Genomic DNA, 976,500 nt, shown 5'->3' with positions numbered 1-976,500 from the left:
TATTTCGATGCTCCCATATTTTAAGTTGCCAAGTAGATCTTTTCTTGTGAATTAAAATTTAAAGTACATCAGTGAACTCCGTTCTTCAAGACGAACATATACATGTAGATGTAAAAACTGTAAGTATCTGTTAAGTAATAATAAAATATAATATTCAAAGTTCGAAGTATACGTTGGTCAACTACGCAAGAAGAGAACAAAGGAAGACGCCATATTAGAAATTACAGCAAGATCGTCAAACATGAAATATGAAGTGCTACAAATGTCAAGAAGACCTAACGGGGGAAGAAAACCACATAACATGTAGGCAGTTCCTACACATAATATGTAGGAACTGCCAAAGAAACATGCATTTTCTATGTTCAGGATTGTCTGAGACTACTTGGCAGCGAAAATCAAACAAGAATCGTGACGAGTGGAAATGTCCCCATTGCAGAGACAACAAAGGAATGTCGCCTTCGACCGCAGGCGGAAAACAGCCAATGCAGAAAACAACCGCAGGCAGTAAACAACTATCAACAACAGAGGGAATTAAAAACAAAGAAAACAACAACGGAAACCCAGGTGAGCCAACTTTAAATGCATTACTTGAAAATAGATTACAAAACCTAAAAGACTGTTTAATCGATTTTGTTGGAGAACTATTTCAAAAACATACCGCACAAATTACAGAAAAATTCAACCAATATGAGGAATTTATTAAGTTTAATAATAACTCGGTAGAAGATATGTTACAGACCATTAGAGAAATTAATAACTGCGTCAAAGAGCTAACTGAAAGACAGCATAATTTAATTAAAGAGACAACGGTCCTACGGCAAGAACTAAACTCTTTAAAGCAATAGTACGAGCTCTCAAACCAACAGCAGCACAAAAATGACCTCCTCATATATGGTCTCCCAGAAATAGCTACGGAACATCAAAGAGACACTGTAATACAACTAAGCCAAAAAATCGGCTCCCAAATTGAATCAAGAGACATCCAGTCAGTGCATCGGTTACCACAAAAAAGGAAAAGAGAAAATAATACCCTTCCTTCTCCAGTCGTAGTGCGACTCACCAACAGTCTAACAAATACTACACTTGTAAAAGCTAGCAGGATTAAAAATCCAGTAGTAAAGGATCTGTAAGGAGACCACGACAATACCCCAATATACTTGTCCGAATACCTTACGCAATATTATCAGAAAATATTCTACCAAGCAAGGAAAGTAAAAACAGAAAACAATTACCAGTTTATATGGATAAGAGACAGCAAAATATTCCTTAGAAAGACACAAGACGCAAAACCAATTGAAATAAAATCCGTAGATGACCTTAACAGGCTGTCATATTGAAAGGAATATTGACAACTTGTAAAGAAGGAACAGCACACCAACCAACATGAATGCAGACCATCAAGCAGACGTAATCACCCCGGAACATGATAATTGCCACATTCTGAAATCAATAACAGAATGGAAACAACTGACAATCCCCAAAAATGGACTATCTATTTTCCACATCAACATCAGAAGCATTCAAAAATACTGGCTGACCCTGCAAGCTTATCTGAAGGAAGATATAGACGAAATAGACATTTTAATGCTGACTGAAGTATCTAAGACAAACGAAGAGGCATCCTCCTACCAAATGCCACACTTCCAACAACACAAACACTGCAGACAAACAAAACGAGGCGGTGGTATAATAATATTTACCAAACATAAACTAGAAGTAACAGAAATAAACCAATAAATTAGAATACGCAGAAAACATATACATCGAAATTAAAAACATCAAACAAGAAAACTCCCTGATATTAACGCAATATACAAACCACCCAACTTAAGCACCACAAAACTCCTAGAAGAACTAAACAGATGGCTTTCAGCCACGAAAGTAGGCACCTCAAAATACTTGATAATAATAGGAGACATTAATATAAACATTAGGAACATAAATAACAACACAGAACAATACCTAGACCTATTATCGGCATATAACATAACCCCATCCATACAGTCGTATACACGAGAAGAGATAGTCGGAAACACAACAACCTTAACCTGCATTTATCATATAAATATAAGGGCCCCTCCAAACAGCCACACAGCAGCCATCATAACATGCAAACTGGCAGACCATTATTTCACAGCATTGCAGTTACACACTGAACCAGAACCCATAAAAATCACTGAGACTACAAAACAGTATCAAAGCATTGTAAACGAAGCAATAGTGAACGATGAAATCAGAAAAACAAACTGGATGCAGATTGCATCTTTAGACTCTGCTGAAGCTGTATATACTAATCTTAAACTTGCATTTAACAAAATATATAACAAAGCATTAACAAAAATAAAAATACGCCCTCAAACGAAACAAAATCCACGAATAACAGACAACATACTAACAGACATGCAAAGAAAAGATGCCCTATGGAAACAACTTAAGAAGTCGCTGAACAATATCTCTTTAAAAGCTGAATACAAAAGAAAACGGAATCTCCTAACAACCCAGATTAGAAGGGCAAAAAGGAACTATTACAGCAACAAATTAACAACAGCTCAGAATGATATAAAGGAAACCTGGCACTTGACTAATGAAATGCTGGACAATATACACAGAACCACTGCCTCAGAAACAATAAAACACAACTTTGCCTGCGATCCCAAATCCCTCAAACAGTTGGCAAACAACTTTAATCAGCACTTCGTGAACTCTGTCCAAAAGCTACAAGAAACAACCTTTCCTCACACAAACGAACATTCTCCACTAGGTCCACGAGCAACCCAGTCGATGTGGTTCCCCACAGTAACAAAAGAAGAACTGTCACTGGCAATTCAACAAATTAATCCTACCAAAGGACCGGGGATAGACGGAATTAGACCAAAAGACATCAAGAAACACTCAACCGACCTACTTCCAGTTATACAAAAACTGATATATAAAATCTTCGAAGCGGGACACATACCTGAAACAGTGAAGACTGCATTAATCACGCCCATACACAAACAGGGAAAAAGAAACATAATAAGTAATTACAGACCTATCGCCACGCTGCCTGTAATCAACCAAATCATGGAGCGCATTGTACATCATAAACTCTCCACATACGTTGAAAAATTTCAAATCATACCCAAAACACAATATGGCTTTCAAAAAAATAAAGGAACAGCAACACTCCTGGAAGATTTCACAGATCCAATAAACGTTGCATTGGATAAAAACAGAATAACATTAGTGGTATTCATTGACCTAACAGAAGCATTTGACACACTAACACATAAAACCTTGTTAACGAAACTTACCCATATCGGAATTAGAGGTCGTCTACTCCAGTGGTTTAAAGCATACACGAAAAACAGAAAGCACATCACACGTATAGGATCAGCATACAGCAAAGAGGTACATGTAACCTGTGGAGTATCGCAAGGAGCTGTCCTGTCTCCCATACTATTTAACATATATACACACACGACATAAGCCAACTCCCCCTAAAAAGTAAAATCTTCCAGTATGCAGACGACACGGTCATATTATCCATTCACAACAATGCAAATATCGCTTACAAAAATATGCAACACGACATCAATCAAATCACTAACTGGATAACCGAAAACGGCATATATATAAACTCTTGAAAAACAAAGCTAATGATATTCAAAAACCCCCAAACCCTGCCCATAGAAATTAAATATCTCACTGTCAAACATTCATCCTCATATACACAAAGTGCAGAACCTAAAATCACAACCATCACACAGGTGAAAACAACACGCTATCTTGGACTTCACTTCGATGCTGATCAAAGTTGGAATAGCCATACAAACTACCTACATACCAAGCTTAGGATAATAGCAAGCAAACTATACAGATTAAAAGACATTGCCCCAACCCACATAAAAATACTAATCTATAAAGCATTATGTGAAAACATTTTAAGATATGCAATCACATCATACGCATTCTGTGCAGACTACAGACTTAACAGGCTACAATGGTTGCAAGATAAAATGATAAAACTGATATTCTGGGAACAACCCACTCTTACGCAGGAAGTACAGACAAAACACAAAATATTTAAGGTGAAACACTTATGCCACTACACAGTCATGTTAAAACATTACTACAGCCCAACATATAGAGTAACCAGAACAACATATCAAATAACAAGACCACAGTCAACAAACTACATAACATATGAGTACAACAATCACTCGGCAAAGCCACCCGAAACTTCTACGTATCTGACATAATAAACAAACTGCCGTTCGACAACAGTAACCTAGGAACATACAGAGAGCTGAAACAGGCACTATATAAATATTATAGCAAGAATGAAAATTAGAGCAATTCCTGTTTCTCTCTTCCCCACCACACATGCACACACACACAAACCTATGACAACCCCCCCCCCTCTCAAAAACTATCACTACAAGAACACAAAGAAACAAACACACCATGTCTAAATCCAACCCTATTTGCACAAAAAAAAAGGAAAAAAAAGAAAAAAAAGTTGAACTGTAATAGCAGTCGAAGCCTTTCAAGCACGTACCAACAAACAGTAAAATCAACACCTGGCTTGTGACCAGTATAGGAACACAACCATAAAACCACCACCCTCTGTCATCTATTATCTTCCTCAGATAAGCTCTGCTAAGCTTCGAGGAAGAAAATTACTAACTTGCAAGTATCTGTTATACACACTTGTAATGCGTTATTAATATTATATATATATATAATTACTACAGCAACTATGTATGCAATTCATCTGAGACATAAAAAAAAATAATAATAAATAAATAAATAAAATAAATAAATAATAATAATAATAATAATAATAATAATAATAATAATAATAATTATTATTATTATTATTATTATTATTATTATTATTATTATTATTATTATGTATATTCTAAATTCAAAAATTCTGTATAATCCTTATTGTAAATATTGTAAATATTATTATTGTATGTAATTTATACTGAGACATTATAAAATGTTTTTTTTTAAAAAAAAAAAAAAAATTATTATTATTATATTCAAGATAACTATTGTATATATATGTGCAAATATTTTAGCAGTGAACAAAAATATTATTTATTTAAAAAAAATTATCATTATTGAAAAATATTAATAACTCGCCTGTATTTGTTATTCACAATTGTAATGTATTATAAATATTATGCATATATATATATAAATATATATATATATATATATTATTATTATTCCATAGTGTTTCACTGCGTATTTTATCAAAAGATTTCGTGTAAAGTGTAATATAAATATAATCATAGCTTTTAATCAGTCTGTTGGAATCTCACATTTCCTCGAACAGTTATTTAAGAATTTTTTGAATCTGTGTTGTACATATTCTCCAGCATATTTCCAAAGCTCTGTATTTATGCTATCTAATTCGGTTGATTTTCAATTTTTTAATTGCTTTATTGCTTCCAGTAGTTTTTCCAATTTTATTGGTTCTTATCAGTGTTGACTTCATTATTATTTTCTGTTTTTAAATTTGGATCATACCATACATTCTTATAATATTCTATCGATTATTTCTCTTGCATTATGTTGATTTGTGCGTTGTTTAATTTCCTTAATATTTTGTAAGCTATGCCTTGACTTCAATGTATGTCTTCTATTTTATTAATAAATCTGTCCAAAGTGTCCGCATGAACTTCCTACACTATGGTTTAGCTTCTTTTTTTTATGTTTTGTTTTTGTATATTTCTTTCATTTCCTTTGTATGTTTTTGAAGGAGTGATATGTGTGCCATTTATTTTAATTCTATTGCATATTCTATATCTGTGTTCCAGATTTTTGATGTTTTTTTTTAAATATTTTATTTTTCTTTCCAAAGACTTCAGTAGTGCTTTATGGATTATCTTTTATTTTTATTGTTATTATTCGTGACATCTCCTAGGAGTCCGAAGACTCATCGCTAGAGGACACTACACCAATCAACTACATCAACACCACCTACTGGCTACCATCACCACAGCTAGTATTTTTTGTCTATAAATTGCATGTGTTTTAAACGATTTGTCTGTATTCGGGATGAAAAACCTGAGTTTCCGGGAGATAAAACTACCTCCGTATGAGATCGGCTAACTCATCTTCAATTGAAAAAGTCTATATAAAAATTCCTCCCGTCATGACGAGAATCGAACTTAGGCCTTTTCTAATCGAAGGGCGTAACGTACCGTCATTCTTCCAATTGCGCTACGGAGGTGCTTTATCAAGTTTTCCATTGTGCTTCTATATCACTATTGATTTTGCGTTTTCTTAGGTAATCTATTAATCCTGATTGATATAGCATTCTGATGTTTTTTTCTTCTTTGTACTTTGATTTACTTTGTACATTTGTTCTATTTCTTGTTTTTTCTTATTTACTTCCTTCCTCCATTTTGCTAGTATTTCTATTTTAGAGACTATTGAGTAAGTCAGAAAAAATTTTACTTCCTCTGTAAACATTTGCATCTCTCACATGTGGAGAATTTTTGATTAGTAATGATATAATCAATTATAGATCTTGTTCCTCTGCCATTCCAAGTATATTTATTTATGTTCTTTTTTTAAGAAAAAATATTAGAAAATTAGAAAATTAAAGTTATTGAAAGTACAGAAGTCTAATTATTCTTGTCCATGGTTATTCACTCGAATTCCCCATATTTTCTTAATTCATTTGGGATTGGATTATTTTCAACTCTGGTATTAAGATCTTTTGCTTATTATATGTTCTCATTTTTATTACATTTAACTGTTTTTGTAATTCTCACTAAATTGTTCACAATCCTCTTTCCTGTTCTTCAGGGACATACACTCCTATGATATTTAGATAATTTCTATTTGGTCTTAATTTTGCTGTCATAATTCGATCATTTACAAAATGATACTTTCATATTCTATTTTTCCATTTATTGTCAAATGAAATGGCACACCACTGAAAGGTGTGATTTCAGTGGTGTGGACATTTTGGTCCATTCCACTATACAGCATAGTAAAATCATTTGCATATTTTGTTCCTTCTGTTATTACTGCTATATTAACTATATTAATATTTTTAGATTTTAGTTTTTTTACTAATTCTAATTCCTTTGTTGTTATGCTTCGCACATTCCACTTGGCTACTTTTAAAATGTCAGAAATTCCATTGGTTACCTTTATCCTAACTTGGCCGTTTTCCATAGTTTACTTCCGATGAGGTTTTGCAGAAATTTTTTACTTGGTAAGGTAACCATCCTTATGGGAAACCCCCGAACTGACGGATCAGGGTATCTTTCCTATCTCGAGCTGTCCACCTTACGAGTAGTTTCGCTACCGCTGGAATTGATTTTGAGGTCATTGGTGAGCGCAAACCTCCCGACTGCGTGAAGGTGAAAATAACATTATTGCAGACCAACGTGCTAATGAAGGCAAAATCAGATTAAACAAGAATTTAGTCTAGCAAACGGAGATATTTTACAAAGATTACTATCAGCATGTGGCAATATAAATGACAATTGATTATGGGGAGATAACGTTGTGACAAAAGAGAATAAAATAGTATAGTTGGAGAGCGATCTTTTGTATTGTCCAAGTGAAGATATTGCTGCAAGAGAAAAAGGTGTGAAAATATAGACTGATGGTATGGCAGTACTTTGGATATACAAATATCAGATGGAATGCTTTCATTAGATCGGATAGGATGTGAGCCTCAGTTTTCTTTTCTTTTTTTTTTAATGTTTGGCCCATACACGAGAGGTTGCTGTCAACCTGTAGTATATTAGTAACGTGTATGGAAAACACATTGAGAAAGGGCGAAATTGTTCACGGTAGGTTTGAAGCACTATACATTGTGTAATTTTCTGATTTCATAGTAAATAATCAGTAGGAATGAAAGAAGAGGAAGGGAACCTGTTCTATGTGTAGGTTAGAGCACTATGAATGGGTAATCGGTGACAACTGTGATTTTTAATGGATTTCTTTACTATAAAGAGTAAGCGATTCGGCAGTTACTTTAAATACAGTATTTAATTTAATCTCAGCTCTAGATAATTTAAATGGGAGGAAAAGAAGATCCAGATAATTTTCCAGCATGAGGGAATATATCACTATCAAGTAGTCGTAAAAGAAACTCGAAAGATAAAATTCGAGTATGTTTGGATAAGAATATGATTTTTGTTTCGAGGTTGTATTGTTTTTTTTTAAGAGTTTTCAGCTGACTTCGATAACGATTATGGCTATACAGTAAACCCTCGATTTTACGGACCTCGATTTAACTGAAAAAGTTTCCAGTCCATATGTCACATGTGAAAATTAACACCCTGTTAATTTTAAAATACTTTTAACCAAGATTTGGTTATAATTAATTAACATGTTATTTTTCGTTATTAATTTCCTGTTTTTTTTTTAACAAAGTTTGGCAAATAACCCGTCGCATGTTGGAAAAAGACTGTAGTAATTTAGCCGCTTGGGGGAGACCAGACTCCTACCAGGCGCATCCCTTGGGGTGGCAGATGAGGGAACCCCAACGGGTTGCTCCGAATAAAGAGTAAGGAGTCTTGGACCAAAGGGTGTGGTAGAGGAATAGCAAGCCAGCCGCACTAAAATGCCAAAAAACGTCCATGGATTACACGATTACTGGGAATACGCGCCAACACTTGCCTCACATAGTGTTGGTGAGAAATCTTCTATGTGGTCAGCAAAATGTGATAAGTGTATAGCTACTGTACATATCAGATGGCTATGCAAAGCAGGAAAACTCCAAATTCTACAAGAGAATCTGAAAAGGGTAAAGTGGGATATCATAGGAATCTCAGAAACTCACTGGACAGGAGAAGGATGCTTAAACATACCAGAGGACAAATTATTCTATTCAGGAAGAAGAGACAGTGTACATAGAGTAGGAGATGCAATCCTAATAAAACAGAATCTTACTGCAAGTGTAACAGATATTAAGCCTATCTCATCCAGAATAATAGGAATTAGACTAAAAGCCAAAGAAAAAGGACTACACATAAAGGTTATCCATATTAACGCCCCGGATGCAAGTCACAATGAAGAAGACATCGAACTATTCTACAATGATCTCCAAAAAGAAATAGATAATACAAACTCCAGAGGCATCTTGCTCATAATCGCAGATTTCAACGCTAAGATCTGGAAAAATAATAAAATCTCTAAACCTCTAAAAATAAAATTATATAATGCAATTATAATACCCACTGTGCTATCAGTGGGTATTATACTGCTTCAGACACTTGGACACTTCTGAAGACAAAGATACGAAAACTGAAGACTTTCGAGATGAAATGTCTCAGAAAAATAAATAAAACAAAATGGAGAGAAAAGAAAACAAATGAAACTGTAAGACAAGACCTAAAACATTCAGACTCATTAATCGAAAAGATCAAAAGACAACTTCAGTGGTACGGACATGCCGAGAGAATGCGATCAAGAACTAAATGGATAACAACAATAAAGGTCAACTCTGGATTACAAACGTATAGACAGCTCACCAGCCACGCAAGAAACCGTGACTCCTGGAGGTTGTTTTGGAACAGTGGCGGCCGGCGAAAATTTTAAGTGGGGGCGCAGCATATACAAAATAAAAAAAATAATAAAAAATAAAAATTCTCTTTTTCCTAATCAGTAAACAATTTATTAATAAATAAATTTACATATTAAAATTTCTTTATTAAAAATATTTCGGTGCAGGACATAAGCATAGAGGAAGTGTACTGGCCACTGAGAAAAACGAACAATAGAAAGGATGAGGGGGCGGACCATATACCTGGAGAAGTGTGGAGAAGCTTAAGCAGCGAAGACATAAACATGTTATGGGATCTGATGAATAATAGCCCAACAAGAAAAGATTTCAGAGGAGTGGAGGAAAAGCATTCTCGTCCTAATCTACAAGGGGAAAGGAGATGTTCAAGATTGTGGCAATTATAGAGGTATCAAGCTGATGTCATACACGTTGAAGATATGGGAAATAGTAATTGAAGGAAGGATACGGCGGAAAACAAAAATTGGTGAGGAGCAGTTTGGTTTTATGCCAGGAAGAGGGACAACGGATGCAATATTTACGCTAAGGCGATTGATGGAGAAATATAGGGAGATGTAGGCAGAGCTACATATGGTGTTTATAGACCTGGAAAAGGCGTACGACAGAGTGGCCAGACAGGAGGTATGGAGGTGTATGAGGAAGAAGGGGGTGTCGGACAAGTACGTGATGTTGGTGAAAGAGATGTATGAGTGAGCGAAAACTCAGGTCAGGTCTAGTGTCGGCATGACAGAGGAGTTCCCCATTGTCGTAGGGCTCCATCAGGGATCAACTCTGAACCTTTATCTCTTTGATATGGTCATGGATGTACAAGTGGAGGAGGTCAAGAAGGAGGCTCCAGGGAGCATGATGTTTGCCGATGATATTGTTCTCTGCGAATTATCCAGAGAGAAGCTTGAAAAGACCCTGGAAGAGTGGAGAAAGGTATTGGAGGAGAGAGGCATGAAAATTAACCGGGTAAAGACCGAATATATGTCAACGGGGAGCGATGAGGATATGATCATACGACTCTAGGGGGAAAGTTTAACTTCAGCGAAGAAATTCATGTACCTTGGGTAGGTTGTCGAGAGTAATGGTGACCTGGATGATGAAATACAGCACCGAATAACATGCGGCTGGAGGAAGATGAGTGGGGTCCTGTGCGACAAGAGAGTGAGTTGTAAGATGAAAGGAAAGCTGTATAAGGTGGTGGTGAGCCGGTGATGCTCCATGGCGCGGAGATGTGGCCTATAATAAAGGCACAGGAGAGGAAGATGGAGGTGGCGGAGATGTGGATGTTGACATGGATGACAGTGTGACAAAGAAGGACAGGATAAGGAATGACTACATCAGAGGGACGATTAAGGCGGGACCGATCGGTAAGAAGGTACAAGAAAGCAGACTGAGGTGGTTTGGTCATGTGGAAAGAAGGAGTGAGGAGTATGTTGGTAAACGAATGGAGCACATGGAGGGAAGGAGGAAAAGAGGCAAGCCCAAACTCAGATGGAGGGATAAGTTGGCAGAGGTTCTTAGGGAGAAACGATGGAGTCGGGAAGATGCCCTGGACGGGAGAATCTGGTAGAAGAAGATTAAAGATGGGGACGCGGACCCCGTTTAACACGGGATAAGGCATAGTGAAAGAAGAATAAGAAGAAGAAGACAGCTCACCAGCCACCCAACAAAACGAGACTCCTGGAGGTTGTTTTGGAAAAGTGGCGGGCGGCGAAAATTTTAAGTGGGGGGGGTCTGCATTTATCTTTTTCTTAATCAGTAACCAATATATTAATAAATAAATTTACATATTAAAATTGCTATATTAAAAATATTTCATCTTTACCACGATCAAACACCAATAATAAAATTTCCTATCTCACAGAAATACACTGCCCAAATGAGCAGTGGCGGAATCACTGGTAACGTGCAATGAGAAGCGCAAACGAATATGTCCAGCTGTAATTGGCCTAACGTGATAATTCCGACACTGCGTTAGATCGCAGTGCAATCTAAAGCGTAAATCGAACAAATCCAATTATTAACTATTCAATCAATATCAAAACATAAGCTGTAACCTTTTACATGTTGTATTGCATTTATATAATGTTGTAAACATTGTTATTATTTATATACACAAATAAAATTCAATTTTTTCATTTTTTCCTTGGGTTGCTGCAGTGCTTATGTACGAGCCGCCACTATTATGGAAACATGGAAGACTCAACCTGTTCCTGACGGAAGAGGACAGTAAGTAAATGATAAGCGAATGATTAGGACGGATCACACCAATCGCACTATAATTGGTTCTTTTGTCGCGTGGCGTAACTTTCTGAGGCAGTTTTATAACACCCATTTTCGTAATTTTAGGGAGATAATTATAAAAAAACAGCAGAATTCAAAATTAAAAAAAAAAAAATTGAAAGTTTTTAAAGCAGGATTTCCTAAACCAAGTGCCTCAACATCGAACATTAACTTCACATTAACTTATCTAAAAGTGTGAAAATTGTGTGCAAAACAATTTTTTTTTTTGTTATTACCGTGCTAATATTGATAAAATTGCAGTATAATGTTACAGATATTTTTATTTTATAAAAATTCGCGATTTAACGGACACCCCTTAACCCCTATTAGTCTGTTAAAAAAGTTGATATTTGGTTGGTATGTTGATATTTCCAGTATTTGCAAATATTTGCATCGGTTTGTTTGAAAGTATATCAAGTGTAACTCTGTTATATGCACATTGGAACACACACACACACACACACACACACACACACACACACACACACACACACACACACACACACACACACACACACATTTATATATAATAGGGGGGATCACAATGAATTTTACTCCAGTCACATTACACATTATTTGTGTACAAATTAATCAGTTGTGGTCTTAGCCCAAACATTGTGGACAATCAATAATCACCTGCATTAGTCTATATACTGCTTTTGGTATGTACCTGCCATACTGGTATTCATTTTACTTGTTTCGTGTATATATATATATATATATATATATATATATATATATATATATGAACAGAGTTACGCGTGATATACTTTCAAACAGAATTCAAGTATTTGCAAATGCCGGATATATCAACATATAGGCCATTTTCTTTATCGAAGTCAGATGTAAACTCTTAAAAAAAAAAAAAAAAGCCTTGCATCCCTTGAAACAAATCTCTTATTCCTATCCAAACTTACACGAATTTTATCTTTCCAGTTTCTTTTTCAACCACTCGATACTGATATATTCTTTTATGCTGAAAACTTATCCGGATCTGCTTTTCCTCCCTTTTGAATTCCTCCTCTTTCATTTCTATTGATTTCTTTGGTACGGGTAAGCGGCTTTCTTCCCGTTTAAACTCGAATTGCCCTTCCCTTTAACTGAAGAAAATCGATCGTAAAACCAACACTATTTCAGTCATTTAAAATATAGTGTTAGGGATAGTAACGACGAGATGGTGACATGTGTTGAGCCGTCTATTCTTTGCTGGCCACTTATATTACTGATAGCCTTGGGCCAGCTATCTCTGATTGGCTACCAGAGATAGGGCTAAAACGGTCTCACCTAGTCTCTACAAGGGAATGATTTTTTTTTTTTCATTCTTGATAATAAATTGAAGAAGTAGTTATAAAAATACGAGTTAGTCTTACTTCTTATCTTCAAGGATTAGTCATTTATTCCAACATCATCTGTTCAAACTTCGCTGGTATTTCCATCCTGTAGATGGACTTTGGGGTACGGGATAATTTTCTTTACAGGGAATTATTCCAGGGTAAAGATATGCGCAATACATCTCTATTACAGAGACCTAGCCTCTTCTTTACCAAGACCGCACTGCGTAACGAAGAGTCACATCCTTCCAGAGATGCCCCCCGTTTTCACAGAACAGCGCGGATCTAGACTGGAAAGATGAAAAATATTCCAGAGAAAGGCAATGGCAAACCACCTCTGTACTTTGTCAAGAACATTCCATGAACATGCAAAAATGATAAAGTATGATATGGTGCTTGATGGGAAGATCCCCGGGCCTGAAGGCATCCAACATGCAACTGGGGGAGAACAGAGGGCTTCCACAAGGAGAACTAGTTTTTATGATGTGTTCAGGTCAAACCCAGATGGATGCTTTGTCACGGATATTGCTGGTTGGAAAAGAGAGGCTCCCCGTTTCAGAAAATACCACAAGATTGGAATGGAATGTTAGAAGTATGAACCAAGGTAAGCTGGAAGTAATAAAGATGGAAATGGAGCGCAAGAAGCTGGATATATTGAGAATAAGTGATCTCAGATGGACAGGAATTGGCCATTTTCAGTCAGGGAATTATATGGTGTATTACTCAGGACATGAGACAAGTCGAAAAAATGGAGTATCTTTCTTACTCAGGAAAAAGATAGCTAGGTATGTAATGAGTTATAATACAGTGAGTGACAGAATCATTACTCTCAGAGTGAGTGGGCATCAAATGAATATGACCATCATTCAGGTTTATGCACCAAATAGAGAGGCATCAGAAGTCATTGAAGAATTTTATGGCAAGTTACAAGAAGTGATAGATGCAGCACCAAAGCGAGATTTATAGCTACTTATTGGAGATTGAAATGCAAAAGTGGGATTGAGGAACAAGGAATAACAGGTCGTTTTGGTTTAGATATTTGTAACATTGCAGGGAAGAGACTAGTTGAGTTTTTTTGCAGAGAATTCTTTGTTTGTTGCTAACACCTGCTTTAAAAACACAAAAAAGATTGTACACATGGATATCACCTGATGGACAACACAGAAATCAAATTGACTATATACTTGGACAAAGAAGATGGTGAAGTGCAATTCAGTCTGACAAGTCTTTTCCAGATGCAGATTGTGGAACAGACCATCAGTTATTAGTGGCTACGATACATGTGAAACTATGGAAACTAAAAACAACACAAATGTCTATCATATATGATCATGGAAACATACCAGCTGAATACAATATTAGCATACAGAACAAATTCAACACATTCAATTTGTGTGAAAGAGAACCAGATGAAATATGGGAAGAAATTAAATATATAATTAAAACAGAAGCAAAGAAGAATATTCCAACAGTTTCTAAGAAGAAGTTCAAATGGCTGTCAGAAGATGCCATCAAAACTGCTTAGGAAAGGAGGATATGAAGGCCACAGGAAATTTGCCCAGTTAGAATGGACGGCATTTGAATGCAGAGTTTCAACGACAAGCCAGAAGAGACAAGGAAAAATACTTTAAGAAGGAATGCCAACAAATAGAAGACCAAAACAAGAAAGGAAAAACAAGAGATCTTTTCAAAAAGATCAGAGAACTAATAGGGAAGTCTAGTGACAATATTGAAAAGAAAACACAAAAGATATCTTACAGAAGCTGCAGACATCAAAGAAAGGTGGAAAGAGCATACAGAAGCTCTTTACAGAAAGGACTCCAAAATTACTGAGAAATTTGAAGAGCAGGATTATACACAGGAGCCAGTGCCACTAGGGAGTGAAGTGAGGTGAGCAGTGCAACAGCTCCCCAGTTAGAAAGCACCAGGAGGAGATGGAATACTCATTGAGCTGCTCACTCGGAGAAAAGGTAGTTAAAATTTTAACAGCACTATGTCAGCGAATTTGGATCACAACTACATGGCCTAGGGAACGGCAAAAATCAGTTTATATACCTTTATTGAAAAAAGGCGATGCAAGAGAGTGCGAAAATTAGAGAACTATAGCACTGATTTCTCATGCAAGTAAAGTTTTACTTAAGATCATTCAGAAAAGACTGGAACCATTCATGAAGAGAGAAATCCCAGATGAACAGGCAGGATTTCGAAAAGGCAGAGGAATAAGATCAAATCTCCAATGTGTGATGGATAATAGAAACAGCACAGGAATATCACAAGAATGTCTACCTTTGTTTCCTTGACTATAGCAAGACTTTTGACTCTGCAGATCATGTGAAACTGTGGAATTTGTTAAGAACAGATCTTGGAGAAACTGATTATTTTACAATAGGTAAAGGGGTGCGACAACGATGTATTTTATCTCTGTACCTGTTTAACTTCTACAGCGAACACATTTTAAGAATGGCAGGGCTGGAGTAGTCTCCAGTTGGAATTAAAATTGGTGGAAAAAATATTAATAATTTGAGGTATGCAGATAATACCACCTTGCTAGCAGAATGCTAAGAAGATTTGAAGGAACTTATTATGAAAGTTAAAGAAGAAAGCGCTAAATACGGTCTTAAACTAAACATCAAAAAAAAAAGTTATGGTAACATGTGAATTTAATGATTTTGAAGTAAATGGGGAGAGATAATGGAAGCAGTTAACAATTTTGTGTTCCTACGTTCAGAAATTGATAAGGATGGTTATTGTACCGAATAAGTTAGAAGCAGATTATTACTTGGAAAAAAAGCAATGACAAATTTAAGCAAGATCATTCAAGATAAAGATATTAGCCTCATAACAAAAACCAGAATCGTGAAAGCAATGGTATTCCCTGTGGTTCTGTATGGATGTAAATGTTGGACCCTGAGAAAGAGTGAAAGAAGGAAGATAGATGCATTTGAATTATGGGTTTCGAGACGCTTACTAAGAATATCATGGACTGCAAAACAAACCCATAACTCAGTGATTGACAGAATAATGCCAGATTGCTCCCTTGAAGCTGTAATCATCAAGCAAAAATTGTTATACTCCGGACATATTATGCGAGAAAATGACAGTCTGGAGAAGATGATGATGATTGCTAAAGTTGAATGGAAGCAGGAGAAGAGGAAGACCAAGAATTAGATGGGTGGATGGATTTAAAGAAGCAACTGGAGTGCACTTGGAGGTTCTGAAAGACATGGTCAAGAATAGATTGGAATGGAGATTGCATGTTCTTCGAGTCGCCGGGAGTCGGAAACGACTCTAAAACCTCTCTCTCTCTCTGCTTGGACTGTATTTATCCGCTGGAGATTCTATCGACAGTTAGACACAAATAAAATCGAAATATCTAATCAGTTATCTGAAAATGAAATGAAATTATGAAATCTATAAGGAAATGCTAAAATATGTGGGAATAAAATGACTGAAATATAAGAACTCTAATTAATTATCTTTAAGACATTTTCAGAATATGATATGACCTTCATACTCATTTACTCATTTACAATTTATTTATTCTTAAATAAATATACTTTCTTTTCTATACCGTATTCTTGCAAATGCCTTTTGAAAGTCCAGCAGAATCATTTGATACGGTTTCTTTTATCCAACTGAGCAGACACTTTATTACAAATAAGAATAGATTATTATTTTTTCTTTGACTTTTTTATATCTTAAAATGTTATGAATCGATCTTCTTTCCCCAGGAATGAAAAATGGATAGAATCAATAAGGTTAAGCATTTTTTTATTTGTCAGAGTTAATTTGATTCTCGAGGAAACTTTCACCATTTCATTCGATATAGTAAGAATCACGATTGTACATACCAGCCATCGAATTAGAAACTTTTATTTAATACAGTGTTCCCATTTATGCTCGAATTACATGAAACATACGGACAGGCATAAATTCCACATGGTGCTGGATTGTATCTATATCTACAACGTAACCTGCGTGCACCACATATTCCTTTAACAGACTCATATTTGTCTCAAGCGGACTTTACCTGCTGGACGGATCTGTTTTTCTATGATGTGCCATTCATAGTTAGCTAAGATATGTGTTGGGAACTTCTTCTTCTTCTTCTTCTCTCTTCTATCCTCTACGAGGATGATGATGAGGCCGAATGAACTCTTTCCACTTCTGTCTGTCCCTGGTGAGGCCAAACAATTATGTCCTGTTTTGCTGTCGCTAGTTGTGATTTGATTTTCAGGTCATCTTTTATTTTGTATATACATCTAATTGTGGGCCACCTTTTGATCTTTTACCTTCCCTCGTTGTATTCTGGGCTTTAGTTGGTAATCTTTGTTCCTATTCTGGTCACGTGACCAAACCATCGCATTCTTCTTCTTTTATGTGTTGGGAACTGCTTTCGTTAAATTCGCAATTGTTGCATACTATTTGTCCGCAAGCTTTCTCAGACTGCGGCGATCTCTTTCCTAACAGATTGTTCTAGGACTACAGTTACGGGTTTTGGACAAGCAATAAAGGTGATCTTTCCACGTATGAAACAACTGGAATATCCCGCTTTTTGAGGAACGAGTCAGATCTATTGTTTTTACATCAGTAGCTCGAGCCAGACAGGTCCACTCAATAATCCCTTTATTGTACTCTGAAAGATTATTTTTTTTTAACCATTGTGATCACCGCTATTTCCGATTACTGACAGTAGCATTCTAAAATTGTTATCCAGGTGTTGATACACTTGACCAAGTACGAGGGTGGACTGAACAGTTTCTCGGTTTCGACCATAGATGACAACACTATCGACACGTTTTTTTTTCCTCTAAGTTCGTACATCTGTCATAAGCATCCTTTTGACTTTGCAAAACATTCTATCCAGCAGTTTGTTTTTTACAGCTGTCTGAAGCAAAAGTGTCGTCGGTATTCCCTTGAAATTGATAAAACTGAGTATCATGTGGTTATAAAATTCTTTGTAAAAGAAGATTTAACACGAAACGAAATTCATTCGAAGTTCATTAAAGTTTATGGACATTCTTCTCCTTTGTTCTCGACAATTAAGAAATGGGCTGCCAATTTTAAACGTAGATATACCAGCCTTGAAGATGATCCACGTTATGGCCTCCAAAAAGTGTAACAACACCAGAATAATTGATCAAGTGCACGATATTGTATTACCCGCGAATCAAAGTGCGTGAATTTTCTGAGACCATAGGCTTTTCAAAAGAATGTGTAGAATATATTTTGCATAAAGAATTGCAAGTGAAAAGGCTTTTGTGCAAGATTGGTGGCGCGCTTCCTCACAGCAGATCAAAAGGGCACTGGCATGAAAATCTCTGAACAGTGTTTGGAGCGAGGCTTGGATTCACAAGCCAGCAGTCAAAACAGTTGACAGAAGCCGGTTACTCAGCGCCAAAGAAGACAAAGTAGGTTTCATCAGTAGGAAAGGTCATGGCATCGGTGTTTTCGGATCTTGAAAAGGTAAAAACAATATCCGGAGAGTATTATTGTGATCTTTTAACAAGACTAGACAAAAAAATTCCTAAGAAAAGATCCGGTTTGGGGAAGAATAAAAATCATGTTTCATGAGGACAATGCACCTGCCTACAAAGGTGTTTTGGCAATCGGATATTTAAGGGATCTGCACTACGAATTGTTGGATCATCCACTCCATTCCATAGATTTGGCTCCTTCTGACTTCTATCTCTTCCCCAAACTAAAACTCTTCCTCTCTGGTCAGCATTTACCTTCGAACGAAGAGGTGATTGCAGCTGTAGAGTGTATTTTGCAGATCTTACTGAGAACCACTACAGGGACAGGATAATGGTGCTGTAGCATTGCTGGAATAAATGTATTCGTCTTAAGGGAGATTATATTGAAAAATAAAAATAATTTCGAAATTTTAAATTCGCTTTTTCATTGTTAGGCCCTGAACTTTAGAGACCACCCTTGTATTTTGCATATTCCTTGCGATGTGATGTTTATGTATATCTCCATAATGGTTTCATTTTTTGTGGCCAGTACATATGCATCAGTTAACTATATTGTAGCTATGCTGTTTTGCTGCAATAGGAAACGTGTGTTCATATTTGTCTGTTAATGAGAAATGTTGAGTAATGAAATAAGAATAGCAAACTGATGGGCATGCCATTTCTACTGAGTCGCCGTGAACGCTAGAAAGAAATCCGCTATTGTCTTTTATTACCTTGTAAGGAGTCGCCGTGGCCATTTTACTCCTATTTAAAATTTTGGAGACTGATTGGGCAATTTAATCTCTGATTGAGCAGCCAATCAGCGGTAGCTCGCCTTAGGCAATCACTAATTTAATCCCACAGTGAAGAGTCGACTCAAGAAGCGCCGCCATCTCGTGGTCCCTGGCCCTTACACAATATTCTTAATGTCTAAAAAGTAATCTAGGTTCTATCGGTTGAAAACCAGTGTTTCTGAGAGAAAAACCCTGCTTGCCACTGCCAGAGATCGACTGGCTCGTAAGCCGTTATGAAAACCTTAAAAAAATTATTGCAGTCGGCGAATAGAATCGAACTGGCGACGCTCTTTTTTTAGCGCTACGAATTGTCAACACCACTACCGCTTCTATAGCTACACCGACTCTGATAATAATAATAATGAAAGGAAGAAAAAATCAGCTGACGCCTTTAATTTCTTTATAGAAAATAGGCTTGATGCTTTTACCCTCTCAGCTTTCTTTGGAGAGTGAGTGAGTGAGCAGTTCAATCTCTACATGTAGCCAATCAGAGATTGGCTGGCTCAGGAATATCTCTCATTATAATCGGGGGACCAATGAAGAGAGTGGCAAACAAGTTCTGCCATCAATTGTACATAACTCTAACAGGATAGGTGCTTGTCTTAAATTGTTCTGTTTCTGCTCTGGTCGATTTTCTTGATTATACGAGACGAAAAGCCACTAGACTTGAACGGAAGTCTATCTTCGGATGGTATAGCGCACGGAATGCAAGTGTCATTTCCATTGAACTACACAGGTTTATAATAATAATAAGAAGAAGGTCTGTGCAGCTCAGTGGAAGTGGCTCTTGCGTCCTTTGCGCTCAGTCGCTCTAAGTTAGACTTACGTAGTTTCAAGTCTAGTCGCCGACTGTAGGAACTGTTTCTAAGTCTATCTTTTACTGATTCCCGAGTTAGTCGATCTCTGGCAGTGGCAAGAGGGTTTTTCTCCTGGAAACTCCCTTAAATTCAAGAAAATTGACCATTGTACCCATATTATTTCAGACAGTAACATATCCTGTTAGAATTAGGTACCAAGAGATGGCAGCACTTGCTTGTCGGTCTCTTCATCGGCGGCTGCCTATGATTTGTGATAGACATTAATCAGCTATATCTGATTAGCTACCTGTGAAATTGATCTGTGAAAAGCTAGATAAGGTTTAAAGTCCTCGCCTACTCCCTATAAGGGAATTAAAAGCGTTAGCTAATAATAATAATAATAATAATAAAACTTAATACATTTATGAGAATTAAAATATTTAACTACATGGGCGAAAAGCATATTTGTAGCTTAGTGGAAGTGGTGTTTGTGCTCTTTGCTAGAACACTGGAAGAAAAAGCTTCGTTAGTTCGATTATAGTTGCTGAGTAGAATAAATTTTTATACGCCTTTTTTCGACCGGTTCCCGAGTTAGTTGTCTCTGGCATGTAAATTCAAGAAAACATACCGTAGAATCCACATTATTTTTCAGACATGAAAAATATTGTGTTAGGTTTAGGTACGAAGCGGAACTTGTCAGCTGTCTCTTCACTAGTGCCACTTAAATTAGTGGCAGCCTTTGGCTAGCTATGTGTGATTGGCCACTCGTAAAGATTGAACTGACCCCTTATTCTCCAAAAGTTAAATAGGGCTAAATCAGTTCGTGTACTACTACAAGGGAGTAATAATTGTTATCTGATTTATTTTTTTAGAACAATATGGGCCGTATGGTTCTTCAGTATATATTTTTTAATTCGGGAAGATATTTCCGAAAGTTTCTCAACTATTTTCTTCAACATAAAACAGTTCACAGCATTTCAAATCATTCAGAGAATGCAAACCCCCAAGAGCAAAAATAGAAGTTCCTTATACAATCACAATTTTATAATTAGAACAATTGAATCATTTTTTAATGTGTCTCCCACCAATGAAAGATTCTCAAGTACCGTGATCAGTTCGCGGGAACCCTACTGTAGACACTAAACATCAATTTTTTTCAAGCCACTTCTTTCCTCCAATAATTAGGTTGGTGATCTCCCGCCTGGTGATCCAGACCTCCATGCCAGTAACGCGATTCGAACCCGCGATTCATACCCGCTCTTTAACCAGCAGCCTGCTGGTTAAAGAGCGGGTATGCTGATCACTCGTCCAAGTAGACTACTCCGTAGCGGAATTGGATAAACGAAGGTACGCTGCGCCCTTCAATTGGAAAAGGTTTAAGTTCGTTTCTCGTCTTGACGAGCGAAATTTTTATATAGTTTTCTTTTCTATTGAAGGTGAGTTAGCCGATCTGATACGTAGGTTGCGTTGTTTTTCTCCCGGAAACAAACAGGCCTTGAGAACACACGCAATTTACTCACAAAAAATACTAGTGGTGAAGGTATTGGTGTATGTGATGATGGTAGTGGCGGTTTGCTGTAGTTGGTAGATTAAGTGGTGGAGACGTAGAGTGGCAGAGCAGGTAACCTCCTTGGATGAGTCTTTGGACTCCTTCGACTTGTCATAATAATAATAATAATAATAATAATAATAATAATAATAATTAACAATTACGCATCGGACAATTTGATAATAATCCCAGACATTAAATGATACCAAATTTTCTTGGTGTTGTGACTACAATGTAGTTGGAACAGCAACCTAAAAGCTCCGTATCTGAAACGATATATAATATGATATATATTGTGTATATATATGCGCACTTAATTTTTTGTAATATTTTAGCGATATTTTTGTAGTTTTGAGGGTTCTTTCATCGTTCATTTCGATTTGTTATTGGCAACAGGAACTGTGTTATATTTTTATACAAAACGTGGAGTGTTGACATTTCTTTGGCGCCAAGTTTAACTTAACGTTTTATTATACTGTACGTATTTATTACAATTACACACACTTCTATATTTTTATTATTTATTTATTTGAAAGAAAACATGGCTTGTTCTTTTTGTTATATATGTATAAAAGTTCATGCAATGCTTTAACGTAAATGATTTGTTTAGGTAGGTGTCTTCATATCAGGTACTATTTGTCAAAATGAAAATGTTTTATTTATAATTTTTGATAACTGAGACGAAATTGTGGAACATTTTTTTAAAATAAAATTATTGTTTTATGAACGTTAAAATAACAGTTGCACAATGAACGTAATATGCGTTCTTTGGTTGGAAAAGTTCTACTATATACCGTCCTATTATTAGAGCTGGGGAACCTATATTTCATTTATTTAATTTAAGGTGAGTTGGTAGTATTACGAACCCCCGTTTATATGGATTTCCCCATCTTTGATAAAACAAAACTAGCGTCATTTTTCCTAAATTCCGTTATGAGAAACGATTGAAGAGAATAGAATAATAATGTAATGGAATTGATGGATTGTGTATGGCATCCTCCGATCAGTTCCTGAACTGGTGCAGGTGCCTAGTGGTAATGGATTGCAACATGACAAGCTGGTATTTAAATTGGAACAGATGGTGATGGATGGGAGATTGGTTCTCAGAGTATCAATAGTGATATACAGTTATTTGCAGATGATGCAAAGATGGGGAAAGCCATGAGAAGTAGAGTGGATGTTGTTGCCTTGCAAGAGGTCTTGAATAGACTGGGTGAATGGGCAAGTGTGTGGAATGCTAGTTCAATGTAATAAAGTGTAACATTTGAAAATTGGAAAGAAAAATGGGATGCAGAGTATAAGTTTGGTAGGAGATATCTTAGAGGAAGTGGAGGAGATAAAATATTTGTGGATGATGGTAGATAGTGACATCAAATTTTCGGGGAATTTAGCAGATTATGGCAACAATGCAGGGAACACTTACGTGTAGAAGTAAGGATGTTAGATTCCAGTATACAAGGCTTTATTCAGACCACATGTGGATTAATGTGCTCAGATTTCTTCACCTGGTTTTCAAAAGAATAATGACTTCTTGGAGAGAGAGAGAGAGAGAGAGAGAGAGAGAGTTCAGATATGATTGACCGAGTTTAAGATCTCTGGGATGAGTATGATGACAGATTAGAGAATGCAAATTGCAGAATCTAGTGGGTAGGAGTGAGGGACATGATCAAGACATATAAGTTGGTAAGGAGTAATTACCAGATTAACGTGGATGAGATTTTTCATAGAATGGTAAGAGATGAGAGAACAAGAGACCATCCCTGGAGGCTGTATAATGGAGGTGTGTATAATGGGGGTTTTTAATGTAGTTTTTTGCATGGAGAGTGGTGGGTGATTGGAATGCATTGCCTGAAAGTATGATGAGTGCAGTGATAATAAATGCATTTAACTCAAGGTATCATGAGCTAATGAGTGTTTTGACTCCATGGAGAGATGATGATAATAATAAGTAACATTACAATTTAAACATTATGCCAAAATAACATTAATTTCGTTGGCTGTTACTCTACTGGCCTGACAGTTGGATGAGGGGAAAAAAAAAAAAAACCTACATCAAAACTACACTTCTGTTTTATATGGCCAGTGATCAAATTCTTGTTAACCTTTAATGAACACAGCATTAGTGGTGGTCTGTCATTCACTACTAACCAGAAGTATCTCATTAACCATTTCTTTCACAAACATATTTAGAGGATCAGATAAAGTGATGTTCATTGACTCAGAGAGTCGTTTTTAGCTTGAGTGGTATGCTTAACTTTGCAGATGATTCTAACTTAGATTTTTGGTCATTGAAAGTAACTAGTTAATTATCTTAATTTACTCAAAAAAAAAAAAAGGTTATCATTCAAGCATAAAGTGAAAAAATGTTGATATATCAACATAATGGGAAAGACCACTACTCAGACCGGTTTTTATTGAGGTTTCATCAGTGGGAGCCAGACCCGTGAGAGATACCTAGGTTGAAGTAATGCAGAAGTCATATATATCTCATATACAAGTAGACAAAAAAGGTGGTTGACCTTATTAATAAAAATCACTGGATGAGAGAAAGATGTTGAAAGTTTTTTACCTTGGGTGTATCAAGTATAAAATTTCTTGGTATTTTTAATGTATAATACACCTAAGGTAAAAAAACTTTCCATATCTTTCTCTCATCCAGAGATTTTTATTAATAAGGTCAAGCACCTTTTGTCTACTTGTATATGAGATATATATGACTTATGCATTACTTCAACATTGGTATCTCTCCTGCGTCTGGCTCCCACTGATGAAACCTCAATAAAGGTCGAAACCAGTCTGGGTAGTGGCCCTTCCCATTATGCTTTGCGTTACACATGCCCAAAAGGGGGTGTGCTTTGCATTATGGGATACATACTAAGGCAAGTGATATGAAGTCATTAGCCTCTACATACAAGTAGCTCAGATGTGCATATATTTCATGTGCAAAACTTTGTTTTGCTTACTTGGGAAAAGGATTACAACCAAGCATAAAATTTCTTGGTATAATATGCGTATAATAGCATATAATACACCTAAGGTAAAAACCTTTCTACATATATATATCAAAGAATAACATATTATAGTTTGATATATATATATATATATATATATATATACAGGGCCATATATAGATATGTATATTTAGAGCTTTCCTCGATGAATCTAAGGACTCCTTGGAGTTGCTCATAATAATAATAATATATACAGGGTGTTCGGGATAAATTTGACATATTTATAATTAATTATATTTTTCCGTAAGTTACATGTATTAACACACACTTCTCTTCATTTAAAAGTTTGGACCCTTCTTCATTCATATACAAGATGTCAGAAAGGATGGATAGCTGGAACCCACCTGAATCATGGAAGAGAATAACTTGTATCATGATGATTCGTGCCCGCCATCAAAATAAGGATATTACGACTGCTGCCCAATGCTCCCTGAATACAGTAAAAACAATCAGGCATGAACTAGAGACTTGCAATGGTGACTACGAGGATGTAGCAAGAAGAAAGATCCCTAGCAGACGATCTGATTGCGTTCGTACAGCAGAATTCCTCGCAAATCTGCAGGAACAGGTGTTGAAGAACCCTGGCATTGGAATTCGGGCTTTGTTCGTGGAGTTGCTAACTGTAGTCAAGCCCTGGATAACAAGGGTAGCCAATGGTAGGCCGTATGTATGGCAGCAGGATTCGGCCCCTTGCCACACCTCTGGGAAAAGTCAAAAATGGTTGTCTGAAAATTTCTACGACTTCACCAGTCCAAATGTTTGGCCTCCAAACTCCCCAGACCTTAACCCCATGGATTATTTTGTATGGGACGCAGTTGAAAAAGACACCAATCGCACTTCCAGTAATACAAAAGCCCAGTTAATGGATAAAATTAAAACAGTTTTTGCGGCCCTTCCCAGGGAGACTGTAGCATCAGCTTGTTCGAGGTTCCGAAGCAGAATTGAAGCTGTGATCGATGCTAATGGTGGTTATTTTGAGTAAATCTTGTTGATAGTATTGTAATTAACTCTGCCTGTAATGTTTTTTTGTCAATTCATTAAATTTAATAGATACAAAGAAGATTTTCTTTTTCCTTACGAAACTGTCAAATTTATCCCGAACACCCTGTATATATATATATATATATATATATATATATATATAAACAAATCAAAACAACAGTCCTTCAATTAATTGATCCTTGTGTTAATTACTTCTGGTAGACACCATGTTATTGTACTTCTATTATATAGCCCTTCGGTTATTAGCATTCAAAGTTCTGATAATTGAAGGGTCATATAAATAGTAGATTACTGTGTATCATATATCATAGTTTGACAACTGAAGTTTCCATAACACCTCTTTTAGAGCACCAGAAGTCACTTATTTCTTATTTGAGGGTGGATTGTTGTGCAGCTCTAAATATGACTTTTCAATGAATTTATTTATTTTTTTTTGTACATAACAGTAGTAGTATTCCATGTCTCCAAGAAGTCAAGACTTATTGCTGGAGATCTTGATCTCTTCAGACCACAGTACTCATTACACTTCATTTTGAAGACATTTAGTATTGGTGTATTTACTTTTGCTAATGTCCTCATAATGACTCACTCATGACTCTCCATGCAAATAATCTACTTATCATATTCAACATTCTGCATTCCCATAATAGTCTTACTCTGTTGTCTCTGGACTCCATTTCTGTAATACTTCCTAATTATTATTATTATTTTGTGTGACTCCAGGGAGTCCTTAGACTCATCGAGGGAGGCCCTAAACATCATGTCCTCACAACTATACGACATTCTCACAGTATCTATCATACCTTGCCTTGAACTCGCTCACCGTCATAGCACCCACAACAGACTCTGGCAGCTTATTCCACTCATTTACCACTCTAAAAGTAAAGAACCCTGCTAACACCCCTACTAACCACACTCTTGCCCAGCTTCCATAGGTGTCTCCCAGTTCTCCCACCACCAGGACTGGTGGTGGGAGAACTGGGGAACTCAAAAATATCCTCTGAATTAATCCTATAGAATCCCTTTAGCAATTGGAATGTCTCAATCATATCTCCCCTTTTCTGCCTATCAACTAGTTTCTGCAACCCACAAATCTTCAACCTGTTCTCATATGGTTCATTCCATAGACCTGCTATCATCTTAGTCACTCTCCCCTGGATCCTCTCCACCTCCTCCCCATCAAGAAGGAACTGAGGCGACCAAATCTGGGCACAGTAGTCGAGATGAGGTCTTATCAACGCTCAGTACAGAGGTACAATAACTTGCTTGTCTCTGCTCGTCAAGGTATTTTTCAACAACCAAGTGAGTTGATGAGCTGATTTAGCTACTTTTGCAATGTGTCCCCTAAACTTCATCTCCCTATCCACTAACATTCCCAAGTCCCTGGCCTCATGAATCTCTTGGAGTACAGTTCCACCAATGTGGTATACTGCTGCTAATCTTTTCACCCCAAAATGCATAACCTTACATTTTGTCACATTAAATTGACATCCATTCTCCTTAGCCCAGAACTCCAATCTATATAAGTCAACCTGCAAGACTTTGACATCTTCTACATTCACTATCGCCCTAGCCAACTTTGCATCATCAGCAAACAAATGAACTGTCCCACTTAGATCCTTCCCTATATTGTTAATGAACAAATTAAACAGCAGTGGTCCAAGAACAGAACACTGAGGCACACTACTAGTCACAGGCCGTCTTTTGGATTCTACTCCTTGATATCTCTCCATCAACCTATCCATCTCACCAACCCTATATCCATTCCCATATGTTGTAGTTTATGGATTAGAATTCCATGTGGTATCCTGTCAAACGCCTTTTCCAGGTCCAGCAGTATCACTGTTGGATTACCTGACATCCATCTGTAGCCTGATTAGTGCCTATCTAATACCACTCTTGCCTCCTTTTTTTGATTACTTTTTCAACTTTTGCAGTTGTAAAAGCAGTTGCACTCATGACACTCTATTTTGATAGGCAAGGGTGAGATGCAGAATATATCATGAATGAAGAAATTTGTATTTTTCCTTTGCCCCTTTTTTGGAACTTTTTTTTTTCCCTCCCCTTGAAACTTCTAACTTGAGTTGGGAAAGATAAGTTAATAGCAAAATTCGGAGAAGAAAACAACCCTTTCTTCAAAATAAGTTAAAATTAATAAGTTAATGCTATGAATCTGTTTTGAATAACCCTCTGAAAGTTTTGAATGTAACATGCATTCACACAGAAAAAAAAAGTACTGTTTTCTTTTATCCAAAAACAGAATGTGAACTAAATATCATCATAATCATCATCAAGCGTATCAAGGATTTAGGCCTAGCATGGCCTGTTCCGGCCTTAGAAGTCATCATTCAATTGGTTAATAAGAGGACATCCTAGTTTTCTTTTTCCTAATGGCTTGTACTTTAAGGCTTGTTTTGGTAATCTTTCTGTTTTCATTCTTTGAGCGTGTTCCATCCATTTATGTTTATATTTTTTAATTTTTTCTGTTACTGGTCTTGGTTTAATTTTTTTCATAATATCTTCGTTTCTTTTATGATTAAATAGGGTATACTTTGCAGTTTTTTTTCATAAACTTCATTTCTGCTGTTGTTAATCTTTGTTTGTCTTTTTGTTTTATTGTCCAGATTTCGCTTCCATACATTAAGACTGGTAAGGCTAATGTATTGTATACTTTTAGCCTGGTTTGTTTTTGAACTAGGTTTGGTTTAAATATAGAGTTAATTACAACTGTTATTTTTAAATATTTTGCAATTTTTATGTTTATATCTTTTTTCATTTTCATATGTGATCATACATCCTAGGTAGTTAAATGAATTCACCTGTTCTAAGATCTTATTATCTATTACTATTTTAGTTCTTGCTGCATCTTGTCCTTTAAAGGGCATAGTTTTTGATTTTTCCGTTGATATTATCACACCATAATCTTTGGATATCTCATTTAGATCAAAAATAGGGTTCTGTAAGTTATCTTCAGAATTTGTAATTATTATTTTTCGTCTGCTAAGAGGAGAGTGTTTAAGTTAACTGTAGGAGAAAGTTTAATTCCTTGATGTAAATTTTTATTCCATTTTGTTATTATTTCATTTAAGTAGATATTAAAAAGAGTTGCTGAGGATGGACATCCCTGTCAGACCCTTTGGTTTATCTCTCTTGTATATGATAGCTCGTGATTTAATCTTATTTGTATTTGATTATTTTCATATATACTTGTGATAGCTTTTAGGATATTATTTGGTATTTGTCTTTCTTTTAATATGTTAAATAATATGTTTCTTTTAACTTTGTCAAATGCTTTTTCAAAGTCAATAAATGCAACATGTGTTTCTAAATTATATTCTCTTCTTTTTTCTATTATTAATTTTAGATAAATTAATAATAGAGAAAATGAATTTTAGGCAAAAGGCTGGGTCTATACATGATCGTCCTTTTCTAAATCCATTCTGTACTTCCAGAATAAAGTTTTTGGAATGTTTTATTAGTTTGTTATTTAAGATTCTGCTATATATTTTGTAACAGGAATTTAGTATACTGATACCTCTATAGTTTTTAGGGTAATCTCTATTACTTTCTTAAAGATAGGAATCACAATTGCTTTTTTCCATTCTATTGGGGGGGGATACCAGTTGAGTAAATTTTATTTAGAAATAATAAGAATCTTTCTTTGAATCTTGTTCCTGCGTATTTATATAGTTCTGAACCTAGCTTATCTTCTCCAGGTGATTTTCCGTTTCTTGTTTCTTTCAGGCTGATTTCTTATTCTTTTTTAGTTATTTCCTTTTCATTTTTGTTAATTGTTTGCCAGTTTTCTTTTTAAAAATATTAGTCTGTCTACAATTTTGTACAGTAATTTAGAAATTCTTCTAATTTCAATTCGGTGTTTAATTTTATGTTTTCTTTGGTATCAGCATTTAAGTGTTTCAAAATCTTATACACATTCGGTCTTATTTTATGTAAATCATGTTCTAAATTAGAAAGAAATTTGTGCCATGATTCTCTGTCTTTTTCTGACTTCTCTTTTAGCTATTGCTCTTATTCTTTTATATTCTATTTCATCTTCTAATCTTTTACTGCTTAACCATTTGTGATAGGCCTCTTTTTTATTTTTGCGTATTTCTTTGATTGTATCATCCCAGATCTTCAGTTTTTTCCTTTTATTGAATTTTTTGGTCTTTCCTAAGCTTTCATTTGCTGCTACATTTAGTATAATTTTTATATTAAGCCATTCTGTTTCTGTTTCTTCATTTTGTTATTTTATCTAGATATTGGTTAATTCTTTGTTCATATAGCCATTGTACATTTGTCATTCAATAGTCTAGTTTCATAAACAAATGTTTGAATTTTCTTTCTCTTCTTGTTACTTGTAACCATTTAGGTGGTAACTTGATTTTATTTTAACAAGGAAGTGGTCACTGCTTATTTCATATCATCTGTGAACTCTAACATCTAGTGAAAATTTTGATGTCTTTTCATTGAATATGAAGTAATCTAATATTGATTTCCATCCTCTTGCTGCCCAAGTATATTTATGTATGTCTTTATGTTTTTAGAAGGAATTCATTATTTTTAGGTTATTATAAACTACAAAGTCAATCAATTTTTTACCATTTCTGTTCAGAGTGTGTTCTCCATGTATTCCTATATTATTATTAATTTTCGTGTTTCTAATTCTTGCATTTAAGTCTCCTGCCGAAATTATGCAATCATTTTTATTTATATTATTATATATGTTTTGTAGCTGATTATAAAAATCAATATTATCCTGTTCTCTTCCTTCTCCTGGGACATATAAACCAATTATTGTTAAATAGCCTCTATCTAATTTTATTCTAGCTTCTATTAATCTTTCATTCCATAATTTATAATGTTTTAACTGTGTTTTGAAAGGGAGTTATGAATCCAAATCATGACTCCTGCTTGTGCTCTTTGGTCTCTGTCGACTCCACTGTATATCACATTAAAATTTTTGGTTCTCATAGTTCCTTTTAATTTCTGATTACTGCTATTTTAAAATTTCTTTCATTTAATAGTTGGTCTAATTCAATTCTTTATATGCTATTCTTCTTACATTCTAGTTTGCTATGTATATTATATTTTGTCGTTTCCATTTTCGTTTTACCTTTTCCATTCCAGGGTTGTTTCCCATAGATTCAATCCAGTTATCTTTTTCTGTCAGCTTACAAGTGGGATTATGTTCTCCATGTCAGGGGACTAGCCTGAAGATGGAATAGTTCAATGGTACGGCTGCTACCTTAAGGCTTCTGAACTAGCCTTTTTCTGAATTTAAACCCATAGGAGGAATAGCATATAGAGGTATGAGGGGGAAAGAGTAGATTATAGAAGAATTATAGTAAGGTTTATAGAGAGGGCATAGTTGTAAGACCAGAAATGAAAAGGCCCCATGGCCCTTGAGTACTCTAATAGCATAGGGGGTCATAAAATAAGAAGAGTTGGCTGATAAGGCCTTATACAAAAGATTAAAGTAAGTGGACTTTCCTCAAAGTAGAAGAAGGAGAGGATAGATCCAGCTAGGGGTCCATGGGAGTGCCGCTTTCCTTACAATCAAGATGATTGCCCCTTATGGCTCTGTTGGTCCACGAGTCCTTATTCAGTATATTCGGACTACCCCACCATATATACACACACACACGCACGCACACACATGCACATACACAGATCGTGGGCTCCCCTATCCACCACCCAGGGAACGCGTTCTCTAGGGGTTACAGGGTTCCCCCGTGAGGAAATAAATATCAAAACACATTTGCAGAGTGCCCGAGTACCACAATTGGTATCAGTGACATCTCTTGGTTAGCCTTATAGCCCCTTAGTCGCTTTGGCTGTAATTCAGATGAAACCAAAACTGTTATAAGTAGTCACAGAAGATCCCTTTTTTTTAAAAAAGGGATCTTCTGTGACTTTTTTCTGTGATTTTTTTAAAACACATCCTTGATGTGATTTAAAAAAATCACATTAAGGATGTGATTTTTTTAAATTAAATTCTGCAATGAATGTTATTTTTGTTTTACAGATTTTTACAGTTTTACAGATATTTCCTCTATTTCAGTCAAATGGCTGAAAATACTACAATTTTGAATATTATTAGGCAGTGGAGTCCACAGCAGTATAAGGAGGATATGCATAATGTTTTACCTCAACTTATTGTATCCTTTCTTTATAATAATTAAAAAATTCAATAATTTCTAAATACTCTTTCTTCTTGTAGAAAGGCTTATATGCTGGTTAAACATGATAACTAATAATTAAGGAATTGACAGCATACACTAGAAATATAAATTAAATCAACTTTAATATATAATTTCCGATATTTCGACAATGTCACATTGCCATCTTCTTGGGAACTTAAAATAAAGACAGGTGCATGCAAGTACTACATAACAGTAAATGAGAAACGAAGCGAGGAAGCTACCTTTTTCCTAAAGTCCTGATGGTGCCCCCTAGCAGGCTATATTGGTAGTTCTTGGCCTTTGGGCTGAAGTTCTTCTGATAAATGTTTCCCAAACTTGGGGCAGTCTCATGCATCCAAATTTGTTGAGGTTTGGAATGTTCCTAAGGGCTGAGGCTGATTCCATGAATAGTCTTTCATATTTGAACTTGCTGCGGTGTAATACTGTGGCATTCTTCCACCTTATTCTGTGGCGAGTATCCAGAGCATGGTCTGCAAGCCCAGAGTGGCTGTACTGATGAAATTGGATGTAGTCCTTGTGTACTGAGATTCTGATATTTGCTGTCTTGCCTGTTTGGCCAAGTAGGACAATTTACAGCTGCAAGGGACCTGGTATACACCAGGTAGGTCTAGGGGAAGTGGTTGGTCTTTAGTGGAGTGGATAAGGGATGACAATTTTCTATATGGTCTGTAACACGTGGTGAAGTCATGTTTTTTTAGGATTTTGTTGATTTTTTCTGAGGTGCCTCGGATGTAGGGAATGGTGATAGATTTATTATTATTATTATTATTATTACAGGCAACTCCAAGGAGTCAACAGACTCATCAAGGGAGGTCCTAACATCATGTCAAGAACAACTATTCGACATTCACACAGTGTATCACACTTCACCTTGAACTCATTTACAGTCATGGCACCCACAAAAGACTCTGGCAGTTTATTCCACTCATTCACCACTCTCCAAGTAAAAAACCTATCCCTAACACCCTTGCTTAGCTTCCATGTATGATCCCTAGTCCTACCACCAGGCCTATTCTCAAAAATATCTTCTGAATTAATCTTATAGAAGCCCTTCAGTAATTTGAATGTCTCAATCATATCACCCCTTTTCTGCCTATCAACAAATTTCTGCAACTCACAAATCTTCAACCTGTTCTCATAAGGTCATTCGATAGACCTGCTATCATCTTGGTCACTGGTTTCTGGATCCTCTCCACCTCCTCCCCATCCAGAAGAAACCCTGGCACCCATATCTGGGCACAGTAGTCTAGATGGGGTCTTATCAAGGTTCAATACAGAGGAACAATAACCTGTTTGTCTCTGCTTGCTAAAGTATTTTTCAGCAACCATGCGATTTGATGAGCTGATTTAGCCACTTTTGCGATGTACCCCCTAAACTTCAACTCCCTTCCACCAACACTCCCAAATCCCTGGCCTCGTCAATCTCCTGGAGTACAGTTCCATCAATGTGATATACTGCTGCTAATCTTTTCACCCCAAAATGCATAACCTTATATTTTGCCACATTAAATTGACATCCATTCTCCTTAGCCCAGTCCTCCAAACTATCCAAATCATCCTGCAAAATTTTGACATCCTGTGCAATCACTATTGCTCTACCCTATTTAGAGTAATCTTTTTTGTGAAAAGGGGTGGATTGTGGATAACTGGTTTAAGTATTTTTTTTTTTTTTTGGGGGGGGGGGGTAGCCACTGGCTGAGAAAGTGTCAAGGATGTGATTTAGTTAAGTGATTAGGGCTTGATCATTTGAACAGATTAGTTTTGCCCTGTTGAATAGTGTCTTAATAGCTCCATATTGTTGTGGGAGTGGGGTGATGGAATTGTTGGTGAATGTATCTGCCTATATGGGTGGGTTTTCTATAAACTGAGAAAACCAAGGTTCCATCAGGTTGGCAGGTGACTAATGTGTCTAGGAAGGGGGAGGTATTGTTTTTCTCTTTTTCCAGGGTGAACTTGATTCTAGGATGTTGGTTGTTTAAGTGCATTAGGAAGGAGAGGAGTGAATCCGGGCCATGTGGCCAAATAGCGAACACAGCATCAACGTAGCGAAGCCATATGGTAGGCTTTTGTGGGGCTGAGTTTAAGGCTTTGTCTTCAGAAGTCTCCATAAAGAAGTTGGCCAAGGGTGGGAAAAGTGGTGAATCCATGTCTGACCCCTCTATCTGTTTGTAGAATTTATCCTGCCAAATAAAATAGCAGGAGTTCATTGTGAACTGAAATAGGGCTGCGATATCGGGAGGAAATTTAGCTTGGATTAGCTCTAAGTTTCTTTGAGGGGGACATTTGTGAATAAGGAGGAGACGTCAAAACTGACCATCATGTCATTATGTTGGAGCGTAAGGTTTTCTATACTGGCTTTGAAGTGGGCTGAGTGTTTTATGTGTGATGGTGTGTTGCCAGTATAGTGTGAGAGCACTTTGCAATGAGTTGTCCTGGTGTTGTACCACCTTAACCCAGTCCTGAAGATACTTTCAGGTGCAAACTTTGTTTGCTCACACTTGGATAAAGGATTAAACTAAATTTATTATAAAAACGAAATCTGAATGATTACACTGGCCAACAAAAAAAAATTTTTTTTTCTGCTGATTATGATCTTACACTTGTTTTTTACTAATTTGGGTGCGCTGATTTCAAATATCAAAACCATTTTTCTCTATCACGTCAGGTTTTTCCTCTATGGCATTTTCTTTTTGCTAATTTGTAAGTTTTTGATAGTTTTAAGGAGGCAGTACTATTTAGAGGATCAAAAAAAATCGATTTTTTAATATTATTTTCTAAAAGTATGTACTTTTAAAAATCTGTTCCTAACTTTTTATCAAGACATTCGAAAAATTCCCGAAGATATAGCATATTATTCAAAGCGGTGCGCAGATCAGAATCGGAGCGCTCACCGCTCTCGCTTGTTAGTAAACGAATAAATGCGTAAGAACCTGCAACGGCACACGTACTGGCACTTGGAATGCGAGAGAGGCCGATAACCGACCTAATACATTTAGGTGATGAAAAGTAGGCTATGACAACTGCCTAAAACAAATGAATGCTATATGTGTCATAGCGGACAAAGAACGATCGAAATCAGTCAATCGTTAATCGATCGTGAAAGTATGATGAGCGCTTATAAGGTTTCAATAAAGTCTCTGTTTTTTTTTGTCTTGTTAATTGCATGTTAGTCGGCAGTGAAGAAAATACATCATGTCTACTACTCGAAAATGTGTCAATAGTGTAGATTCCTTCTGCTACATTTGTGGCAGCTTTACTGTTCCCAGTCAAAGGACAAATATCACTGATTTCGTTAAGAAAGTGTACTTTGCATACTTTGACGTAAAACTTGCAGATCAGGACAATTCATGGGCTCCCAATAAAGTGTGTAAGTCGTGTAGAAAATTTACGACAGTGGAACAAGGGGAAAACGCCAAAAATTAGCTTTTGGCATTCCAATGATTTGGCGTGAACCGAAAAATCATGTAGATGATTGCTATTTTTGTTTAGTTCAGACTTCTGGTTATAATAAGAAGAATAAGAAAAAAATTGTACAATTTTTTTGTATGCCAGTATGTGCCATTGCAGGTTCTTACGCATTTATTCGTTTACTAACAAGCGAGAGCGGAGAGCGCTCCAATTCTGATCTGCTCACCGCTTTGAATAATAGGCTATATCTTCGGTAATTTTTCAAATTTCTTGATAAAAAGTTAGGAACAGATTTTTAAAAGTACATACTTTCAGAAAATAATATTAAAAAATCGATTTTTTTGATCCACTAAATAGTACTGCCTCCTTAAAACTATCAGAAACTTACAAATTAGCAAAAAGAAAATGCCATAGAGGAAAAACCTGACATGATAGAGAAAAATGGGTTTGATATTTGAAATCAGTGCACCCAAATTAGTAAAAAACAAGTCCCATATAAAAGTCAGCAAAAATTGTGTTGGACTGTGTTATCTGAAGCGAACAATGGAAAAGTTCTAATTGAGATAAGTAAAGAGGGTTTATTTAAACCCATGGAGACAAAATTGGAGTGCAAGACCAACCAACTAAAAGTGAGAGCTGAAAGTTGGAAAAATAAGGCATTGCATGGAAAATTCCTTCACAGCATAGAGGACAGTACTGACAGCAACTTGACCTGGCAATGGTTGAAAAATGGAGCACTAAAGAAAGAAACAGAATCGGTAATTTTTGCAGCACAAGAACAGGCCATTAAAACCAACATTATGAAGTCAAAAATACAAAAAATTCAAGAAGACAGTAAATGCGGATTGTGCAAAGAGAAGGAAGAAATGGTAGACCACATATAAGTGTGTGCAGCAAAATAGCACAAATTGAGTACCGTAAAAGGCATGATAATGTAGCCAAGATAATTCACTGCCATTTATGCAAAAAAGTACGGGTTTAAAGTATCTAAAGACTATTGGAAACATAAAGTAGACCAAATAGTGATTGAAAATGAAAAACCTAAAATACTCTGGGATTTCAAAATCCAAACTGACAAAAGCTTGGAATGTAATACACCAGATATAACAGTGATTGAAAAAAGTGAAAACAAGGATGTTTAGTTTATCGAAATATCAGTACCAGGAGATAGCCGAATTGATGAAAAAGAAACTGAAAAAATTACAAACTATCGTGAGTTGCAAGTTGAACAAATCGGGAAAAAGAAAACAGAAGTTGTTCTCATAATAATAGATGCTTTAGGCGCCATCCCCCAAACATTGAAAAAACATCTAGAAGCACTTGAGTTAGATGGATTAAAAACTGGGCAGTTGTAAAAGGCTGCTTTGTTTGGCACAGCATTCATATTCAGAAGGTATTTTTACAACTCATAGACCCTTGTATAGGGCTGAATTAGTGAAATATAACCAGCCTAAGGCTGGTTATATTCCTCAGCTTAAGGCTGAGGAAGCAAATCAAGCTTGGATGAATCTTCTTCTTCTTTTCAGCCATCTTCTGTCTGCTGCTGGATGAAGGCCTCCTCCAGTTCTTTCCACCTTTCTCTGTTCTTGACAATGGTTGACCAATTTTCCCCAACAAAATTTGACAATTCATCACTCCACCTTCTTTTAAGACGTCCTTGACCTCGTTTCTCTTCTTTTGGAATCCAGTTCACTAGTATGGTGGCTTATCGCACATCTTCTCTTCTGGATAGATGTTAGGCCCATTTCCAGTTTAGTTGCTTATGGTGAAGAATGATGTCACTGATATGTTGGTCGATTGTTAGTGCCTCTGTAGAAAAAAGTTAAGCAAGTTTGAGTGCAGTTAGTAGTCAGAAGGGATCCAAACGTTCGGTGCTATTGGCACACTCTTCCTCGATTAGTCTTGGATTCCCTGGAGGTGTCATAATAATAATAATATGAGTCTGGCTTCTTATCCAGGTGTTTCGCTTCTTATTTTTTAATGTGATGCCTAGCATCAACTTTTCCATTTTTCTTTGAGTTTTTGCTAGTTTATTTCCCAGTGCTTTTGTTAGAGACCAAGTTTCACAACCATATGTGATGCCTGGAATTATACACTGGTTAAATGTCTTCCTTTTTAAACAGAGTGGGGCATCATTGTTTTGAAAAATGCTTTTCGATTTTCTGAATGCACTCCAGGCAAGTTGAACTCTCCTATTTATTTCCTTTTTTGGAGTCCACAGTTTAGATTAGTGGTTCTTAACTGGTGTTCCCCGGAACACTGGTGTTCTGCGGAAGGTGAATAGGTATTCCAGAGAAGTTCTGGAATTTGTCATCATTAAATTAATTTGTTAGCATAAATTAATTTAATTATTTAATTGATGTTTAATTATTAATTAATAATTAATTGCCAATTATTGATTAATAATAAAAAATCAGCTAAATTACCAATTAATTATTGATTAATAATAAAAAATCAGCTAAATTACCAATTAATTATTAATTTATACTTTACAAAATAACCAAGGTGTTCCATGAAAATTTTGAAAAAAGTTTGAGAAACACTGGTTTAGATCAATGGGATGATCTAAGTATGTATATGAAGAGACTCTTTCCAAGAAATTGTTTTCTATTATTATGTTTTTTGGTGTTACAAAATGATTCAACATGATTTTAGTTTTTTCTCTGTTTATTTTTAGACTGACTTTTCTGCTTTCATGATATAGGTCTTCTATCATTATGTTAAAGTCTTCTGGAGTGTTTGCAAAAATTATGATATCATCTGCATATCTTAGGTGTGTTAACTTTCTGTTATTAATTTTTAAACCAAGGTCTGTCCAGTTTATATTATTAAATATTTCTTGAAGAACTGCTGTAAAGATTTTGGGTGATAGAGAGTCTCCTTGTCGGACACCTTTTTCAATTGATAGTTTATTGCTACTTGTTTGAAGTTGTATTATTGCTGTTGCAATGTGATATATTTCCTGGAGGAGGTCCATGTATTCTCCAGGAACTCCCTGATTCTGGAATGCTTTGATTATTGCATTAGTTTTGTTGGAAGTTTCTTAAACAGAAAGAAACTTCTGTTTCTTTAAGAAACAGAAGTTTCTTAAAAGCTTGGAGCCTTTTAAGAAAACTAGGTAGTGGCACCCTGATTGTTTGGGAACAATCAGCTATTTCTCCTAACTAATATGCATCACATTGTTGACACATCAAGATATACTGCCAAGAACAAACAAACAACACACTCTTCAAATAAAAAGAGAACTTACATATTAAAAATAACAGATCATCAGACCCTCTTCTATTCGTGACCTTTCACTCTTGAAGATATTAACACTGCTCTAATGGATATGAAACCAGGCAAGGCTTCATTGATTTCCCATTGAAGTCAGACCAAAAAACCTGACAGTGGTTCTTCTCTGACATCCTCCAGACTGGTAGACTTCTGAAAGAGTTTAAGAGGATAAAAATTATCCCTATCTTAAAACCAGGAAAAACCAACAACAAACCAGAAAATGACTGACAGTCTTCCTTTTATAAGCTCCCAGAAAGGCTTATCCTCAATAGAATTGCCCCTAAGATAATAGAACAAGTCCCAGTGGAACAGGCCAGATTCAGACATAAACGAAGCTGCTGGTTATGTCACTCACCACACAGAGGCAGGCTACCAACAATGCCTGAAAACAGCTGTAACTTTTGTAGACCTTACTGCAGCTTATGATACAGTCTGGAGACAAGGTGCAATCTGCAAGTTACTCCCTGCAGTCTCATGCAGAACAGTAGAAAAACTAATTGATATCATGCTAATCAACCGCCTGTTCCAAGTGTGTGTGTGTGTGGACGAGAACAAAAGTAAACAAAGATCACTGGATAATTGATTACCACAAGGGTCCGTTCTGGCTCCCCTCCTTTTTAACTTATATATCGCAGATTTGCCTAATACAGCCTCCAAGAAGTTTTGCTATGCTGATGACATTCCTCTAGCCACCAGACACACCAACTTTACTACAACAGAAGATATGCTAACAAATGACCTTGCAGTCCTAGATGAATACTTCTGCAAATGGAGATTATTCTCAAATTCTAGCAAAACAGAAGTTTCATGCTTCCACCTGAACAATAACCATGCTAACAAAAAACTGATGGTCTACTTCAACCACAAACTGCTATGCTACAACAGATTCCTGAAGATCAGTAGGTTGGGGTTGATTTCACAGTTCCAGAAATAAGACGCATAGTGGTGTTAAGCTGAGTATCAACCAAGTACACATGGGCGCTGTTCAGACATACGGCTGAGCAATATTCAGCTGCAGAGTAAATGAGACCAAGAGCAGTGAAACATTGTTGCTGAGGCACCCCAAGTTGTTCCGCATTGTTTATGCAGTATATTTTCATGTTTTTAGCTTGGATGCTGTGTTAATGAGATGTAGTTTAAAAGATAGAGTTCTATCCAAAGTAATGCCCAGATATTTCAGGAATCTGTTGTAGCATAGCAGTTTGAAGTAGACCATCAGTTCTTTGTTAGCATGGTTATTGTTCAGGTGGAAGCATGAAACTTCTGTTTTGCTAGGATTTGGGAATAATCTCCATTTGCAGAAGTATTCATCTAGTACTGCAAGGTCATTTGTTAGTATATCTTCTATTGTAGTAAAGTTGGTGTGTCTGGTGGCTAGAGCAATGTCATCAGCGTAGCAAAACTTCTTGGAGGCTGTATTAGGCAAATCTGCGATGTATAAGTTAAAAAGGAGAGGAGCCAGCTAGCGTAACAACCCCAACCCTTGCAGGTTGGGGTTGCTACAACAGATTAATGAAAAGATTCCTGGGCGTTACTTTGGATAGAACTCTATCTTTTAAACTACAACTCATTATCACAGCATCCAGGCTAAAAACACGAAAATATACAGTAATCCCTCGATTAGTGCTTCATTTTTTTCGATACCCAGATTCGATTAGTGCGCCTGTAAAATTTGATTAGTGTGCCCATATACATCTTAAATATAAATGTTACAGATTTTAAAAATTTTCCATCTATACATTTTTATGCCTAACTATTTTAAAAAATCACTCACCAGAATGAAATAAAATAATTTAGTTATTGATTTTAAACATTTTACAAAGTTATTTTTAATGGCATAACTACACTACTTCCATGTATACTATTTTCCAAATTTTTACTGCCAAATACAACTTCTCTCATACAACCTATGGACCAGGGGATTATCGCAACCTGTAAGGCATACTACCTGAGAAGAACATTTAAACAGGTAATAGAAGCAACATCTGGTGAGAATTATATGACATTAGTAGAATTCTGGAAGAAATTTAATGTTAAATTTGCTATTGAAAATATTCATCAACATTGGAATGAAATTACTACTAGCAATATGCGAGACATTTGGAAGCACATTCTTCCACATTGTACAAAAGATTTTGGAAGCTTTTCAAATGAAATGGATAATGTTGTTGAGGTAATTGCCAACATCGTGCATGAACTGGGTTTTGATGAGATTGACAATGATAACGTCCAAGAATTAATTAAATCTCAGTTGGAATCACTCAATGAAGAATTGAGCGATTCCGACCTGCTAAATTTAGATGCACAGTGGGAAGATCCTGAAGAATAAGAAGAAAATTTACCACTAATAGTCAGCTAAAAGAGATTTCACAAAAGAGACATCAGGGTCAGCCTTTAAGCAGCAATGCTTAGAGGCTGACCCTGATGAAGGGAGAAGCAGTAAAATTTGCAGAAGAGTAGAAGAGGCAATAGGGCAATGGTGTCGGTTGTATGAAAAAAAAAAGAAACAAAATGCCCGCCAAACTACATTAGCTCAATTCTTTGTTAAGAAGTAGAATAATAAAATTTATATTCTGAATATGTTTTATTGTCTTTCATCTTCATGGTTTTCCTTTAACTAGGCCCTGAGACATACTTTAATTCTTTTATAAAAAAAATTAAGGTTCTGAAAAGAAATTTGAGGAACGAATTATACTTTTTCCCATAAGTTCTTATATTCGATTAGTGTGTTTTTGATTAATGTGCCTGTTTTAAGGAATGCATTAGGTGCCCTAATCGAGGGATTGCTGTACTGCACTAAACTATGCGGAACAACTTGGGGTGCCTCAGCAACAGTGTTTCGCTGCACTGCTTTTGGTCTCATTTACTCTGCAGCTGAATATTGTTTATCCGTATGTCTGAACAGCACCCATGTGTACTTGGTTGATGCTCAGCTTAACACTACTATGCACCTTATTTCTGGAACTGTGAAATCAACTCCAACCTGCTGGTTCCCAGTGCTAAGCAACATCCCACCTCCACACATCTGCAGATCCAACTTTCTTCTACATGAATACAGCAAAATCGTGGAAATCCAAGATCCCCCAATTCCTCTAAGATATCCTGTTCTAGAAATAAATAGGCGAAGTCAAGGCACCCTCCAATCCTAACAGCGAAAAATCTTGCAGAGACAAGTTTTAACATGAAGTTGAAGTGGAAAGAGTCCTGGCATAGCACTTCAACAGGGGACGTCCGTGAATTAGTGGACACAACACAGATGCCTTCGGATTTTGACCTACCTCGGAAAATTTGGTCAGCCCTTAACAGAATCCACACCAATCATGACAGACGTACAGACCACCTTTACGTATCGGACATGAGTGCCTCACCCAGGTGCGACTGTGGATCACCCCCACCAGACAATTAATCACATTACAGTAGAATGTGCTCAACGTGCATACAGTGGAAACCTGTCGGACTTCATCCATGCTTCACCAAGTGCAGTTGACTGGATAATCAACATAGACATACAGTTGTAGTCTATCCTTGAGTGTCTCTTTTACGACTGAATTATAATGCAATAAAACTTTTCATGTGTGAGCCATGCACTAAATAAATAAATAAATACGGAATCCTGCTTGTTCTACTGGTTGATTTTAATCTAGAAGGATGGTTAACATGTTATTACTTTTGGGAGAATTTTGTACAGATTAGAGATTAGAGAGAGTACTAATTGGTCTATAGTTCTTTCCTTCTTCGTCCCCTTTTTTAAATAACAGTATCACAGTAGCATTTTTCCAGTTTTCTAGTATCTGGATGAATATTTTATATATATATATATATGTGTGTGTGTGTGTGTGTGATAATCGGTTTTACTCGGTTGTTGTGATACATTTTAAAAATATAGATTTAATGACTTCAAAAACCGAGATAACTTATAAAGATTTTATGAGAATAATACTACTAGTTTCTGCTTATAACAGCCTTCCTCAGGTATTCATAAAGTAAAAGAATAGTAATAAACATTGAAGTATCTAAACAAACTGGAAATTACAGGTAAAAATTGCTACACATAATTGATACATAAAAAATGTTGTATTTTTTCAAGTTGTTCTAACAGGCGTGCCATTGCTTATTGCAAGTGTGCGTGCAGGCTCACGTGAACGCCAATATTGAATAACTGCAGCATGGCTATCTGGGATGTTATAACTCAAATTGTTGTTTAAGTGGACAGGGTTCAGCAGGATTTCCCTTGATGCTACAATTTTTCTCTCAAGCTCATCATCACAACGAAAGATATTTTCTGATCTATCCCAGCAAATGGAGTGGCTTTGTTGATCATCATTAGAATTATTTGAAAAAAGAACATGACTGGATAACGTTTGAAAAAAGAACATGACTGGATAACGTTTGAAAAAAGAACATGACGGAATCAGTTGCATGAGATCTTTTGTAAGAGATGTCTCTCTTATGCTCTTCTATATGTTGTTCAATAGATTTGTTAGTTTGTCCAAAATAAGGGATATTGCAATCGCACCATAATTTATATACACCTGGATATTTTAGGTTGTGATGAGTAGTCTTTGGATGGCTGATTAGAGAACGGATTTTAGGAAGTGTGGTGAAGAACGTCATGATTTTGTATTTTTTAAGGACTTTAGCTAATTTTTTAGAGACTGTGCTAATGTATGGAATGGAGATGCTACCTTTAAAATTAATAGTTTCTGTTGTGCACTGCCAAGGAGGATCCAAAAGTAATTTCTTAATCGTTTTTTCAGAGTATCCGTTTTGTTTAAAGATAAGAGTGAGGTGATTTATTTCTTTTTGTAGTTCATCTGGTTCATTCAAGAGAGAGCGTGCTCTGTTTCCTAAGGTAGATATAGTTCAAAGTTTTTGTGGTGGAAAATGATGAGAAAGATTATACAGATATCTGTTGGTATGAGTAGGTTTTCTGTATATAGAGATTTTTAATCTTTCAGAGCATCGTGTAAGCATGACATCCAGGAAAGCTAAGGAGTTATTATTTTCTAGATTAGCAGTAAATTTTATATTAGGATGTTGGATGATGAAGAAAATCTGTGAGAGATGTGTGCCCGTGATTCCAAATAATTTATATATCATCACCATATCGTTTCCAAACTTTTGGTTTAAATGAGAAGGAAGATATGGCTTTTTTCAAAATCTTTAAGGAAGATGTTTGCTAGAACTGGGGACAAAGGATTGCCCATTGCCAGGCCTTTATATTAATATATATATATAAATATACTAGGGGGCTCCGCCTCCCTGGCACCTACGCCGCCCAACTCCCTGAGTTCCAGGCTGGTAAACCGGTAAGCTGGTAAGACAAAAAAACGTGACATAAAAGATGTTTCGAATTTTGGCTCATCTTTTTATATATAGAGAGTAGATATATATAGGTATAGGTAGGTAGCAAAGATTGCAAATATGAGGGAGGTCTGGAAAGTTCTGATAAACACCTGGAACAAAAATTATATTAAAGCAACTGATATAACCACAAGAAAGAACATATGAGAATATAAGAACATAAGTTACTTTCATAACTCTGCTATTAGTATGTTCTTTTTCTGTGGTTATATCAGTTTCTTCAATATCATTTTTGTTCTAGGTGTTTATCAGAACTTTCCAGATTCCCCCCCCCCCTTCATACAACGCTGAGGGTAATTGGAATGCTGAAACAAACCTTGACATATAAGGATAATGAAATCATTTTGCCGCTTTACTGTTATTATTACTATTACAAATGCTTTGATATAACTTCACATGGGCTATTGTGCACATGTCTGGTTTCCTGATTTCTGTGGTGATGATACAGTGGAGAGAGTGTTAGTAATGATATCGGAATTGTGGAATACAGATTATGAAAACATTGAGAATTTGTGTACTGTAAGCAATAGCAAACAGGAGAAAGTGGGATGATATGATTGCGACTTACAAACTTCTGAAAGGGTCATACAGCTTACTAATAGTTGGAATTTTTCATTTTATGGAGGATGGGGAGAGGACAAGAGGGCATCTATCTAAGTTGAGAATGAATGCAGCTAGTGCAGTGATGTGTGGCCTCTCTTAATGAGTCCCTAACCCTCTGCAGATCTCTCTTAATAATAATAGTCTTATAAATATTCATTGTTTGTCATCATCGTCTATACAATAGGTGAAAAGTTAGTGGGAGAAGGCATCTTTCTTTATTCTGAAGAGTTTAGAAGGATTAGGAGGAGCTCCACTGTTAAAAAATAACTATATTCTAGTGATTTTCTCATTGTAATATCATGTCAGCAACATTCCAAAAAAAAAAAAAAAAAAAGCAGCATGAATGCTCATAAAATGCTTAACTGTTTGATATCAGAATTGAATCCCCTTGATGTTTCATTTGAAGAGAGGAGAGAAGATATACGTTTATACCTTAAAGATCAAGGAGTGTGACTGATATGAGGTGCATTTGCATGCATAGGGATGGTCTCCTGGTTCTGATCAAGAACATCATCCTTATTTCTGACATATCCAAACCTACAACATTGGTCAAAGCAAGATATCTAAGTTGCCTGTTAAGCTCCTCTACAGCCCTAATAAATTAAGATGCTTTAAATGTCAGCAAATATTGACATGGTTAAATTGTCTATGCCCAATGTGGTAGTAAAGAGCATTTTAATAAATCTTGCTCTGCAATGAAACCGAAGTGTATTAACTTTTAGGGAGAACATCTAACCTACTCCCATACTCTTATATTGAGATGGTGACAGTTAAGAAATTATCAAACATGGCACAAAACATATATACCTATCCCACCATCCAATAACTTCAGTATGACTGACCATTAATTGCCTTACTCTATTATAATTTCACAATTCTCAAATGAGAAATTGTAATTTTGATGTTCAATTGTGTTGGATGCCCAGCCACATTGTAATCAAGGGAAATGAAACAGCAAGTGCATCTTCTAGGTCAGTGTGTAATTTGTCCCCCTTCTATTTGTCAGTTCCCTCTATAGATTACAGACAGTTAAAATATGAACAAAATTAATAGTCAGTGGCATTCATCATATCAGGAAGCGCTAAAGAAATTGCCTGAGATTAGGCCTGAAATAAAGCATTAACAGTCTAGTCTAGTATAATATTGAACAGAAGAGAGAGGATGTTACACTTGCTAGGCTCTACATAGGTCATAGTTATCATACACGTTCTTATCTACTAAAGGCTGATGACCCACTTACATGTGAACAGTGTTACACTCATCTTAACATATAGCATTTCACTCAAGAGAGTAATGTAGTTTTCACTAATCTGCTGAGCCATATGCACTCAGATCTTGTTGTGCGCAGAGAGAAATTAAATTTTTTTACCAGTAATTAATTTATACAAGCACATTTATTATAAATGTTATTTATGTGTAAATATGAAAGCTCAGTTTTTATTTATTTATTTATTTATTTTTGTATACATAACATGCTATTTACTAATTTAGACATTTATTTTTTATCACTTCTTGTACTGTCAACAGTACAAACCTGTGGACTGGCACAATACGACTTTGCTGTACTTGATCTTGTAAACCACAAACCAATCAACCTTTATTAAAGGCTCTGAACAACAGTGAATGTTTTTATAATGGGTCAGATGACATGCTTGACTATTGGATGTTATTGTTGTTTTAAGTTCTTGACTTTTCTCATACATTCTGTAGTGAAATAAACTAAACTTCTACATGCCACTGTCTACCGATGAAGCTCTTTTCACAGGCAGCAAAAGATGTAGAAGTTTCCTTTTTACTTTTATAATATATCTATGAGTAAATCCCATAGCTGTATTTTTTAATTTCACAGACCTGTCACCATCATCAGCCTCTGAAGCATCTCCCTTACTTTCTCATCCCCAGGAAGTTAAAGAGATAGTCTTAAAAAAGAAAAGTATATGCTTTGTTCTTGTTTTAGGATTATAATGCTCGTGTCTTCACACAGGAAACATAATAAGTCAATTTTTATTAAGTCTACTGAGATTCCTGTTGCATCAAACTAACATTATTAGGATACAATGAAATCAAATAATGTGTTCAAGTGTATATTATTATATAGTTTATTATATATTATATTGGTGATTATTATATAGAAATGCATTCTGCTAAAGATGGGCATCCCTTTATTGTATATGCTCTTGAATGTCTTTTAAGTTGAGAGTTGATTTTCATCATTCTTCTAAGGAGGCAGTCCCATACTTTCTCCCCTATCTTCTTCATAAACAAATGGTGAGAGACCACCATTTCTTTGAGCAGTAAAGTAGCATATACGCATTACTATGCTTCTCTCCCCCAAACAGTATTGATGTATATATACTTTCCTTTTTTTTTTTTTACTATAGAAAGCCACACATTTATGTTGGCTTTTGAATTTTGCAGGGAGGTGCTTCAGTCTTTAGCAACATTCCCAATTTTTTTCTTCATGTATTTATAATTCCATAGAAGATGAGATGTATTTTTAACCCACTGCTCAGAGAGTTAATAGTAGAAGTGGGAGCAATTCCCTTTGTCATAGAGACATACATACGAAGTATATCATAGAGAAAATTACCACAGGGGATCTGATACGGAGGTGGTTGGGTTTTCCTGTTCCCTCTCAGAAACTCAGGTTTTTCATAGTGCTAAATAGGCAAACCAGCTAAAATAATATATGAAATTTGCAGACTATACACTGGCCTTACAGCTTAAGCTGCTTTAGCCATAATTTCAAATAACCATAACTTTAGGAGATATGCAAAAATCCCTTAATCAGTATTACTGTACAACATGATATTCTTTTGACTAGAACAGTTATGTTTTCATTTCAAGTGTCTGATACATAAAGATTCCCTAATTTAGTACAAAAATCACTGTAATTAAATAAATAACATGTTACTATTGAATCACATTCTGTCAAGCAAACTGGCATATTTTAAGAAAATTTTAAAGGAAACTCAGTTGATGGCCTGTTATATTGTCTCTCTTTTGACTGTGTATATTTCAAGAAATTATGATTGCAGCTCATAGTATATATTTTATAATGATACTGTTTAAATCTTGAGTTTATTGGTATGTACTGTTGTATCAGTAATATTTAAAATGATTTCTCATATAGAACCTTAACTTTTTTTATTTATATTTGGAGTCAGAGACAACACTAGATTCTAAAATAGGTAAATAGAAAATTTTCATAGTACTTCCTTTTATTGCATATTTTATTAATGTTTTTCATTATTATATCTGAAAGATATAATAATGAAATTCATTTGATTATTATATCTTTTTTGATAATAGCATGGGCTACCAGCAGTTGTTTCAATATTTTAATATTTATAAATTCCATTTTTTTTAAAAATAACGTTCAAGTGTTTTTTTTTTTATTGTGGGCAGTGAATCCTACTCACAAAAGCTCAAAATGTTAATTTTGGGTAGATGGCTTTTTAATAAAACAGGAAGCACTATCGCATGATGAAGCATTAACCATAAGATTACTTAGTGATTCATTTTTATTAAAAAGTTGTCTACCCAAAAGTAACATTACATCATCAGAGAGGGATGTTTTACAAAGGTTGCTAACTTATTAGACATTGTTATTACTACAGAGAGGTTAAGGGTTAGATCTACTTCCCCTGCTCTAGTCCTACAACAAGCAGAATAATGGCTTCACACTGTTAGTGAAAGTGGTCTTCCGCTTAAAGACTTTCACAAATATCTAATTCAGTGATCAGCCTGTTGATTTCAGAGTAGAGATTCTTATTAACTCAGCCCATCAAGCCATCAGCAAAATAAATTATGAAAATAAGTGATTATAATTGGATTAAATACACATAATTTATTCTTTGAAGAAATAAAGTTGATGTTACATTAATGGTAATTTAAATGCATTACAGTAGCTCATACCATACAACTGATGGAGACTCCACTCTCAGCTTAAAGAAATTGCACTGTCGACCATGAAAATCAGCTGCCAAAAGGAAGTATTAAAAAAGATAATCTGAGTATACAACATGAGAACCTCAAGCATTTGCAGGCTGCCAAAAATATGTAAAACCATTATACTGCTCTAGTTAATAGTACACTGAAACAGCATGATATAACTAGCCAGTCATTTACAGAATTATTACACATTCACGTGATCAAGGATCTTTATTCCTTTCCAGTGTATGCAGAATTTCTTTCACCTTCATTTTTTCACCTCCACCTATCCGCTCTAGAGGGCAGATAGGTGGAGATTACATTATTATTATTATTATTGCATGGGTACCTCCACAGAGTCCTAAGACTCATTGTGAGAGACCCAAACTATGTGAACATTATTTATCGTACCTCCCCTGAATCCATTAACAGATAGAGCACTCACAGCTGACTTTGGCAACCCATTCTATTCATTCGCTACTGTCTTCAGGTGAAAAATCTAGAGGGCAGATAGGTGGAGATTACATTATTATTATTATTATTATTGCATGGGCACCTCCACAAAGTCCTAAGACTCATTGTGAGAGACACAAACTATGTGGACATTATTTATCGTACTTCCATATCGTACAGACAGAGCACTCACAGCTGATTTTGGCAACCCATTCTATTCATTCGCTACTGTCTTCAGGTGAAAAATCCACTCCTCACACTCTTGCTAATCACACTCTTGCCCAGCTTCCAGGGATAACTTCTTGTCGCTTATCCTTTCCATCCAACTGCTGAAATATTTCCTCTGTGTTAATCCTGTAAAATCCTTTTAGGAAATTAAACGTTTCTATCATATCCCTCTTTTTTTTGCTTATTAATCAACTTTTGTAACCAACAGACCATTAGTCTAACCTCACAGGGAGTATTCCATAGACCACTCATCAACTTGGTCACTTACCCCTGGATCCTCTACACCACTGCTGATTCCCAAGAAACCCAGGTGACTAGACCTGAGCACAGTAATCCAGATGTAGTTATATCAACACTTTAGATCATGTGAACTTAAGAAATAATTTGTTTCTTGTGTTAAATTCATAGTTATCTCCATAAATATAAAAAGCTTTTTTTTTTTAAGGAATCTTTATGAGACACTCTTGCTTCACCCTAAAGAATGATGGTCTGACATTTTCCTGAATGTGGAAGTGGTCATCATTGACATATGACTAAGGCTTAGTCCCTTTATCTGGTTTCTATATTTCATCCACTCTGTTGATTATTATTGAGATGATAAGTAAAATATTATCTTCTTAAAATAATATATTTTATCTCTCTTCCAGTACAACGAATCTGGGTTTTGACACAAATAAAACACACCTTTACAGACTCTTCCCAGCTGAGAAGACATCAAACCTTCAGGTGGCAAAGAATTATGTTAAGCTTTTTTTTTTTTTTTTTTAAACTGAATTGTCTCTCAGAACCAAACCAGCAGACTAGTTTCAAAAGGGGGGGGGGGGAGGCTCTAAGAAATGTTGACTGGAAAAATTTATCCAATCAACTGTCACACAATAGGTATAAAACACTCAGACAGATTTGAAATAATGTTTAAAGAAGTTAAGATACTACTAAGACAAATGAACACTTCTCTGACACTAGAAATAGCTCTGTTGTTGAAAGATTTTTCAGTTGGTTATACTATACATTAAAGATGATATTCTTGGTTTAATCCTTTATTCAAGTGTAAGCAAACAAAGTTTGCTTACACTTGAATAAAGTATGTGAAGTATCTTCATGACTAGGTTACATTGTGGCTCATGCATATAGAGGCTAATGATTTCACATCATTTATAATGCAAAGCACACCCCCCTTACAGAAGTATATAATACCATGCGTTATGGGAAGAGCCACTACCCAGACTAGTTTCAACCTTTATTGAGGTTTTATTAGTGGAAGCCAGACCTAGAAGAGATACCAAGATTGAAGTAATGCAGAAGTCACATCTTTCCCATATATAAGTAATGAAAAGGTTTATTATCTTATTATGAACAGTACAAGAGGTCATCCTTAGTAAAAATCATTAATTCAAAACTGATCTGGGTAGTGGTCCTTCCCATAATACATAGTGTTATACACTTCTGTAAGGGGGGGGTTTGTGCTTTGCATTATGGGATACTAAAGCAATTGATGTGAAATCATTAGCCTCTATAAGTATCCTAGTCATGAAGATTCTTCATGTGCAAATTTTATTTGCTTAAGCTTTGATAAAGGATTAAACCAAGAATATAATTTCTTGGCATCTTAATTTATAGCTCTTAAGTTTGAAGAGAAATAAACTTCAAATATGAAAGAGCTGCAAAATTTTAAGATTATTCTTTAAAAAATAAATGTATGAGTTCATTCTTTTCTGTTATTATTATTATGATACTTTAGAGAAATCTGATGCAGAGATTTCAGAATTTTCCAAATTACTAACTGAATTAAAATCATTTCAGATATAATACTTGTGTGGCCGATTTTGCCACAAGAAATGGCAGCATTCTAAATGATTTAAACTTCGTGCTGAATCACCACAACTGTTTTTTGGAATCACTAATTCAAGGTGATCGATTAAGCTAATATATCTTCTCATCTCCAGTTAACCAGGACTTCCATACATAGATTTGCATTTAATAAATAATCTTTAAGACCTGTAGTAAACTGTAAGAATTTGTATGAATTCTACAAATAGTATTTATTAAATTTTGGTATTTTTGTTAATCATTTATATGGCTAGCATATGTAGAAAAATATCAAATTTATTAAGAACACTAGTTTGTTACATCCAGTGTAATATGGGCATCATCTGGGAGAGAAGGTCATTTAACTACATTCAAAACAAGAATCACAAGGTATGAGTTATGTGGTATGTGCCTTAGTAGCTTGTATGTTAGTCACAGTTGAGATCAATGGAAAAAAGTTGGATAGTTTCTGATTTAACTTTTAATTCAAAACAAAAAAAAAAGTACCTGAACTAAACTACAACTCAGACTTGCACATTCATATCCCAGGATATCAGACATGTGACTTAACCTCTTAATCAACTCATAATAACTACACTGGTGTCCAAAAACCTAAGGTTGAACACTATTTCTGAAGATTATAACTGTAAATTCAGACAAATCAGCTTGTGGCACTTTGTATAACAGATGATTTTGAGTAGAAAATGGGTTCATTTTCAAATTCTTGAATTGCGCACAAAGGGATCATGTGGTAGGATGCAATAGGATAAAAGGCAACAGGCTGTGCTAAGCGAAGTTTGTTTGAAGGAAGCTCTTTTCATTAAGTAATAAAGTTGCAAACTTGGATGTATTGTAATGTCTCAAAGACATCATCTAGATGATTTCAAGTTGGGAAGAATTATTGGAAAGCTTGAAGAAGGCTGCAGAATTACTAATATTGCCAGAGAGCTTGGAATCTAACATATTATTGTATCCAGGCTCTTGAGAGCATTTCAAACCAATGGAATGTGTTCCAGATGAGCTGAGATCGCCCTTGCCCTACCACAGAGCATTAAGATAGATTTTTGGTTATAACAGCAAAGTGTAATCAACGCATCATGGCAGGTCAGCTTGCAAGTTGGCTTGATTCAAGCATAGGTATATGGATATCTCGACAAAGTATGGCAAGACATCTGCGACATGCAGACCTATACTCCTGAAGGCCTGTAGTCTGCATCCCTTTATCCACAGTCATTGTAGAGCATGTTTTCAGTGGTGTTGTATCCATAAAAATTGGATGACACCACTGTGCTAATGTACTCTTTACAGATGAGCGTAGTTTTAGTCTTTCCTCTGATTCTAGATGACATTTGATTTGGTGTGAAAGTGATGTTGCTTACCATTGCAAGAATGTCCTTGAAAGGGATAGATACAGCAGTGCTAGTTCATGGGGGAGGCATTATGCTTAATGGACACTCAGAGCTACAAGTGCTGGAAAAAGGGACTATGACTGGTGAATGATATTGCAATGAAGTTTTTCAGTGTCATGTTCGATTGTTCTGTGGTGCTGCAGGCAAAGAATTCATTTTTATGGATGACATTGCTACACCACACTTGCATTGAATGGATTTGGGATCATCTTGAGAAAGTATTGTTCAGTGAGAATTCAGAACTGCATAGTTGTTGAACCTAGAATTTTTAGGAGGGATGCAAATGTGTATAGAATCCAGGCAACCTGGAGGTTTAGGAAATGGGAGAGTGATCACATGATGCTTAATGTAACCCCCAGGTTCTTAACTTTAGTCAGCTATGCAACACAAGGTATATGGTAGGTTGTAAGATGAGGAGAGTATTAGAGTCGATGTATCCTAATGCCAGGACTATTCAGAGTAAGGACAAGGAGATTTTAGCATTGATTGGCTCAGTTGATTAGCTTTAGTTGGTTGACTGAGGATGATATAGTTACGGGGATAGAATGCCATACTCAATTTAGTGAGTACGGGCATGGCAAACCCGTGGTACCTGTTGTGGACCATGCTGTACTTCACGTAATATACATCTGTTATATTATCTGTAGACTGGTCGCTCCCTTTTTTCTTTTCTCTCTTTCTTTCTTTTCTTCTTGCTCCTTTCCCCAATGCTATTAGAGTATTCGAGGGCTAGAAGTGAATCTTTCCTATTTTGCTATTTCATTTCTTCTTATGTGGAACGGGCCTCTGCAACCCTACCACTTTCTTCTTGCAGTGACTTCATTTCAAACTGCTAATATGGTTGTGCCTTATAATGCATCTCATGCTGCATCGGTTGTCACGCAGAATAATCAGAGCTGCGTTCAGGGCTTAGGCAGAAGGTCCTGTTCGAAAAGTATATTACAGTCTCCATCAGAAATCAGTGATATTGTGAATGAGCAACACAGAAGGTATAAGATTAATCTTAGAAGGGAATTTTACATTGGCACATGGAATGTTCGGGGTCTACAGATGGCTACTCTTGAGATTGTCTATAAAGAGATGGATAGATATGAAATTGACATCCTGGGAATTACAGAGACCAGATGGAATGGAGAAGGTCACTTTAAAAGACAGGATGGTAAGCTAGTTATTTACTCAGGTGGTGACTCAAAACATCATGGGGTAGCTGGGATACTGAAGACAGCTCAGGCAAGAAGCCTTCTTGGTTATAACCCCATTAATGATAGGATACTTTCTATTAGACTTAAGGCTCAGCCTACCAATGTATCAATCGTGGTAGTTGATGCACCCCACACGAATAGGCCTGAAGAAGGGACCGAGGAATAATTCTATGAAAACTCACAAATTGTTTTGGACTGCCTACCAAGGAGAGACATACTTTACATCTTAGGGGACTTAAATGCAAAAGCAGGAAAGAGTATGAGAGTTAGGCTGGAGTGTGGCTGGCATGTTTGGTCTAGGTGAATGCAACACCTGTGGTGAAAGACTGTTGGAATTTGCCCATGCTAACAGATTAGTTATTACCAGTACCTGCTTCCAGAAACACCCACGATGGATCTATACTTGGATACCTAACATTGATGGGTCAAGGCACCAGATTGATTACATCCTGGCTTTCCAGTGGTGGAAAACAATCATCTCTGATGTGCACAACTTGTTCTGGAGAAGATTCATCGGCTAGTAAGAGCCAAAGTAAGACTAAGACTCCGAAAACTTCCAAGTCAGGCACATTCCACTAGATTAGATGTTAGAGTAATTCATAGTGGATTCACAGAAGAAATATCAACTCGGTTGGATGATTTTCTGGAGACCAATGAGGAGAACTCAACAGAAATGCTTTGGGAAGGAGTCAAGGTGATAATACAGACAGCCAAGAAGTATCTCGGCCCAATAAGAAGACCAAGAGACCCATGGATATCAGCTTCAACGTGGGAACTAATCAAAAGAAGGCAGCTGAAAAAACAAAGAGACACAGAAACTGAAGAATATGAGATTACATAGAGAAGTCAGAAGAGCCATCAAGCAGGACAAGGAAAAGTTCTATACTAATAAATGTGAAGAGATAGAGTTCCAGATGAGGAGGCTCAATTATAAAAGGATGTTTTATTTAGTTCGTGACTTAAAGCAAAAGTTGAAGCCCAAATTGAATGTCATCAAAGACAGGAATGGAGCAGTAGAGTGGATAAAGATAATGTGGAGGAGCCATCTCACCAGGAAAATTTTGATTTGGAACCTCCTCCACTTAGGCATGAAGTTGAAAGAGCAGTTAAGCAGCTTAACAGCAATAAGGCACGAGGTGCAGATGAAATTCCAGCAGAGTTAATTAAGGTCCCAGGGGATGGAGGTATAAGAGCATTTCATAGATTGATTACAAGGATATGGGAGACAGGATCATGGCCTAGAGACTGGAAAAGTCTGTTTCCATACCACTACATAAGAAAGGAGATATGAAAACATGCAAGAACTTTAGAACTATTAGTTTAATATTTCATGAAAGCAAAATTTTATTGAAGATCATGCTAAATAGGATTTAGGCCAAAGTTGAGGCAGAGATGCCCAAGGAACAAGCAGGTTTTAGGAAAGGTAAGGGCACCAGAGATCAGATTCTTTGTCTTAGACAGATCATAGAAAAATATAAAGAATTTAGTCTCCCTAAATTCTTTATATTGTAATGTGTTTCTTAGATTTAGTCTAATGTGTTTCTTAGACTACTCTAAAGCTTTTGACTGTGTTCAGCATGTGAAACTGTGGGAAGTAATGAAAAGAATGGGATTTTCCTCAACACACTATCAGGTTGATAGCCAACTTGTACAGGGAGCAAGATGCCACAGTAAGAACAGGTGTTGGATTGACTCATTAGCTTGAGGTCAGAAAAGGAGTTAGACAAAGATGTTTACTTTTGCTTCACTTGTTTAGCATATATACGGAGGACATGATGTGTGAAGCATTTGATAAGCTCAAGACAGGAATTAGGATAGGAGGTAGATTGATCAGTAATTTGAGGTATTCTGATGATGCGGTTCTCCTTTGTAATGACATGGAAGAACTAGGACAAATTCTTGACAAAGTTAACAAGATCAGTAATAACAGAGGACTTCAACTCAATCCTAGCAAGACGAAGATCATGGTTCTCAAAGGAAAAACAAACAGAGAAGCTCTTGAGAAACAAATGTATCTTAATGGAGAAAGAATTGAGGAAGGCAGCAAGTTTGAGTACCTGGGATCCATTATTAATGTGAAGAATTGCAGAATATGTCAGAAAAAGGTTAGCAATGGCTAAAACAACAGTCAGAGACCTGTCTAAAAGCTGGAAGGATGGATCTATCTCTATGGGAACAAAGTTGAGGATTTCAGATGCAGTTGTTTTTCCAACAAGCGACTTATGGATGCAAGACTCAGCCCTATTTCAGTTCACAATGAACTCAGGCTCTTTCGTTTGGCAGGGAAAATTCTACAAACAAATAGAGGGGACAGCCATGGGTTCTCCACTCTCCCCACCCTTGGCCAATTTCTTTATGGAGACCTTTGAAGCCTTAGCCTCTGCCCCACAAAAACCAACCATATGGCTTCGCTACGTTGATGATGTGTTTGCTATTTGGCCACATGGCTCTGAAACACTCCTCTCTTTCCTTACACATTTAAACAACCAACACTCCAGAATCAAGTTCACCCTGGAAAAAGAGGAAAACAACAGCCTCCCTTTCCTAGACACACTAGTCATCTGCCAGCCTGATGGAACCTTGGTTTTCTCAGTTTATAGAAAACCCACCCATACAGGCAGATACATTCACCAACAATCTCCCCCTCACAACAATATGGACACTATACAACAGGGCTAAATTAATCTATTCTAACGACATGGCTCTAAACACTGAATTAAATCACATCCTCAACACCCCCCCCCCCCCAAAAAAAATCGAAAAAATATTAAAACCTACAAACCACAGCCCCCCCCTCCACAACAAACATTACTCTAAATCCATCACCATTCCCTACATCCGAGGCACCTCGGAAAAAATTACCAAAATTTAAAAAAAACATGACCTCACCTCCTGTTACAGGCCTTACACAAAATTGGCATCCCTTATCCGCTCCACCAAAGACCAACCACTTCCCCTAGACCTACCTGGTGTATACCAGGTCCCTTTCAGTTGTAAACTGTCGTACTTTGGCCAAACAGGCAGGACAGTGAATATCAGAATCTCTGAACATAAGGACTACATCCGGTTTCACAAGTACAGCTATTCTGGTCTTGCAGACCATGCTCTGGATACACACCACAGAATACGGTGGAAGAAAGCTACAGTAATACACCATAGCAAATATAAATTCGGAAGACTATTTATGGAATCAGCCTCAGCCCTAAGAAACTCTCCTAACCTCAACAAATTTGGTTGTATGCGACTGCCCCAAATTTGGGAGGCATACATCAGCAGACCTCCAGCCCAACGGCCAAGAACACCTACTTAGCCCGCTAGAGGGCACCATCAGGACTTCTAGGAGAATGATAGCTTCATATATTCATTCTTAGTTACTGTGTTGTAGTGCCTGTGTGCACATACCTTTTTGTATGTTCCTTTTGAAAATGGCAATGCGACGTTGCCGAAATATCGGAAATATTTATTAAAGTTTAATTTAATTTATATTCTAATCTATGTTGTTCAATTCCCTAAGTGATTTAGAAATGCATAACCAACGTATAAGCCTGTCTACGAGAAGAAAACAAACATCTTTTAGCCATCTTTTATGTCTAAAAGATGGCAGCCATTTCTGCTATCTTTCATTCTCATGATCATTTAATGTTTTAAGAGTTATATGTGAATTAGCTATTAGTGGGTATAACTGCATCCAATTTTATAATTTTTTTTTTTTTTTTTTTTTTGTGGCTGCTTCTGGTAATTGATTAAAGCATAGGTAAAGCTGATGTCAATACTTTATCACACTTTTTGCGTGTATGAACAACATTAATGTTCCTTTAAAGTCACTTACCATTCAATTTAACAATGAGAAGAATTTTAAGTACAAATGTTAGAAGGAAACAGATTTTCTGTAAACAAATGAAGAAAATCATTTTTATGAAAGGATTTCAAGTCATTGTTCTTATAGTTGTTTATGTGTGTGTGTGTATATCACCTGTGGCATTACTTCAAGCATTTCATCATTGATCAATTGTTTTTCATGTGAGTGAGCATGAAAATTCAATTGTCACTTGTTATAGAGAAGTCCTCATTTTTCAAAGGAGAGACAGAGATTAGAGAAGGATAAAAAAAAAAGTTGGATAAGCCCTGCAGAAAATTTCTCTTTGTTGATATCAGTTCCATATTTTGAATTGAACTAGGAAATAAGTAATCTTTATGATATCAAATTTTTTTATTAAAATTTGATGTAATTTATATAAATTACATCAAATTTTAATAAGAAAATTTTAATATTTCAAAAATAATATATTTTCAAAAAAAAAAAAACATTTTATGATTTTGTTATTTAGATATTGTAAAATTTGATTGAGTTTTTTTACATTTACTTGTATGTGTTTTCTGTTTTTTTTAGAAAGCATACATCTGTTGTTATGCAATGCTTTGTCTTATTTACATGTGGAACAGACGGAGGAAACACTTTTTCAGAAAATAACTCCCCAGGTAATACAGTGCATTCATTCATATTTTTGGAGCAGTTTAGATTGTGGTAATCATTATCTGTGATCACTCATAATACAATTTAATGGAATAACAACAGCAATTAAACAGCGGGTTGAATAATTTCAATGTTTCACTTCTGTCATCGAGAAATCTTCAGGAATACAATGTTAAAATTGTAATAATGTGCACATGCGTGCGTGCTCACACACACACAAACACACACATAAAAATAACTTGAAGAAATGAAATTAGACTATATGAAGACTAGTTTAATTTAATTTCTTCTGCATATTATTTCTTCTCTGTGTGTTATTGCAATTATTATGTTATAATTTAAAATAAGCTGCCATTTGAGTAATGATAATTTATTTCAGACTCTTTCTCAGTTTTGCTACATGTTTACTGTAATGATTCAGATTTCTCACTTTAAATCTGATAAGGAGACTAACACTGTTTGAAATATGTTTATGATGCCTTTCATAAAGTGAGCTAACAACTTTTCTTAGCAGGCTAACAACCTTTGAGAGTGCGATTTCTCAGTAAAAAATAATAATAATAAATAAATTTTCAGCCTTTCTGATAATTCCCATTAATGATACTGGAGTTGATGTCCAGAGAGGCATCTTTAAATTTTCCATCAAACAAGAATCATTTAAAAGTTGTGTCTCCTTCCATAACATTGATTTGTGATTACATTCAGTGGGTTGGTCTGAGTTACCTGATTTACAATTAATGTGCATACACTACCTTACTGACAGTGAAAATAAAAAAAATAAACCTATCTCACTTAAATTAGAAAAATGGATGTGACCATATAATGTTCAGCTTCTTTTTGGTCTTCGCATCAATTTTCTGTTCACATTATTATTATTATTATAATTATCTCTGATATTATCATATATTTCTCACATCTCTCATATATTATCTCTCGAGCAAAACTATCAAATTGGGTTAATTCAGGAAGTAAAGGTGCGTGAGGGGCCTAAAGGGATGTATCAGAAGTATCAGGAACAAGAAGGGGGGGGGGTAGGTTTTGGCATTGGTTAGTGCAACCTTGCTAAGAATTATAGGCATTAGTGAGACTTGGCTGACAGCACATGATGTTGCAGGGATAGAATGTGAAGAGTTTAGTATTTTTAGGGAAGACAGAGAAGATAGGATGGGTGGAGGGGTACTACTGATAGCGGATACATCATCAATAGCAGTGCTGTAAAGAGGGTATGAAGCACCTGTGGCAAGTGTCTAACTTGCACCCCCCCAACCCAAAAATGACAAAAATTTAAATTAAAAGTACTCATTAAATTTTACTAAATGTAACATGTTAAATACTGGCTGTTAACCACATCAAAATGAGTTGCCTGTAAATCCAGTTATGTATTTGTATAAATAAATAATCTATTAAAAATAACAAATTTTTATTCATATTCAGTGACAAATGAAATATGACAAAAATTAAAATACACGACATAGGTATAATATAAAATAATATAATAAAAGCATAAATAAGTTCAGCATATTTTATAAAGAAATTTTTCTAGCTTTTTCATTTGCAAACACATCTATTATATCATCATAATTTCATGTTTTTGCAATATCTTTTTCAATTGATGTTATAGACATTGTTTGTCAATCGCTCTTGTCCAAGAGAAGAACAAAGGTACAATTTTACAATTTTCACTTTGTTAAACGAACGTTCGCAGGAAGCTGTTGTTACAGGCTTTGTTATGAAAATCCTTAATACTATCTAGATTTGGATACATGTTTTGTAATGAGAGTTTGTATTTTTTTTGCAAGATTTGAAAAGCATCCATATTGCCTAAATTTTCAAAAACTTCCGTGACTTGATATTTGAAACTCTCAATTTCACATACAAATTCTGGAGCATCTAAGTCGCAATTATATTTCAATGCCAGGTCAGCTTTGCATCGTTTGAATTCATCTAGCTTCATAATTTTTAAAGCGTGTTCATTTAAAAAACTGAAGTCGTTTGTGACCTCTTGTAAAGCAGTAAATCTATCATTGAGTTGTATGAGTATTAGATCTAAAACTTCACACATTTCTTTTTTTAGTAATGCAGTTTCATTCATGGCAAATGAATCATCAGTAGCTTTCTCACCAGGCATATTTTTTATTTTGTGGCGTCTCTTTTCTGGAATGTAAGTTTCAATATTTATTGTTTCAGCTTAACTTTTTACTGAATTGTGAAGCGAATCGAAAAAATCATTTCGGTACTGTTGAATTTTATTTTTTAGAGCTTTTATCATTTTCGCAGCATTTTCGACTGTGGTTTTTTTTTTCTTGTAAAAGTAAATTTACTTTATTTATCTTTCCTAATATTGTATCCAAAATATTAATAGTGCAACAAAATTAAATTTTGTTAATAATTTTTAGCAACATTCGAGCATTTGTTATAGAGTCTACTATAACTTGTCTTTGTCCATCACACATTTCATTAAAAAGTTGTATTATTAAAGGCATTTGATTTCGTAAGGCTTTTACAGCGTTAACTTTTGCAGACCAACTTGTGTCGCTTAAACCTTTAAGACGAACAGATTTTTCCTTTAAAAGATCCCATCTACTAGTAGAATTTACAAAAAAGTTAAAAAATTGTTGAATTGTTCCAAAACATGATTTCATTTGAACAGATGTTTGTGCAGCATGAACGCCTATTAAATTAAGGCTGTGAGCAGTGCATGGAACAAATCTTGCCATATTGTTTAAATGTAATATTCTGGCTTGTACCCCCTTGTATTTACCTTCCATATTTGCTCCATTATCATATGACTGTACTCTTATATTTCTAAGATTTAATTCGTCTGATATTAACTTTTTTTCGATGCCATTCGTAAGTGCTTCGCCAGTTTTTGCATGTATCACAATAAAATTTATGAAGGTTTTTTCAGTGCTACATTTATTCGTGTTAGGATCAGTGTTAACATAGTGCAAAATTTGGGTTATCTGTTCCTGGTGAGAAGTGTCAGGGATGCTGTCAAATAAAATAGAAAAATATTTTGCTTTTTGAATATTTGAAATAATATGCTGTCTAATTTTAGAAGCAACTATATTAATTATATCATTTTGTATTATAGGAGAGAAATAATTAACTTGATTTTTCTTATGACTTTCAATATGCTGCGCAGTAATAGATCGTAATGACTAATTAATTCTATCGTGTTCAAAAATTTTCCACATTCGGGATGACCAATTTTTTCACAAGTTCCTTTCAAAGTGTCATTATTTTTTACACAGTGCAGAATGGCATCCAAAATAACTTTTGAAATATGCCTCCACTTTTCTTTTTCTTTTAAAATTGCTTCTTGTAATTGATCATCTATAAAACCACCTTTCTTAATTTTTGATTCGAAAGTTTTCCATTCGACGTAATTTTTTTTTATGATATAATGAATTTTGATGACATGGTAACATAGGATTCAAATGCTTCCAGTTTCGAAATACTGAGTAGTAAATACATTCTGATTTTTTCCAAAAAGAATACATGGAAAACAGAACAGTGCATCTTTTCGCTTGCAATATATCAACCAATTTCTGAGTACTTGTTCTCCATTTGACATGGTTTTTACAAACCATTTTTTATCAAGATGCCGATTTTCTGTTTCAGGATAAACACTTATATTATCGCACAACTCGGGTCCATGTTGAACAAATATTTGTATGTTACTATTGGTTATATGCCATGTTGTGGAATCATTAAAATTTATTATTTTTGCATTATCAATATATTCTAATTTAACATCCACTATATAATTATCATTATTACATTGCTTCTCGATTTCCTGGTTTTGATGTTCAATTGTACTTTTCTCTTCTGTTTCAATTTCATATGAAACATAACTACTTGTAGAAGGCAGATTTAATACAGTTGTTAAGCTTGAATTGAACTAGAGGTGGATCATCTGCTCATAATTCCTGTTTGTTGCTATCATCATTTTTGTAATCACCACAAATGGTTGTTATGTCAGTATCAGTGACTGATGAGGGAATCGTTGGTATTGGTGAATGAGGATGTAGAAGCTCCTCTAAATGCTGGTGTTGAAATTTTTAGAACTTTTGGTACTGGTTCTGTTGAAAACTTCTTCTCTTTGGTGTCTTTCATTAAAATTCCAAATCTCCTTATATCGTTTGTTGTTTTCTTTACTTGCTCTTCCTTTTTTCTTTTCCTTTTGAGAAAAGCAGCTCCCGACTTTTTCTCTTTCAAATTACTGATCTAAATGACAATAAATTTCGTATTGATAAATTATTCTTTTTCAAGTAATTATTAAGTTTGAGTTTATTTATTTATTATTTTTAAGAGTTTTAAAACAATGAAATCTTATTTAAAAAAATCGATTTAAAACAGTTGCCTTCTATGGATTTTTACTATAAATAATTAATTTATACAATAATTTGAAAATTTGATAATTAAAGGTAAATATAATTATTGAGGGCAAGTATGCTTCCCAATGAGCGATTTTGGCATTTTAGCAAAATGCGCCTCTGATTAATATGTTTATTATTTATAAACTACTTGCCTTTAAAATTTTATTTGTCTATCAAAAATCCAAAAATAAGTACACAATTAAAATCAAAGTCAAAAATTGTCCAAAGTCACTTAAACACAGAATACACAACACACTCAATATGTTTCACATTCAAAATTGAAATGACGCTGAAAAAAAATGTAAGTGCATATCACGCTGTTTCGTCTATCCAAATTCGAAGCAGAATTTAAGAAAACGAACAGACGTAATATAACCTATGTTTCAGACTAAATATTTGGACAGTGTTTCTGAAACTTCAGATATTTGTGTACCTCTTCAATTTTCATTATTACCAAGTACCTTAACAAAATACACTTATCCAAATAATAATAATAATAAATAAATAGATAAATAAAAATATATTTCATTGTAAGTGTGTATTTTATTTGAATTTAGATGTATTTAAACAAAAAAATGATTTATTTTTAATAGAACAAAATTTATAAAGATACTATACATTTTTACTTAATATAAATAATTTATCATCAATGAGAGGAGTGAAATTGCTTATTTCTATATCTACTATATTGCTCTCTTTTGTGCATTTTATAAATCCAGTCTTTAACCAATGATCTATAAGAATTCGAAAGCTAAAAAAATTACCGTATTTACTCGAATATAATCTCACTTTTTTCCCAAAATTAAAGCTAAAAAATCGCGGTGCGAGATATATGCAGGGATTTTTGGAAACTAAAGTTTTCAGGAAAAAAAAAACTGAAAATGGGTATGACTTACCAAAAAGCTTCTATTCTCCAATCACTTCTTCTGTCCTTGAGAGCGGTTTCCTTGTGTGCAATCAAAGTTATCTACCCAAATAGAGTCATCTTCTTTCCCATTATATCAAGCAAAAATTAGCAGTAATTTAAGACTTGAGATACGTAATGAACAATCCTTGACAAATTACTAATGAGAAGTGAAAGATAGGCGCGATTGTAGGTCAGTAGAGAAAGAGCAACTATTAAAGAAGTGCATATGATTGGTGTGGTATTAACAAAAGATCGCGTGACTCAAACAAAACAAGCTAACAATTGAATTGAAATGAAATGCTAATTCTTTTAAACCAGTTTCCATAATATCTGAAATGCGTTCACTATATATTTCTTAGTTTTAACACGTTTATGATGGGGTAGTGGCAAGCAAAACCATATGTTACACCTGCAACATGTGGTTTGCTTGACAGTTTCTGTTTCTAATGTGATTCATTAGTTAGTGTTTATATTCCCAGTTGTTTGTAATTGCACTATTTGTTGAGAAATATATTACACAGTCAGCAAATGTCTGTGAACCCGTATTTCTGCACTGTAGTTGCTGTTGTTTACTGCAGGGAGCGAGTTATCGCTCCAATGTGAAAAGTCGGGGCGATAGTGACTCGCAATTTGAGTAAGAGAATTCATGCATAATATAATTCAATATGTATAGACTATGAAAGTTTATGAAATTCACATCGTGTGATACTTTATGGGTTGTTTCCTTAAGTATCTAATAAGTGGGTTCTAAAATCTTTAGTTTTAGTATGTATGACTATAATTTATTTATTAATAAAATAAAATAAGCACATATTTAACTGTCATGGGAAATGGCGCTTTTTTATTTGGTAAAATAAATGCTGCATTTTTGTAAAATTTTCTTGTTGCCATAATACTGCTGAACAAGCGCCCTTATTAAGCAGCGCCGTGAGGCAGGCTGTCTCTATGCTACAACTTGTCGACGGTACTGATTACGACACAGCAACAACAACACAACTGATCTTATGAATGACAAGAAGACTAATAATAATTACATGATTTTGGAAATTCTCTAATCTACAAAAAGTAGAGCAAATGGAAATATTGAGGGTGGGGAGATTGTGATTTTCATTGGATCCTGGGTTTGATGGGTGTAAATAAGGGCTGGCAAATAATTTTTGTGGGTGGGTCATGAAATGAGGGATTCAGGTAGATGGAATGATATCGAAGGAGGTCATAAAGGGATTAAAATTATAATATGGAAGGTAATAAATTTAGGATGGGAAGATAGACGCATTAGGAGGATAATGGAAGAATGTATTAGATTATCTATGCAAATATTTAGGATTAGACGGGAATTTGGAGATACAAAATTCTACAAAATGTGAAAATACATTTATTAATAGTTAATGGTGCGATGGAACAATTTACTTGAGACAAAAATGAGAACAATTGCAAAGAAATGTTATGTTCAAGTGGTTCGAGTCATGATATTAGGCGCTGTCATTGCCATCTAACTCGAGACGAATTGGAACTCACCGGTGTTATCAAATGTAGCGGAATTCTGCTGTGTTGCAGAATTTGTATGTCTAAAGTGGCGTATTGCCAAAATTTAAAAATACAATATAAAATAGCAGACTTTTATATCTATTTATTTATTTTTATTTTTTATGTTTTGTGCCCTCAAACCTAGTTGCGCCCGTGGTGGGTGCCTCTTTCGCTACGCCCTTGTTACTGCACTGGTCAGTAGTACTCCTTGTTGCAATATTCCAGGGAGTTCCACGGATGAATCTGAATGACATGCATCACCAAATTAGTACAATGAGTGCGGGTTGAGTGATTATTATTGGGGACTTCAACTATGGAGATATAGACTGGAAGGAAGAAAGATCACATGGCAGGAAGGAAATAGAATTTATGCACCTGCTAAGAGATAATTACTTATGGTAGCATGTGATGGAGGGGGGACTAGGGATGGGAGAGTATTGGACCTGATCATAGGATCAGAAGAGCTATCCATTACCAAGGTGACAACATTACCTCCAATTGGTGAAAATGACCATGCAGTCTTGACTTGGAAGATTGTAAAACATGAGGAATATTCTATCAAGAAGGCTTATTTTTGGAACTACAAGGCAGATGATTATGACAAGCTTAGGAAGAAGCTTAAATCTGCGCCATTGCATAAAACCTTGCAGGGTAAGGATGTTAATAGTGCATTGAATGTAGTAGTTAAGGATCATGTAGAGGAAGCAGTATTAAATTGTATATCAAAGGTAAGAAGGGTTAATCAGCCAGGAGTTAGATGTATGAGTAATATCAAGTAAATGAGTAATATTAAGCACGAGCTGCAGAAGAAGAAAATGCCATGAAGGGTATATAAAGAGAAAGGTGACCAGCAAATTCATGAACAGTATATGGCTCAGGCAAGAAAAGTGACCAACATGGCAAGGAAGGCAAAATCAAATTATGAGAAGAATCTAGCTGATTAGGCCAAAGGAAATCCCAAAGAGTTCTTTTGTGTGGCAAGTAAGAGAAAGAATGACTTTGGAAGATTAACCTTAATGAGTGATGATGGATATGATACAGAAGCCAATGAAATAGTTTAGTTACTGGGTGACCACTTGGCATGGGTATATTATCCTAGTGAGGTTACCGCTTTAACATGTGACAGACACTAACGTGGGAACAGAGGTGGATGAATTGGAGTTCTTAGGATATTGCAGAAACTCAATGTAATTACAGTGGTGAGATTAGATGGGATATCAGCTTGGGTTTTGTGAGAATGTGCAAGGGGACCAGCAATGCTTCTGACTAGGCTTTTTAAGTTTCCGCTCTGGTAGAGTTCCAAGGGAGTGGAAAAAGGACAAAATAATTCCTTTGCATAAGGGAGGTTCTGAGACTGCAGTAGCAAATTATAGACCAATCAGTATATCTGGTGTGGTGGTAAAAGTACTGGAAAAATTGGTCAAAAAGAGAATTCAAGAATGGATGGATAAAGATATGCTACTGTATGAGAGACAACATGGCTTTGGGAAGGATTGGTTATGCCTAAAGGAAATGGCTACACGATGATTCTGCTGGATTTTGCAAAGGCATTTGACAGAATACCACATGGAAATTTGTAACACAAATGGGGATGGATATGATACTGGTTAAGTGGATAAGAGGGTGCCTGCTGGACAGATATAAAAAAGTGGTATATGGATGGGCAAAATCAAGGTGAAAACAAGTCACCCTAGTGGTGTGCTGCAAGGTTCAGTGCCAGGACCATTGCTGTTTAATTTGAATATAAATGATATAGGAAATAACCTGAAATGAAATATTCAATTGTTTGCCGATGATGCAAAATTAGGTAGAGTGATAGTTAAACAAAGCAATGTGGAGAGCTTGCAAGACGATTTAAATAGGCTGGTAGTATGGGCAAAAGATAATGGGTGTAATGTGGAGAAATGTAAAGTTATGTATTTTGGGATAAACAGATTACAAGGTGTGTATCACATTGATGGTATTGCCCTCTAGGAAATAGATAAAGTTACAGATTTATGGGTGGTGCTGGTAGAAGATAGAGAGTGTTAGTTTAGAGGACATATTACCAATGTAGCCCATAAATGTCTTCTAACCTACTTGGCTATTGAAGAACACATTAACAAGTAGTGATAAGGAAGTTGTTATTCCTCTTTATAAGGCCTTGATATACCGACATCTGAACTACTGTGCTCAAGTCTGGTTCCCCGTATTTCTTGGGGATGAAGAAGTGGTGGAGAGGATTTAGACTCACCTCTAAATGGTGATGTCACCTAGAATGTTCCCTATCAGGATAGATTGAAGGTGTGTGGACTGCAGAAGTTGGTTGATAGGAGAAAACAAGAACACGAGGAATATGATAGAAACGTTTAAGTTGCTTAAAGAGTTTTATAGGATAGATGCAAGGGAAATGTTTCACCACTTGGCTAGAAGGAAAACAAGGGGTCATCCCTGGAAGTTGAGTAAAAGTGGGTTAGTAGGGGTTTGAGGACTAGATTTTTTGCTTTGAGAGTTGGGAATGAAATGGAACCAGTTGCCAGAGTCAGTTGTGAGTGCTTTGTCTGTTGATGGGTTCAAAGAGAAGTTTTATAGATCGTGTGGATAGTTTGCATCTCCTGCAATGTGTCTTCAGACTCCATGGAGGGCTCCTGTACAAGAAAGTAACAATATAAAGGCATTCATGTAGTCAGAAGACTCCTCGGGGGGATCCACGATACCTATCATACTTCTTGAATTCATTTACAGACAAAGACTTAGAACTACTTCTGAAACTTATTCTGCTCAGTCATCTTTCCAAGCCAAATAGGACTTGAAATTGTGTAGAATGTTAACCATACACCTACACAATTTCCAGGGATTATCCCTCATTCTCTCATCTCCTTTCTTGCAAAATTTCATCTGTTATTAAATTTCTGTAGCATCCACTCTATTAAACCCCTTAAGTAATTATATGTTTCTATCATATCCTTCCTGTTCTGCCTGTTAACTGAACTTTATAACCCATGAGCACTCAGTTCTGCCCTCATAGGGAGCATACAACAAACTAGTCATTGATTTTGGTCACTCGTCTCTGAATCCCTCTTCTTCATCCAAGTGACCAAATATGTACATTGTTATACAGGTGTGTGGTTGTAATCACAGTCTTATAGATTGGAATAATAACTTCCTTATCAGCCTTCAGAAACACACCTTAAATCTACTAGCCAGAAAAAAAAAAGTTTAACTCACCCAAGGTATTGGTCTATTTTATATAAATATTATCATAGATGATGTTAAAAACAATAACAAAAAAAGTAAATGTTATGCTGAAAAACAATACATTATTGAACTCATCACAGCTCAGTTTGTTTTCTTTTTTTTTTCTTTTGTTCATTGTTCATAATGAAGGATGAATTTGTATAAATTATCCGTGAACGATAATTTTTAACAGGAAAGACAAATAATAAAATTCACGAAAACAAGAAAGTAGGTAACAATCGATGTGTAGCCAGATTCACTTTCACAATGTGCTCAGTTACATGATCCAGTCTTTGCAAGATAATTTTATTTTTTTAAATGACAATATTAAAAAGAATCTGTGTTATGTAAAATTTTCATGCATTTAATTACACTAAGCTAATTCATGTTGTGAGCTGTGAAACTATTCTTAGGACCATACTATATTACAGTTGCATACTTAAGGGGTAAAGGTATTCAATGAATAAGATATATAGATATATGCAGTATTTAATTAGATTGTGCCAATTTTAATTTTTGTGTTTTATAGTTACTGGTTTATTTTGTGGATGAATTATATTGTGTGAAAAGTAATTCTTCTTATTATTTTGTCTATTACATATGTTGTTTATATGTATAAGTTTAATATTGAACTAAATGAATTCATTGATTTGTTTAATATTTATGGTAAATGATAACTGTAATTTAATTTAAATAGATTATGATTAGAAAAACTTACATATTTTCATGCACACTTTAACTGCGTGGGGAGATTGATTGTTTTCAAATAAAGCGGCATAACAGTAACACGTAATGGTGGCTCGTTTTTATTGCTTCATAACTGAAATGAAAACCATTTGTGTAATGGAGTGAAAAGAACCTAATATTTATTTATTTATTGGTGTGATAGAAATGAGGTTTTTGGAACTTGAAAATGGATATTTATGAATAAATGACAACAGAACAGCTGTTGAGGGCCAGGGGAGAGTAAATTATGGTAGGTTGAGTTTAATTACTATGAAAATATGAAGTCTTTAATTATAGAAAGAAAAATAAAGTTTTAACCTTAAAAGGAGAGAAGAAAGTACAGATGATTGGCTTACATTATGACTTTTAGAGATAATCTGCAACTAAAATTGCAATTTTAATTGCTGATTATCTTAGTTATTTTAGTTGCTGACTAACTCTCTGGAAATAAAACTTCTTGTTGGCGGCCACCACGATCAAATAGCTTGACAGTGAATGAGATGTTTAAAAACAAAAAAAAAGTAAATTATGTGAAAAAATGATATATACCGTATTTGCTGGTAAGATGCACCCCCTTTTTTTGTACACATTTTTTAGGAAAAAAACTTTATCACTGAATATTATAATGAATTTACAGTATTTCAAATATAAAGTAATAAGTAGGTCTACTTTCAACAAATACCTAATCTAACTAGGAAAGAGTACCCATCTTTTAATCTACTTCATCAAAACCCAGAATTCATCTCCAGAGCTAAATGAAGAGACACTTGAAACCGCTTGTGCCCTTGGAATCTACAATTTTGTTTGAGGGCACATCAAAAGTCAGAGGAACCTAGTCCATGTTTCCTATTTGTGCAAGTTCAAAATTTTCACGTTTCCTTGCTTTAATGACGAATCGATCAAATTCAATAATTTTTTCTTTGCTTTTTATTCACGTACTCAGTAATTCAAGTATTCAGTTCTGCATCAAGTTCTGGCCATTTTGCTGTTCCACTTCGTAGGTTATGTTTACTGTGAGTTGCTTTTTTTTAGATCCTCTTCCTGATTCCACGAAGATCTTATCAATCAGCCATAATTTGCCAAGAAATTTAGAGAAAATTTAACAGCAGAAATTTATTACCGTTCACAACAATCGCGATGACAATTGGAAAGTTTAAACGAACGGGAACACATCTATGATCGTCGAAGACAGTTTATGCGCATCTACTGAACTCTGCGTAACTGGAATGCTCTCACACACCGCAAGGAAGCAAGAAAGAAATTGCGTAACTCGGAACAGAGAAAATTTCCAGAAATGAAAGTAAAAAAAAACTGAGTATCGGCATATAAGACGCACCTGTTTTTCAAACCTATTTTCAAAGAAAAAAAGTGCGTCTTATACTCCAGAAAATACGGTAATTAATGCATTTAGAATGAGGCTGAAAATTCACTCCCCACTTGTCTCTGTTTACTTGTCTATGGCAAGTGGATTTCTGGAGTTCTGCTTATCAGTACTTGTTAGTACGTTCTTCAACATCTGAGCTATTTTGACTGCTTTTGCAGTATACTCTCTGCACTTCAACTCCTTTTCTTCTCCCCTATCCTCAAAAACTTTTAGCCTGTTGGACTAGCCTGTAGTTCAATTTTTCTGGTATATTATATACAGTTTGTAATCTTTTCATCACAAAGTGTTTAAGCTTGCTTGTCACATTAAAATTAAAACCCTTATTATTTGTTCACACTGTCTGTCTGTTTAAATCATATTGCAGAATATATATGGACTTCCTTTATTAACTATTGCCATATCTAGTTTTGTGTCATCATCAAACAACAGGATATTTCCCTTAAATCATTTCCCATATTATTAATACAACAGTTGAACAACAGTGCTTCAAGTTCGGTCTTGCAGCACTCCACTGATTACCTGCCTTATGGATTCTATTCTTCCATGCTCTCCTCTTTCATTTTTTTATGTTGGCCACCCTCCTTTCAATATCACCTACTTCATATTGATTCCTCATTGCTCTGTTTTATGTAATCAATTGTAATACATTCACACTGCACATTATACGTTGCATTGTTTCATTGGATTAAATTACGAGTACAGGTATCCCTCGATTAATGTGGTTAATTAATCCCTCAGTGTTACAGCGTATATTAAAATCGCGTTAATCAAATCTAATAATCAATGGTAAAAATTACAATTCGTCCATGATCGATTACTGTATTAATAATTCATTTTATATGATACTCTTTCAGGAAAGATAAAAAATGAATGCTAAGTAAATGTTTAATAAATACTTATACCTACATTATTTACTGCAATTTTTTTATCAAAAGAAGTTATCAAGAGTTGTTTGAACAGTTTTAGTTTTTTCTTATCGGCATAAATTCTACGATAACAAGCAAAATGACTCATCATACCTTGGCAAACAAGCAATAAAACATAAAAAAAAACGCACTGCAAATATAATACATGATGGTACAAATTAAGTGGATATTGAATCCAACATTATTTCATAGATGAATATAGAAACTACAAGAGTTTTGTGCCGAATATATAGAAACTAAAATTTTCGGTGGATGCAAGCATAAGCAACCTTATGGGCAACTTGTAGTAAAGGTGGAGTAAGCTCCAGATCACTTTCCTTAGTATTTTCCATAATGTAAAGCACATCTCCTAGAGGACATGTATGATATAAATAATCCTTTTTGGCTCTCTATTTCAATAATACATGATGGTTTATTTATTTTCAGTTACAATCTAGAAATTATTGAACAAAGAAGAAATAAAAAAAAAAACTAAACAATACTATACCGACATTGGAGGTCGCGGTATCTCTCAGATATAATTTACTGTCAAATATCACAAACCTTTACATAACGTGTTAAACCAAACTGACAACAAAAAACAGTGCGGAATATCACTCGTAACATATGAATGCACACTACTTATGACCTCCAAGCTATACACTGAATTGTGTAAGAATATGTATCTGTCAGATCAGCTGTGAGCTCCGCAGGGTTAAAGGCGCGTTAATCAAAACTCTTGCCGCATATATGAAGGGATTGCCGCAATTAATTTCGATGCGTTAATCAAATCCCGCGTTAAGCAAGGGATACCTGTATTTGTTTCTCAATGTTAAACATTGTGTAGCATTTGTAGTGACAATTTTGAAAATAAAAAAAATATATTTTAGAGAACATAAATTATACTATTATTTCAGTTTCCATATTGAGGTTTCTCAGAAGTATTACATAAAGGTGAATGAGAACCTAAGTGGATGCTACAGTTTATAAATACTAATGATACAAAAGTCATAGATGGCTTTCAAGAAAAACCACCAAAGAAGACAACAGCAATATTCTTGGATCTCACAGCTGCCTTCGATCACGTTTGGAGACAAAAACTAATAATAAGGGGGAACGCATTAATTTGGATTTCAGATTTCATGAAAGGAAGAAAAATGAAAGTAAAAGTTAATGGAATTTATTCCAACATGCATCGAACTTGGGCTGGAGTCCCACAAGGTTCTGTTTTAAGCCCACTCCTATTTCTCATCTTTATGAAGAATATCCATCCTCACATAACAAATGACACAAAAATAGCATGCTTTGCAGATGATATAGCAATCTGGCACACAAGCAGTAATCCTCAACAATCTGAAAAAGTCCTAAACAATTAATAAAAGGCTTAGAATGACGGACAAAGGAACCTAAATTGCAGATAAACCCAGAAAAAAAACAAAATCCAGCATCTTCTCCACTGATAGAAAAAGCAATTACAACACCCAAATCAAAATATATAATACCAAAATAGAATAAACAGTCTCCAAAATACTTAGGCCTAACCCTAGTTACTAAACTGAGATTTACTCATATTACAAATATATCTAATAATGCTCTTAAAAAGCTTAATGTCATCAAAAGGCTTTGTGGAACAAAGTGGGTGCAAAACCGAAGACACTCAAAACTACGTATACACTCATACGACCCACTATGGTATATGCCTAATCAATTTGGGCTCCAGCTTCTACTAGCTCAAAAGAAAAACTTGACAGAGTACAGTCAAGAGCAGCAAAAATTATTATAGGTACACTCTCATCCACGAATAATTTAAAAGCTTAACAAGAGTGTGGGCTTCACATACTAGAAGTGTGTGAAGTTTGCACCAGAAGTATTTTCAGGATAGGGCAACTAGTATACAGAGGCTAATGACATCGCATCACTTTCCTTAGTATCCCATAATGCAAAGCACATCGCCTTATGGACATTGTATAATGCTATGCATTATGGGAGGGGTAACTACCCAGACCAGTTTTGAACTTTATAGAGGTCTCATCAGTGGCAGTCAGACCTAGTGGTGATATGATACCAAGGTTGAAGTAATTCAGAAGTCATATTTCCATATACTAGTAGCCAAAAGGTGTCGCACCTTATTATTAAAATACTCTGGATTAGGGATAGTTGCTTGAAGTTTTTCCACTTGGTTATACTATAAATTAAAGATGCCAAGAACAACTGCTAATATTCTTCCCTCTTGTTTCCATTTGTATGTTGTTGTTGTTGTTGTTGTCGAGTCCATTGAAGAGCTTCTAGATATGACCGTGAATCTGTAGCACTGCTTTGGCAATCTGTTGAATTTTGATGGAGTGGAGCTTTTCTCTAGGGTTATTGTCAATTTTCTGTAGAACAGCAGCAACAACTGCTGGACAAAAATAGATATGGGTAGGTGTTAGTTCAACTCCTGGACAGTTCTTCCATGTTTCATAGCTCCTACTACCGTCTGGCTGTATTTTCATGCCTTTAAAATGTTCCGTTCTTAGTTTGGTAATGATTGTGGTTATCTCTCTATTTTAATTAATTTCATTCTTCTTGATAGCTTGTTTTACCAATCTTATTTTGGCAACAGAGTTAGTATCAGGATGTAATTTTTGAGATAAGTATCTTGCTTCTTTGGCAAGTCTGTCTGCTCTTTCATTGCCTTCAATATTTACATGGGCTGCCATTGCAGTGTACAGTTCTTATTTTTCAAAGTTTTATTTTTTAAAGTTGTCAGTAGTTCATGAATTTCCTGTGTGAGTTTTGTTTTTCCATTTTTTAATGCCTCTAGTACAGATTTTGAGTTGCTGTAGATGGTTATTCCTTCTATAATGTTTATTACTCAATTTGAGAGATAGAACTTGAGAACTATTTGTATGGCTGTTGATTCACAAGTGAAGTTTGCAGCTATTTTGACAGATGTGTTTTGATTTGCATTTCCTTGTCTCCAGGTAGAGTTAGGAAAACCCCTGAACCTTCTTGGTTGAGTGCTTTATCAGATGATCCATCAGTGTAGGCAATGACATGGTTTAGATTATTTAAGTGATGTATAGTGTCAAGTCTTTTTTTTTAATTTTCTTGCTGTGAATCCTTTTTTGAACAGGGCTTCTAGGAGATTTAAGTTTATGATTGTGTTTTTTGGTAGAATAGTAGAAAAGAATGGCTCTTTGCTTATTTAAATGGACAGATCCTCTAAGTCAATTTGTTTTCTAATTTCGTGATCATATTGTAAAGTAGATGATCTCTTTAGTCTAGATTTTCTTGTCCAGGCATCGAAAGTCCTGAATGAGATGTGATCCTGTTGTTGGCGCCTGATTCTGTTAGTGAATTTAACTATGAAGAATTTTCTTCTTGCAAATAGTTTAGGATTTGTAACACACAATTCTGTCTTCCAATTTTACAGTTTTATTTTGTTAGTTTCAAGTTTTTAATGCATTTTCCCACGACTAGATAGCAGACAACTGTTTACAGAAACTCTATAGTTTGATGGTTGTTTTTTGAAGTTTGTGCGTGTGTTAATGCTACACACTGTATGTAATAGGATCTAATAAAAATATTCATTCCATTTCCCATAGTTGTTACTGTGAAGAAAAAAACCTTCATAACTGAAAACTCCTCTTGTGAACAACATTTTGAAATTAAAATTTTTTTTCTTCTAAAAATGGTAATTTTTTCTACAAATTATTTTAGATTACAAACAAAACAGAAGACAAAGACAATGAAAATAGGCAGAAACACTGAAAACATCAACTGTATCCTGAATGGTGAACCTATATAACAAATAAAACATTTCAGCTACTTAGACACAATTTTTAGTGACGATGATGAATTCAATATGGAAATAGACAATAGAATTAGTAAAGTTGGTATGGTAGGAAGTCAGCTGAATAAATTTATATAGAACAAGAAAGAAATTAGTCAAAACATTAAATTAGCTGTATAACAAGATGGTATTCAAATCAATTTTAACTTATGGATCTGAGTGCTGGGTTAGAAATAAAACATTTAATCAAAGACCAGAGACCTCTGATATTAGAGTTCTGAGAAAGAATAGTGGAGTGAACAGATGGCATCAATGGTAGTATCACATTAAAAATGAGGATATTAGGAAACAACTTGCCATTGTTAGCATTCAAAAATGCTAACAATGGCATACCATCTGATATGGTCACTTAAAAAATGGGAGAAGAAAGATTAGTTAAAATATTCTTTACCAGGTTGGCAGAAAAAAGACCCAGAAGAAGACCAAGATGTAGATGGATTGATACAATAAAAAAACACTTTAAAGGACAGAAATATAAGATCTGATAATATTAGAATCTTGACAGATAACAGATTAATTTGGAGAAAAATTGTCGATCGGAAGTTAGTAATGGTGTAACTTTTTCATATAGTACTATCATAATTATCCTGTACACCCCCAGAGGGTACAAGAATCAGGAATTTGATGATGATCATGATGATAATGAGAAACAGAATTTTTTTTAAATACAGTAGAATCTCTCTTAACCAGCAACAATGGGACTTCGCTAATTCCAGATAATTGAATATATATTTCGAGAACTTACCTGTTCATGTTTTGTGATGCCATCTGTAGAAATTGCAGTATGCGAAGTTCGTTGGTTGTATTTTTCGATCTGCCTGTCATAATTAATAAATAACATCAAAAATCATGCAGATTTTTAAAAATTTAAAACACATACACATAATTTTATATTTCATAAAATCAAATTTAAACAGCATTTAAAAATTATAGTATGTATTACCTCATTAAAGTTGAGAATTTCTTAGTGTGACGACATAACATAACTTCGAACGTCTGCCTGCTTACAAGATTGTCACCGGAGCTTTAAAAATTCACTGTGTATACAATGAAGTTTCATAACATCATATGGTGACATATATGAACATTCATCTATCCTTTCGTTTAGTGTTGCACGGTGATCAGCATTCGTTTTAGACATTATGGACTTTACAACCGTGTTATAAATTGCTATTTTAATTTCCCGACGTTTCGACCTTCATATTAAGGTCATCATCTGGAATATATACAGATATACAAGGACAAGCCGAGTTACATTTCACACACTAAGCTAAAGAAACAATGATTTGAAAGTGGTTATCCTACTGGCATAACCTCTAGTGGAAAAAAAATGCAGATAAAATTAAAAATTAATTAAATATTTAGAAACTACATCAAAGCTAAATTCTGTTTAAGATAACATGGGAAAAACATTCTTTCATGTAGACAGTTTTCTTACAGTAACAATGATGTCCTATTTTTAACATGACAACTGTTATATTACATTTACAATTCTGGATTATCTACAGTCCTGTTTATAGTTAGCTCTTAGGGAGAAAGGTTTTCCGTGGGTAGAATATGTGCCTTCCCATATGCTTGGGATTTTTAGAACATCATTATTGTTCAGATTGGGGTGGTTGATAAGAATCTCACAGACTTCCTTAAATTTGCATTTATACAATGTCTTGCTGTGATGTAAACAACTGGTGCTTTTCCAGTCAATTCTGTGTAAAGTGTTCAGGGCATGATCAGAAAAGCCAGCTTCACCATAGTTATTATATTTTAATGTGTCGTTTATGTTCCTTTTGTCCGATAGGAATTGTGCATCCTGTTTCCCCCATATATGGTAGAATATACTTGCAATAAATACGGTATACTCCAGAGTGGGCCAGCAGAGAGAGAAAGAGAGAGGGGAGAGTGGGTCTTTGGATAAGTTGTGTAAGCTTTTTAATTTTGCAGGAGGTTTAAGGTGGCTTTGAGATTGTATTTTTGTAATATTCTGTTTATTTTATCTGATGTCCCTTTAATGTAAGGAATGGTTATAGTTTTATTGTAGTCTGGTTTATCTTTGTTTTTTGTTGAGGTCTTGTAGAGAATTTTGTGAATAGTGTTTTGGCTGGAACCATTTTTTAGAAAAGTATTGATGATAACTTTAAATTCATCTTTCAGCTCTTGTTCATTGGAGCAGATCTTCAAAGCCCTATTTTTCGAGTGTTAATGACAGCTAGTTTTTGTGTTTGGTGGTGGTAGGAGTTTATGTGTATATATTGGCCTGTATGTGTCATTTTCCAATAAACAGTGAAGGAAAGACTGCCAGGAGGAAGACGTGTGACAAGTGTATCTAGAAACAGAAGTGTGTTCTGTTTTTCAATCTCAGTTGTGAACTGTATGCCTTTGTGTTGTTTGTTTAGGTGGCTAAGTGTCTGTTGGCCATGGGGCCTGATCGCAAAAACATCATCAACATATCTAAGCCAGACCTTGGGTTTTATAGGAGAGGAATCGAGAGCATGTTGCTTGAAATGTTCCATATAAAAGTTAGCAATGAGGGGGGATAAAAGCGAGCCCATGGCTGTGCCTTCTTTTTGTAGGTAGAAAGCGTTTTGCCATACAAAATAACCAGAACGTAATAGATACTCCAGATATCACGGTGCGCAAAGAGCACTGTGATATCTGGAGGGAATTTGTTCTATAAAAGAAGGATTGTGTCACTGATTCGGACATTCATAAAGAGGGCAGAGATGTCAAAAACTAACTAATAAATCGTCTTTGATTACGTTTATGAAATGTTGTAGGAAGGGTAATGACCTACCAACTGCTTGAGTATTGCTGCTAATTTCTTGGCTAGGTGAAAATTCGGGCTGCATATACCTTTGACTATCAGCCGGAGTGGTGTGTTTTGTTTGTGTCTCTTTGGTAGACCATAAATTCTCGGGGAGTGAGTGTAGTATGGGAGTAATTTTTGGACTGTATATTCGGGCCATGTAGTAATTGAATTAAGTAGTTTCTCTGTTTTCTTTTTTATTCTATTGGTTGGGTCGTAGTTAACAAGTTGGTATGTACTATTGTCCGAGACTAGCAAATTAATTTTTTCCAAATATGTGGTTCGGTTTAGAATAATGGTGGCACTTCCTTTATCGGCTCAAGTTATTACGATGTTCGGATTTGATTTTAATAATTTCACCGCTGTTAATTCGTGTTTCGTGAAGTTCCTTGTTATTGTTTTCTTATAATTTATATTTAAAATGTTGGCGGTTTCTAAACGTATTTTATCTGCTATGGTATTTGGGATGAATCTTAAGTTTCTTTCAATATTACAAATAAAATCCAGTTTGTTCATCAACAAATTGGATTTTATGGAAAAGAAAACAGAGAAACTACTTAAATCAATTAATAAATGTCCTGAAGATACAGTCAAAAAATTACTTCCGCACTACACTTGCTCCCTGAGAAGTTACGGTCTAGTCTACGAAAGATACACAAACAAAACACACCACTCCGGCTGATAGTCGAAGGTATAGAAGAGCCCAAATTATTACCTAGCCAAGAAATTAGCGGCAACACTCAAGGAGTTGGTAGGTCATTCACCCCTCCTATATCAGAAACACGCAACACTTTATAAACATAATCAAAGACATTACATTAGAGAAAGATGATTTATTAGTCAGTTTTGACAGGGGCTGTTCGTACATAGGCACTGCGGAACTGCAGCACCCCCAGTTTTTCTCGATTTATAAATATTAATTAATATTTATTAATTTATAAATAAATTAATAAATATATAAATATATTTATATATTTATTTATTTTTGCTTCTAATATTTAATTTTATTATCAACAATCCTATACAATTCTCTTATTTTGTATAAAAAAATGATAAAAAACCATCTTGTAGCACTTAGGAGGGTGAAGGATGCTAGCGGCACTGTATTTACCACAAAGTCATATAGGTACATGTACAAGCATATGCACGTCATAGTGAGATGCGAGCTATTGGCGTAATGCGACACTGTCCATTGTGCAGTTCCACTGTTGTTTATATGCAGTTTGTGCCAGTAGTAGAGTGTTCTTAGTGCTTATCGTGTTTACTCTGTCTCTTTAAATATTTGGACGAAAAATTGTAAATCCATTCCTTAAATTATAATTAAAGGAATGGATTTTATTTTTAAGTAATTTTGATAATAAACAATATTTTTTCATGAAACAAAACAAGAATATATTTTATTTTTAAGTAATTTGAATTATACCAAACTATATAATTTTATCAATAATAAATAATATTTTTTCATCTTTAATTTTTTTTAAAATTTTTACCATAATTTTGATATTTTATCCAAACACGTATACACTGTACGTACAGTGTGTATGTATATTTTGAAAGTTGCAGTGCCCCCATGATTTCAAGCCACGAGCCACAACTGGTTTTGACGTCTCTGCCCTCTTTACGAATGTCCCAATCAATGACACAATACTTCTTTTACAGAACAAATTCCCTCCAGATATCATGGCACTCTTTGTGCATGTATTACATTCTGGTTATTTTGTATGGCAAAACGCTTTCTACCTACGAAAAGAAGGCATAGCCATGGGCTCGCCTTTATCACCCCCCCCCCATTGCTAACTTTTATATGGAACATTTCGAGCAACATGCTCTAGATTCCTCTGTTTTAAAACTCAAATCTGGCTTAGATACGTTGGCGATGTTTTCGCTATCTAGCCCCCATGGCCGCAGACAGTAGACACTTTCCTTAGCCATCTAAACAAACAACAAATGCATACAGTTCACAATTGAGATTGAAAAACAGAACACACTTCTGTTTCTAGATACACTTCACACTTCACATATCTTCCTTCTGGCTTCCTTCACTGTTTATCAGAAACCGACACATATGGGCGAATATATACACATAAACTCCTACCACTACCACCCAACCCAAAAACTAGGTGTCGTTAATCTGCTCCAATGAACAAGTACCGAAAGATGAAATTATAGTTATCAGCAATACTTTTCTAAAAAACGGTTACAGCCAAAACACTAATAACAAAATTCTCTACAAGACCTCAACAAAAAACAAACACAAACCTGACTGCAATAAAACTATAACCATTCCTTACATTAAAGGGACATCAGATAAAATTAACAAAATAAATACAAAGAAATACAACCTCAAAGCCACCTTTTAACCTCCTGCAAAATTAAAATACTTACTCAACTCATCCAAAAATCCATTCCCTCTACTGGCCCACCCTGGAGTGTTCTGTATTTATTGCACCTGTAATCTACCATGTAGGGGAAACAGGATGCACAATTGCTATCAGACAAAAGGAACATAACGACACATTAAATATAATAACTATGGTGAAGCTGGCCTTTCTGATCATGCCCTGAACACTTTACACAGAATTGACTAGAAAAGCACCAGTTGTTTACATCACAGCAAGACATTGTATAAATGCAAATTTAAGGAAGTCTGTGAGATTCTTATCAACCACCCCAATCTGAACAATAATGATGGTCTAAAAATCCCAAGCATATGGAAGGCACATATTCTACCCACGGAACGTTTCTCCCTAAGAACAAACTATAAACACAACTGTAGTTAATCCAGAATTGTAAATGTAATATAACAGTTGTCATGTTAAAAATAGGACAACATTGTTATTGTAAGAAAACTATCTATATGAAAGAATGGTTCTTCCATGTTATCTTAAATAGAATTTAGCTTTGATGTAGTTTCTAAATATTTAATAAATTTTTAATTTTATCTGTATTTTTTTCCCCCTTTCACTAGAGGTCATGCCAGTAGAATAACCCATGATTAAATCATTGTTTCTTTAGCTTAGTGTGTGAAATGTAACTCAGCTTGTCCTTGTATATCTGTATATACTCCAGATGAATTTAATATGAAGGTTGAAACATTGGGTAATTAAAATAGTTATAAAATAGTTATTTATAACACGGTTATCAAGTCCATAATTTCTAAAATGAACATTCATCTATGACTCGTCTTCATCATCATGCATGCCCATTGCATGTTTTTCTCATTTCATAGGCTTAAATTTTGGGTTTAAATTTAAACCTTTGAAAGTATCGTTGTTTTGGTATTGCCGGTTACGAGAGATTTTACTGTATCATATAATTTGGATATGTTGATCACATATGAAATATATAGGATGTGTGTATATAAAGAAATAAATAACTTGAACTTTTTTCGTTTTCTTTAGCTATGCAGTGTGTATGATGAAATTTTAGGCTGTCTTGCCTACAGAGACATTGATTCTTATCAGAAAGGTTCCCTCATTCAGGTAAATTACATTAATGTAGCTCATGTATTTGGCTTTTTTTTTTTTTTGTTACTATTCTTGTATATTCTCTTTAAATTTTTTTTTTTTGACTATGCTGCAGCTCGCCTTGCAACTCTTACAAGATGTGGTTGTTTGTCTTCAATTTTTGAGTTCAGAACCAGGACTTTTTCTTGAGTATATGTATAGTGTACCACCATGTGTGATTCATTTGTTGAATGGCTCTTACACACACTGTAAGGTAATATTCAATAACTTTTAAAATAATTTATTAAATTAAGTAAACTGAAATTTTTGTTGCAAAAGTTATATTATGTACATTATCTAATAATAATATTATTATTAGACATGAATAATAATAATAAATCCATTATTATTATTATTATACCTCAGAGTCCAAATATCGCCAAGAGAGACTATGCCCCCCCCCACCTATTGTACCTTCACCTAAACTCATTCACATCCAAAAACTCACTGTTCTTTGAGAGAAAATATCTCGCTCTTACACCTTTCTTAACCACACACAAACTTAACTTCCTTAGTTCCCTCCCCCTCTCCCCAACTTTCATATAATAAAAAATTTTATCAACCAATATCCTATAATGTCCTCTCAGAAGTTTATAGGACTCTTATCATATCACTCCTCTTTCTCTTGTCTACCAGTGTTTGCACTTCACATTCTCCCAATATCATCTTTATAACTCTTCTTTGCAGCTTTTTCACATATTCTTTATCCTTTTGGAACCCAAGAGACCAAATCTTTGCCCATTAGTCCAGGTGTGGTCATATCAGAGCCTTGATATCCTTGCAGAACATAACATAGTAGATTGGCAAGCTTCTTCCATGACTTATCATCAAATTCCTGACATGCACTCTCAAAGGGTGTTCAGGATATGATATTACTACATGAAAAATTTACGTCATTACTAACTCCCTATCTACAATTTTCCTCCAAATCAATCTATTACCTGTAAAGACTCCAACATTGTCAGATCTTATATTTCTATCCTCTAAGGCACTTTTTACCATATCAATACATCTATATCTTCGTCTTCCTCTTCGACTTTTTCCTGCCAACTTGGCAAAGAACACGTTTTGCTAATCTTTCCTCTCCCATTCTGTATAAGTGACCATACCACCTGAGATTAGCACTACTAACACATTCCTGATTACTAACAATGGTGAATTCATTCCTAATATCCTCATTTTTATTGTGATTCTGCTACAGATGCCATCTGTTCACTCCACTAATCTTTCTTAGAACTCTCATATCATAGATCTCTAGTCTTTGATCAAGTGTTTTATTTCTAACTCAACTCTCGAATACAGAAGTAAAAATTGATTTGAATGCTGTCTTCTATACAGTGTTGAAATCCAGATAATTTAGCTCTTCGAACACATTCCTGAATGCTAACGACGTTGAGTTCTTTTCTAATATCCTCATTTTTAATATGATATTGCTATTGATGCCATCTGTTCATGCCCATAATCTTTCTCAGGTCTCTCATATCTGCAGTCTCTAATCTTTGGTCAAGTGTTTTACTTCTGACCCAGCTCTCAGATCCATAAGTTAAAATTGGTTTGAACACTGTCTTGTATACAACTAATTTAGTGTTTTGACTAATGTCTTTCTTATTCCATATAAATAATTAGTGTCTCAGTGGAGCATTATATCATATTGGCACCTTTTCATATGCTTTCTTCAGATCTACAAAACTTAAGTACAGATTTTTGTTATATTCCCATGATTTTTCAACTATTTGTCGTAAAGTGAAAATCTGATCCTGACAGCCTATATTTGGCCTGATTCCAGCTTGTTCTTCACTAAACTTTTCTTCCACAATCCTTCTCAACTGTTTCTCAAGTATACTGGCATAAATCTTACCAGAAACGCTCAGTAGAGAAATACCTCTGTAATTCTTACATTCAGTTTTATTTCCCTTTTTATATATGGGTACTATGAGCTCTATTCTAATCATCTGGAATTCACCCCCTCTGATCAGGCCTTCTGAACTATGAAGTGCAGCCACTAAAGACTTTTATACTTGAGCATTTCTGGTCACATATCGATACTTGAAGCAGAAGAAAGCCACCAAAAGCCTGAAATGGGGAAAGGCAGCTGGAGTAACCGATTGCAAGCCTGGTCAGTGTTTTTTAGCACTGTGCTGTGACTTCTTGTTTCATTTAGCAATTTTTGGAAGTAATTACTCCATACTTCTAGGATATCTTTTTCTTCAGTTTCCATTACACCTTTATCATCTCTAATTCCTTTTACATCACTCTTTCTTCCATTTTTCAGCTTCTTCAACAACCTCAAAAATATCTTGCCACCTCATCATTATCATCATCATGCGTATCAAGGATTTAGGCCTAGCATGGCCTGTTCCTCCTTAGAAGTCATCGTTGAATTGTTTAAGAGGACGTCGTGGTTTTCTTTTTCCTAATGGCTTGTACTTTAAGGCTTGTTTTGGTAATCTTTCTGTTTTCATTCTTTGAACGTGTTCCATCCATTTATGTTTATATTTTTTTATTTTTTCTATTACTGGTTCTTGGTTTAATTCTTTCATAATATCTTCTTTTCTTTTGTGATCAAATAGGGTATACTTTGCATATGAGTTTTTCTCATAAACTTTATTTCTGCTGTTGTTAATCTTTGTTTGTCTTTTTGTTTTATTGTCCAGATTTCGCTTCCATACATTATGACCAGTAGGGCTAATGTATTGTATACTTTTAGCCTGGTTTGTTTTTAAACTAGGTTTGGTTTAAATATAGAGTTAATTACACCTGTCATTTTTAAATATTTTGCAATTTTTACGTTTATATCTTTTTCATTTTCATCTGTGATCATACATCCCAGGTAGTTAAATAAATTCACCTGTTCTAAGATCTTGTTATCTATTACTATTTTAGTTCTTGCTGCATCTTGTCCTTTAAAGGCCATAGTTTTTGATTTTTCCGTTGATATTATCATACCATAATCTTTGGATATCTCATTTAGATTTAAAATAGCTTTCTGTAAGTTATGTTATCTTCAGAATTTGTAATTATTATTTGGTCGTCGGCAAAGAGGAGAGTGTTTAAGTTAACGGTAGGAGAAAGTTTAATTCCTTGATGTAAATTTTTACTCCATTTTATTATTATTTCATTTAAGTAGATATTAAAAAGAGTTGCTGAGAGGGGACATCCCTGTTGGATCCCTTGGTTTATCTCTCTCGTATATGATAGCTCGTGATTTAATCTTATTTGTATTTGATTATTTTCATATATACTTGTGATAGCTTTTGGGATATTATTTGGTATTTGTCTTTCTTTTAATATGTTAAATAATATGTTTCTTTTAACTTTGTCAAATGCTTTTTCAAAGTCAATAAATGCAATATGTGTTTCTAAATTATATTCTCTTCTTTTCTCTATTATTAATTTTAGGCAAAAGTTTGGGTCTATACATGATTGTCCTTTTCTAAATCCATTCTGTACTTCTAAAATAAAGTTTTTGGAATATTTCATTAGTTTGTTATTTAAAATTCTGCTATATATTTTGTAACAGGAATTTAGTATATACCGATACCTCTGTAGTTTTTAGGGTCATCTCTATTACCTTTCTTAAAGATAGGAATCACATTTGCTTTTTTCCATTCTATTGGGGGGATACCAGTTGAGTAAATTTTATTTAAAAATAATAAGAGTCTTTCTTTGAATTTTGTTCCTGCGTATTTATATAGTTCTGAACCTAGCTTATCTTCTCCAGGTGATTTTCCATTTCTTGTTTCTTTCAGGCTGATTTCTAATTCTTCTTCAGTTATTTACTTTTCATTTTTGTTAATTGTTTGCCAGTTCTCTTTTTTAAAATATTTGTCTGTCCACAGTTCTGTGGTAATTTAGAAATTCTTCTAATTTCAATTCAGTGTTTAATTTTATGTTTTCTTTGGTATCTGCATTTAAGTGTTTCAAAATCTTATATACATTGGCTCTTATTTTATATAAATCATGTTCTAAATTAGAAACAAATTTATTCCATGATTCTCTATGTCTTTTTCTGACTTCTCTTTTAGCTATGGCTCTTATTCTTTTATATTCTCTTTCATCTTCTAATCTTTTACTGCTTAACCATTTATGATAGGCTTCTTTTTTCTTTTTGATTATTTCTTTGATTGTATCATCCCTGATCTTCAGTTTTTTTCTTTTATTGAATTTTTTGTTTTTTCCTAAGCTTTCATTTGCTGCTGCATTTAGTATCATTTTTATATTAAGCCATTCTATTTCTGTTTCTTCATTTTGTTTTATTTTATCTAGATATTGGTTAATTCTTTGTTCATATAGCCATTGTACATTTGTGTCATTCAGTAGTCTAGTTTTATAAACAAATGTTTAAATTTTTCTTTCTGTTCTTGTTACTTGTAGCCATTTAGCTGGTAATCTTAATTTTATTTTAACAAGGAAGTGGTCACTGCTTATTTCGTATCCTCTGTGAACTCTAACATCTAATGAAAATTTTGATGTTTTTTCATTTAATATGAAGTAATCTAATATTGATTTCCATCCTCTTGCTGCCCAAGTATATTTATGTATGTCTTTATGTTTATAGAAGGAATTCATTATTTTTAGGTTATTATAAACTACAAAGTCAATCAATTTTTTTACCATTTCTGTTTAGAGTGTGTTCTCCATGTATTCCTATATTATTATTAATTTTCGTGTTTCCAATTCTTGCATTTAAGTCTCCTGCTAAAATTATGTAATCATTTTTATTTCTTTTATTATATATGTTTTGTAACTGATTATAAAAATCAATATTATCCTGTTTCCTTCCTTCTTCTGGGGCATATAAACCAATTATTGTTAAATAGCCTCTATCTAATTTTATTCTAGCTTCTATTATTCTTTCATTCCATAATTTATAATGTTTTAACTGTTTTGAAAGGGAGTTATGAATCCAAATCATGACTCCTGCTTGTGCTCTTTGGTCTCTGTCGACTCCACTGTATAACACATTAAAGTTTTCAGTTCTCATAGTTCCTTTTAATTTCTTTTTTGTTTTAGTGATTACTGCTGTTTTAAAATTTCTTCCATTTAATAACTGGTCTAATTCTATTTCTTTATATGCTATTCCTCTTACATTCCGGTGTGCTATGTGTATTAAATTTTGTCGTTTCCATTTTCGTTTTACCTTTTCCATTCCAGGGTCTTTTCCCATAGATTCAATCCGATTATCTTTTTCTGTCTGCTTACAAGTAGGATTATGTTCTCCATGTCAGGGGACTAGCCTGACGATGGAATAGTTCAGTGGTAGGGCTGCTACCTTAAGGCTTCTGAACTAGCCTTCTTCCAAATTTAATCCCATAGGAGGAATAGGGTATATTGAAGGGGAAAGAGTAGCTTATAGAAGAATTATAGTAAGATTTATAGAGAGGGGCATAGTTGTAAGGCCAGAAATGAAAAGACCCCATGGCCCTCGAGTACTCTAATAGCATAAGGGTCATAAAATAAGAAGAGTTGGCTGATAAACCTTATAGGAAAGATTAAAGTAATTGGGTCTTCCTCAAAGTAGAAGAAGGAGAGGATAGATTCAGCTAGGGGTCCATTGGAGTGCCACTTCCCTTACAATCAAGATGATTGCCCCTTATGGCTCTGTTGGTCCATGAGTCCTCCTTATTCAGTATATTCGGACCACCCCACCATATATATACACGTATGCACGCGCATGTACACACACACACACACACACACACACACATGGTAGGCTCCCCCTATCTGCCACCCAGGGGATGCGATCTCTAGGGATTACAGGGTCCCCAGAGAGCATCTTGCCACCTTCTTGATATTTATATTCTATGTTCTTACCACAGTCTTTCCGTAACTTTTATTTAGCTAGTTTTACAATGTGTCTAGCTTTCTTGCATTTGTTCTTATATTCACTAAGAGCACAAGATGACTTATTTGCCACCAACTTTTGATATGCTTTCTTCTTTTCCTTCACTACCTCTTTAACTTTCTGTGTCCACCCTGGAGTTTTGATTTTTCTATCCTTGCAGACAACCTTGCCGTATTCCTCTGGCTGAATTAATAAATGTTTTCTTCAGGGTTTGCCACTGTAACTCCAAGGTTTGGTTCCTGTTCTCAAATTTGTTCATTTTTTCTTGAATAATGTTTGCGTATTTTAGTCTACATTTGACATCTGAGAGCTGCTGAACTTTTAATCACTTTAAAACTTCATTATACGAGAATGGTCTGAAAGGTTCTCGGCCTAACAAAGAAAAATCAAATTTATAATCAAAATTATTTTTATTTATCAACATAATCTGTCTTATGACTAATACATTGATTCCACCGATGCTCCAGTGCCATTATTCCATACCTGTAGTATTTCTCAGTAAGATCTGCAAAATATCCCTCCACAGCTGCAATCGCATCTTGATTTGAAGTGAAATGGTGACAATGAAGTCAGAGGAAGCGAAATCTCGGGAATAGGATGGATTTTCCAACAGTTCATAATGCAGATCCCTTAATTTTCCCATTGCCAAAACACCTTTGTGGGCAGGTGCATTGTTTTGATGAAAGATGAATTTTTTCTTCTGCAAACTGAATCTTTTCTAATGAATTTTTTCATTCTAGTTTGTTAAAAGATCAGAATAATATTCACCGGTTATTGTTTTACCATTTTCAAGATAATTAATAAACAAAATGGCCTTTAGCAGTCCAAAACATCGATTCCAAAACCTTTCCTGCTGAAGGAACCGACTTTGTCTTCTTTGGTATTGAACAACCAGTTCACTGTTTTGATTGTTGTGTGGATTCTCATGTGTAATATTGAATCCAAGTCTCATCCATAGTACTAAATCAACGAAGAAAATCAGTTTTATTCTTGTTAAAATGCTCCAAGCACTGTTTAGATATTTTATGTTAGTGCATTTTTGATCTGCTGTGAGCAAGTGCGGCACCCATCTTGCACAAAACGTTTTTCATTTGTAATTCTTTATGCAAAATATATCCTAAATGTTCTTTTGAAATGCCTATAGTCCTGGCAATTTCATGCACTTTGACTCGCTGGTCATCCAACACCATATCATGCACTTCATCAATGATTTCTGGTAGTGTTACACATTTTGGACGTTCTTCACGTGGATCATCTTCAAAGCTGGTACAGCCACTTTTAAACTCTGCAGCCCATTTCTTAATTGTCGAAAACAAAGGAGAAGAGGCCCATATACTCTTATGAACTTCGAATAAATTTCTTTTGGCATTAAACCTTCTTTTACAAAGAATTTTATAACTGCACGATATTCAGTTTTATCCATTTCAAAGGGATAGAGATAACACTTTTGCTTCAGACAGCATAAAAACAAAGACAGTATAAAACAAATTACTTCATAGAATGACTTGCAATTTCACATGGATGCTTATGACAGATGTACAAACTTGGAGAAAAAAAAATCGTGCTGATAGTGTTGCCGACTGCGGTTGAGGCTGAGAACTTTTCAGACCATCCATGTATGTTCTTCTTTTCAATATGAAATCCAGTTTAACCCTGCTCAAGACTAAATGGGGATCACTTCTAATTTCGAATCCTCTGTACACTCTAGTATTCGATATATCGATCTGGTATTTTTCCTCAGCTAGCTACATTTGTTTGCCATTCAGGTTTCTTGTATTGATAGTTCCAATCTTCAACTCTGGTGGTATTGAGTTGGGGTGTGTTTTTGCATTTGTTCCAGTAGCTGACTTTATGCTGTTCACCCTGGTTCCCTGGCAAAAACAACTGGGCCTTGTTTAACCGGGCGATGCCCCAGCTGCCATGAAATTTTGTGATGTTGTACCGTAATTTTATATTTTGGTTTAAGCCAATAAGAATACAATTTGGTCGGCTAAATCCCAAATTGCCAGGTCATCATCATTCGTTCAGTATTCAGGTAGATTCCTAACAGGGTGCACCACGAGAAGGTGAGGATTGGACATTAGGTAAGAAGCCCTGGTCGGTTTTCTGCATTCCTTAAAAGCTGTGTCAAGATCTCCTCCCAGTTATACAGCTTTGACCCTTAAGCACTCCTATGCCTTACTTAGAAGAGAATACTTTTGTCAGATGTTCAAGTAGTTTTCCAAGGTTATTTGTTCACATGGCACACTAAATAGAAACCAAGGAATTATATTTCATGACAACTGGAAGTCATTAATTTAGTGCACGTAATATTTCTGATCTCGTGTACCAGCAATCACATACAGAGTTTATATTGCATGAGTTTTTTTTTGCAGTTTATAGAAGTAATGGTTATTGGAAATGTTTGAGGTTTTTTTTTGTGTGTGTTAAATATCTTCCAATGCCGTCAGCAATAAATATAGCAAAACATATTGGTGCACATTCAGTTTTAATGAGTAAAAAGTGTGCCATTCAAACTTGGTTATTTATTCATGTACTGGTATATAAATCTCCACTTTATATGATGAACTTCCTTTATGAAATTAGAATAACCTCTAAACAGGAGATACTTTTTCCAGTCTCAGTGATTAACTGAAGATGATTGGAAATGGATCAAATAATAAGATCTTCCCTCCTGTTTTTGTATACATTGTCTCTTTGACAACATTATGATTGCCATTGTACATTTCAATATCAAGAATTCTTATTGAAATAGGACTCAGAAATCTCCTCAATGTTGATCTTAATTTTAATTAATAGTTTAAACCACTTGAGATTATTCTTTCAGCTTCTACAATTAATATGTAAGGATGGGAGTTATATATATTCATTCATTAATTCTTGGTCCATCACTCATACAAGTAATATCATAGTGTCCTATACACCTCTAAGGGTATATATGATAACTTGATGGTATTACATACAGTTTACATTATTACTAGTTCCCTGTAATAGTTTTCTTCCAGATGGATCCATTATTTCATGCATTTGTCTACAGGAATGCGAATTATATATTTATCATCAATTCCACCAGTAAGTATTATTATATATCCTATACACTCTTAAAGAATTTAATATGTATAGAATACTAGGCTAGCACCACTTAATTAAGTTTGCATTATCACTGGTTTCCTATTGGCAGTTTTCATTTCAAATTTATCTGTTATTTGTTTGGTTTACAATATTGTTAGATGTTAATTTTGTTATTCTAAGGCTTTCTTTCTTTTTTCTAATTGCTTCAATCTTCTTGACTCTTGTCTGTTGCTTTTTTCTTCCATTGTATTATAATGATGTAATCTTAGATTAGCTCTGCTCACATATTCTCAAATACTAACAATGTCAAGTTTTTTATATTCTGTTCTGAGGATCAGTAATATTATTTATATTATATTGGTTGTATATTCTTTATAGCATTAATGAAACAACTGGCTGTTTTATTTATTAGATTAATTTGCTATATTTATAATTAATTATTATTTTTAATTATAGGAAAGTGAGGATATTTATGGTGAGTTGTTTGAAGGATTAGCTGAACTTTTGGGTTCTCTTTTCAGACAAGCTCATATACTTCAAATGGTAACTATTGGAAGATTTTTTTTTCTTAAATTGTTTAATTTTGAATATTCTTATTGTGTTACTGTTTAAAAATGTATGTATTTTAATTTTGAGTAATAGGCTTATACCTTTATGAACTTTATAGCATTCATTTATCCAGTATACACATCTTTTTACTTAGATGTATGTTCCTTATATTTAAAAATAGAAAATGATAGTACTACGATTTTCTATGATTTTATTTGGCAGTTTTGAATTTTTAAAAGGCACTTGTGGCATGTAAACATATTCTCAAATTGTATGTAAAAAAACAATATATGAACACCTAGACACAAGAAAGTGTTGATAAGGTATATAACAAATTATATCAATCCGAAACTTAGAAATCATCTTCAGTATAATAGCTAACACAAGAAAGGTAGAGTAACAGCAGTAGATTTCATACAAGATTTGAGCTTCATTCTAGAATGATATAGTGGATCTAAGGTTGATACATATAAGATTTTGAAACACTTAAATACAGATACTAAAGAAAACATAAAATTAAACACTGAATTGAAATTAGAAGAATTCCAAAATTTCTAAACAGAATTGTGGACAGATAAATATTTTAAAAATGATAACTGGCAAACATTTAATGAAAATGAAAAGGAAATAACAAAAGAAGAATTAGAGATCAGCCTGAAAGAAACAGAAAATCACCTGGAGAAGATAAGCTAGGTTCAGAACTATATAAATATGCAGGAACAAGGTTCAAAAAAAGACTCCTGTTATTTTTAAATAAAATCTATTCAACTGGTAATCCCCTCCCCCAATAGAATGGAGAAAAGCAATTATGATTCCTATTTTTAAAAAAGGTAGTAGAGATGACCGTAAAAACTATAGAGGTATAAGTATACTAAATTCCTGTTACAAAATATATAGCAGAATTTTAAATAACAAACTAATAAAATATTCTTAGAACTTTACTTCAGAAGTACAGAATGGATTTAGAAAAGGACAATCATTTATAGACCCAACCTTTTGCTTAAAATTAATCATAGAGAAAAGAAGAGAAGTCATTAGAAACACATATTACATTTATTGACTTTGAAAAAGCATTTGACAAAGTTAAAAGAAACATTTTATTTTACATATTAAAAGAAAGAGAAATACCAAATAATATCCTAAAAGCTATCATAAGTATATATGAAAATAATCAGATACAAATAAGATTAAATCATGAGCTATCATATACGAGAGAGAGAGAGATAAGGATGTCCTCTCTCTTGTATATGATAAGAGTCCTACAGGATGTCCCCTCTCAGCAACTCTTTTTAATATTTAACTAAATGAAATAATAATAAAATGGAATAAAATTTTCCATCAAGGTATTAAACTTTTTCCTACTGTGAACTTAAAACTTTACTTTTTGCCGATGACCAAATAATAATTTCAAATTCTGAAGATAACTTACAGAAAGCTATTTTAAATCTAAAATGAGATGGCCAAAGATTATGGTATGACAATATCAACAGAAAAAAATCAAAAACTATGGCCTTGAAAGGACAAGATCCAGTAAGAACTAAAATAGTAACAGATAACAAGATTTTAGAACAGGTGAATTCATTTAACTACCTAGGATGTACGATCACATATGAAAAAGATATAAATGTAAAAATTGCAAAATGTTTAAAAATAACAGGTGTAATTAGCTCTGTATTTAAACCAAACCTAGTTCAAAAACAAACCAGGCTAAAAGTATACAATACATTAACCCTACCAGTCCTAATGTATGGAAGTGAAATCTGGACAATAAAACAAAAAGATTAATAACAGCTGAAATGAAGTTTATAAGAAAAACTGCAAAGTATACTCTATTTGATCAGAAAAGAAATGAAGAAATTATGAAAGAATTAAACCAGGAATCAGTAATAGAAAAATTAAAAAATATAAACATAAATGGATGGAATATGTTCAAAGAATGAAAACAGAAAGATTACCAAAACAAGCCCTAAGGACAAGCCTTCAAGTACAAGCCATTAGAGAAAAGAAACCAGGATGTCCTCTTAAAAGATTAAACGATGCCTTCTAAGACCGGAACAGGCCACTCTACGTCTAAATCTTTGATAGGCATGATGGTGGTGATGAAGGTTGATATATATATATATATATATATATATATATATATATATATATATATATATATATATATATATATACAGCTAATAAAGAGTTATAATTTACAATTAAAATCAGACTTTCCAAATTTTTGTAAGGAAATAGTACCCAACCAGTCCTTTTAGTTCTAGTTGGAGCAGTGTAGTAGCACTTTGCCATGAGGAGTTCTCTCTCCTCTTCCAGCGAATTTACTACCTTGAGCATCTAAAATTATTCATCTTTTCCTCTATTCTACCCCAATCTTCATTCTGGGTTTGTTATATAGATCATTATTTTGCTGCACTAGATGACTGCTATAGCAAATAGGCCCACAGTTTTGTTCAGTATAATGCAAGGTTCACTGCAGTGAATTCAGAGTAAAATACTAATCCTTCACACTCCATTCCCATGAAACAAAATAAATTGTGAGACACAGAATAAAGGAAATAATCTAAAATGAACAAAAGAAATTGCAAGAAGTAAAAGAAATTACAGGAAACAAAACAAAGGGAATTGCAGGAAGCAGAACAAAGGAAGTTAGAAATAGATAGAATAAAATAAATCACTGGAAAGAGAGCAAAAGAAATTGTATAAAACAAAACAAAAAAAAATCAAAAGAAATAGAAATAGAACAAAAGAAATCACGAGAAACAAAGGAAATTGTTTAAAATAAAAGCAAAGAAATTGCCAAAAACATAACATAGGAAATCATGGGAAAGCCAACAGCCTCTGTATACAAGCAGCCTAGTTGGAGGTACTTTGCATGCGAACTTTGTTTATTTACACTTTGGTAAAGGATATAAGAATATAATTGCCTACAAGTATAATTCACTTTGATTACCTTTGTTTTCACCTATTTCCATTGTTTCGTTACCTGTGATTGCTTTTGTTCTATTTCTCATATTTTTCTTATTTCCCTGCACTTTCCTTTGTTCTGTTTATGAATTCCTTTGTCTGTTTCCCATGAATTTTTAATTAATAATAATAAAAATCTTGGGAACAGAACAAAATTAATAATAATAAAAACCATGGGAAACAGAAAAAAGGAAATTGTAGGGAAATAACAAAATTAAATTAAATTAAATTACTAATTAACTAGATCCAGAAATAGAAATCTCTGGAGCAGAGATAGTTGTGGAAATTTTTTTCATACTGTTACGATTAATAAATTATTCTTGCAAGGAAATTATATTCTTGTTTAATCTTTCACCCAAGTGTCAGCAAAAGTTTACTAACCAAGTGAAAAGACTTTCTATAACTATCTCTAACCCATAATATTTTAATATGGTGATACACCTTTTTGCTACTTGTATATGGAAAATATATGGCTTCTGCATTAATTCAAGCTAGGTATCTTTTGAGTTTGGCTCCCGCTAATAAGATTTCAATAAAGGTTGAAATCAGTTTGGATAATGACCCTTTCCTTAATGCATAGCAATATACATAGCTGAAAGCAAAAGTGCTTCACATTATGGGGTACCAAGGCAGTTGATGTGGCTTCACAGAAAATTCTTTGCTGATAATTCATCACAGGAGAATTTTTTATTATTATTAATAGAGACCTCCAGGGAGACAGACTCATCTAGGGAGGCCACATACTACATGCACCAGCTATCATATTTATTCTTGAATTCATTCACACTGCTTGCATTCACAACATCCATTGGCAATCCATTCCAATCACGCACCAACCCCCTGATAGAAAAATCTAGCCCTCACACCCTTCTTGGCAGTCTTCATTCTCAGCTTCCAAGGATGCCCTCTTGTCCTTTCCCCACCCTCCATAAATTGAAATCCTGTATGACCCTTTCAGAAGTTTGTAAGTCTCAATCATATCACCCTTCTTTCTCCTGTTTGCTAGTAGACTGCCTACAGTCTACAAGCTTTCCCCACTTGTTCTTTCCCCACTCTCCATAAATTGAAAAATTTCATCAATTGAAATCTTGTATGATCCGATCCTTTCAGAAGTTTGTAAGTCTCAATCATATCACCCTTCTTTCTCCTGTTTGCTAGTGTCTGCAGTATACAAATTCTCAGTCTGTCTTCATAATCAGTATTCCACAATCCTGATATAATTTTTAACACTCTCCTTTGTACTCTCTCCAATATATCAGAATCACAGTGGAGACCAGACCTGCGCACAGTAGTCCAAGTGAGGTCTTATCAAGGCCTTGTAAATAGGCAAAATGACAACCTTATTTTTACATGTGAACGTTTGTTTCAGCATTGCAATTATATTTTGAGTTGTATTTGCAATCTCTGCCACATGACCCCTAAACTTCAACTTCCTGTCTATTAACATTCCAAGATTCCTAGCCTCACCAGTTTCTTCTAGCCTAATCCCATCAATATAATTCGACATTGGATATCTAATCATGCCGAAGTGAATGATTTTACATTTACTCACATTGAACTGACATCCATTTTTCCATGCCCACAATTCCAGCCTATTCAAATCATTCTGCCTGCAAGTACTGCATATCAGCAGCATTCCTGATTACCCTACCTATCTTTGCATCATTCAGCAAATAGCTGTATGTCACTTGTCAAATCCTTGCTAATATGATTAATGTACAGATTGAATAACAATGGACAAAGCACTGATCCTTGTGGTACACCACTTTTTACCTTAAACCTTGCACACTCAGATCCCCCTGTGTACCACTTTTTGATATCTGCCAGTTAGCCATCCTATTATCCATGCTAATATTGTATAGCCCAAACCCATTTTCTCCAATTTATGCAACAGTCTACCATGCTGTATTCTGTCAAAAGCCTTAGCAAAATCCAAAAGTATCATGGTGTATCCATTCCCCTTGTCTAGTTCAATGGTAACATTGTTATAGAATGTGAACCTTAGTTAACCCATGTTGTTCATTGCAAAGTAGAGATTCACTGTCAACCCATTTCTGAATGCGAGTCCTTATCGATTTTTCCAAAATCTTCACCACCACTCCTGAGATACTAATTGGTTGATAGTTGGATACATCGGTCTTTGCACCACCCTTGTGCAATGAAATTACCATACATTCCTTCCATTTCTGCAGAATCTTCCCTCTTCTGAGACTCATATTAAACAGCCTGGTCAAAGGAATGGCCAGTTCATTTGAACACTCTTTTAGAACACGTGCTGATATTCCATCAGTCCTTATTGCTGAATTCTTAATCAATTTATGTTACAGCTCTAAAACCTCAGCCTCACAACTGCATTTCTTCATCTAGTGAAGAGGTAACAGTGAGCTCAATGTTGCTTTCACCAGGTTGATAGCTTTTAACAAAACGGGCACTCATTAACTGAACAACCTCATCTGCAACCCATCACAGAAAATTCATTGCAGGAAAAATTTTTCGTTAGAAAATTTAAATAATATCGTAATGATATATATATATATATATAGGGTGTTCGGGATAAATTTGACAGTTTCGTAAGGAAAAAGAAAATCTTCTTTGTATCTATTAAATTTAATGAATTGACAAAAAAACATTACAGGCAGAGTTAATTACAATACTATCAACAAGATTTACTCAAAATAACCACAATTAGCATCGATCACAGCTTCAATTCTGCTTCGGAACCTCGAACAAGCTGATGCTACAGTCTCCCTGGGAAGGGCCGCAAAAACTGTTTTAATTTTATCCATTAACTGGGCTTTTGTATTACTGGAAGTGCGATTGGTGTCTTTTTCAACTGCGCCCCATACAAAATAATCCATGGGGTTAAGGTCTGGGGAGTTTGGAGGCCAAACATTTGGACTGGTGAAGTCGTAGAAATTTTCAGACAACCATTTTTGACTTTTCCCAGAGGTGTGGCAAGGGGCCGAATCCTGCTGCCATACATACGGCCTACCATTGGCTACCCTTGTTATCCAGGGCTTGACTACAGTTAGCAACTCCACGAACAAAGCCCGAATTCCAATGCCAGGGTTCTTCAACACCTGTTCCTGCAGATTTGCGAGGAATTCTGCTGTACGAACGCAATCAGATCGTCTGCTAGGGATCTTTCTTCTTGCTACATCCTCGTAGTCACCATTGCAAGTCTCTAGTTCATGCCTGATTGTTTTTACTGTATTCAGGGAGCATTGGGCAGCAGTCGTAATATCCTTATTTTGATGGCGGGCACGAATCATCATGATACAAGTTATTCTCTTCCATGATTCAGGTGGTTTCCAGCTATCCATCCTTTCTGACATCTTGTATATGAATGAAGAAGGGTCCAAACTTTTAAATGAAGAGAAGTGTGTGTTAATACATGTAACTTACGGAAAAATATAATTAATTATAAATATGTCAAATTTATCCCGAACACCCTGTATATATATATATATATATATATATATGAAAAACAAATGCCGAACAAAAAATATTTAAGAAAATATAGCTGTATTTTGGCATTATTTATTTCATTAGATGTTATCTTTTTTTTATATAATATTTTTCTTCTGCATAAAGTGAAATTAATATTTTGTATTTTACTGTTTATTTATCTAATCTATTTTCTATTTATTTATTATAATGTTAATGCTTTTTTTCCCCCTTACTTAAATACTATAGGCTCTGTAAATGGATATTAATTTTTTACAGAACTATGATAGGGAATAAAGGCACCAAATTTAAAAATGTTTATTTATTTTTGTAACCTTCCACTGTTTTTTAAGCATTTATGGAACTCGTTCATGTCTTTTTTTTTTTTAACTGAACTAATTTAGTAAGATGAGGTACCTTCAATTATGGGATATCCATGTATTTTGGAACTGACTTCACTTTTCCTATATAGTAAAGAGATTTTGAAGGCTAGGTTAAGGCTGTATGCCCCTCTGACTAATTATGTTAAAGAACATGATGGTAAAATTATATAAATCCTTTCATGATGTAAATCAGCTTAAGGCAAAATCCAATCTGTAACTGAAATATTAGTCTTCCTTATTTTCCAATACTAGTATTTTATGAAATGAAAAGATGTAAAATTGATATTTGTTAACATCGCCTTCTTGACTGAAAAATAAAGTATAGCTGCATTCTCCAAAAGTGAATTACATAGTTAATTAATTCTCTTCTATAATCGTATGTATTTGTGGAGCATTAATGGAAAGGAAATTGAACTTGAATTCTTCTTCTTTGAGTGCCATCTCCTATCAGAGGTCGGCGACCACCTTGGCAAATTTTGAGTGATTCTCAGCTACTTTGAGGACTCTCTCAGAGCAGAGTTCATGCCAGTCCACTGTCTGATGTCTGCCAGCCAAGATTTTATTTGTCTTCCTTGTCCTCTTCTTCCATTTATCTTCCCTTTTATAATCAATTGACATATCTTATATTTTTCATTACAAAGTAGGTGACCAAGATATGCAGTTTTCCTTCTTTTTATGGTATCTAAAAGTTCACGTGATTTCTCCATTTGTTCCAGTACTTCCTGATTGGATGTTTTTGCTGTCCATTGGATTTTTAACATACGTCTGTATAACTACATCTTGAAGCTTCAAGTCTTTTTATTGATGTTGTCTTTAAGGTCCAAGTTTCTGCACCATACAGCAGTACGTATGGTTAAATACATAGTATTAGAGTATGGATGGTTAAATACATAGCATTTAACCATGCATACTCTAAGCTGTAAGTTTAAACTGCAGTTACACAGTGTTGATTTCATCAAGAGAAAATTTTTTCTTGACATTTCAATTCTAACTTTTATTTTCATTTCTGGATTGCAATCTTCATTTAACCAGCATCTGAGATATTTAAACTTTGCCACTCTTTCTATTTGTTTCCCATTTAAAGAAAGTGCTGAATTAAGAATTGGTTTCTTACTTATGACCATGAATTTAGTTTTGGTGATGTTTATTTTTAATCCCATTTTTTTTTGCTTGAATAAGAATGGAAAAGTACCATGTGACATAATTGGTATTACTGAGACAAAGAAGAACAAAAACATGTAAGATCTTATTAAATAATGAATATAGGATTTTATATTCATGAAATAATGATTAAGGAAAGGAAAGAGTAGTGATAGCATTCAGCACTAAATACGAAGAGAAAATTCTTGATTGGAAGGCTATTTCGAGTAAAGTGATGTGGGCACATTTCAGAATGGGGAAATGGATTTGTAACATTTTATTAATTTATCTTTTTAATAATTTAAATAAAGATAAATACATTTATCTAATTTATCTTTTATCTTATTTTATTAATTAAACTTATTTGTGCCTATGGTCCCACAAAAGGTTCTTCTAAGGAAGAAGAGGAAGAAATTTTCAAGTCATTAGAACAGGCACTGACATAAAGGAAATGGTTTCCTTGTTACGTAACAAAAAAAACTCTTCACGATTTTCTTTTGTCTTCTGCTCAGCTAATTTCTTCTCATAATCTTATTTTGCCTTCCTTACCATTCAAGTTACCTTTCTTGCCTGGTCCTTGTACTGTTTTCACTTTTCTTGTCACTTTTCTCCTTATATAACCTCCATGACTTCTTTTTTTTTTTACCCCCCAACTCATGCTTAATGATACTGCTCATCTATGTAGCTCTTATCTGATTTACTCTCCTAACTCTGGGTATACAGTGTGATATTGCTTCTTGCACATATTTGCCTATCCCACATGCACTGTGAACATCCTTCCCTTATAGATCTTTATGTCATGGTACTGCTTCAAACTACCTCCTAAGTGCATCATAATCGCCTACCTTGTAGTTCCACATATACCCCTTCTTAATTGGAATTTCTCCATGTTTTGCTACCTCTCAAGTCAAGACACATGATTACTTTTCCCAATTGGAGGCAATATATCCATTTTAATTATGGACAGGTCTTCTGATCCCATAATGAGATCCAACACTTAAACCCTGATTCCCCTCTTCCTTCTCCTACATCACTTTATGTCATGTCTGATCATATTTTCAAGCACTATATTAAATAGTAGGCACATAAAGGCATCTCTTTGTTTGAGCACCATTTTTGATGTATCAGATATATGTCGACATGTCCTGAATTTTATTATTATGAAAATGCCCATGGAGTCAGAAGACCTATCATGGGATGTCCACACCATTCATTATTCACAGAATACCTATTTCACCTCTTCTTAAACACCACAGGCAACCAGCCTTGCAACTGATGAGTATGGAAAGAAGTAGGGAGTGGCCACCCCTTGAAGTTGTGTAAGAGTGTGGTTAATAAGAGTGTGAGGACTAGATAATTTACTTTGAAAGTGGTGAATGGATGAGTGGAATGAATTGCCACAGGTAGTTGTGAGAGCTCTAACTTGGAATCCATTGCATTCATTCACCACTTTCTAAGCAAAATATCTAGTCCTGACACTCTCATTAACCATACTCTTACACAACTTCCAGGGCGGCCCTCCCTAGTTCTTTCCATACTCATTATTAGCCAGCCTGGTTGGCTGAGTGGTTAGCATATGAGCTATTTCACCAACTGACTGTGGACTTTCTCTCATGTTCTCTCTTTTCCATCTGTCTACTTAACTTTGCAACTTACTCATGTTTAGTATATCATATACTGTGCATTCCACAGCCCTGTCACCTTCTTGATCATTCACCTCTGGATTTTCTCTGCTGTGGGCAGAGTTGAAGCTCAAAGAACATAATGCAAAAGTTGGCAGAACAACTCAAAGAATTATATGGATGGTGAACTCGTTGACAAGTAGAGATGGAGACGTTGTTATTATCCTTCATTATAAGACTATGGTATGGCTGCATCTTGACTGTGCACAGGTTTGTTCATGTGGACTTGATGATGATCAGGAGATAGCAGGACTCCCCTCAAATCCCTTGTCTAATTGATTTCTTGCAATCCCGTAACCATCAGTGTAATACACAGTATATCCCAGAGTGCAAATCTTAATCTGACAGTGAATGCTTCATAGTGGCTGTGGGTAGGACTAAGTTTTTGTGGGATCTGTAATTTCTCCACTATATGAATTTGATCTATCTGTAGTATCATATACTGCTCAGAAATCTATAAAGAAGTGATGTGTTTCATTTCCAGATTCACTGCATTTTTCAAGTATTTCATGTATATTGAAAATAAGGATATTATTATATCTTCCTTGATGGAAGATATAATATTATCCTTATTGATGGAATCCATGTTGATAGTTGCCAGTGGCATGTTCTATATGGCAGGTAAAATCTCTTCAATAAAATATCTCATCTTCTCATCTTCCTTATACCCTCTTTTACCTTGCGGTGTCGAGGGTCCATTGATCATTGGACCTCACTCCGTTTACAGGATAAGGTGGTCAGCCTTATGCCCTGGTGTATCCTATGGCCTGTAGTGTTGAGCTCTCAAGGCCAGTTTGCCTTCTTTGCAGGATGAAAAACCCCAGAATAAACTGGGGAAAAAACCCTGCTGTCCACGTCCAAGACTGGCTAACTTGGCTATGGCTGAGGAAGATCCTTCAGCTCCTCACGTCACCAACGGGAATCGAACCTAGGACACTCCTTCCCCAGGCATATGGTTGCGAAGCGCATAGCCACTAGGCTAATCGCGCGGACTGAATAAAATATTGGAAAACATTGGAAACATTTTATAGACAGTGCATAAAAAATTGATTCCTCAATAATTTGACGAAGTAATTATAGACCAGGTATTATGGATAGGCATACGATGCTCAGATTTCATTAGTCTGAGATTGTTTCCTTAATTCAGGTCTTGGAAGAAAGTTTGCTGAGATGTTTTGAAAGACTCTGCAGCACATTTTTTATTAGTTCTACTTGTATTAGATCCAGTGGTGAGCTATAAGGAGCTCGCAGGGGCTCGCACGAGTTCTTTGTTAAATTTTTCTGAAATATGCGAGCCCCCCCCCTTGTTCTTCTTGTTTACTTTTTTATTTTTTCAAAAAAAAAATGTTTTTTGAAACATATTAAGCAACAAACTCATACAGTAACCTAACAAAAATTAGTCTATTCGGCAGTATATAGATTATTTGGAATTATTGTTTCAACTCTTCTATGTAACGAATGTGCTCAAGTTTGAAAATAATATAATTTTAATATAATTTTCTCTCAAAATCTAATTTAGCCTTTATTACTATAGTAGTTACCCAAATTACTTGTGCTTTATACTGCTCATGAGCATGCAGATCACCTTGTTGTTTATATTCTTTATATTCCTATGTATGTCCATCAAATTCACCCCATACATCTATTAACTGCACACCATTCTTCCTTCACAATCATGACTCTTCTTCTCAATTCTGTCCTATCATACTGATGCAGCAGACTCACAAGCTTTACTTTCTTACTCTTTACTTTTGCGTCTTCTAAATTCTTTAATATCTTCTCTCATTGCATATTTCTCATCTTTCAAATAATTTCTGCCTGCCAAAAGAATTAATTCATTCCCTTCTTTCTTCTGCAAACTTAAAACTTCACTAACATCCTTTATTTTCACACCTGGAAAACATGCTTTTGTCACTTTCTCATTAAGTATACCTCTTTCATTCTATGTTCTTCTCTACCACACGCTAATCATTTCTCCAGTTGCTTGAGTTGCTACATTCTCCACAACACTTTGAAAATCCTTCCTTCTGTTCATATCTGTCACTTCATTCTAAGTTTTAAGTATACCTCTTTCATTCTATGTCCTTCTCTACTACATGCTATTCATTTTTCCAGTTGCTTGAGTTGCTACATTCTCCACAACACTTTGAAAATCCTGCCTTCTGTCCATATCCATCACTTCATTCTTTTGCTCCTGACATGACAAGCATTTCTTATACTCACGAAACATTTCTGACAAATATTTTCTCCATTCTCGCTCTCATACCACAAACCATTTGCTTTCAGCATTGAATACATAAAAACACAAACTACATTGCACTAAATCCTGCACATTAATATCAGTCAATATCAATGTCTTTGTTGCCATTTTTTATATATGCATTAGTGCCATAACGTTTCTGAAAGTATATTGCATAATAATAGTTGACTAAACAACACAGTCAAAAAAAAAAAAAATCACCAATTATATATAACAATATTGCTAATATCTACTAAAAATAATGACTTATCTATATTATACAGCAATACATGTATGGCAGTTGCTACTAAGGATAATGCTAATGCCCTCTCGTGTACATGCATTTCAACATCCCCTTGGGCCCATAGTTATCCTTACATGATATCATTACTTGTTGGAAGTTTTTTTTCCACTTGGTTGGACTATAATAAATTTAGTTAAATCCTTTATCCAAGTGTAAGCAAACAAAGTTTGCACTTGAATTATCTTCAGGACTGTGGCAACTTGTGGTAAAGGTGGACCATATTCTCATCACTCCTTGTTTTAGTATCTCCCATAATGCAAAGCACATTTCCTTGCAGACATGTATAATGCTATGCATTAAGGGAAGGGCCACTATCCAGACCGGTTCCGACCTTTATTGAGGTCTCGTCAGTGGGAGCCAGACCCAGAGATGGTGATACTAAGGCAGAAGCAATGGAGAAGACATATTTACCTATACAAGTTGCCAAAAGGTATCTCACCTTATTATTAAATTACTCTGAATTTAGAGAAAGACGTTGGAATTTTTTTCCCAATTGGTCAGACTATAATAAATTTAGTTTAATCCTTTCTCCAAGTGTAAGCAAACAAAGCTTGTGCCTATGAGGTAGGCGCAATCTTTGGCAAATAAGTCACCTTGTGCTCTTAGAGAATACAGAGACAAATGTAAGATAGCTAAACACTGTGTAAAATTAGCTAAACAAAAGTCATGGGAGGACTTTGGTAAGAATATAGAAAATAAATATCAAGAAGGTGGTAAGATATTCTGGAGGTTGTTGAAGAAGCTCAGAAATGGAGGTAAGAATACTGTAAAAGGAATTAGAGATGATAAAGGTGACATGAAAACTTTGAAAAAATTGCTAAATGAAACAAGCAGTGATGACAGCACAGTGGTACAAAACACTGACCAGGCATGCAGTCACGAATACATATCCATACATGAAGTAGAAAAAGCCATCAAAAGCCTGAAATGTGGAAAGGCAGCAGGAGTAGATGATATTCGACCAGAAATGCTCAAGTATGGAGGTATAAAAGTCTTACAGTGGCTGCACTGCATAGTTCAGAAGGCCTGGACAAACGGACGGATTTTAGATGATTGGAGTAGAGCTCTCATAGTACCCATATATAAAAAGGTAAATAAAACCGAATGTGAGAATTACAGAGGTATTTCTCTATGGAGTGTTCCTGGTAAGATTTATGCACTTTATGACAGATAGTTGAGAAATCATGGGAATATAACAAAGATCTGTATTTAAGTTTTGTAGATCTGGAAAAGGCATATGACAAAGTGCCAAGATAGAAGGTATTCAAAACGCTACGTTATATGGTTCAATGGAGCATTATATCAAGCAGTACTTAGTTTTTATTTGAGTTGTAAGTCAGCAGTTAGAATTGAAAGAAGTACAGGAAGGTAGAGCCTATGCAATAATAATAATCTATCTGACAGTAATTTATGTTAATCTTATTCCTTCCACATTGTTCTTAAGACTCCATGATGGAAGAAAAATTCTAGTTTCTAAGTCTATTTTCTTCACGTTCCAATTTTCAAATTATTTGAAGATTTGAAAAAAAACATTTTATTTTAATTTTTACAGGAAAAGAAATCCTGGGAAAGAGATGAACACAATAAAAACAACAATTAAATTGCAAGTGCATGAAAATCATCATCATCAAATTCCTGCCATGTACTCTAAAGGGGGTGTACAGGATATGATAGTACTACATGAAAAAAATTACATCATTACTAACTTCCTATCCACAATTTTCCTCCAAATAAGTCTGTTACTTGTCAAGACTCCAACATTATCAGATCTTATATTTCTATCGCCTAAGGCACTTTGTACCGTATCAATCCACCTATATCTTGGTCTTCCTCTGGGTCGTTTTGCTGCCAACCTGGCAGAGAACACTTGTTTTGCTCATCTTTCTTCGCCCATTCTGTTTAAGTGACCATACGACCTGAGATTAGCTCTGCTAACGCATTCTTGGATGCTTACAATATCAAGTTCTTTCCTAATATCCTCATTGATGCCATCTGTTCACGCCTCTATTCTTTCTCAGGACTCATATCTGCGGTCTCTAGTCTTTGGTCGAGTGTTTTACTTCTGACCCAGCTCTCAGATCCATAAGTTAAAACTGGTTTGAACACTGCCTTGTATACAGCTAGTTTAGTGTTCCAACTAATTTCTCTCTTATTCCATATGAATTTATTCAATTAACTTCCCACTATACCAGCTTTGCTGATTCTGTTGTCTATTTCTATATTTAATTTACCATCTTCACTAAAAATCGTTCCTAAGTAGCCGAAATCTTTTACTTGTTCCACAGGTTCTCCATTTACAACACAGTTGACATTTTCAATGATTCTGCCTATTTTCATTGCCTTTGTCTTTTTATTGCTGACCTTCATACCATATCTATTACAACAGTTATTCAATTTAGTCAGAGAATCTTGAAGACTTGTAGCAGATTTATTTAGACGTATAACATCATATGCATAAAGCAAAGAGCTGACATTAACATCTCCAATTTTGATATCATGTTTAATATCACTTTCCTTCATTATATGATCCATATAAATAATGAATAACAGAGGGGATAATGTACATCCTTGTCTCACTCCAGATTTAACATTAAACCATCTTCCTGTACTTCCTTCAATTCTAACTGCTGACTTGCAACTCATATAAAGACTAAGTATTGCTTGATATAATGCCCCATTGACAAACTATAACCGTAGCATATTGAATAGATTCTCTCTTGGCACCTCGTCATATGCCTTTTCCAAATCGACAAAACTTAAATACAGATCTTTGTTATATTCCCATGCTTTGTCGACTATTTGTCGTAAAGTTAAGATCTGATCCTGACAGCCTCTATTTGGCCTGAATCCAGCTTTTTCTTCACGAAGCTTTTCTTCCACAATTCTTCTCAACTGTTTCTCAAGTTTACTTGCATAAATCTTGCCAGGAACACCCAGTAGTGAAATACCTCTGTAATTCTCACATTCTGTTTTATTTCCCTTTTTATATATGGGTACTATGAGAGCTCTACTCCAATCATCGGAAATTCGTCCCTCTGTCCAGGCTTTCTGAACTATGCAGTGCAGCCACTGTAAGACTCTTATACCACCATACTTCAGCATTTCTGGTCGAATATCATCTACTCCTGCTGCCTTTCTACATTTCAAGCCTTTGATGGCTTTTTCTACTTCAAGTATAGATATGTATTCCTGACTGCATGCCTGGTCAGTGTTTTTTACCACTGGGCTATCACTGCTTGTTTCATTTAGCAATTTTTTGAAGTAATTACTCAGTACTTCAAGGATATCTTTTTCTCCTGTTTTCATGTCACCTTTATCATCTCTAACTCCTTTTACAGCACTCTTTCCTCCATTCCTCTTCTTCAACAACCTCCAGAATATTTTGCCACCTTCTTGATATTTATTTTCTATATTCTTGCCAAAGTCCACCCATGACTTTTGTTTAGCTAGTTTTACACAGTGTTTAGCATTCTTGCATTTGTCTCTGTATTCTCTAAGAGCACAAGCTGACTTATTTGACAGGAACTTTTGATATGCTTTCTTCTTTTCCTTCACTGCCTCTTTAACTTCCCTTGTCCACCAGGGAGTTCTGATTTTTTTATCCTTGCAGACAACCTCATCACATGCCTCTCTGGCAGAATCAATCAATGTTTTCTTCAGAGTTTGCCACTGAATCTCCAAGGTTTGATTCCTGTTCTCAAACTCTTTCATTTTTTCTTCAATAATCTTTGTGTATTTTCGTCTACAGTTCACATCTGAGATCTGCTCAACTTTTATTCGCTTTAAAACTTTCTTACATGTTATTCTTTTCAATATTGAATTCAGTTTTATCCTGCTCAAGACTAAATAGTGATCACTTCCAATTTCAAATCCTCTGTACACTCTGGTGTCCTGCACCAGGGAGAAAACATCACCATCAACAATAACATAGTCAATGAGACTTTTCTTATTCCTTGCCTCTTCTCTCTATGTGAATTTGTGCACATTTTTATGTTCGAACATGGTGTTAGTAATAACCAATCCATGTCCTGAGCAGAAATCCAACATATATTTGCCATTATTGCTCTTTTCTCCAAATTTTCCCAAAATATTTTTGTATGTCTCACAATCATTTCCTACTCTGCTATTGAGATTCCCAACAAGGACCAACTTTTCCTTTTTCATTGTGTCAGTTGCTTTTTCTAAAGCATCAAAAAATTCCTCCACTCAACCTTAGTAGAACCTTCTGTGGGACCATAGGCACAAATAAGTCTCCTTGTCCAGTTTCCCATTCTCATATTTGCCCACATTACTCTACTTGAGACTGACTGCCATTCAAGAAGATTAGCCTTGTATTTTGTGTTGAATACTATGGCTACTCCTTCTTTTCCTTGATTGTCATTGCCTGAATATAACATTTTGTATTTATTGCTCAGAAAGATCTCGCCAGTTTTTGTCTTTTTTGTTTCAGTTACCCCTGTTATGTCGAACTGGTACTTATCTAATTCCCCAGCTAGCTCTATTTCTTTGCCATTCAGGCTTCTTATGTTGATAGTACCGATCTTTAACTCTGGTGATGTTGAGTTGGGGTTTGTTTTCAGATTTGTTCCAGTAGCTGACTTTTCGCTGTTCCCCCTGGTTCCCTGGCGAAAACAACGGGGGGCCTTGTTTAACTGGGTGACGCCCCAGCCGGCATGAAATTTTGTCATGTTTTACCATCATTTTTTATTTTGGTTTAACCAATAAGAATACAATTTGGTATGCTAAATCCCAAATTGGCAGCCCATCCTCGTTCGTTCAGTATCCAAGTAGATACCCAACAGGGTGCACCACTAGAAGGTGAGAATTGGACATTAGGTCAGAAGCCCTGGTCGGTTCTCCACATTCCTTTAAAGGCTATGTGGAGGTCTGCTCTCAGTTATACAGCTTTGACCCTTGAGCACTATAAATTAAACATACCAAGAAATTATATACTTGGTTTAATCCTTTGTCCAAGTGTAAGCAAACAAAGTTTGCACCAGTGGTATTTTCAGGACATTGCAACTGGTATATTGAAGCTAATGACTTCACATCACTTGCCTTAGTATCCCATAATGCAAAGCACATCTCCTTACAGACATGTATAATGTTATGCATTATGGGAAGGGTAACTACTCAGACCAGTTTCAACCTTTATCGAGTTCTCATAAGTGGGAGCTAGACTCAGTGGTGATACCAAGGTTGAAGTAATGCAGAAGTCATATTTCCATATGCTAGCAGCCAAAAGGTGTCGCACCTTATTATTAAAATACTGTGAATTAGGGATAGTTGTTGGAAGTTTTTCCACTTGGTTATACTGTAAACTAAAGATGCCAAGAACAGCTATTGGTTATGGTATAACCAATACTATAAACAGTTGTTGTTGTTGGTCTTTGCACCACCCTTGTGCAATGGAATTACCATACAATCTTTCCATTCCTGCAGAATCTTCCCTGTTCTGAGACTCATATTTAAACAGCCTGATGAAAGGAATCTCCAGTTCAGCTGAAAAGAACTGAACACTCTTTTAGCACATGTACTGATATCTCATCAGTCCTTATTGCTGAATTCTTGTTCATTTTGTGCAACAGCTCTAATACCTCGTTCTCATACACCAGAATTTCCTCATCCAGTGAAGAGGTAGCAGTGAGCTCAATGTCGCATACACCAGATTGATAGCTTTTAACTAAGTGGGCACTCATTAGTCGAACAATCTCTTCTGCATCTATAACTCCTAATGCCATCTGCATTTAGAAGAGTTATTCTTTCATATTCATTCTTTCTTTTACTTGCAGCACATCAATAGAATTCTTGTGGGTTATGTTTAGCACATAGAGCCAGTGTTCATACCCAGACTTTGCTTTCTGTACAATTGTGACTATTTTAGCCTTCTGCTTATAATTTTCGTAATGCACATCATCCTTATTCACATGGTATTCCTTCCACGTCAATCTTTTCTTATGAATCTCTTGCTTAATAAGATTACGCATCCATTTGAATCCTACCCTATTTTTTCTTTCTCTCAGGACACATTCTGATATTGCATTATTTAAGTATTGTTTAAATGATTCCTATGCACTGTCAGTATTCTTCCCATCTATCAACCGATCCCATTCCACTGCACTCCGTATATTCCTCAGTTGGTCATAATTTTCTGCTTTGTAGTTCAGCATGTAACCTTTTCTGAACATTCATAAACTTCATCACTTCCCACTTTGAATAGTTAAAGAAGTAACTATTCAAATATATAGTTAAAGATGTAACTATATATTTGATTATAGTGCCAGGGGGCTTTTCAGTTAGAAACGCTCCTGCACTATAATCAAATCTAACACTCTTTGACCTCAAGTTCCTTCTGTCACATGCTGCTTGAGGAAGTTGCCCCACAAGCTCAATAAATGCATTTTCATTCTTCTCATGAGATTCTACTGCTACCCAATCAATATTTGAATAATTAGTCTCCCATTATAATTACTCTTTTTGCCCTCAACTTATCTATTTGGTGATACATTTCTTCATCACTAGCACAGATCCACCAGGTCTGTAACAACAACCCTCTATGTAATTGATCTTGTTGGATTCCACCTCACACCAGATGGCTTCCAACTCACTGTCACTTGAAATATTGTTAGTAGTACTACTACAATCATAGGTCTCAACTCTAACCGGATTCAAGTCATCTGATATTATTAGCAGCATGCCACCTCCTCTCCTATCCTCTCCATCCTTCTCAAAAATAGTGTACCCTTTACACTTGATCCACTTAGTATGCCTGATTCTGATAGCCAGGTGTCATATATATCATAGTCTGATTATATATCCTAGTCTGATTTATTTGAATGCTGAAAACTTAAGTTTTATCATAGTTAAGCACTGTATGCATAGGCATGGGGAAAGAACTTGTTTAATTAATTAAACAGGGCGAAAGGATATGTACACTAAAAATGGCATAGCCCACAACAGGAATAATATAAGATAAAATAATAATCAGAAATGCATACCAAAATCAATTGGAATAAAAAGAATTCATTTAAAATTGATTGCTCAGTTAAAATTTGACATTGCTGTTGCACTTCTACCAGGATTCTATAGGTACTTAGCATACTTAATTCTTCAAATTATTTCTAAGTCACAGTTTTGTTTTGATTTTTTAAAAAAAATGAATCTTCAATCGACTCTCTTCATTTAATAATAGAAGCAACAATATGTAAAATTAATTAGACCAAATCAGAGTAATGATTACATACATATGAACATTGCCACAGATTTCTCTCTAAAAAAAAAAAAAATCTTTCCATTCCATTATCACTACTAAACATTATCACTACTAAAACAGAAACATTCTGCCTTTCTTACAAATGGCATTGCAAGATACTTTAGCTCTCTTTCTCTCTCTTTTCCCCAGAGCAGCAAAGTCTTATGGCATAATCATCCTTGATACAAATAGTCTGTGAATAACAGCAATGGAAAGAACAGTGTGATACACAACTGAAATTCAGTCCATCTTGAAGTCTGTAAATAATAGGAGTGGAAAGAACAACATGACACACAGCTGAAATTCAGTCCATCTTGAAGGAGAATATTCTAGATTGTGCTGTTTTAAATATCATAGAATGCATTACCGAGATCCAGTTTTCCTGTCAGTAAGTGCTGAAGCCAGTGACATTATCCAAAAGCATTCCTCTCTGTTATTTTGAATGTGAGAGAGAGAGATGACCTACAGGATTTTTCTGCACACTTCATTCTTAAGATCATACACTGTTGTCCATTGGATGTAGCACTATTCCAACTGCTGTTAGGTTCACATATTAATTCCTGTGCTGAGCCTTTTGCATTTGAAATGTATAGGTTTTGTATAACCTCAGACAGTTACTTCAGATAAGCTCTGTATTTACTGGATATCCTTTGAAATAATTCTTCTGACATCATTTTATAGCATTGGTCATTGTTGACTTTTTTAAAAATTCATATGTTATATCAGTTTGCCATTATGTGAGCTGTAACATTCGGTAACACATTATCAATGTGGGATCAGACAATCAAACCTCTTGAAACTTCTTGATCTCTTTATTGTCTTACCACTTATTCACTTGTGGAAGAGTGTTGAAATAGTGCTTTTGAGCACTATTTCAACACTGTTGTGTCAAAGCGACTGCTATGTAAAGTTTACATATACTGTTGTACAACTTATTTTGTTATTGATTAAGTATGAAATTTTTAAAAAATTTCTGTGCTTGTAATTTTGAACAGAGCTTTCTCACTGTATTGGAAAAAACAAATATTCGAGTTGGAATAGAAAAGGATGTTGAAAGCTTAACTTCAATATGTGTTGGATTAAATAAGCTTTCACAAAAGGTTTATATTCTGGATATTAAATGTGCAGCAGCACTTTGGAAAACCTATATTAAGTGAGTAATAATGTTTTCTAAGAATTTTTTCTTTAAATTTTGAGACAATGAAGATATCAAAATATTTGTATAAACTGTATTTTTAGGTGTATTTTGTGAAAGCCCACTCAACATAACAGCTTGCAACAGCTGTAAATAAGAATTCAAGAAATCAAACTATGAAAAGGGCAAATGAAAAAAATTTTTCCTGCTCAAATTTCATGAGCTATTTGATCCCCCCCCCCCAAGCTATTGAACGTAACTTCTGACTCTCCAGGCAGTACCATTGTGATATCACTACTAAAGATAACCTAACATCCTGACATCATTCTTCTCCAACTCTTAAATTAAGATCTAAAGAACATCTACTCCCACAAACCAAGAATAGCCCACTACATTCCTCCTCTAGTCTTTCACCAATAGCATGAACAAACAAGTCTACTTGTCCTCATGGTATCTTCACCTCAAATTGTACTCTGAATTTGTGCTCTGGAAAACACCCGTTCTCTATTATCTTTACATCATACTCATGCCATCTGTTGTTGTCATGTGGGATTCCCCCAATTTTTCTCATCTGTCCCTTAGGACTGGTTGAGCCCTCCTAATGAGAGATTTTAAGTATGCATTTTTGACTGTAGATCCATGTGTGTGTGTGTTCATGGATCGGTTTGCCTGTTCTGAGGGACGAAAAACCCAAGTTTCTGGATGAAAAAACCCTCTACCTCCATATGAGACCGGCTAACTCACCTTTAGTTAAAAGAAACCAGATAAAGGTTCCTCATATTATGGAACAGGAATCGAACCTAGGTTTTTCCGGCCACAAGATTTTGTTTATACCGACTGAGCTACGGAGACTCTATCTAGCATCAGTTATATGCTGTATAACCGATGAAAGTAAGCCCTGTATTCAATCTCTCATGTGAGTTAAGACAAAATAAATTTTTTGAGTTTTCTCTTAAACTTCAGGAATGTTAAGCTAAGTGTGAAACTCAATTTCGCACTTGTTCTACACAACAACTCTCAACAGCTGTAAATAAACAGTCATCAAATCCAAACAAATTACACTTGCCAAGAAATCCATTACTCAAATGTAAGCAAAGTTTGCATTTGAAGTATCTTCACAACTAAGTTTCCTGTGTAGAAGCTGTTGTCTTCACATCAGTTGCTTTAGTATATCATAAATGCAAAGCATACTTCCTTACAGACATGCATATTCCTATGCATTATGGGAAGAGTCATTATCCATACCAATTTCAACCTTTATTGAGGACTCATCGGTGGGAGCCAGACCCAGAAGATATCAAAGTTGAATTAATGCAGAAGGGACTTGGTTACTTTGTAACAGCGAAAAAACGTTTTACAACTATCTCTGATCCAGAGTATTTTAATAATAAGATGATACACTTTTTTTTTGCTACTTGTATATGGAAAATTCTTAGTTCCTGCATTAATTCAACCCTGAGATCTTTCTGGCTTTTGCTCCCACTGATGAGACCTCAGTAAAGGAAACCTTCCCATAATTCATATGAATATACATCTCTGTAAAGAAGTGTGCTTTACATTATGAGATATTGAGGCAATTGATATGAAGTCTAGCTTCTGTATACAAGTAGCCTAGTTGTGAAGATACTTGGGCAAACTTTTTTTGCTTACACTTGGATAAAGAATTAAATAAGAATATAGTTTCTTGGCAAATATAATTTATTTTATAACCAAACGGGGGGAAAAAAAAAACTTACTACATTATCAATCCATATTTGACTATGAAAAAGCCAGATGTGAAAAACTTGCCTCAGCTGTGAAATCACAAACGTATTTATAATAGATGTAATGAACACAACTTTTGCAATTTCACGGCTGATGGAAGATCAGCCATGAAATTGCAAAATCTTATCAGTTAAAGATAAGATTGATCTTTCATTAGTCTTCTCCTCCAACTGTTGTATAAGATGATCATATCGAATCATCTCTCACTATACTGAGACTGTTGCATGCTTCCTGGTCTTTTGTGAGAATATCAGGTAAAATATTTGAAACTTGAATATGTCTTCAGGTCCTTGCTGTGGATACCCATGATCAGTGTGCTCAGAAATTGACATCCATTCGAAATTGATTCCTTGCTAGGCATGTTTGTCACACCATACTTCAGTAGGGAGCTGGTATCTCCTCCAACAATTCAGCATGCTAGTTTCTAGCCACTGCACAGAAATGAAATGGTATGTGTTAGGAGACTTTACCAGCTGATTAGTAATCCTACTGCAGCTGTTGCTTACTCTGTCAGTTCATGTCTGGAGGGAGTCTGATATGCAGTAAGCAATGTTGAGTTCATGCATGGGCTGGATTATTGACTCTTCACTATATGGACCTATGTCCATCATCTCTACTTGTTCAAAGTTTCCAGCATTACATCAGTTGAAGGTAACAGAAAATAAATAGTATTCATAATATTAAAATACAATAACAGTTGCAGAAAATGACAAAATTACAACTAAAAAAAAAGCCTAAAAAACAATTTATCCCCCACCCTCCCCAAATCCATATCCAGTTCACAAAAATTTGTGGCTTCACTCTAAACATTAATGAATACACCAGTGCTTACAGGCATCAAAACCTGATCTGTTATTCCTTATTGAACCTCAGGTGGCATCCTCTACAATAACATTTCACCTCTGTCCTAATCCTAACTACTTGCACGATACCTTTCATAACAGAAAGTCAGAATCTATGCATTTGTTAGGTTTTACATTGCATTCTACAGATAACAATACATTTATTTCCCTGTATATTATCTGCAAATGCCCAATCCTTGCCTTAGTTTGGTGCTCTGATTTGCCTTTTACCACTCTTATTCTAAATTCAGTTGACTGTATTGATCTCTTCCCTACTCTGTTCAGAATTCCTGCTCAGTATCCAAACCATGTTTTCTACCAAGTGCCAAGGATGGGGTATATATATATATGTGTGTGTGTGTGTGTGTGTGTGTGTGTGTGTGTGTGTGTGTTGGGGAGGGAACTAATTGTGAGTAGATCTAGAGGAAAAATTTCATCTAGCAGTTGTAAAATGTTCATTAACAAAGCTAATTCTGCAACTATCCTGAAAGAGCTAAATGTAGAAAACTCATCTCTTGCACAGATGGCATTCATGACTTGTACTCCTTTGCAAAGGCTGTTGAGCAGAAAACAACAAAATTATAACTTAAAGAAAAAAAATTCCACATCTGATTCCACAGCATCATTAACCTCAGTATAAATATCAGTTATGTGCACCACTGTTTACAGAGATCAAAATTTAATTTGTTATTCTGAAATTCACCTGGCATTCTGTACCACAACAATTCACCTCAACTATCCTAACTACTTTTTGCCTGTCTTTCATAAGAAGGGCAGAAGATATGCTTTTGTTAGGTGTAACATTCCATGGCAGAGATTATAAACCTCTGGAGTTCCTTTATATGATTTGTAGCAGCTCAGGATTTCCTTGCCTTTTGGTTGCTTTTATCACTCTTCTAATTACTTTGACCATGTTAATCTCTTATCATCACCTGATATGTACCCTCAGGGATGGGGATAAAGGATATTATGATAGTACTGCATCAGAAGATTGCATCATTACCTACTTCCTATTGACGATCTTCCTCCAAATTAATATGTTATCTTTCAGGACACTGGAGTCCTGAAAGATAACAGATTAATTTAGAGGAAGATTGTCAATAGGATGTAGGTAATGATACTGTCAGTTCTTATAGTTCACTCTTTTAAAACACTTTTTACTGTATCAATCCGCTTAGAGATAGGTCTTCCTCTGGATAGTTTTTCTGACATCCTGGAAAAAAATAAATTGTTTTGCTAACCTATCATCCTCTCTCATTCTATTTAGGTGAACATACATCCCCCCCCCTGAGTTTAGTGTTAATTGTTCCTGCTAGGAACAATTATTAAGGAAATTCCCCTGTTACATTGTTTTATTACCCTTTTATAGATAGATATTATGAGCCCTTAACTTCAATCATCTGGAATTTTCCCCATGACCAGGTCTTCTGAATTTTACAGTGGCTACACTGCATAATTTTGTGCATATTTGAGCATTTCTGTTATGTTAATGGGAATCTCTTCCCCACTCTATTAGTATTCCTGCTCACTATCCAGGCCATGATTTTCAGGGCAATCCATCTTTTATGTAGAACATAGTTTCTTAATATAACTCTTTAAGTGAACTGAATTTTTTTAAAACGGAGGATGAATTACCTGTGAGGTACTAGTGATTTAGCCAAGTGTTTAGCAGTTTCTTTGCAGGACTGTATATATCATCAGCAATTGGGTGTATCTTGCTTGTGATTTATTTTTGTTATTTCATATTTTTTGGTGGCTTTACATGAAAAGGCTTAAGTTTATTAACAGTTTCTTTGGGCCAAAAAGTGTTAGTAGATAAACAGATTTATCTTCTAACAAGTTGATAAATCAGTGATTTATAAACTTGTTAGTAGGATCACACTATGATTTTGTAAGTAGAATATTTTGTAGATGATAATGTATTTTGTTATCCTTCTGTTTGATTCATTACTATAGTAGTAATGAATTTAAGGCTGTGATTTATTTTAGTAGGATTGTTGTATTTGTTGCTTTTGAAAGGTTTTGATTTAGTTAGGATATTCAGTACATCCAAACAAATGCTATTAACTGTAACTGGAAGCAAATTGTATATTCCTCATGGACACCATTATTTCTACTTTTGGAACTTGCCTAGGTGTAATGGCAAAGTTATGACCATGACTTAATGCATTGTCAGCTTCTGCCATTGAGTTTACAATGATGCAATCATCTAAGCATGAATTTGAGGAGAAGAATGATGCCAGGTAGTCATTACTACTATAACATTTTTGTTATAGTAGTAATGACTACATGGAACTACTGTTCCAGGTAGTCATTACTACTATGTTATGAAACTACTACTATAACATTTTTGTTATGTTATAGTTCCATTAAGATACGAGAAGTGTAAACATGGATGAAGTTGCATTCAGTGGTCTTGACAAGAGATCAGAAGGCACATTTTTGTGCCTTCTGATCTCTGTATACTTTTCCTTTTGATTTTGATCTGTGTTAATTATCTTTTTCCAGCTGATGCATGTTGCATTATAGGCTGAGCATAAAACTGGAGTTTGGGTTTTGAGTCATCTGCAATGATTTTTATCTTGGATTGACTTGCACACGTGAAAATAAAGACTCGCATGGTCTTTTAGAAAGAGGAAAGTTTGTGGAATGGAGAATGCAGGCCTTCAGTTTTGGATTGGAGTAGGTGTTTGGATTACAAGGGATTCAAACATTAGTCATTCCAACAAAAGGAGGTATTAGAAATTGTGTAGGTCTTCCTATTTGGCACCATTGTAGTGGTAAAGGATATGAGACAAAGTGGCTAGGTGAAAGATTTATGCAGAAAAGGAAACTTGGATAAGGAATATAATCTGAATGACATCCACAGTATATTTCTAAGGAAAATGGATTAAGAAAATATTTAAAAGCATTGAGTGGTGGAGAGATTATCTATTCTGATAGGTAGATGGATATTTTGTGAAAGACCATTGCTAACACAAATACCTTTGCATCTGTTTCAATTTGATCACTGGAATTATGTATAAGGGTAGCAACTTCACTGTGTATTTGGATTGCATTTGGTACTGTTTTCTGAGGGAGATCTGCAGCATTATCATAATTATTGACGATTATTTGTATAGTTGAGTATTGGAAAAAGGTTAATTAAACAATGTGCATTATGTGGTGAAAGACTCGCAGTAATGCCTCTCACCTATTATCCAGTCTCTTATCCATTGCAATGGCTGAGGTGGTGCCAACTGTATACTCAGACCTTCCTGCAGATATCAGCTTGCTGAGTAAATTATAACTGATTATTTCTAGCTAGTTGGGTGGTTTTCTGATGCATTACTATATAGTTTGGTCATTTGTATTTCCTAGTAACTGCCATATAGAACTGCTTTATTGCTGTACTCTCAATCAAGTAAGATTTTTAGGACCCTGTAATGGTTGACATGTTCCTGTAGGTTTCGACAAGCACTGTATACATTGGGGGGGGGGATAAGAAGTGAAAATCCTGCTTTGGATACCAGACATCACTTCAGGCTCTAATAAGATGTTATTTACTGGGTACTGAGATTCATCTGCTACTTAGCAGTCTAGTTAGCATTTTGTCCATATACGGAAGGTATGTGTTTATGTCATACCATATATAGTCGTAGGAAACAGGCTATGATACAGGAAGGGATTAGTATGGTTGTGCAAGGCTGTATGTTGCTTAGGTCACTTACTCATAATAATGCTTCGTGTACAGACTTGCGTGAAGTATGGTTGAAAACTAGAATGTAATTTCTTCTTGAGTATGAATATGCTTTTTATCCCAACAAAGAAATTGCTAGGCTTACTAGTATATTTCCTCATATTGATATATGGTGGTTCAGCAGTTTTCAGCTTTGGATTCATGAGTTGGCTAGGTTGGTTGATGAGGATTTTTCTCTCTCTTTATGGTACTTTTTTTTAAATTAATTCATTTATTTTCTACATAATTCAGAAATCCCTGCTCTTAGAGAAAACATGGACTTTTTTTTCATTTCAGTTCTAGTCTCCATTTTAATAATAAAATTATGTGTATAGTGCATGTACTACTATAGCAGTTTGTTTTTTCCATTGATGACACATAGTAATTAATTTATTTATTTTAACTTTGGACAGACTAAATCATTCACTAGTTGTATCAATAATAATCTGAGGCACATTGTACCATTCAGGTACAGTGACCTATGGTATGCTTTATGTTAATGCATACTCATATTTTTATAAATATGCTTGGTGTCAAATTCGGTGTACTGCATCGCACCTCTGGATTTTTATTTAAAATTCTAGGAAAAGTTGATGAGATATATTAGATGCTATTTTTATTTCCAAAGCTGTTTGTATTGTGTTGTATTTCTAATATTCACAGCTATATATAATTTTTTGTGTTTTATATCTTTACATAATTCATTAAAATACTTGCAGATTAATTACACAGTATCAAGGAATCCTGTTAAACAGATTGGATGTTGCAGACACGATTAAATTTCTTTCATTGATGATAATAACTGATTTAAATCAGTTGACTCTTCACACTAACAAAGAGGTTAGTCATTCTTTATTAGTTAGCCATAAAAATAATAGTTACTTAAAGGAGTATCATGGGAATTTTCCCAGAATTTTGCTATCATTCTTGTATAAGATTCAAATAAGACAACTTAAAAAATGGTTACTGTTATAAGATTTTCCACTTTCCTTTGGGAAGCATCATATGATTATATGATGATTCCCACAAATCATCATATAATCATATGCACTGCCAAATTAGTACAATAAATAGAGGTTGAGTGATTATTATGGGAGACTTCAACTATGGGGATATAGACTGGAAGGAAGAAAGATCATATGGCAGGAAGGAAATAGAATTTATACATCTGTTAAGAGATAATTACTTAAGGTAGCATGTGATGGAGGGGGACTAGGGTGGGTGAGTATTGCACCTGATCATAGGACAGAAGAGCTATCGATAACCAAGGTGACATCACCTCCAATTGATGAAAGTGACCACACAGTCTTGACTTGGGAGATTGTAAAACATGAGGAGTATTCTATCAAGAAGGGGTATTTGTGGAACTACAAGGCAGATGATTATGACATGCTTAGGAAAAAGCTAAAATCTGTGCCATGACATAAAACACTGCAGGATAAGATGTTAGTAGTGCATGGCATATAGTTAAGGGTCATCTCGAAGAAGCAGTAGTAAATTGTATACCAAGGGCAAGAAAGGTTAGTCAGGTAGGAGTTAGATGGATGAGTAATATCATTAAGCATGATATTGAGTAATATCAAAGAGAAAGGTGACCAGCAAACTCATGAACAGTACAAGGCTCAGGCAAGAAAAGTGATACTGATATGGGAACAGAGGTGGATGAATTGGAAGTTCTTACGATATTGCAGAATCTCAATGTAATTAGAGTGGTGGGATTAGATGGGATATCAGCTTAGATTTTGTGAGAATGTGCAAGGGAACTGGCAATGCTTCTGACTAGGCTCTTCAAGTTTCCACTCTGGTAGAGTGGAATGGGTTGCTAGAGTAAGTTGTGAGTGCTTTATCTATTAATAAGTTCAAGGAGAGGGAAGATAAATTGTATACCAAGGGCAAGAAAGGTTAGTCAGGTAGGAGTTAGATGGATGAGTAATATCATTAAGCATGATATTGAGTAATATCAAAGAGAAAGGTGACCAGCAAACTCATGAACAGTACAAGGCTCAGGCAAGAAAAGTGATACTGATATGGGAACAGAGGTGGATGAATTGGAAGTTCTTACGATATTGCAGAATCTCAATGTAATTAGAGTGGTGGGATTAGATGGGATATCAGCTTAGATTTTGTGAGAATGTGCAAGGGAACTGGCAATGCTTCTGACTAGGCTCTTCAAGTTTCCACTCTGGTAGAGTGGAATGGGTTGCTAGAGTAAGTTGTGAGTGCTTTATCTATTAATAAGTTCAAGGAGAGGGAAGATAAATTGTGTGGATAGTTTGGGTCTCCTGCGATAAGGCTTTGAACTCCATCAAGGTGCCCGTATAATAATAATAAGAAGAATATATAATTTTCACCATCATGATTTCACCGCGATGAGTCAAAAAACTCATCGCGGGAGGCCCTAGGAAACACAAAGTCTATCAAGACTCCTCTCTGGAGGTCCCCTTCTAGGAAACACAGTCTATCATACCACTCCTTAAACTCATTGACCAATTCTCGCTCACACCACTCTGTCAGGCAATGAGTGGTGTCAACCATCCTCCATGCAAAGAAACCGCTCCTCACCCTCTTGCTCACAGCTTCTTTTTGGAACTTCCAGGGATGGCCTCTTGTCATCACTCCTTCCCGCTGTTCAGCCAAGCGAAAGAACTCCCCAGTGTCAAACCTGTAACCACCTCTCAATAGTTTAAAATTCTCAATCATATCACCTCTCCTTCTTTTATCCATCAAACTCTGCAGTCCACATTCCCTCAGCCAATCCTCATAACTAACATTGTACAATCCTGAAACCATCTTTGTTATCTGCCTCTGTACCCTTTCCACAGTTAATTTATCCCCTTCAAATCCTGGGGACCAAATCTGAGCATAATAGTCTAAGTGTGGTCTGATCAGAGTCTTATACAATGGAATGATAACTCTTTTATCTCTGCAGCTCAGCATCCTTCTCAGTATTGCATAAATCCTCTGGGTTACCTTCACCACCTTCTCAATATGCCCCCTGAATTTCAGGTTTCTGTCAATCATCAACCTCAGATCTCTTGTCTCCCCTACTTCCGTTAGTATAACTCCTCCCGTAGAGTATTCAGTGTCCCACTGATTTGTCCCAAACCTCAAGACTTTACATTTTGCTGCATTAAACTGAATGCCCATTAATTGCCCATCTGTCTAGCTTATTCAAACCCTATTGCAGGGCTACTACATCTACACCATTACTAATAACCCTTCCCAGCTTCACATCATCTGCAAACAACTGAATATTCCCCTGCAATCCACTGATAATGTCATTGATATTAAAGCTAAACAATACAGGTCCAAGTACTGAGCCCTGTTGAAACTGTCTGACCATACACAACTCTCTGATACCTATCAGACAGCCAATCCTGAATCCAGATGACCAACCTGACATCCAAACCCATGTGTTGCAACTTAAATATCAGCTTATTATGTGGCACCCTGTCAAATGTCTTCACTAAATCCAAGAAAATGGTAGTATATGCGTTTCCCTCATCTACCGCTCTTGTAACTTTATTATAAAAGGCTAGCACATTACTAAAACAAGAGCACCCTTTAACAAATCCATGTTGACTCTCACAGACAACATTACCCTCATCTGCCCAGTGCTGTATACAGTCCTTCACTAATTTCTCGAAGATCTTAATAACTACTGATGACACACAAACTGGCCTATAATTAGACGCTTCCAGTCTGCTACCACCCTTATGCAATGGCACTATCTTACCTTCCTTCCATTCCCTGGGCACCTTTCCTGCAGCCAGACTTTCATTGAAAAGCCAGGTCAAAGGCGCTGTCAGTTCTTTAGCACATTTTCTCTCAAAACACATGGTGAAATACCATCCAGTCCTACAGCTTTACTGAGTAATTTTTACAGAGTACTCAGTATTTGGAACATATTCTTCTCCTGCACCTCTAAAACCTTGAACCTGCTCTATCCCTCTAGTATTAAAATTTACTCCTCCAGGATGAAATATTCCAATAAAGTGTTCATTGAACAATTCCACTATGTCCTCTGCATCAGTCACTCTATACCCATTTCTATCCCACAATGTCATTCTTCCACAATCATTTCTCCTTCTACTGGTCACATAGCTAAAAAATTCCGTAGAATTTTCTTTGGATCTTTGGGCCAGTCTCTTTTCATATTTCAGTTTCGCCTTCCTTACCATTTTAGTCACTCTCCTGGCCTGTGTCTTATATTCTTCATGCATCTGCTTTTCACCCGTCTCCTTATATCTCTTCCATAACCTCTTTTTCACATGCATTTCCTGTTTAATATTGTTTGTCATCCACTTTACACGAAATTGTGTCCTCTTCTTCACTTGTGGAATACAACTTACTATTGGTACTAACAAATATTCCTTCACAGTTTCCCAAGCACTAATGATATCCCAGCCTTCCAATTCCTCCCTCCATGAAACTTCCCCAAGTTGATGTCTAAGACTATTATAATCACCTGCCTTATAATTCCACATGCATTCCCATCTCTTTGATACTCCTGCATGTCTATTCGTCTTCCAAGTCAAAACCACATGGCCACTCTCTCCAACTGGTGGGAGAGATGTCATCTCAGTTATTATGAACTCATCTGATGCTATGACCAATTCCACAACTCATGAACCTCTTGTTCCCTCTATTACATGTTGCCTAAGACATTTGTCCCTCAAGAATTCTAGAAATTCCATCCCCTTATTACTACATGCATTTTCCTCTTCCCAGCTTATAGTGCTGTAGTTAAAATCTCCCCTAATAATCATTCTTCTTGCACTTGCTAATCTCAACTACCTAAACATCTCCTGCTCCCCACCCTCTGTGCTCCCTGGTTTGTAGCAACACTGCACTAAATATCCTATCTTGGCCACTTCTACCAAACACCATATGCTTTCAAAGCCATTAGTGTCACTGACTTTCAAAGCCTCCACTCTTAGAGGACATAAGTCGTCACTTAGCATAAGTAGTGCTTTACCACCACGCTTTTCCTTCCTATTCTGCTGAAAAATGCTGTACCCTGCTACTTTTATTCCTGTTATTATATACTCTTCTGTCAACCACGTCTCGGTGATCCCAATAACCTTTGGCCAAGCTAATGCTATCAGCGCCACCAATTCTTCTCCTTTATTCCGGATACTCCTGGCATTAGTATAAAGCATAAAAATGCCATTGTTTCTATACCTAGTATTATCCCCCTCTAGATCCACTGGGCTCACGTTACCTGATGTCGTTCCTTTCAAGTACCCATTCCCACCAAGAGGCCACCCCTGCTACCATCCACCCTGGGTATTCTAGTTTCCCTGCATTGACACATCGACTTGTTCAGAACAGCAATCTCTCTCCAGATGCTTACATCCTTCCTCATTCACATGCAAGCGGTCTCTTGCATACAATTCCTTTCTGTCCTCAAATGCCCTCCAGGCATCCACATACTCCAAACCTTTCCTCTGAAACACTCTAGCTATTATGTTATTCAATATTACTGCTCTTCTGCTCAGCTCGTGACTCTCTTACCTAGGCAACATGCACACTATCTTTCCTCTCTGTGTTTTCTTTTGTACCACCTCAAGCAAGAATCTCATATCTCTCGTCTCCCAATTTACATTGCCTCTCAAGTCATTCGTTCCTATCATCACAATCATCTCATCCACCCTTTCACCCCTCTTAATTGCAATAGCCACACTTTCTATTTTTACTCCAGGCAAATACTCCTCACGCATCTTATCTTGTACACCATGGATCATTGAGTCCTCATACATTACACTTCTTACCGTCCTGTTCCTTGATTGCTCACCTGCATCCCTCACTCACTCTCTCTCTCTCTCTCCTCTAACACTTTCTCTCCGTGTTCCCCTACTTACCTGCATTCCTGACATCACTCTGGCCCTGGTTCCAGCACTCCCTCGCATTCTTCTAGTTTCCTCTCTCCTACTGTTTCCATTCTCTCCTCTTCTATCATTCCCATAACTCTCTCTCATTCCCTCTTTTCCACTGTTCCAATTATCTCTTCTTCTATCATTCACATCTCTCTCTCATTCCCTCTCCTCTATCATTCCCATAATTCTCTCTCTCTCATTCCCTCTCTCCTACTGTTCCTGTTCTCTCCTCTTCTATCATTCCCACAATTCTCTCTCACTCCTACTCTGATTTGCCTTGCATTTGTCCCTTCCATTTGCCTAATCTCATCTTCCACACTTCTCATCTCATTCCTTAGACATTCCACTTGCTCTTTCAGCTCATCTATCGCTCTCTCTGCAAGTCAGCCACTCTTTTGCCATTCATCCTCACAATTGAGACATCTCCAAAAACTTCACAAATCATTCAACCTTTCCACGTTCCCCACTATGATATTTTCATTCATATTTCTCTCGCTATTCTCATCCTCTATGTAAAGAATCTCCCGCCTCTGACTCAGCGATGTCCGTTATGGTCTCAACGAGGTCAGTTATAGTCATCTCTAACTCATCAAGTTCCTCCCATTGCCTGCATTTTACGCATATATGTTTTTCTCCTTCTCTCACCTGCCACATATACAACCGCCGGGATGCCTACATTCCACAAGTTCCGTATGCCACAAAATCCCTTATTATAACAATCAAAATGCAATCGTTAAATGGAGGAGGACTTGGCGATACGCCATTTGCTTTAGATGCCCCTGCTGCCATTATTCAAAATAGTGTCGAGGAACTATTATAACTAAACGCTAAATAAGTATAAGTGAGTATAACTATAGGTATAACTATATAAGCATAAGTTAACTATAAGTATAAAACATATTCAAGTATACTAAATATCTAAATAATGAAAACTTATGTTATATTCTCCTTCTCATCCACGGCTATGCATCCGATCCTGACCCTGTCTTCTCGGTAACCAAAAATACACGATATAGAGACAACAACTAACTCCAAAAACAACCACTGAAGAACACTTGTATTACAGAAAAACAACATAGCACAAATCTCGACAGAAGTCACACTATTCACCGATTAAAAAAGCACTTTTTCCAGCACAGTTCAAATCCCCTGCCATATTCTTCGGCGACTAGTGTCCCCCTCATATATATGTATGTATCATGCTGAGAACAATTACTGTAAGGCAGAAAGATCATGACATGGAATTTACTTTGATCCTTCTTCAAACAAGGAATTATGCAGATTTACATTCTCGATTTTTTTTTAAATATATTTTTATATTTATCCCACACCCAAAAGGTACAAGAACCTATAGCACATGATTGCTGTGTGTGAGGTGCAGATGATTGAGAAAGAAGTCTATTGACATTTTTCTGAAAGAGCTGCAAGCTGTGTGGAAACATGTTATGAGGGAGGTTGTTTCGGAGGATTGAATAAATAAGGAAGAAGAAAAGCAGGTTTGATGTGTTTGAAGTTGTACTGGGTGTTGGGCAGCTGCTGTTCTTGTTTTAACACACCTTTGCTGTTTTTGTTTAAACAGTAAGTGGAGGAATGATTTTTGCCATTTCACTGGAGTAGTGACCATGGAAGTCTGTAGAAGAGACAAAACTGAAACATTGCATCTGTGAAGAAAGGGTCATCTATGAGCTAAATTGTGCTCCTTTGGACAGCAGCAAGAAATTGTGTCAGGAGAGTCTAGAGGGACATGTCAGTTCAAGGAAAGAAATGTGATCCTATCTGGTAAAGCATGTATCACTGAGGATAAGGGAAGGTGAGCTGAGAACTCTTTTACAAGAGAAAAGGCAGGACTGTGTTTTGGTGGCATTGATGATGATAAAGTTATCCTTGCCTCACTAAAGAATGGTATGGAGATCAGTGTATGTGTAAGGCACTGGTTGCAAATCATCTTGATGCTTGGAACGTCTGAGAACTGCATGTTTATCAAAGCCGTAGGATGAATGGAGTGTACTATCATCAGAAAATCTGTGGGTATATTATTATTATTATTATTATTATTATTATTATTTTTGACACCTCCAGGGAGTCCAAAGACTCATCGAGGGAGAGTGTACCGACAGCATCGAACGATTGGCCCCCTTCCAACTACTAACCACGCTCAAACTTACTTAACTGAGCCATTAGTAGCAGAGGCTCTACCAATCGACCAACCTTTGCCGGTATTATTGATGAAGATTCAGAGTAGGTCACTTATGTATAAGAGAAAGAGGGTAAGTGATAGAATGTAGCCCTGAGGCACTTCTGCATTGGTGACAAAGCTCAAACAGAGGATACCATGTACTACAACATGCAGAGAATGACCAGAGAGAGAAAAAACTGGCTATCAGCTACAACATTTCAGTTCCAGTAACAAGATTACTTTATACAGGAAAAACTGTTTGTATTTTTATGGAAAGTCAAACATCAAACTTTTTTTATAAAAACTTAAAATGATTTTTTATGTTAAACTGAGTTCTGCAAAAATCACCTGCTTCTGTAGTGATGACATTCTGGACAGGGTACAGATATCTAGGAAGAAATACGTGTTAAATGACAATATAAAATAAAAAGAAAACCCCAGTGAGACAGGACTAGGAGAATGTGATTATTATATTAAATAAATTTCCCTGATTTATGAAGCTTCTACAAGATATTCTGTGTGCAGAATTCTTAATCTACATCTGACAAGAAAACAAAAGCATCTGAACTAAGGCAGAATGTAACAAGTACTAAATACTTCATAAAAAAATAAAAATAAAATAAATAAATAAAAAATAATAAAAACATTCTCAACACAGAATGAAGAAAGTAAATTAGTTATGTTTAATACCACAGATAACAAAAGTTTTGCAAGCATCAAAATCTTTATTTTGATCATTAACTTCTCCATGATCATTAACTTCCTCATTTGTACCTTTGAGTGTATATACATATCATTATAGTACTATGTAAAAGTTTGTCATTGTGAACCTCCTATTAGCAGTTTCCTTCAGTGTAATGTGTTATCTGTTAGGATTTCAGTATTCTCAGATCTTTATTTTTTCCTTCTAAGGCACTTCTTACTGTTTCAAAATCTATTTCAATCTTTATCTTCCTCAGGATCTTTTTGCTGCATTCTGGCAGAAAACCTCTCCCATTCTGTTTAGGTGAGCACACTACCTAAGATGAACTCTGCTCACATATTCCTGAATGTTAACAAGCAAGTGCTTTTTCTGATATCCTAATTTTTAATATGGTCCTGCTGGTGATGCCATCTGTTCACTCTTATAATTTTCTCAGAACTCTTATATCCCTGGTCTCTAGTCTTTTGTTTTATTTCTAACCCAGCTCTCATATTCATAAGTTAAAATCGGTTTAAATGCTGTCTTGTACACAACTAGTTTATTGGTTTGGCCAGTTTCTTTCTTATTCCATATAAATTTATTCACTTGACTTCTTATCATACTACCTTTGCTAACTCAATTTATTTCCATATTTAGTATGCCATCTTTACAAAAGCAGCTTTGCTAATTTTGTCAATTTCTATATTTAGTATGGATACTCACAAAAAATGTCTGAATTGTTGAAATATTTGACTTGTTCTATAGGTTCTCCATTCAGGAGATGTTTTCAGGGTACCTACCTATTTTCATAATTATGGTCTTTTTATTACTGATTTTCATACCAGATTTGTTACAGCAGTAATTCAATTTAGTTAAGGAATCCTGCAGAGTTGGGCTGGATTTATTTAATAGTATAACATCATCTGTGTACAGTAAAGAACTGAGTTTAGTATCTTCAAATTTGATGTCAAACTTAATTTCCTTTATAATGATCTGATAATGAATTAAGGGTAGAAATAATGTGCACCTCTGTCTTCTACTTCTGACTTACAATTCAGGTATAGGTTATGTATTTCTTGATATATTGTCCCATTTACACCATATAATTCTAGCATTTTGAGTAGCTTTTCCTTGGCACCATGTCATATACCTTTTCTAGATCCACAAAACTTAAATATAAAGATTTATTATATTCCCAAGATTTCTCAACTATTTGTCTTAAAGTGAAAATCTGATCCTCACAACCTCTATTTGCTCCAAATCCAGTTTGTTCTTCACAAGTTTCCCTTCCACAATTTTTCATAGCCATTTCTCAAGTATACTTGCATAAATCTTTCCAGGAACACTCAGGAGGGAAATACCTCTGTATTCTCACATTCAGTTTTATTTCCCTTTTTATATATGCGTACTATGAGAGCTCTACTCCAATCATCTTGAATTCAGTCATCTGTCCAGCCCTTCTGAATTATGCAGTATAATCACTGTAAAAATTTTATATCTGTGTATTTGAACATTCCTGGTCGACTCATCTCCTCCAGCTGTCTTTTCACATTTCATATTCCTTTCAAAGCCATTACTCCAAACATCTAGAATATCTTCAGTTTTCATGTTGAATTCCTTTTACAGTACTCTCTCCTCCACATTCGAGTTTTTCAGTATCCTTCAGACATTTTGCCACCTTCCTGATATTTTCCTTTTATATTGTTTTGTATATTTTCTTTCATACTGCTTTTTTTTCTGCACTCTTCTGTATATTCTCTCAGAGAAGACCTACTCATCAGTAAATTTTGATAAGCTTTCTTTTCTTCCTTAACTACCTACTTCTTTAACTTCCTGAGTCTATCATGGGCTTTGATTTTTCTTTTGTCACAAATAGCCTTTCAGCTTGTGTCTTCTAGCTGAATCATTCAATGATGAATCTCCAAGCTTTGGTTCTTGTTTTCGGTCTTTCATTTTTTTCTTGAATAATATGTATGTTCACCTTGAGCAGTTCACCTCAGAAAACTGCTCAATTTTGATTCTTTTTAAATCTTTCCTATACACATTTTTTAATATGATAGTCAGGTTTATCCTGCCCAAAACTCAATGGTGATTTTTTATTATTTCAGATCCTCTGTATACTCTCCTGTTCTGAACAAGCATAAAGACATTGTATCCACAATGACATAATCAATAAAACTCATCTTATTTTTTGCATCTTCTCTCCATCTGAATTAGTGCACCTATTTTGTTTTAACGTAGTATTAGTAACGACTAGTCCATGTCTGGAACAGAAATCCAGTAGATGCTTATTATTATTATTGTTCTTTTTCTTCAAATTTCTCCCCAAACATTTCTATATGCATGATGTTCATTTTCTGCTCTTCTATTTAGATCTCTAAGAAAAAAAAAGGCATTTCCTTTGTGTCAGCTGGCTTCTCTAATATCTCAAAAAATTCCTTTGCTGCATCCTTAATAGATCTGAATATAACTGAATTGCCAAAAAATAACATCTTGTATTTGATATTAACAAGATTCTTACTTCACGGAGTTTAGAAATTGGACAAAAAGAACATGTTGGTGATGTAAACCACAACAGAAGTATTTCTTCCGGCTTAGCACATCATTTCTGTACATCTAACCACACGATAGAGTGGCAAAACAGCTCCATGCCATATCTGGATGACGACTACAGACATCGTTTATTCAAGGAAGCCACAATAGTGTTAATAACCGGTGGAAACCTCAACAGAAATCAGGGTGCAATCCTAAACAGTTCGTGGAAAAACCTGATCCTCTCTCTAAATCAATCTGAACTACAGCTAGCCAGTAATCACATTACACGTTTACAACAAACACGCATGTGTGATAATGAATAAGAACAACAAGTTCTCTCTGTCACACGAACGTGTAACCTTAGCTACTAGTTGGTTTACAATGTTTCTTATGTTCCTTTCAATTTGCATTTACTAGTTTTTATGTCTCCGTAAATGCCTTGAAAAAGCCAGACAGTTTGCTGGCAAAACTGGTAGACTCTAATGTAGTTTGTTTTTTTGTAATGGTCAGTAATAAATAAGTTTGTATTTTAAGATTCTCACCTGTTTTTGTCTTTTTTTCAGTAATACCAATTTTGCATGCGAAGTTATTGATATAACTAGGTACTGGATGAAGGAATATGGGCTGACAATTTGGGTTTGACAGTTGTATTCTTATTAGCTTACACCAAAATACAAAACTATGATAGAAGGTTGTGAAGTTTGTTCCTGCTGCTGGAACTTCACAACCTCCAAGTGTAAGAAGCTTAAATGGAAAAGAAGTGGGACTGGAAGCACAAGAATTGGACAAGCATGGTGTTATAATGTGATATTAATTATGGAATAATAATACTTATGTAAGGATGGTATGGTCACTTAAATAGAATGGGAGAGGAAAGATTAGCAAAACAAGTGTTCTCTGCCAGGTTGGCAGGAAAACGACCCAGAGGAAGACCAAGATATAGGTGGATTGATACGGTACAAAGTGCCTTAGACGATAGAAATATAAGATCTGATAATGTTGGCGTCTTGACAAGTAACAGACTGATTTGGAGGAAAATTGTAGATAGGAAGTTAGTAATGATGTAATTTTTTCATGTAGTACTGTCATATCCTGTACACCCCTTGAGGGTACATGGCAGGAATTTGATGATGATGATGATGATGATGTAAGGAAGATATTTGTTTAATATATATTTTCAGCTGATTTTCGTGGTCATTGTCATTTCGTACACATGAAAAGATATAAACAAATGAGAATAATACCTGAAATCTAAGAGCATGGAAAATATATGATATTAACTGCAGAAGGATAACTTCATCTCGATGTTTAGGTAGAATGACATGTTAGTTAGAATGACAAAATTGGGAAAGTTTAAAGCAGTTGTTCTTGTTAAGGTTCAGACTGTGGATATGGGCTTCACGTGATTGCATGCTAATGCTCATTGCATTTGTTATAGGCACTTGATTTGGTTTGTCTGTATTTTTAGTTTTCATTATGCAGTCTGAAAATTTATTTATATTATGAAGTCTTAATATTTCTCTTAAAATACTGAAAATGAGTACAATTTTGGCGAATCATAATAATACATGCAATATTTGGAAATTTTATGATTCATAATTGAAGATTCAAAAGTGAGTAGTCAAAATTGCTAAGTGTAAAATTTGCAAAGAGGAAGCATAAAAAATTGTTAAATATCTATGCAGTCAATAAAAATACTCAAATTAACGGTCTTTAATTGAACTACTTCTAAATTCATTAGATCCTTTCAAGGAAATTTCCAAAAGCACAAGTTTAAATCTAGCTTTAATTTCAGAAATGCCCCAGACTATTAAGACTTGGAAATTGTATTTATATAAAGATGAAACTAACACTTTTTGTGGAGCATGGACATTGTAAAATTTTTACTTTAGATATTAATAGAACATTTGATACTTTATTTAAAAATAAGTACTATGTTATTTCTATAATATTAGATCCAAGATTTACTAGTATTTTTTTTGGCAGACAAAATTGTTTGCGCTAAACTTGTTCAAATTGTTCAAATGAGAAATCTGAATATCATCATTCATCAAATTCCTGACATGTACCCTCAACAGGTGTACAGGATATGACAATACTACATGAAAAACTTGCATCATTACTAACTTCCTATCTATAATTTTCCTTCAAATTGATCTGTTACCTGCCAATTATCAGATCTTATATATTTGTCTGCTAAGGCATTTTTTACTGTATCAGTCCACCTCTATATTGGTCTTTCTCTGAGTCTTTTTCCTGCCAACATGGAAGAGAAAACTTGCTTTGCTTCATTCCTCTCCCAAAGTGACCATACCACCTGAGATTAGCTCTGCTAACACATTCCTGGATGCTAACTGTGTCAAGTTCTTTCCTAATAGTCTCGTTTTTAATATGATATTGCCATCGATGTGATCTGTTCACTCCCCTAATCATTCACAGGACTGTCATATCTGTGGTCTTTGTTCTAGTGTTTTTTTCTAACCCAGCTCTCAGATCCATAAACCAGTATTAACTTATGAATTTGAACACTGTCTTGTATGCAACTGATTTAGTGTTTTGACTAATTTCTCTCTTATTCCATATAAATTTATTCAGTTGACTTATAACCATACTAGCTTTATTGATTCTGTTGTCTATTTCCACATTTAATTTACCATCTTCACTAAAAATTGTGCCTAAGTAGCTGAAATGTTTTACATGTTCTATAGGTTCTCCATTCATGATGCATTTGATATTTTCAATGTTTCTGCCTATTGTCTTTATCTTGCTATTGTAATAAATTCATACCAAATTTATTACAACAGTTATTCAATTTAATCAGGGAATCTTGCAGACTTGTACTAGATTTGTTTAAAACTATAACATTATCTGCATAAAGTAATGAGCTGAGATTAACATCCCCAATTTTGATATCAGGTTTAATACCGCTTTCCTTCATAAGGTGATCCATATACATAATGAATAACAGAGGGGGGGGTAATGTACATCCTTGTCTGACATCAGATTTAGCATTAAACCATCTTATAATTCCTTCAATTCTAACTGCTGACTTACACCTCATAAAGACTAAGTATTGCTAGTTAATGCCCCCATTGACACCATATAACTGTAGTATTTTGAATAGCTTTTCCTCTTGGCACCTTGTCATGAGTCGTTTGTAGGTCTGCAAAAGTTAAATACAGATCTTTGTTGTATTCCCACAATTTCTCAACTGTTTGTCATAAAGTGAAGATCTAATCCTAACAGCCTCCATTTAGCCTGAATTTAGCTTGTTCTTCACCAAACTTCCCTTCCAGAATCCTTCTCAACCGTTTCTCAAGGTATATATCTACCAGGAACACTCAGTAGGGAAATACCTCTGTAATTCTCACATCCAGTTTTATCCCCCTTTTTGTATATGGGTACTATGAGAGCTCTACTGCAGTCATCTGGAGTTTGTCTGCATAGTTTAGAAGTGCTGCTACAAAACTTTTATACCTCCATATTTGAGCATTTCTGATCGAATATCATCAACTCCAGCTGCCCTTCCACATTTCAGGTTTTTGATGGTTTTTTCTACTTCGACTATGGATATGTATTCTTAATTGCATGCCTATGGAGTGTTTTTTACCTATGTGCTGTCACTGCTTGTTTCATTTAGCAATTTTTCAAAGTAATTACTCCATACATCAAGGATATCTTTTTCACTAGTTTTCATGTCACTTTTATGATCTCTAATTCCTTTTACATCACTCTTTCTCCATTTCTGAGCTTTTTCAACAGCCTCTAGAATATTTTATCATCTTCCTGATATTTATTTTCTATCTTCTTGCCAAAGTCTTTCTGTGATTTTGTTTATCTAGTTTTACACAATGTTTAGCTTTCTTACATTTGTCTCTGTATTCTCTAAGAGCACAAGCTGACTTATTTGCCAGGAACTTTTGATATGCTTTCTTCTTTTTCTTTATTGTCTCTTTAACTTCCTGTGGCCACCATGGAGTTCTGATTTTTCTATCTTTGCAGACAACTTCACCCATGCCTCTCTGGCTGAATTAATCAGTGTTTTCTTCAGGGCTTGCCACTGAATCGCCAAGGTTTGTTCCTGTTCTCAAACTCATTCATTTTTTCTTGAATAATGTTTGTGTATTGTAGTCTACAGTTCACATCTGAAAGCTGCTCAACTTTTATTCATGTTAAAACTTTCTTACATGTTTTTCTTTTCAATATGAAATTCAATTTTATCCTGCTCAAGACTGAATGGTTTTCACTTCCAATTTCAAATCCTCTGTACACTCTAGTTTCTGCACCAGTGAGAAAACATCACTATCAACAATAACATAGTCAACAATAACATAAGACTTTTCTTATTCCTTGCCTCTCCTCTCCATATGAATTTATGAAATTTTTATGTTGTAACATTGTGTTAGTAATAATCAGTCCATGTCTTGAGCAGAAATCCAACAGGTATTTGCCATTATTATTAGCTTTAATCTTTTCTCCAAATTTTCCCAAAATATTTCTGTATGTCTGATAATCATTTCTTATTCTGCTATTTAGTTTCCCAACAAAGACCAACTTGTATTTTTTCATTGTGTCAGTTGCTTTCTATAAAGTCTCAAAAAATTCTTCCACTTCTACCTTAGTAGAACCTTTTGTGAATGAAATAAGTCTCATTGTCCATTTCTCCATTCTGATATTGCCCACATCACTCTACTTAATATTGCCTGCTATTCAAGAAGATTAACCTCATATTTAGTGTTGAATACTATAGTCCTTCTTTTCCCTGATTGTTATTGACGGCTGCTTGTCAAGGATATCTTTTTAAGCAATAAATACAAAATTCTATATTATAGAATTTTGTATTTATTGCTTAGAAAGATCTCACCAGCTTTTGTCTTTTTTGTTTCAGTCATTCCATGTTGATCTGGTACTTATCCATTTCTTCAGCCAGCTCCATTTCTTTGCCATTGAGTCTTCTTATGTTGAGAGTACCGATCTTGAACTCTGGTGATGTTGAGATGGAGTGTGTTTCAGAATTTGTTCCTGTAGTTGACTTTTTATTGTTTGCTCTGGTTCCCTGGCGAAAACAACTGGGCCTTTTTTAACCTGGCAACGCCTCAGCTGGCATGAAATTTTGTCATGTTGTACTATCATTTTATATTTTGGTTTAAGCCAATAATACAATTTGGTCGGCTAAATCCCAAATTGCCAGCCCATCTTCGTTCGTTCAGTATCCAGGTAGATACCTAACAGGGTGCACCACTAGAAGGTGAGGATTGGACATTAGGTTAGAAGCTCTTGTTGGTGCTCTGCATTCCTTTAAAAGGTTATGTGGAGGTCTCCTCTCAGTGTTTTCTCCTTTTCTAGAAGAAAACTCCATTAGTGTTCATAGACATGAGATTAGATATATAATTAATTAATTTAAAAATAATAAATAAATAATAAATAAATAAAAATATAAAATTATAAACAATTAACAACAATCACTTCCTCAAACTTAGAAATAGGCATACAGTCTGTTCAATTAAGATTAGGGCAGTGGCATAGGGTTTCACAATTCAAAAAATAGACAATGAAATTTGAACTTGCCATAGTGTAGCATCTTGGTGCAATTCAAGTGAACTCTGTGTTAGTGTCCATGGCATGAAATGCAAGGCCTGACCTTTCAGAATCGAAAAATCTTATGTAATATTGTTGTTCTTCCATTCTTATAGTACCAGAATGGTCTGTCCAAAGTAGCAAAGATGAGAAGAACATGGTATTTGATAAATACCAAATATAGGCAAGGATAAATTTTTTATTCCGAGTCGCTTCTATTAGAAGAATTACATGAAATAAAACATTCTATTACTTAGTGGATACAGCGAGACATCGATATAGAAAATATTCGATAATTATAACCTCTTCTAGATTGCAATCTGAAGTTAAAAGATTCATCATACTGTACCTTAAGGAACATCTGAACAAGTAGCAAGGACCTTTCTCAGATATAATGTGTACACGACCTCCAAACCAGCCAGGAAGTTGTCATCTTTCTTACCACCTATCAAAGATACATTATCGTCTTTACCCTTGCCTGGTGTTTATGGAATACCCTGTTCTTGTCAGTTTCTTTAGTTTTGTTTAGTATTTTGTGGTATTAAGGAACTTCTCATAATTAACATTGAAGAGTGTGTGAGCAGAGCTAATCTAAGGTAGTGTGGTCACTGAAATAAAATGGGAGAATTGGTGTTTGTTGACAGGATAAAGACATTGATGCAGTTAATATTGCATTAGAAGACTGAAATTCTGTCAAACTTGGTTATATCAAGCACCATGGGACAGAAAAATTTCCTCATTATGACCATTACTCACTATATCAGTGATGAGTTAAATCCACCTCCTTTTTTTTTTTTTTAAATTCTCAATAACTCGATAAAAAATAGATTCAAATAAACAAAAGAAGTATTAGAAAGAAAAAAAAAAATATAGCTACATATTATTTGTATAAATATCCTTGTATAAACTACAATACACTTAATATTAAACATAATGTATTTGTCCATAATTTAAAAACTTAATACTAAACACAGTTTATTTCTCTTGTTAATTGAAAATAGTAATAATTAATAATAAACACAATTTCAATTAGTCTTTTTTTAAAAAACAACAAAACTATGCTAGATCCAGCCATTCGTTGTTACATACAAAATCATTACACCCAAATTGTTTAGGAAATTTTCCACTTGAGCCTTCAAGACTGGAACGTCAATTGATATTACAGCACTTCTTTCTGTACCATTGAAGCAATGCGTCATCAATGTTTATAAGCTCACATTTTCCTAATTTTTTTTGTTTTGGTTATGTTGTTTTCCAGTGCCGATATGTAAACATTTTATTCTTCCACAATGATGATACTGTTGAAGAAGACAAAGAAAATTTTTACACATTTCAACATTTTTCACACCACTTCCTAACTTGCAAATAATTTAAACTTTTTCGCTGAGAGATGCTTTAGTAGGCATGTTTCTAACGGAATGGTTTGTTTTTAACTAATTTTACAATTGTAGCAAGGTTTAGGTAAAGTGAGGGTGGAGGGTTAGAATTCATGTGTAGAGGCTTAAGTACTGTGAGGACATCATGTTGGAGGCTTAATGGATTTTTTACAACACTCAAAAAGAATTAAAATAGAATTTAATACTTCCTATATTTCGTCCTAGTCACTAGGACATCTACTGGGATTACAAAAACACTTAATGTAACATGCATACACAAATCTTACAATACTAAGCCCAACCATGTGGGTGACATTAAAGTCCTATCTAGGTGGAGCGCCCTCTAAGGGTGGTAGTAGGTGGCCTGGAATGTGAGGTGGGACCTCTGGTGATGAGTGTTTCCAAAATCTTCGGAAGCTTAATGCAACCATATTTATTAAGATTTGGTTGGTTTCTGAGTGCTGCTGCTGCTTCTAAGAAAAGTCTCTCTCTCTTGAAAATTCTGTGGTGGAGCATGGTGGTTTCTTCCATGATACTCTGTGGGTGGTGTCCTAAACATGGTCAGCCAAGCCTGAATGGCCATAGTTGTGTTTATAGATGTAAGACTGTGTTCCTCCAGGCGGATGGATGCTGATCTGCCTGTCTGTCCAAAGTACGCCAGCTAACAGGAACAGGGTACTTTGTAAACTCCAGGCAGCGAGAGAGGAGGGAGCTGATCTTTCATAGAACAGATAAGGGTAGCAAGTTCTTAACTTGTATTTTTGTGGGGTCATGTTCTAGCGGGATGTAGGTAGTGCGATTGCGGAGGATAATGTTTATTTTACGATTATATTCACATCATGTGGCATTACCCTTATATGCTCTGGTGATGACGATACTTTTTTCTTTGCGTAGTTTCAAGAGAGCCATGCGTTGGGCATACGATAAGTTGCTTTTTGGAGGTGAAGAATGAGCGAGGATGTTGGCTACATCAAGTCTGATGTTGTTGGCTATCTCCGACGGTAAGCGACCGATCCCCCATTCGATGTTAACCGTTACATCGAGCACCGGCACTTCCTTTGGAGCGATGGCAAAATTACGGCCGAGGCAAAGGGCGCTGACGGTATTGTCGTTGAGCCTTTTGGAAGAGAGGTTTACTACTGTCTGGAGCTGTTGAATTTGTGGTTGTGGTTTGTCTTTAACCAGGTTGCTATATTTCTTGACGTGTTTATTTTTTATTTTTTGAAATTCTCTCTGTGCAGAAGTTTCCGAAATGCCAGAGAGAGAGAGAGAATCGACCAAATTTCAGGGTTAAGAATGGTGTAGAGCTCTGAATGTAAGGAGCCAATGGTGGCGTTCGTCACTGAGAGGGTGGCATGAGTAGAGGCGATTTGTTCGCGTAGTAATGCTAGGCTGGCACGGTTATATATACAGAGTGCTTTTTTGGAATGGAAATTGATCTTCATTTTTACGCAGTTCGGTATCACTCTTGTATCCCGACATCTTTTTAAAAAGGCCAGCCTATTTAGTTGCCTAGATAGTCCTTGAATAATGCAGACATATTGGTAAGCTTTGATATCTCCTCTTTATTTACCAATATTCCCTTAACTGACACCTTATCTCTCTTAGAAAATGTTTTTCCCACTGAGATCTTAGATCTCCTTTCCTTTGCCATTAACTCTGGATATTTCTCTTGGAAGAACAAAATCTACAAGCAGATAGAGGGAACCGCCATGGGTTCCCCCTCTCACCCCCCTCCTGCCAATTTCTATATGGAAGATTTCGAAAAACGAGCCATAGACTCAGCTCCACTCAAACCTTCTATCTGGCTAAGATATGTAGATGATGTGTTCTCTATTTAGCCTCATGGCCCAGACACGTTAGACTCCTTCCTCAGTCATCTCAATAGCCTACATCCAAGATTCCAGTTTACTATGGAAAAGGAAAAGAACAATTGTTTATCCTTCCTAGACACCTTAGTCACGCACCTGCCTAATGATACACTTGCCTTCACTGTATACAGAAAACCCCCACACACAGGCAGATACATTCACAACTGTCCGACCACCACGCCTCACAACAATATGGCATCATCAAAACTCTTACCAAGAGAGCCCACAATCTTTGTTCCAGTGGAACCGCCCTTACAACTGAGCTTAACCACATACACAACACTTTCCTCTCCAATGGCTACAATGAACACAGTATCAAAAAAAATAATCAGTTCCTCCCCCATTCCCCGTCCTTCTCGTCAACAAGATTTTAAAAATGTCATCACCATACCCTACATCTGTGGCACATCTGAAAAAATAGCCAAGATACTAAAAAAGTACAACATACACACAGCATATAAGCCCTACCGCAAACTTGCTACCCTTATCCGTTCTACGAAAGATCAGCTTCCTCCTCTCTCGCTGCCTGGAGTGTACAAAGTACCCTGTTCCTGTTAGCTGGCATACTTTGAACAGACAGGCAGATCAGCATCCATCTGCCTGGAGGAACACAAGTCTTACCTCTGTAAACACAACTATGGCTATTCAGGCTTGGCTGACCATGTTTTGGACACCACCCACAGAGTATCATAGAAGAAAACCACCACACTCCACCACAGCAAATTCAAGAAAGAGACTTTTCTTAGAAGCAGCAGCAGCAGCACTCGGAAACCAACCAAATCTTAATAAATATGGTTGCATTAAGCCTCCGAAGATTTGGGAAACACTCATCACCAGAGGTCCCACCTTACATTCCAGGCCATCTACTACCACCCTTAGAGGGCGCTCCACCTAGATAGGACTTGAGTGTCACCCACATGGTTGGGCTTAGTATTGTAAGATTTGTGTGTGCATGTTACATTAAGTGTTTTTGTAATCCCAGTAGATGTCCTAGTGACTAGGACGAAATATAGGAAGTATTAAATTCTATTTGAATTCTTTTTGAGTGTTGTAAAAAATCCATTAAGCCTCCAACATGAGGGTGGAGGAATGGATCCTGGACATTGTAAATGTAGGCATTGAGGAGGAGGAGGTGGTCATTAAGGGACCAGATTAGGTTATAAACTGGCCTGCAATCTGATGCAGGTGGGCTATAAAAGCTAATTCAATCCTTTCATTTTTATCTGTTCCAAGAATTGGGTATTTGAAGAACTGCATAGTTACCAAAAAATTTGTCCATTATATCCATGTAGATCACTTGTTATAAGAGTGAGCAGTTGTATGGGAATGTGCATAAATTAAATTCATCATGACTCATTGCTCATTACAGCCATGATCTTGCGATTTCCATGTTCCTTACAATCCAGTTTGACTGTATAAGGTTTGGCAGTACTGGAGTCCTGATAGATTAATTTTGCAGAAAATTGTTGTTAGGAAGCTTGTAATAATGCAAACTTAATTATCTGGTACTATCATCATAGTATCTTGTATCCCTTGGTGGTAAATATCAGAAAATTATGAAGTAGATAGGTGTAGTATATATAACGGTAGCATTGTGTTTATGCATTGCTATCATAACGAACTTCACATGTTGGTGTCCGTTGTTTTAACTTGAGGTACTTGTGCTTCTGTACACTTCTCCCACCTTCTTTTTACTATGACTAACAAATATTAAATGATTTTCTCATGAATAGTGAGACATGATGTGTTTTACATTTTAGTTATGTTCAGGTTCTTAGCAAATATGCTTGCCTACTCAATTATGGTGAATAGCTGCAAGCTGGACAAAATAAATATATTTATCTAACAAAAAGTAATGTTATAAACAAAATTTTTTAAATTAAAAATGCAATATCAGTAATCACTTTATGGAACTTATTCATTTTAGAAATTATGGACTTTACAACCACGTTATAAATAACTATTTTAATTCCCGACTTTTCGACCTTCATATTAAGGTCATCATCTGGAGCATACACAAATATACAAAGACAAGTTGAGTTACATTTCACACACTAAAGAGACAATGATTTGATCAACGGTTAATTAATTAATTAGAAACTACATCAAAGCTATATTCTGTTTAAGATAACATCAGAGAAACATTCTTTCATATAGATAGTTTTCTTACAGTAACAATGATGCCCTAATTTAACATGACAATTGTTATATTAGATTTAAGATTCTGGATTATCTTCAGACCTGTTTATAGTTAACCCTTAGGGAGAAAGGTTCTGTGGGTAGAATATGTGCCTTCCATATGCTTGGGATTTTTATACCATCATTATTGTTAAGATTAGGGTGGTTGATAAGAATCTCACAAGCTGCCTTGGAATTACGTTCGTACCGTGTTTTGGTGTGATGTAAACAACTGGTGCCTTTCCAGTCAATTCTATGTAAAGTGTTCAGGGCATGATCAGAAAGGCCAGATTTGGGAGCCAAATCTGGGGAATAAGGTGGATGTGCATTGTTCTGATGAAAGATAATTTTTTATTTTTCTGCAAACCGGATCTTTTCTCATGAATTTTTTTGTGTAGCCTGGTTAAAAGATTGGAATAATATTCTCTGGTTATTGTTTTACTCTTTTCAAGATAATTAATAAACAAAATGCCTTTATCATCTCAAAACACCGATGCCATGACCTTTCCTGCTGATGGAACTGACTTTGTCTTCTTTGGCACTGAACAACTGGCTTCTGTCCACTGTTTTGACTGCTGTTTGGATTCTGGTATGTAATGGTGAATCCAAGTCTCATCCATAGTAATAAATCAACGCACAAAATCAGTTTTATTCTTGTTAAAATGCTCCAAGCACTGTTCACAGATTTTCATGCGAGTGCGTTTTTGATCTGTTGTGAGCAAGCGGGGCACCGATCTTGCACAAAGCTTTTTCATTTGCAATTCTTCATGCAAAATATATCCAATACATTCTTTTGAAATGCCTGTAGTCTCAGCAATTTCACACACTTTGACACATCCAATACCATATCGTGCACCTGATCAATGATTTTTGGTGTTGTTACACTTTTTGGATGTGCTTCACGTGGATCATCTTCAAGGCTGGTACGGCCATGTTTAAACTCAGCAGCCTATTTCTTAATTGTCGAAAACGAAGGAGAAGAGTGCCTATAAAATTTTATGAACTTCGAATGAATTTCTTTGTAAAACCTTCTTTTACAAAGAATTTTATTACTGCACGATACTCAATTTTATCCATTTCAAGGGATACGGACAACACTTTTGCTTCAGACAGCTGTATAAAACAAACTACATGATAGAATGACTTGCAATTTCACAATAGATGCTTATGACAGATGTACCAACTTAGAAAAAAGAAATCTTGCCGATAATGTTGCCATCTATGGTCGAGACCGAGTACTTTTCAGACCACCCTCGTGTGGTTTTCCTAAGATCCACAAAAATGGTATTGCTTTAAGACCAGTCGTTCATAGCAGAAGTTTTCAAACTTTCTCAATTCACAGCGGCCTTAGTGTCTCAGTAATTTTTTCATGGTGTCCATAGGTGAAAAGAAATAGTTTCGTTTGTTAAGAACTTGTGTCCAAACTACTTATTTGTGTCCTTAAACCACTAGGAACCACTGGTTGATGGTATCAGCTCATTGACTTGTTATCTAAGCATCTTGTTGGACTATTACATATTACATTAGGAGCTCTGACTCATATTTTAAGAATTCTGCCCATTTTACTGAGAAACTGTCAACATTTTGCCATTGAAATCCTTGCTAGTGTGGATGTAGTTTTTACCAGCTTTTCCATTAATGAAGTGCCAGGATTAAAGAATTCTTCTCACTGGATATCACTAGCCATTTGACCTTGCTTTTGGTCTAACATTTTTCATTGGAACAATGGTTTTTATAGGCAACAGCTTGGATTAGCATTAGACAGGCCCCTCTCCCCCAACCTTTTCTAATCTCTTTATTGAAAACTTTTTAGCATGTTTTCTAGATCAGCACTACTCTAAAACCAATTACATGTGAAGGTATGTTGACGACATATTCAGAGCTTGGAAGCATGAATCTACTTTACAGCAGTTTGTTCATTCTATTAATTCATTCCATCTTAATATGCATTTCATGTTAGAGTTGAAGGATGAAGGCAGACTACCGTTTTTCTACATTCTTATCCATATGGGACACTGTCTTCATCCCTTCACCATTCTTCTCAAAAACTAGGCATAACTACACTTAAAAAAAAAGAAAAGTGGACATTCTCTATTTTAATAAAAAAACGAAGGCAGAATTTAAGGAAAAATCTCACTCTCCATCTTCCTATTCTTAATGGATTTTCTAAAATCACTCTCAAACAAATATTCTCGGATAATTGCTGGGCTGGTTGGCTGAGTGGTTAGCGTTTCCGCTCTTCAGCCACTAGGCTTGCGGTTTGAATCCTGCCGTGGGCATGGATGTTTGTGATTATCTGTGAAAATACTAGTGGTGGTGGGTGGTAGATGGTAATGGTATAGTTGTGGTTCATTGTAGGTAGTGGAGGCAGAGTTGTAGAGGAGGTACCCTCCCTCAATGAATCTTTGGACTCCCTGGAGGTGTCACGTAATAACAATAATAATGCTCCTTCCAAAATTATATCTGGTACATGGAATTCAATTTCCATCTCATATATTGTCAATCATTTCATCAAGGGTTGCTGCCCTACTCAAAGATAACATTCCAGTAGCATATAAGCTGACCTAAACAATATATAGCCTCTTCAGATCTCTGAAAGACAGTATTACCTTTTACAAGCATTCAGGGGTTTATAGGATTTCCATCTTCCTGTGGTCTATTGTACACAGGTCAGATAAGCATTTGTTTTGAATTAAGAAAAAAAAAAGAACATGCTGGTGTTGATCATGAAAGAGAAGGAAAGTCTGACCTGACTGATATATCAATGAAAAATCACACAGCTGATTCAGAAACCACCACATCCCTGTTAGAGAAAGACTTTTTCTTGTCAAATTAAGGAATATATTGGGTTAAATTTGAGATTTAGCTGACCAAATTGTATTCTTATTGGTTAAACCAAAATAAAAAATGATAGTATAACATGACAAAATTTCATGCCGGCTGGGGCATTGCCCGGTTAAACAAGGCCCCTGTTGTTTTCGCCAGAGAACCAGGGCGAACAGTGAAAAGTCAGCTACTGGAACAAATCTGAAAACAAACCCCAACTCAACATCACCAGAGTTAAAGATCGGTGCTATCAACATAAGAAGCCTGAATAGCAAAGAAATGGAGCTAGCTGAGGAATTAGATAAGTACCAGATCGACATAATAGGAGTGACTGAAACAAAAAAGACCAAACTGGTGAGATCTTTCTAAGCAATAAATGCAAAATGTTATATTCAGGCAATGACAATCAAAGAAAAGAAGGAGTAGCCATAGTATTCAACACGAAATACGAGGCTAATCTTGAATGGCAGTCAGTCTCAAGTAGAGTAATGTGGGCAAATATGAGAATGGGGAACTGGACAATGAGACTTATTTGTGCCTATGGTCCCACAGAAGGTTGTACTAAGGTAGAAGTGGAGGAATTTTTTGAGGCTTTAGAAAAAGCAATTGACACAATGAAAAAGGAAAAGTTGGTCCTTGTTGGGGATCTAAATAGCAGAGTAGGAAATGATTGTGAGACATACAAAAATATTTTGGGAAAATTTGGAGAAAAGAGCAATAATGGCAAATATATGTTGGATTTCTGCTCAGGACATGGATTGGTTATTACTAACACCATGTTCGAACATAAAAATGTGCACAAATTCACATAGAGAGAAGAGGCAAGGAATAAGAAAAGTCTCATTGACTATATTATTGTTGATGGTGATGTTTTCTCCCTGGTGCAGGACACCAGAGTGTACAGAGGATTTGAAATTGGAAGTGATCACTATTTAGTCTTGAGCAGGATAAAACTGAATTCAATATTGAAAAGAATAACATGTAAGAAAGTTTTAAAGCGAATAAAAGTTGAGCAGATCTCAGATGTGAACTGTAGACGAAAATACACAAAGATTATTGAAGAAAAAATGAAAGAGTTTGAGAACAGGAATCAAACCTTGGAGATTCAGTGGCAAACTCTGAAGAAAACATTGATTGATTCTGCCAGAGAGGCATGTGGTGAGGTTGTCTGCAAGGATAAAAAAACCAGAACTCCCTGGTGGACACAGGAAGTTAAAGAGGCAGTGAAGGAAAAGAAGAAAGCATATTAAAAGTTCCTGGCAAATAAGTCAGCTTGTGCTCTTAGAGAATACAGAGACAAATGTAAGAATGCTAAACACTGTGTAAAACTAGCTAAACAAAAGTCATGGGAGGACTTTGCAAGAATATGGAAAATAAATATCAAGAAGGTGGCAAAATATTCTGGAGGTTGTTGAAGAAGCTTAGGAATGGGGGAAAGAGTGCTGTAAAAGGAGTTAGAGATGATAAAGGTGACATGTAAACTGGAGAAAAAGATATCCTTGAAGTATGGAGTAATTACTTTGAAAAACTGCTAAATGAAACAAGCAGTGATGACAGCACAGTCATAAAAAACACTGATTAGGCATGCAGACAGGAATATATATCCATACTTGAAGTAGAAAAAGCCATCAAAGGCTTGAAATGTGGAAAGGCAGCAGGAGTAGATGATATTCGACCAGAAATGCTGAAATATGGTGGTATAAAAGCTTACAGTGGCTGCACTGCATAGTTCAGAAAGCCTGGATAGAGGGACGAATTCCCAATGATTGGAGTAGAGCTCTAATAGTACCCATATATAAAAAGGGAAATAAAACTGAATGTGAGAATTACAGAGGTATTTCACTACTGAGTGTTCCTGGCAAGATTTATGCAAGTATACTTGAGAAACGGTTGAGAAGAATTGTGGAAGAAAAGCTTGGTGAAGAACAAGCTGGATTCAGGCCAAACAGAGGCTGTCAGGATCAGATCTTCACTTTAGAACAAATAGTCGAGAAAGCATGGGAATATAACAAAGATCTGTATTTAAGCTTTGCCAATTTGGAAAAGGCATATGATAAGGTGCCAAGAAATAAGCTATTTAATACGCTGCAGTTATATGGTGTTGATTGGTCATTATATCAAGCAATACTTAGTCTTTATTTGAGTTGTAAGTCAGCAGTTAGAATTGAAGGAAGTACAGGAAGATGGTTTAATGTTAAATCTGGTGTGAGACAAGGATGTACATTATCCCCTCTGTTATTCATTATCTATATGGATCACATTATGAAGGAAAGTGGTATTAAACATGATATCAAAATTGGAGATGTTAATGATGTTATACTTCTAAATAAATCCGCTACAAGTCTGCTAGATTCTCTGACTAAATTGAATAGCTGTTGTAATAGATATGGTATGAAGGTTAGCAATAAAAAGACAAAGTCAATGAAAATAGGCAGAATCATTGAAAATGTCAACTGTGTTGTGAATGGAGAACCTGTGGAACAAGTAAAACATTTCAGCTACTTAGGCACGGTTTTTACTGAAGATGGTAAATTAAATATTGCAATAGACAACAGAATGAGCAAAGCTGTTATGGTGGGAAGTCAATTGAATAAATTCATATAGAATAAGAGAGAAATTAGTTGGATATGGATCTGAGAACTGGGTCAGAAGTAAAACACTTGACCAAAGACTAGAGACCGCAGATATGAGAGTCCTGAGAAAGATTAAAGGCAATATCGTATTAAAAACGAGGATATTAGGAAAGAACTTGACATTGTCAGCATCCAGGAATGCGTTAGCAGAGCTAATCTCAGGTGGTATGGTCACCTAAACAGAATGGGCGAGGAAAGATTATCAAAACAAGTGTTCTCTGCCAGGAAAATGACCCAGAGGAAGACCAAGATATAGGTGGATTGATATTGTACAAAGTGCCTTAGATGATAGAAATATAAGATCGGGTAATGTTAGAGTCTTGACAAGTAACAGACTGATTTGGAGGAAAATTGTAGATAGGAAGTTAGTAATGATATAATTTTTTCATGTAGTACTATCATATCCAGTACACCCCTTTTGGGTACATGGCAGGAATTTGATGATGATGATGATGTGTCATTTATATTCCTTTTGTCTGATAAGAATTGTGCATCCTGTTTCCTCTATATATGGTAGATTACAGGTGCAATAAATACATTGTGCTCCAGGGTGGGCCAGTGGAGGGAGTGGATCTTTGGATGAGTTGAGTAAGCTTTTTAATTTTGCAGGCAGTTTAAAGGTGACTTTAAGGTTGTATTTCTGTAGTCTGTTTATTTTATCTGATGTCCCTTTAATGTATGGAATGTTATAGTTTTATCTTTGTTTTTTGTTGAGGTCTTGTAGAGAATTTTGTTAATAGTGTTTGGCTGTAAACATTTTTGAGAATAGTATTGCTGAATACTTTAAATTTGTCTTTCAGCACTTGTTCATTGGAGCAGATCTTCAAAGCACTGTTTTTAGAGGATTAATGACACCTAGTTTTTGTGTTGGGTGGTGGTAGGAGTTTACGTGTATCTATTGGCCAGTGTGTGTTGGTTTCCAATAAACAGTGAAGGAAAGATTGCCAGGAGGAAGATGTGTGACAAGTGTATCTAGAAATGGAAGTGTGTTCTGCTTTTCAATTCTAGTTGTGAACTGTATGTGTTTGTGTTGTTTGTTTAGGTGGCTGAGGAAAGTGTCTAATGTCTGGTTTCCTAGATAGCGAATACATCGTCAACTTATCTTAGTTAGATTTTGGGTTTTAAAGAAGAGGAATCCAGAGCATGTTGCTCAAAATATTCCACATAAAAGTTAGCAGTGGAGGGGATGGGGGGGGGGATAATGGCGAGCCCATGGCTGTGCCTTCTTTTTGTAGGTAGAAAGTGTTTTGCTACACAAAATAACAGAATGTAATACATGCGCAAAGAGTGCTGTAATATCTGGAGGAAATTTGTCCTGTAAAAACAGGATTGTGTGTTTGATTGGGACATCCATAAAGAGTGCAGAGATGTCAAAACTGATTAATAAATCATCTTTTTCTAATGTAGTGTTTTTGTTTATGTTTATAAAGTGTTGTTTGTTTCAGATATAAGAGGGGGGGGGGTGAAATGACCTACCAACTCCTTGAGTGTCAACGTATTTATGTTGACAATGTTTATGCTATCTGGCCCCATGGCTGCCAGACATTAGACACTTTCCTCAGCCACCTAAACAAACAACACAAACACATACAGTTCACAATTGAGATTGAAAAGTAGAACACACTTCCGTTTCTAGATACACTTGTCACACGTCTTCCTTCTGGCAGTCTTTCTTTCTGGCAGTTATCATGCTAGAGAATCTTCTCTTCTCCAGCATGATAACCTCTTGGCCATTTATTGAATATTCAGGAAATGAAGGAAAGGCTTCTCTGAATATCCTTGATTCTTATGTCATTCATATTAACATAAAAAGCAAATCGGTAATAGGAAAAAATAACATGAATACATAAAGACACATTAAATATAATAACTAGGAGGGGTGATATGATTGAGACATTCAAATTACTGAAGGGTTTTTATAAGATTGATCCAGGAGATATTTTTGAAAATGTGACTGGTGGTGGGAGGACTCGGGGCCATGCATGGAAGCTCTGCAAGAGCGTGGTTGACAAGGGTGTTAGAGCTAGGTTTTTTACTTGGAGAGTGGTGAATGAGTGGAATAAGCTTCCAGAGTCTGTTGTGGGTGCTACGACCGTGAATGAGCTCAAGGCAAGGTATGATAGATGCTGTGTGAATGTTGAATAGTTGTTCTTGACATGATGTTAGGGCCTCCCTCGATGAGTCTGTCGACTCCTTGGAGTTTCCCGGAACAACAACAATAATAATAATAATAATAATAACTATGGTGAAGCTTGCCTTTCTGATCATTCCCTGAACACTTTATAAAATTGACTGGAAAGGCACCAGTTGTTTACATCACACCAAAATGTGGTATGAACATAAATTCAAGGAAGTGTGCAAGATTGTTATCAACCACCCTAATCTTAACAATAATGATGGTCTAAAAATCCTAAGCATATGGAAGGCATATATTCTGCCCATGGAACCTTTCTCTCTAAGGGTTAACTATAAACAGGATTGTAGATAATCCAGAATCTTAAATCTAATATAACAATTGTCATGTTAAATTAGGACATCATTGTTATACTGTAAGAAAACTATTTATATGAAAGAATGGTTCTCTGTTATCTTAAATAGAATATAGCTTTGATGTAGTTTCTAATTAATTACTTAATTAATTTTTATTTTATTTTATTTTTAGTTTATTTATTTATTTATTTTTATATATATTATATTTTCACTAGAGTTATTCCACTAGAGTTATTCAACTGGCCAGTAGAATAACCGTTGATCAAATCATTGTCTCTTAAGGATACTGTGTGAAATGTAACTGAGCTTGTCTTTGTATATTTGTGTATACTCCTGATGATGATCTTAATATGAAGGTTGAAACGTAAGGAAACTAAAATAGTTATTTATAACACAGTTGTAAAGTCCATAATTTCTAAAACAAATGCTGATCTCTGTGTAACACTAAAAGAAAGGATTATGGAACTTACAGGGTGTTCGGGATAAATTTGACAGTTTCGTAAGGAAAAAGAAAATCTTCTTTGTATCTATTAAATTTAATGAATTGACAAAAAAACATTACAGGCAGAGTTAATTACAATACTATCAACAAGATTTACTCAAAATAACCACCATTAGCATCGATCACAGCTTCAATTCTGCTTCGGAACCTCGAACAAGCTGATGCTACAGTCTCCCTGGGAAGGGCCGCAAAAACTGTTTTAATTTTATCCATTAACTGGGCTTTTGTATTACTGTAAGTGCGATTGGTGTCTTTTTCAACTGCGCCCCATACAAAATAATCCATGGGGTTAAGGTCTGGGGAGTTTGGAGGCCAAACATTTGGACTGGTGAAGTCGTAGAAATTTTCAGACAACCATTTTTGACTTTTCCCAGAGGTGTGTGTGGCAAGGGGCCGAATCCTGCTGCCATACATATGGCCTACCATTGGCTACCCTTGTTATCCAGGGCTTGACTACAGTTAGCAACTCCACGAACAAAGCCCGAATTCCAATGCCAGGGTTCTTCAACACCTGTTCCTGCAGATTTGCGAGGAATTCTGCTGTACGAACGCAATCAGATCGTCTGCTAGAGATCTTTCTTCTTGCTACATCCTCGTAGTCACCATTGCAAGTCTCTAGTTCATGCCTGGTTGTTTTTACTGTATTCAGGGAGCATTGGGCAGCAGTCGTAATATCCTTATTTTGATGGCGGGCACGAATCATCATGATACAAGTTATTCTCTTCCATGATTCAGGTGGGTTCCAGCTATCCATCCTTTCTGACATCTTGTATATGAATGAAGAAGGGTCCAAACTTTTAAATGAAGAGAAGTGTGTGTTAATACATGTAACTTACGGAAAAATATAATTAATTATAAATATGTCAAATTTATCCCGAACACCCTGTATATTGACTTACTGGGACATTAAAAAAAATGAAAGGGGAGTCTTGTACAAGTAAATTTTTTTGTGTCGAGTAGGATTTTGCATAATTTGTCAAGGCCTGGTTATGTTTATACTTCTGTCAATACAGATGTAAAAAACAAAGATTAAAAATGCTAGACATAAACTAATAGTTTAAATCAAAGTTTGTTTGCTCTGTTTTTATTTATAATATTTATCATTTTTATTGAATATTAAATGTGAAATGAAGAAACAAGAAGACAGGATTTCATTTTAGTCATTAGATGTTTAAAGTTTATACGTACATGTACCAGTTTCTGTAGTCATGTATGCTATGACAGGTAATTATAAGTTAAGTCCAATTAACATTATAATTGAGTATGGGTGGAGAAAGCAGTCATGTTCAAAAGAGATCAGATCCACTGAAAGCTGGTTGCAGAGTGAGAGCCATAAATTTAGTACACTGAATATAGACACAGATGAGGGAATAATTTTGAAGAATAATTGTGAAATTTGCATTGATATACTCTTTGTTTTATACCATGTAACGAGTATCTTCTCTAGCATGATAACCTCTTGGCCATTTATTGAATCGTCTCTGAATATTCATGAAATGAAGGAAAGGATTCTCTGAATATCCTTGATTCTTATGTCATTCATAATAACATAAAAAGCAAATCGGTTATACGAAAAAATTACATGAATACTTCAGATACAAATGTAATGGCACACGAAACTTTGTAGATTACTTACAATGAACATTGTAAGTAAAATTCAAAGTGCCATACCTATTCTCATGTGTAAATGCTATTTGATTTATTTTCCCATAGTTAGCAGTTCATGTATAGCCTAAAGTGAGTTTTCAAGAAGACTATGTAGTCCTCAAGATAAAATACTTTGTATTTCACATCACTGGTTTAAACAGTATTATTTGATAGTCTCCTTGTTTTACATGAGTACCACTCACTGTTTGCAATACTTATTATCTTGTAGGTATTGTCAGTTAAATATTAATTCCTTAATAATGTTCAGTGATATCATTAATAAAAGTAACATTTTATTCCTTATCAGATATGTTGTAAATTTCCAGAATTATTCATTATGCAAGGTAATTAACGTAACCTTTCTTTTAGGCTTGCACGGTGATCCGAATGCATTTTTGGAAATTATGGAGACAACTACCGTGTTTGAATAAAAACTTTAGTTTAATATTACTAAAATTTTACAATTCAACGTTTAGACCTTTATGTCAAGGTCATCTTCTGGAGCGTACAAATATACACAAGAAACAAGCTATACTACAATCATACTGGTTCGTTAAAGACACTGACTAACCTCTGGTGAAAAAAAAAAAAAAAAAATTATACATCAATGCTAGAGTCCTATTATTTGTGTTGTCTACTATATACATATATTAACATCATTCCAGCCAGTTGGAGTGGAATGGTTTCTAATACTAGCGGATTGGCTAGAGTCCTGACTTATGTTGAATCTTTCATATTAGGTTGGCTGAATGTGTGCCATCCAGATCCTTGGAATTTTCATACCATCTTTATTGTTGATATTTGGGTGGTTTATCAGGATTTCGCAGGATTCTTTAAATTTTCTTTCGTACCATGTTTTTGTGCGGTGTAAGGAGCAGGTGCTTTTCCAGTTGATTTGGTGTAAGGTGTTAAGTGCATGGTCTGAGAGGCCTGCTTCACCATAATGGTTATATTTAATGTGTCTAATGTGTTCTTTCTTGTGTATAGGGATGGTCCGTCCTGTTTCACCAATGTATGGTAAGTTACAGGTGCAGCGGATGCAATAGACTCCTGGATGTGCTAATGGGAGGAGAGGATCCTCAGAGGAGCTGAATATGGTTTTAAGTTTAGTGGGTGGTTTAAAGGTGGCATTGAGGTTATAATGTAGGATTCTGTTGATTTTTTCTGATAACCCTTTAATGTATGGGATGGCTATGGTTTTACTGTAATCTAGATTCGTTTTTGTTGTGGTTTGTTTATAGAGTATTTTATTGACAGTATTTTTGTTATAGCCATTGTTTATGAATGTGTCACTAATGATTTCTAGTTCTTGTTTCAGGGCTTGCTGGTTAGAGCAAATAGTTGTGGCTCTGTTTTTAAGGGTGTTTATGACTCCATATTTTTGTGCTGGGTGGTGGTATGAATTCGCATGTATGTATTGGCCCGTGTGTGTCGGTTTTCGGTAGACCGTGAAGGATAGACTGCCTGAAGGAAGACGTGTAACTAGTGTGTCTAGAAACGGGAGCGAATTTTGGTTTTCGATTTCGATGGTAAATTGTATGCGTTCGTGTTGTTTGTTTAGGTGGCTGAGGAATGTGTTTAGCGTTTGTCGCCCGTGCGGCCAGATCGCGAACACGTCGTCAACGTATCTGAGCCAGATTGTCGGTCGGAGCGTGGCGGAATCAAGAGCCCTTTGCTCAGAGGTTTCCATGTAGAAGTTCACGATTGGGGGGGATAATGGTGAGCCCATGGCTGTAACTTCCTTTTGTAGGTAGAATTTGTTTTGCCACACAAAGTAACCGGACTTTAGTACGTGGGCAAAGAGGGCCGTAATGTCGGGCGGAAATTTGTTATGTAGTAGGAGAATTGTGTCATTGATGGGGACATTAGTGAAAAGGGCAGAAACGTCAAAACTGACTAATACTCGACAAAGACGACTTATTAGTCAGTTTTGACGTTTCTACCCTTTTCACTAATGTCCCCATCAATGACACAATTCTCCTGCTACAGAACAAATTTCCGCCCGACATTACGGCCCTCTTTGCCCACATACTAAAGTCCGGTTACTTCGTGTGGCAAAACAAATTCTACCTACAAAAGGAAGGTACAGCCATGGACTCACCATTATCCCACCCCCAATCGCGAACTTCTACATGGAAACCTTTGAGCAAAGGGCTCTTGATTCTGCCACGCTCCGACCGACAATCTGGCTCAGATACGTTGACGACGTGTTCGCGATCTGGCCGCACGGGCGACAAACGCTAAACACATTCCTCAGCCACCTAAACAAACAACACAAACGCATACAATTTACCATCGAAATCGAAAACCAAAATTCACTCCCGTTCCTAGACACACTAGTTACACGTCTTCCTTCAGGCAGTCTATCCTTCACGGTCTACCGAAAACCGACACACACGGGCCAATACATACATGCGAATTCATACCACCACCCAGCACAAAAATATGGAGTCATAAACACCCTTAAAAACAGAGCCACAACTATTTGCTCTAACCAGCAAGCCCTGAAACAAGAACTAGAAATCATTAGTGACACATTCATGAACAATGGCTATAACAAAAATACTGTCAATAAAATACTCTATAAACAAACCACAACAAAAACGAATCTAGATTACAGTAAAACCATAGCCATCCCATACATTAAAGGGTTATCAGAAAAAATCAACAGAATCCTACAACATTATAACCTCAATGCCACCTTTAAACCACCCACTAAACTTAAAACCATATTCAGCTCCTCTGAGGATCCTCTCCTCCCATTAGCACATCCTGGAGTCTATTGCATCCGCTGCACCTGTAACTTACCATACATTGGTGAAACAGGACGGACCATCCCTATACACAAGAAAGAACACATTAGACACATTAAATATAACCATTATGGTGAAGCAGGCCTCTCAGACCATGCACTTTTAACACCTTACACCAAATCAACTGGAAAAGCACCTGCTCCTTACACCGCACAAAAACATGGTACGAAAGAAAATTTAAAGAATCCTGCGAAATCCTGATAAACCACCCAAATATCAACAATAAAGATGGTATGAAAATTCCAAGGATCTGGATGGCACACATTTAGCCAACCTAATATGAAAGATTCAACATAAGTCAGGACTCTAGCCAATCCGCTAGTATTAGAAACCATTCCACTCCAACTGGCTGGAATGATGTTAATATATGTATATAGTAGACAACACAAATAATAGGACTCTAGCGTTGATGTATAATTTTTTTTTCTTTTTTTTTTTCACCAGAGGTTAGTCAGTGTCTGTCTTTAACGAACCAGTATGATTGTAGCTTGTTTCTTGTGTATATTTGTATGCTCCAGAAGATGAAGATGACCTTGACATAAAGGTCGAAACGTCGAATTGTAAAATTTTAGTAATATTAAACTAAAGTTTTTATTCAAACACTGTAGTTGTCTCCATAATTTTCAAAAATGTAATTAACGTAAAGCTGAAATCAGCTTAAATTTGCAGACTTAGTCATGCAAGTAGAAGCAATAGTTGCATTTCTGAATTTCTGCTGAAGTTAGTATGTGTGGTCAGAATGTGGTCAGAATTGACTAAATAATGGTACATTTCTATCATCCACCTAAATCACTTCCATTTTCTACAGCTTTAGGCATTTCATAGAATTAGTTAACAAATTCTCAAATTGTCCATAATTTTTTTTTTCCTGTGAGCATGATTAACTGTTCCTGGATAATTGCAGATGTTTATTTCTCCATAATATTTGTTTCGTAAAGTTTTATTTTAGTAATATAATTTCTTATAGGTGGGAATAAGTGCACTGACAAGATGCATCCATATTGATAGTTCAGGTTTTTTGACAAAATTTCAATTAGCACTGAAAGAGAAATGCAGATAGATAACAGATTAATGGATTTAAAGTCCACGTGGTTCGATTCCCGTTGAAGATGTGAGGAATTTGAGGATCTTCCTCAGCCATAGCCAAGTTAGCTGGTCTTGGGCGTGGGCAGTAGGGTTTTTCTGCCAGTATCTGGCATTTTTTTCATACTGGCCCTGTGAACATACATGGATCTACAGCCATAAATACTTAACCCCCCCCATGAGGGGGCTCAACTCGCCCCAATAGGGATGGGGAAGAAAAAGGGAGGAAACTCCATACGAATAAATAAATGGATTTAAAAGAGCAGCTTTCTAATAGCTTATAGTGGGAATGCATACAGATTGTAGCTTGCATATAGATGATATTGTTAAAGTTAGGGAAAAAAAAGTATTCAGTGTGATGGTGCAGGGTTGGGTAAAGTGATTGACTGTAGAACAAATGTGGGAGTAGTATAGTGTGAGATAACACTTGAGATAGAAGAGACTCAAGGTTGTATTGGGATTCATTGCTGTAGCTGCAAAATCAATGCTGTCAAGGAAAATGTATTTTGGTCTCCCCCCCCCCCTTTTTTTTTTTTTTTTTTTTTTTTTTAATTTCAGAATTTGCAATGAATTTAGGTGGGGAAAGGAGTCAGCAAACTGAAAGAAAGGTGGAAATTAAGTTATACTTAACAAGAAATTATATTCTTGTTTTTATCCTTTCCTCATGAATGAGAAACTAAAGTTTATGTGGGAAATATCTATTAAATAGGCTGTTAACTTCATATCAAGTTGCCTGAGTAATAAAAGACAGAAGGAAAGGGGAGGAAAAATGCTGGCTAATATAGTTAAATATTTAGTATTTGTTCAACATATAAATATTCATAAATTTTCTTGCATTTCCTGAGGCAAGCAACTGAATTCCTGTACCCATCTAAATCACTTTCATTCTCTACAGCTTTAGACATTTCATAGAATTAGCTAACAAATTCTCAAATTGTCCCTAATTTTTTTTTTTTTTTCATGTGAGCATGATTAACTACTCCTGGATAATTGCACATGTTTATTTATACATGATATTGTAAATTCTAAGATATGCTTGTTATAATTCGATTTGTTTTAAAACTTGAAATTGCATTTATGAAAAATTAACCTGTCATTCACGAAAATGGTATTATTTTTATTTCTTATCATTTCATTAGAACCATTAAATTATCTAGAGTATTTGTGTTATGTTTAAAGATACTTTTTTTGTGCATTAAATAATCAGGTGTCTGAAGAAGAAAAATTATTTAGCAGAACTATTAAAATATGCAGTTTTAACTTGAAAGTAATTATCATCATATGTGAGAAGTTTAAAGGCTATTTGGGCGAATGCATTAATGATGTTATTCATCTTATTTTGACACTATACAGGTAATTGTTTTTGTAATTTTAGCATCTTTTGAGTTATCCTAGTTATAGAAAAATAGAAAGATTTAAAATTTAGTTTGTATTATTTATTTATTTAATTTATTTATTTTTTAAATTTTTGACAGTATTGTTCTCTCATGAACTGTAATGTTGCTTAAATGTGCCTTACAAGACTTTTCACTGGTCAAAAGTGCTATTTCTCTCCACTCCTGATTTAAAACATTAGTAAATATTACTAACGAAGATACCTATCTAAATCATGCCCGAATTCCGCATTCCTAGACAGAATTAGGGTTGATAGTCAGTCCAGAAGATCTAACCCATTGTTTATTTGTTGCAAAGAATATAATTTGCCTCAAATATCATGAACCTCAGCCATATAGACTAATAGAAAGTGTAGTTTCATCTTTTAATTACTTTTATAAAATATCACACTTATTGGGCATTAGCACTATATGTCTTTAACATTAACATAAAAAGATAATGAACCATATGAAAGGCATTTGATAGTGTTGTACCTAGGAAGAGCAGACAGTTATTTGATTCTATTTCCATTGAGAAGTAAATTTTAGGATGTTGACTATTTACATGCATTTAAAATATATCTAATATGTCTGGACTACATAGCAAACACATCATTTGCACAATGCAACCAAATCACTAGTTTGGGGATATCTGTGTTGAGTGGTTGGTTCTCTAAGTGTTCTATGTAGCAAATTATTATTATTATTTCATAACACCTCCAGGAAGTCCAAAGACTCATTGAGGGAGGGCACTTACTCTACAACTCTCCATCTCCACCAATTCCACCAACTGCAACTCTCTTCATCATCTACACCAACACCATCTACTGCCGACCACCACTTTAGTACACTCGGGTCTCTTTTTATGTGGATTTGAAGTTATGTGGTATAGTATGCCCACAGATAGGAGACCTTTCGACACTTCTGCGCATATCAACAGAAGGATAATCCATTCCGATAATCGGGTAATCCAGCATTTCCCAAACTTTTCCTACGACGGAACACTTTACAAATCCTGAAATTTTCATGGAACACCTTGGTTATTTTGTAATATTTAATTAATAATTAATTGTTAATTTAGCTGATATATTATTAATAATTGATCATTACTTATTAATTAATAATTAATTAAACAAAAATTAAACATAAACATCATTAAATTAATTTGTGCTGATTTCCATTGATATATCCCATCTGATCACCAAAAATTTATAATATTATTATATGTACTTATGAGTGAATGCAGACTTTTTCTCCTGTGTGCTGATAGTTTTCCCCTCCCTTTGTACATCCTGGAGATTGCTTTGTAGGCTGGAGGTGGATGAATCACTATCTGTTGCATCGCAAACACCTTCAATAAGAGATTTCTTAACACCAAAATTAAACAAAGTCCCTTGTCTCTAATTCAGTCCCTTGTCTCTAATATGTAGGCCTATTACTTTTAAAAAATCATGGCACTACGGTTTCGAAACAAGCACTTTCACCCTACAATACGAACTTGTGAAGAAAGTATTCAGTATTACTAGATCTGAGAACCGGATATAGACTACCTTCATCTTCAATTTCAGTGGAAAAATTTTCTCTATACTTCCTTGCTGATTGGTCACTGACATTTGCAACACAGATGTTATTTGTTTGAGTGTTGAGAACAGAGGATACGCCGCCCATTGTTGTAATCGGCTTGCAGGCAATTTTTATGACCGGTCATAAACAGTGGTATTCCCTTTCCCGAATGTTGAAAGGTTTCATTGTGTGAAAATTAACAATAATTCATGAATTATTGTTAATATACACATTAATATACATGTTTAAAAATACATGGCTTGGTCACTAATATTTGCTACACAGATGTTATTTAGACGTCCTGGGTCTGAGCTTTTCGAAATATTCATGAATGTTATTCTCCTCAGAATATTTCCACTATAACATATTTATTCATGAAAATTGATTTCTCAGACCACTTGTTCTAAAAGGCAAAGATCTAAAACAGCTGCCAGTACACTGGATGGCTAGTATAAAGGCCTGGGTAACAACTGCTGTATTTACTGAATGGTTCAATAATTGCTTTGTACCAGAAGTGGAAACATATATGAAACAAAAATCTCTCGATTTTAAAATTTTATTAATTGTTGACAATGCACCAAGTCATCTGCATTTAGAACATCCAAATGTGCAGGTAGTGTTTTTTCCACCCAATACAACAAGCATTATTCAGCCATTAGATCAAGGCATAATTGCTACTTTTAAAAAATATTACGTTAAGCACACTTTTCAATTTATATTGGATAAACTAGAAAATGAATCATTAACAGCAACTGACGTTTGGAAAAAATTTTCTATTTTGCACTGCTTAAATCATGTTGCATCTGCTATTGCTGATAGAAGACCACAAACTTTAAATGCCTGCTGGTAAGCAGCTTGGCCTGGATGTGTTGCAAACAGTGCAACCATGCAAACATCTACATTATCAGCTGAAATCATGATTTTGGCACATGAAATTGGTGGGGAAGGTTTTGATACTAGCCAGAATGATGTAGACGAATTTCTTGTGGATAATGCCTTAAGTGACGGTAATGTTATTGGATATCGATTAACTTTAGATATCATCGAAGATCCAGAAAACAATAATGATGCGGAAGAAAAACATGTTCCCCTCACTTCAAATATAATTTGAGAAGGTCTTGAACTGTGCAATAAATTGGAAAACCATTTTCTTGTTAATGACACAAATTCTGAACGACCCTTTAAATTCCAAAGTTAGCTGAAGAACTGTATATCTGGATATCGCGAGCTGTATAAAAAATTAGTGAAATCATCATCGCAAAGTTTAATCACTGATTACATTGTCAGAAGAAAAAAATCAACACAAAACGAGGGAGAAGCTAATTGTCTTTACCATACAGATCTGATGCACTATCTCTTCTGGTGATGAAAGTGATTTTGCGCCAGTTCGCAAATGTTGCCGAATAATATCTAATAGTGATGGTAATTCTGATGACAAAATGTAAAAAAAAAAAATTGTTACTTTTCAATAAAATTAAATGACTAAAGCTTTAAAACAAACTTCATCATCATCAAATTCCTGCCATGTACCCTCAAGGGGTGTACAGGATATGATAGTACTACATGAAAAAAATTACATCATTACTAACTTCCTATCTACAATTTTCCTCCAAATCAGTCTGTTACTTGTCAAGACTCCAACATTATCAGATCGTATATTTCTATCGTCTAAGGCACATTGTACCATATCAATCCACCTATATCTTGGTCTTCCTCTGGGTCATTTTCGTGCCAACCTGGCAGAGAACACTTGTTTTGCTAATCTTTCTTCGCCCATTCTGTTTAAGTGACCATACCACCTGAGATTAGCTCTGCTAACGCATTCCTGGATGCTGACAATGTCAAGTTCTTTCCTAATATCCTCGTTTTTAATATGATATTGCCATTGATGCCATCTGTTCACGCCTCTAATCTTTCTTAGGACTCTCATATCTGCGGTCTCTAGTCTTTGGTCAAGTGTTTTACTTCTGACCCAGCTCTCAGATCCATAAGTTAAAACTGGTTTGAACACTGTCTTGTATACAGCTAATTTAGTGTTCCGACTAATTTCTCTCTTATTCCAAATGAATTTATTCAATTGACTTCCTACCATACCAGCTTTGCTGATTCTGTTGTCTATTTCTATATTTAATTTACCATCTTCAGTAAAAATCGTGCCTAAGTAGCTGAAATGTTTCACTTGTTCCACAGGTTCTCCATTCACAACACAGTTGACATTTTCAGTGATTCTGCCTATTTTTATTGTCTTTGTCTTTTTATTGCTGACCTTCATACCATAACTATTACAACAGTTATTCAATTAGAATTTAGTCAGAGAATCTTGCAGACTTGTAGCGGATTTATTTAGAAGTATAACATCATCCGCATAAAGCAAAGAGCATTAACATCTCCAATTTTGATATCGTGTTTAATACCACTTCATAATGTGATCCATATAGATAATGAATAACAGAGGGGATAATTGCTTGATATAATCCCCCATTGACACCATATAACTGTAGCATATTGAATAGCTTCTCTCTTGGCACCTTGTCATATGCCTTTTCTAAATCGACAAAACTTAAATACAGATCTCTGTTATATTCCCATGTTTTCTCGACTATTTGTCGTAAAGTGATGATCTGATCCTGACAACCTCTATTTGGCCTGAATCCAGCTTGTTCTTCACCAAGCTTTTCTTCCAAGTTTCTTCTCAACCGTTTCTTAATTATGCTTACATAGATCTTACTAGGAACACTCAGTAGGGAAATACCTCTGTAATTCTCACATTTAGTTTTATTTCCCTTTTTATATATGGGTACTATGAGAGCTCTACTCCAATCATCAGGAATTCGTCCCTCTGTCCAGGCTTTCTGAACTATGCAGTGCAGCCACTATAAGACTCTTATACCACTATACTTCAGCATTTCTGGTCGAATATCATCTACTCCTGCCTTTCCACATTTCAAGCCTTTGATGGCTTTTTCTACTTCAAGTATGGATATGTATTCCTGACTGCATGCCAGGTCAGTGTTTTTTACCACTGTGCTGTCATCACTGCTTGTTTCATTTAGCAGTTTTTCAAAGTAATTACTCCATACTTCAAGGATATCTTTTTCTCCCGTTTTCATGTCACCTTCATCATCTCTAACTCCTTTTACAGCACTCTTTCTTCCATTCATAAACTTTTTTTATGTGATTTTAGGTTTACTTCAATTCATTGCTTCGGTTTTATGTGGTTTTAAAAAATTATGGAACGTATCCCTAATTTTTCAATGTAAGTTAGGCCTTTTTTGTGCAATTTTTTATATGCGGTTTTATGTGGAACGTATCTATCGCATTAAAAAAGACCCGACTGTATTTTCACACACAATCACAAGCGTCCATGCCCACAGTGGGATTCGAACTTGGAGCATTTTTTTTTTAACTGGAGAGCAGATATGCTAACCACTTTGCCAATCAGGCCGGCATTGCCAAAGGGAGTGAATCTATGGTTGTCTCATCTAATCATTTGTATAATTATCCTTTTCAGATTATACATATTTGGTCATAAAATACTTAAAAATGAGACTTTTTGTGGTTATGAGACTATCGGTACTTTATTAATATAATGCTGCCTACTAGTTTCGCTAGCAACTGTCTAGCTTTGTTAAGGCTGAACGGTACACACAAAAAAAATATGAGAGAATACAGAAACATTGCTAACTGTTAGGTATGGCACCCGATTTCTGTTGAGGTTGTTACTGGTTCTTAATACACTACCACTTCCTTGAAAATTCTGTAACTGTAATAATCATCCAAATACGGCATAGAGCTATTTTCCCAGTCAATTGCATGGTTGGAAGTTGCAAAGTGATGGGCTAAGCCTGAGGAGACTGTCCTGTTGTGATTGTCATCCCCAACATGCTCCTTCTGTCTGATTTCCAGGCTTTTTGAAGCTTGCCCAATATATGAAAGGCTGCACGTACATGGAATTCTATAAACACCCGGATATTTGAAAAATGGTACAGTCTTTAAGAGATCTTAATACTTGTCTGATGGTAGTGGTAGGCTTAAATACCACTCTGATGTTATGAGATTTTAACATTCTCGCTAATCTTGAAGAGACTGGATCTACATAAGGGATGACTACTGTTGAAGCATACTGGGTGTCTGTTCCTTGTTGTTGGAGGTTGTCTTTATACAGGAACTTGTTGATGATGTTTGTAGGAAAACCATTCTGTGATAGTGTTATAGCAATTTGAGAAAGTTCTGTCTGTATCTCTTCTTCGTCTGAAATAAACTTTTTGGCTCTGTTCCATAATAACATGTGAATGATGCTATGTTTTTGTGATCTTTGATGGTTGGAAGAATAATGTAAATAACGTCCAGTATCTGTAGGTTTTCTGTATATAGAAAGTTTAAAATTATTCTCCTGCCTTTTCACCAGTATGTCTATGAATGGGAGCTGTCTGTTTTTTTCAAGTTCTAGTGTAAATATAATCTTGTTGTGAAGAGAGTTTATTCTCTTTAAAATGAAATGAATCTACAAATTACTGAGAGGTCTTAATAAGAGTTTATTAAGAACTCTCAGCAATTTGTAGAGAAACTGAAGTACATCAAGACATCACAAATGGGCATAATGGCCAGCCTGGATATAGTATGTTTATTTACGAATATTCCAGTGGAGGAGGTTATTAACATTATTAAAGATCTCTTTCCTACAGACATTACACAGTTGTTCATTCACTGCCTGAAATGAAATTTCTTCAAAGTAAACAACACAGTTTACCAACAATTGGAAGGGCTAGCAGTGGGTAGCCCACTGTCACCACCTTGTGCAGACCTATTCATGGAAAAGTTGGAAAATGATAATTTGGTAAAAATTAGGTGTAATTTTGGTAAAAATTACACCTAAACCATCGATATGGTGGAGAAGTGTTGATGATATTTTCATCGTTTGGAATGAAAACATGGAAACCTACAGGTTTTCCATGTTTTCTAGAGAGAACAAACTCTCTTCACAACAAGATTAAATTTACTCTAGAAGTTGAAAAAAACAGATAACCCCCCTTCCTAGACATACTGGTGAAAAGTCAGGAGAATAATTTTAAACTTTCTATATACAGAGAACTTACAGATACTGGACGTTATTTACATTATTCTTCCAATCATCATAGATCACAAAAACATAGCATCATTCACATGTTACAGAACAGAGCCAAAACGTTTATTTCAGACAAAGAAGAGGTACAGCCAGAACTTTCTCAAATTGCTATAACACTATTACAGAATGGTTTCCCTACAAACATCATCTACAAGTTCCTGTATAAAGACAACCTCCAACAACAAGGAACAGTCACCCAGTATTTTTTTGTGTGTACCGTTCAGCCTTGACAAAGCTAGACAGTCGCTAGCGAAACTAGTAGGCAGGATTATATTAATAAAGTACCGATGGTCTCATAACCACAGAAAGTCTCATTTTTAATTATCCTTTTCATTGAAATAACCACCATGCACTTTAAATTTTAATAATTCACATTTACAAACTTTGCACTCACAAAACTTAGCAAAGTTTATCTTTAAGTTTTGAAATTAATATTCATGCATATAACTTATAACCAGTATTTAGGAGACTTATTATTTTGTAGTTTTGCACAGTGGCACTTATCCCTTCTTTATATATTGGAATGATATTGTCTTATTCCAATTTTCTGGATTTTTCCTTGCTGTCAGATATATTGTTAAATAATTTTAATAGTTGTTTTATGAATAGGATAGGATGATAATATGATGCAATGATGATGATGATTTGTATTTGCTGTGGTGGAATAGAGTGGTGGCATTTTTCCAGCATATCCAAAGCATAGTGAGCAGGTCCAGAATGGCTATAACGGTGGAACCAGATGTAGTCTCTGTGTTCAGAAATTCTGATATTGGCTGTCATACATGTTTAGCCATAGTGGGATAGCTTGGAACTGCAAATAACCTGATAAACACTTGGTAGATGTAGATATATGTGGCAGGTCTTTGGTAGAGTAGAAAAGGGATGCTAATTTTTTTATGTGGTCAGTAAGTGATTGTAAGGTAGTGCTTCTTTAAGATTTTTGTTAATTTTAATTTTTATAAATAAATTAATTAACATGATAATTTCTAATTTTTATTAATTTTACTGAAAACCTACACATACTGGTAGATGCATTCGCCAACAGTTACATCCCTCCATCCCCAGTTCAGGCTTATAAAAACCTGTATAGTTAGAACAGAGCAGAATTAATCAGATCTGATAACAGTGCTCTAACTACTGAACTTGACCACGTTCTCAAAATTTTCTTAACCAATGGCTACAATCCCTGCTAAATCCAAAAAATAATAAAACCGAATAATTGCAACTACCTTTCCTCCTAGAACAGAGACCACACAAAATATATCACCGTTTCATGCATATCTAAGGCACATTAATAAAAAATTAAGAAAAATCCTAAACAAATATAACATTAGAACCACATACAGACCACATAAAAAATTGGCATCCCTTATCTGCTCCACCAAAGACTACTCATATTTTCTAGATCTTCCGAGTGTTGTTTACCAGGTTCCTTGCAGTTCCAAGCCATCCTACTATGGGTAGACAGGCAGGACAGCCAATATTAGAATTTTTGAACACATGGACTATATCCAGTTTTACTGCATTATTTACAGCATTACAGCCATTCTGAACTTGCTGTGATCATGTTTTGGATACACTGGAAGGCCACTCTAACTCCACCACAGCAAATGCAAATATGGAGGCTATTCCAGGAATCTGCAATTAGTTGTTGATTGATTCTCATCTAAATATAAAGAAATTTGTATTATACTGTGCCACCCTATATTCAGAATAGTCTAATTAATATAGAGGAATCGATCATCAACTATACTTACAATATCACATTATCTTCAGGCCGAGGTTATTACTCGTATTTAAGGCTTCTGCAAAGGTCTGATTAATTTTATGAGCAGTGCAATGAAAGAAAATCAGGCAAACACCAAGTTTAATCTCAACAAAAGAAAACATTTAATGTGGAAAAGTACAATATATACATTTTAGTATAACTATCTGCAAAAAGGTTATCCAATTAAAATATTATAAGAATTCACATTGAAACATTAATAACTTCTCAATTAGGTTTGAGGATCATGACTAATGCTAACAATTGTTAATTCATAAAGCATTAGTATTTCTTTGACATAGTTCTCTTTATCCAATTGGATGAATCATACCATAAATATATTAGCTCAGTTTAAAGTGTTCAGAATAATTACAATCCATAAATTATCGAACATTCATTTTTCAGTTCTTTATGTTCAGTCAATCAAGTTGAAAATAGTTCTTAAAGGTTTAACCTTCCAAATGTTACAATAATTAATCTTATGACAGGCTACACTGTAATCTTTCTCAGTCATCTAACACTCAATAGAACAACATGAGACTTATTATTTCGAGGGGAAAGTACTTTAGTACATCTAACATTCGACCATTAATCGACATAACACCACAGCTAAAGGTCAAAATATATCTGACGGAGTTAACTGCTATAGCTTCACAGGTTAGAGAAAGGACAACTCTTACCAGGTTACTGCTTCTACACATCGAATTCGCATAGGCACATTTGTAATTCTTGTTATGGCAACGCAATTCTAAAGAAATCTTCCACTATAATAACTGAATTATAGACACAGAAATACACAAGTCTCGATGCTTGGTTTTAGTTATCTACTAATTCCTTATTTTCTTCTATGTATTAACTTCGGTTCTGCACTATTCTTTCACTAACCATTTGGAATTTTATCATGGTATCAGAACTCCCATAGAAGTAATTTAAGATGCCTGTTAATTCCTTATCCTTTCCTAGTCGATTTACTGCATATATCAACTCCCCTTCTGTCACACACTACCTCTCTCTATGCTGTCTCTAAGGCTTCTCCCCTCTTTCGTTTTCGAATCAACTACATTCTCCCTTTCCCACCAAAATCCGGTTTTAACCAGTTCAGCTTATATCAATTGGTTTCTCTCCTTACACACAGTAGCTCACGTTCTCAACACGAACTAACTAAAATAAACTCCGTTTCTCCGTCAGCAGCCAATCAAATCCAATCAGTAGAATTACATAAAATCACTTTTACTTACAGAAATTAAAAAAGATATATCACAATTCATATAATAATTTTTACAGAACAAACTAAATAAAATGAATGACATTTTTATATGGAGTCTTTTCATTACTATTACATATTCTAAGATTACATAATTAAATTAATAACAAACAAAACTGAAAGCATTTATATGAATAATATATTATGAGCAAAAGACTAACAACAAATAATATTTACAAGTTTTACTTATAACATGGTAGATTATGTTAAATATGAATGAAGTATTATAATACATAAAATATCTTCATTCACAATTTAACAATAGGTCAAGTTCAGCACTTTGACAAATTAGTTCTCCTTAACCGGCCTCCATTCATATAAACTTCAATTTTTACCTCCAAACTTTGGATTATTATCAATAGAGCAACACAAACTTCAGATTGAAATAATTCTAAATACCTTCAGCAACCATAAAATTTTGTGACTTAACACTTATCCAGTTAAATTACAGAATGGCAGATACTTTTAAAAAGGAAGTGAGCTATTATGAATTTTTTAGGATTAGATGGGAATTTTACTTCACTATAGTTTTATTGTTAAGTGTAACTTAACTGGAATTCACTGGAATTTCACCACTACTGCCATTTTATATACATACAGTCGAACTTTGTTGTAACAAGCATGAAAACAGCAAGATCATGGCTGTATTGATCAGAAAATCATTATGACTTTAATTTAGCGTAATCCATACGATTTCTCACTTTTAAAATGAGTGTACTACATAGATATACTGTACACATTTTGGTAACTATGCAAACATTATTAATTGCTCGGGAGTATAGGCCAGTTTATAATCTAATCTTGTCTTTGAGAACAATCCCTACTCTACCTACTTCTACAGTGTATAGTCTCCAGTGCTCCTCCCTCACTATTCTCAAATATTACCACGACTGTAAAATCAGTTAGAAAGAAAACCTGCCATTGGAAACATCATCATCATCAAATTCCTGACATGTACCCTCAAGGGGTGTACAGGATATGATGGTACTACATAAAAAATTTACATCATTATTAACTTCCTATCTGCAATTTTCCTCCAAATCAGTCTGTTACTTGTCAAGCTCCAACATTATCAGATCTTATATTTCTATCGTCTAAGGCACTTTGTACCATATCAATCTACCTATATCTTGGTCTTCCTCTAGGTTGTTTTCCTGCCAGCCTAGCAGAGAACACTCGTTTTGCTAATCTTTCCTCTCCCATTCTGTTTAAGTGACCATACCACCTGAGATTAGCTCTGCTAACGCATTCCTGGATGTTTGACAATGTCAATTTCTTTCCTAATATCCTCATTTTTAATATGATATTGCCATTGATGCCATCTGTTCATGCCTCTAATCTTTCTCAGAACTCTCATATCTGCGGTCTCTAGTCTTTGGTCAGGTGTTTTACTTCTGACCCAGCTCTACATCCATAAGTTAAAACTGGTTTGAACACTGTCTTGTATACAGCTAATTTAGTGTTCCGACTAATTTTTCTCTTATTCCATATGAATTTATTCAGTTGATTGCCTACCATACCAGCTTTGTTGATTCTGTTGTCTATTTGCATATTGATTTACCATCTTCAGTAAAAACCGTGCCTTAATAGCTGAAATGTTTTACTTGTTCCACAGGTTCCCCATTCAAAACACAGTTGACATTTTCAACGATTCTACCTATTTTCATTTTCTTTGTCTTTTTATTGCTGACCTTCATACCATATCTATTACAACAGTTATTCAATTTAGTCAGGGAATCTTGCAAACTTATAGCAGATTTATTTAGAAGTATAACATCGTCCGCATAAAGCAAAGAGCTGACATTAACATCTCCAATTCTGATATCATGTTTAATACCACTTTCCCTCATAATGTTATCCATATAGATAATGAATGATAGAGGGGATAATGTACATCCTTGTCTCACACCAGATTTAACATTAAACCATCTTCCTGTACTTCCTTCAATTCTAACTGCTGACTTGCAACTCAAATAAAGACTAAGTATTGCTTGATATAATGCCCCATTGACAAACTATAACCGTAGCATATTGAATAGCTTCTCTCTTGGCACCTTGTCATATGCCTTTTCCAAATCGACAAAACTTAAATACAGATCTTTGTTATATTCCCATGCTTTCTCGACTATTTGTCGTAAAGTTAAGATCTAATCCTGACAGCCTCTATTTGGCCTGAATCCAGCTTGTTCTTCACCAAGCTTTTCTTCCTCAAACCGTTTCTCAAGTATACTTGCATAGATCTTGCCAGGAACACTCAGTAGGAAAATACCTCTGTAATTCTCACATTCAGTTTTATTTCCTTTTTTATATATGGGTACTATTAGAGCTCTACTCCAATCATCGGGAATTCGTCCCTCTGTCCAGGCTTTCTGAACTATGCAGTGCAGCTACTGTAAGAATTTCATACCACCATACTTTTGTATTTTTGTCGAATATCATCTACTCCTGCTGCCTTTCCACATTTCAAGATTTTGATGGCTTTTTCTACTTCATGTATAGATGTGTATTCCTGACTGCATGCCTGGTCAGTGTTTTGTACCACTTTGCTATCACTACTTGTTTTGTATAGCAATTTTTTGAAGTAATTACTCCATACTTCACGGATATCTTTTTCTCCTGTTTTCATGTCACCTTTATCATCTCTTACTCCTTTTACAGCTCTTTCCTCCATTCCTAATCTTCTTCAACAACTTCCAGAATATCTTACCACCTTCTTGATATTTATTTTCTATGTTCTTGCCAAAGTCCTCCCATGACTTTTGTTTAGCTAGTTTTACACAGTGTTTCGCTTTCTTACATTTGTCTCTGTATTCTCTAAGAGCAAAAGCTGACTTATTTGCCAGGAACATTTGATATGCTTTCTTCTTTTCCTTCACTGCCTCTTTAACTTCCTTTGTCCACCATGGAGTTCTAATTTTTCTATCCTTCCAGACAACCTCACCACATGCCTCTCTGGCTGAATCTATCAGGGTTTTCTTCAGAGCTTGCCACTGAATCTCCAAGGTTTGATTCCTGTTCTCAAACTCTTTCATTTTTTCTTCAATAATCTTTGTGTATTTTAGTCTACAGTTCACATCTGAGAGCTGCTCAACTTTTATTTGCTTTAAAACTTTCTTACATGTTATTCTTTTCAATATGAAATTCAATTTTATCCTGCTCAAGACTAAATAGTGATTGCTTCCCATTTCAAATCCTCTGCACACTCTGGTGTCCTGCACCAGGGAGAAAACATCACCATCAACAATAACATAGTCAATGATACTTTTCTTATTCCTTGCCTCTTCTTTCCATGTGAATTTGTGTACATTTTTATGTTGGAATTGTTAGTAATAACCAGTCCATGTCCTGAGCAGAAATCCAACGGGTATTTGCCGTTATTATTAGTTTTGCTCTTTTCTCCAAATTTTCCCAAAATATTTTTGTTATGTTTGACAATCATTTCCTACTCTGCTATTTAGATCCCCAACAAGGACCAATTTTTCATTGTGTCAGTTGCTTTTTCTAAAGTATCAAAAAATTCCTCCACTTCTACCTTAGTAGAATCTTCTGTGGGACCATAGGCACAAATAAGTCTCATTGTCCAATTCCCCATTCTGATATTTGCCCACAGCACTCTACTTGAGACCGCTTGCCATTCAAGAAGAGTAGCCTCATATTTTGTGTTGAATAATATGGCTACTCCTTCTTTTCCTTGATTGTCATTGCCTGAATATAACATTTTGTATTTATTGCTCAGAAAGATCTCACTAGTTTTGGTCTTTTTTGTTTCAGTCACCCCTGTTATGTCGATCTGGTACTTATCTAATTCCTCAGCTAGCTCCATTTCTTTGCCATTCAGGCTTCTTACGTTGATAGTACCGATCTTTAATTCTGGTGATGTTGAGTTGGGGTGTGCTTTCAGATTTGTTCCAGTAGCTGACGTTTCGCTGTTCTGGTGAAAACAACGGGGGCCTTGTTTAACAGGGCGATGCCCCAGCCAGCATGAACTTTTGTCATGTTGTACATGACAAAATTTAATGTACAACATGTCTTGGTTTAAGCCAATAGAATAAAATTTTGTCAGCTAAATCCCAAATTGCCAGCCCATTCTCGTTCGTTCAGTATTCAGGTAGATACCCAACAGGGTGCACCACGATAAGGTGAGGATTTGCCATTAGGTCAGAAGCCCTGGTCGGTTCCCCGCATTCCTTTTTATGTGGGGGTCTCCTCTCAGTTATACAGCTTATGACCCTTAAGCACTTCGTAATGCCATTGGAAACATGTCTACTAAAAAGCATCTCTTGGTTCACAAAAAAAATGAAAATTATTCATAAATTAAAGATGCCAAGAAATTATATTCTTGGTTTAATCCTTTATCCAAGAATTAAGGAAACAAAGTATGCATGTGAAGTAACTTCGTAATGCCTATTTCTTGGCATCTTTAATTTATAGTTTAACCAAGGGAAAAACTTGGTCAACGTCTATCTCTAATCCAGAGTTGGAATTTTTTTCCCACTTGGTTAGACTATAATAAATTTAGTTTAATCCTTAATTGAAGTGTAAGCAAACAAAGTTTGCACCTGAAGTATCTTCAGGACTGAGGCAATTCGTGGTAAAGGTGGACCAAACTCTCATCACTACTTGTCTTAGTATCTCCCATAGTGCAAAGCACATTTCCTTACAGACATGTATAATGCTATGCATTTAGGGAAGGGCCACAACCCAGACCGGTTTCGACCTTTTTTGAAGTCTCGTCAGTGGGAGCCAGATCCAGAGGTGGTGATACTGAGGTGGAAGGCAATGGAGAAGTCACATTTACCTATACAAGTTGCCAAAATGTGTCTCACCTTATTAAATTACTCTGGATTCAGAAAAAGATGTCGGAAGTTTTTTTTTTCCACTTGATTAAGTTATAATAAATTTAGTTTAATCTTATTCAAGTGTAAGCAAACAAAGTTTGCACCTGAAGTATCTTCAGGAGATGTGCTTTGCATTATGGGAGATACTAAGACAAGTAGTGATGAGAGCTTGGTCCACCTTTACGATGAGTTGCCTCAGTCCTGAAGATACTTCAGGCACAAAATTTGTTTGCTTACACTTGGATAAAGGATTAATCTAAATTTATTATAGTCTAACCAAGTGGGAAAAATTTTCCAACATCTTTCTCTAAATCCAGAGTAATTTAATAAGGTGAGACACCTTTTGGCAATTTGTATAGGTAAATATGACTTCTCCATTGTCTTCGACCTTGGTATCACCACCTCTGGGTCTGGCTCCCACTGACGAGACCTCAATAAAGGTCAAAACTGGTCTGGGTAGTGGCCCTTCCCTTAATGCATAGCATTATACATGTCCGCAAGGAGATGTGCTTTTCATTATGGAAGATACTAAGGCAAGTAGTGATGAGATCTTTGTCCACCTTTACCATGAGTTGCCTCGGTCCTGAAGATACTTCAGGTGCAAACTTTGTTTGCTTACACTTGGATAAAGGATTAAACTAAATTTATTCTAATCCAGAGTGTTTTAGTAATAAGGTTTGATACCTTTTGATTACTTGTATATGGAAATATGATTTCTGCATTACCTCACATAACCCTTGGTATCACTTCTGAGTCTGGCTTTCACTGATGAGACCTCATTAAAGGTTGAAACTGGTCTGGGTAATGATCCTTCCCATTATGCTTTGCATTATACATGCCCGAAAGTGGCTGTGCCTTGCATTATGGGATACATACTAAGGCAAGTGATATAAAGTCATTAGCCTCTATATACAAGTAATCCAGTTGTGCAAACTTTGTTTGCTTAAAACAAGGATATAAATTCTTGGCATCTTTAATTTATAGTATAAGTGAAAAATCTTGCAATACATATTTTATTAGTTCACATAAAAGGAAAAATATTATTATTTCTTATGAAAAAACAGCGTTGCAGGGAGCTGCTGCTGCTTTCTTTTTTGCTTCATTTTGTTGTACAGCTCAAATGCCTGTTTCAATTAAAGATGCCCAAGAAATTATATATACTCGAGCAATTTTTGTACTCCTTTCCATTGAACAATCTAATTCACCGATTTTATGCTTTAAATTTTTGAAGTCTTTAAATAGATCTGCAAAAGACTAGTATCTATTCACATTTGTCACTGTTATATTGATTATAACTTTATTAATCATTCATTGTTACATATCTGTCCTCTATATGCGTTTCATATTCTTTAACTATATTACCTTTATATCTTTATCTAATCTTGTTAGTTATGTATAACCTACTCATTCATACAAATTTTCCCTTTCTTGAAGCTGGACTCAGGCAAATGCTATTCAACACTTTGCAGTATTGAATTCACTCCCTCTCCAGTTTTACATCCTCTGCATATTTATTAAATCAATATATATTGATTTAATATATATTGAATAATTGAATGATAACACTCATGCAATCTATTCAAGTCCTCCTGTAAGGCCACAACATCTTGATTCCTCATCACTCCCTCTCCAGTTTTACATCCTCTGCAAACAGTCATATATCATCAGTTAAACCCATTCCAATATCATTAATATACAAATTAAGTAACAATGGTTCCACAACAGACCTCTGTGGTACATCACTAGTGATGTCCTTTTTCAAGATAGGGCATATATATATATATATATATATATAATTCTCCCCCCCCATACACAACTTGCTGATACCTATCTGATTGCAGTAACCTATCCAACGTGCTAGTTTATCATCCAATTAGCCATCTTATCATCCATCAAATTCATTTTTTTGTATAATTATTAAATAGCACTTTATGCATCAGTTAATTCACTCATAATGCGAGTAAAAATCAGAATTCTAACACTGTACTCAGTTACACTTATTTGCAATGTTGTTAAACAATGCAGCAAAATTCTTCATTTGGGCAAATTTTCCATTTCTATTTATTTATTATTATTACATAAATAAATAGAAATGGAATATAAATAGAAATTAATATAATAATAAGTAATAAGGTAACGTAGGGTGACCTACTAAAATTCAACACTACATGATCCATCATCTAAACTATGATGATCCATCACTTATGCTGCATAATCCACCATATGAACTACACCATCTACCATCTGCTACAATGGATTTTTGTCTCTTTGGGGAAAAAAAAATCTTTATTTTATAAAATCTTTATTATTATTTAAGTTAATAAGAAAATAAAGAATAAAAAGTATTAATTAATATAATAATAAATGTAATAAATAATAAAAATAATAATTAATATTAAATAAAAATAATTAAATATTATTATTATTAAAAACAACACGTAAGTCCACAGTAATAACTTTAATTAATAAATAAGGTAGATATTTCGTACTAAAAATAATAGTACATCTTCAGTGTTACAAACAGATAGGAATAGAATACAAGTAACGAATATTCAGTGGATCACCTATTAAAATACAATGTTGTCGCTTGTGTGTGGTCTTTCTTTAAAGAACTTTAAAGTGGATCTTTCTTTAAAGAGGCGTTCATATTTGAATGCCTCTTTAAAGAAAGTTGTGAAAGTTTTTTACACTGACCGAATTTAAATCGAAATGATTGCCTCTCTCTCTCTCGAAGATCTGGGGGACTTTTATTTTATGTAATCATTTAAAAACTAATTATCTTAAATATTAATTATTTATTAATTTCTTTCATTTCCAAGCTCGCGACAACATTGTATTTTAATAAGTGATCCACTGAATATTCGTTACTTGTATTCTATTCCTATCTGTTTGTAACACTGAAGATGTACTATTATTTTTAGTACGAAATATCTACCTTATTTATTAATTAAAGTTATTACTGTGGACTTACATGTTGTTTTTAATAATTATACTATGCCACAAGTCCCTCTAAAAATAAAAATATTATTATTGTTATTATCATTATTTTTTTTTTGAAAAGGCAAGCCTTATTAACTCAAGGAGCTATACAATCTCATCCGAAGCAGACTTTTACAAACACTCATGTTTGTGGCAGGACTCTAACCCATGAAAATAAATACATAAATAAAACTAAAACACACACACACACTAAGGGGCTATGCCCCCCTAGTTCCGGACTGGTTGGCCGGTTCTCCTTGAATTCTGATGACTCGAATTTTGAAGACTCGACACTCAGGGTAGCCCCTGAGTTTCAAAAAACATGACATAAAAAGGCTTAGCAGAATACCAGATTATTGAAACTTGGAAGGGTTTTTATATTTTAATTCATAAATAATTTCATGTTATGAAAAGTTTTGTCATCATGTTATAATAATATTGTAATTGAAAATGAATTTGAAGTCTGCTAATATCACACCAAAAATGAATGGAATTGCTAGGATCATCTGAAGGCAAAGAAATGAATCTGTTTAATGAGGTAAGTTTGTTTCAAGTAAATAAAAACATTCTACCACTACCTATGAGGTACATAAGCAGCTGTTTTCAAATGGCCATTATTTATTTTATTTTTCATTACGACAGTTTATATTTACTTAAGGTTATATAAAGGCCACAGCATTTTCAGTAAATAGTTGATGGCTTTCTGCCATACCAGGTCATTTCATTTAAAAAAAAAAAAAAGCACAACAAAAGATTAGAGAGGTTATTAATCATAATAGTTTAGCTGTATAATATATTAGCTGGCCTGGTTGACCGAGTGGATAGCTTATCTGCTCTCCAGCCATAAGGCTGCCGGTTCGAATCCCGCCGTAGGCATGGATGTTTGTGATTGTCTATGAAAATAATAGTGGTGGTGGTTGGTGGTTAGAGGGTCTTGGTGTATTTGTGGTTCTTGTAGGTGATGAACGGAGTGGTTGACACAGAGTTTGCCCTCCCTCGATGAGTCTTTGGACTCCCTGGAGGTGTCCAAAATAATAATAATTATAATACATTTAGGTAGAAGGTGTTGAAAGACTGAAACAGTTAATTACACTCTATTTAACTTTAACCATTTGTATCTGCATAAGTGTATGAGTGTAACTGATAAAGTCTGACTTTTAGGATCTTAGAAAATTTGTCATACATAATTTAAGAAACATTTAAGATAAGGAACATATTTTGTGATTTTATGAATTGCATTTATAAAATGTAATTAACGTGGATATCTAATTTTATTTTTTCATTTGAAAAGACAACAGTAATTAACATTAATTAAATTAAGGGATATTAGATCCCACATTGTTTTAAAACCGATTAAGAAACTCAAAGATTGGATTCAGAGAGTTTCATGCCGAATATAGTATAAAAAACTATAAAAGTATTGGCGAATACCTACGTGAGCTAAATGCAGGTAGTCCTAGAATGTGGTACAAACATGGGCAATTCGTTGCAAAGCTGGGGAAAGTTCTGATCGCTATTCTTGGTATTTTCCATAATATTTCCTAGGAAATGTATGCTGTTTTTACATTATGGTGGGAGGTCACTACCCAGACCGGTCTCAGCCTTTATTGAGGCTTCATCAGTGAGTAGCTAGACCAAATTAATACCAAAGGGTATAGCGAAAAGAACTTATATACTCTGCTATACGAGTTGTCCAAAAGGTGCACCTATTAAGTTACTTAAATATAAAGAGCCAACAGGCTTCATTTCGGCGATATAAACATTAATAATTAAGGGGATATGAGATCCCACATGTTGGCTCTTTATATTTAACTAACTTAATGGGTGCACCTTTTGGACAACTCGTGTAGCAGAGTATATAAGTTCTTTTCGCTATACCCTTTGGTATTAATTTGGTCTAGCTACTCACTGATGAAGCCTCAATAAAGGCTGAAACCAGTCTGGGTACTGACCTCCCACCATAATGTAAAAACAGCATACATTTCCTAGGAAATGTGTTTTGACATTATATAAAATACCAAGAATAGCGATCAAAACTTTCCCCACCTTTGCAATGAGTTGCCCGTGTTTGTACTACGTTCTAGGACTACTTGCATTTAGCTCACACTAGTATTCGCCGATACTTTTATAGTTTTTTATACTATATTTGGCATGAAACTCTCTGATTCCAATCTTTGAGTTTCTTATTTGGTTTTAAAACAATGTGGGATCTAATATCCCCTTAATTTAATTAACAGTAATTCAAATAATTCCGTATAGTCTTCCTTCCCTTTCAAACTTATTTAAATATTTTAAAATTTAATTTGTTACATAGCTATACTTTACTGCTGCTTGATGATTAAATAAAAAAAAAAAATCTAATTTCTAAAGGTTTTTCATCCCTTGCCTACTTCCATCTCACATGGAACAGCAAAATATAAGTGAAATCAACCAAAGTCTTGTTATTGGAATAGAACCTCTTACTACTTATTTATTGGCTGAGAGGCAGTTCTGTAATACTCTCCTGACGTGCCAGGGTAAGGATCTCTGCATATCTGTTTTTCTTTTAAAATATTTTGACTGTTAATTACTGTTATCCTAAGATAATGTAAACATGTAAAATAAATATAAATAATCTAAAAATATTTTATGCTACGAATTTTTTTTTTTTTTTTAAATCTGCATTAAGAAACAATAAGCTGAATAGCTTGTTTCATGTATACACGAATTCTTAAAGTTGATATTTCATTGAACCATCCAGTGAAATCGCTTCTTGCAATTGATAATGCATCAAGTCTCATTTGTAGTGGATTCAAAATACTGTATTCCTCCTTTTTTCTCCATTGCATTCTATAATTCTATAGTTGTATTAGAAAATGAAAGAAAAAAAAATGCCCATTTAAATTTTCTTTATCATTATCTGGTCTATTTCTTTTGAGGAATATACCAGGGAGTATGATAGTGTAGAACATTGTCATTACCAAACTTACTAGTTTCCTATTAACAATTTTCTTCAAAAGGGACTTATTATTTCATGTCTTTCATTTCATCAGCATTTTGATTTCTATCCTTGGAACTCCTAACTGCATCAAATCCATTTATTTTGGTCTTTCTCTAGATCTTTTTAGACACTTCACTTTTGCTAATGATCCATGCTATTTAAGTGATCATACTAACTCATATTAGCTCTGCTTACACATTCTGGATATTAATAATATCGAGTTCTTTGTAATATTGTAATGTATATATGGTTTTACTATTGTAATAATCTGTTCTTATTGCTTGTTTCCTTCAAACTGTCATGTGGCCTTCTTTAATAAACTGCTCTCTAACCCAGTTCTTAAATTTATATGATAAAACTGGTTCAACTGTTTTGATATTTTCACTTATTTAACATATTCCATATATTTTTAGTCAACTTATTCTATTTGTTTACTTATTCTATTTACCTTTTCATTGTGCATGATGATTTTATTTTTTGTGTGTTTTTAAAATACCAAAATGCTAACCAGGTTTATCCTTAGAAAATACTATTACTTTTCTTAGATTCAAGTGTTCAACTCAATTATCCTAGATGAAGTCAGAAATTACTCCATGTGTATCCAAAAAACTAATGCAATTACTTAGATATTATATACAGTAATTATATACGATATCATTAGTAAATATATTTACATAAGTCATTCTAAATGAATACCAATTTTTACTCTCATACTCTTTCATTCAAATTAAACTGTGTAATAAACAAAGATGGCTATGCATTGAGCTCCAATAAATTAATGAGAAAACATAGGCCAAGAATAGCATCATGCTGTTTTATCACAAAACTGCATTTCAGGAAAAATTCATTCAACAGCACTTTTGCTCTCAGTGGATAGATAGAGATTAATAATAATGTAAACTTAATCATGTAGTGCTGTCATAGTAACCTGAACATCTCTTGGGGGTACACATCAGGAAATTGATGATCATGATGATGATGAGGATAGATTAAACCGAGCAGATAAGTTATTATTTCATTCCATTTACAGAATTATCAATTTAAAGCTTTTTTCGAAGGAGAGAAAAATTCAACTAAAGAAGCAGTATTCATCGACAGAAAACTTCTAAGTTTACAACTCTTTGAATTTTAGCTTGCAAAACAATTTTTAGCCATTCTTTTCTATGCAATATTCTTCCAATTCTTAACTTTTAAAGTTGTAAGATCTTTTTTGTACACTATCAATCCATCTTTTTCTTGGTCTACCTTTCTTCCTTTGTCCTATTGGTTTCCATTCAAATTTTTTTTTAACTCCTCTATTTTTTTCCATTCTTTCTATATGCCTCATTAATGCTATTCTTTGTGTCTTTATATATCTTACTATATCTTCACCATTAATTAGTTGTTCAAGTTCATTATTTGTTCTGATTCTCCATATTCCATTTTCTTCTTTTATTGGTCCATATATTTTTTTTAATACTTTCCTTTCAATGATTCTCAGTCTGTCTATATCTTTTTGTGTAATGGCCATGTTTCACATTCATATATTGTTACAGGTCTTATAATTGTTTTATAAAGTTTTAACTTAGAATTATGATTAAGAATCTTACTCATTAACTTTTTATAAATATAACAGCACTTATTTCCGGCCATGACTCCACTATTAATTTCTTCGGATATATTATTGTATGTTGTTATTATCATCATCATCATCATCATCAAATTCCTGCCATGTACCCTCAAGGGGTGTACAGGATATGATAGTACTACATGAAAAAAAATTACATCATTATTAATTTCCTATCTACAATTTTCCTCCAAATCAGTCTCTTACTTGTCAACACTCCAATATTATCAGATCTTATATTTCTATCGTCTAAAGCACTTTGTACCGTATCAATCCACCTATATCTAGGTCTTCCTCTCGGTCGTTTTCCTGCCAACCTGGCAGAGAACACTTGTTTTGCTAATCTTTCCTCGCTCATTCTGTTTAAGTGACCATACCACCTGATATTAGCTCTGCTAACGCATTCCTGGATGCTGACAATGTCAAGTTCTTTCCTAATATCCTCGTTTTTAATATGATACTGCCACTGATGCCATCTGTTTACGCCTCTAATCTTTCTCAGGACTCTCATATCTGCGGTCTCTAGTCTTTGGTCAAGTGTTTTACTTCTGACCCAGCTCTCAGATCCATAAGTTAAAACTGGTTTGAACACTGTCTTGTATACAGATAATTTAGTGTTCCGACTAATTTCTCTCTTATTCCATATGAATTTATTCAATTGACTTCCCACCATACCAGCTTTGCTGATTCTGTTGTCCATTTCTATATTTAATTTACCATCTTCAGTAAAAATCGTGCCTAAATAGCTGAAATGTTTTACTTGTTCCACAGGTTCTCCATTCACAACACAGTTGACATTTTCAACGATTCTGCCTATTTTCATTGTCTTTGTCTTTTTATTGCTGACCTTCATACCATATCTATTACAGGAGCTATTCAATTTAGTCAGAGAATCTTGCAGACTTGTAGCGGATTTATTTAGAAGTATAACATCATCTGCATAAAGCAAAGAGCTGACATTAACATCTCCAATTTTGATATCATGTTTAATACCACTTTCCTTCATAATGTGATCCATATAGATAATGAATAACAGAGGGGATAATGTACATCCTTGTCTCACACCAGATTTAACATTAAACCATCTTCCTGTACTTCCTTGAATTCTAACTGCTGACTTACAACTCAAATAAAGACTAAGTATTGCTTGATATAATGTCCCATTGACACCATATAACTGCAGCATATTGAATAGCTTCTCTCTTGGCACCTTGTCATATGCCTTTTCCAGATCGACAAAACTTAAATACAGATCTTTGTTATATTCCCGTGCTTTCTCGACTATTTTTCGTAAAGTGAAGATCTGATCCTGACAGCCTCTATTTGGCCTGAATCCAGCTTGTTCTTCACCAAGCTTTTCTTCCTCAAACCGTTTCTCAAGTATACTTGCATAGATCTTGCCAGGAACACTCAGTAGGGAAATACCTCTGTAATTCTCACATTCAGTTTTATTTCCCTTTTTATATATGGGTACTATGAGAGCTCTACTCCAATCATCGGGAATTCGTCCCTCTGTCCAGGCTTTCTGAACTATGCAGTGCAGCCACTGTAAGACTCTTATACCACCATACTTCAGCATTTCTGGTCAAATATCATCTACTCCTGCTGCCTTTCCACATTTCAAGCCTTTGATGGCTTTTTCTACTTCAAGTATGGATATGTATTCCTGACTGCATGCCTGGTCAGTGTTTTTTACCACTGTGCTGTCATCACTGCTTGTTTCATTTAGCAGTTTTTCAAAGTAATTACTCCATACTTCAAGGATATCTTTTTCTCCCGTTTTCATGTCACCTTTATCATCTCTAATTCCTTTTATAGCACTCTTTCCTCCATTCTTAAGCTTCTTCAACAACCTCCAGAATATTTTGCCACCTTCTTGATATTTATTTTCTATATTCTTGCCAAAGTCCTCCCATGACTTTTGTTTAGCTAGTTTTACACAGTGTTTAGCATTTTTGCATTTGTCTCTATATTCTCTAAGAGCACAAGCTGACTTATTTGACAGGAACTTTTGGTATGCTTTCTTCTTTTCCTTCACTGCCTCTTTAACCTCCGGTGTCCACCAGGGAGTTCTGATTTTTTTATCCTTACAAACAACCTCACCACATGCCACTCTGGCAGAATCAATCAATGTTTTCTTCAGAGTTTGCCACTGAATCTCCAAGGTTTGATTCCTGTTCTCAAACTCTTTCATTTTTCCTTCAATAATCTTTTTGTATTTTAGCCTACAGCTCACATCTGAGAGCTGCTCAACTTTTATTCGCTTTAAAACTTTCTTACATGTTATTCTTTTCAATATGAAATTCAATTTTATCCTGCTCAAGACTAAATAGTGATCACTTCCAATTTCAAATCCTCTGTACACTCTGGTGTCCTGCACCAGGGAGAAAACGTCGCTATCAACAATAACATAGTCAATGAGACTTTTCTTATTCCTAGCCTCTTCTCTCCATGTGAATTTGTGCACATTTTTATGTTGGAATTGTTAGTAATAACCAGTCCATGTCCTGAGCAGAAATCCAACGGGTATTTGCAGTTATTATTAGTTTTGCTCTTTTCTCCAAATTTTCCCAAAATATTTTTGTATGTTTGACAATCATTTCCTACTCTGCTATTTAGATCCCCAACAAGGACCAACTTTTCATTTTTCATTGTGTCAGTTGCTTTTTCTAAAGCCTCAAAAAATTCCTCCATTTCTACCTTAGTAGAACCTTCTGTGGGACCATAGGCACAAATAAGTCTCATTGTCCAGTTCCCCATTCTTATATTTGCGCACATTACTCTACTTGAGACTGACTGCCATTCAAGAAGATTAGCCTCGTATTTTGTGTTGAATACTATGGCTACTCCTTCTTTTCCTTGATTGTCATTGCCTGAATATAACATTTTGTATTTATTGTTCAGTAAGATCTCACCAGTTTTGGTCTTTTTTGTTTCAGTCACCCCTATTATGTCGATCTGGTACTTATCTAATTGCTCAGCTAGCTCCATTTCTTTGCCATTCAGGCTTCTTACGTTGATAGTACCGATCTTTAACTCTGGTGATGTTGAGTTGGGGTTTATTTTCAGATTTGTTCCAGTAGCTGACTTTTCGCTGTGTTCGCCCTGGTTCCCTGGCGAAAATAACGGGGGCCTTGTTTAACCGGGCGACGCCCCAGCCGGCATGAAATTTTGTCATGTTGTACCATCATTCTACATTTTGGTTTAACCAATTAGAATACAATTTGGTCAGCTAAATCCCAAATTGCCAGCCCATCCTCGTCCATTCAGTATCCAAGTAGATACCCAACAGGGTGCACCACGAGAAGGTGAGGATTGGACATTAGGTCAGAAGCCCTGGTCGGTTCTCCGCATTCCTTTAAAGGCTATGTGGAGGTCTCCTCTCAGTTATACAGCTTTGACCCTTAAGCACCCCTACAACTTCAAAACTGTCTTCACCTATGTTATATCTTGTAATATTTTTATTTACTGGCCTTCCGCATTGCATATATTTAGTCTTCTGTTCATTAATTTGTAATCCAACTTCTATAGCGTTTCTATTAAGTTCTTCAAATTTCTCTTCTAAATCATCTCTTATGACTTATTATTGCTATATTGTTTGCATATACACATATTTGTATTAATTTATTATTAATAAATCCTCTCATATTTAACTTTCTTATTATTGCCTCAAGTACCAAATTAAAGAAACTTGCTGAAAGTACATCTCCTTGTCTTACTCCACAATTTATTTCAAAGGGTTCTGTTTATTCACCTTGTATTATAACTACTACTTTGGATCTTTCTAATGTAATTTTAATTAATCTAATTAATTTTCCAGGTATTCCCAGTGTTTTCAAGCTATGTATCATTTCTTGTCTATTTAATTTATCAAATGCTTGTTGGAAATCAATATATATATAAATTATGAAGTTTTATATCATATTCTAAACATTTTTCATATATATTTCATAACATAAATATGTTATCAATTGTGGATCTTTTGTTTCTGAAACCACACTGGTACTATTCTATTATTGATTCTATATATGGTTCTAACCTTTTATATATCATACTTAATGAAATTTTGTATATCACATTCAATAATGTAATTCCTCTATAGTTCTGACAATTCATCTTATCTCCTTTTTTATATTGATGGGATTATTCCAATTTTCCAATTATTTGGCATTTTTTCTTCTTTCCGTATATCTGATATCAAATAATAAATTTCTTTACATAAGATTTCACCTGCATTCTTTATAAGTTCTCCTGTTATCCCATCTACTCCTGATGCTTTAAAACTTTTAATTTGTTTTATTATTTCCATATTTCTTTATAAGTTGGTTCTTGAATTCTTTCTTGTATATTTCTATAATTATTTTGATCTTCATATTCCTTATTTTTTTCTGCTGTCATCATAAATAATTCCTTAAAATATTCCTTCCATCCTTCTTTAACTAATTCTTTCTCAGTTAATACTTTTTCTTCTTTATCCTTACATCCTATCATTTGTGTATCACAATTATGAATTAACTGTTTTAATTCTTTATAAAATTTTCTAGTTTCTCTTTTCTCATTGTACTGCACTAATTGTTCCACTTTCTTCTCCATCATTTCTTTCTTTTTACAAATTTTATTTGCCTGCTTTCTTTTCTCTTCATATTCTTCTCTATTATTTTTTGTGTTTTCCTTTGTAAATACTTTTTCCTTGCTTTGTTTTTCAATTCAATTATTTCTTTACATTCTTCATTAGACCATTCATTTCTATTTTTTCTCTACCATCCTATTTCTTCTTCAGCTGCATTTATGATTGTTTGTTGGATTAAATCCCATTTTTCTTCTATATTCTTTTCTTTTTTTGTTATTTTAATATTATCTTTTATTTTCTTTTGATATTTATCAATTATTTCAATAGTTTGGAATGCTTCAGTGTTCCATTTCTTTTCAGTTTTCTTTTGGCCTACATTTGGTATTCTGTATATAAATTTAATTTTAAGTAACATATGATCAGAGTCACAATTTGCTCCTCTCTATGCTCATACATCATTAACTGAACTTTCCCATCTTTTTGAATTCAGGACATGATCTATTTAATTACATTCTTTGATTGCTGGAATAATCTAGGTCCCCAAATGTTGAAAACATGTATTTATTATTCCAAGTTTATTTGATATTGCTAATTGTATAAGTCTATTTCCATATTCACTGGTTACTTCATGTAAACTCTACTTTCCAATTACTTCAAGAAATATATCTTCTTTCTCCCATTTTTGCATTAAAATTCCCTAATATTATCATGGCATCATTTTTATTTATTTTTTCACGTTTCAGCCAATTGTTTAGCTTTCTTAACGAGACTTTTTTTTACAGGAATGGGTTTTTAGCCCATTGCCAAACCCCCAACCTGGAGGATCAGTCCCAAATTTATGTCCCCTGGAGGCAGGTGACCCAGTTTCCTCAAGCACTGGGTACCCACTTTAGTAGTTGCCTCTTACAACATGCAGGCTACATTGGGACTATTCTTTAACCCCGGTCACCACATGAGCGCATCAACAGAAATGCTTTTCTGTCGATGCCCTTATTTTAACCCTTCTTATTCTATTCTATATATATATCTATGTAATATGAAGAATGATAGCTTTTACATAACAGGATAGAGGCACATATACTAAAAATTAGTTTCTTCTCATTTCATTCAGGCAAGATAGAAAATACCAACAGTTACTTTGCTTTCATAAATTAACAAAATCTTTTAAGAAGTACCTTAAAAGTAGCAGAATAGAATAGATAAAAGACAGTTACCTTTAACTGTCTATATGTCCATGCAGTTCTTAATAAAACTTCTTTTTTATATCTCAGTTACTCTTATTGGAAAGTCTGGATCTGTATGAGTCCATAATATTTGGATTTTTCACCCTTCTCATTTTTATATTCTATATTCTTATTTCTATATTCAGCTATGAAATAATGTTGGATTCAATATTCACTTAATTTGTACCATCATATATTATATTTGCAGTGTTTTCTTGCATTTTAGCACATACTAGTAATGAATGTATCTGTGATCTATGCTGCAAAATTACTGCTGTGAGCTCCAAAGCAGTTTACAATAATTTCTCTGAGGGTGCACTAAAAATTCACTGCGGGCACCATGGTGCTGTTGGAACGTCCTCCTTGTCTATATGGTTCACCATCTTATTGTAATGTTGTTCTTAAAAATATCAATTAATTGCTGGTTGATTACTAATCAAAATGTAGGGAAATTTATATTTATACTGCGCCACCCTATATTTAGATTAGTCTATGTAAAGTAGTAGAATCAATCTTCCATTAACTTAGCAGTCTCCTTATTCATACAGGCTGAATTTAATATTTTTCACTTAGGGCTCCCGCAAGGTTCGAACTTTTTATGAATGGTGCAATGAAAAAGAATCAGGCACACACAGTATTGAAATCAATAAAACAAAACATTTAATACAAGGTTATATGAGAAATACATAAATTTGACTCCAAAAATAAGATAATACAATTAACTTAGTTCTTCAGGTCAAAACATTCATATTAAATTAGTCTTCAAATCTTCAGATACAAAATTCACAGTTCTCTCAATAACAAAGATTGTTCACGCTGATCAATACTACAGAATTTCTTGCTAAATAAATTTGGTGGTATCATTCAGTTACACTCTATATTTAACACTTAGCAAGCACTTATAACATTATTAATTACGGCAGTTATTGCTTCAAGGGGAATTACCTTCAACTTCTAACTTCGGCTAAATTCAGTAAAACACCACAGTAAATGTTAGGATATTTGAGATGGAACTATCACTTAAACCTTCACACTGAAATAAAATAAAATAGGACTGTTCTTACTGGGATTAATCCTTAGCACATCAGATTCAATGTGAGCACATTTCAAACTTATATTCACTTATTACTCTGATGGAACACTATTCAAAAGAATTCTTCAAGGAGATAACTGAATTATTATTTATCGTGCTACACAATTCTTGTGTAGCATGATAAATAATATACAAATCTATACTATAAATATTATACTACACAAATCTATAGGGCAGAATAATTATTCCATGTTTACTACTGTATAACAAGTTGAGCTTTGTACAATCCTTGTTTAAAGTGATATAGGAATATGTAGTAATTCTGAAACTTAGTGGATTTATTCTGAATCTTCTATTAATCTTCTGGTCTTTTAGTTATCCTATTACGGCACTAAATTCCTATTACTGCCACCGCTGACTTTACTCTCAGCTATCTATATGTTTTCTCCTCGTCTCCGTACACTTCTGAATGCTACTCCCTTGAATTCCCTGCCCATCAGTCTCCTTGTTTAATTTTACCTCTTTCTTATATGCCTTCCTTCTTCCCGCTTAAAACTTGTTCACTCCGTCCAAGTCATTAATTTCTCTTCTCCCAATTATCGAAGCTCACGCCCTAGGTCAAGCGTTCTATTTTATTTCTATCTCCATGGCAACGATCAAAACAGAACGTAAACATAAGCATTAGCGTTACATAAGGTTATACCTTTACACTGAGTAATGAAAAAAAATAATAAAAATATTATAGTTACTTAATTTCTCTCTGATTTTCATTTACACATAATAATAATAATAAAATATATGTTACAGTTTATATAAGGCACATAAAAGTTACATACATAGAGTTCCTCATAATATTATTGAAGGAATAAAGTAATAAGATAAATGTTATTTACTACAGAGTCCTTTCAATAGTACAATATACATTAAAATTATATAATTAAATAATAGCTAATAAAATTCAAGGATAATACATGAATAATAAATCTTAAACAAGGGACTAACAAATAATATTTAAACAAGTCTTGCTTAGTATATGGTAGATTATGTTAAATGTGAATGAAGAATAAAAACATACAAAACAATTTCATTCACAGTTTAACAGTGCCCACGGGTACTGCGTTGCTGACCTCTGCATTAGCATATTCTCATCACTAGTCAGCATATACACTGCTTGATTATACAAATTGCATCAGTCATATATATACAGGTGCTTCATTGCAATCACCATATGCCTTTTTTGTATAATATAATACAATAATATAATAATTTTTTAAAACTTCACAAAAGCCTTGTAATTTTAAGCTTTTCGTGTGGACAGACTTATGTGTTCGTCGAACATGTTGTTTATTATTTTAACGGTATAATAGAACACAGAAACTAAGTAAATAATTAATTTATTAACTTGATGCTGATATTTCGCTGGTATTATAACCAGCATCTTCAGAGCACAAAAACACTGTTTGTCACAATACGCGAGACTAAAACAACATGGTGTACTTAAACAAAATTGTAGCAGCAACACAAAGACTAGAGTCCTGATTTTGGCACCCTCTATCTGAAAAAAAAAAAAATAGATATCATATATTACTAGAGTCCTAGAAAAGTGCTAGTTTTTTCTTAATATGACTGTCTCCCAGATCTTTGGCAAGTTAATACATCCATATTTGTTGAGATTTGTTGAAAAAAAAAAAAAAAAAAAATCATATATTACTAGAGTCCTAGAAAAGTGCTAGTTTTTTCTTAATATGACTGTCTCCCAGATCTTCGGCAAGTTAATACAACCATATTTGTTGAGATTTGGAGTGTGTTTTAGGGCTTCTGTCGCCTCTAAGAACAATCTCTCTGATTTATACGGGTTTCTGTGTAGTACTTTTGTGTTTTTCCAGTTGATCCTGTGTGCAGGGGTATCCAGAGCATGGTCTGCTAGGCCCGACTTCCCATAATGATAATTCTGGACGTATCGTTTATGTTCGCTGATGCGGATATTCACAGTTCTTCGTGTTTGACCGTAGTAGGCTTGATTGCATGAGCAGGGTACTTGGTAGACTCCTGGATGTGATAAAGGAGGAATGCTGTCCTTGGGTGAGCGGATGAGGGTGGCTAATTTGCTACATGGTCTGAATGTAGTGCGTAGTTTATGTTTATTGAGAATTCTTGAGATCTTTTCGGATGTGCCTTTAATGTAAGGGATGGTGACTGTTTTGTTCTAGTTCTCTGTGGTGGATGGTGGGAGTGGTTTCTTAGGAGTGTTTAGTATTTTGTTTATTTTATGTGGATTGTAGCCGTTGGCCAAGAAGGTGTGGCGTAAGTGAGTCAGTTCAGCAGTAAGAGCCTTGTCATTGGAACAGATTGCTCTCGCTCAATGGGTTAGCGTTTTTAATATGCCATATTGTTGAGAAGGATGATGGTGTGATTGTTTGTGTAAGTATCTGCCTGTATGTGTGGGTTTTCTAAAAACTGAAAATGATAAGGAACCATCTGGGAGACGTGTGATGAGTGTATCCAGGAAGGGCAGACAGTTGTTGGCTTCTAGTTCCATAGTAAAGTGGATTTTTGGATGTTGGCTATTTAAATGTGCTAAGAATGTTTTCAATGTCTCAGGGCCATGTGGCCAAATAGCAAGCACATCATCAACATAGCGTAGCCAAGGTGTTGGTTTGAGAGTGGCTGTATTGATTGCTTGTTTTTCCAGGTGTTCTATGTAAAAGTTGGCTAGGGGAGGGAAAGGGGGGAGCCCATGGCTGTCCCATCAATTTGTTTGTATATTTTCCCTTTCCATGTGAAATATCCTGCATGTATTGTGAATTTGAATAGTTCAAATATATCAGGGGGGAAGTGTGACTTCAGTAGATTGAGGGTTTCTATTAGTGGTACATTTGTGAATAGTGAAGTGATGTCAAAGCTTACTATTAAGTCTGAGCTTTTTAGGGTAAGGTGTTGTAAGATGCTTTTTAGGTGTGCTGAATTTTTGACAAAGGAGGGAGAATTGTTAGTGAGAGTGGCTAGTAGCTTCGCTAAATGTCTAGCCAGTTTGTATGTGGGACTATTTATACTGTTCACAATTGGGCGTAGGGGTGTGCCTTGTTTGTGAATTTTTGGTGATCCATAGATCCTCGGTGTTTTAACATGGAAGGGTTTGAGTTTGTTAACTGTGTCTTTGGGCCAGGAAGTGACTTTTTTTAATAATTTTCGTGCCTTATTCTTTTGTGTGTTGGTGGGATTGCGACCTATAATTTTGTATGTTGACTGATCTTGTAATGGTGTGTGCATTTTGTTTTCATATTCAGTTGTGTCCATCACCACGGTTGCATTTCCTTTGTCTGCTTTTGTTATGGTAATCTGGCTGTTGTTGTGTAGCTCTTTTATAGCAATGAATTCCTTATGTGGGATATTATTTTTGGGAGGCTTGGACTTGATTACGATGTTGGCCACATCTAAACGTATGTTGTTAGCTATTGTTGGAGGCAGGTCGTATATTCCTCGTTCGATGGACGCCATTATTTCGGCTTTTGGAACTTGCTTGGGAGTTATGGCAAAGTTGTGCCCTCGACTTAAAGCAGTCGTGGCTTCTTTGCTTAAGGTGAGTGACGATAGATTCACGACGACGAGGTCTTGTTGTAATTGCGGTCGTTGTATGGTGTTCCGTTGTTGTAGATTTTCGAACTTATTTTGGTGCCGGTTTTTGACTCTGTCGAATTCTTTTTTTGCCGTTGCGTCGGTGATGTTCTCTAAGATCTGCCAAAGTTCCGTATTTAGAATATTATGCAGTGATTCTCGTAATGCGCTGATGGTTGTATTTGCTTGTGCTAATTCTCGACGAGTGGTGTTGAACTTTCTCAAGATTATATTAAATTCTTAATTTTCTCATTTGTTGAGCAGTTGTTCCTCATTGTTCAAAAAAAGTTCTTCCACGTTAATCCTTTAACAACTCCTTACCATCTTAAATGTCTCAATAACATCCCATCTCCTCTTATTCACATGGTTTTTCAAATTGCATTCCCTCAATCTGTCTTCATATCCCACATTCCAAAGACCAGTTACCACCTTAGTCAATATTTTCTGGATGCCTTCTAATATATTCTTTACATCATGAAAACCAGATAACCAAACTGTGCACCATAATCCACGTGAGGTCTGATCAAGATCCTATCAATGTAACATAAGTTTTTTATTTTGCATGTTAAGATCCTCCACATCACTGCCATAATTTGATGTAATAGACTTCTAAACTTGTGCAGTGTGACCCTTGAATTTCAGGTTCTTGTGTGTCACCACTCCCAGATCTTATCTCCTCAACCTCTTTCATAATTTCCCCACGAAGTGTTTACAATATTGTTGCCTACCAAATTTCAGAACCTTATACTTTGCAACATTGAACTCATAGTGTTCTGCTCACTTGTCCACTTCTGTAGTCTATTTCTGCTGTAACACAACATCTTCTTGATTCTTCATCGTTCTCTTCCAGTTTTATATCATTTGCAAACAGGTTGTACATCTCAGTTAAACCTGCCTACATTTCATATTAAATATATTTAATATACAAGTTAAACAATAGTGGTCCCAAAACAGATGCCTGCAGTACCACTAGTAACGTTCCTCTTTGGGATAATACTGCATTCTCATGCACAACTTGCTGATACCTGACATATAGTCACATATCCAGCTCACCAATCTAGCATCAAATCCTATCTGTTCAAATTCAGTTTAACTTGTTGTGCGGCGACTAAACTTGTTGTGTGGCCATACAACAAGTTTATGGCCTTCTTCCAGATTTCATGCTTAATTCCTTCATTCATTTTGACACCTACTTTATTCAGCCTTTGTGACCATCACTCACACACACTGATGCTGTTAAATAGTTCTTGGTCAGTGCCCAAGCAGCACTGATCTTCTTCCTAATTAATTCTTCATTCCTTGCTATTGCTTAAGCCGTCTCATAAACTTTTCATAATCACCAGCTTTGTAGTTCCACTTATATCCTTTCCTCACAGAAGTCTTCATATGGTTAGTCACAATTCTAGTGGATCACTCTCACCAACTAGAGAGGGAAGTGCAAAATCACCCTCACAATCACATCCTCTGGTGAAATGATCAGGTCTAAAACTCTCAATTCTAGTGCTTTACATGCTAAGAGAGTTGCCTCTCAAAAACTCAAGAAATTTAGTTTCCTTATTCCCAAATGTTACCTCTCTTTATTCTAGTCTTTACTGCTATAATTAAAATCATTCATAATAATCAGCATTTCCTTGTTCACTAACTGAAGTTTCTTATACATTTCTTCATTACCATTGTAGACATTTCCTGTACTATAGTAACATTCAACTAAATATCTCTTCCTGTCAACCTCCACCTCACACTGCACTGCCTCAAAACCATTGCAGCTATTTTTCTCTTGCATCTTTACTTTATGTTGACATAACTCACCTACTATCATCAACAGCACTCCCCATCCCTTGTCCTTCCCTGTGAAAAACATTTCTATTTCCCTCAGGATATCGTCCTCATCCAACCTTATTTTTTTATTCCGACAATTTTTTGATGAATAAACTCAGTCTGGGATGCAATTTCATCTTCCTCTTTTCTGATGTTCCTGGCATTTATAAATAAGCATGGTTCACTTTTTAGGTCTATAACCAGTCCTCCCCATGATACCCATTGGTTGTAATTTCCCCACCCCTGTCCATGCTTTTAATTGCCTTTATTTTCACTTACCCCCATATATACATTCCAGGCCATCCAATTCCTATGCTGGTTATCTACATTAACACATTCACTGCTAGTTATACTCTCCTTATGCCATGTTTCCATCACACTGACTACTCCCATTTTTTCTGTCCTCCTTGCATTCCTCTTCTCTCACAGTACTACTATATGTAATATTATATTTAATATATAGATTATATATTATTGTATATATTATAGTATACAATATACAGCAGTATTGTATATATTAATAATATATACAATATTACTATATCCATTAATTAACAAATGGAAATAGTAGTAGAAATAGTGGTACTGTAGTAGTCTTCCATTCCATTCCATTTGCCGGCCTGGTTGGCCGAGTGGTTAGCATATCTACTCTCCAGCCAGAAGGCTGCAGGTTCGAATCCCACCGTGGGCATGGATGTTTGTCATTGTCTGTAAAATACTAGTGGTGGTGGTCGGTGGTAGATAACATTGATGATGAACGTAGTTGAGTGGTGGAGACTGAGAGTTGTGGAGTAGGTACCCTCCCTCGATGAGTCCTTGGACTCCCTGGAGGTGCTGTGTAATAATAATAATAATTTCCTCTGATCACTTCCCTTTTTTTTTTAAATGTTGTGTCCACCAATGAAAAGTTATTTGTAAACATATAGTACATTTTTTTACTGTGGATGGGCTAAGGATTTTTTTTTCTATTTTTATCAATTTTATATAATCATTTGTATTTTTAATTATTTTTTATATAGTCCTGAAACCCTGTTCTACAGATCAAACATGGAGCTTTCTCAGGCCACTTAAAGCCTCTAAGTGAGCTGATGACCTCACACTGTGCATTGAAATTCATCTTCCAACTAAAGACAATCACAAACATCCATGCCCACAGCAGGATTCAAACCTGCAGCCTGTTGATTGGAGAGCAGATACACTAATTACTTTGCCAACCAAGCTGGCTTGCATTGCTTATTGTACTTCCTATTAACAACATTGTGTTCGGTTGAGTCACAATGCAGTCTGTCACTTTTCTACAGATCCATTGTTCTCCCAAATACATGCCCTACATCTAGAAACTGTACCTGTTTTTTCCTCACACAGCTCTGCCAGCTTACCATTCATAATTCTCACTCTCTGTCTCAACTTGTCATTGTCATATCTTGGCAACACACTAATAACATTTCCGACCACACTGTTATTTTTTACTCTCCTCAATAAGCTCCTGATATCCATTGTTAGATTTTCTTTATATCCATTCATATGAGGGTAGTCTGGAAAGTTCTCATAAACACCTAGAACAAAAATGATATTAAGGCAACTGATATAACCACAAGAAAGAACATACAAAGATATAAGAACATAAGTTACCTCCATAACTCTGCTACTAGTATTTTCTTTCTTGTGGTTATATCAGTTTCTTTAATATCATTTTTGTTCTAGTTGTTTATCAAAACTTTCCAGACGCCTCGATATCATTTGTTCCCACAATCATTCTATTCTTTTTTCGCACTCTTACATTGCTTTCTGTCTAATGTCACTGTTCATATTCATTTCATTTCTTATTCTGAACAACTTGTTCTTCAAATCTTGCATTCTGGCAATTGAATTCCTTGTTACTCTTGCAGTATTATTCTCTCTTGTTCTGTTATTCCTTTCTTTCACTTCCTGACTCTCTCTTGCTTCCATTTCCTCCTTCCTACTTTCTTTCACTTCTTTTGTTTCCTCATTCATTCATTCATTTGCATGTCCCTACTTTCGTGCCATTATTCCTAGTCTTTTACACTCACATTTAGCTTTCATTTCATCAGTCTGTTTTGCATTCACTAATAACTTGTAGTTCTCAACAAACACATCCTTGATATTTTTCAAAACATACATGCCAGAATGTGAGTGAAAATAGTGGCTTGATAGGGAATTGCGATGTTGTACAAGATGGCAATGAGAGCGGTGATCAAAGAGAGAGTGAAAGCAACTATACAGAGAGAGAGAGAGAATGGTTTAAATGATGAAAAACATGAGGAATTATTTATAGGGAGTGAGATCGCTAGGTTGCATGCACGCAGTGATACACAGTGTGCAGCGGCAGTTGGAGCACCTGCAAAACTCTTTCCAGAGTGCCTCGGCTAACGGAAATAAACAAGTGTTTGAAAGGAAAAATAAGCGTAATAGTGGAAGAGTTTCTGAAATGAAGGAAAAAGTGTTGGATGGTGACTCGTTATTAAGAGGAGAGATAGATGGGAGTTTAACTCAATCGTACTTACCGGGTGCGAAATTTAAAGATGTAAGTGAGAATATTAGAGTGCAAAAACAGAGGGTGAAAGAATTGATAGTTGTGGCAGGTACGAATGAATTGAAAGGAGATAAATTTTTTATGAGAGAGGACCTGAAAGTATTGTTAAAGGTAGCGAAAGAAAAGAGTGACAGAGTTAGGATGGTGAGTCTGTTGCTGCGGTACGACAGAGAGGAGTTTAGAAGGAGGGCCATAATTGCAAATGACTTTATGTGCAGGTTAAGCAGACGGTGTGGTGTGGAATTCATGGACTTGTGGAATGAGTTTGATGAGCAAAAGGATTTATACAAGATGGACGGCCTGCATTTGAATGGATTTGGTGTGCGGAAACTGGAAAAAGTGTTGCTGAATGAAGTGAAAATGGATGTGCAGAACCAAGGAAACTAGAACTACCAAGGAGGGGGGGGGGAGTGGATATGCAGACATCAGTGAGACAGTTGAGTGTAAGAATTTATATAATGTACCCGAGCCAGTACTAAGGACAAGAAATCTGAATGGGATAGTTAGAATAATGCATCAAGATAGGGGTGGGACAAAGGGACTTCTGCATTTCATGTATACTAATGCCAGGAGTATTAGGAACAAGAAGGAAGAATTTTTGGCCTTGATTGGCTCTTCCTGGGCACAGGCTATTGGCATTAATGAAACATGGCTGACTGAAGATGATATAGTTAGTGGGATACAATGTGTAGGTTATAGTGTGTTTAGGAGGGACAGAGAGAATAAAATGGGGAGAGGAGTGTTATTGATGATAGCTGATGAACTGCAGCCAAGGAGAATAGAAGTTGAACTGCAGGATAGTGAAATGAGCACATTTGAGTCTATTTGGTGTGAGATTGAGACTAGCAGAACAAAATATACAGTTGGGTGCTGCTATAGACCAGGTGATGGATTAGATGGTGGAGATAGTATGCATAAGCAAATAGAAGCAATGAGTGGAAGGAGGGTAATTATTATGGGAGATTTCAACTATGGTAACATTGATTGGAAGAAGGAGAGGACACATGTGAGGAAGGAACTGGATTTTATTCAATTATTAAGGAATAACTATCTGAGACAGCATGTAATTGAAAATACTAGGGGTTTGAGAGTGCTTGACCTGGTAATAGCATCTGAGAATTTGACTGTAATGAATATGACCATGTTGCCACCTATTGGTGAGCGTGATCATAAGGTCTTGACCTGGGAGGTGGCTAAAGGTGTGGAATTTTCGATTAAGATGGGGTATATGTAGAATTACCATGCTGGCAAGTATGACAAGCTTAGGGGATTGCTTGGTTCAGTGCCGTGGCATGTAAAACTGCAAGGGCTGGATGTCGATAGAGCATGGGTCAAGGAGCATTTACAGGAGGTTATGGCTGATTGTATACCTAGGGTCCGATTGGTAAAATAAATAGGGGTTAAATGGATGAATAACACCATTAAGCTTGAGCTGCAAAAAAAGAAACAACTGTGGAGAGAATTTAAAGAGAAAGGTGACCTGCAGGCACATGAACAGTATAAAGCATTGGCCAGAAGGGTATCGCGTGTGGTAAAAAAAAGCAAAAGCAGATTATGAAAGGAAACTAGCTATGCAAGCTAAAGAGAATCCCAAACAGTTCTTTCAATATGCTGCAAGCAAAAAAAAAATGCACACGGCAGAATCATTTTAAAGAATGATAATGGTAAGGAGGTCACTGAATCAGTTGATATAGTGGAATTTCTGAGAGAGCACTTTGCAAGAGTATGTCATCCAGGTGATGACATTGAAAAAATGAAGGAACCATTAGTTTATATGGGAATTGTGATAAATGAAGTGGAAGTGAATAGTCTATTACAGAACCTTAATGTGAATACATCTGTGGGACTGGATGGTATACCGGCACGGGTCTTACGTGAAGTGGCTAAAGAATTATCAATGCCGTTGACCATGTTGTTTAATCTGAGTCTCAGGTCTGGTTTAGTCCCGAAGGTGTGGAAAGAGGGGAAAATAGTTCCACTGCATAAAGGAGGATCCAAGCCTACTGTTGCAAATTACTGACTGATCAGCATATCAGGAGTCATTGTCAAGGTCTTGGAGAAAGTAGTCAAGGGAAAAATACAGGAATGGATTGATGAAAATGGGATACTGTACGGGGGACAGCATGGTTTTGTGAAGGGTAGATCATGCCTCAGTAACTTGCTCAAGTTTTATAACACAGTGACGGCTGAACTGGATAAGGGTAATGGGTTTATAGTGATACTGCTGGACCTGGCTAAGGCATTTGACAGGATACCACATGGAATTCTAATCTGTAAACTACAACATATGGGAATGGATATAGGGTTGGTGAGATGGATAGGTGGGTGGTTGATGGAGAGATATCAGAGAGTAGTTTATTCAGGAGTAGAGTTCAAAAGAAGGCCTGTGACTAGTGGTGTGCCGCAGGGTTCTGTTCTTGGACCACTGCTGTTTAATTTGTTAATTAATGATATAGGGAAGGATCTAAGAGGAACAATTCATTTGTTTGCTGATGATGCAAAGTTGGGTAGGGCAATAGTGAATGCAGAAGATGTCAGAATCTTGCAGGATGACTTAGATAGATTGGAGTTCTGGGCTAAAGAGAATGGATGTCAATTTAATGTGACAAAATGTAAGATTATGCATTTTGGGGTCAAAGGATTAGCAGCAGTATAACACATTGGTGGAACTGTACTCCAGGAGATTGATGAGGCCAGGGACTTGGGAGTGTTGGTGGATAGGGAGATGAAGTTGGGGGGCACATTGCAAACGTGGCTAAATCAGCTCATCAACTCACTTGGTTGTTGAAAAATACTTTGATGAGCAGAGACAAGCAAGTTATTGTACCTCTGTACTGAGCCTTGATAAGACCTCATCACGACTACTGTGCCCAGATTTGGTCACCTAGGTTTCTTCTTGATGGGGAGGAGGTGGAGAGGATCCAGAGACGAGTGACCAAGATGATAGCAGGTCTATGGAATGAACCTTATGAGAAGAGGTTAAAGATTTGTGGGTTGCAGAAATTAGTTGATAGGCAGAAAAGGGGAAATATGATTGAGACATTCAAATTGCTAAAGGGTTTCTATAGGATTAATTCAGAGGATATTTTTGAGATCAGGACTGATGGTGGGAGAACCTATGGAAGCTAGGCAAGAGTGTGGTTTGCAAGGGTGTTAGAGCTGGGTTCTTTACTTTTAGAGTGGTAAATGAGTGGAATTAGCTGCCAGAGTCTGTTGTGGGTGCTATGACAGTGAGTGAATTCAAGGCAAGGTATGATAGATACTGTGAGAATGTCGTATAGTTGTATGGACATGATGTTTAGGGCCTCCCTCGATGAGTCTAAGGACTCCCTGGAGTCGCCCGTAATAATAATAAATACATGTTGCACTCACAACATCTAACCATTCTGGAAAAATCCACATCGTTAATTACATTTGATCTTCATGCTGCATGACATGCAGATCTTGTTTGTACCAATTTCTTTTTGTTCAAGACAAGCTTTAAAATTCAGTAAAAAATATGACCAGCAAACCCACAAAGTCCCGTAATCATTACTTTACACTAAGCTATCAAAAGTAAACATGGTTCTACTTAAATGCAGTCAGTATCTAATTACTACACAAAATAGCAAATATCTTTTTCAGAGCTGTTTACCAAAGGCTTGGTCTGTTGTGGTCCTCTAGTGGAAATATTCATATAGTAACCTTTAATACCTGCAAGCCATTTTATGTTAGAACTATTGTTTATTTTATTTATGTTGTTTATATGATTATTTGATGTTAATCTTCCACTCATCCAGGTTGAAATTCTCTTACTTTTGCATACGCCTAATGGTGGAACTAATGTAGAGATATGAAGTAAATGCATTAGGAGGAATTATATTTTTTTTAATGGATAAACTTTTAATATTAAGATTTGCCGACATAATATTTGCAAAGCTTAGTGTAGCTGCCAGACATTAAAAATGTCTGGCAGCTACACTAAGCTGCCAGACATTTTTGTTGCCCAAAGGGAGTAGGCAGAATTCTTTTAGTCCCAACTTTTCAGGAATATGTTGGCATCCTGTCTCCACCTTTAGTCATCATTGCTGAATTCAGGCTGTCAGTGATTTGCATGACTGCAGAAAGTATGGCAGACAAGCTCTACCATCTTGTGAACCTAAATCCTAACACTTTCATTGTTGTGTGATAAAATCGTGGTGTTCTATGACCAATTTTTTTGTGTTGCTTCATTAAAAATCCAAGTTTCCAGGAAGGGAGGGGGAACAACCTACATACTTAACCAAAAAAATCACCTTATTGAGGAATCACTCCTAATTCAAGTTCATCTAATTGGTGACTGAAATTAAACATATAATGGTCCTTCTTCTTTGGCCTAGCATTAGAACAAGCAGTCTTTCCATAAGGCTACACAGGCCTTATTTGCAAAAATTAGCAAGACAACCATTTCTTCCTATTTGTTTTATATGTAGGTATATAATTGAAAGATAGTCTTTCAGTGTCAAAGTTTAAGCATTGCATAAGAGAGAGCTAGAGAGCCTTGACCAGAGAGCTAATATTATATCAGAAGAGACATAATTTGCTAGAAACCAACTCTTTATATCATGTTAGTCAGCAATTTGGAGATTATTTATGAAAAAACTGTCGTTTCATGTTATTTGTTGAATATATATATAAGGTATAGTGGTTGAACAAGCTTGTCAGGTCTTGGAACATTGCTAAAACAATGTTCCAATATGTATTGTTAGATCTATTGTCAAATTTTGTATGAAATATTTTGTATATGAAAAAGCCTCACTTATGGAAGGAATATAAATTTTTTGGAGGTAGGAATTATTAGTCCTAGTTATTAATTGTGTGAAAGTTGGTATCTTGACTGAGGTGGTTATTTCTTCTTTGACTACCTTAAAGGAGAAGAACAAATCTCCATTTGGAACATCAGTCATAAAGACAGTGATGTTATTGCATAGACGGGATATTAAAATTGTAATGTCCTTAATGCAAGGAAATATATGTTACTACTACTTTCTTTTAAGGTTACACAGTGATCAGCATTCATATTTATATATTTAGGGACACAAAACACACATGTTGAAATGATTATTTTACTTATTATTAATAAAATAACACTCGAGTTTTCGACCCCCTGTATTGAGGTCATCATCAGAAAGATACACGTGTATAAAAACAAACCAAGCTACATGTTCTTGCATTCTATAAAGATAAATTTAATTTACGCTGTTAATTGATCCTTTTCTTAGCCTGACCTCTAGTGATAAAAATAAATAAATAAAATAAATAAATAAATAAAAAATATATAAATAAAAAAGTAAAAAAAAATAATAAAAATAATAAAATAAAATAAGAATAAAAAATTAATAAATAAAATAAATAAAAAATTACAATAAACTCTGCTAAAGTCCTCCTATTCTAAGATTCTTCTGGATTTGTACAGTTCAGATTGTTATAATACGATTTTCTTCTGGACTTGTACAGTTCAAGTTGCTATTGAATGTTAAAAACAACAACAAAAAAAAAAAACCACTTCAAGTCTGTGGAGGATCTTGTGAATAAAGAACTATTCACATGATCCTCCACAGAGATACCACTAAAAACTAAAAATATTTCAAGAATGCTATTGCCATACTTTATGTTAGAGGCATTACAAAAATTAGACAGAACACTACACAAATAGAACATCAAAACCATCTTTAAACCCCCGACAAAATTAGACACTTACTCAGTTCTTTCAAATATCCTCTTCCACACCTAGCCCACCCAGGAGTTTACAAAATACAATGCACATGTAACATACCATACATAGGGGAAACAGGGCGAACCATCCCAATTAGGAAGGATGAACACAAACGATACATTAAATACCTCCATTTTGGAAAAACCGGCCTTTCTGACCACGCACTCCAAACATACCACAGAATTGATTGGAAAGGTACCAAGTCCCTACACCACACCAAAACCTGGTTCGAGAGGAAATTTAAGAAAGCATGTGAAATACTCAAACATAATCCAATTCTGAACAAAAATGATGGTCTAACCATTCCAAGATTGTGGAGGACCCATTCACAACCTTTATAGCAACCAGAACAAGCCAAAGAAAAATTGCAATACAAGAAGACTTGGTGAAGTGTTTTTTTTTTTTTAACATTCAATAGTAACTTGAACTGTACAATGCCAGAAGAAAATCATAGTATAACAATCTGAACTGTACAAATCCAGAAGAATCTTAGTACAGGAGGACTTTAGCAGAGTTTATTATAGTTTTTTATTTTTATTTTTTATCACTAGAGGTCAGGCTAAGAAAAAGATCAATTAACAGCATAGATTTAATTTAACTTTATAGAGTGCAATAGCATGTAGCTTGGTTTCCTATACACATGTATCTTTCTGATGATTACCCGAATACAGGGGTCGAAACGTCAAGTGTTATTTTATTAATAATAAGTAAAATAATCATTTCAACATGTGTATGTTGTGTCCCTAAATTCATAAATATGAATATGTTACTACTAGGCTGTTAATGTACATTTGTAAATAACTAATGTATTCTTCTTGATTCAAACAGAGTCAATACACTAATTATTTTATCCTAGTAAAGTTTATGCATTTCCTAAACTAGATATAAACCTGATGATGATTTTTGGAAAAAAAAAATGTCTCTTTTGTGTTATATTATATTGAAAAGTTATAAAGACATAATAAAAGATCAGAGAACATATTTCTGGTGCAGTTTACAATTCACATTGGCACAGTCATTGATTGGATATACCTGATAAATGTATATTGGTGCATTCATTGACTAGACTGCATTAGAATTTCACAGCGGGCCAGTCAACAGTGTTTCTGTGACATTTTGATGAAATTTTAAAGATTTGGCAGTTTTCATATATAACTTGTTAATTTCTAAATACTCATTTAACTAAAAACTTGACCATCATATCAAGATTTCCTGTGACAGTGTGTGTCAGAGCATGAGGAACTTCAATTGTGAGAGAACATCTGGGGATTGGCTGTCTAATTATAATACATAACAAGATGATAACAAGATAATGAGTTTAAGATCCATTTTGATAGGTATGTTTCTTGTTAAGCGAAACCTGTCAAAATTAGTTCCTTGACTTAATGGAGTCAAGGAACTTGCTTGCACATGTCTCATTTAACAAGTTAAGTGAAGTGAAGTAAACTTCACTGGACTTGAATGCTCCATAGATTGAATGCAGGACTTGAATGCTCCATAGATTTTCAAATTTTACACTTCAAATTTGGACTTGAAAGGTTTCATAATTCTCTGCTATTGAACTTATATTTAGCAATTGCACTGTTATTTTTGCAGTTTACAAATATTTTATTATCTGCAATAGATCTATCTTCTGAATATGGTGTGCCACTTTGTCTTTTGAGGCTGGCTGTTATAGAAAATCTGCTTCATGCTAATGGTGAGTTGTCGTACATTCCATCTAAGAATTATTATTTACTGTTTTCAGATATACTTATATTGCCTAACTTTTCATATTAACCCTTTGGCATATAAATTATTTTTAAAGTTGGAACAGATAAAACTACTATTTATTTAATTCATGTGATTTATTTCATTAATTGTTACCTTATTATAAAGAATATTAATAATTTTGCAAGGTATGATACTTTTCGAAGCACTTAGTTAAATGTAATAGTATCAAACATTTTTTACATTGCCATGTAGTCTCACTTCTTACATTGTGCTTGGCACATACATGGCATATCTTTGCTGGATGTTGCTTTTTATCAGTAGGGGGTATATGTTCAGGGAAATATGCCCAATTTTTTGCCTGCAGTCTAATTGGGCAGTCCTTTTGCGATGGACGTCCACGGGTACTATAATTAGGTAAAGATATATTTGACAACATATCTTCTGCTACGTTTAAACGGAAATTGACTATTGTTAGTTTTGATGTATTGGGTAGTTTGGAATATAAAACATAAGCATTGTAAATAGCGATATCCATCAAATAGAAAAATATTTTCTTGTCACCTTTGATGCATTTTCGAAAATCGGAAAACAAGCAAGTAGTTGGTCTTGCCTATCGATACCAGCCATTCTGCAATTGTATTCAAGAACACATTTAGGTTTTATTACTTTTTCTTCATCGCCCCTCTTACTTCTCCTTACTTTTCCTGTATCTACCATTTCTTCTTTTGAACTTTGTGCTTATCATGTAAACATCCTTATTGCGGCAACGTAATGACAAAATTCCTCGACAAGATAAAGTTTTTGATTCGCCTTTTTTTATTTTATGTCGTCAATTTCTTAGGCATATTCTTGCGCTTTTTTCTCACTGTCCCGACAACATTTGTATTATTTTTTCTCAAGAAATAAAATAATTCTGGTGACGAATATCAATTATCTAAGAGTAACATATATCCTTTTCCTAATAGGTTTGGCTAACTCCATGACGACATTTTGAGATGCAGGTGTATCGCTTCCTGAAATTTTATCCTTTCCTGTATAAATTTTGAACTTTGAACAATATCCAGAGTCTGATTCACATAGCTTGTAAAATTTTATCCCAGATCATGGTCATTTGCTAGCAATGAACTGTACATAATTTAGTCGACGTCTATATTTCATAAGGGATTCATCAATTACTACATTTTTATCTGGTGTATATAATTGCTGAAACTTATTATTCAGGTAGTCGACTATATTTCGCACTTTAAATATTTTGTCATCTTTCTTTATTGTTCATTATCCACGAAATGGAGAAAATGAGATATAGCCAAGAAGCATTTACGAGTCATAATTTTTGAATATATGGGTGTCTTGACCACAGCCCTCTTTGACCAATACGTGTCGATATTAGATTTTTTTACCTCTGACATAATTATACATAATGCAAAATATGCCTGCAGTTCGTCACTTGTTATTGGATACCATTATGCTTCAATCTTTTTAGTAATTTCCTCGTTTATTGCTTGAGCTGCATATCTATTAGTTTCTGTAACTATCATGTCAAAGAAATCACCACAAAGTATTTGTTTCAAAACAGAAAGAGGTGTTGGATTCGCACCAAATCTTAGCAAAGCAATTGCATTGATGCCTGGAATTTCCGTAAATGGTTTTATAATAGGAACATTTTCCTTTTCTTGCCAATTCCATTCATTTTCTGTTACATCGGAATCATCGCTACTAGACGATGTCGGTCTCAAATGTTTATGAACATTGCCTCGAACCGAACTTCCACTGCTACTGTCGCTATTGTCACTTGATAAGTCAAAAATGCCAACACTTTGATGATATAAATTTGTCTCGCTGTTTTTATCCAAACTGTCCTCTCCGCTTTCAATATCACTTTTGGCTAACATATTATAAATATTTGCAGACATATTAGGGACAATAATAAATTGCAACACAAACTAACTAGTGAATAGAGTTTATATGTATATATATTCACTGCTTAACACTCCAGATTCGTTTGAATTGACGCAAGCTTCGTAATGTCTGTGATATGTCAAAATCATTTTTGGTGCAATAAACAAAATATGTGTCACAGATGTCTTTGTATGTTAACGGGTTAAGATATGCATTATATATTTTAATCTTATTTCTAAAGTGAAAAATTGGAAAATATATGGATTCCAACCTCTTTCCCACTTCCTCAAACTTTGTTTTTTTTTGTAACAAGTTTCATTAGCAGATAGAAGTTATATTAATTGTAGCCTTACAGTATTAGTTTATGTTGAACATCTGATACTTAAATATCCCATTGCATTATATAGCTGATGTATTGTAACTATAAAGTTTTTCTTTTCTTCATCTCATGTAAGATTAGAGAGAACTTGTTATTTGTTACTGAATATATTTCACCAAAATAAGACATTTTCCATATCTGTTATTTTAGTACATTAATTCTTTCATTTTAAATGCTTTTGAAACTGATGACAACTCAAAAGGAGACCTTTTACAAGTTGTCATCAAGAGGTCATCAAATCATTCTTCGTTTAATCTGTACACTGGTGGTATTACAAGGTATACACATACATTGCAAACCAAATAAAATGTGCTGCAATATACACTAAAGCATTACATGATGCTTGTATTAGCCAGAGGTCATCAAATCATTCTTCATTTAATCTGTACACTGGTGGTATTAACAAGGTATACACATACATTGCAAACCAAATAAAATGTGCTGCAATATACACTAAAGCATTACATGATGCTTGTATTAGCCATAGCTTACCTACCATGTACAAGCATGGTAGGTAAGCTATAGTTCAAACAAAATTTTGTCATCAACTCTTTATTGAATCAGTATCAAATAATTTAAATAGGAAATGCGCATCATTCATCATGGTTTTTGATATTTCTTATACAGTATTTTATGCTTATTAAAAGAATCTTTATCAAAATCTGATTTTGCTAAAGATTCTTTTACGTCTTTAGAAAGTTAAAAGGATAAACTAACATTTGAAGGAGGACAATATAGTAATACCATAATTTAAAATAATACATTGCAGCTGTTATTTTTACTATTGTGCTTTTAGGAAGCAGTGTTAGAGACAGGGAAGACGGAGAAAGCAATGATCCCAAGAGGTCCACTTGAAAGATTGATATGGGATAAGTCACAAATTCATAGTTATTTCACTGAATGTCAATGACTTTGTCAGTATTTATTCCTGAGAATTAATCTAGGGATTGGGGAATGCTTTTTTTTTTCCCCTCTAAATTCACTGTAATGAACTATTGTTCTGGTGCCTACAAATTCACTGTACTTGAGAGGTTGCTCTGTTACTAAGCATTCATCTAATGATGTAACTCTTATTTGTTCTTTAGAGAATTCTTCTAAGAGGCTTTGTTTAAGCCTTAGCATCTGTAATCACACTGTCTTAAAAGTTCTGTATTTAAAGAACATATAAAAAACTGAAGCATATTTGAGTATTTGATATTTGAGTTTTGGTGCCTACAAATTCACTGTACTTGAGAGGTTGCTCTGTTACTAAGCATTCATCTAATGATGTAACTCTTATTTGTTCTTTAGAGAATTCTTTTAAGAGGCTTTGTTTAAGCCTTAGCATCTGTAATCACACTGTCTTAAAAGTTCTGTATTTAAAGAACATATAAAAAACTGAAGCATATTTGAGTAAATATTACTTCATAAATTATATAAGTAAAGTGGATATTAGATCCAGCATTATTTTAGAGCTGAATGTAGAAATGATGAAAGTTTCATAAAAATAAGTTGACCAGTGAGCTTAAGGGATTACACTATCCGGCATTCACGAGTTGCCTTAGCATGGACTACTTTGAAAACATAAACGCTGCCCAAGCATCTATAACTTTAAAAAACAAAAGTTGCCCAAGCAACTTTACTTATATAATTTTGCATCACTGAACTGAAGCCTTTTGACTCTTTAATTTAGTAAATTATTTCATAAATATTTTTATGCTTTGTTAATGATCTGTTTTCTTATCCTGGTTTTGCTATATTGCTAGATAGATACAGCATCCTTATTTTGGACAGATTGGGAGACATGTAGGCATCAGACTCCAAGAACACAATCTAATTATCAGATTTTGATAAGGATTCTTTGAATAAGCATAAATAAGAAATTAAAAAAATCATGAGTGACGATGTAAGCATTTCCACTTTAAATTATTGTATAGTGAATTAGTACAAAGCTTTTAACAAAATTATCATCATGATAATTAACAGTATAAAAGTAAACTAGAAAAACATGAGGAAACTAGAATATTATTAAATTTTGTAATGAATTAAAAAATAAATTGCAAAATGACTAAAACGAAAGCCCTTTCTGCAGAGGATTTCTCAGTTTCTTTTATAATTAGCCATTCTAAAAATAAATCAGTTGTCAAATGATGTGATACTTGAATACATGTGACTTGGAAGAGAACATTCATTCCTTAAAAGTGACCTTTAAAACTTAAGTTTGATGGATTATTTAAATTCCTACTGGCTTAGTGGGAAAGCTGAGAATCAGTTTATGTTCAGTACTAGCTGTTTGACTCTCAGGCTGAAATTAATGAAGAAAGTCATACCTCTTCTCGTGAACTTAACTAAAGAAAATAACAGGTCTCTTAATAAAGAAAATATTATTTGTTGAAAATACATTTTCTTCGCAGTTCTGGTTATCAGGCATAAACCAGGAGTGGCCTTGTAGAGACAAGTTCCAGTTGTTTACAAAAGGAGGAAGAAGGAATTCAAGTGATGCTTGTTATGAGGGTTCGAGAAGTCATGTCCTCGCTTTCAACAAAATCACCATCTAAGGTTGGTCAGTGACTTCATTTTCAAAATTTACATCTGGAGAATTTTTGCTGCCAAAAAAGTATCAGTCAAATCTTTTAATACTATATGCTTAGTATTATTTCAGTGCTTAAACAAATAATATTGCACATTTTGGGACTTCGTGTCTACAAATTGCTTTTAAAGCATATTTAATTTCTACATATTTTATATACATATTAATATTTTTAAAACTTCAGAACCAAACTTATTCATAACCACAAAGACAGTACAGATTGAAATTATGATAGAAAGAGAAATGACACTCATTCAAATTATCATTATTAATGACAAAGAACATGAACAGTATATTAGTAAGGAAGGAATGTATGATAGTTCCATTGCACAAGGGTGGTGCAAAAACTGATGTGTCTAACTACTGATCTATTAGTATCTGGTGTGGTAGTGATGATTTTAGAGAAGTTGGTAAGAACTTGCATACAGAAATGGGTAGATAAGCATTCTATACTCTGCAGGGAACAGCATGGGTTTACTAAAGGAAGAACAGGTCATGTTTTAGCAATTTGCTCATATTTTATAACAATGTTATGGCTGAGTTGGATAAAGGGAATGGATACACTATGATAATGTTGGATTTTTCTAAGGCATTTGATAGGATTCCACTCGATAGGTTGTTGTGTAAACTGGAGAATATGGGATTGGAACATAATCTATTGTCTTGGATCAGGGGATGGCTGACAGACATATCAAAAAGTGGTATACAGTGGATGTGAATCTGCCAGATCTAAGGTAACCAGTGGTGTACCTCAGGGTCCTTGGGTCATTATTGTTCAATCTATACATTAATGACATCAATCAAGGTCTATCATCAGATTTGCAATTGTTTGCTGATGAAGCAAAGATAGGCATGGCCATCAGGGATGCTACTGATATTCAGTAATTACAAAATGATTTGAATAGACTGGATATCTGGGTGAACGAAAATGGCTGTCAGTTTAATTTTAGTAAGTGTAAAGTTATGCACTTTGGCGTGATTAGATTCCAGCGGCATATTATATTAGCGGAGTTATGCTACAAGAAACTGAAGAGGCCTTTAAATTCTTCTCCACCAATACACCAAGATCCCTTGGTGTATTGGTGGAGAAGAATTTAAAGGTCAAAGGTCACATAGCAAAAGTTGCAAATACAACTCAGAGGATAATTGCTATGTTGAAGCGAATCTTGACATGAGGATAAGGAAGTAATTTTGCCTCTTTATAAGGCTTTGATAAGACCACACTTGGATTACTGTGCACAGTTTTGGTCTCCCGAGTTCCAAGGGGATAAAGAGGCTGTGGAAAGGGTGCAAAGAAGAGTTAAAAGAATATATCCTGATCATGGGATTTAGATTATGAGGACAGATTGCGAGCATGTGGATTACAGACTCTCGTTAACAGGAAAAAGAGGGGTGATATGATAGAGGTCTATAAACTTTTGAATGGGTGTTATAGCATTTCAAATGATGAAATTTTTCATTATATGGAAGGCGGGGGGAGAGAGAACATGGGGGGCATCCATGGAAGTTAAGGTTGTTCTCAGTCAAGAAAGGGTTAAGAGCTAGGTTTTTCTCCCCAGAGAGCAGTGAGTGAGTGGAATAATTTGCACTTACGTGTAGTGAGTGCGTCTAGTGTAAATGAATTTAAGGGAAGGTATGATAGCTGGGTTGGGTAATTTACAACCTCCCTCGATGAGTCCTTGACTCCCTGGAGGTCTCAGATAATAATAATAAAAAAAAAAATACATGTCAACATAAAAAAATGGTTATACTACTAAATTGCCTTTATTTAATTACACAAATATTAACATTCACTCATTCTGCCATTATGGTAAAAAGATTGCAGGTTTATCCCAATTATCTATTTTCTTAAAAAACTAGACTTTTCGTGGTATGAGACCATAGGTTCTTTAATTAATACATATATTAGTATAATCCCGCCTACTAGTTTCGCTAGCAACTTTCTAGCTTTGTCAAGGCTCGAACGGTATATACCAAAAAATATGAGAGAATACAGAACCATTGCTAACTGTTAGGCAGTAAAGTTTGAACATATGCGTGTCAATGCATGCATGTGTTGAGAAGCTTCAGTCAGTATCATGGATACGTGTTGTATGCACACGCGTAACATGATTTTTCGCATATTGTAGTTCCGTTAAACTGAGTGAGTTGATTAAGTTTTTCCATATATCTTTCAGTATTGCACCCTGATTTCTGTTGAGTTTGTTACACGTTCTTAATACCACTGCTGCTGCCATGAAAATTCTGTAACTGTAATCATCATCTAAATATGGCATAGAGCTATTTTCCTAGTCAATTGCATGGTTGGAAGTAGAAAAGTGATGTGCTAAGCCTGAGGAGACTGTCCTGTTTGTGATTGATATCCCCAACATGCTCCTTCTGTCTGATTTCCAGGCTTCTTGAAGTTTGCCCAATATATGAAAGACTGCACGTACATGGAATTCTATAAACACCTGGATATTTGAAAAATGGTACTCTGGCTTTAGGAGATCTTAATACTTGTCTGATGGTAGTAGTTGGCTTAAATACCAGTCTTGATGTTGTGAGATTTTAACATTCTCGCTAATCTTGAAGAGACTGAATCAACATAAGGGATGACTATTGTTGAAGCGTATTGGGCGACTGTTCCTTGTTGTTGGAGGTTGTCTTTATAAAGGTATTTGTTGATGATGTTTGTAGGAAAACCATTCTGTGATAGTGTTATAGCAATTTGAGAAAGTTCTGTCTGTAGCTCTTCTTCGTCTGAAATAAACCTTTTGGCTCTGTTCTGTAACGTGCGAATGATGCTATGTTTTTGTGATCTATGATGGTTAGAAGAATAATGTAAATAACATCCAGTATCTGTAATTTTTCTGTATATTTAGAGTTTATAATTATTTTCCTGCCTTTTCATCAGTATGTCTAGGAAGGGGAGTTGTCTGTTTTTTTCCACTTCCAGGGTGAATTTAATTTTGTTGTGCAGTGAGTTTATTCTCTCTAAAAAACACCTGTAGATTTTCCATGTTTTCATTCCAAACGATGAAAATATCATCAACGTATCTCCACCATATCGATGGTTTAGGTGTAATTTTGGTAAAAATTTCATTTTCCAACTTTTCCGTGAATAGGTCTGCACAAGGTGGTGACAGTGGGCTACCCATTGCTAGGCCTTCCAATTGTTGGTAAACCATGTTGTTTACTTTGAAGAAATTTGATTTCAGGCAGTGATTGAACAACTGTGTAATGTCTGTAGGGAAGAGATCTTTAATAATGTTAATGACCTCCTCCACTGGAAAATTTGTTAATAAGAAAACTACATCCAGGCTGGCCATTATGTCCATTTGTAATGTCTTAACATACTTCAGTTTCTCTACAAACTGTTAAAAGTTCTTAATATAGGACTCTGTTTGTCTAATTTTTCCTTTTAGTAAGTTTGCAAGGTGTTTAGTCAATAGGTATGTAGGGAAGGATCTGCCATCCGCAATCGGACACAGTGGAACACCCTCCTTATTCACTTTGGGTGCACCATAAAGGCGAGGAGTTATGGGATGTGCGGATTTGAGTTTTCTTTTTAATTCCTCAGGCCAACCAGTTATATTTCTGATCAGCAGGTTTGTTTCGTGGTGATTTGTCATGATAGGATTTTTCTTTAGTATTTTATACGTGGAGCTGTCCAACAGGAGATTGTTTATCTCAGTGAAATAGTCTTTTGAGTTAACAATGACTGTGGAGTTCCTCTTGTCAGCTTTAGTAATGATTATCTCTTTGTTGTTTCGTAAGTTATGAATGGCCTTCCTATCATATGGAGTGGTGTTCTGTTTGGGTTGTTTTGCTGTTGCAAGGATAATTGTGGTCTGGAATCTAATATCATTAGCTGTAGCCTCTGGGAGAGGACAGAGGCCCTTTTCAATTCCACAAATGAAGTCCATTTTTGGAATGAAATTAGGAGTGATGGAGAAGTTGAAACCTTTCTTTAGGATGTCGGATTCTTGTTTGGTAAGGCCGTGAAATTCTGTAACCAGAATTTTTACGGAAGCGGCAGTGATATTAAGAACGGGTAACAGCCTCAACAGAAATCAGGGTGTCATACTGAAAGATATATGGAAAAACTTAATCAACTCACTCAGTTTAACAGAACTACAATACGCGAAAAATCATGTTACATGTGTGCATACAACACGTATCCATGATACTGACTGAAGCTTCTCAGCACATGCACGCATTGTCACGCATATGTTCAAACTTTACTGCCTAACAGTTAGCAACATTTCTGTATTCTCTCATATTTTTTTGTATGTACCGTACGAGCCTTGACAAAGCTAGACAGTCGCTAGCGAAACTAGTAGGCGGGATTATACTAATATATGTATTAATTAAAGAACCTATGGTTTCATAACCATAAAAAGTCTCGATTTTTTAAGTATTTTACCACCAAATATGTATAATTTAAATAGACAGATGAAACACAAAGTACGGTGCCTCGAAAAAGAGAAATGCAGGAAGGCTAAGTTATTGAACCACATTACATTTGTTAAGAGATGCAGAGATTTTTCAATCATCCTGAACTTCTTAATAATTAAAGGATATATTCAATCTAAACGAGCCAAAAGTATCTACAACAAAGCTTCTTTGGCGCTAATTCGAGAAAGGATACAACACATCAGGTATGAACTGAACATTATTGACCTTAATTGCCGGAACCATTTTGACGATATGTCAAACAGTTTAGACTACAAAACCTGGAACAGTATAGACCACATGTTACAATTTAGGTATGAGAAAACTTTCCAGTTAAGCAAGGTGAACCAAATTAAAAAATTTGAAGAACCATATTATCAGACACTAATAGGAAATGAGTTTAGAAAATTTTCCTATGACAATATAGAAAATACATGGAATCAAGGTAAAAAAATTGTTACAAGTACTGCAAGAAACATACTTGGTACAACATCATTACCAAATCATGAATGGATAACCCCTGAAATTCTAAATACTTTAAAAGAGAAAAGAACAGCAAAGCATATATTAAATATAAAAAATACAGAAGAAAATAAACAACATTATAAGAATCTTAAAAACAAAATTGATAAAATGTGCACATCTGCCAAAAATAACTGGTTGGAGAAAAAAGCAAAACTGTGGAAGAAGCTAATAAAAGAAATGTTAAAACGGTATACAAAATTATCAAAGAATTAACTAAGATCTATAAAGATAAACCATTAACAATGAAAGATAAAAACAATCTAGAAACTGGGTCAATACAAAATATTAAAATAATTTGGAAGGACCACTATCAAACATTATTTCAAAAAGAACAGGAGGAGGAAAGTATAACAGAAAAGATGATGTATGAAAAGGCACCACCCATTACTCCAGCAGAAATTATAAATGCAATAAATCAAATGAAACTTTCAAAAGCTACAGGTAAAGATGAAATATCTATGGAAATATGGTGACAAGGAAGTTATTAATTTCTTAATGAATTTATTTAATCAAATTCTTTATACTGGAATAATCCCAACTGACTGGAAAACAGGAATTATTATACCAATTCACAAAAAAGGAGACAAAAGAATATGTGAAAATTATAGATCCATAACACTCTTAAGTCATAGTTATAAACTATTCATTCGAATTATACAAAAGAGAACACAGGTGCTTACAGAAAAAAAATCATAGAGGAAAACCAAGCAGGATTCAGGCCACATAGATCCACCATAGACCATATCTTCATCATTAATAATATAGCAGAAGAATTATTAGATATATGAAGAGCCAAAGGCTTCAATATCACTTAACTTAAACTAGCAGAGAAATATTGGGAATACAACCTGCCCATATACTGTTGTGTTATAGATTTTAGCAAGCCTTTGATTCAGTTAATAGAAACAAATTGATCACTATCTTAAAAAAACATAAAAATGGATTCTGATATTTTAACATTTATTATAAAATATTCTCTCATATTTTTTTGTGTGTACCGTTCAGCCTTGACAAAGCTAGACAGTTGCTAGCAAAACTAGTTGGCAGGATTATATGAATAAAGTACCGATGGTCTCATTATCACAAAAAGTTTATTTTTTTAAGTATTTTATGACCAAATATGCATAATTTAAATATCTATTTTCTTTTTCAGGGAAGGGCAATATTTTCTGTCAAATTCCTTGGATATTTTCCTGCTAGTGCTGATAAGGTTACAAACAAATAGAATAATTATTCAAACTTAGATAAACATGAAATTGTTTACATGATTTAGAATGGTGTCAAGTTTTTCTTTTTTTGTTTCTGAAACACTTTAAATTATTACAGTTATCAAATCTTAGCCATCAGCTGTTTTTTTAAAGCATGAATACTACCCATGAAAGGTTGTAAACGTTTCGTACATTAAGTATAATAGATGGGCTAAGGTTAAATAATTTGACTCTTTCACTGCTACAGATACTTGACAAGCTTTTCACTTCTCTTTCTTAAAATTTTCACTGCTCTTTCTTAATGAGCAGTGAAAATTTTTACTGCCTGAAGACATATAGCTTCAGTGGGCTTTGAAACCAAAGTCTGTTGGAAATTTGTTGGATGCTAGGTTTCTTCTTTTTCTGCTGGTTTTATGCCACTTCCTTCACATACAAGGCATATGCTTGTGTAGTTTGGTGTGCCATTGGGGTGTGATTAGCATTTTGCTTTAGGTGCCCATATAGTTGTTGGTGCATCTCTTTTAGTTTTCTTTTGGTGTTTGGGTGGCCAAGTATTGCTTGTACCCTCAGTAATTGGCAGGATGTAATCCTCTGCAGTTGGCACATTTATCTGACTATGTTTTTAATTTTTTGCAGGAATCCATTATGGTTTTTTTTTCTACATATAATATAGTGGAAATTGGTCTTACAACAGCATTGCAAGTGGGCTGAATTTTTGACAGTGGTTCTAGTGCAAACATCAAAAAAGTTGACCAGAGAGGTTACGGGAAAACACTTGCTGACATTTTCGAGTTGCCCTAGTGTGGACCATATAGAAGACATGATCGCTTGCCCAAGCATCCATATATGTGCCTTTTATTGGTCCATTTTGATAATGCTTCACTTGCCTGACAGCTGTTTCGAACTGCTTGGTTCTCCTCAGAGACTAGGCAGAAACCTTAAGAGACAAAAACCCATAATTCCTGTAAGCTCTCTTGTCAACTTTTTTACATGAAACTTTAATAGTTTCTACATTCGGCTTTGGAATAATGCTAGATTTAATATCCACTTGATTTATATAATTTTACATCACTGAAATGAAGCCTTTCGGCTCTTTATTTCCAAGAGTTCACTTACGATAAATATACCTCTTCGACACTTTGAATTCCTTAGTACTGAACGACAGTTTTTGCTCTCTTAAGGTTTCTCTTAAGGTTTGTTCTGTTAAATCTTGAATAAAAGGGATTTTAGTAATATACCTTTTATTCAGATTTTACTAGCATACTAAATTTTGCTAAAATACTTGTATATCAATGAATAAATTTGGTGTAATTGTAATAGAAATAATGTTTTTTTTTAATTATAAAGAATGTATTATCAATAGTTTTGTGTAAGAACAAAGGAGATTGTATTGTCTCTAAGTATGCCATAGTGAACAAAAAAATTCCAGACAGGATTAAGAAGATTAAGTCATGACTTGAGGCTACTGTACACGTGCAGCGCGATATTACATGGGGTCTTCCATCTAATTGCACCGATAGATGTGGGTGTCTGGTGCAGAAAATTGCGGTACCCAGGGGACGATGACATAAACAAAAAGGAAGGTCATTGGGACCGTATAAATAGCAGTTCACTAGGTCAAAAAGGGGTCTTGTCTTGCCTTTTTCTTGGAGTATGAGTTCGAGTGATTCGGTCTCGGGTCAGGAAGAAGTTTCGAGGTCATGTGGCGTTCTGACTTGAAGTTACGATGTACGCTATGGCAGCGGAGTTTTGCTAACATCGTCGGAGATAATTTGTAATCGCCATCGGAGACCTGTGTTCCAGATAGAAAATTGCAGAGGGACCGATGTGACTAAGATAAGCTGTAAGAAATTAGATGCTGAGTTTCCATACCGCCAAGTTCCTGATGTCCGCTGATGGTAAAAAAAGGACCTCACAAGCCCCAGAAAAAGATACCCCAGTTCAATGCTAAAGTCAAATGGGAACAGAAGGAGTGATTTCAAGGATCATTCAGAGAAGTATAGAACTGTTCAAGTAAGATCTTTTCATAGTTTAGCTATAGAAAATGTGATGGTGATTTAATTAAGGGACTTGTTTTATAGTGATATTTGAGGACTTTAGGCTTTATCCTGATAGTTGAGATATTTTGTTATATGTGAGAGAAGGTCTGGTTAAAAATTTAAAGTGAAACATCGTGTATTTTATGTTATAGCTATTGCCTAAGCCTGCAGAATGTTATGTAAGATTAATCTGAGTATAACCAAGTTTAATGAGAGAAAATTATACACACCCGTGGTCTTACTAGAATTGAATATGATGAGGAACTAAATTGTAAACGTTGTCATTAGTTGTGATTTGAAGCATAGATGCTAATTTATTTAGTACTTAAAATTGACCCATTGTACATTTCATTGATGTTAAATAAATTGTTTTCTTGTTTAAATAACTTGCCTGATTTCTATTCAATGCACTACTCATTAATTCGAATCTGTGTGAGCCTTAAAAATAGATATTGTCACGACTGCATAACAGGAAATTTAAGTTGATAGATTTACTTAGAATTAAGAGAAAAGTTCTGTGTGGTTTACTGTGTGTTATTCTTTGGAGGGAGATTCACCTCCCACCCATAAATTTGGTGGCACAGCTAGAAACTAAATAAATTTTCCAAATTCAGTTGAGAATAAACACCAGTAGGTCAGACAAAGAGATTGGCTCCAGCTAGAGATGATTTCTTTGTTCTGTAAGTTTTGCACACGTGAGCTTTATTATTTGCGGCCATAAGTCAGATATATAATAAAGGTTAAGAAGAAAGGTTTAAACGAGATAACTAAAGGCTCAGAAGACAAGATATAAATGAAGGACTTGATAACATATTTTAATGAGATAATAATAAAAAGAACGACATTTTAACAATGGCGCAGCTGACAGGATTTCATCCACACAATCAATCGGTCAAATTTGTGAATTAAAGTGAGTTAGTTTTGGTTTAGAATCAGGCAGTTAACAAAAAAAAAAATATTTATTTTTGTGAAAGGTTAAGATTTTTTGGATTAATTCACAAGTATGAGTCTAACCACTAGTACAGGCATGGATGACATTGAGTTCTTTAGAACCATTAATCTCCAACAAATATTTCCACAGTTTTCTGTAAGGAAACTGATGACATCTTAGCTTTTCTCAGCTTCGTCAAGGAATTGAGAAAAGTTGGCAGATGGACAGACTTCCAACTTTTTGTCTTACTATGGAGCAAGCTGGTTGGAAAGACCAAAAGCTTCTTGTATTCATCCCCAATCTTGAATGATACCTTGGAATACATGAAGTTTAAAGAGACCTTAATTTCCCAGTTCTCCAGGGTTAGAAGTTTAGGTCCTAATATATGGAAATTGCAGAGATGTGCTCAAAAAGATAAGGAGAATGTGACTGAGTACTACAATAGGTGACTGACAATTGCCAACAGTCTGTGCATCTCTAATGAGGATAAACCTTACCTCGACTGGGCAGTGTTTCATCAATTTAGGCTAGGGGTAAAACAAGATTTGAAGGAGACTGCTATAAGAAAAAAATCACGAATCTTGAGGAATGTTTCCTTGTCGTAAAAGAGAAGGAACAGATTTTTGGAGACATTTGTCCCGCATCTAATGCCAGCTATATTAACGTGATTAAAGAGGCAAATAATTCTGCTAACGAGAATAAAACTGAGAAGGAATTTAGCACATGCAAGGGAAAGTCTAAAGATCAAAAAGATAGTGAAGGAGAAAGAGAAATGTTAGCCAACGTTAATCAAGTGACTGACAATGGAGCTGACATCACAAAAAAAGTGGGGCTAACTAACTCAGAGGAAATAGGTTCTATAGTTAAACAAGAAGTTGAACGGCTACAACAGCCCTTAATAGACCATCTTGATGCTGCACTGCAGCTGGTGGTAGTAATGGAAAGGACCTCGATATCAGATATATCTCAGACAGAGAGGACTAATGAGAAGATAAGACAAGAGGTCGAACAATTACAATAGCCGATGATGAACCATCTTGATACTGTACTGATACTGATGCTGTACTAAGGTTTCGGCCGCTAGAGGGATTCATAGTCGTATGTGTGTGTGTGTTAAAAGCTCCTGATAAGATAAGTGTTATTTTAAGTTATCGTTGATAAAATTACTTGAATATTACGTGGTTTTGTTTGCTTTGTGTATCTTAGTGCGTCTGTTTGTGTGTTTTTGGTGTTTCATTTTATAATTTGATAAAATACGTTAGAAGTAAGTATGGCTCCCGTACAAAGGAAAACGGTGGCCAGTAATGACGGTTCGCCATCTTTATTCAAGAACGGTAATATAAAGGAGATGATTCGGTGTACTATCTGCAAGATGTACGCTTTGCAGAGTGCGGTCGGAGTGTGGTTAGATGATAATAAAGGAGTGAATGTGTGTAGAAAATGTAGGGAGAATGAGGACCTTACCCCAGTCCTGAAGATACTTTCAGGCACAAACTTTGTTTGCTCACACTTGGATAAAGGATTAAACTAAATTTATTATAGGAATTAAAGTGTATTTCGGGTCATGAGTGTGATATTTTTGTCAAACTTCAGAATGAAGAAAATAGTGATATGACAAGAAATGGCAAGGTTGTACCAGAGAACTGTGAGGGTGTGAATGATAGTATTAATTTAGAGCATATTAATGGTTTTACAGATAATAAAAAAGATGAGATAGATGCAATGAGTGAGATCGCGTTGTTGAGTGGTGCGATACAAAGGGCAAAACAGCAGCTAGAGCGTATGAGCAAAACTCGACTGAATGAACCAGCCAATAATAAAAAGTATGATAGGAAAAATAAGCCTATGAGTGTGAACATGAACAAAATGAAGGATAGAGTGCTGTATGGAGACTTGTTAGTACGAGGTGTATTGGTAGAGGATTTGACAAAATCGTACCAACCTGGTGCGACCATAAAGGATGTAACTGAGTCTATTAGAGAGCAAAAGGAAAGGATGAAAGAAATGATTGTTGTGGTAGGTATGAATGATTTGAAAGGAGATAAAATGGAAATGATAGAGGACCTGAATGAATTGTTTGAGGTAGCAAAAGAAAAGAGTGAGAGAGTTAGAATGATTAGTCTTTTGCCACTGTATGACAGTGAAATGTTTAAAAGGAGGGCCATAATTGCAAATGACTTTATGTGTGGGTTATGTATGACGAGTGGTGTGGAATTTGTGGACGTGTGGAGTGAGTTCGATGGGCAAAAGGATCTATGTAAGATGGATGGCTTGCATTTGAATGGATACGGTGTAAAGAGACTTGAAAAAGTGTTGCTGAATGTAGTGGTGTTGTGTTGCTTTCTTGCATTTACAACTATTTTCAACCATTGTGCTATATCTCTGTAATACACTCTATCGGGTAACATGTGGTACCTCTGAGGGACAATGGAATTTCCTCGAGATCGAGGCAGTATCAGAGCGTCCGAGATTTACCCCTTGTAAAATGCCAAGAAATTTATTTGTTTTGCTGCGCCACTTAGCGCTATTAGATTATTAATATTAACAACCAAGAAGTAATCTTAGGACAGGACAGTACTTAATGATATCTATCAACTCTGCAGACGTGGCCAAAATATACCCTTTTCTAATATCCCGCATAGGCTCGCAATTATAATTTATAAGTGGTGCATCGGATTCCAGAAATCACAGTAAGTCTCTTTGTTAGAATCAAAAGCAAGGTTTATTAATTCTCAAAAGTAGATACACTTAATAACATTAATACAAATCCAATCTTAAGAGAGATCCATACAAAGCATAAAACATTCGAACACTACTCTTATACTTATAACATATTATGTAGCAGCTATCTAAAGTAAGAACTATATTAACACTCTCTCTAATGCATTATTTATGTATTATTATCACAGTTATTCCAAAACTCCGTAGCTCTGTTAGACTACTCAAGATAACATTCATATCTTTCACAATCTCTTTATAATTTGTCTATTCTTCACTCTAAACATATCCTTAATTTCATTCAATATAAAAGCAAACTTAAACACATCAACAGATAGTAAGATTAAATTCAATATCCCTCTAAAGTGATAGCAATACAATCTTATCCTATATCATTGATGTTCCTTTTCCATACATATTAACGTGGCACAAATCTTTCATTCATATTCTGTGAAACACAAACAAAGTTTACTTATCTTCCCTTTTTGGTTCTTTAGTGCTTCATAGGTTCACAGGAAACTGGCCTTCTGTGGACAGCCGGACTTGCTTCTTTTTGCGGAGAATACGGCCGCCGAGACCCGTAGCTGCCTATCGGGATTCTTCCGGCATGGGGCACTGGCACCCTTTGCCACCATGAGAGAGGAACACACAGGAGATCCAGGAACAAAAAAAGCCTTGTTACAGGATCGCATGACCCTTATATTTCCCTCTTTCCTTCTCGGCGATTCTCGCCCTTTTCGATGTCCAGCCAACTCACACGTGCTACTAAGTTACGGTCGAAAAAATTTGTTGAAACATTTTTTTTTTGAAAGAGGAAACCTTGGTTAAATCTTGAATAAAAGGGATTTTAGTAATATAATACCTTTTATTCAGATTTTACAAGTATACTAAATCCTGCTAAAATGCTTGTATATCAATGAATAAACTTGGTGTAATTGTAATAGAAATAATGTTTTTTTTTTGAATTATGAATAATGTATTATCAATAGTTTTGTGTAAGAACAAAGGAGATTGTATTGTGTCTAAGTATGCCATAGTGAACAAAAAAATTCCAGACAATCTTTGTTCTGTAAGTTTTGCACACGTGAGCTTCATTATTTGCGGCCATAAGTCAGATGTATAATAATACCATATTCAGTCCTGAAGATATTTTCAGGTGCAAACTTTGTTTGCTCTCAATTGGATAAAGGATTAAACCAAATTTATTATAGATGTATAATAAAGGTTAAGAAGAAAGGTTTAAACAAGATAAATAAAGGCGCAGAAGACAAGATTTAATTGAAGATTTGATAACATTTAAAATAAACACACCTTTAACAGTTCAAACAGTGGATCTCTTTAAACACCAGCACCTTTTCCAAATTTGAAGATTTTTTTTGAACAAAAATTACTAGCGACTCAACCCTTGGAGATATAAGTTTATTGATGTTTTTTTATTTGAAGAGCTGTAAGTTGTTGTTGTTTAGGAATACTTAATGAGGATGGCTGTTCCAGATAACAGAGGTGGATGGAATAAAAGAGAATGAATAGAAGCATTTTCGATGTGTTGCACAGCACAGTAAAGGGGTACTGGACAGCTGCTGCTCTTATATTAACAGGTGCAACAGAAAGTTGAGGAATGATGGCTGCCTTTTCACTGGAGCAGTGAAATACCTGTGGAACAGACACAGTGATAAAACATTGTGCCTCTGAGATAGTGGTTGAAGTGAGTAAGAGAGGGGGAGGGGTCACTTATGAGCTTAATTGCTCACCTCTGGATTGCATCAAGGATTTTAAGGGAAGTTTTAGATGCATCATCCCAAACATGTGAGCAGTATTCTAAACATGGACTGATTTGGGATCTGTGTATGGTGAAGAGCTGGTTGGGTGTAGAATAGGCTCTTGAACAAAAGAGGGTGCCAAGTTTCTTGGATACCGAAGAGGCTATCGATGTGATGTGTTTTTGCTAGGAAAGACTGGAGGTAAACGTTAATCCAAGCAAAGAGATCTGATCTTGTCTGGTGATCTGTGTATTACTTGAAGGAAAGGGGTAGGTGATCTGGGATCTCTGGTGCAAAAAAAGGCAAGACTGGGTTTTGGTGGCATTGAACATAACAAGGTTGTCCTCATCCCATTGGAGGATAGTATGTAGATCAATGTTTAACTCACTAATTGTAGATGATCTTGTAGCCTGGGATGTCAGAGTACTGCAAGGTTTGTCAAATGAGTAGAATAAGTGGAGAGGACTATTGTCTGCGAAGCTATGGATGGGATTACTAATTATTGTGAGTAAGTCATTTATGTACAGGAGGAAGAGAGTAGATGATAGGACAGAGCCTTGAGGTAATCCAGCATTGGTGGTCAAGCTCAAATAGGAGCATCTATCATGTTTCTCTGTACCTTTCCATGGTACGTGTCCAGTGGTAGGTGATGTAAGCTACAAAGTCAGCTGTGGATCTTGAGTGGCAGAATCTGTTCTGGTGGTCACTGATCTGATGGTCACGGGCCTCTAAGCAGTGGAGGAGTTGGCTATTGCTGACTTTCTCCATTATTTTGGAGAGTACAGAGTTGATGGCAACTGGTCGGTAGTTTTATATCAGACTTCTATCAATTTTTTATTTTATTTTTTTGGAATAGAATGGATGAGATTGCTTCCATACATTGGGATAAGTACCAGATATGTATAATAAATTATAGAGATGATGCAAGATGTCTGCCAGAGCACAGTTTAAGATCAGTTGGAAAGATTTCATCAGGACAAGAAGACTTTTTAGTATTCAAGTTATTTAGTAGTTTTCTGATGACTTTTTGTTTAAAACCATGGAAACATATGGTGCTTGGATTTGGAGATGATTTCCTTGGTCTTCTATGCAGGAGTTTGAGGAAAAGAAGAATACCAGAAGGTCAGCTTTATCTTTGAGTGAAGCAACAGTGGTGCCATCAGGATGAGAAAGGAAATGGAAGTGCAGGAGAGCAGAAGTCGCATCCAGTGGCCTTAGCAAGTGACCAGAAGGCGCTGCTTCCATTTGGACAGGAGACAAGTTTGCTGATTGCGTCTTTATGAAATCAGATTTGGATCTACTGATGACTGATTTGCATATGTTGTGTTCTTTAGTATAGGTAGAGTATGAAGTTAATGCACAGCTTGTGTGGTAAGCTGAATTTTTTTTCTTTGATTGCTGTAACACATTTTTGTTTGAACAAGTGCTTGGAGAGTGGATTGTGGGTTGAATGGGAGATGAAGGCCTTCATACCACTGAGAATAATTTCTGTGACTTGTTTGCAGCAGTTGTTAGGGTCAGATGAGTGGAAGCAATAGTCAGACCAAGAGGAAAGAATATAGCAGGAATGTGCAGTGAGAGAAGATAGATTCTTGGACATGGCATTCGTACAGAGAGAAACTAGTCTCCCTGCTATGACATGGCCTCAACAGTGAACCCCCCCCCCCCCCAACATACCACTACTCATACTTCCTCTCCAGGCTGACCTGGAAGAGTATGTGGCAGCGGGATTATGCACTAGTTGATTGAGAAAGAAGTCTCCTGACATTACCAACAGGTTCAGGCTCATGCACTAACTGGTGGCCAGCCTGTAGAATCGCCATTTTAACTTATGTACTACCCTTGAAATGGCAGAATTTATGGGTCTCTAAATATTTTTGTAATGGTCTTGAAAAGTATAACTCACACTGCATGAAGAATAGAGGGGAGGAGGGGGGAAACAGAAACCGGAATCCTTACTCTGGAGACCACACATGGCATTTGCCACTTCAGACCTTCAATAAGCTGGGTAATGGTATTTTGCCAGGCGATGGAGAACACTTGTTACCTAATATCTAGTTGGCATTTCCTCCATCTAGGAAGATATTCTCTTTGTAGCAGGAATACTTGCTGGTTTTGTCAGAGCCTCTTTTGTGGAAGCAGGCTACACCACAGAAAGGCAGAATTGATGATGGGTTGAGGCTGTATATTTCTCATCTCTGCCCATTTACTGACCTTTATTTAACATTACTATGCCCATCTTCTGTTAAGAATGTAAGCCTTGTTTTTAACATTACATTTATGGAAAATAAATTACCCCTTTACGAGACCTCACATTACAAGTGCATTATTGGAACAAATTGATTCATAAAGTCAGGAACCACCTGTAATCAATTCAGTAAATTATTTATTTGTATTCTAGCCTCATTGTTATGAATGGATGAGAAGAAATTGTTGAGACCATGGATTTATGGGAAAATAGTGGATGAAAAGTTGAAGGTAAGAAGACATATCACAAAAAAGGGATCAGAATAATTCAAAGGGCTACTTAGTTATTAAGAAATATACTCCTTAGCAGGAATAAGGAAGTTATTAACTCTCCAGATATGACTCAACTGGACGTCGTGTTCAGATTTAACCACCTGATTCTTGGTGATTTGGAAGTGGTGGAAAGAAATCAGTGCCAACTGACTAAACTGGTGGTTGGTTTGTGTAGTGCTCCCACAAGGATGTGGTGAAGCTATGCCGATTACAAAGTTGAACTAATCGATGGGAAAAAGAGGATATGATAAAAACATACACATTACTAAAGGGATTTTTTAGAGTAGATGTCACAGAAATCTTTCTGCTTATAGCATGGAGGAAAGGATCACCCATGGAAGTTGTGTAGAAGTGTGGTTAGCAGTGTTCTAAAGATGACCTTTTTTTTTTGCTTGGAGAGCGATATAAATGGGTAGCGTGTGGCAGTTGTGTGTACTTTGTCAGTGAGTGAGTTTAAGGAGAGTTATGGTAGACATCATGCCAATAATGTTTATCATGGTCTCCCTGCAACGGACCTTCAGACTATTGTGTTACCTGTATAATAATAATAGTAATAGCAGTAATAATAAACTATAAACACTCAACTTGTATATTACCTGATGCTTCTCAAATAATAAATGATTGCCAGTATGGATTCTTACATTGTCATCCACCTTTGGATAAATGTCATAGAAAAATAGAAATCTTCTGACTTCTTGACTTCTGCAAGTGGGTTGTGAAATCTGTGTCTGAATACACATGGTGTGTGATGATGAATAGATCTTTATTCTCAAACTTTGTAATTAAACCTAGTGTTTTCCAATGATCTGTTCTTTTATCTTCTCTAGTTGACTGCAATTTCCATATACAGTTCTGCTGATGACAGTGCATCACACTCATCTTTCTGATTTGACATCCTTTCCCTACATAAATTACCAAAACTTCTAGAAATTCAACTTCTTCAATTCTAAATTCTTATCTCCAAATCATTCTTCAGTGGTGTTCTTATAATCTTGTTAATTTCAGTGTTATTGAAGTTCACTCCTGTTTTATTAATTACAAAAACAAACCACTTTTCTTACTGTCTTGTTAATTTCAGTGTTATTGAAGTTTACTCCTGTTTTATTAATTACAAAAACAAACCACTTTTCTTACTGTCTTACTTTTGTCTCACTTTAGCTTTCTCTTCTTGGAATTACCCCAACCTCCAATCTCTATTGGCACCAACATATTACAAATATTGTCTCCTCAGCATCTAAATTTTTTTTTTTTTTTTTTTTTAATCCAATAAAACACATGCAGCAGATATTCAAATATCCTTCACAGTCCAAATTCACAGAATAAATTTTCTTCTACTGGTTTCTTTTGGAACAGTGTTCCCTATATGTATGTATTTCCTGAAGAGTAAACTACATGTCTCCAGATCCAATGTTCATAAGTTTCTTCTTTTTCTTCACCTTTCTACCCATCCATCGTGCTAATGTACTATAGGTTGAATCAACTGTTGTAAATAGGATTACCACTAAAAAATGTAAAAAAAAAAAAAAAAAAAATAGAAAACCAGGACATTAGAAAAAGATGCTTCAGTTTTAAATGATTGTAGAATGGAGAATAGTTTCTCAATAGAAAGCATGCTTACAATGCAAACCAATAGCATCCAAGACCATTTGTAGTTAATTGATGACACTGGCTACTGCTTTGCCTACAGTACCTGAAGGGATTTTCATCATGATAACTGATGTAGTTTTTTCTTTCAGTTAATCAGCTGTGTGAGGTTGTTTTGCTTCAGAATGTCACTGTAGAAAATAATTGCAGAAAATGAATTTTGGCAAATATGGTGACCATATTTGTCTGAAGACATTGAACAGAAGAATACTAAAATGAATTATTTGTTAAAATATTATGTAGATAAAAATATACATTCCACAGTTTGTTGAACTATATTGTTATTATTTAGGATTATTTGGTGATTTCTGTGAAGTCCAAAAACAGTGTGAGAGGCCCTCACTAATCATTATTCACATGCCGCCCATTACATCCTTATGGAGGTGGCAGGGTTTTTCATCCTGTAAAACAGGCAAATCTGCCATAAGAACACATTCAATTTAAAGACATAATACGCTAACCTCATAGTCTTAGTTGCTTTGACCATAAATCCTAAACAACGAACTTATCATCTCTCTCTCTCTCTCTCTCTCCCCTTAAACTCATTTACTGAAAAAACCCTTACAACTACTTCCAGAAATTCATTCACCACTCTCCAAGCAAAAAATATAGATTTCATCTCCATCTAACCCTATTCTTACACAATCTTCAGGAGTGATCTCTTGTTCTCTCTCACTCCCCATGTCATGTAATGAATATTTCTTCTGTACCTATGTTATAAAATCCTTTTAGTAAATTATATGTTTCTATCCTATCTCATGTTTTCATTCTATAACTAAGTTTTGTAACCTACATACCTTTGATCTCTGGATCCTTACTGCCACTTTCTTCATCCCCAATACAAATAGAGATGACTTTCTTATCTGTACATGTCAATGTATTCTTGACCATTCAAGGGAGCCTTTGTGCACATTTGCAAATGTGTTTTCTGAAATTCATTTCTCTGTCCACCGGCTACAGATATGATTTTGAGAAATATATTATATTTTATTTGTTTATGATTATTTTTTTATTTTTAGATGAAGTAAAAGATATGTGGAGTGGAAATATTCAGCATTCTCTCTTAGTAGCTATTTTTCATTCAGTCGAAAGCTGTAAGTTTTTCTTTTAGATACTAATCATGTGTTAATCATGCTTTATATTAAACTAGTAGATACATCTGGTATTACTTAAAATTTTTAAATATTTCGGTATATTTAAAATTTAAATAAATTTTAATTTTTAAATAATTTAAATTATTAAAATTTTATCAAATTATTAATTTGATAAATTTGAAAATTATTAAAAATAATTTTAATAAATAAATTAAATCCTAAAGCTAAGGACAAACTACATTTTTGCCTCTATATGAAAAAATTTTATGACTAGAGCAAAATGTGGACATAAATTTATTTCCAGCATACTAATAAAATTATATCACGGAAACAACTTATCAATTTTGTACAAATTAAATTGCAATATATTTTTGGCAAAAGTTACTGATTTCCTAAGAATTTAGTTAAGGAATTAATGTACAATGCTTAAAGGAACTATGCGGAGAGACATTTCATTATGGAATAGGTCCACCCTGAATTGTGATAAAACTCTCACAATGTCATGCCATGTTTAGCACCAAGTGATTCAGGTTCTTGAGGCAACTGGTCCACTCTTCCTTCAGAGCAAGGATAAGTCCTTGTTTGTTTTCTGGAGAGGAATTTCTAGCAACAATGTGTCTTCCTATAATGTTCCAAATGTGTTCTATGAGGTTGAGATCTGGAAAGCATGCTGGCCACTCATTTCAATTAATATCCTTGGTCTCCAGAAGCATCTCCACTGCTCGTGCGATGTAATGTGGCATTGTCATCCATAAAAATTAATTATTAGCCTACAGCACCAGGGACCAGTTGAACATGACATTGAAGAACTTTGTTGCAGTATCATTCACTAGTCAAAAAATTCACCTTTTTTTCAGCATGTGTAGTTCAGTGCATCCATTAAGCATAATGCGTCCCCACACCATAACCCCCAGCACCGCTGTGTCTATCCCTTTCAAGAACATTTTCGTGATGGTAAGCAGTATCACTTTCATGCCAGATCAAGCATTGTCTAGAATCAGAGGAAACACTAAAATGACTCTCATCTGTAAAGAGTACATTAACCAATTAGTGTTTTGTCCAATTTTATGGATCCAGTACCACTGAAAACATGCTCTGTGATGAGTTGCGGATAAAGGGACACAGGTCTTTGGGAGTATCGCAGATGCCTTGCCACAGTTTGTCAAGATATCCGCATAACTGTGCTTGAATGGAGCCAACTGTCTAGCTGACCTGCTGAGGTGTGCCATAGTGCACTCTGTCTTCATGTTCCATGCTAGAGCTAGAGCACCTCTTGACAAACATCTGGAACACATTCCATTGGTTTGACACGCTGCCCAAAGCCTGGATACAATGCTGTGCGAGATTCCAGACTCTCTGGTAATATCAGTAATTCTGCAGCCTTCAAGCTTTTCATTAATTCTTCCTTGCATGAAAACATCTATATGATGTCTTTGAGACATTACAACTTTATTCTTTCACTTCAAATACAATTTGCTTAGCACAGCCTTTTGCCTTTTATCCTGTTGAGTGCTACTACATGACCCTTTTGTGCGCAATTTGAATGTGTACCCACTTGCTACTCAAAATCGTTAGTTATACAAATGCCACAAGCTGATTCGTCTGAATTTGCAGTTGTAATCTCCTTAGGTTTTGGGCACCAGTGTATTTTGTGAATGATGAATTATAGAATTGTAGTTATGTGGTTTCTTTTGATTTCTTCTCTTGAATGTGGCGAACACCTGGAGAGGAAATATATAAATGATGAAGGTATATAAATATATATACATATAACTGATGATTATATACATAAGGAGAGGGTGACAAAATTGTGTTTCCCTGGAGCCAAGAATTAGGATGTTAATGATGTAAGGTCGGAGGCAGTAAGAGTGAAGGAGATGTTTATTTTGACTAGTAAGAATGATCTAGTAGGTGACAAGTGTGGTATGTGAGAAGATGTAAAAAGGTTGTTAGTACAAGTGAAAAAGAAGACAAAGAAAGTAAAATTTGTGAGTTTGTTGCCACAGTATGATAGAGGGCAGCTGAGGCAGAGAACAATGATTGCAAATGAGTTGGTGCACAGATTGTTCAGGAGGAATGGTGGGAAGTTTGCAGATGTGTGGATGGAAGGAACAATTTACATGAAGTGGATGGCTTGTATTTGAATGGATTTGGGGTCAGGTGTCTTGAAAAAGTATTGTTCAGTGAGAGCTTGGAAGTGTAGAGTCAGGAAAACTGGAATGTTTAGGGAAGATACAGGTGAGCAGGTAGAGGCAACTTTGAGGTTTTAGTACCGGGAGTGTGATCACATGAGGCTGAATGTAGTTCCCCAGGTGGGCTAAGAAAAACAAGGTGTAAGTGAAGTTGTGGGATAAAGGAGGTAATGCAGTTTATATACTAATGGCAGAAGTCTTTGAAATAAGGATGAGGAATTTTTGGCATTGGTTAGCTCAACTTGGTCAAAAGTTATATGCATTAGTAAGACATAGCTGACTGAGGATGTCATAGGATAGAATGCAAAGGATATATCTTCAGAGAGGACAGATGGAACAGAAGGGGGAAAGTGGAGAAGGGATTTTGCTAATGATAGCAGAAGAATTGAAGCAAAAAAAGAGTGGAAGACAGGATTCAGAGAACAGTTCCTTGGATGCCATCTGTTGAGGCCAAAAGGATGAATTATATGATTGGTTGCCGCTATAATCCAGGGGATATAAGGGAGAATGTAGATAGCATTCTTTAACAAATTGCACTATGAACTAAGGTTGAATAATCATTGTGGGGGATTTCGACTATGGAGATGTAGATTGGGAAGAGGAATGGTCACAGGGAGGGAAAGAAATTGAATTTATACAACTGCTAGGATATAGTTACCTGAGATAGCATGTAATGGAGGCAACAAGAGGTTCAAGAGTGCTGGGTCTGGACCTAGCATTAGAGAACATAACAGTAGCTAATCTACTGTCTCCACTTGGGGAAAGCGATCATATCACCTTGACCTGAGAATTGCCAGGCATGCAGAATTTTCTATTAAGAAGGAATACATGCAGCGATTCGTGTGTATTTTATACACTTCTTTGTATGCACTTTTTTTATAATTTTTTTATTTAATTTTATTATTATTATTTTTTTTACTTTTATTTTCTTGAAAATTCAAACCTTTTGACAAAATCAGATAAGATTGTTTAGGGCTGCCGAATATAGCCTTATTTATGAAATGCTGAAGAATAAGGTACTTCAGAAAATGAATCAGCACTTGATTGATTTTTTGACAGTGATCAAGAATGTGATGAAGCTCTCATGACCACAAATTTCATCATATTTTGCATCACCTTGACTCTTTATCATCTACAGTACATCATTTCTAGCAGCTTGTTATAAGCATATCTTTTTTCTCTAAAACAGGCTGTTTGGCTGATGATAAATTTGAGTATTCTACTTTATATTTAGACTTCATGTTAATGCTTAATATATTTGTTAAGCAGAAAAACAGTCTATTATGTGGTTTTTTAGCTCTGTCCTTACATTAATAAGAATTGCATTTCACAAGACCTAATTAACCAGCATCACAGTAGTCTTAAATATCATGATCATCATCACTTTCCTAATATGTATCCTCAACAAATGTTCAGGCTACAATGGCAGCACTACTTGATTAACTTTACATTATTATTAGTCTCCTATTAACAATTTTCCTCCAAGTTAGTCTTACTTGTGAGCACTCTAATGTTGTCATATCTAACATTTCATGCTTCTGAATCATTCCACCTAGACCTTAGTTTTCTTCTGGGTCACTTTCCTGCCATATTGGCATCAAACATGTGTTTTGTTATTATTATTATTATTATTATTACATGACACCTCCAGGGAGTCCAAAGACTCATCGAGGGAGGGACCTACTCTACAACTCTGTCTTCACCACGCAACCCACCAACTACAATGAACTGAAACTACACCAGTTGGCATCTGCCACTCAGCACCACCGCTATTATTTTAACAGATGATTACAAACACCCATGTCCACAGCAGGATTTGAACCCACAGCCTTTTGACTGGAGAGCGGATACGCCAACCACTCGGCCAACCAGGCTAGCTAGCCTTTCATTACCCATTCTATTTAAATGGCCATACCACCTTAGATTAGCTCTGCTCACATATTCTTGAAAGATAACAATGTCAACTTCCTTTCTAATATCTTCATTTTTAATGTGATTTTACCATTGATGCCATATTTTCACTCTCATAATCTTTCCCAGAACTCTTATATACGTGGCCTAGCTGATCAAGTGCTTTCTTTCTAACCTAGTTTGATTCATAACTTAAATCTGGTTTAAACACCATCGTGTATTCTGGTAACTTGGTGTTTTGATGAATTTCTTTCTTATTCCATATAAATTTCTTCAACTGGCTCCTCACAATCCCAGCTATGCTTATTTGCTTTGTCTATTTCCAATTTTAATTTGTCCTCTACACTAAAAACTGTGCCTAAATAGCCTAAATATTTTACTTGTTCTACAGGTTTTCCATTGAGAATGCAGCTGAACCTTTCTATATTCCTGCATATTTTCATAATTTTCATATTTTTTGTTGGTGATTTTCATGTCAGATTTGTTACAGCTGTTATGCAATTTAGTTAGAGAACCCTGCAGATTTGCACTTGGATGTGTTTAGGAGTACAACATCATCTGCATAAAACAAACAGCTAAGTTTGATATCTCTGATTTTAATATCAGGTTTAATGCCCTTTCATAATGAGATCAAGTTGAGTGGAGATAATGTTCATCTTGTCTTAATCCTAATTTTACATAGAGGAAGATGGTCTACAAACCATTTTCCTGTATTTCCTTCAATTCCAACTGCTGCAAATTAAATATAGACTGTATCGCTCTCTATAATGTTCCATTTACCCCATATAATTGTGTTTTGAAAAGCTTTTCTGTGGCACCTTGTTCTGTGCCCTTTCAGATCTAGAAAACTTAAGTACAGATCCTTGTCATACTTCCATAATTTCTCTACTGTTTGTTGTAAAGTGTAAATCTGATCTTGAAACATGTATTTGGCCTAAACCCAACTTGCTCTCCCAAGAACAAGTTGGGTTCAGTAATTTCCATAATTTTTCTCAACCACTTTTCAAGTATGCTTGCATAAATCTAACCTGGAACACTTAGTAGAGAAATTCCTCAGTAATTCTCAATTTAGCTTTGCTCCCTTTTTTTTTATAGATTGGAACTATGAGAGCTCTACTGCAATCATCTCGAACAATTTAACCTTCTGACTAAGCCAAGTAATTACTCCAGACATCTGGGATATCCTTATCTACAGTTTTCATGTCGCATTCATCATCTTTGATTCCTTTTATAGTAGTCTTTCCTCTATTTCTAAGCTTTTTGAATAGCTTACACAACATTTTGCCACCTTCCTGATATGAAATTTATTTTCTATATTCCTACTTATGTCTTCCCATGACTTGTTCAGCTACTTTATGCATAGCTTAACTCTCGTATATTTTTCTCTGTATTATTTTAGGGCATCTGCTGACTTCTTTGCTAGGAACTTTTGATATGCTTTCTTCTTTTCCAGGACTGTTTCTTTGACATCTTGCATCCAGCATGGTGTTCTTATTTATCTGTCTTTGCAGACAACTTTGCCACATTGGTCAGTGTCTTCTTCAGAGGTCACCACTGAGACTCCAAGGCTTGGTTCTTGTTTTTTACCTTTTACCTTTTTTAATTCAATAATCTTAGCTGAGTGCACAGTTTATTGCAAAAGATGCTCAATTTGAATTCTTTTTAAAATTTGCTTCATACTTTTCTTTTCAATGTGATATCAATTTTTATTCAAGGTTTGGTTCTTGTTTTCCAGCTATATAATTTTTTTCTTCAATAATGTTTGTATAGTTGAGTCTATAGTTTACTTGTAAAAGCTGCTCAGTTTAATTCGTTTTAAAACTTTTGTTTTTTTTTTCAATGTAATATTCATTTTTATCCTACTTAACAAACACTAAGTAATAAGTAATAGTTCCTTCCAATTTGAAATCCTCTCTACACTCTTGTGTCCTGAACCAGCATGAAGATATCACTATCAACAGTGATATAGTCAATGAGGCATTTCTTATTTTTTGCATCTTCTCTCTATGTGAAGTTGTGCATGTCTTTATGTTGGAACATGGTTAGTAATGAATAATTTGTATCCTGAGCAGAAATCCAATAACGGTAAGTATCTTTTTTTTCCAAATTTTCTCAAGATGTTTCTGTATGCCTGGTGGAATTCATTATAATCTTAAATATGCAAATATATTTATATATAAATATAATATATATTAATATATAAATACACTGCTTGGAAAGAAGCCCCCCCCCCCCCAACATGGGCGAGGTTCATCGTGCCATGTAATGAGTTGTGTCTGTAGCCGGTATAAATTGGAAGAATATGATGCCCCCAAAAGTCAGTGCAACTATGTCCAAGTGAAATACCCGCAAGAAAGGAACTGATGGAGTTTGAAAGAGGCATTGTGATATGATGCCATGTTTCAGGCCTATCTGCTCAGCAAATTGTTGAAAAATTGGGCCATTCCAAGTCAACAATCAGTTATACCATACTGAGATGGAAGCACAGGATGTCAAGTGTTATTTGCAGTGATAAAAGATAATATGTAAAATCTGCCATTTGTCAGCTGACATGTTGAATGCGGAGTTCAAGGCATCGACTGGAGCACAAATCTCCACAAGAACATTAAGAACTGAGACTCATAACATGGGTGTCCATGGTAGGACTGTAATATGCAAGTCCCATATTACCCAAACTAAATGCAGCATCATCTTCAGGGATGCAAAGAGCATGTAAAGTAGGACATGTAAACATCAAAAGCTGTGTTATGGAGCGACAAATTACAAATTTTTTATTTTTTAGTTCTTCTTCATCGGACAATACTGAGCATGCACAGTGAGCCAGTGTGGAAGAACAACGTGGAAGCCAATGAAGAACTAAAAAATGAACTAAAATATCTAGAAAGAACTTTCTCTAATAATGGATACTCTTCCAAAAACATCAAGAGGCAACTATACCAGTGCCCTCGAAACAACACAAAGATTCCTAACAACCCCAAGGGTTATATTTCTTTACCTTACATCAGCTCGCTCTCCCCAAACTAGGAAGAATTTTGAAAAAATTTAATATTAAAACGTTTTCCAACTCTTCCAAAACTATGGCCATTTCTAAGCCACCCAAAACAAGCTCATAACCACCTTCAGTTCCCTGGTGTATATAAAATAATATGTGATTGTGGGAGGCCATACTATGGCCAGACTGAGAAGTCAATCGTCCTACGGCTAGAGGAGCATCAGAGAGACATTTCATACAATAGAATCAGAGCAATCGTGCTTTCAAGTCACGTCTTATTCTCAGTGAACACATATGATGAAGGCTGCCAACAAGAAATAGATTAGAATGCTTTTATATTTGTCACAATGAAGTGGAACGTCGCATAGCTGAATCCAAAGAAATTATCTTAGACTCTTCTCACATCAACAGCAACCTCAGTTATAGTCTACCTGACTCACATAGTTCTACCATTAGATACTGGTGTACGCGTGAGCTCGCACATGAAGAACAATAGAACTATGGCACGCACTATAACGACAGTTCAAATTTAACTTCAGTTTACAAGTCTGTTATTATAATGGTACAGTGTTTTTATGTTTTTTTTCATTTGCTTTAAGTGTTTCCACACCTGAAGAAGTCATTTTTGACGAAACATGTTGTGCCTCATTAAATTAACTTGCTTGTTTTCTCGGTTTCAGTCAGTAAAAAAAAAAAAAAAAAAACATGTAAATATCTACTCACCGAATAAATATAACTGATGATCACACGCAAATAAAATAAAGTTAGGAAGATTAGCTGATTTAAAAAGTACTCTCTCCCACAAAGGGGATAGATGTAGACCATCAAATCTGTTTAAGTTAGGAGAGTGAAGTAAAGTTTCACATGTTTCATTATAAAGCCGTTCTATGAGGAACAGCCAACTTTTGTGAAGAACTCTTGTCTTGTTTCAGTGAACTCTATGTGTAGTGTTGATTGCATTCTCTGCAAATCCATACTGTTCAGGCTCAAGGTATTGAATATAAGACCCTTTGTTCTTCTAGCCGAATAAAAGCAGATCTTCCTGTTTGTCTGAAATAAGATAACCCACAAGAGCAAGGAATCTAGTAGACACCTGGATAATTGAGATGTGGAAGCTTGTCCTTTGAAGAAGTGAGAAAGGTGGAGATTTTTCTGATGGAGTGAAAGGCAACAAAAATATTGATGGTTTTAAAACTTGCACTATGCATTCACTAATGCCTTGCACATGAGGGATAGGAATACAAGTTATTTCTTCTGTATTTGAAGAGGCAGAGATTGCAAGACTTTTCAAAGTTTTTTTGATGAAAGAATTCTTATAACCATTAGATAAAAAAGTGGAAATAATATGTTGCAATTTTTGAAGAACATAAAGAGTGGGTGTGATGAATCAGTGTTTTAGTAGTTCCATCCAAGGATCCAATTCACCCTAGAAGAAGCAGTAAATAAGCAGTTAGTTTTTTTAGATCTTTTAGTTCTTTGCCAACCAGATGGTAATAACCTACATTTCTCAGTTTTTTTCAGAAGAAAACTCATGCGGGCCATTATATCCATGCTAAATCTCATTGCCATCCCAGTCAAAAGACTGGAACTATTAAAACAATGGTTCATCTGTCCCCTTTGTAGGAGATAGTACTTTTCAAATCAGCTAATCTTTCCTAATTTTATTCTATTTAATTTATTTGTGTGTGACTCGGTTGAAATACATATTGTAAAAATAGAGTTGAATGACTTAAACTGAGAGTTAAATAAAAAAGGTTTAATAGTAAAACACGACTAGTTTCGGCTTATAACAGCCTTCATCAGGTGACATTATAAAAGAAAAGAAAAAACCCTAAACACCGAAGCTTAAAGAAACTATGCACAACATATAGAGTCTCTATACATAATTAGGATGAAAACATTGTAGTTGTATTTAAAGCTGTTCTTTCGTTTGTTGCATTGTTGGGAGAGTGCATGCTTACAGCATCACGTGAATGACTATCTGGGAGGTTATAGTTCAAGTTATTATTTAGATGTTCAGGGTTGAGGATGATTTCCCTAGATTCTATGATTTTTCTCTCCATTTCATCATGGCATCGAAAAATGTTGGTAGATTTTTAGAACCCAACAGACTATATGACTTGAGTTTTCATCATTAGGATCAGCTGAGAAAAGGATATGGCTTGATAAGGCACTGGCTTGTTGTCTCTTGTAAGCAATGTCCCTGATGTGTTCCTCCATACGCAATTCAATAGATTTGTCCGTCTGGTCAAAATAAGGAATATCACAATCACACCATATTTTGTACACACCAGGATATTTAAGATGATGATGACAAGGCTTTGGGTGGCTTATTATGGAGCAGGAAGTGGAGTGAACAAAGTTCTGATCTTGTATTTTCTTAGAACCTTGGCTAATTTTTGTGAAACTGAACTTATGTAGGAATGGATATATTGCCTTTAAATGTATTTATTTCTTCTGTGTGATGACTAGGAGGATTAAGAAGGAATTTTTCAATAATTCTTTTAGAATGTTCATTAAGTAAGAAAGTAGTTTTGAGATAGTTGATTTCTTTATGAAGTTCATCTGGGTCATCAAGAAGAAAGCGAGCTCTATGTCTAATATATATATATATATATATATATATTATTTTATTTATTTTTTAAAAAAGTTAGGAAATTTAATGACCATTTTTAATTATCTTACATTAGCTACTTAGGTGGTGCCTTTTGGAAATGTCAGGGAATTATTGTTTGATTAGCTTTTTGCATGATGTACTGAAGATGCCTTTGATACTTAGGCACAAATTATACTAATAAAATAATATTTTGAGTGAGTTTATTATTAGTAGTAATGGTAGTATTAGTAGTAATAGTAATAATAGTAGTATTATCAGTATTAATATTAGTATAATTACATGCTTACAGGAAGAATGATCCAAAATTCCAATCAGTTGCTATCATACACTTATGGAAAAGTATGCTCCATAGGACTGCTGTAGTCATCACAGTGAAAGATCCTACATCTTTATTAAGATAGGCACCATGGCTCTTAGTTCTTAGACTATATATATATATATATATATATATATATATAGTCTTAAATATATAATGAATTTTATATGGCAGAGTGTTGCTACAGATCTGGCAGTTCATTTGCAGGAGACTAAGAAATGCATCTCCAATTTAGCCTTATGGGTACTAATTGAATGATCATTATGCGTGACTTAAATTATCCAAATATATTATGTAGAAGAGAAATGTCATTGTAAGAATGAAAAGGAATTTTTTGAATTCCTTTTCATATGTCAAGCAGCATATGAAAGAAGGAACTCGAGGTCAAAAGTGGTAAATTTGTTCATAGCATCAGAAGGAGTCTCTAAAGAATATGACTATTATACCATTAGTGCTCACACCATGCTTTCTTGGGAGGTATCTAATTATATCGATGTTCCCATTAGAACAGGTTAAATGCTGAAGTTACGAGCTGGAAATTATGATCAGCTTAGGAGAATGCAATCTTTGGTCCCATGGTATCAGTTACTGAACGAGAAAAATGTCACAATGCATGGGCATCTTTGAAAAAGTGTATAAATGAGGTGGTATCTGAATGTGTGTCCCTAGTGTTTGAACAGTAAATAGGTTGGGAATGAAATGGATGTGCAACCTTATTAAGCATGAGATTCAGAAGAAGAAGATGATGATCTGGAAAGAATATCATTAGAATAAGACTAAGAGGAATTATGAAATATAAAAAGCTCAGGCCAGAAAAGTAATGAGTATTAAAATGATTCGTAATAATCATAATATATTGTAATAAAATTATTACATACAGTGGATAATAAATTTAGTTTAATCCTTTATCCAAGTGTGTACAAACAAAGTTTGCGCCTGAAAGTATCTTCAGGACTGGAGTAAAGTGGTACAACACCGGGCGACTCCTTGCAAAGGTGGAGCAAGATACCAACACTCCTATCTCAGTATCTCCCATAATGCAAAACACTCTTGCAGATATGTATAATGTTATGCATTAAGGGAAGGGCCACTACCCAGACTAGTTTCGACCTTTATTGAGGTCTCTTCAGTGGGAGCCAGGCCCAAGTGGAGATACCAAGGCAGAAGCATTAGCAAGGTCGTTGTACCACTTTACCCCAGTCCTGAAGATACTTTCAGTCGCAAACTTTGTTTGTACACACTTGGATAAAGGATTAAACTAAATTTATTATAGTCTGAAAAAGTGAAAAATTAACTTTCAACATCTTTCTCTAAATCCAGAGTAATTTAATACAAAGGTGGCACACTGTTTGGTAGCTCCTATAGGAGGAGATGACCTTGCTAATGCTTCTGCCTTGGTATCTCCACTTCGGCCTGGCCCCCACTGAAGAGACCTGTCTGGTCGAAACTAGTCTGGGTAGTGGCCCTTCCCTTAATGCATAACATTATACATATCTGCAAGGAGATGTGTTTTGCATTATGGGAGATACTGAGATAGGAGTGTTGGTAGCTTGCTCCACCTTTGCAAGGAGTTGCCCGGTGTTGTACCACCCCAGTCCTGAAGATACTTTCAGCGCAAACTTTGTTTGTACACACTTGGATAAAGGATTAAACTAAATTTATGATAGTCTGACCAAGTGAAAAATAAACTTTCTACATACAGTGGAATTTTAATAATTTTACAAATGATGGCAATTCTTTATATATACATATATCTATATATTTATATATATACAGTGCATTTTTTCTGGAAAAAAAGGTGCAGGTACTCACCAACAAGATATTATTACAGCAACTTCCACACTTTTAACATATCCTCCGATACCTTCGTCATCTCTAGATCTCTTCTTGCTTTTGGTATCAACTGCAGAATGACGACCTCGGAGCAGCCATGAATCCACATATTTGCTAGGGTTCAACTGAATTTTTTGAATTTTTCTTCAAAATTTTGAAAGGAGGTCCTACTATCCTGATGAACATCAGTGCAGAAGTTGTCTGTACAAGCAGAAATGACCTAGATGAAGTTACTACAAGGTTCATCTGAGAAAAACTCCTTTCACATTCACTGGAAGATATTGCCATTGTGCCCGAAGTGTGCTTTACAGGAAGTAGTATGTCCAGGACTTTATTTTCTTGAAGATATTCATGGAAACCATGAACTGCTTCACTTCCATTTAAGCGAAATTTGCATGCTAACTTTTTAATTTTGGCTTCACCAAATGTCAGATGCTTCCCAGGATTTTTTGGCCAATACTTGGAATCTGAAATCTTAGCACATTCAGGCAAATCAGCAACATCTCCTTCAAGCAGGTGCTTTCTAAAAGCTTCTTTCAGACTTTTATAGAAAGCAAACGAACTTATTGCCGGACTGTGTCTTTCATTTTTCTGGAGCTCAATCCCTTTGAACTTCATGTTCTTCTGACTTTGAAAAAAATACCATAGTATGGACCAGGATTTTCAATTCTTTCTTCAAAAATTTGAACTGTATTCTTTATCTTCCTGTCTGCTTTGTACAAGTCAGTATTTTTCTCTTGTAAATATAGACTTAGTGAATTAAGTTCTTGGAGAGCATCACACATAAGGCTCAAATCGAGAACAAATTTGCATGATGATATTTTTCTTAAAAGGCCTTCATAAAGAGAGCATTCTGTTTTGCTTCTTCTTCTGTCTTCTTTTGCCTCCAGAAAGTGGTGGACGAGGGCTTGAAAGTCTTGCCACACTGCAGAAACAGTGAAAGCTAGATGCAACCCAGTGAGTGCTTAAAATTCTGCCAATTTTAAGAAGTTGAATCCTCATATTTGTAAATTTAGGGACACAAAAACACACGTGCTGAACAGATTATTTTATTAATTACTAATGAAATAAAACTTGACGTTTCGACCCCTGTATCAAGGTCATCATTCGGAAGAATACAAGTAAGGAACCAAGCTACATGCTCATGCCCTGTATACCGGTAAACTAAATCTAAGTAGTTAATTAATCCTTTTCCCTAGCCTGACCTCTAATGATTAAAAAATAATAATAATAAAAATAAAAATAAAATAAAATAAATAAATAAATACAACTACAATAAACTGCTAAAGTCCTCATGTATTAATATTCTTCTGGATAGTTCTGATGGTTATAATATGATTTCTTTCAATTGCTGTTGAATGTTACAAACACTTCACCAGGTTGTCTTCTTGTAGTGGGATTTTTCTATGGCTAGTTTAGGTTGTTATACAGGTTGTAGATGGGTCCTCCACATTCTTGAAATGGTTAGGCCATCATTTTTGTTGAGATTTGGGTTGTGTTTGAGCATTTCACATGACTCCTTAAATTTTCTCTCAAACCAGGTTTTGGTGCAGTGAAGGGACTTATTATTTTTCCAATCAATTGTATTTGTGTGGTCAGAAAGGCCGGTTTTTCCAAAATGGAGGTATTTAATGTGTCCTTTGTGTCTTGTCTGATTGGGATAGTTTGCCCTGTTTCCCCTATGTATGGTATATTACATGTGCATTGTATTTTGTATACCCCTGGGTGGACTGGGGGTGGAAGAGGATCTTTAGAAGAACTGAGTAGGTGTCGTAACTTATTTGGGGATTTAAAGGTGGTTTTAATGTTGTATTTGCATAGTGTTCTGTCTATTTTTTCAGAAATGCCTCTAACATAAGGAATGGCAATAGCATTCCTGAAATCTTTTTTGTTCTTACTGGTATCTTTATGGAGGATCTTGTGAATAGTTTTTTTACTGTATCCATTTTTTATAAATGTTTGGTTGATGATCTTGTATTCTTGGTTTAGAGCCTGTTCATTAGAACAAATAGTTAGAGCTCTGTGTTTAAGGGTGCTTATGACAACTAGTTTTTGTGTATGTATTGGGCTGTGTGTGTGTGTGTAGGTTTGCAGTAAACTGAGAGGGAGAGACATCCTGAAGGAAGACGTGTGACAAGTGTCTCTAGGAACGGAAGAGAGTGTTTTTTTTTTTTTTTCCCATTTCAATGGTGAATTGGATACGTTTGTGTTGTTTGTTTAGGTGGCTAAGGAATGTATTTAGAGCTTCGTGGCCGTGCAGCGAAATGGCAAAAATATCGTCAACGTATCTGAGCCAAATTTTGGGCTTTAGACATGCTGTCTGTAGAGACTGTTGCTCAAAGTCTTCCATATAAAAGTTAATTATTGGCAGGGAAAGTGGTGAGCCCATGGCTGTACCTTCTTTTTGAAGATAAAAATTGTTTTACCACACGAAATGTCTGGAGCGGAGTACGTGGGCAAAGAGGGCCGTGATGTCGTGTGGAAATAGGTTCTGTAGGAGCAAGATAGTGTCATTGATTGGGACATTGGTGAAAAGGGAAGTTATGTCAAAGTTGACTAATAAATCTTGGTCGTTGAGTGTAGTGTGGCCGCTAATTTTTTGGCTAAGTGATAATTTGGGCTGTAAATTCCTTCAACAATCGAATGTAGCGGTGTGCCTGGTTTGTGTATTTTTAGCAGGCCATAAATTCTGGGCGCATGGGAATAATGAGGTATTAATTTTTTTGTTGTTTCTTCAGGCCATGTGTGTGGACGGATTTGATTAATTCATTTGTTTTCTTTTTGTTACGTTTTGTGGGATTGTAGTTTGCCATTTGGTAGGTGTGGTCTGATATTAAATGGTTCATTTTTTCAATGTATGTTGTACGGTCTAAAAGGACAGTGGCATTGCCTTTATCTGCTTTCGTGATTATAATGTCTGGGTTAATTTTTAAGGATTTAAGGGCTAGATTTTCGGTTTTGTTTAAGTTGGTGCTTAGTTTTTTGTTTGAATTTAGTATACATGATGTTTCCATTCGTATTTTATCAGCCAAAATGGTGGGGAGGAATCTTAAACCTCTCTCAATATGATACATGATATCAAGTTTGTTCACTGACTTTGGAGCAATTGCGGAGTTCACAAATAATTCATTAGAACTATTTGTTTTAATGAACAGGCTCTAAAACAGGAATACAAGATCATCAACCAAACATTTATAAAAAATGGATACAGTAAAAAAACTATTCACAAGATCCTCCATAAAGATATTAGTAAGAATAAAAAAGAGGGAATGCTATTGCCATTCCTTATGTTAGAGGCATTTTGAAAAGATAGACAGAACACTATGCAAATACAACATTAAAACCACCTTTAAACCCCCAAATAAGTTAAGACACCTACTCAGTTCTTCTAAAGATCCTCTTCCACACCTAGCCCACCCAGGGGTATACAAAATACAATGCACATGTAACATACATACATAGGGAAAACAGGACGAACTATCCCAATCAGACAAGACGAACACAAAGGACACATTAAATACCTCCATTTTGGAAAACCGGCCTTTCTGACCACGCACTCCAAACATACTACAGAACTGATTTGAAAAATACCAAGTCCCTACGCTGCACCAAAACCTGGTTTGAGAGAAAATTTAAGGAGTCATGTGAAATGCTCAAACACAACCCAAATCTCAACAAAAATGATGGCCTAACCATTTCAAGAATGTGGTGGACCCATCTACAACCTGTATAACAACCTAAACTAGCCATAGAAAAATCCCACTACAAGAAGACAACCTGGTGAAGTGTTTGTAACATTCAACAGCAATTGAAAGAAATCATATTATAACAATCAGAACTATCCAGAAGAATATTAATACATGAGGACTTTAGCAGTTTATTGTAGTTGTATTTATTTATTTATTTTATTTTATTTTTATTTTTATTATTATTATTTTTTAATCATTAGAGGTCAGGTTAGGGAAAAGGATTAATTAACTACGTAGATTTAGTTTACCGGTATAGGCATGAGCATGTAGCTTGGTTCTTTATACACTTGTATTCTTCTGATGATGACCTCGATACAGGGGTCGAAACGTCAAGTTTTATTTTATTAGTAAATATGAGTGCTTTATTAGTGAATAGTAAATATAACCTTAAAAGAAAGAATTAAGAAGTTGAAGTTCTAGAGTTGCTGTACATTCCTGTAGTTCCCTAGCATTGTTAGGTGAAGCATAATAAGTCACATAAAGTTTATCTATGAAACTCTTAAAGTGATTCACTCCTGTCACATTGTGCACTGTGTCACTAACAGACAATTCAAATCGATGACTAGCACAGTGCCAGAAAATAACACTAGGAAACTTCTCTTGCATTAGTCTCCTTACACCATTACACACATCAAACAACACGTCTGCACCATCACAAGTTACAGACAATAAATACTTCTTTAAATAATCTTCAGATAATCCTAAACACTCAAGATGACTAATTAAAGAGTTTAGAATTCCTCTAGCAGTTACATCTGATAATTTGATCAAATCTAGGAAAAGACTTACAGGATCCAAAATCAGGAAGAACTGCATGAACAATAACAATCAATGTTGTTGTGTTACTCACAGTTGTCGATTCATCAACAAGTAACGATATTTTGTTCTTGGAGTTCACTATCTTGGAGTTCACTATATTGTCTATTAATGTTTTTCTCATTTCATTTGCAATATGGCTCATAATGTTAATGGAAGCATTTTCAGAATGATGAATATATCTCATGTCTAGGCCATTAAGTTCCTGTAAATTTATTTAGTCTTCAAAGTTGTTAAATGATTGATTTCTCCTCGCAACTTTGTAAGCAGTTTGAAACACTTTTCCTGTTACGTCTTTATTATGAGACAAAGTATTTAGGAAACCTTTCTCTAATGTTTCATTTTTTGCTTCAGATTTTATTTTTTGGCACACTTTGTGCACTGCAACTCTCCTTATGATCGTAAATGTTTTTTCATAATGACATTAACTGTTGTTTTCGAGATTCGCCAAAAGGACTGATTTTACCATTTGTCCACTCCCCTGAAATTTTCGTTCCCATGTGTTTATCGACGGCAAGACTTCTGACATCATGACACACTTTACAGCCCAATAGTTTATTCTTGACATACCGCCACTCCCTTTTCTCTCGCAGAAGTCATTTTTCTGCAAAAGTGTCCAACATTCGGGCCAATCAGTATTAGAATCTGCTTCCTTTTGATCATGTGGATCTTTGGTCTTGGTTTCGTGATCCTCTTTGTCAAGTGTATTTTCTGTGCTAGTTTTCTATTTTACAGGATTACAAGTAGTCAAAAATTTCTGCTTCTACAGCCTTCCTTTTTTTACTCATTGGCATAAAGTAACTATTATTGTACTAATTTTGAACAATGATTGCACTGATTTAACTTAGATTAATTCAAAACTCATGTGAATACCTGCCTGTTGCAGAGTGAATATAGAACTGATAAACTGATATTGGAAGCAATCTGAAGTGAACACAACTTCCTGTTTCTGATTGTGTACCAACCTATGAAACAGAAAAAGCAGGGTACCAACTTATGAGTAATCAAAAGTGAAAATTCAATTCGTGAACACAGTACCATCTACCGGAATATTTATAATGCATTATGCTGTCAAAAAATCGCAAATTTTTAAAAACTTAGGAAAAAAGGTGCCGGTACTGCATACTGTTGTATACCACCAGGAAAAAATCAGTCTATATATATATATATATATATATATATACAGTCATACCCTGGCTTACGCTATCCCGACTTATGTGAATCTAGATTTACACAGTTTCTTATATGTGTACGTATTCCCATCCCGCTTCATGCCTCACCACGAGTCGTATCTTTCTGGCACTGGCCGCATTCGCTAGTGTTGCACATGCTGTGAACAAGCACTGACGTGTTTCGTGCGGTCTCCATTCATACACGATTTTTATAGTCTACAAACCTTGCAATTGTTTAATGTTATGTTCTTGATAAAAATTTTATCACATAAAAAATAATAATGTTGTCCAAAAGAAGCAAGTCCGATTCTTCTACAGCTTGCAAGAAAAGAAAAACATTGACTTTGGGAACAAAACTCAACATCATTAAGGATTTTGAAGACGGAATGAAAATTTGTGAGCTAGCACAGACGTTCGATCTACAGGAATCAACAGTAAGAACAATCATAAAAAAAAGGTTTACAGATTTCGGAGGACGTAGATTCTAACGAGGAACAAATTGTAGCCACAAGGCAAGGAATAAAAAAATCATTAGCTCGCTATGAAGAAATTTTGCATGACAAGAAAAAGGCATTATGCCGTCAGACAAATCTATTAGATTTTATGAAACCATCGACATTGAAATAACTTTCTTTTTTTTTTTTTATGTACGAAAAACGACAATTATGATTATATTTCTTAAAAAATATAGGTGTTTTTGTAAACCTTTGGTCCCAGTTGTATGTTTGTACATATAAATTACATGCAAAATTATACCCTGAGTTATGTGAATTCGACTTACGTGCTTCTTGTTGGTCCCACCTACTGCGTAACTTTGGGGTATGACCGTATATATATATATATATATTTAGACCAGACTTGTAAAACAAGTGTGATACAATGTTAATCATGCGAGATTTTACAATAGCTTAATTTTCAACCCTTTTTTTAGATTTTTAGACCATCAATATTATTAAGATTAGGGTTGTTGATAAGAATTTCATAATTCTCCTTACTACCTCACTATTCAGACCAGTTTAGTGACCCTTCCGATAATGCATAGTGTTATATATGTCCGTAAGGATATATGCTTTGCATGGGCTACTAAAGCAAGTGATGTGAAGTCATTAGCCTCTATATACGAGTTGCCCAGTTTTGAAAGTTCAGGCACAAACTTTGTTTGCTTACACTTGGATAAAGGATTAAACCAAGAATATAATTTTTTGGCATCTTTATCTGTAGTATTCTGTATTCATGGTTACAGTTTTATTGTAATCCAGTTTATATTTGTTTTTAAGTATGGTCTTGTGAAGAATTTTGTTGATGGTATTTTAACTGTAGCAATTTTTCAGGAAGGTATTACTAATAACTTTTAATTCATCTTTAAGTGTGTATTCATTGGAGGAAATCTTCAAAGCCCTGTTTTTTAGTGTGTTAATGACACCTAGTTTTTGTGTTGGGTGGTGGTGGTAAGAGTTTATATGTATATATTAGCCAGTATGTGTAAGCTTCCTGTAAACTGTGAAGAAAAGACTGCCATAAGAAAAAGACCTGACAAGTATATCTGGAAAAAGAAGTGCATTCTGACTTTCAATATCAATTGTGAATTATGTGTGTTTGTGGCATTTGTTTAGGTGGCTGAGGAAAGTGTCTAATGTCAGCTAATTTTGCTGCTGAATTGCTAAAGGAACTATGTAATTTAGTTATAATCTTGAAAATTTGCAGCAGATTTATTTAAAAGTATATCATCTCTGTAAAATAAAGAGGTAGCAGATTATTTTTATTTGCCCTGTGTGAAGTCACCATCACACTGTTTATTGGAGGCTTGGAGTGGCTGGAAGAAGTACTGTGTATGGTTTCTAGTGCAGAGAAACTGGATTTCCTAACATTAACCTCCTCATAATATTAAATTGTACAGTAGGTTTACAAAATTAAAAAAAAAAAAAAAACCTCATATCAAATTTTTATCTTACCATTATATCACTTTTTTCTTTATAATGTGCCTCATAATGGATCATGTGATTGAATTTTAATTCTGATCCTTACTTTGAATTTTTATAATGAAAAGTGTTAATAATGCATTATTAACTGCATTTCCTTTTTTTTAGAAGTATCATCCTTATATATACATATATATATATATAATAAACCCAGAAGTCAGTGGCTGTGACTGGTTATTGTATTAACTAATCCGTAAGAAAGCTGTCATTTGTTATGAGTTGCGGTTTTTATTTTCCTGAGTTTTATCTGTTTTGCATGTGTGAAGTGAATTGATGTGTTTATGACACTGATATATAGATATGTTTTTAATATATATTTATCATTTTCTATAAATAATTTATAACTTTTTTTGCCTATATTTGCAATGGGAAACAGTATTGACGATGTACTGAATGTCCCATTTACTGCCAGAAATTTCGCAGATTGTGTGATTATAGTGGAAGGAGGATGGAACTTGTGTATGAATAAGTAAAACGAGTTATTGCAGCCTTTCTTTCGTTAAATACGGAAAAATTATAATTTCCCAAGTGATTACTTTTCCGATATCCGATATAGAAAATGTATTTAAAAATCGTAGCAAAATTCAAATTATCCATGTCTCACTTTAGTATTTGCCAAATAATCTAATCTCACCACAAAGAGAAAAACCTTTGAGTGTCTCACATAAGCAGTGCACTTGAAGCATAGCTATTGTTCATTTGATCTTTATGCTTTCCATATTTAAAATTATATTAATTGATAAATTAATATAATTTTAAATTATATTAATTTATATATATATATATATATATATATATATATATATATAGCAGCCAAATTCAAATTATGGGCATGTTTCTCTTTAATTTTGCTGCTAATCGATTGTATTTTCCCCAGCACGTTACGTGCTACTTGTGTTCCAATGCCTTTTAAACAGTTTCCAGTCTTCTGACAAGAAAGTTTGTTCATCTTACTCTCTAATCTATCAGATCTCTAATCTGATAGATTAGAGAGTAAGATATTGGAGAGGAATTAAACAAATATCTTGTCTGATTTTTATCTATGCATTTCATATAATTTATAAGTTTTTCCTTATTTGAAATATCAGTAGAATTATATAGAAGACTCACTACTGGAGTTTAATTTCCTCAACTATTATATATAAAATATCAGCAATAGCTGACACAAATTCTTTATATTTCATGTTGTTTGCTACTGTTCTACTACTGGGCCTATGAAGTTTTGAAATTAAATGATTTATTAAATTTAGCATTATAATAGGCTATATTAAAAACTTCAGGTGTTTAACTATTTTAGAATCCACCTTTCTTCCCACGTAGCTAGTGTGTTATTTCTGGTAAAGTCTGTGTCACAACAATTTTTGTGAAAATTGAACATCTCATGAAGCCTAATTGTCGCCACTTTAAAAAGGGCGTTGAAAATCTTGTAGTAATATAGAGTTTCTGTCAACAGGTCTTAGGATATTTTTTTAGAATGTAAGTTTGCCTTTGTAGCATACCACCTTAATTCCTTGAGCTTGCTTGTTATGAAAAGCATGTATTGTTTTTAGTTGTTGACCCAACAGAACTATTTTCTCTAGTGTTTTTAATACTTTCTGTATCATTTCACAGAACTAAAAAGTGCAATTTGCATTTCCTTTCAGTTGTCTAAATTATCATCTAAATTATCCATAAAAATAATTTGATAAGAAAGACAAATAATGAGGTTTATAAAAATAGCCAAAAATGGTCGACACTGGCAATGTAGAACCAGACTAACTTTTCATGACCTTGTGTCCATAATGTGATCCATAGTCTGATGCTGAGATGAATGTGTTAGCTAAAGACCATGATTTTGCTGTTGTACTTATATCCATATATTGATTTTTATATAATATCGAATATTTATATCGAATGCAGTCTCTTGGGACTTTCAAGCAAAGATGCTAATAAACTGTGTTTTGAAATAGCTGCTTTGAAAGCAGTGCACTCAATTCTGCTACTGAATTCTGTGCACTGCTTTCACTAAAACTAAAGAACCATATATCTATTTTGAAAGCAGATAAAGCAAAAGGCATAGTGGATAAGGCTCCCCACCCATATGAGAGGAAGATAGTCTGCCTTTTACAGGATACCTCACCTATCAAGAAATTAGTTAGAACAATACATAAACACAGATTAAACAATTAAATAAGCTTCTTGATAAAGATGTTAGCAGGGATAAAAATACTTTGTGTAAGTTATGCACCCATTTTGGAAGAACTTCTTGTGTATGTGGTCTACCAAAAATTCATAAAGAAGGTTGTCCAGTAAGGCCCATTATGAATTGTATTGACTTTTCTGCATTAGAATGGCTAAATTTCTTTCACATTTGTTAACTGCTCATAATTGGACAATCCAGATCATTTATCAAGAATTCCACATATTTTCTTCAAAAAAAAAAAAAATAGATTCAGATACAAGAGTCAGATATGTTAGTCAGCTTTTACATGGTTTTGCTGTTTACCAACATTCTGTTATCTAACACTATTAGTTTACTATATGTCAAACAATTCGATGCATAGGCTGTGTAGAAGGAATAGATGTGAGTTTTTGGATGTGTGGAGTGAGTTTGAGGGAAGATTGGATTTGTATAAGAGGGATGGCCTACACTTGAATGCATTTAGTGTCAGGAATCTTGAAAAACGAATAACTGCTTTGAGACACAGAAAGTCAGGGGAGACTAAATTATAATGGGAGGAATGGCAACGATATATATTGTCAAGAGCGACAATGTTTTAATGACAGGAATGGGCATTATCATGGAAATAATGAGGAGAGAATGATACTGACTTTGTGTTTGTCTGGTACGAAAACATCAAATATGCGCAAAGATGTCTGCATGTGTAAGGTACTAGAGAAGAACAGAGATTTGCAATTTGTCCAATTGTGTCACATAGACTACATACAAGAGTATACAAAAGAACATGCATCTAGGTTATGTCTGTGCACAAATGCTTGGAGTATCAGAAACGAAGGCTTAGAGTTTGTTGCCTTGTTAAATATGTTGGGACCTCAGGTTGTAGGCATTAGTGAGACTTGGCTATACGAATCAGACATACTAACTGGTATCAAATGTAAAGGGTACAGTATTTTTAGGAGGGATAGACAGGATAGGAGAGGAGGGGCGAGCTGCTAATGATATCGGATGACTTGAAACCAGTTAGTGTTGAGACCTATGATTGTAATACTGCTTTTCATGTGGCAGTAAGTTTGAAGCCATCTGGTGTGAGGTGGAATCTAACAAGATCAAATACATGGTGGAGTGTTGTTACAGACTTGGTGGATCAGTGTTGCTAGTGATGAAGAATGCATCACTCCATAAAGATGAGCAAAACGCTCATCTTTATGGAGTGATGCAAAACTGCTACCCAAATCACTGTTTGGATAATTAAACAGTGATTTGGGTAGCAGTAAAATCTCATGAGAAGAATAAAACTGAATTTATTGAGCTGTTCAAGACGGCTTTCTCAAGCAGCATATGACAGAATGAACTTGAGATCAAAGACTGTTAAATTTGATTGTAGTGTCAGAGGGTGTTTCAATTTAAGATGTAACTATTCTACCTCTGGTTAGTGTCAGTGATCATGCAGTACTCACTTGAGAAGTGGCTAAGTTTATGAATGTTCCATTCAGAAAAGGTTACATGCTGAACTCCAAAGCAGGAAATTATGACCAAATTATGAGAAGTATACTGAATTCAGTGCAAGTGGTATCAGTTGCTGGATGGGAAGAATACTGGTAGTGTATGGAAAGCATTTAAAAAACATTTAATTGATGCAATTGATGCAATAACAGAATATGTCCCAAGAGTTCAAAGTATAAATAGGGTAGGAGTCAAATGGATGTGTAATCTTAACAAGCAAGAGATTTGTAAGAAAAGGATGATGTGGAAGGAATACTGTGTGCATAAGGATGAGGTCTGTTATGAAAATTATAAGCACAGAAAGCTAACTATACAGAAAACTAAGTCTGAGTAGTTGTACAGCTGTTGCACCAACTGAATAAGAATTCAGCAATAGGGACTGATTAGATATCATCATGGATGCTAAAAGAGTGTTCAGATGAACTGGCTATTCCTTTAACCTTCCAAACGGCTAGGACGTCTATAGACGTCCAACTAAATCTGGATATGTTTCAGCCCACCTGTTTAAATAACCTGGATAAGAAGTGCAATTTGACCCTCATGTCCATTAGAAAGTGTGATAAACCCTCACGCTGAAGAGAACGGTTAATCGGATTATCTCACATTCGTAGCTGCCTCTCAGTTGCCTATAACAAGAAACGCACTTCCTTGTTCCATGCTGGTCAACTGGATTTTAGTTATATAGGATAGACTAAAAATAGAGAAATAATTTATATTTTTGTTTTCTCTTTTTATTGTACAATACAATTTTAATGTCTGGACAAAATAAAGATCTTGTATAGTTTGTTCACTTAAAAATATTTAAGTGAGCAAAGCCTTACCTTGGAGAGCCAATTTAATTTTTTATTTTTTTTCGCTGATTTTTTTCTAATAGCTTACTAGACAAAAGATTTTACTTTGTTCTCGAAGAAATTAATTCACGATAATTATTTGAAATATTCTTTGAAAAAAAGAAAAGAAAACTGGCTGCCGACGTTCCAGTTTATATTATTTTTATTTTTGTACAAAACTTTCGAAATCGAATAATACTTAACAGATTTCCTTTAGGACACGCTTGAGCAACTTTGCTTTATAGAGAATAACATGAAATTCTTTAATCATATTACTAAATTTTTTCTTCATGTTGTATAGTAATTTACTCTTCTTTGTACTTTCCCTTTCTTGGTTTCCTTGTGTAATTGGTCATTACAAAATGAAATTAACAGTTATGATTTAAATTTATATTTTTTGCATAATTCAGATATTTTATTCTCCAATTTTTAAAGTAAGCGATAGATTTGCTTATTTTTATCATTCAAAATATGTATATCAAAATTTCATTTCCTTTCACAATAGAATTGAACTTTATTTTGCCTCTGATAGTTTAACCCCCCCCCCCCTCCCTCCCGTGGCATTACTATCACACACCCAAAAACTGTTATGAAACATAGGTACAGTTTTTATTTAATTCGTTATTTTTCTCTAGTGATTGTTCCACATAACTTTAATTTTTCGATACTGAAACTATCTGGTGATTATTATAAATTAACAAATTATAAATCAGACAATATACATATTATTTATGTATATTGTCTGAATATTGTCTGATATTGAGAGACCCTTTACTGGGGAAAGGTTACTGCATTACAATGGATAATTACTATATGTGTCCTCAACTCGCTTATTTGCTTTTACAGCATTGTACAGATAGTTATGGTACTGTAAATGCAAAAAGGCGAGATATGCCTCCAGATCTGACTTCAGGAAAGCTATCGAAGGGGGAAATCTGAGCTTATCAGCGAGGGAAAGTCTTTGCACTACGTTGGAATGACAAAAAAGATGTTTTTCTGCTGTCTTCCCTGCACAATCCATCAACAGAATCCGTGGAGAAGCATGGTTTGAAGAAAGAAAAACCCGTTGCTGTGTGTGCATACAACGACACTATGGGTGGAGTCGACAGGTGCGATCAGCAGCTATCATTCTACTCTGTAATGAGGAAACAGCATAAAAAATATTACAAAAAAGTGTTTGGACATGTATTAGATTTTGTTATTTGGAACAGTTTCCTCCTGCACAAGAAAAAATGTTTGTCTACCATAACATATCTAGAATACAGAATAGAAATTGCGAAAGCATTGCTGCATGCACATGCACCTTCTTCAGCAAGCAGAAAAACAGGAAATCCTGCCAGACATCTGAGGTTGAACGCTGCTAACTCCAACCATTTTCCTGAAAATCTACCACCAACGGCTAATAAAAAAATAACCTGCACGCAAATGTTATGTATGTAATAAAAAAAAATATCAGAAAGGAAACAAAAATCTGGTACCCTGAGTGTAGAACTGCTTTGTGTGTTTACCCTTGCTTCAAGGTGTTCCACACTGTTCAAGAATTTTAAATTCTGAACAGTATGAAATAAAAAGTGTTTGTTTTCAAGGCCATCAAAACAGTTCTTTTCAGGACTACAAATATTGATAGAGGGATACCTGAATGAACTGTTTCCTTTTCATCTTGAAGGCGAATTTTTAAGTTCTTTTTATGACACAGAATGCTATTTTCGAAGGAATAAAATATAAGAGGAACCGGAAAGAGTATTCCAGGTAAAGTATTTCACCAAAACAATAAAAAATAATGAAATAAAATCTACCCTATATATATATAAAATGATAAGCCTTTTTATGTCATGTTTTTCAAAACGTTTTGAAACTCAGGGGCTACCCTGAGTGTCGAGTTTTCAAAATTCGAGTCATCAGAATTCAGGTTCGGAACCCTCTTTCGAGTTATCACAATTGAAGGAGAACTGGCCTGCCAGACCGGAACACGAGGGGGCATAGTCCCCCCCAGTTAATAAATGAAATATATAAATAATAACGGGAACATTTTCACCTTGCCAACACTCAACATTGATGTGATATGGGTTCCAAATTTCTTGTTTCGGAGATATATATTACAAAATTTTGTAATAAAAATTTCTGCTACAATGAAGTTTGACATAATCAACAATATTATTACTACCTTATTTCTGTTTCTCGTATGGGAGAAAAATGATAAAATGTCACTCTTATAATTATATGAGATGTTATAATGGCAAAAATAGTAAGAAAAAAGTCATTTGCACTTTCTCTTCAAAACACAAAGAAAACACAAAACAAAATACTACATATTTTTCTTCTGTTATCTGATTTTTTTTTCTTGTAGTATAAAGAAGAAATCACTGCATATAACATGGAGTCTGCATGAGGGAAAAAATCTGGAAATTGGTTACATTATAACGAATAGAGAAATCATGTCAGAAAAATTATTCACTTAAGATTCTAATATCAGCAGACAACATTTTCTTCTAGATTACCTATCTATTGCTACTATTTTACACTAAAATGAATGGGCATGATCCCCAAGTGATTTACGTTTGTAACAGCTGTCTTGCGAACAATTTATGAAATAAATTATCTGAAATATCCGCAGATTGATTAGGTCTATACCCCCCCCCCAAAAAAAAAGAAGATTATGAAACGCATATGCACCTTTTCTTTGAAAATAATTCAAATCCTCTTTTTCAAGATAATTGTATGATTTAATTTCTAATTTTTGATAATAAAAGTGAAACTGATCATTATAAATTAAGCAATTATTTTGGCATAAATAATGTATAAGCATGTAAACGAAATGTCAGTATTTCTGTTAGGATATAGGTAATCAACAATCGAAAAGGAAACAAGACATTCTTGACATATTCTGCACTACAGCCTGAGGCACTTTAGTGCGACTTTAGTGTTCTCCCCTTTCTTCTCAATAGCACTGAGTAAGCCTTCAACTTTTCCTCCAGCTAAGAAGATATTACCAAGTATTTATAGGACGTAGATTATTTCAGAAATAGCTTCCAGCAGCAGAAGTAATATTTAGATTTTTTTAAAGAAAAACAAACAAAAATAATACTACTGAACTTTCTTTTGTGTGGCATGCATATAAACAATTTTGCATGGTGAAAATATAGCATATTATTTCTAAAATTTCACATAATTTCAGTGGACAGCCGAACAGCTGATTTTAGATTGCAAATAAATAGAACAGAATTAGAAGTTTCACGGTACAATCTGATTGCCGTATATCTTTTGTCAAAATGGTACAATGAAGTAATTGATTTTGAATGATGTCTAGAAAAGCTTTCAAGCCTGTATAGAAATTTAGAGTAGTTATGCAATTCAGTTCCAGGAGAGAATAAGATGGTGGGGGGGGGGGGGGGGGAGCATTAGAAAATCTTCAAAATGAGCAAAAATTTTGAATCATTCCGTATATGATATTTTTTCACACATTTTCAACATATCTACGAGGATATGCATTAGATATTATCGTAATATGCATAATACAAATAAATAAATAAATAAATAAAAGGCGAAGGCAAAGAATCACTGCTTAAATATCATTGGATATAAATTTTTGATACCAAAAAGACACAATCAGAAACTGAGTAATGCAATTTAGCATTTTAAACCTTTTTTTTTTTTTGTCTTTATGAATAACAAAAAATCGTTTCTAAAACTGAAATGTGATGATTCATATAATGCTATTTGGCTAGAAACAAGCAAAAGTACATATTTATTTCAATAAATATTATTTAAAAATATTAATATTTGACATAATATTTTCAAAGCAAACATTTAAAAATTCTGAAATTCGAAAAAAAAGTATTCAATTATTATACGTAAAGTGAAAGAACAATCAGTGCAACTCTTCCAGTGCACTGATTTGTAGAATAAAATACACCAAATTTACTATCACTAAATAGATTTATTGCAAAAGCTGATCAGTGGTCATTTCAGGATTGATTTCTTTTGCATATGTGAAATTCGTTTCAATTTTTGAGGAGAGACAATAAATCATTTTAGAGGCAAGAAAGGATAAATAACTTAGGACAGTAAATGAAATTCTAAGCAACACAATAGACGTAAAGACAGGGGGACACAAAGGTCACTCAGCAGCAGTTAATCCACTAATGGCTATAGAATAGCCGTAACAAGATTAACGGCAGAGGAAGGTAATGGCATGATAAAAGGTAGAATGCCGACGAAATTTTGATCCATGAAAAAAGCTAGGGAGAGCTGACTATATCATCCACCCCAGCCGGTTGGGAGGTTAACCAGACTTATGTAATTTGAGTCTCAGAACAGGTATGTTTCTGCAGGAGTGGAAAGAATGTATTGTAATCCCATTGTACAAAAGCAGTACAAAGACCAACTTATTCAGCTATTGATCAACTAGTATCTCAGGAGTGGTGGTGAAGATTTGGGAAAAGTTCATTAGGGCTCGCATTCAGAAATGGATTGACAGAGAATCTCTACTTTGCAATGAACAGCAAGGGTTTACTAAGGGAAGGTCATGTTTTAGCAACTTGTTCACATTCTATAATAATGTAACCACTGAGTTAGACAAGGGGAATGGATACACCACCGTAATATTTTTGGATTTTGCTAAGGCTTTCTTTTGACAGAGTATAGCATGGAAAACTATTGTGCAAATTGGAGAATATGGGATTGGATTATGAGCTATTGACATGGATAAGAGGATGGCTGACTGAAAAAAGTGTTATACAGGAGATGTGAATCTGCAAGATTTAAGGTAACCAGTGGTTTAAAAATACAAGGATTAGAGCTTGGTCCACTGTTATTCAATCTGTACATTGATGACATTGGGAAGGATTTGACAGGAGACATACAGCTGTTTGCTGATGCTGCAAAGATAGGTCTGGTAATCAGGAATGTAGCTGATATGCAGTACTGCAGAATGAATCGAGTAGCAAAGATTCATGTAGCAAAGATTGCAAATGCAACTCAAAAGTTAATTGCAATGCTGAAACGAACTTTCACATGTAAAGATAAGGATGTTATTTTGTGTTTACAAGGCCTTGATAAGACCTCACCTGGACTGTTGTATGCAGGCCTGGTCTCTTGGTTTCTGTTGTGATTCTGATTCAGTGGAGAGAGTGAGAAAGGAGAGTGTTAAAAATGATATCAGGATTACAGAATGCTGATTATGAAGACAGATTGAGAATTTTTAGACTGCAGACACTAGCAAACAGGAGAAAGGGGACTGATATGATTGAGATTTACAAACTTCTAAAAGGGTCATACAGGATTTCAGTTTGTATTTTTTTATTTTATCAAGGGTGAGGAAAGGACAAGAGAAGATGTTGTGGGTACAAGCAGTGTGAATGAATTCCAGAACAAGTATGATCACTGGTGTGTGTGTGGTATGTAGCCTTCCTCAGTGAGTCCCTGACTTCCTGGCAGTCTCTCTTAATAATAATAATCAGGATATTTCAGCTTGAAAAACAATATCTACAAACAGATTATACTGCCATGAGTAACCCTGTCTCCACCTTTGGCAATCTATTTTTTGAACCTATGGAAGATACCCTGTTCTCATCCATTCATCCCAACCCTCTCTTTGGTTTCATTATGTCAATGACATTTTTGCTGTTTGGCCTCATTCTGAAAATGAAGTTACCACTTTTCTATATCTAATTCCTAAAGCCTTCACCTGTGCATTCAGTTCACAATGAAAAAAGAAATTATTGGTAGTTTTCCATTCTTGGACATCCTTACTTGCACAGCCTCTGGTACTTTGTCAACCAGTAAGCAGATACTTTCATCAAAAAGTCTGCTCAGCACACCTTTCAAAAAATTGGTGTATCAAGTTATTAATTAATGGAGTACATAATGTGTTCTCCTCTCCCTCAAGCTAATAAGAGTTTCTCACTGTGAAAACTGTAATGGAATTAAATGGTTACCATCCTCATCAAATCCAACAGATAATTTACTCTTATGTTCCAACATCTGATGATTCTATAACAGACCACAGGGTTCCAATCTCTTATATTTTTGGCATCTCTTATCATTTTGGTGGAATTTTGAAGAAGTATTATTTTTTCCTATTAACAAAATTTCTCATCTGTTACCATCTATAAAAGACGAACTGTTGCCTCTATCTTTAGCTGGGATTTACCAAATCCCTTGTGAATGTAATTTGGCTGGGCAGAGCCATTCTGTGGAAAAAATCATCTGTTACCATCTATAAAAGACAAACTGTTGCCTCTATCTTTAGCTGGTATTTACCAAATCCCTCGTGAATGTAATTTGGCTGGGCAGACAGGTCATTCTGTGGAAAAAATTTAACATGGATAATACACTGAATGTGTAAAACTTCAAAGGTCTGATCTGGCACAGCATAACATTGGCAACTGATGAGGCCAGGGACTTGGGGGGGTGATTGTGGACAAGAGTTGAAGTTTAGAGGGTATATTGCGAAGGCAGCTAAAACAGTACATCAGATTATGGGTTGTTGAAGAACATACTAGCAAACATGAATGAGGAGGTGATTATTCCCCTACATAATTCTTTAATAAGGCTGCATCTAGACTACTGCTGCATGCAGATCTGGATACTTGGATTCTGTGGGGATAACGAAGCATTGGAGAGGATCCATGGATAAGTGATAAAGATTGTGGCAGGTCTGTGGAATGCTCCTATGAGAATAGACTGACAGTCTGTGGGCTTCCAAAAACTAGCTCCTAGACAAAAAAGAGGAGACATAATAGGCAGCATATGAATTATTAAAGGAATGAGACTGAAGACTTCTTTTACTACATGGCAGGAAGGGAGAGAAAGGGATCACCCATGGAAATTGTGTAGGAATGTGTTTTAGCAAGGAGGTTAGGACTAAATATTTCTCTTCGAGAGTGGTGAATGGGTGGAATGGTTGCAAGAAGTGACTGTGGGTGCATCATCATCAGTGAATGGCTTTAAGGAGAGGTATGATAGGTATTGTGGGAATAATGGATCTTCCATGATGAGTTTTTTGACTCCATAGAGATACCCGTATAATATTAATGATATATTTCTATATAATTTTCGCTCTGCTGTTTCGATCTACATCAGCCATTGACCTTTTTTATTTTATGTCAGCCACCTGTAATGACAAAAAATTCCTCCATTTGTTCCTTAGTAGAAATTTCTGTAGGATCACAGGGAAAAGTAAATCTCATTCTCCAGGTTCCCATTTTGATGTTTGCCTACTCTACTTGAAACTGCCTGCCATTCTCATGTCTGTTGTCTATAGTCTTTCATAAACATTTTATTTCAATCCTAGTTTTCAGATCTATATATAAAAACTGGGAATCATTTAGAAATCTTTCAAATTACTTTGAAGAACTGCTAAATGAAAGTGGTAAAAAGTGGTATAAAATATTCAAGAGGAATATAGTCAGGAGTACATTTAAACACTTGAGGTAAAAAAAAAGCCAACAAAAACCTGAAATGTGGAAAGGCAGCTGGAGCTGATGACATTTGACTAGAAATTTTCAGATATGGATGTGTGAAAGTTTTGTTTTTTTGATTGGAGTAGAACTCTCATAGTATCCATCCATTAAAAAAAAAACAATAACTGAATATGAGAATTACAGTATCCATATGAATTACGGTATCCTTATGAATTACACAGAATACTCTGTGTAATTAACAAGGCCTAGTCATAAGATTAAACTCCACATGATTGAATCAGATAGTATTGATTTATAAAAAATGAAATAAAACTGAATATAGGAGTTTCCCTAATGATTTCAGATAAGATTTAGGCTAGTGAAGAGACTGATATCAGGATATATGCATGTTAATGTTTATTCCCTATTCCATATTATGAGTATCCACATTCAGCTCTTTCAATAGCAGATTCTCCCCCATCCCATCACCTTGTTCACTTTGGGAAAAACATTTCACATATTCAGAATTATGAGGGATGTGGACATTTTTATTTTCATGAACATTGTTGAGCATTTCAATAATTTCGAACCTTTTTTTTTTATAATTTTTTTCCTTTAGGGAAAAAAAAGGAAAGTTTTTTTTAATGCAACTTATATGTCCAGAACACTTATACTGTTGATATAAAGACCTAGGATGCAATTAATCTTTTAAAAACATTACTTGTTAGTTATCATGAAAACTGAACTACTAATATCTTGTTGCATTATTATCCTTTGTTATACCTAACTAAGGATAAAACATAAACCATTACAGTCTTAAAGATGATATTCCGGAGTTTGATATAAGTCTCAAATAACTAATCTAATTTTTGCAGTAAAAAAGCTGAAGTTCTGTTGCAAGTGTTGGCACATCTGTGTCATAGTTATTATAACAAAGGTGCTTAAGTTTGTAGAAGCATTATTATTATGTATATTTTGTGGTTCATACTCATGTCTACAACAAATCAAATGTATCAACCACTAGCAAAAAAAAAAATATTTAACAAATGTAAGCTATACCAGTTAAAATTCACTACAGATTAATACCTATGTAGTATTTTTTATTAAACACAGAATGGTTGCCCTAGTGTCAAGGGTATCTTCAGTATGACTTGCAAATTAAACAAGTAGAAGAGAAACCCAAGAAGATTCATCAATGAAACCCATGATCTACGTGTACATGATATATTAGAGTGAAACAGTCTGAAATACAGTCTGAAAAAAAATCATTATCTGAAATACAAATGTCTTAACTTTACAAATGAAATACATTTGTAAAGTTAAGACATTTGTAAAGTCTTAACTTTACAAATTTAAATAAAATGCAAGTATTAATTAAAAAAGTATTAATAAAAAAAAAAAAAAAACTGTTCCTCACAGAATGGGTAAGTGCTATTTCAATAAAAATAGCTTTAAATATCGCTATCATCCCGAAGTTCTTAGTAGTAAAAGGGCATATCCAATCTACAGCAGCAAAAAGAATATATCACAAGACTTCGTTAGCACTATTAAGAGAAAGGATACAACATACCAGGTATGAGCTTAACATTATTGACGCGAAGTGTAGAGATCAATTTGATGGCATATCGAACAGTTTAGACTACACGACGTGGAATGATATAGACCAAGTATTACATCGGAGCTACGAAAAAACTTTCACAACGAGTAAAATTAGACAAATTAAAAAATTCGAATTTCTATATAAGAAAAAATTCCAGTCGCATCAAAGTCTGCCTAACAACAAAGTGATTTTTAACTTTTCAGATCACAAGCTTTCTAATCACGAATCAGAAATCCTAAAAAAGGGTTTCGACTTTGCCATCTCCCCTAATTTTATCCCTAAAATAGATTTCATATGTGGGATAGAAAAAAGTCTTTTTCCTCTTCCGGAGGCTACAGCAAATGCGATCAGGTTCAAGAGTACGATTATTCTTGCTTCAGCAAAACCACCAATACCTAATATCACTCCTTATGATAAGAAAGCTCTCTGCAACTTACGTAACAACAAAGACATTATAATAACAAAAGCCAATAAAGGAAATTCAACGGTCATTCTCAACTCGAAAGATTACTTCGACAAGATTAATTTGTTACTAGCAGACATTTCCACTTACCAAGTCTTAGATAAAAACCCCATCATGAGTAATCATCTGGAGACTAACTCTCTTATCCGCAATATGACCAGCTGGTCGGATGAACTTAAAAAACAACTTAAATCATTACATCCTATAACTCCACGCCTTTATGGAGCTCCCAAGATTCATAAAGAAAACGTTCCTCTTCGTCCAATAGTTGATGGAAGATCATCACCTACATACCTACTAGCAAAGCATCTGGCAAAATTAATGAAAGGAACAATTAGACACACAGAGACCTACATTAAAAACTCTCAACATTTTGTAGAAAAAATCAAGAGTATGAAAATATCAGAAACGGACATTGTGGCTAATCTGGATGTAGTGTCCTTATTCACTAATGTACCGATCGTAGAGGTAGTTAACATTCTGCAAGATCTTTTCCCTCAAGACATCACACAACTGTTTCATCATTGCCTGAATTCAAATTTCTTCAAATTCAACAACACTGTATTAAAACAATTGGAAGGACTAGCCATGGGTAGCCCTCTGTCACCACCATGCGCAGACCTTTTTATGGAAAAACTTGAAAAGGATATTCTTTCCACCATTGTACCAAAACCATCAATTTGGTGGAGATATGTCGATGACGTGTTCATCATCTGGAAAGACACCATGGAAAACTTTCTCGTATTTCTGAACAAAATCAACTCACTACACAATAAGATCAAATTCACTATAGAACTAGAGAAAAACAAAGAACTTCCTTTTCTTGACATCCTAGTGAAGAAAGAAGATAACAATTTCCAACTGTCCATTTACAGGAAACCCACAGATACTGGTAGATATCTACATTATTCGTCCAACCATCATAGATCACAAAAACACAGCATCATTCACATGCTCCGTAATAGAGCCTTAAGGTCGATTTCAAAAGAAACAGAGGTACGGAGAGAACTGTCACTAATATCTAACACTCTATTGCTTAATGGATACCCTTCTAACATTTTAAACAAATTGCTTTTTAAAGACAACCCCCAACAATGTGGAATGGAGTCCCAATGTGTGTCCACAGCTGTCATTCCATATATTAATTCAGTTTCCACAAAATTGGCAAGAATGTTAAAAGCTCATAACATCAGAGTGGTTTTTAAACCAACTACCATGATCAGACAAATCTTAGGATCACCTAAAGATGAGGTACTTTTCTTCAAATGTCCTGGAGTATATGAAATTCCATGCATGTGTGGCCTTTCTTACATTGGTCAGACTTCGAGAAGTTTTGAAATAAGACAAAAGGAACATGTGGGGGATGTCAATCATAATAGAATCATCACATCTGGTTTAGCACATCATTTCTCAACATCAAATCACGTTATAGATTGGAAAAACAGTTCTAGGCCTTACATCAAGAATGACTACAGATACAGAACTTTAAAAGAAGCAGCTGTGGTATTACGCACAGGCAATAATTTAAATAGAAATCAGGGCATTGTTTTTAAAGACATATGGAAAAATCTCATCTCTCTCAGTTCAACAGAATTACAATATGCAAACAACTACAAAACACGTGGTCATGTACCGGTATCTGACTGAAGCTTTCGAACACATGCACGCCTTCAAACAGAATGATCAAATGTAACGGCCTAACAGTTACTAAAGTGTATGTTTTTTGAAATGTAACTCAATGCATTTGTTTTCACACCAGTTCATCCTTGAAAATGCTAGACAGTGGCTTGTGAAACTTGTTGGCTCTTTGTATATATATATTTTATCATTTATCTTCTGGTCTTTTAATAATAAAAGTTATTTATTGTAATACATCAGACCAAATATGTACAAGTTAAGTTAAAAAAATAGCTTTAGTTTATCATTTCTGTTTAGATTCAGACAATGAAGCAAGATTTCACAACTTCTTTTGAATAAGTCATAACACAATTACTTTTTTGAAGGATCTTAATCTTCTTCCAAAGGATTCAATGTTTGGTAGAGATGGTGTATTCTGAAAGTTCTGACTGTTCTAGCTCATGGAATTTAATGTAATTGAGGTTCATCACAATGAATAGCTGCTGATTTACCAATCTGGACAACATATAACTCACGCTGGTGTGAAAATTTGATAAACTCCAGGACAGACTAAAGGTGGAAATATATCTATCTAGCTATCATTTTCTTTTTTCTTTTTTTTTTTTTTTTAGAGCCTAAAAGAAAAAAAACAAACAGAAATCTTATTAATAGGACAAAAGGACACCTGTAGGGTAATTGATTAAAGCAGTTTATGAAGAACCCATAGAAGAAGAAGAAGAGAAATAGTTCAGCTATTTTGGCATTTTAACATATAAGGAATGGAAACATGATAAACCATATCTTGGAGCCAGATGACAAGGAAACCCTGTAGTTATTTATGGATTTATTGACATAAGGACAGTTAAATCCATTAACAAGTCTTCTGGTTTTTTCTTCTAGTTGTTTAATTTGAAAGTCATACCCAAGATACCCTTGACTCTAGGGTGAAAAGTCTGTGTTTACTAAAAATATTACATAAGTATTAATCCATAGTGAGTTTTATTTAGCTGCAAAAGATTATTGCTATTCAACATTACTGCTGAAGAGAATTCTAGAAAGCCATAATTCAGAATAAGTTACTTCATTAGTGTTGATTTGGTGTTACTACACATTTTCTCTTATTAGATCAGTCTTGTTATCAAATAGAACTTCTTAATAATTCATATTCTTTTTTATAATCAGTGTGTTTTGTAAGATTGATGGAGGTTATTAAGGTTCTTGGTTAGCATAATGAACATGAAACCTAAATGCTTTGAATGCATTTTGGTTTAATGTTCATTAGTATAACCTAGTATAGTTCATTTTTTTCTGGTTAATATTTTTTATAGTATGTGTATTCGAGAACTTTTTCTGTTTCATAATTTTATAACATTATGGGTAGCGGTTAGTGATAAATCATTTTATGAATTATAAAAGATGAAAAAAAAAAAAAGATTTAACTCTGTTGTAGGTGCTATGAAATGCTATGATCTAATGGCACAATAAGTTAATTATTCATTTTTATGAATTGTGAAAAAAACTAAAAAAAAATTAACTGTGTTGTTATAGGTTATACAGAAATATTCCTTCCATTATATTTACCTGGTAGAATGTGCAATGGAAAACCACAGAGGTAATTCATTCTTAGAAAATGTAAGATTGATTGTGAATGCTAATGATGAAATATATCAAAGAGTAGTATATACTTTTTATTTTAAGTAATATTTTTTTCTGTTTTCCTTTCCCCCTATTGTAATGAAGTCTTATCACTGTCACTGGTAGTTTCCACTAAAATAGTATCAGTAGTTACTAAAATAGTTCCACTAAAATAGTATCAATAGTTACTAAAATAGTATCAATAGTTACTAAAATAGTTCCACTAAAATAGTTCAACTACCATTTTTTAAAGTGAATATCTTTTTAATTGAATATGAGTCCATCATTTTGTTTTGGTGTTAGCCAATAACAGTACAATCTGGTTGACAAAATTCCAAATTGCCAGCCCATTCTCATTCATTCAGCAAATGCCTATTAAGAGGGTGCACCATGAGAAGGTGAGGATTGGAAATTAGGTCAGAAAGAAGGCTCTGTGAAGTGTGAAGGTTCTTTAAGACCCCCCCAAAGTTTTGAGCAGGATAAAATTGAATATTTACCAGCCTGGTTGGCCGAGTGGTTAGCGTATTCACTCTCAAGACAAAGGCTGTGGGTTTGAATCCCACCGTGGGCATGGATGTTTGTGATTGTCTGCGAAAATACTAGTGGTGATGATGGGCAGTAGATGCCGTTGGTGTAGATGATGATGGTAGTTGCAGTTCGTTGTAGTTGGTGGTTTGAGTGGTGGAGACAGAGTTGTAGAGTATGTGCCCTCCCTTGATGAGTCTTTGGACTCCCTGGAGGTGTTACATAATAATAATTATTATTTTTTTTTTTATTGATTTCTGAAATATTTACACAATTATGATAATCATCTTTAGTGACATTCCAACTTGTCATTTTTACAAAATTCAGCACTGAGTGCTGCATATGTGATTCATTTTCTACATTGCATTTCAATTAAAATTTTGATTATACTTTTTTTTGCATCTATATTTACAACACTTGTTCTTCTAATATTAACAATGAAGATTACACGAAAGTTTTGAATAATGGATGATAATAATAATAATATAATAATGTCTCAGATGAATTACATACATATGATTATTACAGACATTTTTTGCATGTTTACACATTATGTATAAAATAACAATTTTTCTATATTCATCGTACAGAGTATTTACATATTTACAATTAATGCATATTACACTTCATGCTCGGTCATTATACATAATAATAATAATAATATATATAAAAACACGGTACATAATAATAATAATAATATATAAAAATACTGTACATAATAATAATAATAATATCAGATTTAAAAAGAAAGGTGTGTGTGTAAGAGAGTGTAAAAGGAATCAATTTGAGTTCAGAGATGAACTCAAATATTGTTCTAGAAAAATATGAAAGAACATGAAACTGAAAATAAAGATATTTTAGATGTCTGGAGTAATTACTCTAAAACCAGTCAGCAATAACTAGCTGCCCTCTTTCAGCTGTAAACGGATCAAGCAAGTTATGAGGTGAAGACATTTGCAGTCACAAAGGATTTCACACATATTGTTTACACACCCACCAGAATATGACAGCCTCAATCACGCCTCAGACACTTTGTATCTTTTCCTCACTAGTCACCCATCTAAGTATGCTTTGAACGTTATCTCTCCTGTAGGTAGCTCAGACCACAATCTAGTGCAGCTGTGGAGCAACACAACATACACAACCACTCACATCCATACATTGTATGGCATCACAAGAATGTCAGGTGAGATGATCTGTAAAACTTATATGCCTCATTTCCTTTTTCAGATTACTATTTCCGACTATTTGAGTCAAAACTGTGTGCGGAATGAATCACCAAAATAATTCTTATCGGCATGGAAACATTTATTCTCCTACACCGTAAATTCCTATCCTCAATTTAAGTCATCGTTCTCCCACAAGTGTGCCAGGGCTATACAAGAAAAGAGTCAAGCATTCTGTGATTGGCTTGCATCCCAAACTCCATCTTCCTCTGTCGCATCTACTAAAGCCTGGAATAGCTGCAAGAATATTATCACCACATTGAAAGCTGACGTTGAGAAAGCTAAAAGCAGGAAACTTGCATCCTGTTCAAACGGCAGTCATGCTCTCTGGGCTCTGGCCAAAGCTGTTGGCTGTAACTTCTGCCAATAATACTCCCACCACTATTACACCCAGATGGTACAATTATATCCTCACCTACAGAAAAAATGCTAGAAAAAGCTGACCTCCTGGCTTTCTACACTGCCCAAAACAGTTAGGGGATATTTTAGTTTCTGTCGGATAATTATAAATTTCTACAAATAATTATAACTATGGATACTTCATACACGAATAAATATTTCTTACTTATGGATAGGGTATAATTGAGATATTTTTTCAATAATCGATATTTATTACAAATTTAACAAATTATACATTTTAACGTGAAATAATTTTAAAAATAATAATAACAAGAATAGCCAAAAACACTTTTCTCAATTTTTAATAAAATTAAAAATTAAAAATTTTTAATATTTAATATTTAATATTTAAAATTAGCTAAACAAAAGTCATGGGAGGACTTTGGCAAGAACATAGAAAATAAATATCAAGGTGGTGGTAAGATAAACCGGAGGTTGTTGAAGAAGCTTAGAAATGGATGAAAGAGTGCTGTAAAAGGAGTTAGAGATGATAAAGGTGGCATGAAAACAGGAGAAAAATATATCCTTGAGTATGGAGTAATTACTTCAAAAAATTGCTAAATGAAACAAGCAGTGATGACAGCACAGTGATAAAAAAACACTGACCAGGCATGCAGTCAGGAATACATATTCATACTTGAAGTAGAAAAAGCCATCAAAGGCTTGAAATGTGGAAAGACAGCAGGAGTAGATGATATTCGACCAGAAATGCTGAAGTGGTATAAAAGTCTTACAGTGGCTGCACTCATAGTTCAGATGGCCTGGACAGAGGGACGAATTCCTGATGATTGGAGTAGAGCTCTAATAGTACCCATATATAGAAAGGGAAATAAAACTGAATGTGAGAATTACAGAGGTATTTCCCTACTGAGTGTTCCTGGCAAGATCTATGCAAGCATACTTGAGAAACGTTGAGAAGAATTGTGGAAGAAAAGCTTGGTGAAGAACAAGGCTGTCAGGATCAGATCTTCACTTTATGACAAATAGTTGAGAAAGCATGGGAATATAACAAAGATCTGTATTTAAGTTTTGTCGATCTGGAAAAGGCATACAACAAGATGCCAAGAGAGAAGCTATTCAATACACTACAGTTATATGGTGTCAATGGGGCATTATATCAAGCAATACTTAGTCTTTATTTGAGTTGTAAGTCAGCAGTTAGAATTCAAGGAAGTACAGGAAGATTTTTTAATGTTAAATCTGGTGTGAGACAAGGATGTACATTATCCCCTCTGTTATTCATTATCTATATGGATCACATTATGAAGGAAAGTGGTATTAAACATGAAATTGTTTTGGAGATGTTAACGTCAGCTCTTTGCTTTATGCGGATGATGTTATACTTCTAAATAAATCCGCTACAAGTCTGCAAGATTCTCTCACTAAATTGAATAACTGTTGTAATAGATATCGTTTGAAGGTCAGCAATAAAAAGACAATGAAAATAGGTAGAATCATTGAAAATGTCACCTGTGTTCTGAACTGAGAACTTGTGGAACAAGTTAAAGATTTCAGCTACTTAGGCACGATTTTTAGTGAAGATGGTAAACTAAATATGGAAATAGACAACAGAATCAACAAAGCTGGTATGGTAGGAATTCAATTGAATAAATTCATATGTTATAAGAGAGAAATTAGTCAGATCACTAAATTAGCTGTATACAAGACAGTGTTCAAACCAGTTTTAACTTATGGATCTGAGAACTGATTCAGAAGTAAAACACTTGACCAAAGACTAGAGACAGCAGATATGAAAGTTCTGAGAAAGATTGGAGGCATGAACAGGTGGAATCGATGGCAATATCATATTAAAAACAAGGATATTAGGAAAGAACTTGACATTGTCAGCATCCAGGAATGCGTTAGCAAAGCTAATCTCAGGTGGTATGGTCGAGGAAAGATTAACAAAACGTGTTCTCTGCCAGGTTGGTAGGTAAACGACCCAGAGGAAGACCAAGATATAGGGGGATTGATATGGTACAAATTGCCTTAGACGATAGAAATGTAAGATCTGATAATGATAATGTTGGAGTCTTGACAAGTAACCGTGTGATTTGGAGGAAAATTGTAAATAGGAAGTTAGTAATGATATAAATTTTTCATGTAGTACTATCATATCCTGTACATCCCCTTGAGGGTACATGGCAGGAATTTGATGATAATAAAATTTTTAATATGGTCTCCATTAACAGCCAAAATAGCGGGACATCTTGATTGCATCGACCAGATAAGATGATCAAACAGTTCTTGTGGGATATTTCTCCACACTTCTGTGAGAGCAATTTTGAGCTCTTGATTTTGAGCAATCGTGGTGGTACCAATCGATCAGAAACGCATTTACCTAAAGCATCACAGGCAAGTTCGATTATATTACAATCCAGTGAATAGGCAGGCCAGTCCATTCGTTCAATTCCTTCTTCCTCAAAGCACTCTTGTACCAATTTGCATGGTGTGGATGAGCACTGTCATCCATAAAAACGAATTCTTGGCCAATTGCAGCAGCATAAGGACGAATTATAGGTTCCAAAATCTCATCGTGATACCTTTGGGCTGATAAGGAACTTTTTCTGATAAAATAACGATCATTATGGCCACCTATACTTATTCTAGCCCATACATCAAACTTCTACATTAATGTTGGGGTCTATCACAAACAAACTCATTTAACTCATCTACTATTTATTCATCTACTATTTAACTCCTTTCCACTCGAGGGTGGTGTCTGTGCATATCTGTGACATACCCTGCCAGAGAGCACCTAACCTAGAATCACCCAATTTCGATCTTCTTTGGGTAAAGCTATCCCCTCCCCCACTCAGTCAAATTCATCTGCTGTCTCTATCACTCTCCTAATACCACCAATTATTCTGAGCTCTTTCCTTTCCTCTCCCTAAAAGTTGATTTTCTCCAGTCCCACTCTCCTAACAGTGAAATCATCCTCCTCGGAGATTTTAATGTCCACAACACCAACTGGCTTTCCTCTTCCAGTTGTACAGATCCTGCAGGCAGAGATGCTGAAACATTAGCCATCACTAATGACCTTACACAAATTGTTCAAAAGCCGACCAGAATACCAGATAACCCGAACCTCTCCCCAAATATCTTAGATCTCTTCCTTTCTTCCTCCAAATATGTAGTGAATGTAGTGAGCCTCTGGGTAATGCTGACCACAACCTAGTGCTCATCTCCTCCCCCATGCAACAATGCTTACACAGTCACTCCCACACAAGAGTAGTTTGGCATTATAACAGTGCCAAATGGGACAGTCTCCGAGATTATTATGCTACATTCCCATGGTTGGGTTATTGTTTCCGGTCTTCCAGTCCAAACACATGCACCGAATATATCACCAAAGTAATCTTCACTGGCATGAAAACATACATTTCCCACACTATGAACTGCTCCCCCCCCCCCCCCCCCCCCAACTAAACCCTGGTTCTCCAAAAGATGTGCCAAGGTGGTACAAATGAAAAATTAGGCATACTATAACTGGCTCAAATAAAGAACCCCATCCTCCTTCACTGCCTATACTGAAGCCCGAAACAGATGCAAGAAAATTATCAATGCTTCTAAAACAGAATTTGAATGGGCAGAAAGCAGGAAGCTTGCAGCCTGTCCAAATGGCAGCCATGCCTTTTGGTCTCTTGCCAAGGCAATAGGTTGAAATTTTTGCCCTACATTTCTCCCACCCATACATTTCTCCCACCCATACATTGCCCTACATTTCTCATACCCAGATGGCAACATCACCCACAGAAAAAGCTAACCTTCTGGTTTCACACTTTGCCTCCAATGCACACATAACTGACAATGGCAGATGCCCTCCAGTCATTCCAACTGCCCAATATGTAATGCCACCTGTATCCTTTTGCCAAAAAGATGTCATAAACCTGTTGTCTAAATTTGACACAAAACCCCATCATCCTTCAATGCCTATACTCAAGCCCAAAACAGATGCAAGAAAATTTTCAATGCTTCTAAAACAGAATTTGAATGGGCAGGAAGCTTGCAGCCTGACCAAATGGCAGCCATGCCTTTTGGTCTCTTGCCGAGGCAATTGGTCGAAATTTTTGCCCTACAGTTCTCGCACCTCTATCGTACCCAGATGGCAACATCATCCACAGAAAAAGCTAACCTCCTGGTTTCACACTTTGCCTCCAATGCACACATAACTGACAATGGCAAATGCCCTCCAGTCATTCCAACTGCCCAACACGCAATGCCACCTGTATCCTTTTGCCAAAAAGATATCATAAACCTGTTGTCTAAATTTGACACAAAAAAGTCTCCTGGCCCTGATGGCATTCCTCCAATTGTCCTGAAAGTCTGCACAACAGAACTGACTCCTATCCTATGTCATCTGTATACACTCTCTTACACCACTGGTATATATAACCCAAAGCCTGGAAACTGGCCCACATTCAACCCATTCCTAAAAAGGGTGACGAATCACTGCCATCTAACTACCGCTCTCTCTCACTCACTTCAGTCCTATCTAAAGTGATGGAGAAAACCATCAACTCTCGACTCCTACTCTACCTTGAAGGTGTCCAGTTAATAAGCGACCACCATTATGTATTCTGTCGAAGCTGATTAACAGGAGATCTACTCTTGTACATCACCCATCGCTGGACAAATGCCATGGAGAAATTCGGCAAATTCCAAGTAGTTGCATTTGATATCTCTAAAGCCATTGACCAGGTCTGGCACAAAGGCTTACTAAGCAAATTCCCATCATTTGGACTGTCTCAGGACTTCTGCAGATGGATTGCCAGCTTCCTGTCTAAACACAGAGCTCAAACAATTTGTTCAATTGAACAAGCTCTTAACCATGAATATGAGACCATCAAACATACCTTTATAAAAAATGGATACAGTATAAAAACATTCACAAGATCCTCCACAAAGATACCACTAATAACAAAAAAGATTTCAAGAATGCTATTGCTATACCATATGTTAGAGGCATTTCAGAAAAAATAGAATACTACACAAATACAACATCAAAACCACCTTTAAATCCCCGAGGGGGTTTAAAGGTGGTTTTGATGTTGATCCAGTTCTTCCAAGGATCCCCTGCCACACCTAGCCCACCCAGGGGTTTACAAAATAGATTGCACATGTAACATACCATACATAGGAGAAACAGGGCGAACCATCCCAATCAGAAAGGATGAACACAAACGACACATAAAATACTTCCATTATGGAAAAACCGGCCTTTCTGACCACGCACTCCAAACATACCACAGAATTGATTGGAAAGGTACCAAGTCCCACTGCACCAAAACCTGGTTCGAGCAGATATTCAAGGAAGCATGTGAAATGCTCAAACATGATCTGAATCTGAATAAAAATGATGGTCTAACCATTCCAAGAATGTGGAGGACCCATCTGCAACCTTCATAGCAACCACGAAGAAAAATCTCAATACAAAAGAAGACTTGGTGAAGTGGTTTTTTTTTTTTTTTTTTTTTTTTTCCCCTGAACATTCAATAGCAACCTGTACTGTACAAATCCAGAAGATAATCGTAATATAACAATATAAACTGTATAATTCCAGAAGAATCCTAGTACGTGAGGACTTGAGCAGAGTTTATTGTAGTTTTTATTGGTAATTTTTTTTTTTTTTTGTAATCACTAGAGGGCAGGCTAAAAAAAAAGATTAGTTAACAATGTAGATGTAATTTACCTTTTATTATTAATCAGTAAAATAATCTTTTCAACATGTGTGTTTTGTGTCCCTAAATTTATAAATATGAATTAGTATCAAAAAGTTTGCAGTGAGAACAAGGGTATTATAAATGTTTTGTATGGGATTCTCCCCCCCCCATCCCTTAGGATGGGTTGAGCCCTCCTAATGAGGGATTAAGTATGTGTTTTATGACTGTAGATCATTGTTTGTTCATTGGGCCAGTTTACTTGTTCTGAGAGATGAAAAACCTGAGTTTCCTTGTGAAAAAAACTCCTACCTCTGTATGAGATTGGCTAATCTCACCTTTAGTCAAAAGATACCAGATAAAGGTTCCTCCTGTCTTGGACAGGAATCGAACCAAGGTTTTTCCAATCAAAGGGCTTCATCTATACTGACTGCGGGGGCTCTATTTCATATATCAAACATTAAATGATGGATTTTTTGAGGATGGTTTGTTGTCAGGAGTGGTTTTTGTGTCAAGGGATGTACATGGAGAGGACGAATAACAGAAATGGAAAATTGTGAGTATCCAGGGAGTGCAATATCCTAATGGATTGAGATGTTTTTTTATCAATGGAAGACAAGTGAATAAGTGAATGTCAGCTGATAGAATATGAAAGCAAGTGAAGAATAAGAGTTTCGAGTGGTAGCAGACAGAAGGGTTAGTATGAAAGTATGCAAGGGAATGCATTCACTGGATGCAAGCCTTAATAGCAAAGTTTATGAAGTTGAAAAATGAGGTGCTTTTTATTGGAACTGTATAAAGAGAAATGAAATGAACCATATGTGGTATGAAATTGGATGTTTGGTAGAAAAGAATCAAATGAAATATAGCAGGAAAAAGAAATAACAAATAGTTCAAGATTGGCATTGTGTGAAAATTCTGTTTTTAGAGATAAGTTGAACAACAGGGTATAGAAGGTTTGTTTTTCAGGAGAAAGAATGAGCCTGGTGTTTGAAGAATTGGATATGAAAGATTGAATGAATATGTGAGTTATTTACTTGTGACTATAGCAACAAATGGTTTGGTTGGACAGAAAGAAAAAAAAAATTAACATGAATATTCAGAAGTTTATCAAGGAGAGAGCAACAGTAAAAAGAAAACTGTGATCAGTGTGATATTGTATGAAATGACGATTTGTGATTGGCAACAGATGTTAATTTATATATGGGGCAGAGGTGAGAAGAAAGAGGTATATTATGTGAATTTATAAGATAAATTTTGACAAACTATATGAGTTAAAGCATGCATATGAATGGATTTGGTGTCATCTGGAGAAGAGGCTGTTGCACAGGGGATTGGGGTAGAGTTCAAGGTGAACAGGAGATCTGAGGAAGGAAGGAAGAAGAGTTGCATGTGTAAAAGAATAAGATAAGTGTGATTGAAAGGGTGGTTCTCAATGGATTGACTAAACTAGGGGTGTTGTGGTATTTGCCCTTGCCAGAGATGTGACAATCCATTTGTCCACCAGAAATACGAAATAATCTTTACTATCCTCTCAAGACCTTTGACTTTTTCTTGACCAGTGCTTCTGTGTATACTGTAGATAGAGTTTCCCAAACTGTGAGGTGTACCTCCCCTGGCGAGGTACAGACAGAGTCCAGGGCCAGTGTGAAGAACCTTTCAGTCATACACTGTTACAATAAGTCCACCTTTCTCAACATACTAGTTTCAAGTGAGTCAGATGATAGTGGAGGGGGCACAAACATTGCTTTTGCTTATGGCCAGATTGTCAAAGTCATACACGTACAAATCAATCAGTTTGGATTTTAATGTATGATGCTGATAAGAAGAAGAATGATCTCATCGAACTACAGAGCAAATCTTTGCTGAGGCAATATTTCATGAATCAAAATTTTAATGAATTCTGGTGTTTCCAAATAGTTGCATACCCAGCTTTGGCAACTAATGCTCTTTTAGCCTTAATCCCATTTGCTACAACCAATCTATGCAGATCTGGATTTTCAACATTAGTTAGTGTGAAGATTGGATGCCAGACATGATATTTGGCTAGCACTGTCAAAGACTGTTCCTAATTGGTCAAAAGCAGCAACATCCATCTCATTAAAGCGGTTATGAAGAATTATATAATTATTTTATAATTGTTTAGGATAAATAATTAATTTAATTTCATTTGAACATTTTTATTTTTTATATCTTTATTAAAAGTAAAGTTCATTGTATTGCTTTCATTGTAGATTTGTGTTCATTTTAGTGCTTGGATTTTTAGGAGAGGTATGTACATTAAGATTACACAAAAGGGAGGTGTGATGGCAAAAAGTTTTTAGAACACCTGCTGTACATGTTACATGTTGGTCCTTTTTTGATATCTCAGACTGTAACTTCATCCAAGTTTCCTTTGGTGTGTCACATATTCAGTCAGCTGGTTTGCTTTGTATCTGTTGACATTGCAGTGGTGCAAAATGGGATATATCATCTCTTCTCCTTTTTATTGTCTGATTACTTTTTCTATTCTCCTGACCAAATGCTTATACAGACAATAGTAGAAATATTTTTAACAGGGGTGCACCTTCATTCCCTAAATCATCAACTACTATCCATGCTCGTGACATAGATACTATCTGAGCATAACAAATTACATCCCACAATACCAAGAACAGTTCACTTCATGCCTCTCTATTTTCACCAGAAAATAAAAATCAGAATTAGCTTGAACACAACTAAATGAATATCTTGAACACAGAGCAAGGCCTTCTCCTGATGGAACCCTTCCAGTTGTGCTAAAATCTTGTTTCAGAATTACTACCCATCCAATATTGTATATTCAGATGCTACTGGTTGTCGGGCAGCTATAGCCTGGAAACTAGCTGATATTCAGCAGTATGAGGTGAATCCATGTTGCTAATTTCTAGTTACTGTTCTTTTGTTCTTTGGCTATAGCCAATCTCTTAGCCATTGAGTTGTTCTAGGACATTTATTGGTCTGATACAGAAGCCTGCTCACCAAACTACTTGTTTCATAGTGTGCCTTCTGTCCTTTCCAGTTGGATTGCCAGCATCTTTTCTAGTTATTCACTGCATAGCATTGTACATGTCACAGTACATTACTGCACTTCTCAGATTTTCCCATCAGTGATGGAGTATCCCAGCTCTGTACATAAATGACCTTCCCACAGTGATTTTAAATTCTCTCCATTGTTTTGCTGATGGCAGACCACTGTACCCCTCTTCTTCATTTGACAAACCTTATAATGTGCAATCATTTGAAGATTCAAGATCTCCTTAACTAATGCCTCAAACTCTGATCTTACTATTTTTTCAGTTATTCTTCACAAGAATAACTTGTGAACTTCACCACTACTAAAACAAAACACAGTTCTGTTTTATTTTCTGCAGAAAATATCACTCACTTTACTTGCCCTTCCTTTTGATAATACATCTCCAAACACACTCATGCATCTCAGTCATAGCTTGTTTTATTAAAAAAAAAAACAAAAAAAAAAAAACTGCAACTAGATGTTATTTTACTCTCATGACAGTATATTTCACCTCTGTTAACCATTAGTCACTAGACTACCAGATGGGTCTTTTTCTTTTTCTTATCAATGGAAAACATGCAGTATAGGCCATACAGGATGGCAATGTGAGTTAATGTTCTGATATCTGAACATTAACTCACCGCACCATCATGCACAAATATATGGCATGATAAAAACGTAGCACACAGAACTAGAAACATTTCATCAAAAGACATCATACTACAAAAAAAAAAAAAAAAAAATGCAATAAATCTTCACTAGTTTCACCAATAATGAAAACAGTCCATCAAAATTATTATAAAAAGAAAAAGCTAAGCTGTTATGTTATGGAGCACCCTAGATGAAAAACATGTCCTTTGACTGTAATTGTATTTTTTAATTAACAATAAAATAAAAATTTAATGAAGTAATCATATATATATATTGCCTACCTTTGTTGTGCTTTTGGCAATAATGATCAAAGATCTTTGAAATATGGAGTGGAAAATTGTAGATGGTGATTAATGGGTATGATATTAGTGATAGGTAAAATAGTAAAATGGAACTCCATTCAGTTGTAAAATTTAAAACAGATATGAATAACAGAGTTAAAAGCATAAAAGTAATAGAATACTAATAAAAGATGAGAATAAATCCAGAATAAATCCAGAATTTTTTCAGAAGAAAAAACAAACCAACCAAACTTGAAAAGCCCCAACTACAGAAATAGCAGCACATGCATTAGAATACACCCACATTCCACAAATAGACAAAGTGACCATTCTTAACTTCCAAAAAAAAAATGAAACAATGTTAAGAGTATTAGAAGCCGTTGAAATAAAAACACACTGCAATACTGTCAATGTCTATCACACCTACATTATATCTGAGGTTTGGCAGATCCCCAGCAACAAAAAAACTTTCAATCAATTGAAATACCTTAACTGCATTGACACAAAGTATGTAATGTACACTCTTCTTCTTCTTCTGCAGCTTCTCCCACTTAAGTGGGGTCACTGTTTTTAATGAGTCTCCTCCACACCTTCCTGTCTTGGGCTGTCACCACATCCAAGTTCTTCATCTTCAAGTCCTCTTCTAGCAGCTCCCTCCATCTCTTCTTTGGCTGCCCATGCTTCTGCCTTCTTTGCCCTCCCCCACACACAAAGGGATTAGGGGAACTCCATATGAATAAATAAATATGGAAAGGAATCGTTTTTCCCTCCTTCCTCTCCCTTAAGACTTTGCCAGAGCTGAGACTTAAATTAAAGAGCATAGCCAAAGGCTGTTTAAGTCAAAGAAAGAGCTAGGACAAATTTTTGACAAAGTTAATGAAATAGGTAAGAACAGATGACTTGATCTCAATCTTAGCAAGCCAAAGATTATGGTTCTCAAAGGAAATGTAGACAGGGAAGCTCCTGAGAAACAAGTGTATCTTAATGGCAAAAGAATTGAGGAAGTCAGCAAGTTTGAGTACCTGGGATCTATTATTAATGTGAAGTATTGCTGTTCAGAAGACGGTTAGGAATGGCTAAAACAACAGTCAGAGACTTGTCTAAAATCTTGAAGGATGGATCTATCTCCATGGGGACAAAGTTGAGAATTTTGGATGCAGTATTTTTCCAATAGCGTCTTGTGGATGTGGGACATGGAACCTAAAGAAGTTTGATAGGAAAAGGATAGCTGCTTTTGAGATGTGATGTTACAGAACACTGTTGAGGATATCATATACTGAAAGGCATACAAATGAATGGGTGTTAGAAAAGATCAGTAGAACTTTAAGGCTCCTTAAGGATATTGACAAAAGAAAGATAAAATATTTTGGATACATTGAGAGGATGGAAGGAGGACTTCTCAGAAAAGTAATAGAAGGTAAAGTTCTTGTAAAAAGAGGAAGGGGTAGACCATCAATGAGATGGATGGATCTTCAGACACATCGCCATGTACCTGAGTAACCACACGGCATCTGTTGATGTCCAATGAACGGATGGCATCAAATGCATTGCCATTTGCCAGTATTTTTTACTTTCAGTTTTGTAATCTTTTGTGTATGTTGTTTATAGAGATATATTCATCCGACACAATTGGCAAGCAAAAGAAAATTAGCATGCTACGTAGCACAGGACACACTGAGTGTGGAATACCAAAATTTTTTTTTTTTCTGGGAGCTTGCTTTTTGAAGAAAACAATAGAGCATGCATGCTGTCCCATTAAATTGCTTCAGAGGTAGGCTGTTACAAAAAAGTGGTGACTTCCTGTTGAACATTATTACTGGTAATGAAAGCTGTTGAGCCTCTGTAGCCTAGTCAGTATAGACGGAGCCATATGGTTGGAAATACCTGGGTTTGATTCCTGTCAGTGACTTGAGGAACCTTTCAGGTCTCTTTTCACTAAAGGTAAGTTAGCCAGTCTCATATCGAAGTAAGGGATTTTTCACATGGAAACTCTGGTTTTTCGTCCCCCAGAACAGGCAAACCAGCCCGTGAACATACACATCTTCAGACATAGGGCTAACCATCTTATTCTTGTGGTACGGTTGCAGTTAAATGAATAGAAAATCCTCGACACCGCAAGGTACAAGAGGAGGAAAGGAAGAAAAAACAAGAAGACGAATGAAAGATTGTTCTTTTACTTTGTTTCAGAAATGAAGCAACAGAACAAGGAATGATATTACATGCCATCTCTGAAAAATAAATAGCTCATACAGTACTCTCAGGCAGCAGAGTTACAGGAGATGTACATTGATTCCTTTTTTTTTTTTTTTTTTTTTTTTTTTTTTTTCCCACAGAATGAGACACTATCAACATAAGTTGCTTCATAGAGATGCTTGAAAACCTTGAAACAGATGTTTCTTGTTTCACACACATTGTAGCTACTTATAATGGGCAATTGGAAGTATATCTTGACTTTGGCAGACTGCCACTTGTTTTTTCTAGAGGTGACTAGGTAGGTTCAAACTTCACTGAATAAAAGCAGTGTGTGGAAATACAGAATACTATGATTAATTAACAAAACAGATTGGTGAACTGTCATGACTTAATCAGTTGAAGGGGAAGAGAAATCATCAGTGCCTAGGCCATGGTTTGAAATCAGATGTCTATCCAGTGTCAGATTGTATTCCTAAGGTTAGGAGGATAAATAAACTAGATGGAAAATGAAGGACTATGAAAATATGCCCTAGCTCAGGGGTGGCCAACCTATGGCGCATGCGTCAAAAATGGCGCATTGCATGATTAGAGGTGGTGCACTGAACCCCAGAGAAAAATTTTTAAAAATGTTGTATACGATTTTTATATATATATATAAACACACAATTAACCTACCACTGAATTCTAGAGTGCACACTTATTATACTTGTTTGATCTTGAAGCAACAGGCACCGGCAAATGCTGAAATGCGTCACCAGTTACTCAATCAGTTTACAGCTGACTCTCATCATAATGTTCCATGAACTTCTGATTCGATGTGAGTGAACAATTCTGTGTTTTCGAACTTATATGTTTTTATTAGCTGTTCTTTCAGTTTAAGATAAGATTTCTGTTTTCACGAAGGCTTAATGTAGTTGTGTAAATTTAAAAATAATTTTTTTCATTTTGAACGCGTATGTCAAGTTCTTGCCCGCTCCCCTAATTAGCTGATTACTGAAACCTGCAATTATATGGTGTGTTTGTATGTGTGTGTTTTTTTATGCTTTTTTTTTTTATACAATATCGTTCCTTTTTATTTACGTATAGTAGGTTTATTCCTAAAATTTAACTGATCATCAGCAAAGCTTTTGTAATGAGGATTTTTGGGTTGTGTGTGATTCCCAGCTGATCGACTGTTTTATGGCAGGATGCGATCTCGTATTTCATTGAACATAATATATTACAAGAGAGAGAGATGAAAACACTCTATGAAAAAATATATATATAATATTTTTAAAGTTACAGAACTGCATTAGGCCTTCATGAAAACAGGAATCTTATCTTAAACTTGTAGAACTGTTTTTGAATGTTCATAATGTTTAAAACCATAAAATAATTTAAATAAATTATTTAATAATAAACTTTACTTTTTGAAATAATTTTTTTTTTACGGTCAGTTACCCATTACTTTGCAAAAGAAAATGAGCAGAAGGTGATAGCAAGAGCCAGTTTAATGAACCGTGGGAAAATTAGTTCTTATTTATTACGGGTCCTTCAGGAAAACCATTGTACATTGTTTGTGAAAGCACTCTCTCAGATAATAGAAGACATGATAAATTTGAAGCATGTTATGATACTAGTTGTAAAGTGTGTGAATAAAATTAGAGCAAGAGGGTTAAACAGAAGAGAATTCAGAGAATATTGTGAACTGCTAGATATGGAATATGGTGATCTCATCCTTCATTGTGAGGTGCTCTGACTTTCTAAAGGACAAGCTCTCAGTAGATTTTGGAAGCTGAAAGAAAGTGTTTGTAATTTTCTGGAAGAGAAGGATGAGCTGCATAAGGAAAAAGCCCTGTTGTGTGATGAGAAATAGCTATTTGATTTAGCATTTTTAGTTGATGTTATCAGCCACCTCAATGATCTAAATTTGAAGCTGCAGGGCAAGAACAAATTGTTTCCTAGCTTAGTAAATGACATCAATGCATTCAAAATGAAATTAAAACTGTTCATCTCCCAGTTAGAAAATGGGGATTTAAGTCAATTTCCATATTTAAAAGAACATGGTGAATCTGTTGAAGATAATGGCAACTTTACAGAATATACTGAGAAACTCAGATTATTGCAGGAGTCCTTTAACATTCGTTTTAATGACTTTGCCGAAGAAGAAGACTGCATACTTGCATTTATAAATCCCTTTTCACTTACTGAACAAAAAATTTGATGATGCTTAGTAACATACAAATGGAACTTATTGATCTCAGAACCAATTCTTTATTGAAAATGAAATTTAATGAACTTCCATCACTCCCAGATGCTTCTGATATAATTAATTTCTGGTGATCATTGCCCTGTGAACATTTTCCAGAACTGCGAAAATTGACTCAGAGTTATATCTGTCATTTTGAAACTACATACAAATGCGAACAAGCATTTTCATAAATGAAAATGATTAAGAACAAACTACGGTCGCGACTGACTGATTCAAATTTGAAAAACTGTTTGATGCTTTCTGTAACTGATTTAACTCCAAACATTACAAGCTTAGCAAAAGCAAAGCAATTTCAAAAGTCAATAAAATAATTAATGTTTATCTTGTCTTTATATGAAATTCTTTTGTTTAAAACTGCTAAAAGTGTCTATATTACCATATATATAATAAATAATTTTATGTATAACTGTTAAATATATCCATATTACCATATTTTTAAAGGGCTGAAAAGTGGTATAAGTTCGTATGGTGCATCATAACTAAAAAATGAAAAAAAATTGATCCATGAACTATAAAAGGTTGGCCATCCCTACCCTAGCTGCTAAGCAAGAGATTGTTATAGGGTAGGGTGTGTAGGCTGGGAAGGCACCAAGTGCAGTTTGGAAGGGCAAATTGGCATATGAAAAGTGATCAGCACAGGCAAAAAAGCAGACTCCTAGATAATTCTGTAATGATGTGGCTAGTAGAATAAAGGAAGAATATGAAAGACTGGTTTTAATTTCTGAAGATGGAACACAGGTCACATCCATGGAAGATGCAGTTAAACTGTTCAATGAGTATTTTGCTATTGTATTTCATGTTAGGGAAGTTGGCAGTAGTGTTGAATAAGAGGAATTGAAGACTGACATGACAATGTAGGAATGTTAAATGTTTGGAAATTTTAATGTTTGATGTTAATGAAGCTGTTGGACTTGTTGGACATGTTTACTGAGAGCATCTGCAAGAGGACTGGCAGTTCCATTGATTAGGTGTTTCAATAAGAGTTGACAACAGGAACAGTCCAGAAAGGTGGAAATAGGGAAAAAATAGTATTGCTGCACAAAGTGGTAAACCACTCTGTATCAGGTGTAGTGGTGAGGTTGTTAGAGAAACCAGTTGGAGATAGAGTAAGATAGAATACAAACCTGGATTGATGAGATTGGAAATTTTGTGAGTGATCAAGATCTTCCCTTAACTTCAAACTTTTAAGTAGCTTATAATTTTGTGAAAGGTAATGATAAATAACTTGAAAAAAAAACAACAATTAAATCATTTTATGATTTTTAATGTACTTTTTTTCTATTTCAATGATCATTTAAATTTTAAAAAAAAATTTAATTTTGATTTTTTCCCTCCCTTCTTCTAGGTTGATTAGCCTATATGAGCATATTTGTATTTATTTATCAGTTCATCTTGCTAATTTTCTATCTGCTGATTTCTTTCAGTTGGTAAGTAATTCTGAATTAAAATATATTTTTTGATTGATTTGAGTGCCTCCGCTGAACTGTTTTGTCTTATTTCACTAAAAGCAAAGAATACATACTGTTTTCTGTTTAAAAGAAATGATAATAAATACTGTTGTTTTATAGCCAAACAGTAAACTATTTGCCTTTTAAATTTAGTTTTGGAAGTGACCAAGAGCTTTCAGAACATAACCTTTGTGCTACTTAAATAATGACAAACCCTGTTCAAGGGGCCACTATATGTACTTTTTATTAGTTCTTTCACTGACCTGACGTGTCAAACATGTAGAAAGGCTTATGTGTTCGTCATTCATGTTGTTTAATTTTGACGGTATATATATCAGAACACAGAATCATAAGTAAATAATTATTTATTGACTTATTGCTGATATTTTGCTGGTGTTATAACCAGACTTCAACAACATTATGTAACAAAGGGACTAGTTTAAAATTGTAGCAACAACACAAAGACTGAAGTCCTTGTGTTGTTGCTTCAACACAAGGACAAACGAGAGAAAGCAGATACTAGTTATGTCTTAAGATAACTGTCTCCCAAATCTTAGGCAAATTTATATAGCCATATTTGTTGAGATTTGGAGTTCAGGGCTTCTGTTGCTTCTAGGAACAATCTCTCTCTGACTCGTAAAAGCTTCTGTGCAGTACTTTTGTTTTCTTCCAGTTGATCCTGTGTGCAGGGACATCCAAAAAAACATGGTCTGCTAGGCCTGACTTGCCATAGTGATAATGCCAGGTGTATCTTTTATGTTCACTGATGTGGATGTCCACAGTTCTTCCTGTTTGACTGTAGTAGGCTTGATCACACGAGCAGGACACTTCATAGACTCTTGGATGTGATAAAGGAGGGATGCCGTCCTTGGGTAAATGGATGAGAGTTGGTAATTTGACACACGGTCTGAATACAGTGCGTAGTTGATGTTTATTGAGAATTCTAGATATATTTCCCGATGTGCCTTTAACGTATTGGATGATGACTGTTTTGTTGTAGTTCTCCATAGTGGGAGGGGTTTCTTAGGAGCATTTAGTATTTTGTTTATCTTATGGGGATTATAGGCATTTGCCAAGAAGGCGTGGCATAAGTGAGCCAGTTCAGCAGCAATAGCATTGTCATTGGAACAGATTGCTCTCGCTCTGTGGGTTAGCGTTTTTAAGATATCATACTGTTGAGAAGAGTGATGGTTTGATTGTTTGTGTAAATATCTCCCTGTATGTGTGGATTTTCTAAAAACTGAGAATGATAAGGAACCATCTGGAAGACATGTGATTAGTGTATCCAGGAAGGGCAGACGGTTATGAGCTTACAGTTCCATTATAAAGTGGATTTTTAGATGTTGGCTATTTAAATGCGCTAAGAACGTATCTAATGTGCCTGGGCCATGTGGCAAAATCGTAAGCACATCGTTTACATAGCGTAGCCAAAGTGTTGGTTTGAGAGTGGCTGTATTGATTGCTAGTATTTCCAGGTGTTCTATGTAGAAGTTGGCTAAGGGGAGAAAGGGGGGGAGCCCATAGCTGTCCCATCTAATTGTTTGTATATTTTCCCTTTCCATGGGAAATGTCCTGCATGTATTGTGAATTTAAATAGTTCAAATGTTTTAAAGTTTGAATTTAAATAGTTCAAATAGTTCAAGTTGGTGGATTCGAGGCTATCTCGTGAAATAACGTGTTGCTAGAAAGCTCCTAAAAGATTGATTTTTGTTGATTGTTTTCTTTGATTTGATGGTGTATTATTGTGGTTTTTGGTGTGATTGTTGTACTACAGAGTTTTATAGCATAATTACAGAAATAATTACGAATTCGTTATCATTAGACCTTAGAGCAGTACCGGCAGAAAACGTGGCGGTGGCTTTGTTATTCCATGATTTTAATTTAGCCTTCATTCGTTTCATTAAATGTGAGGTGTGCTATTGTTGAGTTGTCCTATCTTGCTGACTGATCCATTTATATAGGTTAGTTGAACTTATCCTTATTTCTTTAAATTTCGTTTTTATTTGTCAGATGTTGATTGATACTGATCCGAATATAAAGAAATTTATATTATCCTGCGCCACCTTATATTCAGATTAGTAGAGTAATCAATCATCATCTAACGTTTGCAATCTCACTTTTTTTACAGGCCGAGGTTAATATTATCTTTTAAGGTTTCCGCAAGGTCCGATAAATTTTTGTGACCGGTGCAATGAAAGAAAATCAGACAAACTTCAAATTGAATTTAATAAAACAAAACATTTAATACAGGGTTATATAACATGTACATCTAAGTATAACTTTCTAAACAAGATAATGCTATTGAACAAATCCAAAATATCTCTGAGATACAGGTAGCTATTCAGTTAGGTTTTAAGATTAAAGTCAAAAGTCTTAGATCTTATTATTCAAGCGATAAGTATTTCTATCACAACTTGTCTCTATTCCATGAGACAATTCATATCATCTATACATCGATTTAGTTCTAGTGCTCAGAGTAGATATAATGCACTGGGTATCAAACATTCAACTCTCAGTTCTCTATATTCTGTCGATTTATAAAAAAATAGATCTCACTGTTCAAAGTTCCAGAATTTACAATAAATATTCTTATAGTTGGCTTTTCTAATTCACTTATAGTCTATAAACACTTAATTGAATTACAAGGCAGTTATCTTTAAAATTCCTGTTAACTAATTACCGTGAGGAAACACAATTCAAAGAAATCTTTACTATGTTAACTGAAATATTAAACACAGAGCTTCACAAGTCTTGACACATTAGATTTACATCATCTACTAATTCCTTATTTTCCACTATGTATTGACTTCAGCTCTGCAGTATTCTTCCTCTAATCATTAGGAATCTATCGTAATATCAGAATTCCATAGAGGTAATTTTTAATGCCTTTTTATTCCCGGTCCTTTCCATGTTGATTTTTCCGCATATCTCTGCTCGCCGTTCCTTACACACCTCCGGTCTCTTCATTCTTCCCAAGCTTTCTCCCCTTACTTTTGTTCTCCAATTAACTGCGTTTATTCTTCCACCAAAATCCCGTTCTAGCCAGTTCAGCATACATCTACAGGTTTCTCTCCATATCATAGCCGTTCACATTCTAAGCACGTGCTAACTAAAAACAACTCTGTTTCTCCTTTACTAGCCAATTAAATTCATTCAGAAGAGTTACATATAATCATATCAGCAGAATTCCACTTATATACATTTTCTTTCAGAAATAACAAATAAGGTAATAATCTGTAGTTCACATAAAATACATTTAAATATGATAAATACAAATTCTTATAATACATATGCACAGCTTCTTATAATATCTATACAGGAACAAATAAAATAAATTGAATGACACTTTAATACTGAGTCTTTTCAGTACTAATATAAATCCCAAAATTATATAATTAATAAATTTAAATTAAACAATTATAAACAAACTCAAAGTAACTATATGAATAATAATTTATAAGCAAGAGATCAACATCAAATAATATTTACAAATGTTGTTTAAGTTATGGCAAATTATGTTAAATGTGAATGAAGTATTATAATTCTCAAATATCTTCATTCCCAATTTAACACTATATGTATTCTTTCGATTACATAAATGATTTGTGGATGTTTAGGGCAGATTAAAGGAGGGTGTACGAAGTGCGCCCTGAATGAAGATTTGATGAATGCAAATATGAAATTAATGACAGAAAGTGTTAGTAGTGAGAATGTCGCAGGGAAAATGAATGCACATTTGAAAGAGAAGGATGGTGTGAAAGAGAGGCGAAAGAATGTTAAAAAAATCAGTAAAAAAAAGAAAACGAATAATATAAAATCCATAATGGATGTTAAAAAGGACGAAAGTGAGGTGAGAGTGGCGGAAGGAAATGAAATTGAGAGAACGAATGAAACTGGGAACAGCATGATGAAGGAATCGAAAGTAGAAAAAGTCGAAAGAATGTATGATAGCGAAATTGGATGCATGTTGGACCGAAAGTACGGAAGCACAGAAGGATGAATGAGAATGAAAGTGAGAAGAGAGGTTCGAGAGTTAGAAAATTAGGAAGATTGAATGATAGAGAGAATGTGACGCGAGATTCGGAAGTTGAATTGGATTGGATGAGGAAAGAGATGAAATGGATGTGGAATTAAGAAAATTCGGGTAAAAAATATTAAAACAAATCATGATGGCAAGAAAGAGTTAACGAAAGATGAGCGAGTGGCGTTGTATGGCGACTCCATTATTAAAGGTGTGCTGGATGATAAGATGCATAAGGTATGTTTTCCAGGTGGTAAAATGAGTAGAGTGATTGAGGCATTGGATATGAGGAGGGAACAAGCAAAGGAGTTAATGGTTTTAATCGGTACGAATGATTTGACAGAGGACAAAGAGAGAGCATCAGAATGGATATCAGAAGGCTGCTTAGAAGGATAAAAGAGAATAGTGTGACAGGAAGGGTGGTCAGTGTGTTACCTAGGTATAACTGTGGTGAGATGAGGCGGAGAGCAAGGATTATGAATGATATGCTGGCTGAAATGTGTGAGGAGATGGGAGTGTAGTTTGTTAATGTGTGCAATGAGTTTAAGAGATAAAGTGAACTGTATGGGAGCGATGGGCTGCATTTGAGTGGTTATGGTGTGAGTCGCTTGGAGAGACTGCTGCTGGAAGATAGAAAAGTGAGTAGAGTGAGAGAGAATAAATCAAATCAAGCTGGATGTGGAAGAGCAGGAGAGTAAGTTAGGAGAAATTAAAGAGGTGGTTATGAATGAGGAAGTGAGTGGTATGAGTATAGAAAATGTGAGAATGGGTGTGCAAGATGACAGGAAAACGGGGAGGCTCAGGGTGGACAGGAGTACACAGCATGAGAAAGGTGGATGCTCCGAGAAGAGGTGAGAGCATGTGTAGAGAGGAATGGGATGATCTGGGATCAAGAGGAAACAGTTGGAATTGAAAAGGGTTTTAAAATGAATAAGCAGAAAGGGAAATGGCCCCAGTCGAGCAATGAGAGATCACATCAAGTGGGTGGTATCAGTGGAATTATCTATAGATCCAGAAATGAGCTGTTGTGTTTGTATACAAATGCTAGAAGTATAAGAAACAAGGTAGATGAAATGGTTGCATTAATTACATCTGTTCACCCAAAGATTGTCGGAATAAGTGAGACATGGTTGGAAGAGGACGATATCCTGACAGGAATAGAGATGGAAGGGTATGATGTGTTTCGTGAGGATAGAAAGGGTAAAAAGGGAGGGGGAGAGTGCTATTGATGATAGAGAAAAAGTTATGTCCATACAAAGTAGAGATGCAAGAGGGGAAATAGTGTCAGTGGTTTGAGGCAGTATGGTGTGAGATAGAGGTGAATGGAATCAAATACTTGGTTGGATGTTGTTATAGACAGGAAATGTGGGTGGTGGTGATAATGAAATGTATAATCAAATTAGCCAAGCAAATAAGAAAAGAGTGATCATTATGAGTGATTTTAATTATGGCAATATAGACTGGAATGATGAGATAGCAACTGGAAGTAAAGAAAATGAGTTTCTTGAGTTTTTGAGGGATAACTACCTCAGACAGTATGTAACAGAAGGCACGCGAGGATTGAGGGTCTTGGATTTGGTCATCTCATCAGAGGATGTAATTATAAATGAGGTGTCAGATCATCCACCATTTGGTGAGAGTGACCATGAGGTGATTACCTGGGTGGTTGCCAGCAGTGTGAGGATCTCTGTGAGAAAAGGGTATATGTGGAACTACAAGGGGGGGTGATTATGAAGAGCTGAGGAGACAGCTTGTGGGTGTAACATGGAATGAGGAGTTAGATGGAAAAGAGATGAGTGCAGCTTGAGGGATTTTCAAAAACTATCTAGTAGATGCAATGTCTAAATGTATTCCAAGGGTGAGAAGGTTAAGTAAAGTAGGTGTGAGATGGATGAATAAAAAAAGATTAGGCATGCGATACAGAGAAAGAGGGCATTGTGGAGGCATCATAAATGAAGTGGAAATAATCAATTCCATGAGGTCTACAAAGACCAGGCAAGGAGGGTGATTTGGTTGGTGAGGGTAGCTAAAGAGAGGTATGAACAGCAGTTAGCTAATGAAGCCAAAAAGAATCCTAAGGAGTTCTTTCGATATGTAGCCAGCAAAAGAAAGAATGATTATGGAAGGATGACATTGATTGGAGAAAATGTAATAAAGACAGCTGTTGTGGAATGTGTGGTGGAGATACTTAATGAGCAGTTCATACAGGTCTTTCAATCTTGTGAATGTGACTTCATGGAGAGATTGAGAGTAGTAGATGATGGGGAGGAGAGACTGACTGTAAGTGAGCAAGAGGTGTATGGGGAGTTGAGTAAACTAGATGTTAATAAGGCTGTGGGACTTGATAATATATCACCACGTATTCTGAAGGAATATGCCAGGGAGGTGACACCTGTCTTGACATGTTTTTTTAATACGAGTGCACTCGGTCAAGTCCCTAATCGATCACATCCCTAATCGAACTCGATCACCTCCTTTAGGTAATCGAGTTCGATCACCTAAAGGAGGTGATCGAACTCGAGCATTAAACTGTAGGCCTATCTGTGTGTCAGGTGTTGTGGTTAAGTTGTTGGAGAAGTTTGTGAGAACTAGGATCCAGAATTGGGTTGACAACAATGGTATCATCTTTGATGGACAGCATAGATTTGCTAAAGGGAAGTCATGTTTTAGTAATCTACTTACTTATTACAAAACATGACTGCTTCCTTGGACAGAGGAGAAGGATACACAGTGATATACTTGGATTTTGCAAAGGCTTTTGATAAAGTACTTATGATAAATTGATAGTCAAACTGGAGCGGACGGGGTTGGATATTAGATTGGTGCATTGGATTGGAGATTGGCTATCTTATAAGTATCTACAAGTTGTGTATGGGGGAGCGACGTCAAGGAAAAGGAAAGTCACTAGCGGAGTGCCTCAGGGATCTGTTTTAGGGCCATTACTGTTTAACTTGTATGTTAATGATATAGGTGAAGATTTGGATGGAGATATTCAGTTGTTTGCAGATGATGCAAAGTTGGGACGAACCATGAAGAGTAGTGAGGATGTTGTGACCTTGCAGGAAGACTTGAATAAATTGAGTGATTGGGGCACGGAAATGGGGATGTGAGTTCAATGTTGCAAAATGTAAGGTTTTAAAATTTGGAAAACAAAGATGGGATGTAGAATTTATGCTTGTTGAGAATACATTGTTGGAGGTGGAAGAAATAAGAGATCTAGGGGTGATAATGGATAAGGATCTGAAATTTAGGGGACACATAGCCAAAATTGTGAAGACAACACAAAGGCTTCTGGGAATGATGCAGAGGACACTGATGTGTAGAAGTAGTGAGATTCTTGTTCCGTTGTATAAGGCTTTGATTAGGCCACACATGGACTATTGTGCCCAGATTTGGTCACCTGGTTCTCAGAAGGAAGAGGGGGAGGTATGATAGAGACCTAAGGGGTTGTTATAGGATCATTGCTGGAGAAGTTCTACTGAAAATAGCGGGAGATCGGGGGAGAATTAGAGGTCATCCCTGGAAATTGTATAAAGAAGGTGTAAGTAGGGGAGTGAGAGGTAGGTTTTTTCATGCAGAGTTGTAAATGATTGGAATGCCTTGCCTGAGAGTGTGGTGTCTGCAGGGAGTCTGAATGGGTTCAAAGCATGGTATGATGAGTTGTGTGTGTGATAAAAGGACCTCTCAGATGAGTCTTTGACTCCATGAGGTCTTGGGTAATAATAATAATAATAAATATATCAGGGGGAAAGTGTGACTAGCAGATTAAAGGTTTCAATTAGTGGTACATTTGCGAATAGTGAGGTGATATCAAAGCTCACCATTAATTCTCAGCTTTTTAAGGTATGGTGTTCTAAAATACTTTTTAGGTTAGCAGAATTTTTGAGAAAAGGAGGGAGCATTGTTTGTGAGAGTGGCTAGTAGCTTGGCTAAATGTCTGGCCAGTTTGTATGTGGGACTATTTATACTATCTACCATAGGGCGTAAGGGTTTACCTTGTGAATTTTTGGTGCTCCATATATCCTGGGTGTTTTAACATGGAAGGGCTTGAGTTTGTTTACTGTTTCTTTGGGCCAGGAAGTGACTTTTTTTCAGTCATTTACTCACCTTATTCTTTTGTGTGTTGGTGGGATTGCGATCTATAATTTTGTATGTTGACTGATCTTATAAAAGTGTGTGCATTTTGTTTTCATATTCTGTTGTGTCCATCACCATGGTTGCTTTCCCTTTGTCTGCTTTTGTTATGATAATCTGGTTATTATTATGTTACTCTTTTAGAGCAATGATTTCCTTATGAGGGATATTATTTCTGGGAGGCTTAGACTTAATTAGGATGTTGGCCACAACTAATCGTATGTTATTGGCTATTGCTGGAGGCAGGTCGTATATTCTCCGTTCGACAGACGCCATTATTTCGGCTTTTGGAACTTGTTTGGGTGATAACGGCAAAATTATGCACCTGACTTAAAGCACTAATGGCTTCTTTGGTTAAGGTGAGCGATGATAAATTCACAATGACACGATCTTGTTGTAACTGCAGTCGTTGTGTAGCACTGCGTTGTTAGAGATTTTCAAACTTTTTCTGGTGCCGGTTTTTGACTATGATGAATTCTTTTCTAGCCATTGCGTTGGTGATGTTGTCTAGGATCTCTCATAGTTCTGTGTTCACGTAGCACGTTGATGGTTGAATTTAATTTTGATAACTCAAGGTGAGGGCATTAATCTATTCTCGTAATAGCTACACTCGCTCATTTATAAATACATTGGGCTTTGGCCCATTGGAACTTGTTTTTAATTTTCACACAGTTAGGTATTAAATTGGTGTCTTGGTACCTCTTTAAGAAGGCTAACCTGTTCAGTTGCCATGCCAATTTTAACTTCCACTTACTGTATTGTCGTGTCTTGTGTACGATATCGCCTCCGTGAAGAATTCTCAAATATGTAGAAAGGCTTATGTGTTTGCTGTTCATGTTTAATTTTGACGGTTTATATCAGAACACAGAATTATAAGTAAATAATTATTTATTGACTTATTTCTGATATTTCGCTGTTTTTTTTTTTTTTTTAGATAGAGGTCGCCTAATCAGGTCTTCAGTCTGTTGTTGCTACAATTTTGTTAAACTAGTCCCTTCTTTGTTACACCATGTTGTTGTAGTCTTACGTACTATGACAAACTGTGTTTTTGTGTGCTCTGAAGTTGCTGGTTATAACACCAGCGAAATATCAGCAATAAGTCAATAAATAATTATTTACTTATAATTCTTTGTTCTGATATATACCATCAAAATTAAACAACATGACGTGTGTTTCAGTTTGCTGATTCTTGTCAGAAACAGAAACTTTGTGAGAACACAAATCCTCTTACAGTACCATGGTGTTCCATATCTGAAAGTTGTATTTTCCATAGTGAACTCAACTGAAACCAAGAGATCACCAACTAACTAACTAAAGATACATATATGAGCATTACTATTGGGACTTTCTCTTTTTATTTATTCTAACATGAGAGTCTTCTAACATGAGAGGAACAGGAAATTGATACTATGTGTAGCCATGAAATTCATGTTATTTTTTAAAGAGCTAATGATTATATTTTGGGAAATATTTCATGGATGTCAGAGAACGGAGGTAAATGGAATGAAAGATGATTTGGAATAGCAGATTTGGTCGGTTACCAGTTACGCTATCAATAATGGATGTTGAAGAACTGAGATAATATAGATAAGAAAATAAATTATGACTTTTTTTTTTTAAATAAAAAAGTGTTTTGGTAGCATTTAAAGTAATTAGTTTCATCACTAGAAGGATGGCATTCTTTTTATATTTTTTATTGTGTTTATGTAGTTCCCATCCACTAAAGGTTATTAGTAAACCTATAGTAACCTATGGTATGGATGGAGATAAATGTTTTGGATGTTGAATATAGAAAACCTTGAAGTTTATAATGTTTGAGCACCATAAGAAGCTACTCATGTAAGTAGGAGCAATGGAATATGCTATTATTAGCACAACTATGGATGATATTTAAGATGAATGAGAGAAGGCTATTTATGTATATGAAGAAGGATAGGTAATAACAGAGTCCTGAGAAACACCTTCATTGGAAGAGAAATTTGAAGAGAGAACTCTGTCCACCATTATGGAAGTAAATGATCAGAGAGAATACTGGCTATCATTTACAAAGGAATTACATACAGTTAGCTGGCAATTTACTGATTCCCCTATGCCAGACCCTATCAAATGACTTTTCACATGTGACGTCTGTAGATGCTGTATGGTCACTGCTGTACCTCACATGGTTTTGGCAATGATGTCTTCTGCTAGAATAAGTGGTAGGGTCGCAGATTCCCTTTCCACACAGTTTGTAGGATAATCACAAACATCCATGCCCACGGTGGCATTCGAACCCACAGTCTCTTGGCCGGAGAGCGGACACGGTAACCACTCAGCCAAACAGGCCGGAATCAAATGACTTGAGTGCAGATTTCTTTAAACCTTTCTGTTGTAAGGTAATAAGGTGACCTCTGTGAATCTATATAATGGAATCCATTCTAATTGTCACTGATTAGCTGGTTGCTCTCTGGGGTGATGAAGTTGACTCTATGACCTTCTCAATTACTTGAGAGAGCACTGAAGTGAGAGTAATAGGTCAGTTGTTTATGCAGGTGCCAGTTGAGTATAGTAGCATGTAGAGGTGATAAAGTACAGATTTACTTATGAAGCACATATCTCAATTTCATTTAGAAGAGGGCAGGAGATATGATCAGGACCAGATGTCTTTTTTGTCATCCTGGTTGTTGAAAATTCTTGTGAAATCTTTTCATGACATGCCACAAAAGCTATTCACTGCATTGTTACTAGATTTTACAGAAAGGTCATTTCTGTAGGAATTGGAATAGAAGAATGATGTCAGGTTTATATTTAGATGATGTTGCAGTAGTGCTACCTGGATGAGAGATGGGAAAAAACCATTGGACAAAATATCTGTCCCATTTATCTCTATAATGGACCAGAAGGCATGGCTAAAATTTGTGTATGAGTCAAGTTTTTTTTTTTATTATTTTTTTTTTTTAGAGTCAGCTTTACTATTGAGTCTTGCACTTGTTATGTGCTTCAGTATATATAGGCTATGAATGAAGCTACAGATTTTTTGTCAAGCCATTTATGATACGCTGTTGTTTTTCTCTTGGATAGGCTTGCCACTGTTCTGGAGGTTTGTATATTGGGTAGGAATTTTGAACATAATGGGGAGAATATAGGCATTTTCCACCATGGATAATTTCTGTAATCATCATGATGGTTTTCAAGGTAATTTTAGAGGACGTCCTGTTTTCTTTTTCCTAACGATTTGTTATTTAAGACTTGTTTTGGTAATCTTTCTGTTTTCATTCTTTCAAGGTGTTCTATCCATTTATGTATATATTTTACTTTTTTCTGTTACTGATCCCTGGTTTAATTCTTTCATAATTCCTTCATTTTATTTGTAATTGAATAGAGTATATTTTGTTTTTTCTCATAAACTTCATTTCAGCTGTTATTAATCTTCATTTGTCTTTTTGTTTTATTGTCCAGATTTCACTTCCATATAGTAGAACTGGTAGGGCTAATGTATTGTATACTTTTAGTCTGGTTTGTTTTTGAAGTAGGTTAGGTTTAAATATAGAGTTAATTACACCTGTTATTTTTAAATATTTTTACAATTTTTAGGTATATATCTTTTTCATATGTAATCATACAACCTAGGTAGTTAAATGAATTCACCTGTTCGGAAACCTGTTATCTATTACTATTTTAGTTCTTATTGGATCTTGTCCTTTAAAGGCCATTGTTTTTGATTTTTCTGTTGTAATTATCATTCCATAATCTTTGGCTATTTCATTTAAATATAAAATATCTTTCTGTAAGTTATCTTCAGAATTTGTAATTATTATTTGTTCTACAGCAAAAAGGAGAATGTTTAAGTTCACAGCAGGAAAAAGTTTAATACGTTGATGGAAATTTTTATTCCATTTTATTATTATTTTATTTAGATAAATGTTAAAAGCTGTTAATTGCTGTAAGGGATATGATAGTTCATAATTTAATCTTATTTGTATTTGATTATATTCATATATACTTATGATAGATTTTAAAATGTAAATATTTTAATATGTAAATAATATGTAATTTTAATTTTTATAATTACATATTATTTACATATTACTTTCTTTTAATATGTAAATAAAGTGCTTCTTTTAACTTTATCAAATGCTTTTACAAAGTCAATAAACTTTATATGTGTTTCTAAATTGTATTATTTTCTTTGAACCTTATTCCTGCATATTTATATAATTCTGAACCTAACTTTTCTTCTCCAGGTGATTTTCCATTTCTTGTTTCTTTCAGGCTGATTTCTAATTCTTTAATTATTTCCTTTTCATTTTCATTAAATGTTTGCCAGTTATCTTTTTTAAAATATTTATATGTCCCTAATTCTGTATAGAAATATCGAAATTCTTCTTGTTTCAATTTGGTGTTTAATTTACGCTTTCTTTAGTATCTGTACTTAAATGTTTCAAAATCTTTATATGCATTTGGTCTTATTTTATATAAATCATGTTAAAAATTAGAAACAAATTTGTTCCATGATTCTCTGTCTTTTTCTAACATCTCTTTTAGCTATGGCTCTTACTCTTTTATATTCTATTTCATCTGCTAATCTTTTACTGCTTAACCATTTATGATGTTTTTTTTCCTTTTCATTTTGATTATTTCTTTGATTGCATCATCCCATATCTTCAGTTTTTTCTTTTTTTTTTTTTTGAATTTATTGGTCTTTCCTAAGCTTTCATTTGCTGCTGTATTTAGTATTGCTTTTATATTAAGCCATTCTATTTCTATTACGTTTTATTTTATTTAAATATTGGTTAATTCTTTGTTCATATGGCCATTGTATATTTTTGTCATTTAATAATCTATTTTTTTTTTTTTTTTTAAATTTTGGTTTAAGCCAATAAGAATACAATTTGGTCGACTAAATCCCAAATTGCCAGTCCATCCTCGTTCGTTCAGTATCCAGGTAGATACCTAACTAGCTGCATCACGAGAAGGTGAGGATTAGACATTAGGTCAGAAGCCCTGATCGGTTCTCCGCATTCCTTTAGTGAAGTGGATCTTAACCTTTTTTTAGTGATCGGCACCCCCTTGAATCTAAAAATAAGTTTTTGCACCCCCTTGAAAAATGTGTTTCTATTTCTTTATTTAGGAAATTACATCTATTGCAAGATAATTTATTTATTGAAAAATAAATACATACATTTACATATACATACAAAACAATATCTCAATTTTTAATGGCTATGTTGTTGTTGTTTATTCATAATCATCACGTTTAAGTGATTTCTGGCTTTTGTTTTTATGTGCAAAAGTGATGAAAATCCCATTTCACACAGGTAGGTGGTGGCAAATGGTAAAAGTGTCTGCAATGCTGCTTTTGCCAGCTGTGGATAAGGTTCTAACTGTGTACACCAGAATTGTTCCAAGTCCAGTTTTTCAAATTCCATTTGAATACGTGCATTAGCTCGTATTTCAATAAGATCGTCTTTTATTAAATAGCCGTCGTACATCGAATCTGGGTCAAAATTTAGAAACTTCTCTTGCACCACTGGAAATGCTTTCTCTCACCCCCAGGGGGTGCACACACCCCAGATTAAGAACCACTGCTTTAGAGGTTAAGAACCACTGCTATGTGGAGGTCTCCTTTCAATTATATAGCTTTGACCTTTAAGCACCCTTATAATCTAGTTTTATAAACAAATCTTTTAAATTTTCTTTCTGTTCTTGTTATCTGTAGCCATTTAGGTGGTAATCTTAATTTCATTTTAATGAGGACGTGGTCAATACTTATTTCATATCCTCTGTGAACTCTAACATCTAAAGAGAACTTTGATGTCTTTTCATTTTTAAGATAAAGTAATCTAATATTGATTTCCATCCTCTCGCTGCCCAAGGAAGAATTCATTATTTTAAGGTTATTATAAAACTACAAAGTCGATAAATTTTTTACCATTCCTGTTTAGAGTATGTTCTCCATGTATTACTATATTATTAATTTTCGTGTTTCCATTTCTTTCATTTAAGTCTCCTGCTAATATTACATAATCATTTTTGTTTATTTTATTATATATATTTTGTAATTGATCATAAAATTCAATATTATCACCTTTTCTTCCTTCTTTTCAGGCATATAAACCAATTATTGTTAAATAACTGATTTATATTGCCGGCCTGGTTGGCCGAGCGGTTAGCGTATCCGTTCTCTTGTCAGAAGGCTGTGGGTTCAAATTCTGCATGAGCATGGATGTTTGTGATTGTCTGTGGAAATACCAGTGGTGGTGGTGGCAGGTGTTAGATGGCATTGATGTAGTTGGTGGATTGAGTGGTGGAGACAGAGAGATGTAGAGTAGGTGTCCTCCCTCAATGAGTCTTCGGACTCCCTCGAAGTGTCACGTAATAATAATAACCTCTATATATCTATATCCTGCGATGAGGCTTTTGACTAAGGAGGCCTGAATAATAATATTTTTATTATTTGTTCTATTATTTGTTCATTCCATAATTTATAATATTTTAACTGTTTTGAAAGGGAATTATGAATCCAAATCATAACACCTGCTTGTGCTCTTTGGTCTCTGTCAACTCCACTGTATATTACATTAAAATTTTCAGTTCTCATGATTCCTTTTAATTTCTTTTTTGTTTCGGTGATTACTGCTATTTGAAAATTTTTTCATTTAATATTTGGTCTAATTCTATTTCTTTATATGCTATTCCTCTTACGTTCCAGTTTGCTGTATGTGTTATATTTTGTTTTACCTTTTCCATTCCAGGGTCATGTTCTATAGATTCATTTTGATTAGTTTTCTCTGTTGGCTTAGAAGTAGATTAATGTTCTTCATGTCAGGTGACTAGCCTGGCGATGGATAGTCGAGTGGAGGGCTGCTACTTTAAGGCTTCTGAATTAGCCTTCTTCCAAATTTAAACCCATAGGAGGAATAGGGTATACTGAAGGAGAAAGAGCAGATTTTAGAGGGGGGGGGGACATAGATATAGGCCAGAAATTGAAAGACCCCATAACCTTATGGCATTTCCTGATAAGGCCTTATAGGAAAGATTAAGTGAGTAGATCTTTCTCAAAGTAGAGGAAGAAGAGGATAGATCCAGCTAGGAGACCATGGGAGTGGGAGACAGTTTCCTTACAATCAAGGTGATTGCCCCTTATCCACACTCAGTATATTCAGACCACTCCACAATATCTGGTGGGAACTCTCTAGAGGTTACAGGGTCCCCCTGAAAGAATTTCTGTATTACTGTCACAAATAGCTGGATATGGAGAATCAAAACCATAATCTGACTATGGAAAGAGACTAGCGGTCCAGCAGAGCTTGACATTTGGCATTATGATATTGAGAATGACTGAGGAAAGGGCATTATCCACTAAAGGTAAGACTTGTACATGATTGTGGTCTGACTTACTGAGAGGAATAGGGACCTCAACAGTGTACCTTGATAGAACTAGTTAAGAAAGATTTAGAGCATTGAGTCAATGATGAGGAACTGTCTAGTATTCTGGTTAGTTGATGAACTGTTTGCTTTAGTCATTACTTAGAGCACATATTTTGACTTTTCTTCAGCTTGGTAATTAAAATTGGGGATAAAAAAATGATCCTTTGGAATCGGAACATTCAAGTCACCAAGCAAGATGATTGCTTTATTTTTGGGGTAATTGTTCCTAAGGGAACTGAATTTCATAAATAAGAAATGAAAGAACTCAGAGTGATTTTCCAAATTATGGGGAAGTAGAGACAGCAGATGAATCATTCTCAATAGGGCAAGGACATATTATGTCAGTGAATGCAAAAAAAAAAAAAAAAAGGCAATTGAAGGTTTGCATCCACTGGTAAGAAGCTGATAGCACCAAACTAATAGCTGATGGCTTGTATGTGTATGCTGTTATGGCAACTGAAGTTTTGATCTTTAGCTATTCATGGTATATATATATATATATATATATATATTTTTTTTTTTTTTTCCCTTTTACTATGCTGCCACATTTTTATGAGAACTAAGGCTTGGATGATCACTGTGAATTTGGAATGGAATAAGGGATGAAGGCCTTCATTTCTGTGAGGATGATTTCTGTTATGGTCTAAGCAGGTGTTTGGATCAGAAGTACTGAAGTATTATTCGGACTATGGGAAGGAATGGGAAGGAGGAATAGATGTCACAGAGGTCATCCCATTTGGCACCCTTGTATTGCCAAAGAACACGAGACTGAGAACTAGTGGATGAAAGTTGTTCTGTGACAAAAGAGACTTGTATGAGTTTGGGATCTGAGAAAAGAACATGCATCCTTCCTTCCAAGTATAAGGTGGATGCGTGTTCTTTTCTCAGATCCCAAACGCATTTTAAAGTTCAAAAGAAGGATAACCTCACTATAAGAATATTTCAACTGTAGAAAATTGAGCTCTAGAGCGAGATAGTTGAAGAGGGCAGAGTTTGAAGACCATTAGAGAGAGCATATGAAAAGGACAGGTTGGTTTGGTAAGGGGAATTTTGAGCCAAAGCTGATCATATGGGGAGGTTCGAGGTTTTACAATCTCTAGCATGGTATGTCAGTTCTGATGAATGCACAGTTACTGCTCTTGTAGTTTGGACTATTGAGGTTGCCATTTGTTCTGGTTTAGATGAGTGCAGGTGGGGGGGGGGTTGCTTAAGGGTCAAAGCTGTATAACTGAGAGGAGACCTCAACATAGCCTTTAAAGGAATGCAGAGAAGAACCGACCAGGGCTTCTGATCTAATGTCCAATCTTCACCTTCTTATGGTACACCCTGTTGGGTATCTACCTGGATACTGAACGAATGAGGATGGGCTGGCAATTTGGGATTTAGACAACCACATTGTATTCCTACTGGCCTAAACCAATATACAAATGTAGCAGAGTAGGAAGTGATTGTCAGACATACAAAAATGTTTTGGTAAAATTTGGAGAAAAGTGCAACGCTAATAATAATGGCAAATACCTGTTGGATTTCTGCTTAGGATGTGGATTGGTTATTACTAACACCATGTTCCAACATTAAAATTGATTAATTCAATCAACACTGATTGATTCAGTCAGAGAGGCATGTGGTGAGATTGTCTTGCAAGGATAGAAAAATCAGAACTCCATGGTGGACACAGGAAGTTAAAGAGGCAGTGAAGGAAAAGAAGAAAGCATATCAAAAGTTCCTGACAAATAAGTCAGCTTGTGCTCTTGGAGAATACAGAGACAAACGTAAGAAATCTAAACACTGTGTAAAACTAGCTAAACAGAAGTCATGGGAGGACTTGGGCAAGAACATAGAAAATAAATATCAAGAAGGTGGTAAGATATTCTGGAGGTTGTTGAAGAAGCTTAGAAATGGAGGAAAGAGTGCTGTAAAAGGAGTTAGAGATGATAAAGGTGATATGAAAATGGGAGAAAAAGATTTTCTTGAAGTATGGAGTAATTTGAAAAATTGCTAAATGAAACAAGCAGTAATAGCACAGTGGTAAAAAACACTCAACAGGTATACAGTCAGTTATACATATCCATACTTGAAGTAGAAAAAGCCATCAAAGGCTTGAAATGTGGAAAGGCAGCAGGAGGAGATGATATTCAACCAGAAATGCTGAAATATGGTGGTATAAAAGCTTACAGTGGCTGCACTGCATAGTTCAGAAAGCCTGGATAGAGGGACGAATTCCCGATGATTGGAGTAGAGCTCTAATAGTACCTGTATATAAAAAGGGAAATAAAACTGAATGTGAGAATTACAGAGGTATTTCCCTACTGAGTGTTCCTGGTAAGGTTTATGCAAGTATACTTGAGAGAATGGTTGAGAAGAATTGTGGAAGAAAAGCTTTGTGAAGAACAAGCTGGATTCAGGCCAAATGGAGGCTGTCAGGATTAGATCTCTACTTTACGACAGATAGTTGAAAAATCATGGGAATATAACAAAGATCTGTATTTAAGTTTTGTCAATCTGGAAAAGGCATATGACAAGGTGCCAAGAGAGAAGCTATTCAATACGCTACAGTTATATGGTGTCAGTGGGGCATTGTATCAAGCAATACTTAGTCTTTATTTGAGTTGTAAGTCAGCAGTTAGAATTCAAGGAAGTACAGGAAGATTTTTTAATGTTAAATCTGGTGTGAGACAAGGATGTACATTATCCCCTCTGTTATTCATTATCTATATGGATCACATTATGAAGGAAAGTGGTATTAAACATGAAATTGTTTTGGAGATGTTAACGTCAGCTCTTTGCTTTATGCGGATGATGTTATACTTCTAAATAAATCCGCTACAAGTCTGCAAGATTCTCTCACTAAATTGAATAACTGTTGTAATAGATATCGTTTGAAGGTCAGCAAGAAAAAGACAAAGACAATGAAAATAGGTAGAATCATTGAAAATGTCAACTGTGTTGTGCACAGAGAACCTGTGGAACAAGTTAAAGATTTCAGCTACTTAGGCACGATTTTTAGTAAAGATGATAAATTAAATATGGAAATAGACAACAGAATCAACAAAGCTGGTATGGTAGGAATTCAATTGAATAAATTCATATGGAATAAGAGAGAAATTAGTCAGAACACTAAATTAGCTGTATACAAGACAGTATTCAAACCAGTTTTAACTTATGGATCTGAGAGCTGGGTAAGAAGTAAAACACTTGACCAGAGACTAGTGACTGCAGATATGAGAGTCCTGAGAAAGATTAGAGGCGTGAACAGATATCATCAATGGCAATACCATATTAAAAAGAGGATATTAGGAAAGAACTTGACATTGTCAGCATCCAGGAATGCATTAGCAGAGCTAATCTCAGGTGGTATGGTCACTTAAACATAATGGACGAGGAAAGATTAGCAAAACAAGTGTTCTCTGCCAGGTTGGCAGCAAAATGACCCAGAGGAAGACCAAGATATAGGTGGATTGATACGGTACAAAGTGCCTTAGACGATAGAAATATAAGATCTGAGAATGTTGGAGTCTTGACAAGTAACAGACTGATTTGGAGGAAAATTGTAGATAGGAAGTTAGTAATGATGTAAAGTTTTCATGTAGTACTATCATATCTCCTGTACACCCATTGAGGGTACATGGCAGGAATTTGATGATGATGACACCAGCATATAGTTCCATGACTTGTCATAGGAAGGCATGCTACGTTATACCACCTAATGTCAACAGTACTTAATCACCATCTGCCCTACAGTACATTGTCCACCACAACTCATGTGGTATCCCACCTATCACCTACTAATAATATTTTTGTCTGTTAAATTTCTGTTTTCTCTCATCTGTTTGCCTGTATGCAGGTGGAAAAACTTATTTTTCTGGGAATTAAAAACCCTACTATCTCCAACACTAACCGACCTTCATTTGAAGGCTATTAGAGGGAAAAAAACTGTATAACATCCATTTGAAACCAGCTAACTCACCTTCATTTGAAGTTTCCTTTCATCTTGAAAAGAATCAAACATAAGTCCTTTCCATTTGTATAGCCCATGTTCCATCATTGTTCTAGCTGTGCAACATAGGCCAATTATGGAATACAGGAATACCTTGCATAGCATGGTTTGAACAGCACGTTTTCACTATATCACGATTTCTAATTTTTGACAATTAAAAAAAAATAATAACGGTACTGCATTACTGACATTCTGACTACTAAAACATCACTAGTGATTTTGCATACTGCAGTAATAGCTGTATCAATGCGTGCATACTTTAGTATTATTTTAGCTTTGGTGCAGAAAAGTTGTCATTCTAGTTTTTTTTATATATATATATTTTTTTAAATTTTTATTAGAGGTGAATTTTCTTTTATATGCAGTTATAAGTGAGAAAAGGAAATGGAACAAAGCTTATGAACTTAACAAACTTAAATAGTTAATACTAGAACAAAATCGTGAAATTATAGAGTCATGAGGAAGGAGTATCATATGCTAAAATAACATGCGACCAAGGAATGAACTAGTCATTGCTACGATGCTAATTAAGAAGAAAGATGAAATCCAAACACATGAGCACTGCAATCAGAAAATGTTCTAGTAAGTCAGATAATTCTAGTTAAAGCAGTAAATCTCTTCATCATCTTCTTCTTTTCAGCCATTTTCTGTCCACTGCTGGATGAAGGTCTCCTCCAATTCCTTCCACATTTCTCTATTCCTGGCAATGGTTGACTAATTTTTCCCAACAAAATTTTACAATTCATCACTCCACCTTCTTTTAAGCCGTCCTTGGCCTCGTTTCCTGGATGAGAAGCCATACTCGTATCACTGACATCATTTTCACCACAAGCAAGATGTATATTCTTCCTTGAAGAGTCCTTGACTCCCTGGAGTTATAAAAAAATAATAATAGTGAATTTTCTTTAAATTAACATAATTACTTTGGTGAATTTTTACCATTTTAATGCAGTTCTGTCTTTTCTGTGTGCAGTTTTGTGTTTGTAACAGAAACAAAATAAAGTAATTAAGATGATATGAACCATTAACATTAGTTTTTGATTAGTGTTTTTTCTAATTACATTTTAATTACATCTGTGTTTATTAGATTCTCTTTGTTAAATTTGAATGATGAAATATTTTTAATATTCTATCATTCAATTCACTTAAACTGCAACTGAGGTTCAGTAAAGATAATTGTCTCTAATATTATTTTTAAGGAAACATTTTTATTGAAGAATTTATTATCAAGTACCTGGATTACTTCCTGTCTTACCATTGATATATGGTGTTTTCTCGCAAGGTATGTGTGGAGTGTATGTTATTAAATTATGAGAATATAATTGCTTTTTTCCAGTGTATTTTCAGAGTACTTAGAAAAATTATTAAAATGCAATAGGATAATATACAGTAAGGTGAATTAAGCTTTTGTGCTGAATTAATTCACACAAATCACAGTAATAGATATAAATTCATTTTCATCTATTATTCCATAACAGTCCTATATCTATATATATGTATATATAGGACTGACATGAAATCTTTATATATATATATACTAGGGGGCTCTGCCTACGGTGCCCAATCCCCCCATGTTCCGGACTGGTAGGCCGGTTTTCCTTGAATTCCGATGACTCGAATCTTGAAGACTCGAATCTCAGGGTGGCTCTCGAGTTTCAAAACATTTCAAATAACTTGACAAAAACGTACACAAAAATGTTACATGAAAACGACAAAAAAAGTTACAAAAACCGTTAACCATTACACACAAAAAAACGTTACAGCCTGCATCTGTTTCAAGCCGACGTCACATCCATTTCCAATTTCAGCTTATCATTTTATAGTATAGAGTAGATTATGTTAAAGATATCAAGCTATTATATATATATAAACTTGGTTTTAATCCTATTTCCCAAGTAAGCAAACAGACAAGTAAGTCAAGTTTGCGCCTGCACGTAGTGCAAGTCTGGGTGACATAAGTCGCCCAGACTTGCATATATGTATATATAAAGAATTGAATGAGAACAATAGGTTTTGGTTTCATATTGTGAACAGTTGAATTTTATATGTTTTGTTATGATTTTTCATCGGAAAATTGCAGTAATATAGCGTATTAGTAAATGTTCGTGTTTTTAGGGTATTAGCATATTTATAACATTTTTATTGTGATATAGATATATATTACAATATATATACAAAATATACAAGTCCACAAAACATGTCTACACATGTTTTGTGGACTTGGAGAAGGCATATGACTCCAGTATAAAACTCTGGTATAAGCTTTGGCAAGTAGTACAGGAGTATGGAGTAGATGGCCAACTATTAGCCGCCATCAAGAGTCCCTGTATGAATGCCCGGAGTTTTGTGTCAGGGTAAACAGCACAGAGCCTGAACCTTTCACACTCTCTATTGGTCTCTGCCAAGGGTGTGTTCTGTCATCCCTCCTTTCCATAATTTTTATGGACTGGATTGATAGGCACAGACGAGGCAGTGAGTGTGTCAGAATTGGAAGATGTAGCATTGGACGACTACTTTTTGCAGATGACCTAGCTTTGCTTAGCTCTTCCACAGATGACCTCCAACAGACCCTGGATAGGTTTGTAGCTGTTTGTGCAGAAGCCGGGATGAAGATCAGTGTGGCCAAAACAGAAACATTTGTGGTCTCAAGACAACCATCCCAGTGCACTCTACATGTGAGTGGAGTTCCACTGAGGCAGGTGGAGAAGTTTAAATACCTTGGGTCCATATTCATGAGTGATGGAAAGTGGGATGTAGAGCTAGATACTCGAATTGGCTCAGCAAGCACAATATTGCGGGAACTTGGCAATTTGGGTATTGAAGCGAGAGTTAAGCCAGAACGCAAAGCTGGCTGTCTTCAATACAGTCTATGTCCCCATCCTCACCTATGGCCATGAGAGCTGGGTAATGATTGAAAGAATGCGGACATGAATTCAAGCAGCTGAAATGAGGTTCCTGCGAGGGGTTGCTGGGCTGACAAGACTCAACAGAGTCAGAAGCTCAGCAATTCAGGAAACCCTCAGTATTCAGCCGCTGGTTCTCTGTGTTGAGAGATCACAGTTATGATGGTATGGGCACCTGGTCAGAATGCCACAAGAGAGGCTCCCCCAGCAGGGCCTCTTTGCCAAGCCAGAGGTTGGGAGGCCAAGGACTTGCTGGATAGATAATATTCAGAACCTTGGGCGGACATGTCTGGGAGTCCCACCAGAACACCTGAGCTTGGTGGTGGAGGATCGTGACCATTGGAAGTTCCTCTTGCAGCTGCTGCCCCCACAACCCAATTAGGAAAGATGGGCCTCGAAGATGGTTGGATGGATGGATTATTGTGATATTTATTGTGATATTGTCGGCTCAACGAACAGTGATGACAGAGACCATGTTGTCTGGCAATTTGAATTTGTATTATTCAGTGCAGTGTATGCGAAATGTATGCTTTGAGAAAATTAAAGAATATGTGGAAGGAAATCGAAACTGGAGAGAGTATGTATTAAGTGTTTTGAAAGTCAGTGTCTGTTAAGTGATGAGAATGCAACAAATACTGACGATAAGATGGAAAATGATAATAATGTCAAATGTGCAGCTGTAGAAATAAAGGAGAATGGAATGGATATTCCATTCTCCTTATTAAATGTTATCCTTCATAGGATGAAGCATGAAATTGAAAACTGTAGAAGGGTCACTATCCAGACCAGTTTCGACCTTTATTGAGGTCTCTTCAATGGGAGAGCCAGACCCAGAGGTGATACCAAGGTTGAAGCAATTTTTTTCACTTGGTTAGACTATAAATTATATATTTAGTTTAATCCTTTATCCAAGTGTAAGCAAACAAAGTTTGCCTGAGGTATCTTCAGGACTGGAGCAACTCGTGGCAAAGGTAGACAAACTTCACATCACTTGCCTTAGTGTTCCATAATGCAAAGAACATCTCCTTGCAGACATGTATAATGCTCTGCATTATACATGTCTAAGGGTCACTACCATGACCGGTAGGAAGGGTCACTACCATGACCGGTAGTACCTCAGCAAAGGTAGGTGATTGTAAGTCTCCTACCTTTATTGAGGTCTGCTCTGGGTCTGGCTCCCACTGAAGAGACCTCAATAAAGGTAAAACTAGTCTGGGTAGTGGCTCTTCCTATAATGCATAGCATTATACATGTCTGCAAGGAGATGTGTTTTGCATTATGGGATACTAAGGCAAGTGATATGAAGTTTGTCCACCTTTGCCATGAGTTGCCCCAGTCCTGAAGATACTTCAGGTGCAAATTTTGTTTGCTTACACTTGTATAAAGGATTAAATTAAAGATATAATTTATGTAAAGGAGTTGTTATAAGAGGCCAAACTGAAGAGCGGGAAGGTGAAGATTGTAAGTCTTCTACTATGCTATAATAGAGGCGAACTGAGGAGGAGAGCATTGATAGGCAATGAGTCTGTACATAGATTGTGCAAAAGGAATGATGTAGAATTTGTGGATAATAAAATTAGTTTAATCCTTTATCCAAGTGTGAGCAAACAAAGTTTGCGCCTGAAAGTATCTTCAGGACTGGGGTAAGGTGGTACAACACTAGGGCAACTCATTGCAAAGGTGGAGCAAGATACCAACACTTCTATCTCAGTATCTCCTATAATGCAAAACACATCTCCTTGCGGATATGTCTAATGTTATGCATTAAGGGAAGGGCCACTACCCAGACTAGTTTCAACCTTTATTGAGGTCTCTTCAGTGGGAGCCAGGCAGAAGCATTAGCAGGTCATCTCTACCTATAGGAGTTGCCAAATGGTTACCATTTGGCAACAATTTGTGGATCTGTGGTGTCTGTTTGATGGAAAGAAGGATTTGTACAATGGAGATGGACTCCATCTGAATGGTTTTGGTGTTAGGTGCCTGGAGAGAGCTTTGTTCACCGAGCATGCTCACGTACAAATTCAGGGAAACTTAAGTAATTAGGGTAGAAGAATGTGAGTTTGTGTGAAGGCACTCATGAAGTGAATGAGTATGAGAATGACCAAGTGAGGAATCTAGTCTAGTCTCTTAAGCAAAAATACTGAATAGGTTAGTCAATTCAGAAAGTAAAGGTGGGTGGGGGAATAAAGGTATGTTGCCATTTTTATTTACTAATTCCAGAAGTATCAGGAACAAGAGGGAGGAATTTTTGGCATTGGTTAGTGCAACCTCGTCAAAAGTTATAGGCATTGGTGAAACTTGGCTAACAGCAGATGATGTAGTTACAGGGATTGAATGTGAAATGTTTGGTATTTTCAGGGAAATATTTACAAGGCAGGATGGAGGAGTACTGCTGATGATAGCAGATGAATTACAGCCAAAAAGAATAGGAGACAGGTGGGAGGTGGCTGTTCATTTGAAGCAATCTGGTGTGAGATTAAGACCAATAAGACAAAATATACAGTTGGTTGTTGCTATAGGCCAGGGATTTCCACAGATGATGCCGGGGGAAGGGAAGGGTGGAGTAGGAGTGATTTTATATGTGCTAGGAATCACTAGAAATGCTAAAAATCATTCCTACTCCACCCTTCCCTTCCCCCCTGCATCACCTTTTATGGCAGATACGTGGACGATATTCTGTGCATTGGTAATCCCACACACACATCACCACCTTAAAAACATCCCTAAATGGTTACAGCAACAGACTAAAATTCACCACAGAAACCGAACCGAACAAATCCATCAATTTCTTAAACTTGACATTAACCAGAACACACAACAAAATAGCCACGAAAATATACCACAAACCCTCGCACATCGGAAACTACCTCCATTTTCACTCATACCATTCATATTCTGTTAAAAAATCTGTCATCTTATCACAATTCATAAATGCTTACAAATTTTCAACCAATCAGAATAGTCTAAATGCAGAAATAAAAAAACTAACACAGATCTTCATAAATCGCAACTATCCTACACAAATGATTAACTACGCAAACAGGATGGCAAAAAACCACCAAAACAACCCAAGTACCAAAACAAACTTCCCTACACAAAAAATTATCAAACTACCATACACCCAAAACACATACAAAGCCTATAAATACATCTTCAAACATACTGACTACAAACTGATATTCGCCACAAACCAAAAACTGGCAAATCTCCTAAAACCCACCAAACCTCACACACAGAAAGAAATATTTGAACATCACAATGTAGTCTATAAATTTCCCTGCCAAAAAGACTGTGATATCACCTACACAGGTTCCACCATCAGGTCTTTATGGACAAGACTACAAGAAAACTTCCGTGATTGTAACATCCCTATTCCTGAACATTTAAACACTAAAAAACATAACATCAAAAAGAAAAATCAAATACAAAGCACAGGAAAAACAGAAATAGCTGTTCACTCCCTTGAACAAAAACATGCCCCGCAGATCGACAAGGCCATCATAGTAGACAGACAAGAGACAGTGAAACAATGCTTAGAATATCGGAAACAATAGCCATAAAATGTGATGCGAACTCTATCAACGTACATAGGCCCTTACATAATCTCCGAGGTTTGGAAGCTTCACAACATAAAATTGAGGTCACAATACCGACCAATAGGTGATAACACAAACACTTCAAAAACAGAAGCACCTACCCGACCTGACATAGCATCCACTTTCCCAATGTGTTTCAGATGACGACCAAAAATAGTTGAAACGGACTGCACCCCATCAACCCCCTTTTCCCCTTCCCCCTCCCTATATAAAAAATCAACCCTTTCACCTTTTCCCCACCCTATATAACATAATAATATAATATATATGTTTATATATATATTACTGGGAAAAAACCCAGGTTTTGCTAATTTAATTCTCCCAAATTGCCTCCCCCCCCCCCCACACACTCAATAGTTTTCGGACATCGCAGAAAGAAGAAAAGCCGCAACACCCAGGAAAAGGTATGTGTAAATTTCTCTTCCTTATGCTACATATACTTTTTTGGTAAATTTACATCTACAATGCCCTAATAATCCATGAGTAAATAGCCAATGACATTTAAACAGGGGCACTCCTAAACTGAAGCAGGGAAAATAGCCGTAATTATAATAGTTTATTAAGAGGAGTAACATGGGAGTTTTCCCAGAAATAATATACACTATGAGTACAGATCGAGTGATTATTGTTGGGGGGGGGGGGGGATCTTCAACTATGGAGATATAGACTGGAAGGAAGAAAGATCACATGGCAGGAAGGAAACAGAATTTATTCACCTGCTGAGGGATAATTACTTAATGCAGCATGCGATGGAGGGGACTAGGGATGGGAGAATATTGGAACTGGTTATAGTATCAGAAGAGCTATCCATAACCAAGGTGACAACATTGCCTCCAATTGATGAAAGTGACCATGCGATTTGACTTGGAAGATTGTAAAACATGAGGAATATTCTGTCAACAAGGGGTATTTGTGGAACTACAAGGCAGGTGATTATGAAATGCTTAGGAAAAAGCTTAAATCTGTACCATGGCATAAAACACTGCAGGGTAAGGATGTTAGTAATGCATGGGATATAGTTAAGAGTCATCTAGAGGATGCAGTATTAAATTGTATACCTCGGGTAAGGAGGGTTAAACGAGTAGGAGTTAGATGGATGAATAATATCATTAAGCACGAGCTGCAGAAGAAGAAGAAAATGCTGTTGAGGGTATATAATGGGAAAGTGACCAGCAAACTCATGAACAGTGCAAGGCTCAGGCAAGAAAGGTGATCAGCATGGCAAGGAATGCAAAATCAGATTATGAGAAGAATTTAGCCGAGCAAGCCAATGGAAATCCCAAAGAGTTCTTTCGTTATGTGGCAAAGAGGAAGAATAACTATGGAAGATTAACCTTAATGAGTGATGGTCATGAGGAGAAAGAAGCAGATAAAATATTTGAATTTCCTGAGTGACCACTTTGCAAGCATATATCTTCCTAGTGAGGTTACTGCTTTAACCTATGTGACAGACACTAATATGGGAACAGAGGTGGATGAATTGGAGGTTCTTTGTTTATTACAGAATATCAGTGTAAATATAGCTGTGGGATTAGATGGGATATCAGCTTGGGTTTTGCGAGAACGGTATCAGCTTGGGTTTTGCCAGTTCCCTTGCAAAACCCAAGGTTTTGCAAGGGAACTGGCAATACTTTTGACTAAGTTGTTTAATTTAAGTCTTAGCTCTGGTAAAGTTCCAAGGGAGTGGAAAAAGGGCAAAATTATTCTTTTGCATAAGGGAGGCTCTTAGACTACAGTAGCAAATTATAGACCAATCAGTATCTCAGGTGTAGTGATAAAAGTACTAAAAAAATTGGTAAAAAAGAGAATTCAAGAATGGGTAGATAAAAATATGATACTGTATGAGGATCAACATGGCTTTGTGAAGGGTCGGTCATGCCTTAGTAATTTACTAACTTTCTGTAATAGAGTAACAGCCGAGTTGGATAAAGGAAATGGTTATATGATTCCACTGAATCGATAGATACCACATAGAACTTTTTTTATGCAAATTAGAACAAATGGGGATGGATATGACACTGCTTATGTGGATAAGAGGGTGGCTGCTTGACAGATATCAAAAAGTGAGATATGAAGGAGCAGAATCCAGGTGAAAGCAGGTGATTAGTAGTGAGCTGGAAGATTCAGTGCCAGGACAATTGCTGTTTAATTTGTACATAAACGATATAGGAAATAACTTGAAAGGAAATATTCAGTTGTTTGCTGATGATGCAAAATTAGGTAGAGTAATAGTTAACAAAGCGATGTGGAGTGCTTGCAGGATGATTTAAATAGGCTGTCAGTATGGGCAAAAGTTAATGGGTGTCAGTTTAATGTCGAGAAATGTAAAGATATGCATTTTGGGATAAATAGATTACAAGATGTGTATTACATTGATGGCATTGTATTCCAGGAAATAGATGAAGCTAGAAATTTAGGGGTGGTAATGGTAGACAGAGAGTTAAAGTTTAGAGGATATATTGCTAAGTTTGCTAAATTAGCCCATAAGATTACTTGGCTGTGAATAACACTTTCTTTCACTACGTGTTATTCCCGCTTCCTATGCAGGATCTGCATGTTACTTAGATGCGACTTCTTGTTAGTATCACTCCCAACCGACCTGTCGCCTAGTCTGCCACTGGGGGGATATATTTTTGACTGTAGCAGCGTATGTTCACGGGGCCGGTTTGCCTGCTTGCGGGATGAAAAACGCCAGATAAACTGGCAGAAAAAACCCTACTGCCCGTGCCCAAGACCGGCTAACTTGGCTATGCTGAGGAAGATCCTCAAGTTCCTCACATCTTTGACAGGAATCGAACCTGGGACACTCCTTCCCCAGGCATATGGTTGCGAAGCGCAAAGCCTCTAGACTAACCGCACGGACCTAGTGAATAACCCATTAATAAGTAGAAATAAGCGCCTTCGTAGCACAATTGGAAGAACGACAGTATGCTGCTCCCTTCAATTGGAAAAGGCCTAAGTTCGAGTCTTGTCATGATGGGAGGAATCTTTATATGGACTTTTTCAATCGAAGGTGAGTTAGCCGATCTCATACGGAGGTAGCAGGGTTTTCCCCTCCCGGAAACTTGGGTTTTACATCCCGCATACAGACAAATCGACATTTCAGAACACACGCATTTTACAGACAAAAAATACTAGCTGTAGTGGTGGTGAAGGGCAGTAGATGGTTCTGATGTAGATGATTGGTAGTAGAGGTTCGGTGGAGACGGCGAGTTGTACAATAGGTGTCGTCCTGCGATGAGTCTTCAGCCTCCTTGGAGGTGTCACGAAAATAATAATAAGGAAATTGTCATTCCTCTTTATAAGGCCTTAATATGCCCACATGTGGATTACTGTGCTCAGAGGAAGCGGTGGAAAGTGGCCTGCTGAATGTTCCCTATGAGGAATAGATTGAAGGTGTGTGGATTGCAGAAGTTGGTTGATAGGAGAAAAAGAGGGGATATGATGGAAACATTTAAGTTGTTTAAAGGGTTTTATAGGATAGATGCCAGGGAAATGTTTCAGCACTTGACTAGAGGAACCAGAACAAGGGATCATTTCTGGAAGGTGTGGTCAGTAGGGTTGTGAGGACTAGATTTTTTGCTTGGAGAGTGGTGAATGAGTGGAATGGGTTGCCACAGTCAATTGTGAGTGCTTTGTCTGCTAATGGGTTCAAGGAGAATTATGATAGATTGCATTTCTCATGATGAGTCTTCGGACTCCATGCAGGTGCCCTTATAATAATAATATATAAAAGTGCCTCTGTAGCTCAGAGACAAAGCCTTTTGGTCAATTTGCCATATCTCCAAGATATGGCAAATTGACCCCATGAACACACTTATACAAATCTCGCACTGTCCAGCCTGAGATGTGAATCATGCTTTGTCCACGCTGTATCCACACTGTACTGTATATGCTACCCACCCATTTGTCACTTAGTAGCCATCTCAGTTATTAGATTGACTGTTGTGATGTCTCAACAGTCAATTAAAGTAACCCTTATTTTACTTAATAATGGCCCCAAAGTGCAAGAGTAGTGATGCTGGCAATTTGGATATGCCAAAGAGAAGCTATCTGTAAAGTGCTTCCTTTAAGTGAAAAGGTGAAAGTTCTCAACTTCATAAGGAAAGAGAAATAATTGTATGCTGTGGTCTTCAAGGCTGGTCGTACCAGCCTTGAAGATGATCCATGTGTGAAGGACGTGCAAGAAATGTAACAACACCAGAAATCATTGATCAATTCACATAACATTCACATAACTTTTATTACAGTATATTTTTATAATTGTTCTATTTTATTATTAGTTATTGTTGTAATCCCTTACTGTGCCTAATTTATAAATGAAACTTTATCATAGATGTATGAGGGTGGTCTGAAAGGTTCTGGGCCTCGACTATGAATGGCAACACTATCAGCACAACTTTTTTTTTTCTAAGTTGGTACATCTGTCATAAGCATCCATGTGAAATTGCAAGCATTCTATCAATGCATAAAACAAGATCAGATAAAAGTTCCTCACGTCTTGAAATGCATAAAATTGAGCATCGTGTGGTTATAAAAATCTTTGTAAAAGAAGGTTTAACTCCAAAAGAAATTCATTTGAAGTTCATAAAAGTTTATGGGCACTCTTCTTCTTCGTTTTCGACAATTAAGAAATGGGCTGATGAGTTTAAATGTGGTCGTACCAGCCTTGAAGATGATCCATGTGTGAAGGACGTGCAAAAAGTGTAACAACACCAGAAATCATTGATCAAGTTCACGATAAAAGTGCAAGTCAAAGTACGTGAAATTGCTGAGGCTATAGGCATTTCAAAAGAATGTGTAGGATATATTTTGCACGAAGAATTGCAGATGAAAAAGCTTTGTGCAAGATGGATGCCTCACTTGCTCACAGCAGATTAAAAACGCACTTCCATGAAATATCTGAACAGTGCTTGGAACATTTTAACAAGAATAAAACTGATTTTGTGCATCGATTTATTACTATGGATGAGATTTGGATTACACACCAGAATCCAAACAGCAGTCAAAACAGTACAGAGGCCTGTTCAGCACCAAAGAAGACAAAGTCGGTTGCATCAGCAGGAAAGGTCATGGCATCAATGTTTTGGGATGCTAAAGGCATTTTTTTTATTAATTATCTTGAAAAGGGTAAAACAATAACCAGGGAATGTTATTTTGATCTTTTATCCAGACCAGACAAAAAAAACAAATTCGTAAGAATAGACCCGGTTTTCAGAAGAAAAAAATCATCTTTCATCAGGACAATGCACCTGCCCACAAAAGTGTTTTGACATTGGGAAAATTAAGGTTACTGCACTATGAATTGTTAGAACATTCAGCCAATTCCCCCAGATTTGACTCCCTCTGACTTCTATCTCTTCCCAAAACCAAAACTCTTTTTTCGCTGGTCAGCGTTTTTCTTCAAATCAAGAGGTGATTGCAGTTGTAGAGGAGGGTATTTTGCAGATCTTACTGAGAACCACTATAGGGATGGGATAATAGCACTGGAGCATTGCTAGAATAGATGTATTAGTCTTAAGGGAGATTATTGAAAAATAAAAATAATTTTGAAATTATAAATTCGTTTTTTTTTTATTGTTAATCTGAGAACTTTTCAGACCACCCTTGTATGTGTGTGTGTGTGTATATATATATATATATATATATATAGAATTTGGTACTATCCCCGGTTTCAGGTATCCACTGAGGGTCTTGGAACATATCCCTTGCGGATAAGGGGGGAACCACTGTACATTCTTTCATGGCAAATTTTCTAAAATGTTCTTGTAATTGCGTTAACTCAAGATCTAGTGCTATGAAATCCACACAATTGAAATAAAATTCATGTATGATCTTATATTACATTACTCTACAGGTGATTTATGTCTTCTTTTCACTGTTGTTGAAATACTTATATCTTGACAATTTTTTCAGCTGTTCGAAAATGTTCTTTAATGTATTTCTCAGTGTTATTGATCTTTGAATCTAAATCCAAGTGTCAATGCCTGATGAAAATTACATTTTTTGTACAGCACATTGATTGTTGTCTTTCTGATTTTTGTTACAACATTAGTCTGAGATTAAAAAATGAATTCAAGATCAATGATAGTGATGCCTGTTGCAGTGGCATCAGTTTCACTGAGTTCATTCAAGGCCTTAACCCGGTGTTATTAAGGTGGGGGTGTCACAGACCCCAAAGATTTTAAATTGACTCTCTTTAACAACTTGTGGCAGTGAGTCATGCCTAAGTATAGCTTCCCCCTCCGTAACCAACTACTCGACGACAGGCTGTTGTGTGCAAGCAAGTTTTGTGTACAGAGGTGTAAAGTGTGCTGGGGTCCACTAGACCCCACCTTACCAAAAGTATGACTATATTTACTTCAGAAATGTAAGTTGTTTTCATGTATATTCTACTAAAATATTATCATTACTGCTGTGTCTTCTATATTTTTACATACCAACTATAAGCAAATATGTTTTTGTAAATATTTAGAGGATAGTTTGAGAATAATATTTTTTTTTTACCAGATAAGTTATGAGCAGGAAACTCAGAGGTTACGTCAATTTATAGATGGCGCTTTGATAGACGAGGAGCCATTTAGCGGATGATGATAGTGAAATTGATTTAGAATTAGTCAGTAACCATGAGTCTGATACAGAACAAAACTGTGAGGAAGAATCTTCAGAGGAAGAATCCACAGAGAATCCACTAATATTGATTAAAAAGATATGGATTTCTGTAATACACTACATTTTTTGGATGAGCCTGTGAGACTCTTTCTTACCACTTTTGTTACACTTTGCCACCTCACCAGCAGCGGGTTAAATTTCTTTGAGTTGGGGGCTAATAGTCACCACAGCATTATCTTTAGAAATCCATTTTATTGAGCAGTGCTTAATTGAAAAATTTTTTGGTCATTTCATCCCACCTAGATGATGATCCTGACCTTTTACTGCTCTTTTCAAAAGCATTAATACTTGAATTTAAGTAGCATTCAAAACTTAGTATATATTTGAGTGAATATTTAGACGCTAAATATTCTTGAATGCATCTTCCTTGTTGTATCTGTTCATATTTTGACCATTTTCATATTGTATTAATAATACCAATTTAAAAGTATTATTCTTTTTACAATTATTTCTCTTCGTAGGTTAGTATATTATTAATTTTGGTTTTGTAACATGTATGTGTAACATGTATACACTTGCAATGTGCCTGTTATTGATTATTTGTAAAAATGAAATTTAAAGCATTTTGAAATTGATGTACTTTCTAGATTTTGATAGTTGGCAATAATTTCAATCTTCCTTTTTGGAATTCAAAATTGTTGAGATATTTTTATTCTTTGTGAAAACATACCCTTTATGCTAATGAAGACGTGGCAGTCTTTACACGTAACTTCTCACTGGCCATTTACATGGAGTGCATATGCTCACTGAGGAGGTTTATGTGTGATTGAGAGCTGACAGAGAGAATGTTTGGTATCCCAATAACAAGGAAAACAAGTAGAGAAAGAGAAAATGAAATTTAAGAATGGCAACCAGAGAATTTTGTTCTCAGGAAGTTTTTTATGCGAATACATTTGAATTTTATGCAAATACATTTGAAGGATTTGAAAGAGGAGAGGAACTGGAAGTGATTACAGAAAAAATAGTTAAACTTACAAAAATTCTTAAATTATAATGTGAAATAGAAGACATAGAGGAGTTGCTAGATTGTGAAATAAAAGAACTTTCAGTTGAAAAGTTGATTGAATTGGAAGCACAGAGAGTGTCAGAAGAAAAAGTGAGAGAGGAAGAAGAGAAAGAAGAAGAGGAGCCAGAAAAGAAATTCACTGCAAAGAGTTTATCAGATTCTTTTTTGCAACTGAATAAAGCTCTTGCCAGTTTCGAAACAGTGCACCCTAATGTCGAACGATTCACAAAGGTTGAACGTATCATTCAAGATGCTGAGCATTGTTATCGTGAGATATATGAAGAAGAAAAGAAACAAACTGTTCAAGCAAAGCTCAGCATGTTCCTCATCAAGAGAGCATCTCCTACCTCAGCCCAAGAACATGACCCTGATGATCCACAACCCAGCACAAGCAAAAATTAAAAATTGATTTTGTAAATTTCATTTGTATTAATTTTTACATTAATTTTAGATTGTATTTTTGTGTTTACAGTACAGTATGTACAGTATTATTTTTCACATTATGTACAATATACATAATTATAAATTTAAAAGATTATAAAAATAAATAAATTATAAAGATGATAAAAAGATTAGAAAGGTTAAAGAATACTGTTAATAAATATATGGCCGACATACAACCAGATCGACTTATGACCTGTCAGCCAGAATGGAAGTCAGTCATAAGTCGACGACCATGTGTGTGTGTGTATATATTTTCAAAATTCATTTTTACTCGGTTGGAATATTATAAAAAAGGTTTAATGACTATTACCAAGAGAAAAGATGACAAGATATATTTAAAAAAGATACTACTAGTTTACTAGTTTCGTTACATGAACATCCTCAGGTATCACATTCAAAGAAGTATATAAAAAATTACAGAGACTTAAAATTGTACTAACAGAACAAGTATAAAAAACAGTAGCGTGTTTGAAAAAAATGCAAGTATGAGTTCCAAACAAACGAATACTACGCGCTGTCGCGAGTGCGCCAGTACTGAATAGAAGCAACGTGTGCGTCAGAGAGATTGTAACTCAGGCTGTTGTTGATATGAGAGGAATCTAGAGAAATTTCCCTAGATTCAACAATCTTTCTTTCGAGTTCATCGTAGCACACATGGATGTTAGCAGTTTGAGACCAGTTTACAATGTGCTGGCGGCCTTCGTCTGAGTTAGCTGAAAAGAGAACGTGGCTAGAGAGAGCGCTAGCTCTAGTCCTGCTATAGGAGATATCTCTACGGTGTTCATCCAAACGTAGAAGGATGGATTTAGCAGTCTGTCCATAGTATGGCTTTCCGCAATCACATAAAATCTTGTATACTCCTGGAAACTGAGTAGGAAGATGTTTCTGTTTATGTTTGCTAAGTAATGAACGTGCTTCACTACGCTTCCAAAACTTCGTTCATTACTTAGCAAACATAAACAGAAACAGCTCAGGACAGACAGGAAGAAATGTGGACATCCGCCTCAGTGAACACAAAAAATATATCCGACACTTTCGCTATGGTAAGTCGAGTCTGGCAGACCATGCTCTGGATACCCCTGCACACAGGATCAATTGGAAAGAAACAAAAGTAATGCACAGAAGCTTCTACAAGTCAGAGAGGTTGTTCCTGGAATCAACAGAAGCCTTGAAACATACCCCAAACCTTAACAAGTATGGCTGTATAAATCTACCCAAGATTTGGGACACAGTCATCCTAAGACCAAATTAATATTTATTACTTTTATATCATTTGGACTACTATTTCAAAATTTGAATTTTTTTTTTTTTTTTTTTTTTTTTTAACCTAGATGGCGCCATATTAGGACTTTAGTCTTGTGTTGCACGCGGCAATCACTTATACTGTCCCCACTGTTACACCGGATTGTGGTTGTCTTGCCTTTGTAACAAACTTTGTGTTGTGTGCTCTGAAGATGCTGGATATAAGACCAGCGAAATATTAGCTTTTAAGTTAATAAATAGTTATTTGCTTAACCATCTGTGTTCTTTTATACCGTGAAACCTATCATAACATGTCTGACGAACACATAAGCCTATCCACGTGAATACATTTAGTAGTTCAGTTAAAAACTATAGGGAGAGGCTAATGCACTGAACTAATAATGTTGATCAGGTGATTCATTTAGGCATGGCAGGAATACATGTGGTTTGGTGGAGCAGCAGGTCATCTTGTAAAATTTGTTATGCATGTTATGTGTATTTCTCTGGTTTATGTATGTTTCTCTCTGTCTTCTAAGAATTTTCTTTTGTTTACTGGGATTCAGTATATGTTTTTTGCAATAATAGGATGATATATATAATGTCCAATCATTATCAGAATTTTTCACACTTTCGAGAATCCTACATTCATTATTTTTTTTTACTTTTATTTATTAATTATTTTTTAATGTCATCTGCTCTTCTGTCTTAATCTCACATATGCTGGTATTTTGTTGTGGATCAACAACATCTTATAATACACAGAAGTATTCATTTTTATTCAGGAATAGATAAATTTTTTCTGTTGTTTCCGAATACTAGAATTAAAATATTCCTATGCCATTAAAAATTTTCCAACCCCAACAGATGCTATACTTCACAAGCAAAAAAAACAATGCTTTGTTTATCACTAAATACAGTAAACAGATATTTAACATCTATGTACTATATTTAGGAACAATTAGTGTAAGACAACTTGAACGACACACTTAATGGAAAAACACTCTGCTCTCACATGTTATGCTGCATGCATGTGAACAGAACAGATTTTTTGTAGCACTGAACATAACACCTAATTAAATACATTTGTCCTAACATCCACTTTCAAATTTATAGTTCCAGAATATATGTGTAACAGCTGTTTGTAATACAGCCACTGGATACAGAGTGTGCTCAATTTATGAAAAGCAAAATGAATAAATATGTAACTTGAAATCAGTTTGAATTGCATTTGAGATATTCAACATCATCCAGACACTTACAAATGTTAATTTTAGAAATAAAATTCTACCACGGAAGTTGAACTAACATGCCATATAAGCTTTGTGAAAATGCAACTGCTCGACACGGAAGTAGCATACGTACGTTAAAAGCTAATATCTTCCAGGGAAGAAAGTAATGGCAGACACCTAGGTACGAACTTGACAATTTGTTAATATAATTTTAAATATGGAAAGCATAAAGGTCAAATGAACAGTAGTTATGCTTCAAGCGTGCCATTTTTTTTTTTAAGAAACAAAGGGTTTATGCTTCTTGGTGATGATAGGATTATCATTTAGATTATCATTGGCAAATACTAGAGTAAGACACGGATAATTTGAATTTTGATACGATTTTTCAATACAGCCATATATAATTTACATAGAAATTGTAAAAGTAATCACTTGGGAAATTATTTTTCCAGACTGAATCAAAGAAAGGCTGAAATAACCAATTTTACTTACTTTATTTATACACAAGTTGCAATCTTCTGTTTTTCTTTAGGAACTGTGTTAGCATATCATCATAAAATGAAGGTCTTTCCTTCAGTTCCATCATCAATGTCTTTTCAATAGCGATTAAGTTTAGGCCTTTCCTGTGTTTGTGTTCCTCTATGAACGCGTATGTATAGGAATCCCTCGGTTTACGACGGTTCAATTTACGCCGATTCACAATAATGCTGGATGCCTGCATGTGCTTTCTTATTGTAGTGTGGTCTGACTGAGAAATGATGATAGCAGGCACTCTAGTGTTTGAGTGTTTACCAAGCTACTACGACATATATGTATCAAACCTAGTTTTACTGTTGAATCTACCTAATTGTTCTATTTAAATTTTTTTTACGTACATACATATTTAAATTGATAAAGTACGTAATTACATACGATGTCTGATAAAAGAAGTGCAGAAAAGTTAGTAGAACTGCATGTTAAGAAGGAGCGGAAATCAATCACACTTGAAAAGAAGATGCAGGTGATTCGAAAAATGGAAGATAGGCAGACACGTGCTAATTTCTGTAGAAGTATGAACATACTTCTACAGTATTATTGTTATTATTGTGTAATTTATACAATTTATACAATTTATATACAATTTATACAATTCTGAAAAATCAGATAGAATAAAAAAATCTACCCAACAACCTACGGCAGCATTAAATGCAAAACATGTAAGTTATAGCATGGGTAAATTTCATGAAAAAATGGAAAAATTATTATCATTATGGGTGGATGACTTGAATCAGAAAAACATTCTTCTGACACAGGCTGTTATAACTGAGAAAGCAAACACAGTTTTTGAGGATCTTAAAAAGACAGAGGCGAAGAAACATTTTTAGGAAGCAAAGGTTGATTGATGAGATTTAAGTCTCGAAGTGAGTGCCATAGTATCAAATTATGCGGTGAGGCGCAAGTACAGATGTTGCGGCAGCGGCTTCTTTTCCTAAAGAATTTCTAGACTGTGTAGAACAAGGAAGTTATCTTCCTGATCTCATTTTTTATGTTGATGAGACTGGACTCTACTGGAAAAAATTGCTATCACGCACCTTCGTTTCCTGTGAAGAATGTTCCACTCCAGGTTTAAAAGCTGCAAAAGATAGACTTATGCTTTTGTTGGGTGCAAATGTCTCCGGAACTTTGAAGCTTAAATCAATGTTGGTATACGATTCAGAGACACCATGTGCATTCAAGGGTCTAAAAGCCATGCTGGCAGTCTATTGGAAATGGAACAAGAAAGCTTGGGTTACACAAGACTTTTTACAGATTAGTACACAAATTATTTTTGTCCTACCGTGCTTCGCTTCCATAAAGAAAATAATTTGCCAGCCAAGGTTGGTTGGCAAATTATTGGAACAAATCTGAAAACAAACCCCAACTCAACATCACCAGAGTTAAAGATCGGTACTATCAACGTAAGAAGCCTGAATGGCAAAGAAATGGAGCTAGCTGAGAAATTAGATAAGTACCAGATCGACATAATAGGGGTGACTGAAACAAAAAAGACCAAAACTGGTGAGATCTTTCTGAGCAATAAATACAAAATGTTATATTCAGGCAATAACAATCAAGGAAAAGAAGGAGTAGCCATAGTATTCAACACAAAATACGAGGCTAATCTTCTTGAATGGCAGTCAGTCTCAAGTAGAGTAATGTGGGCAAATATGAGAATGGGGAACTGGACAATGAGACTTATTTGTGCCTATGGTCCCACAGAAGGTTCTACTAAGGTAGAAGTGGGAGAATTTTTTGAGGCTTTAGAAAAAGCAACTGACACAATGAAAAAGGAAAAGTTGGTCCTTGTTGGGGATCTAAATAGTAGAGTAGGAAATGATTGTGAGACATACACAAATATTTTGGGAAAATTTGGAGAAAAGAGCAAAGCTAATAATAATGGCAAATATCTGTTGGATTTCTGCTCAGGACATGGACTGGTTATTACTAACACCATGTTCCAACATAAAAATGTGCACAAATTCACATGGAGAGAAGAGGCTAGGAATAAGAAAAGTCTCATTGACTATGTTATTGTTGATAGTGATGTTTTCTCCCTGGTGCAGGACACCAGAGTGTACAGAGGATTTGAAATTGGAAGTGATCATTATTTAGTCTTGAGCAGGATAAAATTGAATTTCATATTGAAAAGAATAACATGTAAGAAAGTTTTAAAGCGAATAAAAGTTGAGCAGCTCTCAGATTTAAACTGTAGACTAAAATACAGAAATATTATTGAAAAGAAAATGAAAGAGTTTGAGAACAGGAATCAAACCTTGGAGATTCAGTGGCAAACTCTGAAGGAAACATTGATTGATTCTGCCAGAGAGGCATGTGGTGAGGTTGTGTGCAAAGATAAAAAAATCAGAACTCCCTGGTGGACACAGGAAGTTAAAGAGGCAGTGAAGGAAAAGAAGAAAGCATATCAAAAGTTCCTGTCAAATAAGTCAGCTTTTACTCTTACAGAATACAGAGACAAATGTAAGAAAGCTAAACAGTGTGTAAAACTAGCTAAACAAAAGTCATGGGAGGACTTTGGCAAGAATATAGAAAATAAATATCAAGAAGGTGGCAAAATATTCTGGAGGTTGTTGAAGAAGCTTAGGAATGGAGGAAAGAGTGCTGTAAAAGGAATTAGAGATGATAAAGGTGAAATGAAAACAGGAGAAAAAGATATCCTTGAAGTATGGAGTAATTACTTTGAAAAACTGCTAAATGAAACAAGCAGTGATGACAGCACAGTGATAAAAAACACTGACCAGGCATGCAGTCAGGAATACATATCTTTACTTGAAGTAGAAAAAGCCATCAAAGGCTTGAAATGTGGAAAGGCAGCAGGAGTAGATGATATTCGACCAGAAATGCTGAAGTATGGTGGTATAAGAGTCTTACAGTGGCTGCACTGCATAGTTCAGAAAGCCTGGACAGAGGGACGAATTCCCGATGATTGGAGTAGAGCTCTCATAGTACCCATATATAAAAAGGGAAATAAAACTGAATGTGAGAATTACAGAGGTATTTCCCTACTGAGTGTTCCTGGCAAGATCTATGCAAGTATACTTGAGAAACGGTTGAGAAGAATTGTGGAAGAAAAGCTTGGTGAAGAACAAGCTGGATTCAGGCCAAATAGAGGCTGTCAGGATCAGATCTTCACTTTACGACAAATAGTCGAGAAAGCATGGGAATATAACAAAGATCTGTATTTAAGTTTTGTCGATTTGGAAAAGGCATATGACAAGGTGCCAAGAGAGAAGCTATTCAATACGCTGCAGTTATATGGTGTCAATGGGGCATTATATCAAGCAATACTTAGTCTTTATTTGAGTTGTGAGTCAGCAGTTAGAATTGAAGGAAGTACAGGAAGATGGTTTAATGTTAAATCTGGTGTGAGACAAGGATGTACATTATCCCCTCTGTTATTCATTATCTATATGGATCACATTATGAAGGAATGTGGTATTAAACCTGATATCAAAATTGGAGATGTTAATGTCAGCTCTTTGCTTTATGCGGATGATGTTATACTTTTAAATAAATCCGCTACAAGTCTGCAAGATTCTCTGACTAAATTGAATAGCTGTTGTAATAGATATGGTATGAAAGTCAGCAATAAAAAGACAAAGACAATGAAAATAGGCAGAATCATTGAAAATGTCAACTGTGTTGTGAATGGAGAACCTGTGGAACAAGTAAAACATTTCAGCTACTTAGGCACAATTTTTACTGAAGATGGTAAACTAAATATAGAAATAGACAACAGAATCAGCAAAGCTAGTATCGTGGGAAGTCAATTGAATAAATTCATATGGAATAAGAAAGAAATTAGTCGGAACACTAAATTAGCTGTATACAAGACTGTGTTCAAACCAATTTTAACTTATGGATCTGAGAGCTGGGTCAGAAGTAAAACACTTGACCAAAGACTAGAAACCGCAGATATGAGAGTCCTGAGAAAGATTAGAGGCGTGAACAGATGGCATCAATGGCAATATCATATTAAAAATGAGGATATTAGGAAAGAACTTGACATTGTCAGCATCCAGGAATGCGTTAACAGAGCTAATCTCAGATGGTATGGTCACTTAAATAGAATGGGAGAGGAAAGATTAGCAAAACAAGTGTTCTCTGCCAGGTTGGCAGGAAAACGACCCAGAGGAAGACCAAGATATAGGTGGATTGATACGGTACAAAGTGCCTTAGACGATAGAAATATAAGATCTGATAATGTTGGAGTCTTGACAAGTAACAGACTGATTTGGAGGAAAATTGTAGATAGGAAATTAGTAATGATGTAATTTTTTCATGTAGTACTGTCATATCCTGTACACCCCTTGAGGGTACATGGCAGGAATTTGATGATGATGATGATGATGAGGTTGGTTGGCTTATAGTTTATTTGGCACAAAAACTACAAGGGTCATACTGTGCCATACTAAAGGTTACAACATTAGCATTTACAGAAAATTGTAAACAATATGTCTGTACAAGAATCTAGTTACAGAAAGCAGCATCTATGGATAAACAGAACTGCTGCAGAGGGCACAGCAACACACAAGGTCAGAGACTATTACAGTAATGTAAAAAGAGTTAACAATATATGTTAATACACAAAATATGAAACACCAAGCCAAGGAATGCAGTATCTACATATATGTAAAATTATAATAGATGCTTTTATAGCAGTACAAAAATAGGCAAAAAGGGATTATTATATCATATGCATGGATGAAAATGAAATTTAGCAATGTAGCATAAATTGAATTTAGCAATACATATAAACAGAATTACTAGAAGGTACACAAATAGACAAGATGTCCTACAGCACTACACGATTATTCAAAAAATAAAGTAGTAAATAAGATGCATACACAAAATTTATGATAAGCAATGCAGTGTCTACATATAAACAAAATTATTGCAGAGGTTTCAACAGTACATGAATAGATAACAGTACAGGTTAACATATGTATATACAAAACAAGTCAAGGAAAGCAGTATCTACATATAGTAAGATTATAACAAACATCATCATCTTCAAATTCCTGCCATGTACCCTCAACGGGTGTACAGGTATGATAGTACTACATGAAAATTTACATCATTACTAACTTCCTATCTACAATTTTCCTCCAAATCAGTCTGTTACTTGTCAAGACTCCAACATTCTCAGATCTTATATTTCTATCGTCTAAGGCACTTTGTACCGTATCAATCCACCTATATCTTGGTCTTCCTCTGGGTCATTTTGCTGCCAACCTGGCAGAGAACACTTGTTTTGCTAATCTTTCTCCACCCATTCTATTTACGTGACCATACCACCTGAGATTAGCTCTGCTAACGCATTCCTGGATGCTGACAATGTCAAATTCTTTCCTAATATCCTCGTTTTTAATATGATATTGCCATTGATGCCATCTGTTCACGCCTCTAATCTTTCTCAGGACTCTCATATCTGCAGTCTCTAGTCTTTGGTCAAGTGTTTTACTTCTGACCCAGCTCTCAGATCCATAAGATAAAACTGGTTTGAACACTGTCTTGTATACAGCTAACTTAGTATTCCGACTAATTTCTCTCTTATTCCATATGAATTTATTCAATTGAAATCCTACCATACCAGCTTTGTTGATTCTGTTGTCTATTTCCATATTTAATTTACCATCTTCACTAAAAATCGTGCCTAAGTAGCTGAAATGTTTTACTTGTTCCACAGATTCTCCATTCACAACACAGTTGACATTTTCAATGATTCTGCCTATTTTCATTGTCTTTGTCTTTTTATTGCTGACCTTCATACCATATCTATCACAACAGTTATTCAATTTAGTCAGAGAATCTTGCAAACTTGTAGCAGATATATTTAGAAGTATAACATCATCAGCATAGAGCAAAGAGCTGACATTAACATCTCCACTTTTGATATCATGTTTAATACCACTTTCCTTCATAATGTGATCCATATAGATAATGAATAACAGAGGGAATAATGTACATCCTTGTCTCACACCAGATTTAACATTAAACCATCTTCCTGTACTTCCTTCAATTCTAACTGCTGATTTCAAATCAAATAAAGACTAAGTATTGCTTGATATAATGCCCCATTGACACCATATAACTGTAGCGTATTGAATAGCTTCACTCTTGGCACCTTGTCGTATGCCTTTTCCAAATCGACAAAACTTAAATATAGATCTTTGTCATATTCCCATGCTTTCTCGACTATTTGTCGTAAAGTGAAAATCTGATCCTGACACCCTCTATTTGGCCTGAATCCAGCTTCTTCTTCTTCAAGCTTTTTTTCCATAATTCTTCTCAACCGTTTCTCAAGTATACTTGCATAGATCTTGCCAGGAACACTCAGTAGGGAAATACCTCTGTAATTCTCACATTCAGTTTTATTTCCCTTTTTATATATAGGTACTATTAGAGCTCTACTCCAATCATCGGGAATTCGTCTCTCTGTCCAGGCTTTCTGAACTATGCAGTGCAGCCACTGTAAGACTCTTATACCACCATACTTCAGCATTTCTGGTCGAATATCATCTACTCCTGCAGCCTTTCCACATTTCAAGCCTTTGATGGCTTTTTCTACTTCAAGTATGAATATGTATTCCTGACTGCATGCCTGGTCAGTGTTTTTTTATCACTGTGCTGTCATCACTGCTTGTTTCATTTAGCAATTTTTTGAAGTAATTACTCCATACTCAAGGATATATTTTTCTCCTGTTTTCATGCCACCTTTATCATCTCTAACTCCTTTTACAGCACTCTTTTCTCCAGTTCTAAGCTTCTTCAACAACCTCCAGAATATTTTGCCACCTTGATATTTATTTTCTATATTCTTGCCAAAGTCCTCACATGACTTTTTTAGCTAGTTTTACACAGTGTTTAGCATTCTTGCATTTGTCTCTGTATTCTCTAAGAGCACAAGCTGACTTATTTGCCAGGAACTTTTGATATGCTTTCTTCTTTTCCTTCACTGCCTCTTTAACTTCCTGTGTCCACCAGGGAGTTCTGATTTTTTTATCCTTGCACACAACCTCACCACATGCCTCTCTGGCAGAATCAATCAATGTTTTCTTCAGAGTTTGGCACTGAATCTCCAAGGTTTGATTCCTGTTCTCAAACTCTTTCATTTTTTCTTCAATCATGTTTGTGTATTTTAATCTACAGTTCACATCTGAGAGCTGCTCAACTTTTATTCGCTTTAAAACTTTCTTACATGTTATTCTTTTCAATATGAAATTCAATTTTATCCTGCTCAAGACTAAATAGTAATCGCTTCGAATTTCAAATCCTCTGTATACTCTGGTGTCCTTCACCAGGGAGAAAACATCTCTATCAACAATAACATTGTCAATGAGACTTTTCTTATTCCTTGCCTCTTCTCTCCATGTGAATTTGTGCACATTTTTATGTTGGAAAATGGTGTTAGTAATAACCAGTCCATGTCCTGAGCAGAAATCCAACAGATATTTGCCATTATTATTAGCTTTGCTCTTTTCTCCAAATTTTCCCAAAATATTTTTGTATGTCTCACAATCATATCCTACTCTACTATTTAGATCCCCAACAAGGACCAACTTTTCCTTTTTCATTGTGTCAGTTGCTTTTTCTAAAGCATCAAAAAATTCCTCCTTTTCTACCTTAGTAGAATCTTCTGTGGGACCATAGGCACAAATAAGTCTTATTGTCCAATTTCCCATTCTGATATTTGCCCACATTACTCTACATGAGACTGACTGCCATTGAAGAAGATTAGCCTCATATTTTGTGTTGAATACTATGGCTACTCCTTCTTTTCCTTGATTGTCATTGCCTGAATATAACATTTTGTATTTATTGCTCAGAAAGATCTCACCAGTTTTTGTCTTTTTTTGTTTTAGTTACTCCTATTATGTTGATCTGGTATTTATCTAATTCCTCAGCTAGCTCCATTTCTTTGCCATTCAGGCTTCTTATGTAGATAGCACCAATCTTTAACTCTGGTGATGTTGAGTTGGGGGTTTGTTTTCAGATTTGTTCCAGTTGCTGACTTTTCGCTGTTCACCCTGGTTCCCCTGACGAAAACAACAGGGGCCTTGTTTATCCAGGCGACGTCCCAGCCGGCATGAAATTTTGTCATGTTGTACCATCATTTTTTATTTTGGTTTAACCAATAAGAATACAATTTGGTCGACTAAATCCCAAATTGCCAGTCCATCCTTGTTTGTTCAGTATGCAAGTAGATACCCAACAGGGTGCACCACGAGAAGGTGAGGATTGGACATTAGGTCAGAAGCCCTGGTTAGTTCTCTGCATTTCTTTAAAGGCTGCATGGAGGTTTCCTCTCAGTTATACAGCTTCGACCCTTAAGCATCCCTTATTAATACTTATAAGTCAGAAAGGAATTATTATACAGCATATATGCATAAAATTTAAGTTTAGCATCATGGTATTTACATAGTAACAAAATCACAGCAGAGTGATACAAGTATTCAAGATCTTGTATGTATAAAAGGTAAGTTAAGCAAAACAGTATTTACATATAAACAGATTTATAGTCAAATGTGTTTGTACAAATTAATTCTTTCTAAAAAATTAAAAACATCATGCAATTTGCCTGAGTCTGCTAGCATTTCCCTGAGTGTATATGGCTTGATTAGATAGGTGAAAATTTCATTCCTCTTTCGTGTACATTTTTGACAATCTACCAGAATATGATGAATAGTGAGATGTGTGTTGCATTTTTCACATATAGGAGGGTCATCAGTTCTCAGTAAATGAGAATGTGTAAGGTGACTGTGACCTATGCGGAGCCTAGCAAGAACAACATCCTCCCTTCTCTTTGTACGTTTACTAGAATGCCAGTATTTAATTTCAGGTTTAATGTTATATAGTTTGTTTGTTAATGCTTCTTGCCATGTTGACTTCCACTGAGCAATTGATCTTATTAGCTGTCTGTAGTCTATATATGGAACTGTCAAACAGTATGTGGAGATGGTATGAGCTGATTTAGCAGCTGCATCTGCAGCCTCATTTCCTTTAATTCTGATGTGGCTGGGAATCCAGCAGAACTGAACATCAAAATTAAGGATTTTCATTTTGTGAAACAGGTGTAGCATCTCATAAAGTACTGGATGTGGATTATACATAGGAGAGGTGATAGCCTGTAAACAGTTCAATGAGTCTGTATAAATTATACACTTTTGGTACCAGTTTTCTTTTATAAACACAAGGGCAAGCTGAATGGCATGTAACTCTGCTGTATAATTACTGCAGTCTGGTGGGATTTGATTTGAGATAATAATGTCAGGAAACACCACAGTACAGCCAACAGAGGTATTAGTTCTTGAACCATCAGTATAGATGGGTAAGAAATCAGCATATGCTGCTTTGTGTGCATTAAACAATTGCAGGTAAATGGATGATGAGGTATAAGATTTCTGTAGCCGACAAAGTGAGAGGTTGCAGGATGGTGTGCAAACCTGCCATGGAGGAATACTGTTATGTTTAGTGTAGCTAATGTTGTCAACATTTATACTAACAGCTTGCATGGTTTCTTTAACACGCACACCAAAAGGATGTATAGCAGTTTGACGTGTGTGATATTGAGTTTCCCAATGCAGAGAGAAGATACTATTCTATGTAGGGTGATCTGGGAGAGATTTTATTTTTAGGGCGTAATTAAGGGATAACTGTTTCCATCGAAGTGATAGAGCCAGTTCATTTGCTTCAACATAGAGACTTTGAGTGGGTGATGTGCTAAAGGCACCAGTAGCTATCCGTATACCCTGATGATGAATGGAATCCAACCATCGTAGGTTACTCTGTCTTGCAGAACCATAGACTTGGGACCCATAATTCAGCTTTGAACGTATAAGTGTATGATAAAGATGGATCAACGAAGCCCGATCAGCACCCCTCTCAGTAGAGGATAGAGTGCGAAGGATATTCAAAGTTCTTTTGCACTTTTCTCTTAGTTGACGAATGTGTGCTAGAAATGTAAGTTTTCTGTCGAAGATGAGTCCCAAGAACTTGGTTTCTGTAGCTACTGGAATAACAGTATGTCCCATTCTTAGTTCAGGATCTGGGTGATGAGTGCATTTTCGACAGAAGTGTACACAGACAATTTTTTTCTGTTAAAAACCTAAATCCGTTATTAAGAGCCCGCAGAGAGACATGATCAATTGCTTGCTGAAGTTGTCTTTCAGTTACCCTCATGTTACGTGAGTGACAGTAAATTGTGAAGTCATCAACATATAGAGCATTGTTTACAGTGGGAGGAAGCTGTTCAATGATTGAGTTGGTTTTAATAGAAAAAGGTTCACGCTTAAGACAGCCTTGGGGAACACCCTGTTCTTGATAATATGATTGAGATAGCGTATTTCCCACTCTGACTTGGAAAGTTTGCCTGGACAGAAAGTTTTTAATAAATATAGGGAGGTGTCCTTTGAGATCTAGGTTATAGAGGTCTTTTAATATGTCATATCCCCAGGCTGTGTCATAAGCTTTTTCCATGTCAAAAAATAACTGAGACAAGATGTTCCTGCTTCAGAAATGCATCTCTTATACAAGTTTCTAAACGAATCAAATGGTCTAAAGTTGATCGATGTCTTTGGAAACCACATTGTGTACTGGAGAGAAGATTGTTGCTTTCTAAATACCAGAGAAGTCTGGCATTAACCATTTTCTTTAGTATCTTACAAAAGACAGCTGGTCAGAGCAATGGGTCGATAATTATTTGCTAGTGTTGGATCTTTTCCTTGTTTTGGGATAGCAATGACAATTGACTTATGCCAAGAATTTGGAAACTCTTCCTCTGCAAGTATTCTATTGTATAATAAGAGAAGAACATCCATAGAGGATAATGGTAGGTGTTATGGATGTGTCCGTGTATAGAAGCTTAAGTGCTGTGAGGACATCATGTTGTGATGATGTCCAACATGACATAATGGATTTCATCAGGCCCTCTTACACTAGGGTGAGATTGTAGGAGAGCTCTTTTTAGTTCTTCCTTAACAAATGACTGATTATATGGCTGAAGAATGTTGGTAGAAAAATTAAGCCTTTGTTTCTCTTGCTGCTCTTTCAGTATTGAAAATTCAGGAGAAAATGAAGTTGTTGCTGAGATTATAGCAAAAGTTTCTCCCAAAGTACCTGCAATAGCTTTGGGATCAGCAATAACACTTCCATTATGGTCTAAGGTAGACAAACAATGTGTTCTATATCTGCTTTTCATTTTCCTGATTTTATCCCATACAATTTTTGGACTGGTAATTTGATTAACTGATGTAGTAAATTGAATTCATGATTGTTTTTTTTGACTCTGGCGTCTTATATAACGTACTTTGGCTCGAGCACGCTTAAAAGCTATTAAGTTTGATGTGGTGGGGTATCTACGAAATATGCCCCAAGCTCTGTGTTGATCTTTTTTGGCTGTCTGACATTCTGTGTTCCCCCAAGGCTTTGGATAGATTGGAAACCGAGATGATGTTTTTGGGATGGAGGCCGTTGCTGCCTGGACAATGCATTCCGTTATATATTTTACCACTTCATTGATAGGTGATTGAATGATGGCATCAGCATTAAATTTTGCAAGTTGAGCGAAAGTGTTCCAGTCAGCCTGGTTAATTTTCCATATAGGTATCCGTGTGGGTGAACATAGTTCCTGTGAAGACATTGTGCAGAGAACAGGAAAGTGATCACTTCCATATATGTTCTCTTCAACGTCCCGCGCGAGTAGTGGAAGAATGGAAGTGGAGCAGATTGTAAGGTCAATTGCAGAATATGAACGGGTTGGCATATGGAAGAAAGTATTGAGTTTATTATTTAAAAGGGAGAGGTTATTATTATCAAGAATTCTTTCGATGATTCGACCTCGTCTATTAGTGTTGGCACTATGGGTTCAGGCAGTTGCGAGATAAGGTTATCAAGATCAATTTCATTTAACTCGGCATTAGGTGGTAAATAAATTGAACATACTGTAATAAGAAATCCCACAGAGAAGCGAATCGCTATTGCTTCCAGAGAAGTATTAAGTATTAAGTTGGACCTGATGGAAAGGAATATGACTGCCCACTAGGATAGCTACTCCTCCATGAGCAGGACCACCACTAGTTCTTTCCTTACATACAACAGTGAAATTCCTAAACGTGCAGTCCTCATTTAGTCTTAAGTATGTTTCCTGTAGACAGAAACAGAAAGGTTTGTGTTTCTGGAACAACATCTTGATATCATCAATTTTCTGGCGAATCCCACGACAGTTCCATTGTAAAAATTTTCCTATTGTCTTGATTTTATTGATTTCTATTGTCTGGTTTTCCTATTCCAGACAAGTTTTCAGGAGGTTGAGGGCTTACCTTTGTCAGATTTATATTTATCCACTGTTTTAGGGAAGTATGGATGGCTAGTGTCCATCTCCTCCTCTGGTAGAGTGTTCAAAACATCAAATGTGTTAGGATCAGTTGGTATGTTTAGTTTGTTTTCAGTGGGTACTGAGGTATCCATTTTTTCTGTGCAAGTATCATCGAATGGGACCATTTTTGAAGTTGTCTCTGGAGTAAGGCCATAGGTCTTGTGATTAATGTGCTCAACAAAGAAGCACTTGCGATCATTAAGTTCAGGTATGGTGGAATAGACATACATGTTTGAGTTGCTGTTGGCATTTTTTTAATTGTTACTTTTTCAGCATAAGAGGATCGTAGAACAGGTGTAATGGCGGCCAACTTTCTTTTTGCATCCCGATATATTATGTTTTGTTCTGTTTTAATTTTTTGTATCTCTTTTTCATCTTTCCATTTCTGACATGCACAAGAGTAAGCAGGATGATCTCCCCGCCAGTTAACACATTTAGCTTTTCTTTCACAGCAAGATTTATTATCATGTTCTTCAATATCACATCGGGCACAGGTAGTAGAACCACGACAGGCAGTTTGAGCATGTCCATATCTTTGACATTTAAAGCATCTCAGTGGGTTAGGGATGTACATTCTAACAGGTAAGCTGAGATATCCTGCCTTTACAGATGTCATAGGCCTAGGTGTATCAAAAGTAAGGATGATGTTCTTGGTTGAGACCAGGCAACCATCCCTACGTATCAGGATGCTTCTCACACCCGTCACTCCTTGATCTTTAAGCTCCGAACATATCTCCTCATCAGGAACATCAAGGAGATCCCATTCTGATATCGCTCCTCTACTGGAATTGAGTGTTCTGTGGGGTGTTACCATAATTTGTATTTCACCCATTGTTGTTGCACTCAATAGTTTCTCGGAATGTTGTTTACACGTTGTTTTCACGAGGATATCACCAGGACGCAATTTCTTGACAGTTTTGGGAGGTCCTGCCAGTCCTTCTAAACCTTTTTGGATAAAGAAGGGTGACATTTTCCCAATTGGTTTTTCACCTGTTGCATGAATGATTACAAAGGTTGGCACATTTATGTTCGTATCCGATATCTTTTGTTTCTTGCTTCTGTTTCCATATGCTGTATCTATAGTATCAATACCTGGTTGGAACTTTGTTAGGGTCCCTGAAACATTTGAGGATGAAGGATTCATATTTAAGGAGTTTTTAGTTTGGCGGCAGAGCTCCCCACCCACCATGGAGCCACACATGGATGCCCACTACCTGCAAGCAAAGACTGTGCTCAGGAGTGGAATGCCAGGGCTACCCTGGACGCTATATCGGCACTGCAGCAAGTCTAGGATCCCGACCCCGGACCATGGGGTGAGAGACTTACTGCAATACCATTGACCCTTGCAGGCAAGCCAACTAGCCGATTGATCCTGGCTGGGCCACCCAGGACCACCCGTCTTGCCGAAGCAGGGGCCAAAGTAGTGCAAGACTACCAGGATCCCCCCCTTTCCGGATGTCCATCGCACCGCGTGGCAAACACAGCAGAAGGATGTTAGATCCCAGTGATGGTGGTCTGGAAAAAGGATAGTGAAAAAGACTAAGAAGTAATGCAAAGAATACAGGAAGAAAAGCAAAGAAAAGAGGAAGAATGAAAAGGGCCATTACCATCACTGGGAGGTCCCCTCCACCACGAACAGGTGCCCCACATGGAGGGGCCAGCCAAGGCATTGCTTCTCTTGAATAATGCCCCTGGGCATCCTCAAAACCTTGCTGAAGTAAGAACACCATTGAATGTCGAGGTTGTTTACATGCCTCCCCAAATACAATGTTGCTTTTGCAACAGATGGATCAGGGGATTATATCAATCTTCAAAATCTATTACCTTCGTATAACATACAATGGTAAGAGTCTTGGACACCTCAGGAAAAACTATTAAAGTCTGTTGGCGGTTATTTGATATTTTGAAGGTCATTGACAACATGAAGGCAGCTTGGAACGAAGTGTCAGCAAAGTGTTTAAAAGGAGCATGGCAAAAATGTCTTACAGCATTTATGCACGACTTCGAGGAATTAGAGCAAGAGGAGAATGTTATTGAAGACGTTACCAAACTTGCGTGAGAGGTGGGATTGGATGATATTACAGCTGAATATGTGACAGAAGTCTTAGAGAGCCATGATAAATCGCTTTCCAATGAAGACTTAATGAATTAGCCGAACAATCAAGTCAACATCCAAAGGAGGAGAAAGAAAACGAAGGTCCTCTGAAAGATATAAAAACAGCTGATTTACAGTGTATCCTTGCAAGCACAGAGACATTGACTGATGAACTCTGCAAAATGGACTACGATTGGGAATGGAGTGTGAACATAAAAAAAGGAGTGTAATCGCATCTATTCGACCTTACACTGAACTCCTTAAAGAAAGAAAAAGAAACTCTAGGCAGTTAACACTGGATACTTTTTTCAAAAAAAATGCAGGTGATTCGAAATTAGGAACTTTAACATAGAAATATGTAATATCTTTTCGAAGTTTCATATGTTTTGCATATAATTTTATTTTGTTTTCGTTATTAATAATTTTATTTTAACAAATATATATGTATGTATTATAAAAGCTTTAATATATAATGTTACACATACTTCATGAGTATATTTTTTGACTGCGTGGAACATAACTTTGTACCTCCCATTAAAATTTGGTTCGTTTTATGCTGATTCGGTTTATGCCTGTTTTTTCAGGAACGGAAGTAGGCATAAACCGAGGGCTGCCTGTATTCTCTTCATAGCCAAAAAAGAAAATGCTCGACTGTAGCAGTAGAGCTCGGAATCGACATAACAAGTTCTGCTGACTTATAAATTTCTTTGAATGCAACCTGAAGTCAATTTTTTTGAATGAATATTAACAGGTGATGCACCAATTTCCTGGCAAATTCTTCAGAATAAAATAGCACTTCATTTCATTTTTCAAGTGAATGTAGTCAAAAACTGGGCCATAGAAATCCTTTAAGTTTTCTAAAATACCATCAGAAAACGTTTATGCATGCTGATGATATCTTTCACTACAAAGGAGCTGAAAAAATTCAGGTTTCGAAAGTGAAGAGTGAAGAGTATCATTCTTCCATCTCCTGGCACATGCTTTTCTCCATCTCTTACGTTACTTTTTGTCTCTTAGGTCTTGACTCATCAACTGTATGCTTCTCCTTTGATACAGTAACCCAAATATCATTAAATCCATGTTCTCTGTCATTCCTAAGCTGCGTCATAGTATCATGCACTTTTTTGCAACAATACAATACAGTTAATTCTCTTTTTATATGGCTTTTTTTGTAGAGGCGAATTCGAAATAACACTGGTTAGAAAGCAAAAACAATTCTATTTTTACACTGTATATTTTCATTTAACATGGTTCAAATGGTGTTTATTTTTAAAATTTCTGTTTGAATTTATTTCTGTTAAAAAGTGTATTTCCATTATAATTATTATTTCGTAGTACAGTACATATATACTTAAACTTGAATTTTGGGGAACTGCCTCGATGTTATAACTCCATGCTACAGAATTTTAGGAGATGGTCTCAGTTGGGAGGATGAATGGCAAATAAGAGTGGCTGACTTGCAGAAAGAGATAGATGAGCTGAAAGAGCAGGTGGAATATCTAGGGAATGAGATGAGAAGTGTGAAAGATGAGGTGAATGGAAGAGATGAATGCAAGGCGAATCAGAGTAGGTGTGAGAGAGAGTTATGGGAATGGTAGAAGAGGAGAGAATAGGATAAGTGAAGAGTGGAAATGAGAGAGAGAGAGAGAGAGAGAGAGAGAGAGAGAGAGAGATGGGAATGATAGAAGAGGAGAGAATAGGATAAATGGAAGAGAGGGAATGAGACAGAGTTATGGGAATGATAAAAGAGGAGAGAATAGGATAAGTGGAAGAGATGGAATGAGAGAGAGAGATTTGGGAATGATAGAAGAGGAGAGAATAGGATAAATGGAAGAGCGGAAATGAGAGAGAGAGAGAGAGAGAGAGAGAGAGAGAGAGATGGGAATGATAGAAGAGGAGAGAATAGGATAAATGGAAGAGAGGGAATGAGACAGAGTTATGGGAATGATAAAAGAGGAGAGAATTGGAACAGTGGAAGAAAGGGATTGAGAGAGAGTTACGGGAATGATAGAAGAGGAGCGAATGGAAACAGTAGGAGAGAGGGAATGAGAGAGAGCACTGGAACCATGGACAGAGTGATGTCAGGAATGCAGGTAAGTAGAGGAACAAAAAGAGAAAGTGTTAGAAGAGAGAGAGAGAGAGAGAGTGAGGGATGCAGGTGAGCAATCGAGGAACAGGGTGGTAAAAAGTGTAATGTATGGGGACTCAATGATCCATGATATACAAGATAGGATGCGTGAGGAGTGTTTGCCTGGAGGAAAAATAGAAAGTGTGGCTATTGCAATTAAGAGGGATGAAAGGGTGGATGATTGTGATGATAGGAACAAATGACTTGAGTGGTAATGTAAATTGGGTAGCGAGAGATATGAGATTCTTGCTTGAGGTTGTATGAAAGAAGACAGAGAGAGGAAAGATAGTGTGCGTGTTGCCTAGGTATGTGATGAGCTGAGCAGAAGAGCAGTAATGTTGAATAACATAATAGCTAGAATGTGTCAGAAGAGAGGATTGGATATGAATGAGGAAGGACGAAGGCATCTGGAGAGATTGCTGTTCTGAACGAGTCGGGTGGATGGTTGCAGGGGTCGCCTCTTGTGGGAATGGGTACATGGGAGAAGGGGAGTGACATCAGGTAATGCTGAGCCCAGTGGAGTCTAGAGGGGATAATGCTGGGTATAGAAACAATGGCATTTTTATTCTTTATACTAATTTTATGCTTTATACGAATACAGGAGTATTCGGAATAAAGGAGAGGAATTGGTGGTGCTCATAGCATCAGCCTGGCCAAAGATTATCGGGATCACTGAGACGTGGTTGACAGAAGAGGATATAATAACAGGAATAGAAGTAGCAGGGTATAGCATTTTTCAGCAGAATAGGAAGGGAAAGTGTGGTGGTAGAGCACTACTTATGCTAATTGACGACTTATGTCCTCTAAGCATGGAGGCTTTGGAAGTCAGTGACACTAATGGTTTTGAAAGCATATGGTGTTTGGTAGAAGTGTCCAAGATAGGATATTTAGTGGAGTGTTGCTACAAACTAAGGGGCACAGAGGGTGAGGACCAGGAGATGTTTAGACAGTTGAGCTTGGCAAGTGCAAGAAGAATGATTGTTATGGGAGATTTTAACTATAGCAGTATAAACTGGGAAGAGGAATATGCATGTAGTAATAAGGGAATGGAATTTCTAGAATTCTTGAGGGATAAATGTCTTAGGCAACATGTAATAGAGGGAACAAGAGTTTCAAGAGTTTTGGATTTGGTCATAGCATCAGAAGAGTTGATAATAACTGAGATGACATCTCTCCCATCAGTTGGGGAGAGTGACCATATGGTTTTGACTTGGAAGATGAATAGATATGCAGGAGTATCAAAGAGATGGGAATGCATGTGGAATTATAAGGCAGGTGATTATAATAGTCTTAGACATCAACTTGGGGAAGTTTCATGGAGGGAGGAATTGGAAGGCTGGGATATCATTAGTGCTTGGGAAATTGTGAAGGAATATTTGTTAGCACCAATAGTAAGTTGTATTCCACAAGTGAAGAAGAGGACACAATTTCATGTAAAGTGGATGACAAGCAATATTAAACAGGAACTGCATGTGAAAAAGAGGTTATGGAAGAAATATAAGGAGACGGGTGAAAAGCAGATGCATGAAGAATATAAGACACAGGCCAGGAGAGTGACTAGAATGGTAAGGAAGGCGAAACTGGAATATGAGAAGAGATTGGCCCTAAGATTCAAAGAAAATCCTAGGGAATTTTTTAGCTATGTGGCCAGTAGGAGGAGAAATGACTGTGGAAGAATGACATTGTGGGATAAAAATGGAAATAGAGTGACTGATGCAGAGGACATAGTGGAATTGTTCAATGAACACTTTATTGGAGTATTTCATCCTGGAGGAGTAAATTTTAATACTAGAGGGATAGGGCAGGTTTGAGGTTTAGAGGTGCAGGAGGAAAGTGTGTTCCAAATACTGAGTACCCTGGATGTCAGTAAAGCAGTGAGACTGGATGGTATTTCACCAGGAATTTTGAGAGAATGTGCTATAGAACTGACAGCACCTTTGACCTGGCTTTTCAATGAAAGTCTGGCTACAGGAAAGGTGCCCAGGGAATGGAAGGAAGGTAAGATAGTGCCGTTAAGGCAGTAGCAGACTGGAAGTTTCTAATTATAGGCCAGTTTGTGTGTAATCAGTAGTTGTTAAGATCTTGGAGAAATTAGTTAGGGACCATATACAGCATTGGGCAGATGAGGGTAATGTTATCTGTGAGAGTCAACATGGATTTGTGAAGGGGTGCTCTTGTTTTAGCAATATGCTAGCCTTTTATAATAAAGTTACAAGAGCAGTAAATGAGGGGAAAGCATATACTGCCATTTTTTTGGACTTAGCGAAGGCATTTGAGAGGATGCCACGTGATAAGCCGATATTTAAGTTGCAGCACATGGGTCTGGATGTCAGATTGGTCAACTGGATTCAGGATTGGCTGTCTGATAGGTATCAGAGAGTTGTGTATGGTGGGCAGTTTCAAGGAGGCAGAGGGTTACAAGTGTGGTCCTACAGGGTTCAGTACTGGGACGTATATTGTTTAACCGTTATATCAATGATATTGTCAGTGGATTGCAGGGGGATATTCAGTTGTTTGCGGATGATGCAAAGCTAGGAAGGGCTATTAGTAATAGTGCTGATGTGGTAGCCTTGCAAGAGGATTTGAATAAGCCAGACAGATGAACAAATGAATGGGGGTGTCGGTTTAATGCAGCAAAATGTAAGGTCTTGAGGTTTGGGATACATCGATGGGATGCCGCATACTCTGTGGGAGGAGCTATACTGGAGGAAGTAGAGGAGACAAGAGATCTGGGATTGATGATTGATAGAAACCTTGAAATTTTGGGGACATATTGCAAAGGTGGTGAAGGTATTGCAGTAATCCTCAATAACAATGAGGATTACTGTAATAATGAGAAGGACACTGACCTGCAGAGATAAAAGAGTTATCATTTCGTTATATAAGACCCTGATCAGACCACACTTAGACTATTGTTCTCATATTTGGTCCCCAGGATTTGAAGGAGATAAGTTAACACTGGAAAGGGTACAAAGGCGGATAACAAAGATGGTTTCAGGACTGTACAATGTTAGTTATGAGGATCGGCTGAGGGAATGTGGACTGCAGAGTTTGGTGGATAGAAGAAATTCTCAATCACATCACCTCTGTGATGTGATTGAGAATTTTAAACTGTTGAGAGGTGGTTACAGGTTTGACACTGGGGAGTTCTTTTGCTTGGCTGAACAGCAGGAAGGAGTGATGACAATGAGCTATCCCTGGAAGTTACGAAAGGAAACTGTGAGCAAGAGGATGGTTTCTTTGCATGGTGGGTGGTTGAACCATGTGTTGCATTGCAGTTGCACCACTCTATCAGGCAAATGAGTGGTGAATCAAATGCGATGAGTCTTTTGATTCCATGGCAGCTTGAATAATAATAATAATAATAGAATGTTGACAAATGCCAAGTTGAACTTATATAGCGAAATCACAAAAAAGTGTTGGTAGCTTTAAAGCAGCTGAGGATCGTGTTACTCTATTATTTTGAGTAAAAAACATTGATGTTTTGATGGTTTCATGAATGTTTTGTTTCAGAAGTTAAACACTATTTGATGGAGAAAAAAAATTATGTCTTTAAAAATTTTATTGGTTATAAAAGTGACAGTGCCCCTGGCCATCCTGTTTTAAAACACCCAAATGTGGAATTTTGTTTTCTGCCACCTAATACAGCATCCTTAATACAACCACTAGACCAGGTTGTGATCGCTACCTTCAAAACTTACTGCACAAGAAGAACATTCCAATACATTTTGGATAAACTAGATAAGGATAATTTACTGACAGTTATTGATCTGAGAAAGAAATTTTCTATTTTGAATTGCACTCAAACACTTGCTAAGTTGGCGTTATCAGAAATCAAACATGAACTTTAAATGCATGCTAGAAAGCTACTTGGCCAGAATGTGTGAAAAAAGAACAACCCTGTTCCTTTACATACAACTGAATATCAAAATATCATCAGATTAACACATGCAGTTGGCAGAGGAGGAGGATTTGATGATTTTTCTTCTGCAGATATTGAAGAATTGATGGTTGACAAGGCTGTTAGTGGTGATGAAATAATACAATCAGTCCTTGAGAAACTCAATGAAAAAAGTGATGGTGATGATGAAAAATTTCATTCAATGCAGGATTAATTAAAGAAGGGCTTCAAATGGCTAGTGAAATTGCAAAGTCTCATTTTCTTACACATGAACTAAATACTGAATGAGCTGGACAGTTTAAACATGAATGGAAATCATATATGGTGCGATATGAAGAATTATACAAAGATCTAGTCAAAACAGTATTTCAATGATTAATTACAGAGTTTGTGGTAAAAAAAAAAAATCAAACTTCAGAATTATTGGAAATTAGTGCTAATTTAGTTCCTTTCACTGAAGAAAACATTTTGCCATTGCAGTATGAACAATATGGCCAAAGTGTTTCAAGAGATGGAAGCGATTTAATTCCAGTCTCACACAAAAGAATGTGGCTACTGTCAGAAAGTGATTGCGAATAAAATTTAACTAATAACCATATGTGCAGGTGTATTTGGACTTTTCGAATTTCTGTTTTGTTAGTGGCATGCTATTTTCTTTAAGGGATGCATTGTTCCTATCGGGTTTTCATAACTGGAACCATTATTCTGTTTTTTTCATATGCACTGTATTCTTTTTACATGGTTTTCATTTACATGATTTTTTTGGAACCAATCTACCGTGTAAATTGAGAATTGGGTGTATATGATAGGATGAAGTTTGCAGTATATTATTCAAGACATCGGTATAACCAATAAAACAGAAAAAATTTATAGCAACAGAAATGTTTGAAAATCTTGCAAGAAATGCAAAAAAACACCACAAGCTTTGATTACATCATCCACATCCCATTCCCCAGAATTCTACACTATGTGTTCAAAAAATTCAGTGAGTTGATTTCTATGACATTTTACTGTACTTGTTAAACTGGAAGTAAAAGTTACATCTTGTTGGTGCGACAAAGGGTAATTTTTTAGCAACATAGTCTTGCAAAGCATTTATTCTTTTCGATGATTTAGAAAAATGTGCCTCCAATGCACTGATAGTTTGGTAAAACCAATCTACATTCCTTGATATAATTGAGAGGCTTTGCTTCAGAACTAAATTCAAAACATGGGTATAGCAATGTGTAAATATTTCTAAAGGATATTTTATATGCCTTGATAACTTTCCTCTGTAAGCTATTAATATGGCCAGTCATCAATTAATCTTTTTAAAATGTCTCTATTTTTATTTACCTATTTGTTATGACCAGTAACTTCAATTTTTTTTTGTTTTCCAAACATGATATTTAAAAATGATTGAACGTGTGATTGGAAGCACTCATGTTTTTGCACTGCTGCTATTAAATGGTTAAGGTCAGAATATCGATGCTTATTCCAAAACATTTCTCTCGCGAGAATAATAAACAAAAAAGTCTTGACCACACTTCACATCCAATTAACCATTCTTCTGTACTGTATTGTGAAATAGAGAAGTGTCTCATATACTCAGTTTTTGCATGCTCTGTAAATTTGGAAGAGAAGGATGAGGCTTACCTCCTTCGAGTACAGTGATGTGATCCATGAAAGTTCTGCAGAAAACAGGACATTCACTGAATCGTTTACACTGTTTCCCATTGTAAATATAGACAAAAAAAGTTATAAATTCATGGAAAATTATATATTAAAAATTTGTTTATATTATATAAAAAAACTTGCTTACCACATCAATTCACACTTCCTGCATGCAAAACAGATGAAACTCAGAAAACAAAAACAGTAACTCATGATAACATTCACTTGGATTGGTTGACACAATAACCAATCACAGCCTCTAGGTGTTATTGACTCAGAGCTCACCCACCCTTACCTTCTCAGTGGTTTAAAACTACTAGAATGCTAAGAATTTGACCTCTTTACATGTTTTCAAAGGGCTCAAAGGTGTAAGTATTTTGAAAGCCACCTGGGCTATTGACGCGAATGTGATGCAGTGTTTACACATCAAAAAGTGTCCTCTTCATGAAGCATTAGGATATTGTGTTTAATTTTAGGAATCATGCAAAGCCAGGAAACAATTAGAGAAGTCTTTAATGGGAATAAATGCAAAAATTATATACACACACACACATACATACATATACAAGGGGGGGGGGGGTGAAATAACAGAGCCACAAGGAACACTTACAGGGAAATCTGAAGAGGGAGGCATTCCACTATTACATTAATGAGCAGCCTAAGAGAAAACTAGGAATCCAATTACAAGGGAAGGAAGCCACCATAAGATGGCATTTAATTTAACCATAAGAATTGTGGACAAGTTTTCACGAAAAATTAGGGAATTTGGATTGTGGGAAATCAAGAAGTCTGATAAAAGTTAGAGGTTGGATTAATTTTCATAATTGGGGAAATGGTAGAGACAGCAGACAAATAAGACATAATCTGGCAAGGAAAATTTAAGCCACAGAAAGTCAAGAATTAGAGATTCAAGAATAGGCATCATGTGGTAAGGAATGTTGCTGTGGAAGGAATCATATGGTTTGTAGTTGTGACAGTTAATATGAGCTGTGGTTGGTGTGCCTAGATTTTGGATTAATTCAAAAGCAGGACATCAGGAGTTTGGATGTCTGCAGGTGATTATGATTTGTTATTCATATCATTTAGGTTGGTGTTTATACTATGAATGTTGATCAACTAAATGTAGAAGTTGAAAGTTTTTTCACTTGGTTATACTATAAATTAAAGATGCCCAGAAATTATATTCTTGGTTTCATCCTTTATTCAAGTGTAAACAAACAGTTTGCACGTGAAGTAACTTCATGTGCAAATTTTGTTTGCTTACACTTGGGTAAAGGATGAAACCAATCATATAATTTCTTGGCATCTTTAATTTAAATGTAGAGGATTTGAAGATTTTTTGAGTTTTTAAAATTTTTGGTGAGGGAATTATTTGAGAGAGAGATATTTTATTTAATTTAACTGCAGTAACACTATTTAGGTTTGCTCTTATGCTGATATTACAAAGATGAAGAGAAAAAGAGCAAGAGAACATATAGTGAGAGGATAAACTCTTAAATGCTGCCCATACAGAGAACATTCAGTCTCCATGCCATAGTGTTGCCTTGACAGTGCCGTCTCACATACCATTACACAGCATCTATCCAAGCATAATCTGGCAGCAAGATTACGCGCCATCTAATCAGGAATCCTCCTAAATGCATTACTGTTTGGTGAAGAATTTATCGAAACACAACACATGTTAAATTAATTACTTTACTTAACATTAGGAAAGTAACATTCGATGTTTCGACCTCTGTATTGAGGGCATCATTAGGAAAAATACATATATATAAGATACAAGCTGCATGACACTGCACTATACAAAAGTAAGATGAATCTAAATGCTTTTTAATCATTTAACCTAGTCTGACCTCTTGTAGAAAACATAAATAAATAAAATTAAATAAAAGTTTTTTTTTAAATAAAATATAAATGGAACTACATTAAACATTTCTAATGTCCTCTCTTAGAAACTTTTAACTGTTAATTGTTAAACATTTTGCAAGTCATTCAGTCACTTTTAGCATTTTCTTATATAAAAAAATTGAATAATAGAAACAGATTATTTTATGAAATTTGTTTTCAGATTTGGGAGTGCTGACCTCTGCTTTTCTCATTGTTGCTTCTTGGCAAAACTGATTAATCTTCGTTATGTCACATCTGCTTCCTCATTCTCTTCATTAAAGGCTCTATTGATGAGGCTGGTAAAATTCTTAGCACCTAAGCATAAGGTAAGTTTTTGTGAGTACTATGTAAACATGCAAATGATCTATTCATAAGTTGTGAATTTAATATATAATAGAGACAATATAATAGAAGGTGATCTTATTATATTAGTGGAGAGAATGAGATGTATTTAGTGAAGTAGAGTGCCCTCCCACAATGAGTCCTTGGACTTCTTGGAGGTGTCACATAATAATAATTATAATATGATCTTATTTTCTTTGTAAATGACCATATCTGTTTCAGCAAAAATCAGTTATAATAAGATGTTATAATTAGAAATGTGTTAGAAGTTGTGCTGTTGATTTAATCGTTTGCATAGTGAAACAGTTGTAAGGAAATCTTAACTCATTTCCTGGTTATTTCTCAAAAACATATGGGTACAAAAAATTAGAATAGCTCAAGACAAAACAGTCATAAATAATTATAGATATGACATAAAAAGTCTACAGAGCACTGAAACATTTCAACCACAGTGAGCAAACATGGAATGTAAGAATTTTCTATGCAACCTTTTCTATACATTAAACCAGGGCTGTCCAACCTTTGGTAATCCGAGGGCCGCATTAAAAAAAAAAATATTTACCTGAGGGCCGCATCATAATGCATATCTAGTAATTTGGTGAGCAGCAGTGACACAACCTCGATAACTGAACAAATGAACAACAGTAATTGTGCACTCACGTTCCCCGTGAACGGCCAGAGCATGCGCATTGGAATAAAACAGTATAAGAATGCTTTTATGACACATCTAATATTTGGAAAAACACATGGGTACATAGTGATGTAAATACACCATATAAAATGAACAACATCACAATTATCGATTAGTGATAGAAATAAAATATCTAGTACATATTCGATTCAAATTGTTGTTATATTTTTTTGTGAAAATCAAAATCCACAGGCAGGCCGCACAAAATCGCACTGCAGGTTCGCATGTGGCCTGTGGGCAGTGCTTTGGACAGCCCTGCATTAAACATTATTCCTAATCATCTTCAGATGAAGGTGCATGCACACGCACTCTGCAAATATGAAACATATTTGATATATACCGGGGTGGTCTGAAAAGTTCTTGGCCTAACAATGAAAATACGAATTTATAATTTCAAAATTATTTTTATTTTCTCCCTTAAGACTAATACATTATTCCAGTGATGCTCCAGCACCATTATCCCATTCCTGTAGTGGTTCTCAGTAAGATCTGCAAAATACCCCTCTACAGCTGCAATCACCTCTTGATTCGAAGAAAAACACTGAACAGCGAGGAAGAGTTTTAGTTTTTGGGAAGAGATAGAAGTCAGAGGGAGCCAAATCTGGGGAATAATGTGGATAGTCCAACAATTCATACTGCAGATCCCTTATTTTTCCCATTGCCAAAACACCTTTGTGGGCAGGTGCATTTGAAATATGATTTTTTTCTTCTGCAAACCAGGTCTTTTCTTATGAATTTATTCTCTAGTCTGGTTAAAAGATTGGAATAATATTCCTCAGTTATTGTTTTACCCTTTTCAAGGTAATTAATAAACAAAATGCTTTTAGAATCCCCCAATTCCATGACCTTTCCTGCTGATGGAACAGACTTTTGTCTTCTTCTTTGGTGCTGAACAGTCGGCTTCTGTCTACTGTTTTGACTGCTGTTTGGATTCTGGTGTGTAATGGTGAATCCAAGTCTCATCCATAGTAATAAATCGTTGCACAAAATCAGTTTTATTCTGTTAAAATACTCCAAGCACTGTTCAGATTTTCATACTAGTGCATTTTTGATCTGCTGTGAGCAAGCGTGGCACCCATCTTGCGCATATCTTTTTCATTTGCAATTCTTCATGCAAAATATATCCAACACGTTCTTTTGAAATGCCTATAGTCAGTAATTTCATGCACTTTGACTCGCCTTTCATCCAATACCATATCATGCACTTGATCAATGATTTCTGATGTTGTTACACTTTTTGGAATGTCCTTCATGTCCTTCGACATATCATTAAGGCTGGTACGGCCATGTTTAAACTCGGCAGAACATTTTTTAATTGTCAAAAACGAAGGAGTAGAGTGCCCATAAATTTTCATGAACTTCGAATGAATTTCTTTTGGCGTTAAACCTTCTTTTACAGGGAATTTTATAACTGCATGATACTCAATTTTATCAATTTCAAGGGATACAGACAACACTTTTGCTTCAGACAACTGTATAAAACAGACTACTTGATAGAATGACTTGCTGTTTCGCATGGATGCTTTTGACAGATGTACCAACTTAGAAAAAAAAAAATCATGCCAATAGTGTTGCCATCTATGGTCGAGAACTTTTCAGACCACCCTCATAATTGAAAATCATGCTTCAATCAAATTTCGAATATGTGTTATCAAGGAATTGTACAATTTGTCTGTTATTTCTATGCACTCCAGAATTGTTAGATCTATCTTCTTCTCAAGGACCTTTGACTGCATTGATCCACCTATATCATTGTTTTCTTCTTCTTCTTCTTTTTTTTTTTTTTTTTTAATTAACGCCTGTTTTGCTCACCTTTCTTCCACTGGTTACCTTACATTAGCTCTGCTCCTATTTATAAATTCTAACAGGATCAGGCTCCTTCCTGATATCTTCATTTTTAATATGATACTTGCCATTTATTCAAACTCCTCTAATATTTCTAACTCTTATAACTGTGGTCACTCATCTTTGATTACCTGTTTTATTTTTTATCCCAACTCTCACATCTGTAAGTTAAAAGTAGTTCGAACATTTTCTTTCATACTGCTAGTGTATTGTTTTGATTAATTTCATTCTTATAAAATGGTCTATTTCTATATTTAATTTTCCATCTTGAATAAAAATTGTCCCTGAATGTTTTAATATTTTATTAATTACATATATTTAACATATTCATTGAGAATGAAGTTGATATTTTCCATGTTTCATAAATTTGTCTTTTTATTGCTGATTTTCATGCTCAGTTTGTTAGTGTTTAATTTAATTAGCATGTTCATGCCAAGCAGTGTCTGCACATAAGTAAACCACTGGCAGGAACTAGCTTTAGCATATGTATGCCACTTCTCTGTCAATCACCTGCATTTTCACAAAGCTTATATGCCATGTATAAGCTTTGTGAATTTAGTAGCAACTTTTTTTGGTAGAATTTTATTTGTAAAATTAGCATTTGGGAAGTGTTGGATGATATCAAATATCTCAAATGTAATTCAAACTGATTTCAAGTTATATATATATATATATATATATATATATATACAGTAAAACCTCATTTTACAAACTTAATTTGTTCCAGAAGGCTGTTCATATAATGAAAAATTCGTAATTTGAAACTATTTTTACCATAGTAATTAATCTAAAATAAATTAATCCATTCCACATGAAAAATTTTCATGTATTATCATAATTAAAATAAAAATAAGAATATACCATGAATTCTTATTCATGGTATATTCTTTACTGAATATACTGAAGATATATGGAGAGGAGGAAGGAAATTATTGTTTTGAAGGTGAGTCACCCTCCATAAAAACGTCGGATAACTGCCTCTTAGGTGTCACTGCTCTTTTCTGTCTTTTTGTGGGTGGACTAGATGGTGATTCTTTAGCTTTGATTACAAACTTGTCTGGGTTTCTCTTGTTCTTAAAATGTACAATGATAATATCATTGTACATTTTTCTAAAATGTATAATGAATTATCATTAAACATGTTAACATTGTTAATAACCATAGATACATCAGGGTGCCACTTTTCTACAGTAGTGGTTTGGATTTTTTACCAATGGAAGCACAGGTCTTTAATTTCAGCAGTGGAAATGGTTCCCTTACTGGGTGCCGCCTCCTCTTCTGAAAAGTCTGTTACCCAAGACTTAAAATTTTCCTTAACAACTGCCCAGACACACAATTTCATCAACCACAGATTCTGCTGTCTCTGCAGGAAAAACTTTCAAAATCTGTGCCTGTCATACACTCAGACCACAATAATTTTTTTCCAGGCTGAGTTCATAGTTTTCAAAGAAACTTTCCTCAAAAAATGCAAGATGTTAAAGTGCTTTATCCAAAAGTCCCCGAGGGTCAGTTGTCTGTCAGATGTCACTTCAAAGCACCTTTGAAACAAAGCCTTTGTATAAAGTTTTTTGAAATTGGAAATGACCTGCTGATCCATGCGTTGGATAGGAGGAGTGGTATTAGGAGGTAGAAATTTAACTTTTTTGACTTTAAATGCATCCACAAAGTTGTGCTCACCCAAATCATCCTCTAAGCTTGGGGGTTTGAGCAGGAGCATTATGCAGAACACGAAGTGCTTTCAAAGGTAGATTCTTTTCAAGGTAGTTTTTTACACTGGGGGGGGGGGGGGAAACACTTCATGGATCCACTCTATAAAAAACTTCCTTCTTACCCAAGACTTACTGTTAGATCTCTGCATTACATCTAGTTTATTTTTTATTACATTGTTTGATTTAAACACTCTGGGATTTTCTGAGTGAAACACCAACAAAGGTTTAATTTTATAGTCACCTCTGGCATTACCACACAACAAAAGAGTTAACCGTTTCTTCATTGGTTTGTATCCTGGCAGTGCCTTTCTCTTCTTCTGTGATATAAGTTTGCTTAGGCATCTTTTTCTGGAAAAGTCCTGTCTCATCACAATTAAACACTTGCTGAGGAATAATTCCCTCTGTCCCTACATAAGTTTTAAATTTATCCACAAATTCATTAGAAACCTCTCCATTTCTTACTACACTATGGATCCCAGTTCTCATTTTACAATGCTTAAACCATCCCCTATTAGCTTTAAAATCGTCACGGTCGGCACTAGATCCCAGGTTGAATGCTTAAGGTTACTATGTAGTTGCTTAGCTTTTTTGCAGATTATTGCCACTGAAATACTGTCATCTGCCATTTGTTTATTATTAATCCACACTAACAAAAGTTTCTCCTCAACAGCCTGAGATTGTTTAGGATACCAAGTTTTCACTCCCTTTGCCACATCAGCCTTTATAATCACATCTCTATTTTTAATAATAGTACAGATTGTTGATTTTGCCATGTTATAATCTTTAGAAAGTTCAGAAATACGAGTTTCATTTTGCCATTTAGCTGTAAGTTCTTTCTTGAGTTCAATACTTGGTCTGGGTGCTCTTTTTTCTCTCTGTTTATTTTCATCACTGCACTTTTTGGAGCCATATTAACTAATTATTAAATAAACACCACAGCACAACTGAAAAATAAACACTTCGAATTAGAGAGTAAATTTATCAAAATTACGAATACACACTAAAGAGTGGATTCACAGCACTTGAATAGAACCGAACGCACTGATGTAAACCGATCAACAACTGTGGAGATAACGCTGGTTCATGTGAGCTTCGTTGCATTCATAAAACAAACAATGTTTACCAATCAGTACAATTATTTTTCAATGGAAAGGTTTGTAAAACGATTTGTTCGTAATTTGAGGTGTTCATGTAAGGTGGTTTTACTGTATATTTTCATTGATCTTTTCACTTTAAATAATTGTTTGCTGTCTGTATCCAATGACTGTATTATAAACAGCTGTTATATGTATTTTCTGGAACTGAAAATTTGAAAGAGGATGTATGGACAAATGTGTTTAGCTAGCTGCTATGTTTAATGCTACAATAAATCTGTTTTGCTTGCATGCATGCAGAATAGTTTGTGTGAGGGGAGTGTTTTCTATTATGAGTTTTCTCTTATTCCACTAATTGTTGCTAAACATAGTACATAGGCCGTAAATGTCTCTGTACTGCATTTAACGATAAACAAAGCTACATTGTTTTCTTGCTTCTGTAGTATAGAAATCCTTTCTATACTGCAGATCAAAATATTTTTATTTCATTCTTCAGAAACAACAGATAGTAAAAATGTATCTATTCCGAATAAAAATGAATACTTTTGTGTATTGTAAGAAGGGGTTGATCTGCAACAAAATAATGGAATATGTAATATCTATTATTAATAAAACAGAAGAGCCATAGACCAAAAAAAAAAAAAAAAGTAATGAATGTAGGATTTAATATTCAGATATTCTGTATCCCATTAATGTGTAAAATGTATACTGATCATCAGTAAAGTAAATAAAATTATTAGAAAGCGACATGAAATATACTTAAAACAGATAAATAAATACATATAACAAACACAGCCAATTTTACAAGATGGTTTTCTGCTCCATCAACCCACATGTGTTTCTGCCACACCTAAATGAATCACCTGATCAACATTATAGTTTCTTATGAAACTATAATGTCAAGACTCCAACATTATCAGATCTTATATTTCTATCGTCTAAGGCACTTTATACCGTATCAATCCACCTATATTTTGGTCTTCCTCTGGGTCATTTTCCTGCCAACCTGGCAGATAATTCTTGTTTTGTTATTATTATTATTATTGTTGTTCCGGGCAACTCCAAGGAGTCGACAGACTCATCGAGGGAGGTGCTAACATCATGTCGAGAACAACTATTCGACATTCACACAGTATCTATCACATCTTGCCTTGAACTCATTCACGGTCGTAGCACCCACAACAGACTCTGGAAGCTTATTCCACTCATTCACTACTCTCCAAGTAAAAAACCTAGCTCTAACACCCTTGTCAACCACGCTCTTGCCCAGCTTCCATGTATGGCCACTAGTCCTCCCACCACCAGTCCTATTCTCAAAAATATGTTATGAATTAATCTTATAGAAACCCTTCAGTAATTTGAATGTCTCAATCATATCACCCCTTTTCTGCTAATCTTTCCTCGCCCATTCTGTTTAAGTGACCACACCACCTGAGATTAGAATAAATTTAATTTAATCCTTTATCCAAGTGTGAGCAAACAAAGTTTGCACCTGAAAGTATCTTCAGGACTAGGGTACGGTGGTACAACACTGGGCAACTCGTTGCAAAGGTGGAGCAAGCTAACATCACTCCTATCTCAGTATCTCCCATAATGCAAAACACATCTCCTTGCGGATATGTATAATGTTATGCATTAAGGGAAGGGCCACTGTCGTTCTGCCTGGTATCTCCACTTGGGCCTGGCTCCCACTGAAGAGACCTCAATAAAGGTCGAAACTAGTGTGGGTGGTGGCCCTTCCTTTAATGCATAACATTATACATATCTGCAAGGAGATATGTTTGCATTATGGTAGATACTGAGATAGGAGTGATGTTAACTTGCTCCACCTTTGTAACGAGTTGTCCGGTGTTGTACCACCTTACCCCAGTCCTGAAGATACTTTCAGGCGCAAATTTTGTTTGCTCACACTTGGACAAAGGATTAAACTAAATTTATTATAGTCTGACCAAGAGAAAAATAAACTTTCAACATCTTTCTCTAAATCCAGAGTAATTTAATAAAAAGGTTGGGCACCGTTTGGCATCTCCTATAGGTAGAGATGATCTTGCTAATGCTTCTGCCAAGTATCTCCACTTGGGCCGGGCTCCCACTGAAGAGACCTCAATAAAGGTCGAAACTAATCTGGGTAGTGGCCCTTCCTTTAATGCATAACATTATACATATCCGCAAGGAGATATGTTTTGCATTATGGGAGATACTGAGATAGGAGTGATGTTAGCTTGCTCCACCTTTGCAACGAGTTGCCTGGTATTGTACCACCTTAATCCAGTTCTGAAGATACTTTCAGGTGCAAACTTCGTTTGCTCACACTTGGATAAAGGATTGAATTAAATTTCTTATAGTCTAACCAAGTGAAAAATAAACTTTCAACACCTGAGATTAGCTCTGCTAACGCATTCCTGGATGCTGACAATGTCAAGTTTTTTCCTAATATCCTCATTTTTAATATGATATTGCCATTGATGCCATCAGTTCATGCCACTAATCTTTGGTCAAGTGTTTTACTTCTGACTCAGCTCTCAGATCCATAAGTTAAAACTGGTTTGAACGCTGGCTTGTATATAGCTAATTTAGTGTTCCGACTAATTTCTCTTTTATTCCATATGAATTTATTCAGTTGACTGCCTACCATACCAGCTTTGTTGATTCTGTTGTCTATTTCCATATTTAATTTACCATCTTCACTAAAAATCGTGCCTAAGTAGCTGAAATGTTTTACTTGTCCCACAGATTCTCCATTCATAAAGATCGAAATTGTTGAAAATGTCAACTGTGTTGACATTTTCAACAATTCTACCTATTTTCATTGACTTTGTCTTTTTAATGCTGACCTTCATACCATATCTATTACAACAGTTATTCAATTTAGTCAGGGAGTCTTGTAAAACTTGTAGCAGATTTATTTAGAAGTATAATATCGTTTGCATAAAGCAAAGAGCTGACATTAACATCTCCCATTCTGATATCATGTTTAATACCACTTTCCTTCATAATGTGATCCATATAGATAATGAATAACAGAGGGGATAATGTACATCCTTGTCTCACACCAGATTTAACATTAAAAAATCTTCCTGTACTCCTTGAATTCTAACTGCTGACTTACAACTCAAATAAAGACTAAGTATTGCTTGATATAATGCCCCATTGACACCATATAACTGTAGCGTATTGAATAGCTTCAATCTTGGCACCTTGTCATATGCCTTTTCCTGATCGACGAAACTTAAATACAGATCTTTGTTATATTCCCATGCTTTCTCAACTATTTGTCGTAAAGTGAAGATCTGATCCTGACAGACGCTATTTGGCCTGAATCCAGCTTGTTCTTCACCAAGCTTTTCTTCTACAATTCTTCTCAACCGTTTCTCAAGTATACTTGCATGGATCTTACCAGGAATACTCAGTAGAGAAATACCTCTGTAATTCTTACATTTTGTTTTATTTCCCCTTTTATATATGGGTACTATGAGAGCTCTACTCCAATCATCTGGAATTCATCCCTTTGTCTAGGCCTTCTGAACTGTGCAGTACAGCCACTGTAAGACTTTTATACCACCATACTTGAGCATTTCTGGTCGAATATCATCTACTCGTGCTACCTTTCCACATTTTAGGCTTTTGATAGCTTTTTCTACTTCAATAAGTATGGATATGTATTCCTGACTGCATGCCTGTTGAGTGTTTTTTACCACTGTACTATCATTGCTTGTTTCATTTAACAATTTTTCGAAGTAATTACTCTGTACTTCAAGGATATCTTTTTTCCAGTTTTCATCTCACCTTTATCATCTCTAACTCCTCTTACAGCACTCTTTCCTCCATTTCTAAGCTTCTTCAACAACCTTCAGAATATTTTGCCACCTCCTTGATATTTATTTTCTATGTTCTTACCAAAGTCCTTCCATGACTTTTGTTTAGCTAGTTTTGCACAGTTTTTAGGTTTCTTACATATGTCTCTGTATTCTCCAAAAGCACAAGCTGACTTATTTGCCAGGAACTTTTGATATGCTTTCTTCTTTTCCTTCACTGCCTCTTTAACTTCCTGTGTCCACCAGGGAGTTCTGATTTTTTTATCTTTGCAGACAACCTCACCACATGCCTCTCTGGCAGAATCAATCAATGTTTTCTTCAGAGTTTGCCACTGAATCTCCAAGGTTTGATTCCTGTTCTCAAACTCTTTCATTTTTTCTTCAATCATGTTTGTGTATTTTAGTCTACAGTTCACATCTGAGAGCTGCTCAACTTTTATTCGCTTTAAAACTTTCTTACATGTTATTCTTTTCGATATGAAATTCAATTTTATCCTGCTCAAGACTAAACAGCGATCGCTTCCAATTTCAAATCCTCTGTACACTGTGGTGTCCATCACCAGGGAGAAAACATCACTATCAACAATAATATTGTCAATGAGACTTTTCTTATTCCTTGCCTCTTCTCTCCATGTGAATTTGTGCACATTTTTATGTTGGAAAATGGTGTTAGTAATAACCAGTCCATGTCCTGAGCAGAAATCCAACAGGTATTGGCCATTACTGTTAGCTTTGCTCTTTTCTCCAAATTTTCCCAAAATATATTTGTGTTACATATGTCTTACATATGTCTCTGTATTCTCCAAAACCACAAGCTGACTTATTTGCCAGGAACTTTTGATATGCTTTCTTCTTTTCCTTCACTGCCTCTTTAACTTCCTGTGTCCACCATGGAGTTCTGATTTTTCTATCCTTGCAAGACAAGCTCACCACATGCCTCTCTGACTGAATCAATCAGTGTTTTCTTCAGGATTTGCCTCTGAATCTCTAATGTTTCGTTCCTGTTCTCAAACTCTTTAATTTTTTTCTTGAATAATCTTTGTGTATTTTAGTCTACAGTTCACATTTGAGAGCTGCTCGACTTTTATATGCTTTAAAACTTTCTTATATGTCATTCAACTTCTTTTCTATATGAAATTCAATTTTATCCTGCTCAAGACTAAATAGTGATCACTTTCAAGTTCAAATCCTCTGTACACTCTGGTGTCCTGTACCAGGCAGAAAATATCACTATCAACAATAACACAGTCGACTTTTCTTATTCCTTGTCTCTTCTCTCCATGTGAATTTGTGCACATTTTTATGTTGGAACATGGTGTTAGTAATACCCAGTCCAAGACCTGAGCAGAAATCCAACAGATATTTGCCATTATTATTAGCTTTGCTCTTTTCTCCAAATTTTCCCAAAATATTTTTGTATGTCTGACAATCATTTCCTACTCTGCTATTTAGATCCCCAACAAGGACCAACTTTTCCTTTTTCATTGTGTCAGTTGCTTGCTTTCTCTAACGACTCAAAAAATTCCTCCACTTCTACCTTAGTAGAACCTTCTGTGGGACAATAGGCACAAATAAGTCTCATTGTCCAGTTCGCCATTCTCATATTTGCCCACATCACTCTACTTGAGACCCCCAGCCATTCAAGATTAGTTTCATATTTAATGTTGAATACTATGGCTACTCCTTGTTTTTCTTGATTGTCATTGTCTGAATATAGCATTTTGTATTTATTGCTCAGAAAGATCTCACCAGTTTTTGTCTTTTTTGTGTGAGTCATCCCTATTATGTCGATCTGGTACTTATCCAATTCCTCAGCTAGCTCCATTTCTTTGCCATTCAGGCTTCTTATGTTGATAGTACCGATCTTGAACTCAGGTGATGTTGAGTTGGGGTGTGTTTTAGGATTTGTTCCAGTATCTGACCTTTCGCTGTTTGCCCTGGTTCCCTCCCAAAAACAATAGGGGCCTTGTTTAACTGGGCGATGCCCCAGCCGGCATGAAATTCTCTCATGTTTTACCATAATTTTTTAATTTTGGTTTAAGCCAGTAAGAATACAATTTGTTTGGCTAAATCCTAAATTGCGAGCTCATCCTCAATCATTCAATATCCAGGTAGATACCTAACAGGGTGCACGATGAGAAGGTGAGGATTGGACATTAGGTCAGAAGCCCTAATCATTTCTCTGCATTCCTTTAAAGGCTATGTGGAGATCAACAGGAATTAAATGATTAAGAACTTTATACCTGTGGTGTTATATTCAGAAATACAAACCTTTATTACAAGATATTATAAAGATATGAACCAGGAATCTTCTCTTAAGGCTTGTAACTTGGAATGTAAGAACCTTATATGAAGCTGGGAAGTTAGATAACCTTATACAAGAACTTGAAGCAATGAAAATTGGCATTGCTGGCATCAGTGAAGTCAAATAGACTAATAGTGGAAAAATAAACAGAAAGCGCCTTTCAATTATATTCTCATGTGGAGACAGTCATAGGAATGGAGTAGCATTTGTGCTAAAAAATAAGATTGCACAATCCTTACTTGGATTTTGGCCCATAAGTGACAGGATAATTGTGTTAAAAATTGCAGCTCAACCTTTTAATATTTTATTGTCCAAATATATGCACCTACTTTTGATTACCCCAATGAAGATGGAGAATGTTTCTATGAAGGCATTAAAAATGCACTGAACAACACTAAGTCAGATGACATAACTATCGTTATGGGAGATCTAAATACTAGTAGGCTCAGAAAAGATCTCTTCCTGCATGGGAAACCAGGGCCTGGGACATAGAAATCCAAGAGAAGAAATATTAATACAATTTTGTGAAGAAAACAATCTGGTAATAGCAAATACTTTATTTAGCCACCCTCCTTGAAGACTTTACACATGGAAAAGTCCCAGAGACAGCTGTAGAAACCAGATTGATAAATAATGATTAAAAAAAGATTCCAGACTGACATCTTACAAGCCAAAACATACCCAGGTGCTGATATTGGATTAGACCACAACCCTGTGGTCATTAAAGCAGCAATAAAATTAAAGAAAACAATGAAACCTATAAACATAGAAAAATATGATCTTGGCTCCCTTAAAAATCAAGAAATACAATATAAATTTTTAAAGGAGCTTGCACAATCCACTGCTGTTAATGTTCCTGATTCCACTAAATATCCTTATCATAAAGATGAGGTTGAGGATAGATGGCTGAAATTTAAAGAGGGCATAAAAAAGCAGTAAAACAAACAATTCCCAAATTTGAGAAGAAGATGAGTAAACCCTGAATGAATGAAAAGATACTGAAAATGATGGACGAAAGAAAGAAACACAAAAATCGTTCTGAATATAAGAACTTAAACAAGGAGATCAGGAAAGAATGTAGGATTGCAAAAGAACTATGGCTCAACAACAAATGCAAGGAAATTGAACTTCTGGACAAAAAGCACAAAACCAGAGAACTTCATGAAAAAGTTAGTGAGCTAACTAGCAAATCTTGCAAAAGGGTAGGCTCTCATTGCATTGAAGATACCAGTGGAAACATCTTATTGGAGAAAGACAAAATAAGGGATAGATGGGTAGAGTATTCAAAGGAACTCTACAATCATGATAGAATAGATAAGCCAGTGCAAGAAGATTTGGAGGGGCATACTATTCTTACCTGGGAAGTAACAAATGCCATTAGGAGACTGAGACCAGGTGAAGCTTCAGGAATGGATGGAATTATGGCAGAATATCTAGAGGCTTTAGATGATGAGGATATACGATCATTGACTTACATATGTAACAAAATATATGAAATTGGACACCTGCCAAAAGATTTTAAGCACTCAACATTCCTACCAATACCTAAAACATCGAAAACAATCAAATGTGAAGAGTAAAGAACAATCAGTCTGATCAGTCAGATAGCAAAAGTTATGTTATATATCATCCTAGAAAGAAATAAACATAAAATCAAAATGGAAATTAATGAAACACAATCTGGTTTTCAGGAAAATAAAGGAACTAGAGAAGGGCTCTTCAACATTGGAACTATTATAGAGACATATCTGGAGAAGCAAAAATAAGTCTACTTAGGTTTTATTGACTACACAAAGGCCTTTGACAGTATACAAATGCATCAGAAATTTAGGAGTAGATGGTAAAGATACCAGATTACTGATAAATCTATATTGGGAGCAAACTGCCTCAATAAAAATAGGAGAAATCTCAGGAATTCCCACTAAAGAAGGGTGTCAGACAAGGCTGTGTTCTTTCTCCTATATTGTTTAACCTCTATACTGAAAATATCTTTCTCAGGGGGACTCACATTGGTGAGTATAGGCATGACAAACCCGAGATACCCAAGCTAGATCTGATCTTACTTCGTACAATATACACTTGGTATATCATATCGGGAGACTGGTCTTCTACTCTTCTCCTCTACTGTCTCTTACTTCTTACTCCCCCCACCCCCCTAGTGCTATTAGAGCAATTCGAGGGCAAGGGGGGGTGACTCTTTCCTCTCAAACTGTAGTTTCCACAATCTACTAAAAAAAGGCAAGCCTAGTTGTCTTAAGGTGGCAGCCTCCACCACTAGGATACCTATTGTCATGCTAGTCACTTGACATAGGGAAACACATATTACTTTTCAAGTCTCAACGAAATCCAAACCGGACAGAAAACATGGGAAACGACTGCAAACTGGAAAAGGTTAAGAAACTTTGGAAAAAGAAAAACATGCTGAAATATGCTACATGGAACATTACAAGCATAGCACATAAAGAAGAAGAAATATATAAAATTTTAAATGATGAAAATATATAAGGGTCAAAGCTGTATAACTGAGAGGAGACCTCCACATAGCCTTTAAAGGAATGCGGAGAACCGACCAGGGCTTCTGACCTAATGTCCAATCCTCACCTTCTCGTGGTGCACCCTGTTGGGTATCTACTTGGATACTGAATGAACGAGGATGGGCTGGCAATTTGGGATTTAGCCGACCAAATTGTATTCTTATTGGTTAAACCAAAATAAAAAATGATGGTACAACATGACAAAATTTCATGCCGGCAGGGGCGTCGCCCGGTTAAACAAGGCCCTCGTTGTTTTCGCCAGGGAACCAGGGCGAACAGCAAAAAGTCAGCTACTGGAACAAATCTGAAAACAAACCCCAACTCAACATCACCAGAGTTAAAGATCGGTACTATCAATGTAAGAAGCCTGAATGGCAAAGAAATGGAGCTAGCTGAGGAATTAGATAAGTACCAGATCGACATAATAGGGGTGACAAACAAAAAAGACCAAAACTGGTGAGATCTTTTTGAGCAATAAATACAAAATGTTATATTCAGGCAATGACAATCAAGGAAAAGAAGGAGTAGCCATAGTATTCAACACAAAATACGAGGCTAATCTTCTTGAATGGCAGTCAGTCTCAAGTAGAGTAATGTGGGCAAATATGAGAATGGGGAACTGGACAATGAGACTTATTTGTGCCTATTGGTCCCACAGAAGGTTCTACTAAGGTAGAAGTGGAGGAATTTTTTGAGGCTTTAGAAAAAGCAACTGACACAATGAAAAAGGAAAAGTTGGTCCTTGTTGAGGATCTAAATAGCAGAGTAGGAAATGATTGTGAGACATACAAAAATATTTTGGGAAAATTTGGAGAAAAGAGCAAAGCTAATAATAATGGCAAATATCTGTTGGATTTCTGCTCAGGACACGGACTGGTTATTACTAACACCATGTTCCAACATAAAAATGTGCACAAATTCACATGGAGAGAAGAGGCTAGGAATAAGAAAAGTCTCATTGACTATGTTATTGTTGATAGTGATGTTTTCCCCCTGGTGCAGGACACCAGAGTGTACAGAGGATTTGAAATTGGAAGTGATCACTATTTAGTCTTGAGCAGGATAAAATTGAATTTCATATTGAAAAGAATAACATGTAAGAAAGTTTTAAAGTGAATAAAAGTTGAGCAGCTCTCAGATGTGAACTGTAGACTAAAATACACAAAAATTATTGAAGAAAAAATGAGAGAGTTTGAGAACAGGAATCAAACCTTGGAGATTCAGTGGCAAACTCTGAAGAAAACATTGATTCTGCCAGAGAGGCATGTGGTGAGGTTGTGTGCAAGGATAAAAAAATCAGAACTCCCTGGTGGACACAGGAAGTTAAAGAGGCAGTGAAGGAAAAGAAGAAAGCATATCAAAAGTTCCTGTCAAATAAGTCACTGGATTGATACGGTACAAAGTGCCTTAGACGATAGAAATATAAGATCTGATAATGTTGGAGTCTTGACAAGTAACAGACTGATTTGGAGGAAAATTGTAGATAGGAAGTTAGTAATGATGTAATTTTTTGCATGTAGTACTATCATATCCTGTACACCCCTTGTGGGTACATGGCAGGAATTTGATGATGTTGATGATGAAAATATAGAAGTTGCAGTTCTTATAGAAACAAAAAAGAAACTTAAAGGAACAAAAGAAACAGCTTACTACAATATCATATATAGTGGAGTGGACAAACAAATACATGCAAAAACTGGTGTAATGACTTGGATCCATAAATCAATTAAAGCAAAAATAACTCATTATACATACTGGAATTAAAAAATATTAGAGGTGCAATTAAATAAAGTAAATAACAGTTGTTGGAGTATACACTGAAGAAGGAAAAGAAGAAGAAAATGATTACTTTTACAAAGAGTTACAAGGAATATATGAAAAATTAAATAAACCAGACCATATAATTATAGCCGGAGATCTTAATCCCACAATAAGAATGAAAAAAATTAACAATAATAAAATTTGGAGAACCAACAGTAAACAAAAATGGAAAGCAACTCATTGATTATACAATATATAATAATTTAAAAATAATGAATACATTTTACAAACATAAAAATATACATAAATATACGTGGTGTGCAAGAGGACAAAAATCAATAATAGACTACTTTATAGCTAATGAAAAAGCAGCAAACCTCTTCCTAGACGTTAAAGTTAGAAGAGGGCTAGAAATCGACACAGATCCCTATTTAATACAGGCAAAACTAAGATTTCCACCAAACTGGGTACAAAAAATACAAAAAAATAAACAAACTAGAGAAACAAAATCTATTTACAAAGTAAGATTACTAAATGATTCAAGTATAAGAAATTTATACAAACAGAGGATTAATAACTACTTAGAAAAAATACAAGAAAATGAAGACATTGAGAAAGAATGGAATAATATAAAAGAAATTATTGCATCGCAGCATATGAAAGTCTAGGAACTCTCAAAAAACATCATAAAAATAAAAAATGACATATATGGGACAATGAAATAAAAACAATAATTGAAAATAAAAAGCTGTCTTTTGAAAGATGGTTAAGTAGCAAAAAACAACGAGCAATAGCCAAAAGAGAAACCAGAAAGAGACACAGAGAAAGCTGGAAAAATTTGTATCATATCTAGAAAATGACATATACAAAATAAGACTCAGTGCATACAAAATACTAAAACACATGAACAGATATAAAAGAAACTGCAAATATAAATTGTGAAATAGTTGAAAAAGTCTTGGATTACTTTACAGATCTTTGGATGGATAATACTGGCAACAAAAATAATTACACCAGAAACTTACAAAATACCTTAAATTATATGATAACAATGAAAGAATTAAAGTACAACCTAAATAAAATAAAAAATGGCAAATCAGTAGGAGAAGATTGGATAAACTCTGAATAAATATATAAATTTGCTGGAAAAAAATTTCATCAAAGATTACTAAAATTTTTAAACAAAATATATGCAAATGGACAAATACCAATAGAATGGAATACAAGTATAGTAATACCTATATTTAAAAAAAAGGGATAAAACAAATCCTGCTAACTACAGAGATATTAGTTTATTGAATACATGCTACAAAATATATAGCAGAATACTTAATGAAAAACCTAAAAATATACAGTGAAAAAATATTATTAGAATGTCAAAATGGATTTAGAAAAGGATAGTCTACAATGGATGCAGCTTTCTGTTTAAAACTACTTATAGAAAAAAGAAGAGAATTTAATTTGGAAACTCATCTTTTGTTTATAGATTATGAAAAAGCATTTGACAAAGTAAAAAGATATATACTGTTTGATATATTATGAAGAATAAATATACCTAATATTTTACTACATGCAATATTGAATATATATGAAGATAATGCAATAAAAATAAATGAAAAGTTGTCTGAAAAACAATCTATAACCCAAGGAGTAAGACAGGGATGCCTCCAACACTTTTCAATATTTACATTAATGAAATATTAATACAGTGGAACACCTTAAACAATCAAGGTATAGAAATTTCCTGAAATAACAAAATAAATACGCTATTATTTGCAGATGATCAGGTAATAATATTAGATAAGGATGACAACTTACAAAGAGCGATATATAATTTAAACATTATAGTAGAACAGTTTGGAATGAAAATTTCCATAGATAAAACTAAAACAATGGCATTTTGTGGACAAACTTCAGTTAGAAGCAAAATAGTTATTAATAATAAAATAATAGAACAGATAAATACTTTCTTGGATGTGAAATATCATATGAAGGAGAAAAAGACAAAATTAAAAACTTCAAAATTTTTATAGATTATAAGCCTGATAAATAGAACACTCAACCCAAATTTAGTACAAAGATAAACACGCTTGAAAATATACAATACTTTACCAGTGCAAACATTATTATATGGCAGTGAAATTTGTGCAATAAACAAACAAGATGAACAAAAAATAAAAACAAGTGAAATGAGATTTATGAGAAGAACTGCAAAATATACATTATTAGATCAAAAAAGGAATGAAGACATTTTAAAAGAACTAAAAACAAAATCAATAGAAGAAAAACTAAACAGTTATAAGCGAAAATGGATTGAATATGTAAATCGAATGGCCAACATCTGACATCATAAACAAATACTAAAATATAAGCCAATTGGAAAGAGAAGGCATGGTAGACCTCAAAAAAGGATATTGGATGGATAATGAGACCGAAACAGACCAATATGGTCTATACCCGTAATTAGTGTTATGATGATGATGACTGAAAATATCTTCCAGCAATCAGAAGAATTTAAAGGAGTCAGCATAGGAGGCAGGAATATAACTTAAGATATGCGGATGATACAGTACTGCTAGCTGAAAATAAAAAAAAAAGATCTTCAAAACCTACTAGAAGAGATGCTGAAGCTAAGTGAAAAATATGGACTTAATTTCAACTTCAAAAAAAACTAAAACCATGTTGGTAACAAGAGAAAAAGAGAAAATACCCGATATAAATATTATAGATCAAAGGAAATACTTTAGATCAAGTAGAGAGATATATTTGGGTCAAATAATTATAGAGAATGAAAGGAAATATTAAGAAGAATAGAAATTGCTAGATCGACCTTCACTAGCACGAAAAACATTCCGAGCTCAAGGGAAATTCACATAAAAACAAGAATTAGGCTGTCCAAATGCCACGTATGGTCAACACTGCTATATGGAGCAGAGACCTGGACATTATCAAAATATTCCGAAAATAAACTAAAAGCCTTTGAGATGTGGATCCTTAGAAGAGTTCTTAGAGTTCCATGGACTGCCAAAAAAACTAATTTAGAAATATTAGAAATGATTGGAGAAGATAGAAATCTGTTGAAAACCATTAAGAAAAGGAAAACCACCTACCTCGGTCACAGGCATGAATCCCTACAAAAAACACTTCTACAAGGAAAAAGAAGAAGAGGAAGACAAAGAACAGATTGAATGAGGAATATTAAGGACTGGACCTTTTTGTCCTATGAAGAATGCAAAAGAGAAGCACAAAACCATACATGGTTGAAGCTCATGGTAGTCAACCTCCTGGAAGGAGATTCCAAACCAACTGTCAAATTTAATAAAATAAAAACAGACAAATTCAAAGTAGAAAAAGGAATCATTCAGGGTGCCTGCTTTCATCAGATTTATTTTATCTATCTAGAAGAAATATGCTAACCCATAGCCAAAGAATCGGGTCTACAAATAAACAGCACAAATATCAACCACATTAAATATGCAGATGATATTATTATTCTTACAGAATCTAGAGCATAATTGGAAAAGATAAAAATTTTAAATATAAATTGCAAAACTTTTGGAATGAAAATCAATCTAAGCAAAACAAAAACAATGAAAATAGGAAGAGATGAGGAAAAAATTTCAGTAAACTTAGAGAATTATACATTGGAACAGGTTAAGCAATTTTACATACCTTGGCAGTCTCATTACAGAAAATCAGAGCATTTGAAACAAAATACTTAAGAAAAGTAACTCTTAAAAGTAGCATTTGAAATAAAATACTTAAGAAAAGTAACAAAACACACACAAGTTAAAGAAAGTCAAACACGAATTAAACCATAAAGAAGATATCACATCTGATTCTTAAACAAGGATTACGATGGTTTGGATACCCCCAGATTATACTCCAGACAAAAAGAACACTTGGTTACACCTTTGAAGGAAAGGTCACAATTATTGAACTTCAGAGAGATGAAAGAAATGGCCAGATGTCAGATCCTTGCCATCTGGTTTCAATTTGCGATTCAAGCACAACATCTAACTCTGGTGATATAATTTTTTGGCTACGAGTGCCTCCTGATGGATCATACAGTGAGTAAAAGTGATATGAACTTCTGCACACCTCCACACTGCCCACAGAATTGTGTGAACCCTGTTCTGTTAGTCTCTCTGTGCACAGTCCACATTTGTGTGTGTGTCAGTAGAGAGAGTTGTCTGGCTGTATGAATTAACATGCAGTGGTTAGATCAGTGGTTCTCAAACTTTTTGAAGTCGGGCGCATTTAAAATCCTACAAATAATTGTAGGTGCATTATATACAAATTGCTGAGAAATATGTTATAATAATTAAGTCAAATATTACAGAAAAAAAAATAATATGAAATATTATAAAAAATATAACGATAAAAAAAAAATAAAATGAAACATACCTTAAGTTTATTCATTCTTGTTTTTATGAGAAACATGAGCCTGATGTGTCCTAGCGATTGCTTCAATGTTTGGCGATATATTTGAAAGGCAAACTCTCATTTCCTCGTCAATACATTGAAGAGTTCCTCTCTTTTTACACTTAATTGTGGTGAGGGTAGAAAATCCTAATTCACATAAATATGATGTTGAAAATTGTAGTAAAATGTTCAAAGCTTTTTTAGATATTGACACATATTCTTCTTTTATAGAAATCCAAAAGGTTTCAAGAGACAATTCCTTATGTTTAATCATCAATCCACGATCAGTGGATATAGCTTCTTCTTCTGTTAATGTTAAACCAAAATCACTTGAAGTTTCCATAAACGGGTTTTTAATCCAGTCGTATTGTTCAGAGTTAAGTGATGGAAAATAAGAACTCAATTTTTCTTCTAAACTTGTTAAATGTTCAACTATTATTGGAAGTGTTTCATTTATGCAAGCATTACTTACCAATGGAAACATTTCCAAATCATCTTCAACAGCTTTTCTTTTCCAAATCTGTAGTTTTCTCTGAAATGCTTTCATTTTGTCAGTGGATGTGAGAATATTTTCTTCTTTCCCTTGCATGCTAGTATTCAAAATATTGAGCTGCTGAAATATATCGGCCAAATACTGTAACCTGGCAATCCAAAATTCGCACCGAAGGAGGTTACAAAAATGTAATTGTTTCATCTCTTCAAAAAACACAAGAAGTTCTTGTCGTAGCTCGTGTACATGGGTAAGTACTTTCCCCCTTGACAGCCACCTCACCTCAGTGTGTAAAAGCAGCCATCTGTGTTGTGAATCCATATCGATACAAAGCTTTTCGATTAAACGCGATTTGACAGGTCTTGTTTTAATAAAGTTTACCATCTGAACAACTTGATCTAAAACTTCTCTTAATTTTTCTCCCAATGTTTTTGCCATCAATTCCTCCCTATGAAGAAAGCAGTGAGTTACGATAACATTCTCATTTTGTTTTTTTACAAAAGATGTAAGGCCCTTAACACAGCCTACCAGTGATGGAAGGGGCTCCATCTGTACAAATGCCTACACACGACTTCCATGTTAACTGCCATTTATCAAGATAGCTATTCAAAATGTTAAAAATGTCCTCACCTTTTATAGACACACTTAATTCTTTGCAGAAAAGAAACTGATTTACTATTTGATCTTCATTAATAAAATGGACGAATGCTAAGAGTTGCGCCTTGTTGGTAATGTCTGTTGACTCATCAACTTGCAATGCAAAATTTGAATACTGAAGTTTATTACTGCATACATTTTTCTCAATATCAGAAGACATTTCTATAATACGCCTGTGAATTGTATCGTTGGACAGAGGAATCTTGCTTATTTTCATTGCTGCTTCATTTCCTAGCATTGTCATGACCATTTTTTTCATGCAGGCAAAACACGTGACTCACCTAAAGTATGGTCTTTCATATTTTTTGCTATCAGTTCTGAGACTTGATAAGAAGCGATTTGAGCTTTATCAGAAACAGTCATTATACTTTTAAAAGAATTTGCCACTTTTGTTTGCTGTTCAGACAATCTCTTGAAAAAACTTATAGATTTATCTTGTAAATTAGAGTGTATAGTTTTAAAATGTTTACTCAATTTACTAGGAAGCAATGATTCATTTTACATCCACATACTAAACATAGCGTCAAAGGATCATCTTCACTTCCGGTCCAAGTGAAACCAAAGCTTAAATAACTTTCATTATATTTGCGAGTAGGCTGCGATTTTGCTTTCTTACTTGTACTTAACTTTTGCTCACTTCCAGAATCTGATTCTTCTTTTTGAGAAATCTATCCATTTTATTTGGGTGTATTTATCTGAAAATAAGTAATATGCACCTAACATCCACTTCCAACACTTTTAAAATGAGTAATATACACAACAAGAATAAACCATATTCTTGTTCTCTTTGCAAGAAAAACCGCTGCTAATTAACATAATAATGATGTGTTGACAAAAAGAGTGGTATATCCGTAATGAAAAGGTATAATAGAGTAACTATATTTATTTTTATATCTGGACACATATTTCTCTGGAATACCACAGGCCATACCCGGAATTCTTCTAGGGCGCACCCTTTGAGAACCACTGGGTTAGATTATGAGAACTGTGTAGCTGTAAGAACACTTCACAAGGTTGGTATGCAGCCACCTGTTATTTTTAACATGCTGAAACACTTGGGATCAATAAGAGTTTGTGTATTGGACTATTAACTGTTATAACAATACAGAAAATGTATCTAGCTACCAAAAAATAGGTCAACCATGCTATGTTAGAACACAACAGCTTGTGAGAGCTGTGAAGGCATTCCTCTACCATACATGTGAGAACTTAAAAGTGATTTTTGTGAGAGATGAACATTTTGCAGGAACAATGTCACATGTACTAACTGATGACCTGGAGTGAGAGCTTATTGTTGCCCTACTAGACACTTCCTAACAACACAACTTATGCAGAAAAAAGTGATAAAATCAGGCACTTCTCTGGCAGTATGTGAACAACAGACACTCAGATAATCTTTTTACAGTTGAGAAGATTTTCATTGAAGAGTCATTTAACCACCAAAACAATCAGGTGTGTACCCCAGATTGTTGTGCAGCATCTGCCATAGCACCCTGGATTCAGGGAGCTCATCACCCTGTGTCAGTGATGGTTTTGTGGGGTGACATATTGAGGGGGGAGGGTATCCAAGTTGTATTTCTGTGAGAATGAGGTCAAAACCTTTGCCAAAGTATATCAGATACTGTGCTGGAACCTGTGGTACAGTCCCTGAACAACACTTTGTTTCATGGTAAGCAGTGGAACTTCCAACAGAACTCAGTCCCTGCACACACAGTGAGGACCACACAGTGGTCCTCACTGTGTGTGTCACATTTGCCTCCAACCACACAGTGGTTGGAGGCAAATTGCCTGACCACATATCACCATCTTATTGGCCATCTGGAAGTCCCAACCTGAATCCATTGGACTTCAAATTGGTCGAAGCTTAAAAGAGTATTACTTAAATTAAGGGGATATTAAATCCCACATAGTTTTAAAACCGAATAAGAAACTCAAAGATTGGAATCAGAGATTTTTTGCGGAATATAGTAAACTATAAAGTATCGGCGAACACTAGCGTTAGCCAATGCAAGTGATCGTAGTACAATACTGGGCAGCTCGTTGCAAAGTTGGAGGAAGAAGTTCAAATCGCTATTCTTAGGTATTTTCCATAATGTAAAAACACATTACCTAGGAAATGTATGCTGTTATTACATTATGGAGGGAGGTCACTACCCAGACCGGTTTCAGCCTTTTTTGAGGCTTCATCAGTGAGTAGCATTTTTGAGGCTTCATCAGTGAGTAGCATTTTTGAGGCTTCATCAGTGAGTAGCATTTTTGAGGCTTCATCAGTGCTACTCACTGATGAAGCCTCAAAAAAGGCTGAAACCGGTCTGGGTAGTGACCTCCCTCCATAATGTAATAACAGCATACATTTCCTAGGTAATGTGTTTTTACATTATGGAAAATACCTAAGAATAGCGATCTGAACTTCTTCCTCCACCTTTGCAACGAGCTGCCCAGTATTGTACTACGTACTAGGATCACTTGCATTAGCTAACGCTAGTGTTCGCCGATACTTTATAGTTTACTATATTCGGCAAGAAACTCTCTGATTCCAATCTTTGAGTTTCTTATTCGGTTTTAAAACTATGTGGGATTTAATATCCCCTTAATTTAAGTAATGTTTTCATTGCCGAAATGAAGCTTATTAGCTCTTTATACTTAAGTAGCTTAAAAGAGTAGTCTGCAAGAAATAACACCCCCAGCAACACCAGCCTGAAGATGTATTTAGAGTTAATCCTAAGTTGATTTTACTATACCTAATCTAGATATAAATATTGTTACAACTTGAACAGCACATAAACCTTTCATCTATCAGTAAATCATTTAGAGCTTTCAGCATATATAAACTACATGTATAGCATGCATATAGCAGCACCCAATGTATGAAAGTCCCCCTTATGTCTTTGCACACATACACGCCTGGAGTCTGTGAGGCCATCAATATGTGGCCTCACAGACACATCAAACAGAAACACTGCAACTGTACTGGTGTATAAAGTAACATAAATTTGAAAGAAATGGAGCTAGCATTACATATATTAGACATACTTAAGAAAGCAAGTAGCCATCACACCAAACAATAACCACACACAAAATGTATTATTCTAACAGAAAACACAGGAGAGGGGAAGAGATGGGTACAGCCCATCATTAATTACCCACTAGATAGATATGAAGGATACTTTACAGAATGTTATGTCATCTTGGTCATTGCCCAGACAAACAAGGGCCATGTGATCTCTTGAAGACACCAGGAGAGATGATGAAAAATATAATGCTGATGACATTGATTTCTCAAGAATATAAAGATAATTTAAACATAAATTTTGGCTGAGAAATAGATTAATGAATTAATCACGAAATCAATAACTTGATCTATGAAACACCCAAGAAGCACTTTCTAATAGTACTAGAGTATTTGCTGGAATGCAAAAATCAGAATAGATATAGGAAGGAAGGAATTTTCTCCCCTTTTTGGCTAAGTTAGATTAGGAGAAACAAATAATAGGCACATGAAATTGATAGAATTTGCTTTACAGAATAATCTCTCCATAACCACCACACCTTTCCCATATAAAAGGTCATGAAAATGGACTTGGATCTCCCCAGATGAAAGAAACTAGAACTTGATTGATTATACTTATAAAAACTAAATATAAAACTTGTATAAATCTTACAAGAAATCGATCTTTCCCATGTGCTGACATTAGAAGTGACCATTATTTAGTCATAGCAACATTTAGGTTGAAATTTGATCAACTCAGATCACACACCACTGAAGAACCATTTAGAACAAATGTTGATTTTCTTCCTCTCAAAATTCCTGCTAACTCCCTTGATCCTGATGCAACTTACCAACAGTTTTCACAGTCATTGAAGTAGCTGAAAATATCCTAGGAAGAGAATGCTGTATCAATAAACTTTGGATTACCCCAAAAAATACCAGGCAAGGAATCAGTTCTTTTGGCATTCCAAGAGATAATGCCATAACAAAGATTTGATTCAAACAACTCAGCTGGATTGGACATATAAGTAGATGTCACAGCCTCCCAATGCAAGTCCTTGAAGGACTTATTCCAGGAATTCAATAAAGAGGAAGACCTAGAATAAATGGAATAGACAATATAAAAAATTGGACAAGTGCTTCATTTACAGAGCTGAAAGCGAAGTGCTGATGATGGACTGACTGGAAAATATTTGTGAGGAATATTTCCTGATATCAGCTCAATGTTCCTATTTTGGACTCTGGAAAGAAGAAACAAAAATCCCACAAAAAGAAACATACAAAAAAAAAATATTTATATTTTAAGTTTTAATTTAATTTAATTTTTTTACAATTGGATATGGTTATGCATACTACATATCCCTACAAGAAAAACAAGTATATAGCATGAATTAGCTTCATTTTTCATTGAAGCAATGAAATCCATATCCTCAATACAGATAGGCCCTTAGATAGATATTTTCTATGTTATGTTTTAATGAAAGAAATAGAGAATAACACGCTACTGGTATTATTATTATACTGCATCTCCATGGAGTCTGTAGACTCGACGTGAGAAATCCATACTATACATTACTCACATAATACCTGTTGTACTTTTCCTATCAGTGAATGAATTCAAATTCATTTCGTTGAAGCCCTCTTGACTTCCCCTGGCAACCCATTTCACTTATTCATTACTTACCACACAGTTAAACAGCTTCCGAATATGATGATCCTTTCTCTCATGTCTGCTCTTTTTATTTCTTTCAACTAAACTTTGTAACCCATCTCATCAGGAGAATCCAACTGGCCTGCACCATCTTTGTGACTTGCCACTAGATCCTGTCTGCCACCTCTTTATCAAGAGATCCAATCAACCAAATCTGTGTATAGTCAAGATGTAGCTATATCAAAGCCTTGAAGGGGGATAATAATCACCCTATCTCTACTTGTCAGCCTATTCTTGAACATCCAAGTGTTCCTTTAAGCTATCTTATGCACTTTTGCAGTCCTTTGAACTTTAGTTACCTGTCTAACATCACCTGCTTAATCCATAACCTCATCAATTTTCTGTAGCCCATTTTTATCAGTGTAATACACATCTTGTAATCTTTTCTTTACAAGGTATATAACCTTACTCTTTGCCACTTTAAATGGACAGCTTAATGGTCCTTTGCCCAGACAACAGTCTATTTAAGTTACCTGCAGTCTCTCTCTCTATGTCATTTTTATTAATTGCTGTCCTTTCCAGTTTGGCATTATCAGCAAACATCTAGTTATTCATCACCATTTCAAAAAAAAAAAAAAAAAAAAAAAAAATCATTCCCAGTATCATGAATGTACAGTAGCAGCAGTGGTCCAAGTAGAGGGCCCTATGCTACAGGACTTTGTATTTGGAAGCATATTATATTCCTACTTATTCTATTGAAGTCTGCTTTTTTCTAATAACTTAACCACCACCACTCCTAACTAAATTGGTTTATAATTTGTTACCTCTGTCTTAGAATATCATTTTTTAATGAAGAGCTATCTTGCCCTATTTTCATTGCCACAGGACCTTGCCAGAGCTGACTTTTAAAAAGCTTGGTCAAAGACATTCACTTCTCTTGCTCATTCTCATATGCACCAATATTCTCATGCATTCCCATGAATTTGTTTACATTGATATTTTGAAATATCCTAAACACCTCCAGTTCATCTGTTTCTATCATATTGGTTAAAGATATTTCTCCAGCTGGATGATACACCATTGTACAGTGATCACCGAGTAACTCAACTATTTCTTCTGCTTCTGTCATCTTTTTTGCCATCAGAATTCATTAATCATTTTTTCTTTTGCTCACCATATAGTGAAAGAACTCTTTTGGCAGGTCCTTTGGCTTGCTCAGCTAATTTTTTATTTCACCTTCCTTACCATATTAGTCACTCTTCATGCCTGTGCTTTGTACTTCTCATGTGCCTGCTAGTCACCTTCCCTTTATGTGTTCTCTGCACAACATTTTTTGCAGCTTCTGCTTAATGAAGATTCCACATAATTTAACTTCCTGGGTCTGGATATTCATTCTAACATTACTTCCTTCAGGTTTCCTCTCCTTGACCATTTCTCATGTGTTACTAATATTTGTCTTCAGTTATGCAGTTTAAACCATAGACACAGTAAAGTGGTTCCACATACTGGCCAACAGACGTGTTTGGCAGCTTCCTGATTAGCTAGTATATACTCTTGCTATCATCTGTACTGGTACATCGTGGTTGAAGGTAAGCTGAGTAGTATAGTATCCAGGATTGCTCTCAATGCTACATCATGACATGAAGACGGGTCTAAAATCTATTCTCCTCTCATTGCCTGTCCCCTCCTCTCTAAATTTACCCTAAACAACGCTACAGTGATAATAATTCAAATATAATGTGCCACTGCATTAAAAAAAAAAACTCCCTAAAATATCCTCCCCAAATTTTAGCCAACTCAAAAAAACCTAATCCCCCAAAATTTCCTCCTACATTCATTTCACTAGCATTCATACCATAAATAACTGAAATGATATGTTTATCACCACTCCAACAGTTATCACAACCTGACCTTTTTATTTTATAAAACCCCAGATTGCACTTCTCACCACTCTACTGCACAAATTGCACAGGTTACGCTTTGGGCAATTCTTTCTACCCCAAGGATGGCATATGTAATTTTATCCAGTCAGACATATCTTGTCAGAGCACGAAAAAATCTTGAATCTCCTCTTTTAAATCTTCTCCAACTCAGGGTGGCCTGGCCCCATTATCTATACTTGCTGGTTTCCATAAATTAAGGAACAAAGAGAAAAATTGCCATAACTTGTGGGGGGGGGGGTACATTAGGCAAAAACTGACACTGAGTCTGGTTATCGTATATGAGTGGTGCTGTTCAGGGGTATGTGAAAATGAACCACTGCATAAAAGCAGGCATTTTGGAGTAGTATTCAATTTTATGCCTGAAGTGGAAACAAGGCATTTCATGATAGCAGAATTCTTGAATATGGCTGCAAGATATCATTTAACCAATGTATTCAGAATTCAGATGTGTGAGCCATCATGCAGCTAGAGCCTGGCACAAGTCAGGCAGAGGTATCCAGATGGTTGCTTGTAAGCCATTCCCTGGTTCACAGACTGGAACTAATTCCATCAGGCACAAGCATTATCCTGGAGATGCAGTGAAGAAAGGCCATGGGCTGTAACTGCAGTGGGTGATCGATATCTCTGATTATCTGCTTGCTGAAACAGAAGTGCTATTCCAGATCAGCTACAATCTGACCTCACATCAGCTACAGGATATATTGGTATCTGCTTTCACTATATACAGATGGCTTCATGAAAGTGGTCCAGGCAGCCAATGGTTTGCATTACCTTACCTCCATATCAACTGGACCCAAGACCAGTGTGGGTTAGTATTGTTTACAAATACTAATGTGCTCCACAAAGTGAATCAGGTATGCTCTGCAATCGAAAACCACATGAATATGTGCTAATTTAATTAAATTCTATTCAGCCAAACCGACTTTTGTTTCTGTGCATTGTTCTATTGGAAAAAAAAAAGTTTGCCAGATGTTAATAAAAATTCAGCCAACCACAAGATCTTGGAAGGTCTTGCACAAGAACGAAATGAATCTTAACATTTCACGAAAATTGTCTAAAAAGACAACTCAGCACTCTCCACAAGACAACCTTCTCACTTCGGTATGAAGACTTTCCTAACCAGATACCTAGGATACTTAAGGTGAAAGTAGTGTGATGGTTTGGTGAAGCATCTTATCGGGTGGATGTGCCAACTTGTATGTACTTCCTAATGGAACATAAATGCTGTAATTTATAGAGATAAGGACCTGTACCTCTAGGTTTATTCGTATGTGGGTGCAATAGGGGTGACATTTATTCTACAAGATGATGGTGTTCATCCTCATTGAGTGATGCTCATGGAGCATTATCTTCAAGAAGAGGCTGTTGTATATATGGACTGCTCAGGCAGGTCTCTTCAATCTGACCTTAATCCTACTGTGCATATCTGGATACACTAGGTAGATGTGTTGCTGCTCTCACCCTTCCTCGAGGGAACTAGGAGGAGACCACATTCCTTATTGTGGTACTTTGATAATCTCATTTTAACCTTTTGTTTTTGATTATTATCTTCATGTACTTATTTGTTACTGAATCAAGCAATTTATGGGTGTTTTTTTTCATATCGTACATCATACTACTTTTCACTGAATTCCATAAAAATTCATCATACAGTTTTAAGATGGTGATTTTTCTCTTTCTTTCTTTCCCTTTATGGAAACCAGTGTATTATTTATCATTCTAATGTTCCCCTAATTTTCAACATCATTCACATGTTCAGAATAAAGGATATAGTAGACACCTAGTTTGGAAGTTTATTTTCCACTTTATAAGGACTATAATAAATTTAGTTTAATCCTTTATCCAAGTGTGAGCAAACAAAGTTTGCACCTGAAGTATCTTCAGGATTAATGCAACTCGTAGTAAAGGTGGACCAAGCTCTCATCACTTCTTGTCTCAGTGTCTCCCATAATGCAAAACACATCTCCTTGTGGACATGTATAATGCTACGCATTAAGGGAAGGGCTACTATCCAGACCGGTTTCGACCTTTATTGAGGTCTCGTCAGTGGGAGCCAGACCCAGAAGTGTTGATATTAAGGCAGAAGCAATGGAGAGGTCATATTTGCCTATACAAGTTGCCAAAATGTGTACCTTTTGGCACCAATGCATAGTATTATACATGCCCGCAAGGAGATGTGCTTTGCATTATAGGAAATACTGAGACAAGGAGTGATGAGTGCTTGGTCCACCTTTACTACGAGTTGCTTCAGTCCTGAAGATACTAAAGGCACAAACTTTGTTTGCTGACACTTGGATAAAGGGTTAAACTAAATTTATTATAGTCTAACCAAGTGGAAAATAAACTTCCAACATCTTTCTCTAAATCCAGAGTAATTTAATAATTAGATGGTACACCTTTTGGCAACTCATATATAGGTAAATATGACCTCTCCATTGCTTCTTCCTTAGTATCACCACTTCTGGGTCTGGCTTCCACTGATGAGACCTATATAAAGGTCGAAATCAGTCTGGGTAGCAGCCCTTCTCTTAATGCATAGCATTATACATATCCGCAAGGAGATGTGCTTTGCATTATGGGAGATACTGAGATAAGGAGTGATGAGAGCTTGGTCCACCTTTACTACGAGTTGCCTCAGTCCTGAAGATACTTCAGGCGCAAACTTTATTTGTTCACACTTGGATAAAGGATTAAACTAAATTTATTATTCATCTGGTTTGGTTTTTCATTTCTACTGTGTAAGCCAGACCAGGAGTTTTGATAGTTACCATAAGTAATGGCCTAAAACAAACAATTCATCTTCCAACCAGAATTGCCAGCAATCCTCTCCACTCGTTTAATCTTAGTTTAATCAGGTACAAAGTTGAGGTTGCCTCTTTCTAGTTCCTCAGACCACAGTCAGTCTTGTACAAGGTTCATTTCTTTAAGATGTATGTGGTAGACAGCATTTATAGTGAAGAATTGATGGAGACACAAGCACGCGTGTTGGCATAATTACTTTACTTATAATTAAGAAAATAACTCTCGATGTTGACCTCTATTAAGGTCATCATCAGGAAAACATACATATGTATACAATACGTTACATTACACTACACAAAAGGAAGATAGATAAATCTAAATTCTTTGTTAATCATTTACACTAGCCTGACCTCTGTTGGGGAAAAATTATACTTTAAAAATAATAATAATAGATAAAATACGTGGGCTGTTCAATAAGTAATAAGACTAATTTTGCTGTGGCGAAACCACTCATCACAATATTAATTTCTGTGGAATAAAGAAATGTTGCTTATGTATTAACAAAAGAGGTTGATAGATGGCATATACGAGCTGATGTGCCAGAGTGTTACGTGACTAAATGCAAGTGCTCATTGGCGCGTCTACAAGGTGCGACCAGTCTTCGAAATGGACGCATCCTTGGAACAGCGTTATGCGATTAAATTTTGTGTGCGTTTGCAAAAATCAGCATCGGACACTTTTAACATGATATGTGAAGCTTTCCACGATGAAGCAATGTGGAGGGCAAGTGTTTTTCGCTGGCATAAAACTTTTAAGGAAGGAAGGCAAAATGTGGAAGATCTTGAACGTGAGGGAAGACCTTCAATGTCCATCACAGAGACAATGATCAACACAGCAGCGATTATCATCAAGCACGTCAAAAGGAAGCGTCCATTGCTGAACAATGGCTTCTTATTGCATCAAGATAATGTAAGGCCACATATTGCTGGTTGTGTAGTGGACGTTTTGCAGAAGAACAACACAGATATCCTGCCACACCCTCCATACAGTCCTGATCTCGCACCGTGCGCTTTCTGGCTGTTTCCTCAGCTCAAGAAACCACTAAGAGGCAGCCATTTCGAAAGCAACAAAGCATGTGTAAAAGCTGCGGAGGCTGTTTTGAAAGAACTCTCAAAAAATGGACTCTCACATGTGTTTAAGAAGCGGACACAATGTTGGACAAATGCATCGCATCTCACAGTAGTTACTTCAAAAAAGACCATGTAAATGATGACGATTAAAGGCAATCTGTTTTCTGTATAAATATAGTCTTATTACTTATTGAACAGCCTACGTATTGCAGGAATGAATTTGTAAATATACAAATTCCTGCAATGTACCTGACGGGATGTACACGATATGATAGTACTACATGAAAAATTTACATCATTACTAATTTCCTATCTACAATTTTCCTCCAAATCAGTCTGCTACTTGTCAAGACTCCAACATTATCAGATCTTATATTTCTTTCATCTAAGGCACATTGTACCGTATCAATCCACTTATATCTTGGTCTTCCTCTGGGTATTTTTCCTGCCAACCTGGCAGAGAACACATGTTTTGCTAATCTTTCCGTGCCCATTATGTTTAAGTGACCGTACCACCTGAGATTAGTTCTGCTAACACATTCCTCGATGCTGACAATGTTAAGTTCTTTCCTAGTATCTTCATTTTTAATATGATATTGCCATTGATGATATTTGTTCACACCTCTAATCTTTCTCAGGACTCTCATATCTGCAGTCTCTAGTCTCTGGTCAAGTGTTTTACTTCTTACCCAGCTCTCAGATCCATAAGTTAAAACTGATTTCAACACTGTTTTGTATACAGCTAATTTAGTGTTCTGACCATACCAGCTTTGTTGATTCTGTTGTCTATTTCCATATTTAATTTACCATCTTCAGTACAAATCGTGCCTAAGTAGCTGAAATGTTTTACTTGTTCCACAGGTTCCCCATTCACAACACAGTTGACATTTTCAACAAAAAAAAATAAAATAAAATAAAAAATAAATCACCTAACGCCTTTTTATTCCCGTATATGGGAGTAGGCGAGGCCATTTAGCCCTATCTAACTTTTGGAGACTGAGTGGGCAGTTCAATCTCCACTGGTACCAATCAGAGACAGATGGCCCAAGGCTATCACTAATTAAGCGGTACACAGTGAAGAGAGAGACGGCTCAAATGTGCCGCCATCTCGTGGTCCCTATCCCTAACACAATATATTTAATGTCTGAAATAATGTGGGTTCGACGGTCGATTTACTTGAGTTTACGGGACGAAAAACCTGAGTTTCCGGGAGGAAAAACCCGCTTGCCCGTGCCAGAGATCGACTAACTCGGGAACCGGTTGAAAAAAGGCTTAGAAAAATTTCCTCTAGTCGCCGACTAGACTCGAAACCAAGTCTTCCCTCGTGCGGCCAAGTGCCGTGGTGTGCAACCGCCACATCCACTGAGCTACACAGGCTCCATTTTAAACAATTCTACCTATTTTCATTGTCTTTGTCTTTTTAATGATGACCTTCATACCATATCTATTACAATAGTTATTCAATTTAGTCAGGGAATCTTGCAAACTTGTAGCAGATTTATTTAGAAGTATAACATCATCAGCATAGAGCAAAGAGCTGACATTAACATCTCCAATTTTGATATCAGGTTTAATACCACTTTCCTTCATAATGTGATTTAGATAGATAATGAATAACAGTGGAGATAATGTACATCCTTGTCTGACAGCAGATTTAACATTAAACCATCTTCCTGTACTTCCTTCAAATCTAACTGATAACTTACAACTCAAATAAAGACTAAGTATTGCTTGATATAATGCCCCATTGACACCATATAACTGTAGCATTTTGAATAGCTTCTCTCTTGGCACCTTGTCATATGCCTTTTCCAGATCTACAAATCTTAAATATGGAGCTTTGTTATATTCCCACGATTTCTCAACTATTTCTCATAAAGTGAAGATCTGATTCTGACAACCTCAATTCGGTTTGTATCCAGATTGTTCTTCAACAAGCTTTCTTCTAAAATCCTTCTCAACTGTTTCTCTAGTATACTTGCATAAATCTTACTAGGAACACTCAGTAGAGAAATATTTCTGTACTGAGTTCAGTTTTATTTCCCTTTATATATATCTGCTCCAATCATCGGGAATTTGCACCTCTGTTCAGGCTTTCTGAACTATGCAGTGCAGACACTGTAAGACTTTTATACCACCATACTTCGGCATTTTTGGTTGAATATCATCTACTCCTGCTGCCTTTCCACATTTCAAGCCTTTGATGGCTTTTTTTCCTTCAAGTGTGGATTTGTATTCCTCACTATATGCCTGTTGAGTGTTTTTTTACCACTGTACTATCACTGCTTGTTTCATTTAACAATTTTTCGAAGTAATTACTCCATACTTAAAGGATATCTTTTTCTCCCATTTTCATGTCACCTTTATCATCTCTAACACCTCTTAACTCTTTCCTCCATTTCTAAGCTTCTTCAACAACCTCAAAAATATTTTGCCACCTCCTTGATGTTTATTTTCTATCTTCTTGCCAAAGTCCTCCCATGACTTTTGTTTAGCTAGTTTTACAAAGTGCTTAGCTTTCTTACATTTGTCTCTGTATTCTCTAAGAGCACAAGCTGATTTATTTTCCAGGAACTTTTGATATTCTTTCTTCTTTTCCTTCACTGCCTCTTTAAGTTCCTGTGTCCACATAGAGTTCTGATTTTTTATCCTTGCAGACAACCTCACCACATGGCTCTCTGGCTGAATCAATCAGAATTTTCTTCAAGGTTTGCCTCTGAATCTCTAATGTTTCGTTCCTGTTCTCAAACTCTTTCATTTTTTTCTTGAATAATCTTTGTGTATTTTAGTCTACAGTTCACATTTGAGAGCTGCTCGACTTTTATATGCTTTAAAACTTTCTTATATATCATTCAACTTCTTTTCTATATGAAATTCAATTTTATCCTGCTCAAGACTAAATAGTGATCACTTTCAAGTTCATATCCTCTGTACACTCTGATGTCCTGCAACAGGCAGAAAACAGCACTATCAACAATAACACAGTCAATAAGACTTTTCTTATTCCTTGTCTCTTCTCTCCATGTGAATTTGTGCACATTTTTATGTTGGAACATGGTGTTAGTAATACCCAGTCCAAGACCTGAGCACAAATCCAACAGATATTTGCCATTATTATTAGCTTTGCTCTTTTCTCCAAATTTTCCCAAAATATTTTTGTATGTCTGACAATCGTTTCCTACTCTGCTGTTTAGATCCCCAACAAGGACCAACTTTTCATTTTTCATTGTGTCAGTTGCTTGCTTTCTCTAACGACTCAAAAAATTCCTCCACTTCTACCTTAGTAGAACCTTCTGTGGGACAATAGGCACAAATAAGTCTCATTGTCCAGTTACCCATTCTGATATTTGCCCACATCACTGTACTTGAGACTGCCAGCCATTCAAGAAGATTAGCCTCATATTTAGTGTTGAATACTATGGCTACTCCTTCTTTTCCTTGATTGTTATTGCCTGAATATAACATTTTGTATTTATTGTTCAAAAAGATCTCACTAGTTTTTGTCTTTTTTTTGTTTCAGTCACCCCTATTATGTCGATCTGGTACATATCAGTATACTAATATATAGATAATTACAAAAAAAAAAACTACCGTAAATTATTGCGTATAATTCGAAAAATTTATGATAAAAAATACTAGTTAAAGTTAGGGGTTTGCATTATATGCAGATCCTAAAAAATCTAACGTCTTATTAGACTTGCACACACAATATATACTATCTAATGCCTATGCAACCAAATCTACTTCACCCACTTGCATTTGGCGACCTAGCACGCATTGTATCTGCGCATAAATGTGCGCTCCGTCGCCGAATGATAGAGCACAGTGAGGTATATCGGTTTAATCAGAGTTCATTTTAAATATTATTCATTAAACAAACCTAGCCTGAAAATGAGCCAACAGAAACGTAAACGTTCATCTTTTGAAGCAGGATTTAAATTGCGTGTTTGCAGAAGAACATAATAACAGTGTTGCTATGAGAGAATTTGGTGTAGCAGAGAGTAATAGAGACTAATAAGCAGAGACTTTGGCGTAAGCAAAAAGACTGTCTTGAAAAAATCCCCAAAACGAAACGTGCCTGTTGTGGAGATGTAGCATCCTTTCCGGAACTCGAAGAACTAAATGAATGGATTTTGACGCAGCGACAAGATGGCATTATAGTAACAAGAAATACAATTCGTTTTTGAGCGCTATTAAATAATTTTATTTAATAATGAAAATGTGGTACAGTTACAAAATAAATTACCAAGTATGAAGTAAGGCCTAAAGTTTCACTCACCACAATAATAAATGCTCGATGTGCCCTCCACCTGCTGCACAGACATCAAATTTTTAAAATCGGGATATTCTTTTTGAAACACCCTGTATATTCCTGACTGCTTGTCTGGTAAGTGTTTTTTTTACCACTGTGCTGTCATCACTGTTTGTTTCATTTAGCAATTTTTTGAAGTAATTACTCCATACCTCAAGGATATCTTTTTCTCCAGTTTTCATATCACCTTTATCATCTCTAATTCCTTTTACAGCACTCTTTACTTCATTTCTGAGATTCTTCAACAACCTCCAGAATATCCTGCCACCTTCTTGATATTTATTTTCTCTGTTCTTACCAAAGTTCTCCCATGACGTTTGTTTAGCTAGTTTTACACAATGCTTAGCTTTCTTACATTTGTCTCTCTAATCTCTAAGAGACCAAATGACTTATTTGTCAGGAACTTTTGATATACTTTCTTCTTTTGTTTCACTGCCTCTTTAACTTACTGTGTCCACCATGGAGTTCTGATTTTTCTATCCTTGCAGACAACCTCACCACATGCCTCTCTGGCTGAATCAGATAGTATTTTCTTCAGGGCTTGTCACAGACTCTCCAAGGTTTGGTTCCTGTTTTCAAACTCTTTAATTTTTTCTTGAATGATGCTTGTACATTTTAATCTGTAGTTCATATGAGAGCTGCTCAACTTTTATTTGCTTTAAAATTTTCTTAAATATTCTTCTTTATTTTGTTAATTTATATTTTTGTATATAAGCCTGAGTAGCTCAGTCGGTATTGAAGAAGCGCTTTGGTTTTAAAGACCTGGGTTCGAATTTTGTCCATGACATGAGTAACCTTTGTTTGGTCTCTTTTGACTAAAGATGAGTTAGCCGATCTCATACAGAGGTAGAGGGTTTTTTCTCCTGGAAACTTGGGTTTTTTTGTCCCTCAGAGCAGGCAAAACAAACCGACCAGTAGAACACATGCAATTTACAGACAAGAATTAGGCATATGGGTAACTGCCTAATCCTACGGTTAGGAAATCCAAGGATACTTGGGATGCCTGTTAGAGCCATTGATGGAATGGAAATATTTTTGTATGTATTTTATCTATTATTATATTTTTTTAAAGTATAATTTTTTTCCCTCTAAAGGTCAGGTTAGAGTACACGATCAATAAAGCATTTAGATTTATTCTACTTTTGTGTAGTGTAATGTAGCTTGTGTTCTGTTCACATATATGTTTTCCTGACACTCTGGGACTTTTACTCCTCCTTTCATTGTCTGTCTACTGTTTCCTCTCTCCAGAGATTAGACATCAAGTACTGAATTTCATAGAACTGTGGTGAAATATTCCAAGAAAAAAAGAAAAGAAAAAAATCTCAAGTGGCTTGTGATTTTCTGAACATCTCTTAGATACTTGAAAGTCTTGTCCTGATTCTATATCTTCAGTTATATTTAAGGGATGTATTCCTGATCTAACATCTGTCCTTTGTTATTTCTACATCCCTGTTATACTCATCTGGTATCTATCCATTGTACAGCACTTCAGCCTATTCAAAAAAAAAAAGAGGAAATAAATATTTGCTATCAACCTATTATTCTCAGCTTGGTGCTTTATAAAGCTATTAAAAAGGTAATTATCAGTTAATTTCTTTTTCACTCAGAGAAAGGCAATATTAATCAATGACTACTAGCATGGATTTTACCATTCAAGATTTATGGTAGATCTTCTCAGGTCATTCATTACAAGTAATGGTGGTGAATCGTGTTCTCTCTCTCTCTCTCTCTCTTTCCAGATTCTTCTAATAAAGCACATGTTCCTCACAGCTCTGTGATATCACTCACCATCTTTCTCATATCTTCTTCTTGAGTATTCTGCAATTGAGCAGGTTCTTCTTTTAGGAGCAAAAACTTTTCTTCCACTCTTTCTTAAGTTCCGAGCCTTTTCTTTCAAGGTTGTGTACCTGTCTCCGTTCAGCATGTCATCTCTAACATTTTTTTTTTGTTTTCCTTACTCTTCCTGGGTCTTTTTCCATCTATTTTTCCTTCAATGGCATTCTCTGATGACTCCATTCCCTCTCAGAATATGTCCAGTTTCACTTGATTCTTTTTATCCTCCTTAACAGACTTCTTTTTTTTTTCTTCTACTCTTTTTAAGACCTCTTCATTAGTTACTTTATCTGTCCATTTGATTTTTTCCATCCTTCTCCAAATCCACATCTCAAAGCTTTCCAAAATCTTAATTTCTTCTTTCTTCAGATTCCAAGTTTCAGCTACATAGAGGGCAACACTCCACACATAACATTTTATTAGTCTTTTCTTTAGGTTTCTATCCATTTTACTTCTGAATAAATTCCTGGTGTACAATATATGTCTCTCACCATGGCACTTTGTCCCATATATAGTGAAATAATTAGCCTTCTGTCTTTCCAATCTATACCAATCTTTTCCATTACTTCCATCATCTTATCCCATTTTATGAAGTCAAAAGCTTTTTCAAAATCTATATAACAGATATTAACTTCTTTATTCACTTCCAGACTTCTTTCACTTATTATTCTTAAGTCCAATTGCATCTATTGTTCCCCTACCCTTCCTGAAACCAAACTGATCTTCTGTAAGAAATTCTTCTACTTTAGATGCAATTCTTTGTGTTAAGATTCTCATAAGTATTTTTGATGTATGGGAAATGAGGCTTATTGTTCTAAAATCCTTTCAGTTCACTGCATTACTTTTCTTTGGTATAGGTATAAATATTAAGGTCATAAAATCTTTCGTTAGTTCTCCTTTGTTATAAATTAAATTTATTAGTTTGGTTATTTCTTCAGTTCCTTTCTTCTGAAGTTGTTTCAGGAATTCTGCAGGTATTTCATCTATTCCTTCTGCCTTTCCACATTTTAGTTCTTTAAGGCCATTTCTACTTCTGTCTTCAAAATCTCTGGGCCCAGATCATCTTCATTTACCTTCTTTATATCTTCTAATGACAACTCATTTGGTCTGATTTCCTTGTCATATAGATCTTCAATATATTCCTTCCATCTTATTAGGATTTTATCTTCTTCAGTTATGAATTCTCCATTCTTATTTTCTGTGCCTCTAGCTCGAATTCCGTTTCTCTTGTGATTCATGCTTCTTGCTTTTTCATATAAAAGATCATACCTTCCTGCTCTCTCATAATTTTCCATTTCTTCACATTGTTTTTTAAGCCAATCTTCTCTACTTCTTTCTGCTTACCTTCTCAATTTGTCATTCAGGGTTCTATATTGTATTTTCCCTTCTGGGGTGTCTTTATTTTTCCATTTTCTTCTTTCTTCCATTAGAGAAATCATCTCATTAGTTATCCAAGTTTTTTTTTTGTATTCTTTGAGCTCTTAGATATCCAATTTCTTCTTCTGCAATCTTCTTTATTTTCTCTTTAACTTGTTCCCATTTCTTTTCTGGATCTTTAGTTTTGACAAAACTTGTTTCCTCTAATTCTTTCTCCAATCTGTTTCCAAATTCCTTGGTATTTTTTAATTTCTCTAAGTTCCATTTTTTCCTTTTCATAGCTTCTTTTATTTTCTTTAGTTCACATTTATTTCTATGAATAGTAGGTTGTAGTTAGAGTAAATATCAGTGGTTAGAGTTTTTTTACACTATTTTTTTGTGTACACTATTCTTGTATCTTTGCTTTACTATAACATAATCAATTTGATACCTTTCCATATCTCCTGGTTTTTTCCATGTGTATAGTCTTCTCTTAGATTTTTTAAATCATTTTAAATCATATATATAAATGATTTTTCTCTCACTGACCTCAAACCCTATCTATATATTTTTGCTGATGATAACACTCTCCATTCCTTTCCTGCTCATATCCTTATCAAACATTACAGTACTCAAGTGCCTAGTGTTCTAAACACTGATTTCTACATGATTCTTCAGTAGGATGTCGACAACCCAACCTGTCTCTCTTTCTGGGTCAGCCATAAGGCTGATCCAAAGAAAAGAGTATTGTAGCCTGTAGCTCCCCTGGGGTGTCACATCAGTGGATTCATCTATTGTAACCTCTACCCACACATCACCATTTTGTTGTGAAGTCTGCAACCTCTTGTGTGCATAAGTTTGTGTGTGTGTGGGGGGGTATTTATTTATTTATTTTTTCCTCAAAGATGTGAGACCTCTTTCTCTTTCATGCCTGGCAGAATCCCTAATAACTGATCCAACCTTTCACTTAAAAAAAAAAGAAAAGCTTCTTCCTCCCTTACCTAAAGCTGCTACATGATGTTTTTCATAGTGTTATGTATTCAACAATTTCACAGTGTTATGTATTTATTATTATTATTGAAAGTTTATTTTTCACTTGGTTAGAGTATAATAAAATTAGTTTAATCCTTTATCCAGGTGTGAGCAAACAAAGTTTGCACCTGAAAGTATCTTCAGGACTGGGGTAAGGTGGTACAACACCAGGCAACTCGTTGCAAAGGTGGAGCAAGCTACCAACACTCCCATCGGATGGGAGTGTTGGTAGCTTGCAGGACTGGGGTAAGGTATTGTACCACCTTACCCCAGTCCTGAAGATACTTTCAGGTGCAAACTTTGTTTGCTCACACTTGGATAAAGGATTAAACTAATTTTATTATATTATTATTATTGTTTTTTTAGGAAGAATTCTTGCATGGGTATCCACCTCTCATTAATTTATTCTTATGGAGCAGTCTGCCTCTTTCGTCTTTTTTTTATGAAGAAGACAAAATAAAAAATATTTTATGTGATATTACTCAGGATTTATCGCAAGCTCTGACAAGTGAAATCACTTTACCAAGTTTTCAGAAAACAGTAAGTGATATTTTACTCTTTAACTTCAAAATTACCCATTGCTGTGACATTACTTTTAGGTATTTATTAAAGTTATTAATGTTGAAGTTAAAAAAATGATAATTTTAAAAAATTAAAATTATAATTTTAATTTTTTTAAATTTTTCTTTACTTCATGTAACTGGAGATTTGAAGCACTAGTCCTCCTGTTAGTTTTATGCGCCAGCCATTCAATAGTTCAGTAACAATCTACTCTTAGAAGAACAAAATGGTTTCAGACATCGAAGATCATGCATAGACAATATTTATATGATAAAACAAATTATTGAAAATAGAAGAGAATTTACTTTAGAGACTCATATGGCCTTTATATATTAAGAGAAAGCTTTGATAAAATACCCAGAGAAAAACTATGGAATATAATGAAAAAGCAAGGATATTCATTACGTTTGGTACAAGCTATACAAAATTTATATAAAGATACATAAAAACAGTTACAGTTTGGTAATAAATTAACAGAAGAGATTGAAATAAATCAGGGTGTCAGACAGGAATGTAGCTTATCTCCAACTCTATTCAATATATATATTGATCAGATTATTAAAAAATGGAAAACAACAATAAAACAAAGTATCCAGTTAACCAGAAGAACTCTTATTAATACAATGCTGCATGCAGATGATCAGATTATATTACAATGAAGATGACCTTCAAAATCAGTTTATGAATTAAGCAAAATAAGCCAACGATGCAATTTTAAAGTTTTCACAAAAGAAAACAAAATGGCATTTAAAGATCAGGATCATGTTAGCTCATATTAGATCATGATCAGAATCTTCTATTAATATTCTCCCAGCTGTCACGTTTTCTTAAAAACTTCCTAAAAATAAAATTCTCTGGTTGCATTTCTCAAATTTCCATTCTCTCTCTCTCTCCTTGTTTTCTCATTACCCAGGGTGGCAAACACTCTCTCTCTGTCAGCTGTCAATCACCCATCAATCTCCTCAGTGAGCATGCTCACTTCATGTAAATTGCAGGCAAGAAGTTAGGTAGTGATGGCTGACACTGTCTTCATTAGCATTAAGAGAATATCTTCACAAAAGATATCTCATCACTTAATAATTGTGAATCGCAATGAAGAAAATTGAAATCAAAAATTGAAATTACGACTATCAAAATTTAGTAAGTACATCAATTTCAAATGCTTAAGTCTTTTGACTCTATGGAGGTTTTATAATAATAATAATAATAACAACAACAACAGACACATCACAAGTACCACACATATATTATGAAAGCAAAACTAATAATATAGAGAAACAATTGTAAAAGTATTCATAATTTTAAATTATGAGTATTTTTACAGTTGCATTGAAAGAGAGGTTCCAATGGAACAAAGATTGTGGGCTCTATTGGTTAGTTTTAATAATGCCATATTGTTGGCATTATTAAGTTTGTGAATGTTTCTGCCTGTGTGAGTGAGTTTCCTGTATGCAGTGATGGAAAGGTTACCATTCAGTATATGCAACTAAGGTGTCTAATTACTCCTTAGAATCAAGTGACTGAGATGAAATATTGCAAGAATTAAAATAGTTTTAAATAAATTATAAATAAATAAATAGTTTTAATTGAATTAGTTTTTTAATTCTTTCCCAGTGCTATACATATTCTGTTTAATCTCCATTAAACAGAATATGCATTAAGCCATTAAGACATAAGCCTTAACACACTTTATGGTGCAGTCTGTCTGTCTGTAGACAGCTTATTCAAATGTCATTAAAGGTTCAGTCCAGTTATTCTCTTAATGTTTACTGTAGTTTTCCCTTCTTAGTTATCCCAGAGGTATCTTTCCATCTATTCTTACATTTTTGAGAATAAAGTTTACTATTGTTGGTTTCCTTTTCCATCATGAACTTAATTCTTGGATGTAGACTATCGAGGTATGAGAGGAATCTGTCTTATCCATGAGGCCAAGACATTGTCCACATATCTTAGCCAAATAGGTTTGAGGTAGGGGCTGAGTCTGTGGCTCATGTTTCAAAATTTTCCATGTAAAAATTGGCAAATGGGAGTGGGGAGAATCCATATCAGTTCCATCTATTTATTTGTTAAATTTTGTTATTCCAAGAAAAATATTCAGAATCGATGATAAAGAAAAGAGATCTACAATATCAGAAGGAAAAACGTTTTTTAAGAGTGTTAAGGTGTCATTCAAGAGAATCTTGGGAAGGAGATTGAGTGAGGTGATATCAAAGCTAATCAATATATCTGCATTATTTAAAGTTAGATTTTCAATAGAAGTTTATAGTGCTATATAAGGCCACTGACCTGGATGGCTGAGTGAATAGCATCTCTGCTCTTCAACCAATAGGCCATGGGTTTAAATATCAGAATGGACATGAACATTTATAAATGTCTTTAGGTGGGAGATGAATTTCACTGCCCAGTGTGGGACCATCACCTTGCTTGCTAAGTTAGCCAACATTTTGCTCTCCACAGCAGGGTTTTGGGATTATGTAAAAAATAAATTAAAAAAAAAAAATAATTAACACATCCAAGGTACTAATGTATTAAAAGTTTACGACCTTCCATGGGTGGAAGTCACATTATGAAAAATAACCTTCTTCAAGGATTAAGCATTTGCCTGTTGTGGTTTCAATGGTCTTTCCATCTTGTCGTTAGTCTTCCTCTCTCTCTCTCTTTTCCTGTGGTCTATACCTATCCACTTCTTTTGGTAGCTGATATCTTTCCATCCTAGATAGATGTTCTTTCCATTTCTCTTTATATTCTTTGATTTTTTTCATTCATGTTAGAAATATCTAGTTCTTTTCTGATGTCTTCATTTCTTATATAGTCCAATTTTGTACATCCTTTAATTGTTCTTAAAAATCTCATCTCTGCAGCTTGTATTTTATTTTCTCCTTTCTTTTTAACCATCTATGTTTCTGAACCATATAACAGAGTGGGAGGGGCCATTATTTTATAAAATTGTAGTTGAATTTCTCGTTTTTTTTTTTTTTTTTTAATTCAGTGTCCTGTTAATTGTTCCACAGATTTTCTGAAATTTCCTTATTTTTTCATCTATATTTTTTTCTTTTAGATATGTTATTATGCAGTCTAAATAATTAAACTGTGTCATCTGTTCTATTATTTTATTTTCTATAACTGTTTTTGATCTAACATATTTGATCTCTATGGGCCTGATAACCATAAAGTTAATTAGGAGACATTGGATTATCTAGTCTCTGAATAACTGTCTCCCAGATCTTTGACATTATCATCATCATAATGCTAAATACAGAAATAGAACTTCTGATCTGTTCCAGTTCTGATTTGATCCTCTTTTGAGGTCTACCCAGCCTTTCTTCCCAGTTGGTTTATATTTTATTAATTGTTTAGAATATTCAGTGCTGGCCATTCAGTTTACATGTTCTATCCAATTTTCTTTATATTTGTTTAGATTTTCTTTTTAGATTTCATTTTTAGTTTAAAATATCTCTGTTTCTTTTTTTTTGGATAATAATGTGTATTTGGCAGTTCCTCTCATGAATCTCATTTCTTGTTTTTATTCTTTGTTTATTTATTGCCCAAATTTCTCTGTGATAGAATAATGGCAGTGAAATTTGGATATTTCTAAAGTATTTCGACCTTTGACACCTTTTGGCTACTTGTGTATGGAAATATGACTTTAATGAAAGTACAGATATTTCATACTGAAAATTACAGTACATCATCAGTGTGTAGGAAGAAGCAAATCAAAGAACAGGAATACAAGTTACATACAACTTTCAAGCATGTCTCTTTTTGTACAATATTCATATTGAGTGTTTTATTTATTAGGCCTATAATCTTTAAAAATTGTGAAGTTTTTAACTGTATATCCTTTTCTTCTTCATATGATATTTCACATCCAAAATAATTAAAAGTATTTATCTGTTCTATTATTTTGAGTTATTATTAATAACTGTTTTACTTTTAACTGGAGTTTGTCCACAAAATTGCCATTGTTTTCGTTTTATGTATGGATATTTTCCTTGCAGACTTTTCTACTGAAATGTTTAAATTATATATTGCTCTTTGTGAACTGTCTTCCTTATCAGATATTATTACCTGATCATCCACAAATGGAACACGTTAAATAACCGATGTATAGACATGGGTTATTTAAAGTGTTCCACTGTATAGTTATTTCATTAATATAAATATTAAAAGTGTTGGAGACAGAGGACATCCCTGTTTCAGACATTTTTTATTTTTCTTTAGTCTTTGTATATATTCAATATTGCTGTAGTAAACTATTAGGTATGCTTATTCTTTGTAATAAAGCAAACAGTGTTTGTCGTTTTTCTTTATCAAATGCTTTTTCATAATCTATAAATAAGAGGTGAGTTTCTAAATTAAATTTTCTTCTTTTCACTATAAGTAGTTTTATACAAAAAACTGCATCAGTTGTAGTGTCCTTTTCTAAATCCATTTTGACACATTCTAATAATATTTTTTCTATATATTTTCAATTTTTTGTTAAATATTCTACTATATATTTTGTAGCATGTATTCAGTAAACCAGTACTTCTATAATTGGTAAGGTTTCTTTTATCCCCTTCTTTAAGTATGTGTATTACTTTATCCTTTCTTCTTCTTCTGCTGATTTAGATATCTCCCCCAAACTATCACACTACCTTCATTTTTGAAATTATCGATTCTACAACCATGTTAAAATAGATTTAATTTATGATTACACAAATAAACATTCTTGCTTACAGATGGTTTTTCCTTCCAGTAACAGTGATGTCCTATTTCTATTATTACAATTCCTGACGTTCGATCTTCATATCAAGATCATCATCTGGAGCATACATAAATATACAAGACAAGCTGCAACATAAATATACAAGACAAGTTGCATTATATTTCAAACCATAAGCTAGAGAAACAATGATTTGATCACATGCTACTCACTGGCATGACCTCTAGTGGGGAAAAAAAAAAAAAAAAAAAAAAAAAAAAAAAAAATACATTAAGCTAGATTTAATTTATGATTACACGAATAAACATTCTTGCTTACAGATGGTTTTCCTTCCAATAACAGTGATGTCCTATTTCTGTTATTACAATTATTATTTTTGATTTAAAAAAAAAAAAAATAAATTACAACATGAATAAACATTCTTTCTTATAGATTTTTTCTTTAACAGTGATGTCCTATTTTTTAGTATTAAAGTTGTTATTTTAGATTTAGGATCCTGGATTTTCTACAGTCCTGTTTATAATTGTTCTTAGAGAGGAAGGGTTCGTGGGACAAATATATGCCTTCCATATGTATGAGATTTTTAGACCATCATTATTGTTTAGATTGGGGTGGTGGATAATATCTCACAAGCTTCCTTAAATTTGCGTTCATACCATGTTTTGTGTGATGTAGACAACTAGTGCTTTTCCACTCATTTCTATGTAAGGTGTTCAGGGCATTGATCAGAAAGGCCAGCTTCACCATAATTATTATAGTTCATGTGTTGTTTATTTTCTTTTTGTCTGATCGGAATTGTGTGTCCTGTTTCTCCTATGTACGGTATGTTGCAGGTGCAGTAAATACGGTATACTTCAGGGTGGGCCAGCGGAGGGAGTGGGTCTTTGGATCAGTTGAGTAAGCTTTTTAATTTTGCAGGAGGTTTAAAGGTGGCTTTGAGGATGTATTTTTTGTAGTACTCTGTTTATTTTATCTGATGTTCCTTTAATGTAGGGAATGGTCATAGTTTTATTGTAGTCTGGTTTGTCTTTGTTTTTTATTGTGGTTTTGTAGAGAATTTTGTTCATAGTGTTTTGGCTGTATCCGTTTTTTTGTCAAGTATTAATGATAATTTTAAATTCGTCTTTCAGTGCCTGTTCGTTGAAACAGATCGTCTCAGCCCTGTTTTTTAGCGTGTTGATGACACCAAGTTTTTGTGTTGGGTAGTGGTAGGAGTTTATGTGTATATATTGTTCCTTTTGTATCGGTTTCCAGTAAACAGTGAAGGAAAGATTGCCCGAGGGAAGACATGTGCCAAGTGTATCTAGAAACGGCAGTGTGGTATGTTTTTCAATCTCAATTGTGAACTGTATACGTTTGTGTTGTTTGTTTAGGTGGCTAAGGAATATTTTCCTATATGTGTTACCAAAAGGTGTGACACCTTATTATTAAAATTCTCTGGATTAGAGATTACTAAGGCAAGTGATGAGAAGTTATGCCACGTGTTGCCGTCTTGAAAGATACTTTAGGTGCAAACTTTGTTTGCTTACACTTGGATAATGGGTTAAACCAAATATATATAATTTCTTGGTATCTTTAATTTATAATATAATGAAGTGAAAAACTTTCAACAACTATCTATCTTTAATCCAGAGTATTTTAATAATAAGGTGTGACATCTTTTGGCAACTCATATAGGAAAATATGACTTCTCCATTACTTCCACCTTAGTATCAACACCTCTGGGTCTGGCTCTCACTGACGAGACCTCAATGCATAGCATTATACATATCCGCAAGGAGATGTGCTTTGTATTATGGGATACTAAGGCAAGTGATGAGAATTTATACTACCTTTGGCACGAGTTGCCCAGTCCTGAAAGATACTTCAGGTGCAAACTTTGTTTGCTTACACTTGGATAATGGATTAAATTAACTATATAGAATTTCTTGGTATCTTTAATTTTTAATAGTATATTCTCTATATCTCTATATATAGAAATAAAGAAAGAAGGAAAATGAGTTTTTTAAAAGTTGATAATGATTAGCTAAACTAAGAGTTTTATAATCACCTACTTTAGCTATTTAATTTTAGCATGCTGTAACTAATTTTCCTGACTTTATGGTTTAGTGTGGTCAGTTAGAAATGGTAAAGAACTTACTGAGATCTACATATTGTCCTTCGTCAGATATAACTAATAGCTTGGTGGTAATTATTCAGTGCTGGTGTTGCTACTTCCATCTAGATATTCTTCCAACTTGTAATGCCAAACAGCAGTTCATAAGTCAGGTACTTTCTGTTATTACAGAATTAGTCCCATTTCTGTTTGGACATCAGCTACTTCAGGTATTTTTAATTCTGATTATCTCTTTTATCTGCTTACATTATTTTTAATGATGATGAAGAATTATGGAAACTTATCATTAACTTTTTTTATTGTTATTGTATAGTGATCTCTCAGTTATCTTTGCGAAATAGAATTGCAAATGGTTAACTATTCATATATGGTTTTACAAAATGCTGTTATTCAGAACTTAGTTGATATGCAAATTCATTCAAGGATCAATAAACTGAAGTTCTGGTTATTTGAGGGCTGGATAAATGGCAGATCACTGTATTATAAGTATGAATTTTAAGAAGAATCATATCATAGTAAAATCATGTTTTTATATATATATATATATTCTGGCCTGATTGGCCATCTGGTTATCCTATCCTATCTCCAACCAACAGGCTGCAGTTTCGCATCCCACCTTGTGTGCGGATGTTTGTGATCATCTTTAGGTGGGAGATGAATTTTATTAAAGCAAGGTGGTGGTCTCACCTGGTGTGAGACCACCACCTTGCTTTTTTTGGTGACCCAAACCGGCTTGAAAAAGTTGCATGTTTGGCCTCAAAACAGGGTTATCGGACTAAATAAGAATAAAATAAAAAATACAAAAAATTATAAAAATTAATAAAAAAAAATAGAATAAAAAAATCCTTAACCCACTCAAGGTACTAATATGCCATGAATGGACTAAGGCTTACAATCTTTCTCAAGTGGGAACCCCCCCCCCCCCACGACACACAGGGTTTATTATGTCAAACCCCCACCCAAACATACACACACAGACAGACACAAGAGGTCAAAAAGTCTATAACAAAAGAGCACCATGTGGACAGATGTATGTATTATATATTACAAATACACAATGCTTACCTATAAACAAAAATTACATAAATAAATAAAACTTAAAAAAAAAAAAACAATATAAAAGTTTTTAAATGTTTCTTGAAAATAACTTGCCAGAAAGTTTAAAAGCGTATTTCCTTCAATGTCAGCATCCAGGAATGCGTTAGCAGAGCTAATCTCAGGTGGTATGGTTACTTAAATAGAATGGGAGAGGAAAGATTAGCAAAACAAGTGTTCTCTGCCAGGTTGGCAGGAAAACGACCCAGAGGAAGACCAAGATATAGGTGGATTGATATGGTACAAAGGGCCTTAGACGATAGAAATATAAGATCTGATAATGTTGGAGTCTTGACAAGTAACAGACTGATTTGGAGGAAAATTGTAGATAGGAAGTTAGTAATGATGTAATTTTTTCATGTAGTACTGTCATATCCTGTACACCCCCTTGAGGGTACATGGCAGGAATTTGATGATGATGATTTCCTTCAGTGATGATGTATCGTTTAAAACAAAAGTTTTAAACGATCCTTCCATCCAGAGAAATACTAGAAATGAAAATATATAACATAAATATCCAAAAATGGCCCTGGAGTTCAAATGAGATAATTTTTCAAGATACAGGCTTTTAATGAGCAATATCATTGTTCTCATACCAAATAACGAAAAGCATCTACCACGACAATTGTATCTTTTGAATATAAATGCATGTTAGACGTTAAAACAATTTTTTTTTTTTAATTCTTTCCGATATTTTATTGATCGTTAGAAAATTGTATATGGAAGATTTCTTTGAACTTTTGATTGCATTTTAAGATAATAGCTAGAACATCTCATTAGAGTTGACTGGTAGTCTCAGTATAACTAGATTCCATTTCTTTTTAGCTTAAGTTTTCCAGTGGTATGTTTTAATGGAATCTTCTCTTTGCCCATCACTGGTAACATCACCTAGGTTTATGAAAAAGAAATATGAATGATAGTGCAAAAAAATAAATAAATAATCTGTTTTCAAGAGATATATCTCATTGCCTTGGTAAGTTTTGAAAAAATTTTAGATCAGTTTGTTGTTGTTGTTCTTAATTTCTTAAGAGATTCTCACAGGACAGCTTTATAAGTTTTCCATCCTCTTTTCTTTTTGTGTTCTTTCAAAATCATTATTTCAAAATCTTTAAAGGTTAAAGCTGGACAATTGGGAGGAGACCTTCATGTAACCTTTTAAGGAATGCCGAGAACTGACTGGGGCTTCTGACCTAATGTTAATCCTCACCCAGACTAAAGAGAATGGGCTGGCAATTTTAGATTTAGTCAACCAAATTGTATTCTTATTGGCTTAAACCACAATGTAAATTGATGGTACAACATGACAGAATTTCATGCCAGCTGCGGTGTTGACATGTTAAACAGGGCTCCATTGTTTTTGTCAGGGAACCAGGACAAACAGTGAAAAGTCAGCTACTGGAACAAACCCAAACCACAACTCAACATCATCAAAGTTCAAGATTGGTACCACCAATATAAGAAGCATCCATGGAAAAGAAATGGAACTAGCAGAAGAACTGGATAAGTACCAGATCAGCATAATATTCATGACTGAAACGAAGAAGTCAAAAATAGGTGAGTCTTTCTAAGTGATAAATACAAAATGTTATATTCAGTTATTGACAATCAGGGAAAAGAGGAAGTATCTATAGTATTCAATACTAAATCTGAGGATAATATTCTTGAATGGCAAGCAGGCAGGCAATATCCAATAGAGTGATGTTGGCAAATATCAGAATGGGGAACTGGACAGCGAGACTGATTTATGCTTATGGTCCCACAGGAGGTTCTACGAAGGAAGAAATGGAGGAAGTTTTTCAGGCATTGGAGAGAGCAGCTAGCTCAGGGAAAAGGAAAAGTTGGTCTTTGTTGTAGATCTAAACAGCAGAGAAGGAAATGATTACCAGACATATAGAAATGTTTTGGGAAAATTTGGAAAAAAATAGTAGAGCTAATAGTAATGGTAAATGCCTTCTGGATTTCTGTTCAGGACATGGATTAGTAATTACTAACATAATGTTCCAGCATAAAATTGTACACAAATTCATATGGAGAGAAGATGCAAGAAATCGAAGTCTCATTGACTATGTTAAAGTTTATAGCGATGTTTTCCCACTGGTTCAGGATGCAAGAGTATACAGAGGATTTGAAATAGGAAGTGATTACTATTTAGTTTTGATCAGGATAAAATTGAATTTCATATTGAAAAGAAGAGTGTGTAAGAAGTTTTTAAATGAATCACGGCTGAGCAGCTTTCAGAGGTGAACTGTAGACTCAAATATACAAACATCATTGAAGAAAAAATAAAAGAATTTGAAAACAAGGAGCAAACCTTGGCGATTCATTGGCAAATCCTGGAGAGAGAGCGAGAGAGAAAAAAAAAAACATTGATTCAGGCAGAGTGGCATGTGGTGAGGTTGTTCGTAAGGATAAAAAAAATCAAAACTCCATGATGGACTCAGGAAGTTATAGAGAATGTGAAGAAAAAGAAGAAAGCATGTCAAAAGTTCCTGGCAAGTAAGTCAGCTTGTGCTCTTAGAGAATACAGAGAAAAATCTAAGAAAGCAAAGCACTGTGTAAAACTAGCTAAATAAAAGTCATGCAAAGACTTTGATAAGAATATAGAAAATAAATATCAGGAAGATGGCAAAATATTCTGGAGGCTATTGAAAAAGTTTAGAAATTGAAGAAAGAGTACTAAAGGAATCGGAGATGATAAAGGTGGCATGAAAACTGAAGACAAAGATATTCTAGATGTCTGGAATAATTACTTTGAAAGACTGATAAATGAAACAACTTGTGTCAGGATAATGGTAGAACACTCCCAACAGGAATACATATCCATACTTGAAGTAGAAAAAGTAATCAGAAACCTGAAATGTGGAAAGGCAGTAGTAGATGAAATGTAGCCAGAATTGCTCATTTATGGAGGTATAAAAGTTTCATCGTGGCTGCATTGCATGATTCAGAGGGTCGAATTCTAGGTGATTGGAGCAGAGCTCTCATACCCATCTTTAAAAAGGGAAATAAAACTGATTGGCAGGAAAAAGACCTGGAAGAAGACTAAGATGTAGATGGAATAATACAGTTAAATATATCTTAAAAGACAGAAATATAAGATCTGATAATATTGGAGGCTTAACAATAACAGATTAATTTGGAGCAAAATTATTGACCAGAAGTAAGTTAGTAATGGTGTGACTTTTTCATGTAGTACTATTGTAATTAAGCTGTTACACCCCATTTGATGATGAACTTGTTTTTGAGATAAACTCTTAACCTGCCTCACAATTTTATTTTTATTTTTATTTAAAATAATTTTTTTTGTTTAATGTTGTTCCCACCCACAAAAGGTTATATTCAAAGCTCCTATAATATGTTTTGTACCATGGGTTGGCTAAGGATTTTTTTTCTGTTTTTATCAATGTTATGTTATATTATATTTATATATATATATATTTTTTTTTTTATATATTTTTTTTTATATTTTTATTTATTTATTAATTTTTTTACATAGTCTGAAAGCCCTACTATGGAGACCAAAACTTGAACTTTTTCATGCCTTCAATAAGCAGGGCAATTAAGTTCATTTTCCAATTAAAGACAATCACAAACATCCATGCCCATGGTAGGATTTAAATCCACAGCCACCTGTTGGTAGGAGAGTGTGTGATTTTCCAAGATACAGAAATATTTAATTTTCTTAAGAGTATTCTAGAAATTTTAGAATGTTCAGTTTTTCATAACAGAATCTACATATTGTTTATACTATGCTTTCATGTACATGGAAGAGCCAAAGAATATAGAAGAATTTAGCATGCCTTACGGTATCTCCCCATGACTATCCTTCTTTTAATGTCATCTTCATGTTTACCATTATTTTTGATTCTGGACCCCAGTAAATCATAATTTCAATGATTTCAGTTTTATCTCTCTCTCTATTATAAATTCATTTAAATTGCCAGAAGCCATCACTTTTGTTTTACTGATGTTTAAATTAAGCCAGACTTTGTTATTTTCTCTCTTAACCAATAGAATCAACCACTCTAGATCTTCCTTAATATCTTAAATTATTTTAAGATATGCACATGATTAAGACTGGTGGCAGACTGGTCTGCCACCAGTCTTAATTCTGGCTGGGTCTTTGTCTATATTAGCCATTCTCATATTATATTCACTATAAATATTAAAAAAAGATAGGGCGAAGTATACAACCTCTTGAACACTGTTTCTCCAAAGACTGTTTTTACTGAAGCTTCTTGGTTGTCTTGTAGCTCTCTTAATCAAGAGAATTAGATGCTCAGGTATTCCCATTGATCACATTACAATCCACAATCTGTTGTGATCTACCCAATCAAAAGGTTTCTTATAATCAATAAATCACATGAATACTTTGTTGGAAGTTTTTCCACTTGGTTTAATCCTTTATCCAAGTGTAAGCAAAGAAGTTTGTGCCTGAACTATTTTCAGGACTGGGGCAACTCTTATAAAGAAGCTAATGACTTGACGTCATTTGCCTTACTATCCCATAATGCAAAGCACATCTCCTTTTGTACATGTATAATGCTATGCATTATGGGAAGATCACTACCCAGACCAGTTTCGACCTTTATTGAGATCTCATCAGTCATCTTTTTTCAAGTGGAAAAACTTCCAACAACTCTCTAATCCAGAATATTTTAATAATAAATTGTGACACATTTTGACTAATCATATATGAAAATATGGCTTCTGCATTATTTCAACCTTAGTATCACCTCTGGGTCTGGGCTCCCACTGATGAGACCTCAATAAAGTCTATGTCAGTGTATTTTCTTCCAAACTTGTTGAAAAATTTCAGTCAGTATATTCACTACTTCATCCCCACTTGCTCTCAAGAATTCCACTGACACTCCATCAGCTCCAGCAGGAGTTTTTCTTTTTGGCAGCTGTTCCATTGCTGATATCACTTTATTTTTCATCATCATGGGTTTCTCAACAAATTCTCTCCTTTCATATTCTCCTTCACTATTATTATCTTTCTTGCACAAATCCTCTACATACTCTTTCCATCTTTTTTTCACTACTTCTTTTTCTCTAGATCTATAGATCTAAGTATCTTAAATACAGATACTTGTTATGTTTCCAGGATTTCTCAACTATTTGTCTTAAGAAAATTTATGCTGACAATCTCTGTTTGGTTTGAACCCAGCATGTTCTTCTATATGTTTTCCTTTCACAATTTTTCTTAATCTTTTTTCAAGTATACTTGGCATAAATTTTACCAGGAACATCAACGGGAAATTCCTTTGTAATTATCACATTCACTTTTATTTTCCTTCTTCTATATGGGTACTCCAATCATCTAGAATTCAGCTAATAGCCAGTCCTTCTGAATTATGCAGTTTAGCCACCTGGAAAACTTTTATTTTTCTGTATTTATTTGAGCATTTCTGGTTGAATATCATCTGCTTCAGCTCCTTTCCACGTTTCAGTTTATAATGTTTTTTATTTCTACCTAAGGTATTGATTATATACATACATATAAAGCAAAGTCGGTTTTTGATCTTTGCTTATAACTCGAGAACCAATTGACCAATTTGATGATTTCTTCACCAGTAGATAGAGGATATTCCAATGATGGTATATGTGCATTTTCATCGATGTAGACCTCCAGATTATGGAGCACTGATTATTTTTTTTTTACCTCCTTCAACAATATATGGCCACTATTTTATGGCCATTTTTTAGATATTGTTAAATTCTGTTGTTAGATATTGTGATATTAGCTGTGACCAGATATTGTTAAATTTTTTAGAATTTAACAATTAGACTCTTGATTTGGAAATGATGTCAGAGTTGAGAAATGAACAAATCATTCCACCCATTATAAGAAATATTAATATCATCCAATGTAATTTAAATGGTATCGTTACCATTTAAATTACATTGTTATATCGTTACCCCAGCAAGTAAAGAAAAACTAAATGAACTATTACTACTAGCTGACAAACATGATGCTGATATTATCTGCATCCAGGAAACCAAACTTCGCCAAACCAACAGACTAAACATTAAAAAGTATGAAATCATAAGAGAAGATAGGCCTATGGACCAAAATGGAGGAGGGCTTCTGACACTAATCCGAAACTTGTCATATAAAGTTGTTGAGTTAGACATAGTATCAGAAGGAACTGAAATACAAGGAATCCAAATACTGGAACCAAGTAAAAAGCCATTAAACATATTCGATTGTTATCATCATCCTGACAAACCTAGACCAAATCTTTCCAACCTATCCCATCTCATTGAAGAAAACTCCATTATCTTAGGAGACATGAATAGCAAACACATGTTATGGGGTTCTGAGGAAATAAACCCAAGAGGAGAAAACCTGAGTAATTTCTTAGATGAAACAGGACTAATAACTCTCAACAGTGGAGAACCTACTTATCTGTCTCATTCTTATGGTACAAAAGATGCCCTAGACAACACTACGGTGTCTCCTGATCTTCACAACAAAGCTATTTGGTCTGTTTTGGAACCAGTATAAAGCGACCATACTCCAATATTAATCAATCTGAACCCAAAAATGACTAGATCCACCCAAGAAAGAAAATATCATTGGAACTTCCAGAAGGCAAATTGGGAGAAATACAAGGATGAAGTAAGTAAAATGCTGAAAGATCACACATACCATGATGACTTAGACAAAGACTATATAACTTGGAAGAATACTATCCAAAATGCAGCAAAGAAAAGTATCCCAAAGGGCTACAGGAGAAAAGTTATTTCAAACTACACAAAGGTTCACCAGGAACTTGCCAGTAAAATAACTAAATGAAATGAATTATTTAATATCTTAAAAATTGAAAGCTCTCCAGAAACCAGGATGGAGTACAACAAGATAAATGCTGAAATTAAACAAAAATATAACATATTACAAAGAACTAGGTGGCAAGAATTTTGCCACAACTTAAATCCAAACACTCCAGATACCAAACTTGGGAAACTGACTGCTAATTTACAAAGAGACCTACCAAAGTCAAGCGAGACTAACACGCTAAAAGATCCAGATGGAAATATCAAAATTGGAGATAGGAGATCTCGAATACATTGGCCCTTCATTTTCAAAATATAAGCAAACTAAAGATGAATACTAGGAAAGACCATCAAATAGCAAAACAGGTTTGACAGCAGAAAAATGCTGCAAACTCCCCCAAAATATCAAAACAAACTATTCTTGGATCCATTTACAATCTCTGAATTGGGATATGCCTTGGAGAGACTAGATATAAATAAATCATGTGGACCAGATAATATACAAGGAATTATGATCAAACATCTTCCTTCCCTAGCCCTAGATTGGCTACTTCACCTATACAACAATAGTCTAAAACAAGGAAAAGTTCCAAAAGACTGGAAGACAGCCACAATCATACCAATCTTAAAGCCTAACAAACCGCAAGACCAATCAGGAAGTTATAGACCAATTTCACTGACTTCAATTCCAGGCAGATTAATGGAAAAAATGATTCTTCAACATTTAAATTACTATCTAAACAAAAATAGTATACTACCACATTTTCATGCTGCCTTTAGAAAAAATCACTCAACAACTGATCAAATTTTCTACTTAATCCAGACAATTCAAGATAACTTCCAGACCAAACCTACCAAATCCACCATTGCAGCTTTTATAGATTTTAGCAATGCCTTTGACAAAGTGTGGAGGCAGAAACTTTTCCAAGCTTTATGATATTGGAATAGAAGGGAAAGTTCATAACTGGATCTATGACTTTCTAAGAAATAGAACAATTGGAGTTAGAATAAATAATATCTTATTTTCACTTTTCCAAGAAAGTGAAAATAACACAGGGACTCCCTCAAGGTAGCATTTTGAGCCCACTCCTTTTTTCCATCTAGTTAAATGACTTAGATAAAAATATAAATAAAGAAACAAAGATAGCTATGTTTGCTGATGATTTGGTCCTATTCTCAGCTCACAACAACCTAGAAACAGCAGAAGGTCACTTAAACAAAGCCATTGAAAGTTTAGCTACATACTTGAAAACCAAAAAAATCAAAATTAACCCTACTAAATCAGAAATCTGTGTTTTTACTATTAATAACCATCTCAGAAAGTGGAGACCAAAGATTAAGCTAAACAGTCAACTAATTACATTTAATGAAAATCCCAAATACCTTGGAGTTACTCTGGATCCATTGCTAAGCTTCAATAAACCTATCAACAATGTTGCAGTCAGTGCAAAAAGAAGACTAAATATCATGAAAAGTATCTCAGGTAAAGAGTGGGGAGCCAATGCTAAAACCTTAAAAGTCACATATACCTCTATTATCTCTCCCATAATGGAATATGCTTCGCCAATCTGGATGCAAACATCACAAACCAGTTTAGACAAGCTTATAAAAATTCAGAAAAATGCAGCAAAAATCATATGTGGACTAAGGAACAACTATTGGAAAAATAGCAGAATTCAAATCCAACCTTGTTCCTTTAAAAATTAGGTGGCAAGAAAATCTTACCAACCTTGCACATCATAGAACAAGTGAACTTTTTAAAAACTGGAAACCAACAAACAGAATAAAGAAAAAATCAACAATGCATGAAATCATAGAAAATAAAATTCCCTTGGATTGTACAAATAAAATAGCCGACTACACAGCATTTCCTCCAAATCAAGACAGGAAAAATATACTTATCAACTCTGAAATAGGGATGAGAAAAAAAGCCTAGAAAACCCTGAAATCTTGAGATCATTAGCCCTTTCAAAAATAATGGAATATGGACCTGACTCAGTAAAGATCTACACAGATGGCTCCAAAAATCCAAATGGCAATTCTGGGAGTGGCGTAATCTATGGCTCTCATAATATAGAACTAAAAACAGCTAACAGTATTGGATGCAACTCATACCATCCAGAATTAATAGCTATTAACACAGCACTGCAATATTTGGACAAACAAAACCTGAAGGAGTTTATATTTTTCACAGATTCCTTAGCAGCCCTTCAAGCTATTAAGAACTGCTATACTAGCCATCAAGAAATACTTAGAGACATAGCAAAAAAACATAAACAAACTACATAAGGATTCCGAAATAATCTTCCAATGATTTCCATCCCATGTGGAATTAAAGGGAAACGAAACTGCAGATGAAGTAGCAAAAATGGCTGCAACATCAAGTGATACCACAGATTTCGATCTCTTTAAAACCACCCAAAAAGAAAACATAAAAAGAACAATTCTTCAGGTCATGACTCACTACTGGTACTCAGCAGAAAATCCAGGAGCTACCATCAACTCCAAGTTTAATCGTGTGCCACTACCATGATCTCTCACCTCAAGACCAGTCAAGTTTAGCAATGGCATAAAAGTCTTCCCCACCTGCAAAATCTGTAACATCGAGGAAGCATCACCAATGCATTTGCTAAACGGTATGAATATCTCCAAATGTGAACTCTGTAACAACCTAGAAAAGGTGCTGTATAAATTACATGAACTTGACCTCTATGATCTGGTGTAATAATACCATGGGATAATAATAAAAACAAACAAAAAAAAACAAAAAAACATTTATCTTCATTTTTCATGTCACCATTGTTCATCTCTGTTTTCTTTTACAGTACTCTTTCCTCTGTTTTTATACTTTTTCACTGGCCTCCAGAATATTTTGCTGCCACCTTCCTAATGTTTATTTTCTATGTCCTTACTAAAGCTTCCCATGATTTTTGTTTAGATACTTTTGCATGCTGTGTTACTTTCTGACATTTTTGCCTGTGTTCTCTTAAAGTACATGCAGACTTACTTGTCAGGAGCATTCAGTATGCTTTTTTTTTAATATTTTTGACTGCATCTTTAACTTCTTGAATCCTGATTTTGCTGTCATTGCAGCTATGTAGAAGGTATTTTACCTTGGGTATAATAAATGTTAAAAATACCAAGCAATTTTAAACCTAGTTTTACTCCATTTCCCAAGTAAGCAAACAGACAAATAAGTCAAGTTTGCGCCTGCAAGTGATGCAAGTCTACAGGTAGTGCAAGACCAAGGCAACTCGTGGTAAAGGTGGCATAAGCTCTGATCACTAATCTTAATATTTACCCTTAATGCCAAAACACATCTCCAAGAAGGGGATGCATGATGTTTTGTATTAAAGGCAAGGGGCCACTACCCAGATCGGTTTCGACCTTTATTGGGGTCTCATCAGTGGGAGCTAGGCTAGAAATACCAAGATTTAGTAATACAGAGCTTATAAGTATGTTACCAGAACAAGTTGCCATAAGGTGTTTTAAACCTTATTAAATAAAAATCTCTGGAGGAGATATAAATGTAGAAGGTATTTTACCTTGGGTATAATAAATGTTAAAAATACCAAGCAATTTTCTAGCTTAGCTCCCACTGATGAGACATCAATAAAGGTCGAAACCGGTCTGGGTAGTGGCCCCTTGCATTTAATACAAAACATCATGCATCCCCTTCTTGGAGATGTGTTTTGGCATTAAGGGTAAATATTAAGATTAGTGATCAGAGCTTATGCCACCTTTACCACGAGTTGCCTTGGTCTTGCACTACCTGTAGGATCAGCTAGACTTGCATCACTTGCAGGCACAAACTTGACTTATTTGTCTGTTTGCTTACTTGGGAAATGGAGTAAAACCAGGTTTAAAATTGCTTGGTATTTTTAACATTGCAGCTATGTGTTTTGAGGATTTATTGAGTTATGCCAGCAGTGTAATGTATTCTACCAGCAGGACTTCCCAAGCTAGACAGATCAATACTGAGGAACCAGACTAAGGGTTTCCAACTGGGCATGATAGTACTCTAGAGGAGCAGCTTCCTAACAGTTTATACAAAAAAAAAAAAAAAAAAAAAAACGAAAGAAAGAAAAATTTATATACTGGAATTATCATGGATTCTGTTGAAACTTCAGTAGTATCAAGGCCATTTCATAATGACAGTGACACTGGCATTATGAAATGTAATTCTCATTCATAAGGACAGGTCAGAGGATTGACCTGCCCATGGAGAAGTCAACATCCTTGTAGGCAACCATAACCCCTTTCACCAAGTCCTAATATTCACTGCCATCAAGTTAAACTGTCTGCTCATCCTACCGCCTTCCCACTCTTTTAGTGGGGAACTGATGGCAACTTATTTGGGAGTGATCATTTTCCCATGATATCCTCTTTTTTTGCATGGGCAACAATGTAGTATATTGCAGATATCATGATGAAAAATTGGGCAGTTTGATGGCTCCTCTTCTCTTCCTTAGCATTCATTTCTGCATTGGTTAATGATGCAGTGAATCATGTGACTGAGTGTATTACACAAGCTGCCCCACCAGCAATTCCTAAAAGATCCTGACAGGTTTAACTTTCCCTCACCTGTGGTGGAATGTCCAAGCAAGACACATATGTTGTCATACCTGAAAGGAATCCTGGATCCAACAGCAAAGAAGTTAGGAATAAAATCTGGAAAATGAAGGGCACATGCCATCCACCCATTTTTCATTTTTGAACATATGGCTGTGCAATTGCTAGTGCACTCTGAGAGATTTTTGCCAAAATATTAGCTACATCATCTTATCCAACAGCCCACAAGTTTAAAGAAGAAAAACAAATTCTGTTCTTTTTGATTGGCATGGATGGATGACTACAACGTAACATAATAATCAGCTTTTGCAAATATCCAGAAATACATTCTCACAGAGATTCTACTGAGCAGGTACAGGAGTTCCATAACATAGCTCATAACACAGTTTTCCAAGCTTCTGAGTCCCACTATGCACGTGCTTTGGGCCACTGAAAACTGTGCTGCACATTAGTTTTGGTAATGAGGGCTTGCATATTGTGGTCCTACTGTGGAAACCTATGTTGTGAGCTCTCTGCATTCAATGTGTTGGTTGAATGGTAGCACTTGACTCCCTGTGCTTTAATCTCAGTAAGGTATCACTGATTGTTGACCTGGGGCTGCCCAATTTTTCAGCAATATGCTGAACAGATAGGCCTGGAACATGGCTTCCCATCACAACATCTCTATCAAATTCCATCAGTTCTTTTCTCGCAGCCATTTCACCTGGACATAGTTGCACTGACTTGGGAGCATCATATTCCTCCAATTTATACTGGCTACAAACATGTGACTTTACTTGACATGATTAAACTTGACTACGTGATGTCCATTGACTTCTTTCCAAGCAGTGTATATCACCATGCAGCTTTCCAAACATTCCATCTCTCCTAGCAGCAGCTCTTTCAAGTACATTGAATGGAATGCTCTGAATTTGTGCATATCTACATGGATGATTCAAAATCAGAAGCTCCACTGGGGGGGGGGGGGTCTTAATGATGTCTTCCTAGACAGAATAGTATTTGCTCAGATCCCACTAGAATGTAATACCTTCATTGTTGAGCAGTATGCTATAGATCTTAACCTACATAAGATTGCACTGCTACCAAAGATGCATTATATATACAGATCATCACTTCTTTGATGTAGCCTAACAATGAGTTCTGTGAAGGAAGTACGGGCACCATCATTGCTCAGAGATTGACATATAGGCAACTGACTGGAGAACTGCTGGGCATATGCTGAATGAAGCCTTTGATCTCACATCAACCTGAAAACTATACACTGGGAGACACATCATTATTCCTGATCTGTCTTACAGAGTAAAAGGTTCTAATCTTCCATGATGTCTATGGTCTACACTTTATCTAGTTAAGACAGGACTTGGGAAATGCAAACAGATGCTCCACAAATGGAAATGGACTGACTCTCCATACTCTGATTGTGGAAGTGTAGCCCAGACCATTAACCATATTATTAGTAACTGCCCTGTGTTCTCATATCCTGGAACTTATATGGACTTTTTTGATGTTAAATCGAAAATTGATTGCACAGCCAGAATCTGTCAAACTATAATGCTTTTTTCTGTTTTATGTAATAGATTCACTTTCTATATGTACTTCATTTACTAAATAAATATACAGATTCATGAAGCTCCGTAGACAATAATAAGTATAGAGCTGCGGAAACATCCAGGCTCTCTCATATCCAACGTCTTCTCTCAGTAGAAGCTATATTTGTATGTCCAATTCTGTTGGATCCAAAGCCATGTCGTGATCAAGGGAAGTCATGCTGCAGGTACTGTTGCAGTTCATTTCTGAAGTTTTCACCATTTATCTGTCTTTTACACTAATTACAGGTAGGTTATAAGGCAAAAATTTTTATCAGAGTGGCAGTCAACATGAAATAGGTCAACCAACAAATTTAATCCCTTGCAATGCATTGTGATGTCCACAGCATGCACAGACACTTGACATACACTTGTAGGGCTACTTGTATGAGTATATGGGAAATATATGACTTCTAATCTTGGTATCTCTTCTGGGTCTTACTCCACTGATGAGATCTCAATAAATGTTGAAACCATCTGGGTTATGACCCTTCCTATAATGCATAGCATTACATATCCAAAAAAGTGTGTGTATTTTGCATTATGGGATGCTAAAGCAATTAATGTGAAGTCATTATCTACTTTATACAAGTAGCCTAGTCATAAAGACTTCACATGAAAACTATGTTTGCTTACACTTAGATTTATCTAAGTTTATATTCTATATCAGGGCAATTGGCGGCCCACATCTGGTCCAAACATTCATTTTTGGCAGCCCATAAAGGTTGACCATACTTACATTGCATGTGGCCCGCATGTTGAATTATTTAAATAATACATTTTATAATATGAATAATAAATTTAAAATAATTTTATACTTTTACTTCATGATATTTCCATGCAACTTGGCACAAGTCAACCTTGTGAGTCATCATGAATGGAGATAGCAAAGGCGACTTCATCCGATGACAACCAAGATTTTGGCTTGGCACACATTAAAGAATGCATTTTCGTTAGAAAACATCCAAAATTTTTATTGATGCTTACCAAAAAAGCAGCGAGACACATATTGTATGCATAAACTATGTTACTTTGTTTTTACATGATAATAATTTTTCATTGAGTTTCATTTTCATGCTTGTTTCATATCTTGTACTTTAAATATTTCTATGTTTTTTAAGATTGATATAATAAAAATTGATAATTTAAGTTTTTTTTTCACTTACTAGATTTGCTTAATTAAAAGTTTGTGGCCTGATTATAAAAAATAAAAGTCGAATGTGGCCCACAAGTTTGAATAGGTTGCCGACTGCTGTTCTATATTATAGTCTATATTCCTGGTTAATTAACAAGAATATAATTTCTTCGCAAGTCTGTTTTAATATGTTGAAGAAAGAGAAATACTTATTTGATTCTTTTTCTGTTGCAAAGTGTGTTTTGGATATTGGCTATATGCTTAACAATGAGTCCACAGTGGTTATGCATGGATTGAAATAGCAAACATATCATCCACATAGCACAGTGAAAATAATGCTTTGTGGCTTGTATAGGAATTGATTGAAGGGAGGATGTATTCTGACCCCATCTAGTTATCTATATATCTTTCTTTTCATCTAAAATAACTCACCTGTGCAATGAATTTGAATAATTCCAATATGTCATTAGGGAAGTGTCTTAACAAAAGGATAGGACAGTATATCCTTTTTTCCATTACAGTTTTTAATGCTTACACAGCTAGTGCCTTGTGATTGTAACAAGTTTTTTTTTGTGCTCTCATGATGCTAATTTGAAATCCAACAAAACACCAGTTTATTTATTTATATTGTTAAACATTATCATGAGTAACTGACATTTAAGCCTTTTTTTACATATTTGTGCTGAGGGTTATTTAGACATGTATATATTAGATATATATTCATTTAGCTATATACCAACTACATATATATTGATTTTTTTTTTGTTTGGACAATTTTAATGTTAATTAAACATGACTTCACAAGCAAAAAGTGTATTTTCATCTCAGTATTACCCATCTACTTTGAGTTTCATAAAATTTACTGCATTTTGAGGATTGTAAGAGTCCTTCCACGCTGTAATAGAGGAGAACTCAGTTGGAGGATGTTAGTAACAAATGAATCAATAAGTAGGTTGTACAGAAGGAATGATTGTAGGATTTGTGGTATGGTTTGTGTTTGACAGAAAGAAGGATTTGTATAATGCTGATGGACTAATCTAAATGGCTTTGGTTTTAGGTGTCTAGAGAGAGAGAGAGAGCTTTGTTCATCAAGCATGTTGAAGTCGAAATTCAGGAAAACTTAAGCAGTTAGGGTGGAAGCAGGTGAGTTTGTGTGAAGGTATCTATGAAGTGAGTGAGTGGGAGAATGACCAAGTGCCGAATCTAGTCTCTCAAGCAAAAATATTGACTAGTGTAGTTCAATTCGGGAAGTAAGGGTGTTTGGGGTCCTAAAAGAATGCTTCAGTTTCTATATACTAATGCCAGAGATATCAGATACAAGAAGGAGGAGGAAATTGCTTAGTGCAACTTTGCCAAAAATTATAAGAAATAATGAGACTTGGCTAACAGCAGATATAGTTGCAAGGATAGAATGTCAAGGGCAGCATGGCTTTGTGAAGGGTAGGTCATTCCTTAGTAATTTACTAACTTTTATAATCGAGTAACATCTGAGTTGGATAAAGGAAATGGCTACATGATGATTTTGCTGGATTTCACATAGGCATTTAGTATTTTCAGTGATGATAGACAAGATAGTGTGTGTGTGTGTGTGTGTGTGTGTGTGTGTGTGGCGGGGGGAGACTGCTGAATGACAGCAGATGAATTGCAGCCAAAAAGAATAGGAGATAGGTGGAAGGTGGCTGTTCATTTGAATGTGCAAGGGAACAGTCTGGTATGGGATCAAGGCCAGTAAGACAAAATATACGATTCCCCCCCCCCCTCTGAAGAATCTTTAGACCAAGAATTAGAAGTAATCAAAAATACAGCCATCCTAAATGGATATAATCCTAAAACAACTCAAAAAATAATCAGTCACTTTTCCACACATCAAACCAGACAGGAAGAAGTCCATAGGATTCCCATACCTTACGTCAAAGTCATCTCCGAACGTCTTTCTAAAATTATGAAGAAATACAATTTTGCCACTACTTACAAACCTATCAACCAAATTTACAACTTGTTACCTTCTCCTAAGGACAAACTCTCACCTTTGATGTTGCCTGGCGTTTATGATATTCTGTGCTCATGTAAATTGTCTTACTTTGGACAGACAGGTAGGTCTGTTCAGAAACGTATCTCGGAACATCAAGATAACATTCATCTTTTTAAACCGCAGAAATCTGGCCTCTATGAACACATAATTGAAATCCAAGCCATAGGATCCATTGGGAAAAGTCTAAACTTTTACATAGATCTTTATATATAATAAACATGAACGTTTATACAAAGAAAGTTCTGAAGCCCTACTACACAGACCAAATTTAAACCGCAACGATGTTCTTACTATTCCTGAAGTATGGGAAATTGTCATACAAAATTGTGTTAAATAATTATTATTAGTTTTTTATATTTTTTTTTACTTCTGTAACACGTTACGCACGTTTAATGAGATTCTATTGTAATCATGCACCTTAACTGTATGTTATTCCTATTATTGTTTAAACTACTGTACTGATAATGTCCTAAGATACTTAGGATGAAATATTTACAATTAAATAATTTTCACTGTGGTTAATACGTGTGTTTCTTTTAATTAAAAATATATGGTTGGTTATTGGTATTGGCCAAGGAGTTTCACGGATGATCTGGAAGACATGCATTGACAAACTAGAACAATGAATGCAGGTCAAGTGATTATTATGGGGAGACTTCAACTATGGAGATATAGACTGGAAGGAAGAAAAAGCACATGGCAGGAAGGAAACAGAATTTATACACCTGCTAAGAGATAAATACTTAAGGCAGCATATAAGCATTTATCTTATAGGATTAGAAGATTTATCCATAACCAACCTGGCCACATTGCTTCTGGTTGATGAAAATGACCATGCAGTCTTGACTTGGGAGATTGTAAAACAGGTTCCACATATACCTCCTTCTTTCTCAAGAAGGAGGTATATGTGGAACTACAAGTGATTAGGACAAACTTAAGAGGAAGCATGAATCAGTGCCATGGCATAAAACACTTCAAGAGAAGGATGTTAGTAGGGCATGGGAGATAATTAAAGAGCATCTAGAGGAAGCAATATAAATTATATACCTAAAGGTAAGAAGGGTTAATCAGGTAGGAGTTAGATGGATGAGTAATATCATTAAACATGAGCTGCAGAAGAAGAAAATGCTGTGGAAAGTATATAAGGAGAACAGTGACCAGCAAATTCATGAACAATAAAAGGCTCAGGTAAGAAAGGTGACCAACATGGTTAGGAAAACAAAATCAGATTATGCGGAGAAATTAGCCAGCCAGGTTAAAGGAAATCCCAAAGAGTTTTTTCATTATGTGGTAAGTAAGAGGAAGAATGGCTATGGAAGATTAACCTTAATGAGCGCTGATGGTGATGATGTGACAGAAGCAGATGAAATAGTTGAGTTACTGAGTGGCCACTTTGCAAGGGCATATCATCCAAGTGAGGTTTCTGCTGTAACATATGTAACAGACATTAATGTGGGAACAGAGATGGATAAATTGGAAGTTCTTAGGATATTGCAGAATCTCAATTTAAATACAGCTGTGACAGACATTGATGTGGGAACAGAGATGGATAAATTGGAAATTCTTATGATATTGCAGAATCTCAATGTAAATACAGCTGTGGGATTTCAGCTTGGGTTTTGTGAGAATGTGCAAGGGAACTGGCCTCTTTAATTTAAGTTTCAGCTCTGGTAGTGTTCCAAGAGTGAAAAGAGGACAAAATGATCTCCTTACATAAGGGAGGCTGTAAGACTGCAGTAGCTAATTATAAACCAATCAGTATCTCAGGCAAGGTGGTAAAAGTACTAGAAAAATTGGTAAATAAGATAATTTAAGAATGGGTGGATAAAAGATATGATTCTGTATGAGGAGCAGCATGGTTTTGTGAAAGATAGGTTATGCCTTAGTAATTTACTAACTTTTTATAATAGAGTAAAGCTGAGTTGGATGAAGGAAATGGCTACATGATGATTTTGCTGGATTTTATATAAGTATTTGACGGAATATCACATGGAACTCTGTTATGCAAATTAGAACAAATGAGGATGGATATGACAGTGGTTATGTGGATAAGAGGACAGCTGATAGACAGATATCAAAAAGTAGTATATGGAGGGGCAGAATCACAGCGAAAACAGGTGAATAGTGGTGTGCTGCAAGGTTCAGTGCTGGGACCGCTACTGTTTAATTTGTACGTAAGTGTTATAGAAAATAACCTGAAAGGAAATGTTCAGTTGTTTGCTGATGATGCAAAATTAGATAGAGTAAGAGTTAATCGTGGTGATGTGGAGAGCTTGCAGGATGATTTAAATAGGCTGTCAGTATGGGCAAAAGATTATGGGTATCAGTTTAATGTGGAGAAATCTAAAGTTATGCATTTTAGGATAAACAGATTACAAGCTTCACGCCACATTGATGGAACTATTTCAGGAAATAGATGAAGCTAGAGATTTATGGATGGTGATACACAGAGAGTTAAAGTTTAGAAGACATATTGCTAAGGTTGCTAAACTTGGCTTGGCTATTGAAGAAGAGATAAAAGTTATTATTCCTCTTTATAAGGCATTGATATGTCCACATCTGGATTACTGTGGTTTCCTGGGTTTCTTGGGGAATGAGGAAGTGGTGCAGAAGATTCAGAGGCAAGTGACCAAGATGTGAGTGGTCTGTTTAAAGTTCTCTGTGAAGACAGATTAAGGATGTGTGGATTGCAGAATTTGGTTGATAGGTGAAAAAAGAGGGGATATGGTAAAAACATTTAAGTTACTTAAAGGGTTTTATAGGATTGATGCACTGAAAATGTTTCAGCTATCAGGAGCCTAGAAGTTAAATAAAGGTGTGATTAGTAGGAGTGTGAGGACTAAATTTTTTGCATGCCAAGTTGTGAATGAGTGGAATGGGTTCCCAGGGTCAGTTGTGAGTGCTTTCTTAATGAATTCAAGGAAAGGTGTGATAGATTGTGTGGATAGTTTGGATCTCCCTCGATGAGTCTTTGGACTCCGTACATGTGTCTGTACAGTAATAATAATGGTCTACTATACTCATTGCTGGCCTGGTTGACTGAGTGATTAATGTATCCACTCTCTTGCCAACAGGCTCGAATACCGTCAGAGGCATGGAGTTTGTGATTATTCTATTAAATGTTTACCATATGTACTGCTGTAATCTGTGTCCTGGTGCAGTATGATCTTTGATGTCTTTGTATCATAAAAATCAAAAATAACAAACTAACTATACTGATCTACAACACTTTTTCTCCTTCTTTCTCATCTGTCAGAAGATGAGTTGAGTCTCCTATGAACAAGTCTTTTCCATGTGGATCTAACTCTCGCCATATCTTTCATCTCTGAAACTCAACAATTGTCACCTTTCCTTCAGAATTGAAGGGAAAGATGAGCTCTTTTTGATCTAATATGAACAAATGAACCAAATATGGAAAAATAACAGCATTTCAAAGAGTCTCAAACTAAAACTCTATAAAACCATTATTATACCTACGACAATGTATTGAGCCAGGACATGAAGACTCAATCAGAAAGAAATACAGACAATCAGAGCATTCCAAATGAAATGCTTAAGAAAAATAAACAAGACTAACTGGTCAGAACACAAAACAAATAAGCAAGTCAAACATGAATTAAATTATAGAGAAGATATCATAGCTATAATTCTTAAATAGCAATTAAGGTGGTTTGGAGACCTCTAGAGAATGTTGTTGTAGAGATTATTAAATATAGTCTTGAATGAAATGTCCAACTGCTTGGTTAATATATTTACTAAAACAGTGGGGGAGTTTAGTTTTAACTAATGAATTAAAAATAAACATTAAACATGGTGTGCATGATTTTGTACATTATTGAGATTTTGGAGGTTGTGTCTGCAGATCTAGGGTGGGTGGTGGTGTGGTGTGGTGTGTGCGGGGGGGGGACATCTATCCACAGAACTTCTGGATGTACTGGTTTTGCTTTACATGATGGAAAGAGCTTTTTTTCTTTATTTTCATCTGTTTTTAATTTTAAAATAATGGAATCACATCATATATCTGATTTGATTTAAATAAGCATATAAGAATTGTGTATTTGTTTTATTTTATAGGTTTGTGCCTTAAATTTACAGATGTGGAAAAATTCAAAAGGTTTTATTCATATTACCATTCTAGATTTTTTGCAAAAGTGGGTGCTGAAGCAGGTTTCAACATGCCCAGAGGTAAAACTCTTATTATAGAGTTCTTTTAGTTTAATTATCCAAACAGTATATGCCACTAACAGTACAATAATAATATCAAATAACCTCCAGCTATTTAACACCATAGAGGAACATCATTCAAGTTACTTTGCTTCTCTTGACCCCAGCTTGCACATTGCATTTATTTGCTAAAGGCATCTCATGTGTCAGAATGATATGTACCTATGTATGCATAAAAAGTGTGATCTGCATAAGTATTGTCATCTTTTTGTTTTGAAAATTGTTATCAGAAAATTTGTTTGGTTTAAGCCTGTAACACAACCTGCTCAGAATTACTTTTGTAACCATCATTTTAGAACAAGGTAGTTATATGCCCTTCTGGCATGCTTGATTATTATGTGAAAACTGAGTTCCAGGAGGCAGACACCTTTATGAGACCATCCACCTCACCTTCCTTTGTAATCACTAATAAAGGTTCTTCATGTCCTAGATGGGATTTGAACCTAGTTTTTTTTCAATATAATAATACTATAATAATAATATAGTGGTAAATAATTATATTTAGAAAAATTAACCATGATATTATTATGTGGGCATCTTCACAGAGTCCCATGGCTCTCAGTAAAATCAGTAACTTGCACAGTGCCTATCATTATACCACTTTATGATTTGCTACTTTCTAAGCACAAAACCTAATCCTCATATCCTTTAACCATAGAGTCTTATTTACTTTCCAGGCATGACCTCCCCTATTCTCTCCTCATGTACAGAAAAATTTCTTTTACATCTGTTCTATGAGGATCATTTCAAAAGTTCTTCATGCTGTGCATGCACTGCTTGTGAGATGATGTAACTTTTTCTGCCTTCACAGCTGTTAAAAGCCAGGTACTAAGTAAAGACCTATCATGCAATAACCAGCATTCATACATCAGTATCAAAACCTTGGGTTCGGGCAAATGAGATTCATGCTACTTTATGTGAAATTGGAGCAAAGGATCATAGTTGGACAAGCATTAAAAACAATCCGAAAAATGATAGGTCATGGACAGCTATCGATGACACACAGGTGGTTATTGCTAACAGCCTGCCAGAAGACAATCAGTACAAAATGTGATGAAGTCACATATGAAGAAAATGCCTCAACTATAATTTTCAAAATTCTTATGGTGCAACATATCAATTTATTGTGAAGCTTTCTGGAAGAAGATTAGTGCAAAATGCAAATGAAGAAACATCTGGAGGCAGATCAGTTTTATGAAATCTGATTAAAAGTTTGTAGAAGTGGCTAGAAAGAGTTGTCCCATACCAGCTGAGAGAACAACAAGCAAGTTGCAAGATTGTAGAAGAAAATGGCTGATTTAGTATGTGACTGAACGTAAACTGTATATCTTGAAAAGAATCATTGCCATAGGCAAAACATGAATACAAGGTTTTGATCCAAACTGCAATGTTCTGGTTCAAACCTCTCAACATCCAAAAAAAATATTGACGTCAACAATTAAATTAATGATAATAATGGCTTATAACAATGAAACGAATGAGAGATTGTCTGCAGTGTGCCAGCAGCATATTATGGGAAGTTTCCGGATGATATTTTATGGCTGAAAATTTGTAGCAAAAGACTATCATACTTGCAGCACCCTTGTTCTGTATGACAAAGTGAGGCCATATTTCACATGAGGTACCTCGTCTTATGGAAAAGTAGGGATGGCAAGTGCATCCTCAACCCCCATCTTTTGGCACAAGAGACATCCAAACTTTGATTTTTTCCATAAGTTAAAAAAAAATAACTCCAGAGAAATGTTTCGTCACCACTGAAAAGGTTTCTGTTGATGTACATGACTTATCAAACACATAAGCAAAATACATTTGCTGACATATGTTCGAAATAAAGATGTTCTGTGTCTGGAGCAGTTACTTTGAAAGATTGCTAAATGATATAAGTACTGAGAGCATAGTGGTAGAAGACAATCAAGGGGAATGCAATCAGCAATACATATGTTTTCTACTTCGTTACATGAAGTAGAAAAAGCCATCCAAAGTCTGAAATGTGAAAAGGTAGATGGAGTAGATAATATTAGTCTGAGGGTCAAATACTATATATGATTCAGAGCTTTCATAGTACCCATCTATAAAAAAAAAGAAATAAATAAAAAATAAAAAGAAATAAAATGTGAAAATTACAGAAGAATTTCCCTACCGAGCCTGGTAAGATTTATGTAAGTATACTTTAGAATTTAGAAAAGGCTAAAAAAATTGTGGAAGGGAAGCTTTGAGAAGAACTAGCTGGATTCAGACAAAATAAAAATTGCCAGAATCAGATTTTAATTTTAAGACAAATAAAAATTGAGAAATTATCAGAATATAACAAGAATCTGTATTTAAGTGAAAACCTGTTGACTTATATGGTTTAAACAGGATATTATAATGAGCAGTACATGGGCCATAGTTTAGTTGTAAGTCAACACTTAGAATTGAGGAAGGTAATGGAAGATGGTTTGATATTAAATTTGGTGTGTAACAAGAATTCACATTAACTCCGCTGTTATAAATCATCTATATGGATTACATTATGAAGAAAAGTGGTATTAAATTAGTTATCAAAATTGGAGATATTAATCTCATCTGGTTACTTTATGCAGATGATGTTATACATTAAAATAAATTCGGTACAGGATTATGTAGTGAGTTGATTTTATTAAGAAACACGAAGGTTTTCCATGGAACTGGAAAAGAACAAAGAACTACCCTTTCTTGACATACTAGTGAGAAGAGAAGATAACAATGTCCAACTGTCCATTTACAAATAATGTAGATATCTGCATTATTTGTCTAACCATCATAGGTCACAAAAACACAGCATCATTCATATGTTTCGTAATAGAGCCTTAAGGTCTATTTCGAAAGAAGTAGATGTACAGAGAGAACTGTCACAAATAGCTAACACTCTATCTCTGAATGGATACCCTTCTAACATTTTAAACAAATTGCTTTTTAAAGACAACCCCCAACAATGTGGAATGGAGTCCCAATGTGTGTCCACAGCTGTCATTCCATATATTAATTCAGTTTCCACAAAATTGATGAGAATGTTAAAAGCTCATAACATCAGAGTAGTTTTTAAACCAACTATCACGATCAGACAAGTCTTAAGATCTCCCAAAGATGAGGTACTTTTCTTCAAATATCCTGGAGTATATGAAATTCCATGCACATGCGGCCTTTCTTTTGGACACACTTCTAGAAGTTTTGAAATAAGACAGAAGGAACATGTGGGGGATGTCAATCACAATAGAATCATCACATCTGGTTTAGCTCATCATTTCTCAACATCAAATCATGTTATAGATTGGAAAAAACAGTTCTATGCCTTACATCGAGAATGTCTACAGACACAGAACTTTCAAAGAAGCAGCAGTGGTGCTACGCTCAGGCAATAATTTAAATAGAAATCAAGGTGCTATTCTTAAAGACATATGGAAATATCTTATCAATTCTCTCAGCTCAACAGAACTACAATATGCAAAAAAAACCACACAACACGTGGTCATATACCGGATTCTGACCGAAGCATTCGAACGTATGCCTGCCATCAAACACGAATTATCAAATGTAATGGCCTAAGTTACTAAAGTGTATGTTTTCATGTAACTTGATGCATTTGTTTTCATACCAGTACAGCCTTGAAAATACTAGACAGTGGCTAGTGAAACTTGTTGGCTCTTTGTAATCATTAAATCTTATGGTCTTTTAACAATAAAAGTTCTGTTTTAACAGCTTAGACCAAAAATGAACAGTTTAATACTGTATTGTGGAAATTTTATTGTTCAGTCAGGCGATTTTTGTAATTAGAAAGAAGCATTCTGGGAGATATTGAATATTTGGTCAGATGGTGTACACCACCCACATTATGCAGTAATATCCAGCGGGAGATAAAATTCTGTCTATTTTTGCTGCAAGAGGTTTTTTAAATGGTTCTATCCTCATAATTAAATGTAGTCTTATGGTCAGTTGCAGGGAATGCTGGAGAGCAATCCAGGCAGAGAAAGTAAAATCAAAGCAGTTAACTGAGATAAAGCTAATCATCTGGGTATCAGTCATATTGTGCTTTAGTTTCAGTTGGTCTTTTGGTTGTTCATCTATCTGAGATTGGCAAAAAGGAAAACTGATAGCCTTTGGCTATATGATGATATAAAAGAGCTTATCTCTCATACTATCTGTCTTTTCTTTCTCCTAATAATATCAGGCTGTCTTGCACCCCCTATACTAACTACTCTAAGCCTCTGATGAGTACCCCTTTACTTTTCTGCCCCAATAAAGGTCAAAACTGGTCTGGGTAGTAGCCCTTTTCATAATGTATAGCATTATACATATCTGTAAGGATATGTGCATTGCATTATGGAATACTAAGGCAATTGATGTGAAGTTATTAGCCTCTATATACAAGTTGCCCTGTCATGAAGTTACTTCTGCGCAAATTGGATAAAGGATGAAACCAAGAATATAATTTCTTGGCATCTTGAATTTATAATATAACCAATTGGAAAATCTTTCAACAAGAACTTTTCTTATATTGCCATGACTGTTTTCTTGGTGTTTCTCTTCCTCTTTGTCCATTAATTGGTCTGCAAAGAGGAAAGGCACTGAACATAAGTGAAGAAGATGTCTAAAGTGTCCCAACCACCTCAGCTGATACATAAGAAATTAGCTATCTGGTACATTTCTCTGGTTTTATGGGAATTTTGATATACAGTAATGCCTCAATTAATGCTCAGGACGTGTACCTGGAAGACAAAGCACTGAACAAAACAGCATTAAACGGGGTCATTTTATAACACATAGGTGTTAATGGTAAATAGCAATAGGGGAATGCTTGACCAAGAATAAACAAGTTTTACTTTAATTTTAAGTTTTTTTATATTAACTTTCCTTTCATGGTCTCTTGGTGTTTTGGAATGATACACAAGTTTTGATTTGAAATCACCATTGGCATTACTGCCCAGAAGAAGGGTTAAATGGTCTTTTGCAGCTTTGAATTCTGGTGCTCACTCAATATAAATGTGTGCTTTGACATTCTCTTCCAGAAAAGTCCCATTTCATCAACATTAAAAACTAGATTGGGAGGATAATTTCCTCTTTCAAATATTTCTCTTAAAGTTGATGGAAAGGCTAAAGCAGCTTCAGTGTCTGCATTCGCCGCTTCTTCGGTGATTCGAATGTTCTAAAGGTTGCTTCTTTTTTTAAATCTATCGAACCAACCTCTGCTAGCTGCAAAGTTTTCGCTTGTATCCTCTCTTTGTTTTTGAATATGATTAAAAATACTTCTGGCCTTTTCCATGATTATTGCCTGACTTAATGGCATGTTGCGTTCGGTTTCATCATCAATCAGAATGGAAAGATGCTTCTCTATTTCTTCTAAAACATTGCTTCTGTATCAGGTTACCTTTATTGCAAAAGACATTGTGGTTGCTGAACACTTAATTTGTCCTTGTTTTTTAAAATCGTTTGTATTGTAGAAGTAGACAAATTTAAAGTGGCTCCAATGTAAACTTGATGTTCACCTTTTCCTAATTGCTTCAGCACCTGCATTTTAATGTCGAGCAAAATGCTTTTTCATATCAGTTTTGTTTTGTTTTAACCTTTCACTGATTGGTTCAGATTCAGGAATATTCATATTATATACGAATCAAGGGAAATACAGCGATAAATTGAATCAGCATAAATTTAGCACTTTTTTAGGCTTTGAGTTAGAATCATATTATCTCGAATCATGGAATATTTAGCGTTTTTTTTAGGGTTCAGAAAAAAAATACGTTATAGAGAATCAGCATTAATTGGGGTAGCATTAAACAGGAGTCTTACTGTAGTTCTAATTTCTGCAGCTTGGATATCCTTGTTTTTTTGAAAGCCCATATACACTTCTTTCATAGATACCATCTATACAAAGGAAAATAAACCTGAATTTGAAAATTATAGAGGAATTTCTCTACTAAGTGTTCCAGATAATATTTATGCAAGCATATTTAAGAAGACACTAAGGAAAATTATGGAAAATAAACAACTACTTTCAGGGCAGAGGTTATCAATATCAGATTTTTCACTTTATAACAAATATATGAGAAATTGCAGTAATATAACAAGGATCTTGCATACTGCTTTAACTAGTTTGAGCTTTTATTTATCTTTAAAAACACCTCAGATTATTTAGAAATATCATTATTATTATTTTTGATTATATAATTATATAATCACTGACAGATTCTATTGTTCCTCCTTATTCTTCTTGACGTATGAGTAAGTGCTGATACATGTTTATTAATTCAAAGAAAACCCAAGTAACAATTTAATTACTTTACTTCCCAAAGAAGTATTTCTACAATGCAAGTTATATATTTAAAAATAGTAGGTATGTGCCTCCTTAAATGGTTGGATCTGCTGCTTGTTTTTACAATTTTCTTACATTTGTGTGTATCATTATTAACGTACTGTGGATAACAAGTTTATAACATTAATTACTGAATATTCTCAATAATTAATCCAGTAAGTATAAGGTTTTTTCAAGTTTTCAAAAATCCTTATTCTTGGTATAATAACTGCAATAGAAGACAATAATTAAATCAGTTGTCAGCATTTAATTTTTTTTTTTTTCCCTTCCCAGCAAGTGGAGATTCTCACCAAAGTTGCAGATTTATTGTCCTGTGCGATGTCTGCCAGTGATTTTCTGCTATGTCACCATGCTTTAGAAATATTTACAAAAATTGCGCAGTTTACTCCTCATGAAGAATTAATTTCGGAATGTTGCAGACAAGTTCCTCATTTAAAAGCCAGTATCAAGTGCTTTTTGAATAAGGTATGGAAACTTAAATGCCTAAGTAAGGAAACTGATTGATAATTAAAGTATTGTGGCTGTTTCTGTTCTGAGGTTTAGTGGCCACCTTTACTTTGCAAATATTTATTATTATTATTATTTTTGTAGCTATATTCTCTCAGTAATACCATTCTCAGGAGTTATATAATATAGAGCACTGATGGGACTGCACATTATATTCAAAAACAATCTGATATATTAATCTGGTACTATTTACAAATCTAGTTGGTCGAGTGAATGGATAGCAGCTCAGCTCTCTGGCCATCAGCCTGAGAAAAGTCAAATACCACTGTAACAGAGATATTTGTGGAGTCTTAAGGTTATAGAATTATTTACATGTAACACAAGGTAAAGGTAATAATTTGTTATAAAACCATATATTTCAGTCAGAAAATTACAGACCATCTGCACTGGCATAAAACAGTTGATACAAGGTAGAATGCAAACAATGGATTTATTGGAAATACAGTCAGCTGCATGATGTTATATTTCCAGTTACATTATGTTCTAACTGAGGATACGGTTACTCATAACAATATTAAAATATATATATATACAGTGGTACCTTGTATTGCGAGTAACTTGGTCTGTGAGTGTTTCACAATTCAAGCAAAATTTTAATAAATTTTAACTTGATAAACGAGCAATATCTTGCAATACGAGTACTATATTACCTATACGCTTTGTCTGCCGAGCGTCACGTGATCACAAGCCGCTTGGGATTGTGGGTAATCGACTCGCATGCACGGTCTCGGTCGGCGTATCTCATTCATATAGTCAATATTCGTGCTAGCGTTGTGACTGTGTGTGTGTGTGTGTGTGTGTGTAAAGCATTTTTTTATTTTGTATCCAAATGTAGTGACTGTTCTTTACTAACTGTACTACAACAACGGCCTCGATGAAGAAAAGGTTTGAAAAGGAAGGAGGTAAGAAGAAGGAGATGATTACGGTGGAAGTTAAGAAGGAAATCATCGGGAAGCATGAACAAGGTATGCAAGTGGCCGCCATCGCAAGATTTTATAAGAAGTCTAGGGAGGTGTATAAAATGTGGGAAACAGTGCAAAATTTTGTAGAAAAGCACCACCCGAGTAAGCCTGTGGCGGTGCGAGCGATGAATCTGTTTAACGACAATGCAATGTCATTTAAATATAAAGAGCTAATAAGCTTCATTTCGGCAACAAAAACATTATTTAAATTAAGGGGATATTAAATCCCACATTGTTTTAAAACCGAATAAGAAACTCAAAGATTGGAATCAGAGAGTTTCTTGCCGAATATAGTATAGTAAACTATAAAGTATCAGCGACCACTAAGCGTCCGCTAAATGCAAGTGACCCTAGCACGTAGTGCAATACCGGAAATCTCGCAGCAAAGTCGGTAAAGTTCTGATCACTATTCTTAGGTATTTTCCATAATGTAAAAACACATTTCCTAGGAAATGTATGCTGTCATTACATTATGGGGGGAAGGTCACTACCCAGACCGGTTTCAGCCTTTTTTGAGGCTTCATCAGTGAGTAGCTAGACCAAGTTAATGCCAAAGTGTATAGCGAAAAGAACTTATACTCTGCTATACGAGTTTCCAAAGAGGTGCAACCATTAAGTTACTTAAATATAAAGAGCTAATAAGCTTCATTTCGGCAACAAAAACATTATTTAAATTAAGGGGATATTAAATATATCCAGAGTCTGGTGTTTAGGAGGGACAGAGAGAATAAAATGGGGGGAGGGGTATTATTGATGATAGCTGATAAACTGCAGCCAAGGAGAATTGAAGTTGTATCGCAGGATAGTGAAAGGAGCTCATTTGAGACTATTTGGTGTGAGATTGAGACTGGCAGAATAAAATATACAGTTGGGTGCTGCTATAGACCAGGTGATGGAATAGATGGTGGAGATAGTATGCATAGGGAAATTGATGAAATGATGGAAGGAGGGTAATTATTATGGGGGATTTCAACTATGGTAACATTGATTGGAAGGAGGAGAGGACACATGTGAGGAAGGAAAAGGATTTTATTCAATTATTAAGGGATAACTATCTGAGACAGCATGTAATTGAAAATACTAGGGGTGTGAGAGTGCTTGACCTGGTAATAGCATCTGAGAATTTGACTGTAATGAATATGACCATGTTGCCACCTATTGGTGAGAGTGATCATAAGGTCTTGACCTGGGAGGTGGCTAAAGGTGTGGAATTTTCGATTAAGACAGGGTATATGTGGAATTACCGTGCTGGCAAGTATGACAAGCTTAGGAGATTGCTTGGATCAGTGCCATGGCATGTGCAACTGCAAGGGCTGGACGTAGATAGAGCATGGGAAGTGGTCAAGGAGCATTTACAGGAGGTAATGGCTGATTGTATACCTAGGGTCCGAATAGTAAAACAAGTAGGGGTTAAATGGATGAATAACACCATTAAGCTTGAGCTGCAAAAAAAGAAACAACTGTGGAGGGAATTTAAAGAAAGGGGTGACCTGCAGGCACACGAACAGTATAAAGTGCAGGCCAGAAAGGTAACGAGTGTGGTAAAAAAAGCAAAAGCGGATTATGAAAGGAAACTAGCTTTGCAAGCAAAAGAGAATCTAAAACAGTTCTTTCAATATGCTGCAAGCAAGAAAAAAACTGTACACGGTAAAATGATTTTAAGGAATGACGATGGTAATGAGGTCACTGAATCAGTCGATATAGTGGAGTTACCGAGCGTGCACTTTGCAAAAGCATATCATCCAGGTGGTGACATTGAAAAAATGAAGGAACCATTAGTTTATACGGGAATAGTGATGAATGAAGTGGAGGTGACTAGTCTATTACAGAACCTTAATGTGAATACATCTGTGGGATTGGATGGTATACCGGCACGGGTCTTGCGTGAAGCGGCTAAAGAATTATCAGTGCCCTTGACCATGTTGTTTAATCTGAGTCTCAGGTCTGGCTTAGTCCCGAAGGTGTTGAAAGAGGGGAAAATAGTTTCAAATAATAATAATAATAATAATAAATCCCACATTGTTTTAAAACCGAATAAGAAACTCAAAGATTGGAATCAGAGAGTTTCTTGCCGAATATAGTACAGTAAACTATAAAGTATCGGCGACCACTAAGCATCTGCTAAATGCAAGTGACCCTAGCACGTAGTGCAATACTGTAAATCTCGCAGCAAAGTCGGTAAAGTTCTGATCACTATTCTTAGGTATTTTGCTGCGAGATTTCCGGTATTGCACTACGTGCTAGGGTCACTTGCATTTAGCGGACGCTTAGTGGTCGCCGATACTTTATAGTTTATTATACTATATTCGGCAAGATTGGAATCAGAGAGTTTCTTGCCGAATATAGTATAATAAACTATAAAGTATCGGCGACCACTAAGCGTCCGCTAAATGCAAGTGACCCTAGCACGTAGTGCAATACCGGAAATCTCGCAGCAAAATACCTAAGAATAGTGATCAGAACTTTACCGACTTTGCTGCGAGATTTACGGTATTGCACTACGTGCTAGGGTCACTTGCATTTAGCAGATGCTTAGTGGTCGCCGATACTTTATAGTTTACTGTACTATATTCGGCAAGAAACTCTCTGATTCCAATCTTTGAGTTTCTTATTCGGTTTTAAAACAATGTGGGATTTATTATTATTATTATTATTATTTGAAACTATTTTCAGTTTTAAAACAATGTGGGATTTAATATCCCCTTAATTTAAATAATGCAATGTCATATTTCCGTGAAATCCTCAAAAGGAGGGGCAAAAGCAAGTGTCATTGGATAGATTCCTTGTTAAAGTCGCACAAAAAGAAAAAGAGTCAACAGATAGCAGTGATTCCGTTAGTGACAATGAAAGTCATCCTATCCAATACAATTACTGTAATAGTAATTGTAATGTAATTAATAAATTCGATTACTTTATGTATTTTGTATTAATCATTTTTATATAAATATTTTTGAGTTTTGGAACAAATCATCTGAGTTCCTATATTTCTTATGGGGAAATTCGCTTTGATATACGAGTGCTTTGGATTATGAGCACGTTTCCAGAACGAATTATGCTTGCAAACCTTGCAAAATATATATATATACTATACAGTAGTATATATATATATGTATATGAATATGAATATATATATATATATATATATATATATATTCATTGCCTTGTGTGAGACAAGCCAGTAAATCCTACACACTTACATATTTATTAATAGTCTCTGTTATTGAGTAGGGTTTATTTAATCTCTCATCATATCCACGTTAGTAGTGTATTTATAGGTTTATAACCTTTTGTGAGTGAAATTTATATTCATTAAAAATACATTCTAGTATTTGGCTTCTTCTTCTTTCTAGTGTTATGTCCCGCTTTGTGCAGAATCTGCTGACATTACAGTATAATGTGTAATGCAAAAAAATGCATGCAAAATTTTATTTTCCATGCACTTTTGCAAGCAATCCCATCTGCTGCACTACAATAAATTTGTTTTGACTTATGGCCAGGAACTATATTTAAGTTTTTGTAGATCTGGAAAAGGCACACAACAAGGTGTCAAGACAAAAGCTATCCAAAGCACTACAGTTATGTCATGTAAATGGGACATTGTTTCAAGCAATACATAATCTATCTGATTTGCAAATCAGCAATTGGAATTGAAGGAGGTAAAGACGTTTGTAGAATAGAAATATAGTTTTTATGAGAAACTTTTGTAAGATGTTAAGTGGTTTGAAAGCAGTTCTGATTTGATGTAAAATCAAGTGTGAGACAAGGATGCATATCATCTCTACTGATATTCATCATATATATGCATCTCATTATGATGGAAAGTGGCATTAGACCTAATATATTTTTTGGAGTTATTCATCTCAGCTCTACTTATAAAAAAATTCAGTACAAGTTTGCAGGATTTCTTATTGAAATAGAATAATTGCTGTAACAAATTTGATAAAAAGCAATAAGTCTGAATTGTTGATTATTATCCTGATTATCCTGAATGGAAAACCTATACAACAAGAAATGGTGAACTATTTAGGCATAATTTTTAGTGAAAATGGCAAATTAAATAGATAACAGAATTAGCATTGCTGGTATAGCAGGGACTCAACTGAATAAATTTATACAGAATAAGAAAGAAATTAGCCAAAACACTACATTAGCTGTATAAGGCAGCGTTCAAACGAGTTTTAATTTGTAGATTGAGAGCTTGGTTAGAAAGGAAACTTTTATTTTTAAGTAATTCAACTATGAGTAGTTTATATAAACATTTGAATGATTAATTAGGTTAGACTTTGTAGACTTTTTATTAATTAAAACAATGTCTTGCTATCTGTATGGTATACAGCATCTATAGGATGCTGTTACTCATATAGACAGGGAGATATTTAACACAAACAAAAAACAACAAAGGGGTGCTTAAGGGTCAAAGCTGTATAACTGAGAGCAGACCTCCACATAGCCTTTAAAGGAATGCGGAGAACCGACCAGGGCTTCTGACCTAATGTCCAATCCTCACCTTCTCGTGGTGCACCCTGTTGGGTATCTACTTGGATACTGAACGAATGAGGATGGGCTGGCAATTTGGGATTTAGCCGAACAAATTGTATTCTTATTGGTTAAACCAAAATAAAAAATGATGGTACAACATGACAAAATTTCATGCCGGCTGGGACGTCGCCCGGTTAAACAAGGCCCCCATTGTTTTCGCCAGGGAACCAGGGCGAACAGCAAAAAGTCAGCTACTGGAATAAATCTGAAAACAAACCCCAACTCAACATCATCAGAGTTAAAGATCGGTACTATCAACGTAAGAAGCCTGAATGGCAAAGAAATGGAGCTAGCTGAGGAATTAGATAAGTACCAGATCGACATAATAGTGGTGACTGAAAAAACAAAAAAGACCAAAACTGGTGAGATCTTTCTGAGCAATAAATACAAAATGTTATATTCAGGCAATGACAATCAAAGAAAAGAAGGAGTAGCCATAGTATTCAACACTAAATATGAGGCTAATCTTCTTGAATGGCAGTCAGTCTCAAGTAGAGTAATGTGGGCAAATATGAGAATGGAGAACTGGACAATGAGACTTATTTGTGCCTATGGTCCCACAGAAGGTTCTACTAAGGTAGAAGTGGAGGAATCTTTTGAGGCTTTAGAAAAAGCAACTGACACAATGAAAAAGGAAAAGTTGGTCCTTGTTGGGGATCTGAATAGCAGCAGAGTAGGAAATGATTGTGAGACATACAAAAATATTTTGGGAAAATTTGGAGAAAAGAGCAAAGCTAATAATAATGGCAAATATCTGTTGGATTTCTGCTCAGGACATGGACTGGTTATTACTAACACCATGTTCCAACATAAAAATGTGCACAAATTCACATGGAGAGAAGAGGCTAGGAATAAGAAAAGTCTCATTGACTATGTTATTGTTGATAGTGATGTTTTCTCCCTGGTGCAAGACACCAGAGTGTACAAGGGATTTGAAATTGGAAGTGATCACTATTTAGTCTTGAGCAGGATAAAATTGAATTTCATATTGAAAAGAATAATATGTAAGAAAGTTTTAAAGCGAATAAAAGTTGAGCAGCTCTCAGATGTGAACTGTAGACTAAAATACAGAAAGATTATTGAAAAGAAAATGAAAGAGTTTGAGAACAGGAATCAAACCTTGGAGATTCAGTGGCAAACTCTGAAGAAAACATTGATTGATTCTGCCAGAGAGGCATGTGGTGAGGTTGTGTGCAAGGATAAAAAAATCAGAACTCCCTGGTAGGCAGTGAAGGAAAAGAAGAAAGCATATCAAAAGTTCCTGGCAAATAAGTCAGCTTTTACTCTTACAGAATACAGAGACAAATGTAAGAAAGCTAAACAGTGTGTAAAACTAGCTAAAAAAAGTCATGGGAGGACTTTGGCAAGAATATAGAAAATAAATATCAAGAAGGTGGCAAAATATTCTAGAGGTGTTGAAGAAGCTTAGGAATGGAGGAAAGAGTGCTGTAAAAGGAATTAGAGATGATAAAGGTGACATGTAAACGGGAGAAAAAGATATCCTTGAAGTATGGAGTAATTACTTTGAAAAACTGCTAAATGAAACAAGCAGTGATGACAGCATAGTGATAAAAGACACTGACCAGGCATGCAGTCAGGAATACATATCCATACTTGAAGTAGAAAAAACCATCAAAGGCTTGAAATGTGGAAAGGCATCAAGAGTAGATGATATTCGACCAGAAATGCTGAAGTATGGCGGTATAAAAGTCTTACAGTGGCTGCACTGCATAGTTCAGAAAGCCTGGACAGAGGGACGAATTCCCGATGATTGGAGTAGAGCTCTCATAGTACCCATATATAAAAAGGGAAATAAAACTGAATGTGAGAATTACAGAGGTATTTCCCTACTGAGTGTTACTGGCAAGATCTATGCAAGTATACTTGAGAAACAGTTGAGAAGAATTGTGGAAGAAAAGCTTGCTGAATAACAAGCTGGATTTAGGCCAAATAGAGGCTGTCAGGATCAGATCTTCACTTTTTACGACAAATAGTCGAGAAAGCATGGGAATATAACAAAGATCTGTATTTAAGTTTTGTCGATTTGGAAAAGGCATATGACAAGGTGCCAAGAGAGAAGCTATTCAATACGCTGCAGTTATATGGTGTCAATGGGACATTATATCAAGCGATACTTAGTCTTTATTTGAGTTGTAAGTCAGCAGTTAGAATTGAAGGAAGTACAGGAAGATGGTTTAATGTTAAATCTGGTGTGAGACAAGGATGTACATTATCCCCTCTGTTATTCATTATCTATATGGATCACATTATGAAGGAAAGTGGTATTAAACCTGATATCAAAATTGGAAATGTTAATGTCAGCTCTTTGCTTTATGCGGATGATGTTATACTTCTAAATAAATCCGCTACAAGTCTGCAAGATTCTCTGACTAAATTGAATAGCTGTTGTAATAGATATGGTATGAAGGTCAGCAATAAAAAGACAAAGACAATGAAAATAGGCAGAATCATTGAAAATGTCAACTGTGTTGTGAATGGAGAACCTGTGGAACAAGTAAAACATTTCAGCTACTTAGGGACGCTTTTTACTGAAGATGGTAAATTAAATATAGAAATAGACAACAGAATCAGCAAAGTTGGTATGGTGGGAAGTCATTTGAATAAATTCATATGGAATAAAAGAGAAATTAGTCGGAACACTAAATTAGCTGTATACAACACAGGTGTTCAAACCAGTTTTAACTTATGGATCTGAGAGCTGGGTTAGAAGTAAAACACTTGACCAAAGACTAGAGGCCGCAGATATGAGAGTCCTGAGAAAGATTAGTGGCATGAATAGATGACATCAATGGCAATATCATATTAAAAATGAGGATATTAGGAAAAAACTTGACATTGTCAGCATGCAGGAATGCGTTAGCAGAGCTAATCTCAGGTGGTATGGTCACTTAAATAGAATGGGAGAGGAAAGATTAGCAAAACAAGTGTTCTCTGCCAGGTTGGCAGGAAAACGACCCAGAGGAAGACCAAGATATAGGTGGATTGATACGGTACAAAGTGCCTTAGACGATAGAAATATAAGATCTGATAATGTTGGAGTCTTGACAAGTAACAGACTGATTTGGAGGAAAATTGTAGATAGGAAGTTAGTAATGATGTAATTTTTTCATGTAGTACTGTCATATCCTGTACACCCCTTGAGGATACATGGCAGGAACTTGATGATGATGATGAAAAACAACAAATTGAAATGTTTTCAACAGCCATTATTTCTATGAATCGAAAAGCACTGGATTGATAGTTTAATTATGGGTATGATTAGGCACGTCACGTACATTCTATACATTGTAGTGTAAACTTTGCATGTGATTGCTGGCATAAGAGAGTTTGTGAATATTACATAAGTTCAAGGCCATGGTTTCTATTTAATGTACTATATGAGCAAATGATTCAGAAGACAACTTGAACAATCTGAGAAAATTATCCTCTTCTAACTAAGTCATGGACGAAAATTGCCAACATATCGCATGATATTCTGTGGTGATGTGTGCTGATAGTCTGCTTTTTTCCCCTTCTCTCTTGTTTTCAACATCGCCTACATGTTTGTTTGTTTTTTATGGATTTTTAAACTTCTTCAAGTTTGACTTATGTATACCTTTCTGCAAGAACAAAGAGGCTTGTTCTTGCAGGATTTTTTCAGAATGTTTGTAGAATAGAAACATCGTTTTCAGAAGAAACTTTTGTAAGATGTTAAGTGGTTTGAAAGCGGTTCTGATGACTGATTTTAATAACTGGGCTATTTTTCTTGATATGTTGTCAACGTATGGTATGGAAACCATGCCTTTGTAATTAATTTCTTGGTTTACACAGGACAGTCAATTAGGAAATAAAAGCTTCTTTAGTAACATTTTTGAGTCACAACATGTGCATTCTACTTTTGGACAGAACTTGCCAAATAAGATGCACAAGCTGTTCATTGGATTACTGACAAAGTGATCATGAAAGAGCTTGAAGAACAATGTGTGTGTGTGTGAAATTTCGCTACAAACTTGGTAAAAATTTTACAGAGACATTTCAATTGCTTAACCAAGCATACAGGGAGGACTGTACGAGCTAAATACAGTGCTATGAGTGTTTTAAAAAGGACAGAACATTGGTTGGTGAAGATCCTAGGCCTGGATGACCTTCCACATCAACAGACAACGACTATGTTGAGAGAGTTCGTGGAATTCGTCATTTAACTGTCCAAGAAGTTGCTATCGAAGTGGGCATCAGCATAGGATCAGTGCAAAATTCATGGCACATTTGTTGACTGATGATTAGAAAGAGAACCGTGTTGAAATCAGTCCATCCATCCTATTCGCTGGACTTAGCCCCATCAAACCTTTTCATGTTTCCCAAACTTAAAACCACTTTGAAAGGACGTAGTTTCCAAACCATAAAGGAGATTCAGGAAAATACGATAAGAGAACTGCATGCAATCACAGAAAGTGCATATGTTGTATGATTTGCAACTTATAGGAATTATGTAGTAAACTTGCTTTCACCATTGAAAAGGAAAATAATCACTGCCTGCCCTTCCTTGACATTCTAGTTAGCTGCCTTCCCAATGAATCCTTATCCTTTTCTGCCTACAAGAAGACCTACCCTCACTGGATGGTACATCCATCACCTTTCACACCACCACCAGCACTCCCAGAAGAATGATGTTAATAAAACCTTAGCCAGTAGAGCAAGAACCATCTGTATGGATCACACTAGCTTCTCCACCAAATTCACTGACATTTGTGACACAGTTTTAGCCAATGGATTCTGCCTCTCGCAAAATTAAGAGGCCCCCCACCCCAAAAAAAAACATAGTCATTCTCTGCATCTGGGTCACCTCAGAAAAATTCAATGCATTTTAAAAAGATATAACCATACATACCTCTTTCAGGCCATACCAAAAATTAGTTTTACCCTTACCTGCTCACTTCACCATCTTGATCATTCTGGTGCCTACAGTATCCATTGTTCCTGCAAGTTTAATTAAATACTTCAGACAAACCAGAAGAACAGCTAATACCTGCATAGAACAACATATATCCATCATCTGCACTACAGCCATTCCCGGATGGTAGACCATGCCATTGATACAGATCCTATGGAAAAAATGCATAAACTTATGCATAAACAGATACAAATTAGAGAGACTGTTCTTGAAATCCGCCTGCATATCAGTGCCAAAAATTTGGGAGACCATCCCTGCAAGAGCTTCAGCAAGATTCCACCACTGCACCCATAAAGAGTATCAGTCAAGGCTGTAGGAGCCAGCCTTTTAAAATCAGCCTGTGTTTGCCATCCTGCTGGTGTGTGTGTGTGTGTGTGCGTGCGTGCGTGCATGCACTCACACCTGCTTAATTATTTTTTGCTTTGTGCCTATGAAGATGCCTTGGTGACCAAGGTGAAATTCTGGCTTATAATCTAATATTACTTGTGTGTTTTCTCTATTAAATATCAGCAGGAGTTTTAAAATGACATTTAGTTGGGATTGATAATTTGCTGTTATTTTAGGGGGTTTGCTATAATTATATAGTCAGAGCCAACTCGATTTTAAAATCTTAGCATCAATTTTTTAAGCTAAAGCTAAACTTCAAGTATTATTCTTATTGTTATTTATTCATTTATTTTTTTTCTTAACTTTTAGATTCCACCTGCACCTGGAATTTTGGAATATGATGAGATTTTCACTCTCCTGAAAGTACAACAGCACCACTTATCCTTAAGGTTTAGTAATATCACTGATGATCATGCAACAGATGAGACAGTGTCATTATCAAAGAACTGTAGCACCACACTTCAGGAAAACATACTTCATGAGGTATTTTACATGAAGTTTTGATAATTTTTTGCAATCAATTCATCGTCTTTAGTAAAGCTTCATTTTATTTATGTAATATATTACTAAATCACTTAAGGAATTGACAACGTACATAAGAATATAAATTAAATTACACTTTAATAAATATTTCCATTATTTTGGCAACATCACATTGCCATCTTCAAAAGGAACTTACAAAAAAGGCATGTGCACGTAGGCACTACAACACAGTACCTGAGAATGAAGTGATGAAGCTATTGTTCTCCTAAAAGTTCTGATGGTGCCTCCCCTAGCGGGCTATGTAGGTGTTCTTGGCCGTTGGGCTGAAGGTCTGCTGATGTTAGTCTCCCAAATTTGGGGCAGTCTCATGCAACCAAATTTGTTGATGTTTGGAGAGTTTCTTAGGGCTGAGGCTGATTCTATGAATAGTCTTTCGAATTTGAACTTGCTACGTTGTATTATTGTAGCTTTCTTCCACCGTTTTCTGTGGCGTGTATCCAGAGCATGGTCTGCAAGACCAGAGTGGCTATATTTGTGAAACCGGATGTAGTCCTTGTGTTCCAAAATTCTGATATTCGCTGTCCTGCCTGTTTGACCAAAGTAAGACAGTTTACAGCTGCAAGGGACCTGGTATACACCAGGTAGGTCTAGGGGAAGTGGTTGGTCTTTAGTGGAGCAAATAAGGGATTCCAATTTTCTATATGGTCTATAAAAGCTGGTTAAGTCATGTTTTTTTTTAGGATTTTGTTGATTTTTTCTGAGGTGCCTTGGATGTAGGGGATGGTGATGGATTTAGAGTAATCTTTTTTGTGAAGGGGGGGAGGTGGGTTGTGGATAACTGGTTTAAGTATTTTTTGGATTTTTTTGGGAGTTAGCCATTAGCCGGTAGGGTAGCCATACTGACATAATGGTCAGCTTTGATGTCTTCTCCTTATCCACAAATGTCCCACTCAAGGAAACTTTAGAGCTAATCCAAGCTAAATTTCAGCCCTATTTCAGTTCACAATGAACTCAGGCTATTTCGTTGGCAGGGAAAATTCTACAAACAAATAGAGGGGACAGCCATGGGTTCACCTGAGATAATGGTACCAATTCCTTGAAGGAATTGGAACCATTATCTCAGGTGAGGAAAAGACTATAACCTCTGTATTTGATTATAAGAGAAAAAAAACCTTTCATTCATAAGACTGAGAATTAAATAATCCCATGATACAGAAATAATTTTACACCACCAGCAAATGCTTTATTTGAGCTACTATAAAATGGCAGTCATAATACTACCAAAAGTAATCCTGTAATGCAGATATTAATTGCATTACCAGAAATCTTAATATTTACTTAAAAAAAAAAAAAAAAAACAGTGCTAGCAAAACCCATTTTTTGAATTTCTGGAAAGCCATATAATTGTGGGCTCAAAGGATGAACTGAACGAAGACACAATCATAAATTTCTTGAAAGTTCTCAGAAGGTTCTTGGTACAGATATGAAGTTCACAGGTTGGATCTCTGTCAAGAATAGAATAAGTATCTGTTTGTAATAATTGCCACATTTTATTATATTCCTTGGTATCCAGAATGACACGACTTATCTTTATCTATAAGAATTATTTTTCTGTTACTTTTTTTTTACTGCTTGACATTCTATGAGAGAGAGAGAGAGAGACATATTATCTGTAGGAGGTTTATCATCAAATTCCTGACATCTACCCTCAAGGGGTGAACAGGATATGATAGTACTAAATGAAAAATTTACATCATTACTAACTTCCTATCTACAATTTTCCTCTGAATCAGTCTGTTACCTATCAAGACTCCAACATTGTCAGATCTTATGTTTCTATCTTCAGAGAACACCTGTTTTACTAATCCTTCCTGTCCCATTCTGTTTAAGGGAGCACCTGAGATTAGCTCTGCTAACAAATTTCTGGATGCTAACCATATCAAGTTCTTTCCTAATATCCTCGTTTTTATTATGATGTTGCCATAGATGCCATTTGTTCATGCCCCTAATCTTTCTCAGGACTCTGATATCTGGATTCTAACCCTCAGATCCATAATTTTAACTTATGGATCTCTCAGATCGTTAAGTTAAAATTGGTTTGAACAGTGTCTTGTATACAGCTAATTTAGTGTTTTCACTCATTTCTCTCTTATTCCATGTAAATTTCTTCAGTTGACTTCCTACTTATCAGCTTTGTTGATTATGTTATCTATTTCCATATTTAATTTTCCATCTTCACTAAAAATAGTGTCTAAGTAGCTGAAATGTTTTACTTGTACTATAGGTTCTGCATTCACAATATAGTTGACATTTTCACTGCCTCTTCCTGTTATTGCTAACTTTCATACCATATCCATTACAACAGTTATTCAATTTAGTCAGGGAATCTTGCAGACTTATAGCAGATTTAATTAGAAGAATAACATCATCCTCATAAAGCTGACATTAACATCTCCAATTTTGATATCGGGTTTAATACCACTTTCCTTCATAAAATGATCCTTGTCTGACATCAGATTTAACATGAAACCATCTTCCTGTTCTTCCTTCAATTCTAACTGCTGACTTACAACTCAAATAAAGACTAAGCATTGTTTGATACAATGCCCCATTGACACCATATAACTGTGGCATTTTGAATAGCTTCTCTTGGCACCTTTTCATATGCATTTTCCAAATTTACAAAATATTCCCATGATTGCTCAACTATTTGTCGTCAAGTGAAAATCTGATCCTGACAGCCTCTATTTGGCCTGAATCCAGCTTGTTCTTCACCAAGCTTCTTTTCCACAATCCTTCTCAACCATTTCTCAAGTATACTGGCATAAATCTTACCTGGAACACTCAGTAGAGAAATATCGCTGTAATTCTCCCATTCAGTTTTATTTCTCTTTTTATATGTGTATTATTTCTGGGACTCCCATGTTATATATTTATACTATGAGAGCTCTACTCCAATCATCTGGAATTTGTCCCTCTGTCCAGGCCTTCTGAATTATGCAGTGCAGCCACTGTAAAACTTTTTAACCTCCATACTTGAGCATTTCTGGTTGAAAATCATCTACTCCAGCTGCCTTTCCATATTTCAGGCTTTTGATGGCTTTTTCTATTTCAAGTATGGATATGTAATCCTGATTGCATGCCTGGTCAGTGTTTTTTTACCCCTGTGCTGTCATTTTGAATGATTGTTTCATTTAGCAATTTTTCAAAGTAATACTCCATACATCAAAGATATCTTTTTCTCCAGTTTTCATGTTACCTTTATCATCTCTAATTCCTTTTACAGCACTCTTTCCTCCATTTCTGAGCTTCTTCAACAAAATATCTTCCAGATTATCTTTCCACCTTCTTGATATTTATTTTCTATGTTCTTACCAAAGTCCTCCCATGACTTTTGTTTAACTAGTTTTACACATTTAGCTTTCTTACATTTGTCTTTGTATTCTCTAAGAGACAAGCTGACTTATTTGCCAGAACTTCTGATATGCTTTCTTCTTTTCTTTCACTGCCTCTTTAACCTTCCTTGTCCACTACGGAGTTCTGATTTTTCTATCCTTGCAGACAACCTCACCACATTCCTCTCTGGCTGAATCTCCATTGATTCTAAGAAAAATTCTGATTAGCGAGGAAGAGTTTTAGTTTTGGAAAATTCAGTCAGAGGAAGCCAAATCTGGGGAATAGGATGGGTATTCCAACAATTCATAGTGCAGATCTCTTCATTTTCCCATTGCCAAAACACCTTTGTGGGCAGGTGCATTGTCCTTATGAAAGATGATTTTTTCCCCTGCAAACTGGGCTTTTTCTCACATTTTTTTTGTCTAGTCTGGTTAAAAGATCAGAATAATATTCCCCAGTTATTGTTTTACCCCAGGTTAATTAATGAACAAAATGCCTTTAGCATCCCAAAACACCGATGCCATGACTTTTCCTGCTGATGGAACCGATCGGCTTCTGTCCACTGTTTGGATTCTGGTGTGTAATGGTGAATCCAGATCTCACCCATAGTAATAAATTGATGCACACAATCAGTTTTATTCTTGTTAAAACGCTTAAAAGCACTGTTCAGAGATTTTCATGCAAGTGCATTTTTGATCTGCTGTCAGATCAAAAAGCCATGCACCAATCTTGCGCAAAGCTTTTTCATTTGTAATTCTTCATGGAAAATATATCTTACATGTTCTTTTGAAATGCCTATAGGCTCAGCAATTTCACGCACCTTGATTCACCAGTCATCCAATACCTGGCACCCATCTTGTGCAAAGCTTTTTCACTTGTAATTCTTCATGCTCTTTTGAAATGCCTATAGTCTCAGCAATTTAATGCACTTTGACTCACCAGTCATCCAATACCATATTGTACACTTGATCAATGATTTCTGGTTTTGTTACACTTTTTGGATTCCTTCACGTGCATCATCTTGAAGGCTGGTACTACCACGTTTAAACTAGGCAGCCGATCTCTTAATTGTTGAAAATGAAGGAAGAGTGCCCATAAGGTTTTATGAACTTCGAATGAATTTCTTTTGGCTTAACACCAAAAGAACATTCTTTTACAAAGAATTTTATAACTGCATGATTTTCAATGGATAGAATGACATGCAATTTCACATGGCTGCTTATGACAGATGTACCAACTTAGAAAAAAAATCGTGCTGATAGTGTTGCCATCTACGGTCGAGGCCAAGAACTTTTCGGACCACCCTCGTAAAAGAGAGAAGTGTTTTTTAGCCATTAATCCATGTGTGTGTGTATATGTATGTTAAAGATACCAAGCAATTTTATAAACTTGGTTTTAATCCTATTTCCTAAGTAAGCAAACAGACAGGTAAATCAAGTTTGCGCCTGAAGTAGTTTCAGGTCTGAGGCAACTCGTAAAGGTGGAGTAAGTTCTGATCACTATCCTTAGTATCTCCCCTAATGCAAAGCACATCTCCTTGTGGACATGTATGATGCTTTCATTAAGGGAAGGGCCACTACCCAGACTGGTTTCGACCTTGGCATCTCAGGGAGCAAGATCTTGAGATGCCAAGGTTGAAGTAATGCAGAACTTATAAATTTTACCTATACAAGTTATCACAAGGTGCTTTGACCTTATTGAATAAAAATCTCAGGATGAGAGAAAGATGTAGAAAGTTTTTTATCTTGGGTATAATATACGTTAAAGATACCAAGCAATTTTATAAACTTGGTTTTAATCATATTTCCCAACTTCAGGCACAAACTTGACTTACTTGTCTGTTTGCTTAGGATTTCTGTCTTTTTGTATAGGATTAAAACCAAGTTTATAATATTGTTTGGTATCTTTAATGTACAGTATACCCAAGGTAAAAAAACTCTCTCTCTCTCTCTCTCTACATATATATATATTATATAGAATTGTCATTGCTTGTAAGCCCACCAAAAATCCTTTGTATGCAATAATTTGTTACTAAACTATGTTTAATTAAATGTATGATGTTAGCACATTTCCATATATATGGTACAGTGGTGCTTTGCAATTCAACAGTTGAATTTCGCAGGCTCGTGCATGGAATTGTGCGATGTGATTTTTTGTTGGGCTGCATTGGTGTTTACTCATGTTGTTTGTGCTAATTTTCTATTCTGCATTTTTCAGAAAGTAAAAATTTTGTGCAGCCACAGTTATTATTTTTGAGTGAAATTTAAGAATTGGTCCAAAGAGAAGTGAACAGAGGAATAATTCAGGAAAGAAGTACACTTGGTTGAGCATAGAGAAGAAGAAAGAAATTGTAGATGAATTGCAGAAAGGTAGAACAATTACAGATGTAGCTCAAGAGTATGGCATTCCTAGGTCAACTTTTTGGCATCAGAGAGAGAGAAGATTATGGGTGCTAGGGTGTCTGCTGGTGCAATGAAGATTTCTGACAATAGATCTGCAATCAATGAAGGGATGGAAAAGCTGCTTATCACCTGGATTAGAGACAGATAGATGAAGGGAGATCCAGTAACTCAGGCAATGATCTGTGAGAAGGCTAGGTGAATTTTTGAAGAATTGCAGAAGAAAACTCCAGGATGTACCTCAGATCAAACTGAGGAATTCAAAGCAAGTCGAGGCTGGTTTCACAGATTCCAAGGTAGAACAGGCATCCATAGTGTTCTTAGACAGGGGAAAGCTGATAGTGCAGATAAAGAGGCTGCAGAAAATTTTGTGAAAAAATTTGAAGATTTAATCAGGAAGGAAGGCTACCTGCTACAGCAAATTTTTAATGGGGATGAAACTGGGTTATTTTGGAAGCGCTCCAAATTGAACTTACATCACACAAGAAGAAGTGAAGCTCCCACGACATAGCAAGGTAAGCCTATGAAAGATAGGCTTACTTTGTTATTGACAGCAAATGCAAGCGGAGACTTTAAACTAAAGCCACTTTTGATCTATCACTCAGAAAATCCTCGTTGCTTTGAGAAGAAAATCATTAAGTCCAGACTGCCAGTGATGTGGAAATCCAATGCAAAAACCTGGGTAGACCAGCAAGTTTTCAAAGATTGGATTTTTGAGGTGCTTGCCCCGAGCATGAAGAATTTCCTCACTGACAACAATTTGCCTTTGAAAGCACTGCTGATCCTTGACAATGCTAGTGCTCAGCTTTAAAACTTAGGACATTCTTGAAATTGACTTCGTCAAAGTCCATTTCTTGCCTCCAAACACGACGTCACTGATCCAACCCATGGATCAAGAAGTGATTGCGTGCTTTAAAAAACTTTACATCGCGGCTTTTCGACGTGACTCACTCTTCTGACAAAACACTGGAGGACTTCTGGAAGACTGAGTTCAACATTCTCCACACCATTTTCTTTATTGGAGTGACATGGAGAAACCTTCGTGCACCGTGGAAGAAACTCGTTCTTGATTTTTCTTAGGATGACAACAGTGCAGACCAAGCAGCTGCAGCCATGCGAGAGATCATTTCGATGGCGGAGGATCACGATGATGAACTGATCATGGAAGAACTCAAAGGAGAGAGAGAAAGAGGAATTTCAGATTCCTCTTTCACTTCCCCCCATCAGGCATCTTAGTGTTTTCATAGTCTCTTTACTGGGTCCACCGCCAGTCATTGGAAAGAGAGATGTCCTAGAGTCTTCAGCCAGAGACTGCACCTTCTACCATTGGTAGAAGGTGCAGTCTGTTTGTTTGGCACCCCAGCACTACTGATATGAGTAGAATGACAGACATGTTCAACAATATCATCATGAAAAAGAGGGAGAGACAGTCCACCCTTGATCAGTTCCTCATCCCTGTTCAAGCAAAGAGGAGATGAGAAGAGGTAGAACAGGATAAAGACGACTCCCTTCCAACATCTAAGGCTCAACAGATTGTACATATTGTGTATACAATAGTGTATTTTGTAATTTAGTGTGTTATACCATAGTAAAATATAAATTAAAGTAAATAATATGGTGTATTTCTCTCCCACTCCCCCATTAGGGGAAGTGGGATAGGGGTCCGACAATGAATTAATCTATTTTTCGTAGACTTGTATGGGAAATATTGTCCTGCAATTTGAAATTAGTTCGATGATGGATTAGTATCGAATTGCGAGGCACCATTGTATTATCATGTACCATGTATGCATACTATGCAGAGTCCTGGATGTATATAAGCTCTCGAAGAAGGGCATCTTAGCGTTTTCATGGTCTCTTTACTGGGTCCACTGGCAGTCATCGGAAAGAGGGTATGAAGAATTCCATCGGAGATAGCACTCGTCAAACAGCTGATGCCACCACACTGCTGGTTAAGAGACTACGGAGGAAAAAGGATATTGATGACAGAAGACAAAGAGCGTGCAATCTGAAGAAAGAAAGATTGTAATGACTATATGATATGTAATTCATTGTAAGTACTTCCAGATAAATCGCACTCTTTGCATTGGTCCACAGTCAATTGTATTAGCTTAAATATTATTGATGTAAATAAATAAGTACCTATTCTAAGAGTAAGCTTAATTTTGTATGTAGAAAACGTAAGTTATTGTACATCAAACTTACACTTGACAAGTTCATTGTTTAATGAGTAAGAATACCAGAAGTTATGCTTAGATTATAAGATAGAATTACTTGAAATTGAGCAGTGTATATAGATTTCAATGTTTAAATAAATTGATTTGTGAACCATACACTGAGACTGGTCTGTCAATCCTATTTGAATAAAAAATAAAAACCTGCACATATCTGACTAATAGGGGGAAAAGTATTTATGATATTCTAATTGATAAGTTTAAGCCACGACTGAGATAAAGTATAGGTAAGATTTAGCAGGGAATAATATTTGCTTTATCTATGTTATATTTCTTACAAACTCACACTCAATAAGTAGTTTAACTGGTGCTGTAAAGCAAATAAATTCATTAAACTACAGAGTTTTTTTATTTAGTGAAAGCTGAAGGAAACTTTGTTATCCAGTAAAGTTTGCTTTACTTAGTATGTGAAAAGTGATTTGAAACTGTTGATTTTTAGTTAAAGTACATTTGTTCTGGAGTGTTAAAACTTTTGATATGGTTTTAGTAGTTTATTCAGTGGAGTTTGTTCTGACTTTCATATAGAAAGTGAACAAGTTGAAGTATTTTGGATGAAGACATGATATGTTTTCTTCAGTGTTCTATGATTTAATATGAAAGAAGAATGATCTTTAAAGGTATCTGTAGCATAACTATAAACAACAAATTACACAATAACCACAGTAATTAACTTTACAGCTATTTCGTACTGAAAATAACAGTACCTCATCAGTGTGTAGAAATAAGCAAATCAAAGAACAGGAATACAAGGTACATGCAACAATCAATTTACCAATTAAAATGGTTGCTGCGAACTAGAAATTTAATATTAATAGATAATATCCAAACATAGTTTTATGATTTCATAAAATGAGAATCTCCCAAACTTTGGGGAAGAGAGATAACCGTTCCAATTCAGGTTAGGCTGATGTAAAAGGGCTTCACAACTTTTATGTTGGCCTAACCTGAATCGGAAAGATTCATTCTCTCTCTTTCCGGCTCCTAAAAGTTTGCGAGATTCTCATTTTATGTAAACATCAAAAATAATTAAATATTAAATTTCTAGTTTGCAGCAGTCGTTTTTAATTGGTAAACCGATTGCTGCATATACCTTGTATTCTTGTTCTTTGATTTGCTTGTTTCTACACACTAATGATGTACTGTTATTTTCACTATGAAATATCTGCATATCATTAAAGTTACTGTGGTTATCGAGTAATTTGTCATTTAATTTATGATTATGATTTATGACTGATTTATGCCATTTCTAGAAGCAGGAGCAATTTACGTATTAACTTTCTTTCTGTATGAATCCAAAGGAATAAAATTTCAGGTTTGTTTACATCGGATGATGATTGTTGGTTTATGCAATTGATATTTTTTATGGGGATTCCCCTTTCCTCCCCTAATGAGGGATTAAGTATATTTTATGAGTGTAGATCTGTGTGTGCATGGTCATAAGGTCGGTTTGCTTTACCGAGTGACAAAAAACCCGAGTTTCAGGGTGAAAAAACCCTCTACCTCGATATGAGACTGGCTAACTTACCTTTAGTCGAAAGAGACCAGATAAAGCTTCCTCACTTTAGAGATGGGAATCAAACCCAGGTCTTTCCAACTAAAGGACTTCTTCTATACCGATTGACTTGTGGAGGTTCTTATGCAAAAAGAGTGATGGCAATTTTATGTTTATTGTAAATGAAAGATTTTCTTTTTGGTTATAAAAACATTTGAAGAATCAAATTTCTTAATGCTTTAATTTAGAAGATAAGCTGTGGATCTGGAGGTTATCTTATTCTTTTGAAGTTCAGAGTTAACCACTTAGAATGGAGAGAGCAAGTCACAGGAATGCATGCACATTGCTTAGCAAGAAAGTAAAAAAAAAAAAAAAAACTCCTTCCCTTATTAAAATTCAGATATCTATTCTTATTCAGATTACTGAATAAGAATAGATAGCATTAAAGTTAATAGCTGTTCTAGTCAATTGTGACAAATAAGTTAAGAATGTAATCAGGATGTTTATGCTACCCTGTTTACAGTTTTAGCAAACAAGCCACTACTTGGACTGGTAAAGTCCAAATATTATCCATCAGGAATGGATATTGGTAGTACTTAACTACACTAATACAAAATATTCTCCATTTGTTATCGGTGATTTCTGATGTTCACATCAAAAATAGTTGCGTATACAGTGAACTCAGAAGAATAATTGCTGTACTCAAATTTCCTTTAGCTATAATGTAATCTAACAAAAGTAAGAATTCTGTTTCAGCTTTAGTATAGTTCTCTGATAGCAGCAACCATTGAAGATGCATTTCAGCCATCTGAATTTTCTTTATTTTATATTTATTTGAAAAGAATTTTTTCCCTTTATGTTCTAGGGTTTTAAAAAATAAGACATGCTAGTTTTACTGCTTTTACGAGTAAGGACTCATACTCTGGAACCAGTAGCTGAGCAGATAGCATATCACTCTCCAAGCAGAAGGTCATTAACTTCCTGCTCTGAAATGGCTTTTTGAAAAACCTTCAGGATCAGTGTGGTTTGAGTAATTTAAACCCTATAATAAATTTAATTTAATCCTTTACCCAAGTGTAGGCAAACAATGGTTGCTACACTTGGGTAACTACACTAATACAAAATATTCTCCATTTGTTATCGGTGATTTCTGATGTTCACATCAAAAATAGTTGCGTATACAGTGAACTCAGAAGAATAATTGCTGTACTCAAATTTCCTTTAGCTATAATGTAATCTAACAAAAGTAAGAATTCTGTTTCAGCTTTAGTATAGTTCTCTGATAGCAGCAACCATTGAAGATGCATTTCAGCCATCTGAATTTTCTTTATTTTATATTTATTTGAAAAGAATTTTTTCCCTTTATGTTTTAGGGTTTTAAAAAATAAGACATGCTAGTTTTACTGCTTTTACGAGTAAGGACTCATACTCTGGAACCAGTAGCTGAGCAGATAGCATATCACTCTCCAAGCAGAAGGTCATTAACTTCCTGCTCTGAAATGGCTTTTTGAAAAACCTTCAGGATCAGTGTGGTTTGAGTAATTTAAACCCTATAATAAATTTAATTTAATCCTTTACCCAAGTGTAGGCAAACAAAGTTTGCACCTGAAGTAGTTCAGGCTACACTTGGATAAAGGATTAAACTAAATTTATTATAGTCTAACCAAGTGGAAAATAAACTTCCAACATCTAAATCCAGAGTAAATTAATAATAGGATGATACACCTTCTGGCAACTCATATAAGTAAATATGACCTCTCCATTGCTTCTGCCTCAGTATCACTACTTCTGGGTCTGCCTCCCACTGACGAGACCTCAATAAACGGTCGAAACCAGTATGGGTAGTGGCTCTTCCCTTAATGTATAGCATTATACATGTCTGCAAGGAGATGTGCTTTACATTATGGGAGATACTGAGACAAGGAGTGATGAGAGCTTGGTCCATCTTTGCTACGAGTTGCCTCAGTCCTGAAATACTTCAGGCGCAAACTTTGTTTGCCTACACTTGGGTAAAGGATTATAGTCTAACCAAGTGGAAAATAAACTTCCAACATAATTTATCCCATGCCAGTAATACATGATAAGTCTGTATAATCTGCTGTAGGTGGTATTAACAAAAAATCCTTTCATGTTAATTTTTCAATTAAAATCTTTATTCTGAATTACTGTTTATTTAATACATATCTTTCAGATTCAAAATGCAATTCTTCAGATTGCTACAAGTGTGCAGCAGTTAGAAAATATTGAACAGATCAAAAATTATCCTGCAGTAGTTCTTCAACTGAAGTCTCTATCCTCAAGATTAGCAGAACTAGGAAAATCATCTTTGTCCTGATCGAAAGATAGGTCTCAATCGTCTTCCTTTCTCAAGCAACCAAAAACCTCTGTGGGTACTAGCCTCTGCTCCAAATGCACCTCTATTAGTGACATAGGAAAATTAGCATCCATTTCAAAAAATCAGAAAAATACATTTCCATAGGAAAGGGACTAAATATCTTACCTTCTATTTTTTCATTGTCATCAGAGTCATAGTCATCATCAATGTTGATTTCTTCCGGATTGGATGCCTTGGTCAATTCAGCAAGTTGATCTTCACTCTGTGTTGTGCTACCTCTATTTTAATTTTGAAAAGAAACAAAATAAAATGTTTTATAATTGCAGAAATGCAATTTTCTTGCTGTAGTTTAAATGCAGTTATAAACCAGCTGTGAGACACCTTGTGCTTATCCCATCACTGTAGGGATCAGTATTGTAAATGAGTTAATAACACATTCAACTTCCTAAGCTTTTTGATTTAAAAAAAAAAAGAGAGAGCTGGTGTGTTGGGTGAGCACAGGTGCTTTAATTTATAAATTATATAAGTAATAACAATGTATGTATATAAATAGCCATATTTCTAGAATCACTACAAAAGGATGGAAATAAATTTATTCCAATTTTTCATTTTAACTATTTTCACTGGATTTTGCACATATACATACCTGCAAAAGATGTTTAAATCTTGTCAATATCAAATGAACTTGTAAAAGTAGTATGGATAATAATACTTCAGTTAATACCTGTTTAAGCCAGTACTCTCAAAACCTTCGCTTAGATCGGCTGCTTAAGAATAAGTCATTCAAACTGTACACTATGTTGAAATATTAGGCCAGCAATATATGTTAGAAGAGGGGAAAAAAAAAATCCTAAATCACTTTCTGATCTTTGATTCTGCTCTTTCTTCATAGCTTTTTTCTATAGTCTTCAGAACATTTTGCCACTGGTATTCATCTTTTGTATCCTTATTAAAGTCTTCCCATGATTACACATGCTTGCCTTTCTCACGTTTTTCTCTGTATTCTCAGCAATATTTTTTCTTCTTTTTCATAAGTTTCTCTGTAGCTAAATCAATGTTTTTTTCAATTCATGCCAGTGAGACTCAAGTTTAATTCTCATTTTTTCCAACTGGAAATCTGCTCATCTGTCATTATTTTTAAACTTAATGTTTAGCTTTCTTCCAATTGTCTCTGTATTCTCTAAGAGCACAAGCTGACTTATTTGCTAGGAACTTTTGATATACTTTCTTCTTATCCTTCACTGCCTCTAACTTCCTTGTGTCCACCATGCAGTTCTGATTTTTCTATCCTTGCAGACCCACCACATGCCTCTCTGGCTGAATTAATCAATGTTTTCTTCAGGGCTTTCCATTGAATCTCAAAAGATTGGTTTCTGTTCTCAAACTATTTTTTTTTTTTTTTTTTTACTTTTTAATACAATAGCTGGTTTTGGAAGTGATCATTTCTATATCAGATGCCCAGTATATTCTTGTATAATAATGAAGTCAATAAGATTTTTCTTATTTTTTGTGTATTCTCTCTGCACCTAAAACATTTCTATGTCTTGTATTTATTTTCTGCTCCAATAAATGACAACTTTTTCTTTGTCAACAGCCTTCTCCAATGACTCATAAAATTCCTCCACTGAACTTTCTGTCAGAACCGCAGCAGAGATAAGTCTCATTGTCCATTGCCTTCTTTGTTTCAGTAACACATAACGTCAGTTATATTCTGAAAGCTGACTTTTCATCTGTATGCCAGCTTGGTTTCACGAACAGGAGTTTTGTTTAAATGGGTGATGCTGAAGTTGGTAGGTCATTTCATCTTGTTGTACCATCGTTTTCTTTAGGTTTGAAGCCAATATATAATACAATTTGGTTGGCTAATCTAACCTAATTGTATGAACTAGCAAATTGCCAGTTCATCCTAATTCGTTCCCCTGAAAATGTACTCTGATATTCAAAACATTTCTCAACTAACTAGCATGAGGTGACCCCCCCCCCTCCACCTCCTGTTATGTCTTGCATTAATATATTGCGCTGTCACTCTTTAACTTGAGGAAAAGTACTCACCCAAGAGATAGGTTCTTTACAACTTCTGATTCTAAAAAATACATCGATTCCACCATTATATGAATTCCTGTTTCTTTCTAGCCTGTTTCATTAATTAAAATCTGCCATATTGCTTAATCACTTTATATGTTTGTTTTTCTGTGCACCTTAAGGTCATCATCATACACAAATTAAATATATGTTATATGATCAAAAATATCTGGATGCCTGCTCATCCAAACTTTCATTCTAATATGAAAGGTATTAATATAGATTTCGGCTATAGTAGTCTTTAATCTTTTTCAGTAGTTGTTATTGCAGTCTTCAATCTTTTTCTATTACATTTTGGTATATTACTGCAGTAATTCTCTTCCATTTATCCATAAAAGCATTAATGAGGTTGGTCAGTGAGGCTTTCATTGCACTCGACATTCCAATTCACCCCAGTCAGTTCAGTGGGGTTGAGATTAGGGCTCTCTGCAGGGTGCTCATGTTTTCCAACACTCATCTCATCAAACAGCCATTCATGTGGATGGGACATTGTCATGTTGATAATACAAGAAACAGTCTTCACCAAACTCTTGCCATAAAGAAGCAGAGAATTGTCTCGAATGTTATTATAGGATGCAGTGTTAAGATTCCTCATCACTGGGACTAGAAGGACCCAGCCTATGATTGCCTTCTCCATCAAACTTCACAGTTGGCACAACACATTTGGGTGGGTAGTGTTCTGGATTCTACCAAACCTCTTCCATCAGCTGCCAGATGGTGAAACATGATTCATGTCTCCAGAGAATGCATTACTCCAGCCAGAGTCCAATAGCAGCAAGCTTTATACTACCTGATGCCTGGCATCAAACTTGCAGATGTTGGATTTGTGGGAGAGAACATAGCCAAGAAAATCCATATTCTTAAGTTCCCAACATTTCGGAACTAATTAGCAAGTATTTCAACTGAAGATAGATGATTTTTTCATGCTATGTGATTCAGTGACCTATCAAATCATGATTGCGCCGTTATTGCTCCTAGGTATTTCCACTTCACAATAGCATCACTTACAGTTGATCAAGGAAGCTGCAGCAGGGCAGAAATCTCTCAAACTGAGTTACTGCAAAGGTGGCATTGCATCAGTGTAATGTTACAGGTTGCTGCGTTCTTCAGTAGAGCCCGCTGTACTGTTAATATTTTTCTATGACAGTTACAAGACCATGTGAGCCATGGATGTGATATGTGTATGTAGCCATATCCATTACTATGAAGAGATGCCTAGATATTGTATTAACGAATATTGTTATATTTACTTCTAATTCACAAGCAACAGATCCAGACAAAAATCTAAACTTCAGCATCAAAGGTTACGCAGTTCATAGGAAAGATAGAGAGGAAAGAGCAGGTTTTCTATTCTTTTGAAGACCCCGAAATCAAATTCAAAATCAATATTTAAATAATAATAGTTCGACGGAAGCTCAAGCTGTTGAAATACACCTACCAAACCATTCTATTTCAGTCACAAATGTCTACCACCCTGATAATACAAATATTGATACAGACATCAGTGAAAAGCTAAACGAAGCTCCAACTGATACAACCATCATACTTGGTGACCTAAATGCAAAAGGCCCATTATGTAATCGTTTTGCATTAATGTTTCTCTTGCAATAAAAACAAAATAGCAATTGTAGATTTTCTTATATTTGTCAATCGTGAAAGAATTCGTTCAAAATTGTGGCAGACAAAAGAACCATCTTATTAATGTGTTTTCTATGGCTGGATTTAAAGTTGTTTACATCTGTTGAGCTGAAGGTAGTAAGGAGTGGAGAACATTACCATTGTGAGTTCCAACAAATGGCATCTTTGGAAATATCTGTAGAAAGTAAACTGTAAAAAACAAAAAAGACAACTGCCATATTTCTTGATATGACTGCTGCTTTCGATCGTGTTTGGATCCAAAAATTAATATAAACAGTACATGATATTGGAATTAGAGGAAACGCTTTAATCTGGATTGCTGATTTCATTAGAGGAAGAAAGATCAAGGTTAGAATCAATGCAGCAATATCAAGAGAGCAGAGAACCTGGCCTGGTGTTACCCAGGGCTCAGTACTCAGTCCGTTATTATTCGTTTTATATGTCAATAACATTCATCCCTACCTTACAGAAGACACAAAAGTAGCTTGCTATGTAGATGATATAGCCATCTGGCACACTAGTGCTAAAATCAAAGAATCAGAGGAAATTGTAAACAAATCCATGAGAGGATTAGAAAAATGATCAGATGAACTTAAACTGAAAAATCAACCTAGACAAAACAAAACTAAGCACCTTTAGTACAGACAGGAAAAGTAGACATTCCTACAATCCCAACGTCATGATCAACAACAAACTAATGGAAAAAGTTGCAAATCCAAAATACCTTGGTATGACGCTTGATCAGGAATTTGCAGAACACATCTCTAGCACTTCCAACAAAGCTCTAAAAAAACTAAATATACTGAAAAGGCTTTGTGGAACAAACTGGGGCCAAAGCCAAAAATCCTCAAAACTACTTACACTACACTAATAAGGCCAATAACGGAATATGCAGCACCTATCTGGTCACCTTTGGCCTCATCAGTAAAGGAAAAATTAGACAAAATACAAGCAAAAGCATCCAAGATTATCATTGGTGCAGTCTCATCCACTAAACATCAGAGCCCAACAGGAATGTGGGCTTGACCTGCTGGAGGACAGACAAAAATTTGCCACCATGAAATTCATAAATAATATCAGAAGCTACCAAAGCGATCATATCTCCCTAAAAACCTATGAACATTGGAATCAAAAATGCAGACTTCACAGATCATCAACTTTACAATATGATGACACTATCAGGAAGGAAATAGCTCTTGATCAGCTAAATGCCCACACAAACAAAGAACCTCTATTTTCCATTCGTTTACCTCCATAAATCTAAACCTTACCAAACTCTGTACAAAAAAAAAGAATCAAAATAAATGTTCCAAGAAAAAGGCATAAATACTATCAACCTTCTTTCATCCTCCAAACATGTTATTTGTTATACCGATGGATCGTCAGACACCAATATAATTAATGGAGGTGCTGGTGTTCTCCTTCTACTCCCGAAAGGTGAAAAACTTTCAATAAAAGGTGGATCTGGGAGAATTGTTTCCAATTTTACCAGCGAACTTTACGCAATAAATAAAGCACTTGAAGCCTACTTAAAATTACCATCTCAACAATCTGAGGGAATTATAATTTACAGTGACTCAAGATCAGTTATTGAGGCAATACCAAGCTCGCACAAGTCATACATAAACTCTTAAATCAACTAAAGTGTTTAGGAAAAAGTTGCATTTTATGATGGATTCCTGCTCATGTAGGCACTGATTACAACGAAGCAGCTGATAAATTAGTAAAAGAGGCCAGAGAACTCAACCAAGAAACTCACATGATAACTCTTGCTGATGATGCTAATGCACTAGCAAAAGCTAATCTAATTCCACTGAAATCAGTGATACAACATCAAATTCCCGAAATCAATGCTGACAGAAAGACCTCCACAATGATAGCAAGACTACAAACAGGACATTATAGAGGAATGAAGATCAATACAGATGATATGAGAACATATAGAAACTGCAACAACTGCACCAATACTGAACTGACACCCACTCACATCTTTACCTGTCCAGCAATTACAGCAGCCTTGCAAGAAATAGATCCTAATCCTGAACAACAGCTCTATGCAAACAAAATCATCGACATAGCCAAAGAAGTTCAAGGAGCACATTAGAAACATCTAAGACTCTTCAAAGGACAAGACAACAACATGAGATCCAGACAGATGTTCTCTGAAATTCCTTCCACCACTCGGAATAGATACTCAATTCTCCTGTGAATGAGACAACTCCAACAACAACTGATAGCTAAAATTCTTGTACAAATCACAGCAGTTGACATCCATGTCCTGTTCTACAGACATCTGCATTATTACACTTTTCTCCAGTAATCTATGATGCAATGTTCATTATCTTTCCCTTCACTAGATATTGCTACTACCTTCTGAGGGCTTCACACATTTGATTCGAAGAGATTCTACACTTTATTCGTATTAAACAATCACCACAAGTTGGCCACCTAAAATTTTTTATGTTACATATCTAAGTTATATAGGATGTCAAATGACTCTGCATTCCAGTTAGATGGATGATACAATATTTATTTTTGGAACTAGGAAGAATGGTTATAAGGGCTTTTCAACTGAAGGTGAGTTAGTTGATTTAATACACTAGTGATGGGTTTTTTCATACCAACACACTGGCTGAAGAATACATACAAATGCACTTAAAATGACTTTATATACAATGGCATCACAGGCTTAGTTGCTTTGGCCCTAATTCCAACTAAGCCAAATCAAATTATGTTCTACTTTCCAGAAATCCCATTGAACATCAATAAGTATCATTCCATGGATTATACTTGTCGTCGTCTGGTAGCATCCTCTAGCAAGAGGGTTGCAGCAGGTGAGCAGCTCTTCTCCATTTCTCTCTGTCTGTCGCTTCCATCATTCTTAAACCAGTCCATTCCACGATGTCATTATGACTGACATGCAATCTGGTCCATATCCATACGGGAACAAGTGACCTCCATGGTAGCCACTTGCGCAGTTCCGGACCCAGGGGAACCATTGCTGTGCATTGCTCGTCATTTGATCTTTACTGCTCATCCAAACTAGAGAAAAAGTAGAAGCATAGTGGTTTCCCATTGCCTTCTATGCATGAAGAGATGAAAAAAGTAGAAACATTGAAAGAAATCACCCCTAGCCCTCGATTACTCTAATAGCATTGGGGGAAGGAACAAGAAAGAAGAAAAGGATAGAAAGAAATAAGAGTAGGGACCATCCTATAGATAATATAACAGATGTATATTACATGAAATAAGGTATGGTCCAGCATCAGGTACCTCGGGTTCGCCACTCCCGTACTCACTAAAGTGAGCCCTTGACGGAATTATACTTATAAACTAGCTAAATAAGCAAGATGTGGTATTCAGTTTGAAGTACTGTCCCGTTTTATATATCTGCCTGTTCAGACACACACACACATGCAAATATATGAGTAGTACTATCTCAAATCTAATAGTCTTATCTTAATATCTTATCTAAGTATACAGGTTATGTCTCTGCCATTTGTTTCAAAGCTCAGGCTCTATGAGATTGTATCTTTCCTCCTTAATATACATATACACCCTAGAATTAGTTGCTTTACCTTTGAAATAGCCATTGAGCAACAGAGGACTTAAGCCTTTCCAGATACTCTCAGTAAAAAAAAGGCAATCAGAAGGCAACCCCATATATCTGATATATTCTAACCACACACTAGTTAGCAGATAGCTGTATGCTACTTCATATCATCACTCTGCCTCAAATTCAGGTATTTTCATACTTTAGCCTTAAGGAAAGAGTAAATTTCATCATCATGACCAGCATTTGTGCCTAAAACAAATGGGTTCTCTTAAAATCTTTCCAATAAAACAGTTTTATAATAAATATACTTGCCAAAATCTCTGAATAAACCAAAAAAAAAAAAAAAAAAAGATTCTTAAACCAGATTACATGCACACCACTGATGATAAATTAAACTAGCTTTCATAAAATGCCATTATAAAGTTAGAACAGTTTAAAAGTCACTGGGTACAGTTTCTTCCCACTACATATTAAACACAGACATCTTTGTTGTTCGGAGTTCACAGCACTGACTGTCAACTTGAAACCCAGTAATATGGACAGACATGATTGGATTACTATGCTTAGAAGCAACAAACATATATGCTATGTACTACATGATAGCTTAGTATTGTCTGGAAAATTACCACTTCAACAGGCAAAGGCAAACGGAGGGGGAGTTGTTGCATAAGTTTTAAATTACAAGACTTGCTCTCCTCGCAAAAGCTGAATTCCTACAAAATCCTTTTAAAACACTGCAATAAAACTGATGATTTAATTTAAAATAAATTTTGGAATACTGCTTTAAATTCCCTTCAGCCCAAAGATGCTAACTAATGAACAAAAAATGACAAGCCGTCACTCTAGCTGCATATTTTGTGTTAGTATGCGACTTTCTAGTTGATGTTGCTTCACTGTATCACGATGCTGAGTGTGTGTGCATGCACACGCCTGGTGGATAGCAATAGCTTGCCTAACAAAATGTAGCCTTATAAATATTCTTCTCTTCTTCTGCTCATGGCCGGATGAGTTCTTCAAAGACGAATTTTTGGCATTTCTTTCTGTCTGCTGTCTTTTTATGAAGTTCTATTATGGAGTTTAAATGGGTGCTTTTTGTAATGTTGCTAATCCATTTCTTTCTTGGTCTTCCTCTGCTTGGCTGTCTTTCAATTCTACCATTTAGTAGTATGTTTGATAGTCTTTCTAGGTTCATTTTAGAAAGATGTCCAAACCCACTTAGTTGGCTCTTTTTTAGTGCTGTAATTATTGTTTTTCTTTTTGTCCAGTTTGTTCTATTGATTTCAAAAGCATTGAGTTTATCATTTCTTTTTTTCTTAAGATCCAGTATTCTGAGCCATAGTGCTGTAAGAATTATCATTGTTTTATATATCTTTAATTTGAGTTTTTTGCTTAGTCTTTTATTGTTCCCTATTTTTTGTAGTCTGCGTATTGTTATCCATCCATTATTGATTCTATGTTTGATAGTTTCGAAATAGTTAGATCTTCAATGATCACTGATCCTAGGTGATTGAACTGATTTATTTGTTCTATATTATTTTCCTATTTTCATTTGGATTGCTTCCCTTTTTCTTCCTATTACCATTAGTTTTACTAAAATTAATTTTCATATTATATTTGTTACTTGTTTGATGCAGCTTGATCAGGATATTTTCTAATATTTCTTGGCTGTCTGTAGTGATAACTATGTCGTCGGCATACTTTAAATGCATTATATTTCTTCCATTTACAGTTATACCTTCACATGTCTGTAGTCCTTTGTCTAATACTTCTTTTAGGTACAGGTTGAATAAATATGGTGACAATGGACAGCCTTGCATAACTCCTTTTTGAATTACTATTTGATTTGTTTGTATGTTTTTGTAATTCACTATTGCTTGTGTTTCTGAATAGTAATTCTTGATACAATTTACTAAGTATTTGTCGATCCCTCTGTTTTCTACAATTTTAAGAATTTTAAATTATAAATATTAACATTTGTTAATTAATTTAAGAATTAGTCTTTTCCTGTATATATATATACAAGGGCTGAGCTGAAAAGTTCTGAAAAACACCTAGAACATGGTTCTACCTCAATACCTTCATGGTGATTATCAAAACTTTTCAGCACACACCCTCGTATATATATGTATACAGGAAAAAGTACTATACTTAAATACAGCCACACACAAGAAATCTCAAGATCACCATCAAATTCTTGACATGTACCCTCATGTACAGGATATAACAGTACTACTTGAAAAACTTACATCATTACTAACTTCCTCCCCACAATTTTCCTCCAAATCAATCTGTTACCTGTCAAGCCTCCAACATTATCAGATCTTATACATTTCTATCTTCTAAGGCTCTGTATCAGTCCACCTTTATCTTGGTCTAAATCTTCCTATGAGTCTTTTTTCTGGCAGAAAACACTTGCTTTGCTAATCTTTCCTCTCCCATTCTGTTTGACTAATACCACCTGACATTAGCTCTGCTAACACATTTCTGGATGCTAACAATGTCAAGTTCTTTCCTAATATCCTCATTTTTAATATGACATTGTCACTGATGCCATCTGTTCATGCCTCTAATCTTTCTCAGGAATCTCATATCTTTGGTCAAGTGTTTTATTTCTAACCCAGCTTCTCAGATCCATAAGTTAAAATTGGTTTAAATACAGTTAATTTAGTGTTTTGACTATTTCTTTCTTATTCCATATATTTTTATTCAGTTGACTTAATCCCATATCAGCTTTGTTGATTCTGTTTGTCTATTTCCATATTTAATTTACCATCTTCACTAAAAATTGTGCCTAGGTAGCTGAAATATTTTACTTGTTCTATAGGTTCTCCATTCACAATGCAGTTAATATTCTCAATACTTCTGCCTATTTTCATTGTCTTTGTCTTGTTATTGATGACCTTCATACCATATCTATTACAACAGTTATTCAATTTAGTCAGAGAATCTTGCAAACTTGTAGCAGATTTATTTAGAAGTATAACATCATCAGCATAGAGCAAAGAGCTGACATTAACATCTCCAATTTTGATATCATGTTTAATACCACTTTCCTTCATAATATGATCCATATAGATAATGAATAACAGAGGGGGGACATATCCTTGTCTGACACCAGATTTAACATTAAACCATCTTCCTGTACTTCCTTCAATTCTAACTGCTGATTTACAACTCAAATAAAGACTAAGTATTGCTTGATATAATGCCCCATGACACCATACAACTGTAGCATTTTGAATAGCTTCTCTCTCTCTTGGCACCTTGTCATATGCTTTTTTCCAGATCTACAAAACTTAAATACAGATCTTTGTTATATTCCCATGATTTCTCAACTATCTGTCATAAAGCGAAAATCTGATTCGGACATCCACTATTTGGCCTGTATCCAGCTTGTTCTTCACCAAGCTTCTCTTCTACAATCCTTCACAACCATTTCTCAAGTATACTGGCATAAATCTTACCAGGAACACTCAGTAGAGAAATACATCTGTAATTCTCAAATTCAGTTTTATTTCCCTTTTTATGTAGTGGAACTATGAGAGCTCTACTCCAATCATCTGGATTCTTCCCTATGTCCAGGCTTTCTGAACTATGCAATGCAGCCACTATAAGACTTTTATACTTCTATATTTGAGTATTTATGGTTGAATATTATCTACTCCAGCATCTTTCCACATTTTGGATTTTGATGGCTTTTTTTTTTTTAAAGTATGGATAAGCCCTGATCACATGCTTGTTTCATTTAGCAGTTTTTTCGAAGTATTACTCCATACATCAAGGATATCTTTTTTACCTTTATCATCTCTAATTCCTTTTACAGCATTCTTTCCTCCATTTCTACGCATTTTCAATAGCCTCCAGAATATCTAGCTATCTTCCTGATATTTATTTTCAATGTTCTTATCAAAATCTTCCTATAATTTTTGTTTAGATACTTTTGCACAGTGTTTATCTTTCTTACATTTGTCTCTGTATTCTCTAAGAGCACAACTTATTTACCAACAACTTTTGATATGCTTTCTTCTTTTCCTTCACTGCCTCTTTAACTTCCTGTGCCCACTATGAAGTTCTGATATTTTTCTATCCTTGCAGGTAAATTTAATTTTATCCTGCTCAGGACAACATGGTGATCACTTCCAATTTCAAATCCTCTGTACATTCTAGTGTCCTGCACCAGGGAGTAAACATCACTATCAACAATAACATAGTCACTGAGACTTTTCTTATTCCTTGCCTTTTCTCTCCATGTGAATTTGTGTGCATTTTTATGTTAGAACATTGTGTTAGTAAAAACCAGTCCACGTCCTGAGCAGAAATCCAACAGGTATTTTGCTATTGTTATTAACAAATAAACTCTGCTATTTAGATTCCCAACAAGGACCAAGTTTAGTGCCATGTGTCTTGTGACTAGACAGAAGAGAAGAATTTTTTGGTGTGTTTTTTTGAAAAACAGAAGTGTTGTGGTCAGTGGGGAAGACTTTTCCAGAGAGCAGAAGTGTAGGAAATGAAGATGGAGTATAAGAAGGCTGGTTTGATGAGTCTGCAGTTGAACTGGATATGGGTTTTGACTTGAAGCTACTCATGTTCATATATGAGTTCAGGAAAGCAAAGAGATGGTATCAATCATTCAGAGTAGCAGTGCCCATGGTAATAGCTACTGCAGGGAGTCAGTGAGGGAGGAATGATCAACTAAACAAACAAAGCACTTCTGTATATAATTAAATATTGTATGGGTGAGTGGATTTGAGCTTTATAGTGTCAGGAGTTGAGCAGGAGAGAGAGAGAAGTACTTTTTAGATCAGAAAAGAATACCAATTATAGGCCTGATGTGTTTATATCAGGATAGATTAGATGTGAGAATTAATCTAAGGGGAGAAAACTGGTCCTGGTTGTGAAAAGGAATATTGCCAAAAGTAATGGAGAGAGTGGCATGGTCTTTCTTCCTAGAAATGAGACAGAACTGTCCTTTGGTAGCATAAAAATTCACCAGATCACTCATATCACTTGAGAATAGAAAGGAGATCTATGTTTAAAACATTGGGTTACCTGAGCACTACAAGGTTTTGGAAATGCAAAAGAAGAATGAAGAGCACTACGATCAGCAAAGTTATGAATAGAATTGGATGTCAGGAAGAGAGAGAAGAACATTAATATACAGGAGGAAAAGTGCAGGTGACAGCATCGAACACTAGAATACACCAGCATTGACTGAAAAATTTGATTAAAGGAAATCATCCACCATAACCAGTAGTGAACAGGCAGTGAGAAAGCTAGAAATCCATTCTCCAAATGGAAGGAGCACCACCACTGGATGGCAGCTTTTTGAGTACAGGTATCCCTTGTTTAACGCTGATTTGATTATCGGGGTGAAATTAATTGTGGCAATCCCTTGATATATGCGGCTTAAAATTTACCACGCAAAATCATGCTCACGTCACGAGGCTGCTAGCCTCATGGTCGTCCAAATTCTCTTAATGATCTATGTGAGAATGTAAAAGTTTTATTTTTCCCACCAAATACAACATCATTGTGGTATTTGGTGGGAAACATGGGAGTCATTGCAACTTTCAAAGCCTATTTTCTTAAAAAGACATTCTCAAAGGCAGTAGAAACAACAACGGGAGAAAATGGATTACGCTCCACGAATTTTGGAAAAAATTTAACATTAAACACACAATTGAGAACATTCGTGATTCGTGGGAGCAAGAGTCTTCTAGTTGCATTGCCAGAATGCGCTAACGACTTAGGTTGTTTTCAAAATCCTGTGAACAACGTGGTCAAAGAAATCGTTGTAATTGGTGAAGACCTCGGTTTTGATGGTGTTGATGCAGAAGATGTTAAAGAATTATTGGATTCAAATTCAAAAGATTTCAGTGACAACGATCTTCTTGAAATTGAACAACGCACATATGAAGACAACGAACAAATGGAATGTGAAGATGAGGTTCCAAAGGAAATAACAGTCAAAGAACTGGGTGGAATATTTCACAGTTTAGAATCGCCTAAGCAGCAAGTAATGGATATGGATCCAGATGTTTATCGAAGAATGCTTGTTTGCTGAGGCCTGGAGAGTCATTTTGCTTGTTATCGTAGAATTTATGCCAATGAGAAAAAAAACTAAAGCTGTTCAAATGACTCTTTATAACTTCTTTTGATTAAAAAAAATTGCAGTAACTAATGTAGGTACAAGTATTTATTAAACATTTACTTTGCATTCATTTTTTATCTTTCCTAAAAGAGTACCATATAAAATGAACTATTAATACAGTAATCGATCAAGGACGAATCGTACTTTATACCATTGATTATTAGATTTGATTAAGCGATTTTGATATACGCAGTAACATCGAGGGATTAATTAAATGCGTTAATCAAGGGATACCTGTACTGAGGTCAGGACAATAGGACAAAAGCTTAAGAAAAATTGACATAAACTGGGTTTTATATTGGCCGAAGAATTTTAATTGATACTAAGTAAGAAATACTGACACGTTTTGCCAACTTAGCTGTTTGGCTTCTTCATGGTGAATAAAAGAGTTAAACTGTTCATGAAAGAATGAACCGAATACAATTCTATTTGGTTCCGGTAAATGTGTTTAAGTTGTTTTGTATCTCTTTATTCACCCTAAAGAAACCAAACAGCTAAGTTGGCGAAACGTGTCGGTATTTCTTACTTAGTATCAATTAAAATCCTTCGGTCAATATAAAACCCAGTTTACGTCAATTTTTCTTACATTCATATGGGCGAAAATAACATAAAATCATTAAGGACAAAAGCTTGATGGTTGACTATATCCTTTTCTGGGAATACCCAGACTAAAGTTTGCTTCTAGGCTGGACTAGATGTCCGATGAGTAACAGCTTGAATTTTGAAAATGCAGGACATGTATGAGTTCTAGAGTACAAGCTTTTAGTGCAACAGGAGGAATATCATCAGGGCCAGGAATCTTCTCTGCCTTATCTTCAGATGTTAACATTGTACGATTAGGATGTGAGAGCAGTGTAAATGTGGAAGAACAGTAGTTGCATCCCAAAGCCTACCAGAAGGCATGACTGCCATTAAGACAGGGGAGATAAGCTTAGTAAATGTGTATGCTCTGAATATACTTATTACAAGCTGTAATCTAAGCTGAGTGAGAGGCTGGAATTTTGAGTAGACTGCATTAGCACAGTTGTTGGAGAACCGGGGTTCGGATAAAGAGGATTTTGAATGGACTAGGGAATAAAAGCACTCATCCCAGTGAGAATAATTCTGTTATTAAATCAGAGCATATACAAAGATCAGAAGATTAGAAGCAATAATCAGACCATGGAAAATGAAGCATAAAAGTTCCAAAGGTCATCTCCAACTGGCACTACCATAGAATACAAGGCCATGGATGACTGGAAGAAAGCCTGTTATGCCATGAGGAATTAACAACTATAGTATGTTTCGGAGGGGGAGATGGTTAATAAAATGTCCTAATTGTTGAAAGAATCAAGATAATATTGAATACTGGTTGGGTGGTCAATTTGTGTTAAATCTGTGCTGATAGCAAACAATTCAGCTTCTTTACCAGCTTGGTCTGTGAAGTTGGAGAGGAGAAGTCAGTCAGAATCGCCAAGGAAGATTATCTCATTGTTGGGGTAGTTAAATTTTATGTGATTGACTTTCAGAAATAGGTAGTCAAAGAGGTCTTCCAAGCTGTCAGAAGGGAAAATGCAACAAATGAAGGCAATCCTGAGCAAGACCAGATCATATAAAATGAATTCCTGTCCTGATAACCTTTGCCATGGAATGTCAGACATGATAAAAGTCCTGTGTTCCTCCCATACAAAAGGCATTATAGAAGATGTAATGATGACTGCTGAGGCGAGATGATGTAGTACCAGTTGAGGTTAAGTGATAAATAGTATATTGGTTTGGATGATTGTAGGTGGTGGTGACATCACTGATATTGGAATTAAGATCTCTAATTGAAATCAATTTTGAATTTTTTTTATTGCAAAGATTTTTTTTTTTTTTTGTGGGACATTTATTTTAATCTCAGTGGCTCTGGAATTATTTGTATTGTTGATCATGGTTGTGACCTAATGGGAGATCTAAAGAGTATATGAGAATAAAGTGTGTGCGCATGGGAAAGGGGGAGGAACTCAGGGGTCGTTACTCCCTCACAGGGAATAACCAGACTTCAGTCAAAGCATGGGCTCGGCAATTGGCCTCCTGCAATCTGCTTACCTGGACTCTCTCCAAGTACAATCTCACAAAGCAAACAGCAGCAGCAGGATTATTTGCCAGGTTGATTGGAAATCCTCCTACAACAGCCAGCTTGAGTAAACTACTTTATAGCTGCACCTTTACCCACACTGCATAAAGGAAGAAAAAGAGGGGGGGGGGTATAAACTCTACTCTAAAGATGGAAAAGGCCACTTCACACTTTAAAAAAGTGGGGCAGTGGTATTTCACTAGGCAATGAGAGACATCTAATCTAGAGATCTAATTGGCATTTCCTTCAATTAGGACAGTTATGTGTTTAAAGCAGCAGTACTCACCTCACCAGAGCCCCCATTTTTCTGGAAACAGGCCACATCACGGAAGATGGCTTGCAATAAATCCTTGCCAATCCATATACTGGTAATCAAGATGAAATGATAACAAACTTTATAGCTCATTGCACAGACATGGCAATCTATTTTCCTCTCGACATTCTCTCATATTTTTATTGATTGCTTTCTAACATATGAATATTCCAAGTAGCCAACATACCTTTGTACTCAATATTACTAAATATTATTATTATATGAGACCTCCAGGGAGTCAAGGACTCATCGAGGGAGGCTATACATTACCTAAACCAGCTGTCATACCTTCCCTTAAACTCAATCACACTAAATGCACCACCTGTAAAGGCAAACTATTCCACTCACTCTTTGCTCTGAGAGAAAAACCTAGCTCTTATCATTTCTTGACAGCAAACAAACTTAACTTCCATGATGTCAAGTGTTCACTCCCCACTTTCCTTATAACGAAAAATTTCATCAGATGACATCATACAACACACATTCAGAAGTTTATAGACCTTTATCATATCATCACTCTTTCTTTACAAAAATGAAGTGGATATTAAATCCAGCATTATTTCATAGCCGAATACAGAAACTATAAAATTTTCATGTGGAATTTGACCAGAGAACTTACAAGAATACACTTGCCAGCATTTACAAGTTGCCCTAGCCTGGCCTAATAGGGAGCACGACCACTAGCATCCATATATTTGCCTCGTACTGATCCATTTTGATAGGGTTTCACTGTCCTGACAGCTGTTTTGAACTTATTGGTTCATCCTCAGAGATCAGGCAGAAACCTTAAGAGAGCAAAAACTCTCTTGTAATACTAAGGAACTTGAAATGTTGGAGAAGCATATTTTTCGTAAGCAAACTCTCGGTTGGAACAAAGTATTTACTAAAATAAAGAGCCAAAAGGCTTCAGTTAAGTGGATATGAAATAATGCTGGATTTAATATCCACTTAATTTTTGCATTGCCGAACTGAAGCCTTGTAGGCTTCAGTTCGGCGATTACATTACAGTCTGTAATCCATATAATCAACCAGGAGGTAACTTGTTAATGTCTATACACAAATACCAGGAACAAAAATAGTTGAATTTGTTGCTTTAGCGAACATATTGTAGCCTAAGACTGTTGGCATTACAGAAATTTGGTTATCAGAGTCAGATGTAAATGGGATGAGTCTACAGGCTACAGTACTTTTAGGGAGAACAGAACAGAGAGGAGGGAAGGGGGAATTACTAATGATATGTGATGATTTGAGCCCCGTTAGAGTAAAAATGCATCACAGCAATAATAATTTTATAATGTGATCCATATAGATAATGAATTAGAGTGGAAATAATGTGAATCCTTGACTTACCCTTGATTTTATACCAAATTCCAGTATTTCCTTCAATTCCAATGGCTGATTTACAACTTAAACATAGACTATATGTGTTCTGTATAGTGTTCCATTTACTCCATATAACAGTACTGTTTTGAAAAGCTCTTGCCAGCATGGTTAGTGTATCTGCTCTCTAGCCAAGAGGTTGTGGGTTTAAATTCCGCCAAGGGCATGAATGTTTGTGATTGTCTTTCACCTTCATACATTCATTTATACAACTATATAAACATTCTCCTAAGATGGAGTGAATCACCATGGTAGAAGTAGACCCAACTCTCCTGCAATAGGAGAGGCCTTTACCCAGTAGTGGGAAAGATATATAATCTGGAAGAAAGAAGATCACCTCCCAGATCTGAAAAGTATGACTTTTCAGATCTGGAAGTTGACCCATGATTTGTCAACTATTTATCATAAAGTGAAAAGGATTCTGACAATCTGTATTTGACCCAAATCTAACTTGTTCTTCTAGTTATTTCTTTTAAACAAATTTTCTCCTCTTTTCAAATATTTGCATAAATCTTACCTGGAGCACTTAGTAGAGAAATAATTCTCACATTCAGTTTTTATCCCCTTTTTTATCAACGGGAACTATGACAGCTGTACTCCAATCACTTGGAATTCAACTTCTAACTAGGTCCTCTGAATTATGCAAACATAGCCACTGCAAAACTCTTATACTCCCATATATGAACATTTCTGGTCAAATATCATCTATTGAAGCTGCCTTTCCACATTTCAAGTTTTGATGGCTTTTTCTACTACTGTTTAGTCACTGCTTGTTTCAGTTAACATTTTTCGAAGTAATTACTCCAGACATCTAGCATATTCTTCCATCTCTGAATTCTTTAAATAGCCTCCAGATCATTTTCCTGATATTTATCCTCTATATTCTTACCATGACTTGAATAGCTTCTTTTACACATTCTCCAGATTTCTTTCTTTACTTTTAGATTTTTCTCTGTATTCTTTTATGGCATCTGCCAAATAAGTTGGCAGATGTCCTAAATCTTTGGTATGCTTTTTTCTTTTCCAAGACGACTGCTTTAACTTCTTGTCTTTACCATGGCATTCTTATTTGTCTTTCCTTGCAGACGACTTCACCACATGCCTCCCTAGAAGAATCAATGAATGTTTTTTTTCAGAGTGTGTGACTGAGACTGTTCCTAATCTTACTTGCCACACAGTGAAAAATGTTACATGGTAAATCATTGCTCGGTAAGTTCAGTGAATTGAGTCTGAAGTTTGGATCAAGGTGATTATATTCTCTGTATTATACTGTTGGATGCTATTTTTTAGTTCTTGTTCAGATCTTTCTTCAATAATGTTTGTATAGTTCAATCTTCAAAAGAACATACTGTTCTTTTCAATGCGATATTCATTTTTATCCTACTGAAAACTAAGGGATGGTCACTTCTAATCTCAAATCCCCTGTATACTGATCTCCTGAACCAGCATGGAGATATCACTATCAACAATAATATAGCGAATGAGGTTTTCTTGTTTCTTCTCTCCATGTGAACTGATGCACGTTTTTATGTTGGAACATGGTGTAAGTAATGACTAGTCTATATCCCAAGGAGAAATCCAGCAGATACTTATTATTATTAGCCTTGTATTTTTCTCCAAATTTTCTCAGAACATTTCTGAATGCCTGGTGAAATTCATTTCCTACTCTCCTGTTTAAATTTTCAATTATTACTTTTACCATTTTATTTATGTCAGCTGCCTGCTCTTATAATTTGAAATATTCCTCCACTGCTTCCTTAGGAGAATCTTAGGAACCACAGGCACAAATAAGTTTCATTGTCCATTTCCTCGTTTTGAAGGTTTGACCACATCTCTCTCTCTCTCTGAAACTGCCTTCCAATGAAAAGATTTATCACCACATTTGGTTTTGAATTCTACTGCTATTCTTTCCTTTTCTTGGTCATTATTGTCAAAATATATCATTCTATATTTATTATTTAGAGAGATTTCAGTGATGACAATTATGTCCACCTGGTATTTTTCCAGTTCTTCTGCAAGTTCAATTGAATTCTATTGCTATTCTTTCTTGTCTTGGTCACAATTGTCCGAATATATATCATCCCATACTTATTATTTAGTAAGATCTCACCTATTTTTCTCTTCTTTGTTTCAGTGAAGCCAATTATGTCCTCCTGGTGCTTTTCCAGTTCTTCTGCAAGTTCAATTTCCTTTCCATTAATACTCCTTATATTGAACATAGTTCAGAAGACCCGAACTATCTTCAGTTCTGATTTTGGGTTTGTTTTTATTCCTTTAGATGTTTAACTTGAGTATGCTCTGCTAGCTGACTTTTCACTGCTTGTCCTAGTTTCCTGACAAAAACAGCAGGGCCCTTGTTTAACCTGGCGTCCCAGCCAATATGAAATCTCATCATGTTGTACCATCATATGTATTTTTGATTTAAGCCAACAGTGAGTAGTTTGGTTGACTTAGTCCCAATTTGCCAGCCTATCCTCGTTTATTCAGTATCCAGTGCTTATCTACTAATGGGGGCAGACTGAAAGTGAAGATTGAACAATGTCACAACCCGTTATCTGCATTCCTTAAAGGCAATGTGGAGTTGTCCCCCCCCACCCACCCCCCACCAAAGTAATCTGGCTTTAACCCTTAAGCGATACCCATCCAAGAAGAACTCATATGCAGAAATGGGTGGTAGACAGATAATCTATACATTCCAAGAAAGACCAACATGGATTTACTAAAAGTAGGTCAAGTTTAGCAATTTTCTCAAATTTTATAATAATGTTATGACTGAGTTATGTAAAGGGAATGAATACACAATTACTATTGGACTTTGCTAAGGCATTTACAGAATACCACATGAAATATGGTATTCTGTAAATGCCTTAGCAAAGTCCTGTAAAAATACTTACTTAATTTTAATTATTTAGATTAAGGGGATGTTAAATCCCACATTGTTTTAAAGCCGAATAAGAAACTCAGAGATCGGAATCAAAGCGTTTCATGCCGAATACAGTGACTATAAAAGTATCGGCGACTACTGGCATAAGCCAAAGCACATAGTCCAAGTACGTAGTACAAACTAGGGCAACTCGTAGCAAAGGTGGGGAAAGTTCTGATCGCTATTCTTAGTATTTCCCATAATGTAAAAACCCATCTCCTAGGAGATGTTTGATGTTATACATTATGGTGGGAGGTCACTACCCAGACCAGTTTGGATCTTTATTGAGATCTCATCAGTGAGTAGCTAGACCAAAGTAATACTAAGGGTATAGCGAAAAAGAACTTATATACTCTGCTATATGAGTTGTGAAAAAGGTACACATAAATTATTTATAATAAAGAGCCAATAGGCTTCATTTTGGCAATGTAAACATTATTTAGATTAAGGGGATATTAAATTCTGTACTTGTCTAAGCACGTAGTACTTGGACTATGTGCCTTAGCTTATGCCAGTAGTCGCCAAAACTATACCAAAGTAATACTAAGGGTATAGCAAAAAAGAACTTATTGCTATACGAGTTGTCAAAAAGTTGCACCCATAAATTATTTAAAATAAAGAGCCAATAGGCTTCATTTTGGCGATGTAAATATTATTTAGATTAAGGGGATATTAAATCCCACATTGTTTTAAAGCCGAATAAGAAACTCAGAGATCGGAATCAAAGCGTTTCATAGTCACTATGTTCGGCATGAAACGCTTTGATTCCGATCTCTGAGTTTCTTATTCGGCTTTAAAACAATGTGGGATTTAATATCCCCTTAATCTAAATAATATTTACATCGCCAAAATGAAGCCTATTGGCTCTTTATTTTAAATAATTTATGGGTGCAACTTTTTGACAACTCGTATAGCAATAAGTTCTTTTTTGCTATACCCTTAGTATTACTTTGGTATAGTTTGACAACTTGTATAGCAGATGAGATCTGCTATACGAGTTTTCTTGAGATCTCAATAAAGATCGAAACTGGTGCCACCATAGTCACTATATTCAGCATGAAATGCTTTGATTCCGATCTCTGAGTTTCTTATTTGGCTTTAAAACAATGTGAGATTTAATATCTCCTTAATCTAAATAATGTTTACATTGCCAAAACGAAGCCTACTGGCTCTTTATTTTAAATAAAATACTTAATTTTTTTTTTTTTTACTAGGTCAAGAAATGCTGCTCTAGAGAACAAACATGGTACTTTTTTTTAAGGCCTCTGTTAAGCTGGATGGTCTGATACTGGACAATGAAATTCATCTCCCAACCCTGGTATAGAGATCAAACATAATGCCGTCTAAAGCCACTTCATCCCTCCAATAAGTGCAAGTAGACCGTCTCACACTATGCGATGAAATTCATCTCCCACCTAGGTACAATCACAAAAATCCATGCCCATTAATGGTTTGCACTATTTATCCATGCTACTTTAACTGTTGTATGCTTCACATCCATATTTTGTTGAATGTAAAATCACGTGCCTTGCAGGGAGATTAACTGCAATTTGCTGTATTTAAATAAGGGAAGGAGAGAATTAAGTTTATGAATTACTTCACTGTAAATATTACAGTTGACACTTATTATATTATAACAAACTGCTGAAAAGTTCCAATGAAACAAACCACAGGTACAGTTCTATGCTAAAAGAAATTCACTATAGCAAACTATTCCATAATAAACTGTTCCTGTGGTCCTACAAGACATGACTATTACAGAAGAATATAGATCCACTGGCTCATCAAGGAGATTTATTCTGATCATTATTTGAAACAATGCTTATCATCTCTCTCCTTAAACTCATATACTGACATAGTACTCCCAACAGCTTCTGGAAGCCTATTCTCTTCTGTCATGTATTGGAAAATGTCTTATGCATTATTCTACTCCCCTTGTTTCTGGTTATCAACTAAACTTTCTCCAAGACACTCAGGCAGCTAAATATAGTCACATCAAAGCATTACATGAAGAAATACCAACTTCCTTTCTTGAATGTATTCCTCAACACTCAAGTGATCCTTTTAACCATTTTGCCCAATTTTGCAATATGTTCTCTGAACTTCAATTCTTTGTCCATCATCACCACTCCTAGATCTTAGGCTTAAAATCTCACTTGACAAAATGTTGATTTAGCCAACTGTTTATTCCATCCATCAGCTAATTGGACATCAGATACTATATTGTGACTCCTTTCTTGGTAATGTTCCACACCAGACCTTGTCAGGTGGTCCTGTCATATGCCTTTCTGGAGACGTCAACTCGTATGATCTTCATAGAGTTGACGTCTCCAGAAGATCATAAAGTTGATGTCTGTCAACTCTGTAATCACTCTGAACACACCATCCATCCATCTCACTGAAGTTCTACCCCCTTCCTGTTTTTCCAAGAACTTTACCTTCTATTACTGTTTTGAGAAGTCCTCCTTCCATCCCTTCAATGTGTTTGAAGTATTTCAGCTTTATTCTGTCAATATCTTTAAGGAGTATTAAAGTTCTGCCAATCTTTTCTAGCACCCATCCATTTGACTGCCTTTCAGCATAAGATATCCTCAGCAGCCTTCTGTAACCATATCTCAAAAGCAACTATCCTTTTCTTATCAGACTTCTTTAGTTTCCAGGTCTCACATCCATAAGTTGCTGTTTGAAAAATAGCTGTATCCAGAATCCTTCCAGATTTTAGCCATTCCTAATCTTCTTCTGATGTTTTCTGAACAGCAATTCTTGATATTAATAATGGAAATCTTGAAATTACAAGATTTTCAGTCATTTCAGATTACTGAAAACCTGCCACCTATCCTAATTCCCGTGTTAAAGCCCATCCAACACTTCACGCACGATGTCCTCGGCATAGATACTAAACAAATGAGGAGAAACCCTTGCTGACCTGAAGCCAATCCATGCCTGTCTTCCTGCTCACTATACAAGTTAGCTATCAACCTTATAAGGTGTTGAGGAAACCCACAATTTCATACGATGAAGGCAGCCAAAAACTTTGGAATACTCTATGAAACACATTATTGTAGGAAGTCTAAATTCTTTATACTTTTCAATGATCTGTCTAATGTAAAAAATCTGATCTGTGAAAATAATAATAATAAAGAAATTTCTAGCTAATTTATTACCCTTCTGCTAAACTAGGAGGCTGGAGAATGTTACTCATATTAGTAATGGAATTTCATTAAATATAATTATCAATGACTTTTGGTTTTGGAGTGCATTTGCTTGATATCCTTAAATTGATGATAAAGATACTTTTCATTAGAAATGATAGCCTGCAATCCTATTTTTATTTTGGAATCTTGTATCTACCATATGGGTTTGAGAACTACTTCTTATCCATAGTTTCTCTTAAATGGATTGAGAACTTTAGCAGCTTAGTGTTCTTTGCCGCCTCTTAATCTCTTTGAACTGTCTTTTGTTAAGATATTTTATTACTTAGAATCAGGGATCAAAACGGGATGCCTAGTTGGGAACTATAGGAGTCAACAAGATCTGTAAACCATCATCTTTGTTGAAATTGGGTTAGTTTTTTATGTTACGCCCATACACAAGAAGTTGGTTATCAACCTATAGTACATTAGTACTACCATGTATGGGTAGTTGGTTGGGAAAGGAGGAACTTGTTTACATTTGATTTAAATAACTGTAAATTGTATTCCTTGGCAAACCCAGCAGAGGGGAGGAGACTTCCACAGTCCAGCAGATGCAGGGATGAAGGAGGAGGAAAGTAACTTGTTCTGTTTGTTTCTAGGTGTACTGTGAAGGGATGTTGAGCAGCAGATGCACATGTTCCAAGCTTAGTATTGAGTGGAGGAATTATTGATGTTATTTCAGATGAGCATTTCCCATGGAAATATTTGTAGAATATACATATTGCAGAAACAAAATGTCTTTGCAAAAGTGGGGGGGGGGGGGGGTTGGTAAGAGATGGATCATTAATAAGTCTAAATACTCTCCTATGTATTCAGTCAAGCATTTTGAGGGAGCTTTTAGGGGTCCCCATCCCATATGTCGGAGCAGTATTCAATAGCTGGGTGGATTTGTGATTTGTATAGTGTTAATAGCTATTCAGGGGAGAAGCAACGTCTTGAGTGAAAGAAAAATTCTAGTTTTTTTGAAGCTTAGGATGCAATGGTTGTGATGTGTTTATGCCAGGAGAGGTTTGATCTGAATTCCAATAAAGGAATCTCAAACTGTCTGGAAATTTGGGTATCATCAAAAAGAATAATGAGAAAAAAAATGTTATTTTTTTATGGAAAAGAGGACAGAACTGGATTTTATTAGCATTGAAATTGATGAGGTTATCCGAATCCCATTGGAGGATGGCTTGGAGATTGGAACTGAGGGTGGTGGTTGATGCTCTGTAGGCTGAGGTGAGTTGTGTACAGTAGGGTTTATCAAATGAAAGTGAGGAATGTAATGTGCTGTCGTCTACAAAACTGTGTATTGGGTTGGAAGTCAACTGAAGTAGCCCATTGATTTATGGGAAGAGGTTTGGTGAGAGGACAGAACCTAGTGGAACCCCAGCATTAGTTGAATGGTGAGAGGACAGGGAACCATCCACCATCACACTCAGTGTACGTCCAGGCGGAAAGCTGGCAATCCAACTACAGAAGTCCTAGGACAGACCAAATGATGGTAGTTTGCTTAGTAAGCCTTTGTGCTAGACCTAGTCAAAGGCTTTGGAGAAATTAAGTGCAACCTCTTGAGATTTTCCAACCTTCTCCGTGGCGTTTGTCCAGAGATGGTTGACATATGTGAGCAGATCTCCTGTTGATTAGCAGTGACAGAATCCATACTGGCGATCGTTTATTAGATGGGTGTCTTCAAGGTAGTGTAGACGATGGTAATTGATGATTTTTTTCCATTACTTTAGATAGGACTGAGGTAAGCGAGATAGGGCAGTAGTTGGACGGCAGTGACTTGTCACCCTTCTTGGGAATGGAATATATGCCAATTTCCAGTTTGTGGGATAGATTCCAATGGAGTAAGAGAGTATATATAGGTGACATAGGATAGGAGTCAGTTCTGGTGCACACCCTTTCAGGACAATTGGGGGAATGCCATCAGGGCCAGGAAATTTTTTTGTGTCCAATTTGGACAGTATTTTTCTGATCTCATCCTGGCAAAAGGATATAGGGGCAGTGTATGTTAGGTGTCTGGAATGGTTGGGGGACATTTACCATCATCAGTTATGCATGCATTGGAAGCAAAGTGTGAAGTCAGAAGATTGGCTATTTCTGTGGGTGATGATGCAATAGAGTTAATATGATAAGGGTGGGAATAGTGTTAGGCAGAGGTTACAGCCAGTTGCTTGGCTGCCATTTGGATAGGCTGCTAGTTTCCTGCTTTTTGCTCTTTTGAACTCTGTTTTGGAAGCAAAGTTGATTAAGACTGAAGAGGATTCTTTAAATTTGCCCTCATACCTATCTTGAAAATGCCTGTTTAATTAATTCTGTGGAGGGGTGGGGGAGAAAAATATCAACATACCAGATAAATGTAATGTGTTGTTTGTACTTCTCTTAACAGAACAGTATTCCACAGGCAAGTTACAGGTCTACCTTGATTTGAGTACACACTGGAGTGGAGAAGCTGAATAAACTTATTTAGTTTATTAACATTTCTGCAGAAAAGTCTGATAGTCCTAACTTTTATATGAAACGTTCTTATGGAAACTGAAAACAGCATTACATTATTAACTTAACAGATTACTAATGTACTTGAGTATCTCAATAAAATATTCTTCTTTTTAAAATTTTTAGATGTCTGCATTACATATTAACCTTGAAACAGTCATGGCAAGTTAAAATAATGTTTGTTAAAAAATGTGACCAGTTTATAACATTCTCTCACTAACATACTTTTAAAAGGACTCTGTAACTATGTCCAAGTGGTTAAAAACATATAAACTCTATAGGTAAAAAGGATCATCCTAGTAAAGGCAATTTACTTCTTTAATTTTTTATGTTTTATGATGGTTTAATGTTAAATGGTGTGAGACAAGGATGTACATTATCCCCTCTGTTATTCATTATCTATATGGATCACATTATGAAGGAAAGTGGTATTAAACATGATATCAAAATTGGAGATGTTAATGTCAGCTCTTTGCTTTATGCAGATGATGTTATACTTCTAAATAAATCTGCTACAAGTCTGCAAGATTCTCTGACTAAATTGAATAGCTGTTGTAATAGATATGGTATGAAGGTCAGCAATAAAAAGACAAAGACAATGAAAATAGGCAGAATCATTGAAAATGTCAACTGTGTTGTGAATGGAGAACCTATGGAACAAGTAAAACATTTCAGCTATTTAGGCACGATTTTTACTGAAGATGGTAAATTAAATATAGAAATAGACAACAGAATCAGCAAAGCTGGTATGGTGGGAAGTCAATTGAATAAATTCATATGGAATAAGAGAGAAATTAGTCGGAACACTAAATTAGCTGTATACAAGACAGTGTTCAAACCAGTTTTAACTTATGGATCTGAGAGCTGGGTAAAAAGTAAAACACTTGGCCAAAGACTAGAGCCCGCAGATATGAGAGTCCTGAGAAAGATTAGAGACGTGAACAGATGGCAATATCATATTAAAAACGAGGATATTACGAAAGAACTTGACATTGTCAGCATCCAGGAATGCGTTAGCAGAGCTAATCTCAGGTGGTATGGTCACTTAAATAGAATGGGAGAGAAAAGATTAGCAAAACAAGTGTTCTCTGCCAGGTTGGCAGGAAAACGACCCAGGGGAAGAAGACCAAGATATAGGTGGACTGATATGGTACAAAGTGCCTTAGACGATAGAAATATAAGATCTAATAATATTGGAGTCTTGACAAGTAATAGACTGATTTGGAGGAAAATTGTAGATAGGAAGTTAGTAATGATGTAATTTTTTCATGTAGTACTATCATATCTCCTGTACACCCCTTGAGGGTACATGGCAGGAATTTGATGATGATGAATTTTTTATGTTGCCACTGTTCTAACACATGGCATTTGATTATATCTGCTAACCAAATGTTCTGACTTGTTTAAGTATTTGATGTTGTACAATTATTTTCAATTATTATCTGTTCCTTACTTTCAATAAATTGTTTTATATTTATGTGTTCTTCACTCTATTCTTTTTCTTCTTATATTAATTATTATTTATTTTTCTTACCTTACAAACAGAATGTCTTTTCTTCCTTGAATTTTCAGTTGCTCCTTTTGGTGTTCTAAAGCAAGTGCTTTGGCTCTGGCTTCTAAAAGTTGCATGTTATCTTGCACCGGTGCTGTTTCTGGAAAAGCTTTAATATGGCAATATTATTTTAATCAGAATTCTCATTCCTTTCAACTATATCAGGCCACATATAAGCTAAAGCAATTAAAAAAAAATGAAACAAATGATATATGTATAGCATTTTAGCCAATAAAATGTAGTGTACTGTTCAAAACAGTACACTACATTTTGTAAAAAATGTAGTGTACTTGTGCATCATGCACAAGTTTTATGTATATATCATATTATTAATCAAATGTAATTTCTTTGACATATGACTGTTTCAAAAACAGAATATGTTGCCCCAGCAGTATAGCAATATGGCTAAGTACACATTACGATTGTTTGCATATAAATGTTATAAAACATTATAGCTTATACAACCTATCGGTGATGTATGTACTCTGGACATAATCTTGATTTTCAGTTTTGGCACAAACAATAGTCAAGGTGAAACCAAAATTAAAACGATTTGTCAAACTTTTAGTAGAGTTACAAAACTCTAATTCAGCCAGTGCAGAATATTAATATAAAATGAGTTCAAATCGCTTTGTTTTGTCAAAATTATTATGACTGAAATCAAAACTGAATCACATTTGTGTGTGCTTCCTAAATCCAAAATTTTTTTAAATTTTGCCAGCCAGAGCAGAATTATTGCAATATATAATTTCAACACATTTTGCTTCTTGGTGTCCCTGCAAAAACGACCCAGCTGAATACAAAAATTAGGATAGTATGTGGCAAATTTTAAAGTGATATATAATTATATATCAAATTTAAATAAAATTTTTCTGATAAGAGCCTTAGTATAACATATGTATGGATTGGGGGGGGGGGGGGGGGAGTGCTGCTTCACCTTATAAGTTTTCCTCTAAATTAATAAATTAATCTCTTATTATCAGGTCATATATTTTTTTTTCTATGATATCACTAACTGCATTAATCCACCCAGACTTAGTCTTGCTCTGGATCTTTTTCCTTCTTTCAAACAATGTTAACTGTTTTGTTAACATTTTCTCCCATTCTCTAAAATGAATATAAAGTTGAATTCGCTCTGCTCACATTCCTGAATGCTAACAATGCCAAGTTCCTTTTGATGTCTTCATTTTTAATGATTTTGCCACTGATGCCAATTGATCATTCCCCTAATTTTTCTCAGAATTTTCATATATGTTGGTCTTATCAACTTTATTTTTAACCCGGTTCTCAGATTTCCAAGTTAAAATCACTGCATGCTGTCTCGAACATTACTAGTTTAGTGTTGTTGCTAATCCCTCTCTTATTCTATTTCAACTTTGCTGACAACCATACCAACTTTGCTTATTCTTTATCTCTTTTCTTATTTAAATTACCATCATTTGCAATCATCATTACAAACTGTGCCTAAATAGCTGAGATGTTTAACTTTTGATGCAGCTTATGTTTTCAATGTATCAGCCTATTTTCCATACCACATTAGTTACAGTAGTATTCAGTTTAGTCTATAGTGAATACTTGTACTGACTTCATTTAGGAGTATATCATAATCTGCATAAAGATCAGAGGAGGCACAGTTCCTGGAATAGTGGGAGGAGATTTGCCTTGGTTGTCTGTATAAGAGCTGGAGGGAAAAAACTGATGACAACAGATCTGCCATATCCATATCTGTAGGAGATCTTACAATTGTACCATCAGGAGGCGAGAGAGAGAGAGAGAGGTGGAAAAGTGGAGGAGCAGAATTTGCGTCTCACAGCTTTGGAAGGGACAAGAAGGCTCATGACGTGCCATTTGAGCAGGAGACAAACCTAAACAAACTAGTATATTTGGTTCTTAAAGAAAGTAAAACAGTTGCTTGATAGGAAAGTATACTTAATAGGAAAATAAAACAAAGAAAAACATAAAAAGAAAGTATGGGTTTCTCAAAAAGATTTTACACTAGAGATAATATAGCAAGTCCTGGCTGACCACATTTATGACAGCACAACACATTAAACTGGATCATATAAAATACTTTGTTAAAGCAATGGGGAAAAAAATAGACCTAGATTCCAATACCTAATTGTAAGATTTACAAAAATTCAGAAACCAAAATTAAGAAATAAATATTTAACATACATCAAATTAGGAAATTATTAACAAGTGAAACATTCAAGAAGTTGCACTAAACTAGAAGTCTGAAATTTATTCAGAAATCTTCATAAGATTTCTGAACAATTTCCAAATACTGTTGGGGTGGGGGGAATCATCTTGTGAGGAAGACTTTTTTTTTTTTTTTTTTTTTGTCTACAGTCAGTTATAAAGAACTACATGATCAACTTATAAAAAAATACTATAAGCCAGATATCCCTGAATATTCGCTCATCTAGACATCCTTCCCCAAAATTAAGATGGTGCAAGCAGTGTGCAGAGTGAACAGTTCCACCAGCAGATCATATGGATGGGTTTTTTCGAAGAGGGATAGAGAGAAATGCAAAGGTGCTTTCAAGAGGAAAAAAATACATTTACATATGTTTTTAATATTTTTCCCCTTCCTTAACTATTGTGAATATAATACAAGTTCTTGAATATTGACTGTTCAAGTTAATTTTTAAAAAATACAGAACGCTTTTCTTTTTGACACACAAAAAAGGGTATGCAGAAAGCTGACTGTCCAATCATAACATTAATGAAATTTATATGAAACTAGTAGCTGGAATTAATATCCTGAGAGCTCAATTCTAGCCATTCTTTTTGTTATGTGTGTCTTACTAATTTGATCTATTTATATAATCTGTGGAGATAATTTTCTTTTGATACCTTCTGCCATTTTCCATTTTTCTTCTAACCAGTTATTTTTGTCTCTTTTAACTAGTTATCTAATTCCTCTGGCTAATTATATTAATTTCTGTTATAGTTCTGTTTTAATTTCATTCTTTTAAACCTTTTTACTTCATTCGAGATACAATCTTTCTTACTTTTCTGTGTAACCTATTGTATTTTCTGCCAATTTTAATATTATTTCCTTTAATACGCACCAATGTTCTTCAATGTTTATATTTTCTTTTAGTAGTTTTTTCAGGTTTTTTAGTTCTAATTAACATTGTCTTAGAATATTATTGTCTTGTAGTTTATTTATATTTAATCTTCTTTTGACTCTAAAGGTGCTTTCAGATTTTAACTTTATTCTTAAGTTTGCTAATACTAGCTTATGGTCTGATCCGTAAGGTAGCTATTTAGTATAATTGATTTCCATCTTTGGTTTACAATAATATAGTAAATCATATTCTTGGTTTGTCTATCTGGTGATAGACATGTCCATTTTCTTTGGGGTTTTGATCATTTAAAGAGAGTTTTGGTTATTGCTAGTCTATTATTTGGCCAGGTATTTTGCATTTAAGTCCCATTAAAATTAGGTCTTGACTTGATGTCTACTGTACTGCTTTTTTCATATATGTATAGAACTCTTCAATGTCTTCTTCTGATGATGTTGAAGTTGGTGAGTATACTTGAATAATAGTCAGTGATTCAACTGATGGTTTAAATCTTGCTTTAGTTATCCTAGGTGAGAAAAGATAGTAAGACAGTAGAGTTTTGAGCCTTTGGTTTTAATATAAGTGCTACTCCCTCTTGGTGTTTGTTGTCCTCCCAGCCTGAAATTAAAATTTTGTACTGTCCATGGTGGAATGAATTCTGGAAAAACATAACAGTGGGACTGCCCACTGTTATGTTTTTCCTTGTTTGACCAGGCAACAGTCAAGCTGGCATGCATCTTTGGTTGGTTTGAGTTCATTCACTTTCAGTGGTAATTTTTGTCAGTCAACCACCACTCCTAATATGGAGTACAGACACTGTTTGCAACCAATTTACTGAATACAGTCGCTGCTTGAGATCACCATATCTGGCTACCCTCACTTAGTTTAGCCTGTGGTTTGACAAAGTTTACAGGGGTGTTGCCGTTACCAGTTTACAGTAGCTTCTTGGTGGAAGTACCTTAAGTGAGAGTTTGGTGTCCAGTGAGAACCAATCCATCTGAATCACAATTATGTGTGACCATCCAAGTGGAGAGGTACTATCGCTCCTCAACACCCCCCATACCCTCTGAAATCTAAATATATGACAAAAATATAACAAATTTAAAATTTGTACATTGCATTACTTGCAAGCATGGAAGAAGATCTACAATGAATTTCTGATAAAATAAAGGAAGAATGTCTAAAATTTGGATTAAACCTAAATATAGACAAAACAAAAATTATGCAAATAGGAAAAAGAAACACCCATCTGAAAACAGAAATTGATAGTAAGAATCTAGAACAGGTAGAAAACTTCACCTATCTCGGAGGAGTAATTGAGTAAAATGGTGAAATTACAAAAGATATAAATGGACAAATCAGTCAAGTGTCCCAAACTTTTGGACAATTAAATAAAATATGGAAATCAAGCGACATCAATCAAGTAACAAAAGTAAGAATCTATGAGACAATGGTCCTCCCAATACTTTTCTATGGAAGTGAATGCTGGAATCTCAAAAAAGCTGAAGAGAAAGAAATATTAATTACCAAAATGGGTTGGCTAAGAAGATTACTTGGAGTATCTCTGCAGGATAGACCAAGACACAAAGACATAACGAAATGACTAAAACAAGAAATAACAATAATTGACAAAATCCAAGAAAGAAGACTGCGATGGTTTGGCCATGTAACCAGAAAGGTTATTGAGTACATTATGAAATGATGTATTTGGTATGAAATGTAAATTTCATACCAAAATGAGAGGTAAAAGATGAAATCTTTTACAATGATGAAAGGTAAAAGATCCAAAGGGCAGACCAGAATTAGATGGACAGACAAAATAAAAGAGGGCCTGAAAACCAAATCACAACAAATGACACCTAACTGGACAAAATTGTTTGGACTCTCTAGGGACAGACAAAAGTGGAAAGAGTTCATTCGGCCTCATCATCCACAGAGATGATGGAAGAGAGAGAAAGAACAAAGATATGAAACCAAGTTACTTGGCCAGTGAATCACATTAAGGTGAAAAAAGATGATTTTATTATATTTTTTTTTAATCACTGAATAATACAATGGAACTCATTTAATTTTTAACATCAATGATTTAATAATGTATACCTAAAATACACAAAATCAACCTGTTTGGATAATTACAAAACTGTTATTGATCAGCACACTTAATGCATACCTCAGTTAAATATGTTACTGGTAGACATTCAAAAATCCAGCCATCGATAATCCGGTTCCTTCAGATCTCTGGCATGGATTTCGGACTGCGCATTTTCAAATTTACTGCGTCACTGTTTTCTGTTTATGTTTTGATGGCGCTGTAGTCGATAAGCATTGTGATAACCTGCTTATTCCTTCTCATTTTATCATTTATTTGCTGCTGCTGCTGTTGTATAGCCCCATTATGGATTCAGCAAAGAAAAGAGGTGGCGTAAAACGTAAACATCATGTGTTGTCAATCGCAGAAAGAGTGGAAGTGCTAAAAAAACTTGATAGCGGCGTGTCTGTGCGAACCGTTTGTGAAACATACAACATTTGCCCTTCAACAGTGTATGAGATTAAAAAACAGAAAAAAAAAAAACTGTAAAAGTTCTTTTCTGAGAGTGTATCAAAAAAGCATATGTTTGTAAGGAAGTTATTGACGGGGGGAAAAAGTTCGGAACTGGACCAAGTTCTCATAACCTGGTTTAATTTTTGTGTAAGTGAAGGTGTGGAAATTTCTGGCGATTTATTAAAGGAACAAGCCGAAATGTTTCATGAAGAGTTGGGATTGCAACACAAGTGTGAATATTCAGAAGGTTGGCTGCATCGTTTCAAGTCGCGACATGGCTTACAATTTCGTGTGGTGTGTGGGGAAAAGCGTTAAGCAGACAAAGATGCAGCTAGTGCATATGCGGATGAATTTGCAAAGTTAGTTAGTGATGAACATTTAAGTCCTGAACAAGTGTACAATGCTGATGAGACTGCCTTGTTTTGGAGATGTATGCCAAAAAGAACTCTAACAACTGAGGATGCAGAATCGCCATCGGAGTTTAAAGCTTCGAAGGATCGCGTCACGGTAATGTGCTGCTTTAATGCTGCGGGTACCCACAGATGTAAGTTGCTCGTTATCAGAAAAAGTTTACATCCGAGGGCCTTGAAGAGTATGACACAGTTTCCTGTCCATTACCGTGCCAACAAGAAGGGGTGGGTTACCACTGATATTACATTGGATTGGTTACAAAACTGTTTTATTCCTGAGGCTAGGGCTCACTGTAACTCAGTTGGATTAGACCCTTGCAAGATACTTCTTATTTTCGACGATTGTTCGGCACATCCAAAAGCCGATATTCTAGTGAAAGATAATGTTTTTGTTGTCTACCTCCCACCCAACTGTACATCACTAACTCAACCACAGGACAATGGTATTATACGTTCTATGAAGTGTAAGTATCGATCCTTGTTAATGAGGCGCCTAGTGAGTTCAGTTAATTCGGGCACCCCAGTACAGAAGTTCATAAAAGAATTCAACATTAAGGATGCAGTGTACTGTGTTGCCAATGCGTGGAAGTCTGTGAAAACATCAACACTGAAAAATGGATGGCATAAATTGTGGGCAAGTTTAATGTTTACCTCTCATTCTAATAAGAACCCTAAACCCTGCAAATAATATTGCAGGGTTTAGGGTTCCCAAAGAAAAGCAGCTTATACAGGAACTTCTTGCTTATGTTAAAGATGTAACTAATCCTGATGCCAAGGAGCTTTCATCAAGGATAATGTGCCTACAGTTCATCATTAAACTGATTCTGAAATTGTAGATATGGTTAAAAGTCTGGAGAGAAATGCCTCTACAGGTAGTTATTAAGATGAAAGCAATGACAAAAATGAGGAAGATGTGAGAGAAAGAATCTCCATTGGCAGGTTAATTATGTTGACAACTGAACTGCTGGCTGGACTAGAGCAACAAAGTTGTAAGTGAACAAGAAATCATGAGTGTTTACTTGCTCCAAGATAAACTTATTAGAGAAAGACCCAAATATATGATGCAGCAGACGCTGCATGATATATTCAAGAAAATAGCTAGGAAGCAAGAAGCAGCAGCAGTGGTGTCCACACTTGATAATCCACTGCCATTAACTTCAAGTCAACCAGATGTGCTGTCACCACCATCAACATTTTATTAATTAAAATTCTGTAGAACCGTTATATTTAGTTGGTGAACATTAAAATTTCATAAGCTTTTCATTTAGTGTTTAATTTTCTTTCTTTAAAGGACTGTACAGGTAGTCATTTTCTGTTCATTCAAATCACCGTTTCAAAACAGAAAGGAACGCACACAACGAGGGATTTCACTAATGAAATAGTGACCAAAACATTATGCTAAAAGGAAATAATTATTACTATAATGTAGTAACAATACATTATTTGTAACAAAAACACACATGCAGTATTACCTGGCATTCCTCCTGCAGCAGCCACTGCTGCACTTAACATTTGTGCTGACATGAAATTAACCTGTGTATTGTATGTTGCTTGCACACTTCGTCTAATGCGCAACATTTCTCGTACTGTATCCTCATTTCCATGTTTGACCTCAAACTCTTTCCATGTCTGCCAGAATTCTGAGGTAGTCTGGAAAAACAGATGAGAAGTAACCAGCAAAATTTAAATTTTACCCTGTAAAAATATTGCAAAACAAACTATTCATTAAATTTAATTTTCAAAGCTGTTAACATTTTCTCAAAGTTAAAGCTAATTTCTCAAAATTAACATATATATAACAGGGTGGTTCCATGAGTTTCTGGCCTGACTAACTTTTACAAGTGATGAAAAAAAAAATAAATAAATAAATAAATAAAAAATTGTGTCACTTTTCAACATAATCTCTCTTTACTTCAACACACTTTTCATATCTTTGAATTAACATTTCTTGTTATTTCAAAAAATGGTATATGCACTTGAAAAAATAGTCTGTAATTTTGTCTGCAAAATGGCCTAAAACTGCATCTTTCACCTCATTGTCATCTGCAAATTTTCTTCTTCGAAGCAGTTTCAAGAAGCGGTAGTAGTTGGTGCTAGATCTGGGCTGTAGGGTGGATGTTCAAACTCCCGGAAGTCACGGTCCTTCACTGCAGCTTTTGCAACAATAGCCTATGGACTGGAGCACTGTCATGAAGCAGGCAAATACCATGACTCAGCATTCCTTGCTTCTTCTCGTTTATGGTGTTGCGCAATTTGTGCAGGAGTGAAGCATAATATTCTGCATTCATAGTGATATTCCTTTCTTTGAAATCATCAAGAGAATGCCCCAGTAATCTCAAAAGACTGTTGCCATGATCTTCTTGATGGACTGAGTGACCTTGGCTTTTCTCGGCAGTGCTTTGCCTGGTTTGCACCACTCCATGGATTCCCTTTTGGAAAAAGGATCATAATAAAGGACCATGGTGAAAATGAATTCCAGCACTTCTCTCTGATTCCCTTGTCAAAGCTCTAAAAACTTGTGGGAATAGATCACTCGATGCTCCTTCTTGCACTGTCCTTCGTCATGTGAAGCTTCTCGTGGATGATGCGAATGACCTTGCTGAGGTTTCTTTGAGCTTCAGCCATCTGTCATTGAGCAGTTCCTCCTCAACAAGAGAGATGTTTTCCTTATTCATCACTTCCACAGGCCATCACAAGAATCATCTGCGATGCTTTCTTTTCCTAGGCAAAACTGTTTAGCCCATTCCTTCACAGTGGAATATGAAAAAGCTTATCCATAAACACCATCTAATCACTGTTTGATAGAACTTGGAGAAAGCCCTTCTTTAGTGTAAAACTTTATCACAGTGCAGCATTCAATTTTTAACATTACAGCCACTTAGCGTCTATGTGTTAGTCAAACGAGTGCCTCCAACTGAATGATGTAGGTAGAGAGTTGAAACTGGTACACTAACCTACCCATACATGGTGCTATCTGTCATGCACAGCTGGTTTAAATTTGGTGCGAATTTTGTATGTCAGGCCAGAAACGTTAGGAACCTACCTCATACATATAAGAATTTCTGATATAAAACAATCAATTTCAATATTTTAAATAGAGCAACACATATTCTTCATATGGGAAACACATTGGTCTCCCTACAGCCATACCATCAGTCGCGATGACAATTATGTACAAAATTTATATAAATAAACATAATATAAATCACCTTGTCATTCATTATACAAATAACTCATTATTTGGTTCATTATTACCATTTTCTTGGTTAGGTAAAAACATTTAAAACAGTGAAAATTCAAGGAAATTCATGGACATAGCATGTGCTTAATTAAATATATCGCAAGCTTTGGATTCCAGAAACATTTAAGTAAAGAAATCCATTGCTACAAATAGCAGAATAGTCTTTGCTTAAAATTACCAACAACTAATGTTTAGAGTTGAATTAAATCTTAGAATACCGAAAGAGGAGGAAAAAAGATCAGAAACCAAATATCAAACTAAATAACCATATATTTTTGATTTGTCCGTGAAGCAGACTGCAATCCTCAAAAATCGTGATTATATTAATCTATTATATTATTATATAAGAAATTTCAAGGCACAAGGAACTAGTTCTTGAACATCTAAGCTACAGATGTGGGTTCACATGATCAAAATCTCTAAATAATATCTATTTACTCACCACAGATAATATTCATATCAAATCTGGATACCAAATGTTAAACACTACCTGGAAGATAAAAGTATCATACACTAAGATCTTGCCAACATGCTTCTCTGGTGTGTAATATACCACCCCATTAAAGGTCATGGGATTTCCTTTCGAATGTAGAAAATGCAACTGACTACACAACATACAAATCTGGTATGTCTACAAAGAGGGCTAGCAGTTCAATAAGCAGTGATTTCAGTCTCATATGCCAAATGAGAAATACACTATTAACCTTGCTTCGGAAGGAAATGGTAGCCATATAGATAACCATGTATATGATTGCATTGTATCGCTTAAGCACTTTAAATTTTCCACAGTTGGTAATATGCTGAAGAAATTGTACTTTCCAAGAGACACTGAGGCTAAGATACAACTGGATGGACCTAAAATACTGACTTACAGGAGTTAATTCACCTTGACAATGCTATATGTATTTCCACAAATCCATTAATGGTGTGAGTCACGTAATTACCCAAAGGTAGCAAAAATTCTTTCAATACCTCCCCCCCCTACTTTTTTTATGTTCAATGCACACATTCTATGACTTTGTTTGTATGTATGTATGTGGTTGTTCAGAAATATGGCCAAAGAAACTAAGGCTGTGAAGCCAGTATATTAAGTCTGTTAATTGTATGTGTTCTTCTGAATCAAATGTTTCGCAAGATGAAAAACATCAGTTTAAAAAAGAGAAAATCCTACTGCCTCCATATAAGACTGACTAAATCATCTTCAGTTGAAAAGTCTTTACAGAGATTTATTGTGTCTTAAATGGGATTTTAAACTCAAGTCTTTCCAAACAAAAAGAGTTTTGCTTATACACACTAAACTACAGAAGTTCTATGATTTGGGATAGGATAGTGTACACCTCTGAATCAAAAAATTAGAATAATCAAAGAAACTGAATCGAATGATATGCCATTTTAATTTATTCCACAGAAAATAAATATTACCTAATATGAATTAGCATCATCAAAATCTACATACTTTGTAGATTATATAACCATGTAAACACATAAAAATGTAATATAAATTATAAGAAAACTGTTATTTGAAAACATTCACAAAATTAAAATAATTTGAAAATAAATGTGCAAAAATTATAAAGGGGATAAGTACTTTGATTAGTACCCTGTTTCTAGTCTGCAGGCTAGAAACAAGTTCATTTTTTCTCTCTTGGAGCAACTTCTTGAAGCCGTTTCTTCATAATTCCCCAGAAATTCTCAATGATATTTAAATCTGATGAGTTTGCCAGCCAAGGAATTGCATTAATTTGCCTTCTTTGAGCCATCTAGTAGCAGTATTGGAAGGTGACAAGAAGCTGAATCTTGCTAAAAAAAAAAGAAATCATCATCACAAAAATCTGCTCAAGATTTTTGTGGTTTTGATTTCTTGGTGTGCAGTCTTGGAAGTTGACAAGCTGAATCTTGCTAAAAAAAGAAATCATCATCACAAAACTCTGCTCAAGTATTTTGTGGTGTTGATTTGCTTTTTCCAGAGTTCAAAGTGTGCTCAAGAATTTCTTGGTACACTTTAGAATTGACTCTTTCGTACACAATACATAGCCTACATGGACCCCCTGCAGTCATACAAGCCCATTACCATGACAGTGGTTGTAAATTTCACCGAATGTTCCATGCTTCTTGCTCAAGACACCAAACACATATCCCTTGATGACCATTGAACATGCAAAACATACTTTAATCATTAAAAAGTACATTTTTTCCAGTTCTCTTGACTCCCACAACAGTCTTTGCTTACACCATCGCACTCTAGCTGCTTTTGCTTAGAAGTCATAAGCAGCTTAGTCTTAGGCACACGTGATTCAAAACCAGATTTGTGAGGTCATCTCAACATCGTAGATATGGACACATTCATACCTAGTTCTTTCCATCTTCTGTGAAAATACCTTACACCTCGGAAGTGGTTTTTTTTTCACTATATTCTTCAATCTCTTCTCTCTCTCTTGATGTAGTTATTACCTTTTGACTACTATTGCAGCAATTATTTTGAACACTCTGGTTATTAGAATACTGTCTCAATACTCTACTCATGCTTGCTTGAGAACGTTTCAATTCCTTAGCAATAAACTGTTGAGTTTGGTCTTCTTTGGGTAGAGACGCCATACCAGTGGTGGCCCGTACATAAGTACTGTGACACTGCAGCACTGCCATGGAAAAAATGAAAAAATTAAATTTTGTTTCTGTTTATAAATAGTAACAATGCTTACGACATTATATAAATGCAGTACAACATGTTAAAGGTTACAGCTTATGTTCTGACAATGATTGAATAGTTAGTAATTGGAATTGTTCGATTAACGCTTTAGATTACGAAACAAATGACTGCGATCTAATGCCGATATTCGTTTGTCCTTGTAATTGCACGTTATGTCATTCCCAACTGTAACTGATCAAATGGCGGTGTATTTTTAGTATGCTTACGCACCTTATTTCTATGAGATATGAAACGTTTATTATTGGTGCATGTGCGTGGTGAACTATTTTTTTTAATCTTATTTTATTTTGTTAAAATAACATATAATTATTTATTTATTGAAGATACAAGGCTGAATTATGATGAGTATCACTGTTGAAAATATGAAAAAAATAATATTTTTTCAATTATCGTTACACGAAACAAATGCACTGCGATCTAACGCCGATATTCGTTTGCTGTCATTGCACGTTATGTCATTAGATATTGCTGCTTGGGCAGTGTATCTTATGTCTGTGCTCGTTATTTCTGTGAGATATGAAATGTTTATTATTGACACATGTTCGTGGTGAATTATTTTTTTGTAAATCTTATTTTATTTTGTTAAAATAACATAATTATTTATTTATTATAGATACAAGGCTGAATTATGATGAGTGTCACTGTTTAAAATATGAAAAGAATTATATTTTTTCAATTATCGTTACACAAAATAAATGCACTGCGATCTAACGCTGATATTTGTTTGCACTTGTCATTGCTATTGATATGAAACTTTTATTATTAGTGTTTGATTGTGGTGAGGATGAAATATTTTAATAAAGCAATTTTTAATATGCAAATTTATTTATTAATAAATTAGTTACTGATTAGGAAAAAAAGTTTTTTTTTTGTATATGCAGCACCCCCACTTAAAATTTCCACTGGCCGCCACATACGAAACTTATTAGCTTCTGATATATCATTTGTTCGACCAATGTTTAGCAAATGATTAATTGAAATCCACGCACAAATGATTCCTCACACACAAGAGAGTCCCATAGCTACATGACATGTATGCTATTTCTATGCTCTCCTCAAAACCAATCAGAAAAATTTGGAATATTCTAACCACGTTAAACATTATTCTAATTTTGTAAATGTTTTCAAATAACAGTTATGCAAATTCCTAATTATTACCCTATTATATATTTTTTTTAAATATTTTATTATATTATTATTATTTTATTATATCTTTTTAAAAAGTGCCAATGATGCTGTAGTGGTGTTTTATAAAAGTTTTTCGTTTATTGTAGATTATTTTATGTTCCATTGTTGTTATAATTTTGAAGATGATTTGATATTTAGCCGAAAATTTTACCCCTAATAAATGTGTTTCATTTAAGTTCCCTGTAAAGCACTACTGCAAAATCTTGTATAGGATTTTTGCATAAATAATCCTTATATGCCGATTTTACTGGAAAACGAAAATCCATACAAAGTACTTGTGATTAATTAGCAAAATTTGTTATGTTTAGTAATATGGAAATAAATTAAAGTGAATTGTTTAATAATGTAACTGCCAAATTAATGTAAGGAACAAAGAAAGTTAAGTGTAAATAAAATTGTAACCAAAGAAAGTTCCAGACAGATTGACTTATGACCTAAGGCAATTACTATCACGAAGGTCAAGTGTGTATGGGGTTTTCCCGCCTCAATGCAACGAAGAAAAAGGTGGCGGGTGCAGACCTGGGAAATACCCAAGGGAATAGAAACATGGCAGAACTCAAGGTCGAAGGAAGAGAATAAAAAGGGGACAGATCTAGAGTTCAGGGTTCCTTTTCCTGCAGGTAGTAAAAAGGCTCTTTCTCGTTGGTGAGTGACACTTAGGCACGTACTTTTTGGTTTTGTCATCGCCTTTACCCAGACGTTATGGCTCTCGATTCCAGCCCTAGATGCAAGGAATTCCAGTGTGTCTTGCAGACTCAAGGTCACAGATCCATGTCCTACCAACAGATGTCAGGAAGTAATAATGACATATAATTTGCCTGATTCCTGCATACCAATGCACTGCTCATAAAAATCGAACCTATATGATCTAAGGGGATAGTTTGCCACGACTATAGAATAGTTTTATGTTGCTTGATAGAGTGTTGAAAGTTAAAAGTATTTCCATGCTAAGCAAAGTATTTTTTCTTTAGGAAGGATATTAAAATCTTACCTGAGACTCCTGATGGTGCCGTCGAAATAAAAATATAAATTTTCAGGAGTTAATATTGAAGAAATATGCTTGCTGTTATAACGAAGGAATTTAGCTCTAACCGAGGCAAGTTCCCAAGTTATAAAATTATGAACACGTGAATAGTATAGATGATACAACCTTGAGAAAAGGGGAGGGTCAAAAGGTTACGAGTAAGAATTAAGAATAAGTATCTAGATTAAGCAACGGATTAAGAGCTCGGAGTTATGACTGTTAAGGTTAAAGTAAAGTTAAATTCAAGTTAAGTTTTGAAAAAAAGAATAAACTAACAAATATTTTACAAAGGCACAGCAGACAAAGTTATAATATAAGATTTAATATAAACATTAAAATTTACACTACACCTCCTGCAGTAACCGGAATATTGAATTGCAATATCCCTTTTAAATAAAAAGATATAAAATATACAAAGATCATGAAATAAAAATAACAATAAATGAAAAAAAATGTCTGAAAAGCAATCAATAAACCAAGGAGTAAGACTGAGATGTCCTCTGTCTCCAACACTTAATTAATATTTATATTAATGAAATATCAATACAGTGGAACACCTTGAATAATGCAGGTATAAAATTTTTTGGAATAACAAAATAAATATGCTATTATTTGCAGATGATCAGATAATAATATCAGGTAAGGAAAACAAATTTACAAAGAACAATATATAATTACAGACAAAAACAATACAAGAAAAAATAATACAGATAAATCGGCCCTTCAGAATAGGGCCGATTTTTGTCTGTATATTGCAGATATACAGACAATAAATACTAGCGGTGACGGTTGTGGACAGTAGATGGCATTGATGTAGATGATTGGTAGCATACGTTCTGTGTAGTAGTGGAGACGGAGAGGTGTACAGTAGGTGTCCTCCCGCGATGAGTCTTCAGACTCCTTGAAGGTGTCACGAATAATAATAATAATTTAAACATTACAATAGAACAGTATGGAATGAAAATATCCTAGATAAAAACTAAAACAATGGCATTTCATAGACAAACTCCAGCTTGAAGTAAAATAGTTACTAATAATAAAATAATAGAACAGATAAATACTTTCAGTTATCTTGGATGTGAAATATCATATGAAGGAGAAAAAGATATAAAATTAAAAACTTCAATTTTTACAGATTATGGGCCTGATAAACAGAACACTGTATAAGAGGAAACATACTTGAAAATGTACAATACTTTAGTAGTGCCTATATTATTATATGGCAGCAAAACTTGGACAATAAACAAACAAGATAAAGAATAAAAACAAGTGAAATGAGATTCATGAGCAGAACTGCAAAATACATTATTACATATATATTACATAGCTGGCCTGGTTGGCCAAGTGGTTAGCATATCTGCTCTCCAGCCAAAAGGCTATGGGTTCGAATCCTGCCATGGGCATGGATGATTGTGATTGTCTTTGGAAATGCTAGTGGTGGGTGGTAGATGGTATTGGTGTAGTTCGTGGAGACAGAGTTGTAGAGTAGGTGCCCTCCCTCGATGAATCTTTGGACTCCCTGGAGGTGTCACGTAATAATAAAGATAAGAAATAAAAAATAAAGGAACAGAGATATTTGAAAAGACCTAAAAATAAAATCAATAGAAGAAACACAAAACATTACAAATGTAAACTAATGGCCAACACCCTGATATCCTAAATAATTAATAAAATATAAACCAATTGGAAAGAGAAGGCCAGGTGGACTTCAAAACAAGATATTATTTGGATAATGAGACTGGAACAGACCAATATGGTCTATATCCTTAATTATCATTATGACAATGATGGTATTTTGCTTCATTCTTTTAATGATAAGCAAGGTGAAAACTTAATTCTAAGCTAGAAAGTTGGAAACTTAACTGAATAATTTCAGCAGTATATTAATAATGCTAAAGTCATCAAGTATTGAAATATTTCAGCTGTGTATAGCTGAATCTCATTCAAAATAAGTGTGTAAAGTTGAAAGGCACGTTTTTTTTTTTTTTTTTAGCAAATTTTCTTTGCATGACAATGATGCTATGGCCCTTTGACTGGAACTTTTCTGTTTGTAGTGAATTCACTATAGCGATCAATATGACATTACATCGTATAACTTACTGCTCGTTACTCTATATATAAAAGGCAATCAGATTACTAAAAGAAGAGCAACTTTAATTAATTCATGCTAGCATGCATGAATGATATTGCCTCTCTTTATCTATCCAATTCTGCGTATGGGTTCTCAATAATGTTTCTAAAGTCTTAACAACCACAAAAGAAACACAACATGTCCTATAGGTTGATACCTCCATTCTACCACTAATCTCCTTCCATTATCTGGAAACGTGTCCCATTGTAAAACTTTCATTAAACAGCCCAATTAAATGGTATGGTCAGTTTCCTTAGCACATTCCCTTAAAATTTGTGGTGAAATTCTATCTTGTTCCTTGATTTACTGACTTCTATAGTATTCAGAATACATCCTCTTTATTCACCTCTCCTCTTTTATGAGTAAAGCCTGCATTACAAGAATGGAAAAGAATAATAAATAATCTGAATACCTCAGCTATGTAATCTGCCTTGGTCCTTCAAATACCATCCACAATCATTTTCCCTATTGGTTACACAGTGATAAAACTCCTTGGGATTTTCCTTGGATTGCAGAGCTGGTTCCCTCTCATATTCTAATTTTTTCTACTTATTCATCTTCCTATCTTGAGGTTTATATTACTAATGCAACTGTTCTCCACCTCTTTCTTTATATGCCTGCTGTAACCATTTTTGTTATTTGCAGTGATGGAAGATGTAAAAGTAACATAAAAGCAAGAATAGTGATGGGAAGAGATACCTTTAACAGAAAATGGAATTTATTCAGAAGTAAAATGGATAGAAACCTAAAGAAAAGACTAATAAAATGTTATGTGTGGAGTGTTGCCCCTCTATGTAGCTGAAACTTGGACATTGAAGAAAGAAGAAATTAAGATTTTGGAAAGCCTTGAGATGTGGATTTGGAGAAGGATGGAAAAAATCAAATGGAGAGATAAAATAACTAATGAAGAGGTCTTAAAAAGAGTAGAAGAAGAAGAAAGAAGTCTGTTAAGGAGGATAAAAAGAAGAAAGGGAAACTGAATCGAACATATTCTGAGAGGGAATGGAATCATCAGAGATGCCATCGAAGGAAAATTAGATGGAAAAAGACCCAGAGGAAGAGTAAGGAAAACAATGCTAGATGACATGCTGAATGGAGACAGGTACACAACCTTGAAAGAGAAGGCTCGGAACTTTAGAGAGAATGGAAGAAAAGTTTTTGCTCCTAAAAGAAGAACCTGCTCAATTGCAGAATACTCAAGAACTATTTTTTCATCTACAATTCCTGTGTGCCTTCTCTAGTTATCCATTTAAGTCTAAATTGTATTATCTTCTTTGCTCAAATTATAAAATCTGTGATTACTGTCAATAATTTCTTTATTTGTCAGTGGTGTACCAGTGTGGTTTATTAACTTTTTATTTTCAGTTAATGACACAGATTTGAATCAAAAAGTTATAAGTTAACTTAATAAACGAGACTAAGTGAGAGAAAAGGAAATTGAAAATTAATACCTTTATTTACAAAAAAATAATATTAGTGTAACTTTTTGTATTGCATGGATACAGCAGTGTGTATGTGTCAAATGTTTATATTTCACAAGTGCAATATACAAATCTGCATTATAACTGAAACTTATATTCAAAAGAGAAAAGGGTCCACAAACTTTATCACAGAAATCTTGTGATGTTTATGTTCATTATCACAGAAACTGTGATAATGATTGTCAACATCACACAAGATTTTTTTTTCTTCAAGATCACAGGATTTGAGCCAAACAAAAGTAGTTAACTGCAAACTTATCCCAGTTTCTTCTCTCAACAGTAGCTGTTGAAATGCAAGGTGTGTTCAAAAAGAAGAAAAAAGACTAAACTTTTGCTATAAAGATTTTATTGCTCATTTTACAACATTTTAAGCACTGTCCCCTCTACTGGCAATAACACTTTTTATGAATGTTAGTCAAGTGAGTTTTAATTTATCATCCTACTAGTTTCACCGATTTTTGCTATTGGCATCTTCAGGGATACAATTGGTAAACGATATGAAGGTAACAGACTAGGTTTTAACTGACAGTTGTAATTCATACAAAATTAGTATTGTGCGAGACAATGCGCGTGTCTCGGGAACATGATTTATTTGTTACGAGACATAATGTAATTGGCGTGAAAGTTCATTTCTTTGATGTTTAGTGATCTAATTAAAGTTTTCCAAATTTCCAGTAGGATTAGACCTTGATTCTTATTTAGGTTTCCTGTTAAACGGGCGACCATAGCAGCCTCCTTGCAGGTTCTGGAATGGTAGTTCTCTTCTATATAGGGCATATGACTCTTATCCCACTCAATAAGATTGGTAGAGGCAAAGTGGGAAGAAAGGCCTGAAATATCTTGTCTGTTGTTTCTAACATAGCATATGTGCTCCTTCTGTCTGATTTTGAAGCTTCTAGAAATTTGGAAAACTTTAATTTGATCACTAAATTAGATCAAAGAAATGAACTTTCACGGCAATTACATTATGTCTCGTAACAAATAAATCATGTTCCCGAGACACGCGCATTGTCTCGCACAATACTAATTTTGTTTGAATTAAAAATGTCAGTTAAAACCTAGTCTGTTACCTTCATATCGCTTACCAATTGTATCCCTAAAGATGCCGATAGCAAAAATCGGTGAAACTAGTAGGATGATAAATTAAAACTCACTTGACTAACATTCATAAAAAGTGTTATAGTTTATCACCATTCCCAATGTTTCAACCAACATAACCTTGATCTTTGATTGACTTACCTGTGCTTTTCTTTTTGGTCGAGGAGACCCTTTCCCCACCCACTGCGATGATCTTGGTTTCAGCATCATAGCCATGTCTCCATTTTTACCAAGTTTACAGCAAAATTTCGCGCACACACACAAACAGATACGTTGTTCTTCAAGCTGTTTCATTGTCACTTTGTCACTAATCCGACAAACAGCTTATGCACATGCTCAGTTCAGCAGATGTAACTCGATGAATAATGCTTATACCAGAATGGTGCAAATGGCAGTTTGTTGTCAAAACCTGTCACTAGGTGCACTCAGTAACTGCAGTATGCTCTGTGCTGGTTGGCACACTTTTTAAAAAGTTCGGTCTTTTTTTGAACACACCTGATACATTTTTTTTTTTTTTTTTCTGGAAACAAAAAAAAAAAAATTTCGCATGCACTTTTTTTAAGTAAAATAAATATCTCCTTTCACAGTTCCCTTTTTCTATTTCTTTGGAACACAAAGATCATTTTAAAGTACTTTTTTCTTCTTTTCTTTCCTTTAGCACAAAAAAGATTTTTGTCTCTTTCATGTTCAAAACATTTAACTAGAACAAGTTTTACTGCATAATGTATCAAACGGAACTGTTCATTATTTCAAGAGAAACTACATAATTCTTCTATAACTTTCATCTACACTCCAGCTTAGCTTCCTTCGCAGGTCATCTGTTAATTTTGAGGTGCTCCTAAACAATGTTTAGGACTACCCTTAAATTCTGAACATCAGTAGTAATATTTCATCCACTATAGAGATTTCTGCAGTAGTGATTAAAGAATACCAAGAACGAGATAATGCTAAGGCATATCAGGCATTACATAACTGGACTAAAATATTATCAGTGCATAACGTGTTTAGCTCTATAAATGAGTTATGAAGTGAAAACATAAGCTAGGTGTAATGCCATATATGCTACCTAGGATCATGTATCCATTTGAAATTAATTGTCTCTCATTATTAGTCTTGACATTAAACTGAAAATTTAGATAATACACCAAAATACTTGCAATAATAAAAGCTTAAATCAAGCATGTTTTCTGATTTTTTTTTTGCCTAGAGCCAAGATATGTTTACTAAATAAGATGAATCGCATATTAAAAAAATAGAATTATACTTAGAAAATGCGAAAGCCCAGAAAGATTAATCTAAAAAGTTCTTACCCTAGGATCACACATCTGAGTACAATGGGCATAGATAGCTCTGGCTCTATCTATCTCTCCAAGTTTACATTCCAAATCAGCAAATCTAAGACACATTTCTCTGGCTTTATCATCAGGTAGCAGTTCGATGGCTTTTTCATATATTTCTCGTGTATAAGTGACACCATAAATTTCTGCAGCTTTTTTAATATAAATGTTAAACATCTGAAAATGATAAAATGTGTACTATAATATATAATAAATCATCTTAAGAAGAAAAAATATGAGGAAAAAACAACATCAACAACATAGAAAAATAAATTACGGGCTTTATTTTTCTAAGTCCTCCACCCATCATCACTTCTTGGCAATTTCCCTCAATCGGGTGTATAGAATACTATAATAGTATCCTGCATAATTAAGTTTGCATTATTACTAGACTCCTATCGACAGTGTAAACTTAATTCTTATTATTATAATTAACGGCTATTTTAGCCTGTTTTTGTTTAGGAGTGTTCCTTATATTTAATACATTGGCTAACATAACTCAAAAAGGGGTCTATTATATATTTTAGGGCATTATGGGTGAGTATAGAAGGCAATTATGGCAGAATAGAAAATGTGGAAAAATTTTGTACATACCTTGTTTTTGGCTTAAAGATGCCTTCTAAATCCATGCTCTTGCTGAAAGGTTGTATGTAAACGGGGGGGGGGGGAGAAGAACATGGGGACGTGCTTGAGACACGGGAAATAAGTTTGGAAACCCGGGTTACTATTAATAATATATATATATATTATTTTGTTGTGGGGAGAGGGGGGGAACGAAGGGGAAGGGTATCCTTATGTGGAAACTGGGGCAAGGGTTTACGGGGTGTAGACCATTTCAGTCATTGTCTAACCATCGTCGGAACTTTGTGGGAATGACTGTAGGGCTATGTCAAGGCTGCAAGTTGCATCTGCCAAATTCGGGCATTTGTTGTCGCTAAATGGCCTGAGGCGTGGCTTAATTTGTAAGTTTTGGAACGTCCAACATTCGGAAATTAGGTAGGGGCGGTGGACGTTGATAGAATTTCCATCACATTTTATGGCAATAGTTTCAGATATTCTAAGCATTGTTTCGTTTTCTTGTTTGTCAATGATTATGGCTTTGTCAATTTGGCAAATGCCCAAATTTGGCAGATGCAACTTGCAGCCTTGACATAGCCCTACAGTCATTACCACAAAGTTCCAACGATGACCGAAACGGTCCACACCCTGTACACCCTTGCCCCAGTTTCCACATAAGGATACCCTTCCCCTTCGTTTTCTCCCCTCTCCCTCCCTCTCCCCACAAGAAAATTATATATATATATATTTATATATATATTATTAATAATAACCCGGGTTTCCAAACTTATTTCCCGTGTCTCAAGCACATCCCCATGTTCTTTCCCTCTTCCCTCCCCCCACCGTTTACATACAACATTTCAGCAAGAGCGTGGATTTAGAAGGCATCTTTAAACCAAAAACAAGGTATGTACAAAATTTTTCCACATTTTCTATTCTGCCATAATTGTCTTCTATACTAGCCCATAATGCCCTAAAATATATATATATACCCCTTTTTGAGTTATGTTAGCCAATGTATTAAATATAAGGGACACTCCTAAACATAAACAGGCTAAAATAGCCGTTAATTATATTAATAGTGTTTAAGAGGAGTAGCATGGGAATTTCCCAGAAACTATACTTAATTCTTATTATTAACTTTTTATTTTTTTTTTTTTGCCATCTCTCTTATTCTATTGAAGTAATCATAATCATACCTTCTTAGATTGGCTCTGATCACCCATTCCTGAATACTAATGATAATAAGTTCCTTTCTAATATTTTCACTTTTAATGGAATTTATCATTCAGATGCCATCTATTCATTTGCCTTAATTTTCCTAAGAATTCTCATATCATGGTCTCTAGCCAATTTTTGGGAATCTGTAGGTTGGGTTACGTTTTTAAGTTCACCAATGAAAATCCTCCTAAATAAAATGAACATTTATGAGAATAATTATTCGAATATTATAATCTCTAAATTCAGGACCTCTTGATTTTGATACCAGGTTTAATGCTGGATTTGATTCCCACCAGAGCAAACTTCCAGCATATGAATCTGCACATGTTACAATGGATAGCTTGCTAGAGTAAATTTCCTAAAGCACGGCATTTTGCTGGGGGAGGGGGGAGGTTTGTTATTACAGTGAATGAATATGCTATAACCCTGTGTGTTATACTGAGAGTCGACTACACTTTCTTCCATAATGTGATCTACAGAAATAATTGCAACGAAAGCATATACCATTATCATAGATACCTGATTTTTCATAAAACCAGTTTCCTCTATAAAAAGCCTAGACCATGAATAACACTTTCTTCACAATTCTTAACCTCTTCAAGTATGCTTACACAAATTTTTTCTAGAAAACTCAGAAGGTAAATTCTTCTATGGTTTTGTGCATTCTGTTTTATTTATTTATTTTTTATAGACATATTATAAGCCTGTATACCAATCACTAAGACTAAGATAAGACTAAAATCCTTGTTACAGGCAAAACCCCTATCAATATAGAGAATACAGTCAATGAGAAACAAATAAAACAAGTAAAAAGCTTTAAATACTTAGGAAACCTAATGACAGAAGATGGCAGAACAAGAGAGGACATAAGATCAAGAATAAACAACACAAAAGCCCAATTCTCTAAGATGAAAATATGGGGCATCACACTGTATGGATGTGAAACCTGGATTCTAGGCAGAGAAGACATAAGAAGATTGAAGGCTTTTGAAATATGATACTGGTGTTGCATGAACAGAATAAAATGGGCAGGGAAAAAAATCAATTGAACAAGTCCTGAGAGAGAGAAGTGAAACAAGAAGTCTAATCAGATCAATCAAAATTAGAAGGGATGTGGTATGGACATATACTTCGGCATGATGGACTTGTGAAAAGAATAACTGAAGGCAAAATGGTGGGGAAAAGAAGAAGAGGCACACCAAGGAAAAGCTTTGTTGACCAAGTCAAAGAAAGCATGGGCCTGAGGCTTCCAAGAGATTAAGAAGAAAGGCAATGACAAAATGGAATGAAGGAAATTGCTGCTAAGCGACTGGTCCCAAGACTGATGCAACTGATGATGATGATACCAATCATTGGTAAATGTGAAGATGAAATGAAAAGGATAGTCATGGGGAAAAAACCGTGTTAAACCTGACAAAAATTACGATATTTCCAGTAGTGATGAATGGATATGAAATCTGATTTATTAAGAAGAAAGCAAGCAAGGTATTTAATGGGTGTGGAGGAGACAATTAAGAATCCCATGGACTGCAAGAATGACCAATAAGAAGATTTTATAGAGTATAAAGACAGAATGCTCCTTGGAGGCAATGATCACTAAAGAGAAATTGGTGTATTTTGGACATATTGTGTGAGCTGATAAATCACTGGAAAAGGCAGTTATGTTGGGAGAGAATGAGAAGAAGAGGAAGACCACAAAAGAGTTGGATGGACAACATAAAAGAACTTACCAACTTGAACTTACAATTGCTGAAAGAAAGGACAAGAGGCTGAGTGGGATGGAGAGCCTTTGCACACAGAATCACCAAGAGTTGAAAACAACTGGATGGCACATGACAACAATACCAATCACTGAGAATCAGAATAACTGGCATTGCCAATGAATTATGCAGGTCAGCAGATGTAAAATTTTTATAATGGCATATTAAATCATTTCTAGTCATATATAATTCTGGTCATTTATGGTTCACAAAGGAAATATAGAGGAATGCTCCTGAGAAATGTATACGTCAATGCTGACTTCCTCAATTCTTGAGGAAGTCAGCACTGAAGTGTACAAATCAGCATTTGAACAGCAAGGTTCAAATATCCACGATCCATTATGAATGTAAAAAATTGTTATTCAAAGACATCAGAAGAAGACTATGAATGGCTAAAACAACATTCAGAGACTTGTCTAAAATCTGATCGATCTGAGGATTCTGGATGCAGCTGTTTTTTTAAGCAGCAACTTTTGGATATGATACTTGGAACCTAAAGAAGTCTGATAAGAAAAGAATAGTTGGCATTTGAGATGTGGTGTTAGAGAAGGCCACTGAGGATATCATATACTGAAAGGCATGGGTGCTAGAAAAGATTAAGGAGCCTTGAAAGGATAGAATGAGGACTTCTCAAACCAGTAAAACAGTTCCTGGAAAAAGAGGAAGGGGTAGACTTTCAACGAGATGAATGGTGTGTCTGGAGTGGCTGAACTTCAGAGTTGATGTCACCAGAACGGCATAAGAGAGGACCACCTTGTGAGGACTGGTGTGGAACATTACCGGGCAACCATTTGATGATGTCTAATGAGCTGATGAATGGATAGTCTTACATAATATAATGCAAGCTGCCTTTCACATTTCAAATTACTAATAACTTTTTCTACCTCAATATTGAAATTCACTTATGTTTGCATTCCTCTTGGATATTGTCTACCAATGTTCCGTTGTTGCTTGTTTAACTGAACAATTTTCAAAGCAACGACACAAGATTTCAGGAAAATCCTTATCTTCGGTTTTCTACATCACCTTTTCTAATGTTTATTCCTCAATTTCTAAGCTTTTTCAGTAGCCTCCAGAACATTTTGCCATAATGATATTTATCTTCTATTAACTTTCCATGATTGTGTTGGACTATCTTTACACTCAGTTTTCTTATATTTTTGATTGTATTCTCTCAGGACACATGCTGACTTCCAAGCTAAGAACTTTTAATATTATTTTGTTTTGTTTTTTTCAAATAAGCATCTCTTTAAATTCTTCACTCTGCCATGAACTTCAATTTCTACCTCTGCACACAACCATACTACATGCTTCCCTGTAAATATTATCACTGGATCTCTAAGATTTGATTATCGTTTTCCAACTTGTTAACTTTTCTCCAATAATATAATAATATTATTGGAGATAATTACAATAAATATTACAATAATATATATTGCAATATTAATAATATTAATATTGTAATATATTACAATATACTCTTAGCCTTTAATTTTTAGTAAAATGTTCCTATTTTCCTATTTAAAATGCTGATCTCTTCCTAGTTTGAATCCTATGCACTCTTGTAAGCCAAACTAGTCTGAAACTATTACTATCAACAGTAAGAAAATCAACAAAGATTTTCTTAAAATTCAAGATGGCAAGAAATTATATTCTTGGTTTAATCTTTTCCAAGTGTAAACAAACAAAGTTTTGAAAAGCAACTTCACAACTGGGCTACTTGTATAAAAAGGCTAATGATTTCATATCAATTGTCCTTAGTATCCTATAATGCAAAGCACACATCTTTTGGGGCATTTATAATGCTATGCATTATGGAAAGGGGCACTATCCTCAACTGGTTTTGAGCATTATTGAAGTGAATAAAGTAAAGGAGTGTTTGTTCATCAAAGGCCTAAAGTAGTTGGTGTTCAACCTTTTTTATTACGCGAGCTACTTTTCTATAAAAAGTTATTCGGCGATCTACTCTCTTATATAGATCACATTCCCCCAACCAGATATCTGATTACACACAAATAAATAAACAACTAAAAACTTTATTTATGTATTTAAAACTTTATTTATCACTTTTAATTATTTTAATACAACTTTTAGTACTGTCATATCCTGTACACCCCGTGAGGGTATATGTCAGGAATTTGATGATGATGATAATACAACAAATATTTTAATACAACAACAACACAAAAAAAAAAAAAAAAAAAATTGGAATAAAATATTTATTTCTCTATTTTGGAAAACCAAAGTTAGTTAATCAATCTGTTGTTTGAAAAAACAACACATTGATTAAACTACAAGTTACAGGAAATGCTGGTTGATTAAAAAAAAAAAAGTTAATGTGAAATTTGGCATTGTTTGAACCTTGCAATATTTTCATAGTCAAGTTGACTATGAAGAGTGGCCAATCGCAGACAATCATCCAAATGATAATTTGTAATTTGGTTTCTTAATTGATTTTTTATGACGGTCATATTTGAAAAAGTGGATTCTGACAAGTATGTTGATCCGAAACACGACAGAATTTTTCGCACAATATTAGTTAATATTGGGAATTTTTCACGTGCATTCTTTCAAATGACTTCATTGTTTATTGATTTTAAATGTAAACTATTCTGAATGTTTATTATCTGAAGTTCTACTTAAGCTTGGTTTATATCAAACAGCCCACTAATTTTATTTGAAATTACTGTGATGTTCAAGTTTTCTTGAAACGGATTATTGATAAAAGATAAATCATTTCAGTTTTATTAAAATCTTTAAATCTTGAATTTATTTCTTCCTCGACTAATTCTATTTCACGAATAAATTCTTTTAAATCATAGCGAAGCATTTCTTGATTTTGTTCATAAAATTTAATAAATATGGGAGATATCTAAATTCACGGTCATTTATATTTTTCTTTAATAAAAGTAAGTATTGTTGGAAAGTTTTTATTGAACTTAACATGCCAATTAAATTTTTATCTCTACCTTATAATTCTAAATTTAAATTGCTTAATTTTGTACAGAAATCTGCTAAAAATGATAAGTGTAACAACCATCTTTTATCACTCAATTGTGGATAAATATCTTCTTTTTCATCAAGAAAATTTCTTATATCGTTAATAAATACAAGAAATCTTTCTAAAAATTGACTTCTGCTGAGCCAGCGAACATTATTGTACAACAGAAGTTCCCTATCATCATCTGCCTGTAATTTAAATAACCACCATTGCAGGGCTTTTCCTCGAACAGAATTTAAAATTTTAAATGTAATATCCAAAACATCTTTTGTGTTTAATCTTTTACTACACAGTACTGGTTGGTGAATAATACAGTGGTACGTTAAAAAATCTGGATATTTGTTTTTACATAATGAAATGAAGCCTGATTTATTACCTATCATTGCAGGAGCACCATCAGTAGTAATAGACACAAGCTTAAAAAGCAGAAGTTTGTGTTGTTTCACAAATTCATCAAATGCTGAAAAAATGTCTTCGCCCCTATTCCTTCTCAATAATGGTATAATTTTCAAAAGTTCTTCTTTACTAATCTTGAAATATCATGTGAATAAATACCATTAACTGAGCAATATCAGTGAAGTCATTTGATTCATCAAACTGTAATGAAAACGCAACACACTGGTGAATGTCTGACATTAACCTGGCCTGGAAACTTTTCTCTGACAATTGGAACTTTTCCTTTTGGCAATTTGAAACCTTGTCTGCTGCCTAGAAGTAGTCTCTCTCTAGTAATGTCTCGAACTCAGACGCTCCTTTCTGGAAGCGGCTAAATCCTCTCTCAAGCAATGTGGATCTGGGCAGTCTCTCTGACGGCGACTCTGGACTCGGCAGCCTCCTCTCTAACAACAATTCTGGAACCGGGACCCCTTCTGCTTCTTTCAGTCCCTTTTTATTAGGCCTCCTCTGAGACCTCGCATGAAGTTTGGCAATTCCCAAAGAATTGGTATGAGTCTTTCATCTTAAGTTTCAAGTTCAGCACACCTTTGTTCTCCTCCACTTTCTTTTGATTGTAAGTTGCCGGCCATCGGAAAGTTGTTTGAACTCTTTCTGACTGACTTTGGAGATGTTTACAGTTAGAGCCTGCAAGCCTTTCTCATACATACAAGTTTCAATAACAATCTTTCTAATGCCACCATGTACAGCTTTGGCGACAAAAACATTGCCTTTGTTTTTAACACTAACATATTCTTATTAAAACAGTATATACAGTTAGCTTCAAAAGAGTTATTTACAAAAACATTTAATACAAACTATACTGAGACGAACAAAGTTTATTTTTTTACAATATTCACATGGGACTTAACCTAAGTAAAAAATCTATGTAATGTGCTTTGGAATATTTAATACTTAAGCTACAATCGAGTTTTTACACTTTGCTTATAATCGTATTCACTCGGCTCGCTGTTTGACTTCCACTGATCCAAATTAATTAATTTACCTGGACTTATAAGAAAATTACAGATTTGACAATTTTAACGAAAAATAAATAAACAATAGCAATACACTTAAAGCGAATTAAAAATAATACAAAATGATGATAAATAAAATATTATGTTTTCAGTTTTAATTAAATTTGTAAGCAAGGAGGTCGACACAAGAGATCGACCAAAAATTGCTCCACGATCGATGGGTTGGACACCACTGGTATAGGGGATTCAAGAGAGCCTGATAGTATAAGCAGAAACAAGACATAGAAGGAGAGAGAGAGAGAGAAAGGCCTCCGCTCTTTTATATCATCATATAGCCAAAGGTTATTTATTTTTCTTTTTCACCAGTCTCATACAGCTGCACAACCAAAAAATAAATTGAAACTAAAGCACAAAGATGACTGATACTCAGGAGGTTAGCCTTATTTGAGTTAACCACCTTGAGTTGGCCTTTTTTGCCTGGGATTGCTCTCCAGTAATCCCTGTAATTGACCATAAGACCACATTGAATTAAGAGGATGGAACCATTTAAAAAACCTTTCATAGCAACAACAGACAGAATTTTATCTTCCACAGGTGAATATTATTACATAATGTGGGTAGTCTACACCACCTAGACAAAAAATTTAGTATCTCCTATAATCCTTCTTTCTAAATACAAAAATTGTCTGACTGAATAATGAAATTTCCACAATACAATACAATATCGTCAAATATTTGTATGCCATATTGCTGGGTTTCAAATCCATGTTTCTTCCTAACTTTCCACAGATAGCGTTTTAACTCATTAATTATAAAAATCAAAATTCTCTTCCCACTGCTGGCAGGTAGGGATTACTGAAAAAAAAAACTGTTCTGCTGTAAATAATGAAATGCCCAACCACTACATACTCTGTTCAAATAAGCAGGGCAAGAAAGCATGATCTACTGTTTCCATCAGTATCAGAAGTCACAGATGAGATCTCCAAATGTATCTCCATTTAATGGAATTTACTGGAAGGCAACCATATGCAATTTTCAAAGCAAGATGCCTCCTGTTAGAGTATCCTTGGAACTTCAAAAAGTTATGAAACAAAGTCTATTGTCATAACCCAACTGTGGAAGTGTGTGATGAAAGAGGTTAAAGATTTCTTTATACCAAATTTTACTTTTATTAATGGAAAAAATGTTGTAGTATTAAGGAACAATTTCAGCTTTTGGATCTTTATAATCATTCACTCCAAATAGGGAAAGATGAAAACCCAGGTAATACAGGAGATGGTCTGCACATGTGTGATATGTCCAACATTTTATGGATATTTGAAGCTGTATTGCTTAAATAACAGAATTTTAAAACTGGAAGCCCAAATGCTTCTTTGATAGTTGAAGAAATTGCTTTCTAAGTTCCTGGTATCAGCTGGACCAAAAAAACTGCAAAGATTTTTACTATATAACTGCTTTTCTTCAGTTTTCTGTAATGTCTGTAATATTTATTATGTACAACTGAGCAGGGAAAATTATGGTTTTAAGTACCATGGCTTTCAAAGAAAAGGAAAGTGGCCATATTTTCCAGACATGCGAGGTTTCAATGTTTTTGTATGTCAGTTTATGAACTGTTAATATTAGGTAAATGGAGTAGGAAATTCCAAGTATAGTGAAGGGGTTCTCTCATAAGGATTAGTCCAAAATGAATGCCTCTATTCATAACTTTCGTGGACAAAATATCTCAAGTCCTGATTTGGCGTTCCCTAATGTTGAAGAAATTTCTTTTTAACTTCTTGGTATCCTACATAACTTACAGCTATGTAAGAGACTGACTCCTACATAGCCGTAATTTTTTTTTTTACACCATTAAAGGGCACTAAATCAGGACTTGAGATTTTTTGCCATTACAATTTGAATTGTTTCACTTATTCATTGTCACGTATACATGCTGCTTTGTGCTCTGATGATGCTGATTTGAAATTCAGTGATATAGAAGCCAATTAATAATCATCTTTTTTTTTATTTGTATGAAATGGTTCGCCTGGTATTGTTAATACCGTTAAAATAAGTTATGAATAACATTCAACACCTAAGCTTGTCTGTTAGATGGAATGCATCTAAGATCCTGATTTCTAAAAACTTTTAATTTTGTTTTGTTAGCATTAGTAGTTATTCCACTGAATTTGCTTAATTTTTTCAAAATATGAAAAAAGATGAATATGGAATCATATCTTTAATTTATAACATAACCATGTGAAAAAACTTTCAAAACTTTTCTCATTTGTCATATATTAATATCGATGTAAGATTATGTGCATTTTTATATTACAAAATGGCATTAGTAATAATGACTAGCCCACAACCTGAACAGAAATCTAGCTAGTAAAGTACACCCACAGATTTGAGACCCTTCGACACTTCTGCGCATGTCACAAAAAGGAGAATCCATTCCGATAGTAGAGTAATCAATCCATCTTCTGGGATGAGTTGTTTATTATTACACGTCAGAAAATTAACTTCTCTTTTATAATGATTCTAGTTTTTAAAGTGCTAACTATTTTGCTTATAGAACAGTTGGAAAATTTTATCTATAAAGCACGTAATTTCGCGTGTTGGCGACCAATCTTTACTTCCTTCATTTCTTTCTCCCCTTCAGCATGAATCGGCTATTCTTAGCACCAAGCCAAGCGAAGCTCTACAAAGTGTGTGTGTGTGCGTACTATACTTACCACTGTTAATAGCTACATCTTCCCTGCAATTTTCCCAAAGCATTTCTATATGTTGGGAAGTAGGGATTCATTTTCTACTCTGCCATTTAATTTTTCCACCATGATTTCCTTTGTGTCAACTTCCTATCTAATAATAATAACTTGAAAAATTCCTATATTTCTTTACCACTAGTACCTTCCCCACACTAAACAAAAAACTTAGATTTTTGTTTAGTGTGGAATACTACAGCTGCTGCTTCTCCCTGATTATTATTGTATGAATATACTATGTTATGGTTACTGCATAGAAGTACCTTACATAATTTAGTCTTCTTCATCTTGATAATACCAGTTATGTCAGCATGCTGCTTCTTTAATTTCTCTGCTATATCCTACTCTTTTCCCATTAATGATTCTCATTGTTGATGATATCTATGTTGAATTTTGTAAAGTTGCAGACTGTTCCAATAACCTCCTTTTTATTGCTCTTCCTGGTTCTGATGAAAATGGCAAGGGCCTAATAGAACTGGATGATTCTCCAGCCGGCATGATATTTGATTATGTTGTGTCATCATAGCAAGAGTGTGCAACTTAAGCAATACTGCAAACAGTCTGGTCAGCTAGTATGAATTGACAGCTCATGTAGCTTTTATCCCATAAGTTTCATCTTTACTTGAAATATTTTAATGAACAAATGCCATTCCTAGTCACTCAGGTACAGAGAATACTATATACTTGCATCCCTAATTGCTATGGACAAATTGGCAGATCTATGGCTATTAGATGAAGTGAGCACAATAAATTTTAATAGGTTGCTCATGTCTGGGCATCAGGATGATCAACTTACTGCAGGGGGGGGGGTACATTGTATCATATTTTGCTACTATAGTAGCAGAACATGATTAAGTTTACATTATTATTAATCTTCAATCAACAATTTTCCTCCAAATTAGTCAATTACTTATCATCATTCCAATATTGTCATATATCTAAATTTTGTTCTTCTAAGGCACTTCTGACTGAATCAATCCACCTAGACCTTGATCTTTCTCTGGGTCTCTTTCCTGCCATCTAGGAAGCAAGCAAGCAAGCACCTGTTTTGTTAACCTTTCCTTTCGCATTCTGTTTAAGTGACCACACCACCTAAGATTAGCTCTGCTAATGCATTCTTGCATGCTAACAATGACACTATGATCCTTAGCCAAGCCATAAGTAATCTGGCATTTCTCAATGGCTGTTACTAAATAATTAAGAATATCTTTAAAACCAAGAGTTAGGAATTATAATTTGAACTTCACTTGGAAATATTGAATCAACACCTAATAAAGCAAAAATAGATTTCTCCTTTCTGGCTGTGTGGAAAGCAGTTACAAGTAATCATTCAATTTTGCATTAACTATCTTGACTAACAACTAATCTTGATTGACACTAACAGAATTCATAGACATGCTTAAATGACTACACACAAATTATGTAAGAAAAATAAAGAATTTAGTATAAACCATTAAAATTTCATGGAACTGCTACGTGAAGCCAGAAAAAAATGAACACAGGTTACAGAGTAATTATGCTCTCTGGCTAGTCATGTTACTATTGGGATTCCGTGATAACTATGAACATAATAGTTAACAAACATAGCCAAAAGAGCACAAATCTTGTTACAAGATGAAAAAGTGTGCAGTACACAGCAGGTTTAACAAGAACTATTAACTTAGAATCTCTACCTCAAACATCTGAGTTTATTCATCCAGAGTAGATAGAGGTAGTACTGAGCTGTATTTGCATACAGCAGGTATAGCCCTTCTATAAAGAAGGGATATACATTTATGTGGAACTACAAGACTGGTGATTATGAAAGCTTAGAAGATAGCTGGGAACTATATCATGGAAAGAGGAGTTGAGTGGGAAGGAGACAGATGCTACATGGGCATTGATAAGTTATTAAACAGCAGTAAAGTCTGAGTGTATTCCAAAGATGAAAGGCTAAACAAGGTAGGAGCAAAATGAATGAGTGAAGAGATTAAGTGTGAAATCTGGAAGAAGGCACTGTGGAGGAGGTTGGTAATGCTCAGTTGCATGAAGCACACAAAGAGCAGGCCAGGAAGGTAGTTGGTAAAGGCAGCAAAAGTGCAGTATGAGAAGAAATTACCAATCAAGTTAAGAAAAATCCTAGTAATTCTTTCAATATGTGGCAAGTAGAAGGAAAAATGATTATGGAAGGATGATGCTAGTTGATGACCCTGGCAGATTGGTAACCAATGAGGAGGATATAGTTGAATTATTCAATGATCGGTTTATCAGTATATTCATTCACGCAAAGACAGAAGATGTAGTGTAGAGGGTATTGGAGGATGAGGAGGGACTGATAATGATGAATGAGCAGGAAGTATATAAGGAATCGAGTAAACTTGATGTTAACAAGGCAATAGGATTTGATAGCATATCGCATCCTAGTAATTCCATAGAGCATTTCACAGGGAATGCCCTATGGAATTAATGGCACCATTCACTATTAAACAAGTCTTGTAACAGGATGAGTCTCCCAAAGGAATGGAAGGTGGGATAAAATTGTTCCACTTAAAAAAAAAAAAAAAAGTTGGCGAGGACTAGGATTCAGAACTAGGTTGTTAATAGCAGTAGCAGTGTTCGTCCACATGGGTTTGTTAAGGGGAGAGGGGTCATATTTCAGCAATCTGCTTATGTAAGGTGACAAAATTCACTTGATAAAGGAGATGCATATGTAGTGGTGTACTTGGATTTTTCAAAAGCCTTTGCTAGACTGTCATATGACAAGCAAGTAGCTAAATGGAAACAGATGAGATTAGATAAAGTGACTGGTAAGTTGGATAGCTGATTAGTGTCGAACAGGTATCAGTAGGTTGTATATAAAGGAGTGGTATCACAAAAAGAAAGGTCACTAGTGGAGTGCTACAGGGATCTCTTGGGACCATTATTATTTAACTTGTACATTAATGTCACTGGGACTGACTTTGAAATTTGGTAGGTAAGGTTGGGGTGTAGAGTATACAATTAATGGAGAAATTTTGAAGGGGAAAGAGATAAAGATCTGGGAGTGATGATGGACAGAGACTGTCCATCATCACTTCAAGTTTAGGGATTACATTGATGAAATTATAAGAACATCTCATAGAAGATGTTGACATTCAGAAACTAAGAGATTATGGTACCCTATAAGATTTTGATCATGTTACATATGGACTAGTATGCACAGATTTGGTCACCTGCTTTCCAAGGGGGGGGGGGTGAGGATGAATTGAAAAAGGTCCAGAGAAGGTTTACTAAATTAGTGTCAGGTCTATGGAATGTCAGATATGATGAGAAATTGAGAGAATGCAACTTACAGAGCCTTGTGAATAGAAGACTGAACAGGATTGAGGCATAAGCTGGTGAGGGTTAATTATCAGCTAAATGTGGAGAAGATATTTCATAAAGTAGAGGGAGGCAGGAGTAAAACTACAAGCCATCCATTGAAACCATATAAGGAGGGTGTGAGGAAAGGAGTGAGAAGCAGGTTCTTTGCATAGAGACTGATTGGAGAGTGTGGAAACTGTGAACAGGTTTATGATTGGCATGATACCTCCTACAATGAGTCCTTTGACTCCATGGAGGTCAGATATTAATAATAATAATGTGCTCTTCAACTATTTCTTGCAGTTCTGTTGTTAATACATGATTTCTGGACATGTTATTTGCAATTTATGATTTGTATGCATTCTATCATCAATGTGTGATTTTTCATAATTTTCCTTTGTTTAGTTTTTTACAATTTCTTTTGTTTACTGACCTTGGTTACAGATTTCTCTTTTATTTGCAAGTTTTAATAGAAATGCAAATTTTATGCAGTACATCAACATCAATAAATTCCTGAAATGAGCCCCTTTTTTTTTGGGGGGGGGTATACAAGATATTATGACATTACTATATGAAAAACTGTGTATTAAGTGCTGTGAAGAATTCATGTTGGAGGTTTAATGGAATATTATCAGAAAGGATTAAAACTAATTTTAATGCTTCCAATATTTCATCTCAGTCACAGAGACGCTTCAGGGATTACAAATAACTTTTTATAACAACACACACAAATACAATACAATGATAAGTAAAACAAGTGAGTGAAACTAAAGTCCTATCTAGGTGGTGCACCTCTATGGGCATTTGCAGGTGGCCTAGGATGTAAAGAGGGATCTCTGATAATTAATGTTTCCCAAATTTTGGGAAGTTTTATGTAACTGTATTTGTTTAAATTAGGTTGATTCCTAAGTGCAGATGCAGATTCAAAAAACAGTCTTTCTTTTTTGAATTTACTATGGTGGAGCATGGTAGCTTTTTTCCAGGAGATCCTGTGGGTTGTATCCAAAACATGGTCTGCAAGGCCAGATTGACCAAAATCATGATTGCAGATGTATGACTTGTGTTCTTCTAACCAGATGGTTGCTGATGTTGGATTCTGAATATATAGAGATTGGAGTAATTAATATTTGCTTCAGAATCCAACATGATCTTCCATCACATAAGCTAAACTTGTAATTATTTAATGTAAATAACTTGATTGTAAATTAATATTCATATAACTACCTTTAAGTTTATTTATTTATTTAATCAAGGAGATGTATTAATAGTGAAAAGACTCTGTATTAAAATATTATTAAGTTTATTTTATTAATTGCTATGTTAATATTATAAGAGTTTGTATTCAATATTTTAACTGCATATTAATTGAAGTGTAAATATTCTTTATTTTTTTTCTGTATGTAGAGGTATAACATTATGCAATGCCTCAATTTTATTACATTTTGTTTTGTTGTCATGGAAATGTATGTTAAATAGCTTGCACGAGTTTGGAACAGAGCATGGGGAAAAATGTTGAAAGTTTACTGAAAAGGATTTTAGTTAAAGAGAGCACGAGAACAATTTAGGTGGGAAGAAGGGATATATAAGCTAGGAACGCTGAAAAAAGAGAAGATATTCTAATTCGGCATTCGGAGGAAGGAAAGAAAATAAGAGATTGATTCGGGGAATCAGAGTGCGATATTAGCGAGTCACTCAAGTAGCTAATTAAAGTCTGTTAGTCGTGGAGCTGGTTAGCTAGTGAGTTGCAGAATAACAAATAAAGCAACGGAAGATAGCTAAGTGACTACTGAATGACTAGATGTACTTTAGTTGAGATTTAATTTCAGGGCCAACTTTTCAAGGACACACGGAAACTTGAAGCATAGCACGGAATAACTAGAGAATAATAAGAGGCATCAAGGTTGAGTTTAACGATAGCTGTGTTTAGAATAATAGTGCCTAAAAGATTAATTGAATGACGGAGGAATAGGCAACTGTGCATGAAAACTTCAAGTTAAGGAATTACAGTGTGTTACCTTAGTTCAAGAATTATTAGTAGAATACTGAATTGGTCAAGTGATGTCAAATGTAGTACAAGCGTGTTGATCTGAGCAAAAATGTTTAACTATGTGAATTGCGACCGTTAATTTATTCAGTTATTACTAAGAAGATTTGTTTTAATGAGTGCTGTTAATTGTTTTTGTGTGTATACCGTTATAAGAGATGTTTGTATATAAGTAGATGAACAAGGAAGATTACCGATAAGAATTATCCAACTATTGATATTCCTATGCAGAGATATGCGTGTGTTTCTTCCTAGAATATTCCTATATTAACAGTAACTATTGCGGAGATTAGCTGTAGTGTGGAATTAAGAGTGAAGAAGTGTTACTGCATTTTTATTTTATTTGAAACTTTAGTAACTAAGAGATATTAGTGTAATTGATCACTAAGGAACTTTATTAAATGGTTAAATAAACCTTGTGAAGACTGTATTTCAGACAGCAGATTAACCATTGCCTTAATTTGTATGACTGTATTACCAGATGAGCTCAAATGTTTATAATACCTTATTCAGTGATTTAAATTAATGCGTATAAATTGTAAGCCTAAATTAAATGTTTGTTTGTTGATTTAAAGTTGTATTTTGCCTGAATCTCTTTTACTGCACCATTCATAAAATATTCGAACCAAAGCGGGTGAATTAAATAAGTTAAATATACTTGGCCAGTATATATAATAATAACACATAAAAGAGAAATAGTTGAGAGTTGGTTTTACCTTAATTCTTGGACTAATTTAGATATAGAGTGGTGCAGTCAATAAATATAAATTTTCTCTATATTTGGATTAGAAATCAACTAGCAACTTATTTTTTGTTTAAGAGCATCGTAATGACAAACATGTCGGATCCAAAGTATAGATTAAGAGGAAGTAGGATCCAACACTGATCTGCCTGTCTGTCTGAAGTAAGGCCAGCTTACAGGAACAAGGTACTCTATATATTTCAGGCACTGAGAGAGGAGGGAGCTGATCTTTGGTGGAACAGATAAGGATATAAGTTTATGGTGGGGCTTAAACGCTGTATGGAGGTTGTACTTTTTTAACAACCTGGCTATTTTTTTCTGATATTCCATGGATGTAAGGTATGGTGATAGCATTTCTGAAGAGATGGTTGGGGAATGAGGATGGAATTGATTATTTTTTTTTTAATTCTGTAATCACTGTAGCTATTGGAAAGGAAGGTGTTCTGTATGTGTTTGAGTTTGGTTGAAAGGACGGTTTCACTGGAAAAAAGATTGTGGGCTCTATTGGTTAAAATTTTAATAATGCCACACTGTTGAGAGGGGTGATAGTGGAAGAGTTTGTGAATGTATCTGCCTGTATGAGTAGGTTTTCTATATACAGAGAAAGAAAGGTTACCGTGGAAGGCGTGTTACTAACGTGTCCAGGAAGGGCAAACTCTTGTTATTTTCCTTTTCATTGTAAACTGGATTCTTGGATGTAGGCTACTGAGGTCATTGAGGAAGGAGTCTAATGTGTCTGGGCCATTAGACCAAATAGAGAACACATCATCTACATATCTTAGCCAGATAGAAAGTTTTAGAGGGGAAGAGTCTATGGCTCGTTTTCCAAAATTTTCCATAAAAATTGGCAAGAGGGATGAGAAGGGGGAACCCATGGCAGTTCCTTCTATGTGTTTGTAGATTTCGTTCTTGCAAGAAAAATAACCAGAATTGATGGCAAAGGAAAAGAGCTCTAAGATATCAGAAGGAAAAACATTTTTTAAGAGTGTTAAGGTGTCATTTAGGGGAATATTGGTAAACAATGAGATGATGTCAAAAGCTGACCAATATGTCTGCATTATTTAAAGTAAGATTTTGCTTAACATCATCTGCATAAATTAAAGAGTTAAGATTGACAATTCTGATATCAGATTTAATACCACTTTTCTTCAATAATGTGATCCATGTAGACAATGAATAATATTGGAGATAACATGCACCAACCTTGTCACATATCTGATTGAACATTAATACTGTATTAGTGTTTAAACTAATTTCTTTCTTATTCCATACAAATTTATTCATTAACACAAACTATTTGGATTACAAGACCATAGGTTTTAATACACATATATACAAAATCGTCTACTAGTTTTGCTAGCTGTAACTGACTAGCTTTGTCAAGACGAGAAGGTAAAAAACTACTAGTAAATGCAAAAAAAAACAAAGGAATGCAGTAACGGTTAACAACAGTTAGACAAAATTGGAAGGCTCACGTGACATGATACGCACAAAGCATGAAGAGCCAGTCATTGTTACAAAGTTGCATTACATAATTTTTGGCGTAATGTTTCTCTGCTAAACTTAATGAGTTAATCAGATTTTTCCACATATCCTTTAATATAACACCTTGATGAATTAAACTTAAATACCAATCTTTGTTATATTCCCAAGATGTCTCATCTATTTGTCTTACAGTGAAAATCTGATCCCTTTGGCCATCTCTATTTAGCCTAAATCCAGCTTGTTCTTCACCAAATTTCCTTTCCAGAATCTTCCTCACCCATTTCTGAAGTATATGTGCATAAATCTTACAGGAACACTCAGTAGAGAAATACCTCTGTAATTTTCACATTCAGTTTTATATCCCTTTTTATAGATGGTTATCATGAGAGCAGTACTCCAATCATCTGGAATTCAACACTCTGCCCAGGCCTTCTGAATTATGCACTGCAGCAACTGTAAATCTTTTATACCTCCATACTTGAGCATTTTTTGTAAAATTTCATCTACTTCAAGTATGGATACATATTTCTGACTGCATTCCTGCCAGATTTCTACCATCTTGCAAATACTGCTTGTTTCATTTAGCAATCTTTCAAAGTAATTTCTCCAGACATCTAGAATATCTTTACAAAATAATGGCACCGTTATTCACCACAAAAACTATTTTTAAAATAAACAGGCCCAAGCTATTTGCTCCAATCAAATCTCTAAATGAGTTTATAAAAACTCAGTTACCTAAGTAACAATTTTTTTAATCACAAAAATTAAATTTTATGCCTCTCCTTCATAAAACCAAAAATCACAGTAAGTTTATTCCCATCTCTTATATCTATGAAAATTCAAAAAAGATAGTTAAGAGGTATTATATAAATATGACCTTCATAACACCTTTAAGCCACACAAAATAGCAACTCTCATCCCACCTGAGGATAACTTGCATCTTTGGCAACAGCCTGCAGTGTATATAACATACTGTCATATGCTTGCAAGTCAATCTAGAGCAAACACAAGAAGGGAAAAACAGCAAGTTTAGAATAAACAGACTGTTCTTTGGATGTACTTCTGACAAACATTAAATGATGCATTTAATCATTCACCCACAATCCTACATGGAGGCTAACTTTAATTTTAATTAAATCTCTGAATCTTGATACAAATGGCAGAAATACGATTCTGTAGTTCTTAAAATTACAATTAAGAATTCAATGTCAATGTTGCTTAAGGGTCAAAGCTGTATAACTGAGAGGAGACCTCCACATAGCCTTTAAAGGAATGCAGAGAACCGACCAGGGCTTCTGATCAAAAGTCCAATCCTCACCTTCTCATGGTGCACCCTGTTGGGTATCTACCTGGATACTGAACGAAAAAGGATGCGCTGGCAATTTGGGATTTAGCCGACCAAATTGTATTCTTATTGGTTAAACCAAAATACAAAACGATGGTACAACATGACAAAATTTCATGCTGGCTGGGACATCGCCTGGTTAAACAAGTCCCCCGTTATTTTCGCCAGGGAACCAGGGCGAACAGCGAAAAGTCAGCTACTGGAACAAACCCTAAAACACACCCCAACTCAGTATCAACAGAGTTTAAGATCGGTACTATCAACATAAGAAGCCTGAATGGCAAAGAAATAGAGCTAGCTGAGGAATTAGATAAGTACCAGATCGACATAATAGGGGTGACTGAAACAAAAAAAGACAAAAACTGGTGAGATCTTTCTGAGCAATAAATACAAAATGTTATACTCAGGCAATGACAATCAAGGAAAAGAAGGAGTATTCAACACAAAATACGAGGCTAATCTTCTTGAATGGCAGACAGTCTCAAGTAGAGTAATGTGGGCAAATATGAGATTGAGGAACTGAAAATGAGACTTGTTTGTGCCTATGGCCCCACAGAAGGTTCTACTAAGGTAGAAGTGGAGGAGTTTTTTGATGCTTTAGAAAAAGCAACTGACACAATGAAAAAGGAAAAGTTGGTCCTTGTTGGGGATCTAAATAGTAGAGTAGGAAATGATTGTCAGACATACAAAAATATTTTGGGAAAATTTGGAGAAAAGAGCAAAGCTCATAATAATGGCAATATCTGTTGGATTTCTGCTCAGGACATGGATTGGTTATTACTAATACTGTTCCAACATAAAAATGTGCACAAATTCACATGGAGAGAAGAGGCAAGGAATAAGAAAAGTTTCATTGACTCTGTTATTGTTGATAGTGAGTTTTCTCCCTGGTGCAGGACACAAGAATGTACAGAGGATTTGAAATTGGAAGTGATCACTATTTAGTCTTGAGCAGGATAAAACTGAATTTCATAATGAAAAGAATAACATGTAAGAAAGTTTTAAAGCGAATAAAAGTTGAGCAGCTCTCAGATGTGAACTGTAGACTAAAATACACAAAGATTATTGAAGAAAAAATGAAAGAGTTTGAGAACAGGAACCAAACCTTGGAGATTCAGTGGCAAGCCTTGAAGAAAACCCTGATTGATTCAGCCAGAGAGGCATGTGGTGAAATTGTCTGCAAGGATGGAAAAATCAGAACTCCATGGTGGACACAGGAATTTAAAGAGTCAGTGAAGGAAAAGAAGAAAGCATATCAAAAGTTCCTGGCAAATAAGTCAGTTTGTGCTCTTAGAGAATACAGAGACAAATGTAACACTAAGATAAACAAAAGTCATCGGAGGACTTTGGAACAAAGAACAGAAAATAAATATCAAGAAGGTGGCAAGATATTCTGGAGGTTGTTGAAGCTTCGGAATGGGGGAAGAGTGCTGTAAAAGGAGTTAGAGATGATAAAGGTGACATGAAAACGGGAGAAAAAGATATCCTTGAAGTATGGAGTAATTATTTTGAAAAACTGCTAAATGAAACAAGCAGTCATGACAGCACAGTGATTAAAAACACTGACCACGCACGCAGTCAGGAATACATATCCATACTTGAAGTAGAAAAAGCCATCAAAGGCTTGAAATGTGGAAAGACACCAGGAGTAGATGATATTTGATCAGAAATGCTGAAGTATGGTGGTATAAAAGTCTTACAGTGGCTGCACTGCATAGTTCAGAATGCCTGGACAGAGGTACAAATTCCCGATGATTGGAGTAGAGCTGTCATAGTACCCATATATAAAAGGGAAATAAAATTGAATGTGAGAATTAAAGAGGTATTTCCCTACTAAGTGTTCCTGGCAAGATCTATGCAAGTATACTTGAGAAATGGTTGAGAAGAATTGTGGAAGAAAAGCTTGGTGAAGAACAAGCTGGATTCAGGCCAAATAGAGGCTGTTAGGATCAGAACTTAACTTTATGACAAATAGTCGAGAAAGCATGGGAATATAAGAAAGGTCTGTATTTAAGTTTTGTCGATTTGGAAAAGGCATATGACAAGGTGCCAAGAGAGAAGCTATTCAATACGCTACAGGGTTATGGTGTCATTATGGCATTATATCAAGCAATACTTAGTCTTTATTTGAGTTGTAAGTCAGCAGTTAGAATGAAGGAAGTACAGGAAGATGGTTTAATGTTAAATCTGGTGTGAGACAAGGATGTACATTATCCCCTCTGTTATTCATTATCTATATGTATCACATTATGAAGGAAAGTGGTATTAAACATGATATCAAAATTGGAGATGTTAATGTCAGCTCTTTGATTTATGCAGACGATGTTATACTTCTAAATAAATCCTGGTACAAGTCTGCAAGATTCTCTGACTAAATTGAATAACTGTTGTAATAGATATGGTATGAAGGTCAGCAATAAAAAGACAAAGACAATGAAAATAGGCAGAATCATTGAAAATGTCAACTGTGTTGTCAATGGAGAACCTGTGGAACAAGTAAAACATTTCAGCTACTTAAGCACAATTTTTAGTGAAGATGGTAAATTAAATATAGAAATAGACAACAGAATCAACAAAGCTGGTATGGTAGGAAGTGAATTGAATAAATTCATATGGAATAAGAGAGAAATTAGTTGGAACACTACATTAGCTGTATACAACACAGTGTTCAAACCAGTTTTAACTTATGGATCTGAGAGCTGGGTCAGAAGTAAAACACTTGACCAAAGACTAGAGACCGCAGATATGAGAGTCCTGAGAAAGATCATAGGCATGAACAGATGGCATAAATGGCAATATCATATTAAAAACGAGGATATTAAGATAGAACTTGACATTGTTAGCATCCAGAAATGTGTTAGAAGAGCTAATCTCAGGTGGTATGGTCACTTAAACAGAATGGGCGAGGAAAGATTAGCAAAACAAGCATTCTCTGCCAGGTTGGCAGGAAATCGACCCAGAAGAAGACCAAGATATAGATAGATTGATACGGTACAAAGTGCCTTAGAAGATAGAAATATAAGATCTGATAATGTTGGAGTCTTGACAAGTAACAGACTGATTTAGAGGAAAATTGTAGATAGGAAGTTAGTAATGATGTAAATATTTCATGTAGTACTATCATATCCTGTACACCCCTTGAGGGTACATGGCAGGAATTTGATGATGATGTCAATGTTTAATGGCCTCAGCTATGCTTATGAAAACACTTACTTACTAGGCCTTCAGTTCTTCCTAATTTCATGAATGAATGACTGCTTTTTCCAATACTAAACACATTTGTTACAGCACTATGGGTCAATGCATTTATTTACAGTTTATTACTTGAATTTATTTACAGCAATATGGGTCAATGAGTTTAAGGAGTGGTATGATAGACTTTGTGTTTCTTTGGAAGGATCTCCCACGATGAGTCTTTTGACTCCATGGAGGACTGAATAATAATAATAACTTACAACCTTCTAACAAGCAATTTGAATCAGAATATCATTAACCGACTTAATAATGTCCTCAATCTTATTTTGCTATTATGGTGTTTAAGTAATTTAACAAAAAGATGACATACATCTTCAATACAAGACGGGGAAATAAAACAAAAAAGTGATATTCTAAAATTAGACCACTTACTTCAAATTGTTCTTCTTGTGGTACTGCTAAAGTTGCTCTATCATATATAGACATTGCATGCCTAGTTAAGCCATGATCCTCTTCTAGTTTTGCATACAGCAAATAGATTGCTAAAAATATTTTTCAAAACCCTTAAATCTGCACATTTTTATCTCTCAACAACTATTTATACTATATATATAGTTATATGGTTAAATGCTGTATAGAAATATTCATAATGTTAAAATATTTAAAATTTTCTCTAGTTAGTTAAAAATAGCTCCAATGTATATTTCAAAAAAAATTACAAAGATTCCTACTGACTATTAGTTGAGATATAGTATATATTGTTATTATAAAAATCAAGTGGATATTAGATCAGCATTATTTCAAAGCAGAATGTAGAAACTACGAAAGTTTCATAAAAATAAGTTGACCAGAGAGCTTACAGGAGTATATCCGCAGTCATTTACGAGTTGCCCTAGTGCAGACTACTTTAGAAAACATTAATGTTGCCCAGGCATCCATATATTTACTTTCTAATTAGTACATTTTTGATAAGGTTTCACTGGCCTGACAGCTGTTTCGAACTGTTGTTTCTCTTCAGAGACCAGGCAGAAACCTGAAGAGAGCAAAAAAAAAAAAAAAAAAACCACCTCTCTTAAGGTCTCTTCAGGATCTCCAAACATTCGCATTATTCATCGTGGAGACCCTTGTTAGGCAACACAAAAAATTCTACCATACAATTCTTTCAAGTTGTTCATCATTTGCACTCAACACCCTATGAGGCAATGCACTTCACAGTCCAACCACCTCCTATACAAAAACGTCACTCATTCTCTTCACTCATCACTTCCTTTGCGATGTCTCTTTTTCATGCTCCTTCACAGTGTTAATCCTGTAAATGCCTTTGATCACTTTAAATCTCTCCATCATATCAACCCTTCATATTGTATTTTATTTATAACAGCTGACACTTGTATAGAGAATCTGAATGTATTAAACTCAAGTATATTGCATCCTATGTTACAAGAACACCCACCAGGGAAAGAAGAGAAGATCAGTTAACAACATTCATAATGTGAATCATAAGACATGAATCACGTAGCATGTGTGTGTACTTGCTTGTGTCTCAATCACAGTGCAACTCGGATACGACTGAGATACAAGCAAATAAACATTCTTGTGATTCGTGATTTGAATGTTGTTAAATGATCTTGTCTCCTGATGATGTCCTTGTAACATTATTATTATTATCGCACGGGTACCTCCAAGGAGTCCTAAGACTATCATGGGAGGTGCAAGCTATCAACACAACATCTGTTATACCTCTCCTTGAAAAACCAATGCACTCAAACTGACTCAGGCAACAGATTCCATTCATAAACACCTCTCCACGCAACAGCAACAACAACAACAACAACAACAAAAAAAATTAGTCTTGCTAACCACACTCTTATCCAACAACGTCCAGTGATGACTCCTTGTTCTGCTCCCTCTAGCCAAGTGCTGAAACATTTCCCTGCATCAATTGTATAAAATCCTTTAAGTAACTTAAATGTTTCTATCATATCCCTCCTTTTTTGCCTATCAATCAATTTTTGTAATCGGAAAACCCTCATAAGGAGCAATTCCACAGACTTCTCACCATCTTAGTTGCCCCTAGATCCTCCCCACCACCTCCTCATCCTCAAGAAACCCAGGTGACTAGACCAGAGCAAAGTAATCCAGTTGTGGTTGTATCAAGGCTTTATAAAAAGGTATGATAACTCCCTTATGTATGCTTGTTAGTGTGTTCCTGTGGCTATTTTAGCAAGAAGAACTGTTGCTAAAATTCAAATTCAACCAAACTCAGCTGTTAATTTATTACTACTACCCCCAAATCCTTGATTTCATCAATTTCCTGGAGTATAGTTCCCTCAATGTGATATGCAGCTTGTAATCTTTAAATCTCAAAATGTATAAATTTACATTTTTCCACATTAAATTGACATCCATTATGTTTTTACCATACTGTCAGCCTATTTAAATAATCCTGCAAACTCTCTACATCACCTTAATCAACTATTACTCTACCCAACATCAGCAAACAACTGAATATCTCCCTTCAGATTATTTCCTATAACATTCATGTACAAATTGAACAGCAGTGGTTCAAGCACAGAACCTGCTGCACACCACTAGTCATGTACCTTCTCCTGGAATCTGCTCCTGTATACACTATTTTTGGGTATCTGTCCATAAGCCACCCTTTTATCCATATCACCAGTTTCCTATCCATTTCCATTTGTTGCAGTTTGCATAAGAGAGGTCCGTATGGTATCCTGTCATATCTTCTGCAAATCCAGCATTATCATCATGCAGTAATTCCCTTTATCCAACTCAGTTGTCACTATATTATAAAAAGTTAGTAGATAGATTACTAAGGCATGACCAACCCTTCACAAAGCCATGCTACCCCTCATAGATTATCACATTCTTATTTCCTGAATTCTCTTTTTGACCAACTTTTCAGTACTTTTACTACCACTCTTGAGATACTAATTGTTCTATAATTTACTACCACAGACTTTGATCCTCCTTTATGCAAAGGAATTATTTTGCTCTTCTTCCACACTCTTTGGACTTTCCAGAGCTGACATTTAAATTAAACACCCAAGTCACAGACATCACCAGTTCCCCTGTACATGCTTGTAAAACAAACATGAGCCGATATCCCATCCAATCCCATGGTTACATTCAGAACCTATAATATATTAAGCACTTTCAATTCTCTGTTCTCACATCAGTCCCTGTCACCTCTGTCATAAAAGCATCTGTAGCTCAGTCAGTATAGATGAAAACCTCTGATCAGAAAGATCTGGGTTCAATCCATGACATGAGGAACCTTTTATCTCATCTCACTTGACTAAGAGATGAGATAAAAACCCTCTACTTCCGTATGAGTTAGCTGGTCTCATACGGAAGTAGAGGGTTTTTTCACTTGGAAACTTGAGTTTTTCATCCCACAGAACAGGCAAATCGACCTGTGAACACACACACAGTCATAAAATACATACTTAATCACTCATTAGGAGGGCTTAACCAGTCCTAAGTGACAGCTGTGGAATGGGGAGAACCCCATACAAATAAATAATTCACTTTGTTGATATATCCTTTCAAAATGATCACTCAGTAGCTCAATATTTCATCTGCCTCCATTACCTCTCTACCATCTGCATTCATTAAAGTTATCCTTTCATAGTCATTCTTACTCTTACTTGCCACAATGAAAAAATTCTTTGGGATTTCCTTCTGCCTGTTTGGCTAATTTCTTCTCATAATCTGATTTTGCCTTCCATATCGTGCTGGTCACTTTTCTTGCCTGATCCCTATGTTGTTCCTGATTTTGCTGGTCAACTTTCTCCTTATTTACCCTCCACAACATTTTCTTTGTTTGCAGATCCTGCTTAATGATATTAGTCATCCATCTAACTCTACCTGATTTACTCTCCTGACTTTGGGTATAAAAGTGTGATATTGCTTCCTCCAGATACCCCTCGACTATCTCCCATGTACTGTGAATAAAATTCTTTCCTTGCAGATCTTTATGCCATGGTACTGCTTCAAGCTCCCCTCCTAAGTGTGTCATAATCACCTGCCTTTTAGTTCCACATATACCCCTTCTTAACTGGTATTCCCACATTTTGCTAACCAATTGGAGGCAATGTAGCCTCCTTATTGACGGACAGGTCTTCTGATCCTATAACAAGATTCAACACTTGTACCCCAAATCCCCTCCATCATATTCTGCTTCAAATGATTATCTCTCAGGAAGTGTATAAATTCCATTTCCTTCCTGCCATGTGATCTTTCCTCCTCCTAATCTGTCTCTGAAGTTGAAGTTCCCATAATAATTACTTCACTTGCACTCATTATACAAATCTGTTAATGCATGTCTTCACATCTTCCCTGATACCACTATGGCCTATATCATCAACCAATTTTATATTTTGTCCTATTGGCCTCAATCTCACACCAGATTGACTCAAAAGAACTACCATCTGCATGGACTCCCACTCCTGTTGGCTCCAATTCACCTGTTATCATCAGCAGGACATCCCACCCCTGTCCGGTCTAATCTATCCTCCATGAAAATACATCTGCTCTTATCCAAGTCATTTCAGGGAGTAAAGGTGGCTGAAGCCTAGAGGGATGCTGCAGTTTCTATATACTAATGCCATAAGAATCAGGAACAAGAGGGAGCAGTTGTTTGGCATTGGCTAATGCAAGCTTGTCCAATTTTATATAGAAACTGCAGCATCCCTCTAGGCTCGAGCCACCTTTACTTCCTGAAATGACTACTCTATTCAATATTTTAGCTTGAAAGACTAGACTCTTCTTGTTCATTCTCACATTCATTTGCTTCATGGGTGCATTCACACACACTTGTCTGCATCGACCCTAATTTCTTTAGTTTTCCTTATTTTGCACTTCCACATTCTCAGTGAACAGAGTTCTCTCTCTCTGGCTCCATTTAAGTGCAGTCCATCAGCATTGTACAAATCGTTACGTTTATGGTGCCATAGGCCCATAAACTCTACATCATTCCTTCTGCATAGCCTGTGTATTGATTCATTAATTATTATCACCCGCCTTCTCAGTTCACCTCTATCATAGTGTGACAACACTCACAAATTTCATCCTCTTGCTCATCTTTTTTGATTCTTCCAATAACTCTTTCCAAGAGATGAAATATATGGAAGTTAAATGATTTCTAATTTTTTATATGTGAGTCAGCAATTATCATTATAAAAATATATGTCCTCAATTTTTCGGGGGGACCCTGTAACCCTAGAGAGCGCATCCCCTGGGTGGCGGATAGGGGAGCCCACAATGCCTGTGTATGTATATACATCTATGTGTGTGTGTATATATGTATATATGGTAGGGTGGTCCGAATATACTGAATAAGGACTCGTGGACCAACAGGGCCATAAGGGGCAATCATCTTTATTGTAAGGGAAGTGGCACTCCCATGGACTCCCTAGCTTCTATTTTGAGGAAGATTCACTCACTTTAATCTTTTCAATAAAGCCTATTCAGCCAACTCTGCTAATTTTATGATATTAGAGTACTCGAGGGCCATGGGGGTCTTTCCATTTCTGGCCATACAACTATGTCCCCTCTATAAACCTTTACAATAATTCTACTCTATTCTCCTATAATCTACTCTTTCCCCTTCAATATACCATATTCCTCCTATGGGTTTAAATTTGGAAGAAGGCTAGTTCAGAAGCCTTAAGGTAGCAGCCCTACCACTGAACTATTCCATCGTCAGGCTAGTCACTTGACATGGAGAATATAATTCTACTTTTAAGCTGACAGAAAAAGGTAATCAGAAAGAATCTATGGAAAATGACCCTGGAATGGAAAAGGTTAAACGAAAATGGAAACGACAAAATATAATACATATAGCAAACTGGAATGTAAGAGGAATAGCATATAAAGAAATAGAATTAGACCAAATATTAAATGAAAGAAATTTTAAAATAGCAGTAATCACTGAAACAAAAAAGAAATTAAAAGGAACCATGAGAACCGAAAATTTTAATGTGATATAAGTGGAGTTGACGGAGACCAAAGAGCACAAGCAAGAGTCATGATTTGGATTCATAACTCCCTTTCAAAACAGTTAAAACATTATAAATTATGGAATGAAAGAATAAGAGAAGCTAGAATAAAAATAGATAGAGGTTATTTAACAATAATTAGTTTATATGCCCCAGAAGGAGAAAGAGAAAAGCATAATATTGAATTTTATAATCAGCTACAAAATATATATAATAAAATAAATAAAAATGATTACGTAATTTTAGCAGGAGACTTAAATGCAAGAATTGGAAGCACAAAAATTAATAATAATATAGGAATACATGGAGAACATACTCTAAACAGGAATGGTAAAAAATTGATTGACTTTGTAGTTTATAATAATCTAAAAATAATGAATTCTTTCTATAAACACATAAAGACATACATAAATATACTTGGGCAGCAAGAGGATGGAAATCAATATTAGATTATTTTATCTTAAATGAAAAGACATCAAAGTTTTCATTAGATGTTAGAGTTCACAGAGGATATGAAATAAGCAGTGACCACTTCCTCGTTAAAATAAAATTAAGATTACCACCTATATGGCTACAAGTTACAAGAACAAAAAGAAAATTTAAAACATTTGTTTATAAAACAAATGTTTTATTTATAGACTATTAAATGATAGTCTATAAAAATTTATAGACTATTAAATGACAGAAATATACAATGGCTATATGAACAAAGAAATAACCAATATTTCGATAAAATAACACAATATGAGGAAATAGAAATAGAATGGCTTATTATAAAAATGATACTAAATACAGCAGCAAATGAAGGCTTAGGAAAGACCTAAAAATTCAATAAAAGGAAAAAACTGAAGATCTGGGATGATACAATCAAAGAAATAATCAAAAAGAAGCCTATCACAAATGATTAAGCAGTAAAAGATTAGAAGATGAAATAGAATATAAAAGAATAAGAGCCATAGCTAAAAGAGAAGTCAGAAAAAGACAGAGAATCATGGAATAAATTTGTTTCTAATTTAGAACATGATTTATATAAAATAAGACCGAATGTATATAAGATTTTGAAACACTTAAATGCAGATACCAAAGAAAACATAAAATTAAACAACAAATTGAAATTAGAAGAATTTTTACACAGAATTGTGGACAGATAAATATTTTAAAAAAGCAACTGGCAAACACTTAATGAAAAGGAAATAACTGAAGAATTAGAAATCAGCCTGAAAGAAACAAGAAACGGAAAATCACCTGGAGAAGATAAGCTAGATTCAGAACTGTATAAATATGCAGGAACAAGGTTCAAAGAAAGACTCCTATTATTTTTAAATGAAATTTATACAACTGGTAACCCCCCCCCCCTTGCAACAGAATGGAAAAAAGTAATTGTGATTCCTATTTTCAAAAAACGTAATAGAGATGACCCTAAAAATTATAGAGGTATAAGCACACTAAATTCCTATTACAAAATATATAGCAGAATTTTAAATGGCAAACTAATGAAATATTCCTCGCCATTGATGCCATCTGTTCAAGCCTCTAATCTTTCTCATGACTCGCATATCTGGGGTCAAGTCTTTGGTCAAGTGTTTTACTTCTGACCAAGCTCTCAGATGCATAAGTTAAAATTGGTTTGAACACTGTCTTTATATAGCTAATTTAGTGTTCGACTAATATCGCTCTTATTCCATAGGAATTTATTCAATTGACTTCCTACCATACCAGCTTTGTTGATTCTGTTGTCTATTTCCATATTTAATTTACCATCTTCACTAAAAATCGTGCCTAAGTAGCTGAAATGTTTTACTTGTTCCACAGGTTCTCTGTTCACAATGCAGTTGCATTTTCAACGATACTGCCTATTTTCATTGTCTCCATCTTTTTATTACAGACATTCATACCATATCTATCACAACAGTTATTCAATTTAGTTAGGGAATCTTGCAGACTTGTAGCAGATTTATTTAGAACTATAACATCTTCAGCATAAAGCAAACAACTGACATTAACATCTCCAAATCTGATTTCATGTTTAATACCACTTTATTTTAGAAAACTTTATTTTAGAAGTACAGAATGGGTTTAGAAAAGGACGATCATGTATAGATCCAGCATTTTGCCTAAAATTAATAGAGAAAAGAAGAGAATACAATTTAGAAACATATATTGCATTTATTGACTTTGAAAAAGCATTTAAAGTTAAAAGAAGCATTTTATTACCTTAGTATCTCCCAACCTTGGTATCACCCTTGATTCTATCTCCTATTGAAGAGACATCAATAAAGGTTGAAACCGGTCTGGGTAGTGGCCCTTCCCTTAATGCATAGCATTATACATGTCTGCAAGGAGATATGCTTTGCATTATGGGATATACTAAGGGACGTGATGAGAATTTGGTCCACTTTTGCCACGAGTTGTCCCAGTCCTGAAGATACTTCAGGCCCAAACATTGTTTGCTTAAACTTGGATAAAGGATTAAACTAAATATATAATTTATAGTCTAACCAAGTGGGAAAAAACTTCCAGTATCTAGACTATCTCAGCCTCCAACCCTCTATTTCATCATTTAGTAGTGAGAATCTATACATTTAATTATACTTCTTGATTATGTCTTCATCACCACTCGCCTGTTTACTCTTATAGGTATAACAACATATCTAAGGATTTTTATTTTTGAAGATCTGTGAAGTATTTTCATCTTGGTCTGTTATATTCTAAGTTCTGCTCCATATAGAACAATTGGCTGATTTGTATATTTCTATTTTACATTAGTTTGAAAAAATCTTATAAGATAAGCGATGAGTCTTCGGACTCCTTGGAGGTGTCAGGAATAATAATAATAAATGATATAGTGAATTATTGATGAGGTCTTTCTGATGCATATATTCTGGCCTATATTTCTGTACCAATTTTATTATTTTTTCTAAGTACATAGTACTTAGAAAAAATTTATGTGAAATAATAAATTTTTGAAACAAAAAATATTTATGTGAAAGAAATAGCATTTTTAAATTTCTGGTAATTTTTCCCCTGGTTGCAGTTTCTGCCTGGCTGATTTGTATTGTTCATTTCTGAGTTTTCCAAATGTTATTCTAATGTGATTAGCATTTTCTCCAAGCATCTTCCTTCACCAATGGTGTCTCCACCTTGATGTGGTGTGAGATTGAATCGTCATCCGACAAGCTATACTAGAAGTAGAATTGCTACCAGCAGTCCCTACCAAACTGGACAGGTCAAATGGATAGAATCAGATAAAGAGAATCACTCGGAACTCTAACTTCTTGCTACTGAAACAGGGAGATGCCCTTTCATTCATCCCATTTAACTTAGCATAAGAAAATTTACTAAAAAAATTGTAACAGAGGAGTAATGTTAAGACAGAAATAAATAATAAAATTAATTTAATCATACAGTACTATCACAGTATCCAATAACCCCCCTTTAGGGTATAATAAATTTAGTTTAATCCTTTACCCAAGTGTAGGCAAACAAAGTTTGCACCTGAAGTAGTTCAGGACTGAGGCAACTCGTAGAAAAGGTGGACCAAGATCTCATCAATCCTTGTCTCGGTATCTCCCATAATGCAAAGCACATCTCCTTGAGGACATGTATAATGCTATGCATTAAGGGAAAGGCCACTACCCAGACCGGTTTCGACCTTTATTGAGGTCTCATTGGTGGGAGGCAGACCCAGAAGTGGTGACACTAAAGCAGAAGCAATGGAGTGGTCATATTTACTTATACAAGTTGCCAAAACATGAACCACCTTATTATTAATTTACTCTGGATTTAGAGAAAGATGTTGCAAGTTATTTTCAACTTGGTTGGTATATAACAAATTTAGTTTAATCTTTTACCCAAGTGTAGGCAAACAAAGTTTGTGCCTGAAGTAGTTCAGGACTGAGGCAACTTGTAGCACGGGTGGACCAAGCTTCTCAAAAAAAAAACCTTTTCACGGTATATATGCAGAATTTAACTATGATGCTCTTAATATTAAATTTCATTTTACTGGTGCATTTTAAAAGTTCAGTTGAAAACCTCTGATTTGTTAACTTTAAGAGTACAAATTAAAAATGCAAGAGGCTGACAATGATTTTCTTTAAAAATGCAACATATGTACTAGGTTCAAACAATAACACTACTGGGAATTTTTTTTTTTTTTTTTTTTTTTTTTTTTTTTACACAGAAATTTTAATCATAAATTGAAAATTACATTTTCATACACTGCACCTAGAAATCAAAATTTACGAATTTAGGGACATAAAACACATACTGAAATCATTATTTTACTTATTATTAATAAAATAACAATTGACGTTTCAACCCCTGTGTTTAAGTCATTAACAGTACTTGTTGTCATATACACATGTATATGACAACAAGTACATGCTCTTGCACTATTACAAAGGTAAATTGAATCTATGCTGTTAATTGATCTTTTATTTTCCCTGACCTCTAGTGGTAAAAAAAAAAAACTACAATAAACTCTTCCTCCCATATTAAGATTTTTTTCTGGACTTGTACAGTTCAGGTTGCAATTGAATGATCATAATCATCATCAAATTCCTGCCATGTACCTTCAAGAGGTGAACAGGATATAAAAGTACTACATGAAAAAATTTACATCATTACTACCCACATATCTACAATTTTCCTCCAAATCAGTCTGTTACTTGAAGACTCCAACATTATCAGATCTTATATTTCTATCGTCTAAGGCACTTTGTACCGTATCAATCCACCTATATCTTGGTCTTCCTCTGGGTTGTTTTCCTGCAGACCTGGCAGAGAACACTTGTTGTGCTAATAGTTCCTCGCCCATTCTGCTTAAGTGACCATACCACCTGAGATTAGCTCTGCTAACACATTCCTGGATGCTAACAATGTCAAGTTCTTTCCTAATATCCTCGTTTTTAATATGATATTGCCATTGATGCCATCTGTTCAAGCCTCTAATCTTTCTCATGACTCGCATATCCGGGGTCTCTAGTCTTTGGTCAAGTGTTTTACTTCTGACCAAGCTCTCAGATGCATAAGTTAAAATTGGTTTGAACACTGTCTTTATATAGCTAATTTAGTGTTCCTCTAATTTAGTGTTCGACTACTATCACTCTTATTCCATAGGAATTTATTCAATTGACTTCCTACCATACCAGCTTTATTGATTCTGTTGTCTATTTCCATATTTAATTTACCATCTTCACTAAAAATCGTGCCTAAGTAGCTGAAATGTTTTACTTGTTCCACAGGTTTTCTGTTCACAATGCAGTTGCATTTTCAACGATACTGCCTATTTTCATTGTCTCCATCTTTTTATTGCAGACATTCATACCATATCTATCACAACAGTTATTCAATTTAGTTAGGGAATCTTGCAGACTTGTAGCGGATTTATTTAGAACTATAACATCTTCAGCATAAAGCAAACAACTGACATTAATATCTCCAAATCTGATTTCATGTTTAATACCACTTTCCTTCATAATGTGATCCACATAGATAATGAATAACACAGGGAATAATGTACATCCTTGTCTCACACCAGATTTAACGTTAAACCATCTTCCTGTACTTTCTTCATTTCTAACTGCTGACATACAACTCAAAGAGAGACTACGTATTGCTTGATATAATGCCCCACTGACACCATATAACTGCAGTGTGTTGAATAGCTTCTCTCTTGGCACGTTTACATATGCCTTTTCCAGATCGACAAAACTTAAATAGAGATCTCTGTTATATTCTCATGCTTTCTCAACTATTTGTCGCAAAGTGAAGATCTCATCCTGACAGTCTCTATTTGACCTGAATTCAGCTCGTTCTTCACAAAGCTTTTCTTTTACAATTCTTCTCAACCGTTTCTCAAGTATACTAGCATAAATCTTACCAGAAACACTCAGTAAAGAATTACCTCTGTAATTCTCAAATTCAGTTTTATTTCCCTTTTTATATATGGGCACTATGAGAGCTCTACTCCAATCATCTGGAATTCGTTCCTCTAACAAGGCCTTCTGAACTATGCAGTGCAGTGCAGCCACTGTAAGACTTTTATACCACCATACTTCAGCATTTCTGGCCGAATATCATCTACTCTTGCTGCCTTTCCACATTTTAAGCCTTTGATGGCTTTTTCTACTTCAAGTATGGGTATGTATTCCTGACTATATGCCTGTTGAGTGTTTTTTACGACTGCAATCAGTGCTTGTTTCGTTTAGCAATTTTTCAAAGTAATGACTCCATACTTCAAGGATATCTTTTTCTCCTGTTTTCATGTCACCTTTATCATCTCTAACTCCTTTTACAGCACTGATTCCTCCATTTCTAAGCTTCTTCAACAACCTCCAGAATATTTTTCCACCTTCTTGATATTTATTTTCTATGTTCTTGCCAAAGTCCTCCCATTACTTTTGTTTAGCCTTCTTACATTTGGTCTCTGAATTCTCTAAGAGCATAAGCAGACTTATTTGCCAGGAACTTTTGATATACTTTCTTCTTTTCCTTCACTGCCTCTTTAACTTCCTATGTCCACCATGGAGTACTGATTTTTCTATCCTTGCAGACAACCTGACCACATACCTCTCTGGCTGAATCAATCAGGGTTTTCTTCAAGGCTTGACACTGAATCTCCAAGGTTTGGTTCTTATTCTCAAACTCTTTCATTTTTTCTTCAATCATCTCTGTGTGTTTTAGTCTACATTTCATATCTGAGAACTGCTCAACTTTTATTCGCTTCAAAACTTTCTTACATATTATTCTTTTCAATATGAAATTCAATTTTATCCTGCTCAAGACTAAATAGTGATCACTTTCAATTTCAAATCCTCTGTACACTCTCGTGCTCTGCACAAGGGAGAAAACATCGCTATCAACAATAACATAATCAATGAGACTTTTCTTATTCTTTGCCTCTTCTTGCCATGTGAATTTGTGCACATTTTTATGTTGGAACATGGCGTTAGTAATAACCAGTCCATGTCCTGAGCAGGAATCCAACAGGTATTTGCCATTATTATTAGCTTTGCTCTTTTCTCCAAATTTTCCCACAATAATTTTGTATGTCTGACAATCATTTCTTACTCTGCTATTTAGATCCCCAACAAGGACCAACTTTTCCTTTTTTATTGTGTCAGTTGTTTTCTGTAAGGCCTCAAAAATTCCTCCACTTATACCTTAGTTGAACCTTCTCTGGGACCAAAAGCCAAATAAGTCTCATTGTCAAGTTTCCCATTCTCATATTTGCCCACATCACTCTACTTGAAATTGCCTGCCATTCAAGAAGATTAGCCTCAAATTTAGTGTCGAATACCATGGATACTCCTTTTTTTTCCTTGAGTGTCATCGCCCGAATATAACATTTTGTATTTATTGCTCAGAAAGATCTCACCAATTTTTTTCATTTTTGTTTCTGTCACCCCTATTATGCTGATTTGGTACTTATCTAATTTCTCAGCTAGCTCCATTTCTTTATCATTCCGCCTTCTTATGTTGGTAGTAATGATCTTTAACTCTGGCGATGTTGAATTGGGGTGTGATTTCAGATTTGTTCTTACCACTTAGCCAAAAAATTAGTGGCTACACTCAAGGAATTGATAGGTCATTCCCCTTCCTACATAAAAAATATACATTTCAAAAAAAAATTAAAACCATTACACTCATCAATTAAGATTTATTAGTCAGCTTTGACATAACTGCCCTTTTAACCAATGTCCCATCAATGATACTATTATGCTCCTACAGAACATATTTCCACACGACATCCTGGCCTTCTCTGCCCGTTACTCCGCTCTGTTATTTCGTGTGGCAAAACAATTTTTACCTTCAAAAAGAAGGTACAGCCATGGGCTCACCACTTTCCACCCAATAGCTAACTTTTATATGAAGACTGATCAATGAGCTCTAGAGTCAGCCCAAAATTTGGCTCAGATACGTTGATGATATTTTTGCCGTTTTTCACCATGGCCGCAAAGCACTACATACATTCCTTAGCCACCTGAACAAACAACACAAATGTATACAATTCACCATTGAAATAGAAAAAAACAACTCTCTTTCTTTCCTAGACACACACAACATAATTCGTCCTTCAGGCTGTCTCTTCTTCTCAGTCTACTGCACATGTATACATGTGCGGTAGACTGAGATAGTAGTACATACACCAAAATTCTTACCACCACCCAACACAAATACTAGGTGTCATAAGCACCCTTAAACACAAATGAATATCCTCCCATCAAACCTTAGGCCATATTATCAAGGTCACTGGTGTATTGTTTGTTTCGTATATGTGATTATGATGAATTAAAATTTCCATGTATTCTATCTATTTTAATTGCTGAAATGCAAACCAGGTTTGTCTCCTATGAAAATGCTATTAATGATTTCAGACTCAAAACCACTTCCCATTAATGAGAGTGCACAAGGTAGGGAAAGTAGATGCTCACAGTGAGTGAAAAGCACATTACCTTTTATAGGCTAACCACAAGGCAGGTAATATTTCTATAGGACACAGTGTGCAGAAAGAATAATTCACATTATAATGTGCTACGATCTTGCATACATGTAGGTGTGGAAGTACAGCAAACAACCATATGACATCCTCTCCTCAGTAAATTTAAGTGATGCATCTTAAGAGATTTAAAAGCTATACTGGCAATCTTATGCCCTCTAAACTTCAACTCTTTACCTGCCACCCACCCCTAAATCCCTAGCTTCATCAATTTCCTGGAGTATGGTTCCATCTAAGTGAGAAAATCAAAGAATGTGCTAAAGGTCTTCTGCGTGAGGCAGAGAGGAGAGGAAGGAAGCCCCCAATTACTGAGGAGATGATAGAAAAAATGGACGAAAGATAATAGAAGAATAAGAACAACGATGAAGTCCAAGTCAGGTATAAAGAGATCAATAAACAAGTAAAAATTCTGGCTAAAAAGGCAAAGGAAGACTGGCTCGATCAGGTCTGCAAGGAAATAGAGGAAAATGATACAGCAAAGGATATGAGAAAAGTCTATGAAGGCTTGAACTTGATTTTAGGGAAGAAGAGAAGAATAAAAAGCAGTGCTTTGAAGGATGAAAGAGGAAAGATTTTGTTGGAAAAAAATGATAAGATGGAAGAAGTATGTTACAGAACTTTATGGAGATGAAGATAATCTGGAATGTGATCCGATAGAAAATGACGATGCCCCAGAAATTAAGGAATGGGAAACCGAAGCAGCCATTAAAAGAATAAAGGATAGGAAAATTCCAGGAGTGGATGATATTCAAGGAGAGTTACTATATGCATTGGGAAAGAAGGAATAAAACTTCTATCCATCATCTTTAATATAAGTCTGCAGGAGGACAGAATACCTAAAGACTTTGTAAGATCTATTTTTATTCCTATTCCCAAGACTACAGGAACGATGGATTGCAGCAAGCACAGAAATAAATCAGCTTGGTTAGCCACGTTGCAAAAGTCTTAATCAACATAATATATAGAAGAATGGAGCAGATGATAGAGAGGGAATTAAATGAAGCACAGTTTGATTTCAGAAGAAACAGGGAAGCTATCATAACACTGGGGATATTGGGGCAAAGAATGATCGAGTGCAATAAAGATTTATATCTATGCTTTGTGGACAATGAAAAAGCTTTCGATAACATTAATCACTCTGTTTTATTTGATATTTTGCATAAAATAGGAATATATAAAAATATTATGAGAATGTTGTTCAGAATATACAAAACTCAAGAAGCCAGGGTCAGATTTGAAGAAGAGGATACTGAATGGATCCCCATAAGAAAGAGTGTGGGATGTCCCCACTCCTTTTTAATGTCTATAGTAAATGGATGATAAAGAGAGGCCTTAGAAGATCTGAAGGATGGAATAAAGATAAATGGACATCTGATAAATAATATAAGATATGCAGATGACATTGTACTTATGAGCAAAACAGAGGAAGGCTTGCAAAGAATTTTGAACAGACTGAACAGGGTTGGAAATGAGATATATAAATGAAAATAAACATTCAGAAGACAAAAGTGTGATTTCAAGGAAAGAAAATGATGGGATGGAAATCACTTTGAATGGACAAAGAATAGAAAATGTAAAAAGTTTTCAATACTTTGGGAGTTGGATAACAGAAGACAATAGATCTAATTATGAAATTAAGAACAGAATTAAAAAAGCAAAAGCAGCACTTTTCCAAATATACCACATATTAGGAAACAGAAATCTGAACAAACAGTTAAAAGTAAGAATCCTCATGACAATGATCTAAAATGTGGGGATGTATGGATGTGAGTCCTGGATGATCAATAAGGAGATGAGTGACTGATTGAATGCATTTGAAATGTGGTGCTTGAGAAAAATGGATCGTATCAGCTGGACTGAAAGAGTCAGCAACAAAGAGGTTCTTAAAAGATTCAAAACGAAAAGCGATTATATTGCTAATATCCAAAGAAGAAAAATAGCGTTTACAGGACACTTGATGAGGGGTTCTTCTGGAGAGCTTCCCAGAATAGTATTGCAGGGGATGCTGGACTGAAAGAGTTAGCAACAAAGAGGTTCTTAAAAGATTCAAAATGAAAAGCGATTTCCCTTCAAATTATTTCTATATCATTTACATACAAATTAAACAGGAGTTGTTCAAGTTCATAACCTCCTAGCACACTGCTAGTCACCTGCTGTCTTCCCTGATTCTGCTCCTCCACATACTAATTTTTGGTATCTGTCCATCAGCTTTCCTCATATTCATATTACCAGTTTCATATCTATACTAATGAAATATTCCAGAAAAGAAGAGAATAGAATTTAGAAACAGATATTGCATTTATTGACTTTGAAAAAGCATTTGCAAAGTTAAAAGAAGCATTTTATTTAACATATTAAATGAAAGACAAATACCAAATAATATCCTAAAAGCTATCATAAGTATATATGAAAATAATCAAATACAAATAAGATTAAATTGTGAGCTATCATATGCGAGAGAGATAAACCAAGAGTCCGACAGGGATATCCCCTCTCAGCAAATCCGTTTAATATTTACCTAAATGAAGTAATAATAAAATGGAATAAAAATTTCCATCAAGGTATTAAACTTTCTCCTACGGTGAACTTAAACACACTCCTTTTTGCTGACGACCAAATAATAATTACAAATTCTGAAGATAACTTATAGAAAGCTATTTTAGATCTAAATGAGATAGCTCAAGATTATGGTATGGTAATAACAACAGAAAAATAAAAAAACTATGGCCTTTAAAGAACACGATCCAGCAAGAACTAAGACAGTAATAGATAACAAGAACTTAGAACAGGTGAATTCATTTAACTACCTAGGATGTATGATCACATATGAAAATGATCAAGCCCTACCAGTCTTATTGTATGGAAGTGAATTCTGGACAATAAAACAAAAAGACAAATGAAGATTAATAACAGCAGAAATGAAGTTTATGAGAAAAACTGCAAAGTATACTCTATTTGATCGCAAAAGAAATTAAGAAATTATGAAAGAATTAAACCAAGAATCAGTAATAGAAAAAATTAAAAAATATAAACATAAATGGATGGAATACGTTCAAAGAATGAAAATAGAAAGATTACCAAAACAAGCCATTATGAAAAAGAAAACCAGGACGTCCTCTTAAAAGATTCAACGATGACTTCTAAGGCCGAAGTCATCGTTGAATACGCTTGATGATGATATCTATACCCATTTCTTCTATGTCACATAACAGAGTTCCATGTGATACTCTGACAAATGCCTTCACCAAATCCAGTGGTATCATTGTGTAGCCACTTCCTTTATCCAACTCAGCTGTTGTTCTATCATAAAAACTTAGTCAATTATTCAAGTATAAACAATCCTTCACAAAACCTTGCTGCCCACCGCAGAGTATCATATTCTTATCCACTCATTACTGAGTTCTCTCTCTCTTTGACCAACTTTTACCATCAACCAAAGATAAATGATTGGTATATAATTTGCTACTGCAGTCTTAGAACCTCCTTTTTATGCAAAGGAAGTATTTTGCCCTCCTTCCACTTCCTCGGGACTTTTCCCAGATCTGAGACTTAAATTAAACAGTAGAAAAATTGCTTGTTCCCTTGGGCATTCTCATAAAAAGTGAGCTGATATTTCATCCAATCCCACAGCCATATATGCAGTGAAATTCTACAATATCCTAAGCACCTCCAATTCATCAACCTCTGATCTTACATCAGTCCCTGTCATATCTGTCATAGCAATATCCTCACTTGGATGACATACTCTTGCAAACTGATCTCTCAGTAACTCAACTATTTTGTCTACTTCTGTAGTCTCACTACCATCAGCACTGATTAAAGTTACCCATCCACAGTCAGTCATTTCTCCTCTTGCTTTTCACAAAATGAAAAAACTGTGGGATTTCCTTCAGCCTACTTGGCTAATTTTTTTCTCATAATTTGATTTTGCTTCAGTTACCATGCTGATCACCTTACTTGACTGACCTTGTACTGTTCATTAGCTTGCTTGTGGTCATCTTTCTTCCTATATACCCTCCATAACGTTTTATTGTTTTCAGTTCCTGCTAATGATACTACTCACCCATCTAACTCCTACCTGATTTATCCTCCTGGTATATAGTCAGATACTGCTTCCTACAGAATCTCCTTGACTATCCCCATGCTCTGCCAATATTGCAGAATTTTCCAGATTTGTATGGAATGGTACTACCTCAAGTTGCTTTCCAAGCTTGTCACCCACTCTGTAGTTCCACATATACTTCTTAACTGAAAATTCAATATTTCACAACCTCCAAGTCAAGACTGCATAATTACTCTCCCCAATCTGACCACTTTGGTAATAGTCAAATTTGATCCTATGACCAGTTCCAATCCTTTCACATATTCTGCTTCAAATAAACTATCACTCACGAGGTGTATAAACTCCAATTCCTTCCCACTATGTGATGTTTCCTCCTCCCAATCTATGTTTCATAATAGGAGTCCTCCATAATAATTAGTTGACCTGCATTCATTACACTAATTTGCGATGCATGTTTTCCATGTCATCCCCTCCCTGTAGCATAAGTTTGAGGCCATTTTGTTAAACTGGCCTCAAACTTATGCTACAGAAGAACTGCCATCTGCCCACCTGTCTCCTACTCTTGTTGGGTGAAATTCACCTACTACCATCAGCAAATATTATCCCATCTATTCTACTCTATTCCCCCTGAAAATACTAAACCCATTACATTTTATCCCTATAACTATGTCATTTGCTGTTAGCCAAGTTTCACTAATACCTGGGTCTTCAGGAGAGGCTAACTAACCAATGCCAAAATCTCTTCCCTCTTATTCCTGATACTTCTAGCATTAGTATACAGAAACTAATATCCCCTTAGGCCCAACCACCTTTACATACTGAATTTACTACATCATTTGATATTGTTGCTCGAGAGATTAGATTAACGTTTTGGTCATTCTTGCACTCATTTGCACCATGGTTGCCTGCACACATGCATACACTCGATTGTTTTCATTTTGCTGATTATGCACTTCCACTCTCTCTCTCTCTCTCTCTCTCTCCAGACACTTAATGCCAAAACCATTTAAGTGCAGCCCATCAACATTATGCAAATCTTTCTGCCCATTCAACTGAGACCATAGTTCCACTAACTCTATATTATTTCTTCTGCATATATTTTCACCTGCATGTTGCTTTATTTGCTATCAATGTCCAACTACTCAGCTTACTCCATCATAGCTTCACAGCAACACACAATGTTCACCCTCTTGCTCATGTTTTTCTGTTCTTTCAATAACTCCGTCATATTATTTTTCATACAATATTTCCACCTCTCAGATCATTAGTACCAGCCAAAACGATCAATACTCACACCTTAGCTTACTGTATTCTGATAACATGACTGATATTATTAATTTTCACCCCAGGGGAAACCAGATTTCATCATACCTTCATTAAGTACTCCTCTTATCATAGAATTACCATAATTTTCTCCTTAACCTCTTTCTGTTTAAAAAAGGGGTGCTTAAGGGTCAAAGCCATATAACTGAAAGGAGACCTCCACATAGCCTTTAAAGGAATGTGGAGAATCTATCAGGGCTTCTGACCTAAAGTCCAATCCTCACCTTCTAGTGGTGCACCCTGTTAGGTATCTACCTTGATACCGAACGAACGAACGAGGAAGGGCTGGCAATTTGGGATTTAGTCAACTAAATTGTATTCTTATTGGCTTAAACCAAAATTTGAAATTATGGTAGAACATCACAGAATTTCATGCCGGCTGGGGAGTCGCCCTGTCAAACAAGGCCCCCGTTGTTTTCGTCAGGGAACCAGGGCAACCAGCGAAAAGTCAACTACTAGAACAAACCCTAAAACCCACCCCAAATCAACTTCACCAGAGTTCAAGATCGTTACTATCAACAAAAGAAGCCTGAATGCAAAGAAATGGAGCTAGCTGAGGAGTTGGATAAGTATCAGATCGATATAATAGGGGTGAATGAAACAAAAAAAAGGCAAAAACTGGCGAGATCTTTCTGAGCAATAAATACAAAATGTTATATTCAGGCAAAGACAATCAAGGAAAAGAAGGAATAGGCATAGTATTCAAAACTAAATACGAGGCTAATCTTCTTGAATGGCAGGCAGCCTCAACTGGAGTGATGTGGGCAAATATTTATTTATGCTTATGGCTACATGAAACTGGTAAGTGAAAAGTACAATCACAATTTCCAGCAAGAAATGATGAAAATCTTAACATATAAAAGTTCATTACATAAAAGACACAACCAGCTTTCTAAGTCTTTGCTTTTTTTTTTTTTTTTTTTTTAAATAAAGCAAAAGTAACTTGTCATAATCAAGCCAGGGACAATTATCTTCCTATTATAACAAGTATGACAAGGCTGCATGTTCTCACAACACCTCACAACAGAAATGTAGCTGTATCATAGGTTTAATTAGAGAGCAGCTGTGTCTTGTGTGAGAAAACTTGATCCATTAGAGGGGGCCCATTTCACATTACATCATCATCTAACATGAGGAGTTCTGTTGATACCATGACGAGGACTATAAGAGTAACTATAGTGTCTTCGTGGTGAGACGGGGGACCGTAATCTTCTGTTTCTTCCATAACCACCGCCACACCAACTACAGGTCAAGGTCCAGGCTGGAAAGCCAATTCAAGACCTCATCCGTCAGTGTGTGGATGTCCTGTAGGCCATCACCATGAAATTACCGCCTTGGGGAGTCGTACACAATATGAGTAATCGTCTGAGCCACAAGAGAACAATCACAATAAATGTGATCTGACAGCCTCCATTTGTAGAAAAAGGTAGCCACATCTGCCCTGACTAGTTCTGATCCTGTTTATTGACGACCAAATCTTCCTAGGAAGATCAAAACCAGGCTGTGGAGCACAGGGATCTTCTACCAGGAAGCCGTTTGTTGGTAGATTGTTGGACCAGTGTTCTCTCTCCATATGTCAGATACTGATGGCAGCGCAGCTGAAGAAAGTTCGTAAATGGACTAGAAGCTTTCTAGATTTGAGGCATAGACTAGGTGGGTTTATGAGAGTCTGATGTAGGGCCAGGAGTGGGTTGCTCACTGCTTTATTAAATTCCTTAATCGAGGCTTGTCTTCTCCGCATGTGTGGTGGAGCAATGTTAGATAGAACAGGCAGCCAGGAGAGAGGGGTGCTTCTCACTGTCCCACTAATTGTGCACATGATAGAGTTTAGCGAGGTGTCTATAATGTTAGTGTGTGTATACTTCTTTCCCAGACAGGGGCACAATATTCTGCTGCAGAGAATGCGAGGGCTAATGCAGACGACCTTAGGACTTCTGCACCACAACCCACCCCAGGTTGTTCCAGCAAGCCTTGAAATGATATTATTTCTGGTCTTAATTTTATTGGAGAGGTTGATGATGTGCCTTTTATAGGTTAAGCTTCTGTCCAGGCTCACTCCAAGGTATTTTGGGTGAGGCTCGTGTTCTACCATTTTTTAACAGAAGGAAAGGTTGATTTGCCTCTGCATTTTACAGGTGGAATACTGAGGACACTGTTTTCGTTGGATTTGGCTCCAAGTACCACTGCTTAAAGTACTCTTCCAGGGTGTTCAGGCCTGTATTCAAGGTTGGCAAAGGAGGTGGATTGATGTAAGATCGCAAGGTCATCGGCATACATATACTTGGCTTGATCTGGTATGAGGTAAATCATACACGTAGATGTTAGAAAGTATAGGGGATAACACAGAGCCCTGAGGAAGACCGTTGTGAAGGAATCTGTGCCTACTCTCTTTTTTCTGCCAATATGGACCCGGATCTTTCTGCTGGAGAGAAAAGAATCAAAAAGTCGGAAAGTTTTTTTACACTTTATAATATTTCCTAGTTTTAGGAGGCGGCCCCTGATCCAGACAGTGTCATAAGCAGATGTTAGGTCAATGAAATTGGCTCCAGATAGAAGTTTCTTCTGGAAGCCTGTTTCAATTTGAGTTGTCAGGGCCAGGACCTGGTCAGAGCAACTTCTTCCTGGCCTGAAGCCAACTTGTTCAGTCGGGAGTACTCTTTCGATGAGTGGTGAAATTCTTTTAAGGAGAATTCTTTCAAAGAGCTTAAAGGTGGTGCAAAGCAAGGAGATAGGTGACAGGTTTTTCACATCATTTGGATCTTTTGGATCTTTCCCTGGTTTGGGAATGGCAAATATTTTGGCTTCCCGCCACAGCTTTGGTAATTTACCAGTCATGATGATTTCTGAGAAAAAGGGCAGCCAGCCATGTTTGGTTATGTTGACCAAGATGTTTTAGGAACTCAGGGAGTATACCATCCACTCCTGCAGCTTTGCCATTCTTGGTAAGTTTTAAGGCTATTTGTACCTCTTCCTGAGATACTGGCTGTACGAGTTCAGGAAGCTCGGGTTCCATCTTCAGGATTTGTCTGGTGGAAGCCTGTACAGCAATCTTCCGGTAGAGCTGGGATGAATCTTGGAGGTTTTCAATAAATGGTTAGCCATTTGATCAAGAGTCATCTCTGTTGTTTTGATTGTTGTTGGCTCTGCTCCACCTAATTTTCTCAGAAGTGACCAGCTTCTCCGATTAGATGTGATGAAATTGAGTTCATTGATGGTTGAGATCCATCGTTCCTTTCTGTTTTTATCCAGGGTTGATATGAGCACCTTAGCAATAGTTGGATCTTCAGTTTACTCATATCTGGCTAGGAGTTCCTCACTTTCTCTACTCCAACATGGGATATATTATTTTCTGCTGCCTCTAGGGATAGAGGCTTTTGCTGCAGATTTGAGTAGTTTAAAAAATCTAGGATAGCAATTAGGAGTGGTTGGAATTGCTCTAATGGTTTGCTCGATTTGTTTCTGAAATGCAGTCCAGTTGGATCTGCAGATATTCCATCTAACGATTGGTGTTCAGCTGATGACTGGGATTGATGTTCCTATCTCTATTAATGTAGGATGATGTTGACTATTAGGGAATCTGTTAAGGATGGTTCTGGTTGTTGGTAGAGGATGATCTTCAGAGTCTTTAGTGACTATGCACAGATATGGGGTGTAGGTTCTGTTCCATCTGGCTTAGTAAAGAGTGCCATCCTGCTTGGCATCATAATTCAAATACAAGTTATACAGGGTGTCCCAAAATTCATGCAAGATTTAAATTTAGAGCCATTTGTGCGGTAAAGTGTTGCCAATGAGAAAAAAAGACAGCGTGACAGTTGACAGTTCAGGGTTATTAAAAATGGAGCGCTACACGAAAGAAACGCATTTTCATTGTTGAGCAATATTTTAAAAATAATGAAGGTTTGGCAGCTACAGTTTGCAATTTTTGTACAAAATATGGTCGGAATAGTGATTTAACTTCAACTGTGAAAAGATTAATTTAAAAATTCAAGGAAACTGGATCAATTAGTGATCTTATACACTCTGGCCGTCCTTCAACAAGTCGTTCAACAGAAAACATCGAAGCAGTTTGTGAGAGTGTTGCTGAGAGTCCAGGAACATCAATTCGGCACCGTGGTCTTGAAGTAGGCATTTCAAGAAGTTCTCTACAGCGTATTCTCACGAAAGATTTCCATCTTTATGCTTATAAAGTTAAATTGACTCAAGAACTGAAGCCTACTGACCACACACAGTGAAGAGAGTTCGTTGAATGGATTATAGGACAACAACAAGTGGATGCTTATTTTTCGAAGAAAATCAACTTCAGCGATGAGGCTCATTTTCATCTTGATGGCTTTGTTAATCAACAAAATTGTCATATTTGGGGTTCAGAAAATCCACGAGTGATTGTTGAGAAACAAATGCATCCACAACGTGTCACTGTTTGGTGTGGATTTTGGGCTGGAGGCATCATCGGGTCATTCTTCTTCGAAAATGCGGCTGGTAAGGCAATAACAGTTAATGGTGCTTGCTATCGCGACATGATAATCCAGTTTTTTGTGCCTAAATTGCAAGATATGGATGTGGATGACATGTGGTTTCACAAAGACGGTGCCACATGCCATACAGCCCGAGAAACAATTCAATTACTGCATGAGTCATTTTCTGGTCGTGTAATTTCCCGTTTTGGTAATCAGAATTGGCCGCCCAAATCATCTGACTTAACGCAGTTGGACTTTTTTCTTTGGGGTTTTTTGAAGTCTAAGGTTTATGCCAACAAGCCCACGACCACCCACGCCTTGAAGGAGGAAATTGAGCGCTGTATCAACGAAATTCAGCCACATTTATGCAAAACAGTCATGGAAAATTGTGACAAAAGAGTGCACATGTGCCAGCAAAGCCGTGGAGGCCATTTACCCGATATGCTATTCCATGCATAACCCTATATTGTATACTTTATGAATCAATAAGAAATTACAATTTTTAATTAAAAACCTATGTTTTCTATCAAAATTACTTCTTGAGTGAATTTTGGGACACCCTATATGTATCCATCCAGTTAAACAGATTATTACCATCCTGGTTGTTAGAGGAACAGCCCCGCATGGTGTGATGGGAATTGAAGTCACCAACATAGATAGCAGGGTGAGGAGGAGGTCGGTCCATTTGATCAGGCCAGGATTGCGATGGAGGTTTTTAGACATTGTATATGGTGATATTTTGAATTTTAATACCTATGGAGTATTCTGTATCAGGAACGCTTTGGGTTATATCCTTGAGACCAGGCCAGATATAGGTTGCTAGGCCATGCTTGAGGTGGCAGTTATAAGACAAGAGAATGAGTTCTGGGATCTTTAGTCTATTGAGGGCTGTGTCAGGCACATGGGATTCCTGGAGAGCCAAGATGTCAATTGCTTTATCTTTGGCTATTTTGCCAATGACTTCGGCTTTAGATAGCCCTTCTATATTTAGGGAACATATCTTGAGGTAGTGTTGATTAGGGGACTGTAACATATTTTTCGAAGCTTGCCCCCAACCTAAACAAACGATCTTTGTTATTCCAGGCAATGATCGAGCTGGCATGAAACTTTTTATGTTTTGTATTCATCATAATTGTGAGTAGTCCAGGAGGTTTAAGTGGGAAAATATAACAATGGGGAACTGGACATTGAGACTTATTTGTGCCTATGGTCCCACAGAAGGTTCTACTAAGGTAGAAGTGGAGGAATTTTTTGAAGTTTTTAGAGAAAGCTACTGACACAATGAAAAAGGAAAAGTTGGTCCTTGTTGGGGATCTAAATTAGCAAAGTAGGAAATGATTGTCAAACATACAAAAATATTTTGGGAAAATTGGGTGAAAAGAGCAAAGCTAATAATGGCAAATACCCGTTGGATTTCTGCCCAGGACATGAACTGGTTATTACTATCACAATGTTCCAACATTAAAATGTGCACAAATTCATATGGAGAGAAGAGGCAAGGAATAAGAAAAGTCTTTTTGACTATGTTATTGACCAGACTGTATAGAAGATTTGAAACTGGAAGTGATCACCATTAAGTATTGAGCAGGATAAAACTGAATTTCATATTGAAAAGAATAACATGTAAGAAAGTTTTAAAGCTAATAAAAGTTGAGCAGCTCTCAGATGTGAACTGCAGACTAAAATACACAAATATTATTCAAGAAAAAATGAAAGAGTTAGAGAACAGGAATCACACCTTGGAGAGTCAGTAGCAAACCCTGAAGAAAACACTGATTGATTCAGCCAGAGAGACATGTGGTATCTACCTGGGGACTGTCTGCAAGGATAGAAAAATCAGAACTCCATAGTGGACACATGAAGTTAAAGAGGCAGTGAAGGAAAAGAAGAAATCATATCAGAAGTTCCTGGCAAATAAGTCTGCTTGTGCTCTTAGAGAATACAGAGACAAATGTAAGAAAGCTAAAGACTGTGTAAAACTAGCTAACAAAGGTCATTGGAGGACTTTGATAAGAACATAGAAAATAAACATCAAGAAGGTAGCAAGATATTCTGGAAGATATTTTGTTGAAGAAGCTCAGAAATGGAGGAATGAGTGCTGTAAAAGGAAATAGAGATGATAAAAGTGATATGAAAACTGGAGGAAAAAGATATCCTTGAGGTATGGAGTGATTACTTTGAAAAATTGTTAAATGAAACTAGCAGTGATGACAGCAGAGTGATAAAAAAACAGTGACCAGGCATGCAATCAAGAATACATATCCCTACTTGAAGTAGAAAAAGCCACCAAAAGCCTGAAATGGGGAAAGGTAGCAGGAATAGATGATATTTGACTAGAAATGCTCATGTATGAAGTCTTACAGTGGTTCCACTGCCTAGTTCAGAAGTAGAGTGGAGTAGAGCTCTGATAGTACCCGTATATAAAAAGGGAAATAAAACTGAATGTGAGAATTACAGAGGTATTTCATTACTGAGTGTTCCTGGTAAGATATATGCAAGTATACTTGGGAAATGGTTGAGAAGGATTGTGGAAGAGAAGTTTGGTAAAGAACATGATAGATTCAGGACAAAGGGAGACTGTCAGGGTCAGATCTTCACTTTACAACAAATAGTTAAGAAATCATGGGAATATAACAAAGATCCGTATTTAAGTTTTATAGATCTGGAAACGGCATATGACAAGGTGCCAAGAGAGAAGCTATTCAATATGCTACAATTATATGATGTCAATGGGGTATTATATCAAGCAATACTTAGTCTTTATTTGAGTTGTAAGTCAAAAGTTACAATTGAAGGAAGTACAGGAAGATGGTTTAATGTTAAATCTGGTGTCAGACAAAGATGTACATTATCCCCTCTGTTATTCATTATCTATATGGATCACATTATGAAGGAAAGTGGAATTAAATCTGATAACAAAATTGGATATGTTAATGTCAGCTCTTTGCTTTATTGAGAAATGACGCATTAAAAAGGAGAACTTAATCAACCGTTTGATATTTTTAATCTGTTGCAGAGACAATGAAATTGTTCCCAAGTTCATAAAAATCAAACGGGCATTCAAATCCAATAAAGCCCACAGAACATACAAAAGGACGGAATTAGGTATATTCAGAAAGAATTGCAGCTACTAGAACAGAATTGTCCAAGATTAACCAGGATACATGTAATATACATAACAAACTGGCCACATCACTGCTGTCTGAACTATGGAATAACATAGACACTATCACGTACAATAAAGCTAGAATGGTGTCTGAAAAGAAAAAATGCAGCCTAATTAAAAAATTCAATTCCCTTCCAAAAGAAAAAGAAAAGCAAAGGAAACATCTAGATCACTCCAAAGTAGTAATTAACCTCTCCTCAAGTGTTCTAAAGAGAGATGAAACAAATCTTCTCACGAAAGGCTTTAATTTCGCTGTAACGCCACGACAAGTTCCGAAAATTGATATCATAGCCCAAACTGAAAAAGGAATAATGTACCAGGAGATATAACAGATCTGATCCACATTCAAAGCACAGTATTACTATTAAATTGCAAATTACCACCAAAAAACAGAATTCGCAGCCCTTAATAAACTCAAATCAGACAAAAACAGACAAAAGGAAATGGTACAGTGATTTTAAACTCAGAAGATTATAACGAAAAAAATGAAAAGCCTTCTTGAAGATTCCAACACCTACACAGCATTAAACAGAGACCCCAATTGGTGAACTCACAACAAAACCAATGAACTTATCAAGAATATACCAAACTGGTCTGAGGAACTAAAAAGAAATTTACAATCAAAACACCCACTAGTTCCTAGAATATATGGAGTTCCCAAAATTCATAAACGAGATATACCACTAAGACTGATAGTAGATGGAAGGGACTATCCTACCTCAAATCTGGCAAAGCACCTTACAAACTTGATTTTAACACATATAGGAAAAACACCATCGTTCATTAGGAACAGCACAGACTTCATAGAGAAAGTAAACGATATACACATTGATCTTTCAGACATATTAGTGAGTTTAGATGTGGTCAGCCTTTTCACAAAGATTTCAAGAAATGAAACAGTAAACATCCTAGAAAATTTCTTCCCACCAGACATTATACAGCTCTATGAACATTACATAAAAAATGTGTTTTTCCTTTACCAAGACAAACTCTGGGAACAAAAAGGACTAGCAATGGGTTCAACTCTCTCAACAGCTCAATCTCTATATGGAAAATTCTGAAAATAATGCTCTACAAAACTGGCCCATCAAACCAAAAATTTGGCTCTGCTATGTGAACAATATCTTCATCATTTGCCAGGAACAGCATTAGAAATGACTGCATTTAAAGATTATCTTAATAACTTACATCCTAACATAAAATTTACTCTGGAACTATAAGAAAATAAAAAACTTCCTTTCCTAGATATCCATAGAAATGAATGAAAGAAAACACAGATTATCGTTCTCCATTTATAGAAAGCTAACAAACACAGGAAGATTCCTTCATGCTACCTCACACCACCACCCCAAGCAAAAAATAGGCCTCATAAAAACCTTAAGGGATAAAGCATACAGCATCCCCAGTACAGAAGAAAAGCGGAAAGAAGAAATACAATATTTAACACAGATTCTACCACTGAATGGTTTCAAAACTAAGACAATTAAGAAAATTCTCAATGCAGCACCTACAAGAAACTTAAATAAACAAGACTTCAAGAACGTAGTGACCCTTCCTTATATCAAAAATGTAACAGATAAATTAGCAAAACTTCTCTGCAAGTACAACATAAAAGTGACTTTCCTGCCACTTGAAAAAATATCAAAATCTCTTCATCCTCCACATCACCCAATGAAAAAACCAGGAGTTTATAATATTCACTGTTCCTGTGACATCTGCTACGTAGGCAGACGGAGAGATTGGGAAAAATCCGCATGAGCGAACATCAAAAGGACGTACAAAAAAAGAGAGAAAATATGTCTGGCTTTGGCATTTCACACAGCTTCTACTGGTCATGATGTACTCTGGGACAGAACAAACATGTCCTACGTTGATAAAAACTGTTTCACAAGAAAATTCAAAGAGGCAGTAGATATGATTAAAATTCCTACACAATGCAACAAAAATCAAGGCTTAATTTTAAATCAAGTTTGGTTATTAAAATTTTACCCAGTTCAAACCTCGGACAGAGTGAAAGTGAACCACAGAACCCGACATCAAATAACATTGTTTCCAGCTAACATGTATTAACGGTTGTATAGATTTGTTATTCGGTTTTTTAACTAACTTTTTGATGTTCATAATACCAATAAATGAACTTTTTTTTTTGTAATTTCTCATAGTTTGTGCTTTAAACTGTTAGTTATCTTTACCCCTGAAGATGTTAGTCTGACAACTAACGAAACCTGTCAGGTTTGTTTTTTAGTACTTGTTTAGTTTTAAAAAACAGTCACTTTACCCCTGAAGATGTTAGTCTGACAACTAACGAAACCTGTCAGGTTTGTTTTTTAGTACTTGTTTAGTTTTAAAAAACAGTCATTTTTAATAAAAATGTGGTCACAAAAACGAAATGATTCGATTGAAATTGAATAACTGTTGTAATAAATATGGTATGAAGGTAATAAGACAAAAATAAGTCAAGACAAAGACAATGAAAATAGACAAAAGCATTGAAAATATGAAGATGGTAAATTAAATATGGAAATAGACAACAGAATCAACAAAGCTGGTATGGTAGGTAGCCAACTGAATAAATTTATATGGAATAAGAGAGAAATTAGCCCAAAATGCTAAATTAGCTGTATAGAAGACAGTGTTCAAACCAATTTTAACTTATGGATCAGAGATCTGGGTCAAAAGTAAAACACTTGACCAAAGAATAGACTACAGATATGACAGTCCTGAGAAAGATTAGGAGCATAAACAGATGGCATCAATGGCAATATCATATTAAAAATGAGGATATTAGGAAAGAACTTGACATTGTCAGCATCCAGAAATGCGTTAGAAGAGCTAATCTCAGGTGGTACAGTCACTTAAACAGAATGGGCGAGGAAAGATTAGCAAAATTAGCATTCTCTGCCACGTTGGCAGGAAATCAACCCAGAGGAAGACCAAGATATAGGTGGATTGATACAGTAAAAAGTGCCTTAGAAGACAGAAATATAAGATCTGATAATGTTGGAGTAACAGACTGATTTGTAGGAAAATTGCAGATAGGAAGGCAGTAATGATGCAAATTTTTCATGTAGTACTATCATATCCTGTACACCCCTTGAGGGCATATACCAAGAATTTGATAATGATGACCTCTTTCTGTTGTTTATTCATATGATCCTGTTTTTCCTTAACTTGAACCTTTTGCTTATTTTCTCTTATCAGCTCTACTAATCTTTTGATATTCCTGCATTCTTTCAATTTCACACTTTGTTCTGTGAAGGACTGCAATATCTACCACAACTGCGCTATCAACATTATCTCCAATATTAGCATTTTCTGGTCTACTGTCAATTCTGTCAACTTTACTATCATCATGATCTTTGTTCTTTCCATCCACCTGGCACTCTCAAAATGCTTTGTGTTTACCACATTTGCTCTCCTGACACACAAAAAAAAAAAATCTTATCCTTTCAGCAGTATATTATTATGACAGGCAAGCTAGTAGAAAGCAATCAGATTACTTTAAAACAGTAGCAATTGTTTACCATCGTATTCAACTGCAACACAAATTTTTTTTTCACTTGGTTACAAAGTAAATCATAGGAGCCAGCCCAAGAAAGATACTAAGGTTCAAATTAATGCTTTGGAGGTTTCCCTTTATCACATATTTCTTATATTTTTCAATGTTTGATTTTTCATGATCGCTGTGGAAGTTGAACTGAATTTGCTAGTTCTTTACTAAGCCAAACACAAGGAGAATATTTCCTCATAACCTCAACAACCTCCATATCACTAATCCACAACGTCCGTACTACATACCGCTAATTAGAATCTCTCCAGGCACACCTGACCAAACAACAGAAGCATAATTATTCATTAACTGAATAATTTTGCTCCCAAAATATTACCATTATGTTCCAACATAATATGTAGTGCAAAATAACTTTTCAGGTGTACTCTCAAAAATCAGCATGAGTCTCTCTGACTTTCAATGAACTCGACATTGTGGTGGCCAGAACATCAGTTTCATCAGTGCTTTAGGTTTCTGATGTTCAGCTCTATGTACTGCAACTACATCTTGGAAAAGATAGCGCCATCAAGGAGAATGTCTTCAGTCCCTTGCAGATGCTAACAACATTAGACAATAGATTCTCATTAACATGTCTCACAGTCCATAAAGTATATTTTAACTATAGATATTTGTAAGAAAGATGGACAGGAAAAAAGAAAAGGAGCATTCTAAAATGTTTGGGAAGTTAGATAAGCTAATGTCAAGAAAGACCAATGCATTGGATAAAACCTGTAACTGTTGTGTTAATTAATTCCAATGAATGTGCAGGTGTAGCTGTTTAGCTATAATGTTAATGGGAACCATCAATCCTTGAGTGCAAGACGGTCTTCCAGCATGTTTCAGAACACCCTCCAGATGTTTGATTCAGTTAAGATTTAGTGCATTTGATGACAATGCAAATCATATTCTCTATCTACTACCTTACAGCATGGACCCAATAGTTATTGCTTCCAGAAGAAAAACACCTGGGAACAGCTGAGCATGGCAGAGTTCATCTGGTCTGCTGTGCTCTTCTAGTCACACAGTTCTTAGCGTACAACATAGATACTAATTTTGACCAACAAAATATACTTTATTATATAGTGAAACCTGTGGAGTATCCATAACTATAGAATAACATGCATGCCCACAGTAAATAACATTTTTATTTTGTAAATATTTTGTACCATCAGTACAACTAATGAACAACAATAGGAATTGAATTAAATAAAGCAGTAATGTGTACGTTTAAATTGGTATTCCTCTATGTCAGTGCTTCCCAAACTTATGGATGTAAAGTCCCCTTGGAAAAATTAAAATATTTCACGGCCCCCATCAAAAAAAAAATCGTAACACAGACATATATTATTATAATATTTATTGTATTTATATTCAATAAAACACACAGTGAATATCGTAAAAATCAAATGCAAATATTACATTTTTAGCATCTTACACACATATTTGACATGGCACACACTTAGTCTTGAAACATTTTAAATTTGTTTTCATTATTTCATGGCCCCCTCAACAAAACTAACAGCCCACAGTTTGGGAGGCACTGCTCTATGTATACAATTGTGTATTCATGGATTAAACCTAATGGGCTGAAATTAAAACTAATTAAATTAAAATATAACAAATAAATTTAATACAATTCAGGATAACAATTTTCCAAACTTTTGGAATAGTGAGACAGTCATTCTGATTAAGATTAGATCTTATGAAGTAAGGCGGCTTCAGCACTTTCTTTATATAAATGTTCATGTTTATATATGGATCTATGGTAACTTGGCATTTTGCCACTGGATCCTGTGGTTAGCATTTTTGATTCTATGTTGTGCAAGGCCAGATTTGTGAGGTTTGATAAGACAGATGCGGTCTTGATGTTCTGAGATAAGTTTATATATAGATCTTCCTGTTTGTCAATAATAAGACAAGTTACACGAAAATGGTACTTACACAATGCCAGATAGCATCATTGGTGAGAGTTTGTCTTTCGGAGAAGGTAGCAAGTTGTGAATTTGGTTGATGGATTTATAGGTAGCAACAAGTTGATATTTTTTTCATAATTTTTGCCAAATGGTCAGAGATGCCTTTAATATATGATATATAGGAGTCCAGTGGGCTTCTACTTGTCTAGGTTGATTTGTAGGAGAGCAGTTAATTATTTTTTGGATTTTATTGGATTATATCCATTTAGCAAGGCTTTTTCTTTGATAACTTCCAGTTCTTCCAAATCTATCCTCCTTTTCTATAGCAATATTCAGCAGTATTCACCCTTAAAATTTGTTTTACCTATCTCCAGAATAGAATCATGCATACTATTTCATATATATATATATATATATATATAGCAAGACATACAAAAAAAAAAAACTAAACGGAATAAACCACAGGTACAAGTTAATGCTGCCTTTAAACTCCTCTGTAAAATTATTAAACAACTTATTCAACTCCTCCAAGGACACTTTTCTCCTCTCAGCCCCAGTCCTGGTGTATATTAAATTCACTGCCCCTGCAACTTGCCTTATATGTGTGTATATACATATGCTGACTGTACTGAAGATAGTACTGATGTAAAAGGCTTTATATCTCTACTGTATATATATATATATCAGCTCTGTTTCACCAAGGTTAGCTAAAATTCTTAAGAAATTTAAAATCCACACTTTTTTAACTCCCATATCCAAACTCTATTGCTTACTTGGTACACCTAAACCAAAACATGACAGCCAAAATTGTCCCAGAGTTTACCATCTTTGGTATAACTGCGATGTGCAATATTTTGGTCAGACACAGAAATCCACTGAGTTGTGTATGGAAGAACATGTGAGAGACATAACCTATGGCAGAACTAGAGCCAGCACACTATCTAATCATGTTCTTATTTCTGCTTACCCTAACAATGAAGATTCTATCACTCATCCAGTGATCTAAACCAAATCAAAAAACATTTTTTGCTGTTATGATGAGCTGGAGAGAAGAATTATGGGATCAACACATATTGTCTTCAAACTAGTCCATCTTAATACTAAACTTAACTGATTGTCGCTCTTCTGCTATTCAACTTTGGCATACATGAGATCATGCCGACATGAACATATCCAGTAGTACTATAGCATCCCAAATGTCACCGGACCGGACCGGACCAGACCAGACCAGAACCAGACCAGACAGAGCTTCAGAAATCCATTTGTCCTCTCACCACAGCTGAGTTATCAAAGGCAAAGTGAATTTTCAGCTTCATTCTAAGTGCATTCAAAATGTATTATTTTCAACATTTCAACTGCATGTACTGAATGTAATATACATTCAATAATGTATATTATTGATCAGCTGCCAAAAAATTTCTGAAAGTTTTATTTCCAGAGAGTTGGAAATAAAACTTTTGGTTCTAAAATAATTTATTATAACATTACAGCATTCCCATTTAAAGAATCACAAATGACACTTGCAATTTTGGTTGCTGATTTTCTCTAAAATTCACAATGTAAACAAATAATCTTCACTTTCTTTATCCTTTTATCTCCTTAAAGATTCAAAAAACTTTATTTTTATTTCTATATAAAAGACTATGAAAAAAAAACTAACAATCATCAAAATGCCAACTTGTCATATTAATTTCCTCCAACAGTTGTTCAATCACCATTGTAATATAATAATTAATACATTTTTGGAAATTATGGAGGCAACTACCGTGTTTGAATAAAAACTTTAGTTTACTATTACTAAAATTTTACAATTCGACGTTTCGACCTTTATGTCAAGGTCATCTTCTGGAGCGTACAAATATACACAGGAAACAAGCTATACTACAATCATACTGGTTCGTTAAAGACACTGACTAACCGCTACCACAATTGTTGGCTTGACCTCTGGTGAAAAAAAAAAAAAAAAAAAAATTATACATCAACGCTAAAGTCCTATTATTTGTGTTGTCTACTATATACATATATTAACATTATATTAACATCATTCCAGCCAGTTGGAGTGAAATGGTTTCTAATAATAGCAGATTGGCTAGAGTCCTGACTTGTGTTGAATCTTTCAAATTAGGTTGGCTGAATGTGTGCCATCCAGAGGATAAAGGACAAAACAGAAAAACTATTAAAGTCCGTCACTTCTTGGCCACCAGACACAGTTAAAAAACTCAAACCCCACTACGCCCCCCCCTCCAGAATATATGGGGTTCCGAAAATACACAAACAAAATGTGCCCCTTCGACCAATAGTGGAAGGAATAGACAGTCCCAATTACCAGCTAGCCAAGAAATTAGCGGCAACACTCAAGGACTTGGTAGGTCATTCCCCCTCCTATGTAAAAAACACACAACACTTTATAAACATAATCAAAAACATAACACTCGACAAAGACGACTTATTAGTCAGTTTTGACGTTTCTGCCCTTTTCACTAATGTCCCCATCAATGACACAATTCTCCTACTACAGAACAAATTTCCGCCCGACATTACGGCCCTCTTTGCCCACGTACTAAAGTCCGGTTACTTCGTGTGGCAAAACAAATTCTACCTACAAAAGGAAGGTACGGCCATGGGCTCACCATTATCCCCCCCAATCGCGAACTTCTACATGGAAACCTTTGAGCAAAGGGCTCTTGATTCTGCCACGCTTCGACCGACAATCTGGCTCAGATACGTTGACGACGTGTTCGCGATCTGGCCGCACGGTCGACAAACGCTAAACACATTCCTCAGCCACCTAAACAAACAACACGAACGCATACAATTTACCATCGAAATCGAAAACCAAAATTCGCTCCCGTTCCTAGACACACTAGTTACACGTCTTCCTTCAGGCAATCTATCCTTCACGGTCTACCGAAAACCGACACACACAGGCCAATACATACATGCGAATTCATATCACCACCCAGCACAAAAATATGGAGTCATAAACACCCTTAAAAACAGAGCCACAACTATTTGCTCTAACCAGCAGGCCCTGAAACAAGAACTAAAAATCATTAGTGACACATTCATAAACAATGGCTATAACAAAAATACTGTCAATAAAATACTCTATAAAACCACAACAAAAACGAATCTAGACTACAGTAAAACCATAGCCATCCCATACATTAAAGGGTTATCAGAAAAAATCAACAGAATCCTACAACACTATAACCTTAATGCCACCTTTAAACCACCCACTAAACTTAAAACCATATTCAGCTCCTCTAAGGACCCTCTCCTCCCATTAGCACATCCTGGAGTCTATTGCATCCGCTGCACCTGTAACTTACCGTACATTGGTGAAACAGGACGGACAATCCCTATACGCAAAAAAGAACACATTAGACACATTAAATATAACCATTATGGTGAAGCAGGCCTCTCAGACCACGCACTCAACACCTTACACCAAATCAACTGGAAAAGCACCTGCTCCTTACACCGCACAAAAACATGGTACGAAAGAAAATTTAAAGAATCCTGCGAAATCCTGATAAACCACCCAAATATCAACAATAAAGATGGTATGAAAATTCCAAGGATCTGGATGGCACACATTCAGCCAACCTAATTTGAAAGATTCAACACAAGTCAGGACTCTAGCCAATCTGCTATTATTAGAAACCATTCCACTCCAACTGGCTGGAATGATGTTAATATAATGTTAATATATGTATATAGTAGACAACACAAATAATAGGACTTTAGCGTTGATGTATAATTTTTTTTTTTTTTTTTTTTTTTTCACCAGAGGTCAGGCCAACAATTGTGGTAGCAGTTAGTCAGTGTCTTTAACGAACCAGTATGATTGTAGTATAGCTTGTTTCCTGTGTATATTTGTACGCTCCAGAAGATGACCTTGACATAAAGGTCGAAACGTCGAATTGTAAAATTTTAGTAATAGTAAACTAAAGTTTTTATTCAAACACGGTAGTTGCCTCCATAATTTCCAAAAATGCATTCGGATCACCGTGCAAGCCTAAAAGAAAAAATAATTAATACCTTTTCAGCATAACCCATGATTTATGTGGACACATTTAATTATTATTATTATCATGCTACATCTTCAAGGAGTACAAAGCCTCATCGATTCCACCACTCAAATCCACCAAACCAACTACTATCATCATCTACACCACTGCCATTTACTGTCCACCACCACTAGTATAATCACAGATAATCACAAACATACATCCATGTCCAGATTTGAACTTGCAGCCTTTTGGCTGGAGAGTGGATATGCAAATCACTCGGCCACCCCGTTTTTTTTTTTTTTTCTTTCTTTTTTTGACAGTGCATATAAGTTATTATAACAGAAATTAGAAATAGAACAGAAAATGGGAACGGAATAAGATCATAAGAAAAAAGTTCAATAATAAAAGCTGTTATAGAGAATCACACAAAAACGAACTAAGAAAGTTAAACACAGCTACTACCATCGATGATGCTAATGAAATCTTAACAAAATCTCTTTTCAATTGTGCACTAGAAATAGCAGGTGTAAAAAGGCCCCAAAGAGAGGAAAAACTAAGACAGGAAACCTTAGAGCTGATGAAGAAAAGAAGCAAAAGGGATGAAAAATGAAATTAGATCATATTATATACAGAAAATTAAAGAAACAATAGAAAACAATGTAATATGAAAGTCTTAAGACGAACATTATCAGTTGGAACAATGAAATAGCTGCTGTAAGAGAAAAAAATGGTGAACTTATAAGAAACAGAGATGCAATAATTAGAAGAATTCAGGAATTTTATACTGAACTCTACGAAGACAAGGACCGAGACATCCAAGAATCAATGAATAACTTGACTGACAAAGAATATGATACCCCTGAGACCTTATAAGGTGAAGTGGAAATGGCACTGTGAGAAATGAAGAATGAAAAGGCCCCCAGAAGAAGACAGAATTATGATAGACTTCTTAAAATGGGGAGGAAGCAATGATATCAAACAGCTGACTAAACTCTTTCATAAATGCCTAAAATGAAGAAAAATTCCAAAAAATCTGAACAATTCACTTCTAATAATAGGCTTGCTTAAGGGTCAAAGCTGTATAACTGAGATGAGACCTCCACATAACCTTTAAAGGAATGTGGAGAACCGACCAGAGCTTCTGACCTAATGTCCAATCCTCAACTTCTTGTGGTGCACCCTGTTGGGTATCTACCTGGATATTGAACAAACAAGGATGGGCTGGAAATTTGGGATTTAGCCGACCAAATTGTATTCCTATTGGCTTAAACCAATATAGAAAATGATGGTACAACATGAAAAAATTTCATGCTGCCTGGGGTGTTGCCCGGTTAACAAGGCCTCCATTGTTTTTGCCAGGGAACCAGGGCGAACAGCAAAAAGTCAGCTACTGGAACAAATCTGAAAACACACCCAACTCAACATCACCAGTGTTAAAGATCGGTAATATCAACGTAAGATGCTTGAATGGCAAAGAAATGGGGATAGCTGAAGAATTAGAAAATTACCAGATCAACTTAATAGGGGTGACTGAAACAAAAAAGACAAAAACTGGTGAGACCTTTCTGAGCAACAAATACAAAATGTTATATTCAGGCAATGACAATCAAGGAAAAGAAGGAGTAGCCATAGTATTCAACACAAAATACAAGGCTAATCTTCTTGAATGGCAGGCAGTCTCAAGTAGAGTGATGTGGGCAAATATCAGAATGAGGAATTGGACAATGAGACTTATTTGTGCCAATGGTCCCACAGAAGGTTCTACTAAGGTAGAAGTGGAGGAATTTTTTGAGGATTTAGAGAAAAGCAACTGACACAATTAAAAAGGAAAATTTGGTCCTTATTGGGGATCTAAATAGCAGAGTAGCAAATGATTGTCAGACATACAAAAATGTTTTGTGAAAATTTGGAGAAAAGAGCAAAGCTAATAATAAGGCAAATACCTGTTCGATTTCTGCTCAGGACATGGACTGGGTATTACTAATACCATGTTCCAACATAAAAATGTGCACAAATTCACATGGAGAGAAGAGGCAAGGAATAAGAAAAGTCTCATTAGCTATGTTATTGTTGAGAGTGATGTTTTCTCCCTGGTGCAGGACACCAGAGTGTACAGAGGATTTGAAATTGGAAGCGATCACTATTTAGTCTTGAACAGGATAAAATTGAATTTCATATTGAAAGAATAACATGTAAGAAAGTTTTAAAGCAAATAAAAGTTGAGCAGCTCACAGATGTGAACTGTAGATTAAAACATACAAAGATTATTGAATTAAAAATGAACGAGTTTGAGAACAGGAACCAAACCCTTGGAGATTGAGTGGCAAGCTTTGAAGAAAACCCTGATTGATTCAGCCAGAGAGGCATGTGGTGAGGTTGTCTGCAAGGATAGAAAAATCAGAACTCCATGGTGGACACAGAAAGTTAAAGAGGCAGTGAAGGAAAAGAAGAAGGCATGTCAAAAGTTCCTGGCAAATAAGTCAGCTTTTGCTCTTAGAGATTACAGAGACAAATGTAAGAAAGCAAAACACTGTGTAAAACTAACTAAACAAAACTCATGAGAGGACTTTGGCAAAAAAATAAATATGGAAAATATCATTTACTACTGCTGCCTTTCCACACGGAATGATGAAAGGCAGCAGGAGTAGATGATATTCGACCAGAAATGCTGAAGTATGGTGGTATAAAAGTCTTACAGTGGCTGCACTGCATAGTTCAGAAAGCCTACACAGAGGGATGAATTCCCGATGATTGGAGTAGAGCGCTAATAGTACCCATATATAAAAATGGAAATAAAACTGAATGTGAGAATTACAAGGTATCTCCCTACTGAGTGTTCCTGGATCTTGCATAGATCCTTGCAAGATCTATGCAAGTATACTTGAGAAACGGTCAAGAAGAATTGTGGAAGGAAAGCTTGGTAAAGAACAAGCTAGATTCAGACCAAATAGGCTGTCAGAATGAGGTCTTCACTTTGCGACAAATAGTTGAGAAAGCATGGGAATATAACAAAGATCTGTATTTAAGTTTTGTCGATCTGGAAAAGGCATATGACAAAGTGGCAAGAGAGAAGCTATTCAATACACTACAGTTATATGGTGTCAATGGGGCATTATATCAAGCAATACTTAGTCTTTATTTGAGTTGTAAGTCAGCAGTTAGAATTGAAGTACAGGAAGATGGTTTAATGTTAAAACTGGTGTGAGACAAGGATGTACATTATCCCCTTTGTTATTCATTATCTATATGGATCACATTATGAAGGAAAGTGGTATTAAACATGATATCAGAATTGGAGATGTTAATGTCATCTCTTTGCTTTCTGCGGACTATGTTATACTTCTAAATAAATCCACTATAAGTTTGCAAGATTCACTGACTAGAATAACTGTTGTAATAGACATGGTATGAAGGTCAGCATTAAAAAGAGAAAGACAATGAAAATAGGTAGAATTTTGGAAAATTGATGAAAAACATTTCAGCTACTTAGGCACGATTTTTATTGAAGAAGGTAAATTAAATATGGAAATAGACAACAGAATCAACAAAGCTGGTATGGTATGCAGTCAATTGAATAAATTCATATGGAATAAGAGAGAAATTAGTCGGGACACTAAATTAACTGTATACAAGACAGTGTTCAAACCAGTTTTAACTTATGGATCTGAGAGCTGGGTCAGAAGTAAAACACTTGACCAAAGACTAGAGACTGCAGATATGAGAGTCCTGAGAAAAATTAGAAGTGTGAACAGATGGCATCAATGACAATATCATATTAAAAACGAGGATATTAGGAAAGAACTTGATATTGTCAGCATCCAGGAATGTGTTAGCAGAGCTAATCTCAGGTGGTATGGTCACTTAAACAGAATGGGCGAGGAAAGATTAGTAAAACAAGTGTTCTCTGCCAGGCTGGCAGGAAAACGACCCAGAGGAAGAAGACCAAGATATATGTGGATTGATACGGTACAAAGTGCCTTAGACGATAGAAATATAAGATCTGATAATGTTGGAGTCTTGACAAGTAACAGACTGATTTGGAAGAAAATTGTAGATAGGAAGTTAGTAATGATGTAAATTTTTCATGTAGTACTATCATATCCTGTACACCCCCTTCAGGGTACAGGATATGATAGACGTCATCATAATCATCAAGAATTTGATGATTATGATGACGTCTAATAATATTATTATTATTATGTCACACCTCCAGGGAGTCGAAAGATTTATTGAGAAAGAGTGTGCTAACAGCAACAAACGACTGAACCCCTTCCAACTACTAACAACTACTAACTCAAACTTGCTTAATTTTTTGTGAGTCATTAGTAGCAGAGGCACTATCAATCGACCAACCTTTGTGGCAAATTAATATAAAACAGCTCATTGAAAAATCAATTGAATACAATAAACCCTCATGTCTGGCCTATATAGACTATGAAAAAGCATTTGATTCAGTTAAAACATCTGCATAACTAAAAGCTGTCGAAACCCAGGGAACTGAGAAACCATATATTGAAACAGATTTACAATAATGCAACTTCTGTAATTAAATTATATAAAAACAATGAAAAGTTTCCAGTACAAAAATGGCATCTGACAAGGAGATACTATATCTCTAAAAACTATTTAAACCAAATTGGTAGAGTAATTTGAATTTGCAGATGATTTGTCCTAATAGCAGATAATCTTTAAGATCTGGAAGAAAGGCTAAATGAAGACTTCAGAGTAATCAGTTGATGGAAGTTTTTCTCACTTGGCTATGCTACCAATAATATATTTGGTTTAATACTTTATTCAAGTGTAAGCAAACAAAGTTTGCGCCTGAAGCATTTTCAGGACTGGGGAAACTCATGGTAAAGGTGGAGTGAGTTCTTATCACTTGACTTAGTATTTCTCATAATATGACTTCTGCATTACTTCTACCTTAGCATCACCACCTCTGGGTCTTTCTCCCACTGATGAAACCTCAATGAAGGTCGAAACCGGATCAAGGATTAAACCAAATACAGTCATACCCCGAAGCTACACGGTAGGTGGGACCAACAAAAAGCGTATAAGTCGAATTCGTGTAACTCAGGGTATAATTTTGCATGAATTTATATATACAAACATATAATTGGGACCAAAGGTTTACAAAAACAGCAATATTTTTTAAGAAATATAATCATAATTGTAGTTTTTCGTACATAAAAAAAAGAAAGTTATTTCAATGTCGATGGTTTCATAACATCTAATAGATTCGTCTGATGGCATAATGCGTTATTCTTGTCACACAAAATTTCTTCATAGCAAGCTAATGATTTTTTTTTATTCCCTGCCTTGTGGCTACAATTCATTCCTCGTTAGAATCCATGTCCTCCAAAATCTGTAAACCTTTCTTTTATGATTGTTCTTACTGTGGATTCGTGTAGACTGAACTTCTTTGCTAGCTCATAAATTTTCATTCCGCCTTCAAAATCTTTAATAATGTTGAGTTTTGTTTCCAAAGTCAATGTTTTTCTTTCTTGCTAGCTGTAGAAGAATCGGATTTCATTCTTTTGGACGACATTATTATTTTTTATGTGATAAAACTTTTATCAAGAACATAACATTAAACAATCACAAGGTTTGTAAGACTATAAAAGTTGTGCATGAATGGAGACTGCACGAAACACACCAGTGTTTGTTCACAGCATGTGCGACACTGCCGAATGCGGCCAGCGGCAGAAAGATACGACTAGTGGTGAGGCGTGAAGTGGGATTGGAATACGTACATATAAGAAACCGCGTAACTCCGGATTCGCGTAAGTCGGGGTATGACTGTATATAATTGGTAATTAGATTAAGAATAAATAGAGAAAAAACAAATGATGAATAAATACATAAACCAAAGAATTGTCCAAGTTGAAAACTATGAAACAGAACAAATTACCTCATATGTATATTGGGCCAACTGTTATCCTTTGAGGATTGCCAAAGAAAGGGGATTGAATGAAGAATTCAACTTGGATGGATGGCTTATGGGAAAATGAGAGACATATTCAGAAGCGACATCTCTATGAGTCTAAAAAGAGAAGCTTTTGACCAGTGCATACTTCCTGTCCTAACATGGGGGGTAACACGGACTTTAACAGAAGCCCTAAACAAAAAGCTGAGAACAACACAACATGGCATGGAAAGAAGTATGCTAAAAATAACATCAAGAGATAGGAAGACAAATACTTTGATAAGATCTGAATAAGATAACAGATATTGTAAAATACATTAAACTAAGTGGAGATGGGCTGGCCATATTGCCAGATACAATGATGGAGGATAGACTAGAAAAACAACAGAGTGGAGACCAATGGATGGAACAAGACAAAGAGGAAGACTGAGAAGAAGGTGGAGCAGTGAACTGGAACAAGTTGCAGGAATGAGATGGATGGGAGAGGCAGAAAACCAAGGGAGAGACCTTCGTCCAGCAGTGGACATAAGAATTGCCAAGAATTCAAGTAGGGTATGTAAGTTCTGTTCGCTACAACTTGGTATTATCTAGGTCTACCTACTCACTGATGAGATCTCAATAAGGTTGAAACCATTTGGGTAGTGACCTTCTCTCATAATGTAGAACAGTAATACAGCTCCTAGGAGCTGGGTTTCACATTATGAGTAAATACCAAGAACAGTGATCGGAGCTTGCTCTACCCTTGCTATAAGTTGCTTTCTCTGTTCCCACGCCTGAAGAAGTCGGACAATCCGATGCAATATGTTGCGTTTTGAATAAATTTAATTGTTATTTCTAGTTCTTGGATCTAAGTTGCTTCACATGCAAACCTTTGTTTGCTAACATTTGGATAAAGGATGAAACCAAGAATATAATCTTTTGGCATCTTTAATTTATAAAATTAAACATACCAAATGTTATGAAATTCATGGCAATGATAGATCAATATGGAAGAAAATGATTAAATGTTGAAAGATTTTCCACTCTGTTATATTATAAATTAAAGATGCCAGGAATATAATTTCTTGGCATTTTTAATTTTTAAAATGATTAAAATAAAACTAATAAGAAATAGTAATTTGTGTTCAACTATCAAGCATCTGCTAAATCTCTTGAATATAAACCACAAAATGATCACAGATCATAAAATAATATATCTACTCTATATACAGGGTGTTCGGGATAAATTTGACATATTTATAATTAATTATATTTTTCCGTAAGTTACATGTATTAACACACACTTCTCTTCATTTAAAAGTTTGGACCCTTCTTCATTCATATACAAGATGTCAGAAAGGATGGATAGCTGGAACCCACCTGAATCATGGAAGAGAATAACTTGTATCATGATGATTCGTGCCCGCCATCAAAATAAGGATATTACGACTGCTGCCCAATGCTCCCTGAATACAGTAAAAACAATCAGGCATGAACTAGAGACTTGCAATGGTGACTACGAGGATGTAGCAAGAAGAAAGATCCCTAGCAGACGATCTGATTGCGTTCGTACAGCAGAATTCCTCGCAAATCTGCAGGAACAGGTGTTGAAGAACCCTGGCATTGGAATTCGGGCTTTGTTCGTGGAGTTGCTAACTGTAGTCAAGCCCTGGTAGCCAATGGTAGGCCGTATGTATGGCAGCAGGATTCGGCCCCTTGCCACACCTCTGGGAAAAGTCAAAAATGGTTGTCTGAAAATTTCTACGACTTCACCAGTCCAAATGTTTGGCCTCCCAACTCCCCAGACCTTAACCCCATGGATTATTTTGTATGGGGCGCAGTTGAAAAAGACACCAATCGCACTTCCAGTAATACAAAAGCCCAGTTAATGGATAAAATTAAAACAGTTTTTGCGGCCCTTCCCAGGGAGACTGTAGCATCAGCTTGTTCGAGGTTCCGAAGCAGAATTGAAGCTGTGATCGATGCTAATGGTGGTTATTTTGAGTAAATCTTGTTGATAGTATTGTAATTAACTCTGCCTGTAATGTTTTTTTGTCAATTCATTAAATTTAATAGATACAAAGAAGATTTTCTTTTTCCTTACGAAACTGTCAAATTTATCCCGAACACCCTGTATATAAAAAAGATAAGCTGAAATTTGAAACATGTTTATGTCACGTTTTTTGACTTACCAGCTTACAGGCACTTACCGGCTTACCAGCGCGGAACTCAATGGGGGTTGGGCACCGAAGGTGCCGGAGCCACCCTAGTATATATATATACACACACACACACACACACACACAAGGGTGATCTGAAAAGTTCTTGGCCTCGATCATCGATCACTATTGACACGATTTTTTTTTTCTAAGTTGGTACATCTGTCATAAGCATCCATGTGAAATGGCAAGTTATTCTATCAAATAATATGTTTTATACAGCTGTCTGAAGCAAAAGCATTGTCTGTATTCCTTGAAATGGATAAAATCGTGCAGTTATAAAATTCTTTGTAAAAGAAGGTTTATAACCAAGTCAAAAGAAATTTATTTCAGCCTCGAAGATCATCCACATGAGGAATGTCCAAAAAGCGTAACAACACCAGAAATCATTGATCAAGTGCACTATATGGTATTGGATGACCAAGTCAAAGTGTTTGAAATTGCTGAGACTATAGGCATTTCAAAAGAATGTGTAGGATATATTTTGCATGAAGAAATGCAAACGAAAAAGAAAAAGCTCTGCACAACATGGGTACCGCGTTTGCTCACAGCAGATCAAAAATGCACTTACATGAAAATCTCTGAACAGTGCTTGGAACGTTTTAACAAGAATAAAACTGATTTTGTGTATCAATTTATTACTATGGATGAGACAGCAGTCAAAACAAGAACAGAAGCCAGCTGTTCAGCACCAAAGAAGACAAAGTAGTCAGTTCCATCAGCAGGAAAGGTCATGACATAGGTGTTATGGGATGCTAAAGGCATTTTGTTTATTAATTATCTTAATAAACAAATTTAAGGGCAAAACAATAACTGGAACGATTTTTTTTCTTCTACAAACCAGACTAGATGAAAAAATTCATGAGAAAAGATCTGGTTTGTAGAAGAAAAAAAATCATCCTTCATCAAGACAATTCACCTGCCCAAAGGTTTTTGGCAATGGGAAAATTAAGGGATCTGCACTACGAATTATTGGAACACACACCCTATTCCCCAGATTTGGCTCCCTCTGACTTCTATCTCTTCCCAAAACTAAAACTCTTCCTTGCAGGTCAGCATTTTTCTTCGAATTAAGATTGCAGCTGTAGAGGGTATAATGGCGTTGGAGCATCGCTGGAATAAATGTATTAGTCTTAACGGAGATTATGTTAAAAAATAAAAATAATTTTAAAATTATAAATCATTTTTTTTTCATTGTTAGGCCGAGAACTTTTCAGACTACCCATGTATATATAGATAGATAGATATGATTTCTCTCACTTTTGTTTTTTTGTTAGTTTATATAATTTATTTCATGTTTTGCTGATTTATATTTCAGCAGATTTAGCAGATGCTTAATAGTTGAACACAAATTTCTATTTTCTTAATAGTTTTATTTTAATCATTTATCCAAGTGTAATAAGCAAATGAAGTTTGCACACTGTTTTCAAACTTCAGAAATTTCCAAAGATCATGTTTTTCAAACTTCTGAAGTTTGAAGCACAGGATCTTTGGAAATTCGACCTGGAAGAGGACAAGAAACCAGTGCCACCATGGGTAATTGAAGAAGTTGCCACTGCAACTGTCAAAAGATCTCATGAAAATGTTGCTGGTAATAGCTGCACCCATGGAGTAGCACAACTAGATATGACTTATTCCATGGTGTGAAAAGTCTTGCAAGATCAGCAGTGTACAGCAGCTGCAACCCAACAATTATGATAAGTGACTGACATTTGCTGTGATGTTTCTTGTCAGATTGGAAGTCAACAATCCTAACACAAAAATGTAATTGCAATGCTGAAACAAACTTTGACATGTAGAGATAAGAATGTCATCTTGCCTCTTTACAAGGCCTTGATAAGAACTCATTTGGACTATTGTGCACAGGTCTGGTCTTAAGGTTTCCATTGTGATTCTGATACAGTGCAGAGAGTGCAAAACAAGACTGTTAAGAATTATATCAGGATTGTGGAAGACTGATTATGAAGACAGATTGAGAATTTGTAGACTGCAGACACTAGCAAACAGGAGAAAAAAGGGGGTGATATGATTGAGACTTGCCAACTTCTGAAAAGGTCATACAGGATATCAGTTGATGGAATTCTTCATTTTATGAAGGGTGAGGAAAGGATGCGAGGGCATCCATGGAAGTTGAGAATAAATACTATCAAGGAGGGAATGGTTAGGGCTAGCTTTTTCTCTCACAGAGTAGTGAGTGATTGGAATGGATTGCCATTGGACGTTGTGTATGCAAACAGTGTGAATGAATTCAAGAACAAGTATGATAGTTGGTGCATGTAATATGTGGCCTCCATTGATGAGTCCATGATTCCCTCCAGGTCTCTCTTAATAATATTGTTGAATACAAACACAATTTTACATCGAAAATATGAAAAGCCAACAACTCTGCCTTACTGGTTCATGCAGATGATCATATACAAGATACTATTAAGTGATTATCATACAAATTAACACACGTATAAGTAAAAACTTGAAATTGGTTTCATTTACAATTCATTATAAGCATCTCACTCCAAACTTCATATACAGTATGCTGAATTACCTTAAGGTCATGGATATCCATAGCTTTTAACTTTCAAAAACAACTTTTCTGCAAACTGCTTTTACTCCTAGTATAACATTGATAATAACAATGGTCAATTGGAGTACAGATGGCTTCCACATAAAACTGTCTCTCAGCAACAGTTAAATGGATTCTTGTAACCAAAAAACAGAGCTTAATTTCTACTTCTGTTAGTAGAAACAGCAATTAAGAAATTCCGTTTGTTACCAATAACATGATTAAAATGTTTATATGGTTCCCGCCCAAGTTATCAGTAATCCTCCATTCTTAGCCCACTTAGGGTGGGCTAAGAATTTATTTTTTTTTTTTTTCATTTTTATCAATTTTATTGATTTTTGTAATTTTTTATTTAGTTTTACATAGTCTGGAAATCCTGCACTATAGACCAAACATAATACCTCTTCAACCAGTTCTGGGTTCCATTAAGCAGAGTGATGGTGGTATCACATTGGGTGATGAAATTCATCTCCCACCTAAAGACAATCACAAACATTCATGCCCACAGAATTCGAACCTGCGACCTCTTGGTTGGAGAGTGGGTATGTTAACCACTCGGCTAACCAGGCTGGCATGTTTACAGAGTAACTCTGTTTAGTTCATAATAACTTATCTGGAAGAGTCAAAAACTTTGTAAGTTACTCTTCTAAACTGTTAGGAGTGTTACTTTTTTTTTTCTTTGCAATAAACTTCTTGACAGTCCTTTTCATTGAAGTTTTTAAATTCATGAAATAATTCAAATCACTCTAGTAATATGAAACTTTGAGATTTCAAATCTTTAGATTTAATATATAAATATTAATAATAATAGTTAATATAAATATTCAAACAATAGGCAGTCCCCAACTTATATAAGAGTTATGATTTGCAAACTTCATCTCATCTTTCTTCTCTCTCTTTTACTTTGCGGTGTCAAGGGTTTATTAATCATCGGACCTCAAACAGTTCACAGGATAAGGTGGTCAGCCCTATGCCCCAGTGTATCCTATGTCCATAGTGTTAAGTTCTCAAGGCCAGTTTGTCTGCTTTGTGGGATGAAAAACCCCATGATAAACTGGAGGAAAAACCCTATTGTCCACGCTCAAGACCAGCTAACTTGGCTATGACTGACGAAGATCCTTCAGCTCCTCATTTCACCAACGGGAATCGAACCTAGGACACTCCTTCCCAAGGCATATGGTTGCGAAGTGCACAGTCACTAGGCTAACATGCAAGTCAGATTTAATCTCCCTTCACCTATTAACCAGACTCAATTGCTTACATGGTAAACAATAGGGTCTGGTTGCGGTAGTGCATTAATTAATGTTTTGAAGGTTATTTCTTAGCTTAAATCACACCAAAATTGTATTTCAAAATGAAATTATTAATGCAAAGTAATATAACACAGTATAAATAGTATAAGAAAATAGAAAAATTTTAAAAAATGCTTAATTTGGCTGTTCAACTTTTCTTATGAAATTATCAAGAAATGACAGAACATGGCTGGTTGCTTCTCTTCATATATCTCTCCATAACAGGCTAAGGCATCATCTATTTCTTTTGAACTTTAAGGACTGTGAGGTACATTAGGATCCACACAAAATATAAATATTAAAAACATGTGGCACTAAAACACAAAACATCTAACACATATATGTTGAAAATGAGATAGAAGAAAGTGGATGCATGAATGAGTACATGCACTGTCTTACAGAAGACTGCCATTAGATAGCATGAGAATAACGTAGGCAGGTTAATTGCAATTCTTATAATTCGCCACTTTATAGCCCTCTCATGATAATTTTTATAAGTCTGAATTTATATAGGTCAGGGATTGCCTGTATAAACATACCATAAACACACAAACAACAAAAAATAATAATAATAAATAAATAAACATACATTTAGCATATTTTGGGGGACATCGATCTAAGCACTGCTCAAATAAATCTCTTGCTCTTTCCAATTTTGAGCCTCCCTAACAGACAACAGAAATATATTTAGCTATTGAATATTAGTAAATCATTTAATTACTGAAGTTGCATTGTTAAATTTAAATACTGAAATGTCAATATTCAGTTTAATTACTGAATACTGAAATACTAAATTAAAATTTAGCACACATAAAAAAAATCAAAATCATTTAAATAATCATAAGAATGACATGGTTAGATGAAAATGGGAGTAGAGTGACTGGTGAAGAAGATGGTAGTGGAGATGAGATGAGTGGAGATTATCTCTTTATTGGGGTATTTCATCCTAGAAAAGAAGGTTTTAGTGTTAGAGGGACGGGAAGGTTTTTGGGTTTGGAAGTACAAAAGAAAATGTTACAAACACAAATTACTCTGGATGACAATAAAGCAATGGAGCTGGATGAGATTTTGCCATGTGTTTTAAAAGAATGTGCTAAGGAACTGACATTTTTGCTAACTTAGTTTTTCAATGAGATCTGACTATGGGAAATGTGCTCAAGGAGTGGAAGGAAGATAAGATAGTGAAATTGAATAAGGGTGGTGGTAGAATGGAAGGTTCAAACTAAAGATCAGTTTGTTTTTCTTCTGCAGATGTTAAGATTTTAGAGAAATTAGTATGAGGATATATATCATTGGGTAGATGAGGGTAATATTATCTGTGAGGGTTAGCATGATTTGTTAAGGGATGCTTTTGTTTTAGTAATCTAACTGCCTTTTTATAATAAAGAAAAAACAGCGCATGATGAAAGAAAGGCTGTCATTTTTTTGTAATTTACAAAGGTACATGACAGGGTGCCACATGATAAGCTGATATTTAAGTTACAGCATATGGATTTCCATATGCTGTAACTTAGAAATCCATATTTAGATATCAGGAAGTTGTGTATGAGGGAACAGTATCAAAGAAGCAGATTATAAGATGGGGCCCCTCAGGACTCAGCATTGGGATTTGTATTATTTAACTTTTATATCAATGATATTGTTTATGGATTGAAGGTTCTCTCTCTCTCTCTCTCTCTCTAAGTTTGCATGATTCCCTGACTAAACTGAATAACTGTTGTAATAGATATGATATAAAGGTGAGCATTAAAAAGACAAAGACAATGAAAATAGGTAGAATTGTGGAAAATGTCAACTGCGTTGTGAATGGGGAACCTGTGGAACAAGTAAAACATTTCAGCTACTTAGGCATGATTTTTAGTGACGATGGTAAATTAAATATGGAAATAGACAACAGAATCAACAAAGCTGGTATGGTAGGAAGTCAACTGAATAAATTCATATGGAATAAGAGAGAAATTAGTCGGAACGTTAAATTAGCTGTATACAAGACAGTGTTCAAACCAATTTTAACTTATGGATCTGAGAGCTGGGTCAGAAGTAAAACACTTGAACAAAGACTAGAGATCGCATATATGAGAGTCCTGAGAAAGATTAGAGGCGTGAACAGATGGCATCAATGGCAATATCATATTAAAAATGAGGATATTAGGAAAGAACTTGATATTGTCAGCATCCAAGAATGCGTTGGCAGAGCTAATCTCAGGTGGTATGGCCACTTAAACAGAATGGGCGAGGAAAGATTAGCAAAACAAGTGTTCTCTGCCAGGTTGGCAGGAAAACGACCCAGAGGAAGACCAAGATATAGGTGGATTGATACGGTACAAAGTGCCTTAGATGATAGAAATATAAGATCTGATAATGTTGGAGTCTTGACAAGTAACAGACTGATTTGGAGGAAAGTTGTAGATAGGAAGTTAGTAATGAATTTTTCATGTTGTACTATCATATCCTGTACACCCCTTGAGGGTACATGTCAGGAATTTGATGATGATCTCTCTCTCTCTCTCTCTCTCTCTCTCTCTCTCAGGTTCTATCATTCATATGGCACCATTGCTGCATAACCAACACATTTAATTTAACTTATAATAATTAATTTAATTATTATAAGTTATTAGTGACATTAATTGATGGATTAATTAATCGCATCAAGCAAAGTTTTCCTGTATTGCATAAAATTTTTCCTCTTGGTTAGAAATTACAGTTTTCAAGAAATTATATTCTTGTTTAATCCTTTATCCAAGTGTATAATTTCTTGACAAGTTTAAGTGGATAAAATATATATTTATTTTTTTTTCCCCCGTACTGCAGAAAAGATTGGATTCTGAGCACCTGTAACAGGATAGTAAATGAGAATATGCATATCACTGTGAAACACTGGAAGACATTTGGGGACTTCTGATAGAATATAACAAATATTTAGCAAATACCATTACAAATCAGTATTTAAACTATCCTCCTTCATCCACTTTCATAAATATGAATTCAATTCTGATCAATACCAGTTGAAATCTGTTGATTTCAACTGGAAATCAACAGATTTCCAGTTGAAAGAAGAAAAAGTACCAAAACTACAAAATTATGAATAATTATAGATAAAGAGAGTTAGCACATCTCATTCTCAAACAGTTATTATACAGTAAGATGGAGGAAAACTATAAAAAAACTTCTTTTGTAAAAAGAAGCATCCTCAATAGTGAAAATATATAGGAATCAGTATATACTTTACAGATTACTCCTAATATAAATAAATTTGGCTGTAATGAATTGTAAAAGATATGGGAAGTGATTCACCATTACAAAAGCAACAGTAAAACCATCATCATCAATTTCCTGATAAAACCCTAAAGGGGGTGTTCAGGCTACTATGGTAACACTATGCGATTAAGTTTACATTATTATTAATCTCTTAATCAACAATTTTCCTCCAAATTAGTCCATTACCTGTCAGCACTCCAATGCTGTCATATCTAACATTTTGTTCTTCTAAGACACTTCTGACTGAATCAATCCACATAGACTTTGCTCTTCCTATGAGTCTTCTTCCTGCCATTTTGGCAGCAAGCACCTGTTTTGTTAATTTTTCCTCTCCCATTCTGTTTAAATGATCATACCATCACAGACTGATCCTGCTCACAAATTCTTGAACGTAAATAATGTCACGTTCCTTCCTACTATCTTCATTTATAATATGATTCTGCCACTGATGGGATCTATTCACTCCTCTAATCTTTCTCAGAACTCTCATATCTGTGGTCTGTCTTTGATCAAGTTTCTAACACATCTCTCAGATCAATAACTTAAAATTGGTTTGAATTTGAACACCAACTTGTATACTGCTAGTTTAGTTTTGATTAATTTCTCTCTTATTCCATATAAATTTATTCAACTGGCCCCCAGCCATACCAGCTTTGCTTATTCTGCTGTCTATTTCCAAATTTAATTTGCCATCCTCACTAAATAATGAGCGTGAAGTTCTATAGGATCTCCTTTCAGAATGCAGCTCAAGTATTCTATTCTCCTGTATATTTTCATAGTTTTTATTGCTGATTTTCATGCCAAATTTGTTACAGCTGTTATTCATTTTAGTTAGAGAATCCTGGAGATGTGCACTAGATGTGTTTAGGAGTACAACATCATCTGCATAAAGCAAAGAGCTAAGTTTGACATCTCCAATTATGATATCAGGCCTAATGCCACTTTCTTTCATAATGTGATCCATATAGATGATAAATAAGAGTGGAGATAATGTGCATCTTTGTCTTATCTTGGATTTTATATCGAATCATCTTCCGGTATTTCCTTCAGTTCTAACTGCTGACTTACAACTTAAATATACACCATGTATTGCTCTGTACAATGTTCCATTTACCCCATATAATTGTAGAGTTTTTAAAAGCTTTTCTCTGGGTACCTTGTCATATGCCATGTCCAGATCTACAACACTTAAGTACAAATCCTGGTCATATTCCTAAGATATCTCAACTATTTGTTTTTAAGTGAAAATATGATCTTAACCTCTATTTGGACTGAATTCAACTGATTCTCCAAGTTTCTCTTCCACAATTATCAACCTCTTTTCAAGTACGCTTGCATAAATCTTATCTAGGATACAAAGTAGAGAAATTCCTAATGTCATTTCCACATTCAGCTTTATTTCTTTTCTTATGGATGAGAACTATGAGAAAGAGCTCTACTCTAATCATCTGGAATTTGATATTCTTGGGGGGAGACCACACTCCTACCAGGCGTGTCCCCCAGGTGGCAGATGAGAGAAACCCAAATGGGTTGCTCTGAATAAAGAATAAAGAGCCGTGGACCAAAGGATGTAGCAGAGGCATGGAAAGCTGGCTACATTATTATGCCAGTAACTTTCATGAGCAGGAGAAAGTCTACAAACCGAGATAGTGCTACTGCGTACGGGACAACCGACGCGCCTACTCAAAGACCACATAGAGTAGGTGAGAAAACAGCAATGTGGTCGGCCAAGGATGTGAAACATGTAGCCACCCTCAACATAAGATCACTATACCGACCTGGAAAATTACAATTAGTCCAGGAAAATTTAAAAAGACTGAAATGGAGTATTTTAGGTTTATCAGAGACACATTGGTGCAGAGATGGATTCATGGATTTACCAGAAGGAAGACTGTACTTCTCAGGAAGAAAAGATAACATACACAGAGAAGGAGTTGCATTACTAATTGAAAAGAAACTTACACACTCAGTAATTGAAATAAACCCATTGTCTCCTAGAATAATAACAGCCAAACTTCAAGCAAAAGAAAAAGATCAAACAATTAAAATAATCCAAATATATGCACCAGACAGTAACCATTCAGAGGAAGAAATAGAAAATTTCTATGAAGAACTACAACAGGAAATAGATAATCCCAAAAATAGAGAACTCATGATAGTGATGGAAGATTTTAATGCTAAAATAGGACAGTTCACAGCAGACAAAAAAGATGTGATGGGGAAATTTGGATACGGAGAGCTTAATGACAGAGGAGAACAATTACTCCACTTCTGTAAAGCAAACGATCTAATGATTACAAACACATTGTTTTATCAACGCCCTAATAATAAATATACATGGACATCCCCAGATGGTAATATAAAAAACTGCATAGGCTATATCATCATAAACAAACAATGGAAAAGATCAGTAAATAATGTATGAACATTAAGAAGTTTTGATTTTGACACTGACCACGAAATATTAAGTGCCAAAGTGAAGATAAAATTCAACAGGAAAAATAATATCCGAATAGAAGAAAACATCAACCTATCAAAACTAAATGATAGCTCAAGCAGAAGTCGATTTTTAGAACAGATGTGCTTGAAATTAAAACCCTCCACCTTACAGAACAGCAGAAAATTCTGGGAAGAAGGAAAAGAAACAGTGTTATCAATTGCAAAAGACACTCTAGGTTCCAAACCCAAAATAAACAAACAGTGGATAACCCAAGAACTCATAGCTACCATAGAAGAGAAAAGAGAAGCCAAGATACTTGTAAACCAACAAAACAATGAAGAGCATAGAGAAAAATACAGAGCACTAAAAAATAAAGTTGATAACCTATGCAAAAAAGCCAAAGAAAAATGGTTAGAAGAAAAAGCTAAGAAATGCCAAGAAGCATACCAACAAAACAACCTAAAAGTCTTCCGTGATACTGTAAGAGAAATTACAAAGGAATTCTCAGCAAAAGCAGTAACAATGATGAACAACAAGATGACTGAAACTGGGAATATTGAATATATAAGAAAAATATGGTCAAACCATTTTAAGACTATCTTCCACCAAGGAAACAAAACTACAATGCCAACAATAGAAGAAAATAATGATCACCCAAAAATTTTACAAGAAGAAGTTAGATACGCAATAAAACAGATGAAAAACAATAAAGCACCAGGCATTGATACTATCCCTACTGAACTGTGGTCATATGGAGGCAGCATATCAATGGAATATTTAACAAACCTATTCAATAAAATACTACAAACAGGAGAGATCCCAGATGACTGGAGAACTGGAAAGATCATCCCAATATACAAAAGAGACTGCAGAAATTACAGACCAATCAATTTACTCCCTCATACCTATAAAATATTCATGAGAATTATACAAAATAGATTAAAAAACACCTACGAAGAAATGATAGGCATAGAACAAGCTGGTTTCCGAGGAAACTATTCAATTGCACCAACATTGCAACAAACATTGCACCAACTAGCAGAACTCAGCTGGGAAGACCATAAAGAACTATATTGTTGTTTTGTGGACTTTAAACAAGCTTTCGATAACATCAACAGAGAAATCCTTCTCAAAATTCTACTAGAAAAAGCAATAGACAAATATATAATACAGTTTCTGATAAAATATTACTCTAAGACAAATGCAATAATTAAAAAGGACACACTCACAACAGAACCCATAGAGATCCAAAAAGGAGTAATGCAAGGATGCCCATTATCCCCATGCCTATTCAACATATATCTAGAAGAAGTTGTAAAGAAAGCAATAGACAATGAGCCTGGAATCAATGTCAACGGTTCAAACATAAATAATATCAAATATGCAGATGATCTCATCCTTCTTGCAAGAACCCCAAATGAACTACAAAAGTTGATCAACAAGCTAAATGAAACCTGTAAAACATATGACATGACAATAAATATACAAAAGACAAAAGTGATGAAAATAGGGAGGAACAGAACTACCATCTCAGCCACCCTAAACGGAGAACAATTAGAACAAGTAGAAAACTTCATATACCTTGGATCAAAACTATGTTTTGATCAAAACTGTGTTTGATTGTTTTGAGATGAACTCAAAACAATCAAACACAGAATAGCGATAGGATGGACCACCATGGGAAAATTACAGAAAATCTGGAAAACAAACAAGATATCTAAACAAGCCAAAATCAAACTCTATGAAGCAATAATTATACCAAGTCATCTATGGAGCAGAAGCGTGGACAGTTAAAAAAAGAGAGGAGAAAAAACTGCTGGCATTTGAAATGAAATGCTTAAGAAAAATAAATAGAACAAGTTGGATAGAAAAGAAAACAAACATCACAGTCAGACAAGAACTATTGTATAAAAAGACAATAATATAAAAAATTAGAAAACAACAACTGAGATGGTGTGGACACACTGTACGCATGGATGCAGACAGACTTCCTAACGTCCTAATCAATACTTTTCCAACTGAAAAAAGAAGACCTGGAAGACCACGAATTACCTGGCTGAAATTAATAAAGAACATCTCGGGATGCAGAACATATAAGGAACTTTTTCGAACAGCAAGGAATAGAGAAGACTGGAAGATCCTGCTCAAGAGAAGACTCAACCCGTCTTAGACGGAAGAGAAGAAGAAGAAGAAGACAAGACCCTCTGAATTATGTAGAGCAACCACTGCAAAACTCATATACCTCTGCATTTAAGCATTCCTAATCGAATTTCATCTGTGAATGATCTGTTTTTTCATACTTTCAGATTTTGATGGCTTTTCTACTTCAAATATTTATATGTAACTCTATTTGCATCCCTCTTGAAAATTTTTTACTACTGTTCTGTCAATGCTTGTTTCATTTAAGAGTCAAAGTGATTATTCCAGATATCTAGGATATCTTATCTTCAGTTTTCATCTTATCTTCAGTTTTCATATTACCTTTATCATCTTTGATTCCTTTTACAGTACTCTTTCCTCCATTTCTAAGTTTTTTTCAAGAATATAAAAGATAAATACCACTCTCTTGGTATTTATCTTTTATATTCTTCCCAAACTCTTTTCGTGACTTTTATTTAGCCAGTCTTACCCACAGCTTAGATCTCTTACATTTTTCTATTTATTCTTCTAGGGCATCTGATGACTTATTTGCTAGGAACTTTTGGTATGCTTCTTTAACTTCTTGTGTCCATTATGATTCTTATTTTTTTATCCTTGTAGACAAGGACAGAAATCTTCTCTACATGTCTCTCTAACTGAAAAATTAGGATGGGCTGGCAATTTGGAACTCAGCTGACCAAATAGTACGCTCTATTGGCTTAAACCACAAATATGATGGTACAATGAAACCAGCTACCTTAAATGTTTCAAGAGAAAAGTGAGGTCACTAGAAAACTAGCTTGAATATTCAAGTACTCTTACTTTTTTTTTTACTTTTTGTCTCTGTGATCACACTGTGACAGCTCTAACTTTTAAATTGGCTCAGTAACTTGAGACAAAATGCTGATAATAAAGATCTTACTTTCCTTACTTGGTTACACTATACTATTAAATCAAAGCGATAAATGATTAAACTAGCAAAAATAAAATAAAAAAAATCTCTAATTCCAAACACAGAACAAATATAATTATTGAGTTTGATATACAATAAAAAAATGAAAGAACAATATCAAGGCAAATCCTGAAATCTTCTATGTCCCACACAATGACTGTCATGCATCAAACATATAAACAGATTAAAATTACTTACTTCTTTAGAAGTCTAGTCTGCAAAAAACACTTACAATGAATTGTGAATACTAGCTAACAATAAAACAATTATACCTAGCTTTCCTGAAGGATATCACTTATATTATTACATAAAATTTGGCCAAATATTTATTAATGATCAATTATATTAATTTTGATCAATCAAAAATATTATTTTTAATTGATCAAAATGAACCATATAAACTAAGTTTTCCAAATTACACTATATTATAAAATAACTTGGATCCTTCTTACAATATTTTTCTCAAAATAAATTACTGGATGAAAAAAATTTAAAACACTGAATTAAAGAAAATAAAACATACATATCTTTTAAGGAATTTTGTTAAGTAAGTATTCCAGATGTCAAATACATTAGGCCATTTAAAGAGTGCTATTCCTTTTTCATAAGCCTAAAATAAATAAATAAAGTTACATCTAAGATTATAACAATTAATATAATTGTTATTTTTTTAAAAATAAAGTTTTTTTTAAAAATAAAAATAAAAAAGTTTTTTTTTTAAACAGTTTTGAAAGCAATTTGGAAGTATACTGGAACACAAACATATTACTATTTCCTTTTCATTGTACATATTTTGTTAGCAGTACTAAGAACCGAGCTTTTAGTCATCAAACTGAAACTTTAAGGCACCAAGAAATAATTGACATAAATGGATATAATATCTCTAATAACTCAAAGGATTACTATTTGTAAGTCACTGCATTTAATTTTTGATATAAAAAGTTAATGCTGAAAGAATCAAGGAAAAGAATAAGCAAACAAAGATTAATATAACATAAAATCCAAAAGATTAATACTAGTTACTTATTTTTGATCAACTCCATTTCAAGTGGCTTGGTGGATAACAGTTCTATTTTCCAATCACATGCTATACTGATATGCAACCAATAGGTTTAAGATCAATTATGACATGGGATTTTCATCTGAAGCTGTTTGAAATAGTAAAAATGCTATGGCTTTACAGTCTTGTTTTGTGTGGGATTGATGTAAACAAACAAACAAACAAACAACATCAACAACAAAAAATCCATACAATGATACCAAAAAAACAGCAAACTTGCATTTACTGTTTTGGCACTACATATATATTACAGTACCAAATGGGATGACCCTGTGATTTAATTTCCTTCTTTCCTGTGTTGATTACTGTTTCTGCTCTTATGATCCAAATACTTGCTTCTGGAATGAAGACCTACATCCCTCATTTCACTCAAAACTGCAGACTGTTCTCTAAACAACCAAGATTTATAATAAATGTGCAAAAGAAGTCCAAGAAAAATATTCAGCATACCATAGATGGTTCAAAACTAAAATTCCATTATCACATTGAGATATAACAGCAGCTGAAAAACTCAGCAAACCCACTCGGAATGAACCAAGTGAAAAAAACTTAACTCCTGCTCCTAACAAAAAAAAACTCCTGGTTAGGGCTGTCAATGTGCAATATATAGCCTCTCACAGTCAAGTCATCCTCCAGCTTCCTGTAGTACAGCCTGTTTTTCCACAAACAGGGTTCTGGCAAACCTTGCTTATTAGAGGCCTGAAGTGGCTGCAGCCATGTTTGGTCACTAGAGCAAGGGTTCCGGTTCTAGTAACTTGAACTCTCTCTCCCCCAATTTTCCACATGCTGTGTGACTGATATCCTTAATGTACTGTAGGATGTCCAGACCCTCCCAGATTCGAGGGTACAGCACTAAAATGATTCACCACATATAATGGATCACAATCCAAAGAAATATGATTTTACAGTAGATCATAAACATTCTTCCACAAAAATAGTTTAAAAAAATCATAAAAAACAACAAAAATGAAACACCCCCCCCCTCCCAGAAAAAAAATCCACACATTAATTCTTACCAAAAAAAAAAAAAAAAGTTTCCACATCAACTTCGCCAACATCTGTGGCCTAAACAGCAATACAAATGATGTGTACCACCACCTACAGTGGTCATAAAAACCAGATTTACTATTCTTATCAGGACCCCAACTGGCAATCTCAACAACTACTGTCCACTTCAACTGCCCAAACTACACATTGAATAGTTCTTTCTGCCGCAAAGGCAGCACTTGTGCATTCATCAAAACTCACACACCATGCTAGAGACTGCAAAAATTCAAACCTCCCCTGCCCGATCAGCTTTGGATCAAAATTTCTCTACTAAACCAACTTATCCTTTTCATATGCTGTTGCTATTGCTCTCCATACTCCATTAACCACCCTGACCACTTTATCTCTCTCTCTCTAAAGCTCAACTTTCTATAGTTGAAATATCTTAATGAGGACTTGGGGACTTCAACATTCAACTCCAATCGGCTTCCCTGCTTCAGTTTCACTGATCAATCAGGCAGATATCCTGAGGCTTTTGCCATAAGCCAAGCCCTAATACAGATTATCAATCTCCCTAGCAGGATACCTGACAATTCCCTCCAATTTGTCAACATACTTGATCTCTTGCTAACAAGCTCCTCTTCCAAGTAAACTGTGGATGTCAGTTATATTTGGTAACTCAGATGATAACCTATTACAAAAGATGTCAGAAGAGATGATTGCCATCTGTTTTTGGCAATCTCTTTTGCCAAAATCGCTTTGCCACTAAACATCACAGAACAACCCTCACCCATCAGTTCTTAGTCTTGCATCCTTTGGCACTACAAGGATGCCAAATGGGACAACGTCCATGACCTCTATTACTCCTTTCCATGGTCCAAATACTGCTTCAGTATTTCTGATCCAAATACCTGTTCAGCCCAAATAACAGAAATCATCCTCACAAGAATGAAGCTCTTATTCCACCCTAAATTAACAGCCACCATCCAGGCCTTGGTTCTAAAAAAAAACTGTGCCAATGCTGTAAAAGAAAAATCCTCTGAAGACCAAGACTACAGCTGCTTATTCTGCAGATGACTTTGAAAGGACCAAATGCTGCAAATTCACCTCTTGTCTAAATGGCACTTGCTCTTTCTGGTCCCATGACAAAGCCATTTTGTGCAATTTTTGTCCACCCAGCTAACCACCACTCTCACATCTGAATGGCACTGTACTCACCTCATCTAAAGATAGGGCTGACTTATCGGCATAACTCTTGTCTTCCAATTCCTATATCGATGACCTGAACAAAGTTCCCTCCAGTCCACCAAGAACTGCTCTCTCCATGTCACCCATAGACTTCTGTCAGAAAGAAATCTGAAGAATCCTTAACAATCTGAACACAAACAAGGCATCTGGTTCTAATGGTATCCCACCTACTGTGTTAAAAAATTGTGCCCAGAACTAACATCTATCCGATATTGCCTCTTCAATCTATCCTATTCACATGGCATCTATCCTACAGAATGGAAACAGGCCCACATCCAGCCCATTCCAAAGAAAGGTGATAATGCCAATCAATTACTCTCACTTCTGTTCTCTCTAAAATTATGGATAAGGTCATCAACATCCATGGTCTTCTGGTTGCCGCATCTCCTGGTATTTTGTTAGAAAAACACAAATTTTGTGAACTCCGGATCCAGAAGGTATCACAACATATGCTCAAGAATTAACATCTATTCTATGTCATCTTTATAATCTTTCATACTCATTCAGCATCTATCCTGCGGCATGAAAACAAACCTGTCTATATTCAATCTAATCAAAATAGATAAAAGCCAGGCAGTAAGCTATCAGTTCACCAGAGTTGCCTCAACCTCTCAAAAATAATGGAGAAAATCATTGATTGTCAACTTCTCTGTCAACTGGAACTCCAGTTAATCAGTAACCACCAACACAGACTCCAATACCCTTGATCCACAATGGATCTTCTTGTGAACATTATCCTTCTGAGAATTAAGGTATGGAAAGGTTCAGAGAAACTTTTGTGGTCATTCTAGACATTTCCAGGGCATTTCATTAGGTTGACTACAAGGGCCTTGTTATCAAATTCCCATCTTATTGTCTACCATCTACCCTTGCACAACTTGGATTGGATATCCTCTCTGGCTGTTTATTGTCATGATGGATGGCCACCTTTTTCATATTTCCCTACCAATGACATCCCTTTTTCATATTTCCCTACCTTCTGTTCGGGTGTATGCTTTTTATAAATGACCTTCCCTCACTAATAATCAATCACATCCACAATTTTCCCAAAGACAGTACATTCCATTCCTCATTTTCATTTGATAAAACATACAGTGCTCAAATATCTCAAACGATGTATCAATTCCTTAAACTGATCTCCTAGCTACATGTGAGGTGGAGTAAGTCTGGACACCTTATCAACTTCAATGCTTCCAAAACACAATCCTATCTTATTTATACAAAAAACACTTCGTTATCACTCATCTTTGATAATACCAAGATCGTCATGCAAGATCAGCTCTCTTCCCCTCATCATTCTGTCCTCTTGGACTTAACCTCTAACCACTTGTAGCATAAGTACAATGCATCAACAGCATCCACTGCCTCCAAAAAAGTAAGTAACCTTTGTAACTCCAGACATTGTTTCTCAAGTTTACAACTTCTAGTACTGCATAAAATCCCTAATTTGCCCTACCAGAAAATACTGCTCTCACAACAGGATGATCCAATTAACTGATGATCAGACTGCTCCAGTCACTTTCTCAAACACTCTATACTTCATCATATGGCTCTCCTGTAGGTATTTAATGGGTGTTGCTCTGCTGAATTAACTGTCACAGTTTTCCACATTCACATAAACTTCGAAAGATATAAGTAATTACTGATCAATAGCTGTTCCCTATCCAGTTTTAAACATATCAAACCTGGTTCTCATCCTCCTTTTTCATTCTGTCTGCCTCTATGCTTTGTAGACATCTTCTCCATTCCATTTTTCTTTAAGGATTACAATATCCAATTACTCAAAAAGCATATCAATGGGTTCCTTCTTTTTTTTCTTAAGTAAATGTCCACCCACTCACACGGACATCACTGTTGTGCTATAGATTTTACAGTGCTTTGTGTGGGAATGATGTAAAAAGATGGGACTTCAATCTATCTTTTCACCCAAAGGATATCATTACAACTGAGTATGGATACTTAGTGCTGACTATCATTCATGTGTTTATGCTAGAAAGAAACAAACATCTACAGATAATTAAATAACTTTTTGTTATATTATTATCAAATATTTTGCCTTAGTCACCAGAGATTTTCTAAGGCAAAGGATATGGTACACATGTGCATACAGGCAGAAATGGAGGAAGACAAACCCAGACCAGATTCAAAATGGAATAATTTAAATATATTTCTAAAACAACAAACACTTAAGTAAGTTTTGGTAGAGCAAGGTAACAAAATTTGTTTAGGTTAATGTTGTACAAGATGTAGCAGTTTCCAAAAACAGTTTTTCATATTTATATTTACATCTATATACTAAGATTTTTTCCACAGAATCCATGATCTTTGTCAATGGCAGCTGGTCTGCAATTCCAGAGTAATATTCCACATCTACAGTACAGTATTGGCTGTTCTTCCAGGGTGATGAAAATATACCAGCTTGCAGCAGGAATGGATACTGTAGAGGGTGATGTAGGCAATGAAGCAGATCTTTTGGGAGATGAATAAGGATAGCTAATTTATGACAAGGCTTGAAGATAGTTTGAATATTCTATTTTTTAAAGAATATATGAGATTGTTTATGATGTGCTCCAAATATAAGGGATGATGATGGATTTTTTTTTGGTGATGGTTTAATTTGGAAGAAGAAGAATGTTGAGTTTTGTTGATTTTTTTTTGGAGTGAAAGCCACTGGCTGAAAGAGTGTCACAGATGTGATTCATTTCTGTAGAAAAGCTGATGTAATTTTGAACAGATGTTTTTAGCTTGATTAACTCAAGTTTTAACACCACAATACTGTTAGATGGGGTAAAAATCCAGTGGGAATAGATTTTATGCAGGCCAAAAGAATGAGGAATTGGACAGTTAGATAACTAGAGTGTCAAGAAACATTCTTAGCCTTAATAGAACCATGTGCACTACCACTCAGTTATCAAAAGTTGGTTTCTGATCTCTAATGGAACCTCAAAACCACCATTCACCTGAATTTCCAAATTATACTATAAATTCCTTCCATCACATGGACACGTATTATTTGTCAGATCTGACATCCTATATCAAAGAATGCCCTTTGTTTAACCTTATCAGATTCAAAATTTCCTAGCCACATTTTTTTTGAATTTATTTGCTGTTTTAATCATTCTCAAATCTGATAACCAATCTGTTTGATTATTTATATCTAAAGTTGATTTTGTGCAGTCCAAATATCCAATTAGTGAGATCATTTTCCTTAGGAAATTCAAGTTCCCAACTTACACTACCTTCTCTTTTTTTCCAACACTCTATAATACCAGATAACTGTTACCATCCTGTCAATGCCCTTAACTATTTATTAACCAGTCTCTTTCCAAATATATTTTAAATGTTATTTCTAATTTTGCAGACTCATACCATGACCCCATCTATGTCTCCTTTACTAAGGAACATCCTCCACTCAGCTATTATGTCTTGTATCCTGTAGTATTATAATGGTGCAAAATGGGATTATCACCTCTATAACTTCTACTTCTCCTCCCATGATCCAGAAAGAAAATAGCAATCAGACATTAAAATTTTCTGTTCTTCTGACCCAGTCATTTACTCCAAAAAAATCACAAAAATAATTTTAATGAAATGAAAGCTCTGCTCATCTTTGTCCCAATTTTACCCCAAATCCCTGCCTGCTATGATTCCCTAACAGGTGTGGCAGTTCACAATGAGTGAAAATAATAATAATAATAATAATCATATTTAGATAGCCAAGTCCAGAAAACTTTCCTCCTGTTCAAATAGCAAGTGAACCTTCTGGTTCCCTTACTACAGCCCAGGTAGTAAGGGAACCTTGATGGCACAACCTTGATTGTGCCATCAAGGTTTATGTAAATTTTTTTATTCTTTATAAACATGAGAAATTTTCTGCTAAGCACATATAACAACCCTTTGTTCATTAATCTCAAGCAACTCTGAATTTTACAGTCGTCGCAGTTACTTTACCTTGGTCAGTCCAATCAGTTTTTGTGAGACATTGTGAGACAGTGAGTTGGTTAACAGAGATCAGACAAGCTATCAACAAAACAAAACATCTCCTATGCTCCCATATGTAGCTCATCCCATTGGAACTCATGAGATATTATTTACTTCATATTAAATTTTTGTCAAAATATCAAGGACAAAAACAGTATAAATTTATAAGTGAAATTAAGGCATAAGCAAACATAACTGAAGATTCAACAATGCAAATGTGAGAGGAAAGTGTGAATAATGTGTAGAGCAGTCTACTCTATGCTAAAGTTCTAATGAAGGTTAAAAGATTAACTAGGGCAAGTCATGTTAAGGAGAACAACTTCCCATAAAGAGACTTTAGCCCCATCAGATTTATTTAAATTAGGTTTCAAAACTCTTTGTGTAAACATTCAATAAGAAAATGGCTTTTATGTAGGATTTTAGTCTTCTTCCAAAGACTCCCATGTTTGGAGGGGATGACATGTTCTGTAAGTCCAGAATGCTCTAACTTATGCAATTTAAAACAGTTCTGATGTTCCTCACAATAGATAGGTGCAGATTTACTGCTTGGCTGAATTAGGATAAATGACAGGTGCAGGGAATTTTCGTAAACAGTAGAGCAGGCAAAACTGGAAAGTCATTTCTTAGCAGAGCTTAAAAAAAGGAACTAATTTTGTTGACAGGTAGAAAGCCACTCAAATGCTAACAGACCTAATATTTTAGAGATGTATTTGGATATGGGTTTAATATATGGCTGGAGATATGGCTGACATCATCCTGAGAGACTGGAGACAGAAACTCTATAACTGTTACTGGCTTTGCTGATGAATGACTTGTTGAAATGGACAATGAGGGCAATGGAATTGATATGCTGTATATTATAGATATTTATTAATTATTTAATTTGTAATGTTGACTTGTGCCATTTGTAATTGTCTTTGTTTTCTAGTTACTCTATCTTTGAATCCCCCCCCCTTTACATTGATATCTGTGTCTGCTTGAGCGTATGTTCAATTCCTTCGGAGACAGTAACCTCTATCTTTGCCAAAAATGTTCTAATCTTAAAACTCACATGTTATGCTATAATTTGACCTTAGTCCCTTGTAATCTGCTTAACTTACCCCCCCCCACAACATCGTAAGGTATACCCTTATACATGCTAGTGTCGTAAAATAAGGAAAAAAACCCTTAGTTAAGGGAAAATCCTCAATTTAGATTGCTAATGCTCACGTTTAATAGTTCTTGAAAAATTTATATTAGTTAACGATAGTGCCATCAAGGTCCATGTAAATTTTATTATTCTTTATAAACATGAGAAATTTTCCGCTAAGCACATATAATAACCCTTTGTTCATTAATCTCAAGCAACTCTGAATTTTACAGTTGTCGCAATTACTTTACCTTGGTCACACAGGTCCAATCAGTTTTTGTGAGACAGTGACTTGGTTAACAAAGATCAGACAAGCTATCTACAAAACAAAAAATGTTTATTTTAACTAAGACAAATATTTTACAAACAGTAATGGGCATATCACGTTCTTGAATCACAATTTATTAAGTAAAGCTAATCACTTGAGACATTGTTATTATTATTTTTTTATTATTATTATTACATAACATCTCCAGGAGTCCAAAGACTTGTCGAGGGAGGGTACCCATTCCACAACTCTCCGTCTCCACCACTCCACCAACTACATTCATCATCTATACCATCTGCCACCACCACTAGTATTTTCACAGACAATCGCAAACATTCATGCCCACGGTGGGATTCGATCCCGCAGCCTTTCTGGCTAGAGAGCAGATATGCTAACCACTCAGCCAACCAGGCCGGCAAACATTAAACAAAGAAATCTCACACTCAACTTATTTATCACGTGAAAGGTCCTGAGCCCGTAAAGGCTTGCATTCAATTTTATAAAATTTAATTTAATTTTTATTATATGTAATTATATGTAATACTTTCCATGTGTTAGTTAACAACAGAAAGGAAAAAGGTTTTCGTTAAGGCTAACACTCGGCTTTCTAACTTCTTTGATACGTACTACAATTGATTAAACAGGACTGGCATCGATTATCTACACAAACAATCTTGGACAGTAACATAGAGCAAACTACTTACTAGCTCTCGATATCTTTAAAGTCCTAGGGTTTTTGAGGGGTATGAGTGAGTTCTGCTGGTTCCTTTCTCATTCTTGCAAAATGGCTGCGATTGGGTACTATTTGACGGTTGTCATCTTGCAAGTTCTCTCCCTTGGAAAAGTAATATAGTTCTTCACCGATGTTAGGAACTGCTCCGGTTTCAGCATATGAGCATACACGTGGGTCAGTATCTTCATTGAAGAACATCTCAGAAAGTTCTTTTGAATTACTCTCCTGACTCTCCCCTTGCACTGGGGTTACCTACCAGCGGACTTCCCAAGATCTCCCAGACGACTCCTCAAGGGACTCCCCACCCTTCTCCTTCCAAGACTCCAAAAAAAGTCCCCCCCTTTGCCCGACAATCATGGCATTTTATATCATTTGACGTTCCTTGTCTTACCATCCTCCAAACTTCCTGGATTTTCCGGAAGCACCTTGATGTCACCTCTGCTTACTTACCCCCCACAACAATGTAAGGTATACCCTTATACATGCTAGGTCTTGGCGGCAAAACTCCTATATTTCAGTGACCTTAGAGATTATTATTCACCTCCAGCTCACTAATATAATCCTGTCTAATCCTTTTAGTTACATATACTTGTAATTCTACATTCAGTTATTTTCACAATATAATACAAAGTTGAATACATTAAAGCAGGTTATATACACATCTAATTTTATATATTTTATGACTTATGCAAAATCAATATAGGTGAAAAAAATTTTCTTTATTTCACCATAAGAGATTTTACAATATCTTGCATTAAGAATACCTTAGTAGAGTAAAGGTGAGCTTGTTCAATGGATAGAAGTTTTGTGATGCAGGATTTCTGAGAAGGATTGCAAACAGATAGATCATGAATTCATTATCCAGTGTATGTTTTTTTCTAAAAAAACAGAAAACTAAAAACTCCAATCTGACTAATGAAGAAGGAAGATCTAGAAAAGAAATACTATAGTTGTTTTCAATTTCTAAGTAAATGGTATCCAAGGATGAACAATAATGATTTTAGTAAGAAAGTCATGAAGGTTGGATACTGAATCTGCTAAAGTAAAAAGATATAACTACATATCCACTATCTGAGATGTATCTGAAAATGAAAGAGAAGGATAAACTGGAGAGACTATTGCAACAAGATCAACCAATGCAGATGACAACAGGTTATGAATTTTAGCAAGACAGTATAATTAAGAGCTCATGCTGAACAATATATTCATGCTAAGTTTTATCATCATCATTTTTAAAAATCCAACACTAAGATTTTGACCCCTTTCTCGCCGAAATGAAACTTGGATATCCCCTGATACATCGTCCCCTACCAAACTACCACTGATGTGGGATGATAACCTCTCTGAATTCTGGGTGCTATGCAACATCTGAGGAATATACCCAATCGTTTTGGCAATTAAACAGTTATTCAATGGATGAAAAACTACTCGATAAAAATCTTCTAATCTGAAAATATTTTTATCGAGAGAAGCCATTAATTTTATCACCCTCTGCCCCATAAGGTGTGGGACAGACAATGATACTAACTGATGACTATCATGACTGGCTCTCACCCCCAGGTTATCAGTTAGTACACACGACATTGTTCTCTGTGAATGTTCATCTCTCGTGACATTACTTTTTTGCATTCTCACAGGATTACAGAGCCCTTACAAGCTCTGTAATCCTGTGAGAATGCAAAAAAGTAATGTCACGAGAGATGAACATTCACAGAGAACTGGTTAAAATGCAGCATGATCACCCTGTTCTTTGGCACTCAGATACATCTGTATCATTATAATGATTAATAGTCCAATACACAAACATCCTACTGATCCCAAGTATTTTTAGCATGTTGAAAATAACAGGTAGCTGCACTGCAACCTTGTGAATTGCTATTACAGTTACACAGTTCTCATAATCTCCCCACTACATGTTAACCCTTAGTTAGCTAGACAACAATCTCTCTCTCTCTCTCTCTCTCTCTCTCTATTGATGAACATGTAAGGGTTGATTGCACAACAGCACCACTAACAAAACCAGGCTCATGTAATTCTATGGGCAGCACTGGGGTATGCAGAAATTGTAACAGTACTGACTGTTACAACTTGGCAAGACTGTGTAGGATGGATGTTAATTCTAGAACACAAGTTTTTAGAATAATCTAGGGGTGGGGGGCACCATCTGGACCAGGAGACTTTCTAATATCTATGTTATTAAGGATTTGTCTAATATATTTGGAAGCTAAGACTATGGTATGGTCAGGATGTCAGAGAGGGGGAAGCAATGGAAGGGTAGGAGTGCTTAGTAGCCTTAAGGGGAACCAGTACTCTAAACTGCCATTTTAGGAAGACATACATTTTTTTTGGATCTTTCAAAGTTTGATTTAGATTTGGTGATGTTTTTAAGATGTTATGGGCCATAGGCAAGCAGACTGCAAAGCTAAGTTTCCTGACTTGAGCCATTTGGTGAATTTTTATCTTGGGCTGCTTTGGCACATCTGATGGAGAACCGTGGTTTGGATAGTTCTCTTATCAAGTGAGTTAGTGCAGAGTGGGAAATGAAGGTGTTTATTCCATAAAGGATTATTTCAGTTATTTAGCTGAAATAAGTTTTTGAATGGAAAGAGCTGAAAGTCACCTGACCATTAAAAAAAAGGACATTTCCTTTTGGTCGTTCCAACTGACATGGTTGTTGTTGTAGTGCTTAAGAACACAATACTGAGATCGTATGGGTGAAAGTCAGGTTGGAATTGCTAACAGGTACAGGTAACACTACTTTATATTTGCAGACAGTTAGTTAAGAGAAGGACCACAGTGTAAGGGGAATGATGAGGATTATCTAGTATTATGGCTGGTGGGTGAGCTGTGTTGATCATTAGTAAAGTAAATAATTCAACTTCCCTTCCAGTTGGATCTGTGAGATTAGAGAAAGAAAGCGAGTTTGAATTATGAATGTTGAAGTCCGCAAAGAAAATGATTTCACTCTTTGGATGATTAATTCTCTAACCATTCCTGCTGCTTCCTAAGCACTTTTCCAGTGTCCAACATCCATTTGGTGAAATACTAGTCAGGAAGTCATGGCGGTTCTAGTTTTGTGCCAAAGTTTTTTTTTTTTTTTTCCCTATTATTTTCACCAGTCTCTTTCACACAAACACATTCTTTCAAATGATATAACTATCAGCCACTCAAACACATCCATTCAATACCACAAATTCCTTTACTTATTTAATTAGCCTACATTTCTGATATGCTGACACAGTCTCCACAAACCACTTGTATTTGCCAGAAATGAATTTCGCACTCATTAAATCATATTTAACTGATTCACTGTCAAAATATAAATATGATTAACTGCCACCACTGTAATATGCACTGACGAAATTTATCGATAATTAGAAATATATTTATATAAGATTAAATATTGCTAAATTGACTTATCTCCTTAGAAAAAATTCCAATACACATCCTACTCCTCAGTTTGTATTTTGACAAGCATGAAAATTGAAACAGATGCTGGTTACAAACACAGGAATATAAAACAAATATAAAAGAGAAAGTGATTGCCATTTAGTTTTCAGCAGGATAAAGATAAATATCATAGTGAAAAGAAACATATATACAAAAGTTTTTAAAATAATACTTCACGTGAAACAGAGAAATGAAATGAAGACTCATATATACAGATATTATTATTCAAGAGCAAATGAAAAAGGTTTGCAAACAAGAATTAAACCTTTGAGATTCACTGGAAAAATCTGAAGAAAGCATTAACTCATTCAGCCAGCTAGGCTTCTGATGAAGTTTTATACAAAGTTAAAAAATTTACAATTGCATGATGGACTCAAGAAATGAAGAGTCAGTTAAGAAGTAGAAGAAACAATTTCAAAAGTTTTGAGGAAGGAAGTTAGCAAGTTTCTTGAGAAAGAATATGGAGAAAACATGCATGTCAAAAAGTTATATTTTGTAAAAGTAGCTAACAAAAGTCATGGGAAAATTCTGGAAGAATCCATCCATCTATCTGTTCATTGGACATCAACAGATGTCGTATGGTCACTCAGATGCTCAGTGATTGCCACACCAGTCCTCACCATGTGGTCCTCTTGTATGCTTTTCTGGAGACTTCAACTCTGAAGATCAGTCACTCCAGACACACCATCCATTCATCTCACTGATGGTCTACCCCATCCTCTTTTTCAGGAACTTTACCTTCTATTTCTGTTCTGAGAAGTCCACCTTTCATCCTTTCAATGTGTCCAAAGTTTCAACTTTCTTCTGTTAATATCTTTAAGGAGCCTTAAAGTTCTATTGATCCTTTCTACCACCCATCCATTTGTCTGCCCTTCAGTATATGATATCCTCAACAGCCTTCTGTAACACCATACCTCAAAAGCAACTATCCTTTTCCTAACAGACTTCTTTAGGTTCCAAGTCTCACATCCGTAAGTTGCTGTTGAAAAACAGCTGCATCCAATATACTTAACTTTGTTCCCATGGAGAAAGATCCATCCTTCCAGATTTTAGACAAGTCTCTGACTGTTCTTTTAGCCATTCTGAATCTTCTTCTGACATCTTCTGAACAGCAATTCTTCACATTAATAATAGATCCCAGGTACTCGAACTTGCTGAGTTCCTCAATTCTTTCTCCATTAAGTTACACTTATTTCTCAGGAGCTTCCTCCTTTGAAAATCATAATCTTTTTCTTGCTAGGATGAGCTCCTCTGTTCTTACTGACTCTAGAAGAATACAGAAGATAAATATAATGAAGGTGGCAAAATGTTCTGAAAGCTATTTAACAAACAAAAAAAAAAAAAAAAAAACCTTAGAAATCAAGGAAGAGTACTTAACAGGAATCATAGGTGAACAGTGACATACAGACTTAAGATAGCCTGGTTTTCTGGAGTAATTATTTTGAAAGACTATAAAATGAAACAAGCACTAACAGAACACTGGTAGAAAATATATTAAAAAATGTCAATACCTGAGGCAGAAAAGAAGTCTGAAATATGGAAAGCCATCTACTGTGGATGACATTTGACTAGAAATCCATAAATAAAGAGGTCTAAAAGTTTTACACTGCCTATATTGGATAATCCAGAAGATCAAATGATGGTTAAATTCCAGATGACTGATGTAGAGCTCTTAGATTAATAATAATCCACAGGTCCTTAATTCTTATGACCTATCCAGATTTGCTTTTGTAACCATAATTTTAGGATAAAGTCTTATGCCTAAATATATATTCCTCTATGTAACAAAACATATATAACATAATATATATATAATTTGTTCTCCTGGCCAGTTTGCCTGGTTGCAATATAAAACACTACCAGATGCTAAACTCTACTACCTCTATTAAACCAGCTAACTGAACAAAATTCCAAGCAAGGCGTTTCCAACCAAAAAGTTTTATTAGAAGACTGACTGATCCAAAGAGTTCTAAAATGTGAGAATTACAGAGGAATTTCGTTACTGAGAGTTGTACCTATGATTTTTGTTTGGTCTCTAGAGAAGGGTTTCCAAACTATGTAAAAAAAAATAAATAAACAATACAATATATATATATATATATATATAAATAAAGATAAGCTGAAATTTGAAACATTTTTATGTCACTTTTTTTGTCTTACCAGCTTAACAACCTGGAAATCAGGGGGGACAGAGCCCTCTAGTGTGTGTATGTGTGTGTGTGTGTGCGTGCGTGTGTGTGTGTGTGTGTGTGTATATATATATATATATATATATATATATATATATATATATGAGAAATTAAATATGAGAATGATTATTTGAGAAAAAGACTATGCATAAATTCATATAATTTGAATAAATTCAATTATCATTAGCTAATCATTTTTGGTCCTTTGGGCATTAATTTAATCTGGATCAATTGAGAGAGAGAATGTGAGGGTAACAGACATCTCAAACATGTAGCAGACTATAATGCAATTTTATGATTACTTCACACATAATATATACATTCAGCACATTTCATATGCTATCCATTTCTTATAATGCAATTTACTTAAAACATTCGCTGATGATATTACTCAAATGATGGCAAAAAATAAGAAACTAGCTCAGAATATTATGTTTGGAATTATGGGTAGCAAAGATAAGGTCATGTAAATCAAATTTCCATGTTTGTTGATTAGTATGAGAGTCAGTGGAGTAAGTGAGTGTGCAATTGCATATTGAATGCCATACACACTGAGAACTGATATTTCACTAATGTGCAATATCATTCAGCAATTTGCTTGTGAATTGTTCTAAAAATCAAAACATAAGATGAAGAATTCATCATAACATATTAACAAAGAAATCACTTACATTAATTTAAATGTCTTTATTTGTAAAATGTTTAGCTTTTCGGTAGAAGAGTTATGAAGAGTTTCATAACTTGTCAATACAATTATAGGAAAACGTACACAAAAAAGAGAACAATTCAAAACTGAAAGAATGTGATATTATGTGCACTATCGGCTACAGGAGAATAGCTCCTGTAGCCAATAGTGCTACAGGAGCTATTCTCATCAACAATAATAAATATACAACATAAATTAAAATAAAATAATTTAGTTAATAAATTATTTTTAAATATTAACAAATTAATTACAAATTAAGGAACACATGAATGGTGAGTATTAGACAGTATAACTTCCCAAAATTGAGAAAGTTCTTAGACAATCATTTTTGTTCAGGTTTGTGAATGTGTGCTTTGCATAGTCTTTCTAGAAGAAAACAACTCTTGTACAACAATTTGCTTTTGTTTCACTGAATTGTGGCTTGCTAAACCAGATTTGTTGGGCACTTTAAGTGAAATGTATATCTGCTGTTCTTCAAAAAGACTCAACCATCAGACATAACATGCATCCAGTAAAGGCTGGCAATCCAGTTGCAGAAGTAATAAACCAAATAAGTACAGTTCCTTTATTATGTAAAAAATAACTAAATACAAACAAATCCTTTATTCACCAGCAGAAGGTTTGCAACTATTTGTGGGTGACAGTTGTGCATGCATGCACGCACACACACACACACACTTGTTTTATATAGCAGTAGAGATCATGTATAACCAAAGGAATGCAAGAAAAGTCTGAAAAGTTCTCAGCCTAGTAATGAAAAAACGAATTTATAATTTCAAAATTATTTTTATTTATCAACATAATCTCCATAATCTCCCTTAAGACTAATTTATTCCAGCGATGCTCCAGCGCCATTATCTCATCCTTGTAGTGGTTCTCAGTAAGAGATGCAAAATACCCCTCTACAGCTGCAATCACCCCTTGATTTGAAGCAAAATGCTGACCAGCAAGAAAGATTTTTAGTTTTGGGAAGAGATAGAAGTCAGAGGGATCCAAATCTGGGGAATAGGGTGGATGTTCCAACAATTCATAGTGCAGATCCCTTAATTTTCCCATTGCCAAAATACCTTTGTGGGCAGATGTATTGTTCTGATAAAAGATGATTTTTTTTCTTCTGCAAACCAGGTCTTTTCTCATGAATTTTTTCATCTAGTCTAGTTAAAAGATTAGAATAACTTCCCACAGTTATTGTTTTACCCTTTCCAAGATAATTAATAAATAAAATGCCTTTAGCATCCCAAAACACCAATGCCATGACCTTTCCTGCTGATGGAACTGACTTTGTCTTCTTTGGCGCTGAACAACCAGCTTTTGTCCTTGTTTTGACTGCTGTTTGGATTCTGGTGTGTAATGGTGAATCCAAGTCTCATCCATAGTAATAAATCGATGCACAAAATCAGTTTTATTCTTGTTAAAATGCTCCATGCACTGTTCAGAGATTTTCATGTGAGTGTGTTTTTGATCTGCTGTGAGCAAGCGCAGCACCCATGTACTGCGGAGCTTTTTCATTTGCAATTCTTCATGCAAAATATATCCTACACGTTCTTTTGAAATGCCTATAGTCTCAACAATTTCATGCACTTTGACTTGGTCATCCAATACCATATTGTGCACTTGATCAATGATTTCTGGTGTTGTTACACTTTTTGGATGTCCTTCACGTGGATCACCTTCAAGGCTGGTACGGCCATGTTTACCTTTGGCAGCCCACGAAAATGAAGTAGAAGAGTGCCCATAAACTTTTATGAACTTTGAATAAAATTCTTTTGCTGTTAAATCTTCTTTTAGAAAGAATTTTATAACCACACAATACTCAAATTTTATCCATTTCAAGGGATACAGACAACACTTTTGCTTCAGATAGCTGTATAAAACAAACTACTTGATAGAATGACTTGCAATTTCACATGGATGCTTATGACAGATGTACCAACTTAGAAAAAAAAATCTTGCCAATAGTGTTGCCATCTCTGGTTGAGGTCAAGAACTTTTCAGACCACCCTAGTATGTATATTTATAAGTTCATTCTAAAATGTAAAAGGTTCAAATACATATTTTCACACAGTATACCTCATCAAAGTCAAGCATAATCAAAAATGTATATTACCTTGAAAGCTTCCTCAAAGTAATTATTCTCTTCAAGGAAAAGACCATAATTGATTATGATCTGTGGTGTTGCAATTTTCAAATCTATAATATGATCATAAACAGCTTTGGTGGACTAAAAATATTTAAGGAAATGAAAAATTATGGAATGTTTGTTTTTAATTAAGCAATACTAAACATAAAAGTAACATAAAAGTTTAAATTAAGTATCATTAAAATATACGTGTATAATGCAAAGAAACAATGAGATCATTTATTATTCATGAAGTATTAAAAATAAATAAATAAAAAATGTAGTAACAGGTCTCTCTTATATTAGTATAACCTGGGAATATATAACACAAAACAAACAATTTAACTATCATATAAAAAAAAAAAGTTAATCCCCCTCACATGTTAAACAAAAGAATATAAAGATAATAAAAATTTTCAGTAGTCATCACAGTGAAAATATCAAAATGAATTGTTTGAGTATGAGACACAACTATTCCAAACTGCCATCCAAAGCAGCAAAATGTTTTATGTCATTCTGTTCTACATACAGTATCTAGTGACATTATGTCAGTACAACAATATCTTATTCTGAATTCTAATTATAAATCAGATTTGTGATGTCAATATGAGTCACAGTATGTGCGTTTGAAACACTGGCTGATTTGAACAAGCAATTATTTATTGGAGGAAAAAGGGGGGAGGGATTTACACACAGTTCAGATTCAGGTTAGCTTGGAGCACATCCTGAATCATTTAACTATGGGAACTGTAATTTTACAAATAACTATGGTATCATTAATGAATCATACAGCTTTGAAAATGTACCAAAGTGTGGTTTATCCTGAATCCAGCTTGAAACTGTATGTATGTTTGTTTTTCAATAACCTCAAAAACTGAAACTTGTGAATTTAGAAAACAGGCCACAATGGTAGCAAATTCAGTTACTACCAGAATTTGATGCCAGTGATCTGATTAACAACCTGCATGATAGCGAACTGCCAAATTCTGTCAGAGATTACTTATTTAAATGCTGCATTATGTTTCTGAATGGAATGTGGCTGTGCTCTATCATGTTGGTTACAGTTAAAATGAAAATAGTACATCTATAATTAGATTATAGATTCCACAAGAAAACCAGAGGTTATTATGCAGAAATGACCTGCTGGGCCTCTTGTGGAATTTTCCTCTGCAAATCTGATTCAAAATTTGCTACTAGCACGATTAAGTCACATAAACATCACCAATCAGACATAGTTGGAAGATATATGGTCCAATCAGCAGGTCACCGATGTTATCACACTACATATTTGCATGAGAACAATGCCGGGAGATACTTTATACTGCCTTATGTGAACCATAAGTCATAAACCATAAAAAATGGAGATGGCAGAAACTCTCATAAATGAGAGTTTCTGCCATCTCCATTTTGAATAAACTATAGCTCAGAGTGCACAAAAACTTGAAGCAATGCAAAACAGGGATTGTTCAAGATGATAAATTCAGTGAAAAGAACATAGCAACAATTAGCGCAGTTCTGTATTTAAAAATAAAAGTGCATATACTTATCTTCATCACACACCCTCCTATCATTGTTATTTCTAGAGCATGTGCAATACACAGAACATCAGGCTTAAGTCAATGTCACTAGAGGGGAAAAAAAAAAAAAAGCTAATATGATGAGCTAGTGCATACTGTCACAAAAAACATTGGTTACAATCCATCAGTCTGCGATGTTTGGAAAAAACTAAATGAAATGTGGAAGTGAGCAGAAATTGTTTTTAATAGAAATAGATGGGGCATTGCCATTTGAAGACTGCTATCCTTCTCATTCACATTCTGATGTAACAGATATTGCCACAATATTAAAGGTGAGCCGAGACAGAATTGTGATTGCAAATGAAACAGTGTACAGATTGTGCAGGAGGAAGGGAGTGGAGTTTATGGATTTGTGCAGTGAGTTTGATGGAAGAAAGGATTTATATAAGGTGGATGGCTTGTAATCAAATGGTATTTGGGTCAGGAATGTTGAATAAGAAAGTTAGGTAAGTTGGTTGGTTTATGGACACAAAGACAGCAAAGGTTACAGCAGTACAAAAGGTATTAATAAATAGTCAGAAAGAGATAAATTAGCAAATAATATGTATGTACAAAAATTAAGTTAAGCAATGCAGTATTTACATATAAATAAATTTTATAAGCAAATGTGATTGTATAAATGAATATTCTTTGTAAAAAGTTAAAAACTCATGCAATTAGCCTGAGTCTCATAACATCTATCTGAGTGGATACGGTTTGGCTAACAGGTAAAAATTTCATTGCTCTCTTGCGCACTGCAACTCCACCGAATATGACAAATGGTAAGATGTATGTTGCATTTTTCACACATAGATGGGTCATCAGCCCTCAGTAAATAAGAATGTATAAGATTACTGCGACCTATCAGAGCCTAGCAAGAATAATTTCCTCTCTTCTCTTTCCATGTTGATTAGACTGCCAATGCTTAATTTCAGGCTTAATATCATGCAATCTGTTTGTCATTCTTATAAACTGTCTGTAGTCTGTATACAGTACTGTCAAATGGTACGTCAAAAAATATGAGATGATCTAACAGCTGCAGTTTCATTTCCCTTAATTTCAAAGTTAATATCTGGGTACAGCTAGTAATTCAGCACAACCAAACATCAAAATTAAGGGTCTTCATTTTGTACAACAGATGTAACGCTCACACAGCACTGAACGTGGATTATACACAAGAGAAGAGATGGCCTGTAAAGAACTCAAAAGAGTCTGTATAAATTACAGACTCTTTAGTAATGGTTTTCTTTCATATGCACAAGTGCATGACATGCAACTCTGCTGTATAATTACTGCAATCAGGTGGGAGCTGATTGGAGATAGTAATGCCAGGAAACACTGCACAGGCAGCAGCAACAGCACAGCTAACACAGGTGTCAGTTCTTGGACCATCATAGAAATCAAAGTGGGCTGCTATGTGTGCATTAAACAATTGCAGGTAGACAGATGATGGAGTAAGAGACTTCTGTAGTTGAAAGAAAGAGGTTGCAAGATGCAGTGCAAATCAGCCATGGAGGGATGCTGTTATGTTTGGTGCAGCCAATGGTGTCAACATTCATGCCATAGCTTGCATAATATCTTTAACACACCTACCAAAAGGCCCTGGAAGTTTGATGTGCGATACTGAGCTTCCCAACATGTAGGATGCTCTGGAAGAGACTATTTTTACCGCACAATTAAGAGACAACTCTTTTGAGTGGGAAATGTGTGAAAGGCACCAGTAGCTGTCCAAATACCCAGATGATGGATGAGATACAACCATCGCAAGTTATCTGCCTTGCACACCCATAGACTTGAGACCCATAATCCAGCTTTGAATATATAAGCAAATGATAAAGATGAATGAAGATTGATCTACACCACATTCAGAAGAGGCTAGAGTGCAGAAGTGATTCAATGCTCTCTTGCACTTCTCTCTTAGTTGATGAATGTGAACAAGGAATGTTGAAAGTTTTTTCACTTGGCTACACCATAAATTAAAGATTCCAAGAAATTATATACTTGGTTTCATCTTTTATCCAAGTGTAAGCAAACAAAGTTTGCACGTAACTTCACGAATGAGATACTTGTATATAGAGGCTAATGACTTCACATCAATTGCCTTAGCATCCCATAATGCAAAGCACATATCCTTAGGGACATGCATAATGCGATGCATTATGGGAAGGGCAACTAGCCAAACCAATTTCGACATTTATTGAAGTGTCATTAGTTGAAGCCAGACCCAGAAGTGATACCAAGGTTGAAGTAATGCAGAAGTCATATTTCCATATATAAAGAGCCAAAAGGTGATATACCTAAAAAACTTGTTGAAAAAACTTCCAACATTCTCTAATCCAGGGTATTTTAATAATAAAGTGTGATACCTTTTGGCTACTTGTATATGAAAATACGAGTTCTGCATTACTTCAGCCTTGGTATCACTTCCGGGTCTGGTTCCCACTGATGAGACCTCAAAAAAAGTCAAAACCAGTCTGGGTAGTAGCCCTTCCCATAATGCTTTGCCTGAAGTAGGACTGAGCTGTTCAGTGATTGAGTTAACTTTGATAGCAAAAAGTGTCACATTTAAGACAGAGCCTTGGAGAACACCATGTTCTTGATGATATGGCCAAGACAGTTTACTTCCCACTCTGACTTAGAAAGCTTGTAGACCTATTCATCTATTCACAGGATATCATCAGATACTGTATAGTCACTTTGTTGCTTGGTGATGTGCCAAACCAGTCTTTGCCAGGTGGTCCTGTTGTATGCTTGGTGGACAGAAAGTTTTTAAAAATTACCAGAAGGTGTATTCTGAGACCTGGATTATAGAGATCTTTTAATATGCCATATCTCCAGGCTGTGTCATAAACTTTTTCCATGTCAAAGAACACTGAAACCAATTGTTCTTACTTCAGGAATGTGTCTCTTATACAAGTTTCTAAACAGACTAAATGGTCCAAAGTTGAACGATGACTACAAAAGCTACATTGTGTATTGGAGAAAAGATCTTTCTTTCTAAATATGAGAAGTCTGGCATTAACCATTTACTTTAATAACTTACAAAGGCAATAGGTCAACTTACTAAGGTCAGAGCAATAGGTCAATAATTATTTGCTTCTGTTGGATCCTTTACTGGTTTTGGGATAGCAATGACAACTGACCAAGGGTCTGGAAACTCTTTCTTTGCAAGTATTCTGTCTAATATTAAGAGAAGGAGATCCACAAAGATGATGGAAGATGTTTTATTATTTCATAATGGGTGTCAGCACTAGAGTGAGACAGTAAAAGATCTCTTTTAGTTCCTCCTTAACAAATGGCTGATTGTATGGTTCAAGCCATTAGTAGAAACCTTTAGCCATTATTTATCTTGTTCTTCTTTCAATATTAAAAATTCAGCAGGATATGGAACTGTTGCTGAGATTCTGGCAAAATTTTCTCTCAAAGCATCTGCAATTGCTTTGGGATTAGCAACAACACTTCCATTATAGTGCAAAGACAAACAGTGTATTCTCTATCTACCTTTCATTTTCTAGATTTTATCCCACACGATTTTTGCACTGGTTGTTTGTTTAATCAATAAGGTAAATTGGATAGAAGATCGTTTTTGATTCTGATGGCTCACATAACGTGCTTTGGCCTGAGCATGTTTTTAAAACTATTAAGTTTGATGTAGTGGGGTATCTATGAAATATACTCCATGGTCTATGTTGATCTTTTTTAGCTGCATAGCAGTCTGGGTTCCACCAAAGCTTTGGATAGAGTGGATATCCAGATGATGTTTTTTGGAATTGAAGCTGTTGCTGACTGGAGCTTCACTGATAGGTGTCTGACTAGCTGCATCAGCATTAAATTTTGCAAGATAAGGGAAAAAATGTATTTTAGTCACTCTTGTCCATTTTTCATATGGGCATCCATGTATGACAACATGGTTCATATGAAGACATTATGTAAATAATGAGAAAATTATCACTACTGCAAATGTTCTCTTCTACAATTTGCTCCCTCCTTGCCATTTTTCTACTGCTCATGTGGGATGTCGAAGAGAACATTTGCAGTAGTGATAATTTTCTCTAAATTGTGAATTCCTGATTATATGCCTGGTCAGTGTTTTTTTTTTTTTTTTTTTTTTTTTTTAATCACTGTGCTGTCATCACTGCTAGTTTCATTTAACAATTTTTCAAAGTAATTACTGAATAACTCAAGGATATCTCTTTCTCCAGTTTCATATCACTTTTATCATCTCTAATTATTTTTACATCACTCGATTGTAGAATATGAGTGAGTAGACATGTCTGAGAAAGTGTTGAGTCTATTGTTCAAAAGGGAGAAGTCATTATTAATCAAGGATTCATTCAATGATATGACTTTATCCATTTGTGTTGGCACTACCCTGCAGAGAGTTGTGTCCATTAGTAAGCCTCAACTCATGCAGTTGCAAAATAAAATTATCAATATGAATTTCATTTAATAACTCAGCACTCACTACTAAATAAATTTACCAATAAAGTAATTAAATCCCATGGATAGTTGATTTGCTACTACTTCCAGAGCAGTATTAAGCTGGACATGATGGAAAAGAGTATGAGTGCTCACTAGGATAACTACTCTATTACGGGCAGGGTCACCTTTAGTTCTATCCTGATGTAGACTAGTGAAATTACTTAAGGTAAGGTCCTTGGGTTTTAAATATGTTTCTAGCAGACAGAAACAGAAAGGCTTGTTCTTCTGCAGCAAAATCTTAATATGCTGGCCAGGTTGGTTGAGTGGTTGGTGTATCTACTCTCCAGCCAAAAGGCTGCAAGTCGTGGGCATGGATGTTTGTGATTGTCTTTGAAAATACTAGTGGTGGTGGATGGCGCTGGTGTAGTTGCGGTTCATTGTAGTTGGCAGATTCAGTGGTGGAGAGAGAGAATGCTGTAGAATAGGAGCAATCCCTCGACAAACCTTTGGACTCCCTAGAGGTGTCACATAATCATAATCATCATCAAATTCCTGACATTTACCCTCAAGGGGTGAACAGGATATGATAGCACTACTTGAAAAATTTACATCATTAGTAACTTCCTATCTACAATTTTCCTCCAAATCAATCTATTACCTGTCAGGGCATTTGTCACATCTTATATTTCTATCTTCTAAGGAACTTTTTACCGTATCAACCCACCTATATCTTGGTCTTCCTCTGGGACTTTTTCCTGCCAACCAAGCAGAGAACACATGTCCTGATAATCTTTCCTCACCCATTCTGTTTAAGTGACCATACTACCTGAGATTAGCTCTTAACACATCCCTGGATGCTAACAATGTCAAGTTCTTTCCTAATATCCTCATTTTTAATATGATATTTCCATATTAAAAATGACCACCTCTAATCTTTCTCAGGACGCTCTCATATCTGTAGTTTCTAGTCTTTGGTCAAACACTTTTTATGATAATCTTTCCTCACCATTCTGTTTAAGTGACCATACTACCTGAGATTAGCTCTGCTAACACATTCCTGGATGCTAACAATGTCAAATTCTTTCCTAAAATCGTCATTTTTAATATGATATTGCCATTGATGCCATCTGTTCACGCCTCTAATCTTTCTCAGGACTCTCATATCTGCAGTCTCTAGTCTATGGTCAAGTGTTTTATTTCTAACCCAACTCTCAGATCCATAAGTTATTTAAAATGGTTTGAACACTGTCTTGTATACAGCTAATTTCTCTCATAATCTACATAAATTTATTCAGTTGACTTCCTACATACCAGCTTTGTTGATCCTGTTGTCTATTTTCATATTTAATTTACCATCTTCACAAAAATCGAGCCCATGTAGCTGAAATGCTTTACTTGTTCTATTAGTTCTACATTCACAATGTAGTAGATATTTTCAATGCTTCTTTCTATTTTCATTATCTTTCTCTTGTTATTGCCTTCATACCATATTTATTACAACAGCTATTCAATTTAGATAGGGAATCTTGCAGACTTGTGGTGGATTTATTTAGAAGTGTAACATCATTCTCAAAGCAAAGAGGTGACATTAACATCTCCAATTTTGATATCAGATTTAATATCACTTTCCTTCATAATGTGATCCCTATAGATAATGAATAACAGAGGAGATAATGTACATCCTTGGGTACTATAATGGTTACACCAGATTTAACATTAAACCATCTTCCTACTTTCTCCAATTCTAATTGCTGACTTCCAAGTCAAATAAAGACTAAGTATTGCTTGATATAATGTCCATTTGACACCATATAACTGTAGCATTTTGAATAGCTTCTCTCTTGGCATCTTGTCATATGCCTTTTCCACATCTACAAAATTTAAATATACATCTTTGTTATGTTCCCATGATTTCTCAACTATCTGTCGTAAAGTGAAAATCTGATCCTGACAACCTCTATTTGGCCTGAATCCAGCTCGTTCTTCACCAAGCTTCTCTTCCACAATCCTTTTCAACCGTTTCTCAAGTATACTTGCATATATCTTACCAGGAACACTCAGTAGAGAAATACCTCTGTAATTCTCACATTCAGTTTTATATATGGGTACTATGAGAGCTCTACTACAATCATCTGGAATTCATCTCTCTGTCCAGGCCTTCTGAAGTATGCAGTGCAGCCACTGTAAGACTTTTATACCTCCATACTTGAGCATTTGTAGTTGAATATCATCTACTCCAGCTGCCTTTCCACATTTCAGACTTTTGATGGCTTTTTCTACTTCAAGTATTCATGCAATCAGGAATGTGTGTTCCTGATTACATGCCTGGTCAGTGTTTTTTTTTTATCACTGTGCTGTCATCACTGCTAGTTTCATTTAACAATTTTTCAAAGTAATTACTGCATAACTCAAGGATATCTCTTTCTCCAGTTTCATATCACCTTTATCATCTCTAATTATTTTTACATCAGTCTTTTCTCCATTTATGAGCTTCTTCAACCTCCAGAATATCTCCACCTTCTTGATATTTATTTTCTATGTTCTTACCAAAGTCCTCCCTTTTTTTTTTTTTAGCTTTCTTACATTTGTCTCTCTATTCTCTAAGAGCACAAGCTGACTTATTTGCCAGGAATTTTTGATATGCTTTCTTCTTTTCCTTCACTGCCTCTATAACTTCCTGTGTCCACCATGGAGTTCCTATTTTTCTATCCTTGCAGACAACCTCATCACATGCCTCTCTGGCTGAATCAATGAATGTTTTCTTCAGAGCTTGCCACTGAATCTCCACAATTTAATTCCTGTTCTCAAACTCTTTCATTTTTTCTTGAATAATGTTTGTATATTTTAGTCTACAGTTCATATCTGAGAGCTTCACAACTTTTATTCGCTTTAAAACTTTCTTACATGTTATTCTTTTCAATATGAAATTCAATTTTATCCTGCTCAAGACTAAATGGTGATCACTTCCAATTTCAAATCCTCTGTACACTCTGGTGTCCTGCACCAGAGAAAACATCATTATCAACAATAACATAATCAATGAGACTTTTCTTATTCCTTGCCTCTTCTCTCCATGTGAATTTGTGCACATTTTTATGTTGGAACATGGTGTAAGTAATAACCAGTCCATGTCCTGAGCAGGAATCCAACAAGTATTTTCCATTATTATTAGCTTTGCTCTTTTCTCCAAATTTTCCCATAATATTTTTGCATGTCTGATAATCATTTCCTGCTCTGCTATTTAGATCCCCAACAAGGACTAACTTTTCCTTTTATGTTGTGTCAGTTGCTTTTCTCTAAATCCTCAAAAAATTCCTCCACTTCTATCTTAGCAGAACCTTCTGTGGGACGAGAGGCACAAATAAGTCTCATTGTCCAGTTCCCCATTCTGATATTTGCCCCCATCACTCTACTTGAAATTGCCTGCCATTCAAAATTAGCCTCGTATTTAGGTTGAATACTATGGCTACTCCTTCTTTTCCTTGTTTGTCATTGCCTGAATATAACATTTTGTATTTATTGCTCAGAAAGATCTCACCAGTTTTTGCCTTTTTTGTTTCATTCACCCCTATTATATCGATCTGGTACTTACCCAATTCCTTAGGTAGCTCTATTTCTTTGCCATTCAGGTTTCTTATGTTGATAGTACCGATCTTAAACTCTGTTGATACTGAGTTGGGGTGTGTTTTAGGGTTTGTTCCAGTAAGCTGACTTTCGCTGTTTGCCTTGGTTCCCTGGCAAAAACAACGGGGTCCTTTTTTAACCAGGCAATGCCCCAGCCGGCATGAAGTTCTGTCATGTTGTACCATCATTTAATATTGTGGTTTAAGCCAATAAGAATACAATTTGGTCAGCTAACTCCTAAATTGCCAGCCCATCCTCATTTATTCAGTATCCGGGTAGATATCTAACAGGGTGCACCACGAGAAGGTGAGGATTGGACATTAGGTCACATTATTATCATAATAATAATAATAATAATCAATATTCCGGTGAAATCTACAACAGTTCCACTGTATACTCATTTCCCTATTGTTTGGGCTTTGTAGGCTTGTCCGTTTTCAGGAGGTTGAGGGATTTAGTTTTGTCAGGTTTATATTTATCAACTTACTTTGGAAAGTATGGATGACCAGTGTCCATCTCTTCCTCTGGTAAAATATTCAATACATCTGATGTGTCAGTGCCAGTTGGCAAGTTTAATTTACTTTTGGTGGATACTGAAGTATCAATTTTTTCTGTGAGGGGTGTTTTGAGGTTTATCTTTAAGTGATATCTTTGCAATAATTTTTTTTTGACAAGTGGGTTTCATCAATTGGAATCATTTTTTGGGTTGTTTTTGGAGAGGCCACACATTGAGTGATTGATGAACTCAACAGAGAAGCAGTCATGATCATAAAGTTCTGGTATGGTAAAATTATCAGATGGTGGAATAGATGAGATGCTGTTGACATTTTCTTAACTACTGCTTTATCAGCATAAGAGGATCCCAGAACAGATGTGGTGGTAGCTAACTTTCTTTTTGCATCCTGATATATTTTGTTCTGTTTTATTTTTTTTATTTTGTTCATTTTGTTTTTATCTTTTGTATTTCGTTTTCATTTTTCCAGTTGACAGTTTACACATTCTGCTTTCTTTGCAGAGCAGGATATCATGCTCTTTATTATCGCATTAGGCATAGGTAGCAGAGCCACAACAGGCAGTTTGGACATGTCCATATTTTAGGCATTTGAACCATCTTAGTGGATTAGGGATATACAGTCTAACAGGATAATTGAGATACTCTGCTTTTACAAATGTTGGAGACTTAGGAGTATCAAAAGTAAGGATGATGGCGACAAGTATGTGCCTCATACTTGTCACCCACTGATCTTTCACCATCAGGAACATCAAGGAGATCCCACTCTGAGATCACTCTTCTGAGTGGAATGCCAGGGCTACACTGGAAGCTGTAACAGTACCACAGCAAACCTTGGGTCCTCACACTGGACCATAGGGTGAGAGACATGTTGCCCACTCACAAGGATGGACCATCCAGGACCAGTGCAGTATCCAGGTGTCCACCTGTTGCACCACACAGCAAATATGATGGCAGGGTATTGGATCTCGGTGATGGTGGTCTGGATGAAAGGATAGTAAAAATGACTCAAGAGAAGCAGAGTGAAGACGAGCAAAAAAAAAGGAATGGAACCAAAAAGAGTAGAACCACATCTGGAAAACAGAGATGCAGAAGACTTCTGTGAGATAGAGACCAATAAGATGAAATGAATAATCTGCTGCTATAATCCATAGGATATAAGGGAGAATGTTGATAACATGCATTGACAAATCAGCATAATGACTGCAGGTCAAAAAATTATTATGGGAGATTTCAACTATGGAAAAATAGACTGGAAGGAGGAATGATATAGAATTTATACAGCTTTCGAGAGATAATTACCTGAAGCAGCATGTAAGGTAGGGACTACAAGATTTGCTTGCTGGATCTGATCATAGCCCAGCTAAACTGCCTCAGCTTGGGGTAAAGTGATCATGTAATCTTGACCTGAGAGATTGCTAGATGTGCAGAATTTTCTATTAAAAAAGGATACATGTTGAATTACAAAGCAGGTGATTATGACAATCTGAGGAGTCAGCTTTCAGCAGTGTCATGGCATAAGAATTTGAAGTAGACAGATGGTGGTGGTGCATGGGAGATGGTCAAGGATGTTTCAAGAAAGCTGTATCAGAATATATACTGAAAGTCAGAAGGATAAATAAGGTAGGAGTTCGATGAGTGAATAGCTTCATTAAGCAGGAGTTGCAGACAAAGAAAAAGTTGTGGAGGGAATATAAAGAAAAAGGTGATCAGCATGTCCATGAGGAGTGCAAGACAGTCAAAAAAGGGTAACCTGTATGGTAAGGAAAGCTAAAGCTAATTACGAGAGTAAGCTAGCTGACAAGGTCAGAATAAATCCAAAAGAGTTTCTGCTATGTGGCAAGTGAAGGGATGAATGACTATGAAAGGATGACTTTAAAAAGTGCTGATGGTGAAGAGATAACATAAGCAAACCAAATAGTGAATTATACTATCTACTTGATGTTGCAATGCCAGATGTGACATTCACTGACAGGAGAATAAAGTTTGAAAAAATTGAGGTGTTTAAAATATTGCATAACCTCAATGCAAAAATGGTCATTGGATTAGATGGCATATCAGTCTGTGTACTATGAGAATATGCAAGAGAATTATCATCTCCTCTGACCAAGCTGTTTAATTTAAACCTTAGTACTTGGAAGGTACCAACAAAATTGAAAGAGGACAAAACAATCCCACTGCATGAAGAAGGTTCCAAGATAGAAGAAGCAAATTATAGGCCAATCAGCATATCAAGAGTGGTGCTAAGGTATTGGAGAAATTAATGAAAGAATTCAGGACTAGGTTGATAGGAATATGATACTCTATAAGGGACAGCATGATTTTGTGAAGGATGGATCTGGCATTAGTTTATATGCTTACTTTTTAAAATAAAGTGGAAATAGAATTAAACAGTGGAAATGGTTATTCAGTTACATTGCTGGACTTGGAAAAGGCATTTCACATGATTCTACATAGAACCCATTTGTATAAATTGGAGCAAATGGAGATGAATGTGAATCTAGTGATTTGGATTAGAGGTTGGCTAAGGGACAGATATCAAAGAGTGGTTTATGGAGAAGTTATATCCAAGAGAAGGCAGGCAACCAGTGGTGTACTACAGAGCTCAGTGCTTGTTCTCTGTTGTTCAATTTGTACATCCATGATGTAGGAAATGATTTGTCATTGATAATATTCAGTTGTTTGCAAATGATGCAAAACTGGAAGAACCATAGTAAATGAAAGGTGATGTTGAGATCCTTTAAAATGGTTTAAACAGGCTAGCAGTACGGACTGCTAAATGGCTGCCAGTTTAATGTGGCTAAGTGTAAGGTGATGAACTCTGGGAAGATGAGATCACAAGCTGTGTACTGTATTGATGTAATTGAACTACAGGAGACTGATGAGGGCAGGGACTTGGGAGTGATTATGGACAAAGACTTGAAGTTTACAGGGCAAATTGCAAACATAGCCAAAACAGCACATTAAACTACATTGTTGAAGAGCACATTAACAAGCAGAGCTAGAGAAGTTATTATTCCCCTTTATAAGGCTTTAATAATACCACATCTGAACTGCTGCGCACAGGTCTGGACAGGATTCTTTGGGGATGACGAAGTGGTAGAGAGGATCCACAAATGAGTGAGAAAAATTGTGGCTGGCCTATGGCATGCTCCCTATGAGAATAGAATGAAGGGAGAAAACAAGGAATCACCCATAGAAATTTTGTATGAGTGTCATTAGTAAGGGTGTTAGGACTAGATTTTTTAGTTGGAGGGTAGTGAAATGGGTTACCAGAAGTGGTTACGAGTGTTTTGTCATTAAATGAGTTTAAGGAGCGGTATGATAAGTATGAATAATGTAGTGTGTGAGTAATGGATCCCATGGAGTGAGTCTCCTGACTCCATGGAAATACATATAATAATAATAATAATGATCATCAATCAAAGTCAGGATATTTGGAAATAAGTCACATCCACAAAGCAGTTAGTGAACATTAACTGTGCATTCTCCCCCCCCCACCTCTACAATAGGAGAATGGCAGCAGTAGCAAAACATATGCTTAGTATACTTATATACCAGTTGGAGTGCCAGTAAAAATATACATCTTATATTTCTTACCCTGGAATATGTAAACAGCACGTTCATAGTTACTTTCGATAAGGATGCAAACAATCTGATAGGACTTCATAGTTACTTTCGATAAGGATGCAAACAATCTGATGGCTTTGATAGGGAATCTTCATTGTAACAGACATCAGTGATGTCTGTTACAATGACAGTCACCTATAATAATTTGTTATAATGAAAGAGTGTTATAATGAAATATAATCAAATAATGTTTGCTGGTGAAAGAGAGAATTACTGGTCTAATTAGTAAATTAAACAGCTTTTAGTGTTAGTGATTGTTTTGAATTGTGGTAAAGCTCTAAAGGCAATGAGAGCATATTAATGCCATAAATTTTTGTGTACAGTTTATAGGAAGAAAATCCCCTACCATCTCCACATGAGACCTGATAACCCATCTTCATATATAACGGTAACTCACCTTTGACAAAATACTAGAAAAACCACTGGAAGATCATATTAACCCTTTAACTGCTGATTTTATATTCTACTGACATTGTCCCATGTGCTGAATTAATTTTTCAAAAAATTTATAAATAAAATCAATTAAAATTCTTACAAGTAAGAAGTCTGGACAGCATCATACATTCTTGTCACCTGTTCACTCACAAAAATGGCAATAATAGTGTTTTATAAAATTTGCATAATCTTCAAGGGGTGTACACTTGAGGGTGCCATTTTTTTCCATGCTTGAGTTAATTCGACCGTAGCAGTTAAAGGGTTAAGCATGGCCAATTCTGAACCATCTGCACTTTATATTCACCTTGAGATAAGTGAAAAATCCCCAATGTAAGAAAGAGGAGCAACTGCGAATTTGTAATGGAGCTGGAAACTTAAAGACAAAATACTTAACACCAATATGATACTGCTGCTTGTCAAGGCCTATTTGCAATGTATGTTTAAGACATTTGCATCCTGCTCAAAAAATAATGAATGATGACAGTAAATTTGACTTTCATTATGCTAATGAACAACACTGATTTAAGCCAAAAGCAAATATGAAATAACCAAAACCTGAAACTAAAGATAGGTTATTTCAAAGTAACCACCAAGTCTTCATACCATAGTTCCCTCTAAATATACTTCAGTAGTATTACATTATCAAGAATTAAGTGTGCCTTAACAGCAATGTACTTTAACCACCCTAACTGGCCATTATGGATAAAATATGCATCCTCATACACTTATATGAAATATATCCATCATATATTTCAATGTAATATCAATGTTATTGCAAGTTTAATATGCACTTCACATCCATGATAACCTTGATATCTATAAATGTCTTGGCCGGTAGCGTGGTTAAAACCCAAAGGTTCCACAAAAAATTTCAGGGAATTCTGCAATGCATACAGACGTTTGTAACGTGTATTAAACATAGTTTCTGAAAAAATTCTCCAGCAAATAAGGAAAATAAAATCCAGCAAACCAGTGTGCAAGACTATTGTTGCTAAAGGCATGACTTGCCAGTTATTAAAACTCAGTGAATGTGTTAATCTTACTGCAATTATTATTAAATACATTTGCAAAGTGTATCCACTCTCCAATCAACTAGTTGCAGGTTCAAATCATGCTGCTGTTTGGCATGGATGTTTCTGAATGTGTTTAAGTGGGAGAGAAATTTCATCACCTGGTTAGAGACCACAAATCAGCTTATTCAAGCCTGATGTGGCTTGAAAAGGTTCCATGTTTGGTTTCTAGAACAGGGGTTCCAAATCATGTAGCAAATACAAAAAATATATAAAATTAATAATAAAAACAGAAAAGAGTCCTTAATACACTCATTATATTAATGTACGATGGGTACTATCTGATGTTTAATGAATACAACAAAACTACCATTCAAACTGATAATTACCATCTAACATCATCTATCAATATGAAAAGAATTTCAATACCCTACCTAAAAAAATCTCTGAACAAAAATATGGATTCTTGCAAACTCAATCTATATAATTCCTTCAAAACAACCTCTTCTGCTGTTGTAATAAATTTAACGGTATTATATGAACACAAATGGATAAGAAAATAACTATTTATTATTAGATATATGAAGAGCCCAAGGCTTCAATCGCAAGAACACTTCATAGACTCCTGTATGCGATAAAGGAGTGCATTTGTCCTTAGGTGAACGGATGAGAGTTGCTAATTTTACATAAGGTTTAAATACTGTGCGCAGTTGGTGTTTGTTAAGCACCCTAGATATCTTTTCAGATGTGCCTTTAATGTATGGGATGGTGATAGTTTTGTTGTAGTCTTATGTGGTAGATAGAGGGGATTTCTGGGTAGCATTTAGTATATCTATCTTATGGGGATTATAACCACTGGTTAAGAAGGTGTGACGTAGGTGAGAAAGTTAAGCAGTAAGAACAATGTCATTGGAACAGACTGCTCTAGCTCTACCCAGAAATCGCCTCTATCTACCACAGAAGACTACAACAAACTATCACCATCCCATACATTAAAGGCACATCTGAAAAGATATCTAGGGTGCTTAACAAACACCAACTGTGCACAGTATTTAAACCTTATGTAAAATTAGCAACTCTCATCCGTTCACCTAAGGACAAATGCACTCCTGTCTGTCTGTAGTTGCCATCAAGCCTACTACAGACAGACAGAAAGAACTGTGGACATCTGCCTCAGTGAACACAAAAAATATATCCGACACTTTCGCTATGGCAAGTCGGGTTTGGCAGACCATGGAATCATGAACAACCTCTCTGACTTATTCCAAACCTTAACAAGTATGGCTGTATAAATCTACCAAAGATTTGGGAGACAGTCATCCTAAGACCAAATTAATATTTATTACTTTTATGTTATTTTATTTTTTTTTCAAACTTTCTAAGTCTATTATTTGGACTACTATTTCAAAACTTTAAACTTTTTTTTTTTTTTTTTTACCTAGATTTTGTGTTGCATGCTGCAATTACTTATACTAGCCCCACTGTTACACTGGATTGTGGTTGTCTTGCATTTGTAACAAACTTTGTGTTTTGTGCTCTGAAGATGCTGGATATAATACCAACGAAATATTAGCTTTTAAGTTAATAAATAGTTATTTTCTTATCCATCTGTGTTCATATCAATACCGTTAAATCTATTACATGTTTGACGAACACATAAGCCTATCCATGTGTATAAATATTCTTCACGGAGATAACAGCTCTTCTGCTATTTACTATTTTGGACAGACTGGCCATTCTGCTTTCATCAGAATCCAAGAATATCAAGACTCTATTGCATTTTTGGAATGTGACATGTCTGGCCTTCCTTCTCGTGCTATGGACACTGGGCACATAATTCTTTGGAACCACACAAAGATTTTTCATTCCAGCAGGTTCAAATTTGATAGTCTTTTCCTTGAAACATGTGAAATGCTACAAAATCATCTGAACCATAACCACTCTGTCTCTACGTTTTGGGAATTGATTAAAATTATATAATTATAATTTTAATTTATTTTTATCTATGCAACTTTTACAATTATTCCTTTGAACTCTAATAGTGCAATTCCTATGATCTCAGCTGTGACCAATACACAAGCTAGTAGTCACATGCCTCAGGACTCCTTCTTATGATTCATATTTTGAACATAGTTACCAGTCTCTCTGATGATATCCATAATTACATTGGACAAAATATATCAGATTTATTGAATAAAATTCTATTTTTTTTAAATATAGGTAAGCTATGAAAGTTTATGAATTAGGTAATGCTAATTCTGTTTCATGTTTGATGCTGCAAAATGTTTTATGTACGTTTTGCAGCATCATATATTTTATATGATATACACTTTACTTATTTGGAAAATACCAGTAATTAGAAATGGCTGTTTTGTTCATTATCACTGATTTTATCATGATGTTGAGGTAACCAATTAATCATGATACTTACCTAAAATGAATGTGGAGTAGCTGATTTTTTATCCTGTGATGGAATATGCAAAACCTAAACCATTAATAGTGAATATTAAAACTTGGAGAATTGAGAAAAGAACTAGTACAGAATTTTTTTTCCCCTTGTAATTGATTCTAACCTATATATGTTTTGACTGTTTTCTGAGTTGCCACCACATCATATTACTTCAATGGCCCTGTCCAACCCATGAAGTTTTGGAGCCGATCAAAATTCAGAAACATATTAATGTAGTTAATATATATTTAGACCTAAGGGTTTTATTTTATGGAGAGTTTTTAAGAGACTGGATTTTTTTTTCTTTCATTGTTCGATTATAATGACAGAGAAGAAATTGTTTGTTTTTATTTTCCATAAAACTAATTCAAGACATATGTCAGAAAATAAATGTCAGAAGTGAAAACGTGTGAAAATGATCATGTACCATTAATAAAAAATAATTAAATAATTGGTATTATATCATGATTTTTTTTTTCACAGTCTGATAAATATACAAATATAAAAGTTGTTAACATATTTACTTTATGATTGGTATAAATTAAAGATGTCAAGAAATCATATTCTTGGTTTCATTCTTTATCCAAGCATAAGCAAACAAAGTTTTTGCATGAAGTAACTTCACAACTGGGCTACTTGTATACACAGGCTAATAACTTCACAGCAATGCCTTATTATCCCATAATGCTCGCCACATATCCTTATGGACAAGTGTAATGCTATGCATTATGGGTAAGCTTATGGGTTTTAAACAGACTTTTTTTTTTCAGTGTTTGGTTATAGTGGCAGAGAAGAAATTGTTTGTACTGAGTAGAGCCACTGCTGAGTTTCCTGTCCTGGAGTGATTCAGGAGAGGAATAAGGAGTTCAGTAGTGATCCTTTAGGATCACTCAGTGAGATGTAGAGTAATCTTGTAGATTACTCAGAGTTTTTGCAGAGGTATCCCTACACTTTAACATACCTCAATAAAAGTTGAAACCAGTCTGGGTAGTGACTCTTCCCAAAATGCATAGCATTATCGAGTACCAAGGCAATTGATGTGAAGTCTTTAGCCTCTATATACAAGTAACCCAGGCATAAAGATACTTCATGCACAAATACTGTTTGCTTACACTTGGATAAGGATGGAGATTATTAGATAAAGGATCGAGACCAAGAAATTATACCAAGAGTATAATTTCTTGGCATCTTTAATTTATAGTACAACCAAGTGAAAAAATTTTTAACATTTATGACTGGTAGTTATACATGGAAAATTAGCCATAGCATTAAAAAAAAAAAAAAAAAAAAGCATATAAATTGATTTCTCTGACTGGTGAGCCAAACACAAAATTTTTGAAACCCTGAAAATATAGCTATCTACTTTTATTTATTTATTTTTTTTCTCCAAGTGAATCACCACCTTAAATAATGAATTTTCTCACTATAAGAATAAACATTGGTCATTGGAGAATATTTTATTAAGCTAGGCTAAGAAATTTCTTAGTAAAGTTTATTGTAACCTGAATCAAATGCAACAAAAATTCTTACTTTAAAAGTGCCAAAACTTTCTTCCAAATCTGCATACATTGACCACACTTTAAGCGATTTATATACTCTTAATTGCACAGGCTCTGTCTGAATAAATAATTATAAGAATAAAATGCCTTCAAAAGTATAGTAAATAAAAAAATATAAAAAATCTACAAACAACATAACCCTATATGATAAATGTATGATATTTTGCTGCAATATAATGCCAACTATAATCAATTTATGCAAATGAAGCAATAAATTCACACAATCTGGGAGTATGCAGATATGTTTCTTTTAAAAAAAAGGACTGAAAAATGAATGACATTACATCATATTAGTCTGATTCTTTCTCAGATAATGCTGTCATAAAATAGTCATTCAAAATTTGCCCAGGAATTGAATTGAAAAATAATGTGGTATTACAGGACTGCTAGATGCCAAATACTTTCAATAAACAAAACTAAATAGTCGGGATAGCAAAGATGGCGAATTATAATAGGATTAATCATATTCAAACAAATTTGGCTGTATGAAACTGTCTCAAATCTGGGGGCATTCATCCTTAGGAAATCATCCCAAGAATACTCATCCCAGTCCATTAAGTGTACTATTTACGGCTTTAGACTTGCATTTGTTGCTCTCCTTCAGTCATACTTACCTTATGTAGTGCCTGCACACACATACATATTAATATGTTTGTTGTTTGGCAAATTGGACTGATAAAATACTAAGCAGTAACTCAATATATAGTGCACACTGTAGTTTCCTTAAGCAATATCATAATATCATCATAACACTAATTATGTTCTTGTAATATTTCTCTAATTCCTCTGCTAACTCCACAAATTTTTTGCTGGTACTTTATAATGGTACACATTTTAAACTCTGTTCATGCTGCTCCACTAAAATATTCCGCTGTTCAGCTCTGTGATGGAAAAAAAGGGTCTTATAATAATCAAGAACAGTCCCAGATAGCTTGATACCATCATTATATACATAGTTTTAGCCATGTTGAATACATTTTAATGGCCAAGACCGAAACTGTCAGCCCATCCTTATTTTTTCAACATCAAAATGGATATCTGGCATAAATTAAAGATGCCAAGAAATCAGATTCTTGATTTAATCCTTTATCCAAGCGTAAACAAACAAAGTTTGTGCCTGAAATATTTTCAGGACTGGGCAACACATATATAGAGGCTAGAGACTTCACATCACTTGCCTTAGTATCCATAATGTGACCCTTCCATAATGCATAGCATTATGGAAGTGTCACTACCCAGACTGGTTTTGACTTTTTTTGAGGTCTCATCAGTGGGAGCCAGACCGAGAGGTGATACGATTGAAGTAATGCATAAGTCATATTTTCATATATGAGTAGCCAAAAGGTGTCACATCTTATTATTAAATTACTCTGGATTAGAGATAGTTGCTGGAGGTGTTTCCACTTCATTATACTATAAATTAAAGATCCCAAGATAAATTCAAGATGTCAATAGCCTCTATATAAGAGTTGCATGCTCCTGAAAATACTTCAGGTGCAAACTTTGTTTGCTTACACTTGGATAAAGGACTTCACCAAGAATATAATTTCGTGGTATCTATAATTTATAGTGTAACCAAGTGGAAAAACTTCCAACAACTATTTATAATCTAGTGTATTTTAAGAATAAGGTGTGACACCTTTTGGCTACTAGTATATGAAAATATGATTTCTGCATTACTTCAACCTTATTATACTATAGGTTACTACATGCAGGTCCAAAAACTATCTATAATACAGTGTATTTTAATAATAAGGTGTGACACCTTTTGGCTACTAGTATATGAAAATATGATTTCTGCATTACATCAACCTTATTATACTATAGGTTACTATATGCAGGTTACTATACATATATATATATATATACTACAGGTTAATACTAAGTCTACCTACTCACTGACGAAACCCCAATGAGGGTGGAAACCGGTGCGTGGCAGATCTGGCTTTGAGCGGCTCCACTTGGAGGTAGGATTTTTGCCTGTCTCTGAGTGGGGCCACCACTGAGATTATGGCTCTGCTTGGTGGTGGGGTGGGCCTGCCACTGGGTAGAGCCAATGCTGAGAAGTTCTTCTCAGTAATAGGGTGAGTCTGTCACTGAGTGGAACAACACTGAGTTGGGCGATCTTTCGGAATCGTCTTATTTTTAGAGCCCGCTTCACCTATACATAAGGTTAATATATGAAGGTTACTTATGCAGGATACTATTTGAAGTAACATGCATTACTTCAGCCACTGATGAGATCTCAATAAAGCTAAAACCAGTCTGAGCAGTGACCCTTCCTATAATGCACAGCATTATACATGTCTGTAAGGATGTGTTTTGCATTATGGATACTAAGATAAGTGATTCTCGTGGAAAGGCTTACACGTTGGTTATACATGCCTACTAAATAGCTTAAGGAAACTGCAACGTACAATAGAATATACATTAAAATAAATTTTAATACACTTCCAATATTTCGGCAAGGTCACATTGCCATTTTCACAGGAACTTAGAAACAAGACATGTGCATGCAAGCATAATACACAGTAAATGAGGACGAAGCAGGAAGCAATTCTTTTTCCTAAAAGTCCTGATGGTGCCCCCTAGCAGGCGATGTAGGTATTCTTGGCCATTTGGACTGAAGGTCTTCTGATTTAAGTTTCCCAAATTTGGGACAGTGTCATGCATCAAATTTGTTGAGGTTTGGATTGTTTCTTAGAGCTGAGGCTGATTCCATGAATAGTCTTTCATATTTGAATTTACTACGGTACATTATCGAGACTTTCTTCCACCGTATTCTATGGTGGGTATTCAGAGCATGGTCTGCAAGACCAGAGCGGCTCTATTGGTGAAACCAGATGTAGTCCTTGTGTTCTGAAATTCTGATATTAGCTGTCCTGCCTGTTTGACAAAAGTAGGACAGCTTACAGCTGCAAGGGACCTGGTATACACCAGGTAAGTCTAGGGGAGGACGTTGCTCTTTAGTAGGTGGATAAGGGATGCCAATTTTCTATATGGTCTGTAACAAAAAAAGTCAAGTCATGTTTTTTAGGATTTTTGTAATTTTTTCCGAGGTGCCTCGGATATAGGGAATGGGAATGGATTTAGAGTAATTCTTGTTGTGAAGGGGGGTTGTGGTTTATTGGTTTCAATATTTTTTGGATTTTTTTGGGGGGTAGCCACTGGCTGAGAAAGTGTTGAGAATGTGGTTTAGTTCTGTGGTTAGGGCATTGTCATTTGAACAGATAAGTTTAGCCATGTTGTGTAGTGTCTTAATCACCGATTAAAGACCAATTCATCACTACTCACTGTTCGCTGAATGACGCTAACTTAGCTATCCAGCACCTTAAACCACGAGAGTTGGTCCATTTTATACGACATCTCGTGCACCGCTGCGGATAAAGAATTTAAAAAAGTACGCGAACGACACATCAAGAAATTTAAGAATTTAAAAAAGAACTCTACCTCCAAACCACAACTTCCTTACTGACATGGTAATCAACCTTTTGTCAATTAGTTTTAAACCTGAAGCACTTGACGCTCTATCATGTGGCCACAACTTCGCCATTGTGCCCAGAAGAATACCTGCTGAAGACATTATGATACAAATTGAATGGGGGATATGACACCTTCCAAACCATCTGCCAACGATATCAGACTGGATGTGGCTTGTGTTCTGACCAAAGCAAAACCACCAAAAACAAACATGCCCAATAAGGAATTCAAAGCTCTGCAAGAATTAAAGAAAAACAAGGAAATAATAATCACCAAAGTGGATAAAGGGAACACCACAGTATTGCTTAACCAAACGGATTACACAGGTAAGCTTAATGCTCTATTGTTAGATCGGGTTACTTACCTCCCTATCGAGTACAATCCCACAAACTCACAAATTAGAAAAATCTACAGGCTCCTTAAGAAGGTCACCTCTTGGCCTGTAGAAGTCACTAACAAATTAAAACCGTTTAACTCCATATCCCCCCCCCCCCCCGTATATATATGGTGTTAAAATGTCGTTGTATTGTTGTATCCTTGTTAAATCGATGTTACTCAATACGTTGTTTTATTTTTTTTCTATCCTTTCTTACCTAAACCTTCTAATATCAAAATCCTACCCTCTGTCTGTGAGCCATTGTTACATCTGCTGCCACATGGTGTGTGGCTCACTGGCATTGTTATGTATCACCGTGAGCGCCATTTTAAATATCACTGCTCTTCCATTATTTTACTTAACTCATTCTTTTAACCTCCCTACTTTAACTACAAGACTTACAAAATTTTCTTGGCTATATCTGTATCACTTCTTACATGTTCATTCTATAAGGAAAGCAAATTCTATATCTCTGGCCGATTCCTAAATTTACTCACGTGCATACACTGACTGTTAAAGGTTATTTCTTGCTATAAGAAACGAATCCTCTCATTTCTGCCTAGGGCCGTCTCCTCTTAAGATATTGACAAATTTCTTTGTTTATGCTGCGCCAGCCAATATCTTAGAATAGAGGGGACTCTTATTCAGGGAGACTTTTCCAGACCTTTGGTGTACATAGGAGAATAAATTTAGTGCTTGTACTCATAAATCAAATGTTCTACTATGGCTAAGTAAATTCAGGTTTGCAGTCATAGCCTCTATAACAACATGTTATACCTTTCTTTCAATTCCTCCCCCTCCCGTTATGGTTTGAATTAATGAGTGGTAGTTTTGGTTCATATCACAGGCGAAACTCAGGTATAAAAGAAAAAATATTTATTGGAATCTAAAGACATAATATACACTTTCAATTAGTTCAATGACATGCTAAATCAAACTTATTAATACTCTAACGTATGAACAATAAATCGTTCTCTTGAGTTAGGTATTTAACACACTAATATACACATTATACTCTTCTAATCAATATTCTACTTACTGTGTTAATCTTGCATATTAAACTAGTCACAATCATCTATAATCATGCCTAACAATTTGTCTTATGGACATTAACGCTGCTAAATAATCACTTAAAGTCCTTAAGTACTGCCCACACTCGATTAATACACTGCAATAATTCTTCCCTTTTACCAAATGACCAAATGGGTAATTATACAACAGAATCTGTACTTTACCATTTCTTGGGGCAGGGTCTCCAGGTCCGTCTGAACTGTCCTTCTTTGTTGGAATTCTCTTTCGATACCTCCATAAGCCTACGTCCACGTGATGGGTCACTATGGTCGTCAGATTAAGCTATGCTCTGCACCTGGCGTTTTCCCTCGTCTATTCTCGATCTGTTCTGGACCATCGTCATTTCTACTGCCGGTTCTGGTATACGTTCGCGATATTATTCCGTCGAAACTTTCAGTGAAGACAACGTAAGCTGACATCTCACGCTTTAGTACCGACAGAAGTTCAGCCATCGAAGGGAAGGGCGCACCCTCCGATCTCGAACTATCGACACGAAGCACCATCAGGAACCACCGGTCCACGAGAGAAGTCAAATCATCATCCAGGAAAGCAGCGAAAAAAGCCCCAAGAAAGGGGTGCAAACTCTTTTTATTCTCCATTCGCTTCCCCCCTTTTTGTACCCTGTTCCTTACCACGATAGCACCCTCTTACTTTTTTTCTGCGATCTTTTCCCGCCCGCTACTTTCATGGCCCACAGCAACTTCGGCACATCGCGAGATCATAGCAGTGTCTTCCGGGAACCGAATGTGCGTAACTTTCCTAGATTGCCAATGCCTCAGGCCTACCCATGACTTTTGGACTATTGTTTACATCTGATTTACCCATTCATTGTATACATGATGCATTTCATATAATACTAATTTATACACGAAGTTCTTTACATGGCATTACAATTCTACTAAAAGGAGGTAACTCTATTTCCATTTACAGTTAGTACTTTAGTTCTTCTGCTCAAGTAAAAGTTTTTTTCTCTCAGCAAAATTTTCTGAGTTGTTAAATCCTGAATGAATTATTTCTTTAATAAAGTTCTTCATCCAGGATGTAACAATGGACTCCCAAAATGCATAAAGAAAATGTGCCATTACGTCCCATAGTGGATGGCATTGATTTCCCCACATACAAACTAGCTAAACATTTGGCCAAAGCGCTCACACATTATACTCACACATAAAAAAATTCAGCTTACGTCAGAGCCAGCATGGAAAACCTTACACTCCAACACACTGACTTAATGGTCAGTTTTGATGTCCTCCATATTCACAAATGTCCCACTCAAAGAATCCTTAGTGCTAATCCAAGCTAAATTTCCTCCCGATATCACAGCCCTATTTCAGTTCACAATGAACTCAGTCTATTTTGTTTGGCAAGGAAAATTCTACAAACAAATAGAGGGGACAGCCATGGGTTCACCACTCTCCCCACCCTTGGCCAACTTTTTTATGGAGACTTTTGAAGAGAAAGCCTTAAACTCTCCCTCACACAAACCACATCAACATAGTGAAGCCACCATATGGCTTCGCTATGTTGATGATGTGTAAGCTATTTGGCCACATGCCGCTGATGCACTCCTCTCCTTCCTAACACACTTAAACAACCAACATCCCAGAATCAAGTTCACCCTGAAAGAAGAAATTCCATCATGATGGAACCTTTGTTTTCTCAGTTTATAGAAAACCCACCCACACAGGCAGATACATCCACCAACAATGCACCCCCCCCCACCATCACAACAGGGCTAAACTTATCTGTTCAAACGACAATGCCCTAACCACAGAAAACCACATTCTCAACACTTTATCAGCCAATGGCTAACCCCAAAAAAAATATTGAAACCAATAAACCACAACCCCCCTTCACAACAAGGATTACTTTAAATCCATCACCATTCCCTATATCCGAGGCACCTCAGAAAAAATTACAAAAATCCTAAAAAAACATGACTTGACTTCTTGTTACAGACCATGGCTAACCCCCCCCCCCAAAAAAAAAATATTGAAACCAATAAACCACAACCCCCCTTCACAACAAGGATTACTTTAAATCCATCACCATTCCCTATATCCGAGGCACCTCAGAAAAAATTACAAAAATCCTGAAAAAACATGACTTGACTTCTTGTTATAGACCATACAGAATATTGGCATCCCTTATCCACCTAATAAAGACCAACCTCCTCCCCTAGACCTACCTGGTGTATACCAGGTCCCTTGAAGCTGTAAGCTGTCCTACTTTGGTCAAACAGGCAGGACAGCTAATATCAGAATTTCAGAACACAAGGACTACATCCAGTTTCACCAATATAGCCGCTCTGGTCTTACAGACCATGCTCTGAATATCCACCATAGAATACAGTGGAAGAAAGCCTCGATAATACACCGTGGTAAATTCAAATACGAAAGGCTATTCATGGAATCAGCCTCAGCCCTAAGAAATAATCCAAATCTCAAAAAATTTGGTTGCATGAGACTGCCCCAAATTTGGGAAACCTACATCAGAAGATTTTCAGCCCAAATAGCCAAGAATACCTACATTGCCTGCTAGGGGTCACCATCAGGACTTTTAGGAGAAAGAATAGCTTCCTGCTTCATCCTCATTTACTGTATATTGTGCTTGCGTGCACATGTCTTGTTTCTAAGTTCCTGTGAAAATGGCAACATGACATTGCCGAAATATTGGAAGTGTATTAAAATTTATTTTAATGTATATTCTATTGTATGCTGTAATTTCCTCAAGCTATTTAGTAAGGTAAGTGATGTGAAGTCATCAGCTTCTATATATGAGTTGCCTGCTCCTAAAAATACTTCAGGTGCAAACTGTGTTTGCTTACACTTGGATAAAAGATTAATCTAAGAATACAATTTCTTGGCATCTTTAATTTATAGTATACTATAAATTAAAGATGCCAAGTAAAGTCATGGAAAAATAGAATAATAATAGTAAAATAACGTAAACTATCTCTGATCCAGAGTAATTTAGCCTCTCTACCAGCTGTGGTGGATGAGCTAGCGAGATCAAATTGCACTTCTTATGCATGTTATTCAATAGGTGTTACAGAATCCAGATTTTGCTGGATGTCTATTGACGTCATGGCCGGTTGAGGTGCTAATAATAAGGTGTGACAACTTTTAGCTACTTGTATATGAAATATGACTTCTGCATTACTTCAACCTTGGTATTACATCTCGGTCTGGCACCTCCCAATGAGATCTCAGTTTTCAGCAAGATACGTACTTTGGTTTTCTTTCATTTGTTTTTCACTTTGATTTTATTTTACTGGTGTTAATTATGGTCCCCACTAGCACTGTTTTTTTTTTTTTTTTAAATAATTATTAAGATTGCTGGTAGTGCAGTTAATATCAGAACTATGGGATTACTTTTGGCAGTATCACAACTGCCATTTATGTATCATGGGATTATTTAATTATCAGTCTTATGACTGAGAGGTTTTTTTTCTCTTACAATCAAATGTAGAGGTTATAGTCTTTTCCACACCTGAGATAATGGTACCAATTCCTCCAAGGGCATGAACTCTAGGGACTGAAATTCCTGGATGTGAAGAAGCGAGACCTGTAACTAAGGTTTTAAAAGAGAAAGTCAATGCAAATAACATTTATTGTTTCACCCCTTACTGCAGAGGGAAATATTTAATTGTAGTTAAAGATGTGGAAACAAGTGACAAATTATTTTGCTTTATTTTTCTTTTGAAGGCAGCATAGTTATTCATATAATGGTCGAAAGCCAAGTAAAAATAGAAAAATTTCCAATGAAATATATAGAGAACATAAATGAAATTCTTATACAGACATTTTCGAAATGGGATAAGATTAGTAATATATGAAAAGGTTTATCAGGTGAAGATACAAATTGGTTTTCTGGTGATGTCACCTTCACAATGGATATGGAGAAGCCCGTACCAAATTTTGTCAACATCAGTACAACCAGAGTTATGGTAAACTATCCCAGAGTACAACAACAATGCCTGTGTTATAGTTCATACGATCACTTGGATGGTAACTGCACCAAATATAAATGTTACAACTGCATAGAGATTGGACGTATCACTAATCAGCACCTCAAATCCTGCCAGAAATGTGAAAGATCTGAACCTATTAGAACTTTCGAGTGAAAATATGGGAGCAATAGTAGAGCAAATTAGAACACTGCATATATATCATTAAGACATAATGAAGAATTCCCGGATCTTCCAATTCAGTCTAGTAAAGACACGACAAAACAAACTACACTTGATAAAATCACAAAAAGTGTGCAACCAAATCAGCTAGAAATTAGCCCCAAAATTCCAGATCTACATGAGCCACTTTCCCATTCAAATATAGACAAAACAACATCAGTTGAAATTACCAATTATGAACCTAGTATAACAACTGAACAGGTACAAAATGAAATGCAAAAACATGAAACTGGAGAAGAAACAGAAAAGCAAGTAAGACAGCTGAAAGAACTTAATATGCAGACTAAATCATCAAACAAGAAAGATGAATTAATGAAAAAAATTGAGGATAAACAAAAAAAAAAAAAAAAAATTAAAAAATGAACTTCATCTAAAAGAAAAAGTAGTAATAAAAAATGTAAAGAAGAAGGAAATCTATGGATCATCAAATGAAAACTCTTCAGGATCAGAAGAGTTCATGAATTACACAGAACCAAACTCATGCTAATAAAGAGAAAGCAAGAGATACAATTAAAGAAAATATAATAAAGTTTACTAACTCAAAGTTTTCTCAGTACAATTATCATCTACATGAAAAGAAAATAACTAGCTTCCAAATCAAGAATGATAGGTATGAAATTAAAATAATCAAAAGTAACCATAAAAAAAACTGGAAAACAGCTTACAAAAAGCAGGCTATACAATTGCTCCTTCACAGATAGAAGACCTCATTAGGTTCATCCAAAATTTAGAAGTTAAACATTTACCAGTGACACTTCATTAATCACAGCATCTCCTTTCTGCTTTGTCTCATTACATGTACGAGGATTCCACAGGAAAATTAAACAAGAAACTACAATCCCTCGATTAGTGCACTCTTTAAATCAGGCGCATTAATCGAAAATGCACTAATCGAATATAATAACCTATGGGAAAAAGCATAATTTGTACCTCAAATTTCTTTTTTGGCCCTTAATTTTTTTTTTTTATAAAAGAATTAGCATATATCTCAGGGCATACTTAAAGTAAAACCATGAAGCTGAAAGACAATAAAACATATTCATAATATAAATTTATTATTCTACTTCTTAACAAAGAATTGAGCTAACGTAGTTAGGAGGGAATTGTGTTTCTTACGTTAACGTGGTGCAAACCGACCAGTTCACACCCCGTTAATGTTCTCCCCTGCCCCAGTTTTCCCATAAATAAACCCCCCTCCCAAAAAAAGCACCCTCAAACACAATAATATATATATATATATATATATATTATTAAAATAAATCCAGGTTTCCAATTTATTCTTCCTACGTCAAAACACACACACCCCATGCTCCCTTCCCCCTTGTTATAAACAAACTTCAGCAGGAACATGGGATTTGAAGACATCCTAGTATCAAAATAAGGTGTGTACAAAATTTTTGCTCCTCCTTTATCCTGCTATAATTGCCTTCAATACTCAACCATAATGCACTAAAATATATATATATATAAATTTTTTGAGTAAAAATAGCCAATGTATTTAAAATAAGGGACACTCCTAAAGAAAAACAGGCTATAACAGCCGTAATAATAATAAATTATTTCATTCTGGTGGGTGTCGACCTGGTGAGTGATTTTTTTAAAAGTATTTAGCCAAAAATGTACAGACAGAAAATTTCTGAAATTTGTAACATTTATTTTGAAGATGTATATAGGTGCACTAATCGAATTTGGGTATAGAAAAAAAAAATGACTCACTAATCAAAAATACACTAATCGGAGGTGCATTAATCGAGGAATTGCTTTATATGGAAACTTATGCTACACCATAATATCAGGTTTTGTTTTTCTAAGAAACATACTTCTACAGATATAAAAAGTTTTTTATATTTTTATATCTTTATTAATGGAGCTTTGAAAGATTTAACAGGGCTGGAGTAAGAGTTCTTATTTTTGTCACCCTCCTTGGGTCATTCTGTAATATCCAAAGGGATGCAGAAGGAAGAATTTTGATAGTGAAATACTGTGGACATGTAATAAGGTTTATAAATGTTTATGCTACATCCAATGGAACACTAGATGAAAATTTGAGGCATATTTATATGGTACCCACTACATCATAGCAGCTGGAGACTGGAATTGTACTGAAAACCAACATTAGACAAAATAAGAGGTCACCCCAGGAGTGGAAAGTGGGATATGCACGGTTAAAAACATATCTCGACAATGTAGCAGACAGTATGGAGGATCTGCAATCCTAATCTCCAGGCATGGCATACACATATATGAATCAAGGTACTGGTACTCGTATTGATCAAATTTATATCTCTTCTTCCCTTATAAATAGGATAATTCAGGTAAAACAACTTGACATCAACATGTTCGGATTATAATCCAGTTCTACTTAAGATGCATGGAAAAAAGTAGAGATCTGTTCTGGATAATGGAGACTTTCACCAAATTTTTCAACCAAATTCCACACTGTCTGTTCAAATTGGAATAATATTACCTGGAATTGAGATATGTGGTTAAAATTCAAACAAGCAGTAAAGCAGAATGGAAAAAGGAACAGGCGTTCCTCAAAAGGGTAAAGTTGAAAGACATGTATAAAGAAAGACGCTGGTTCGTAACAAACCAACATAATAGTATAGAATATATCAAAAGGAAAAAGTTGAAAGACATGTATAAAGAAAGAAGCTGGTTCATAACAAACCAACGTAATGGTATAGAATGTATCAACATTATTAGAAACATTAACATAGAGATAGAGGTTGAAAGGCAGAAACAAGTAGAAAAAAGAAATTTTAAGATAAGAATACAGCAGCACTTAGCAGATAGCGCTTCAGCTGCATTCTTCAATAGACAAATCACTAAATTTCGCAAAGAAAGGACCATCTGTATTGATGGAGAAGACGTCCACCACTCAGAACATCCTTGACTCCTTTCAAAAACACTACAAAAATCTGAAGACAATAGTACTGTTCGAAATTATAACTCTTGGAACATTAATGGCTTTCCTGTTCATATCCGAGATGGGCTTGACAGACCTATTACAGCATCTGAAGTTACCACAGCCTATAAAAAATGCCAGGCAAGAAAATCTGCAATACCTGATGGTCTAGGGATAAAATTTTATTGTGAGGCGTTGGATTTTATTCTTCCCATTCCAGTTACAGTATTTAATTCCTTTTTCTCATCAGGACACATACCAAGTGACCTTAATCAGCAGGTGGAGACCTATTTCTCCATCTAATACTGACTACAAGATATTTTTCCACATTATCAATAACAGGCTCAAAGTGGGAATGAGATATATAATTAAAAGCACAGAGGTATATGACCAGGTTGAGCAGTAGAATTTAATATATTTCTGCTATGTGATCTAATCTGCTTACTTAATAGGAAAAAGCAGTCAATGGAAATGCTATCAGTAGACCTTACTCAAGCATTTCATAATGTCTGACATCCCTTTCTGTTCCACATCCTCCAGTAAACTGATGTAGGTAAAAATTCAGCAATCCACTTCCTAGTTAATGGGTTCCTGTCAGACCCAGTAAAAATTCGAAAAGGAGTCAAGCAAGGTTTGCCATCTTAGTCCACTGCTCTTTGCATTGAACCTTTACAGGACGTTGACAATACACATGCTGTGTGAGGAATGTTTTCATCTTCTCCTATAAAGGAAAATAAGGTGTTAGCATATGTTGATGATGTAGTGGGAACTTTGAAGGATAATAATTCCATATATATATGTGTATATACTCTATACTATAAAATGATAAGCTGAAATTGGAAATGGATGTAGGCTGTAACGTTTTTGTGTAACGTTTTGAAACTCAGGGGCTACCCTGAGTGTCGAGTCTTCAAAATTCGAGTCATCAGAATTCAAGAAGAACCAGCCTACCAGTCCGGAACATGGGGATTGGGCACCGTAGGCGTCAGAGCACCCTAGTATATATATATTTTGATATTTTGGAAAAATTTAGCAAGATCACTGGATTAACTATTAATACAAACAAGACAAAATTAAGTTTTTGGGAGGTGGGATCTTGGAGGCATTCCTTTTGGACTAACCCCTAAGAAAGAACCCCTCGTCATACTTGGAATTCTCTTCTCCACTTACCCCAATATTACCAGCCCAAGAACTTATACACAAGAACTTGAAAATGTTAGAAGACTGGAAAATAGGGCCACTCTCCTTTTTCTTCTAAAGCCATAGTACTCAAAACCATAATCTTTCCTGCTCATTTGTACATAATAAATATTACAGACATCACAGAAGCTGAAGAAAATAAATTATATAGTAAACGTGTGCAATTATTTTGATCCAGCCGATACCAAGTTAAAAAGGAATTTCTTCAACTATCAAAGACGCATGGAGAATTTGGACTTCCAGTCTTAAAATTCTGCTATTTGGGCAATACAGCTTCAAAAATCCATAAAATATTGTAGACTAATCACACATGTCCAAACCTTCTTCTGTACTACTTGGGTTTTCATCTTCTCTTGTTTTGAGCTAATGATTATAAAGGTCCAAAAGCTGAGATTATTCCTGAATACTACAACACTCTTTGTTTAATTCTCTAAGACTGCTTAAACACTCCATTACAAAAAAGGAAAATTTGATATAAAGAAATCTTTAATCTCTTTCGCTGCGAAGTTGGGTACTGAAAACAATACTTTGTTTATAACTTGTTGAAGTTTCAAGAATACCCTAACAGGAGGGACCTTGATTGATGAATTACATATGGCCACCTTCCAGTCAATGCCATCAAATGGAGGTACTTTAACATCGGAGATCCAATCAGTGACATGCGTTACCAATTGGAAACAGTAGAACATGCATTGTACAGCTGCCCTCTTGCCCTGCATATTTGGAACAGATTATGTAATGTGTTGGGCATTCCACTGCATACAACAGAACAGGTTATATTTTTGCAATACCCACAACCCGTCAGCAATGGGAAGAGAATTTTGATTTTTATAATTAATGAATTAAAATACCATTTATGGAAGGTTAGAAAGAAACATGGATTTGAAAACCAGCAATATGACATCCAAATGCTTTTTAATATTGTTGGAAGTTTTTCCACTTGGTTATGCTATAAATTAAAGATACCAAGAAATTATATACTTGGTTTAATCCTTTTTATCCAAGTGTAAGCAAACAAAGTTTGCGCCTGAAATATAATCAGGACAGGGCAACTCGTATATAGAAGCTAATGACTTCACATCACTTGCCTTAGTATCCCATAATGCAAAGCACATATTCTTATGGGTAAGTAAAATGCTATGCATTATGCGAGGGGTCATTACCCAGATCAGTTTCGACCATTATTGAGGGGGGGGAGAGCCAGATCTAGGGGTGATGCTAATGTTGAAGTAATGTGAAGTCATATTTTCATATACGAGTTGTCAAAAGGTGTCATACCTTATTAGAGGGGATAGTGACCTCTCTCATAATGCATAGCATCATACTGTAAAATCTCGTGATGAAAAATAGAAATATTTTTTGCCTATATCGATTTTACATAGGCAAATTAAAATACATACAATTAGAAATGCATGTAACCTGTTTAATGTATTAAATTTTGTAATATAATGTTAGAATAACTAAATGTAGAACCACAAGCAATTGTAACTAAAAAGCTCAGACAGGATTAGGCTAGTAAACTGAAGGTTGACAACAGTCTCAAAGGTCACCGGATTATGAGTTTTGCTGCCAAAACCTAACATAAAAATGGGTGATAAGGGCGCTTCCAGTAAATCCGAGAATTTTTTTGGATATGATATAAAAGGCAGAGTTTGAGGCTCGAAAGCTCTCTCTTATTTTTTGGTTCCTGTGGCAAGATTTTCGAGGAAGGGAAGAGTCGTGGTCCCATGAGCAGTAGTTCTAGAGATCATAGGGAGTTCGCTGGCAGTATTACAAGATATTATTCAGTGAAGTTCTTCGACGAATGTACCGATCCATGTGTGTGTGCTGATTTGTAGCAGCCGACAAAGTTCCTAACATTGATGAAGTTAGCATTAAAGTTATCATCATCATAACACTAATTACAGGTATAGACCATATAAGTCTGTTCTGGTCTCATTATCCATCCAATATCCTTTTTTGAGGTCTACTCTGCCTTCTCTTTCCAATTGCTTATATTTTAGTATTTGTTTAGGATGTCGGGTATTGGCCATTTGATTTACATGTTCAATCCATTTTTGTTTATAATTGTTTAGTTATTCTTCTATTCATTTTGTTTTTAGTTCTTTTAAAATGTCTTCGTTACTTTTTTGATCTAATAATGTGTATTTTGCAGTTCTTCTCATAAATCTCATTTCACTTGTTTTTACTCTTTGTTTATCTTGTTTGTTTATTGCCCAAATTTCACTGCCATATAATGTGGGCACCGCCAAAGTATTGTATTTTCAAGCGTGTTTCTTTTTTGTACTATATTTGGGTTGAGTGTTCTATTTATCAGGCCTATAATCTGTAAAAATTTTGAAGTTTTTAATTTTATGTCTTTTTCTCCTTCATATGATATTTCACATCCAAGATAACTGAAAGTATTTATCTGTTCTGTTGTTTTATTAATAATAACTATTTTACTTGTAACCAGAGTTTGTCCACAAAATGCCATTGTTTTAGTTTTATCTATGGAAAATTTCATTCCGAACTGTTCTACTATAAACTGTTCTACTTTAAATTATATATTGCTCTTCGTAATTTGTCTTCCTTATCTGATATTATTACCCGATCATCTGCAAATAATAGTGTATTTATTTTGTTATTCCGGGAAATTTCTATACCTTGATTGTTTAAGGTGTTCCACTGTATTAATATTTCATTAATATAAATATTGAAAAGTGTTGGAGACAGAGGTCATCCTGTCTTACTCCTTGGTATATAGATTGTTTTTCAGAGACAACTTTTCATTTATTTTTATTCACTATCTTTGTGTACATTCAATATTGCATGTAGTAAAATATTAGGTATATTTATTCTTTGTAATATATCAAACGGTATATATCTTTTTACTTTGTCAAATGCTTTTTTGTAATCTATAAACAAAAGATGGGTTACCAAATTATTTTTGAAGTATTTTATTTTTTAAGTTAAAAGGAAGGAATTTGCAAGACGGCAACCGTCGAATAGTGTCTGATCACAGCCATTGTGCAAGATTAAGAAAGGAATGAGCAGAATTCAGCCTTAACCTTTTTTGGATTTAGGACTGTACATGATATAGTGAGCTTGTAAGTAGATTGCTTTATGTTAATATTGTGTGTACAGACGATAGATGTTGATTCTGTTCAACTAATGGCATGATGTGTTGAAGAGGTCAGAAAGCGTAACGTGAGTTTGAACGTGCTTAAAAGAATTTTGTAAAAAAAAAAAATTTTTTTTTTTTTTTTTTTTTTTTTTTTTTTTTTTTTTTTTTTTTTTTTTACAAAATAAACACATTTAATAAAACTAAAACAGTATATATACACTTCAAACAATTATTACACAACTAACTACAAATTAATTGGATCCAAGTCCTTTTTAAATAAACTTACACTTAAGACTAAACACTTTGTTTTCAAAATGCAAAATGTTCATAGCCAGTTTCTCTCTCTCTATCAAGGCCCTTTTCAGAAGATATATGACTCTATTCTTCATTTTTACAGGATCCTTTCTCATCACTTATGTAACACACATTAATTCTTCCTGACTTAATTCTGTGTCTTTTCTTCAGTAGAAATAATAGTCAGATCTGGCGTCCTTAATACAGATGAAACTTCCTAATCAGAGTTTTCTCGAAAATTCCTTTAGAACGTAAATAGCAAATTCTTCTTTTATTCACTATAATTAATGACAGTCTTACTCTTCCAATTAAAAAAACTTACAGTTCTACAATTCCCTTTTCGGAATCTATTATTAATCTTTCAATTAGTGTTTCCTCCATTTATTCCATTTAAAACGCATATAGCAATATTTTCCTTTTATTCATCCACATACTTATTCCACATTAAAACTTAATAATTCCACGATTCCTTTTTCGGAATCTACTATTAATTTTCTTCCGACTGTCATATAAAAAACTCAAGCTCCTCCGAACCTAAATATCTGCCAGCCTGTGTTCTAAACTCCTTCCGAACGCTCTCTTGTTTACAGCCATTACTCAGATACCGGACGCTTTCTTGTCAGCTGTCAATCACTCATCAAACTTCTCCGCGAGCATGCGCACTCCTTGGCAAGCGAGAAACTAAGTACTGTATAATGGCTGACACGTTGTCTCCATTAGCGACAAGAGAATGTCCTCATAAAACACAAAACTTAATATTTCAAACCATAATAAATTTGTTTAAAGTAATACAACTAATCAAATCCAGTAAGTACATTAAATTTTTAACTGTTTTACATATCACTTTGGACAAAACAATTCCATAACGGGCACATCGTAAGTGCCGACAATGCGTGTTATGAAAACAAAACTAATAAACATACTAACAAACAATACGTAAAAATATTCAGAATTTTAATTATGATTATTTTTACACTATTATTTCTTTGGTCAAGATATTTGTTTCCTCTTCCATTTCAGTGGCTGGAATAGTAATATCCTGGGAGATGTTTTTATTATATAAGTCTCTAAAGTATTCTTCCCATCTGGCCAGTCTTTTTGTTTTACTTTCAGTTAGTTGTCCCTCTTTGTTTTTTTATCATTATCATTTTTGTTGTCCGTGTCTTAGTAATTTGATCTATTTGTTTATACAATCCATGGAGATTATTTTCTTTTGATAGCTTCGCTGTCAATTTGCATTTTTCTTCTAACCAGTTATTCTTGTCTCTTTTTAACTAGTTTTCTAATTTCTCTGGTTAATCTACAGAATTCATTTCTGTTATAGTTCTGTTTTAGTTTCATAGTTTTCCTTTGATCGCTTAACCTTTTTACTTCATTTGAGATCCAATCCTTTTACTTTCTCTTTCTGTGTAACCTAATGTATTTTCTGCCAATTTTAATATTATTTTCTTTAATTTGCACAAATGTTCTTCAATGTTTATATTCTGTTTTGGTAGTTCCTTCAGGTTTTTATCTAGTTTTAGTTGATATTTTCTTAGAATATTGTAGTCTTATTTTTTTTTACATTCAGTCTCCTTTTGACTCTAAAAGGAGACTGCATTCAGATTTTAACTTTATTCTTAGGTTTGCTAATACTAGCTTATGGTCTGATCCAAAATCTGCAGAAAATGATCTGCAATTTAGGATACTTGATTTCTATCTTTGGTTTACAATAATATAGTCTATCATATTCTTGGTTTGTCTGCCTGGTGATGTCCATGTCCATTTTCTTTGGAGTTTTGTTGTTTAAAGAGAGTGTTGGTTACTGTTAGTCTATTATTTGAGCAGAAGTTCAGCAGTCTTTCGCCACATTCATTGCTTTCTCCATACCCAAACTTTCCGATTACTCTTGGCCAGGTATTCCAGTCTTTGCCTACTTTTGCATTTAAGTCTCTCATTACAATTGTACTGCTTTTTTTTGCAAATCTATATAGAACTCTTCAATGTCTTCTTCTAATGATGTTGAAGTTGGTGAGTGTACTTGAGTGAGTATACTTAAGTTGGTGAGTATACTTAACTCTACTATTACAGTTTTAATAATGCTTTCATTAAAGACATAGCATGTACAGAATATGAATAACAGTGAACATACAGTCAACTCTCATGACAAACACTATTATAACAAATAATGAAAAGTTTTGATCACAGTTCCGTTTGAAAAATGTTATTGTTAAGATTATGCACTGCAGCAAACATTCACTATAATAACCTATTTTTGTCCATACAAGTTCTCTATAGTGATAATCAATTCTAGCAATAACTCTGATTGCATCAATATTTAGTGTACACACTGCAATTTTTAATAATTTCCTTCACCAAATACTTTGTAAAAAATTGACAAATGAAGTTATTTTGAATATAAAAAGATAAAAAAAATTTCAAGAAAGCCTAAAATAATGCAAACAATTGATACCAAAAAAAAAAAAAATTATACTTTGCAAATATTTTTGCCAAGTATACTATTTCTAATAGAACATCAAGTAGTAGCCGCAATGACTGTACTCTTTAACTATCCGAACTACATACTGCTTGATTCCTTTAATCACAAGAATAAGACTTGCATATATGTCATATCTTGCATCACTCTTTTTAATCTCTTATGTGTTTCAAAGAGCATCTGTAGCGCAGTTTGTATAGACGAAGCCCTTCTGTCAGAAAGACCTGGATTCGATTCCTGTCCATGACATGAGAAACCTTTATCTGATAGCTTTTAACAAAAGATGAGTTAGCTGGTCCCATACTGAGGTCGAGGGTTTTCTTCACCCGGAAACTAGAGTTTTTTGTTCCTCATAATAGACAAACTGGTCCTGTGAACACACATCTACAGACATAAGACACTCCTGGAATAAGGAGTAACCAAGCTTTTAATGTAGGATTTCGGTTTCAAATGCCTACATAGTGAAATGTGGGTCTATGCACAAGCACAAATCAGATCATGTGTTTAAAAATTTTTCTGTTTACTTCTGTTCCATTCATTGCTCTCATTCTGGAAATCTGATACCTTAAATGAAGACTGATTTTCTGTATTCCAAATACCCAAAATCCATTGGGTATCTTCAGATACCCAGGGATTTTGGGTATTTCAATCACTGATCAAATTGAAAGAAACATAGGATATTAGCCATTTGTAATAAACTAACACAAAAATCCAACAATCCCAATAATTTTCTGCAATACTAATAACTGACATCATTCTCCTAATACCCTTAACTTTATCTATCCAGAAATCTGATTCAAGAATTATGCTATTCAAAACAGAGCAATTAATTAACAGATAACTCCTCTCTCGAAGAATCACTCCAGTCACTAGTATGATATATGTATTAAAATTCAGAATCCCCACAAGTTTAAAATATATTATGTGAATTAAAGTTAAAAGTTAATAATGCAGTACTATTTTGTTGTTAGTTACACACTGCTTTCTGTATCTCATGCACAAGACGTTTCGAGATGCCATTTTTTTATCTTTGGCTAGCTACTGGTCTTGCTTAGGTGTGAAATAAATTTATTCAAATTAGTTATTAGAGCTTAATTATAGTTTTGTATCAGCTGTCAAAGGATTTGTGCTGTTTACATGTAAAAATAACATTGTTGATGCTTACATACAAATGTAAACATAAAAAAATATATGTATGTTATCAATAGATAGTGAAGCAAAGATCACTGCTATATTATCAGAAGTGATTAAATAAGCTTACCTGAGTGTGAAAAGATTGTGAAATGACAAACTGTTATAATTTCTAGCTTTGTCATTATTAAATAAACTTTTCTACGTTGTGAAGAAAGAACTTCATTGTTTCAAGTCCAATGTTGGAAAGCAGTAATGGTGGCACAATGGTGGAATTGAGAGGATATCTTCATAAACAAAGATAAGTGTGAAGTTTTTAGAAATCATTAATCCATATAGGATTTATTTCAGTTAAGGCTGAAAAGAAACTTTATCGCTTGCCAGTTCAATGGGGCCTAGTAAAGTTTGTGTTTTTAGGATTCTCAGTCTGATAGGTGATTTCTGTTTATTTCTTCAGATGCTTTCATACAAAAGGTAAGGTTATTCTGAAGTGTTGATAAGGTTTTAAGGAGAATGTTAAGACTTTCATATAAAAAGTTAAAGTAATGATATAGTTATAGTAGTTTATTCAGTGAAGTTTGCTATTACTTTCATATAGAAAGTGAAATTATAGAAGGATGAACCCAAGATATGTTTTCTTTGGTTGTCTGTGATTTTAAGGTGCAAGAAGAATTTGACTGTTGTGTTGCTGTGTTAGTCTTTCTCCTATGTTAACTCAAGAAAGAATAAATGTTCTGTAGAGGAAAGAGACTAAGATTATAGGAGTTATGTCTATATAGGTCAATATCTGTTGGTTTATGTGACTGAAAGGAAACTGTGCACATTTAATTGTTTTTCTTGGTGTGAATTGAAGAATACACTGGTGCTTGTGTAGCTAAGTAGCTGATTTAATGATGTATAGATATGTGCTTTTTTTTTTTTTTTTGTAAATTAAAGATTTGCATTGTGGTTAAAAAGAGTGTGAAGACTCAATCACTTAATGGGTTAAGTTAATTTATGAGGTTAGGTTACATATGAGATAGACTGGAATACAAACCTGTGTGCAAAATTAAGTGCATCGAACTGCAAGTGAGGAAAGTAAACACACACACAGGGCTGTGCTTATACTTTTCCCGAGGTGGCAGGACCCAAGGTGCTACAGTCTCCTCTCTCATGTTCAGTGCCCTTAAATTGGCCATAATTTTTTAGAGCCCCTAGCTTCATGCACCTGTGCATAAGTACATCCCTGCACACAACTGTTTGATAGATGCCTTTTTGATTAATGCTTTTATAGAGGTATTGACTTTCGTCGTTCCACTACCTTCCTCTATGCCTATAAAAACATAAGCAACTTCTAGTCAATGCACATTTAAAATCTAGCTTCACAGCTACCAAACTAAATTTCTCATCATTCTCTTTCATTTCATGTATCTCATTCTTTAAGGAGTACAATATTCTTTCTTCTTTAGAGCATATCTGAAATTACATGAGATTTTTTTTTTATTAAATTTTTTTTATTTTAGAAAAATGCTGTTTGGAAGATAATGACAAATGTGTAAATTAACGATGCCAAGAAATTATATTCTTGGTTTCATTCTTTATCCAAGTGTAAGAAAACTTGGTTTGCTTACACTTGGATAAAGATAACATCAATGGGAGCCAGAACCAGAAGAGACCTCAATAAAGGTTGAAACTGGTCTGGGTAGTGGCCCATTCCACAATGCATAGCATTATACATGTCTGTAAGAATATGTGCCTTGCATTATGGGATACTAAAGCAATTGATGTGAAGTCATTAGCCTCTATATACAAGTAGCCCAGTTGTGAAGTTACTTCACGTGCAAACTTTGTATCCTTACACTTGGATAAAGGATGAAACGAAGAATATAATTTCTTGGCATCTTTAATTTATAGTATAACCAAGTGAAAAAAATGTTCAACAAAAATGACAAACCTGATCGTGATAGGCTACTTTTCTAGAGGGTGCTGCTGTAGCCTTCTGCATAAGTTTTAAAGCGCCTTCATAATTTCTGAAAATAAAACAAACAAATAAATGAAACTCAGAGTAGATTATGATAAAGTGTGGAGGAGTAAATTTACTTCAAATATCAAGAGAGAAAACAGTTATTTGCTTTTTCATTATTTATCTATTTTATTATTATTACTACTAACAACAGACCTCAATGGAGTCTAAATACTCATTGCACAAGGCAAACACTGTTGAACACATAAAACCCATATAAAACCATGCTTTAAACTCATTCAATGTATCTGCATTCACAACTAGGTAAAGCAAAGTATTCCAATTACCAACCACTCTCCATGCAAAGGACCTACTCCTTATGCCACTGCTCACACCCTCCTTATATAACTTCCAAGTATCCCATGTTTTACCTTATTCTCCCATTTTATGAAAAATGTCTTCCATATTAATCTAGTAACAACCATTTACCAACTTAATTGCCTCCATCATCTCCACCTCCTTCCTATTTACAAGATTTTACAAACTGCATTCACTCAATCTATCCTCATATCCTGCATTCCAAAGACCAGTTATGACCTTAGTCAGTCTTCTCTGTATGCTTTCCAACATGTCCTCAACACCATGAAAACAGAGAGCAAATCTATGCACAATAATCAATAGAGGACCTGATTAAGTCCTTATACAATAGAACCAGAACTGTTTTATTTATATGAGCTAAAGTCCTCTGTGACCTCTGAACTTCAGATCCTTGTCCACCACTACTTCCAGGTCTCTTATTTCCTCAATTTCCCCACCAAGTGAATACTTTGCATCCCATTGTTGTCTACCAAATTTCAGAATCTTACACTTTGCACAACTGAATTGACAGTTCTATACTATGTTGTTCACTCACACAATCTATTCAAGGCCACATCTGCTTGATTCCTCATCACTCTCCCCAGTTTTGCATCATCTGCAAATTACCAGTTAAACCTATCCCAATATCATTAATATACAAATTAAGTAACAATGGTCCCAAAACTGACCCTTGCAGCAGAGTACAATTAGTGACTTTCTTCTTTTGAGTTAATGCTTCCCTTCATACACAACTTGCTGATGCCTATCCGATAGCCATTCACATAATTCACTTATTGACATCTAGCTTTATTTAACTTCTCATATACCTCTTGCTTGCTCTCCATTCGGTCTTCTCTCATTTCATTCTCTACACTTGAGCTTCTGATTTCACACTGAGGATGAAAACACGCTGATGAAATGCTCAGTGAACACTTCAACTATGTACTTTGCAGCAGTCATCGCACTCCCACTTTCATCTATTAACAGCATCTTACCATGATCATTCTTCGTTCTGCTTGCTACATATTTAAAAAATTCCCAGGGGTTTTACTTGACATGATTTGCTAATTTCTGCTCATACTGCACTTTTGTTGTCCTTAGCAATTGAGTCACTCTCCTGGCCTGCTCTTTATACTCTTCGTGAAACCGATTATTACCATTATTCATCTTGTGCTGCCTCCAAAGTGCCTTCTTCCAGATTGCATGCTTAATCTCCTCATTCATCCATTTTACACCTACCTTATTCAACCTTTTGACCTTCGGAATACATTCACACATTGATGCTGTTATGTATTTCTTTGTCAGTTCCCAAGCAGCATTTATTTCCTTACTGCTCAACTCCTCAATTCACTATAGCTCCAAGCTGTCTCTTAAGCTTGTCGTAATCGCCAGTCTTGCACTTCCATATATCCTTTCCTCACAGAAGTCTTAATGTGGCTAGCCATCACAAATGTGATCACTCTCACCAACTGGAGAGAAATGCAAAACTCCACTCACAATCACATTCTCTGAAAAAATGATCAAACCCAAAACTCTCAATCCTTGCATGCCCTCCTTTATATGCTGCCTGAGATAGTTGTATCTCAGGCCAGTCTATACCGCCATAATTAAAATTACCCTTTCCTTGTTCACAAACCAAAACTGCTTATACATTTCTTCATCACCACCCTCTAAATTCCATGGCCTATAGCAACATCCAACTAAATATTTCTTCCTGTCAATCTCCATCTCACAACACACTGTCTCAAAACTACTGCTACTATTTTCCTCTTTCATATCTATTTTATGTGGACATAATTTCCATGCTATCAACATCACTCCCCCCCCCTCCCTTCTAGCCTCATGAAAAACACGACCCTTCCATTTCTATTTTTATTAGGATATTATCTTCATTCAACTATGTTTCACTTATTCCAACAATTTTGGGGTGAATAACTTCAATCAGTGAAACCATTTCATCTCCTTTATTTCTCTATTACTCCTGGCATTGGTAAACAAACATAGCAATTTCCCTTTAGGTCTATAACAAGTCCGAACTAAGCGATTTGTTCACTGTGATTTTCCCATCCACCTGCCGAATCACCTTTGTTACCACTTACCACAAATATCTACTCAGTCTCAACTACCCCACTTGCATCCCAATCTATTCTGTTTCTATGCTGATCATCCCCCCATACAAACATACATTCAATACTACTCCCAACATCCACGCTCTCTCTCTCTCTCTCTCTCTATGCCCTTAGATAACCAAATGCATAGCATCTCTTCTCTCAAATCAACAAGCAGTAGGTTCAAATCCCAATATAGCATCAGTATGAAAGACTGGTAAAGTCTTAATGTGGTAAAAAATTTAATTACTACATATGAAACTACCACCCCACTTACTGGATATCTGAAGTGGCTTTCTGGATTACTTAACTCTTAACTTGTATTTACCAAATGACACCATCTTTAATGGGCAGATATGATTGGAAAAAGAAACAACTCTCATAATGTGTGGCTTCAGTGTAACTCACCAATTTTGGAAATGAAAACTACATGCTATAGTATCTTCGAAAATGTTCTTTTCACCTTTTGTAAGAAATGCTATAATAAGCAATTAAAATCAGTTTTTATTCTTTTGGATACTTTACTAATCAAATACATTTCATACTTAAGTTTTTCTTTCATGAAAAACCTCCTATTTCATAGAGAAAAGTTTTAATGGCTCAACTTTTCAAATAAATAACAATGCTGAAATGCATAGCTGCATAAAAAAAACATTTATTTTTTCTTGTAGAAGCATATCAACCAGCAGAGTAAAATAAAAAATCATGAACACATAAAATTAAAAATGAAATCAAGATCACTGCCTAAAGAAATATAAGACTGGATATATATTTTTTTCTATTGTCATTTTTTAAAATTACACTGATTATGTCTGCAAACATGATGCAACAATATCCAAATTAAGGGGATATTAAATCCCACATTGTTTTAAAACCGAATAAGAAACTCAAAGATTGGAATCAGAGAGTTTCATGCCGAATATAGTAAACTATTAAAGTATTGGTGGCCACTAGCGTGAGCTAATGAAAGTAGTCCTAGTACGTAGTACAATCTCAGGCAACTCGTTGCAAAGGTGGGGAAAGTTCTGATCGCTAATCTTGGTATTTTTCATAATGTAAAAGCACATTTCCTAGGAAACGTATGCTGTTATTACATTATGGTGGGAGATCACTACCCAGACCGGTTTCAGCCTTTTTTGAGACTTCATCAGTGAGTAGCTAGACCAAGATTAGCGATCAGAACTTTCCCCCACCTTTGCAATGAGTTGCCTGAGATTGTACTACGACTACTTGCATTAGCTCACGCTAGTGGCTGCCGATACTTTTAGAGTTTACTATATTCTGCATGAAACTCTCTGATTCCAATCTTTAAGTTTCTTATTCGGTTTTAAAACAATGTGGGATTAAATATCCCCTTAATTTGAATAATGTTTATATTGCCAAAATGAAGCCTATTGGCTCTTTATATTTAAATGATGCAACAAATTAAATTAGCAATTTCCTAGTGAATATTTTTGTATGCTATACTTTGCTAAGAAATATCAGTTTTTCTTATTCCTTTCTAAACTATTTGGTTAACTAGGTATAATTTAAGAACAAATGAAAGAAAATTAATTTCAAGGACCATCCATTATTTTAAGGACCTTTTCCAATGGAAACAATAGCTGGAATTAGTACTTCTCAATCACAGATTTTTTTTTTTTTTTAGAAAAAAATACCTTACACAGATAAGTGATTTTATATTACTATTATTATTATTATTAAATCTCCATGGAGTCAAAAGACTCATCGTGGGTGATCCCACTGTTAAACTCACTGTTTATCATACCACACCTTAAAAATATGTTCACTGTCTCCATACTCACCACACTCGAGGACAATTCATGCTAATCACTCACCTGTTCCTCACTCCCTTGGTCACACTCTCCTTATACAGCTTCCAGGGATGACCTCTTGTTCTCTTTCTATCTTCATCAACTCTATAGAAAACCTCATCTACAATAATCTGGTAATTATAGCTTATATGTCTCGATCATATCACCGCTCCTCCTATCCACCAATTTCTGCAAATTGCATTTTGTTAACCTGTCTTCATACTCAACATTCTGAAGACCGTCATCTCTGGACCTTTTCCAATACATCTTCATCTTTTTGAAAACCAGGTGACCAAATATGTGCACAGTAATCCATATGTGGCCTGATCAAAGCCTTATACAAGGGAACCATAACATCCTTATTTTGGCAAGTCAGTGCCCTCTGCATCATTCCCATTATCCAGCTGTGCTGTCCTGACAATTTTAGCAATATGACCCCAATCACTCCCAGATTTCTCATCTCCTCTACCTCTTTCCAAGATATTTCCACCAATTGTGTACTCAACATCTTCATACCCAACATTTTTATTTGCTTCCGAAATTTCAAAACCTTACTTTGCAACACTAAATGACAACCCCACTGATTTATCCATTCAACCAGTGTATTCAAGTCCTCTTGCAAAGCAACGGTATCCACTCTACTCCCGATAGCCCTCCCCAGTGTCAAATCTCGTATAGAAAGAATTTTGTACAAAATTCTTATATACTGATTTTACTTAAGAAAGAAAGTCAATACAAAATACTTGTAGTTTAATTAACAATTTTTCATAAGTCTTTCATGTAATCTGGTAAAATATTAGAATGAAGTGCTAAATTATTTGACTATCAATATTGTACAAATAAAGAGATACCCCAGACAGGATTAGAAATGTGGACCTGACGCTATCCCCAGGCGAGAAGTTCAGCAAGTTATGGGGTTTTCCCGCCATGAATCAGCAATTTCGTAGGGGGAGAAGGAACCCCTGGTAGAATGTCCGAGGAACTTGATCTGAAGAAGTCCCAAGGTCGTGAAGGTAGAATAAAAAGGAGACATGCTCTCTCTCTCTCTGTGGCTGACTTCTTCTGGTGTTGCCTTGAAGAGGTTCCTAGTTCCAGCCATTCCAAGGATGGGGGAAGGATATCCTGCTAGCAGCATTTCGACGATGACAGGAGTTTTTTGTAGGCCTGTTCCGGAATCCCATCGCGAAGTTCCTTAAGCGAGCTCTGAGAATGCTGTGTCGTCGTTGCCGTGGAGTAGTGTCCGTTGCAGTTCTAATGGGAAAGCAGATTTTATTCATGATCTCTAGGATCTTGAATGCTGAACTGGCTGGGACAAGTTTCAAGTAACATTAACGTAGAACTGTTATGGATTGTGACCCTTAGAGCAAGGATTGTTGATTATATAGTTGCTAGCATTTTGTAAAATTGTGAAGTTGGAAAACCGCACTTCTAAATTAGTGTGTAATAGTTATATACAGAGTTCTGAGCATTTGTTAATGTTAAAAGGTTATTGTTAAGAGTTAATGCTTGAAGGAGAGATTGAATGTGAAGCTTAAGCATAATTCTGTTAATGATCTGAGTTGAGTTGAAGCATGTGTGAAACTAACCACATGTCTGACGTATATGTAAACATAATTATTTATCAGTCGTAGAAAAGCTGTTTTAATTAATTTAAGAACCAGACACGTGCGTTGCATTGTCATTTAGCAGAATTGATAAGAACCAGATAAATTTCATATGTGTGAAATCTTTTTCCTCTTAATTTGTAAACAGTATCTTAGTATGAATAAATTATTTTGTTTGTTAATAACTTGCCTGATTTTGACTTACCAATGCACTTCTCATAAAAATATAGAACCTGTGTGTCCTTAAAGTTAACCACGACTGACTAATAGTAACTTTCAAACATTGCTTGATTTAGAACTAAGTTTTAGAGATAATTCTGTGTTCCATTGAGCATTTCTCTTACATGTATACGAAAAACAAATAATTCCTTTGTGTAATCTTTAATAGCACAGTCGTTATACAAATAAATTTTTAAGGATCAGTGTAAGAGAAAGTCAGCTAGATAGACAAAGGAATTGGTTCCAGCTAGAGGCAATTCCTGAAATCTATCTCCACACACGTGAAAGTAGCATAGTTATGACCTTGAGAGGGAAGGAATGAAATCTATCTCCACACAGGTGAAAGTAGCATAGTTATGACCTTGAGAGGGAAGGAATGAAATTGTAGACTAAAGGATTAAAGGTGATAAGACTAGCTCAAGCAACAATTACAACTATGAGTAAGACTGATAATAAGAGAAATGTAAAAAATAATATTGAGATATAATAATTCTCATAGACAAGTTTATACATTGGTTATGCATTACTAAATCACTTAAGGAATTGAAAACGTACATAAGAATGTAAATTAAATTACACTTTAATAAATATTTCCGATATTTCAGCAACGTCACGTTGCATCTTCAAAAGGAACTTACAAAAAAGGGACGTGCACGTAGGCACTACAACACAGTAACTGAGAATGAAGTGATAAAGCTATTGTTCTACTAAAACTCCTGATGGTGCCCCCTACTGGGCTATGTAGGTGTTCTTGGCCGTTGGACTGAAGGTCTGCTGATGTAAGCCTCCCAAATTTGGGACAGTCTCATGCAACCAAATTTGTTGATATTTGGAGAGTTTCTTAGGGCTGAGGCTGATTCCATGAATAGTCTTTCGAATTTGAACTTGCTATGGATATTATTATTATAGCTTTCTTTCACCGTTTTCTGTGGCATGTATCCAGAGCATGGTCTGCAAGACCAGAGTTGCAATATTTGTGAAACTGGATGTAGTCCTTGTGTTCTGTAATTCTGATATTCGCTGTCCTGCCTGTTTGGCCAAAGTAAGGCAGTTTACAGCTGCAAAGGACCTGGTATACACCAGGTAGGTCTAGGGGAAGTGGTTGGCCTTTAGTAGAGCAGATAAGGGATGCCAATTTTCAGTATGGTCTGTAACAGGAGGTGATGTTTTTTTTAGATTTTGGTAATTTTTTTCCGAGGTGCCTCGGATGTAGGGAATGGTGATGGATTTAGAGTAATCCTTGTAGTGACTGGGGGGGGGGGGGTTGTGGTTTGTTGGTTTCAATATTTTTTGGATTTTATGGGGGAGGGGGGGGGGCATTGGCTGAGAAGGTGTAGAGGATGTGATTTAGATCAGTGTTTAAGGACTTGTCGTTAGAACAGATTAGTTTAGCCCTGTTGTATAGTGTTTTCACCACTCCATATTGTTGTGAAGGGTGGTGGTGGTGGTGGTGGGATTGTTGGTGAATGTATCTGCCTGTATGGGTGGGTTTTCTATAAACTGAGAAAACCAAGGTTCCATGAGGCTGGTGGGTGACTTGTGTGTCTAGGAAAGGGAGGCTGTGGTCTCTAGTCTTTGGTCAAGTGTTTTACTTCTGACCCAGCTCTCAGATCCATAAGGTAAAACTGATTTGAACAAACACTGTCTTGTATACAGCTAATTTAGTGTTGCGACTAATTTCTCTCTTATTCCATATCAATTTATTCAATTGACTTCCCACCATACCAGCTTTGCTGATTCTGTTGTCTATTTCTATACTGAATTTACCATCTTCACTAAAAATCGTGCCTAAGTAGCTGAAATGTTTTACTTGTTCCACAGATTCTCCATTCACAGCACAGTTGACATTTTCAACAATTCTACCTATTTTCATTGTCTTTTTAATGCTGACCTTCATACCATATCTATTACAACAGTTATACAATTTAGTCAGTGAATCTTGCAAACTTGTAGCGGATTTATTCAGAAGTATAACATAGTCCGCATAAAGCAAAGAGATGACATTAGCAGCTACAATTCTGATATCATGTTTAATACCACTTTCCTTTATAATGCGATCCATATAGATAATGAATAACAGAGGGGTTAATGTATATCCTTGTCTCACACCAGATTTAACATTAAACCATCTTCCTGTACTTCTTTCAATTCTAACTGCCGACTTACAACTCAAATACAGACTCAGTATTGCTTGATATAATGCCCCATTGACACCATATAACTGTAGCATATTGAATAGCTTCTCTCTTGGCACCTTGTCGTATGCCTTTTCCAGATCGACAAAACTTAAATACAGATCTCTGTTATATTCCCCTGCTTTCTCGACTATTTGTCATAAAGTGAAGATCTGATCCTGACAGCCTATATTTGGCCTGAATCCAGCTTGTTCTTCACCAAGCTTTTCTTCCAAAATTCTTCTCAACCGTTTCTCAAGTATACTTGCATAGATCTTGCCAGGAACACTCAGTAGCGAAATACCTCTGTAATTCTCACATTCAGTTTTATTTCCCTTTTTATATATGGGCACTGTTAGAGCTCTACTCCAATGATCGGGAATTCATCCCTCTGTCCAGGCTTTCTGAACTATGCAGTGCAGCCAGTGTAAGACTTTTATACCACCGTACTTCAGCATTTCTGGTCGAATATCATCAACTCCTGCTGCCTTTCCACATTTCAAGCCTTTGATGGCTTTTTTTACTTCAAGTATGGATATGTATTCCTGACCGTATGCCTGTGGAGTGTTTTTTACCACTGTGCTATCACTGCTTGTTTCCTTTAGCAATTTTTCAAAGTAATTACTCCATACTTCAAGGATATCTTTTTCTCCTGTTTTCTTGTCACCTTTATCATCTCTAACTTCTTTTACAGCACTCTTTCCTCCATTTTTAAGCTTCTTCAACAACCTTTTTTATTTATTTTTGTATGTCTGACAATCATTTCCTACTCTGCTATTTAGATCCCCAACAAGGACCAACTTTTCCTTTTTCATTGTGTCAGTTGCTTTTTCTAAAGCCTCAAAAAATTCCTCCACTTCTACCTTAGTAGAACCTTCTGTGGGACCATAGCAACACAAATAAGTCTCATTGTCCAGTTCCCCATTCTCATATTTGCCCACATTACTCTACTTGAGACTGCCTGCTATTCAAGAAGATTAGCCTCGTATTTTGTGTTTAATACTGTGGCTACTCCTTCTTTTCCTTGATTGTCATTGCCTAAATATAACATTTTGTATTTGTTGCTCAGAAACATCTCACCAGTTTTTGTCTTTTTTGTTTCAGTCACTCCTATTATGTTGATCTGGTACTTATCTAATTCCTCAGATAGCTCCATTTCTTTGCCATTCAGGCTTCTTATGTTGATAGTACCGATCTTTAACTCTGGTGATGCTGAGTTGGGTTTTGTTTTCGGATTTGTTCCAATAGCTGACTTTTCGCTGTTTGCCCTGCTTCCCTGGCAAAAACAACGGGGGACTTGTTTAACTGGGTGACGCTCCAGCCAGCATGAAATTTTGTCATGTTGTACCATCATTTTTTATTTTGGTTTAACCAATAAGAATACAATTTGGTCTTCTAAATCCCAAATTGCCAGCCCATTTTCGTTCATTCATTATCCAAGTAGATACCCAACAGTATGCACCACGAGAAGGTGAGAACCGGACATTAGGTCAGAAGCCCTGGTCTGTTCTCTGCATTCCTTTAAAGGCTATGTGGAGGTCTCCTCTCAGTTATACAGCTTTGACCCTTAAGCAACATTGACATTGAATTCTTAAATGTAATTTTAAGAACTACAGAATCGTATTTCTGCCATTCGTATCAAGATTCAGAGATTTAATTAAAATTAAAGTTAGCCTCCATGTAGGATTGTGGGTGAATGATTAAATGCATCATGTAATGTTTGTCAGAAGTTGCATCCAACAATAACATAGTCAATGAGACTTTTCTTATTCTTTGCCTCTTCTCTCCATGTGAATTTGTGCACATTTTTATGTTGGAAATTGGTGTTAGTAATAACCAGTCCATGTCCTGAGCAGAAATCCAATAGATATTTGCAATTATTATTAGCTTTGCTCTTTTCACCAAATTTTCCCAAAATATTTTTGTATGTCTCACAATCATTTCCTACTCTGCTATTTAGATCCCCAACAAGGACCAACTTTTCCTTTTTCATTGTGTCAGTTGCTTTTTCTAAAGCGTCAAAAAATTCCTCCACTTCCACCTTAGTAGACCCTTTTGTGGGACCATGGGCACAAATAAGTCTCATTGTCCAGTTCCTCATTCTGATATTTGCCCACATCACTCTACTTGAGACTGCCTGCCATTCAAGAAGATCAGCCTCGTATTTAGTGTTGAATACTATGGCTATTCCTTCTTTTCCTTGATTGTCATTGCCTGAATATAACGTTTTGAATTTATTGCTCAGAAGATCTCACCAGTTTTTGTCTTTCTTTTGTTTTAGTCACCCGTATTATGTCAATCTGGTACTTATCTAATTCCTCACCTATTTCCATTTCTTTGCCATTCAGGCCTCTTACGTTGATAGTACTGATCTTTAACTCTGGTGATGTTGGGTTGTGTTTTCAGATTTGTGCCAACAGCTAACTTTTCGCTATTCGCCCTGGTTCACTGGCGAAAACAACGGGAGCCTTGTTTAACCGGACAATGCCCCAGCCAGCGTGAAATTCTTTCCTGTTGTACCATCATTTTTTATTTGGGTTTAAGCCAATAAAGAATGTAATTTGGTCGGCTAAATCCCAAACTGCCAGCCCATCCTCACTTGTTCAGTATCCAGGCAAATACCTAACAGGGTGCACCAAAGGAAGGTGGGGATTGGACATTGGGTCAGAAGCCCTGATTGGTTCTCCGCATTCCTTTTAAGGTTATGTGGAGGTATCCTCTCAGTTATATAACTTTGACCCTTAAGCCCCCGTTGTTGGTTCTGTCCAACCTAATTTTCTCAGAAGATTTTGGCTAGATGTGGTGAAATAGAGTTCATGGATGGTTGAGATTCATCTTTCCTTTCTGTTTTTATTCAGTGTTGCTATGAGCTCCTTAGCAACAGTTGGGTCTTTAGTCTCTTCATATTTGGGTAAAAGTTTCTCAGTTTCTCTACTCCAGCACAGGATGTATTGTTTTCTGTAGCCTCTAGGAATAGAGGCTTTGGCTGCATTTTTGATTAGTTTAACAAATCTTGGATAGCAATTAGGGGTAGATGGAATTGCTCGATTTGTTTTCTCAGATGCATTCCGGTTGGACCTGCAAAGTTTCCATCTTGTGATTGGTGCCTATCTCTATTAGTGTAGGACAATGCTGACTGTTAGGAAATGTGTTGAGGATGGTTCTGGCTGTTGGCAGAGGATGGTCATCAGTCTTTAGAGAATATGCACAGATCTAGGGTGCAGGTTCTGTTCCATCTGGCTGAGTGGAGAGTGCCTTCCTGCTTGGTATCGTAAATCAAATACGGGTTATATGTATCCATCCAGTTAACTAGATTATTACCATCCCCGGTTGCTAGAGGAATAGCCTCACATGGCATGATGAGAGTTGAAATCACCAATATAGATAGCATGGTGAGGCGGTGGCTGGTCCATTTGATCAGGCCAGGACTGCAATAATCAGACCATGAAAACGAGGCATAAAAATCGTGAAGATCATCCCAATTGGGATGATCTTCACGATTGATACAAGGTTGAGCTTCACGATTGATCTTCACGGATGATACAAGGCTGAGATTAGCTAGAAGGATGATATGTAGAAAAGGGAAACATGGACAAGGCTATGGTCAGAGATGGTGATCAAGAGAAGTGCCTATTTCAACAGTGTATTTTGGAGGGGGAGCTGGTTAAGAAAATATCCTGTGTGTAAAAAATAAAAATTTGTATCTTCAGATATTACAGCATTAATCTTCAGGTATTACATCATTACTGATGTAATACAAATTTTTACATTTACATAAGTTATACAAAAGTTTTAAGTAAACAATTCAGCTTCTCTTCCAGCTTGATCTGTGAACAGAAGAGAAGTCAGTCATAACTATGAATGTTGAAATTCGCAAGGAAGATTATCTTAGTTTGGATGTATATACCGTATGTGATCAACTTTCAGAAATAGATCATGAAAAAGGTAAAAATAATAATCAAAATTAGGAGACCAGTACAGCTGCAAATGAAGGTAAGAAAATCAGGCAAGGAAATCTTGAGCCAAAGCAGATCACATAAGGGAAGCTCTAACGTGGGATATCAAACCTAACAAAAGTATGTTCCACTCATCTAACAGAAAGCATCATGCACTATAGAATGTTTAAGTGAGCTGCAGCCACGGAGAAGGCCAGTTGAGGCTCAGTGATGAATACAATTGGATTTAGATATCTGTAAGAGGTGTTGCACATCATTAATGTTCTTAAAGTCTATGTCGAAAGGTGTTTTTTTTAACACAAGTGTTGTTGTTATTTTGTTGGATTTTTTAAAAGTATATTTTTTTTATTCATTTTTGTTGTTTTAGTTTTGATATATTTTTTGAAATTTTATAATTATTATTTGCATAAGAGTCCACTCTCATGTAAAATGAGCATTGAACTGCCAGTTGGCCAGTTCACCCACTCACTGTTTTTGCTCACACCCTGCTTATAGCTTCCAGGGATGACTGCTTATTCCATCCTTGTCGCCTTCTACTCTATAAAAAATTTCCTCCACATTAATCTGGCATGAACTCCTCACTAATGTATATATCTCATCCCTCAACCTGTCCTCATATCTCTCATTTAAAAAACCTGAAATTGACCAAACCTTCTCTGGACCCCTCTAATATATCCTTGTCCCCTTGAAAACCAGGCAACCAAATTTGCACACAGTAGTCCATATCCAGCCTCATAAAAGCCTTGGTGGGAGATATTTTAAGTGCCAATTTTTTAACATTCAATTTTTTTATGCTGTCTTTCACATTAGAATATTGGGGTGTGCAATAGGAGAGAAGAACTTACAGACATAATTCCCACACAGGCAGTGGTCAGACTCTAATACATGTACTCAGCTGGTATTAAATTCACCAAGTCCTGATATACGGGGTGATGCTAAAAAAATAAAACTGATTGCAGAATATGAAAGTGTAACTCAAAAAGTTTTATCACCTATAGAATTAATATTGCAAAATGCTAAACAACTTCAACATGAGCAGTGGTACATAAGATGTCCAAGCGATAATCACTTTTCCTCCAAGTGTTCTCCATCATTTGTAGTGTAACTGCATCGTAGCAACAATTCTTTTCTTCAGTTTATTGAATGAGGTCACATGGGGCTGGTAAACAATGTCCTTCATGATGTATTACCATAAGAAGAAATCAAGGGACTTAATATCAGGTGAGCATGCAGGCCACAGAATCGATCACATAAGGGAGATTTCAGGTGCGATGAGATCTACCATGGGATATCAGACCTAACAAAAGAATGTTCCACTCATCTAACAGAAAGCATTATGCACTATAGAATGTTTAGGTGAGTTGTAACCAGAGAGATGGAAAGTTGAGGTCCAACCCAGCATCCAGGAAAATGCATGTCAAGAAATTCTTGGACAATGTGGCAGTGCTTCATCTTCCTGGAACAGAACATCTGGGTGATGATCTTCCAACTGGGGTAACAGTTGGAAGATCAACAGCTGTAACATGTCCAGATAGTTCACCACCATCACTATTTTTTCCACAAAGAAAAAAAGGGCACCCAAAACTTCCAAACAAGAAAAACAACACCAGACATTCAGCTTTGGACTATCTCTTTTGAATACTCGAATGCAATGAGAGTTTTCTGATCCTCCTATTCCACAGTTATGATGATTTACCCTGATATGCAAACCATTGCTTCATCACCAAATATCCATCTCCAAAGGCAATTTTCATCAGCTTCCACTTTTGATAAACTGTCTTGCGCAAATTGGAAACTGTGGGGTTAATCATCCAGCTGTAAAGCCTGCCATAATCTGCAATTTGTAGATACAAAGTTGAAGGTAGTTATGAACAACCTTCCAAACAGTTATTTGTGATATATCTAACTGCAAAAAAGCTTGTCTAATTGATTTTTGTGGGCTTCGATAAAATGCTTCCTAGATTTGATCATCGTCTTTCGAAGTGCCCAGTCCTCCCACTCCTTTTTGGTGTTAAACACTACCAGTCTCTTCAAATTGCTTTCACCAATATCGGATACCATTATCAGAAGGTGGATGTTTTCCATACTGAGTACTGTAACAACACTGTATTATGATAACAGACTTGTTTCAAAAAACCAAAGCACACATTACTTTCTCTTGAACAGTCACCATTTGGAAGTAAGATGTCATATTATCTCCCAGACATCAATGCAGCAAGTACAGTGTTGCCAAATAAAACTTTTTGAGTTACACTTTCATATTCTATAAGCAGTTTTATTTTGTTCTTTTCAGTTTGAAAATTACAGACCACGGAAATCCTGACAATAATTTAGAATTACACTGTACTTTGCATAAGCTCAGCAAATAAACAATTTTTTGATCTGGACACACCTGTTCAGCTACAGCTAATCAATATTACAGCTAATCAATAAAGGGCTTTCCTGTTTTTGCAATTATTTCTGCTGATACATAACTAATGAGATCCCTAATTAATAATGTTTCTTAAACATGTTTTGTTGAGCAATCAAAGAGCATTCAAACTGTTTTACTTTTCCTAAATTCACTTAGCCAAAGAATCAAATTATCCTTTATGATCAATCACTGTAATGATGCCTCAATATTACATTTCTTTCATAACGAACATCTTTGACAGATAAGACACTCCATCTTACTTTCCACTTAAGAAATCTAAGTATTTATTAGAACAGTCATTTTAAAAAATGTGCAATCAGTGCCACTTTAGATTTTTAGGTGGCATGATTCTAGAATAATGCACTACAATTTACGGATGACAGCAAATCATCTATTCTGTGTGTCACCATGTTTATAGATTTGCTTATTTTTCCAAAAGAAATTCAATCTACTGACCTCCAAAAGTCTTTTGACTCCATACAGGTCTGTTATAATAAAAATAAATTGGCCAATTTTACAGTAGATCAAATGTGCCAATCATTTTGGTTTACTTTCAACGACTCATATTACTAAATACTTTTTATTCAACTCAAAATTCAATCAACCAGTGAATGTTTCTGAATTGTATTGCATTTTTTTATCTTCAACATTTTATGCCACAGTGAGGTCCTTTTATATTTTAAGTATTATAAGTAAAAAAAAAAAAAATAAATAATAATAAAAGTTTAATACCGACATCTGATACAAATAATTTTTCAATCTATTCACATCATCAAAAATCTATTTAAAAAATCAATAAACTAATGTAGAGGTTGTAATGAAACTGTGTTTGGTTAGAGAGAATGATTCATGTGCCTACATGAATCATTCTCTCTCTCTCTCCCCCTCCCTCTATATATATATATTCACTAAGCATAAAAACCATCATAAAAAGGATACTAAAAAGATATTTTGGAAGTAGAGGTTTGGAAATTTACTAAGAAAGACTTCTGACTAATGAATCCATTTCTCTGTCTTCCTGTATTGCATTCTTCCAAACCACAATGCCCAAAAACTAAATGCAGAACTCAGTATTAAAAAAACACAATCATCAAGAACAGTAATCCTTCCTAAGCAATGAACTGTAAGCATTTCTACTTTTGAGAGCTAGCATGCCCACCAAAATATTGCTACTTGGAACACATGACTTTGCTAGCAGAGATACATTGGTGTATCTCTGCTACATAATGGTAAATTAAGTCTGGGTGCATACTTGTTTTGCTGTCCTTAAACTTCACATTTTATCATTTTAATTCATTTATAGCACATTATTTTATAGGTAGAAGATTAACACAATTCAGAGTTAAGCAGAAATTAAAAAAAAAAAAAAAAAAAAAGACAGCAAAAAACTACAACTATATTCTAACAATTACACATTATAGCTTTCATACAAAAAAAGCATGAAATAAAATTCACTTTTCTTGCTTTACTTATATCAAATGTTTAAATAATTAGACATCTGTGTGCACTTGAGTGATTGAGAGTATACACACACGTGAGAATTACAAACTCATCTACTATATCAAGAGGATTTGTAACATTGGCGAACACAGGTAGTTTTTAATCATTTTTTAATGCAGAAAAAAACATTATCCAGGTGCTAAGTGACAATATCATCAATATAAGGGAAATAGTGTTCAGGTAGATATTTGTTAATTTATTTTCCATTATATACCATATGATATCAATATTATCAATGCTTAGCAATTAGTCATAGATAATATTTAATGTTTAGTATTTCAACATTCCAGATTAGTTTTACTCTCTCATTTTTTCCAGAATGTAACATAAGTGATTTTTTTGAGTTAACATATCATGCAGAAACTAAACATTTCTACTTTTCAAGAATAAAGTTTTCAAACAATCTTTCTTTTAAGAATAAAGTTTTAAAACAAACAATTTTTTGCAAACTGTGGTACAAAACTACAACTTTATTATAGATAATATATTTGTAATTTTGTGCCACAAATATACTGAACCAAACATGAATGCCATTATGTTGATGTCATCTTGATGCCAATATTTTATCAGGTGCACTTGGAGATGTACTTCAAGAGACTGATTTTCATATGAATTTTCTTAAATGACTACTAAAGAGATCAGATTTCAAGTTGTGGAACACCCTCCCTACAGCCTAAACTTGGCCCCGACAAACTTTTGGCTATTTCCTAAATTGAAGACTCATCTCAATGGCATTAATTTAAAAATGATGGATAGATCAAAAAAGAAGTAAGAAACTATCCTGAAAACAAGCTGTAAAGATTGGCTACAATGGGTATAAGTAAATTTATTATGCAGTGAAAGAAACATATTGAAAGGGACGGAGAGTATGTTACAAAGAATTGTCTATGAAAATAAAGTAAGAACTTCAATTTTATATTTTCTTTTTATTTCATTGATATATTTCTTTTGGGTGGAGAATATCACATTGGAGGCATTAGTTCAAAACATCTCTCATAATTATTCATCAGTCATAATTATTTAACAGATAAGCCACATTCGAAATTTATATTTAGTGATCTGAAATTTTCAGAATACCCCTGGCTGATCTGATTTTAAAAAAATATGTTTTTTGGTGATAATTTGTTCTGCTGTTCCCCACTGCGCAGGTTTACAAACACCACAGATTGGGAATCAGTGCTTTTAAGTCCTTAAAAACAGAAATCCTACAATGGATAAAAAATTAGACTAAAGTTATTACAATTTGTTAAATATGACTATAAAAATATTATGTTACTTACTCATGCCTTAACTCCATTTCTGCATATTCACACCAAACTGCAGCAAGGTCATCAACTTTGATATAAGGAACTTGAGTCGCCTTCTCAAGTATAATTCTAGCCTAGAAAGAAATTTAATATTTTCTCAAATGATAATGTGCAAAAAAAAAAAAAAAAAAAAACCCTAACAATACACATCACAACAGTCAATTGTAACTTTTTATTTAAAGACCTATTCTAACTTTTATAATTTATAATATATGAGAAAAGAAATTAACAAATGACACACAGAATGCAAGGATAGCAACATTTAAAAATGCAACAGAAGACAGCCATAAATAGAATGGTCATAAATGTATTAAAATTAATTTTTAATAAGGTACAAAAAATAAAAGTGAGCAATTAAGGATATATAGTTGAGGTTTAATAATTAAAAGTGTACGTATATATATATATATATATATATATATAGAAAGTTTTTTACCTTGGGTATAATAAATGTTAAAAATACCAAGCAATTTTAAACCTGGTTTTACTCCATTTCCCAAGTAAGCAAACAGACAAACAAGTCAAGTTTGCGCCTGCAAGTGATGCAAGTCTAGCTGATCCTACAGGTAGCGCAAGACCAGGTTTAAAATTGCTTGGTATTTTTAACATTTAATATACCCAAGGTAAAATACTTTCTACATTTATATCTCCTCCAGAGATTTTTATTTAATAAGGTTAAAACACCTTATGGCAACTTGTTCTGGTAAAATACTTATAAGCTCTGTATTACTAAATCTTGGTATTCCTAGCCTAGCTCCCACTGATGAGACCTCAAAAAAGGTCGAAACCGGTCTGGGTAGTGGCCTCTTGCCTTTAATACAAAACATCATGCATCCCCTTCTTGGAGATGTGTTTTGGCATTAAGGGTAAATATTAAGATTAGTGATCGGAGCTTATGCCACCTTTACCATGAGTTGCCTTGGTCTTGCACAACCTGTAGGATCAGCTAGACTTGCATCACTTGCAGGCGCAAACTCGACTTGTTTGTCTGTTTGCTTACTTGGGAAATGGAGTAAAACCAAGTTTAAAATTGCTTGGTATTTTAACACACACACACACACACACACATATATATATATATATATATATATATATATATATATAAAACTTTAAAGGCAGAAAATACATTTAATACTCTATGGAATCAAGGGCACATCAAGGAAATCCATACCTCACCTACACAGTCATACCTTCTCTTAAATGCATTCACACTAGATGTGCTCAGCTTCAACAGTCAAACTTCCACTCCTTTATGATTATGCAAAAGAAAAATCTAGTTCTCTTCCCTCCCTTAATTGCACACAAATGTAAATTCCACAGTTATCCCCATGTCCTCTCTCCATCTTCCATATAATGAAAAATTTTATCAATTGATATCCTGTAATGCCCTTTCAAAAGTTTATATGCAGCCATCATATAACCCCTTTTTCTCCTATCTACCTGGGTCTGCAGTCAACACACTCTTAATCTATCCTCATAATCTATATTCCCTAATCCTGCTATCACCTTTGAAACTCTTCTTTATTCCTTTAGAACTCAGGAGACTAAATCTGTGTGCAGTAATCCAGATGCGGCTTGTACCAAGACCTTATAAAGAGGCTAAATTACTTCCGTATCCTTATATATCAATCTTCATTTCAACATTGCAATTATCCTCTGCACTGTATTTGCAATTTTTAATATATGATCCTTGAACTTCAACCTTTCTGGTTGAAGTTCAAGGACACTAATGTTTATATTCAGTTTACCTTATCTAACTTACAAAATAAAACAATACAGGTTAAACTATCCTTTCGCTATGCCCAAACATACTTTTGACCTTTAAGACACTCTCATATGAAATACCATGCGCATACATAAATCTCTAACACATGAATGCTTATCAAATAATAAAAACTAGTTTACTCTTATTCTATTCTGATATGTACTAAAGTCCTAGTATACCTTCAACTGTCCAGTAATTAACAATGATCGCAATTATATGCGATTTCAATTGATACAAGATCTTACAGTACCTTTCTAGGATGAACCCTGGTTTTCACGATATATACCTTTTGTGCTTGAATAAAGGACATACACAGGATCTTCTATTCTATCACTATGGAACTCATCACGTGGGCACGGACTTCTGTATGGATTTCCCCTTCCCTCGATACGAGTACTGGATGACGAGATACATAGACAATTCCTTCCTTCTTGTAACTATACGGTGTTCCTCGTCTCGTGCAATAGGAATACAGGAGCGAATTCCTGCACACTTTGTTTCCTTGTTGTGTTGGACGGAGATAACTCCTACGGCGTCACTCAGGAAAACTTGTGTTACCTATATGAAAATTTTGTGAAGAAACTCTGAGGAAAAAAAAAAAAGCCTTGTGTGTGTGTGGGGGGGGGGGGGGTTTCCTAACCCTTTTATCTGCATGGCTCCTATTGGCACCTTCTTCAATTTTTTTTCTTCCCCCTACTGGAGTCGATCTCACTCACAAATTAAAGTCGTGTTTTTCTGCCCAAAACATACTACGGTTCCTTGCACGCGACTCTCACGTGATGACATCTCACTTCGGGAATTAACCTTGAGCGATTGTCATTTGTTTTAAGCTAGCCTCTTTACTAAATTAATCCCCTTTTTAGAATTTACTTGAATATTTCAATCTCCTTTTTTGCAAGTGTTAAACTAGCCTCTCACATACAAATTCTTATCTCTAATCTTCTTTGTTTTACTTAACCTATCTTTTTCATATCGTTTTTTTTTGTAATAAGATTCCCTTTTTTATTATTTAGTTAAACAATTTCTGCTAATTTATTTTACTTGGATGCAAGCATATTATCTGTCTAAATATTTTGTATTAGCTACTTACATAGGATTTTATATTTTTATTTTCTTGTTACACCATGATAACTGAAATTATTACATTCTTGGTTATCAGGGTGTAACACTTCATTGTTTATTGATTTTAAATGTAAACTATTCTGAATGTTTATTATCTGAAGTTCTACTTCAGCTTGGTTTATATCAAACAGCCCACTAATTTTATTTGAAATTACTGTGATGTTCAAGTTTTCTTGAAACGGATTATTGATAAAAGATAAATCATTTCAGTTTTATTAAAATCTTTAAATCTTGAATTTATTTCTTCCTCGACTAATTCTATTTCACGAATAAATTCTTTTAAATCATAGCGAAGCATTTCTTGATTTTGTTCATAAAATTTAATAAATATGGGAGATGTCTAAATTCACGGTCATTTATATTTTTCTTTAATAAAACTAAGTGTTATTGGAAAGTTTTTATTGAACTTAACATGCCAATTAAATTTTTATCTCTACCTTATAATTCTAAATTTAAATTGCTTAATTTTGTACAGAAATCTGCTAAAAATGATAAGTGTAACAACCATCTTTTATCACTCAATTGTGGATAAATATCTCCTTTTTCATCAAGAAAATTTCTTATATCGTTAATAAATACAAGAAATCTTTCTAAAAATTGACTTCTGCTGAGCCAGTGAACATTATTGTACAACAGAAGTTCCCTATCATCTACCTGTAATTTAAATAACCGCCGTAGCAGGGCTTTTACTCGAACAGAATTTACAATTTTAAATGTAATATCAAAACATCTTTTGTGTTTAATCTTTTACTACAGTACTTGTTGGTGAATAATACAGTGGTACGTTAAAAAATCTGGATATTTGTCATCGTTTTTACATAATGAAATGAAGCCTGATTTATTACCTATCATTGCAGGAGCCATCATTAGTAATAGACACAAGTTTAAAAAGAGGAAGTTTGTGTTGTGTCACAAATTCATCAAATGCCAAAAAAAATGTCTTCTCCCCTAGTCCTTCCCAATAATGGTATAATTTTGAAAAGTTCTTCTTTACTTGAATAATCTTGAAATACCATGCGAATAAATACCATTAACTGAGCAATATCAGTGAAGTCGTTTGATTCATCAAATTGTAATGAAAACACAACACACTTGTGACACTAACTGAGTATTCAGATTGGCACTTAAAATTTCAACTCTTCTCATAACCGTTGTTCTGGAAAGTTGTAAATCTTCAATATTCGAAATGATTTCATTTTTATTTTTAAAATCAGAAAATAAAGATTCTGCTGCTGCAAGAAATGATTCTTTTATTAATTTTTTTGCTTTTGCTTTTTTTTTTTTGCTTTTGCTAATAAATGACACACTTTCAAAGATGCAATAGTGACTGATATTGGTTTATTTATTTCTTTCAAAATCATATTTTGTTGGTTGTCCAGAAAGTCCTGCCTTTAAAATTTATAATTTTTGATTTACGTATTTCGGAATTTTTGGGAAAATCTTCATCATGTTTTGCATGTAGCGATCGAAAATGTCTCTCAATATTACCTTGTTTTGGAATTGCTACAGATGAATTACAAATCAAACAACAACACTTTCCATTTACCATTGCAAAGAAAAAATCCGTTTCCCATGCCTTGTGAAAATGATACATCTTTGATTTCTTTGATATACTCATGATTATGCTCAAATTAAATGAAACGCATACGATGTGCTTTTGTTATATGTCTACTTTTGCTATCCAGTCGTTACTGTGACATTGTAAACTTTTATTATTATTTAACTTTGTATACTTGTAATTTCTATTAATTACTTGATGTCTTTTACTCTATACTTTATTCTCCATTATTCTAATTTGCTGTGTGCACTTTTTCTCTCTCTCTCAGAATCTCTCTTGTGTATCTTATTACATGCTATGTTTATCTACCTTTTTCCTAAGATATTAGAAAATTTATTTAAAATGAGACTGCGCCATTAATATCTTTGATTAACAAAAAGAACTCAAATATACGGCTGGTAGCTTTCTCTCTCTCTTTCTCTAACACAAATTCCTACATTAAAACTTTCACAAACAGTTGTAGTCTATTCCTTTTCTTAATTTCACACTTTGGCCAACTCACTTAGATTCCCGCTCAACAAGTCCGATTTATTTTAGAAACAGTGCAGTTGTAAATAAACAAATAGGCAGCACTCTTTTAACAAGAAAGTCAAATGACTATTACTTAAATTAAGGGGATATTAAATCCCGCATTGTTTTAAAAATGAATAAGAAACTCAAAGATCAGAATCAGAGAGTTTCTTGCCGAATATAGTAAACTATAAAGTATCGGCGACACTAGCGTTAGCCAATGCAAGTGATCCTAGTACGTAGTACCATACCGGGCAGCTTGTTGCAAAGGTGGTAAAGTTCTGATCGCTATTCTTAGGTATTTTCCATAATGTAAAAACACATTTCCTAGGAAATGTATGCTGTTATTACATTATGGAGGGAGGTCACTACCCAGACCGGTTTCAGCCTTTTTTGAGGCTTCATCAGTGAGTAGCTAGACCTAATACCGAAGTGTATAGCGAAAAGAACTTATGTACTCTGCGAACGAGTTTCCCAAACAGGTAGCATTAGCCAATGCAAGGAGGATCACTTGCATTGGCTAACGCTAGTGTCGCCGATACTTTATAGTTTACTATATTCGGCAAGAAACTCTCTGATTCTGATCTTTGAGTTTCTTATTTGGTTTTAAAACTATGCGGGATTTAATATCCCCTTAATTTAAGTAATGTTTTCATTGCCGAAATGAAGCTTATTAGCTCTTTATTCTTAAGTAACTTAATGGTTGCCTGTTTGGGAAACTCGTTCGCAGAGTACATAAGTTCTTTTAGCTATACACTTCGGTATTAGGTCTAGCTACTCACTGATGAAGCCTCAAAAAAGGCTGAAACCGGTCTGGGTAGTGACCTCCCTCCATAATGTAATAACAGCATACATTTCCTAGGAAATGTGTTTTTACATTATGGAAAATACCTAAGAATAGCGATCAGAACTTTACCACCTTTGCAACGAGCTGCCCGGTATTGTACTATGTACTAGGATCACTTGCATTGGCTAACGCTAGTGTCGCCGATACTTTATAGTTTACTATATTCGGCAAGAAACTCTCTGATTCTGATCTTTTGAGTTTCTTATTCGGTTTTAAAACTATGCGGGATTTAATATCCCCTTAATTTAAGTAATGTTTTCATTGCCGAAATGAAGCTTATTAGCTCTTTATTCTTAAGTCAAATGACAATTATTTACATTTCTATGAAATATACATAATTTTAACGTTAGGGAGATTGCTTTCTCTATCCATCTATAAACACTCTTTAGAAAAAATTAGAACCTTCTTTCTTCAACATTAAATACTTTCTTTAAAACATAAGGTTACCTACTCTGTTTACAAATTTTTACTTATTAATCTCTAAGCTTACTCATAAAGAGGTTACCTAAATCAGTGTTAAGTTATCTTTACACATTTGATATCAACCTCTAATATGGCAGTTGATTCTCTTATGGACATTTCTTAACACTATTAAACATATATCTTAAAAGTCTTTACTGAATCAACTATAACAGGAATTATATAAAAGTTTTGAACTTACAAAGGCTCTGTATCTCACATTCAGTCAAAAGTCTTTCACTAAAAGTTCTATGGCAATTCTTTAGTCTCAGATCTTCTTCAGGAAATTTTGGATCGGCTGCATCTCATTGGGAACGTAGCAGGCTGTGGGCTCATTCAGCTCTGGCAAAAGGTTACTCTCCCTCAGTGAAAAGAAAAACTTAGGAGCGAAGGTGGTTTGGAAAATTTGCCTTGCCTTTTCTCCTCTGCTTGGGCTCGCCAAAAATGCCTGGACGACTGCCTTCTTTTTCTGCCGTTACAACAGCTAGAACTGCTGCCAACTGTTAACCTGATCACTCTCTAGCTTGGAAACTTTTCTCTGGCAATTGGAACTCTCCCTTTTGGCAATTTGAAACCTTCTCTGCGGCCTAGAAGTGATCTCTCTCTAGCGACGTCTCGAACCAAGAAGCTCTTTTCTGAAAGCAGGAAACTCCTCTCTCGAGCAACGTAATAAACAAAGGATCCGGGCAGCCTCTCTATCTCTCTGATGGCGACGCTGGACTCGGTGGCCTCCTCTCTGACAGCAATTCTGGAACCGAGACCCCTTGTGCTCGCTTCAGTCCATTTTTATTAGGCCTCCTCTGAGACCTCGCATTAAGTTTGGCAACCCCCAAAGAATCAGTATGAGTCTTTCATCTTAAGTTTCAAGTTCAGCAGGCCTTTGGTTCTCCTCCGCTTTCTTTTGATTGTAAGTTGCCATCCATCGGAAAGTTGGTTGAACTCTTTCTGACTTACTTCAGAGATGTTTACACTTAGAGCCTACAAGCCTTTCTCATACATACAAGTTTCAATAACAATCTTTCTAATGCCGCCATGTACAGCTTCATCGACAAAAATATTGCCTTTGTTTTTAACACTAACATATTCTTATTAAAATAGTATATACAGTTAGCTTCAAAAGAGTTATTTACAAAAACATCCAACACAAACTATACCGAGACAAACAAAGTTTTTACAATATTCACATTTTTACAACATTGACTTCCACTGATCCAAATTAATTCATTTACCTGGACTTATAAGAAAATTACTGATTTGACAATTTTAACGAAAAATAAATAAACAATAGCAATACTTAAAGCGAATTAAAAATAATATACAAAATAATGATAAATAAAATATTGTGTTTTCAATTTTAATTAAATTTGTAAGTAAGGAGGAATACACAAGGGATCGACCAAAAATCGCTCCACGATCTACTGGTTGATCGTGATCGATGGGTTGAATACCCCTCTTCTATGTTATTCATTATCTATATGGATCATATTATGAAGTGGTATTAAACCTAATATCAAAATTAGGATGCTAATCTCAGCTCTTTGCTTTATGCAGTTGATGTTATACTTCTAAATAAATCTACTACAAGTCTGTAAGATTCCTTGACTAAATTGAATAACTGTTGTAATAGATATAGTACGAAGGAATGCAATAATAAGACAAAAGACAATGAAAACAGGCAGAAGCAATGAAAATATCAACTGCATTGTGAATGGAGAACATATAGAACAAGGAAAACATTTCAGCTACTTAGGCAGGATTTTTAGTGAAGATGGTAAATTAAATATGGAAATAGACAACAGAATCAACAAAGCTGGTATAGTAAGAAGTCAACTGAATAAATTTATATGGATTAAGAGAAAAATTAGTCAAAACACTAAATTAGCTGTATACAAGACAGTGTTCAAACCAATTTTAACTTATGGATCTGAGAGCTCGTTAGAAGTAAACACTTGACCAAAGACTAGCAACAGCAGATATGAGAGTCCTGAGAAAAACTAGTGGTGTGAACAGATGGCATCAGTGGCAATATCATATTAAAAACAAGCCTATTAGGAAAGAACTTGACTTAACATGATTAGCATCCAAGAATTTGTTCGCAGAGCTAATTTCAGGTGGTATGGTCACTTAAACATAATGGGAGAGGAAAGATTAGCAAAACAAGCAAAATTGGTCTTCCTCTGGGTCTTTTTCCTGCCAACCTGGCAGGAAAATGACCCAGAGGAAGACCAAGATATAGGTGGATTGACACAGTAAAAGTGCCTTAAAAGATAGAAATATAAGATCTGATAATGGAGTCTTGACAGGTAACAGACTGATTTGGATGAAAATTGTAGATAGGAAGTTAGTAATGATGTAAATTTCTCATGTAATACTATCATATCCTGTACACCTTGAGGGTACATGTCAGGAATTTGATGATGATGATGATATTTCAGAACCTTACACATACTAGAAGCTGAGAGATGAAGGAGCTGGTTCTTAGGGAAATAGATAAGGACAGCCAGTTTCAAGTGGGACATGAAGGCAATGCGAAGACTATTTTTTTTTTTTTTCAAAATTTGTTCTGGTATACTCCAGACAGAGCAAATAGTGATCACATTACTAAGATTCATATGTAGAGAAGGACAAGAACTGGAAGAAGGGTTAAGCATTTTATTAATCCTGCTGGAATTGTAGTCATCAGATAAGAAGGTGTAGCATATAAGGTTAAGTCCAGTAGTGCCATGCCTCAACAGTGCCATTTTTTTTTTAACTAGTCATCAATTTCTGTTCCACTGAGACATATCTCACAAATGAACTGAACCCCATATGCCATGTCTTCTTATCTAATTACAGTTTCAACAGAATTAATAAAATGCTTAAGCCTCCTCCTCCAACATTCTTCATCCTTCTCTATATAATATAAAAATTATAGTAATATAATCACTATTCCTAGATCCAGGGTATATCAGAAAAAAAAGAAAAAAAAAAGCCAGAATTTTGAAAGAATAAAATCTTCAAAGTCCAAATAAAAACTTCCAAGTCCTACATGAAAAAACTAACTGCCTTTAACCTGCTATGGAGAAAATTGGAAGATCAGTCAACATCTACTTAGAAGAAAATAAATAAAAAATATCTACAATCATGACTATGGATACTCAGGTTTAGTCATGCTTTGGATGTCAATATATGTGGCATAAATGATGTCACATAAATGGGGAAAAAACTACTGCTTTGTTGCAGAAAGTTCAAATGTTTTTTTTTTGTTGTTGTTGTTATTTTTAATTATAATCTGCAAAGACTGTTAAAAACCAACCTAATTTAAATAAGTACTGATGTGGTGAACTTCCTAAACTATAGGAAACAGTAATTCTTAGGCATCCCGAGTAACAACTTAGGCTTCATACAAGCACTCACAGAAGATACCCTTCCTATCTAGGACTCTGTCTACTAAGTTTCACTTGAGTTTGTGTAGCATACATGTGAGTGTTACAATGTATATTGTATCCCCCTGAAGATGCCTCTATGACAAAGACAAAATGCTCGAAGCATTCAACTAGTTGTTAATGCATCTCTTGTGCTGTTTTCATTCAGTTAAACACTGATAAGTAGTCATGGAATAGTGGTTGGGAGAAAAAAAAATGCTAATGCCTTTTTATTCCCGTATAGGGAGTAGGCGAGGCCATTTAGCCCTATCTAACTTTTGGAGACTGAGTGGACAGGTCAATCTCCACTGGCAGCCAATCAGAGATAGCTGGCCCAAGGCTATCACTAATTAAGCAGAACATAGTGAAGAGAGATGGCTCAACAAGTGCCGCCATTTCGTGGTCCCTAACTCTAACACAATATATTTAATGTCTGAAATAATGTGGGTTCTACAGTCGATTTTCTTGAGTTTACAGGACAAAAAACCCGAATTTCTGGAAGAAAAAACCCGTTTGCCCGTGCCAGAGAGATCGACTAACTCAGGAACTGGTCGAAAAACAGCTTAGAAAAATTTCCTCTCGTCGATGACTAGATTCGAAACAAACTCTTCCTTCGTGCATTCAAGTGCCACATCCACTGAGCTACACAGGCTCCTGAAAAAAAAAAAAAAAAAAAAAAAAAAAATATATATATATATATATACACAAAAGTAACATATTTGTATAATGTGGAAAGTCAGCTGGAGTAGATGATATCTGACCAAAAAATGCTCAAATGAGTATATATATATATAATATTGAGGTTAGATGAGTAAACAGAGCAGGAAAGAAATGGACATAGAATGAAATCAGGCAAGCATTTTGTTATGGAGGAGATATAAGACAGTTATCTTATGATAGTGATCAGATACTCAAACATAAACTGCAGAATAGAAAATCACAAGCTTAGGAGAGGGGGAGGGGATATGCAATAAGAAATTGAGAAAATCCTTCCATTTTGTTGCAAGCAAGCAAGCAAAAGAATACTCACAGAAGGATACTTTTGTTTCTTATAATGATGATGTCAATACACTCATTTAACTGGAAATTTCTCTCACCAGAAATGGTTGTATCATTGAATGAAAAACTCAAGTTTCAGCAAAGAAAAACTGTCACCTTTGGATACTATATACCAAATACCGTCTTTTTCTGTGTATAAGACGAACCCTACTTTTTCGAACCCAAAATTAAAAAATCAATATTTTAAACATCTCCACTGTCTAATCATACACTTTGTGGGAGGAGGTCCAAACTGTCTCTCTGAAGCTTTATTTCCATGTTCTTTTGTGTAATTGATGACTTTTAACTTGAATTTTAAAGAATATGACAATCGTTTTTTTATTTTCAGACATTTTTATGGTCTAGTGCTCAAAATATTGTTAATGCATTAACTTACCCCACCAACGAGTTGCAGATGTATGAATGCTTTTAGAGTTCTGATTGGTTTATCAGAATCAGCCCTTAATGATGTCAATCAACAGAGTTAAAAAGGCTAGTGATTGGTGGAAGCCTGTTCGCAGAGACAAGGTACTGGCAGTTTCGCTATGGCAACAGCAGTATCTCAACTGGTTACCCCCCCCCATGTGTAAGACAACTCCCAATTTTTGGTCTCGAAATTTTAGAAAAAAGTATCGTCTTATAGACAGAAAAATACGGTAACTCCTTCAGTTGAAAAATACTTATAATGGTTCATTATATCAGAAAAATAAAAAGTAGAAAATAAGGAAATAAAGTGGACCTACATCAGGAGAAAATGTACTGAACTTTACATTCCCGTACTATCATCGACAGAGTATACTAACAGTAATGAATAATCAGTCCTTTCCCCATAAGAGTTGCATGACATCTAATCCTCCCACCTCAGATCAAGAAGGGAGGGGCGATAGTCAGTGTTCAAATAATTTGTTAAAATTGCAAATAACAAACATTCGGAATCCATGATTTTCAATTTTCCAATGATTCAAAAGTTCAAACAATACTATCTACTTGTTAACTAATTTTTATCCATCTCATTAAATACCATTCGCTATCCATTTGCCTTTTTTTTTTTTAAAACAAATTCACATGTGGAATACCATTAAATGTCTTGCTAAAATCTAAATAAAATGAATAGTGATTTATTTAGATTTTTGCAAGACATTTAATCTTGATAATCTTAATATTTATTAGTCTCTCTCCCTCAAAATACTTGAAGTAGAAAGGGATATCAAAAACTTGAAATGTTGAAGATGCAACTAGAGTAGATAATATTCAACCGGGAATGCTCAAATATGGAGATATAAAAGTTTTGCAGTGGCTACACTGCATAATTCAGAGGACCTGGTTAGAAGGTCAAATTCAAGATCATTAGAGTAGAGCCCATATAATTCCAATCTATAAAAAGGGAAATAAAACTGAACGTAAAAATTACAGCAGGATTTCTCTACACTCTAATTTATGCATGCATATGTAAAAAGAGGCTAAGAAAAACTTTGAAAGTTTTTAAGGCACTACACTGCAAAAGTGGGAGAGCATGCTAGAATCAGAACCAATGCTTGACTCAATACAGAGGAGAGCAATCAGACTTATTAAAGACGCTGCACTATGTGTATTCTACAAATATTTCCATGGAAAATATTCATCTGAAATAGCACCAATAATTCCTCCACTTAGTACTATGCTCATTGGAATACATGTAGCTGCTGCTCAACATTCCTTCACAATGCACCTTGAAACTCACAGAACAAGTTTCTCCTCCTTCTCCTTCATCCCTGCAACTGCTGTGTAACTGTCTTCCCCTTGTTGTGTTCCCCAGGGAATATGATACACAGTCATTCAAATCAAATGTGAATAAGTATCTTCTTCCCGACCCACCACCCATACACGGTACTAATGTACTATAGGTTGATCAACCAACCTGTCGTGCATGGGCTCAACATTAAAAAAGAAAAAAAAAAAAATAGATGGTGTCAACATCAGATTTGAGATAAATAGATAAATCAGATAAATAGTTGAGAAATTGGAGGAATAACAAGAATATGTACTTAAGCTTTTATTTCTGGAAAATGCATATGGCAAGGTGACAAGAAAAATGTTTTTCAAAATGTTACAGCTATGGGTTAAATGTAACATTATCAACAATAATATATAGTCTATGTTTTAAGATTTAAATCTGCAATTAGAACTGAAGGAGGATGGTTTAATGGAAAATCAGATCCAAAACAAGATTACACACTATCTCCACTCTTATTCATCATCTATACAGATCTCATTATGAAAGAAAAAAACGACATTGAACCTAGATCAGAACTGGGGGGGGGGGGGATCAAACTCAGCTCTGCTTTATGCAGATGATATTGTACTTTTAAACAAATCCAATACTAATGTGAATAAAAGCTGAAACAAATTTGGTATGAAATTCAGCAATAAGAAGACCAAAACTATAAAAATAGGCAGGAACACAGAAATTTCAACTGCATTCTCGATGGACAGCCTATAAAACAATAAAAATTTGTCAGCTATTTTAGCACAATTTTTAGTAAAGATGGAAATTAAATACAGATATAGTTGAGAAAATTAGATACAATTTGATACAAAAGAGAGCTAGAATGAACAAATTTATGTGGAATAAGTAAGAAATTATCCAAAATACCAAACTAGCAATATAGAAAGCAGTGTTCAAACCAATTTTAACTTATGAATCTGAGAACTGGGCTAGAAATAAAGCAGCTGATCAAAGCCTAAAGATCAGTTACGAGAGTGCTGAGAAAAATTATTAGGGAACAAATGGCTTCAATTGCATAATCAGAGCTGGCCTGGTTGGCTGAGTGGATAGCACACCCACTCTCCAAAAAACAGGTCATGGATTCAAATCCCACCATGAGCATGGATGTTTGTAAAGGCCTGCTCTGGTTAAGCTTGTAAGAGAAACCTGATATTGTTAGCATTCAGAAATGTGTTTTTCTGAATTTCACATTTCTGAATGCTAACAATAATAATTTCATGTGGTATGGTCTTAAATATGAGAGGAAGGATTAGAAAAATAAGTGTTTGATGCCAAGATGGCAGGAAAAAGATCCAGAAGAGCTAGGATGATTGATTCAATCAGAAGTGCCCTAGAAGACAGAAAGAAATACAAGACATGACAATATTGTAGTGCTGACCAGCGACAGACTAATTTGGAGAAAAATTGTTGACTGGAAATTAGTAATAATGTAAACTTAATCGTGTACTGCACACTTCTTGAGATTATACAAATTAATTCATTTGCTGGCTGGTTAGCCAAGTGGTTAGTGTACCTATTCTCCAACCAATAGGCACTATGGGTTCAAATCTCACCATTGGCAGGGAAATTGTGATTGTCTTTTGATGGGAGATGAATTTCAATGCCTAATGTGAGACCAATGTGCTGCTTATTAGAGTCTTGAAGTGGCTTGAAAAAGTTCCATGTTTGGTCTCTTGAGAAGACTTCCAGACAGTGCAGACAATAGAAAAAATAAATAAATTCTATTTTATCTCATCTTCATTTTTCCCTCTTTTACCATGCGGTATCAAGGATTTATTAATCATTGGACCTCAAACCATTCACAGGATAAGGTGGTCAAGCCATACTACCGCCAAACTGCTAAATCCATCCTTCTACGTTTGGAAGAACACCGTAGAGATATTTCCTACAACAGCATTAGAGCTAGCGCTCTCTCTAGCCACGTACTTTTTTCCGTTAACTCAGATGAAGGCCGCCAACACATTGTGGACTGGACACAAACTTCTAATATCCATGTGTGCTATGATGAACTTGAAAGAAAGACTGTTGAATCTAGAGGCCTTAGATTCTTCCCATATAAATAACTCCCTAAGTTTCAATCATTCTGATGCACACATTGCCTCTGTTCAATACTGGCGCACTTGTGATAGCACACAGTCAACTTTTATTTGGAACTCAAGCTCGCATTACTGTTTTCAAAATGTACTACTGTTTTTTTGGACTAGTACTGTTAATGCAATTTTTAAGTCCCTGTTATTTTTTTGTATATTTCTTTGATTGCGATACCTGAAGAAGTTGATCCATTCAACAAAACTAGTAAAATCTTTTTAAATAAACCATGTCATCTCTTTATCTCTCAGTATCAGTCATTTAAAATAATTTTTTATAATATATATATATATATATATATATATATATATATATATAATTCATAAAAATAGAAAAACGAAATCCTTAGCCTACACACAGTATAAAATGTACTATGGGTTTGTAAATAATCTTTTGTGGGTGGGAGCAAAATAAAAAAATAATAAAATAAAATAAAAAAATTAGATGGCACTTATAATTGATAACAGTATTTTTAGCTAAATTTCTTGATAATCCTCAGTACTAGAAAAGGTTAAATAACAGTAAAATATAACATATATAAAAACAAATATTACAGTGATGAGGTGATAGTCACAAAATAGGAAGATTGGTGGTAAGACTTATATTATTGCAATTTCCCTTTAAAAGTTATTCATAACTTTTAAAGGGAAATTGCAATGGAGACTAATATTGCCAACAATAAATTTAATTAATATTTTCAATATTTCAACAGTCAAATTGCCATTATCACGGAACATGGTACAATATGATATGTACACGCAGGCACTAAATAGACTGAGTAGTGAGGATGCCAACCATGAGTGAGCCTAAAGTCTAAACAATACCCCTAAATCTAAAATGTACTGAATTTTTTAAAAGGGGCATAACTCACTATGTTGGCCATTTTTATTTTTCCCCATTTCATAACTAACTAGACAGGTCTATTGATTGATTTTAAAAGGGGATTTGTCATGCCTCTGGTTCAGCAAGTAATGCAAATTAAACACCGATTTGTTTTGAACAGATGTAACTCAATGACCTACGTCTATTTTAAATAAAAATAAAAATCAGGTGAACAGCTGTTGCGTTCGTCATGCTATTATTTCTATGTTCATTTTTAGGCTGATATAGTCGGTGATTTGTTTATTTTTGCTTACAGTAAAGAGATAAATTTTCATTACAAGTGATGCTGACAGTGCTTGCAGTGATAATTATTAGGACAACACATGCAAGAGAAAGCAACGGGGGAAATCATTCTTCCTACAAAGTAAACATATAAGCTGCCAAGATGAGAGGTGAAGCGTATGTTAATCATAAAGGCAACAATGTTGAGGCAAAACAACCAGAATTCTCTTGCAGGTAAGCTTCTTTTTATGACCTAACCCAGAAATAGCTTGTACATATACCAGCCACTGAATTAGAAACTTTTATTTAATACTCTATTGGACATCCTTTTGCCTGAATTACAACACATATGCAGTTTGGGATATATTCCACAAGGTGTATTATGTAGATGTAGCTGTAGTACACAGATGCATCTACAACATGCCAGCATTCACTAGACAGTCCTTTAGCTCAGATTTGTTCCCGGATCTGTTTTTCTACCATACATTCTCAATGGGGTTCATATCCAGAACTTTGTGGTGGTCAAGGAAGATGGCAGAAGTCACAGTCATGCTCACTGAACTACTGCTGATCAACTCTTACATGATGGACAGTGGCATTGTCATACACCACCTGCTGGATAAAAAAGTCAACATTGCAGGATGGACTTGATTGGCAATAATGTTCAGATATTCCTTGGAGGACACCAGACCTTCCAGCAATATCAGGGGACCTGTTTTGTACTAACAGAACATGCCCCACACCATGACACCACCTCCAGAATCTTGAGTTGTGTTTACAAGGCAAGCTGGGCTCATTGCTTGATGGGGTTTCCACCAAATCTCTGCTTACCATCGATACAAAACATGTCATCTCATGACTTGTTGGACCACAGGACTTTTTCCAGTCTTCTGGTGTCCAATCACAGTGTTCCAGACACCATTGTAGACGAACTTTCTGGTTCTTCGCAGAAATCAGTGGTTTCAATATAGGCATGCAACTGCCAATATCAATCTTCAATTCCCTGCACATAGTTCAGTGAGATATCGGTTGGGAAAAGTCTTCATCAAATGCTTCAGTCAACTGCTGCACAGTTCTGTTTGGGCATGCAAACCTTCTAAGATGATGGTGATCTCATTCCCAACAGACTGTCTTAGGGTTATTTTTCCACTGATTAAACACCTGAGATATCTCACCTTTTGAGAAACCAATCAGCTCTGCTTTTAAAATTGTGGCATCAGCCACGTGAGTACTCACAATAAGCCCTCTATTGAAGTCCAAAAGATCGTTTGTTTTTCCCACTGTGACAATTGGTAACACTGACAATTACTGACCAGTAGCATTCTTAAACAGCTGCCTAGAACATGTGGTGATGCACGTAACCAAGTATTTTGCATATACACTGAATAAGGAATGTTGTATATATATATCTGCATAAAGATTTCTAATTCAGTGGCCAGTATGTACATGCCTATCAAAACTGTTGTAAAATTGTTTGGATTATGGGTGAGAATGAGTGCGTATGCATGTGCATGTTTATTTGTAATATTAAAAAAAAAAGTCTAATCATTCTGATCTCCCCCCAGATATCACAGAAAATATTTAGAGAATTTGGGAGAAGACTGTTTGGATGTGTTTTCAAAATTCTATAACATACCTAGGAAAATTGAGCAAGATTTCTTTCCATAAGATTTGATCGATGTTGGAGAAGTTAAATAGAGGCAGCCAAACAATTAGAATAGCCCAAAATTAGTGAAAAATGTCAGTTTTTCTTATCACATCATCTTTATGCATGAAAGGCTTTCTCTAAGCTTTCAATATAAGTAAAAAAATGAGTGAGGAGAATAAGAAAGTTGAAAACAGCTGGAAAGACACTTGAAGATAAAAGAGGTATCAACAATGCTCTTTCATCCGATTAACATGATGCTATTTGAGATCATATTTGGGTCTTTCCTCTACACAAATCTCATTATTCAGGAAAAAAAAAAAAAAGATGTACTATCCGAGCCATTATCTATCTATCTGGCACAAACTGTACTGCAAAAAAGGTGCTGACATCGGCACTATCACCTTGAAGCAGCCTCAATAAGCACTGGCCCTGACAAAAGCAACAGTATCAAATGTTCCACCTGAAATTCCTCATCAACTCATCAGATCCATGTTATCAAGATATGAATCTGTCACAGGAAAAATACACACATTGTCAGCAGCCACAAAAAAGCTTGAATTCACCCATGTCCAAATTCTAAGACAAGGCACTAATGCATCTTCCAAACAATGGCACACTACACAATCTGCCAAAGTTAATCAACACAGCCCTAAATGGAATCACCTACACTTTCTACTTATCTGTCTTATCATAGTGCTTCTTCTGTCATGAGGAAGGTCACATTAGGAAACATTGTCCCTATATTTCCAATGATTCATCCAAATATATCCTAGCCCAAAATAACAAACCAGTGAAACAGAACAACATCATATATAAAAAAAAATCAAAGCATATCAAAGAATAAACAGAAATTCTCTTCCAATCAAGAATTTCAGAGCCAAGAAAATCTCAAGCTGCACAAGACAAGGTTCACGTTGCTCTTGAATGCCTGCCAAGCAATGAGATCCAAAGCTCTGATAATGAAGTTTCATAGCACGCAACACTAACGAACAGCATGCAAACAGTGACCCTCCAAATAGAGATGACCAGGATGAACAAATTATAAGCAATCCCTGGACATGACAACCAGATTAATCAACCCAAGCCTTCCACTAATTCAGAACCCGATTCAATAGAAGGAACTACTGAGAATGGTCTTTCATCACCTGCATACAGCCATGGAGGAACAGAGTTCCCAGAAAGAAAGGTAAACATAATGTGATTGAGTTTTTTTTGTTTCTCTCAATGCAAGAGAGAGATGCCTCTGTCTTACACAACAGAATAGTCCTTGACCAGGTACAGATATATCATATAGATCTAATACTTCTGCAAGAAACAAATATGAATTCCTCATCCAATTTATCTAGAAAATGGGTGGAGTGGCCTTATGGCCTATATCACTCTGCAACCAAACAAAATCATGGAGCAGGGGTTAGCTCCATGGTCAATCTCCCTACAAATGGAAAGTGATTGCAAACATACCAGGATATGCCTTGTATACATAAAAGCACCCAACCATAATATCTTGCATCTGTTCAATATCTATATATCACAGCAGGATATACTGCCATCACAAATCTTGGACTTCATTCAAAACCATCTTTTTCAGTATTGACCAAGAAAAAGCCCTTTGATGTACTGAATGTCACAGCTCATTAATAAACAAACTTCAAACATTGGTAAATGATAATAAACTCACTGATTTCCAAACATATTGCTACTCTATTAGAATCATCTCACACATTCCTTCCTACATGTCTGTGTAGTGTAATTATGGAATTCTGCATTGAAACTATTTCTGAACTCTATCACTGAACTCTATTTTGAATATTTTTTCCCCTGATTTTTAAAGACACACATCTATTTTTTAAAGGGTGTATGTTGTCAAATTTTAAAATTCGTTAAAAATTAGATATGCACTTCAGCTTGGCAATTTTTTGGCATAATATATCAGTTTAGCTCAACAATCATTCAAAACAACTAAAAATATAATGACGTTCTTCCAAAATACAATATACTCATCAGCATTTGCAGATGCATAAGCATTTTCTATGGCTTGCGGGGGGGGGGGATCCAGGCACTCACTGCCCAGAATAGAACACTTCTGCTGAGTCATAAATCTTAACTGATGAATGATAACAACAGCAGTATATTTTCTCAACAAAACTGCATATGTTAACAATTGGTCTAATATACTTTCTGAGGCTGCATTTTTAAAAATGCAGTCTTAAAAGTCAACTGAATTATATTAGGGCATACTGAAATCTAAAATAATATATATATATACACACACAAACACTTACATCACTTATTTGTCCATTTTCTTCATAGAATTTGGCAAATTCCACCCATAAAGTGTGTAATTTTCCAGTAGCCAATTTTGGATCTACAGTTTGTACAGCTTCTGTGTATGTATTAATTATCTAAAGGATAAATTTCATAGTTTTTAAATTAAAAACACTAAATTAAAAATATGTGCATAAATAGTGTTAAAATTTTTTTATATACACATTTTAATAACTATTAAGATAGATGTTAGTACAAAAAGACATTTGTAAATAAAATCATTGTTTATACTGAATATTTTGCTCTCATTGCAATGTGTATGTGTGTGTCAGAGAGAGAGAGAATGTGTGATCAAATAATCTCTTGCAGAATTTCTCTGTGTATACATATATAATCACCATCATCATTCACTAAGTCCTTTATTTGATCTATTATTCAAACTACAAAACTAAAATTTTCACCCATAATTTATAGACGTCTTCAGTATAAAAATGGAACTGAATGACATATATAACAGAATGAAATTCAACAATGCAATAGAAATGCTTAAGTAATGTGACAGTCAATTATTCCAAAATCAAAATTTAAAAATTAGAAAAGATAAGCAGAGTAAGGGAATACTTTTCCCATAATCAGATAAGCATAACCTATCAGATCCGTTCTGTTCTGTTTACGATGATTTCATTATGCTTCACATCTTTTTTATATATACACATATATATAAAGCCATTACAAAAGAAATCTGCTCTTGTATAAAACAGTTTTCTTCCAAAGGACCCTGTGTTTAGAGGAGAAAAACCTTTGCAAGGCAAGACTGCTTATGTTCAAACTAAATGTACTTCTTACATACTTATGTATTTCATAAATCATGATGAAGACAAGTGGTTTCTGAAATGATCAAAATATGACAATCACAATAGTAAGGAATCAGATACACACCTGTAAAATCTAATGAAGAATTTTATCACATTAAGTCAAAATTCTTAGCTAATTCCAATTAGTCTATCTGATACAGGACTCCTTTTTCAGCTCAAGAAGAAATCAATTGCATTTCAAACCTAAACATAAAGGAACATATGAACGCACCTCTAAAATTCCCAAGTTACTTAATATCAAAAGTAGTGTTGCATCTTGCCTGCAAAATTTTCTCTTCATTCCCTCCTTCTTGCGAATGCCAAGTGACTATCAGAAATTTTATCAAAGCTGTAATCCCAAGCTGAGAAATTTCATAATGTACATAGCAAATTTCTTCCAATTTTTCCTCAGCAGGAATTTATTCAAAACAACTAAAAAGTGATGACATCATTATAGCTGGGGAAGAGATGTAAGAACCCAATAAATTCCCATCATTCCCCTAAGCACATAATCAGAGATTTCCTTTGTATATCTCTCTCTCTACCAATGGTGGACTAATTAGACTGTGCTGGCAGATTTGACTGGATGATGGACCATTTAAACGTTACTAATAATATGTTGCAAACAGATCTCCAAGTAAGAATAGAATGGGGATATAGCACATGGTCTGTAAGGTAGAATAAACTGGATTAAGATGAGATCACAAATCATGTGCTTGCCAAACAATTATCAGATAGGTGCAATGGTTGACTGGCCAAATCCACAGCAGCAATGACTCGGCATTGGTGAGTGCAAAGCAGTTTGCATATACTGAACATCTCTAGGTTTAAGCATAACCTGCATTGTAGACTGAATGCCTTTAGGTCCTCAATGTGCAGTGATTATTATTATTATTATTATTATAATTATTCAGGAGTCAAAAGACTCATCGTGGGAGGTCCTTCCTAAGAAACACAAAGTCTATTAAGACTCATCGAGGGAAGGTCCCCCCTGAGAAATACAAAGTCTATCATACCACTCCTTAAACTCATTGACCAATTCTCGCTCACACCACTATCAGGCAATGCATTCCATGGTTCAACCACCCTCCATGCAAAGAAACCACTCCTCACCCTCTTGCAAACAGTTTCCTTTCGTAACTTCCAGGAATGGCCTCTTATCATCACTCCTTCCCGCTGTTCAACCAAGAGAAAGAACTCCCCAGTGTCAACCCTGTAACCACCTCTCAACAGTTTAAAAGTCTCAATCATATCACCTCTCCTTCTTCTATCCACCAAACTCTGAAGTTCACATTCCCTCAGCCGATCCTCATAACTAACATGGTGCAGTCCTGAAACCATCTTTGTTATCTGCCTTTGTAACCTTTCCACAGTTAATTTATCCCCATCAAATCCTGGGGACCAAATCTGAGAACAATAGTCTAAGTGTGATCTGATCAGAGATTTGTACAACGGAATGATAACCCTTTTATCTCTGCAGGTCAGTGTCCTTCTCATTATTGCAGCAATCCTCTGTTACCTTCACCACCTTTACAATATGTCCCCTAAATTTCAGGTTTCTATCAGTCATAAACCCCAGATCTCTGGTCTCCCCTACTTCGTCCAGTATAACTCCTCCCATAGAGTATGCAGCATCCCATTGATGTTTCCCAAACCTCAAGCCCTTACATTTTGCTGCATTAAACTGATATCCCCATTCATTTGCCCATCTATCTAGCTTATTCAAATCCCCTTGCAGGGCTACCACATCTACACTATTACTAATAATCCTTCCCAGCTTCACATCATGATGACCGAATAAATCAGAATACTGTCTAACTACTGCAACAATACCATTCTTGCCTTGCATGCTAAAAGGCAGTGCTTGCCAAAGTTGATTTCATACTGTTATTGTTCATCTGCTCTGGCAATGAGGCCACAAGATTATTAAAGCACATATTAAGGCAGCTATTGAAACCATGCAGATAACAAATGATCGATAGATGACCTAAATACTGGTCTGAGTGTTGGACTTAGAAGAAGAGCCACCATACTATGATCTACTGAGACTCATCCTCTCACTTAATACCTTCCTAGGAAGCAGCCAATATATGAAGTGCATCCAGAAAGTAAGGTCTATTCAGAATTTACAGCCAATAAGATATGGCTGACATGGTAGCATAGAGTAACTCATTAGCAAGCTGTTAACCATTTTACTTTCATTCTGTTATCATTTGTTTTCGTCTACGAATAATTTATTATTACTATTAGTAGACACCTCCAGGGAGTCCAAAGACTCCTAGAGGGAGAACATCTGCTCTACAACTCTGCGTCCACCACTCAATCCAACTAAATCGGACCGTAACTACACCAATGCCATCTACTGCTGACCACCACAAATAGCATTTACACAGACAATCACAAACATCCATGCCCACAGCAGGATTCGAACCTGCAGCCTTTTGGCTGGAGAGCAGATACGCTAACCACTCGGCAATCCAGTTCTGTGATAAAATAATCCTGCCAGTTGCGAGGTTCGTGGTGTGATACGGTTTTTGTTGGCAGAAAACAACAGTGCTGCAGAAATTCACCAGTGAATGTGTAAGGTTTATGGACCTAACATAATGAGTGATAGCAAGGTCAGGCAATGATGTGTTTGTTTAAAGCAGAGGGAAACAATGTTCACAATGAAGAGTGCAGTGGCAGGATAAATGTGGTGACAGACGATTTGGTAGAAACCACGAAATCATTTGCTGCCTTCTATTATTCATTCTATTATTTCTCCATAAGTGGATTTAAACTGTTCTTCAAAATAGAAGTACATATTTTGTATGTTGTATATAACAGAAAAATACTTCTGTAATTTCCACACACTGTTTTGTCAAATTTTGCCAAATAGTAAATGCCAACAGAATGGAGAAAGACTCTTTCTCCATGCTTTTGGCATTTGCTTTTTGTTCAATATGGTTAAAATAAATAAAAGTGACAAGTCTCCATTTTTTTCAAACCTATTTGAAATTGTAGATATTATACTAGCAAGCACTTCATCGTGTGAATGAGGTTTTAGTCAAAAATGTATGTAATAAAAGAGAAATTGAGGTCATCAATGAATTCCTTCACTCAGAATAATTTCCTAATGATACATAAGAATAACCCTTCTCTGTAGGACTTTATTCCAGCTAAATCAGTGGATAAGTAGTATTTTGCAACCAAGAAGAGATGCAGTGGAGAAGTCATTATTGTCAATGAACTGTAAAATTAGTGGCATACATTTTAAATCCATGTAAAGGAATAGATATTTCTGCATAATTATGTGCAAGGTGTAGCAAGAATTAAAAAATATATTACTTTTGTTTTGTCATCGTATAACATTGAGTCTCCATAGCTCAGTCGGTATAGACAAAGCCCTTTGGTCAGAAAGACCTGGGTTTGATTCCTGTCGAAGACGTGAGGAACCTTCATCTCCTCTCTTTTCAATAAAGGTGAGTTAGCCGGTCTCATACGGAGGTAGAGGGTTTTTTTTGAAGAGTGCAGTGGTGATATAAGTATAGTGACAGACGATTTGGTAGAAACCACAAATCAGTTGTTTTCTATTATTCATTCTATTATTTCTCTGTAAGTGGATTTAAAGTGTTCTTCAAAATAGAAGTACAAATCAAATTTTGTATGTTGTATACACAAATTATGTACAATATATTTTGTAATGGCAAGTTTTTCGTCCCAGAGAACAGGCAAACTGGCCCTGTGAACACACACGGATCTATAGTCATAAAATACATACTTAATCCCTCATTAGGAGGGCTCAAGCCATCCAAGAAATGCAACTTACTGGTGAGTTGTATTATATAAGAAATACAACTTACGTCCCAGAGAACAGTAAGTTGTATTTCTGGAACCCTGGTTGCACCTATAGATACAAAAAATAACTGACCAAAAAAAAAAAGTTTTGGCCATCATTAAATAAATCTTGACTTAAGCAAAATAAAAAAAAGCAAATTTGGATATTTTGAATACACTATTTTTATAATAAAATGAAGTATGCTCAGGAGCACATTTCTGATTCCTTAACTCAGGTGATAAATTCACATCCATGCTAATAGCCTTTCCAATTACATTGTAAATAGCATGTCTCTTGGTGTACTATTTACTTTTGGGAAGAAGAATCAATTCTGAAAACTGACATCTGCACCACTTGAAATCTGGCAACTAATTAGCAACTGTTAGTATAAAATGTCACAGACATTCAACAGGAGAGCTTGCTTATTCTAAGTGACAGTAGCTACAAATGGAAGCTGTTCTGCATTTAGATTTATATATTAAGTAAATCTCACATTATGGCTTATTGGACACAAGGAATGAACTAAACAAAGGTTTAATGATTCAATTATTTAATGTGTCACAGAAATGTCATCAAGGATACAATATAAGAACTGTAACATGCATGCATAAAAAAATCATACAAAGAACATGTGCAATGGAATGAAAGCCTTAAGTCTTAAGAAGGTTACCCTCTGTGGGTGCTTGTAGACAGACTTTGCTGTCGGATGGGACATGTGGGTTTGTATTTGTATTTATCCCAGTGAAGAATAAGTTTTCTTCTTTGATTCTGTGCAGGGTATTCAATGCTTTGGACACACTTAACATTACACAAGGATATAATCAAACTTTACAGTTTATCCATAATACAACAAGATGCAAAAACAAGGAATCTTGTATATCCTGGAATTGAGAGGAGAGGAAACTGTCTTTAGGAGAACAGATAAGAGTCGTAAAGTTTCATATTGAGTTTTGAAACAGGACAGAGATTGCATTCAAAATTTAAATTCTGAGCTTTTTTACTGCATTGGTGTAATTTGTATGTTGAAAACAACTGTGAAAAGGAGGAAGGAACAAGTTTTTTTGTTTTTTTTTCATTGTAGCCATCAGATAAGAAGATGGAATGAATAAATTTAAGTTTAGCTGAGAGGTAAGTCTGGTTGAAAAGGAAGCTGATGACTGTTTACAAAAGTTTTTATAATACCATACTGTTGGGATGGTGGAAACATTCACAAACGTATCTTCTTGTATGGGATAGGTTTTCTCTAAACTGAAAAAGGAAGTGTACTGTTGTGAAGATGTATGATTAAGGCATCCAGAAAAGATAATTATATTTTCTTCATTTATAGTGAGGTGGATGCTGGATGCTGAGGAATGTATTTGAGCCATGTGAACACATCATCAGTGTATCTTAGCCATACAGAAGGTTTAAGAATCTGTATCATGGTCATGTTTTTCAAATGTTCCATATAAAACTTTAACTAGGGAATGAGAGAAGAGAGGAAACCACCCTCCTACCTCTATCTTATTCACTGTTATGATGGACAAAATACTAGAATAAGTAAAAATTCATTGTACTGTCTTCATACCACTAAACCATAATTCGTAATTCCACTATACGGACATGTATACAGTAATGTAGCTAAAGGTCTATCAACTAACAATAGCAGCATTTCATTATGTAGAAATTATAAAAGTCATTAAGATGAAAATTCAGATCAATCAACAAACCTGATCATTGAGAATATCATAATAAACATAAAAGTAACTGAATATTACTTTCCACAGCATCATGTTTTTCATTTGGTTTTAATTGACTTACAGCTGACACAACTAAGGTTGTGATGACAGTATGTGTCTTAATTGTGTGTGATCTTCTAGTCAGTCTGTTTTGCAGGATGATAACTTGCATCATGAGAAGCTGTTTCTGATCACATATATAAATTGAGAGTGTTGATGATGCCATTGCGGGTGAACTGAGCTTTATTACTGAATAAGATATATCAATGCAATAGAGGATGCACTGAGCCAATTACAAAATTTCAGTTATGTTGTGAAAGCACGGGATGAAAAACAAGCAATACACACAGTGTGTTCAGGTCTCATATTGCAAAACTTTGTGTTTGCTATCATCTCACTAATATCACCTTCTAACAACTATTGGAGTAATAGAGATCAGAAGCATTACATGATAATAAGGTAATAAGTAATTCCAATGTCATGTAAAATTTCCTAACAAGACTTACTTTGGAAGTGAATAAACCTCATTAGATTCCTTAAAAAGAAGTCATAAAATTATTAAGATATTCAAAAGCATTTGCAAGAGTTTTTTTTTCTTCTCTCTCCAGATTTATAATGTAAATTTCTCTAAGAAGAATCATTAAAATATTAAGGAATTTAATTTTGTAATAATATGTCAGAGTTTATTGGGGAAAGTTGGTCAATGATTGCCAAGAACAGAGAAAGGTGAAAAGAACTGGAGGAAGCCTTCATCCAGCAGTGGACAGAAAATACTGAAAAGAAGAAGAACAATATGTAGTTGCATATAAGTGTATCTAAGTGAATGTTTAAACATGAGAAATTAGTGACAAAGAGGCGTAATCATATTATGAAAAATAACGAAGCCATAAAATTTTTACAGATATTCTGTCATTAAGTTATTTTATTTGCTTACAATTAAGAACAACGACATCACTGTGAAATAAGGTAAAACAACAATGTAGAAAAGAGGGAGAAACTAGAGAGGGATGCCTGATGTAAAACAAATGAACTCTTGAAGTAAGATTTCATTAAGAAATTTACTTGTGCTGTATTTGTTAGAATTAAGAAAATACTTTCTTTCTTAAATATTCAAATCAACAGGTATTTATTAACAGTACACGAAAATAATGAAATTTTGCCACTTGCAGATAACAGCATTACAGAATCTTTCTTCTACTTAAGGAATCTATGACAAATGTGTGATTCTAATGAACTGTAATGGGTGTCTACAGGAAAAAGATTTGTCTTCATTCAATTATCATTTAGAATTTATTCAGAATATAATGTGATGATTTTGAGATATTCTGATTTTTGTTGTGAAGATGAAACAAACTCTCCCTCATACACATTTCTTAGTAAATTTTATAAGGATAGGAGGAGGAAGATTAGTCAATAGAACATTATATTGCTTCTAAACTTCTGGATATGTTTCGAAGTATTTTTCCTTGAAGTTATCTATTTTAATATATTTTAAACTATTTAAAATAGTTTTGTTAGGATACAAGGGAAAGTATCAATTGGACAGAACATTATATTGCATTTTCATAGACATCTGTCTTTAGAAGACATTTCATATGATTCTTGGAATTTATTTAAGGCTAAATTTAAGAATAGATTATTCCTTGAGAAGATTTTACCAGTGTTATACTTAAGCATATATTTATGATTAGGCAAATGAATTCAAGATTAAAAGAGTCACGACATGAATATATTATACTACTCTCTCATATAACACTACTCTCCCTAATGCAAAGAAGAATAGTATTATATGTGACTAATGTTTATCTAACATATATGTCTGACTATAGGAGTACAGATTCTTTTATCAAAAATTTTGACAAAAATAAAGGTTTTATGTTTGCTTTAACGATGTCAAGGAGAGTTATCTAAAGATATTTGAGGAAGTGTAATATGATTGTTATATATGTTGCTAGTATGTTAATTTCTGAGTTGAATTTGAAGCCACATCTTGGATATACAATAATTTAAGGCGAGAAGAAGTGAGTGAGTGAATGAGTTTGCAAAGAAAGTTTTAAATCAGTAATTTGTTTATGATTTATTTATGCATAAATAATTCACGTTTTTCTAAAAAAGTGTCTGGAGTTCATAAACAGATTTGTTGATACTTTCTAACCAAAATTGTGTTTGTGTGTTATAAAATATGTTAGATTGTATACAATGGCAAAACTGTTACAAGTTTTAGAATGGCACAGCTAGATGACAGACAATAAGATATATATAAAAATCACAGGCAATGGTATCTTACAATAAGGTACAGTCAACAAAATCTTTTACAAAGAATCAAGAAATTTTATTCCAAATAGACTGAGCAGTTGTATTCCTGTCCATAGAGTAATTTGCTGATGACAACAAAACTATGGATCGAATATGAAACAAATAGGAGAAGGTAATTTATGTACAGGAGATAGACAGCAGACAACAGAACAAATTCTGGGGGCAGAGTGATGCAAGTATCTGAAGACAACAATCCATCCACTATGAAACGCAGCGAATAATCAGAGAGAGAGAGAGAGAGAGAACTGGATATACATGAGGATGGAAGTTCAGAGACCATAGATAGAAATTTGTTGAGTAGTATGCCTCTGTGCAGCAAAAATCTAATCAAATGCTAAGGATGTTTTATGAGCAATAGCACAAATTTCCTTAAGTCTGTCCATGGTATGTATCTAAGATGTACATATATGGACTAGAGGATCTACTGTGGAAAATGAATACCAATATCGCCAAATGGTGGTGGTGGTGGTAAGAAGCTTACTGCTTAGAATCAACAGATGTGAAGACGTTGGAATAATGGCACTTTTTTTTTGGGGGGGGGGGGTTTACTTCAATGAAGCAGGATAGATGCCAGCTGAGTAAAAAGAGATGACATTCGACAAATGCTAATTCTGAAACAGAGCTTTTAGGTATAACTGGAGGAGATGTAGGAAACTATCAGGCTGACAAGATATGATATCTGGTATAGATACTTAGACATTGATGATCACTCATCTACAGATAATAACTACTAATAAAATGTATTTAGTTAATAAATTATTACACCAACAGTTTGCCTAAGTCACCTAGGCATCTTCATGGGTACAACCACTGCACATGTGCATGCAGGCACATACTTGGTGTCGGTGCCTCCCACATTAAAAATTCTGTGCACTTCAAATCTTGCTTGTTAGATGTGATCCCCAAAACTACTGGCATTGTGGTAATTTTGACATAGTATCCTTTTTTCACTAATGTACTCCTAAAAGAAACTTCAGAACTCCTTTAGCTGCTTTTTTTTCCTTGACATACAGCCTTATTCAGTTTCACAATGAGACTTGGCTATTTTACTTGGAAAGAAAAAACCTACTGGCAGAATGAGGGCATACTCCCCCACCCCACCCCGCTACTGCTCACCATTCTTTTCATGGAATATTTTGAGAACATGGCCCTAAACTCTGCCTCTCTCAAATCCATAATACGGCTATGCTACAAGGACAAGATGTTCTCCATTTCATCCCATGGCAGGGATATGTTGGAAATGTTTTTATCACACCTCAATAGCCAGAGGATCTATATCACCACTGGAAAGAGAAACAATAACTGTCTGCCTTTCCTTGACACACTTGTCATCCAAATGCTTAACAACACCTTATTCTTCTCTATCTATAGGAAACCTACCCCCACTAGACTGTACATTACATCATCTTTCACATTACCACAATTCTCAATAATATGGTGTTATTAATTAGCTAACTGTGCTAGAACTATTTGCTCTGTCCACTGTAGTCTCTCTCCTGAAATCAATCATATCTGAGATAATTTTTTAGCCAAAGGCTTTCCCCTTTTCTCCTTCAAAAAAATATGCTTTAGTGCAGGCTGAGAACAAAGTTGGGTTTTGTATCAAGCCACCTGTGAAATAACTAATTTTTTTTTTTCTTGCAGTGAACTGCATTGCTCATGGCTTGGTTAATGAGAAGGAATTCTGAATGGAGTGGGGAATGAAGGCCTTCATTCCAGCAGGAAGCATATTCTGGAGCACGATCAGGCCAGGTGTATGGATTGGGAGAAAAATGAAAACAGAGTCTGCAATGAAAGGAAAAGTGGTAGATATGAGGACTGTCCTGCTTGGTGATGTTGAAATGCCAATGAACAGGCTGACAGTGGCTGATGGAATTGCATTCTATAGGGGAGAAAACTTGCTCAAAGTTATGTCTGAATTACTGAAAGGATTATTAACTTCCATGTTATATGTGGGAGGAGAAGCTGTTAAGAAAAGATTGAGAGTGTTGGAGAGAGGATTATCTGGTATTCTGGCTCGCAATGTGCATTAGATTATTACTTATAGCAATTATTGAAGCCAACTGGAGTTGTGGACATTCAATTCATTCAGGAATAAAATGCATAAAGACAACCAATTGAGCATTTACAGATGAAACAAAAAATGTATGCCACAGAAAAAAAAAAAAAAAGATCAGATGTTAATCCACTTTGCATTTTAAGCAGTGCAAACTACATTATATGATTTCTTCTGTTGCATGGATGGCACAGAATATCACAGAAGAGCATAAGTGTCACTCTGAGAGTGACAATGCTCTTCTGTGAACTTCAGATACAGTGGTTACTGTATCTGAAGTTCAGTCAAATAAAAGGTCTAGTATGGCTGTATGGTGAAGTACTTCAAGTTATGTGTGTGGTATTTCAAATAAAGTGACTTTTTGAATAATACAAATTTTCATCATCATCATCAAATTCCTGCCATGTACCCTCAAGGGGTATATAGGATATGATAGTACTACATGAAAAATTTACATCATTACTAACTTCCTATCTACAATTTTCCACCAAATCAGTCAGTTTTTAAATGCCATGACTCCAATATTATCAGGTCTTATATTTCTGTCTTCTAAGACATTTTTAATGTATCAATCCACCTATATCTTGGTCTTCCTCTGGGTCTTTTTCTTGCCAACCTAGCAGAGAACACTTGTTTTGCTAATCTTTCCTCTCCTATTCTGCTTAAGTGACCATACCACCTGAGATCAGCTCTGCTAATGCATTCCTGGATGCTGACAATATCAATTCTTTCCTAATATCCTCGTTTTTAATATGATATTGCCATTGATGCCATTTGTTCATGCCTCTAATCTTTCTCACGACTCTCATATCTGCGGTCTCTAGTCTTTGGTCAAGTGTTTTACTTCTGACCCAGCTCTCAGATCCATAAGTTAAAACTGGTTTGAATACTGTCTTGTATACAGCTAATTTAGTGTTCCGACTAATTTCTCTCTCTCTCTTATTCCATATGAATTTACTCAATTGACTTCCTACCATACCAGCTTTATTGATTCTGTTGTTTATTTCCATATTTAATTTACCATCTTCACTAAAAATCCTGCCCAAGTAGCTGAAATGTTTTACTTGTTCCACAGGTTCTCCGTTCACAACGCAGTTGACATTTTCAATGATTCCGCCTATTTTCATTGTCTTTTTATTGCTGACCTTCATAACATATCTATTACAACAGTTATTCAATTCAGTCAGGGAATCTTGCAGACTTGTAGTGGATTTATTTAGAAGTATAACATTGTCCGCATAAAGCAAAGAGCTTACACTTACATCTCCAATTTTGATCATGTTTAATACCACTTTCCTTCGTAATGTGATCCATATAGATAATGAATAACAGAGGGGATAATGTACATTAATACAAATTTTTGAGATATCAAATAAAGTAATTTTTTGACTTTTAAGTAAAAGACTCTTCCTCCCATCTTATTCTACATGCTATTTTGTGCCTCTAATAAGCAATATGGCAGTGTTTTCATCAAGTAATAAAGATCATCTTCCACACATAGCAGGTCTAGGTGACACTTAGAGAAGGCAAGAAGATTAATGTTAAAAATATAAGTTCAAAGCTACATTCATGTGGAGTTATTAATCTCCCAAGGAAGCAAAACAATGTATTGGGGTAAAGTAGCATTTGTTACTGTCAAAATTTCATAAAAATTAAAATTGTTTAAATTTTTCCTCAAAAACATGTTACTGTTTCATGCAAATAGATTTATAAATGCTAACAGGTGCTAGTTGCCTACAAAAGAACCTAAACATATCAATCCAGCAGACCTGTCAGACATTTGTTGATTCTCCTGCTATCATCACATATAATGTAATTATTTTGCAGGATTCTATGTTTTTAAAGGATATTTTTACAATGGACACTGATAATTAACATATTGGTGAATCAATGTGAGAATTTTGCTTAACTGTCACTTGCTTCCTTACTTCTATAAATTTTGGTTAAGAATTCTTCAACCATATGGTAGAAATTTCATAACTTTTGGTATACAGAACAGGTAGACTTTACTTCAAATATCGATCACAACACTGGCAGATAACTCAGATTTGATGCTTCTCACTTTAAGCCCAACATAAAGCAAGACTAAGTACATAGGATGATTTCAGGTAAGCAGTAAATATAAGTTATTCACCACAGCACTGTGGCGTATATTTTGATTGTAGCCATTCTTTAGGAATACTTCCCTTTTGTTGCTGTCCCTGGACATTGTGCATGCTCTGTCCTTGAGTGTTTTAATGAAACCTCACTTCTGGGTTGGATGATGTTGTGAAGTAGCATGTAAATCTTCCAATGTAGATGTTTTTTTTTTTTTTTTTTGCATGCTGCTAAGGATAGTCTGCTCTGATCAATAACTGAGACAAGAACATGTAGAAGTAGAGTTGTCCTCTTTTTTTTTTTCAACTTCCACACTGAATCAAATTTTGTGATTTAAGCTGTTTAGGATCACAGTAAGGCTATAAAGAGTTTCTTCAGAACCCAGCCATATAAGGAAGGCATCGTCACAACATTCAGTGACATACAAAAAAAAAGGGAACAGAAGGATTTACCTCAGGGAAGTGATCCTAAAAATACTACAATCCTAAAACCATCAACAATATTTTACAAATCCCATTACATATTTTGAACATGAAGATTACAAAGGTGCAATTTCTTTATCTTGCATAAAAAACATTACAAATATAATAATATAGCTGAAGTGCACAAACAGTACAATTAAAATCACCTTTGCACCAATAACAAAAAGTCTCCATGATGCTGAAGCCACTTATTTATTTATTCATATGGAGTTTCCCCCTGTCCCTATTGGGGCAAGTTGAGTCCTCTCCTGGGGGGGGTTAAGTATTTATGGCTGTAGATCCGTGTGTTCACGGAGCTGGTTTGCCTGTTGCAGGAAGGATGAAAAACCCCAGATAAACTGGGGGAAACCTTGCTGTCCATGCCCAAGACTGGCTAACTTGGCTATGGCTGAAGAAGATCCTTAAGCTCCTCACGTCGGCAATGAGAATCGAACCCAGGAATTCCTTCCCCAGGCATATGGTTGCGAAGCACATAACCACTAGGCTAACCATGCGGACACTGAAGCCACTTAAGTTGTTTAAGTGGCTGAAGAAGCCACTTAAACAACTTCAGTCACCATTTGACAGATCAAGAGTACACAAAATTTTCTGTACACACAGCATACACAGCATCTGCTTTGCCAGATCAGCAAGATTAACATGAAAAAGCATATTAAAGAAACAGAAAAATGGCAGCTACATAAATCCAGCCTAGCATTTCATACCATCAATAAAAAAACATCAGGTATTTGGGAAACTCACAAGAATACCATATACTGAACAACTACTCAACAACATTTACATGCGTAGTTGTTGAGCTCAACAACTACACATGTAAATTCAAAGAAGACACTAAAATATCATGTTGTCCAAAGTAACAAAACCCAAGGTTTTATTTTAAATCAATTTTGATCGGTATACATTAAAGACCTAAAAAGCTGTGAACTAGGCTATGACAGCTCAATGCAACAATAAGCTACTTGTTTGATGTCTCAATACAATATTCACTTTCAACTTTAAGAATATTCTATGTGTGGCAGTTTTTATTTTAGAAATTAGCATGTTAATATAAGTTTTTTTTTCAAATTTATAATTTAATCCTGATGATGAATCCTGAAATCTGATGAACCACACAGTGTAGGAAACTGGTTGATTAAACAAGTTTTTTCTCTGTCTTATTTTTTACTTCTTAATATCATTTATTTTTTCTTTCTGGACTTTTTTTTTTTTTTTAAATTTCCCTTGAATGGTATCCATAAGATTCTCATACTGGAGTAGTAAAAGTGCCTTTCATCCATCAGGCAGTATACCACAGCAGTACAACTTTTACTCCAACCCTGGAGTAAAAGTTGTATGAGGGAAAAACTTCATGTCTGTTTTATCCATGGAAAAAACTTCATGTCCGCTATAGCTGTGAATTTGTGTTAGCAAGATGAAGTAAGATGAGTTAGTTGAGTTCATATGGAGGTGGGATTTCCATCCAAAGAGATCCAACTCTACTACAAATGTGCTTTCTTTTTTGGAGATATCAAGTGTGATTATTTCTACTATATAATTCATATTTAAAATATATACTAGAAATTTAATATTTCTAGTATATACCGTATTTTTTGATAGATAATGTGCACTTAATGTATAACGTGCCCCCCCCCCAACATTTTCATTACTCCTTTTGATGTATAGATAACGTGCATGCACCAACTAGCAGTAGAGTTAGGAAGTACAGACAGAGGACAAAGGAATTCTTTAAAAGCACGTGTGTTGCTAGTAGAAGCGGTCGATTATTCTGTACATCCTATTTTAAAATATTTCATAAAGTAAATCATTATTTGTTTATGTTTTGTTATTAGATCTGAATTACCCATGGAAAACAGAAATGCTTCTCGGAGAAAATCCTACACAGCACAGTTCAAGCGTGAAGTGGTAGAAGTAGAAAAGGAAAAGGGGAATCGTGAAGCTGGTAGATTGTTCAGTGTTGGAGAAAGTAGTGTTTGTGAATGGCGAAAGGCTGAAGAGTTCCTGAAATCCTTACATATGAGGAAACGTGCTATGAGGTTTAGAAGGTGCTTGTGGCCAACCATAGGAAAAAAAAAAACTGTTTGATTGGGTTGTTAGTGAAAGAGCTAAAGGTATGAGAATATCTACTGTCTGTGTGTTGCAGGAATCAAAAAGAATTGCGTAAAACGATAATATAAAGGATTTCAATGCCCACCCATCTTGTGTTTTGGGATTTATGAAGAGAAACAATTTAAGCGTGCACTCCTCCACTAGTGTTGGACAAAATTTGCAATGCGACTGGGAAGCAAAAGCAGCTAAATTTCGTTTGTTTCTGAGAGAAAACTTGTGTGGGGCTGATGCTTGTCACTTTGGGAATATGGATGAGGTTCCTATAAGTTTTGACATGCCTAGTTCTAGGACTGTGAATCTGAAGGGAGCAAAAGAGGTTTCAGTTGCTACAAGAGAGCACGAAATGTCTAACTTTACTGTGGTTCTCTGCATAACTGCAGATAGTTCCAAACTGCCACCGATGGTGATTTTCAAAAGAAAGACTGTTCCAAAAGGTTGTGATTTCAAAGATATTATTGTTACTGCTAATGATAAAGGTTGGATAAATCCCGAGGTTAGAAATTGTGGTTGGAGAATGTGTGGCGAAAGAGAAAAATGGCATTTTTCAACCCAAAATCTTTGTTAGTGTTGGATTCGTGTAGGGCACACATGACAGCAGAAGTTAAAACAATTAAGTAAGTATTCCAAATTGGCAGTCATTCCAGGTGGTTTAACAAAAAAACTCCAACCTCTTGATCTTGCAGTAAATAAACCATTCAAAGACAATTTGCGGGCTAAGTAGAAGACTGGATAATGAATGGCATCCATGAATATAACAAAACAGGGCAGATGAAAAGAACGTCATATAAAGATATAGGTATGTGAATGGTAGAAAGTTGAGCTGCTGTAAGTGAAAACTGTGTTAGAAATGGTTTCATTAAAGCACAAGGGAAGGCAGTGGTGTCCAGTAACAATGATTATGAAGCTGAAGAAATACCAAACGAAATTTTTACGCAACTGATTCTTTCAATATTGAGTCTGATGAAGAATTTTTGGATTTGAATAGTGTAATGTTTAATAAATATTAAGTAATACTTCTATCTTAGTTTTGTTATTACATTTGATTTACCTGTCATATCTTTCAAATGTATACCTTGCATGTTCATTTTTAACAAATTTAGACTTTTTTGTATAGATAACGTGTGCATTATCTATTGAAAAATACGGCATTTCTTATTTAAAAATTTATACTACAAATTACTGAATAAATATATATAAATATCCATTATGATACAGATAAAAGCTAAACAAAATCCAATGAAAAACTACATCACTTACTTCTTGAGGCTTTCCTTCAAATAATTTTACACGTTTATGCCATTCATGTACATTGTGAGGATTCTGTCTCAACAAGACACTTGAAAAACAAAGCACATAATAATATTCACTGTTTCTTTAAAAAAATATTTAACATAGAGCAAGTAAAACATTTAAGTTTTTTTAATTTCATTAAAAAAAGAGCAAAAGAGTAATTGAAATATTTTAATAACATTTTCTTCCTAAAAATATTTCATGAAATGGTTTGGGCTTCCTTCAACTGACCTATACAAATTGGTTAGTTAAGCCCATCCTCATTCGTTGATGCCTAGTAACAAGGATTGACATATAGAAGTCCAGCAGATTCTTAATATTTGTTACAACATTTATTATTATTACATGACACCTCCGGGGAGTTCAAAGAGTCATCGAGGGAGGGCATTTACTCTACAACTGTCTGTCTTCATCACTCATTCCACCAACTACAACTAACTGCAACTACACCAAACCAAACCATCTACTACCACTACTATGTCCACAGACAATCGCAAACAGCCATTCCCACAGCAGGATTCGAACCAGCAGCCTTTTGGCTGGAGAGTAGATACACTAACCATTCAGACTAGACCAGCAAATGTGGAGTTATCTAGCTCTGACTCTTAAGCTGGTCTTTGATTACATGTAATTTATATCACATTTAATTTATAATATAGTTTTAGTTCAATGTGCAGTTTTCATTTGAGATTCATGTGTATATAAAAATAAAACTTAAAATATAAGCTTTATTTTTAAATACTATTATAGTGCAACTAATGGTGCCAGGGCATTAGAGGGCAACTGCAGCTATAATATCAGTGTTCAGGAAACTTATTATGAGAGACCATGAGGATGAATTTGCTATTGAAAGTGATATCAGAATGATAAGTCAAAATGGAGAGAAAAATTCTAGTGCTGTAACGTGCTACAAAAGTGAGCATCCAAGGTGTTCATGTCAATATTAGAGTAGTGAATGTTTGTGAAAAAACACATGGCAATGTGAGCATTGTATAGAATGAAGTGAGACAATCTCAAGCTTTCATAGTGAGACAATTAAAGATGTTAGTAATGATGATGACAGAATAGGAACAGGTAAAGTAACAAAGCTAAAACATGAAAAGTAAGGTATGCAAAAAATAATGTGAAAGAGTTACTAGAGAAGCAACAAAAACGAGTAAGAGGGAATAAAGGCTGGAAGTCGATTCCTAAATTACAATCAGTATGAACTGAGAAGATTAGAAAAAATTGCCAGTGAATCCATGTATATGTTATGCAGGTGGAATAGTGTGCAGTTAATTTATATTTGAGTGAATATGATGGAAGAAAAGACTGTATATGGCTGATGGACTGCATCAGAATACACGTAGAATAGAATGACTGTAGAAAATTTTGTTCAATGAGTGTATGAAAGTGCAAAATCACAGAAACAGACTATTAGGATGGGGAGAGGATGCAAGCGGTCATTTGCATAGGAACCCACGTTTGAGGGAGTGTGAGAACTCACTAAAACATGCAAAGGTACCTCTATGAATACAGGAAATACTGTAATGCATGTATGCTAATACCTGAAGCATCAGAAACAATGGTGATATAACTGTGACATTGGTTAGATTGACTTGGCTAAAAATTATATGCATTTGTAGTAAGATTTGGCTGACACAAGAAAATACTTGTTACATGGAATGAAAATAGAGCAAGCAGAAAAGAAGAAGAGTATTGCTAATGAATGCAGAATCTCCAGGGCACAGAAGTCACACTGTTGTAAACACACAACACTAAATTAGACTGTTGCAGGTAACCAAATCTGAGCACAATAGTCCATATACATGGTCTGATTAATGCCTTATATAGAGGCATCAACCTCCTTGCTCCTATATGTCAATGCACTCTTTATCATAGCAGCTATACGATGTACAGTCTTTGCATCATGTGCGATGTGCTCTCAAAACTTCAGTCCACCATCACTCCAAGATCCCGAATACATAAGAGAATATATATTTTTTTGTATGCATTGTTTTACTTTACCTAAATAGTGTGTTTTCTGTGCCAAACGACTGCATTATAAACAGTTGTTATATTTTCTGGAAATGAAAATTTGAAAGAGGATGTTAAGAAAGAGTGTTTTTCATAATGAAAAACACTCTTTTCAGTTGTTTCTAATCCATATAACAATAATTGCTGCCAAATAGAGTACCATAGACTGTAAAATGTCTCTATACTATATTTAGTTATACAATAAAACTACTTGTTTTTCTTGCTTCTAGAATATAACATCTGTTGAGGTTGGAATGTTTTTCACAGGATAGGAATATTTTTATTCCAGTCTTTGTAAACAACAGATAAAGTAAAAATTTATTTACTCTTAAATAAAAATGAATGTGTTATAAAAAAGTGGTTCACCCACCAATCCTATACTCAGCATCCCATCTTTGCTTCCCAAATTTTAAAATCTTACACTTTGCTACATTAAATTTTCATCCCCCCCCCACACACACACATTCAGACAGTTTATTTAGGTCCTCTTGCAAAGCTACAACAACATCTGCTCTACTCTCATATTTCTCCCCTAACTTTGCATCATCTGCAAAACGATTGTATATCACCATTTAAGCCCTTTTCAATGTCATCATCATCATCATCATCAAATTCCTGCCATGTACCCTCAAGGGGTGTACAGGATATGACAGTACTACATGAAAAAATTACATCATTACTAACTTCCTATCTACAATTTTCCTCCAAATCAGTCTGTTACTTGTCAAGACTCCAACATTATCAGATCTTATATTTCTATCGTCTAAGGCACTTTGTACCATATCAATCCACCTATATCTTGGTCTTCCTCTGGGTCGTTTTCCTGCCAACCTGGCAGAGAACACTTGTTTTGCTAATCTTTCCTCTCCCATTCTATTTAAGTGACCATACCATCTGAGATTAGCTCTGCTAACGCATTCCTGGATGCTGACAATGTCAAGTTCTTTCCTAATATCCTCATTTTTAATATGATATTGCCATTGATGCCATCTGTTCACGCCTCTAATCTTTCTCAGGACTCTCATATCTGCGGTCTCTAGTCTTTGGTCAAGTGTTTTACTTCTGACCCAGCTCTCAGATCCATAAGTTAAAATTGGTTTGAACACAGTCTTGTATACAGCTAATTTAGTGTTCCGACTAATTTCTTTCTTATTCCATATGAATTTATTCAATTGACTTCCCACGATACCAGCTTTGCTGATTCTGTTGTCTATTTCTATATTTAGTTTACCATCTTCAGTAAAAATTGTGCCTAAGTAGCTGAAATGTTTTACTTGTTCCACAGGTTCTCCATTCACAACACAGTTGACATTTTCAATGATTCTGCCTATTTTCATTGTCTTTGTCTTTTTATTGCTGACCTTCATACCATATCTATTACAACAGCTATTCAATTTAGTCAGAGAATCTTGCAGACTTGTAGCGGATTTATTTAGAAGTATAACATCATCCGCATAAAGCAAAGAGCTGACATTAACATCTGCAATTTTGATATCAGGTTTAATACCACATTCCTTCATAATGTGATCCATATAGATAATGAATAACAGAGGGGATAATGTACATCCTTGTCTCACACCAGATTTAACATTAAACCATCTTCCTGTACTTCCTTCAATTCTAACTGCTGACTCACAACTCAAATAAAGACTAAGTATTGCTTGATATAATGCCCCATTGACACCATATAACTGCAGCGTATTGAATAGCTTCTCTCTTGGCACCTTGTCATATGCCTTTTCCAAATCGACAAAACTTAAATACAGATCTTTGTTATATTCCCATGCTTTCTCGACTATTTGTCGTAAAGTGAAGATCTGATCCTGACAGCCTCTATTTGGCCTGAATCCAGCTTGTTCTTCGCCAAGCTTTTCTTCCACAATTCTTCTCAACCGTTTCTCAAGTATACTTGCATAGATCTTGCCAGGAACACTCAGTAGGGAAATACCTCTGTAATTCTCACATTCAGTTTTATTTCCCTTTTTATATATGGGTACTATGAGAGCTCTACTCCAATCATCGGGAATTCGTCCCTCTGTCCAGGCTTTCTGAACTATGCAGTGCAGCCACTGTAAGACTCTTATACCACCATACTTCAGCATTTCTGGTCAAATATCATCTACTCCTGCTGCCTTTCCACATTTCAAGCCTTTGATGGCTTTTTCTACTTCAAGTATGGATATGTATTCCTGACTGCATGCCTGGTCAGTATTTTTTATCACTGTGCTGTCATCACAGCTTGTTTCATTTAGCAGTTTTTCAAAGTAATTACTCCATACTTCAAGGATATCTTTTTCTCCTGTTTTCATTTCACCTTTATCATCTCTAATTCCTTTTACAGCACTCTTTCCTCCATTCCTAAGCTTCTTCAACAACCTCCAGAATATTTTGCCATCTTCTTGATATTTATTTTCTATATTCTTGCCAAAGTCCTCCCATGACTTTTGTTTAGCTAGTTTTACACACTGTTTAGCTTTCTTACATTTGTCTCTGTATTCTGTAAGAGTAAAAGCTGACTTATTTGCCAGGAACTTTTGATATGCTTTCTTCTTTTCCTTCACTGCCTCTTTAACTTCCTGTGTCCACCAGGGAGTTCTGATTTTTTTATCTTTGCACACAACCTCACCACATGCCTCTCTGGCAGAATCAATCAATGTTTCCTTCAGAGTTTGCCACTGAATCTCCAAGGTTTGATTCCTGTTCTCAAACTCTTTCATTTTCTTTTCAATAATATTTCTGTATTTTAGTCTACAGTTTACATCTGAGAGCTGCTCAACTTTTATTCGCTTTAAAACTTTCTTACATGTTATTCTTTTCAATATGAAATTCAATTTTATCCTGCTCAAGACTAAATAGTGATCACTTCCAATTTCAAATCCTCTGTACACTCTGGTGTCCTGCACCAGGGAGAAAACATCACTATCAACAATAACATAGTCAATGAGACTTTTCTTATTCCTAGCCTCTTCTCTCCATGTGAATTTGTGCACATTTTTATGTTGGAACATGGTGTTAGTAATAACCAGTCCATGTCCTGAGCAGAAATCCAACAGATATTTGCCATTATTATTAGCTTTGCTCTTTTCTCCAAATTTTCCCAAAATATTTTTGTATGTCTCACAATCATTTCCTACTCTACTATTTAGATCCCCAACAAGGACCAACTTTTCCTTTTTCATTGTGTCAGTTGCTTTTTCTAAAGCCTCAAAAAATTCCTCCACTTCTACCTTAGTAGAACCTTCTGTGGGACCATAGGCACAAATAAGTCTCATTGTCCAGTTCCCCATTCTCATATTTGCCCACATTACTCTACTTGAGACTGACTGCCATTCAAGAAGATTAGCCTCGTATTTTGTGTTGAATACTATGGCTACTCCTTCTTTTCCTTGATTGTTATTGCCTGAATATAACATTTTGTATTTATTGCTCAGAAAGATCTCACCAGTTTTGGTCTTTTTTGTTTCAGTCACCCCTATTATGTCGATCTGGTACTTATCTAATTCCTCAGCTAGCTCCATTTCTTTGCCATTCAGGCTTATTACGTTGATAGTACCGATCTTTAACTCTGGTGATGTTGAGTTGGGGTTTGTTTTCAGATTTGTTCCAGTAGCTGACTTTTCGCTGTTCGCCCTGGTTCCCTGGCGAAAACAACGGGGGCCTTGTTTAACCGGGCGACGCCCCAGCCGGCATGAAATTTTGTCATGTTGTACCATCATTTTTTATTTTGGTTTAACCAATAAGAATACAATTTGGTCGGCTAAATCCCAAATTGCCAGCCCATCCTCGTTCGTTCAGTATCAAAGTAGATACCCAACAGGGTGCACCACGAGAAGGTGAGGATTGGACATTAGGTCAGAAGCCCTGGTCGGTTCTCCGCATTCCTTTAAAGGCTATGTGGAGGGCTCCTCTCAGTTATACAGCTTTGACCCTTAAGCACCCCTTCAATGTCATTTACATAAAAATTAAACAACAATGTACCCAAAACACACCCCTGGAGCATGCAACTAATGACTTTCCTTTTCTGGGATATCACTCCCCCATACACAACCTATTTATACCTATCAGGCAATCAATCTCCAATCCAACGCACTAATCTAGTATCCAACCCCATTTGTTCCAATTTAATTACTAGTTTGTCATGTAGTGCTATTGAAAGCCTTTGCAAAATCTAAATATACTACTGTATATGCATCCCCCTATGCTCAATGTATTTGTCACCTTGTCATAATAAGTAAGCAGATTACTAAAACACAATCTCTTTGGTAAACCCATGCTGTCCATTAAAGAGAATTCTACTGCTATCTACCCAGTTCTGAATTGTCCTCACTAGCTTCTCCAACACCTTGACCACAACTCCAAACAAGCAGATCAGCCTACAATTTGAAGTCTTAGTCTTATCACCTCTTTTATGAAGAGGAAAAAACATTTTCGCCATCTTTCCATTCCTTTTGGACCTAAGTGAATCTAAGATTCATGTTGAAAATGTACATTAAAAGCGTTGTTTACTCCCTGGAACATTTCCTAAACACATATGGTGATATACCGTCGTATCCCATGACCTTCCTGACATCAAGTTTACTCAATTTCTCATATACCTCCTGCTCACTCACCATCATTGGTTCCTGCCCCATTCCCACTGCTCTCAAATTCTGCATTAAGTTACAATCGCAAGATGGGTTGCTTTAATGAACTACTCATTAAACAACTGTACTGTATCCTCCTTAGTGTTTATTATTCTCTCATTATCACTGACTAACATCATCATCCTATAACCATTCTTCCTTCCACTGGCCACATATCAAAAAAACTCCATAGGCTTTCTTTTAGTGTCATTTGCTAATAGCTACTAATACTGCACTTTGGCTACCCTTACCAAGTGAGTCACTTTCCTTGCTTGCTTTTTGTATTCTTCATGTAAACTGATTATCTCCACTTATCTTGCTGCATCCACAATACCATTTTCTTTCAGTTTGCATGCTTCATCTATTCAGTCATCCATTTTACGCCTACCTTATTTAATCTCTTGACCTTTGGAATACAGTCATTGCTTCTGCCAGATACTTCCTGAGTAGAAACCAAGCAGCAATGATTTCCTTCCCATCCAATTTCTCATTCCATGATATTGCTACAAGCTGCCTTCTGAGTTTGTCACAGTTCCATATATAATCCTTTTCCCACAAAAGTCATGATATGGCCAGCCACTTTCCAAGTGATCACTTCATGGTCGCTTTCACCAACTGAAGAAAGATGTCATTTCATTTACAACAATATCTTCTGATGAGATAATCAAATCCAAGATACATGGCCTCGTAGTTATGTATTGTTTAAGATAATTGTCCCTTAAAAACTCAAGAAATTCATTCTCTTTGGTTTCTTATATTTCTTCATTACAGACTATATTATCATAATTGAAATCACCCATAATGATCACCATTTTCTTATTAGCCAGACCAATTTGCATAAACATTTGGCAGTATTTTGAAGGTTGAAGATAGTTTGATCTCCACTGGCAGTCAATCAGAGATAGGTTGTCCATGACTATCACTAATTATAGGGGGGGGGGGGGGGATTGAGACAGCCTTCCCGTGTGTCTGGTAAATTACCAAAGCTGTGGCGGGAAGCAAAATAATTGCCATGCCCAAACCAGGAAAAGATCCAAATGAAGTGAAAAACTTACGACCTATCTCCTTGCTTTGCACGCCCTTTAAGCTCTTTGAAAGAATTCTCCTTAAAAGAATTTCACCACTCATCGAAAGAGTACTCCCGACTGAACAAATTGGCTTCAGGCCAGGAAGCAGTTGCTGTGACCAGGTCCTGGCCCTGACAACTCAAATTGAAGCAGGCTTCCAGAAGAAACTTCAATCTGGAGCCACTTTCATTGACCTAACATCTGCTTATGACACTGTCTGGATCAGGGGCCTCCTCCTAAAACTAGGAAATATTATAAAGTGTAAAAAAACTCTACAACTTTTTGAATCTATTCTCTCCAACAGAAAGATCCAGGTTCATATTGGTGAAAAAAAGAGCAGGCCCAGATTCCTTCACAACGATCTCCCTCGGGGCTCTGTGTTATCCCCTTTACTTTTTAACATCTATGCGTATGACTTACCACATACCAGCTCAAGCAAGTATATGTACGCTGATGACCTATAGATACTACATCAATCCACCTCCTTTACCAACCTAGAATCAACCTTGAATATAGACCTGAACACTCTGGAAGAGTACTTTAAGCAGTGGTACTTGAAGCCAAACCCAACGAAATCAGTGCCCTCAGTATTTCACCTGTACAATGCAGAGGCGAATCGACAACTCAACCTTTCCTTCTGTGGAAAAATGATAGAACATGAGCCTTAGCCAAAATACCTTGGAGTGAGCCTGGACAGAAGCCCAACTTATATTAGGCATATCATCAACCTCTTCAATAAAATTAAAACCAGAAATAACATAATTTCAAGGCTTGCTAGAACAACCTGAGGTGGGTTGTGGTGCAGAAGTCCTAAGGTCATCTGTACTAGCCCTCACATTCTCTGCAGCAGAATATTGTGCCCCTGTCTGGGAAAGAAGTACACACACTAACATTATAGACACCCAGCTAACCTCTACCATGCGCACAATTAGTGGGACAGTGAGAAGCACCCCTCTCTCCTGGCTGCCTGTTCTATCCAACATTGCTCCACCACACATACGGAGAAGACAAGCCCCGATTAAGGAATTTAATAAAGCAATGAGCAACCCACTCCTACCCCTACACCAGACTCTCATAAACCCACCTAGTCTTCGCCTCAAATCTAGAAAGCCTCTCTGGTGCATGGACAAACTCTCTTCAGATGCGCTGCCATCAATAACTGACATATGGAGAGAATACTGGTCCAACAATCTCCCAACAAACGGTTTCCTGGTAGAAGATCCCTGTGCTCCGCAGCCTGGTTTTGATCTTCCTAGGAAGATTTGGTTATCCATAAACAGGATCAGAACTAGTCAGGGCAGATATGGCTATCTTCTACATAAATGGGGACTGTCAGATCACCCTTATTGTGATTGTTCCCCTGTGGCTCAGACTATTACTCATATTGTGTACAACTGCCGAAGGTGCCAATTTCACGGTGGTGGTCTACAAGACATCCACAAGGTGACGGATGAGAGTAGTATCAGTAGAAGACTTTATTCTTGTAGTTACTCTCATAGTCCTTGTCATAGTATCAGTAGAGCTCCTCCTCATGTTAGAAGATGATGATACAGTATGAAATGGGCCTCCTCTAATGGATCAAGTTTTCTCACACAAGACACAACTGCTCTCTACTTAAACCTCAGATACAGCTACTTTTATGTTGTGAAGTGTTGTGAAGACATGCAGCCTTGTCATACTTGGTGCAGCAGGACGATAATTGTCCCTGGCTTAATTATGACAAGTTACTTTTGCTTTATATTTTTTAGAAAGCAGGTTGTGCCTTTTATGTAATGAACTTTTATATGTTAAGATTTTCATCATTTGTTTCTGAAAATTGAGTAAGTGAAAATTGTAATTTTCACTTACTTATTGAAAACTGGTAAGTGAAAATTGTAATTTTCACTGCTCATAAATAACTGCTCACAAATGGGGTAAATATTGAAAAATAAAGCTTATCTTTTAGCTGGGACTATAACCATAACTTTTAATTAACAATACTGAGAGTAACCTTCAATTTTACTAAATATCTAAAAACTATCTCTAATACAAATTAGAAGTCATATCACAATTTACAATACAAAAAGTTTTTTTTTAGAGTACTCTTAATAGCAGCCTCCTTTATACGAGTATATCACCACCTCAGCCAAAAACCTTTTTTTTTAATTATTATTATTTTCCTATGTTTCAAATTAAATCCAGTCTTCATTCTTCAGGAAGGAATATCAGACCATTTTCCTCAGGAAGAAATACTAAACCACTTCCTTCAAGCAGAAATATAAAAAATTGAAAGATCTTAATTAAATATGCATTATTTAAGTGAAGGTAAAAAGCAAGTCCTATTGAAGTACTATGATGAGAAACCATACTATTTTTTTTCCCTTTAAACAAACAGAATCAGGGTAGATTAATAAGTGTTATTAAAGCACCCCTGGAAACATGCACATTTTCTTTTGCAGAAATAAGGCATTACTGCCAAATTTGAAAGGATAATTCTGTTTAGCCTTTCCTACAATATGCAACGTGCCTTTTCTTCCTCACAGCAAAAGCCATCCTGTCAGATCAGACCAAAATAAATGATTCTCAAATTTTAAACTGAAGTCAACCTGAGTCTTTTCAAAAAGCCTTTGGTTACTGATTAAGCTATGGAGAAAACACTCAATGACTGGTAATCTGAAATATATCACCATTAGTTATTATTAAAGCAAACTCAAAAGCAATAGCTTGGTTTTAATAGAAAGTTTGCTATATATAATGAAATTCCTTAAAACAGCATTAGTACCATGGGGTTTTAGATGGGAATTTACAGTAGTTTATTACAACAAGTCATCAATTTAACTGCCACAGTGACTGCATATAAAATGTTTTTCTGATCCTCAGAAATTATAATGCAAGTTAAGCAGATACAGTGTTGTATTGTTGATTTACTGATTGAGTTATTTATTTGCTCCAGAGCCACCCAGTTTGGCAGAGGGTCTAAGAAAATATTCCAAAAACATTTGTTATTGTCCAATTCATAAAATAATTCATCAAAATGTCTACAAAATTATAGATATAAACACTGAAAATAGTAAACAGAGCATAGCTCAAGATACAGGCACATAATGCATTTAGCAGCAAGGCTAAATTTCTTGTTATTAGCAGCAACTCTGTCAAGTAGTGACAGTTGCAGTTAGTAAGGTCTTGTGACATTAACAACATTCTCTGCAATACCCTAAACAGGTACTGAGTAATCTTTAATCTCCACCACAGCAGTATTCTACCTCATTCAAGTCTGTTAGTCAAATGACTAAATTAAATAATTTTGAAGTAATGGTCTAGGCAGACTAACCCATCATCTCTTAATGACAGATGCCACTAATCAAATTTCATGGAGATCAGTTAAAGATAATGTACCACATGTTAATTATAAACTCCCTCAAACTGAACAGAACAATAAATGCCAGCAAAATCTTTCAGCTGTAAACATATGATCAACAAATAAACAAAATTGAATTCGAAGTTCAGTTAGAAGCACTGCACATTTTTTTTTGCAGAACACAAAATATAATTTTTATATTTTATAAATAACTTCTATAAACATAATAGAATAACAAACTAATAAAAATTCAATTATAAAATCTATAAATATAATTTTGGGGATTTAAGAATGATTAGTGATAAGACGTGTATTTGTTGTTATCAATATTGAGGTGTGTTAGTAGAGGATTTGACAAAATCGTACCAACCTGGTGCGACCATAAAGGACGTAACTGAGTCTATTAGAGAGCAAAAGGAAAGGGTGAAAGAAATGATTGTTGTGGCAGGTACAAATGATTTGAAAGGAGATAAAATGGAAATGATAGAAGACCTGAATGAATTGTTTGAGGTAGCAAAAGAAAAGAGTGAGAGAGTTAGAATGATTAGTCTTTTGCCACGGTATGACAGTGAAATGTTTAAAAGGAGGGCCATAATTGCGAATGACTTTATGTGTGGGTTATGTATGACGAGTGGTGTGGAATTTGTGGATGTGTGGAGTGAGTTTGATGGGTGAAAGGATCTATATAAGATGGATGGCTTGCATTTGAATGGTTACGGTGTAAGAAAACTTGAGAAAGTGTTGCTGAATGTAGTGAATGTGCAAATTCAGGGAAACTAGACTTGTTAAGGGGGGGGGGGGGGAGTAGATATACAGTCCTTATGGAAGCAGTCGAATGTAAGAATGAATATAATATGCCAGAGCAAATAAGGACAACAAATCTGAGTGGGATAGTTAATATAAGGCATCAAGGTAGGGTTGGGGCTAATGGGGGTCTTAAATTCATGTACACTAATACTAGGAGTATTAGGAACAAGAAGGAAGAGTTTTTGGCCATGGTTGGCACTTCCAGACCACAGGTTATAGGTATTAGTGAAACATGGCTGACTGTAGATGATATAGCTAGTGGGATTGAATGTGATGGGTATAGTGTGTTCAGGAATGACAGGGAGAATAAAATGGGGGGTGGGGGAGGAGTATTGTTGATGATAGCTGATGAGCTCCAGCCAAGGAGAATAGAAGTTGAATTGCAGGATAGAGAAAAGAGCACATTTGAGGCCATTTGGTGTGAGATTGTGGCTAGCAGAACTAAATATACAATTGGGTGCTGCTATAGACCAGGTGATGGAAAAGATGGTGGTGACAGTATGCACAAGCAAATAGAAGAAATGGGTGGAAGGAGGGTGATTATTATGGGAGATTTCAACTATGGTCGCATTGATTGGAGTGAGGAGAGGACACACGGAAGGAAGGAACTGGATTTTATGCGGTTATTAAGGGATAACTATCTGCGACAGCATGTAATGGAAAATACTAGGGTCAGAGAGTGCTTGACCTAGTAATTACATCTGAGGATTTGGCTGTAACAAATATGACCACATTGCCACCAATCGGTGAGAGTGATCATAGGGTCTTGACTTGGGAGGTGGCTAAAGGTGTAGAATTTTCAATTAAGACAGGGTACATGTGGAATTATCGGGCTGGAAAGTATGACAAGCTTAGGAATTTGATTGGTTCAGTGCCATGGCATGTATAACTGCAAGGACTAGAAGTTGATAGTGCATGGGAGGTAGTTAAGAAGTGCTTGCATGAAGCAATGGCTGACTGTATACCTAGAGTCTGAATAATAAATCAAGTAGGGGTTAAATGGATGAATAACACCATTAAGCTTGAGTTGCAAAAAAAGAAACAACTATGGAGGGAATTTAAGGAGAAGGGTGACCGGCAGGCACATGAACGGTCTAAAGCGCAGGCCAGAAGGGTGACGAGTGTGGTAAGAAAAGCAAAAAAGGATTACGAAAGAACATTTGCCATGCAGGCTAAAGAGAATCCTAAACAGTTTTTTAGATATGTAGCAAGTAAAAGGAAAAATGTACATGGCAGATTGATTTTAAAGAATGCCGATGGTAGGGAGATAACTGAATCATTTGAGATAGTTGAGTTACTGAGTGAGCACTTTGCAAGAGTATATCATCCAGGTGGTGACATTGCAGAAACGAATAAACCAGTAGATTATACGGGAATTGTGGTTAATGAAGTGGAGGTGAGTAGTCTGTTGCATAACCTCAATGTCAATACATCTGTGGGATTGGATGGTATACCAGCTCGTGTTGTACGAGAAGCAGCTAAAGAGTTGTCAGTACCCTTGACCATTTTGTTTAATTTGAGTCTCGGGTCTGGGTTAGTCCCGAGCGGGTGGAAAGAGGGGAAAATAGTTCCACTGCATAAAGGTGGTTCCAAGACTGCTGTTGTAAATTACCGACCGATTAGCATATCAGGAATTATTGTCAAGGTCTTAGAAAAGAATACAGGATTGGATAGATGAAAATGGGATATTGTATGGGGGACAACATGGTTTTGTGAAGGGTAGATCATGCCTCAGTAACTTGCTCACGTTTTATAACACAGTGACGGCTGAACTGGATAGGGGTAATGGGTTTACAGTGATACTACTGGACCTTGCCAAGGCCTTTGATAGGATACCACATGGAACCCTAATCAGTAAACTGGAGCAGATGGGTATAGATATAGGGTTGGTGAGATGGATAGGAGGGTGGTTGAAGGAGAGATATCAAAGAGTGGTTTATTCAGGAGTGGAGTCTAAAAGACGTCTTGTGACTAGTGGAGTGCCACAGGGCTCTGTTCTTGGACCACTGCTTTTCAATTTGTTCATCAATGATATTGGAAAGGATCTGAGAGGAAGTGTTCACTTGTTTGCTGATGATGCAAAGTTGGGTAGAGCAATTGTGAGTGCACAGGATGTCAAAATTTTACAGGATGATTTGGATAGTTTGGAGGACTGGGCTAGGAAAAATGGATGTCAATTTAATGTGGCAAAGTGTAAGGTTATGCACTTTGGGGTGAAAAGAATAGCAGCAGTATATCGCATTGGTGAAACCTTACTCCAGGAGATTGATGAGGCCAGGGATTTGGGAGTGTTGGTGGATAGGGAGTTGAAGTTTAGGGGGCACATTGCAAAAGTAACTAAAACAGCTCACCAAATCACTTGGCTTCTGAAAAATACTTTAACATGCAGAGACGAACAAGTTGTTGTTCCTCTGTATCGAGCCTTGATAAGACCCCATCTGGACTTCTGTGCCCAGTTACGGGCACCAGGGTTTCTTCGTCATGGGGAGGAAGTGGAGAGGGTCCAGAGACGAGTGACCAAGATGATAGCTGGTCTGTGGAATGAACCTTATGAGAATATGTTGAAGATTTGTGGGTTGCAGAAATTGGACGATAGGCGAAGGAGGGGTGATATGATTGAGACATTCAAATTACTGAAGGGTTTTTATAAGATTGATCCAGAAGATATTTTTGAAAATATGACTGGTGGTGGGAGGACTAGGGGCCATGCATGGAAGCTGGGCAAGAGCGTGGTTGACAAGGGTGTTAGAGCTAGGTTCTTTACTTGGAGAGTGGTAAATGAGTGGAATAAGCTTCCAGAGTCTGTTGTGGATGCTACGACTGTGAATGAGTTCAAGGCAAGGTATGATAGATACTGTGTGAATGTTGAATAGTTGTTCTTGACATGATGTTAGGGCCTCCCTCGATGAGTCTGTCGACTCCTTGGAGTTTCCCGGAACAATAATAATAATAATAATATCAACTCTGAGTTTTAATTAAATGCAAGCACAGCTAATGCGCGTGTGTACACACACACACACATATATATTATATTATATTGTAGAATTAGTTAATGTGAATGCTAACATACAATGGAGGTAACTAGCAATTAGTTTAACTTCAATATGAGAAGTTATGTGTGATGAGGACTGCATGTAAGATGTATTCATCAAATGCGATGAATACATCTTACACGGGATGTTTGTGCTTATGACAGGCAGGTGATTTAGCCAAGAAAGAATATATCTATGAATGGAAATGGTTTATAGGAGGAAGGAGGGGAATTTGAATTTTGAGGTATGCATATTGTGAATGTGAAGTTTTAAATGCAAGCAAGATCTCTAAAAAGGGATCAAATGAGCAGCTTGGCTAAATCACCTACCTGTCACAAGCACAAACATGGATGTTTGTGCTTGTGACAGGCAGGTGATTTAGCCAAGAAAGAATGTATCTATGAATGGAAATGGTAAGAAGTAAGAGAGACAGAGAGAGCAAGATATATGTAATATGGAAACAGCAGAGCAGAAGAAACAATACAAGAGTGCAGTACAATGACAAAAAAAACCTCCCAGTTATAATGAATACTTCATAATATTGCCAGCCTGGTTGGCCGAGTGGTTAGCATATCTGCTCTCCAGTCAAAAGGCTGTGGGCTCGAATCCCACCATGGGCATGGATGTTTGTGCTTGTCTGTGAAAATACTAGTGGCGGTGGTTGGCAGTAGATGATGAAAAGTAGTAGTTAGCGGATTGAGTGGTGGAGAGTTGTAGAGTAGGTGCCCTCCTTCCATGAGTCTTTGGACTCCCTGGAGGCGTAATTTAATAATAATAATAATATAAAAGAGAAACTGAAGAGACTGGCAAACTGCTTAGTTATCAGGAAAGTTAAGAAAAGTGAAGAAATGAGGGGAAAATAATGGTGAGAAAGAACAGAAAATGGTGAGAAAGAACAGAAAATGGTGAAAACAGATATAAATGATATATTGTGATTCTATGATTAGGGGTTTAACTAAACAAGCAAATGACAAAGTGTACTTTTCAGAAGCAAAGATTCATGAATCAAGTTTAATTACATGATTATTAGTATAGTGGCTAGTTATTATACATGTTCAATACACCAGAAGCATCAAGAAAGCCATAGATTTTTGGTATATTGGTATGCATATTTTTTAGTATTGGTATGGAATTAGTGAGACCTGACTAAGAGAAGGGGATAGAATGTGATGAGTACTAGCTATTCAGGAAGGACAAGAAGAATAAAAGATGAGAGAGTATGGCTAATGACTGCAGAAGGCTTTACTCCAACCAGAGTAGATATTTCAAATGGTGATGGTATTGGTAAAAGTAGTAGTTTGAGTAATAGTGTCAATGGGTTTGAAACCTGTTTGGTGTGAGGTAGAAGCAGAGAGAGGTTAATAGAACAAAATACATAGCTGGATGCTGCCACAAGCCAGCCTCTTTTAAGCAAGACTGAACTGCACACAGAATAGCAATCCTCAGGGAAACAAGTGGAAGTGTCATTATGGATGATTTCAACAATGGAGATATAGAATAGGAGATATATATATATATATATATATGTTAAAGATATCAAGCTATTTTAAACCTGGTTTTACTCCATTTCCCAAGTAAGCAAACAGACAAATACGTCAAGTTTGCACCTGCATGTAATGCAAGTCTAGCTGACCCTGCAGGTAGTGCAAGACCAAGATAACTCATGGTAAAAGTAGAATAAGCTCTGATCACTAATCTTAATATTTACCCATAATGCAAAGCACATCTCCTGGAGGAGATGTATGATGCTTTGTATTAAAGGCAATGGGCCACTACCCAGACCGGTTTCGACCTTTATTGAGGTCTCATCAGTGGGAGCCAGGCTAGAAATATGAAGATTTTAGTAATACAGAGCTTATAAGTATTTTACCAGAACAATTTATTTTTATTTATTATACATAACATTTATTAAACCCAAGGTAAAATACTTTCTATATATATATATATATATATATATATAGAGAGAGAGAGAGAGAGAGAGAGAGAGAGAGCAGAAAACATGCAAACTAAAGTAGAGGGAATTCATAGAGCTCTTGAGAATGACTAAAATCAGCAAAAACAGACAAGGGATCAAATGCTTTAGCAGTAGCTGAAGTGCGAAGCAATCAGTTTAGTAAGGTACATATCCAAGGCAGCCATTAATTATCTGGATGCTAAGGATAAAAAGGTAGAAGTGAGTGAGTTGGAAGTATTAAAGCTACTGCAAGAACTTGATTGAAAGACAGCAATGGAATGGACAGGGAACGGATGTGATATCAACAATGGTGTTGATATCACATCCGATGACATTGAAGAAACATGCAAGAGAATAGGAAATGTCACTAACTTTATTGTTCAACTCATTAGGAAATATGCATGTGTTGTATACAACATATGCATATTTCACATGTTATTAAATATTTTACACATTATTAGATCAAAAAAGGAATGAAGATATTTTAAAAGAACTAAAAATAAAATCAATAGAAGAAAAACTAAACAATTATAAACAAAAATGGATTGAACATGTAAACCGAATGGCCAACACCCAATATTCCTAAACAAATACTAAAATATAAGCCAACTGGAAAGAGAAGGCAGGGTAGACCTCAAAAAAGGATATTGGATGGATAATGAGACCAGAACAGGCTTATATGGCCTATACCCATAATTAGTGTTATGATGATGATATGCATATTTCCTAATGAGTGAAGGAACCAAGATATTTCCATTATATAAGGATGCGATATCAACAATGGTGTGGAAGGAACATGCAAGAGAACTGGAAATGTCACTAACTTTATTGTTCAACTCATTAGGAAATATGCATGCATTGTACAACATATGCAAGTTTCCTAATGAGTGAAGGAAACCAAGATATTTTCATTATATAAGAATGTGATATCAACAACGGTGTGGAAAGAACATGCAAGAGAACTGGAAATGTCACTAATGTTATTGTTCAACTATTGTTCAAGCCATGCCATCCTGTATAATCCTTTATACAGGATGGCATGGCTTTGTTAAGAAGAATAGGCCTTGCTTTAGCAATTTGCTAAGACTATACTTGTGTGATTGCAAAGCAGGATAAGGGAATGGATATACTACAATACTTTTGGATTTTGCATACCAGAAGTTGTTATACAAACTCAAAGTAATGAGTATGCAAAATAGGCTTGTGACATAGCTAGGAGAGTGGCTAACTGATAGATATCAGAGTTATGTATAGCACCACCAAGTCCAAGAGGACAGTGACCAGTGAAGTACAATAGGGTTCTGTATTTGAATTATTGTTGTTTGAATTGTCTATTAATGACCCTGGGTTTGGTCAGGATAGTAATATACATTAACTCTCTGATTATGCAAAATTAAGAACAGTGATAAGGGATATTTTTAGTACATAATTTTTGCAAGCAAATGATGATATCAGTTCAATGTTTTAGCACAAGGTTATGCATTTTTAACTGAGGACACACACACACTGCAGGCAGATTTAATAGTAATTTGCTTTCAGTGGTTAATGAAACTGGAAACCCTGTGTTTGCAGACAGTGTTAAAGTTCAGGGAATCAAACAGCCAAAGTGGTTAAGTCATCATATCGAATAACTGCAACACTGAAGATAACACTAACTTGTAGAAATTGGGAAGTTCTATCTTCCCCTATACAAGGCTTTGATAACAATGCATTGATTACAATGCTCTGATATATAGTTTCCTGGTTCTTCTCATGGCATGTCAAGTGCGTGTGTGTTGTCCACTTCACTACTAGTGGATGTTGCAAGTGCACCTTCAATGAATGTTTTTAAAGAAAAATAATATAAAAAAATAAAAAATATATAATACATCTTTAGACACTACATGACTTGGAAGAAGCCCTCCTTCCCTCTCTCTCTCTCTCAGCAAGTTCTTTAACTCTTGAAGGAAATTGCATAATAATAATATTTAAAAAAAGTCAAAATGGAAATTTTTCTTTAATTGAAATAATTTAAAGAAAATTACCTATTAAGTAGCAGTGGTCGACGGTCCATAAGATATTCAAACCTAGAAAGATGCAACTCCAAATCAAGATCATCTACAGAAAAAATTAAAAATAAATAAATAAAAATGATTCACTGTATATTTCATTTTGTTAGACAAAAAAACTAACGTAGAAAAAAAATTAGTGATAGGAAACCAGCTATGAAATATTAACAGTATGTGACTCATGTATATTACATAACATAATATCATATATACTCCTGAGAGAACGAACTGCAAAATGATATTAAATTAAATCAAGATTTAAATACAAAACAGTGAAAAACCTTTATAATACACAGTAGTCAATAATTCTGCATAAATTTACAGAATGTTAGTTCCAATTTAATTTTGTAGTAGAAGTGGAAAAAGAATTTAAGGTATGCAACAATTCACATTTCATTTCTACTCTGAAATTAAAGGCCATATGTCTATCCTTTCCTTCCATATGTCTATTTTTAGGGTAACCATTTTAACTCCTTAAACAAAAAGTACACACCCACCCACCCACCCAGTATATAATTAACCACCTTACCGGCCATTATGGATCAAATACTCAAATACGCATCCTCATATGCTTCGTATCCATCATATATTTCAATGTAATACCAATGGTATTACAATTTTAATATGCACTTCGCATCCATGATAACCTTGACGTCTATAGACGTCTTGGCCAGTAGCATGTGTCAAGACTGTGTCAAGTCTTGTCACAGTTAAAGTCTGTGTCAAGATCCAACATATGCACAAAAAACTATGGAAAATAAAATTCAAATTAAAGAGATGTCATAAATTTAAAAAACAGTCATGAGATAAAACCAGGAAATTCATATCAATATTCTATATATATATATATATTGTGAAATGAGTTGAATGGGAGTTTAATAGTAAAACACAACTAGTTGCAGCTTATAACAGCCTTCATCAGGTGACATTATAAAAGAAAAAACACTAAACACTGAAGGTTAAAAAAACTATGAACAACATAGAGTCTCTATACATAATTAGTATGAAAACGTTGTAGTTGTATTTAAAGCTGTTCTTTCGTTTGTTGCATTGTTAGGAGAGTGCATGCTTGCAGCATCACGTGAACGCCAGTACATGATTACAGCTGAATGACTATCTGGGAGGTTGTAGCTCAAATTATTATTCAGATGTTCAGGGTTGAGGATGATTTCCCTAGATTCTATGATTTTTCTCTCCAATTCATCATGGCAATGAAATCCCAGACAGATCTACTATGTTAGTAGATCTGTCCCAGCAGACTGTATGACTTGGGGTTTCATCATTAGGATTAGCCAAGAAAAAGATATGGCTTGATAAGGAACTGGCTCGTTGTCTCTTGTAAGCAATGTCCCTCATGTGTTCCTCCATTCATAATTCAATAGATTGTCTGTCTGGCCAAAATAAGGAATATCACAATCACACCAAATTTTGTACACACACACACACACAGACACACACATATATATATATATATATATATATATTTGCAGAGGAGTTAACTACTTTTAGTTTTCTTTCTTCTTTTTAAAAATACAATACAAGATTTCAAACATTTCAATATTTCAAGAATATCCATTTTATGCTTAGCTGATCTGCTTTATATATATGGAAATTGTCATCAACATCATCATCATCTTCCATTTGTACATTAGGCACACAGACACACACCAAACTAATCTAACTTCATAAAAAAAACTTTTTCTAATGGAGGATGGTTATGCCTATTCATTATATGCTGTGCTGTTTGTCAACTGCATGTGATAACAGATTAGTCTGCCTGTATGAGAAGTGAAAAACTAGATTTCAGGGAGGAAATCCTGCCTCTTCCAGATTTACAGAAATGTCTTAGGGAAATTCTGAAGAAACAGGAGAAGGGATAACAACAACAGTACAAGCATCTACCATATTTCTGCTTAGATCATATGCATGTCTCATTACTAGCTCTGTTCCAATAATAAAATGTGCATAAATTCACATTGAGAAATCACAGACATTTTTAAGTTTCTTGTTATATTCCTCAGCCATATATTTCATCTAATGAACAAGATGTTCAAAGATAACTCTGTTCCTGACAGTTCAGACTCTGGTACCTGATACTGATAGTCAAAAGATTGATAAGGCAGGCCTTTATTTAGGTTTACTGTTCCTCTATCAGATTATGAATTTGCCACCTTAAGTTGTTCCTCATCTCAAGCTTTTCCTTCACATGATTTGGTAAAATTGAAATAAAATATAATCAAATAGAAATCAAATAGTTAAATAGAATCAGTCATCTCAAAATTGAAAAAATATGAAATCAGCTGGAATTGATAGAAATCATAATGAAATACGAAAATATGAAGATAACGAAATTACCAAAACACGAGAAATTTAATTAAACATACCTGTAAGAAAGACAGTTTCCCACTGAATGGAGAACGAACATTACAGTAGCAACATTACAAAAGGGAAGCAGCGTTTTTTTTTTTTTTGTTTTGTTTTGTTTTCTGGTGGGGGGGGGGAGAGTATACAATGGCATGTTGTACTGACACCTTTATTAACAGTGACATACGGATATGGCATCGCTGTAATTTTTATATTTTCCTGTTAGAAATGAATGAGTACCAGCACCTATTGTTTAACAACAAAAAAAAAAAAAGTGCTGAAGGGAACAATATCTGAACCTAAAAACCATTAAGAAATAATTCATAATATTCATAATAATTCATAAAGAAAAATAATTAATTTTTCATAATTTTCATAAATTTATATTCAAAGTGAAACACCAAAACAAAAACATTTGTTTCTGTTTTGGTGTTTCACTGAATATAAACTATTATCTGATTTTATTATTATTCGAATTCCATCATGGGCATGGATGTTTGTGATTGTCTGCAAAAGTGGTGGTGGTGGACAGTAGATGGTGTTGGTGTAGTTGCAATTCGTTGTAGTTGGCAGATTGAGTGATGGAAACAGAGTTGTAGAGTAGGTGTCCTCCCTCGATGAGTCTTTGGGACTAACTGGAGGTATAATAATAATAAAAATTTTAAATAAGGATGCTTTTGCATCCAGTGAAAAGAAGACATGAACATTTGTTACATTACATACTACGATCAAAATTATTAAATTTAGTGATGCTGGTGTATCAAACACTGAGATAAGCCACAGCCTAAACTTATATTGCACTACTATTGTTACAATTTTTAAAACAAAAATAAAGTTGTTAGTGAACGAAAAGCACTACACTAGTTTCAATCTACATTATTACTTGTAATGATGTAGATTGAAGACCAAAACTGGCTGGTATGTTCAACTCAACCATTCATTCAGAATATATTTCATTTGCGAAAATTATTCTAAATTTTTTGTTTGCATATCTCTGACATATATGAATGTTTTATTTAACTCATTTATGTACAACTACGGACTATTTAAAAGCATTATTAAATCATTACATGAATATACAAGTGGGGGGGGGGGAGACAGTGATTAGCTATGCAATATACAACAGTGGTCTGGAACCTAACATGTCACATGACTGAGGTATACCCGAAACAGAAAAAGCAACTGAAATAAACCAATATTCATGCATGTCATTAACTTAGAGAAAGTTTTACAGAATTGGATTACAGGATGCCCTGAAAGTACTAGAATCAAAAAATATACCAATGCAAGTTATTAAAACAATCAAAGATATTACACATTCAGTTTTTGGGTACAATAAAATATATCAACACAAAGAAAGGAATCAGATAAGATGATTCTTTCAGTCTATGTAAAAAAAAAAAAAAAAAAAGGTAATTGCAAAAGAACCAATAAAATGTGAATTAGAGCTAAATGGAAAAATACCTGAACAAGTAATGAAATTTAAATACTTAGGAAGAAATGTGAAAAAAAAAAAAAATAGAATAAAGTCAGAAAAAAGAAACTGCAAGAATATGTAAATCAGTACTCTGACCAATACTAACTTATGCATGTGAAATAAGAATAGAAACATCAAAAAACAACGTGTGAAATGAAAATGTTAATAAAAATAGCTAACAAAATAAATTTTAATAAAGTAAAAAGATTTATGAAGAATGTCAGTTACAATCTATGAACCAATATGTACAAAAAAAGAGAAGATCAGAATGGAATAAACATAGTAATAGAACAGACTCAAAATGAATAGTGAAACTAGCAAGAGAGTAGGAAACAACAACAAAAAAAAAAGACTAGTTGGTATGTAACAAAAATGATTGATGAAGAGCCTACACCGAAGTATCATAGATGCAACATGCTGAAGCTTAATGCAAGAAGAAGAAGAAAGCAGAAAGCATAAACATAATATACAGGTAGATTAACATTTTTCCATATGCAATTAATGAACTGCTTTTTAATTTGTTGCATTTCACTACATTTTTGGATTCCATGGTGAAAAAATCACACACGTTAAAGGCCATCTCAACACTGTCACTGCCATCTCCAACATGATCAGCAATTAAAGCATAACTCAGATAAAGATTTCTGATAGATTTTTGTAAAAAATATTTATAAAGTTCTTTGCTGAAAATTGCTTTTGTCAAAAATCTATAAACATTAAAATTGCTATAAACTGTTGTGAAAAGCAATCTTTGGAAATGCAACCTACTGAAATTAAGAAAGGAATGAAAGGTACAGAACAATGTAGACTTAATTGCCTTCACCAAACACGCTGGTGTGGTATTAATATGCTGCTATATAAGTCACTGCATTCCACCCCCTTTAATAACAGCATGTTATGAAATAATTACTGCATTAGCTAACACAGTTACTGTATCAGGAATCAAGAATGCCAGAGATTTAAATTAACTTCTAGGTACATAGATGAATACATAGAATACACACATAACAGATGAATGGGCATGTTTTCTATAAAGAACTCAAAGCAAAAAAATATATATAAAACAGACTAATAATCAAATAATAGACATCAAAACTTGAATATAAGACATAAAAAACGATAAGTGTTCATGCATGTAGTTTTAACCCCCACCTCCTCCTCCTCCTCCTCTCTCTCTTTCTCATGCCCACACCCACACAACAAATGTAAGCCTAAACAGCAGCAGTGACGAAATTTTTATTTGTACTGCTTATTTCAGGATAAGCAATATAAACAGCTGGAGAAAAAAAATACAAACTGCATTTCCAGTTTTAAACTTGCACGTAAGTGTAAAGAATTACCACCTACTAGAGGCATTGCTCTCATGACAGATTAACCCCATATTAGACTTATTTTTAGAAGTGTACCCACAATCTGTTAGAGGACCAACAGTTTGCTAAAATTGATTTTCCTCAGAGGTGCCTTAGACTTGCAAACAGGATAAAAGCACACAGAATGCAGTTATAAAATATACAGAAAATTTGTTTATCGCACATGCAAGAATACGACCTTTTTATATTAGCACTTTGCTCTAGAATGATATTTCATCATATAATACAAAAACACAAAACATCTAGTTTAGTTTCCAAAGAAACCGGGCATAGAAATTCAATTAGCATCTTTGAAACTCAGAAATATCCACAATAAAAGTAAGGCAACAGTAGAATTCAGCAAACAAAACTGTCAATTATCTTGAAAATGAATTTGCATACAGGTTTAGAGTCAAGGGGTGCTTAAGGGTCAAAGTTGTATAACTCAGAGGAGACCTCCACATAGCCTTTAAAGGAATGTGGAGAACCGACCAGGGCTTCTGACCTAATGTCCAATCCTCACCTTCTCGTGGTGCACCCTGTTGGGTATCTACTTTGATACTGAACGAACGAGGATGGGCTGGCAATTTGGGATTTAGCCGACAAAATTGTATTCTTATTGGTTAAACCAAAATAAAAAATGATGGTACAACATGACAAAATTTCATGACGGCTGGGGCGTCGCCCGGTTAAACAAGGCCCCCGTTGCTTTCGCCAGGGAACCAGGGTGAACAGCAAAAAGTCAGCTACTGGAACAAATCTGAAAACAAACCCCAACTCAACATCACCGGAGTTAAAGATCGGTACTATCAACGTAAGAAGCCTGAATGGCAAAGAAATGGAGCTAGCTGAGGAATTAGATAAGTACCAGATCGACATAATAGGGGTGACTGAAACAAAAAAGACCAAAACTGGTGAGATCTTTCTGAGCAATAAATACAAAATGTTATATTCAGGCAATGACAATCAAGGAAAAGAAGGAGTAGCCATAGTATTCAACAGTAAATACGAGGCTAATCTTCTTGAATGGCAGTCAGTCTCAAGTAGAGTAATGTGGGCAAATATGAGAATGGGGAACTGGACAATGAGACTTATTTGTGCCTATGGTCCCACAGAAGGTTCTACTAAGGTAGTAAGTGGAGGAATTTTTTGACGCCTTAGAAAAAAAGGGAAAAGTTGGTCCTTGTTGGGGATCTAAATAGCAGAGTAGGAAATGATTGTGAGACATACAAAAATATTTTGGGAAAATTTGGTGAAAAGAGCAAAGCTAATAATAATGGCAAATATCTATTGGATTTCTGCTCAGGACATGGACTGGTTATTACTAACACCATGTTCCAACATAAAAATGTGCACAAATTCACATGGAGAGAAGAGGCTAGGAATAAGAAAAGTCTCATTGACTATGTTATTGTTGATAGTGATGTTTTCTCCCTGGTGCAGGGCACCAGAGTGTACAGAGGATTTGAAATTGGAAGTGATCACTATTTAGTCTTGAGCAGGATAAAATTGAATTTCATATTGAAAAGAATAACATGTAAGAAAGTTTTAAAGCGAATAAAACTTGAGCAGCTCACAGATGTGAACTGTAGACTAAAATACAGAAAGATTATTAAAAAGAAAATGAAAGAGTTTGAGAACAGGAATCAAGCCTTGGAGATTCAGTGGCAAACTCTGAAGAAAACATTGATTGATTCTGCCAGAGAGGCATGTGGTGAGGTTGTGTGCAAGGATAAAAAAATCAGAACTCCCAGGTGGATACAGGAAGTTAGAGGCAGTGAAGGAAAAGAAGAAAGCATATCAAAAGTTCCTGGCAAATAAGTCAGCTTTTACTCTTAAGAATACAGAGACAAATGTAAGAAAGCTAAACAGTGTGTAAAACTAGCTAAACAAAAGTCATGGGAGGATTTTGGCAAGAATATAGAAAATAAATATCAAGAAGGTGGCAAAATATTCTGGAGGTTGTTGAAGAAGCTTAGGAATGGAGGAAAGAGTGCTGTAAAAGGAGTTAGAGATGATAAAGGTGACATGAAAACAGGAGAAAAAGATATCCTTGAAGTATGGAGTAATTACTTTGGAAAAACTGCTAAATGAAACAAGTAGTGATGACAGCACAGTGATAAAAAACACTGACCAGGCATGCAGTCAGGAATACATATCCATACTTGAAGTAGAAAAAGCCATCAAAGGCTTGAAATGTGGAAAGGCAGCAGGAGTAGATGATATTTGACCAGAAATGCTGAAGTATGGTGGTATAAAAGTCTTACAGTGGCTGCACTGCATAGTTCAGAAAGCCTGGACAGAGGGACGAATTCCCAATGATTGGAGTAGGGCTCTCATAATACCCATATATAAAAAGGGAAATAAAACTGAATGTGAGAATTATAGAGGTATTTCCCTACTGAGTGTTCCTGGCAAGATCTATGCAAGTTTATACTTGAGAAACGATTGAGAAGAATTGTGGAAGAAAAGCTTGGTGAAGAACAAGCTGGATTCAGGCCAAATATAGGCTATCAGGATCAGATCTTCACTTTACGATAAATAGTCGAGAAAGCCGGGGAATATAACAAAGATCTGTATTTAAGTTTTGTCGATTTGGAAAAGGCATATGACAAGGTGCCAAGAGAGAAGCTATTCAATACGCTGTAGTTATATGGTGTCAATGGGGCATTATATCAAGCAATACTTAGTCTTTATTTGAGTTGTAAGTCAGCAGTTAGAAATGAAGGAAGTACAGGAAGATGGTTTAATGTTAAATCTGGTGTGAGACAAGGATGTACATTATCCCCTCTGTTATTCATTATCTATATGGATCACATTATGAAGGAAAGTGGTATTAAACATGATATCAAAATTGGAGATGTTAATGTCAGCTCTTTGCTTTATGTTATACGTCTAAATAAATCCGCTACAAGTCTGCAAGATTCTCTGACTAAATTGAATAGCTGTTGTAATAGATATGGTATGAAGGTCAGCAATAAAAAGACAATGAAAATAGGCAGAATCATTGAAAATGTCAACTGTGTTGTGAATGGAGAACCTGTGGAACAAGTAAAACATTTCAGCTACTTAGGCACGATTTTTACTGAAGATGGTAAATTAAATATAGAAATAGACAACAGAATCAGCAAAGCTGGTATGGTGGGAAGTCAATTGAATAAATTCATATGGAATAAGAGAGAAATTATTTGGAACACTAAATTAACTGTATACAACACAGTGTTCAAACCAGTTTTAACTTATGGATCTGAGAGCTGGGTCAGAGGTAAAACACTTGACCAAAGACTAGAGACCGCAGATATGAGACCATAGCACCTGAGATATGCTAATCTCAGGTGGTATGGTCATTTAAATAGAATGGGAGAGGAAAGATTAGCAAAACAAGTGTTCTCTGCCAGGTTGGCAGGAAAGCGACCCAGAGGAAGACCAAGATATAGGTGGATTGATACGGTACAAAGTTCCTTAGACGATAGAAATATAAGATCTGATAATGTTGTAGTCTTGACAAGTAACAGACTGATTTGGAGGAAAATTGTAGATAGGAAGTTAGTAATGATGTAATTTTTTCATGTAGTACTGTCATATCCTGTACATCCCTTGAGGGTACATGGCAGGAATTTGATGATGATGTTTAGAGACAATAAATTTACTCTGAAATGATGAATTATAAAAGCCAAATCACAAATCTGAAGCCCATTAACTGTCAATTTAATGGGCTTCTGATCATAACCCATACTATCTATCAGTATACAGATGTTTGATAGATGTAAAATATCCCTCCTTTACATGTTGCTTGAAACAAGTCCACTAGATACAGTCAGCTTAAATGCAGCTATTTCTAAGAGCTTTACTGTACGCTTTTACTGCTATTTAACAATTTCTTTATATGAGGTATGGCTATTAAATAATGAGACAAGGCGTGCTGTGAATCGTGTACTCGTAGCAGTGGAATGTGCTTGTGCCATGAATGATCTTGAAGGTTCTAAAAGCAGTTGAGATAAGCACTGTTCACTGTTGCTTGTAGTTAGTCTGTAGGCAGTTATAAAAGAAACAAGCATGAAGTCGCTTTGCCTGAATAATGTCTAACGTTAAACTCTAGCAGCGCATTAATCCAAATTCCTTGTAAAATTGAAGAAATCGCCAACCGAGTGTTTGAAACTGTTGCAGGAGGTGTACGGTGATAATGTAATGTCACATGTGCGAATGTTTGAATGACAAACGCTTTGCTGTAGGTCGAGAAAACGTTGAACAAGATAAACGACCAGGTCTCTGTCACAGCAGGAAACGAAAAAAACGTGAAAATTAATGAAATTTTCCACAACGATTGCCAATTAAGGATTCAGATGATAGCAGACATGGTGCACATTGATAAGGAGACTGCACGATAAATTTTGCATGAGCAATCGAACATGAACAAAATCTGCAGCAAAATGGTTCCCAAAAACTTGTGTCAGGAACAGAAAGATGTCCGGAAACAAATTTGCACCAACATCATGGAACGGCTGACATCGGAGCAGGACTTGCAGAAGATCATCGCATGTGATGAGACATGGATTTTCTAGTATGATCCAGAAACAAAGAGACAATCGATGCACACTGGAAAACTCTCACATCACCGAGAATGAAAAATGCAAGAATGAGCAAGTCAAAACTGATGGCAATGCTGATCATTTTTTTTTTTTTTTTTATATCAATGGCGTGATAATGGTTGAATGGGTACCAGAGAGTCAGAAAGTTAATTAACCAACATTATTACCTTGAGGTTCTGGCCAAGATGAGAGAATGAGCGAGGAAGAAGAGACCCGATCTGCGGAAGAAAATTGCTTGGATTCTCCATCAGGACAATGCTCCAACCCACAGCGCACTGTCTGTAAAGCAGTATCTGGCTGATAAGAAGATCCCAGTGTTGGACCATCCACCTCCTTACTCGCTGGACTTAGCTCCGTGCGACTTTTACCTTTTTCCAAAGTTGAAATCCACATTGTAGGGCACCCATTTTCAATCAGTGGATGAGGTAAAGGAGAAAACAGCAGCACTACTGAAGCAGATAACACCTGGTGACTTACAGCACTACTTCCAAAAATTGAAAATTCGTATGCAACAGTGTATAGATAGAGGAGGAGGGGAGTATATTGAAGGGGATAACAATTAAGTTGTACAATTATAATAATAAACTACATTTTTGCAACCACTCTTGTTATTTAATAGCCACACCTCGTAAGTATGTAATTCACATTAAACAATAGAAACTCCTAGCATTTTCTATCTTGCATCAGTTTCTCTAGAAACTGCATTTCATTGATAAAACAGAATATCACAAAGTTGCTTCAGCTGTAATTTTCCTTGAAAACTGAAATTTAGACTAAGCAAGCACACAATAAATGCTAGAAGCACATTGGAAATCAAAATAATTTATTTTCTGTAGTCAGCATTATTTTCAGAAGTATTATTTAAATCTGAGTTTACAATAGCTAAGCTACAATAAACATACACTATAATGAACACCACTATAATGAAGTAATGTGCTCTAATTAAATAAGAAAAAGTCCTGGCCTACATTCTGCAGAATGCTAGTTGAAGCTCTCTATTACAAACAGTGAAAGCTAATAACATTCACTACAATGATCTGAATTTCCTAGCAAATAATATCACAATCAAAAGAAAATGGCAGAATAATTATACACTGAAGACAGAACACAAAGGATTTGCAGAAAATTTACATAAAGAACACAAAATGAAAATGTGTGAAAAAGTACACATGAAAATAATAATAGGATATGCATCAAGAAAGGATTAGGTGTCATTCATTATTCATAATAATGTTCAACAGTATAAACTACACCAAGAGAAAAAATATATTTATAAGAATACTAATATTTCACTAGTTTTCTACTCAGCATCATCAGAACACAATGTTAACTGTAACAGGCACATAGCACTAAGTAATTGTGGCAGCAATTTAAATTTCAGCCATCCCCTCACCCCACCCTGACATAACAATATTCAGAATCGCCAATTTGCACGTCATTTCCTATGGAGAAAAAGATATACAAACAGCTAGATGGGACTGCTACAGGTTCCCCTCTTCCTAATAGACTTCTATATGGAGCATTTTGATAACTAAGCTCTCAATAGAGCCATGCTTAAACCAACAGTTTGGCTGTCCTATATTGATGATGTGTTTGCTTCTGGCCTCATGGTCCAGACACATTAGATACTTTTTGTGCATCTTAACAATCAACTTCCTAAAATAAACTTCACTACAGAAAAAGAAAATAACAATAGATTTCCCTTTTTAGCCACACTAGTGAGAACTTCCTAATTGCTCATTATCCTTCTCTGTCTTTCCAATGACAACAGTGCACATAAAATAGATGCAATATTGCACGTACCTCCCATCCCTCTTACACTTAACACACAGGATCACAGCAAAATCATTGCCATCCCATATGTTAAAGGTACATCAGAAAAAATAGCCAAAGTTCTCTACAAATATTATCTCCATATTACTTTCAAGCCTTGCATTCAACTAACTACTGTCATACATTCTCCTAAAGACAGACTACATCGATTTAACATCCTGAAGTGTATAAAGTTTCTTGTGCTTACAATTTGGCCTACTTTGGACAGATAGGTACATCTGTAAACATCTACCTTGAAAAACAAAAAATATTACATCTGAGATTACCTGAATGGCAAGTTAGGATTGGCCGGCCATGCTCTAGATCAGGGTTTCTCAAACTGTGTTCTGCAGAAGGTGAATAGGTGTTCCGAGAGAAGTTCTGGAATTTGTTATTTTAGTTATCTAAGCATTTTTCATGAATAAATATTTTATAGTAGAAATATTCTGAGCAGAATAATATTTGAGAATATGTCGAAAAACTCAGACCAATAACACCTAATAACATCTGTGAATCATTAATTTTCACACATCAAAACCTTTCAACATTTGGGAAAGGGAATACTGCTGTTTATGATGGGTCATAAAAATTGCTTGCAAGCAGATTATAACAATGGATGGCATATCCTCTTTTCTTAAAACTGAAGGAAATGACATCTATGTAGCAAATGTCTGTGACCAAGTGGCATATTTTTAAACATGGAAATATTCATGAATTATCGTTAATTTTCACACATCGAAATGTTTCAACAATCGAGAAAGAGAATACTGCCGTTTATTACCGATCATAAAAATTGCCTGCCAGCTGATTACAACAATGGGTGGCGTGTTCTCAAAACTGAACGAAATAACATCTGTGTTGCAAATGTCAATGACCAATCAGCAAGGAAGTATAAAGAAAAATTTTCCACTGAAATTGAAGATCAAGGTAGTCTGTATCTGGTTCTCAAATCTAGTAATACTGAATACTTTCTTCACAAGTTCGTATTGTAGAGTGAAAGTTTCAAAACCGTAATGCCGTGATTTTTTTAAAAGTAACAGGCCTGTAGATTTAAATTTTAATATGAATAAGAGGCAAGGGACTTGTTTAATTTTGGTATTAAGAAATCACTTATTAAAGGTGTTTATGATGCAATGGATAGTGAGTCATCCACCACCAACCTACAAAGCGATCTCCAGGATGTACAAAAGGAGGGGGAAAACTACCAGCACACAGGAGAAAAAGTCTGCATTCACTCGTAAGTACTTATAATAATATTATAAATTTTTGATCAGAATAGGATATGTCAATGAAAACCAGCACAAATTAATTTAATGATGGTTTAATTGATGTCTAATTAATAAATAATTAATTATCAATTATTAATTAATAATAAAAAATCAGCTAAATTACTAATTATTAATTAATACATTACAAAATAACCAAGGTGTTCCATAAAAATTTCAGGATTTGTGAAGTGTTCCGTTGTAGAAAAAGTTTGAGAAACCCTGCTCTAAATACTCCTTCACATCAGATGAGAAGAAAAAAATTATATATTACATAGAAGTTATAGGTCTGAGAGACTATTCTTAGAATCACCATTAGCTATGAAACACTCACCCAACCTCAACAAGTATGGTTGCATTAATTTACCAAAGTCTGGGAGACTGTTATGTTAAGACCTAATAGCCGGACTTCTCTAAATTAACTTTATAGTTAGCAGACCCATAGAGGGCATCACTTAAGGACAATAAATGTCAGGCAATTTAAATTGCTGTCAAAATTGTTTAGTTTAGTGCTATGTACCTGTTAAAGAAATCTAATATTTTTAGCATTACAATAAATATATTTTTTCCTCTTGGTGTTCTTTATACTATTAAGCATTATTAGGAATTACAGGAATTACTAGAAGAACATGAAATTATTAAAATCTAGAATTAACATTCAAATTTCAAAAGATTACATATTTAGCTTAAATTAATGTCATTATCTGAAATGTGCAGACTGTAAAAATTTATGTTTTTACAATTAAAATAAAAAATTTAGGTCACAAGCCCTAAGTCAGAATTTTAAAATTATTTTCTATATAGAAAAGTATTTCTCAAGTATTAGAATCTTCAAATTCCAGCACAACCAGTGGCCTGAACTCTAATCTCCAAGCAAAATCCCAGTGGGATGAAGACAACCTTGTAGACTGTCATCACCAAACTCAGTCCTGTCTGATCTGATCTCTCACAAGAAAGAGCACACATCCCTCCTCCTTGCCTTCAATAATACTGAGATATCCAAACATGATCAGATTTCCCTTCTTGAACTGATTTTCCTGGCACAAACACATTTCAACTATAGCATCTGAAACCAAAAACCTTCGTATACTTTTTTCTTTTTTTTTTTTGCAAAAGACACTACTTCACACCTTCAGAGTGTGAAGTAGTGTCTTTTGCAAAAAAAAAACCTATAACTTTACTTACTCTATACAAACCCAAGTCTGCCCAACCATGGAATATTGCTCTCTTATTTGGGATAGTGCACCAAAATCCTCTATAAGATTGCTCAATTCTATCCAGAAGATGGCAATCTGGCTAATTAATGATCCCTCTGTCACATATTTACTTCAATCCCCCCCCCCTCTCTCTCTCACTCACAGACGTTCAGTTTCTGCCTTGCCTCATCTACAGATACTTTCATAGAGAGTGCTCTGCTGAACTATCATTCTATCACACTATCATTCCTCCACTTTCATTTAAAATCATTAGAACAAGAGCCACTGCTAACCAACAGCCTTTCACAGTCCATCTTGAAACTCACCAAACCAACTTCACTGCCTCCTCTTTCATTCTCTATTTCTGTTCTTTGGAACAGTCTCCCCCACTCTACTTTCCCCAAAGAATACAACCGCAGCTGTTCAAAACAAAATGTGAACAGATTCCTCCTTTCTTCTTTCCTCTTACCCACACATGACACTAATGTGCTACAGGTCTTGTGGTCTTCCATATGTGGATTAGAAATTAAAAAAACTGTTACCCAAACAAATTTCATAACTTTTACTTAAACTTGAAATTTAAGAAATACTGCATATTGTGCAATATTTCTTTACAATTCTAAGAGAAGAGTATCAATTTATATCCATTATACATCACTGAGTCTTGGTCCAATAAGGAAGCTAATATTCACACCATCTGTGTATCACTTTTCTCTCCAATCTCACCGATTACTGCTAGCCAATTCAGGATGAGTGATGTTCATCACTTCTGTTTCCTTCCACCTTTGTAACTGGAGGTGACCAAATTGACTGATTACTGAAGTTTTCAGAATTTTTTTTTTTTTAATGTCACAAACTGCACATATTTTGTTCATTTACTTTTTCATGTTGTCATTTCACATACTTTACGTATGGTTCCCCAATCTTGTGTTCAACTGACAATGTGTGTACAATTTCCAACCATTTCCTTTGTTTTGTTTCCTGTGATTTCTTTTGTTCTACTTTTCACAATTTTTTTTTCATTTCCCATGATTTCCTTTGTTCTGTTTTTGTGACTTCTTTAGTTCTATTTCTGTGACTTCCTTATGTTTCCTGCAATTTCTTCTGTCAATTTTTTGGCAAGTTATTTTACGTTATCTGTGGTGATTCTTTTATTTTTCACAATTTCTTTTTTTTAATTTCTGGTGATTGCCTTTGTTATGTTTCTTGCAATTTCTTTTCTTAAGTTTTTTCATAATTTCTCTTGTGTTATTTCCAATGATTTATTTTATTTCTTGTGATTTTTGTTCTATTCCTGAAATTTTCCTTTGTTCCATTTCCTGCAGTTTGTTTCATGGAAATGAAGTGAAGGGATTAGTGCATCTATCCTAAATTCACTATAGCAAACTATGTCTCTAGTCCCTAGTGGGTTCACTGTAGCAATCGTTTTAACATACGTAAAAAATTTCAGAAATATGCTGTATGTAAGTCATGACAGTTAATCTAGAATTATATATGATAGTGTGAGGTTAATATAAACTGCTGTTCTTAACAAATAAAATGTTTGTCTTAAAGGGCTGAAGGAGGGGGTTCTTTAAATGACTGCAAAACTACGACCATCAAAAGCAATTCAGCAGAAGGGCAGAATTGATATTGGAAGCCAACCTGAAACTTCATGTTAGAGAAAAGCCAACAGGCAAAATACATAGCTGGTTACTGTTCCATATCTCCTTTTTGCTTCCCTGACCAAAGGAAAGGAGATATTGATGACAAAAATTACCAGATTAGCCCAATAAGCAAAACTGCATTTTTTAAGGAAACTACAACATAGACTAACTAAAATAAATTTAATTAATACTTCCAATATTTCAGCAAAGTCAAATTGCCATCATCAGAGAACAAAATATAATAAGATACATTCACACAGGCACTACACTAAGTAATGAAGCATGTCAAGTGAGAGTGGGCCTAAAGTCCTAAATAGTGCCCCTAGTAGGCTAAACTGGGTATCCTAAGCTGTTAGGTTGAAGTACAGAGGATAAGAACTTCCCAAATTTGGAATAGTTTCATGCAACCAAAGGTTAGGATAGTTTCTTAAGGCAGAAGCAGATTCAAAGAAAAGTCTTTTGTATTTATATTTGCTGCGATGGAGTAAAGTGGCTTTCTTCCAGTAATATTCTATGGCAGGTGTCCAAAGCATGGTCAGCAAGTCTGGAGTGGCTATAGCGATGAAAACAGATATAGTGCTCATGTTCAGCAATTCTGATGTTGGCTGTCATGCCTGTCTGGTCATAGAAGAATAGTTTACAACTACAAGGGAGTTGATAAACACCTGGCAGGTTCTGGAGACTGCAGCTGGTCTCTTTGGTGGAATTGATAAGGGATGCAAATTATTTATATGATCTGTAAATGGTTGAAAGGTTGCATTTTTTTAAATATATATAATAAGATACAAGCATGTATCTTATTATATTTTGTTCCCTGATGAATTTGACTTTGCCAAAATACTGGAAATATTGATTAAATTTATTTTAGTTAATATTAGTCTACTTTGTAATTTCCTTAAAAAATACATTTATGAATAGCCAAAGTATAATCCTTATCACCAGACTAACTTAATGAGCACAAGACATGTAATCATTACAAAGGACTTCAACTACGGGCAGATAGATTGCAAAAGAAAAGACCCAGGAGGGAAAGGCATGGATTTTATGCAACTACTCAGAGATAATTATCTGAAACAGCAGTGACTAAAGTACCTGAGGTTTAATAATCCTGCATCTGGTAAAAGCATCAGAGAATTGTCCAGAACTAAGGTAATCACTTTGTCTCTGACTGAGGAGAAAGGTCCTGCTGTCTTGACACAGGCGCTAAGTATGTGGAATTTTCAATTAAGGAGGGTATATGGGGAACCAAAAAAAAAGCTGATGATATGAAAAACTTGGGAGTAAGCTTGGAGCCCTGCCATGACTTAAGAAATTGCAAGGGGAGGATGCTAATAATTCAAGGGAAATGGTCAAAGGATATACAAGGAAAGCAGCATCAAATTGCATAACTAGAGATAGAAGGTTAAATCAGGTAGAAGTTAAAGGGATGGGTATCACCAAGGAAGAGCTGCAAAAGAAGAAAATGTTACAGAGATTATATAAAGAAAAATGTGATCAGCAGACTATGAACAGTACAAAGCACAGGCAAGAGGGAGACTAGCATGATGTGGAAGGCATAATCTGAATATGAGAGTAAAGTAATCCAGCAAGCCAAAGAAAATCTCAAAATTCTTTTACTATGCAGTGAGCAAAAGGAAGAATGACTTCCTTTTGAGAAGGATAATTTTACTGAACACTGATAATAACAAGGTAATAGAGGCAGAAGAAATAGCTGAGCTGGGTGATAATTTTTCAAATGTGTATCATTCAGATAAGTACAATTCACTGAACAATGTGATAGAATAGAGGTAGATAAAACCCAAGTGTTTAGAATATTAAAAAAATCTCAATTTGAATACAGACATAGGAGGTAAACGAAATATCAGAAAAGTGTAAGAGAAATAGCAGTGTCCCAAACCATACTGTTTAAGTAGTGGTAGAGTGTCAAGGGAGTTGAAAGAGGGCAAAATAGTTCCATTACACAAAGGGAGCTCTAAGGCTGAGGTATAAGCCAAAAAAGAAAAAAAAATGCTTATTTTGCATTTCCCTTAGCCTATGTGAAGATTCTATATTTCATAACTTTAATTATTAAATGAATTCATGAAGAAATATAAGTTTATTATGAATTATTTATGCCCTAAAGAAAGTGCATATTAGTTATTTTCCAAGTAACGTAAAACATATCTAATAGTATTACAAAACTTTTCTACTATAATGTTAAAGATATTACTCAGCGATATCAATTTAAAATTAACATCTCTGAATTTTTAAGTATATATTCTTCTTCTTCTCTATCTAATTTCTTAACAATATACCTTCTTCAGTAGGTCCTGCAGATGAAGCATCATTCATTTTGGCACTAATTAATCCTTCTTGAAATTGAGCATATGCATCAAAAACCTAAAAGATATTTAGAGATGTAAAGCTTTTATCTGCCTTGAAGTCTGCAATTTTTCTGATGCAAACGAATTTATTTTATAAATTTACAATAAATTTAATCATTGACAAGTCAGTAATTGAAGAACTGAAAGTCTTGTGGTCATGCCTATTATTTATCAGCACTGTGAAAGGTGCTGCTATTTTGGTTAAAAGAAAGAGTGCTGCTATTTTCTTGTTCTAATTATTTAATAAATTATGAAATAATAAATAAATAAATAAATACACTAATCTCAATGTTAACAGTTTCCCCTTTATTATCATTAAAGAGGAAACATTTGTCACTTCAATTTCACAAAAAAACCTGATGATTTACTACTTCCCAAACACAATGGACATTATGTTTGGAGAATTCTACAGAATCAAATCCAAAGTTTTCACCTATGCTGTTCCACATATGTTCCTAATAAGGAACATATGTCAAACAGTAAGGTAGGTGACTATAATAAGCTGAAAAAGCAACTTGAGACAATGCCTTGGCATGGTGGAGGAATCAAAAGTGCATTAGTCAGAGAATTAGTCAGAGAGCCTCAAAGAAGCTTTATCTGAATGCATCTCCAGAGTTAGGAAAATTAATTGCATAAGAGTTGAATAGATGGGTGAATAGTGGTGATTGTTGAACTGATGGATGAACAACAGTTAAAAGCAAGAGCTGCATAAAGATCAGATATTGTGACAAGAGTGATGATGAGACTGGAGTGCTAATAAAGAGCAGACTAAGAGAGTAAAAAAAATCAAAGTTCTTTCACACACAATCACCTCTAAGCTAAAACTCCATAATCACTCTCATCAATTAAAGGTATAATGGGCAACCATTTGGCAGCATCACATTAAAAATGAGGATATAAGAAGGGAACTTGTTACTAATTTTCAAAAGTTGAAGTTGGAAAAAACTTAACTTGAAAGATTTATGAAATACATAAACAATACTATTTCATTTTAAATAAGTTCCAACTCTGGGAAAAATTATTACAGGATAATATTTAATAAAAAAAAAACTTAAATTTGAAAAATCTCTCCATCCAAATAAAACTTACTGTAATTTTTACATTTAAGAAATAGACAAAATCAGATATTAACAAGAATTACATTATTTACAATATTAATAAGATTTACAAAACATATACTTGCACTTATTCAATCTCTAAGTGTCAAAGCCAGATAACTGAAGGAAACCTACACACTTTGTAAGGAATGTGAGAACCAAAAGGACTTGTGGTCCAATATCCAATCCTTACCATCTCATAGCAAGCCCTGATTGAACAAACAAGGATGGGACAGGACTCAGCCAAATAATTAGTATACTACTATGGGTTGGCAAATATAACATGTAAAAAAAAATATAAACAATAAAAAATCACTCTCAAACTAAAGACATGGTTAGTGGATCTGTGCACTCACTGCTACTGAAAACTTTTTTTTTTTATGGAAATTAGCACAAAGCTTTGCCTTACTACAACGACGCTCCCTGTACTATGCTGCTATGGAGATGTTCATTACTTTGGAAACACTGACGTGACATATCAGTTACACTTTAAGTACATTTAAGCAGCTCAAACCCTAGAATAAAATTTATGGCAAAAACTGAAAATGATAAATTTAGTTTAATCCTTTATCCAAGTGTAAGCAAACAAGGTTTGCGCCTGAAAATATTTTCAGGACTGAAGTAAGGTTGTACAACTATTGTAACACCTTACCTCAGTCCTGAAGATATTTTCAGGTGCAACCCTTGTTTGGTTATGTTTGGATAAAGGATTAAACTAAATTTATTATAGTCTAACCAAGTGCAAAATAAACTTCCGAAAATAACTGATGGTTAATGTTTTAGATCGTTTAGTTTCCAACTCCCAGACAGCTCTCACTCTTATAGAGAACTCACACATACTAACAGATATCTAAAAAATATTAATTCACACCACCATCCTGCATAAATGTATGATATATAAAAATACTGACACACAAAGCTTGAGCCATCTGTTACAAAAATAAAGATTATTAACCTCCCCACCTAATAACAGACTGACTAACAAGGAACAATTAGATCACTCCTAAACAGTGGAATTTCTTATTCCTTTCATTAGCAGAATGAAAGAATTTTAAAAAGTTCATAACATACTGATCAAAAACTACTTAGAAACTAATATTTAAATCAACTTCCCTTATCTATTATCTGCAACGACAGATCTGCAGCTAAATAAGGAGGACATCAAAATTATATAATCATAAATTGATATAGAAAAACTGTACCACCAGACCATGAGTTCAATGCCCTTCATGCAACAGCTTGGGGAACCATTACTCTGAAAAGACTATAAAAGGTGATTTTGACTGTTATAGAATATTTTTAATTTAAATAAATTCAGCTGTAAACTACCAAAGATTTGAGTTTGGCATCCTCCACCTAAACCTTTCTTTTAATGTTACACAGTGATCAGAATTCATTTTGGCATTGACACTTTGACCTTCATATTCAAGTCATCATCTGGAGTGTGTGTGTGTGTGTGTGTGTGTGTGTGTGCACATGCACATACAAACAAGTTATCATAGATTAACCTTCATATTAAAGGTCATCATCTGGGGAGTGTGTGTGTGTGTGTATGTACATGTTACACACTCACATAAATAAACAAGTTATCTTATATTACAATTTAAATAGCATAAGTATTGCTAATTTGGTTAACTGTTATTCAAATGGTCTAATATCTCTGGTGAAAAAACATACAAAAGCTACAGTCCTGTTTTACATAGCCAGAGATCAAATTCTTAATAACCTTTAATGATACAGCATTAGTAGTAGCCTAATCAGCATTTAAAATAAGAACTGGGGTTTGTTATTAACAAATTATGATTAATAATTAAGGTCCTGGTACTACATTACTAATTTATTTATTTATTTATTTATTTATTTATTCTTATGACAAAAGGAATACAGAACAACTACAGATCAATGTCCGGGGTCTGGAAAGCCAATCCAATGCCTCATCCGTCACCTTGTGGATGTCCTGTAGGCCGGCGCTTCCCAAACTGTGGGCCGTGGCTCCCTTGGGGGCCATAGGTTTTGTTAAGGGGGGCCGTGAAATAATGAAAACAAATTTAAAATCATTTAAAATTAAGTAGATTTTTTTTTTATCTTAAAAGAAACGTATTTAATTTTTATTATTTCTTTTTTGTTATTTTTTATATTTTAATGGGAAAAAATCACACATTGGTTCACAAATTTTGCTTCTTGCGTATTTCGGCACGTAATGAATCTTAGTAATTATATGCTTATTCATATGAGCTTCATTTCAAAGCAGAAATCTAAGAATTGCAGTTTCAAATATTTCCCCTGATATTGACTTTTTGTGTAGCAGTTTTGAAACACATATCACATTAAATTGTTATTAAACTTCTTTTTATGTTTTTAATTCTTTCTTTATTACTAATCATTTTACATTTCATGTGTTTGTACTGCAATGTACAATAACAATCTATCTATCTATATAAAAATATAAGATAATGTGTCATGTCAAATGTGTATGTAAGATGTTAAAAATGTAATATTTGCATTTCTTTTTGCAATATTCGCTGCGTATGTTTTGTATTGAATATAAATACAATAAATATTATAATAATATATGTCTATATTATGATTTTTTTTGAGAGGGGGAGCGTGAAATATTTTAATTTTTCCAAAGGGGCCCTGACATCCAGGAGTTTGGGAAGCACTGCTGTAGGCCACCCCCCCCCTGGAATTGGCACCTTGGGCAGTAGTTAACAATATGAGTAATCGTCTGAGCCACCGGAGAATAATCACAATAAGGGTGATCTAACAGCCCCATTTATGGTAGGTAGCCACATCTGCCCTGGTTAGTTCTGATCCTGTTGATTGATAACCAAATCGTCCTAGGAAGAGCAAAACCAGGCTGCAGAGCACAGGGATCTTCAACCAGGAAGCCATTTGTTGGGAGATTGTTGGACCAGAATTCTCTCCACATGTCAGGTGTTGATGGCAGGGCAACTAAAGAGAGTTCGTCCATGGACCAGAAAGGCTTTCTAGATTTTAGGCTATGACTAGGTGGATTTATGAGATTCTGGTGCAGGGGCAAGAGTGGGTTGCTCATTGCTTAATTAAATTCTTTAATTGAGGCTTGTCTTCTCTGTATGTTTGGTGGAGCAATGTTAGATAGGACAGGCAGCTACGAGAGAGGGGTGCTTCTCACTGTCCCACTAACTGTACGCATGGTAGAGTTTAGCTGGGTGTCTATAACGATGGTGTGTGCACTTCTTTCCCAGACAGGGGCACAATATTCTGCTGCAGAGAATGTGAGAGCTAGTGCAGACGATCTTAGGACTTTTGCATCACAAACCCGTGGTTGTTCCAGCAAGCCCTGAAATGATATTGTTTCTCGTTTTAATTTTGATGGACAGGTTGGTGATGTGCCTTTTATAGGTTATGCTTCTGTCCAGGCTCACTCCAAGGTATTTCGGGTGAGGCTCGTGTTCTACCATTTTTCCACAGAAAGAAAGGTTGAGGTGTCGATTTGCCTCTGCACTGTTCAGGTGAAATACTGTGGACACAGTTTTTGTTGGATTTGGCTTCAAGTACCAGTGCTTGAAGTACTCCTCCAGGATGTTCAGGTCTGTGTTCAAGGTATGGCAAAGGAGGTAGATTGATGTAGGATTGATAGGTCATCAGCGTACATATACTTGAGCTGGTATGTGGTAAGTCATACACATAGATGTTAAAAAGTAAATGGGATAACACAGAGCCCTGAGGGAGATCGTTGTGAAGGAATCTGGGCCTGCTCTTTTTCCACCAATATGAACCCAGATCTTTCTGTTGGAGAGAATGGATTCAAAAAGCTGGAAAATTTTTTTGCACCTTATAATATTTCCTAGCTTTAGGAGGAGGCCCCTGATCCAGACTGTGTCATAAACTGATGTTAGGTCAATGAAAGTGGATCCAGATTTAAGTTTCTTCTGGAAGCCAAGCCTGCTTCATTCTGTGTTGTCAGGGCAAGGACCTAGTCACAGCAAATTCTTCCTGGCCTGAAGCCAGATTGTTCAATCGGGAATGCTCTTTTGATGAGTGGTGAAATTCTTTTATGGAGAATTCTTTCAAAGAGCTTAAAGGTTGAGCAAAGCAAGGAGAGAGGTTGTAGATTTTTCACATCATTTGGATCTTTCCCTGGTGTGGGCACGGCAATTATTCTGGCTTCCTGCCACAGATTTGGTAGTTTACCAGTCATAATTTCTGAGAAAAGGGTGGCCAGCCATGTTTGGATTTGTTGACTGAGATGTTTTAGAAACTCGGGGGGGGGGGGGGTACCATCCACTCCTGCAGCCTTACCATTCTTGGTGAGTTTTAAGGCTACCTGTACCTCTTCCCCAAGATACTGGGTGTACAAGTTCAGGAAGCTCGGGTCCCATCTTCAGTATTTATCTGATAGAAGATTGCACAGTAATTTTCCTGAATAGAGCTGGGATATAGATCTTGGAAGTTTTCAATAAATGATTAGCCATTTGAATCAGGATATGTAGAGGTTATATGTAAAAGTTACAAGTGCATTGAATACAGCACACTCCATAATGGACTAGGGAAGAAAGAGAATCCTCAGAGGAGATGAATAGGGTCTTTAATTTTGAGCAGGTTTAAATTTAAAATGTACAATACAATATCTTAAAATCTTTTCATATATTTGGCTGTCTACTGAATTAAATCTGGCTTAACTTTCTATACTGCAACATAAACACAGAGTAGAATTAGAAGATTCAAACACTTGAAAACTTCATAAGTCAGTATACTAGTGAAGAAAGTAAAAAATTTATCGCACCTATATAACCATGTTAAGTCTAACAATATAAAATTAAAATATACTTATTAGTGCTTAAGGGTCAAAGTTGTATAACCGAGAGAAGACCTCCACATAGCCGTTAAAGGAATGTGGAGAACCAACCAGGGTTTCTGACCCAATGTCCAATCCTCACCTTCTCGTGGTGCACCATGTCAGGTATCTACCTGGATACTGAACGAACGAGGATGGGCGAGCAATTTGGGATTTAGTCGACCAAATTGTATTCTTATTGGCCTAAACCAAAATACAAAATGATGGTACAACATGACAAAATTACATCCCGGCTGGGGGCATCGCCCAGTTACACAAGGCCCCCGTTGTTTTCGCCAGGGAACCAGGACGAACAGCGAAAAGTCAGCTACTGGAACAAATCTGAAAACACATCCCAACTCAACATCACCAGAGTTAAAGATCGGTACTATCAACATAAGAAGCCTGAATGGCAAAGAAATGGAGCTAGCTGAGGAATTAGATAACTACCAGATCGAACTAAAATTATCTATACTAATCCTACAACTTTAATCTAATTTCTAAATGGAAATTCTATGGCCTACAACTAAAACAAGTGAATAAAATAACATTTTTGGAAATTATGGAGACAACTACCGTGTTTGAATAAAAACTTTAGTTTACTATTACTAAAATTTTACAATTCGACGTTTCGACCTTTATGTCAAGGTCATCTTCTGGAGCGTACAAATATACACAAGAAACAAGCTATACTACAATCATACTGGTTTGTTAACGACACTGACTAACCGCTACCACAATTGTTGGCCTGACCTCTGGTGGGAAAAAAAAAAAAAAAAAAAAAAAAAAAAAAATTATACATCAACGCTAGAGTCCTATTATTTGTGTTGTCTACTATATACATATATTAACATCATTCCAGCCAGTTGGAGTGGAATGGTTTCAAATACTAGCGGATTGGCTAGAGTCCTGACTTATGTTGAATCTTTCGTATATTTGTATACGCTCCAGAAGATGACCTTGACATAAAGGTCGAAACGTCGAATTGTAAAATTTTAGTAATAGTAAACTAAAGTTTTTATTCAAACACGGTAGTTGTCTCCATAATTTCCAAAAATGCATTCGGATCACCATGCAAGCCTAAAAGAAAAGAAATGAATAAATATAACTTTTTCATGTTAAGAAAAAGTAACCTTTCTACAGTAACCTTTCTCAGTCTAATTTACAAATGTGAATTCTGCAGCTCCAGATAGGAATTGCTGTATCCAGCTTTGCCTATATGTAGAAGTTTCAAGTGCATTGAATACAGCACACTCCATAATGGACTAGGGAAGAAAGAAAATCCTCAGAGGAGATGAACAGGGTCTTTAATTTTGCAGGAGGTTTAAATTTAAAATTAAAATATTATATTTAAAATGTACAATACAATATCTTAAAATTTTTCATATGTTTGGCTGTCTACTGAAATCAGATTTGGAATCAGCATGACCAAAGAGAGCAAATCAAACCTCTGGCTTTTGATGCCTGGTTAAATGCCGCCATTAGTGAATAAAATGGACTGATAGAATAATACAACATGTGACAATCACTGAGCTTCATATCAGTAGATGCAAATGTTTACTCTTTGTTAGGTACATAGTTACTAAGTTTTGCACTGCACTGAGCATTCAAAGGCGACCTTCAAATGCTCAGAGATATTCTACTGGTGTCTGAATGGCAACTTTTTTTTTTTTTTTTAATAAACAGCTGCTGTAAGCTTCATTTCTTTAGCTATTTCATTTCCTTTAGTGGCCATGCAATGGCTTTCTTGGATGCAATATATGCACAAAAAACAGAATTTTGGAATCAGCATGAAAAATCCTTGCAAACCATGTCATTTACCACTTGGACAAAAAAAAAAAAAAAAAAAAAAAAAAAAAAAAAAACTCTCTCTCTCTCTGGGCAGCATGATCTGGAAGAATGACATGAAAAAAATATTACATCAGGTTGATGATGAATATTCACTACCATTCAAGTAACTCTGTCCTTTGCATGAAATAAGAATTTACATATATGAAAAACATTATATGTGTAAGTATAAAAGATGATATCAGGTTTCATGAAAGCCTTAAAGCACATTAACAGATAGAATGAATAAGTTAAGTGAACACACAGTTACAAATGAGATCTGAAAATCAGTTTCGCAAAAGTCGACTAAATGGGTGTGCGGTTTGATGTACCACCGCAGATTATAATTTGCCGCTTAACGTGTAGTGTTTATTAGTTCATTGACAGCTTTGTTAATAAATAAGAAACAGGAACAAATGTAAATGTTTTAAATTCGCATAATTATTTTATTATTATTTTTTTTTTTGCGGGCGGCGCTATATAACATGAAATGCAGCGAAATTTTTCGGTCTTTTTTTTATTTTTTTAAATTTTATTTAATAATAATTGCAGTGCTGCTGCAGAATAGTCGCAGATTTTGTTGAATTGGCTGTTTTAGGTAACGAAGAATGTTATAGCAAACGGATAGGATTGGAAGCAAGGATGAGTAAGTATATCATTCACAACTAGAAAACAGTGGATCATCAAACTATGAGAGAATGGATCACTTTGATTACCAGAATCCACTTTTCTAAAACAGCCCATTGGAGACGGGCAATTCTTGTACACTAATCCAGAGCTATTAATAAATAAATGCTCACCTGACTAAAATCCCTGACAGTAAGAACTGTCTGAATAGCTTCTTCATAAATATCACGGGCCTAAAAAAACATTCAAATACAATAATTATTTAGGAGACTGTGTAGTTATCTATGATACATAAGCATTTTTGACAACCTCAAGCTTGTGTTATATAACAATAATTATATGCATAATAAAAATAATAATACAATAACTATCAGAGAAAGTGCAAATTCACAAACACTACAAAAATATGAAAAACTGTAAATAACAAATGCTTCATATCTTTTCATAAATGCAGTGCAATGAACAAATTACAGAGGTATTCAACGTATTATTGTATCCTGCCATGGGCATGGATGTTTGTGATTGTCTGTGAAAGTACTGGTGGTGGTGGCGAGTAGATGGCGTTGGTGTAGTTGGTCGATTGAGTGGTGGAGACAGAGAGTTATACAGTAGGTGCCCTTCCTCAATGAGTCATCTTTGTACTCCCTGGAGGTTCATGTAATAATAATAATAATTATCATTATTATGGAACAATTTAGTATAGCATTTCGTATTCGACTGCATCACTGCATGTAATTATGCAGTGATGCAGTCCTGCAGATTATTATCATCATCATCATCAAATTCCTGCCATGTACCCTCAAGGGGTGTACAGGATATGACAGTACTACATGAAAAAATTACATCATTACTAACTTCCTATCTACAATTTTCCTCCAAATCAGTCTGTTACTTGTCAAGACTCCAACATTATCAGATCTTATATTTCTATCGTCTAAGGCACTTTGTACCGTATCAATCCACCTATATCTTGGTCTTCCTCTGGGTCGTTTTCCTGCCAACCTGGCAGAGAACACTTGTTTTGCTAACCTTTCCTCTCCCATTCTATTTAAGTGACCATACCATCTGAGATTAGCTCTGCTAACGCATTCCTGGATGCTGACAATGTCAAGTTCTTTCCTAATATCCTCATTTTTAATATGATATTGCCATTGATGCCATCTGTTCACGCCTCTAATCTTTCTCAGGACTCTCATATCTGCGGTCTCTAGTCTTTGGTCAAGTGTTTTACTTCTGACCCAGCTCTCAGATCCATAAGTTAAAATTGGTTTGAACACAGTCTTGTATACAGCTAATTTAGTGTTCCGACTAATTTCTTTCTTATTCCATATGAATTTATTCAATTGACTTCCCACCATACCAGCTTTGCTGATTCTGTTGTCTATTTCTATATTTAGTTTACCATCTTCAGTAAAAATCGTGCCTAAGTAGCTGAAATGTTTTACTTGTTCCACAGGTTCTCCATTCACAACACAGTTGACATTTTCAATGATTCTGCCTATTTTCATTGTCTTTTTATTGCTGACCTTCATACCATATCTATTACAACAGCTATTCAATTTAGTCAGAGAATCTTGCAGACTTGTAGCGGATTTATTTAGAAGTATAACATCATCCGCATAAAGCAAAGAGCTGACATTAACATCTCCAAATTTGATATCAGGTTTAATACCACATTCCTTCATAATGTGATCCATATAGATAATGAATAACAGAGGGGATAATGTACATCCTTGTCTCACACCAGATTTAACATTAAACCATCTTCCTGTACTTCCTTCAATTCTAACTGCTGACTCACAACTCAAATAAAGACTAAGTATTGCTTGATATAATGCCCCATTGACACCATATAACTGCAGCGTATTGAATAGCTTCTCTCTTGGCACCTTGTCATATGCCTTTTCCAAATCGACAAAACTTAAATACAGATCTTTGTTATATTCCCATGCTTTCTCGACTATTTGTCGTAAAGTGAAGATCTGATCCTGACAGCCTCTATTTGGCCTGAATCCAGCTTGTTCTTCACCAAGCTTTTCTTCCACAATTCTTCTCAACCATTTCTCAAGTATACTTGCATAGATCTTGCCAGGAACACTTAGTAGGGAAATACCTCTGTAATTCTCACATTCAGTTTTATTTCCCTGCTTATATATGGGTACTATGAGAGCTCTACTCCAATCATCGGGAATTCGTCCCTCTGTCCAGGCTTTCTGAACTATGCAGTGCAGCCACTGTAAGACTCTTATACCACCATACTTCAGCATTTCTGGTCGAATATCATCTACTCCTGCTGCCTTTCCACATTTCAAGCCTTTGATGGCTTTTTCTACTTCAAGTATGGATATGTATTCCTGACTGCATGCCTGGTCAGTGTTTTTTATCACTGTGCTGTCATCACTGCTTGTTTCATTTAGCAGTTTTTCAAAGTAATTACTCCATACTTCAAGGATATCTTTTTCTCCTGTTTTCATTTCACCTTTATCATCTCTAATTCCTTTTACAGCACTCTTTCTTCCATTCCTAAGCTTCTTCAACAACCTCCAGAATATTTTGCCACCTTCTTGATATTTATTTTCTATATTCTTGCCAAAGTCCTCCCATGACTTTTGTTTAGCTAGTTTTACACACTGTTTAGCTTTCTTACATTTGTCTCTGTATTCTGTAAGAGTAAAAGCAGACTTATTTGCCAGGAACTTTTGATATGCTTTCTTCTTTTCCTTCACTGCCTCTTTAACTTGCTGTGTCCACCAGGGAGTTCTGATTTTTTTTATCCTTACAGATAACCTCACCACATGCCTCTCTGGCAGAATCAATCAATGTTTCCTTCAGAGTTTGCCACTGAATCTCCAAGGTTTGATTCCTGTTCTCAAACTCTTTCATTTTCTTTTCAATAATATTTCTGTATTTTAGTCTACAGTTTACATCTGAGAGCTGCTCAACTTTTATTCGCTTTAAAACTTTCTTACATGTTATTCTTTTCAATATGAAATTCAATTTTATCCTGCTCAAGACTAAATAGTGATCACTTCCAATTTCAAATCCTCTGTACACTCTGGTGTCCTGCACCAGGGAGAAAACATCACTATCAACAATAACATAGTCAATGAGACTTTTCTTATTCCTAGCCTCTTCTCTCCATGTGAATTTGTGCACATTTTTATGTTGGAACATGGTGTTAGTAATAACCAGTCCATGTCCTGAGCAGAAATCCAACAGATATTTGCCATTATTATTAGCTTTGCTCTTTTCTCCAAATTTTCCCAAAATATTTTTGTATGTCTCACAATCATTTCCTACTCTACTATTTAGATCCCCAACAAGGACTAACTTTTCCTTTTTCATTGTGTCAGTTGCTTTTTCTAAAGCCTCAAAAAATTCCTCCACTTCTACCTTAGTAGAACCTTCTGTGGGACCATAAACACAAATAAGTCTCATTGTCCAGTTTTCCATTCTCATATTTGCCCACATTACTCTACTTGAGACTGACTGCCATTCAAGAAGATTAGCCTCGTATTTTGTGTTGAATACTATGGCTACTCCTTCTTTTCCTTGATTGTTATTGCCTGAATATAACATTTTGTATTTATTGCTCAGAAAGATCTCACCAGTTTTGGTCTTTTTTGTTTCAGTCACCCCTATTATGTCGATCTGGTACTTATCTAATTCCTCAGCTAGCTCCATTTCTTTGCCATTCAGGCTTCTTACGTTGATAGTACCGATCTTTAACTCTGGTGATGTTGAGTTGGGGTTTGCAGATTCTGCAGATTATACTTTAGTAAACAAATGCCAGAAGTATACCCTGTTTTATTTTAGATCACCTCTAAGGTAATAAAAAGAAAAATCTAAGCATTTAAATATCTGAACTTTGTTTACCATGTAGGGGTTCTGTAGCTCAGATGACATTGATAATGCTCTTTGGGAGGGAAGACCTGTGTTCAAATCCCATCTAGGGGACAAAGAACATTTATAATGATTTTTCTATTTAAAGTGAGTTAGCCAGTCTCACAGAGGTGGCAGGGTTATCTTTACCCTGGAAATTAAGGTTCCCCTACCCCCACCACCACCATTTCCACAAAGCAAGCTATGCAGACACAGTTAATCAGGTTATGATACCAAGTTATGTGCTCAGGAAGGTCTTTCAAAGAGAAAAGGCGTATACAGTAGTATTGATGATATTAGTAAAACTGAGTCTTGATCTTAATCTTAGCCTTAGAAGTGTAGCCTTTACTTCATACCTATATCTTACAATCAACACTCACACATTTTGTGACCAGCAAAGTGTTTATCAAACTTCTTGCCATGTATCAAATACATCAAGTTTACCTTATTTTACCATGGATATCAGTAATTACCTGCAACATACAACTGCCCTAAAAATGATTTTAAATCCCATCAAAACAATATTCACCAGTTCAACAGTTCCCATCCTTTTAACTTGTGATTCTCTTTCTGAATAGTCTGAAATAGTCCTAAATTTTCAAGTACAACATTTTTATAAGTGATACTTCCTAATATGAAATTAAGTACCATATGTATTAATGGTCGTGGAGAATAAAAAAAAAAATTACTATGGAAAATATATTTATTTAACATGAAAAACTAGTTATAAGCAATACATGTACTAAATTCATTAAAGATAATATTAATATATATATATAAATTATAAATCAAATATGATACTGAGTTTTTGTTTAGCCAAACAAACTAGCAAATATGTGGTTCAACAGAAAAAGAGACACCCTCAAATCAGGTTCTGTATTAAGTTTGTTTTAGTATTTTGATTTCAACGAAGTAAGAAAAGAAGAAGCCATAGTATTCAATACTAAATATGAGGAAAATACTGAATTGCAGGCAATATCAAATAGAGCAATGTGAACAAATATCAGAATGGTGGAACTAGACAGTGAGACTTATTTGTGCCTATGGTGCAGCAGAGGAATTTTTTGAGGCACTAGAGAAGAAAGCTGACACAATGAAAAAGTTGGTCCTTGTTGGAGATCTAAACAGCAGAGTAGGAAATGATTACTAGACATAGAGAAATGTGTTGGGAAAATTTGAAGAAAACAGAAAAGCTAATAATAATGATTAGTGCATGGATTAGTTATTAATAACACCATGTTCCAACATAACACTACACAAATTCACATGAAGAGATGATGCAAGAAATAAAAAAAAGTCTATGACCATGTTATTGTCCATTGGCTCAGGAAACAAGAGAGTACACAGAGAATTTTGAAATTGGCAGTAACCACCATTCAGCATAAAAGCAGGGTTTCATATTGAAAAGAAGAACGTGTAAGAAGTTTTAAAATGAATCATAGTTTTCAGAGGTGAACCATAGACTCAAATACATGAACATTATTCAAGAAAAAATGAGTCTGAAAATATGAACTACACCTTAAGAGATACAGTGGCAAACCAGAAGAAAACAGTGACTGATTCAGGAAGGGAGGAATATGGTGAGATTGTCTACAAGAATAGAAAAATCAGACCTCCATGGCAGACTCATTAAAGAAACAGTCAAGGAAGCATACTGAAAGTTCCTGGCAAGTGCATCATATCTTGAGCACTTAAGAAAATACACAGAAAATGTAAGAAAGTAAAGCACTGTGTAAAACTAGCTAAACAAAAGTCATGAGAGGACTTTAGCAAAGAGCAAGAACATGGAAAATAAATATAGGAAGGTAGCAAAATATTCTGGAGGCTATTGAAAAGCTTAGAAATCAAGAAAACAATACTATAAAGAGAATCAGAAATGATCAAGGTGACATGAAAACTGAAAATAACAATATTCTAGATGCATGAAGTAATTACTTTTGAAAGATTGCTAACATATATTTGAATTGCAAGTCAGCAGTTAGAACTGAAGGAAGTACAGGAAGATGATTTAATGTTAAATAAGGTGTGAGATAATGGTGCATATTATCTCCAACGTTATTCATCATCTATACCAGGGCTGTCCAACCTTAGGTAATCCGATGGCCACATTAAAAAAAGATTTATCCAAAGGCCGCATCCAATGAGTATCTAGTAATTTAGTGAGCAGTAGCGTCACAAACTCAACAGCTGAACAAACGAACAACACTAATTGCACACTAATCGTGCATTCATGTTCCCCATGAGCACCCGGAGCATGCGCATTAAAACAAAACAGTGTAAGAACACTGTTTGTTTGACACATCTAATATTTGAAAATCACATGGGTATATAGTGATGCAAAAACATCAAAATCAGTGCACTTTCATACCACAGGGGGGCAGCACAAAATCGTACTGAGCGCCGCATGCGGCCTGCAGTCCGTGTTTTGGACAGCCCTGATCTATACGGATCATATTATGAAGGAAGTGGTATTAAACCTGATAGCAAAATTGGAAACACTAAACTCGGCTCTTTACTTTATGCAGATGATGTTATATTCATGAATGTAACATGAATGTAATTACATTCCATGAATATATATATATATTCATGGAATGACCTGAAAAGGAAGATTGTTGTTATCTACTTTACAGAATCCCTTGTTCTTATGACTAATGTTATTATAGACAGACTAGTCATTCTGCACAAATCTGTCTTAAAGAACATCAAGAATATATTTCACTTAAGGAGCACAATAAATCCAACAAGGTGTTGTTTTAGCAAGCCACACTTTGTCTATAAAATGCAGAATCAGTGGAACAATATCAAAATTCTACTTATTTTCTTCTGGAAAGACGGCAGAAAGAAAAAGCTGTGAAGCACACAGTCATAATCCCAACCTTAACAAAAACGAATAACTTAAACTTTCTCAATTTTGGGAAGTTATCCTAACTAATACTTATTCATGTGTTTCATAAATTTCAATTAATTAGTTATTTAATTTTAAAAATATTTTATTAATATTAATTATTAATATAATATTATATTAATTTTTAATATACTAAAATATTAAAATAATTTCTATTTTAATTTATTTAGTGATATCTGCTAATACAGATGGAGTTATTCTCCTGCAGTCGATAGCGCATTTAACATTATACATTTTCAATTTAATTGTTGTTCTATCTTTTTTTGTAGTTATCTTCCTATAATGTATTGAAAATGGCTATGAAACAAGGCCAAAAATTCTACAAATAAACAATTTTATGTAAGTAACTTCCATCATTAATCGGTACTGTAATACTTAACAAGTAATGATTGTAACACAGTGGTAGCCAAGAAAGCTTTTTTATTTTAATACTGATCTTACGCGCATGAAAGAGAATGATGAGAAGTTGATTAATAAGACTACACTGAAAGAATATTGACTCCACTTTCTTCTAAACATGTAAAAACACAAGCAACTGCTTGCATTTTTTATTGAAGCAACGCTCATGAAAATTTCTAGAGAAAAGCCATAATACAGAAACAGCAACCATGACAGTAAGATACCATTTATCTTACACATTGAGAAGGCAATTTGCCATTCTGATAATCGAAGGGTTGAAAATTGAACTATAATTCCATGCTGCTGTACCAGAAGTCAGTTCACATGCAAGGGTAGCATGAAGCCTTCAATGGGAGGGTTTGGTGCACTGCTGTAAATATAAGAAGAGTATTCTAAAGTTAGGTGGTATAAGACAGCCTTATTAAACTTCAGATATGCCACAATATTAAAAATAAAAATGTAAACTGAATTCAATGTTATGCATTTTATTATAACATGATATTATTTTATAGTTGTTATTTAAATGTATGTTTCTTTCTGTTATGTCAAAAGCAAGACATTTTAGGATTTTTCCCCTTATGAAGTTTTACCTAGATATACAAGAAATGTATTTAAATTAGAAATTAGCACTCAATTAGATTTGTATGAGCTGTAAATTTTTGAAATGTTCATCAACATAAAGATTATTTAAAAAATTCATTAATGTTGTCAAATGTCTGTCATTACATCATCTTATGGGAATAATTAAGTTAACTTATCTCAGTGCACAAACCTTATGAAATAAAGAAACATGATTCTACTTGTTTCATGATAAAATTTTTAATGAATACCTTTCCTTGCACCATGAAAGGCCACTTATTGCCATTTCAAGCAAAGAACTATAACCAGTAATGGTGGTGCACAACAATAGTGGACTGAAGTTGAAGTTGTTCTTTCTAAGCATGCACAGAAGTGAATATAATGCTAATGGGACATATTATCAGCTGTTAAAGAAATTTCTGTTATCAAGCTAACTTCTGCTCTCAACAACTATAACAAAATTATTTTAAGAAATTACAGCCACATACAAACCTATTAACCAAATCAACCTACTTTTGCCTTCTCCTAAAGATAAAATTCCTCTTTTATTTCTATCTGGTATCTATTAAATTCCATGTAACTGCGACTTATCTTATTCTGGATATACAGGCCATTTAGTTTAAAAACATATTTCTAAACATCGATCTTATATCCAACAGAATAACATGGAAACAATAACAACACTAGCCATGAGATCCTCTAGAATAATGTAAAATTGCTACATAGAAGCATCTACAATTTTGAATATCTTTTGAAAAGAAAATGCTGAAGAAGTTCCTCTCTATCATCCCAAGAAAAAGCCTCAGTAGAGACGAAGACCTCTGGTCAGAGAGGGCTTCGTCTCTGGGAATCAAACCTAGAGACCTGGGTTCGATTCCCATCTATGACACAAAGAACCTTTGTCTGGCTTCTTTCGAGTTTTTTCACCCAGAAACTCGAGTTTTTCATTCCTCAGAACAGGGAGACTGGCCTCATGAACACACATGGATTTACAGTCATAAAATATATACACCTAATCTCTTATTTAGGAGGGCTCAACCTGCTTCTCCCCAAAAGGGGCAGGGGAGATAAGGGGACCCATACAAATAAATATATAATCCTAAGCATAACCTCAATAATAAAATATTCAAGCCCAAAATTTGGGAAATTGTTATCGGCAGCAGTACTTTTTTCTTCTCAGGATCCTAATAGTGCACAGATGGCGTGCCAGAGGTGGCATGTCCGAGAATTTGGCTGGCATGTCAACAATTTACAGATGACATCCTCTTATATGCTTATAAATTATTCAACCATTTTTTTTTTAATTGTTACAATATGCACAAGTTAAATTTTGTTTTACACGAGAGAGCAGCTATGAAGACGTGCATATGGTTGGTGCAGTATTAAGAAAAGATCGCACGACCCAAAGACAACCGACAATTGTTGAGTTGAAATGCTAATTCTCTTCAACCGAATTCCATAACATCTGAAACTGTCATAACAAAATTCACTATATATTTCTTAGTTTTAACACGTTCATGACGGGGTGTCGGTTATCATTCTGATGGAACTTCGCAATACCGGCAGGCTCAACTCACAGAAAGTTTCAACCCTTGGTTGAATTTTATTGCCGCTTGTTTGTGCTTGAGCTGGCAGGGGAACTCACACATGCATTACATGGCATGTTTCAATTCGTGGTATGATTTTATTTAAGTTAGCCTTTGTGATCTGTAATAATGACATCGAGAATTTCAAATGCAATAAAAACAAACACTTATTTCATGTAAATGAAAAATTGGACAATAGTTTTTAGTTAGATACTATGTTTCTTGTGCACCAAATGGTTTTGTTTGAATCTATACAGCATAGTATTTGTGAGAGGGGACATGTGATTCATTAGTTAGCGCTGTTTTTATTCCAGTTTCTCTAATCGTACTATTTGTTGAGAAATTTTACTGTCTCATACCATGCAACAGATCCTAATGACATGCATTATGAGATGATGAAACATCTTTCATCATCTTTCATTATGGATCTCCTTCATTTTTATACAACATAATTTTTATAGAGGAAGAGTTTCAAGATTCTTGGCATAAGTCATTTGCGACGTTGTCATTGGTAGATTGGACGACGACGTTCAATCTAAGTGTCAGCTCTGGCAGGGTTTCAAGGGAGTGGAAAGAGGGTAAGAGGGTATTGGAAAAATTGATGAAAAATTGGTGAAATCAGTGGGTGAATAGGGATGCGATATTCTATAGTGGTCAACATGGCTTTGTAAAGAGTAGGTCCTGTTTTAGTAAGTTATTCACACTTTATAATAAATTGACAGTAGAATTGGATAAAGGTAATGGCTACACCCAAAGAAATAATGGAAAAATTCAATGAAGTGGATATTATTACTGAAATAAAGGTGAGAAGACTGAGATGGCTAGGACATGTTCAGCGAATGGGGGATGATAGAACCGTAAAAAAGGTCTTCGTGTCTGGACCAGGTGGATCTAGGCCCAGAGGACGACCAAAAAGGAGATGGCTTGATGATGTGGAGGATGATTTAAAGAAAATGAGAGTAAAGAACTGGAGGAGCAAGGCACAGAATCGTGAAGAATGGAAGGCTATCCTGAGACAGGCCCAGGTCCTAAATGGACTGTAATGCCAAGGAGTAGTAGTAATAGCTACACCATGATACTGCTTGACTTTGCCAAGGCATTTGACAGAATACCACATGAAAAACTATTACAAAAACTGGATCAAATGGGAATGGATATGAGGCTATTAGCATGGATGGGAGGGGTATTGACGGACAGACACCAGAGGATAGTATATGGTGGGGGTGGAATCTAGGAGAATGATGGTGGCTAGTGGAGTACCTCATGGTTCGGTACTTTGGCCACTACTGTTTAATTTGTACATCAATGACATAAGGAAAGATTTGAGAGGGGATATTCAGTTATTTGCTAATGCAAAACTTGGGAGAGCAATAGTTGATAAAGGTGATGTAGGTATCCTGAAGGATGATTTAAATAACTTGGCATTGTGGGCAAAGGATAATGATTGTGAATTTAATGTTGCAGAATGTAAGGTTATGCACTTTGGATTGAAAAGGTTGCATATGGTGTATCATGTTGATGGTACTGGATTGCAGGAAAAAGAGTTGAAGTTCAGAGGAAATATTACATAAATTCATAAAATGGCTCAAAGGATTACTTTGATGTTGATTTATTTATTTAGTTAGCATATGGCTCACACATGAAAAGTTACATTACATTAATCCTTAATATATATGGACATAGTAATAGACATATGTACAATAAGAAGACATAATACAGTCATAAAAGAGATACTCAGGAATCAAGAATAGGCTACAACTGAATGTCTAGGTTGATTATCTAGTCAACTGTACTCGGTGTAGCATGGATGAAGTCTGACAGGTTTCCAGTGTATGCACGTAGGACACATTCTGCTATAATATGATTAATTGTCTGGCAGGATGATCCACAGTTGCATCTGGGTGAGGCAATCATGCCTCATTTGTAAAGGTGGTCGCACATCTGCCATAGTTGGTGCGGATTCGGTTAAGGGCAGACCAAGTTTTCCGAGGTAGGTCAAAACCTGAAGGTATCTGTGTTGGGTCCACTAATTCATGGAAGATCCCTGTCCAAGTGTTACACCAGGAGTCTTTCCACTTCTCCTTCATGTTGAAGCTTGTCTCTGTAAGATTTTTACTATTAAGATTGGAGGGTGCCTTGACTTTAGCCTGTTTATTTCTAGGGATGGGATGTCTTCATGGATTGGAAGATTTTGGATTTCCATGATTTTGCTGTATTCATGTAGAAGAAAGTTGGATCTGCTCATGTGTGGAGGTGGGATGTTGCTTAGCACCGGGAGCCAGAAGGTTGGGGTTGATTTTACAGTTCCAGAAATAAGGCGCATAGTGGTGTTAAGCTGGCATCAACCAAATACACATGGGTGCTGTTCAGCCATATACGGGTGAGCAGTATTCAGCTGTAGAGTAAACGAGGCCAAGAGCAGTGCAGCGAAGCGTTGTTGCTGAGGCACCCCAAGTTGTTCCACATAGTTTTTGCAGTATATTGTTTCTTGTTTTTAGCTTGGATGCTGTGTTAATGAGATGTGGTTTAAAAGATAGTGTTCTATCTAAAGTGATGCCAAGATATTTCGGGAATCTGTTGTAGTGTAGCAGTTTGTGGTTGAAGTAGACCATGAGTTCTTTGTTAGCCTGGTAATTGTTCAGGTGGAAGCATGAAACTTGTGTTTGATGTTGAAAAACACGTTAACAAGTAAAGATAAGGAAGTTATTATCCCTCTTTATAAGGCTACTATGATTTGGCCCCATCTTGATTACTGTGCATAGATTTGGTCACCTGGGTTTCTTGGGGACCAGGAGGTGGTCAAAAGGATTCAGAGACAAGTGACCAAGATGGTGACAGGTCTGTGGAATACTCCTTATGAGGGAAAAGAAGGTTTGAGGGAAAAGAGGAGGCATGATAAAAATTTTGAAGATGTTAAAGGCATTTTATAAAATTGATAAAAGTAAAATTTTTTAATATATGACACATAATCAGAGAACTAGGGGCCATCTGTGGAAGATGTGTAAGAGCGTGTAGTGGGGAGTGTATGAAAAGCGGTGTATGAGTGGAATGGATTGCCAAAATTGGTTGCAAGTTCCCTGATGGTGAATGGATTCAAGGAGAGGTATGATAATAATAATAATATATTACACAGCCTGCAAAAGCTTCTGTACCTTACTCAGGAATACAATAAAAGTACTTGTTTTTCATGCATCTGCAGTATAATGGCTGTTGGGGAGGACGTGTTGTTAACAGTGGGGAGCGAGTTACTATCACCTCGACGTGAACATGTTCAAACATTTTTTGTGTGCGAGGTATATGCAAAACGTTTTAATGTCTTTTTTCGTAAAGTAAAATCAGGGGTGTGAGTTATACGTGAGGACAAGTTATATTCGAGTAAATATGGTAAGCGTTTCGCCAACAAGTTGACATCCTTCTGCTGCTTCCCCTGCTCAGCTGACTTCTATGGTGAGTTACAATGCATAAATATTTTTCTCACTACCGTTTTTTTTTTCTAAACCAACATCATTAAAATCAATTTTTAATAATATAATAATCAATTTTACACTGATTAATATTATAAATAAAATAATATATTATTTATAAAATTATAAATACTTTTTTATAAAATTATAAAAAAATATTTATAAAATATTATATGTGTGTGTGTGTGTGTGTGTGTGTGTGTGTGTGTGTGTGTGTGTGTGTGTGTGTGTGTGTGTGTGTGTGTGTGTGTGTGTGTGAAGATTGATTTACTCAGTTGTACATTTTTATAAAAAGATTGAATGACTAGAACCGAGAGAAATGAAAACAAAGTTTATTAGTATGACACAACTAGTTTCAGCTTGTTACTGGTTATTTCTTCTTTTTTAATGTGCACCTGACGAAGGCTGATACAAGCTGAAACTAGTTGTGTCGTACTAAAAAACTTTGTTTTCATTTCTCTCGGTTCTAGTCATTCAATCTTTATATATATATATATATTATAAATAAAGTTACATTAATTTTCTATTAATTTTCCTGTATTAAAACTGCCTGGCACATCAGCAACTCGAATGGTAAATTTATGGCACACGCACATAAAAAGGTTCACCACCACTATAATAGTGCAAAAGTTCACAGACTGGCACCCTTGTGAAAGTACATGAGAAGAGAAACCATTGTACTGGAATTTTCCATGGTTTTATTCTTCTACACTGAGAATGGTGTGTAATACACTAACTGGAATACAGTAATACCCTGAATTATGACATTTGACTATGATGATCCACTCATACACCCTTTTCAGTTATGATCAATGCCTATTTATATGATGCTGCATTTCATATAAAGGTTTTTAGCTATGTTCTCTGTGTTCTGGTGTTTAACTGTAAATTATAAACTGCTCATTTTATTTTATTGTTGTTAATAATGGAAGATAAAATTTAAATTAAGGATGCTGTTGCTTCTAATGAAAAGAAGACATGTAAAACCAATTATATTACATACTAAGATTACAATGATTACATTTAGTGACAACTGTGTATCAAACACTGAGAGGGGTCACAGGCTAAACTTACCTTGTACTACTGCTCTGCTGTTACAGATGTTAAAAACAAAGGATGTTCTTACTGAAGTGAAAAGTGGTGTACTAGATAACAACACTACAGTTACCATAAATGTGACAATCTTACTGCCAAAATGGAAAGCCTTTTCATGATGTAGAGCAAGGGTAGGCAAACTTTTGAGACGGAAGAGCCAAACCTGTCCCTCACAACAATTTAAAAATTATTCGAGAGCCATAAGTATATTTTTACAAATAAGGAAAATTTAAAGTGATATTACAGTAATATCAATACAAGTTATAATATTAATTATATCGTTATTAAATGAAGAAAAAATCACACAAAAAATTGCTCCATTGGTTTTAATCAGCTTGCATTTCCTTAGAAATGCTTCTGTATGTCTGGTTTGTAACTAGTCATTTGTAATTTAAGGCACGATTCCAAGTTGAAATCAGTAATTTGGCTCCTCAATTTACATTTAATGAAATTCATGTTAGAAAACGATTGCTAACATAAATATGTAGACCCGAAGATACCGAGAACACCAAATGCAATTTTTTTTCAACTCATGATATAAATCCAGAAGACTATTCCAAATATTGAAAATCATTAGAGTCTGGCATCTGTAGTTCTTTTATAGCAGTCTGCTTGCACTGTGGAATCAGACTGATTTTTATTTTTCCAGTTCTGCTATTTCAGTACCAAGAAGTACAAATTTGGAGCTCCATAAGTCTTTGCTTGTCAAGTCTGGCAATTGTATTTCAAAATTAGCCATGTCAATATCAAACGGAGAAAATTTTAATTCCTTCACATTGGCATTAAGAGGATTTGTAATAAAAGTTAGAGTCGCTTTATTATTTCTTAATTCCTGAAACCTTTGAAGAAAAGATTCTCTCATGTTTAAAACTGCTGTCTTGAAATAATCTTTGTTAATGAGGGCATTGTTTTCTCAGCAATGTTGAAACAAGTTTGGGAAATGAACTAAAGTTACCCTCTCTAAATCTTCAGCGAACAGAATCAATTTCTTTTCAAACAAAATAACTTCCTTTAGCATTGAAAATGCAGTATTTCCCTTGCCTTGTAATTTACGAATGAGCTGATTCAGTTGTGATGTAACGTCCACCATAAAGTACAATTTTTGCAACCAATGATCTTCTGTTAATTCTGGATATTGAACATCCTTGTTGTCGAGGAATAGTTTGATTTCATTTACGCAAGATGCAAAACGCTTTAACATGTCGCCTCTGGAAAGCCATCGAACTCTGTTGTACTGGAGAAGATTTGAATACTCACTCTCCATTTCACTTAGTAACTCTTTGAATTGTCAATGGTTAAGTCCCCTTGCTATAATGGTGTTGGTAATCTTAATTACGAATTCCATAATAATACCAATTTCTTATGTAAATGCTTGTGCACAAAGTGCTTCCTGGTGGAGTATACAATGGAAAGTAATCACTTCATGATTAATTTTTCCTTTTAAAATTGAAACAAAACCCTTTTTCGCTCCCGTCATACTTTTTGCACCATCAGTTGCAATTGGCACAATTTTATTGAGTGGGATATGATTTTTTCCAAGCATTCAAGGATGGCATTTGCTATGTCCTCTCAACATGTTTGGCCCTTAAGTGGCAATAATCCCAGAAGTTCTTCTCTCAGACCCTCAGATGATACATACCGCACAAAAAGGGAAACTTGGGCTGTGTCCTTGATGTTGCAAGACTCATCTCCTGCAACTGATAAACCTGAAGCTAATTTAACATCTTCAACTTGTTGCCTGGTGACATTTGAGAACATTATAACTGTCCTATCTGCTACTGTTTTGGCAGTATGTTTTTAATTTTATTTAAAATCTCTGCTTTGTTTTTGAAATCCCAAAAAAGTTCTTCAGATGCATTAACAAAACAACATTTTATGTATTCACTATCTGTGAATGGTTTCCCTCTGTTAGCGATCTCCTGACTTACTATGAAACGTGCAATATTAACATCATTGGCAGACTCTCTCCAATAATTAAATGCAGAACTTGATTTTTCAACATTTTTCTGATGTTCTTAAAATGCTCTCTTTCTCGTGTCACCGACAGGATATTTTCTGGCAAATGTGGCACGTTTTGTCGTGAAGTGTCTCTCCAAATTTGACTTTTTGTTATGCGCCTGTTTTTCTTGGCAAATAAGACTGGCAAATAGGTTGGAAGGCCATCTGAGATCAAGATAAACACGTCCATTTAGTTTTAAAGTCACGATGCTCATCTGCTGTTTTTTTCTTCGTAGCCATGTTGAAAAGCACCCTAAACAATATACTTTATTTAACACGTTATATAAATACATTATACAAAAAGAAAATAAAAAGAACTAAGTGATTATTTAAAATAATAAATGACAATAATTCGAAAATATAATAAAAATAAATCTCACGTGCCGGTAAATCGCGACCATCAATGTATCTAAATATAATAAAACCAATATTATGTGTGTATATATATATATATATATATATATATATATATATATAATGCCTTTATAATATTGTTGTAATATTGCCTTTATAATAATAATAATTGCCAGATTGCTTTTATCACCTTAATGCAGTTTCTGGATGCACCTAGCCAAAAGAAAATACTAAGCTGCAGAAACAGCAAAGCGACACGGACTCCACTTTCACATTTCACCATTTCCAACGTTGACTTGCCCAGTAGAGGGTGCCCGTGCGCTCAGTTATTAGTCACTTTGTTGCTCTGCAAATTACCTCAGATGTCGAGGCATCCTAAAACCTAATCCTAATTACTCACTTTGTTTGGCTGCCCTGCCTACCATGTGCTCAACCATCCCCTCCACTCCCTTTGTATACTCCCTCCAGTTCGCTTTTCCCTCCCTGACATTGTGCATCTTAGTGCCACGAAGTTTTGCGAGACCTATAAAACAAATGAAATCGCCATTATGTGAATAAAATCCTTTAAAAATTTTATAAATGAAACTATGATAATTTTATTTTAATTTTCAATTTTACTTCAGAGCCACATGTACGTACCCAAAGAGCTGCATGTGGCTCGCGAGCCGCAGTTTGCCGACCCCTGATGTAGAGTGATGAACAACTGGTTGCCATGTTCCCTTAAGTCAAGCTATTCAGAAAAACTCTTTCATTTGCAAAAATTATTCTAAATCCTGTATCTGTAATTTGACAGAGTATTTTAGTAAAATATACTTTTTTCTGCGGTTAAGTAGTTATTTTTCTCTTTTAGGGTAGTCATGCATTACAAAAAAAAAAAAAAAAAAATCAATCCTCAGAATATAAATAATCAAAGAACAGTTATTTAAATTAGGAAAAGAGTACAATGTAAACCAGTTTCTCCTTTCCCAACCCATTACCCATACACCATATGGGTAATGCACTACAGATTGATTAACCAACCTCTTGTGTATGGGCTCAAAAAAAGATGGTGTTCACTGACTAGTGAAACACCACAATTGCCACCGCTGCCAGTTTGATTATTGAAAGCTTAAGATAGACTCTTCAGAACAAGGCCATCCACCTTGACATGCAGTATGGGTGCAATCCTTTGATAACATACAAATACACAACAGGGACCCAAACCTAAAACAGAGTTTTAAATTTAAAATGGTTTATAGCTAACTGCTAAACAGTACATGACCAAACTTGGTGAGAGTAATCAATCAGAAGGCTGCATGACCAGCTAGTGAATAATCCTGATGACACAGATTATGCATGGAGGGAGTTTCAATATGGGGGAAAGTATACAGAGATAAACTGTCAAGAATACATGTGGATGTGAGACTTGGTTCTTCTTTTATCAACAGCATGTTTCTGCATCATTCGCCTCACAATTGGGCCCTGCTCTTCATTTAAATCTCTTCCACCAAGAAAGAAAGACAACATAATCAAACAGATTCATTATGGATCACATAAAATTTCCACACAAAAAAAAAAAGCATAAAAAAGGGGAAAAAAAAAAAAAAAAAAAAAAAATATATATATATATAGGGTGCTTAAGGGTCAAAGCTGTATAACTGAGAGGAGACCTCCACATAGCCTTTAAAGGAATGTGGAGAACCGACCAGGGCTTCTGACCTAATGTCCAATCCTCACCTTCTCGTGGTGCACCCTGTTGGGTATCTACTTGGATACTGAACGGACGAGGATGGGCTGGCAATTTGGGATTTAGCCGACCAAATTGTATTCTTATTGGTTAAACCAAAATATAGAATGATGGTACAACATGACAAAATTTCATGCCGGCTGGGGCGTTGCCCGGTTAAACAAGGCCCCCGTTGTTTTCGCCGGGGATCCAGGGCGAACAGCGAAAAGTCAGCTACTGGAACAAATCTGAAAATAAACCCCAACTCAACATCACCAGAGTTAAAGATCGGTACTATCAATGTAAGAAGCCTGAATGGCAAAGAAATGGAGCTAGCTGAGGAATTAGATAAGTACCAGATCGACATAATAGGGGTGACTGAAACAAAAAAGACCAAAACTGGTGAGATCTTTCTGAGCAATAAATACAAAATGTTATATTCAGGCAATGACAATCAAGGAAAAGAAGGAGTAGCCATAGTATTCAACACAAAATACGAGGCTAATCTTCTTGAATGGCAGTCAGTCTCAAGTAGAGTAATGTGGGCAAATATGAGAATGGGGAACTGGACAATGAGACTTATTTGTGCCTATGGTCCCACAGAAGGTTCTACTAAGGTAGAAGTGGAAGAATTTTTTGAAGCTTTAGAAAAAGCAACTGACACAATGAAAAATGAAAAGTTGGTCCTTGTTGGGGATTTAAATAGCAGAGTAGGAAATGATTGTGAGACATACAAAAATATTTTGGGAAAATTTGGAGAAACGAGCAAAGCAATAATAATGGCAAATATCTGTTCGATTTCTGCTCAGGACATGGACTGATTATTACTAACACCATGTTCCAACATAAAAATGTGCACAAATTCACATGGAGAGAAGAGGCTAGGAATAAGAAAAGTCTCATTGACTATGTTATTGTTGATAGTGATGTTTTCTCCCTGGTGCAGGCCACCAGAGTGTACAGAGGATTTGAAATTGGAAGTGATCACTATTTAGTCTTGAGCAGGATAAAATTGAATTTCATATTGAAAAGAATAACATGTAAGAAAGTTTTAAAGTGAATAAAAGTTGAGCGACTCTCAGATGTGAGCTGTAGGCTAAAATACACAAAGATTATTGAAGAAAAAATGAAAGAGTTTGAGAACAGGAATCAAACCTTGGAGATTCAGTGGCAAACTCTGAAGAAAACATTGATTGATTCTGCCAGAGAGGCATGTGGTGAGGTTATCTGTAAGGATAAAAAAAATCAGAACTCCCTGGTGGACACAGCAAGTTAAAGAGGCAGTGAAGGGAAAGAAGAAAGCATATCAAAAGTTCCTGTCAAATAAGTCAGCTTGTGCTCTTAGAGAATATAGAGACAAATGCAAGAATGCTAAACACTGTGTAAAACTAGCTAAACAAAAGTCATGGGAGGACTTTGGCAAGAATATAGAAAATAAATATCAAGAAGGTGGCAAAATATTCTGGAGGTTGTTGAAGAAGCTTAAGAATGGAGGAAAGCGTGCTGTAAAAGGAATTAGAGATGATAAAGGTGACATGAAAACGGAAGAAAAAGATATCCTTGAAGTATGGAGTAATTACTTTGAAAAACTGCTAAATGACACAAGCAAAGATGACAGCACAGTGGTAAAAAACACTGACCAGGCATGTAGTCAGAAATACATATCCATACTAGAAGTAGAAAAAGCCATCAAAGGCTTGAAATGTGGAAAGGCAGCAGGAGTAGATGATATTCGACCAGAAATGCTGAAGTATGGTGGTGTAAGAGTCTTACAGTGGCTACACTGCATAGTTCAGAAAGCCTGGACAGAGGGACAAATTCCCGATGACTGGAGTAGAGCTCTCATAGTTCCCATATATAAAAAGGGAAATAAAACTGCATGTGAGAATTACAGAGGTATTTCCCTACTGAGTGTTCCTGGCAAGATCTATGCAAGTATACTTGAAAAACGGTTGAGAAGAATTGTGGAAGAAAAGCTTGGTGAAGAACAAGCTGGATTCAGGCCAAATAGAGGCTGTCAGGATCAGATCTTCACTTTACGACAAATAGTCGAGAAAGCATGGGAACATAACAAAGATCTGTATTTAAGTTTTGTCGATTTTTAAAAGGCATATGACAAGGTGCCAAGAGAGAAGCTATTCAATATGCTGCAGTCATATGGTGTCAATGGGGCATTATATCAAGCAATACGTAGTCTTTATTTGAGTTGTAAGTCAGCAGTTAGAATTGAAGGAAGTACAGGAAGATGGTTTAATGTTAAATCTGGTGTGAGACAAGGATGTACATTATCCCCTCTGTTATTCATTATCTATATGGATCACATTATGAAGGAAAGTGGTATTAAACATGATATCAAAATTGGGGATGTTAATGTCAGCTCTTTGCTTTATGCAGATGATGTTATACTTCTAAATAAATCTGCTACAAGTCTGCAAGATTCTCTGACTAAATTGAATAGCTGTTGTAATAGATATGGTATGAAGGTCAGCAATAAGAAGACAAAGACAATGAAAATAGGCAGAATCATTGAAAATGTCAACTGTGTTGTGAATGGAGAACCTGTGGAACAAGTAAAACATTTCAGCTATTTAGGCACGATTTTTACTGAAGATGGTAAATTAAATATAGAAATAGACAACAGAATAAGCAAAGCTGGTATGGTGGGAAGTCAATTGAATAAATTCATATGGAATAAGAGAGAAATTAGTCGGAACACTAAATTAGCTGTGTACAAGACAGTGTTCAAACCAGTTTTAACTTATGGATCTGAGAGCTGGGTCAGAAGTAAAACACTTGACCAAAGACTAGAGACCACAGATATGAGAGTCCTGAGAAAGATTATAGGCATGAACAGATAGCATCAATGGCAATATCATATTAAAAACGAGGATATTAGGAAAGAACTTGACATTGTCAGCATCCAGCAATGTGTTAGCAGAGCTAATCTCAGGTGGTATGGTCACTTAAACAGAATGGGCGAGGAAAGATTAGCAAAACAAGTGTTCTCTGCCAGGTTGGCAGCAAAATGACCTAGAGGAAGACCAAGATATAGGTGGATTGATACTGTACAAAGTGCTTTAGACGATAGAAATATAAGATCTGATAATTTTGGAGTCTTGACAAGTAACAGACTGATTTGGAGGAAAATTGTAGTTAGGAAATTAATAATGATATAATTTTCTCATGTAGTACTATCATATCCTGTACACCCTTTGAGGGTACATGGCAGGAATTTGATGATGATGATATATATATATATATATATATATATATATATATATCACAAAAAAAAAAAAAACACTGAAGGGCAAAAAATATCCATTTCAGTTCCTTCCTCACATGACTTTTGCAGAGTTTTCAGAGATGACCTCTTGTTCTTGCATCTGCCATTATCCTATGCAATAATTCCCCTGTATATATTTGATTGGCTCCTCTCACCAACTTATACATCTCAATCACATCATCCCTCCTATCTGTAGAGCTCTCAAGACCAAATTCCCTCAATTTGTCCTGATACTCAATATTCTGGGATCCTGAGACAGTTATTTTTTTCTCCACTCATCCTCTCTGTCTCCTGGCCTACACCTTATGCTACTCATGCTGCTGAAGGGTACTGTGTTCTTCATTCCTCCATAATGCCCTCTTTCTCAGAAGCTCAAGCTTCATAATTTCACGATTCATCCATTTTACTCCTACTTTCTTTATCCTCCAAAACTTAGGAATACAATCTGACACTGTCATAAATTCACATTTACTTCACACGTTCATGGTTTTAATAGTAATATACATGATATACACCAACACTTGCTATCATTCAAACCAAACCTGTTATTCCTAATGGAACCTCAAATGTTGACCAACAACCAAACTACACCTTACACAATTCCTTCCATCGCAAGGGTAACATATGTGTATTCGTTAGATCGGACTTGCATGTCAAAGAATACCAAACCTAAAATCACCCTTGTTTCATTTGCTCTATCTCAGAATTTTCTAACATACTCTACCACATTCAAATTTAAGGTCTATATCACTCTCCAAATTCTGATATCTGCTCTGACCTCTTTGTTTATCTAAAGCTTATTTATATGTAAAGCCACTGCTGCTTTTTTCTGAAGGAGCAGTGGCTTTTATCAGTCAATTTTTCAGATCATGGCTATATCTTGAAAACTCACTGTCACTTCTAGACCTTTATTTCTTAGTAAACTGTCAAATTTTGGACTCAAGAATGCTTCATTACTATAGAAAAATATGTGCAGACACTTTTTTTATATACCAATTGGTTGAAACAAAGCTGAAATGATGCAAGAAAAATTTCTGTTCTCATTTAAGACAGTCAACAAAATTTGTTTGCCTAGTTGTTTCCATTTTCCTGCAATTAAATGGCTGTCCTGTGACTTTTTGGTTCGACAAGTAGGAAATGCTGAAATTCCCTGTCAACAAGTCAAGAAATATGCTGAAGCATATTTCAAAAGATGTCTGTTACTAATGAAATCCTAAATGACCAGGTGTCCTCAATTCATTTTTTTTTCTGAAAAAAAAAAAAAATGAAATTAAAACATTCTCTTCTAAACTTTTTTTCCAGGATTAACATTGACCATGTCATGCAACATGATGTCTATTTGTGAAAATGGATTGATAATGTTCTTACTCAAGCAATGAAAAAAAAAAAAAAAAAACTATAAAATTCAAAAATTATTTCTTAACTATATCATGACAATTCTACTGATGTCAACAATCAAAGAATATGGACAACTGAAATAAAAATCTGAGAATTTACTTTGAAGAATTTACCAACATCAAGCAAACTACAACTGTTGAAAACCTGAAAAAGGCAGATTTATCAAACTGCCATGCATCTGCAATAAACTTTCTTTAAAGAAAGATTGGACAATGTTAGATTGGAAAAATGGTGCATTCAAGAGAAATTCACATGTAAGAACATAAAATTAAAGAAGCTAATCTGGAAAAGACATATAAGGTGACAATAGAAAAGCTGTTCAAAATGCTATAGTTATATGGTTTAAATGGAACATTATATCAAGCAATACTTAATCTACATTTGAGTTGTAAGTCAGCAGTCAGAAGTGAAGTATGTACATGAAGATGGTTTAATATTAACCACCTTACCGGCCATTATGGATCAAATACGCATCCTCGAAAGCTTCGTACCCATCATATATTTCAATGTAATATCAATGGTATTACAATTTTAATATGCACTTCACATCCATGGCAACTTGGACATATATACGTCCTGGACAGTAGCATGGTTAAATCAGTGTGAGACAAGGGTGCACATTATCTCCACTGTTATCATCTATATGGATCTAGTACGAAGAATTATGCAGGATTCTCTGACTAAACTGAACTGTTGTAATAAATTTGATATGAAAATCAGCAATAAAAAGGACAATGAAAATAGGCAGAAGCATTGGAAACATCAACTGTATCCTGAACCTACAGAACAAATAACCATTTCAGCACAATTTTTGATGCAGATGGCAAATTAAACATGGAAATAGGCAGCATGATTAATAAAGCTAGTATAGCAGAAAGTCAACTGAATAAATGCATATGGAATAAGAGAGATATTAGTCAAAACACTAAACTAGCTGTATACAAGACAGTGTTCAAACCGCTTTTAACTCATGGATCTGAGAGCTGGGTTATAAATAAAACATTCAAACACTTGATCAAAGACTGAAGATCACAAATATGAGGGTTCTGAGAGATTCGAGGAGTAAGCAAATGGCATCAATGGCAGAATCATATTAGAAATGTGGGTATTAAAAAAGAACTTGTCATTATTAACATTCAGGAATATGTTCGCAGAGCTAATCATTTAAAGAGAATGAGAGAGGAAAGGTGAGCAAAACAAGTGAAAACGTTTACTGATAGAGTTAAAAGTGCCTTAGAAGAGAGAAATATAAGATCTGATAAAATTGGAGTCTTGACAGATAACAGATTAATTTGGAGGAAAATTGTCAATAAGAAGTGAGTAATGAAGCTGTACACCACCTGAAGGTATATCGCAGTAATTTGATGAAGGTTATCGCACAAGCAAAAACATTGGCCTTATTCTAAACCAACTGTGGTGGGCCTACTCAAAAGCCTTAAAATTCACAAACCTAGTTTATTATAGACAGGGCAAAGATCAACAATGAAACACATGTGACAACTTAATGTGAAAATACACTATCAATTTAACAATAATTTCATTAACATCAGTTTATATATTAAAACTCATTCCACTACTGTATGTTTTCAAACTGAGAAATTACTTTATTCTTGATGAAGTATACCATACTTCATAAGAATGTTAGTTGAATGAATAAATAATTTTTACTTTCATAGTTATATCATAGTTCCTCTGACTATCACCTTTTAGAAAGGGCAAATTAGCTATTCCATTGAGAAGAGGATTAATGAACAGCTAAACTACATCCATTATGACAAATCGCACATGGTTCGATTTGATTTCAGCATGGATGCTTATTCAAGGGTATGAAAACAATTACATCTCCCTAATTTGAACTGGAATGGACTAAAGTATGGAAATATATAGCACTTACCTGAACAGTTAGCCAACTATTACACAGTCTTACCCTGTTTTCAACTAGCTTGAATTCACTGATGACAGATGAGGTATTCTTTCCAAAAGGTTTGATGTGCACACAAACAATATATATTAACTACATTTAAGTGTTTCTATACTATGTCTCACTTACAGCTTTCCTTAAAACTTTATTCCTAATTTAAAACAGAGCCAGTACAAACAAATTAACAGAAGTTGGTCAATCCAGTTAAGCCATTAAGTTAAAATTAACAGATCAATTTGACATACAACCTGTCGCATGCCATGTTTCCAACGTGATATGACATGCAACAGGATATATGGTACCATACATAGTTTTTTGTAAGTTAAAGATTAACGAAGTATTGATGATAAATTAAAGATACCAAGAAATTATATACAGAAGAAGAGGCAAGGAATAAGAAACGTCTCATTGACTATGTTATTGTTGATAGTGATGTTTTCTCCCTGGTGCAGGACACCAGAGTGTACAGAGGATTTGAAATTGGAAGTGATCACTATTTAGTCTTGAGCAGGATAAAATTGAATTTCATATTGAAAAGAATAACATGTAAGAAAGTTTTAAAGCAAATAAAAGTTGAACAGCTCTCAGATGTGAACAGTAGACTAAAATACACAAACATGATTGAAGAAAAAATGAAAGAGTTTGAGAACAGGAATCAGACCTTGGAGATTCAGTGCAAGCCTTGAAGAAAGCCCTGATTGACTCAGCTAGAGAGGCATGTGGTGAAGTTGTCTGCAAGGATAGAAAAATTAGAACTCCATGGTGGACACAGGAAGTTAAAGAGGCAGTGAAGGAAAAGAAGAAAGCAAATCAAAAGTTCCTGGCAAATAAGTCAGCTTGTGCTCTTAGCGAATACAGAGACAAATGCAAGAATGCTAAATACTGTGTAAAACTAGCTAAACAAAAGTCATGGGAGGACTTTGGAAAGAATATAGAAAATAAATATCAAGAAGGTGGCAAAATATTCTGGAGGTTGTTGAAGAAGTTTAGGAATGGAGGAAAGAGTGCTGTAAAAGGAGTTAGAGATGATAATGGTGACATGAAAACGGAAAAAAAGGATATCCTTGAAGTATGGAGTAATTACTTTAAAAAACTGCTAAATGAAAGAAGCAGTGATGACAGCACAGTGGTAAAAAACACTGAACAGACATGCAGTCAGGAATACATATCCATACTTAAGTAGAAAAAGCCATCAAAGGCTTAAAATGTGGAAAGGCAGCAGGAGTGGATGATATTCTACCAGAAATGTTGAAGTATGGTGGTATAAAAGTCTTACAGTGGCTGCACTGCATAGTTCAGAAAGCCTGGACAGAGGGACGAATTCCCGATGATTGGAGTAGAGCTCTCATAGTACCCATATATAAAAAGGGAAACAAAACTGAATGTGAGAATTACAGAAGTATTTCCCTACTAAGTGTTCCTGGCAAGATCTATGCAAGTATACTTGAGAAACGATTGAGAAGAATTATGGAAGAAAAGCTTGGTGATGAACAAGTTGGATTCAGGCCAAATAGAGGTTGTCAGGATCAGATCTTCACTTTACGACAAACAGTCGAGAAAGCATGGGAATATAACAAAGATCTGTATTTAAGTTTCGTCGATTTGGAAAAGGCATATGACAAGGTGCCAAGAGAGAAGCTATTCAGTACGCTAAAGTTATATGGTGTCAATGGGCCATTATATCAAGCAATACTTAGTCTTTATTTGAGTTGTAAGTCAGCAGTTAGAATTGAAGGAAGTACAGGAAGATGGTTTAATGTTAAATCTGGTGTCAGACAAGGATGTGCATTATCCCCTCTGTTATTCATTATCTATATGGATCACATTATGAAGGAAAGTGGTATTAAACATGATATCAAAATTGGAGATGTTAATGTCAGCTCTATGTTTTATGTGGATGATGTTATACTTCTAAATAAATCTGCTACAAGTCTGCAAGATTCTCTGACTAAATTGAATAACTGTTGTAATAGATATGGTATGAAGGTCAGCAATAAAAAGACAAAGACAATGAAAATAGGTAGAATCATTGAAAATGTCAACTGTGTTGTGAATGGAGAACCTGTGGAACAAGTAAAACATTTCAGCTACTTAGGCATGATTTTTAGTGAAGATGGTAAATTGAATATAGAAATAGACAACAGAATCAACAAAGCTGGTATGGTGGGAAGTCAACTGAATAAATTCATATGGAATAATAGAGAAATTAGTCGGAACACTAAATTAGCTGTATACAAGACAGTGTTCAAACCAGTTTTAACTTATGGATCTGAGAGCTGGGTCAGAAATAAAACACTTGACCAAAGACTAGAGACCACAGATATGAGAGTCCTGAGAAAGATTAGAGGCGTGAACAGATGGCATCAATGGCAATATCATATTAAAAACGAGGATATTAGGAAAGAACTTGACATTGTTAGCATCCAGGAATGCATTAGCAGAGCGAATCTCAGGTGGTATGGTCACTTAAATAGAATGGGAGAGAAAAGATTAGCAAAACAAGTGTTCTCTGCCAGGTTGGCAGGAAAACGACCCAGAGGAAGATCAAGATATAGGTGGATTGATACGGTACAAAGTGCCTTAGACGACAGAAATATAAGATCTGATAATGTTGGAGTCTTGACAAGTAACAGACTGATTTGGAGGAAATTTGTAGATAGGAAGTTAGTAATAATGTAATTGTTTCATGTAGTACTATCATATCCTGTACACCTCTTGAGGGTACATGGCAGGAAATTGATGATGATGAGAAATTATATATTTGGTTTAATTCTTTATCCAAGTGTAAGCAAACAAGTCTGCACCTGAACTATTTTCAGGACTGGGGCAACTAGTATAAAGAAGCTATTGACTTCACATCACTTGCCTTAATATCCCATAATGCAAAGCCCACATCTCCTTGTAGACAGTATAATGCTATGCATTATGGGAAGGATCACTACCCAGACCGGTTTTGACCTTTATTGAGGTCTCATCGGTGAGAGCCAGACCCAGAGGTGATACTAAGGTTGAAATAATGCAGAAGTTGTATTTTCATATACGAGTAGCCAAAAGGCGTCACACCTTATTATTAAAATACTCTGGATTAGTTAAAGTTGTTGGAAGTTTTTCCACTTGGTATCGATGAAACCATTCACTTTGATAAATATAATTCATTAACTCTTCACATCTGTTTGAATAAAAATAGCACTCTTTCAATGTGTCACTGAATTATCATTCACTGCTGAGTTAAATTCAAATTAAATTTTATTTAAATTAAAATAATAAATGCTAAAACTTACTCTTTCAAACAGTCCACTCCGAATATAGTAATCTGCAAGCGAATTCCATAACTGTCCCAACTGATCCGTGTATCGTCTTAGGCCACCTCGAATAATTGCATCGACCTTCAGGGAATGAATTTTATCTGGGTTTTTTGATATAAGATCACACAATTCATTCCACAGCTGCAAAATAATAGTGACATAAAAAAAAAATCTGTGTGCATGATTCATACTAAATATTATTAACAATGTTTTTCTTTTTTAATGTGACTCTCACCCATAAAAGGTTGAAAACCTATAATGAATTAGCACTGCTAGCAGGCTAACAGATAATCCAGAAGTTTGGCTCTAGAGATCAAATAACTCAGAATAATCATTCCCAGAACATACACATGATTGCATATATATCATACTAATTGAGGTCAATTAACTGTCATATCTAGAGGGTTTTTTTTTATGTGAATACCACACACACACACAAAGGCTACAAATAGCCCATTATAAATATTATGGCTGGGATAATATTTAGATAAAATATAAACACTGGTCCATGAAATCAAACATGGAACTTTTCAAGTTGATTCAGGGCTCTAACAAGCAGGGTTGTGGTCTCACAGTGGACAATAAAATTAATCTATTACCTAAAATCATTAATGCATATCCATGCATGCAGATGTGGAATCTGAACATACAGCTGCTAGTGGTGATTGGGTATGCTATCCACTCAGACAATCATGCAACCAAATGGGAACAGATCTACACGTCACCAATAAGGAATATCAAGAACTAACCAGGAGTTCTGATGCAATGTTCCATCCTCATCCAGTGGAATATTCTGTTAGTTGTTATGAACTTAGGCTTGCCAAGCAAATAATATTTAGTACTGACTCAACTCCTACATATGCATGCATACAAAATGATGATTACATCAAATGTCATACCAAAAGTTGGGACATTGCCTAGTTAAATATAACGTATCAGATCAGTGTTTCCCCAGGAGAACTAGAATAACCAGGGAAAAGTCACTATCATCAGTTAATTAGTAATCAACATATATATATATATATATATATGTTGATTACTAATTAACTAATTAATTATTTTGAAAAAAAAAATATATATATATATATATATATATATATATATATATATATATAAGTAAACACACATACATACAGTCTCACTTCAAACATTTCCTGGAACAGTTCTTATAAAGAAAGAGGTCATGGAAATTGTGGAGAAACTTGTGAGGTCACTCTTGACATTACATTTAATTGGCTCTGGTATAGAGGCTGACTTAGCATGCTACTATCTGATCTGTCCCCAGGCCTTTGCAACAAAGCTGAGATTTCATCTATTCCTATTTCCCCATCAAAACTGAAGTATTGCAAGGGCTCTATTTTCCAGATACTATTCCTCCTATACCTGAAAGACCTTTTATCTCTCTCTCTCTCTCTCTCTCTCTCTCTCTCTCTCACACACACACACACACACAAAACTAACCTGCAATTCTCTTCAGTTTTGCCAATGACAGTACGCTCCATTCCAGTTCAGTTAACAAATCCTATAGTGCTTCTCACCTTAAAGATCTTTCATAACTAATGTATTAAACACTGATATCCTTGATATATTCCAATGGAATGCACTAATGTACTTCAATACAGCCAAAACACAGTCCTGATCTCATAATCAATTCTGATAACATGCACTTCTCCAGTTATAATCAGATTTCTCTGAGGTTAACTTAAATTATAGCCTTTCCTAGCACATCATATCCACAGACCACTCAGCATCAAAAAAACTTGGTGCCCCTTTCCACTCAAGACATCACCAATACAACCTAATATTTTATAATATTGTTAATTTATAATTTTATAAGCTGATGATAAGTAAACACTTAATATTATAAAATATTAGGTGCTGATGTTTATTTGAAGCCTCTCATTCTTTCTCTCTCATACGTGTTTTATATCTACCATATGCCTTTTCAATAGATATTCTTATGGACACTGTTTAACCAAACCGATCATGCACAATCCTTATACGAAGGCGGCGCTAAGAGGCAGTAAATCATAAACCAATAATTATCACACGAGTGGTTATTAAGTATATGAATAGTTAGTTGAATGCAAAATTCAGGAATGGGTAGATAGGAATTTAATACCCCATGTAAACTCAATTTCTACTATACAGTGAGAGCTAGGTTGGATAACGGAAATGGTTACATCATGTTACTACTAGACTCTTCAAAGGCATTTGATAGGATACTACACGAAATCTTATTAAGTTGAAGCAAATGGAAACAGACATAATGCTGGTGGTACGTACAATAGAGCAGCTGACAGAAAGTAGTTGATGAAATTCCATCAAATTAAAGTCACATGATCAATTTGTACATTAATAACAATGAGAATGGCTTTGAAATATCCAGCTACTTCCCAATGAATGCTAGCCTAAGGAGGGAGTTGATCACAATGATGTAATAGTCCTGTAAGGAGATTTAAATACTGACAGTGTGAGCAAAGGATAACACTTGCCAGTTAATGTGGCAAAGTGTAAGGTTATACAATCTGGTCTGAAGTGAATGTATGATATGTATTATACTGCTGAGACCGAACTATAGGAAACTGATGAGGCCAAGGCATGGAGTGATAGCAGACAGGAAACTGAAGTTTAGAAGATATACTGCAAAAGTACAAAATAGCACAAAGAATCATTGAGACATTAAGAAACACACTGATAATTAAGAATAAAAAGATTATTATCCCTCTATATAAGGTTTTGATGTGATTACATCTGGATATTGTGCATAGACTTCTAGGTGGTCTAGGTTTCTTAGGAGACCTGGAGGTGGTGGAAAGGATTCAAAGGAAAATGACAACTAAAATGGTGATGTTTGTAGGTTGTTCCCTATGAGGAGTAACTGTCAGTTACAAAATTTAGTTCATAGGCAGAAAAGAGGGATATGATATAATGAACCATCAATAAATCCACTCCTCTCCCAAAAATACCTTTATTCACTAAAATAGTAATTGCATTCATCAATCAATGATTACAACCTCCACATATTATAAAAAAGAACATCAATGTTTCTTCTCTCTCAACCACATGTAGCATCAATGTGATATAGGTTCTGCCTCTAATACTGATAATAAAGACTATCCCTTGAAAGTTGGTAATCAAGTTTTGGAAGTGATTAGCCTATAGAGACAATCAAGAATATTTTATTCTTGAGTAAAATGTTTGTATTCTGGCTAACATCAATGCTGATCAGATTTGGTCCCTTGAAGTGGCTTTAAATACTAATAAAATCCTCAAGTTAGAAGTAAAAATTACAAGACATGATTGTTTTTTTGTGTCATCTAAAGAGAGAATATAATTAAAGTATGTTATTTGTATCTTCCATTAGGAATGTTTCTGTTTTGAAAAATAAAAATTAAATATACAATAATATGAAGGTTTTTAAAATGAATGTTATTTACCTGATGTTTTGATTTGCCTTCTTTAGAAACAAAATCATCTTTATTTACAATATCTGCTAATTTCACGGCAGCTTCATCCAGCCTGCCAACAGATTTCAGATATTCTATGTATTCTTCTGTGTTTTCAGGATTCAGCTAAATTCAGGAAAGATTTGGTTATGTACAAGTAAGAAAATATAAACATTTTTCATATTAAAAAAAAAAAAATCTACAGAAATTTAAATTTTACTTCATATATACATCATCGTCAATTTCCTGATATGTGCCCTCAAGGGGTGTACAATACCGACCACTAAATTAGAAACTTTTATTTAATACTATGTTGGACCTCCTTTAGCCTGAATAGTTAACATATCAACTAGAAAATCCTTTAACTGGCTCTCAGATTTGACAGAAGCGAACTTTGTTAACAATTCTTATGCGATGGAAAGTAGCATTGTCATCCATGAAACAAACGTTAGCTGCTGGATAAAAAGTCAACACTGCAGAATGGACTTGATTGGCAAACAATGTTCGCATATTCCTTGGAGGACACTTGACTTTCCAGCCTGTTGAGTAGTGTTTACAAGGAAAGCTGGGTTCATTACTTGATGGGGTTCCCACCAAACTCTCTGCCTACCATTGGTACAGAACAAGGAGTACTGTAACTCAGCAAACCAGGAATTTTTTCAGTCTTCCAGTGTCCAGTCATGGTGTTTCTGACACCACTGTACACGAACTTTCCGGTTCTTCACAGAAATTAGTAGTTTCTGTATAAGCATGCAACTGAGATCTGACAATCTATTATCTGAAATCTAGGAAAGCAAATCTATTTTGAATACTAAATTTTACACAAATGTTAATGTAGTACCTTTAAGTTTTCATCAAAGAAATGACTGGGAAGACCACAGTTTGAAATTTGGGATATTAATTCCATAAAGACTGCTCAACAGTAAGATCCATTTTGAGGACCTATATGTATAATGATTCCTCCTTTAATGCCTTCTAGCATAACTGGAAAGGCTTTGGGGTATCTAGTTAACATATTAACTACTGGAAAAATATATTTACTTCCTCTTTCTGATTCAAGCAAAAGGTCCTAATATAACACCTGAAATATGCTAAAAAGACCTGACAGACATGTGCATTGTTTGCATAGGATCGTTTCCTTGAAAAAGATTTCTCAGCTGACAAGAATGACAACACTGAACAAATTGTTTGACATCAATGACCCCTAGCCAAAAATACCTGATGGTGGGTCTAAATTGTACTTGGGCGTGGATGTTTGTTAGAGCCTGCTCTAGATGAATATGATAGCTCTTTTCTAGAGTTTATATAGCTTGTCTTGTTGAAAGTATTTCAATTGGTTATACTATAAATTAAAGATGACAATAAATTATATTCTTGGTTAAATCCTTTTATCCAAGTGTAAGCAAACAATGCTTGTGCATGAAGTATCTTCACAGCTGTTGGAAGTTTATTTTTCTGCACTTGGTTAGACTATATTAAATTTAGTTTAATCCTTTATCCAAGTGTAAGAAAACAAAGTTTGCACCTGAAAATATCTTCAGGACTGAGGTAAGGTGGTACATTCCTTGGCAACTCGCAGCAAAGGTGGACTAAGCTCTCATCACTCCTTGTCTCATATCTCCCATAATGCAAAGCACATCTCCTTGCGAACATGCATAATGCTATGCATTAAGGGAAAGGCCACTACCCAGACCGGTTCGACCTTTATTGACGTCTCGTCAGTGGGAGCCAGATCCAGAAGTGGTGATACTAAGGCAGAAGCAATGGAGAGGTCATATTTACTTATACGAGTTGCCAAAAGGTATACCACCTTATTATTAAATTACTCTGGATTTAGAGAAAAACGTTGGAAGTTTATTTTCCACCTGGTTAGACTATAATAAATTTAGTTTAATCCGTTTCCTTTATCCAAGTGTAAGCAAACAAAGTTTGCGCCTGAAGTATCTTCAGGACTGAGGCAACTCGTAGTAAAGGTGGACCAAGCTCTCATAAACTTCCAACATCTTTCTCTAAATCCAGAGTAATTTAATAATACAGTGGTACACCTTTTGGGAACTCGTATAAGTAAATATGACCTCTCCATTGATTCTGCCTTAGTATCACCACTTCTGGGTCTGGCTCCCACTGACGAGACCTTAATAAAGGTTAAAACTAGTTGGAAGCTTGGGTGAGAACCGGTTGGCTCTACACCGTGGCAGAGCCAACCGGTTCTCAGAGTTCTTCTCAGTGGCAGGGTGAGCCTGTTATTGAGGAGAACAACTCTTAGTTTCTTCATTTTTGATCCTGTAGGTTGCTCATTATTTCACGAGTTTTTGGAGAGGTTACCCTGCATTTAAACAGGGAAGCCGGTCTGGATAGTGACCAAGGTCACTATCCAGACCGGCTTGATGATGAGAGCTTGGTCCACCTTTACTACGAGTTGCCTCAGTCCTGAAGATACTTCAGGCGCAAACTTTGTTTGCTCGCACTTGGATAAAGGATTAAACTAAATTTATTATATCTTCACAGCTGGGCTACTTGTACATAAAGACTAATAACCACATCAATTGCATTATCCCATAATTTGGCTATTCTGTTGTTTACATTCATATTGAATTCACATCATCATTAAAATTGTGCCTAAACAGAAATTTTTAACTTATATAGGGTCTCAAACTCCAGTTGGTTTCGATGAGCCCTCCAGCTGGAAAGACCTAGATCTGAATCCTGTGTATGACTTGAGGAACCTTTACAGGCGTTTTCAATCAAACGTTAGGAATCCATTAAGGAATAAAACAAGAATTTATAACCAAGTGAAAGAACTTTCAATAACAATGTAACTTGATTTTATAATAATAATTTAATCATCTTTTGTTTATTGATCTGCCCACAGAATGCTTAATCAGTCATCAAATTAGTCTTCTCTCTCTCACACACACACAGATTCCAATAGGAAATCTTTCACTAAATTTGTATCCATCTCTCACACACACACGCACGCACACAGATTATAATATCACTCCATTTTCATTTCCTTATGCAATAATTATTATAATTTCATTACTTTTTCTTGCAATGATATGTATAAGCAGTATTTCTAGGATTTTATTATTATTATTATAGTTATATGTGAACTTCCAAGTAATCCAAGGATTCACTGTGAGAAGCCCACTCTGCTCACTCTGGTTAGAACTCACCTGAAATTCATTCACAGACAATGCGCTGGAACCTCCACCAGCAATCTATTAATTGCATACACAAAGATAAAATTCTAGCTCTCGAATCTACTCATCCTCAACTTTTAGGGATGACTGGATGACTCCTTGTTCTTTCTTCTCTTACCAGATAAGCAAAAATTTCACAACTCCCATCCCATAAAATCCATTTACCAGTTTGTATATCTGTATCATCTGCTCCTACCTATGATGTTCAGCACTCAACATTCCCTTATTTTCAATATTCCATTGTAGATATCTTTGTTACTTGCTCCTATGTCCCTCATCCTCTCAGGACCCTTAAGACCAGACATAAATACTGTAATTCATAACATCTGTAAGTCACATGACCTCCTTATTCTTACACTCCAATGTTTTATTATCAGCACTTTTGCAATGTGGTCTTTGGGATGATACAATTGTATTACTATTACATGATTATAACTTCTATTACAATTCCCTATATGCATCACTATACAAAGAGTCCTAGCCAAAGTTTCTTGGTGAAATATCAGAACTATGTGGCATACTTTCAAAATTATTTCAACAACAACAAAAAAATCCCTTTCATTATTTCATTATCATTATCAATGATGCCCACAGCAGCTTACTTTAATCCTCTTGCTATAATCCTATAACAACAGCTCCTTAATCACTCTACCTAATTTTAGAATATCTAAACCAGCGATTCTCAACCTTTTCTTCGTCACGGTACACTTTTAATAATTTTAAAATTTGGCGGCACACTAACAATAAGATAAATTTAAAAGAATTTTACTTGGTTAATTAATTCATGTACCTATAATATATTTTGTAAAAATAGCATACAATAATAATTTGCAATAAAATATAAAATGAAATTACATTACAAAGTAAACAAAATGTTTATTTAATGATAAATTACATTTAACGCAAAATTTGAGCATGTTTTTTTTTGATAACTTCATTTATATTTGGGCGTATAAATGATAATGCTACTCTCATTTTGTGATCCAGATTTAAAAGTCTGGATCTTTTTTTCGTTTTTATATCGGTCAAAGCCGAAAATCCGAATTCGCACAAATAAGATATGGAAAATTGTAATAACACACTTAAAGTTTGTGATATTGTTGAATAATCATATCTAAGATTAATCCAGAATGAATCAACTGATTCTTCTGAATGTTTTGAAATTAAATCTCGGTTATTACACACAGAAATCAGTTCTTCTTCTTTCAAAGTTAGTTAATACACCGATGTGTCGTTTATCACAAATGGATTCCGAATCCAATCAAATTTTTTTATTTCTAAATTTGGAAAGTAATGAACAATTTTTTGCTCTGGTATTGTCAAATGATCAATAACTATTTTATGAATTATTTTATAACAATCTTTTGGAACTGACTCAAACTTTTCTAAACTACCTTCTTGTGCTTTATTCTTCCATAAAGTAATTTTTTTTTGAAATCCCAACAATTTATCGGTTGAGTTTAAAATATTTTCTTTTGGTCCTTGCAAACTCTTATTTATGTTATTAAAAATAACAAAAATATCAGATGAGTAAGCCAGCTTAGCACACCATATTTTGTCATCCAACAAACCAACAAAATCATTATCTTGTTCAAAAAATATCTTTATCTCGTTTTTTAATTCAAGCACGCGAGACAAAACTTTCCCTCTGGATAACCACCTGACTTCCGTGTGTAGTAACAATGATTCGTATTTAGACTCCATAGCCTGGCATAATTGACTAAACAGGCGACTTTTTAATGGTCTTGATTTTATATAATTAATCATTTTAACACATTGTTCCAGCACTACTTTCAATTCTGATGGTAATTGTTTTGTAATGAGTGTTTCCCGATGCAAAAAACAATATATATGTAACTAATATATCTGCATTATGTTCTCTTACATGTGCTACAAATCCTTTTATAGATCCTGTCATAACCAGAGCACCATCTGTACAAATGCCAATGCACAAATTCCACGAAATTTTAATTTCTTGTAAATAAGAATTAATTTCATTGAAAATATGTTTTCCTGTTGTGAAATCAGATAATTCACGACAACATAAAAACTGATTAATTATATCATTTTCGTGAATGAATCGAACAAATGCAATTAAGTGTGCTTTTCCCGTAATATCAGTGGTTTCGTCAATTTGTAAAGCAAAATTTGAATTTGCAAGAGTTTTAGCAGTATTTTCTTCAATATTTCAGGACAAGTCTATAATTCTGCGATGAATTGTGTCATTTGAAAGTGGTATTTTACAAACATCAATTTCTGCTGATTCACCAACATAAAAACTTATGTTGGTGAATCAGCAGATCATTCTTTTTACAGTTTTACGACAAGCAGGTAATATAATTTCTTCAGCCAAATTATGAGATTTTAATTTGAAAGCAATTAATTCAGCCACTTCATAAGAAGCTGTCTGAGCTTTTTCAGACACACTAATTTGCTTTTTAAAAATCTTTAATTGTTTGGATCTTGCGGATAATGAATTTTGAAAGTAGGCTTTGTCTTTTGATGCTAGCGAAGGATGATTAGTGAGCAGGTGATGTTGGAGCTTGCTCGGAACCATAGCACTGTTTGATAATTTACAACCGCATACCACACACTCAGGAACAGTTTTATCATTTTCCACTGTAGATGTAAATCCAAATTTTAAGAAGTCATCATTATACTTACGATGAACATTACTTTTTTTGGCAGAGGAAACATCTTTATTTGTACTGGGCTTGTTAGCATGATCGCTAGCATCATCATCATTATCGTCGTTAAGCTTTCTTTTTTTTTATCCATTTATCCATTTTAGGGGGTTCATTGAAAATAAAAATAATTTTCTCAAAAAATTATTAAAAACGACATTGTATATTGCCTTTGAATCCGTTTTAATTAAGTTTGACTACACAATATTGTGGTATTGCATGTTACAAAAATGAATTTATAAGTTGTAACTAACTATATGCACACATCAAGTAGGTGACTAGTAGACTAAACTAATATGTAGCTTTGTTAGCCAGTAGCCAGAACTATAATAGCCATGCGCATTGGTTTCAGCCAGTCCCCGCTAGGAAGGTAGAACTGATTGAACCACTTGTCTGACGCCGCTTATGTATGTGTATTCGCAGTGGTGGCACACTTAAAAAATCTCGTGGCACACCAAAATGCCGTGGCACAGTGGTTGAGAATCACTGATCTAAACAAATGGATATTTCCCTTTGAGTTATTCCCACTATTATTAATAAACTAAATGACTAGTCATGGTCCCACAAAAGTACCTTGGTCATTCTCTCTCTCTCTGACTCTGTCCCTCCATACACTACATTCTAGTATATGTTGACAAGTCACTTTATCCATGCTACTAGTTTATTTTCTTTCTAACACACTCAGCAACAAGTACTCAGCCATGGAGAGATTAATAGGATTCCTGAATTCAGGAATAATATGCCCACCATTCCTGAATTTGGGAATCTTATCAACTTTCCCATGACTTTAATTACCACCTAGAGACAACTGGCTGTATCTGTTTTGGCACTACTGTTGTGCAAATGGACAATTTTACCTTCTTTGCACTCTTAAATTTAGGATTCCTCTCACCTGTGCTTACAGAACATGACAGAAGTCAGAAAAGCAGCCACTTATTAGTTCAACTTCTTCATCTACAGCTAATATCATACTAACACTCCATTAAGGAAGGTTATTTTTCACACAATTATTCTTTCTTTCACTTGCTGTAATAACAGAACTCTCTAGGATTTCCTTTAGTTTACTCATCTAATTGATTCTCATCCTCCAATTTTGCTTTTCTTACTACGCATCTCATTCTTGTGACTTATGCATGCAACTCTCATCTCTCTTCTTTCAAAAGTACCTTCATAGTTTTCTTTTAGTGGAGACTATTTATCTATTTAACATCTATCCTATTTATTTGCTTCTAACTTTGGAAATGTAGTCAGATCTACTTCCAAACATTCTTTCAATATTTTCCAGGCACTACAGGTTTCTTTCCTTTGAAATATCTGGCATTAAGGCATCAAATATAAGCTCTATCTATATTTGTCATAATTCTCTGTCCTATAATTCAATACACATCCCCCCACTTCTTACTGATACTAAACTCTCCCTATACCAAATTCCTAGTCATCATCCCTAGTCATTTCGTTTCATATGATCCTGTAATTAGCACAGACAAATTGCAAATGTCTGCAGGCAAAACTTTTCTGGTTGTAAGAGGTTGATATGCTTTCTTATCCCACTGTTTCAAGAAATATGCTGCACTATCTAAATGTGCTGGTGGATGAGTTGCTAGAAGAAGTGTATTGCATCCATGGTCCTTACTACACAGTGTTAGCTGTATATTGGAAACAGTAAATCGGAACAACGTTCACCATAATCATGTGCGTGTTAAGGAGAAATTATCCCAATCAGTTACTCACATGCAAGCAATGGAAATAAAATAAAATAACAAAAATCAAGTAAAAACTGACTGCGTATAATTCCACCTTATCATGCACATCATTAGACTGATTATGATTATTAAACAGCAAATTGGAACAATGTTCACCATAATCATGTGCATGCTGAAGAGAAATTATCCCAATCAGTTATTACGTGTAAGCAATGGAAATACAATAAAATAACAACAAAAATCAAGTAAAAACTGATTGGCATATTCCTCCTTAACATGCCCATGATCACTGTTCACCATTAAAAATCTGAGAGCAGATATGCAGTTAGCATATCAGCTCTCCAGCCAAGAGGATGCGGGTTCGAATCCTGTCAGGTGCATGGATGTAGGTGATTGTCCTAATAGCCAATTACCATATGTACTGCTGTAACCTATGTCCTGGCACAGTATGACCTTTGCTGTCTTTGCACCATAAAAATCAAAAATAACTAACCATTAAATAAAAAATAAAATAAAAAAATGAAATTAATGATCAAAATTTATCTTATACCTTAAGATATCTCCTGTAAACTCGCACTGCTGTCTCAGGAATGTTACACTTACACACAAATTGCAAGTATAATGGCCATATTCTATGATGTTGAGTAATAGGAAGAGCTCTAAGAGCACGATCAAATACTCTTCGCGTCCGGGTTGCACACCGTTGATCCATTAAAAATTGGCAATAATCTAACCATATACGTGGCATCTGCAATAAAATAAGTGGTTTACATTTATTCTGAGAATTCTCTTTACAATGCATCTTCATTTAAGTTACCAACATACAAACAGATTTTTTTTTTAATTAAAAAAAAAAAAACCAGCTAACACCTTTTTATTCCCGTATACGGGAGTAGGCGAGGCCATTTAGCCCTATCTAACTTTTGGAGACTAAGTGGGCAGTTCAATCTCCACTGGTACCCAATCAGAGACAGATGGCCCAAGGCTATCACTAATTAAGCGGCACGCAGTGAAGAGAGACGGCTCAAATGTGCCGCCATCTCGTGGTCCCTAACCCTAACACAATATATTTAATGTCTGAAATAATGTGGGTTCTATGGTCGATTTTCTTGAGTTTACAGGACGAAAAACCCGAGTTTCCGGGAGGAAAAACCTGCTTGCCCGTGCCAAAGATCAACTAACTCGGGAACCGGTAGAAAAAAGGCTTAGAAAAATTTCTTCTAGTCGCCGACTAGACTCGAAACCAAGTCTTCCTTCGTGCGGCCAAGCACGATGGCGTGCAAACGCCACATCCACTGAGCTACACAGGCTACACATTTAAATTAAATGTCTATTTAAAATTATTTCTCTTATTAGGGTTTATATTTAGAGGAAAAACAATCTTCAATTAATAATACTTTTACTGAAATAAAGAGCCAAAAGTCTTCACTTAGGCAATGCACAATTATACAAATTAAGTGGATATTGAATCCAACATTATTTCAAAGCTGAATATATAGAAACTACAAAAGTATCGGCAGATCAAAGCTTAAGCAACCTTTCAGGAGGACAGGAGCAACTCGTGGTAAAGGTGGAGTAAGTTTTGATCACTTTCCTTAGTATTTTCCCTAATGCAAAGCACATCTCCTTGTGGACATGTATGATTATGGGAAGGGTGTCACTACCCAGACTGGTTTCAACCTTTTGTTGAGGTCTCGTCAGTGGGAGGCAGACCCAGATGTAAAATACTCAGCATAGCATCACTGGCCAGAAGGTGAAGCAAGATGCTTTTTTATTCCCCGCTGTCTGATAGAGGTGAAATGAAGAGGAAATATTTATGAGCTATAAGCTCACCCTGGGGGGGGGGGCATGGAGATTACTCAGCATTGCTTGTATTTAGGATGGCTTTTGGCCTCTTGTGTTTGAAGAGGTCTGTTTCATTATAGCTTGCAGCATGTTTCACTAGTTCATTGGAGTTTATTAGATTCCAGTATTACCCCAAGATATTTTGTTTCTGTTTGCCAGGGAATTTTGGTGTTGAACAGGTAAAGGTCCTTGGGAGATGCCAATCTTCTAGTGAAAAGCATCGCAATACTTTTTTGGGGATTCACTTGTAATCTCCATTTGGAGAACCATTGTTCTAGTTTTAGTAATTTTCTTGCAGATTTTTGGTGATGAGATGTGGCTGTAGAGATCTGGCCAGTACTGATGTCATCTGCATAGCCGGCTAAGATGGATGACATACGGTTGTGTGGGATGTCTGCCATATATATCGAGAATAAGATTGGTGCCAGTAGGGACAGCTGGGAAACTCCGGCTGAGATCCATCACCGGGTTGAAACTGTTCCATTTATTTTGACTTGTGTCTGTCCTGGAGGTATGATTTAATTAGATGAATCATTCCTGTTGGTATGCTGGCTGAGATGAGTTTATGTAGTAATCCAAAGTGCCATATCTTATCAAAAGCTTTTGCTATGTCGAGGAAGACCGCTCCAGTGTGTTGATGCCAATTGCAGCAGTGGTGATGTACTCAATTAGTCTATGAATTTGTTGAGTAGCACTGCAATGTTGTCAAAAGCCAAACTGTTCCTTTGGAAGGATATTTAACTCGTTTATTGAGGCTTGGAGTTTGGAGAGAATGATTTTTTTGTCAATTTTGCCTAAGTCAGGCAGATGGGTCAATAGCTTTCAGGCAGGTGTGGATCTTTACCTGGTTTATGCACTGAGACCACATCTGCGACTTTCCAACAGGAGGGGAAATGGTTGAGTCTGAGCATGGTATTAATTATTGTGGTGAGATGTACAACTGCTCTTCAGGGAAGCAGTTTAATAATTATATTCATAATGCCATCAGGACCAGGGGCTTTTTTATTCTTTAGCATCTTTATGACTTTGTAGATTTCTGCTGGTGAGGGAGTTGCAGGTTTGTTAGTGCAGGTATCGGGGAGTTTCAGTACATATCTGACGTGGCGGTGGATTCTGTAGACATGATTGATGTCCAAGTTCTCATCTCAGGCCTAGGTCTGAGTTGAGTGCAGGAAGAGATCTGTTTTTGTTTCTGAGGATTCTTAATATCTTCCAGATGGTGTGTTCACCGGGTGATATAGAGGCTAGTTTGGTTTCCCATGTTTTGTTTCTGTGGGCTTAAGTATTTTGACTCTAACTTCATTGTTTAGCTTGTTGAGGATCTTTTTGTCTTGAGGTGCATGGGTGTTATGGTACCTTTTCCTTGCTTTGTTTTTGTCCCTAATTAAATTCATGATGTCTTCAGGTAGTTGATTAGGCTTAGAGGTGGTTGTAGTACAGGCAACAGCCTTTAAGGCTGTGTTAATTTGCTGGGTCAGACTTTTGAATGCATTTTCAATTTCTTTTTGGAGCTGATGTGAGGAACAGGTCTAGTGTGTTCCAATAGTACTTTTTATAGTTTTTTCCATGAGATGAAAGAATGGGGAGGGGACAGTTGTTCTTGCTTTCCCAGCTGGAGCAGGATTGGGTTGTGATCAGATGTCACCTCGTTTAAGGAGTCTAGGCTATACTGCAGGATAGCTATGTCAAATATGTCAGCTGTGCAGTACATACTGTGATGTGTTGGTTTGGTGGGGCCTGCGACCACTGCGTAGTTTGAACTGGAATAGCTGAAGAAGATGTGGCCATTTCTATTAGTGGTTTTACTGTTCCATGCAGGGTGTTTTGAATTTAGGTCACCGGCAATGATGACTTGCTCTTTATTGCCCAGGACGGCATCCAGATCTGAATGTAGCAGGTTCTTTGATGGTCGGTTGTAGGCTGCATAAAGTTTTAGTTTCCCAGCTGAGGTTGTGGGTACTTCTATTCCTGTGAGCTCTAGATTTCTGGTTTAGGGGTTGGTTATAGAGTGGTGATTGATGTAGTTTTTTATGAAAATGGCAGTGCCACCGCCTCTGTAGTTTAGTCTGTCGTTTCTGTGGAGGTGGTATCCTCTAAGTTTGGGGTTGTCTGCTGGTCTCAAGTGAGATTCATTTATGAGGATGATATCTGGGTTGTATCTCACTGTTATTCTTGTAGATAGACTTATACATTGGTGATACATAACTGTTAATTTTAAGGAAAGACAACGTATACTATTATATTAATTAAATAACTAATTAATACTTCCTATTTTTCAGTATTGTTACATTACCATCTTCAGGGAACATAAAATTTAATGAAATATGCATGCAGGCACATTTCATTAATCCAAAAATCCATAAACAGAATGTGCCATTACGTCCCATTGTGGAAGGCATCGATTCCCCCACATACAAATTAACCAAACATTTAGCCAACGTGCTCACACAATATACTGGCAACACACCTTCACACATAAAAAATTCAGCCCACTTTAAAGCCAATATAGAAAACCTCTCACTCCAATACACTGACATAGTGAGCAGTTTTGATGTCTCCTCCTTATTCACCAATGTCCCACTCAAAGATACTTTGGACCTCATCCAAGGCAAATTTCCTCCCGATATCTCAGACCTATTTCAGTTCACCATGAACTCAGGCCATTTCATTTGGCAAGGAAAATTCTATAAACAAATAGAGGGAACAGCCACTGGCTCTCCTCTGGCCAACTTCTTTATGAAGACCTTTGAAGAAAAAACCTTAAACTCTGCCCCACTTAAACCTATTGTTTGGCTGCGCTATGTAGATGATGTGTTCGCTATTTGGCCGCATGACCTAGACACACTCCAAAACTTCCTATCAAACTTAAACAATCAACACCCCCAGGATCCAGTTTACCTTAGAAAAAGAAAACAATAACAATCTCCCTTTCCTAGTTACTCTGATTACATGCCAGCCTGATGGATCCTTGGCTATCTCAGTTTACAGAAAACCTACACATACAGGTAAATACATTCACCAGCAATCACACCACCCCCACTCCCAACAACATTGGATTATAAAAACCCTATATAACAGGGCAAAATTAATCAGTTCAAATAACAATGCCCTTACTACTGAACTTAATCATATTCTTAACACTTTTGTAGCCAATGGACACAACCCCCATAAAAACCAAAATATTAAAACCAGTTAACCTTAATCCCCCCCCCCCGCTCCTTTAGAGTAGTCCCTCCACAACAGGGACTACTCTAAATCTATCACTATTCCTTATATTCGGGGTACTTCTAAGTTAAAAAAATCCTAAAAAAATATCACTTGACAACTTGTTACAAACCACATAAAAAATTGGCATCTCTTATCCGCTCTCCCAAGGACCAGCCACTTCCTCTAGACCTACCTGGATTTTACCAGGTCCCTTGTAGTTACCTGTCTAAAATCTGGAAGGATGGATCTATCTCCATGGGAGCAAAGTTGAGGATTTTGGATGCAGTTGTTTTTCCAACAGCAACTTATGGATGCAAGACTTGGAACCTAAAGAAGTCAGATAAGAAATGGATATCTGCTTTTGAGATGTGGTGTTAAAGAAGGCTGTTGAGGATATCATACACTAAAGGCATACAAATGATTGGGTGTTAGAAAAGATTAGTAGAACTTTAAGGCTCCTTAAGGATATTGACAGAAGAAAGTTAAGATATTTTGGACACGTAGAAAGGATGGAAGGAGGACTTCTCAGAACAGTAATAGAAGGTAAAGTTCCTGGAAAAAGAGGCAGGGGTAGACCATCAATGAGATGGATGGATGGCGTGTGTGGAGTGACTGATCTTCAGAGAGTTGAGGCTGCCAGAAGGGCAAACAACAGGACTACATGGCGAGGCCTAGTGTGGAACATCATCGAGCATTGGAGTGACCATACGGCATCTGTAGATGCCCAGTGAACACAGACAGACTTGTAGTTGCAAACTGTCTTACTACAACCAAACAGGCAGGACAGCTAATATCAGGATATCTGAACATAAGGATTATATCCGTTTCCAGCATTATAGCCACTCAGGACTTGCTAACCATGCTTTGGACGCCCGCCATAAAATACGTTGGAAGAAAGCCACCTTACTACACTGCAGCAAGTTTAAATATGAGAGATTATTCTTAGAATCAGCCTCAGCTTTAAGAAACTCCCCAAACCTCAATAAATTTGGATACATGAGACTGCCCCAAATATGGGAGGCATGCATTCTTAGAACATCAGCCCAACAGTCAAGATTAATACCCAATTTGGCCCACTAGGTGGCTCCCTTTAGGACTCTAGGACTGACTTCAGTTGTTGTCTTCAGCCATATTTGTTCAGTGTTAGTGCCTGCGTGCACATTTCATTAATTTTTATGTTCCCTGAAGATGGTAATGTAACATTACCGAAATATAGGAAGTATTAATTAAAGTTATTTAATTAATATAACAGCACATGTTGTCTTTCCTTAAAATTAACACTTATGTATCTCACTGTGAATTCCTGAGGTTCCAGAACATTGTTTTTAAGGCCATTTGCATTCTACACGATGATCTGTAGAGAATCTGGGGTGATTTTGTTTCTATGCATTTATGAGGATGGATTGCATTTCCTTGTAGAAATCTTTTTCTAGAGTTCGACGAAGGGTTAGATCTGCTAAAGTTCTACAGCATATTTGCGAGTGAGAGAGGTTGTAATGATGGCTGCTAGATTTGGGTTGTACTGTTCATGTATGGCCTTTGTTGATGGACTACGTCTGCGTATCTTTGTCTGCCTTTTGGAGCTTCAGGTTGCGACAGTTTGTCCTCGGTCGTATTCTGTCGACCTCTGGGGATTGAGGAGCTGGAGCTACTCCTACTGGTTTCTGTAGACTAGTAGAGGAGGCAGATCATCTGTTTTTTTGGGTGTTGTATACATCCTTTGTAGTTTGCTGGGTGAGAGCCACTGCAGTTTGCACATTTAGCCGGGGTGGAGTTTGACTTGGTGCAGGTGATTGTGGGGTGGCTCAAACCACATTTTAAGCAATTATATTCTGCTTTACACAACCTCTGGGCATGATCAAACGTTTGGCACCTGTGGCACAGTCCTGATGAGGCCCTTTTTCTTAGGGTTCTGGGCTAATTTTTAGTCCACAAATCGATGTTAGGTTGTAGATGTTTTTGTATGCATGGTGGATCACTACTAAGATGAGTGGCATTGGACTTATTTTTTGTTCTGGTCATTCTGCTGACCTTGATAGGTGGTAGGTCTTGATAGTGGAGATCAGTGGCAATATCTTCTCTATGTATGTCCTCAGATACTCCACAGAGAACCACCTTCAGGCTCTTCTCTGAGTCGAAGGTGTGGTATTGTACACCTTTGATGTCTAGCTCCTTCATGAGTCTTCAGTAGTCCAATAGAGTAGTAGATGGATTTTGATGCCATCGTCTAAATTCTTAGCTGTTGTGTAAGCTATCTGCAAGCTAGCCATGGTGGCCCTTATTGCCGTCCACCTGCTCTTTTATCTTAGGATAATTTGGGGCACTTTCTCTTTAGTGGAGGCAGGGAAGTCAGAGTTGTGTCCGTCTTCGTCCATGCCTTCATCCTTGGGTATGATGTATTTTGTCTAATGCAAAGCACATCTCCTTGTGAAGATGTATGATGCTGTGCATTATGGGAAGGGGGGTTACTATCCTGACTGGTTTCGACCTTTGTTGGTCGAAACCTTTCAGGAAAGAATGGTTTCGACCATTCTTTCCTGAAAGGTTGCTTACGCTTGGATCCGCCGATACTTTTATAGTTTCTATATTAGGCACAAAACTCTTGTAGTTTCTATATATTCGGCTTTGAAATAAAGTTGGATTCAATATCCACTTGTATAATAATACTTTAACTTAGTAATTGTTAAGTACTTAACAACCTGTAATCATTATCATCATTAAATTACTCATATACAGGGTGTTCGGGATAAATTTGACAGTTTCGTAAGGAAAAAGAAAATCTTCTTTGTATCTATTAAATTTAATGAATTGACAAAAAAACATTACAGGCAGAGTTAATTACAATACTATCAACAAGATTTACTCAAAATAACCACCATTAGCATCGATCACAGCTTCAATTCTGCTTCGGAACCTCGAACAAGCTGATGCTACAGTCTCCCTGGGAAGGGCCGCAAAAACTGTTTTAATTTTATCCATTAACTGGGCTTTTGTATTACTGGAAGTGCGATTGGTGTCTTTTTCAACTGCGCCCCATACAAAATAATCCATGGGGTTAAGGTCTGGGGAGTTTGGAGGCCAAACATTTGGACTGGTGAAGTCGTAGAAATTTTCAGACAACCATTTTTGACTTTTCCCAGAGGTGTGGCAAGGGGCCGAATCCTGCTACCATACATACAGCCTACCATTGGCTACCCTTTTTATCCAGGGCTTGACTACAGTTAGCAACTCCACGAACAAAGCCCGAATTCCAATGCCAGGGTTCTTCAACACCTGTTCCTGCAGATTTGCGAGGAATTCTGCTGTACGAACGCAATCAGATCGTCTGCTAGGGATCTTTCTTCTTGCTACATCCTCGTAGTCACCATTGCAAGTCTCTAGTTCATGCCTGATTGTTTTTACTGTATTCAGGGAGCATTGGGCAGCAGTCGTAATATCCTTATTTTGATGGCGGGCACGAATCATCATGATACAAGTTATTCTCTTCCATGATTCAGGTGGGTTCCAGCTATCCATCCTTTCTGACATCTTGTATATGAATGAAGAAGGGTCCAAACTTTTAAATGAAGAGAAGTGTGTGTTAATACATGTAACTTACGGAAAAATATAATTAATTATAAATATGTCAAATTTATCCCGAACACCCTGTATATACTCTCAAGGGGTGTACAGGATATGATAGTACTACATGAAAAATTACATCATTACCAACCTCCTATCTACAATTTCCCTCCAAATCAGTCTAACTTATCAAGACTCCAACATTATCAGATCTGATATTTCTATCTTCTAAGAGACACTTTTTACTGTATCAATCCACCTATATCTTGGTTTTCCTCTGAGTCATTTTCCTACCAACCTGGCAGAGAACACTTGTTTTGCCAATCTTTCTTCTTCCATTCTGTTTAAATGACCATACCACCTGAGATTAGCTCCACTAAAGCATTCCTGGATGCTGCCAATGTCAAATTCTTTCCTAATATCCTCATTTTTAATAACATATTACCACTGATGTCATCTGTTCACCCCTAATCTTTCTCAGGACTCTCATATCTGCGGTCTCTAGTCTTTGGTGTTTTATTTTTCTGACCCAGATCTCAGATCCATAAGTTAAAATTGGTTTAAACATTGTCTTGTATATAGCTAATTTAGTGTTTTGGCTAATTTCTCTCTTATTCCATATAAATTTATTCAGTTGACTTCCTACCACTCCAGCTTTGTTGATTCTGTTGTCTATTTCCATATTTAATTTTACCATCTTCACTAAAAATCGTGCCAAAGTATCTGAAATGTTTGACTTGTTCTATAGGTTCTCCATTCATAATGCAGTTGATATTTTCAATCTTTCTGCCTATTTTCACTGTCTTTGTCATGTGGCCACACCTTATCTATTACAACAGTTATTCGATTTAGTCAGGGAATCTTGCAGACTTGTAGCAGATTTATTTAGAAGTATAACATCATCTGCATAAAGCAAATAGCTAACATTAACATTTCCAATTTTGATATCTGGTTTAATACCACTTTTCTTCGTAATGTAATCCATATAGATAATGAATAGCAGAGGGAATAACGTACATCCTTGTCTCACACCAGATTTAACATTAAACCAACTGCCTGTACTTCCTTCAACTCTAACTGATATTTTACAACTCAAATACAGACTAAGTATTGCTTGATACAATGCCCTATTGACACCATATAACTGTAGCATATTGAATAGTTTCTCTCTTGGAACCTTGTCATATGCCTTTTCCAGATCTACAAAACTTAAATAGAGATCTTTGTTATATTCCCATGATTTTTCAACTATCTGTCGTAAAGTGAAAATCTGATTCTGACAGCCTCTGTTTGGCCTGAATCAGTTGTCTTCAGTTCTCTTCCACAATCCTTCTCAACCATTTCTCAAGTATACTTGCATATATCTTACCAGGAACACTCAGTAATGAAATGCCTCTGTAATTCTCACATTCAGTTTTATTTTCCTTTTTATATATGGGTACTATGAGAGCTCTACTCCAATCATCTAAAATTCGTCCGTCTGTCCAGGCGTTCTGAACTATGCAGTGCAGCCAGTGAACAACTTTTATACCTCCATACTTGAGCATTTCTGGTCGAATATCATCTACTCCTGCTGCCTTTCCACATTTCAGGCTTTTGATGGCTTTTACTACTTCAAGTATGGATATGTATTCCTGACTACATGCGTGGTCAGTATTTTTTACCACTGTGCTGTCATCACTGCTTGTTCCATTTAGCAATTTTTTGAAGTAATTATACAATATTTCAAGATATCTTTTTCTCCTGTTTTCTTGTCACCTTTATCATCTCCGATTCCTCATACAGCACTCTTTCCTCCATTTCTAAGCTACATCAATAACCTCCAGAATATCTTGCCACCTTCTTGATATTTATTTTCTGTTCTTACCAAAGTCCTCCCATGACTTTTGTTTAGCTAGTTTTACACAGTGTTTAGCTGTCTTACATTTGTCTCTGTATTCTCTAAGAGCACAAGCTGACTTATTTGCTTTTGATATGCTTTCTTCTTTTCCTTCACTGCCTGTTTAGCTTCCTGTATCCACCATGGAGTTCTGATTTTTCTATCCTTACAGACAACCTCACCACATGCCTCTCTGGCTGAATCAATCAATGTTTTATTCAGGGCTTGCCACTGAATCTCCAAGGTTTGGTTCCTGTTCTCGAACTCTTTCATTTTTTCTTCAATAATCTTTGTGTATTTTAGTCTACAGTTCACATCTGAGAGCTGCTCGACTTTTATTCACTTTAAAACTTTCTTACATGTTCTTCTTTTCAATATGAAATTCAATTTAATCCTTCTCAAGACTAAATGATGATCACTTCCAATTTCAAATCCTCTGTATACTCTGGTGTCCTTCACCAAGGAGAAAATATTACTATCAGCAATAACATAGTCAATGAGACTTTTCTTATTCCTTGCCTCTTCTCTCCGTGTGAATTTGTGTGTGTGTTTTTATGTTGGAACGTTGTGTTAGTAATAACCAGTCCATGTTCTGAGCAGTATTTCTCCAGTATAAATCCAACAGATATTTGCCATTATTATTAACTTTGCACTTTTCTCAAAATTTTTCGAATATATTTTTGTATACCTGACAATCATTTCCTACTCTGCTATTCATATTCCCAACAATGACCAACTTTTCCTTTTTCATTGTGTCTTCATTTCATTTACTCTTTTTTCTAGATTATAGCTCTCACACAGGGCAGAGCATATCTGGCATAACTTTAGCAATGACAGCAGTAATTCTGGAACATAGCTCATCCAAATGAGCTGGTAATGGTGGTACAAACACCTGATCTTTCACAAAGCCCCACAAGAAAAAATCTAACAGTGTAAGGTCGGGGGAGCGCGGTGGCCATGCTACAGGCATCCCTCTACTACATGATCGCCATATAAGACAAGGTCTAAATTTTAGCCTATTTTTTAGGTTTTAAGCTTATGTCAGTTGTATACGATGATCCCCCAATTTCTTCTTTCTTGTATTAATGCAACGTTAGGTATTGTTGTTATATCCGTTATATTTTTATATCTATGCATATCTATTATTTTGCATAGCATAGATTTAGTAGTTATGCGAATTATCCTAATTAAAAGTGATTAGCCCCAATTTTAATTCATTATTAATTTAGCATTTTTTTTTTTTAATTTTAGGATTATTAAAATTGTTATCATTTAAAATCATGGAACCAGCAACAAAACAAAGAAAGTATGAAGCTCAATGTAAAATAAGGGTAAATTGAAATGGCAAAGCAAACTAATAACTGTGCTGCTGCAAGGAAGGTTGACATAACCGAGAAGTGGTAAGAGAATGGAGGAAGAAAGAAAATATTTTAAAAACACTGCCAAAGAAAAAATGTGCGATGAGAACAGGGATCACTGGATGGTTGCAACTGGAAAATCAGATGCAGAATGGGTATTCGAACAAAGGCAGAATGGTTATCTTGTTACTAGAAATATGATTAGAGCATATGCACTAAATGGTCAAGATTGAATCTGGATGAGTGTATAGAATTTCAAGCTACTTTAGGATGGTATAATTGTTTTATAAACAGGCAAAATCTGGTAATATGACAAAAAAAACACGAAAATTTCTCAAAAACTACCAGCAGATCTTGACCACAGATTTACCAATTTCCATAAATTTATTATTCAGTTGAAACAAGAACATAATTTCTCGAAAAAATAACACAAAAATTGCTGTTATACCAGGTGGTTTAAGTTCTATATTGCAACCACTAGATGTCTGCTTGAACAAACCATTTAAAGATCACATGCGAGAAGAGTGGAATAATTGGATGTTGACTGGTGAAAAATCATTTGCAAACGGTTTTAAAAGAGGTATACCGTGAGTAGACATATTGATACAAAATTAATAACGGAAAAAACTCATGTACAAAGATTATTTAATAGTATAATTTTCGCCTGTGTGTCACAGGCATCTTCAGTACATTAAGCTCAAATTAACCAATAAGTGACAATTCCAAAAAAGCGCCACCTAAGTAGCTGGTGTAAGATAACTGAAACGATCAATAACTTCCTTAAAAATAAAAAATAAATTAATTAATTAAAAAAATTAAAAAAAAAAAATCAAGACAATAAAAAGTTAGGAAAGATTTGCTGATTTGTAAAGTACTATCTCCCATAAAGGGGATAGACGTAAGCTGTCGGATCTGTTTAAGTTTGGAAAATGATGTAGAGTTTCACATGTTTCTTTATAAAGGCGTTCCATGAGAAACTGACTTTTGTGAAGAACTATTGTCTTTCTCCAATGAACTCTGTGTCTGGTGAGGATGGTATGTTCTGCAAGTCCAGACTTTTCAGGTTTAAAGTATTCAATATAAGATTGGTGTTCTTCTAGCTGAATAGAGGCAGATCTTCCCATTTTTCCGAAATAAGATAATCCACAAGAGCACGGAATCTGGTAGACACCTGGATGATTAAGATGTGGAAGCTTGTCCTTAGGAGAAGTGAGAAAGGGGAAGATTTTTCTAAACGATCGAAAGGCAACAAAAATATTCAGTGGTTTTAAAACTTTTGCTATACGTTCACTGATGTCTTGTACATAAGGGATAGTAATGCACGTTGTTTCTTCTGTGTTTGAAGAGGAAGACATATTAAAACTACTCAAAGTTCTTTTAATGAAGCAATTCTTATAACCATTAGATAGAAAGGAAGAAGTTGTATATTGTAGTTCTTTCTGTAAAAGATCGTCTGAAGAACAAAAGGAGTGGGCCCGATGAACCAGTGTTTTAATAGTTCCTGCGTTTTGACTGGGATGGTGATGAGATTCCGCATGGATATAATGGCCTGTATGAGTCTGCTTTCTATAAACTGAGAAATGTAGGTTACCATCTGGTTGGCGAAGAATTAGAAGATCTAAAAAGGCTAACTGCTTATTTGATTCTACTTCTAGAGTAAACTTGATCCTAGGATGAAATGCGTTTAACTTAGTGAGAAATTGTTGAAGTTCATCCCAAGAGCCATTCCATACAGCAAAAATGTCATCGACATATCTGAACCAATGAGTAGGTCTGGGAGAAATGTTGTCAAAGATACGTTGTTCAAAATGTTCCATAAAGAAATTGGAGATAGCAGGAGAAAGAGGATTACCCATTGCTGTTCCTTCAATTTGTTGATACAACTTATTTTTAAAGGAAAAATAACCAGAATTTATTACAAAATCAAATACGTTTACAATGTCTGAAGGAAATTCCTGTTGTAGTAATTCAATGCTTTCCGAAAGGGGCACATTTGTAAATAAAGAAACAACATCTAAACTGATCATGATATCAGAAACGTCCAAATGAAGATCTGAAATTTTATTTTTGAAATCCAAAGTATTTTTTACATAAGTATCAGTTCTTCTAGTTGAAGAGGAGAGTAAATTTGATAAAAATTTTGAGATTTTGTAAGTGTTTAAAGCATTGAAATCACTGAAGAATAACAATAATTTAATTATTACGAAAGCTGATAAGGGGAAGGCTGTAGTGATTCAAGATAGGAAGGAATATGAGAGAAATATGTCTCTTTTACTTTGCGACTATTCAACTTATAGGCCTCTTACATCGGATCCTACCAGGAGTCAATTGAAGAGACTTAATTCTCTTATAGATAATGTATCTACATGGAATGAAGATCAAAAGAAAAAACTTAAAACCTTCTTTGGTCGTCCACCTAGATTGTATGGTCTTCCAAAAGTTCATAAACCAGGCATTCCGTTAAGACCAGTCGTAGATTGTATAGGTTGCCCCACTTACAAAATCTCAAAATTTTTATCAAATTTACCTGATTCGAACTGGGATCCATATGACGATCATTTAAACAACGAACCTCAAGAACTACTTTCAACAGATGAAGAAAATTAACATGAAAATTGAGGTTAATAATTATTATTTAAGCCTTACATCTATTGTAATATTTTAAATAAATTTATGTAAACAAAAAAATTAATCAGATTTGTTTATAAACACTGCCTATTTTCTTATATAACGATGTATTGTAACTACCTAAATGTTCATCCAAGAAATTAAGCTTCCCTTTTTATACTCGCTGTATAAGACCCATGATTTTGAGGGGTTTTCTGTAGTATTTGAGAGTCGTCTTATACACAAACATATACAGTAGTTATTATCAGAGACAATGTTATAGTGAACTGACCACCACTCTGCTTTTTTACAAGAGTGTAAAAACACAAACATATGCTGGTCAATATTTCTTTACTTTAAGCTTCAAACACCTATTGAACCAGTTGCTCTTCCTTATCTTTCATTACATCTACCTCTGTTCTATGGAAAAAAGTCTCCCTCACTGTGTCTTCCTCAAAAACTACTACTTCAGCTATCCAAGAAACACATCGACATATGTCTTCTTTCTCCTTACATTTTTGGCCACACACACACACACACACAAAACAGCACTAATGTGCTATAAGTGTTTCACTTTTTCATATGTAGGGTTGATATTAAAAAAGTTTTGAAGATGTAGAAAAAGGCATATGATTAGCGAATCAAACTGCAAATTATATGTAGAAACACTACACAGAGTATGTATATAGCCTATGTCAGCAGTCGGAACTGAAGGAGGTAAAGGAAGATGGTTTGATGTAAAATTAGATGTAAGAAAGGACATATATTCTTCGTATACACTTTCATCTGCACGAATCACATTATGAAGGAAAGTGGGTAAATCCGATATCAAAATCTGAAATACTGAACTTAGCTGTTTACATGATGCAGAAGATGTTTTATGCTTCTAAATAAATTCACAATTAAACTGAATGACTTCTGTTAATTTGGTATAAAAATAAGCAATAAAAAGACCAAAACTATAAAAACAAGCATGAACATGAAAAACATTAAGCACATTCTCAGTGAGGATCCTACAAAACAAGTAAAACATTTCAACTATATAGACACAATAAAGATAGTAAATTAAATAATGGGAACAGAACAGAATAAGTAAACTGATATGATGAGGAGTTGAATACATACAGAATAAAAAAGAAATTAGCCAAACACTACATCAGTAGCAGTATATAAGAGTGTTCTTAACATGAATCTCGGAGTTAAGAGTTTAGAAATAAAATAATAGTTGATCAAGAATACAGATGTAGACTACAGATGAAAAATTTTTGAGAAAAATTAAATTGAACAGATGGCATCAGTGACAGAATCATGTTAAAAACAAAAGATATTAGAAAGAACTTAACATATTAGTATTCATGAATGTGTGTGGTACAGTCACTTAACCAGAATGGCAGAGAAAAGTGCTATAATAAGAAGGAAAGGACCCAGAGGATAACCAAGATCTAAGTGAATTGATGACCTTAGCAGTGTTTTAGAGAGTGAAACATAAATTAACACTATTTGGAAGCTTGACAAATAGATTAATTTAGAAGAACTGATAAGAAGCCTAGTAATAATGCAAACTTAGTAATCTTACAGCATTCTGTACACCCCTTGATGATACAAAAGTTTGATAATGAATATTAATTACATTCAGCAATAATCTGATATCCAGATAATTTGTCTTTTGCTTATAACAGTGTCAATATAGTTGTTTGGCTGTTGCACAGTTACTCTTTTTTGCCTCTGATCCAGTTTTTTTTTCTCTCTCTCTCTCACACACACAGAGAGAATATTTTCTGTCATTTAGGGATTTTTCCCCCCTTTCAAATCTGATGCTTGATTTTGTTTTCAACTAGTTGCAATTCATTTAATTTTAATTATACAAATTACTGTATCATCAGAAAAAAAAACTGTATTGCATATATGTATTGTCTGATGGATTGTAGATAAAAAGAAAGGTTTTTATTTTCTTCAATGCCTATCAGGTAGTATCAGGTAGTAACCATGCAAATGTAGTGTAACACTTCAACACAGACAGATCAAGTTCGATATGACTGCCTCCAGTAATGCTGCAGATGTCCCATCTATAATCAATTTCCTGCCACACACGGCAGAGCATATCTGGCATAACTTCAGCAATGACAGCAGTAATTCTGGAACATAGCTCATCCAAAGGGACTGGTGGTACAAACACCCAATCTTTCACAAAGCCCCCACAAGAAAAAAATCTAATGGTGCAAGGTCGGAGGAACACGGTGGCCATGCTACAGGCATCCCTCTACCAATCCATCTGCCTGGAAAATCAGTGTCGAGGTACGACCTTATGTCTATCAGATAATGAGGAGGTGCTCTATCTTGCTGGAAATGTAAACATCCATTGTAGTCATTGTCATCTAATTGTTGTATTAGGTACCATTGCAGCATGTCCAGACACACACCACCAATAACAGTAGGCTCAAAAAAATGTCCATACACTTTCTTCTTGCTTATGGTGCAAAAAACGTTGGCCTTTGGACTAACATTTTTTTGCACCATCCACAAGTTTTACAATGGTGTGTGGATTTTTGTTTCTCCAAATTAATTCTGCAGTTGTGTTTACTTGCCCATTTACGTGAAAAATGCACTCATCATGCAAAATGATCATGTCCAAAATGTTCTCGTTTTGTTCTATCCTACTGATCATTTCCATACAGAAATTCTGGCATATCTTCTTATCGTCTTTTTTTCAAATGTTGTACGAGGATAAATTTGTAGGTCCTTAAATGTAAACACTGTCATAAAACATACTACACAGTCACATGTAGAATTCCAATTTGGCAAGATGCTCATCTGGTTGACTTTCCAGGGCTTCTCTGGAAACTTTCCCGAACTTCTTCCACAACAGCATTGGCAGCACACGGCCTTCTTGTTGACCTTGGATGATACACAGAATAGCCTGTTTCCACAAGATTCTTGTGCCATGTGTAGACTGTGCACCTACTAGGAGGTTCTTTGCCGTATTGCATGAGGAAATTTCTCTGAACTTGAGTTGCAGACTTCATTTTCTCAAACCAAAACACACAATATGCTCGCTCTACACCATCGAAAGTCGCCATTTTCAAATGGTGTGATGTATCATGCCATCTAATGTTGTCATTTGGTAATAAAGTTACAGGACCAAAAATTGATGTGTTGCACTATATTATGACACTGATCTTTTGTATGTCTTCTAAGTTATTCTTTGTTCTCCTGCAAAGTTGTATACACCTTTTGAAACACACTGTATAATCCAGTAATCATCATCATCACTACCAACATCTAGTCACTCAAAAACAAATATGGCTGTCTTCAAAAATTAATCTACTACTGTGTCCAGAGGTATGATCTGCATAATCTTTCAGCTGATATGTTTCCTGCATGCAGGTCAAAAGCATATCTCTATGCAATCTGACACTCTTTCTTCCTTCTCTTTTCTCAGTCTGAGATCTTTGAGATCCTGTAGTGTCTATAGCAGCTCAAAATCGTGATATCCTGATCCTGCCTTTCTCCATTTCAAATGATCTAGAACCAAACCTTCACAGTTGTTTATGTTTCTTCATATTTACCTTGAAGTTATTCTGAAAGCACTTTTTTGCTTCCTGCCCCTCTCCTCAATCTTGTTCTCTGACTCCTTCAGTTCCGAGATCACTTTTGGGAGGCAGGTATCTGACTTATGAATAACATTACCAATCTAGCAAAGTTTATGGATTACCATTCCCTCAATCAAATTCTAATGTCAGTGTGTGTGTCTTTCTAGTAAATCTTAAAGATTCTGCAAAGGTAATGGCAGGAGTATAAATCCAGGTTTCTGGGTATGTGTTATGTGGCTTGCATTTTGCAAAATACAACAACAAAGATGCAGTGTAGATGAAAAACCTTATAAACTAAGAATGTAGTATATACAATATATACACAAAAACACAAGGTAAAAGTATTATTTATTAAATATAGTAGCATATATTTCAGTCTGAAATTAACAGACCATTGTCAGTGGGTTAAAAAACAGTTATTACAAGATAGAATGCAAACGATTTATTTATTTGCAATAGAATGAGCCGAATAATGTTAAATCACCAATAGCACTATGCTTTAACTGAAGAAAAGGTTAATCATAACAATGTAAAAATAAATTGCATATATAATATAACTTACATCATACTCAACAGACCATCAAATAGATGTTACTACATCTAGATGGTTTCTTTCTATCTCTATAAAATACCAGTCTTGGTTTAAGAATGTGGTTGTATCAGGGATATCCCAGTCATCAAATACTCATTTTCTCAAGCTTTTAAAAAGATGCACAACAGCTTCAATGCTTAATTTCCTCATTGATGTCAGCACTTGTTGAAAGTTAGCTACCAAACAGGAAGAAATTGTTGCATTTTTCAGGTTACTACTGACACACGAATGACAGGTACTTGCACCAAATCAGCTGGTACGAGTATCTTGCATCATTATGAGAATTCCATTAATGAACGTTTTGGACCTGAATACAAAGTTGCAGAGTGTAACATTTAAAATTTGGAAAGAATGGAATGCCACATATTCAGGTGTGGTTATGTAGCTAGAAAGTGAAGAAGATAAGGGACCTGATATGACAGAAGACAATGACCTAAAGTTAGCATTAGTGGACTAGCAGGTAATTAATCAGGAAACCCATATCCAGAGACCAAAAATGGAACTTAAGCCACTTCAGGTATCCAATAAACAGGGTGGTGGTCTCACTCTGGGCAACAAAATTCATCCCACACCTAGAGACAGTCACACCACAGCTATGACTATAGTAAGATGAATTCAAAATACGTTGGTTAAGAGCAGATACACACTCACTAGTCAGCCAATTCTTTCACAGGCTTCATTGAAATAACAATGATGTGAAATTCAGTTGCTTGCATAATGAGAAAAAATGCCACTGAAGTTCTGCAAGTCCTGTTTCAGACTGGAGTCTATAAGATTAAAATATCTGGGAGAATTATGAGAAACAAATCTAATGTAGCTCTCCAGGATTTGATTAGACTGTATACATGCAGATGAGTGAGGAACAATACATTGTTGCAGAGCGTAAAATTTAAAATTTGGAAAGAATGAAATGCCACGTATTCAGGTGTGGTTATGTAGTTAGAAAGTGAAGAAGATAAGGGACCTGATATGACAGTAGACAATGACCTAAAGTTAAGGCTACAATGTCAGCTATAAAGATAACAAATTGTGACAATGATAATGATGAAGATACTGACATTTGGAAATGAGGCAAAGATTGCTTATATCACCTATAACAAGCCTAAGAAGTCTAGTTTAGCACAGCATAGAATTGACAATGACCACAGAATCTTCTGGTTTAAAACTTATCTATTTTACCACTAATGTTCAAATTTCAGTGTTTGTTCAAAGAGAGTGCTGGAGAGCTACTACTTCACCCAAATTTGAACTGTAATGAATGTTCCATCATCATCATCAATTTCCTGATATGTACCCGCAAGAGGTGTTCAAGTTACTATGACAGCACTACATGATTGAGTTTAGATTATTAATCTTCTAATCACAATTTTCCTCCAAATTAGTCTATTACTTGTAAGCACTCGAATAGTGTTATATCTAACATTTCGTTCTTCTAAAGCAGTTCTCACTGAATCAATCCGCCTACACCTAGGTCTTCCTCTGGGTCTCTTTCCTCCCATATTGGCATCAAACACCTGTTTTGCTAACCTTTCCTTACCCATTCTATGTAATTGGTCATACCACCTTCAATTAGCTCTGCTTACACATTTTTGTAATAGATTTCATGGTTTGACATGAACACAGATGATTAAGAAAATAAATATTTATTAACTTAAAAGCTAATATTTCGCTGATATTATATCCAGCATCTTCAGAGCACACAACACAAAGTTTGTTACAAATGCAAAACAACCACATCCGGTGTAACAGTGGGACTAGTAAAAGTAATTGCAGCATGCAACACAAGACTAAAGTCCTAATATGGCGCCATCTAGGTTTTAAAAAAAAAAAAAATCAAAGTTTTGAAGTAGTAGTCCAAATGATAGTCTTAGAAAGTTTGAAAAAATGAAATAAAATAAAAGTAATAAATGTTAATTTGGTCTTAAGATGACTGTCTCCCAAATCTTTGGTATATATTATACAGCCACACTTGTTAAGGTTTGGAGTATGTTTTAAGGCTTCTGTTGATTCCACGAACAACCTCTCTGAATTGTAGAAGCTTCTGTGCATTATTTTTGTTTCTTTCCAATTGATCCTGTGTGCAGGGGTATCCAAAGCATGGTCTGCCAAACCCAACTTGCCATAGCGAAAGTGTCAGATATATTTTTTGTGTTCACTGAGGCAGATGTCCACAGTTCTTCCTGTCTGTCCGTAGTAGGCTTGATGGCAAGAGCAAGGTACTTCATATACTCCTGGATGTGATATAGGAGTGCATTTGTCCTAGGTGAACGGATGAGAGTTGCTAATTTTATATAAGGTTTAAATACTGTGCATAGTTGGTGTTTGTTAAGCACCCTAGATATCTTTTCAGATGTGCCTTTAATGTATGGGATGTGATAGTTTTGTTGTAGTCTTCTACAACAAAACTACCCATTTTTTTTTTTTTTTTTTGTAGCCAACAAAAAAAAAAAAAAAGGGTAGCATTTAGTATGTTATCTATTTTATGAGGATTATAACCGTTGGTTAAGAAGGTGTGTCGTAGGTGAGAAAGTTCAGCAGTGAGAGCAATGTGATTGGAACAGATTGCTCTAGCTCTATGGGTTAGTGTTTTTAAGATACCATATTGTTGAGAAGGGTGATGGTGTGATTGTTTGTGTAAGTATCTCCCTGTATGTGTGGGTTTTCTATAAACCGAAAATGATAAGGAACCTTCTGGAAGACGTGTGATCAGTGTGTCCAGGAAGGGTAGGCAGTCATTGACTTCTAGTTCCATTGTAAAGTGGATTTTAGGGTGCTGGCTATTTAGATGCACTAAAAATGTATTCAATGCGTCTGGGCCATGTGGCCAAATAGCAAACACATCATCAACATAGCGTAGCCAGAGACTAGGTTTGAGAGTGGCTGTGTTGACAGCTAATTTTTCCAGATGTTCTATGTAGAAATTGGCTAAGGGGGGAGAAAGGGGTGCGAGATATAAGTGAGGATGAGTTATATTCAAGTAAATATGGTATATGCCTGGTGAGATTCATTTCCTACTCTGCTGTTCGTTCAGGTCTCCAACAAGGACCACTTTTTCCATTTTCTTTCTCAGCTGCTGTTCTAATGATAAAAAATTCCTCCATTTCTTCTTCCTTAGAAGAATCTTTTGTGGGGCCATAAGCACAAATAAGTTTATTGTCCATTTCCCTATTTTCAAGTTTGCCCACATAACTCTACTTGAAACGCCTTCCAATCAAGAGGTTTATCTTCATGTTCGGTGTTTGAATACTATTGCTACTCCTTCCATTCCTTGATCATTATTGCCTGAAAATAGCATCCTATACTTATTATTTACTAATATTTCATCTGTTTTTGTCTTCTTTGTCTCAGTAATGCCGATTATGTCCATGTGGTACTTTTCCAATTCTTCTGCAAGTTCAATTTCCTATTCATTAATATTCCTTATATTGATGCTGCCTCTCTTCAGTTTTTCTGATGTTAAGTTTATTCTTCTTCTATGTGATGAGTTAGAGCTTGTTCTAGTAGCTGACTTTCACTGTTCACCCTGGTTCCCAGACGAAAACAATGGGGACCTTGTTAACCAGGCAATGGCCCCAGCCAACATGAAATTTCCTCATGTTGTGCCATCATATGCATTTGTGGTTTAAGCCAATAAAAAATACAACTTGGGCAGCTAAGGCCCAAATTGCCAGCCCATCCTTGTTCAGTATCTAGCAGATACCTATTAATGGGGCACACGACATGAGGGTTAGGATCAGACATTAGGTCAGAAGCCCCAGTTGGTTCTCTGCATTTCTGAAAGGCGATGTGGAGGTCTCCTGCCAGTTACTGAGTTTTTCTTTACCCAAAGTTTTGGAAAGCCTTATTCTTATTAGTTATGAGATGTGTTTTTTTTTTTTTTTTTAATCACATTTCACTATCTACTATACTGTAAGGAGGCCTGTGAAATGCTCATCAACCAACCAAATCTCACCAGGAATGATAGCCTGAAAGTAGCAAGGATTTGGGTGGCTCATCTACAATCCACATAGAAAAAGAAGAATCAGAAAAAAAGAAATTTAACTGGATAACAACACAGTAACTTGCAGATCTCTGTTCTTCTCTAGTGCTTTATACATGTAGACATCTTTGAACACGTTTGATGGATCCGAACTGGACAAACACAAAGTGGAAATCATCCTCTCCTTGTTATCATTTCCATGATAATGCCCATTCCAGTTATTAACACAGTTATATAACATTGTCACTCTTATATTCTCACCATTCCTCCCCTTATAAATTAGCTTCCTTGACTCTCTCTCTCCGTGTTAGGTCTCATGGGCTTACTGGACCATACCTTACTTCATGTAATATACATCTGTTATATTATCTATAGACTGGTCCCTCCCCTTCTTTCTTCTCTTCTTGCTTCTTACCCCCAATGCTATTAGAGTATTCGAGGACTGGGGGTGAATCTTTCCTATCTTGCTATTGTCATTTCGCCTTATGCAGCCACCGAAGGGGATAAGCTAGCCCCTTGGGTGCCAGTCCCAAGACCGGATAAATAGCAAGGGTTGACATCAGCAAGGGCATCCGGTCATAAAACTTCACTGCCAGCTCTAGCTATGATCAAATGAGTCGAAAAGAAAGTGATACAAGGGCTAGGGCGCATCCCTTAAGCGACGCATAGCCACATCGCCTTACAGCTGCAAGAAGGTGGAGGACTACCACATCAAGGGCGGGTGTGGTTAAAGAAGCGAGCCCAGCAAGTGGAGAGAAAATATTGCGAGTGGGAACATTAAATGTTGGAAGCATGACTGGAAGGGAAAGAGAGGTGGCAGACATGATGAGGAAGTTGGACATTTTATGCATGCAGGAGACAAGGTGAAAGGGGGAAAAGGCAAAGGAACTAGGAGACAGGTATAAATTGTTCTACTCTGGAGTGAATAAAGAGGGAAGAAATGGAATCGAAATTGTGGCATGTGGCAGAATGAAGAGCGAAGTACTGGAAGTGGGTAGGAGGAATGACAGGTTCATGCGAATGAAACTGGGTCTTGGAAAAGAGCAACTGGTCATCTTATGGGTATACGCCCCACAGGTTGGCTGTACTGTACAGCAGAAGAGAAAGATGAATTCTGGAACATGCTAGATGAAGAAATGAGGGAACTTGAAGAAAAAGATGGTGATTGTCAGAGGAGACTTAAACGGACACATAGGGAGACAGAATAGGGACTGTGAAAGGGTTCATGGGAAGGATGAACCAGGAAGGAGAGAGGATTTTTGGACTTCACAGTAGCATTTGATCTGGCAATTGTGAACACCTTTTTCTGTAAGAGGGAAGAGCATTTGATAACATTTAGAAGTGGCAACAACAGTTCACAGATTGACTACATTTTGACTAGAAGAAAACATCTTAAGGCAGTAACAAATTGTAAGGTAATCCCAACAAATCAAGTGGCACAGCAACACTAGCTGCTGTGCGCAGACTTTAAAATAAGGTCGAAGATAAGAACCTTTGGAAGCCATGGGAGGAAGACAATTACCTAGTTTCACTTAAAAGAAGAGAATGTGAGGAACCATTTTTGGGAGAAGGTATTAGAGAGGATTTCGGATGGACTAGAAAATGTACAAGATTGGTGGAGACATAATTCAAATGCAATTCTAAGCTGTGCAATTGAGGTGCTTGGTGAAACATCTGGAAAGATTAGAGAGCAGAAGGAGGGATGGTGGTGGAATAATAATGTACAAGAAGCAGTGACGACTAAGAGGAAGGCAAAGCAAAAGTGGGACGAGTCAAGAGTGGAAGAGGACAGAGAGAAAAAGCGAGAAGCCAAGAGAGTTGTTGCACAGGCGAAGGCCATGGCATATCAAGACCTTTATGATTAATTAGAAACAAAGGAAGGACAGAGAAAGAGTTATCGATTGACAAAATGTAGAAATAAGGTATCAAAGGACATCGTACACGTGAGGCAGATCAAAGAAAGGAAGGGTATTAAGCAGGGATGTGGATATAAGAAACAGGTGGAGAATACACTTTCAAGGACTTTTGAATGAAGAAAATGCAAGGACTCGCAGAGAAGATGGTGAGCCTAATGAGGCAATAGTGCAGAACATTAGTAGAGTGGAAGTGAAGGAAGCTATAAAGAGGATGAAGAATGGAAAATCGGTGGGCCCTAACAGAATCCCAGCGGATGCATGGAAGGCATTGGGGGAAGAGGGAATTGACCTGCTGTGGGACTTGTTAATAAAAGTTTGTCAACAGGAAAATATACCTGAGGAATAGAGGGAAAGTACTCTTGTCCCCATCTACAAAAGTAAAGGGGATGCACAAGAGAATTACAGAGGAATAAAGTTGATGTCCCACACAATGAAAATCCTAGAGAGGGTTCTTGACGGAAGACTGAGGAAGGAGGTGGAGATTGCAAAGGAGCAATTTGGCATCATGCCTGGTCAATCGACGACAGATGCTATGTTTAGGTTACTGCAGATAATGAAAAAGTTTCGAGAGAAGCAACGGGAGCTACATCTGGTATTTATTGATCTAAAAAAAGCGCATGATAGAGTGGCAAGGCAAGAAGTCTGGAAGTATCTGAGGGAGAAGAAGGTACCAGCGAAATATGTCAGGCTGGTGCAGGAGATGCACTTCTCACTTCAAAGAAATGTGAAGACAAGAGTTTGGACCTGTCTGGGAGAGACAGAAAGTTTTCCAGTGACAGTTGGCTTGCATCAAGGGTCAGCATTAAGTCCGTTCCTGTTTAATATTGTGATGGAGGTGGTGACGGAGGAGATGAGAGAAGATGTGCCTTGGACTATGTTGTATGCTGATGACATCGTGCTGTGTGCAGAATCAAGAGAAGAAGTGGCAGCTAAACTGGAAAGTTGGAGGAAAGTACTGGAAGAGCGAGAGGTATGAGACTGAGCAGAAGTAAGACAGAGTATGTGTGTTGCAAAGTGGATGGCAGTCAGGAGACAGATCTGGAGCTGGAAGGAAATGTCATCAGGAAGGTCAGTGACTTTAGATATTTAGGTTCAACAATGAAAGAGGATGGCGAGGCTGAGAGGGAAGTGGGATGCAGGATACAAGCAGGTTGGAGGAACTGGAGAGAGATGGATGGAGTGCTATGATGGGTGGCTGAGAAGGAAGTGGGGGTACAGGATACAAGCAGGATGGAGGAACTGGAGAGAGATGGCTGGAGTGCTATGCGAAAAGAGGGTGCCGATCAATCTAAAAGGCAAAATCTACAGGATAGTAGTGAGACCAGCTATGACGTATGCTATGGAAACTGTGGCCCTGAGGAAAAATAACATCAGCAGGATGGAGGTAGCAGAAATGAGAATGCTTAGGTGGATGTGCGGTGTGACCAGAAAGGATCGTCTGAGAAATGACTATGTAAGGGGAACTTAAGAGCAAAAATACAGGAGACAAGGTTGAGATGGTTTGGTCATGTGATGAGGAGGGAGGAAGAGTATGTGGGAAGAAAGGTCATGCAGATGGATGTGCAGGAGAGGAGGAAGCATGGGCGGCCAAAGAAGAGATGGAAGGAGATGGTGGAGGAAGACTTGAGGATGAAGAACTTGGATGTGGCTACAGCCCAAGACAGAAGGTTGTGGAGGAGACTCACTACAAACAGTGACCCTACTTAAGTGGGAAAAGCTGCAGAAGAAAAAGATATATACAATTAAAAAAGTTAGGAAAGATTAGCTGATTTAAAAAGTACTACCTCCCACAAAGGGGATAGACATAGACTATCAGATCTGTTTAAGTTAGGAGAGTGAAATAAACTTTCATATGTTTCTTTATAAAGCTGTTACAATGAAAAATGTTACAATGAAATTAATTTAGCAATTCATTTCATTGTAATTATCACATTACATCACTTGACATTTCATTGTGAGATGTAAAATTTTAAATAAAGATATGAAAAGAATTATAATGCAATTGATACCCTCCCCCAATTGTACATGTTTTAGTATGATTTTTTTTCTTTTTGCTTACCCACATCTCTTTAAAAAAATTAATTAAAAATTAATTATTACTCTTTCCCACACCTTTCTTAGTCATATTTTTATCTTTCTTGCTGGGTTCATGGTTTGTCTCACAAAACAGGGAGGAAACCATCCTAGAGAAGATTTTCAGTTAAAACTTTATCGGCTCATGCTTCTTTATGATGAAAGGTGTATATGACAGATACTCTTTTGTTTCTCAAATTAGCAGCTGAATAAAATCATATTTTAAAAATGATATTCTTATTTTAATCAAAAAGTGCTTTAACCTCTTGGATTAACCCAAGAGTTTAATTTTAATCTTGCTTTAACACAAAAATGAGCAAACAACAGTATGTGTGCAAAGTGTCTTCAGTATCTTTGTGACTAGGTTATTTATAAATGGAGCCATATGACTTCACATCAAATTGCTCTAGTATTCCATAATGCACAGCACATTTCCTTGTTAGTTTATTTTAATTGTATTGATTATAGTGCAGAATGATAAAAAAAATAGTTAATATTTATTCACTTATTAGCTGATATTTTGCTGGTATTATATCGAGCATCTTCAGAGCACAAAAACAGTTTGTCACAGTACAAGAAACAACGGCAATTTGGCATAACAGTGAAACTAGTTTTAAAAAAAATTGTAACACAAGGAACTAAAGTCCTAATTGCCACAATCTATTATTGCAAAAAAGAGAGAAAACAAGTATTAATTAGATTTCAAAATGACTGTCTCCCAGATTTTTGGTAAATTTATACAGTCATACTTGCTGAGTATGTTTTAAAGCTGCTGTTGATTCCAAAAACAATCTTTCTGACTTATAATTTGCCGGACTGGTTGGCCGAGTGGTTAGCGTATCTGCTCTCCAGCCAAAAGGCTGCGGGTTCGAATCCCGCTATGGGCATGGATGTTTGCGATTGTCTGTAAAAATACTAGTGGTGGCGATGGGTGGTAGATGGCATTGGTGTAGATGATGATGGTAGTTGCAGCTCGTAGTAGTTGGCGGATTGAATGGTGGACAGAGAGTTGTAGAGTAGGTGCCCTCCCTCGAGTCTTTGGACTCCCTGGAGGTGTCATGTAATAAATAATAATAATAACTTCTGTGCAGCACTTTTTTGTTTTCTTCCATTTGATCCTGTGTGAAGGGATATCCAACACATGATCTGCTAGACCAGACTTGCTATAATGATAGTGCCAAATGTACTTTTTATGTTCACCAAGGCAGATGTCAACAGTTGTTCTTGCCTATCCATAGTAAGTCAGGTCAAAAGTTTTTCAGGGCACTTCGTAAACTCATGGATGTGATAAAGAAGAGTGTTTGTCCTTATGTGAACAGAGAAGAGGTCTCAATTTGGCATATGGTTTAAATATGGTGCATAGCTGATAATTATCAAGCATTTTAGATATCTTTTCAGATGTGCCTTGAAAGTCTTTGTGTAAAAATAGAAGGCATTCATGTGATGTGGTTTTTCATAACTAATAAAAAAAAATCTCCAGGTTATGTATTTTATTATAACAGAAAAAGAATAAAAATAATTAATAAATAAAAGTTATTAAATGTTTAAATCCCCTTTATGACTTACTCTGTATAGATTTCTGGCAGAAAATTTTATGCAAACAAGACCTATATGAATTTTTCAAAATCTCAGGAATCATTGGATGGAAATTCTTCATGGAGAACAAGAAACTGACATTAACAGGAAATTATCGAATGAAAGTGACACCTGAGTGGCCGCTTTCATAGCACTTTTATCATATCTAGTTTTTGTTCTAATGTTATGGACTTTAGACATGTCTTTCTATAGTACTATTATTATTATTAATAAAACATACAAATTTATTGTTTAAATACTGACCATATTGTAATGCATAGAAACATCTTACATTCTTTGCCTACCAGTTTCGCTAGCAATACCTTTTTCAAGGCGTTGACGGAAAAGCATAAAAAACTAGTAAATGCAAATTGAAAGGAATAAAAATATTGTGAACAATCTAGTAGCTAAGGCACGTTCACGTGACAGAGACTGAAAGGACTTATTGCTGTTATTCATTATCACGCATGCGTGTTTTTTGTAAATGCGTAATGTGATTACTGGCTAGCTGTAGTTCAGATGGATTTAGAGAGAGGATCAGGTTTTTCCAGGAACTGTTCAGAATAGTACCCTGATTTCTGTTGAGGTTTCCACCGGTTATTAACACTATTGTGGCTTCCTTGAATAAACGATGTCTGTAGTCGTCATCCAAATATGGCATGGAGCTGTTTTGCCACCCTGTCGTGTGGTTAGACGTACAGAAATGATGTGCAAAGCCGGAAGAAATACTTCTGTTGTGGTTTACATCACCAACATGTTCTTTTTGTCTGATCTCTAAACTCCGTGAAGTTTGTCCGATGTAGGCAAGAGCACAGGAGCAAGGAATGTAATATACTCCTGGATATTTGTAGAATGGCACCTTATCTTTTGGGGATCCTAAAACCTGTCTGATGCTGGTGGTTGGTTTGAAGACCACTCTGATGTTGTAGGCTCTTAGTATTCTGGCTATTTGATAAGAAATTGACCTGATGAAAGGGATCACTACAATAGAAATGTGCTAGGAGCTTGATTCTTCTTGTCTGGGATTGTCACCGTATAGATATTTTTTGATGATGTTTGGAGGATATCCATTTTGTGATAATGTGTTGGCTATTAGTGAGAGTTCAGTCTGTGTATCCTCCTCTTCTGATATAAACTTTCAGGCTCTATTTTTCAGCATGTGGATAATGCTCAGTTTGTGTGTCCTGTGATGGTTTGAAGTGTAATGAAAATATTTACAGAAAGCCTACAGACACTGGAAGATATCTACAAAAACATGTATAAAATTCCATAACATATCTATTTCTTTGATTTTTTTTTTTTTTAATTTAAAATATCTTCTTAGTACAACTTTTGCTGTTGAACTTCTTGGGATAGTTTCTCAATATTATTATTATTATTCAAGCCTCCATGGAGTCAAAAGACTCATCGTGGGAGGTCCTTCCTAAGAACATAAAGTCTGTCAAGACTCATCGAGTGGACGTCTCCACTAAGAAACACAAAGTCTATCATACCACAGTTTAAACTCATTGACCATTCTCGCTCCCACCACTCCATCAGGCAATGCATTCCACGGTTCAACCACCCTCCATGCAAAGAAACCACTCCTTACCCTCTTGCTCACAGTTTCCTTTCGTAACTTCCAGGGATGGCCTCTTGTCATCACTCCTTCCTGCTGTTCAACCAAGCGAAAGAACTCCCCAGTGTCAACCCTGTAACCACCTCTCAACAGTTTAAAAGTCTCAATCATATCACCTCTCCTTCTTCTATCCACCAAACTCTGCAGTCCACATTCTCTCAGCCGATCCTCATAGCTATCATTCTACAGTCCTGAAACCATCTTTTATCCACCTTTGTACCCTTTCCACAGTTAACTTATTCCCTTCAAATCCTGAGGACCAAATCTGAATACGCCATAATTTTCATTTACAAACATGACGAAAGACTCATGTTGTTTAAGTAGGTTTCTCAACTTACTTTTAATAAAATTAATATTAGAAAATATTTGCTCACAGAAATATGTCGATCCGAAAATCGATAGAAGTCCAAATGCATATGTTTGAAATCACCAAATATAAGTGTCCAGTAAACAATTCCACGTGTCAAATACAATCTAATCTTGCTTATTAAGATCTTCTATTTCAGACCAATTTTTTGTATTGCAAGGGTAGATTTTTGTCTTTCCAACTCCTCCAGGTCAGCTTTAAGATTTCTAAATTTTGAATTCCACAAATCCTGGGTTTTCAGGTCTTCTAACTGAAGTTGAAATGCAGCCTCATCAATTCCAGCAAAAGGTGAAAAATTTAATTCGGCAGGATTAATTTCAAGCGGTCGCAATAAAAATGACATAGTTGCCTTGTTCTTTCTAAATTCCTCAAATCTCCTATTAAATGCAGATCGCATATTTACCACAATTACTTTGAAAAAGGTTAAATTTATGGAATTATTATTAGCTGGTTATTGTTGATATTTCTTCAACATAGGAAAATGTAATAATGTGTCTTTCTCTAAGTCAGTCACAAACAAACATAATTTTTGTTCAAAATAAATCACTTCTTCTAAAAGCAAAAAGCTGTATTTCCCTTTCCCTGTAGTTTCTTATTTAGTGCTTTTAAATGGGAAGTCATATCCACCATAAAGTAGAATTTTTTCATTCTATTTACATTTGTAAAATGTAAATAGAATGTAAAGAAGGATTATCGCGTATGATTTCAAACAGTTCAAACATGAAAGTATTAAATTTCAGCATCACATGTACTATTTTCAATTGTATAATATCCTTGACTTAATGTAAAATGTCCTTGATTAAATGTAAAATGTCCTTAATTTATTGCAAATGCTAAATTTAGTGTTTTCAGTTTCTAATTTAATAAATAATTATTCATTTTGCATTATTCAAAAATATTGTTTAATAACGAAAAGAGCCGCAATTATTCATTCAAAGAGCTGCAGGTTGCTGACCTCTGGTGTAATCTTAGCTACTAGATTGTTCACAACGTATTTATGTTCCTTTCAATTTGCATTTACTAGTTTTTTTTTTTTGCTTTTCCGTCAATGCCTTGAAAAAGCTAGGCAGTTTGCTAGTGAAACTGGTAGGCAAAGAATGTAAGAGATGTTTGTACGCATTACAATATTGTCAGTATTTAAACAATAAATTTGTATGTTTAATTATCAAATGACCAAATATGTTTAATTTAAACAGATTAATATTAATAATTCATTTTCACTTTATATTAATAAAAATTTATTAAGTATTATATAATTAAGCAGCAGGCACAAAAAATCTTATAAACAACATTACAATTAGCATAATTAATTTATACTGATAATTATTAAATTCAATAGCAATAATTCATATAAACACAATTATAGGCTTCTATTAATAAAATTCATACGAAACTGTAATAACAAACAAATTATGGTGAAAACATATGGGCACTAAGTCAGTTCAGCACAAAAAGACTAACAACAAACAGGATGAAGATTGGGCAGATCACACAGACAATGAATCATCACTTAGACCAGTTTTTGCACCAAGTTTTTTACCCAATTTTTCTTCAATGTTTCTATACACATAACTATGAACTTGCTGCACACACAAATAAAAAGAAAATGTCTAGATATTGAATATGGCAAGTGTGAATCTGTAAACAGAAGACTCACTGTAAATGAAAAATTTAATAAAATTCTAATAAAATATATTCTTTACCTTATGCATAAAAACAAGTGATCTTTCAAACACATTGTTTACATCATCGTATTCAGGATCAGTAATAAAATGACCTCTCACTTGTTTCCTTCTTAACTTCAAATAGTTGTACCATAATTTGTAACTAGAAAATTAAAGCAAAGATGAAAAGAAGCAGAACATTTTTTTCTGAAATGTAGGAACATGTATTTCACCATGTTTACAGAAAAGTATTATTCATTATCAGATAACTATATAATCACATAAAATAATGACATACTTAGTTTTTCAAAAAGTGCTCAACAACTTTCAGTGGATTTCTGCAGTTATATGGTTCTCATCGTAACATATGAAAACAAATGTATTAAAAGATAAACATAAAATTTTCCTTCATTCATTTGTTAGTCCATAATGTCAATATCTGGATGGCACTCATGCAATAAACAAAAATGCCATTGGTTGTATAGAAAGAACAGTTTATAATCTGACTTTCAGAAATTCAGGTAATTCAGCAAAAGCTGCATTTCGTTTTTGCTAACTTACCTTATTATATCCACAACCTGATAAGTAATTATTTGGGAAACATAATATATATATATATACAGGGTGTTCGGGATAAATTTGACATATTTATAATTAATTATATTTTTCCGTAAGTTACATGTATTAACACACACTTCTCTTCATTTAAAAGTTTGGACCCTTCTTCATTCACATACAAGATGTCAGAAAGGATGGATAGCTGGAACCCACCTGAATCATGGAAGAGAATAACTTGTATCATGATGATTCGTGCCCGCCATCAAAATAAGGATATTACGACTGCTGCCCAATGCTCCCTGAATACAGTAAAAACAATCAGGCATGAACTAGAGACTTGCAATGGTGACTACGAGGATGTAGCAAGAAGAAAGATCCCTAGCAGACGATCTGATTGCGTTCGTACAGCAGAATTCCTCGCAAATCTGCAGGAACAGGTGTTGAAGAACCCTGGCATTGGAATTCGGGCTTTGTTCGTGGAGTTGCTAACTGTAGTCAAGCCCTGGATAACAAGGGTAGCCAATGGTAGGCCGTATGTATGGCAGCAGGATTCGGCCCCTTGCCACACCTCTGGGAAAAGTCAAAAATGGTTGTCTGAAAATTTCTACGACTTCACCAGTCCAAATGTTTGGCCTCCAAACTCCCCAGACATTAACCCCATGGATTATTTTGTATGGGGCGCAGTTGAAAAAGACACCAATCGCACTTCCAGTAATACAAAAGCCCAGTTAATGGATAAAATTAAAACAGTTTTTGCGGCCCTTCCCAGGGAGACTGTAGCATCAGCTTGTTCGAGGTTCCGAAGCAGAATTGAAGCTGTGATCGATGCTAATGGTGGTTATTTTGAGTAAATCTTGTTGATAGTATTGTAATTAACTCTGCCTGTAATGTTTTTTTGTCAATTCATTAAATTTAATAGATACAAAGAAGATTTTCTTTTTCCTTACGAAACTGTCAAATTTATCCCGAACACCCTGTATATATATATATGAAAACTTGATTCAAGCAGGGTGTTGTTTAAATCATACCTATGAAGAGTATAAGAAAATGTTATAAATGACCAAACTGTGACAACCATCACAAAAGTTAAGGAAATTGCCTCTCTGAAACATGCACAAAAAAAAAAAAAAAAAAAAAAAAAAAATCAAAATCATGCTAGTTATACATATACAAATTTATAAATGACAACATCACAGATGATACAGCAAAAATAATTACTTCCTACATTTTACTGTAGTCAAATTGGCATCATCAAAGAATTGTACATAAGTAAAGATAACTGCACATGGGCACTATACATAATACTTAAGAGAAGAAACAAAGAAAGTTTTCTTTTTTAACCAAATGATGAACCAAGAAATGTACCATACAGGCTTGATTGGACTCTTAAGGATGAGCATTTCCCAGTCATTTGATGCATCTAAATTTACTGAGACACTCATGTTGTTTAGGGGAGGAAACACACATCCAGGTATAATACCTGGAATTATATGTTTTGAAGTACAAAAAAAGGGAAACTAGAAATATTAGAGGGATACAAGTGTCTGACCACGTCTGGGACAAATGAGTGAGAGTCCAAGAATGAATGTTTGGAAATAGCCACTCCAAGATAAATGGATGGATGCAAGTGCAGAAATGACCGTGAATAGCTGAGTGCAGTTCTCTAGGCTTCAAATCTGAATTGGCTGATATTATGTAAGGTTAACTGTGAGCCAAAGAGAATATTGAAATACATGCATATGAATGCCAGAAGTATCAGAAATAAAAAAAGTTTTTGGCATTGGTCCACTCAACTTGGCCAAAATGATTGGCATCAGTGAGACCTGGCTGAGAGATATATAATCCACAGAGAATTATGTAGCAACATGGATAGAATGTAAGGGATATTGTATTTTCAGAGAAAATAGAGGGAATAGGGCAGGAAAAGGGATATTATTAATAGCTGAAGTACTTCAACCAACACAAATATAAGTTAAGAAAGACTGTAGGTAGATGGCTCATTTGACCTGTATGTTGTAAGATCAGTCAATAGGACAAAACACACTGGCTGCTGCTATACATCAGGAGGGGGATGCCATGCATTGGCATATTAGCATAACAACCACAGGCTGAACAATTATCATGGGAAACTTCAATGGGATAGAGTTTGGAAGGAGGAAAGGGCACATAAAAAGATGGAAATGGAATTTATGCAGTTACTAAAGGATAATATAAATAAAGAACAGGCAAAAGGAAAATTAGCTAAGGGCCAAAATACATCCAAAAGAATTTTTAGCAAGTAAGAGAAAGAATAAAATGATTATGGATGGATAACCTTACTCAGTGCTGATGGTAGGAACTGCCAGAAACAGAAGAAATAGCTGAGTTGCTACTTTGCAAGGGTGTGTCATCCAGGTAGAGACTTTGCAGTTACAGATATAAAAATCAATGTAGATGAACTGGAGGTACTCAATATATTAAAAAATATCAATGACACCAGACAGTATTTCAGTTCATGTGCTATGATGAGAAGGTGCAAGAGAACTGGCAGTGCCTCTGACAAAGTTGTTTAATCTAAGTCTCAGTTCTGACAAGGTTCCAAGGGAGTAGAAAGAGAGTAAGATAGTTAAATTAAATAAAGCCGGCTCCAATACAAAAGTAACAAATTACAGACCAATTAGTATCTCTGGAATGGTGGTTAAAGATAAAAATTTAGGACCGGATGGATGGGAATAACATATTTTATAAGGGACAGCATGGTTTTGTAAAAGGTAGGTCCTGCCTCAGTAATTTATTCACATTTTGTAATAAAGTAAAAGTGGAATTGAATTAAGGAAAATGGCTACACTGCTGGACCTTTCAAAAGGCATCTTACATACTGCATGGAAAACTGTTATAAAGCGTGTCCCAAAATTCACGCAAGATTTAAATTTAGTGCCATTTGTGCGGTAAAGTGTTGCCAACGAGAAAAAAAAGACAGCGTGACAGCTGACAGTTCTGGGTTATTAAAAATGGAGCGCTACACGAAAGAACAATGCATTTTCATTGTTGAGCAATATTTTAAAAATAATGAAGGTTTGGCAGCTATAGTTCGCAATTTTCGTACAAAATATGGTCGGAATAGTGATTTAACTTCAAATGTGAAAAGATAAATTAAAAAATTCAAGGAAACTGGATCAATTAGTGATCTTATACACTCTGGCCGTCCTTCAACAAGTCATTCAACAGAAAACATCGAAGCAGTTCATGAGAGTGTTGATGAGAGTCCGGGAACATCAATTCGGCACCGTGGTCTTGAATTGGGCATTTCGAGAAGCTCTCTACAGCGTATTCTCACGAAAGATTTGCATCTTTATGCTTATAAAGTTCAATTGACTCAAGAACTGAAGCCTACTGACCACACACATACAGCGAAGAGAGTTCGTTGAATGGATAATGGAACAACAACAAGTGGATGCTTATTTTTCGAACAAAATCATCTTCAGCGATGAGGCTCATTTTCATCTTGATGGCTTCGTTAATCGACAAAATTGTCGCATTTGGGGTTCAGAAAATCCACAAGTGATTGTTGAGAAACAAATGCATCCACAACGTGCCACTGTTTGGTGCAGATTTTGGGCTGGAGGCATCATCGGTCCATTCTTCTTCGAAAATGCGGCTGGTAAAGCAATAACAGTTAATGGTGCTCACTAACGCGACATGATAATCCAGTTTTTTGTGCCTAAATTGCAAGATGTGGAAGTGGACGACACGCGGTTTCAACAAGACGGTGCCACATGCCATACAGCCAGAGAAACAATTCAATTACTGCATGAGTCATTTCCTGGTCGTGTAATTTCCTGTTTCGGTGATCAGAATTGGCCGCCCAGATCATGTGACTTAACACCGTTGGACTTTTTTCTTTGGGATTTTTTGAAGTCTAAGGTTTATGCCAACAAGCCCACGACCACCCACGCCTTGAAGGAGGAAATTGAGCACTGTATCAACGAAATTCAGCCACATTTATGCAAAACGGTCATGGAAAATTTCGACAAAAGAGTGCATATGTGCCAGCAAAGCCGTGGAGGCCACTTACCCGATATGCTATTTCATGCATAATAACCCAATACTGTATACTCTATGAATCAATAAGAAATTACAATTTTTAATTAAAAACCTGTGTTTTCTATCAAAATTACTTCTTGCGTGAATTTTGGGACACCCTGTATAAGCTGGAGTCAATGGGAATGGAGTGGAATCAAGGCAAATGAGGGTGACTAGTGGAATGCTCCAAGGCTCTGTACTAGGACCATATACTCTTTAATTTGTACATTAATGACATAGCAGAAGATATGAAGGGGGAAACATTCAGTTATTTGCCGATGATGCAAAACTAGGGAGGGCAATAGTTGATAACAATGATGTAGATCTCATACAGGATGATTTAAATAAATTGGCAGCATGGGCAAAGGGCAATAGTTGTCAATTCAATGTTGTAAAATGTAAGGTAAATGCATTTCAGGATGAAAAGATTACACACTTCGTATCGTATATATGGTACTAGTTTACAGGAAATTGATGAGGCTAGGGATCTGAAAGTGATGGTGGATAGAGATTTGAAATTCAGACATATTGCAAGAGTTGGCAAAATAGTTCAGAGGATTATGTGGATGCTGAAGAACATATTGACAAGTAAAAATAGGGAGGTTATCTCTTTTTATAAGGCTAAGATTTGGACACATGTTGATTACTGTGCACATATTTGGTTGCATAGGTTTCTTGGAGATCAGGTGGTGGTTTTCCCTTCAGTACCTCCTTCAGAGCTGTTGAATAAACTGTTGCTGTAACGGTTTCAACTTTTTTTTTTTTTTTTTTTTAAGGATTACCATTCATATCCCAAAAGACAATGGCAAGAACCTTTCCTGCTGAATTTTGAATTTGTAACTTCGGCCATGGAGAACATTTTTATTTCTCTATGTCATTAACATTTTTTGGTCTCTGGGTCATAGTGATGAAGCCATGTTTCATCATCAGTCACAATACAAGCCAAAAAATTTGAACCTGATTTCTCAAAATGACCCACAATCTCGTGAGATGACAGCACACATTATCTCTTGGTAGGCATTCAAAAACGGGGACCCACTTCGCTGAGAGCTTCTGCATGTCCAAATTTTGGTTTATAATGACCCTAACTCATTTCCTGGATATCCCAAGAGTCTCTGCAATGTTTATGGCTGGTATTCATCTATCATCAATGATCATGGCATGCACTGCATCAGCGTTTTCAGGTGTGATCTCTCTGGAAGGGGTTCCTGAACTGTGGGCATCTATTGTCTCAAAATGCCCAGTTTTAAACTTAGCCACTCCTACTAACTGCTGGATATGCTGGGGCACAGCCCCTGAAGTCTCACACAAAGCTGGTGAATCTCAGTTGTGTACTTTTCTTGCATCTTACAAAACTCGATGACAGCCTGCACCTCCGTCTTTGAATTTCTTCAAAACCTCTGACATGTCTTCTTACATATCTTCTTATAAGAAAAAGAACAAATTATTACAATTTGATGAAACATGGGGGGGGAGGTTAAAGGGTTTTAAGATATGTTCTTTCTTGTGGTTAGATAAGTTGCTTTAATATCATTTTTGTTCTAGGTGTTTATCAGAACTTTTCAGCTCCTTCCCTCGTAATCCTTTGCGAGGTTCTCACAATTTTAACAATGTGGCCCCTGAACTTCAAGTCTCTATCTACCACTACTGCCAAATCTCTTATCTCTTCCACTTCCTTCAAAATTATTATTACATGACACCTCCAGGGAGTCAAATACTCATCGAGGGAGGGTACCTATTCTACAGCTCTGTCTCCACCACTCAGTTCACCAACTACACCAATGCCATCTACCACCCACCACCACCAATAGTATTTCCACAGACAATAACAAACAACCATGCCACGGTTGGATTCAAACCCACAGCCTTCTGGTTGAAGAGTGGATATGCTAACCACTCAGCCAACCAGGCCAGCATAATGTCCCCATTAACTGTATATTGTGCATCCCATCCTTACCTACTAAATTTCAAGATCATACCATACACTCTGCAACATTAAAATGAGAAAGTGTTAAGGATGTGATTTAGTTCAGTGGTTAGGGCTTGATCATTTGAACAGATAAGTCTTACCCTGTTGAATAATGTCTTAATAACTCCATATTGTTGTGAGGGGGAGGATTGTTGGTGAATGTATCTGCCTGTATGGGTGGGTTTTCTATAAACTGAGAAAACCAAGGTTCCACCAGGTTGGCAGGTCACTTGTGTGTCTAGGAAGGAGAGTCTACTGTTTTTCTCTTTTTCTAGGGTAAACTTGATTCTAGGGTGTTGGTTGTTTATGTGTGTTAAGGAGAGGAGTGTATCCAGGCCATGTGGCCAAATAGCAAACACATCATCAACGTAGCGAAGCCATACGGTAGGTTTTTGTGGGGCTGAGTTTAAGGCTTTCTCTTCAAAAGTCTCCATAAAGAAGTTGGCTAAGGGTGGGGAAAGTGGTGAACCCATGACTGTCCCCTCTATCTGTTTGTAGAATTTTTCCTGCCAAACGAAATAGCCTGAGTTCATTGTGAACTGAAATAGGGCTGAGATATCAGGAGGAAATTTAGCTTGGATTAGCTCTAAGGTTTCTTTGAGAGGGACATTTGTGAATAAGGAGGAGATGTCAAAACTGACCATTATGTCATTATGTTGGAGTGAAAGGAGAATGGAAGAGATAAATGCAAGGCGAATCAGAGTAGGGGAGAGAGAGAATTCTGGGAGTGTTATAAGAAGAGAGAAAGGAAACAGTAGAAGAGAGAGAATGAGTGAGCGGTATTGGGGTGCTAGAAGAGGAGAGAATGGAAACAGTAGAAGAGAGGGAATGAGAGAGAGGTATGGGAATGCTAGCAGACGAGAGGATGGAAACAGTAGGAGAGACGGAATGAGAGAGAGAGATATGGACGTGCTAGAAGTGGAGAAAATGGAAACAGTAGGAGAGAGGGAATGAGAGAGATGTATGGGAGTGCTAGAAGAGGAGAGAATGGAAACAGTAGTAGGAGAGAGAGAGAGAGGTATGGGAATGCAAGAAGAGAGAATGGCAGTAGAGGAGAGGGAATGAGAGAGACCTATGGGAATAAAAGAAGATTAGAGAATGGAAACAATAGGAGAGAGGGAATGGTAAGAGGTATAATGTATGGTGACTCAATGATCCATGGTGTCCAAGATACGATGCGTGAGGAGTGTTTGCCAGGAGGAACAATAGAAAGGGTGGCTATGGCAATTAAGAGAGGTGAAAGGGTGGATGAGATGATTGTGATGGTAGGAACAAATGACTTGAGTGGTAATATAAGTCGGGCAGCAAGAGATATGAGATTTTTGCTCGAGGCTGTACGGAAGAAGACAGAGAGAGGAAAAATAGTGTGCGTGTTGCCTAGGTATGATAATGACGAGCTGAGCAGAAGAGCAGTAATATTGAATGACATAATAGCTAGAATGCGTGACAAGAGAGGAATGGTATATGTGGATGCTTGGAGTGCGTTTGAAGAAAGAGAGGAATTGTATACGAGAGACCACTTACATTTGAATGAGGAAGGACGTAGACATCTGGAAAGATTGCTGTTCTGAATGAGTCAGTGTGTCCCAGGGAGGATGATAGCAGTGATGGCCTCTTGTGGGAATGGATACTTGGGAGAAGACATCAGGTAACACTGAGCCCAGTGGAGTTTAGAGGGGATAATGCTGAGTATAGAAACAATGGCATTTATATGCTTTATGCTAATGCCAGGAGTATCCAGAATAAGGGAGAGGAATTGGTGATGCAGATAGCATCAGCCTGGCCAAAAATTATTGGGATCACTGAGACGTGGTTGACAGAAGGGGATATAATAACAGGAATAGAAGTCGCTGGTTATAGCATTTTTCGTCAGGATAGGAGGGGAAAGCGTTGCGGTGGGGTACTGCTTATGATAAGTGACGACCTATGTCCTCTAAGAGTGGAGGCTTTGGAAGGCAGTGAGACAAATGATTTTGAGAGCATATGGTGTGAGGCAGAGGTGGGCAAGACTGGATATTTAGTGAGGTGTTGCTACAGACCCAGGAGCATAGAGGATGGGGACCAGGAGATGTTTAGACAGTTAAGTTTGGCAAGTGCAAGAAGAAGAAGAATGATTGTTATGGGAGATTTTAACTATAGTAGTATAAATTGGGGAGAGGAAGATGCATGTAGCAATAGGGGAATGGAATTTCTAGAATTCTTGAGAGACAAATGTCTTAGGCAACATGTAACAGAGGGAACAAGAGGTTCAAGAGTTTTGGATTTGGTTATAGCATCAGAAGAGTTGATAATAACTGAGATGACATATCTCCCAACAGTTGGAGAGAGTGACCATATGGTTTTGACTTGGAAAATGAATAGACATGCAGGAGTATCAAAGAGATGGGAACATATGTGGAATTATAAAGCAGGTGATTATAATAGTCTTAGAAGTCAACTTCGGGAAGTTTCATGAAGGGAGGAATTGGAAGGCCGGGATATCATTAGTGCGTGGGAAATTGTGAAAGAATATTTGTTAGCAGCAATGGTAAGTTGTATACCACGAGTGAAGAAGAGGACACAATTTGGAGCAAAGTGGATGACAAACAATATTAAACAGGAATTGCATCCGAAAAAGAAGCTATGGAAGAGATATAAGGAGACAGGTGAAGAGATGCATGAGAAATATAGGACACAGGCGAGAAGAGTGACTAGTGTGGTAAGGAAAGCGAAACTGGAATATTGGAGGAGATTCGCCCCAAGATCCAAAGAAAATCCTAAGGAATTTTTTAGCTATGTGGCCAGTAAGAGGAGAAATGACTGTTGCAGAATAATACTGTGGGATAAAAATGGGAATAGAGTGACTGATGCAGAGGACATAGTGGAATTGTTCAATGAACACTTTATTGGAGTATTTCATCCTAGAGGAATCAGTTTTAATACTAGAGGGATAGGGCAGGTTCGAGGTTTAGAGGTACAGGAGGAGAGTGTGTTTTAGATACCGAGTACTCTGGATGTCAGTAAAGGTTTGGGACTGGATGGTATTTCACCACGAGTTTTGAGAGAATGTGCTAGGGAACCGACAGTGCCTTTAACCTGGCTTTTCAATGAAAGTCTGGCTGCAGGAAAGGTGCCCAGGGAATGGAAGGAAGGTAAGATAGTGCCATTGCATAAGGGTGGAAACAGACTGGAAGTGTCTAATTATAGGCCAGTAGTTAAGATCTTGGAGAAAGTAGTGAGAGACCATATACAGAATTGGGCAGATGAGGGTAATGTTATCTGTGAGAGTCAACATGGATTTGTGAAAGGGCGCTCTTGTTTAAGCAATATGCTAGCCTTTTATAATAAAGTTACAAGAACATTAGATGAGGGAAAGGCATATACTGCAATTTTCTTAGACTTAGCGAAGGCATTTGACAGGGTGCCACATGATAAGCTGATATTTAAGTTGCAGCACATGGGTCTGGATGTCAGATTGGTCAACTGGATTCAGGATTGGGGCTGTCTGATAGGTATCAGAGAGTTGTGTATGGTGGAGCAGTTTCAAGGAGACAGAGGGTTACAAGTGGGGTCCCACAGGGCTCAGTACTAGGACCTATATTGTTTAACCTTTATATCAATGACATTGCCAGTGGGTTGCAAGGGGATATTCAGTTGTTTGCAGATGATGCGAAGCTGGGAAGGATTATTAGTAATAGTGCAGATGTGGTACCCCTGCAAGAGGATTTGAATAAGCTGGATAGATGGGCAAATGAATGGGGGGTGTCAGTTTAATTAATGCAGCAAAATGTAAGGTCTTGAGGTTTGGGAAACATCGATGGGATGCTGCATACTCTATGGGAGGAGTTATACTGGAGGAAGTAGGGGAGACAAAAAATCTGGGCTTGATGATTGATAAAAACCTGAAATTTAGGGGACATATTGCAAAGGTGGTGAAGGTAACACAGAGGATTGCTGCAATTATGAAAAGGACACTGACCTGCAGAGATAAGAGGGTTATCATTCCGTTGTATAAGTCTGATCAGACCACACTTGGACTTTTGTTCTCAGATTTGGTCCCCAGGATTTGAAGGGAATAAATTAACTGTGGAAAGGATACAAAGACGGATGACAAAGATGGTTTCAGGACTGCACAAGAATAGTTATGAGGATCGGCTGAGGGAATGTGGACTGCAGAGTTTGGTGGATGAAGAAGGAGAGGTGATATGATTGAGACCTTTAAACTGCTGAGAGGTGGTTACAGGGTTGACACTGGGGAGTTCTTTCGCTTGGTTGAACAGCGGGAAGGAGCGATGACAAGAGGCCATCCCTGGAAGTTACGAAAGGAAACTGTGAGGAGTGGTTTCTTTGCGTGGAGGGTGGTTGAGCTGTGGAATGCATTGCCTGATGGAGTGGTGAGAGCGAGAACGGTCAATGAGTTTAAGGAGTGGTATGATAGACTTTGTGTTTCTTAGAGGGGGGGGGACCTCCCCTCGATGAGTCGACAAATATATGTTCTTAGGAAGGACCTCCTACGATCAGTCTTTTGACTCCATGGAGGCCTGAATAATAATAATAATAATAGCAGAAGAACTTCAGCCCAAAGGCACAATTACCAATATAGCCTGCCAAAGGGCACCATCAGGACTTTAGGAAAACGGTAGCTTCATCGCTTCGTTTCTCATTTGCTGTTATGTAGCACTTGCATGCACCTGTTCTTTATTTTAAGTTCCCAAGAAGAGGGCAACGTGACATTGCCAAAATATCGGAAAGTATTTATTAAAGTTGTTTTTAATTTATATTTCTAGTGTACGCTGTCAATTCCTTAATTATTAGTTATCATTATTATTTTAATAATAATTGTAAATGCACAAAGGAGGTCCAAAGGCTTATTGAGGGAGGGGTCCATTTAGCCACTCATACTTAAATACTTATATCATTCCTTGAACACACCATGAGAAGAACCTGGATGTCACATTCTTCCTAAGAACACTTGACCAGCTTCCAAGGTTCACCCTGAGTTCTACCTCCACATCCATAAACTGCGAAATTTCACTTGTGTCCATTATACTGTAAGATCCCATTAGTAAATTGTATGCATCTGTCATATCTTCTCTTATGTTCTATCTATTCTTTTAAAGACCCTATTCCCCCACCCAATCTTTCTTCATAAGCACAAATCCATAGGACAGCTAGCATTTTGGTTGCTCAGTACCATATCTTTTCAAGTCTATATGGTACCATATCTCAGTACCATATCTTTTCCTCATCTCCTTGGAACCAAAACCTTGTGAACTTTGATGCTAGTGAAAGCTATTTCTTACAAAAAAGAATGCTTTTTCCCCAAACTTTCTTTTGATACTCAACAGACAAGATGAGATTTCTCATATCTGTGTACAGTAATCCAGATCTTACAAATGCCTTGTATAAAGAGGGAAAAGAACTTCCTTACTTCTGTAAGGAAGTGTTCTCTTTAGCAGTGCTGTTATATAATGCAATTAACCAATCTGTTCAAATCAGCCTGCTGGGATTCTGCATCAGCTACATTCCTAATCATTATCCCTAACTTAGTATCATCAGCAGCAATAAATGGAAAAAGACACTTAAGACCCTCCTTAATGTCAATATATATGTTCACCAACAATGAACCAAGTACAGAACATTGTGATACTCTGCTGGTAAACCTCCTCCTTATATTCAGCACCATAAAACTTCAGTCAGCCACTCCCAATATATGTCGCAAGTTTTCATATTTCAAAGTCATCCTTCTGTACAATAACCTCTAATGTGGAATACTATTAAATGCCTTGGTAAAATATATTGAAGTATTGTGATATATCATCCCTTATCCAACTGCTGTCACTCCATTGTAGAATATGAATAGACTACTCAAGTAACACCTATCTTTAACAAATCCATGCTATCCTCCATAGAGGATCCCACTGTTTTCTATCCACCTTTGGATGTACTTCCTGACCAACTTTTTAAATATCCTGATGACCACACCTGAGATTCTAACTTGTCTATAATTCACTACTTTGGTCTTAGTTTCACTATTGTATAACAGAATTATCTTGCTGTGTTGATACTCAAGTTGATTGACAAGGTGGACATTGCTGTTTTGTACATTCTTTCACCACCAGTGATGATATCCCATCCAGTTGAACTGCTGTATTTAAGTCAAGTTCTTGTAACAACTATAATACTTCTAATTCATCTATCTATTCTTTTATCCATTTCTTTCCTAGCATCCAGAGAGCTAATTGGTCTCTACCTGAAATACATATCTAATTTAAGTTATTACTTAACAGCTTGAATTTGTGTATATGACATTTTTTCTACCATCCTCGTTCACTAAGGTTACTCTTTGTATGGTCATTATTTCTTCTACTTGCTATATAGTTATAAAATTCTTTTGGATTTCTTTTGTCCTGTTCAGCTAACTTCTTTTCTTAATCTGATTTTGCCTTTGTCACTACGGCTATCACTCTCGTATCCTTTATGCACTCCAGCATCTCATCATCACTCTTCTCACAAGACCAAATCCATAATATCTTATCTTTTTTGATGCTCTTGCATTAACGTGTAATTCCTTTCATTGATCTAATGATGCCAACACTTATGCAATTAATTCTCCTAACTGTGTGGATGTAGTCAGATAATAGATTCCTTCAGGCACCCTTTGACTAATTCCTATATAATGGTAATTCCATTATCATGCAGTTTCTTGTGTCAAGGCACTGAAAACCAAGCTGTTGTCTTAGTTTATTATAATCATCTGACTAAGAAAAGGCATATGTGGAACTATAAGCTGCATGCATTGCCACCTCCCAGGTCAAGACTGTATGACCACTCTCACTAAATGGAAGTATAATGGTCAACTAACTTATAGATAGATTCTCAGATGCTGTTAAAGAAGTTACTCCTAAGTAATTCTATAAATTCATTTCCCACATCTTGCTTCCTTTTTCCCACAACATATTCCCACGATTAAAATCTCCCATAATGATAGTCATCCTTGTGTCCATAAAATTTATCTATGTAGTTAACAATCCTCTTCAGATGATCCTGATCTGTAGCTGCACCCAAATATGCATTTTGCCCTATTAACCTCTATCTCACAGCAAACATTCTTGAACCCATTTCTGCATTATTCATACTACTATTATCACTGCTACTCTGGTTGGATATAATTCTCTGCAATCATCATTAGTAATACTCCACTGCCTTTCTTATCTCATCTTGTCTATCCTCCTTGAATAAACTAAATCCATCACACTATTCCTGTTACAATATCTTCATCTGTAAGCTAGGTCTCATTATTGCTTATATTTTTTGATTTTATTACATTCATCAATGCTAAAAGCTCCTTACCTTTATTCCTGATGCATTAGTGTATCAAGGCCAGCAAAGGCTGGTCGATTGGTAGAGCTGCTACTAATGGCTCATGCAAAAAAGTTAAGCAAGTTTGTAGTGTTGTGTGGTTAGTAGTTGGAAGGGGATCAATCATTCTATGCTGTTGGTACACTCTTCCTCAATGAGTCTTTGGACTCCCTGAAGATGTCACATAATAATAATAATAAAGATAACTGACTACCTGAGTAACAAGTTGAATCTTGAACCAAATCTCTCTCACTATTTCCACTTTTTTTTGACAAAACTAGTCCTGCATTTCCTAGATCACCCCTAACAAACTATCATTTTTGCTCTCTTTCTCTCTCTGTCTCGATCTCTCTACATTTGTCATTACACTCACAATTTCTACCATAACTTAATGCCTACATCCATACTTTCATGTACCACCCATCTAGTTTCCCTGACAATTCCCATTCGCTCTTTTACTGAACAACAATCGATTTCTCTAAGTGTCTGATGCTAAAATCATGTAGGTGCAGTTTATCTTTTATATAAAAATAAGTGCCTTCATAGTACAAATGGAAGAACAATGGGACATTGCACCCTTTGATTGGAAAAGAACTAAATTCAGTTCTCATTGTGATCAGAGAATCTTTATATGGGCTTTTCAATTGAAAGTGACTTAGCCAATATCCTATGAAGGTGGAAGGGTTTTCTCTCAGAAACTCTGGTTTTTCATCTTACATACATGCAAAAAGCCACAAAAGCACACACAATTTTCAAACAAAAAATACTACTTGCGGTGGTGATGGAGGGCAGTAAATGCCAATGTGTGTGCTAATAGTAGGGATGTCGTTGTGTGTTGTAGTTGAAAAATTAAGTATGGGAGACACTGAGTTGAGTATAGCAAAGTAGTGTGCCCTCCTACTATGACTTCTGGGAGGTGTCACATGATAATAATAATAGTAATAAATCCTTTTAACTATCCCAGTCAATCCATATATAATTAAATACTGCAAAACACTTCTCCTACACTGTGTGCTTACTGATTCATTTGCAAATGCAGCTCTCCTCCTTAGCTCATCCCGTCATACTGTGCAATACTCGCATCCTTTATGCTTCTGCTCTTCTTTTTCTGCTCAATCAACAATTCTTTCATATCTTCTCTCATACTGTTCTTTTCTCCCTTCAAACCATTCATTCACACTAGCACATGTCAAATTAATGTATCCAATCTGATTTTCAGGAAAAATGGTAAATACTATTTTAGTTTTATATCATGTTTCATCTCCTTCCTAAAATTACCAATATGAGTTAATGATCAACATATAGGCTTGAAAAGCAGACTTACTTTAAAACTTGAAGTACTATATAAATTAAACTTGCCAAGAAATTATATTCTTGTTAATCCTTTATCCAAATATAAGCAAACAAAGTTTGAGCATGAAGTATCTTCACGACTAGGCTACTTGTACACAGAGCTAAGGACTTCATAATTACCTTAATATCCCATTCATTTTTTAAAAATTACGGAAACAACTACCATGTTACAGTAAAACTTCAGTTTAATATAAACCAAAATAATCACAAAACATTTTGACTTTCATATCAAGATCGTTATCTGAAGACCAAAACATCGAGTGATTATATGCAGTGTCACCACCTGGATCCAGGTGGTGACATTGCAGGAATGAATGAACCAATAGATTATACAGGAATTGTGGTGAATGAAGTGGAGGTGAATAGTCTATTACAAAACCTCAATGTCAATACGTCTGTGGGATTGGATGGTATACCAGCTCGTGTCATACGTGAAGCGGCTAAAGAATTGTCAGTGCCCTTGACCATTTTGTTTAATTTGATTCTCAGGTCTGGGTTAGTCCCGAGGGGGGGGGGAGAGGGGAAAATAGTTCCACTGCATAAAGAATGTTCCAAGACTGCTGTTGTAAATTACCGACCGATTAGCATATCAGGAATCGTTATCAAGGTCTTGGAGAAATTAGTCAAGAGAAAAATACAGGATTGGATAGATGAAAATGGGATACTGCATGGGGGACAACATGGTTTTATGAAGGGTAGATCATGCCTCAGTAACTTGCTCAGGTTTCATAACACAGTGATGGCTGAACTGAATAAGGGTAATCGGTTTACAGTGATTCTACTGGACCTTGCTAAGGCCTTTGATCGGATACCACATGGAATTCTAATCAGTAAACTGCAACTTATAGGAATGGATAAAGGGTTGGTGAGATGGATGGGTGGATGGTTGATGGAAAGATATCAGAGAGTGGATTATTCAGGAGTAGAGTCCAAAAGACGGCCTATGACAAGTGGTATATTGCAGGGTTCTGTTCTTGGACCACTACTTTTCAATTTGTTCATTAACGATATAGGAAAGGATCTGAGAGGAAGTGTTCACTTGTTTGCTGATGATGCAAAGTTGGGTAGAGCAATAGTGAGTGCACAGGATGTCAAAGTTTTGCAAGATAATTTGGATAGTTTGGAGGACTGGGCTAAGGAAAATGGATGTCAAATTAATGTGGCAAAGTGTAAGGTTATACATTTTGGGGTGAAAAGATTAGCAGCAGTATATCACATTAGTGGAACCATACTCCAGGAGATTGATGAGGTCAGGGATTTGGGAGTGTTGGTGGATAGGGAGTTGAAGTTTAGGGGGCACATTGCAAAAGTAGCTAAATCAGCACCATCAAATCACTTGGTTGCTGAAAAATACTTTAACAAGCAGAGACAAACAAGTTATTCTTCCTCTGTATAGAGCCTTGATAAGACCCGCATCTAGACTACTGTGACCAGATATGGGCACCCGGGTTTCTTCTTAATGGGGAGGAGGTGGAGAGGATCCAGAGATGAGTGACCAAGAAGATAGCAGATCTGTGGAATGAACCTTATGAGAACAGGTTGAAGATTTGTGGGTTGCAGAAATTGGTTGATAGGCGGAAAAGGGGTGATATGATTGAGCCATTCAAATTACTGAAGGGGTTTCTATAAGATTAATTCAGAAGATATTTTTGAGAATAGGACTGCTGATAGGAGGACTAGAGGCCATACATGGAAGCTGGGCAAGAATGTGGTTAACAAGGGTGTTAGAGCTAGGTTACTTGGAGAGTGGCGAATGAGTGGAATAAGCTGCCAGAGTCTGTAGTGGGTGCCATAACTGTGAGTGAGTTCAAGGCGAGGTATGATAGATACTGTGTGAATGTCGAAGAGTTGTTTTTGACATGATGTTAGGACCTCCCTCGATGAGCCTGTTGACTCCCTGGAGTTGCCCGTAGTAATAATAATAATAATTATTATTATTTTGGTTTATATTAAACTGATGTTTTACTATAACATTGTAGTTGTTTCCATAATTTTTTAAAAATGAATGCTGATCACCATGTAACTATGACAGAAAGGATTCTTAATATCATATAATGTAAAATACACTCCCTTTTGTATGTTTTAAGGCCATTCATTATGGGAAGGGCAACTACCCAGAAGAAATACCAAGTTACCATTGTTGGCAACTTTCACTAGCCAAAAGATGACATTTTTCAGAATGTCTATGGATGGTTGTGATCCATGCACTGGTGGTTTCAATTTAGCTGGTGTTGGGTAGACAAGTCTCTCTCTTAGAAGGGTAGCCACTTTTTTGGTGTAATTTTAGTGTTTTAAAATTACAGTTGCATAATGGAAATAATAATTATCTGCTTTCAAGATTTTTTTTGTTGTTATTTTTGAGATTTAGTAAAGCTTTAACAAAAAAATAATAATAAAAATCCTGAAACCAGATTAAGGGCAAACGTAACTATAATTCTCAACTCACATTACAAAAAAAAAAAACTTCTAAAAAACTAGTCCCTCTACCACCAGCTAAACTATGCCCTCCAACACACAGATCAAAACCTTCTATTGATTTCTGAAAAATGTCACTACCTGGCTGGCTTTTGGAGGTTGCCAGCACATTAAAACCCTACAATTCCAGATAATCCCCCCCCCCAGATATATGGGCTTTCTCAAATGCATAAAGAAATTGCATCACCACAACCAACTCTAGATGGCACAAACCTGACTACTAATAAGCTAACGTGCCATCTCATATTACTGCCAACACCTCTTCACATAAAACAAATTGCATCCACTTTAAGTCCAGTATATAATACCTCAACATCTTCAGCACTGAAATAATGGTTAGTGCTGAGGACTCCTCATTCACAAATGTCCTGCTTAAAGACAACATGGATCTAATGCAAATAGAATTTCCTCCCAATATATCAACACCAAGCATGCAAGGGAAAATGGAAATAATGGTTCACTTTACAAAAATTTTACATAACAACCAACTTAATTGAATCTACTGTATCTCATATTCTTGCAGGTAAGTGCTAAACAGTATATAGAAAATGCTGAAGGACTGTTGTAAGTCCTTCTGAACATTCGGTAACGTGAGCATTCTCCCTTGAAAAAAAGCGTCAGAAAAGAATAATACTCAAAATTCTGCATTTAAAAATCTGGAGTGCTTTTATTGCAGAAAGTATGAAATTTCAGTTTAGACCAAAAATGAGAACCAGTATATTTTCTCTAAGTATTCAATAGTTGTTTAATTCCTTAGAGAGATCAAAGTCTTCATAGCCATTAACTTCATTTCCTGAATGTACCAAATAAATTCAAGTAACATTTATTTAAAATTTTCAGCATCTGTTTTTAGTTTTCTATGCAGGTATGTGATTAAGCAATATAATCAACCATGCTTCCAAAAGAAAGTGACTACATATGACTAAATACAGAATGAAGCATTTGATTACCTTTGCAGCAATGTACCCTTTTTCTTTGTCAGTGCCAATCTAGTTGATGAGTGAAAAGCATACATGTTCTCAAACCATCAGGCTGCAGATTTGAATCTGGCCTTGAGAATGGATGTTTGTGAATGAATTTGGGTAGGAAATGAATTCCATCCTCCTGTGAGAGATCACCGTCCCACTCTAGAAGCTTGACATGGCTTGAAAACGTTCTGTTTAGCCTCTAGATCAGTTTCCAGATTAAAAATATTTTTTCAAAAAATTCATCATCATCAAATTCCTGATATATATACCCTCAAAAGAGTGTACAGGATATGATAGTAGTAAATGAAAAATTTACATCATTACTAACTTTCTATCTACAATTTTCTACCAAATCAGTCTGTTTTTAAATGTCAAGACTCCAATATTATCAGGTCTTATATTTCTGTCTTCTAAGGCATTTTTACTGTATCAATCCACCTCTACCTTGGTCTTCCTCTGGGTCTTTTTCCTGCCAACCTGGCAGAGAACACTTGTTTTGCTAATCTTTCCTCTCCCATTCTGCTTAAGTGACCATACCACCTGAGATCAGCTCTGCTAATGCATTCCTGGATGCTGACAATATCAAGTTCTTTCTTAATATCCTTGTTTTTACTATGATATTGCCATTGATGCCATCTGATCATGCCCCTAATCTTTCTCAGGACTCTCATATATGCAGTCTCTAGTCTTTGGTCAAGTGTTTTACTTGACCAAAACACTGACCCAGCTCTCAGATCCATAAGTTAAAACTGGTTTAAACATTGTCTTGTATACAGCTAATTTAGTGTTCCGACTAATTTCTCTTTTATTCCATATAAATTTATTTAGTTGACTTCCTACCATAGCTTTGTTAATTATGTTTTCTATTTCCATATTAAACTTACCATATTCACCAAAAATCGTGCTGAAATGTTTTACTTGTGCTATAAGTTCTCCATTCGCAATGCAGTTGACATTTTTAATGTTTCTGCCTATTTTCATTGTTTTTGTCTTTTTAATGCTGACCTTCATACCATATCTATTATAACAGTTATTCAATTTAGCGAGGGAATCTTGCAGACTTGTAGCGGATTTATTTAGAAGTATTACATCATCCGCATAAAGCAAAGAGCTGACATTAACATCTCCAATTTTGATATCATGTTTAATACCACTTTCCTTCATAATGATCCATATATATATAACGAATAAGAGAGGCGATAATGTACATCCTTGTCTGATACCAGATTTAACATTGAACCACCTTCCTGTACTTCCTTCAATTCTAACTGCTGACATACAACTCAAATAAAGACTAAGTATTTCTTGATATAATGCCTCATTAACACCATATAACTGTAGCATATTGAATTCTCTCTTGGCACCATGTCATATACCTTTTCCAGATCGACAAAACTTAAATAAAGATCTTTTTTATATTCCATGATTTCTCAACTATCTGTCATAAAGTGAAAATCTGATCTCGCATCCTCTATTTGGCCTGAATCCAGCTTGTTCTTCAACAAGCTTCTCTTCCATAATCCTTCTCAACTGTTTCTCAAGTATACTTGCATATATCTTACCAGGAATACTCAGTAATGAAATGCCTCTGTAATTCTCACATCCAGTTTTATTTTTTTTTTTATATATGGGTACTTTGAGAGTTCCACTCCAATTATCTGGAATTTGTCCCTTTGTACAGGCCTTCTGAACTATGCAGTACAGCCACTGTACGACTTTTATACCTCCATACTTGAGCATTTCTGGTCGAAAATCATCTACTCCTGCTGCCTTTCCACATTTCAGGCTTTTGATGGCTTTTTCTACTTCAAGCATGGATATGTATTCCTGACTGCATGCCTGGAATGTTTTTTTTTTATTTTTTATTTTTTTTTTTTTTTTATCTCTGTGCTGTCATCACTGTTTGTTTCATTTAACAATTTTTCAAAGTAATTACTCCATACTTCAAAGATATCTTTTTCTCCTGTTTTCATGTCACCTTTACCATCATCAAATTCCTGTCATGTACCCTCAAGGGGTGTACAACATATGATAGTACTACATGAAAAATTTACATCATTACTAACTTCCTATCTACAATTTTCCACCAAATCAGTCAGTTTTTAAATGTCAAAACTCCAATATTATCAGGTAATATTTATATTTCTGTCTTCTAAGGCAATTTGTACTGCATCAATCCATTTACATCTTAGTCTTCTTCTGGGTCGTTTTCCTGCCAACCTGGCAGAGAACACTTGTTTTGCTAATCTTACCTTGCCCATTCTATTTAAGTGACCATACCACCTGACATTAGCTCTGCTAACACATTCCTGGATGCTGACAATGTCAAGTTCTTTCCTGATATCCTCGTTTTTTAATGCCATCTGTTCACGCCTCTAATCTTTCTCAGGACTCTCATATCTGTGGTCTCCAGTCTTTGGTCAAGTGTTTTATTTCTGATCCAGCTCTCAGATCCATAAGTTAAGACTGGTTTAAATGCTGTCTTGTATACAAGTAATTTAGTGTTCCAACTAATTTCTCTCTTATTCCATATGAATTTATTCAATTGACTTCCTACCATACCAGCTTTGTTGATTCTGTTGTCTATTTCCATATTTAATTAACCATCTTCAATAAAAATCGTGCCTAAGTAGCTGAAATGTTTTACTTATTCTCCAGGTTCTCCGTTCACAACACAGTTGACATTTTCAAAGATTCTGCCTATTTTCATTGTCTTTGTCTTTTAATTGCTGACCTTCATACCATATCTATTACAACAGTTATTCAATTTAGTCAGGGAATTTTGCAGACTTGTAGTAGATTTATTTAGAAGTATAACATTGTCTGCATAAAGCAAAGAGCTAACATTAGCATCTCCAATTTTGAAATCATGTTTAATACCACTTTCCTTCATAATGTGATCCATATAGATAATGAATAACAGAGGTAATAATATACATCCTTGTCTCACACCAGTTTTAACATTAAACCATCTTCCTGTACTTCCTTCAATTCTAACTGCTGACTTACAACTCAAATAAAGCTCAAGTACTGCTTGATATAATGTCCCATTAACACCATATAACTGTAGCATATTGAATAGCTTCTCTCTTGGCACCTTGTCATATGACTTTTCCGATTCGATAAAAATTATATACAGATCTCTGTTACATTCCAATGATTTCTCAACTATTTGTTGTAAAGTGAAGATCTGATCCTGACAGCCTTTATTTGGCCTGAATCCAGCTTGCTCTTCACCAAGCTTTTCTTACACAATTCTTCTCAACCGTTTCTCAAGTATACTTGTATAAATCTTACCAGGTACACTCAGTACATTTATCATCTCTAATTCCTTTTACAGACTCTTTCCTCCATTTCAGAGCTTCTCCAACAACCTCCAGATTATCTTGCCACCTTCTTGATATTTATTTTCTATGTTCTTGCCAAAGTCTTCCCATGACTTTTGTTTAGCCAGTTTTAGACAGTGTTTAGTTTTTCTTACATTTGTCTCTGTATTCTCTAATAGCACAAGCTGACTTATTTGCCGGGAACTTTTGATATGCTTTCTTCTTTTCTTTCACTGCCTCTTTAACTTACTGTGTCCACCATGGAGTTCTGATTTTTCTATCCTTGCAAGACAAGTTCACCACATGCCTTTCTGGCTGAATCAATCAGTGTTTTCTTCTGGATTTGCCACTGAATCTCCAAGGTATTGTTCCTGCTCTCAAACTCTTTCATTTTTTCTTGAATAATATTTGAGTATTTTAGTCTACAGTTCACATCTGAGAGCTGCTCGACTTTTATTCTCTTTAAAACTTTCTTGCTTTTCTTTTCAATATGAAATTCAATTTTATTCTGCTCAAGACTAAATGGTGATCACTTCCAATTTTAAATCCAATGTGCACTCTGGTGTCCTGCACCAGTCAGAAAACATCACTGTCAACAATAATATAATCAATGAGACTTTTCTTATTCCTTACCTCTTCTCTCCAAGCTTTTCTTACACAATTCTTCTCAACCGTTTCTCAAGTATACTTGTATAAATCTTACCAGGTACACTCAGTACATTTATCATCTTTAATTCCTTTTACAGACTCTTTCCTGTCTGTAAAAGGAATTTTACAGACAGGAAAATCTGTAATTTTCCTGTCTGTAAAACAGACAGGAAAATTGTCTGTTTTCCTGTCTGTGAAGACAGGAAATGTGAAGTTGTACACATTTTTATGTTGGAACATTGTGTTAGTAATAACCAGTCCATGTCCTGAGCAGAAATCCAACAGGTATTTGCCATTATTATTAGCTTTGCTCTTTTCTCCAAATTTTCCCAAAATATTTTTGTATGTCTGGCACAACAAGCACAAACTTTTCCTTTTTCATTGTGTCAGATGCTTTTTCTAAAGCCTCAAAAAATTCCTCCACTTCTACCTTAGTAGACCCTTCTGTGGGACCATAGGCACAAATAAGTCTGATTGTCCAGTTTCCCATTCTCATATTTGGTCATATCACTCTACTTGAGACCGCCTGCCATTCAAGAAGAATAACCTCATATTTAGTGTTGGATACTATGGCTACTCCTTCTTTTCCTTGATTGTCATTGCCTGAATAAAACATTTTGTATTTATTGCTCAGAAAGATCTCACCAGTTTTGTCTTTTTTGTTTTCATCACCCCTATTATGTCAATCTGGTACTTATCCAATTCCTCAGCTAGCTCCATTTCTTTTTCATTCAGGCTTCTTATGTTGATAGCACTGATCTTTAACTTTGGTAATGTTGAGTTGGGGTAAGTTTTAGGATTTGTTCCAGTAGCTGACTTTTCGCTGTTTGCCATGGTTCCCTGGTAAAAACAATGGGGACCTTGTTTAACCAGGTGAAGCCCCAGCCGGCATGAAATTCTGTCATGTTGTACCATCATTTCAAATTTTGGTTTAAGCCAATAAGAATACTATTTGGTCGGCTAAATCTCAAATTGCCAGCCCATCATTGTCCGTTCAGTATCCAGGTAGATACCTAACAGGGTGCACCATGAGAAGGTGAGGAATGGACATTAGGTCAGAAACCCTGGTCAGTTCTCTGCATTCCTTTGAAGGCTACTATGTATAGGTCTCCTCTCAGTTATATAGCTTGGGTCAAAGCTATATAACTGAGAGGAGACCTCCAGTTATATAGCCTGGAAGTCTGATAGGTGACAGAAATTATTATTATTACATAACACCTCCAGGGAGTCCAAAGACTCATCGAGGGAGGGCACCTACTCTACAACTCTAGGTCTCCACCATCTGCAACTACTTTCCTCAACACTAATGCCATCTACTGCTGACCATCACCACTTACGCACCCCCAATATTTAATTGTTTTAAAAATTAAATATTATTAACATTTGACCTCCATGGAGTCGAAGACTCATCGTGGGTGGTACACACAATGCTTATCCAACTGTGCTTTAAACTGATTCAATGTGTCTACACCCACAACACACTCAGGCAATGCATTCCACTCACCAACAAATTATAAAGAAAAAAAAAAATTAGCTTGCCTATGGTACTAATAAACTAATAAACAAAGATATCAGTAAGTCACTGTTGAGCTTCATCCCTTACTCAGATAGGATGATGTTATTAAAACTGAAAGGACAACCACTAGATGTTAATCTTATACAAGTCTATGCCCCTACTGCTGACGAGTGATACCGAGATTGAAGAATTTTATGATCAATTAAAAGAACTAATGAAAAACACAAAAAAGCATGATATTAACATAGTCGTGGGTGATTTCAATGCTAAAGTTGGGAAAGGTAGAAGTGGAGATGTAGTTGGTGAACATGGACTGGGCACAAGAAATGAGAGAGGTAACAGTCTTTTTCAATTCTGCCAGGAAGAGGAGCTAATAATCACAAACACATGGTTTAAGCTACCACCTCGAAGATTGTATACTTGGCGATCACCACAGGATAATAATGGGAATATAGTCAGAAACCAAATTGATTACTTACTAATTAATCAATGATTTCGAAGTTCTATAAAGAGTACAAAAACCTATCCTAGTGCAGATATTGCTTCTGATCATAACCTACTGGTGGCAGAGTTACAACTTAGACTGAAAGCTATGCTTAAGAAACATCAACAAAAAAGGTTTGATTTGGGAAAATTAAAAAACACAGAGATAAGAAGCAAATTAAGTCAAGATCTGTACAACCACCATGCTTCTGGTGTTATATGATTGTAACACCATTGATATGCTCACGCTTCTGACCTGAAGATACTCAAATGTTCAGGAGTTATTCTTAAATAATGCCACATTATTAGGATGGGTAGGATTTTGTAAGAGCATGATGCTTGAATAGAGATGCTTAGAATGATATTAAACTACTAAATCAAAGCATTTTCTCAGAACATTTTGTGTTTTTCAGAATCTGAAATTAACTTCAATAATTATAACTAGTGAAGTAGCAAAAAACAGATACTGGAACTAAACTAAGAGGAAAATGAGATATTAGGTGAGCCTCTGATCCCTCTCTCTCTCTCATTACTGAGGAAGGCCTCTCTCCCCCTTCCTAGTGGAAGAAGGTTGGGTCTACTTCTCCAATGGTGACCCAGTCCATCTTGGGGGAGTGTATATCTGCATATATGAATGTGTACAAATGAAATTCAACCCACTCATCCAGCCAGGCAAAAAGACAATAAGGAACAAAACTACAATAAAGGGATCTCAGATTTATTATAGAAATAATAAAATAAAGATCTACACGTTTTACAGTCTACAAACAAACAACTGCTATTCATCAGAAGATAAACATGCTGGAATATACCAAAAAAAAACTTGCATACCTCAAACAGCAATTATTTTGAAATATATAATGTTAACACGCTTGCTGCCAACTACTCATAGTTCGTATATGAGCTTCACAAGACAACTACGAGTATACTCATATGTTGATTTACCAACCTCCTATGCCAAACACGAGTTAACACTTAGTATAATTACCTTAATTTGGGCCCTTGGATTCTGCATAAAGTGGAGAGCACATCTGGGGGCTTGATAGAAGGGAAATAATTCCAACTAAAATATAGTATATTATGTATGTGCCTCAGAAGCCAACTACGAATATACTCGTATGTCGATTACCAACCTCCTATGCCAAGTGCGAGCTAATCTGTAGTATAACACGTAATTTATAAATCAACTTAAAACTGACAAAAATCAATAAAATAAAAACAAATTTATTCAAATTACGAATGATACACTTTAAAACAATTTTCCACACACAATGGTGGTTTTTCCTGGCAAACAGGACAATAATAACAAGTTTCGCATCTTTGTTTGTTTCGTGTACATACTTGGCATGGCTTGTCGGCGAATATTTTTTTCTGTAGGTGGTAAAATTTCCAAACGATGAAGATTCCGAATCCTGCTGATAATCTGTGATGCTGTAAGCTTATCCATTCCAACAAAAACTGAGATAAATTGATCTCTAAATTTTAACACAGTCATTGTGTTTCCAGTAATTATATTATAAAATTTATGCGCATTTTGAATGTATATATCAAGAATGCATATTGCAAATTTCTTTGGCCATCTAATTGTCTTTCGTAAGGGGGGAAATAGTAAAAAAGCATTTGATCAATACCTGACATACCCAAATTATAGTCCCTAATGATATTTGGTTTTAATTGTAAAACATGTTTGAAATGGAAAGAACTTCCCTCTTATCCTTCCATTTGCGATGATGAATTCATTAAATTCATCATTGCTCATATTAGCGTAAACTTCTAATTCTTTATCAGTAAGTTTTCTTTTACTGGTCATGGCGAAACTCAAGGTTTTTAGAGACTAGACACAATAAACACATTCGTCAGTGCATGTACTATATGGGTGGGGGTGATAGGAGATTACTCGTAGTTGAGGTATGAAACAAAATTCTGTCTGATAAGCCGGCTATGAGATTACTCGTAGTGACCTTGAAGATGTGCAGGAACAAACTACGCCCAAGGAGCATGGCAGTGAACGTGTTAATAACAGTGTGTAGATCAGTAATGTGCATTGTTTGCCATGTCAAGCATCCATTACTGTGCAAAAACTTCAGATGATTATCGGCATACTGGAAGTGTGATAGGTTACAGAAATTATTATTATTATTACGTAACACCTCCAGGGATTCCAAAGACTCATCGAGGGAGGGCACCTACTCTACAACTCTCCATCTCCACCAACTGCAACTACCTTCCTCATTTACACCAATGCCATCTACCGCTGACCATCACCACTAGTATTTTCACAGACAATCACAAACATCCATGTCCACGGTGGGATTTGAACCTGCAGTCTTTGGCTGGAGAGCGGATATGCTAACCACTCGGCCAATCAGGCCAGTAAAATGCATAAAAAACTTTCAAATTTCATGAAGTATGAGGCCCAGGTTCTTGTTTAAGTTACTATATAGTCATATCAGTTCCAAAGACTCTTTAAATGTTCTTTAAAAGAAACTCTTCCAGGTAAGGAAGCGGCAATGCATTTCATGATGCTCTAAAAAAATTTGCATACCCCTGAAAATTTTACAAAAGGACAACTGTCACCCTCAGATTAAGTTTACTTTGGAAATTGAAAAGAATAACAAACTTCCATTTTCAGATGTTCTAATAAAGAAATAAATAAAAACTATAGAAATATCATAAGAAGTCTGTAGAAAGCTAATGCATATGGGAAGTTATCTCCATGGCAGCCCCGCTCATCTGTCATCCTTAACAAAAGTTGAGACTTAAAGAATGATGTTACAAGAATAATAAAAAAGGATGAAACAAAAAAAAGAAAAAAGAAAGATGAACTTAATCTTCTCTTTCACCAATTTCTCCAAAGTGGCTACTCAAAATACGTTATTATTATTATTATTATTATTACGGGTATCTCCATGGAGTCAGTAGACTCATCGCGGGAGACCCAAGCTAGCAAAACAATATCTGTCATATCTCTTCTTGAATTCATTTACAGATGAAGAGCTCACAACAAAGTCAGGCAATGAATTCCACTCATTCACCACCCTCCAGGCAAAAAACCTTGTTCTGACACCTTTGTTAACCACACTCTTCTTTAATTTCCAGAGATGACCTCTTGTTCTTCCATCACTATCACAAAACTTACTAAATCAATTTCTCTCCTCTGAGAAACCAATTTGTTATGACTGCAAAAAAGATTAGAAATGTACCATTTCCTTACCCTACACTGACAGAGCTTAAAGATTAATTAGTTATAGTACAATTTCTATAACAAATTAATATCAGAACTGTTTTTTGACCTATTCACTCCCACAGAATTTTGTTCATTCACCAAAGTATTGTTCATCACATCAAACAAATTCCTGAGTACCACCATCAAAAGGTATACAGGATACTATGAGAAGAGTTTACATTATATTGTCAACTTCCTCACAGAAATTTTCTTCCAAATTAATCTGTTATTAAAATATTGTCAGACCTTATATTTTGGTCTTCTGAGGCACTTATAACTGCATCAATCCACCTAGATGATGGTTTTCCTCTAGATCTCTTTCCTGTCATGAAAGATCTGTTTACTATCTTTCTTCTATTCTTTCCTGAAGTGTTACTCAGGAATGTGTGAACAGAGTTAATTTCAGTACACAACCTGAGATCAGCTCTGCTTACACATTCCTAAATGCTAACAATGTCAAATTCTTCTATTATCTTCATTTTTAATCTGATTCTGACATCCATTCACTCCCAAATTTTTTCTCATAATTTTTGTTTCTGCGATCTCCAGTATTTGATACATTGTTTCATTTCTAACCTATCTCTCAGATTCCTAAGTTAAAAACTGGCTTAAATAATGTTCTTGTATACAGTTAGTTTAGTGTTTGACAAATTTTTCTCATATTCCATACAAAACTTATTTAGTTGAGTACCCACAATACTAGCTTTGCATATTCTGTAATTATCTTTAATAAAAACTGTGAATAAACAGCTAAAATGATTGATTTGTTTAACAGATAGATTTAGGTGTTGACAGTTATTCATGACTTATTTTTAATGGTATTAACAACAAACACCAAACGAACTGTTTCTCAGATTTAAAGAAAAGTTAAATTCAGCAAAGATGCATCATATTTACTGATGAGCAAGTTTAGTGCTTCTCTGAGAACAAATTACCGCTAGTTGCATAAAGCTTTTAGTAAGTGAAACAGCTCGATCACTGCTCTACATGAAGAACTAATTAATGTTTTAAATCCTGAAATGTGAACCTACATCCCATCTCCAAAGTGGCAACAAAAAAAAAAAAAAAAAAAGAATTCCTACAACACCAACATACTATGTTTGACGAGACCGCATGTTCGGAAATTTATCATCGCAAGTGCTCACTGAAAAAGCCAAGAAAGCTCTAAGTCTGGGACATTACTTTGCTATTACACCCAAACAAATTCCAAAATTAGAAATCATGATGAAGGTAGAACAAGGCATCTACAATCTTCCACCTACGATGGCTAATAATGTGCGTTTAGATACACCAAGCATCCTAAACAAGGCTAAACCACCAAAAAGTAATATTGTTATTACAAATAAGGGAAATACAACAGTTATCATGGATCCTGAGGATTACAAAAAAAAAAAAAAAAAAAAAAAAAAATGCAAGATCTCATATGTGACAGCTCTATGTACCAAATTATAAACTGAGACCTTACTATTTCTCAAAGGAAAAAAGTCCACAAATTATTGATAAAAGTGACTTCCTGATCAAAAGAAATCATCAAAAAAATAAAATCGGTTCAAACCACCCTGCATTTATGGATTACCAAAAAATCCACAAATCTAATACTCCTATATTGATAGATCCACTTATAATCTTGCCCAATGGTTAGCCAAGTCTCTTGTCCCCTCTCCCATTACTGGCAACCCCTCTACTTTTGGAAAAAAAATTCATTCCGTTTCAAATCACTAGAAAAAAATTAAAAATCATATCCTTAAAAACTCTTTATTTACCAATGCACCACTAATAGACACTCTTGATTTGATCAAGTCTAAATTTCCCCATGATATCTTTGAATTATTCAAATTTTCTATGTATGTAGGTTATTTTACATGGGAGAAAAAATCTACAAACAGATTAATACTGCTATGGGCTCCCCCTTTAACAAACTTTTACATGAAACACTTTGAAAACAAAATACTTATCACAGCTACATATAAGTCCCTAGTGTGGTTATTTTCCATTTGGCCCCATTGACAACACATTTTGGATGTGTCTGTCACCTACCTAAACAGCCAACACCCCAAAATTCACTTCGCAGTAGAAAAAGAATATAACAACTGTTTATCTTTTCTTGAAATCCACCTTTCAGATGGATCACTATCTTTTTCCATTTACAGAAAGTCAACACCCATAGGAAGATATCTACAAAAACAATCTCATCATCCAGTCCACCAGTATGGCATTTTAAAAACATACAGAGCCAGCCTGTATGTTTTTAAAATTTAAGCTGTATCATTAGAACAAATGTCCAGAGCAGCCATTTGTTCTAATGATACAGCTCTGTCCACCAAACTCAAATATCCATGCCATACTTTCTTGGCCAACAGCTACAATTCCTACGAAATAGATAAAATGCTACATAGCCACATTTCTCCCTCCTCTAACACACACTGCATTTTATCATTTCTATTCCCTATGTCAGAGGGGCATCAGAAAAGATAGACAAATACTAATGAAACATGGCCTTTGCACTACATTCAAATCCCATGTTAAATTAGCAACTCTGATCTGGTCACCTAAGGATAAACTTCACCCTCCAGCACACCCTGAAGTGTATGAAGTTCCTTGTGACTTGGTTTACTATGGGCAGACAGGAAGATCTATTAACATTCACCTGTAAGAAAATAAAAAAATATATATTCGCTACTACTTATTATTGCAAGTCAGGACTGGCAGACCCTTTGGACAACCCTTCACACAGGATTACATGGAAGAAAACTAATGTGTTATTCAGAAGTCATTACAGATCTGAAAGATTATTTTTTGTCAGCCATGACTATGAAGAATTCTCCTAACCTGAACAAATATGGTTGCATTAATTTGACAAAAATTTGGGAGATTGTTATCTCAAGAGAAACTCCCACATAGCTGTATTTTTTTTTTTTTTTTTACAACATTAGAGGGAGCCAAAATAGGACTTCAGATCTTTTGTCCGTTACACTTGTATTGTCTCACTTACTCACTGTTGAGTATACATGCTGCTTTGTGCTCTGATGATGCTGATTTGAAATTCAGCAAAATATACTCAATTAATAAAACATCTCTTCATAAAATAGTGCGGTTGGTGTTGTTAATACCATTAAAAATAAGTCATGGATGTTTCACTTGTTCTATAGGATTCCATTCAGGCTGATGCCTATTTTCATAGTTTGTCTTTTTAGTCATGATTTTTATATCAAATGTGTTACAGAAGTTATTCAATTTGGTTAAGGAATCCTGAAGAATTGTGTGGATTTAATTAGGAGTATGGCATTATCTGCCTAAACAGCTGAGCTTAATTTTCATGAGGCCTAATGTCACCTTCATCCATGTAGATCATGGGGATTCTAACTAGTGGTTTGTGAACTTCCAGAGTGTTCACAAAGGTATTCCAGAGGATTCAAACTAAGAATTCTGTAATGGCACTACTTAGATTTACAATGGTATATTTTTGTAAACTATGAAAGAATTTAATATTAATTTATGTAGTTTCATTAAAATTCATATTTGGTTATAGTTCAAGTCAGATACCTACAGTGAGCATATGAAATGAAAATTTAGTGAGGGGAGGGGAGAGAATGAGTGCCAATGTATCAATGTATATCATGCCATTTGGACAACTTCCAGTCATGATTCACACAAACGCCAGCAAATGTTGCTAGTAGCAAATGAAAATAGGAAACAATAATATAGAACAAGTAAAGCAATTCAATTACCTAGGATCAAAGTTCACTGAAGGTCTAGACTATTTCGAAACCATAAAACAGAATCAATAATGGATGGATAACAATGGGCAGACTACAAAAAATATGGAACAATAAAAGATTAAGCAAAGAACACACATTAAAGATATATAAAACAATGATAATTCCCCTGGTACTCTATAGCTCGGAATGCTGGATCTTAAGGGAAAAAAAGAAATAGATAAACTCAATGCTTTTAAAATGAAATGCCTAAGAAAAATCAATAGAACAAACTGGACAGAAAGAAAAACAAATGAAAAAAATCAGAGAAGAACTTAACTTTAAAGAAACAATAATTACAGCACTAAAAAAGCGCCAACTAAGCTAGTTTGGACATGTTTCAAGAAAAAACCCAGAAAGACTACCAAACATATTATTAAATGGTAAAATTGAAGAATAGCAAGGCAGAGGAAGACCAAGAAAAAAATGGATTGACAACATTAAAAAAAGTACCTACTTAAACTCCATAATAGAACTTAATAAAAAGACAGCAGATAAAAATAAATGGCAAAAATTTGTCTTTGATGAACTCAACCCACCATGAGTTTCCAGATGAGAAGAAGAAGAAACTCCACTTATGAATGCTTTGAAGATCAGAATCTAAAAGGTAGTAGAGGTTAGATTTCTGGAAGTTGTGGTGATTTGTGCTATGCAAGGTCTGCCAAATGAAAAGGAGGGTAATATGCTGTCATTTTCATGGACTGACAATCAGCTGGAGCAGATTGTTCATGTATAGAAAGAAAAGAGCAGGCAAGAGAACAGAACCTTGAAGGACCCAGCATTAGTTATAGACAGAAGATAAACAGCAATCCACCATCACTTGAAGTGAATGTGTAGCCTTGGAGATATCAAGAGCAACCACTTGAGATTTGCCAAACCTTTCCAAGGTGTTTGTCCAGAGATGGGTGACATAGGTTAATAGATCCCTTGTTGATCAACAGTGATGGAATCCATACTGCCGATCATTTATTAGATGAGAATCTTCAAGGTAGTGTAGGATGAGATGGGACTGAGATGAGAGGATAAAGATTTGTCCCCTTTTTAGGAAGGGGTTGTATATAGACTAGTTTCCAGAGTAAAGGATAGATACCAATGGAATAAGAAAGTGTAAATAGGCAACATGTGTAACAGTAATGTTACACCCAGATGGTGCTGGATGTAACTGTAGCAGGGGGTAGTGTTTGGCAGAAGTTACAGCCGATAGCTTTGGCTAGAGCCCAGAAGGCATGGATGCAGTGGGCAGGATGCAAGTGTTCTGCTTTTAGCTTTCTCTCAAAATCAGTTTTTGATGTGGCGATAATTTTCTTGCAGCTATTCTGGGCTTTGGTGTAGGCTATATAGGAAGATGGACTTTTGGATGTAAGCCAGTTGTGGTATGCCTGATTCTTCTTCTGTACAGCCTTGGCAAACCTTTGGGAGAACCAAGGCTTAGAAAGGGAACGAGAATTTAGAGCAGAGCAGGGAATAAATGTTTTCATGCTGATGAGTATTAATTTGGCAATTCCTTCTGCACATAAATTTGGTTCGGTGAGTGGAAACAGTAATTTAACCAAGGAAATGAGTAAAAGTTGCAAAGATCATCCCACTTGGCTTTCTGGTAATGCTATACAAAATGAGAATGCAAGTGTTTGTGTAGCTCCACGGGGGAAGAGTTCTGCACTCAGTGGCGAGCTATAAGGGGCTCGCCAAGCCCTTTGTTAAATTTTTCTCAAATTTGAGAGCCCCTTGTTCTTCTTGTTTTCTTTTTTATTTTTTCAAAAAAAAAAAAAAAAAAAAAGCAGAAGAAGAAAAAAACAATTTTTTGAAATATATTAAGTGAAAAACTCATATGGTAACCTAACAAAGCAATTTTATTAAATAAAATATTATAGTTACTGTTACTACTATTTTACAAATAAGAATTCACTTTTGGTAATCGCATATAAATAAATCTACTCTATAATATAAAATGATAAGCATTTTTTGTCAAGTTATTTGAAACGTTTTGAAACTCAGGGGTTAGCCTGAGTGTCGAGTCTTCAAAATTCGAGTCATCAGAATTCAAGGAGAACCAGCCTACCAGTGCGGAACTCGGGGGTGGGGGGGGACACTTTCAAGTCTTGAAATTTAAGTCATCAGAATTCAAGAACTGGCCTACCAGTCCGGAACTAAGTGGGGGTTGGGCACTGCAGGCGCCAGGGGGGAAGAAACACTTTCGAGTTTTCAAAATTAGAGTCATCAGAATTCAAGGAAAACTGGCCTACCAGTCCGGAACTCAGGGAGTTGGGCACCGTAGGTGCCAGGAGGACAGAACACCCTTTCGAGTTTTCAAAATTCGAGTCATCAGAATTCAAGGAGAACTGGCCTACCAGTGCGGAACTCCCTGTCGAGTCTTGAAATTCAAGTCATCAAAATTCAAGGAGAACTGGCCTACCAGTCCATAACTAAGGGGGGGGGGGGGTTGTGTGTTACAGGCTTCAGTACCACCTTTTGAGTTTTCAAAATTCGAGTCATCAGAATTCAAGGAGAACAAGCCTAACAGTCCGGAACTCGGGGGGATGGGTGCCGGGGAGGCAGAACCCCCTTTCGAGTTTTCAAAATTCAAGTCATCAGAATTCAAGGAGAACCGGCCTACCAGTCCGGAACTTGGGAGGGGGAGTGCCATAAGTGTCAGGGGGTGGAGCCCCCCCCCCTAGTAAGACTATAAAATAATGTCCCTTTATTGGTACCATTGATTATCACTTGAAGAATAAAAACAAAAGAGAAATATAATGTACTTGAATATTATTGTGTTTAGATAATATTTATTTATTATTTATAGATTGTTTGTCATAAAAACTTCTATCGCAAACAAAAGAAATTTATTTTGTTTATACAAGATTATAAACGATTTTATTATTATATTTTGATAGTTAAAAAATGTTTTTCTTATGTAAGATCTTATGTAACACAGATGATTGTGTGCAAATATTTCATGTTTAGATCATGAAAAATTTGTTTAAAAATTATAGCCATTACAAGTTGATTGTCCCATCATACTTTTTGATTGGCATTTGTACACAAGCTGTATTAATAAATGTTTTTGTGTGAAATACAGCTTTTTTTTTGCACGACGATGCGAGCCCTTTGTTAAAATTTCCATAGCTCACCACTGTCTGCACTACATTGTGGTCTGAGCTTCCTAGAGGAGAGACAACATTCACAACATACTTAAAGAGGTCACTGGTGAAGAAGAGGTCCAAAATATTTGGGGAGTGGTTGGGATTGTCTGGTATTCTGGTAGACATGTGGACAATTTGTGTGAGATAATTTGTGATTGTAAAAGTCTTGATCTGTGCAGTTGGAGCTGGCTGCCAGTTAGTGTTGTGGACATTGAAGTCCCTGAGGACAACGACTTTAATGCTTGGAGAGTTGGACTGGAGAAAATGAACATTTAAGGAAAAGTGATTAAAGAGGTCAGGGTGGCTGTTGGCATTAGGAGAGCAGAAGAGACAGTGTATGAAGTTCGTAGAACAGGGCAGTGTGATATTTAGTCAAAATTGGGAGATTCCAGAATTGATACTCTCTAACATGGTTTATTGATGAAAATGTATACACATACCCCCACCTCTGAGGTGAAAGAGGTTACAGAGTGTGTAGCTGGGAAAGCAGAGATGGACAGTGTTTGAGGTGGTGGAGATTTGGGTTTCTGTTAGGAAGAGTAGGTGAGGTTTCGGAAACTGAAAATGGAAGCGAATATCATTAAGGTTAGAATTGAAGCTGCATACATTTGTGAAATGGATCTGGAAGGTTCTATTACCCCGTGGGTCCCTCGTGTTTCCTATGCAGTGTTTGTGATCAGGTTTTCATACTGGTTGTTTATAGAGTTTGATTTTCTCATTAGTATCCCTTCTTTGTAATTGATTATCCATGTTTCTTCTCCATTTTGGTGTTTCTCTTCCAGTTCTTTTCTTAATTGCTGTGCATAGGTTGGATCTGGCCAGGCATGTACACATGATGCAGGGCTGATGCCTTCTGAAATGCTGTTCACAGCTGATACCCTAATTAGTTTGCTGGTGTAGCAGAGGTCACTTTTATTATGTGCAGGAAGTTCGTTCCATCTTTCCATGTGATCATGGAAACGGTGCTAGCACCTAATGATTTTCATGGGGTTAAAATTGCACTGTTCAGCGAGCCTGCAAATATCATCATTTAGCATTGCATTGATTTCCGAATGGAAGTTTAAGATGATAGCATTGTGCTTTGTTAGTCCTGAATAAGAAAATATTGAGAAGAAATTATTCATTAAGGATTTAACATGCAAAAAACTAACAACTAAAGGAGATACCTGCACTTCAGCAGAAAATAGAGAAAACTTGTTTACTGTACATGAATGTATTCCTTTATATGTAAATTACTAAGATCTTATTGTTATTTAACCAGAGATCAAGTGAGAATTCGTATCAGAACATAGTATTTGTGTAAGGAAAATATTTAGCTCATTAAGATATCCAGTGTATTGTAAGTCTCCAGACAATTTTAAGTAACAGTCCAAAGGTCGCGTGCTAGCCACCCAGATCAGCATAATGCCAGGGACAATAACATATGTGGAAGGTGATGCAGGCATGCTTTCCAAGAACAGCACCCTAACAGCAAAGGATCAACTTGGGGGCATAAAATAAATAGTGTCTTGCAGAAAAGATATGGAGAATATAAAGGGGATGCGCACCATATCTCGCTCTCTTGTTCCTGATTCCTGCTTGGTGATTTTGACTGGTGGCTTGTGAGAGACGTGCATAGGTGTTGCAATGTAGAACACCGTGGGCTTTTCCTGAAGATGCCTAAGAAATTCCACGCGGAGCCGTTCGTGAATTGTGCCAATCGCTGGATGTCCCATCGGAAAGAGTAGCAGAAAGTCCCCTAAGACGCGCCAACAAATACTTTCGTATCCAGTAGCAGAATTCAAGGACAGTGTGAGCTCATTGCCTGATGCAGACAGAATAAGCAGAAATCTTTATCCTGCTCAAGACTAGATAGTGATCACTTCCAATTTCAAATCCTCTGTACACTCTGGTGTCCTGCACCAGGGAGAAAACATCACTATCAACAATAACATAATCAATGAGACTTTTTCTTATTCCTTGCGTCTTCTCTCCGTGTGAATTTGTGCACATTTTTATGTTGGAACATGGTGTTAGTAATAATTAGTCCATGTCCTGAGCAGAAATCCAACAGGTATTTGCCATTATTATTAGCTTTGCTCTTTTCTCCAAATTTTCACAAAACATTTTTGTATGTCTCACAATCATTTCCTACTCTGCTATTTAGATCCCCAACAAGGACCAACTTTTCCTTTTTCATTGCATCAATTGCTTTCTCTACAGCATCAAAAAATTCCTCCACTTCTACCTTAGTAGAACCTTCTGTGGGACCATAGTCACAAATAAGTTTCATTGTCCAATTCCCCATTCTGATATTTGCCCACATCACTCTACTTGAGACTGCCTGCCATTCGAGAAGATTCGCCTCGTATTTTGTGTTGAATACTATGGCTACTCCTTCTTTTACTTGATTGTCATTGCCTGAATATAACATTTTGTATTAATTGCTCAGAAAGATCTCACCAGTTTTTGTCTTTTTTGTTTCAGTCACCCCTATTATGCCGATCTGGTACTTATCTAATTCCTCAGCTAGCTCCATTTCTTTGCCATTCAGGATTCTTATGTTCATAGTACTGATCTTTAACTCTGGTGATATTGAGTTGGGGTGTGCTTTCAGATTTGTTCCAGTAGCTGACTTTTCGTTGTTTGCCGTGGTTCCCTGGCGAAAACAACGGGGGCCTTGTTTAACCAGGCAAAGCCCCAACCGGCATGAAATTTTGTCATGTTGTACCATCATTTTGTATATTGGATTAAGCCAATAAAAATACAATTTGGTCGGCTAAATCCCAAATTGCCAGCCCATCCTCGTTTGTTCAGTATCCAGGTAGATACCCAACAGGGTGCACCATGAGAAGGTGAGGATTGGACATTAGGTCAGAAGCCCTGGTTGGTTCTCCACATTCCTTTACATGGTATGTGGAGGTCTCCTCTCAGTTATACAGCTTTGACCCCCTTAAGCACCCCAAATGTGTATATGTGTAACTTAAGAATAACTCGAGGAAAGAGATACAGGTTATGCAATGTGATATAGCATTTTGAACTAACTTAGCATGAACTGATTTTATTTAGCATGTAACTGATTTCTTTAGCATTGAACATATGTTTCCTTTTAAACTGTAAAATATTTGATTTCCCAATAAACATGTTTTATTACATATGCCTGAGTTATGCCTGATTGTAATGACAAATTACCACTTATAAAAATAGAACCTTAGCAGGAAGGATTTAGAAGTTATATAACGATAGATTACAGGTCACGACTGCATAGTACCAGAAATCTATATAATCGTAACGAAGAATAAAATAATGTGTGTATGCCTTAAGATCTAGGATTATTTCCCTGAGCAAGAATCTTTTCTGTTATAGGATACTGGTTGGCTCAGCATAATACAAATTGTGCCAGTATCTGAAGAGGAAATAATCATAGATAGAAATAAGATAGGCTAGACAATAGAATAGATAATAATGGATATTGAGATAACAAAAATAGAAAGAAATAGTAACAGCTTCTTATTTTCTGCCTCGATCGTGTCTTGAACTGATGAAGCAATGAGGTCATTAAGTTTGCTGGCATTATCTGGAATAAGCATGTTAGCTTCGAGAAGCTGATCATGGATTGTTTGAGCTTTTTTTTTTTTTTTTTTTTTTTTTTAATTGTGTCAATTTTTCCGGAGAAGGTCCTGTCAAGCACAATAAGGCAATGTTCCAGGCTATCCATACACTTGCCAAGATTTAGGAGTTGTTTAATGGTGGAGATGCAGAGGAGACAAAAAAAATGTCAGGGTGAGGGTGCTTACGAGTTTGAGCACCAGTTTATCAATTTTGGAAAACTGGCAGTTGTGCCAAAATTGATGTTGAGTTCACCAGCAACAAAAATCACAAATTTTTGTCATTTTAAAGCTTCAAGGGTCTATCTGCGACAGCAAGACTCATAGCACTTTGTCATAAATGCTTAGAGTACCTTAATATTGGTCGTAGCAAGAGTTAGCAGCAAACATGTAGTCAAAAGATGGTAGCAACAACAGAGTGCTATGAGTCTTATTACCGCAGATAGAATTCTTCAAGCTTTAAAATGACAAAGCTATAAACTAGACATTACAGAAAATAAAAAGAGTTTACTTTGTGATTTTGGTTTAGCAACCTTCAGTCCCACAATAACTATTACTACACTTTCTTTTGGGGGTAGAAATAAAGTGAATTATCTTTGAATATACGATTTGAATGTTATATAGTATTAAATTGTTTTCAATGTCAATTCATAGTGTTTTTAAACTTTAAAAACTATTACGGATCATTAGTTGGAAGCTGGAAGCATTAAAAGACAATGTTGAAATAAAAGTCAATGAGAAGCAGGAAAATGAAAATCATCACACAAATTTGTCCCAAGATAACTTAAAAAAAAACTTGTTATGTTCATAGTCAACCATGAATCATATCATGGTAGCCAACCTCGTGGATAGGAGAATACTTCATTTAATTCTAACTGCTAACTTACAACTTAAATATAGACTAGGTACCATAGATGCTATCTGAAAATTTTTCATGTTGCTCCTCTAAAATGCAAATCAATACAATATAGCAAATTTGCCTATATTCTTAAGGGGCACTCTTGGTGTGGAAACACTGGTTATTCCTGTGATTAAATATTAAAATGTGAATGATATATATATTCAGCCCTATATTAAAAATGTGATAACATTTTTATATTATATGATATGATAACATGAAAGATGTTATTAGACATGCCTCAGGTCTAATAACATAGACCTGAGGCATGTCTATGTTATTAGACCTAAAGCATTAAAAATACAGCTCAAATTTAAGATCAACATAAATTTGTTGATTTTAAAATTTTTAGATATAAATTCATCACTCAAGCTCTAAAAAGAATAATAAATTCATCACTCAAACTCTTAAAAGGATAATAAATTCAAGAGGAAATGAATTCACACAAATAATAACTTACAAGAGGAATTTAAAAGCTGAAGTAGATTAAAAAAGTATGAACCATTTTACCAGAAGGGAATAAAATAAAGATACAAATATATGAAAAAAAAAAAAAAAGAGGAGTACAGTGTGACATAATGAACGAACAAAAAATAAAAAAATTACAGTGTATGGGTTGTTTTAACAAGAAATCTTCTTCAGAGGTGTGAGGGAAAATAATGAAAGGTGACGTGTGTGCTAAGTTGACTTTTATGGTTGAATCGAATTTTTCAGTGGTCACTCATTGGCGTAAATTTCGAATTAGCTTTTCAATTCCTCTTGTAAATTATTATTTGTATGAATTCATTTCCTCTTGTAATTTATTATCCTTTTAATAGTTTGGGTTATAAGTTTATATCTACCAATGTTATTCTGCCAAAATTATGTCCCAAAATTTTAAAATCAATAAATTAAGACCACAAAGATCTTCTCTAAAGTAAGTCTAAAAACATCATTCATGCTATCATGTTTTTAACGTAAGGCTGAATATATATCATTCACATTTTAATATTAAATCACAGGAATAACGAGTGTTTCCACACCCATGGTGCCACTAAAGAATATATTATCCTTTTAATAGTTTGGGTTATAAGTTTATATCTACCAATGTTATTCTGCCAAAATTATGTCCCAAAATTTTAAAATCAATAAATTAAGACCACAAAGATCTTCTCTAAAGTAAGTCTAAAAACATCATTCATGCTATCATGTTTTTAACGTAAGGCTGAATATATATCATTCACATTTTAATATTAAATCACAGGAATAACGAGTGTTTCCACACCCATGGTGCCACTAAAGAATATAGCAAATTTACTATATTGTGTTGATAGACTATGCACTGTTTGATATAGAGTCCCATTAACACCATATAATTTGTGGAATTTTGAACAGCTCTTCTCTTGACATGTCAGATCTACAAAGCATAAATAGATCCTAACACTCCTATGATTTTTTAATTATTTTGTCTTAAAGTGAAAATCTGATCCTGACAATGATTTGGCCTAAATCCAGCTTGCTGATCTCCAAGTTTAGCATCCACAATTTTTCTGAACTTCAGCATATTTTCCATATGCAACTAGCAAAAAGGTATAACATCTTATTTAAAATACTTTGAATCAGAGATAGCTGTTGATAGTTTTTTTACTTGTTTATAGAGTAAATTATAGTTCATAAGTAATTATATTCTTTATCCTTTATAGTCCTGTATCCAAGTGTAAGCAAAGTTTGCAGATGGAGTATCTTCACAACGAGATTGTTTGTATATAGACTTTGCCTTCATCAATTGTCTAATTGCATAATGCAAAATCATTACAGGAAGAGCCAAGAAAATACCAAGGCTGAATTAATACATAAGTCATATTTTCCATAAAATGAGGATACTGGGATACTGAGGCAACTAATGTGTCAAAAGTCAAAAGCCTCTATATACAAGTAGCCTAGTCGTGAAAATAATTCATGTGCAAACTTGGCTTGCTTACACTTTAATAAAGCATAAAACAAGATATATCTTGTCAAATATAATTTAATATGTAATAATAATTATTATTATTATTATTACAGGAATCTGCATGGAATGCAGACTCCATGACTCATTAAACTCAGTCGGTGTCAGGGCACTCACAATCATTTCTGGCAATCCATTCCACCCATTCACTACTCTTCACACAAAAAATCTAATCTACACACCATTAATAACAACATTCTTACACAACTTCCACGGATGCTCTGTAGATCTCTTTCTATTTGTCATATATTTAAAAATTTTCTTTCTGCCAATCTTACAAAATCCCTTTAATGTCTTATAAGTTTCTATCATGTCCTCTCTTTTCCATCTATCAACTAAACTTGGAAACCCACACACACTTTCAATCTATCCTCATAAAGAGCATTCCACATATCTGTCACTAGCTTGGTCACTCATCTCTGCTCTATACCACCTCCTGATCCCCAAGAAAACCAGGTGAATAAATCTGTGCGCAGCAGTCAAAATGCAGCTGAATCACCACCTTATAAAGAGAGAGAATAACTTTTACTTGTCAGCATGTTTTTCAACAACCATGTAATCCTTGGAGCTATTTTATCCACTTTTGCAATATGCCCTCTAAACGTCAACTGTGTCCAATATTATTCCCAAGTCCTTAGCCTTATCAATTTCCTTCAATCCAATACCATCAATGTGATACATGGTGCATAATCTTTTTCAACCAAAAGTACATAACCTTACATATTGCAACAATAAACTGACAATCATTATACTTCATTATAAATGTATTTTAATCCTTTATCCAAGTGTAAGCAAACAAAGTTTGCACCTGAAGTATCTTCAGGACTGAGGCAACTTGTGGTAAAGGTGGACTAAGCTCTCATCACTTGTCTTAGTATTTCCCATAATGCAAAGCACATCTCCTTGCAGACATGTATAATGTTATGCATTAAGGGAAGGGCCACTACCCAGACCGGTTTCACCCTTTATTGAGGTGCTATTTAAGTAAAGACCTCTCTAAAAATTAGACAACCCCCCCCCCCAGACATTTGGATAAAGGATTAAGCTAAATTTATTATAGTCTAACCAAGTGGGGAAAAACTTCCAACATCTTTCTCTAATCCAGAGTAATTTAATAATAAGGTGAGACACCTTTTGGCAACTCGTATAGGTAAATATACAAGTATCACCACCTCAGGGTCTGGCTCCTATTGATGTGCTTTTGTGCAGAAGTGGTCCATTTCCTTGAGGTATGAGAGACTGTTTGGGGTTGGTTTTTGCCTGTCTCTGAGTGGGGCAACTCCCTACGAGTGACCAGAGGGTCGTTCAACACAGCACTGTTCCACTCAGTGACAGGTTCACCCCATCAATAAGAACTTCTCAGCATTGGCTCTGCCCAGTAGCAGGCTCACCCCACCACCACATAGAGCCATAATCTCAGGGGTTGCACCACTCAGAGACAGGCAAAAACCTACCCCAAAAAGTCTCACATACCTCAAGGAAAGGGACCACTTCTGCACAAAAGCACATCAGTGGGAACCAGACCCTGAGGTGGTGATACTCGTATATTTACCTATATGAGTTGCCAAAAGGTGTCTCACCTTATTATTAAATTACTCTGGATTAGAGAAAGATGTTGGAAGTTTTTTCCCACTTGGTTAGACTATAATAAATTTAGCTTAATCCTTTATCCAAATGTAAGCAAACAAAGTTTGCTTACATTTAGATAACGTTGCCTCAATCCTGAAGATACTTCAGGACTGAGGCAACTCGTGGTAAAGGCAGACCAAGCTCTCATCACTTGTCTTAGTATTTCCCATAATGCAAAGCACATCTCCTTGCAGTCATGTATAATGCTATGCATTAAGGGAAGGTCAATAAAGGTCGAAACCAGTCTGGGTAGCGGCCCTTCTCTTAATGCATAGCATTATACATGTCTGCAAGCAGATGTGCTTTGCATTATGGGAGATACTAAGACAAGTGATGATAGCTTAGTGCACCTTTACCATGAGTTACCTCAGTCCTGAAGATACTTCAGGTGCAAACTTTGTTTGTTTACACTTGAATAAAGGATTAAAAACTAAATTGAACCAAGTGGGAAAAAACTTCCAATCATTATACTTCACCCGCAATGCCAATTTACTTAAATCATCCTGCAGAATATGTACATCACCTTTATGAATTATTGTTCTTCCCAGTTTTGCATAATCAGCACAGGTTGAACTGAATATCCTTCCTACTTAAATCTTTCCCCATATCAATAAGACACAAATTAAGTACAGAAACCTGAGGTATTCCACTAGTCACCCTCATTCTCCTAGATTCCACTCTACCATATACTAAGCTCAGGTGTCTGTCTGTCAGCAACCCCTTCCCTATGAGCTTCATATCCATTCCCATTTGCTTCAACTTTTTAATAGTTTTCCACGTGCTATCTGTCAAATGCCTTTGCAAAGTCCAGCAGTATCATGGTGTAGCCATTTAACTTTTCTAATTCTGCTCATTCTAATAAAGTAAAAAACCTTTTTATTTCTTGTATATAAAAAAATATTTATGGAAAATACGAGGGTAGTCTGACAAGTCCTCGGCTTCGACCACAGACGGCAAGATTTTTTCTTTCAAAGTTATTACATCTGTCATAAGCATTCATATAAAATTGCAAGTCATTGTCCGAGCGGTTAGTCTAGTGGCTTTGCGCTTCGCAACCACATGCCTGGGGAAGGAGTGTCCTAGGTTTGATTCTCATCAACGACGTGAGGAGCTTAAGGATCTTCCTCAGCCATAGCCAAGTTAGCCGGTCTTGAGTGTGGACAGCAGGGTTTTTTTCTGCCAGTTTATCTGGGGTTTTTCATCCCACAAGTAGGCAAACCAGCTCCACGACACACACGGATTAATCAGGAATACTGATTCAGCCATAAGCCAGAATCGTCAGCTATGCTAGTTCTGAGCCCTGATAAAATTTGGGGGGGGGCTAAACTGGTGCAATACCTCCTGTAAAAGGGACTCATGGCTGCTGTATCATCATATAAAAATTATAATTATTATTGCAATTCATTCTATCAACTTTTATGCAGCTGTCTGAAGCAAAAGTGCTGTTTATAATGGATAAAATTGAGTATTGTGCGGTTATAAAATTCTTTGTAAAAGAAGGTTTAATGCCAAAAGAAATTCATTCAAAGTTCATAAAAGTTTATGGGCACACTTCTCCTTCGTTTTTGAACAATTAAGAAATGGGCTGCCGAGTTTAAACTTGGCCATCCCAGCCTTGAAGATGATCCATGTGAAGGATGTCCAAAAAGTGTAACGCCAGAAATCATTGATCAAGTGCACAATATAGTATTGGTTGACCGGCAAGTCAAAGTGCATAGAATTTCTGACACTATATGCATTTCAAAAGAACGTATAGGATATATTTTGTATGAAGAATTGCAAATGAAAGAGCTTTGTGCAAGATGGGTGCCGCACTTGCTCACAGCAGATGAAAAGCACACTCACATGAAAATCTATGAACAGTGCTTGGAGCGTTTTAACAAGAATAAAACTGATTTTGTGCATCAATTTATTACTATGGATGAGACTTGCATTCACCATTACATACCAGAATCCAAACAGCAGTCAAAACAGTGGACAAAAGTCAGTTGTTCAGGGCCAAAGAAGACAAAGTTGGTTCCATCAGCACAAAAGATCGTGGCATCAGTGTTTTGTGATGCTCAAGGTATTTTGTTTATTAATTATCTTGAAAAGGGTAAAACAATAACTGGGGAATATTATTCCGATCTTTTAACCAGACTAGACGAAAAAATTTGTGAGAAAAGACCCGGTTTGCAGAAGAAAAAAAAAATCATCTTACATCAGGACAATGCACCTGCCCACAAAGGTATTTTGGCAATGAGAAAATTAAGGGATCTGCACTATGAATTGTTGGCATATCCACCCTAATCCCCACATTTAGCTTCCTGTGACATCTCTCTCTCCCAAAACTAAAACTCTTCTTCACTGGCCAACGTTTTTCTTTGATCAAGAGATGATTGCAACTGTAGAGGGGTATTTTGCAGATCTTATTGAGAACCACTACAGGGATGGGATAATGGCGTTAGAGCATCACTGGAATAAATGTATTAGTCTTAAGGTAGATTATGTTGAAAAATAAAAATAAGTTTGAAATTATAAATTCTTTTTTTCATTGTTAGGCCGAGAACTTTTCAGACCACCCTCGTATATGACTTCTGCATTAATTCAACCTTGGTATCTTCCTTGGTCTGGCTTTCACTAATAAGACTTCAATAAAGGTTAATCAGTCTTGATAATGGCCTTCCCATAACATTTTGGCATTATGGGATACTGAAGCAATCAATGCAAAGTCAAAAGCATTTATATACATGCAGTTGTCAAAATACTTCACATGTAAATTTTGCTTATGCTTGAATAAAGGATTAAACAAGAATATATATATTTCTTCGTCAATTATAATTATTTCATATTATGATGTTTGTCCATATTACTCTACTTGATATTGCCTACTATTCAAGAAAATTATTTTTATGATCGGTGTTGAATACTCTAGCTACTCCTTCCTTTCCCTATTTATTAATTATGGATACAAAATAAATAACGGAAAAAACTCACGTAGAAAGATTATTTAATAGTATAATTTTAAATTAAAATTTTAAATTATAAATTATAATTTTAAAACTTATTGATTATTGTTTGAACATAACATCTTGTAACAGTTATTTAAAGGAACCATACCTGTTTTCATCCTGTTTCAGTAATGCCAATTATGTTTAGGTGGTATTTCTCTAATACTTCTACTGATTCCATTCCTTTTTCATTGACACTTTTTACATTAATGATACCTATCTTGAATTCTGGTAATGCTGAGTTGGAATTTGTTCCAATAGCTGATCAATGTTTGCCTTGCTTCCCTAACAAAAACAAGAGGGTTGGTGCATTAGTTACCTCGGTGATGTCCCAGGTAGCATGGAATTTCACCACATTCTGTTGTTCTGTTTAAGCCAATACAGAATTTGGTAAGTTAAATCCTAACTGATAAACCCATGCCTGTTCATTCGATATCCAGGTAGATACCTACTAGTTAGACACATTACTAGAAAGTGAGGACTGGATTAGGTAAGAAATTCCAGTTGGTTCTCTGCATTTCACTAGACTAAGTCGAGAGGTTCCTCCTGTTATCTAGCTTTGACCACAGAATAAAACATTTCTTTTTGGGGGAAAAAAAAAAAAAAAAAAAACTATGGGATGTACAAGATTCCAGTTACACGCAGCAAAGTTTTATATGAGGTGTGGCTATTAAATAACGAGACTGGTTTCAAAAATGTGGTTTATTATTACAATTGTACAACTTAATTGTTATCCCCTTCAACACACTCCCCTCCTCTATCTATACAATGTTGCATACGAATTTTCCATCGTTGGAGGCAGTGATGCAAGTCATCAGGTGTTATTTGCTTCAGTAGCGCTGCCATTTTCTCCTTTACCTCATCCACTGACTGAAAATGGGCGCCTTGCAGGAGATCATCATCACATGTAATGAGACTTAGATTTTCCAATACAATTCAGAAACAAAGAGACAATTGATGCACTGGAAAACTCCTAAATCATCGAAAATGAAAAAAGCAAGAATGAGTAAGTCAAAATTGAAGACAATGCTGATCGTTTATATATATATATATATATATATATATATATATATATATCAATGGGTACCAGACGGTCAGACAGTTAACCCCCCAACTGGCCACGATGTCTATAGACGTCCAGCTAAATCTGGATATGAAGCTCTAAAACCCATTGAATAACATGGATAAGAAGTGCAATTTGGTGTCACTATTTCATCCACATTGGCCCGTAGGGAGGTTAACTAACATTATTACCTTGAGCTTCTGGACAAGCCAAGAGGACAAGTGAGGAAGAAGAGATCCGATCTGTGGAAGAACAATGCTTGGATTCTCCATCAGGACAAAGCTCCAACCCACAGTGCATTGTCTGTAAAGCAGTATCTGGCCGATAAGAAGATCCTAGTGTTGGACCATTCACCTTACTCGCTGGACTTAGCTTTGTGCAACTTTTACCTTTTCAATCCACATTGAAGGGCACCCATTTTCAGTTAAGTGGATGAGGTAAAGGAGAAAACGACAGCTCTACTGAAGCAGATAATGTCTGATAACTTTCGGCACTGCTTCCAACAATGGAAAACTCGTATACAATGGTGCAAATAAAGGAGAGGAGTATGTTGAAGGGGGATAACAATTAAGTTGTACAATTGTAATAATAAACAATTATTTTGCAATCAGTCTCATTATTTAATAGCCACACCTCGTACATGAACCGGAAGAATTTTTGAAATTTGTGAAAAAAAAAATAATAAAAAGAATGCCAGCGTGATACAGATAAAAGTGGCCTCACCAAATATGTTATCTCGAAACATCATGAAATGGATTATTCTTCTGCCTCAATGCTTCACCTGTTACATTCATTTTTTTAGATCATTAAGGGAATCCTTAGAAGAGATACAATCACGAGGCATAAACAGGTGGGCCTCATACTTCATAATATTTGGAAGCCTCATATGTATGTAACCTATCAGATCTCCATTATGTCAATAATCATCTAAAGAGCTTGCACAACAATGAACATTACATGCTTGATATGCAAATGATGAACATGACTAATCTATGTTATTAATGCTATGTTCAAAAACAACTACTCTTAGAAGTGCTTAAATTTTTTTCCTATGTTCTATGGTATATTTATGTTTCTGATGACACTGTTAGTTGTGAGTGAAACATGTAGAAGTTTATAAATTAAAGATACCAAAAAATTATATACTTGCTTTAATCCTTTATCCAAGTGTAAGCAAACTAGTTTGCACTTGAAGTATTTTCAGGACTGGGGCAATTCGTATATGACTCCACATCACTTGCCTTAGTATCCTATAATGCAAAGCACATATCCTTAAAGACATGTATAATGCCATGCATCACCTCTTGGTCTGGCTCCCACTGATGAGACCTCAATGAAGGTCAAAACCAGTCTGGGTAGTGACTTTTCCTATAATGCATGGCATTATAGATGTCCATAAGGATATGTGCCTTACATCATCATCATCATCATCATCAAATTCCTGCCATGTACCCTCAAGGGGTGTACAGGATATGACAGTACTACATGAAAAAATTACATCATTACTAACTTCCTATCTACAATTTTCCTCCAAATCAGTCTGCTACTTGTCAAGACTCCAACATTGTCAGATCTTATATTTCTATCGTCTAAGGCACTTTGTACCGTATCAATCCACCTATATCTTGGTCTTCCTCTGGGTCGTTTTCCTGCCAACCTGGCAGAGAACACTTGTTTTGCTAATCTTTCCTCTCCCATTCTATTTAAGTGACCATACCATCTGAGATTAGCTCTGCTAACGCATTCCTGCATGCTGACAATGTCAAGTTCTTTCCTAATATCCTCATTTTTAATATGATATTGCCATTGATGCCATCTGTTCACGCCTTTAATCTTTCTCAGGACTCTCATATCTGCGGTCTCTAGTCTTTGGTCAAGTGTTTTACTTCTGACCCAGCTCTCAGATCCATAAGTTAAAATTGGTTTGAACACAGTCTTGTATACAGCTAATTTAGTGTTCCGACTAATTTCTTTCTTATTCCATATGAATTTATTCAATTGACTTCCCACGATACCAGCTTTGCTGATTCTGTTGTCTATTTCTATATTTAGTTTACCATCTTCAGTAAAAATTGTGCCTAAGTAGCTGAAATGTTTTACTTGTTCCACAGGTTCTCCATTCACAACACAGTTGACATTTTCAAAGATTCTGCCTATTTTCATTGTCTTTGTCTTTTTATTGCTGATCTTAATACCATATCCATTACAAAAGCTATTCAATTTAGTCAGAGAATCTTGCAGATGTGTAGCGGATTTATTTAGAAGTATAACATCATCCGCATAAAGCAAAGAGCTGACATTAACATCTCCAATTTTGATATCAGGTTTAATACCACATTCCTTCATAATGTGATCCATATAGATAATGAATAACAGAGGGGATAATGTACATCCTTGTCTCACACCAGATTTAACATTAAACCATCTTTCTGTACTTCCTTCAATTCTAACTGCTTCCTTCCTTCAATTCTGCTAACTTCCTTCAATTCTAACTCAATTCTAATGTGCCTTACATTATTATTATTATTATTATTATTATTCAGGCCTACATGGAGTCAAAAGACTCATCGTGGGAGGTCCTTCCTAACAACATAAAGTTTGTCACGACTCATCGAGGGGAGGTCCCCTCCCCCTAAGAAACACAAAGTCTATCATACCACTCCTTAAATTCATTGACCGTTCTAGCCCTCACCACTCCATCAGGCAATGCATTCCACAGCTCAACCACCCTCTACGCAAAGAAACCACTCCTCACCCTCTTGCTCACAGTTTCCTTTCGTAACTTCCAGGGACGGCCTCTTGTCATCGCTCCTTCCCGCTGTTCAACCAAGTGAAAGAACTCCCCTTTGTCAACCCTGTAACCACCTCTCAGCAGTTTAAAGGCCTCAATCATATCACCTCTCCTTCTTCATCCACCAAACTCTGCAGTCCACATTCCCTCAGCCGATCCTCATAACTATCCTTGTACAGTCCTGAAACCATCTTTGTCATCCGTCTTTGTATCCTTTCCACAGTTAATTTATCCCCTTCAAATCCTGGGGACCAAATCTGAGAACAATAGTCCAAGTGTGGTCTGATCAGAGACTTATACAATGGAATGATAACCCTCTTATCTCTGCAGGTCAGTGTCCTTCTCATAATTGCAGCAATCCTCTGTGTTACCTTCACCACCTTTGCAATATGTCCCCTAAACTTCAGGTTTCTATCAATCATCAACCCTAGATCTCTTGTCTCCCCTACTTCCTCCAGTATAACTCCTCCCATAGAGTATGCAGCATCCCATCGATGTTTCCCAAACCTCAAGACCTTACATTTTGCTGCATTAATTAAACTGACACCCCCCATTCATTTGCCCATCTATCTAGCTTATTCAAATCCTCTTGCAGGGCTACCACATCTGCACTATTACTAATAATCCTTCCCAGCTTCGCATCATCTGCAAACAACTGAATATCCCCTTACAATCCACTGGCAATGTCACTGATATAAAGGTTAAACAATCCAGGTCCTAGTACAGAGTCCTGTGGGACCCCACTTGTAACCCTCTGTCTCCTTGAAACTGCTCCACCATACACAACTCTGATACCTATCAGACAGCCAATCTGACATCCAGACCCATGTGCTGCAACTTAAACATCAGCTTATCATTTGGCACCCTGTCAAATGGCTTCGCTAAGTCTAAGAAAATTGCAGTATATGCCTTTCCCCATCTGTTCTTGTAACTTTATTATAAAAGGCTAGCATATTGCTAAAACAAGAGCGCCCTTTCACAAATCCATGTTGACTCTCACAGATAACATTACCCTCATCTGCCCAATGCTGTATACGGTCCCTCACTACTTTCTCCAAGATCTTAACTACTGATGACACACAGACTGTCCTATAATTAGACACTTCCAGTCTGTTACCACCCTTATGCAACGGCACTATCTTACCTTCCTTCCATTCCCTGGGCACCTTTGCCGAAGATATGGGATACTGAGGCAAATGATGTCGAGTTATTAGCTTCTACATATGAGTTGCCCCAGTCCTGAAAATACTTCAGGCACAAACTTGTTTGCTTACACTTGGATAAAGGATTAAACCAAGTATATAATTTCTTGGTGGAAATTATATATTTGGCTAACTGTAAAGACTTCCTGTGGCTTTCTCTGGTCCATGTAGAAGTTTAGTTTATTATTTTTATAATAAATCTACAAGTAAATCCAATGGAGTAAAAAATAAAGAAATTAAAGAAAAGATTTGTCTGGAAAAATTTTAAATTGACATTGACACTTTAAAATAAAAATACCTTTTTTTTTTTTTTTTTGTAATTTGTAACATGAACTGATTGTCTGTGACAAAAGGGAAAGGAATTAAAAAAATAGTAAAAACCAAATATTATGTGAAGTTCTTTTTTCATTTTAACAATGTGTTAAAATTGACACAATTGTAATTAGATTCAATCGAAACCTTTGTGAGCTATGTTTTCAACTAGAGTGCAATCTATAAAATCATGATTTCACAGATCGCTGAAATGTATTCTTTAATTAAATGAATTTTTTTTTAAAGCAATTTAACCAAGATCTCAAGTTATACAGAACTTTAAAAATCCATTTAGCTTAACCATAAAAACAAAAATACACAATAAATATAACTAAGACTTTCTTTAGTACAAATTACATTAACAGCTTACAATAGTCATAAATAACATGCTCTGCAGGTGTACAGTATATCAGATATAGATAAGATGTACACTCTTTCTCATCTGAATGCACACAAACTGTATACTAACTATGTAGTCATCTATTGTAGTTGCTGTTGATCAGAGGCATAGCAAAGGAGGGGTGGAAGGGGCAGTCTGCCCCGGGTGGCACTTTGAACCTTTTTGAACTTTTATAGTTAATTCTAAAATACAGTCTCGAGAATTCAGTTCCAAATATTGTAATACTACTGCAAATTTTCCTCATGATTGCTGTAAGTATCTAGTTGTGAGAGGAGTTTTTCTAAATAAAATTGATTAAGAATTACCTACATTATTATGAAATAGACTTCGTCAATGTTATCGACGATTTTGCTAACAGAAAAGCAAGAAAAATAATATTTTAGAATGTTGAAATTAAAATTTTACTTCAAAAATAAACACAGTGTTTTAATTTATTTCCCTAGACATCATTTTGACTTTTTGTAATATTTTTGGTGTTTAATGAGAGGGGTGGAAAAAGCTCTAATTACACCGCTGCTGTTGATAAATGCTAATAAGAAAGCATCAATGAAGAATGAAGTGGGGATAATGGCATTGGCATTCTGATTTAATAAAATGTGCTGCAGCCACACTTTCAATTATGGTCATTTTTTGGGGAGGTAAGGGCACGTGAAATATTTTCAGGACTGGGGTAACTCGTATATAGAAGCTAATGACTCCATATCACTTGCCTTAGTATCCCATAATGCAAGGCACATATCCTTACAGACATGTATAATGCCATGCATCACCTCTTGATCTGGCTCCCAGAAAGAGAAAGAGAAGTAATCTTGATATAGTATGCCCACCTTTTGTAGGTCTCTCCTTGGCATTTTGCCAAGAATAGTCGATTCATGCTGAAGGGGAGAAAGAAATGAAGGATGTACGAATTGGTTGCCAACATACGAAATCACATGCTTTCTTGTCTGTCGCTGTACTAGTACTAGCTTGATTTTTGTTGTTGCTTTTTTGCATTTTTTTTTTATTATTAATTTGTATGATGGATCCAGTACAGTCAACAAGTTTAAGGCAAACTTTAAGGAAAATATACATGAAATCGGATTTTGTTTTAAAAAGTCCCAGAATAAAAGGAAACTTATTATGGAGCGAAGTGACATTGTTTTATCTAGAACGCAGTATTTGAGAGCAATAAGACGTCTCAGGGAGGAGAAAAGACTGATTGTGTATCTAGATGAAACTTGGATTGATAGTAATTTAACTTATGGAAAATGTTGGCAGTCCAAAGAAGAATGTGGAGTGCTACAAACCAGAAATGCCTCGCGGCGCATAATAATTTTGTGTATGGGTGGAGAAATAAGTTTTTTTACCGAATTCAAATTTACTATACAAAGCCAATTCAACTACTGGTGATTACTATGGGCAAATAAATTCTATGACCTTCAAAAAGTGGGCAGAAGAAAAATTGATTCCAAACCTACCTAAAAATGCTGTTGTTATAATTGATAACGCTTCATATCACTCTGTTCGATTAAACAAAGTTCCAAATTAGTCTAATAAGAAGCAAGTTCCTATGGATTGGTTCTCTGCAAATAACATTTCTCATTCCCCAGATATGCGAAAAATTGAATTGCTTAATTTGGTCAAAAAGAAACTCGCCCACAACTAAACTATTTAAATTCGACATGATGCTCAAAGAGCATGGACTTCTAGCTTTCAGGCTACCACATCATTGCGATATTAATTCTATTGAGTGTGTTTGCACAGAAGTGAAAAGTTTCATTCGCCATCGCAACGTAACTGGGGATATTGACATGTCGAAACTTATTTAAGCTTTCAGAACAGGCGATTGAAAGTATTACAGTTCAAAATTGGGGAAAATATTCCTCTCGTGTCACCTCATTGGAAAATACGTATTGGGACAGAGACGGAATTATCGAAGAATTATGCGAACCTTTGGTGATCAGTTTAAGTGAAAGTGATGGCGATTCGGACACCGATTCAGATGACTATGAAGATTAAAAGGATTTGATAATGGTATTTTTATCCAACATTTTTTTTGCATGGGTTTGTTAAACGAGTCACAACAAGTCATAAATAATTAATCGGTTTAGGACATTAAAGTGTCTCAATTCTCTCAACTGTAAGTTTAGAATATATATCTAAGTTCATTTGAAAAAATTTCTATAGAATTATTTTTATTTTACAGAAAACTTTCTTAAAAATAAACTTAGTTAAATTTTTGTTTTATGCTATATCTTTTTTAATTTTGTTAATACTCTACATACATTTTCCCAACTGTTATACAAGCAAAATAGTTACACTTCAAAAGCAGCAACGTTCGTAAAAGAAAAGCTAAATTTTCCGACCTGTAATAATAAACAAACTCATCCCAGAAGACAGATTCATTATCCTGTTATCGGAATGGATTCGCCTTTTTCTGACAAGCGCAGAAGTGTCGAGGGATCTCTAATCAGTGGGCGAACTATAACAAAGTTTTTTAAATAAACACAGATTCAAGAAATGACTGCAGGAAAATGACAGTTTCATAAATATCAATTCTCAGATATTTTTTACTTCACTGTTGATAGTTGTCTAATAGGAGCAGTGTATTCTCTCTTGACAGTGTTATTCAACCTTGCTGGCATGGTTAGCCAAATGGTGAGCACTTATACTTTCCAACCAACAGGCTGCAGGTTCGAATCTCACTATGGGCATGGATTTTTATGATTATATTTAGTGAGGGATGTGAATTTCATCTCCCAGATATGTAAATAAATAAATTAAAAAAATACAAGAAATATATCATCAAAAATCATCAGCTAGTCTTTTATTCTCCTATACGGAGTAGGCAAGGCCATTTTAGTCCTCTCTAACTTTTGGAGGCTGAGGGACTGGTCGAAGATTATCACTAATTATACATGGGCAGCCAGTGAGGACAGCTAATTGATAAGTCTACCATCTAATGGATCCTTATCCTAATACTATATTTATTGTCTGAAAATAGCGTGGGTTCTATGGTCGATTTTCTCGAGTTTATGGGATGAGAAACCCACTTGCCCATGCCAGAGATCAACTAACTCAAGAACCAGTTAAAAAAAGGCTTAGTAAAAGTTTCTCTAGTCGGCGATTAGAACTGAACTTATGACACTCTCTTTCTTCAGGCAGTCTAGTGCCATGAACAGCACACACCACTTCCACTGAGCTACAAATATGAAAAAAAAAAAAAAAAAAAATCCTTAGCACCCACAGTACGAATGTACTATATGTTTATAGAAGCCTTTTGTGGGTGCGAGACACACACACAAAAAGGAGTGAACATTATGGAAAAACATTAATTCAAATTACTTTCATTCAAATCACTAATTTTAGACTACTGAAGCTTTGAATTAACCCTGTTCTCAGGTCAGATTATTTAGATTACAGATGGGACTGTGATATATTAGTATATCTCAAAATTAAAATGTCCTTCCTTGCACCAGTTTATTTTCAAAAAGGAAAAAAAATCTACTCTGTTTAAACTGGTTTAAAAATGCAACTGCCTCCATTCAAAAAACCCGCTAACTTAGTCTTGCTCTAAAAAAAAAGTGCTAAAAATTCCTGGTGAGTAGGTAAGAACCACTTAGTCAATGTGCCCTTGTGCAATGTGTGAATCACAAAATAAAATTATTTTCTCAAGGGAAATATTCCTTGTCAAAACAAATTATATAATATAAACATAGGAACCCTCTAAGGCAGCGATTTTCAACCGGTGTGCCGCGGGATTTGTGAATATATTTTACAAAACTTATAGTTGGTGAATCAGTTTAAAATTGTGTGTTAATTAGCTTTAATCTTCTGATAATGTGTTCACAAATAACTTCATTTAATTCTCTTATTTTTAAGGTAACTGGTAAGAGCTCTTTTATTGTTTGTTTTTTTTTTATTCGGTTAATTTTTTGCCACTAGAGGGCTTCACAGTATGTAATGTTTGTAGAGAGCTCCCGAAAAGATAAGTGTTATTTTGAGTAATAATTGGCAATATTGCTCGAATCTTAACGTAGTATTGTTTACTTTTGGTAACTTAGTGTGCCTGTGTGATTTCTGCATTATTTAAATTAGTATCTTGATAAGATATGATAGATAGTGTAGCACATGGCACCAATGAGAAGAAAGACAATAGCAACCAAATCATTGCCGTCACTGTTTAAAAATTTTAACTTAAGGGTGTTTGTTCAGTGTAACGTCTGCGGGATGTGGGCTTTTCTGAGAGCGGCTGGAGTTTGGTTCGATTTATCTCCTTTATTTTGCGTATGGCATAATAAAGACACAAGACATCAGATTTGGTTTGATAATGATAGTGGTGGGAAAGTGTGCCGAAAGTGTAAGGAAAGTGAGGATTTGAAGTGTGTCTCAGGTCACAAGATTGATGTTGTTGATGAAAGCCAGAATGTGATAGAAAATAGTGATATAATAGGAATTTGCAATGTAGTACCAGAAAGCTTTGAGAGCAGAGTTGAAAGTGAGAGTGAAAGTAAAAATACAGAGTGAGAGAATGGATAAAAAAAATGAAGAGTTAGTTGCAATGAGTGAGATCGCACGGTTGCGCGGAGTGATGCATATGGTAAAGCGGCAGCTGGAGTGATTGAAAAATTGCTTACCGAGCACATCAGCTAATGGAAAGAAGTAAATAAGTGATAAGAGGAATAAGAGTATGATCGGGATTGTAAGAAAAATGAAGGAGCGAGTCTTGTATGGTGATTCATTAGTAAGAGGTGTAATAGATGACAGTTTGACTAAATCGTACTTACTGGGTACGAAAACTACGGATGTAAATGAGTCTATTAGAGCACAAAAGCAGAGGGTGAAAGAAATGATAGTAGTGGCAGGAACAAATGATTTAAAATTGAAATCATTTGTTCATCATTGAATATTAAAAAGGGGAAAAAATTGCTATGAGAGAGGATTTGAAGGAATTACTAGAGGTAGCAAAAGAAAAGAGTGAGAGGGTTCAGATGGAGAGTCTGTTGCCAAGGTATGACAGAGAAGAGTTGAGGGGGGCCATAATTGTAAATATTCTATGCGCAGGTTATGCAGAAGGAGTGGTGTGGAGTTTGTGGACGTGTGGAGTGAGTTTGATGAGCGAAGAGATTTATACAAGATGGATGGTTTGCATCTGAATAAATTTGGTGTGCGGAGACTGGAAAAAGTGTTGTTGAATGAACTGAATGTGGATGTGCAGAATTCTGGAAAACTAGTGTTATTAAGGAGTGGATATGCGGACTTCAGGGAGGCAGTTGTGTTTAAGAATGTATAATGTGCCCGAGCTGGTAAGAAGGACAACATATCAGAATAGGATAGTTAGTATAAGGCATCGAGATAGGGGTGGGACTAATGGGCTTCTGCCTTTCATGTATGCTAATTCCGGGAGTATTAGGAACAAGAAGGAAGAATTTTCGGCCTTGGTTGGCTCTTCCTGGCCACAGGTTATTGGCATTAGTGAAACATGGCTGGCAAAAGATGATATACTTAGTGGGATAGAATGTGAAGGGTTTTGTGTGTTCAGGAGGGACAGAGAGAATAAAATGGGGGGGAGGAGTGTTATTGATGATAGTTGATGAAGCCAAGGAGAATAGAAATTGAACTGCAGGATAGAGAAAAGAGAACATTTGAGGCTATTCGGTATGAGTTTGAGACTAGCAGAACAAAATATACAGTTGAGAGCTGCTATAGACCAGGTGATGGAATAGATGGTGGATATAGTATGCATAAGCAAATAGACGCAATGAGTGGAAGGAGGGTAATTATTATGGGGGAAGTCAACTATGGTAACATTGATTGGAAGGAGGAGTGGATGGACACATGGCAGGAAGGAATTGGATTTTATGCAGTTATTAAGGGATAACTATCTGAGACAGCATGTAATGGAAAACACTAGGGGTTTGAGAGTGCTTGACCTAGTAATTGCATCTGAGAATTTGACTGTAATGAATATCGCCACGTTGCCACCAATTGGTGAGAGTGATCATAAGCCACCTTGGAGGTGGCTAAATGTGTGGAATTTTCAATTAAGACCAGGTACATGTGGAATTAAATTACTGTGCGAGTAAGTATGACAAGTTTAGGAGATTGCTTGGTTCAGTGCCATGACATGTAAAACTGCAAAGGCTGGATGATAGTGCATGGGGAGGTGGTTAAGGAGTGTTTGCAGGAGGTAATGGCTGAGTGTATACCTAGAGTCCGAATAGTAAATCAAGTAGGGGTTAAATGGATGAATAACACCATTAAGCTTGAGCTTCAAAAAAAGAAACAACTGTGGAGGGAATTTAAGGAGAAAGGTGACCTGCAGGCACACGAAGAGTATAAAGTGCAGGCCAGATGGGTAACGAGTGTGGTAAGAAAAGCAAAAGCAGATTATTAAATGGAATTAGCCACGCAAGCTAAAGAGAATCCCAAACAGTTTTTTTGATATATTGCAAGTAAAAGAAAAAATGTATACGGCAGAATGATTTTAAGGAATGCCGATGGTAGGGAAGTAACCGAATCAGTTGATATAGTGGAATTACTGAGCGAGCACTTTGCAAGAGTATACCATCCAGGTGGTGATATAGCAGGAATGAAGGAACCAATAGCTTATACGGGAATTGTGGTGAATGAAGTGGAGGTGAATAGACTATTACAAAACCTCAATGTGAATACATCTGTGGGATTGCATGGTATACCAGCTCGGGTCATACGTGAAGCAGCTAAAGAATTATCAGTGCCCTTGACCATTCTGTTTAATTTGATTCTTGGGTCTGGGTTAGTCCCGAGGGGGAGGAAAGAGGGGAAAATAGTTCCATTGCATAAAGGAGGTTCCAAGACTGCTGTTGTAAATTACCGACCAATTAGCATATCAGGAATCACTGTGAAGGTCTTGGAGAAATTAGTCAAGAAAAAAATACAGGATTGGATAGATGAAAATGGGATACTGCATGGGGGACAACATGGTTTTGTGAAGGGTAGATCATGCCTCAGTAACTTGCTCACATTTTATAACAGTGTGACGGCTGAACTGGATAAGGGTAATGGGTTTACAGTGATTCTACTGGACCATGCTAAGGCCTTTGATAGGATACCTCATGGAATTCTAATCAGTAAACTGCAGCATATGGGGATGGATATAGGGTTGGTGAGATAGATAGGAGGGTGATTGATGGAGAGATATCAGAGAGTAGTTTATTCAGGAGTAGAGTCCAAAGACAGCCTGTGACTAGTGGTGTGCCGCATGGTTCTGTTCTTGGACCACTACTATTTAATTTGTTCAGTAATAATATAGGAAAGGATCTGAGAGGAACTGTTCATTTGTTTGCTGATGATGCAAAGTTGGGTAGAGCAATAGTGAGTGCACAGGATGTCAAAATTTTGCAGGATGATTTGGATAGCTTCAAGGACTGGGCTAAGGAGAATGGAAGTCAATTTAATGTGGAAAAAAGTAAGGTTATGCATTTTGGGGTGAAAAGATTAGCAGCAGTATACCACATCGGTGGAACTGTACTCCAGGAGATTGACGAAGCCAGGGATTTGGGAGTGTTGGCAGATAGGGAGTTGAAGTTTAGGGGGCACATTGCAAAAGTGGCTACACCAGCTCATGAAATCACTTGGTTACTGAAGAATACTTTCACGAGCAGAGACAAGCAAGTTATTGTTCTTCTGTATCGAGCCTTGATAAGACCCCATCATGACTACTGTGCCCAGATTTGGGCGTCAGGGTTTCTTCTTAGGAGGTGAAGAGGATCCAAAGGCAAGTGACCAAGATAATAGCAGGTCTATGGAATGAACTTTATGAGCACAGGTTGAAGATTTGTGGGTAGCAGAAATTGGTTGATAGGCAGAAAAGGGGTGATATGATTGAGACATTCAAATTATTGAAGGGTTTCTATAAGATTAATTCAGAGGATATTTTTGAGAACAGGACTGGTGGTGGGAGGACTGGGGTCATCCATGGAAACTGAGCAAGAGTGTGGTTAGCAAAGGTGTTAGAGCTAGGTTTTTTTACTTGGAGAATGGTAAATGAGTGGAATAAGCCGCCAGAGTCTGTTGTGGGTACCATGACTGTGAATGAGTTCAAGGCGAAGTATGATAGATACTGTGTGAAATGTTGAATAGTTGTTCTTGCCATGATGTTAGGGCCTCCTTCAATGAGTCTAAGGACTCCTTGGAGTTGCCCATAATAATAATAATAATAATTTTATTATTATTATTAGTAGTAGTAGTAGTAGTAGTAGTATTCCTTTAACATGGATATTATATATTCATTTGAAAAAATCAATACAATTTTTTAAAATTATTTTGAGTATTGTTTTTCTTATTCAAAATGTCAAAGAGATAGTTTAAATTTAAATTTTTTTTGGAACAAAAAAAGATAAGTAATTACTATTATTAGTATCTTGTATGTGTAAATCAATCAAAATTATGCCTATTTTTTGCCAGATCATCAAAAAAATTAAAACAATATATTTTTAGTGTGCCACATAATTTTAATAATTAGTCTAGGTGTGCCATATTATGAAAAAGGTTGAAAATCCCCGTTCTAAGGCATTGGTTCCCAACCGGTGGTATGCATACCCCCGGGGGATACGTGTTGGGCCATTCAGGGGTACATGAAAAATAATCAGTAATGGCAGAAAAACAAGTAACGTAAACAAAATGCTAAATGTTAGTTACGGGACAACAGCCATGAGATAAGATGTTAAGTTTGAATTACTGCTAATGGAGATACTTCAAAACTAACTCACATTAGCGAATGATGATTGGTGAGGGCGTGGCTATAAACCCCTCTCCTAACAACCACTCTTCTATCAATCATTATACACAGTTCATGCGTCACTTTTGTCACCCATCCTCCTTTCCAGAACAATCATGTGTTACTTAGAAATGACCTTTGCAATAATGAACCTTGATCATCATTATCAGTATTTAACATGAAGATATACTTATTTCTGTGTTATGAATATTGTAAAATTAAATCTGTGGTTTATATTTTTAGTGTAGTAATTTTCCTTTCCCAACTCATTACCTCATTTCCACTATTTTACATTAAGATAGGCACTGAACAAAACTGTCAGTATTTAAAAACAGCTATTTTAAAATCAAGGGGTACAATTTATAGAAATGGATTTAAAAGGGGTACAGAAGTGGAAAAGGGTTGGCAACCACTGCTCTAGGGTATAACAAACATGTACTTCAATTATTTAAATTAAGGGGATATTGAATCCCACATTATTTCAAAGCTGAATAAGAAACTCTAAGATAGGAATCAGAGTTTCATGCCGAATATAGTAAATAGTAAACTATAAAACTTCAGCGAATCCAAGCGTAAGCCAACACCTGGTAGTACAAACTGGGGCAACTCGTTGCAAAGGTGGAGTAAGCTCTGATCACTGTCCTTAGTATTTTTCCACAATGTAAAACACAACTCCTAGGAAGTGTATGCTGTTATACATTATCAAAGGAGGTCACTATCCAGACCAGTTTTGACCTTTATTGAGGTCTCATCAGTGAGTAGGTAGACCTGGATAATACTCAGGTTGTAGTGATGAGAACTTATATACTTTGCAATACGAGTTGCCTAAAAAGGTGCACCCAATAAATTACTGAAATAAATATTATATAATAAATAAATTACTGAAATAAATAAACCCAAATAAAGAGCCAAAAGGCTCTTTATTTCAGTAATTTATTGGGTGCACCTTTTTAGGCAACTTGTATTGTAAAGTATATAAGTTCTCATCACTACAACCTGAGTATTATCCAGGTCTACCTACTCACTGATGAGACCTCAATAAAGGTCGAAACTGGTCTGGATAGTGACCTCCTTTGATAATGTATAACAGCATACACTTCCTAGGAGTTGTGTTTTACATTATGGAAAAATACTAAGGACAGCGATCAGAGCTTACTCCACCTTTGCAAAGAGTTGCCCCAGTTTGTACCACCAGGTGTTGCCTTACACTTGGATTCGCCGAACTTCTTTAGTTTACCATTTACTATATTTGGCATGAAACTCTTTGATTCCTATCTTAGAGTTTCTTATTCGGCTTTGAAATAATATGGGATGCAATATCCCCTTAATTTAAATAATTTCACATCGCCGAAATGAAGCCTTTTGGCTCTTTATTTCAGTAGTCATGTACTTCAATTTTATTCAGTCTGCAATGGGTGGAAAAAGTGGAGTATTAATCAAGAATTCTCTACGATGGATGAAACAAACACACTGTACTTTCATACAGGAATACTTTATTATGACCTAAGGAGATTGAAAAACTGACAAGACCAATGACAGTTCTATCCAATTATTAGAAGAAAGAAAAATTACTGTCAAAGTGCACAGCATCAAAATTGATTATTTTGTATGGGATTCCCCCCCCCACACACACACATACACACCATCTATGAAATAACTATGAAAAATCTAAATCAATGAATTTCATATTAAAAACTTTTTTTAGAACTTTAGAAAGCCATAAAAAGAAACTTTCTTCGTTCAATAAAAATTCAATATAACTTCTGATTTGAAAATCCATACATCTTTTAAAATTCACTGTCCAAAAATCTAAAGTCTAGCATACTGATAATGGCAAATAAGTGTGAATTACATATTACCTTCCTGGAAGCTCCTTAAGAGCTCGCTCATAAATCATATTTACTGTTGACTTTGGTGCATCCTTTTTAAACTCAATATATCGCATCCAATGTTTCACTGAATATGGATTGCGCAAAATTTCCTCTTCATATGGTAAATCTTCTTCACTCTATGTAAAGAAAAAAAATATCATACACACAAAAAATATAAATCATTACACTGTTACTTAAAGTTATTAACTATCAAAGCAGAAGACACTGTTCCATCAAACTTCAGCAACCATAATTCAAATAATAGGTGAAGAGCTTGGCAAAAAAAAAAAGGTCATATGATACATCAAACACTCAGATGCTTGACAAACTTCTATACAAAACACTAGAGCTGCTCTCAGTGAAGTGTACTAGTAAGTTCTTTCCTTTCATTACCAAATACTTGGTATCTTATCTTTCTAAGAGAATATTCCTTGGAAAAACTTTGTACTGGAATGGATGATATTGCCCTAGTTGGCTGAGAGTGAATAACCAATATGTTCTACAACCAGCAGTCTGTGGATTGAATCAGTAGCACACCCGGTGTGTGGGGGGGGGGGGGGGGGGGAGACAAGGGGCCCTGAGTCCCAAAAAAAGAAAAAGGAAAAAAAAACACTAGAAAATTTTCCAAAAATCTTTTCCTAATTAAAATTCATTTTTTTATTTATTGTTGTGTCGTGTCTTCTATTTCTATACCACTTATGAATTAGCAATCACATAAGGTAGGAATACCCTACAGCTTGGGAATAATGACTGCTGTAAAAGCAAGGCGAACAAAGTAGTGCTCAGCAGACAGAGCACTACTTCGTTTCCCCAAGCCGGGCCAGAGGAGATTATGGATATCATTACTTGGCGATTACTGCAGATGTTCAGTCATTGGTATACAATTGTAGTGTGCATTCTCAAATCGTTTACTCAACTCCCCCCCCCAATTAAATCTTGAGTGCTCCTCCCTCCCTCCCCCCCAAGTTTAAATCCTGAGTGTGTCACTGGATTGAATCATCTGCCATCTAAGAGACATCAAATATCTTTAGACAGTGGATAATTTTCATCTCAGTTTCATAACAACAATCTGCTTACTAGAGACGCCTGAAGTGGCTTGACAAAAATGCAACTTTTATTGCTAAGCAAGGTTTCTGAATTATCTAACTCTCAGCCCATTCACTGTATTCCAATATACTATACAGGTACTGCTGATGGACAAATACTCAGATACTTAACAAGTATATAACTAAATAATACTAGCTAACTTTACATGAGTAGAATTCACATTATTATCATATCCTTCACAGAATCAGAACTCATTACTTGAGGTTCATTCAACTGACAACAACATCATACTGAATCTTAAAATCCTTAACCCTCCTGCATTAACAACACATTCCAGTAATATGTTCCATTCACCCACAATTATACATATAAAAACATTATAATGCACATATTCAAAATCACCTGCTTTTAAATTTCTCACTATTCTCAGTTTATACAGTGAGAATGATTTATGATACTTGTCTGGCTGCTGTGAAAAGGTGCATATTGCATCTTTTTACAGTGATCATACGTTTCTTCTCGTAAAGATATTTAAAATCAATAAGAGAACTTCCAGGAAGTTTACAACTTTTAAACACAAACACATTTTCTCTTCAAATCTTATTTGCTTTATTATGGGCTTGCAATACAACCTGTACTTGTGAGATTAGGTGATTCATTTATTTTAAATAAGTGTTATTGTTATTTCATTTGGTTGTTACTGATTTATGATTTTTTCCTTTATGGGCATTTTTGTGGTTTTGAACTTCAAGTGTGTTATGTCTGTTTGTTGTTCACACAGTTATATTGGACAAAATATGTTGCTTTGTGCAATATATATATATATATTTCTTAAATTTTAATGACTAAACACCCAGGATTTAAAATTGGAACAATTTTAAATCCTGGGTGTTTAGTCATTAAAATTTCGAAGCTTGGGTAACACGACTAGTTTTGTTGGAAAGCCGACTTCATCAGGTGTAACAGCATAAAAATATGTAAAAATGGAAAGACCATATAAAAATTGCATTTCCAATACAACGGAACATGACAATTAACTGTAATTAAAGTTTAACTGGGAGACTGAGTTCTAGCTGAAATGTCACGCACATGCGTGTGTGTGAATTCGCGTGCAAGCCAATATTGAATGGCAGAACTATGCGAGTCTGGCAAATTCATGTGGGAGGCATCAAGAACTATTTCTTTTGATTCCAGTATTCGTTTCTCAAGTTCGTCATAACATTTGTGGATGTTGGTTGTTAAATTCCAGTCTATTTGATATTGGAGGCCTTCAACATTGGTGTTTGCAGAAAACAATATAAGGCTGGGCAAGGCACTGGCCCGAGTTCTGTTGTAAGAAATGTCTCTCTGGTGTTCTAAGTAGAGAAGGATTGATTTGTCAGTCTGACCATAATATAGTTTACCACAATCACAAACAATTTTGAAAAAACCAGGAAACTGAAGATTGTGGTGTTTCTCTTTCAAACAGCTTAAAATAGACCAAAGCTTGGGTAAAGTAGTGAAAAAAGACCTTGATATTGCATTTATTTAAGATTTTTGCCAGTTTTGGGGAGAGAGAAAACTAATATAAGGTAAGGAGATATAGGCTTGGAAATTAGTTGTATCCTCATTTGGTGGTTGATGGCAACAGTGAAAATGAAGTCTATTTATATTTTTCTCAGAACATCCATTTTGTTTGAAGGTACTTTGGAGGTGTTTTAGTTCATTTTTAAGCTTTTGTTTATCTAATAACAAGGATCTGGCCCTATGTGCAAGAGTAAAGACGATGCCAAATTTCTGTGGGGGTATAGTGGCGAGAGTCCGCATATGGGTACCTGTTGGTATGTGTAGGTTTTCTAAAGATGGCAAATTCAATTTTTTCAGATGTCTTTGTTAATTTAATATCTAAAAAAAGGAAGGGAACTGTCCACTTCTAACTCGGATGTGAATTTGATGTTTGGTGTTTAGGTGATTAAGAAATATTTGCATGTTCCCAGATCAGGAAAACATCATATATATATAACACAGCCATATCTTTGGTTTCAACAAAGCAGAAGAAATAGCCTTTTCTTCAAAATCTTCAAGAAAGATGTTTGCCAGCACAGGAGATAATGAGCTAACCCGGTATTTTGCTTGTAAATCATGCTTTCAAATTTAAAATAGCCCGAATTAACACAGTGAGATACTAATGCAAAGATCTTTTTTACCTTGTTTTTAATAGAGTGAGAATATCCTGGGTTGGTACATTAGTAGAGAGAGAGATACAACATCAAAACTGCCAAAAATATCAGAGTTGTTGAGTTCGTAAGAAATGATATATATATATATATATATATATATATATATATATATATTCAATATCTGTGTGTGTTTTGTCCAATAAATATATCGCATAAAACTCCTAATGAAGAAATACTGGCTACTGGTATCACTATCATTGACAGAAATCCCTACTCACACACTAACAAAAAGCAGAAATCAAGTCAGATAAGAGGAGTGTAACAAAAGAATTTCCAGAATGCAATATAACCATTTCTAGTTACAGAGATTTATCAGATAGTAAAATAATAAGTTTTTCATCTTTTATTTCCACATTTTTATTATGGAATTTATATATTCTGGAATATACACTGATAACTGCATATTTATTTGAAATAAAAAGGAAAAAAAAAAAAAAAAAACTGATGAATCTAAACAGAAATAGGGGATATTAAAAATCCATCTTTATTTCAGAAACTTTTCTAAATATAGAAGAGTTTTGAAATTTTACCGAATTTTGAGGTAAATTGTTTTCTGTCTGGTCTCTGATGAAAGCAGTAGGCCTATGCATGCTGCAGAATTTGTCTGCCACTTAGCAGAGTGAAGGCTAGGTGCAGTGGAAGTACTTTCCTCTGGTTGTGCTGAGCTAAGGTTCAGCTTGGTTTCTGGGTGGAATTTTCCCAGACAATGACCCTTTTGGGAACTGATCGGTTTTCATCCACTAGTAACAGTGACTCCCCTGGAGCAATAACAAGCTTGCAGCTATTGGGTGGCAGCCTTTCTAGAGTGTCCTCTTCCAAGTTTTTGGAACTTTTTGAACATTTGATTCCTGCATTGCCTCTAATGAGAACCAACAGTTTGAAACAGATATCTGGCCACTTCATGTCTTTTAAAGTAGTGCAAGCTAAGGAACTCTGATACCAAGGATTGTATTCTCATAAGCTCTCTGGTAAAATTTTAAAACTTTCATACTTTCTATGTTTATTCAGTTATGAAATTAGACTGAATTTTTATATCTTCTATTTCTGTTTATTTTACATTCCTAAAACAAAGCCTCTTAGCTCTTCTTTTGATAATTAATCATTAAAGTAATTATAAGTGGGTGAATCCCAAGTGATTTTATAAAGGAAACAAAAGAAGTAATAAATAAATCATGTGTTCATTTATTTTATGGAACAAAGGTAGGGTATTATTACAAGGTATAAAAATGTAGCAACTGATTATTGTCTTCCATCTTCCCTTTCGTGGCGTGATGACCTGTCACAGACAAGTAACTTGGCATCTTAAAAACCTGATGCTACATATGACGGGGCAGTTAATCCTGTCTGCATTGTGCGCTATGTCTGTAAACTGTGTGTTCTTCTGGTTGGTTTGCCTATTTTTTTTTTAGATGAAAAACCTGAGTTTCTGTAAGGAAATACTGCCGCCTTCATACGAGACGGGTGAAGCTAACTCAACTTCAGTTGAAATGCCATAGTACAGGTTCTTCACGTCCTAGGCAGGATTTCTCTGTACCAAGTTAGTAGGCTCAGTAGTCAGTTAACTTGTATTGTTTTGCACATTGTGGTATGCGGCGTTTTTGTTGCAGTTATTTATTTATTGAAATTTGATATTTTTCTAATCTGAAGTGTTATCTAGTTACTGCATCGTCAGGTATAGCAAAGGGTGCGGCACCAGTCCCATGCCAGACAAGAATATCACGTGGTATTTTTTGGTATTCCGTAGTATTTTGTGGTATTCCGTAAAGTTGTCCACATGAATATACAGCTAATAACAGATGCAATTAGAAAGTACAGGATTAAAAAAAAAAAAAAAATGCAAGATTTGATGATAAACTTACAAAGGTAATCGACATATCTCCAATGTTACTCTTCATTTCCACTTTACCGACGTAGTTATCTTACCGAAAATTCATTCCTGTTAAACTCATACCTAAAACAAACAAATAAAAACAACAGCACACTTGTTTAAATAAAATCATATTAATACAAAATAGGAACGTGTATGTCACAAACAAATCCATTCGCACACAAAACGTAAACAGAACATCGGTAAATACGCTCATTCAAAACCTAAAACATACAGTAACTCCAGTAGTGACATCAATATTCAAACCTCAATCACTATCAGAAATATTACGCCAAAAATTCGCCTCCCTCAGGGTCACTTTAATGAGTATAGGCGCTTCAAACCGCGGTACCTGATGGTGGCCAATGCCTTACTTCATGTAATATACTGTACATCTGCTATATTATCTGTAGACTGGTCCCTCCCGTGTTTTCCTTTCCTTCTTCCTCCATCACCCAAACTTATTACAGTATTCGAGGTCTAGGGGTGAAAAAAAAAAAAAAAAAATCAGCTAACGCCTTTTTAATCCCCGTATACGGGGAGTAGGCAAGGCCATTTAGCCCTATCTAACTTTTTGGAGACTGAGTGGGCAGTTCAATCTCCACTGGTACCAATCAGAGATAGATGGCCCAAGGCTATCACTAATTAAGCGGTACTCAGTGAAGAGAGACGGCTCAAATGTGCCGCCATCTCGTGGTCCCTAACCCTAACACAATATATTTAATGTCTGAAATAATGTGGGTTCTACGGTCGATTTTCTTGAGTTTACAGGACGAAAAACCCGAGTTTCCGGGAGGAAAAACCTGCTTGCCCGTGCCAGAGATCGACTAACTCGGGAACCGGTCGAAAAAAGGCTTAGAAAAATTTCCTCTATAACATAGTGCGTGAAATTGCTGAGATATAGGCATTTCAAAAGAACTGTAGTATGTATTTTGAATGAAGAATTGCAAATCAAAAAGTTTTGCGCAAGAAGGGTGCCATGCTTGTTCTCAGCAGATGAAAAACACTCTCACATGAAATCTCTAAACAGTGCTTTGAGCCATTTAACAAGAATGAAACTGATATTTTTCGTGCGTCGATTTATTACTATGGATGAGACTTGCATTCACCATTACACACCAGATATCTAAACAGCAGTCAAAACAGTGGAGAAAAGCTGATTATTCAGCGCCAAAGAAGACAAGTTTGTTACATCTGTAGGAAAGGTCATGACATCGATGTTTTTTGATGCTAAAGGCATTTTGTTTATTAATTATCTTGAGAAGAGTAAAACAATAACTGTAGAATATTATTCCTATCTTTTAACCAGACTAGACGGAAAAATTCATATGAAAAGACTTTGTTTGCAGAAGAAAAAAATCGTCTTAAATCAGGACAATGCACCTGTTCACAAAGGTGTTTGGCAATGGGAAAATAAAGGGATCTGCACTATGAATTGTTGGAACATCCACCTTATTCCCAAGACTAATTCTGATTTTTATCTCTTCCGAAAACTAAAACTCTTCATCGGTGTTCAGCGTTTTTCTTCGAATCAAGATGTGATTGCAGCTGTAGAATAATACTTTGCAGATCTTATTGAGAACCATTACAGGGACGCATGGGAATAAATGTATTAGTCTTAAGGGAGATTATGTTGAAAAATAAAAATAATTTTGAAATTATAAATTAGTTTATTCATTGTTAGTCCGATTACTTTTCAGACCACCTTTGTAAAACAGGACTACATGGCGAGGCTTGGCGTGGCAGATAGCAGAGCATCGGAGTGACCATACCGTATCTGTCGATTCCCAGGGAACATATGATGATGAGTAATTCTCTATCATTAGTCTTTTCAATTTCAGCACGTCACAGATAAACAAAGTACAAAATATCACGCATTTTTTCTGATCCTCATTTCCGCTCACGTGTAGACCCACACTTCATCGTACAGGCATTCGGAAAAGAAAATGAAACGGAATAGATTGATTAATCTTCATTCCAGGAGTGTCCTATATCTATATAGGCCTGTGTTTTCTGGGCCTGTTTGCCTGTTTAGTTTCACACGAAAACAAACCCGGACTTCCTGGTGAAAAAAAAAACATTTTCCCTCATACTAGACCGCTAACGCACCTTTTGTCGAAAAAGACTGGATAAAAAGTTCCTCATGTCATGGCGGGGAATGGCATCCATGTCTTTCTGACCGAAGGGCTTCGTCTATACCCACTGAGCTACAGAGGCTCTATGCATTATTATTATTATTATTATTATTATTATTATTATTATTATTATTATTATTACATGACATCGCTACCTTCAAAAAACATATAATACCTGTGGGTGACATGTAACCTTTCTAGAGTGCTGCATTCCTTGGAGTTCTCTAATAATAATAGTAAATATAATAATAAAGGTTGATCTGCAAAAGAAAATTCAGCGCTGAGAAAACGGTGTTTCCTAAGTTGAGGAACTATTTTCTCAAAGTTCCTTGGACCTGTTTAATTGGGACCGGAAAATAGGATATTTTCATCCAAAATTACTGTATATAGATGTCACCAGTGGTGCACTCAGGATTTAATTTGGGAGGGGTAGAATTGAGTAGACGATTTGAGAATACACACTACGCATTGGATACCCTATGACTGAGCATCCTCGGTGATCGCCAATACATTATACCCGTGATCTCCTCTGGCCCTTTTCGGTCAAATGAAGGAGCACTCGATCCCCTTGAGCACTACTTCGTTCGCCTTGCGTTCACAGCAGCCATGAATCCGAGAGCTATAGGGTATTTCTCTGACCTCTGATTCATAAGTGGTATAGAAATAGAACACATGACACAACATAAATAAAAAAATGAATTTTAATTAGAAAAAGATTTTTGGAAAATTTTCTAGTGTCTTTTCTCTTTTCTTTTGGGAGAAGGGCCCCTTTACCCCTGGGTATTCCATTCGATGTTAGGAGCAATCACGAGCAAGAGATGAAAACTTTTCTAGATCTACTTTCCCCATACCCCCAGCATCGAGAACAAAGAGGAGGAGAGATCATTCGAAGCCCAGTTTTAAACAACATATTCAGATCAAATAAGTCCATTTAAAAAAATGTTTTTCTTCAAAGGCATTAAGCCTGAATAGCAACCAAAATGTGAGTTATGGCAAAAAGCATACCATCAGATGGATCTGCAACCTGTCACTATTGTAAAGAAACAGGAACAGTATACCACATGATGATTAATTGTAAAAAAAAAAAACAGAAGAAATCTGAAGTTTAGTGAAACAATGGATTCTACAAGAATCCAATAAATGAAAACTGACAATGTTGAGAAATGAGAAGTTCGGTAGGGAACAAATAAACATAATTATTATTATAATTTTTGTTTACTATTTGGTCATACAGATGCAGCTATATGTATGAAAGGAAATGCAGTGAAAATATCGTGATAAACTTCTATCAATACCTTCTAGATGTAAAGTAGAACTATATCCTTTTGAAAAGGTTCAATATTGAAGACTGGAGTCGTTTGGAGTTCACTTCCCATCAAACTAATGAAGTCAATCATCTAGATCAGTGGTTTCCAACCTTCTTCCACTTGTGTACCCCTTTTAAATCCATTTCTATAAATTGTACCCATTGTTTTTAAAATAGCTGTTTTAAATACTGACACTTTTGTTCAGTGCCTATCTTAATTTATCTTGCGATGACAAGCAAAATAGATAAATCACTATAATCTACACTTTCGTTGACCTGGATGGAAAAGAATTTACTTTTTTTTAAATTCTATCTACTACTGTAACTTCGACATCGTCAGACATTCCAGAATTATTCGAGACAGTGAATTGTTTGAAAAAGAGACTTTTTTGTTTGAAAAAACACAGTAAATAACTGAACTGTTCAAACAGTCTGGCTATGCTTGTATTTATATTTTTGGAGAAGTTCTAGAAACGTCGCAAATGGAAGTCGGTGGAAGGTTCATTATCGCAAAAGTAATTTCCTAGAAACACGCGATTGTTCTGGTAAGGAGGATTGGTGACAAAAGTGACGCATGAACTGGGCGTAATGATTGGCAGAAGAGTAGTTTTAGGGAGGGGTTCATAGCCACACCCTCACCAATCATCATTCGCTAAAATGAGCTACTTTTGAAGTGTCCCATTAGCGGTGATTCAAACTTAACATTTATTGTTCCATAACTAACGTTTTGCATTTTGTTTAATTTACTTATTTTTCCGCCATTACTGATTATTTTTCGTATACCCCTGAAAGGCCCAGCACGGATCCCAGGGATATCGTACCACCGATTGGGAACCGATGATCTAGATAGATGAACGGTGTGTGTGTGTGTGTGTGTGTGTGTGTGTGTGTGTGTGTGTGTGTGTGTGTGTGTGTGTGTGTGTGTGTGTGAGACAGAGAGAGAGAATCTCTAAAAGGAATCACGAAAATCAATTAAGCAGAGAATTTCCTGAGATGAACTTGAGAAGCTTCTAATGTGTAATTTAACAACAGTGTGCTAAACGGATTAAACACTTATATTATTAATAGTAGAAAAATAAATGGAATAAGCATAAAAACGAAATATAACTAAGAAGATAATTATTGCATGTAACTAATCTTATGTAATTAGATATAAGTATGGAAAAATCAAAAAATGTTATAAATGTAATAAGAAATGTCTTAAATATAAAATAATTAAAAAAAAAATTGGTCAAACTAAAGCAGTAACGAACTTTACATAAACACAATGGTTTGTAGGATTATAGAATTATGATAAGAAATTACACAAAATTAAATAAATTTAACAAATCATAACCCTAAGGGTTTTGATTTGTTAAATTCTACAGAGCTTGACCGCACGACGAAAGGCGTTCGAGTCTAGTCGCTGACTAGAAGAACTTTTTCTAAGCTTTTTCTTGGCCGGTTCCAGAGTTAGTTGATCTCTGCACGGGCTAGCGGGTTTTTTCTTCCGGAAACTCGGGTTTTTCGTCCCGTAAACTCAAGAAAATCGACCGTCGCACCCACACTCTTTTCAGACATTAAATATATTCTGTTAGGGTTAGGGATCACAGGATAGAAACACTTACTAGCCGCCTTCTTCACTGCGTGCCGATTAATTAGTGATAGCCTTGGGCCAGCTATCTCTGATTGGCTACCAGTGGAGATTGAACTGCCCACTCCATCTCACAAAGTTAGATAGGCCTTAAAAGCGGCCTCGCCTACTTAGTATATGGGAACAAAACGGTGTTAGCTGATTTTTTTAACCCTCAGGGTAAAAGCAGCCTTTCTTCGTTCTATTTCCAAGTTAGTCGATTTCTGTAACGAGCTAGATGATGTTTTATCCCAGTCACGCTGTATTTCGTCCCGTAAACTGAAAGAGAACGACCGCTGAACCCACAAAATTTCAGATAATAACATAACTTATTAGGAATATGTATGAAAGATTGCAGCACTTGTTTGTGATACTCTTTATTGGTTGCTGCTTATAATTTGTGATTGTTCTGGGACAGCTATCTCTGGCTATTTGTGGAGTTTGAACGGCACATTCAGTTTTTAAAGACTAGATAGGTTTAAATGGCCTCACCTGTTCCCTACAATGGGAAAAAATGAGTCCACATATTTATTATTTATTTTTTAATTGAAATATGTTGTTTTATTAAGAATTATTTGATGCACCTCAGATGTCGCAGGTTTTTCAGCATATTAACATTTCGCTTATCAAATGATTTCCAAATGTTTCCAATGCAAAAAATTGCAGATTTCACAATATCCTCTTGTTGAATCTTGTACTAAAATCAACAATCATCTTGAGCGATTAAGAAAGGGATTCTACTGTTATAGATTTCCCAAAGTTACATAAGATCAAGGAAGTACTGATTCCATATTTTGTTAATGTAAAATTTGTAAATTTCTTGTAAAGAAAATCCACTAATGCCTTTCATTTCCTATGGGATTGAGTGAGCCCCTTTCGCCCCAAATAATTTTTGAAGCCTGAGGAGATATTTTATGTTCCTCACCAGTACATATATATTCCTGAAAAAAACAACCATCAATTTAATAGAATTCTTGCAAATATCTTGAAGGAGTGTACAAGACTTTAGGTTAGATCTAAACATGTTGCCCTTAAGCTATAACGTATGAGGCCCTATCTACTGAGTACATTTTCAGCTAGATATATTGACACGCGCACACACATATTCACACACACATACTCATCTCTCTCTCTCTCGCATACACGGACATTCGCATTCTCTCTCTCTCTCTCAATCTATATAAATTTATTGAAGGTTCAAAACAGTTCAGAGTTCCTTATTTTGGTATTACCATCGTTATTTGCGATGACCACCAAATATTGTACTATAATAATGTTCCATAGGCTATTCTACATGGTTCTCAGATTCTGTTGTATTTTCATTGTTTTTATTGCAGATTTTTATAAAAAAATATGCGATTTAGCAATTATTGAATTTATTATTATTATTATTATTATTATTATTATTATTATTATTATTATTATAAAAACCTCCACGGAGTCAAAGACTCATCGTGGGAGGTCCACTGTTATACACACAGTTTATCATACTGTGCCTTAAATATATTCACTGTCTCTGCACACACCACACTCTCGGGCAAAGCATTCCAATCATTCACCACTCTCCATGCAAAAAACCTGCTCCTCACTCCCTTGCTCACACCCTCCTTATACAGCTTCCAAGAATGACCTCTTGTTCTCCTGCTATCCTCACCCATTCTGTGCAAAACCTCCTCGACGTTAATCTGGTAATAACCACTCAACAGCTTATATGTCTCAATCATATCCCCCCCTAATTTACCTCTATAGGGTTCAGTTGAGTGAATTGGATTTCTTCAAAAGTGTAACTTGTCCTGGAAAGTGTTACGTTAAATATCTAAAATATGAGATAGGCTGCTATATTTTCATAATGTGATCCAGGTAAATGAGAATCTTTATGAATTTATATCTATTCACTTTACTATACCTTCTAAAGCTGAATTACAATTAAGTATAACCAGTGTTTTTCGAACGATCATTAAATCGTTCCAGCAAATTTACAAATGTTGACATGTAACATATGGATAGAGAATATTCCCCCCCCCCTCAAAATTTCCTGCTACTGATGAATGAGTTTCACATTTATAGTATTAAAAGAACCGCCGCAAGTACAAGCTACTTTGCTGTTCTCTGTATAATCTCATTTATATTAGGATTTTTCAGTATGGCACCCGAACTTTTAACACAACCGCACATCCAAAAAATAATAGGTTTACTTTGTTCCGTTTGTTTCATTGGAGGAATAATGTCCTCACTCTGATAATAATCTGCCATTCTACTCAATAATAAAATGAAATAATAGTCAGACAATTAATGATATTTATAAACAGCTTACAATTTATATTTAAACATTGTCATATTCAACGAGTAACCAAAACAAAAAAAAATTGACACTAGAACAGTGCGATGCATTGGATGAGGCCGGAACAGTCGTCAGTAAACATCATTCGAACGAACCGGATAAGTAATACATGCGAATTGCTGATAACTGAAAAACGTCGTATGAGCGGATGGTCTTGAAGTGAAACATTGTACAGTGTGCCTTACTGCATTTACGAACCAAAAGTTAAGCAGGAATAAAATGACCACATTAAGTCCCTATATAAATAAAAGTCATTAGCGGACATTATCGGCTAACACCTTTTATTCCTATATAGTGAGTAGCCTAGGCCCTTTTAGACCCTATCTAACTTTTGGAGAGTGATCTGAAGTTCAATAGTCATTGGTCGACATGCAGGAATAGCTGGCCCTAGATTATCACTAATTATATATAACGTCAGATGAAGAGAGGCGACTGACAAATACTGCCAACTCGTTGTACATAATTCTAACACTATGTTTACTGTATGAAAATAGCGGGGGTTCTGCTTTCGATTTTCTTGAGTTTACGGGACGAAAAATCGACTTTAAGGTTAAAAAACGCGTGAGGCACCTGTCGAAAAAATGCTTGGTGAAAGTACCTCTAGTCGGCGATTAGAATCGAACCTTTGCTCTTGTTATTTTAAGCCCTGTGCTTCTCAGTGAAAGTGAAGTTGGATTCTCTGTGCTAGCAACTTAAAATTCATGTCAGATCTTCGACCAACTATCTCTGATAGTCTGCAGGTGGCGATCGAACTTAAACTCAGTCTCCAAAAGCTAGATGGAGTTGAAGAAGGTATCACCTACTTCCTACGAGGGAATACAAGGGGTTAAGTGAATTTATTATTATTATTATTATTATTATTATTATTATTACGGAAACAAATTTAGGGAAAAAAAGCCTTTTATTAATGTAAAAAGGAGAGGCCGTTTTAGCCCTATCCTAATTTTACAAAGTAAGGAGGCAGTTCAATCTCCGTGTAGCCAATCGATGATAGCTGGGCCAACACAAGATTATCTTTAATTATGTATGGAGCTGGATGATAAGAGTTGAACAAGTCCCACCTTCTCTTGGTGTCTAATCCTAACACTATAATTACTGTTTGAAAAGTGTGTGGTTTTACCATCGATTTACTTCACTTACTGATACTAAAAACCCGAGTTTTTGAAAAAAAAAAAAACCCATTGTATTGAGAAAATAAAACTGTGCCTGAGATCTGCTAAGTCAATAACTGGTCAAAAAAGGGCTTAATAAAATCGCTGCATTTGGCGACTAAATTGAACTGATGAAACTCTTAATTCGGGCGGCCTAGCGTCCTGGACGGCGCTATCACTTCCAATGAGCTACATATGAGTTCCAGTGCGGCTCAGTGGAAATGATGTTTGCGTCCTCTGCATTAGATCCCTAGAAGGTAGACTTAAGTTCAAGTCTAGTCGCTGACGAAAGAAACATTTCATAGGCTTTCTTTGACCGGTTCAGAGTTAGTCGGCAACATTTGTTTGGTTGTCTGTTGAGCGATAGCCGATTATAATTAGTGATAGTCTTGTGCCAGTTGTGAGAATAAAAGCCGTTACTGATAGTTTTTTGTAAACCTTATATTCATACATCTACAATGCTTGGAAAGATGTAAACGGATACCCTTATTGGCAACATGCTTTGTGCCATTTTTTGTTAGCGGCCATGTTAACTGGAGTAATATGAAAATTCCATGTCAGTGCCATTGTGACCAACTGAAATCGCTGCGATGAGGGAACTGACACAGATCTCTTTTAACAGCCCGTTCGGTTCGCTAATGAAGTTTGAAAGAGGTATATTTATAGGATCTCATGATGCAGACCTACCTGTGCGCGCAACCTGTTCAAAATAGTGCCTTCCTTGGTCAACAGTCAGAGATAACATGCTGAGTTGTAAGAGAACGGGGCTTAATTGCAACTGTTACCCGTAGTCGAGGATCCAACAGTCTCAATGAATATGACCGTAGGTTTCTATGATTGATAATTTGTAAAAGCCGTCATTTGTCGGCCAACACACTGAATGCGGAGTTCCCAGTATCTACTGGAACATTAATCTGCACAAACATTTCTAGGCTAACCGCAGTAGTTTCCGTGTGATAGAGTCTTAAAATGAAAGAAATAGCAAAAATATTTCCCTGTATAAATTTCCACTTCTGCTGTTGTTTTAATTATTCTAGAACTTTCCGGAATAGAATAATTGTACTAGACACTGAATTGAAAATAATAAATTGCTTTATGAAATATAATTATTTTCAAGCCAACATTTCTTTAACGTAACTTGTCAGTGGTATTTTAGCAATACTCACTAAGTGAGGACAACACAAATGATATTGGCCTTTTGATGTTCCATAGGGACTCTAAATTTTTATATTTTCTCAACAATACCCACACTTGAAGCAATCTAAATTATCCTCTGAAAAAGGGAAAATAATATGTTCTAGCCTTTTTTTGGGCTAAACTACTTTGATACTGTAGTTCCACTTGCAAAGCGGGAAAGAAGTTGCCCAGGTTGTTTTGTATGCTTAATTTACAAGGCAAGCAGATAGCTTCCTCATGAGTTTTCCTACCATTTTGGAACGGCTTATTTCGTACAGACAGGACAGACTATGTTTGAATCCAGATAACTGTAACAGAATCGACTGTTTGATCTTTCTAAAATTTTGACCCACTGTCAGCTCTACTATTCAGCATTAATAACAGGAATTACCACAAATAGCGTGACAGTCGTCCTCCATACACTTGACTGTTCTTATTATCAGGTTATTTGTTTCGTGTCTTCACTGATTATTTGCTGTTCCTCTGATAATGCTAACTAGTGCTGGCGAAAGGTCAGCTTTTAAATAATTCATTTTGAGTCATTAAGTATTTATTTGCATTTCACTGACTACTAAATTTTTGAAATTTTCAGAAATTTCTTCATGAATCAAAAGCAGCAAAAATAAAAACGCGTGGATTGCACGACAGACGCTGAGAAATTTAACAAATAAATATCTATGGGACGAATTGAATCGGTTGTTACCAAGATCTGTGAAAATAGTAACTTTTTGAAAGTCCTGCTGTCTTAAAATAAAATCTCTGACCATGAGTATTCTTCAAAAAGAGACTAGAACAGGAACTTATGTTATTATCTTGCAGATTCGATTCAGCTTCAATTTTTAAACGAGTTCACTTTATTTCTTCAGTGATCGCAGCAAACAGTGTTCGATATTTATTATAAAACGTACGGACATAAGTATAAAATGAAAATTGTTATCCGAATAATTTAAAATAATTGCTCTGGTCTTTTCGTCACTTGAATGATGCGAATGAATGACGCATAAAAGAGGAATAAAGATGTTATTTTTAACACTTCATTCATCTTTTCTAATCACAATCAGTAGCTTTGAAATATTACCTACTTTTGATTTCTAATTTTCTTCTTGCAAGGACCCATGGAGAAGGTTTTTTGTGGGTTTTTGTTGGATGGGAGTGGAGTAGATATATTATCAGATCCTCTCTCAGACATAGTATTGAAAATGTGATACAAAGTTTGAGTCATTTGATAATTTTTAGGTAATAATTCATAGTGAATATGGACCTTTAAGTTTACGAATATAGGTTCTCACTGTATTTTGTATCAGTGTACTTATGGGAAAGTGAACTATCAACATCACAGATCGTTACAGAAAGATCGTAAATCTTAAGGTATGCTTCACATTCTCCTTCACTCTATAACAGGCATTTTTGTTTTTCAAACCACTTGTCTCTTAGCCTAGAATGCTCCTTCTTAAGGGTGATTGCGAATTAACGTAGTTGCACCCCACTCCTCTGAGTGTGTAGATCGGTGTGTTCATGGGGAAGCTTAACGTGTTTTGATGGATGAAAACCCGAGTTTGGAGGAGATTGTTAATCCCCTATTGCACTTTTTTTTTATTCATTTCTGAGCTACCGGGTCTCCTTAGCATACGTTACACTAACATATTGTTTTCTTTTTTGTATACTAGATGATATTTCCCATTAAGATTTGTGCATTTAGTGAGTGACTATTTTATTTATTTATTTATGAAAGTGATTTATTTCTTGAATAAACATATTTATTATTATTATTATTATTATTATTATTCGTGAGACTTCCAAGGAGTCCGAAGGACTCATCGCGGGAGGACACCCACAACTGTCTCAACTACTACACCGAACCTCTACTACGAATCATCTCCATTATCCACCGCCCAACTCCACCACAACTAGTATTTTTTGTCTGTAAACTGTGTGTGTTCTGAGTTCTTTAGTATCTGCCATATATGTAGGATTCCGTAGTCTCAAAAATTTTAAGAAACACTTGAACGATATAAGATCGCTTAAATATTTTCTGAGAATTATTAAAAACTTAATTGGCTGTTTTTACGGATTTGTAAATTTAGTTTCAAATTTTCATTGAAGCGATCGCAACGCCATTTTGCTAACTGTACTAAATTCTTTCTCGGAACCTGTTGTCGCCCGTAAACTTAGCTACCTGGCATATACGTTTAAGACATAAAAGAAATGGTAAGAGTTGAAAATTGAATCATTAAATTATTGCATAAGTATTCCCTGATATGTATATCGTATTTTTAGTTGCGGATATGAAGAAATCGAATTGATGATAAGCGATTGAATTCAGATGTATGGAAGTTCTAGTAATGTTAAACTATCGGAAACCTTATTTTAATGCGTTAATGTTAGAGGAGATTGTTATGCTGCATTATCGAGTACTAAATATGTATAGATATCGATACACTTTAACACCTTTTGCTGAGCTTGAAATAATTTATATCAAGCATGGGCTGTACATAGCATAGCATGGGCCGCATGATGCCGGAGATAGGTACTGATACTGTTTTATTTTTATGTGGTAAGATGGTTTCATAAAAATGTCCGTTGATTTTTTTGAGAGATTTTACGAAATTTTCATATCATAGGTCATATGAGTATACCCAGAATTATGAAATTTGAGAGCACTGCCACACAAAATCGAACATGGAATTGTGTCGTCCCACTTCAGGCCTCATATAGAATAGGTGGAATTCTTGCATACAAGAAAATAAAATATATTCACCACTTTAAAACCAACCTTTACCATAGGTGTAATGCATTTTGGTAAGAAAACAGAAGCATTATTTACTTGAGCAGCCAGATTTATAATGGAATACGTACTTACTAACTTGTAATTAACTAGTGGTTAAAGAGATGTAAGAACTGTTAGCACATAACTTATAAATTTGATGACTGTTTCAATGAACATTTGTAAAAAGAAAAAATAACTTTCCTGTTTAACCAGATGATATTTATATTAAATTTGGCAAACTGATTAATTAATCTAGGAATGTATGTGTACATAGATATTTGTGCCTAGATCTTTGGACGAAATTCTTTATTTAGTGTGAGGCAATGCTTGAAAAAAGTTTTTCTTTTTACATTTTCTGTAAAATGTAAAAAGAAAAACTTTTTTCATTGTTCATTGCTAACCTACAAATATATGATAGGTTTCCAACCTTTTTGTGGGTGGGATTCACACACAAAAAGAAAGAAAACTGCTCATAAATGTAAGTCACATGTCTTTCTGTTGCAATTTTTATGCTTATTTGGAGTTCTAAGATTAAAGATCTTGTTTGGTCTCCACAGAAGTGACTGACATATGCAGCTCTTTGCTCAGCTGTTTGCTTAGCTGCACTAAAGGTACTAATATAACAAGTTGAATTATAATAGGGAAATAAAACATTAAAGAAGTCTTTGGAAATGTTATAAAACAATATGTAATTAATTCTGGTCGATAGATTTCAACATTAACCTCGCACTTTGCATGTTATATATTTTATATAATTTGAGCATAGCATACATTCTCCATCATTGTATATTACCTCTGATTGTGGAGCATGATAATGTGGTCTTAGAAGGTTCCCAAATGCAGAAATTTCATTTAACCCGTTGAGATTGTGGTTGTAAAAATTGTAGTTTAGGTTGCATGTATCCGAGAGATACATTCATTATTAGTATGTGCTAAAATGCGGTAAAACTTGAAAAAAAAAAAAACACTGCAAATATAATACATGATGGTTTATTTATTTTTAGTTGCAATTTAGAAATTATTGACAAAGAAACAGAAAAAAAAAGAACTAAACCAATACTATTCTGACATCAGAGTTTGCTGTATCTCTCATACAATTTACTATCAAATATCCATTCGACTCTTGGACTCAAGTAACATTTGCTTAATCTTCAACATCTGATGCATTATCCAATCTATATATTTTTTCTAGCCATTTTCAATGGTAAATAAAAAACAACTAAATGAATACTATACTGACATCAGAGTTCGTGGTATCTCTCAGATACAATTTACTATCAAATATCACACACCTTTACATAACACGTTAAACCAAAACCGACTGCATAAACAGTGTGGAATATCACTGTAATATATGCATGTGAGTCATGTCCTCCAAGCTATACACTGGATATGTGTAAGAATATTTATGTTAAACAATTTGTATCTGTCTGATCAGCCTTGACCTCCGCAGGGTTATTATTATCATATGAAACCTCCAAAGACTCATCGAGGGAGGGCACCTACTCTACAACTGTCCACCAACTACTATCGTCATCTACACCAACTCCATCTACTGCCGACCAGCACCACTAGTATTTTCACAGACAAGCACAAACATCCATGCATGTCCAGAGCGGGATTTGAACCTGCAGCCTTTTGGTTGGAGAGTGGATATGCTAACCACTCAGCCAACTAGGCTGGTTAAGAGAGGGTTATATGCAAAATTACAGGGCAGGTGATCATGACAAGCTTGTGGTATTGATAATAAGAATGTGTAATTGGAGGATGTTACTTTATGCCAGAAAGTTAAATGGTGCTTGAAGGAAGTATTATCAGACCATACCCTAGGAAGAAGGAAGATAAATGAGATGGGATTTAGAGAATAAGTATCATTAAAAATTCATGCTTGACTGACTTGTGTGTCATGGGAATTCATTGACTGTATATCACATCCATTCTGCACTGAGCAGGCACATCTTCACAAAATTTTCAATATTTTGTTTTTAAAATTAGTATTTGTGACTTTCTTAATGTTGTAATGAAATCTCAAAGGATTTGTTATATCATGTTCTTTTAAATATATCAGGTAACCAATAAGTTTGTGTAGGTTTTCATAATAAAAATTACACAAGTTTGTAAATTCTGCTTTTATAAAAGGGCAGAATTTACAGAACTGTATTTTGCATGTGATTGTCTAGCACAAAAAAAAGGTAATAATCATTTGGAGAAATGTCAGGGGTGCCATCCACCATGATATGCAGTGAATGATCAAAGAGGAAGTTAGTTTTCTGGTTACAGAGATTAAACTGAAGGAAAGCAGTTTGCAAAACAGGCCTTGAAACTAAACATAATTGAAAGCCTTGGAAATGTTAAGGAGATAGCACACATTTCTCTGAACCTTTCTGTGGCATGTATCCAGTGGTGAGCAATGTATTCTAAGAAATCGGGCATAGATCGGGATTGGCAGAATCCATACTTGCCATCACAGATTAACTGGTGAGTTTCTAGGTAGTGAAGAAGTTGACCAGTAATAACTTGCTCCATTATTTTGGAGAGGATTGAGGTGATGGCAGTTGGTTGGTAGCTGAAAGGTAGGATTTTGTGTAACTTTTTTGGAATGGGTTGGATATGTTGGTTTCCATGAGATCGGATAGTTGCTAGCTGAATATAAAAGATTAAAGAGACAATAGAAGACAAGTGCTAGCTCTAGAGCACAGCACTAGAGAGCAATAGGAGAGATGCCAACTGGACTCGCACAACTTTGTAGTGTTCAGGTTTTTTAATATTCTTCTTTCTTTCTGCCAAAACGCCACAGGAGGCATGTGTTACTTAGTTGCTGGTATGAAAGGAGATGATTTGTTTTCATTGTCTATGCAGGAATTAGAGGAAAAGAGTGAAGCTAGGATGTCAGCTTTTTTCTTTGGATGCTGTAACAATGGTGCCATCAGGATGGATGCTAAGTGAGTAGAAGTTGCATCTGATAACTTTTGGGACAGAAGGCACAGCTGTCATTTGGGCAAGAGATGAGTTTTCTTCTGTTGATCTTTGTGAAGTTGGATTTGTGATAGTTGATTTAAATTTATTACATGCTTTTGCGTATGAAGCTTGAGCTCTCAATGCAAGCTATCTGCAGTAACCAAGTTTTTTCTTTGACTGCTTTCATATATCAAGAGTATTGAAAGTGGAGGAGATTATCTGGAATCCAGGGAAGCTGCACAATTTGCATTCAATCATCGCTTATAGCAAAAACTTCTGCATCACGTTCAGCTTGATCAGTACTGTTGGATTAGGGAAATCGGTTGGAGTTGTGGAAATTCAGGTTTCCACACCTTTTGGCAACTCCTGTAGGTAAGAATGGCCTCGCTATTGCTTCTGCCTGGTATCTCCACCTCTGGGCCTGGCTCCCACTGAAGAGACCTCAATAAAGGTCGAAACTAGTCTGGATAGTGGCCAATCCCTTAATGCATAACATTATACATATCCGCAAGGAGATGTGTTTTGCATTATGGGAGATACTGGAATAGGAGTGTTGTTAGCTTGGTCCACGAGTTGTCCGGTGTTGTTACTACCTTACTCCAATAAGGTAGTACAACACCTACCTTACCCCAGTAAGGTAGTACAACACCATATTGGCGCAAACCTAGTTTGCTCACACTAAATTTATTATAGTCTAACTAAGTGAAAAATAAACTTTCAACTTCAATAATCTCAGGTGGTATGGTCACTTAAACAGAATGGGAAGGTGATGAAATTATCAAACAAATCATGAAGAAAGATGGAATAATAACTTACTCACAAAGAGGAACAAAAGAAAGGAACTATTCAAGGTATTAGAGGACAGGGAAGACTTCCATGCTATTTTATGAATGAATTTACAAAATTTTATAATCAGTGGCTCTCATTGAGCTACAGGAAAATAGGTTTGTGGTGGAGAATACTTTGCAAGGATAAACAAAGAATAAAGAAGGTTGTAAGTGTAGGTAAAGATAAATATGACTTCTCCATTGCTTCCACCTTAGTATGACCACCTCTGGGTATGGCTCCCACTGACGAGACCTCAATAAAGGTCGAAACCAGTTTGTGTAGTAGTGGTTTTTCCCTTAATGCAGAGCATTATACATGTCTGCAAGGAGATGTGCTTTGCATTATGGGAGATACTAAGACAAGGAGTGATGAGAGCTTGGTCCACCTTTACCACGAGTTGCCTCAGTCCTGAAGATACTTCGGGTGCAAACTTTGTTTACTTGCACTTGGATAAAGGATTAAACTAAATTTATTATAGTCTAACCAAGTGGGGGGAAAAAAAACTTTCAAGGATAAACATTTCTCGAAATGGAAATCAGCTATAAAAATTAATGAAATGTTTGGAAATGCCATAATAAACATACATAAACTGTTTCATATAGCAATACTTACCAAGACATTTTGGCTTTCAAACTGTGAGATATGGAAAATAAAACACAAGTTGTGAAGAAAAATAGATTTATTTCGTTGAGGAACTAGAACAATTCTGTGCTTATTTTAGCCGTGTTATTGAGTTTAATATTGCTTACCTTTCATGTCACACAAGGTCAGCTGCCATCTGCATAAAAGAATATAAAAAATGTGCATCAACAATTACAGTTGATCAGTTCCTGCAGACTATTCCCTAGAACCACACTGAATCTATTGAATTAACCACCAAGCTCTATTGCAGCAAGTTCAGAAGATAAAAACTTATTATAATCTGCATCTTCCCTCAAAAACCAACTTAATTGAATAAATATGGTTGTGTAAACCTTTCTAAATGGGAAGCAGGAATCCTCCAAGATCTGTTTACAACCACGGCTGCCAGCTCATCCCCCTAGATATGCTTTAGTCTTTCGTTTTTTCTAGGGTGTGTGCGTACTCTTGCATGCAAGTTTTGTACTGTACTCCTTAAAGATGTCTCTAACTGAGATGAAATATTTGCAGAAGTTAATTCTTTGTTAATGCTATATTACTCCATTAAGCTCTCCAGTATGAGATCCTCCTAGCACTTAAGCCTTAATGCTATGATACTACTCAATCATTCTGAATATAAAGAAAAAATGTTAATCATAAAATCAAAAAAACTTACTCATATCAATCTGTATATCATTTAATCTATGCCAACTCTATTCAGACACACGAAAAAGTACTCCTAAACTTATTGACACCGTCAGTGCAACCTCACTGCGTATACTACTTAATCCTCCATCTACTGCAACACAGCCATTATATGCTACCTCACAATCCATTACATACAGTGCCATCTACTGCCACTAATAGTATAATTGGAGAAATATGATGCTCCAAGTCAGTGCAACTGTGTCCAGGTGAGATGGCTGCAAGAATGGAATGGTGACAGTGTTTGAAAGAAAGAGAGAGAGATTGGGCCATCCCAGGTCAACAATGAGTGACATCATTTTCTTAGATGGAAGTGCAGGGAGTCAAATTGCAAGTGCTATCTGCAGAGGATGACTCGCCACATTTCACTGAATGTGACTGTAGGGTGCTACGAAGGATATGTAAAAACCAACATTTGTCGGCCAACACATTTAATGCCGAGTTCCGGGCATCAACTGGAACACAAATCTGCACAAATACATTTAGAACTGAGGCTCACAGTGTGGGTTACCATGGTAGGGCTGTAATATGCAAGTCCCACATTTCTCAACCAACATGTATCGTTATGTTTGGTGGTGCAAAGAGCATGTACAGTGGGGATGTGGAAGCTTGGAAAGCTATGTTATGGAGTGACAAATCATGCTGCACCCTGTACTGAGCAGATGAATGGATATGTTGTGGATGCTTGGTGAATGTTTCTTACCAGTGTGTGTAACCCCCAACTTTGAAATTTGGAGGTGGTGGTTCTTTGCAAGGATAAACAAAGGATAAGAAAGATTGTAAGTGTAGGTAAAGGTAAATATGATTTCTTCATTGCTTCCACCTTAATATCACCACCTCTGGGTCATGTTTAATGCAGTGTTCCGAGCATCAACTGGAACACAAATCTGCACAAAAAACATTTAGAACCGAGGCTCATAACGTGGGTTTCCATGGTAGGACTGTAATATGCAAGTCCCACATTACCCAACCCAACATGTATCGTTATGTTTGGTGGTGCAAAGAGTGTACAGTGGGACGTGGAAGCTTGGAAATCTGTGTTATGGAGTGACAAATCATTCTGTACCCTCTACCGAGCAGATGAATGGATATGTTGTGGATGCTTGGTGAATATCTCTTACCAGAGTGTGTAACCCCCAACTTTGAAATTTGGAGATGGCAGTGTGATGATATGTTGCTGTTTTTACTAGTTTGGTCTTATACCTCTGTTTGTGGTGCCACTAACATTGACTTATCTGAACACTGGACAATGCAATGCTTTCTGCTTCATGGGGTTTTTACAGAAGTAATTGTCTCTTTCAGCAAGACAATGCATGGTATCATAATGCTGCTGTTGTAACTGCGTGGTTTGTGGATATGAACATCACCACACTTGACACAGAGCCTTGATTTCAACCCTGTTGAATATCTGTGGGATCAACTGGAGCGTCAGGTGAGGTCAAGGGACATCCTCCATATAACAGTCTCCAGGACCTTGTTACATGCCCACAGGAAGAATGGTCCAAAATTTCCATCCCTACTGCACGCTTGTGGAAATTATGCCCCTTAGGATTGCTGCAGCCATTGCAGTGGAGGTTCTGCATCTTATTAAGGTGTGTGTCATGGCTGTATGTTCCTCACTCCATGGTGTCCATTGACTTCTTTCCAGTCAGTGTATACTAGGACTAATTTGTCTGTATTATTAAACAAAATATAGTTGCAACAACCCAGAATTATGAATTACCAAACATACAACAACAATATACCATGAACAACCATAGTGGACAACATTGGTTCCCTTACTTGTAAAGTAGCCAAATGTTTTGGTCACACTTCATAAAAACTGCATGTCAAATCTTGCTTGTCAGTGTTGATGCATTTGAAATCTCTGATTTACCCCCTAAAAAGAAGCCTCATAATTCAGACTCTCTGAAAATTCTGTCTCTCTCAAACCTGCAGTATGGCTATTCTACATTGGTGATGTGTTCTCCATTTAGCTGCATGGCTGGAATATGTCGACAATACATTTTAGCACACCTCAACAGCCAGCATCCAAGAAACAGTATTTTCTCTTCTTTGACATTAGTCAAGGAAGAGCACAAGGTTATCTAGTGGATCTTTTTCCTTTTTTGTCTACGAAGGATCGGTTCACACTGGAAGATTCATCTATCACATCACCATCACACTAACCTCCCCACTGAAACAAAAGAGTCGCATCTGGGACACTTAGCCAATGGCTTCCAATTCACAAAATCAGTAATATTCTCTGTCCATTATACTGAATCCATCTCCACCTAAAATTCAGAGCACAAAAAATCCTTTATAACCTCTTATATCTGGAACACCTCAGAAACATTTTCACACCTTGAAGGATATTCTTAAAGCCATAGTAAAAATTAGGTACTTTCATCCACTTATCTTTTGATAAGTGGATGAAAGTACCTAATTCCTCCATCATATAGCTCATTCTTTTGTATGCAGTATCTCTTCCTACTTCTGACTAGAAGAACATGAAGTATGTTATCTGTGCTGCCGCCATTCAAACTGAGATTTTATACAGAAGCAATACAATCCGAGAGATTTCTATAATCCGCCACAACACTTACAACATTCTCCATATAAACAAAAATATTCCTAGTCTGAGGCTTTTAGCAAGTTTTCATTATCATACCCATAGAGAGTGCCCCAGAACTGTAGGAGGCAAGTTTTATGTAAAAATAATAAAATTTCTAAAGAAGGTCCATGTTAGTAAAAAAAATGTAAGTGGTTCTGGAAAGAGTGATTCTGTAATATTTTCCCCTTTTTTGTGTTTTGTTCTTTTTATTCTATATTCTTTAGTTAGGTAATTGGTATACTGTATAAGTGCAATATAACAAGCAGTGCAACTGTATAAGGACAGTTGCACTGCTTGTTCTTGCACTTTACTCACAATATAGAACCAATTTTTTTCGAGAATTTTCAAATGTTTCCATTGAGCATATGTCACATATTTATTGAAATAAATATGACTATTTGCTTTCTTTCCTAGCGAAATATCATTATATGGATCATCACATTTCAGTTTTAGAAACGATTTTTTTTTTATTTTGTTTTATGAACAACAAATGATGTTATATTGCATAACTCGGTTTCCGATTGTGAGTCTTTTTAGTATCAAAAATTTATCCAATGATACCACTTAGCTTTTTTTTTCTTTTGTAGGATGCATATTACGATAATATCCAGTGCATAACCACCACAGATATGTCGAAAATATAATATATAGAATGATTAAAAATTTATGCTCATTTTGAAGATTTTCTAATGCTTATGCCCCCCCCCCCCCATCCTTTCCTGGAATTCAGTTACATAACTACTCTAAATTTCTACAGGTTTGAAAATGTTTCCAGATGGTATTCAAAATCTATTATTTCATTTTAACATTTAGACAAAATAAATAAGGCATTAATATTGTTGTACCCTGAAGCTTCTAATTTTGTACTATTTCTTTTGCAATCTGTTCTATTGTCTGCTGAAATGATTTGAAATTTTAGAAATAATATGCTATATTTTTGCCATGGGGGTTTTTATGCATACCTGTTTATATGCATGCCACACAAAAGAAAGTCAAGTATTATTATTATTTTTTTTTTTCTTAAAATAATTAAAATAGTTTTACTTTTGCTTCTGCTGCTGGTTGCTAATTTTGAAGTAATCTGTGTCTTAGAAATACTTGATTGTAATCCTCTTAAAGTTTATTTTTCACTTGGTTAGAGTATAATAAATTTAGTTTAATCCTTTATCCAAGTGTGAGCAAACAAAGTTTGCACCTGAAAGTATCTTCAGGACCAGGGCAAATCGTTGCAAAGGTGGAGCAAGCTACCAACACTCCTATCTCAGTATTTCCTATAATGCAAAACACATCTCCTTGCGGATATGTCCAACGTTATGCATTAAGGGAAGGGCCACTACCCAGACTAGGATAAAGGATCACACTTGGATAAAGGATTAAACTAAATTTATTATACTCTAACCAAGTGAAAAATAAACTTTCAACATCTTTCTCAAAATCCAGAGTAAATTATTAAAAAAGGGTGGCACACCAATTGGCAATTCCTATAGGTAGAGATGACCTGCTAATGCTTCTGCCTGATATCTCCACTTGGGCCTGGCTCCTACTGAAGAGACCTCAATAAAGGTCGAAACTAGTCTGGGTAGTGGCCCTTCCCTTAATGCATAACGTTAGGCATATCTGCAAGGAGATGTGTTTTGCATTATAGGAGATACTGAGATAGGAGTGTTGGTAGCTTGCTCCACCTTTGCAACGAGTTGCCCTGGTGTTGTACCACCTTAACCCAGTCCTGAAGATACTTTCAGGCGCAAACTTTGTTTGCTCACACTTGGATAAAGGATTAAACTAAATTTATTATTGTAATCCTCTTAGCTGGAGGAAAAGGTAGAGGCTTAGATTACTCTCAGTGCTATTGAGAAAGATAAGAGAGAACACTTAGTCAGAAGGGACACTAAAGGCCTCAAGCTGTAGTGTGAGATACATCAAGAATGTCGTTTCGTTTTCAATTGTTGATTAGTAGACATCCTAACATAGAAAAAAATTATTATTATTACCCCAAGACCTCATAGAGTCCAAGACTCATTTGGGAAAATACACACATTTCTTTTACAGGCTGATGCAGTATTTATGCTAAAATAAGTTCTTAATTTATAATGATCAGTTTCATTTTTATTATCAAAAAATTATAAATTTTCATACAATTATCTTGAAAATGAGGATTTTTATTATTTAAAAGATAAGGAGCATATGTATAATCTTATTTATTTATTTTTTTTTGGTGGGGGGATGTTATAGACGTATTCAATCTGCAGATATTTCAGAGAATTTATTTTATAACTTCGCAAGACATCTGTTATAAACATAAATCACTTGGGGAAACATATCCATTCATTTTAGTGTAAATAGTAGCAAAGGTTTAGCTATTTCAGCAATGCCACATGTCTAAACTAGAAGAAAATGTTGTTATATCTGCTGATGTTAGAACTCTTATATAAATAATTAAAGGATTATCATATACAGAATGATTCAAAATTTATGCTCATTTTTTCTGGCATTTCTGATTTTTTCTGACATGATTTCTCTATTAGTTATAATGTAATCAATATACAGATTTTTACCATCTTACGGGCAGAGATTTCTTCTTTGTACTACAAGAAAAAAAAATCAGACAACACAAGACAAATATGGAGTATTTTCTTTTTCATTGGGTGAATTTATGATGTTCTTTCTTTGTATTTTGAAAAGAAAGTACAATTTTTTTTTCTTACTATTTTTGCCATTATAACATCTGATACAATTATAAGAGTGACATTTTACTGTTTTTCTCCCACATGAGAAAAAGAAATATGACAATAATATTGTTGATTCATCGAACTTCTGTAGAGGAAATTTTTAATACAAAACTTTGTAATTTAAATATATATATATTTATTTATTATAAAATTGGAGAATATCTGAACTAGCAGAAAATATATACATATCAATTTAAATCATAACCATTAATTTCATTTTGTAATGACCAATTATACAGGAAACCAAGAATGTGAAAGTGCAAAGAACAGTAGATTACAATATAAATTAATGGGATACTGTATGGGGGACAGCATGGTTTTGTGAAGGGTAGATCATGCCTCAGTAACTTGCTCACGTTTTATAACACAGTGACGGCTGAACTGGATAAGAGTAACGGAATTCTAATCAGTAAACTGCAGCATATGAGAATTGGATATAGGGTTGGTGAGATGGATAGGAGGGTGGTGATGGAGAGATATCAGAGAGTGGTTTATTCAGGAGTAGAGTTCAAAAGATGGCCTGTGACTAGTGGTGTGCCACAGGGTTCTGTTCTTGGACCACTACTGTTTAGGAAAGGATCCTTTCCTATATCTACGATATAGGAAAGGATCTGAGAGGAAGTGTTCACTTGTTTGCTGATGATGCAAAGTTGGGTAGAGCAATAGTGAGTGCACAGGATGTCAAAATTTTGCAACGTGATTTGGATAGTTTGGAGGACTGGGCTAAGGAGAATGGGTGTCAATTTAATGTGGAAAAATGTTAGGCTTTGCATTTTGGGGTGAAAAGATTAGCAGCAGTATATCACATTGGTGGAACTGTACTCCAGGAGATTGACGAGGCCAGGGATTTGGGAGTGTTGGTGGATAGGGAGTTGAAGTTTAGGGGGCACATTGCAAAAGTAGCTAAATCAGCACCATCAAATCACTTGGTTGCTGAAAAATACTTTAACAAGCAGAGACAAACAAGTTATTCTTCCTCTGTATCGATCCTTGATAAGACCCCATCTAGACTACTGTGCCCAGATATGGGTGCCAGGGTTTCTTCTTGATGGGGAGGAGGTGGAGAGGATCCAGAGACGAGTGACCAAGATAATAGCAGGACTATGGAATGAACCTTATGAGAACAGGTTGAAGATTTGTAGGCTGCAGAAATTGGTGGATAGGCGGAAAAGCGGTGATATGATTGAGACTTTCAAATTACTGAAGGGTTTCTATAAGATTAATTCAGAAGATATTTTTGAGAATTGGACTGGTAGTGGGAGGATTAGGGGCCATCCACGGAAGCTTGGTAAGAGTGTTTAGAGCTAGGTTTTTTTACTTGGAGAGTGGTAAATGAGTGGAATAAGCTGCCAGAGTCTGTTATGGGTGCCATGACTGTAAATGAGTTCAAGGTGAAGTATGATAGATACTGTGTAAATGTTGAATAGTTGTTCTTGATATGATGTTAGGTCTCCCTCGATGAGTCGATGGACTTCTTGGAGCTGCAGTAATAATATTAAAGAAAAAAAAAGTGATGTGATTAAAGAATTTCATGTTATTTTCTGAAAAGCAAAGTCACTCAAACACATCCTTCTGGAAATCTGTGAAGTATTCTTCGAAACATGATTTTGAACAATAATATAACACATACAAGTAGAACTCGGCAACCATTTTTTTAAAATTAATATTTCAAATAATTATCATGAATTAATTTCTTCAAGAACAAAGAATGTTTTGTGCAGTAAGTGATTAGAAAAAATTAGCAAAAAAAAAAAAAAAAAAAAAAAAAATAAATAAAAATTAAATTGGTTCTCCAAGGCAAGGCAATATTTAAGTGAAGAAACTATGCAAAGGATCTTTATTTTGTCCAGGCATTAAAATTGCTTTGTACATCGAAAAGAGAAAATAAAAATAATTTCTATCCTTTAGTTTATCCAATATAACTAAGATTCAGTTACCCAGCATAGAACGAGAACTGCATTTCTTGTTATAGGCAACTGAGACGCAGCTGTGAGCGTGAGATAATCTGATTATGTGTTCTCTTCAGCATGAGGGATTACGACACCTTCTAACGGACATGCTGGCCGAATTGCACTTCTTATCTTGTTCCTTCAACACATAGCATGCATCGTATCCATATTTAGCTGGATGTCTATAGACATCCTGACCGGCTGAGGGGTTAAATATACTTTGGGAATATATATATATATATATATATATATATATATGTCCATGCAGTTAGCCTAGTGACTTTGCATTTCGCAACCATATGCCTGGGGAATGAATGTCCTTGTTCGATTCCTGTCGACGACATGAGGAGCTTAAGGATCTTCCTCAACCATAGCCAGGTTAGCTGGTTTTTCATCCTGCAAGCAGGCAAACCGGCCCCATGAACATGCATGGATTACAGTCATGAACACTACCCTTAGAGGACGCAGCAAGGAGTGATGAACTGGCTGCATTAATTTTGTCATGAACCCCTCATTAGGGGACTCTACCTATCCTAGAGGGATGGATGAGATCAATCAAATATATATATTTTTTTTTTCTGTCCAAGTAAAAAAAAAAAAAATGTGAACGTGTGTGGATTTTGGATAAAGAAATTATGGTAAGTCTAATTATGGATCTTTGTGATGATCACATTTTCTGCAACTGAAGATGTTTTTTTTTTAAAAAAAAATAATAAAATGCTTTTTTAGAAAGGGGAAGGAAGATAAAATCCATCACTAGTAGATAAAATCTTACGTTCAAGAACCACAGTTACTTGAATATAAGATTTTATCTACTAGTGATGAATGTTCATCACCTGTGAATAGAGCACAATTTCTGTTCATATTTCTGCAGTAGTAAAAAATCCAATCACACATTGTGTTAAAAAAACACAAGTTTCTAATACTTTTATAAAATAATCATACACTTTCAATACTGCAACATGATGATGTAAAATTAGTGTGGCATAATAGTTAATCAGGGCAGTGTAGAGTCTGCAGAATGATATAAATATCAACATAGTATGGAAAAGATAATGGGTATTAGTAGTCATGCACTTTAGAATAGAAAGATTAACAGGCTTTGTGCTTTGCTGTTGAAGTTGTATTTCAAGAAATTTATGAAGCTTGATTTGCTGGGGTAGGATGTTGGTGAATAGGTAGTCGAAGTTTGGAGGACATATTGCAAAATAGCTCATATGATTACTTGGTTTTTGAAGAATACACTAACATGCAGATAATATACAAATTCACTATTATTCATTTTTATAAGAATTTGATATGACCATATCTGGTACCCAGATATCTTGGAATAAGGAAATGGAGAGGATCCTGAGACAAGTGACCAAGGTAGCGAGTGGTCTGTGGAATGTTCTCTGCAAGAATAGATTGTGAGTTTATGATATAGAAGTTAGGCAGAAAAGAAGAGATATGATTGAAATGTTTAAATTATTAAAAGGATTTTCTAGGATTGTTAGAAAGAAAAATTTTCGGCATTTAGCTAGAAGGTAAAGAATAAGGATTCTTCTCTGTAAATTGAGCAAGACTAACCAGTCTAGCTCAATTTACAGTAAAAGCTGCAGGATTGGAGTTTTCAGAAGAGTGGTGTATGGGTGGAATTGTTTGTGATATTTGTACCATAAGGTTTCATAAATTAACACAAAAGAGTGAATAATATATTAAAAGCTGTGTTTTTCAAACTTAAAATATCAGGTTAGTGGTATCAGGCATTTGAGTACAAAGTAGAACATGAACAATAGAGCCATTTTATGTTATATATAGGAAAAGCGAAGTTGCTTTTTTTTTCCTCAGTTATTCCTTTAAGTTCTGTGTATAATGTCACACGACTTTTACTGTTTTAAATAACCCATTCTTGTTCTACTGTGTATTCAACTGCCTGATGTCACTGGTTAAAATATATGGCTTTTAAATATGTCATTCACTCTTTTTTCCTTTTGTTAGCATATCAATTTATGTATGAATAGAATGTGTTATTATCACTGTTGTTGATTGCCTTATCAGTGAATGCATTCAGGGAGAGCTACAATAAGTATTATGTGGATAGTCTGGGCCTCCCAGTATGTCTTCAGACTCCATGAAAATTCCCATTAATAATATTAGATCATTCATAATACAGCAAAACCTTGTGCATTTTAAACATTTAGCCACATAAAAGAATGTGAATCATTATATGGACAGAACACCACTACAAATTACTGAAACTCAGCAATTTTGCCTAGTGATGTCAAAAGTTAGTTCCCCCTGAGTGTGATGTCTGGGTATTAAGTTATATTGCAGTAGGCTCCTTAAATGTTTGCTGCTGATTTGAAGGTTGTTACATTTTAATCTATTGAATCTTAATTGCCATTTCTCCTAATTTCTCAGGCATATTTAAAGAGTGATGATGATGAGCAAGCAGCAATCTTCGGGCATATTTAAAGAGGATATTTCCCTGTGGAAATATCCTCTTTAAATATGCCCGAAGATTGCTGCTTGCTCATCATCATTGTTAGCTGCCTTTCTTTGCTTCTGCTGATTTTGGCATTACCATTTTCTGCTGTACTTCCAAAGGGTTATTACTGACTTCCTATCAACAATTTCCTATCAAATTAAACTGTTATTTGTCAGTCTTACATTCATTTATTCATTCTAAAGCTAATACTACTAACTGTATCAAATTACTCAGATTTTGGTCTTATGCAGATCTTTGTCTGCGAGCTATTCTGGCATTAAATACCTATGTTGCTAATGCTTTCTCTTTTGTTCTGTTTAAGTAACTCACCCACTTTAGATTAGCTGTTCACACATTGAATCCTAATGACCTCAAATTTCTATAGTATGTTTCTCTTATGTACACTTAACTATGCAAATTGTATATACATATATAAGTAATGGTTTGAACACTATCTTGTATACTGTTTAATGTTTTAGTTGATTTCTCTCATATGCCATATAAACTGGCTCTCCATTATCCCAGTTTGCTATCTTCACTAAAAAAAATTTTAATTTTTTTTTTATTCTTTTTTTATTCTGTTGGTTTTTTCATTGAGAAATTTTTTAAAAATGTATGTTAATAATATGCCAGCCTGGCTGGCCGAGTGCTTAGCATATCCGTTCTCCAGCCAAAAGGCTGTGCGTTCGATTCCTGCCGTGGGCATGGATGTTTGTGTTTGTCTGTGGAAAAACTAGTGGTGGTGGTCTGTGGTAGATGCCGTTGGTGTAGTTGTGTCAGTTGGTGGGTTGAGTGGTGGAGACAGAGTTGTAGAGCAGGTGTCCTCACTCGATGAGTCTATGGACTCCCTGGAGGTGTCTAATAATAATAATAATTATTATTTTTTTGTAAGTGGGTGAGATAGACTGCATCATGTAGACTTAAATAAAACTGTTATATAGGATAAACTGTATATTGTTGGTATGGCACCCACTTGTAGCAGAAGAGTGGCAGCCAAGATGCCTTTGTTGGGCAGGCTAAATTTCATGATTTTTTCCAGTGTAGAATTTGTGAGACATTGGTTGCAAAAGTTAAAAGATCTGTGGAAGAAGAGTGAAATGGGTGTAATAAATGTTTTCAGAGTGAGTGCAGAGAGAATGAATTATGTGATAAATAGAGTGGAGAGTGTTAAAAGAAGACTGAAAACTGTAAATATCAGTAATAATACTGAAAGTACAGTGGGGGAAGTGCAGGTGAACATAGAAGACCTGAATAAAGAAATAGTGTGCTTGCATGTGGTCTTTCACAGGACAGAACACATGATTGAAAAGCTGTAAAAACACCAAGAAATTGGTCAAACTGTTTAATGTTTTAGTTGATTTCTCTCATATGCCATATAAACTGGCTCTCCAGAGAGAAATACAAGAAGTTTGAAGCAAAAGAGAAGAGTGCATGAATAAATGAGAGAAAGAGCATAACATAATTTTTTATGGTGATTCCATTTCATAAAAGTGCTACAAAATCTTTCCCTAGTACAAAAATTAATATTAGTAATGCTGTCAGAATGCATAACTGGAAGGTGAAAAAATTTTCACCTTCCAGTTATGCATTCTGAAAAGTATTGTAAGAGGAACATGTAGAGTTATTGGAAGAAGTGAAAAGTGTGAGGGTGAATTTTGTAAGTCTGCAACTATGCTGTCATAGAGATGAACTGAAAAGGAGAGGAACAATAGGCAATGAATCAGTACACAGGTTGTGCAGAAGGAATTATGCAGAGTTTGCCAACCTATGGCCTGAGCCTGAGTTTGGATGGAAAGATATGTACAGTGCTGATGGACTGCACTTAAATTTCGAGTTGTGTCTAGAGAAGGCTTTATTCACTGTGAGTGTGAAGTATAGTCAGAATATAGGGTGGATGCAGGCAAGTGTGTGTGTGTGTGTGTGTGTGTGTGTGTGTGTGTGTGTGTGTGTGTGTGTGTGTGTGTGAAGGCACCCTTGACGTGAATCAGTGCTTGAACAAAAATTGAGGGATCTGGTCTTGGGCTACGATATCAAAAGAAAATAGTCAATAGAATGTAAAGGTTGTAGGTGGAGATTAAGGGGATGCTACAGTTTCTAAATACTAATGCTAGAAGTATCAGGAATAACAGATTTTGGCATTGGTTAGTGCAACCTTACCATAAGTTATAGGCATTAGTGTGAATTGGCTAACAACAGATGATGTAGTTACAGAGATAGAATGTGATGGATTTAGTATTTTCAGGGAGGATAGTGCAGACAGGATGGGAGTGTGTGTGTTGGGGGGGGGGTACTGCTGTTAGCAGATGAATTGCTGCCAACAAGAGTAGGAGTCATTCAAGCAAATGTTTGCTCTTTTAAGTCAATCTGGTGCAAGATTGAAGCCAGTCGGGCAAAATATAAAATTGCATTGATTGTACTAATCTGCTAATACAGATTAGTACAATGAATGCAAATTGAGTAATTACTGTGGGGATCTTCAACTTCAGAGACATAGATTGGAAGAAGGAAATTCATACACTTACTGAGAGATGATTACCTGAAGCAGAATGTGATGGAGAGGACTCAAGGTATAAGAGTGTTGGTTCTAGTTAAGGGATCAGAAGACCAGTCCATAACTAAGATAACTACGTTGCTTCTAATTGGGGAAAGTGATCATGTTGTCTTGACTTGGGAGGCAGTAACAAAATGTGGAAATTACAGTTAAGAAGATGTATATGGAATTACAAGATGGGTGATTATGATACACTTAAGAGACAACTTGAAGCAGTACCATGGCATAGAGATCTGCAAGGAAAGGTTGCTCACAGTGCATGGCAAATAATTGTCATTGGTAGTGTGGATTTGAGTGGTGGAGACAGAGAGTTGTGGAGTTGGTGCCCTCCCTCTATGAGTCTTTGGACTCCCTGTTACTTAATAATAATAATCAAGGGGTATCTGGTGGAAGCAATATCAGTGTATACCCAAGTCAGGAGGATAAATTGGGTGGGAGCTAGTGGGAAGTATTATTAAGCATGAGCTGAAAAAAATAAAATAGAATTTTGTATAAGGAAAAAGGTGACTAAGCATGATAAGAAAGGAATAATCAGATTATGAGAAAAAATTAGCTGAGCAGGCAAGAGGAAACCCAGAGTTTTTTTCATTATGTGGCATGCAGGAGGATATTGTGGAAGGATAACAAATGCAGATGGTAGAGAGGTAATGGAGGCAGCCATAATGGTTGAGCTACTGAGTGACCACTTTACATGTGTGTTATCAAAATATATTTTATTATATTATCTAGATGGTAGATGTCTTCCCATTGCTCATAATCATTTCCCTAGTATGGTAGCATACCAGCCATATGGCTGAGCAAATAGGATAGATGTCTTCCATCAGCTAGTAGAATATTGCCACATTGCTTAATAGAGACCTGAAGTGGCTGGAGCCATGTTTGGTCACTGGAGCAAGTTTCTGTTTTTCCGTTTCTGTCCCCTCTGCCACACTTCCCACATGCAGTGAGAGTGATACCTTCAATGACATAGCAATCTCACTGTAAGGGGGGGGGGGGGGGCTGGATCCTTCACCCATTCCGAGGTTACAGCAGAAAAATGGTTCTGCAGACTGGCCGTACATGGGACTGAACCAGTTAGTAACAAATCTCGAGGCTTCCCAATCTAGTGTCAAATCCTATAACCACATATTTTGCTAATTAGTGATTGGAGGGAGACCAAATACTGTGGCTGCAGGGGAAACTGTCGAGGCCACCAATGGACAGTAGACCGAGTTCACTCTGTGTGGATGATATGTTTGTGAGTCTGCCACTTCTCACTGTATACTTCATTTCCTATTTCTCCTCCTCACAAAATATAATGAACCACAACTCAAAGAAATGCAATTTTATTGCAGATCTCAAAAATTTTATAATAAAAAATTGTTGAAAAAATTCATGAAAAATCCACCCCAAAAACCTTGAAAATCCAATCTAGTTTAAAAAAAAAAAAAAAAAAAAAACCCTCATCCATTTCACCAACATATAGAGTTTAAACAGCATTACAAACAATGTGCACCATCATCTAAACCAAAAGTTGCACTCAACAGTATGAGCTATGGGCACTGAAATCTCAACTTTCTGCAGTCGAAATACCCTAATAGTGAGGTCATCCTTCTTGGGAGATTTCAGTGCCCATAGCTCATACTGGTTTCCCTTCTCCAGTATCACCAATCAAGCAGGCAGGAATACCGAGTTGTTTGCCATCAGCAATGACCTATCAGATCGTCAGTTTTCTTACCAGAATATCTGACAATCCCCTCCAATTTGCCAGCATACACTTGATCTCATCCTAACAAGCTCTCCTTCTAAGTATACTGTGGTTGTCAGTTCTCCTCTTGGCAACTCTGATCATAACCTCATACAAGCCTCTTTTGCCACTGACCAACCTTCACCCCCCTCCCCCATCCAGTTCGCAGTCTCATGTTCTTTGGCAGTACAAGGGTGTCAACTGGGAAAATCCCTCTATGGCTTCTATTCCACCTTCTCATGGTCTGACTACTTCAGTTCTTCTGATCCAAACACCTGTTGAGACCAAATAACAGAAATCATCCTCACAGGAATGAAGGCTTTCATCCTTTATTCCACTTCAAATTCTCATAAAAAAATGTGCCAGTGCTGTAAAGGAAGAATCCTGTGCTTACCACAAATGGCTCAAGACCAAAACTCCAGTTGCTCACACTGCATATACTGCAGCCCATAACAGTTATAAAAATATCATCACGAAGTTCAAGACTTTTAAAGGTCCCAATGTTGCAGACTTTCCCCCTGCCCAAACGGCAGTTGCTCTTTCTGGTCCCTTGCCACGACTTCTGCCCACACAGATTTTGACCATTCTCACATCTGGATGGTACTGTAGTTAACTCATCTAAAGACAAGGCCAACTTACTGGCATCACTCTTCTCTTCCAATTCCCGCATGTGACCTGGGCAAAGTTTCCTCCACTCCATGAACAGCTCTCTTCACATCACCCAGTCTTCTGACAAAAACGAAATCTGAAGAATCCTTAATAACCTGAACATGAACACAAACAATTCATCTGGTCCTGATAATATCCCGCCTATTGTGGCCAAGAACTAACCCCTATCAAAAAAGATGATAAAAGTCAATCAACAAACTACCATCCAGTTGCACTCACTTCTGTTCTCTCTAAAATTATGGAGCAGGTCATCAATAACCAAATCTTGAACCACCCAGAGACATAACCAACTAATCAGTGACCAGCAGTATGGATTCTGCCACTCGTGACTACAGCTGATCTTCTTACTATCACCACCCATCTGGACTCAAGCCATGGAAAATTTGGAGAAACTCATGGTTGGCTTCGACATTTCAAGGACATTTGATTAGGTTTGGCACAGGGGCCAACTTAGCAAACTGCTATCCTATGGTCTGCCTTCCACACTGCAACTGTGGATCGCTAACTTTCTCACTGTAAATTGCTTGGCTCCCACTGATAAGACCTTAATAAAAGTCGAAACTGATCTGGGTATTGACCCTTCCCATAATTCACTGCATTATACATATCTGTAAGGATATGTGGTTTGGATTATGGGATACTAAGGCATGTGATGTGAAGTCATTAGCCTCTACATATGAGTTGCCAAGTCATGAAGTTACTTCACATGTACCAAGAATATAATTTCTTGCCCTTTAATTTCTTGTATAAGCAAGTGGAAAAACTTTCAACAGCTTTCTCACTGGGCACTCACTATATGTCATGGTGGACGGTTTCCTCACCTCAGATTTCCCCTCCAATGCAGGAATACCCCAGGGTTCTGTTCTTTCATGCACTCTCTTCCTCTTGTATATAAATGACCTGCTTTCACAGACTTCCAATCCTATCCATAGCTTTGCTGATGACAGTACATGCCATTCGTCCCTTTCAGTTGACAAACCTTGTAGTTCTCAAGTATTAGAATTCTGAAGATCTATCACGAACTGCAATCTGAACCCAGACCTCTTAAATGTTTCCCAGTGGGGCAAGAATGACCTTGTAAACTTCAATGCCACCAAAACTCAGTCCTATCCACTCTCTTGAAAAAAAGAGCTTACATCCCTCTCTCTTACTTCAGTAATTTTGAAAAAATCCACACACAATCAGATTTCTCTTCTTGGACTGACCTGCACCTTTAATCTTTCCTGTAATAACCACATTTCAACTATAGTTTCTGCAGCTACGAAAAAACTTGGTGTACTTTTTCACACAATACACTCCATCACAACTCCATAGCTTCTAAGTATAAAAATCCCAAATCTGCACAGCCAAGGAATACTTCTCCCAAAATCCTCTCTGAAATTGCTCAGTTCTATCAAGAAGAGGACTACCTGGCTAATTAATGAGCTCTCTCTCACAGACATTCAGTTTCTGCCTTGTACTGGAAAATCTTGCTTATCGTGAATTTGATATGCACAATAATCAGTTAGTGCGATTGAATGAAACGATACTATTTCTCGCTTTAAGCGAATGATTAATCAGTTAACACGATTTTTTTACGTTACGCGAAATTTTTTGTCGCCAATCTGCACTGCAGCAAGCTCAAAAGTTGGAAGTCATTAAGAGACATGAAAGTGGCACTAGTAATACAATGATTGTGCAAGACCTGGCATACAGTGAGTCTACAGTTTGGACTACATTAAATAAGAGCAAAGAATAAGGAAAATTTGCTTCTTTAAGCATGCATATTATGCGAAATAGAAGCCATTTAATGACGAGATGGAGTGTCTTCTATCACAGTGGATTGAGGATTATAACCAAAGAAGAATACTTCTTAGTACATGGAATATTCAGGCAAAAACTCTCAATATTTTTACCTTATTGGAAGAGACCAAATTTTGAGAGTAATCTGAAAGCTTTGCTGTGAGTTTAGGATGGTTTGACTGTTTTAAAGATCGAACAGGACTGCATAACGTAAGAACTGAGGAATCTGCTAGTGCTAAAAAGATTCTGCTGCCAAGTTTTCTGAAGTATTACAAAGGATAATTCAGGAGAGTGATTATGACAATTGACAAATATTCATTGGCGATGAGATTGGTCCCTTTTGGAAGTGTATGCCAATAAAAACTTTTCTAGCTAAAACCGAAGCATCTCAAAAAGGATACAGAGTACCTAAAGATCGTCTTATGCTTTTATTAGGAGGCAATGCAGAAGGTGACTTAAACTGAAGCCTATGTTAGTTTATTGTGTGCAAAACCCAAGATCTAACATTGCTGAAGAAATCAGCACAATTAGAAGAGAATTTGGATTTAATATACTGGATAATGAAGATATAAGAAACTTGCTCAATTTTCATTCAGAACATTTAAGCGAAAAGGAGTGCAAACAAGAAAAGAATGTTACAACTAAGAAGCTAACTGCAACTTTAGCTAGTTTTTAGTCACATTGAGTATGCTGAGGAAATAATTTTTGATGCTGATCCTGATGTGGAATGAAGCTTCGAAGTCCACTGAAATCTTGATAAAGCAGTCGCCAATTATACAGAATTGCATAACAAGATGAAAAAGTTGAACACGATTCAAACATCTTTGCTTGATTTTTATTAACTTTGGTGATTTTTATTCTATAATGTAGCTTATACATTTTTTTCTTCAAATTTATGCTAACTGATGGGTGAATTATAATTATTCCTATTGTTTATTGTATTTGCTTAACACAATTTTGCTTAGTGCACATTAATTGTATTAATTGATCATATTAAGCAAAGTTTTCCTGTACCTCTTCTACAGATACTTTCATGGACAGTGCTCTGCTGAATTGACCACTATTATTCCTCCACTCTCCAAAATCATTAGAAGAGCTACTGCTAACTAACACCCTTTTACAGTCCATCTTGAAACTCACCGAACCAACTTCACTGCTTCCTCTTTCATTCCATTTAGCTGAATTTTAGCATTTTAGCATTCCATTTAGCATTAAATCATTTGCTTGAACGTCAGCTGTTCAAGCAAAACAGGAACAGATTCCCTCTTCTATTCCTCTTGACCACACATGGCACTGATGCACCTATAGGTCTTGTTGTCTTTTGTGTGTAGATCAAATATTAAAAAAAAATAACAACAGAAACATTGAAGTAAACAGAGAGGTAACAGCGACAGATGAAATTGAGCTACTGAGTGACTATTTTGCAGTGGCTTCCTATTGATGCTTCCTATAATGTATATTTGAAACTATTGAGAAATAACATAAAAGTTTTGTTTATTTATCCATGAAGCAAATCATGTCAAGTAATTTTGCTATTTCATTGATAAATTTTAAATGTTTATATGATATTTGATGTATCAAATAGAAATAATGTTATTTATTTACTTGCATTATTTAGGGGTTTGTTAAAGTGGTGAAGAATAAAGCATACTTCAAGAGATTTCAAGTTAAATTTAGGAGGAGAAGAGGTAGGTAGTTTTGTTATTTCATTTTCAGCTAAACAGTATGTATTTGTTTTTTTAGCACTTTCATTCCAGAAAGTAAGTCATCTTGTGTTGAATCTGTTCTCTTAAGTATAGTACGCCCACAGATACAAGACTCTTCGACACTTCTGCCCATGTCAACAGAAGGAGAATCCATTCCGATAATAGGGTAATCAATCCGTATTGTGGGATGAGTTGTTTATTATTACACATCGGAAAATTGACTTCTCTCTTATGATCATTGTAGATTTTAAAGTAGTAACTATTTTGCTTGTATAACAGTTGGAAAATTTTACCTATAAATTATGTGATTTCGCTTGTTGCCCAATTCGTTTATCACCTTATTTCTTTCTCCCCTTCAACATGAATTGACTCTTCTTGGCAGTCTTCCAATGAGAGCTCTTCTTCTGTGGTCATATTATAGGTAGGCAGTGCATGCTTTACATAGAAACTAATCTATGCAGAAAGTAGAAAAAAAGCAGTAATTAATAGAATTTTTATATTTGGATGATAATAATTACTAGCTTGAGAAAACTGCAAAGATATCAAAGAACTAAATAGTAGCAATCCAGCTATGTTACCTCCAATTATTGGGGGGGAAGTGATCATGTAGTCTTGACCTGGAAGATTGCTAGACATGCAGAATTTTCTCTAAAGAAGGGATGTTTTTGGAATTACGAAGCAGGTGAGTATGACAAGCTTGAGGGATCAGCTTTCAGCAGTGCCATGGCATAAGAATTTGAAGAGAAGCAATGTTGGTAGTGCATGGGATATGGTCAAGTAATGTTTGAAGAAAGCAATATCAGACCATATACTCAGAAGGATAAATCAAGTAGGAGTTAGATGGATGAATAGCATCATTAAGCAGGAGTTGTAGGCATAACTTGTGGAGGGAATACAGGTAACTCTCGTATGACACGGTTTCGATATAATGCGGTCTGCAAATGTATTAACTTTTTATCTTTTCATATATTTTTCACTATGTGACTTAAAAATCAAATTTTATCTTCATTAAATTTGCGTCTGTCTGTATTGCACATGTAGTTATAAGCAGCGAATTTATATTAGGGAAAATACCCTTTATTATTATACATTATACATATATGCTGTACATTATACATAATGATGCACATTATGATAATGACGTACTTCAATTGCTTATAAATTGCTGTATAAAGTATTTCTTGTTCAAAATTGTCTTCGTTTCTGCCAGGAAATCACATTAAAAGTCATAAGTGTGTTAATCTCAAGCTGAGCACTTTATTTTTTGGTGAGTTACATACAATATGTATTGTTTTTTTTTTATGTAAAAATTAATTTTTATAGTAATGCCACTTAGAGGGCTTTTGCGATATGGTTGAAAACAAAATTAGTGAATTAATTGATGGGGAAACACATTTAAATGAGGAGGAACTGGTACAATTAATAGATGACATCGAACCAAATGGAGGAGAAGTTCTGCAGAAGATTCTGATTGGGATGAATCTTGTTAAAGAATTCAGTTTAAAGAAATTAGAATTATAGGACTTGGCACGAAAGTTAGGAAGCTTTTTTTTATGGATAATGATCCCTCAATGGAGAGCTTCAGAAAATTCACGAGACAATTGGATATTTGTTTAGCTCTTAGATATTTGTTTTGACTGCTAATAGACTACTGTTGACCAGATGCCTTACCGGTTAACACATCTTTTGTATGGTATGTATGTATACTTATTATATTCCTGCAATAATAAGAAAATCATAAGGAAGTGAAAATACATTTACAAAAATGTGCTATATTTATCAATACCATAAGTTTACATCTTTTACAAGATGAATCATATATTGGTCAATACCTACATCAGTTTTGTCTTATATGATGCTAAACACTGGACATCAAAAATGAAAAGGTAATGTGAAAATAAATTCATATTTATTTACAGGTATAATGATTCTGCATTGATAACAAAGAAGCATTAATATGATTGCTTCATGGTAGTCTAGTGCAGTGTTTCTCAAGGTCTGCAGGCAGACTTAAATTAATTAAATATATATTTTTTAATTATCTAAACAAATTAAAATTGAATAAGTAAAAATTATTGAAATCAAATGGAGACCTAAAAAAAACAACAATAAATATTGTCAATGTTCAGAGAACAATATTCAATTGTCAATGTTCAAAAACAATAAAACTATATTGTTGTTCACTTCACCTTTTTTATTATTTGTCATTCTGCTGCTAAATTTGTAGCAGCAGAATGACAAAAAGAGTGGTGAAGTGAACAATAATATAGTTTTATTGCTTCTGCCTTCCCCTGCTGTTTTTTTTTTTTTTTTTTTTTTTTTTTTTTTTTTTTTCAGATTTGAAGTGAACATGTGTTATCCACATTTCAACCAATGGCTTGTTTATTGATTTTTATTATTGAAGGTTTCCCTCCTTCAACCAAGGCTCAGTATATCTTGAGAAGTGCTAAGTGATACTTGGACAAAGTGTCCTGAGTTAACCCCAATATTATATATTTATATATATTTTTCAGAAATGTTTTTTAATAATGGAAAAGTGGCTTAGAACTAGGACCTTGAAAAGAAGGGCAAATGAAACAGGTGATGCTAACCCTAATTGCAATACAAGTGTTGTACTGGCGAGTAAATCTGATACTATTAAAGAAGAAAAAACAAGCAGTTCAAAGAAAAATACAATAGGAAATATAACAGTTTATATTTGGAATTCGGGTTTACTTGGTGTGGAGATGAAAGTGAATAGAAACCTCAATGTGTTATGATGTGTTGTCAAACGAGTGCATGAAACCTGCAAAACTCCGACATTTAGAAGCTAAACATTGTGATGTGAAAAATCCTATCTCTTAAATTTGGGCACAGCGAAAACAGGGAAACCTCATTTTATCAGGGAAAATTTGCTACTTCTAGCTATTAAAGATGTGGTAAAAACAATATTTGGCAACAACTTACTAAAAGATGTTTATTTGATTCCTCTTTCAAATGACACTGTCGGTCGCAGAATTAATGATATGGCAGATGATATAGAATCTCAGTTAATCGAAAGAGTTAAGAACAGCCTTTATTATGCTATAAATAGACGGAACACAAAATGTGAGGCTAATCTTGAATGGCAGGCGGTCTCAAGTAGAGTGATATGACCAAATATGAGAATGGGAAACTGAACAATCAGACTTATTTGTGCCTATGGTCCCATAGAAGGGTCTACTAAGGTAGAAGTGGAGGAATTTTTTGAGGCTTTAGAAAAAGCATCTGACACAATGAAAAAGGAAAAGTTGGTCATTGTTGGGGATCTAAATAGCAGATTAGGAAGTGATTGTGAGACATACAAAAATATTTTGGGAAAATTTGGACAAAAGAGCAAAGCTAATAATAATGGCAAATATCTGTTGGATTTCTGCTCAGGACATGGAATGGTTATTACTAACACCATGTTCCAACATAAAAATGCGCAAAAATTCACATGGAGAGAAGAGGCAAGGAATAAGAAAAGTCTCATTGACTGTTATTGTTGAGAGTGATGTTTTCTCCCTGGTCCAGGACACCAGAGTGTACAGAGGATTTGAAATTGGAAGCAATCAGTATTTAGTCATGAGCAGGATAAAATTGAATTTCATATTGAAAACAATAACATGTAAGAAAGTTTTAAAGCGAATAAAAGTTGAACAGCTCTCAGATGTGAATTGTAGACTAAAATACACAAAGATTATTGAAGAAAAAATAAAAGAGTTTGAGAACAGGAATCAAGCCTTGGAGATTCAGTGGCAAACGCTGAAGAAAACATTGATTGATTCTACCAGAGAGGCATGTGGTGAGGTTATCTGCAAGGATAAAAAAATCAGAACTCCCTGGTGGACACAGGAAGTTAAAGAGGTAGTGAAGGAAAAGAAGAAAGCATATCAAAAGTTCCTGTCAAATTCCTGTCAAAAGCTTGTGCTCTTAGAGAATACAGAGACAAATGCGAGAATGCTAAACAGTGTGTAAAACTTGCTAAACAAAAGTCATGGGAGGAGTTTGGCAAGAATATAGAAAATAAATATCAAGGTGGTGGTAAGATATTCTGGAGGTTGTTGAAGAAGCTTAGAATTGGAGGAAAGAGTGCTGTAAAAGGAGTTAGAGATGATAAAGGTAATAACATGAAAACGGGAGAAAAAGATATCCTTGAAGTATGGAGTAATTACTTTGAAAAACTGCTAAATGAAACAAGCAGTGATGACAGCACAGTGGTAAAAAACACTGACCAGGCATACAGTCAGGAATACATATCCATACTTGAAGTAGAAAAATCCATCAAAGGCTTGAAATGTGGAAAGGCAGCAGGGTAGATGATGTTCGACCAGAAATGCTGAAGTATGGCAGTATAAGAGTCTTACAGTGGCTGCACTGCATAGTTCAGAAAGCCTGGACAGAGGGACGAATTCCTGATGATTGGAGTAGAGCTCTCATAGTACCCATATATAAAAAGGGAAATAAAACTGAATGTGAGAATTACAGAGGTATTTCCCTACTGATTGTTCCTGGGAAGATCTATGCAAGTATACTTGAGAAACTGTTGAGAAGAATTCTGGAAGAAAAGCTTGGTGAAGTACAAGCTGGATTCAGGCCAAATAGAGGCTGTCAGGATCAGATTTTCACTTTACGACAAATAGTCGAGAAAGCATGGGAATATAACAGAGATCTGTATTTAAGTTTTGTTGATTTGGAAAATGCATATGACAATGTGCCAAGAGAGAAGCTATTCAATATGCTACAGTTATATGGTCTCATTGGGGCATTATATCAAGCAATAGTTAGTCTTTATTTGAGTTGTAAGTCAGCAGTTAGAATTGAAGGAAGTACAGGAAGATGGTTTAATGTTAAATCTGGTGTGAGACAAGGATGTACATTATCCCCTCTGTTATTCATTATCTATATGGATCACATTATGAAGGAAAGTGGTATTAAACATGATATCAAAATTGGAGATGTTAATGTCAGCTCTTTGCTTTATGCGGATGATGTTATATTTCTAAATAAATCCGCTATAAGTCTTCAAGATTCTCTGACTGAATTGAATAGCTCTAGTAATAGATATGGTATGAAAGTCAGCAATAAAAAGACAAAGACAATGAAAATAGGGAGAATCATTGAAAATGTCAACTGAGTTGTGAATGGAAAACCTGTGGAACGAGTGAAACATTTCAGCTACTTAGGCACGATTTTTACTGAAGATGGTAAATTAAATATGGAAATAGACGACAGAATCAACAAAGCTGGTATTGTAGGAAGTCAACTGCATAAATTCATATGGAATAAAAGAGAAGTTAGTTGGAACACTAGATTAGCTATATACAAGACAGTGTTCAAACCAGTTGTAACTTATGGATTTGAGAGCTGGGTCAGAAGTAAAACACTTGACCAAAGACTAGAGACCGCAGATATGAAAGTCCTGAGAAAGATTATAGGCATGAACAGATGGCATCAATGGCAAAATCATATTAAAAACGAGGATATTAGGAAAGAACTTCACATTGTCAACATCCAGGAATGCATTAGCAGAGCTAATCTCAGGTGGTATGGTCACTTAAACAGAATGGGCAAAGAAAGATTAGCAAAACAAGTGTTCTCTGCCAGGTTGGCAGCAAAACGACCCAGAGGAAGACCATGATGTAGGTGGGTTGATACGGTACAAAGTGCCTTAGAGAAGAGAAATATAACATCTGATAATATTGGAGTCTCGACAAGTAACAGACTGATTTGGAGGAAAATTGTAGATTGGAAGTTAGTAATGATGTAATTTTTTCATGTAGTACTATCATATCCTTTACACCCCTTGAGGGTACACGGCAGGAATTTGGTGATGATGATGATGACATAATTCTGATTTTGCATCGCTCCTTGTTGACGAAGCATGGTTATCAACACTATCCTATCTTTCAGACATTTTTTCGAAATTAAATGAACTAAATCTCTCCCTTCAGGAAAATTCTTTAACTGTTCTTGATGCCTACGACAAAATAAAGGCATTCGAGAAAAAGCTGGTTTTATGGATTAATTATGTAAAAGACAGAACAATTTGCACCTTTTCCAGCATTGGAATCCTTTTTAGTGGAAAATGATATTTTTGTTGTTTCTGAGTTTCTGGAAAGGGTTTGTGACCACCTCAAAAATCTGAAACGGAATTTTGAAAATATTTTCCGAATAACTTTTATAAGAAATTTCTGTGTGTTCACGAACCATTTCAGGCTTGCAGTCACGTGAACGACCTTTTGTTATCGAAAATAGAACGGTTAATTGAGCTTTCAAATGACAGTGGACTTAAAGCAATTCCGTGATCTTGGTTTGGCTCGATTTTGGATCTCACCTTCAGTAAGAAGTGAATTTCCCAGATTATCTGAAGAGGCATTGAAAATCGTCATGCAGTTCTCTACAATCTATCTTTCAAATAAATAAATTTCATGTGATGATACTTTATTCCCCCTTTTTATGGGAGTTCACTGTACCATCTAGCCCCCCCCCCCCAAATTTTATCTGGGCTCCAGGACCGGCATAGGCTGACGAATCAGACCTATGGCTGGGTCAGTGTTCCTGTCTGTAATCCATGTGTGTCCTTGGACCAGTTTGTCTGCTTGCAGGATGAAAAACACCAGATAAACTGGTGACAAAAACCCTGATGTCCATGCCCAAGACTAGTTATCTTGGCTATGGCTGAGGAAGATCCTTAAGCTCCTCATGTCGTTGACGGGAATAGAATCTCGGACACTCCTTCCCACAGGCATATGGTTGCGAAGCGCAAAGCCACTAGGCTAACCGGTCGGATGCTCCTTCAAATAAAAACAAAATACAGAAATCGTCGAAGACGATTTCTGTATTTCTGTGCTGATCTTCGACTGAATTTGACCAATATTGAGCCAGATATCCAGCAACTCTGCAAGGGCCGAGAAGCTCAACCATCTCCTTAAAAGTAAGTAGTAACATAATTAGATCATATTATTTATTTGTCTAATAAAAATTAATACTGTTCAATGATGATACACTTTTAATCGTTTACTTCCAATTTAATTATGTTTCCATACGTATTCAAAACATGCTTTTAAATTTATTATGTTATTAAATGGCACAGTTTATCCGAAATGTTGGTAATTCCTACTTAGGTTTTTTAAAAAATTACGAAAAGTCAAAATGACATATAGGGAAATAAATTAAAAACCCTGTTTATTTTTGTAGTAAATCTTTAATTCCAACATTCTAAAATGTTATTTTTCTTGCTTTTCTGTTTGCAAAATCATCGATGATATTGTCGAAGTCTGTTGAAAAAGTCATCACTCAGTTGCTGTTTTATAGACAGTAAGGCAAAATTTCTTAAACACCAAAAGAGTGCTGCCTGGGGCTCATCACCCCCCCCCCTCCCCCAGCTATGCCTCTGTTACTTAGTGCTCCGTAGTTACTGGTCCTTGATCTTAGAAAGGTTGAGAAACACTGGTCTAGTGCAATTGATATGATTGCTTCATGGTAGCCTAGTCTATGCACTAATGAATGAATGATAAAATTTTTATGCTAATTAATTAATTTAACTAATAGTTAATTTTATGCAGTTATCATTTAGCTCTGCATCTTTACATTTGTTTACATTTCTCTCAACTTCAAATGGCTATGTATGTTCTGTAAGTGTTTGTGTGTGAAAGTTTTGATAAATTTTACCTTTTTATAATAGAATTGTGTATATTTTGTGATAGTAAATAATAAATTAGAATAGTATCTGCATACCTAACTTTTTTTTTTGATTACATAAATTAAGGGGATATTAAATCCCACATAGTTTTAAAACCGAATAAGAAACTCAAAGATTGTAATCAGAGAGTTTCTTGCTGAATATAGTAAACTATAAAGTATCGGCGAACACTTAGCGTGAGCTAATGCAAGTGACCCTAGTACGTAGTGCAATACCGGACGACTCGTTGCAAAGGTGGGGAAAGTTCAGATTGCTATTCTTAGGTATTTTCCATAATGTAAAAACACATTTCCTATAAAATGTATGTTGTTATTACATTATGGAGGGAGGTCACTACCCAGACCAGTTTCAGCCTTTTTTGAGGCTTCATCAGTGAGTAGCTAGACCTAATACCAAAGTGTATAGCAAAAAGAACTTATATACTCTGCAATACGAGTTTCCAAACAGGTGCAACCATTAAGTTACTTAAGTATAAAGAGCTAATAAGCTTCATTTCGGCAATGAAAACATTACATAAGGGGATATTAAATCCCACATAGTTTTAAAACCGAATAAGAAACTCAAAGATTGGAATCTGAGAGTTTCTTGCCGAATATAGTAAACTATAAAGTATCGGCGAACACTTAGCGTGAGCTAATGCAAGTGACCCTAGTACGTAGTACAATACCGGACAACTCGTTGCAAAGGTGGGGAAAGTTCAGATCGCTATTCTTAGGTATTTTCCATAATGTAAAAACACATTTCCTAGGAAACGTATGCTGTTATTATGTTATGGAGGGAGGTCACTACCCAGACCGGTTTCAGTTTGAGGCTTCATCAGTGAGTAGCTAGAAAAGAACTTTTTTTTTTTGATATTTCTAAGCTACATGGATCATCTGCGAGTTTTTTTTTTTCAAATTGTTCAATCCAAAAAAAATTTCCAATATATTTATTCAAAAAAAAAAAAAAAAAAACGTGTATAAGTGGACCTGCGCAGTTCAAACCTGTTCTTCAAGAGTGAACTGTATTTCCATCCCTTATAATCAAGATACATCAGAAAAGATAGGTAAAAGTCTCTACACAATCTCCCTTCTACTTTCAAACTGCACATTGCATCATGGAATGTATAAAGTTCCTTGTTCCCACAGCTCATAAAGGGCACTTGTTACGACATTAATTCATTTTCAGTTACATTTGAAATGTTTCTACAACTGTTTAAACACAGCATTTAAATGTAGTTATATACAGCTATATTTGTTGAAATTGAGAGAATGCTTTATAGCTGATGCTGAATCCAAAAATAGTCTCTTAGACCTATAGTGACTTCTGTGCAACATATCTATCTGGTGACATCTATCTCGAAGAACATAAAATCTACATCTGCAGTTATCTGTAAGGCAAGTCAGGACAAGGAGACCATGTTCTTAATACGCCTTCACACATGATCAAATGGAAAAAGACTTCTTTGCTGCACACAAGTCGATATAGGTCTGAGAGACTTTTTAGAATCGGCATCAGCTATGAAGCACTCTCCCCAACCTTAATAAATAGAAATACATTAATTTGCAAAGATTTGAGAGACTGTCATTCTAAGACCACACTTACACTGACTTTTCTGAATTAATATCCTTTTTTATGCCCCTAGAGACACTTTAGTACATTATTTTCACTTCAGTTACAATTTGAATTGTTTCTGCAGCTAAGTGATATTTACAACATTTCTAATTTTGTGCTCTGAGGATACTAGTTGGAATTCCAGCAAAATATAAGTTCAATAAATTAACTGTTTTCCCTCAAGTGTTGTTTATACCATGATGCACTGTCAATGAATTCTAAAGGCATAATTTGAGCTACTGAAGACTCCACTTATTAAGACTAACATTATGTGACTGAACTGATAGTAAAAAAAATACTTAATTCTTCCAATGAACATATCACTAAGTGCGGCAATTTCTCAGTGGGTGCCTATCAACAACTGGTGTAAAAAAACAAAACAAAATTGACTGAGTTTAATTACTAAATAAAAGTGAAAGACTATTTTGGAAACATAGTTATAGTTATTAATTATATTTCTCGGTAGTATAGTGGTTAGTATTCCTGCCTGTCACGCATGAGACCTAGGTTCAATTCCCTGCCGGGGAGTGATTTTTTGCCAGCAAAGGTTGGTCGTTTGGTAGAACCTCTGCTACTAATGGCTCATGCAAAAAGTTAAGCAAGTTTGAGTGCGGTTAGTAGTTGAAAGGGGTTAATTCGTTCGATGCTCTTGGCACACTCTCTCTTGATGAGTCATTGGATTCCCTCGAGGTATTACATAATGTTAAATTATGAATGAAAGGGTGAAACAACCTAATAAAATGAGCAAACAGTGCAAGAAAATACTAAACTAAAAATGCTTTTTAGTTTAGTATTTGAATTTTTTTTTCCACATTTCTGAGGTATCATGTCCTAAATTTATATTTATAAATGGTTGATTAAGAAATTAATTCAAAATACATTATATATTTTTAAATTATTTATTTATTTTTTTTTATAGAGGGTAAAACAGATTATTATGCAAGAGTACGTCTTGTAGTTCAAGACAAGAACAAATACAATACTCCCAAATATCGCATGATTGTGCGTTTCACCAACCGGGATATCATATGCCAGGTAATTTTGAGTTTTATTTGTTAAATGCAATATTTAATATTTTACAGAATGGAATTACTTGATATAGACTGGACAGAATATGCATATGCTCAAACTCAAGGAATTAAACTTTATTTTACCTTGTTTCTTAATGCTTCTTGCTTAAGAGCTCATTTCTGACATTAAGACTAGAATTTTCCCTAACTTTGATCATAGTAAATAATAAAGAAAAATGAATTATACTGTCTGAGAATTTCACAACATTGGGTAGCACTTGATAAACCTATAAATTTGAAAGATTGTCATATTGTATATTCTTGGTTTAATTCTGGCTGATATACATGTTTAATATGGCTGATAAACTTGCGTTGCAACTTGTGCATACAATGCTTTTTTGGAAGGGGGGGGATGGTACACAAAGGCACAACATACTAACATCATCAACAATGACACATTACATATGGGTGTGGTATGGTTTTAATTTTCAATGTGTGTGTGTGTGTGTGTGTGTGTATACACACACACACACACTGAAAATGCAAACAGACCTATCCACAAGGAGATGTGTTTTGCATGATGGGGGATACTGAGATAGGAGTGTTGGTAGCTTGCTCCACCTTTGCAAGGAGTCGCCCGGTGTTGTACCACTTTACCCCAGTCCTGAAGATACTTTCAGGCGAAACTTTGTTTGCACACACTTGGATAAAGGATTAAACTAAATTTATTATATTTTCATCATCAAGACAAACAAGTCAAGTTTGTGCTTGCACGTATTGCAAGTCTAGCTGACCCGCAAAGTAGTGCAAGTCAAGGCAACTCTTGGTAAAGGTAGATAAAGCTCTCATCACTATTCTTAATATTTACCCTTAATGCAAAGCCCATCTCCTTGAGAAGATGTATGATGCTATGTATTAAAGGCAAGTGGCCACTACCCAGACTGGTTTCGACCTTTATTGAGGTCTCATCAGTGGGAGCCAGGCTTAAGAATACAAAGATTTAAGTAATACAGAGCTTATAAGTATTTTACCAAAACAAGCTACCATAAGGTGCTTGTTTTGGTAAAAATTTCGAGTTTCTTCTCTAATGTCAATCACTTGCATTTGTTTGTTACTCCAACAGTGTCTTGTTTGTTTTGTCTCTTTTCACTCATACTTAAATAATAAAAAAATATTAAATACTAATATTAACATAAATAATAAAATGCCGCGGGGAAAGAACGTGTCTACGTGAGAGCCAATTGAATAACTACTGCATAAATGTGGCTCTCGACTGTCACTTGTAGCGCCCGGGAGTGGCCGGTCAGTGTTGACAATGTTAGTGTTTGTAATAATAAAAACCGTGTTAGACCAAAACCCGCGTTGTTCAAAACCGCGCTATACAAGGTATTCGTGTATATGTATGTATACACACACACAGTAGAATCTGCTTATTTCGATTGCAGGTAATATTATCAATAGACTGTTGTTCTCAAATTAGACTATCCCAAAACACACCATTTAAAATGAAAAAAAAAAAACAATCCGTCTATTATAATCAAAAGTTCCAGGTATTATCAAAATCCTCGAATGTTTAGCCTTTTGCGTCACAGAGTTCTAAGAAATAACAGTTAATCAGGAGAAAATTTTCAGAGAACATTTGTAGAAATCTGAATTTTTTGTTGATCTTTAATCTTATTCTTCCATAAATCTTATATTTTCCAGGCAAATATGGGAGGGGGGTATAAATACGGTCTAATTGTGATTTTTTGAGTTTATTTCGTGCTGTCTTTCAGTAAGTGAATTTGACTTTAAGTGCTCATTAAAACAGCCCTTAGCATTATGACAGGAGCAAGTAAAAAACGTAAATATTTATCTTTTTAAGAAAAGCAAAGAATTTTTTTGAGTGCTATGATAAGTTGACCAAAATGAGTCAGTGTGAAATTTTTAAATTACAGCTGCATTTTGCGACTGTACATTCAAAAATTTCACAACCATTCTTGTGTAATATCTCATCATCATCAAATTCCTGCCAGTACCTTCAGGGGTGAACAGGATATGATAGTATTACATAAAAAATTTACATCATTACTAACTTCCTATATACAATTTTTCTCCCAATCAGTCTGTTACTTGCCAAGACTCCAACATTATCAGATCTTATATTTCTATTGTCTAAGGCACTTTGTACCATATCATTCCACCTATATCTTGGTCTTACTCTGGGTCGTTTTCCTGCCAACCTTGCAGAGAACACTTGTTTTGCTAATCTTTCCTCGTCCATTCTATTTAAGTGACCATACCACCTGACATTAGCTCTGCTAACTCATTCCTGGATGCTGACAATGTCAAGTTCTTTCCTATTATCCTCGTTTTTAATATGATATTGCCATTGATGCCATCTGTTCATGCCTCTAATCTTTCTCAGGACTCTCATATCTGCGGTCTCTAGTCTTTGGTCAAGTGTTTTACTTCCGACCCAGCTCTCAGATCCATCAGTTAAAACTGGTTTGAACACTGTCTTGTATATAGCTAATTTAGTGTTCCAACTAATTTCTCTTTTATTCCATATGAATCTATGCAGTTGACTTCCTATCATACCAGCTTTGTTGATTCTGTTGTCTATTTCCATATTAAACTTACCATATTCACTAAAAATCGTGCTTAAGTAGCTGAAATGTTTTACTTGTTCCACAGGTTCTCTGTTCAAAATGCAGTTGACATTTTCAACGATTCTGCTATTTTGATTGTTTTTGTCTTTTTATTATTGACCTTCATACCAAATCTATTACAACAGTTCAATTTAGTCAGGGAATCATGCAGACTTGTAGCGGATTTATTTAGAAGTATAACATCGTCTGCATAAAGCAAACAGCTGACATTAACACTTCCTTCAGTTCTAACTGCTGACTTACAACTCAAATAAAGACTAAGTATTGCTTGATATAATGCCCCATTTGACGACATGTAACTGTGGCGTATTGAATAGCTTCTCTCTCTTGTCATATGCCTTTTCCAGATCGACAAAACTTAAGTTTAGATCTTTGTTATATTCCCATGCTTTCTCAACTATTTGTCGTAAAGTGAAGATCTGATCCTGACAGGCTCTATTTGGCCTGAATCCAGCTTATTTTTCACCATGCTTTTCTTCCATAATTCTTCTCAACCGTTTCTCAAGTATACTTGCATATATCTTACCAAGAACACTCAGTAATTAAATGCCTCTCTAATCTCACATTCAATTTTATTTCCTTTTTTATATATGGGTACTATTAGAGCTCAGTTCCAATCATCGGAAATTTGTCCCTCTGCCCAGGCTTTCTGAACTATGCAGTGCAGCCACTGTAAGACTTCATCATTTCTGGTCGAATATCATCTACTCCTGCTGCCTTTCCACATTTCAAGCCTTTGATGGCTTTTTCTACTTCAAGGATGGATATGTGTTCCTGACTGTATGCCTGTCGATTGTTTTTTACTACTGTGCTATAGTTCGCCCACCATTTCTAGATCCCTTCTTGGCTTGGTGCCAAGAATAGTCTATTCATGCTGAAGGGGATAAAGAAATGAAGGATGCACGAATTGGTTGCCAACATGCGAAATCACATGCTTTCTTGTCTGTCGCTGTACTAGCTTGATTTTTGTTGTTCTCTTTTTGCATTATTTTTTTATTATTAATTTGTATGATGGATCCGGTACAGTCCACAAGTTCTATTGTTACACGTTTCAGTAGCTCTTGCAAGAGAATATTGAATAATGTGCTGACATTCTGTGAAAAAGAATCATCAGAAGGCGGTCTTCTTGTTCCCATTTCTCAAGTCATAAAATGTGCAAGTGCGGGCGTATCGGGGTCTGCTGTTAAAAGAATTCGTAGGGAATCAAAAGGTGAAGGTAAGCAAAATTTAAATCTCCTAAAAAAAGCGCCAGAGAAAGAATACCATCGAAACCCTAGCTTTGAATGATTTCGATGTAGACGTTATATAAAGAACTATTCACGAATTTTACGTGGTCGAGAAAAGAGTGTCAACTGTTCCGAAATTGATTCCTGTGCTTAAAGAAAAAATTAATTTTCCTTGGAAAAAATTTAAGGAAAATACTTAATGAAATTGGATTTTCTTTTAAAAAGTCACAGAATAAAAGAAACTTATCATGGGGCGAAGTGACATTGTTTTATGTAGAATGCAGTATTTGCACGTATTAACACTCTACGTACATTTTTCCAACTGTTATACAAGCAAAATAGTTACACTTTAAAAACAGCAATGTTCGTAAAAGAAAAGCTAAATTTTTTGACATGTAATAATAAACAAACTCAGTTTGTTTATTATTATATCCCAGAAGACAGACTGTGATTATCCTATTATCGGAATGGATTCTCCTTTTTCTGACATGCGCAGAAGTGTCGAGCGACCTCAAATCGGTGGGTGAACTATATCACTGCTTGTTTCATTTAGCAATTTTAAATTCAAAGATACTTCAGATATCTTGTCCAGTTTGATTGTCCAGTTTCCCATTCTCATATTTGGTCATATCACTCTACTTGAGACTGCTTGCCATTCAAGAAGCTTAGCCTCGTATTTAGTGTTGAATATTATGGCTACTCCTTCTTTTCCTTGATTGTCATTGCCTGAATATAACATTTTGTATTTATTGCTCAGAAAGACCTCACCAGTTTTCGTCTTTTTTTTTTTTTTTTTTTTTGTTTCAGTCAACCTAATTATGTCGATCTGGTACTTATCCAATTTTTCAGCTAGCTCCATTTCTTTGCCATTCAGGTTTCTTATGTTGATAGTACTGATCTTTAACTCTGGTGATGTTGAGTTGGGGTGTGTTTTAGATTTGTTCCAGTAGCTGACTTTTTGCTGTTTGCCCTGGTTCCCTGGCAAAAACAACAGGGGCTTTGTTTAACTGGGCGACACCCCAGCAGGTATGAAATTTTGTCATGTTGTACCATCATTTGGTATTTTGGTTTAAGCCAATAAGAATACAATTTGGTCAGCTAAATTCCAAATTGCCAGCCCATCCTTGTTTGTTCAGTATCCAGGTAGATACCCAACAGGATGCACCACGAGAAGGTGAGGATTGGACATTAGGTCAAAAGCCTTGTCGGTTCTGCGCATTTCTTTAAAGGCTATGTGGAGGTCTCCTCTCAGTTATATAGCTTTGACCCTTATCTTAAAAAAACAAATCAAACATTGAAATTTCAGCTCTTTCTAATGAGAAGGTAGATCGGAAGAGATGATTCAGATCTGGTAAGGATACTTAAGTTGAATCAACATTAAAAATTTGGTTTAGTAATGTTCATGAAAAAGATACTTCGATTAATGGGCCTTTAATGCATCAAAAAGCAGAACTTGCAAAAACAGTGCGCAACAAAATTTCATTGCAACTGATGGGTGGTTTAACAGGTGGAAAAAGCGAGATAATATTGTGTACAAGGGTATTCATGGTGAAGGAAAGAGTGCTGATTTTTTATCAGTTCATGTGTGGATTAAGACCTGGTGGCCAAAAATTATTACTGAATATTCTTCCGAGGATATTTACAATGCAGAAGAAACAGGATTCTATTTTTGTGCAGTGCCTGAGCATACGTATTTGTTTAAAAATGAAGTACTAAAGGATTTAAATGTTCAAGAGCGAGTGACAGTTCTTTGTTGTGCTAATATGAAAGATGATAATCGATAGTTCCTAGAGATTGAAAAAAGTAAAAATCCTCGATGTTTTGAAGGTGTCAAAAGTTTGCCTGTTGACTACTGTTCTAGTGCAAATGCTTGGATGAATAATGACATTTTCAACAGTTGGTTAGTAAAGTGGGATTAACTTAAAGTGAAAAATTGTCTTGTTAGTAGACAACTGCACTGCACACAAACAATTTATCGTTAAAGAACAAAGTAATTTTATTGCCTGTGAACACTACATCGTTAATTCAACCATGTGACTGAGGCATCATACAAGCTTTTAAACGTATTATTGCAGGGAAGTTTGTGCAAGAATTATAGCTGAACTTGATTATATAAAATACCAATCTGATGCAATGCAGTTGCAAAAAAAAAAAGATTTCCTTCGATGAAATGCATTTGGTAGCAATGTCATGGAAGTAAGTTTCAGAGAAGACTATTGAAAACTGCATCCAAAAAGGTGGATTTTTTAAGACAAACTCTGAAACTCCTTCTGAAGAATTTGATTATCTTACAAATGAAATTTTTAATTTCAAAAATTTCATTTGAAATCTATATCAAAAAAAGAATTTGAAAATTGGTTGGATATTGATACACACCTCAACGTTGAAGTGGTGGCTACAATGACAGTGTCGGAAATATGTCAGGCTGCTTCTGATGAGAACTTTAAATTAATAGAAGAAAGTTAATCTAATACAAGCATAGAAGAACAAATTTTAGAAACTCCTCCAATCAATGCAAGAAGCTCTACAAATACTTTGTCGTGGTGTGCAATAGAGCAACAAACTTCAAAACTGATTATGAGTATGAGCAATTTATTCATGAACTATATTCAAAGACACGACAGACAACACTAGGTAAGTTTTAAAAACATGTTGTTGCTTATTAAAAAGTTATGTTATGTTATCAGCTGTTTATACTTATACCATCATTTCAAAATTAATGGATAAAACATCCATTAATTTTGTCAACTGTGGAGTCAGATAATTGAAGTTTTATTTTTCATTAATTTCTTCAGCATCCACAGAAACTTGTTTCTGGTTTGACTGTGATAAATGAATTAAGTTCACGTGAATTTGACTAATAATAGAAATCACACTTGAAATAAACTCCAAACTTGAAATCAGGATCATCAAAATCTCCCACACTGACGAAGAGATAGAAGCATTTTATGACTCCCTGCAGCACACTCTAGACAAAAAAAGAAATAGTAATCAAAACTTTACTTTAGCAATGGGCGATTTTAAAGCCAAAGTAGGTAATCCCATTCACTAAGTAGACACAATAGGACCATACGTATATTACAAGTAGCAACTCAGGAATGACTTACAGAATTCTCTATCAGTAACAAGCTTTACATTATGAATACATTTTTTAAGAATGTCCATTATATACTGTGTAACAATAAAGAAATAGTTCAACATATGTCAGTACTAAATGAAGTAAAAACAGGAAGTGACCACCGACTGGTGAGAGACAAAATTAAAATAAACCCTAAATTGGAAAGAATAAAATGGCTAAACAACAAAAAATCAAGAAGTTTTGACTTAAAACCTATTGAAAACAAGAAGGATTACTAAGAAAAACTCAATCAAAAACTAGACTTAATAAATATATTTGAAGAGGACAAATAAAATAAGCAGAAACCTTACGGAAGTAATAATCTCAGCAGCCAACAAATTCATAAGCAACAAACAACAAAAAGACCATAAATTTTCAGAGGAAAAATAAATTGAAAAAGGTGTCCGACAAGGAGACTCTAGTCCTTCAAGAAATTTAATAATATTAACTGGACAAACCTTGTTATAAAAATTAATAACAAACTTAACACACCTAAGAGATGCAGATGATATAATTTTTGCAAACACTCCAGAAGACCTTAATATAATGATAGAAGACATATATCATGAAAGCAGAAATGTCGGTCTAGAAATAAACAGAGAAAAAACAATAATAGAAAACAATTTCTTGGAAAGAGTCTCTTCATAAATGAGATGACCTAAGTATGTCAACTCATTTAGATCAGTGAGATGACATACTTAGGTCATCTCATTGATCTAAACTGTGGACTCCAAAAGGAAATAAATAGGAGAGTTCAACTTGTCTGGGATGCATTCAGAAAATTTAAAAGCATTTTTCAAGACAATGATGTCCCACTGTGTTTAAAAAGGAAGACATTTAACCAGTGTATACTTCCAGTCATCACATCTGGTTGTGAAACTTGGCCGCTAACAAAAACACTGGCAAATAAACTAACAACAACTCAAAAATGGAGAGGTTGATGCTAGGCATCACATTAAAAGATAAGAAGCGAAACACCTGGATAAGAAGCCAGACTCACATCGCTGACATCATTCTTCACCATAAGCAACTAAAATGGAAATGGGCTGGACATCTATCCAGGAGAGAAGATGAGTGATGGACCACTGTACTAATGAACTGGATTCCATAAGAAGGGAAACGAGACTGAGGACGTCCTAATAGAAGGTGGAGTGATGAAGTGTCAAAATTTGTTGGGAAAAATTGGGAAACCATTGCCAAGAACACAGAAAGGTGGAAAGAACTGGCGGAGACCTTTGTGCAGCAGTGGACTGAAAAGAAGAAGAATTTAACTTAAAGAGGAAGCACATTTATTTTTAAAAAGATTTTCCTATGTACAATTTTTTTTTTTTAATCTCACCTGTTTTTCTTTTCCATCCTTCCCTTATGTATACATGACCTGTCTTTTTGTTTTTCCCGAATATCATATTCTTGGTATCATTCAACCATATAATGACTGCAGATATCATTACCGCCCAATACTACAAACATCTAGTTGTGAGCAGTTTATTTATAATGGAAAATATGCATAGTCTTGTGACATAAATGGAACGAAATTTCTAACTTAATGATGCACTGCAGAAAAGTCTTTCCATATTTCAGATACAGTCATATAAGAGAAGTAACTTTTTTGAATAATCTTCATACAGTTTTGGTAAAGTAAAAGATGATCTAGTTAAATTCAATTTTTAGTATTTTTAATACCTCCTGCAAAATGGACAGCCTAAGAATTAGATAATTTGGAAATCCTGCTGTTTTATTCCATTTTAGGGCCTAATAAGAAGGGTGGTGGGACTGCATAACATTGTCTGCCACCTACACTTCCTTATAAAATCTGACCCTATAGCCTACTGGTTGAAGAGAGAAGAAATGCTAACCACTCAGCCAACCAGCAGGCAAGAATAGATTTTCCTTTCTTGAACAACAATAACTGGAAACTTCTAATTCCCTCAGTTCCTTTAAAACAAAATTATAGGTCAGTAAAAACTAATTCACAACTAAAGAAATGTAATTTGCAGTTTTAGAAATGTCATGCTACATGTTAGGAAAAGTTCAGCAAATTTTTTTTGTAGGATCCTATTGACAATTGTCAAAATTAATTCAGATAACTACATAATTTGTCTTCTGACAAATTTAGCTAACTGTTTGATTATGTAAAGATATTTAAATATCTATATGATTTTTATTTATGAAAAATACTGTTTTGTTAATTAAAAGTGAAATAAAAGATGTTTAAAGATATCACTGATAAAATTATATTTATTAAAATGATATGACTGATATGTCTAATATGACAATGGCTGACTGTATAGCTAGAGTCCGAATAATAAATCAAGTAGGGATTAAATAGATGAATAAAACCATTAAGCTTGAGCTTCAAAAAAAAAGGAACAACTGTGGAGGGAATTTAAGCAGAAAGGTGACCTGCAGGCACATGAACAGTATAAAGCCCAGGCCAGAAGGGGTAACAAGTGTGGTTAGAAAAGCAGAAGTGGATTATGAAAGAGCATTAGCCATGCAGGCTAAAGAGAATCCCAAACAGTTTTTTCGATATGTTTCAATTAAAAAAAAAATGTATACGGCAGATTGATTTTAAAGAATGCCGATGGTAGGGAGATAACCGAATCAGTTGATATAGTGGAATTACTGAGTGAGCACTTTGCAAGAGTATATCATCCAGGTGGTGACATTGCAGAAATGGAAGAACCAACAGCTTATACGGGAATTGTGAATAAAGTGGATGTGAATAGTCTATTACAAAACCTCAATGTCAATTCATCTGCGGGATTGGATGGATACCAGCTTGAGAAGCGGCTAAAGAATTGTCAGTGCCTTTGACCATTTTGTTTATTTTGAGTCTCTGGTCTGGGTTAGTCCCAAGGGGGTGGAAAGAGGGGAAAATAGTTCCACTGCATAAAGGAGGTTCCAAGACTGCTGTTGAAAATTACTGACCGATCAGCATATCAGGAATTGTTGTCAAGGTCTTGGAGAAAATAGTCAAGAGGAAAATACAAGATTGGATAGATGAAAATTGGATACTGTATGTGGGACAGCATGGTTTTGTGAAGGGTAGATCATGCCTCAGTAACTTGCTCACGTTCTATAACACAGTGACGGCTGAACTGGATAAGGGTAACGGGTTTACAGTGAACTGGTCCAGTAGAACTGGACCTTACTAAAGCCTTTGATAGGATACCTCATGGAATTCTAATCAGTAAACTGCAGCATATGAGAATGGATATAGGGTTGGTGAGATGATTAGGAGGGTGGTTGATGGAGAGATATCAGAGAGTGGATTATTCAGGAGTAGAGTCCAAAAGATGTCCTGTGACTAGTGATGTGCTGCAGGGTTCTGTTCTTGGACCACTACTGTTTAATTCGTTCATTAACGATATAGGAAAGGACCTGAGAGGAACTGTGCATCTGTTTGCGGATGATGCAAAGTTAGGTAGAGCAATAATTGAATGCTCAGGATGTCAAAATTTTGCGGGATAGTTTGGAGGACTCGGCTAAGGAGAATGGATGTCATTTTAATGTGGAAAAATGTAAGGTTTTGCATTTTGGGGTGAAAAGATTATCAGCAGTATATCACATTGGTGGAACTGTACTCCAGCAGATTGACGAGGCCAGGGATTTAGGAGTGTTGGTGGATAGGGAGTTGAAGTTTAGGGGACACATCGCAAAAGTGGCAAAATCAGCTCATCAAATCAATTGGTTGCTGAAAAACTCTTTAACAAGCAGAGACAAACACGTTATTGTTCCTCTGTATCGATCCTTTATAAGATCCCATCTAGACTACTTCATAACGGTATATAAAGATTTATATACCGTTACCCAGATATGAGTGCCAGGGTTTCTTCTCGATGTGGGGGAGGTGGAGAGAATCCAGAGATGAGTGACCAAAATAGCAGGACTATGGAATGAACCTTATGAGAACAGGTTGAAGATTTGTGGGCTGAAGAAATTGCTTTATAGGCGGAAAAGGGGTGATATGATTGAAACATTCAAATTACTGAAGGGTTTTTATAAGATTAATTCAGAAGATATTTTTGAGAATAGGACTGGTATTGGGAGGACTAGGGCTATCCATGGAAGCTTGGTAAGAGTGTGATGAGCAAGGGTGTTAGAGCTAGGTTTTCTACTTGGAGAGTGGTAAATGAGTGGAATAAGCTGCCAGAGTTTGTTATGGGTGCCATGACTGTAAATGAGTTCAAGGTGAAGTGTGATAGATACTGTATAAATGTTGAATAGTTGTTCTTGACGTAATGTTAGTTCTCCCTCAATGAGTCTAAGGACTCCTTGAAGCTGCCCGTAATGTAATAATATGTTACTGTAAGAAAATGATGCAGCAGTAGTTGTAGTTATGCTACTAGTGGAAAGCTATTAAGCCTCACTAATCACCTAATGGCACCTCATGGGCAACGTCATTGGTGGATATAGCTTATCACTTGGTAGCAGCACAAGAAATTGGGAAGATTTATATACCTTCCTACGTCATTGGTCATATTTTTTATATCTGAGTGAAAGTTATCAAGTGATAAAGAAAATTCATTTCCCTGCAAATATACACATCCAGTCTGCCATTACTAAAAAAATTTCTGTTTGCTGTTTGTGATACTTAGCTGTCATGATGTCATTCATGTAATTGCATATGCTCTACTGTCATGAAATGAGCAGCTGAGAGAGAGAGAGAGTGAACAAATTAATATATATCTAGAGAGAGATGTATTATATAAAAAATGGAATGGATAGGAGGAAGAATTGGAAATGAGCCCCTCTAAGAAATAAAGAATATAATAAATGCATTTTTTTCTTGTGTGTGTTTGTAGATTCCTTATTATTCAAGTTGATGTTGAGGAGCTAATGTATCTTCACTGTTATCATTTTTGCTTGAAGATTAGAAAGCTATTCTGTGTTTATGGATTTGACAGTTGTCAAGTAAAAAATGCAGGAATATTCCAAAAATATTCTGCTTCAGTGATGGATAGCTAAATTTTATGAAGTAAATTGTTAATATTTTCAGTATACCTGTTTTAAGTAGCTGATGACAAAGGTATGAGTTGTCTTTTTCTTGTGTGATTGTGTGCAAGAAAATATCATTGTGCTGTTTCCATCAGCAAGGTTAAGGATAGATGAGAAACGTGTATTTTGGACTTTGCAGAAGAAGATTTGCCAAGTTGTCTGTTTGAGTCTCAAACTAAAATGTGTTAACTTTTGCCTTTGCAGATATTTTGTATTTAATGCAAGAAGACCCCAAACAGCTAATTTTAAAGGTTAGAAATGTGTGTGTCTGTGAATAGAAGGATTACTAGCTGTTTTTTAAAAAAAAAAAAAAAATCAATTTTATTCTATGTGTTCACACACACATATATATACTTTGCTAATGAAATATATATTAAAGAACAAAATTAGTTTTAATGTATGTACCATAGTAAAACACCAAATACAGAGATTTGTAAAGTTAGGGAAAAATACATATTCCATTAATACATACAATATAACAATTATTGATACAAAGACAAAGTTTTGTTGTATCACATTTGTTTTCATTCAAAGGCAAAATTCTCATGAATTTAAATTCAGCTTCAGGGTAGTAATAACATACAAGATTCATTCATTTCATTTTGTATGGTGATTCAATGCCTGTGAGCCCCCTTTTCGGAGAGGTACGGCACCATCTCAATTCCCCCCACACCCCTATTTTTATCTGGGCTTGGGACCTGCACAGCTGACAATTCAGACCTATGGCTGGAGGGATTGTCTTAAGTATTCTCGACTATCCGTGTGTGTTCATGGGGCCTTTCAGGATGAAAAACCCTGCTGTCCATGCCCAAGACCAGCTATCTTGGCTATGGCTGAGGAAGATCCTCAAGCTCCTTATGTCGTCGACGGGAATCGAACCCAGGAAACTCCTTCCCCAGGCATATGGTTGCAAAGCACATAGCCACTAGGCTAACTGCATGGACACATACAAGATAATATAAATCAAGTGGGTATTAAATCCAACATCGAAGCCGAATACAGAAATTATAAGGATTTTGTACAAAATTTGAAGAGCTTGCGGGAATACATACGCTTGCTGGCATTTACAAGTTGCCCTATGGCAAGTGTGTGCCAGTAAGCTCTCTGGTCAAATTTTGTATAAAATTTTTTATAGTTTCTGTATTCAGCTTTGAAATAATGTTGGATTTAATATCCACTTCATTTATATTATTTTGCATTGCCGAAATGAAGCCTTTTGGCTCTTTATTTTAGTAAATAACATACAAGATTTATGAAAATTTTTGTACAGGGTATTTATAATACTTATTTTAAACTTACATTAATAAGACTAAACATATATAAACAATGTTATGTTTACAATATATTAAACTCATATAATGTTTTATATTATGCAGACCAAACCAAACAGCTTTAGTTCTCATTTTTTTTTTAACAGCAAACAATGGGGACTGTTAATCCTAATCGTTAATTTTAAATTGGGAATGAAACTCAGTTCACAAGATTTTGAATCATCACTGCAGTACACTTCTCTTATATTACTGTATCTGAAATATGGACACTTTTCTGCAGTGCATCATTAAGTTAGAAATTTTGTTCCATTTATATCACAAGACTGCATATTTTCCATTACAAATAAACTGCTAACAACTAGATGTTTGTAGTATTGGGCTGTGATGATATCTGCAGTTTCAATATTATATGGTCGAATGATACCAAGATATTCCGGGAAAACAAAGACAGATCATGTATACATATGGGAGGGATGGAAAAGAGAATCAGGTGAGATTAAAAAAAAAAATTATACATAGCAAAATCTTTTTAAAAGAAATGGACTTTCTCTTTATAAACCAGCAACAAGTTTCTATGGTTACTGAAGAAATTAATGAAAAATAAAATTCAATTGTCTAACTCTACAGTTGTCAAAATTAATGGATGTTTTATCCATTAATTTCGATGACTGTGGAGCCAGATAACTGAAGTTTTATTTTTCGTTAATTTCTTAAAAATAATACATGCACATACATACACAGTAGAGTCGCTTTTTCATAACAATAATTGGCTGATAACATTAAGCAAAGGATATAAAAATTGCATAATTTATTTCAATTTATTGTTATAACAACTTTTTAATAAGCAGCAACATCATTTGTTATTTGTGCATATGGATTCTTCAAAAGTTTTCTGTAGCACTTCATCTTGAATTCAGATACCCTTGGATAATAAAATATGGCTAGCTCATCAATATCTCTGTTAATTCTCACATCTGTATTGTAAGATAGAATTAAAAGAGGTATTGATGTGATAGTTTTGTAGCTAGCTGTATTTTATTATCCTCCCAAAGTGGCTGTAACCTGAAGTTGCTCTTTAGCAACGTATGCTTTAATATGTTTAGACCAGCCATCTGTGATGTATGCTTCCCATATAGGTGAATCTTTCTATTTCCAAATTTTCATCATTAACTGAAATTTTCATAGGCTTATTGCCTTAAGACATTTGTGAATGCTGATCTTTAGTTGATTATCATTAAGCACCTGTAAACTCTGTCACTCTATTAGGTGTGTCATCAGCGAATCTGAGGTTATTGATTTTTTTTGCAACCAACTGTAATTCTAGTACCAATGTTTTCCAAGGGCAAGTTTATTATATATTTCAAATATAGGTTAAAAACCATCAATGAAGGTATACATACTTGATGCACACCTCTTTCCATATTGAAAGGCTTGCTATAATTCCAATTGATTTCTATTAACACTTCCAAGGAACGGTGAAGAGTTCTAATTGGGTGTACTGTTTTATTATCTTTTCCATAGTGGTTCAGCATTCTCCACAATGTTTCATGCTCTACTGCAGCATTTCCCAAAATTTTCATACGACGGAACACTTCACAAATCCTGAAAATTTCAAGGAACACCTTGATTATTTTGTAATGTATTAATTAATATTTAATTGTTAATTTAGCTGATTTTTATTATTAATTAATAATTAATTAAACAAAAATTAAACATAAGCATCATTAAATTAATTTGTGCTGATTTTCATTGATATCCCATTCTGATCACCAAAAATTTATAATATAAGTAGTTAAGAGTGAATGCAGACCTTTTCTCCTGTATGCTGGTAATTTCCCCTTCTTTTGTACATCCTGGAGATTGCTTTGTAGGCTGGTGGTGGATGATTCACTATCTGTTGTGTCAAAAACACCTTCAATAAGAGATTTCTTAATACCAAAATTAAACAAACTCTCTTGTCTCTTATTCATATTAAAATTTAAATCTGCAGGCCTATTACTTTTAAAAAATCACAGCACTGTGGTTTCGAAACTTTTACCCTACAATACGAACTTGCGAAGAAAGTATTCAGTATTACTAGATTTGAGAACTGGATACAGACTACCTTGATCTTCAATTTTAGTGGAAAAATTTTCTTTATACTTATTTGCTGATTGGTCACTAACATTTGCAATACAGATGTTATTTCTTTCAGTTTTGAGAACAGAGGATATGTCACCCATTGTTGTAATCAGCTTGCAGGGAATTTTTATGATCGGTCATAAACAGCGTTATTCTCTTTTCCAAATGTTGAAAGGTTTCGATGTGTGAAAATTAACGATGCACAGATGTTAGGCGTTCTGCATCTGAGCTTTTCGACATATTCACAAATATTATTCTCCTCAGAATATTTCCACTTAAAAATATTTATTCATTAAAAGATGCTTAGAAAACTAAAATGAGAAATTCCAGGAGAACTTATCGTGGAACACTTATTCACCTTCCAGTTTGCACTTCAAGTGTAAACTTTGTTTGCATATACTTGAATAAAGAATGAAACCAAGAATATAATTTCTTGGCATTTTTAATTTATAGTATAACCAAGTGAAAAAAACCTAATTCAGAGTATTTTAGTAATAAGATACATTTTGGCTAATTGTATGGTTGATGGAAGTTTAAACCAAATATATAATTGGCTAATTGTATATGAAAATATGACTTCTGCAATACTTCAGCTTTGGTATTACTTCTGGGTCTGGCTCTCACTGATGAGACCTCAATAAAGGTTGAAACCAGTATGGGTAGTGGCTCTTATCAAAGTGCATAGTATCATACATGTTTTCAAGGATATATGCTTTGCATTATAGGATACCAAGTCAATTGATGTGAAGTCCTCTGTATACAAGTAGCGTAGTCGTGAAGTGACTTCTCATGCAAGTATCTTTTACACTTGGATAAAGGATGAAACCAAGAATATAGTTTCTAGACATCTTTAATTGATAATTGAGGATGTAATTATTTTTTAATAGTTTTTGTTGTATATTCATTTGAATATATTTTAAAATGAGAAATGTGCTGTAGAAATGCTGCTTAAGCTCTATTGACTATGGATTCTGAACCAGTTTTTTAACTCCTGTTTTAATAGTATATGAGGATATAAGAACCTTTTATGAGATATCTCAAAAGGATATTGAGAAATCTGAAATAGTTAATTTTTATTTCAGTATAATTTAGATAATAGTTACTCTTCACTGATTTTATACATTAAGGTTGTTTTAATGTTTCTCTTTGAATAATAAAATAATGAGAAACTAAACTTCAATTTTTATTGGTTTGTTTTTTTGCTCTGAAGTAAACTAAAAGAAGTAAAACATTGAAGTGTGAGAGGTTATCTTTTGATATTCATGTGTCCAATTTTCTAAAATACTGTATTTATTAATATAGTTTATTTTGAATAAATAATATTTAGTATAAGAGTCATCTCATCTCTTTAAATATTTCAGCTGAGTTGAAAATTAATTGTTGCCTAATTTAAGTAATATATTTCATAGGAGTAACATTTAAAGAATCTTTATTCACATGCATTCCACAATGTTAAGAATAGCTTTTTCTTGTAAGTGAATGAAATGTTTAATCTATATTTTAGATAGCATTTGCCAGAATTGAAGGAGATATGATTGTGTGTGCTGCTTATTCACATGAGCTTCCTCAGTTTGGCATAAAGGTTGGGTTGACTAACTATGCTGCTGCTTACTGTACTGGATTACTTTTAGCAAGAAGGGTAAGTGTTTCTGCAGATGTTTAACAATATTATTTAGCAAATCCTCTGTATTTATAATTCAGAGTAATTTATTCAGATAGCCGAGTTTTTACTGTTTGCTGTGGTTCCTTGACAAAAATAGTAAGGGCCTTTTTAACTGAGCAGATTCACAGCTGGCATAACATTACATCATGTTATACCACCATGTTCTTTTGTTTTAAGCTAATACAGAATATAATTTGCTTGACTAAATCCCAGCTTGCTAGCCCATTCTCATTCATTACATATCCATGTTTTTTTTTTTTTTTGCTCTGAAGTAAATTAAAAGAAGTAAAACATTGAAGTGTGAGAGGTTATCTTGTGATATTCACATGTCCAATTTTCTAAAATACTGTATTTATCGATATAGTTTATTTTGAATAAATAATATTTAGTATAAGATTGGATGCTCTCATCTCTTTTAATATATCAGTCTTATGTGACACATCCCAAGAAGGTCACGACTGGACATTTGGTCAGATTAGAACATTACATGAGAATATTATTCCCTTCTTGTTATTTCCCAACCTGAAATATGGTATGCTGAAATATTTGCCGGCATTAAAATGTTGCATTAGGTATACCACATAATCTAGAAGGCTTAATTATAAAGTGGAATTCCAGAATGATTGGAGTAGAGCTCTAGTTCCACCAATTTATAAAAAAAGGACTTAAATTAAATGCGAAAATTCCAGAGCAACTAGCTTACTGAGTTTACAGAAAGATGACTAAGAAAAATTGAAGGGAAATTTCACACAGCTTTAGGTCATATAAAGATTAACAAAACAGTATTTTTATCTTAAGATAAATAGTCAAGAAAACATGGAATTTAAGCTTAATTAATCTTGAAAAAGCATTTGATATAGTACTGAAGAAGAAAATGTTCAAAAACTATGTATGTTAAATAATTGAACCTTACTTTATGTAAGGTTCAATATATATTCCATCCCAGAAGTTGGAATTTTGAAAACTATATGGAAGGTGGTGCAATGCTAAATCTAGTGTTAGGTAGGGTTGTATGATGTCTACTGGTATTCATAATTCATATGAATTATTATTAATTAATGTGGTATTATAAACCTGATATTCAAAAGCTTATCTGTTGACTCTCCCTGCTGGTATCCTTTTTACATCTTCTAAGAGTCTTCAATGAGTCGTCAGCCAAATTAAATAATTGCTGTGAAAATTTTGGTAAGGAAATCGACAATAAAATGACAAACTGTGAAAGTAGGCAGATACATAGAAAAATATCAATTACATTTGCAGTAGTTAACTTGTAGAATAATTCCAACATTTTACCTTGCAACACAGTTTGTAAGAAAAATGGCAAATTAAATAATGAACAGGTAAAGTTGATATGATAGAATGCCAGTTAAATAAATTTATATAAAGAAAAAGAAAAGGGAAAAAAAAACACTATACAGGACAGGATTCAGATTGCGTAACATTTTTTCTGAGAATTGGGTTAGAAATAAAGCATTTCATTAAAAACTAAAAACCATACATATGAGATTTTTGAGGAAAATTAGAAAAGTAATTTATTTATATAATTGATAAAATATGGTATATTACTTACTGAATAGAGAGGTGAAAAATTGACAAAACAAGTTGGAAACGGAAATGGCGGGAGGAGGGGGGGATCCAGAAGATATAGGTGAATTAATGTAGTTTGGAGTGTTTCAGATAACTGAAATGTAAGAAATGATGAAACTGGAGATTGATAAGATTAGTTTGTGGAGAGAGAGAGATAATTACCGTATTTGCCGACATATAAGACACTTTTTTTCTTTGAAAATAGGTCTGAAAAACAGGGTGCGTCTTATACGCCGATACTCAGTTTTTTATTACTTTTGTTTCTGGAAATTTTCTCTCTTCTGAGTTATGCGTCCTTTTTGCTTCCTTGCAGTGTGTGAGAGCATTCCAGTTACGTACAGTTCAGCGTATGCGCATGCGTTGTCATCGACGATCACAGCTGTGTCCCTGTTCGTTTAAACTTTCCAATTGTTGTCGCAGTTGTTGTGAACGGTGATAAATTTCTGCCGTTAAATTTTCTCTAAATTTCTTGGCAAATTATGGTTGAAAAACATCTGCATTGCTACATATTGTGTACAAGCTACGTGTGATTGCGTATGCTAAAGAACATGGAAACAGGGCTGCAGAGAGGCATTTCGGGCCATCCCAACTGAGCAAATGATAAGAACTTGGCAGAATCAGGAAGAGGATCTAAAAAAAAACAACCCACAGTAAACATAACCTAAGTGGAACTACAAAATGGCCAGAACCTGAGGCAGAACTGAATACTTGGATTTTAGACCACAGTAAAGCAGGACTTTCAGTGTACAAAAATGATTATTCATCATGCGAAAGCAATAGCCACGAGCAGAGGGATCTCCAACTTTACTGGATCAACATCATGGTGTTCAAGATTCATGAAGAGAAACCAGCTATGTATGCGGACTAAAACAAAAATATAACAAAAGATGCCAACTGAATATGAAGAAAAAATTATTGAATTTCATCGATTCGTCATTAACGCAAGGAAACGAGAAAAGTTTGAACTTGCGCAAATAGGAAACATGGGCGAGGTTCTGCTGACTTTTGATGTGCCCTCAAACAAAACTGTACATTCCAAGGGCACAAGAAGTTTCAAGTGTCTCTTCATTTAACTCTGGAGACGAATTTCTGGGTTTTGATGAAGAAGATTAAAAGTTGGGTACTCTTTCCTAGTTAGATTAGGTACTTGTTGAAAGTAGACTTACTTATTACTTTATATTTGAAATACTGTAAATTCATTATAATATTCAGTGATAAAGTTTTTTTCCTTAAAAATGTGTACAAAAAAGGGGATCCGTCTTATATGCGTCTTATAATCGCCAATACTTTTATAGTTTACTATATTCGGCATGAAACTCTGATTCCAATCTTTGAGTTTCTTATTTGGTTTTAAAACAATGTGGGATTAATATCCCCTTAATTTAAATAATGTTTATATCACTGAAATGAAGCCTTTTGGCTCTTTATATTTAAGTAACTTAATGGTTGCACCTTTTTGACAACTCGTATAGCAGAGTATATAAGTTCTTTTCGCTATACCCTTTGGTATCTATTTGGTCTAGCTACATGAACCCTCAAAAAAGGCTGAAACCGGTTCTGGGTAGTGACCTCCCACCATAATGTAATAACAGCATACATTTCCTAGGAAATGTGTTTTTGCATTATGGAAAATACCAAGAATAGCGATCACAACTTTACCACCTTTGCTGCGAGTTGCCCGAGATTGTACTATGTACTAGGACTACTTGCATTAGCTCACGCTAGTAATTGCTGATACTTTTATAGTTACTACATTCTGCATGAAACTCTCTGATTCCAATCTTTGAGTTTCTTATTCGGTTTTAAAACAATGTGGGATTAATATCCCCTTAATTTAAATAATAAAAAAGAAATAGTAAATAATAAAAATTAATACATTTCTTTTAAGATTAAAAAAAATCTACTTAGTCTTAAAACATTTTAAATTTGTTTTCATTATTACCCCCCCCCCCCCCCCCCCCGCCAACAAAACTTACGGTCCCCAATGGGGCCGCAGCCCACAGTTTTGGGAAGCGCTGGTCTATAGGACATTCACAAGGTGACAGATTAGGTCTTGGATTGGCTTTCCAGACTGGACATTGACCTGTAGCTATTCTGTATTCCTTTTGCCATAAGAATAAATAAATTAATTAATTAATGCCATCTTTTTATTCTGGTAATTTTGCTCTGTACTCTCACATTTGTGGTCTCCAGTCATAGATTAGCTGTGTTATTTCTAATTCAGCTTTTTAATATGTACATCAATATTTATTTGAACACATTGTGTATTGGTGTTTTTGGCTTATTTCTCCTAATTTCATATAAATTTTGATACTGTATCTCATTCTGGCCCATTTCTGATTATTTAATCAGAAATATTTCTTGGAAATATTCTTGATTTCAATAATGACATCTACAGTACTCCCAATTACAGATTCAATAGCATAATAGCCTTCAGTGCTTCCTAAATGCCTCTTTCTTCCCTGAAAGAAATGACCTTCTTCCTTTGCCTTTTGATAATACTCAGCTGAACAGTGAAATCCAGATCTACCTTCTTGGATTGACACCTCTAGCCTTTTCTGCCATAAGTACGTTATCCTAAAAAACTAACCTAATATTAAATTAGTTATTTTTCACCCTGTTGGCCACTAACTGTACAAATTCCAAATCTACCAACCCTTAGAATGCCTCTTACATTTGGAATTTCACCAGAAACCTTTGTAAAACTTCTCATGCTGTCCAGAAAATTTTGGAAATTCTTGGTCTGTTTCTGCACATACTTTAGTATCAGACACCAATCAACATAACTAGTAATGTCTGTGCCCCCCCCCCCATTTCAGAACTGTCTGCCATTTCAACTACTAACTTGAAAACTTCTATTCCTACTCAATCTTTCATTCTATCTGACTGTTCTCTAGAATAGTCTTCTCCCAAGACTATTCTAGAATCTTTACTTTTTCAAAGAGAACATTGGCATCTTTCTACTTTTTTAACCTCTGCTTACATAGCATTTAAAATAAAAAGCAACAACATTGAAACCACATGTTTCTTTTCCATTCAAAAAGTGCATGCTGCATTGTTTTCAGGTATTCTGCACAGGTGCTGAACATCTGTCAGTGTGAAGGATCATTTTGAATGGATTATCACCAAATGTGAATTCAGTAGTGTGAACATATTCAAGAAAATTAGAAATGACTAGACCAAAAAAACTATTTTAGGTTTGAAATGGGAAATTGTCTCCATTTTTATCTTAAAACTTGGTTAGCAACTTTTCAAGTTTTTTCACTATGCAAATGGCATTATTAATAAAGTAGTGATTAAAGCATCACTGCTGTTTAAAAGACATTCTTTATAACAGCATACGCCATCTCAGTTTGTCGGGTGAGGTGGATATTTTTGTTTATATATACTTTTAGTGCAGGGAATACAAACATAATGTGCATTAATAAAATAAAAAATTCTTCATATGAAAATAAATATTTTCAGAGAAAATATATTTATATTTTCCCTGAAGTCCAAACAGTTTTTGTTATAAAATGTTTACCTGCATTAATGAAATTTCAGTTGGATATATGAGCATATAATATATGTTGTCTCATATTTTTGCTTGTGCTCTTTCAGCTACTGAAGAAATTTGGAATGGATGAAATATATAAAGGAGCAGAAGAAGTAACTGGAGAAGATTATAATGTGGAGAGTATCGATGGCCAGCCAGGTGCTATTCGATGCTACCTTGATGTAGGTCTTGCTCGTACAACTACTGGAGCACGTGTGTTTGGAGCAATGAAGGGAGCAGTAGACGGTGGAATTGACATCCCACACAGGTTTTTTTTTTTTTGCTCAATTTTTTCTTGTTTTGCGAAGTGCTAAATTTTTCTCACCTGAAATTTGTTGAATTTATTGAAGGAGAAAGCCCTACTTCATTGAAGCAAATATAAATTTGAAAGACTTCCATAAATCAGCCTCTTTGAAGAATCACCTAAGCCTTGATAAATTAGGATGCAAGAGTATGACATATTGGAGAGTTTTATTTTCATCTCAGTTGAACTCATCCAACCTTACCACTTGCATATCAAGTGGCTCTGTGTTTGTGTGCAAACATTTGTATACAAGTGTATTGTTTCCACTTAATGAAGCTTTTTCAAAACATAGGAAATAAGTTGCATTTTTTCATTTATTACTGATAGTTGTCAGCTTGTAGAAATATTCTGTATGTGCAACATTGTCTTATATTTTTATAATGTTTGACATGTACAGAACAATAGCATTTATTTAAGTTCAGTATATTTCATCCTATATTACAAGGACATAATCAGAGAGAGAGAGAGAGATCATTTTTTACAAATATGAATTGCAAGATGTTTTTTCACCTTACATATACTTGCTTGCATTTTGGTAATAGCCAAGCTAACTGGAGGATGCATAGTTAGCATTCCATTCTGAAGTGGGATGTTGCAAGAAAAATTAGTTGTTCCTGCTACTAGACCAAAAGGAAATCATGTTAATATTCCTGAACTTGAACACTGAGATTGGCCCATTTGGAGCCAAGTGTGATGAAACTTTGACACAACGGAACTTAGAGAAATCAATGGGAGTCCTGGGGAGAGTTGTCTTTTCTTTGTAAGGGTTTGACTTCCTGGAATCAGTTCAACTAGAGATGGGGATGCTATTTCCCATAAAGACCATGCTTCCTGCAGTGCCCACAGTGCTCCCCTAAACCCATTAAAATCTGAGAGAGAGATAGTGTGTGATTTTTGTGTCAAACTGTATTCATGTCCAAAGCAAGTCTCCAAGGTGAACAGCCTCTTGTTGATAGAGTAATGTAGGTAAGGGAAATTGGCAAGATGGATCAGTAACCTTGGGACAGGGATTTGCTTTGAGGACTGGGCGATACTGTCCGGTGATGAAAACAGTTAAGGCCGGACTAGCACCTGAGTCTTCTCATGGAAAATTTAAGCTGTGTGGCATGTCAGATGACCTGTCTGCCATGACCATTTCAGCCAGCAGATAACAGCTGACTCAGAACTGGCACAGACCAGGCAATTCTGTCCAAAACAAAACATTGTGATGGCCTTTGAGAGATATTGTTGCAATGTGATCCCTGCCCATTGTTGTGAACATTTAAGTGAAAAAATATTAATCAATAATGCAGGTGATTGGCAGGAGTAATCATGACTTTCATTCAGGTGAATGATGCTCATCATTGGATAGAGCTCTGGTTCTGCTGGTTTGAAATCCTGTCTGAAGGGCAGGTCCAGGACTCTATAGTCTCCTGGATACTCTATAGTATCCGAGGATGCTATAGTTCTCTATAGTATCCTCTTTGTAGAGGATGCTATAGAGAAAGAGAATACCAAGTGCTACTCTTATAAATATGCCATCCCACACTGTGCACCTATATGCTGAACATAGGGAAATGGCTTTCTAGCAATGACATCATTACACCTGCAGGGGGGGGGGGGGGCAGTGTACTCCAGAAAAACTATACCCTGTCCCAACACAGCAACTGTTGAAAACTGTCTGACTCTGGCAAAGGTGGATTCATTGGATTGGTTCAGTGGCCTTGAAGAGATGACCCCAATGGCTACCAAGTGTGGTCTTCTTGAGGTTATAGATTAACATTTAGATTGTGCTCAACAGTTGGGAGGATAGGGCAGTTAGTAAAGTTAATATATTAGTAAGCTATCTGTGTTAGGGTGTGGATTCATATGCTTGGTTAAATATCAGATTACAGCAAATGTATGACTGGCAGATATCATGGCAACCCTGACCTGGCATTAGTAAGGTGCTGGCAGGGCCCTTAAATCCAGGACTGTGGATTCGGTACATAAAACCTTCGACACTGATTCCAACTCTGACTCTTTTACATGTATGTCATTATAGGAAATAAATAATAAATATACTAATTATTTCCTATAGTGATTGAAAGCACTCAGCATAGGAGTCATTTTATCACTGCCAACATGAATCATCAGGCTTCTCTTTAGAACTGTTAAAGTTGGGGTCTAAAGACTAAAGCTATGCCATTGTGTGTTTTTCATTTATGTTTATTAAAGGAATTACGCACATTAAGTATCCTTAAATTTTAAACAAAAGGCAAAACTTAGAAAATGAAAACATTGATCAATTGAGGTTATATTTTTATCAAAAGGCTATAAATAATAAAATAATAGGAATATAGGATATAAAACAAACTATAAAAGAAAATAAGGAACATATTTTTCTACCAGTTCCCTTTTCACGATATCGTTTGGATATAAAATTTAAGTGAATGGACATGAAGCATTACATTAAATGAAATAAAAATTATATTGTAGATTGACAAATTATTCCCTACAAAATTTTAAAGAAACTTAGCATCTAGCTGAAGAATAGAGGTTAAATCAGAAATAAAATCCAAAATTTACTAACATATTGTTTTTAGAAACAGAATTGCTTCTGCCATATCCTCCCTCATTAAAGCTCTTAAAAATGATTTGACTATTTTCAGTGCCAAAAACTGTTTTCGACACTGTCTTGGGTGGGTGGCATTGTTGTTACAGTTCTAGTTACATCACTAATAATCTCTGGATAAACAAAGATGGCTTCTATAGTCAGTATTGATGAGTGGTCATAATTTTTCACTTATTTTAATCCTTCAAACAATTCTTGCTGAAATTCCTTTATTTTGACATTTACTGGTTTTTCCATGCATAAGTGATGTCACTTTTGAACGTTCCATTTTGTCCAAGAAGTCTCCAAATTTGAACTCCAGCTTCATTCAAACTGAATTACCAAGATGATGATCCTGAGATGAAGCTTTTAGTTCAGGTGCTTTAGTACCTGTAACCCTTATATGCAGTTTTTCTAACTGGCACAGACCAGGAATTCTGTCCAATTAAAACAAAACATAGTGCCCGCTTTCTTGTAGTATTTTGGTCATTGCGGAACAAAATATTGTTTCATTAGATCAGTGTAAATAGCAGCTAACAGGGTTGATTTTCTCTTTTCTTAATTGAAGATACCATGCTATCAGCAATTAATTGCCCACTTTTGTTCATGCATATATCAAGCTCTTCCATTCCAAGAATTTGCTAGGTGTTAAATCCTCAAATTGCAACTTCTTAGTGACAGTGAAAGGGTGAGAAAGTAGACTTTCTAACTCTGTCACATGCTCCCACTGGCTTTGAGTTAGTGAAACTTTGTTTCTCATCTTCAAGAAAACCTTTTAGCTCAAGCAAAATGCCATATCATCAAATAAGTGTGTTGCTTGATCCAACTCCTTTCCAGCACATCTGCAGAATAGCATCTGTTTTAGGGACACTGGCTGCAACAGCTACTTGCTTCAACTTGCCAACGAGAGTAGCTGCATGTTGATCTTTCAATTCATCTCTTATTGCTAGTTGCAGACGAACAGCACAACACATATGATGAACTGTAATTACCTTAGATGCTTCTTCAGCAATACCTTCTAAAATTTCAATACTCTCTTTTGTTTGTGCTGTTTATGAATTACTTGCAGAAACGTCATCTTCATTTGTACACTTTTCAAATTTATTCATTTTTTTCAATTCTGCTTAACATATTTGAAGATTATATATTTCAATACATAAACTGCTCCTTTTTAATTTCAAAATATAAAATATCTTCCACTAACTTTTGAAGATATTTGCTGTTGTGATGTGCCTGGTTGTCTTTTACTCCCAATGTCTGAGTTATCATTTTGTTATTTGCATCAATAAATCTGACATTGATAGCAAAATAATTGACTCTGTGATATGTTCATGCATCCATTTTAATAAAGCGAAAACATCCATTTAGACTTTTTCAAAGTTCTTTCTTACATTTGGCCTCTTCAATTATCAGTCTCCTTATTACACTAGTGGCCAAAATTGTGGAAACCTTTTGGAAAAAGTGTATTTTTGAGTTTTGAAAAGTGGCTTTTCAAACCTCAAAAATACAGGATTTTACACCAAAAAAAAAAAAGTGGCTCATACACCACTTTTTTTTTTGGTGTAATGTCATAAAATTATATATCAATGGAAAGATAATTTAATCAAGAATGTAATGCAACAAAGTTTGTTCAATTATCTTATTCTATGAAAAGTTATAGCCAAATAACCAGAAAAAAGAAGCACAACTTGCTTAGGTTGATACGAAGTAGCTTTCCTTCAATTGAATGTAGCCAGTGAGCATCAGGTGTCATCTTGTTTTGCCAATAAGGTCACAGGATTCAGCTATTGATGTCATGTAGTGGAGCTGAGGAGGACATTTGTCAGTGTGTTACGTGATGGCTATCAAGTTGGTTGGTTTTTTGTTTTCTTTCATTTAGTGAGCGTGTGAAACGTAATAAAATTAAAGAAATGGCGCAAAGAGTTGACTGGTCACCCAGAAAGCGATGTAAAATAGTACTATTAAGTGAACAAGGCTACAGTTATGAAGAAATTAGAAGAAAAATTGGTAGAAACTTAACCAAAGGTGGCATTTCTAAATTTTTGAAGAGGTATAAAGAGACTCAATCACTACAAAATCAGACTGGTAAAGGCAGGAAAAGGTGCACAACAGCAAGTGATGATAGAAGAATTGAGAGACTGTGCCTATGTGACAGAAGAAAATCATCTGGGTGTATACAAGATGAAATAGCGCAATACAATGTGAAGTTGAGTGCAAGGACTGTTTGACGCAGACCGCAGGAATTTGGTGTAAATCCTAGAATTCCACGAAAAAAACGCCATTTTTATCTCTCAAACAAAGGTTGAAAAGATTAAACTGGGCTAAAACCCATGTTAACTGGACAGAGGAACAATGGGACAGTATTATTTGGAGTGGTGAGACAAATCTCCCTGTTTGGTAGTGATGGCATAAAATACGTAAGGAGAAGAATCTGGGAAGATTTGCATCCTGATTGCATTACACCTACCGTGAAACACCCACTTAGTGTTATGATCTTGGGTTGTATGACATCAAAAGGTGTGGGCAGAATTTGCGTGATTAATGGGAATATAAATGCCCAAAAATACATAAATGAAATACTTAGGCCCAAACTGAAGCCTTCTGCATGTGATCTTTTCCAAGATAATGAAGCATTTATGTTTCAACAGGATTCAGCTCCATGTCATGTTGCTGTGTGCAAAAAGTGGCTTCAAGATAATCATATTCCACTGCTGGAATGGCCTGGGAATACCCCGGACCTTAACCCAATCGAAAATCTGTGGAGCTGACTAAAGAAACTTGTTAGTAATAAGCAACCCAGCAATAAAACCCAATTAACAGAAGCAATAATTCAATCTTGGCTTCACATTATAACAGCTGCAGAACTAAAAAAATTGGTTCACTCCATGGGAAGGTGTTGTAAGGCCGTAATTAATGCTAAAGATTACCGAACTAAGTATTAACTCCAGTACATTGTGAGAATTTTTGTATATCTCATTTTTTCTATGTGTTTCACTTTTCTTTATAACTGCTGTTCTAATAAAAAATCCTTCATAAAAGTTATTGCATTACATTCTTGATTAAATTATCTTTCCATTGATATATAATTTTATGGTATTACTCCAAAAAAAAGTGGTGTTATGAGCCATCAAACCTCAGAAATACACTTTTTCCAAAAGGCTTCCACAATTTTGGCCACTAGTGTACGTGATGTTTCCAGAGATAGGTTAATCAAAGTATATCTGAAATAGGAAATATGAACAATTATTTATATTACAATTTAAATTCATTAGGAGTCAGTACATTTTTACATACTCTGACTCCAGTAAATCAAGAATTACTTCTGACTCTGACTTTACAACTTTACTCAAATCTCTGTTTCATGTATATTGGGGACTGAATGCCTTTAGGTCCTTATTAATGTTAGATCATGAACATCTCTAAATCACATTCCCCTCTAGCCCACTGCAACAATACATTTGTACTTCACATGCTGAAAGACAGTGCTAGCTGGATCTGCTTTCATTCTGTTACCAATAAGGCCTCTAAAATGAAAGCATCAAGGCAGCCATGGAGACTGTGTGGCCACTGCTTCCTATAGCGTACCATTCAGTTGTGACATGCTGGCATCAAATCATCCACAGATGACCTTAGTCCTGGTCTCAGTCTAGGTAGCATTTTGTAATTCAAATGCAATGTTACATAACTTGTTCATTATTACAAAAAAAAAAAAGTTAATAGCAATCACTTCCCAAACCCAGCTGAAATCAAGAATCTTGGTTTGATTCTAACGAACTCTGTGTCTAACATCATTAGCATGTTAAGCAAGACCAGATCTTTCAGATTCTTAGTAGATGTAGTATAAATGGATTCTAATCTCAGCAGACATAACTGTTTTTCAACTTAACGGGACACTTGATAGGCACCTGGCAAAGAGGGCAAGAGAGAGGTGTTGATTTCTTTTTGGTGGATGGGAAAGAGCTGTTTCCAAACTTGTTTGAATGTAGTATATAGTTTATACTTGCAAAGAATCCATGTTGCTTTGTTCTGATCTTTCTTTTAAGGAAGTAAGTGGAAACTCGACTTTACAACATTGTCCAAATTAAATCTTCATTCTGATTACGCGTTAGTTTCAAAATTTTGGGAAGTAAACTTGATTGTCTATAAGTTTCTGTCTTAAATTGGAGTTAAATAAATTATATTTTTTGTACATGTATCAGCAGTTATAATAAGCAAGCGCCCTCTCATCATATCCTTTTCTCAGTGAACACAAATAGTGTAAGCTGCCAACATGAGATAAACTGGACTACGACATCAAACCTTCATATATATGCCGCGATGAGGTAGAACGCTGCATAGTTCAGTCTACAAACTTAACTGTAGTTCATGTTGGTTTTCTAGTGATACAATGTTTCTTTATGGTGTTTCTTATGTTTGCTTTTAATGTTCTCATGTCTGAAGAAGTTGGCTTTCCGACAAAACATGTTGTGTGTTAAATAAAATTAATTGCTTGTCTAATTCTTGGTATTCAGTCAGTAAAAAAATATGAAAAAAAAAATATATATATATATAAAGAGAAAAGCGTTAACTTGTTCACAAGGGAGTGCTAGTTATGTAATGTTCCTTCCAGATCACATAATGATAGATGGAATTATTTAGTGGAATTAATGTTTTACTGTGTGATAGATCCACTCATGACAGAGATCCTACGCAAAGCCAGCTAAACAAATTGAATAAATTATTACATCAAACATTTCCTTAAATAATAATACCATTGAAGGGTTGTGGATTCATCATGCTTGTCTGCCGCATATTTATGGCCTTCCTAAGGTACACACATCTGGTTATCGATTATGTACAATAATTGATTCCATAGGATCTACTTATTATTTGGCAAAATATTTTTCGGTACATGTACAAAATTTTACTGGGAAAACCACCTCTTGTATAACGTGTGGACAGACTTATGTGTTCGTTGTACATGTTGTTTATTTTTTAACGGTATATATTAGAACACAGAAAAAAGAAAAATAAGTAAATAATTAATTTATTATCTTATTGCTGATATTTCGCTGGTGTTATAACCAAAAATGGACACAACAGAATATGAAAACAAAATGCACACACTGTTACAAAACCAGTCAACATACAAAATTATAGATTGCAATCCCACCAACACACAAAAGAATAAGGCACATAAATTATTGAAAAAAAAGTCACTTCCTGGCCCAAAGACACAGAAACAAACTCAAGCCGTTCCATGTTAAAACACCTAGGATTTATGGAGCACCAAAAATTCACAAACAAGGTACACCCTTACGCCCTATTGTGGACAGTATAAATAGTCCCACATTCAAACTTGCTAGATATTTAGCTAAGCTACTAGCCACCCTCAAAAACAATTCTCCCTCCTTTGTCAAAAAAAAAAACATCTTACAACACCATACCCTAAAAAGCTCAGACTTAATGGTAAGCTTTGATATCACCTCACTATTCACAAATGTACCACTAATAGAAACCCTCAATCTACTGGTCACACTTCCTCCGTGATATACTTGAACTATTCAAATTCACAATACATGCAGGATATTTCACATGGAAAGGGAAAATATACAAACAAATAGATGGGACAGCAATACCCCCCCCCCCCCCAACCTAACTTTTACATAGAACACCTGCTGGAAAAACTAGCAATCAATACAGCCACTCTCAAACCAACACTTTGGATATGCTATGTTGACGATGTGCTTGCTATTTGGCCACATGGCCCAGAGACATTGAAAACATTCTTAATGCATTTAAATAGCCAACATCCAAATATCCACTTTACAATGGAACTGGAAGCTAATAACTATCTGCCCTTCCTGGATACACTTATCACATGTCTTCCAGATGGTTCCTATCATTTTCAGTTTTTAGAAAACCCACATGCACAGGGAGATATTTACACAAACAATCACACCATCACCCTTCTCAACAATATGACATTTTAAAAACGCTAATCCACAGAGTGAGAGCAATCTGTTCTAATGACAATACTCTTGCTGCTGAACTGGCTCACTTATGCCACACCTTCTTGGCCAATGGCTATAATCCCCATAAGATAAACAAAATACTAAATGCTCCTAAGAAACCTCTCCCACTATCTACCACAGTAAAACAGTCACCATCCCATACATTAAAGGCACATTCAAAAATATTTCAAGAATTCTTAATAAACATGAACTATGCACCACGTTCAGACCGTGGAGCAAATTAGCAACCCTTATCCGCTCACCCAAGGACAGCATTCCCCCTTTATCACATCCAGGAGTCTACACAGTACCCTGCTCATGTAAACAAGCCTACTACGGTCAAACAGGAAGAACTGTGAACATCCACATCAACGAACACAAAAGATACATCTGGCATTATCACTATGGCAAGTCGGGCCTAGCAGACCATACTCTGGATACCCCTGCACACAGGATCAACTGAAAGAACACAAAAGTACTGCACAGAAGCTCTTACAAGTCGGAGATATTTTTCTTAGAGGCAACAGAAGCCCTGAAACACACTCCAATTCTCAACAAATATGGCTGTATAAATTTGCCTAAAATCTGGGAGACAGTCATCTTAAGAAAAAACTAGTACCGGTTTTTTTCTCTGTTTAGGACTCTAGTCTTATGTGATAGGTGCAATTTATTTTATTATTTTTTTTTTTTCAGATAGAGGGTGCCAAAATCAGGACTCTAGTGTTTGTGTTGCTGCTACAATCTTGTTTAACTAGTCCCTTGATTACACCATGTTGTTATAGTCTCGCACATTGTGACAAACTGTGTTTTTGTGCTCTGAAGATGCTGGTTATAACACCAGCGAAATATCAGCAATGAGTTAATGAATTAATTATTTACTTATTTTTCTGTGTTCTAATATATACTGTTAAAAATAAACAACACCTCTTGTATAAGAAATAGTTTTCTATTCAAAGAAAAAAAAATTGAAGATTTTCATCTTCAAGGAAATCTGGAATGATTTATATATAATATATAATATAATATAGTATAACCAAGTGGAAAAACTTCCAACAGTATGACTGCTCATTCCTAGAACAGTGCTTTAACCATATGTTTAATTATTCTACCTGCAGTTAACTGTCGTTTTCCTCTATAATAATCTAGAGAGAGAGAGAGAGATGTAATTCTTAGTAATTGCAGCAGTGAGGAAAATAATCATGACTGAAACGAACCTTCATATCATTTTGAGTTCACTAAATTGCTCATGAACAGAAAGAGAACGGAAAATATATCAAGTTTTACCCATTCCATTTTTCTAAGTATTAAAATAATGGAAGCTGACTTGGTACAATTTTCTTTTTGCCACTTAAGTTTATTACAACAGTAGCTTTCTCAATTAATTTTACTTAATTTCAATAAGGAAATACCATGAGTTAGGCATATTTAAATAAATTATAATATAACTCACATAAATTATTATTTTGTTAGTATAATTTTTGCGTAAGTATCAAAGTCATCTTCAGTATATGTAAAAAGCTAATCAAACAATAACTGACAATTCCAGAAGGCACCAGCCAAGTAACTAATGTAAGATAACTTACAAATATTCTGCTTCAAGAAACAGCTTACAAGTAGATTTCCCTGTTGTCAGCAGATTGAAGGTACTGTGATGGGTAGTCTGATATCACCTGCTTTGGCTGATTATTTTATGGAGCATTTAGAGGATCAGATTTGTAACACCATTTCTCCTCAACCTTGCATTTGGCTATGTTTTGTGGATGACATCCTCACAATCTGGTCTCACCCCAAAACAGAACTACTTCAGTTTCTGGATAAAATTAACTCCTTATTTACTCAAGTTCACTATTGAACATGAACACAACAATCTTCCCTCTTTGGATACTTTAATATATTTTAACTGTTGTAATATTGAATTTCCTGTTTACAGGATGCTAAAGGTAGATATATACACATATCTTCACATCAACATCCTTCACAAAAAAAAAGTAGGTATTATCAAAAGCTTTGTACACCAAGCATGCACCATTTGTTCTTCCAAGTCTCCTCTGCAATTATATCTGCAATCTTATGTTAAAAGGATCAGCATATCCTAATTTAAAGGAACGACGGAACAGATAGCAAGGACTCTTTGCAGATATAATTGTATGCCACCTTCAAATAATCTGCCATCTTTCTTACCACTTATCAAAGATACATTATCAGCTTGCCTGGTGTTTATCATATACCATGTTCTTGTCATCTTTGCTGCTTTGGACAGATTGGCTTACAATTGGAGAACATCAAAATTTATGACATTCTTTGATTTTGAAAGTTCAGGCCTTGCTTCTCATGCCATTGTCACTAGACCCAGAGTTCACTGTAACTGTACCTTGCAGTAGATTTAAGTTTGATCATCTACTTTTTGAATTGTGCAGCTGTATGCCACCATCCTAATTTTAATCAGGCTGACTATGCCTTTTCTAGTTTTTGAGAAGTGATTGCTATTAATTGTTTATAATTTTTTATATTTTTATTTATTATTTTAAAATTAATTATACATCTATTCCCACTTCTATGAAATCTAATAATGTTTTGACCTACTAAACTGCAGATGTGATTTTATATGCATGCTGTATGACTTTATGGTAACAACATTTATGAATTTAAATGTTGTTACCAGTTTTTCTGACTTCTCCCTGAAAGAAACTCATGACATTGAGTGAGATATATAGGAGCAATAAATTATATTTAGCTTTTTCTTACGTGTGATGCAGTTATTCAAAATAATATTTAGAAAATACGTGAAATGGAGAATGTTCCAAAGACAGCAGTAGTAGGAATGAATAAAGTTCTAACCGTTGACTTTGTAAGTATAGGCTATATACTGCTGTATGTAATGTCTCACTTATACCATATAATTTCATATTCTTTCTCTTGGCATCTTATCATATGCCTTTTTCAAGTCTACAACACTAGAATATAGATCATTGTTATGCACTTGAATCTCATTCATAGGATCATAGAAATACTTTACTATGGGTGGAACAATCCCACAAGTAGAACGGTATAGCATTCTATGTATGGAACTTTAATCAGAATGACTTTAGAGTAGTTTTTTATAGCAGTGTTTGCTGTAGTGAGAGTCACCCATGCACGAAGTTTGAAATGTTTGCACACTTAACTTCCTCAGACTGCAGATCTTTTTCTCTCCACCCAATAACTTTCTTCTTTCTAATAAGTCTTCTAATTTATAATCTAATTTGCCACTGCTTCCTTTTCTTGATGAAATACTTTCTTAATACATTAAGGAAGGGGTGTTAACTGATTCACCACCCAACATAACTTCCCTCTGAGTCAGCAGTTTATTTTTAAACATTGATTTGAAGATCACTCTGACATGATCTTCACAAAAAAAAAAAAAAAAAAAAAAAGTATTTTTTTGCCTAAGCTCTTCGGGACTACCTTACTGCTATACAGTCCACTTCCAATGTTAGTTTAATTGAAATTTGTTGCTTGTATTTCAAATTCTAATACTGAAATATGGTCTGTTATGTGGCACTGAGAGATAATCAACCTCATTTAATTCCTTGAATGGGTTAGCATGACAGCTCATTCCTAGAACATTACTCTAACTATATGTTTAATTATTCTATTTGCAGCTAACTGGTGTTTTTCTGTATAATAATCTAGAGAGATGCAATTCTTAGTAATTGCAGCAGTGAGTAAAATGATGATGAATGAAATGAACCTTCATACAGTGTTCTGAATTCACTAAATTGCTTATGAACAGAAAGAGAAGGGAAAATATTTCAAGTTTTACCCATTCCATTTTTTTAAGTATTAAAATAATGGAAGCTGACTTGATACATTAAATTTTTTTTTTTTTTTTTTTTTGCTTACAACAGTATCTTTCTGAATTAATTTTACTTTATTTCAATAAGGAAATACATGAGTAGGCATATTTAAATAAATTATAAGTCACAAAATGTTTTGCTAGTATAATTTTTTACCAAAGTATCAAAGGCATCTTCAGTGCATATAAAAAAAACTGATCAAACAATAACTGACAATTCCAAAAGGTATCAGCCAAGTAGCTAATCTAAGATAACTTACAAATATACTACTTCAAGAAACAACTTACAAGTAGATTTCCCTGTTGATTTAGACATTACCCAAGTGGTGCCTTTTGGAATTGTCAATTATTACGACTGTGTTCTTATTCACCGGAAGGTGAATAAGTGTTCCGCGAGAAGTTCTCCTGGAATTTCTCATTTTAGTTTTCTAAGCATTTTTCATGAATAAATATTTTATAGTGGAAATATTCTGAGAATAATATTCGTGAATATGTCAAAAAGCTCAGACCCAGAACGCCTAATAATATCTGTGTAGCAAATGTTAATGACCAAGCCACGTATTTTTAAACGTGTAAATATTTGTGAATTATCATTAATTTTCACACATTGAAACCTTTCAACATTTGTGAAAGGGAATACCGCTGTTTATGACCGGTAATAAAATTGCCTGCAAGCCTATTACAACAATGGGCGGAGTATTCTCTGTTCTCAAAACTGAAAGAAATAACATCTGTGTTGCAAACGTTAGTGACCAATCAGCAAGGAAGTATAAAGAAAATTTTTCCACTAAAATTGAAGATCAAGGTAGTCTGTATCCGGTTCTCAAATCTAGTAATACTGAATACTTTCTTCACAAGTTCGTATTGTAGGGTGAAAGTTTTGAAACTGTAGTGTCGTGATTTTTTAAAAGTAATAGGCCTGCAGATTTAGATTTTAATATGAATAAGAGACAAGGGAGTTTGTTTAATTTTGGTATTAAGGAAATCTCTTATTGAAGCTGTGTGACGCAACAGATAGTGAATCATCCACCACCAGCCTACAAAGCGATCTCCAGGCTGTACAAAAGGAGGGGAAAACTACCAGCACACAGGAGAAAAAGTTTGCATTCACTCGTAAGTACTTATAATATTATAAATTTTTGGTGATCAAAATGGGATATGTCGATGAAAATCAGTACAAATTAATTTAATGATGTTTATGTTTAATCAATGTTTAACTAATTAATAATAAAATATCAGCTAAATTAACAATTAATTATTAATTAATACATTACAAAATAACCAAGGTGTTCCATGAAAATTTCAGGATTTGTGAAGTGTTCCATCGTAGGAAATGTTTGGGAAATGCTGAGTTATTGTTTGATTAGCTTTTTACATATACTGAAGATGCCTTTGATACTTAGACAAAAATTATACTAATAAAATAATAATTTATGAGTTTATTCTGGTTATAAAATTCAGTACATAGCAATGCTGTTAATCTCATTTATTTATAAATATCCATATTATATATAGTCTCTGTGTTTTAACTATAAAACTTTTAGGCTTTTTTGTTTATAATTGAGATATTAGAACTCATTGTTCATTTGTCTATTTGGCTGTTCTTGAACAGATGTCATGGGAATGCTATGATATTTGCAAGTCACAAAGGAAATATTTCTCTGTGTCAGTTTGTTTAGGAGGTGATTGAAATCTAACTTTAAAATGTCATGATGACATTAAATAACATGAATGTTAATTATTGAGAAACGGGAGAGAAATTGAATTGCTAGGTTTCATGGATATGTGGACAAGATGTGATGTTAAAGAGTAATTTAAGTTGGGTATTTTACCAGATTAACCACCTCAAACATCAATGTGATGAAATATATCAAACATCTTACACTTTGTTATTTCATTGGAATAATAATGGTTGTGCGATTTTAATGGAAATTTTGCATCAATGATTTTTTCTTCATAATCAAATTCCTGATATGTACCTTCAAGTAGTGTACAGGATATGATAGTATTACATGAAAAACTTTTATGTAGTACTATCTTTTTTACTATTATTAATTACTAACTTTCTATCTACAATTTTCCTCCAAATCAATTTACCTGTCAAGACCCCAACATTATCGGATCTTATATTTCTGTCTGTAAAATCCTGTTTCACATGGATATGTCAAACAAAATGGCATTAATATTTTCATTGCTCTTTCTGAAATTTCTTTAAATTCTTTCTTATACCTAATCCAACAGTTGATCCAAGTGTTGGTTTTGAAATTATCCATTAAATTTTTGTCACAAGAAATTGCAAAATCTGCACTTTTCTTCCAAAGAAAGATATTCTGGTACACAGTCTTCTGGGAAATACAATTTGAAATTATGTATTAACTGTAAGCAATGACTATATTTGTTACTAATTCATGTCTTAATGTTAAATTATTTTTTTCCAAGAAAATTTTCTAAAATTGATAGGAAATTTAAGACCTCTTTTTTGAAGTCTTTGATGTCTAACTATTGGCAGAAAATTGTGACCATTCACAAATTTAGCACATGGGATTTAATGAAATTAACAGTCATAACTGAATGGATCTAAAGCAGTTTTCAGTTCTTTTTGTATTGCTTTTCTAGCCAAGACTTCATGGTGAATACTGCAGGGAGTGAACGTAGTTTCAGGAGTGGGTTTCTTTAGCGTAGCTACAACACTGCTGTGCTTCCCTGTTAAAGCTCAAGTTCTATCAGTATACACACTTAAATATTTCATTTCATATCAAAAGAATAAACTTTGGCAGCTGCTTTCTCATCACATGTGATAAAATGATATCTTTAGCTACTGGTAATAAACTGTTTTCTCCAATAGTGTATGGTTTGTCAGCTTTATTCATTCTTAAGCTTACAAGATAAGAAGCTTGCAAAACTTTTTCATTTGTGGTGAAACTTTTCAAGATTTGTTTTTTTAAATATTCATGCTTTGATTCAAGATGCTTCTAAAAGGATGTGCAATGGTTGGATAACAAATTCAGAAGTAGGCATTGAAGTTTGGGTTTGCCTTCATCTCCACACCTACTAAATCCAGATTGCAAATAGCTGTCATCATATTTTCTGGTAACAATTTTTGTGTTTTTAGATAAATTACTACTGAAACTCTGCATTTGGAGCCTGTGTAGCTCAGTGGATGTGGCATTTTCACACCATGCTGCTTGGCCACACAAAGGAAGACGAAGACTTGGTTTCGAGTCTAGTTGACGACTAGAGGAAATTTTTCTAAGCCTTTTTTCGACCGGTTCCCGAGTTAGTCGATGTCTGGCACAGGCAAGTTGGTTTTTCTCCCGGAAACTCAGGTTTTTCATTCCGTAAACTCAAGAAAATCGACCATAGAACCCACACTATTTCAGACATTAGATATATTGTGTTAGGGACCACGAGATGTGGCACTTGTTGAGCCATTCTCTTCAATGCGTTCAGATTAATTAGTGATAGCCTTGGACCAGCTATCCCTGATTGGCTGCCAGTGGAGATTGAACTGCCCACTCAGTCTCTAAAACGTAGGCAAGGCTAAACGGCCTTGCCTATTCCCTATATGGGAATAAAAAGGCATTAGCGGATTAAAAAAAAAAACTTTGCATTTGTGATTAGTTTTCTTGCACACTTTAATGAGCTATGCATCTATGCTTTCCTAACCATGTTTTGAAAAAAAAAAGAATTTCAGAATTCAGTACAAACTATTTAATTTACAAGTATTTTAAGTATGAAAGTGCTAACCTTCTTATCAGATAGGTTTCTCTTGCTACACACACCCAGCAGCATTGAAGACTTACAAACACATGACACACTTGATTGACACCTCACAATTAAAAGTTCCCAGACTTTTAATTGTGAGGTGCATTTGTGATAAACAAATGCACCTCACATGTGCACAGAAAATAGCAGCCAAAATATGGCTGTATTTTTCTGCGAGATCTCAACAAACAATATCATATTCACAGAATCCACTGCAATCTCCGAAATATGATTTGTTGTCAAAAACAGAAAACTCATGTTTCTGGAGAAACACAAGGTATAGTAGGGATACCAGTTTTATCATCTCTGATTCTGGGAATGTTTGTTGCATCAAATCTTATGGCTGTATTTTCACCAGAAAATGTAATTGCAAAATTGTAGTGATAGAATTAGAAGATAAATGTTCATGTGACATTAAATTATATGAGTGGCTGCAGAATACAGTGATTATGTTGATTGCAGACATTTGATAATCCTGAATGCTGCACATTAATTTACTAAAGCAACAATGAGTACTGACAACAACACTGTCGTGTAAGAAAGTTCTCCAGGAAGAAATAGAACACAATGTTAATACTTGCTCGTGGTTTTAATCTTTCTGAGAATATATTTCTAAGGGGGGGGGGAATTTTTACTATTTTATTTTTCATAATTTCATAAATTTAAAAGCATCTATTATTTATTCACCACCAAATCTTTTTTTCACGTACCACCAGTTGAGAAACACTGCACCAAAGGATTATTTTTATGTAGAATGTTTTTATATTGTTTATAGTAACAGGGATTCAATTAATACTGTTAATATTTAATAACATGTGGAATTAGCAATTTACCTTTCTATAGTGTTCTTGTTACTCTTTATGTTATATAAGAACTCTGTATATCAGTCCCATCTGAGATGCATAAAAGCAAATTAATACCAGGTGTCGGAGAAACACTGTGTAATTGTAACTTTAAATTTTATGTAATTGTACATACATTTTTACATATCTGTCTTGAAATAGCAGTTTCAAAACTGATTTTGGTTTATATTTTAATTTAGCAACAAACGTTTTCCTGGATATGACAGTGAGAGCAAGGAATTTAATGCTGATATTCATAGGAAGCATATTTTTGGGCAGCATGTTGCTGAGTATATGAAAATGTTAATGGAAGAAGATGAAGATAGTTATAAGAGACAGTTTTCTCAGTATATCAAACTGGGTATTTCTGCAGATGAGGTGAGATATGTGTGTGTGCGTATTCTGTTTCATTATTGAAGTACTCATTTACTAAACTTCAGTAATAAATTTTTTCTTTCATTTTATTAATTTCATAATTAATTTTATTAATATTTAAAATTAATTACAAAATATAGAGAATACAGGACAATTGTAATGTATGTAAATTAACACCAATTATTCCATAAATGCATAAAAATTTGGGAGGAGAGAGTGCATTCATTAACACATCTCAATATCTCTTGCATGATCATGAATTATATGTAATTTAATTACTTGAAAAGAGGGATGTGTACATTTTCAGTAGTTGAATATCATCATCATCATCAAATTCCTGCCATGTACCCTCAAGGGGTGTACAGGATATAACAGTACTACATGAAAAAATTACATCATTACTAACTTCCTATCTACAATTTTCCTCCAAATCAGTCTGTTACTTGTCAAGACTCCAACATTATCAGATCTTATATTTCTATCGTCTAAGGCACTTTGTACCGTATCACTCCACCTATCTGCATATTCTACTACACAGTAGTAGAATATGCAGTGGTAAACATTCACTGTCAACAGGTGCATCATTCTACAGTCACTGACACTGTTCAGTGGATGCTTTCAGCATGGAATGAATTGGATCCTCAGCTATTATTTGCCACAGCTGCTATAATTTCTGGTGCACTTGACAAAGCAATAATGAAATTCTGTGAGAAAGATGCTATGATGTTAAGAATAATGAAATAAACACAGTAGCAAAGGAGGAGCTTCTTTCTAGCCACATCAACATTAAAAATGACTGCAGGATTTGATAGTAATGATTACAGGACTTATGCTAGTGATAATTATGACATTTAGTTGCCATTATGAATATGATTTATTGGGGACATTAAAATTTTTGTACCTTTGAGTACTTGTTTCCCACATCAGCTTTAGTTTTATCTTCAACTTTGGGTCTGAATTAGGCACATATTATATTCTTTGTTATATTATTAAAAAATCTATGCTACAATATTGATTTTATGATACTCGCCAGTGTATAGTTTTATAAGTATGAATGAAAGAATTCTATCAACAGAGGAAAACTCACAAACTTAAGAATTTTCACCTAAATATTACAGGCATCATCACTGTAAGGTCAATAATTTCCTAACTCATCAAAAAAAAAAGTTATGAAAGATGAGCAGATTTGAAAAGTACTATCTCACAAAAAGGGGATGGACATAGATCATTCATCATCATCATCATCAAATTCCTGCCATGTACCCTCAAGGGGTGTACAGGATATGATAGTACTACATGAAAAAAATTACATCATTATTAATTTCCTATCTACAATTTTCCTCCAAATCAGTCTGTTACTTGTCAACACTCCAATATTATCAGCTCTTATATTTCTAGCTTAAGGGTCAGGGGTGCTTAAGGGCCAAAGCTGTATAACTGAGAGGAGACCTCCACATAGCCTTTAAAGGAATGCGGAGAACCGACCAGGGCTTCTGACCTAATGTCCAATCCTCACCTTCTCCTGGTGCACCCTGTTGGGTATCTACTTTGACGCTGAACGAACGAGGATGGGCTGGCAATTTGGGATTTAGCCGACCAAATTGTATTCTTATTGGTTAAACCAAAATAAAAAATGATGGTACAACATGACAAAATTTCATGCCAGCTGGGGCGTCGCCCGGTTAAACAAGGCCATCGTTGTTTTCGCCAGGGAACCAGGGCGAACAGCGAAAAGTCAGCTACTGGAACAAATCTGAAAACAAACCCCAACTCAACATTACCAGAGTTAAAGATCGGTACTATCAACGTAAGAAGCCTGAATGGCAAAGAAATGGAGCTAGCTGAGGAATTAGATAAGTACCAGATCGACATAATAGGGGTGACTGAAACAAAAAAGACCAAAACTGGTGAGATCTTTCTGAGCAATAAATACAAAATGTTATATTCAGGCAATAACAATCAAGGAAAAGAAGGAGTAGCCATAGTATTCAACACAAAATACGAGGCTAATCTTCTTGAATGGCAGTCAGTCTCAAGTAGAGTAATGTGGGCAAATATGAGAATGGAAAACTGGACAATGAGACTTATTTGTGCCTATGGTCCCACAGAAGGTTCTACTAAGGTAGAAGTGGAGGAATTTTTTGAGGCTTTAGAAAAAGCAACTGACACAATGAAAAAGGAAAAGTTGGTCCTTGTTGGGGATCTAAATAGTAGAGTAGGAAATGATTGTGAGACATACAAAAATATTTTGGGAAAATTTGGAGAAAAGAGCAAAGCTAATAATAATGGCAAATATCTGTTGGATTTCTGCTCAGGACATGGACTGGTTATTACTAACACCATGTTCCAACATAAAAATGTGCACAAATTCACATGGAGAGAAGAGGCTAGGAATAAGAAAAGTCTCATTGACTATGTTATTGTTGATAGTGATGTTTTCTCCCTGGTGCAGGACACCAGAGTGTACAGGATTTGAAATTGGAAGTGATCACTATTTAGTCTTGAGCAGGATAAAATTGAATTTCATATTGAAAAGAATAACATGTAAGAAAGTTTTAAAGCGAATAAAAGTTGAGCAGCTCTCAGATGTGAACTGTAGACTAAAATACAGAAATATTATTGAAAAGAAAATGAAAGAGTTTGAGAACAGGAATCAAACCTTGGAGATTCAGTGGCAAACTCTGAAGGAAACATTGATTGATTCTGCCAGAGAGGCATGTGGTGAGGTTGTGTGCAAGGATAAAAAAATCAGAACTCCCTGGTGGACACAGAAAGTTAAAGAGGCAGTGAAGGAAAAGAAGAAAGCATATCAAAAGTTCCTGGCAAATAAGTCAGCTTTTACTCTTACAGAATACAGAGACAAATGTAAGAAAGCTAAACAGTGTGTAAAACTAGCTAAACAAAAGTCATGGGAGGACTTTGGCAAGAATATAGAAAATAAATATCAAGAAGGTGGCAAAATATTCTGGAGGTTGTTGAAGAAGCTTAGGAATGGAGGAACGAGTGCTGTAAAAGGAATTAGAGATGATAAAGGTGAAATGAAAACAGGAGAAAAAGATATCCTTGAAGTATGGAGTAATAACTTTGAAAAACTGCTAAATGAAACAAGCAGTGATGACAGCACAGTGATAAAAAACACTGACCAGGCATGCAGTCGTGAATACATATCCATACTTGAAGTAGAAAAAGCCATCAAAGGCTTGAAATGTGGAAAGGCAGCAGGAGTAGATGATATTCGACCAGAAATGCTGAAGTATGGTGGTATAAGAGTCTTACAGTGGCTGCACTGCATAGTTCAGAAAGCCTGGACAGAGGGAAGAATTCCCGATGATTGGAGTAGAGCTCTCATAGTACCCATATATAAAAAGGGAAATAAAACTGAATGTGAGAATTACAGAGGTATTTCCCTACTGAGTGTTCCTGGCAAGATTTATGCAAGTATACTTGAGAAACGGTTGAGAAGAATTGTGGAAGAAAAGCTTGGTGAAGAAGAAGCTGGATTCAGGCCAAATAGAGGCTGTCAGGATCAGATCTTCACTTTACAATAAATAGTCGAGAAAGCATGGGAAAATAACAAAGATCTGTATTTAAGTTTTGTCGATTTGGAAAAGGCATATGACAAGGTGCCAAAAGAGAAGCTATTCAATACGCTGCAGTTATATGGTGTCAATGGGGCATTATATCAAGCAATACTTAGTCTTTATTTGAGTTGTGAGTCAGCAGTTAGAATTGAAGGAAGTACAGGAAGATGGTTTAATGTTAAATCTGGTGTGAGACAAGGATGTACATTATCCCCTCTGTTATTCATTATCTATATGGATCACATTATGAAGGAATGTGGTATTAAACCTGATATCAAAATTGGAGATGTTAATGTCAGCTCTTTGCTTTATGCAGATGATGTTATACTTCTAAATAAATCTGCTACAAGTCTGCAAGATTCTCTGACTAAATTGAATAGCTGTTGTAATAGATATGGTATGAAGGTCAGCAATAAAAAGACAAAGACAATGAAAATAGGCAGAATCATTGAAAATGTCAACTGTGTTGTGAATGGAGAACCTGTGGAACAAGTAAAACATTTCAGCTACTTAGTCACAATTTTTACTGAAGATGGTAAACTAAATATAGAAATAGACAACAGAATCAGCGAAGCTGGTATCGTGGGAAGTCAATTGAATAAATTCATATGGAATAAGAAAGAAATTAGTCGGAACACTAAATTAGCTGTATACAAGACTGTGTTCAAACCAATTTTAACTTATGGATCTGAGAGCTGGGTCAGAAGTAAAACACTTGACCAAAGACTAGAGACCGCAGATATGAGAGTTCTGAGAAAGATTAGAGGCGTGAACAGATGGCATCAATGGCAATATCATATTAAAAATGAGGATATTAGGAAAGAACTTGACATTGTCAGCATCCAGGAATGCATTAGCAGAGCTAATCTCAGATGGTATGGTCACTTAAATAGAATGGGAGAGGAAAGATTAGCAAAACAAGTGTTCTCTGCCAGGTTGGCAGGAAAACGACCCAGAGGAAGACCAAGATATAGGTGGATTGATACGGTACAAAGTGCCTTAGACGATAGAAATATAGGATCTGATAATGTTGGAGTCTTGACAAGTAACAGACTGATTTGGAGGAAAATTGTAGATAGGAAGTTAGTAATGATGTAATTTTTTCATGTAGTACTGTCATATCCTGTACACCCCTTGAGGGTACATGGCAGGAATTTGATGATGATGATGATTATATTTCTATCGTCTAAAGCACTTTGTACCGTATCAATCCACCTATATCTTGGTCTTCCTCTCTGTCGTTTTCCTGCCAACCTGGCAAAGAACACTTGTTTTGCTAATCTTTCCTCGCCCATTCTGTTTAAGTGACCATACCACCTGAGATTAGCTCTGCTAACGCATTCCTGGATGCTGACAATGTCAAGTTCTTTCCTAATATCCTCGTTTTTAATATGATACTGCCATTGATGCCACCTGTTCACGCCTATAATCTTTCTCAGGACTCTCATATCTGAAGTCTCTAGTCTTTGGTCAAGTGTTTTACTTCTGACCCAGCTCTCAGATCCCTAAGTTAAAACTGCTTTGAACACTGTCTTGTATACAGCTAATTTAGTGTTGCGACTAATTTCTCTCTTATTCCATATGAATTTATTCAATTGACTTCCCACCATACCAGCTTTGCTGATTCTGTTGTCTATTTCTATATTTAATTTACCATCTTCAGTAAAAATATTGACTAAATAGCTGAAATGTTTTACTTGTTCCACAGGTTCTCCATTCACAACACAGTTGACATTTTCAGTGATTCTGCCTATTTTCATTGTCTTTGTCTTTTTATTGCTGACCTTCATACCATATCTATTACAAGAGCTATTCAATTTAGTCAGAATCTTGCAGACTTGTAGCGGATTTATTTAGAAGTATAACATCATCCACATAAAGCAAAGAGCTGACATTAACATCTCCAATTCTGATATCATGTTTAATACCACTTTCGTTCATAATGCGATCCATATAGATAATGAATAACAGGGGGGATAATGTACATCCTTGTCTCACACCAGATTTAACATTAAACCATCTTCCTGTACTTCCTTCAATTCTAACTGCTGACTTACAACTCAAATAAAGCCCAAGTATTGCTTGATATAATGTCCCATTGACACCATATAACTGTAGCGTATTGAATAGCTTCTCTCTTGGCACCTTGTCATATGCCTTTTCCAGATCGACAAAACTTAAAATACAGATCTTTGTTATATTCCCATGCTTTCTCGACTATTTGTCGTAAAGTGAAGATCTGATCCTGACAGCCTCTATTTGGCCTGAATCCAGCTTGTTCCTCACCAAGCTTTTCTTCCACAATTCTTCTCAACCGTTTCTCAAGTATACTTGCATAGATCTTGCCAGGAACACTCAGTAGGGAAATTCCTCTGTAATTCTCACATGCAGTTTTATTTCACTTTTTATATATGGGTACTATGAGAGCTTTACTCCAATCATCGGGAATTTGTCCCTCTGTCCAGGCTTTCTGAACTATGCAGTGCAGCCACTGTAAGACTCTTATACCACCATACTTCAGCATTTCTGGTCGAATATCATCTACTCCTGCTGCCTTTCCACATTTCAAGCCTTTGATGGCTTTTTCTACTTCAAGTATGGATATGTATTCCTGACTGCATGCCTGGTCAGTGTTTTTTACCACTGTGCTGTCATCACTGCTTGTTTCATTTAGCAGTTTTTCAAAGTAATTACTCCATACTTCAAGGATATCTTTTTCTCCCGTTTTCATATCACCTTTATCATCTCTAATTCCTTTTATAGCACTCTTTCCTCCATTCTTAAGCTTCTTCAACAACCTCCAGAATATTTTGCCACCTTCTTGATATTTATTTTCTATATTCTTGCCAAAGTCCTCCCATGACTTTTGTTTAGCTAGTTTTACACGGTGTTTAGCATTCTTGCATTTGTCTCTATATTCTCTAAGAGCACAAGCTGACTTATTTGACAGGAACTTTTGGTATGCTTTCTTCTTTTCCTTCACTGCCTCTTTAACCTCCTGTGCCCACCAGGGAGTTCTGATTTTTTTATCCTTACAAGCAACCTCACCACATGCCTCGCTGGCAGAATCAATCAATGTTTTCTTCAGAGTTTGCCAATGAATCTCCAAGGTTTGATTCCTGTTCTCAAACTCTTTCATTTTTCCTTCAATAATCTTTGTGTATTTTAGTCTACAGCTCACATCTGAGAGCTGCTCAACTTTTATTCGCTTTAAAACTTTCTTACATGTTATTCTTTTCAATATGAAATTCAATTTTATCCTGCTCAAGACTAAATAGTGATCACTTCCAATTTCAAATCCTCTGTACACTCTGGTGTCCTGCACCAGGGAGAAAACATCACTATCAACAATAACATAGTCAATGAGCCTTTTCTTATTCCTAGCCTCTTCTCTCCATGTGAATTTGTGCACATTTTTATGTTGGAACATGGTGTTAGTAATAACCATTCCATGTCCTGAGCAGAAATCCAACAGATATTTGCCATTATTATTAGCTTTGCTCTTTTCTCCAAATTTTCCCAAAATATTTTTGTATGTTTCACAATCATTTCCTACTCTGCTATTTAGATCCCCAACAAGGACCAACTTTTCATTTTTCATTGTGTCAGTTGCTTTTTCTAAAGCATCAAAAAATTCCTCTACTTCTACCTTAGTAGAACCTTCTGTGGGACCATAGGCACAAATAAGTCTCATTGTCCAGTTTTCCATTCTCATATTTGCCCACATTACTATACTTGAGACTGACAGCCATTCAAGAAGATTAGCATTGTATTTTGTGTTGAATACTATCGCTACTCCTTCTTTTCCTTGATTGTCATTGCCTGAATATAACATTTCGTATTTATTGCTCAGAAAGATCTCACCAGTTTTGGTCTTTTTTTGTTTCAGTCACCCCTATTATGTCGATCTGGTACTTATCTAGCTCCATTTCTTTGCCATTCAGGCTTCTTACGTTGATAGTACCGATCTTTAACTCTGGTGATGTTGAGTTGGGGTTTATTTTTAGATTTGTTCCAGTAGCTGACTTTTCGCTGTTCGTCCTGGTTCCCTGGCGAAAACAACGGGGGTCTTGTTTAACCGGGCGACGCCCCAGCCGGCCTGAAATTTTGTCATGTTGTACCATCATTCTATATTTTGGTTTAACCAATAAGAATACAATTTGGTCGGCTAAATCCCAAATTGCCAGCCCATCCTCGTCCGTTCATTATCCAAGTAGATACCCAACAGGGTGCACCACGAGAAGGTGAGGATTGGACATTAGGTCAGAAGCCCTGGTCGGTTCTCCGCATTCCTTTAAAGGCTATGTGGAGGTCACCTCTCAGTTATACAGCTTTGACCCTTAAGCACCCCGCACATAGATCATTGGATCTGTTTAAGTTAGGATAATGATGTAAAGTTTCAAATGTTTCTTTATAATGGCATTTTATGAGTAAATTACTTATGAAGGATCTTGGCTTGTTCCAATAAAGTATGTTTAGTGTCAGTAGCTGCATTTCCAGACTGTTCAGGTGTATGGTATTTAATATAAAACTTGTGTTCTTCTAGACAGATAAAAGCCGTTCTTTGTCCAAAATAAGATAACCCACATGAGCAAGGGATCTGGTAGATGCCCAGAAAACCAAGAGGTAGAAGCTTGTCCTTAGAAGTGATAAAGGTGGAGATTTTTCTGATGGGTTGGAAGTGAACGAAAATATTCTGTGGATGGCCGAATGTGTCAACAGTTTGCTAAACAGATAGGCCTTCAACATGGCATCTTATCACAACACGTTTCAAACTCCATCAGTTATCTGTGTAACAGTGCAGTCTTCACCCACACTGGAATAAAAAATTATCCTGGTGTCCACAGAAGTGATTTTTGCCCCCCCCCCCCCCCCCCCAAAAAAAAAAAAAAAAACTTGTGAAATTTCTTGCATGCATTCATCAACTAAAATGTGCAAGAGTATTGAATATCCTCTACACTGTCTTCTGGATTATAGGGTGCTGATCCATGTTCCTTGCTTTGTCTTTATCATGTACATGTTCACTCAAACTTGAGTGTGGATCACTAATCGATACTGATGCAAGAGTGTGTTCTCTTTGATGAATCTTACCTGCCACCAAGTTATGTGATTAGCTGCTGCTGCATTTTCACACATCACCCATTCAGACTGTTTATACTGAAGAAAGTGAACCAGCTCTGTCTCCTTTAACAGAGAAACTTGTTACTTAACTGCGATTTTAAAATAGTCTTCCTTATCATCCTACCTGGACTAATATTTTATATATACCCCTATGTTGAAAATTGGCCTGTTTAGTATGTATGTGAAACAGATTATACAAGCGTAAATGTAGCAATTACCTGTACTAAGCATGATAGTATTCTCTTAATTGGGTGGTGGGGAGGAGAGATTGCACACTCAGTCTTGCAACCTCTCACTTGGCCTGATAAGGAAGTAAGTTAATCCATCAGCTGACCTGCTGGTGCTGCTATTTAATGCACAGAAAGCAAAGTGTTCTGACTTCTTTACTGTCTGTACAGTCATTTAGATATCTGTTGAATGTGTCACTCTTTTGGATATGATGACTGCATAAAACTAATCAACTATTACTTAAGTAAATATATAAACCAAAATGGAAGAACATCTAAATCTATTGGACAATATTAGACTATCAAAATTACTGTATGGATATAGAATAAATGGGAAAGAAGAATTGGAAAACCAAGAAACTGTTGGCATGAGACCAGAACAGGCCTCTTGGTCTGAAATTCATGATACAAAGAAGTGGCTATAATTGGTCTATAATCCACTGGAATAGCCTTTATTCCAAATCTTGTTCTCCTACTCATTAGGAATGCTATATGTTGAAACTCTGAAATTTTGAATAACCAGGTCAGGAGCATTGCTTTTCAGAAACATGTGCCAATATCCCATCCATTCCAGCTGTGTATATTTGGGTCAGGCTTACTTTAATTCTTCTAAGACATAACCTGTATTCTTTCAACCTGTCCCCCCCTCCCCCAGCTATTGGATCTTCTTGAAATATATACATTACTAAAGGAATCACTTTACAACTAGGTCATTGCTTGTATATCTAACAATGTCTATACCACTTGCATTCACTAAGGTTATTCTTTCTACACAATGATAAATTTTTCAGATTTCCTTTGGCCTGTTTGACTGACATGGTAATGAAAGCAAAATCGGATTATTTCATAATCCGATTTTGCTTTTGTTACCATGGCTATCATTTTCCTCACAGTATCTTTTTTTTTTTTTTTTTTTTGGGTCTTTGCTTGAAAGTGTTATTCATCCATTTAACTTCTATGTGTTTAATTCTCCTCTGGTGATTTGTCTGTCATGCAGGTTGTTCTTTTAAACTCTGTCTTTCAAACACTGTCAAACCCATTTTTCTGTATTTCCATCACCACTTCAGAGTTCTACTCTGGGAATTAGCACGTATTGGCTTTAACATGTTTTTTTATCAACCAAAGCATGGATTCTAGGTGTCCATTAAAATTTCAGTACTATTAATATTCCATTGAAATTACATGGATACAACGTGTAAGATGTTTATATCCAGACTTCCACATGGATTAGACATCCATGTGGAAGTCTGGATAGTTAAATCCTTAGTATTAAGTACTCTTCCAGATAAATTGAATACATTTATTCTTGAATAAATTGAAGCCATCACCTTCTATTCCTGTAACAATATTTTCGTTGTAACAATACTCCTTTGTTAATAGGTCTTACTGAGGTTTCTGATATAATTTATGAATTGAATGAACCTGTGTAGCTCTGCAGAAATGGTATTTGTAACGATAGCACTAGACTGCCTGGAGGACTTCTAGATCTTTGTTATATCCTCCTAAAAATGGAAGATTTAACATGTTACTTTTAGGGTTTGGTGTTTATTTGTTTACATTGAAACCACTTGTCAAATGAAATTTGGAAGACTTGCTTCTCAAAACTTATCCCATAATGAAAAGCACACATCACATTCTTTTGGACATGTATAATGCTAAGCATTATGGGAAGGACTACTATTCCGACCAGTTTTGACCTCTGTTGAGCCGGAGCCAGACCAAGAAGAGATACAAAGGTTGAAGTAATGCCAATGTCATATATTCCACAATACACATTTTTCCATACGTTGGTAGCTTTTGTTGTAATGATCCTTAAACTTTTATATGGTATATGGTCTGTTTTGTGTGCGTAACTATATATATATATATATATATATATATATATATATAGTTTTTTTTTTTTTAAATTAATAGCTTGAAGATATATATAAAAAAGCACATGCATTAATTAGAGCTAATCCAGAACGTAAACCTAGAGTAGAAAAGAAGGATATTGTAAAGAAGAGGTAAGTGAATCTTCACTTGATTTAAGTTAAAATATTTAACTCTAGCTTGCTTGTGGCTTCGTGAAAATATCATAGCTTTTTAATTTTCTGAATGATACAATGCAAGTTGATAATGTCTTGATTTAAGAACCATGTTAAACTATGGTTTTGATTAAAACAATAAGCTATAGCATTTTTACCGGCTAAACCTTTGTTAAGATATCTAGAATAAATTGTGTGGTTTTTTGACAATTAAGTAATTATCATATCTACTTTGCTTATACTCAGTTTGGTTTCCTTGAGAAAAAACACAAGGATGATTGACAGGTTGAGTGGGTTAACACCTTGCTCATCATCCATTACTGAATGTTATTTTTCCTCTCTTTTTATTATCAACTCTAAAAACCAGTAGTTCAAAAAAATAGTATAAACAGAGATAGCAAAATTTGAGAATGAATTTACTATTATTGAGAAAGCATTTGAGAACACATTGTCCAAAGCAAATTTGTTCAATCATTTGCCTCTGAATTCTTTTAAAGTGCCTGCAAAACAAACCTAATGAATTGGAAAAAGGACATTGTTAATCAGTTTAATCAGTTCAGAGGCAGTTATATAGATTATATAGATTCACATATATAGTGAATCTATATAAACAATTATATAGATTCACTTGGAGAAAACACAAGAATAAAAGTAATGTTACTGATGTTGGTGCTAATGTCTTCAGGTTTGTTTGTAATGGAAGGATAGGAAGTGATTGCCATTTAGATGTTTTAAATATCTGATATATATATATATATATATATATATATATATATATCATCAGGGGATATCTAGTTTATTATGATAGTATTATACGATTAAGTCTACATTATCTTCCTATCATTAGTTTTCCATCAAATTAATATCCTATTTATCAAGCCTCTAGTATTGTCACTTCATGCATTTCATTCTTCTAGGGCACTAATAATTGTTGCAGTTTATCTAGATCAGTATTTTATTTGTCACCCTAACATCAGAAGCTGTGTTTGTCTTTCTCTACCATTCTGTTTAAATGACTGTACCACTTTAGATTAGCTCTGCTCATGCATTCTTGAATGCTAATGTCCGATTCCCTTCTGTTATCTGTTCATTTCCGTAATTTTTCTCTGAACTCTACTTTTTGTGTAGAGTTCTTTGTCTGCTGCTAGTTTTGTATTTTTGTACTAAGTTTTCTCTTTTTCTATATACATATATTTGGATGGCTTTCCATTTTACCAGCCTTCTTATCTGTTTCTATATTGAGTTTGCTGTTTCTCTGAAACTTGTGCTTAAATAGCCACTGTCATCATCACCTTTCCATTCTCTACTAATTTTTGTCAGTCTTCTTGCAAAGTTTGGTTTCCTAATCTTCAATGTGATCTTCAATCAATTGTTTATGTCTTACCTAACTTTACTCTTACCTTACTAATAAATCTAAAAGTCAGTTGGTTTGAATGCTATCTGATTATATTGCTAGTTTAGTATTTTGGCTAATGTCTTTCTTATTCCACATAAATTTTTTCAGCTCACTTCCTGTTTGCACATTTAATTTGTCATCTTCATTAAAATTATGCCTAAATAATACTTAAATGTGGACTTAGGCCTTTTTTCATTTCAAGAAAATCAATTTTTGAACTCAGATAATATCATCTTATTGACAGGGTGGCAGCATTTTGTTGCATAAGCTTCTGTGGACATTGTAGAAATATTTTATTCAGTATTTAACCACAATGCTGTCAAATAGAAACTAGTTTCGCAAAATGCTTCGTTTCACTTCATCAGGAAATAATACGAAAACTAAAAAAACTAGAAAGCAAGTAAATAACAGTATTTCTAGTGAAAATATTTGACCTCATTTAAATAATGAAAAGTAGGCATTTGCAAAGACCAGACTTTATGTAAAATCATCTTGTTTTTTACAACTGTTTTGTGATGGATTAATGATGTGAGTGTGTCATGATGGATTAATGATAAGAGTGTGTTGTGATGGAGTAATAAAGACCAGACTTTATGTAAAATCATCTTTTTTTTTTTTGTTATACTTCAGATCTAGGATGCTTCACCATTTCAGCTGATTTTTTGAACACTCTTGAGTTAAAATGGTAAACTGTCTAGCATTTTAGTTTATTGCCATTGTACTTGTTTTGTTTCTCTATGCTTCTGCCAGCCTTGATTTGTGCTTTGTTTCGGTTCACTGTCCTTGAAGTATTTTGATCAGCACATCTCTCCTATGTATTGCAGTGTAGACCACAATTGCAATCTACCTTGTATTCACCTGGAGTTTTGTAAGTGGCAGATGTGGAGGTTTTATTAGCTGATTTGAGTAGAATGCAACCTTCAAGTTTTGTTGGCACAGCAATCCTGCTATTTGATTTGTGACTGATTGTATATATGGGAGAATTGCTTTATAGTCATTGTTCTTCTGATTGTTTTGGAGTTGAAATATAATTTTTTTGACTAATGTTCTGTTGTGGCCATTTTTACAAAGGACTGAAATAAGATACTGTAGCTCTTGGTTTCTTTTATCTATGTTGGTGGAAATTCTGTAGGCTCTTATCGTGCAAGGAATGGGTGATGGTTATTTTTTTTTCACTGGGTGGTGATGAGAAGTTGCGTATAGGTAACATCCTGTATTGGTTGGTTGGTTTCATGTAGATAGAAGTTGAGTGTGATTTGTTCAGATACCTCAAAATAGTGTATCCAGAAATGGTAAAGACCTATTTCTTTCTAATTAAACAGTCAAGTTCATTTGCGGATGAATGTTTTTCAGGTAGGTGACACTCTTCTAATTGGGTAATAGTACCAGGTCAGATGATTAAAATATTGTCAAAATATCTTTGTCCAATTTTTGTTGTGTTCTTTGATGGAAGGTAGATTTTCAAACCACTTCATGAATAGGTCAGCTGATAATGGAGAGAGGAGGAGAGAGAACAAAGTTGAAAATCTTCAAATTTGAAAAAAAAAGTTCTATTTATACAGTGTTTAAAAGTGATCTGGTGAAAAGATGTCCTGAAGTAGTTGTATGGTTTATATTCTTGGAACATTTGTGAAAAAAATTTACCATGTCCAGGCTTGCAATTAAATCACTAGGAGCCACTGTGATGTCTACTGATGTAAAGTTTCAGTAGGCTTTTTAGTTGGTTTTATTATGGAAATATCCTGTGGGATCACACTCCAACTTGTCAAAGATGTCTTCTAGAAGTACTTTCATTTTTTTTTTATGTGTATTCTATAGAGTTCAAAACTGCTGTTGATTTTCCTTTGTTGGCTTTCATCATTATGTTTTTCAGCTTTCAGTTATGTTTTTGTCCTTTTTTAATGTTTTTAAGGCCCCTTCATTCTATTTTTGTGATATTATTGGTTGGAAGTTGAATGTGCAGAATATATGCAACATCTTTTGGAATTCTTTGGAGGCTTTTTTCTGTATTTGCCATAATATCTTAATTTTAGAATCTTACTGGGAGAAGTTGCAAAATTGAACCACAAGAAAGGATATTCATTTCATGATCAGATACATTTTTGAGGCTTGTTAATAATTATTTCATTGGTTGTCTTTCTTTGATAAGGTTTGAAAGTTCTTCATTCTTTCTTTGCTTACTGTACCAATGTGTTCTGATTTCTCATATGAAGTTCTGTCAACTATTCCAGACGTTTGCAAGTAGAGAAGAAGATAATTCCATGTGCAGAGAATGTGACTGCTTATCAATTTTTGAAAGCTCACACCTTGTTCTAATGCACCTTCTATGCATTGCAAAAATTTTCCTTCATGGTATTTCCTGATGAAGTGAAACAAAGCCTTTTATGAAACTAGTCGAAGTAAAAAATAGTTCAGATTTGGCAATTTTGTTTGTGGTTAAGATAAAATATTTCCAAGCTAACAACATTTGTTTTCTGCACTATCCTCTCTGCATGCCTATGAAATCACTGATACCCTTGAGCAGCTATTGATGACAGCTTAGGGCAGGGGTGTTCAACGCATGGCCCGTGGAGCTCTTTGCTGTGGCCCGCTGGCCATTTTGAAAAAATAACTACTTAACATTAAAACACGATTAAATAAAAAATAATTTCAATGAAGCCCGCAGGCCACTAAGCTATACTGCGGTATTTAAAATCGTAAGATGCTTTCCAGATTCACAAAGAATGCTGTGCATTTGATACATCTCGAAGGTTCTCGATACTTCGTTATTTTCATATAAATACAAGAAGATCTCATCCACAGTCAGTCAGTTGTGAACAGTGTGATATTCATGTATAAGTACATGCAGGTTCATCGTGTCAGCCATAGCCTATTGTGGTTTTATATTGCCACACTTTTTTTCATTAGTGTGAGGACATATTCAGTGAATAATAACCGTTACATGGCCATTTTGGATCATGTTTTGGGTTCACCTTCCATCACTATGGTGTCTACGACTAAAAAGCATAAATCAAGTGATTTTTGTGTGGGTTTTAATGAAAAGTGGACCAGTTTGTACTTTTTTGTGCTGATCGACATTAAGCCAGTGTGTTTATAATAAATTTAGTTTAATCCTTTATCCAAGTGTGGGCAAACAAAGTTTGCGCCTGAAAATATCTTCAGGACTGAAGCAAGGTGGTGCAACTGTTGGCAACTCGGAGCATAGGTGGACAAAGCTCTCATCACTCCTTGTCTCAATATCTCCCACCATGCAAAGCACATGTCCTTACAGACATGTATCATACTATGCATTGAGGGAAGGGTGACTACCCAGACCGGTCTCGTCATAAATAAAGGTCGAAACCGGTCTGGGTAGTGGCCCTTCCCTCAATGAATAGCATTATACATGTCTGCAAGGACATGTGCTTTGCATGGTCGGAGATGCTGAGACAAGGAGTGATGAGAGCTTGGTCCACCTTTGCTCCGAGTTGCCAACAGTTGCATCACCTTGCTTCAGTCCTGAAGATATTTTCAGATGCAAACTTTGTTTGCTCACACTTGGATAAAAGATTAAACTAAATTTATTATAATCTAACCAACTGCAAAATAAACTTCCAAAAAAAACTATTTAATTTGTCGTGAGTCAGTGTCAGTATCAAAAGAATACAATATGAATCGACGCTATGAGACAAAGCATGGGTCCAATTTCGATTACCTTCAAGCGCGGCTTCATGTGGACTAAGTGAACTGTCTCCAAATTGATTTAAAATGCCAGCAGGGTACATTTAAAAGGCAGAGGGAAGAGAGTGAAGTGTGCATCAAAGTCAGTTATGTAATAGCTGAAAAAATTGCTGAAAAATCAAAAGCTTTCTTGGATGACGAGTTTGTGAAAGAGTGTCTCATCACTGCTGGGGAAATTTTGTGCCCAAATAAGGAGGTGTTGTTAAAAAAAAAAACGAGTTTGTCTGGGGTAGCACGACATGTCGAAGAACTTGCCATTGGCATTGAAGGAACTTTAAAAAAAGCGGTCATCCAAATTTACGCCATATTCACTTGCTTTAGATGAGAGCACAGATGTGAAGAATACAGCACAACTGGCTATCTTTGTCTGTCGCATTGATCAACAGTTGACCGTGACAGAAGAACTGCTGGCACTCGTACCTATGAAGGGAATGACGAAAGGCACTGATATTCTTGAAGCCACCAAAAAAACTCTCCAGCATTTTGATCTCAGCTTAATCAACTGCGAGGATGTGGTAACTGATGGTGCCCCTGCTCTGGTGTTGCGCTGCAACAAAAAAGAACCAGAAGTAGAAGGAAAAGATTTTGTCCATTACCACTGTTTAATCCACCAGGAGAATTTGTGTGTGAAAACTATTGGATTTGAGAATGTCAATAAAGTTATTATGACTGTTGTCAACATTATTAGGGCAAGAGGATTGAATCATCGTCAATCCCAAGAGTGCGAAGCAGATCACGGGAATGTTGTTTATTATAGTGATGTGCGTTGGTTGAGCAGAGGGAAGGTTCTTAAAAGAGTCTTTGACTTAAGGAGCAAAATACAGCAATTCATGCAAATCAAGGGGAAGCTGATTGCAGAATTCAACGATCCGAAGTTGGTGACAGACGTAGCCTTTGTGACTGACATCTTGTTGCATATGAATGACCTAAATACGCAGCTACAATCCAAAGATCAACTGGTGCACACTCTGTTTGATCACATCAAAGCTTTTGTGGCCAAGCTCGAACTTTGGGAGGCACAACTCGCAAAAAAAGATTTAACTCATTTTCAGCTTCTCGCTGAGTCCAGCTGTTCATCTCTTGATGAATACACTACAAAATTAGCCATGTTGTGAAGTGAGTTCGAAGAGAGATTTAGTGATTTTCATAACCAGCAGTCTTAAGATTTATTTTCAATTCCATTCAGTGTCAATGTTGTCAAAATGCCAGGCTCAGTACAAATGGAGCTGCTTGAACTCCACAACAACTCTTCTTTGAGAAAAAAATTATTCAGTGTTCCCTTGCTTACATTTTACAAAGACTACATTTCTGAGGATGCATTCCCTAATTTCGCCGGCATGCTTTGAAGATGCGCACTTTGTTAGGAAGCACATACTTATGTGTGAGCAGTTCTTCTCCAGAATGAAGCATGTGAAGTCCAAGACAAGAACTCAGATTAAGGACTAACATCTCGAGAATACTCTGCGCATAGCGACTTCCAACATTGATGCCAACATCGACAAGCTGGTCAAGGAAAAGTATTTGCCGAGTTTCCCATTGACATTGTCAAAAATGAATGTTTTCTTCATTAAATTATCTTTTTTCAAGTATTGATTGTATTTACTTATCATGAACCTGACTCCTGATCTTAAATCTGAGTTTATTTTTATAGGATGTTATATAATGTATCAAATGCACAGTGTTCCTTGTGAATCTGGAAAGCATCTTAGAATTCTAAATACTATATACTTAGTATAGCTTAGTGACCCTGCAGGCTTATTGAAAGTTTTAATGTGGCCTGCTCTGTCTAAAAGGTTGGAAGACCGCTGGCTTAAGGCATAGACTGGCCATTGCCATCTTTGTAAAGATACAGTTAAATGGCATTGTGCTTTTCTGTTCCAAGAGTGACTTTATTTTTCTTTTTAATTGTAGTGGTTTATTTTTTTGATAGTTTTCTTGCCTATTTTCATAATTTTTTTTAAAATTCTGACTTTCATGCCAAATTTATTACAGCAGTTATTCCATTTAGTTATTCCTGAGGACTTGAATTAATTCTTAAATTAATTTATTTAAGAATATAACATCTGCATAAAGTTGAATACCATATTTAGAATTAGATAAATTAGAACACAAAATACTGTTGAAAATTAATCACCAACAAAAAAATAATGATTAGTGTAAGCCAGAATCACTTAACTGATACAAATGTGAAAATTGGGAACCTTGAAATTGGGAACCGAGAAAGTGGGACAGTTTATTCAGAAGTAATGATTAAGCCAATCATATGAGGTGGTAGAAGTGCATAGCTGAATAAAGAAGGGTAATTCAGCTATTTTATTCTCTCATCCATGTTCAAGCCAAAAGATATTTGTTGGAACACTAAGATATAAATATATGAATTAATAATTCAGCAAGTTGTTTTCAATGGATGTGAAACCTGGATATTTGTGACAGGAGGTGGAGAATCTGATTTCAGATTTTGAAAGGAAAATCATTAAAATATTGTTCAGTAGATATGTAGTAATGGTCTCTGGAAGATCAGATATAACTATGAATTATACACTTCTATGAAGAATATATCTTTAATAATCAAGTTCAAAAAAAAGTTGTAGTGGCCAGTATATCTTTCTTTTCTTGAATAGAGAAGGACCGTATTCTTAAGAAGCCTACATTCTAAAATTTTTGGCAATACCCCAACAGGAAAACAAGAACTAGATATTGCCATCTCATTAGCTGAGATAGCAATGTCATACAGCAGTGCAAAAACTAGGTTAGTAATGTTTTGGATAGAAAGATCTGCAGATGACATGGTTTTGGCTGTTCAGACTATTTCCTGCTTATTAGGTCTAAATTGTCTTGAAAAAAGTTCTCTGTGCAATGAGCAAAAGTTTCTGGAATATGTAACCTCTATCCTACCTATAAAACTAATACTAGTTTCATAGGTAGGATAGAGTGTTTGCTGTTCATTTTTAAGCAAACTGTAGGTTTCTTGTGCCTTTTTATTTTTTATTGCATGCATTACAATTCACAAAGAATTAAAAAAAAAAAAAAAAAAAAGAGAGAGAGAGAGGAAGTGATCACTCTTTAAAAATGCATGTGCACAAATACTAATTATATCATCATCATCAAATTTCTGACATGTACCCTCAAGGGGTTTAGAGGATATGATAGTAATACATGAAAAATTTACATCACTGCTAACTTCCTATCTACAATTTTCATCCAAATCAGTCTATTACTTGTCAAGACTCCAATATTATCATTATCAGATCTTATATTTCTATCGTCTAAGGCACATTGTACCGTATCAATCCACCTATATCTTGGTCTTCCTCTGGGACGTTTTCCTGCCAACCTGGCAGAGAACACCTGTTTTGCTAATCTTTCCTCGCCCATTCTGTTTAAGTGACCATACCACCTGAGATTAGCTCTGCTAACGCACTCCTGAATGCCGACAATGTCAGTTCTTTCCTAATATCCTCATTTCTAATATTATATTGCCATTGATGCCATCTGTTCACTCCTCTAATCTTTCTCAGGACTCTCATATCTGCGGTCTCTAGTCTTTGTTCAAGTGTTTTACTTCTGACTCAGCTCTCAGATCCATAAGTTAAAACTGGTTTGAACACTGTCTTGTATACAGCTAATTTAGTGTTCCGACTAATTTCTCTCTTATTCCATATGAATTTATTAAATTGACTTCTTACCATACCAGCTTTGTTGATTCTGTTGTCTATTTCCATATTTAATTTACCATCTTCAGTAAAAATCGTGCCTAAGTAGCTTAAATGTTTTACTTGAGCCACAGATTCTCCATTCACAATGCAGTTGACATTTTCGGTGATTCTGCTTATTTTCATTGTCATTGTCTTGTTATTGCTGACCTTCATACCATATCTATTACAACAGTTATTCAATTTAGTCAGAGAATCTTGCAGACTTGTAGCAGATTTATTCAGAAGTATAACATTGTCCACATAAAGCAAAGAGCTGACATTAACATCTCCAATTCTGATATCATGTTTAATACCATTTTCCTTCATAATGTGATCCATATAGATAATGAAATATCAGAGGGGATAATGTACATTCCTTGCCTCTCACCAGATTTAACATTAAACTATCTTCCTGTACATCCTTCAATTCTAACTGCCGACTTACATCTCAAATAAAGACTAAGTATTGCTTGATATAATGTCCCATTGACACCATATAACTGTAGCGTATTGAATAGCTTCTCTCTTGGCACCTTGTCATATGCCTTTTCAGATCAACAAAACTTAAATACAGATCTTTGTCATATTCCCATTCTTTCTCGACTATTTGTTGTAAACTGAAGATCTGATCCTGACAGCCTCTATTCGGCCTGAATCCAGCTTGTTCTTCACCAAGCTTTTCTTCCACAATTCTTCTCAACTGTTTCTCAAGTATACTTGCATAGATCTTGCCAGGAACACTCAGTAGGGAAATACCTCTGTAATTCTCACATTCAGTTTTATTTCCCTTTTTTATATATGAGCACTATTAGAGCTCTACTCCAATCATCGGGAATTCGTCCCTCTGTCCAGGCTTTCTGAACTATGCAGTGTAGACACTGTAAGACTTTTATACCACCACACTTCAGCATTTCTGGTCGAATATCATCTACTCCTGCTGCCTTTCCACCTTTCAAGCCTTTGATGGCTTTTTATGCCTCAAGTATGGATATGTATTTCTGACTGTATGCCTGTTGAGTGTTTTTTACCACTGTGCTATCACTGCTTGTTTCATTTAGCAATTTTTCGAAGTAATTACTCCGTACTTCAAAGATATTCTTTTCTTTCGTTTTCATGTCACCTTTATCATCTCTAACTGCTTTTACATCCCTCTTTCCTCCAATTCTAAGCTTCTTCAACAACCTCCAGAATATCTTACCACCACCTTGATATTTATTTTCTATGTTTTTGGCAAAGTCCTCCCATGACTTTCGTTTAGCTAGTTTCACACAATGTTTCGCTTTCTTACATTTGTTTCTGTATTCTCTAAGAGCAAAATCTGCCTTATTAGCCAGGAACTTTCAATATGATTTCTTCTTTTCCTTCACTGCCTCTTTAACTTCCTGTGTCCACCATCTAGTCCTGATTTTTCTATCCTTGCAGACAACCTCATCACATGCCTCTCTGGCTGAATTAATCAGGGTTTTCTTCAAGGCTTGCCATTGAATCTCTAAGGTTTGATTCCTGTTCCCAAACTCTTTCATTTTTTCTTCAATAATCTTTGTGTTTGTTAGTCTACAGTTCACATCTGAGAGCTGCTCGACTTTTATTCACTTCAAAACTTTCTTACATGTTCTTCTTTTCAATATGAAATTCAATTTTATCCTGCCTCAAGACTAAATAGTGATTCTAAAGAAAATTCAGTGCTATGTGAGAAGCTACTGTATAAGTGATATTAAAAGAATCTTCTTGAATGGCAGGCAATCTCAAGTACAGTAATGTGGGCAAATATGAGAATGGGGAACTGGACAATGAGATTTATTTGTGCCTATGGTCCCACAGAAGGTTCTACTAAGGTAGAAGTAGAGGAATTTTTTGAGGCTTTAGAAAAAGCAAGTGACACAATGAAAAAGGAAAAGTTGGTCCTTGTTGGGGATCAAAATAGCAGAGTAGGAAATGATTGTGAGACATACAAAAACATTTTGGGAAAATTTGGAGAAAAGAACAAAGCTAATAATAATGGCAAATATCTGTTGGATTTCTGCTCAGGACATGGAATGGTTATTACTAACACCATGTTCCAACATAAAAATGTGCACAAATTCACATGGAGAGAAGAGGCAAGGAATAAGAAAAGTCTCATTGACTATGTTATTGTTGATAGTGATATTTTCTCCCTGGTGCAGGACATCAGAGTGTACAGAGGATTTGAAATTGGAAGTGATCACTATTTAGTTTTGAGCAGGATAAAATTGAATTTCATATTGAAAAGAATAACATGTAAGAAAGTTTTAAAGCGAATAAAAGTTTGAGCTGCTCTCAGATGTGAACTTTACACACAAAGATTATTAAGGAAAAAATGAAAGAGTTTGAACAGCCAAACCTTGGAGAGTCAGTGGCAAGCCTTGAAGAAAAACCTTATTGATTCAGCTATAGAGAGGCAAGTGGCGAAGTTGTCTGCAAGGATAGAAAAATCAGAACTAGATGGTGGACACAGGAAGTTAAAGTGGCAGTGAAGGAAAAGAAGAAAACATATCAAAAGTTCCTGTCAAATAAGTTAGCTTGTGCTCTTAGAGAATACAGAGACAAATGTAAGAAAGCTAAACAGTTTGTAAAACTAGCTAAACAAAAGTCATGGGAGGACTTTGATAAGAACATAGAAAATAAATATCAAGTAGGTGGCAAAATATTCTGGAGGCTGTTAAAGAAGCTTAGAAATGGAGGAAAGAGCGCTGTAAAAGGAGTTAGAGATGATAAAGGCGACATGAAAACTGAAGAAAAAGATATTCTTGAAGTATGGAGTAATTACTTTGAAAAACTGCTAAATGAAACCACCAGTGATGAAAGCACAGTGGTAAAAAACATTGACCAGGCATGCAGTCAGGAATACATATCCATACTTGAAGTAGAATAAGCCATCAAAGACTTGAAATGTGGAAAGGCAGCAGGAGTAGATGATATTCGACCAGAAATGCTGAAGAATGGTGGTATAAAAGTCTTACAGTCGCTGCACTGCATAGTTCAGCATGCCTGGAGAGAGAGACGAATTCCAATTGATTGGAGTAGAGCTTTCATAGTACCCATATATAAAAAGGGAAATAAAACTGAATGTGAGAATTACAGGGGTATTTCTCTACCGAGTGTTCCTGGTATAATATATGCAAGTATGCTTGAGGAATGTTGAAGGATTGTGGAAGAGAAGCTTGGTGAAGAACAAGCTGGATTCAGGCTATATAGGCTGTCAGCTGCATTGTGAATGGAGATGCTATAGAACAAGTAAAACATTTCAGCTACTTAGGCATGATTTTTAGTGAAGGTGGTAAATTAAATATGGAAATAGACAACAGAATAACAAAGCTGGTATGGTAGGAAGTGAACTGAATAAATATGGAATAAGAGAGAAATTAGCTGTATACAAGACAGTATTCAGGCCAGTTTTAACTTACAGATCTGAGTGCTGGATCAGAAGTAAAACACTTGACCAAAGACTAGGGGCATGAACATGTGGCATCAATGGCAATATCATATTAAAAACAACGATATTAGGAAAGAACTTGACATTGTTAGCATCCAGTAATGCGTCAGCAGAGCTAATCTCAGGTGGCATGGTCACTTAATTGGCAGGAATTGGTGAGGAAAGATTAGCAAAACGTGTTCTTTGCTAGGTTGGCAAAAAAAAGACCCAGAAGAAGACCAAGATATAGGTGGATTGATACTGTACAAAGTGCTTTAGACAGTAGAAATATAAGATCTGATAATGTTGGAGTCTTGAGAAGTAACAGACTGATTTGGAGGAAAATTGTGGATAGGAAATTAGTAATGATGTAATTTTTCATGTAGTACTATTATGTCAGGAATTTGATATCAAATTTAATGTTACTTTTGTTAATGATGGTCCATAGAGAGTTAAATATGATAGTATATAAACCTACATCCCTTATGACTGATTTTTTACATGCAAAACATCTTCCCATTCCCAGTTTCCTTTTCATGTTAGGCTCAATGACCTGTTATGGCTAAGCAACTTGTTCTGTTTGAAGCCTGATAAATGCTCTGATAGGGAAGTGAAATCCTATCTGCATAGTGTATAATAGTTATCACTTTTGTGTGTTCTTGCCACTTGCCTGTTAAGCAGGAAGATAAATCCAGCCATCTCTGTGAGGCGATCTAGCCTCACCTTCAGCTGAAAAGCATATATACATGCATCCTGGATGGGATTTGAACCCAGGAGCCCCCCCCCCCGTGAATTCAGTTTGGATTGGAGATTTATAATTTGCATGTCTAACCCTTGTACTTTCTTGTATGCGTGTTTGAGACTAACATATAACATAGATCCTTATCACATTCCTGTAACCTGTAAGCTATTTACTATAAACATAAAAATTGTAAAATATTTAAAAATAACAGGTGTAATTAACTCTATATTTAATCCAAACCTAGTTCAAAAACAGACCAGACTAAACTTCCATACAATGACTACCAGTCTTATTGTATGGAAGTGAAATCTGGACAATAAAACAAAAAAGACAAACAAAGATTAATAACAGCAGAAATGAAGTTTATGAGAAAAACTGCAAAGTATACCCTATGTGATCACAAAAGAAACGAAGAAATTATGAAAGAATTAAACCAAGAACCAGTAATAGAAAAAATTAAAAAATATAAACATAAATGGATGGAACACCTTCAAAGAATGAAAACAGAAAGATTACCAAAACAAGCCTTAAAGTACACGTCCTCTTAAACGATTCAACGATGACTTCTAAGGCCGGAACAGGCATGCTAGGCCTAAATCCTTGATTCGCATGATGATAATGGTAGTTCCTGTTTTACCCTAAATCCTGCTTGTGTTTAATATTCACTTCAACTTTTTTTTTTTTTAAGCATGCAGGAATAACTCTTTCTTGCAATAAAGGTAATTACTCCAGATACTCAGAATATCTTTGCGTTTATGATCTTTGGGTCTTCTTTTATACTTTTTCTTCCATATAGAAGCCTTCTTGGTAGATTTCAAGAACATTTGCTACTTTCTTATTTATTTCTGCATTGGTCTTTACCTAAATTTGCTTACATCATGTGGAGTTCTTATTTTTCTATTGTTGCAAACAACTTTGCCCCATACTTCCTGGCTGCCTGCCAACAGCTTTTTTTTTCACATTTTGCACATATCGACTTTGCTTCTTGGTTTTTTCTGTTGATGGGATAATCATTTTTAACTTGCTCAATACTGAGTGGTGGTCATTTCCTGTTTCAAAGTGCCTGTGTCCTATTGTATCTCTGACACCACTAGAAACAGTAATGTAATCTGTGGTTGATAAATATATTTTCCCATGGTAAATGAAAGTTCATGCATATTTTTATGCTGAAATGTGGCACTAGTAATGACTGATCCATGTCCCATGCAGAAATCTATCACAAGGGGACTACTGTATTATCATTACAGTAGTCCCCCTTTATCCACAGCGGATATGTTACAAGATTCCCAGTGAGATACCTGAAACTGTAGCTAGTGTCGAATCCTATGTATGCTATGTTTTTTCTATATATACATACCTATAAGAAAGTTTAATTTATACATTTGCACAGTAAGAGATTAACAACAATAATTAATAATAAAATAGAACAATTATAACAATATACTGCAATAAAAGTTATGCAGATGTGAATAGAATCTTAGCAACCTCAGCATATTTTTTTTCTTACCTTATGAAGTCGAGAACTTTAACCTATTCACTTAAAGGAAACATTTTATGACTACTTTGGCATATATGAATTGTCAGTATCACTATTGCACTTTGAGGCCATTATTAAGTAAAATAAGGGTTACTTGAATATGAGTACTGCGACAGTCGATCTGATAGCCGCCAATCAGATGATAGTCATTCTGACAGGCAGGGTAGCATATAGAATACAGCTTGGCTGTGGCTGGACAAATTGTGATGATCCATGTCCCAGACGGACTAGATGACACATGATTACATCATGTTACTCAGAACAGCATGCACTTTAAAACTTATGAATTGTTTATTTCTGGAATTTTCCATTTAATATTTTCAGACTAGTGTTTGACTGTGGGTAACTGATAAGAGGGGAATATTGTATTAGCTTTGCATGCTCTTCTCCAATTTTACCAGAACATTTCTACATTTCTGGAATTCTTCTATACTACTATACAGAAAAAGTCTCCAGAGAGAACACTTTGTTTTCTGATGATTGCATGAATGAATGAATGCTTTTTCTCTTTCTCATAATTCAAAAAATTCTTGTCCAGCTTCCCAGTTTGAAATTTGCCCACAAAATCTGCTTGAAACTGACTCATTTAAAAAATGTAGTTTGATGTTTAATATTATAGCCAACCCTTTTCCCAATTCTTCTTGAAAAATTATAATTATTATATAGAAGAATGAAAAATTAAAATTCTGAAAATAAAAAAAATAGCACCTATGTAGCTCAGTAGAAGTGGCATTTGTACTCTGCGGCGTTTAACTGCACCACGAAAGACTTGCGTTTGAATCTAGTTGCTGACTAGAGGAACATTTTTCTAAGCCTTTTCTCGACTGGTTCCTGAGTTAGTCGATCTCTGGCATGGGCAAGCAGTTTTTTTCTCTTGGCAACTCGGGTTTTTCATTTCGTAAACTCGAGAAAATAACCGCCGAACCCACACTATTTTCAGACATTAAAAATATTGTATTAGGATTAGGGACCATGAGATGGTGGCACTTACTAGCCGCATTGTTCACGGCGTACCTATTAATTAGTGATTGGGCCAGCTATCTCTGATTGGCTACTAGTGGAGATTGAGCTGCCCACTCAGTCTCCAAAAGTTAGATAGGACTAAAACAGCCTTGCCTACTTCCTATATGAGAACAAAAAAGCATTAGCTGATTTTTTTTTTTTTAAATAAAAATAACTTGTAGTTAAAGTTCTCTATTTAAAACTTTATATTTATCTCATGTAATTTTTATGTGGCTTTATTTTTAGGTGGAATCGTGCCAAGATGACTTTGTCAGAACGTAAAAATCGGGTGGCTCAGAAAAAGAAATCCTTCTTGAAAAAGCTGGAGGCAGAGGCCCAAGGAGAATAATTCTTATATATTTTGTAATACAGTGGGCATCATGTCTAATAAAGGAACATGAAAAAAATGTTATGAAAAATTTTCTTTTGAATTTATTCATATTACTGCAAGACACTGTGGCTCATAGGAAGACTATTAAAACTGAAAATGAGAACTTAAACTTTAGATGTTATATCTACATCATACCCAAAAGTGAAATGATATTGAAATATCCTTGAATTTATAATTTTTATTTTTATTTTTTTTCAAATTATAAACTTGCTTCTAACATTGATAACTATTTCTATATTTTATAGAAATGTCCTAGGGGTTATGTTTTTTAAATATATATATATATATACACATACATACACACAGGGTGATTATAATTAAAGTTCCCTTTTCCAAAGGCTGTAATGGGATAACCACTCAGCAGATTGATTTATTATTTAACATGTGATGTGTGTGGCAAAGGAATTTTATTTGCACAAAAACCAATGTTCTAAAAGTTGCCAATAGGG

The 976,500-nt window shown here is 35.3% G+C and overlaps 3 protein-coding genes across 4 annotated transcripts; 2 read left to right on the top strand and 1 right to left on the bottom strand.

Annotated features, from left to right (window-relative positions):
• The first annotated feature begins 47,771 nt into the window (after positions 1–47,771).
• LOC150110585 (FIGNL1-interacting regulator of recombination and mitosis-like) lies at positions 47,772–438,551 on the top strand. The gene is made up of 21 exons (XM_090399827.1): positions 47,772–47,806; positions 58,037–58,125; positions 81,204–81,284; positions 81,385–81,522; positions 90,682–90,768; positions 111,184–111,341; positions 118,367–118,487; positions 155,123–155,268; positions 175,193–175,338; positions 199,580–199,654; positions 223,317–223,391; positions 260,094–260,157; positions 277,746–277,827; positions 298,610–298,692; positions 339,261–339,405; positions 380,102–380,275; positions 387,111–387,326; positions 408,392–408,502; positions 415,140–415,331; positions 426,522–426,695; positions 438,408–438,551. Exons 4-21 carry the CDS (start codon positions 81,463–81,465, stop codon positions 438,549–438,551), a joined length of 2,253 nt encoding a protein of 750 aa, XP_090255953.1. The 5' UTR covers positions 47,772–47,806; positions 58,037–58,125; positions 81,204–81,284; positions 81,385–81,462.
• On the bottom strand, positions 438,347–863,526 carry fand (Pre-mRNA-splicing factor SYF1 fand). 2 transcript variants are annotated; one of them, XM_090399826.1, is made up of 24 exons: positions 863,508–863,526; positions 863,233–863,324; positions 858,096–858,244; positions 795,857–795,980; positions 764,537–764,734; positions 756,388–756,522; positions 752,924–753,088; positions 725,244–725,303; positions 716,629–716,713; positions 698,613–698,685; positions 679,721–679,799; positions 663,035–663,154; positions 643,418–643,518; positions 625,984–626,059; positions 603,788–603,874; positions 584,609–584,722; positions 567,274–567,360; positions 558,551–558,626; positions 509,407–509,516; positions 486,126–486,329; positions 473,418–473,595; positions 465,905–466,031; positions 438,717–438,829; positions 438,347–438,633 (listed from the first exon to the last, which is right to left on the bottom strand). In XM_090399826.1, the coding sequence occupies exons 2-24, from the start codon at positions 863,266–863,268 to the stop codon at positions 438,566–438,568; spliced, it is 2,565 nt and encodes an 854-aa protein (XP_090255952.1). In that variant the 5' UTR covers positions 863,269–863,324; positions 863,508–863,526; the 3' UTR covers positions 438,347–438,565. The 2 variants fall into 2 exon arrangements, with proteins under 2 accessions (XP_090255952.1, XP_090255942.1); XM_090399816.1 differs by lacking the exon at positions 863,508–863,526 and having other exon boundaries at positions 863,233–863,500.
• Positions 863,527–875,029: 11,503 nt separating this feature from the next.
• Positions 875,030–976,084, top strand: RpL5 (ribosomal protein L5). Its single transcript, XM_090394978.1, has 8 exons — positions 875,030–875,169; positions 898,925–898,994; positions 909,230–909,345; positions 926,213–926,347; positions 931,559–931,761; positions 949,005–949,182; positions 960,023–960,114; positions 975,907–976,084. The coding sequence occupies exons 1-8, from the start codon at positions 875,167–875,169 to the stop codon at positions 976,007–976,009; spliced, it is 900 nt and encodes a 299-aa protein (XP_090251104.1). The 5' UTR covers positions 875,030–875,166; the 3' UTR covers positions 976,010–976,084.
• The last annotated feature ends 416 nt before the right edge of the window (positions 976,085–976,500 follow it).

The sequence above is a fragment of the Typopeltis vanoorti genome, chromosome 1, assembly GCF_054136105.1.
Source record: "Typopeltis vanoorti isolate ZY-2024b chromosome 1, IOZ_Tvanoo_1.0, whole genome shotgun sequence".
NCBI lineage: Eukaryota > Metazoa > Arthropoda > Arachnida > Uropygi > Thelyphonidae > Typopeltis > Typopeltis vanoorti.
This window is presented reverse-complemented; position numbering and strand designations above follow the sequence as displayed.

Excerpts from the sequence above, each read along its gene's own strand:
- LOC150110585 (XM_090399827.1), top strand. The coding sequence starts at position 81,463 with ATGTATAGTGTACCACCATGTGTGATTCATTTGTTGAATGGCTCTTAC. Across the intron at positions 199,655-223,316 it reads AAATCTGCTTCATGCTAATG|ATGAAGTAAAAGATATGTGG; the intron begins GTGAGTTGTCGT and ends TTTTATTTTTAG. Across the intron at positions 223,392-260,093 it reads TTTTCATTCAGTCGAAAGCT|GTTATACAGAAATATTCCTT; the intron begins GTAAGTTTTTCT and ends GTGTTGTTATAG.
- fand (XM_090399826.1), bottom strand. The coding sequence starts at position 863,268 with ATGAAGAGTAACATTGGAGATATGTCGATTACCTTT. Across the intron at positions 725,304-752,923 it reads GGAGTGGACTGTTTGAAAGA|GCCCGTGATATTTATGAAGA; the intron begins GTAAGTTTTAGC and ends ATGTTTTTTTAG. Across the intron at positions 663,155-679,720 it reads TTGAAGGAAAGCCTCAAGAA|ATAATTAATACATACACAGA; the intron begins GTAAGTGATGTA and ends TTTATCCTTTAG.
- RpL5 (XM_090394978.1), top strand. Across the intron at positions 909,346-926,212 it reads ACCGGGATATCATATGCCAG|ATAGCATTTGCCAGAATTGA; the intron begins GTAATTTTGAGT and ends TCTATATTTTAG. Across the intron at positions 926,348-931,558 it reads GATTACTTTTAGCAAGAAGG|CTACTGAAGAAATTTGGAAT; the intron begins GTAAGTGTTTCT and ends GTGCTCTTTCAG.